The 1,153,433-nt window shown below is 43.3% G+C and overlaps 1 protein-coding gene and 1 pseudogene across 1 annotated transcript; both read right to left on the bottom strand.

Moving 5' to 3' along the window:
- Positions 1 to 177,545: 177,545 nt before the first annotated feature.
- On the bottom strand, positions 177,546 to 197,252 carry LOC147727062 (proton-coupled zinc antiporter SLC30A2 pseudogene; annotated as a pseudogene).
- Positions 197,253 to 452,982: 255,730 nt separating this feature from the next.
- On the bottom strand, positions 452,983 to 1,042,474 carry CHSY3 (chondroitin sulfate synthase 3). The gene is made up of 3 exons (XM_086961121.1): positions 1,041,101 to 1,042,474; positions 1,023,136 to 1,023,419; positions 452,983 to 455,487 (listed from the first exon to the last, which is right to left on the bottom strand). The coding sequence occupies exons 1-3, from the start codon at positions 1,041,771 to 1,041,773 to the stop codon at positions 453,925 to 453,927; spliced, it is 2,520 nt and encodes an 839-aa protein (XP_086817247.1). The 5' UTR covers positions 1,041,774 to 1,042,474; the 3' UTR covers positions 452,983 to 453,924.
- Between the last annotated feature and the right edge of the window lie 110,959 nt (positions 1,042,475 to 1,153,433).

Genomic DNA, 1,153,433 nt, shown 5'->3' with positions numbered 1-1,153,433 from the left:
AGGTATGCACAAACGCTTTCATGAATTAAACCTAGAACCCAACCACTGTTGCAGCTTTCCAGTTGTAAATCTGGAATACTATGCAAATTACCTAATAGTCACAACTGTGCCCGCAATAAAAGGTAGTGCACCAGTGGGTGCAGGTGTATGACTTTTTCTGAGATTAAGGCCTTTAGTGTTGACCAAGCAAAATCTGTGTGTGGTATGTTTATAACTGAAGAGACCACTTTATAATGATCTGGACAAGGGGAGAACAGGTAGAAATGTAACAGTAGTGTACAAATATCCAAAGATTGATAGATACATTCCTGCTTCTTCAGACTGCACATTTCCAAAAAGTAAACTGTTTCCTCTATTTTAGAATCTCTGAGGTATAACAAGATGATCATGTGTTTCTTTCCAACAAACAATACATTATTTAGCCTACTTTTAAAATGACAGATACATGTTTGTATATGGAATGCAACAATGTGTGCCATCTGTTTAGCCGTAAACCTTCGGTAGCTAACCATTGTTATGTAAGCTGCCCTGGTCTGTGAGAATGAGATACTTTTCAGACACCCATTTCCATGGTTCATACATAGCGATGCTCTTTGCTGTGAGAAAATAAATTATATGAATGTATGTCCACAACAAGTATGTGTGACTACCAAACACTTCAATGTACAAGTGGTACTGACTCCCAGAGGTGAGTGAGAGCATATTTCTCCTACTAATTTGATTGACAATCTGGGGTTGCCTTACAGAAAAATCCCTGAGATGCAATGGGCATTTAGTGCTGTAGAAGGGGTTGTGAATGCAATATGCATCCTCTTGCCTGGAGCTTGCCCCCCACCCCCTCAATTGTGATAATACCATATTACAGATACAGGTACAGAAGCAAGCAGACCATCGGGAGGCATGAACCTAATTTGAGTCTAGTCAGGGGTTGCAGCTGTGACCTCTAGCTTGCTCCCTGCTACTCCTGGCACTTCCTTTGCGACCCATGGCCTCAGAGCAGACAAGGTTTTGCCCACTCTGAGGCCAGGTGTCACAAAGGAAGGAGACTTGGAGTATCTTAAAAAAAATAATCACACAGAAATCACTTCAATCAGACACCCAAATTATATTACTTTGAAACTCGGACCTGAAGTGGCAAATACAAACTTTGAGCACTGACAAAAAAAATTCCCTTAAAATAGTAGATTTTAATATTGAGTTAATCCTTTTTAAAAAGTGGCGCTAGGGTGGGAAAAACACTGCTACTCGCCCATGAGGAAATAATACGAAATTCGAATCATAAATAATTTTTCAAAAAGCTAAAGAGCGACTGTTTGCAGCATTATTTCCCTCGATAAATGAATCAAAAGGGTCAATGCCATGACGCTTTTTCACCATGCTCGATGCTGCTAGTGATTATTTGAATGAGTTCCTTACTCGTGAGTCATGGTGACCCCTCCTCGCCTTCCTCTTTTTGTTACTGTATTTTTACGGTATGTAGTTCACCCTATCTATGTACCAAACTGTAATCCTCTACATAAACTGTATACATCATAGTTATATCGCTGCTGTTATTGTTTTTGTGACTGTTGTTTTGGCAATGTAATTATTGATTTTCCCCAGCCTCTACCATATATTCAGATTTTGGTGTTTTTCTTATCCTTTGGATCTCTGCTTTTGTAACCATTTTAAAGTTCCCTGAATGTTCTAAACTCCTTATGTAAAAAGTTCTATTACCCTTGGCCCTTGTCCGCTCTAAATGAAATGTGTCCAAATGAACTGTTGACAGTATTCATTAGCAACTCTGGAAGAAGATGTACAATATACTGTCCATTTTAGATTTAGCCCACTTTCCTTGTGTACATTTGAACTATTCACCTTTCTCAAGAATAAGTGAAATGTATAAAGAGTCCATTGTCTATGCATATGTCTTTATTTATCGTGGGCGTTGTACTGGACAAACTGTACATTTTGGCCCCTCGTCTTCTTTAGTTCGGAAGTCGCCACATCAACTATATCTACGACTGCCCTTAAAATGTTTTTCAATTTTGCAAGTTTCTTTATTTTATGGATCATTTGAGACTTCTGACCGCTTTATGTTGTGGGGCCTAAGCCCACATGCTAAGTAAAGGATGACACAGAACACGATAAATGGAGAATGCATGGTGTAACTGGCCCTGGGCTCATGCTCCTGGGTACTTTAACCCCTTGCATGCTGATGACAGCCGGGAGCCGTCATGGCACACAGTGCTCGTGTGCTGATGACGGTTCCCGGCCGTCATGACCGCACCGCCGATCGGAATGTGCCACACAGGCGCAGAATCGCGGCAGCATGCAAGGGGTTAATTAACAGGGTCATCGTGACAGCTGTAATGGATGGGTGTGGAGTGGGCGTAGGAACACATTCAGGGGCTGCCTCCCAATGTATCCAGCAGAACACCACACACCTCTCAAATACTAACTAAAAGGCAAGCAAGTCCATACTGTGAAAAATAATACACAACAAATGAGACACCACTGAGACTATCAGTCTCTAGAGTGAAACAGCATGACAGCAGTGCACACATGGACATTGATACACAAGTTCATAATTTAACCTGAGATGAGTCAGAGACAAGCTCAGGTGTAAAAGAAGTCCAGGTTCTTCTGACAGCATACCAGCTGTCACCAAGTTAAAAAAGAACAATGATGATCCTCTCTGCTGATACTCGGTATGGTTGTGATTGATGTCAACAGTTTAAATTGTGCATCAGCGGTGCTGGTGGAGTCCACTGCAAAGATGGCTTTGGTGGCATTGCTTGACTTTCTGAAGATAGTTATGTATGGACTGGAGAACTTGCTAAAAATGTTCTTAGGCCTTCGTCTGAGGCCCCTCTGTTTCCTAGTATCTATTGGTGAACCAGCATTGAGTCCATCCCTCACTTTTGGACGTCCCTTAGGCAGATCGTCAACAGGACTGTGTGTGGTCTGAACTGGTGCTGCATGTGTGTCACATCTGGCCACTGCAAGATCGCTGAGGAGTCACTGCCTAGTCACTCGCGCAACACAATGGGTAGATGGGTCATGGTCCAGGTGTGCTACAGGTGGCAGGATCAGGATACAGAATGGGGTTGAGCAAACAGTTACTGGTTGATCGGTTATTCAGAGAATCAGGAGTGCTCCTTGATTTATGGTGAAACTAAGGCATGGGACTCCACTCTGGTTGTAAGATGCTGAACAGTTAGTGGCAGTGATGTACCTTTCAGTGTCTGACAGGATGGAGTTGCCAGTAGGGTAAACCTGTACAACAGGTGTCTACAATTTGACTTTAAGGTTACATAGATTCTTCCTTGTTCATCGACGGCTGAGCTGATAGTGATCAGATGGCCTTCATGGCGTTGTAGCGATAACTAACTGGTGTTCTTTTTCTTCTACTTGTGCAAGAGATCTGTATCTCTTGGCATGCATGCCATGGTGCACTAGGCAGCTGGTGACCGTCTTGATGTTTGTGTGTGAAAGTTTGGAGTACAGACTTGGTCCATGCATGCATTCAGCATACTATTGGTTCTCATGGTGTCACCAGGTCATTTTCACTCCACATCAGAGACTCGCTTGTAGCAATAGATGCACCCGCAGCCATAGGTAAGAGTCAATTACTGGGAAACTTCCAGGTCTGGTCCAACCTGATCTTTTCTTCATCCAGGCTTAGTCAGTTGTCAGATGTCCCAGTATGAAACAGATGGACACACTCCTTTACATCTTCTCAGTATTCCAGCACCTTATTCTTGAATACGCAGTCGCTGATCCAGACCCCTTCTCTTCTCCAGTTCCTCATGCCATTGAACCATGTGTCACAAGTTCCCTCATCAGGACCTTCCTGGACCCCCTGATCTGTGGACAGTGGGGGGCGGGGGGCTTGCCTTGGCTTCACCTTCTCTTAATGGCGTCTTGAGGCCAATCAGTTGTTAATCATGGTTATTGTAGGTGTGGCTCAGGTTGCCTTGAAGGTGCAGTATGATTCAATGCTGGTGTTTGGAGCAGTGTCTCAATGACAGTGTGCTCAGATCCTCTTTCCAGTTCGTCCTTGCTTTTGTTCGTCCTCCTCCTGTCTGAGGTCATGTCCGCCTGCCAGGTTTGGTTGATCAGTGTGATGTCTCAGGGGTTCCTGGCTGAAGGGAGGTGCGAGACTCAGTCTCTTTGTGGATGGTAGTCAGCAAGCTACACATCATAATCTGAATGTCTTCCCTCCTTCATTTGGTGGAATTAGAGTCAAAGCACTCTTTTCTCTTCAGTTGGCTCCTTCAGTACTCTCTTCACCTCATTGAGGGCTGGCCCACCTCAAAGGCATGTCATCCAGGCAGTGCCACCAAGCAGTGGCTGTGCATGCTGTAGTGGGGCTTTGGCTTCACTTCTGGCATGAGTGTTACATTTCCAGCCATCGCTTAGCTGGCCCGCGCTTTTCTCCTCCTTTATTCTCCTGAGGTCTCAACTAGCCACTAGTGTGGTCTGGACGGTGGTGGTCTAGTTCCTGCTCTGCTGAAGCTCCACATAAAGGTAGTGCCCTGGTGCCACATATTCATCTATGTGGATGGGCTGAAGAGAAGGGCAGCTTACTCCTTCCTTCTCTTTCCACACACTGCCTGCCCTTGTACCTTCTCATCCTTGTGCCGGTAGCCTCTTGCCTACTGGTTGGTAGAAGAGGGGTGACTACCTTTAGTGCCTTGCTTTGCCCAATGAAGTAAATTGGTGCAGTGGAGCCAGCAACTTAACCTGCTTTATGCTAGATGAGGGGCAGCTTTAGAGGCAATACAACAGGGTAAACAGTCATGATGCTCTTTTTTTGTGGAAAGCTTGGCGCAGCTCAGGTGGAGTAGCAAGATGTCAGTGAGTATATTTGGGGTTAGTTGGAGGTGTGAGTATCCCTCCGCTTCACCCTCTTTTTTATGTATACAGCAGGCCCAAGCTGGTCTCTTCTTTCAGGAGCCAATATTTGTCAACACTTTGCAGTTTTTACTTTAGTTCAATGTATTTCTTATATGTTGTGGAGGGGCTGCACACCTCTTGTTCTTGTTGCTGTGAGCTTATCAAATAGACCCCTCTAGTGGCCAGCTGTGGACAGAGTGCAGCCACTTCTCCCAAGTGCGAAAGACACACACCACTGACCTCTACTATCCTATCGTTCATGGAGCCCACAAGCCTCGTGGCATGCAGGTGTAAGATGCTGGCTGCAGTGCATTCCTTATTCCTGCAGGCGGCTTACTGCTGGGGTGAAGCAGGGTTGCTGTGAGAGTTGAATTGCCTCTATCCATTAGCAGAGGTGACAGGTGGCTACCCTGGGGCATGTGTTGCTCTCCACACTGTTCAAGGCTTCTCCCTGTCTGCCCCAGACACTCCAGTCTGGAGAAAATGAGCGAGGTGGGGAGCAGTCCTTGCTGCTGCATGTACTTTGATCAGTTGGGGAGAAAAGTGCAGCTCATGGCCAACACTTTCCACAAAAAAGTTCATGCACCTCATGGATAGATCCCACTCTCTTCTTCCATTCTCCGTGATACATGATGTTTCAAAACAAGAATTATTTGGATTTCTCAGGGGGGTGTTGGTAGACACACAGCCCCTTGTTCAGAGAGTACTCATTATACTTAAGCATGCATGATCTTCATGTACAAGTAGATACATGTATATGTTGTCCTTAGTGTACTCTAGAGCAATTAATGCAGAATATCTAGTTAAAACCCTCACGGACCACAGCCTAATGGTGCATTCTTTCGGGGTCGGCTAAGTCTTCGGCGTCCATCCCAACCTGAAAACTTAGTGTAGAAACATTGGAAGCCTTTTTACTTAAGGTGTAAATAGCAGAGGTGATACATAATTATCTTTCCGAAAATGAGTGGACAGTGTCATCACCACTACCAGAGAGGGAAACTATTGAGGCCCATAGTATATTGACCACCATGGGGAAAGGTTAAATTTGCACAAGGAAATCAGTCAAGAGAGTCAATTCACGATCCTGCATCTAAAATTCAGTTAAGATACGAAAGAGACGACTTACTATCATTTAAAGAGCGATTGAAGGAGTACGATTCCAAATATAATTTTTCTAAACACATGATTAAAGAGATAAGAAATGGAGATTAGTGGCATGGCTTATTGACTCGGACAAGAAGCAATAATTGACTTGGTCATCAGAATTGAGGCGGACACATTAATATTTTCTCAGACCAAAATGAGTGATGTGTTAAAACCTATTATGATGCTCTCTATTCTTCAAGGTGTGATCATGAATCATCAAAATTGCAGCACTCTTTGTCCAATATCACCATACCTCAGTTGCCTCAGGAGGAGGCAATATCTTTGGGTTCAGAAATTCTGTACAGTAAGTCAGTGCTGCCATTAAAGAACTTGCTTGGGGCAAGACATCTCGTTCAGACGGATTACCAATTGAATTTTATGGAACTTCTGTGGCTACATTAACACCCAAGTTGGCTGAACTGTTTAACATTGCCAGTGAAGAGGGCTGTTGGCACCCTACCATTAGAGAAGCAATTATAGTGTCTCTGTCTAAGAAGGATATGAATTATAGAAATGCCTCCCCTTGTGGAAAGCTGTTGATGCTCATCATCGATTATAAAATTCTGAGCCAAATGTTGGCAAACGGATTACTCCCCAAGGCTGGTAGCTTCATCCACTGAGACCAGACTGGGTTTATCCACAGAGATAGCAGAATGCCAATCATTGAAATATTGGTGCAAATTCTGATTGACACACTCCAGAATTATCCCAAGGCCCTAGAACTTTCTATAGATATAGAAAATGTGTTTGATTCTCCTAACTGGGACTATCTATAAGTTGTAATGTTGAAGATGGGGCTGGGTTGGAAATTCCTGTCTTTTTTGTGGTCCTTGTATGTGATAGGAGGCAAGAGGTACAGAAAATATGCCAACCCAGCCCATCCCACGGGGAGTTTATAGCCTCTTGGTCCCAGCCTTGTTCAACATTTAATGGAAGATTTACAAAAGCCATAACTCCACTCTTCCTTTGTTGAAATGTGTCTGTAATCCTTCTTGTACTATACTACATTTTTGTTCACTGCTTCCCTTGCCAGGATTATAACAGGAGTCTTGATTTCTGAAGCCGTGCCTCTTATCTTGCAAAAAATTGTTTAACCATTTATTCTTGATTACCACGTACCATTTACCTTGGTATGATGTTTTGAGTCAGAGTCTCACTCGATATCCGCTTGAGAGTCTCCGCACAGAGATGGGATGTCTTTTTTGTGGGCCTGGGCCCTGTCGGGTCGGAATTAACACTGATAGAGCGACCTTTCAATTTGTACCCGTCTGGTACAGCCCTGAAGAGTCGTAGGCACACTGTGCCATACACGACAAAACACGTCTCGGCTGATTTTCTCGTATCTGAACAATAAAAGACACTACATCAACGCTGGATCGATCGTGGTACATACTGTTTATTTGTGCTTTGGACTAACCTTTGTCTCTACAAAGACTGTTAACAACGACTGCATTGTTTATGTTTATCATCTGAGTGTGCTTGGGCATCATGTTTGTTTAAGTAGAGCTTGCAAGTGGGAGGAAAAGCCACAAGTGGGAGGTGGGTGGGAAGAAGAGAGAAGGGGGTATTACATGTACCCATGAAAAGAACGGCTAGGACTGAAGACAATAATACTTTGTCTTTAAGAATGTTTCCTGCGAATCGACCTGTAATGGATTCAGCCACCTGATAGCGCTCACAGACAAAAGCATTAAGTGCAGTCCAAAAAACGTATTGTGTTCGCTGTGGTCCGCACTAAGGAAGTCTTTTATTGGGCTTTTACAGATTTAATTAAGTGGTTGTCTGTAAAATGGAACCAGATCTGCACACCATGGGTGCCATCACACAGTTTGACTGAGCTCTTCTTTCCTGGTCCTGAGGATAACCCGAAAAACACTTTTGGGTTTGAAACACGTAGACATTGTGTCCAAATAAGTATTAATAAATAAGTGGTGTCAGGCTTATAAATATTGTACTATTGATCAAATTGTGGTCTCTTACCCTGAATACCGTACTGTTAAGCCAACATTCCCTGGGATAGTGCCCATCCTTCCAGAATCGTGTGATCCTTTTTAACTTTCTTTTGGTTTGTTAACAATCCTTCCTTTTTTCCTTTTTCTTTGTTTAGGGAACTTGAAACGTTGAAAATAGATGTACATAGCAAATGTTTACTCTAATATAATGTTTCTGTCAAATTGTATGTATTGCATTTGTTTGGTCCACTAAATGTTTGGTCAGGATATTATTGTATCAATTCTTTATACTTTTTTGAAAAAGAAAAAATGAACTTCAAAAGAAATAAACCAGTTCTAATCAATTTGGTTTCAATCACTATGAGTGTCACCTGTGATTGTTGAAATAACTCGTTGAATTATATCAGTATTGGCAATTTTCTGGTTGTTCTGCTTCCTGACTCCTACCCTCGCTCCCCTGGAATGCCTCCCTGCCCTTGACCGGATGTGGTGTCCGATGTCCTATCCCCAATGTCCCCTGACCCAATGGGTCCTAGTGCCCACTAGTCTGGTCACGACAGGTGCAACACTCAGTGACTGCTTGCACATGGGGACCGTGGAGCTAGTGACACATTTGTGCTTCAGTGACTTATATACATTGGATGGAAGACACAAAGCAATAACCCTGCTATTCACGCAATCCAAAATTTAACTGACATCACCATAAGGTAAATGGGTAGAGGATTTAGGATCTCCACTAAATGAAGGCATGGTACAGAGTACTACAGTACATTTCTAAGGTCTTGTGAAACTCATGACTCAAACTAATTTACTAATATTACATGCATATTCTAAATAAATAGCATATTCCCTGAGGCAAATGCTGGTTGTCCTTAATGTAATGAGGTGGTCGCTGATATTTTCCACCTGGTGTCCAGCTGCCTGGCCTTGAATATGTTCAGGAACACACTGGTACAGCTTATGAAAAGGGCCACAGACACAACTGCCCCAGATACTTCAGTCACATGTTTTCTGTGTCTTTTTCCAAGAACCAATACTAATACAGTGACCTATAGATTTATATACTTAGGGGCATATTTACAATAACTGGCGCATCCCTGCAAATCAGGAGGGATGCGCCAGTTATTGTGCGCCACAACTCCGCCATCATGGATGCGCCGCATTTACAATGCGGCGCACCATGGTGCAAAAACGGCACAGATGCTTGACGCATCTGTGCCATAAAAATGATGCATTGCTGGAGTTGCATCGCAAGCTCGACGCAGCTCAAGCAGTGCTCTGGGGGCCCTATCTAGTTAATGCTGTGTCAATCCTTACGCCTGCTTCAGGCAGGCGCAGGGTTTTGACGCAGCATGGGCCTAAAAGTGACTGAGTGAAATCTTGTAGATTTCACTCAGCCACTTTTAGGAGGCGTTCCTGCGCCAGAACACCCCCCTCCACCTGCACAGGAATGCCTACATGTAGCGCAGGGCATTACAACGTGACGCATCTCCCAGATGTGTCACGTTGTAAGTACCTCCGCACCATGGAGCAGGATTTGCGCCGCCGCTGCGTCACCAAAGTGACGCAACGGCAGCGTAAATGAGGCGCTTAATGCTTGTACTGGCTAAGCTACCCATATCCATGAGCTGAAAGAGCTCCATTCATCCTAATGTAGGGAAATGGTACAATGAAGTCTCCAAATGGGATGAATGTCTGGATGCACGGTAAAAAAGAGGTCAAGAGGGGAATTAGACAGCAAGATGTGGCTCAGGCATGGGAGATATTGTACTGGCGATGCCAATTGTTGACGGTTATTGAAACATGCTTACTACTACTGACGATTTTAAAGGAGAAGAATGTTAACTCTTTAGCCCGACCAGTAAATTAATACAGTGTTAAATTGTAACATCCCCCCATCATTCAAGATCAGATATACGAATTTGAATACCAAATTTACCACTGCAGTACTTCCCAGCGTGGCCCGTCACCAGGCAACCAAGGACGAGCTAAGCCTACGAGGCTCAAGTCGACGACCCCGTCTCCGGATCCAAATCATATGACCCGCCGGCAGCCCAGGCGCTGCGTCTGAGGTCCGCCGATCTCCTTTCATGCCTCCGACCTTTCCTCTGAAAGATGTACCTGGGGACGCTAGTTAGGTGCTTCGGGGTGCATGGGGCAGATGTGCAAAGGAGGCCCCGTTTCCTGGGGAGTTGCTTTACTGAATTAGCATACAGCATCTAGGAGGTGCACAGGTGTTCCTGTGCCCCATTGGTTACAACCCTTATTTTATTTCTCCTAAACCTGCACCAATCATGCAATGTTTAAGGGAGAGAGCATATGCACGTTATCACTGATCAGCAGCAGTTAAGTGCCCAGAGTCCTAAAGCTACCAAAAGAAGCTCAGGGAAATAGAAGGGAGAAGGCAACACGTTTGGGCAAAACCCTGCAAAAACAGTCAGGCTAAACAGTTTGCAATATTTATTCTGTTACACTCCCTTTGAAGGAATTATCGGGGATTAGGTGCTATGCAATGCAGTGGAATAAAATCCTGCCCATCCATCACTTTTTAATTGCAAAATACTTTTCTGTGCACAAAGGTTGACTTTCACAACCATTTGGCACACTTGGCTAAGCGTGAGCATCCACGCTAATAATATGTAATTTAGGCCTCATTTACTATATTCTGTCACACAGCAGCACTGCAATCCTTTCTGCTTGATTCTACTGACACTGTAATATTTAATACTGAGCACACATTAACAATGTGAGTCTTCCCTGGACATTTTCTGAGCTTCTGTGAGACAGGAACTAGCAGCAACTAAAGGTGCACATGTTTATGCATCACTAAGCATGTCAATTTGAATGTATGTCTTTCTGAGGCTGTATTACTTTTTTGGGAACACATTTCATGGTTGTATTAGAGTGTAATCGCGTAAATTATGCTTTTAAGAGAGGTTTGTTTAGCAACTGGTTGTTTTATGCAAGAGACTTAATTGAGCCCATAGGTAATATCTAAGCAATTTGGTCAAGTTCGACTTTGAGAAGAGTGTGACATTATTTAAGGGAAGAATCGCCTGCATCTGTCTGCACAATATCCAGCACTGAGAGACCTTTCAGGAGCATTTGAACAAGGATTGTCACTATGCTGTGTTGGCACTGCTTAGCGTAATTTCTTTTACCACTGGTGTACGCCAATTTCTAATGCCATGTTAGTGCCTTATTTACAATAACAAAAAGAACAATTGATGGATAGAATGCAGAACAATGTCATACATTCACCCCAGTACAGTGATCTGGGCCTAAATCCATTGCTGTTTTGCTCACCATGCCATTGCAGTTTTGACCAGGCCATATGCAAATCAGTCTTGACCCCTCGCCCAATGGAAACAGTCCAGCCCGAACTGCCAGGCCAGGTCCTCCGTGGACTGGAAACAAGCCTCCTAGGACAGGTTTCAGACTGTCAGCCCTCATCAGCCAGGATAGCTTGACTCCAGTGGCATGAGGAGCACGGAACCCACGTCTGGGCATCCCCGTCCCACTCAGGGTAACAAATGCAAAAAAGAACAAGTGATGGACAGAATACAGGACAAAGTCATACATTCACTCCAGTAGAGAGATCTGGGCCTAAATCTATTGTTTTTTTGCTCACCATGCCATTCCAGTTTGGACCTAGCCATATGCAAATCAGTCTTGACCCTGCGCCTAATGGGAATAGTCCAGCCCAAACTGCCAGGCCAGGTCCTTCCTGGACTGGAAACAAGCATCCTAGTACCGGTTTCGGGCTATCCGTCCTCATCAGCCAGGATAGCTTGACTCTAGTGGCATGGAGAGCACGGGACACATGTCTGGGAAGGTATGCCCAGACGTGGGTCCCGTGCTCACTACACCACTGGATTCAAGCAGCTAGCCTGGCTGATGAAGGGTGATGCCTTGAAACCAGTCCCAGGATGCTTGTTTCCGGTCCAGGGAGGGCCTGGCTTGGCAGTTCGGGCTGGACTGCTCCCACAAGGAACAGGGTCAAGACTGATTTGCATATGGCTGTGTCCAAACTGGGGTGGTGCGGGGACCATAAAAATGATGGATTTCACCCAGATCCTTGTGACTGGGAGTGAGTGTTTGCATTGTCCAGCATTCTGTCCATTAATTGTTTCCTTTGCATATGTTGCCCTAAGTGGGAAGGGTATGCCCAGATGTTGGTCCCGTGCTCTCTACACCACTAGATTCAAGCTAGCCTGGCTGATGAAGGGTGAATGTTTGCATTGTTCAGCATTCTGTCCATCAATTGTTTCTTTTGCATATGTCGCCCTTAGTGGGAAGGGTATGCCCAGGCATGGGTCCTGTGCTCACTACACCACTGAATTCAAGCCAACCTGGCTGATGAAGGGTGATGCCTTGAAACCGAACACTGGATGCTTGTTTCCAGTCCAGGGAGGACATGGCTTGGCTGTTCGGGCAGGACTGTTCCCACAAGGAAAAGGGTAAATACTGATTTGCATACGGCTGGGTCCAAACTGAGGTGGTGTGGTGAGCAAAAGAATGATGGATTTAACCCAGATCCTTGTGAGTGGGGGTGAATGTTTGCATTGCCCGGCATTCCGTCCATCAATTGTTTCTGTTGCGTATTTACAATAAAGCGGTACGTGGCGTTAGGAACAGCTAGTGGGCAGAAACATTTTTAGCCTGAAAAAAGAGATAGCTGTCAAATTTGCAGCAAGAAATATCACATTAGTTGTATGAATTTTAGCATGTAGTGGGAAAAATCATACTAATACTAAAGGGAAAAAACCCATTCAGAGTCATCTTTTAAGGAGAAGAGGAAGAGAAAATGCTGATTCAGTCAGGAGCAGAATGAGATCCCGACTGCGGAGGTGACGGAGCATCAACACCAGCTCTTTGTCAGCTTCAAGGTGTCACTGGGGGCCGAAAATGCTAAATGGCTGTCCACAGTGAACATGGTGAACTCCATCGCAGAAATCAAGAGGACGGTGACGGACTGCATGAAGCGCAGGCATGAAACCAATCACAGAACTAAGCAAAAACTGCGAGCTATTGACAAACACCATTGCAGGACAGGAGGTGGAAGTACAGCTCCCCAGGAGGAGCTCGATCCCTTGGAGGAACAGGTGTCCAAAGACATCTGTGAGGATTCTGTGGTTGGAGTAGATGGACATCAGCAACAGGGTAAGTACCAACCAGTGACATTGGGGGGAGGTACGTAATGTTGTTCAGTCTAGGCACCTATGTCTCAGTGCTTTCCCACTCTGTGTGCAGGTCAAAAAGTTACCCACATAGGTACTCTGGAGCTTATTTGCAAGCCCTGTATTCCGTTAGTACGTCATTTTTTTCCATATTAAAAGTGAGGTACTGGCGGTGCATGGGGCTTGTAAATAAGCCCCTTATGCGTAGAAATAATGACAAGTGAACAGTCATGTGTCTTTGGCAAAAATGTTTTGCATAAGGCAGCATGGCAAGTCTCACAGTTAGGCTATTAACACACATTGTAAAAGCAGCCATGTGCATTGTTGTCAACATGCAGCACTTTCCTGTACTAACTATGGGGCATATATACTATAATCTAGCGGAGCACGGTGTTACTCCAAAATGTGTAACAGAGTGCTCACACAGAATAGAAATTCAGGGAAGCGCTGTATGCACAAAAACACGATACACCCCTGCATGTACACTTGCTCTCTACACCACTAGATTCAAGCTAGCCTGGCTGATGAAGGGTGAATGTTTGCATTGTTCAGCATTCTGTCCATCAATTGTTTCTTTTGCATATGTCGCCCTTAGTGGGAAGGGTATGCCCAGGCATGGGTCCTGTGCTCACTACACCACTGAATTCAAGCCAACCTGGCTGATGAAGGGTGATGCCTTGAAACCGAACACAGGATGCTTGTTTCCAGTCCAGGGAGGACATGGCTTGGCTGTTCGGGCAGGACTGTTCCCACAAGGAAAAGGGTCAATACTGATTTGCATACGGCTGGGTCCAAACTGAGGTGGTGTGGTGAGCAAAAGAATGATGGATTTAACCCAGATCCTTGTGAGTGGGGGTGAATGTTTGCATTGCCCGGCATTCCGTCCATCAATTGTTTCTGTTGCGTATTTACAATAAAGCGGTACGTGGCGTTAGGAACAGCTAGTGGGCAGAAACATTTTTAGCCTGAAAAAAGAGATAGCTGTCAAATTTGCAGCAAGAAATATCACATTAGTTGTATGAATTTTAGCATGTAGTGGGAAAAATCATACTAATACTAAAGGTAAAAAACCCATTCAGAGTCATCTTTCAAGGAGAAGAGGAAGAGGAAATGCTGATTCAGTCAGGAGCAGAATGAGATCCCGACTGCGGAGGTGACGGAGCATCAACACCAGCTCTTTGTCAGCTTCAAGGTGTCACTGGGGGCCGAAAATGCTAAATGGCATTCCACAGTGAACATGGTGAACTCCATCGCAGAAATCAAGAGGACGGTGACGGACTGCATGAAGCGCAGGCATGAAACCAATCACAGAACTAAGCAAAAACTGCGAGCTATTGACAAACACCATTGCAGGACAGGAGGTGGAAGTACAGCTCCCCAGGAGGAGCTCGATCCCTTGGAGGAACAGGTGTCCAAAGACATCTGTGAGGATTCTGTGGTTGGAGTAGATGGACATCAGCAACAGGGTAAGTACCAACCAGTGACATTGGGGGGAGGTACGTAATGTTGTTCAGTCTAGGCACCTATGTCTCAGTGCTCTCCCACTCTGTGTGCAGGTCAAAAAGTTACCCACATAGGTACTCTGGAGCTTATTTGCAAGCCCTGTATTCTGTTAGTATGTCATTTTTTTCCATATTAAAAGTGAGGTACTGGCGGTGCATGGCGCTTGTAAATAAGCCCCTTATGCGTAGAAATAATGACAAGTGAACAGTCATGTGTCTTTGGCAAAAATGTTTTGCATAAGGCAGCGTGGCAAGTCTCACAGTTAGGCTATTAACACACATTGTAAAAGCAGCCATGTGCATTGTTGTCAACATACAGCACTTTCCTGTACTAACTATGGGGCATATATACTATAATCTAGCGGAGCACGGTGTTACTCCAAAATGTGTAACAGAGTGCTCACACAGAATAGAAATTCAGGGAAGCGCTGTATGCACAAAAACACGATACACCCCTGCATGTACACTTGCTCTCTACACCACTAGATTCAAGCTAGCCTGGCTGATGAAGGGTGAATGTTTGCATTGTTCAGCATTCTGTCCATCAATTGTTTCTTTTGCATATGTCGCCCTTAGTGGGAAGGGTATGCCCAGGCATGGGTCCTGTGCTCACTACACCACTGAATTCAAGCCAACCTGGCTGATGAAGGGTGATGCCTTGAAACCGAACACAGGATGCTTGTTTCCAGTCCAGGGAGGACATGGCTTGGCTGTTCGGGCAGGACTGTTCCTACAAGGAAAAGGGTCAATACTGATTTGCATACGGCTGGGTCCAAACTGAGGTGGTGTGGTGAGCAAAAGAATGATGGATTTAACCCAGATCCTTGTGAGTGGGGGTGAATGTTTGCATTGCCCGGCATTCCGTCCATCAATTGTTTCTGTTGCGTATTTACAATAAAGCGGTACGTGGCGTTAGGAACAGCTAGTGGGCAGAAACATTTTTAGCCTGAAAAAAGAGATAGCTGTCAAATTTGCAGCAAGAAATATCACATTAGTTGTATGAATTTTAGCATGTAGTGGGAAAAATCATACTAATACTAAAGGGAAAAAACCCATTCAGAGTCATCTTTCAAGGAGAAGAGGAAGAGGAAATGCTGATTCAGTCAGGAGCAAAATGAGATCCCGACTGCGGAGGTGACGGAGCATCAACACCAGCTCTTTGTCAGCTTCAAGGTGTCACTGGGGGCCGAAAATGCTAAATGGCATTCCACAGTGAACATGGTGAACTCCATCGCAGAAATCAAGAGGACGGTGACGGACTGCATGAAGCGCAGGCATGAAACCAATCACAGAACTAAGCAAAAACTGCGAGCTATTGACAAACACCATTGCAGGACAGGAGGTGGAAGTACAGCTCCCCAGGAGGAGCTCGATCCCTTGGAGGAACAGATGTCCAAAGACATCTGTGACGATTCTGTGGTTGGAGTAGATGGACATCAGCAACAGGGTAAGTACCAACCAGTGACATTGGGGGGAGGTACGTAATGTTGTTCAGTCTAGGCACCTATGTCTCAGTGCTCTCCCACTCTGTGTGCAGGTCAAAAAGTTACCCACATAGGTACTCTGGAGCTTATTTGCAAGCCCTGTATTCTGTTAGTACGTCATTTTTTTCCATATTAAAAGTGAGGTACTGGCGGTGCATGGGGCTTGTAAATAAGCCCCTTATGCGTAGAAATAATGACAAGTGAACAGTCATGTGTCTTTGGCAAAAATGTTTTGCATAAGGCAGCATGGCAAGTCTCACAGTTAGGCTATTAACACACATTGTAAAAGCAGCCATGTGCATTGTTGCCAACATACAGCACTTTCCTGTACTAACTATGGGGCATATATACTATAATCTAGCGGAGCACGGTGTTACTCCAAAATGTGTAACAGAGTGCTCACACAGAATAGAAATTCAGGGAAGCGCTGTATGCACAAAAACACGATACACCCCTGCATGTACACTTGCTCTCTACACCACTAGATTCAAGCTAGCCTGGCTGATGAAGGGTGAATGTTTGCATTGTTCAGCATTCTGTCCATCAATTGTTTCTTTTGCATATGTCGCCCTTAGTGGGAAGGGTATGCCCAGGCATGGGTCCTGTGCTCACTACACCACTGAATTCAAGCCAACCTGGCTGATGAAGGGTGATGCCTTGAAACCGAACACAGGATGCTTGTTTCCAGTCCAGGGAGGACATGGCTTGGCTGTTCGGGCAGGACTGTTCCCACAAGGAAAAGGGTCAATACTGATTTGCATACGGCTGGGTCCAAACTGAGGTGGTGTGGTGAGCAAAAGAATGATGGATTTAACCCAGATCCTTGTGAGTGGGGGTGAATGTTTGCATTGCCCGGCATTCCGTCCATCAATTGTTTCTGTTGCGTATTTACAATAAAGCGGTACGTGGCGTTAGGAACAGCTAGTGGGCAGAAAATTTTTTAGCCTGAAAAAAGAGATAGCTGTCAAATTTGCAGCAAGAAATATCACATTAGTTGTATGAATTTTAGCATGTAGTGGGAAAAATCATACTAATACTAAAGGGAAAAAACCCATTCAGAGTCATCTTTCAAGGAGAAGAGGAAGAGGAAATGCTGATTCAGTCAGGAGCAGAATGAGATCCTGACTGCGGAGGTGACGGAGCATCAACACCAGCTCTTTGTCAGCTTCAAGGTGTCACTGGGGGCCGAAAATGCTAAATGGCATTCCACAGTGAACATGGTGAACTCCATCGCAGAAATCAAGAGGACGGTGACGGACTGCATGAAGCGCAGGCATGAAACCAATCACAGAACTAAGCAAAAACTGCGAGCTATTGACAAACACCATTGCAGGACAGGAGGTGGAAGTACAGCTCCCCAGGAGGAGCTCGATCCCTTGGAGGAACAGATGTCCAAAGACATCTGTGACGATTCTGTGGTTGGAGTAGATGGACATCAGCAACAGGGTAAGTACCAACCAGTGACATTGGGGGGAGGTACGTAATGTTGTTCAGTCTAGGCACCTATGCCTCAGTGCTCTCCCACTCTGTGTGCAGGTCAAAAAGTTACCCACATAGGTACTCTGGAGCTTATTTGCAAGCCCTGTATTCTGTTAGTACGTCATTTTTTTCCATATTAAAAGTGAGGTACTGGCGGTGCATGGGGCTTGTAAATAAGCCCCTTATGCGTAGAAATAATGACAAGTGAACAGTCATGTGTCTTTGGCAAAAATGTTTTGCATAAGGCAGCATGGCAAGTCTCACAGTTAGGCTATTAACACACATTGTAAAAGCAGCCATGTGCATTGTTGCCAACATACAGCACTTTCCTGTACTAACTATGGGGCATATATACTATAATCTAGCGGAGCACGGTGTTACTCCAAAATGTGTAACAGAGTGCTCACACAGAATAGAAATTCAGGGAAGCGCTGTATGCACAAAAACACGATACACCCCTGCATGTACACTTGCTCTCTACACCACTAGATTCAAGCTAGCCTGGCTGATGAAGGGTGAATGTTTGCATTGTTCAGCATTCTGTCCATCAATTGTTTCTTTTGCATATGTCGCCCTTAGTGGGAAGGGTATGCCCAGGCATGGGTCCTGTGCTCACTACACCACTGAATTCAAGCCAACCTGGCTGATGAAGGGTGATGCCTTGAAACCGAACACAGGATGCTTGTTTCCAGTCCAGGGAGGACATGGCTTGGCTGTTCGGGCAGGACTGTTCCCACAAGGAAAAGGGTCAATACTGATTTGCATACGGCTGGGTCCAAACTGAGGTGGTGTGGTGAGCAAAAGAATGATGGATTTAACCCAGATCCTTGTGAGTGGGGGTGAATGTTTGCATTGCCCGGCATTCCGTCCATCAATTGTTTCTGTTGCGTATTTACAATAAAGCGGTACGTGGCGTTAGGAACAGCTAGTGGGCAGAAAAATTTTTAGCCTGAAAAAAGAGATAGCTGTCAAATTTGCAGCAAGAAATATCACATTAGTTGTATGAATTTTAGCATGTAGTGGGAAAAATCATACTAATACTAAAGGGAAAAAACCCATTCAGAGTCATCTTTCAAGGAGAAGAGGAAGAGGAAATGCTGATTCAGTCAGGAGCAGAATGAGATCCCGACTGCGGAGGTGACGGAGCATCAACACCAGCTCTTTGTCAGCTTCAAGGTGTCACTGGGGGCCGAAAATGCTAAATGGCATTCCACAGTGAACATGGTGAACTCCATCGCAGAAATCAAGAGGACGGTGACGGACTGCATGAAGCGCAGGCATGAAACCAATCACAGAACTAAGCAAAAACTGCGAGCTATTGACAAACACCATTGCAGGACAGGAGGTGGAAGTACAGCTCCCCAGGAGGAGCTCGATCCCTTGGAGGAACAGATGTCCAAAGACATCTGTGAGGATTCTGTGGTTGGAGTAGATGGACATCAGCAACAGGGTAAGTACCAACCAGTGACATTGGGGGGAGGTACGTAATGTTGTTCAGTCTAGGCACCTATGTCTCAGTGCTCTCCCACTCTGTGTGCAGGTCAAAAAGTTACCCGCATAGGTACTCTGGAGCTTATTTGCAAGCCCTGTATTCTGTTAGTATGTCATTTTTTTCCATATTAAAAGTGAGGTACTGGCGGTGCATGGGGCTTGTAAATAAGCCCCTTATGCGTAGAAATAATGACAAGTGAACAGTCATGTGTCTTTGGCAAAAATGTTTTGCATAAGGCAGCATGGCAAGTCTCACAGTTAGGCTATTAACACACATTGTAAAAGCAGCCATGTGCATTGTTGCCAACATACAGCACTTTCCTGTACTAACTATGGGGCATATATACTATAATCTAGCGGAGCACGGTGTTACTCCAAAATGTGTAACAGAGTGCTCACACAGAATAGATATTCAGGGAAGCGCTGTATGCACAAAAACACGATACACCCCTGCATGTACACTTGTGCTGGTGCTTAAAAAAATGTGTTGCACCAGTGCAGCCACTCATGTGCCATGTTGCTAGGGTGTCTCCGCTGTAGGAGCATATGTTGATTAGCAGAAAGGAGCACCTTCCTGCCCATAAATTTGCTGTTTTGATGTTTGCAGCAGAATGCAACACACATGTAAAGAGCAAAATGCGAGGAGAAATAAACAATTGTTTCACATTTTGCAATCCTAAGAACAGGGCCCTTATTTACAAGCCCCTTGCGCTGCCAGTAATTCACTTTTAATATGTGAAAAAATGATATACAAGCTGAGCAAGAGGCTTGTAAATAAGATTCCAGCTTTTACCTGGCCTTAGGTGTTGGAGCTGCCCCAGCAGTGTAAATATGGGACAGTTAAAAAAAATACAATGGCAGTTGTGGTGGAACGATCACTATATCACCCATTGCATGGCCTTTTCATACTGAGTGAAGCCTGGAAAGGAGCTTCATTAACAAGGTTGTGTTAACCAACGTTAAGTGGCTTCATGCTGCCTTGCAAATTAGTAAGGGATTCAGCCACCAGAACATTGCTAAACGTGATGTTCTGGTGGCACTTTTACCTTGAATTTATGCCCCTGGGTTTGGGAATGAATGCCCCCTATGTACATATGTGCAAATGGGCCACATGTAAAGCCAAAAGTGGCAGGATGCAAATGCATACAGATTGGTTTGTGTCAACATGCATTCTTTCACAAATGCATGGAATGGCCATACAGTGGAGTATGTGTCCTGCCTGTGCTGCTGTAAAAACATCAACTGAGCAGCAATGCAGCCATCCTTGAAGCCTGTGTTGCTGCTTGCCTGTCTTCATCATTGCCAGTGCAGGGGAAAACCCAGGGGGAGGGGACACTCATTCTTAGTATGGAGCTCTCCTGTTTATTTGAAAATATGTTGGATTACATAGATAAAGTGCCTGCAGCACCATGTCTTTCCAAAATCTTGACAAAAGGACCCTCCAAAGGTAAATCTCACAATTCCAAAACAAAACATCATCTGGGGTGCTGCATGACAAATTTCACCACGGAACAGCTTGCAGTATCAGTCTGTTGGGGATAGCCACACATGATGCAAGTGTAGTAGGTACAGGATAATCCACTCATGATCATAGTCACATCACTTTGTGGCAGCAAATTGGTTGTCTTGATCTTTGTCTTGAACGCACAGAGGGTTCAATGCACACATATAAGTGTGTAAAATAATCCATATGATGTCTCACATCCTGCAGATGACGAACTATGCACATGATAAAATAGAATGGATTTCAGTGATTACTAAATGACTACGAGAATAGGCCTTATCCACTCAGTGTTGGCACACAGTCATAATGTCATAATCCTGGACTCCTGACAAGTACCATTTATGGACAGTGTAGACTTCCAACCACAGCTTTGCGTAACAGGTATACCATGTATCACAGGAGAATGGAAAGTGTCATGCACTTTGAATGTCAAATGCTTAACAACATGTCAACATGTAGCAGACAGCAAACAATAGTATTTGCCCTTTCCATTGCAGAGGATGAAAGCTTCCCTCCTGGTCAGCATCCTGTCCCAGACATTATCGATGATGATGATGAAAACCTACCAACCACTGACCACAACACCCTCCAGGGGCTCCTGGACTCCATAGGAACACTATCTCTGGACTAAGGAAGGGTCAGCAGCATTGTGGTTTCTCCTTATATCTGATAGACAACCAACAGGCACCACCTACCACCACAGTCACATCCCTGAACTCCGAGGACCCACAGATCACCTTCCAACAAACTATGGTAGGAGTCCAGTGGGAGTTGGCAGATCAGGTGCATAAGGGGTTGGATATTGATGGAACTGATGATCCTGGGTAAGTCCCCATCACCCAGAGCAGCCTTAGATTGGCCATCACGTATGAGCACTCTACCGGAGCATAAAGATCAGATCAAGAGTCTGGCTGGATAGCAAACTTTGCTTCAATCATCACGCTATCAAGCTCTCTGCCACCTGTTTCGGCATGATGAGGCTGTTGAGGAAAATTCTGCTCCTTCTCCCTTTTCAGGCTCGTAGGATCATGGTGCAGGCTCTCATCCTGTCCCGTCTAGACTACGGGAACGCCCTGTATCTGGGTGCCACAGCGTCTAACATAAAAAACTTCAGGTGACTCAGAACTCTGCAGCACACTTACTTCTGAGGCTGCCTCAGAGACACTCAGGGTCAGCTGCTTTGAAAAAACTCCACTGGCTGCCAATACAGGACAGGATTCAATTCAAGGCGATGTGCATAGCCCACAAAGCTATGTGGCACGCAGGCCTTACTATGATTTGTTCCTTAGTGACTCCTTACGACGCCCTCAGAAATCTGCGTTCTAGCACAACTTTTCTTGCAGTCCCACGGAAAATTAAACGAGCTAGATGGGGGTGGGGGTCGTTCCTTCTCCTGGAATGCTGCCTACTGTTTGAACTCCATGCCCCTCACCATGTGCAGCGAACCAGACCTACTAAAGTTTCGCATACTTCTGAAAACCTTCTTTTTCACTAATTTGCAGTGCCTGATTGTTGTCGCCACCCACCCATCCTAAGCGCTATGAGGCCTCAGGGTAGAAGTGCGCTTCACAAAACCCAATTTCCTTCATTTCATTTCATACCCTTGCAGCCTCAGTAAAGGGGATCCGACTCTCCACACCATGACCGCCAGCAGTCCCTGGCTGACATCAATGGTGTCATGAGGCAGAGGCATCAACATCTGCCCTGTCAAAGTGGCACCAGCTATGTGGCCAAGGAGCTGGGGGAAATCCAACATACCTTGGAGACTGAGGAGCGGAAGCAGGACTCCCACATGGCTGCCTACCACCGCAACATTGCTACTGTGTTGTAAAATCAGCAGATCCTCCTCTCCGCAGTGATGACACATGTTTTGGCACACACGAATGCTGCTGCAGCCATGGCATTCACATCTTCTGCCCCTGATGTGTCTGTGTCTCCCTCGCCCGACGCATGTACAAGACCACCTTCATGGCAGACACCACACACATCAGAGGAGGAAGATTTAGACAGTACATATTTTCAAAAGATTCTGCTGTAGCATTCATCTGTGGCAAATGTCCAGTTTCTGCTTAGACCTGTGCTCACCAACATGCCTGGCAGCATCATCTATCACTGTCCTCACCTTGACTTTGCCATGTTCACCTTGGACATTTGTGGACTGCCAATGTGGCCTTTCCTCTCCAATGACATTGAGGTATTCCACCTGACTGACTGACTGATAATTTCCATTCTCTCTACCCATCTCTTAACATATTCCCCACAAGGGCTCTAACTGGACATCCACTGGCTTTATACATCCTTTAGAGTTGTTGTCCAATGAACTGTCCCTGTGTGACCAATTGTGATTTGCACATGTAAATAAATGCACGTGTAAATGTCAGCTCTCTGTTATCTGTCACCATGAGACAGGACAAGTGTCAACAATGGCAAATCTGTGCAGGTACTAAATCAAATACTCATAAAGTTGAAACGTATTTGTCTGCTGACTCTGGGACCTACATACGCAGTGAGATGTCAAAATATGTGTGAAGCATATACTGATATACATTGAGAGCAAAATCAATGTGGCAAAATAATGTGTAACTGGTAAAGTGCCTTCCTTATGAAGTGTGACAACAATTGATCTACAAGTGTGATGTCCATCCATGGTAACTAGTAAAACATACCTCTTTGGGACGACAAGTATTTGTAGCAAGTCCAAGAGGTCCAGAGGCAGTGAACAGTGTATCCGTCCACATACCAACTATATGTACAGAAGTCATAGGGCGCACCATTCCTCCAAAACCTATTGCTTTGGTAACACACATTAAAATTGTATAGGACAATCTATTTAGCAACCTATCCTCATGCAATGAGAAAAGCCACATATTGAGGTCTACATTGTATGCATGTTAGATCATGTCAATCAACGGAGAGAAGTGTGGCTCAATGGTTAGAGCGGTAGACCCTGATGCAGAGTTCTGGCCTGGGACCAGGGTTCAATTCCTGCCTTGGCGGGTTTTGGGCTCAATTTCCTCGGACCTGATAATTCTCACCTCGGTGCCTATTCTAATCATAGGTCCCACTCTGCAACTCTGTGCAATAGCTTGCTTAATCTCCACAACAGCCCCAACAGCCCTAGGATGCCTGGCTTCACCTTGGGGTGCCCAGGAGTGAGCATTTCAAAGCTGAAATGCCACCGCTAGAGGTGGGGGTTCCTCAAGGGTCTATTCTGAGCCCCACCCTTTTTAATATCTACATGGCCCCTCTGGCGGTGGTAGCGGAGGCTTTTGGTGCCCAGATCATATCCTATGCTGATGACACCCAGCTCCTGTTTACTTGCAGGAAGGGAGAGGCTTTTGATGGCGCCAGGATCAAAGACTGCCTGAGTGCAGTCTTTGCTTGGTTTCAACGGCACAGTCTGAAATGCAACTCAGATAAGTCTGAGCTGCTTTTCTTTGGGTGTGCACCCGATCCTGGCTGGAAATCTTGGTGGCCTCAGGACATGTTTCCTCCTGAGAAGGCGTCGACACAAGCTAAGAACCTTGGTTTGCTGTGCGATGACGGCCTTTCTTTCAGACCCCAGATCATTGGGTTGTCGGGGAAATGCTTCGGTATTTTGAAGATGCTCAGGAAGTTTCTCCCGCTGCTATCTTTGCAGTACAAAAAAATTATTGTTCAGGCGTTAATTGGATCGCAACTCGATTACGCCAATGCCCTATATTTAGGACTGCCTAAATACTTGCTTTCCATGCTGCAAATAGTGCAGAACTCGGCGGCAAGAGCCATTTATGGCCTTCCACGCAGAGCAAAAGCATCTGATTTGCTCAATAGGCTGCATTGGTTGCTCATCTCTAAAAGAATCACTTTTAAGAATCTTACCCTGGCGTTTAAGGCCCTTCATTCAGTTGGCCCGATTTACATCAGGAAGCCTATGACTTTCTATGCGCCGAGGAGGACTCTACGGTCGGCCGGGTTGGCCAAGGCCGCTGTGCCGCCTATTAGACGTGCCCGGATGGGAGGACGGTCCTTCCGGTATCTGGCAGCACGTCGCTGGAACGAGCTCCCTGTCACCCTTCGGAAAGCCAACAGTCTCCTTTCTTTCAGAAGGGAGCTGAAGACTTTGCTTTTTTCTGCATGATTCTTTGGACCACTGTGAGTTGCCGTGTTGTGTTTTTCAGTTCCAGGTCTCTTTGCCAAAGCGCCGGGACACCCTTTGGGGTAGCCGTGCGCTATAGAAGAGACAGTACATAACATAACATAAAAGCCAGAAAGGGTTCCACAGCAGTATGCGTACAGCGCCAACACACCTCAGGGTATAAGTGCGCTATACAAGTACGAATTCATTCATTCATTCACAGACAGTACCCTGTTCCTAGATCAGGAAACTGCTCGCGCTTGTTGAGCAACAATACAAACTAGGATAACTAATTAATTCCAGATGCAGCTTAACTCAATATATCTCTGATACATATTAAACATTACTTACACCACAATGTAGAAAAGTTGTAAGTTTATTTTAAATATAAAATACCTAAATATAAGTCTATCTCACATATGCTAAAGTCATAACCTAAACTACACTACCTTATCCTACACACTTACCAACAAATATTAAACCCCAGCCCCCCAGCCCCCTTAAGGCACATGTGAAGACAGGACAAATACAACTATACCTAAACATATACCACCTAAACATTTAACCTACACACATTTATATATTTTTTGTTTTTTAATTACATTTAAGATTTTTTAATTGTTTTTCACATATATCACACATCTATCCCCCCAACAACCAAAATAAAACCTACATCAAAGTAATAACCATTCATCCTTAATGAAATCCCTATCTACACTACCTTGGCACTATATTAAATCTATGTTACTCTAACCTATCCTAACAACTAAATATCCAACAAGGGTGTCTCCCCAACAGGCATAATAGGCTGCATGGGACCTGGTGTCCCCTAATGTCTACCCTGTTCCACTGCTTTTTTAATGTCCTGAAGCGGGACATGGACTGGTCGACTTTATGTTCTACTACTGCCAACCTCATTTTGATGTCAGACACCTCCTTCAGAATTTCCCTTGTAAGTTGTCCTTGCCTTCTTGTGGGCTGGTGGGTGGCACAGTAATTGCTGCTACACTTTGTGATGTTCCAGTATTTGGTGCTTGTGACAGTCCAGCTGTTGCATGGCTTTGCACACTTTTATGGATTGTTGTTGGGGCACTGCTCTGGAAGACAGACCACTTACCCTTAACCTTTTCCCCTTAGAACCGATGTCCCATGGCCCAGTAAGCCCTAGCGACCCTCCTCATGTGATGGTGGCACACCATTCGCTTACGGAAATTCTGTTTTTCCTCTGGTGTCATGCTGTCTGTGGAAAAAGGGAACATCAAGTGTCAGTCATAGGCTGAAAAGGTTAACATCAAGGCATAAGGTGTAAACTACAGCTATGTCAGATGGCCCGACAGCAAGCATACATCTTGCATCTTTGATTTCCAAAACATTTACTTACATTACCAAATCAGATGTATAAGGGACCATAAGTAAAGGTAAGACAGTATAAACTGTGAAAAACCTACACCATAGGCAGAAGTTATGATGGCCAACTCCATACAGGGTATGTATGGACACATATTGCAGTCTGTACCCAGTGATTGTTAAACAGTTTTACCATGTCTGTGAATATTCCTTGGTCATTCTGTAATGTTCATAATGCCACAGGCTAGTTACTCTATCAGATGTGTCATGTAATGTCAGATTATTTCTTGGATCACAGTGTTTTAGAAAAGATGTGACCCACAGCCATTTCATGGAGTAATTACTTACTATACAAATGACCTTGTAAGCATGTGAGTTTACAATGGATGCAGGAAATGTACACCAAATCAGACAGTGGCATGTGCTCAAAGCCATACTTTTACATGAAGACATTCTGCGGTGTACCATACCAACCCTATATACTAGTTGACTAGTTACCTACATGTGCTGATGACATGCATACTGTAGCAATCACAGCCTATTCAGGAGAGCTTGTCATACAAAAACAACATACATTGGGGCAAAATTACCAGAAAGTGCAGTGTTTCTCTGAAATTGTTAGTGTCATGCTTCAACAGTTTCAAAATGCAGGGGTGTGCCATAATGACAAACATGCGGTGAACTCCTGCGTTTCCCCTAGAACTGGTGCTCAATTGTAGCCGAACTGGTGCTCAATTGTAGCTGCATAGTGACAACGCAGGTAACCTTGTTCCATAGTGCAAGGATGCCTGCATTGCAAAGAATGATTGTTCATGTGCAGTAAGGTGTCCCTTCCTGCACATGTAAAATCAATAATGGCACTTTGCTCTTCCTATGTGTGCTGCAGAATGTAGCACACATAGATACAGCAAAAATGAGGAGAAATTAGTAATTTCTCCTAGTTGTGCCAGGTTAAGGCCTGATTTCCTGGTCTCATTTTTGGTACTGCCCCAGATTTACGATAGCCTTGTAACTCTGTGGTAAAGCATTGGGTATGGCGGTGGAACGCCCACTGCAGCACCCATTGTACGCCCCTTTAGCGCAATGAGTTGTGTGAAAGGGGCCCTTATACACAAGGTGGCAGTAAGCCACATTAAGTGACTTAATGCTGCCTTCTATATAAGACAAAGGGGTTATTGCCAACAGAACATTTCAAAAAGTGCCTTTGTAAATATACCCCATTGCCAATGCCAGAGAATTTTAAAATATGCACATCTCATACACACACATCTCATCTTGTTATGTCAAGATAGGTAAGTAATCCTCACTAATACTAGTCAATAGGTAGAGCACATGCAACATGTGATAAAATCCATCCATTACCCATTCTACCTCTTCAAGTACTCAACTGATGGGAATGTTTGACATCAGGCAATTCCATACACATCAGACATGACACTCACTGCTTGCAAAACACTTATGACACAGATGAGGATACTCACTAGTAAAGGTAGGGTCCTGGAAGTTGGCCATCTCTGCATCCGTATAAAGGGGTGGTACAGCTACAAGACATAACATGTGCAGGTTGTCATCAGACTGTTTTACATATATATGGAATGCAAGTTTACCATGGTACATATGCTACACTATTGGCTATGCCACCCATCAGGTTGTACATGGTCAGATAACAACTTTGCCTGCCTGGATGTGATACATGTGTTAAGATAGCTCAGTTATACATGCATGTGAAAATCTGACACATGTACCTGTTGCACAAGTAGCACACCATTGTGCAGATAGGCACCTTTAAAAATGAGGCCTACATATATTTGTACTCATACCTACTGATCCATATAGTAACTTGTGCTGTGAAGGGCATTGCATGGTACAACATATTTGTCAAACACCTAGTACAACAGATAATTAATAGGGAACAATAAGCTACGTATTCACGCATGCCATTTGAAATCCAACACTGAGTTCCCTAAAGCACTGCGTTGTTCTGACAGAGTTGTAAACGCTGTTTCCCAATAGGGAATAGCTAAACAGAATAAGCCATCACAGACTTCAAAATTGTTAGCCAAAGGAGACTTTTGCACATTGTAAGATGGATTATGATATTCGTGCAAGGGGCTAGAAAGACACTCCCTTCAAGTAAGGCACTGGAACAGTAATGCACAAATCAAAGTGGAATTTATATATGCCTGTAGCAAGACTACTTTCTTTGTAGCACATGGGCAGGCTGTCACAAAAACGGAGCTTAGAGAGAAAAACAGACAGGGTTGCCCTCCACTCACAAAACTAGACAACAACAAAAAACCCTGTCTTACCGACGTAAGTTATGTCAGTAGATTTAATAACGGATCAGTCAAAAAGTCCTGATCACCGTTATACTCCCCTATATATTTTGTTTTGTTCAGGGATATTTTACTGCACTGCGTCCAAAATTTTTTGAAGAATAAAAGGAAAACCCTAATGGCAAACAGTTCTTTGACAGTCACATAGAACAAAACCAGACAACTGTCTGGAACCTAAATTAATGCCAAGTGTACACCGCATAGGAATCAAAAAATGTGTGATGAACCGAATGACACCTCACGGGAACACCACCAACGGGGCAACTGGTATGTAATCTCCAGACTGGGCCCCTTTCTCGTCATTGGTCGTCATTCGGTTCAAAAGAAAATGTGTCCAAAACAATAAACCAAGAAGTGCTAGGAAACGTGGTAGCAGAGAAAATCTGCTTGTGACAAACAAAAGTGCTTAAAATCAGCAGGTAAATCTCTCCGCAAATTTATTGAAAAATCGGTGTGCACTGTTGAATTAAAAAGGCTGGTAGCTATTCTCGCAAACCATTACCTAACGCCGACATGTTTCTCTGCCGTAATGTTTTTGGCAGATTCTTCAGGGCCGCACAGTTTGCTGCCAAACCACTATTGGACACTTGCTCTATGTCAACTGTCAAAAGAAAGAGGCACATTAGAAGAATTAAAAAACCTGTGAGCCGCCCTTAGAAACTGCATGTCTGGTGTTGGATCTACAGTATTTACCCTCACGCAGCCTGCTTTGCTCATATCAGCTGCCGGGGGTCCCAGAAATTAAAATTGGTATTCCAAAGGTGAGTTTCTGTAATCGTAGGAAACTTGAGAACGTCCCACAGGGTTACCGCAAAATGGGTAGGAAATGGAGTAGTAAACTGCAATGCGTTCTGCAATACCTTGCAATACCTGAAATATACTTCTATTGTTCTTCAGGACATAGAATACAAAATATACGTTCGAACTTATACCTTTTTGTGAATAATTTGACAAATATATATATATATTTTTCTAAAACATTATCCCTTGATCTGTTTTTTTACATTTGACCTTTTGTGTGCATGTATGCAATTATATTTACAGTTTCTGGTGGTTTAATAGGTATAAGTTCGAACGTATATTTTGTATTCTATGTCCTGAAGAACAATAGAAGTATATTTCAGGTATTGCAAGGTATTGCAGAACGCATTGCAGTTTACTACTCCATTTCCTACCCATTTTGCGGTAACCCTGTGGGACGTTCTCAAGTTTCCTACGCTATCTCCCCTGTCCCAAAGTTGACAGCTAAGGGGGCCTCCTTTACTTTATTTATTGAGTTTCTGTAATCACCACGACTGTGAACATCAATCTAGGAGCCCAATGACAAACACACACTAATTTCAGCATTATTCAAGCATTTATGATAAGTTGTAAATCAATTGGAAAACCACTATCTATTCTCTAAATTAAAATTAAAAGAACAAGGTGTGCCTATCTAAGTCCCACTCACGTGTAGCAACCTAGCTTTTTGCTCTAACTTGCAATGCACTCGCAAGTTCATGATGTACAGAGTGCGGGGCAACGTTCTCAAAATTATGGTATGAAAACTAGCTATAAAATGTACTTTAAAGCAATATTCAACTTTAAGTCGGTAATATGCATGTAAGTTCCTTGCAAAATGCTGTCATAATGCCTGTACATTCTTTAAAAATCATGACAAGGCACACAAAACCAAAGCGTGTTAAATTCCAGCTTCCGTCCTTGTCACACCTTAAAGCAATCTTCAACTTTAGCATGTAAGTTCCTTACAAATTGCTGTCACAATGCCTATACAATCTTAAAAAAACATGGCAGGGCACATAAACCCGAAGCGTGATAAAATCCCGCTTCCATCTTTGCCCCACCGTCACATACACAATACAAAATACAAATGCTTCAACAAATCGGGCATGTGGACACCAAAGCCCGATATTCTACATCTCACCGTGTTGTTTCAAGACGGACGCCTTGTCTCGTTCTCGAGTGTCAGACCCAAACTGCCTTACTTAAGAAAGTTTGTTGAACGCTGAGACGCTGCTGCGTGAAAGACACGTGGTACAGTGTCAAACGAGCATGGCGGCCATCTTAAGCTAGTCATCAGAGACAATCGTGAAGCCATAACGGAGCCAGAATGTAGATGGTCTCCTAAGGTCAGTTCCAAAGGATGTAGCCACATCAGGTTTTTTATTTTTAAAGAATTTCTTTAGTTTAATTTTTCTCATCGTCTCATGGAACTCAATCCTACATTTAAAGGAATCGTTTGTGGGGGAGGGGACAAAACCAAGCCCCTTGTTGAGAACTCTCTCCTCACTCCTCAACTCACCTTATGTTATCTTTAGACTACTTTGTCAATGTGGCCTGCAATATATTGGACTAACTTCACATAAAATCAAGGTCAGAGTGCAAGAACATCTAAGCACTATAAAGGCTGGTAAACTTACGACAAAATTGGTGCAGCATTGCTTCCTTGAAAAACATTCTTTTACTTGGACGGTCCGTGAAAAGGTGAAGGGTACCCCACAAAACATTGAGAGTGTCCTGGTATCGAAAGAAGCACGTTGGATTTTTAGAGAAAAGACTGACCACCTGGGGCTCAATTAAATTATAGAGTGGAACAGGATAAGACTCTAATGTGGTGTATCTCCGTTTCGTTGCTCTTTGGTATCACCAGGGCTCTGGTGAACTATACATTTGGCCCCCTCATTTCCTTGAGTTATTGGAAGGCACTATCTAGCATCTGGTTCTTAGATACCCAATTATATATACCCAGTTCTGCAATAAACACACTGGGTATGTGACTCCATATGATACAGACATACAACAATTTTTTAATCAACATGTATGGCATGGTATGGCATGGTAATGATCAACTTGATTGGGGGGGGGCGTTCTGCAGGTTAGTGTAATTTCATACACTGATTACTTTGCATAGATTATATACTCTTGATAACCTTCCTTTAAAGACTGTGAAGGTGCTGAGTCTACCCATGTGGGGGCAAAGTTGCAACAGTGTGCCCCACATGTGTTTTAATCTTCCAAAGGGTGATTCTGATGATGTAATAATTTTTGGACTTAGTATCACCGTCAAGTTTCCCAAGTGATTATTTCCTTGTAGTGTGGCTCTTTATGGTAATTGTTATCATATGACTCCGTTATGGCTTCATGATTGTCTCTGATGACTAGCTTAAGATGGCCGCCACGCTCGTTTGACACTGTACCACGTGTCTTTCACGCAGCAGCGTCTCAGCGTTCAACAAACTTTCTTAAGTAAGGCAGTTTCCCAAGTGTTTATTTCCTTGTAGTGTGGCTCTCTATGGTAATTGTTATCATATGGCTCCGTTATGGCTTCACGATTGTCTCTGATGACTAGCTTAAGATGGCCGCCACGCTCGTTTGACGCTGTACCACGTGTCTTTCACGCAGCAGCGTCTCAGCATTCAACTAACTTTCTTAAGTAAGGCAGGTTGGGGCTGACACTCGAGAACGATACAAGGCGTCCGTCTTAAAACAACACAGTGAGATGTAGAATATCCGGCCTTTGGCGTCCACATGCCCGATTTGTTGAAGCATTTCAATTTTGTCTTGTGCATGTGGCGGTGGGGCAAAGACGGAAGCAGGATTTTAACACGCTTCGGGATCATGTGCCCTGCCTTGTTTTTTTAAGAATGTATAGGCATTGTGACAGCAATTTGCAAGGAACGTGCACGCTAAAGTTGAAGATTGCTTTAAGGTGTGACAAGGACGGAAGCTGGATTTTAACAAGTTTTGGTTTTGTGTGCCTTGTCATGATTTTTAAAGAATGTACAGGCATTATGACATCATTTTGCAAGGAACTTACACGCATATTACCGGCTTAAAGTTGAATATTGCTTTAAAGTAAATTTCATAGCTGGTTTTCATACCGTAATTTTGAGAACGCTGCCCGCACTCTGTACATCATGAATATGCGAGTGCATTGCAAGTTAGAGCAAAAAGCTAAGTTGCTACATGTGAGTGGGACTTAGATAGGCAGACCTTGTTCTTTTCATTTTAATTTAGAGAGTAGACAGTGGTTTTCCAATTGATTTACAACTTATCATAAATACTTGAATAATGCTGACATTAGTGTGTGTTTGTCATTGGGCTCCTAGATTGATGTTCACAGTTGTGGTGATTACAGAAACTCACCTTTGGAGTACCAATTTTAATTTCTGGGACCCCCAGCAGCTGGTATGAGCAAAGCAGGCTGCGTGAGGGTAAATACTGTAGATACAACACCAGACATGCAGTTTCTAAGGGTGGCTCACGGGTTTTTCAATTCTTCTAATGTGCCTCTTTCTTTTGACAGTTGACATAGAGCAAGTGTCCAATAGTGGTGTGGCAGCAAACTGTGTGGTCCTGAAAAATCTGCCAAAAACATTGCGGCAGAGAAACATGCCTGCGTTAGGTAATGGTTTGCGAGAATAGCTACTAGCCTTTTTAATTCAACAGTGCACACCCATTTTTCAATAAATTTGCGGAGACATTTACCTGCTGATTTTAAGCACTTTCGTTTGTCACAAGCAGATTTTCTCTGCTACCACGTTTTCTTGCACTTCTTGGTTTGTTGTTTTGGACACATTTTCTTTTGAACCGAATGACGACCAATGATGAGAAAGGGGTCCAGTCTGGAGATTACATACCAGTTGCCCCGTTGGTGGTGTTCCTGTGAGGTGTCATTCGGTTCATCACACATTTTTTGATTCCTATGCGGTGTACACTTGGCATTGATTTAGGTTCCAGACAGTTGTCTGGTTTTGTTCTATGTGACTGTCAAAGAACTGTTGGCCATTAGGTTTTCCCTTTTATTCTTCAAATAATTTTGGACGCAGTTCAGTAAAATATCCCCGAACAAAACAAAATATATAGGGGAGTATAACGGTGATCAGGACTTTTTGACTGATCCGTTATTAAATCTACTGACATACCTTACGTCAGTAAGACAGGGTTTATGTGTTGTTGACTAGCACATGGGCAGGACCTGATATTTTACCACATGAAGGGAAATTAGTAAAATGAAGTTGTGTAGCACTGGGGAATACCTAAATGGGCAAAGCTGTGAGGCAAAACGTTGATACTTCAGGGATGCACTTTATGATCAAGAATGCAGAAAATCCATAATACAGATGCAAGTAAAGAAGTGTAGGAACACAACAGGCACCCTAGCGCTATATTAATAGGGGGCCTGCACTGCAGGGGCAATTGTTCATGTCCAGGAAGGGACACCTTCCTGCAGATAATTTATTTGTGCATCTTGTAGCAACATATATGTGTGCAGCACAAAGCAGGACACGTGGAAAGCTCTATATACAAGGATGAATAATACATCTCTCATGGTATCGCCTGCTTCAGACTGGGCATTTCCAGGAGGGATATCTTGCAGAGCCCCATACCATGCTAAGAGGCAGCAGCATCATTCTGCTATGTGTGTTGCGCTGGTACACCCACAGCAACACCCTTTTTATGCCTCTTTCACGCAAAATGCTGTGTGAGTAGGGGCATTGTTTACAAGCAGGCATGACCCCTCGTTAATTTGTGTAACACCCACTTGTACATTAGGTTAAAGATTGAACACCACCAGAACATGAGAAAAATGTGATGTACTGATGATGTTGACTTCGTACAAAGTTGCAACTACGTTTCAGTACATGCATGATGAATAATGTCTACTCCATGCTCATCAGTAACACCTTTCACTCACTTATTGTCATAGCGACAATAGTGATGGTCACACTGTAACAGATAAACTACTGGTGCGTGCACAATATGTCAATGCACTATAGCCACAGTATGTAACATATTTTCATATTGCACATGACGTTTTACTGATATACATCATTGTTGTCCTTACTTCATGGTCACAAACAGTTAAAACCTGACATGATAGACATCGCATTGCAGTCATTTATTTGTACTTACATGTTGGTCCACCAATTGTGATGCCGACGTAGTCCAGCATGTCTGACTCCCTGCCCACAAAATCTTACCAGTGATATTTCAATTTGCGGGTTTCCCTGTCCACACCATGGACATGCAAGATTTGCTACTGGATGCTCTCCCGTCTGCACTTCCGGACCTTCACTGTGTACCCCTGGATGACTCTTCCACCTGCTTCTATCATCCTGGGTATGTAGTGCACAGCCAGTCAGATGAATGAGCCCAAATCCTTGGAGTCCATGCGCCTACAGCGTTTTGGACCCAGCATGACCCAACCCACTTATGAAATAACACTAACTTAACTGTAAGCCCCTAAAAACCCCTAACACCAAAGATACAAACTACCCCAGAAGACTGACACTGAAGACTTTACAATACAGTTGACAATATACTACACAAAATACAGACTTCAATCCAGATTCTCCTGCTCTACAAACACCACCACTCTCAAGCATGGGCAGGAAAACTGTGAGTAATTTTGAAAGTGAAATTTCTTTACAGTTACTGATTTCCTGCATGCAATTTTCATTACATCACTTCCTTTGAAGCATTACTTCATTTCCTGTGTGAAGCAGGACTTTTTAAGGCTGTGCCTGAAATTTGTACTCACTAGCGCACTTGACCTCTATGGTACTAAAGGCTTTGCAATGATTTTCACAGTAGAAATGTCTTGTATTCGACAGAGCGGCATATTTTGAGGATGCAGCAGTTAAGAAAATTCCCTCAAATGTGTCTAGCAAGATATTTTTATGGCGCTAGATATTATTATTTAGGGCCCGATTCACAGAACTAACTTAAGACAACATCCTAAACTTACTACCATTTACTCATTTTAGTATTCACAGAAGGCAGTTATTCATTTTGGTATTCACAGAAGGCACTTACTCATCAATGAGTAAGTACCTTCTGTGAATATCAAAAGAGTAAGTTTAGGATTTTGTCTTGTTAGTTCTGTGAATCGAGCCCACAGTTATTTTTCAAAATGATGTGCTGTAATGTGTGTCACTGATCATACACATGAGTGTGAACATCCGTTTCATGGTACATAGATTGCACATTTATCCAACAGAATGGTAAGACATTTGCTCAGTTATCCATGGCTGGTATCTGCAGATGTTAGTTAATCCCTACATATTACTATGTATGTGGTATACTCAATGATGCGCAAGTCAACCTAAGCAGTGGCCACACTGGCATACATGTATCACTACTCTGTATAAAAGCTAATTGTCACATTTAGGGCCTTAGGTAATAGTCCGGAGATGCAGCTGTCCAAATAGTGCCTTCACACACATGATAGTGTGGGGATTGAATGGACTGTGCGACTGATTGCAGGAGTACCATTTACATCCTCATGCCATTTCACACACAACAGTGACAGTGTGCACATTTTTGGGCATCAAACCCATAAGAAACAGCAAATGTTGTATGCGTTATCACCATGCATGTTTTAGAATGTCCTTGTATTTTTTTATGACAGTATGTCTACATACATGACTCTGTTTCAACATAATGCGGCAATTCAATGTCCTTTGAGCATTGCATTGGGAGTAAATGTACAACACAGTGGCATAGACAAGGTTTTATTGATAGTTTTTGTCTGTAGTTAATTGACTAAAATATCTGATAGTGGCATGTCACCAAATATTATTTAATTTGCATATGTCGACTGTAGTTGTGTGAGTGGGTTTCCATGCACACCCTATTTGTAATACTGCGATGTATTACAAATATTACTTTTCTCTACTGATACACACAAGTATGAGACCAAACATGTGGCTAGCATCAGGAGTGGCACACACACAGTTATTGTGTACCATCTGGGTGACAACACCAAGATAATAGTTGCTGCCCGATCTGCATTTTGTAGTTGGTATGCACTTCTAATTTATTGATACTGGAATATGTTTTTTTAATTTCATTTTTTTATTGAATTTTCATCCACAAACCATCACAGTATGTAGAAAGTACAATTGCAATCCAACCATAAGCAGCCTGTCCTCATATCTGACAGTGAGAAAATGGTAACAGATTATGTTATAGTTAGTATCATATACTCTGCTAGATGATTAGTGTGTGCGACAGACAAGAGTGGATCACAAATTGTATGCCAGAAGAGTAATGTGCTTATAGGATAAACATGCTCACAAGTGTTGTGAATGTTTATTTATATACATACTAACATTTGTCCATGACCAATTATTTTTTTATTTATAAACTATGTTACATGTTGGTCTGTGAAGAAATTGGTGATGATGGTATCTCTCCGCCTTGTTGCTGCTGATTTACTTGCAGGTTACCTCAGCTCCTTCTTACTCTTCGTCATCTGGAATTTCCAGTTCTATTGTGTTCTTTGGAAAAGGCACATTTGTCCAGATACATATGTTGTGCAGGACGCAACATACAAGGATGATCTTGCAGACGAGGGATGGGGTGTATTCAGTATTAATGTATGGCCATGTTTTGCAATGTCACAGAAATGTGCTATATCTTCTCTCCTCTTGCCCATGGGAATGGCTTGTGGGACTCAGACTTCACATAGGGAATGCCTTGCTTACTCAATGTCTCTTTGTGCCTCATCGTTATGTTGTATGATTACATGAGTGTCGTAGAAAAGTATTGAACGTGCACATCGGTCCTCATGTTATTTTTCTGCCACTGTAAATCTACAAGTGTGGAAAAGGCGGAGCTACCCTGAATCCAAAGTGAAGTTTTGGTATATGCATTTCTTTGACATACACCACATCCATGTTGTTCTATGTTCAATTCATGACATAATGGTGTTTTTTGGCAAATCGGGCAGCCACCATTGCACCATTATGCACATATGTCGTTGTGTTGTCTGGACATAACGTTAGGTTTTGATTGTACAGGCTCCTACCCTACCATCTGGAAAAATACCATCATCAGGCCACTTCTCAAGAAACCTTCCCTGGACCCCTCACTATCCTCCAGCTACCGTCCCATTGCCTCTCTGCCGTTTCCAGCTAAGATCTTTGAATCGGTCATGAATAAACAACTGTCCGGCTTCATTCAAACTAATGACTTGTTAGACGACACCCAGTTTGGCTTCCGACAAGGACACGGAACAGAGACCGCCCTAATTAAGGCGGCAGACGAAATAAGGGCCACAATGGATAAAGGTGGAAAGGCTGTCCTGATTTTGTTGGACCTGTCGGCAGCTTTCGACACGGTCGATCATGCAACATTGATCGGCCGTGTCGAGGCCATCGGTATTAAACATAAAGCCAGGGACCTTATTTCATCCTTCTTGGCTGATCGTAAGCAAGCAGTTAAGATGGGTACCTTTACTTCACCTACCTTCAGCCTTCCTCGCTAAGTCCGACCCTTTTTTTAATATCTATGTTTCGGACTTAGTGAGGGTAATAAAAGAGTACAACATCAATTTGACAACATACGCCGACGATACCCAGTTGGTACTATCCATACACAAAAACGGACCTACTGTTGCAGCAAACTTTAAGAATGGTATGAGGGCCATTAGCAGTTGGATGGCTTCCAACTGCTTAAAACTCAATTCATCTAAGAGGGAGGTCATGCTCTTTGGAAATATTCAACCTTTGTGGTCCCCCTTATGGTGGCCTGAGGAACTGGGAACTCCACCTCAACCTGTCAGTAAAGTCAGAAATTTGGGAGTGATATTTGATGACAAGCTCCTTTTCCATCACCACGTGAATGCGGTAGTTTCATCATCCTTTAACATCTTAAGGAAAATAAAGCAACTCTTACCGTATCTCCCCATAGCTACGGGAAAAACACTTATATCCACACTGGTGTTTTCACGCACTGACTACTGCAACGCCCTCTTCCTCAATGCTCAAAAAAAGGACTATTTCCAAACTGCAACTGATACAAAATGCCTCCGCCAGAGTTTTATTGGGTATTCCCAAATATAGCTCTGTTTCTGGATATCTGGACCAATTGCACTGGCTCCCAGTCAGAAGTCGCACGAAGTTCAAGACCCTCTGCATTGTCTATAAGGCAATAAACAATATGGGACCCAAATTCCTGAGAAGTTCTTTTAAGCCTTTGGCTACCCCCAGAACGCTGCGTTCCAATACAGCTCATATGCTTCAGATTCCCAGAACAAGGAAAGTTGACTGGGGAGACAGATGTTTTGCCATAGCAGCAGCAAAACTATGGAACTCTCTTCCCCTCAATATAAAAATCAGCCCATCCTTGATTGTCTTCAGAAAACAGCTAAAGACTTGGCTGTTTTCTCAACGACATGATTCAAAGATCATTTTAACCAATGTCTTAAAGTTCTAATTACTGGTTTTCAGCCTTTAGCCCCTAGCGCCGAGACACCCAAGGGTAATTGTAGCGCTTTAAAAATTGCAAAAATAAATAAATAAATTTGATTTACAGATTCCAAAAGCATTGTCATGGTATCTGTTCTTCTCCCAGACTGCTAGTCAAAATCATATTGTAAATGAGCCCAATGCTTATGTATTCTCTTTTGTGATTTTTAAGGGTGGCCTACCACTTGCACACTGCAACATGGTCCCTGTACTTTGGATGTGTGTAATCATGTTGTAGTCTACTTTGTTCTTAGGCCTTGCAATGGTATGCAGAAATATTTCACATTACAAGGTAGAAATGACATGGGCATATGCTCCACCATACAATCATAATAGATGACAGTCCCTCATCCCATTTGACTGGTTAATGTGAGCCACACTGGCTTCATCAGTGTCAATATGTAAGAGAAGTTAACTATATGTTGCACTTTTGCCATTATATGTTTGAAGAGAAACAATGAATTCTCAACAATGTATAAATCAGTGGATTCAAAACATGACCTATTTGACAATGTTTACCAATATGTTTGAGTGCCTTGTGGTCAATCGTGTGTTTGAGGCCATTCCCATAGGTCCTAATCAGGAAAGCTGGTTGATGGAAGATTTGCGGAAGATTTAGGCATCTTGCCCACTGCCAGGGTACTTTGCAAGTACAATTATGAATGTATGAATAAGCCCAGATGGTCCACAATTGCCTGCACATTCATGGAATAGGTGTGCTTCCGGTTGTGGTAAATGTGTGCAGTTTCTGCAGGAGGAACAAGTTGCAAATGTGCAAATGTGCGTGGTCCATTGCCCCAACACATGAAGGAATGCAACAATGGCATAAAAGCCTTGCTTGTCCTGTTGTTCCTGCACACTGTTGGGGAATACAGTTACTCTGGTGTGAGGCCTATGACGGCATCCAAGATGGTGCGGAAGGAACCTGGAAAATGATGCATGGGATACTCCTATCACCTATCACTCTGGTGGTGGTGTGTTGAAAAATTCACAATGCCAGCAAGTGCAGGACAGCAATTTGCATGGTCTGTGGAAGGATGTTGGTGCAGCGCTGGGATATGGGCTGCAGCCTTGCCACAATCTGGTTCAGGAGGTGGACAATGGACCCCCTCTTGAGCCTGTAATGGGCTCTGACCTCCTTTTGCTTGAGGTCAATGAGGGTTATCCTCTGACGGTATTTCGGGTCCCTTCTCTGGCGTTGCCTCTGTGGTCTCCTTGGTGCTCATAGCTACAATAGCAGAATACCCATTGAGTAGGTAAGCTTGCCAGGGATAATATGGGCCTGTTCTATTTTTATACAAGTGTATTAGCGTAATTTTTAGGACCAATTAATTCCTTATGGTAAAAATCTGCCTCTAATGAGACTTATTGGCAGTTTTTCATTTTAAGTGAAGTTCAAGAAAATCCTTTTACCTGTGTGTTTTGCAGGTGTTGTACAGTGGGAACGCCTACTTTGCATTTAACTTTTGGTAAGTCAGCTAGCCGAACTGGCATTGTTGAAAATAGGAGCTAATTGAGTGAAACATTTTGCTAAAAGGGATTTTGCGACACTTTGTAAATATGGTGATAAAAAAAAGCTGCTGTAACATTATCAATATGATGCTACGGCGGCGTTAAATCGTTGTAAATATGCCCCTCAGAGTTTATTAATTTACAAAGTGTATTGTGGTATTAAGAAAGATGTTTGTAGGCTGTGATACAAGATGATATGAGTTTTTAGAACAGGCCTCGCATTGAACCATATTTGCCCTTTTCCCCATGATATGAAAGACAGAGCTACATGAGCAAAAAATGAGATGCCATGGCCAACAGAGTTTCTTGGGTGGTAGCATTTAGCACAGACCTATAGCGCGCGCTGCCCAGTGCCACCAATGATGTGACCTCCATTGCTTTTTCCTTTCGTTTACAGAGTTCCCATATCAGCCTTATCTCCAACTAGATTTTCACAGCACTGTGAAAATATACCAATTCCTTTTTTTTTGCCATTTATGTTACATACGCAACAATATGAGACAATGGATTGACCCTGAGTTGTAGCTCATCTGGTGTAAATAGCCTTTGCAGTCTTGTTTTTCTTTCTCATTCTAGTAATTGTAGGCCATTATTCATAATAAAAACAACTACAAGAAATAAAACTGAAAATATAGGTAGATGGGTTATCAATCTACCATGGATCAACTTTAGAGTTCCTATTTGTTTCCCCAAGGATCTAAATGTAGGTCTAACACTGTCAATGCAATTGCTAGACTAGCAATTTAGTCCAAAGAAATTCTATGATTCAGTGAGATGTGACAGGAATGAGGACACTGGCCTGGGATTTTCTTGATCCAATCAACCAATAAGATGCAGGTCAGTGGCTCTCCCTGGGTGTGGTCAGCCCTGGGAAATACCTCCTGGGTCACTGGAGCCATTGTTGATTTGACATTGCAGCAGTGATATCCTTGAAGTAAAACGTTGTGTTCCACTCACAGATAGCTATGTTGCTGCAGCAACAGTTAATTCTGTGGCCAGTGACAGTCAGCTTGATCCGCAATGCAAACAGCTCAATTAGGTGACCATGGTTCAAAATGAGTTCCAGTGCCATGACCTGACAAAAACCTCCTCAAATTAAGTACTGGTTGGGAGGGAGGCAGTTAGGGTCTGGAGGCTGTATCAAGCAGCCTTTACCTTCTAATTTACCGACACAGAGCCTATTCTTGCTAGGCCCTTCCATATCAAGGTGAGATCCGAGGTGCTCATAGATGTGACTCAATTTCCCACAAAATATTAGGGCTTGCCGGCTGATCCTCAGAAAATGCTGTTGGGCACAACACATGCCCTTCATTTGGATGTGTTAATAGCTGGGTTAGTGACTCACCCAAATGGCATCTTTAGCATGAGATGTGGCTTCCACTCAAAATAACATATTTGAGGTGAGGCATCTCCTACCTGAAAGATTAACTTTGTGGTTTGACGCTGACTGACACAATTTAGGCAGAATCCAAAAATTGAATACTACCTGAAAGGAGTTTGTTGGTGTGAGGCATTGCTGAAAAGGGATGTCGTCATTGGATGGGGCTTTGTCTAGGTAGGTTGAATCAACCTTCTAATTTAGACCAGGAATTGTCTTTGCCACTTGCAATTTTCGAGTTCCTTTCACTCTACCTAATTCAATTAGACTATATGAAATTTATTTTTTAGAGTGAGGAACAAATTTAATAATACAAGCAAGCATTCATTTATCTGAGAGTCTGTTTATTTTTCAAAAACGCCTCCAAGATATATATTAGAAAAAAGCAGAAAAGGACTCATTGGAGTGATATTAATATTAACGGATGGTGGACCCAGGAAATAAGTAGGATATAGAATTCCAATAGTTACATAGAAGGGCTAACCCATTAGTACTGGGACCTGGGTAGTTAGCGTTACAGGGAGAAGGGGTCCCAGTAAGAACATACAACAATAACAGATAATTCAAAACAATAAGTTCACAGGAATGGATAAAACAATCATAGATTATTTAGGTGAGAGATGTTGTTTAATCACATCCTCAACTATACATCAATGGTGTAGAAATACTTCATCACAATTGTATATCAGAACGTGTTGTGCCCAGAAAGGGGAGGATGGGTTTGAAGGTGTTTGGTGAAGATTGAGGGTAAAGTGAAAAGTTTCATAGAGTTATAAAGTGTTCACAGCATAAATAGTTGAAATCACACAGGTAAGTCAATAAAGTACATAGGAAAATAGTTCGGGTCCTATCCCATATATCAGAACAAAGTACCAATAAGTCCATTTGTTCATGGGTAGGAAGCAATGTAGACAGTCGACGTTTCGACCCCTGGAGTCAGGTAGGTTAAGTTGTACCTTACATTGGGGTCTTCATCAGGACGGGAAAGTGTGGTGGGGAGCGCGTGGGGGTACCTAGAATAAGGGAAAGAGATTTAAAACTTGAGGATAGTGACCTAATAAAAACAAAGCGATGCGCAAAAGCTGCCAATAGTTACCAAAGACCAGCCACGAGGTGGCATGGAAGGTAGAATGATGATTGGGCCCGTAGGCTCCTAAAAGTACAAAGAGAGAGTGTGGTTACCTGCCAATTTCAGATAGGTATATCAGTAAACATGTAACTAGTTGCCAATGGTTGTAACGTCATATAGATCATACGGGTGTAGTGTTATCCAGGGCAAAACAAAGAGAAAGCGCCTTATTACGAAATGCCAACACCACATTAGAACAAAGATAGGGGCAATGAATCAACCATACCAGAACTTTACACTCTTGTCTCCGGATATATACGGAAAACTGCTTCTTAATCACAGATATAATCAGCACATTATAGCGGAGATACGGGAATAGGTCAACCATAGGGGCATTTGTATAAGCCCGTCACAGGGAAGTCAAAACTAAACAACCCAAACAACCCAATCACAAACGCACCGAGTATTCAGAACAAAGTATTTACCTCACGATGTTACAACGATAAACAATCTGTGGATAAAAGAAGAGAAAATCACCACCGATCTTAAGGGGGAACGGGTGAACTAGCATCATAAGCATTCACGAAAACACGGACTCACCAAGCCTTGTAGTATTATATAAGATTGATGCAGGAGGTGGCCTGTAACACGTGCATCAATCTAAAGGGGAAAAGAATGAAGCTACATTCAAGCGGATGAATCTTTAAAACAAACGTGCCAAAAGTTTACAAGCTGATTATCCACAAATTAATTCTGAGAGAGCGCAAATTTGAATAAAAATTATGTATAGGCCATATTTACAAGCACATTGTATAACGTAGGAATGAAACGTATATCGTAGTGTGCAGTTGACACTTATAGTATATAGATAACTGATATAATCCAAAGTAATATAGGAAATGTAACTATATTCACTTTAGAACATGTATTAGATTTAGAAGGCCCGTATAGGTAGTGGGCTGATGTAGAAATGTGTAGAAATGCTTACGAAATGTAGAACGTGCAAAATAGAATTCATGTACGTGTGTAACCTTTAAACGGAGAAGCAGCGAGAAATGAAACGTGAAGAAATGTGTAGAACATGTATAAACGATATAGAGAATGAGAATATAAAGTTATGCTTTACGTAGTCTATATTCTATGTACAATGTATTCACATGTGTGTAACTAACTTTTGCTAAATACGATAATATGTGTTAAGGGTTATACTGTGTAGAAGGCTTTTTGTGAGAATGTTAGAAAGGTTTAGGTCATTTGTGATTCTAACCGGACTGACCAAAGGTTAGCAGGAGCACAGTCCAATGTATATAATTTAGCGGACTTACAGGAGTCGTAAATAGCTTGATGTGGACGTGAGAGCCAAGAAGTCTAGCACTTGTTAGATTTAAGGTGACAACGCTGGACAAGGTTTATGGCCTGAACGTGATGAGAAGCGCTTAGAATTTGAAACTTGTTTTGAATGACCATTCACAGGACCTAGAAGGTCAAGGAATAGCAGTTGTAAGTTAAAGTCTTGTTTAAGTTCATATGACTTTTTGATCTGAAAGTGTCAGTTGAAGTCGCCAATAAGAAGATGAAGATGACATCTAAAGAAGAAAGGCCAACTTAACGGACGACGAAAGAGATGAAGCAATGGAAGAAGCTAGAAGCTGACATCATCGGGGAAAGTCCGTGGTGGGCGTCAAGGGGCGTTCCATCCACACTGTGATTGTGTATTTTAGGGACAGCACCCCGAGGAGAAGATAGCGATTAGCCAAGGCGATTGGCTCAGAACAGCTCAGAGAGAGAAGGGCGAAGGGTAGATGACTTGAGCAGATGCGCTGAGAGAGATCAGAGCGCAAGAGAGCAGTAGGCCGAGGACCCTTAGAAGAGCGGATGGGTAGGCAGAGAGGGTACTGCTTCTTAAACTTAAGTTACCTTTAGAGGCTAAGAGAGTTTGATCTTCTTTCGAAGTCAAACTGCTGACACCTTTTTAGGTTAGGAACTTGCGAAGTAGGGATGTCACATAGCATAGAGTAGGGACAGATTTAACGTGATACTTCTCTCTTTCTGTAGATGACGCCAAGGAACCACTTCACATCGAAGCTTTAAATTGCTGATATTAGAATTGATTTTGTATTCTTTTGTATACTTTGATCCTGAGAGGATTGTAATTGCATCCAACTTTGACTTTTATATAAAACTTTCAAACTTTATCAGTTGTAAGTGGTTCTTCAGAGTGGCGTCAGTTAATGGGGTTTGTCTAACCTATGCGGGGGTTGTCTTTTACTCAATGACAGATACTAGCGGTCCAAATTAGATGAATGAGATAAGTTATTAAATTGATCATAAATTGATATCAAAATCTCATTCCCCGCAGTTGGTAGCAGAGTAATGATGGTTATCTTCTTGAGGAAGACGACCTAGGCCAGGTTTAGTTTACCCCAAGGTCCCTAGTCATCGACGACCAGAAGAAGAATTGCAGCCGAAGACGGTGCTGACGGTGCGACGAGAGAAAAGCAGCAGAGTCGGTCGAGAGTGAGTATAAGGGTCATGCGTTGTAAGATTGCGGTGTTTTATGTTGTTCCTGTGTTATAATGTCAAGCGGAGTTGAATGCCTGTAGTGTGATTGAGGGAAAGTTGTGAGCGCGCGCAACCGGATGAAATCTTAAGCTCCAGGGAAGGACTTAAGTGGTTCGGGTGTATCGAACACCCAGAGTAATTTGTCTACCATTGAAAGGGGGTCATGAGGTACCATTGATTTCCCGACAGACCGATGATAGGGGGAGCGTATGAGTGAGTGAATGAGTAACGGACGCTGGTCGTACGTTTACTGTGTGTAAGTAACCTATCAGTTGAGGCGATCGTCTGACCGTAAGAGGGAAGACGTTTTCGTCAGTTGAGGTGACAATTACAGTTAGACTGTGGCCGTACAGTCAGAGAAAAGTGATCGCTTGGACGGAAGTAGTCATTTTTCAGTGTATGAATGAAAACGCATGCGAAATCGTGAGACGAGTTGAGAAAGAAGGAGAACTGCTGCAGAGGGAACAAGTGACGTCAGCATAGAACCGCGCTGAGATTGGTTAGTTTGTCAGACGTCAGCGAAGAGTCGCGCTGAGATTGGTCGGTCAGCGAAGAGTCGCACTGAGATAGGCCGGTTAGCGAGAGCCGCGTAGGGATTGGTTGGTTGTCATCGGGACGTAAACAAGGAAGAGTAAGAGGAAAATTGTAAATTATCGAAAATGAAGTGTTTTAAGAGTTTAAGGAGGATCTTTAGGAGAAATAGAAGAAACTTATATGCCGGAGAGGAAGCTCCACCAGAAGGCACACCAGCTTATTATATGGCAGTGAATGTAGGCTTGCACTCGATATTATGGATTTCCGAGTGGAATAAGCTAACTGAAGGGAATAAGGAACTGGCGTTTCCGAGATTCGGAACGTTTAAGCTAGATGTGTTGAACGAACTAAAAGCGGTAATGCTTGCAACAAGACCTCTACCGAGGCCAACACAGTTCGAAGCACTTAGTGTATGGTTTAGAACAGCACACGAAAAGAGCGTAAAGAGCCGCCAAGAAAGAGTGAGAAGATCGGTAAAAGCAGTGCAGGATGCTAAATGGGATGATGAAGCGAAAAAGTGGAGAGTACAAAAGATAGAAGCAGATAAACTGTACCCGATGCTAGAAGTTACGGGAGAAAAGAAACCTCTAGAGGAAGATGAGGAAAGCGAGACAGAAGAGGATCTGATAGAGAGGCTATTAACAGATAGACCACCTCCGTACAGCGGAGGGGCCGCAAGTCCTATATTACCACAAGAGGACGGAGCTAGATGGGGGGAATATAAATCGATCCCAGTAACGGATTGGGATGCCAAGAAAGAGGAGGAAGTACCTCAATCTAGTTCCGAACAGAGAGTATTGGGAAGATTCGTGGTCCAGAAAATGCCAGAAACGCAACATGCAAGGTCTTATCAAATGCCGGATGCTCTACAAGTACCGGTTACCATAGGCCCTATTGTGTCAATCTACAACCCAGAAGGGGTCCAGCAGGAGGAACAGGCACGATGGGACAGGGAAAGGGCAGAGATGGAGAATAGGGATACCATGATGAATCCTCAGAGACAGATATTAGCACCGATGAGTCGGAGTACTCCATTAGATGCCGCAACAGGTCCCTGGGTAGAACAAGGGCGTCAAAGAGGGCCAATGGACTTAAGGGGACCAAAACCGAAAACCCATAAGGAATTAAGGGAATACCTGAAAGAATGGGATACTGCCGAAGAGGCTCGGAATAAAAGTTTAGAAACAGGAGCAGAGTGGAGAGATCAGGATAACCGGATCCTCTCTCATTGTGGAGCTGGCGAAAGCAGCCCGGAGTGGGAGAGAGGGAGCCAGGAAAGCAGAGGAAATAATTGTCCTACTATCAGTGGCAATAGGCAAATGTGCGGAGATAGGAGTACAGGGTGTGGCGAAGTGCCTTGCGTCACCTTTAGTGAAGGAGAACGAAGGACGCAGGAGTACCGTAATACTTTCAGATGCACTCACCATACCCCGGGTGAAACGGTGCAACATTGGAATCACGGGAACATGGAGAGTCGTGAAGGGTCTCGCCATGCATCCGGTGATCATGGGCGAAGTCATGAGAATATAGGGAGTCGCGAAACGTCTCGCCATACTTCTGGTGATCAAGAACGAGATCGCGGGAGCATGGAGGGCCATGAAGGACCTTATCGGTTATTGAGCGACACCAGACAGCAAGCGAGTTACAGTGGTATAGAACAGAACGGTGGATCCTATCTCGTATCTGGAGAAACCGAGCCGAAACGACGAAGTGTAGGGATGGGGGATGGAGTAATGTTCCACCACACCCCACGGGAAGATGGAAAGGCTTGGGATCTAGAGAGGTGGGAACAAAGGGATGGAAAGAAAACTCCTCATAACTCACCTGTGTTCAGGCGTAGGGCGCATAGTGGAGGTGAGAGGGGTATGAGCGAACCACCTAGGACTGACATACTGAGAGCTGAAATAAAAGCAAGACGGATTGAGGTAATGAGCTTAAAATCAGACTTGGATGAAATAATAGATGGCACCGTGAAAATAGAGAGGTTAGAATTGTACGCACCTGATGAAATATTGTTCTTAGCCAAGGATGTTACTCGGAGAGCGAGGTCAGCTCATGAAAATTTATCTAATTTGGCAAATAGATATATGATAGACCTGTCACGAACCAAAGCTTTGCAGCCCAATCATAGGCTAAATTGCACAGACCTAGATTTGGATGAACGTAGAACGATTGGACTAAGAGTACACATACGGGAACTAGTCATGTGTATCAGAATATGGAGAGATCTGGATAGATGGGAGGAAAAATGGTCTAAGAGGGGATCTGTTAGAAGAAGTACAATTGCGAAGTCCCAAGACACAGACCTAATGCGAATGGAAGCTTTCCCTTTGCGAGAAATCGCGAACGGAAACTACGTCCATGTACCTTGGAGTAGGGGGGATTTAGCGGCATTCACTAATTCTTTCCCCAAGTTAAGAGAGAATCCCGTTGAGTGGTACAAGCAGGTAGAGAGGTTCGTGAAGATCTCTAAGGTGCTGTGGATCGATTTGAACACATTGTTCGATATCGTAGTACCCGGAGATTTGTGGACGGCATGCAAACTTAGTGTTGAATGGCCTACTAGCGAGCCTCCGAGAGATATTCGGACAAATGGTCCATCAGACAGAGTCATGGAGAAATATGAAAGAGTAATAACATGGCTAAAAGAGAAAGTGCCAGTACAAGACATAGACTGGGTTAAGATAGATCGAACAACTCAGGAGCCCAAAGAGACAGTTCACGAGTTCTATGAGAGGCTACTGAAAGCATTTAAACAATACAGTGGGTTAGACGTAATGGATCCTAAGGACATAGGACAGTTTGTGTCGAAGTTTGTTTTAGGATTGAGACCAGACATAAGCCTGATGATACAACAGCATTTGATCTGTTGGCAGAACAAACCTTTAGATGAAATTCTGAGGTATGCAAGGTACTGTAGCGATGAGATAGATTCGAAAGCGAAGAAACTCAAGGAGAAATTAATGCTGGTACAAATGCAAGCAGCTGGAAAGGGTGGACAGCGGCAACAGGGAACAGGAACGCAAGCAAAGAAACAGAATAATCAGAGCAGAGATGAGGAAGAAAGACCGAGACCGAGAATGGATATCGCGACACTGAAAAAGACAACGAGGTGTCATCAGTGTAACAAAGTGGGACATTGGAGACGCGAGTGTCCTTACAATGTTGAGACAGGGGAATTAGAACAAGAGGAGGAAGAGGTACAGAATAACGTGGTTAAGGGAGCCGCAGCCCCGAAGGGAAAGTTTATCAAAGGGGGGACTCAGACTCCTCGAGCCCCGTTTCCTCAACCGCCTCGCATTACAAATGGAGGGAAAACCTATAGACAAATGCCATTGTTTGTAGGAGGAGAGGAATGCTATTACGTTGATCCTCTTACAGGGCAACGAGTAAACAGGGAGGAAGACTGTACTCTAGGAGCAGCCCTGGAGGTAGATCAGAGAGGACCAGACGTAGAAGCTGAAGTAGCTGGATGTCCTACAACCTTTTTGGTAGATACGGGTGCTACTCGATCCACGTTGAGATCAGCGGTAGTCCCAGGTTTGCCAATATCGGGAGAGACGATTCAGGTGGTAGGAGTCGCAAACAAAAGGATGACTAATCCTCTGACCGAACCAGTGTCAGTAAAGATAGGGAATTACAGTGACGAACATCAGTTTGTGATCTGTGATTCTAGTCCTGTGTGTTTGCTAGGAAGAGATCTATTGTGTAAACTGAATTGCACAATACATTGTACACCTGAAGGAGTAGAAGTGCAGACCAATGATGAGGATGCCGATTTTAAAGTTGTAAACTCGCAAGAGTGCGTGGAACTATATCCTACTTTAACAATGGAGGAACTTCCACAGGATTTGAGGGAGAAAGTGTCAGCTGAGGTGTGGGATTTTACTGGAGAAGAAATAGGACTGATCAAAGGAGTAGAACCAGTAAAAATCTTGGTAAGACCCAATGCTGAGTATCCAAGAACTCCACAATACAAGTTGACTCCAGAGACGATTGCAGGAATAAAGCCTGTGATCGAATCCATGATTAAACAGGGAATACTGAAGGAGATCGTGGGAAGTCCATGTAACTCCCCGATTATGGGTTTGCAGAAGCCTAGTGGAAAATACAGAATAGTGCAGGATCTTCGGAAGATTAATAACATTGTTGTCTCATGTTGTCCAGTGGTACCGAATCCATCAGTGATATTATTTCAGATACCGTTCCAAGCTGAATGGTTTACCGTGATAGATTTATGCCAGGCTTTCTTTTCGATACCTTTAGATGAAGAGAGCCAGTACCTTTTCGCTTTTAAGCTGGAAGATCGCGTCTTAACATGGTGTCGTATCCCTCAGGGGTATACAGAAAGCCCATCGATCTTTAACCAGTTATTAAAACGAAATCTTGAAAGTCTAGTACTGCCCAAGAATTCGGTTCTAGTCCAGTACATAGACGACCTCCTAGTTGCGTCAGAAACTGAGGAAGCTTGCAGAGAAGACACCATAACCTTGTTAAATCACTTGGCCGAGAACGGACACAAGGTGTCTCCAAGTAAATTGCAATATTGTATGACTGAGGTGCAATACTTGGGCCATAGGATTGAAAAGGGAAAGCGGAAGGTGTCTCCAGACAGAATAGAGGCGATCATGAAAATGAACGCGCCTACAACACAAAGAGAAGTCAGGATGTTTCTAGGTATGGTCGGTTACTGTCGACAGTGGATAGCCAACTTTTCACTGAAGGCAAAACCGTTATTACAACTGACGCACAAAGGAGTAAGTGATCCGGTACCATGGGACAAAGATTGTTTGATGGCGTTTTTGCAGCTGAGGGAGGACTTGTGTCGTGCCCCGGCTTTAGGAATGCCAGATTACACAAAACCATTTTTGCTTTACTGCTGCGAAAGAGAGGGATGCGCTTTAGCGGTTTTAGCTCAGATCCACGGAGATGCGCGCAGGCCAGTAGCGTATTTTTCGGCTACATTAGATCCAGTAGCCGCAGCGTTGCCCGGATGTCTCAAATCCGTAGCTGCAACGGGTGTCAGCATTGAACGTTCTGAAAGCGTAGTCATGGGTCACCAGTTAGTGGTGTATGTACCGCATTCTGTAGAATTGTTAATGACCAGGACTAAGACTCAGCATCTGACAAATAGCAGGCTCACACGCTACGAGCAAGTCATACTGGCTGCCGAGAATGTGACCCTAAAAAGATGCTCCGTCTTGAATCCTGCAACTTTGATGCCACTTCCAAACGAGATTGATGACGAAAATTGTACAGATCATGACTGCCTTGATGTGACTGAACTATGCACCAAACCGAGACCCGATATTGTGGATGAACCATTGACGGACCCAGATGAAATTTTCTTTGTTGATGGTTCATGTGTAAGAGACAATGTCGGTCAGCTGAGAGCAGCTTATGCAGTTTGCACAATTACGAGAGTAATAGAAGCCGCTTGCCTGGAAGGAGTACACTCCGCTCAGGTAGCTGAAATTGTTGCTTTGACTCGTGCTTGCTTAGCGGGCGACAAACTTCGAGTCACCATATACACCGATAGCCAGTATGGTTTCGGGGTAGTTCATGATTATGGGCAGTTGTGGTCTCAAAGAGGTGACATGACCTCCTCGGGTTCTCCCATTAGGAATGGAGAATTCGTGAGACTCTTGTTAGAGGCATTGCAAGGACCAACAGCTATCACAGTGGTCAAATGTGCCGCGCATACAAAGAATGTAGACTTTGTGTCACTAGGTAACCGCTATGCTGATGAAGTAGCGCGTTATTGCGCAGAGCAGGGATATTCTCACACTGATGTAAAAGTGGGGGGAATCCAAGAAAGAACTGAATTGACAATGTTGTTGGACACTGTAGATACGTGGGATGAATTAAGAAGTGTTCAGGAAAATGCACCAGATGATGAGAAAAAGAGTTGGGAAACAGCGGGTTGTTCCAGAAGCGAGATGAATTTCTGGATCTCCGCCGATGGGAGAGCAGTTTTACCAAATGAACTTGTTAGTCCAATGGCAAGGAAATTGCATGGATCAGCACACATAGGTAGAGATGCTATGGTGAGAGTATTCAGACAAACGTGGTTTAATCCCAAATTTAGAGTAGCGGCAGAAGCAGTGTGTCAGCGATGTGCGATCTGTCAGCAACTAAACGTGGGAAAGAGAACGCCAGTCACATTGAGTCACATTGGGAGGTCTGGGGGGCCTTTCAATAGAATGCAGCTTGATTTTATAGAAATGCCTCCGTGCAACAGACTCAGATACGTTTTAGTGATTGTTTGCATATTTTCTAGATGGGTTGAGGCTTACCCTACACGTAGGTGCGATACACTTACAGTAGCAAAATTGTTACTTAGAGAGTTAATACCGAGGTTTGGGGTGCCATCCTCTTTGGAATCGGACAGAGGAACTCATTTTAACAGCGAAATAGTGAAGATGCTATGTTCAGCTTTGAGTATCGATCAGAAGTTACACTGCAGCTATCGACCAGAAGCTTCAGGGATTGTAGAGCAAATCAACAGCACGATAAAGTCCAGACTTGCCAAAGTTTGTTCAGCAACATCCCTGAGTTGGCCAGACGCACTTCCAGTGGTTCTTATGAGCATACGTAGCACACCGGATAGAAAAACAGGTCTCTCTCCTCATGAAGTGCTAATGGGGAGAGCTATGAGATTGCCATCGGTTCCGACTGCAGCTCTAGTGAACATCACAGACGATTTGATCTTGGACTACTGTAAGGGACTATCTGACGCCGTTAATTCTGTGTCCCTCCAGGTCCAGGCTGCAGAGGTTCCATCAGCACAAGATTTGTGCCATGACCTGAGTCCGGGGGACTGGGTCCTGGTGAAGAAGCATGTCAGGAAGAACTGCTTAGACGTGCGCTGGAGAGGACCGTTTCAAGTCATACTTGTGACGAATACTGCAGTAAAGTGTGGAGGTCTGCCAAACTGGATACATGCCTCACACACCCGAAGAGTGCCAACACCTCTAGAAGAAACAGCTCCTCTCTCGGATGAGAATCCAGCGGAAAGCGGAGAAGCCATAGAGGGGGAAAGCCAAGCTGTGGAGGTGATCGAGGGAACTGAGACTGTGTTGGAACAGGACAACGAAGGTCAGGACATCAGTGAGACCGAAGTCGCCTCAGGAGAAGAAAGTAATTGGGAGTCCGACACAGATATCGAACAAACTGAGAGTGACCAAGAGACTGGTCCAAGAACAAGGAGCAGGAGGACAAAGAGAGACGAAGCCAGTTGGCCGGAGAGAAGGAAAAGGCCAAGCTCGGAAGAAAAGCAAGAAAGAACTCTTGTTCCGATTGCAGAAGAATCAGACCAGGAGGAGGAAACTACAGACTCAGGAACTGAAAGTCCAAGAAGATCGAGGAGGGTACGTGTGCCCTGCAGAAGGTACGCCACCCCAGAGTGGACTTATCTAGCAGATGTCTTGGGGACAGAAATCTGGGAGAGTGAAGAAAGTGAAAGTAATCGATCACGATCCATTTGTGGCAGTGGAGATATGGATGTTGACGCCCGGACTCGAGACTGAGGGATTATTGACTTTCACACTTCCCATACCCCCATATTTGAGTCAAATTCAAGATCTAGTGCTAAATAGATTACAATTTCCAACTTTTGGCCAGCAAATGCCAGAAGAAGAAGAAAAAGTTATTCGTTTTGAATTATTAGAAATTGTTGTGAAAGCTGCAGGTGCGAAAATAATTGTTGATGCATAAGAGACTTTTGTATGTAAGCTATAAAGAAGAAGATAACTTAGCACCGAGTGGAAAGAAGAATAAAATTAGGGATTACATTTAGAGGACGGAGAAGGGTTAGGGTTGTCTGTTGCTAAAAGAGAAAAGACATTGTTGCGAAAAAGAGACCTTGTTGATAAAAAGCACTTTAAAGACTGAGAAAGCAAATAAAGCAAACAAAGACTGCCGAAGGACAAACTTTTTCGCAAAAGAAGGAGCTGCGCTGTTTTGATAACATGGAGAACGGCAACCCAAACCGAAAAGCTAGATGCATAATAGGTACACTAATAGCAGTAGTAATTTTTCTCATAATTACAGTAGTGACAATATCATACATAATAGGACATGAAAGTGATAAAGAAACAGCAAATGTACAGCCTATAACGACTTTGAGACCTGCTCTTGTGGGGAAAAAGGAGGAGAGCAATGTTATACGTGAAAAAGCGTTATTGGCAGATGAAGCTCGTAGATTACATGTAGACGAGTCACAGGGAAACTTTAGGTCAAACGCATATGCTAAATTGTTATATGAGTATATCGATGCCATGGAGGCCAAGGATTGCTATGTTTGTATGCAATTGCCGGCTTCTGTAGACGAAGGCATTAGATATCATCATCTCCCATTGACTTATGGGATAACATGTAGTTTACTGCTCAGTATATTTTATGGTAGGGAAGGATTTGAGTACTACTTTTCAAATTATGATTCGGTACTGCCTGAAGTTCCGAATTATAAGCAAATGAATAAGTGGGACTATTACAAAAAGGAGGATAGACTAGCCAAATTCTTTCTTCCTTGGGATACACTAGATACATCATATGCACGCAGAAATAATCTAACTTGCAAGGTGTCAGAGGTTGAGAAAAGGTTCATAGGACAAGTAGATGATAGATACAGAAGACAGAAGATTCTGAAAATGCCAGGACAATGGAAAACGGATTGGACCGAGGAAGAGAAGGCACATAAAAAGAAGGGTAGCAATGGTCCAATAGCATTGGATAGGACGCAGAAAGGGAAGTTATGTTTAACTCGAAGCAAAACGTATTACGAGAATGTATTTGTAGGTGAAGTAAATTGCGAACATGCTTTTAGATTAGAGTATTATACGAAAGATTTTATGAAAGAGATGCAAGTTATTCCAAATGTGTATTTTGTATGTGGAAGAAATGCCTATGTAAAACTACCTGACAATTGGTATGGTTCGTGTTACTTGGCAATTGTCTTCCCCAAAATATATCATGCAAAGGATGTAGCGATAATAGAAGGAAAGGCTTCGAGGAGAGCGAAAAGGGAAGTAGGAGATGCAGAAGTAGTAGGAGATGTATTTGGAGCAATGTTTCCGATGTTAGGTTTAATACTTAACGACGTTAAGATCAGGAGACTGGCTACAGTTGTAGATAGATTGTCTGCAAATACTGCAAGGTCATTAATGTTAGTAGAAGGCGAGATGCAGTCGATTAGAGCAATGGTTCTTCAGAACCGACTTGCTTTAGATGTACTGCTAGCAAAAGAAGGCGGAGTTTGTAAGGCTTTGAAGGTCCAGGAATGTTGTACTTATATTCCTGATAATTCAAAACCACTTGAGAAAGTCATACGGAACATTACACAGATTCATCAAGAGATCGAAGATTTATCAAAAATAAACGTTTGGGAAAAAGTTGGTCATGGAGTAGGAAAGGTTGGGAGTTGGTTTGCCAACCTTGAGAAAAACATAGTATGGTACATAATAAAGCCTGTATTGATAGTATTAATTTGTATAATCACATTGTTAGGTTTAGTAAAATTATATAAATGGTATAGGTCAAATCGGTTACAACGAACAATGAGAGAGCAAGAAAGGAGATTAGCTGCTTTACAAGATCAACAGTACAAAAGCTTAAGAACTCTCGAAACGATGAAAAGAGGGAATATTGTAACTAGTTCTGTTTAGAGATGTTATTCAAATTGTATTTAGTGATGACTCCTAGAAGTCATCAAAGGGGGGACTGAGAGAGCGCAAATTTGAATAAAAATTATGTATAGGCCATATTTACAAGCACATTGTATAACGTAGGAATGAAACGTATATCGTAGTGTGCAGTTGACACTTATAGTATATAGATAACTGATATAATCCAAAGTAATATAGGAAATGTAACTATATTCACTTTAGAACATGTATTAGATTTAGAAGGCCCGTATAGGTAGTGGGCTGATGTAGAAATGTGTAGAAATACTTACGAAATGTAGAACGTGCAAAATAGAATTCATGTACGTGTGTAACCTTTAAACGGAGAAGCAGCGAGAAATGAAACGTGAAGAAATGTGTAGAACATGTATAAACGATATAGAGAATGAGAATATAAAGTTATGCTTTACGTAGTCTATATTCTATGTACAATGTATTCACATGTGTGTAACTAACTTTTGCTAAATACGAAAATATGTGTTAAGGGTTATACTGTGTAGAAGGCTTTTTGTGAGAATGTTAGAAAGGTTTAGGTCATTTGTGATTCTAACCGGACTGACCAAAGGTTAGCAGGAGCACAGTCCAATGTATATAATTTAGCAGACTTACAGGAGTCGTAAATAGCTTGATGTGGACGTGAGAGCCAAGAAGTCTAGCACTTGTTAGATTTAAGGTGACAACGCTGGACAAGGTTTATGGCCTGAACGTGATGAGAAGCGCTTAGAATTTGAAACTTGTTTTGAATGACCATTCACAGGACCTAGAAGGTCAAGGAATAGCAGTTGTAAGTTAAAGTCTTGTTTAAGTTCATATGACTTTTTGATCTGAAAGTGTCAGTTGAAGTCGCCAATAAGAAGATGAAGATGACATCTAAAGAAGAAAGGTCAACTTAACGGACGACGAAAGAGATGAAGCAATGGAAGAAGCTAGAAGCTGACATCATCGGGGAAAGTCCGAGGTGGGCGTCAAGGGGCGTTCCATCCACACTGTGATTGTGTATTTTAGGGACAGCACCCCGAGGAGAAGATAGCGATTAGCCAAGGCGATTGGCTCAGAACAGCTCAGAGAGAGAAGGGCGAAGGGTAGATGACTTGAGCAGATGCGCTGAGAGAGATCAGAGCGCAAGAGAGCAGTAGGCCGAGGACCCTTAGAAGAGCGGATGGGTAGGCAGAGAGGGTACTGCTTCTTAAACTTAAGTTACCTTTAGAGGCTAAGAGAGTTTGATCTTCTTTCGAAGTCAAACTGCTGACACCTTTTTAGGTTAGGAACTTGCGAAGTAGGGATGTCACATAGCATAGAGTAGGGACAGATTTAACGTGATACTTCTCTCTTTCTGTAGATGACGCCAAGGAACCACTTCACATCGAAGCTTTAAATTGCTGATATTGGAATTGATTTTGTATTCTTTTGTATACTTTGATCCTGAGAGGATTGTAATTGCATCCAACTTTGACTTTTATATAAAACTTTCAAACTTTATCAGTTGTAAGTGGTTCTTCAGAGTGGCGTCAGTTAATGGGGTTTGTCTAACCTATGCGGGGGTTGTCTTTTACTCAATGACAGATACTAGCGGTCCAAATTAGATGAATGAGATAAGTTATTAAATTGATCATAAATTGATATCAAAATCTCATTCCCCGCAATTCCAAACGGGGGGGCTCTCTTACCACGTGTACAGCTGTCAAAGTGTCGGAATGAATCATAGAGGCCGCCTGCGCTCCTACCGAGATCTTTGAAAGTACACGTGTGGCGCGTGAGCATGCAGCCGCTGGATGCTGCCAGGGCAACGCGTCATCCCCGTATTTCGTAAAAGGAAAACAGACTAAGTGGGGACCTAGGGCTGGGTCAGGAAAAATGTCTACACATTGTGGATAGATGTCATTCGCATTAAATGTAACAAAATGAGAACAAAGCCGCCATATTTCACATATCGTAATGTGGTGTACCCTTCATAACAATTAGTATGATAAAGAACAACATACTGTGAGTTTTAACAAATCAGTAACCTAATGTTAAAGATCAAATAGGTACAATAGCCATATTTTATGGGAAAACAGTATTAGAGATAAACAACGGTGTCTCTGGACAAACAACCAAGGCATGCTAATTGGGCATGGCTAACATCCAGTTCATTGAGCCCACTGTTAATAGAGTCAAAACGGTTCATCCATTAGCACACCCTAGTGTTGAGAATAGAGCCCAAATTGCCTCCCCTGGGTCCCAGCGTCACATTTTCTAGGACTAGCCACCTTAGGTCCTCAGGTTTATGGTTGGCTGATTTGAAATGGTCAACAAGTGGTGCACCCTGAACATTTCACCTTATCCGACTGCAATGTTGTGAGATTCGTGATTTGATTTTTTGTTGGTCTGCCCAACGTAGATCAAGCCACAACGGCATGTGATGCAGTAAATAAGGTTATTTGTGTTGCAGTTTGTGAAAGACCTAAGATCTATCTTGTGTGTTTTGTAAATGAATTGTTTGGTCTGTGTGGTCATGTCACAGGCCTTACAGCCTCCGCACTTGAAATCTCCCACTGTGGCTGGCAAATTCCACAATGTTTGTATGGTCTGTGGTTCAGGGCTGTGCAGATGTGAAGTAACCACGTGGTCCCTGATGCTTTTGGCCTTTTTAAAGGAATGCATGGGCAACGATTTCTGTTCTATGTCTTCTGCTACTAAACCCCAATGTTTGTTCACAATCTTGTGAATCGTATTGCTCTGGGTACAGAACGTAGTCACGCAGATCAACCTTTCCATGTTCTCTTCCGTCCATTCTTGTATTGTTAGTAGGGATTCACGGGGGCTATACCATGCCCATTTTTGGGCTCGTCTCACCAGCCATCTAGGATATCCCCTCTAAAGTAGTCTTGCGCTGAGATCCTCAGATTCTTTAAAATAGTCATCTTTCTTGGTACAATTTCTTCGGACACGAAGAAATTGTCCTACCGGTAGGTTGTCACGCAGTCCGCGTGGGTGGTGGCTATTGTAGCGTAGTAAGGAATTACGCTCTGCTGGTTTCCGGTACAGGGTAGTGGAGAGGTGATTATCATCCTCATAGATAGTGATATTCAAGAAATCCACTTGTTGGTTACTGGATTGTAAAGTGAATTGAATATCTTGGCTCTGTTGGTTGAGCCAAAGGTGGAATAAATCTAGGTCACCTTTAGTGCCTGTCCAGAGCATCAGCACATCGTCAATATAACGCCTCCACCATTGGATCTAGTGGAAGTAGGGATTTTTCGCGTTGAGAATATGTTGCTGCTCAAACTTGTCCATAAAGATAATGGCCAGATCAGGTGCAAAAGCGGCCCCCATTGCGACACCTTTCTTCTGGAGATAGAAACAATTCTGAAACATGAAAAAGTTTCTCTTCATAGCAATGGTTAGAAGATCTGCAATGAATTCAGTGGGTACTGCCATAGGTGCTGGCCGTCTGTCCAAAGTCTGTCGAATGACTCCAAGGGCTTCCATCTGAGGGATACTTGTGTATAATGACACAATGTCACACATGACTAGGAGTTCATTGTCTTTGTTGAATGGATGACCATCTACCAAGTTGATAGTCTGGAGGGTATCCCAAAGATATGTATTTGTCGCCTCAGTAATTGGTTTTAAAAATACATCAATGTATCTACACAATAGTTCAAGGACTAAACCACATCCCGACACGATCGGTCTCCCTGGTGGTTCCTGCATGTTCTTATGGATTTTGGGCAGGGTATAGATCGTGGGTATCCGGGGGCTTTGCTGATTAAGGTAGCGGAATTCGTGATCACTGAGAAAGCCTTTCTCATTCGCTTCCTTAGTCAGGGTCAGAATCTCCAGGGCGAGTTCTTTTGAAGGGTCGGTACGTAGTTTCCGATAGCTGATGCCATCTCCAAGTTGGCCAAGGATCTCGAGTTTATATTTGTCTACATCCTGTACCACGATGGCACCGCCCTTATCTCCTGGCTTAATTACAATGTCTTTGTTGTTTTTCAATGTCAGTAAAGCCATTCTTTCTTCTTTAGTCACATTGGGCCTGGTATGTTTATACATCTGCAGTGTATTAGAAACATCCTTCAGGACCGTGTGCTCATAGGCCAAGATCTAGTTAGTCATAGAGCTTGAGGGCGGGGGAAAGTGGATGGTGGTCTCAGTCCCGTGTTTGATGAAGACAGTAATGGTGGGCTCTTTCTGAAAAAATACCTGAGTCTAACTTTACGGAAGAATTTTATCAGTTCAGTCTTGATCGTGAAAGCATTGGGCTGTGCGGTCGGTACAAAGGAAATACCCTTACTGAGGACATTGATCTCATCGTCCTTCAAGGTGTAATATGAAATGTTAACCACCGGGTTGGGTCCTTGTTCTACCATCTGTAAACCTTCCTGCGGGTGGATATCTCACCATGGGTCTCCGGTGGAAAATGTACTTGCTTCTGTGCCGCGCCCCGTCCCCTGTCCCAGTTGGGATTGGGTTCTCGTGGTCCTCGAGGATTGCCTCTCTGCCAGTTCCCACCTCCTCTGCCCCTCGGCGGGCGCCATTTACCTTCTTCGAGAAAGGGAACAGTACTTTGAGGCTGGTACCAGTCACCCTGGTATCCGTGGCTCGTGCCCGGCCCTCCTTGGTCGTTGTCACTCTCGCCGCTGTATGAAGAATCAGAGAAAGTGGTATAATTCGTACGACCTCGGTAACCAATAGGCAACAAACTGCAAAGCTCAGCCTGCTATTTATATGATACCCCCACATTTACACCTTTCACCAAACTTCAGCTCAAAGTGTTGCATCCACATCACATATGTTGACTATGTGGAGCATTAAACTACAGTAACCTGCTCCCAAGTTGTGTTGCTTTTTTTAGATATAACGTCTTACGTTATTCTGTCAATTATTCCAATGTAGACTTGTAATCGATTCTTCACATGCATTCTAACGTGTATCTAAGCCTGCTCCTAATGTGCACTCAGTATCCCTGATTATTATACTGCAAACAAGTGCATATAACAAAAAGATATAAAGAGTGTGATTGGCTGTGTCACCCAACACCTTTTTTTCTGAAGGGAAATGCAATATGCTTGTGGCTCGGAGATTCATTTAAGCAATTCAGGTGGGCATGTTGATGAAAGCTAGCAGCTCTGGAAGTATTTCATAGAACCAGATGCCACTAGACATCAGCATCTGTGTCATTATCGCCGCACAGACCTTCTCAAGTTCCACTGTGATCAGCTTCAATTAGTGATTCCCGTTTCTAGAGGGAGTTCGCATGAACGTTCCAAGCTAAGCATATCATTTTTTGTCAAAAATAGTTTAAAGATGAAACACCTCTGTAGCATGTGGGATGTGTGATGCTTTGCCCTTGACAAGTAATTTCTGTTGCCTTCTTCACTAAAATAACTTGACAAAAGCATGCATGGATCTTCTCATTGCACACAAGCGATAATCCTTCTCTGTAAATCCTCTGCAGGTTAGTAAAATATGCATGCATTTTACCATTTTACCAGACTGACAGGCATAATTACCTGTTTTAAAAATGTTGAATATACTGCAGCTTTTGACTCACTGCTCCTTTTTTTACTTTTCTCTTATAACAATGAGCAGTTCCATATACTCACCTAAATTTAGCTACATTATTTTATATGCCAGTATTTTACATTATGATCTCTTTTCAGTAACCGCTCATGTATTCCAACTTTCTATGGTCCAGATGCCACGATGCCCAGCATATTTTATGAATGCCTCATTAATGACTTAGGGCCACATATATGACCATTTAATTTTGAGACTCGCAAATTGTGATTTGTATGCCCACATGCATCAAGCATTTTTGGAGTCGCAAACGGTGCGATTCCTTAAAATCGGTTGTTTGCGATTCCAAAAATGCTTTTTGAGATGCATCATTGCTTTTAGTTGAAAATCGCTAATTTTGCGATTTTCTAAAACACGATTGCATTTAAGGAATCGCAATTTTGCGATTCCCTAAATGAAATGCATCATTCTTTAAAACATTGCGATCTTGAAGATTGCAAGTGCAAATTACCACGAGGTAGAACCTTGTGGTAATTTGCGAAAAATGTTTAAAATGCTCTAATTTGCATTTTAAACACTGTCATGCTACAGACACACATGTCCTTAGGACATGTGTGTGTGAAACATCCATTTTAAAATACATTTCAGGGGTGCAGGGGGGGTCCTTTGGACCCCCCCTGCACCCATGGAATGCATCAACATTTACGAATTCCAATTTGCGAATTCGCAATTACCATTGATTCCTATGCGCCTTTTGGCCCATAGGAATCAATGGGAATTGCGAAATCGCAAATTTGAATTCGCATAATATTTGCGATTCGGTAAAAATTGTAATTTTTACCGAATCGCAAATATTATGCACTTTCAATAATGCATCCCGTTTTGCAATTCCTTATTTGCGATTCGGTAAAAATCGCAAATTTGGAAACGCAAAACGGGAGTTAGATGCATGTGGGTGCTAGTGATTAGCCATTTGAAAATTGCAAAATGAAATGTACTAATGTGCCTCAACACATTTAGTGATTCCCAATGGGGTCGCAAATGACCTACCTCATTAATATTCATGAGGTAGGTCACAATTTGCGACCCATTGCAAATGGCCTGTGATCGCAGGGATGTTGGCCTGCTGGGGTCAGCAGACCACCATGTCTGTGATTGCTTTTTAAATTAAGCATTTTTTTTAAATGCAGCCCATTTTCCTTAGAGGAAAACTGGATGCATTTAAAAAAGGAATATGAAAATGTAGTTTTCATATTTTAAGAGCAGGCAGTAGTTCATAGGACCACTGGCTGCTCTTAAAAAAAAAGTTTTTGATACCATTCACAAAGTTGAAGGGGTCCCATTTCTGACTGGCTTATCACATACTTGAAGAAAGTGGTAAACTGCGATTGTTTTGAGACAGCATCCTGGTAAAAAACAATCGTACATCAAGCTGCGACTCGCTATTAGGAAGGGATGCCCTAGGCATGCCCCTTCCCAATAGCGACTCGCAAACCCTGTTTTGTAAGTTGGTAATAGGTTACTGACTCGCAAAATAGGTTTGGTATATGGCAAAAGCCATTTTAGCAATCGTAAACGGGCCAAATCTCCATTTGTGACTGCTAAAAATGGTTGTATATGTGCCTCATAGGGTCTTATTCACCAAGGTAAACGTACACGTTTGTGTATATTTGTCATTTTTTCGCTATTCATAAACTACAAGCTTTTGAGATTAGAGGCGACGCAGGCGGGCGGAGAAATTTGCACATAAAAATATAGACCTGTCCTATCTTTTTATGTGCGGAGATGATAGTATGTGATAACCGATTTTGATATATGTGACTCTATTACTAGACAGACACAAAAACTCGGATGTGCACCTTGCACACGTTACATGAAATGACACAGAAATTATGACTAGTAAAGAAATAGCACCATAAAAGCATCTTGAAAGTATATGAACAAGAGAAATGTATTCAAAATTATTATAATGCTTATTAATAAGTTTGACTGCAAGATTATTCACGAAGGTAATGCTTTATGATTGATTTATTGATGAACATAGTGTGATTCTAATAACGTAGGCTAACATTTCCTATTGATAGTCATTGCAGTGCATGAGCATAAGAATTGATGGCAATTCTCTGATAATATTAGCTAGGGAAATGAAACTTATAACCATGATGGTAGAAACTCTTATAATTATAAAAATTTCTGAACAATTTTAGTAAAACTATTTTTACGAATAATTTACAAGCAATGATTCTCAAAAATTCGTAGAAGTAGGCCATAGCTAACCTTTTTGACGTAATTAACCTTGGTGAACCATCATTATTATTTACTTTATTATGACATTTTCAATTTAGTGCATTGTATTTGTTTTTAATTGAGTTTAATTCATCAATAAAGCTGATATATGCATTTAAGCTTTCCAACACACTTGCAAAAATCCCTGGTTACCTCTTTGGCAATTTCTAGACTGGATTGCTGTAATGCATTGCATCTTAATGCCCATTACTCTGTCATTAGGAAGCTGCAAATTCTACAGAATATAGCAGCTCAACTTTTTCCTAGCATCCCAAAATATCAGTTGGTCTCAAGGCATCTGAGAAAAGTACACTGGTTGCCAATCAGGTCCAGAATTATCTTTAAGGCACTATGTATTACCTTTAAAGCCTTACTTAATGAAGGGCCTATCTTTTTGAGGAACAGCTTGAACTGGTACACCCCAAAAGACCTTTACCGTCTTCATCTACTAAATCAGTAATCATGCCCAAATATAAACGGGCATCTTGGGGAGTAGGTAGCTTTTTTCTGGGTGCTTACACTAACTGGAACAAGCTCCCATTACATATCAAATCATCCTTGAATCTTCTGTCTTTTGGAAAGGCTGTCCAAACCTGGGGGCATATTACCAAGCAGTAGCGATAATTATCGCTATTGCTTGGTTAGAGACAAAAATTTACCGCTGAGTTGCGGCGATTTTTATCGCAGATAAACCTTGGTATTACCAAGGTTTATCGCAAATGCGATAAAAATCGTCCGCAATGCATGAATATCGCTGAAAAGTCCGCGATATTCATGCATTACCGAGCTAATGCTCTTAGCCATGTTATCCACCTCCCATTGGATAACATGGCTAAGAACTGCTCAGGGCAGGTGTTAGCTTTTGGAGATATTCGCGCTTAGCGCGAATATCTCCAAAAGTTGGTAATAGGAGATAGCGATGTTAGCGACTGTTTCCAGTCTCTAACATCTTGGCACGCCCACTTTGCATGTCATTAGTGATAAATATCACTGACATGCAAAGTGGGGCCCAAGATGGTTGCTATCTCCTACTAGCTGTCGCTAACTGGTGTTAGCAACAGCTAGGTAATAGGGAGATAATTTTATCTCCGCTTTCTTGGCTTTTACAGTCAAAACAGCGGAGATAAACCCCCTTGATAATATGCCCCTGGTTATTTGACTCTATATAGACACCTGAAGCACTAAAAATTGCATGTACTATCACAGTAGCTAGGCAAAGACACCCATGGCTATTCATGTGCTTAACAAGTTCATTTAACATACCATAACGTGTTCCTTTCCTGAACTGCATTTTTCAATAGATCTTTCTCTATTCATTCAAATGTTGCATTATTTGTTCTGTATGAGCTATACTTTGCTTTTGAGAACATTCCATTAGAAGTGTATTGTGAGATACTTTGTGTGGAAATGACCCCTGACCTTATGTTGCAACCTGAAACACTGTATACTTCTAACAATGGACAAATCTGTGTGACCCCGGAAGGCTTGTTCTTGCTCATGCACAGCCTGGGAAAATATGTTGAATTGACTAAAAGAAGTTTGAAATCTACTTACGTGAATCAAACATGTGAATGTCGTACCATGGTGGAGTGATAGTACATCATTAAAGCTTCGTTAAGAGTATAAAAGAAACCTCAAACGAGGGGCAAATCAGACCCTTTTCATCTCTCTATGTTAAGACTATAAAAAAGAAACCCCAAACGAGGGACAACACAGACCTTTTTATCTCTCTAACACACACACCTTTTCATGTACTTTTACATTTCCATTCATGAGGACGAGCTCCAGATGACTGAGATACCTTTTTCATATAGACGAAGATTATTTTGCTGATGCTGCCACTTTTGACAGACTGACTCAATTCTTTTTTATTCCTTACTGCAAATGCCTATAGACTTGCCCTTAGTAGACTTTAATGTCCCATTACTTTAGAACTTATGGATGCTGTTATAGAACACAATATCATTCTGCCTTTGATGGTGGTTGGAACCTTGTATCTTTGATTGAAATCAAATTGAATTATCCTTTCAAGAACCATCAGATGACTAAATGTGGGGTTCAATATTTTACGCTGTAATTTTCCTGACTGAAATACTTAAAAGATTTTCTATTTGGATTGATTTTAGATAATTTATATGATAACTAAAATATCTAAATTACCTGGGTCTATTATTGGGTCCTTATGTTCCTTCATTGAACTGTGCTATTTCTGTAGTTAGTTGTAAATAGGTTACAGAGAGAATCAGAAAATCTTTCCTGAATATCAAGTTGTATTTATGTTCTGTGTTGCCATAGCTTAAATTCTAGTGGGATCATTCTGGTTAGGTTTAACTTCTTTAGAAGGTTGGGTCTTCCTACCGCAATGCTCTACTTCAATATTATGTTCTTGAGACTAGTGTAATTGAATCTTATTTCAAACTTGTGAGTAGGTGACCAATTAATGGTCCTCATTGGGTGACAACCACTGTGTTTTGGAAAACCCTAATTCCCACCCCTCCTATCGGTGGCAAAAGGTCCATTAGAGGACCATTGCCTCTGTAGTAAAGGTAATGCTGTGATTTGTCTAATTGTAAAAGGGCTCAGTATTGTTAGAGTGATGGAAACATAGAGAAGCGGATAAACTAAAAAGAGAAAGAAAGAAAATGTATGTAAAAGCTTCTGCTGGATTGGAGTTCTCTGTCCCAAGTGCAGAATCTCTGCAGTGGTAAACTTACTATTAACTCGTAGTTTATGAATATCAAAGAAATAGTAAACTTACACAAATATTTCTTGAATAAAGCCCCCGGTGTTCAATGATCATTCAGGAGCTTGAGTGACCAAAGCCATCCCTTGGAGGATGATTCAGGCCTGAACAACTCTCGGTGGACCACATAGTGATGATAGTATTACAGCATCTCCAGAGTGGCATCAAGTTATTAACAAACCCAGACTTTATTCAGCCAACACAAAGAGGTTCTTATATTTATTCCTATGTGTTCAATGTTACTAGTTATAGAAACCTATTTATCCCCCTCTCACTGTCTGGAAGGTAACACCAGCTGTAGCCCCTTCCCATGCAACGGACAGGTCCCCCTCATGCTCGGACCTCATTGTATACCATGTTCTTACAGCTCTGCACATTACCATTGCGTCCCTGTGCAGACCTGGTTCCATGAGCGGGACTTCGTTCCCCTACCCCCACTGCCAGTGAGGTCCCCAGCTTGGACCCAAAGTAAGTCCTACTTCTACTTAGCCGCATGCACCTTTGGAATCAGGCATTCATGGCATGCACAACAGTTATAGTCCTATTTATGACATACTATATTCCACCTCCCATGGCCAGCATGATTTCAACCACACATGCCCACTGCCTTTTGGTGTCAGCAGGGTAGCACTAGTCTGCATCAGCTCTCTCAGTCTTCACCCTTGACCTAATTATTAAACTTTGAACTATTGGCCTACCCTTGCGTCCTTCCCTAACTGTTTCTGTTTTTTCACCCCCTCTTTACCGCTGCCTCTCCCCTTTCCTTTCCCTCCTCCCACCCTTCGCTCTCTTCCTCCTCCTACCCCCAACTCCCTGCCTTATTTAGACATCTTCTCAGCCATTCAGATTTACTTGCCCTGATGATGATCCCATGACGTCTGTTGGGAATCTAAATGTCGTCGACCAATACCGCTTAACTCCATTTTATACTTATGACCGTTGTGGAGTACAAGATGTTCTTTCTATTGTGACTAATCTTGATATCACTTAAAAGTCACTTTACAGCTACATGCCTGAGGTCAGGAAATCTTTTGATTTCCAGAACCCCATCACTTACTGCTCACTTACGTTTTTTTGTATGTTGTCTAATGTTTATTAAATATGAAAATAAATACAATGTGTTCCATTTGGACAATAACACACCCAACCCTGATTGCACTTTCGTGGTTATGGTTATATAATCTCCATGAAAGGGACCGTTGTCTCTAATAATATGACATATGTTCAGTAGCTGCAAATCTTAGGCCCCCTCTGCCAGAAAGTCAGAACTGGATTATGAGTGGGCCAAAGACAGACTAGTATTTGCCACAATGGTTTCAGGATCCATCAAATCCAAATCCCCAACTAGACCATAAAATGTCTTTTGTTCTACACTTGGTGAGCAAATCGATGTTCAAGTCTGGGGAACTAAAGTACCTAATTTCAGCTAGTAATGAAGTGTAATTTCTCACAAGATCAGCGCTCGGAATATGTAAAAAGCTAAATTAAATGAACAGCCTTCTCTATGAGATCAATCCTCTCCACATACTCTTCTTGGAATGAAGTGTAAAACAGTTAGAGACTTGAAGGCACCAGAGAAGTAGAAAATTAATCTACTCAATGCAGCTATATTTCAAGGATATCGAATATTCAAATCCCTGTTTTCCAGTTTTAACAAATATATCTCCATTTTCAAGTGCAATCCAATCTTTGTATATCTGTTATTTTCTATGTTTTGGTCTTTAACGCAAGTAGTTCTTTACCAAGGTCTTTCGTCCAGCTTCTGTGTCAAACATACCCCTCAAAATATTATATAGTACAGTAGCAGCTGCTGCGGAAAAAAGTGTGGGAGGGGGGGCAATGCCGGGGAGAAAAATAACAAAAATAATAAAAAATCACTTACCTGCTGGCTGTTGCCTTGATCCTCCTTCTCCCCTTGACTCCCGGCAGGCTCCCAGACTCCCTACACAAATCCAGACACTTCTCTCATGCTGGTAATACCCTCAGTCAGGCCCTGGGAGCCTGTGCCTTTCTCCACCTGGCTGTGCAACATAGCTCCGGTGGAGAGATCGGTTTGGCCACTGTAGTCCGACTTGCGGATTTGCAGCAGTGTCTCCACTGCAGCTGTCAACGAAGATGGCCCCACCACACCCTGTACTTTGCTTGCAAGGAAGAGCAGTGGGGCGATGCTCTTCTGCCTTAACGGAGGAGCGGCCGCTTATACAATCACATTAGGCTTAAATGCGAACCAGTGCTACATGCGACAGACAGGACCCGGAAAGCTTCCTGGTTTCAGTTTAAAAGCAAAGCGGATCAGTGTGCATTCCACTCATCGTAGCGTGATCATAAAACACCACCAATTATGTAAATATGTCAGTTTCACATGTTTGGACGCATAATGTGCTCCTGTACCAATAGATTAACTTTGTTATACGAGTACTAACCACTGTCAAGCTCACATAATTATTGTTGGAACAGCAAAGAAATGTAGGAGAATAATCCCACTGCAAAAGCCATGCATTATTTTAAACTAAACTGAAATTGTGACTATGCATGAATATGTAAATACGTATGTAATGTTAAATATCACGTTTGAAGTAATGTTAAAATGACCAAAGACCGAAGTAAAAGGAGTCACTCTTATTTATTAGAAGAACCCTCACTCACCAACCTAGTTGGTGACATGCTTCATCATTGGGTTCCCACCAGAGAGGCTGAGTGCCTCTCGGGCATCTGGCTTTGGCATACGATTGACTACAAGTCACCACCCCCGCTAGGATCCATGATGTGAGGGAATCCTACATTACATAGTCACATTGCTTTCAAGAATGCTGAAGGCCTCAGGGTAACCATACGTTGTGTGGTTTTTGTATGTCAAAGGTTAGGGTACACCTTACCTTAGCGTGTAGATAACGCCATGACATTTGGTCCTGAAGAAAGCCCTGCTGCGGGCATTTAGGAGGCTGAAACATGTAGACCACTTTTTACTACCACTTCGGGGTGCTTCTGGTCAATTTAACCAGTTCCACACATCCTCCTCAGTAACCTTTTAACCTTGCCTTACCTCTCCACCAATAAATTCTTTAGGGCAGGTAAAGGCAATTTTATCTCATCGTACTATTACTTTTTGCACCTCCACAAAATCAAAAACCCGCTCCGCTGTGAGCAGGCATTGCAGCACACCAGAGAGGTTCTCAGCCTCTCTGGTGGGAACCCAATGATAAAGCATGTCCCAACTATGTTGGTGAGTGAGGGTTCTTCAAATAAATAAGAGTGGCTCCTTTTACAACACTCTTAATTCAGTCAGGATTCACTCTTCTGTTGTTTATTTGTGGAATCAGTATTTTTGTCACCAGCTTCAAGTATATGCATGTGTTCTTTTTAGTTTTCTTAATTCTCTAGGACAAAGGGTTATATGTGAGGACCATTTTTATTCTTTCTTCAGTCTCCATCACCTGTGGTCTCAGTCAATTTTGTCTGTGATTGTTCCTCACTCTTTTTCTCACAGTGTTAACACTTGTTTAGAATACCCTATGTTAACGAATTTGTTACTCAGAACATCTGATTGTGACATATAGTTCTCAATCTGACAGCAATTTTTCTAGGTGCAGAGAAATTGACCAAAAGGTAGGTGTTCCCATAGGGCGCACAGGCAGTAGCTGTCAAAGTGGAGCACTGTTTTTTCATCATTCATCCATTAATAAAACCTTACTTTGAAATCCTCCAATCTCAAAGCAGAAGCAGGAATGCATCATATAATGCTGAACATGGTGCATTCCTGCCGTCTCCCTTTCACGCAGTGAGGCGCAGCGCAGCAAAGTGTCTTCCTTGACTGGGTGAAATATTGATAAATAAAGGCAATTATAAATATGTGATTTTATTTTTACTTTTCTATTTTACATTGTATATATATATATATATATATATATATATATATATATATATATATATATATATATATATATATATATATATATATATATATATATATATATGTTTAAGCAAATGCCCTGGGGCTCGGGAGAGCACACAACCATTTCCTGCCATCCAGCTCTGTTTGTGCAGCCTGCCGATTTCCATCAGTTTAAGATTAGTATTGCCAACGCGTTTCTGGGCTCGCTGGCCCCTTCTTCCTGGGCAGGGAAAAACACGAAAATGAAACCTTCATTGTTCATTCACCACCTTTTATTTCCAGCATTCCCCTCCATTGGGCGTGTCCTCATACCATAAGCCCATGGTGCATGATGGGGAGTGAAGTTCCTAATGCTGGTAAGAATTGTTATCTTTTTGAAGGTTCATTTGTGCTGTCCCACTTGATTCAATACATTTATTCATCCTCTGAGTGAGTTTTCCGATGTCAGCAGGCAGGCTCCATCAGCACTTTGGAAAAGGTGCTGTTCCTGTCATGAAAAGTTCAGACTGCAGCCCACTTGCTGTTGATTAACATATTCAGCAGCTCGCAGTGGTGCCTCTCCATTGTATAGGATATGCAGATCATAACATTCCTACAAATGAAGGTTGTGGTCTCGAACAGGTGACGTTGTGTCTTAGGTGGGTTTTATAATTTTTTTCTTTTGTGCCACAATGCATCTGTCCTGATGAATGTGCAAGACCATGATGGCTAAATTAGCCCAATAACTAGTCAACTTTATTAATCTGAATGATGAATGCTGTATAATTGTGTATTAGCAAATGCTATTGCACGCAAACTCAATAAACTGGGTATGTCTTGCTGTTAATTACTTTTTTAATTTGTTTTCTCTACCCTAGGCCTACACAAATATGTTATTCACACAAACCTGTTTTTGTAATTATGGATGGTCTCATTGGTATAGGAGACCACCAGATTGCTAACCTAATATTGCAGCATTTGGCCTACACAACCTACTGTTACCAAAAAGGGTGCAGGCTTTAGATAGCATCACAAATGTGTTGGTCACCCCATTCTCTTGAGTGACTCTCTGATAAGATAAGGTATCCCCAAGATACTCACGCATTCCATTTTTGTGGTGTTATTTCCTTTCACGGATTGTGATTAAGGGAGATTGTTCATGATTGTTTGCCTAACAGACCTTGAGGACATAGCACATACTTGGTTACATCATTAGCCATTTTTGGAACTTCGTAAAACTTGTCTCCACTTGGTGTCCATTTATATCAACAGTCGTTTTCAGGAGGACAGACTACATTTGTACCTCTTTGTTTGTTGGGTGGTAAGTCACAGCAGACATAACAAATAAATACCACAACCCATTTTTTAAAACTAAAAATGCATTGTTAAAATTCGTATTATAATAAGAATTTTAAGAAGTGTTTTTTTTCTGGATCTGGGATTAAATCTGAGGCCTGATATACCTTTTCCATGAAATCATTCAATTTTGTTGGAAAATATATATTGTCATTTTGGTCTTTCTTCAAAATAAAATGTTGTAAGCCTCATTTTGTCAGGCTAGTTTTTTTTTCGATTTGGATTTTCTCTGTAATGACCAAATGTAATTTTGCTGAATTCCTTGTGTAAGGCAAGCTAGTAAAAAATGTAGGCATATTCTGAAACTAAATATTGAAATGTGCAAACCAGACAATAAAAACCATGCAATTAAAAATAAAGGAACACAGATGGCAACCATCCGATCAGCACTATATTCAAATTCTCCTATCAACAGGTTCAATCCATTATAATAAAATATGTATAAAGGCATATCCACCACTGTCACCAAACATTGTCATGCTTCTCTTGGACATTTTGTTGTGCTACTCCAGATATCACTACTGAAATGTTTGATATTGGAGGAATGGGATGTAAGGAAATCATAGGTATCTGCACTGCAGTGCATGATATGAAGAAACCAGGTAAATCAACACAGTTGAACTGACACTCAGGTCCCCTCCAAGTTAAGCAAATCCGTCCTCTTTCTATTCTGGAGTTACCCCGAAAAGAGATTAGCTAAATTTAGATATTCTCTCCAATAGGAGGGAATATTGAGTAGTCAGATGTACAACTGATAATCTTGGCAACCCCAACCAATCCTGATTTAGTACAGGCCACACCTTGAATGACCAAACCTGCTTCAATATGAATAGTATCTAAAACACCAAAAGCACCACAAGACTCTCACTCCCTTTGCAAGAAGTTGTAATGTCAAAGATGATCTGGAATATTAATAATGGAAAGTTGTTCATCTTCTATCTTGCCTGGAAATGCTGACAAATGAAGTAAGTGGGAAGCAGGTTCCCAAACTTTTGGCTCCTGAGGACCCCCATTGAGTCAACACTAGAAGCAGGGGACCCCCAAGCAATCTTTATGATTTAAATTTTAAACATTAAAACAGTAATTCGAAAAAAATAAACACAGGTGTTCACACAAAACAAATAGTCCAATAACTAAGGATTTTAGTATTTTATATTGAAAGAATTTGCAACAACCAAAAAACTGTATAGGGAAGTTTGGTGCTGCATCTCCGTGACCAACTATTAAATGGTTGGTTTTATTTCACAGTACGAGGCTCCTGCTCCTGCCAGGGCCAGACTGGAAACCCAAAGCAGCCCTGGCAAATGTTTTCAGACCAGTCCCCATACAGTGCACACCAAGTGCTGTGAGTGAGTCTAACCACTACAAAGGGGGCTTTAGGAGGCTCTCCCCCCAAGGCAATTTAGGAAACAATAGTGCAATCTACAATACGTTTATCATTATATATTTAATTATATTAGCTTTTAAAGAATAGTAAATGATGACCTTACTATGCACTAGGATAAGACAATCTTTGTTGGGGTTCTTCAATGATTCACTTATTATCACTCTCCAACAGTGCCTCTCATCTCTCCATAGTCCCTCCGTCACATGTATTTAATTTGTTTTATAGCATGTCTCATAGCATTGTAGGATGTCAGAGCACTTTACAACACACACAAACATAGGGCAGATTTACAATCCTCTTGCACAACTGGTGCGTCACAAAAAGTGATGCTCTGGTGGCGCATTTTAGTGTCCCATATTTACATGGACAGGAAAAGCCACCCTCCGCGACTTTTCCTTTTTTTGTAAATATGGCCCCTTTGCATGCAGCACTTTGCATAAAAGGTGCGTTCCATGGGTTTTGCTGTGAGTGTTCCCACGCAACATCCATGAAACCAGACACAGTTCCAGATTTACGAGAAATCGCAAATCTGGAAATGCGTCTGAATGCTACACCTCCCAGAGGAAGGCAAACCGAGGCGCAATACGAAAAATGTTATTTGTTTCTCCTCGTTGTTTAGGATGATGAAATCCCCTCTAGTGATTGTTTATGTGCAGAAAGGGAATCCTACCTGCACATAAACAATCTCCCCACAACGCAGGCAAGGGTGCCTGTGCCGGTGCATGGCAGCAGTTTGTGCACCAGCCCAGGGACAGCACTGAGATGTAACATACTGTGGTAAATATGTTGCATCCCTGTGTTTTGAAAGTGACTAAGTGCAGCACAGCCAAATGGCTTGCAGCACTCACTGAGTCACTTTCCTTGTAAATATACAGCATAGAGACAATGAATCATACATGTAAACCAGTGTATAGAAAATTTTACGTAAGGCAAAGGTGACTACAAGTTGTAGGATTCACATGTCACTCATACTGGTAGGTATAACACAGTGTTTAGCATTGACTTTAACAATGAAACTTTATTTCCATTCAAATAAACCTTTTTAGCAGCATCAGGATAATGAAAGACTGGGAAAAAACAGTTACTATCTTGTACCATGCAGTTTGCAAACATCTTTTTGAAGCCAGTTTATACGTCACTGTGGATTTTCACTTATAAACTGCACAGTAACTAAAGAATATATGTGACAAAAGCAGTAACCCACTGACCTAGGCAGATAAAACACAGTTTTTAAAAAAATGCAAGAGGCATATTAACCCTCTGTGATACATTAAATAAGTCAAGCTGCCACTGGACAAAACTCATCTCTCTCCAGCAGGAACATTATTCACTGGTGTTATCTTGACACTTTTATTGTTGCTCGAAAACTTCTTATTATACTTAGAACATTGCAGTGCTTTTAAAACTGCTACCTGAGGACCCCCTGGGAATGTGTCATGGATCCCTAGGGGTCCGCGGACCACATTTTGGGAAACACTGGTCTAGAAGGATAATCACATGTTTCTGGGATGGTAAGGGGGTATTTAGTCAATCTTCCCCTTTGTTGATTACATTTCTGATTATCATCTTGATGGTAGATTCTTCCAGAATGCACTCTTCCACCTCCTGTTATCGAACACTTGTCAACACTTTCATCTTGAAATCATATGGCAAAAAGCTACAAAAATGTTAACATCACTGCTTATCTACATCTGTGTAAAGTTTGAGTGTGTCCTCCTATTTAGTTTGAGGTAATTTCTTGTTCCAATGAACAAGTGTAGACACTATAATAAAATCAAGTACTGCTTCTTTTAAGTTATTTCTTATTTTATTGTCCATCAGATGTTTCCATCAAATTGATAACATATTTTACAAGTTGGAGGTTGTTGGGGCAGCCAACACCTGTTTCGACCCCAGTAAGTCCATTGTCCTGGGGATTTCTCAAGCCTTTTGTTTTAACTTGTGCATCAAAGTTGTCAATCCTTGCAATTGGTATCAATCATAAGGTATCAACAGCAATGAAGATGAGCAGGAAGCATGGTTCTTGGAGTTTTGAGTGTCTGTCAGTTTTGCGTCCCGGTCAAAGCCCAGGTAACCCAGAGTTATTTATCTTCTATCTCGCCTGGAAATACTGACAAATGAAGGCAGCAGGAAGTAGTCTAGAAGGATAATCCCCTGTTTCTATGATAGTAGGGGGTATCAAGTCAACCTTTCCTTATGTTGATTACAATTCTGATTATCAACTTCATGGTAGTATTGTCAAGAATGTACTCTTCCACCTCCTAATATATAACACTTGTAGGCACTTTCATCTTGAAATCATATGGCAAAAAGCTACAAAAATGTTAACATCATTGCTTACCACAGCCTGTTGCCATTTTATGAGAAAGGGTTCAATATCAGATTATGGGACCAATGGATGTAAGACACATGTTCTACACAATTCATTGGGTGATATTGTTGTGCCAGGTTCTTTTGCAAGCCCATGGGATATAAAAGCAGGCAAGCAGTCCCAAGATGTTTTACATTTCTACGCTTCCTTAGATAGAAATGGTCCTTTTCTTGATGTGAACAATGACAAGGAGATACAAATAAAACAGGTGATGGCGATGTCACAATATTCACACATCCAGAAAGCTGTAAATCAGTGATGGAAAATGTATAATGTTTTTGGGAGGTGGTGCTTTCCTTGTAAACATACCCTGCCACCTATGGTGAGATGATCAGCCTAAAATAAGCTCCAGGCCGACAAATATGCAAGCAAATGGTAGCGAAGCACATAAGAAAGTCTACAGGTTACTGTATCTTTGAAACAATAACGTTTTTCAAAGTCCAACTGTATGTCGTTAGTATTTATTCCTCTCAGTATGTATCATTGTCCTTGTGGGCAAGGCGTGGCAGCATAAACAAAGCGATAGCCGACATGTGTTTTGTCACAGAGACTTTTTCAAGGCTGCAAAAAATACATACATAATGTCTTGATTATTTGAAGTCATGATGAGATATGTTATGTTATGTTATGTTATGTTATCCGGATTTATTAAGCGCGCAGATGCCCCAGCAAAGGGGCGTCCTGGCGCTAGAACAGAACAGAAAACCGGACAGAAAGAAAAAACACAACACAACAACAGCAGAACTAAGGTGCTAAGGGGAAGAGGAAGGTTTTGACAGCCTTCCTGAAAGCAAGGAGCCCCTCGATGGCACGAATATGGACAGGCAAGGAATTCCATAGCTTGGCGGCAAGGACTCGAAAGGAGCGTCCGCTAATCCTAGATCTCTTAAAACGAGGAACTGTGGCAAGGTGGAGAACAGAGGACCTCAGAGAGCGAGCTGGAACGTAGGGAGAGATAAGTTGCTGCAGAATCTGAGGGGAAGAAAGTTTAAGGATTTTGAAAGTCAAGATCAGAGATTTAAACTTTATTCTCTGTGCCACCGGAAGCCAATGGAGATTGTAAATGGTTTTCCTAGCTGAGCAAAATTTGGGCAAGCCAACCAGAGCCCTGGCGGCAGCGTTCTGGACGCGTTGAAGACGAGAGAGCTCAGCCCGATTGACTCCAAGAAAAAGAGAGCTAGCATAATCTAATTTAGACAGGATCATGGCTTGCACGATAAGTTGACGGGTGGGAGCGTCAAAGTATTTAAAGGTGGACCGAAGCTGACGCAAGATCCCAAAGCAAGATGCAGCAGGCTTTTTAATATGGATGGAGAAGCTCAATTGGGAGTCAAACCACACCCCAAGATTTTTAACTTCAGTAACGGGGGTAGGGGTAGGGCCGAGCTCATGAGGCCACCAGCTATCGCCCCACAGGTGAGTTTGTTTCCCCACAATGAGCACCTCGGTTTTCTTAGCGTTCAATTGCAGGAAATTGTCATTCATCCAGTGGGCCACGGATATAAGTCCCTCACGGAACTTAGCTGCCTCAAGATCGGAAGCCCCACTAATCGCAACCGCCAGCTGAATGTCGTCTGCGTAGGACACGATGGAGAGGTTCCCACGCATGGCGACATCAGCTAGCGGCTGAACATAAAGATTAAATAAGGTGGGGCTTAGAGCCGATCCCTGTGGAACTCCCTGGGCAATCGCATGTGGTTTAGATTCGAAGGGGGGAGTGATGACCCTGAAGGAGCGATCAGATAAAAAAGATCTGAACCATTCAAGAGCCAACTTATCCACCCCAGCCTCAACCAGACGTTGGAGTAAAATGTCATGGGAGACAGTGTCAAAGGCGGCACTTAGATCGAGAAGCACAAGTACCGCCGTGTGACCCGAATCCTCCAACATGCGAAGATGTTCAGCCATGTACAGGAGCGCAGTCTCGGTGCTGTGACCGGGCCTAAAGCCATTCTGCGTAGGATCTAAAATATTCGCAGAATGGAGATGGTTTGCTAGAATGGTATTAACATAAACCTCAGTCAGTTTGGCAGCCCACGGGAGGAGAGAAATGGGACGATAGTTTTCAGCTTTTTTGGGGTCTAGAGCAGGTTTCTTCAGAATAGGGATTACCTGCGCCTGTTTCCAGGCACAGGGTACAGAGCCCGAGGACAGAGACAGATTAATAAGCTTACAAAGCGGGGGAAGGCAAAAAGAGGGAGATTCTCTGAATTGTGAGGGCCGCAGGGGATCTATCGGGGAGCCTGATTTCACTCTAATAACAAGTTTGTCGAACTCCTCCATAGAAAGCTCCGGAAGATGGGATAGCAAAATGGAGGTTTTAGGAGTGGCTGTGATACACTGCCGAAAGCCTGTAGGGCTGGGAAAAGCTCGATAAATACCTTCCACTTTATTAATAAAAAAGACAGCCAAATCCTCACAATGGGAGGAAGAACAAATTGCGGCAGTAGAAGTTCTACAGGTGGCAAGATCTTTCAATGCTTTGAAAATAAGTTTAATAGGGTTGGTGCTAGCGCTGAACTCACGAGAAAAGTAAGAGGCCCGGGCCCTGCAAATGGCTCTGTGATATTTCTTGATGGTGGCGCGGTACAAAGCTTTCCTGACCGGGTCATATGACTTGCGCCAGAATCTTTCGGCTTGTTTACAAAAAAATTTTAATAGCCGAAGAGCGTCATCATACCAGGGACTGGAATGGATGTGCTGTTGTTTAGTCAGCGTGAGAGGAATAAGCTTGTCCAACGCATTGGTGAGCCAGCTGCAGTAAAGATTGTAGCCGGATTCCGCATCTGTAAAAGGGGCCAAAGGGACCTCGCCTAACAGCTGATGAAAATCATTGAGTTTCAGCTTTTTCCAAGGGCGCCTGAGAATGGCAGGAGTGGAAGCGACTACAGGAGGGTCTTCAAGTAGAAGGTGGCATTCAATTAGGTGGTGGTCAGTCCAGGCCATAGGTCTAGGGGGCAAGACTTTGGCCGATGTAAGGGAAGTAAAAAAAGGGTCTAGGATATGACCACCAATGTGTGTATCATGTTGAACTAATTGAAAGAGTTGGAGAGCCTCCAAATCAGCACAAGTGCTACTGGCCGCCGAAGGACAAGGAGAGTCAAAGTGCAGGTTGAGATCCCCGATTATATTGAAATTAGCAGTTTTCAGGACCAAAGAGCTAACTACATCGGGAAGGGCGGCCCTGAAGGCAGCATCGGGGCCCGGAGGCCGGTAAATGAGTAAGCCAGAGAAAGTAAAGTGCGGGTTAACAGAAACTGAAAAATAGGCACTATGGACTATTGTAATTGTAGGAAAGAAGGCTCACCCTAAGAGCGAAGAGGCCTTGAGTTCATGGATGTATTTGAGAAGGAAGATACACAGTTGCAACACTGCAGTGGTGAATATCAGTAACTACTGTCCTTAAAATCATAGACCAAACACGTAGCATACATTGTTGAAAAATTAGAAAAGACGTGGTCTTGCTTGAAAAGTGCCCCAAAGTAAGGAAAAGAGTGCAAAAAATTAGAAAAGAAGAACCTGTAAAAGTAAGATCCAAAGAAATGGCGAGGGGATGGCAAACTACCTGAGACAAGATAATCAAAACTTAATGCGCAACGTGGAGTACGATTTGGATGATATTTTGTGACAATCTAAAAGTCAAAGTGAAAAAAGTTCTTTATTTCGGCCTAACAAGGCCATAAAAGCACAGTTAAGAAACATATATAACGCAGTCCAAACAATTCAAATTCTCCATTAGTGAAGTACATACACATTAAAATGTTATTCAAAAATTCCTAAAAAGTTAAAAAGTATAATAAATATTTAAAAATCCACATTTGTGGCACAAAAGATATAATAAAATCAAATATGTAAGGCAACCAATCACAATGGGGGAGTAGGGTGATTTAGTTGGGCTAGCCCTATCTTTAAAGCAGCTTGGCGTACACACCACATTGAAAGCAAATAGCGGCAAACTGAATACGCAATAGGCATACTATTGTCATATTTTAAAATCCTGAAAGACTGTGCGCAGTGAGATGTTCCGAGGTTTCTGCACAACTGCAGTAACCAACGGTGTCTCGCTTTCTTATATGCCGTGCAGAAGAATAATACATGTAGGCCCGTCTCCAGTATGTTGTTACATGTCGGGCAGCCCTTAGTAAAACTTCCCCCCCACTTATTTGTAAAGGCACGCAAGGTAAGTGTACTGTGCCTAAACTGCAAATATAACTTTCTAGCAAGGGTTGGCTGTATGTCATCAATGACAGGTTCTAACCTATATTGCAGTTTTACTTCTAAGAAGGATGTTGTTAGTGTGCCAGTCACGGAACTCTCCTGTAATAAAGTGGGATTCTGTTCCTTATAGTTCTTTGACAGGGCCTTCCTAGGTGTTGACGGGTAACTATCTTCGGCACTAGCCCATAAATCACCCACTCCCATGGAAATTAGAGAGTTCTTAATGTGGGCCAACCATGGAATTTTTCTTACTCCCTGTAGGTTTACCACTTCCCTCAATTCCTCTCTGTACACAGCTAATTCTGGGGTGCTCCATAGGCGGCGCCAATATAACAAGGGTCTAAGGACAACCTCTACTGCAAACGGGCTCACTCCGAAGTCCAGTCAAAGCTGTGTCAGTGGTGTGCTTTTAGGGAGACCCAGGAGTTGTCTGACGAAAGAATTCTCAATCTTAGAGAGATGGTCAGATGGCCGATGGAAATTTCTAAAGCGCCTGGGTATGCGCACCGGCGTGTCCCCGCCCTATTTCTGCCCCATACATAGCAGCCCCTCTGGCTTGGGCCTTATGTACTTCCAACACTGGCCCAATCGTTTTGTGTGTACACTTCTTCTGCAACTTTGCTACCCCCCACCCCATTGTCTGGGCCAATCTAAAAGAAAAAATCAAAGGAGTTGTTAGTGTGGGATAAAGACTCACAAGACACTAGAAACTGGGAAAAAGTAAGGAGATTACTGTAAACCATTCAAATATCTAGTCAGATCATATCCGCTGCCCATGAGCTGAATGAATCTTGTTGTCAATCAAGAGCTGGAAGGAGTTTATGGTGTCTCACCTGGAATGTGGAAACATGTGGTCTAGGCCAGAATAGTGCCAATAGATCTAAATATGTGAAGTTAAACCAAAATCCAACTGTGGTATTTCGAAGTACCCCCTCTGTAGTGGAATCTACTTGTATCTACGAAACAATAGACAAACTCATATTTTAGATAATGACCCCATGATGAAGGGGCATGTGGCATAGTATCCAAACACACATCTACTTCTAATCTCACCTGTAGTGTGATACTGCGGTTTTCAGGCTACATGCTACAACAGTATTCAAAGGTAGAGCTCTCCATGAAAGAACAGTAAAACCTTCCAAAGTTGATGTTGTGCGCTCTTCAGTCCAAAAATATTTAACGTGTACAAAGCAACAATAACATGTTTCTGTATATGTATGGATGAGCCTGTATGTAAAGGGGTGCATTAATTATATATTTAGTCACCAAAGGGGACAGATAAACATCCATTAAAGCTTGCATATCTTAAGCGCAGTCAGGCACCTAAATGTAAATTCAAGGGACATTAATTATACATTTATCCATCAGAGGTAGCAGACAAATAACAGGTAGCGGATTCATATCTTAAGTGCGATCAAGCATCTGAACAAAAAGTCAGAGTTCTTGGGGAGTAGGAGATGAGGCCTTGATAAGCCTAATGGAAATAAAGCAGTAATAGAGTAAACCTAAATGAACATAAGGCAGTACCTTATCTCGCTCACCGTACATGCTGTCCACAGCGCTCACTGCGCTTACCTGCAGCTATCTAAAATTGTCACAAACAAGTAATCAAGAGTGCACCGTTCTTATGGCATCTATATTCAAAAGTTTCTGGTCCCAGAGGCATGCTTGTTAAGGTAAAAAGAGGACGCTCCCAAAAATCCTACTTAGTCACCATCTTTGGAAGTGAAGAGTATCCCGGAAAAGTCTAAAAGCAATGGGCCACAAGAGTCAACCAAACTAACGAGGGCAATTCAATACAGTATTCATCAACAAATCCATGCTCTGATGTAGGAGGGGAGTTCCCGCATGTTTCTAGATGCATATGCACTAATAAGTCAGAATTGTTAGGGATCCACTATATACAAAAATTGCAAAAAAATGGGGGTGGGGTCCGGGCAGCTGAGGTAACAGTAGTGAAGTTGCCATGATGTGCAATAAAGCAGCATTCAGAAAATGATAAAGAAGAAAAAATAATGCACAATAGGATTCAATCTCAGGTTGTTAATAATTCGCCCAAGTCAGTCTCAGAGTCATTGGCATGTTTAGAATAGACTTAAAGGAAAGATTGAGAGAGTGAGTAAGAGAGGCATGCATCTGTGATCATAGATACAATGTGACTGTACCCACAGGTGTGTGGAAATACTGGGGACGTATCGGTATCAAGGGAGATCTTGTAAAATTATTACAAATATTTGTCCCAAATCATATATTAATGCCAGCAGAATTGTCAAAAGAAAGGTCAGTTTTAACTTGAGATAAACCTAAAGCCTCATGATTTCCATATTACATTCTACATGCTAGGAATTCTTATTCATCATGATTTTCATCAAGGCAACATCAATCAATCAAAAAGACATGGATATCTAGTTTTAGGTTCATTTAGGCCCATATCTACTTGGGTTCTAATGTGTCTATACCATGAAATCTAATCTTAAAATTCTCACATAAGCTGTGGTTGGTGTCATAGTGTACTGTAAAAGGGTAGCTATTGTTGTTGTTTCTGATCGCACAAAAGTGTTCATGAATGCGTACCTTTAGAGGTCTAATAGCACTGCCAGTGTAAATCAGTCTGCACTCACAAATAATGCTGTAGACCACGTATCTGGTGTTACAGTTGATGAAGGTAGTAAGTTTGTCTTTTGCATATCGGGCGACGTTGCACTGTTCACATTGCTGGAAATCCTTGGGTGGCATGGGCAACTAGAACTTTGAGTAGTAAGTATCATGTAGCTGTAGCAGAGTGAGTCTCTTATAGTTTTTCCTTTGCTATGTGTTTAAGTGAGTCTATTAGACAGCCACGGCCCGGGCAGGGCATGCCCCCGGGCAGTGACGTGGGGCTGGGGAGGGGCAGGGTGGGGATTTGTAAAATGCGGGAAACAGATGATTTCAGGTAAGTACCCCAAAAAAAAATGTGTTGCGCGCGCTGCATCACATTTGGCGATGCAGCGAGAGCAAAGACATTATTATTATTTTTTTTCGGTACTTACCTGAAATCGTCCATTTCCAGCATTTTACAACCCCCAACCTGCCCCTCCTCCGCCCCACATTACCACTCGATGGTACGCCCTACACGGGCAGTGGCTGATATTAGGAACCCCCTTTTTAGAGTCTCACCCATCAGGAGGGTATGCCAGTGTTAGTTCATGATTCTGTAAAGCCAGAACTGAGTACACTTAATGAGGAGACTAGTGAAAGTTTTCTGTCCATTTTGTCCATCCTTCTCCTAGTGTTCACTAGCACATCTTCACATTTGGTATTTGAAAAAGTGTCTGTGCTGAAACATGTGTCGGCCGCTGCTTTGTTTCTGATGTCACGCCTTGCTCCACAAGGGCAATAAAAAATGCTGAGAGGAATAAATACTAACATACAATTGGACTTTGAAGTACTTTATTTTTTCAACTGTACTGTAACCTGTGGACTTTCTTGTGTGCTTCAGTACCTTTTGCTTGTAAACGGCAAGGAGATGTTTCCATCACTACGAATGTTATTGCATTCATCAGTCAACTGGCCAATGTGAATGTTGTCACTCAGTGGGAGCGAGGTGAGACTCCTTAGACTAACAGCTCAAGGGTCTTTCAGCATCAATTAGCGTATTTTGACATTGACAGGAGATCTGATTCATCTGCCTATTTGTATTTACAAGATCCAGAATTATTTTCACAAATTCTGATTATAGTCAAAAATATGCAGGGGATGGAGAATTTGAGACTTGTAGTCAGAAAATCATGGAATCATTCTACTTTAAGACTATGGTGGGCCAGCTTTTGGAGGGGGGTGCCATCACATACTGAAACCCTTTTTTAAGGTATGGTCCTTCCAGGTCGAGACACACAGTGGCTCTGTAGAGGTTTATTCACTGTCTTTCCTCTCCTCTGTTATTTTCCACCTATTCAGTTCCCTTGGTATTCCTGACATTTTTCAACATCTGGACACAACAAATTCTGATTTGGCTGGGCAATTTTGTGGAAGAAAGATTTGAATGCCAGAAGCCGGTTCCCTATGCCACCAGCGCCCTGCAACTAAGTGAAATGTAAATATAACTGCAGGCGAAAACAGCACCCAGGAAAAAGGGGAAGTGAGGAAAACAAAATATGTTGTCCTTGGTGTCTCTACAATAGACCTTTGTCAGTTCTCTGAACTGCAGGCTTCTTGTGTGTTCTAGAAACATCATGCATCTAAAGGAATACAATTTGTTTTTAGAATCAGCACTTCTCAGGTATAAACATAACTAAGCATGGATCTAGGTTTTATAAATGTAAATGATATTTGTTCTTACTATCACCTCCCACATTTCTACTACACCCTAGAAGCTTGAATCCTGACTATTCAACATAATTCCTTAGTAATAATCACCATCCAAATGAGTTAATGGAATCAGAGCACCTGACGTCGAGTATATATCCAAAAAGGGATTGTAAGCATGCATCTTACCAACTTAGAAGAACAGCCTGTAAAATCAAGTTTAAAATGAATACAAGTTGATCCAGTGTTTAATAAGAAGAAAGTTTATTGCAATCACAAATGGTTCCATCCATCCAGTAGGCTGTGTCAGGTACAACTGACTCTCTCAACCTCCAGTCTCCTCGCACCAGGTTCTATCACCATGGTGCTACTCAAACCTATACACAATAAGTCATGCTTATAATGATGTGGAGAGTACAATCAATTACAGTACCAACTTAAACCTATATATAATAAGTCATGCTTGTAATGATATGGAGGAGTACAATCAATTACAGTACATTACTAAACACCTTCCCTCTATATACACAAAAAAGAAAAACAAGATATGAGAGATAAGAGGTACCAGCAACTGAATGGAAAACAAAAGATAAGGCATAACCAAAACATAAGGATTATACCATAACATAATCTTTAAACCTTGAGGGTTGTCTTGCAAACCTTCTCTCTCTTTGAGATACCACAGTCTTGCTTTCATTGCACGTAGCTGACAACATTGAACGTGATTCCAAATACATGAATTCTCAGTTTTTATGGCATTAGTTAATATTTTGACTACTTTATGTGGTCTTTGAAACAAACTGGTTGCTTTCCTACCAAAAGAAGCTCTGATCATGACAAAATCGCCAACTTTCACAGGAGTAGGCTTGACAGCTTTTCTAGAGTCAAAAGACAACTTCCGTGCATCAATCTTTTCATACTCCTTGAGCTTCCACTTACCATTGTCAACCCCTTTCTAGATTCAGCTTCATTAACCCAATAAGGTGCAATTAACATGTTAGGGCACCTTTCTTTGAACAACTCAAAAGGGGTGCGTCCAGTAGTGGCATGAGGTGAAACCCTGTAAATTTTCACTTTCCACTTTTTTAATAATTTCCTCTTTCCGAGCTATACAATTTTGTTTAGCCATGGCAATAGTTTCTTTTAAAACACGGTTAAAGCATGTTATGTTATGTTATTCGGAATTTGTCAAGCGCACGGTCACCCAGAGGTTTCATGGCGCTAGGATGAGACAGATGGTAAAACTGTAGAATAGGTAAACAGTAGCCTAACCGTGCGCTTGCTTGAATAACCAGGTCTTCAGAGCACCCCTGAATTTCACCAGGTTAGTACAGGTCCGGATCGACAGGGGAAAAGAGTTCCATATCTTAGGGGCAAGGTAAGCGAATCGACATCCGCCCAGACGTTTTCTTTTGTACAGTGGCAGCTTAAGGAGGGACTGGTGGGCAGAACGAAGGTTACGGGGCAGTTCATATTTATTTATTAGATGATTAATGAACCTTGGGCTTTTGCCATAGAGGGCCTTGTGAACTAAGCATCCCGCTTTGAAGGTAATCCGGTGAGTGATAGGAAGCCAATGAAGAGCGGTTAGCAGAGGTTTCGCCGAATTCCTGCAATTGCTTTTGAATATTAATCTCGCAGCTTGGTTTTGGACAATCTGCAGATGTTTTGAAAGAGTTAGGGGGAGGCCCAGATATATAGAGTTGAAGAAATCTAGGCGGGAAAGAACCAAGGCGATTACCACTTGGATGAGGGCGGAGTGTGTCAATAGATGGGCAATTTTCTTGATCTTTCGAAGTTGGAAGAAACTAGAAGAGATCACTGTTCCGATCTGACTTTTCAGTGAGAGGTCGGAGTTAAGAGTGACCCCAAGGCTCTTCACTGACTGGGAAGGGTTTGGAGGGGACCCCATCGAGGATGGCCAAAAGTGAGGGCCCCAACTTGTTGCACTGTTCCCAGGGAGTACCAGCTCGGTCTTTCCCGGGTTGAGCTTTAGATTGTTCTCATCCATTCAGCCCTGAATATGCAACATAGTGGACTGGAATTCTTCCGCAGCGTCCGCTGAGTTTAGAGGAAAAACCAGCTGTAAGTCGTCTGCGTAATTGTAGATGGTGACTTTCCTGTTTTTTGGGGACTGCAGCAATGGTTTAAGGTATAGGTTAAATAGGAGGGGGGATAATGATGAACCCTGCGGAACACCGCATGTAGTGGAGAGTTTGGGTGCCATAAAATTCCCCAGCTTAACTGCCTGGGATCGGTCCTTCAAAAAGGACTTAATCCAGGCGAGAGTCGAGCCATTAAGGCCAGATTGTTCGACACGGTGTAATAAGATGGTGTGATCCACCGTGTCGAACGCGGCCGATAGGTCTAAAAGTACAAGGGCCTGATGATTGTCGTTATCGGCGTTGGACCTTAAAGTATTCAGGACAGCAAGAATAACCGCCTCAGTAGAATGTGCCTGGCGGAACCCGGCTTGGTTTGGCTCCAGGTAATCGGATGTCTCAATGAAGTTAGAAATACAGCTAGCCACATGGGCTTCAAGCAACTTGGCACCAAACGGAAGGAGAGAAATGGGGCGATAGTTAGAGAGAATGGATACATCCGCGCCCGGTTTTTTAATTAATGGGACCAAAATAGCATTTTTGAATGAGTTGGGAACTATTCGCTGTGAAAGAGAGCCATTCAGGAGTGGGAGTATTCCTTGAGGTACTGTAGAATAAACTTCCTTCAGTATTTGCGGGGGACAGGGATCATTGGGAGACCCAGACTTTACCCGGTTCATAAGCTCCACCAATTTGGGACGATCAATATGGGGAATAAACTGAAGTGTGTGTGGGTTTCCACAGATTTCCTTGCTGGTTGCCATGACCTGAGTCGTTTGGATACTAGCTTTTATAATGTCAATCTTCTTGAAGAAATCGTTAAGCTGATTACACATCAGTTGAGTCGGGGTTGAGAGGGGGAGGTACGGGTGTCATTGCATAGCTCGTTAACAACATTAAAGATTTCTCTCGATTTATCATGAGCCATGGAGATTTTGTCAGAGAAGAAGGCTGCCTTAGCTGCTAAGATGGAGTTGTTGTAATTCCTCCGAGCAATCCACCATATCATTAGTCTCTGGATGCAATCCACCATATCATTAGTCTCTGGATGATATTTGGAACACCACTTGTGTTTGATGGAACAACTCAGTAAGAACTCTTCCATGTCCTTGGAGACCAATTGGGCTCCATTGTCTGTCAGTATGACTCCAGGTAAACCTTCCCATCCAAACACCTCCCTGAGAAACCACGTAACTTGCTTTGTGTCTATGCTCCTGATAGCTTTCACATCCATTCCCTTGTATGGTGCCCAAAATGTAAAATTCTAACTCTTCCAAAGGCCCTTTGAGACGTTCCCTGATGACCATTGGTTGTACTCTAGGTTGAAGCACTTTTCACTCAAGCTACAAGGTCCACATTCTCTCACAATGCGTTCAACCTTCAGATCCATACCAGGCCACTAATAGTTAAGTCTGAGCCTTTCTTTCGTTCTTGACATCCCTTGATGTCATTGATTAGCCAATTCTAGAAGTTCTTGACACAGGATAACAGGATTAACCAATCTGGTTCATCGAAATTTAAGACCTTCACATTCAGACAGTTCATCCTACACATTCCAATACTTTGCACAGTTTCCCTTGACCTTGTAGTCCCACCCATCCTTGAGCAATGAAGCCAGCTCAGGAATTCTTTATCCGAAGCACACTCCTCACGCCATCTGCTTTCTTTCATCCAATCATTCTCAATGCTGCAAACCCATTCATTTAGTTTGCCTTCTCCAGGACTTGGATTACCTTCATTCTGTGGTACAATCCTTGAAAGGGTATAAGCTATTCTATTCTTGGTTCCAGGTAGGTATTTAACTTCAAAATCATATCCCTGAAGCGCAGCCACTCACTTAGATATTCTTCCAGAAATTGTATCAATGCCTTTTTTATTAAAAACCTGACATAGAGGTTTGTGGTCGGTCCGCACAACAAATTTCAAACCCCACAGGAGGTTTTTAAGTTTCTTTGCCGCCCAGTGTACAGCAAGGGCCTCCCTCTCTATGACTGAATAGAGTAATTCAGCCCCTGTCCAGTATGTCCAGTATTTGTAAAGCACGAACAATTTCCCGAAGGTGTCAAGGTGCTGGGGGCCGTCAGGAAGATTAAGCGAGCTATTGCCCAAAGTCACATGGTGCTAAGCATGAGCGAATTTTGCGGATCTCGCGTTCGCGAATTTTGCGGATTTGCGGATTCGCAATCCGCAAAATCCGCGAATTCCCGCGAATTTGCGGATTTTTTTTTTTTGTGTTCGCCCGTGTTTCTGCCAGTTCGCGAGGGTTTTGTACACTTTCGCAAATTGCGAACTTACCTGTCGGGTCGCAAGTTTCGCGAACTTGTTGTTTCTACGTGTCCAGCCTGTTTGGGACACTCTTCTTCATCACTGCCACTCTCTGTCACCACTGCCACTCTCTGACTACTCATGCCACCCTCTGGCCCACCCATGCCACCCTCTGTTTCATCACCACACCCTCTGGTTGTCCAGTGTACATTATTTTCGGCAAAGCAAAGCACACCTTCCCTGCCTCAAGTGACCTGAATTAATTTGGGGCTGATTAATGTGTCACAGAATATTTTTTTAGCTGGCACCTGCTTCCTTAGTGCGCCCTGATTAGTGATCTTTTGCACTTGCTAAGTGCTTTCATTGTTGCAAAATTAGTTACAACACCTGCCCTGCCCCAACTGACAATAATGAATTAGGGGCTGATTAATGGATTTTAACTTCCAGCCTGGCTCCTGCTTGTCTCCCTTAGCTGTAATTCAGGACCTTTGTGGCATATGTGTAACTATTCTGAGGTTCAGAGCAGGGTCACATAATAGTTTCAACTGGCAACTGAACTCTGGAGGGGCCCCTCAGGAAGCACTACAGGAAATGGCTACAAATGATGAGCCTGAACTTTTGAACCTGGTAAGTAGTTACTTTCAGTTTTGCTAAGATCGTATTTCTGCAATTTTGCACTTATTCGCGGGGCGCGAACTCACGCGAACTCACGCGAACAGTGCGAGCAGTGCGAGCAAAATCCGCTGCTCGCGGATTTGCGGATTTTGCGGGAAATTCGCAAATCTCGCGGATTGCGGATTTCCCTAAAATCCGCAAAATCCGCGAGCGGAACGGATTTTCCGCCCATGCCTACATGGTGCTGGGCAGACCCCTGCCGCCAGAGCCAGGGATCGAACCGTGATCCCCAGCATCAAGCGTCAGTCGCCCTGGCCGCTGCGCTACACCTCTTCCTTTGTGAAAGAAAAAGAATCACACTTTCAGTTTCACCATCTCTTTGCTGCAGGATGACCCCAGACCTTTCATGCTAGCATCTGTGATGAGAACTGATTTCTTTGAAGGATCAAAACTCCTCAACTTGGGGGTACTTTTAAGCATTTCTTTAACTTCTTTAAACTCAGCTTCAAAAACATCAGACCAGATAAAATCTACACCTTCGCACAAAAGCTTTTGCATATTGACACACTTCTCAGCAAATTCCTTCACGAATGTGCTGTAATATTCAGCCATACCGAGAAACTTCATGAGTTCCTCTTTGTCAGTGGGAGAAGCTAATTTTTGTATAGCACCTACCAATTCCCTCTTGGGTTCAAAACCTTGCCCTAAAATGGTATGACCAAGATAATCAATTGAGGGTCTCCTAAACTTGCATTTGTCTAACCTGACAGTAAGATTGTTATTATGAAATCTCTCTAGAACTTCTCTAAGTCTGGTATTGTGTTCTTGTTCATTCCTCCCATAAATCAGTATATCAACTTGGTATATCTTTTCTCCTAATTGTCCTCTCAGAACCCATTCCAATGCCCTTTGAAACACCGAAGCTGCGGACACTAAGCAAAAGGGTAATCGTATAAACTGGTATGTCCCAAAAGGTGTAATGAAGGCGGTTAAGTCTTTAGACTCTTCATCCAACTTTATTTGGTGATACACAGACTTTAGGTCCACGGTGGAAAGATCCTAGCCCCATACACAAGCATCAGCAGGTCTGAGATTTTGACCTGCCTATTAAGCTCCCTCAAATCAATGCATAAACAAAGACTTCCGTTGGTCTTTCTGGCGGCTACCACTGGCGCCAATCACTGGGTTACTTCTACATCCTCAATTATACCCTGAGCTTTAAGTTTTTCTAATACGCATTTCATTTCATCTCTCACAGCAATAGACACCCCGCGCACTGTGCCTGCTACAGGCATAGCTCCAGAAAAAAATCTTATTTTATGGACGTAACCACGCAAACAACCCAACTCATTCTAAAAACACTGGGAAAATCTTTCTTCAGGAATGTAGTGATATCACTTTCACTGTTTTGTGTGGAAACTTCATTCACCTGAAAATGTTCTTTTAAAACAATAGGAGGGTCATTATTCGGGTCCAATATCACACCCCCGTCTCTCTGGTGAAACCAGCTTAGAATACTATCACCTTTTTGTGAGACATGAATGTTACCTGACACATATCTTCCTTTGGATTGTATTAACCCACAAAATAATCCCAAAAGTTTTATTTGCTCTCCCCCGTAGGCACTTGGTTTAATTTCAGCCTTCAGTAAATTCAATGTATTCAACAAAATACACATATAAAACTATTTGGATACAATGGTAATTTTAGCTCTGAATCAAAAAGTATTTTTTGTAGTTGTAGCTTCAACACAGATATAATTTAAAGGACCTTTCTTACGGTTGTCTGAAACTTGAGACACTATTTCACCACAGTCAAACTCTGAGCAACCATCACTGTCACTATTACTGTCACTTGTGATGGCAAAAACTTTCCCTTTGTTTTTCTTGGCCTTACACACAGCAGTAAAGGTCCCAATTTTTTACAATTCGAACAAGTAGCCTTAAGTGCTGGGCACTTTTTATCATTGGCCAGATGTCCTTCATTCCCACACCTGTAACACTTATGCTGAAACATGCGGAGGGCTTTCATGTGTGGTTTAACATAGAGACCTTACTTTATACTTTTCTCTTTCAAATTCCCTTTTATGAAATGAACACTGTTTTCCTTCGTTTCATGTTTTGTAATAATTTCTACACATTTTAGTGAATGTTCAGTCTGTTTAGCAATGGTAATACCTTCATCTAAAGAGGGATCATCTTTTTGCCATAAATCACTCATGACTTTCTCAACATTACAACCCAACATTAATTGGTCTCTTATCCTTTCATGCAGCAAAGCCTCAAACTTGCATGAGGATGCCAACTTTCTCGGAGCAGTAACATATTTTTCCACTGACTCACCATCATTTTGTGTCCCGCGACCAAAATGATGCTGTTCAAGAATTGTGCTGAATTTAGGCAAGTAATGTTTGTCTAGTTTTAGTATGCATATTTCATACTCGTTCAAACTTTTAATTTCAGGCAAGTGATCAAACACTTCTTGCCCTTCTGAACCGCGACAATGCCATTCTCCTTTCTGTGCTGATATTAGTACCACACACCTTGGCATATCTTTTGAAGACCAAGGAAAGTCTCAATCACATATAAATCCAACATATTAGCAACCGCTGATTTGATGCATTCCTGGACTTGGTCTGATATGAATAAACCTAGCTCACTGGCATGTTATTCACTGTATCCATGTCATGCACACAGATAAGTATCAAATCTGGGGTCAGTGGAAAGAGATGGGCAAATCATCCCAGCAACTCTCTACACTCTATTTACTGCTCGGGAATCAGTTTAGAGGCAAATGGTACCCTTCCATGGTAGCATTCTTCTCATCACCATGCAATAGGTCACTAGCCTCCTCAACCTTTTCTGTCATTACTAGAATGACCACTATAAAATCGTTCTGGAGGTATGGCTTTTGCCAGTTAACATAGAACACTTTTTTGTCTACTGTGGGGCACCTGTAACCATTAATTAGTTCACCCAAGCAATCTTCTGCACTAACTTTTATGGCCCAAACTACTTCGCCATCAACACTCTATGACAAACAAGATTCAACATCAACACATCATGGCTCTTCTGGTACCCAGAGTTGCATCTAGGCAAGAACAATTCTTCGCCATGCATTTACTTACCTTAAGGTTTTTTCTTTCCCTGATAATTCGCACCATAAACCTCTTGAAGGCAATCACATAGACCATTACATCCTACAGGGGTCAAACTGAAGTTTCATCCCGAGTTTCCGACGCTGCTCTCACTAGGATGAGTGGGCCACACTGGGGCCCAAACTGAAGGGTAAAGGGGCTAAAAACACAACTCTTTTGTGGAATATCTTTGTAGGTGACTAAGAGACATGGCAGAAGGAGACACCTCATACTCCTGAGGTACTCTTCCTGAGCCATCTTGTTCTTAAAGATCGTGTTAAATCTTTCCATCAACCCAATGGATGGCAAGTGGAATGCCATGGAGTAGTCATAGGTCACATAACCTTGCTCCAACAGCTCTCCAATTTAAGAGGTGAAATAGTTTCCACCCTAGTTGAAAATTTCACTATTTAGAGATCTAAACCTGGAAATTATACCTAGAAATGCTATTTCTATTACCCTAGCAGTTGCGCTTCTGAGAGGTATTGTCAACCACAACCAATGTGTACTTGTTGCCTGATGGTAAAGGGCAGTCAATTGGATCAATAATGTCAATGTCCAAACACTCAAATTGAACAACTACTAGTGGCAGTAGCACTAATAGTGCTTTACAGACTAATTATCTTGTTTATATGGATATTCCATTATAACACCACCCACCAAGACTGTAATCCACTCTCCGAATTTAAAGGTGAGTGGACCTTTAGTTTAATCATGGTGAAGACTACCCCATCTTCATAATGAATAAATCCCTCCTATGGCTGATGGTGTAAGGACCGTTGAAAGTTTAACCTCTAATCCCGCCACCTAATTGGTAGAATTGGAGGTCAGGTTTAACCTCTAATCCCGCCACCTAATTGGTAGAATTAGAGGTCAGGTTTTACTGCCTGTCACTGCCAGGAAACCCCTTGAGTTAATGGGCAGTGAAAACTACAAAATGCACCCCTCACCATGGGAGAGGACTCCCATGGTGATGGAAGCATTCTTTTTTAATTTCAGATAGAAAATACTTCTTTAGGATTTTTTTTCAAAAGAAAAAGTTGGCATATGGCTCCACTCTGCTCGATGGGGCAGTACATCAAACTGCAAAAAGTGTTGAGGAAACCCGTAGCGATGTTGGTTCCTGGCAATGTTTTAAGAAATGATCACCGACTTGGAGGTCATTTCATTATTCGGTGGCTGGAGGTGCAGTCATGAAGATGGAGCAAATGACTCCTTCACCCTGGATGCCAACCCTCCATCTGCTAAATTATAAGTTGCCTTCTTAGTCTTTCTTCCTGACTTACCACTTCTTTGTAAAGATCTGCACATCCCAGTCAAATGGAACATAGAGTGTCCTATCCTGGGAATTTTTTATATGCCCAAGTGACCTTCGTGGTATTTCATGAGCTAGATGGAGCGCTGAAACCTTTCAGACACTCACCCCCAGTCACAGATCTGGGTTGAATTCATCATCGTTCTTTAGCTCACTTTGCTTACCCAGTGTAGACCCAGCCATATTCAAATCAGTCTTGACCCTGTTCCTTATGGGAACAGTCCAGCCCAAAATGCCAAGCCAGGTCTTCCCTGGGCCAAAAACAAGGATTCTGGGACTCAATATTTTCCTGTGACAACTTTTCCAGTGTAGGTCCTACAGCAGCTAGCAAGTTCTGCAGCCCTGATAGGGACCCAGACTGCAGAATCCAGACAGTTTTGTGTGTCTCAGCCTGCAGCCTTTCTAGAGCAGAATGCAATAGACTCTTCAGCATTTGCCATTTCAGTGTCTAGACCGTTGAGCTCACTACCCTTTCTGTATCCCTGCAAATTTGCGATGATCCCATTTTCTGCGCAGGACTGCTATGCAGTCTATGCTCTGGTCAACATAGATAACCTGATCCAAGCCATGTAAGCTTCTGGTCCTAATAGTAAAGGAGAGGCGATCAAATAATTGCCCATGAGTTAGCCAAACCCTTGTTTCTCTCTTACCATACAGCAACCATGGCCAACTAGCCTGTGATTCAAGCCTCACCTCGGGCAGTCAGATACACTATGTCATCCCACCTTGTTACCAGGTCTGTGCCATTGGTACCAGGGATACTTCCTCTGAACCATAGTCCTATAAGCACCACAGTTTTTCATGGCAGAAACGTTTCTCCCATTTCTACCTGTTTCCAACACAAATCCCTGGAATTGTAAAGGTGTGCCTTACAGCATCTGGATCTCTTCTCCAAATGTCCATTGTGAATACCCCTAGGCCCTCTTAGGCCCCCTCACCCATACCCAACGCACTCACTATGATGGGTGCAGCTGGTACAAGGTCTTACACCTGAAAGTCTTTTTGTAGTGACCCTTATTGTGATACCTAAAGCATGTGCTCAATTAGGGCTTGGAATAAAATTCCTCAGCCTTGCCTTCTTGTTTTAGAACACAATGCTATTTTTGTCATTGAATTCCCTTTGACAATCGGGGATTACTCTGACCCTCATCCTCCAGTTTGGAATCAGTCTGAGAGAGTTCCCTCATGCTTTGGCTTAGAGCCATGCTGATCCAGCTCTTTTATTATCAATTTAGCTAACCATTTATCACAATGCAAGTTTCTCTGAATCCTTCTCTGTCAAGTCAGTCACCTACTTCTTAAGTGAGGTCGAACATTCCTCCACAAGTCACTGTGTTATCCTCAAGTGGTTAGCCACATGAAAATCCTTTGCATCAATCCCTCTTACCCGCTCATTCCAATCATGCAACATTCTATGAATTCAAGTTTCAAATGTTAGAGCATTTAATCTCATGCTATCCTTAGATCTCTGAAGGGCTTGAGATGGTTTCATCCCAAACCATCTCATCAGTTTATTCACTCATAGTTCATCTGAACAGCTAAAGACATTCTCCCAATGAATTCAGTTCCTTCCATGGGTGACAGACTTGTTGAACCTGGCCCTTTTAGTAGCCTACCAGTTCTGGTTTTTGGCAGTACCAGTCAACAGGGGACAAAGGGCCAGATGGAGGGGCAGGAGGTGGAAACAGTCTACAGTGGGAGGACCAGTGGGTCTGGGGTTTCCGACTCTGAGATTAGAGCACCCCATGACCACATGACTGCCCCTGGTGAGGTCACTTCTGGCCTGGGGGGCTCCATGAACTGTCAAAGGGTCAAAGGGCTGGGGACCTGTGCCAGACAGACTCTTGCACAGCACATGCAAAATGTTTTGCTTAGGGTGGGTAGTTATTTTCCCGGGGAAGTTCTGACTTGACAGGAACATGTTCAGCCTAAGCATCCAAACCCTGGATTGAAGGACCAATTTCAGGATACCACCACTGAACAGGTGGGAGACAGAGTGGAAAAATGGGGCAAGGCACCTGGGGCTATCCCCCCCGACACACACACACACTTTGAGAAACAACAGAGGTCAGAGCACACTGTATGGCCTGTAGCCTGGCTTTGGACACTGACTAATGTCAATGGCCTCTGTCGGTTGTTGTTCTTGTGGACAGACTTTGTTGAGGAGAGATGTCTGACCCAAGGGGTGGAATGGCCTACATCACTCAGTGGCCATGTGGTATTGTCTGTCTACTGGGATGCATCTGTGAGGAAATAAAGGTTAGGTGCTGTACAGAAGGGATCCACATTTGAGGAGAAGGGTTCCCTGTGTGTCAGCTCAGTGGCTCAGAAAATATAGACAGAGGGATTGAACTGAGTATAGTGAGATGTTGAACTGAGAAGTGCCCCTGCAGTAGTGAACCATCATCCATATTCTATTGTTTTGAGCATGAAAGTCCATCACAGTATTGATTACTCTACCCTAAATTGAGGCTGGATGGAGATTGTGTTGGAAATGTCCCTTCTGCAGGGTCACCCTCAACCATTTGCCTTCCTCCTCACCTTTCTTGTTGAATTAGTTTTTGTTGGCTCTAGGATTTTGGGCACTTTATGACTGTTGACCAGAGCTAAAGTGCATGTGCTCTCTGCTTTAAGTATAGTAGAATTGGCTTAACCACAATAGACATATTTAATTTACTTATAAATCTCTAGTACACTACATGTGCCCTGGACTGGTAAATCAAATTTAAACTGCCATGTTAACCCGAACAATTAACCCTCTTGCCAGGCCCAAACCTTCTGTTTAAATACATATTAGTCACCCTTAAGGTCGGCCCTAGGCAGCCCCAAGGGAACAGGGCAGTGTATTTAGAAAGTTAGACATGTACTGTTTTAGTGTTACATGTCCAGGTAGTGAAACAATCGTATCAAAGTGCCCATCTAGAGCACCCAAGCCCGCTCTCATTTCCTGCACTAGGGATGTGGACAGGGCTACAGAGTCCCCACTTTGCTCTGTGACCTGATCTCCTTCAGCCATTTCTGGGTCACCGCTGTGTGTCTTCTCAGCTATCATTTTTTCGAACTGCAGTGTCTTTTGCTTAGGGTCTCTGTGGCCCATGCCGCTGTATGGGGCATCGGAGGGGATACTGCGTGGCAGGACCCCAAACTGTTGTGTTGTTCCTATATTCCCAATAGGCTCTGCACATTGGAATAACATAAACTATAGTTTAGACGTAGGACTGAGGTCGACTAGGTCTCTATCGTATATATTAAACTTAATTGTGAGTGCCAGCTAGCTCAGAGGTCACTAGAAATCCCACTGCCAGAAACTGCCTACTCATCTATGACAGCTTTCATCCTAGGCACCTAAAAGAGAACCTCCTCTTCGGCCAATTCTTGCGCCTGAGGAGGAACTGTACCGAAAAACAGGATTACAACTCACAGGCCAAAGATCTGAGTGTAAAACTGCTGAGGTGGAATTACCCTAAACATTTGGTGTCTAAAGCAAAAAAGAGGGCCTCTAATAAAAATAGAGAAGCATTACTAGAGCACAAAGGTAACAATATCACAGAAACAAAAAGACCTATCTGCATTACCACATTTAATGTTGCGTCTGACAAAGTGACTAGGATAGTCAAAAAAACACTGGCGCACAATTAACAGTGGGGGATTGAACATACCTACACCAATGTTCAGCCACAGGAGAGGCAGGAACCTAAATAACCACTAAGTACATACACAACCCAATGAGGAAGAGGGGAGAGTACGGCGACTGCACCCACTGCCACCAGGACACTACCCATGCAGTGACTGCAGCGTCTGCCACCTGAATTCAGCCACCAAAACAGTGAATCCAAATAACAACACCACATGGGAATTGAGACATTTCACAAACTGCAACACGACAGGGGTGGTGTACATAATCACATGCATATGTAATCTCCACTACGTGGGGATGACTACAAGGAAAGTCAGCACCCGAATAGTGGAACATCGGAAAATATATGATGTAAATGTACCACCACGAGAATGACCACGCCTTTCTCGAGAAACAGCACACCCCTAATGATATGACGTGGGTGGTACTAGAACACATCAAAAGTAAAGTGAACCTTGAGAAAAAGTTACATGAGAAGGAACAACGCTGGGTTTTCAAACTACGTACGGACACCCAGGGCCTTAATGATGACATCCCCTGGGGTCAGTTTAGGTAAAGCTGAGTGCCATCGCCATACCTGAACATAATACCAAACAAAGGAGGGAGCTGACCCACTTTACCATTCTAGCCCCACAGTGACTGAGGAATACACTATTTGATAAACTACGTCATCATAACTGGGACAAACACAATTTTTTATCGATGTAATGACTAACTGGTGACACCTACAACCAGAAAACACCACTTATTCGTCAACGTGGCATTAACATCTGTGACTTCACCTTTGCAAATCAACATCTTTGTATGGCACTAACATATGTGACATCATCTTTGTAAGTCTATACCACTACGTGGCAAAAATATTCAGGTTGCACAAGGATGGATCTGCCATCATGACCCCATCCTGTGACATCACTCGCACTGACACAGCAAGTGTGATCTATGGTATAACACGGTTCCCCGAGAGAGCACTTACCTATATAATAAACCCCTTCCTATATACATATTTACCTGGGTATATTTTATTTTTCTGGGCCCTTAAAATACTTCCGCCCTGTAAACACTCAATTTACTTATTTATCCGGGACCATAACGACCCACTATTCATGAATAGTTCATGGTAATTGGGATTTACAGAAGGATAACACAGAACCCACTCGCGTATCCTTCCAGCATGGCTGCCACCTTAGCCATCGGCGGCGGCCATTTTGTGATACTTTGCCCCTGGTCTAGTCTCTCTAGACCTCGTTGCAGGCGAAGCACGAAATATTTAGTCTGTCCCCCGCCGAAGACACGCAAAGATGCAGTCCGACGGGGAGACAAGTAGGTGTCCAGCTGCGGTTTTACCCATTTTTAAGGAAGTGCCAATTCCATTAAACAGGAACAAGACGACAGGACGCAAATCTGTTTCATTCATAGGGGTTTCTTTTCCAGCCAGCGCTAACAATCACCTACACATTTTTTCCTCAACTTTGCAGATGATATTTTCAGGGATGCACCGCCCCCGCGAGTCCATGAGGCACAGTTCTGCTCGCAAATAAGTATGTGTTTACAGTCTGATATAACAACTTTTTCCCTGTTTTTATGTGTGTTGTGTGAAAGTCACCTCATGTATGTTGTGCATTTTTAAAAGATGACCAACTACCATGTAGCACGTTTGGCCAGCATGTTTATACCTTTCTAGGTTGCAACAACGCTCTGAGCCTGGACGACTGCACGCCCCATTAAGGAGCATCCCACTAGCATGGAAGTACATTGAAATGTGTACCCACCTACTCTACAAAAGAGAGGGGGCTGTTCCCTAACCATGTCTTTCTTTATTTTTGCAGACATACTACGTGACATAGTGATCGTATGTTTAACCACGCATGCTTTATTAGTTGCAGCGTTTTGTTGATTTAATACTTTATTTCCACATTTAGGTTTAATAGGAGTGGCATACACAGGGCTGGTCACTGTGTGGTCCTGACGAAGAGCTAGGGGTAGGCTCGAAACATGTTGATCTTACTCTGAACTTCTAACCCATCACAATTAGTTTTCTCCGTGTATCACCCCTTTTTAGACATACCAACCTAGGAGCAATAATAAAATATTTTAGCCCACTAGCATGGTATTTTTATTCACCTCAACCCACTCCACCACACTGTGCACTACACATAGTAATCCATTTAAAGTGCTTCTACGTATTTTCCGCAAGTCGCAGCACGCCCCAGTTTGTAGAGAACTGGGATGGCCCCAATGATGAAGCATGTCACCGTAGGGAAACCCTGGTGAGTGAGGGGACTCAAGAAAGAAATGTTTCTTTCCCGAAGGCAATCTCCAATCAAATTGATTGAAGCCTCACCCTTATCCTTTGACTAGGTCCTCGAACCTGAGATCTCAGATTTCATTTGAACAATAGGACTATATCTGCTGGAACAGGACAATCAGTAAAAGACTGGTGTGCCTATATTTTGTAAAATAAAATGTCCCTTGGTGTCTATTAAGCATTCTGATAAAATTAATATATATATGTTTTTCTAAATAAAAAGTCACACATATTTTCGCTAAATTTACATATCTGTTTATCTTCATTTGAAAGCATGACTAAGTAAGTAGGAATTACTGATCTCTTAAGTTGAGTTGCACAGGGCCATTAGGTTCTATAAAATCTTTGTTTCTGTTTCTAAGTACTTAATTTAAACAAGCTAGAACCAGCACAAGTAGTGTGAGGTGCATTCAAAAGTTTTAAATCCACTGTGTCTTAATTCGAGCGCCTGTTATTAAAAATATGGGAGAAAAATTAAAGCGTCTTTTTACAATACAAAATTCTCCTGTGGAAGTCTGTGTACATGCTGACGGGAAAGTGTTGTCATGTAGTGCTAAAGACAATTTCTACAAAAACTGCAGATTTATGAAGTGGATATTTTTGTTTTCAAAAGTACACTGAAAATGATAAAACATACATTTTTGTAAAAAGTATAATGTGTGGCAGGCTCACTAACAGATGCTTCAAATAGCAATATGATTGAATACCATTCCTAAAATTGCAAACACCATTGTACTCATTTTGGAAATATGTATATGGCATTTTTACATACTACAGAGGTTTCTCCACTGGGCCTGGTAGTGCATACCTTAAAACTGGCTAATGTATAGAAGTGAAGCTGCTGATTTAAAATTCTATGTCAGATTAGGCATTCAATTGAAAGATCTTATTAAGATAAATAATGACCAAACTGTTTTTTACAATATTCAATGTTAACAAATTACTGAATGCATTAGCATCTGCAAATTCATAAAAAAATGTAACCACCTCAATACTAGTAAACAAGAGCATAATGTCTACCTAATGTGGGTTATTTCATTGATATGTTTCATATTCTACTTGTTCTCCTTGTTGCAAAAAAAGTTCCTTTAGCTATAATTACTATAGATGTGGAAAATTGGTCCTATGTGTACTTTACTGAAAACCATCCAGTATGAAAAGCTTATAGCATGTTGTCATACCCTTTGGATGATGTCATCTGTGATGTGTTCAGTGATATCATCAATGATGTCATTTGGGAAGTCATTACAGATGCCATCAATTATGTCATTTAACATGTGTGATGTAATATGTGATATCATAAGTAGGGCATGACGGAAGAACAAGTTATAGTGAGCTCAGTAACCTAAAACCAGGGCCACTGGATTTAGGCTTTAGGAGAATACCAAATTATGTGGCAGAGTTGACTAAATAATGCAGCACGAAAAGGGAAATTATGCTGCATAACGCAGCATATTTCTTGATTTTATTACTTAAGGATTTTGTAATTTCTGAGCATGATAATACTGTCTGGGCAAATATTTCACACTTTAGTACCAGCTTAACAACCAAATTCTGAAGGAAGCAATGAAAGATGATCAGCTAATATGTAAAAAGAGCCTTTCACTGCGCGTGAACACAACACCACGATATTAATAATATTGATCCATATAAACTAAAATATACATTTTAATAACTGCAGAATATGCAGCAGATAATGGAACACCTTACCTAACTATGACATCACTATAACCTCTGTTTTTTTCAGTACATTTCTAGGGCTTTTTTTTAACATAACGTGATGTATTGTTATCATACCAATTACAAATGTCACCAACTCTCCTAATGAGCACAGGTTTTGGTCAAATGTGTCAAGGGTTGGTCACAGGGTCAGTCCTACAACCAGCCCTGCACCCAACCTTCTACAGGTGGGCAACCTTCTGCTAGGCATGGCCCACAGTTTTCCTTGATGTGTGAGAGCCTGGTCGGTTACCAGAGCCAGCACCCTCCTTCCTGTGGGTGCCCAACTCCACCTGTAGAACTGTGAGGTTTCTTTTTGTGTGTGTTAGTTTCACTTTTTTTGTTGCTCTTTTTTTTAAAAAGTTTTCAACTACTACTTTGTACACCATTCCCATTTTTTAGCTCAATTTCTATATCCACTTTTTAATGACTGGTTTTTAAAAATGTCTTGATTGTCTTTTTAACTTTTTTAATAACTTTTAAAAAAAGATATTTGTTAGATATTTCTTCAAAACAACACAACACACAACATCATGTTTATCAACAATCCTACTTTTGGATTTAACGTACAGTCGTGTAACATTACAATTTTGCATTACAGAAGCAGCATATGCCCCATAGTTGCACCCTTATCCATCAGAGGCTCCTCGTATTGTATCAGCACTGTGTCAGAGATATTACATTGAGGAGGGTCCACTCCCCCACTATTTCTATACCATAATGCCTGGGGCCACATATTTTGCTCAACTTCTTGGTGCATTCTATAGCCTTATATATCACCCTGACAGTCACCATATAAAGGTATATTCCTATTTTGAAATTCCCTGAGGGTGGGTGGCTTGGGGCTCCCCAATGCTTGGCCACGTCACATTTTGCCGCCACAAATCCCAGATTGCTAAAGAGAAGTTTACTTCTGGGTACATCCACTTCCCTGGGTATTCTCAGCAAAACAAACTAAGGGTCAATGGGTAGGCTAGCGCCCAATATTTGATTGAGTTCCTCAACCACCGTAGACAAATATGAGCTTATCACAGAGCAGGACCACAATGTGTGTAAGAATGACCCATTTTCAGCACCACATCCTAGGTAGTTAGGCGTCGTTGCCATACCACATCTATGTAGGTGGGCCCTATCATAAAATACCCTGTGGAAGACCTTAAATTGGATTAGTCATAGACAAGACTTGATCGCCACCTCCCTTGGGTACATCAGTGCCACCTCCCAGTATATGTTGTCCAGTTCACCTAACTTGCCCTTCCATTTCACTTTGAGTTTGCCAGGGTATCTGGCACATTGTTAATGATCATCTTATATGTCATGGAGACTGCTCTACCCACTACCTACCCTTAGAGAAGCTGTCCTTCCAGGAGTGCATATTCCAGGAGGTCATCGACCACTACCCTCTCTGCCTGCCAGACATGTTGTACTTGTAAATATTTATCTCAAGTGTTTTTGATCTGGTGGATCATACCTTGTATTGGTCCACTCTATTGGAAATGGGAGCCCCGCCAGCAATAATATACTTCCTGGCCAGACTTTATAATAAACTTTCAGCCCAGATCCACTTTGGCCAGGCAGGGGAATGTACCAAGAAAATCAGGGTTAAATCAGGCATAAGGCAAGGCTGTGTGTTGGCCCCGTTACTTTTTTCCCTTTTTATAAATTCTATGGAGTCCGAATTGAAGAGGGTACAAGCAGATTCTCCACAGATTGATGGTCACCCCGTCCCGGTTCTGCTATATGCAGATGACACTGTCCTTCTCTCGAGAACTCCGAATGGACTCCAAAACCTCATGAATTATTTTTATGATTTTATTCAGGGGAGAAAACTAAAAATTAATAACTCTAAAACTTTCATTATGGCTTGCGGGAAACAGATGAAACTTTTTAAACCATTCCATTTTAATGACCATAGAATTGAGGTAGTGGACACATTTTGTTATCTTGGCATAATTTTTAATAGTAGAGGGACATGGGCAACTGAGATTTTAAACATGAAGGCCAAGATGGGCAAAAGCTCCTCTAAAGTATTCCGCTTTGCATCTAAATTAGGTAGTCGTCGCATCCCTGATATGTTAAACATCTACAGGCATAGATGTGCATCTATTGCCCTATACGGCTCGGGTGTATGGGGCTACTGCAACCATGGGGATCTGCAAGTTACTGAGAACAAGTTCCTTAAAAGACTCCTGTGCCTCCCCTCCTCGGCATCCACCGAACTGAGTCATAGAGAGGTGGGGCTGGACTATCTCACAGATTTAATGGGCTTGAGACCCCTTATGGTTTGGAGGTCAATTTGGGCAAAGGATGAGACAGGATTTACCAGGCGAATCATCTTAGACTGTCTCCAGTTGGACAATGCCCGTAAGATCCCCTGGTTAAAATATGTTCTAACATCTTACAATGACATTTTTAATCTGGACATTTTTGATGACCCTTTGAGCGCTGTCAATGTACCTAAACAGGAGGTTAAAAATGTTTTTCTGGGGACAAAATCTAATTTGCGTAGTGTCCAATGTAGCCACCTTTCAACCCATGTTTCTACCCTTCTAACATGATGGTTGTTCCGGGCATGCCTATGTATTTAAAAGCCATCACTAAACAATCACATCAGTTTGTTCTCACCAGGTTGAGACTAGGCATTGTCCATAATCTGGTGGCTTTCCCACAGATGAAAATTTATAGCCCAACTCCATGCCCCTGTGATGGCACAAAAAAGCAAAGCACCCTGCACTTTATGCTTATCTGTCCTCTATACCTGCACATTTGTTTAATGTATCTCCAACCTGTTTTTAAGAAATATTCTGTCTCCACTACTGCTCAAGCCATGAAACTACTATTTGCACTTGATACTTTGGATATCTGTTTTTTTACCGCTACCTTTATTTTAAAAGCTGTGTCCCATAGGAAAAGTCTGGTGTTTTAAGTCTGATTTATTTGTTAATTTTTGACTGTGTGGCCGACATATTTGTCTCCAATTGAGCTGCTTCATTTATTGTAATTTATGCCGCTTGTTGTGTATTTTATCCTGTATTTTTAACACTGTATGCTTTTATGATTGTTATAAATAATCGAATAAAGCTTTGAAATTGAAAATTGGGTGTTACGCAATTGGTACTCCTGTTGCAAGAAACTAAAGCAAATCAATGCACCCCTCTCTGTGAGGCCCCCCAGTTTATAGATCCTGATCATGCCCCATTGCCCAAACCTTTCAACTTCTTGAATTGCTTCAAATGTGCCCCCAACCATAGGGGTGTCACCTGTATCAACCTCTTGTCCCATTTCATCATCTTTTCCACCCCTTTCCAGGCTTCAGTTTTCAACTGGGATGCTGTCAGCAGGTTCTTTGACCCTGTGCCCTCGTATAGGTAATGTAGGTAAGAATGGGTCTGAAATTGGGTTCTCTCCAGCACATATGTTAGATGATCTCCAGGCATATAGCCCCAGCCATATTGTGATGCCCATTGGTATGCCCGGATACTGGAGTGAGAAATACCCCCATTATGTCCTTTGCAATGTTCTCAGTGCCACTCTTGGGTGACCCCCCCCCCCTTTCATAACAGCTTTCAGACTTTGTAATCTATTCTGGCAAACACATCTTCTGGGATCCTATGGCAGGTATTTTGGAGTATATTTAGGATTTTCATGAAGGTAACCATTATATACATGGCCACCCATCCTAATAGCTTCTGTGGGAGCGTCCATGTGGAAGTCTGTTATTACCCTCTGTATGTTATGGTCCAGGCTAACTTCTTTATTGGAGATCACGCAAACAGCAACTGATGACAATGAAAAAGGCAACATAAACAATGCTACATTTAGAGAAGTTAGAACAATCTCCATTCACTCCAGCTGAAATACCTTTGCCTTTGTGGTTGATACATGACGGTTTCTCTTTACCTATCTCGACATTTCAGTTCACAGCTTGCATGAAACATTTTCCTGTTGGTAGATATGAACCCTTCAGAGGCAGCTTTATGAATGAGTTATGGTCACTTCCCTTTTCGTATTGTTGTGTATGTGGCAATAAGAAAGATTTCCTTACTGGAGTGGAATGCTACTCTTTTGTCGGACATTCCCTTGTTTGCAAACATGCTAAAATCCAGGGTGCAAAGAATGCTTCGGTGCCGCATTTGACCTGTTATTTAAAATGAATACCGGCTCCCACAATTCTTCCACCTATTATGGTCCTTTTAAATGGGATTTATTTAATGCTTAGTGATCAAGACTAATGCGAACTGGAGTCCCCTACATCTTGTCCGTTTCCCAGCTCGCTACTTTTTGCAACAACGACCTGCTGCCCCCTACACATTGGATTGCAGATAGCTCCTTGTGGACTTCACTTCTAACTTTGAAAGCAGATTTCAAAAGGCTGGACAGCCTCAAACCTTTATTGTTTTAAAAAAAAGGTAGCTCCCACATCTGCTAGCAAAATTGCAGGTGGATAGAACTTCTAGTGAAATACAGTCATTGTTAAATACAAACCTCCCTCTGCATTTTGTTGAATTAGAGCATTGAATTTAAAGTTGTCTGTTCTGGTATCGTAAGTTCACTCCACACTGTCTTTGGAATAATACCGTCTTTTATTCATTCGATTTTTTTCCAGTCTGTTCAGAGGATTTCTGCTGCTGTTATTCCTCATTTGTGGCATTCCCATCCTTTTTCTGCTTCTCCGCAAAGAATGAATCCTTTGCAAGTCCCCAGGAACAACAACTGCTCCAACACTATTGTGAGTGCATACTTCAGTATTTTGAAATATTTCTACCGCAAGAACTGGAAATTGATTGGTCATTAATATTCCGGCTTGTCAGGTTACCAGCATGCATCCTGTTCCATTGCCTCTCGCGCCCCTTTGAATGGGCACTGATATTTCCCTAACTTTGCAGACGCTGCCTGTCGTAGGCATTGAATTGCTGATGACTCTCTTAGTGTCCCATTTTTGGGACTGTCCTTTAGGTTTGTGGCTTCTCTACAATGTGTGGTTTGAGACATTCACTTTTGCGGAAATGTGTGCATTGGCACATGGATCACAGAATACAGGCTTAACTAAAACGGAAGCAGGTTACCCGGTAACTTTATCAGCGTCAACTGAGATGGAGGATTATATTTGCTCTTTGGAACTTGCAACTTGTCAATCAGTTGTCTTATGCAGCAGAGTCAGGCTCCTTTTTGAAGTCACAAGCCTTTGAATTTGCCAGTGACATCAATGATTTCTCCGAAGTACCATAATTTAACTATTTTTAAAATTGACAAATCATTTTCTAGCTTTCCCAATATAATTTTATGAATTGTGCTTTGAGTTTGTTTATCTTCCAAATACATTCGTATTTTTTTTACTTAGTGGTCTGTCATGATAGGGTTCTTTCTAAAGGGAGGGAGTTGTGTTTCACACATGGCCCCTGGTAGTTTTCCCTATGTAAGCCTAATTATGCATGGTGTAGGCCTCTTTAGTTTTGCCCATGTTACTAAATTTCATACTTCCCTTTGTATCACATTGTATTTTCACACATATTCAGCATATGTTTTCGCATTTTATTAATTTCCTGGGGTTTAGTCTGAGCATAACAAAACTAAACAAATACTACTGGTCTGTCAGCAAAGTAACATACGGCAAAAAACAAAGGAGTCTGTAACAGTTTTAGTCTGAGCACCCTAGGCAAGGTCAAACACATTGCCCCTTTTTATTTTCTTTGGTCACACACTAGCACATATACATAATAGAAGAATGCAGCTGCTGCTTTGATGTCTTGTCATATAACAAGGGACAGGTTTCTGAAAATAACGGACACAAAGAGCGAAGGTCCTGAGACAAGAGTGCTGCATCAGCAAAGATGTAAAGCATCCACCTATGTATGCTAAGGTATGGGGTCTGCCACTAAACTCAGAGATCTACATTTTATAACCTCTTAGCTTCAGTAGCACAGATAACATGACAAGGGTCTTTATCGTATATGGTCTATTAACCATGCTGATGACATTATTGACATGTATTAGTTTAATAATTGTGTTGCGATTATTGCACCTTTGAGCACGATAAAAACATTGTAAACTTCCTTTTTGTACTTTTTTTATCATATTGTGGGCAAGTAAAAATTAAAGAGTGTAAGGGCGTGTCTTGTTACTGCGATCCCTGAGAGGGTCGAGATTGTTATGTTCTGGGGTGCCAAATCACTAGTCTCTCTGGAAAGGTTAGGAGGGCAAGTGAGGCACTAGAGCTAGTCAGACTCAGGCTCATAGACACTGATGCGGGATGGTGACTCCGTCCCCTACATACTGATGTTCTGTGATCACAAGCATAGTTCTGTTCCTGAGCAGAAACCCTGCAGCACTAGCATGTTCAACACAGAATAATTCAAAAGAATAGAACAAGCATCTGCTCTAGAACAATAGGTCCGTGGCAGGTCCACTGCTCCATTGTTTCACCTGCATGCTGCGCAGCAGTAATGGTTTTTTTGAAGCACAGTTTGTATCAATTAGAAAGCAAACCAGACACAACATCATTTCAGATTGGAAGTAAACCAAAAAACCTGCAACAAATACATTGTTTGGTTAATATGATCATTTCAGATGAAAGCTCAAGTCACCTCAAAATTGAAGCAAAAAAAAAGATAGAGTCTTCAATGAATCTCATATCTCTCCAAAATTAAGGTGCTTTGAGATTTTTAAGGTTTGGTTCAATTATGATGAATGTAAACTCCAATTTTCAAAGGCAGTGGGAGTTATGGTCTAGAATGCCAGAATTACGTTCCATGGGGGCAAATGTACAGATGAAATTTCCAGCACTTCTCAAAATCATGTGGAACAATAAAATGTACACGTGCCAATTTCCAGAGGAAGTAGATGCTGTTCTTGATAGAATGAAGGCTCAGGAGGAATAGTATAATTAGAGATGGTCTAGATGTTCCATTCCCCAAAATCTACCATTTAGCGGGAGGTAGAGTATGTTTGCGAATGGAGTGCAGGGAAAAAAAAAAAAAAGAGAAAGAGGGAAAAAAAATAAAAAATAAAATTTCCACTACACATATTTAGTTAAGAGTTTTTTAAGAGTTTGCACGAAATAAACAGGTAAGATAGGGGAATGAGACCCGTACATATGTTTTTCTTTATTTTAGAGTAGGGCAATCAGGGAACAGGGCCTCCTAGGGCGTATTTTCGCCAATCAGGAGGGAAGGGTTCCCCACAGGGTGGGTGGGTGGGTGTTCCAGGGGAAGGGGTACAAAAAAACGAAAAATGTCCTCATGCACCATAAAAAAGTTTTTTACTTTTGTTCATTATTATTCTTATAAGGTACTACGTTTTGCTATTAGCCACATTCAAAATTTAAAATTAGAGTATGTCCCAAGCTAGCCAAACTATAATCCTCTCCTGGAATGTGAATGGATTAGGGAGTTATAAGAAACAATTCAACGTTTCTCACTTCTTAGAAAATTCCGGAGCATCATTAATCTTTCTACAGGAGACTCACTTGGAAGCAAATAAATCTAGAGATATCTTTACAAAACACAAGTGGGTTCAGGAAATTTTTTGCTCCAAACAATCGGGTACTACGAGAGGGGTGGCAATCATTATTTGTGCCAATAAAGAAATAGTTGTCCATGATTGGGCTACAGATCAGTCAGGGCGGTGGTTGGCGGTAGTGGTATCAGTGGGCACTGTTAAACTTTTATGTGGGGCTTATTATGGCCCAAATGAAGATAATCCATGTTTCCTTCATAAACTAGCAAGCTATTTACTACAATTTTCTATCCCTATAGTGCTAGGGGGAGACTTTAACCTGTTACTGGATGCAGATCTAGACCGCACTTCAAAGGCTAGATACAACTGCCCAAAAAAATCGATTTGTATGCTGCATAATATTATTAAGGAGTATGCACTGTGCGATGTCTGGAGAGTCAAACATGGCTCCCAGAGAGAGTATTCGTTCTACAGCAAAAAAAACACCAGTTTTCCAGGATAGATTATTTTTTGCTTGATAGAGCGATGTTATCAAATATACATTCTATTGCATATATTCCGAATGGATTATCAGACCACTCCGTGGTTAAGTTGTGCATTAGCATGCAAAAAAGGAACCCATCAGAATACTGGTGGACTCTGGATAGGACTATTTTACTAAAAGCAGATTTCAACACTAGCACTAAGAAAAGTATAGGAGAGTTTTCCCTATTTAATAATGATTCAGCCCCGAACCGGATCATATGGGACGCTCTTAAATATTTTCTAAGAGGTATATATGGTTCCCAAATGGACTTGAATAGAAAGCTAATTAAAGAAAAAGAAGTAGATAATCTCAGCTTAATTAAAATAAAAGAGCAGCAACTTCTCCATGCCATCTCTAATGATCGAACTGAAATATCGAGGTTGGAAAAAGAATTAGATGACTTACAAATTCAACACAGACTATGCTCTGAAAAAATACTAAGAGATAAGTGGGAGGTAAGCAAGTTGCGTAATTCTGAATATGGGGAGAAATGTGGATCATTACTTGCCTAGAAAGCCAGATCTGACAGGTCCAGAAACAGCATTAAAACTCTAATACAACGAGGAACTGGCGCTGTCCTATCGGAAGATGAAGATATTAAAGAGGAGGCCAGGTCTTTCTATGAAGATCTTTATCGTGAAAAAGTGAATATTTCATCGGAGGAAATAGAAAATCTAGACATTCTGAGAAATTTAACTTGTTTGAGCAATGAAGAAATATCTTTTTTAGGAAAAGAAATTACCGAGGGGGAAATCAGATCTCAAGTCGAGAAAATGGCAAGAAAGAAAGCTGCAGGTCCGGATGGGCTCCCAACAGAAATCTATAAGGATAATTTGGATGAATTTATTGCTCCAATGCTTAAACTTTTCAATGAAATCTTTATTCAAGGTCAGCAAATCCCGTCTTCTTGGCTGGACGCAACCATTTCATTAATTGCGAAGCCGAACAAAGACCCACAAAGGATAGAATCATATCGACCCATATCCTTACTGAACTCGGACTCAAAAGTCTATTCAGGTATCCTGGCAAACAGGCTCGCTAAGGTGATCAAATCCATTATACATCCGGACCAACGCGGATTTATCCCGGGCAGACAATTAAATGAACTCACATTTCAGGCAATTGGAGCTATTGACTATGCAGTTCAAAATAAAAAACCATTGGCCATAGCCGCAATAGATGCCGCGAAAGCCTTTGACCAAGTAAACTGGAAATATTTATGGTCAACGATGAAGAAATTTGGCTTTCCTGAAATTTATATCAAAAGTGTGGTGTCTTTATATAGAGGTCCCAGGGCCAGGATTCTGGTTAACGGAGGATTGTCAGAATGGTTCAGTGTTGGCAGAGGAACAAGGCAAGGATGCCCCTTGTCTCCACTGCTGTTTGATGTCTACATTGAACCTTTTGTCTGTTCTTTAAGGCATGATTCTATTATTTCTTCGTTTAAAATTGGGGAATGATCAATTAGGACAGCACTATATGCAGACCATCTTCTGTTGTATACCTCAAACCCCCTTGTAGCAATTCCTAGGCTATTTTTGCTCACGGAGAGTTTTGGCTCGGTCTCAGGTTACACTATTAACAAGGAGAAAACCGAGGTAATGTGTTGGAATAACTTACCCCCTATTCCAGAAGCTAAATGTAAGATGAGATATTTAGGTATTTATTTAACCCAGAATATAGATGACACTCCGAAGGTTAGCTGGGAAACAGTGATAAAGGAGATCAAAAAACTTCTGTCTAGGTGGAACACTCTGCCTTTAAACATCTATGGCAGAGTGAATCTTGTCAAAATGATCATTCTTCCCAAGGTTACGTTTTTGTTTAATTCTATTCCCTTAGTTTTCAGTAGAAAAGATATTCTTAATTTGCAAGGTAGAATAGGGTCGTTTCTTTGGGCAACAAAATCTCCAAGGATAGCTTGGAAGAAGTTAAGGAGAGGATTAAAATTAGGTGGTTTAGCTCTCCCCGACTTATTATTTTACTGTTATGCTTTCCAGCTTAAAAACTTTAGGATACTAGCTAATAAATTGGATTTTACTTCAAATAGTTTACTATTCCAGGCTATGCTGCAGGATCTCCCTTTTGGTACTGATTATTTTCTGTTTAAATTTGGTGACAAAAATGTTTTCAAAAAAGTCAGGTTGAAAGTTTTAAAGGCTGCTTTATACTATTGGTCGCAGATGTGTAGGTTGCTGTGTATTCAATATTACCACCAATACTCCCCAATTTGGGACTCACCAGGCACCCCGGAATGTTTAATGGACCAATTGGCTCTCCCCTTAAAAAGAGCAGGTCTCCTGAAATGGGGGGACTTATGTGATGAATCGAAAGCTTTAAAGTGGGAATTTCTAGAGGGCGTAACTGGAGGGACGTTAACGAGGTTTAAGTTTTATCAACTATCGGCCTGGTGGGGAAGTCAAAATTGGGACATAAATGATGAGGAACCGTTCTTAGAACTATTTAGTAATCCTAGAGAAATGAAAAGAGAAACGGCACAATGGTATAATATATTATTGAATAATAAAGACAATTTGGAAATAGAGATTGCGAAAATATGGGACCCCTCTACAGTTCAGATAGCCGAGGATGTAGAGAAATTATGGATTGATTCTTTTTCATTATCCCAAAAGATAATCAAACCTTCTAATCTAAGAAGAAATCACTTATACACATTGCACAGAGTATATTGGACCCCAGCGAAACTCTCTAGGATCTCTGGGGCGCAATATTTTTGCCCTAGGTATAATCTAATGAGCGCAAATGATATTCACATGTTTCTTGAATGTCCTAACATAGCTAATTTTTGGGAACAATTGTGTAAGTTCTTAGAAGAGGTACTGTCGGTCCCAATTCAATGTACATCCAGATTGGTTTTCTTTGGCCTATTGCCTGATTATGTGTTTAACAGCAACTTGTCACAGTTTATTTTCTATGTAATGGCCATTGCTAGAAGAGAGATCTACAAAGCATGGAAGTCTGTATCCCCCCCGAAATTTGCAGAGTGTCTTAAATACATCGTTGCGGTGAGTAAATTTGATATTTTATGTGGGGGTGATAAAGCTGTCAGGTTGTGGTCAGCATTGAATGCCTGGATCGAAAAGTAACAATAGTCCAATGATTATGCCAGAGGTAAGCGGTCCTGTCCTTCCTTAGCAGCAAGTACCAATCCGAAAGGAATTTGGACGGGTAACGACCATTCCTCTGGGCAATCTTCTACAGCTATCCACAAACACGAGGGCTGGAAAGGACAGTTTGTGACAGTGGCTTGAAGAGCGCCTATTTTAGAGCAGTCATTAACTGGTGGCATATATGAGGACACAGACAAAAATCAAAATAAAAAATAAGAAAAAAAAAAAAAAAAAAGAAAGCAAACCAGACACAACATCATTTCAGATTGGAAGTAAACCAAAAAACCTGCAACAAATACATTGTTTGGTTAATATGATCATTTCAGATGAAAGCTCAAGTCACCTCAAAATTGAAGCAAAAAAAAAAGATAGAGTCTTCAATGAATCTCATATCTCTCCAAAATTAAGGTGCTTTGAGATTTTTAAGGTTTGGTTCAATTATGATGAATGTAAACTCCAATTTTCAAAGTTCGGCATATGTCGATAAAAAAAAGTAGTGGTATAAACCATATATTAAGATGCTCAGAGAAATATATGCTATTTATTTTCAGTCAATCTGTTAGATTACATCTACATCCTACCTTCTAGACTTCTTCCAGCTGAAGGACTGGGTTTTTCTAAGACCCAGCGGTGCCAGGGGACAACACTTGAAACCTTCGTGGGTTACCTGTTCCGGCGTACAAATGACAGAGACACGGGACACTTCCTTCGGCGTCAAAGATTCGAAGTTTATTTACTGCAGGGAACACAGAAGTCATAAGAAGTACACAACGTGTAGGTTCTGAGAGACTGCTTCAAATTGTATCTGTGGATCGCTTCTTTTATACAGTTTCTCGTCATACGACAACATGGCAAACAAAAGGTTACAACCCAGTTCCCACAGTAAAATTTCATAGGGGGTCGCTTTCATGTATTCAGGGTCCCGGAATATAATTACAGTAGCATTGCTGGTTCCCAACTGTAAAAGTACATCTTCTCACCATTAGTGCATTCCATTCCGGCAGTAAACGAATTAAGGAAGAGTCGGAAACAGGTGCAGAGGAAAACGAGGATAGCGAACAGATTGAAAAGAATGTAAGGGGGTGCTATCAGAAACACGATTGCAGGGATCAAAGGAGACGTGCCTAATGAATGCACAACTGAGACAATAGACCGGCACGCCAAGATGAGCCTCGAGCTGGGCCATCTGCCTTGCAGTGTCGTCCCCCTCGTCATAAAGACACCCTCAAAGGAACACGTGTCTTCCGCAAAAGTTTGGGAATCCCAGGGTCACGAAGCGGACAGTGTCCGTTCGCTGGCTACTTGAGGGCAAGAGACAAAATGGATGCCGTATCTAAAATGGAACCCGTGGGTTCAGATGAAGAAATCCACGAAACAGACGAACGGTTTAGGTTAGCACAGCGAAAACGCGTACACCCACTAAACTCGTCATTTGCGGTTCATAGATACCAGACTCAACCATATTCGAGCGAGTCGAAAACACCACTTACAATTGTCAAAGAACCTCACAGCTAACAGGAGATCACTGGATGTAATGCAAAAACCTACAACTGATCTCATCAAAAACAAATCATCTAATCTATAGTATCTAGTTCATGCATCGCCCTAGTGCGATCAGAGTAAACGTGAGGTGACAGGGACACTTAAAGTTTGCTTCAACCACAAATATACAACAGGATACTGAAAGCCTTTAGTTCAACATGAAGACCTTGCACTGCATCGTCTCATATGCCATGACATCCCAGCCTTTTCCAATGCCGACAATAGTGTATTGAAAATGTCATTAGCATAACCAATACAGAAGCTGGCTGCACAATTTTGCCAAAGCGAGATGTGAATTCCAGGAGCTGATTCCCTATGCCACCTAGAGCCCTTTAACCACTGGAGAATTGGATCTCTAACCACTGGAGAAATGTCCCTATAACCCACTAGAGAACTGGGGAAATCCTTCAAGTGACAACAGGAACCAGGGTAAAGGGGAAGTGGAGAAAACATAAAGATGGCGTTCAAAGGTACCTTTAAGGTGACTGTGTCAATCCATGATACTAGGGACTTCTTCAGTGCTCTAAGTTTGTCTAGTGTCTAAGAAAACAAGTATAACAGAAGTGTGGGTTCTTCAGCTTTAAAGCATGATTATTCAGGATAGCTTAATGACTGGAAGTATATGTAGCTTACCTAAACCCTCTCACTTTCCCACTTGTATCTAGTGGTAGGAACCCAATGAATGCAGTGCAATCTTAAAAGATGGAAGTAATACAGGTTACTAAGTTAATATGAATACCAAATATTCCAATTCAACAAAACCCCCAATGTTGTCCAGTAATACCTAAATACTTAAAGGGAGGGATCGTTAAGAGAGCAACATAGGACAGGAATTACTGCATTCCTTCAATGTCTTTCAAAAATACCCTAAATAACTTCAGTGACTGAGAAAGTTCCCAGAAATATCTCAAATAAAAAAAGATATAGAAATCAACTAATTAGCTTTCACACGTAATCACGGTGTTCAGCAAAAAGATATCCATTATCAGTCTTTTCCTTATTTTGCTGACTGCAAATGTCAATATCCATTAACAGTCTATTCTTTCTTTTGTAGAATCTCAAAGTCTACATCCATCAGAGTAGTGGAATCCTAATGCTGAACTCACTATCCCAAAACATGTTGAATGTAGATCAATCTCAAGAATGTGTTCTAAGGAACTAACCTTAAAGCATCAACAACATTACATCATTTCTCAAATGTATATACTCAGTTCTACAATAAAGTTAAAAATGGATATCACAATGGGACTGCAAGGCTCCTACTAAATAAGTAATCATGTACTACTAATAAAGTGCTTTTTCAAATAGACGATTGCATGTAGCCCAACTCGGTATTTCTCCCCATTACTCTGGAATCTTTCGGGTTTTTTTTCATTGGACCCAACAATAATAGCTTTGTTAAAGACTGATGCCCTTTGTTAGGGAGCATTATTTAACAGCTTCTCAAATTTAGATTTGCGATGCACCCAATGTTCTCAATTGTATTCTGTAAACTTTCTATTCTTACAAGATATGAAAGGAAATTCAGTTTCCATGCCTAAAGTTTCTTTCATAGTTTTTCATTTGATATGAAGTCTTCTTTTTCTTCAGGTTCCCATCTTCTGTGCTTTCATCACCATATTACTGTGTACCAGGCAAGATAAAACAAGATTTTAATGAGTATTAAGTTCCATCATAGAATACTATTAGGACCCACTTGTGGAAAACCAAGGAATTTCCAAATATGATAATATTGGTCCCCAAATAACCCAACACTTCCAATCTCACTTCAAATTTTAAAAGAGGACAAATGATTTGTAGGAATAATATGACTGTTCCTTTCCATACCTGTATTCCCTAAAGCTGAATGTTCATGGATGGACATCAACTCTTCCCACATTGGTCAAACTACATACATGCACTCTCCATTTATAGGATTAAGGCAGGATAGCAACCAATTCTAGCGATGCCGAGCAGCTCTCCAAACCACACCATTGGTTTACAAATATGTAATGCAAAATAATATCTATGGATTATACAGTGGCTGGGACACATTCTGATCCTTAGTGAGCCACTTACACCTTCTTATAGTAGGTCACTGTGAAGGGAGACCTCATTTCTCTCACCTGCATTACACATTACTGTGTAAAATCCAGTGGTGGGTTAGCCACTTCAAGCTCAAAACAGGCTTGAGCCAGGCATATCTTGGAATCTCACACCCAAACCAAGAAGACCTTTCAAAGAGATGATGTGTCCTATTGGCCGCAGCTGCTGCCAGTGCAACATGGAGAACTAAGTTTGAATCCCAACCTCAGCACAGCAGCCTATGAATGTTAGCAGATCTACCTGTGCCAAAAAACAAAACAAATAAAAACCTTTTGACTAGCCTTTGTCTGTCATAAAGCACTCTTTTGACCCTGGCAACGTTGGTGCAATGTAAAACTTCCAGAAATCAAATGTGAATTCTGCATGTCACCAACGCTCTAAAAACATTCTCCAGGAATTAAGAACAAATCGTTAACTTTTAATGTAATGAAGAACATGTCCCATGTAAACAATTGGAGTGGAGAAGAGGGGTGGCAATCCACCTCAACTAATAATCGCAATCCTTGTCAAGGTGAACCACTAAGTCACTACAAAAACGTACGATTCCCCCACTGGTAGCTTGTCACAAAACTGTCAGGCTTAGCTCAGGGGCAATGTGTAAAGTATTTATGCTGTACTCAAACAGTGTTCAAGTGAAAATATTACACAAGATCAATTGCAAACTAACTTAGAAACATAGGGCCAAATGTATGACCATTTTTTGCAGTAGCAAACAGGAAATTGGCCCATTTGCGACCGCAAAAAATGGTGGTGTTATGTACAAATGCTATTTTGCGAGTCAGTGGCGCACAAAATAGTGTTTGCAAGTCACTATTTTAGGAAGGGGCATGCTACGGGTGTTCCTTCCTATTAGCGAATGGTATGTACCATTGTTTCGCGACGGAATTTGCGGTCACAAAACACTTGCAGTTTACCACCTACTTCAAGTAGGTGGTAACTTACCCGCTAACAGGAGGGGGTCCCCAGGAGAACCCTTCTCCTTTGTGAATGGATGCAAAAATATTTAGTTAAGAGCAGTCAGTGTTCTCACGGACCAGTGTCTACTCTTAAAAAACTTAAACACAAACGTTTCTTTTTCAAATGCATTCCATGTTCCTTTTAGGAAAACAGGCTGAGTTACAAAAAAACTACTTTATTGAAAAAGCAGTCACAGACGTGGTGGTCTGCTGACCCCAGCAGGCCACCATCACTGCGAGTGCTGGTCATCTCCAATGGGTCACAAATTGTGACCTGCCTCAAGAATATTGATGAGGCAGGCCATTTGCAACCCCATTAGGAATTGCAAACAGTGTCTGAGACACTGTTGTACATTCCATTTTAGTAGTCTCAACGTAACAAATTTGTGACTCTCAAAATGAAATGGTCATACATTTGGTGCACATTGAATATTTTAAAAGACAAAGTGGCATTAAATAGACACAAATCAAATAAATAGAATCAAAGATATTAATTTTTAAGGCTTGAATTGAATATAGTGCCATAAAAGACATAGCATCGACCGCAGGTAGTGCTAGACAGGATGAAAGTCAGACGTATAGGCTGATGGTGATATAGGATGGTTAGGGTACATGGACCTAGCTCATAAAGATGAAAAGTTTACATTTGCACTTAAACATTTCTACAGAAGAAAAGTGATTATCAACATGTCATTGACTAAATTATGTAGCAATAAAACAAAATATGCAGCTTAATGCAGAAGAGTTTGTGATAGTGTCACTTCATTATTTTTTACTTTTTAATTTTACACATTAGCACTACCTGGGCAACAATTTCACTCCATTAGCATCAGTTCTATATCCAAAAACAGCTGTGTGTAACTGAAAGGTGAAGAGTCAACCTTTGTGAAGGAACCAACACTGCATGGCAGCATGTGTTGCAGTAATTTTAGTAACGTTTGATCTGTTTGAGCTAGAAACAACATTAGTTATTTGTTCAAATCTGCAGATTATGCAGAAGATGAGGAATTATGGGGCAAATGCTGCACATTCATAATTATGTGGGAACGCAGCCGCAGAATTGCATAATTTACTTGGCCTTGGGTACAGGAAGTGTGAAAAGAAATGCTGTAGGATGTCCATTTGTTTCTAATTCACAAAAAATTTAAATACCTGTAAATTAACAAATATTCCCACATATGCCAGTAGTTATGAAAGCCCAAATGTGGTACATTTTCTTTTACAATTCTGAAGTGTGATGAAAACAAAGATTTTAATAGGATCAAAAATGTTTTGGTAATGCACAAATGATGAATTTTGAAGTTTATTGTATTGTATTGCTTACTTGTATATCGCTTTCTACTACCCCTATGTGTGCCTCTGAAGCTCTTACCTACATAGTTAGCAAATTACGTCATATAGCTTGATGTGTGGTTGGAAGGGCTTTGTTTTGTGATCCTAAGTGGGGAAGTTTTTCAATGTTGTGCATGATGAATACCGGTGTGCGGCTATTGTGTTATGAGATGCAGAGCGTATCAGTGAGGTGAATAATGAAGTCTGAGAGCCACAGACATGCAGGTTATTGTTTTTTCAGTACACTGACAGCTTTGAACAACTCTGCAGGTTCCTTTATAGTATTTCTTATGATTATAGTCTTCTTAATTTGCTTTTGCAATGAGTTGTCCAATCTGATGTTTTGGGGCAGATTTACTAACATTTCACACAACACAGCAAGCCAACTTGCTGTGTTGTGTTGTGGGTAAGGCAGACAGCATAAATGTTCCATACTGACAAAGATATGGCACATTTCTGATGTTTCCTAGCATAGGTGCACTGTGTGCTGACTAGCACAAATGCATGCACCCTTGAGTCATTACAAGGTTGCCTGTATTACGGGCAGGATTGTTTATTTGCATGAAGGGGTTACTACCTAAACCTACCAGTTATTCAGAAGCAATATTTAATCAGGAAACTTCAGATTCCAATAAGGTGTGGTATTTTGATTAGCCTATTGTGTTGCGGCAGAGTTATCACGTCAGGTACAACTTATATTTGACTGACAATGCTTCAGCTTACAATGGACTGCTTTGAAATAAAGCCAGGTGAGATAATGTATCTGCTACACAGGTAATTATTTTGCTTTCAGGCGTGAGATAGTTGTTAGGTTGATGTACCTACTGCAAAGAGCTAATACCCTAACTAATAATTGTGTGAATCTGAAAAAAACCCAGTAAATGCTACCATTCACAAAGGGCTACTATAAAAACTATCTTGCAAAATGATTTTAGTCTCTAGATAATCCTCCCATGGTCAATACATAGAGGATTCATTACCTTGTATTATGGAAACTATAATCAGGGCATAGGATGCTGAAAGCATTTGTATTATAAGTGTCCTTTCGAGGAATATCTGCAGAACATGTACTAACATTTTTTAGATTTTGATATATTGCAATTTAAGATCTTTGGAGAATGAATCTGCTTTTTGAAATGTATTGAATCCTTTGAAACTGCTTTTTTTCTCATTTATTGTCATCAATCAATCAATCAATCAAAGACATTTATAACGCGCACTACTCACCCGGAGGGTCTCAAGGCACTTCGGGGGAGGGGTCCGCTACTGCTCGAACAGCCAGGTCTTGAGCTTCTTCCTGAAGGAGAGGTGGTCTTGGGTCAGGCGTAGGTCGGGAGGGAGGGAGTTCCAGGTCTTGGCGGCCAGGTGGGAGAAGGACCTTCCTCCTGTTGTCGCTCTTCGGATGCGAGGACGGCGGCGAGGGCGTGACTGGTCGATCGGAGATGGCGTTTGGGAGCGTAGAAGTTGAGGCGGCTGTTGAGGTAACTCGGGTCTTGGTTTTGTAGGGCTTTGTGTGCGTGGGTGAGGAGCCGGAAGGTAATTCTCTTGTTGACCGGGAGCCAGTGCAGGTCTCTCAGGTGTCTGGAGATATGGCTGTGTCTGGGGATGTCGAGGATGAGTCTCGCTGAGGTGTTCTGGATCCGCTGGAGTCTCTTCTGGAGCTTGGCAGTGGTTCCGGCGTAGAGGGCGTTGCCGTAGTCCAGACGGCTGGTGACGAGGGCCTGGGTGACCGTCTTCCTGGTCTCGGTGGGGATCCACCGGAAGATCTTACGTAGCATGCGCAGGATGTTGAAACAAGACGAGGAGACGGCGTTGACTTGTCTGGTCATGGAGAGGAAGGAGTCCAGGATGAAGCCCGGGTTGCGTGCGTGGTCTGTCGGTTTGGGTGCGGTGCCCAGGGCGGGGGGCCACCAGGAGTCGTCCCAGGTGGAGGGCGAGGAGCCCAGGATGAGGACTTCCGTCTTGTCTGAGTTCAGTTTCAAGTGGCTGGTCGTCATCCACTCGGCTACGTCTTTCATCCCTTGGTGTAGGTTGGCTCTGGCGGTGGCAGGGTCGTTGGTGAGGGAGAGGATCAGCTGTGTGTCGTCGGCGTAGGAGATGATGTTGAGGTTGTGTTGGCGTGAGATGGCCGCAAGGGGGCTCATGTAGACATTGAAGAGGGTGGGCTGAGCGAGGAGCCTTGGGGAACGCCGCAGATGACTTCTGTTGCTGCATATCTGAACGGGGGTAGGCGCACTCTCTGTGTCCTTCCAACGAGGAAGGAGATGATCCAATCCAGTGCCTTCTTCTGGATTCCAACGTTGTTGAGGCGCTGCACTAGGGTGCGGTGGCAGACAGTGTCAAATGCCGCGGAGAGGTCTAGGAGGATGAGGGCCGCTGTTTCTCCGTTGTCCAGCAGGGCTCGGATGTCATCGGTGGCAGCGATGAGGGCGGTTTCGGTGCTGTGGTTGGCCCGGAAGCCAGACTGTGAGGGGTCGAGGGATCCGTTCGTCTCGAGGAAGGCGGCCATCTGCTTGTTGACTGTCTTCTCGATGACTTTGGCTGGAAACGGGAGGAGCGAGATGGGGCGGTAGTTCTTGAGTTCGGTGGGGTCCGCTGAAGGTTTCTTCAGTAGAGCGCTGAGTTCGGCGTGCTTCCAGCTCTCAGGGAAGGTGGCGGTGTCAAAGGAGGTGTTGATGATGTCCCTCAGGTGGGGTGCGATGACAGCGTCGGCCTTGTTGAAAACGTGGTGAGGGCAGGGGTCGGTTGGGGATCCAGAGGCGGATGCAGTTCTTCGTGCGGATGGTGTCTTCGGTGTTGATCGGTGTCCAGGCGCTGAGGGTGGGGGTGGGGGGCGTTGGTGCGGTCGTGGGGAGCGTTGTTTGTGTGCTGAAGCTGTTGTGTATGTCAGCAATCTTGCTGTGGAAGTACGAGGCGAGGGAGTTGCAGAGGTCTTGCGATGGGGTGATGTCGTTGTTTCCGGCGTTGGGGTTGGAGAGCTCTTTCACGATGTTGAAGAGTTCCTTGCTGTTGTGTGCGTTGTTGTCCAGGCGGTCCTTGAATGCTGTTTTCTTGGTGGCGTGGATCAGTTGATGGTGCTTTCGGGTGGCGAGCTTGAGGGTAGTCATGTTGTCCGGTGTTGGGTCTCTTCTCCAGGCTTTCTCGAGGGCTCGGCAGTTCTTCTTGGAGCATTTGAGTTAGTCGGTGAACCAGGGGGCCTTCTTGCTGCCGGGTCTGCTGGGCGGGGTCCTCAGAGGGGCGAGTTCGTCCGCGCAGTTGCTGATCCACTTCGTGAGGTTGTCGGCGGCCTGGCTGGGGTTCGCTGAGATGGCGAGAGGGTGCTGGCTCAGGGATGTGGCGAGTTGGTCGGCTGTGATCTTGTTCCAGCTTCTTCGTGCAACCTGTGGCTGGTGGTGGTGGATCGTGGTCCTTCTGAAGCTGAAGTGGATGCAGCTGTGGTCTGTCCAGTGGAGTCCGGTGGTGTGGCTGAAGACGATGTCCTTGCTAGATGAGAAGACGGCGTCGAGTGTGTGTCCGGCGTAGTGGGTGGGGGTGGTCACCAGCTGCTTGAGTCCGAGGTTGGCGAGGTTGTCGTTATCATTCTCCAGGTGGAAGTTGAGGTCCCCGAGGAGGAAGTAGTCAGCGGAGGGGAGGGCGTGCGGGCTGATGAAGTCGGCGATGTCTTCGCTGAATGGTGAGCGGGGTCCCGGGGGCCGGTAGATCAGGGTGCCTCTGAGGGTGGTCTTGGGGTCGGTGTGGATCTGGAAGTGCAGGTGTTCGGCGGTTGTCAGGGTGTCGTCGGTGTTGGTCGTGATGCGGATGGTGTTCCTGTGGATGATGGCGATGCCTCCTCCGGTCTGTTTGCCGCGGTCCCTCCGGGTGATCTTGTATCCCTCTGGGATGGCGATGGCGATGTCGGGCGCTGAGGAGGCGTTCATCCATGTTTCCGTGAGGAAGGCGAAGTTAGGAGCTGTGGTGTCGAGGAGGTTCCAGAGTTGGACGGCGTGTCTGTGGGCGGAGCGGGTGTTGAGCAGGATGCACTTCAGGTGGTTGGTGCTGGTGTTCGGCTTGGTGAGTGCTGGTGAAGTGCAGGTCCGGATGCAGGTGAACTTGCAGGAGTGGCAGCTGAAGGGTCCGTGGGTGCGTCTCGGGGTGGCTCGGTAGCATCCTGGGATTCGGCCGGTGTTGAGTGCATTGAGGGTGGCGGCGTTGTACGTCCGGCGGGTGGGCTGGGGTCTGCGGGGGCTGGGGGTCCTGGCACTGGGCGCGGTCCAGGCGCGGACGGGCGTAGACGGGCTTACCTTTGGCGCACCTTCGGCGCTCATTCAGTGCTCCCGCTGCGCGCGTCCGCTGCGCAGTCGCTCTGGGGGCGTCATAAGAAGGGAGCCGGGAGGGAGGGTCCGCTGGGAGGCGGGGAGCGCGGGGGCCAATCGGTAGGCGGGGTCGCGGCAGGTAACGGCGGGAAAACCTATGCGGGCTTGGCGGGCGGCCCTGCGGCGGCTGGGGCGCCGGGGATCCGAGGTCGGGCGGCCCTGCGGCGGCTGGGGCTCCGGATCGGCGTCAGGCAGGCAGCAGGTAAGGAGGCAGGCAGAGCAGGCGGGGAGCGTGGGGGCGACCAGGCCGTGGAGGGCGCAGTCATAACAAGTAAATTGCTAATATGAGGCCCTATGTAACTAATGTTCTAATGTGCTTTCAGAAATGACTTGGCCTGGCAAGTTTCCCTGGATGCCCACTGAACCCTGGCCTAAATACTGCAGCTACATACATTGCCAGAACTGGTCAATTTGCAAGGCAAAACCTTGATCTTTCCTTGTGTTAGGGACCTTAAGGAGTTGTTCTTTTCACAGGTGATAGCTCACTTACACACGTGGGATACTATTGTTATTAGGAGAAGTGTAGGAATGCTGTGTAATATATTTGTTCTGGATTCCCGTAGATTCTAATGTCGCTGTCCTCTTTCACTTTTGTTCTGCTATCTAACATCAGTGCACACCGCTTATAGTGCAATACAGCAAAATAAAAATCAAACTGGGGACTAATGAGAAGTATTTCCCTTGCATGTCGATTTTGATTTTGGAAAAGAAAATGTTTCTGGTGTTTTTGCCATACAAATTTTCTTTCCAGTACTGTGAATGACCCACTGAAGTCAAACGCGCTGGGAAGGTAGTGTGGTGGGCATTAACAGGTCATCTGCATTAAAGCAGTTAAAACCCACCAAATCCATACAGCTGATTTCCTCTCCAACAAGACTTGATAACAAGCTGCAGGGATATGATAGCCACATTGCACTAACTTCTTTGTTTCATGGTCGTGGGGGATTTCTCCAGTTCATATAGACCTCAGGATGGTAGGCTTCTGGGAATAAGGAACAGTGAAAAGCACAGTGGTAAAAAATGTGGCATGTGCTGCAATTGGCCATGCACACCCAGGAGAATGTTTCAGTTGCCATACATGGTCTATGGAGAAGAGGGCTAGAGAGTGAATAACAAAATATTGATAAGTACAAAAAAGACAGATGAGAAAATATAGAGTAGGGATTCTAGAAAAGGTGAGAAGACTGGGAGAAAGAAAGGAGAGTAAATAGAAAAAGCAAGAGAGAGCAGGAGAGACAGGAATATGAAGATAGATGCAGTAACAAACAGAAAGGGATAGTGGCAGTGAGGGCAGAGATTGGGCAAAAGAAGGTAAGAGAGCCTAACAAGGCAAAGCTAGCTAGCTAGCTACATGTAGCGAACTGGTGATTGGCAATTTTAAGTGGAATTTATAGCTAATGTTTTGGCCAATACACCTGCTCAATGTGATTTCAAGCACAAATTTGCACTTTATTTTCTAAACGTGATCTTGGTGTAACATCCAAAAATTACCTTGATAGTGGACTTTAACTTATTAATAAGGTCTAGCTATTGTTACCTGATCTACATTGCTTTTTTTGGAATTGCTTAACAATGGCACCCCCTTGTTATTTGTTAGTATGTGCTCTTGATGGGAGGAGCTTACAACTTCTTGTTTAATGCATATCAGATGTGATTACATTTGCTAACATAGTCACTGGAATACACAACCTACTTGATGAGATCTCAAAGTTCTATTGAGGGGATTTGACTTTCTAGTGTACATTTAAATATGGCAATCTCTTAACTGGTTCATAACATGAAGCTTGACTTATACCTTCTTTTTTAGTAATGCCAAACAGTCATTTTGCAAGTAAATATTTCCCATGTCTAATACACATGGCAGGCATCCATGCTTTCTACATTCACCACTCAGAAAAGCGTATGGTTGTCCGAGCAATGTTAGCCAAATAGAGGGCGTCACCTTGAGGGTCTTATGCAAGAAGTCTACTGCATATGAAAGAGTTGAGAATGTCCATAATTCTGAAATGGATGACTGTAGTATCCAAGTGTGGGGAATCATGCAAGCACCATCAAACTTCAATGTCATCACAGAGCAGGATCCTAAATGCAAACTGTGAAACCACAACTCAGAGCATTAGAGGCAGTGTTGCTGTCTGCCCTATATGGCTCCTCTAACTGGAGATGGAGAAGAGTGGGTGCATGACTGTCTGAATGGATGATTTACTAGGTGTGTGACTGACTGTATAAGTGAGTGATCAAGCGTGTCTTACTGAACGCATGGGTTAGTGACTAAACTGTGTGAATATCTGTATCAGTCTGTCTGTTGGGGTGTAAGTGGTTGCATGGGTTGGTGAGTAGCTACATGAGTGTCTATATAGGTTATTGATAGCTTGTTTGAGTATCTTTATAGGTGCCTAAGTGTCTGTGTGGGTGGGTGGGGTATGAGTGACTCACTGCATGGATATGTGAGTGGGTGATTAACTGGGTGTATGGGTTCAAGAGTACATCTGTGAGGGGCTGTATGGGTGGGTAAGTATGTCTATGGCTGTTTTGGTGAATGAATTGATGTCTCAGTGGTACATGTGTTAATAAAACATATGTAAAAGGCAGTATATGTGAGTGTTGGAGTATATAAATTACTATATGTGAGAATGAGTGATTGTGAGAGTGGCTGTGTGGATGAGAGTGTGCTTGTGTCAGTGATTGTATAAGAGAGTAAGTATGTGTTAGTATCTGTGTGAATAAGTGAGGTGGTGTGTGTATAACTGTAAAGGTGAGTGTCATTGATTCTTTGCATGACTAAATAGCTGTGTAAGTAACTATGGGTGAGTGGCCGTGTGTGACTGTCTGTATAGGTGTCTGAGTACATATGATAGTGGCTGTATTGATGAGTGACTGCATGTATGAGTGACCGTATGGGTGAGTGAGTAGATGTGTGTGTAGACCTAGGAATCAGTGAGTGCATGTGTAGTAACTGGTATTGGTGTGTCTATGGTTTCGAGAATGGCAGTCTGCATTTTAGAGTGCGTGTATCAAAGGTTATATTAGGCTGTGAGGAGGTGCATCAGAGGATCACATGGATGATGTCATCAGTGATATCATCAGTGGTAATTTGAGATGTCATCAGTGATGTCACTGACCATGTCATGAGTGATGTAATATGCGATATCACCAGCAGTGCATTGTGGGGGCATGAGTTATACTTAGCTCAACTACCTATAACAGCTGAATTTCTCTGGTTTTGTACGAGTGAAATGTCCAGCTAACTATAACGTCCTTGAAAGCTGTGATTTTTTCAGTGAATTTTTTTTAAAATTATAAATTCTAACTATAACGTTACAGGAAAGTACGTTTTTTCAGTGAATTTAAAAGGTTTTTTAAATGCTAATTTCTAACTATGCCTACAGAGGTAGGACATGGGCATAAAGAGGAAGAAAGGTGCAACAAGAAGCAAAATAAATGCAGGAACAGGCAACAGAAGTCCAGAAAGACAAAGAAAAGTGCAGAAAGAAGCAAGAGATATACAGAAAGAACCAACAGAGGTGCAGAAAGAGGCCTTGTTGCAAAGTCATCCTGTGCCCCCAACTTTTTGCTGACTGGTACTGGTGGCAACTGATTCTGACTAACCAGGCCCAGAGCCAGTGCTATGCTGAAAGACACTTAGAATACAATGAAAACAACTACATACACTAGGGTACACAATGGGTTGCGGACCCCCTGTAATTGGCATGACCTCCCCTGTAAGGCCCTAGTATATAATAGGGCAGGGGGATTTAAACTACCTCTAACTCAGAGGTGCAGAAAGAGGCAAGAGAAATGCAGAAAGAAGCACCAGAGGTGCTGAAAGAGGAAAGACAGGTGCAGAAAGAGGCAGAAGAGGTACAAAAGGAAGGAAGACAAATGCAGAAAGAGGCAAGAGAATTGCTGAAATAAGCAACATAGCTGTAGAAAGAAGCAAAGAGAAGTGCAGAAGGAAGCAAGTGAGGTGCAGAAAATAGCCAGAGCAACGTAGAAAGAACCAACAGAGGTGCAAAAAGAAGCAAGAGAGGTGCAGAAAAAGGTAGGGGAAATGCACAAAGAGGCAAGAGAGGTACAGAAAGAGGCAGGAGGGGTGCACAAAGAAGGAAGAGAAGTGCAAAAAGAAGCAATAGAGGTGCTGAAAGAGGTGCAAATGGTGCAGAAAGAGCAAGAAAAGTACAGAAAAACCCAACAGAGGTACAGAAAGAGGCAAGAGAGGTGCAGAAACAGGCAGGAAAGGTACAGAAAGAGGGAACAAGAGTGCAGAAAGAGGCAATACGGGGAAAGAAAGAAAAGAGGGGTGCAGAAAAAAGCAGTGCAAAAAGAAGCAACTGAGGTGCAAAAAGAGGCATGAGAACTGCAGAATAAGCCCACAGAAGTGCAAAAAGAGACGAGAGAGGTACATAAAGAGGCAGGAGGGGTGCAGAAAGAAGCAAGAGAGGTGCAGAAAGAGGCAAGTGAGGTACAGAAAAAAGCAAGAGCAGTGCAGAAATGACCAAAAGGGGTGCTGAAAGAGGCGCGAAGGGTGCAGAAAGAGCCAACAGAGGTACATAAAGAGCAAAGAGAGATACAGAAATAGGCAGGAAAGGTGCAGAGACAGGGAACAGAGGTGCAGAAAGAGACAAGAGAGGGGCAGAAAGAAAAAAGAGGGGTGCTGAAAGAGGCAAGAGATCTGTAGAAAAAAAGAAACAGAGGTGTTGAAAGAGGCAAGTGAGGTGTGGAAAGAGGCAAGAGATCTGTAGAAAAAAGCAACAGACGTGCTGAAAGAGGCAAGTGAGGTGAAGAAAGAAGCAAGAGAGGTGCAGCAAGAGGCAATAGAAATGCAGAAAGAAGCAAAAGAGGTGCTCAAAGAGGCAATGGGATTGCAGAAAGAAGGAAGAGAACTGAAGAAGGAGGAAAGAGAATTGCTGAAAGAACAACAGATGTGTTAGAAGAAGCAAGAAAAGCACAGAAAGAGGCACGTGGGAAGAAGAAAAAACAAGAAAGGTACAGAAAGAGGGCAGACGAGTACAGAAAGAGACAACAGGGGTGCAGAAAGAATCAAGGCAGGTGTAGAAAGAAGCATGGAAAGTGCAGAATGAAGCAACAGAGGTACAGAAAGAGGCAAGAGTGGTGCAAAAGAAGGAAGAGAGGTGTCGAAAGAGGCAAGAGATCTTCACAGAGGGAAGAGATGTTACAGAAAGAAGCAAGAGGAGTGCAGAAAGAAGCAACAGGGGTGGTGAAAGAGGCAACATAGGTATAGGAAGAAGCAAGGGAAGTACGGAAAGTGGCAACAGAGGTGCAGAAAGACACAAGAGGGGTGCAGAAACAAGCAAGAGAAGTTCATAAAGAGGCAAGAGAATTGCTGAAAGAAGCAAAAGAGGTTTAGAAAGAACCAAGAGAAGTGCAAAAAGAGGCAAGTGAGATGCAGAAAGAAGCAAGAGCAGTGCATAAAGAGCCATCAGGGGTGCAATAAGAGGCAAGAGAGGTACAGAAAGAGGTAGGAAAGGTGCACTAAGAGGCAAGACAGGTACAGCAAGAGGCAGGAGGGTACAGAAAGAAGGAAGAGAACTGTAGAAAGAGGCAAGAGAAATGCTGAAAGAAGCAACAGCGGTGTAGAAAGAAGCTGGGTAAGTGCAGAAAGAGGCAACTAAGGTGCAGAAATAAGCAAGAGCAGTGCAGAAAGAACCAACAGAGGTGTAGAAAGAGGCAGGAGTGTTGCACAAAGAGGGAAGAGGGGTGCACAAAGAGGCAAGAGAGGTATAGAAAGAGGACGGAGGGGTGCAAAAAGAAGGAAGAGAAGTGCTGAAAGAGGCACAAAGGGTGCAGAAAGAGCAAGAGAAGTACAGAAAGAGACAGCACAAGTACAGAAAGAGGCAAGAGAGGTGCATAAAAAGGCAGGAAAGGTGCAGAAAGAGAAAAGAGGGGTGCAGAAAGAGGCAACAGATCTGCAGAATAAAGCAACAGAGGTGCTGAAAGGGGCAAGTGAGGTGCAAAAAGGGGCAAGAGATCTGCAGAAAAAAGCACAGAGGTGTTGAAAGAGGCAAGTGAGGTGCAGAATTAGGCAAGAGAGGTACAGAAAGAGGCAATAGGAGTGCAGAAAAAGCTACAGTGGTTCAGAAAGAGGCACACCTTTTGCCTTTTTCTGCACTTCACTTGCCTGTTTCACACCTCTGTTGCTTTTTTCTGCCGATCTCTTGCCTCTCTCTGCACCCCTCTTTCCTCTTTATGTATCTTTCTTGCTTCTTTGTGTACCACGGTTCCATCTTTCTGCACCTTCTTGCCTCTTTCTGTACATCTGTTGCCTCTTTCTGCACTTTTCTTGCTCTTTCTGTACCCTTCGTGCTTCTTTCAGCACCTCTGTTACTTCTTTCTGCACTTCTCTTCCTTCTTTCTGTACCTCTCTTGCTTCATTATGCACCTCACTTGCCTCTTTCAGCAACTCTGTTGCTTTTTTCTGCCTATCTCTTGCATCTTTCTGCACCAATTTTTTTCTTTCTGCACCTCTCTTGCCTCTTTCAGTACCCCTATTCCCGCTTTCTATGCCTTTCCTGACTGTTTCTGTACCTCTCCTGACTCTTTCTGTACCTCTGTTGCCTCTTTCTGCACTTTTCTTGACCCTTTCTGCTCCCCTTTTGCCTCTTTCTGTACTTATGTTGCTTCTTTCTGTACTTCTATTGCCTCTTTCTACATCTCTCTTGCTTCTTTCTGCACCTCACTTGCATATTTCAGCACCTCTGTTGATTTTTTTCTGCAGATCTCTTGGCCCTTTCTGCAACTCATTTGCCTATTTCCTCACCTCTGTTGCTTTTTTCTGCACCCCTCTTTTCTCTTCCTGCACCTCTTGCCTCTATCTACACCCCTGTACCCTTTGCGCCTCTTTCAGCACCTCTGTTACTCCTTTCTGCAATTCTCTTGCCGCTTTCTGCACTTCTCTTCCTTCTTTCTGCACCCCTCCTTCCTCAATCTGTACCTCTCTTGCCTCTTTCTGCACCCCTCCTACCTTTTTCAGAACCCTTCTCGCCTCTTATTGAACCTCTGGTTGTTATTTCTACACTGTTCTTGCTTCTTTCTGTAGCTCACTTGCCTCTTTCCACACTTCTCCTGCTTCTTTCTACACCTCTCTTGCCTCTTTCTGCACTTCTGTTCCTTCTTTCTGCACCCCTCCTGCCTGTTTCTGAACCACACTTGCCTCTTTCTGTACCTCTGTTGCCTCTTTCTGCACTTCTCTTGCTCTTTCTGCACCCTTTGCGCCTCCTTCATCACCTCTTTTACTTCTTTCTGCACTTCTCCTCCTTCTTTCTCTACTCTTCCTGCCTCTTAAAGTACCTCTCTTGGCTCTTTCTGTACAATACTAATTTTTTCTGCCCCCTCTTGCCTCTTTTTGCACCTTTATTGTTTCTTTCTACACTGTTCTTGCTTCTTTCTGCAGCCTACTTGCTTCTATCTACACGTCTGTTGCTTCTATCAGCAATTCTCTTGCCTCTTTCTGCACTTTTCCTCCTTTTTTCTGCACCCCTCCTGTCTGCTTATATACCTCTCTTGCCTCTTTCTGTACCTCTCTTGCCTCTTTCTGTACCTCTCTTGCCTCTTTCTGTACTTCTCTTGCACTTTCTGTAGCTTTTGTGCCTCTTTCAGCACCTCTGTTACTTCTTTCTGCACTTCTCCTTCTTTCTGCACCCCTCCTGCCTCTTTCTGTACCTCTCTCGCCTCTTTGTGCACCCGTCCCACCTTTTTCCACACCCTCTTGCCTCTTTTTGTACCTCTGTTGGTTCTTTCTGCACTGCTCTGTCTTCTTTCTGCACCTCTCTTGCTTCTTTCTGCACCTCACTTGCATATTTCAGCACCTCTGTTGATTTTTCTGCAGATCTCTTGCCCCTTTCTCAAACTCACTTGCCTCTTTCAGCACCTCTGTTGCTTTTTTCTGCAACCCTCTTTTCTCTTTCTGCACCTCTCTTGCCTCCATCTGCACCCCTGTACCCTTTACGCCTCTTTCAGCACCTCTGTTACTTCTTTCTGCAATTCTCTTGCCTCTTTCTGTACCTCTCTTGCCTCTTTCTGAACCCCTCCTACCTTTCTTTGCTCCTCACTTGCCTCTTTTTGAACCTCTGTAGGTTCTTCCTACACTGTTCTTGCTTCTTTCAGCACCTCACTTGCCTCTTTCTACACTTCTCTTGCTTCTTTCTACACCTCTATTGCTTCTTTCAGCAATTCTCTTACCTATTTCTGTAATTCTCCTCCTTCTTTCTGCAACACTCCTGTCTGTTTCTGAACCTCTCTTGCCTCTTTCTGTATCTCTGTTGCCTCTTTCTGCACTTCTCTTGCTCTTTCTGCACCCTTTGCGCCTCTTTCGGCATCCCTGTTACTTCTTTCTGCACTTCTCCTCCTTCTTTCCGCACCCTCCTGCCTCTTACTGTACTTCTCTTGCCTCTTTCTGCACCCTATTACCTTTTTCTTTCACCTCTTGCCTCTTTTTGCACCTCTGTTGGTTCTTTCTACACTGTTCTTGCTTCTTTGTGCGCCTCTCTTGCCTCTTTCTACAATTCTCTTGCCTCCTTCTGCACTTCCCTTGCTTCTTGCTATACCTCTGTTGCATCTTTCAGCAATTCTCTTGTCTTTTTCTGCACTTCTCTTCGTTCTTTCTGCACCCCTCCTTCCGCTTTCTGTACCTCTCTTTCCTATTTCTGCACCACTGCTACCTTTTATTGCACCCCTCTTGCCTCTTTTTACACCTCTGTTGGTTCTTTCCATACTGCTCTTGCTTCTTTCTGCACCTCGCTTGCCTCTTTTTGCACTTCTCTGGGTTCTTTCTAAACCTCTGTTGTTTCTTTCAGCAATTCTCTTGCCTCTTTCTGCACTTTTTTTGCTTGTTTCTGCACCTCTCTTGCATCTTCCTGCACGTCTGTTGCCTCTTTCTGCACTTCACTTGCTTCTTTCTGCAACTCTCTTGCCTCTTTGTGCAACTCTCTTGCCTCTTTCTATAGGCGAAAAGGGTGCAGAAAGACATAAGAGGGGTACATAAAAAAGCAAATGAGGTGCAGAAAGAGGGAACAGATGTGCAGAAAAATGAATGAGAGGTGCAGAAAGTAGAGAAGATTTGCAGAAAGAGGCAAGTGAAGTCCATAAAAAGAAAGAACTGTGCAGAAAGAAGCAACAGAAATGTAGAAAGAGGTAAGAGAGGCTCAGAAGGAAGCAAGAGTGGCTTGCACACCAGTAGTACTAATTTAACACACCAACATTTAGCAATAAGTAACAGGTGACCATTCTAGGTTTGCAAAGCGCCTTCCAGCCCACTGTTACAGTTGTCGCTGAATTTTTGGTAACGTTTGAGCTAGAAACAAGGCTTTTTTTGTTCAAATCTGCAGATTAGGGAGCAGATGATGAATTATGTGGCTACTGCAGAAAATGTATAATTGTGCAAAAGTCGGTGCAGCCAAACAGTCGCATAGTTCCAGTGGGCCTGCTCCCACCTCTGACTAGGTCCAGAAGTGCTCCTCAGTGATTTCTTCTTTTTTTGTCTCACTGAGATCATATTTGAGCTTCTATGGAAATGAGGAAGACTAAACCTGACGTTACAACTCCACAACACGGACTACCATACCACATAATTACTCTCCATAACACATAATCCCTCAATACATGCTTCCTATACACTAAATACCACATAGTTTCTATCCACATAATTTCACTGAATAACATACCACATAATTCCACTACACACAATGTCATCCACTCCACTCCAAAAAACATTAGTAAAAACTTTTACATTTACAATGCCAATAGTTCTAATTCTCGTGAATGCGAAACCTATTACATTGCAAACACTTCTTTAACTAGTAGTTGTGTTTGCAGAGTGGTGGAGAAAGGGTGCTGGGCCTCCGATAGGTGCTCAGGAATTCCACTGCGTTAGACTTACAGAAGGTACCAGGAGGCCCATCAGGATTAAATTGGACTTCATTGCCCATTCCGTAGTTTGCCAGGAGGTGCGTTTGCAGAGTGGTTGAGAAAGGGAGTATGGCCTCCGTGGACGTCTTAGCAATCCTCTGTGTGGGACTTACTGGAGCTAAGAAAAGGTGTAATTGGCCCCCAAGGACATTCTTGGGGGCCAACTACCCCTCCTATTACCTCCTGTTAGTCCCACACAGCAGGATTGCTAAGTTCTCATAGCAGGCCACTTCCCCTTTGCCCACCACTCTGCAAACAAGCTCCCTGGGGGCGCTTTTGGGTGGGGATTGAAGTCCTATTTGCTGCTGGGGGTCCATTAGGGGCCAAATAGCCTACCTCTTACCTCCAGTAAGCCCCACCCAGTGGGATGGCTGAGAGGTGGACAAAGGCCACGCCCCCTTTCCCCATCACTTTGCAACCAGGCCTCCTATCGCATTTTAAGTTGGGGAATTATGTCCCCTTCTTTCCTGAGGGTCCCTGGGGGGCAACTAGCCCACCAGGTACCTCCAGTAATCGCCACACACCTGGATTGCTGAGAGTGGTCTGAGGCCATGCCACCTTTTCACACCACTCTGCAAACGTGGCTCGTTGCGCACTGCTGCTTAGGGTATGAAGTCCACTTGTGTCATGAGGTCCTCAGGACACAAGAGGACCTCATGCCCCATCAGCAGTACACCAAGAGGCGTGTTTGCAGAGTAGTGTAAAAAGTGGCATGGCCTCAGACCACCCCTCTGCAACTTAGCTGTGTGGTGCTTACTGGAGGTACCTGGTGGGCTAGTTGGCCCCTGGCCCCTAGGGAGCCTCAGTATTCAAGGGGACTCAATACCCCAACTTAGAACGTGCCAGGTGGTGTGTTTGCAGAGTGTTGCAGGGAGGGGGTGGGGCCTCCAGCGAGATGCCGGCTTTTAAAAAAATATAATTTTAGAATGGGAGCTGTGTGGCCCCCCTTCTTTTAGTATTTTTGGGGCCCTGGGGACCCCATCACTCAGGACCTGACCCTTTAAAAATAAATGGGAAGGAGCCCCCCTGCTAAGGCCGATTTCTGACCCGGTGACCCCATCCCCCAGGGAATGGCCTCCTTTTTTAAAATATATTTATAGGGAAGGGGTCCACATGGCCCCCCTTCTCTTCACCACTAATGGCCCATGGGACCCCATCCCCAAGGGGCTTGGCCATTTTAAAAATTAATTTTATAGTGAGGAGGTGGGCCACGCAGCCCCCCTCCCCAGGCCAATTTTGGCTCCGGGACCCCATCCCCCGGGGACCGGCCATTTGGTTTTCTTAAATAAAGGGAGGGGGCTGCATGGCCCCCCTCCTGGGCAACTTGTGGCCTGGGAACCCCATCCTCTGGGGCCGGCCCTTAGTGTTGGGGGCTGTGGGGGGAGCCCCAATGCCCCCACAGTCCCAGCCAGCTCCCCGCCAGCTGCTAACGTGCAGTTCCGCTTGCCCACAAGCAATCTGCTTTGCTTTGTTGAAGTGAGAGCAAGTTTGTCTGGGTCATGTCTAGTTTACTGCTATTATCATACCCCAATACCATCATAGATGGGCTAAGACAAATCTTTCTCCCAAATAGTTTCTCCCAAAATGTCTCTAAGCCATTTTTCAAGGGTGATAGCTTTTTGCAGCGGTAAAACATATGAACCAGCTCACCTGGACCAGCACCGCATCTGGGGCATTGATCATCTTCCCATTTCCCTCACCCAAACAGCTTAGCTGAGGTGTCTTATAATGCTTAGCCTTCAGACTAAATGTGAGGAAGATCTTTTAGGCTAATCCTAGTAGCATATCTTAAATTGGTATCTGGATTCTCTAGTTTCCTGACCCAATTTGTTTCAGTATTCTCCAGATCATCAGGAATACTATCCAATAAAATACTGCAAATATTCCTTATCTTAGAATCAGTATGGTCGATTGGCTCTAATAAGGCGATTTTATTCACATCCACCCTGCTTTGGTTGAAGAATTCATTTACTTGTAGGAACTTGAAATAAGAGCTATCATATATAACAAATCCTGCTGTAAATCTGAAAAACAGCGCAATTGCCCTGGTGAAAACATGTTCTCAATACTAGTGAGACCATGTTGCTCCCATTGTCCTACCATTACATCGTAAAAGATGGGCGGCAAGAGTGAAGATCGCCACAAATGTCTATTTGAAGTGTCGCTCACTGGTTAGAGGAGGCAGACCTGGAAGCAGAGGTCAGCCCGGGACCAGGGTTCAATTCCCGGCTCGGCGGGGCCTTGAGTCCTAAAATGTCCATGGACTCGACAATTCTCGCTCCGGTGCCTACTCGATTCACGGGTTCACACTCTGCAACTCTGGGCAATAGCTTGCTTAATCTCCACAACGGCCCCTCGCGGCGGGATGCCTGGCTTTCACCTTGCGGATACCCTGCCGGGGTTATCTCACAGGGGAATACCAGGACGGGTTCCCTAAGCAAGCGCTTAGAAACCGCTCGGTGATTTGCGCTATATAAATTCCTGTACATTTACATTCACATTTACATATCTATTATAATATGAGATCTACAGAAATTTTTTAACCTTACTCCAAACATTCCAGGCATTAACTATAATCTTAAACCACACTTTCTTAAAATAGCTCATTTCCAATTGTTGAAGCAACATGCCACCTGCCGCCTTCCCAACTGCAAGCTCAAAAATAGTTGGAGAAACTGTTGGGCATTCTATATCTTCGTTATCCTTATTTGTTTCAGCTGAAAATATTATACCCATTTGCTGCAAAAGTGCTGACCAGTCGTGAAATAACAGGCTAGGAACAGCCCAAACCCAGTAGGGAGAGTAAAATATTTCAAAGAGCGACCAACCTTCCCATATTGCCATATAAAATTTATAAAGATGGAATCCAATGTCTTCAGTATGGATGCCTCGATCTCTAAAGGGAGGGATCTAAATAGATATATCTTTTGTAACATTATCATCTTGATAATATTAGTCCTACCAATTATTGACAGATGTAATCCGTTCATACATCTTAATCAGTGGATATTTTGCTAACTAAAGGGTTAAAGTTAATCTGACTGATTGCATCTACCTTAGGATTAATCCTGACCCCCAGATATGTAGCCGTTCCCACTCACCGAATATCAAGATAATCAATGTTCTCAGTACAAATTATCTGAGTCTTCTCCTTATTCAATAACTATTCTGAACCTCAAACATATTCCACTGCCATATCTTCTTCCTCCTTCATTGCACTCTCACTACAAAACGTTCAGGCATGACTCCGCGCAGCGGACGCGTTCAGCGGGCGCGCCGGAATCGCGCCGGAGTCAAGCCTGAGTCCTGCCCGTCTGCTCCCGTCCGCGACCGGACGCGGCCCAGGGCCACCCCTCCTGATCTCAGTCCTCTGGAGATATCAGGTAATATTACCTATTCGCGCTCCCAACTTCGCCATCTTCGCCCCATCACTCCAATAGGGTGCAATCACTCTCTCAATCCCGAACAGCTACCTCTCACATGCGCGACATGTCTGTTTTCACCCCCTCTTGATAATACCTCACAGAATGATACCGCCGTTAAAATGCTTCTACTGAACTGTCGCTCACTGCGTAAACATACTATTCAAATTTATGATTTGATCATAGATCATCAGCCTGAAGTATTTTTTTTAACGGAAACATGGTTAGATGAAACCTCCTCGCCTGAAATACTTGATGCTATCCCGACGGGATATTGTTTACTTAGACTAGATCGTGAGGATCAAAGAGGAGGCGGACTTGCGATCATTTATAGAGAGGAACTTACTTGTACCCTTGAACCTGTAAATATTACAAAATGTGAGGCTGGTGTTTTTTCTATTATGATTTCCCCGAAACTCACCATAAATGGCTACTTGCTCTATAGACCACCAGGTCCTGCTGCAACTTTTTGCGACAGTTTATTAGATGCAATTATCCAACCAGCAGTTAGATACAACCATTTTCTCCTGCTGGGGGACTTAAATATCCAGTTTGATAATACAGAGTGCATAGAAGCACAATCTCTCCTAGGGGCACTCAAATCCTTGATGCTAGAACTGCAATTTACCACGCCCACACATCAATCAGGTCATTTACTTGACCCGCTATTTGCTAACTGGAATTCTATTCTGACTGCCCCTCCCCTCACAATTCCTTGTTCAGACCATAAGCTTATTGCTTTCGAAATCTCTCACGTCTCTAACACTACGAAATTCCATAAATCCATGTCCCATAGGCGCAGGAATTGGAAGAGATTTACGCAAGAAGCTTATAGGCAGGCCTTATTGGAAAGTCCCCCTCCCTTGAGCAATAATCTATCCAAAAGCTGGACGGCTTATGAAGAATGGATGGAAAAGGCATTGGATAAAATCGCACCGTGGACCACTAAAACCCCAGTAAGATGTAACAAAACGGCTCCTTGGTTTACTGACGAATTAAAAAGGGCTAAAGCCACATGCAAAAAATTGGAACGTCTCTGGAGGAGAGATTATAATATAGAGAGCAAACAACTTTACAAAGCTGAACTAAGCAAATACTCTAAAATGATCAGAGCAGCAAAGAGTAAATGTTTTAACGACAGAATTTTGAATGCAAACAATCCTGCCAAAGAACTCTTTGCCATATATAAAGAAATTACGGTCCCCAACAGACTATTGGCTCAGGATATGCTGTCCAATGATCTATGCAATTCCATAGCAGATCACTTTATAAATAAAGTGGACACAATTCACGCCTCATTTACTATAATACCTGCGATTTCTATGCAGGTGAAGATGACAGACAGTTGCCCAGATAGAACTAGGTGCTTAAACAGTTTTGTGATGCCAGACCGCCAGTCTATGCTTCGCATTGTTAAAAGTGTGAAATCAGGTTCACCTAACGATGCTGTTCCACCTAAATGCTTCACTGACATCACAGATGTTTTAATAGATCACATAAGTCATCTCATCTCCCTTTCTTTCTTTGAAAAGCAGGTACCTGAACCTTGGAAAAGAGCTCAGGTTATTCCATTAAAAAAGAAAGCTAATTTGCACGTGTCTCATCTTCAGAATCTCCGCCCAATCTCTCTGTTGCCCTTCTGTATGAAAGTGGCAGAAAAAATTGTAAATATACAGCTTATGGAACATTTGGAGCAGGGGCGATTTCTTCACCCTACTCAATCTGGCTTCAGAGCTCAATACTCTACTGAATCGGCAGTCCTTTACTCAACAGAACTGCTGAGGCAAATAGCTGATAAAGGCCAGACAGCAGCGCTTGTGTTACTTGACTTAAGCGCAGCTTTTGATACTGTGTCACACTCTACGCTGCTGTCACGTCTTACAGAGATTGGAGTTGAAGGAGATGCATATGAGTGGCTAAAGTCATTTTTGGAAAATAGAAGTTTCCAAATTCATTGTCCGCCATTCAAGTCCACTCCCAGACAGCTGAAGCACGGGGTTCCACAGGGCTCAAGTTTGAGCCCTACCTTGTTCAACCTGTATATGGAACCCCTTGCACGTATAGTTGAGTCCTTCGGTGTTAATATTATAACTTACGCCGATGACACGCAACTAATAATTACACTCAGTCAAGATGGAGAAGAGACAGCTATCAACTTTTCAGCTTGTCTCTCAGCTGTAGCGAGCTGGATGAATAATAACTGTTTGCGTCTGAATGGAGACAAAACTGAGGTGTTGCTCATTGGTAAGGCTCCTTCAGCGTGGTCATCAGACTGGTGGCCAGCAGAACTTGGTCAGACCCCTGTTCCTACGGATTCAGCCAAGAATTTGGGAATGATACTAGACACCAAACTCTCGTATGCGAAGCATATCGAAAAGGTTACTGGTAAATGTTACGCAGTTCTCAAAATCCTGCGTAAGGTCCTGGACCTAGTTCCGATGAATACAAGGAAATCCCTTGTCCATGCCCTAGTCACCCCACATCTTGACTATGGCAATGCCCTACTTATAGGGCTGAGCCAAAAAGGTCTGAAACAACTTCAAAGAGTCCAGAATATGGCTGCCCGCCTAGTTCTCAACCTCCCACGCGGAGCTTCAGGAAAGGATGCTTTATCCAAATTGCACTGGCTTCCTATAAAGGAGCGTATACTTTTCAAGGCCCTGTGCATTTCCCATCGTATTGCACAAGGGAAAGGACCCCCTTATCTAAACAAGCTCCTCAGTATCCACCGCCCAAAACGTCACTTAAGATCATCGGGCAGTATGTTGTTTTCAGTTCCTCGCATTTTTAAAGCCAAAATGGGCGGCCGCTCTTTTTGTTATTTAGCAGCCTCCCATTGGAATAAATTACCCCTTGAATTGCGGATGGAACCCTCCGAGAGGAGATTCCGCTTGAAACTTAAGACGCATCTCTTCCCTAAAGACTAGCAGTCTGTGTTTGGTTAGAGATTCTACTGATCTGGTTGGTCTGATGGTTTAATGATGGGGTTCGATAGCGCGGGGACACATTGTTCAGTGTAACCAGGCGCTCAATAAATGGCTTTATTATTATTATTATTATTATTAAGATCAGTAGTTACTATGGCGATATTGTCTGTGCATGCCAATACCTTCATTTCATTGCTATTCGTGATAAGCAGTTTTATTTTCTGATTGTGTAAAATTTGCTCAATGAATGGGTTAATATAGAGGGCAAATAAAATTGGAGAACAAGGACATTCCTGTCTTGTTCCTCCAGCCATCTTTATTATTTCAGATTCTTCACCCATTAATTGTAGTCCAGCATACGGATCCACATGCATTGCCTTGATAGCAGTGATCATTCGGGGGCCAAATCCCTTTTTCTAATATGTCCAAAAAATATCGCCATGCCACTCGTTAAAAAAAAATTTCAGCATCAAGGAGGATCTTAGCCCTCTGGCTCCTGGTCTCTTCGGCAATATCAAATAGCCCATTGGCTACTGACCGAGACCCCTAAAACGCCCCCTAAATAGAGTAGTTAGTGCAGCCCTGAACAAAGAAGACAGATTCCCAAAACCTACGAAGAAGAAGGACGAAAGAAGACAACCAGCAGAAGAGACTGCAGAGAAGAAATGCCTTTGGGGGGAGGGGGGTACGTGGAACTAATATGGACGAGGGGGAATTTTTAGAATCAATAAATATTGAACTTGCGAACTGGAGATCTCCTTTAATTTTGTGTGGGGATTTTAATATCAATTTAAACATGAGAGAGTTAGCGGCTAGTCTGGAGAATTAGAACAGTCGTAAACCATGTGTTTTTAAAGCCTTGTATTACTTGGTCACAGATCATGGTTTGATTGATATTTGGAGTAAAAATCACCCTACACTTCCAGGATACACTTATTATTCATCTCCACACAAGAAATTTGTTCGTTTGGATTATTTTTTCCTTTCTACATCTATCCATTTTGGGACAAAGATACAGTTATTTCCTAGGGTATCATCGGATCACTCCCCAATTTTAATTGAATGTCCAATATCAAAGGAGACAAATCGATCTCTCAGTTTTCACGTATGACAGAAAGCTCTGTTTTGATGAACAGTATAGAGCTTATATGTTTAAGTGGATATTAGAATTTATCAATGATAACGCAAACTCGGCCAGCATTGAGATAATATGGGATACATTTAAAGCCTGTTTTAGAGGGGAGATGCTGAGCAATGGGCTTTATCGTCACAATAAATTACGTTCTCAAATGCGAGATCTTTATAATTGTTTAAGTAGTGCGGAAGAAAATCTGATCAAGGAAATCGGTAAGAGGGATAACTTATTGAGTGTCTCTGAGGCTGAGGGAAAAGTTGCACGATGTCGGGCTAATATAACGGGGGTATGGAGTGAAGAGATAGCGCAGAAATATTTAGTAAACAGGAGACATATTCATGAACATGGTGAGTCTATCGGTCGATCTCTAGCACTAAGATTAAAAATGAAGTAGACCTCCCTTTTAATTCCTAAGCTACAAGATCAGAATGGTATGGTACATGAGGCACCAGGGAAAATACTTGATATTTTTCAGCAATTCTATGCAGAACTATATACTCACCAGCCGAATTTAGTAGACGGTTCTGTATGGAAAGACGGTATTGTTAATAAATTAACAGATGCCACATCCCCAGACGTCGCCTTCCTCACAGAAACCTGGATGAACGCCTCCTCAGCAACCGACATCGCCATCGCCATCCCGGACGGATACAAGATCACCCGGAGGGACCGCGTCAACCAGACAGGAGGAGGCATCGCCATCGTCCACAAAAACACCATCCGCATCACGACCAACTCCGACGACACCCTCACAGCCACCGAACATCTTCACTTCCAGATACACACTGACCCCAAGACCACACTCAGAGGCCCCCTCATCTACAGACCCCCAGGACCCCGCACTCAATTCAGCGAAGACATCGCAGTCTTCATCAGCCCGCACGCCCTCCCCTCCGCTGACTACATCCTCCTAGGGGACCTCAACTTCCACCTGGAGAACAACAACGACAACAACACCACCACCCTGCTGGACAACCTCGCCAACCTCGGACTCAAGCAACTGGTGAACACCCCCACCCACTACGCTGGACACACGCTGGACCCAGTCTTCTCCTCCAGCAAGTACATCTCCTTCAGCCACACCACCGGACTCCACTGGACAGACCACAGCTGCGTCCACTTCAGCTTTAGAAACACCACGGCTCACCACCACCCACAACAGGCTCCCCGCAGGAGCTGGAACAAGATCACCACCGACCAGCTCACCACATCACTGAGCCAGAACCCTCCCGCCAGCTCAACGGACCCCAACCAAGCAGCCAACAACCTCACACAATGGATCACCAACTGCGCTGACGACCTCGCACCTCTGAAAAACCATCCCAGCAGGCCCGGCAGCAAGACAGCCTCCTGGTTCAACGACAACCTCAAGATCTCCAAGAAAAACTGCCATACCTTCGAGAGAGCCTGGCGAAAAAACCCGACCACTGACAACTTGACCGCCCTCAAACACGCCTCCCACAAACACCACCAGCTGATCCACACCACCAAGAGGACAGCATTCAAGGAACGACTAGACAACAACGCACACAACAGCAAGGAACTCTTCAGCATCGTCAAAGAGCTCTCCAACCCCAGCGCCGGAAACAATGACATCACTCCCTCACAAGACCTTTGCGACTCACTCGCCTCGTTCTTTCACCGCAAGATTGCCGAGATACACAACAGCTTTGGTGCACAAACCACGCACCCAACCACCGAACCTACGCCCCCCACCACCACCCTCTGTGCCTGGACCCCAGTCAGCACCGAAGACACCATCCACACGATGAACACCATCCACTCCGGATCACCAACCGACCCCTGCCCCCACCACGTCTTCAACAAGGCCAACTCTGTCATCGCACCCCAACTCCAGGACATCATCAACTGCTCCTTCGACACCGCCACCTTCCCGGAAAGCTGGAAGCATGCCGAACTCAGCACCCTCCTGAAGAAACCATCAGCAGACCCCTCCAACCTCAAGAACTACCGCCCCATCTTGCTCCACCCTTTTCCTGCCAAAGTCATCGAGAAGACCGTCAACAGACAGCTGGCCGCCTTCCTCGAGACAAACGGATCCCTCGACCACTCGCAGTCCGGCTTCCGAGCCAACCACAGCACCGAGACCGCCCTCATCGCAGCCACTGATGACATCCGAGCCCTGCTCGACAACGGGGAAACAGCGGCCCTCATCCTCCTGGACCTCTCCGCAGCGTTCGATACTGTCTGCCACCGCACCCTAGTGCAGCTCCTCAGCAACATCGGAATCCAAGAGAGGGCACTAGACTGGATCATCTCATTCCTCGCCGGAAGAACCCAGAGAGTCCGCCTCCCCCCGTTCAGATCCGAGGCCACCGAAGTCATCTGCGGCGTACCACAAGGATCATCACTCAGCCCCACCCTCTTCAACGTCTACATGAGCCCCCTTGCAGCCATTGCACGCCAACACAACCTCAACATCATCTCCTACGCCGACGACACCCAGCTGATCCTCTCCCTCACCAACGACCCAGCCACCGCCAGAACCAACCTACACGAAGGGATGAAAGACGTAGCCGAGTGGATGATGAACAGCAGACTGAAACTGAACTCAGACACGACAGAAGTCCTCATCCTTGGATCATCACCCTCTGCCTGGGACGACTCCTGGTGGTCCCCCGCCCTGGGCAGCGCACCCAAATCCACGGCCACGCACGCAACCTGGGCTTCATCCTGGACTCCTCCCTCTCGATGACCAGACAGGTCAACGCCGTCTCATCATCATGTTTCAACATCCTACGCATGCTACGAAAGATCTTCCGATGGATCCCCACCAAAACCAGAAAGAAGGTCACCCAGGCTCTCGTCACCAGCCGACTGGACTACGGAAACACCCTCTACGTCGGTACCACAACCAAACTACAGAAAAGACTCCAACGCATCCAGAACACCTCCGCACGACTCGTCCTTGACATTCACCCGACACAGCCACATCTCCGGACACCTGAGAGACCTGAACTGGCTACCCGTCAGCAAGAGAATCACGTTCCGACTCCTCACCCACGCACACAAGGCCCTCCACGACCTGGGCCCCAGGTACCTCAACAACCGCCTGACCTTCTACACTCCCACCCGCCAACTACGATCGACCAGCCACGCCCTTGCCGCCGTTCCACGCATCCGAAGAGCCATCAAGGGAGGAAGATCCTTCTCCTACCTGGCAGCCAAGACTTGGAACTCTCTCCTCATCCACCTCCGCCTGACCCAAGACACCTCTCCTTCAGGAAGCAACTCAAGACCTGGCTGTTCGAGCAGTAGCGGACCCCCCCAGTGCTGAAGAGTTCCTTCCTGTTGTGTGCGTTGTTGTCTAGTCGTTCCTTGAATGCTGTCCTCTTGGTGGTGTGGATCAGCTGGTGGTGTTTGTGGGAGGCGTGCTTGAGGGCGGTCAAGTTGTCAGTGGTCGGGTTTTTTCGCCAGGCTCTCTCGAAGGTATGGCAGTTTTTCTTGGAGTTCTTGAGGTTGTCGTTGAACCAGGAGGCTGTCTTGCTGCCGGGCCTGCTGGAATGGATTTTCAGAGGTGCGAGGTCGTCAGCGCAGTTGGTGATCCATTGTGCATCCTGCTCCACTCCAGAACTCCCGAGGCGTCTTCGGGAGCAACGCTGTTTTTAAAAACTCTGACATTTCTCTTGGAAAGTTTTAGCCGCCTACCTGCTCAGCTCTTCAGCGCTTCGGACCTAGCGCCCCAGTCCTTCCTGGCTGCCCCTGTCCTGCACGTGACCCAGACCACCTCCGCTGATCGCCCCCTCCTTGCCTGACTCTTGGAGTGGGACGGGCGGCTCCACCATCTTGGGCGGGTCTGGGCTCGGCGCTGCAGTTCTTTGGCCCCTCCCCCCTCGAAAAGTACTTCAGGCGGTCAGCTGTACGCGCGCCTATCCTGCTCCACTCCAGAACTCCCGAGGCGTCTCCGGGAGCAACGCTGTTTTTAAACACTCTGACATTTCTCTTGGAAAGTTTTAGCCGCCTACCTGCTCTACACCTCTGTTGGTTCTTTCTGCACTGCTCTTGCTTATTTCTGCACCTTAGTTGCCTCTTTCTGCACTTACCCAGCTTCTTTCTACACCGCTGTTGCTTCTTTCAGCATTTCTCTTGCCTCTTTCTACAGTTCTCTTCCTTCTTTCTGTACCCTCCTGCCTCTTGCTGTACCTGTCTTGCCTCTTAGTGCACCTTTCCTACCTCTTTCTGTACCTCTCTTGCCTCTTATTGCACCCGTCCCACCTTTTTCCACACCCTCTTGCCTCTTTTTGTACCTCTGTTGGTTCTTTCTGCACTGCTCTGTCTTCTTTCTGCACCTCTCTTGCTTCTTTCTGCACCTCACTTGCATATTTCAGCACCTCTGTTGATTTTTCTGCAGATCTCTTGCCCCTTTCTCAAACTCACTTGCCTCTTTCAGCACCTCTGTTGCTTTTTTCTGCAACCCTCTTTTCTCTTTCTGCACCTCTCTTGCCTCCATCTGCACCCCTGTACCCTTTACGCCTCTTTCAGCACCTCTGTTACTTCTTTCTGCAATTCTCTTGCCTCTTTCTGTACCTCTCTTGCCTCTTTCTGAACCCCTCCTACCTTTCTTTGCTCCTCTCTTGCCTCTTTTTGAACCTCTGTAGGTTCTTCCTACACTGTTCTTGCTTCTTTCAGCACCTCACTTGCCTCTTTCTACACTTCTCTTGCTTCTTTCTACACCTCTATTGCTTCTTTCAGCAATTCTCTTACCTATTTCTGTAATTCTCCTCCTTCTTTCTGCAACACTCCTGTCTGTTTCTGAACCTCTCTTGCCTCTTTCTGTATCTCTGTTGCCTCTTTCTGCACTTCTCTTGCTCTTTCTGCACCCTTTGCGCCTCTTTCGGCATCTCTGTTACTTCTTTCTGCACTTCTCCTCCTTCTTTCCGCACCCTCCTGCCTCTTACTGTACTTCTCTTGCCTCTTTCTGCACCCTATTACCTTTTTCTTTCACCTCTTGCCTCTTTTTGCACCTCTGTTGGTTCTTTCTACACTGTTCTTGCTTCTTTGTGCGCCTCTCTTGCCTCTTTCTACAATTCTCTTGCCTCCTTCTGCACTTCCCTTGCTTCTTGCTATACCTCTGTTGCGTCTTTCAGCAATTCTCTTATCTTTTTCTGCACTTCTCTTCCTTCTTTCTGCACCCCTCCTTCCGCTTTCTGTACCTCTCTTTCCTATTTCTGCACCACTGCTACCTTTTATTGCACCCCTCTTGCCTCTTTTTACACTTCTGTTGGTTCTTTCCATACTGCTCTTGCTTCTTTCTGCACCTCACTTGCCTCTTTTTGCACTTCTCTGGGTTCTTTCTAAACCTCTGTTGTTTCTTTCAGCAATTCTCTTGCCTCTTTCTGCACTTTTTTTGCTTGTTTCTGCACCTCTCTTGCATCTTCCTGCACGTCTGTTGCCTCTTTCTGCACTTCACTTGCTTCTTTCTGCAACTCTCTTGCCTCTTTGTGCAACTCTCTTGCCTCTTTCTATAGGCGAAAAGGGTGCAGAAAGACATAAGAGGGGTACATAAAAAAGCAAATGAGGTGCAGAAAGAGGGAACAGATGTGCAGAAAAATGAATGAGAGGTGCAGAAAGTAGAGAAGATTTGCAGAAAGAGGCAAGTGAAGTCCATAAAAAGAAAGAACTGTGCAGAAAGAAGCAACAGAAATGTAGAAAGAGGTAAGAGAGGCTCAGAAGGAAGCAAGAGTGGCTTGCACACCAGTAGTACCAATTTAACACACCAACATTTAGCAATAAGTAACAGGTGACCATTCTAGGTTTGCAAAGCGCCTTCCAGCCCACTGTTACAGTTGTCGCTGAATTTTTGGTAACGTTTGAGCTAGAAACAAGGCTTTTTTTGTTCAAATCTGCAGATTAGGGAGCAGATGATGAATTATGTGGCTACTGCAGAAAATGTATAATTGTGCAAAAGTCGGTGCAGCCAAACAGTCGCATAGTTCCAGTGGGCCTGCTCCCACCTCTGACTAGGTCCAGAAGTGCTCCTTAGTGATTTCTTCTTTTTTTGTCTCACTGAGATCATATTTGAGCTTCTATGGAAACGAGGAAGACTAAACCTGACGTTACAACTCCACAACACGGACTACCATACCACATAATTACTCTCCATAACACATAATCCCTCAATACATGCTTCCTATACACTAAATACCACATAGTTTCTATCCACATAATTTCACTGAATAACATACCACATAATTCCACTACACACAATGTCATCCACTCCACTCCAAAAAACATTAGTAAAAACTTTTACATTTACAATGCCAATAGCTCTAATTCTCGTGAATGCGAAACCTATTACATTGCAAACACTTCTTTAACTAGTAGTTGGGTTTGCAGAGTGGTGGAGAAAGGGTGCTGGGCCTCCGATAGGTGCTCAGGAATTCCACTGCGTTAGACTTACAGAAGGTACCAGGAGGCCCATCAGGATTAAATTGGACTTCATTGCCCATTCCGTAGTTTGCCAGGAGGTGCGTTTGCAGAGTGGTTGAGAAAAGGAGTATGGCCTCCGTGGACGTCTTAGCAATCCTCTGTGTGGGACTTACTGGAGCTAACAAAAGGTGTAATTGGCTCCCAAGAACATTCTTGGGGGCCAACTACCCCTCCTATTACCTCCTGTTAGTCCCACACAGCAGGATTGCTAAGTTCTCATAGCAGGCCACTTCCCCTTTGCCCACCACTCTGCAAACGCGCTCCCTGGGGGCGCTTTTGGGTGGGGATTGAAGTCCTATTTGCTGCTGGGGGTCCATTAGGGGCCAAATAGCCTACCTCTTGCCTCCAGTAAGCCCCACCCAGTGGGATGGCTGAGAGGTGGACAAAGGCCACGCCCCCTTTCCCCATCACTTTGCAACCAGGCCTCCTATCGCATTTTAAGTTGGGGAATTATGTCCCCTTCTTTCCTGAGGGTCCCTGGGGGCCAACTAGCCCACCAGGTACCTCCAGTAATCGCCACACACCTGGATTGCTGAGAGTGGTCTGAGGCCATGCCACCTTTTCACACCACTCTGCAAACGTGGCTCATTGCGCACTGCTGCTTAGGGTATGAAGTCCACTTGTGTCATGAGGTCCTCAGGACACAAGAGGACCTCATGCCCCATCAGCAGTACACCAAGAGGCGTGTTTGCAGAGTAGTGTAAAAAGTGGCATGGCCTCAGACCACCCCTCTGCAACTTAGCTGTGTGGTGCTTACTGGAGGTACCTGGTGGGCTAGTTGGCCCCTGGCCCCTAGGGAGCCTCAGTATTCAAGGGGACTCAATACCCCAACTTAGAACGTGCCAGGTGGTGTGTTTGCAGAGTGTTGCAGGGAGGGGGTGGGGCCTCCAGCGAGATGCCGGCTTTTAAAAAAATATAATTTTAGAATGGGAGCTGTGTGGCCCCCCTTCTTTTAGTATTTTTGGGGCCCTGGGGACCCCATCACTCAGGACCTGACCCTTTAAAAAAAAATGGGAAGGAGCCCCCCTGCTAAGGCCGATTTCTGACCCGGTGACCCCATCCCCCAGGGAATGGCCTCCTTTTTTAAAATATATTTATAGGGAAGGGGTCCACATGGCCCCCCTTCTCTTCACCACTAATGGCCCATGGGACCCCATCCCCAAGGGGCTTGGCCATTTTAAAAATTAATTTTATAGTGAGGAGGTGGGCCACGCAGCCCCCCTCCCCAGGCCAATTTTGGCTCCGGGACCCCATCCCCCGGGGACCGGCCATTTGGTTTTCTTAAATAATGGGAGGGGGCTGCATGGCCCCCCTCCTGGGCAACTTGTGGCCTGGGAACCCCATCCTCTGGGGCCGGCCCTTAGTGTTGGGGGCTGTGGGGGGAGCCCCAATGCCCCCACAGTCCCAGCCAGCTCCCCGCCAGCTGCTAACGTGCAGTTCCGCTTGCCCACAAGCAATCTGCTGTGCTTTGTTGAACTGAGAGCAAGTTTGTCTGGGTCATGTCTAGTTTACTGCTATTATCATACCCCAATACCATCATAGATGGGCTGAGACAAATCTTTCTCCCAAATAGTTTCTCCCAAAATGTCTCTAAGCCATTTTTCAAGGGTGATAGCTTTTTGCAGCGGTAAAACATATGAACCAGCTCACCTGGACCAGCACCGCATCTGGGGCATTGATCATCTTCCCATTTCCCTCACCCAAACAGCTTAGCTGAGGTGTCTTATAATGCTTAGCCTTCAGACTAAATGTGAGGAAGATCTTTTAGGCTAATCCTAGTAGCATATCTTAAATTGGTATCTGGATTCTCTAGTTTCCTGACCCAATTTGTTTCAGTCTTCTCCAGATCATCAGGAATACTATCCAATAAAATACTGCAAATATTCCTTATCTTAGAATCAGTATGGTCGATTGGCTCTAATAAGGCGATTTTATTCACATCCACCCTGCTTTGGTTGAAGAATTCATTTACTTGTAGGAACTTGAAATAAGAGCTATCATATATAACAAATCCTGCTGTAAATCTGAAAAACAGCGCAATTGCCCTGGTGAAAACATGTTCTCAATACTAGTGAGACCATGTTGCTCCCATTGTCTTACCATTACATCGTAAAAGATGGGCGGCAAGAGTGAAGATCGCCACAAATGTCTATTTGAAGTGTCGCTCACTGGTTAGAGGAGGCAGACCTGGAAGCAGAGGTAAGCCCGGGACCAGGGTTCAATTCCCGGCTCGGCGGGGCCTTGAGTCCTAAAATGTCCATGGACTCGACAATTCTCGCTCCGGTGCCTACTCGATTCACGGGTTCACACTCTGCAACTCTGGGCAATAGCTTGCTTAATCTCCACAACGGCCCCTCGCGGCGGGATGCCTGGCTTTCATCTTGCGGATACCCTGCCGGGGTTATCTCACAGGGGAATACCAGGACGGGTTCCCTAAGCAAGCGCTTAGAAACTGCTCGGTGATTTGCGCTATATAAATTCCTGTACATTTACATTCACATTTACATATCTATTATAATATGAGATCTACAGAAATTTTTTAACCTTACTCCAAACATTCCAGGCATTAACTATAATCTTAAACCACACTTTCTTAAAATAGCTCATTTCCAATTGTTGAAGCAACATGCCACCTGCCGCCTTCCCAACTGCAAGCTCATAAATAGTTGGAGAAACTGTTGGGCATTCTATATCTTCGTTATCCTTATTTGTTTCAGCTGAAAATATTATACCCATTTGCTGAAAAAGTGCTGACCAGTCGTGAAATAACAGGCTAGGAACAGCCCAAACCCAGTAGGGAGAGTAAAATATTTCAAAGAGCGACCAACCTTCCCATATTGCCATATAAAATTTATAAAGATGGAATCCAATGTCTTCAGTATGGATGCCTCGATCTCTAAAGGGAGGGATCTAAATAGACATATCTTTTGTAACATTATCATCTTGAGAATATTAGTCCTACCAATTATTGACAGATGTAATCCGTTCATACATCTTAATCAGTGGATATTTTGCTAACTAAAGGGTTAAAGTTAATCTGACTGATTGCATCTACCTTAGGATTAATCCTGACCCCCAGATATGTAGCCGTTCCCACTCACCGAATATCAAGATAATCAATGTTCTCAGTACAAATTATCTGAGTCTTCTCCTTATTCAATAACTATTCTGAACCTCAAACATATTCCACTGCCATATCTTCTTCCTCCTTCATTGCACTCTCAAGATCAGTAGTTACTATGGCGATATTGTCTGTGCATGCCAATACCTTCATTTCATTGCTATTCGTGATAAGCAGTTTTATTTTCTGATTGTGTAAAATTTGCTCAATGAATGGGTTAATATAGAGGGCAAATACAATTGGAGAACAAGGACATTCCTGTCTTGTTCCTCCAGCCATCTTTATTATTTCAGATTCTTCACCCATTAATTGTAGTCCAGCATACGGATCCACATGCATTGCCTTGATAGCAGTGATCATTCGGGGGCCAAATCCCTTTTTCTAATATGTCCCAAAAATATCGCCATGCCACTCGTTAAAAAAAAATTTCAGCATCAAGGAGGATCTTAGCCCTCTGGCTCCTGGTCTCTTCGGCAATATCAAATAGCCCATTGGCTACTGACCGAGACCCCTAAAACGCCCCCTAAATAGAGTAGTTAGTGCAGCCCTGAACAAAGATGACCGATTCCCACAACCTACGAAGAAGAAGGACGAAAGAAGACACCCAGCAGAAGAGACTGCAGAGAAGAAATGCCTTTGGGGGGAGGGGGGTACGTGGAACTAATATGGACGAGGGGGAATTTTTAGAATCAATAAATATTGAACTTGCAAACTGGAGATCTCCTTTAATTTTGTGTGGGGATTTTAATATCAATTTAAACACGAGAGAGTTAGCGGCTAGTCTGGAGAATTAAAACGGGCGTAAACCATGTGTTTTTAAAGCCTTATATTACTTGGTTACAGATCATGGTTTGATTGATATTTGGAGTAAAAATCACCCTACACTTCCAGGATACACTTATTATTCATCTCCACACAAGAAATTTGTTCGTTTGGATTATTTTTTCCTTTCTACATCTATCCATTTTGGGACAAAGATACAGTTATTTCCTAGGGTATCATCAGATCACTCCCCAATTTTAATTGAATGTCCAATATCAAAGGAGACAAATCGATCTCTCAGTTTTCACGTATGACAGAAAGCTCTGTTTTGATGAACAGTATAGAGCTTATATGTTTAAGTGGATATTAGAATTTATCAATGATAACGCAAACTCGGCCAGCATTGAGATAATATGGGATACATTTAAAGCCTGTTTTAGAGGGGAGATGCTGAGCAATGGGCTTTATCGTCACAATAAATTACGTTCTCAAATGCGAGATCTTTATAATTGTTTAAGTAGTGCGGAAGAAGATCTGATCAAGGAAATCGGTAAGAGGGATAACTTATTGAGTGTCTCTGAGGCTGAGGGAAAAGTTGCACAATGTTGGGCTAATATAACGGGGGTATGGAGTGAAGAGATAGCGCAGACATATTTAGTAAACAGGAGACATATTCATGAATATGGTGAGTCTATCGGTCGATCTCTAGCACTAAGATTAAAAATGAAGTAGACCTCCCTTTTAATTCCTAAGCTACAAGATCAGAATGGTATGGTACATGAGGCACCGGGGAAAATACTTGATATTTTTCAGCAATTCTATGCAGAACTATATACTCACCAGCCGAATTTAGTAGACGGTTCTGTATGGAAAGATGGTATTGTTAATAAATTAACAGATGCCACATCCCCAGACGTCGCCTTCCTCACAGAAACCTGGATGAACGCCTCCTCAGCAACCGACATCGCCATCGCCATCCCGGACGGATACAAGATCACCCGGAGGGACCGCGTCAACCAGACAGCAGGAGGCATCGCCATCGTCCACAAAAACACCATCCGCATCACGACCAACTCCGACGACACCCTCACAGCCGCCGAACATCTTCACTTCCAGATACACACCGACCCCAAGACCACACTCAGAGGCCCCCTCATCTACAGACCCCCAGGACCCGCACTCAATTCAGCGAAGACATCGCAGTCTTCATCAGCCCGCACGCCCTCCCCTCCGCTGACTACATCCTCCTAGGGGACCTCAACTTCCACCTGGAGAACAACAACAACAACAACACCACCACCCTGCTGGACAACCTCGCCAACCTCGGACTCAAGCAACTGGTGAACACCCCCACCCACTACGCTGGACACACGCTGGACCCAGTCTTCTCCTCCAGCAAGTACATCTCCTTCAGCCACACCACCGGACTCCACTGGACAGACCACAGCTGCGTCCACTTCAGCTTTAGAAAAACCACGGCTCACCACCACCAACAACAGGCTCCCCGCAGGAGCTGGAACAAGATCACCACCGACCAGCTCACCACATCACTGAGCCAGAACCCTCCCGCCAGCTCAACGGACCCCAACCAAGCAGCCAACAACCTCACACAATGGATCACCAACTGCGCTGACGACCTCGCACCTCTGAAAAACCATCCCAGCAGGCCCGGCAGCAAGACAGACTCCTGGTTCAACGACAACCTCAAGAACTCCAAGAAAAACTGCCATACCTTCGAGAGAGCCTGGCGAAAAAACCCGACCACTGACAACTTGACCGCCCTCAAACACGCCTCCCACAAACACCACCAGCTGATCCACACCACCAAGAGGACAGCATTCAAGGAACGACTAGACAACAACGCACACAACAGCAAGGAACTCTTCAGCATCGTCAAAGAGCTCTCCAACCCCAGCGCCGGAAACAATGACATCACTCCCTCACAAGACCTTTGCGACTCACTCGCCTCGTTCTTTCACCGCAAGATTGCCGAGATACACAACAGCTTTGGCGCACAAACCACGCTCCCAACCACCGAACCTACGCCCCCCACCACCCTCCGTGCCTGGACCCCAGTCAGCACCGAAGACACCATCCACACGATGAACACCATCCACTCCGGATCACCAACCGACCCCTGCCCCCACCACGTCTTCAACAAGGCCAACTCTGTCATCGCACCCCAACTCCAGGACATCATCAACTGCTCCTTCGACACCGCCACCTTCCCGGAAAGCTGGAAGCATGCCGAACTCAGCACCCTCCTGAAGAAACCATCAGCAGACCCCTCCAACCTCAAGAACTACCGCCCCATCTTGCTCCACCCTTTTCCTGCCAAAGTCATTGAGAAGACCGTCAACAGACAGCTGGCCGCCTACCTCGAGACAAACGGATCCCTCGACCACTCGCAGTCCGGCTTCCGAGCCAACCACAGCACCGAGACCGCCCTCATCGCAGCCACTGATGACATCCGAGCCCTGCTCGACAACGGGGGAACAGCGGCCCTCATCCTCCTGGACCTCTCCGCAGCGTTCGATACTGTCTGCCACCGCACCCTAGTGCAGCGCCTCAGCAACATCGGAATCCAAGAGAGGGCACTAGACTGGATCATCTCATTCCTCGCCGGAAGAACCCAGAGAGTCCGCCTCCCCCCGTTCAGATCCGAGGCCACCGAAGTCATCTGCGGCGTACCCCAAGGATCATCACTCAGCCCCACCCTCTTCAACGTCTACATGAGCCCCCTTGCAGCCATTGCACGCCAACACAACCTCAACATCATCTCCTACGCCGACGACACCCAGCTGATCCTCTCCCTCACCAACGACCCAGCCACCGCCAGAACCAACCTACACGAAGGGATGAAAGACGTAGCCGAGTGGATGATGAACAGCAGACTGAAACTGAACTCAGACACGACAGAAGTCCTCATCCTTGGATCATCACCCTCTGCCTGGGACGACTCCTGGTGGTCCCCCGCCCTGGGCAGCGCACCCAAATCCACGGCCACGCACGCAACCTGGGCTTCATCCTGGACTCCTCCCTCTCGATGACCAGACAGGTCAACGCCGTCTCATCATCATGTTTCAACATCCTACGCATGCTACGAAAGATCTTCCGATGGATCCCCACCGAAACCAGAAAGAAGGTCACCCAGGCTCTCGTCACCAGCCGACTGGACTACGGAAACACCCTTTACGCCGGTACCACAACCAAACTACAGAAAAGACTCCAACGCATCCAGAACACCTCCGCACGACTCGTCCTTGACATTCACCCGACACAGCCACATCTCCGGACACCTGAGAGACCTGAACTGGCTACCCGTCAGCAAGAGAATCACGTTCCGACTCCTCACCCACGCACACAAGGCCCTCCACGACCTGGGCCCCAGGTACCTCAACAACCGCCTGACCTTCTACACTCCCACCCGCCAACTACGATCGACCAGCCACGCCCTTGCCGCCGTTCCACGCATCCGAAGAGCCATCAAGGGAGGAAGATCCTTCTCCTACCTGGCAGCCAAGACTTGGAACTCTCTCCTCATCCACCTCCGCCTGACCCAAGACACCTCTCCTTCAGGAAGCAACTCAAGACCTGGCTGTTTGAGCAGTAGCGGACCCCCCAGTGCTGAAGAGTTCCTTCCTGTTGTGTGCGTTGTTGTCTAGTCGTTCCTTGAATGCTGTCCTCTTGGTGGTGTGGATCAGCTGGTGGTGTTTGTGGGAGGCGTGCTTGAGGGCGGTCAAGTTGTCAGTGGTCGGGTTTTTTCGCCAGGCTCTCTCGAAGGTATGGCAGTTTTTCTTGGAGTTCTTGAGGTTGTCGTTGAACCAGGAGGCTGTCTTGCTGCCGGGCCTGCTGGGATGGTTTTTCAGAGGTGCGAGGTCGTCAGCGCAGTTGGTGATCCATTGTGCATCCTGCTCCACTCCAGAACTCCCGAGGCGTCTTCGGGAGCAACGCTGTTTTTAAAAACTCTGACATTTCTCTTGGAAAGTTTTAGCCACCTACCTGCTCAGCTCTTCAGCGCTTCGGACCTAGCGCCCCAGTCCTTCCTGGCTGCCCCTGTCCTGCACGCGACCCAGACCGCCTCCGCTGATCGCCCCCTCCTTGCCTGACTCTTGGAGTGGGACGGGCGGCTCCACCATCTTGGGCGGGTCTGGGCTCGGCGCTGCAGTTCTTTGGCCCCTCCCCCCTCGACAAGTACTTCAGGCGGTCAGCTGTACGCGCGCCTATCCTGCTCCACTCCAGAACTCCCGAGGCGTCTCCGGGAGCAACGCTGTTTTTAAAAACTCTGACATTTCTCTTGGAAAGTTTTAGCCGCCTACCTGCTCAGCTCTCCAGAACTTGGGCGGGTCTGGGCTCGGCGCTGCAGTTCTTTGGCCCCTCCCCCCTTGCCACGCCCCCTGATCCTCCTCCCCATGTGTCCCTATTTTATGGTTACCCAATCCCGGCCGCGCAGCGGACAAGCGCAGCGGGCACGACGAAGCCGCGCCGAAGTTGCACCTAAGTTAAGCCCGTCTGCGCCCGTCCGCGACGGGCCGGGACCAGGGGCCATGCACTCTGCCCCTTCTTTGGTGTACACCTCAGCTCAACTTATAGCTCTCACTGCAGTCTCCCCACCCTCACCTTCACTCTTGCGACACCTTGACACATTTGGTATTCTTGTCTCTTCCCCTCTTCACCCGACTCCGGTTCCTTCTAGTCCCACTCCACCCGCTGCTGACCCCCTTCTTGTCTCTTGTTCCCCCTTCGTCCCTGTCCCTACTGTAGCTTCTGCTTTACTGCTTAACTCCCGCTCTGCTGTCAAACATCAGACAGCTCTCTTTAACCTTCTGACCACTGATTCCCCGGACTTCCTCTTTCTGACTGAAACTTGGTTCACTGCCGACTCCCTTCCCGACCTCCTAGCCATTCTTCCTGACACCCATTATGCCCTCCGGGCTGATCGTCCGGACGGTAAGGTGGGGGGAGGGGTGGCGATGATCATTCGGTCGACCCTCAAATTCCAACTTCTCAATCACCCCCCCATATCCCATGTGGACTACCTTGTGGCCCGCTCTCTCAATCTTTCTGCCCCCTTTACTGTCGTCCTTGTGTACCGTCCCCCCAATCTATGCCTTCCTTTGTAGCCTCCCTTCAGGACCTTATGGCCACTCTTGTGGTCAACAATTCCTCCGTCCTTCTGCTCGGTGATTTTAATTATTGGCCGTGCGACCCTGGTGAAGACCTCCCCTCTAAAGATTTTTCAGGTACTCTCCAATGTCTAAACTTCACATCTCATGTCTCAGTCCCTACTCACGTCCAGGGTCACATCTTGGATCAAATTTGGTCCTCACGTCCCATTGTCTCATCTCTTCTCATATCCCCATGCGTTTGGTCGGATCATTTTTTCATTTCCTTCTCCATCCATCTGGGAGCGGTCGATAAGCCCCCCCTTCCGAAAAACATCTTAGCCCGCAATTGGAATCGGACCGACCTTGACTCCCTCTCGCTCACTTTGGCTTCCTCTGCTCTTAACCTCACTAATCTTCCTCTTAAATCCCAGGTTAATGCCATTCCTCTTCGTGCGATCTAGTCACCCCGCTTAGAAAGATCAAGGCGGTTCGTTCATATGACGTGCACAAATGGTTCTCTCCAGAACTTAAAACACTTAAACTCGACCTCAGGCGGTCGGAACGCCACCGGAGACGGAACTATTGTCCTTTCTTGCGCGCCAAATACAAATCACTCCTCACTGAATATAAAAAAGCGATCCTAGTGGCTAAAACCGCTTACTTCACTGAAAGAGTCGTTCTCGCAGCCAATAAACCCCCGTGACATTTTCTCTCTGGTCCACAATCTTGCCACCTCTGATCGCTCCACCCCTAGTTTGGTTCCCTCACAGTCCCTCTGCTCTTCACTTAACGACTTTTTTATCGACAAGATCGTGAAGATTAAAGCCAACATTCCTACAGTGCCTCAACCCCGTCCTACTTGTCCCTCTATCTGTCCCTCTTTCTCTTTTGCTTTTTTCCCTCCCATCTCCACCGATTTATTCTTAAAACTTTTGGTCAAAATCAAGTCTGGCTCTCCTGTGGATTGCGCGCCAGCACGCATTCTTAAAACTCTTTTCACCAACTGTCCTGCTCCCCCTCTTGCTCTCCTTAACTCCTCTTTGGCTCTTGGATCTGTCCCCTCTTCTTTTAAATCCGCTATAGTCCTCCCTATTCTAAAAAAAAACGGTCTAGATCCCTCTCTTCCTTCCAATTTCCGACCCATTTCTCTTCTTCCCTACCTCTGCAAGATCCTTGAAGCTCATGTTACTTCCTGCCTCTCCACTTATATAGAGGAGAATGGCCTCCTTGCATCCCATCAGGCAGGATTCCGCCCGGGCCACTCCACGGAGATTGCGGTCCTCGCAGTATTGGACGAGTTCAAGGGGAAGGCCGATTCTAACCTCTCCCAAGCCCTGGTCCTTCTCGATCTGTCCGCTGCGTTTGACACGGTTGACCACTCCATCCTTCTCGACCGTGTCAGCGCAGCGGGCATTCGGGGCGCGGCCTTTTCCTGGCTGGCGTCCTTCCTTCTGGATAGGTCCCAGGCAGTTCATCTCCCCGGTTTCTCTGCTCCTCCCCGTCCAGTCACTTGTGGCGTTCCCCAAGGTTCCTCTCTTTCCCTTTCCTTTTCAATCTTTATATTCACCCCCTCATCACCTCTCTCCTTGAGCTGGTGGTCTCTTTGTACAACTACGCAGATGACCTCCAGCTCGTCTTTGATCTTTCTTCTACCCCTGATTCTCTTCCCAAGTTCTGCTCCACTTTAGTTTTTATTTCTGACTGGATGAGCGCTAACCATTTGAAGCTCAATCCAGACAAGACGGAACTTGTTCTCACTGGTGGCCCCTCCAACCCTTGGTCCCCTGCACATTGGCCCCTTTCTTTTGGTCCCCCCCCGGTGCCCGCTTCCTCTGTCCGCACTCTAGGTATTAAAGTCAGTCATGACCTATCCATGCACAGTCAGATCAGCTCCGTCGTGTCTTCTTGCTTTCTCTCTCTTCGTTTAATTCTGAAAATTTCACGTTTTTTTTCTACGGATGCACTTAAATCCATAGTCATGGCCCTTGTCACCTCCCGCCTTGACTATGGGAATGGCCTGTACGTGGGCTTACCTGCTTACGAATCCCGCCGTCTACAGGCCATTCAAAATCAAGCTGCTCGTCTTATCCTCTCCCTCCCTAAATCTTCTCATATCACCCCGGCTCTCAAATCACTTCATTGGCTCCCTGTTCGCTTCAGATCCTTCTTTAAACTGGCCTGTCTAGCTTTTCGGGCTCACTCCCGTTCTGCGCCCCCGTTCATCACCTCTCTTGTTTCTTCTCATGCCCCTGTCCGCACTCTTCGCTCCTCCTCTCTTTCTCTTCTTCATATCCCTCGCTTCCGTAAATCCAGAACGGGGGCACTCGATTCTCTGTCCTGGCCCCCCAGTTTTGGAACAGTCTTCCTCTTTCCATCCGCTCCATTCCCATCTACACTCACTTCCGCAAAGCTCTTAAAACCTTCCTCTTTTCTCAGGCCTTGGGTCCCCTCTGTTGAGTTCTGATCAGGCCCCCAGCGCCAGGAAGCCGCTCGGCCACCGTGCGCTCTATTAAATACTTTATTCATTCATTCATTCTTGAGACCCTCCGGGTGAGTAGCACGCTATACAAATGCCTTGATTGATTGATTGATTGATTGATTGATTGATTGATTGATTGATAGTGAGAAAGAATTCTTAGATTGTCCCTTTTCCATGGAAGAATTGGAGGTGGCAGTAAAAAATATACCAAATGGAAAGGCGGCACGCCCAGATTCTATTCCTGGTGAAGTATATAAGTGCTTCTTTGAACAACTGAAAAATATCATGCTGGAGACCTTTAGAATGGCACAAACTGGGAAAGCCCCTTATACTTGGAATGAGGCCTCAATTGTGGTGTTTGTTAAAAAAGGGAAGCCTCCTGAATTACCCGGATCTTATCGTCCAATATCTTTGCTTAATTCTGATAGCAAAATATATTCCAAAATGATTGCGAACTGTCTATCTAAAGTAATTACACCGCTTGTTTCAATTAATCAACATGGGTTTGTCCCAAATAAAGGTACGGTTACACACATCAATAAGGTCATTACCTTTTTTGATACAGCAGAAGCGGAAAAAAGAGATTTAGCGCTTATATTGCTCGATGACGGGAAGGCGTTTGATCGTGTGGAGTGGCAATATCTATGGGATGTGAGGATAAAGATGGGATTTGGTAAGGATTTTCTGACTACAATTCAGGTTTTATATAAGTCACCAAATGCAAGAATAGTGGCGATGGGTATGAGTTCTGAAAAGATTTTAATAACTAGAGGGACACAACAAGGGTGCCTCTGCTCCCCATTGCTTTTTGCTTTGTTTATAAACTCCTTTATTACTAATTTGTTAAACTCACCTCATATCACACCATTCATCCTTAAAAATATTCCACACTCAGTATTTGCTTATGCTGACGATATTGCCATTACTACAACTGATCATGGCAGGGCAATAGCGGAGATTGAGCAAATAGCCAGCGATTTCGGAGCAATCTCTGGCTATAAGCTAAATTCAGCAAAGACCCAAGTGCTATGCACAGATAACATACAATTTAATGATTCAAGGGTAACCACTGAAGTAACATATTTAGGTATAAAAATCAAAACGCAACTGCAAGAGATAATTGATATTAATTGGCAAGAGATAAATCAACAAATAAAGCAATCACTTGAGAGGTGGGGGCGGCTGCAGTTATCTATAGTTGGTAGGGGGAACATCATTAAAATGAACATTTTAGCTAAGATATTGTACTTATTTCGTAGTGTCCCATTGGAATTTCCATTGAAATATATACAACAACTTCAGTCTTTATGTTCGAAATTAATTTGGGCTCCTGGGAAAAATTAGAGGTGCAATGAAATGGTTGACGTTACCAGAGGAACGGGGAGGGCGAGGGATACCGGATTCTTTATTTTATTATTATGTATGCTTTCTGCAAAGAATGAGATTTATGGTTACAGGGGAGCCAATTGAGGAAGAAGCGGAAGCTCCATCGATATTTTATAATAGGGGAGCACGCAAAGGGGTGTTTATTAAAGGAGTTGGAGGGGAACTATTACAAACATACACGCTTTAAGGTACTAGACTCGGCTTTTAACACCTTGGCAGCTAGAGGTTTTCCTCTCCTGTGCTGGAAAGTAAGATGTACCATTGTTCATGACAAGGTCAGCTCGTCATAAGCACACGACCAGTGTACTGCATGACGAGCTGAGCTTGTCATGAGCATGGAAGGGGTTAAAGTATGGAAAAGGGAACGGAAACTTATAAAGCTTGGTAGAATCACATTTTATACCCCCTTCAGCGCTGATAAATTGCTTCCCTCTGTGTTTTGGGATAGGATGGTAAAAGACTGGTCAAAGAAAGGTTTAGGCAAAATTGGGGACTTATATGAAACTGATGCGATATTCGCTACTTATGGAAATTTAGCTGCTAAATATAAGTTGCCCCAATCCTCTTTTTTTAAATATCTTCAAATACGCGATTTTTGTTTAAAGAAGGTAATCAAACCCACCCCTAATAAATTCGTGGACGGCATTTGACTTAGGAAAAGGATTGGTATGCTATATCAGATTTTGATGGAGTATAGAATTGATGATATGCATAAATATAACGTGTATTGGCAGAACAAATTAGGAGAATCAGAAATTGATATTCAAAATACTATAACTATGGCTAAAGAGGTATGCTTGTCTGCTAATTTAAAGGCTCAAGTATATAAGACGGTATTTAGGTTATACTATACCCCAAAACGGATGGCAACTTGGGGCACACAATATGACGGTAAATGCTTCCGCTGTGGTGGGGCGGACGCAGATATTCTGCATATATTTTTTAATTGCCCTAAGTATGTTAATTTGGGGTATTATCAAAGATCATATGGAGGAGGGATGAGTGAATTATTATCTGCCACTATTTGTCGTTCCAATGTTAAGAAATTTTTGAATTGACAATATAATTTTCTTTCTTTTATTTTTGTCTGCGATTGTATTTGATTAATATCATGTATATTGTCACTTGGTACAACTGTGGAAATAAAAAAATAAAAAAATAGAGAAGAAATGCCTTGGCCCCAGCCCTACCGGCCCGCCTGCAGTTTACAGAGATCCTGCGCCAAAAGCCATCTTGCCCTGCAGCTGGTGACCACCAGAAACCTGGGAGGACTGACTGCCTTCAACAAAGACTGGATCTCCTGTGAACAACAGCTCTGTTCGAATGAAATTCCCAAGACAGACTCTGAGCCTGTTAAAGACAAAGAAACTCGATGCCTGGAACCACCACTGCACCCGACACCTACGGCATGAATCTGGTGGTCCCCTGCGGTCCAGTGAGGTCCCCCAGCGCTCGAGAGTCTGAGTTCACCATGGGTTGACCCCCTCAACTGTGAGTGGACCGGTAAGAGGAAATCCGACCTCAAAAGGCATCCTGCATCCAGCCGCCCTGCGCCCTGGAGAAAAGAGCATGAGGAGCACCTATGCCCCCCAACTTACCTGCCCAGCTGTTTGTTTCTCCCAGAAGACTTCCTGGGCCAAGCCTGCAGACAAAATCCAAAACCGACAACTCCCATCCACAGCACCCGACGCCACAAAAGCACACCGCACCGCACATTTGTGTGCTAAATCGGATCCCCCTTTGCTCAGAGCCTAACTCCAGAAGCTTTGCACCCAAATCCATGTGGCCGGCCCATGAGCAGCACCCAACCCAGGGACCCCGATTACCCATTGGATAACGTTGCTCAGCACTCTACACCCGGCCGCCCTGGAGCCGCTGAGGGTATTCTGAGAGTGCATCCTTGACCCTGGGGGAACCCTGAATCTAACCCTTGAGACCCAACTCCGACAAACAAGTACTTACCTGTAAACCAATAACTTCATTTCTTCCCATAGAATTGCATTGTTTGCTTTTCTTTGAAAATTCTTCTAAGTGCGGGTTGGTGTGTATGAAACCTTGAAAAACTGCAAATGTACCAAAACTGAATTACTTGGCTTTTGTCTAGGAAATGTCCCAGTGTGATATCTAGGCATATCACATTGATTAGCAAAAGTAACTTAAAAAGTAATCCAAGAAGTAATGTGTAGTGTAATCTACAAAGTAACTGAAAATGATTTTGAACTGTTGCCTTCATTCAACTGTAATTCACTGCATAAAAACTTGCAAAGTATTATTTCACTTACCTGCACCAGGTTACCTGGCTTGGTTCTAGAATAAAATAACTAAATAATATTGTTATGCAAACTAAACAGGTCTGAGTTCAGTCTTTGAGTGTGTGACATAATTTCTTGCCTGAGTGTGTACAATAATAAATACTTAACACTACCCTCTGATAAAGCCTTACTGCTCACCCACGCTACCACAAATAGAGAGTAAGATATTATCTACTTTTACCTCTGCCTACCTTTGTGTTCCACTGGACTCTGTGCACACCATATATTACTTTCGTATAGTATATACAAACACAGCTTCCTATACATTGTATTTTATCAGAGCCCGCCACTTTTCCTGAGGAGAGTTGGTATAATGCATTTAATACCTCTTCAGTTGAGATGTTGGATTGTAATTCCTTTTATGTAGCTACTGGGGGTAGCAGAATGCACACCATGTTTCCAACATACTCAATGTTTGTCATTATTTTCTCACACTTGCGTGCTGACTGGACTCGAGTCTCACCTCAGAACACGTTTACGAAATTCACAAATGCTTGCAACGACCAAGCGCTCCATTTCCAATCGCACAGCCAAATAATGTTTCAAAACTCCTTTTATTTGTAAATCCATTTTTATTTTGTTATCCTTCATTTCACAATCTTGACTTGGCTTATTCACGATAAAGCTGATAAAGGTCCCAATTTTTTCAAATGAAGCATTTATGCTCATCCGGGCCTTTTACTGCATCATGTGGGCACACACAATTCATATTAGGCAGCTGTGATGTAAAACCATGTCCCAATGCATTTCGGGCTCCTTTTATACTGGTGCTTAAAGTTCCCTGGCACCACTACATCAAGAATCAAGGGATTATGATCTGTGATTAGCTTTGGGAGTTTCCGAATCACTGCTTTCTCCAAAATTCTGCCAGAAACCAGGAAATAATCAACCTAACATATTTTTTGTATGGACAAAAGAAGTACGTGTAGCCAGGGTCCAAAGACTGTTTAATGTCTGAAACATTGGCTAAACCATGGTTGAACCAACCTACCTCGAGTGAAATCACACCCGACCACTGTGCACTGTTGCAAAACTATTTTAGTTTATTTTCCAATTCTTATTCGATTTTTGAATTTCAAAATCGGTTTGAATTTATAAGCAAATCTTTTCAATTCATTACATTGAAAACATCATTCACAATTGTTGCGATTATTTACACATTGATACTTTTGGCAGCAAAATTTATACAATGAACAAAACATGACAAATTATCCATTTCATTATTCATTAGGATGCCCGATGCATTTCGAGCCTGATGAGGCTCTTCCTCCGGGGCCTGAAATCTAAACAGATTGAAACATATGTTTTAGAAAACAGATCGTTACATTTGGGACCAAGCATTTGCGTGTAATTTGTATGAGTGCTCAGGCTCAGAAAAACCTCCACCTCATGACCACGTGATTCAAGTGAAATCTGCTTACCCTATCTTTTCGTGGCGCAAACAAAGTTCTGAAATTTACAAAGAAAATGCCATATAAACATCATGCCAATGCCGAATACCGAACTGGAATGAAATAACAACAGGGAACGCTTCGAAAAGAATGAACTCACCTTCGTAGAAAAATGCTGCGTTAGTCAATTCTACAAAGAAAAAACACACCGACATCAGTGAACTGAATTCTCCTAAGTAACCTATTGCAAAACCGCTGGACTTAGTGCATACCTGGGTGGTTCAACGAATGGACTTTTCTGCTGTATCAACTCGCGTAGCGTTTGCCAAAGGTTTGTGTACACCGGCAAGACTTTCTGCTTTACGTAACGTAACCTCCGAGTGATGGCCAATCAAAGCGGGAAATGCCCATGACATCAGCAATAAACAACTAGAGCGAACCGTGCTCGGTACACAAGGCTCGACTTCCTGACTCCTGCCCTCACGTGTGACCTAGTTCCACTATGTGCACCAATCAGGTGCTCACTCCGATGATACCGCGTATTCGGGGAAATAATCAAATAACTCTGGTGCACGCAACGAGACTGGGAGTGGTGAAATGAAAGAATGAATGAAATAAATCAAATGAAAGTGGTTCCGTGTTTCATGCAGTGAAGTGTCTCAAGAGTAAAACGAGCAGTGGATGACTTTGGCGATCAACCAGAAATACATTCATATACACATGGTGCTCATATTAATAAATCTTTACAAAAAACATGAAAAATCAATTTTTTTCATTTAACCCCTTGGGATCTTGTGTCCCTAATCTTTTGATCCAGTAAATTTCTCTCTGTAAGAGAGATCTGGTTAAGTCTGTACCTTCAAAATGTTCAACCTTTTCTAGGACTGAGAACTGCAGTCGGGCTATGCTGTGATTGGCCTCTAACCAGTGTACTGCTAATGGACTCTTAGTGGATTGGTTTCTGATTGTACTTTTATGTTCAGAAATTCTGATTTTTAGTTTGCGTTCTGTTTTGCCAACATAAAGTTTCCCGCATGGGCACTTGATGTAGTAAATCAGAATATTAGAGTTGCAATCTGCGTTGTAAAATAGAAGTATGGTTTTGCCTGTTTGCGGATGATGTATGGATGTTCCTGTGATAACATTATTGCAGTGTACGCAGTTGCTGCATCTTTTCATCCCTTTATAAGAGGAAATCTGTTTCTGTTTGAGTTTGGGTCCTAGTAGTTCTTTCAAATTTTTTGACCTGGTATAAGCAATAATTGGCTTTTGATCGAAGATTCCATTGAATTCTCCTTCATTTTGCAAAAGTGCCCAATGTCGGTTTACAATATTCTTAATCTTTTGAGAACTTGTGGAGAATTTTGAGACGAATACATGTCGTTCTGTTTTTTGTTTCACTTTTTGTTGCAACAGATTTGCCCTGTCATATGCTTTGATGCGTTCTCTTGTCTTGTCATTCATTTTCTAAACCATGGTTGACCATAAGTGAAGTCAATTCCTTATGTACACACGTTTTCTTCCCCTGATATTTACTCATGTGGGCCCTATCCACTGCCTGATGTATGTTCAAATCCCCACAAATTATCAGTGAGTCTGGCCAGGATGCTAATTCTACCGTCAAGTCTTCCAATACTTTTGGATCATCCTGATTGCCATACTTAGTACATACTGTTGACCCCATATCCAACTCCACCAATGCCCATCGACCACAGTTGTCCACCAATTTACGCCTCACTGGCCACATTTTATTCCTGGCTAGGATAGCTAACCCTCCGATATTATAGCTCTGAGTAGAGCAAGCCAATAGAATATACCTTTTAATCATTAACAATTACCTCCTACCTCGTGGGATATGTGTCTCCTGTAAACATATTATATTGGGGGCTACTCAGCAACCCTTAGCTGTGTAGCCTTATCATTTAGCCCAACCACATTAACAGCTCATTAAGTTATTCTACCCATTTGGTAACAAAAAAGTTGGTATTGTGCTCAGACTCTTGATCATACGGCTGAAATGCCAGAAACCGGTCCCCGGAAGCTTGTCTCCTTTCCGGTGAAGAATTGGCATGGTAGTTTGGTCTGCCCTATTCCCATGAGGCACTGGGTCAGACTAATTTGCATATAGACAGGTTCTGAACTGGGGTGATGCAGTGAGATAAATAACGGTGATGGATCAAGCCCTGATCTCTTGACTGGGTAAGAGTGGTCTGCCTAATTCAGACACTCTCTTTATCACCACCCCCTTTTTTGAATCGTTTTTGGCCACCACAAGTGTGGCAGGGTATACTCAGACATGAGTCTCTTGCTCACTGCACCACCAGGATTCAAGCAAGCCGGGCCGACGACAGCTGAAATGCCAGAAACCGGTCCCCGGAAGCTTGTCTCCTTTCCGGTGAAGAATTGGCTTGGTAGTTTGGTCTGCCCTGTTCCCATGACGCACTGGGTCAGACTAATTTGCATATAGCCAGGTTCTGAACTGGGGTGATGCAGGGAGCTAAATAACGGTGATGGATCAAGCCCTGATCTCTTGACTGGGTAAGAGTGGTCTGCTTAATTCAGACACTCTGTTCATCACCACCCCCTTTTTTGAATCATTTTTGGCCACCACAAGTGTGGCAGGGTATACTCAGACATGAGTCCCTTGCTCACTGCACCACCAGGATTCAAGCAAGCCGGGCCGACGACGGCTGAAATGCCAGAAAACGGTCCCCGGAAGCTTGTCTCCTTTCCAGTGAAGAATTGGCTTGGTAGTTTGGTCTGCCCTGTTCCCATGAGGCACTGGGTCAGACTAATTTGCATATAGCCAGGTTCTGAACTGGGGTGATGCAGTGAGCTAAATAACGGTGATGGATCAAGCCCTGATCTCTTGACTGGGTAAGAGTGGTCTGCTTAATTCAGACACTCTGTTCATCACCACCCCCTTTTTTGAATCTTGATCATATATAACCATAACACTCTTGTCGACCGTGTCGAAAAGATGGGCATCCATCATTCGGCGAGTAACCTGATTGCTTAATTCCTAGCCGACAGATCACAGGCAGTCACCCTTGGCCCGTACCAATCTATTGATCTGTCATTACCATGTGGGGTTCCTCAAGGCTCATCCCTAAGTCCGACACTATTTAACATCTATGTGTCGGACCTTGCTAATGTCCTCAAAGCGTATGGGATGAGTGTAACCTCTTACGCTGACGATACCCAACTGGTTTTGGGTATTAAAGATAATGGACCAGAGGTGGCTGACCGATTTCGGCACGGAATGCTCGCAATCAGCGAGTGGATGGCATCTAATTGCCTTAAGCTAAATTCCGATAAGACGGAAGTGTTAATTTTTGGACCCCTTAGACCTGATTGGTCGTCAACCTGGTGGCCATCAGCAATGGGTGAGCCACCCAGGCCAGCACTTAAGGTTAGGAACCCAGGAGTAACATTCGATGTGGACCTAAATTTCATGGCACATGCGAATAAGGTAGCGGCAACAGCCCACCATAAATTAAAACTGATTAGGAAAATTCTTCCATTTCTTCCTGTTACTGCAGCAAAAACACTAATCAGTTCACTGGTTCTAACTTCCCTGGATTACTGCAACGGGCTATTCCTAAATGCCCAAACCAGGATAATAAACAAGCTTCAGTCACTGCAGAATGCAGCAGCACGACTTCTCTCAGGAACACCTAAATTCTCCCCAGTAGCCGACATTTTTAAGAAATACCACTGGCTAACGATCCGCAACCGAATAAAATGTAAATCTTTATGCATAGTCTACAAAGCATTACATGACCAGGCTCCCCAATTTTTTAAGGCAAAGTTGACACCTTACAAACCAACCAGACTGCTTCGATCAACCACACTGAACCATCTAGTGGTCCCCCGATCCAAGACAGTATCTTGGGGAGACCGTCGCTTTCTGGTTGCGGCATCAAAGCTCTGGAATACCTTGCCACTCTGCATCAAGACATCTCCTTCAGTTATGCAGTTTCGTAAATCACTAAAAACCTGGCTATTTGATCAGTAGTCCAAAACAGTTCTATGAGCGATGAGGGAATTAATGGAATCACTTAGCGCCGAGACGCCCACGGGTATTCGCCGCGCTCAATAAATTGCAAAAATAAATAAATAAATAAATAAATAAATAAACCAGGATTGAGTGAAATCATTTTAGCTCCTTCTCTAGATTTAAAAATATTTTTCCTCCACCCCATCAACTAATGCCACCGTGATCTCTACCCCTCCCATTATCTTTCCTTCCACATTGGCCTTCCAAGACCCCAGGCTCCCACCCTTTTCCCCTTTCCTTCGCACCCCCCAGCCCTGAGAAGGAGACAACCGCACATCAATCTGCAGGGGAGATGGAGGCAGACTTTTTGAACCATGGCTATTCCTTACAGACAACTAACTAACAAATCTATATTAACCACCACCTATTTGATCGGCGGCAAGGTTTTATTGAAGCAACAATTGAAAACCTCAAATCCCTTTGTCAATTCTTCGTTGTAACCCATAGAAAATAGTGAAGAATAAGAAAAAAGAGAAAAAAATCCAAAAAGAGAGAATTTGTATGCGCAAAGGAGAAAAAGAAATAAAACTAATAAATTCAGCGGGATGGTAAACACACCACCTCCAATTGCACCAACGATCCCATCCTTATACTCTTATCTCTGCTAAAAATTGCTTTGCTTTCATTTCTGAAGTGACCTCCTCAGATCTCTTTTAAGCATGCAGGATTAACGAGGTATGCCTGAGCACCCTTGCCTTAAAAGTGCCTGATTACTTGCCGCAAGTGCCACAGTCTTGCGACAGTTATATGAAAAAAGTCATGTTTGACAAAGAACGAGACGTCGACGATGATCCACTTTGCTTCAGGCCTGGCTTTCTCAAAGATGAACTGTCTCAGGAGAAAGTTCCTGAAGTGTATCTGGATGGCATGAGACTTTGAATCCTCTTTGTCCAGAAGTCTCAAGACGAAGGGCACCCTGTGGACTTGTTGTACCTCTTGAAACCAGTTTCATCCCTCTAGCTCTGGGAAAAATGTGCGTAGTAGTTCTACCATATATACAAGGATGTCCGTTCCTTTTGGGCACCTCCAGCAAGTTGTTATGTTGTTGGTGATTCTCCTGATTCTCGAGCTTCCAATGGTAATCGATGAGTTGTGATTCATGCGTCTCTGTCTGCACATGGGTGCCTGCCAGATCTGTTTCGATGGCAGTAGCTCTTGTTTCAAGGTCTGTGAAGCATTCCCTTACGGTACTACATGCCTTTGTCAGTTTTCTGACAGCACCCTGCACTTTTTTTATTGCAGCTTGAGACTTTTGACCATCTTGTTGTGTTTCCTCTGGATGTAATAATATGGATTGGAGGATGGTGTTGAGTGTGGGAGGATCTGAGCTAGAGGTGTCTTCTTGTGCCGATATATGCTGAGTCCCAACGAGTTGTTCTGTTGGTGAGTAATTCCATTTCAGATCCTTACCACCTAAAGTTTGGCGGCCCATCTTTTTAACCATATTATGCGCTGGCATTGCAGGAGCACCTCCACCAACATCTGTATCACTATCATTATCGCTAGACTCTGTAAGAGAGACAAATTTGTCCACTGAGCATTCTGTGCAGTCAGAGAGTGAAAAGCAACAGTTGTTATGCTCCATTTCCAAATCTCCCCTCCCCCACAGGACGGGCCACCAGTTGCTGGAGTACTTTTGATCTTTGGCCACTGTCTATATGGGGTAGGTCTGATGAATCTAGGTGGGTCGAGCTGTTAGCGGGAATACACTTTTCTGCTGTGTCACTAACCAGAAGAGTCTTATTCAAACTGACTGATCCTAGTTGGGACAAATTCTCCTTCTTTTCATCCGGGCCCCTACACACCGCACTCTTAATGCCCTCCGCTCTCGCATTTCCTTTTGGGTTTGTTTTTCCTTAGACACCTAAGCCAGCACAATCTTTTACTTTATTTACTGGAAGACGAGGAATCAAAACAGTCATACCTCCGTACTGGGGAACCAGTTTCTAGTGAAACCTTATCCACGTTGGGCAGGATTGTCTTAGCATCTCGTGCTCTGAGATCTGCTATTTCTGCCATCAGTCTCTCAGAAGGAGGGAGTTCTCTCAGATCATCAGGTCGAAGAATCCCAGGTGCTTCCTGTGGCATTGAGCCGCCCTTCACCCTGATTCAGCCTTGTAGCATCTCCAGTACTGTGGAGCTAGTCTGGCTCGACACATCCTCACCTTTCCCCGTCCATTCCAAGACAGTCTCCAACCAGGATGCAAGCGCGGCCCATCTCCCACTCTGCCGCGGTATTGGGCCACCTGTGGTCCTGGCTCCAGCTCCAGAATCCACGGGGCCCAGCGTGGTCAACAGAGGAGAGAGGACATCCTACCCCTTCTGAGTACCTCCTGACACTTTGGGACCCATATTTGCTGCCGTTGAGTGACCGCAGCAAACACCGCAGTTGCCATGGTCCAATACAGCCATGATCAGGCGTCCTAGAGCAAGCAGGCTCTCTTGAACTTAGCTCAGCCCTAGAACAACCTGCAAGACGAACCGCAACCAAACTGCCCAAAGTCAATGCCGCATTGCTAGCCGAGCAGAGTCTTTATCCATTCATGCCGCCATGATTCGAAGAACTACCTAATGACCACCAAAGGCGGCTGCCATCTTGCTTCTCTTCTCCACCCACATAACTTAATCTAAGCACAGAAAAATAGTACATCTTTGCAACTCTGCATGTCTGCCTGTTTTGCAGCAGCCAGAAACAAGATTGCATGGTTATTCATACCTTTACAGTTGGCTGCATGTAGTAGAGCAGACAAATGTCTATTCTGTACATCTAACTCGGTAAGGTATAGGTGCTTGACGGGCCCGAGTCCTGCTGCACTTAAAACTGGACTGTAGAAAGTATTCCAATATGTACAGTTCTGTAGGTTGCCTGTTAATTTGCTTGATTGATCTACTGTAACTGTGCATGAAATCTTAAATACCTACTGTCAAAAAGCCCTTTTCCCGTATCTGCCAGTAATAGAGCCATTCCTGAGCTTAAAATACTGTTTTCCAAGTGCCGTTCTTTTTCACTAGATAGCTCACATGTGACAGGATAACGAAGATGTGGCTTGCCTCTAGCAGTGCTTAGCAATCCTGTATATTTCCATTTAAAATAATGTCTCGCGAACTGTTAATCTTCTAAGTAATGTCACACAAATGACATTCATCCTTTTCATCACTCCTCTTCTGTGCAAAATTAGGTTTTAATCTTAAAGCCCCAGCAGACATATTGCAAATCCAACATCAAAGTCCTCACATCTGCTAACAGGTCACGAAGTAATAAAAGCAAGTCTTTCTCCCTATTCAGAGAGAAAAATCCATTGGAGGTGCACTGCCAGTGACGTACTTATATCGGTGAGCACGAGTTATACTGATTTAAGAAAACCTGCATTGGCACCTTACTTATTTAGAGTATGGTTACATTACTGTCTGAAACCACGTACATAGTGTATGTGCTGTGTACTATTAAAAAGTGGTTTATTTATGAAGGCTTTGTTCGTAAAAACAAAATGTAGCTTTTAGATGAAATTCCAGATCTCGAGGAGTTCATTTCTTCACATTTTCTTTTTAAGGCGCTCTGTTTTTCCTCGATGAGAGAGATTTCCTAGAATTCCACCCAAAACTCACAGGACCGAAAGGTATGTACTAGTCAGGACCAGTGGCGGCTGGTGAGATTTGAAAGTGTTGGGGGCATAAAAAAAATATTCTACAGCACTGCAGCGAGTGCGCGTAGCGCGCAAGCCCACAACACCTACAGTGGGTTCAGGGGGGGTTCTCCCCGCAAAGAAAATTTTGAAAAAAAGAGTGGAGAAATGGTGCATTTCAAGCAAAGTTTTGAGAAAGCAGGAAGGTTAATAAAGCAATTGTTAATTGCCTTGCTGTTTCCCTGTCAAACAGCATCACACCCCTGTACATCTCCCTTCTATGTTCATTGCCTTGCTATGTCCCTGTCAAACACCAGCACCACCTTGTATGTCTCTCTTCTATATTCATCGCCTTCGAGGTGTATGCATTAATTTTATAATTTGTATATGTTTTGCGGGTGTATAGGACTACTTAACTATTCCTGTTGTATATCTACAAGGTTAATCTCTGTGCAAGCTTTACTAGTAACTAGTTATAAATCTACAACAGCTATTGGTTTCTTGCACATAACTAAAAGATTACATAAAGTATAAATCTCCTGGTGTATAGCTGTGGGATTACACTTTGTGTAACACTTCCTGATGCCTAAAAGTGAGACTTGACTTTGTGTAAGTCTTTCTGGTGTATAATTATAATACTACAGGTAGTGTAGGAGTCTCTAATTTATCACTTTAGTATTAGACTTTATATGCAACTTCTCGATTACAAACCGTATAGCTAAACAGTTAATAAAACAAATCTTGATTTTGGATTTACCAATATTATGAAAACTAGGGTGCATGCTGTTGCATCAACTCTGTGTCTAAAAACTAAAGAAATGACACGTATAAAGGTAGTGATTAAAAATACTTTGTGTTACCAAAGTTAAGAAGCAAAGGGTTACTTTCGTTTTGACCCAGCACTGTGTAATAAGAGAGGGTAATTCAAAATCTATTCAAGGATTTTGAAGTTTCGACATATGAAAAGTCATCCTAGCAAGCATAGCACAGCAGAACAGCAGAACACAGTAAAGCACATCATAACACAATTCAACGAAGCCCAACAAAATAACATACCACAACCCAGTATAGCACACTGTGACAGAAAATAACATAGGTTAATGTGACACATCACAACACATTAACATAACAAATGACTAAGCATAGCATAACAAAGCATGGTATAATTTAAGTAACTTAACTTAGCACAGCGTAGCATAGCTAAAAGCAGCACAACAAAATGTCACATAATATAACACCTCAACATACCGCACAACTCAACAAAACACAACCTAACATAAGAGAAGCCGGCACCAGATTCAGCTAACATTTCCTGCTGTTTTAACCCCAAGTAACTGTGAGGCCGAAATGCAGGACACATCTTGCGTTTGGCCGGCTCTAAATAAATGTTGTGAAGTCAGACAGTGTCCACTATGGGATATCAGTGTTGAAACAGTACACATCACTGTGGATGTTGGTTATAGATGATAACATGTTTACAGCGATCGGGGCAGCAGTAGTGGCTTTTAAAGGGAGTTTAGGAAGAGTTGGAGTATCACCATATGGGATGTGTGTGTTAACAAATAAAAAAATAACAACGTCAACATTAAGCGGACACTCATACCAAGACCAACAACAAGATCTGAACGTAAATAACCATAGAAATTTATGAATACAATATATTTAATGCCACCATTTTGTCCCCAAACATTAGCTTTCCAGTTTATACAAATACACATACTTTGCTATCAGAACCAGCTGAGAATTAACTGAGACAGTAGGGACCACCTTGAGGCTTCAGTGGAAGAGAGCTGAGACAGCAAGAAGCACTGTGAAGCTCTAAGGAAAGGACCTGAGTTTGCAGAAACCACCCTGAAAATCTATGGAAAGAGACCTGAGGCAGCAGGAACCACCCTGAGACTACCCGGGAAGAGATCTGAGACAGAACAGATACACCTGGCTCTGGACATGAAGAGATCTGCGACAGCATGCACGATCCTGGGAGTAGGCAATAAGGAAAGAGACCGAAGACAGCAGGAACCACCCTGAGAGTAGGCAATAAGGGAAAATACCTGAGACAGCAGAGATAAACCTGGAGCTGGACATCAAGAAGTCCAAGACAACCCTTGAGCTGTAAATTAGAGATCTGACACAGCAGAACCAACGTTTCGGCTGTCGAAGAGGAGGTGTGAGGAGCCGAAACCACCCTGGGGTGTGCAAGATGAGATGTAAGACAGCAGAACCATCCCTCGGGGTTTAGGGTCAGGGGCACGATATGGACTCAGAGACAGTCTTGAGAGAGCAAAATAAGAGGCCTGAGTCAGCAGAGCCAACCCTTGAGTTTTATAGGTGGAGGCCTTGGACCTAGAGACATCCCCAAGACAGCACAGGAGGGGGCCAGAAACATCAGACCCAACCCGTGGGCGTTACAGTGAAGACCTGAGACATCAGAGCCAACCCTCTGGTTTTGCAGGGGGAGATTTGGACTCAAGGACATTTGTGATATGGTACAAGAAGAGGCCTGAGACATCACAGCCAACCTTTGGGCTTTATAGGTGGAGCCCTTGGACCCAGAGACATCCCTGAGACAGCACAGGAGGAGGCTTGAGACATCACAGCAACCCTTGAGGTTTACAGGGGATGATTACCCCCAGAGACATCCCCGAGACAGCACAGGGGGAGGGTTGAAACATCAGAGCCATTTCTTGGGTTCTACAGGGGGAGGCCTTGGACTCAGAAACATTCTGAGACTGCACAGGAGGAGGCCTGAGACATCAGAACCATCTCTTCGGTTTTACGGGGGGATGCCTTAGACCAAGATGCACCCATGAGACAGCACAGAAAGAGGCTTAAGACATCAGAGCCATTTCTCTGGTTTTACAGGGGGAGGCCTTGGAAATGGACACATCCCTGAGACTGCACAGGAGGAGGTTTTACAGGGGGACGATTGGAATCTTTCTATACTTTCAAGACAACGGTTATCATGTATAAAGCACTACAAATCTCCTTTTAAAAATATGCAGCAAAACATATCAATGTATCTGAGAGCACCAGAAGTCTCTGAATCAGTGACCTTCTGTCTCGCAATCCCAGATTTCATGCAGAGGCCTACTCACACAACCCTTCTCTGGAATGCACATTCTAGCAAGCCAAAAATAACTTATTTGATTCCCTCAGAATGCTGTTGAGCAATTTCACAAAAGTTGCATGCTAAAGAAACTCCGTTTGATGACTGTGTCCCTATGTTCTTGCTCCTGTACAGAACTCCTTGGGTTCTTTACCTGCATCCGTGCAAAATGTACATTATCATGATTCATTCTTTCATCTTTTTTTATGAAGTGTGCTCATTCTTCAGAGGACGTGTACATTACAGGGATACTTTACATGCTTTCTTTTTCTTTGCCCCTCACAGCACATAAAAAGCATTTTCAAATTTGCAAAGAGGGAAGCGTCTGCCCCTCATTTACACATTTATAGTCGAAAAGGACGCAACTTCAGGAATAGTGCACTTTCCCACCCAAGGAAATCAATGGGGTAAAAAGAGAGATGAGACGAGAAAACAAAAGTAGCGTTTCACTGTCAAACACTTTAAAGCAGCGCTAATGTGTTTAGGTGCGAATAAATCAATCTGGCCACCTTGCAACTGCTCTGACTTTCTTAAGTTAGTTGTTTTCCATATTTTTAATGTTTTATTTCTTTCCACCCCTAGGTTGCACTTAGAAATTGAAAAATGTCAGAAAAAGAGGACGTTTCCAGCAGAAGTGTTTTTCTTTTTGGATCCACTTCACAGGGAAGCAAATAAACGAAAGGAGGAAAGAGAAAGGAATACCTGTTTCATGCCTGTTCCATAAGAGAGGAATTCACAGGACACAGCAAGAAATCCAGCGCACTACGCCCGAGGCCTGAGTGAAAGATAGTAGCTCTCAGCGTCGGATTGGTAACGAGGGCATTCGGGCAATGCCCGAGGGGCCGGTGTCCGAGTTCTGCTGTGGGCTGCTTTTTTGAGCAGTCTGGGGTGCCATTTGGGCACTGTCTCTATTGTTCGAACACAGCCAGGTGCCCAGTGGGTGTCTCATTTCTAGAGGCAGATGGGCACTCATTACCTCCGTTTTGCAACAGCCTTTGTCTCGCTGGTCGGCCCATTAATGTGCGTACACACTGAGCGGAGGCAGAGGGCCTGAGTAGAAGTGGCCTCACTTGTTTCACCATTGTAAACTAACGTATGCATTTTTTAACCCCCCCCCCCCCCCATCCTGAAGTTTTTTTATATTATGACGTCAAAGCAGTGATTTGACTGAGGAGTGATTATGCAAAAGTGGGCCGATTTTATTATGCGTGCCCGGGCCGATTTTCAATCCCAGTCCAACCTTGGTAGCTCTGCTGTGCAAAAATAAACTAAGCACACTGTATAGATCTCTGCTCGAATTTTACACGACAGGGACGACAGAAAATGAAATATTCGAGTGCCTGGCCTTAGATTGCATGCAGTACAGAGCTCACCTGTCTGGCTTAATTTTGTAGTGCTGTGCCCATTCAATCTATAGAATCGATTGGTCATCCCTGGACATGCAGCTAACTTGCAGCACAGAGGGGGAAACACAGCACTGGAGTGGTGCTCAGCGTGCCATCAAAACCTGTGCAAGCACACACAGATCTGTACTGAACTTCCTGCCTTCGTATTCAAACCCCACCCCTTCACATTTCATCACAGGTCGGGGTAGGGCCAGGACAATGATGCTTGCTAACCCCACCCCACCCTGTAATATGCTGTAAAAGGGTGGCGTGGCTTAAATGTCATTGCCTGATTGACACAAAGCGTCTGGCTCTGCAGGGCTTCTGGATGAAGCGCCCAGGGCTAACTTAATTGGAAATGCCTCAGGGGGTGGAGTTCAGCCCACGAGAAAATTGCCTTGCCAGGCCAACCGGCGGTGTGAATCCTCAGCCCGGCAAAGGCATTGCAGCTAATACACATGGATTTCTGCACATGACAGAGCCGATTCCGAATGAATGTTCACACACACGTAAGTTTGGCTAGGGGCAAGAGCAGCCCTTTGTCAGCGCACATGAACTTGTGTGCTTATTTTTTATTTTTCTCAAATCTGATTTTCAATTGTGCCAAAAAATAAGAGGGGTGGAGCCCCGACGCCCATATAGGGGAGCCGCCCCTCAGGACAATGTACTACTCATTTGTTTTCTATTTTACTTTTAAAAGTGAAAGATAGACTACAGCTAGCAAGCAGCCAAGTGTTTGCTGGCAGATTCTCACCCTACCCTATGAGAGGGGGGGTGGGGGTACGGAGTGCCAAACCGCCATCTGTACTACCTTGTGGCACAATGCAGCTACGCCTTCACGTGGTACCATCCCGAAGCCAGGATACCATTCCTCTGCCCGGAAGCAGATTTTGTTCTCCCTGAATGGTTGTCCACTGTCCTACCGAAGGGTATACCAAGGGACCCTCATGATATCTAGACGGTCTCCACTACCAGCTGGGCATGAAACAAACTTACTCATCTCACAGGTGCCCAGACACGGCACTTCCTCTCCCTAATTCCCGCTGGCTTCCAATAACAGGTGAGAAACTGGTACAGCGCTCTTTAAATAAATTTGACGTCACAAAACTACGTGACCAGTATCCCGTGGAACATATTTTTCCTCCTCATGGACAGCTTTGTGCTGGGTTTAATCCGATCTGCTCTCCGAGCCGCGATTCCAAGGTTTCCCATTGAACTGGACTCGTTCCCCCCTCTTACACTCATCATTGAGAACAAAGGTGGGGTACATCTTATATCTAAACTTTACAAGGCGTGCTCCGGGATGCTACCGGTTTGCGATGATAATGTCCGAAAGGACTGGGAGAAAGATTTGAGCCCTCCCATCACTGACGAACAAGAAGCGAAATGCTGCGCAGTCACAAAAGATGTTTCACTAAACAGCAGGCAAAAATTGCTGCATTTTAAATTCCTTCACAGGCAATACATCACTCCTGCCAAAATACACTGAGTAGAACCGACTAGGCAGCAAATGCGATGCCCCACACGCAGACTTTGCACACCTCACGTGGACTTGCCATGTTCTACAACCATACTGGGAAAAGGTACACAAAGTATTGGGTGACATGACTGCACTGACACTTATTCGGCACTTCTGGGATATGTAGTGAACTTCCCCAAAATAGTTAGGAAACTCGCTGCCCTTAGTCTATTGCTCTCCAAACGAGAAATAGCGATCCACTGGAGCCTCAAGACAGCTCCCACTGTACAGAATTGGTTGAATAGTCTAGCACAGGGGTCTCCAACCTTTTGTGTAGTGAGAGCTACTTCTGGTCAGTGAAAATCTTCGTGAGCTACTAAACCCCAAGCAACTCGCGCATTTTTCCGAGCGACCTCCACCGCCCAGTTTAATTGCCGTTAAGCCTAATTCTTCAGAGCACATGGGCTCCATACTGTGGTTTCAATACAATAACACTGAAAGAAACAACTTTTTTTCCTTTTTACATGTGCACTTCCTTCTGCAGCACAGTGAGACAAAAAGCTAAAGCACAAGCCACAACAGTGACACAACAAAAGCACAAGCTGTGCAAGCGGAGGCTGATGCTTGTCAGAATGGGACAGAAAAGAGGCTCTGGCACCAAATTAAAAGCAGCCCCATAAGCAGGGTCTGGTGGCTCACTGCACTAAAGCAGACACTGCAGGGGCCTGTGCTTGACCTCATGGTCACAGGTTTAAATCCCAGCAGGTCCACTCATCCTTTCATCCATTTGAGGTCGATATAATAAATAGCATTGACTTGGGTAACAATAAACATCTGTTATTCTGCCCCAGGACACCTTCGGGTAATTGTGCGGTTTGCAACTAGACCTGTTATGTTATTAAATATAGGGCAAGCAAATCAAATAGCTAAAAAAAGTGGGCCACATTTGCAAAATAAGTAAAACTTAGACATGCTGTAGGATGGTGTTTTTCAAGGTATGGAAGACTACCTGGCTATTTGTGCTGGCAGCAGGCAAGGTTTGGTACTATCAGAAAAATTAACAATAAAAAGCAGCCCACCAGCCAATAATATCGGCACACAAATAGCCAAAAGCCCACAGACAAGCATTGGCACAGACTACCAACCAATAAAATCGTCACACAAACAGACCACAAAACAACCATGCATAACATCCTGAGTGGCCACACAACACCATGGGACAGTCAAGGCCTCACTGTGGAGAGGTCAGAGCTGGGAAGCCAGAGCTGCCTGTGTCCCTGAAGAGCGCACAGAGGCCAGTGAAAAGGCGCATTGTGGTCCAGCCCACCTCTGGTTCAGTCAGCACAGGCTCAGAATGGACCAGCTTGAGAGGCCGAAGCTTAAATGGGGCATGGCAGGGGAGGTTGGTGAAAACTATTGGATGTTATATTGAAGTGAAGGCAGGAGTCCGAAAGCAAGCATCAGTGTAACAACAACCTTTTTTGTCAAAAGGCCTCCTGCACCTCTATCTGACTTTTTCCCACAGACAGATGTGCTGCACAGGTCCATCAAGCGAGCCTCTTTGCTAAGGGCGAACAGGGAGTCTTCAGTCAGAGGGGTCTCGACATTCAGAGCAGTCTTTCATATCCTCCAAGTAGTTCTCAATGTGGAATCTGGATTGTCGTGGTGTGGAAGTTAAATTTGCTCTGTAACTGGGTGCTGGCTTCTTTGAGCAATACCTGGGCATCAGCATCTTCATTGATCGCAATGTGCACCAATGGCACTGGCTGCGATACAGTTAGTGCCCAGATGGGCTGGATGTGCAGCGCCTTCAGTCTCGGGATGCGCAGCAGAGATTCCTTCACAGCACTGAAGTCTACTCTACGCCCCTTGAGTCCCTTCCATCAGTACGAGCAGCACATCCCTCAGTATGGCTAGAATAGTGTGACCCCCAGACCAGGATGGAGAAGATGAGGAACGAACAGATGGGATCCACAATTTTATACTCTGGCTTTAAGTAGATGACGTAAGAAGCCACCAGTACCCCAACGCTTTGCACCAGGTCCCCCACAACATGAATGAAGGCAACTCACATACTGGTGCTCTGCTCCTTCTCGGGGTGGTCTTGTGCGAATGTTCATGTGATCCGTCCGTAGGGCCATTACTATGACCATGCCCAGTCTGATGCAGGATAAAACCCACCATTACGATGTTAACTGTTCATAATGGGGAGGTGATCAGCATAATATTTCCTGCCCAATCTCACCACGTGCTTCCGGTGCCCTCTCCCTGCCTGGCTCCATGCCCATGCAATCGCCCCCTGCACCCTGTCCCCTATTTATGTTCTCTGTCCTCCCCTGCTCTCACTCCGTGCTTCCGGTACCCCCTGCCTGTCCGGCTCTGTGCCACAGCACCCTGCCTCTGTCCCACTCCCTACTCGCTGCATATCCATAGCTAAGGTCCCTGCACCCTGCCCTGCTCACCACTGTCCTCTATCGCTGCACTCCCCCCCTGTCCCTTGTTCTGCCCAACATGTCTGCCTTTCTGCCACTGCTCCCTGTCCCAACCCCTGCACTCTGTCCTGGCTCCTGGACATGCTCTCTGTTACTGCACCTTGCCCATGCTCCCTGCTCCTTCTCTAACCCTACACTGCCCTTATCCTGCCCTTGCTCCTGTCCTGAGCCCTGTTCACTGTCTCACCCTCACTCTTTCCTCCCCCCCCCTCCCCTCTCCCGGTCTATGCCCTCAGTCTGTCGGTGAAATCTCGACAATCTTCTCGTCGAACCCTCTGTGTCTCTCCATCCCCACTGTCTCTCCCCAGCCCCCCTCTCTCTTCCTGTCCCATCTTTCTCCCCCAGGCCTCTCTCCGTCCTGCCTCTCACGGTATCTCTGCACCTCCACTGTCTCTCTTGAGCCCCTCTCTTGTCTGCCCCTCACTGTCTCTCTCCGCCCCAACTCTCTCTCCCCAGCTCCCCTCGCAGTCTCTTTCAGTCCAGCGTCCCCTCTCTCTCTCTCACTCGCTTTCCAGCACCCCGGTCTCTCCCTGGCACCACTGTCTCCTCCTGCCCCTCTCTGTCCTGCCCCTCACTGTGTCTCTCCAGCGGCCCCTCTCTGTCTCTCTCCGGCTCCTCTATCTCTCCCCAGCTCATGGTCATGATCTTGGTTGCTGGCCGTGATGACATCCATAGTAGCGCAAATACACTGATCATCATGCTGGCAAAGTCAGTCAACAGGTGTGCAGCATCATTCATAATCGCAAAGGCCAAGCTCTGTGCCAGATATACACTTGTTATTGGATTGGCGCTGGTGAAGTCTCCTCTTCTCATCGCCTTGTATGCCGCTGTGTTGCCGGTTCGGCCGTGTAAACGAGTGCTTGTCCCGCCTTAACATTAACTCAGTGCGGGTTTGGGCTCGGAATATGTCCCGAGTGGACTACGGATCTCTATACCTGATCCTGACCTGCTTTGCTCCAGTCTCACTCTGGTTCCCCCGTCCCCCTCTAGCTCTGTCCCGCCGTTGCTGTGGTCTCAGAGCTGATAGTGCCCGAGCCCAGCCTGCGCAAAGGGGGAGGAGGGTGTGTGTGTGTGTGGGGGGGGGGGAAGGGGTGCAAACACCAGCTGCAAAGTCCCCTCCTGGATGACCTAACTAAGAGTGTTGTGGCTTACCTGCTGCTAATCTGGTGTGGAAGGTTTTACCCGCGGGTCCCGGCAGTTCTTTTGGCCTGCAAACAGCTCCACAATGCTCCCCCCTGCCACGCCTGCTTGATCTCCGCACTCGCACAATGGACAGTGCGGTGCCAGTAATGAAAAGGCAGGGGGCGCGTGCCGGCGTAAAGCCGTAACAGTCCTCACGAGATTCTGTCGCCCTGTCACGAGACTGCAGGAGAGGAATGTCCTCCTCTTCGGCCCGCCCCACCCCAGCTAATTAAGTACAATCTAATTGGAGCAGCTGTGTTGGGTGAGGGCGGTCAAAAGACACGGAAATAAGCCTAAAAAGCCCAAATAAAACTAATGGGCTACTAAATTGAGCAGCACTCTGCGAGCTACTCACAGGGTCTCGGCGAGCTACCGGTGGCTCGCGATCGACCGGTTGGAGACCCCTGGTCTAGCATATTGTAACGTCAATAGTGAGGTTTATTCCAATACCCTACCTAGCTCCTCTCACCCCAAAGACATTTGGGGTCCCTACAGGGCATATGTGGAGTCCATTCGCCACAAGTCTGACACATTATTGGAACAGGGCATCACCCCTACTGGGATGGGGTATGCTGATTACTACTCATTCATCATCTGTCGCCCTGAATTATTCCTGGCCTAGCAGCTCTCGACTCCCTATTTGTACATGGTCCAGTCAGTGATTAATGGGTTTTAATGGGATTGTGATCACACTGAGGAAGCAACAGGAGAGGCTGATTGGAGGAAGGGAGGTGGCCATAGAGCTTGTGATTTCTGTTCATTGCGTGTATCCTTGCCCTTATTCTTTTAATCGTTGATATTACCAAGCCAAACTTTATATTGTTATTATATACTCTGCAGCACTTTTTATGACTGCTCTGCCAATGACTGTGAACAGCTAAGGTTCTATTGCTATGCTATGATCAAAACCGATTAATAAAGTTTTTTTAAAAAGAAAGAGCTACACTGTAAGTTGGATGACTTACAGGGCATCTTTTTAGTTGGCTAAGAAAAAAAAGGCAGACTACAGCTAGAGGAACTTTTTTCTGTCTGCCTTCAGCCCCTGACTTCCTCACTCCTTTACACTCATGCGGCAAGACTAGCATATTTTTTACACTTTTTGCACTTTCTCTCTTTTTTACCCCAAACTCTGTACCAATAAATCAGGACAAGGCACCTCCAGCAAAGCTTTGACAGGCTACAGAAGAGAGCAGTCTTAGGAGTCACTTCTAGTCGCTGCCTGAAAGAAGGGCTGGCAGTGCATGGAGGACGCAAAGCCACAGAGTTTAGGGAACTTGCAGAATGAAGTATGGAAAACTGAGGATTGAGAGAGAGACGGATTAAAGGAGAAGGAATCATTTTGAAGTATAATGGGTACAAATGGTCTTGATGGTTTTCTGAGAAAGGTATCCTGTATTCTCTTCTCGGTTAGCAGATGACCTTTTTTGACCCTCAGGCCTTCATTAAGATGAGAGTAGGAAAGCCTCTGACCACCGGCTGGAGGCTTTCCCAGCCTCAGCGTGATTTCAGTTTCGATGAGAAAGGTATCCTGTATTCTCTTCTCGGGTCAGCAGATGACCTTTTTTGACCCTTAGGCATTCATTAAGATGAGGGTAGGAAAGCCTCTGACCACAGGCTGGAGGCTTTCCCAGCCTCAGCGTGATTTCAGTTTCGACCGCTGCATTAGAATGCAGGTGGTCAAAACTGAAACCGGTCTCTCATTCCAGCTGGATTCGAATGGGCTCTAAAAGCCCGTCGGCCAATAGGAGACCAGCCTGTAATCCCTATAGATGGTGTTTCCGCCTTAGGGATTACGATGTAGGTTTTCAAACGGTTTTCCATGTTGGGCTTTCCAATAAAGAAATGGTTGGTAAGCGACATTCGGGGCCCCTAGTGGGCCCCCTTCATCCTGCGACCTCCGGTTGGGGGTTGAGGGTACACGTAAATCCCTGCACTGCATGGCAGGCACCTTGAGGTGCTTGCCACGCGGTGCAGGGATGAACAGATTCTCCCATTTTTCTATGTAGTCGCATTGTTATTGCGATGTTGGGACCTTCACCGTAATTAGGCCCAGTGTACCCTTCTGAGTCAAAAATTCGAAGAAATTCAGGAACAGTCCTCAGTTTGTTCTAAGGTGAACTCAAAAGCAGTCATCTTGTCTTCTCAGATTCTGCTAGCACTTTGAGCTGTGAGTGAGAGAGCAGTTTCAAAAGTCTGACCGACTACTGATTGACAAATAATTTCAGAATGTCTTTACAGTCCCAACCACCATTTCTGTGTGATTCAGTTCTTGTGGCTTATAGCTAGAAAAAACTTTACAAGGTCACGGGCCCCATGTACAGGCATTTCTATGGTCACATACACTCATATTCAGCCTCTGAAAACACAAAAATGTGTTTGAAATTATGCTAATCTCATTTTAGGAAAATATATGTTTTTATTTACTCATTAATTGTAATGAGACCCCACTCTGATTCGGTATTTGGATGGGGCATGTTAGAGGTGTCCCTTCCAAACACCAAATCGCTATGCAATGTATTGATGTCTGCCCAATGAAATCCAGTTTCAAAACATTGAAAAATTACCAATTCCCATGTTGGCTTGTTTATGAATTCACAAAAATGAATGTAAAATAGTTTGTTGGGGAGCAGGCAGTCGTCACTGTAAAACAAACATTTCAATAAAACAACACTGTTCTTTTTAAATTCAGCCTCGTTTTCATGAAGGAACTTTAGCTTGAAATGACATATATTTTAAAATATTTTAGTTCTTTAAATTAATTTACTATTGTGTTTTGTTTCTTAAATTATTGACTAAGTGTGTTATTATTTAGCTTTTTAAATATTAATTTTAACATATTTTAATTATTATTTATCATGGCTGAATAAATGTAAATGATTTAAATACATTTTATTAAAATATTTAATATTTATACGTTTGTTTTTTTTCTATTTAAAAAATAAAAGTTATGGTAAATTTGTATTAATTAATGTTTGTGTGTTTAATGATTGTGCTGTGATTTAAAATACATTAAAACTTATTTTATATTAATTATGTTTACTTTATACAGGTATATGTGTTTAAGAAATCAAATTTAACAAGTGAATGTGTTTCTTTTATTTTATGTTATTTTTTTAATTTAATTAAAAAACTAATTTAACTTTTAGTTCAAATTATTGTAACGTTAATAATGAACTATTTAGACACGCTTATTTGACATTTTTTACTAAAATATTTTTTTCATTACGTTACAAGTAAAACATCGATACCACAACATTTTTGTACACACAATACTATTGTGGTTGATATTGCTTGATACAACCAAACATACATGCCCAAGATATTTTCTTTAAAGAGGAACCTTGATACTGCATTTAATAGTACACCTTGTGAACATAAAATGTCAGCAATGGCGGGGTGTGGCCAAGCTACTACCAAGAAGGCTGCGTAGCTCTGGAGCTCCGTCGACTTCCCCGAAGGTCCGGCCGTCTGGACGGCAATGGCGAATCATCCTTGGCAGCTGGGACACAGAAATAAACCGGAAGTGGTTGGCACGGCAGCGATGCGCAAAAAGAAATGTAAGCGGAGTGCAGCATCGGTGGGAACGAGGAGCTGCGTAATGGGCCCTGAACACAGCAGAAGTTGGGCACTTGATTGCGGTGCAGCATAAAAATCGAGCGGCCAAGCGCTGACCTCGTCCCGCTTGGGGATGGACGGCAAGATAACAGTGCGCATGAACAACAGCACCCCATCCAGCGGTCTCACCGGATGGAGCAACAGTGGAGCTCATAGCGAAAGGCACGGATCGGCGAGCAGCAGCACCAGTGTGAGGACGAACCTGCTCGGCGTTCATCTGGAGGCCTCACAGTGAAGAGAGTCACGGGTGAGTCTGGGGCTGTTTATTCGGCCGGATAGGGGCAAATTGCATCACTACCTGCGGCCCCCTCCCCAAATCCGCTCGACTCAATGAGCTGCCACGACTGAGGCACGCCCAGACCCCCTACGGGCAAAGACCATCTGGAACCCGGCTTGGGGATCACATTGTCCTGAATGGACACTCTATGCTGCTCAACGGGTGAGTATGTAGTAAAAACACCTGGACTTGGAGTATACAGCTGCAGAATGAATTGGGCCTGGTGTCAATGATCCTGTACCTTGTATGAAGGGTGGCAACAGAGGACGGAGGTCCAACATAGAGGGAGAGTGACAGTATTACAGACCAAAGAAAGCCCCAGTTCCCCTCATTGAGAGTCGGTGAAGCGCTGAGACGTGGTCAGCGCTAGACAATGGCGCTGATATATCTCACCTAATCAACGTAAGTGCCCACCCTGGCTTAATATGGGCAAAGGTGACCCCAAACAACGGAAATTGACATTTGATAAAGTTGGTGGGGGGACTGAGTTCACCGGTGCCAACATGGCAGAGAGTGGGGACACCAATGCACCACCGCAGAATTAGCCACAAGACAGCGATGCATTCATGGCAGAACTCCAGGCTGGTTTCAAAGCGATGAACACACGCTTTGACGTGCTGGATAAAAGACTGGACAAAATGGGGTAAAGATTGAATCAATATGACGGGAGGCTGGAAACTGCAGAGGGTAGGATCTCGGACCTCGAGTACGGCTCCGTGCAAGCCACTAAATGTCTGGAGAGGATGGAGAAGATACTTAAAACCGTCGCAATGAAGAATAAAGGTTTGGGGGCCAGGGGACAATGGAACAACATACGCCTTGAAGGGGTCCTGGAATTCACGAACACTAGCCAGTTGGATGGATTTGTTGTGGCCCACCTGATCGACCTGTTTGGTCCGGAATCCTTTATGGCAACATTCGTTGAAGAGAGGGCGCACAGAACCCTGGGACCCCGGCCTAACCCTGGTTGACCCCCACCCCATTTTGGCACAGATTCTTAATTTTAAAGATCGAGACACAGCCTGGCATATGGCCCGAGACAGGAAAGCCTTGGAATTGCAGTGCTCATCACTTGCACTATATCCAGACTTCATTGTCATTGTACAGGAGGCTCGCAGGAAATTAGCCTCGGTCAAAAGTGCCCTGCCAAGGAAGGCATTAGATATGGGATGCTATACCCAGCCAGATTGAAGTGGATGTAGATGGTAGATCCCGGATCTTTGATTCACCCGTGGCTGTACAGGACTTCCTAAAATCTCGCAGCACTGCAAAGCAAGCCGGAACATCCTCCCATTCGGAAAGATCCGTCCATGTACCATACTCTGGCATGAGTGTTGAACTGTTCTCCACTAGCTGACAAACTAATCACATCACTGGGCCCCAATAAGCACTGTTTGTGCTGCATATTACAGTGTAAAAGTTAGCTTGTTTTCCACCACGGCAGACACAATTATTCATTCCTAAAATAATTATCTCAACTGGGGAGTAGGTGTAGCGTTGCCTCCCCCTCGTGCTTAGACACACTTACATTATTGGAAGTATGTTTGGGAGAAGTGATTTCCCCTACGAAGGCAATAATGGAATGGGAGGGGGGTGGGTTAGGGTTAGGGAGATAAATTATTAATTTTCATGTTATGATTGCAGATATATCTTAGAATTGCACAATTTCACTGTTGGTCCACAGTGCAAATTATACTTAAATGATAATTATGGTGGGTAGAGTCAATCACACAGAAAGTATCAAACTAATATCCTGGAATGTATGCAGGCTTAATGAAACACGTACATGTAAACAGGTATTGCATGATTCACAGCGCCACCAGATAGATGTAGCATTTCTTCAGGAGACGCATTTACCACCTCAAGTGTCTCCCAGCTTTGCAGCCAGCTGCAGATTGAATCGATATTTCACAGGCTAAAGTATGCTTTGTAGGCAACTTATACATCTAATTAGACACACACCTAGACAGTACAGCCACAACTCAAGATGCAAAACCTGAGGCCAGGCATACTTAGACTACTTTGAGGGAGGTATATCAGTTAACAGATGCATGGCGACACTTACATTTAGAGAACGCAGCATATGCGCCTTATTCAGCCCCTCACAAAACATGGACTCGCCTGGACTATTGGCTTTTTGCCCCCAGCATAGTCATGTGTCAGCATGAGATAACTCACCTACCACACACTTTGTCAGATCAAGCACTGGTGGTCGCTGGACACCAAAGGCCACGCTATGGGAAGCATTTAAATCATACTAATGGGGTGTTTGCATTTCCAAAGGCCCAGGGATACTTAAGGATCTAAGAAGAACACCAGCAAATAGGCGGAGTCTTGGACCACTGTGGATATGAGACGCCGGGCGGCATTACTAACCGAGTTTCAGGAAGTGGCAGAACCAGAATCCCATTTTGTCTGCAAATATGTGGTAGCAAGGAGATACGGAGAGAGGGCAAGCGCCCGGGGTGTTGTAAATAAAACAGCCATAATGTTAAGCATTCGCTGAAGACATGCTATTGTGTCTTCATTGTATTTTTCCCGCTCATACTTGAAAGTACGGCCGGACTCCATCTTGTTTTCTGGCGTCCATCTTAAATGCTACACTCCGCCATGTGCTCGCCACGAGGCAAGTCCTACCTCACTGACGATCAGCCCTGGAGTTTGCCCAGCAACAGGCTATTAATAGCTCCAGCTTGTCTAGCGCATGCCCAGTGCGTGTAACATCTGTTTCTGTTTAGAGGGGAACCGTTAACTCCACCCATGTATCGATCATGTTTAAGAAATGTCCATATAAGGTCATAAATCATGCTCTTGAGCTGTAACCGCCCACTTATGAGCCCCTTCTTTGTGTATAAAAGGGGACCGCATGTCCGAGTTCTTTGTGCTACCTTGTACAATACTGTAGAGTGTTGTGTGGGCTGTAGTACCACCTTTAAAGGTTTATTAAACTATATTTTTGTATTTCCAGTTTCCGTGCCAATTTCTTATATAGTCTGAGGACTTTGCATACAGAAGGGCGCACCCTTTAGTACTCACGGGCCTTGCTGAGGCCTGTATTCATCAATAGGCGCCCATCACGTGGGGCTCATCGGTGACTCGGATGCTCGAAGGACTGGTCGTGACGAAGGATTGGAACCTTGCCGGGGACGTGATCACTGCCAACGGCGCCTTTAGTCCTGGCATCCCGAGGTATTCTTCCTTCCCTTCCGATCTGACAATCTGGGAGGCGCCGGTCATCGACTGAGACCTCTTCTGTCAGTTTGCCGCGTAGTGGCCGTTTGGGCAAATTCGGAACTTGGCAGTTGGAACCTGGAGCTCTCTTGATTGGTAAGAATCGTTGTACGATCCTTGCTCCGAGCCTTTGATAGTCTTGTTTGGCAAGGCAGTTTTATACGCTTGCCCCGACAGAATTGTTTGATTGTTTGGTAGTGACTAGTCATATTATTGATCCTGTGAAATTTATATATGAGTTGAAACCCATATAGGCGGGCAATGTGGGGATATTTTTCCTGACCTGTGATTTTGAGCGGCGCAACGTTTTAAGTGCCATTTGATCATAATATTGCATATTCTGCATTGTTTTTTTTCAGACATGCCTGTTTTTAGCAATCTCCGTAAGTGATGCTGTTGTTTTGGAAATGACCGGTTGGTACTTGAAGAATCACAGCCGGCCCCCCAGAGGGGACGCTGAATAGAGATATGTATGTCAAATTTGGTCTTTCCCCCATAATGTACAGCACGTTGTGGAGGAAATATACAAAGAAGGATCCTGAGTTGCGATGGCCTATGTATGGATCGTTTGATTTGTGGAAAATTGAGTATGTGGAGCAATGTATGTGTAAGCGGCGAGTGAGGCAAGATATGTTTGAATGTATACGAATGTGGGTGAAAGAGGTACGAGAGCGTGAGAAGCGTGAGCAAGCATTGATTGAGAAAGAGCAGCGAAAGAGTGAGCGTGAGAAGGCACATGAGGCGAAAAAGCGCGAAGCAAAGGAATTAGAAGAGAAACAGGAGAAAGAACGTTGGTTGCAAATATCTGGCCAGTACCCTGTTCGTCAGCCTCTCTATCCTGTCCTTAATAAATCGGATGATGATTTTTTGTTATTAGATCGTTCACCACCGCCGTACGCTGGTCCGTCTGCCTCGAGTGGAGGAGATCAAGATCCTAAACCGCCCGGACAGAAAGTGGATACGCGGTCTATGCTATCGACTGAGCGTAAGGCTGAGCTTCGTAAGATTGCTCATCGGGTTAACAAAGATTCTATTACTCTCACTGACTTGTTGGCAGAACTAGAGTCATGGGAAGATAGGGAGAAATTATATTTTACTGATTATGTCGCTAGTGAAATAGTGCCAGCCTTTCGAAAATACTCTGAAGTTCTTGAATCAGACGAGGTGATAGCTGATGTTAAAGAATTACGTAAAGGTCTCTTTTCTCCTTCTCAGGTACCCGCTGCGATTCGACGGCTATTTGCGTTGTGGGATGACATGTTTCGGCTACGGGACGCAGCACGGAAACAGAAAGCTGGCGAGGAGCAATTGAATCCGGCTGGCGGCGGGAAGCAGTCGTCCATCTTTTACTCAGATAAGATCGACGCAGTGCATGCTAAACCAATGCGGGAGGCGGCACCCTTATATGTTCCTCCTAAAGGAGCGGGTACTAGTTTGGATAGAGGGTCTCCTGATGCTCAAGGGTATTTTATTTATAATTGGGTTTATACTCCTTGGAATAGGGCTGATGTTATGGCATTGAAGGCAGCATTACCTGACCCACGAAAGAATCCCGCAGCCTTTTATGAGGAAGTTGAGGGGGCTTTGAATTCTTGTACAATGACTTTGGCCAACATTGACTTATTTTTCAGGCTTATATTACCCCCAGATATGTGGAGATCAATACGAAAGGTTGATGATCTTCCGGTCTTCAAAGCTCGATGGAGGGATCTTGAGGATGAGGACAGGGAGAGAAAACCAGCACAGAAGCCGCCTCAATCCATCTTAGACCTCCCCGCTGCTATTGTAACTAAATTAAAAATGCTTATTCCCCCTAAAAAGATTGATTGGACTATGTTAGCGTCATGTAAGCAGAAGGTAGATGAATCAGTTTCAGATTTTTTCACACGATTTGAAGAAACATTTCATGATTTTAGTGGTCAATCACTTACGGACGACACGGGTCAACACCTTTTTGTTGATAAATATGTTTCAAATTTATTACCAAGCATAGCAGCTCGATTAAAAGCGAGTGAAAGTTCTTGGACAACTTCGACACCAGCATCCCTCCTGACGATGGCTCAGTATTACGAGGGACTAGAAGCGAAGGAAGGGTAGTGAGGAAAAGAAATCTAAAGATCTGAAAACAAAGGTTATGTTAGCACAAGTATATAGGCCGCCCCGTAGAGGTAATGATCGGGGCGGCAGGAATTTTTTTAGCGTTCCTTCAGGCCGTACTGATTTGGCCCGGGATCAATGTGCGTATTGTAGGCAGAAAGGCCATTGGGCGAATGAGTGTCAGTTGTTACGCGCTCAGCGACAGGAGCGTGGGCAAGGGTCTATGAGGGGTAGAGGAAACTTTGGAGGCCCTAGAGGCAACTCGAATGATCGAGCTAGTTGTGAATCTAATGTGCGATCCCGAGATGGGTCCAATATTTTTGATCAACAAAATCAGTACCAAATTTCTGATTATGCACCTCCCGAGCAGCACGATTCACAGTATGCATAGGATTGCGTAGGATGGGGTAAGGAACCAGTTGAAGTGCCAGTAGATCAGAGGGGTCCTTATGTTACAGCACATGTTCTGGGCTCTACTGATCGGTTCCTGGTTGATACAGGAGCTACTCGTAGCGCTTTGTCTAAAAAATTGGTTCCGAGGGCTCCCCTGTCTGGCTCAACAATTACGTCCATAGGGTTCAATGGAACATTTTCTGTTAGCCCACTATCACAACCTCTTGAACTTTATGTAGATCAGTTTGCTGCAGCATGTCCATTCCTACTCTCCCCAAAAACTCCTGATAATATTGTGGGCCTAGACATGCTCAAATATTTTCGGGCCACGATACGATGCTCCCCTGAGGGAGTACGTGTTATTTTGAATGATAATTATCCATCGACAGAAAGGGTGTACATGATTACTGTAGAGGCTGCACTGGCCTCTTTGCCTGAATCTTTATGGGCCACATCCGATACCAACGTGGGACAAATGATTATCCCTCCGGTGCACATCAGTGTAAAGGAGGTAGCTGTGCTGCCATGCCTGCCTCAGTATCGGATATCACAGGAGGGGGAGGAGGCGCTCATACAGATAGTGCAGGACTTGAATAAAGTAGGGGTGGTTGAAGAAGTTCCATACAACGTGTGTAACAGTCCTATCTTACCGATTTTGAAGAAAGATACTGATACCAGGATTTATCGATTCATTATCGATTTAAGGGAGGTTAACAAGATAGTGATACCTCAATACCCAGTGGTTTCCGACATTACGACACTCCTTACTTTGGTCCCGCCAACTGCAACTACGTTCTCTGTTATAGACTTGAAGAACGCTTTCTTTTCGATCCCTATTCATCCTGACAGCCGATATCTTTTCGGCTTCATGTTGAATAATAGATCGTACAGATTTTGTAGAGTTCCTCAAGGCTATACTGAGAGCCCCAGTATTTACAGTCAGGCATGAAAACGACAATTAGATTCTTTTGTTTTACCCGACGGTGTGGCGCTTATACAATATGTCGACGACATTTTGTTGGCCGCCGACACCCCTGAGCAATGTGAACAGTGCACTTTGTCCTTGCTTACCTTTTTGGCATCTCACAATCACAAAGTATCGAAAAATAAACTGCAATGTTGTAGACCAAAGGTAACCTACTTAGGTCACCTTTTGTCTAAGGAGGGGCGTGCACTCACACCAGATCGTATTCAAGCCATTTTAGACACACCAGTACCCTCCACACAGAAAGAAGTTCGAGCCTTTCTGGGTCTTACCTCTTTTTGTAGACAGTGGATTTTCGGGTTTTCACACATAGTTAAACCACTGTTAGGCCTACTAACAAAGGATACTCCAGTTCCCCTTCCATGGACAGATGAATGTGAGAATGCTTTTCACCAATTATGTCAGGCCCTTTGTTCAGCACCAGTGTTAGGTACCCCTGATTACACAAAGCCCTTTACATTGTATGTGCATGAGAGAGATGGATGCGCGTTATCAGTGTTAGTGCAGATGCACGGCGATAAGCAACGCCCTTGGGCATACTTCTTGGCAGTACTTGATCCTGTTGCTCGAGCGTTGCCTGGGTATTTTCGCTCAGTTGCGGCAACAGCTGTGTCAATACGTCAGAGTGAAGGGATAGTCTTATCTCATAAGCTGTTGGTATTGGTCCCCCATGCTGTTGATGCCCTTTTGAATCAGACAAAGACGCAGCATTTAACTAGTGGCCGTCTGACAGGATACGAGCTGACATTGTTGGCTCCTCACATAACTTTGAAGAGATGAGCAACACTGAATCCAGCTACGTTGTTGCCCTTCCCAGAGACTCAGCCTGAGGCACAAGAGACACATGACTGTGTCTTTGTGACTGAGGAACAGACAAAGGGTCGTATTGATTTACAAGATACGCCCTTTACAGATGTGGATAGAGAGCGTGGGTGGACGGGTCCTGTTTAAAGTTACCAGACGGAACCACTTCCGCAGCATATGCAATTACTACATTAGACACGATAGTGGAGACAGCACGCATACCACAGAAATCAGCTCAGGCAGCAGAACTGATAGCGTTGACACGAGCTTGTGAGCTTAGTGCAGGATTATGTGTGAATGTTTACACAGACAGTCGCTATGCTTTCGGAGTAGCGCACGATTTTGGCCTGCTCTGGAAGGAAAGGGGCTTTTTGACATCAAATGGAACACAGATAATGTATGGAGAATTAGTACAAAACGTTTTGACTGCACTGACGCTCCCTAAGAGGATAGCTATAGTGAAATGCAGTGCACACAAGAAAGTGACAGACAAAGTGGGACAAGGAAATGCTTTTGTAGATCGGGTGGCACGTGAAACTGCGATGCAGCCTGGCTCTACTTCAATGTATGTCGTGAAGTCACAAGCTGAACGGTGGCACGATGCTAGGGAAAAAGTATTAGAAATGCAAAAGACTGCTACTGAGAAAGAACGAGAACAATGGTCCAAAGATGGAGAATTGGACGATGGAGGAATAAGCAGATGGATAAGTGGAAGTTACCCACAGCCTTCGTACAACCTATGGTTCAGATGGCACATGAGCTGGCACATGTTGGAGCTTCGGCAATTGTGAAATTGCTTACGCAAGTTTGGGAGCATCCATAGATTACTAGCACAGCTAAGAGAGTGGTACAGACCTGCATGATTTGTCTTAAATACAATCCAGGAAAAGGGACACGAACTCCAGCAGGAAAATTGCAATACCTACTGCACCTTTCGAAGTATTGCAAATGGATTATATTCAGCTGGAACGCTGTAATAATCTGAAGTATGTCCTGGTTGTTGTTTGTAACTGTAATCAAGAGGGTCCACCTCAAGGGTTTTTTTTTGTATGTATCCTGATGACTCTGGAATACACACATTTGTTTAAAATACCCCTCACACACCAAAAGGGCCCTTGGTGTCATGCTTCATCATCGGGGTCTTCCCGCCCGGCTGCCGGACGGGGCAGTGCTGCGACAAGCGACTACGCTGGAGCCCCTTTTTAATGTGGGTGCTATGTGAGTGAATTGGAGTGAGTGTCAGTGGGGTCAGGAGTGATATGAAGGTGATGTTAAAAAATACCTGGCCTAGTGATACAAAAACTATTTAATAAACACTGGCTGGTATTGTTAAAAATGTGAAGTCGGAAAGAGTAAGCGGGGTTATGAGCTTACTTTCCTGTGTGGTACTCTACAGAAGTATGAAAATGATCTATTTCTATATGGTATAATAACCAAGAAAACAACAATACTCTTTATGGATGAACACCATATAGTCGCAACATTTCATTCATTCAATCCAGGTAAGTCAAGAATCTTCAATGGTTGAGTAGTAAGGTCTTTATTCTGTTCAAAAAAGCATGGATTCTATCTTCATAAAAACAATGTTGTAGCCGGTGCCTACGCGTTTCGTCCAAAAGGACTTCTTCAGGGCTACAAATAACACATATATACACATTAATTACAATTTATACATTTATACAAATTTCAAAGTCTATTTTTACTATCAAATATTTTTAAAAAAGGTCAAAAGAAAACGTTTTTTTATATATATACACTATTTACATACTTTACATTTGTGCGACTTTTTGAGATCAAAAAAAGACTCCATTGAAGACCACTTTTCTTACAAAGTTTCCAGTTTGTTCTAATTCGGGACTAAATTTTTTTTATATATGTCCTTTCCATAGGGTCACAACCATTTATCATAGATTTTACGGTACGGTGGGCAGAACATAACTTATTGTCAAAGCTGGAATGAGCAGTAGGAACAACATTTGGGCAAAGATTATAACAAATACTAGGATAGGCACTTAAGAACACCATTAGGGTAACCATTATTTTCTTTGAGCAGGAGCGCACTTTTAAAGTAAGCTTGACATTTCCCTTAAAAAAGATTAGTCCATGGCATTTTTTTCGTAGCATCAGAAAAGTCAAAGAAGCTCTGCCACTATGTCTGTACACATTATGTTCTAAACATTTCAGCATACCTTGATTTTCTATTCATTACAAATTAGATAAATATCTGCAATATGTCTTACCAGGTAAGTCACTGTCTTTATCTAATCGGTCGCTTCATCTAAGGAGTTGTCTGCGAGTTACTTTCTCAGCATGGTTTCACAAGCATTATGTTAAATATCTAAGAAAAATATGTATACAATTTGTTTAGATTGGAAATGTCCCTCCTTAGTTTCAATTAAAAGCTGGTGCACAAATGAGCAAACTCTCGTACAGTATTTATTATTAGGCAAATAGTTGTCAGCTATTGCATTGAATATTAGCCTACCTTGTAATCGGTAAGTATAGTCTTTTCGTTAGGGGTCCCGTATCTTTGAAAAGTATTTTCGTGCTGTCTTTAGTAAAGGTCTCTACTGAGCCGGATTATCGTAGGTCCAACTCACTATTAAGGGAAATGATATGCACTTCGTTTAGTTTATATTATAAACCGAGATTTGTAAGCATTTGCATAATTTAAAATGCGCTTGGAGCTAGACAATACATAGTTGCGTAGCCACCATTAGATTACCTAGGCCTGGCAGGTTTCTATTTGCTAAATAAGCCATATTTGTTGTTAATTCCGTAAAAATTCAGGCATTCATTAATTGAAAGTTAGCATCAGTTGTTTTAAGAAATCAATTCATTTCCTAGAGATATCGCTGTCTAAGGCATTATTTATCAAAAGGGATAAGGTTGCAATCCCTGAACATTCATTAATTGAAAGTTAGCATCAACTGTTTTAAGAAACCAATTAATTTCCCAGAGATATCGCTATCAAAGGCATTTTTTATCAAAGGGGACAAGGTTGTAATCCCTGACTCGCATCTTTTAGGTTTCATAAATTAAATTAAAGGGCGTCACAAATTTGATTCTAATGCTAGGCGCATCTGGCAAAGTATTTCCCTCGCACTTACTTGTTGTGAAACGTGGATCCCGAACTTCATGGCATCGTAACCCCATCCGCTTACAAATGGGTCTGGTTTCTCCTCGGTTTAAATAGCCCACTCTAATCTCTTAATTGAGCACAGCTGATCGTTTTCTCGGAGGGACGACACCCTTCGCATTAATGCATGGGCGCCATCTTACAGTGTAGCCAACTGCTTTGTTATTCAAGGGGGGTATGGCGATTTTTTGTAAGAAATAGCTCTACCAGAAAAGACAAAACAATATTATTTTATGCAGTTTTGTCTTAAAATTTATTGTTTGTTTATTCATGCATCTAAACCTGTCAGTGTTATACTCGGTTTGATGCATGAAATGACGGTCGCCATTTTGAGATGGTCTCGTTTCATGCATGGAAATGAGGCGAAGCCTCCCTTGCAGTTACCCATATTTTAACGGCAAGTGATAGAAAGATAACATTTGTTGGGGGAGATAATAATTATTAATGTTTCCTTGTTTATTAGCGATCGATAATGCCGATAGTTGTTTAAAAAAACTGGTGAGTCACGAGCGTTCCGGGCATATACTAGTATTGCATGCCGGATTAGATTGACACCATCTTGGAAGGGTTTACGTTATGGTATCATCGATGTCCAACAGTGGCTATTTATGTTTCTTTCAAGATAAATAAAAAGATGTTGTCATGTATTATATTCGAAGATCTTTTTTTTGCGAATATTGTCTTGTTCATTAGATATATTAGCCATGCCTGTTTATGGGCAAATTATTTATAAACCTTACTTTTTTATTTTATGCTATATTTTTATGGAGCATGGATGGATTTATGTTTTCTAGTTAAGTATCTATATAACGCTCCTTCCAACCTGCTAGCTGTTGATTCAGTGTGAATACAGGTATATATTGGAGGAGTATCTATAGTACCTAGATATATTGCTCAAAATAGCATATTTCAGTTGTCTACTTCTTAGGTGGGGGGAATATTTTTAGATTATATACCTTGTTTATAAAAAGTGATGTAACTCATTATTAATATTAAGTCCCAAAGTTGTAGCCCGTAGGCGACAAATCCATCCTGCCTCTGCCTTTCTCAGGTTCACTTCTCTGTTGCCTCCTCGAGGTGGGTTCTTTATGTGTTCCAAGGCATGGAACCATATGTCCCTTTTCTCAGGATGTTGTTCCTGGATGTGGACAGCTATTGGATATTTGATGTCTCTGTTTTTAATTGCTCGTACATGCTCTTGTATCCTGATTTTTAGGCTTCTGACACTGCTGCCCACATAGATTTTACCGCAAGCACATCCCAAAACATATACTGTATGGGTTGTGTTGCAATTTATGAAGGTTCGTATTGTATAGCTTCTCTGAGTATTGTATTTGAACTCAATCTTTTTATTGAGTCCAATCTTGCAAATAATACATGAACCACAAATATGGAATCCTACTGGCCTACTTGGTAGCCAGTTTTTAGATGAGGGTGTGCTATTGGTGTTGGTTACATAGCTTGGACATCATTTTTTCTTTAGCGTTTCACCTCTCCTGTAAACAACTCTTGGCTTGTCTGGAATAGTTCCAGCTGGCATTGGTCCAGATTTGAGTAGGTGCCAGTTCTTACGTAGAATATTATAGATGTGATCACTATATGCGTTATATTCTGTTATGAATAGCACTTCATCATTTTTATCAGGGCTCTTTGGTTTGGGTTTGAGGGTGGACTTTCGATCTATCTGAAGAGCCTTTGATTCTGCTTTTTTTTAAAACATTGTTTAGAGTATCCCCTCTCGGCGAAATTGTTTTGAATTGTACTAAGTTGTTTTAAAAAATGTGGGTTTTCACTACAGTTTCTACGAGCCCTGATCATTTCTCCGTAAGGTATTGCATTAATAGTGCTCTTGGGATGTGCACTCTCAGCATGCAATACACTATTGCATGCTGTGGATTTCCTATGGATGTCGCTGTGTATTCTATTGTCTTTTATATACAGTCTTAAGTCAAGGAAATCAATTTGCTTCTCAGAGTAATTCATGGTCAATCTTACATTGAACTGATTGTTATTGAGATATTCAAGATATCTAGTTAAATCCAGGACACTTCCATTCCAAATTAATAGAATGTCGTCTATGTACCTTCCGTAAAATATTATGTTATCACTCCATTTTCTGGAGCCTGGTCCCCAGGCATGCTCCGCCTCAAACAAGCCCATAAACAGGTTCGCATAAGACGGAGCAAACCGGGATACCATGGCTGTCCCCTGCTTCTGTAAGAACCATGTGCCATCATGCAGGAAGGCGTTCAGATCCAAGATCATACGAGCCATCTCCAGTAGCATGATGGTGTGTCCTAAGGTGCTGGCATTCCGTTTATAGAGGAAATATTTTAGGGCTCTTAAGCCACAATCAGTTTCAATGCAAGTGTACAGGCTTTCCACATCAAGTGTGGCAAATAGTAGATCTGGGCTGTCCCAAGGGAAATCTTCCAGTTTACACAGAACATCACCGCTATCCTTCAGATAAGCTGGTAAATTTTTTACAAAGGGCTGTAGATATTTATCGACATATTCAGCAAGGCGTTCTGTTGGCCCTCCATTCCCTGATATTATTGGCCTCCCGGGGGGAAAACCTTCCCCCCCTTATGGATTTTTGGAAGTACATAGATGCACGGAAATCGAGAGTCTCGTGCTTGTAAGTATCTATGTTCAGTGTCAGACAGTAATCCAGATTCATGCCAATCCGCTAGACGCAAATTAATATTTTGCTCAATTTTTTTGATTGGATTTTCAGTCAATTTCATGTAACAGCTTGTGTTTCCTAGTTGTCTATCTATTTCTTTTAAATAGTCGGAGCGGTTCATGATGATAATATTCCCACCTTTGTCAGCCTCTCGAATGACCAGGTTTTTATCGTCCTGTAGAGCATTGATGATATCTCTATCTTTTTTGGACATGTTATAGGTGTGCTTGCAATGCGAGTTAAGGCCATGATTATCCTCTAATTGATATAGCTGTTGTGTAACTTTGGTGTAAAAATCATCGATGAAAGTGTCCTGCGGTCTAATGGGTACAAATTTTGATTTTAGTCTTAAACCACTGTCATTGCTGACATCCTCAATTATGTCCAACATATTGGCTGTGTCTACAATGTCAATGTTGTCATTTTCCCATCCATAGTTGCCAAAAGATGCGTTGCATTTAAATCATTAATAGACATAGTCGACAGATTTGTTTCAGTACGCAGGACATCACATACAACAGATTGTTGCTCAAAAAATTTCTTTAATCTCAATTTTCTTACAAAATGATACAGATCAACATGTAGATCGACAAAATTGCAAGTATTGGTTACACAAAAGTTAAGGCCTTTTTGTAATGCAGCAGTTTCTTCATTAGAGAGGTCTCTATCCGACAAATTAACAACATGTAATTGGTTTGAAACAAAGAGCTTTTAATTGAAACTAAGGAGGGACATTTCCAATCTAAACAAATTGTATACATATTTTTTCTTAGATATTTAACATAATGCTTGTGAAACCATGCTGAGAAAGTAACTCGCAGACAACTCCTTAGATGAAGCGACCGATTAGATAAAGACAGTGACTTACCTGGTAAGACATATTGCAGATATTTATCTAATTTGTAATGAATAGAAAATCAAGGTATGCTGAAATGTTTAGAACATAATGTGTACAGACATAGTGGCAGAGCTTCTTTGACTTTTCTGATGTTACGAAAAAAATGCCATGGACTAATCTTTTTTAAGGGAAATGTCAAGCTTACTTTAAAAGTGCGCTCCTGCTCAAAGAAAATAATGGTTACCCTAATGGTGTTCTTAAGTGCCTATCCTAGTATTTGTTATTATCTTTGCCCAAATGTTGTTCTTACTGCTCATTCCAGCTTTGACAATAAGTTCTGTTCTGCCCACCGTACCGTAAAATCTATGATAAATGGTTGTGCCCCTATGGAAAGGACATATATAAAAATCTTTTAGTCCCGAATTAGAACAAACTGGAAACTTTGTAAGAAAAGTGGTCTTCAATGGAGTCTTTTTTTGATCTCAAAAAGTCGCACAAATGTAAAGTATGTAAATAGTGTATATATATAATAAAACGTTTTCTTTTGATCTTTTTTAAAAATATTTGATAGTAAAAATAGACTTTGAAATTTGTATAAATGTATAAATTGTAATTAATGTGTATATATGTGTTATTTGTAGCCCTGAAGAAGTCCTTTTGGACAAAACGCGTCGGCACCGGCTACAACATTGTTTTTATGAAGATAGAATCCATGCTTTTTTGAACAGAATAAAGACCTTACTACTCAACCATTGAAGATTCTTGACTTACCTGGATTGAATGAATGAAATGTTGCCACTATATGGTGTTCATCCATAAAGAATATTGTTGTTTTCTTGGTTATTATACCATATAGAAATAGATCATTTTCATACTTCTGTAGAGTGCTGGACATTGTGTCAAATTGTGTATGTTTGAGATTTTTTAGTCTCAGGGAGACCTAGGGGTCTGGATCTCCTGTCCTTAGCACCTAAAAGTTGCAGATATTAACGTGACACTAGTGGATAGGTGCAATATTGCATAGCCTCAAACCCCTGTGCTCTGTGTCTATAATACTAAATTATTGGGCTAAATTAGCACTATCCACTCACATTATGGATTTTGATGACAAGCAGGAAGAGATGCTGGGTGACCTATTTAAATCCAAAGGTCCCAGCGCAAGTGCTCCTAAAGTTTCAGCTCCTAAGAATGAGGGACTAAAAGAAAAATTCTATAAACTAGAGAAGTTAAAAAAACAGGAACTCGCCAAGTGGTGGGATGGGGCGACCCTGCGTAAATACATCGAGTATAAGAAAATACCCCGAGGACTCAGAATCCTCATCTTTCCAAACGTTGAGGATTTGGAACAAGATCTGCTGGACGACTGGGAGGAGGGTCTTTATGACGCCTCCTATCGTATGATGAGGATTCTTATAACTAATGCCGAAAGGAAGGTGAATAAGATAAAAGAGGAGATTTCTAAACTTTAAAAGGAAATAATGGATATGAATTTGAAGGATGCAACACTTAAAAACTATGACATCCTAAAAACGGAACTGGCAGCATATCAAGTGTATTTGAAAGAGAAAAAGTTGAAAAAAATCTTGAGGGATGAAAAAGATTATGCCAATGGGCGCATATTCACCTTCTCCAAAAAATATGATGATGTCACACCAAAACCAGCTACTGCACAGAATAGTACTAATAGAACAGCTAGTGTATCCTCAAGCAGTACCTCCCTGTCCTCTATTGATAGCGATCCGGGTGAAGGAACAAGTAACCAGAACACCTCTAGATCTTCTGTTTTTTTAAAAGAGGTCCAGCGATACAGGCTGGGAAACAAAATGAAAAACGCAAATTCAGAATCAGAAGGGGAGGGAGGAAACAGAAAACAAGGAGTGCAAACAAGATTACAGAGCAAGACCCAGTTGAGAAAATAAGAAGTGATATTAACAATCTCTGTGTTTCAAACCAATTACATGTTGTTCATTTGTCGGATAGAGTCCTCTCTAATGAAGAAACTGCTGCATTACAAAAAGGCCTTAACTTTTGTGTAACCAATACTTGCAATTTTGTCGATCTACATGTTGATCTGTATCATTTTGTAAGAAAATTGAGATTAAAGAATTTTTTTGAGCAACAATCTGTTGTATGTGATGTCCTGCGTACTGAAACAAATCTGTCGACTATGTCTATTAATGATTTAAATGCAACGCATCTTTTGGCAACTATGGATGGGGAAAATGACAACATTGACATTATAGACACAGCCAATATGTTGGACATAATTGAGGATGTCAGCAATGACAGTGGTTTAAGACTAAAATCAAAATTTGTACCTATTAGACCGCAGGACACTTTCATCGATGATTTTTACACCAAAGTTACACAACAGCTATATCAATTTGAGGATAATCATGGCCCTAACTCGCATTGCAAGCACACCTATAACATGTCCAAAAAAGATAGAGATATCATCAATGCTCTACAGGACGATAAAAACCTGGTCATTCGAGAGGCTGACAAAGGTGGGAATATTATCATCATGAACCGCTCCGACTATTTAAAAGAAATAGATAGACAACTAGGAAACACAAGCTGTTACATGAAATTGACTGAAAATCCAATCAAAAAAATTGAGCAAAATATTAATTCGCGTCTAGCGGATTGGCATGAATCTGGATTACTGTCTGACACTGAACATAGATACTTACAAGCACGAGACTCTCGATTTCCGTGCATCTATGTACTTCCAAAAATCCATAAGGGGGGGGAAGGTTTTCCCCCCGGGAGGCCAATAATATCAGGGAATGGAGGGCCAACAGAACGCCTTGATGAATATGTCGATAAATATCTACAGCCCTTTGTAAAAAATTCACCAGCTTATCTGAAGGATAGCGGTGATGTTCTGTGTAAACGGGAAGATTTCCCTTGGGACAGCCCAGATCTACTATTTGCCACACTTGATGTGGAAAGCCTGTACACTTGCATTGAAACTGATTGTGGCTTAAGAGCCCTAAAATATTTCCTCTATAAACGGAATGCCAGGAACTTAGGACACACCATCATGCTACTGGAGATGGCTCGCATGATCTTGGATCTGAACGCCTTCCTGCATGATGGCACGTGGTTCTTACAGAAGCAGGGGACAGCCATGGGATCCCGGTTTGCTCCGTCTTATGCAAACCTGTTTATGGGCTTGTTTGAGGCGGAGCATGCCTGGGGACCAGGCTCCAGAAAATGGAGTGATAACATAATATTTTACGGAAGGTACATAGACGACATTCTATTAATTTGGAATGGAAGTGTCCTGGATTTAACTAGCTATCTTGAATATCTCAATAACAATCAGTTCAATGTAAGATTGACCATGAATTACTCTGAGAAGCAAATTGATTTCCTTGACTTAAGACTGTATATAAAATACAATAGAATACACAGCGACATCCATAGGAAATCCACAGCATGCAATAGTGTATTGCATGCTGAGAGTGCACATCCCAAGAGCACTATTAATGCAATACCTTACGGAGAAATGATCAGGGCTCGTAGAAACTGTAGTGAAAACCCAAATTTTTTAAAACAACTTAGTACAATTCAAAACAATTTCGCCGAGAGGGGATACTCTAAACAATGTTTAAAAAAAGCAGAATCAAAGGCTCTTCAGATAGATCGAAAGTCCACCCTCAAACCCAAACCAAAGAGCCCTGATAAAAATGATGAAGTGCTATTCATAACAGAATATAACGCATATAGTGATCACATCTATAATATTCTACGTAAGAACTGGCACCTACTCAAATCTGGACCAATGCCAGCTGGAACTATTCCAGACAAGCCAAGAGTTGTTTACAGGAGAGGTGAAACACTAAAGAAAAAATTATGTCCAAGCTGTGTAACCAACACCAATAGCACACCCTCATCTAAAAATTGGCTACCAAGTAGGCCAGTAGGATTTCACATTTGTGGTTCATGTATTGTTTGCAAGATTGGACTCAATAAAAAGATTGAGTTCAAATACAATACTCAGAGAAGCTATACAATACGAACCTTCATAAATTGCAACACAACCCATACAGTATATGTTTTGAGATGTGCTTGCGGTAAAATCTATGTGGGCAGCAGTGTCAGAAGCCTAAAAATCAGGATACAAGAGCATGTACGAGCAATTAAAAACAGAGACATCAAATATCCAATAGCTGTCCACATCCAGGAACAACATCCTGAGAAAAGGGACATATGGTTCCATGCCTTGGAACACATAAAGAACCCACCTCGAGGAGGCAACAGAGAAGTGAACCTGAGAAAGGCAGAGGCAGGATGGATTTGCCGCCTACGGGCTACAACTTTGGGACTTAATATTAATAATGAGTTACATCACTTTTTATAAACAAGGTATATAATCTTAAAAATATTCCCCCCTCCTAAGAAGTAGACAACTGAAATATGCTATTTTGAGCAATATATCTAGGTACTATAGATACTCCTCCAATATATACCTGTATTCACACTGAATCAACAGCTAGCAGGTTGGAAGGAGCGTTATATAGATACTTAACTAGAAAACATAAATCCATCCATGTTCCATAAAAATATAGCATAAAATCAAAAAGTAAGGTTTATAAATAATTTGCCCATAAACAGACATGGCTAATATATCTAATGACCAAGACAATACTGGCGAAAAAAAGATCTTCGAATATAATACATGACAACATCTTTTTATTTATCTCGAAAGAAACATAAATAGCCACTGTTGGACATCGATGATACCATAACGTAAACCCTTCCAAGATGGTGTCAATCTAATCCGGCATGCAATACTAGTATATGCCGGAACGCTCGTGACTCACCAGTTTTTTTAAACAACTATAGGCATTATCGATCGCTAATAAACACGGAAACATTAATAATTATTATCTCCCCCAACAAATGTAATCTTTCGATCACTTGCCGTTAAAATATGGGTAACTGCAAGGGAGGCTTCGCCTCATTTCCATGCATGAAACGAGACCATCTCAAAATGGCGACCGTCATTTCATGCATCAAACCGAGTATAACACTGACGGGTTTAGATGCATGAATAAACAAACAATACATTTTAAGACAAAACTGCACAAAATAATATTGTTTTGTCTTTTCTGGTAGAGCTATTTCTTACAAAAAATCGCCATACCCCCCTTGAATAACAAAGCAGTTGGCTACACTGTAAAATGGCGCCCATGCATTAATGCGAAGGGTGTCGTCCCTCCGAGAATACGATCAGCTGTGCTCAATTAAGAGATTAGAGTGGGCTATTTAAACCGAGGAGAAACCAGACCCATTTGTAAGCGGATGCGTTTACGATGCCATGAAGTTCGGGATCCACGTTTCACAACAAGTAAGTGCGAGGGAAATACTTTGCTAGATGCGCTTAGCATTAGAATCAAATTAGTGACGCCCTTTAATTTAATTTATGAAACCTAAAAGATGCGAGTCAGGGATTACAACCTCGTCCCCTTTGATAAAAAACGCCTTAGATAGCGATATCCCTGGGAAATTAATTGGTTTCCGAAAACAATTGATGCTAACTTTCAATTAATGAATGTTCAGGGATTGCAACCTTATCCCCTTTGATAAATAATGCCTTAGACAGCGATATCTCTAGGAAATGAATTGATTTCTTAAAATAACTGATGCTAACTTACAATTAATGAATGCCTGAATTTTATACGGAATCAACAACAAATATGGCTTATTTAGCAAATAGAAACCTGCCAGGCCTAGGTAATCTAATGGTGGCTACGCAACTATGTATTGTCTAGCTCCAAGCGCATTTTAAATTATGCAAATGCTTTCAAATCTCGATTTATAATATAAACTAAACGAAGTGCATATAATTTCCCTTAATAGTGAGTTGGACCTACGATAATCCGGCTCAGTAGAGACCTTTACTAAAGACAGCACGAAAATACTTTTCAAAGATACTGGACCCCCAACGAAAAGACTATACTTACCGATTACAAGGTAGGCTAATATTCAATGCAATAGCAGACAACTATTTGCCTAATAATAAATACTGTACGAGAGTTTGCTCATTTGTGCACCAGCTTTTAATTGAAACTAAGGAGGGACATTTCCAATCTAAACAAATTGTATACATATTTTTCTTAGATATTTAACATAATGCTTGTGAAACCATGCTGAGAAAGTAACTCGCAGACAACTCCTTAGATGAAGCGACCGATTAGATAAAGACAGTGACTTACCTGGTAAGACATATTGCAGATATTTATCTAATTTGTAATGAATAGAAAATCAAGGTATGCTGAAATGTTTAGAACATAATGTGTACAGACATAGTGGCAGAGCTTCTTTGACTTTTCTGATGCTACGAAAAAAATGCCATGGACTAATCTTTTTTAAGGGAAATGTCAAGCTTACTTTAAAAGTGCGCTCCTGCTCAAAGAAAATAATGGTTACCCTAATGGTGTTCTTAAGTGCCTATCCTAGTATTTGTTATAATCTTTGCCCAAATGTTGTTCTTACTGCTCATTCCAGCTTTGACAATAAGTTCTGTCCTGCCCACCGTACCGTAAAATCTATGATAAATGGTTGTGCCCCTATGGAAAGGACATATATAAAAATCTTTTAGTCCTGAATTAGAACAAACTGGAAACTTTGTAAGAAAAGTGGTCTTCAATGGAGTCTTTTTTTGATCTCAAAAAGTCGCACAAATGTAAAGTATGTAAATAGTGTATATATATAAAAAACCGTTTTCTTTTGACCTTTTTTAAAAATATTTGATAGTAAAAATAGACTTTGAAATTTGTATAAATGTATAAATTGTAATTAATGTGTATATATGTGTTATTTGTAGCCCTGAAGAAGTCCTTTTGGACAAAACGCGTCGGCACCGGCTACAACATTGTTTTTATGAAGATAGAATCCATGCTTTTTTGAACAGAATAAAGACCTTACTACTCAACCATTGAAGATTCTTGACTTACCTGGATTGAATGAATGAAATGTTGCGACTATATGGTGTTCATCCATAAAGAATATTGTTGTTTTCTTGGTTATTATACCATATAGAAATAGATCATTTTCATACTTCTGTAGAGTGCTGGACATTGTGTCAAATTGTGTATGTTTGATATTTTTTAGTCTCAGGGAGACCTAGGGGTCTGGATCTCCTGTCCTTAGCACCTAAAAGTTGCAGATATTAACGTGACACTAGTGGATAGGTGCAATATTGCATAGCCTCAAACCCCTGTGCTCTGTGTATATAATACTAAATTATTGGGCTAAATTAGCACTATCCACTCACATTATGGATTTTGATGACAAGCAGGAAGAGATGCTGGGTGACCTATTTAAATCCAAAGGTCCCAGCGCAAGTGCTCCTAAAGTTTCAGCTCCTAAGAATGAGGGACTAAAAGAAAAATTCTATAAACTAGAGAAGTTAAAGAAACAGGAACTCGCCAAGTGGTGGGATGGGGCGACCCTGCGTAAATACATCGAGTATAAGAAAATACCCCGAGGACTCAGAATCCTCATCTTTCCAAACGTTGAGGATTTGGAACAAGATCTGCTGGACGACTGGGAGGAGGGTCTTTATGACGCCTCCTATCGTATGATGAGGATTCTTATAACTAATGCCGAAAGGAAGGTGAATAAGATAAAAGAGGAGATTTCTAAACTTTAAAAGGAAATAATGGATATGAATTTGAAGGATGCAACACTTAAAAACTATGACATCCTAAAAACGGACTGGCAGCATATCAAGTGTATTTGAAAGAGAAAAAGTTGAAAAAAATCTTGAGGGATGAAAAAGATTATGCCAATGGGCGCATATTCACCTTCTCCAAAAAATATGATGATGTCACACCAAAACCAGCTACTGCACAGAATAGTACTAATAGAACAGCTAGTGTATCCTCAAGCAGTACCTCCCTGTCCTCTATTGATAGCGATCCGGGTGAAGGAACAAGTAACCAGAACACCTCTAGATCTTCTGTTTTTTAAAAGAGGTCCAGCGATACAGGCTGGGAAACAAAAAGAAAAACGCAAATTCAGAATCAGAAGGGGAGGGAGGAAACAGAAAACAAGGAGTGCAAACAAGATTACAGAGCAAGACCCAGTTGAGAAAATAAGAAGTGATATTAACAATCTCTGTGTTTCAAACCAATTACATGTTGTTCATTTGTCGGATAGAGTCCTCTCTAATGAAGAAACTGCTGCATTACAAAAAGGCCTTAACTTTTGTGTAACCAATACTTGCAATTTTGTCGATCTACATGTTGATCTGTATCATTTTGTAAGAAAATTGAGATTAAAGAATTTTTTTGAGCAACAATCTGTTGTATGTGATGTCCTGCGTACTGAAACAAATCTGTCGACTATGTCTATTAATGATTTAAATGCAACGCATCTTTTGGCAACTATAGATGGGGAAAATGACAACATTGACATTATAGACACAGCCAATATGTTGGACATAATTGAGGATGTCAGCAATGACAGTGGTTTAAGACTAAAATCAAAATTTGTACCTATTAGACCGCAGGACACTTTCATCGATGATTTTTACACCAAAGTTACACAACAGCTATATCAATTAGAGGATAATCATGGCCCTAACTCGCATTGCAAGCACATCTATAACATGTCCAAAAAAGATAGAGATATCATCAATGCTCTACAGGACGATAAAAACCTGGTCATTCGAGAGGCTGACAAAGGTGGGAATATTATCATCATGAACCGCTCCGACTATTTAAAAGAAATAGATAGACAACTAGGAAACACAAGCTGTTACATGAAATTGACTGAAAATCCAATCAAAAAAATTGAGCAAAATATTAATTCGCGTCTAGCGGATTGGCATGAATCTGGATTACTGTCTGACACTGAACATAGATACTTACAAGCACGAGACTCTCGATTTCCGTGCATCTATGTACTTCCAAAAATCCATAAGGGGGGGGAAGGTTTTCCCCCCGGGAGGCCAATAATATCAGGGAATGGAGGGCCAACAGAACGCCTTGATGAATATGTCGATAAATATCTACAGCCCTTTGTAAAAAATTCACCAGCTTATCTGAAGGATAGCGGTGATGTTCTGTGTAAACGGGAAGATTTCCCTTGGGACAGCCCAGATCTACTATTTGCCACACTTGATGTGGAAAGCCTGTACACTTGCATTGAAACTGATTGTGGCTTAAGAGCCCTAAAATATTTCCTCTATAAACGGAATGCCAGGAACTTAGGACACACCATCATGCTACTGGAGATGGCTCGCATGATCTTGGATCTGAACGCCTTCCTGCATGATGGCACGTGGTTCTTACAGAAGCAGGGGACAGCCATGGGATCCCGGTTTGCTCCGTCTTATGCAAACCTGTTTATGGGCTTGTTTGAGGCGGAGCATGCCTGGGGACCAGGCTCCAGAAAATAGAGTGATAACATAATATTTTACGGAAGGTACATAGACGACATTCTATTAATTTGGAATGGAAGTGTCCTGGATTTAACTAGCTATCTTGAATATCTCAATAACAATCAGTTCAATGTAAGATTGACCATGAATTACTCTGAGAAGCAAATTGATTTCCTTGACTTAAGACTGTATATAAAATACAATAGAATACACAGCGACATCCATAGGAAATCCACAGCATGCAATAGTGTATTGCATGCTGAGAGTGCACATCCCAAGAGCACTATTAATGCAATACCTTACGGAGAAATGATCAGGGCTCGTAGAAACTGTAGTGAAAACCCAAATTTTTTAAAACAACTTAGTACAATTCAAAACAATTTCGCCGAGAGGGGATACTCTAAACAATGTTTAAAAAAAGCAGAATCAAAGGCTCTTCAGATAGATCGAAAGTCCACCCTCAAACCCAAACCAAAGAGCCCTGATAAAAATGATGAAGTGCTATTCATAACAGAATATAACGCATATAGTGATCACATCTATAATATTCTACGTAAGAACTGGCACCTACTCAAATCTGGACCAATGCCAGCTGGAACTATTCCAGACAAGCCAAGAGTTGTTTACAGGAGAGGTGAAACACTAAAGAAAAAATTATGTCCAAGCTATGTAACCAACACCAATAGCACACCCTCATCTAAAAATTGGCTACCAAGTAGGCCAGTAGGATTTCACATTTGTGGTTCATGTATTGTTTGCAAGATTGGACTCAATAAAAAGATTGAGTTCAAATACAATACTCAGAGAAGCTATACAATACGAACCTTCATAAATTGCAACACAACCCATACAGTATATGTTTTGAGATGTGCTTGCGGTAAAATCTATGTGGGCAGCAGTGTCAGAAGCCTAAAAATCAGGATACAAGAGCATGTACGAGCAATTAAAAACAGAGACATCAAATATCCAATAGCTGTCCACATCCAGGAACAACATCCTGAGAAAAGGGACATATGGTTCCATGCCTTGGAACACATAAAGAACCCACCTCGAGGAGGCAACAGAGAAGTGAACCTGAGAAAGGCAGAGGCAGGATGGATTTGCCGCCTACGGGCTACAACTTTGGGACTTAATATTAATAATGAGTTACATCACTTTTTATAAACAAGGTATATAATCTTAAAAATATTCCCCCCTCCTAAGAAGTAGACAACTGAAATATGCTATTTTGAGCAATATATCTAGGTACTATAGATACTCCTCCAATATATACCTGTATTCACACTGAATCAACAGCTAGCAGGTTGGAAGGAGCGTTATATAGATACTTAACTAGAAAACATAAATCCATCCATGTTCCATAAAAATATAGCATAAAATCAAAAAGTAAGGTTTATAAATAATTTGCCCATAAACAGACATGGCTAATATATCTAATGACCAAGACAATACTGGCGAAAAAAAGATCTTCGAATATAATACATGACAACATCTTTTTATTTATCTCGAAAGAAACATAAATAGCCACTGTTGGACATCGATGATACCATAACGTAAACCCTTCCAAGATGGTGTCAATCTAATCCGGCATGCAATACTAGTATATGCCGGAACGCTCGTGACTCACCAGTTTTTTTAAACAACTATAGGCATTATCGATCGCTAATAAACACGGAAACATTAATAATTATTATCTCCCCCAACAAATGTAATCTTTCGATCACTTGCCGTTAAAATATGGGTAACTGCAAGGGAGGCTTCGCCTCATTTCCATGCATGAAACGAGACCATCTCAAAATGGCGACCGTCATTTCATGCATCAAACCGAGTATAACACTGACGGGTTTAGATGCATGAATAAACAAACAATACATTTTAAGACAAAACTGCACAAAATAATATTGTTTTGTCTTTTCTGGTAGAGCTATTTCTTACAAAAAATCGCCATACCCCCCTTGAATAACAAAGCAGTTGGCTACACTGTAAAATGGCGCCCATGCATTAATGCGAAGGGTGTCGTCCCTCCGAGAATACGATCAGCTGTGCTCAATTAAGAGATTAGAGTGGGCTATTTAAACCGAGGAGAAACCAGACCCATTTGTAAGCGGATGCGTTTACGATGCCATGAAGTTCGGGATCCACGTTTCACAACAAGTAAGTGCGAGGGAAATACTTTGCTAGATGCGCTTAGCATTAGAATCAAATTAGTGACGCCCTTTAATTTAATTTATGAAACCTAAAAGATGCGAGTCAGGGATTACAACCTCGTCCCCTTTGATAAAAAACGCCTTAGATAGCGATATCCCTGGGAAATTAATTGGTTTCCGAAAACAATTGATGCTAACTTTCAATTAATGAATGTTCAGGGATTGCAACCTTATCCCCTTTGATAAATAATGCCTTAGACAGCGATATCTCTAGGAAATGAATTGATTTCTTAAAATAACTGATGCTAACTTACAATTAATGAATGCCTGAATTTTATACGGAATCAACAACAAATATGGCTTATTTAGCAAATAGAAACCTGCCAGGCCTAGGTAATCTAATGGTGGCTACGCAACTATGTATTGTCTAGCTCCAAGCGCATTTTAAATTATGCAAATGCTTTCAAATCTCGATTTATAATATAAACTAAACGAAGTGCATATAATTTCCCTTAATAGTGAGTTGGACCTACGATAATCCGGCTCAGTAGAGACCTTTACTAAAGACAGCACGAAAATACTTTTCAAAGATACTGGACCCCCAACGAAAAGACTATACTTACCGATTACAAGGTAGGCTAATATTCAATGCAATAGCAGACAACTATTTGCCTAATAATAAATACTGTACGAGAGTTTGCTCATTTGTGCACCAGCTTTTAATTGAAACTAAGGAGGGACATTTCCAATCTAAACAAATTGTATACATATTTTTCTTAGATATTTAACATAATGCTTGTGAAACCATGCTGAGAAAGTAACTCGCAGACAACTCCTTAGATGAAGCGACCGATTAGATAAAGACAGTGACTTACCTGGTAAGACATATTGCAGATATTTATCTAATTTGTAATGAATAGAAAATCAAGGTATGCTGAAATGTTTAGAACATAATGTGTACAGACATAGTGGCAGAGCTTCTTTGACTTTTCTGATGCTACGAAAAAAATGCCATGGACTAATCTTTTTTAAGGGAAATGTCAAGCTTACTTTAAAAGTGCGCTCCTGCTCAAAGAAAATAATGGTTACCCTAATGGTGTTCTTAAGTGCCTATCCTAGTATTTGTTATAATCTTTGCCCAAATGTTGTTCTTACTGCTCATTCCAGCTTTGACAATAAGTTCTGTCCTGCCCACCGTACCGTAAAATCTATGATAAATGGTTGTGCCCCTATGGAAAGGACATATATAAAAATCTTTTAGTCCTGAATTAGAACAAACTGGAAACTTTGTAAGAAAAGTGGTCTTCAATGGAGTCTTTTTTTGATCTCAAAAAGTCGCACAAATGTAAAGTATGTAAATAGTGTATATATATAAAAAACCGTTTTCTTTTGACCTTTTTTAAAAATATTTGATAGTAAAAATAGACTTTGAAATTTGTATAAATGTATAAATTGTAATTAATGTGTATATATGTGTTATTTGTAGCCCTGAAGAAGTCCTTTTGGACAAAACGCGTCGGCACCGGCTACAACATTGTTTTTATGAAGATACTCAACCATTGAAGATTCTTGACTTACCTGGATTGAATGAATGAAATGTTGCGACTATATGGTGTTCATCCATAAAGAATATTGTTGTTTTCTTGGTTATTATACCATATAGAAATAGATCATTTTCATACTTCTGTAGAGTGCTGGACATTGTGTCAAATTGTGTATGTTTGATATTTTTTAGTCTCAGGGAGACCTAGGGGTCTGGATCTCCTGTCCTTAGCACCTAAAAGTTGCAGATATTAACGTGACACTAGTGGATAGGTGCAATATTGCATAGCCTCAAACCCCTGTGCTCTGTGTATATAATACTAGATTATTGGGCTAAATTAGCACTATCCACTCACATTATGGATTTTGATGACAAGCAGGAAGAGATGCTGGGTGACCTATTTAAATCCAAAGGTCCCAGCGCAAGTGCTCCTAAAGTTTCAGCTCCTAAGAATGAGGGACTAAAAGAAAAATTCTATAAACTAGAGAAGTTAAAGAAACAGGAACTCGCCAAGTGGTGGGATGGGGCGACCCTGCGTAAATACATCGAGTATAAGAAAATACCCCGAGGACTCAGAATCCTCATCTTTCCAAACGTTGAGGATTTGGAACAAGATCTGCTGGACGACTGGGAGGAGGGTCTTTATGACGCCTCCTATCGTATGATGAGGATTCTTATAACTAATGCCGAAAGGAAGGTGAATAAGATAAAAGAGGAGATTTCTAAACTTTAAAAGGAAATAATGGATATGAATTTGAAGGATGCAACACTTAAAAACTATGACATCCTAAAAACGGACTGGCAGCATATCAAGTGTATTTGAAAGAGAAAAAGTTGAAAAAAATCTTGAGGGATGAAAAAGATTATGCCAATGGGCGCATATTCACCTTCTCCAAAAAATATGATGATGTCACACCAAAACCAGCTACTGCACAGAATAGTACTAATAGAACAGCTAGTGTATCCTCAAGCAGTACCTCCCTGTCCTCTATTGATAGCGATCCGGGTGAAGGAACAAGTAACCAGAACACCTCTAGATCTTCTGTTTTTTAAAAGAGGTCCAGCGATACAGGCTGGGAAACAAAAAGAAAAACGCAAATTCAGAATCAGAAGGGGAGGGAGGAAACAGAAAACAAGGAGTGCAAACAAGATTACAGAGCAAGACCCAGTTGAGAAAATAAGAAGTGATATTAACAATCTCTGTGTTTCAAACCAATTACATGTTGTTCATTTGTCGGATAGAGTCCTCTCTAATGAAGAAACTGCTGCATTACAAAATGGCCTTAACTTTTGTGTAACCAATACTTGCAATTTTGTCGATATACATGTTGATCTGTATCATTTTGTAAGAAAATTGAGATTAAAGAATTTTTTTGAGCAACAATCTGTTGTATGTGATGTCCTGCGTACTGAAACAAATCTGTCGACTATGTCTATTAATGATTTAAATGCAACGCATCTTTTGGCAACTATAGATGGGGAAAATGACAACATTGACATTATAGACACAGCCAATATGTTGGACATAATTGAGGATGTCAGCAATGACAGTGGTTTAAGACTAAAATCAAAATTTGTACCTATTAGACCGCAGGACACTTTCATCGATGATTTTTACACCAAAGTTACACAACAGCTATATCAATTAGAGGATAATCATGGCCCTAACTCGCATTGCAAGCACATCTATAACATGTCCAAAAAAGATAGAGATATCATCAATGCTCTACAGGACGATAAAAACCTGGTCATTCGAGAGGCTGACAAAGGTGGGAATATTATCATCATGAACCGCTCCGACTATTTAAAAGAAATAGATAGACAACTAGGAAACACAAGCTGTTACATGAAATTGACTGAAAATCCAATCAAAAAAATTGAGCAAAATATTAATTCGCGTCTAGCGGATTGGCATGAATCTGGATTACTGTCTGACACTGAACATAGATACTTACAAGCACGAGACTCTCGATTTCCGTGCATCTATGTACTTCCAAAAATCCATAAGGGGGGGGAAGGTTTTCCCCCCGGGAGGCCAATAATATCAGGGAATGGAGGGCCAACAGAACGCCTTGATGAATATGTCGATAAATATCTACAGCCCTTTGTAAAAAATTCACCAGCTTATCTGAAGGATAGCGGTGATGTTCTGTGTAAACGGGAAGATTTCCCTTGGGACAGCCCAGATCTACTATTTGCCACACTTGATGTGGAAAGCCTGTACACTTGCATTGAAACTGATTGTGGCTTAAGAGCCCTAAAATATTTCCTCTATAAACGGAATGCCAGGAACTTAGGACACACCATCATGCTACTGGAGATGGCTCGCATGATCTTGGATCTGAACGCCTTCCTGCATGATGGCACGTGGTTCTTACAGAAGCAGGGGACAGCCATGGGATCCCGGTTTGCTCCGTCTTATGCAAACCTGTTTATGGGCTTGTTTGAGGCGGAGCATGCCTGGGGACCAGGCTCCAGAAAATAGAGTGATAACATAATATTTTACGGAAGGTACATAGACGACATTCTATTAATTTGGAATGGAAGTGTCCTGGATTTAACTAGCTATCTTGAATATCTCAATAACAATCAGTTCAATGTAAGATTGACCATGAATTACTCTGAGAAGCAAATTGATTTCCTTGACTTAAGACTGTATATAAAATACAATAGAATACACAGCGACATCCATAGGAAATCCACAGCATGCAATAGTGTATTGCATGCTGAGAGTGCACATCCCAAGAGCACTATTAATGCAATACCTTACGGAGAAATGATCAGGGCTCGTAGAAACTGTAGTGAAAACCCAAAGTTTTTTAAAACAACTTAGTACAATTCAAAACAATTTCGCCGAGAGGGGATACTCTAAACAATGTTTAAAAAAAGCAGAATCAAAGGCTCTTCAGATAGATCGAAAGTCCACCCTCAAACCCAAACCAAAGAGCCCTGATAAAAATGATGAAGTGCTATTCATAACAGAATATAACGCATATAGTGATCACATCTATAATATTCTACGTAAGAACTGGCACCTACTCAAATCTGGACCAATGCCAGCTGGAACTATTCCAGACAAGCCAAGAGTTGTTTACAGGAGAGGTGAAACACTAAAGAAAAAATTATGTCCAAGCTATGTAACCAACACCAATAGCACACCCTCATCTAAAAATTGGCTACCAAGTAGGCCAGTAGGATTTCACATTTGTGGTTCATGTATTGTTTGCAAGATTGGACTCAATAAAAAGATTGAGTTCAAATACAATACTCAGAGAAGCTATACAATACGAACCTTCATAAATTGCAACACAACCCATACAGTATATGTTTTGAGATGTGCTTGCGGTAAAATCTATGTGGGCAGCAGTGTCAGAAGCCTAAAAATCAGGATACAAGAGCATGTACGAGCAATTAAAAACAGAGACATCAAATATCCAATAGCTGTCCACATCCAGGAACAACATCCTGAGAAAAGGGACATATGGTTCCATGCCTTGGAACACATAAAGAACCCACCTCGAGGAGGCAACAGAGAAGTGAACCTGAGAAAGGCAGAGGCAGGATGGATTTGCCGCCTACGGGCTACAACTTTGGGACTTAATATTAATAATGAGTTACATCACTTTTTATAAACAAGGTATATAATCTTAAAAATATTCCCCCCTCCTAAGAAGTAGACAACTGAAATATGCTATTTTGAGCAATATATCTAGGTACTATAGATACTCCTCCAATATATACCTGTATTCACACTGAATCAACAGCTAGCAGGTTGGAAGGAGCGTTATATAGATACTTAACTAGAAAACATAAATCCATCCATGTTCCATAAAAATATAGCATAAAATCAAAAAGTAAGGTTTATAAATAATTTGCCCATAAACAGACATGGCTAATATATCTAATGACCAAGACAATACTGGCGAAAAAAAGATCTTCGAATATAATACATGACAACATCTTTTTATTTATCTCGAAAGAAACATAAATAGCCACTGTTGGACATCGATGATACCATAACGTAAACCCTTCCAAGATGGTGTCAATCTAATCCGGCATGCAATACTAGTATATGCCGGAACGCTCGTGACTCACCAGTTTTTTTAAACAACTATAGGCATTATCGATCGCTAATAAACACGGAAACATTAATAATTATTATCTCCCCCAACAAATGTAATCTTTCGATCACTTGCCGTTAAAATATGGGTAACTGCAAGGGAGGCTTCGCCTCATTTCCATGCATGAAACGAGACCACCTCAAAATGGCGACCGTCATTTCATGCATCAAACCGAGTATAACACTGACGGGTTTAGATGCATGAATAAACAAACAATACATTTTAAGACAAAACTGCATAAAATAATATTGTTTTGTCTTTTCTGGTAGAGCTATTTCTTACAAAAAATCGCCATACCCCCCTTGAATAACAAAGCAGTTGGCTACACTGTAAGATGGCGCCCATGCATTAATGCGAAGGGTGTCGTCCCTCCGAGAATACGATCAGCTGTGCTCAATTAAGAGATTAGAGTGGGCTATTTAAACCGAGGAGAAACCAGACCCATTTGTAAGCGGATGCGTTTACGTTGCCATGAAGTTCGGGATCCACGTTTCACAACAAGTAAGTGCGAGGGAAATACTTTGCTAGATGAGCTTAGCATTAGAATCAAATTAGTGACGCCCTTTAATTTAATTTATGAAACCTAAAAGATGCGAGTCAGGGATTACAACCTCGTCCCCTTTGATAAAAAACGCCTTAGATAGCGATATCCCTGGGAAATTAATTGGTTTCTTAAAACAATTGATGCTAACTTTCAATTAATGAATGTTCAGGGATTGCAACCTTATCCCCTTTGATAAATAATGCCTTAGACAGCGATATCTCTAGGAAATGAATTGATTTCTTAAAATAACTGATGCTAACTTACAATTAATGAATGCCTGAATTTTATACGGAATCAACAACAAATATGGCTTATTTAGCAAATAGAAACCTGCCAGGCCTAGGTAATCTAATGGTGGCTACGCAACTATGTATTGTCTAGCTCCAAGCGCATTTTAAATTATGCAAATGCTTTCAAATCTCGATTTATAATATAAACTAAACGAAGTGCATATCATTTCCCTTAATAGTGAGTTGGACCTACGATAATCCGGCTCAGTAGAGACCTTTACTAAAGACAGCACGAAAATACTTTTCAAAGATACGGGACCCCCAACGAAAAGACTATACTTACCGATTACAAGGTAGGCTAATATTCAATGCAATAGCTGACAACTATTTGCCTAATAATAAATACTGTACGAGAGTTTGCTCATTTGTGCACCAGCTTTTAATTGAAACTAAGGAGGGACATTTCCAATCTAAACAAATTGTATACATATTTTTCTTAGATATTTAACATAATGCTTGTGAAACCATGCTGAGAAAGTAACTCGCAGACAACTCCTTAGATGAAGCGACCGATTAGATAAAGACAGTGACTTACCTGGTAAGACATATTGCAGATATTTATCTAATTTGTAATGAATAGAAAATCAAGGTATGCTGAAATGTTTAGAACATAATGTGTACAGACATAGTGGCAGAGCTTCTTTGACTTTTCTAATGCTACGAAAAAAATGCCATGGACTAATCTTTTTTAAGGGAAATGTCAAGCTTACTTTAAAAGTGCGCTCCTGCTCAAAGAAAATAATGGTTACCCTAATGGTGTTCTTAAGTGCCTATCCTAGTATTTGTTATAATCTTTGCCCAAATGTTGTTCTTACTGCTCATTCCAGCTTTGACAATAAGGGATGTATGTCGTTACAATGCATACTTTTACTCCGCATACCATTACAACGCGGTTTTTACAACGCATACCATTACAACGCATAGCGCTTTGAGGTGCTGGATAGTGGTAAGTATAATTTACTATTCTAACTCCAGTCCCCGTGGACCCTAGGGAAGGTGTTGGATAGTAAATTAAACTTACCTCTTATCCTAGAGCGCCCCCCAGCGCAATGCGTTGTAATGTCATGCGTTGTAATGCCTGCGTTGTAATGGTAGTGCGGAGTAAAAGTTGCGTTGTAACGGGTGTATACCGACAATAAGTTCTGTTCTGCCCACCGTACCGTAAAATCTATGATAAATGGTTGTGCCCCTATGGAAAGGACATATATAAAAATCTTTTAGTCCCGAATTAGAACAAACTGGAAACTTTGTAAGAAAAGTGGTCTTCAATGGAGTCTTTTTTGATCTCAAAAAGTCGCACAAATGTAAAGTATGTAAATAGTGTATATATATAAAAAAACGTTTTCTTTTGACCTTTTTTTAAAATATTTGATAGTAAAAATAGACTTTGAAATTTGTATAAATGTATAAATTGTAATTAATGTGTATATATGTGTTATTTGTAGCCCTGAAGAAGTCATTTTGGACGAAACGCGTAGGCACCGGCTACAACATTGTTTTTGTATGAAGATAGAATCCATGCTTTTTTTAACAGAATAAAGACCTTACTACTCAACCATTGAAGATTCTTGACTTACCTGCATTGAATGAATGAAATGTTGCGACTATATGGTGTTCATCCATAAAGAATATTGTTGTTTTCTTGGTTATTATACCATATAGAAATAGATCATTTTCTTACTTCTGTAGAGTGCTGGACATTGTGTCAAATTGTGTATGTTTGAGATTTTTTAGTCTCAGAGAGACCTAGGGGTCTGGATCTCCTGTCCTTAGCACCTAAAAATTGCAGATATTAACATGACACTAGTGGATAGGTGCAATATCGCATAGCCTCAAACCCCTGTGCTCTGTGTATATATTACTTTCCTGTGTGGGTCGACATGTTTCGGGGTGCCATGCCCCTTCGTCAGGACCGGGGTAAGAGATCCCCCTGTCACTCACTAGAGAGTCGCCACAGTGGGTGTATTTACAAAAAAAGTGAAAAAATAGGGGACTATGTGTATGGATATAAAATTAATATTCTAATACACATCCCTTACTAAACAAGATACTCATGTAGTATGCCTGAAAAGACAAGAGCACGGTATTATTAATGCGCGGATCCCAAAGCGCTATTAACTAAGTACCTGTAAGAAAAAGTGGACAAACATACATATAGCTGTTGTCCATCCCTAGGAGACCCAGGGAGGGATCTGTAGTTTTGCAATGATAGTCACACACACCAACAGAAATCACACATTACATACATGTATAGTGCAGAGAGGTTGGCTGTACTTAGTTTCAATACATACTTATTATGATGAGGAACAGTGCCTCATGGGACAACACTAGATGGAAGGGTATTTGGGGGGGGTCCAACTGCAGGTGAGATAAAAAATGAAACAGAGATGCATATGTAGAAGGTTTCTAAGAGTTATATCAATGGCACCCCATATGCCACTATTTTCTAGTCCTTCTATTCGGCTGTGCCGTACTTACTCAACCCCCAACCTCGTTGTGCTTCCTCCTCCGTCCGTGGCCTCCGTGGTAGTGAGGATGGAGGTGGGGGCGGGAGTTTAAGTAGCTATGATAATTGGTTAAATGGGGTGGGTCTGATTGTCGATGTCCGACACCTGTACTAGAACAGATGGAGTGCCGAGATCCGGTTACTGTGGTGGCCATTGTAAGCTAGTCACCTCCAGTGGTTTCACATGGAGAAAAGGGGGGGGGGGTTGAGAGATCCCCCGTAGTGTTTGCTTCGTAAGGCATTGTTTATAAGATAAAGAGTGTCGGAAGAAGGCTTGGGAGCTTCGTTTACCGAATCGGTGCGGCCGCCGTGGTGGGCGGCGCAGTGGTTCTGCAACGCGCATGCGCCGCGATGCCCGGCGGAAAACGAGTATGCCCAGTGTGTCCCGCAAGGCTGGAGTAAATGGATAGGGCACCCGGTCGCCCGATGCCAGTGTTGCTCGGGGTCTGCAGTGTCACCAAAGTATAATGAAAGGGTCCTTTGTTAAAAACGATCATTGATGGTGGATTGGGAATACAAAGAAAATGAAAGCTGTAGTATTGTTATGAATAATGTATAGGGACAGCAAAATGATACGATTCTTTATGCTGCAAAAACTATTTACCAGACACATGGGGGGGCAGCAGATTGGGCACAGGTCATATGGTTAGTAGAAACATTTTTCAGCAGCAATTCTGTAGGACACACAGATAACGACAACTGGTTAGGCAGCTATCATTTCTTAATACTGATCAGGGATTTAGACTAGACCAGAGTATATCATCATCATTTAGTCCGGTACGATGTATACCTAGATGATGCACCCAGCGTTGTTCCTTTTCTAGTAAGTTTTTGTCATTTTTGAAGACTTCGATGACTGTCCATTTCAGGTCATGAATGCTGTGGCCCTCTGTAACATAATGTGTCGCCATTTTTGTTGTGGTTTTTTTGCAGCGCACATTGCTGCGGTGTTCGTTCATACGAACTTTCACAGGTCTGCTCGTCATCCCTACGTATTCTTTTCTACAGGGACAGGTGATTAGATAAACCACGTTGCGACTGTTACAATTTGTGAAGGCGCGTTGTTCCCATGAGGTTTGATTAGAGAACATAATGGTGCGGCTTTTTTGCGTTTACTGACAAGACGTACATGAACCACACTGGTGGTGGCCTCCTATTTCAGAAAGTCTTGCAGGGGCATTACACTCCGTGGTTCTAGGCCTTGTGTGGACCACTATATCTTTCAGATTTTTGCCTCTCCTGTGCGAGAACATTGGTTTTGGAAAATCGAGTTTTCCGCAATTTAGCATTCTCCAATGTTTGTTAATAATTTTCGTGATGTGGTTTGAGTTGGTGTTATAAGTTGTAACACAGATGGGTCTAGGATCAGGCTCTTTGATCTCTGTTTCTTCTAGCAGGGCCTCTCTGTTATTGTTGCGGGCTCGCTTCTGGCCCTTTTTGATGATAGCCTTTGGATAGTTTCTGTTGAGTAATTTGCACTCCAGATCTGCTGCTTGGGTCTTAAAATCACTGATGTTGCTGCAATTGCGTCGCAATCAGAGAAATTACCCATATGGTAAGTTCTCGTGTAGGTGTCGAGGGTGGAAGCTGTCAAAAAGTAACAAGGTATTCTTAGCTGTGGGTTTGAAATGTGTACTAGTTTGCAGTCTCCCATCACTCGGGTAGATGTTCAGATCAAGGAACACCAGGTTCTCTTTAGAAACCGTGTGAGTAAATTTTAGGAACTGATCTTGTTGATTGAGCCAGACCATGAATAGGTTGACTGAGTCTTGATCACCCTTCCAGATTACCAGCACATCGTCGATGTACCTCTTCCACATTACTACATAGTCTCTGTAAGGATTCTGGTTACTCAAGATCTTGGACGTTTCAAGGTGGTGTACGTACAAGCCTGCCAGACTATGCGCACATGTGCTGCCCATGCTCGTGCCATGTTTCTGTAGGTAGTAAGTGTTTTCGTACTGAAAGTAGTTCTTCATCAGTGTGAGAGATATGCACTCGAGTACCACCTGCCTTGGAGTGTGATATTGCCAGGCGGTGGAGAAGAGAACTTCCTCTATTATTTCCAAGGTTTCTTTGTGGGGGAGGCTCGTGTAGAGACTCTCTACATCCAAACCTACTAAGAGGTGTTGTTCTGGGTCAAACTGTATCTCCTTCACCAGTTGCAAGACGGCTTTCGTGTCTTTTAAGTAGGTACTGGTAGTTTGTACGATGGGTCTAAGGAAAGCATCGGCGAACTTAGATAATGGTTCTAAGATTGAGTTGATACCCGATACTATAGGGCGCCCAGGTGGATATGGGGCCACTTCATGAATTTTTGGTATCGTATAGAAATACGGTGTAATCGGATTGTCCTGAATCAGAAATTCACTCTCTTTTTTAGAGATCCAGTCAAAAGCTGTCGCTTCCTCGATCATTACCTGGATGCAGATTCTGACCTCTTCAGTTGGGCCATCTCTCAGTACTTCATAGTTGCGTCTGTCCTCCAACAGTTTTCTACACTCCCTATCGTAGTTCTCATAGGTTTGTATAACTGTGGCCCCGCCTTTATAGGCTGGTTTGATCACTATTTCCTGGTTATTGGCCAGTTCATGTAGTGCCATTCTCTCTAGTCTGGAGATGTTCTGAAATTTGGTGCCTGTGTCAGTGGGCAATTTCTCTATATCCTCTATGACCGCTTTCTTAAATGCTAGGAGTTCGACCGGTATGGTGGAATCCTGTGGGGTAAACGTGGACTTTTTCTTTAGTCCCGTGTCAGATTGATCATTAGACGTAATATCAGAGTTCTGGAAGAACGCCCGTAGCTTTAGTTTTCGCATGAACTCTTTCATCTCTTGACAGATTTTGAATTTGTCCATTTTGATCGTTGGGACAAAGCCCAATCCCTTGGACAGGACTTTTTCTTGTGCTTCTGTTAATTGTAACCCAGAAAGGTTTACCACTAGGTTCCTCGACTGGTTGATGCTGTCTGGCTTGGGGTTGACACTCCTGGGGGTACTGTTGGTGTTGATTCCAGTGTACCTGAGTGCCCTTTCTGTTTATTCCTTTTCGGGGGCCTTGGCGCTGGCCTAAAAAAGGCGGTGGGCCATTGTAGTTAAATGGGGGTGCCTGTTGGTTCCAAGGTTGGAACTGGTTGTCCATATAGGGTGGCATTGGTGGGTATTGCATGTATCCAGGATGCCCTTGGTAGGGAGTCCATCCTCTCCCGCCTTGTGGATATGGTCTTCTATAGGATCGCCCACTACCTCTGGCGCCCTGATTACTGTTCCTACTTGAACCTGAACTGTTGGAGCTTGTGTCAGAATTGTCTGTCTCTTGATCACTGCTGTGATCCTTGGACACATAGTTTTTTTTGATATACGGATATATGCGTTCTTGTGTGAATCCCTCTGTGTCTTTTTTGTGTTTTTTATATTTGCTTTTCTTTAGGGTAAGTTCAAACTCCGTCATTTCTTGATTAAATTCCTCAAGTCTTTTCTTGAGGGCGGCAGGAGAGAGGTAACTCTTAATCTTCACCTCAAGTTTGGTTATCTCAATTTTTAATTCTTGTGTAAGTTTGGTGGTGGTTTTTATAATCAGGACTAGCCAGTCTCTGGTGCACCTCCAACTTATCAATGACCAATCCTTCTTGAATTCCAGGTCATGTGTGAACATGAATGGTTCATTTTTTACTATTAGGCCTGAAGGGGCAGTTTTAGTTTTCAGGTATTCTGACATCAGTAGGCCATGTAAGGCTGTCTTTATCTGTGTTCTCCTCAGAACAGCCATTTCATCCCAATCGCTGTCGTTTGTGCCTGGTTCAGAATTGCTAAGCCCTTCAAAAGGGCGAAGGTTAGCCAGTAATCTATCCACTTCTTCATCATCGAAGGTGAGGCCTGCTGCGTCCTCCATGGTGAGAAACTAACTTAATGTGTGATGTAACTATGTGTGTAGACTAACTGTGATATGCACAGCCGAATAGAAGGACTAGAAAATAGTAGCATATGGGGTGCCATTGATATAACTCTTAGAAACCTTCTACATATGCATCTTGTTAGACCTGGCATCTTTGGCGTGATTACCCCCATCTTTTTGCCTCTGCCTCCTGTATTTTTGATGCTGTGCTGGATTTCGTTTTTGCTGGTTTAGATGCTTTGGACACTCTGCCACTGCTGACCAGTGCCAGAGTGTAAGTGCTCCCTATGAAAATTGTTATTCTGATTGGATATACATGTTTGGCATATTTGTATTACCATGAAGTCCCTAGTAAAGTGCACTGGGTGTGCCAGGGCTGGTGATGACAAATGCTACTAGTGGGCCTGCAGCACGGATTGTGCCACCCACAGGAGTAGCTCTAAAATGGTGTCTCAGGCCTGCCACTGCAGCGCCTATGGGCAGTTTAGAACTGCCATGTCCTCCTGGTCAGTGTCCCCACTGACCAGGCCTAACCCTTCCCTTTTCGTGCACATCAGTCACCCCTATGGAAGGCCCAAGGTACCCCCCTGGGCAGGGTGCAGTGTATGTGAAAGGTAGAGCATGTACTAGTGCAGGTACCATGCTCTGGTAGTGAATTACAGCCATTTTCGTTTTTCACTATTGTAAGGCTATCTTGCTCCATAGGTTAACATGGGGGATGCTGGCTACAGTGGTTAACAGCATTTCTTCCCATAGGAACAAGATAGGACATAAGTATCTAGTATCCCTGAACTCAGAATTTAATAATACATCTTTTAGGAAAGGTGGTTTTTAAATCCTGTGTTTGAGAACAGCACTTTTAGAAAGTTGCTGTTCTCTTGTCTGACCCTTCTGTGTGCCTGGGCCTGTTTGTGTATTGACTGTCTGGTTTGTGAGTGACAGGGGCTGGGGAATTCCCCCAGAGGCTGGATGAGTCAGCACTAGGCTGAATGAAGCAATTGCAACCTGAGTGGTGGGAGGAGTTAGCACCTGGGCTGAATAGGGCTGTGCCTGCCTGCCACAATGCTGGCTCCACCTCCTGCTGGGCGGCTGAGGACCCTGCCCCTCACTCTGAAAGGAAAGATGCAGCCAGCAAAACAAAGTGCTCAGGATCCACCCAGAACTGGTTCAGACCGGGCTCAGGGCCCACATGCACAGAGAGAACAAAGACTTTAGGGGTATAAGTACAGGACCCCTGACAACAGAAAATTAGATCATCCTGGAATCAAGAAGGAACCTCTGCCAAGGAGAAAGCTGAAACTGAAGAAGGAAGACTGTCCTGCTGTTGCTCTGCTGGACTGACCTGCTGTTGCTTTGCTGCCAAGGAGAGGGGAAGGACTTTGCTGTGAGCTGTGTCCCCTGTCTTGTAAGGAATCTCCAAGGGCCTGAGAAGAGCTGGCTCCCTGTTTTGAAGTCCCAGGAACAAAAGGACTTCACCCCCAGTTTCCCTGAACTCTGCTGAGAGAGTTCTGTCCTTCCTAGAGTGCTTGATCCAGTTGTGGGGCCTCTGGAAGTTGGACCTGAGCTGGGAAGCTTGAAACTAAGCTTGAGAGACTTTTGAAGCTGAAAAGTGTCGCATCGCTCGCTTGCGGAGCGCATCCCCGACAGTGCGAGAAGTTTCCCGCCGCTACGAAGGTCGAGATCGGCGCAGCGCCTGACGCCGCTGCCGGAGCCGTCGCATCCTTCGTTTGCGGAACGCACCAGACCGGTGCGGGAGAATCGAACATCGCTGCGAGTGTCGTCGCAGAGCCTGTCGTCGCTGGGTGAGATCGCCGCACCGCTTGCTTGCGGACCGCATCACGTCGCTGCGAGCATCGTCGCAGAACCATCGCATCGAGGAGCTGCGAGAGAGAGGATCACCGCTGGACCGCGCATCGTCGCCCCGGAGATCGTCGCAGCCCCTACGAGATCATCGCATCGTGCCTTTGCGAGAACAGACTTCCCACGGAACCTACGCACCGGAATCTACGCAAGCTGCCTTCCTCCCCATACAGATCGGATTCGTCGCCACACGCCCGCTGCTGCAGCGGGGCTGTCGCATCGCCTCCCCAGGGTCTCAGGAGTAACGCATCGCTTGTTTCCACCGCACCAGCTTCCTGCTTGTGGAACTTTGTTGCATCTAAAAGGTACTGTGAGTAAACGTGACGCATCTGTGAACTTTTCACGCATCTGTGGATTATTTTAACGCAACTTAAAGAACTTTGATTACAACCTGAAGAACTCTTTTGAAACCATATCCTTGAACTGTGTATGTTGGATTTTTGCCGTTTTGGTCTTGTGTAGTTTAGAATAAATATCTTTATTTTCCTAAACTGTTGTGGAATCAGTTTGTGGTGTTTTCACTGTGTTACTGTGAGTGTTGGTACAAATACTTAACGCATTGCCTCCGGTTAGCCTAGACTGCTCAGGCCAAGCTACCTTGAGGGCGAGCAGGGGTTATCTGAGAGGGTTATCTCCTTGTCCTGACTAGAAGCAAGGGTCCCTATTTGGACATTGGTACCTACCTCTGCCAACTAGAGACCCCCAGTTCTAACATTGGTGGTCAGGCGGTGGGATTTGAACTTGTATTTGTACTTGACCCACAGTAATTGGTGTACATCACTAGTGAGTGCAGACCATTACGCCACCGCATACTACTGGTTTTTGAGTTTTTGAATTCTGTTGTTGAGTAACTCTTCGAAAAGCATCATGTCTCAGAATGGGAAGGCACCCAGTGAGAGGGCAGAAGCAGAATTAGAGTTTTGCATTGAAGATTTGTGTTCATACAGAGTTGAGCAACTGAAGAAATTCTGCCTTGAGTTTGAGTGCCCCATAAAAAGCACCTACAGAAAGGAGGAGCTACAGAGAATCTTGAGAGCCCATTGGGAGGCACGAGAGGAAGATGATGTGGATGTAGAAAATGCTTTTCAAAGCACAGATCTGCCAGTGGGCAGAGTAGGCTCAGGAGCTGGCAGCAACCACTCCAGTAGGGGCCTCACCCCAGAAGAGTTACAAGAAAATCAAAGAATAAGAGAATATGACTTGGAGGTCATGAAAATGAAAATGAGGCAATTGGAAGTAGAGAAGGCGGCGGAGGAGAGCAAGGATGCCCGCGCCTTAGAGGAAAAGAAATTGCTTTTGGCTCATGAATTGAGAATAAAAGAACTGGATCTGAAAAACAAGGAGGTGGATGCCAGTTCTAATGGTGGCAGCGCGCAGCCAGTGCATGGGGGTAAAGTATATATTCCCAAAGACCTGGTACAGAATTACCATAGGAGTGAGGATATTTATGCCTGGTTCACTTCGTATGAAATTGCATTGAAGATGAATGATGTGCCTGACAAGTATTGGGGGGCGGGCCTGTGGAAACATTTTGAGGCGTCTGGGAGGAGTGCTCTAGAGCCTTTAGAGTTGACAGGTGCCATGACCTACCCCAATATGAAGGAGGCCTTATGTCTCAGGTATGGCCTTACTCCAGAGCAGTACAGACTGCAGTTTAGAAACTCCAAGAAGAAAGAGTCTGAGACTTGGATGGAGTGTGTGAATGGGTACTCGCGTGCACTGGAAGGTTGGATGAAGGGCAGTAAAGTAACTGATTTGAAGGGGTTGTTGCATTTAATCAGTTGGGAGCACTTGAGTAGTCTTTGTGTTCCAGAGCTGCGCCAGCATCTTTTAGACAGCAAGCTGACAGACCCCATTGAGCTTGCTAAGGAGGCGGACCGCTGGACCAGTACCAGGGTCCACAAAGGAATTGTGGGTACCACAGCCAAAGGTGGGCAGGGTCCCCAGCAGAAGAGTGGGGGGGACAAGGGTAACCAAAAGGAGTTCTCGCAAGGGCCCCAAAGTAGTTCCCAGGAAAAGGATTCCCAACCCCCCAAGCCTAAACAGCCATGGCCCTCTAAGGGTAGGCGGGACAAGAGAAATAACCAGGGCCCCCCTACCTGCTATCACTGCAACGAGGTGGGCCATATTGCTCCGAAATGTCCCAAGAAGAAGCCCGCACCCACTGGTGCTCCCGCCCCAGCGTTAGCTAGTGTAGCTTTGGGTGGGGATTTGGTTTCTAGTGATTGGGGAGAGCTAGCAGTTATGACCCTTGTCTCGCTAGGAGACCAAGAGGTGGTCCAGGAAACCTTACTGCCCTCTAACACTAAGAAATATGGGCAGAAGGTGACCATCAATGGGAGGGAGGTTGAGGCTCTGAGAGACACCGGAGCCAGTGTGACATCCGTGAGGTGTCAGTGGGTGTCTGACGAGCAAATCATCCCTGGTGTACTCCGCCCTGTAGTGGCCGCTGACAGCTCAGTGCGCCTCTGCAAGATAGCGAAGGTTTCCTTTGAATGGGGAGGAGTCTCTGGTCTTTTGGAGGTAGTTGTCAGTGATGCCTTGCCTGTAGACTGTCTGTTAGGCAACGACCTGGAGAGTTCTCCATGGAAAGACATAGAACACCGAACTCACTTGGAGATGTTGGGTCTGCCTGCGTGGATCTGCGTGACCACGCGTGCTATGGCAGCCAGTAAGGGTGAATCAGCAGAACTGGAGCCTGAAACAGTGGCCCAGAGACCTGCCAGGAGAGGAAGAGGCAGAGGGCGCGGGAAACCAGCCCCAGCCGTTCCCACGGTCCAGGAGGAAGCAGAACCTGAGGGGGATGCCCTGGAACCTACAGGGGAACAGGTGGCCGAACTGGGAGACCTACCTGAGCTGACCCATTGGCAGCAAGAAGGTGGTCCCTCCAGGGAGGAGTTCTGCCGGGAGCAGAAGGAATGCCCTTCCCTCATTGGTCTGCGGCAACAGGCTGTAGATCAGGCAGCAGGTGGAGCAGTCAAAGATCACTATGTCTACTGGGAAGGTGACCTACTTTATAGCGAGCCTAAGTTTGCTGAGCCCGGTGCAGCCCGTGTGCTGGTGGTACCCGAGCGCTTCAGAAACTTCCTAATGGGTCTGGCTCATGACGTGCCACTCGCAGGACATCTGGGGCAAGACAAGACCCTAAACCGGCTTGTCACCCACTTCCACTGGCCCCAGATGAGGAAGCACGTCGGTTCCTTTTGCAGATCTTGCCAAACCTGTCAAGCTAGTGGCAAGACTGGAATGAAGTTGAAGGCCCCCCTTCAACCCTTCCCAGTGGTGAGCACCCCTTTCGAGCGGGTGGGCATAGATATCGTAGGGCCCCTGGACCCCAAGACAGCCTTAGGCAACAGGTTCATCCTGGTCTTGGTGGACCATGCCACCCGGTACCCGGAAGCAGTCCCTCTCAGGACAATCACAGCACCCGTGGTGGGCCGTGCATTGATGGGGATCTTTTCCCGTGTGGGGTTCCCCAGAGAGGTGGTCTCCGACCGGGGTACCAACTTCATCTCTAGGTACATGAAGTCTCTGTGGGAGGAGTGTGGGGTAACTTATAAGTTCACCACTCCTTACCATCCTCAAGGAAATGGGTTGGTTGAAAGGTTCAACCGGACCCTGAAAGGTATGATTATGGGCCTAGCGGAGCCCATGAGACGTAAGTGGGACGTCTTGTTGCCATGCCTTTTGTTTGCCTACAGGGAGGTGCCTCAGAAGTCCTTAGGGTTCAGTCCCTTCGAACTCCTGTATGGCCACCCTGTCAGAGGACCTCTCTCGCTGGTAAAGGAGGGTTGGGAGAAGTCCCGTGGGAAAACCCCCCAGGATGTGTTCAGCTATGTGCTGGCCATCCGCAACCAGACACAACGCTTCAGGAAACTCGCTCAGGCGAACCTGGAAGCAAGCCAGGAAGAAATGAAAAGATGGTACGACCAGAATACCACTCTGGTCGAATTTCAACCTGGGCAGAAAGTGTGGGTGATGGCGCCAGTGGAGCCTTGCGCGCTCCAGGACAAGTGGTCTGGGCCATACGAGGTGGTAGAAAGGAAGAGTGAGGTAACCTACCTGGTTAACCTGAAGACTCCCAGGCAGCCCCTGAGAGTTTTGCACGTGAACCGCCTCAAACCACACTTTGAGAGGTCTGAAGTAACCATGCTCATGGCTACAGATGCAGGGATGGAAGAGGATAGCGATCCTCTCCCTGACCTCCTGTCAGTTAAGGAGCACGATGGGTCAGTGGATGGTGTGGTCCTCTCGCCCACCCTGACCCCAGAACAGCAGAATGACTGTCGCCAAGTGTTGGGTCAGTTCTCCTCTCTGTTCTCCCTGACCCCAGGAGTCACCACCTGGTGCGTCCATGATGTGGACACTGGGGACAGTCTGCCAGTAAAACAAAAGTTTTACAGGGTAGCCGACAAGGTCAGGGCCAGCATCAAGGAAGAGGTTTCCAAGATGTTGGCGCTAGGGGTGATTGAGCCCTCCAGCAGCCCCTGGGCTAGCCCAGTGGTCTTGGTCCCCAAGAAAGCTGCTACCCCCGGTGGCCCGCCAGAACTCCGGTTTTGCATGGACTACCGTGGGCTCAATGCGGTCACGAAGACTGACGCACACCCTATCCCCAGAGCTGATGAGCTCGTGGATCGGTTGGGAGCTGCCAAGTACCTCAGTACGTTCGATTTGACTTCGGGGTACTGGCAGATTGCCTTAACTGATGGGGCCAAAGAGAGGTCAGCATTCTCAACGCCAGAGGGGCACTTCCAGTTCCGTGTCATGCCCTTTGGGTTGAAGAATGCCCCTGCCACGTTCCAGAGACTGGTTAACCAGGTACTGTCCGGGCTGGAGGAATTCAGCGCCGCATACCTGGATGACATTGCTGTGTTCAGCTCCACGTGGGAGGAACACTTGCAACACCTCTGCGAAGTGTTGAAGGCTCTGCAGAAGGCAGGCCTCACTATCAAGGCCAGTAAGTGCCAGATAGGGCAGGGATCTGTGGTGTATTTGGGACACCAGGTGGGGAGCGGCCAGGTGGCGCCCCTACAGGCAAAGATTGATACCATTCTGGCTTGGGAGCCCCCCAAGACCCAGACAGAGGTGAGAGCCTTTTTAGGACTCACCGGGTACTACAGACGGTTTGTCAAGGGATATGGCACCATTGTCGCCCCCTTGACAGAACTCACTTCCAAGAAGTTGCCCAAAAGAGTTGACTGGACTGACGCCTGCCAAACTGCTTTTGAGGCCCTGAAGACTGCCATGTGCACGGCACCGGTGCTCAAGGCACCTGACTTTTCCAGTGAGTTCATAGTTCAGACGGACGCTTCAGAGCATGGTGTGGGAGCAGTACTCTCACAAGCCACTGAGGAGAATGGAGACCAGCCAGTAGCTTTCATTAGTCGGAGGCTACTCCCCAGGGAACAGAGGTGGAGTGCGATTGAAAGGGAGGCTTTTGCTGTGGTCTGGGCTCTGAAAAAGTTGAGGCCCTACCTGTTTGGGACTCACTTTCGTGTTCAGACCGACCACAGGCCCCTCAGGTGGTTAATGCACATGAGGGGTGAAAATCCAAAACTGTTGAGGTGGTCCATCTCCCTACAGGGAATGGACTTTACGGTGGAACACCGCCCTGGTACAGAACACGCCAACGCTGATGGTCTGTCCAGGTTTTTCCGCCTTAGTGAAGAGAACTCCCAAGAGGGTGGGTAGTTCTCCCCACTTTCAGCTGGAGGGGACACGTGTTAGACCTGGCATCTTTGGCGTGATTACCCCCATCTTTTTGCCTCTGCCTCCTGTATTTTTGATGCTGTGCTGGATTTCGTTTTTGCTGGTTTAGATGCTTTGGACACTCTGCCACTGCTGACCAGTGCCAGAGTGTAAGTGCTCCCTATGAAAATTGTTATTCTGATTGGATATACATGTTTGGCATATTTGTATTACCATGAAGTCCCTAGTAAAGTGCACTGGGTGTGCCAGGGCTGGTGATGACAAATGCTACTAGTGGGCCTGCAGCACGGATTGTGCCACCCACAGGAGTAGCTCTAAAATGGTGTCTCAGGCCTGCCACTGCAGCGCCTATGGGCAGTTTAGAACTGCCATGTCCTCCTGGTCAGTGTCCCCACTGACCAGGCCTAACCCTTCCCTTTTCGTGCACATCAGTCACCCCTATGGAAGGCCCAAGGTACCCCCCTGGGCAGGGTGCAGTGTATGTGAAAGGTAGAGCATGTACTAGTGCAGGTACCATGCTCTGGTAGTGAATTACAGCCATTTTCGTTTTTCACTATTGTAAGGCTATCTTGCTCCATAGGTTAACATGGGGGATGCTGGCTACAGTGGTTAACAGCATTTCTTCCCATAGGAACAAGATAGGACATAAGTATCTAGTATCCCTGAACTCAGAATTTAATAATACATCTTTTAGGAAAGGTGGTTTTTAAATCCTGTGTTTGAGAACAGCACTTTTAGAAAGTTGCTGTTCTCTTGTCTGACCCTTCTGTGTGCCTGGGCCTGTTTGTGTATTGACTGTCTGGTTTGTGAGTGACAGGGGCTGGGGAATTCCCCCAGAGGCTGGATGAGTCAGCACTAGGCTGAATGAAGCAATTGCAACCTGAGTGGTGGGAGGAGTTAGCACCTGGGCTGAATAGGGCTGTGCCTGCCTGCCACAATGCTGGCTCCACCTCCTGCTGGGCGGCTGAGGACCCTGCCCCTCACTCTGAAAGGAAAGATGCAGCCAGCAAAACAAAGTGCTCAGGATCCACCCAGAACTGGTTCAGACCGGGCTCAGGGCCCACATGCACAGAGAGAACAAAGACTTTAGGGGTATAAGTACAGGACCCCTGACAACAGAAAATTAGATCATCCTGGAATCAAGAAGGAACCTCTGCCAAGGAGAAAGCTGAAACTGAAGAAGGAAGACTGTCCTGCTGTTGCTCTGCTGGACTGACCTGCTGTTGCTTTGCTGCCAAGGAGAGGGGAAGGACTTTGCTGTGAGCTGTGTCCCCTGTCTTGTAAGGAATCTCCAAGGGCCTGAGAAGAGCTGGCTCCCTGTTTTGAAGTCCCAGGAACAAAAGGACTTCACCCCCAGTTTCCCTGAACTCTGCTGAGAGAGTTCTGTCCTTCCTAGAGTGCTTGATCCAGTTGTGGGGCCTCTGGAAGTTGGACCTGAGCTGGGAAGCTTGAAACTAAGCTTGAGAGACTTTTGAAGCTGAAAAGTGTCGCATCGCTCGCTTGCGGAGCGCATCCCGACAGTGCGAGAAGTTTCCCGCCGCTACGAAGGTCGAGATCGGCGCAGCGCCTGACGCCGCTGCCGGAGCCGTCGCATCCTTCGTTTGCGGAACGCACCAGACCGGTGCGGGAGAATCGAACATCGCTGCGAGTGTCGTCGCAGAGCCTGTCGTCGCTGGGTGAGATCGCCGCACCGCTTGCTTGCGGACCGCATCACGTCGCTGCGAGCATCGTCGCAGAACCATCGCATCGAGGAGCTGCGAGAGAGAGGATCACCGCTGGACCGCGCATCGTCGCCCCGGAGATCGTCGCAGCCCCTACGAGATCATCGCATCGTGCCTTTGCGAGAACAGACTTCCCACGGAACCTACGCACCGGAATCTACGCAAGCTGCCTTCCTCCCCATACAGATCGGATTCGTCGCCACACGCCCGCTGCTGCAGCGGGGCTGTCGCATCGCCTCCCCAGGGTCTCAGGAGTAACGCATCGCTTGTTTCCACCGCACCAGCTTCCTGCTTGTGGAACTTTGTTGCATCTAAAAGGTACTGTGAGTAAACGTGACGCATCTGTGAACTTTTCACGCATCTGTGGATTATTTTAACGCAACTTAAAGAACTTTGATTACAACCTGAAGAACTCTTTTGAAACCATATCCTTGAACTGTGTATGTTGGATTTTTGCCGTTTTGGTCTTGTGTAGTTTAGAATAAATATCTTTATTTTCCTAAACTGTTGTGGAATCAGTTTGTGGTGTTTTCACTGTGTTACTGTGAGTGTTGGTACAAATACTTAACGCATTGCCTCCGGTTAGCCTAGACTGCTCAGGCCAAGCTACCTTGAGGGCGAGCAGGGGTTATCTGAGAGGGTTATCTCCTTGTCCTGACTAGAAGCAAGGGTCCCTATTTGGACATTGGTACCTACCTCTGCCAACTAGAGACCCCCAGTTCTAACACATCTCTGTTTCATTTTTTATCCCACCTGCAGTTGGACCCCCCCAAATACCCTTCCATCTAGTGTTGGCCCATGAGGCACTGTTCCTCATCATAATAAGTATGTATTGAAACTAAGTACAGCCAACCTCTCTGCACTATACATGTATGTAATGTGTGATTTCTGTTGGTGTGTGTGACTATCATTACAAAACTACAGATCCCTCCCTGGGTCTCCTAGGGATGGACAACAGCTATATGTATGTTTGTCCACATTTTCTTACAGATACTTAGTTAATAGCGCTTTGGGATCCGTGCATTAATAATACTTTGCTCTTGTCTTTTCAGGCATACTACATGAGTATCTTGTTTAGTAAGGGATGTGTATTAGAATATTAATTTTATATCCATACACATAGTCCCCTTTTTTTCACTTTTTTTGTAAATACACCCACTGTGGCGACTCTCTAGTAAGTGACAGGGGGATCTCTTACCCCGGTCCTGACGAAGGGGCATGGCGCTCCGAAACATGTCGACCCATACAGGAAAGTAAGCTCATAACCCCGCTTACTCTTTCCGACTTCACGTTTTTAACAATACCAGCCAGTGTTTATTAAATAGTTTTTGTATCACTAGGCCAGGTATTTTTTAACATCACCTTCATATCACTCCTGACCCCACTGACACTCACTCCAATTCACTCACATAGCACCCACATTAAAAAGGTGCTCCAGCGTAGTCGCTTGTCGCAGCACTGCCCCGTCCGGCAGCCGGGCGGGAAGACCCCGATGATGAAGCATGACACCAAGGGCCCTTTTGGTGTGTGAGGGGTATTTTAAACAAATGTGTGTATTCCAGAGTCATCAGGATACATACAAAAAAAAACCCTTGAGGTGGACCCTTTTCATTACAGTTACTTTTGCATGAGGAGGACGGGCCCACCTAGGTGCCACGCAGCACTACCTCTTCCTCCCCCCTTTTGATCTCCCTACTGGTTGTGGTTTGTGCATTCAGCAAATGGATTGAGGCATACCCCACTAAGGACAATACTGACATGACTACTGCTAAGGTGCTTCTGAAGGAATTCTTCCCTCGTTTTGGTGTTTGTAGATTGTTGTGGAGTGATAACGGGCCCCATTTTGTGGCGGATGTTATTAAGTATGTCCTGAAGGGATTAGGCATCGTGCAAAAGTTCCACGCAGTATTCCACCCTCAATCAGCAGGGTTGGTAGAAAAGTATAATGGCACGCTCAAATTGAAGATCGCGAAAATACAGGCTTCTACTTCTCTGACTTGGCCAGATGCTTTGCCTTTGGCATTGTTGTCTATCAGATCGGTACCACACTCTCGGACGGGCTTGGTGGTCTGAATAACAGTACTTTCCTTGCTTCACATAGCACCTATTTTGTATGTGGGAATAAGGGCTATTATCGATTACCAGCCGGATGGTCTGGAGTATGTTATGTATCATTTTTATTGCCACCTGTATTTTTGGCACCTGCATCATATCACAAAGACCTGAAATTATTGAATAATGTAACTGTGAACAGATTTAAACGGACCTTATCCATAGATGATGTTGATCAGACGGACACCAGTCTGCAGCAATACATAGATTTTAATCTGGGACTGTTTTTCTTTGTGGGAGCTGCTCTGAATAGCAGGAAGATACGGCGATTAACAAGAGTAGTGGAAGCTGTCACTAATCAAACTGCTGCAGCTCTTGGGAACCTTACTGAAGAGCTACAAATTACTAAGATTGTTGCGTTGCAGAACCGAATGGTGCTCGACGTTATGTTAGCAGATAGAGGTGGAGCTTGTAGAATTATTGGAAGTAGATGTTGTGTGTTCATACCTGACCACACTTCTTCTGTGTATAAAGCAATTAACAAATTACACACAATTGCTGCTGATATACATCAAGAAAATGGGTCTTGCACTTTCTCTGGGTGGTTCTGAACCCTAATTACCACATGGGGTTGGAAGGTTCTTACTGGGCTATGCATAATTGTTGTCATATTATTCACCTGTTGTGTATGCATTTAATGTAGCCCTATGATATGCTCGTTATGTTTCTCACTCTGTGTACCTAATAAACAAGCTGTTGTGGATGCTGCCCAAAAGAAAACTATAACTAGAGAGATAGTGGATATGATGAGCATCGATATAAACGATGAGTATTTAGATTACCCAAGAAAGTCAAAAGTCTTCAGCAAATGCTGAAAGGGTCGTCTGTTGTAAATAAAACAGCGATAATGTTAAGCATTCGCTGAAGACATGCTATTGTGTCTTCATTGTAGTTTTCCGGCTCATACTTGAAAGTATGGCCGGACTCCATCTTGCTTTCTGGCATCCATCTTAAATGCTACACTCCGCCATGTGCTCGCCACGAGGCAAGTACTACCTCACTGACTATCACCTCTGGAGTTTGCCCAGCAACAGGCTATTAATAGCTCCAGCTTGTCTAGCGCATGCTCAGTGTGTTTAACATCTGTTTCTGTTTAGAGGGGATTGGAATGTGCATTCGAGGGGTTCCATGAACCGTTAACTCCACCCATGTATCTATCATGTTTAAGAAATGTCCATATAAGGTCGTAAATCATGCTCTTCAGCTGTAACCGCCCACTTATGAGTCCCTTCTTTGTGTATAAAAGGGTACCGCATGTCCGAGTTCTTTGTGCTACCTTGTACAATACTATAGAGTGTTGTGTGGGCTGTAGTACCACCTTTAAAGGTTTATTAAACTATGTTTTTTTATTTCCAGTTTCCGTGCCAATTTCTTATACAGTCTGAGGACTTTGCGTACAGAAGGGCGAACCATTTCGTACTCACGGGCCTTGCTGAGGCCTGTATTCATCAGGAAAGGGGGTGGTGATGAACAGAGTGTCTGAATTAAGCAGACCACTCTTACCCAGTCCAAGGATCAGAGCTTGATCCATCACTGTTTTTTAGCTCACTGCACCATCCCAGCTCAGAACTTGGCTATATGCAAATTAGTCTGACCCTGGCCCAGTGCATCATGGGAACAGGGCAGACCAAACTACCAAGCCAATTCTTATACTGGGAAGGAAACTAGCTACCGGGGACCGGTTTCTGGCATTTCAGCCGTCTTCGGCCGGCTTGCTTGAATCCTGATGGTGCAATGAGCTAGGAACTCACATCTGAGTATACCCTTCCACGCTTATGGTGGACAAAAATGATTCAGAAAAGGGGGTGGTGATGAATAGAGTGTCTGAATTAAGCAGACCACTCTTACCCAGTGCAAGGATCAGGGTTTGATCCATCACCGTTTTTTAGCTCACTGCACCATCCCAGCTCAGAACTTGGCTATATGCAAATTAGTCTGACCCTGCCCAGTGCATCATGGGAACAGGGCAGACCAAACTACCAAGCCAATTCTTATACTGGGAAGGAAACAAGCTACCGGGGACCGGTTTCTGGCATTTCAGCCGTCTTCGGCCCGGCTTGCTTGAATCCTGATGGTGCAATGAGCTAGGGACTCAAATCTGAGTATACCCTTCCACGCTTATGGTAGACAAAAATGATTCAGAAAAGGGGGTGGTGATGAACAGAGTGTCTGAATTAAGCAGACCACTCTTACCCAGTCCAAGGATCAGGGCTTGACCCATCACCGTTTTTTAGCTCACTGCACCATCCCAGCTCAGAACTTGGCTATATGCACATTAGTCTGACCCTGGCCCAGTGCATCATGGGAACAGGGCAGACCAAACTACCAAGCCAATTCTTATACTGGGAAGGAAACAAGCTACCGGGGACCGGTTTCTGGCATTTCAGCCGTCTTCGGCCCGGCTTGCTTGAATCCTGATGGTGCAATGAGCTAGAGACTCACATCTGAGTATACCCTTCCACGCTTATGGTGGACAAAAATGATTCAGAAAAAGGGGGTGGTGATGAACAGAGTGTCTGAATTAAGCAGACCACTCTTACCCAGTCCAAGGATCAGGGCTTGATCCATCACCGTTTTTTAGCTCACTGCACCATCCCAGCTCAGAACTTGGCTATATGCAAATTAGTCTGACCCTGGCCCAGTGCATCATGGGAACAGGGCAGACCAAACTACCAAGCCAATTCTTATACTGGGAAGGAAACAAGCTACCGGGGACCGGTTTCTGGCATTTCAGCCGTCTTCGGCCCGGCTTGCTTGAATCCTGTTGGTGCAATGAGCTAGGAACTCACATCTGAGTATACCCTTCCACGCTTATGGTGGACAAAAATGATTCAGAAAAGGGGGGTGGTGATGAACAGAGTGTCTGAATTAAGCAGACCACTCTTACCCAGTCCAATGATCAGGGCTTGATCCATCACCGTTTTTTAGCTCACTGCACCATCCCAGCTCAGAACTTGGCTATATGCAAATTAGTCTGACCCTGGCCCAGTGCATCATGGGAACAGGGCTGACCAAACTACCAAGCCAATTCTTATACTGGGAAGGAAACAAGCTACCGGGGACCGGTTTCTGGCATTTCAGCCGTCTTCGGCCCGGCTTGCTTGAATCCTGATGGTGCAATGAGCTAGGGACTCACATCTGAGCATACCCTTCCACGCTTATGGTGGACAAAAATGATTCACCACCCCCTTTTCTGAATTGTATTCATCAGGGGCACATGCTAGCAAGACTCATACAGGCTAGCAGAGGGCAAACATACATCACAGGCTTGCTTGGCGAGGTCAGTGAGCTCATCTCGGACTGCGCAGGCATAGAAGACAGGGTATAAGCTTATTATAACCTCTTGCTCAGCTCAGTGGTGTAACGAAACTTGAGGGGGCCCCCCTGCAAACTACATGGAGGGGGCCCCCTCCCATCCTCCGAGCCAGTCTAGAGCTCTCAGGCCAGCGACCTGCCATACTGCGGGGGATGCAGGGATATTGTTACACCACTGTAACTAATCCAGCCGTTATAAGTAACACTGGATGGTGGAGTCAAAGGTTGGGCTTAGTCTGCCAGCAGGCTATCATAGGTGGTGGTTCATTCATTACAGGGTCCCTGCCATCAGTACGCCAGGGAAGTTTGCCCAATTCTAGGTGGGTTTCCTGATGCAGACTCCTGTCATAATATACAACATCGGGCCCACTCATCGGTCAGTTTTGACTAAAGTGCATCCACTACTCCTTTTCATTTCTGTTTTAAAACATTAGACAATGCGACAATGCAGTATTTCAAAAGCAGATGTAACTACAAAAAGCAAATTTTGATAATACATTTTTATTAGTAGACAATAGCAATCTTAAGAGGCATTGCATAGCTTCATACACACCGTGACCCCAATTCCATCACAGTCTCTCTCTCAGTGAGTCAGTCTCTCTCTCTCAGTCAGTCTCTCTCTCTCTCTCTCTCTCTCTGTCATTCAGTCTCTCAGTCAGTCAGTCTCTCTCAGTCAGTCAGTCTGTCAGTCAGTCAGTCTGCCAGTCTCTCTCTCTTTCTGTCAGTCTGTCAGTCAGTCAGTCTCTCTCTCTCTCTCTCTCTCTCTCTCTCTCTCTCTCTCCCTGTCAGTTTCCCAGCCAACCAGTCTTTCAGTCAGTCAGTCTTCAGTCTCTGAGTCAGTCAGTCTCTACTCTCTCTCCACTCTCTCTCTCTCCATTCTCTCTCTCAACTCTGTCAACTCTATCTCTACTCTCTCTCTCTCCACTCTCTCTCCACTCTCTCTCCACTGTCTCCCTCCACTCTCTCTCCACTCTCTATTCTCTCTCTCCACTGTCTCCCTCCACTCTATCTCTCCACTCTCTCTCCACTCTCTATTCACTCTCTCTCTCCCTCCACTCTCTCTCTCCACTGTCTCTCTCTACTCTCTCCACACTCTCTCCACTCTCTCCCTCCACTCTCTCTCTACTCTCTCGCCACTCTCTCTCCACTGTCTCTTTCTTCATTCTCTCTCTACTCTCTCTCTTTCCACTCTCTCCCTCTCCACTCTCTCTCCACTGTCTCCCTACACTCTCTCTCTCCACTCTCTCTCCACTGTCTCTCTCTCTCCACTGTCTCTCTCTACCCTCTTCCTCTACTCTCTCTCTCTCTCTCTCTCTCTCTCCACTGTCTCTCTCCACTCTCTCTACACTCTATCTCTCTCCACTCTCTCCCTCCACTCTCTCTCACTCCACTCTCTCTCCCACTCTCTCTCACAAAGTAGTGTGTGTTGCCATGGGCATACGCAGAAATATTTCCGAGGGGGGGGGCACATTTTTAACTTCATCACCATCCCCCTTGCACCTTTCTCCCCTCTGCCTTGCACCCTTATCGCCCTCCCCCTTGCACCCTTCTCCCCCTTCCCCTTGCAACCTTCTCCCCCTCCGCCTTGAACCCTTTTCTACCTTGCACCATTCTCCCCACTGCCCTGCACCATTCTCCCCTCTGCCATGCACCCTTCTCCCCTCTGCCTTGTACCCTTCTCCCCTTGCACCCTTCTCCTCTCTGCCTTGCACCCTTCTCCCATCTGCCTTGCACCCTTCTCCCCTCCCCCTTTCACTCTTCTCTCCTCTGCCTTGCACCCTTCTCCTCTCTACCTTGCACCCTTCTCTCCTCTACCGTGCACCCTTCTCCCCTCCACCTTGTGCCCTTCTCCCCTCTGCCTTGCACCCTGCTCCCCTCTGCCTTGCACCCTGCTCCCCTCTGCCTTGCACCCTGCTACCCTTCTCCCCTCCGCCTTGCACCCTTCTCCCCTCCGCTTTGCACCCTTCTCCTCACTGCCTTACACCCTTCTCCCCTCTGCCTTGCACCAATCTTCTCTCTACCTTGCACCCATCTCCCCTCTGCCTTGCACCGTTCTCCCCTCTACCTTGCACCCTTCTCCCCTCTACCTTGCACCCTTCTCCTCTCTTCCTTGCACCCTTCTCCCCTCTGCCTTTCACCCTTCTTCCCTCCCCCTTGCACCCTCCTCCCCTTCTCCCCTCTGCTTTGCACCCTTCTCCTCTCTGCCTTGCACCCTTCTCCCCACTGCTTGCACCCATCTCCTTTCTACCTTGCACCCATCTCCCCTCTGCCTTGCACCCTTCTCCCCTCTGCCTTGTACCTTTCTCCCCTCCACCTTGCACCCTTGTCCTCTCTGCCTTGCACCCTTCTCCCCTCTGCCTTGCACCCTTCTCCCCTCTGCCTTGCACCCTTCTACCCTCTGCCTTGCACCCTTCTCCCCTCCCCCTTGCACCCTTGCACCCTTCTCCCCTCCCCCCTGCACCCTTTTCCCCTCCCCCTTGCACTCTTCTCCCCTCTGCCTTGCACCCTTCTCCTCTCTACCCTGCACCCTTTTCCCCTCTGCCTTGCACCCATCTCCTGTCCGCCGTGCACCCTTCTCCCCTCCGCCTTCCACCCTTCTCCCCTCCGCCTTCCACCCTTCTCCCCTCCGCCTTGCACCCTTCTCCCCTCCGCCTTGCACCCTTCTCCCCTCCGCCTTGCACCCATCTCCCCTCTGCCTTGCACCCTTCTCCTCTCTGCCTTGCACCCTTCTCCTCTCTACCTTGCACCCTTCTCCCCTCCCCCTTGCACCCTTCTCCCCTCCGCCTTGCACCCATCTCCTCTCCGGCTTGCACCCTTCTCCTCTCTACCTTGCACCCTTCTCCCCTCCCCCTTGCACCCTTTTCACAAGACCTGGAACCCATCTCCTCTCTGCCTTGCACCCTTCTCCCCTCTGCCTTGCACTCATCTCGTCTCTACCTTGCACCCTTCTCCCCTCTGCCTTGCACCCTTCTTGCCCCCCCCCTTACGAACCCCCCTACTGACGCCCACATGGTGCGTTCTAACAAGAGTGCTTACCTGAGGGCACCAATTTGCTGCCTCATCCCTTCTCATAAGAGCTTTGCCCTTGAGAATGCTGACAGTCTGTCTCTGAGGGCCCCCACTCCCAAAGGGTATACCGACTCAAGACATACTCCACCTTTCTCACAGTTTAAATTCAGAGAAACAATATACTGATGTTATAGAGGCAAATTCACTAATGAATACAAACTTTACACACCACCCTCACCAGACAGCTCGAAAATATCCAACCTAAAGATTTCCTATAGGAATCAAGCTATTGTTTTAAAAACTTCACAGTGGAGAGCTACAGCTAAAGGTGCGGTGTTACATGACAACCAAAGTTGTGAAATAGTACTACAGTATTTGGCAACATTGAGAAGATAGGATCTTGAAACCATTCATTCAAAACATAGTCTTGCAAGTGTGTGGGACAGCCCCATTCTTCCTTAGGAAATGGCAACCAGTTCATGAATAACATGCATATTTGCATCCTTACTCTTGTCATGAGTGTGGTATGTGCCTTCAAAACCTGTTGGAAGATCACCATCTCCATTTCCCCTCTCACAACTAGGTAGACCTGACCTCATGACTTGTTCTGCGTCCTAATTGCTCTGTGCTGCCTCCTGCTCGGGGCCCCCACCCACCCCATCCTCTTTCCGGGCCTTGCTAGCTCTGACTGAAGAGAAACATTGCAACTTGTTACTTTGTTTCTCTTCAGTCAGAGGGAGGGGGCGAGGGGCTCAGAGCAGGCTGCAGACAGCCTGCCTCTGCTTAGTGGGAGAGAGGCTTGCTTCATTCAGCGTATGCCTCCCTCACAGCTCTCTGAAGTGCTGAGGGGCCCGGGGCCCCCTTCATTTACTGAAGAGAGTGGGGCCCCCCGCACCGCGGGGGCTGCGGGGGTGTTCGTTACGCCACTGGCTCAGCTCGTCATGCAGCACGGTGGCGCTGTTGCTGATGACGAGCTGAGCTCGTCATGACTGTTACGGAACACCCACGCTGGGATGATTCCCTCGCTGGGCGTTCCATTGGAACGGGCGTGGTCATGACGAGCTCAGCTCGTCATCAGAACAGCGCCACCGTGCTGCATGACGAGCCGAGCTCGTCATGAGCACCGCGGCATCGCGCGCGACCCCACTTCCCCCGCTCCACGGGGAAATTAGCCCTGCGGCGAAGGGGATAAAGACCTTTACACTACTAAAGTCTCTCAAGGTACACCGGCCAGCAACGGTAAGTTGTATGAATTTGCACTGGTCTGGCTGGAAAATACGTACAGGGATTTTTTTGCGAAATCCTTCACAGTGGACAATGTTGTCCAAGCAATAGAGGCCATGTATGGCTCGAAGGCACTCAGCCTTGATAATTTAACAGGTAGTTTTTATAAGGCATTTAAGAAAACACTAGCTTCATGCTTAAATGATGTTTATCAGAAAGCTATAGGCTGCTATCATTATTAACTTTTGAATTAAAATCTTGGCCAAAATGTTAGCTACCAAATTACCTATGATAGTCGACCAAATGATATCTCCAGCACAGGCAGGTGCTATCCCGCATAGATTAACTGCATTGCATTTGTGTACACTTTTTGCTACCCTACACAGGATCTCCCCCACACTCTGGCGGCGTGAATCTTACTGGACGCCGAAAAGGCTTTCAATTTGCTGGAATGGCCCTTCCTTCATGCAACATTGATCAGGCTGCTGCTTCCGCCGCGGTTTATATCTGTGGTGTCCATTTTATACACACGACTGGTTACACGTGTTAGACTAAATGGTTCACTAACAAAATCATTCACACTATCAAGGGGGACCCGTTAAGGTTGCCCAGTCTCCCCGTTGTTATTTGTAATAGCAATGGACTCACATGTGCGCCATCTCCAAGACAACCACTTCCTTAGAGGCATACATTTAAGATGGGCACTCCTTTAATAACACTATATGACAATTACATTATTCTCTATGTGAGGCAGCAGGACGAAAACCTAGGGCCCAAACTTCAGGAGATTACACAGTACAGTTCCCTCTCTGGCCTCTATATTAATTGGTCCAAGTTGGAAGTCTTCCTTCTGACCCCAGCCCACTGTGCCATCCGGATTGGCCCGAGACCCACAGGACCTGCGAACATTATCGACAACCCGCTAGCCGGGAAGTATCTCACCCGGGCAACAGGGGTGGAACATCTTTACTCCTCTGCACTCCCATTGGCTGGGAATCTCTGGATTCCCATCTCGCAGGAGAAAACAGTGCAGCATTCGGGGAGGTATTTCCTGGCGGGCACATACTTTCTCATTTAGAGGAGACCATGTTTATTGAAGCCATAATAATGGATCAGTTCATATTGTGTAGGCAGCAGAGGGCGCTCTGATCACGAGTTATTGGCTACCTACTAGAACCCCCATACTTCCCCCCCCACTGATGCTGCTCATCAAAGACAGTGGTGGGGAACATCTGATGTCCATACTGTACAGAGCTGCCATCACCATGCTCCCAACTAAGGATGAGAAGACACGATGGGCAAGGGGGCAGGACCTTGGAAAACCCCTCACTGAAACCCAGTGGCGATATTGTTGCGAACAAACACATAAAGTCTCCTTTAATCATAAGGATAAAATACTGCATTATAAGTTCTTACGTAGGGCTTACTTCACCCCTGCTAAAGTGCAACAAATGGACCCCACACTCCCACACACTTGCCCCAGATGCAATAGCTCAATGGCAGACTTTGCACACATGACATGAACATGTAACAAGGTAGCCCAATTTTGGACAAGGCTGTTCAACGTACTATCTCGCATGACAGACACGAACATTTCTCCTTCACCCCTGCAAGCATAACTAGGATACGTGGAAGACACCCCCAAGTCCTCAAGGCGCTTCAGTGCACTAGCATTATTGCAGGCGAAAAGCAAAGTTGCATTGAACTGGGGAAGTAAACGCACGCTGACGTTACAGGGCTGGACGTTCAGTTTGTCCTACTGCAATACCAATAGCGACCTTTATGAAGAATTGCAACCCCCAGCATCTACGCCACTAGATATATGGCAACACTTTTGTACATACTTACTGGCACAAACATCACTGTGCTCACTGACAGAGCAAACCTCTCAGGCAGATACACCTCGGGATGATGTGTAGCGTTCCGATCGTTTGTGAATAATAATTATTTGCCAAAGTGCCTTGTATACCAATAATTGAACCAGGACAGACGATGTTATAATATGTGTTACCTACCTATCGCCATATGAACCTTCTCTGTATTACTGTATATTCATGAAAATGATAAAGAAAGCGTTAAAAAAAAAACAAATGTCTCCAATCGCGTTTCAGTGAGTCAGGACTGGTTAATGTATGTGTGCTAAGGGAGCACATTAAAGTTCAACTTGATTCTTGCCCCCTACTGCTGAATACTATCTCCAAATGATATTCTCCACATATTGGTTGCTCTGCCAGAATTCCTTAATTCCTTGCTGTGTTATTTTCGATTTTCGCCTCTAGATCTCAACGTCCAGTGCGTTCACATTTCTATCCATGTATTTAGAAGACAAAGGAAACAAACTACTTTACTCTAGATTTCCCCACGGACTAGTTACTCTGTTTTGTAGGCAGAAGAAAAGGCCCACATGTTCTGCTATTTCTTGCTAAAACATTTGTTCCAATTTGCAGGCGAGCTAATCAGAAATTTGAACCTGGGACACAGTTCAAAAGATAGATTTGAAACATATTGTTTAATGATTTTTTTCGAAGCTCTTGGGGTTGATACATTTTACTTAAGCAAAAGTATGGGAAGCCGTTCATGTCAAAATTACAGATACCCATTTAGGACACCTTCTGAAATCCATAGGCTGCTGCAAAATGAATATGACACACACCAGAATGAATGTAATATATGTCAACATTAATATGATCCCTGGCAAAGTGAATCTGACTTGAATCGAAAATAAATATGAAACCTGGTAGGTTGAATATGCTACTTAATGATTGATATGAATAAAACGAAGTCCAAACTGAATAAGAGCAGTACTGAAATATATATCAATCCTACTGAAATAAATACGGCCCTCACCATACATAATATAGCTATCACTGAAACGTATACAATATGCATCAGACAGAGTGTGACATTTCTTGAAATGACTGACATATGCCAAGAGGTATACGACATGCATTGAAATGAATATGACAGATTGAAATTAATGTAAGTTACTGAAATGAATATATTGTATCCTGAAAAGAATATAATGCACATTGAAAATAATATAACATAAACTGAAATAAGCATTACACATGCTGCAATGAATATGAATTGTGGTGAAATGAATGTTACCCAGATTGCAATGAATATGAGATATACAGAAATAAATAGAAGATGATTTAAAATTAATATGGCTTGTGTTGAAATGATTATAAACCCCATTGAATTGAAGTTGACATGCCTTAAAAAGAGTATGACCAAAGCTGAAATTCTCATGGTCAAAATGAATATGGCATGCATTGAAATGAATATGACACATATTCAAGTGAATATGATATGTGCTAAAATGGAAAAGTTGCATCTTAAAATTAATATGACAAGCGCTAATATGCATATGGTATCCAATGAAATAAATATAACATTGATTGAAAGGGATATAACACATGTTAAAATGAATACGAAATGTGTTGAAATGAATATGAGCTTCATTGAAATGAATTTGACATGTTTTAAAAGTAATACAAGTAACGTTAAAATGAACATGGTATTTATCAAAATGATGACGGGTTACATTGAAAGTAATATGATACACATTAACATGATTATGATACCTGTTGAAATGGATATGTTTCATGTTAGAATGAATATAAGATGTGTTAATAGGAATGAGACATCAATTGAAAGGAGTATGACATGCAATGAAATAAATATGAGCCCCATTGAAATATATTCAACATGTCCTAAAATGAGTATGACCAATGCTGAAATTAAAATGAAACTTGTTAAAATGAATATATTATGCGTTGAAATTAATCTGATGCACATCAAAACAAATATTGCATGTACTGAAATGAATATGACCTATGTTGAAATGGATGTGACCCATGTTGAAATTATTATGGAGGGTGTTAAGGTGACTATGACATCCATTGAAATAAATATGACATTCATTGAAATGAATAGGACACGTGCTAAGATGAATATGAACCAGTTTGAAATGAATATGACACCAGGGGAAATTAATATGGCCCACATCAAAATTAACATGACATTTATTAAAATTAATATGACACCTTTTGAAATAAATATGAAACTATGTGAAATAAATGTGGCATGGTTTGAAAGGAATAAACCACATATCGAAATGAACACAAGCCATGTTTAAATGAGTATGACCCGTGGTTAAATGAATATGACTTGCATTGAACTTATGTTGAGCAGCTATAAAATTAATATTACATATTAAAATAATATGACATATTCTGAAAGGATATAATAAGTACTAAAAATAAAGTAACTAAAAATATTATAACACACAGGAACCAGCCTTTACCACGCATCAATTACATGCATCCATTTGCCACACAGTTAAGTATTTCTACATTTGTCACACATTAATTTATCAGGCAGGTATGTATTTTTGTAAATAAGATAATTTTTTATGGGCGCATAGAGATAAAGGGAGGTAAGGATGATTTTAGGGTTTAAAGGTGGTTAGAAGTAAAGGGAGGTGAGGATCATTTTTGGTTGTAGGAAGTGGGTAGAGGTAAAGGGAGGTAAAAAATGAAAAAAGGGGGATGTCCATTAAAAAATAAACACACACACATGTATATATATTTATATATATATGCATAGATATATACATATATGTCCCGCGCGCATACGTGCAGACAAAAAGGATTTCTCAGAAATGTTTGCATGGCAGTGTGAAATGGAGTACAAGAGGAGTTATGTCTCCTCTTGCCAACTTGGACTCTCCTCCATTGTGCTCAAAGATATGGTGATACCATGGGCAGTACATCATGAGGACTTTAAACATGGAAGGTAAACGCTACATAATTTATATGTGACATTTAATTTTTTGAACATTACAGTGCACTCAGACTTTTAAACTGTGATTTGGGATGCTATCCAGCAAGATCTACATTACATCAAAGTCCAAGTACAGGGCAATGATTTTAATCAGACTGTGGCATCTAGGCGCTATTCAGCATTATTGTACATGTACCACAGTTTGCAACAACACACAAGGTGCATTTTGGGAACTGTAGGATTTCACCGGGTCATTTGATCATTGTGATTTAAATGGTGCAAGTTTATTCAATGAGACTTTCTTCACCTGTGAGCAAGACCATGACCAACAACCGAAACGTGTAAGGATTGATGCTCTGCCACCCTTGAGACACAATAAAGCCAGCAGTTTACCGAGTTGGGCTTCACTTCTATTTTATTTTGGTGTGCCAAATCATGGGATGCTCCATGCCCCTTTCTGTGAAGCCACCCTGCAGGGATGGGTGCTCCCTTTGGTTGGAGAATTAAGCGGGTCCGCTGCTGTTTCTTGGTGACAGTGGCACATGGAGCAGCGAGTGACTGTACTTACTGGGGGAAGAGCCCGGGAGGTGAAACCATGCAAATTACAGAACGTTGTCGGCACGAGAGATGGCAGCTCACTTGGGCGTTATGTTAAAAGACTTCCATTCCCAGAATGCTTTCCTGTCTTACTTACCTGATGGATATGCAAATAAAAAGAGGTGGAATCACTGGGAGCCTTGCAAGCTGGTCTTTTGCGATGCAGTCTCCCTATGAGTAAGGGTGCCAGGCCCGAAACGCGTCAGGACATCGCTAAGGTGTGTTTTACCAACGGACTTTCCCTGATTTGACCATCTCGCAGCGAGTGCGTCCCGCATTGTGGTAAACCCTTTCTTCTTTTATCCATATATATATATATATATATATAAATATATGCAGGAAACTCAGTCCGAATCGCCGAGCCCCCTATCCCGGAGGCGTCACGGAGAACAGAAATGAGGAGTTGACCCAAGATATGCAAGTGAGCAGTTAGATCTTTATTTCAAAAGAGCGCCCAGTCAGCATGACGTTTCGGCCTGCCCAGAGGCCTTGATCACATGACGCCATGAAGGGAGCAATATGCTTTTTAAAGTGCAAGTGCAAATTAATAAAATTACTAAAGTGCATACAATTGGTTGACACGTCCCTGGGTACAATCGACAGTAAAAACAGACTGTGCAATTGGGACAACCCTTCGAATTAAAAAACATAACAATCATCCAAGACAGTGAACTTAAATTTACAATTCAAAATTCGCTGCATATGCAATGTAGCACCCTGAATTACATGATTTAATTCATGATAACAACAGCAAAGACCTGTGCAATAGTATTAAAATTAATAAAAATTGCTGTGCCATTACGCATGATCGATGCCAGGCAGGATGATGTCTGTCCCCTCATAAAGGAGATCTAAATAGGTGTAAAATACAGCAAAATGTGCATATTGTCATTTAGAAAAAGTAATTAATATTTTCCTTGGCGCCTTGTTGATACGATTGTTGTCCAAGAATAAATAAATACAAAGATGTAACTAGTATAATCAATTTCTGCCCAAGTGGGCCAATGAAATAAAAGACCAGATGTGTATGATCTGTCGTGTCATAACCCCTGTATGCCAATTGATGCAGCTGGTGAGTATAAGTGAATAGTGAAATTAAAAACATGTGTAGTTAAAATATATACAAGTGGTCTCAACAGCGAAACCAGAGTGATGGTGCTAACAGTCCCAGCCATAAAGGTGTGTTACATATGTATGGTACTGGGACAACTGGCTCAATGACCCTCCAGAAACTCCACAGATGTATGAGTGTGGCGAAGCTGACAGGAAAATGAAGGCTGACTGTAATTGATTTACAGGCAAGTGTGGAAATCCTCGGTTGCATTGAGGCCAAAGGGGGTCTTACTATCGAATTCCAAGATATACTTGGTTTCTAAGGCTCGTAGGATCGCCTCCCTGTTACTCCCTCTTCTCAGAGGGCTAACGGCATCTATCACGAAATATTGCAGTAACTCGCTTTTATTATCGTGATATTCTCTGAAGTGCCGTGCGACCGGGTACGCGGCATCGTTGGTATTGACAGCCCTTATGTGCTGGAGTATCCGCTTGTGGCCCTGCAATTTGGTACTCCCAACATATTGCAGGCCACATGGACACTCCAGCACATACACTGCATACTCAGTCTTTCAGGTAAGTTGTTTAGAGATAGTACGAGGGATGGCAGAAAAGGGTGTGGAAAACATGGTCTTGTTGACCCCATGTTTGCAAGCTTTGCAGTTGGCGCATCTCCTAAAGCCGTTGCTGCCATGCAGCCAATTTTTAGCAGTTACAACTTCCGGACTGGATTTTACAAGAGCATCCCTCATCGAGCGTGCTTTCCTGAAAGTTTTTGCTGGCTTAGGTGTGAAAAGCGCGCCAATTACTGGATCATTCCGCACGAGGCTCCAGTGTTTATTCACTATTTTGCGGAGTGCCCGTGCTGCTTGTTATACGTCCAGATCAATCTAATGGGCTGTTTGGATCAATGATGTCATGAGTAATGTCACTGACCATGTCATGAGTGATGTAATACGTGACATCATCAGCAGTGCATTGCGGGCGCGCGAGTTATAGTTAGCTGAACTAACTATAACAGGGAATTTCACTGGTTTTGTATGAGTGAAATGTCCAACTAACTATAACGCCCCTGAAACCTATGGTTTTTTCAGTGAATTTCTAAAGTTTTTTAAATGCTAATTTCTAACTGTAACGCTGCTGGAACCTATGGTTTTTTCAGTGAATTTCAAAAGTTTTTTAAATGCTAATTTCTAACTATAACATGCATGAAACCTATGTTTTTTTCAGTGAATTTCAAAGGTTTTTTAAATGCTAATTTCAAACTATAACATGCCTGACACCTATGGTTTTCGAAGTGAATTTCTAAGGTTTTTTAAATACTAGTTTCTAACTATGCCCACAGAGGTAGGACATGTGAAGATAGAAGAAAAAACGCATAGTAAGCAGTAAAGGAAATGCAGAAATAAGCAACAGAAGTTCTCAAAGATGAAGAAAAGTGCAGGAAGAAGCAAGACGTGCAGAAAGAACCAACAGAGGAGCAGATGGGGTCAAGCGTGTGGCTGGCAGAGTGGGTGGGTGTAGTGACAAGCTGTCTGAGTCTCAGGTTGGCAAGGTTGTCTAGCAGGGTGGTGGAGGTGGTGTCGTTGTTGTTCTCGAGGTGGAAGTTCAGATCCCCGAGGAGGATGTAGTCCTTGGAGGCGAGGGCGTGTGTGCTGACGAAGTCGGCGATGGCATCGCTGAACTGTGGCGGTGGTCCAGGGGTCTGTAGATGAGGGTTCCTCTGAGGCTGGTGTTGGGATCGATGTGGATCTGGAAGTGCAGGTGTTCGGCGGTGCTGAGGGTGTCGTCGGTGCTGGTCGAGACTCTGAGAGTGTTCCTGTGGACCATGGCGACTCCTCCTCCTATTCCATTGGAGCGGTCCTTGCGGGTGATCTTGTAGCCGTCAGGGATGGCTATGGTGATGTCAGGTGCCGAGGAGGGATTCAGCCAGGTCTCTGTCAGGAAGACGACGTCTGGGGAGGTGGCGTCGAGTAGGTCCCAGATTTCGATGGAGTGTTTCTTGGCTGAGCGGGTGTTGAGAAGACTGCATCTGAGGTGGTTGCGTCTTTTCTCTGTGTGTGGTTTGGTGGTTCAGAGGCTGGTGTAGCTTCAGTTCCGGCAGGAGAAGGGCCCTTGGGTTCGCTTCGGGCGGCCAGGAAGCAGGTGTGTGATCGTCCGGTGTTGAGTGTGTGGAGGGTGCTGGCATTGTAGCAGAAACGGGTGTCATGGTGTTTGCGGGGGCCAGGGGTTCTGGCGCTGGGTGCGGTCCAGGCACAGATGGGCTCATATGGGCTTGCCGCGCAGCACCTGCCATAAGAAGGGGAGGCGAAAGGGAGGGGCAGGTGGGAGCGGACGAATGGGCGAGCTCAGGGGCGGGGCCGTAGCGGACGCAGCGGTGGGAAAACCGGAGGGGTGAGTGGCGAAGGATACAGGAGGCAAAAAGGGCACAGATATAATACAGAAGGCAAAAAGGGCACAGAAGTGATACAGAAGGCAAAATGGGCACAGAAGTGATACAGAAGGCGAAAAGGGCATGGACACACAGGTGGTGCTGTGGGTCAAGGGTCGCTCTCCTCACAGCGCAGCAGCCGCCATAAGAAGGGGAGGCGGGAGGGAGGAGCAGCTGGGAGGTGGGAGCGGACGAATCAGCGAGCGGGGGGGGGGGCAGCAGCAGGAAAACGGGAGGGGGGAACGGCGAGCGGCAAAGGATACAGGAGGCAAAAAGGGCACAGAAATAATACAAAAGGCAACAAGAGCACAGAAGTGAAACAGAAGGCAAAAAGGGCACAGAAATAATACAGAAGGCAAAAAGAGCGCAGAATTAATACAGATAGCAAAAAGGGTTCAGAAATAGTACAAGACGAAAAGGGAGGAAGAAAGCGAAAACAAATAAACAAATAATTCAAAATGCAAAACAATCACAAGGCAAACCTACCGCCAGTCATTGACTAATAGGCTTTGAATTAGCACGTGAAAGTTGTTTTAAATAACATCGATAAAAAGCATTTTATCTTCAAAAAGTGCGCACTATACTATACTATATATATATATGTAAGTCAAAACAGTGGTATTAGCGTACAATACATCACACAAAGGGTTATGTAACTAAAGAGACCAAAAATGAATATTCTTTACAAAATCCTGCAGTCTGCAAAAAAAGTAAAAAAATAGTCCACAAACAGAGGTAAAAATGTGGGACAAATAAAGGTCATAAACAAAAGCAAGCTTCTACGTACACAAACATTTGAATGACTAGCCAGTAGAATGGTTTAAATAAGACACATTTTGAAATTGATATAAATAACAGTGAGGCAAATAACACTGTTCTCGATATGAATAGGGACACTACTGAAATTGGATATGAATCGCATTGTGTTGTATAGAAAAGTGAATGAACTGGATAAGGATATGAATGAATTGGATACGGTGAATTGTGTGTATAACACACACTGAAAAGCACATGACAGTGACAGCCAATCACAGTGGAGTTCAATGCAAGTTGCAGCGCTCCCTTAGACACTGAACGGGGCAGGTCAGGAAGAGGAGGGATTGTAGGTTGGAACACATTGAAAAACACATGCAGAAACAGGCAGCATGGAGTCTAGCCACACCCTTTCCTGCTGTGCTGTTTGGATCACAAGGCCGTCAATCTCATAGAGCTCAAAGCCTACCAATGACAGCCATGTATGTTGGCCTGCCCCCGCCCGTACCTTCTCGGGCAGCACTGGTCTCCTGGTGAAGCACTTCCAGCCGTATGCCCTCGCTAAGGGTGCTTTAGAGGGTTTTGGTGGACAGTGACACTGATTCGGTGCCTGCCAGTGCCGAAAAGCTACTCAAGTCAGCAATTCGAGCCCCCCAGCCTGACTTCAAAACCCCGCACCTCCTTCTGAAACCATTGTGTAAGCTGTCCCAAGGCACACGTCTATCTAAAGTATCGTGGAAGGTGAGTTGTTAGGTTAGTGGGCAACCTTCAAGCAGGGAGCGGGCAGAAAGCAGAGAATTAACTCGCAAACCTTCAGGACAGGGTGAGGAGGCCCCTAAGCGGCAGTCTCTAGCCCCCGGCCTCCGAAGCATAATCCCATGGCCAGCGCTCAGCTTACCATGGCACTGGTGATGCTGCAGCGCTCGCCCACCCCGAGCGCGGCATCCTCCGCAAGCACCAGCGAGGTAAGCCAGACAGGATGCGGGTAGGGGTGGCTGGGAAAGGACAGGGCTCAGAGGTGCAGGGTAGGCCGCATTATTCCTATGTACCTACAACAGGGGAGGGGTACTGAACGGCCGCTCCACACTGCCCGGGAATTTAGTTTCTTCTAAAAATGAAGACATTTTTGCATATAATTTCCTTCTGTCAGTTATGCTTCTACTATCAATGTAGAAAGAAATGAAATACTTTCAGCACAGGCGGAAGGTGAGGGTTGGACATCCTTTAATTAATCTACCTGGTGCTGCTACCTGGTTGATGTGAACTTTTCTTTGATGCTTAGTTACATCCGTGGCGAATTATGTTTGTCCACCTCTCTCTAGTCAGTTTTATTTTGCAACGGAACGGGAACGGATGTACCTGCATTTAATATATTTATACCAGTCTGATTTGTGTTTTATTTTCTGCTCTGAGCACCCTTCACATGCATGTCGGCAAGGAGTATGTGTTAGCCACGTGCGCCGAAGGATCCTGGAACATGCTCGCATCTGACTGCATGCCCTCGAGACATATAAAGGTCCCCCCTTTTATCGTGCCCCAACCTCATTGTTTACCTGGTGTGCTGCTTTAGCAAAATGTCAGTCTCAACAGCTCCATTCCAGACGGAGTCTAATCTGCTTTGCTGCTCCCAAAGACGTGGTCTGCAGAACGCAGCAAAGTGCTCCAGATGTGAGCTCAAGGCATGACCACACAAGTCCAAATATTGTTCCATAAATGCACGAAATACTGTCTGCTCGATACAAATGGCCACCATATGCCAGATGAACACTTAAAGTTAGGACACCATACTCCAGAATGTTAGAAAATGACAAAATACTGCCCTGCGTAACAATGTACAGATTTCCAGATATGGAACCCATGACTAACCCAATATTATAATCAAGATGTTTACTTACATTTGGGAGCCATATGTAATGTAATAATACTCCATAGAATGTTAGAGCAGGACACCATACTCCAAATAGGGTCTGCAGAACTGCCCACAGCGCTTTAATGTGTCGCCTATAACTGACCACCATAATCTAGATGTATGCCATACTCCGGGATATTACTGCAGGACTCCCTACTCCAGGGCTTTAAGTTGGCTGGGTCCTACCAATGCTCATCACCAGCACTTGTTAAAAGCAGGTACCTAGACGGGTCCCTATCGGGCTCTCCATTTTTACGCTTGGGGTGAAAAAAAACTTTGCAATAGTACCATCCGTCACTGCTTTTGATGCAACTTCAAAGAAACTCGTGTTTCAGTTTTTCACTGGACAAACATGGAACGCTTAACATGAGCACCAGTTACATTACTCCGGAACATATTAATTTGTTGAATCACAGGATGTTGAGCCAACCGCAAGCTCAAACCTACTTTCTCCGCTTGAAAGTCGACAGCTCTAGCCTTTCGCCACAACCTTGCGCACAAGAACTGAAACATTTTCAAAATGATATACAACAAAGTCATAGTTGTTGCTCATTTATCTTATGCAATTTACAACCATTGACAAAGCCACTAGTCCTGGCTTGTTGTAGGTGTAATTTGTCTTCTTGTGTTGTATATCTGGATGGATGAATGGGCAGAAGCATTAAAATAACAATCTGGCAGCACACTGCTAAGTGCAGATTTTTAGCTTAAGTGTTTTAAGCCACATCCTTAATTACATCGGCCACGCCCCTATGAGAGACCCCCCCCCCCAAATTTGTTCAGCCCACTTAAAGCCCTGCCCTACTCCCTATGCTGCTGGCAGTACTGGACACAATGATGGCCGCCATATTGTATATGTTCATTTACAGTTGGGCAACATTCTGTAGAATGTTAAAACAGGATACAATACTCACAAGGTGGCCTGCAGAACTGCCCACAATAATGTGGGTGTGGCCTACAGATCTGGCTCCGTACGCAGGTGTGGCCAACAGAAATGGACATTATACTCGGGTGCGAGTTGCAGAACTAAACATAATACTTGGGAGGAGACACATGCTCAAGCAACTGGGCACAGTTTTGGCCCTCAGGACTGGATGCAATACTCCAGACTGGACCTAAGTATTCTCATGGAGTGACCTGCAGCGCTAACTACAAAGCGCACTTTGCTGAACTGGACACAGTACTCAAATCTTAGGCAAAGTGTTCGTCTGGGACAGAAAATAGACCCGGGCACGGAAATAAAAGTGGCCCCTTTAGCAGGTAGTTAAAAATGTAACCCAGATTTTCAAATTAGGTTGTTTTGAACATATAAAAAACATTGTATAGCTGTTGTGCAAAGTATGTGGGTCTGCATCCATTTGTCCTTGCTGGAGACAATATTTGGGATATTAGGAGAGTTAACATTAAACCCAGCCCACAAGACTACAAAACAGGCCCACAGACCAGCCTCTCAGACCAGCTCTTTAAACATTGCAAGATTTCTCTGTAGGCCAGTCAGACTTTGCTCCATTGTGTGGTCTTTAGTCCGCAATACTACTGCGAAAGCCTGCAGAACTGGACCAGTACCCTGAACTTAGGTATGGCCTACATAACAGCACACAGTACTCAGGTGTGGCCGCAGAACTGAAGACATGATTTCAAGTGTTACTTGTTGTACTGGACAGGATGCTCTACTTTGTCTCCCTTCCGGCTTCAGTAACAAGTTGCCTCACATCTGTGTGGTCCTTAATCTTTGGTGTGATTTGCACATTATGGGTTTGACTCTGACAAGGTAATACGGTTTCCATTGCTGGTGAATTCAGTTGTGCTGCCCTCGTGTTTACCTAGTCCAAACCTGAGATTCCCAGTGACTCTACACTGCCTGCCATCTCCCTCCCTCCCTCCCTAGGTCAGCGGCATGACACACTCTTGCAGCCACCCTCTCTTCATGCACCCCCTCTTTCTTCCACCTCTTGCTGTGCTAAGCTTAATGTATGTATGTGTGTGGCAGGTAGCACAACGTGAGCAGGCAGGCCATATTCACAAATTGCAGTTCTTTGTTTTGTCCGCTGAGGAGTTGTGAAGGGGGTGGTGAGCAGCAAATATGAGAACCAGTTGTTCCATCACTGCTACAACGTGCTTCACCCTCTACCCCATACCCCGCCGTCCGTAGGTGTTTCTATGTTAACTGCTGATTACAAAGCTGCACTTCGTAAACTTTAGTGAAATCAATGCTTTTTCTCTCCCTTATCACATCTCTGTGAAAGTCACGTCTGGCCCCAGTCTAAGTATCTGTCCAAGATTAAAACGGGAACCGTGCCCCAAGCAACTCTTTCCACCTGTGCTGATTTTGCGCAGGTGTCTGCGACCAATTTCGCTTTATTTCACGTAGATTCGACTGTTCCTCGCACATTTGTATGTGGATCACGGAAGCAAATTATCAGTGGGATCAGCATGAGCATTGGGCAGTAGGAATGTAAGATGCTGGTACCGGTGGGCAGTACAAGCACCCAGCGCTTACAGCCACTATGAGCAGATGTCCCTAGCAACCAGTGTAAGAAGCTGGCACTGGTAGGAAGTAGGAGGTGCCCAGCACTGATGGGCAGTGTGCAAAGTTGACACTGTTTAACATTGTAAGATGTAAGCACCAGTGGGCAGTATGAGGATTCAGCACTTAAAGGGCAGTATGCGAAAATGACATTAGTTGGCAGTATAAGAAACTGTTTTATGAGATGAAGAGTGATAGGGCCCGATCACTTACTGGACGTATATTGAGCAAAAATTTGTTTCATTATGATACTTGCCCTTTGACAGGGGGAAACCCCTAACCCCCTAATGTAAACAAGGTTCAACAAGGTTGTCAGGGCAAGATTCGTATCTCGTACTCTTTTAGGAAAAAATTCCAGTCAAACAAAGGTTCATATTGTTAGGTGTTTATAAGGGTGTTGTCACTCTATCCTTGAGAGTGAGTGAAAGAACAGCCAACACGTGTTTCACCCCTTTACACGGCCATCCAACCTGGGGCTTTCTCAGGGAGTTTTTAAGGGGATTTAATTGGTGAGTTCGTCTGGGTCAATTAAGTTTCCTTGTTACTTCTCTAATATCAGGCGTAATGCCGTTACCGAAGTGCTCTTACTGATAATGTCGGTAACCGAAGCCCCAGGCTGGATGGCCATGTAAAGGGGTGAAACACGCATTGGCTGTTCTTTCACTCACTCTCAATGATAGAGTGACAACACCCTTCTAAACACCTAACAATATGAACCATTGTTTAATTTGAATTTTTTCCTTAAAGAGTATGAGATACGAATCTTGCCCTGACAACGTTGTTGAACCCAGTATAAGAAACTGGCATTGATGGTTAATGAGGAAGCTGGCACTGTTTAACCTTTTGAGAAGCTGGATTGGGTAAACAGTGTGTGACAAACTGGTATTTGTTGGCAGTACATGGGCAGAGCAGGAAGCTGGCACTGGCAGTAATTGCAAAAAAAATGCACAGTTAAGCTGCAATAAGGGGGTACTGGTGGTTTTGTGGGGACCAAGCAATGCTAGGAAATATAGAAAATGGTACTTGGGGTACTTTATTCTTCTATAAAACCAGATTACTATGCAACAGGCCAACAAAGAAATCGAAAGAGAAATACATCCAGGTCAACACATTGCGGCCATGATCACGCAGCTGAATGGCTGTCAAACCAGCAGAGTTTAAACCTGTGACCATGAAGTCAAACACAAATTCCTGGAGCGAATACATTGAGCTATCAGACCTGCCTTCAGCTCATCATGGTATCTGAATGAAGCAACATGCAGACAGATAATGATGTAGGTATTATCAAAAATAGGCAAGTCACGGTTGATTGGACTATCTAAAATTTTGCAAATTCAAATTATAGTTAAGAGGTATCCTTTCCACACATTTGTGTAAAGAATGTGACTTTTTGCATCAGTTTGTCACAAAAGGTAAACTTACAAACGAAATTCAGTGCATTTTTGCCATCGTAAATAGAAAAAGTCTACAAAATTTAAGCTTGGTGACAGTCTGCTTATATTTTCAAACTTGGTTGCCTTTGATAAGAGTGGCAATTACCTTACTGTATACTCCTTCTATTTAGTTATGTGTCTTTGTCAATTACCTAATTCCTACATCAAAAAAATATGTATATCCTTTCTATGTAGTTATGTATCTCTATAAATGTATTACTTTACTCCTACTTTATACGAAGAAAAAAGATACTAAAATAATATAGAAAATAATAAATTCAACCTTTGATTCTTTCGTATGCACTACTGTCTCGCCCTATACCTCTCTCAATATATCCTCTACCTCCACACTCTGACTCATCCCAAACCTCATTCTACTACTGTGATCGCCAAAATAAACCTTTCTAGACCCTCTCCCCTCTATCCTTGCTTGGTTCACCCAAAACCTTATGTTACCACTAGGATTTCCCTAATCCCTTTTAACCACATCCGTGCTGCCCCGATTTACCGCCGGCGCTGGGCCCCAATGTTAATGGGTGTGGTCATGACAGGACGGTTCCGTCATGAGCCCAGGTCGACCGATGCTCATGACGGAACCGTTCTGTCATGAGCATCGAAGGGGTTAAGACTCTTCCCTCCTCCAGCTCTCCTTTTACTCCTCCCGAGGCTCCTCCTACAACTATGAGATCCTAAATAACACTTTCTAGACTCTCCCCTCTTCTATCTCTCCATTATCCTTTTCAATCAAACTAACAGATTGACATGTCCACCACTCAAATTAACACATATTTTTCTGCACTAACCCACCACTAATCATCTTTGGGTTCCGGAGCAGGGTACTACTCGCTGAAAAGCACTTTGTCTTGGCAGGGGTAGTAAGCGCTATCTAGGTACAATTACAACATATCTTTTTCCATCTGCGTATCACACACCACATCTTTCCTCTTCAGCATCCTCTTTTCATTGTTTCCTGAAGTACACTTACATCTCCTTCACTCCATTTCCAACACAACAAACCTACTCACCTGTAACACTGCATTTTCCTTTACTTTCATCTCATCAATATTTTGACAACTGTATACCCCCTTCACACAGTTGCACAGAAACACAATTGGAACTGAAATACGTGCCCATTGCTCTGTGCGCTCTACATGGGTTTAAATGATCATGTACTTTAACACGTTTTGACTCCCTGGCAGGCACTGTGAGAAACGTGGAATTCTGAGGGCTGAATCATGACCATTAATACAAATCAGGAGGGTACTCAATTCAAATTATGCACTGTATAAGTGTAGTACTACGGGGAAAAACATCTATATGGCCCCGCTCACATCCGTCGTTAGAGCACACTGACTCAACATCACATCGTACGCAGACGACACCCAGCTCATCCTCTCCCTATCCAATGAACCCATCCTCCTCAAACGCAACTTTCAAGACGGAATGGAAGCCGTCGCCAGATGGATGAAGAACAGCTGCCTCCAGCTCACCAGGTCCAAACAGAGATACTCATCACGGGCCCACACACCGATGCCTGGAACAACACCTGGTGGCCTTCCGCCCTCGGAGACCCCCATGGACCACACACGCAACCTCAATCATTCTGGAATCCAAACTCAAAATGGACCGACCGCCAGGTCAAAGCCCTCACCTCCTCCTTCTACCACACCCTACGCCTCCTCCGCAAGACTTTCAAGTGGATCCCCCCCGAACACAGGAAAACCGTCACACAAGTCCTCATCAGTAGCAGACTTGACTATGGCAACGCACTGTACTCGGGGGTCAGCAAAAACCTCACCTGCAAACTCCACAATGGCGCCGCCAGACTACTCCTCAATCTACAGTCCCTTTGCCATATCAGCCAGTACCTACCGACCCTACACTGGCTCCCCTTTGAGAAGAGAATCACCTTCAAGCTTCTCACTCACGCACACAAGGCCCTTCACAATTCCGGACCCGCTAACCTGAACCACCGCCTCGTGTTCCATGCTCCCCGACACACTCTCCCCTCGGCCCATATGTGCAACAACTGGATACCTCTGACACCATCAATTGGACAAACAACTCATTGCCCATACGATTTTTGTAATTACCGTTGGGATATATGGATTTGTAGCTTTCTTTTTTCTTATTCAATTTGCAAAACCACCATACCCATCATTGGACATATTCGAACCAATTATTATCAATACGTACAGTTAGACAAAGCAATGTGTTCAGTGATTATGTACAGTGAAAAAAGCTTAAACATATGGTGCTTTATACATTCAAAAAAGGTATGTCAAACAAAGGAAATCAAACCAAGACCAATTCTTCACAGGTACATATATAGATATGAACTTTACGTCCAGAAACAGTCCTATTAAATTCTAGGCAAGGGCAAGGGAAGATTGCTACTTTCTACTGTCCTCATGGTATTAGTGCTCTTTCTCACCAAGGGGGATGTCAGGGAAGTTTCTCACAACACAAAAGAAAGAAGGACCCTGAGTTTGGGGCTGGCTTAGTCCAGTTTGGGATCTACTTTCTGCCCGGTTCACCCAAGAACCTCTCTCAAAATGGGCCCACGCGTTTCAACCTTCTAAATGGCACTTCTTGTTGTGAAGGTCTTCATCAGGGAAGGTGGATGTTCAAAACAGGACTTGTCTACCGTGATACTTTGTATGTGGCCACGTGGAATCCAAATTATGGAGTCCTGGTACTTCTTAACTGTGGTGTGAGCTTGTTTCTTCGTTGTTATCTGCAGTCCGTTTCTTTCAGCCTGGCAGGGGTGTCATGCTCCCTCCAGTTGCCTCGGGTGGTCGTGGAAATAGCGCTGATTCTTCAAAGCGTACTGGTGGTTCTCTCCTTCTTTTTCCAGTACCTTGTGAAGCACTCCCTCGCAGCAGCACCTAGGATCAAGAAAAGCAGAACAGGAGGGCGTTCTTCTCCCTCCTCGCGCCCAAGGCTTGGAACTCCCTCCCTCTACACCTCCGACAGATGGGATCACTTCCCAAGTTCCTAAAGGATCTCAAGACCTAGCTCTTTGATGGAACTCAATGAACCTCCATGAACTGCGGACCCCCCCTTTCCTTCAGCACCCTGAGACTCGCTCAGGGTGAGTAGCTAGCGCTTTACAAACCCCTGATTGATTGATTGATTGATCTTGGATATAGCTAACTCCCCATTAGGGAATGCAAGATTAAGTAAAACATGTGAAATATAAATAGAAACTAAATTGGTGACTTAGTTTGCCTTAACATTATTAGTTAAATGTGGGTAATTCTTTGGTATGTTGAGCCAGACTGAAGCCAAATATGTAGTTGACTTAGTATGCAACCGAGTGTAAGTGGTACACGATCCACATAGACTTGAAATCTGACCAGCGCCAAGTAGATTTTTTTAATCAAAAAAGAAAAGGACAAAAATCCCTTTTCTCACCACGCCTAAGATGCAAGCAACTTGAATTTTTCCAAAAGCAAAGCTCCATTCCTTGAAATTGTGTGACAGTGGTGAAGCGGTAACAATACTATAGTCTCTAATGTTTAACAAAGCAAACAGTAACATCTCCTGCACAATACAAAGTCACAATATATTACCTAATATCAGTTTTACTGCATCATTTGCATGGCATTTTTAATCTACCAACTTCTTATCCACAGCACTGAGTCCTGTCGTTTGTGCTCCTTGGCAGCCACTAAACCAGAGCCAATCGGAGTGAATAATCCGCATGCGGAACATGGGAACGTCCCACCTATATATGCTTTTAACTTTGCATGTATGGCAGCTTTCTTAAGATCTTTAAAATCACTGCATGCTTTAAAACGATTGGATTGCACAAAGCATAGTAATGTATTTTATTAATTAGGCATAACTGATGCAATCTCCGCCCTATAAAGTGTCACTTATGGGCGATAAGTGACACACAAATGGAGATAATATGTCTAACATGTTGAAATACAGGCAGATGGAAAACTTGGCTGTGTCACTGATGCCATTGACAGCAGCCAACCTGAGCTTTTGAAAATCCATTTCAGTTGGCTCAGGTGAGGACACTCAGAATCTTGTTATATGTGCCCATCACAGCACCTCCTCAGCTCTAGTGAGGCCCTTGGGAAGAAAAAGGAGGAGCGTAAGAGAGTGAGTTGCAGCATCCTCAGCCAATCAAGATTTCCCAGCCAAACAGGAAACTTCCCAGCTGCCACACTTCTTGGGAACAGCACTAATCGCTTTTCCCAGACCAAAGTAGCAAACACAATAATGTGAAAAGCAAACAGCCCCCGCATGTGGATTGTGCGAATGCAGTCCAGAGTGGCTGTCTTGGGACTCTCCCATTCTCACTGCCTTTCTAGTTAAATAATTTGCTTTTGTCTATGTTGTCACTCTGCTCACGTGCTCCCTGCAATTGCACCTCTACTTTATGGTCCGTTTCTCTACCATAACACATATTTCAATACTCCAGGTAGACCTTTCAAGTGCATGAGGGAGGGTGTGCTAGCTGGTGGAGTTTATATCCACTTTATCCTAAACACTCACCCAAAAGTACGTTCTCCTTGTTGGGCTGGTTCCGGAGTATACCTATGATGCCCGTACGTCTGACATGCTTTCCTCAACACCTGCCATGCTTACACCATGTTGAACAGGAGAAGCCTTCTATTAAAGGGAGGGGAAGGCGAGCAGGATTGTGGTGATGGTACATACTTTCACACCAGGACTAGAAGTGTTCTCTGTTGTTAAGCAGATAATTTAAGTTTGATGTGTGTTTTTGTGAAATGATACATAGCAAATCATCCGGGGTCTTTATTTATGGATCAATCATTACTGTATTCATTTAGCAGATGGAATAAAAACAATCACAATTGTTGCAGTAATTGTTTGACTAAAACATTTTTTCTTCTTCTTTAAGAGCTTGCATGTGAAGCCAGATTAAGACATTCAGTGTTTTGTGACTGGTACGAGCACAGTTCCACCATTTGGCTTTAATCCTCAACCATCAAAAGAGTTCCTGCATGCATACAAAAGCCACGTCCGAATGCCTGTTTCCAGAGGCAAACACTTGTGGAAATGTGTTCCGCCCCCCCCTTTTCAGTATCCTATGAAGCATTTAAAACAAACAACTTTAGGATACTGGATTCACCTGGATTTGGACAGGCCTAATCATCATATTTAGATGATGGGTAGAATGCATGTATATATTACGAAGTAGTTATAGATACATAATTTTGACCATACTGTTGTCTAGGAAGGTGTGGTAGTCTTATGGAAGCTCGTGAAATTCAAAGGCCTTAGGCTTCCGGAAAATCATCTAGTAGCATGGTGCAGGTCTCTGTGCCTTTAGAATAGCACATTTCTTTCCCTTCCTCGCTCGTTTATCATGGCATATTAGAAAAGACTACTGAAAAAACGTATTTTTCCTGAAACTTTGTCAATGTTTATTGCTGCATTGATCAGTCAAGTTTTTTCCTAAACTACCTATACTAATATATTCTACATCAGTTGTCAATAAATAGATGTTCTTCAGATTGACAGTTCTCGTTTTCATCTTTTTTGTGTTTCTTATGTCAGTGTCAGACCCTGTTTTAGGGGCCACAAGGCAAGCAAGGGCTGCTGGGCCTGCAGCCATTTACCTCTGGTGTACAGGGGTACAGTCGCCTATGGCTCTGCAAACTGGGCTAAGTACAATCTCTTTAACACTTGACTTCAGTTGTAATAACGGCAAACAGTCACATTCTTCTCAGGGAGTAAGTGTGAAGGTGTGAAATCTCCTAACTCAACTGGCCTGCAGCACAGTAACTGATCGTCCAACACATGCTTAGGAAAAAATAATTTTATACACATGTAAAACTTAATGCTTCACAGAACACGCTATAGGTACACTTATTTTACTGCGCTACTGTGCCCTTCATCCTAGTCCTTCTCTCCCAGGTGTTTCCAATCTCCTGGATTTGAGCTCTTTAGGGCCAGGTGCTGATCACCTTTTTGAATAGTTTATGCACTAAGTTATCTCAATCAGACCTGTGTGACCGTTCCCATCACAGTGGAATTGGCTCAGCCCACCACGAGTGGTCAGCAGGGACCTACAGCACTGTGTCGTGAACCCCCAAATTGCAGGGCACACCCACAAAGATTCATTTGGCTCCATGGGTCTTAGTTATTACACTACCTTCAGAGAACAGGAAAAAAGGCAGGTGTCTCTCAAACTTCTTTGCAATGAGTTATTCTTGTCTAGATACAGAGTTTTAAGAGTCAAACAGTCCTACCAGATAAGCTTATATCTGCAAGTATTATTTGTAGGTGTTTGAACTCTCAACCTGCCCCTGAAAGCAGTCGACATACACAATTATTGGTGTTTTCTGATAAGTTATGTCTTATGTACAATCGGCACACAAACCTTGTGTATCAGAATAGAGGAATATGTATTATAATATTTCAGCAGTCATACTATAAAATAAAATGAAAATTAGAAAAAATCATTTTATATCTCACATCCCTACTATTGGTAATGAATTGGCTTAGAGGGTCCGCCTTTTGTTGGTTCCGGTCCTTCCTCTCAGACAGATCATTCCAGGTTGCTATTCCACCCGGCAAATCTACCTCTTACCCGCTGACACTGGGGGTCCCACAGGGATCATCTCTGAGTCCCACTTTATTTAACCTGTACGTTAGACCGCTGGCTGCGGTAGTCAAGCGTTGGGGCCTGACAATGGTCTCGTATGCGGATGACACGCAGCTGGCGGTCATGTTGAGTGGGGACTCAGATGTGGAGGCCCTCAGGTTTTGCGAGGGTTTACGTGCCGTGGCCAATTGGATGAATCTGAACTGTCTCCAATTGAACACTAAGAAGACATAGGTCATGGTTGTGGGAAAGCAGGCAGGATGGTGGAATGATAACTGGTGGCCGTCTGAATTGGGAATGACCCCCTCTCCTGTAATGGAGATAAAAAATCTTGGGGTCTGGTTGGACCCTACACTCAGTTTCACCTGCCATACCAAGAGAGTGACAGCCTCTTGCTATGGCATTATTAAGGGCCTTAGACCAATACTTAAATTTTTCGATGCCCCCACCAGACAGTTAGTGGTTCAGGCTTCAGTACTATCCAGGATAGACTATGCCAGTGCGCTGCTGGCAGGAATCAACCAGGCTGAACTTACGCGGCTGCAGCGAGTGCAAAACACCGCAGCCAGAGTGGTGGCAGGTTTGCCCAGGCGATGTTCGGTTTCGAGAACATTGCAATCGCTCCACTGGCTGCCTGTTGGCCAGAGGATCAAGTTCAAGGTGCTTTGCCTGGCTTTTAAAATTTTAAAAGGCATGGCCCCCCTAATCCTGGTGAACCTCTTGACCCCTTATGTCCCCTTGCGATCCTTGAGATCGATGGGTCAGAACTTGTCGGTGGTCCCACGTTTCAGGTTGAGTAGGACAGGCGGCCGCTCCTTTCGTGTAGTGGCCGCAAAGTTGTGGAACTCCCTTCCCGCTGAGACTCGGGCACTGGATGATCTACTCCAGTTCAGACGGGCCATCAAAACTTTTCTTTTTAATAAAAATTCCTGATTGAGTCTCTTTTAATGCTGTGTTGTGTATACCTTCTTGTGGCGCCAGGACGCCCCTTTGCTGGGGCAGCTGTGCGCGGTACAAAAACAATTAACATAACATAACATACCTACCGCCAATATGGATAATATTAGCATCTTTGTGTTTATATTGGTGTATGATTAGTATTGTCCATAACTATTTTACTCCAATTCATAACGTACCACTGAATACCTTTAAAACCTTGCAGTTGGTCACCAGCATTTCCCCCAACGAACCAGTCCTCTACTCCTCCAAAATTCATAAGTTTGTTTACATCTTTCTCCTCAATAAATCTCTATAGAAGACGGTGGGAAAGTTGTAGTTCAGTCTCCGGTATCTTTACCACAGAACAAACAATGCCTCAGTTAGAGGCATGTCTGAATGGTAAGCAAGTGTATCGAAATATGCTATCACATTTGCTCTGTCCTGGGTTGGATGACCTTGTAATGCTGTTCCCTACAAATAGCTCTCTGAACAGCTAAATGGACGTTTCCTCTGCTGCATTGCTGTTATTTTTGTTGGTGTGAATAATGCCAAACTGCTTAAAAAAATGATATAACCATCTTGCGTGCTCCGTTAAGTACTATCACAATTCAATGCATTTGTTTTCAAGACCCCTAAGCCTAGCACGTACACACTTGACCGAGTAACATGCATGCGTCATCAAAGAAAGCCCTGCCACACGTTACTTGCCATGACATGCTGCTTCCTCTTCCAAGAGGTGACATCCTGTCAGAAGGTTTTTTCCCACATTTGGGCAGAGGACACAGCAGGTAGCAGCTGTGGCCTCCGCCGCAGTGCTTAGAGGTGTACGGATTCCAGTGAAGATGCTGGCCTCTGGCTTTCTATGAACCTGTTTCTGGACTTCAATGAGACATGGGGATTGGGCCACAGACAGCAGCACAGTCTACCTTGTGTGCAGTCTCTGATGTGGCACATTCTGCCCTTGGCACAGTTTTGCATATTGTAACTTACCACGTTGTACTTCTAGATGCATGGTGGTGCTGAATACACACTTGAGGGTGTATTACTGTATTATGTCCTTTTCGGCCAAACTGTGAGTGATACTAAGATGCTGTGCTATCTTTATCTAGTCATGGCTATCTCTGGAACTGGTGTGGTCCGTTCTTAAGGGCGCCACCCCCCCCCCCCCTCCCCACCAACTTTTTCTATCTATGAAGTGTGTCAGGCTGAGCAAAATTCAGTCTGACACTCTTCATGTTCAGGTCAGGCAGCTAGGCGCGGTACATGTGCTAAATGGAGCCTGGCTGCCTGAGATTAAATTTGCCATGATAAAGATTTTAGAGCCTTGTGGGTGTAAGCTCTTCAGCCTGGCAAAGCACTGTAGACCCTTCCCCTCATGACGAGCGGTTGCCTCACATATAGACACAGGCGCTTCAGTTTTATGCCCTGAAGTGCCCAGGGCTGACTGTTCATCAGTGAAGCCTCGTCCCTGACTGGGTGGTTTGGAGTTAGCTGTCCTACTGACCACATCCCACATTGTGATGAGTAAGGGACTGCCGTTTCCTCTCCTTGGCTGACCCATAATGAGGTTAGCGAATGAAAGGAGGTGGCAGTCTCAATCTGCCAGTAACCATGAGGCCTCCCTCCAGTCAACTAGTGTTAAATATATTATCTGGCTGCACAAGTGTGTTTCTCTCTCATGTCTGCAGTTTGGTCGTTTATTGCATAACTGTGAGCAACCGTCAGTGAGCCTTCATCCAACTACCTGACACAGCACACTTTACCGAACCCAGCCATTATGCCTGTATTCTGAGGGGCAACTGATGTTAGCTGCAGTGTAGCTAGGACTGGGACTAGCTTAGAGCTCCTGAAACATTTTCTCTCAGGACTGGTTAGAATAGTGTATGGTATGTGGGTATCATCCTAGACAGTATGCAGTGCAATCAACAATAGGATAATGGAAAGTTTTAAACTAACAGAGACATGTACAGGAAAACATATTTTTTTATTCTGATTATTGAAATAGATATTTCATAAAAGAATACATATAAAAATCGATTATAAATCACAGTGGTGTGCAAATCATACAATACATTAAAATAATCATCAGATAAAAAAACACGTAAATACAATCAATTAAATAAAAAGGTTGTGGCTGAGCTAGTGTCTCATTCTTCGACGCGCGTTTCGGCGTGTGAGGATGCCTTCGTCTGGAAATTGTTTATGTAGGCCACAATATTCCTAGGTCTGCAAGGATCTATATGATTAGTCAGCACGACATGGAATGCTGAAGGGTTTGATCATGGTGGTCAAAGTTTGAATAGGTAAATGTGCTGCTAGCGGTACAAAAGGGGGTGGTGATGGACGGAGCATCAGAATCAATCAAACACTCACACCCAGTCAAAAGATCTGGGTTTAATCCATTCCCTGAGGCACAGGGTCAGGCTGATTTGCATATAGCCATGTCTGAACTGGGGTGGCAGAGTGGGCTAAAGAACGGCGATGGATTAGACCCAGATCTTTTGACTGGGTGTGAGTGTTTGTTTGATTCAGATGCTCAGTCCATCACCACCCCCGTTTTGTACCAAATGTGCTGCTAGGCCAGTGTAGATGGAAAGGCTTCAGAGTGGGAGCAGTACTTGATAAATTCAAACGGGTAAATGAACAGCCAAGATAGGAAAGGTGGTGATCTTCAATATAGTATTGTGAAGCTGCCAGTGGTAAGACATATCACGTAACCTTGTTAGAAGTGTTCAAGCGGCGCAGCAATACTTCTAACAGACAAGGATAATTGTCTGAAGCTGGCAGAATGCCATGAAAACGATGCTGGTGGCGGCTCCCTGGGCTCTGATGTGCCCTAGAATAGTGTATGGCACATGCAAAGCAATCTCAATTCATTTAATCAGAAATGAGTTTGGCAGGCTACTACTCCATGTCATTGACCCATGTGGGCTATTTTGTTAGGGAATCCCTATTTGTACAGCGCACATCCTGAACACACGTATTTCAAGACACTTGTGTCAGTGATCTCACTAGCACATACAAAGCACCTTGAAATACTTAAGCTCAACATATGTGATGTACAACAAATTATCATGTAGTGCAAAGTCAAGAGTGGAGTCTGGCTCAAAGATTCCATGCACGAGCCGAGGCTTCAGAATAACTGCCATGTAAATTATGCCACACATATTTTATAGTATAATGTGTTCAAAATAATAAAAGGTGGATTTTGTTAACTCTCTGAAGCTTCATATCTTAGTACATCACAGAAGTATTAAATATAAGGGTTTTTAAACATGCACTGAAAAACATTCCTGATCTTGCCCTCATGACAACACTATCCGTGAACTTAAAGGTAAGTCAGTTATGGATACTCTATATACAGGGTCACTGGAATAATGTGTTTCAACGGCTGCAGCTTTTTAAAATGTTTTAATGGATTTGCCACATAATCCAACACCTGCTGTATAATCTGCAAATTTGAACGAAAAAAAATGGTTTTTAGCTCAAAAGGCTGACAAGTTACGACAAACATGGCAACGTGGGTTTATGCGCAGTGCAAGGCCCTTTGCAAAGTTTAACTTGTCATCTTTTGGATATTTTTTTAATGTATTTGGTTGTGGAACTGCTACTACTGAAGTGAAATCTTTGCCCAGACAATATTACCATGTGTAAAACTTACAAAACAGTGAAGTAAAAATATCAGGATAATTTTCCTTTTCTTGCTGCATAATTTAGTCATCCCTACTGCTTAATTTGGTGCTATTCTAACACAATTACAGTGGCCCTGACTATATAGTATGCAGTTAGGTGAGCCACTGAAAACTCAAACCAGGCTCAAGCAGATGATGGCTCTGGCTCAGCTCAACGTCCTCTTGGTCCCTGGAGCCCAAAACGAACCGAGCTTTCATGTGGGTACTTGCTGCCAGCCACTCAGGCTGCCACCTCATGCACCAAGAAATGAAGACAAACCTTTGATGTGAAACAGACAAGAGAACAGAAGATACACAGCTAGTGGCTGAAATGTATAATGCAAAACAAGAAATCATGGCTTCCCTGCTTGACAAAATTGTGTAATCCCATGTAAATATTATATTTCAGTAAGACTCCTTTTTCTTCATTATGGCATTTGAGAGAGCCTTCAAATCGGAGCAATCAGGAAGAATGCTATCCAGTAAGCACTTGTTTTTTGTTTAATAGACTGTAATGTTGCTCCGTCTTCAATACAAATCTACATCACAAAAATTTGGATACACCTGTTATCTTATGTGTATTTGTAAAGCAAACTATCAGGAGGGCATCCTGGCAGTGAGCCGATGAGTGTGCCTAGCCATGCCTAGGACAGGGCAGGATGGTGAGTAGAAAAGCAAGGTTTTCAGATTCTTGCTGGATCCAGGAAGAGAAAAGAAGCCTCTGGCATGTCTTGGTTGAGTGACCAAAGAAAAACCAAAGGGGAAGATGGACGGAGCGTTGACAAAACAAACACTCACCCCCAGTCAACTGATCTGTATTTAATCCATCACCATTCTTTAGCTCACTCCGCCACCCCAGTTCAGACATGGCCATATGCAAATCCGTCTGACCCTGTGCCTCATGGGAACAGCCCAGCCCGAACTGTCAAGCCATGTCTTCCCTGGACCGGAATCAAGCTTCCCAGGACCGGTTTCTGGCATTACAGCCGTCTTCAGCCGGGCTTGCTTGACTCCAGTAGCAAAGTGAGCAAGGGACTCGCGTCTGAGCATACCCTCCCAACTTAGGGCGAACAAAGAAAAACCAAAGGTGAAGATGGACGGAGCGTTGACAAAACAAACACTCACCCCCAGTCAACTGATCTGGGTTTAATCCATCACCGTTCTTTAGCTCACTCCGCCACTCCAGTTCAGACATGGCCATATGCAAATCAGTCTGACCCTGTGCCTCATGGGAACAGTCCAGCCCGAACTGCCAAGCCATGTCTTCCCTGGACTGGAATCAAGCTTCCCAGGACCGGTTTCTGCATTACAGCTGTCTTCAGCCGGGCTTGCTTGACTCCAGTGGCAAAGTGAGCAAGGGACTCACGTCTGAGCATACCCTGCCAACTTAGGGAATAGGATAGCTCAGCCTATATCCAGTGTGGTGGAGCACATGCATAATGGCTGTGCTCAATTTGTGATCAGTGTGAGTACAGCCCATGAGTTCAGGGAGAGCCCATGAGTTCAGGGAGAGCCCTGTTTACAGCCAGTGTGACTGCAGCCAGTAAGTACTTGGAGTTCATGTACCAGGAGACCAGATGAACTAAAACCAATAGTGGGTGTCAGTGGGTTTACAGCCTTATTGGAAAGGAAGAGCCCAGTTGTTCAAAGAACATGCAGTTCTGTGGAAACTTAACTGTGGTGTCAATGAAGAAGCCCCTCAAGTGGTCTGCAAAACTGCATCGTTTGCCCTTACCTTGTGGGTCATGTTGGGAAAGTAATTAAATAGCCATGAGGTAACTTTGAAGTTGCTATATGCGAGTCTCTTCAGAAGATCTTCAAAGCTGCCATGAATGAAGGGTTGCAAAAGGAAAAAATGATGAACGTAATGCTGAGTAATGCAAACATTCACCCCGGTCACAAGGATCTGGGTTTAATCCATTGTTCTTATGCTCACCACGCCACCCCCAGTTTGGACCCGGCCATATGTAAATCAGTCCTGACACTGTGTCTCATGGGAACAGTCCAACCCGAACTGCCAAGCCAGCTCCTCCCTGGAGCGGACACAAGCATCCTGGGACCAGTTTCGGGCTTCACCCCTCTTCATCCAGGCTAGCTTGAATCCAGTGGTGTAGTGAGCAAGAGACCCACGTCTGGGCATACCCTTCCCACTTAGGGCGACAAAAGCAAAAGGAACAAATGATGGACAGAATGCTTAACAATGCAAGCATTCACCCCCAGTGTTTGTTTCTGGTCCAGGGAGGACCTGGCCTAGCAGTTCGGGCTGGACTGTTCCCATGGGGCACAGGGTCAAGACTGATTTGCATATGGCTGGGTTCAAACTGGAAAGGCATGGCGAGCAAAAAAACGATGGATTTAGGCCCAGATCTCTGTACTGGGGTGAATGTATGACATTGTTCTGCATTCTGTCCATCACCTGTTATTTTTGCATTTGTCACCCTGAATGGGACGGGTATGCTCAGACTTGAGTCCCGTGCTCTCCATGCCACTGGAATCAATCTATCCAGGCTGATGAGGGCTGAAAGCCCGAAACTGGTCCTTGGATGCTTGTTTCCAGTCCAGGGAGGACCTGGTTTGGCAGTTCGGGCTGGACTGTTCCCATGGGGCACATGGTCAAGACTGATTTGCATATGGCTGGGTTCAAACTGGAAAGGCATGGTGAGCAAAAAAACGATGGATTTAGGCCCAGATCTCTGTACTGGGGTGAATGTATGACATTGTTCTGCATTCTGTCCATCACCTGTTATTTTTGCTTTTGGTTGAGTGACCATGCACGAGAGGGTGGGTTACTGTGTGGTTTGTTAGTGTGAATGTGGGTTTCTGGGTACGGGAGTGGTGAAAGTGGATGGGGGAATGAGGGCTTGAGGGAGGTTCAAGTGAAGACTACCTTGTGGAGCGTGGAGCAGTGCGGTCGGTGGGGATAGGGGTTGAGCACGCAGAGGAACATGGTCGGTAAGGGGAGGACCAAGGTTCCTTGCACTGGGCGCAGTCTAGGGACAGACAGGCTTGCCATGGCATACTGAGAGCAGCTCCTTGGATGCCTGTGTTGTGCAGCCTTGTCATGAATGTGTGTGGGAGAGTATATCAAAGGCTGCTGAGAGGCCTAGGAGGATCAGAGATGCAGTCCGTCAGTCGAGTAGGGCTACAATAAGGGTTATGTTGGTGCTGTGGTATCTGCAGATTCCGTTTGAGAGGAGTCGAGTAGTAAGTTCCATTCCAGATGTGAGGAGAGTTGTTGGTTGATGTTTTTTTAATACTTTGGCCAGGAGCAGGGACATCATTCAGTAGTTATTGAGTTCGCTGATTGACCGGTACTTTCGGCCGTTCGTTCCCTCAAGCGTCGTTGTGATATGCACCTGTAATATAAACGAAAACCATTAAACAACGTTCCATTCCCTTCTGCTGTGCCCCGTGTCTCCAGGCCTTGCTCCTTTAGTATGGATGTCGTGGGCCCCCTGTCTGCCCTTTACCTTGCCCGTCTTCCGTACCATGAGGGGACACCTCCTGCAAGTACCAACATGTTAGCACATTGTATTACGCAAACTCCTCCATTACACTAGCAGACAATATTACCATGGCCAAACTCTCTAAAATTTCAATCCCATCGTGCCTCCAAGCCCTGCTCGAAAGAGGGCTCTCCCGCCCCCTCAAGGGAAGAAAAAGGACACAAGGGAGAAAAACATGCCCTAAGTGTGGATTGCCAAAGCAAGACTCATACTGAAAAAGTGGTGCCAGCTCATGCGCATTGCCCCTGAGGATACAAAATAATACAGTCGGAAGCATAATAAGGGAAAAAATCGATCGCCAGGAAGTTGACCTCACCTGGACTCAAGGCTGGGACAGCAGATTCGCAATCGGCTGCCGACAAGCAGAGCTATAAACGGGCTAACCCCCAGGGAGGGCCACGCCCGCGCCTACCGCATGGCACAAGTCAGCGTGAAGCCTGCCTACCTGAAAGATGGCCGATAGCCCCTTCCACCTAGAGGTGCTGCGCCCGTGGGAAGTCAGGGAATACCCGCCCCGACCGCGGCGATACCTGGGCCGGGGAGGAGGGGAAAACAACGGCTACACTTGTGCCTGGGTAAGGAGGGGAAAATAATGCAGGGGCAAAACGCACCCCTTGCATAGCCATCGGCAGAGCGGATGCGCTGCTGGCCTGACCGCACAACACGGGGATGCCAGGAAGGGGGCCCAAGGGTCACCCGGCCCTTCCCGCAGCATGGGAAGTACTGGTTGTTGTTGGCTTCGCCCGAAGTAGGCCCCCGAAACGGCGGCCTCTTGCGTGTAGCGTTGCCGGCGCGGAACACACAAAGTGGCTACGGGGCCCCCGGGACCTTGAACGCCCCCACTGGCCGAGCGGAAAGGCTCTATCCTTACCGCATGCAAAGGCCACCACAAAGCCCCACACAGGACACCCTGCTCCCGCTACCTAAAGATACCAGGAAGTGGTCACGCGCCCCTCACCCCCAGGGCTAGCTGACAACAGGGCCTCAGGGGAAGGGAGGTAATTCGCCCACCGCGGCCCCCAGAGGGAGAAAGCGGGCCTCAGGGGAGCACAACACACGGGTCCAACAACACAGCAAAAGCCGAGCCCGAAAACGTGCCTAAACAGAGACACCCAGGATCCTGCTGCTAGGCCCGACCGGCCCAAAACCTATCCCGCCCCCAGCGACTGTGCCCGCATGCATACCCCACCTCAGCGGCCCGCAAGCAGGCCGCCCGGCCCAGCTACGCAGCCCAGAAGGAGGGGAGCGGGCACGAGGGGGGTAAACTAAAATTACTCGGAAATCCCGAGCATGCTTGCCACAATCTAACCCTCAGCCTCAGCGGCCCGCAAGCAGGCCGCCCGGCCCAGCTTCGACCCCCAGAAGAGGGGGAGCGGGCACGAGGTGGGTACTACAACAAGCTCACCAAGAATCGCAGCTCGTGGGCATGTCCAAACATCGAGGGAGAGCGGCCAAAGAGACCGCCAGTAGGGGGGGAACCTTAGATACTTATTCCCCGTCCCCCACCCGGCCGGACGTGAAGCCCCTTCCGGAGGGGTGACCATGGATCTTGGGCTGTCCTGCGTGCCATCTTGGGGGCACTAAGGGGGCCGCCCTCTTATGAGGGTCCCCTGCGGGGACAAGTCGGTCAGCCCGCATAACTTCTGCAGTTTTTCAGTCCCCAGGGAAGGTGGCCATGGTAATTGAGGAGTTGATCAAGGTGGTGAGTATGTGGTTGAAGATGTGGTGAGGGCATGGGTCGGTTGGGGCCCCTGAGTGGACCGAGCTCATGATGGAGGTGATGTCCTGTGGGGCAAGCTGGTCCATTCAATCATAGCAATCATTTATCGTGATAAATACACAATCAAAACTGAAATCTTTGACTTTCCAGTTTGTGAAGCATGAATTCTTTCTATTACACTTTCAAACACCCATTCTTTTAAAGGAACCTTATTCTATGGACCCCCAAGCTTGCGAACTGATTTTCTAGCAAAATTTCATACTTTATTAGAATCAATAGCAGAAATATCAGATTATACTATCCTGGGAGATTTCAACTTTCATTTAGAATCTACCAGTGATAAGGAATCTTCCTCCCTCATTAATGACCTTTTATCATTAGGCCTAAATCAGTTAGTTACTTCACCTCTCACAGGGCAGGACAGACACTGGATGGTCTCTTTACCAATAATCCCAACATCTCCTTACTGTTGGTTACTCCTTTGATCTGGACTGACCATTCTGCAATTACCTGCACTATTCGGACCAAGAAATCTAACACTACGAATACAGGTCCTCGCACACCTAAATACATTTGTGCATGGAATAACATTGATACTCAGCTTTTGCAAACTACCCTCTCCTCTCGCCATTATACCCCTTCAGAAGACCCTGAAATAGCATCCAATAACTACTCTACCTGGTTAGACGATAACTTCTCCATGCTAGTGCCATCCAAAAGGGTCTCCACGAACCGAAGGGTTCATTCTGCACCTTGGTTCTCAGAGGAGATAAGACTAGAGAGACAACGCTGTAGGAATTTGGAGAGACACTGGAGCAAAGACTACAATAACAATGCTAAAACATTATATAAATAGGCAATGACAAAATATAAACATCTGATTATTTTGGAAAAAAGTAAATATTACCTAACCCAAATCTGAATCTGCCCAAAACTCCACCAAAGAACTATTCCAAGTGGTAACTAAACTATCTATACCTCCAACCGGCTCAGTAATGGAAGCATCGCAAGATTTATGTAACTCTCTTGCTAACTTCTTTGAAGAGAGGGTCACTCAAATCTATTCAAATTTTATTACCCAGGCTAATTCAGATTTGTTTATCCCCTATGATTCAACTAATACCTCTCTCTCCACTGTATTTTCTGAGTTCGCTCATGTCCCTCTCGAGCAGGTACATGAGCTTGTTCTAGCCATTAAATCTGGTTCCCCTATGGATCCCTCTCCCCCCTCTATTCTCAAATTGATCCCGGATCCTATCGCCAATATTCTTGCAGACATATGCAATTCAATGTTTAGCACTGGTGTTTACCCTTCAGTATGGAAAAAGGCCACCATTAAACCCCTACTCAAGAAACCCAACCTTGACCCGCTAGAACCAAAAAACTGTAGACCTATAGCCTGTCTTCCATTTTCCATCAAAGCTCATTGAAAAATGAATGAATAGGCAATTAGCTCAATTCATTGACAATAGTAATCTGCTTGATGATACTCAATTCGGGTTCAGGAAGGGTCACGGGACTGAGACATCCCTCATCAAGGCCTCTGACGAGATCAGGATGATCCTGGACAGAGGTGGAGTGACTGTCCTTATCCTGTTGGAGTTGTCTGCGGCTTTTGACACGGTCGATCATACCATCTTGATCGACCGTGTCGCCGCCATTGGCATTGAACAAAAAGCCAGGGCCCTACTAACATCATTTCTGGACGACCGCACTCCGTCAGCCAAGCTGGGTGAATTTTACTCTCCGGTCTTTTCCCTCCCATGTGGAGTGCCTCAGGGATCTTCCTTAAGTCCGACCCTATTCAATATCTATGTGTCGGACTTGGCAAGGACCATCAAAACCCATGGGATGAGGCTAACATTGCATGCCGATGACACCCAATTTATGCTGGCAGTCCACAACAATGGATTAGAAGTGGCAGTTAATTTTCAAGACGGCATGCGAGACATCAGCCTCGGGATGTCACGCAACTGCTTGAAGTTATATTCTGACAAAACGGAAGTAATGACCTTCGGTAGTTTATCCCCCAGCTAGTCCCCAACTTGGTGGCCAACTGAGATGGGAGCCCCTCCGCAGCCTGTTACTAAGGTCAGGAATTTGGGAGTGATGTTTGCCGATAAGCTCTCTTTCATCCACCATGCAAATGCGGTTGTCTCATCATCTTTCTTCGCCCTCAAAATGATTAAGAAACTCCTCCCTTTCCTTCCTCTGAGCGCAGGAAAAACTCTCATGTGCACACTGGTCTTATCCAAGATCGATTACTGCAATGGCCTCTTCCTAAATGCCCAGGAAAAAGTCTTGAACAATTTGCAGTCAGCCCAAAACGCAGCAGCCAGAATATTGTCAGGCACCCCCAAGTACAAATCTATTTCTTCAGTAAGCTCCACTGGTTGTCAATTAGGAACCAAATTAAATTTAAGGCACTATGGGCCAGATGTAGGTATCCAAATACCGGTCATTAAACGGCCGAAAATACCGATTTTCGTCCGTTACCAACTGGTATTTGGATACTGAGATGTAGGGCATTAAAAAACACAGATTCGGATTTACTGAATCGGTAATTTTACCGAATCGGTTCTGTGTTTTGAGATATAGGTAGCACTGTAAACAGTGCTACAGGGCTTTAAGGATTCGTTATTTACCACCAACTATTAGTTTGTGGTAAATAAAGAATTCCTATGTAAATGCAAATATGTGCATTTACACCTGTGCCATGTGGCACACAAGCACTAATCAGGGGTGCAACAGGGTGTCAAAGTGACACCCTGCCACCCTTGAATTTTTCGGTATTTACCGAATCGGTAATTGACATTCAATCCTATGGGCCTCCAGGCCCATAGGAATCAATGGCAAAAACCGAATCGGTAAATACCGATTCGGTAATTACCGAATCTTACCGATTCAGTAAAAAATTCAGTAAAAAATACCGAATTATTACCTACATCTAATTTACTGATTCTAAAATACCGAATCGGTAAAATTCGGTATTTTAGAACTGTAAAAAAGATTTACCTACATCTAGCCCTATGTATTGCATACAGGGCAATAAACAACTCTGGCCCTGCATTCCTAAGGAACTCATTATGCCTGTACACCCCTAAAAGAACACTGGGTTCCTCCTCAAACCGACTCTTAACTGTCTTATGGACTAAGAAATCATCATGGAGAGACAGATATTTCTCAGTGGCCACGGCAAAATTGTGGAATACCTTGCCCCCTTACATCAAGGCCAGTCCCTCCCTTCTTACTTTTAGGAAGCTAGTAAAAACATGGCTCTTTAACCAGTAATCAACTATTCCATCAGCTCTGCTCTCTGTCTTTCAGCGCCCAGACGCCTCCGGGTATTTGCGCGCTATAGAAATTGCACAAATAAAAAAGTACATTCAGTTAGTCAGATGTCTGTGGTGGTAGCTGGGTCGTCGTGCTGCTTGAAGAAGTCGGTGTCCTTGGGATTGGGTTTGAAGTTTCTGTAGCTGTTGGGGATCTTGTTGTAGAAGAAGTCTGCACTGTTGTCTCAGAGTTCCCGTGAGGGGGTAATGTTGTTTGTTGTGGCTGAGAGGTTGGATAATTCTTTGATAATGTTGAAGAGTTCTTTGCTGTTTTCGGAGCTTGAATCAATGCTTGAGGCTAAGGACTTTTTCTTTGATTCTCTCCACTTTCTGTGGTAGAGGTTGAGGGCTGTCTTGAAGTAGGTTCTGTCCTTACTATTGTGCCATCTCCTTTCCAGTTGTTTACATTGTCGTATAGTGGTTCTTACGTTTTCAGTGTACCAGGTAGCCTTCTTGGTGGACCTTCTGTGGGTGTTGTTGCCGATGGGAGTGACACTGTCACCGCAGTCGGTGATCTAATCGTTGAAGTTTCTGGCATTCTGGTCCAGGTTGTTGGAGGAGATGGTGTGGGTGGAGTTGATGGCGTTGATTAATTTGTCCTATGAGAGTTAGATCCAGCTGCGGTAGGGGGCATTGGGCAGACTATTGGTGGAGGTTTGTGAGTTGGTGAAGTTGAAGTGAACGAAGGAGTTGTCGTCCAGGTGAGTTCTGTGGTGTGGCTGTGCCTGATGCAGTCGCTTGAGAGCTATATGGGTTCTAGCGTGTGGTCTGTGGTGTTCGTGGGGCCATGGACAAGTTGGGTGAGTCCGATGTTGTTCTTGCTGTCGAGGAGGTTAGTAGTGATTGTCATTGTGGTCGTCGAGATGGAAGTTGAGGTCACCGAGGAAAATGTAGTTGTTGGAGTCTATGGCGAGGGGGGCGATGAAGTTGCAGAAGGCTGGGCGTGGTCCTGGAGGATGATAACATGGGAATACATAACAAAATAATGCAATAATAATATGTGCTGCATTATGCTGCATACTTTTCCTTTGTTGACTCATAATTTAGTCAACCCTGCCATACAATTTGGCCTTCCTCTGCTTCATAATTCCAGTGGCCCTATGTATTATATATAAACAGTCCAGAAGTGTCCCCCTTGTCACAGAAATCCTTTCTGCACGTCAAGATGGCACCTCAATAGTACAGTGGCATTAATCACAGCTAAAATGGGGCTGGAAGAGTGCTTCAGGTACCATGCCATTTGGAGCTGTTGTCAAGGGACTAGTCTGTATACACATTCCCATCATTCTCCCATCCCTCCCCCATTCTGCATGTTTAGCACAAGCTTTAACCGGTTGATGCAGTTTCTATCATGAATTAACCAATATTCTTTCAAGGGGCCCCAAATGTTCTTAGGCCACAGAACCTGGGAAATGGTGGAATAGTAGAGTTCCAGTTGGTCGTTGCAGTATATCATACAGCCAGGTCATCACTATAGGTTTACAATCCCATGTTCCACACACAACACAAGCCTCTCCACATCCTTTACTCATCCTTTACTCCTCATGTATCCCTTCTCACTCCTCAGCCCTCGCTCATCAGTCCCGATCCATTATTTATCCTTCTCTTCTGTCACGCTTAGGGCCCGGTATACATTTTTGATGGAGATGGAACTATCGTACCTGCCAATCCTTGAAATATCCATCAGGTCAATGGATATTTCAAAATGTGGCGGTCTGCACCTTCATCAGGGTGATGTGGTAATTTACTATGTCACTCTGGTGGAGGACAGGCCGACCGACAAAATATAAACGAGGACCTAAATGTCCTACTTCCTCCTCTACCCTCACTGCTCATTTCTCACCATCCATCAGCCATCCTCTATTCCCCATAAACAAGTCATCTCTAACTTCTGAATTCCAATAATCACTTCACATCACTCACTGGACTTTTTATGTTTCATACCTCACCCCTGAGTTGTCCCTTCACATCCCTCATCCCTTATTCCATCTCTTTATCTCCCACTCTTTTTTACTCACTTTTCATTCTCTTATTTGTCATTTTCCTTTCAATGAAGGTCATATTCATTTCAATAATGTCTTATTCACCTTAACAATCGTCATAATTTTAACATGGGTCATATTCGTTTCAACATAGGTTATATTCATTTCAATACATGCAGTATTTATTTTGATGTATATCATATTAATTTCAAAACATAACATTCATTCTGACAAGTTTCATTTTAATTTCAGCATTGGTCATATTCATTTTAAGGCATGCTGCATTGTTACAATGTGGCTCATATTCATTGTAAAGCATGTCGTATTCATCTTAGCACATGCCATATTCCTTTCAAGAGATGTCTCATTCACATTAACACATCTTATATTCATTTTAACATGAATAATAACCATTTCAACACATATCATAATCATGTCAATGTGTATCACATTACCTTAAATGCAACCTGTATTCATTTTGATAAATGTCATATTAATTTCAACCCATGTCATATTCCTTTTTACATATTATATATTCCTTTCAATCAATGTTATATTTATTTCAATGAATGTCACATTCATATTAATACTTGTCTTATTAATTTTAAGATGCAACATATCTATTTTAACATATATCCTATTCATTTGAATATGTATCACATTCGTTTCAAAGCATGTTGTATTCATCTTAGCACATGCCATATTCCTTTCAAGAGATGTCTCATTCACATTAACACATCTTATATTCATTTTAACATGAATCATAACCATTTCAACACGTATCGTAATCATGTCAATGTGTATCATATTACATTAAATGCAACACGTATTCATTTTGATAAATGTCATATTCATTTCAATGCATGTCATATTCCTTTTTACATATTATATATTCCTTTCAATCAATGTTATATTTATTTCAATGGATGTCATAGTCATATTAATACTTGTCTTATTAATTTTAAGATGCAACATATCTATTTTAACATATATCGTATTAATTTTAATGCATGCCATATTAATTTTGACAAATGTGAGAATTTCAGCATTGGTCATACTTATTTTAAGACATGTCAAATACAGTTCAATTGGTATTATATTAATTTCAACACTAGCCATATTCATTTTAAATCAACTTCTATTCATTTCTGCATTTCTCATATTCATTGCAATCTGGGTAACATTCATTTCAACGCAATTCATGTTCTTGTAACAAGTGTAATGTTCATTTTAGTGTAGGTTATAATATTTTCAATGTGCATTGCATTCTTTTCAGAATATAATATATTTATTTCAATCTATTACATTAATTTCAATGTATGTCATACACCTTTTGGCATATGTCAGTCATTTCAAGAAATGTCCCATTCTGTTTGAAGCATATTGTATTTGTGTCAGTGATTGCTATATTGTTTATAGTGAGGGCCATATTAATTTCAGTATGATTGATATATATTTAGGTATATCTCTTATTTAATTCGGAGTGTGTGTTGTTCATATTAATCACCAAGTACCATATTCACTCTGCCAGGTTTCATATTTGTTTTGATTCAAGTCAGATTCACTCTGCCAGGTATCATCATTATTTTAAGACATATTACATTCATTCTGGTGTCTGTCATATTCATTTTGCCGCATACTATGCATTTCAGGAGGTGGCTTATATGGGGATCAGTAATTTTGACATGAACGGCTTCCCATACAAAAGCTTCCTAAACTGACTGCAGTGCCAGAATCCATTCCAAATGCAATGGATTGAGCTACTTGGGGTTATACTGAAATCTTAAAAATGTATATATGGCTGCCTTGAGAAAAATGAAGGGGGTTACATCTCACACGACCAAGCACCTACTTATATATAAGATAGAAATAAATTGCCATTTGTTATTGGTTGTGTTTCTTATAGGAACATAGCCTTTATAGATAATTGCTATGCAAAAGTCAACATTATAGTTTTTTTAGATAAATACCACAGCGGAGATATATTCTATAAAAGCAGCTGTGCGAGTGTTTGAAATAGCATCACTGTGCTCTCCTGGTTTTAGCTCCAAGAGAGAAGGTATATCTAGTGAAATTAAACAAATGTTTGTAGACCCAACTCTTCACACTTTAATATAGCGGTTTACAAAAAAATTCAGCTAATCCCTATTTTTCCGAGTAATGTGCGCCTGCGTGAAAGAGGAAGACAAATCCTATCTGTAAAGAAACAGTTTAAACACCATTCTTCGAGGTGCACCAGCTATACATTCAAGAGGTCTGCGTGACTGATTCTATGGAGTGTGTAAAATGTAAAAAATATATGGTTTTTATCATGTTTTGCAATGTGTTCTGTATGATCCAGAATTCTTATTTGTCACAGACGGAGATATGCTCAACGCTGTTTGTGTGATAGGTTGGTCTAAAGAGGCGCACTTTTGCTGTTTCTGATGTAGCACTTATTTGGACACATCTATTTTCAAAACAGCGGATATCTCATATTCCTACCCTAAAAGGATAATAATACATCTGATTGTGACTCCACACTTTCCTCTGGTATAGACCTTTGTAGGAACACGAAGACAGATATCAATACTTTATTCTCATGAGGTTGTTTATGCAGTTATGGGTTGTGTTGCTGTTGCACATATGTGCCAGGAATTTGAGGATGTGTCCAGCTGTCATCACACAATACTTAGGTGTAGCGGGAGCCATTCAAGCATTTTGAACACCTTGAGCTCGCATCTCTGAGCCTGGCGTGAGACTTCAACACCCGGGGGGAGGCGTGGCAGGAGCCGCAACAGCACCACGCCAGCCGGCGCATAAAAGCAGCCTTGGGCTCCCGCAGGATGGAAGCCTTTTAAGCATTTTGAGCACCTTGAGCCTGCATCTCTAAGCCTGCTGTGAGGACTTCAACCCCCAGGGAGAGCCGCGGCAGAAGCCACGTCAGCATTGTGCCAGCTGGCGCAAAAAGCAGCCTTGGGCTCCTGCAGCGTGGGATGTGAGTGGGTGGACCCGTCGAGCTCTTCAGAGACCGGGGAGGACTGGGCTGGGCCCTCCTCTTAAGAACTGCAGCAGCAAGAGTATAGAGGTCAGTTCCACTATCCACTTCCTAATGCTATAACATAAGAGGTTCTGGCACTTACATCACACGCTAATTCTTGTATCAACATGAATAAGCAAGAGGGTAGGGGCGCACAAGCTGGTGGAAGTACTGTGGGGACACTTGACCAATTTCTAATAAGAGCGACCTTCGTACTCGAACACAAGATTGAGATAACGGATCAACACCTATCCTTTGAACCTCTATCCCATAAAAGATCTTCGTTGGGGGGCTTCGCATCTAACATAAACCCAGTCCAGCTACCCAGTACAGACAAAGCAATTGAAACCACAACAGATCTTGACCAGGCCCCAGAAATACCGATTGGACTGATATCCTGTTTGCTAGACCCCGAGTCTGTTGCAACCAATAATACATTTCGATCTTTCACTAGGGCGAATAGGGCCACTGGATTAACGAATCGCTCAGGACAAGAATGATTCCTGATCCTGCAGTGAAGAGAAAGAGGGGCGGGGACCCACAGAGACCGAAAACCGCAAAATCTGCTTGGACGAATAATAGTAGAGGGGGGCAAAAAAGACACTACTGACACAGATGTAAGAGCCCCAATTCATTTGGGAACACTGAACCCTGACACCTCATATGCCCTTTGCCCTGCCACAAACGGGGCTATGTGGAAGAGATTGGAGGTTCTGGTCCTTTCAATGCTGTCCCCATCACACAAAGACTGAGTGGGATTGAAGAAAGACTAAAGAGTTTTGATTGTCAGGCCAAGTCCAATTTTTGTGCATTAGAGGTACTATTAGTCAGAACTATGTTGACGCCAGTGCCATTGCCTAATGGAAAATCCCAGCCCAGGCACGAGAAAAATCTGCACCTTCTGCCAAAATAAGGAAATCACCAGCGACAAAGTCTATACCCAAAGAAAGGCACCTCTGCGATTACTAGTTCTATCACAGTTGTGGATGTGGATAATTCCATGACAGCTGATACATCCAGCAAATTTGCCCAAATTCCTGAGAGCCCATCGGGCGATAAAGCATCTAGTACTCCGAGCAATGGACACAATTTATTGAAGGACAATCTTAATCCTATCCCCAATTGTCCTTCTACTGGGCTGGTCAGTAAACCATCAGTGAAGAGCGGTGCCGAAATACATGGGAAGTATGGCAGATTGGACAATGGTACCTCAAAAGCTAGTTTTCAGCCTTTACATCTGCCCCCTGCAGCTGCACCTTTGAGGGTAGTATTGGGGAATGTGCCATTATTGCAGGAGGGTCAGGTGGAATCCACAGAACAATTAATGCTAAAAGTTATGCACTGGGTGGATCAACAATTGAAGGGGGTGGGGACCCTGGATGGGGGTATCCTAAGCCAAATGATAATGGCCAGAAGAATAACTTGGATAGGACCAACAAGGAAAGAAATGAGGGATGATTGTGTGGTCATAAACTTTAATACCAGGTCTATTGTCCGATTCCTTTTGGAATACCTGGGAAACAACCTAGATAGACACTACGACAATATTACTGTGCTGCCACTTGGCTTCTTTTATAGCTGTCCTTAACGTGTGGAGAGACAGACATGGGTGACCAAAAGAGGTCAAACCAGGTTTTCTGACCTAAGTCTTGAGAACACATTTGCCTCCCTAACTGACCTAGAAGCATGCGATTGACTGCAGTCAGCTCACAGTAATTTTACAGAAAGTAGTGTCATTCAGGTCACATCCATCCCTGACGCTGGTGATAGACCACAGCTAGCAAATCTAAATCAATCAGAGAATAGTGAGACTCAGCCCACCTCGGAAATTAATGGCGAACCGGTTAGTTCTGTACAATCTATTATTTCTTGGAATATTGCCAGCTTACCATCTAAGATTGTGTCAGCAGTTTGGTCATCATTCATAGAGCGGTATGATATCTGCACTTTTCAAGATACATGGACACAGAATTAGATTTTCCACCCAGGCTACCTGATGTTTAATAAACCAGCTATTGTAGGACAAAAAGGGAGACCTTCTGGGGGCTTACTAACTGGGTAAGGCAACAATATGGATATCAGGTAGAAGAGATTCCAACAGAGAGCCATGATATTTTGGCTATTATAATACATCCAAAATTTGACCGAGATATACTAGTGATCAATGTATATGTGAGAGGGATGGTGGGTGTGAAACTTTCAACTACCGTCTCCCAGTTTGATACATTTATTGAGACCCAAAGGGGGAAGAATCACATGGTAATTGCAGGTGATTTTAACTGTACTTTTGAACCCCCGGTGATGAAGACTCCGGTCTCAGTAGCGATAAGGATTCCAATTGGGGGATCCCCTTGTTAACTCTGCCACCTATGAAGAAGTGGACTTATGTGGCACTTCAGTTAAAAAGTTTATGACTAGAGAAGGGTATAAGGGCTGTAAATGGGAGGTCACTGTCAGATAATATAGGCCATCAAGCCTACAACAATGGGGTAAGAAGTAGCTGAATTGACTACCTGCTCATTAATTTGGAACTATGGCCTCGACTTAAGGACATGATGATCCATCAAAGAATTAAGAGCGATCACAATCCCCTATTGTTAACCTTAGTGATAAGAGGGCTAGACCTCCAGATGGAGCGGATAGACTCAGCGACCGCAGACGTAATACTGATAAATGACATGCGCAGGGTAAAATGGGCAACATTACTAGTAAATGACAACACCCTAGAGCAGATAGCAGTGCTGAACACACTAGCAGCCATTTCAAACCCAGATATATATGTTAATATTGACACTGTCGCATATAAGTATCTCACCCAAGCTATCAGAAAAAAAAATAGAGGAGGTTAGAATTGCACCACCACTTATAAAAAAGCCCAATGTGTATCCAAAAAGACCTTTGATGAACAAAGGTGGAATTCTGCAAGCATGCAACGGAAAAGACATGCAGAAATTTTGGCAGCCCCAGTTAACAACGTAGCTACAGAACACTAGGTTTCCTACTTCCAGGCTCAATTTGCTGCCACCCCAGAAATCTCTATGAATCATCTTGAAATCGTCCCCGACACTATATTGATTTTTAGGATAGGGGATATTGAAAATGTCCTGGTGCAATCCCAATCGGAAGGGCCCCTGGCCCGGATTGCATCCCGACTGATTTATTTAGAAATGACAAAACTAACTGGCTTAAATACCTTCATATAATAGTCAATGCCATAACCAGAGGGGATCCTATCCCGGAATCATGATGCAGAGTAGAAATAAAATCAATATATAAAAAAGGGGACCACACCAGCCCAAGTAGTTATAGGCCAATAGGTTTAATTGGTACAACTCTAAAGATTATGACCAGGCTTGTGCTGAGCAGAATTAGCATATGGATAGGTGAAGATGATATTCTATCTACCTTACAAGCGGGTTTTCGCCCCTCTGTTAGTACCATTGACCAACTCTTCAGGGTTATGATGATTTACTGGAGTAATGTAATTATTTCTGGGGGAACCCTTTATGCAGTATTTGTAGATTTAAAATCTGCATTTGACTTGGTCCCCCTAAATAAATCGTGGGAGTCAATAAAGGAAATAGGGATGCCCCCAGAACTCTTACACTTAATTGTTAGACTGCACGAGTCAAACTATGCCCAGGTATGATGGGGCTCACAGGGACAATTATTGAATCGATTCACAGTACGCAAGGGGGTCCGACAAGGGTGAGTATTGACCCCCACTCTTTTTTCATTGTTTATTAACAGGGTCTTTACCTACTTTTCTACATTCCCCACAGATGCACCTATACTAAGTATGGGCGAAATTTGCGAATTCGCGATCCGCAAATTCGTGCGAAAACGAACTCGCACTTTGCAAAATTCGTGAATTTGTGTGAATTTGCGAATTTGCTGTTTTTGCCAGTTCGCGAGGGTTTAGTACAAGTTCGGCCACGCGAACTTACTTGTGTGGTCGCAACGGTCGCGACCATGTTGTTTCTACGTGTCCAGCCTGTTTGCGACCCTGTGGTTCATCGCGGCCACCCTCTGGTTCATCACTGCCACCCTCTGGTTCACCAATGCCACCCTCTGGTTTGCCACTGCTACCCTCTGGTAAACCACTGCCACCCTCTGGTTCACCACTGCCACCCTCTGGTTCATCACTGCTATTCTCTGGTTCATCACCTTGTGGTTTACTACTGCCACCCTCTTTTTATCACTGCCACCCTCTGGTTCATTACTGCCACCCTCTGGTTCGCCACTGCCACTCTCTGGATCATCACTGCCACCCTCTGGTTCATCACTGCCACCCTCTGGTTCATCACTGCCACCCTCTGGTTTGCCGTTGCCACCCTCTGTATTATCACTGCCACCCTCTGGTTCATCCCTGCCACCCTCTGGTTCATCACTGCCACCCTCTGTTCATCACTGCCACCCTCTGGTTGAACCCTGCCATCCTCTGGTTCATCCCTGCCACTCTCTGGTTCATCACGGCCACCCTCTGGTTTGCTACTGCCACCCTCCGGATCATCAATGCCCCCCTATGGTTTATCACAGCACCCTCTGGTTGATCACTGCCACCTTCTGGTTGATCACTGCCATCCTCTGGTTCATCCCTGCCACCCTCTGGTTCATCACTGCCACCCTCTGCTTCACCAGTGCCACCCTCTGGTTGATCACTGCCACCCTCTGGTTCAAGGCTGCCACCCTCTGGTTGATCACTGCAATCCTCTGGTTCATCCCTGCCACCCTCTGGTTCATCACTGCCACCCTCCGGTTGATCACTGCCATCCTCTGGTTCATCCCTGCCACCCTCTGATTTATCACTGCCAACCTCTGGTTGATCACTGCCACCCTATGGTTCAAGGCTGCCGCCCTCTGGTTGATCACTGCCATCCTCTGGTTCATCCCTGCCACCCTCTGGTTCATCACTGCCACCCTCTGGTTCACCACTGCCACCCTCTGGTTCGTCACTGCCACCCTCTGGTTTGCCACTGCCACCCTCTGGATCATCACTGTCCCCCTCTGGTTTATCACAGCTCCCTCTAGTTCACAACTACCACTCTCTTGTTCACCACTGTAGATTATGGGGTAAAAGAAAAGCACACCTTCCCAGCCTCAACTGAGATTAATTCATTTGGTGCTGGCTAATGTGTCTCTGAATTTGAGCTTTAAGTCTGGCACCTGCTTCCTTAGCTGTAAGTGCTTCCTGTTGCAGTTTAATTTTTTTACAGGAGCATTGTGCCATACTTGTAACTATTCTATGACCCTGCTTTGAGGGTCAGAGCAGGGTCAGAGAATAGTTCCAAGTAGGCAACTGAACTCTGGAGGGGCCCCTTAGGAAGCACTACAGGGAATGGTTACAAATTAGCTTGAACTTTTGCACCTGCTAAGTACTTTCAGTTTTGGAAACATTGTTTTTCTGCAATTTCGCAAGATTCCTCGGATGCGAATTCGCTCGAAATCGAACTTGCAATTCGCGATTTCGTGTGCATTTGCGGATTTCTTTTTTTTCCTTGTTCGCCCGGTTTTTGCTTATTGCGGACCGCTTGCAGCGCAACGACCGCGAGGTTGCCTTTTACATCTTATGCGCATTGCGTATTTCTTTTTCCGGGTGCTATTGACAATGTCGCATTGTGTGCGGCGCGCTATTACCAGTTGGCAAGTGTTTTTGCGTATTTGCACAGGAAAAATCGTGCAAACTTACCCACGCAGTCGTCAATGGGCGTGGCCATCTTGTTTTTCATTCATTGCTATGGTTCTGTGCATGCTTTCTAATCCTCCTTTCATCTGTGCAATCCTTTGTTTCTTTGGACTTTTTTTGATCTTTTCTACTCTATATCTATCCCTCTTTTTTTCTAGATCTATATTTTGTGTTTTTTTCAACTTTTCGTTACTTTTAAAGCTACTTTTTAAAACTTCTTTTTTACACTACATTTTTCCCTATTCTTTCCTTTTTTTTCTGCTGTACAGGACCATGGCAAAGGGAACCGGGAAGGAGAAGGGGAAGGTTCCCGCACCCCGTACCTGGCTCCCAGGCGGGCGATTGCGGGGGCAGCTAGTCAAAGCCAGGGAGGTCTTCAGTGCGGAGGAGGTGGCCGCACTGGTTTACTATGTGCAGCGCCGCCTCCCCAAGACCATCGCGGCAGGCAGCATGATTGCGAGCGGATACGGGCTCCGGGAGCGTCGGAAGCAGTGGGAACAGGTGTGCCAGGCCATGTATCAACACTCTCGGGTCCAGTGCACCTACAACCAGGCCACGCACCCGTGGTCTGACCTCCTGGACCGAGAACGCAACCTGCTCGACCTGGTAGGCATTGAGATCCCCGGGCTTGGTGAGTAGTAGTAGCTATTTAATCACTGCTCTGTTTTCTCCTGCTCTATGTGTTATCATATTGCAATTTTTTTTTTCCGAAGAGCAATAATGCTGCCGATTAGATTGTAGGTAAATTATGTTTCAAAATGTTCTGTGATTGCATTTCTGGTGCACTGCCCTCCTGCTCAGTGGCGGTGCTACTATGCCTATTTGTTTTCAATTTTTTTTGCTCATTTCATTGGCCTGAGTAATTATGTATGAGTGTACTTTACAGAACTGCGTAATACTAGACACTAAGGGTCAGATTTACAATTACTGGCGCATCCCTGCAAATTAGCAGGGATGCGCCAGTAATTGTGCGCCACGCCTCCACCACCCGTGGTACGCCGCATTTACAATGCGGCGCACCATGGGGCAGAAACGACACAGAAGCGTCACGCATCTGTGCCCTAAAGGCAGCGCATTGCTCGAGTTGCGTCGCAACCACGACGCAGCTCCAGCAATGCTCCGGGGTGCCCTATCTCCCCAATGCTGCGTCAAGCCGTACGTCTGCTTCAAGCAGGTGCAGGGTTTTGATTGAGTGACGCTGCATTGGCCTAAAAGTGACTGAGTGAAATCTTGTAGATTTCACTCAGCCACTCTTAGGATGCGTTCCTGCGCAGGAACGTACTCCCTTGCGCCGGAACGCCCCCTGATGGCGCAGGGCTTTACAACGTGATGCATCTCCCAGATGCGCCACGTTGTTAATATACCCCGCAACATGGCGCCTCTTTAGCGCTGCCGCTGTGTCACAAAAGTCAAGCAACGATGGAGCAAAAGAGCCGCAAGGGACTTGCAAATCAGCCCCTAGAGACTCAAGTCCAGACCTTCCTACGTAGACCTGCCACTAAGAAGAGATAATGGTGGTGGATTGATAGTTTGAGTATTTTAATGACTGGTTATGTAGTAGGAAACATACTTTTTAGTGTTCTCACTGGTCTGCAATCACAATGGACTTTGTTCGTCACTTCGCGTGCTGCGTAGTGCTGCCTGCCAGTCCTAGTCGAACCTTTTTGTAGTTTGTTTAGTGAGTTACATAACTTTCCAAGTCGACGGTCCGCGAATCCAGCAATTCTAATATCCTAGTAGACCACATCAGATAGGTAAATAAATGTAGTGCAATTGTTGTCTATTTGCTATTTCCCCGAAATAATTTGTTATTGTTCTTTTGAAATGTTTGATTTGGTTGACAACAATCATACATGTTTGGGTCTTTCTTTCATGTTGTACATCAGCTCCCCCCAGGGCAAGAGGACAGGGGGGAGCTGATGTACACACAGGAACTCCCTACAATTTAACTCCTCTAAAACAAAGGTTCTGCTTTGCGCTGGAAACAACATATCTCGCCAGTTCCCGAGCGATTTCTGGCCTCCAGAAACAAGGGACAAACGACAGCCAGTTACCTCGGTCCGCAACCTGGGAGCCATGCTCAATAACAAGCTGAGTATGCAAACCCAGATCGCTAAAACAGTTGGGACTTGCTCAGCTCTTTTACGTTCCCTGCGTAAAATTATGCCACTCCTCCCTGCACAAGCTCGGGCGTTGATAGTCAGGTGCACAATTCTCAGTCGCCTCGACTATTGTAATGCATTGCTACTTGAGTCTCCAGTTACGCTGCTAGACCGGCTTCAAAGAATTCAGTCAGCCGCTGCCAAGCTAGCTCTCGGCTGGACGAGGAGATCTTCGGCCACAGCGGCCTTAGCCGAGCTACATTGGCTACCTTTGATGCAGCGTGTGGCCTTCAAGTCCCTCTGCATTGTCTTTAAGGCTCTGCATGGACTCGGGCCCAGACCTCTGCAAACTCTGTTCTTGTGGTACACTCCTACCAGAGCCCTGCGATCGTCCTCAGCCTGTCTGGTAAAAGTGCCCAGATACAATAAAGCTAGAACTGGGGGCAGATCATTTAGGGTCGCAGCGGCTAAATTATGGAACAGTCTGCCCATCGACATACGCCAAATCTCACAACTCCTTCCCTTTCGGAAACGGATCAAGACCTGGTTATTCCCCTAAATTCCTCCCGCTTGTTACCCGCTACTGTTCCTCCTCAGTTAGAGTATTCTCCAGCGCCAGGAAACCTGCAAGGTATCAGTTGCGCTATACAAATACTTAAAATAAAATAAAATAAATAAGGAGGTAGCGGCGCCGGCGGACGAGGACCAGGAAGGCCAGGATCGGTCAGGCGAGGGCTCTTCTGCTGGCCCCAATAAGTTTTCATGTTAATAATAATAATTATACTTCCCTATCTTTTAGAGTACCTATTTTTTACTAACGTTCCACATTCGATTTTTCCTACATCGTCTTTGATCTTCTTGTAGACTGTTTCTAAATTCTTATCCTGCCTCTACTATGACTCCCTGTGGTACTACTCGATTATTATTATTAGTCTGTCTGTGTAGCTAACTAAGCTTGCACAGTTGGCAAAAGGTGTTAAACAAAACTCCCATTCTATTCAGCAATAGCTCTCTGCACTGAGTGCAGTCCTCTGGGTTGTCCATGATGTCTTTTGAAGTCTTCTAAATGTTTATGCTTTGACAATTCCCAACTATAAACTGTCAATGACCACCAAGAAAGAATAGATACTAGTTTACTTTTTGATTGGATAGGAGGACAATCCATACTACTATTGTTGCAGGGACAATTCTGCACAAACAGATCTATGGACACTAAATAGTGCATTGTTTATCAATTATAATAGGCGCAGTTAGACTTTCCACATACCTCAGTCATAACAGAATTTGAACCCCCAATCTCCTTACTGAGTAGCTAGTGTGACAGAGTCATTTAAATCCCTAATTCATCGTTGATTGATACCCAATGATGATTATCCAATCCAGGACATAAGACTACGGAGTCAGAGTCCTGAACTGTCAGAGCCACGGACTCAAGCTTGCAAATTGCAAACACTTTCGCTCACTCACTCATGACTAAAAACCACAGAGTCTATGTAAGTTTTGAAGCTTTATTAAAAGTAAAAACATTTATTAAAATCAAGTTCACCATACAACATAAACAGTGGATTGAAAATGGAAAAGTGCTTAGTGATCTCACACATTAATTGTGGGCGAGCCCTCACCTGGTTGGAACTTCAAATCTTCTTTGTGGTGCTGAATCGTTGCTGACTCAGACCTACTGATGATGATCTGATGTTGCTCTTGTTCTTAGAAGGGAAGTGTCTGTCTGTTATGAGAAAAACGGTGCATGTTAAAAAGCAAGCATTCATCAGTTGTGCCAAAAAGTGTAGCAAGACAACACCCTTCCCTGATAAAAGTGCAATTTTTACTTTTGACTAGACAGTCACAAATTATTACATTTGTTTGTGTAGTTGTAGTGACATTTTTTCATTCCTAGAAAAAAATACTAGGCAGTGGTGTATATGGCATCTAAGAATCTGAAATGTATTTTCTAGGCAGAACATCGGCACAACTATCTGCCTGTGCCGGGGCCAGCGCGGAGGTTGGCACTCCTGGGGCGGAGGCGGTGCAACAGCCAGTGGAAGCTGCTGTGGGGGATGCAACGGTAGTGGCGGACAGTGGTAAGCTATTCTATTCCTTACTTATTGAGATAGCAGACTGCAGAGTATGCTCTCTGCACGGGTGTAGTATACGTTGTACAATACAAGTATACTTTACTGTTAAGAAGACTTGCAAATTTAGAACTAAGTTTTTATTAACCAGGTAGTAGCCTCCTCTAAATTGACTTCAACTCAGCTGTGAAAGTTTTTTCGAGAATCCAAGTCAGATCAGAGATTAACTTAATGGATGGTATGAACGAAAAGGGAAAGAAGGGTGTAAGTAAGTGTGGAAGGACGAGCGAGTTAAAAGTAATGATGACTGGCAAAGACTGATATGTGTTTTTGAATGCTGGCCAAGGTGGCTGGGAATATGATGCATGTCCGGTTGAAGAATGAAGCAAGGATGGGTGGAAGGAGAAAGGAAAGAGGACTGCCTGGGTTGGTGAAACAGAAACTGTATGTGTGCGCAATATATCCTTTGGTTGAAATTCAAATGCAAGTCAAGCACAGATGCATGGCTTGCGGTTTCCAAAATAAAATGAAAATGCTGTTTTCCCGTGAGAAAAAGTAACGTTTGTCCACTTGAGACATTAAGAAGAATGATTGACATTTACTTTGAATGGATGGATGCCTGGATCATGGTACTATCTGACTCATAGATAGCATATGTGTATGTAGAGAGAGTAGACGGTCACTGGATGAACTAAGTGTTACTTTGAAGAGCATGTAACACCGCACCCGCACGTCCGTTCCAGTGTAGGAAAGGCAAGTAAAATAAGTTGTAATTTTTCCGAATACTACCATGAATAGTAGTAGTACTTTGTATTGCAAGCACAGCATATATCCGGCGATTACGGGGGGCACTCACTACCTCTGTTAATAATTTTAGTACAACTCTGTCATTCATGTGTGGCCTATCAGTGTTCACTCAATAAAAAACAAAGCAACTAAAGTCATCCCATATGTAATCAAATAAATATCCTGTGAAGGGATAGATAATCATATTATTTATCTTCTTCATTTTCCTTTTCTAGTAGTCATTGGCACTGTAGGGTGAAAGTTAAAATAATTAATCACTAGCCCTTGTAACAGAGTATTCTCAGTGCCACCCGTAATAGAGAAGTAAGAGCTTCACCACCTGCATGTACTGGACTGGTACAGTAACGCAAGCCTGTGTCATCATGGGGTGAAAGTTGACTGCGCTGGCATTATGCTGGCTTCCAGAAGTTTACATACCAATTTCGCTAAACAAGAGAGAAGAATAAGAATAAGACTGGTGTACTGTCATAGTCGAATCTAATGTACTGAGTCCAGCGTGCTCATAGAATTGATTCCTGAAACTCCCACTAATGTTAGAGCAAGGCTGAAGAAGTGGGAGGTTAGATAGATACAGGCCACAAATGTTATGTACTGTGCTTGCAAGTTGCTAGTTCTACTGTGACACAACTTTCTGCTGACTTATTTTGTGTTAATCTTAAAGAGCATTGGTTACAGACTATGTTTTTCTTTCTTCATATAGATGCTCCTTCCAAACTGTCAAGGAAGGAGATGGCTAGAAGGGCCCGGCAACGGAAACTTGAGGCGACTGTCGCCAAATATTGGCAGCTGGTGGCCCAGGAGGAGGAGGACACACAGTCAACCACAACATCCACAGGGACAGCTGCATCCTCCTCCGCGCTCCCTGGGTCAGCCAGTCAGCGCAGGCCTCCAGCGGTACAGAGCTGTGGTACCACAGCCACCCGCCACCGCCAAGCAGCAAAAAAATCAGCTGCCCCCACAACAGGTGCAAGGCACGCGTGCACCGCCTAACCCTCAGGGTGTCCTACCTTGAGCAGGGGCAGAAAAAACTGAGAATCCTGCTCAAGAACCTCCGCAAGGAGCATGACCACCTGGCCCAAAAAGTACGCCGCCGCCGGCATTAGAGAAGGAGAGACTGTCCCTTGCCCCTTTTTTAAAGACTTTTGGGGGGTGGGAATTGGGAGTTGGGTTTTTTGGACTTTGGGGACTTTATTTATTTCATGGACATTAGTTGGGGTTAGGTAGGGGGGTGGGTGGGGTCTTGCGGGATAGTTTATTTTTGTTAGGGATATAAATATTTATTACTTTCAACTTAAACATAGCATACATGTTTTTACTGCAGTTGAGGCTGGAGGTTGTGGGTTAACTGTAAGTTTGTTTTCCTGAAACTTAAGTGGTTTCTTGATTCAAATTGTGTAAGTAATTGCCCAAATGTTTACAAAAGTAAGTGCCTCTCACAGAGTCAGTGAATTCAATTGTCCTAGGACTTTACTAGTACTACCGCCAGTCTCTCGTCTCTCATACTACTCCATTATTCTTCCTCTCCCCAAACGCTTATCCTACCTGTAATTCGTGTTTGAAAATAGGGCTAGGCACAGGGCTGGCTGCATAGCAAATGGCCAATAAGGATGGCAATCGGTTGAAATGGCATCATTGCGGTGGTACTAGTGGTGGTACACAGTGGCAGTTGCAGCATATGAAAAAAAGAAATTGAAACCTTGATTGGCCTGAGCGGAGCATTAGAACGGTATGATAGATACTATAGCATGTGACAGTACACTAGAACAGTGCCAAAATGTAGCCTTACAAATGCTAAAGTATTGACAGTATAACCACTACTTGTGTGGAATTTGACATTGGCTACTACTACAAGAAAAAGTACTGAAGGTGAAGGACACAGCAGCATAATCATTTGCCACGTGTTGTAGTGTAGTTCCTATTTACCCAATAGGCTCTGCGCATTGGAATAACATAAACAGCAGTGTAGACGTAGGACTGAGGTCATCTAGGTCTCTACTGACTATGTTAAACTTAATTTAGGTTTGCGCCAGCTAGCTCAGATGTCACCAGAAACTATCTTGAATGAATAGGGAGGGATGAACTTCCCTGGCCCAGACAAGAAGGGATTCAGTTTCCGACAACCGCATAAACATGACAACTTTGTTCCCTAAGAATAAGAGTGTATCTCTAGAGTCGTGTGAAAACAATAGGCAGCTATTTCACTAAGTCAATCATGCATACTTAGTTTCACCAGAGTGCAGAGAAATAGAGAGACGGGCGTTTTCAATAAAAAGGTGTTATTTATTGAGCAGTCTTCTTTCTCATGCAAGAGAAATGAATTGCCACAATTGCAATACTTATCATGAAGTAAAGGGTGTATAGTAAAAGAAGTATTATGAAATAATACTGTAAAAGCATTGATATGGTTTCTTAGCCATATGATACTTTAAAATGGATAAAATATATACATACATAAATACATTGACTAACATACTCAACTGGTGCTTCTAACTAAGCCTACCCCGGTGTACCTGACCTAAGCCTAATACTTGGGAAGGGATGAGTAAGTAGCAGTTTAAGTTAAGTTGGTTAAGATTGTTTTGCCAAGAATCTGCATCAAGAATTCTATTAAGGGTTTAATCAGCTCCGTACTTTGGTAATAGAATGTGGGAGGTCTGGTATCTCTTTCCTCAGGACTCGATCTCCCAGCAACCCGCAAGGGTAGGCTGGAAACACCGGAGCTGGATTTTCTCGGCTGGAGAAAAAGACAGCGTCTCTCTCAGTGCGTCAAACGGGAGGGGCAGCTTCCGTGGGCTCCTCGCATCAGCTGGGCTCTCGGGCAAGTAGATGGCCGCTCTGCTCCAAACCACCGTGTGTTTGCTTAAGGCAACTGTTGGTATTTTATACCTGGAAGGTGCAGGGTTTGACGTAAGGTTGGACATAAGACATCACTAAGAACTAACAGTTCTTTCTGGACTTCAGGAGTTCTTGTTCAAATCAAAACAAAAGCAGGGGGGATTTCCCGGGCTGCTGGAGGCTTGGTTTGTTTAAAGAACGCGTTGTGCTTTCTAGGAGTCGATGGGAGTAGCCGTGCTGTGCTCTGGACTGCATGGGCCATTACTGAAAATGGATCTGATTCTTATGCCTTTATCAGGATATTGTTGATTATAACCTCACAAGGGCATAAATTGTGAATATCGAATTAGGGTCCTAGATATAAACACAACACCCACTCCACGGATTGATGTCCATCATTACTAAAAAACTAAGCAATAGTAAAAATTCAACGATGCATGTGTGTTTTCCAACCCACCCCAAAATACATATTTCGCATTTGAAATAGTATATGGTAAATACACGAAAATGAGTGTTGGTACTTTACGCTTTTCAAGCAGTATCATCATTTAGATAAATGCGTATATAGATCAGCTGAATGAATTGCGAAAATTACACATGAAATGGCTCTGAATACAGAAAAGAAGGTCAAGACCATTTCCTCACATATTTATACAAAATGCTGTATATGTGCTAGAGGCTGAGGTAAAATATTGTCTCTAGCATCCTACAAATAGAAGCTCTGTTCTCTAAGAATAGTTCTACTTTAAGCAGAGTACCATGTGCCAAATAAAAAGGTAAATATTTTGGAAAATGGGCAAAAATAATTTTGCTTTCAGGGGAAAAATAGTTCCAAATATTTTCTGTAGCTTTGTTTATCAAAAACTGAAGGCCGAATTCAGAGTTCAGGGAACGCTGCGTGCTCATTGTTTTTTTTTTAAGAGTTATTCTCATTGACTGGAGAGAACATTATTTCAGACAGACCCGCAAAAAATTGGTCTACAACATCAGGTGAAAGTTCGACCAAGTTTGAAAATGCTGAAACTGTGCAGGTCTCTGTGTTATTGCTATCATCGATGGTCGGGTCAGCAATGCTCACAGAAGGCTGTACCTGTTTGGTGCTGCTTTCCTCTCGTACCTCACCGCCACCTATTCGTAGTGGTGAAGTCTCAACGAATGCCGTCATCAGAATCGGTAGCCGCTGGGGACAACACGATGCATGAGTCGTTGCAGGACCTAGCAAAGTATCGATATCCATTGGTACTGCTGATTGTAGTGTAGGACAGAAGTCCAACACGCATTCTTCTCTGCATAGCAGACATCGAAGCACAGGTAAGATGCAATCTTGCCAGATTGGTCTGACCGAAAGAAACCAGGTTGTACTCAGATCTCTTAGCCGGGCCAATCCGAGAACCTTAGTGATACGGTCTCGGTATCGTATTGCTAGGATCGTTTCTTCCATCGTTGCTAGAGTCTTGTCTGTGGATTGGCTTGCCATATCGGTGCAGAAGGAGCAAAAATAAAATTCCTGCCACGATTCCCAAGATTAAGGGTAGGCCGCCAAAGACAGAATGGACAAAATTCGGGAAGATGCCCAGAACTGTTTAAAAGGGTGCTAACAGTCCCGAAAAAATTGTCCTAAATACATGTGCGATGCCACTGTTATCAAACATGTTTAAGAATTGGCTTAGTATTTCTACGAAATGCACTGGGCAATTTGTCGATAAAAGGGAATGTATCTCTGCCGATGTCCTTGCCACTTGCATATACATTTCTTTGGATGACGTTAAAGGCACAGTTGTCTGTAAAAGAATAGACTTCATTCTGCTTAAAGTATCAATTCGAATAGAAGAGATATTCAGCCGAGGCCATAACGCAGCCCCCATATCTGGATTGCTGTGTGGATACAATACTTGCATACAGCAAATGGCCCTGGAAGTTACAGTTGTCAGATAGGCTTTTCCTGGCAGCATGCCACAACAGCTGTGATCACTTATTGAAACGTAACTGCCGTTAGAAAGCGGTCTAAAAAATGGCTCTATCCGTTTTGCAGGCGTGCCATGCAGGTGACATGAAAGGTTATTTGAAGACCCTTCGCATGCTCCATGCAAATTAATACCTTGACACAGAAGTGTACCGCTTAGTGATTTTTTACAATTTTTACCACTAAGAAATACCTCCATGTTCCCTTCACTATAACATCTGTGCGTATAAGGTAAATCCCAGGTTGATTTGATGTATTCTTTACCCAACCTTTAATACTGGTCCGTAGGTATATACTCTTGGCAGTATTTAAACTGGAAAGTTGTTATCGGAATTGTAATCGTTCCGTGTATTATCCATTCAATGACAGGTCTCTCTGACATTGTCAATGGTAATCTCTCAAGTTATTCAATGCTCAGAATGGTATAGTCTGCTCCTTTTTGTGCCAAACTGATTTGTTTATCAGTAAGGTTAAAGATACCGAATAATGACGTTGTGTTGACTAAACGTCATGGTACGTAGCCTGAACGCAGATTTTGCAACGTCCAACCAAGCTGTACAATAGAACGTAATTGAGACTGACCATGTTGTAACATTAGTAAGTCCTGCTCTATTATATCAAAAGCAGATGATACAATGCTGTCCAATGAATATATTCTGGAGGACAGAGTTGTTAACCCATTGTCCACTACCGAAAGGGATTGTCCCAAATTTATACGATCAATTTCTCGTATTTTTTCAGCTCTCTCAATTTGCATTACTTTCCAAGCTTCGTTATATGCAGCATATATACCGGCCGCTATGAAACGTTTTTGACACTGTTTGCGTGGTCCCAATATGAAATCACGCAAGTCAGCACCGTTTTTAAGTAAAGTCAAGTGTTGCTTAATTTCAGCCACTGTGGATTTCTCTAGCCACTCAAGGCATAGTTTCCCTAAACTGTATGTTGTAACTGTCCCTGGATGTTGTCTCTGGGAGTATCTTGGGTCTGGTCTGGTCATTCTGAACCCCTGTGTTTTGTTCAGGAATCTATCTTGACAGTTATTTGTGTCTGTTGGCCAGATCAACCCCTTTTTCCAATCAGGATGTGTTCTGTTTTGGTGTAAAATATGTGATACGTCTATCTCCACATCTGTAGTGCTGTCACTATGGGTTTCGGAATAGACGGTGTATTTAAGTCTTTTATCTTAGCTAGGCCAAGACAAGTAGTTTGTTGAATTGTGTCATTCAAGAATATCATTTGTTCTGGGATCATGCTGGCCCTAAATAACGCTTCTAGGCCTTGTACTTGACAATCTTTGGAACCCCAGATCGTTTTTGTTTCAATGGTGTTTTTCCAAAATCCGAAACCAAATGTAGACATTTTGTCATAACATTTTTCAGAATAAATCAGTTTAGTATTTGTCAACATTGTTTCCATTCCTGTCCTAGTTAAACATTTTAAAATAAAACGTTTCTGGGTCCCTGTTATTAAACCCTGAGAAATACTGGAATTTCTCATAAAATGTTTTCGAACTGCCTTTTTGTGGAGTTGGACAGTGTTCCCACTGGTTATAAGATAAAGCATTTCTAGGCTGAGCAGTTTTATGCAAATAGTGATCACCATAATGATTATAACAGTATAACTCTTCATAATTCGATGAACCCTGTAAGTAATCATGTTCTGTGAATTTTGCTGACATTACTAAATCTGACATCATATTATTAATGTTTTCAAAGTCCCAATCATCAGAGAAGGTACTTGGTGTCACAAAGTCACTTAATGAAACCTTAAACTGGTGTGCATACTTCAAGAGCTCAACCGGGCCAAAAATGTCATAATCAGTTCTGTCCCATGCTACCCCACCGGGTATTGGATTGGCTGAGATTTTTACTGATGTCAGTTCTCTTTTGTCGATGTGGGAGGATGTGTGAGGCTTTAGGACCAAGTTGATGTTCTGACTTGCTGTGTCCATTGTACTATATTTTCCATCAATGAATTTTCCCAAACATAGAACCTTGATGAGCCAAAGCAGCAGAGTAAGTACACCTAACACAATCCAAAATTCAAACCATGGTGAAATCAGATATGTTTCTTTTAGTTGGTTAAAAAGTTCAATTGCTTTGTCTTTGAAGGTTTTTGTTGGAGGCGTTTCTTCATGCTCGCTTGGATCTTCAGAGAAGTCGTCGAAATTGATGAAGTAGCCAGATGCAGTTCTGTCAATTGTTGGAATTTTTTCCGGATTTTCATTTGCTATTGCATTTTTCTTTGTTTTATTAGCATAGTCAGGGGCTACATCATTGTAGACTGGTGTTTCTTGACGAACTGTTGCAATTTGGGTTTCAAGAGGCACTAGTTCCATAGCATTATTGCATAGTCCTTTGTTACTCACTGCATATTTATCAAATGTGATTAGTCTCTCAGTATGAACCTCTTGGATTGTAGCAAATTTTGGTATTCTGATATTTCTTGGGAGTCCACTTGGCCTACTACTTATTATTGGCCACATGATTGTGGTTTTACCAGGTGGATGGATACAACTGTGTTCTCCTTTTTACCAGCAAGGGGCGGTAGTACAACTGATCTTGTTCCGCTGACAGCTAAGGCAGGTACTGCTTTTCTGTAAGAAGGCCCAAATTCCTTCTTTACCGCGATGTTCTCTCTGACCAGATCCCCAATCTTTGGAATCCAGACAGGTCTTGCTGGGACAGGTGGTTTTTCTTCAGTGGTTTTCGGCTGTTGTTTCAACTTTATGTTACTCAGGTTTTTTCTTGTTTCATTTAAGTCCTGTAAATCAGCCAAATGATCTTTGATATCAAAGGATTTTTCTTCCACCACTGAAGAGTGACAATCAAGGTCCTGAATGAGCATTCTAGTTCCGAACAATAGTTCGTATGGAGTGAGACCTTTCAGAGAGTTTCTTGGCAGATTATTAAGACTACGTTGGACACTTGTTAAATGTTTGACCCCCCCATCACCCGAACCTAATACCCTCGCCGTTATAGATTGCTTTATATCCCGCTTTTTTCTTTCCACAACCGCATTTCCCTCAGGATGGAAGGGAGAAGAGTACCGCAATGCGATGTCCATGCTGTTCATGGCCTCTTTGTAAGCTCGAGAGCTAAACGCAGGACCATGATCAGAATGTAGCATGCCAATTGCGTATATGTGCCGATAAAGACTCGCAAATCTTTTATAACAGTTCTGGCATCAGCCGAGTGCTGGGGCCACATTTTTAAGTGAATTAAGTCTTTATTAATTATGGAACACATTTCTCCGACTGGATTTCTGCGCTATAGATAGCCTGATGCTATCTAATAGTGGTATCTGGGCTACAGGCTGGTCCGGTTCACAACTGCGATCTCTGTTGCAGTCCTCACAATTTTTTGCAAATTTGTAGATATCTACGCTCATTCCCGGCCACCAGTACTCTGATTGTAGTTCCATCAGAGATTTCAGGATCTCTTGGTGCCTCAGACCCAATCCCATATGTGCTTCTTGTAGCAAGAAGATTCTCCGGTTCGTGTTTGGAATTACTCTATCCCCCACTCCAGGGATTCGAGAAAACGGAACGGAATTTGCATCAATTATGTATGTATTACTGAGTGGATAGTTGAGAGGTAATGCTGCATAATCCCCTTTTAATGAGGCTTTTACTGCCAGCATGGTTTCTCCATCTATTTGTTTTTCTGAATGCTTTTCAGTGGCTATGGAAGCCGGTTGGACCGATTCCGCTGTGGCTGTGTTAGCCAATGAATTCCCTGCAACGTGAACGCCATCACATCGATGACTCAGTGCGTGTATCACGTGAGTCTTTCGTAGTTCTTTCTTTAAAAGAACTACTTGTTCCCAAAGCGTTTTATGCTTGATTGTGTCACCTGTGTCATCTTTGTAACCGTTTTTACTCCATGTCTGCATGTCACTGTTGTATGACTTGACTCAGAAATACGAATCACACACTATTACTGTGGGGAATTCGCGATCAGCATTTTCAAGCGCCATCTTTAAAGATCTTATTTCAGCTCGCTGAGCTGAACAGTTCCTGAGTGATTCAGTTTTGGTAATCATTGGTTTGAATTTACCAGAGCGCCAGCTACCTTTAACAATCGTGCACGCTGCATTGTAGGATTTCTTCTCTACATCATAGTGTTGTGCGAATCTGTCCATATAGATTACGCAGGTGTATTGTTCAAGAGGCAGAATTTCAGCTGGCAGAGGATATTCTCGTTCATATTCTAGATCATCTAGTTTTTTCAATTTTGGGTCAAAATAGTATTTCACGTCTACTGAAGCAAAATAATGTTCCCATTCTATCCATTTTGGATCTAAGGCCACTGTAATCAGATTACGTGGACTTGTTAATGCCTCAATGGCTGATTCTGCTGTATAAACAGATATTCTCTTGCCTTGAGCACGGGCTCTTTCTTTTGCTACAGCAGTTTGAACCGCTGTCAGAATTTTTTCTGTAGAGCTGAATTTCATTTCAGCTTGAGTGTACAAATGTGATTTGTAAGCTATTGGTACCGTTTCTCCCTCATTAGAGGTCAGGTATGTGAATCCGCATCTTCCTGGGATGACTCTGATTACAAGATTGCGTATGTTTTCGGGAGTTTGTAATTTTGTTTTAGCTAATATGTCTGTTTGCAATGATCTCAAAATCTGTGTGTGTTTCTGAGTCCAATTGATTTGTTTGAAATCTGGTCTTATCAATTCATAGAGAGGTTTAACCCTCTCGGCATAATTTAGAATGTATGTTCTTCCGAAATTCAGGAAACCTAGTATTGATTGTAAATTCTTCAGCGTTTTTGGTGTTTGGAGTACAGCACATTTCTCCAAGAAATTGTCTGCCAGGCTTTTGCCTTCACTTGATAATTCATATCCTAAAAATAGGACAGTTAGATGGGCAATTCGTGACTTTTTTAAGTTGAATTTGTAACACTCTGATGCGAACCCAAGTATTATGGTGTTCACCCTTATTAAGTGAGTCTCCAGGTCATCATCTGTGAGATAGATGTCATCGACATATGATAATGCTTCATCCTCATATATTTGTAGTAACTCTGTTACCCTTGCTGAGAATAATCCTGGGCTATTCTTGAATCCCTGTGGGAGTCGGCAAAATTGTTTTTGCGATCCTATTATTGAGAAAGCAGTCAAATACCTGCTTTCAGGTGCAATGTTTTGACAGAAGAATCCATTAGAGATATCTAATGTCGTTTTATATTTTTTGCACACAATGTTATTCACTAGTGTTGCACTATGTGAGTTTTGTACTGCAAATGTTTTACAACAGGAGTTAAGGTGTCTGTAGTCCAAAACTAGACAATATGAATCGTCTGGCTTGGAGACAGAAAACAAAGGATTGTTCATTTGAAAGGTGCATGTTTCGATCACCCCTTGATATTCAAGTTGATCTAAGATCTCATTGACTTGCTTTTTAGCTTCTTGTTTAACTGGGTACAGCCTTTGTGCAGTGGGCTGATTTTTTCACTGGATTTTGTGGTGAGGAGAATCCTCATCCCTTCCTACATGGTTTTTGTATAAAGCAGGAGCTTGGGCCACTGCCCATTTTCTTGCCAATGTGTATTCTTTATGAATTGGAATATGATTTGAGAAGGCAGGCATAATCATTTCTTCGCCATGAGGGCACTCCCTGGCAAACTCTGGTGGCCAGTCTTTCTCAGCTAACAGGATGTCATAGCCTTTAGAAAGTTTTTCCCAAAACAGACCTTTTATTTTCCTAGTTCTATCTCCCTCTATACGTAATGTTATTTCATATAGTTTATGGGGCACACTAACTCATGTTTCTGCAGTTTCCACCTGAATGTACTCATTCGTGTCCACTGTCTCCAGAAGATTCATCAGGATTTTGCGAGCTATGGTCACTTCTGCTGCGCTGTCTAGCATTGTCTGTGCCCACTCTCCGTTTTTCAGTTGTGTCCTCAGAATTCTCGGCATGTTTAATTTTAATACTTGCTACCTTCTTTCTGGGAAATTGTAATTTTTTACTTTGATGAGCAGGTTCCTTGTCTTTGGACTTGACGTGCTCTTCTCTGCGTTCCGACCGTCCTCTTCTTTCCGATTTCTGTGATGAAGATCGAGAAAGATTGAGTGAGAAGGATCGAGAGGGACGTGCATCAACATATTGATATCTTTCAGGTTTTCTTATTTTAGCCCTATCTCTAAGGTTGTATCTTTTTTCAGAGGGCTCCCTTTGGGGAGACTTGTCTTCTCGGCCTGGAGATCTCTCTCTACGCTGAGGAGACCTTCCTCTGGACTGGAAATGTTTTTCCCTGGGAGTGGATTGTTTATTACCATCCCAACTCTTTTTTGGAGTTCTTAAATTATTTTTAATAAATGTTTTTTCAGGATTTTCAGTTAGTTGGGGTTTTACCGGTTTCCCACCCAAACTATCTCTTCCTAGCTCTTCATAGGATTTTTCTATGATTCTGGCGAGTTCAAATGATTGGTCTGCTATATCTGTTTCCTTCAATTTCTGGCGGATCGCCACAGATGCTGCTTCTCCTTTTATGTTGGCTAAAAATATAGCGGAGACCTGCTTGAAGTATTTCAGCAATTTCATACCCAGAGTAAAGCAGGTTTTGGACCGTATTCATTTTGAATCTGTCTTAGTACAGCTGGTATCACTGCCATAGACGGGACACCATGTGTTTTTGTGTAGATCGAAGCAAAGACTGTGCCCCAAGTGTCACAGTCTTCCACATATGGTGTGATCCCATTGGAAGACAGATAGTCAGAATTCTCTGTTTCTCAGTAGGAGTAGCATCTGGAAATACTGCCTCTATTTGAGTAATTTTTTGTGCTAACCAGAATGGAATTTGTTCCCGTTTTATGGGTACTTTATCAAGACATGATTGTATGTTCTGTGGTGTGATTTTGTTTGTGTTCCCCTGGTGAGGGGTCAGCTGTGGAATATTAATAGTCGGTTGGACTGTTGAAGTCTGCATGACATATTGGACCAATTGTCTATGTATTTTTATTAAGAGTTTTAGCTGAGCTAAAAGTTCAGGAACTGACATTTTATCAATGTCTGGATGTGGTGTGTAGCTGGCTAGAACCGGCCACGTTGCTCCTGGTCTACCTAGTGGACCGAGCCTGGTGATGTGATTATTATGTTTTAGGGCGCCATTAAACCAGAGCAGGTGCTCTTGGTGATTTAGTGGTATTTCGATCTCCTCGAAAGGAGTGTATTCTCCCGGAGGTTCCTCTATTTTGTAATAGTGGAAGTCTTTTGTCACAGCGTGTGCTTCTGGAAAATATATCCATGAATAGAATACCTCTGTCTGCCGATATTCATGTGCCCCTACCACGAATATGACTGTACCACCTCTTGGTGTCAGTCCATTTTCTATAAGTTTAAGAGTTATAGTTCTTCTTATATTGACCAGAATGATTATAACACTCAGGTCATTTTCTTGGAGGGCTATGTCTTCCTCTAAGAGTCGAGCTGCTAAGGCTTCTCTTTCTTTTTCTTCGTCACTTTCTGCCATTTTACTGACTGAAAGTTTTTTGTTGCAGATCGAGTTTCAAGGAAACCAAGATTAGGTGCACAATATTTTGGAACACTGTATCCTTCAACGTTGATCAAACCAAAAACTAATGCATAGGAATCTCTTCGTACTATGTTCCGGCGGATAATAACCTTTCACCCACTCCAGACATCTATTGGAGTTTTTACGGGAAAAAGGTTCTGTGTGAAAAAGCACGACTGAGTTACTCCAGTGTCTTGCGTTAGATTATCGCCTTACCAAACGTTGGGCACAATGTAGTGTAGTTCCTATTTTCCCAATAGGCTATGCGCATTGGAATAACATAAACAGCAGTATAGACGTAGGACTGAGGTCATCTAGGTCTCTACTGACTATGTTAAACTTAATTTAGGTTTGCGCCAGCTAGCTCAGAGGTCACTGGAAACTATCTTGAATGAATAGGTAGGGACGAATTTCCCTGGCTCAGACAAGAAGGGATTCAGTTTTGGACAACCACATAAACATAACAACTTTGCTCCCTCAGAATAAGAGTGTTTCTCTAGAGTCGTGTTAAAACAATAGGCAGCTATTTCACTCAGTCAATCGTGCATACTTAGTTTCACCAGAGTGCAGAGAAATAGAGAGACGGGCGTTTTCAATCAAAAGGTGTTATTTATTGAGCAGTCTTCTTTTTCATGCAAGAGAAATGAATTGCCACAATTGCAATACTTATCATGAAGTAAAGGGCGTACAGTAAAAGTAGTATTATGAAATAATACTGTAAAAGCATTGATATGGTTTCTTAGCCATATGATACTTTAAAATGGATAAAATATATACATACATAAATACATTGACTAACATACTCAACTGGTGCTTCTAACTAAGCCTACCCCGGTGTACCTGACCTAAGCCTAAAACTTTGGAAGGGATGAGTAAATAGCAGTTTAAGTTAAGTTGGTTAAGATTGTTTTGCCAAGAATCTGCATCAAGAATTCTCTTAAGGGTTTATTCAGCTCTGTACCTTGGTAATAGAATGTGGGAGATCTGGTATCTCTTTCCTCAGGACTCGATCTCCCAGCAACCCGCAAGGGTAGGCTGGAAACACCGGAGCTGGATTTTCTCGGCCGGAGAAAAAGACAGCGTCTCTCTCAGTGCGTCAAACGGGAGGGGCGGCTTCCGTGGGCTCCTCGCATCAGCTGGGCTCTCGGGCAAGTAGATGGCCGCTCTGCTCCAAACCACCGTGTGTTTGCTTAAGGCAACTGTTGGTATTTTATACCTGGAAGGTGCCGGGTTTGACGTAAGGTTGGACATAAGACGTCACTAAGAACTAACAGTTATTTCTGGACTTCAGGAGTTCTTGTTCCAATCAAAACAAAAGCAGGGGGGATTTCCCGGGCTGCTGGAGGCTTGGTTTGTTTAAAGGGTTGTGCTTTCTAGGAGTCGATGGGAGTAGCCGTGCTGTGCTTTGGACTGCATGGGCTATTACTGAAAATGGATCTGATTCTTATGCCTTTATCAGGATATTATTGATTATAACCTCACAAGGGCATAAATCGGGAATATCGAATTAGGGTCCAAGATATAAACACGACAGTATAAGTGGAGGATGTTCTTCATGATCAATCCAGTTGATGCCGCCCATGAAAATTTGCTTTAATTGCCAATAGTCATGGGTCTGTGTCCAGCTGAGTAAGAATATATCCTTCGATTCCTTCACCAGCCTTGAAATGTATTTCATTTTCATTTGCTATGACCTTATCCTCCCCAGCAAGTGTGTTGAATTATTGCTGTCATTTACTCACACATCAATGAAAACCACACAGCCCGGGGGAGAGGGTTAGGGTTTTGAAATTGGATGGGAATGGGGTTTTTTGGGAAAGTTTTGTTGAGAGAAAAAAAAACACAGCATGGAGAAACAACAAATGAAGATAAACAAATCTTTGGATACGAAGATATCCATAAACATTTTAAGGGACATAAAGGAAGTGCATGCACTTCTGCAGGCATGAAGTTGATTACTCAAAGAGTTGTTAGGTAACTTAAACTAAGTAGTACTTTCTAATGAATGAAGGAATGCGACAGTAGAGGCCTGCACTAATTATGCTTTTTTGCCTATCTCAGCACTCAGAGAAACACTTTGTTCAATAAAATAGTTTGAAAAATAGCAAAGTAAAACAATACAATGGCTGGAGGGATGGATTTAGAAGCAGAGAGCAAAGAAATGCAAAGTCGCACTCATGGAAGTTCACAGCAATAACATTACTTAAAAGATAAGTAGAAATGAATGGATACTGTTACTGTATGTTGTTGTACTTGTCCTGTTGAATTTGGGAAGTTGCATGCATCAAGCCATTCCTCTTATTTGCGGTACTCCTCCGTTCCATCTGACGCTCCGTCGATCAATGTTGGTGACCACTAGAAGACACCCTGTCCACTGCCTGCCTGGCGGATGCTGAATTGCGTGTCGCTAATGTGAAGCCTGACTTCATCCTTTTTTCCATTGCACAGGGTGAAAGCCGCCCTGTAAATGTTGATGCAAAAACAGGAAGTGATATTAAAACATCACTGAGAAAAAAATATAAGGTACGTACGCTGTGTAGTGCAAAAAGTCACACTTTCAGTTTCAGAATCGACAGTACAATAGTTTCGAAAGGGCGTACTCTGAGTCTCCTTTTGAAGGATAAATAAGTATGGGCGAATTTTGCGGATCTTTCCCCTCAAGCTAGGAGTAGTGTATACTACGATTTTAGAACAAAATTAGACCTTCCCAGCAGTGCTCCCAGACCCTTAAACACCAACGCTAAAATGTAATTACCCCCAATCAGACCACAAAAAACGTGCGATACTGCTACCTGTCTGAGGCCTAGTGGAAAATGGTGACAAAACGTACTTCGAAAGTAAAGTAGGCCCAAATCCCCCCTTTCCCACCTTGGATTTTCTTCAAACCACTTGCAACCAAAATTTGACATTTCTCGACAAGTGCTCAAAGAGTAGACCCCAGAACCCAGCCAACATTTATAACTCCCCCAAAAACATGCAATACTGCTAACCCTAACAAGCCCTACGTTAAAAATGGTGTCAAAGGCTTTCTTCTACTAGGCCCTAACTCCACTTTGCCACCATGGATTTTCTTCAAACCTCTTGCAATCAAAAGTATCCATACCCAGAATTGGTCCAAGACCCCAAAACCCACCCACAAACATTAGGAACCACCCCAAAGAGCCCCCCAAAAACGTTAAAGTGAGCAAAATGCCTGTAAATGGAAAAACTTTTTCACCTCCGATTTTCTCAAACCACTTTTATCCGGTATTAGACCTTGACAGCAATGCCCCCAGACCCCTCAACCCAGGCGAAAACAAGTTTAACCCCCCCAAACAGCCAAAAAGCAAAAATGGAAATATGGGCACTTTGACATATTTCTGCATATTTTCCAGATCACTCCGTGCGTGCTCTGCAGCTAGGCCCTAACTCCCCTTTGCCAGCATGGATTTTCGTCAAACCTCTTGCAATCAAAAGTATTCATATCCAGCGTTGCTCCAAGACCCCAAAATCCATCCACAAACACCAGGAACCCCCCAAGCAGGCCCCCAAATACACGAAAGTGAGCGAAAACTCTGAAAGTGTAAAACTTTTTCACCTCCGATTTTATCCAAAACACTTTTCTCCGGTATTAGACCTTCACACCAATGCCCCCTGACCCGTCAACCCAGGCGGAAACAAGTTTCACACCCCCAAACAGGCAAAAAGCAAAAGTACAAAAACGGGGACTTAGAAATATTTTGCCCTACTTCCAAAATTACTCGGTGCACGCTCTGCAGCTAGGCCCTAACTCCCCTTTGCCACCATGGATTTCTGTAAAACCTCTTGCAATCAAAATAACCATACCAGCGTTGCTTCAAGACCCCAAAACCCATCCACAAACACCAGGAACCCCCCCAATCAGCCCCCCGAAACGCTAAAGTGAGCAAAATTCCAGAAAATGGAAAAACTTGTTCACCTCCTATTTTCTCCAAACCACTTTTATCCGGTAATAGACCTTGACAGCAATGCCCCCAGACCCGTCAACCAAGGCGAAAACAAGTTCAACCCCCCCAAACCGCCAAAAAGCAAAAATTGAAAAACGGGCACTTTGACATATTTCTGCATATTTTCCAGATCACTCCGTGCGCGCTCTGCAGCTAGGCCCTGACTCCCCTTTGTCACCATGGATTTTCGTCAAACCTCTTGCAATCAAAAGTATCCATACCCAGCGTTGCTCCAAGACCCCAAAACCCACCCACAAAAACCAGGAACACCCCCAAGCAGGCCCCCAAAAACACGAAAGTGAGCGAAAACTCTGAAAGTGTAAAACTTTTTCACCTCCGAGTTTATCCAAAAAACTTTTATTCGGTATTAGACCTTCACACCAATGTTCTCAGACCCGTCAACCCAGGCGGAACCAAGTTTAACACCCCCAAACAGGCATAAAGCAAAAATGGGCCTACTACCTTCAATTCAGTCCGAATACGCTGTGCAGCTAGGCCCTAACTCCCCTTTTCCACCATGGATTTCCTAAAAAACAAATGCAATCAACATTAGATTGTGCCAGCAATGCTCCCAGACCCCAAAACGCACCCATAAAAACCTGGAAGCTCCCCAAACAGCACCCCAAAGACAGGCAAGTGAGCAAAAACGCCAATTTTTTTTAACCTAGATTTGGTCCAAAACACTTGATTCCGATACAAGACCTTCCAAGCTATGCCCCCAGACCCCTGCCGCCACCTGCAAAAAAGCAGAACACCCCCAAACAGGCAAAAAGCAAAAATGGGCCTACTACCTTCAAGTCAGTCCAAATACGCTGTGCAGCTAGGCCCTAACTACCCTTTTCCACCATGGATTTCCTGAAAAACAAATGCAATCAACATTAGACTGTGCCAGCAGTGCTCCCAGACCCCAAAACCCACCCACAAAAACCTGGAAGCCCCCCAAACAGCACCCCAAAGACAGGCAAGTGAGCAAAAAAGAAAAAAAAATTCACCATGGATTTGGTCCAAAACACTTGATTCCAATATTAGACCTTCCGAGCTATGCCTCCAGACCCTTGCCGCCACCAGCAAAAAAGCAGAATACCCTTAAACAGGCAAAAAGCAAAAATGGGCCTACTACCTTCAATTCAATCCATATACGCTGTGCAGCTAGGCCCTAACTCCCCTTTTCCACCATGGATTTCCTGAAAAACAAATGCAATCAACATTAGACTGTGCCAGCAGTGCTCCCAGACCCCAGAACCCACCCACAAAAACCTGGAAGCCCCCCAAACAGCACCGCAAAGACAGGCAAGTTGGCAAAAATGCAAAAAAAAAATCACCGTGGATTTGGTACAAAACACTTGATTCCGATATTAGACCTTCCAAGCTTTGCCCCCAGACCCCTGCCGCCACCCGCAAAAACGCAGATCAGCCCCAAACAGGCAAAAAGCATAAATGGGCCTACTACCTTCAATTCAGTCCAAATACGCTGTACAGCTAGGCCCTAACTCCCCCCTTCCACAATGGATTTCCTGAAAAACAAATGCAATCAACATTAGACTGTGCCAGCAGTGCTCCCAGACCCCAAAACCCACCCACAAAAACCTGGAACCCCCCAAACAGCACCCCAAAGACAGGCAAGTGAGCAAAAACGCAAAAACATGTCACCATGGATTTGGTCCAAAACACTTGATTCCGATATTAGACCTTCCGAGTAATGCCCCCAGACCCCTGCTGCTACCCGCAAAAAAGCAGAACACCCCAAAACAGGCAAAAAGCAAAAATGGGCCTTCTACCTTCAATTCAGTCCAAATACGCTGTGCAGCTAGGCCCGAACTCCCCTTTTCCACCATGGATTTCCTGAAAAACAAATGAAATCAATATTAGACTGTGCCAGCAGTGCTCCCAGACCCCAAAACCCACCCACAAAAACCTGGAAACCCCCAAACAGCACCCCAAAGACAGGCAAGTGATCAAAAACGCAAAAAAAGTCACCCTGGATTTGGTCCAAAACGCTAGATTTCAATACTAGACCTTCCGAGGTATGGCCCCCAGACCCCTGCCACCACCCGCAAAAAAGCAGAGCACCCCCAAACAGGCAAAAAGCAAAACCGGGCCTACTACCTTCAATTCAGTCCAAATACGCTGTGCAGCTCGGCCCTAACTCCCCTTTTCCACCATGGATTTCCTAAAATACAAATGCAATCAACATTAGACTGTGCCAGCAGTACTCCCAGACCCCAAAACCCACACACAAAAACTTGGAAGCCCCCCAAACAGCACCCCAAAGACAGGCAAGTGAGCAAAAATGCAAAAAAAGTTCACCATGGATTTGGTCCAAAACACTTGATTCCGATATTAGACTTTCAGAGCTATGCCCCCAGACCCCTGCCGCCACCTGCAAAAAAGTAGAACACCCCCAAACAGGCAAAAAGCAAAAATGGGCCTACTACCTTCAATTCAGTCCAAATACGCTGTGCAGCTAGGCCCTAACTCCCCTTTTCCACCATGGATTTCCTGAAAAAAAATGCAATCAACATTAGACTGTGCAAGCAGTGCTCCCAGACCCCAAAACCCACACTCAAAAACCTGGAAGCCCCCCCAAACAGCACCCCAAAGACAGGCAAGTGAGCAAAAATGCAATGAAAATTTCACCATGGATTTGGTCCAAAACACTTGATTCTGATATTAGACCTTCCGAGCTATGTCCCCAGACCCCTGCCACCACCCGCAAAAACGTAGAACACCCCCAAACAGGCAAAAAGCAAAAATGGGCCTACTACCTTCAATTCAGTCCAAATACGCTGTGCAGCTAGGCCCTAACTCCCCTTTTCCACCATAGATTTCCTGAAAAACAAATGCAATCAACATAAGACTGTGCCAGCAGTGCTCCCAGACCCCAAAACCCACCCACAAAAACCTGGAAGCCCCCCAAACAGCACCCCAAAGACAGGCAAGTGAGCGAAAATGCAAAAACATTTCACCATGGATTTGGTCCAAAACACTTGATTTCGATATTAGACCTTCTGAGCTATGTCCCCAGACCCCTGCTGCCACCCGCAAAAAAGCAGAACACCCCCAAACAGGCAAAAAGCAAAAATTGGCCTTCTACCTTCAATTCAGTCCAAATACGCTGTGCAGCTAGGCCCTAACTCCCCTTTTCCACCATGGATTTCCTGAAAAACAAATGCAATCAATATTAGACTGTGCCGGCAGTGCTCCCAGACCCCAAAGCCCACCCACAAAAACCTGGAACCCCCCAAACAGCACCCCAAAGACAGGCAAGTGAGCAAAAACGCAAATAAAATGTCACCATGGATTTGGTCCAAAACACTAGATTTCAATACTAGACCTTCCGAGGTATGGCCCCCCAGACCCCTGCCGCCGCCCGCAAAAAAGCAGAACACCCCCAAACAGGCATTAAGCAAACCCGGCCTACTACCTTCAATTCAGTCCAAATATGCTGTGCAGCTAGGCCCTAACTCCCCTTTTCCACCATGGATTTCCTGAAAAAAAAATGCAATCAACATTAGACTGTGCTAGTAGTGCTCCCAGACCCCAAAACCAATACTCAAAAACCTGGAAGCCCCCCAAACAGCACCCCAAAGACAGGCAAGTGAGCAAAAACGCAATGAAAATTTCACCATGGATTTGGTCCAAAACACTTGATTCTGATATTAGACCTTCCAAACTATGCCCCCAGACTCCTGCCACCACCCACAAAAAAGTAGAACACCCCCAAACAGGCAAGAAGAAAAAATGGGCCTACTACCTTCAATGCAGTCCAAATACGCTGTGCAGCTAGGCCCTATTTCTCCTTTTCCACCATGGACTTCCTGAAAAACAAATGCAATCAACATTAGACTGTGCCAGCAGTGCTTCCAGACACCAAAACCCACCCACAAAAACATGGAAGCCCCCCAAACAGCACCCCAAAGACTGGCATTGCTTTCCAGTGCATGCCATCTTCTCAATTATTCATTACCTGTTCTACTTTTTGTCCGCATCTTCTTCGGAAAGTGAGGGCCCACAGGGCAGCCTCTCCTGTCAATATCAAAAGTAACTCTGTCAACAATCAGCAAGCATGTAGTCAGTAATTTCAGTCCCACTTGAGGGGACTCGTCATAATCCATCCATCTGCCTTGAGGGAAATGGATAGGGGGAGTCTGGAGGAGGAGGAGTATAAAGGAGCATTATTGAGTTGTGTACTTGTGAACCTCAGGAATGCAGACTGCGGCACCTTCAAATCAATAAGGAATATAAGATGAAAACAGTGCTGCTGATGAACTTGTGATTATGTGATTAGAGTTTTGTTGTGGTAAAAGTTGCAAAACAAAGAAAGACACACAGGAATGAAAGTGAATAAGGAGGAAAAAAAGGAAGTCATTTTCAGGGCTCGGTGTCAGGGAAGTAGAGCTCGTCCTCCAACTCCATGATTTGAGACGAAGTAGGTCAGGTAACAGAGAAGAACTTCCATCACCTAAGTCGGTGTCCTCTTCTTCCTGCGTGCATTCACGTACTTCGTAATCTGGTGGTATCAAGTGCTGATTCATCTTGATCAGTGTTAACCTCTCCACATTTTTGGCCGAGAGGAGGGACCTTTTAGAAGTTACAATGGCACCAGCAGCACTGAAAACACGTTCAGAAGACACGCTTGCGAGTGGGCAAGACAAATAATTTAGAGCCAGGTTGGCGGTCAGTGGCCATATAGCCATTTTCCTGTACCAATACACCAATGGGTTCGTATTAACAAAGACCTGTGTTGGCTCATCCAGATTGGCCTGCAATATCAACTCAAGGTTCTCCACAGTTGCTCCACTTTGCGTACCATCTGTGGCCTTCTCAGCACTGGAACGAACAAACCCTTGATGAGTTAGCCACTCCGCTTCCGACAATATTATGGCTGGGCCTGGTGCAGGTGAGGATGATGATAGGGTTGCTGCTGGTGTTGTTAACAGCTGTGAGGGAAAGTGACTCCCTTCGGCCACAGATTCAGAAGTGGAACTTGACGCTGGATCGCCTGCTGATTCAGTTGGACTTCTGACGGCTCCTTGAATTCTCTGCAGATCTTTTTCGAACCATCTGGCTGACACAGCTATCCAATGTTTGTACTATGAAACATCTGCCTCATCAAAAGGAATGAATGCTTTGCTGGCCACTGCCTTTTTGTACCGTGGATCCAGAATAGTGGCACAAATGTAATGTTGTTCTGTATGTATCTTTTGAAGCCTTTCATTGGCAACTAGGTGGCTTAATAAGTTCTCCGCCAACAGATATGCAGCTTGCTTTCCACCATCATCTCTCAACGTTGAATACACCGCCTTCAGTTGGTGCTCTAGCATGCGCAACAATGGGATAGCTTTGTTCAAACAATAGTCCTCCCTGCTGACTTCATGCGTGAAGACCTCAAAAGGATGAAGCATGTCTGTCAGGCTTTTAACTAGCTGCCATTCCTCCAACTCTAGCCTCAGGTCAATAGAACCTACTGTAAAGATATAGTCATTGATTACCATGCACTGCTCATACAGACGCTCAAGTGTGTAAAAGGTTGAGTTCCAACGTGTTTCCACCTCCTGGATCAGTCCTTTGACTGGCACTTTACGTACATGTTAAATGCTCCTTAGCTGCCTCCGGGCCTTAAAAGAATGGCTGAAATGTGTGCAGATTTTTCGGCACATAGACAGTAACTTCTTGACTTGGGGTTCAGTTTTCAAGAAATCTTGAACAACCAGGTTTATACAATGCGCCAAACACGGCACTCTGAAATAGTCACCGTCCTGCATGGCCCTAACTATATTACTGCCATTATTCGTGGAAACATAACCAACTATGCAATTTCTTGGTTGCAGCCATTCAGAGACCTTACTTTTAAACTCATCCAAAATGTTTTTTGCACTATGACTTTTCTCCATGGCAAACATGGCTAATGTTGCATGTTTCCGAGAAGCTTGAAAAACTGTGTCCAGGTCAGCAAATGCACTTGACTTGTCTCTAACCCCTGAAAAAGAGACCCAGTGTGCAGTGATGCACATGTAATCAAGGGCTTGGCAACTGGTCCACATGTCTGTTGTCAAGTGGATAGTGTGAACAGCACTCTTCTGCAAAGCTGCCCCAATCACCTCCAGCACATCTTGATGTAGTGCTGGAACCACAACTCTGGCAAAATAGGACCGGCTAGGAACCTTTCATTTAGGGCAGACTGTTGCCACTGTTTCTAGAAACCCCACCCCTTCCACGAAAGAAAAAGGGAGTAGGTCCAGCGCTAGCATTTTAGCCAGCTTCGCGTTATACAGCCGTACCGTTGGGTGGTTGCATTCAAATGGCGCCTCCGACCAGAACATTCCGCTAATGGTGGGCTGGATCATTTTACGTGATGATGATGACCTCTTCAAACCAGTTAGGCCCATTGATGTAGTTTTTCGCATTGGTGTCTCTCCAACACTCTTAGTGTGCCTCATAGATGTTGCAGGGGTAGAGGGTGTGGGCGATACCACTGCAGTGCTGCTGCCAGGGGTAATGGGTGTACCAGAAAAAATGTTTGTCGCTTCTTTATTTCCCCCCTGCTCAATCTGATTCTCGTCATCATCAGTTTCAATATCAATGGATACATTTGGATTTGTTTTTCTTTTGCCTTCCTCGATCTTTCTCATGTGTGTTTCCCAAATGATAGTGTGGTGTTGCTTGAGAGACCTCTCTGGCCTCTGGTACCATAGTTGGTACCAAGCTTACCCCGACTAACGGATGCTTTACAAATCGAACAACCGACCATGTTTTCCGTCTTTGCGCTAACAGTAAAGAAGTCCCAAACCGGGGACTGGTGATGTCTGCTGAAGGTGGAGGTGATACTTTGACTTTCAATGCCAGATGAAGTGGAGGATGGGCGTGGCTGAATTCGTTTCTGTTGTTCACTTACAGTACCACTACTTGAGGTCGAGCTGGATGGAGGTCCATGCTGGCCCTTCTGACTAAAAAAGATGGAAGCTGTAGGTCGTGTTGGTGTTGTAGTTAACGCTGGTGGTACCAGTGCCACGCCGCCCATATCCCGCTCAGCAGCCATTCGGGCTAGGGTTAAAATGTCTGTCTGTTGCATGCCTGCTGGGGCTGGAGTGATGACTGTGATGACTGGGTCATCGCCAGACTGTTCATCAGCAGCAACAGATACCACTTCTTGTCCGTCGTCATCACCATAAGTGGAAGCTTTGCGGGAGCCTTCCTTTTAGGTTTAGCTTCCTTTGTCGGCTCATCATGGGGTGACTCACTTTCAGACTGCATTGGTGGGTTCCAATCAACATCAGCATCACCAGAAGGAAGGGGGCTTGAAGAAGAACGTCTAGTATCCCTCCTTGACCTTTTTCTTGCTGGGGATCTGGAAGACAATGGATAATCATCATCAGGAGGAGTGGCTTCCTCGGATGCCTCCTCTTGAATAGCAATTTCCTGATGTGCCCCTACTTCTGGAGGAACAAGCGTTGTAGGCAGTTGTGCCGCTCCATGAACCTCTAGTCGCACCTCTCCATACACCTGTCCATGCGCCTCTCCTTGTGGCTCTCCTTGTGGCTGTACTTGTGCCTCTCCTTGCCCATGTACTTGCGCTTGTACTACTTGCATCTGTGTTTGTGGCTGTGGTTGTTGAACACTCGTCAGCTGAGTTACACCCGGCGTTGATTGGATGGTACTTTCTTGTGATGAGCCAAGATCACTGGTCGATGGTGATTCAACAACCAAAGTGGCTGCCGCAGCAGCACTCATGGTGGTCTTAGACCTAACTTGGCGTGGTGACACTGAGCCCAATGAAGCGGAGGTACTGCTTCCAGCTTGGTCCCCGGCGGACACCGCTGCTGCTGCAAGCGTAGTTTTTTTCCCAAAAAAGGTGTTGGTGGGCACACCAGTCTCCTTGGTAGGTGGTGCCACTTGCTTCTTCAGCTCCTTCTTACTGGCAGTGGCACTGGCAACTTTTTTCGCTGAAGCCCTATGGCCAACTTTCTTTTTGGCCATCTTCTTGAGATGTCAGAACAGCAGGCCGCAGTTGCACGAGTTGCAGAGTTGTCTTGTCTGTGGCCACACGTGACGTCACGTGATGTTGTGCTGCACACACTGCTGCAGGACTTCCTCCTGGCACTGGTGGTTCTCTTGTGCATCTAAAAGCAATGGAAGCCAGACGAACATCAGTTATAAACCCCAAAAAGTCGAAAAACACTCAAAAATCCCCACAAGTCCATGCCATCCATGCCCTCAATGATGTTTAAATTCAAGCCACTCCAGAGAAAGACAAGGCCCATGCACCACGGAGTACTCCTGGGCATAATGGTTGAAAGCAAGGCAAACTGGGTGCAGGCCTCACCACACTGTCTGGCTTAAAAAGCGCCCCTTGACCCCCACCACATGGCCAGGCCCTGCCTGTACCAGGCCTCAAAATGGCCCCCACCCACATGGCTAGGCCCCAACACCACCCCAAAAAGTCGAAAAACACTAAAAAATCACCACAATCCAATGCCATCCATGCCCTCAATGATGTTTAAATTCACGACACCCCAGAGAAAGACTAGGCCCATGCACCACTGAGCACCCATGGGCAAAATGGTTGAAAGCAAGGCAAAGTGGGTGCCGGCCTGAGCACCCTGCCTGGCTTCAAAATGGCCCCTTGACCCCCACCACATGGCCAGGTCCTGGCTGTCCCAGGCCTCAAAATGGCCCCCACCCACATGGCCAGTCCCCAACACCACCCCAAAAAGTCGAAAAACACTCAAAAATCACCAGAATCCCATGCCATCCATACCCTCAATGATGTTTAAATTCAAGACACCCCAGAGAAAGAATAGGCCCATGCACCACTGAGTACCCCTGGGCATAATGATTAAAAGCAAGGCAAACTGGGCGCAGGCCTCACCACACTGTCTGGCTTAAAAATGGCCCCTTGACCCCCACCACATGGCCAGGCCCTGTCTGTACCAGGCCTCAAAGTGGCCCCCACCCTCATGGCCAGGCCCCAACACCACCCCAAAAAGTCAAAAAACACTCAAAAATCACCACAATACCATGCCATCCATGCCCTCAATGATGTTTAAATTCAAGACACCCCAGAGAAAGACTAGGCCCATGCACCACTGAGTACCCCTGGGCATAATGGTTGAAAGCAAGGCAAAGTGGGTGCAGTCCTGAGCACACTGCCTGGCTTCAAAATGGCCCCTTGACCCCCACCACATGGCCAGGCCCTGCCTGTATCAGGCCTCAAAATGGCCCCCACCCACATGGCCAGGCCCCAACACCACCCCAAAAAGTAAAAAAACACTCAAAAATCACCACAATCCTATGCCATCCATGCCCTCAATGATGTTTATTTCAAGACACCCCACAGAAAGACTAGGCCTGTGCACCACTGAGTACCCCTGGGCATAATGGTTGAAAGCAAGGCAAACTGGGTGCAGGCCTGAGCACACTGCCTGGCTTAAAAATGGTCCCTTGACCCCCACCACATGGCCAGGCCCTGCCTGTACCAGGCCTCAAAATGGCCCCCACCCACATAGCCAGGCCCCAACACCACCCCAAAAAGTCGTAAAACACTCAAAAATCACCACAATCCTATGCCATCCATGCCTTCAATGATGTTTAAATTCAAGACACCCCACAGAAAGACTAGGCCCATGCACCACTGAGTAGCCCTGGGCATAGTGGTTGAAAGCAAGGCAAAGTGGGTGCAGGCCTGAGCACACTGCCTGGCTTAAAAATGGTCCCTTGACCCCCAACACATGGCCAGGCCCTGCCTGTACCAGGCCTCAAAATGGCCCCCACCCACATGGCCAGGCCCCAACAGCACCCCAAAAAGTCGAAAAACACTAAAAAATCACCACAATCCTATGCCATCCATGCCTTCAATGATGTTTAAATTCAAGACACCCCACAGAAAGACTAGGCCCATGCACCACTGAGTACCCATGGGCATAATGGTTGAAAGCAAGGCGAAGTGGGTGCAGGCCTGAGCACACTACCTGGCTTCAACATGGCCCCTTGACCCCCACCACATGGCCAGGCCCTGCGTGTCCCAGGCCTCAAAATGGCCCACACCCACATGGCCAGGCCCCAACACTACCCCAAAAAGTCGAAAAACACTCAAAAATCACCACAATCCCATGCCATCTATGCCCGCAATGATGTTTAAATTCACAACACCCCAGAGAAAGACTAGGCCCATGCACCACTGAGCACCCATGGGCCAAATGGTTGAAAGCAAGGCAAAGTGGGTGCCGGCCTGAGCACCCTGCCTGGCTTCAAAATGGCCCCTTGACCCCCACCACATGGCCAGGTCCTGGCTGTCCCAGGCCTCAAAATGGCCCCCACCCACATGGCCAGTCCCCAACACCACCCCAAAAAGTCGAAAAACACTCAAAAATCACCAGAATCCAATGCCATCCATACCCTCAATGATGTTTAAATTCAAGACACCCCAGAGAAAGACTAGGCCCATGCACCACTGAGTACCCCTGGGCATAATGATTAAAAGCAAGGCAAACTGGGCGCAGGCCTCACCATACTGTCTGGCTTAAAAATGGCCCCTTGACCCCCACCACATGGCCAGGCCCTGCCTGTACCAGGCCTCAAAGTCGCCCCCACCCACATGGCCAGGCCCCAGCACCACCCCAAAAAGTCAAAAAACACTCAAAAATCACCACAATACCATGCCATCCATGCCCTCAATGATGTTTAAATTCAAGACACCCCAGAGAAAGACTAGGCCCATGCACCACTGAGTATCCCTGGGCATAATGGTTGAAAGCAAGGCAAAGTGGGTGCAGTCCTGAGCACACTGCCTGGCTTCAAAATGGCCCCTTGACCCCCACCACATGGCCAGGCCCTGCCTGTACCAGACCTCAAAATGGCCCCCACCCACATGGCCAGGCCCAAACACCACCCCTAAAAGTAAAAAAACACTCACAAATCACCACAATCCCATGCCATCCATGCCCTCAATGATGTTTAAATTCAAGACACCCCAGAGAAAGATTAGGCCCGTGCACCACTGAGTACCCCTGAGCATAATGGTTGAAAGCAAGGCAACGTGGGTGCAGGCCTGAGCACACCGACTGGCTTAAAAATGGTCCCTTGACCCCCACCACATGGCCAGGCCCTGCCTGTACCAGGCCTCAAAATGGCCCCCACCCACATGGCCAGGCCCCAACACCACCCCAAAAAGTAAAAAAACACTCAAAAATCACCACAATCCTATGCCATCCATGCCTTCAATGATGTTTAAATTCAAGACACCCCACAGAAAGACTAGGCCCATGCACCACTGAGTAGCCCTGGGCATAGTGGTTGAAAGCAAGGCAAAGTGGGTGTAGGCCTGAGCACACTGCCTGGCTTAAAAATGGTCCCTTGACCCCCACCACATGGCCAGGCCCTGCCTGTACCAGGCCTCAAAATGGCCCCCACCCACATGGCCAGGCCCCAACAGCACCCCAAAAAGTCGAAAAACACTCAAAAATCACCACAATCCTATGCCATCCATGCCTTCAATGATGTTTAAATTCAAGACACCCCACAGAAAGACTAGGCCCATGCACCACTGAGTAGCCCTGGGCTTAATGGTTGAAAGCAAGGCAAACTGGGCGCAGGCCTCAGCACACTGTCTGGCTTAAAAATGGCCCCTTGACCCCCACCACATGACCAGGCCCTGTGTGTCCGAGGCCTCAAAATGCCCCCCACCCACATGGCCAGGCCCCGACACCACCCCAAAAAGTCAAAAAACACTCACAAATCACCACAATCCTATGCCATCCATGCCCTCAATGATGTTTGAATTCAAGACACCCCAGAGAAAGACTAGGCCCATGCACCACTGAGTACCCATGGGCATAATGGTTGAAAGCAAGGCGAAGTGGGTGCAGGCCTGAGCACACTACCTGGCTTCAAAAATGGCCCCTTGACCCCCATCACATGGCAGGCCCTGCCTGTCCCAGGCCTCAAAATGGCCCACACCCACATGGCCAGGCCCCAACACTACTCCAAAAAGTCGAAAAAACTCACAAATCACCACAATCCCATGCCATCTATGCCCGCAATGATGTTTAAATTCACAACACCCCAGAGAAAGACTAGGCCCATGCACCACTGAGCACCCATGGGCAACATTGTTGAAAGCAAGGCAAAGTGGGTGCCGGCCAGAGCACCCTGCCTGGCTTCAAAATGGCCCCTTGACCCCCACCACATGGCCAGGTCCTGGCTGTCCCAGGCCTCAAAATGGCCCCCACCCACATGGCCAGTCCCCAACACCACCCCAAAAAGTCGAAAAACACTCAAAAATCGCCATAATCCCATGCCATCCATACCCTCAATGATGTTTAAATTCAAGACACCCCAGAGAAAGACTAGGCCCATGCACCACTGAGTACCCCTGGGCATAATGATTAAAAGCAAGGCAAACTGGGCGCAGGCCTCACCACACTGTCTGGCTTAAAAATGGCCCCTTGACCCCCACCACATGGCCAGGCCCTGCCTGTACCAGGCCTCAAAGTGGCCCCCACCCACATGGCCAGGCCCCAACACCACCCCAAAAAGTCAAAAAACACTCGAAAATCACCACAATACCATGCCATCCATGCCCTCAATGATGTTTAAATTCAAGACACCCCAGAAAAAGACTAGGCCCATGCACCACTGAGTACCCCTGGGCATAATGGTTGAAAGCAAGGCAAAGTGGGTGCAGTCCTGAGCACACTGCCTGGCTTCAAAATGGCCCCTTGACCCCCACCACATGGCCAGGCCCTGCCTGTACCAGGCCTCAAAATGGCCCCCACCCACATGGCCAGGCCCCAACACCACCCCAAAAAGTAAAAAAACACTCACAAATCACCACAATCCCATGCCATCCATGCCCTCAATGATGTTTAAATTCAAGACACCCCAGAGAAAGATTAGGCCCGTGCACCACTGAGTACCCCTGAGCATAATGGTTGAAAGCAAGGCAACGTGGGTGCAGGCCTGAGCACACCGACTGGCTTAAAAATGGTCCCTTTACCCCCACCACATGACCAGGCCCTGCCTGTACCAGGCCTCAAAATGGCCCCCACCCACATGGCCAGGCCCCAACACCACCCCAAAAAGTAAAAAAACACTCAAAACTCACCACAATCCTATGCCATCCATGCCTTCAATGATGTTTAAATTCAAGACACCCCACAGAAAGACTAGGCCCATGCACCACTGAGTAGCCCTGGGCATAGTGGTTGAAAGCAAGGCAAAGTGGGTGCAGGCTTGAGCACACTGCCTGGCTTAAAAATGGTCCCTTGACCCCCACCACATGGCCAGGCCCTGCCTGTACCAGGCCTCAAAATGGCCCCCACCCACATGGCCAGGCCCCAACAGCACCCCAAAAAGTAAAAAAACACTCAAAAATCACCACAATCCTATGCCATCCATGCCTTCAATGATGTTTAAATTCAAGACACCCCACAGAAAGACTAGGCCCATGCACCACTGAGTACCCCTTGGCATAATGGTTGAAAGCAAGGCAAACTGGGCGCAGGCCTCAGCACACTGTCTGGCTTAAAAATGGCCCCTTGACCCTCACCACATGGCCAGGCCCTGCGTGTCCCAGGCCTCAAAATGCCCCCCACCCACATGGCCAGGCCCCGACACCACCCCAAAAAGTCAAAAAACACTCACAAATCACCACAATCCTATGCCATCCATGCCCTCAATGATGTTTAAATTCAAGACACCCCAGAGAAAGACTAGGCCCATGCACCACTGAGTACCCATGGTTATAATGGTTGAAAACAAGGCGAAGTGGGTGCAGGCCTGAGCACACTACCTGGCTTCAAAATGGCTCCTTGACCCCCACCACATGGCAGGCCCTGCCTGTCCCAGGCCTCAAAATGGCCCACACCCACATGGCCAGGCCCCAACACTACCCCAAAAAGTCGAAAAAGACTCAAAAATCACCACAATCCCATGCCATCTATGCCCGCAATGATGTTTAAATTCAAGACACCCCAGAGAAAGACTAGGCCCATGCACCACTGAGTACCCCTGGGCATAATGGCTGAAAGCAAGGCAAAGTGGGTGCAGGCCTGAGCACACTGCCTGGCTTCAATATGGCTCCTTGACCCCCACCACATGGCCAGGCCCTGCCTGTTCCAACCCTCACAATGGCCCCCACCCATATGGCCAGGCCCCAAGAACACCCAAAAAGTCAAAACACACTCAAAAATCACCACAATCCCATGCCATCCATGCCCTCAATGATGTTTAAATTCAAGACACCCCAGAGAAAGACTAGGCCCATGCACCACTGAGTACCCCTGGGCATAATGGTTGAAAGCAAGGCAAAGTGGGTGCAGTCCTGAGCACACTGCCTGGCTTCAAAATGGCCCCTTGACCCCCACCACATGGCCAGGCCCTGCCTGTACCAGGTTTCAAAATGGCGCCCAACCACATGGCCAGGCCCCAACACCACCCCAAAAAGTGAAAAAACACTCACAAATCACCACAATCCCATGCCATCCATGCCCTCAATGATGTTTAAATTCAAGACACCCCAGAGAAAGATTAGGCCCGTGCACCACTGAGTACCCCTGAGCATAATGGTTGAAAGCAAGGCAACGTGGGTGCAGGCCTGAGCACACCGACTGGCTTAAAAATGGTCCCTTGACCCCCACCACATGGCCAGGCCCTGCCTGTACCAGGCCTCAAAATGGCCCCCACCCACATGGCCAGGCCCCAACACCACCCCAAAAAGTCAAAAAACACTCAAAAATCACCACAATCCTATGCCATCCATGCCCTCAATGATGTTTAATTTCAAGACACCCCACAGAAAGACTAGGCCTGTGCACCACTGAGTACCCCTGGGCATAATGGTTGAAAGCAAGGCAAACTGGGTGCAGGCCTGAGCACACTGCCTGGCTTCAAAATGGCCCCTTGACCCCCACCACATGGCCAGGCCCTGCCTGTACCAGGTTTCAAAATGGCGCCCACCCACATGGCCAGGCCCCAACACCACCCCAAAAAGTGAAAAAACACTCACAAATCACTACAATCCCATGCCATCCATGCCCTCAATGATGTTTAAATTTAAGACACCCCAGAGAAAGATTAGGCCCGTGCACCACTGAGTACCCCTGAGCATAATGGTTGAAAGCAAGGCAACGTGGGTGCAGGCCTGAGCACACCGACTGGCTTAAAAATGGTCCCTTGACCCCCACCACATGGCCAGGCCCTGCCTGTACCAGGCCTCAAAATGGCCCCCACCCACATGGCCAGGCCCCAACACCACCCCAAAAAGTCAAAAAACACTCACAAATCACCACAATCCTATGCCATCCATGCCCTCAATGATGTTTAAATTCAAGACACCCCAGAGAAAGACTAGGCCCATGCACCACTGAGTACCCATGGGCATAATGGTTGAAAGCAAGGCGAAGTGGGTGCAGGCCTGAGCACACTACCTGGCTTCAAAAATGGCCCCTTGACCCCCATCACATGGCAGGCCCTGCCTGTCCCAGGCCTCAAAATGGCCCACACCCACATGGCCAGGCCCCAACACTACTCCAAAAAGTCGAAAAAACTCACAAATCACCACAATCCCATGCCATCTATGCCCGCAATGATGTTTAAATTCACAACACCCCAGAGAAAGACTAGGCCCATGCACCACTGAGCACCCATGGGCAAAATTGTTGAAAGCAAGGCAAAGTGGGTGCCGGCCAGAGCACCCTGCCTGGCTTCAAAATGGCCCCTTGACCCCCACCACATGGCCAGGTCCTGGCTGTCCCAGGCCTCAAAATGGCCCCCACCCACATGGCCAGTCCCCAACACCACCCCAAAAAGTCAAAAAACACTCAAAAATCGCTAGAATCCCATGCCATCCATACCCTCAATGATGTTTAAATTCAAGACACCCCAGAGATAGACTAGGCCCATGCACCACTGAGTACCCCTGGGCATAATGATTAAAAGCAAGGCAAACTGGGCGCAGGCCTCACCACACTGTCTGGCTTAAAAATGGCCCCTTGACCCCCACCACATGGCCAGGCCCTGCCTGTACCAGGCCTCAAAGTGGCCCCCTCCCACATGGCCAGGCCCCAACACCACCCCAAAAAGTCAAAAAACACTCAAAATCACCACAATACCATGCCATCCATGCCCTCAATGATGTTTAAATTCAAGACACCCCAGAGAAAGACTAGGCCCATGCACCACTGAGTACCTCTGGGCATAATGGTTGAAAGCAAGGCAAAGTGGGTGCAGTCCTGAGCACACTGCCTGGCTTCAAAATGGCCCCTTGACCCCCACCACATGGCCAGGCCCTGCCTGTACCAGGCCTCAAAATGGCCCCCACCCACTTGGCCAGGCCCCAACACCACCCCAAAAAGTAAAAAAACACTCACAAATCACCACAATCCCATGCCATCCATGCCCTCAATGATGTTTAAATTCAAGACACTCCAGAGAAAGATTAGGCCCGTGCACCACTGAGTACCCCTGAGCATAATGTTTGAAAGCAAGGCAACGTGGGTGCAGGCCTGAGCACACCGACTGGCTTAAAAATGGTCCCTTTACCCCCACCACATGACCAGGCCCTGCCTGTACCAGGCCTCAAAATGGCCCCCACCCACATGGCCAGGCCCCAACACCACCCCAAAAGTAAAAAAACACTCAAAAATCACCACAATCCTATGCCATCCATGCCTTCAATGATGTTTAAATTCAAGACACCCCACAGAAAGACTAGGCCCATGCACCACTGAGTAGCCCTGGGCATAGTGGTTGAAAGCAAGGCAAAGTGGGTGCAGGCCTGAGCACACTGCCTGGCTTACAAATGGTCCCTTGACCCCCACCACATGGCCAGGCCCTGCCTGTACCAGGCCTCAAAATGGCCCCCACCCACATGGCCAGGCCCCAACAGCACCCCAAAAAGTCAAAAAACACTCAAAAATCACCACAATCCTATGCCATCCATGCCTTCAATGATGTTTAAATTCAAGACACCCCACAGAAAGACTAGGCCCATGCACCACTGAGTACCCCTTGGCATAATGGTTGAAAGCAAGGCAAACTGGGCGCAGGCCTCAGCACACTGTCTGGCTTAAAAATGGCCCCTTGACCCTCACCACATGGCCAGGCCCTGCGTGTCCCAGGCCTCAAAATGCCCCCCACCCACATGGCCAGGCCCCGACACCACCCCAAAAAGTCAGAAAAAAACACTCACAAATCACCACAATCCTATGCCATCCATGCCCTCAATGATGTTTAAATTCAAGACACCCCAGAGAAAGACTAGGCCCATGCACCACTGAGTACCCATGGTTATAATGGTTGAAAACAAGGCGAAGTGGGTGCAGGCCTGAGCACACTACATGGCTTCAAAATGGCCCCTTGACCCCCACCACATGGCAGGCCCTGCCTGTCCCAGGCCTCAAAATGGCCCACACCCACATGGCCAGGCCCCAACACTACCCCAAAAAGTCGAAAAAGACTCAAAAATCACCACAATCCCATGCCATCTATGCCCGCAATGATGTTTAAATTCAAGACACCCCAGAGAAAGACTAGGCCCCTGCACCACTGAGTACCCCTGGGCATAATGGTTGAAAGCAAGGCAAAGTGGGTGCAGGCCTGAGCACACTGCCTGGCTTCAAAATGGCTCCTTGACCCCCACCACATGGCCAGGCCCTGCCTGTTCCAACCCTCACAATGGCCCCCACCCATATGGCCAGGCCCCAAGAACACCCAAAAAGTCAAAACACACTCAAAAATCACCACAATCCCATGCCATCCATGCCCTCAATAATGTTTAAATTCAAGACACCCCAGAGAAAGACTAGGCCCATGCACCACTGAGTACCCCTGGGCATAATGGTTGAAAGCAAGGCAAAGTGGGTGCAGTCCTGAGCACACTGCCTGGCTTCAAAATGGCCCCTTGACCCCCACCACATGGCCAGGCCCTGCCTGTACCAGGTTTCAAAATGGCGCCCACCCACATGGCCAGGCCCCAACACCACCCCAAAAAGGGAAAAAACACTCACAAATCACCACAATCCCATGCCATCCATGCCCTCAATGATGTTTAAATTCAAGACACCCCAGAGAAAGATTAGGCCCGTGCACCACTGAGTACCCCTGAGCATAATGGTTGAAAGCAAGGCAACGTGGGTGCAGGCCTGAGCACACCGACTGGCTTAAAAATGGTCCCTTGACCCCCACCACATGGCCAGGCCCTGCCTGTACCAGGCCTCAAAATGGCCCCCACCCACATGGCCAGGCCCCAACACCAACCCAAAAAGTCAAAAAACACTCAAAAATCACCACAATCCTATGCCATCCATGCCCTCAATGATGTTTAATTTCAAGACACCCCACAGAAAGACTAGGCCTGTGCACCACTGAGTACCCCTGGGCATAATGGTTGAAAGCAAGGCAAACTGGGTGCAGGCCTGAGCACACTGCCTGGCTTAAAAATGGTCCCTTGACCCCCACCACATGGGCAGGCCCTGCCTGTACCAGGCCTCAAAATGGCCCCCACCCACATGGCCAGGCCCCAACACCACCCCAAAAAGTCAAAAAACACTCAAAAATCACCACAATCCTATGCCATCCATGCCCTCAATGATGTTTAATTTCAAGACACCCCACAGAAAGACTAGGCCTGTGCACCACTGAGTACCCCTGGGCATAATGGTTGAAAGCAAGGCAAACTGGGTGCAGGCCTGAGCACACTGCCTGGCTTAAAAATGGTCCCTTGACCCCCACCACATGGCCAGGCCCTGCCTGTACCAGGCCTCAAAATGGCCCCCACCCACATGGCCAGGCCCCAACACCACCCCAAAAAGTCAAAAAACACTCAAAAATCACCACAATCCTATGCCATCCATGCCTTCAATGATGTTTAAATTCAAGACACCCCACAGAAAGACTAGGCCCATGCACCACTGAGTAGCCCTGGGCATAGTGGTTGAAAGCAAGGCAAAGTGGGTGCAGGCCTGAGCACACTGCCTGGCTTAAAAATGGTCCCTTGACCCCCACCACATGGCCAGGCCCTGCCTGTACCAGGCCTCAAAATGGCCCCCACCCACATGGCCAGGCCCCAACAGCACCCCAAAAAGTAAAAAAACACTCAAAAATCACCACAATCCTATGCCATCCATGCCTTCAATGATGTTTAAATTCAAGACACCCCACAGAAAGACTAGGCCCATGCACCACTGAGTACCCCTTGGCATAATGGTTGAAAGCAAGGCAAACTGGGCGCAGGCCTCAGCACACTGTCCGGCTTAAAAATGGCCCCTTGACCCTCACCACATGGCCAGGCCCTGCGTGTCCCAGGCCTCAAAATGCCCCCCACCCACATGGCCAGGCCCCGACACCACCCCAAAAAGTCAAAAAACACTCACAAATCACCACAATCCTATGCCATCCATGCTCTCAATGATGTTTAAATTCAAGACACCCCAGAGAAAGACTAGGCCCATGCACCACTGAGTACCCATGGTTATAATGGTTGAAAACAAGGCGAAGTGGGTGCAGGCCTGAGCACACTACCTGGCTTCAAAATGGCCCCTTGACCCCCACCACATGGCAGGCCCTGCCTGTCCCAGGCCTCAAAATGGCCCACACCCACATGGCCAGGCCCCAACACTACCCCAAAAAGTCGAAAAAGACTCAAAAATCACCACAGTCCCATGCCATCTATGCCCGCAATGATGTTTAAATTCAAGACACCCCAGAGAAAGACTAGGCCCATGCACCACTGAGTACCCCTGGGCATAATGGTTGAAAGCAAGGCAAAGTGGGTGCAGGCCTGAGCACACTGCCTGGCTTCAAAATGGCTCCTTGACCCCCACCACATGGCCAGGCCCTGCCTGTTCCAACCCTCACAATGGCCCCCACCCATATGGCCAGGCCCCAAGAACACCCAAAAAGTCAAAACACACTCAAAAATCACCACAATCCCATGCCATCCATGCCCTCAATGATGTTTAAATTCAAGACACCCCAGAGAAAGACTAGGCCCATGCACCACTGAGTACCCCTGGGCATAATGGTTGAAAGCAAGGCAAAGTGGGTGCAGTCCTGAGCACACTGCCTGGCTTCAAAATGGCCCCTTGACCCCCACCACATGGCCAGGCCCTGCCTGTACCAGGTTTCAAAATGGCGCCCACCCACATGGCCAGGCCCCAACACCACCCCAAAAAGTGAAAAAACACTCACAAATCACCACAATCCCATGCCATCCATGCCCTCAATGATGTTTAAATTCAAGACACCCCAGAGAAAGATTAGGCCCGTGCACCACTGAGTACCCCTGAGCATAATGGTTGAAAGCAAGGCAACGTGGGTGCAGGCCTGAGCACACCGACTGGCTTAAAAATGGTCCCTTGACCCCCACCACATGGCCAGGCCCTGCCTGTACCAGGCCTCAAAATGGCCCCCACCCACATGGCCAGGCCCCAACACCACCCCAAAAAGTCAAAAAACACTCAAAAATCACCACAATCCTATGCCATCCATGCCCTCAATGATGTTTAATTTCAAGACACCCCACAGAAAGACTAGGCCTGTGCACCACTGAGTACCCCAAGGCATAATGGTTGAAAGCAAGGCAAACTGGGTGCAGGCCTGAGCACACTGCCTGGCTTAAAAATGGTCCCTTGACCCCCACCACATGGCCAGGCCATGCCTGTACCAGGCCTCAAAATGGCCCCCACCCACATAGCCAGGCCCCAACACCACCCCAAAAAGTCGAAAAACACTCAAAAATCACCACAATCCTATGCCATCCATGCCCTCAATGATGTTTAAATTCAAGACACCCCACAGAAAGACTAGGCCCATGCACCACGGAGTACCCATGGGCATAATGGTTGAAAGCAAGGTGAAGTGGGTGCAGGCCTGAGCACACTACCTGGCTTCAAAATGGCCCCTTGACCCCCACCACATGGCAGGCCCTGCCTGTCCCAGGCCTCAAAATGGCCCACACCCACATGGCCAGGCCCCAACACTACCCCAAAAAGTCGAAAAACACTCAAAAATCACCACAATCCCATGCCATCTATGCCCGCAATGATGTTTAAATTCAAGACACCCCACAGAAAGACTAGGCCCATGCACCACTGAGTACCCCTGGGCATAATGGTTGAAAGCAAGGCAAAGTGGGCACAGGCCTCAGCACACTGCCTGGCTTCAAAATGGCCCCTTGACCCCCACCACATGGCCAGGCCCTGCCTGTTCCAGGCCTCACAATGGCCCCCACCCATATGGCCAGGCCCCAAGAACACCCAAAAAGTCAAAACACACTCAAAAATCACCACAATCCCATGCCATCCATGCCCTCAATGATGTTTAAATTCAAGACACCCCATAGAAAGACTAGGCCCATGCACCACTCACTACACCTGGGTCTACTGACTAGTGAGGCTTTACAGGCACCCCAAACTTTTTTTTCAAAAATCAACATATACAGTGAGCTAAAATTCCATGACATAAATGAGAATTAAGTTAAAAAACAAATCACAGAAACAGTTGTATCATGCACCCATGACTAACCCTGAGCCTACTGGAGACTGTGGCTACCCACCACAATATATATTCTGTTAAAGTTGTGAAAAAAGTTTTAGAACTGTAGTTGCTTCAACTGCAATGCCGCAAACAAACAACACCAACTTACTTGTAAAATCTCAAGTCCAAAAGTGATCCAAACTCCAAAGTCCAAAAAGTCCTCAAATACAAATCCAGCAGCAGTCACAAAAAGTAATCCTTCCAGCTCAACAGCCAAATGAAAAGTTAGCAGTACATGCACAAAGCACTGGGAGGAGCCTGCTGGACAGGAACAGGAAGTTGGAGACTCTGAGGCACTTCCTTCCTCCCTCCCCACCCCAAAAAATGGACTCCTGCACCAAAAAGTGCAGTCAAATGTCAATCTGAGGAGTTATTCTGATCAAAATCATCATTTTCACAAGGTTCATGCTTCCTGCGGTGGATTTCTTGTGCAGAATTGCAATTTTTGCAATTTCGGGAACGCGAGCTGTTTGAATCTCCCGCCGGAAGTCAGCTGTGCGCCGTCGCAGGCTTTTATGACGTACTCGCATTGTCAAACTCTCGTCGTGCAAGATGGCAAGCCACGATAACGTAATTGCGTTCCAAAAACTCTCGCGCGATCACACAGCAAGAATTGAAAATGGCGCCGCACACGCAAAACCTGAAGAAAAACAACTCGGCGGACTCAGAATCACAGTAAGACATCGCTGCGCGCGTGATATTGTATTTTTCAAGCGCGACCAAGCAAAATAATTCGTAGCTTGAGAATTTGCGAATTATTGTGTAAATTCGCGCGATTCATGAAATTGTCAAAAATCCGCAAACTCGCCCCGAAACGGATTTTAAGCCCATGCTTTCCTAGCCTGCAGAAAGTTACCACTATTGATGTTTGCAGACGACACCCTAATACTGTCCAAAACCCAAAAAGGTCTGCAACCAGCCCAGGACAGATTTACAGTCTTCTGCAATGACAACAAGCTAGAAGTAAATGTAGACAAAGCCAAGTTCATGGTTCAACACACACACAAAATATTGAAAGGAAGAGTAGCTATGAATAATGCACTCTTGGAACAAACTGACACCTTCACATATCTGGGGGTTACTTTGGAAAAGAGGTTAAATTGGAAACCTCAGATGGATTTACTGGCTCTTAGGCATGTCCAATTGCAAGAGTCCTATTGAAGAGGCATCGACTTCCTCAAACTAAACCGGTAAGCGCCGCAATAACGATTTATAATGCTAAAACCAGGGCATCAATACTATATGGTGCAGAGCTAGCTGAACACCATTAGTTTTGGCTCAAAATAAGTTACTGAGATCACTAACTAGTCTGCCACAATATACCACCCTCAAACCACTGCTTTTAGATTTGGGCTGCACTGCACTTGAGGAGATAGCTCGCTTCATACCCATAGCATATTGGAGAAGGCTCTGAACTATTCCGGAGCTTTTACCATATGCAAATGCACTAAAATATATAAGGGAAAGAGACTTGTTGTGTAGAATTAAATGATTACAGAAGATCAAGTGTACACTGGGTGACATGGGACTTAGCCATTTGTGGGTGGATTCAGAGGGTCGTTCCTTCCCTTCAAAAAATTATTTTAGGGTAGCATATTTGGAATATGGCTAACCTTAAGTCTATGTCATTGGTCCAAGAAAACTCCCGTACCGGCTTATATATGGAGCATAAGTATGAAACAAGGTTTGTAGCATATCATGATTTTATTACTAGATCATGTGACAGAAAACTGCTACATCAATTTAGAGTAGGCTCCCTCCCTATAAAAACGTTTACAACAAAATCGTGTAATGTAATAGATACCAAATGCTCCTCATGTCAATTGATGGATGAGTCTATTTTGCTTATAAGAGCCCTAGAGACAAATGGCTCAAGCCGATTTGTTTAAATCTCGGCACAAGATCATGCAAAACCGTGCTTCGTATACTGAAAACAGATACAAGTGAGGCCATAGTAATAGCAATGGCAAAGTTCCTTAGTTGGATGTGGGACATCCGAAGGAATAATCTTTAGATTTTATGTGTTATTCTGAGCTCTCCAGCCAGGCATGGGTTAGTGCTTATCAATGTATACTCACGGCCATTCAGATACGGGCTAGAGTCTTCCACCCTTGACAAACTATCATCATTCATATCCAAAGTCATTGATTATGACATAGTGATCTTGGCTGGTGATTTTAACTGTCAGTGCGAACCACTGAAGGACCGGGACGCTGATGAACCAAATGACAAGGACCTGCAGCTGGGCCATTCCAGTGGCAAATGCACAGCCAGTACGGGCATGGACACATTTAGTCGTTCAGTTGAACACCCTAACCCTTAATCACTCGCTTAGGGCGTGTAAAGGGCGTTCTAACTCTGACAGTCAGGCACATTTCACCTATAACAGGTTGGGTTCCCCTTCAATACTAGATTATATTAGGGTGAACACTAAACCTTGACATCGGTTGGTGGATTTTAATATTGTTTCTAGACTCGATAGTGATCATAATGCGCTGATCCTAGAATTGGACTCTCCATATACTGGAGAAGTCCTTAAGGACCAATCGCTGAAAACATCAGGGCCAATCATTACTAGTTGCAGGAGGAGAGTAAGATGAGGCACCCTATGTGAATCCCAAAATCGATTATCCTCACTTTACTAAACAATCTTGCTTTATTTGGAGGTTGCAATTCAACTAGGTGAGTCCGGAGATTCTGTCCGCGCCCTCAGTAAAATAGCAGAAAATCATCACGGTTTAGTGGCGGCTCTGGAGGACAGTTTTGTAAAAATAATACTAATGACATCCCTGGTACAATGGCAAATGCTGTAAGGTGAAGAGAAACCTGCTGACAGCCATTAAAAGCAATGATAAGCTGGCGATAAAGGGTAACAGGATACTATATAAACATGAAATTAAACAAGCTAAGAAGGAGTGGGAAACAGAAAAGTGGGACAGCCTGAGAGATGCTCTAAACAGGAGGGACATGAGGACCTTTTGGAAAATCATAAGCTCGGACACAAAAGAGGATAATCATGCTTTCAAACCAAACTTGGGCGCTGAGGTCTGGAGGGCACACTTTCAGTCACATTACTCCAGGGAAGAGGGTAGTCTTGAGCAAACCAAAACCTTCACCTCCCTCACACATCTAGTCAGCTAGGAAACTACGGCAATTTCTCTAAAAGAGGTAACAGACGCAATTGCCTGAGTAATAACTGCTAAGGCCCCGGGGCTAGATAAGATCCCAGGTGACCTCTACCACAATGAACCTAGTGTTTGGGCCCCATATCACTGGAGCATATTCAATGCTATATTACAGGGAATGGAGATCCCCATAACATGGCTAGGGGCTGAAATGATCCCTATTTTGAAGAAGGGCTCACCCCCCCTTCCTGCAAATTATCTGCCCATTATTCTCATTGATGTTGCACAAAAAATCTTTGCCCGAGTGCTCCTGGAACGATCGCAGAACTGGATGGAGGAGTTTTCCATTCTTACCTCCTATCAGGCTAGTTTTGCTACAAAAACGTCCGCAATTGATCGAGTTTTCAGGTTGCAATTACTGCACTGGAAAACAGTAATCTTGTTGGGTGGCAGTCTCTACATGATCTTTGTGGACCTGAAATCGGCTTTTGATCTAGTCCCTAAAGAAAAAGTATGGGCTATCCTAAATGATTTAGGGGTGCCTCCGTACTTATTTGAGATCCTGAAAAGATTGCATGTGAACAAATTTGCCCAAATTAGATTTGAAAAGAATGGAGAACTCACTGATCGCATACCCATAGAGAGAGGTGTGAGACAGGGGTGTGTCCTAGCCCCAACCCTTTTCTGTCTCTTTATAAATGGCCTAGTGGGAGCTTTGGCAGCTGGAGGGGACTTAGACGCTCCAAAACTAGCGGGCCGCAAGGTACCTGCCTTGATGTTCACAGATGACATGCTCCTGCTGTCAAAATCACCAATGGCTATTCAAAGGGCACTGGTTATTTTTTTTCTATTCTACACGAACAGGGGCCTTGAAATAAATACCCAGAAAACAAAATACATGGTGTTCAATGCAGGCCACTCAAAGGGTCACAATCCACAACTAGCCGGCGAATTTTTAGAGAAAGTCTCTGTTTGTGGCTATTTGGGCCTAACCCTCAACGAGAATATGGAGTGGGGTGATCAAATCAGAAGGTTTGTCTCAAGCTGACGCAAATGTCAGGGGGCCTTGCGAAACAGCAGAGGAAGTGCGTACGTCAGTTGCTGGGGCCGGTGTTGGAAATTTATAAGTCGCAAGTTAGAGTGGCTGGCATGTATGATGCCAAATTTTGGGGCCAAAGGCCAACCGAACAACTTGTAAGAATCGAAAATGAATTCCTTAGACAGCTGGTGAGTCTTCCTAATAGCACCCCTTCAACTCAACTCCGATTGGACCTGGGCATGAGCCCAATGGCACAGAGGGTAGCGCTCAGACTCCTACTTTACTGGCGCCGCCTATGGAGTACCCCAGAGTTATCTACGTACAAGGAGGAATTGAGGCAGGTGGCCAATCTCAGGGGGGCAAGCAAAATTTCCTGGCTCACCTACATTAAGAACTCCTTTGTAGCCATTGGAATGAGAGACCTATGGATTAACCTGGAAGAAAGCTCTTCGGTAACACCAAGAAAAGTCCTGCTAAAATTTTTTAAGGATCACCATATCAATTTACTCCTGAGGTGCCCCAGTACCTCCTAGTACCTAGCATCAATGACATACAGCCCTCCCTAGCTAAAAAACTCTACATGCAGTTCAGGCATGGCGTACTCTAACGTGCTGTTACCTATAAGTGGGGTGTAGTCAGGCGAAAGATTGTCCGTCTTGCATAAACTGTAAGGAGACCAACTTGCATGTGTTGTTTTTCTGCCCTACCTACACGGCTATAAGGACTCGTTGGTTAAGACAGCTTTGTAGGAAACTTGGAACTTCCCATTGCCTACAGGCCTATAGAATCCTAAAATATGACACTGGCATGCCAATTGTTTATTCTGTCTCCCGTTACTTGTTCTTAATGTGTAGTGCTCGTTGTGCAGTTCTAAAGAAAGTACAAATTTAAACTGCCAACCCTCTGCACTTTCCAAAAACCCCGGACACCGCATTTTAATTAGTGTGATCTTTTTTGACTTTGTATTTTCTGATCGAGATACTTAATGCCTTCCAAGCTATTTAATTTTTCATCTTTTTAACTTTTTAGATGTTTCCCGAGTATAAAAAACATGTTATATTGATAAATCGTAATGAATTTGTAATTGTTTCATTCGTGCTTTTAAGGTCTCGTGAGGCCGAAATAAAGTATCTTTTGACTTGACTTGAATAATTTGACGATTTTAGCTATTCCCACTTCCTAATAATCACTAAGTGCTATATATCTTATTGGGGAGCCTCAGATGCCCACCAATCCTGCATTATTAATTATCTATCATGGGGGTGTTTACAACCACGTGTAATATGGAATACTGCAGGGATCACTTGTATATTACTATCAAAGGATAAATGTTTTTTTTTAAATTCTAAATATTTTTAGCATTTTTAATTTTATGCTCCAAATCTTTTTAATCGTAACGTTGTCTTTTGAATTCGAATTTTAACCTTTTTTATGTACTGCAATGTGTCTTTAATTATTGTGAAATAGCGCAATAAAGACCAACTGAACTGAACTTAGGTGTAGGGCAGAGATAATGTGGGTAAGTAGATAAGGCAGATCCAATGTCCCACACATGCTCCCACATTACCAGACAAATTCCCATAGGGTGATGTGGAAGATTTCATACTCCTCATAAAATGCCCACAAAATAAAACTGCTGAAAATCCTTCTGGGGCACACCTTTTGACTTCATGAGCTTCCTGTTAAAAATCATCACTGTCAGAAGCTCTCAGTTTATAGCTCATTGTTGGGCTCATTGTTGGGAAGAATTGATTAAACAAACTGGTGCTGTAATTGCAGTTCAATGGAGACTTCTCCTGGAGATTTCATTCACATGGACTAACTGACAATATTACCCTTTCCCTGATGATTTCAAGATCTCAACTATTACACCACAATTGAACTATCAGGAAATCCCAACAACATTTGTGAGCCAAATAGCGTATAAAAAATCAGCAGATATCCACAAACAGCCTGTTCCTCATTATAAGAAGCAACATAGTATTTGGTTACCCACCACATGCTTGTTTATGTCAGGCACAGACCAAAAGTATGTCCCTACCTTTCTATGTCCCTTCAGATCCTAGAATTCATAGTGGTATTAGTAGCTAGGTTACAGTTATCTGACAAGTGGCAAATCCAACCGGTAGTAGTGTTCGTGGTGTATGTCTCTTTTAGGGAAATATATCTTGTTGTTTGGAACGGTAATGACAAACAAAGCATTCCTGAAAACCTGCTTCCTTTACACATGCCCCTCCTTTGATTGTAGAATTTTACATCTGCTGCTCTGATAACTCAAGACATCGAACAATCTATCATGAGGGAACCTTCTGGAAGTGGCACTGTCAAAAACAATAGGAAGCATCTGGCTGACATAATGGGAAGGGATAACCCTGCCCTTAGAGAAAGAAAGCAGAAAACATGGAGGAGTAGAAAGGATAGAGTACTGTCTCTTATACACTTGCACAAAACAGGAGAAATAGGTTGCACCAAATCTATGAAGATAGGAAATGGAAACTAAGTCAATAAACTAAACTGTCAACCCATCTGTAATCACTTCTAGCTCAGGAAATCCATTAGTGTTTGAGTCTCTTGCACTCACGCAGAAGCTGCCTGACAACTTTTCCTTGAGTTGTGTGGCTTTCCTTTCCATGCACTCGATATCCCATTCGCTCACCTTTCTTATTTTGTGCCTTATCAATTACTTATGCTTAGCAGGGACTTAGGCAGGGTTTTCTTTGTTTGTAACAATCACTAGCTCTCATTGGGAAGTTGCGTCATTTTTGGGCAGCCTGGGAATTCTTCATATGTATCCCAGATGGGATGGGATCTAGTAACAGCTCAAGGTGCTTAGGAGTTTGGTAAGCACTGGAAAATGCTGATAATAGTTTATTGATCGCCTGCTCTGTTTTTGTCAAACTGATAACTCTAGAAGAAGCTGACTAATGGGACCTGTGTCTGTTCCTTTTATCTCTCTCTCGCTCAATCTTCCTTTTTTCTCCTCATACTCTGTGAATTGTGTGCAATATTCTAATCCATCAATAGAAGGTTTGTGGGAAAATAGGTTTCTCAATTACACCATAGCCCTTTGTTCAAGCATGGCACCATATTCCAGACTCACTGGCAATGGTACTGCTTGGTTACTGCTCCCACTATTCTGTATGCTTGTGCATAGAGAGTTTAACAAGAACAATTAGTCTCTAGACCATTTTCATGTATCTGGACTCTGCTTTGACCTTAGTGTGGAGGTAGCAATCCTCTCTGGTACAACAAATATAGTGGTGCAGGACGTTGTATGGCACCCCGCCCGATCTGAAGTTAGATAACAGACAAATAAGAGCAGTGTGACACAAAATGTATTAATTACATCAAGACAGGGATACACATGGTAATTGCAAAAGCTAAATCTACTCCCTGAGCAAATGCCATTCCCAATGAACTATTCAAATCAAATATAGATTTTTGGTCTCATATCCTTGAGTCTAATTAACAATTGTTTGCCAACTAATTGAATTACTGACTCCTGGGGAGACTGTTCTGCATTCGATCTCCAAAGGGGGTATTTCAAGAATCCGGCCAATTATTGACTAATAGACCTCATTGATGGCGAGGCCAAGTTCTTCGTCAGTTTACTTGAGAAGGATCTAGAGATATGGGTGGAGCTGCAGGCCTCATTCCTATAAGCCAAACAAGCTTCCGTGCTGGAAGCAAGACTATTACAAATCTCCCAGCTTTGTCTATTCTTGATGGGAATGCATGCAGCAAAAACACCATTGTGTGCAGGTTTTGTTGTCCCAAAGAGTGCATTTAGCAAAATGTCAGGGCAAAAATTATATCTGACATTGCAAAATATAAGAATCACATCCCCACTCCATTGGGAAGTAGAATTGGTTTACTCTAACTCATGTGACATATTAAAATTGGGTGACAGTTCTGCAATATTATAAGCTAAATAAGAAAACTTGACCAGGACCTAAAAAAAAAGTACAATCTTTTGGCCATAAAGCCTAGTCAAAAGAAAAGAGCCTAAAGTGGTATCATAATCATGAATTGAGCAAGGTGACTGCCGACAGATATGTGGTGGTCACCTTGAAACAGTTGCTGCAATTTCAACTTACACTTTGGTTCAATAAAAGCAAAGGTAAGATTTCTTTTATTTGCTTTTATCTCACTTTTTAATAAACTACAAGGCCAATCTCTCGAACTCATCAAAAATGTCATATGGAGTAAACTAACACCTAAACCATGTTATCGACCATAAATTCTGAGAGGGAAGACTCTACACCACTAGGTACTCTTGAAACAAAAACCTATAGAGGGGTATTTAAACTCCCACTAAATACAGTCACAGATTTGTCTTGAGTTTGTTCTCCTCATACAAGAACTAGCTCCCCAAAGAGCCTTACTAATATCTTGCAAAAAGATGAAAGATCTTTCATCGCACAAACTTGGGCATTTTGAATGGACAGAAATTAATAGGGAAAAAGTATTTAAATCATGGTCTGGATCCCTGGTTGAATCCTTGTCCAACCTAATAACTTATGGGAAACGTCTTTTAAAGGAGTAGTTAAAAAAGCAGTTAAGAGGTGCTCCTTTCTGCAAGGTAAAGACCAAACTGCAGGATGGGGTCTTTCTCGGACACCAAATGTACTCAATACCAATATCTAAAAACGCCCTTCTATGTACATGTTAAACTAAAATCACATTTATATAAATTGGGAAGTTACCCAACAAAGGATTTCGGGGCATATTATCAAGGGGGTTTATCTCCGCTTTTTTGGCTTTAAAAACCAAGAAAGCGGAGATAAAATTATCTCCCTATTACCTAGCTGTCACTTACACCAGTTAGCGACAGTTAGTAGGAGATAGCGACCATCTTGGGCCCCACTTTGCATGTCAGTGATATTTATCACTAATGACATGCAAAGTCGGCGTGCCAAGATGTTAGCGACTGGAAACAGTCGCTAACATCGCTATCTCCTATTACCAACTTTTGGAGATATTCGCTCTAAGCGCGAATATCTCCAAAAGCTAACACCTGCCCTGAGCAGTTCTTAGCCATGTTATCCGATGGGAGGTGGATAACATGGCTAAGAGCATTAGCTCGGTAATGCATGAATATCGCGGACTTTTCAGCAATATTCATGCATTGCGGCAGATTTTTATCGCATTTGCGATAAACCTTGGTAATACCAAGGTTTATCTGCGATAAAAATCGCCGCAGCTCAGCGGTAAATTTTTGTCTCTAACCAAGCAATAGCGATAATTATCGCTATTGCTTGGTAATATGCCCCTTCATCCCTCCATGGAAGCAAATTTATCCTGCACAGTCTTTCAGACTATGTGTAAATAAAGAAGAAACACAGAAGCACATTTTATGCATATGTCCCATTCTGACAGGAGTGCGAAGAAAACTGCTAAGAAACCATTTTAATTCACTACATCTACGCACATGTAGACAGGCCGTAATTCAGTGCTTGATGGCCGCACACACTCAGTTGAATTGCAAAATGATGAACCTTTAATTGCTTATTGACTCAAAAACAAAGACATTTTGACTAGGTACTTTTATTTAAATTGGTTAATTATTGTGTTGATATAGAAATGTCATTGATTTCATGTCTTCAATTGGAAAACTTTGTTTGCTTGTAATGATTATTATTAACTGAACAACTCACCTATTATTATTAATAATAAATATGCAGTCCCACTTAACCCTAGTAATCATATATCCGATTTTCAGTGAGCATCAAGTTATGGCGTTGTTGGTGTTCTCAAAGGTATGTTGTCTAGTGCTTTGATCTAACTTACAATGGACATTTGGAATCTGTAGTAGTGGGTCAATCTGTGTAGCCTCCCACTCTAGGAAGTTGACTAACACAAATGTGTTAGTTAGCAGAGCTTCAACCACAGTATCATACACAGTCAAATGATCACACTTCATCACAAATGCTATTTGTCCATCGGTGAGTGAATGGGTGTAACCTAGTAACATATCAAGCAACCCTAGATATGTAATTATAGTGGATCTTTAGCAGAATTTGACCCTTTCTGCAGGGCTTCAGGAGTTGTAGCTGGAAGGCTTAGAGAGCATTAAGAAGGGCTGTCCAGCCCTTATGTAGACCCATTCGGATGTGCGAAGCCTTTCCAGACATATTACTTTTATAAAGAATATATACATTTTCAAAAAACAAAGATATAGAAGATTATAAAAGAAGAATTAGCATCACCAGGTATTCTAAACAGAAAGCAATGTTGGGAATTTCCCCAGTGGGTCTCACTGGTTAAATCTAATTCAAATTTCCTCCTATGACTCCTGAACAAACAGACTGATACACCAGGAAAAAGGGGGCCACTGACTCCACTAGCCTAGCAGGTATAAACTGAAACACAATACTTTAAAAATGCCAGCACTACTACATGCCAGAAAATGGACAAAAGGATGGAGAACAAACCCATTCAAGAGTAATTAATGAAAAAAGTGGGCGTACAGTAAATACCAATGCCTTTGAAGAAACTGATAGCTGTGTGGTACACTAACATAATGGCTCCTAGTACTTCAACCGGACTTTCAGCGTCTTGCTTAGTTGAAGAATACTAAGAAAATTGAAGCAATTAAAGGCTTTTTCACACCTCTCAAGAAGACTTCCCTTAGTAGGTGGAAGCCTTACAATCTCAATTAAAAACGATGGGTTTCCACATTTACCTTGTCTGCACACCTGTAATGATTTTCTTCTTTCCTTATCTTTTTTAGGCGTCTTTCTTAAAAGTCTTCCTTACAACTTGTCCTGATGATGGATTGGTTAATTTTTATTACATGGGCTGAAACGTCACCAAATGATCTGTAATATGGACTGCTTGATATGTTTAAAGAATTTGTGTTTATTGCTAAATATTTTTATCCTTTTCATGTATTATTGGCATTCAGTGTTTATTATTTGCAGCTTATTGTCTTGTATTGGTTTTTATCATTTGTTTTGTTTGCACCATAATCTTTTTGACTTGTTATTTTTCATCGGATTCTTAACTATGATTTTGTGATTGTTCCAAGGTTAGGATTTATATATAACAAAATATCCATATCTACAGTGTGTTTTAGTTATCTGGCAAGGGCATTTAATTTAATCTATCTAATTATTTTAGTACATTTATATATCTATTGTTTAGTTGCTGTGTTATTCAGCTTTGAAAAAATGTCCCTGAGTGAACCAAATGTTTTGACATACTTTTAGGAAGTTGCCATTTTTCTTCCCTTGTCCTTTTGTGCCTGCAGCCTGGCCTGGGTCACATGACTGAGTGTAAATGACAGTTTGACTTTGTGAATTCCTCCCAGACAGTCACACAATAGAGGGATTAGGTGTGCCTGAGTGGGCCATATGCTCGCAAGATGGGGGCGCAACTGAGCACATCCCTACTTGCAACTGAACAGACTGTGCTCTGCCTTAACACAAAGGGCTTAATGACCTACCAATGTTACTGAAGCCAGCTTGGACCCACTGCAGGAGAGTCAGGAAATTCCATGCACTTCAAAGCCTCTGTCTAGAAGCTTCTCTCATCTTTCAGAACCAGGGCACCAGGTATAAATATAGGGCCTCAGACACCAACTCTTCCGTACACTTCTCTTCAGTACACTTCTGGACCTGCGGATACTCTGCCAGGAAGAGGTACTGCTGTGCTGCTGGAAGGAAACCGATCTGCTGTTGCCGTGCTGGTTTCTGCCCTGATTGCTTTGCTGCTCCGCTACCTTCAGCCTGGAGACAAGGAATAGATTTTCAACTGTTCCAGGACCTCCAGAGACTTGTTCAGAGTCACAGAGACACTAAAGGCTTCTGCCAGAGGTGCATCACATATCATTTTTTTACTTCACTGCTTCTCCTGCTCCGTTCTTCTCTGCAGCAGCAAATCCTTTTCACCAGTCCTTCGAAAAAGAGTTATTCATCCTCGTGGAATTTTCTATGGGTAAAGCCCTCTGCCTCGTTCTACTGCAAATTTTTTACTTTCATTTCAAGGACTAAGCCCGAACATAGAAATCTTCACTGCACCTTCGACCCAAGACTATCCAACAATGATGTTCCCTCTTTGGACACATCCTGCAGAATTGTGCCACTAAACTTTATCTTCTCAGACACTTTTCTTCCGAAATGTTTTTAATTCCGAAGGTATGTGCTGACTGACCCACTCCCTTTCTTTCATCTGAACAGCGCTCCTTCGTGGTCAGCCATATTTTCCAACCTCACCCGGTCTTGCTGTGACTCGATGTCTGCGATTAGCGCTTTGATCTTTTAGCTGCTAGTTTTAACTAAAAACGTTGAAAATTCATAACTCTGGTTCTACTAATTGGATTGTCATTGTCTTGACAAATATTTATTAAAACATACTCTATTTTTCTAAATTGGTTTGCGATTTGTATTGTGGTGGGTTTTCACTTTATTAAGGTTTTGAGCAACACTTCAAACAGTAACACAGTAAAAACATGACAATAAGACCCCAGACAAGGTTAGAAAAAAATAGCTTACCTTTAGAAATAAAACAAGACTTAAAAACAAAAATCAAACAAGTAGAAGTTGGGATGTGAATTTTTAAAGAATAAATGTGAAATAGAACTTAGAAGCAATATGCACCTAAATGGGTTATCTGGGTGTGCTGGACCGGGGTAAAGTGTAAAGTTCAGGCCAACCGTGATGGAGTGTGGGCCGGGTACAGGACCCACTTGGCCTTCTGAACTGGGTACCTTGATCCGTGATTGCATCAACTCAGAAAAAGATGCGAGGTGCCTCTAAAATGATGGGTCAGTTTCTAGCCATGCAGTTGGCAAGATGCAGCGAGATTCTCCATGCAATGGTGGTTTTGTGCTGGGACGAAGCGTGAGGTGCCTGGTCTGAAGGCGATGAGCAGGTTACAAGTGCAATGCTCCAGGTCAGTTCAATGCTTCGATGATGATGCGCCAGTTCGATCCAGATAAATGCGAAGCTGCGGCAGTTCCAATCCATGTAAAGGTGAAGATATGTTAGTTCAAATGAGGATGTGTGGGTTCTGGTTGTAGAAGCACCTGAGGCCTCACTTCTAATGGTCGAGGACTGGGGTGGCACCATTTGGCAAGGCAGACTCATAGCTTGTGGAGTCCAAATGTATATGCAGGAAGTTGAAGTCTTTGATATCCCTGAAACTTAGAACAGGAGGCAAGCCCTTGCAATCATTATGGGTTACAAGTGATGTAGGTCCAGTTCTTCAAACCCAGGCAGGGGAACAGCAGGCAGCAGGGCAGTTCAGTAAGGCAAGAGCATAGCAAGGCAGAAATCCAGCAAAGTGGCAAACCTTTCAGCAGCACAGCAGAGTGGTCAGAGGACCAGAAGTGTACTGAAGTTATGGTGTCAGAGATCCTGTACTTATACCCAGTTGTACTTTTGAAGTAGATGGTCTTTAAATAAAGCTTTGAAGTGCACAGATGTTCTATCTTCCTTCTCTTTTCCAGAATCACTACAGGGGGTGATGTAGCCCTTAGTGTGTGCATAGGGCCCAGCCTATTCAGGTGTGAGTGTGAGGCTGTGCCATGCTCCTCCCTCCCATCTCACAGGAAGGCCCTTCAAGACACACCTTAGCTACCTTTGAGTGTTGCTGTCTAGAGGAATACACAAAGCCCAACTGTCACCCAAACCAGACTGAACAGAGACGCAGGCACCCAATGGCTAAACTAAGTAAATGACAACTTTCTAAAAGTGGTCTTTGCTAAACTGTAATTTAAAATTAAACATTACCTTTAGTTATGATTTTAAATTGTTAGTTAAGTGACACAAAACTTGAAAAATATATTTCATCACAATTGGGAATTACACTTAAAAGATCTAATAAGGTAATCCCAGTGTTATCCTTTCTGAGAGATAGGCCTTGCAGTAGTGAAAAACAAAATTGGGAGTTTTCACTACCAAGATATGTAAAACTTAAAAGTACATGTCCAGCCTTTTAAATACATCATACCTTGCTTTGATTATGCTGGACCTAACTTAGGGGTAATTTATATGAATAAAGGGGAAAGATTAGGCCTGATGAGAGGATTATCTTTCTAGGTCGAAGGGTCAGTGTAAACTGCACAAACAGGCTTTGCAATGGCAAGCATGCACCATTGATAGAGGGCTACTCAGGTGGGTAGTACAATGAGTCCTGCAGGGCCACTAGTACCATATAATTTACAGGCCTTAGGCACATGTAGTGCACTTTGCTAGGGACCAGTAACTTCTGCCAATTTGGGTAAGCCAATATTACCATGTTTAGGAGAGAGAGCACAAGCACTTTAGCACTTGCAAGTAATGGTAAAGTGTACAGAGTCCTAAAGACAGCACCACGAGGTCAGAAAAATTGAGGGAGTCATGACAAAAAGTTGAGGGAAGAAAACCCTAAGGCTGTCAGGTAACAGTAACCAATCCCATCTGTATTTTATTCTCAGGCGGAAGCATATGCTTAATGAACAAGGGTTTTCTGATCAATCCTGTAAGAGTAACACACTGAAAAGCCAAAATGATAAAAGCTGCAACATCCTCCCAAAAAAAAAAAATTAGATCTGTATAGGTGCATGTATTTTTTCAGCAGGGTTCCTATGGATGATTCATAGGGAACACATGAATCAAGAATTTTGTGACAAAAGCATTCTGCATTTAATTTAATAATAACACCTATCAGCTATCAATCTGAGGACAATGAGTACACCTGCTGTGGCCAGGATACAGAGGTGGTAGTATCAACTTCCTGTCCCTGTACATGAAGGGCATGTGGAAGGAGTGTGTAGTAACCTACAAGTTCTCCACTCCTTACCACCTCCAAAACAATTGGATAGTTGAGATATTCAACCGTACCCTTTACGGGTCTATCCAAACCCATGAGTCATAAGTGGAATTTCCTACTGCAATGTCTCTTATTTGCCGCAGAAGGGGGTTGGCTTCTGCCCTTCTGAACTTCTGTATGGGCACCTTGTCAGAGGACAGCTCAGTTTGGTGAAGCAAGCCTAGGAGGCAGATCCCAGGAAGCCACCCCAGGATGTACTTGGCTACGTGCTGGCCTTCTGCAACTAGATAGCCCACTTCCCAAAACCTGCCCAGGAGAATCTGGAAGCTATCCATGAGGATATGAAACGCTGGTAGAACCACAATGCCACTCTGGTTGAGTTTCATCCTGATCAAAAGGTGTGGGTGATGCTGCCCATGGAGCCCCATGCTCTGCAAGACAGCTAGTTTGGGCCATTTGAGGTAGAGGAGAGCAAGAGGGATGTCACCTACCTGGTGGACTTGCAGACTCCTAAGAATGCTTTGAGGGTCCTTGATGTGAATCACATCAGTCTTCACTTCAAGAGGTCTAAGTTAACCATGCCCTTGGTCACTGATGAGGGGTGGAAGAGGAAAGTGAACCTCTCCCTGACCTTCTGTCTTCCAAAGACCAGTATGAGTCAGTAGAGGGTGTGAGCCTCTCCTCTACTGTGACCCTAGATCAACCGAATCCCCAGTTACTGGGACAGTTTGCATGTTTGATCTCACTCACCCCAGGAGTCACCCAATGGTGCACTGATGATGTGGATATTGGGCATAGCCTGCCTGTTAAGCACAAAACCTACAGGTTGTTTGGCAGAGTGAAGAATAGCATCAAGAATGAAGTTTGCAAGATACTAGTACTCAGGGTTAATGAGCACTTCAACATTACCTTGTCCAGCTCAGTGGTTTGGTCCCCAAGGCTGCCCCACCACAAATAATGGTTCTGTGTGGTCTACCATGGGCCCAGACTAATAGACACCCCATGCCCAGACCTGTAGACCTTACTGATAGCCTTGGAGCTGCTAAGATTCTTAGCAAGTCTGATTTAACGTCTGTGTACCGGCAGATTGCCTTCACCGAGAGAGCACAAGAGAGGTCAGAGTTCTCAATGCCAGAAGGAACCTATCAGTTCTGTGCCATGCCTTTTGGGTTGAAGAACAACCCTGCCACCTTCCAAAGGTTGGTCAACCAGGTCCTGGCTGGATTGACGAACTTCAGTGCCGCATACCTTGATGACATTGCAGTGTTCTGCTCCTGTTTGGAGAACCATTTTCACCACATCAAGTGCTGCAGGCCTAAATATCAAGGCCAGTAAGTGCCAGATAGAGCAGGGCTCTGTGGTTTACTTGGAACACCAAGCAGGAGGCAGCAGGGTCCAGCCCCTGTAACCAAAGATCAACACCATTCTGGCTTGGTCACCCCCAAGACCCAGACAGAAGTGCAAGCCTTTTAAGCCTCACTGGCTATTACAAGAGATCGATCAAGGCATATGGCACCATTGTTGCCGCCTTGACAGAGCTGGCTTCAAGAAGCAGCCACATCAGGGGATCTGGACAGAGGCATGACAGACTGCTTATAGGCTTCCCCTACATAATGCTAGGAGCACCTGGGCCCCTCTGCTGTGAGTCCTACTCTGCAACGTGCTGCCAAAACCAGTCCTGGACCTTTGGAAGTTAGCGTTTGGTGCTGCAGTCAAAGAATCCAGCGTATCGAGGACTTTGTGCCGATCAGAACCGGCGCATTTCCCTATGACACATTGTAGCTTTCTGCACCAAAGTCATGGACACGGCTCGCTGAATGCACAACGCATCATCCACGATCTTCAAATGCGGAGCTGACATTGCTCTGCTTCAGAAACGATGCGTCAACTTCAACAGCGACGCATCCCCTCATTTACACAAAACATTGTCTACTGTCTCTGACAAATCTAAGGTACTGTCAGTGGTTCTGTGTGACTCCTGAATACGGCCCACGTTCCATCATGGTCGGACTGAACTTTTGGATTTGCCAGTCAAGCATGACCAGATTGCCTCAGTTGGAGCTGCCGATTTCTACTTTTGTATATTGGATTTTTATGGGCAGATGAACAACTGTTTTTGCATGCGCCCATGTACTAACCCTATTTAGCGACTTGCAAATGATTTGGGACTCTCTAAATAGGAATAGCGACTCGCTACTAGGAAGGGGCATTCCAAGGGTGTCCCTTCCTAATAGTGAGTCTGAACCCTATGGAAGACTGTTTTGCGACCGCAATTGCAGTCGCAAAACAGTCACAGTTTACCACCCTAGCACTTCCCTTTTGTGGATGCAGGGTAAAATATTTTTTAGGGGTAGGCAGTGGTTCCCAGAGACCATTTCCTGCCATTAAAAATTAAACGAAAATATTAAATGTTTCTTTTTTAAATGCATCCCGCTTTCCTTTAAGGCAAACGGGCTGCATTTTTAAAATAAACCTGCTTTATTTAATAGCAGTCCCAGACATGAAGGTCTGCTGAGCCCAGCAGGCCACCATACCTGGGAGGACCAGCCTTTCCCAATGGGGTGCAAATTGCGAGTGCCTCATTAATATTCATGAGGCATGCAATTTGCGACCCCATTGGGATTCGCAAACAGTGTCTGAGACACGGTTGTACATTTTGATTTGCGATTCGCAATTTGCGACTAGTAATTTGTTGTAATTTGCAAGTCGCAAATCACAATGGTCATACATCTGGCCCTTATTGTTTTGGTCTTGCTTTTCTCAGGTAAATATTGGCTAGTTTTCTAAACTGGAGTGAAGTACTTTTGTGGTGTTTTCCCTGTGTTACTGTGAGTGTGTCTGTTAGACCTGGCATCATTGGCGTGAGTCTCCCTTCCATTTTGACGGATTGCCTCCTCTGCTTTGATATGTTGTTGCTGGATTTATGCTTTGGGCACTGTGCCACTGGTAATCAGGGCCACAGTGCAAGTGCTCCCTATGTTAAATTAATGTACTAATTCTTTATTCCATAATTGGGTTATTTGATTTATTTGTCAGCCCATAGTACAGTGCACCATGTGTGCTCAGGGGTTGTAAATCAAATGCTGCTGGAGGGCTTGCAGCACTGGTTGTACCATCCACAGAAGCAGCTTGTAAAGTGTGTCTCAGGCCTGCCATTGCATGGTATGTGTGCAGTCTAGCACTGCCATGTCGACTTGGCCAAGTGCACCCACTCGCCAGTCCCTAAACCTTCCCTTTGATTCATATTAGAAACCCCTATGGTAGGCCCAAGGGCAGGGTGCATTGTAAGTATAAGGTAGGACATGGTCTGATGTGTGTAGCATGTTCTAATAGTGAATTACAGCAATTTTTGCTTTTCACTATTGAAGGCTACCTGGCCTTATAGGCCAGAATGGATAGTTGGATTATTACATTCTCATAATTCTAACTGACTCAGGGAACAAGGTAGAAATTCGAGTTTAGTATACCTGAACTCAGAATGATAAAATACATATTTTAGTAAAGTTGGTTTTAATATTCTGTGTTTGATAATACCACTTTTAGAAAGTAGGTATTTTCGTCCCTAACTATCCAGGCCTGCCACTGCAGGGTCGTATATTCCTTGTTTGGGTATGTGAGTGACAGGGCTGGGGAATTCCAGGAGCAAGGCTGGGGCAGCCCAGTGGTGAATAGAGAGATCTGCATCTAGATGGGAGGGAGGAGTTGCACTTGGGACCTGAATAGGACTGGGCCTTCCCTCTACAATGCTGGCTCCACCCTGTGTGGCTTGTCTGATGTCTCTGTCCTGCACTGTGAAAGAAGAGGAGGAATCATGTCAACAAAGTGCTCCAGATCTGTATCTTTCCTCCCCTGTGCTGGCTCCACCTCCTGTGAGGCGGCTGATGTCTCTGCTCTGCACAGTGAAAAGAAGAAGAGAGTCATGTAAACAGAGTGCTCAGTAACTGGTTTGGAAAAGGCAGAGGCCTCTCTGCCTTCGGAGAACAAAGGATTTTGGGGGATAAATATTGGGACCCTGATCTCAAGAAATTAGGTCACTTCTGGACAAGAAACCTTTCTGCCAAGTAGAAGAATCAAGGAAGCTGCAGGAGTTGTACTGCCCCTCTACCAGTGTGCTGTTTTCTGGGTTGGCCTGCAGTGGTTGCTTCATTGCCAATGGAAAGGAGAAAGAACTTTGTAAGGATTTTCATCTACAGAATATTCTCCAAGGGCTTGAACTGTGCTTGCCTCCTGCTGAAGTCTCAGGGACAAAAATACCTCACCTCCAGCTCCTTCCTGAATTTCCTGGCTGGGAATTCTGGCTCAAGTCACTTGCGTGCCGCTGGGACCTGGAAGCGCGACGCATCGAGAAGAAGTGTGTCGCCGCAGCAGCTGAAATCATCACAACACCGGAGAAGTGAGCCTTCATCGCATCTCCCTGGAAGCGTGTGTTCATCGAAGCTGCCTGCTGTCGCATCACCGGAGAAGCGTGACGCCATCGCGAGAGTAGCCATCGCATCACCGGAGAAGTGTGTCGCAGGGCCTGTCGCAGTTCCAGAGTACAGACTCGTTGTAAGGCTGCCAGGGCGTCATCGCCATCACATCACTGCATCAAGGGCGCCATCTTCTCGCAATCGCATCAAGGCGCCATCTTGCACACAGCAACGGGCCTGCAAGCTGAGAATCGACGCATCACCTCCGCATCGGTAAGGCTCACGATGAGTCCCCTACTCTGCGCAAGCATTGAGGAAGAACACAACCATTCCCCCGGGTCACAGAACCGACGCATCTCCCCTTTTTCGAGCCTTATGTTCACTTTGTGTTACGCATCCAGGTACTTTGTTGATAACTTAGTCGCATTTACCAACAACTTGAACTAAGATACTTTAATCATCTTTTAAGTGATCTTAAGTGTAGTATTGTCGATTTTTGTTGTTTGTGGTCTTGTATTTAAGTCTATATAAAGGATACTTATTTTTATAAAACCTGTGTAGTGTCCATCGGTAGTATTTTCACTGTATTACTGTGCATACTCACAAATGCTTAACACACTGCCTGTGAGATAAGCCTGTCTTCTCATGCCAAGCTACCAAAGGGGTGAGCAGGGGTTGTTAAGGAGTGTAACCCCCTTATCCTGACTTAGAAGTAAGGGTCCCTATTTGGACAAAGGTGAATACCATTGCCAACTAGAGACCCCCAGATCTAAAAGTGTCTGTGTGCACAAATACTTTAAACATTGCCTCTTTGGTTTAGCCTAACTGCTCGGTGCCTAGCTACCAGAAAGCGAGCACAGGTAAACATTGAGGGGCAGATTTACAAGAACTGACACATCTCCGCATATTAGCAGAGATGTGCCAGTTCCATTGCATCACACAAAAAAAAACTTGCACCACCATGAATGTGTCGCATTTACAATGCGGCACATCATGCCGCAATGATTGACAGATGTGTCACCCATCTGTTGGGGTAAAGGTAAAGGATTGCTGGAGTTGTGTCCCAAGAATGACATAACTCCAACACTGCTCAGGAATGCCAATTCCTATTGTGCTGCGTCACTCCTTATGCCTGCTTCAAGCAGGCGTTAGGTTTTGACGCAGTGGCATCGTAGAAGTGAAGCAGTGAAATCTTGTAGATTTCACTGCGCCACTTTTACAAGGCTTTTCTGTGTGGGAATGCCCACACTGCATATATTATACAACTTGACGCATCTCCCTAGATGCCTCACGTTGTAAATGTGTTGCATTGTGGTGCATTGTTTACGACGCTGCTGCGTCACAAAAGTGATGCAACAGTGGCGTAAAAGTGTTGCAAGGGGCTTGTAAATCTGCCCCTTAGTGTGTGCTACACTTACCCTGACTAGGATTGTGGTTCCTGCTTGGACAGGATGCATACCTCTTCCAACCAAAAACCTGGGGGCTTATTTACGAAACCCTTGCACTGCCGGTGCATCACTTTTTGTGACCCACCAGCGGCGAATTTTGCGGCCCCATATTCACAAGGACATGTAAAGCCCCCCTGCATGGCTTTACGTGCCCTTAAAAATATGGCCCCTTTTCATGCAGCACTTTGCGTGAAAGAGGCGTGCCATGGGTGTTGCTGGCGGTATTCCTACGCAACACCCTCGGCTTCTGCCGTATTCTCAGATTTACAACCTTTCGTAAACCTGCAAATGCATCAGAATGCTACCCAACCCCAAGGGAGGAGCATGAGGAGAAAAGTTTTCATTTCTCCTTGTTTTTTTCTCTTTCTATATGTGCTGCATTCTGCAGCACACATTGAAAGAGGAAATCATCTCTCGTGATTCTTTTTGTACAGGAAGGTGTGTGTGGAGGTGGGAAGATTTGGGCCGCCATATGGTCCTGCAGCTATCGGCAACATGAAACAATCTTTTTGAAGGGAACATAAGGAAGAAAAGGGTTGGTAAGCTGAACAGCCACAGTCCATGCAGGTAACAGCGGTGGGACGGTGGGGCCAGGTAAGGGGGGATTTCGAGGCTTGATACAGAGGGAAAATTAATAATTTATTTAATTTTCCCTCTGCAATGTTCCTCGAAATCCCCCCTCACCCTGCCCCATAATAGTTGGTACCTGCACGGACAGCAGCTGGGGCTCAAGCTCATCCCTATTGGCCAATGGCTTCTCTCTGCTGACCAGCAAATCTGCTGCAGCACCCCCATCAGACACTTGGTGGAAGAAAAAATGAAGGAAGAGTGGGGCAGACTTGTGGGTATATGTACATGGTGGTGGGATTAGCCTGTGCAGAGGCTCCAAACCATGACTCGCTTGATACTATGGGCTTGCTGGGGCCCACAAAATAATTCCTACCGCTGCCCTCAACACAGGAGGACAACAAATGCATCAAGGACTGAGGTGAGTAGAGGGTCCCGTACTAGATTTAAGTGCAGCCTGAGCTGCACATAACTATTTTGGTTTTGTCACTGTTCAATTTGAGGGAGTTCCTTATTATCCAGTCTGCTACTGAGGACTTGCACCTGCTTGGATTGCAGAAGCATGTTCTGAGAGAATGAGCGGTGTGTTCTCTGCATTGAGGTGATCCTGAATTTCTGGGAGTGAATGATGATGCCGAGGGGCGGCATGTAACATGTTTGTGCAGCCATCACAATTACAAGTGAAATGGGGAGTGATGTTTATTGCACCCAGTAATTACCAGGTGGTTAAAGATCTCACTCTTTATTAAAATTTGCCAGATTAAACGTGTTGGATTAAAAATGGGAAAACGTCCTGTATTTACTAGAACATCGCATGTTAGTATGTAAAAGACGGAATTGTCAATCACTATTGTAACAGATACATTTAAAACATCCTGGTGTCAAATTATCGCATTCAACACCGGCCACTTGCATTAAAGCCCTCTTTTCCTATAAGAGAAGCCTGCATGTTTTAGTAGGGAAAAAATGTGGTCAGTTGTGACCTTCCTTACATCCATTAGTTTTTGTTGCAGGCCTAAAAACTGTAACTAGTTATTTTGAATGTGAATTTACTGTGCAAGTGTTATTAATGTGACCTGAACATCATGTACAACAGAGGGCTTCAAACCTTTTTGCTCTAAGTCCCGAACCCTCCCCCCCCCCCCCCACACTAAGGATTTTTTTTTCGAAGTCAGGTATGGGAGGGTTAGGGCTGAGCACAGGGGTTGAAGTTAATGAGATCATTTCAGTGGTACGTTTTCTGTAGCTCATAATTCATATTAAATGTGAGACCTTCAAAGGAGTAAACCCATCAAACAAACACAGATTCTTAACAAAAACACTGCTTTCCATAATGCTGGGTCCCAATGCAACTACATCTTGTGAATGAATTATAGCTGTGGCTCTGAGTAGCAGGTTGTCATCGTTTTGCACTATGCCTGATCGTCGCCCTAATCTTGAAACAAGCTCTCTCTCCCTTTCAGAAAAAAAACTCTCACACGTGGTTTCCTTCTGTGCAGCAAGGGCGCCTTTGGCCATAATGCTGACAAGGAAAATGACCTCCCTCCCATAACCCTTTTGTAAACTGGGACCTGGCATAACTGTGATATAGTGAGCCCCTCATGCCCCTGAGTGCCAGTGCCACTGCACCTACTTTACTAATGATAGACACTGCTATGCGAATAGGCTTCATCTGCCCATTGTTAAAAACATTAGCCACCAAAATTGCCTCACCTGCTTCCCACCATTTTTCTGAGGCAAAGCTAAGGTGTCTCTTCTGCTTCTATTTTCCCCTCCCTTGGCTATTGCTCTGAGGCCCAAAGCAACACTGGAACAAAAAGGGTGCATTTTGCTCCAATGGAAAGCGATAAAGTATAGTAATACAGCCATTATTGATATTTAGTTGACCCATCACACCTCTAGCCTACAGTGCAGTGAACTGCAGCTCCAACTATACCTACAGCCTTGTCTCCTCTGTCCACTCCAGTGGTATATCACTCATAGACCTGAGGTCCAAAGCAGCCTGTCTGCACTCTTGTGCAAGCCAAAAGGGATGACCGACCCACATCCTGTCCCCTGTTGTCTGGGCCCTGTTCTCTGCACAGCAGGGGTGCCCTCTGCCCTAATGCTCTCAGCAAAAAATGGCCCCCTTTTTCACTTTTCATTAGTAAACAGCCACAAATGGAGAGCAGTGGCCCCTAACACACTTGGTCACAGGGCACTAAATGATGGCCCTTTAAATAACAAGCAAGGCCCCGTATCTCACCCGCTCTCTGAGGAACTTGTCTCTTTCTATTTGGAAATCAAACAAGCATTGGCAAAGCTAATAGGTCTCATCCTTCACAGCTAATGGAATTGTCAATGATGTGTAGCCATGCTGAGCAACAGCATGGCGAAAAATCTTTTTTTTTTTAAAAGAGCTATGAGTCAATGACTCAGCTATTGCTAAAACACTTTCTTTTTTGTTTTAAAACAACAACATCCAACTGTGGGTAGTTAATTCATACCTTGAGGTCTTACTGGCTGAAAATGAAGGCGATGTTTGATCCCCTGTGTTGTCAATAAATAGGCATTCCCAGACTACCTGCTTCATCAAATTAATGCAAATATGTGCAATTGGTTAATCAATACATGGAAAGGCAGCTTAGGATCCTTTATAGACTTTAATTGATGCAGTCACTTGAAGCTTCATGTTGACAAAGATTTATTCTTTTTGAAAGGTAATGCAAGGGGTTATCAACTGAGTTCTGCAATGCTTTCTGTTATTGGATACTTCTAAAAATGTTTACACCAGGTAGAGTCTAATCATGTATTTCTAAAATATATACTTTAAAAGCACTTTTTTTTCTTTTAACACTTAGGGGTTGATTATGAGTTTGGCGGTCCAGGGACCGCTGTGGTGTTGGCGGCTGGAACACCGCCCCCTAGTAGGCTGTCCAACCACTAGATTACAAACATGCCAGTGGGACCGCCTCTAGACCGCTGCCACTATCAGGATCCTGGATCCTGCGGTGGTGGCGGGGGGGGGGGGGTGGGGGGGGGGGCTGGGTTGGCGGCAGTGCGGCTACTGGTACCACCATGCCAATTACAAGTCTCATTTCCAATGACCCTGTCATGGTGGAGACCCCGCCATGACAAGATTGGGGCAAATGAGTGGAAGGGTACCCAAACAGGGCCTATGGGTGTATTTGCCCATTGGGCATTGTGGCTGGGGCATATGGTGTGACCCCCATGCGCACGAGAGTGCAGACACTGCAGTGTGGGAGTGTTTACTTCAGGCTCCCTCTGTGAGCTGAAGCATGCAGCTGCCTCTTGACCAGCACACCGCCGGCCTGATGGTTTGCTCGAAATGCATTGGTCGAGATGTCTCTGGATTTCCAGTGCTCTCCCGGCCGCTGCAACAGCAGTCCGGCAGTTGGACCACCACAATCGTAATCAGGTACAATTTAAAAAAATTACTTACATATTGGCACTGCTTTCTATTTCAAGCTGAGACTTCCTAGCACTATAAATAAACAAGTTACAACTCCCCGCTGCCCCAACTGGGATTCAACTGTGTGACACTCTGGTCCATCACACATAAATATGGAGTGATCCCTTTAACCAATAGAGGTTTCATAATGAAGAATGGATTTCCAGCTTATTAGTTCAACTTGACATATCTATCTTTCATTAAGGTGCCTGAGTTCTTTTATATACAATAACATGAAGGTGAAAAAATATTAAAATATTTGCAATGTATTTTATTATTTTTAGCCATGTCTTTGACGCTAGTACTACATTCAATAAACCCTGCCCTCACAGCACTCAGGATGAGAGTCCCCATACTTTTCTAATGCACTTCAAGCGCTGTAATTGAAAGGAGCCTGGAAGCGCAACAAATAAGGTTGCGCTTCCAGACCATCTTCTTTGACAAGTACTTACATAGGCTTTTGCCGCACCTGAAAATCCACCCACAGACCACCCAGGGTGCAGTCCCACAGTTTGAAGACCTTTGATGTACGATTACATGAAAGGTGGGAGATGGTGGTCAACCACTTCTTGTCCCATCCTAATGCAAAATTTGGATATGTAAACAGTTTGAAATTACATTTGTGGACCAGAGTAGTTATTTTCCCTTCATGAAGGCAGATTTGTTAGGATAAATGGATATCTACAAAAGAAAAACGAATTTCGGATGATAAACAATAAAATACGAGTCACTGTGAGACAATTACTCATTAAATTCATTAGCACAGTATTTACACATATTAAGCTGTATTTTAATGCCCTTTTATCCAATTAGAATCTCTCTGACTCAGCTGTTTGCTGCAGTAACCGTTAAATTATTGAGAAGCCCATAAAATCTACATTATCTTTTTACAAGTGCTATAAACCATAAGGCAATTCAAGTGTTATTAATGATATCACCAATGTAATGCTCAGTTTAAGTTTGTTGATTAGATATTTTCAGAATATAAGCAAAATGAAACATCGTTTTAATTTATGTGTGTATGGTCCCCATGCTATTTGAGGTGGTGTGCACACTTCCTACAAGCTCCTGAGAATAGACCCTGAAGTCAAAAAGGATCAACTAAAATCAGCATGTTGAGCAATGTGCTCGTCTCAAGAGGGTTTCCTGTACTTCTAAAATATAAACTGGAAAGAAGTAGCTATGGATTAAGAGCAAAAGTAAAATTTCTCATGCTACATAATTAAACAAAAACTCTCAGAAACTGGGTTTAAATTATTTAAAGACTCCCTTTGACACACATCTTAAAGGTCCTCTCTTTAATTCGAATAAAACACTGGTGGTGTAAAAATGTTTGCAGCACCTGTATTTTGCATTTGTGCCGACATGACCTTATTACTCTGAGCATCTCCATGGTGTCTTAGTCACTTAGCTCTGAGTAAACTTCATGGAAATGGGAAGCCGTTAGCATCAACATTACTGCTTTCCAAACATCACATCTCTTTAATTTTTTACTAAATTTTGTGGTGCTGAATACAAGAAATTCGAATCAAATATTTTGTATTTCAATTTAGCAAGAAGCAAATAAAGAAAACAGGTTGAAAAAGTTGACAAAGGTGGAAACAAGAAATATGCCATGAGAGAGATTGGTAGGAAAAAAGATTGGACACGAAGTCATAGGGCACGGTTTAGGAAGGAGAAAGTTTGTCCCTCCAGTAAGTAATATCAAATAAAGCATTTATTGGACAGTAGGATCTGCTTCCATGGTTACCTCCACTTTTTGCCTGATGCTAAGCTGTTTAGACTACTAGTCTGACTGGGATCCTGCTAGTCAGGACCCCAGCCTATCTGCTTTCTCCCTAAACTCTTGAGTTCAGTACCTAGGTACATCCCAGATTGGATACTGGGGTACGCTTATAGGTCCCTAGTATACAGTACTAAGTTACCAAGGGCATAGGTGCCCCAGAGGTCTCCCATGGGCTGAAGCCTGTATTATGCCACCCATGACAGACCATTCAAAATGGAACTACCTGCCTGCCATTACAGCCTGTGTAGGCTGGTGCTAGCACCACTTACTAAAGACATAGATTTCCTATATCTAGGGTCACTGTTCTTAATACCTATAAGTCACCCCTAAAGAAGGCCTTTGCAATCCTGAAGGCAGGGTGTTCATGGTTCTAAGTGAGAGGGTGACCCTGCATGAGCAGAACACCCCTACAGCCTACAGAGTCCAGTGAAGCAGACATATGCTATATACAAGGGAGACGCGTAGTTACACAATGGAAAATTGTAACTCTTCCAATATAATTTATGTGATACAATGCCCATGTAAACTAATCTACATCGGTCAGACGACTCAGAAAGCAAGGATCAGAACATGCCAACATCGCAGCCGTATCTGATGTAAGAGGCCAAACACTCCTTTGGTTGAACACTTCTCAAGTCACAGTCACGATGAAAATGACATAAAAATCAAACAGCCCCCCAGGTAAGCAGACATCACCAGCCTTCTTAACAAAGAAGAACTAAAATGGATTTTACACACCAAGAGTATGCAAAATGGCCTTAACAGAACTGAGGATTGGACCAACCTTCTCTGAATTTCTTTTAGTTCCAACAGTCCTAACTGATTGTTTACTGTACGTGTATATATTTTTTCACTGCCTTATCATGCTCACCACGTCAGCTCTTATGGCCTCTTTATCATGTAAATTGTGTTGAACCTTAGTCTAATGTCTCCTTAACCTTCAACTGTAATTACCATAATTACATTATTGATAACTTACACTGCTACCTCTATCACCCCTTATAGGCCTCTTAACTCATTCTACTCACAATCAAACCCCTTCTAAAATCACATTCCGTCACCTTGCCTCGCCCAAGATAGCCGCCGCCTTACTCCTTAACTCTCTGTGATCAGCACCTCACTCCTTGGCTATAAATTACGTCAGGACGTCTCTGACTTCCTGGTTACATTGAGCCATCGTGCTCGTTTCCCCAATTGGATCTCAGGCTTGGAGGAGCACCATCCGCTCCCCAACACCTCCTAGAATTCCGGCAGCCTGCAAACAGCGAAGTGCCTCGTACTCCCGCCAGGTTGGCTCCCCGTATTAACTGCACACATACGGTAAGGTCACTTCATCCAGCCCCCTTCATTAGCTTCCTCCCTAACACGACCACTGCCTTCTAACCCTCCCCTCCTCCCTTTCTCCTGTTAGGAATCTGGAACATTGCCGCCATCAAGGTAACTATAGAATTGCTTTTTAAACTCTAGCCGGGTTTCTCGTTACGGCACCACAATCTAACCCACCTCCCCTTCCGCAGCATCCTACTGGAATTGCTATGCAATCTGCGCTGTGGACAAGAGCAAATAGTACGACATATTAGGTAATTGCCCTCTTCTTCTCCCCTCGAATTGCACGCATATCCTGACCTGTTATTGTTCTAATCACAGCGGAAACCCACTCTCTCGCGTGCCCAGTTTCACTACCCATGTCTGAACTGGGGTGGCAGAGTGGTCTAAAGAACGGTGATGGATTAAACCCAGATCTTTTGACTGGGTGTGAGTGTTTGATTGGTTCAGATGCTCCGTCCATTACCACCCCCTTTTGTACCGCTTTTGGCCACCATAAGTGTGGCAGGGTATGCTCAGACGTGAGTCTCTTGCTCACTTTGCCACTGGATTCAAGCAAGCCGGCTGAAGACGGCCGGAATGCCAGAAACCCATCCTCGGATGCTTGTTTCAGGTCCAGGGAAGGCATGGCTTGGCAGTTCGGGCTGGACTGTTCCCATGAGGCACAGGGTCAGACTGATTTGCATATAGCCATGTCTGAACTGGGGTGGCAGAGTGGGCTAAAGAACGGTGATGGATTAAACCCAGATCTTTTGACTGGGTGTGAGTGTTTGATTGGTTCAGATGCTCCATCAATTACCACTCCCTTTTGTACCGCAATTTCACTACCCAGCATGTTTTCTCGTCACCAGTCTCACAATCATGGAGGTTCTCTGGTTCACATTCCTAGTAACTTCCGTACCTCCTCTCGAGTTTTAACCCTTTGAAATAGCCACTGGCTGGATAGCCTCTTTCAATGCATGAATTGCACTCTCCAATTGTCTACCTATGGCCTGAGAGGCTCCTTCCTTAATTATTTCTGAGTGTAATTTTGAGTGCATTTTTTAACTATCTGGCATATGTAATTCACTAATTTCCTAATTTTGTATGTCCACACCTTTTTTCCCCCTTCCTTCCAAAATTAAATTAATTATTGTCATGTACTAGTGTTGTATATGGCTTACAGACATTTCTGTCCTGATTATCCCAGTAACAGCATAAAAGGGATCGAAACGCCATCGACTAAACATAACAGCGTACACACAAATAATTGCATTTTAGGTGTAACGCCTGTTCCTACATAATTAGCTTGCCACATTACGTTTTACTCAGATGCAAGTACCTTCTCTGTTTCGCCTAAATGTTTCGTAATTTGTTTTTGTTTTGATCTATGTGTTTAAATTGTCACCTTCTCACAAATGTCACACATTCTACGTATTGTTGTGGATAAATGACTGTATCCTACTGGATATCAATACTGTGTCTAGACAGTTAATATTATCAATTATAAATAAATTTCCAACCCTTCAAAAAAGACCGACCGCGGCAGTAGCGGGCTATCAAAAAGCGCCCAACGCAGGCGGTGACGTCCAAAAACCGACCGCGGCGGTCGGAAACGTAGCGGAAAAGCTACAACCCGCCGCTAGCAAAGCGGAGACACCGCAAGGGAAATTAGTATTTCCCCGATGGTCCCGCGGTATGATCCGCAGTTTCCGACCACCGCAGTCGCACACATGAGTGAATGGGGGAGACAACGGAAGAGCTGCAGCATAGCCACCGCAGCGGACAGTACATGAGAAAAATGGCGGACGATGCCAAAACACAGCAACAATACCTAAATGAGCACAAATCAAAGTAGCCATGCCCTACAAATACACAAAACAAATACCAATGACAAAACAAATGCCCACAAATTAAATACAATTCTCAGGACAACGCCCACAACACACCTCACAGTAAAAGCCCATTTAGACAACCCACACAGCTGAGTATAAAACCTGCCCCTTTACTGACCACAATCCTTTGCAACACTCTAGAAGAGAAGGGCATACACCACATCTGACAGGAGAGGCAAAACAACACAACACACACCCCACAAACACCACCACTACCACCATTACTACCACCATCACACCAGCACAACAATCCCCCAGCACACAACACACCTCACACATCAACACAACACCCACAACACACGCCCCTGCACCCACAAACACTGCAAACACCATTCACCATGGCAGCACAGAAAATGCCAAAATTCACAGAGGGTGAGTTGACAGTCATGGTCAATGAGATAGTGAGAGTGGAACCACAACTGTTTGGTAGCCTGGTCCAACAGACACCATTAGCCACAAGGACAACAATGTGGGAAAGGATAGTCCAAAGGGTCAATGCAGTAAGGACCACCCCGTGAACCAAGAAGGAGATCATGAAGTGCTGGTATGATCTGAAGAGGGTTGACCCATCTCGCTCTTTCCTTTTCCTGCCAAAGTCATTGAGAAGACCGTCAACAGACAGCTGGCCGCCTTCCTCGAGACAAATGGATCCCTCGACCACTCACAGTCAGGCTTCCGGGCCAACCACAGCACCGAGGCCGCCCTCATCACAGCCACCGACGACATCAGATCGCTGCTCGACAATGGAGAAACAGCAGCCCTCCTCCTCCTGGACCTCTCCGCGGCGTTCAACACAGTCTGCCACCGCACCCTAATACAACGCCTCAGCAACATCGGGATCCAAGAGAAGGCACTGGAGTGGATCATTTCCTTCCTCACCGGAAGAACCCAGAAAGTCCGCCTCCCCCCGTTCAGATCCGAGGCCACCGAAGTAATCGGAGCGTACCCCAAGGATCATCACTCAGCCCCACGCTATTCAACATCTACATGAGCCCCCTTGCAGACATCGCACGCCAACACAACCTCAACATCATCTCCTACGCCGACAACACCCAGCTGATCCTCTCCCTCACCAACGACCCCGCCACCGCCAGAACCAACTTACACAAAGGGATGAAAGACGTAGCTGAGTGGATGATGAACAGCCGCCTGATACTGAACTCATATAAGACGGAAGTCCTCATCCTGGGATCTTCGCCCTCTGCCTGAGACGACTCCTGGTGCCCCCCTGCCCTGGGCAGCGCACCCAAACCGACAGACCACGCACACAACCTGGGCTTCATCCTGGACTCCTCCCTCTCCATGACCAGACAAGTCAATGCCGTCTCCTCGTCATGCTTCAACATCCTCCGCATGCTACGTAAGATCTTCCGGTGGATCCCCACCAAAACCAGGAAGACGGTCACCCAGGCCCTCGTCACCAGCCGTCTGGACTACGGCAACTCCCTCTATGCCGGAACCACAGCCAAACTTCAGAAGAGACTCCATCGCATCCAGAACGCCTCGGCACGCCTCATCCTGGACATCCCCCGACACAGCCACATCGCCGAACACCTGAGAAACCTGCACTGGCTCCCCGTCAGCAAGAGAATCAAGTTCCGACTCCTCACCCACGCACACAAAGCTCTCCACAACTAAGGCCCAAGATACCTCAATGACCGCCTGACCTTCTACACTCCCACCCGCCAGCTACGATCAACCAGCCATGCCCTCGCCACACCCCCCGCATCCGAAGAGTCACAACGGGAGGAAGATCCTTCTCCTACCTGGCTGCCAAGACGTGGAACTCCCTCCCCATCCCCATCCACCTCCGCCTGACCCAAGACCACCTCTCCTTCAGGAAGCAACTCAAGACCTGGCTGTTCGAGCGGTAGCGGACCCCCTTCCCCCAGCGCCTTGAGACCCTACGGATGAGTAGCGCGCTATACAAATGCTTTGATTTATTGATTGATTGATTGTCAAGAAGAGGAGGAGCAAGAACTGGGAGCTGGCTAACCGGACTGTTAGTGGCCTTTCCATCCCACAGAAAGCATTCACACCATTGGTGGAGAAGGTGCTTGCCATACTGCATCCAGAGAGTCTCACAGGAGTATCCGGGGGAATGAAGTCTGATAAGTACAAACAAATGCCAACCAACACACTGTTAGGTACTTCCTTGCACAACCCAAACACCATTGCATTGTTCACCCTCACCTAACAGGTAGCTAGCCATCTTGTTTGGGAGACTTGTTTGGGGGTGGGAGGCCTGTACCATGACTCCCACCATGTACCCTGTCCCACACCTGAGCAGGATATAGGCCTCCCCCACCCAGGAGCATGTATCAGCCATTGCGCTGTTCACCCTCACCTAACAGGTAGCTAGCTATCATGCTTGTGAGGCCTGTTTGGGGGTGGAAGGCCTGCACTACCATTCCCACCATGCACACTGTCCCACACCTCGGCAGGATGCAGGCCTCCCCCACCCAGGAGCATGTGTCAGCCATTGCACTGTTCACCCTCACCTAACAGGTAGTTAGCCATCTTGCATGTGAGGCATGTTTTGGGGGTGGGAGGCCTGCACTACCACTCCTACCATGCCCCCTGCCCCACACCTGAGCAGGATAGAAGCCTCTCCCACCCAGAAGCATGTGTCAGCCATTGCACTGTTCTGCCTCACCTAACAGGTGGGTAGCCATCTTGTTTGGGAGGCCTGTTTGGGGTTGGGTAGCCTGTATCACGATTCCCACCATGCCCCCTGTTCCATACTCCAGCAGCATGGAGGCCTCCTCCACCCAGGAGCATGTGTCAGCCATTGCACTGTTCTCCCTCACCTAAGAGGTAGCTAGCCATCTTGCTTGTGAGGCCCGTTTGGGGGTGGGAGGCCCTGCACTCCTACTCCCACAATGCACCCTGTCCCACTCCCCAGTAAGATGGAGGCCTCCTCCAACACCACCCAGGAGCACATGGAAGCCATTGCATTGTTCATCAAACAAACTTACAGGTAGGTAGCCATCTTCACTGTTCTGACTGTTTGTGGTTGTGAGACCTGCATCACTACACACTGCACCAATTGAATGCAATGCATCGATACCTGACATGTATGATTAATTGATGTTCCTCTGTACCATGTAATAACACTCAGTATTGCATTTAACAATAATAGTGAAGCTGTTTTAATTGTGTAGTGTACAGACAGTGGATGACATGCAGCTAACAGAATACTTGCACATTGCCCAACTCTGACCATTCCCCATCTAATCCACAGGTGATGAAGATCTCACTGCTGAGGACAAGAATGACCAGCAGAGCCAGTCTCCACCCCCGGTACATGGACTCTCGGATATTGACTCCCAGGATAGTTTGAACGATGAGCTCCGGGCCGGCCCCTCTGGTGTGCCAAGGACCAACAGGTCCCAGGACCCCATCCTCCCCACCCCCACGTCTGCTGCACCAATAACAGCATACCCCTGCAGTCACGGCCTATGCCTCCACCGCTGCCACCTCCGCCACCACCACCACCAGCACCCTCCCTGTCCCAAGGGACGCCCAAGACACACCACCAACTGTGGAGGGCAGGGAGAGTGTGCGTGGACACACCGTGGCGAGGCAACAGGTCTGTGGCAGCAGGGCAGGTAAGAGGGCCAGGGTCACCCCCAGACCTCATGAGGTTGGCACACCATCCCTGGACCACTTCACCAGTCATCGGTGCATATGATCAGGTCCAGGGACAAAGTGGCCGGTCTAACGAACTATTACGTGAGCTCATTCTGCTGATGAGGTCCATCGACACAAGCATTGGTCAAATGGTGGACCTCATGGCCCAGCAAGTGGTGTTGCTGAGGCACAGGCCTGCATCCCAAACAACACCTCCACCTCCCTCTGTTGTGCTGCAGGATGACAGTGCAACATCCTCCCCTGCGCCAACAGAGAGGGGTAAGTCCTCAGACATTGCTGGCCATGCAGCAGGCCCCCCTGCCCAAGCGATCAAGGGGGCATCCAAAGAAGACCCTGGGAGTCTCTGGAGGCAAAGCACCAGCCACACCCCAGTCACAGAGCCAGCCATGATGGCAACCCTCTTACCCACTGCATTGACTGTTTTGACTCTCCTTCCTCACACTGCCTTGTGAATGGCACTTGTCTGTTGGACTGGGTCACCACATCCATGTGGTGTCTACTCTTGCATCTCATCTACCATGACTGTCAAATCAATGCTCCATCACCACCTTCATGTAAATATGCCCGCACCCCTCACATGTCCACTTTGCAAATAAAATACCTTACGCACTAGAATTTGTGCTGTTTTGTTTTTAGTGCAATATTTACCGTTTTGAAAATGTCGATGATGTATCTAAAAGATATACAGTATATAGGGCAGGATAATTTTGAAGCACCTAGGGAGACACAACAGAACAGTCACTGCCGTCAGTGTGGCATCACAGACATAACACTACACAAAACATACACATAAGTCTACAGGCATACAACACAATGTGCAGCAAGTGTCAACAAACAGAGTTCTGCATACGTTCACATGTGCAATGTCACTGCCACCTTTCCACACACAGGTGACTCAACATGTGCCTGTCTGTACCATCCGTCCATAACCCTTCACAACAAAAACAATCACACCAGACAATGTACAAGTCGTACCTCTTCACCCACATTGAAGTGAAGTAGCGGGTGATAAGCTGTTGACGTATGTCAACTCCTTTCTCCTCTCCACTCTCCTCATCACTGGACTCAGGTCCTTGGGCAGGCGGGGGCCTTGGTTCCTCACCATCATCCAGGAGCAGGGGAATTCCCATGTGAATGACCATGTTGGGCAGCATACTACATGCCACATCGATCCTGCAGACCTTCCCAGGCGAGTATGCCAGTGCACCTCCAGTCTTGTCAAGGCACCGGAATCTTTATTGGTGCAGCCCGAAAGTCCGCTCAATGACACATCGGGACCTGCCATGGGCCTCATTGTACCTGACGTCAGCTGGGGTCCTGGGATTTCGTAGTGGGCTCAGCAGCCATGGACGGCTGGGATATGCAGAGTCACCTGTGAATGACAAACACACATTGCACTGTTGCACAGGCAGAGGGCAGCAGATCACACACACTCAGCACAACATATCACTAGGCATACTCACCCACAATCCAAGCACGCTCGGGAAGCAGATTTGCCATCATCCAGGGCACCATGCTGTTCCTCAGGATATACGAATCATGGGCTGAGCCAGGGAATCTTGCACACACATATGAAATGGTCATTTCCGCAAGGCACATCACCTGCACATTTATCGAATGATAATGTTTGCGATTTCTAAAAATGTGCTCAGCCGCCTGTGGTGGCACCAGACCTACATGGGTGCAATCGATGGCACCAACAACATGGAGGATGTGCCCAAGGGGATAGAATTCACCCTTCACACCGGCCAATTCTGCTCCCCTGGGGAAAATGTATGTATCGATCCTTATATATCATGATGGCTGCAAGAACATCCCTTAACACCATGCTGAAAATGGGTCGCGACATCCCTGCAGCGACGGCCATGGTCTCATGGAAGGAACCAGTTGCAAAAAGTGGAGGGCTGCTATCACTTTGTATGTGGGTGTGAATGCAGTTGGGTAGTGGCGACGAGGCTGCAGGTGGGGTTCCAACAGATCACAACGGGTCTTCAGGGTCGGTCTGTCGAGGCAGAATTTGCGAATGATCGCTATATCCTCCATGTCCTCCAGCACTGTCAGGTGACGTATGAGATTAGGCCTCCTCCTAGTTCAGATGTAAATGGACAAATTTCAATAACAAGCATCAGGAGGTGGCCACAGCACATCCTGTTAAGGATGTCACGCAAAAACAAAGACTGCTATGAGAGATGCGTGGCACACCAGGTTACATGGGTGGACATTTGGGACACACAGAGGGCACACCTCTCCATTTACAAAACACAAGTGCCGCAAACAGCACATAGGTCAATGGGAATGCACACATACAGAACACCACATCCCACATGTGCACGCCTCGTACAGTACCATCTACAAAAGTGCGTCAAATGAACATGACTGGCTCCTACCCATCTGCTGTACCTGTCACACCTCAATGCATCATGTGAACTTGGCACATATCAAGAGCCCAATGATCACAGTATCATGAAAACTGTCACATGTGTGAATGAGCTGATATGGTAGCACAAGTAAGTAACAACACCATACAGTGAGACAAGCCTTGCCTAGGCAGCACTGACTCACAACACATTGATTTGTCACACTTCATTGACATCTGCTTAACACTATGAAGCTTCATCAAACATCAAATGCATAAGTGACATTGCAGGCACCACAGACCAATGTGTGTCAGACATAACGTGCGACCATCTGTGCATTATATTGAATAATGGCATTGTGTGCACAATGATGTGCCCTTAACCATGTTGCTGCTGTGTACTGATGCAATGTTCACGATGGACATTGCCATTGCATGTGCCCACCCGTGGGCATGCGCCACCACCCAAATCGTAGTAGCTACCGCCTGGCTACGGCGGTGTGAGCCCAGCACCACCCCTTCACAAGTGCGGTAGCCATTGTCATGGAGACATGGGTAGATGGCGGTGGGCATGCGCCGCAACCCAAATCGCGGTAGCTACCGCCTGACTGCAGCGGTGTTTCACCGCCATGGAGCATTGCCTACAGCCAATGGGAGTGATGATTGCGGTGGCATGATGCACATTTTAAAATCGCGGAAGTCGTGCTCTGCCACCGCGGAGGCGGTCATTGGATAGGTTTGAAAGATGCACCATCGCGGTAGCGCACCCCAGACCACTGCGGTGCATCACCGCCATGGAGCATTGCCTACAGCCAATGGGAGTGATGATTACGGTGGCATGATGCACATTTGAAAATCGCGGAAGGCGTGCTCCGCCACCGTGGTCATTGGATGGATTTGAATGAGGCAGACCAGGACAACCAATTGTTGCAGCTTTGCACCTTACAAACAACCCCAGGGGGCTATAAACCTGTCGTAGTGAGCCTCACATTTCCACTGTTCACAGAGCCTGCTGCCTTGGACCCTCTCCTGCTGCTGCCTGAAGAGCCTGCTGCCTGGGACCCTCTCCTGCTGCTGCCTGAAGAGCCTGCTGCCTGGGACCCTCTCCTGCTTCTGCCTCAAGAGCCTGCTGCCTGGGAACCTCTCCTGCTGCTGCCTCAAGAGCCTGCTGACTGGGACCCTTTTCTTCTGCTGCCAAAGAGCCTGCTGCCTTGGACCCTCTCCTGCTGCTGCCTCAAGAGCCTGCTGTCTGGGACCCTCTCCTGCTGCTGCCTCAAGAGCCTGCTGCCTGGGACCCCTCACCACTCACATCAACCACAGGTGTTCCATGTCCACAGGGATGGCAAGGACAGAGAAGATCCATGCCAGTCCATTCACAAGTGAGGAGCTGGAGGTCCTAGTGGACGAGGTGCAGGCACAGTGCCCAAGGCTATATGGTGGCCCCAATATAGTGGTAAGTTATTATGAAGGGAGCTGTAGGGCAGGGGGGGTGTCAGACATGCATGGGACTGGTAATGTCTGCGAGCCACTGAGGGGGTTCAGTGCAGTCATCCTGCATGTGTGTGTGAATATCAAGTACCCTCTATGTCGTACAGGAACTTAGGTAAAATTTGTATTTTGAGACAGTGGCCCCTAGATATATATGAAAGTGTATGGGTTGAAAGGTTAAAATGGGAAGCAGTAACTCTTGGGGAGGGCCCCATTAATAATATTTCTGCCATGTCTACCTACCTCTTTGTGTAATGCTCTAGTCCATGCATAAACTCCTGAGCACCAAAGTAAAAAAAAACTCTTCTTCAGTCTTAGTAATTCCTAAGTATACAACGTTCTTTTATTCAATTCATAATTCATCTATATGGATCGAAACAGGTCCCGAAAATTGCAGTAGCCATGTGTTTCATCCCTGTGGTCCTTAGTCACCACCGACTTCCTCAGGATTTCAAGTAAACAAAATATACCATCTATAACCAAAACATAAAGTAAATACAAACATCCATCACCATATTATTGTTGGCATGGAGCTGTAGAACCCTAGTGATTTCATTCATTGTGAGCATACCTAATGGCAGAATAAAGTTGATGCAACCTCACATTTCGGTGCATATAGCATGCACTAATAATTTTAAGGAGAAGAAAAAGAAAAACAATAATGAAAACAAAAGTGTGGTGTATAATTGCCAAAAAGTTCAATTCATCCTTCGAAAAGAGCATCTTTGTTGCAGTCAAACAACATAAAAGATTCAAGAAAAACATGATATACCTCTTTGTGTCCTGTCCACCCATGCCGGTGTACAAGTCACTTATTATACTCACCTAAAACTTCTTGTAATGGTAAATTTCATCGTAAACGTTGTCATCAAGAATTATGCATACAGGTAAACAATTCTGTAACACCAAATAAAAAAATTTGGAGTTAGTGTATCTTATCCCCTTTCAATTAAAATATCACTAAAAACAAGTGTCCAAACTACCACATCTTATCTATTCTGTATTGTGAAACTAATACATCTTTATCATCGAGTATCCATGCCTGAAAGTGTGATCTATATGAAATAATGATATAATCTGTAATTATATGTCCATCAACTGCCAGTCACGTTATAAAGACTGTCCCAGTCAGTCACAACAATAGTAAGGGTCTCGATCACGAGACTGCTCCTTAAATTACCCGCACTGGACATACTGTCATTTTTAATACACAAACTCAGTCTGTCATGTGAATGCAAAAAGAATTAGAGCCCAATACACCGTAAACTTTCCACCCACATGTCAACATTTAACCCCACACACATCACCATTGTTCAAACACACATTAAGCCTCCATAACACTCTAACATGGCATTAGTAATTTAAAATCTTGTTACTGTTATTTAGTAATGGAGAGTGCTCAAATATACATGTGTATCCATCAGCTTTTGATTTGTGCACCCTCTTGAATTGCCTATAAATACCTCCTGATTCTAACATGTAGCGTAAGCCAAGTTATATCACAATAAAAAGTCCAGTATTAAGCTTTCCTTCACCATGCGGCTCATAGGGCCAAGGGCATATCACAAAAACACTCTGGTTCAATATGTGCCAAATCATCTTTGGGTGGGAAGATGGTCCAACCATCAAGTAGTTAGTGGTCCTACCAGCCAGATAGGGATGCAACCACTATGTAGGGGTCAGAAACACCCCTTTTTCAATTGCGGCTTGTGCTGCAGCCTGGAAAAGGGCAGCGCACAAGCTGCAATAGAAAATGGGATGATTTTAAACATCCATGTACCATGTGGCAGGCATTATGCGGTGATTGGCACATGGTGCATGTATGTTTGGGTGGCCCCTGCCATGCAGCAGAATTCGAGGGGGGGCGAGGGGCTGCTAATGGTCCCCAAAGTTCCTTTACGGCAGGCAGTCAGAAAGGGATATCCTTGTACCTACGATCGTGCCTGTGCAGGCACCGCACCCATTGTAAGGATTAGGACTTCGACCGCTGTCCTAACAGGATCTTTAATCCTGTCAGAGACAGTGGGCCTACCCCCTACCCCTGCAGTCGGACCAGCTGCATTTTAATTCAGCGGTCAGACCAACTCCCTAAATGGCAAGCAGACCACCACTGAAGGGATGTCAGTGTTGGTCCACCCACCATTGTAATGAGGGCTTTAGTGTACTCAACTAAAACGCAACCAGTAATATATATGGTGACCAAAACCATTATTCAAACTAAGTTAAACCTCACACTTCAATCTAACATGTCATCTGTAATTCAAAATCTTGTAACCATTATAGAGTGAAGGAGAGTACTCCTATCTGTGAATCTAACCCTCAGTGTTTGATTTATATTGAAACACCTATATATTCTCCTGACTCTTACCTTCTAACCAATCTCCTGTTTTTTACACGCACAGTGCACCAAACGGTATATCAGTGCCTCAGTCATGGTCATCTTGAAACGTATTGTGTGATCCACGCAGAATCACACAAAAAGTCAATTTGTCACCTATCCTTCACACTACTTGCTCTTGGGTCCTCAGGTATGTCAGAAAAATACCTTGGCACTCTATGCATTAACATAATCTTTGAACACAAAGGACAGGGGCATACTGTGTGTACCTAACTTAAAACCGAATAGTAATATATTCGGTGAACACAACCAATCAGTGAAGTGCAAACTATATCGGCAATCTTGAAAAGTCTGAAGTAGGTTACCATACAACACTGGCCAATTGTGTATCAACTACATGTTAAGCTCAACTCTACAGTGGCTTTATAAAAAAAGAGTCCAAAACAAATTGTGATGTACCCTGGTTTATTATATAATCAAAGTGGCCACCCCTTCCCAAACATGTCCTAAATCATAGATTACATCTTACCATTCATCCAAAGTGTGACCCTCACTGTCCAGCTTGCATGTGATTCAACAGCAGATAGGTGCAGCATGGACACCAGTGAATCATGCAAACACACTATTAGACAGAAGTACCTTGTGATCTTAAAAGATTAAATAACATTACTGGAAAGTTAGCCATCATTGAATCAAGTACTTAGAAAGTATTGCATCTTTTGGTCATCATTGAGACCTAGGTCCATAGAGTGTAATCGCATTATCCAATTTAATTCACTTCAATTCATGGTTACCCCATTTCACATCTTTTGGTACCACATCAATATTATGAAACCTAAAACTCAGGTGTAGGTCCTTAGCCTTACAATCTTCTGCATGCAGTGCTATGGGGTACCTCACATATTGTTGCTTTATTGCTCTAAAATGTTAACTGATTTTTACTTTTGAGGTCCTGATCATACTCCCTACATATATTTTCTCACATTTGCAAATCAGTACATAGACAGCATAACAAGTACCACAGTCAAAATGCATTTGAGTAGTGATCTCACATGCGTTGTAGAAAGTACATTTAGTCTACAGCTAGACTACACGTGCTACAATGTCCACATTTGAAGAAGCCCATACTGTGTTTGGTTAACAGTGTATCCTCGGTGTTTTTTGCGGGAAATCTCAGAGAGATTATGTTTCTAGGGATCTGCCTCTATGGTATGTTACACTTGGGCATTCTGTGAGAAATGCTTGTGGATATTAATCAGAAACCAGCAGGTGCCAGTGTCTGACAAGAACATTAATCACCTTATTGGACAAGGAATGATAATGAGTAACCACCCTCATGAAAGATATCGGTTTTCAAGGGTTGCATTTAGTTACAAGAAGTGTGCCACTACGATTCAGTCCACATGTTTTTTTACTTGTAACAGAAATCACTTGCTCATCATATTCCCATAGCCAAAATTTCTTTTAAATTTCACAGAGGGTTTGTTCAAATTCCAGGCTATAACTACAGTTATGACAGTAATGTCTTGCTCTTAGCATTTTACCAAACGGAATGGAATCTATCTGGCATTTTGGATATGACCTAGAAGCAAGTGGTAAAGCATTACACAAAGATTTATTTCTGAACATTCTACTATGTATCATATTATCCCATACATACAGTTCTATTTCCAAAATCAAACTCTATTTCTTACTAGATTCAAATGTAAACATCATGTTATACAAGTTCATGTTTAAGTGCTCAAAGAGCTGCTCCAATTCTGTCTAACGGCCAGTCCCGATCAGACGGCAGTCAGCAATGTAACACACCTAATAATATATACTGTCTGTCCATTTTAAACCTTTAGGGCCCCAGTTGTGTGCCTCTCAAACCAATACATAAAAACATTGACTAAGGACGGTGCAAATCTGTAGCCCATAGCTGTTCCACACAGCTGCTTGTATCATTCATCATTAAAAAGAAACACATTGTTCTCAAGTAACAATTGTACCATTGCAATGAGCAGCTCTGAATGTTCAAAAAGTCCAACCATTTTCTTATTAAGAAAGTGTTATAAGGCATTAACCCCATGTTCATGCAAGCTGTTAGTATACAGTGATAGTATGTCCATAGTGACCTCTATCATATCAGGTTCCCATGTCACATTGTTTGGAAGAATAAAAAAACACGTTCGGTATCTCGTAAATACAAGGGGAGGTTTAAAACTAATGGTCGTAAAAAAATATCTCAAAACTCTGAGAACCTTTCTGTGAGCCCCCCATACTAGCTAATGTTAGTCTACCTGGGGGAAAAGGGAGATCCTTGTGCACTTTAGTCAAAGTATACACACATGGGTGTCTGGGGCAGTCTATTAGCATATAATACTATTCATCATCATTTAATAATCCCATGGTATGTCATCACTTCAAGCTTGTATTAATCTGTTTGGATATCTCAAGGATGAGATTATGTCCTAGTTTGAGATAACACGAGAGATTATCAAATTGAGTATATATCTCATTATCATAATCTATCTTGTTCATCACCACCATATTCCCTCTCTTGCCTGCCTCTAGAATAATCGGGTCTTGATCCTGAAGTAACTGGCTCATAGCTTTATGTCCCAAATTGATGAGTTATTCACAAATTGTCCTCAAAATCTGAATCACAACATAAGTTCCAAATCGCTTATCACAGCTTTGTAGACAAAATCTATATTATTTCCACTAGACAACTGGGGCATCCATCTGGATTTCTACTTCAATCCACTATCCTCACTTATGTTTTTACATAGATCAAGATATAGATACAGGGTCCTCCTTATAGTCTATTTTGGACAAACACATTGTCATATCATGTACATCTTGTATAGCTAAATCCTCAAACACATTCTCCTGTGCATAGTGTTTATTTTTCTGAGGATTCAATTTTGAAAAACATTCTCAATTTTAGCTGTCCTGCAAACTTGTAAATATCTATCTTAATGCCAGTGATATCACAAATAGAAGTCAGTCAGAAACGCAACAATGTAACAAAGAAATCCTACTATAAAATGGTACCAACATTTTGAACTACTACTGACATGTTACAGTGTTATGCAAGGCTTAACGTGTGTTTTAACGATGGTGGTATGTTTGGGGTGCAAATTGTGACATGTGGGTGGTGAGTTTAATGCACATTGTGCTCTGTTTTGTTTTTGCATTTATAGGACAGACTAAATTTGTCTTTTAAAGATGTTAGTATGTCCAGTGGGGGTGATTTCGCTCTAATATATGGAGAGGTCTTGTGAACGAGACCCATACTAATATTGTGACTGATTGGAACAGTCTGTATTCTGTGACTGTCTGTTGATGAACAAATAATTATAGGTGATTGTTGTAAATAGAAGCCTGGAGCCGGGTATAATTTAGGTTGCTTTATTCATGATAGTCAAGTCTTCAAGATGTTAATATTAAGATATAGCGAAGACCCACCCGGAGTGACCAGCTTGCCACTCAGCCTGCCTGGTTCCAACTGCCAGTTGTCACCATGCTAAGCCCCAAACACTCCATGATGTCACCAAAAGTTCTAGTGGTGACATCATGTGAATGACAATGAAATCCCACAGGTAGAAAAGAGACAGACTAAATACAACAGTGATATCATTATTTCATAAAGATTGCACTTTCAATGTGAATACTCCATAGTTAAGACATAATGGTCTAACAACACAGAGTGGGTAAGATGTGGTAGTTTGGACACTCATTATTAGTGATGCTTTAATTCTTCGAGGATGAGGACCTCATCTTGTCTGAGTTGAGGTTGAGATGGCTGTGCTTCATCCAGTCTGCTACCTCTTTCATTCCAACCTGGAAGTTGGCTTTGGCGGTGGCTGGGTCCTTGGTGAGGGAGAGTATCAGAAGGGTGTCGTTGGCGTAGGAGATGATGTTGATGTGTGTTTTCGTGCGATGGTGGCGAGGGGGCTCATGTAGGTGTTGAAGAGTGTTGGACTGAGTGAATATCCCTGAGGTACGCCTCAGATGGTCTCTGTGGCCGCGGACCGGAAGGGGGGGAGGCGGACTCTCAGGGTTCTTCCGGAGAGGAACGAGGTGTTCCATTCCAGGGCCTTTCCTTGGATTCCAATGTTGCTGAGGCACTGTATTACTGTGAGTTGGCATACGGTGTCGAAGGCTGCTGAGAGGTCCTGGAGGATGAGGGCGGCGGTTTCTCCGTTGTCTATCAGGGTTCTGATGTCATCTGTGGCTGCGATGAGGGCAGTCTCAGTGCTGTGGTTGGTTCGGAATCCGGCCTGGGAAGGGTCGAGCGAGTTGTTGTCCTCGAGGAAAGTGGTCAGCTGTTTGTTTACAGTCTTCTCGATGACTTTAGCCGGGAAGGGGAGAAGAGAGATGGGTCGGAAGATCTTGAGGTCCTTAGGGTCTGCTGTGGGTTTCTCCAGGAGGGCGTTGATCTCTCCATGTTTCCACTCTCAGGGAAGGTTGCTGACGTGATGGAGCAGTTGATGGCGTTCCGCAGGTGGGATGCGATGGTGGTGCCGGCTTTGTTGAAGATGTGATGGGGGCACGGGTCGGAGGGTGAGCCGGAGTTCATGAGCCCATTATTCCTGTAAAAGAACAAACCATCGCCTATAACCTCAGACCCTATTCAAATTGTTTATGAATCATCACTGGGCCATGCTGCTATGTTTTTAGCTACACACTTTGATCACTACTATCACAGGTGTGTATCACTCATAAGGCCGCGCATTTGTTACCAACACACACTAGGCTGATGTTGAGGCTTTAAAGACTTTCCGATTGATATAAATAAATAACCATGGTTAAAAAATATTGTTCTTAATACTTGTCTAAAGACCACTGTCTCAAATGAGTACATAGTATAGATAGCAGCACATATGTAATGAAAGTTGGGTTGTTCCACAATAGGTGGTGATTTATGTTTTGCATGTAACAAAATACACAAATTGTTGGGAAGTCTGATTGGAAAAGACAACCATTATGAAGAAATGTACCCTAAAACTGGTTAAAAAAACGTATAAGGCATACACAATGCATTGTATTTCCACAATTACAGCACAGTTGATAGTCATCCATTTTATGTTTCTAGTTTCAGCAAAGTTCGTTTTGCAATTTTAACCTCATGTGGAGCATCATGCACAAAAATGAGAGAAGAATGAAAGGGTGGTTCATTAAAGTGAGCCTGATGAGCAGAAGGCAAGGACATTTAAGGTGGTGCTATCAGAATTGTGTGATGGGCAGACACAGGGATGAAGTTGGTCCGTAGGTTATTATTATTTATTTATTATTTATTTGATTTGTAAAGCGCTACAGCTACCCAAAAAGGGTTTCCCGGCGCTGGTAGAGAGATTGAGTGCGGAAAAAGGAGGGGACGGAGATAATAGCCAGGACAGGATTACTGGTTGAACAGCCAGGTTTTCAGAGATCTACGGAAAGTACCAAGATTAGTTTCAGTGCGCATTTTTAAGGGGAGGGAATTCCATAACTTAGGACCTAGGTAGAAAAAGGACCTGCCTCCCATTCTGGAAAGCCGGACCTTAGGCACATTAAAAAGGCCCTGAGAAAAAGATCTCAGATGCCGAGTGGGAAGATAGACATGAACTAGGGATTTAGATAGTTGATAAGATGTCAGATGAATATGAAGGAACCAGGTTGTGTATTATTTTGAATGCAATTGTTAGTCATTTCTATAGGGCTCAGTTGTTGCAGGGAGACAACAAACTTGGATTCATTAGGTGGAGGTGGGGGTGGGCTTAGTACAGTTGAATAGAGGAAGTATGAAAGAAATTTGCCTTTTCTGAATGATCACTCCAGATTTGACTACTTTGACCATTTTATTTTTCTCTTTACTTTAGATCTCTGTGTATACCTTACCCCTGCTAACCAGTATTAAAGTGTCTGTGCTCCCACTTTAAACATGGTTGAATGGGCATATTCCTAATTGGTGTATTTAACTTACCTATAAGTTCCTATCATATGGTACAAAGTATACCCATGTCTTGTAATTTAAATGTCAATGGTGGACTACAGCACCTTTTATGCCCTCCACTACAGTGAAATATTAAAATATGGCTTCAGGCCTACCATTGTAGCCTGGCTGTGGCAGTTTAAGCACTGCAGTGTGGCCTGTCAAAATAAACCTTTTTTCTGATCAAACCTTCCCTTTTAAATATTAATAAGTCATCTCTGTATTGGCATTGTAGTCCTCAATGGAGAGTGCATGGTATCTAAAAAGGAGGACATGTATAACTTTTATGTTAACATGCCCTTACAGTGACTAGCATCCAAAATCTATGTTAACAGTGCCAGGCCTAGCAGTCCTATGTAGAAAACGGAGTACAGATTAAAAATTATAATACTGTATCTCTGAAATCGAAACAGTTAGAAAATAAATACCAACAATATTTAATAGTTATTAGAAATCCAATGTAATAGTGAAGTCATATATTTAATAAATATTAAGGAAAAGTTACTTTTAGAAGGTTCCCTTTTCCCTCCCTAACGTTCTTGGAGGCTAATTTGCATTTGCTATCCTACATTTGCTAGCCAGTAATTCGTATTTGAATAGGTGTGAAAAAGGTGTGAAATGCTTCTGAGGACTAAACAATAGGATGACCTAAATGGGCAGGGATGGTACCTCAGGACGTCCCAAAATATGTTTAGTGGGGGCTGTGAGCATACTTTTTGATAATAAGGTGCCAAATCCTGCTTAAATGTCAAAGCCTGCTTGACAGATCTGCATGATTTACAGATAATGCTTTAAGGCACACTTGAAAGGCAGAGAACAGGATGCCAAGATAATTCTTGTATATCCACTATTAGGTTTCTGAAGGGCCTGTTTTTCCCACCAGGCTTTAGTCTCTGGGTTTCATATGCAACTCTGGGATCTCACTAGAAATTAAGAGAAACAGAACTGCAAAACAATTCTTGTGTATTCGCTGTCTGGTTGCTGCGAAACCCTATTTTTACTAACATACTTTAGGTTTATTGGGGGTACACTGGCTGCCTAAATCTACATTATTTTGTTTTAGATGTGGGAGGACACTGGGCTTACCATGGTACACTCCCCACGCACCACAGCCCTCTGAGCCCATGTTTAGTATGGCCGAAGACTTTTGCCAACTTGAAAATACCAAAATTGGGTATGCTTAGCCCCAGGAGTCATTGTCACCCACTGGCTCATGCCAACCATTATTCTGGCATCTCCAGACACCCACATCAGAACACTAATGGACAGGAGGAAGATAAGAAGACTAACCTTCTATCTATAACCTGTCATGTTAAGAACTCTTAAGGATGGCACCTGCTCTCTCTCTGTACCCCGGACAAAGAAGTGGATTCCAAGGGTCATACGGCTGACCTGTTAAAGCAACATGGATAGAAAAATCTATAAGTGTTCTTTCCTGCACCTGCCTAGCTGATCAGTGGCAACTGAACCTCAACTGGACTGTGCTGTTGGCCTCTGTCTGACACGTGGTGAGTCTATAAGCGCATTTCTTGAGGTCCTCGGATGCTTTAGAAGTGTACTCATGTGGTAGATTAGGACATAATCTTTGACCAGGATACACCTGGTTGGTGTAGTCGAACTGCACTCCATGTTGGTCACGGTCATATTGCGCCTAGGTCTGGTCTACAATGACCATTGGCTATCATTGACAATATCTGCTTCTTGGCACTATTCTTAATAAACCTTTTTAAATTCATATCTCCAGGTCCCCTTATTGAATTTTTGTAATGTTGATGTCCTTTTGTTTTTGAAGCTGTACTCTATTTTTCTGAGTTGGTTTGGGCTTTTTATTATTTTGCCTTTTATATTTGCATGTATATTTTCCCTCAGTGAGATTTCAGAAGGAGTGTTTAGTATTCTATTACTTTTTTATTGAAATGCATGGCAGTAAGGTTGAAATTCTGGGAGTGTTGTATGTGCCACAACTAACAGACATGTATGAAAGTGAGATCAATTCAAACAAGCATGAGAAAATATTTAGGAGAAACACTTTTAAACTGGTAAATTGATGAGCACTAGACCATCAATTAGTTGTATAAAGGCTGCTTCCTTACAAGATATGTTGGTAATAGTCAATTGAATAGAAAACAAAAATGATCATGGCTACACTCAAATGTGGGAACTGTAAGATATGCAAAGGAAAGAGAAATCTATATCAGTACAAGGAATCGCAAATGCCGAGATTGATGCATGTACCTGTTTGTCCCCATTTTACGAATCTTCCCACTTGTCCCGAAAAAGTTCATCTACCTCAGCTCCTTCCAGGTAAGTTTCGGGGTGACCCCCCCCCCCTAAAAACGTGGGTGCCCAAAAGGCAAAATCCCCATGCATTTTCCATAGACTTCTATAGGCAAGGCTACCGCAAAAACTGCTAAACAAAAGTTCCCCAGATTCAGCAGGATGTTAGATCTTGGTTCACAGAATGTGCTTTTGTGATTTTGTGTAAATCAATTCAGTAATTTTTGAAAAAGTGAGGGTCAAAAATATTTGTATATTTTGGCAGTCGGGCTTCTGAAGGAACCATGGGTGCCCAGGGACAGCACAATTTCAAAAATGGAGCCCTGTGATTGGTCAAGAGGCCCGTTTTATGGCATTCTCACAGGAGCAAGAGGCTTCTGTGAGTCCTGAGAAAGCATGAGCTCTCATTGGCATGGCAGGTTGTTAGAATGTTAGAAATTAAAAGCCTGCAATTACAGTTTACTGTGAACAATTTGAGGTGAAGTTGAAAGTAGGCAATAAAGCTATATAAGGAGGCAGCAGAAAGACTTGCTGACCCACCATATTCAGAGAGGAGGTGCCTATGGGTTAAGTACTCTGAAAAAAAATAAAGGTTTCTTGTTTTTACCTAATGTTCATGATCTTGAAGGACTCTCACAGGATTGTGAATAGTAAAGAGATGTAGATGAGTTCTCAATGCACTCTATTAGTAGGAATGTATATTGTGGGCCTTGTTTTTGAGAGAAAGTATGTAAGAGACTGTGATGATTAGAATTTTCATTCTTTTTTTTAAAAGGTTTAACAATCACACCAGATCATGAAAAGCAGAAAGGAGTAGGTGATCTTTGAATACACTATAGAATGCACACGTATTACTGTAGGGAGGAGTATTACTGGAGGTGATATTTATCTGAGTCCATCAGCTTGGTAAAGATGTGTGTAGAGTACAGTCTCCTCCCACACACTGTTATGCACATCTATTATCAGAGAGAGGGGCGTTAGCAAGGAGGATAGTCTATCTTCATTCACTACTATACACACCTATCATCTGAGAGAAAGAAAAGTCTGAAAGGAGAGGCCAGTAATTGTACACACAATATTCTGCACACCTGTCCTCTGAGACAGAAATCTGAAAGGAAAGGCCAGTCCATCTCCACACCCTACTAGGTACTCCATTAATCTTAGAGAGAGGTGTTAAAGGAGAGGCCAGTCCCTCCCATCATACTAAACTTACACCCAACATCTGAGAGAGAAAAGATAGTCCCACCCTGCATGCTACTATGCACACCCATCATCTGAAAGAGATGAATCAGTGGATCCCAAAAGAGTCTGGTGAGAGTAGAGTGAAAGCTGCAGGGAGTAAGGCTTGTCATATGATATTCATATTATCCTGGAAGACACTTGTAAGACCTGCTTCAAAAATTGCTGAACCTGCCATGAGGTGTTTTATGGTCCCACGACATACTTGCGAGATCCGCATGTAAAATGACCAGGCTGCCACAAGGTGTTTTACAGCCTTGTGAGAGTATTGTGAGATAGTATGGGGAAAGTAAAAGAAAAGGCCAAGGCTCAACTAAGAGTTGCCATTTTTATCACATGGTTGAAGAAAAGCTGTGATGTGATTGGCTGTAGAAACAGAGATAGCTCAGTTTGTCCTTGAGGCTTTGGAGGAGAAGGAAATCTCTTTGACTTGTGCTCAGCAGATGTGACTTTATTTGGAGCTGAAAGAGACATGTGTCTTCATCTGCATTTAAGAATAAACTCCAAGTTCAGGTTATTGTTGTATATATTTTTTAAACTTTGTTGTGAAGTATCAGTAGGTGTACTAATTTGGCAAACTTATTCTACACTATGTTTACAGAGTGAAAAGCTGATTAGGGAACTGTAGATTTGTTAATATAGCGTTTGAGAGGAGCATATTACAATGTAGAGAGATGTGATCAAGGTCGCAGATTGTGTTAAAAAAGGAAGTTGTTCAACTGTATATACTTGTAATTAAAGGAAGCAGTGTTTCTTAAATTATAAAGCAAAGAACGTAATAATTCAAGATACTGGCCTTATGAACCTCACTGTACATATATTTTAGCCTGAAAGGGACATTGATATTTCTAGAGTAAAACAACATGCTCAGTATTACCAAAGGTGTCTTGAGAGGAATGTGTTGCTTTATAAACATTATGAAATTAGGTTTGATGACATGTTATAATTTATTTGTGAAAAAAATATACTGGATGAAGGTGTGGAATTTTTCTAGAGAAAAAAATAACAAGTTATTGATACACTACATATAAATATGATATTGTGGGTGAACAATGTAGAAAGCTTTACAAACTATAGTAAAAATTACTATTATGATGAAGTAATTAAAAAATGTCGGAGTTATTTTCTCTTTTTTGTAGCCGGAAAATGGAAATCAGAAGTTGTGAACAAGAAAACTACCATGTGAGTCTTTTTCACTTTTGAAAAAAGAGGAAATAATTACTCTTTGGAACTTGAGGAAAAAGCTATCAATTGGTGAAGTGATAATGTTTGTATTGCACGGGGAAATTTTTGATCATGCACAATGTTTTGCTGTATAGGTCTACTTGTCTCTGAGGAAATAATTATCTGCTTAAATGAGCCGCAAAAATGATTTTTTTGTTAAGAAAAGCAGGTTTATTGTCTTGTTCAGCAGTTGCTACCTGAGCAGGCACAGTGCATCCAGGTTGAAAAGAAGTGGAAACACATGAAAGAGCGCTGTAGTACAATAGCACAAACTAACGTCCCATGCTAGCCTTTGTCAACTCCTTTAAAAAAACTGTCTGCATGAGTAAATTTGCTGAGACTTTTTTGCTAGCTGAGGTGCCATACCGAAAACCTTTTTGTAAGGCAGAGGGAGCTGAGGTTGTTCATCGGCAGGAGGCTGCTAACGATAATGTGATGAAGACATTATAAATTATTAAAATTGGTTTTGTTTGTTTTATAATTGTTGATAGAGTTTGTTAACATAGTTGTTGTTGTAGTTTTGTAATGTGAAATTGTTTTTTGTAATAAAAAGTTTAATGTTACTACTGATTTGTTTGCTTAATTGTTATTGTTTTTATTATTAGTACGGTATTGTAATGTTGACTAAAACTGGCAGTTCCATCTTCAGGGAGTGCAGAAATGCTACTGCATCTATATATATATATATATATATATATATATATATATATATATATATATATATATATATATATATATATATATATATATATATATATATATATATATATATATATATATATATATATATATAGCTATACGGTACTATGCACATCTTTTATGCTACAGAGAATTGTTAATGGCGAAGGCAATTATTTGAATACCCAAGTATGGTGACTTCTCATGCAACAATGAGGTCTCACTAGGGAAATCAAACCTTCTTCTCACTGTAGTATACACAATTCTCATTAAAGACAGAGGTTTTGGCTAAGGGTGGGCAGTACACTCGACTCTGCTGGCGGAGTTGATGGAGTTTTTGTCACTCTGCACTCCACTTGGAGGGAGGAGTTTGGCAAAAATTCTTCCTATGCTGCATACTGGAGTTTACTGGCACCTACCACCACTAGATGAATGCTTGGTATTGCTGTGGCAGTGCTGTTCATGGGTGAAAAACACGACTCCCATGGGAGTTCTGCTGTGGGTATACTGGTGTGGGAGTGCAGGTGACCGAGATGAATTGTTAATGGGCAAGCAGCAGTTGATGACAGCTAATACAGGGGAATGCTGGTATTGGGGAAAAGTTAATGCAGAGCAGTAGGCCAAAGGTGTAGTGCTGTCAATGAAACTCTGGTTAAATGAAGGACTGTGCGATGCTAATGATTATGTTTTGCTTCATGGAGGTTTTCTGCTGATAGGGCAGGGAGTCCTTCCGCTCATACAGGCTTGATGCACAGATATTTTAGTGGCTTTCTTTAGCTTTAGACTCCACCTGATTAGGTCTGCACCTGTTCTGTAATCCCGCAAGTTTCCTTGGAACCATGTCTCAGCCCAAAAAAGTGTAGGACACCTGTGGGTGGAGATGACAGCAGATTATTGGAGTCGAAGAGTCAAACTGACCCCTGCCTTCCTCCCTTTGTCCCTCACCCATGCCTTTAATAACAGACTCCCCATAATTGGAAAACTGCGTAGTTGAAGACATGGAGTACGAGAAGCCACTGAATAGTTAATAGCGGCAGTGGAGATACAGACTGAGGCCACAAGCTGCCTTCAGAAGGAGAGGGGTAGATGTCAGAGCCCACTGTGCCCTCAGACGGTGAGAGAGATACAACCTAATTACCCTTCTGACCTCTTGTGAAATGCCACCTGCGTTGTGCCATCTGTTACCTGAATGGTGCAACCATGTACTCTTTGAGAAAGGGCAGGGTGCAGCTTTAGATTTAATATATTCCTCTTTGAAAGTCAGGGGAACTGGCGCATGCCTCCAGTAACATTCGTGGCTCCGAGATTTAAGGGTGAAGTACAGATCCCTCTTTTCGCAGACTAACTGGAGTTTCACATCTCTGAGACCGACTTATAGTTCTATTGAGGGGGATAAAGCCTGAGAGTCCCCTCTGTAGCCTAGTAGTTCTCCCATGCCCATGTAGGTGTGGTAACTATGAGCACCCTGGTCCCCTCAAACCACATTACACTCTGCTTTAATGATGTGTGCAGCCTCCGGACACTGCACTGTACTCTGACATGCTCTGTGTCGGAGCCCTTCTGAGGCTATGCACAGATTGAACACCCTACTGTCAAGGATGTCACTAGTTTCTGAGGGACCTGTATCAAAAAACCCATGTGGATTCCTTGCCCTATATCAAAGTCTGACTGCTTCTGATCCTTCTTGGCATGATGAAACTAGTAGTGCATTCACTCTGTGTGTCACTCACCTTCTCACAGAATGTTGTCATGAAGTCACACAGAAGGGCGGTGCCCAACTCACAAAACAAAGAGATTATTTTCACTTGAGTTGTAATCCTTCAACAGATGGCATGGATATTCTTCTGAGGAAGGCCTGTCAGGTTATGCGTAAAGCTCCTGTACATTACTGGCTTATCAGTGTCTTCTACTGCGCTGAGTGAGTATGCATATGCCAGGGATATTGATGTGTTATATTTGAGCGTGTGCATCATTTCATTTCAATGCTTGTGCACACCCTACTATGCTTCATTGTCCCCATGGGGAGAGGTCTTAGGGAAAGGTAAGTGTGTCTCTGCATTCAACTATCCACACCAATCAACCAAGACACAGTTCTGAGCGGAGTGGATATCCATTTCTATAGCCTGATACCCACAGCCTACTTCACACATGGATTACTATGAGGAGATATCTCAAATGACAGGGCAGTGTATTTCCATATCATATTCTCTCCAGTTGTATGCAAGACAGACTTCCCAGCATAGAAGTGATTTAATCCCCACACCTTACTTGTATATCTGTCATTCTGGGGAGAGCTGTGACCAGAGAGGTAAGCCTCTTTTCACATCCTAATTGGCACACCTATCATTCAAGACAAAGATCACAGGAGAGAGGCATGTCTCTCCTTACAAGACTACACAGACTTACCATGCAAGAGAAATATGTCAGCAAACATGGCAGTTCTCCCAACAGCCTAATATGCATACCTTTGAGAGTGGGAAGTGGTATCGGCAGGGTGATACATTTTTCTCAAACCATACTACAGACACATCTCACTTTGTTAAGATGTGTTAGCAGACAGGTTAGTCCCTTCCCAGACACCACAGTTTATCCCAAATATATATGGTTATTTTCCTGGGGAGAGGTCTACATACATACTAGTGAAGTAGTAAGGTCTTACATGTAAGGTGTGTACCTTCCCCACCCTACTAGGCAAACAGCTGTGCCTGGGGATAGGTATAGGTGGGGAGGCAATGTGTCTTTATACCCTACTCTACACATTGGTTAGCTTCATGGAGAGACCAGACTCTCCCAGTACTCTACTGTATACTTTCACTGTACACAGTCGTTAGACTCTGGAGAGGTGTCAGTGGAATTGCAGTGTCTCTTTACCCCCTATTATGCACTGTTGGCATACTGTTAAAAGGTCTCATTGGAGAGTCTACTTTTTCCCTACTCCCTACTAATGGGGAGTATGAGGCATAAGTACTATAATAAAGGAAAAGGAAAATTCTTCCTCTACAAATTGTATTATCTTGCAAGACTCTTGCAGGATCGTAAAAAAACAGTAGTGGCGAATACAAAATGTTGATGCAGAGTGTTATTGGAGAGACTGTTTCTCCCCACACCCTATTATACACACTTAATGCCCTCAGTACAAGTGTTACTGAAGAACTCATTCTAGCTTCGCTCCCTACTATGCGCACCTGTCATACTGTGAAAAGGTTTCTTTGGAGAGGACACTTTCTACCCATATACTGCTAGTGGGGAGAATAAGGCATAATTACTGTAATGATGAAAAATGATATTCTTCCCTCCAACAATATTTACTATCTTGCGAGACTCTTGCATAATACAAGAAAAGTAGTCGGGTATAAAAAATCTTTCTCGAAGGGAAAGGTTACAGTACAGAGGCTTGTGTGTTTGCCCAGTCTAATATTGACACCCTATGATACAGTGGTATAATTAATTAAGTATAGTTTGAATGTTTGAGCTTGTGGGAGATATATTCAAGCGAAAGCAGGCATTTGTGTGCTCCTGGGAGATTCTCGAAGGTAACAATATTTAAATTACCAAAACAAAATAACAGGGGTCCTACTCTGCCAAAGAAACAGGACGCCACTTGACACAATGTCTTAAAAAATAGATCCCTTTGGGAATTTCTGCATACAACACACCATTCTTAGTTTTTTACTCTATTCACATAACCCAAATATCAACTGATCAAAACTCACTCATCCAATAGGAGCTTCAAGTGTTAGCCAATTAATCAAAATGTAAAAAATATTTTATTTATTTGTACCTTCTAAGTTCATTATAACACAGTTAAAACCACAGTAAGATACACATTCTCAATTTAAAAACAAAGGTGCGTGACAACAAGAAAAAATCAATAAACATATGCAATTAAAAACTTAATGAGACAAGATCTCACAAACATAAATGTCTCCAAAAGGACACATTATCTTTAAAAGTGACCAAGAAGTGACGCGTTTCGGTGGTCTCACAGGTCCATCCACCTTCTTCAGGCTTTAAAAATGACATTAATCACATCACAGCACTTTGAATATCTATAAAACATAAAATATATATATATGTATATATTTACAGTACAGTATGATCTTATTCATAGACCATTCGTGTACACAAACAGTTCCTATACATTTGTATTTAATTATTTTCATTCTTTAAACTGTTTAAAACTTTGCATAAAAAAGTGACCTAAACAAATAAAAAAAACATATACATTAAGATTATTGGCTAATTGGACTACCAGTGCTCCTTCAAACCACATTCACACTTTGGAGCCTTTTATATGTCCCCTTACAGACTTCCAACTCACATCCCATCATGTATAGCAAGACGGTATAAAACCAATCCACAGTTTTTGATACGTCTGATTATGACAACAAGATGTATAAACTTTGAATATCAAGGAACATTATGAGAGAGTGAGTCTGAACTTGTGAAACTCACTAGAAAATGTGCTGATCTCTTCGCAGAGGCCTTAGAACAAAACTGGATATGTGAAGAAGAGTTCAGATTTTTGAACAACCAGAATCCCAAGATACCTGCCCTTTATGGGCTGCCCAAAATTCATAAGAACAGTATAGACCCCCCTATGAGACCTATTGTAAGCTTTTTTTGGTTCCTTGCTCGAACCACTCAGTAAGTACATTGACTTCTTTTTGAAGCCATTAGTGAGTAAACTTAAATCTTTTGTGAAGTATTCCTTGCATATCATTGGTATGGTAGAGAACAAAACATTTGTTGGGGAGACTCAGTGTTTAGTGACCCTGGACATTGAGTCTCTCTACACAAATATACCTCAAAAAATGACAGTGGATACGATATATTATATATATATACTGTATATATGTATATATGTGTGTATATATACTGTATATATGTATTCATATATAACCGCTCCAACCTGCACCTTAAACCCGGCACTCCCAGGCGGGTGCCGGAACGCTACGCTGCTTGCCACGAAATAAATCCACGCTGCCAATTCTGTCAGTTCAAAACAGAAATTCGGGCACACAGGAAGCTTCCATTGACGTTGTTTATTCAGCAGATGGTATGAGAAACAGACGCGTTTCGGATATACTCCTTCGTCAACACTGACGAAGGAGTATATCCGAAACGTGTCTGTTTCTCATACCATCTGCTGAATAAACAACGTCAATGGAAGCTTCCTGTGTGCCCGAATTTCTGTTTTGAACTGACAGAATTGGTAGCGTGGATGTATTCATATATATATATATATATATACCGTCCAATCCTTCGTCTCTTGGTATGAAAAAAGGCGCTGACACCGTGGGTTTCTTGACAAAGAGAAGTTGCTCTATTCTCACAAAGACATGGCTTACGCGTTTCTGCGGGGAACCCGCCTTGTTCACAACAACTCCACACTAAGTGCTACGTGAATATATGCAAGGTTCTGGAGCTTGTTAGTGACGTGCATTGGTTGCTATGGTGAGCCTCCTCCCTCAGACCGTCATGCAAAAGGTATGTTAAATGCATTATAACATCCATTTTCTAACATACAGTCTGTCTTTCAAAGTTATGTACATTTGAAAAAACACAATTTATGTGACCCATGTGTGCGTGGTTCATTTCACAATTTAAAAAACATTATGTGAAAGATTTTATATAAACACCTATTTTTCAGATAACGCTATTGTTAAATGGGTTCTCTACAGTCTACCTGTTCTCTTCTGGGGAGGCATTAAGTGGCAAACCACAATCGCAACTCATGAAATGTGTGCAACAAACGGAATTGTGAGTGACGTTAAAAACCAAACAGTGCAGGATTACATTTAACGCTATACATGGCAAAGATGGATCATTTACCGTAGACCATATTAATTTCTTTACACAACAGGTGTGCTGCCCCAGTGGGCTATAAACCAACTATGGACTACTGTCATCCTATCATTTCTATCAAGTGATACATTGTCCCATCTATTAGCTCTCTATGCCTGATGTTGTATCTCCCAGTACTGTAGCTAATATATTTTATATATATAAATTCGTAATAGTGTAAATTAACCTATAAGCTCCAAATGGTGATATTCTGAAATGTGAAAAATTAAGATAAAATCAAATTATTAGTGCTATAATTCTTGTTAGTTTTTGAACAAAACAAGGGAACCCGGGGCGCAATAAGCTAAGGACCTTGGGTAGGTACTTATTTTCACAAACAGTGGTCCTTAGACAAGAGAAAGAATGTTAAGGAAACAAATATAGACTGAATAGAACTATATTTTTATGAAATGTCCAGCCGGACAGTTTTAATATCTTGATAAAAATATTCACAGAGGAATAAGACACAGAGTGTGATGAACGTGGGACACCAGCCGATGTCCAACTAATACACTGGAGGGACACAAACAAGGGGGAAAAATAGTAGGCAAAATCGGGTCATCTGAATATCAAGAGTCATAAACAGATAATCCACAGTATATACATATGCATGAACAATTTATGTCAACTATGCATTTAGTGCATTTAGGTCGACGACGTTTCGAACCATACATAATATTGGTTCATCCTCAGGACAGAAAATGATTGCCTAAAGAAATAACAATTTCAGTTAAACCCACTGTGTGGGAGTCAATATGCCATACAATAACAAGGGAAATAATTGGGGGAGTAGAAGAAAAGGAGACATAAAAAAGATAAAACATGTCAGTTAATCAGACCCTTATCACAACTACATATGCTGTGCACGACTCATACCATGCCAGGGTGTCGACGCCAATCCGAGCCACACTCGGGATGTTGTGCCCCCCCGAATGTACTCACCTCGCTCCTACAACTCTAAGCTCACTGCATTTACCCAGTATGCACCGCACTCCGCCGCCTTACAAAATTCTCCGTACTTGTGTATGATAGGCATTGTACCCTGTAATCATTCGTGGTGTCTCGTTTTGTTTGATAGAAATTGTTGGTGTAGTGTCTTTGAATAGAAGACTATTTCTACTCTTGTTCCTGCTCTTAGTCTCTGCAACTTCAAGAGTCTTCTCAGGGTAACCTCTAGCGCGCAACCTTTTGAATAGCTGTTGTTTAGATGTCTAAAAATTATCTTGTGTACTACAGTTGCGCTTCATTCTGAGGCACTCGGCATAGGAGATACTGGAAATCAGGCTTGGAGGGTGAAAACTCCCAGCATGCAAAATAGTATTGCCGGAAGTGGGTTTTCGATGTGTCCTCGTTTGGATTTTATCATTGAAAACAAATAGTTCCAAGTCTAAGAACACTATCGAGGTTTTGCTGGTAGTACATGTGAACTTCAAGTTCAAAGTATTTTCATTTAGTTTTTCGGCAAATTCCACTGCACTCGCCTCACTGCCCTTCCATAGTAAAAAAAAATTTGTCTATGTAACGACTGTACTGCACCACATTTGTTGACATTTGTGTGCTAAAATCTGCCATGAGTACTTGCTTCTCCCACCAGCCCATATGCAAACTAGCATAACTGGGGGCGAAGCAAGTACCCATGGCAGTCCCCTGTATTTGCCTATAGAGAAGTTTATTGAACATAAATGTATTATTTTCGAGGCACCACTCCATCATTTGTAGTAACATGGTAGTGTGCTGTTGTAGTTCAATGTTCCTGGTACCTAAATAGTGTTTGGTAGCATGTAAACCATCACTGCGTTGAATGCTGGTGTACAAACTTTGCACATCCAATGTTACAAAGACAAAATCCAATTTCCAGTTGACATCATAAATTTTTGCTAAAAAGTCCCCACTGTCTTTGATATAAGAAGGCAGTTTCTGTATGTAGGGTTGCAAAAAATAATCAATGAACTTGCTAGTATTCTCAAAAAGCCCTCCAATTGCCGATATTATGGGCTTTCCTGGAGGACAATGTTAATTTTTGTGGACTTGGGGATGAGATAGAGATGTGGTGTCACTGGGTAATTGTTTTAAAAAAAATCTAATTCATGTTTGGCTATCAGCCCCGCAGTCCTCCAAGTATATATATATGTATATATGTGTTCAGTGAAAAAACAAACATTAGAGGGACGCTATAGTTAGGCTAATATTTCACTCATAAAAAACCATAGAAATTCAGCAGTTATAGTTAGTTCAGCTAACTATAACTCACTCCTTCGCAATTCACTGCTTATGATCTCACATATTAAATCACTAATGACATGGTCGGTGGCTTTCCATAATTTTGTTTATTCCATTTCCTAATTATAATGTCCCTGTAACCTTTGTTTTTTCCAGTGAATTTCTATATTTTTTAATTAGTAGTCACGTTTGCAGAGTGGTTGAGGAACGGGGTTGGGTCTCTGACCAGCTGTCAGGAGTCCCGCTGTGTAGGACTTACAGGAAGTACCAGGAGGGCTTCTTGGCCATCAAGGTTCCACAGGATGAAAGTGGACTTCATACCCCAACCAGTAGAGCACCATGAGCTGAGTGGTGGAGAAAGCAAGTAAGGCTTCCAAAGACCTCTTAGCAACCCAGCTGTGTGGGACATTTTGGAGATAAAAGGAGGGGTAGCTGAACCCTAAAAACATCTTAGAGCGCCAACTACCCATCCTGTTACCTCCAGTAAGTCCCACACATCAGGATTTCTGGGACCTGGTAGGAGGCCACACTCCCTTTCTCCACCACTCTGCAAACAAACCTCCTGGTGCATTACTAGTTGGGGATGGATTCTGCTTGGCTGTAGAGGGTCCTTGGGGGCCAACTAGCTCTCCTATTCCCTCCAGTAAGGCCAACACAGCTAGATTGTTGAGAGATCATCAGAGGCCATGCCCCCTTTCTCTACCACTCTGCAAACGTGCCTCCTGGCGCAATGCTGCTTGGGGGAATGAAGTCCCGTTTATTCCTGAGGCCCCCAGGAGTAAGGAGATTTCATCTCCCACCAGCATTGCACTGCAAGGCACGTTTGCTGAGTGATGGAGAAAGGGGGTGTGGCTTCTGACTGCCTCTCAGCAATCCCACTGTGTGGGGCTTACTGGTGGTAACAGGAGGTCTTGCTTGCCCCTAAGGACTCTCAGCAGCTAAGGCGATTTCATCCCCCAAACAGCAGCGTGCTAGAAGGAGCATTTGCAGAGTGGTGGGGAAAGGGGGCAGGGCCTGTGGCAAGTTCCTAGCTTTTTTCTCTTTCTTGTTTTTAGGAAGAGGGGCCAAGGGGCCATCATTAAGCATGGGCTGAAAATTCGTTCCGCTCGCGGAATTTGCGGATTTTCAGCGATTTCGCGATCCGCAAATCTCGCAAAATCGCTGTAAAATCCGCAAATCAGCGGGGACGAATTTTCAGCCAAGCACTTACAGGGTTACAGCAGCAGGTGCAAAAGTTGAAGCTAATTTTTTGTCACCTTTTACAAAAGGGTTACAAAGAAATGAACTTCAACTTGGGCACCTGCTGCTGTAAGCTTGTAAGTGCTTCCTGGCGCCTCGTTGCCTACTTGCAACTATTCTCTGACCCTGCTCTGACCCTTGAAGCAGGGTCAGAGAATAGTTACAAGTAGGCAATGAGGCGTCTGTCACGAAAACTAAACCTCAACAGGGAGCACTGACAGATATAAAAACAAGCATTTGCAATGCAATGGGTCTTGCATTAGGAATGTTTGAGCTATTGGTCTTGTAAATGAATTTTTTTTTAATTTATGTGTTGGTTTTGAAAATAGCTAAATTAATAGCTTTGTCATTTACAATGCCAATAGTTATAACTTTCGCAAATGTGACACGTATAGCATTTGTAATGCAACATGTTTTGTATTTACGTGACTTAGATGTATTGATATTACAAATTACAATGGCTTTTAATTTTTTTAAATAATTAGTACTTAAATAAAAGTGATTTTAATTTATAATGGCAATAGCTTAAACTTTTGTAAATAACTTTTGTGAAGATTATGTTCAGTGTATTTTATTGTGACGAAAATCCAAGAACAGAAGTGAAATATTAACATCTTTTTGTGACATTTGTAATAAATCTTGATACATTGAGAGAACATATTTGAACCAGTTGTTGTTGAATGGTTGCGCATATTGATGCTGGGGTGGTGCTGAGTGGTGCTGTGGTGATGCTGAGCGGTGCTGTGGTGATGCTGAGTGATACTGGGATGGTGCTGAGTGGTGCTGTGGTGGTGCTGAGTGGTGCTGTGGATGTGCTGAGTGGTGCTGTGGTGGTGCTGAGTGATGCTGTGGTGGTGCTGAGTGGTGCTGCTGAGTGATAATGTGGTGGTGCCGAGTGATGTTGTGGTGGTGCTGAGTGATACTGTGGTGGCGCTGAGTGGTGCTGTGGTGGTTCTGATTGGTGCTGTGGTGATGCTGAGTGATTCTGTGGTGGTGCTGAGTGATGCTGTGGTGGTGCTGAGTGGTGCTTTGGTGGCGCTGAGTGATGCTGTGGTGGCACTGAGTGATGCTGTGGTGTGCTGAGTGGTGCTGTAGTGGTGCTGAGTGGTGCTGTGGTGGTTCTGAGTGATGCTGTGGTGGTTCTGAGTGGTGCTGTGGTGGTGCTGAGTGATGCTGTGGTGGTGCTGAGTGGTGCTGTGGTGGTGCTTAGTGATAATGTGGCGGTGCTGAGTGATGCTTTGGTGGTGCTGAGTGATGCTGTGGGAGCACTGAGTGGTGCTGTGGTGGTGCTGAGTGGTGCTGTGGTGGTGCTGAGTGATGCTGTGGTGGTGCTGAGTGGTGCTGTGGTGGTACTGAGTGATAATGTGGTGGTGCCGAGTGATGCTGTGGTGGTGCTGAGTGATACTGTGGTGGCGCTGAGTGGTGCTGTGGTGGTGCTGATTGGTGCTGTGGTGGTGCTGAGTGATTCTGTGGTGGTGCTGAGTGATGCTATGGTGGTGCTGAGTGGTGCTGTGGTGGTGCTGAGTGATAATGTGGTGGCGCTAAGTGATGCTGTGGTGGCACTGAGTGATGCTGTGGTAGTGCTAAGTGGTGCTGTGGTGGTGCTGAGTGGTGCTGTGGTGGTGCTGAGAGATGCTGTGGTGGTGCTGAGTGATGCTGTGGTGGTGCTGAGTGATGCTGTGGTGGTGCTGAGTGGTGCTGTGGTGGTGCTTAGTGATAATGTGGCGGTGCTGAGTGATAATGTGGTGCTGCTGAGTGATGCTGGGGTAGCGCTGAGTGATGATGTGGTGATGCAGAAGGCAGAAAGGCACAAAAAGCAGTCTAACAAAAGGCAGAAGGGCAGAAAAACAAGGGACAAATGAGTCTAACAGAGGGCAGAAGGGCACAAAAAAACAGTCTAACAGGACTGAAGGGCAGAAAAACAAGTGAAAAACGAGCCTAACAGAGGGCAGAAGGGCACAAAAAACAAGTCTAACAGGGAGCAGAAAGGCACAAAAACGAGTCTAACAGAAGGCAGAAGGGCACAAAAAACGAGTCTAACAGAGGGCAGAAGGGCAGAAAAACAAGGGAATAACAGAGGGCAGAAGGGCACATAAAACGAGTCTAACAGAGGGCAGAAGGGCAGAAAAACAGGGGGAAAAAGAGTCTAACAGAGGGCAGAAGGGCACAAAAAACGAGTCTAACAGGGGGCAGAAGGGCAGAAAAACAAGGGAAAAACGAGTCTAACAGAGGGCAGAATGGCACAAAAACAAGGGAATAACGAGTCTAACAGAGGGCAGAAGGACACAAAAAACGAGTCTAACAGGGGGCTGAATGAATCCCGCCCTGCGTGCTTGTCCACGAAGATGCCACCTTTTTGTGCAATACCTCTACTCAACTGGAGTACTTTCTACTGTCTAATCAGTAAGTGCTCCCTCGTTGGCTAAATGTATAGGAGCAGATTTACAATAACTGGCAAAAACGGCACAGATGCGTCACGCATCTGTGCTGTAAAAGCAGCGCATTGCTGGAGCTGCGTCACAAGTGCGACGCAGCTCCAGCAATGCTCGGGGGGGCCCTATCTCCCCAATGTTGCGACAAGCCTTGCGCCTGCTTCATGCAGGCGCAGGGTTTTGACGCAGCATTGGCCTAAAAGTGACTGAGTGAAATCTTGTAGATTTCACTCAGCCACTTTTAGGAGGCGTTCCTGTGCAGGAATGCCAATCCCTGCGCCGGAACGCCTCCTGATGGCGCAGGGCTTTACAACGTGACGCATCTCGCATCTCTCAGATGCGTCACGTTGTTAATACCCAGCACCATGGTGCATCTTTTGTGCTGCCGTTGCATCACAAAAGTGACGCAACTGCGGTGCAAAAGAGGTGCAAGCGGCTTGTAAATCTGCCCCCTAGTGCTTTTTCTATACTGTAGCTGCGTAAAGGGCCAGAAGATGTGTCTCCAGTGACCATGTGTGCCTGTGCCTGTGTTACAGGCACACATGGTCACTGGAGACACATCTTCTGGCCCTTTACGCAGCTGCAGTGTAGTAAAAGCATTATACATTTACCCAATGAGGGAGCACTTACTGGATTAGCCAGTAGAAAGTACTCCAGGGCAAATTTGAAAAAATCCGCTGGAAAATTCACGAATTCGCAGATTTTTTTTACGATTTTGCGGGGAAATCCGCGAATTTGCGGAACGCAAATTCGCAAATTTCGCCCATGCTTAGTCATCATCCTTTAAGGCTATACCAACTGTTCCTGGAGAAGTATCTGACGAAGTGGCGAGGCGGCTGCCACAGATTTCTCCTGAATTAAAAAGGATTAGTAACTTTTGTCTCAACAGCAACACCACCCGCACAGCCTGTGAGCAGTCAGTTGATGTTATTCTGGAAACAGCAAGAAAATATAGGTGTTCATTTTTCGTATATTAACACCAGTTTTTCTACTATGTTTGTGTTTGTGAATAGAATGCGTTTTTCCTTGTTGCCATTTTATTTAAGAAAAAAATAAAAACAAATCCGAGTTGTTAAAAACATAAAAATCCTAAAACAAAAACAGTTCCAGAATGAAGGAAGAACCATCTTTAACGATTAAAATAAATGATAACTGGTATATCCATTTATATATAAAGAGGAGTGGTGGTATAAGTGAGGGCATGTATTAATGGTTGCATAGGTGACTGACTGGATGTGTTAGTGGTTGCATGAGTGAGTGACTGCCTCTGTAAGTTCCTGCATGGTGAGTGAAAGGCTGCTAAAGTGCCTGGCTACTTGAGTGTGTTAGTGGTTATATAGGTAAGTGACTGTGTGTGTTAGTGCCTTTATAAATGACTGAATGGGTGTGTGTGTCTGTCAGTATAACTGAGTGACTGGGTGTGTGGATGACTTTGTAAGTGAGTGACTAGGTGGGTTAAATGCCTGTATTAGTGTGAGAGTGACTGTGGGAGTGAGTGAGTGAGTGAGTATTGGAGTGGCTTTATAATTAAAGGAGTAGCTGTGTGAGCTGCTGCATGAGTGAAACATTGGGTATGTAAGTGGCAGTATGAGTGAGAAAGTGAGTGCGCAAGTGTTTCTATGAGCAAGTGAGAGGTTGTGTGAGAGGCTGTATTAGTGATTGAATAAATGAATGAGTGCTGTTATGGGTGAGTGTAGTAAAGTAGGATCTGCTTTCATGGTTACCACCACTTTCTGCTGGTGTCATGCTGTTTTTCTGACCAGTCTGACCTGGATCCTACTAATCAGGAACCCTATCACCTTTCTTCCTCCCTAAATTGGCTATGGTGAGTAGCTTGGTACATTCCTAATTGGCTGCTGCTGTATCCGGGTAAGTCTCTAATATATGGTACTAAGGTACCTAGGGCCTAGGTGCACCATGGATCCTCCATGGGCTGCAACATGTATTATGTCACCCATGAGGTACCATCAAACCTCTGGCTACAAGCCTGCCATTGCAGCCTGTGTGAGTTGGTGCTTGCACCTCTCACGAAAGGTAAACGTGTCCTTATATCTAACAACACTATACTTAAAGCCTTTAAATCACCCCTCTAGTAGGCCTTTCAGTCTTAAAGGCAGGGTGCTCGGTTCTAAGTGTGAGGATGCACCTGCATGAGCAGGACACCCCTGCAACCTTCGGAGTCCATTCTCCTGGGTTGTCAGTGCATCAGCCATTACAAGATATAGAGTGGCCATGCGTCATTACTCGATGACAATCTCTAAACTGTGCAACACATCAGTGACCTGAAAAGACAAGAAATAAAATATCTGGGAATTCAAGTAGTACACGATCTAGACAAATTAACTCAGCTTAATTTCAACAAGCTAGCCTTTGGGGCCAGAAAGCTACTTAAGGTATGGGGTGGTTTTTCCCTTTCTTTCATAGGCAGATCAAATCTACTAAAAATGTCAATTCTCCCAAAATGTACTTTTATGTTCAATGCAATTCCTTTAGAATTCAACAGAGAGTGGTTTAAGAAGGTACAAGGGAAATTTAGTAGTTTCATTTGGAGGGATAAAGGGGCTAGAATTAAATGGAGGAAGCTCTGTAGAAAAAAGAACACAGTGGTATTGCAAGTCCAGATCGCGATAAATAATATCGAGCCTTTCACTTAAAGAATGTACAGTTGTTGATGGACAGCTCAGTTTTCTCACTGATATTAAGAGCTCCTATTGCTGGCATTCCCGGACATGGGGATTTTTTCCTCTTTAAATTTGCCCATCCGAAGTTCCTCAAAAAAGTGAGACTTAAGAATCTTGCGGGTGCATGCATGGTGTGGTACAGAGTAAAACTCTCTTTAGAAATACCTTATTACAGTAGTTTTGCTCTGAAATGGGACAGCGCCGCAACCCAGCCTCCCTCCTTGACACTCTCGCAATTCCCTTGCGTAACTGCTGCATCCATAGATGGTGGCAAATAATAGATTAGTTAGTATCCTGGCAGCGTTTGGTAGATATTTCCGAGGGCTCCGTATCGAAATACAAATATTATCAACTAGCAAGTTGGGCAAAGCGCCTGGGAAAGGATAGCAAAGGGAACCAGTACTGGGAGAACAGGATACGGCAAAGACCACTCTTGCGGAAAGAAGTTTCATAGTGGCACTGGATGTTAATCGAGGCCGGGGAAGAGGTGAAGTCCATGCTCATGGAGATGTGGAAGAGGGAACTGCCAAAACATGACCTCGAATACCTTTGGCAAGTATCTATGTCTTATTTGTGGTTATCTGTAAACATTTAAATCTTGAAGTTCTTGTGGGATTGGAACTCATTATAACTTGTGGACTGCTTCAGCTGGCATTGTATTATCCTCCAACTTAAAATAACAGTATATACATATAATTTGTTGTTCGGAAAAAACAACAAATAAATAAATAAGCTGCAAATTCTTGCTACTTATCTCTGCTGCCTTCTTCAGTTTCTGAAGACACGACATAACAAGTTTCACTTTTGTAGTGAGCGTGCCGACAAAATATACAAACACAATTCTTTTTTATCCAAACAAACTCTGTTGACAATTTTAATCTCTTCTTCAAAGTTATCAACTATCATATCTGTGTCCTGTTCCTCTACACCTGCAGATACCATGTCATCCTTTTCCCTACACCCCTGTTTAGGAACAAAGAAACAAAACTGAACATCATCATAAACTTTTTCAACCTCTACTACTGTAAATTACAGAAGAGTTCCATTCATTTCTTCTAAATATAGCGCATGAGTTTTGACATAGTAAAGCATCCTGGCTAAAGTTTGCATTTTCCGAGTGGTTTAAAGCTAACATTCAGAAATGATGAAAGCTGCTTCTGCACACTTCCTTTGATAGACATGCTAGTGAATATCCCTGCAAATTAGCTTATTTCCTTACTTTACATGGATATAATACTTGTAAAATCCAAATTTTCAGTTTCAGACTTTTGCAGGGAAACTGACGTAAGAATCTCTCAATATATCAATTGATTCCTGTCAAACACTATAAATACTGATACAGTTCCATTAATATATAGCACCCTGTCTACGCCTTTCCTGTACCTCTTCAGCTATCACTTCCTCTACATTTCTAGGTACCATCACCTCTTTTGGAATACAAGTACCATCATTCAACTCATAACCTAGTCCAGATTCCTTAACTGCATGCACTAATGTGTTCTCTTGGAAGTAGCTTTCGTCATTAAAGAAATGCTCTTTACTAAAGGAATGTCTCTATTCACCACTGAAAACTTTGCAAAAGTTATTTCTATTTTGGCTTCTTTTCTGCAAAGACAATGCTATTTTATCCAGTGTCCTCATTCTACTTAGAATCAAAATATATAGCTTCCCCTTGAAAGCAAAGGTGTATCAACTACAGCCTCAACACGTTCCTTTGCCTAACTGCATCTCTTCTTCTTTTATACTTCTTCATTGTTTTCTATCAGATTCTGAATTTCTCTACTGCAGAACATTCTAACTCTGATTTCAATAAACTGTCTTTGTCTTCTGGTTAAACTCTCTGCTTTTTTCTATGATTTTTTTACTCTTCATATCATGTACTTTTTCTCCTTTCGTACTTGCTCTCAAACTGTGTGACTTTATTTCGCTGACTTTCCAGTTGTCCACATGATATTTTAAGAAATGTATAAGTCTTCTGTTGTCCAGCACAACATCACACAATGCACTTTATAAAATTCCTTACATTTCAATTCATTACTTGATACAATGCACAGACTCCATGAATTGCTTGCGTCTAGCATTCTTTGTTCATTATCTTCTTAAAAACGACTTTCGCAAATGTAGCCAACCTGCTTCATCACAAAGACTTCTTCAGGGCTTCTCATGAAAGTACTTCTAATCTAAAAATTTAATTTGATATGCAGTTGTTGATCTTATTCACACATAGTAGGCAACTTTTAACCTCTGTTATGACTGTATCTTCAGAAGGTTTATAAAAATAGTCCACTTCCTGGTTATCGGTCTGACAACGAGTTTTAGTGGAATGTAGTGATTCCCATGTGATTGTTGTTTTTTTACTTAGATTCCATTAATCCAATGAGTTTTGTGGCTCACGCAACTTCTGTGGTCATGCAGCGTGTCCCCCAAGACAATTTTAAGAAATGTCTTTGTTCTCTTGCCAGTTGCTCTTTTTTCTTTCACCACTTTTTCTGCATTTTGACCCTGTTGTTTCTAAGTTGTGGGTGAGATAGTATCCTTGCTTCTGTTTCTTTCTTATCTGACTTTTTAATGCCATTTTAACTGTCTGAATGTAACAAAAAATTGATGCTTGGAAAGAAAAAAAAACAGCATTTACCTTTTAATTACACACTATCACATTATATATGTTAAGTATTTACTTACTGGGGGCGTGGCCACGCAAGCAACTAAGATGGCCGCCTGTGCTTGAAGCTCTGCCGGCCGAGGAATTTGCAAGCTCAACTCTAACGTGATGGGCACGTTCTAAGTGGACAGAATCCTAAGTGTCATGCCCGGGATGACCAGAGGAGTGTATCAGTGTCTGCAGTGGGCCTCTCCGATATGTAGAACAGTGTTTACCAGAGACTGCGTGGTGGAGGCCGGAGTGCAGAGCCCTGGGCCTTCTCGGAGCCTGCGCTGGCGTAGGAGGTGAAACAACCAAACGGCGTGGTGAGTGGAACCCCTGGTCTGTACTGGTTGCTGGTATCGGCCCCCTCCTCCCTGCTGGGCAGCCGCCCTCCGCCCATCCTCCCCCTGTTGGTGCTGAGAGCTGGGCTTCGTGGCGGACGCAGTGGCTGTGGGGCTCTCCTGACCGTGCGGTCGCGGTCTCGCCTTAGATAGATCTCTTTTGTGCCGCAGAGCTGCAGGGGCGTCGGCAGGCTAGTGAGGGCGTCCCATTAGGTATCGCTCCGGGGGCTGTGATGGTGCAGTGCCGGGCCGGGTGTGCTGCCCCCCCCCGCCACCCCCCTGGTGGGCCCCGGAGGTGGCATGGAACATGGTCCCATCAGAGCTAGAGTCTCGGCCTTTGTGCTAGGCCCGGTGCTGGTGTTTGAGCGGGCCCCTGCTGTTTCTGCCCTACTTTGAGTCCGAGAGGCCATAGAGGAGCGCTACTTTCTAGAGTTCACGTGCAGCTGCCATCGACCCGCAGTTATGGATTGCTGGGCCCCACTGTTGTGCTGAGTTGATGCAGGGCATGATGTGATTAAAGGAGATGTGCCCGGCTACCCACAAGCTGGCACTCCTGTCTGTTTTAGCTGAAGCGGGGTACCCCGATGTTCCCGCTATCTCGACTGCTGACTGCGACCCTGCTCTGGTAAGTGTGACATCACTGAAGGCCTTCATCTGCGGTTGGCTGACCGGCGTTGGGACACTGTGGGGCTCTTCTCTGATAGAGCCTGATTTGACCAGCTAATTAAGATGCAAGTATCTGTCCGCTTTGGGGCCTTGTCTGTGGTGCGTGTTGCGGGGGCTCTGGTGTGCAGCCCGCTGCTCCGTGGGCCGGCTGTATGGTGCTCCATTTTTCTAGTGAAATAAAAAAATGAAATCGAGGATCTTCTACTTCTGTGATTTATTGGAATTGAAACCTATACTGATTTGTATTGTGTTAAATGCTGTGGTGCACCTGTGCTGCTATGTTCAATTGATTTAGTTCTCTAGGGAACAGGCATTGTTACAGTGGGTGCTATTCAGTGTGCACACGAACCCCTGGGAACTCATTAGGGGTAACAGTCATCATTTGGGGCTACCTTATGTTAGGTGCTGACCTTGAGAAGGTTCCACTATAAGGTTTCCCTTACATGGGTTGGATACTGCATGTTTAACTGAACACGTAGGTCTATAACCACACGTATTACTTAAAAAACTACATGCAAGTAGAAACCACTCTGTCTTTAGCCTACCTACAGCCTTCAATGGGAATCAGTTATATGCAATTACTACTGCATACATAAGTTCTGCATAGTTATGTCACTCAATATCTACATACCTCCAACTTTCACAAACTAGATGAGCAATCATTGTTTCCTACATGTGTACAAAATGTGCACCCCAGAGTTGAGGCACTCCTTTGAGGTGCATGGACATAAAAAAGGAATACCCGAAGGCGTACGAACCATATCTTTCCAGGTCCAGACATAAAAGTTCTCCCCCAAAAGTGGAGCTGAACCTGCCCAGTAGATTCTTCATTATACAGGATGGGGACTAGATAATGAAGCATGCCACATAGAAATATGAGGGTGAAAGTCCTTTAAAACAGTAGGATATGTAGGTGAATGTAGGAGGCATCTACCTTTTCATGGTATTGTTGCTCTTTGCAGGGAACTGAGGTAGTCCTCCCAAAATCCCTTCTCACTCCCTTATTTTAATTTTAATTATACAGTCTACCTGTCTGTCTATCGTCCTGTGTTTCTGCTCTACCTATCTATCTGTCTGTCTATCTGTCTGTCTGTCTGTCTGTCTGTCTGTCTGTCTGTCTGTCTGTCTGTCTGTCTGTCTGTCTATCTATCTATCTATCTATCTGTCTGTCTGTCTGTCTGTCTGTCTGTCTGTCTGTCTGTCTGTCTGTCTGTCTGTCTGTCTGTCTATCTATCTATCTATCTATCTATCTATCTATCTATCTATCTATCTATCTATCTATCTATCTATCTATCTATCTATCTATCTATCTATCTATCTATCTATCTATCTATCTATCTATCTATCTATCTATCTATCTATCTATCTATCTACCTACCTACCTACCCACCTATCTATCTACCTACCTACCTACCTATCTATCTATCTATCTATCTATCTATCTATCTATCTATCTATCTATCTATCTATCTATCTATCTATCTATCTATCTATCTATCTATCTCTGTCTGTCTGTCTATCTCTGCAGTCCTATCTTTTCGTTTATTTGTCTACCTATCTACCTGTCTTATCTGTCTAGCTATCGACCTCTCTATCTAGCTATCTACCTGTCTTTATATCTAACATGTTGTATGTCTATCTATATACCTATTTACCAGTCCATAAACCTGTCTCTGTACATGTCAATCTGCCCACCTACCTGTCTATCTACATGTATGTCTGTGTATCTATCGCTCTATCTATGAAACTCTATATGTATGTCTGTATACCTGTCTCTATCTATATTAGCCACCCTAGCTTTATAAATCGTAGCCACCCTAGCTATATCTATCTTAGCAACCCTATTTATCTACATCCGTCCTAGCAAACCTATCTATCTGTATTTATCCTTACAACTCTATTCATCTCTTTGAAAATCTATCTATATCTTTCTTTGTAAATCAATCTCTCTACGTCTGTTTTTGCAAGTCACTCTATCTATCTGTGTTTGCAAGTCTGTGTATCTGTTTGGAATGAAGATTTACAAAAACATTAAAAACGCAAAGACAAGAGGATGGCAGCCAATGCTAGAAGAATTTGCTTTTTTAGGTCTGGTGTGAGCCAAGACCTTTTGATTTTACTAAAATGGCTTGTATAAGATAGTTTTAGGGGTTTTCAGCCAGTCATTCACATTTTTCTTCCACCCACTTCAGTGTGCACCATGGGGCAATGGGTCAGCCCACTTAATCAATTGGCTAACTTCACTCTCAGGAAGTCAGGAAATTCTTCTACCAGTTGAAAGGTGTCATTCGGAGTCCCTCAGGAATCTGCACTTAGTCCTACTATGTTTAACATCTTTTGTCCCCCTTAGCTAAGGTGGTGGAATCATTTGGGACTAAGACTATTTCCTAAGCTGATGACACTCAGGTCCTCTTTACCAGATGTCATTCAGCCATGTCTGTAAGTGGGATTTCAATGGTTGAAATACACCCATTTGACATGCAACCCAGAGAAGACACAGGTGCTTAGTTTTGGACATAAACTTGTCTTAAACCTAGATGTCCATTGGCCTTCAACACACACTCAAGCTGCTGTTGTTAAAAACTTAGGGATCAAATTTGACAATAACTTTTTATTTTATAATCAAATTATCTCAGTGGTTGGCGTTTGTTTTGTCATCCTATGTATGGCAAAAAATGTTTTGCATTTTTTATCATTGTTAACGAAGATTATAGTGATATTAGCCCCAGTAATATCCATATTGTTCTGTGCCAACGCATTACATGCCGGGTTGCCAAAATATCTCCTAATTAGACTCCAAGTCGTTCAGAATGCACCGGCACGACTGGTTCTAGGTTTGCTGGGAAGGGAATACAATTCCTGTCATTTGTTCAATTTGCACTGGCTTCCAATTGGAAAACTGATTATTTTTAAAGTAGTGCTCTAAAGGCATAGGGATCATTCTGGACCGGACTATCCCTCAGTCAGGATTGCTTTTTATAGCGCTGCAAGACTTTTACGCTTATCTGGTAATCATCTGCCCAAAGTCCCTACAGTTCCACTGCGGTAGGTCTCTCTTTTTCCTTTTTGGGCTCTGTATGGTTAAACAAGCTCCCTTTTGACTTGTGTGAAACAAAGGCTGCCGCCGGTTTGAAGAAAACGCTTGAGAGCTGGCTGGCTTTTCTCTCAGTAATAACCGTCTGTACCTACTTCTTTTCACAGACCGTACTGCTCTGGGGCCCGCATGAGCAGCTGTTCGCAAAATAAATCCCTTCACATTCAATGTTAGTTAGAGGGTGTTGTCCTTTCACAAGGAGCACATCCACACATTAAAGACCTGATTATGTATTTGGCGGTATACTCTGACCACTGTGTAAACCCCTGTTTACACAGGTTTGGAATTACAAGTGTGTAGTTTTTTTTAAATTATTGAACGTGTTAAATACCTCAGTCTTTGTTAAATTTCGACTGGTCAAACCTGCCAAAATTTAATTGGGAAAAGCATACAATATTTACAATATCATGTAGATTTTGATGTATTAAATATCAAAATCAGCACATTATTCCCCACCAACTCGTAATAGGTTTTATTTAATTTTTTTGTTTAAGAAATTTTTATTAAGATTTTTTCAAATACAAAACAAAAGCCATAATAAACATAGGTTACCAGAGTAAAATAATCATTTAAGCATATAACATAAGATATATTTGTAATGTAAAGAGAAAAGAAAAGAGAAAAGATAGTAAGAAAAAGAAGGAGAAAGAAAGAAGTAAAGAAAAGAGGAAGAAAGGAAGAAAGGCGAGGAAGAGTCAATGCTATAGGATAATATTATAGAAAAGAAAGAAAAAGAGTTAATGTAAAGGAGGGTGCGAAGAGAGGTAAGTATTGAAGGGAAGCCAAAGGAGATCAGAAATGATTTTTGGGGAAACAGAAGAAGAGGAAACAGTAGCAATCCTGTATTCATCACAGATAAAATTCCACCACGTAAATAACAATAATTTAGAATTATCTTTCCAGGATGATAAAATTACCTTAAAAGCTAAAGCAATAAAAAGATCGAACAGTTTTGAAACAGAAGATAAAATATATATATCTGGAGATAAAGATCCTAAACAAAATGCATAAATGATGAAGTAGCATTGAAGTTAAATATTAACATGCAAACTTTCCAAATTGAATGCCAAAAAGATAAAAGAGGAGCACATTCATATAATTGAAGTTTTAACGTGCCCGCTGCACTAGAACATGACCAACAAAGTGGAGAGGAAGTTGGTGAAAACTTACAAATACTAACAGGAGTAATAATAGCTCTATGGTAGATAAAATACAGAGACTGAGTTATACGCGCAGCAGCAGAAACTTTGAACAACTTGGACCACAGTTTCTCCCAGGTTGTAACAGGAAGAGGAACAGACAAGTCATTTTCCCATGCAATCTCAATAGTAGACTTAGAACGATCTATAAAATTGGAGAACAATAATTTATATACAAGGGCTGTTTTAGGTCTGTGGGTTGAAAATAAAGAATATAGAGGAGTAGAAGGAGATAAAGATGGTGAGTCGGGTGGGAGTGAAAAAGTAGTTAAATGAGATTGTATGGCATGAAAAATGATGTTATATTCATTGAAGAAGGAATCAGGTAACTGATATTGTATTTGCAGATCATGAAAGGAGATAATAGAGAAATTATGAAAAAAATTGATGAACAAATGTGATGTCATTTTCCTTCCAATATTTGTAGTAGAAAGATTTACCTTTATATTTGAGAAACTTATTATACCATACAATAGAGGATAAACAACATTGAAGAGGAGTTAAATCCTTAGAAAATGTGTTATAAAGTAAAGTTTGGGAGTATTTCAGAATAGGGTTTTTGGACAGAAAGGTACAATTTGACATAAAAGTAATATGTTGAAAAAAAAAAATCCTTTAAGAGTGAGCATTCAAAAAGGATCCATCTGGTGACAGGAAGATCTAAAAAGTCATAAGCTAAGGCAAAAGATTGTTTAATCAAAAAAGCTGAGTGATATGCTTTAAAGTCAGGATATCGGACTCCCCCTTCATATTTAGGTCGAATTAGTTTGTTTAGAGCAATACGTGGGTGTTTATTATTCCATAGGAATTTGATACAAATGGAGTTTATCCGAGAGAAATATACCTTAGGGATTTTAAAAGGTAGCATAGATACTGTATACAACATGTGAGGGGCATTCATCATTTTGATAGTATCTAATCTACCCCACCTTGATAGATATAAGGGAGACCATATGAGAAGGAGGGATTGGAGTTTCTTCATTAAAGCATTAAAAGTAAATTTTAGAGTATCCGTTAGGGTTGACGAAAACTAAATGCCAAGATATTTAATTTTAGAAGGGCACCAAGCAAAATTAGTATACTTAAACATGAATTGGTAGCAGATAGAATTCAAAGGTAGAACTTCCGTTTTGGATAAATTAAGTTTATAACTGGAAATAGAGGAGTAGAGTCAAACCTCACTCATAAAAAGTGGAAGGGAGTCAACTGGATTAGACATATAAATTAAAATATCATCTGCATTGGCAGATAATTTAGTTTCAGCGGAATTAAGGTTAAAACCAGTAATCTGAGAATTAATCGGAATACGTTCTAAAAATGGTTTTAGGCACAGGATAAATAATAAAGGAGAAAGAGGGCATCCCTGTCTTGTGCCTCTAGATAAGGAAAAAAAATTGAGAAATGGTTATTAACAAAAATACTGGCTCGAGGGCAAGAATACAAAAGTTCAATATAAGAAATAAAAGAAGGTCCGGATGCAAACCATTGGAGAGTTTGAAACATGAATTGCAATTAATACGGTCAAATGCTTTTTCAGCATCTAAAGAAAGAGCTGCAAGGGGGACCTTATATTTTTTGGCATGAGAGATAATATTAGTAAACATTCGGGCATTGTCAGAAGCTAATCTACCTTTTACAAATCCAACTTGGTCAGTGTTAATCAAAAGAGGAATGCTATTATCAAGGCGGAACACAAGGATTTTGGCAAAAATGTTACAATCATAATTATTTAATGAGATAGGACGATCATTTTTACAATATGAATGGTCCTTGTCAGGTTTAGGAATTATGACAATTAGGGCATCCATAAAAGACCCAGATGGTTTAGCATCAGAAATGAAGGAATTAAAAAGTTGAGTTAAAGGTAGAATAAAATTCTACAGGTAACCCGTCAGGGCCTGGTGCTTTCCCTTTTTTCAATGATTGGATGGCATTAATGACTTCTTGAAGAGTAATATCCTTCTCTAAGGAGGCAAATTCATCAGGAAGAGAGGGTGGTGAGGGGAGGCCTGAGAAAAAGGAGTCTAAATTTGGACTGGAGGGAAATGTGTCATCAGAGTAAAGAGATTGATAATATTCAAGAAAGACCTCAGCAATATCTTTGTCTGATGAGACCAATTTTTTAGTAGATTCGTTGAGTATAGGGCCAATAGTTTTACGTTCGGACTTAACTTTTAAATAGTTTGCTAACATTTTACCCGCTTTATTTTGACCCCTGTGATATTTAGATTTAATCTTAAGCAAAATGTTACAAGCTTCAATAGTTGATCATTTATTAGGTTCAGTTTTTTCTGCAATTAAATCATGTAGGGCATTAGGAGATTTAGAGGGGAAATATATATGCTCCAATCGTTTGATATTTTGTAGTTGGTCCTCATATTTACTTTTTGTGGCCTTCTTCTTTTTTGATACATTAGAAATAGTAAAGGCACGAAGGGCAGCTTTAAAAGCATTACAGGTATTAGGGACAGAAGTATCTAAAGGGTTATTGAAATTAAAGAATTTATTAATAAAAGTTGTGACTTCTTTAACAAAAACTGTATCAGTTAATAACAAAGTATTACATTTCCATCTGCTAAATTTGGAGGAAGTAAGTGAAAGGTCTAAAACAGCATAAACAGGAGCATGATCTGAGATAAAAATGGATCCAATTTCAGATTTTTGACCAGAGGGAAGTAGGGATTTACTAACCAAAATGTAATCAATTCTAGAACGGGTATGGTGCATATTGGAGAAAAACGTGTATTCGAGCAGATCAGGGTTACAAGTTTTCTAAACATCAAATAACGGACGAGAGGCAATGGCAGATTGAAAAGATTTGTGAGATTTATCTGGTTGAAATTTAAACTTGGACAGTCTATCAGAAAAAGGGTCTGAAGTTACCAGCAGCAATAATATTAGGGCAATCAATTGAAGAGAGAAGAATGTTAATATCATTCCAAAATTTGGGATCTGGCTTGACAGGACCGTAAATGTTGAGCCAAACTAATGTTTTGTTTTGTACCACAATCTTAGCCATTACCCATCGACCATCATCATCATTTTTAGTGGATAAAATTTGAACAGACAAAGCTTTATGAAATAATATAGCAACACCCCCTCTTTTGCTGGATGCAGGAGAAAAAACAACTTGGCCCCCCATTGTCTTTTCAACTTTAGCGACTCAATATCTGAACAATGAGTTTCTTGAAGAAAAGTTATTTGAGAATGGAGTTTAGATAAATGTGACAGTACCTTTTGCCGTTTTACTGGATTCCCCAGACCCTGGACGTTCCATGTGACAAAATTACACATAATGGAGGGTTAGGAGGATGGAGAACATGTGGAGTAGAAACACTTCAAGCCCATGACATACATTCCAACAAAAAGATCCACAGTACTAAAATACATTAACCCTATGTCTATAACAAAGAACACCATAGAATAATTATAAATACAAAGAAGCAAAAAATATACAATCAGAGAGAAAGCAATAGGAGAAAAAGGAGAAAAAGAAAAGGATAGAACAAGGGGAGAAAGGTAAACAAACAGATCAAAGGAAAACAGCCAGATCTGTGAGAAGGGAGGAAAACAATGAAGAGGGGACATATTGGCGCGAGGCAGGCGGGTCCGGAAAGGAGAAACAAGATATAGAAGAAGGAGAACCATAATGAAGACATCATTCACAAAGATAGAGGAGAGTATAATGCAAAAAACTGAAGCGAATTAGTGGAAAGAGAAGATTGAGGAGAGACCTAGAAAGAGAGATGGGAAAGGAAAGACAATTAATAGTAGAGAAATGAGAGTAAAACAAAACAAATAAGGTGAAAGAAGCATTTATAAAGAGCTACAGTAGAAAAACATAAGAGAAAGGTCAAGTTGTTGTATCTATTCCAGTAGAAGAGAAGTCAGGAAGGAAAAGTTTGAGTTTTCCAGGATCATCAAAGGAACGTGAGCATCCATCATGTGTAATTTTGCAAAGACAAGGACAGAGAATTCCGTATTGAATATTAAGATGTCTCATCTGAGGACGCAGGGCTAGTAATTCCTTGCGACAAGTGTTAGTTGCATTGGAGATGTCTTGGGAGATGTAGATACTATGACCAGACCAACTGAGACGGCGTTTGAGTTTGGCAGCTTTCAAAATAGAGGTTTCGTAGGATTGTTGGTGATGCATCCTAGGCGATGAGCTCTTTGTATGTTGAGAGGAGTAGAAGGAGATGGAAGACCTAGAAGCTCAGGAAGGAATTTCTGAAGAAATAGTACCATATTTGATCCCTCAACATTTTCCAGAAAGGCCATAAAGGCGTAGGTTGTTCCTACGATTTCTATTTTCAAGGTCCTATGTGTGTAGTTTCAGTTTATGAATTTCTTGTTCAAGGAACAGAATCTTTGTAGAGACGTCTTGGATGTCGCTAACACTTTTTTCCAATTCAAGTACCTTGCCTTCCATGACGATCCATTTTTCCTCTATTTGTGCTAGTTTTTCATTTGAAGCAGTTAGCGGCTGGAGACCTCGAACTTCATCCAAAATCGAATCCAGAACAGGGTTCTGAGAGGAATGAATTGGAGAAGAGGGTCATTTTTGTGTGTCTTTGGTTTCGTGCCTGTTACAGAGGATCTGGTAGAATGAGAGTCATTGGCCATTTTGACGAGGAAAGAGGAGGACACCAAAGAAAGGAAAAGCTTGGTATGAAAAACTTCCAAAAGGAATGGAGTAAGCAGGAAGCAATCCAGCAGATAAAAAAAAATCAAAAATACATCAATACAATTCTTCAGAGAAAACTCCAATGGTATCAGCAATTGATAAAAATGATGTGCAGACAATAAAATCTATAGGTGAAGTATAGGTACTGCAGCATTAGAAGATTGATAGTGGCATAGCAAATAAATGAATAAGGAAATATGAGGTCAAGGGCCAAAAGAGGCGGCCGCTCATACTCCCAATAGGATAAATAATGCCATAAAGAACCATGGGTAGGCTAGAGGCATTGAAGGTAAGGTCAGTGCATACCTAAATCGTTGCACAAGACCAGCATGGTAATTGCAGTACTTTGTGTGGTAACATAAGCCTTCCCACAATTGAAAGCACATGAAAAAAAAATTCAAATGTCCCAAAAAAATAATGTCACTAAGAAACTGCTTGTTTACTAATCTCCATACGTAAGGTGCCAGAAATTAAGAGTCTCTGAAAGGTAGCAGAAAGTATGAGGCAGCAGATGGATGAGGAGCAAAAGGCACAGCAACCTAAAATGACGGTCACTCGCCATTCAACAATTTGCTGCCACTCATGAGTAACTTGCCCAGGAACATTCACAGGTTTACAGCCGATATTTCAAAGACTAAGAAGGGGCATTGTTGAGGTAAGAGCAAAGAAAAAGAAAAATACCAGTATTTTGTGAGGAGACGTGGGCGAGGCGACCTAAAATGGCGGCTGCCCACGTCTCGGGTGAGGGAGAAACCGGGAAAGTCCGCAGCGAAGTACCCGGGACATAGGCGGGTACCAAACGCTTCCCGGGGACTCAGTGCATGTGTGGGAAATGATGCCCGGCACTCCGGCAGGAAAGAACGGCACAGAAGCATCTCCAAAGTAGGAAATAGTTCTGCCGAATCGCGGAGCTCAAGCCGGACCCGCCATTGCGCCTCGGCGTCCAAGCCACGCCCCTTCATAGGTTTTATTTATCACGCGTGATAAATAACATATCCTGTTGCATCATTATTTATCAGGTGCAATACATATCACCTAAACTAGTAATCAGTGTCTCAGTAGCTCCTTTCAGTGCCATAGACAAATTTGGTAATGTGTGATTTTTTTTGCGACCCCAAATTTTTTTTTGCCTTTAGCCATTTTTTTTAGATTGATGAGGACTTGGTAGCTACATCAACAATAACCATGAGAAAACAAGATAATAAGGGACAAAGTCGGACCTATTTGCTCTGCCAATGCTTGTTTAAAACTGCAGGTATATTTTGCTTGCAAAGTCAGAATGAGGTCATTGCTCAAAACAAGCAATCATTTCTTTTGTCACCATTACAAAAGAAAAAAAACAATCATTTGATTTGAATATCAGCACAATGTGCTTCTGTTCCCTTTAGAGGACAAGCCTATCCCAAATAACACACTGTTTTTAAACAGCACTGCTACCCAATCCTTTGCTAAAACTGAAAATACATTCCTTCACAAACACAGTTATCATAGCCGTACTTCCCATAAAATGTTGGGTAATAACCATGCTCTATGATATTTGGCTGAAAAAATTAAGAGGACTAGAAATACCTATTCAGTTTTCTATTTTTAACTACGGGGAAGAGTTCCTACATTTGCAATGCAAATTACAGGATTCTCGCGCATTAGTTATCTTCATATATTTTTACTCGATGCAGAGAGCTGCTCTCTCCACCTTTCCACAAGCATTTCACAATAATTGGTAATTTTAATTACATTGCCGCATGATTAGGCCTCCCAAATTTCACTCTTTCGCACTGGCAGCGGGCGCTGGCGGCTGTCTCCTAGTGGTGCACTGCCAAATGAGGCTCAGCATTTACCCAGTTAAAAGGCGTCACCTCAAGTCAAATATAGTAATTGCACCTGGAGTCATTTTTGACATATGAGGCTCCTCGCGCTGCCTCTTAATATTATGGAAGTCAGGCTGTGGAAGTTGATAATAACACGCATGCCCAGTCCTGCCACTGCCGGTGCTCATACTTCCTGTCTCTCAGGTTGTACAGCTTCTTCAATGACGTAGGTAGCCCTGTTGCATTCCCAGCCAGCCCGTTCAATCAAAGGAGTAGCTCCAGAAGTATAAAATTGCATTATGCTCTGGAATAACGGTACTATTTTTAGAAATAGAGAAGGTAGACGCACCTTGGGGTTTATTTACAAGCCCCTTGCACCGCTGGCATGTCACTTTTAATATGGGAAAAAGTGACATATGGGTGAGCAAGAGGCCTGTAGATAACAAAAGAAGCCGAACCTGGTTCTCCGTAAAAAACCCTCTAGTTCTTCCTACAGTGCATTTAAATAATTTTAAAACAGCACAGTTTAAATGGAAGAACTAGCAAAACTCAATAATATACTCAGAAAGGAATTTGATTAATTTAGTTATTACATTAAAGATTCAAAATGTGATGCCACAAGCAATTTCTTAAGCAGTTCAGTCAGGAATATCACAGCTCTCATTAAAATGCAAATCATTTAGACAAGGTTTGAAAAATGTTTCTTTTTCTTAAAATGTAAACAGCCACAGAGTTACTGAGTTCTACCACCAATAAGGCAAAAGGATAGTTTGGTCATCTAACAGCTCAGAATTCTAAAGAAAAGGGTTCAAGTTTATAGTCCATTAGGGGTGAGCCCATTAACCTAAAGCAAATAAGAAAATAAAATAGAAATGGTTAGGCAAAGAAGGGTCAGTCATCAGCTTTTAACTGTAGCACCAGACAGGCAGTCCAGATTAAAGGATGGTTTAAAATAATCCTCCAAAATCAATCAGCTTATCATCTGGTCCAAAGCAACACAAATCAGAATGACGTTCATCAAGGAACAAAAATCAATGGCATTGCCCCTCCTTTGGGATTTCTTCTTTTATAGTTTTTAAAACCATCCCTGTGAGGTGACATACACCACCATCAAAAGACTATCACATGTCTGTTGTCTCTTGGTGCCAACTAAGGTAGTTGCATCATCAAGTCACTTTCCCACGCTAGTCATGAGAAACCAAAAGAATTAAAAACCACATAGACCTGGTATTGAAGGAAAAGAAACCAATGTATCAAACTATAGCAGCAGCTGAACTCCTGTTCCCACCAGAATAATTCTCTATGGAAATTGAAGAAACTTTCAGGAATGTCAATGTATAGGCATGTGGGTATCAAGAGAGAGAGAGAGAGAGGACTAGGAAGCTAGTCCGAGTCCCCGTAGTTTATATGTGTTATCAAAAGAGACTAGCTTAACCGCATGCGCGCTAGCGGTTTTCCCGCTGAGTGCTGAGATTTCAAAAATCACGCGTTACGTGACAAGGTCAACTCGTCACACACACAGCGCAGGTAACGCCCATGACGAGTTGACCTTGTCACACGCATCGAAGGGGTTAAATATGACCAATATTGTTAGGACTCTGATTAGATTTGTCATGGGCACCTCGTTGGTGAGTTCATGAAGCCCTCACCCACCAACCTGGTTGGTGGCATGCTTCATCATCGGGCCCACCCAGTCACAACTAATGTGTCCCGGGTGTGCTGCGACGCCTGATTACAGCGGAGCTGGTATTTTACTGAGAGTGCAGTGTGAGGTGTAAAGTGAAGTGTGAGTTAAAACGGCTTGGCGAGGGTCCCAGTACCCAAGGGTAAATTACATTTTAATAACTGGGCCCCCGTCAGCGGTTAAAATAGGGCTTGGGGATGATAAGGGAGGCGAGTTACTACCTCCTACATCCATCAGTTGGTCGACATATTTCAGCCAGTGCCTTAAACTAAATCTGGCTTTCCTCAGGACCTTTTTAAAATAGAGTGTAGTGCAGGATAAAAATGAGTGTAATCCAGGCTATGTGTTACGCTCACTAAGGTGTTTCTCTAAGTGTGAGAGGAGATTTCCTTCTCATATATGCACTTAGATTTTGCAGCCAATGCTTCCAGGAGTGAAGCGGTAAGGGGTTGACCAGCTTTTCTGGTCAGAGCCTGCCTTGTACCTGTTTGCACCGTCCTCGTCCTACCGGAGCTGCATTAGCTGCAAAATTCAGACTAAGTCACAATCTATTTGAAAAATGAGACAACCAAACGATGTACTGAACGTGCACCAAAGAATAAGTAGACACTAGCGCATAAGTCACTAATTATTAATACTCACAATCGGACAAGCCAGACTGGTCATCTACAAAATACCAATACAAAAATAAAATAATAATTGCGGGTGGATCATCCCTGTTAGGTCCTCTATCCCAAAGTACCGGCCACAATTCTCCTCAGAGCACCTTACGTAATAATCTAGAGAGGCTCCATAAAAAATTGATTAGAACTGAATTGCATGCAAAACTTTAAGGCATTGTTTAAGTAACAACATTATCCCTATTGGCCTTCAAGTGCGAAACCTACCTTCTATTTTTGTAGAAGACGAGGAGTATAAAACTGGCTTTAGCTTTGTGTCCAATAAATGTTCAAGAAGCTGGATGGTGCTCAGTATAGAAACGGCCTTGCGTTTGATTTATAAATTAAAGGCTGAATTTGCTGATCTAGAGAAACAAATCCGTGAAGATCCAGCCGTTACTAATGCTAACGATTTTTTTTACCTAAACTGGATCTCACAATTGCTGAGTTTCAACGGATTAACATCCTAAAAAAGACTGAAAAGTTACAAAAAGATTTAAAAAACTATAGTCGTGAACGCACTTTTCCCTTTCTGAAGAAAGATTTCTTCCAACAAATGGGGAATCAGAGCAACTGGGCACCGAAGCATACTACTTTCTCAGATTCAGGCACGTCAAGTTCTGAGGAGAATCTAAATAGAGGAGCATCTATCTATAGACCTAACAGAGGAACCAATCAGACACCTTTTTTAGGGAGGGGTCAATCGCCACAAAGAGGACGATCACGGAACCCCAGAAGGGGTTGGTACCGGAATCAGTACACTCCCGGATTCCGACAGACACGCAACAATTATTACGAGTAGTAACATCCAATTCACATAACATTCCTTTGACAAATAACATCCAGAATTCAAATATGGAGATTGTTTCTACTTTCAATTTGTCCTCTCATGAACTTAATTCTAGGGAGATTGATATTCTGAGTCATGGATTGTCATTTGTGTCTACAAATAGAAATTATGTTTTTTCTACACTAGTTGAGACCCATAGGTTTTTTAGAACCTTAAGGCTTAAACATTTCTTCCACAAAACACCATGTAGTGGACCAATCAACATCAGTGGTCTTAAATGTCCGACAACATTTTTCCCGGCGAACAATCTTATGCCTAAGGAACTCATCACATTTGAAAATGTGGTATTGACCGAGATTGAACAGCTTTTCCAAGACTGAAAATTTGCCAAGTTTAATTTGTCAAAGGACGATATGTCCACTCTAATAGCGTTATCTGAACGGGACGACTTAATAGTGAAACCGGCAGATAAAGGGGGCGGTATTATTGTACAGAATATGATCAGGAGGTTCTACGACAATTGACTAACCCGGTCTATTACAGGAAGTTATCTTGTGATCCCACTCCTAGAATCCGTAAACAGATCTTACAATTGACAACCATGGGACATGAAGGACTATGGTTGAGTAAAAAAGAGTTTGAATATCTAAACAAAAAAGATTTTAACATTCCAGCGTTTTATACGCTACCTAAGATACACAAAAATAGTTAACGTCCGCCAGGAAGACCTATTGTTGCTAGGTGCCAGTCGGTGCTACAACCACTGGCACAATACGTTGACTATTTTCTAAAACCTTTTGTGTGTCGAACCAAGTCATTTACCCAAGATAGCAGAGATGTGATCACAAAATTGGAAGGTGTACAATTTGATCCTGCAACTAATATCCTAGCTACAATGGATATCGAGAGTCTCTATACGAGCATACCGCAGAGGAAAGCTTTAGAAGTTATTGTTAACGTATTGGAGACCCGTATACGTCCGCATCAAGTCCCCACTTGGTTCATTGCTGATTGTGCCAAAATTGCCCTGGAAGAGAATTATTTTCTTTTCAACAATAACTTTCAAAGGCGTGGCAATGGGTGCAATTTTTGCACCCAACATAGCAAATCTCTTTGTGGCTGCGTTTGAGGAAAGGGTGATCTATAATGATAACCCCATCCATGCAAATTTATGTAAATATCTACGATACATTGATGATGTGTGCATTGTATGGGAAGGTGATAAAAAAAAACTAGAAGATTTCCATTCATGGTTAAATCACAATGACCCCAACTTACAGTTTACATTAGAAAGCAGTCCCAATGCCATCAGTTTTTTAGATTTGCAAATCACACATGATGAAGGGATATTGGCTATGAGTTTGTACACTAAGCCAACAGTGAGGAATATGCTATTAAAATACAATAGCCATCACCCCCGTAATTTGCGTGACAATCTCCCTTTTGGTCAGTTTTTCGTATTCGGCAGGACTGTACCAAAAGGGATGATTATTTTAGAGAGGCTAAGATACTTCAGGCCAAATTGGTCATGAGATCCTACCCATATAGACTGGTGAAACAAGCCATGAAACAGGCGTGGTTTTACGATCGACAAGCCCTATTACAAAAATCAGGACGTGAAATTGTTATGGACAATGTGACACAACCTATCACATGTGTCATGACTTTTGGCACTGAGTCAACGCAAATAAGTAAGATCATTAGTCGCAATTGGCACCTTATCAGAAAGGTAGAGCCACAGTTAGCAATGCCACTTTTTGCATTTAAGAGGGGAAGAAATTTGCGTGACCATCTTGTAAAAACTTACATTTAACCAACGTCCAGTACCATCACTAACCTATGGGGCTTGACACCGATTGTAGGGCATTTTCCTTGCGGTGGATGTACAGCCTGCGCCACTACTGAGACAACAAAGACTTGCAGTATAAATGGGATATCTATAACACTAAAGCACCATTCTAATTGTCTTACTAAGAATGTGGTTTATTGCATACAGTGCCCCTGCGCTTTGAGTTATATTGGGAAAACAACACAGGAAATTAAAAAGCGCATTCTGCAACATCAATCACGTATCCGTTGCAATGTCAGCACAGCCCCGCTTGTTGAACATTACAACAAAATGTCTCATTTGCCTACTGAAATGAAATGGTTCGTCCTTGAAGTTGTTAAAGGTACAAACAGAAGACAAAATGTAGACAAGCTGCTCACGCAAAAGGAAAACAAATTGATCTGGTCTTGCAACAAGGTTGAGAATGGATTGAATGCTTTAATTGAATGGCATACTTTGGCCATTTTAAGATAATCATATCATGGCTATCCCTCTGAAGCTAGTCTCATTGAGCTGAGTCTTTTATACATTGGGATGTTTCCTACATTCTGCTCATTGTATCATAGTGTGCTTTTTAAACATGTTGATCCCTTGGATCCACATTTTGGGCATTTTTTGGTATTTTTTGTGATAGTGGTGGTGTTGCAATATACTCGGCTGGGAATCGTTAGGACTACCGGGTTAGTTAACTCATGTCTTCCTTTGCCACCAGCTTAATAGGTTTTGGTCCAGCACTATCTGGACGTTTTTTGAACACTCAGTTGTGTGTGCCATTTTGGCATTTGATATTGTCGTCAAGTTTATTCCTTATTGCCTGTTTTGTTAGTAGTGAATGTATCCATATGTGCCTAGCTGCTTTACTTACCGGTATGCGGACCCGTTCCAATATGGCTGCCACTTATTTCAACTTCATATTCTTATACATCCACCATTTTTCGTTACGCTCATTCATTGTAGTTTTAAATATAAGTGGGAGATATAGAAGAGAACCGCTCTAGTATATGTATTCATGTGGTTAGGTGCAGGTGCACATTTAATCTTGTGCTTCACTCTTATTTCTCCTCCACTCCAATATGGCCGCTTTGTTTCCGGGTTTCTGACGTCACTTGTCCCTTGGCGTCTTAATGAAGCATTTCACTGCTTCCGTGTTGAATCCCTGAGTTTTGGCCGGGGCTTCGAGACTGAGCATCGCCGGCTTTCTTGCCGCTAAAGTAAGTGGAGCTACGATTTAATCAGTTAGTTCGTTTGGTGCCTTCGATGTTTTACACGTTCGAGACTAATGGTGATATACAATACCTTATACATCTTTAGGTTACATGGTGGCTTTTCATGACGTAAGTGATTATTTCTTCACTTATGGGTGTTATTTTTAGTACGGTGACGATCTGATATTTATTACGGTGACGATTGTGTTGGCTGTAAGGGCTGGTACTTATAGCTCATTTTGTAATTTTGTAGATGACCAGTCTGGCTTTTCCGATTGTCAGTATTAATCATTAGTGACTTATGCGCTAGTGTCTACTTATTCATTGGTGCACGTTCAGTACATCGTTTGGTTGTATCATTTTGCAAATAGATTGTGACTTAGTCTGAATTTTGAGACATGCGAGTAAAATGTTCATTTGTTTTGTGACTCTTTCTTATATTCCCACTGGGTAATTATGGAGTCTTTTCTATGAATCTTATTCACTCACTTCAGTGGTGGTGTGGTGGTTTTCTGTTTAATTCCTACTTATTCTTATTCTGAGATGTCCTTACACTGACTGTATCATGTGGTGGCATGACATAGATTTGTTTGTTTTCCTTGTGGTGTGAGCTGACTACATAATTCTCTTTGTATCATAGGGTATGATTTATGTTGTTGTAATTGTGTTTGTATTAGACATTCTTGTACAACCGTTTTGTCTTGAGGATGGTCCCAAGGATCGGCTAGACCAACGGGGGACCGAAACGTCGACGCACTATGCCGTTTTTGCATAAATACCAAATTAATTGGAGTTCAATTCACCAAATGTACTGTGTTAATTCACGTAAATGTGGTTGAATCTAATGTCCATATTTTATGCGAAAGGTGTTTTCCATAATACCATTGTATTTGTGTTTATCTTAACTGACCGGTAGTACTTTGTTGCCAGACTTTTACTTTGGAGAAATGCTACATGTATATTCAGAATTAAAATTTATTTTTGATACAGTAACAGTGTCTTGAATGTAATCCCTATGATCGCAATTAATTAAGAGTTCATATTTATGACACCATTAGAATAAGGGAATTAATATTTGAATGTTTCCTTCCTTGACATTTTTCTTTTGTTATTAACAATACTCAGTCCCAGGGGGGTTATTGGGTGGCTCTGTTCTATTGTCGTTAACTATATTACTGCCATTATCCGTGGAAAAATAACCAACTATGCGATTTCTTAGTTGCAGCCATTCAGAGACCTTACTGTTAAACTCCTCCAAAATGTTTTTTGCAGTATGAGTTTTCTCCAAGGCAAATGTTGCATGTTGCATGTTTCCAAGTAGCTTGAAAAACTGTGTCCAGGTCAAAAACTGCACTTGACTTGTCTCTAACCTGTGCAAAAGACCCTGCAAAAGAGACCCAGTGTGCAGTGATGCACATGTAATCAAGGGTTTGGCAACTGGTCCACATGTCTGTTGTCAAGTGGATAGTGTGAACAGCACTCTTCTGCAAAGCTGCCCCAATCACCTCCAGCACATCTTGATGTAGTGCTGGAACCGCAACTCTGGCAAAATAGGACCGGTTAGGAGCCTTCCACTTAGGGCCAACAGTTGCCACTAATTCTAGAAACCCCACCCCTTCCACGAAAGAAAAAGGGAGAAGGTCCAGCGCTAGCATTTTAGCCAGCTTTGCGTTATACAGACGTACCGTTGGGTGGTTGTGTTCAAATGGCGCCGCCGACCACAACATTCCGCGAATGGTGAGCTGGATCATTTTATGTGATGATGATGGCGTCTTCAAACCAGTTAGGCCCAGTGATGTAGTTTTTCACATTGGTGTCTCTCGCACACTCTTAGTGTGCCTCATAGATGTTGCAGGGGTAGAGGGTGTGGGAGATACCACTGCAGTGCTGCTGCCAGCAGAAATGGGTGTACCAGAAAAATGTCTGTCGCTTCTTCACTTCCCCCCTGCACGATCAGCCTCTCGTCATCATCAGATGCAATATCAAGGGATACATTTGGATTTGTTTTTCTTTTGCCTTCCTCGATCTTCCTCATGTGTGCTTCCCAAATGATAGTGTGGTGTTGCTTGAGATGACCTCTCTGGCCTCCGGTACCATAGTTGGTACCAAGCTTACCCCGAGTAACGGATACTTTACAAATCAAACAAACGACCATGTTTTCCGCCTTTGCGCTAACAGTAAAGAAGTCCCAAACTGGGAACTGGTGATGTCTGCTGAAGGTGGAGGTGCTACTTTGACTTTCAATGCCAGATAAAGTGGAGGATGGGCGTGGCTGAATTTGTTTCTGTTGTTCACTTACAGCACCACCACTTGAGGTCGAGCTGGATGGAGGTCCATGCCGGCCCTTCTGACTAAAAAAGATGAAAGCTGTAGGTCGTGTTGGTGTTGTAGTTAACGGTGGTGGTACCAGTGCCACGCCGCCCATATCCCGCTCAGCAGCCATTCGGGATAGGGTCAAAATGTGTGTCTGCTGCATGCGCGCTGGGGCTGGATTGACCACTGTGATGACTGGGTCGTCGTCAGACTGTACATCAGCAGCAGAAGACACCACTTCTTGTTCGTCGTCATCACCCATAAGTCGAAGCTTTGCGGGAGCCTTCCTTTTAGGCTGAGCTACCGTTGTCGGCTCATGGCATGACTCACTCTCAGACTGCATGGCTGGGTTCCAATCACGATCAAGGTCACCAGAAGGGGGCTTGAAGAAGAACTTGTAGTAGTAGAAGTAGTATCCCTCCTTGACCTTTTTCTTGCTGGGGATCTGGAAGACAATGGATAATCATCATCAGGAAGAGTGGCTTTCTCGGATGATACCTCCTCTTGAATATCAATTTCCTGATGTGCCCCTACTTCTGGAGGAACAAGCATTGCAGGAAGTTGTGCCGCTCCATGAACCTCTAGTTGCACCTCTCCATGCACCTGTCCATGCGCCTCTCCTTGCGGCTCTACTTGCGCCTCTCCTTGCGGCTCTACTTGCGCCTCTCCTTGCATTTCTACTTGTGCCTCTCCTTGCGGCTCTACTTGTGCCTCTCCTTACGGCTCTACTTGCGCCTCTCCTTGCCCATGTACTTGCGCTTGTACTAGTTGCACCTGTGTTTGTGGCTGTGGTTGTTGAACACTCGTCAGCTGAGTTACACCCGGCGTTGATTAGATGCTACTTTCTTGTGATGAGCCAAGATCACTGGTCGATGGTGAATGAACTACTAAAGTGGCTGCCACAGCAGCACTCATGGTGGTCTTGGACCTAACTTGGCGTGGTGGCACTGAGCCCAATGAAGCGGAAGTGCTGCTTCCAGCTTGGTCCCCGGCGGACAGCGCTGCTGCTGCAGGCGTAGGTTTTTTTCCCGAAAAAGGTGTCGGTGGGCACACCAGTCTATTTGGTAGGTGGTGCCACTTGCTTCTTCTGCTCCTTCTTACTGGCAGTGGCACTGGCAACTTTTTTTGCTGAGGCGCTACGGCCAACTTTCTTTGGGGCCATCTTCTTGAGATGTCACAACAGCAGGCCGCAGTTGCACGAGTTGCAGAGTTGTCTTGTCTGTGGCCACACGTGACGTCATGTAACGTTGTGCTGCACACACCACTGCAGGACTTCTTTGTGGCACTGGTGGTTCTCTTGTGCACCTAAAAGCAATGGAAGCCAGAGGAACATTATTATACACCCCAAAAAGTCAAAAAACACTCAAAAATCACCACAATCCCACACCATCCATGCCCTCAATGATGTTTGAATTCAAGAAACCCACAGAAAGACTAGGCCCATGCACCACTGAGTACCCCTGGCATAATGGTTGAAAGCAAGGCAAACTGGGTGCAGGCCTGAGCACACTGCCTGGCTTCAAAATGGCCCCTTGACCCCCACCACATGGCCAGGCCCTGCCTGTACCAGGCCTCAAAATGGCCCCTACCCACAAGGCCAGGCCCCAACACCAACCCAAAAAGTTGAAAAACACTCAGAAATCAACACAATCCCATGCCATCCATGCCCTCAATGATGTTTAAATTCAAGACACCCCACAGAAAGACTAGGCCCATGCACCACTGAGAACCCCTGTACATAATGGTTGCAAGCAAGGCAAACTGGGTGCAGGCCTGAGCACACTGCCTGGCTTCAAAATTGCCCCTTGACCCCCACCACATGGCCAGGCCCTGCCTGTACCAGGCCTCAAAATGGCCCCCACCCACATGGCCAGGCCCCATCAACACCCCAAAACGTCGAAAAACACTCAAAAATCACCACAATCCCATGCCATCTATGCCCTCAATGATGTTTAAATTCAAGACACCCCACAGAAAGACTAGGCCCATGCACCACTGAGTACCCCTGGGCATTATGGTTGAAAGCAAGGCTACTGGGTGCAGGCCTGAGCACACTGCCTGGCTTCAAAATGGCCCCTTGATCCCACCACATGGCCAGGCCCTGCCTGTACCAGGCCTCAAAATGGCCCCCACCCACATGGCCAGGCCCCAACACCAACCCAAAAAGTCGAAAATCACTCAAAAATCACCACAATCCCATGCCATCCATGCCCTCAATGATTTTTAAATTCAAGACACTCAACAGAAAGACTAGGTCCATGCACCACTGAGTACCCCTGGGCATAATGGTTGAAAGCAAGGCTACTGGGTGCAGGTCTGAGCACTCCGCCTGGCTTCAAAATGGCCCCTTGACCCCCACCACATGGCCAGGCCCTGCCTGTACCAGGCCTCAAAATGACCCCCACCCACATGGCCAGGCCCCAACACCAACCCAAAAAGTCGAAAACCACTCAAAAATCATCACAATCCCATGCCATCTGTGCCCTCAATGATGTTTAAATTCAAGACACCCCACAGAAAGACTAGGCCCATGCCCCACTGAGTACCCCTGAGCATAATGGTTGAAAGCAAGGCAAACTGGGTGCAGGCCTGAGCACACTGCCTAGCTTCAAAATAGCCCCTTGACCCCTACCACATGGCCAGGCCTAAAAAGAGCCCCCACCCACATGTCCAGGCCCCAACAACATCCCAAAAAGTCAAAAAACACACAAAAATCATCACAATCCAATGCCATCCATGCCCTCAATGATGTTTAAATTCAAGACACCCCATAGAAAGACTATGTCCATGTACCACTCACTACACCTGGGCCTACTGGCTAGTGAGGCTTTACAGGCACCCCAAAATCAACATATAACAGTGAGCTAAAATTCTATGACATAAATGAGAATTAAGTAAAAAAAATCACAGAACCAGTTGTATCATGCACCCATGACTAAACCTGGGCCTACTGGATACTGTGGCTACCCACCACAATATATATTTTGTTAAAGTTGTGAAAAAAGTTTTAGAGTTGTGGAGTGGTGTGGCTCACTGGTTAGAGGCGGCAGACCCGTAAGCAGAGAACGGCCCGGGACCAGAGTTCAATTCCCAACGCGGCAGGGTCGTGGACCAGGGTCAAAACGGACTCAATAATTCTCGCCTTGGTGCCTACTCTAACCAGGGAACACACTCGGCAACTCTAGGCATTAAGCTTGCCTCATCTCTACAACGGCCCCCCACAGACGCCGGGGATGCCTGGTTTCACCTTGGAGATACCCAGAAAGGGACCATCTCACAGGGAAAACCAGGACGGGTTCCCCAGCGGTCTTCAGCGCCAGGATACTCCATGGAGTCGCAGTGCGCTTTAGAAGTACACCCACATTTACATTTACATTTAACTGTAGTTGCCTCAACTGCAACGCCCCAAACAAACAACACCAGCTTACTTGTAAAATCTCAAGTCCAAAAGTGATCCAAACTCCAAAATCCCAAAAGTCCTCAAATACAAATATCCAGCAGCAGTCACAAAAAGTAATCCTTTCAGGTCCACAGCCAAATGAAAAGTGACCAGGACATGGACAAAGCACTGGGAGGAGCCTGCTGGACAGGAACAGGAAGTTGGAGACTTTCTTCCTCCCACCCCACCCCAAAAAATGGACTCCTGCACCAAACAGTGCAGCCAAATGTCAATCTGAGGAGTTATTCTGATCAAAATCATCATTTTCACAAGGTTTATGCTTCCTGTGGTGGATTTCTTGTACAGAATTGCAATTTTTGCAATTTCGGGAACGCAAGCTGTTCAAATCTTTCGCCGGAAGTCAGCTGTGCGCCGCATCTACGTGTTTGGCATTGTTTACTCCCGCAATGCATGATCGCGGGCCTTTATGAAGTACTCACGTCGTCAAACTCTCACTGTGCAAGATGGCAAGCCACGATAACGTAATTTCGGTCGAAAAACTCTCGCGCGATCACGCAGCAAGATAAAAAATGGCGCAGCACATTCAAAACCGGGAGAAAAACAACTCAGCGGACTCAGAATCACGATAAGTAAACGCCGCACGCGTGATATTGTAATTTTCAAGCGCGACCAAGCAGAATAATTCGCAGCTTGCGAATTTGCGGATTATTGGGCAAATTTGCGCGATTCGCAGATCGCGAAATCGTCAAAAATCCGCAAATTCGCCTGCGAAACGGATTTTACGCCCATACTTAGATATAATATGTGACATCATCAGCAGTGGATTGTGGGCGCGTGAGTAATAGTTAGTACAACTAACTATAACGGGGGAATTTCAATGGTTTTGTAAGAGTGAAATGTCCAACTAACTATAACACCCCGGAAACCTAAGGTTTTTTCAGTGAATTTCAAAGTTTTTTTAATGCTAATTCCGAACTATAAGATGTCTGAAACCTATGTTTTTTTCAGTGAATTTTAAAGGTTTTGTAAATGAACATTTTTAAATACTTTTATTCTTAGATTTTTTTTTTGGTACTGATTTACTATTTTTTTTAAACTATTTCTTTTTAGATATTTTATTTTTTAAATTACATTACATTGTGTGGCCCCTCTTCTTTTTATTTTTTTTGGGCCCTGGACTCCATCCCCTAGAATCTGACCCGTAAATCTAAATGTATTCACTTTTTTTTTTATAGGAATGGGATTCCTATGAAAGGAAATGCAAGTTAGTTCCAAGTATGCTTGGAACTACTTTTCAGGGTCAGTGCTGGGCTAAAAGATGCAGCACTGGCTTCTCTTCTGATAACAAATGAATACATCAGAATTCGTTGTTCAGATGACTTAAGGTGAGTATTTTAAAGTTCAAAAACTGCACACTTAGAAGAATTTGCAACTGAAATGAGTTAATGTCAACCTATGAAAAGAAATTCACTTAGCAGGTAAATAGTGTTATTATGACTTTTTCTTACTCAGGGGTGGATCCTGGATCCAGCACTGCTGCATCACCTCTAAACAGTTGAAAGAATGCAAATTACCAAAGACGCGCGGAAGCCCACATCTCTTTTTTTCTATATCGCTAGAATGCACGGATCATGCGCGCACCCCGCGATTTTACCCCAAAAAAAGAAATTGGAGCTTTTGTAAGTAGTGCGCCACGTGCTGTTTCCTCCCCATGCAGTGCACATGTAATCGATTAGCCAATGTTGTATTTTAGCACGCTCTTCATGTTTTTTAATAAAGTTAAACTTGATTTGGTATCCTTTGTTCTGTGCAAATCAGTTAATCCTGCCACGTTTCTTTAATTTGCCAAGCGCCACGTGGCCGTTCCAGCAGCAGTGTGCTACGTGCTGTTCAACTTAATGAGATGTAGTTTTTCTCATGTAAGTAGTGCGTCACATGCCCCATGCATTGCAAAAGTAATGTTTTCGGCAATGCTGTATTTTAGCATGATTTCCAGCTCTTATACCTCCAATATCTTACCTTGGTAGGCGATGTTTCAAGGCAAATCACGTAATACTGCCGCCTTCAAATTTGTAAGTAGTGCCCAACGTGCTGCTTCCTCCCCATGCACAGCACATGTAATCGATTGACCAATGTCGTATTTTAGCATGCTCTTCATGTTTTTTAATGTTAAACTTGATTTGCTATCCTTAGTTCTGTGCAAATCACTTAATCCTGCCACTTTTCGTTAATTTGGCAAGTGCCACATGGCCGTTCCCGCAAGTGTGCTACGTGCTGTTCAACTTAATGCGATATCATTTTTCTCGTGTAAGTAGTGCGTCACGTGCCCCATGCATTGCAAAAGTAATGTTTTTGGCAATAGGGTATTTTAGCACGGTTTCCAGCTCTCTACCTCCAATATTTTACCTTGGTAGGTGATATTTCTGGACAAATCACTTAATCCTGCCGCCTTTAATTTTTTTAAGTAGCGCGCCACGTGCTACTTCCTCCCCATGCACTGCACATGTAATCAATTAGCCAATGTTGTATTTTAGCATGCTCGCCAAGTTTTTTAATAACCTTAAACATTTTTTTGTCCTCTGTTCTATCTCATTATACAGATATCTCAACCATGGGACGTAGTGGTCGCCACAAGCTGTTTATTTCTGCCCATGCCCTATACCAGATGGTAGTCAAACACTCGACATACCAGATCCACTGACTGCTCTCCATATGCTATCAGCCGAAAATTGCAATAGACCTAATGAAGTAATCAGGTTTGACCTTAACATTTCATGATTGAAAAGCATTCTGAGATAAGCATTTGTGTATTTCATGTGTTTGCAGACAGATAACTGTGCTGTTCTCATGTTTTGGTAGAATTAGTGGGCATTCTGATAGCAAGAAAACCAATAAAAACATGTCCTCGCGATTTTATTTGCCAAATATGTGATTTGAAATTGAACAATGTGTGTTATCATTTTTCTTGCTTCTATAAATAATTTTTTTTTAAATTAAATCTCCATTGTAATAGTCTTATAGACGTTTGTTTCTGAAACCCATATGTTTCTCATTTAAATGCTTGTTACACGATACAAAGTGAAAATGTAGTTTTGAATTTTTTTATTTGAAGACGTGTCTTTCAATTTTTCTTGATGTTTATTTCTCAATTTCTAGATCATGGAAGACCAAAAAAGGTTCTATCTGATCAAGGCCAGGTCTTTGTAAATGAAGTGAGTGACCAATCTCGGCCTTACATTTGTATAATGCAATGTGATTTCCTATTTTGCTTGCCAAATATAACCTCTGATGATTGCTTTTCATCCCCATTCTTATTGAGAACAAATGTTTTTATGTACATTTAAATTAATCTTGGACATATGTACAACATATACATTTTTAACTCTATTTTCACTTTTCAGAATGTTACATAACTTAGCAGCAAATTGCCAAGGTTGAAGAAAAGTATATGCTCCTGTTCCAGCTGATTACACCGATGTCTCAAATATGGCATTTACTCGTTGTCTGAAGCCATGGAAATTCACAAACTTTTAACGGACAATGTTAAGGTAAATACTCTCAATATGAGTAGTCGATGAAGTCAAAAAATTAACAGATATAAGTACTTGAGGGGTTTTGGTGTCAGATAATGTCCAATTCACACTTCTACGAATGAGTCAGATACAGGGTGGATCTCTGTATAACCAATAGATGATTAGGTTTTAGGATGGCATACAAAGCTCCCAACTTTCTTACTTTTTCTCTTAAAGGGTCCCACATTGGGGACGAATGTTAGGCTGTGCAGTAGAGGTTGGCGGTGTTGCTCCACTGGTACTTGAGCCTTCTCATGAAACAGAAGGAGCCTCTCACAATATTCTTAACTCTTCCCTTCCAAAGTTGACCGGATTCTTAGTTTGCAAGTCCTTCCGCATACTTGCAGTTCCATACCAGTACTCTTTATTGGGGTCTCCTCTTGAAAGCGGTCTTGCATATCCGGCAAGAGACCAAACAAAGCAGAGTTCAAGTTGTGAACTCTGTTGGCCACAGTGTTTAAACAAGGTAAGCAGAGTTGCCTAGATATACAATACCTCTAATCAAATGCATTAGAAATAAAAAAGGTTATTTACAAACCCCATGCTCCACTTTTGCGTCACTTTCAACATGTGAAAAGTAACACAAAAGTGGCACAAGAGTTTTGTAAATAAGCCCTAGAAATATTGTCCTGCATAATGATTCATCTCTCACCTTATTCTGTCTCATCTGTGAATCATTTTAAAGACCTGTTCATCTGTAATATAACTATGACACAGTAGGCACTTCTATACAGACACCGTTTTAATGCAAGCCTATTAGATAAGTGAAATCTATCAGGTACATTGCACACATTAAAAAAATAGAAAATATCGTCAAGTGTTACTTTGACTTGTAATGTGTGACCTCATTTAGACTCATCGATCTAACTTTAAAAACTAATTTTCTTTTTTGTTTTGCAGATTAACTACAGCACTTCTATTAGACTCCATATTATATGTTGTTTCTTATATTGTTTTGTTAAAGTTATGGGCCTAGTTATTTATTGTATTGTTATCATTTAGTTATATTTCCAGTTATTTATTGTTTTAATAAAAGTTAATGGAAAAAAATATATATGTCCTTTTTTTGTGGGGGTAACAGTCCACAATAGAAATGATATTTATAATTTGAAGCATAATTCGAAGGCTAGCTCTTAACCAGATCTTTACCAGAGTATATAGCTTTACCTTACGGTTCCAATTCAAAAGAATAAAAAGTACAACGCCATTATTCGCAGCAGAGGGTTACAAATTCAACTTTAAAAAGTTTCGAATTGCCCATCTGACAGTATTATTTTTAGGATACGAATTATCAAGTGAAGGAAAAAGCCTAGCGGACAACTTCTTAGAGAAGTGCGCTGTACTCCAAGCTCCAAAAACGCTGAAAAACTTACAATCGATTCTAGGTTTTCTGAATTTCGCAAGAACTTACATTCTAAATTATGCGGAGAGGGTTAAACCTCTCTACGAACTAATCAAACCTGATTTTAAACCAATCACCTGGACTCAAAAACACACAGAAATGTTGAGATCACTGCAAACAGACATGTTAGCAAAAACAAAATTAGATACACGTGACAACACGCGCGATCTTGTAATCCGAATCATCCCAGGAGGATGCGGATTCACGTACCTGACCTCTAATGAGGGAGAAAAGGTACCAATTTCAATTAAATCTCACTTGTACACACAAGCGGAAAAAACATTCAGTCCCACAGAAAAAACTGTTAAAGCAGTAGAAACTGCATTATCGAATGAACGAGAACTAGCACATGGTAGAAGGATCAATATCCTCACAGAATCCGCCTTCGAGGCGCTATTCAGCCCAGTAAACCTGCCTACAGTGTCACTGGATCCGAAATGGATACAGTGTGTAGATTCTCTTGGAGCGGAAGATGTGAAATACTATTTCGCCCCGCAATTCGAAAAACTGAATGATTTGACTTATGAAGAAGAATATCCTCTGCCAATCGAACTTCTGCCTCCCCCACAGTATGCCTGCATAATCTATACGGATAGATTTGTACAGCATTTCAACGTAGAGAGCAAATCCTACGATGCAGCCTGCGCGGTTGTTAAAGGTCGCTGGCTGTGCGGTAAATTCAGACCGAAAATAAAAAAACTGAATCAGTAAGAAACTGTTCGGCTCAGCGAGCTGAAATTAGATGCTTAAATTTGGCGCTTGAAAATGCAGAACGTGAATTCCCGACATTAATCGTGTGCGATTCGCATTTTTGCGTCAACTCTTACAATAATAAGTTGCAGAGCTGTATTGAAAATGATTACAAAGATGACACAGGTGCCACAATAAAGCATAAAATGCTTTGGAAACAGGTAGCTCTTTTACAGAAAGAACTACAAAAGACTCACGTGATACACACTCTGAGTCATCAACGTGATGGCGTTCACGTTGCAGGGAATTCATTGGCTAACACAGCCACAGCAGAAGCAACTAAATTGGCTTCCATAGCCACAAAAAAGTGTTCAGAAAAATACATAGACGGGGAAACTATGCTGGCAGTAAAAACGTCCGTAAAAGGCGACTGTGCAGCACTACCCGTGAACTATCCACTCAATTATGCATACGTAATTGATGCAAACTCCGTTCCTTTTGCTCGAATCCCTGGAGTGGGGGCTAGGGTAATTCCAAACATGAACAGGAGAAAGTTATTAATAGCAGACGCACACATGGGTGAAGGTCCAAGGCACAAACAGATGAAGGAATCTCTGAGTGAATTACAATCAGTATACTGGTGGCCGGGGATGAGCGTGCAACATCATATATATGTGAAGAACTGTCCCAATTCTGACAGGGATCGCAGTAGTGAACTGGTCCAGTCTGTTGCCCGGCTACCAATTAGAAACAGCGTAATGCTGTCTACTTGCCATCCAGCGTCCTATTAAACAGCATAAATCCACTTAAAAAATGTAACCCCAGCGCTCGGCTGACGCCAGAACGGTTATAAAAGATCTGCGAGTCTTTATCGGCACATACGCAATTGCCATGTTCCATTCTGACCAGGCTCCTGCTTTTAGCTCTCGAGCTTATAAGGAGGCCATGGCCAGCATGGGTGTTGGCTTGCGGTACTCTTGTCCGTCACACCCCGAAGGGAACAGTGTGGTAGAAAGAAAAAACCGGGACATAAAACAATCTATAACAGCGAAGGTATTAGGTTCGGGTGATGGGTGGGTCAAACATTTAATAAGTGTCCAGTTAAGTCTTAACAATTTGCCAAGAAATTCTCTAAAAGGTTTCAGCCCGTACGAACTATTGTTCGGAACTAGAATGCACATTCAGGACTTAGATAGTCAGGTATCAGTGGTAGAAGATAAGAATACAGACTTTGACATCAAAGACCGTTTGGCTGTTTTACAGGACTTGAATGAAACAAGAAAATCCATAAGCAACATAAAGTTAAAGCAACAGGCAACTACCACTGACGAGGCACCACCAGCTCCAGCAAGGCCTGTCTGGATTCCAAAGATTGGGGATCTAGTCAGAGAAAAAAAAGCGGTGAAGAAGGAATTTGGGCCTTCTTACAGAAAAGCAGTACCTGTCTTAGCAATCAAAGGAACAAGATCAGTAGTACTACCGCCCCTTGCTGGTAAAAAGGAGAACAGAGTTGTATCAATCGACCTGGTAAAACCACAGCATATGGCCTATAATCAACAATAGGCCCAGTGGACTCCTGAGAAACAACAGAATACCCAAACTTGCAACAATCCAAGAGGTTCAAACTGAAAGACTAATCACATTCGATAAACCTGCAGTGCACAGAGAGGGACTACGCAATAATGCCATGGAACTCGTGCCTCTTGGAACACAGATTGAAACAGTTCGTCAAGAAACACCAGTCTACAATGACGTGGCATCAGAATGTGCTACCGAAAGACAAATTGAGAAAACAATCCCAACAATTGACAGAACTGCCTCTGGCTACTTCATCAACTTCGACAACTTTTCTGTGGATCAAAGCAACCCAGAAGGGATGCCAGAAATAAAGACTTTTAAAGAAAAAGCAACAGAACTCTTTCATCAACTCAAGGAAATTTACCTTGTATCTCCATGGTTAGAGTTCTGGTTTGGTCTAGGTGTATTTTTCCTCCTGCTTTGGCTCATCATGGTACTTTGTATGGGAAAATTCATTGAGGGAAAATATAGTTCAATGGACACAGCAAGTCAGAACATCAACTTAGTCCTCAAACCACACAGATCATCCCACTTTAAGAAAAGAGAACTGTCAACAGTAAATGTCACAGCCATTCCAATACCCGGCGGGGTAGTATGGGACAAAACTGACTATGTAATATATGGTCCGGTCGAAATCCTGAAATATCCTCATCAATTCAAGGTTTCCTTAAGTGACTTTGTAAAACCTAGTACATTCTCTGATGATTGGGACTTTGAAAGTATTAATAATATGATGTCTGATTTAGTAATGTCAGCAAGATTCACAGAACATGATTATTTACAAGGTTCATCTAGTTATGAACAGATGTTCTGCTACACACACTATGGTGATCATTACTTGCATAAATCTGCACAACCTAGAAATGTTTTTAAGTATAACCAATGGGAACATTGTGCTACTCCACCTAGAAGCAGTTCTAAAACATTCTATGAGAAATTTCAGTACTTCTCAGGGGGTAACACCAGTGATGCAGAAACGTTTTATTATAAACTGTTAGATAAAACAGGATTGAAAACAATGCTGACAAACACTAAATTGATATATTCAGAAGCATTTTATGAAAAAATGATGACATTTGGTTTTGAATATTGGAAAAATAACATTGAAACAAAAACAATCTGGGGTACAAAAGATTGGCAGGTACAAGGCCTAGAAGCACTATTTCGAGCCTGCATGATCCCAGAGCAAATAATGTTTTTAAATGAAACAATTCAACAAACATCCTGTCTTGGCCTAGCTAAGATCAAAGACCTTAACAAACCGTCTATTACAAAGCCAATACCTGATAATGCAACAACAGATATTGAGATAGACGTATCCAAAATTTTACATCTAAACAGAACACATCCTGGTTGGAAAAAATGTTAATCTGGGCTACTGACACAAACAACTGTCAAGATAGATTCCTGAATAAAACACAGGGGTTAACAATGTCCAGACCAGACCCTAGATACTCCCAGAGACAACATCCAGGGATAGTAACAACATACAGTATAGGGAAACTGTGCCTCAAATGGCTAAAATCATCCACACTGGCTGAAATTACACAACACTTATCTTTACTTAAAGATGGTGCTGATTTGCGCGTTTCATTATGGGACCAAGCAAACAGCGTCAAAAATGCTTCATAGCGGCCAGCATCTATGCGGCATACAACGAGGCTTGGAAAGTCACACAAATCGAAACAGCAGAAAAAATACGAGAAATTGATCGGATTAATATTGAAAAATCACTTTCTGTAGTGGACAATGGGTTAATGACTCTGTCCTCCAGAATATATTCACTGGACAGTATTGTATCATCTGCCATAGATATAATAGACAAAGACTTGCTAATGTTACAACATGGCCAGTCACAATTGCGTTCTATTGTACAGTTAGGCTGGATGCTGCAAAATCTTCGTTCAGGCTATGTGCCTTGGCGTTTAATAAACACAACGTCATTGTTTTCCATCTTTAACCTTACTGATAAACAAATCAGCTTGGCACAGAAAGGAGCAGACTATACAATCCTGAGCATCGAAAAACTTGAGAGATTACCATTGACAATGTCAGAGAGTCCTTTCATTGAATGGATCATACACGGGATTATCACAATTCCGATAACAACTTTCCGATTTAAAAATTGCCTTGAATACATACCTACTGGCCAGTATGAACGATTGGATAAAGGATACATTAAGTCAACATGGAAATTACAATACACACACACATGCTATAGTGACAGCAACAAAAATGTATTTCTTAGTGGTGAAAACTGTAAACATTCACTAAGCGGTATACTTTTGTGCCAATGTATTAATTTACACGGAGCCTGTGAAGGAAATTCTAACAACCTTTCATGCCACCAATATGTCACACCTGCAACGTAGATAGAGCCTTTCTTTAAGCAGCTCTCGAATGGGAGTTACATTCTAATAACGGATCGCAGCTGTTGTGGCCTTTTGCCAGAAAAAGCATTTCTTGTAAGCGTAACTTCCATGGTCAAATGCTGTATTCAAGCATTGTTTCTAAAAGGCCCTGGAGACACTGAGACTCCCATATGGCCTAGTTTGAATTTCTCTTCTATACGAATTGATACTTTAAGCAGAATGAAGTCTGTGCTTTTGCAGACAACAGTGCCCATCACGTCATCAAAAGAGACGTATGAACTCCAAGTTGCAAGGACAACATCAGAGATTCATGACCTTTTATCAACAAATTGCCCCGTGCATTTCACAGAAATGCTTAGCCAACTCCTTAACATGTCTAGTGCCACAGGCATCCCAGGCATATTTAAGACCATTTTTACGGGACTACTAACACCATTCAAAGCAATTCCAGGAATCATTCCTAATTTTGTCCATTCAGCCTTTGGAGGCATACCCCTATTTTTGGACTTGTAGCAGGCATTTTATTTTTGACCCTCCTGCTCCGATATGGCAAGCCAAAACTCAGACATGACTCCGACAAGGATGGAAGAAACGATCCTAGCAATACGCTACCGGGACCGAATAACTAGAGTCCTTGGATTGGCCAGGCTGAGAGATCTGAACATGACCTGGTTTCTTTCATTCAGACCGATATGGCAGACCTGCATCTTACCTGTGCTTCGATGTATGCTATGCGGAGATGAGTGCGTGTGGGACATCTGTCTTGCACTTCCATCAACAGCACCAATGGATATCAATACTTTGCTAAGTCCTATAACGGCTCACGCATTGTGTTGTCCCCAACGGCTACCAATCCTGATGACGGCATTCGTTGAGACTCCTGTGCTACGACTAGGTGGTAACAGTGGAGTGAGAAATAAAAGCGACATCACCCAGGTACGACCCTCTGTGAGCATTGCTGATCCAGACTTTGATGATAGCAATCATTCTCACACCTGCCAAGTTACAGCACTATCGAACTTGGGCGAACTGTCACTTGATTTTGTAGACCAATTCTTTGAGAGCCTGTCTGATATGATGTTCTCCCCTGAACAGAAACAATAACTTTAGAAAAGCATTCCGTCACACAGCGTTCCCATGAACTCTGAATTCGGCCTTCAGTTTTGATCAACCAAAACTGCTGAAAAGCGTTGGAACTCTATTCCCCTGTTCAACAAAACTTTTTTTGAATTGAACATTTTTCAAAATATTTACCTTTTTCTGGCACAAAAATTATTTGCTTAAAGTAGACCTATTCATAAAGAACAGAAGCTTCTAATTTTAGGTAAATCTAGAGACATAGGGCCATATGTATGAAGCGTTTTTCTTGTCGCAAACGCTGCGAATCGGAAATTTGCAGCGTTTGCGACAAGAAAAACGTGAAATGCGATGTATGAAATTATCGCATCGCAAATGTTAAGGAATCGCAAATGTTGCGATTCCTTAACATTGCACAAGCATTTAGGAAATCGCAAAATGCGATTTCCTAAATGATATGTATGAAATATTTAAAAATTGCGATTTTGAAATAAGATGTCGCAAATTACCACCAACTTGTAGTTGGTGGTAAATTGCGAATTTTTTTAAAAAAGCATTTTTTTTAAAAACAAAAGGTGCCATGGGACGCTCATACATGCCCCTTGGGCATGTATGTGCGCCATATGCGTACACATGTCCTTTTCAGGGGTGCAGCAGGGTGTTCTTGAGACACCCCTGCACCCTGGAAAATTCGCAAAATTTGCGATCAGCAAATTGCTAATCGCAATTTTGCCTTTCATTTCTATGGACCAAGAGGCCCTTAGAAATGAATGGGATGTATTCCTTATTTGCGAATTCGCAACTTGCGAATTCGCAAATAAGGAATTATTGGAAATCGCTAAAAAATAGCGATTATTTACATACATACCGTTTTGCGATTTTCAAATAGCGATTCCTTAAAATTCGCTATTTGGAATTCGCAAAACGATAGTATGATACATATGGCCCATAATAACTTTACATCAGCCTCTAGCACATCTTACAGAAATTGCATTTATATGTGATGAAATTATCTCGCCTTTTTTTTCTGTATTAAGAGATATTTCATGTGTCATTTTTTCGCAAAATCGTTCACTGATTGCATATGCTATAATTTTGAATGATTTCTATGCTTAAAGACGTACAGTACATACATGTATTCCAGATACGCCATTTCAAATGCAAATATGTATTTTGGGGTGGGTAATGTTACACATGAATCTTTTGCTATAGTTTTTAGTAAATTGATGGACATAAATTCGTGGAGTGGTTGTCGCGTTCTAATCTAGGACCCCGATCAATACTGTGACCTTATGCCCCTATACGGCTATAATCCATTTATTCCCCTATAATGGCATAAACGATCAAGAGTAATATTTCAGAAACTCGTCTCTGGCCTAACACGAACAGAGCCACATTTCAGAATCACTTCCTCTGCAGCTCATTAGAGCAAATGACACAGCAGAAGCCACTATCTAAGATTCCTAGATTACACTCCGAGTTCTTCATGAAGATAAAACTCAGCAACCTGGGAAAACCCTGCTTGCTATGTTTTGATTAGTAATAGAACTCTAATGAGCACTGAGAGACGATCACTTCCTAGTGACATCTTTATTGATGTCTTATGTCCAAATACTTACGTCAAACAAGGCACCTTTCAGGTATAAATATTACCAACGTTGCCTTAAGCAAACGCTGCCTCAACAACATCGATGATAGCGATGGTGTGGTGAAAATAGGAGCAGAACAGCTGTCCCCTTCAGAGCCCAGCAGATACAAGCTGCCCACGGACGCTGCCCCTCCTCTTCCTCGATGCGCTGAAAGAGACGCTGTCTTTTTCTCCTGCCGAGAAAATCCAGCTCCGGCGTTTCCAGCCTACTCTTGCGAGTGACTGGGATATCGAATCCTGGAAGGAGATACAAGACCTCCAACATTTTATTTCAGAGGTATGGTGTTGACTAAACCCTTAGAGAGAATTCTTGAAGCAAACCTTGGCAAAACCAACTTAACTAAAACTGCTACTTACTTACTCCCTTCCAAGTATTAGGCTTAGGTCAGGTACACTGGGGTAGGCGTAGTTAGAAGCACCAGTTGAGTACGTTAGTCAAATGTATATATGAATGTATATATTTTATTCATTTTAACCATTGTACGGCTAAGAAACCATATTAATGCTTTTACAGTATTATTTCGCAATCCTCATTTTACTGTACGCTCTTTTTATAATAACAAGTCTTGCAATTGTGGCAATTCATTTCTCTTGCATGAGAAGAAAGACTGTTCAATAAATAATACTTTTTTATTGAAAACGCCCGTCTCTCTATTTCTCAGCATCTGGGTGAAAGTAATCTGCACAACTGACTGAGTAAAATAACTGTCTATTGTTTCACACGACCCTAGAGATTGACTCTTATTCTAAGTAGCAAAGTTGTCATGTTTATGCGGTTGTTGGAAAACTGAATCCCTTCTTGTCTGTACCAGGGAAGCTATTCACTTCCTATTCAGTCAAGAAAGTTTGCAGTGACCTCTAAGCTAGTTGGTAACAAACCCAATTAAGTTTAGCATAGTCAGTGGAGACCTGGAAGATCCGCACTTCTACGTCCATAATACTGTTTATGTTATTCCAATGCGCAGGGCCTATTGAGAAAATAGGAACTACACTACATGTTCACAAGGTATGTTTGGACAAAAGATAGCAAGGCCCTTTCCAGATTATTCTTATGACCAAAAGTACCATCAAGTGCGCTGGCGTACCTCAATGGATCCACTTTGATAGCACTTAAAACATGAGTTGGTGTTAAATGCCTTTTGAATTTATAAAAAAAATTCATTTGCCAATGTGACCTAACCATGATCATGCTGTGGCAAGTTTCAGTTTTATTAATTAATATGCATAAATTGTGTATAACAAAGCCTTCGTTTTGAAAACTCAGGGGTGACTTTCCATTTTTCTACTGAAATTATGTCCATTGATTTTCCAATTTTCCTCACTTTGGCAGTACTCCTTATGAGTTTGACATTCAGAACGTAGAGAGATTTTTATTGACTAACTAGGGCTTCTGTTATGATCTGTTATTCTGTATCTGGACCGTCATGGCAAAAAAAGCACATTTCTCAGTAATGCTCATTTTGATAATTCTGTATTAAACCTTTTAACCTTAATTTTGATCTAGAAGCCAGTTATTGAGTGGTTCCAGTTTCTAATTATGATTTTACTTTGCTAGCTTTGTTCTATTGGAAAGGAGGGTAGTCTCTTGCTGCTAGATCAATGAGAAGATTTGTGAAGCTGAACTAAGACACATTTTTGGATCCGATTGATATTGGGGTTCGTCTCCCACAGGGAGAGGGTTTACACTTATTTTGAGATTATTTTCATATGGCTTATCGCAGAATCGGATAACACAGCATAAGACAACATACCTATCTGCCTTTAGATATTTACTACTATCCAAACTATTTTAAACAGTTGCAATTATCACTAAATAGTTGCCATCTTTCTTTTCTGCTGAGAAAAATTGAGGGGCTTACTTTTATCTCAGTCCCATATTCTAACAAATTATTGCCAATTTTAAGATTGTGAGCATACTGATAAATTTTAAGATTGTGAGCATACTGATAAAAATACCAAACTGGTTTCCCATGTAATTCCAAATTTATGTTCTTACTGTAATTTATTAATTTATAAGGTTTTATATAGCGCAAGGTATCAGAGCGCCTCAAGGCCTCAGGTCTGTCATCCAGTCCCCAGTGGCAGAGGGGTATGTGACGTCGTCGGCTCCTTATATTTGCAGGGTCACATGGCCTGTCACGCCTGAGCCGGGTGGGTGTGGTGTGCATGCAAACCTGCCCTCAGGGAGTGGCTGTGACATGCTGACAACTAGATCAGTGACCTGCACATCACCAGTGAATATGCCTGAGACGGGTAGCAATGAGGCCCTCCCTGGGAGCGTGAGCAGAGTGGTCTGGCCTGCCATACTCCGGAACAGGGCAGGGCTTGCAAAAATGTCTTGTGGGCAATGGGGTGGATCAGTCCATGTCCGGACAAAAAAGTAGCTGGTGCTGGGTCCCTGTTGTGGTGTTCATGGGACCCATGACCCAATTTGACATGTAGCACCCTCTTACTGGCATCCCTCAGGATAAGCATCATTGACGCAAGGGAAATCACTGTCCCTACATTCATCCACACATACATACATGAATGATGAAAGACATGACACAGCAGTGAGTCACTGGATGTTTATTGCACATCCAGTGCTGTTCCTCAGCTGGAGCGGTACAGGGCACTGCCGAATACACCACACTATATGGGTCCGTGGAGGGCCAGCTAGACTCCATCCGTGGAAGACAAGTACTGCGCAAGAGGAGGGGTGCAGTCCACAGTCTGGTAGCCATGTCATTGGTAATCAAACAGGATGTGGCGGGCCATGTCACTGTCCAAGGTGAGTGCATCTGAGCGAATCGGGGGTCAGTGGAAGGTCATAAGGTCATGTGCGGGACAGGCAGAAGCAGGCCAGGTGGCGGGAATGAATGCTACTGAGCCCTTCTGATCACAGGCCCATCCACGTCCTCGTCCCTGAATATGTGCCCTGCCCCACCTGTAGGTGTTCCTCTACTGGCTGAGGCACTGTGTGGCACTGACACCTCAGATGCCAGAGGTGGATCGTCTGCCACACTGTGTGGCACGGTCACCTCCGGTGCCAGAGGTGGATCATCTGCCACACTGTGTGGCACTGTCACCCCAGGTGCCGGAGTTGGATCGTCTGCCACACTGTGTGGCACTGTCACTTCAGAGACCAGAGGTGGATTGTCGGCCGCACTGTGTGCCACTCACACATCTGGTGCCAGAGTGGTTAGGACTGCCACACAGGGAGGCATAGCCACACCAGGGGGCGGAGAGGTGGATGGTGTGGGGGCAGCAGCATTAAACATCACAACACATTGTGGCAGCAATGCCATGATGAGGAACTGCAGGGCATGGTACACCCCTGCTACATTCTGCTGATGTTCAGTGGTGGCTGCCATCCTTTCCGTCTCCATCCGCGCCCTGTCCTTCATGAGCCTTCGCATGTGTGCCAGTTCACGGCTGGTATCGCCGGAGCCACTCTGAGCAGACATGTGTTCTTCTCTCCGCGTCATGACTCCAGCGATGTCAGTCAGGGCTCGTTGGAGACCATGGAGTGGGGCTACACACCCAAGGATGGTGTCAAGTTTGGTAGCCATGAGGTCAAACCGAACCCGTACCTGCTCTGCGGTCTCCCTCTGGCCCTCCAGCACACGGAGTTGAAAGACCATGTGTTGTTCCTGGGTGGTGCCAGGGCTGTAGGTGCCTCCTGCTGGGTGCTTTGGGTAGTGGGTAGGGTCTCCTCAATGAAGCCGGCCTGCCATGTTATGTTATGTTATGTCAAAATTTCTTATAAAGCGCTCGTACACCGAGTGGTTTCTTAGCGCTGGACTTAAGAGTTTTTGCTGAGACCTCATGTGTTAGTTGTGAACAAATCTAGTTATAAGCTTGGGTAAACAAATTCAGTGCAGGTTCTTATATTTAAAGGGATAGTGTTCCAGAAAACTGGGGGCCAATACTGCAAACCTGCAGCCCCCTATTCGTTTCAGTTTGTCGGAAGGAATGATTAGAAGGTTCTTATGGGCTGAGCGTAAGCTCCGTGCAGGTAGGTGTTTCTGGACAAGTCTGGATAAGAATTTTGGGCTAGCACCATGCAAGGTTTTAAAAATAAGACAGCCAACTTTAAATGCACATCTTTACGGGATGGGAAGCCAATGTAGCTCTTTCATGGTGGGGAATATATGTTCCCATCTGCCTTGTTGGGATACCAACCTTGTTGCCTGGTTCTGAACCATCTGAAGTCTTTTGGTGAGATAGAGTGGAATGCCAAACTACAGGGAGTTCGCATAGTCCAGGTGTGATACCACCATGGCTAGGACCACCTGGATTGGTGCTTTCCGAGTGAGTAATCTCCTAATCTTTCTTATCTTCCTCAGCTGGAAGAAACAAGTGGAGGGCAATGCTCCTATCCAAGATTTCATAGTGAGATCACTATTGATGATCACTCCCAGACTTTTAGCTGAGGAAGAAGGGTTAGTCTGGAAGCCTAGTTCACTCGGCCAAAACTGTATGTTAAGGCATTCAAGGGAGCACCTATCAGAATCACTTCTGTTTTATCTTGGTTTAATTTCAACTGATTGTTATTCATCTATTCACGGATGTGTAACATCGTTGCCTGGAATTCAGATATCTAATCAGGGGAATTATTGATTCAAAACACCAGTTGCAGATCATCTGCATAATTATATGTGCATACCTTCCTAATTTTCAGGGAGTGGAGTAAAGGAAGAAGTTAGAGATTAAATAGATGAGGGGACAGTGAGGAACCCTGCGGTCCTCCACATATTTTTGCCATTTTAGGTGCAGAAAACTGGGAGAGGCGCACTGACTCAGTATGTTCCTCAAGAAATGACTTAACCCCGTTGGACACCATCCCCTTAAGACCGGCTATACTGACAAGGTCGATCAGGATGCCATGATCGACCGTGTCATATGCTGTTGACAGATCCAGCAACACCAAGGCCTAGGGGGAGCCCTTATCGACTTCCTTTCGAAGTGTATCCAGTACAGTGAGTATTACTGCCTCGGAAGAGTGGGCTGGGCAGAACCTTGCTTGATTAGGATCAAGGTAATCCGACTGCTCAATGAAGGCACAGAGACATTTGGCCACGTGAGATTCTACAATTTTGGCCAGATAAGGAAGTAGGGAAATAGGCCGATAGTTAGTCAAGATATCTGGGTCCACACCTGATTTTTTTAGCAGAGGGACAACTGTTACTTCTTTAAAAGCTCTTGGAACACAACCCTGTGCTAAGAAATCATTAAGAAGTGCCAGAGCGGGTCCAGGAAAAATGGTAAAGACTAAAATATGAGGCGGGCAGCTGTTACAAGCTGATCCCGACTTTACCTCAGACAGAAGGTCCAAAATAGTCTGGCTGTCTATTGCTGAGAACTTTTCCAGATGGCAGGGATTTTCCAGCATTAAGGGTGAGCCCACAGGAGCAGAGCAGCAAGGAATACTGGATTTTATTGTAACAATTTTATCAATAAAGAACATGTCGAGGGAGTTACAAAAAGCTTGGCTGGGAGTAGATTTTATTGTAACTCTATCAGGATTGGATAATTCGTTCATAATGGCAAACATTTCTTTGGACCTCTTATTGGAGCTCATAATTTTTGAAGAGAAGTAAACAGCCTTAGCTGAGGAAATTGATTTTTTATGCTTCTCCATTTCCTTTCGTATTGACGAAGTGCTAGTTTTTTACTTCGTAACTCAGAAGAAAACCATTTTTGTGCCTCATGGCATCTTGCTGATCGAATTGTTCTTAGTGGGGCATATTCATTGCTGGCCGTAGTGAGACATGCTGTGAGATTTTTCTCACTCAAATTAATTGACGTCTGGTGAATAGGAACTGTTTTTGCTAGGGGACATGGAATTGGGTCCCATTAATATTATTCCAGTTCCTAGCTACTAGTCTTTTTAGGCTTGGTGGTTTTACTATAGCAATATCATTGATAGTAAACTGAATTAAGGAGCGAACAGACTAAATACAGGGCGAGACAGTCAATGCGGATACTGTTATATTAGCTATCCACACCTGGTCCAACGTGTGTCCCTTCTTATATTTGGCCATAGTTATTTGCTGAGTAAGGTTTAACCCAATAAGAAGATCATTCAATTCCTTAACATGGGGTCCGCCCTGATCCTGGAGGTGAGTTTTGGATGAGGTCAATGATGTCTTGGTTGGCTTGGGTGTCGATGGTGGTGTTGTCCTCCTCGTCATCAGTGAAGAGTGGCTGGGACTGCTCTGCAGGAGGTGTTGACAGTGCTCCTGCGATGTGAAAGGGAGATGGTGTCTTACAATGTGTCCACATGTATGTAGCTGCATGATACATGTTGACATTCAGACGCCATGGCATTGTACATTGTGACAGCGTGTAGATCAGGGCAAGGACCCAGAGTCATTGTGGGTGTGCACTGTGCTGTGCTTGGTTGCGCATGTGTGCCATTGTACCCACCTCCACCCATCCACTCAGTAGCTGTTGGTCACTCACCCTGTTGTGGTTATGTTATGTCCTGTCGAGCAGTGTCCGATCCCCCGACTCTGGCCACAGTCTCCACACTGATGACTGTCGACACCAGCTCCTCCATGTCATCCAGCTTGAGCTGTGGCACTGGGCCCCCACCTCCAGTCTGCGTTGCTGCCTTCCGGTTGGCTGTGAGTTTCTGCTTGGTCCGCCGCTAGATGTTATTCCATCGACTCTTGACCTCCTCCATTGTCCTCTTGTGCTCCCCGACAGCATTCACCTTGTCCACGATGTTCCGCCATATTCCATTTTTGGTGCCCAATGACACATTGGAGCTGACGAACAGTTGTTGATGGTGTTCCATCACCTCCCTGACTATGATCCTGTTCGCCTGCGGACTGAACTTCGTCTTCCTCTTCTTCTTGTCCTTGTCCTTCCGTGTACCCGAGGTCCCAGGCTGATCGTGTGGGGTTGTGCTCGTCCTCTGCGCCTGCTCCAACAACCTCCATGGTGCTAGGGTGTTTGTCAGTTTGTGTTTGTGTTTTTATTTTCTATTTTTATGTTGATTTTTCCCACCTTCCAGGTGTGTGTTGCAGGCCTGGCACTGCTTACCGCTGGTTTCCTCATCACGCTTTGGCCCATCACAGGTTTTTTGGTGTAGTGGTTTGTGTTTTTGTCGTCATCGAGGTGGTTGTATCACGGACATTGTCCGCAGTTTCGGCAGTCTATTGCATGCTACCGCCGTGCTGTGAATTCCACGTTGATACAGGGTTATTTTCCCACAATAGGCTGCGATGGTGAAAGTTGCGTAACGCTACTCTTGCGGCAGTTATCACACCTTCTTGTGAATGTCCTCTTAAGTCCCCCTAGTCATTTTAGTTTTTAATTGTTGTTATTGTCTATGTTGAATTTAAGTACTGTAAAGAAGAAACTTTAGACCGGAATTCCGGCTAAACATATACCCAACTTACCCATCCCTCATTGCCCTGCTCCCTCTACCAGTCATTAATCACACAGTCATTTCAAATCACAGTCATTTTAAATCACACAGTAATTTTAAATCTCGCAATCATTTTAAATCACGCAGTCATTTTGAAGTGAACAGATGATACACCAGGCTTTATGAGTTACCATTTCACAACATAATCTTTATTGCCCCCTGTATCTGGCGTCGCAGACTCCATGAAAACCATGCGGAAAGAATGAGCACCAGTTCTCTGGAACATTTGAGAGATGGTGACCTAGATGGAGATGAATAGAGTGTTTATATGCAAAATAAGTAACAGCCACGCAGTTATTGCAAAATAAAGCTACCAGTTTCCAGATACCTATGTATTCTGATAAAAGGCTGATGCGCGATGCTCGTGTGATGTTTCCTTTTAAGGACTTTTACTAGACTCAAACTGACTGCATTTCTTATTCCCTGTGCCATTTTCTGCCTACATTTTACTATCCAGTGGTCTGCAGTACCAAGTGTATTTGTGATGGTGAGGAGCGGAAAACTAACATAATATTCCATGTCCCCATAAAACAATTACTATGTTGCTTTTTTATTCCAGGTTGTTTGGCATACGTGGTTAATTGTCAGGTTTGTTGCATATTCGGTTACACCCGTGTAATTTTTTTTAAAGTAATGCATATGTAACTTGTGGCTTATCTACTCGGTTGTAGCCCCATTTCTCAGGCAATAGAATATTAGCAGCCCTGACTGCAGTGACTATATGATCGGCTTACCCATCTGTGTACATACTAGGCTTTCTGTAAAAACTCGCAGATGCATGGAAAATGGGATGAAGATTAAACAGATGGCAACATTTTTTTTTTATCTGCTGACGCTTGTGGTAACATTTTCATCTATGTGATTCTGTAGACTTGAACAGTTGCAGCATCGGAGAGGCATCACCAACACTGGTCACGTTTTGGGACAAGAATTTGGAACGTGGTTCAGATTGATATTGAAAGCACTGTAAATCCATTCCCCTTCTTGCTTTGGCAAAGCTATCGTCGGGCTACAGGAATTATGCGGCTGCAGCGATTTTTGCATAATTGCCGCATTTGCCACATAATTCATCTGCCACATAATTTGCAGATTTTAGCAAATACAATTTTGTTTTTTTATCTCAAACGGTTCAAAAGTTGAAAAAAAATACAGACATGTGTTGCTGTGAAGTGGAAGGCGCTTTGCAAAGGTTGACTGTCACGTTTCTGTAGCTTATTGCTAATATTGGTGTTAAATTGGTAATAATGAGGTACAACTACTGCGTATTAAAGCTTAAAAATGAAAGAAATGAGGTAATACTATGACAAAATGTGCTGCATAATTTGCCTTTTCTTGCCGCATAATTTGTGCAACTGTGCCACATTGACATATAATTTGACCCTCCCTGCCACATAATTCCAATGGTCCTGGCTATAGTTGAGAAATAGGCCTCCTTATTTGTTTTTAAATAGTTAACTGGGTAAAATAAATCTCGGTATTTTGTTTGGCATCTGAAAACTGCATGGCTGACTTAAGAGAGGGCATTTTGTGAAACTGGAAAATGTGTCTTCTTCATCCGTCCTAACTCATCGCCCCCATTGTATCTCAAACTTACTGGAAATTCGTTTTACTTGCACCTTTCTATATCTTACTTTGACTTGAGAATTTATAGGGATCTGTTCTTTGGTTAAATGATTAACAATTTCTGTGTCATAATTGAGCTGCTTCAGTGTGATACTTTCTGTTCCCTTTTGTTTTGCTGGTGTATGAGGCAGCAGTTTGTGTGCGGGGCATAAGAGTCACAAGCAAACTTTCAGTCTCTTTGTGATGTCCATATTACCTGTATGCTGCAACCTTCAACAAGGCAGAGATGGTCTCTTGTAATTGCGAGATTGACCTGCAACAGAACAATCAATCCATTCAATCAAAAAACACGGGGAGGTAGAGATTAAGGTTAGGTTCACCCTCTTTAATGAATGCAGGTCCATAACACCTGGAATACCGGAATTAGAAACCTAACCATAGTAAGAACAGGGATTCCACTGAAGATGTGTGAAAAACCCTCATTCAAGAAAGAAAAATTATTTTCTAGAGTCCCCTCACTCACCAGCGTTACCCCTAGGTGGCATGCTTCATCATTGGGGTCCTCTCCATCCGCTGCGGATTGAGGTGGGCTGCGACTTGCAAACTACATAGGGGCACTTTGTTTTTCAAAAATATGTGTGGTGCAGTGATATGGACTGGGAAAAATAGGTTAATTAGGTTAAAAATACCTAGCTAGTGAGCTAATATTTTATTCCTGCACCTAGTCGGTATGTTTTAAAATCAGGGATTAATACTAGGGAAACACTTAACTGTAATGAGTATGGTGTCCCTAGTACTGGGTCAACATCTTTTGAGCTTTCCCCTAAAGCTCTTCTTCAGGTCCACATGAGGGCCAGCCCCGTGTGTATCACTCCTAAAGAATCCTGTGACTAGGTAACAATGGGGTGCACACCTAATGTGTGTTCACCTGATATTTGATACTTACAGTTGTACACTAACACACGGTATTTCATTTAGGCAGAAATATGCCTCATGATCTGCAGGGGTAGAGGGGCTTGTAGTCACACCTTTCGTCAAAGCACTTCTTTCGGAAAATGACCTGATGGCACCCCTTGAGACCGCATCTACGTTATATAAAATACAGCGTATCAGTGTACAACCGTTTATTTATTTACATATTTTCATTTAATTTGGAGTGCGGTGCCCCCTTCAGGGACACCGCGCTCTTTCTTTTTTACAATGCCAGAGGTGTAAAACTCGCAATTGCGACACCTATAGCATTGTAAATGCTTGTATTCTCTCTCTAATTGTGGTGCCCTTGAGCACAGTGCTTCGGCACCAAACCAAAGCGCTGTATAGAAGACAATGACGAACAAGAAGAGTTGTGGGTGCAAGTGAAGATGTTCCTTGCAGAAGGGTGAAGGGTGTGTGCAGACTTGTTGAAGGGCCCCAGCGAGGCAGCACAACAGGGAGGTCAGACAAAGCCTTTTGTATGAGCCTTCAAGTCTGCATGCATACTGAGCGGCATCTGCCGCCATTGTATGCCCAGGCCCCACAGCCAGAGGGGCGTGCTCAGGACCAACACTCGCTCGGGCCGCTCCATGCCTGACATCTCCTGCTCACTGGGTTTTCCCCCCTCCCTGTCGCTCTGTTCCATGCTGGATCCTTGGCAGTGATTGTGGCCTTGGATTGCTCTGCCTTCCGGGGGGCTTGGGACCTTTGCAGCTCGCACATTAGTATCTGTTACAAAGAAGAGGAGCACAAGTAGAACATCAGGAGTCTTCTTTATTCAGTCTCAACACCATCACAGGTTCCAGTCAGCTGTAGAATGTTCACACAATCTTACTAGGGCTGAACCAAGGGGAGGGAGGTAGGAGGGGAGGCGGGATACCAAGTGGGATTACAACACATCTCCTTACCGAGGGAAAGGAAAAGGAAAGAACAGGGAGAAGAGTGCGAGGTAAAACGCTGCCTGGAAACCAAGCCCTATAATGTAGAGCAAGGTCAGAAGGCTGTTTCTAAGAAAATTAAACATGCAGTAACAGTAATGACATTTAAAACTTTGCAGTAACAAAGCGACATAGGTCTCATGTGACACAGGAGCCTTCTGTCCACCTGGGTGAAACTGTGGCCCTTGATGATCTCCTAGGGGCCACATCAGTCATACTTTGCATTTGTGTCCCGGCCTGGGGAACATGTTTTCCTCTGTGAGGGACAATCCTGTCCATACTCCACGTTTGTCCGTTGGCCAGCTGGATCATATTCCTTCTCACGTTGGTTACCTGCAAAGGTTCAGAGAATCTAGTGGCATCACTCCTTCTCTGCTTAGGAAGATCCATCCAGACCCACTTCCCTTCCCTGACAATGCAAGCTTTTACATGTTTATTAGCATCATACCGTGCTTTGAACTTAGCTTGGTGATCCATAATACGCTTACTGATTTTGTCACGGTTAACGTGACAACTGGTCTGCCTTTTTACTGGGGGTGAAAGTCTGGTTTTAGGAACTCTCCTTTTTAGTGAGCTAAAAGGAGCTACCCCGGTGATTAAGTTAGTGGTAGTGTGATAGGCCCAGAGAGTTTCCTGCAGTGTCTCTTCCGCCGAGATGCCTAAAATCTCTGTACGCTGTGTGCACTCTTTTACAAGGCGGTTCATGCGCTCCACCAACCCGTTAGCTCGGGAGCAATAAAGGGCGGTTTTCTGATGGACGATGCCCATGTCAGAAAGGAATTCCCTCATATTTTCTGAGGTAAACTGTACCACGTTATCAGTGACCAAGAAATTTGGGATGCCTTCCTCAAAGAATATCGCTTTTAGGAAGCTTATAAGTACCTTTGTATCAATTTGGTGTACACATCTTTGTGTGGTAGTCCACCAGGACCAGTATAAACCTTTCCTTCAAGCTCTTGAGTTTGAGGGGGCCAATTATGTCAAGAGCTAGTTTGGACCCTCACTGTGTGTTCTGCCAACCTATCCATACCTGGCTAAGCACCAAGTGACCGACGTGCGCCAGGTCCACTATTTTTTGTCTGAGTGATATGGGTGGAACAATTTTTTCTCCTCTATATACTATACCACCTTGAATGTTAAGTTCCAGTTTCACCTACCAGAACCCAACCAATGCAGTTGCTACCTTACTCTTCTCGTTGGGCCACCCCCTGACTATACAGTTTTTAAGGTCTTGCATATCCTTATCAGTACTTAAGCACTCCTCCCATTCCTCTTTGCTTAGACATGTCAGTTTCAAGATTCTCTCCTCATCTTCAATTACCACAGCACAGTCATTAGTTTCAGTAGGTGAGCGGGACAGGAAGTCTGCTACCACGTTTTTTGAGCCTGGCATATATTTTACAGAGAAATTGTACCCCTCCAATCCCAAAATCCATCTTGATATGCGTTGTGTGGTTTTTTTCAGACCCTTTGGTTGTGAACGCATACATGAGGTGTTTGTGGTCAGTACTCACAGTGAAGGCAATGCCCCAGGGGTAGAATCGGAAGTGTTTGATGGCTCATGCGCATGCCAGCACTTCCTTTTCCACCGCGGAGTAGTTTACTTCTGCTCCTTTAGGCGCGAGAAGCAAATGCCACCGCTTGTTCCTTGTCATTATCCATCTGGGCGAGGTTAGCCCCCAACCCCTTATTACTGGCATCAGTATACAGAATAGTAGGTTCGGTGGGGTCAAATCTGCCCAACGATGGGGCTGAGGCAATGCTTTCCTTCACTGTGTATCCTTATTAGAACAGGGGGTGTTTGGATATTTTCACCTGAGTATCACAGCGAGAAACTTACATCACTCGCAGCGGCCTCCTGCACGTTTGGAAAGATGCGGAAGTCGCCTTTTTAGCACTTGGGGCGGTACTGGTGAGAAATGCCTTTGGTCGAGTTCTCTGGATAATTCTCTCAGGACACTTGGTTGCCTTTCGTTGCTGCCTATGTGGCAGCTCTGCATTGTTTCCTTGTGAGACAGACTGACTTCTTTGTGGCTGAATAGTTTCTCCAATTACATGTCATTTTCAGGGGCATGCATTTCGTACATTTCAACTCTGCTTCGTGCCATTTGTCACAGGGCTTGGTGAGTGGTTTGAGCACTCACTGTCGAGGTCTGAGTGTAACAGTTGCGAATCCTAGCAGGGATGCTTTAGCCCTAAATCCTTATGAGGTTGAAAAAAAACAAGCACTGTCGAGGTTTCCAACAGTAGGGATCATTCTCGTCCATTGTTTTTTGTTACTGATTCAGCTTCTGTGTGGACAGACCCTCTCTGAATTAGAACTCAAGCAACCCCAGTCTGGTTTCTGCTTTGTTCAGTACAGTCATCAGGGAAATACTGAATGAATGAAAGGCTTATTATTTACTGGCAAAATGAGTGCACACTAGTCCTTAGTAATCACGACTTGTCTGTCTCAGTAGCGCATGCAACAATTAATTCTTTGAAGGGCAGCTCTTGGCAGTTCTCCCTAGGTTCAGAAGAGAGTCCTGAAACCAATAGTGGTGCAAGATGAAACTTTTGATTCTCTTTGTAGCTCCTTGCAGCTCCAGCTCTCGCAAGAGAAGCTAGGAGGCAAAGGTGCAGTGTACTTCTCAGGACACAGCAATGCAGCTTTCAGGCACCTTCTTGGTAATCTACCAGAACTGCACATTGACCTCGAGATGCTCAATTGAGAAGGACACTCTAAGAGCTGACAACTGCTCCAGCGCAAAACATATCCGGTAGACAGGGGGTTCTTTGCACTCAAAAAACAGGCAGATTCCAGATTCCACAGGAGTCTCACAAGCAGGCCAAGACAAGTCGGGGAGGTGGGCACAACACAAAAGTTTAAGTTTATGGAAGAAACTAGTACCAGCTACTTCAGTCAGGGTCCCACTGAGGAATCTTCAAATAGCCCCTCCTGAAGCTGTGGGTTCAAGAAGGCCCCCTTGGGAACTCAAATTTTATGGTCAGGTGGGGCGTATTACATGCAAATTTTAAAACTTCTTTCTGCTTAAAGCAAAGCAATTAGTGCTTAGTATGAGTCGGTGGTTGTAGGCGGGGCCTACCAACACTCTTTTCGGGGAAAAGGACCTATTTTTAATCATTAGGCTTTGATCCAGAACAAGCAAGAGAAAAACACTACAGCAAGAGACAAGGATCAAGAGAAATGAAGGAAAACAGTTGCAAGGAGAGAAAACAGGGGTGGAAAAGAACCTGGGAGAGTGAGATAAAGGGGCAAGAGTGTGTGGTGGTGGATGAGTGAGGACTCAGGTGGGATCAATATTAGACAGCCTTGGTATTCTGTAACTCCGATATTAGGTTGAGTCAGTGTCAGGCTTCTGAGGGTTGGCCAATCCAGTGCCTAATTTGTGCTGGTGAAAGGGTTCTGTGGGCTGGGCGATCCATTTTCACCCACCTTATAATGGCATCGTGGTCATGAGGCAGAGCTGAAATGAAGTTTAGATGCAAGAGTACAGGGAGACTTTTTACTACAGGAGCCGAGCCTGGCACAAAAAATATTTGTATTGCTTCACAGGAGTGATTCTTTTTTTAAAGTGTGCAGCACCCTTCCTGGCTTAAAGCCATAAAAGCAGTATGTCTTTTCATTCCAAAGCCTAAGTCTTCCTCCCTGTAAGAGAAGGCATCAGTTAAGTTACAATATAGGTCTGGATTTGAGTGTAAACAGGGCTGCAAGGAAATGCAGATGGACTGATTGTCTGTTCTGACCACTATATATTTGTCTTTCAGGTGTAGATGGAACTGCAGTGTTTCCACTTCACCAACAGTTATCTCCAAATGTACTACCAAGTTTTATCCACTTCGGATCAAGAAGCCTTCACTTCCTCATCCTCCAGAGTTGCACCCCACCCCAGATGCTGATATTTATTGTTGTCAGAACTGAGCATGGATACTGAAAAGGAACTCCCCGTGTTACATTGTCCTTCACCAACCATCAATTCAGATCTTGTGATATCTGTGGTGTAACTGGAATCAACTGTGCGTAATTGAGGGTGTTTGGGGCCCAGTGATCCAAGAGATGATTTGCTGTGTGTTTGGGGTGGTATTGTGACAAGGGAACTACAGCTGTTGATGCCAACTTCATCCCTTGCACTTTTAACTACATACTTGTATACACTTGGGTCTAGGGTAACAGAGTCATACATTTGGATTGAAGAGACAAGATCGTTCAAAGACCGCCTCGACAACAACGCACACAAAAGCAAGGAGCTCTTCAGCATCGTGAAGGAACTCTCCAACCCCAGCTCCAACACCAACGACATCCCGCTGTCGAGAGCAATGTGCGACTCTCTCGCCACCTTCTTTCACCGCAAGATAGCAGACATCCCCGACAGCTTCAACACCCAGACAGTTCTAACAGACAGCAACACAACAGACCCTCCGCATATCATCGACCCCCTGCTAGCCTGGGTCAGCGTGAGCATCAATGACACCATCAAGACCATGCGCACAATCCACTCCGGATCTCCGTCAGATCCATTCCCGCACCACGTCTTCAACAGGGCAAGCAGCTCCATCGCACCCCACCTGCGCAACGTCATCAATCTCTCCCTTGAGACTGCGACCTTGCTAGAGATCTGTAAACACGCAGAGATCAACACCCTACTTAAAAAACCTAAGGCAGACCCAAGAGACCTCAAGAACTTCCGGCCCATCTCTCTGCTCCCCTTCCCGGCCATGGTCATCTAGAAAACCGTCAACAGACAGCTAACCCGATACCTCTAAGAAAACCTAATCCTGTACCCTTCCCAGGCAGGGTTCTGCAGCAACCACAGCACGAGACTGCCATCATCGTCACCACCAAGGACATCAGGACCCTGCTGGACAACGGCGAGACCGCAGCACTCATCCTCCTAGACCTTTCTGCCGCCTTCGACACCATCTGCCGCCGCACACTACGGGCATGCCGCCACGTCACTGGGATCCGAGACAAGGCTCTGGATTGGACCACCTCCTTCCTCTCCGGCAGAACCCAGAACGTACGCCTCCCTGATTCCATTCCAAAGCCTCCGAGATCATCTGCAGCGTACCCCAGGGATCCTCCCTCAGCCCGACGCTGTTCAACATTTACATGGCCCCGCTCGCACACGTAGCCCGACAGCACAACCTCAACATAATCTCCGACACCGACGACACTCAGCTGATCCTCTCCCTCACCAAGGACCCCATCTCCCCAAAGCCAACCTCCATGAAGGAATGAAGGCCGGCGCAGACTGGATGAAGACCTGCGGTCTGAAGCTGAACTCGGACAAGACGGAGGTCCTCATCCTCGGCTCCAACCCTTCAGCCTGGGACAACTCCTGGTGGCCGACAGCACTGGGGGCAGCCCCGACACCCACCGACCATGCACGCAACCTGGGAATCATCCTCGACTCAACGCTCTCAATGACCAAGCAAGTCAACGCCGTCTCCTCCTCCTGCTTCTACACCCTCTGCATGCTCCTCAAGATCTACAGATGAATCCAGACAGATACAAGAAAGACAGTCACCCAGGCCCTCGTCAGCAGCAGACTTGACTACGGAAATGCCCTCTAATGGGGAGCCCCGACCAAGCTCATCAAACGACAACAACGCATCTAAAACGCCTCCGCACGACTGATCCTCGACGTACCATGCCACTGTCACATCACCCCCACCTGAGAAACCTGCACTGGCTTCCCGTCAACAAGAGGATATCTTTCAAGCTCCTCACCCATGCACACAAGGCACTCTACAAGACTGGCCCAGCCTACCTCTACAGATGGCTTTCCTTCTTCATCCCCAACCGCCAGCTACGCTCTGCCGACCTCTCACTCGCCACCGTCTCGCGCATCCGAAGAATAACCACATGTGGGAGATCCTTCTCCCACCTCGCCGCCAAGAAATGGAACACCCTCCCACTGAGCCTACGACAGACCCAAGACCTGCTGACCTTCAGGAGGATACCTGAGACCTGGCTGTTCGATCAGTAGAACCCCCCCCCCCCCGAGCCTTGAGACCCTCGCAGGTATGTAGAGTGCTTTACAAATGATTGATTGATCGTGGTCCAAGAAAGGTATACCTCAGGTACACTGGAATTAGGTGATTGTGCAGCTGCAGGATGTTTTGCATAATTATAGATTTGCTGCAAAGGCCACATAATCCATAATCTGATGCATGATATAAAGATTTTTACCCAAAAAATCTTTCTAGCTCAAAGGGTTCAAAAGTTCCTAAAACTGCAGTAAATAAGGTTGCCACACAGAGGAAGGCACTTTCAAAAGGTTCAAAAGGTTCACTGGTCGCCTGTCTGTTGCTTATTGCTATATGCGGGTGTTAAAATGAGGTACAATCAATCCTCAGACAGTGTAAAAAATTTTAAAATGACAAAAGAATGAAGTAATACTATTACATAATGTGCTGCATTACACTGCATCATCTGCCTTTTCTTGTCGCATAATTTAGTCAAACCCTGCTGCATAATTTGGGCCTCTACAGCCGCATAATTACATTGGCCCTGGCACATGTATCCAATCTGAATATCGAAAAGATCTGGTATCAGTTAACATTTTTGAAGATCCAGGAGGAACTCCAAACTCCTATAGTATGCTGGTTGTCATCTCCACACAATCCAGCCCCTTAGTAAACGAAGAAGCACACAACAAAATTCCTCTTAGAACAGCTACTACTACTGCTACCTTTGTGAAGACCCTTGGCGATGTTCAAAGACTGAGTAGCAGAGCTTGAAACGAGAAGTACATTCCTCTACTGCAAATGTCATGAAAGATTGACTTTTGAAAGTACATATTGTGCAAAATCCAAGGTTGCCAGATACTTTCCTTTGGATGTGAAAGGTATGATCGTTTGCAGAGATGTCATCCCAAATGATTCCGCCAGAACAAACTTTGTCAAACCCTTTAAATCTATCATATGCCTTTTTTATGTTTTAAAAAATCAAAAATAATAGGCATGTCATTTACATTGCCAACAGCTTAAACTCGCGTAAATGCGAGACTTATTGCACTGCAAATGCTTGTCTTAATTGTTTCAACAAGAAATGCCGCGGAGCTCAACAGATACACATGACACGGGCGTGGCTAGACAAAGAATGCTGGAGGCCTGAGGATGTCTGCGCTAAGTCAGTCAAGGGACTGCCTTTGTCTTTGTGGGCCTTATTCGGGTTCGTTTTTGTCGCAGGGTCTACATGGTTAGGAAGAAGTGCATTAGTAAAGAGATGCAGGTAGGCCCCAGCGGGCAAACCTGAGCTTCAGAGCCAGTCCTAACAGAACATCCCAGAATACAACTTGTATGCATGTTCTATACAGTGATGACTGACTGTTACGTTTGTGCATGTATGTGCACATCTTATAGTAACACGGTAATGCAAATGGATAATTAACTTGCGGAAACGGAGCCATCTGCTGTTCTCACTTGTAGCAAGGCAAGCCATTCCTCTAACTGTACTTTCAAAGTGCGATATTTCTAAATCGCTAATTTGACATTTTCTTCCTCTCAAATGTAGACGCTTTCTTAAATAATGTATTCAAGCCGCGTCGGGTTGGTTTGCTCGTGATAAAAGCTCAAGTTGACGAATTCATTGATACCAACGAAGGAATGATGTGTTGAGAACCTATTAATAGGAAAGCAAAATAGAATTAACGATGCAACCTTGGAGAGGCGACACGCAGTTAATCATCTGATCAGACTAGGACACATTTAGGATTATAGCTGCTTTACAGAGAACTCGCTCTTTATAAAATATAATTGTACACAAAAACTTGCATATTTTATATTTTAACAGTGTAAGAACTTATAAAGAATTTAAACTTAAAAATAAAGCCCAGTTGTATGTGGTACTGTATTTGCATTCCAGGAAATCAATAGGAGAGGTAGACTTGTCAAAGTATATTAAAGATCTTGCTCCCAGTTTATGCTCCTTCTGTCCCCACCCAAATAACCCCCTCTCTCGAGAATGGGCCCTCCATATTTTTAAACCATATTATATAAGACACACATTTTATATTTGTCTTGAAATATTCAGCACGGTTAAGAAGTAGTATCAGTAAACTGAGCCCTACTGCACATTGAAAAAAGATTGTTATCAAGGCAATTTCAAATAAAGAATTGTAATGAAGCAGAGGAAAATGGCAATCAGCAAAAGAGGGGTGGGTCAGCTAATAAAGACTACATCTCTTTGTTAACAAACGTTGAAGTAGTTTGTAATCTGCCTGTGCCATGTTCCATTCTAAGGCGAGTAAAGAGAAAAAAATACTTTTTTGTTACTCAATCTAGCAAATAAACCAGGCAAGGTAACAGGTGTGTGTTTTTTTAAAAAGAATACTGTTAGGTCTGTACTTTATTATAAATAACCATGTTCACTCATATTTCATCTTCTTGCCAGCAAATGAAGGACATTGGTTCACAAACTTCTAGAAGGTACAGTACATGAACAATTTGATTAAATCATGATTCCTTGAGAAAATAAAGTTCATTCGCATTGAGAGTAAACACTGCAACAAACATATAATAAGACATTAGACCTTGGTAGCCAGTACCGATTGATCATGTAAAGACTCCCCTCAAATTTGTTTTTAAAAAATAAAGATACAATCATAGCATTTTCATTTTCTTTAAAAATTCTAAAGATGAAGAAAAGTAGTGTTTATATAATTAAGTCTTCATATAAATTATAAAAGTCAAGTTTATGTTACAGAGTCTCTTCCCCGGATGGAGAATAAAGCACTTTTGTGGTACCTTCACCAGTAAGTATTTGTATCACATTAAGTTTGTCAAAACACGACGGAGACTGATATTGCATCGAAAATCCCAAGAGTACATTGTTCTGATGCAGTCTTTTATGATCGATGAGCTCCTGGGAATCCTCGGATCCATGGCATCATTGTCACTCCATTTCGAGTGAAAAGATAAGTACAAAACAAAAAAAACAACACTCCTAAAAACTTGATTGTGAAAAAATCATTGGTGAACAGCAGAGCAATCAAAAAGTCAACTCTGGTCAACATACGTTCCTTGAAATACAACATAGATAAGTCTGAAAATGTGAGGAAGAAATAATATATAATGAGGTAAGCTCCCCTAAAGGTGGAAGGTGCAGAAATGTCAGGAAAGAGTTCGATTGTATCCAATACCTAAATGTTTTTCTAACCATATTTCTGCCAGTTGCATGGTGGACGCAAATGTACTTGCCTTTGAACCTAAGCACATTTTGTATTGCTTAGGATTTAAGTTATGGTCACACTGAACAGGGTGAAACACGTGCACAAGCCCTGGATCTTGACTCCTGAAAGGTTTCAGCCCTGACATTATCACTTTAGTGTAGAGGTCTACATCCTCCAGTCCCCAGCCTTGAATCGATGTATCAAATCCACCAACCTTGTCTAAATCACTCTTATAAATACATGTGATTCCAAATCCGTAGTCTCTCCAAAACCCTGATTTCTTTGTGAAAACAAAGTTACTATCATCTGGAGGGTTTCCTCCATATGCTACTTTTGGATCATATTGGCTAAAGACGATTGGATAATACACCTGCTGACCCTGAACGGTATTGTCTCTGCACCGCTGTAGAAAGTCTGAAGTATAAATCAGGTCAACATCACAAAACAGCAACAGTGTATCATTGTCAAACTGAGCCGACGCTTTCTCTAGGGCCAACCCTCTGGAGAATTCTCCAGACATTGGGACGACTGTCATGTCTGCCTTAGGGTACTTATTGTGGTAGTCTTGAAGCAAATCTATGTGCTTGTTGGAATCCATGTAGTTGTCGGAATCAAATAGAATGATGACGAGTTTGACATTCTGCTTTGGAACAAGACACACCTTCTCAAAGTTCTCCATAAACCTCAGGAATATATCATACCTTCCAACCAGGGGAACCAGAAGATGAATTCTTTTGTCACCATTTTCTCTCATTTCCTTGGTGACATGAAACGATGTTAAGATCTTCAAAGAATTTGAAAGGAAGGAGAGTGACTGTGAATCACCCGTAATGCTTTCAACCAGGCTTTGAACATCAAGCTCCTCTGCCTCTTTAAAAAATGGTTTACTGAAAGATTGTTGGAGGTAAATATGGCGCCTTACCGGTACTGTGACTTTCCTTCCCTTGTGCCTTTTGTACAAAAGTAGCATATCCAATATGTATTCTACTCCATGCATGGGATCTACTCTGCGGTACCCATATTGAATTTCCTTGAAGTCGATAAGCCGTCCCCTAGATTTGGAATTTTCATTGATCATTTCCATCACTTGCATCACAGTATCATCCAACGATGCTCTCATAATGCTGTTTAAACTCTGACACGGTGGTTGGTTCTCGGACATGGAGTAAATGAGCTTACTTGTTAATAGCTCCCACTCTATCACTTCGTTTCGAGCATGTGGCTGAAAGCGGTTAAAGGAGGGCAATGCTCCTAGCTGCTGGTCTTCCTTACTTATCTCTGTGTTACTGAGCTTGCTCATGGCCAAACTTTCTCGATGGAGCTGGATTGAGCGGTAGCGTAGTTCTGAGATTTTGCGGCTCAGTATGTAATTGTGCAGCCTGTACTGGTAGGCTGGCCTTTTGTTCGGATGCAGTGTTATTGCTGTATGAATTTTGCTGTTGTGCAGATCCTGTATATAACCTTTCCTGTGGTGCTCATAGTTTTCATGAAACAGTTGCTGCATCTATAAAAGAAAATAAATTATGGTTAGCTTGAATAGTTTAAAACATCTTTTATAAAGTCTGCTTGAGTCCTTTCACATTTTATCATTGACACATGTATGCATATCAAGTTGCTAAACCCTAATGTCTTTCGTCTGCAAATACAATAAATACATCATTCTCCAAACCTTGAGCACATTTACTTCCCTAAACTGCTAATATGTACTCAAAAGCAGCAATGCCTTCCCAGCTCCATGTATAAGATGTCAGCAATTACATGTTTCTTCTCACGAGCATTTTTTTTTTGCTTAACAAAAATCCATTTCCTGCCAAGATGTACAAATGAATGTGCGCTATCATTAACAAAGACATGATAGGAATGAATTTAATGAAGAAACACCAAATCGCTTTTAGCGTTTACAATTATAGAAACACATAAAGAATCCATAGAGAGCAAGTCAATAAAATGTACATATTAAAAACTAAAATAATAAAAGGTGTCCAACAGTGTGCACCATTTAAAATCAATAATATGTCTGTCTTCTGCTCTTTTCTTAGGTATCAAGCATAAACAGGTTTTAGGCTAATGTCAAAGATGAGCAACTGCGCTAAGGTTAGAGATTGTTTTATCTTTTACAATCTGGAGATGAAAATCTTATTGTAGAAATTGTGATTACTACTTTGTAGGTATTGTTAGATCTATTAGTCAATAGGAAGATGATTTATACCTGGTGAATGACGATTCCATTGTATGATGACATTTCACAAAACATTTATTAAAAAATTGAAATTGAAATGTACTTTTGGTCAGCCCTAAAAGGTAAAAGGAAATCATTCCAAACTTTGATTTGCATAGCACATTTCAACTTTTAAATGAATCTATTTGGCCTAGCATCTGCACCAGTAGCTAATAGTCAGGCAGGTTTTATTTGACTGAAATAGAATAGGCCAATTTATAAGGCCTAGTCAAACACAATTTCCAGCTGTATCTCCTCAAAGAAACATGCATTGACAAAGCCAATAGTTCTCAACATTGCCTAAGCTACTGGCCTTGTCAATGTGACAGTATATTAGCCATGTTGTCTTGCAGCACATCTCCTGTTCAGCATGGCTTAAAGTCACTGAAGGTCCAGACTCACAGGATGTTGAGTCGATGCAGAGCACCTGTGCTGGCCACATCATAGCACGTTTTTCAATGTTGTTGAGCTATGCCGAACAGCAGTTGTGCTGCTAGACAAAAAGGCTAAAAGACATTCTCATTGACAAAGCCAATAACTGGCTTTGCCAATGATTGTTTGATTGTTTGATGTAAATGGGGTCTTGCTGAGCAAATTTGGAACTGATAGTGAGGAACAGTTGAGGAGCTTTAAAGTTAAGTTAGGATGTGGTGCAATGGCCAGAGCTGCCTACAGAGGAACTGGGAAACCAGGTTTAAAGCTCGGGGTCGGCAGAGCATTTTGTGAATCTGGGCCATTCACATGTTTTAACAAGTTTTTAAGAAATGCATTGGTTTATGTACACACATGCATTTTAGTGGTATGCATACAAGAGAGTAAGCCCGAAGACACCCATAGTCCTATGGAGGGCATGAAACCAAAGCAAAAATGGTTGTGCAAACGTTGAGCAGTGTAAGGAAACATGTGCTTGGTGCATGCGCTATGGGATGGCCAAACACAAGAAGAGGGTATGATGCTCGCATGCCTTGACGAATGGCATCAAAGAAATGAGACCAATGCTAAAGTTTACCAGTGATAGGAGATGGGTGGTCTGTAAACCCGCAGATAGAACACAACATGTCTTTTCGATTTTTCCCGAGCAGTGGATGCGTTGTCTAGCTGAGACCTAAAAACAATACATTTCACACTGGCGAAACCTACTGGCTTACTAATGCTTGTGTTTAGAAACAGGGAGATTTAGTGATTTATCTGTAAAAACAAAATATGGAACTGAGGCCAAGGCTAGTAAGATGATATGGCATCCTCTTGAGAGAGGATGCAGTGTAAGGACCAGAGGTATTGACTATGTAGCTGGTAAGCCAGGTCGAGTTTCGGCATCAGCTTTACATCCAAGAATTTGGACAAATCACTTTATCTCGCATGCCTACTTTTGCCATGGACACTGAGGGACAGGCAGACCTTGAAGACATCAAGGCTCAGTCTGGCTCCTTTGAAAAAAATTCAAGTTAAGCAAAAATGGCGCACAGAAGCGGAAAAAGACAGAAAGTGTCCAGACGGGAGAAATGTGAAGAATTAAAGAGTCCCACCCTATGAAATGAGATGCAACAAGGTGAGAATCGAACAGATAAGTCATTTTGCACAGGAGAAACATGCCTGTGCAATGACAGCAGAAGACACAGGTACTTTAGAAACTCTAACATAGATATGCATACCTGGTTCATTTGAGGTCTAATTTCCCAGCAATAAACGCCATTGCTGTATGACCACACATGGTGTTTACACACAAACACACCTAGTACCCACACATGCAGAAAATAAAGAGAGACTACTCATGTGCCAAGTAATAGCAGCTGTGCACACATGCTCCAATCAGCACATCACGTATACACTAACAGGACATTAAGCGGCAGAATATCACCACTCACTAGAACGAAACAGACTACAATGGGAGTTTAAATCAGTCATGGGGTCGGGTGAGAGGGTAGTTTGTAGATTGGGCAAGAACAGGGAGGTGCAACGGAGCAAGCAAGACAGGAGGGAGGAGGTGGGGAAAACTGGTAGCAACTATGAATTGAAAAAGCACTGGGAGGGTGATCTGTGGAAGGAGCATGAAGGTGGGTGGGGGGAGACACAGCTGGTATAAGCACAAGCAATGTGTTGAGTGCTGAAAAAAGATAGAACAAGCATTTGCAATGCAATAGGTCTCGCATTAGGAAAGTTTGAGCTATTGGTATTGTAAATGACACATTTTTTATTCATGTGTTGGTTTTGAAAATAGCGAAATTAATAGCTTTGTCAATAGTTTTAACTTTCGCAAATGTGACACCTATAGCATTTGTAATGCAATGTATTGTATTTACGTGACGTAAATGTACTGATATTACAAATAACAATGGCTTTACATTTTTCTAAATAATTAATACTTAAATAAAAGCTATTGTAATTTATAATGGCAACAGCTTAAACTTTTGTAAATAACTTTTGTGAAGATTATGTTCAGTGTATTTTATTGTGACGAAAATCCAAGAACTGAAGTGAAATATTAACATCTTTTTGTGACATTTGTAACACAGCTTGAAACATTGAGAGAACATATTTGAACCAATTGTTGTTGAATGGTTGCACAGATTGATGCTGTGGTGGTGCTGAGTGATGTTGCGGTGGCGACGAGTGATGCTGTGGCGTTCAGTGATGCTGAGGTAGAGTTGGTGGTGTTGGTGGTGGACATGGTGGTGGTGGGTGGTGGATGTGGTGCTGGTGGTGATGGTGGACGTGGTGGTGGTGGACGTGGTGGTGGTGGACATGGTGGTGGTGGACGTAGTGGTGGTGGATGTAGTATTGGTGGATGTGGTGGATGTGCTAGTGGTGGGGGTGGTGGTGGACCTGTCTCACCAGAAAGTACACAAATGAGTGGCTTTGTACAATGGTGCTATACATTTGGGCTGAGATTCCACTATATATAATTGCATAAAAGGTATGAAAACGTGATCTGCTGTAAAGTCAATTTTTTTTTTCCCTCCTACTGTAACGTTAAAAACCAAAAGCCCGATTCGCACCTGTTGCAGCATTTGCTTCGACCCGGCTCACTTAAAGCTGGTTAAGTAAAGTGTAGTGCTTATAATGTTTAGGGCGAGTGGAAAGCCGGGCATAGGGTAGCAAGGGCTGAATCCTTTGCAGCCTAACCATGTTACGCGCCAGGTTAGCAGCAAGTGTTTGTATATTATTTGCAAAACCAAACACGCATATGTAACAGAAGTGAAATAACAGATAGCGGTGCCTCATGAAAAAGAACACCCACGAGTGGCTATATACACCAGTACTATGCATTAGGGTTGAGATTCCACTATATATAATTGCATAAAAGGCAAAACACATTTAAATCTTAATGTGCTGTAAAGTAAAAATGTTGTTTTCCTCCTACAGTAACATTTAAAACAGAAAACATTATTAGCACCCGTTGCAGCTCCCGCTTGGACCCGGCTCACTTAAAGCCGGTTAAGTAAAGTGAAGTGATAATAATGTTTATTATGTTTAGCAACACCATTAATGGTTAATGTGGAAAAAACTTCAAACGGAGTCATATATTTACTGAAGATTGAATAGTTTGATGAATATGTGAATGTCATAGGTAGTTTGTGATAGGTGGTAGGCTAGTCTAACAGTGTATGCTTGCAACATCCTGCTAGTGACACACATGAGGGAAAAATCACTACTTATCACAGTGCTGTGATGACATGTCTGTCTTCAGCCAACGATACTCCAAATCCATGCTTATAAGTGGCTCATGCCTACCGAAGAATCGTAGTCTTGTTCTTTGTTAGAGACATATTTTATCAACAAAACCACTGACATACTCACTAATGAGGACAAACAAGGAGACCAACAATATGTGGATCTCAGCTTCCACACCCTGATAGGAGCAGTAGTAGAATCTTCTTTCAGCGGTTGACCCTCTTCAAACTATTACCAGTCACACATGTGAGGAATAACCCCTTACTTATTGTTCCCTTGCAAAGCCAGCATGGCAATGCTAATGCCCTCAATACCAGCCTGCCAGTGTACCACCTACAAAGAAGGGGCCACAGCAATGTTCACCTCATGTTCAGTCTTAAAAATTAAATTTCTGTTTTTTCCAAATCAGTAACCTTTGCTGGGTCCCTGTGGAGGTCAGAATTTTCTTTGTATTATTGTTTTTGAACTCCAGAAAAGCCCACCCGTTCTTAGGTACAACTCAAAATCTGCATTCCGCATTAATTTTCCTACCTTCAGCTACACTCTGCCCAACTCTCCAGTTTCTATAACTATGTGCAGAGCAGAGGCAACATATGCATCTTGCCACTGTCCTGCTGATGCCACAACCTTTACCTTTACATTCAATAATTTCCCAGCCTCCTCCAATTCAGAAATAATCTAAAAATTCACTCATTTTGTCCACCCAACTGAATTTCCCTTTCCTGCTTCCAACTGGACTAGAGCAAGCTCTTTGGCTCCTTCAAAGGAATCTTTACCTATCTAAAAACTATAAACTCATTAAAAAATAACCCTTAGTTTGGTTTAACTATGCAACCTTCCAAGGCATCACATATTAAAATCGCTAGGTGTTCTCTCATCAGGTTTAACGTGATGGCCCTACGACGTCAAGCTGGGTAAGGTTGGTGTTCCCTGAATGCCTGTTTCTGCATACGTTGTGACCTGCTTTTAGATATGGAATCATTGAAAACTAGCTGCACCTCTTACAGATATGAAAACTTAAAGTGATTTCATGAGCACCCCTGCGAAAGTTGTTTTTTTGTTGATTGGGAAACCCACTAGGAAATAAACTCCGCAGTGGTATCCTCGCAGACCGAACAAAGGTATTCCCATGAACATAAAACAAAGAACAAAAATGCAAAACCCATGAATGTTCATTGCCAAAAAAACTTTAAATAACTGTTAAAATACCCCAATATCAATTCAAATTAGTAAATCAGGCTATACAACAGCAATAATCAGCTAAACATCACATTAATTTCACATTAGAATGTATTTGCAGTATTCAGTGTGGAAAAGGCTAAAGAGCAGTGGGTCAAGTAGAACAGAAACAATAAAGAGACCAATACAGACTGTCTAGTGCAGTATCAACAATCAGCAGTACATTTAGAAAGAAAAAGTCAAGTCAACTAAAGGTGGTGAAAATAGCCAAGCCTTCAAAAAGAGCAACATGTAAAATCAACAACAAATCACCAAGAAGCAATGTGTTTTGCAGTGTACACTATGTAAGGAGCATAACACACAAGAAAGATACTCAGCAGAATCAAACACTTTTTAATTTTACAACAAAAACAAGCCATCACTAAAGTTGACGCTTAAAAAAAATCAGTTCTAACTATACACAAACAACCAAGTGTTGTACATCCCAAAACCCTACGAAAGAGCATCAGGATTGTGAAAGAGCTTTATTGCCATACTAATGGTAGAAGGCGCTATATGCATGTTGATATCATGACATACTCAAATATCAATGAAGAGGGAATTAGAAGCTGTGGTCCATTTGACTTCCAATGGTTAGTACAAAAATCAAAAAGGGGGTAGAATGGACCACTTGTCCTGCATAACCAGCTTCTTAGTTTGTGTGGGAAACATCTTTGTAAAACAGAAGTCTTGGTCGTCCCCAATGTGAGTGGGTGGGTTCTTTTCTCTCATTGCCTGAGAACGGCTGTCTCCCCCAGAAGAATGTTGGCCTCTTGCACTCTGTTGCGTTGATGGCATCTTCACTATCCAAACCACAGGGAGGTCAGGGCTCCCAATTTGCAAGCATGAGAGTCCTCCTAGATGTGATGCAAGATCTCTTTCCTAGCACAAACACAAGTTTCTCCCTTTAGAAGGAACACAGGGCTCTCCTCTGGAATGAGGTGGTGAGGCCTGCCTCAAGCTGCAAGACCAGATTGTGTCTTCTCCAGTATATGGGTTCCTAAACATTTCCAGTTTAGTCTGCTAGATAATTTGTAACTCAGGATGGAGGGAGGCCGAGCTCGAGTATGGGAACGATACACTGCGTACACAAAGCACTGTTAGCAATGCCTTTAACTGCAAACAATATTTTTGCACTTGTTTCAGAGAACTTTGTCTTTTTTTAACTATTGTCTCCCAATGTGGTCTCACCCTCTTTCTCCTTCCAGGGAGCTGATGTTCATAAGGTGGCTTTACTCCAGGTAGGAAATGCATGATCATGCTATGAACTCAACGTTGATTACCCGAGAACCACTTTGTCTACTCAGATTCCCTCGGCTCTGAATGTCTATCTTATTCCCCTTGTTTTAATGTACTGTAAAGAACTGAACCACTAGCCAGCTCCACTCGACTGGAAATGTCCTCACCTTTGAGGTATTCCACCTACTTCACAGTAAACAACCTCTCCTACTATTTCAAATACAAGTTCTCATTTTGCGTGCTGTAAACTATTTTCTAATCGCACTGAATAAAATGAACTACCCTCTTTTACAATGAAAAAAAAATAATCATATGCGTACACAGGCAAAAAGCGGTATATCTTGGTTCTCCGCCTCAGTGTACCGTAACAGAATAATCATAAGGTCTTTTCCTAATGAATGCGTTTTTAATTTCCCACATCACAACTTCATTAATAAAATACATCCAAGAAATGATGTATGGAATTTTACTTCACTTATCAGAGCACGAGCACACCCTCTTTTTCCATTCTTGGCCACTACTCAGAAACTAGTTGGTCTTCCTCTATGCGGAGGTCAGCATATTGACATAGGAAAAGACCTTATGATTATGCTGTTACGGTACACTGAGGCAGAGAACCAAGATATACCGCCTTTTGCCTGTGTGCGTATATGAGGTTTTTTTTTACAAAGACGGTTCCCACACGAACTAAGGGGCAAATTATCAAGGGGGTTTATCTCCGCTTTTTTGGCTTTAAAAGCCAAGAAAGGGGAGATAAAATTATCTCCCTATTACCTAGCTGTCGCTAACACCAGTTAGCGACAGCTAGTAGGAGATAGAGACCATCTTGGGCCCCACTTTGCATGTCAGTGATATTTATCACTAATAACATGCAAAGTGGGCGTGCCAAGATGTTAGCGACTGAAAACAGTCGCTAACATCGCTATCTCCTATTACCAACTTTTGGAGATATTCGCGCTAAGCGCGAATATCTCCAAAAGCTAACACCTGCCCTGAGCAGTTCTTAGCCATGTTATCCAATGGGAGGTGGATAACATGGCTAAGAGCATTAGCTCGCTAATGCATGAATATCGCTGACTTTTCAGCGATATTCATGCTTTGCGGCGATTTTTATCGCATTTGCGTTAAACCTTGGTAATACCAAGGTTTATTTGCGGTAAAAAGCGCCGCAGCTCAGCATTTTGTCTCTAACCAAGCAATAGCGATAATTATCGCTATTGCTTGGTAATATGCCCCTAAGACCCTGCTAATACAGGACAAGTGATCCATTCTCCCCCCTTTTTGATTTTTGAGATATCATGACATAAACATGCATGTTAACATCGGGCTTGTCCTTTCTACTCACTCTTGGAGTGCAGTGCAGTGCTATCCACATGTCGCATACCACCCACCACTTAATAGGAAATCGTTTTAGCCGAACAGAGCACTTTAATCTTGTTTAACAAACATGGTTCTGTTTATACAACAGCAACGCCTCCAGATCTAAAAATAGTACCGTTTATTTGTTACTTGAGCGCATAAATCAGCTTTAGATTGAAAGGGCTGGCTGGGTAGGCACCAGGGGTACCGACGTCACTGAAGAAGGTGTGCATTGTGACCTGAGAGACAGGAAGTATGAGCACCTGCAGTGACAGGACTGGGCACGTGCACCATTATCCATTTCCACAGCTTGAAGTCCATAATATTAAGAGGCAGCGCGAGGAGCCTCCTCGTATGTCAAAAATGACTCCAGGTGCAATTATATCGTTTGACTTGCGGTGACGCCTTCCAACTGGATAAGTGCTGTGGCCCATCTGGCAGTGCAGTGGTAGGCAGCACTCCGAGACAGCCGCCAGCGCCCGCTGCCAGTGTGAAATAGCTGATTATGAAATTTGGGAGGCCTAATCATGCGGCAATGTAATTAAAATTACCAATTATTGTGAAATACGTGTGGAATGGTGGAGAGAGCAGATCTCTGCATCCAGTAAAACAATATCTGAAGATAGCTAATGCGCGGGAATCCTGTAATTTGCATTGCAAATGTAGGAACACTTCCACGCAGTTAAAAATAGTGAACCGAATAAGTATTTCTGACCCCCTCTATTTTTTCAGTTTAATATCGTACAGCATTTTCAGCGACGAGGGGCTCTGATAGCTGATTACTTTGTGCAAAGGAGTTCATTTTACAGTTTTACGAAACGAATGGGTGGCAGTGTTCTCTTATAGCAATGTCACGCAGTTTAGGATAAAGTTTGCACTCTAATGGCGACAAAAGCACGCCGATATAGAAGTCAAATTATACCGTTATATTTGTTTTTAATGGTGTCAAAGGCAGTGACGTTTGCACTCTGCAAAGTATTTTACTGGCTTGGAAATCTAAATATAGCTGTAGTTTTTAAAATAAATGATGATCCTATTACCCAACCATTTCCAGTTATACAATGCCAGATTAAGCTAAATCGTCCAGCAAGATGTACTACTTGTCTGCCAAGACGGTTTAGATGAATTCACTGTTCTGTGAGGCTTGCTCATCATTTTCACCAGTGCACATTTTCAAACCTATAGACGAGAAGTTTAGTCCTGTGACAGGTCTAAGGCACAAGACAAGATATTGTAATGTCAATAGGTGACTGAAAGTGCTTGGATGCACTCATCTAAGCAGTGCAAGCACTCAGCTACTCATCGTCCACTCACACACTCACCCTTGCACTCATGCCTTAATTCACCCTTCCATTGACTCATTCTTGCATTCAGACACTTGCCAAGGGCTTTAAGTAGCCCGGTCTTTTCTTAAAAGCAGGTGCCGAAACGGGTCCCTATCGGACTCTCAATTTTTACTCTCAGGGTGGGATAAAACCCAACTCTGCTATAGTAGCATCTATCACTGCTTTTGATGCAACTTCTAAGAGACACGTTTTTCAGTTTTATATAGCGCAAACTTGGAGCGCTTTACATGAGCACTAGTTACATTACATGAGCACATTTTCATGTTTTGAATCAATGGATGTTGAGCCGACGTGCTTTCTCAGCTCGAAAATTGGCAGCTCTAGCCTTAGGCCACATCCTCGCTCACAAAAACGGCAGCATGTTCAGTATAATATACAATGAAAACATAGTTGGTTCTAATTTATCTTATGCAACTTACGACCATTGACAAAGCCAATAGTCCTGGCTTGTTGTAGGTGTGATGTCCCTTGTATTATATATCTGGAGGCAATGACAAAAGAAGCAAAATACCAGTGGAGCAGCAAACTATGCTAAGCACAGATTTTTTGCTTAAGTGGTTAAGCCACGCCCATGATTACAGCGTCCACGCTCCTTTGAGAGACCCCCAGTTTTTTCATCCCACTTAAAGCCCTGCACTTGCCCATCCTCAATTCCACACATGCAAAGGCACCAATCGAAATAGAGGCACTTTCAATTATAAACTCACCAGCTGGCTTTGTTGCTAGGTTGCAATGAGTGCAAGATGGTTTCTAGTAAATGTGTGACTGTCATTGAGAAGTCTGAGAGCGTTTCCATTACTGCGTGACTGATATACTGTGAGGGTTGGAAAGTGCTGCTGTTACTATCTGACAAGTTGGCTGATTGGCATGAAAGTGTTCTGCTAGTGTGTGAATGCTACTCTGATGGGTATTGGTTTGCGGTTGGTGGTGCAAGACTGTCCTTGGGTGCTATAAGAAGGCTTTCAGTACTCTGTGAGGAGTCAGTGGCATAATGAAAATTGAGGGGGGCCCCTGGAAGGTATATGGAGGGGCCCATCTGGACTCAGTTAGGAGCTCTCTGGCCAGGGTACTGTACTGAGGCCCCCCCTGCACTACGGGGGTTGCTGGGGCCTATGTTATGCCACTGTGAGGTGTGTAACAGGGCTTCCTGCTAGTCTACGAGGACGTAAGGGCTTTAACAGTTTCCCTCTTTTTAAAATAACACTGCAGCAACCATTTCTAAACAGAGTCTTCCTCCTCATCTTGTAAACATTAATAATCCACCGCACCAATGAGGCAGCCCAGAGATTGAGGTGGAAATTAGTGACCAGGCTGGTCATTTATTTACTTTCAAGAAAACCCTGCCCAGATACCACAGGCCGGTCACCTTACCCGCTGACCTACTGCACACACCCACACATTATAAGCACAACCTGGTGTGTTTGCTAGTGTCACCAAGCACCATAATCACCATTGTACAGAATCTCACCCCCATTGAACTGGACATAATTGTATTCCTAGTCACTAGTCCTCTTCTGTGGGACTCTGCCTTTGGCATCATATGAACACCTCTGCAATAGGTTCTAGGATCTGCTCTCCATGGCTGATGCTGGTCCCAGTGCACCAACACCAAGGCCACCCTAGTGCCCTTGCTTGTGAGTGCCATTCACACACAGGTTGCAGGTGTGCTACAGTGAGTGTAATGGGAGCAGCTAATTTGCCACCAATAACGTACATGTGCTAAGAGCATGTATTCATGCACTAGACAAACAAGCATAGCACCGCATAGAACCAACCCACTACTGTCAGCGGCACTGGATTGGAGGGGTGCCCGATCAAGTGATCTAACAAATATGTAATGCAAACTCTGCTTGGGGAAGGCATTAAGCACACCACAGTTACTCAGAAGTTTGTTTGTTTAGTACAAAAGACACCCAAACTAGGAGAAGGCAATCCATACAGCACTTCTGCCCTAGCACACTTTGGCAAATGCAGTATGATATCCTCTGCTAGGCTTGTCACTGTAGCTGTTGCAGCTTACTACACTACAGGAGGTGGTGCTTTGGGAGATGGACAGTAGCAGAGTTGATTTCTTTTGGGGTAGTGGACAAAAATATTGTACCTTTATTGCAGTTCATGTGGGGACAGGGGAGCTGGTTTGGGGTGTCGTGGGGCAATTAGGTGTAACTATGTTCCAACAGTGATCGAGTCTTTTATCTCTGGTGTCCTTGGGCCATCTTACTATTCAATCCAAACTCTGCTCAGCGTATGCCTCTTTAGTTCATGACCACAAAGGTAGCAAGGAAGAACAGTCCGAAACTTACAGAGGGACGTAGTGTGAGTAAGAAACACACAACTGCACAGCGCTTAATAAATCAGTCAATGTTTTTACTATGGCATTTGTCATGTTGTTCATAATAAAAATAAACCTTCTCATTAAATTTGTCACAGAGTTCCCAAGTAAAACCCCCTTTCTATTCTATTTGTCAGCGTTCACAATGTAAAAGCCCTTTTTATTGTATTTGGCTCTGGGTTACACCTCGGAAACAAAGACCCTTAGTATTGATTTTGACACATGGCCTTCATTAACAATATCTCTATCAATTATGAACAGTGGAACTACTTTATAGGGGGTCTAACACAAGAGCTGCCCAATCAGAAGCCAATGAAACAGTCCCTTAATGGAGCTGGATGAAAATCCCTTTCTCTAACCTGCTTTAAAAAAACTATTTTTGGTGATTACATGTTCTCTAACAGACAGCTAAATCTGTCTCCAGTCATACCTAAAATGTATGCTGTAATTACCAACCAAACGCTATTAAGGTCATAGTCATCTTTGTATTGCAACACAGCTTGACTCAACTGGGAAAACAAAGCACTTTTCATGTTCTCTGTGACAATATTATATTTTTAAAAGTTTAAATTCAACAAAAGTAACAGAAATGATTACTAGGTTTGGACAATACTTTAATTAGGTTTGTAGAAGATGCAAAAAATTAAAGGCCTAATTACGATGGCAGTCAGACAAGTGTTCGACCACCATCGCAGTGGGTTGGAATTCAGCCGACATGTAGTCGGTGGTTTCACTTATCCATTTAAGGTGCAACTGCTGTGTAGGTGGTCGTAAACATCCCCTTTTTCATTGTGCTGCATACGGGAAAAGGGTACTAGTACAAGCTGCAGTGGAAAAAGGAATGTTTTGAAACATCCATGCCCCGTTTGTCAGGCACCACATGGCGCCAGGCACACAGAGGAGGAATGTTTGGCGGGGCTCCACAGATGACCCTCTTTCCTCAGAATTGAGGCTCAGAGGGACGGGGGCCCTGGTAGGGCCCCCCAAAGTCCATTTCTGACAGTCTTTCTTTGACAGTCGTACCACCACAGAAAGGCTGTCGGGAAGGGACACCGTTATCCCTATGGTAGTGCCAGAGCAGGCACCGCCCTTATTGTAGGGAATACGATCCAACCGATGGTCCGACATGCTCAAGCGTTGATAGGTCCCTCTGATCAATGTGGTCTGACCGACCACATTATAATGGGGCGTGTGGGCCGCTCTGCCCGATGATGGTGGGACTGCCACCGACAGCCTGCCAGTGGCATTTCCACCAACATCCTAATCAGCCCCAAAACTGCCCTAAAATGTGTAAAACTTTGTATCAAGCAATTTGGCTTACTACTTATAGGAGTGCACACCTTATATAAAAAAAAAACCTACCTAGATACTAGGGGAAGGTTTTTTCCCCACTGTAAATATCATGTGGTGAGTCATTTTCTGCTTGAACTAGTCTCCCTAGTTGTGTCTTGTGATATTATTGTACATGAGGCGTGTGCCCAGTTAAAAAAGCATCATGAAACACTGGCAAAGCACTTTTCGCTCAGGTTAATCTTGCATAATTTCCCACATTCTACATGGAATTTCATGACATTTTGAGACAAAAAAATGCACATTTTCACACACATGAAGTACACATAAAACTTAGCATGGCATGGCATGACATGCAATACTAAACATTGGTAGAGAGCTCTGTCACCTTTTGGGGCACCCACATGCAATACATTATACATTTGTGTACATATACGCTGTCTATGACGTACATAACCTGTGTGTAGTCTTCCTTTTCAAAAGCATATAGTTGCAGGCTATCTAGCTGGCTGGAATCTAGCTGAATGCTAATGAAGCCGCTCCATTCAGTCTTCAAGGTCATTGGACGAGGGAGCACAATATTGATGCCATACCTCTTAGTGATAAGAACATGAGTCAAGCACAATAATTTACTGACACTCAATTTATTTTCCTTTATCAGTTCAGGGGAAAATCCAGTCATTAGTGTTTTCTTGATCACCAACCTGTTAAAACACTTCCTTACATTAACCAATCACATCTGCCATATCTATTTGAAAGACGGTCTGCCATTTCGCGGAATGTCAAGCAGACTGACGTGCTGAAAATAAGAGGGCTGATATTGCAATCTGGAGAAAACGAAGACAACACAAAACAAACTGCTGGACAGAATGATCTATAAATGTGCCGGGTGGGGCACCTTTAAAAAAAGACTGCTATTATAGAAGCAATGAATAAATACCCGACTGGTACTTCGCTTATTTGGACAGGTGATTTTAATATTGTTAAATATATATAAAGTAGGAAGCAGGTGGGTGATATTAAAGATGGCCAATGATAAAACGTTGGCCAATTTCAGCAGAAGAAGAAGCCTTAATTAATCTTTGTCTTTTACGACAGATGTAAATGGCGGTAGCTACCCGTGTGAACAATCCGACCTTTGTAGGGAGAGGAAAAGGTAGTATTATTGACCAAATTGTTTTTTCAAATAACCTTGTGCTTTCCTCAAAAAATATGAGGTAGACCCGTCACCATTTAGTGACCAATATCCAATTATCATTAACTTCTCTTTCCCACAGTATGCCTTCCCAACTTCTAAAACAAATTCCCTTTTAAATTACGTGCCCGATTGGGGATACGAAGAACTATGTGGACCCTAACAAAGTGTTTTTAGATTTCCAACTATTAATCAGACTGAGATCTCATGCTTTCTTGTGGATGCCATTGATCCAGTTTACACATGCAATAGTTTTCCCATGATATGCAAAACGGTCTCTGAAAAATGATTAATGAACAAACATTGGAACGATCGCCCCATTTAACCCTGAACGCACAAATGCTTACAAAACCCTAAAAATGGTTACTAATGTAATACTATGAGACCCAGTAGTGGTTAGAGACGCAAGAAGAAATGATAAGAAAGAGATTGAGACTAGAAAGGCCGACATTAGACACATGAATTGGCATGGTCCTAAAGGCGAGACCTATTGGCTATGCCAATGCTTGTTGTTATATCTTGGCATGTTGACATGCTAGGGGACTGGGTATCGATGTTGAGTTGGGAGCACAGCAATGACCTACTCAATTTGAATGCGTAGGTAATACAACCGGAGGCGTGAAATTAAAGGTTCGCTACCAGGAATAACAGGAAGGTAGAAAGTTAGACTGGTTAGAAAGGTAGGGAGGGGTAGAGGTAGGCATGGTGGTGAGGGGAAAAACAGATGCATGCTAGGAGAGCACTGTGAGGGTGGGATGAAAATGGGAAGAAGCACTGAAAGGTGAGTCGGGTAAAGACTGTAGTGAGCCAAACAGAAGGGTGGAGAGGGGTGAAGGGTAGACAAAGAAGTGAGGTGTAGAAGAAAAAGATTCAGGTGCAGAGACAGGTAAATCAAAGATGTAGAGGGAGAATAACTCAGTCGTAGACGAGAGAGGGTCAGGTAGAGAGAGGGAGAGGTGTGTCAGAGACAGGTAGAGACAGCTGGGGAAGAGGCAATAATAAAGACTAGGGTAGACAGGTGAGGTAGAGCGGTGCGTTGATATAAAGGAAGTATAGAGATGTGACAGATAGATGTTACTGAAGAGGAAAAGAAGTAGAGCTATTGAGAAAGGACTAAGGTACTAAAACAGGTAAGGGGGTGAAAAGAGCTAGAACAAGTGGAAGGGGAGAGAACACGTAGAAGATGAATGGCAGGGTAAAGTGAGCGATCAAGCAGTGAGTGTGAGGAGTTGGATACAGAAGGTTATGTTGTGGCAGTGAGCGTGAGGTGTGGGGTACAGAGGGAGATAAGGCAGTGAACGTGTTGACTGGGGTACAGAGGGATATAAGGCAGTGAGCGCAGGGAGTGGGGTACAGAGGGATATGAGGCAGTGAAAGATGATAGAGGAGCGGAACAGTGGTGAATTAGAAGGCAGAGAAAGAGGTAGACAGATGTTAAGTACAGAGAGAGGGTGAGGTAAAGAGCTGATGTTGAGAGCGAGTGGAAGTAGAGACAGTTGCAGGTGTTTTTAACCTCTTGTAAACCAGACTTCCCCAACCTTGATTATTCCTAGTCACCGTACTCTTGTATGGGGACAATACGGTTTTAATGGCCCATGCAGCAAATGGATTACAAGCACTTTTAGATGATTTTATTAAATGTATGCAGGTACTGAAGGTTGACCATACTAAATCCTATGTTATGACCTGTGGCACAATAAATACCAGGTCGAAATCATTTTTTATTGGGAAGGCACCAAATTTAAAGACAAAAAATGTTGTTACCTGGGCCTTTTATTCAATGACAACATGAAGTGGGAAAGATTATTAACCCATAGGACTCAGGCAATGCAGGCATCATGCAAATCCATTTTTAGGTTTTCCAAGAAACTAGGACGTTAGCTCCCAAAAGAAATGATCATGCTTTATAAAAGTAAAAGCCTTGCTACCAGTACATACTGGACCGGCATTTGGGCGTACATGGCATCTAAATCCTTACAGGTGGTTGAGAATACATTTTTAAATAGTCTTCTGAGAACTTCAAATCTACACCAAGTTTCATAACATACAATGAATTGGATGTAAGCTTCCAAAGGCGATAGGGTAGGCCTGGCCCTTATTTTACTTTGGATCAAAAATTAGTCCACTCCTGGATTGGCTTTTTCACGCATAATAGGAGAGGACTGCCTAGTGCAAAAGAATTGGACAGCCATACCATGGCTTAAATATGTTAAAGATGTTTTTCAAAAGTTGGGATTAAGTAGCCTTCGTGATAATCTGCGTATTATAAATGTGCACTATAAGGTACAGATGAAGAAACATTTCCTTATGAAAAAAGAGGATTCGAGGGTCATGAACTCACTTGATAATGGTAACCAATCAATCATACGTCCCGCTCTCAACCACGCTAGACATGGAACCACACTTAACATGGGTAAAGGCATCAGAACTCAGATTTTATCTGACTCATTTAAGAGTGAACACAATACTTTACTTAGTTGCCTTCCCTATTGCTGGCGCCTGGCTTGTGTCATTACCATGTTGCCCATGCTATGGTAGGTCACTTCAGTCAATAAAGCTCTTTATGCCATTTTGCCATTTTGCACCTTGTATACCTCTTTCAGAAAATAGTTCCTTCGCTTAATACTTAGCAGGGGATCTTTTAATACTCCCTATGAGGGTTTGCATTATTTACAACGTCCTGAGTCTCCTCTGATATGCTTTGCTGTTCTGAATTTAATCACTCAAGCACTGAGATTAAGGAAGAAATATGAATTCTGATCCATTTTTTTGACTTTGATGCAGCTCCTGCTCCATTGCTCAGTATAGATTTGCTTAGCATCAAGGAATTCCTATAGGCAATGTGAACTCCGTATAGCTATTTGTATTTATTCAATTTACCATTTTAAGGAGGGAAAATATTTTTGCTTATATGTGATTTTTATTAAGATTTTATTGGATTGTGAAATCTCTATATATCTTTTCATTGTGGTTTTATGATCAAGATTGATCAAATAAAGATAGATATGATGATGAGACATCTGTTAAATAGTTGGGTTGTACCCAATATCTCTGTGGTTCTTCATAAAATGTCACAACAAGCACCAATTGTTCAAACATGTTTTCACACACATCTTAAATCAATGCACAATGCTTAGGTGTGAATAAGAGTATACATGTGAAGTCTGTAAAACAAGTTTTTAGTACACAATATGTACTTCTTCCAAGAACACAAAGAGCCAAAGCAAATGCAGTCAAAACGCTCCAATGTCCATCACTATCAGATGGAGGCAAGGATCATGTTTGTTCATCTCTCTTGGCCTTGAAGAACGCACTGCCTGCTGGTACTGCAACCAAGCATTAGAATACTTTTACGATGTTCAGTGAAAGGTTACCTAGGAAACGCTAAACATACTTGAGAAACCACTGTTTGAACACTAAAAGCGAATAAAAAAACGACAACATAACATACAGTTGTTGAAACTGTTGCCCTAAAATTTAGCTACAAGATTAATAAGCCACGACGTGTATCACACTTGAATTTGTGCTATTCCATTCCCCAATGGCAAAAACGTTATTCAAAATGCATACCACCCTGGAATATGGATGGAAAAATCCTCCATTTCACTAATAAATGTAGGTGGACAGCCATTGGGTAAAGAGATTGTTTCCACTTTGCAATACAATTCCTCCCTGAGCATACTCCAAAGCAGTATATTGCAAAACACTTGTATAGAAATGTTGACCCTTAAGCATAAAAGTACAAAAAATTTTAGACACAGCCTAATACAACAGTATTCTAAAATTCGTTCATTTTTACAGTTTTCTCAAAAATGTTATAATTACATTACAAAAATCTCTTTCTGTTAATCCAGTATAGGTGTTGACAACTGGGTAAAGAGATTGTTTCCACTTTCCTGGTTGTAAAGAATCCTATTGTGGAGGATGTATATCAGATTATCATTTTCATTTCATTTCATTATGTCTTTATTCCGATTAAAATAATCATAAAAGACAGTACAGACAGTGTTGAGTTAAAATACTTGTAATAAAAACACAGAGCAGTACATAACAATCATTAGGGTATAACTAAGCACAGTAACTAGTACAAAGGTTTATACCATATAGAAAAAGCTCAGAAGTGTTAAAAGACATAATAAAAACCATAAATATACAATGGTAAGAAATATAGAAAATAAATGATTTAATACCACTGAAATTTCATTAACGAAGCCGCACTAAAATGGCATAATGTCTGGATAATTAGAACTAGACTTGGCTTTCTCTTAATTTTTTAGATCGAATAAGCCAGACACAGCTCAGGAACTTCGCCATGGCAATAACTATTGGTTTGTTGGTAGATGTCTGCAGAATCCTTAGGGTCTCCAAGGCAGATCTATACCCAGGGTCATACATGTGGGTTTCAACCATTTGATTCTGGGTAGCTTGTATGCCGGACATACAAAAAGGACGTGGGATATAAATTCCGTCTGGGCTAAACATACAGGACATTGATCTGACCCATACAGAAGCCATTTATTTGTAAAGGTGTTGATCGGAAGAGAGCCAACCCTAAACTGGTGGTATAGTTTCCTGTCCATTGGTCTTAGGATGACATCCCAATAAGCCTCAAACACAATGTCCTGTTTAAGCATAAAAAAATCCTAGGACAGGGTGGGCCTAATAGTGGAAGAAAAATAATTGATCTTAACCATATCCCAATAGGCAGCCTTAAACTCCCTTTTAGGCGGAAAGGGATTTTCTTCTGGATGCTCCCATAAACCGCTCATCCCCATCCCACACAGGGTGTTTTTTATATTCTGTTGCCATTTGATCTTGCCTAAACATCCAACCCCCCAAAATCCAAAAGGGATTTAGCATATTGGTAGAGCTCAGGGGTGACCCAGAGCCGTCTCCAAAACACTATTGGTCTATATCGGGCAAGATCCTCAATGTGTAAACAACCCAAATCCAAGAAGAGGGGCAACAATGGGGAGGATTGCTGGAGTCCCGTGATAACTCCGACAAATTTTCTTCTGGGCTAATACCAAAGGGAAGATGTTCTTAAAACCCCATAATTCAGCACCATCTAGGATTGAAGTGATGACCTTGGTGCTGTATATCATAAGAACAGGGGCTATTGGCTTGGTGAACAAGAGCCTATGCTCTTTTACAAGAGCTCCTGCCAGCTGTGCATGTTTTAAAGCTAACACGTCAATGTGAGGCTTCAGTGAAGTTTCCTGTCTAAGGTGATCCCCAGATACGTGAACGCCTCTGTCTGATATAAAAGAACGTTGTTCATGTACACACTTCCTTTAATGGTCTTGTGTTTGTAAAAAACCATGAACTTTGTATTGTGCACATTTACCACCAGCCCATGATTATGACAGAACACCTCAAACCTGGACAGTGCAGCCTGGAGTCCCTTCTGAGTCTTAGATAGGATCAAGGTGTCGTCTGCGAACATGAGAAGTGGGATCCTCAGCCCCACCAAGGTGGGGGCATCTGTAGGGCATGTGGATAATAATGGACCACCCTATCGATGAACAGGGAAAACAACGTGGGCGCCAGGACACATCCTTTGCCCACATGCTTTAGGACAAGAAATCTATCTGTAACCTCACCATTTGAGCCACACCTAACCTGTGCATAGTTCGAAGTGTGCAGTTTACTTAAAATTGCTAATAGCTCCTGAGGCATCCCTGCATCTGAAAGGACACTCCACATTTTATTATGTGGGACCAAGTCAAATGCAGACTTAAGATTGATAAAAGCTGCATAGAGGGATCCCCCCTATGATAACTACTCTCCAATAAATCATTACAAACCTGAAAACCTGGTCAATAGTGCTGGTAAGGGGCGAAAGCCGGCCTGCAGTGGTGATAAGATCTCATGCTTCTCAATCCACACTTGGATACGACTGACTACCAACCTGGCAATTATTTTTTGCATTGAGTCAATAAGACTAATAGGCCTGTAATTGCCAGGTGACGAGCGGTCGCCCTTTTTATGTATCGGTATTATAACTGCTCCAAGCCAAGTAGCAGGGATGGGTGCCCCACTAGCTATAGCATTGCCTAATAAAGTAATGTAAGTGACTCAATTCTCTTTATTGTGCAGATACAAGTCCGCCGGTATACAATCCGGGCCTGTTGCCCTTCCTTTCGGGATCAATGAGAGAACATCTCATCCAACAGGTGAGTCCACCAGATGGTCTTCCCTTACGTCCCCCTTGTGCTGGTTTTGAGAAATTCTGAAACCCGGGGTGATAAACTTGATCCATGGACCATGTCTTTTGGAATACCCGTATGTCATGCTATTCGATAAAAATAGACCAATCACTTGATTCAATTGTAGATAGAAGCCCCGCGATGTTCCAAGAACCCACTGTAATGCTAGTCTTATTATGCCATGGGTATGTAATCGAGAGGGGCATTTGAACTGCAGGTACATTTGTGGATCTTGATGCAACCATACCGAGGGAACCTTTCTGTGGGAAGCATCCAACCTGGGCACACTGGCTAGGCCTTCCTTCTTTCCCTCTAGACACAATTCCTCCCTAGATATTTCCGCTTACCCTGAATAGCCAGAGTTATCCCCAGTTTCAGTTCTCGCTAGATTGGCAGTCCTGATTTTGAATAGGTCAACAGGGTCACAAATGAAAGAACCTTGGTCTAATCCCGTGTAACCCCCATTGAGGCTTGTTGTTGTTGCAGTGCCACTAGGGTCAAGTCAGTCAATGCCTTCCAATGAAGAAAGGGCATAAAATTGGTTGCGCACAGGGACAGAGTAATTAAATTGCCCCAAGGGGTTGGATATCCCTCTCCAATTGGCACAGCTGAGATCTGTTATGGGTCGGTAGAAGAATCCCAATGGAAGCACTGAAATAGTGTCCCTTGCATCACGATTCCCTGCCTTCGACAGTATGTACTGGACCAGGCTGGGTGTCCTAAAGCTCAAAACCACACAGTCGCCCCGCAGAGTTTTTTGGGACTTCCCAACCCAAGGTACCCTTCTCACCATTTTAAATTCTGTAAACAGTTGGGTTGTTATCCCTGTCCTAGAGCCTAACAGATCTAATGCCTTTTTTCGCAGGGTAGACCAATGCTCCTGCGTCTGTGGTGTAAGCTCAGGGACATTACCCAAAATGACAGTGTAAGGTGTAGCTTCCGGCGGTAAGTGAAGAAATGTTGGGGCATACGACTCATTAGCTAAGGGTTGTTGGAATGAATGCGCTCTACCAACTCTCAGGGCCTGCTGTGCACCCAAGGCACTAGGACCACCGCAGATGCCTTGAACAGAAAGAGCATTATCAAAAAGCAAATTTTGTTGAACTTCAGTGATGGTCCGATCCTCTTAGGACCATCCCAAGCACATGTATTGGCACAAAAACAATCCCAACCAAAGGCCCTACAAAGCATTATGGGACGAGATTAGCAGTGGGCAGTGAATATTATAGTATACAATATCAAAATAATTCTACAAAGAGCTACAGTTCACCTAGTCGTTACTAGATGTCCCTTATGAGTCAAATGCAAAGTATTGAAATTATTCTTACATCCAGCTGCAGTTCTACTAGTTGTTACTGGATGTCCCTCACAAGTCAAATGCAAAACCATTGAAACCCTTTCATCAAGCATTTGCATTTGACTCGTGAGGGACATCTAGTAACCACCAGTTGAACTGCAGTTCTTTGTAGAATTATTTTGATATTGGATACTATATAATATTCACTGCCAACTGCTAATCTCATCCCATAATGCTTTGCAGGGCCTTTGGTTGGTAATGATTTTTTGCCAATAACTGTGCTTGGGGTGGTCCTAAGAGGATGGGACCACCATCAAATTATTCAATAAGATGTGCTTTTTTGTTTTCAAGGCATCTGTTTGGTACTCCCCCTAGGCTAGGGAGGATCCCAAAATCATCACCTCTCTCACTGCTTGCTAATTTTTCAGTTTCACTTTTGTGAAAGTACTATATGCACTTTAGCATATAAAGATAGAGATACTTATTTTATGCAGAATGCCATTTGCAAGTTTTTCACAGTGCAGATAAGTACACAGTTTCATCAGCTACGCTACGCTGACTACGTGCACTACGTGAAGTTCAAAGTATACTACGTGAAGCTACGTGTAGTGCTGCTACTCAAACTACGCCCAGGCTTACTCTAGGGGAGCCTTCCGGGCTTGTTGGAATAGGAGGAGTCGAAGCAGTTAAGACAGATATGGGCTGACTAGATGACCCAGGAGGAGCAACCTATTGATGTAAAAGGTTCTAACGATAGCCTGCGCTCTGTTAATTGAATCTTGTGGATAAGTGCAGATTCAGCCCTAGTTAGAAATGCATCAAGGGTTCCCACAACTCCCCCACCCACTCCCGATTTGCGTTTGCCCAGTAAGCTAGCCCCAACAGGTGGCATGGCAATACAAAACAGCTGCTAAACTGTGCCCCTTACTCATAGTCAAAAGTTAGAGGGGTGGCCCAGCCCTGCCCCCTCCAGACTCAGACGGGCTCAGACGGGCCCGCCCTTGGCCTGGGTTTTGTCCAGGCTGCGTCCCACGCCTCGGGTAGAGAGGCAGCGCTATAAGCGCGGTGACCACGTCTCCCCCTCACTCGCGGGAGCTAGTCCAAGGGGGTTGCACTGGGATATAGAGTCCTCTCCCGGAGTGTTGACGCAGGCAGTGGATGTATTGTAAAAGCAGCGTTGACCCTGGGACAGCGTCCCACCAAAGTGTTTCCACCACCACAAAGAGAAATTCAAACCAGGGCAGGAATCACCGGTGCAGGCAGCAAAAGCAGGTAACAGAGATCAGATTATCATTAAAATAATATAATTTGGCATAAATATTGTGTCCTATTTTTCTTTTACAAAACTATTGCAGTACCCATAGTGAATGTTCGAAACCTAATTGGCGATATTTTTGTAAATGATAGTTAGGACACACTATTTTTGCCAGGTGAAGTCCATGGTACTCTGGTACGACACCCCTGTGGATCCCTTTTTAAAATCCCAATTCTAGGCTCAACAGATTGTTCATAGAAGCCACCAATTTCTTCTCAATCATGATAAGCACTGTCTGCTCCCCTACACAGTGCCCATAACTAGCCAACAACAGACGGGCTATTTCCGGGTGGAGTGTGCCCTGCCCTTCCAGCTATGCAAATCCTCAGCACTAGTGACGGAAGGGCATATTTTCATGGGAGATTCCCATGCAAGTTAGCTTTAACTGTATCAGTGGTGCAGTGGAGTACCAGTGGTGAGAGGTGCCACACACAACCTTTCACAAAGCTGATGTTCATGAAGGGTCAATACAGTGGGTCGGTTAGTAATTTTAGATTTCTAGCTTTAGTATTGTGTTAAGAAGAAAGGACGCTGACACAATGGATGAAGTGAAGAAGTGGCTTTAATAGAAGACACAGGTAGGAGCCAGCTTCCCGGGACCAGCCAGTCACCAACTGCCAATCCCCGGACCTCCTGTTCAACCACCCGAGAACCCCGCAATCACAGGGTTCTTTCTAGACCCTGACAATAAACATAACAAGTTGTGCCCAAGGCACAAAGAGCACAAGCTCTACATAACATTTTGGACCACCAAATATGTAATCATTTCAAATATAAATTGCTATACTGCCATTTGGAGCGAGATTTATATACATTGTGCTCTCAGTGATGGCAGCCACTATGTTATGAGGCATAGTAATGTTGAAAATATTGAATGTATTGACATATCATACAGAAACACATACGGAAACAGTGGGACCTATTTGTCAGCCATGCCATTTGCACTTTCAAGTTAGTGGAGGTGTGCACCGTACACCCCACTCATTTATTGTTCAATAAAACCACATCTCTTTATTACCTTCCTGGACCACCCTTTCATAGAGATCTAACAGCCCCGTGAAAACCACGTAGTAAGGAGACTGTGTAAGTACACACCTCCTATAAGTGTTTTATTTCCACTTTTTATGTCTGTTGAAAAAGCGAGGCATGGCTGAGATGTCTTGTTTCACTTTCACGTGTAATAGCCCAGAGGATGTCGTGGCAGTCTTCCATGAACGACTGAAGCCATAAATCAATATAATGCTGTGGTAATTGATGTAGCTATTCTGGTACTGGAAGAAATGAAGGACACATATCATTACTGGGGGAATGCTGCAACGATGAGTGATTCCCGGCTTTAGACCTAACTCTAAACTGAACCCATTATCCAAATCTAATTAGCCTCTATGAGACTCCCCAGAGCAAAAACACAAAGTATCCTCGTTCATATGGAAACATTGTGGGGCATATTTACAATAACTGGCGCATCCCTGCATATCAGCAGGGATGCGCCAGTTATTGTGCGCCGCAGCTCCGCCACCCTGGATGCGCCGCATTTACAATGCGGCGCACCATGGAGCAAAAACAGCACAGATGCGTTACGCATCTGTGCGGTAAAAATGGCGCAATGCTGGAGTTGAGTCGCAAGAGTGACGCAGCTCCAGCAATGCTCTGGGTGGCCCTATGTCCACAATGCTTCAAGCAGGCGCAGGGTTTTGACGCAACATGGGCCCAAAAGTGACTGAGTGAAATCTTGTAGATTTCACTCAGCCCCTTTTGGGAGGCGTTCCTGCGCCGGAATGCCCCACCGCCCTGCGATGGAACGCCTCCTTCTGGCACAGGGCTTTACAACGTGACGTATCTGGGAGATGCGTCACGTTGTAAATACCCCGCACCATGGCTCATCTTTTGCGTCACCGCTGCGTCACAAAAGGGACCCAACGGCGGCGTAAAAGAGGTGCAGGGGGCTTGTAAATCGGCCCCGTAGTGGCAAGACGGCAATCTGACTAAAGGAACTCTGCCAGCAGTTGGGAGAGCTGCGTCTCCCATCTCACCAAAAGACTTGTGGCTGTTCTTGGTAAAGTATGGGGAATCGGGTGGTGTGTGTGTGTGTGTGGGGGGGGGGGGGGGGGGGGGGTTAGCCTGAGAACATGACATGAGATCCAAACAGAATTTGGAGTATTTCTACGGTAATTTTCCATAAAGACTGCAGGGCGAGCAATTAATGTGGTGCTAAACAGTATAACATCGGTCCTATTTTGATTTTTTTCCGATACTCCTCTCAAAGTGCAAACCCTTGTACAGTATCAAAGGCAGAGGCTGTTATCCAAGAATCAGTCTTCAAAAAGAAAACAGCGCCATCAGCATATAGTTTCATAATTGCTGCATCTCCCAAACAAGCTTGAATATCTAATTGCTGGGAGCCCCCAGGCACCCTTGAAGAGGGCCTTTCGCCTTTAATATGCCACCAGCTCCTAGATAATTATCTATGACTCTAGGCACTGACTGAGTTTGTCACACCTAAGTCTGCAGTAAGCTGCAAGTACTCACAAACAAGTCTCTGTAATTCAGGCCACATATTGTTTCCCAAGTGTTTCAGGGATGCTTCATAGTAAATCTTTACAATCCAAAGTTGAAAGAATACTTTATTAGAGGGAAACATTGTCTTTAAACACTGCAAGTCGAGGGGGTTGGAAGACACGTCTGTAAACAAAGGGAAAGGCTTCAGCAATGCGAGCTGTAGTAGTTCTGATAGAAGTATCAGATGAGGTCTGCCACTGTGTTACGGAGTCTCTTACAGGACAATTCGTGCTATGCATTCATTCGCAAAAATGTGAAATCAAATAAAGGCGACCTCTCAAAGACAAGAACTTGTCATGGAGAATTTTAATCATAGAACTTGTCACAATCTACAGGATCTGACTAACTCGTTTCAAGAAATGCAAGGCTCTTTACTAATTAAATACCACATAAGTACTGGCTTCATATAAGAGGTCACAGTAAATTGACCGGAAGACACCGCCTGGTATCACTGCATTCGATCGGAGTAGATCTTGGTCAAAAGTCTGACAAAGCCTTTGTCCTGCTGAGTTTACAACAGCGACTTAAGACATACACCTTATGCCAACTTCTTGATGGAGGCGGCCATTTGCAGGAACCAAAGACTTCACTTCACAGTGCTCATAAAACACTCCCAGCTCAGTAGACAGACACCAGAGTTTCAGGCCACTCAGACCAGCTGCGCAGTCGCCGTGCTCCAATACATCAATTGATTGCTTTACTACCACTCACTAACTTGTTAAATACCTGTTGCCGCATTTAATTCGGAAGGTGCTTATAGAGTTTAAATACTAACCGTGATTTCCAGCCCTAGAAACAGAAAAGCCATGAACTGTGATCAAAGGGTCATAAAAGGGGATCATGAGGACTTGTTGTAATACAGGAAATCCTCAAAATCAAGTGTAAGTTCTGTAAAATGATTTATTGTAATAGGTTCAGATAATAAGCTTCAATGATGAGCTATAGTAATGAGCCCCATCAGGAGCAGCCTCCCTGCTGCTCAGCCTATACTCCAATTGACACTCACAGGCACCCTAACATTCCAATACATCACCATGCACCAACATACCACACAGCACACTCATACTGGCTGAGCAGCAGGTAAAACAGGACTATAACTTTGAAAAGTTCTTTCTAAGCCAGTAGAATGGCTCAGTGACTTTGCAGTTGAGATAAGCAGTGATCTGTAGGACACAATGCTGTCTCCTGGCAAGGTCAACACAACCTTCCATTTTTTTGAGGTCGGTATTTTGGTTATCATTATATTGGGCAATAGGATCACTGCCATTTAGAGCGCTTAGAAATGGCAATATTTTGATATGGCACGCTTTATGTAAAAATATTATTATCATTTATGCATTCACTCTGATTTACTTAATGCAGTGTTCGTTAATATGTCACAACCTCACTAGGGTTCGACCAGCTGTCTAAGATGTCTCTGGTTACAAAATATGCAGCAACTGAGGTAAACTAGGGCTAGTTCGTCAAACCTTTGATAAACTAGTTTAAGCTAACAGCGGACAATGATCAGGAAGGTTAGGTGGACGAGGAGCATGGGTGTGAGGGGTGGAGCACCCCCACTCCAATAATGGAGAAGTGGGCTGTTCTATCCAATCAGGGAACTGGAGTCTTAGATGACACACGTCAGGAGGAGGTCCGGTTAAAGGATTGCGGCTGGAATTGTCAGACATGGAGATACACACATACGTCACACTGGTGGCTGCAGGTATGCCATTAAGTGGCAACCACCAGGTTTGAGGTGCTGGATAATAACAGTAGTGTGTGGCACTGATCCCTAGCCCTGAAGAAGTTGCCGACCAAGAATGATAGACAACAAAACATGTTGGCTTCATATAGGTTAAAACAAGGCTCAACAGTAGAATGTTGGTTTTAAGTTGAGCAGATACCCAGCAGCAAATAAAGTGTATCATTTAGCTAGTGGTATCTAGCTCAGTTTTAGCGGGGTGGAGCAATGATCAGCGGTGCTCTCACCCAGGGGGTTGGGCAATTATAGGTGTAAGTAGTTAGGTTCACATTTGAGTTCTTACGAATCACCTACAAATTTTTTCACAACATTTTCTTTTGTGGTTGGAAGGAGCCAATGATGATAAGTGGAACACACTGACGAGTACCAGTCAGCAGTTCCTTGGTGGTTGCTCCCGTGAGGTTCCTTCCTACCTTACACACATTTTTTCATTACACCTTCAGAATTGATAGGGAGGTAGGAACACATGTAGACACAGACACGAAGAAGATTTCAGCAAAGAAATAGGCACACCCTGTTTAGTAACGCAAATGTGTGGCGGACTAGATATACCTTCACATATTAGGAGGCAGGTGATGTTCTAGAGAGCCTATGACAGTTGGGACAGGTTTTGTTGGTGAGACTATCTCAAACAAGAAAATGAGAGAAGGACTTGCACAGCTGGGTAACTCTGCAATTAAATCACTGTGATAGTCTGTGGCGTGCTACCTGGGAAGTACGCTGTCTGTACCTAACAGCGTGGAGAACTAAACTAATACAAAGCTCCCCAATGGAAGGAGACACCCTGGAGCACAGCACATAAATAGACACAAAGGTCTATAAATAGTTCATCAAGGTTGAATCCACACTGTGATGAGGTTCCTTAGGTGTTTAATACATTGTCAAAAGTTCATCAAAGCTTGAAAAAAGCATATACAAGCTGAGCTGAGCTTCTGAATGTTTATGTTCAGCAAAGTGTGCTGCAACTCATGAAGATGTTGGCGTATGACGGCGCCGCGCAATTTCCCATGGCGGTACTGCTACAACTGTAGTAATTGCAATAACTGTATCCAAGGCAACGTCACAAACCATCCCATGAAGGGCCATCCCATCAAATTGCGAGTAAATGCCACCTGTTACTCAGCCAACCTAATCTATATGTTGAAATGTCCCTGTGGGAAATGTTACGTTGGTCATACGGAAAGAAAAATCAGAACCCGACTACTCGAACACAAAAGCAACATAAGGACTGGAAATATCAAATCTACAGTTGCAGCACACTTTGCTGAACATGAACATTCAGTAGCTCAGCTTAAATATCTCGTACTGGAACAAGTTACTCCCACGCATAACCACAAGCATACTCTGCTGAAGAGAGGGAACTTTTGGATCCGCTACATGGCGACGATGCAGCCACACGGTCTAAATGACCGGATGGAATTCCTGTGTTACCTATGACTTTCACACCTCATGTTCATTGATTCACTGTCTCATTCATTAACTGCAGCAGCCTATTCTACTTTTACATTACATGTTTATGTTTTTATTTTTTATTTTTTGTTTTGTTTTGATCATATTGTATCCGCTTTCATTTTCTTTGTCCTTTGTTATGCATTATACGGTATCATCAATGATCGTGGGGTACACGATGGCTCATATTGTTTTACGTGCAGTGTTTGCCTCACTTCACTCTCCTTATCCAACATGGCGTCACCCGTTTTCTAAGTTAGTCCGCTTTCTACTTGCATGCACGCATCACACGCCGGTACTAATCTTCACCGGGATCGCACACTCGTGGGGTTCCCGAGACTTTGCTGACTTTGTGTCTTCACGAACTGATCGCAATGTAAGTACTCCTCACCGGAGACTTTTTCATTATCTCGGCGGATACGTCGGTTTCTTTATATGCAGTTTCTGATTATTGTTGTGCGTTTCCCGCAGATATCTTAACGCAACGAGTCACGGATGTAATCTCTTCGTGAGTATCAGATTTCACGATTCAATAACACCTCTGGTTTTGTCATTCTTTTTTACGCCTGGGTGGCTTGTTACTATCGTCACGCTGTCTTCCTTGTTCACTTTATAGAGGGGCACTATGTTCATACACTGCGTGCCACATCACTTCCGTGTACAGTGTTTGGGTAGTGTTGCTTCATACCCCTGTTTATCTGGCATGATGTTGCTTTTGATTATTTTTCGAACACTCCCTGGCACTTTTCATTTAGATCGAGTTTGGATTTTGGCATGCTCATGTTCATAACCTTTCTTTTCATTGCTTCGTGCATGCGGTTAATGGCACCTCAGTTTGATCTAGGTGGTGTAAACATTGTAATATGTAGGTGAATCTCAGTGATATCTTGGTATTTTCCTTTTTGTTTGTAGAGCTGTCCCGTGAGGAAGGGCTAGTCATCTGCCCGAAATGCATTGGGAGGATTTATAACTGGATGACTTTTTACGTTGGATGGTGTATATGCTTTTTTCAAGCTTTGATGAACTTTTGACAATGTATTAAACACCTAAGGAACCTCATCACAGTGTGGATTCAACCTTGATGAACTATTTATAGACCTTTGTGTCTATTTATGTGCTGGGCTCTAGGGTGTATCCTTCCATTGGGGGGAGCTTTGTATTAGTTACTATCTCAATCAAGCTAAGGATGTGTTTCTGAGGGAAAGGGGGAGCGCATCGAATGTGCGGGTAAGGTGTTCATTCGCCATTGATTCACAGATGAGCAGAGTGGCGTGAGAGTGGTGGGTGTGGACAGATTTAGTGGAGCTGCTGCTATCTGCCCTGGGGCGTTCATTACTGTGGCCCATGGCAGAGTTCTCAGATTGCCATTACTGACAACAACAGGGGGCTGGGCATGGCTATGGAGTCGAGGTGGGAGTGGTGGGTGAAACTAGACTGGATGCGTACACTGAGCTCCACCCTGAATTTCGCCACAGGTCACAGGTTAATGTTCCGAGGGGCTGACGAGAAGTCTGAGAGGATGGAAATGAAAAAAACCTTTACCAAGTCAATTGAGTATAATGCAGATGTATTCTTTCATTCCTTCATATAGTGAGTTCCCCCTAATGTACATGTTCCTGCTCTGCTTTGCTTGCTACTCAGGGGGAGGGTTATGTACAGGCTTCAGAAGACAGTCTCAGCCACTGCAGCAAGAGGCTGTCTAAGACGCTCAGCGTGGAGCAAGCATTAGCCCTTGTATATTGCAGTATTCATTCCGGCTTCTCTCCCTCACAAGCTCTCCTTATTCTCCACAAAAAATCTATACAACAGTAGGTAAAGCATTAGACTTGGGAGAGATTACATTTACTATTTTCACTCCAGTCTATGGAACAGTAGGGAAAGTGTTGTACTTTGAAGGGTCTGAGAAAAGGGTTTTTAGTCAGGTTCTAGAAAAAGGGCGCACAGCTAAGTATAAGCGCAATAATATTTTGTGATTTTTAGTAGAATGGCAACAATGCCAACAATTTCGATGGCTGGATCTCTAGCACACTCGATCTGGTTCTCCCCATACAATCTAGTAACTCTATAAAAAGACCCAAAGCAGCCCCATGGTACACACCTGCCATTAAGACCATGAAATTAGCTTGCCGGAAAATCGAGAGAGCCTGGAGACAGGACTACTCTCAACTCAGGAAAACTGAATATAGAACTGCCATTAAGCTCTACAAACAGGAGATAAAGGTGGCACAAGCTTCTTTCTACGGTGGCAAAATTAATGCAGCCACTAATGCCCCAAGGGAAATTTTTAAAATTGTCAAATCCCTTATTTCACCCCCTGCTGAGTGTCCCTCTGCCGAGGGCGCCCAAAATCGTTGTAACGATCTGGCCATTTTCTTTTCCCAAAAAAATCCAGGCCATATACTCCTCTTTCAGGGACGCTAACAATGATACGGAACCCCTCGTATCTACAACCTCCGACTCCTCTGTCCTCTGTACGCTTGATACAATCCCACTTTTGGACATTCCTGCCTTGGATAAACTCATCCCCAAAATCACCTCTGGTTCTCCCAACGATCCAGCACCCCCCCAGACCCTCACTAAGGTCACGGACATTATTCGCCCAGTCATATTGGACGTTCTCAACACATCCATCACCTCTAAATCCGTACCACCTTCATGGAAGTGTGCGATGGTGAGGGCTCTGTTGAAGAAGCCCAATCTTGACCTGAACAACTTGGCGAACTACCGTCCTATTTCCTTACTCCCCTGGCTGAGCAAACTGCTAGAGAGGCACGTAAATAACACCTTGATGAACTATCTGGAGTCTAATAGTCTTCTGCGGGCCTCTCAGACAGGGTTCCGTCCTCTGCATGGGACTGAAACCGCTCTCTTAGCGGTGACGGAAGAGGCAAGAGCTGTGTTGGACCGGGGTGGAAAAGTCGCCATCATCCTCTTAGATCTCAGCGCCGCGTTCGACACGGTGAACCATGTCACGCTATTACATCGATTGGCGGACATGGGCGTGTCGGGCGCGGCCCTGGAATGGCTGACATCCTTCCTGGCTGAGCGTTTCTTCCAGGTCTTTAAGGGCGAGGCGGTGTCTCCTAAACACCCACTCAGGTGTGGGGTCCCCCAGGGCTCCTCCCTGAGCCCTACCCTGTTTAATGCCTACATGGAACCCCTAGACAGGATAGTCCATCCCTTCGGTGTGCGTATCGTCACCTACGCGGACGATACCCAACTGGTGGTCTCCTTAGACCACTCTGAGGGATCGTCCCACACCCTAGGCCCCTGTCTGGAGGCTGTTGCCAGATGGATGCAATCTTCCTGCCTAAAACTTAACGGGGAGAAGACAGACGTCATCCTATTGGGCAATCCTTCTCCCTCTGTTCTTGCATCCATCTGGCCACCATGTTTGGGCCTGCCCCCCATCCCCAAGTCCCAAATAAAAAGCCTCGGGATCTGGTTCGATAAAGCTTTGGACTTTTCAGTCCAAGCCACAAAGACCGCCGCCACCTGCTTCGGGCTTATGAGGATGCTGCGGAAGGTGCTCCCTCTGCTCCCATTCCAGGCAAGGAGGGTCCTGGTCCAGGCCCTTATACTCTCCCGCCTGGATTACGGGAATGCCCTCTACATGGGAGCTCCGACCTTTGCCACCCAGAAGCTCCAAGTCACACAAAATAGTGCGGCCCGCCTACTCTACAATCTCCCTCGCTGGCAGTCAGCGAGGAATGCCCTAAGGGAGCTTCACTGGCTCCCTATAGTGGCAAGAGTACAATTTAAGGCTATGTGTATCCTACACAAAGCCTTTCATCGCGCAGGTCCCGCCATTCTGCATCCCTTGGCTACTCCCTACGTCCCGTCCCGTTCCCTCCGCTCCTGCACCCTCTGGCTGGCTACTTCCGCTAGAGTCAGGAAAGCTCGATGGGGAGGCCGCTCTTTCTCCCATACTGCGGACAAACTCTGGAACACCCTCCCTCTATCCCTTCGAGGCAACAGTAATCACCTGTCCTTCAGGAAAGCCTTGAAAACACACTTGTATGCCAAATTCTGCTGATCTGCCCTGAGCCCGCGTTAAGCAATTTCAGTCACAGGCGCTACGAGGCCTCCGGGTAGTTTAGCGCTATACAAGTGCAATTTTCATTCATTCATTCATTCATTCATTCATTCATTCATTCATTCATTCATTCATTCATTTCAGGTGCAAAAAGGGAGAGGGGATAAGCCCTATAACCCCTCAATGTAGTGTCAGCCCAGGCTAACACTGCGTACAGTAAAAGACAGAAACCTATGCACACTCTAATTATTAAACAGTGATGTCAGCATAGACACTTGAGACAATGGAGACAAAGCCTTTCATATGCAAACAAATAATTAATTGGTTTTCTTGGAGTTAGTCGTTGGAAAAGGTGTCTTTAATGTTCAAGAGAACCAGCCGACACGTGTTTCGTCTAGTATGGGACAGTCTTCCCGCGACTCCTCAGGGCTAAGGAAAATTGAAGTGTCATAGGGAGAGTCGCTTCGTCAGTGATATTTCCGACCCGACAAGGCCCTGGACTGTTGGATAATACGGTGGTGGTTTGAGAATTCTATTAAGTGTTGTCTCCACGGAGTTTGGGCGATGAAGTTGAATCGGTAAGGAGTCGCGGGAAGACTGTCTCATACGCGACAAAACACGTGTCGGCTGGTTCTCTTTAATGTCTACACCTTCCGAAATGCTTTATAAATCTTATAGATGTTTTACCAAATTCTTATAAAAATAGCTACAAAATGTTTCATTTGATCTTCTTTTTTCCAACCTTTTCTCAGAGAAAACCCCCCGAACCCCTCTAATACTATCGGGGCGCACATGCTTCCTAAGTCAAGCTCGTCCACAACCTTAGGCCCCCACCACCACCAGCTGCTTCTTAATTAGAGCATGGGGGCTCTGCCCCCATATTTTTTGCCTCCATTATGTATACATTAAATAAACTGAACCTATCTCTACAATTGTTTTTTTGCAGCGTAGAACTCTGTCTCTCGCTCTGTGCGATGGTCCGGCAGAGTCACATCACTGATAGGCACATACACTGATGCACATGTGCCATGTTGCACATTTTACAGGGCTTGTCTACTTTCAGCCCTAGTTCAGTTGCATGCCAGAGTGTAGGGCCACTCCTCTCCAAGATGTGTTCCACCCTTGCTGATTGCACGCGCTTCCCGAGGCTGTGTGTCAATGACCAAAGATGCCCCTGTCCCAGCTCGTCACAGGGTGGGGGAAGATCAACAAGCCTCACTGAACCCACCCTACCCTGTGACAAGCTGGGGAAGGGAAGGCAGGATTGGAGGCATCCATGTTTTTCAGTGTTCATTTGACAGACGTCAGAAGTGATGCCAGATCACACATTGTAAACACGAAGAACAGGCTTGATTTTAGCACAGCTTGTACAGTGCATCCGAACTTCGGAAATCAATGGTGGTTTACCCTGACGGACGGGCATGTCAGCCAGAGGCTCAAAGGAGACAGGGGATTATTCTTGACCAAAGTCAGCCACACACTTGACAGTGCAGTCTGCAGTCCGTGACCTGCTTCTGGCCTGTGCTTGACGCTGGCTGAGTGCAGGTAGAGGAGGTATGGATAGTAAAAATATGAGAACTCAGTTACTGTTTTTAGTTCGGTATATTGAATTAGCGAAACCATTTTTTGCATGTATCACGATTCTGTGGTCAATTATTATATCAGAGAGAGGCAATCTGTATCAGAATTCTTTTTACTTTAACATTAAAAGGAATCTGTTGCTGTCTGTTATGTGCAGCTTGTGCCCATCTATACTACTATTATAAAGAGAGAACTTGCACCTTTGAGCCAGGTAAACTCGAAAACTACACCACCAATCTGAACACCCAAGACATCTTAGAAAACCTCAGGGCAAGCAGAAGGACATAGGCTACATAAAAATAAAAATAAAACGTTGTTTAAAATATTTAGAAATAAAAATAAAGTAGTCCCTTGCAAGTAGCGCCGGCCGCGACGTATGCGTGAGGGGAGTAGCGTTGTTCACGAGCAACAGGAAGAGCAAGGACATGAGCGCCGGGAGGAGCTTCTGCGTGAGGGGAGGAGCGGAGTTCACCAGCAACAGGAAGAGGGGGGAACATGAGCGCCGGGAGGAGCTGCGGAGCGGCGAGAAGCGGAGGAGCAGTGGCAGCGCGGGGAGGAGCAGCGGATGAGGTAGCTGACAAGCGGTCAAGTAGTGGAGAGGTAAACACTCCAGCGTAGGGAGGAGCGGCGGATGAGGTAAGTCGGGACCTGGGGGGTTACAAAGCCGAGGCGGGAGGCGGGCGGGAGGTTCAAGGCACAAGGCGCGAGGCGGGAGGCGGGAGGCGGTAGGCGCTATGCCCAATGTCGGGGCGGGCGGCGGCGGGCGGGAGGCTCAAGGCACAAGACTCAAGGCGGGAGGTGGCATGGCCAATGTCGGGGCGGGAGGCGGGAGGGATGTGGACTGGGCAATGTCGGGGGGAGTGCACAGAGGCTTAAAATGCTGCCCCCAGCCCCCTTCTGCCCCAGGCAAAGCCGGGGCGGGCAGTTAGTAATATATATTTTAACACATTTTACATGCAAGAGCTAACTATATTGAACATTTGGCCGTGTACGCATTTCTCAGCCAAATCAAGCCTCTTTGTATTATACCAGTTTGCTCTCTGTGTTTTTCTTACATTGTGTAGCATCTGCAAAAACTGTTTTCAGCTACACTTCGACCCTGGAGTCCATTTCTGAAGCTCATCATGGAGAATGAACATCCTTGTAAGAGAGAGGTAGGAGGATGGAGGTAAAGAGCGAGAGAAGTGGAAATGGAGATGAATGCTGTTGCCTTGACAGAGAAACAATTAGAAAGTAAACGATGAGGAAGGTGAGAGAGACATGCGAATAAGAGCTATCTGGAAAAACAACTGAAACTAAGTTTGAGACGTCTAAGGGAAAGATAGGTAAAGTTGTACCAATTCACTGATATAAATTATCTAGTTGGTTTTCCTGTGTATTCTGGTACTTGGAGTCTTGCATTTGAATTACAAATGCAAGAATGAAAAGACAACAGGTTTGTATAAGCTATTCACTCCCATTGGAAGGTATTTTGAAATCTCAAATGAAAGACAGCCACATAGAACAACAAACTGGGAAGAGGTAGAAGAAAGGAACTGAATGATAGACGAGATAGAGCTGACATGAGATAACTTTAAGTCTTTGAGGAAAGAGGACGGAAGGAACAGGAGAGGACGTGGAAACCAAGAGGTACTGGATGGCAAAGGGAACAGGCTGGGTAAGAAAAGCTAAGGAAAGAAAATGAAGGATAGGGAGAGGCCAAAGGATGTGAGGAGCAATGGAATGGAATAAGCTATTCGAAGAGACTAATAGAGGGAGGGAAAGAATAAAATAGATGGGCACAGAAGGTACAAAAGAGGAGGTAGTATGTCAGAATGTCAACCACATAAATATTGTGCTTCAGGATGTTGACTGCCAAAATGTAGTTAAGGTAAGTTTAAATAGGTAAGTATCGTTTTACTATTATTAGTTCCACATCTATGTACCTTGAAAGACCACTGCCCCCACCCTTGAAGTCCCCTTGTGACATTTGTGCTTGGGTTGCTCCGTTCGCAGAGTCTAACTCATGATTTGGTTTTACGCCTACCACTTTCAAAATTCACCAGCCGCCACTGCCTACCACTTTGAAAAGTCACCAGCCGCCACTGTCAGGAGGCAAAAAGTAAAATAGTGACAGTCTGCCAGACAGCATCGTATTCAAGGCCGGGCGTGTGTGAGATATTTCATGTCAGAAGGCACCACTGTTCTGAGCCTTTCTCTCTTTCACCTAATAATGCCCTTGACTCTAAGTTGCACCTGAAAACATTCCATTTGTAGGAGTCTTGATCCAAATACGCAATACGGCATTCCAATTGATGCATTGTCCCTTTAAATCATATTTGGTTGAGTTAAAGCCAGTTACCTTCGGCAAGGTCAAGTTTGGGCTCCTAGAATGAAATAAAAAAATGCTTTTAAGACAGAAATCTGGCAGACAGAGAATGCATAGCACGCAGCAGGCTCAAGGGACACAGCATGGACAATAAATCTTTTCTGACTCCACTGAAGGGCGCTTTCTGTCTAAGAAGATGTACCTTGAACGGTGGCAGGGCAATTAATATAATCGAAGGTTTATCTGTATTCGTCCAGTGGCTCCTGAGGAGTGAGAGATGCTATCAGAGATTAATGGGCAGTGGATCTCGCGCTCTCCGGGATGCAGGGCTCATCTGCCTGTCGGAAGCTGTCGGCTCCTTTCATTTCTCTATTATCCAGATTTATTCTGAAGCTCAATCACAAATACATCTTTCTTAAATACAGTTATATGTATGGTATAAGTAGTGCATGTATCATATAACAAAAGCTAACATATTCACGTTAAAATCAAGGGAGCTAGGGGGCATATTATCAAGCCTGTGCGCTAAAATTATCGCCGCTTTATCGGCCGAAAACGGCCGATAAAGCGGCGATAATGGGCTTGATAATATGCTCTATGGAATTCCAATCGAAGCACATGTTAGATGTCTTCACATCTAACATGTGCTTCGATTGGAATTCCATAGAGCATATTATCAAGCCCGTTATCGCCGCTTTATCGGCCGTTTTCGGCCGATAAAGCGGCGATAATTTTAGCGCACAGGCTTGATAATATGCCCGTAGGTTCCAGGCGCGGCCGGCACAGGCAAGAGAGGTGAGACGGGCCAGTCCGGAGCAGGGAGGTGGGGGAGTAAGTCGACAGACAACGGGATAGGTAAAATGATATAAAAAAAAATGATTACAACCACTTACCTTGTGCTCACCACATCGGCGATGAGGCGAGCGCAAGATAAGTGGGTTTACTTCTTTTTATTTTTTATTTTACCTATTCCATTGTCTGTCGACTTACTTCCCGCCCCACTGCTCTTGCCTGTGTCGGCCGCGCCTGCTAGGTTATTTATTACTAAATTGAAAACCCACAATGTATGTGGGAAGCAAACCAGCAGTGATTGCCTTGAAGCCAGAGTTAAAGGGGCGTGCTTCATGATCACAATTAGTTTACAAAAAGAAGAAACTCTGCTCCTAGGAGAGCTGTCACTGAACATCGTTTCTCAGCTAGACTGCCCTGTTAGGCGGAAAGTACCCCTGAGGCGTTTGCTCTCTATTTCATGTGAGAATCCTTGAACCATCAGACGGTGACAGGCTTCCTCACTTCGGATTGAAGTGATGGACTCCACAATTACAGTGATACACTGACTGGGCTCCACATGCAGTTGGCGAACCTGAACCTGGTAGCTGAGGCAGCCTCTGACACAGGCACATCAATTTGTAGGCACTTTGATTAAAACAAAAATTAATTTCCAGTGCCAGTCACTGTCAGAGCTAGGCATTTCTCTGGTTCACGAAATAGATCAGATTTAGGCAAAGCAGACACATTATGATCGCTCCCGTACAAACCCTACTTTATACAGCCCCTAGTATCCAGGTTGCTAAGCTCACCCAGTCTAATGCGTGGGAGTGATTCCTTGATCCAAGAATCAGGGCGCGAGTCGAGGTACCACGCGGGTGGACGACGTCCCCCCACTTATTTTACCAGGGGGACACCGTCCCCCCTGCCAAACAGCTTGACTTCACTCGGACTTCACTTTCAGGCCACTGGGACGAGATCGGAGCGCACCTTTTGTGACGTCACTTCCTGTCGTGACGTCACTTCCGGTGACAGCGTCCCCCCACTTCTCTTTTTAGGACTCGTGCCCTGCCAAGAATACAAAACTAGCTCATAGTCTACCTCTTGTGTGCATTTCTTTTTATATGAGCACATTAAACTACTTCATCCAGTCTAACGCTTGTGAGGGAATCTTGTATTTGAGGCGCATTCCTAGAACTCATTCGATCTAACACGCGTTAATAATTCTTAAGCTCAGATAGCACTAAACTAGTTAACCCAATCTAATATTAGTGAGTCATTCTTTAATCCAAGCACAGTAATCAATCTCACAGAGTATGTTTACTAGTAATTGTTAAGATCAGAGCACATTAAGCTAACTCACCCAATCTTAACTCTTATAAGTCATTCTTAAAATCTGAGTGGAATAAACAATCTAGCTCAGTCTAACACAATGATTGACTGTTTTGATATGAGTAAGTTCACCCAGTCTAATACCTGTGAGTGAATCTTGTGATCTAAAAATATCAATCTAAGTCACCCTATCTAAAGCTTGTGAATGGTTCCTGTACGGTAAGCACTCTAAACTAGCTCACACAATCTAATCCTGGTGAGTGAAACTTGTGATTCAAGCACAAGAAACTAGCTCACCCGGTCCAATACTTGAGAATGATTCTTGTGATGCAAGCAAACTAAACTCCTTTACTCAGTCTAATGCAGGTAAGTGGTTCATGTGATCTGAACACACTATACTAACTCATCGAAAATAACACTTGTGATTGATTCCAGTGACCTAGGCACATTAAAGTAGTTCACCCAATATAATGCTTGAGAATGATTTTTGTGAACAAAGCACAATAAACTACGTATGTCAATGCCTTAAGAGCTCTTCTATAAGCTAATGTAAGGAGCCAAGACAGCCTAAAAGGGGGGAGCCAAGACAGCCTAAAAAGCGTTCCCCGACGCGGTAGACGCGCCGGGAGGGGCACCATAAAGCGGAAAGCCCTCGGTGGAGCGGGGGGGAGCCAAGACAGCCTAAAAAGCAAGCAGCATTTCTTTACCTGTCACCGCCTGATTGCGAGAGCGGTCAGGAATCACGGAAGGAGCCGACAAGGACGCCAGTTTCCCGCCACCAGCTGCGCCGCCGCCTAGCGACTGCAAATCCCGATAGGCTCAGCAGCGGCGCGTTCCCCACACGCGGTAGACGCGCCGGGAGGGGCACAATAAAGCGGAAAGCCCTCAGCGTCGCGGGACGCGAGCGGGACGCCCGGGGCGAAGCCCGGGCAAAGGGCAGGCCCTCTGTGGCCCTCAGGGCCACCTCCCTAAGTACGCCCCTCTTAACCCCGAAGCCAACTCCATCTCCTCTGCAGAGTAAAGGGGCAGCAATCACTGTTCAAAGATGACTAAAACATGTAAAACACCGATGGCGACAAGATCTACCAGCAGACTAAAAACAGTGAGTACACCTTTGCCCACCATAACCGCTATAGATAAAATGCTGCAAAAAACCATAAATGTTGTGGCGGATGCTATTCAGGACACTGAGAGGAGACTCTCTTTGACACCTAATCTATGCTTCCCAGATCTGTCCTCGCATACAACTAATGACGATCAAAATCTGGATGACACTACCTCATCACAGGAGTCCTTACTAATGCAATCGTTCTCGGAATTACCTAGATCACATATCAAGGAAAAACCCTCTAACTCTTCCTCCTTGGAGTTATTAGCAAACACTCTGGATAACAGTCTCATGATCTTAACCAACAGCGCAAAAAATGATCAGCAGACAAAGGATATTCCCTTGGCATCCGAAGTTCACACCGAGGAAAATGCCTTACTGGTCACTGCTTTAACAGAACCACAATCACTAAATCAACACAAATCTCCAAAGACCAAACTGAAAAAGCCTAGAATCAAATTCCCTATGAGGAAAACCCATCTTCTTCCAGGCAAACCCAAACGATCACTCAAAGACATGTGGCAAAAGAAAAGCCTATTGAAACCCACTGATCCCAAATGTGGGGGACTCTTTTCAACCTCCCCACAAGTATATGATGCACACGGAAATACTAAGCTCAACCCAGGTATTTCTGTAGTTAATGAGGAAACAGGACACATTGACAAGAAGAGTATCACGAGTTTACCATTCATGAGAGAGATTGAAACTCTAATTAAAACACTTCTTCAACCTATTAGTCACCAGATTGATACCATAGAAAAGGCGTTGAGTAAATTTGAGAGGGCTCAAAATGATATATCTTCTAGTATTCTTAGATTGCTTAAAACATCTAACACGCCTACTATCTTTGTTCCATCATCAACAACACTTAATGTAAAAAATTCAAAAAAAGTAGGTAACTTAGTAAAGAATACAGGAAAACAAAATAAACCACAACCACAGAGCCTACCTACAACAGACCAAACACTAAAGCCTCAAACAGTCCCCACCCTCGCTGTGAACACAACGACTTCTACACTCAATACACCAAATAACCAAATAGATGAGGATGATGATGACAGTGAGTGGGCTACAGAGGGACATCTACCTAGTACAAACATAGGTGCACCTAAGAACAAAAGTCGCACGGCTTCTCCTAAAGTTAGCACCCAACCAAAAGAAACAGGAGCAGAGCCCACCAGACCTATTACAACAAGCTCACTATCACATATCAACCTACCCCCACAGTCCAACCCCTATACGATAGTCATGATTGGGGTGCCCAAAGTTGATGACAACAGGGAGGAAACGCGGGAGGAACTGAGGAACAAAGTAATGCAATGGCTTTCTACACACAGGCCCCTCCCTCCAAATATAATAGGTACCATCCAACATGTCAAAAGAGTAGAGTGGGTGGGCACTCGTTTCAAATCCACAGAGGGTGACTGCATCGTGGTCACCTTCAAACATCTAGGACCGGCAAAATTCATTGCAGATTGGAGGAGCCCGGGGACAAACAGCTTGATTCGGACTATGGGACTAAGCTATTTCTATCCAGCTCGCTCAGACACTCATAGGAACAAAACCAAATATAACTATACCCGAGAAGGCCGTTATATGACACAGCCAAATTTCCAACCCTGGCTGGCCCCTGTCCTACCCCGCTTAGATATACCACTGGGTTTAGATCCACACCCATACTCTCACCCATGGGGAATCAAAGTATACAAACACCAACCAATAGAAATAGCTGAACGACAAGGGCACAGTCTTCACCGTGCCTATAACCATGCTACTTTACAATTTAATGACTACGGGTTTCCTACGGCCAACAGATATGATGCTCTCTACAACCACGGCCAATTGGAAGAGGTTGATTGACTGTCACCTGACTTATCTCTCGATTCAGCTTCTGATAAGACAAATAATCCTGTAGAAAGCAAGACCATCTCAGTAAAAACATCTAACCTCCCTGTGGTCTGTTTACCAAATACTATTTCCATGATGAGATCAAGCTGCATAGTCAGCCCCCGAGCAAATCAAGCTCCTGCCCCTTCAGTGGACGAAGTAGGTAGTCCTTCTATAACCATAGTTTCACAACTTCAATCATCACCTGAAAATTCAAGGACTAATCATGTGACAGGGGCCAACCCAGAACTGTGCCTTCTCTCTAACATAACTCCTGCATCCAAACCAGAGCACATTATTTCTAACCCAATTAAAATACTGTCCTGGAACATTGCAGGATTGGCCTCTAAAATCAATGACCCCTCATGGGTAGACTTTGTCAAGAAGTACACCATCCTGTGTTTTCAGGAAACCTGGCTGATAAATGGCAACACCTTCATCGAGGGATTTCAAAGTTTCTTTGTCCACGCATCCCCTTCACCTAGTGGCAGGGCAAAGGGGGGCTTGGCAATATTCATCAGTCTGTCTCTTAAAATGCAGATTAAACGTGTGCAGCTGGATAGCAGGAATATCCAGATCCTGGCCATCAGAAGGGGAAAGAAAGGCATAACTCTGATTAATTTCTATAACTCTGTCACCAACTCAAGCGACTGTAACATCGACAATCTTGAAAATCACCTAACTGAAAATTGGACAAAATTGCCACTGGATAAAATTCTTCTTGGTGATTTTAATACGCATATCTGTGGCAACCCTCTTTTGACAACTCTGGGATCGTTGGGCTGTGGACTTAAAACAGGCCCCCACTTCACACACTGCCATCGCGGATCAAAACTGAACACCTTAATGGATTCCACGAATATGATCATGGCACTATCAATGAAAGACGACTCTTTTACCTTCGAAAATCCAACCTATAAAGGATCTGAGTCAGGGTCTATCATAGACCACATCCTCCTTTCTGCTGGTGTGGCCCAACAGGTTTTAAAGTTTGATATCCTCGTTAGCATTCACAGTGATCACAACCCCCTACATCTTGAGCTACAATGCGATTCTTTTGTACTCCAAAATAATATCAAGGATCCAGGGGTACTTAAGCCGGTTAACAATAACCGCCGCTTGAAATGGAATCTGGTAAATAGTGACAAACTGTATGAGACCGTTGCTAAACACTGTGAACCTGAACTTAAGCTCTGTGCCACAGACTCCGCTCCACCGGAATCCATTCTATCCGCCTTTGCAGTGGTGTCCAAAAGGATAGATCAACTATTGACCGTAACCGCCAAGGGAACAACTGCTCAACACCCTCGATGGTTTGATCATGCCTGTTCTTCTGCAAACCGTAAATTAAAAGCTGCCCTTAAAAATAAGCCGAGAGACTCTGCACTTGTTAAGGCCCTTCGAGCAGATTACAAAAATGCACTTGCTTCACGCAAAAAATCTATAAAAACTAAAACATGGGAATCCTTGCTCGACCCCTCAACTTTGGGCAACAGCTCAAAGTTCTGGAAAATAATCAATAAACCTCTTTTTGACGACCCGAATGCTGAAAGTCTCGGCACAGTCATACCAGAGAATGACTGGATCACCCACTTTGGATCTATCTTTAAGAGCGAAGTTCCACAGTCACTAAAACCCCTTCATCTCCCTGAAAGCAGCCCCCTACATTTTTCAACTAAAGAAATCGAATTAGGGATACTTGGTCTCTCTAGCAACAAAGCCCCGGGCCCTGACGGTCTTCCACCAGACTTATTTAAATCCAACATCATTTTATGGGCTCCAATTCTTACATCTGTCATCAATGCCGGGGTCGAAGTGGGGGCTCCTAATTCCTGGGGAGCATCTACTATCATCCCGGTATACAAAAAGGGCGACAGAACAAAAGCAGCTTGCTATAGACCAATCTCCCTGATAAACTCTGTTGCTAAGGTAGTGGGAGGGGTACTTCTAAACCGGCTGAATACTTGGGCCAAACAAAACAACATAATGACCCCTGCACAGTATGGATTCAGACCAGGACATGCAACAACTACACAGTGTCTGAATCTATATTTAATAAGTGGTAAATACACCCAAGCAAGAGATGGAACTTTGTATATGGCCTTTATGGACCTTTCTTCGGCCTTTGACTGTGTTGATAGGAGCAAACTATGGGAAATCTTGCAAAACATGGGCGTCGAAAATAATTTGATCAATTTTCTGGCCGACCTACACAATGACACACGTGCAAATGTACGATACACAAAAGACTTGAAAGTAACGAGAGACTTTAATATCAACCGGGGAGTCAGGCAGGGCTGTATTTTAGCACCTTTTCTCTTTAATTTATATATTAATGGACTCGAAGATCACCTGGTAAAAACTGACACGGATTATCCTCGTATTGGGAAAACAGGGGTGCCGGTCCTGCTGTACGCGGACGACGCCGTTCTGTTATCCAGAACCGCACTCGGACTTCAAAAGTTATTGGATTCTTTCTTCCAATTCATGTCCTCACGTGGCCTGAATATCAATAACTCCAAATCTTTTGTTATGACGGTTGGAATAACTCCCAAAAAACGATACCCCTTTTCAGTCAACGGGGAAAACATACCGCTAACAAAAACATTTTCCTATTTAGGAGTATTGTTTGACCACAAACTTTCATGGGGCCCTGCTATAACCAAAAGGAAAGGCGAAGTACTAAGGACCAACACTGGAATATTGGATTTTGCACGCAAATTAGGTAATACTCCAGTGTCCGCCATAATGAAATTATACCCGGCAAAAAGCGTTGCGGTGGCATGCTACGGAAGTGAGCTGTGGGGCTTCTTACCAGCAGATGCCCTGGTGACTCTTGAAAATAACTTTCTGAAACAGGTCCTGAGTTTACCAAAAAGTACCGCTAACTTCTCTGTACATGAGGAACTGGGCACACCGTACCTAGGAGACAAAATCGCCGCAAACCCTCTGCTCTGCTGGTTAAACTGTTGGCGCAATGTATCTATACCACGGACTCATAACATCCTCGCTGAAGCCCTCTCTTGGGAAGGACATCTCAAGATACCCTGGATGAAATATATTAGAAACTGTTGTAAAGATCTGGGTAGATTAGACCTATACCTAACACCCCAGCACACCACTAAGAAAGATGTTAATTTTGTAAAAAACACTTTCATGCTGAAACGACAACTTGACAGGGAAGAAACCGAGTTAAAGAAGTCCAGCGTAAGGAGTCACACACTAACAAAAACTTGTGTGTTCTCCGAACCATATTTATCATGGAATATATCTAGATATGAGCGCTTTTTGTTGAGCAGATTCCGATTTGGTCTCTACCATTTGCTCTTAGCTGTGCCGAGTGGAGCCCACAGAGGTCAAGTGTTGCCAGCTTGCGGCTGCGACAACAAGTCTCCGCAAGATCTGGCTCACTTTTTATTCCTGTGTTCTTACTATTCGAGTCCAAGAAAAATGTTTTTAAAACCTTTGCTTAAAAAGATGAATTTTGTACAGATTAAGCCTGCACTTTTATACCTTCAGATGTTGCACGACGACAGCACTTTTTTTACCTGTAAGTTTTTAAAAACAGCCCTGAAGTTTAGACTAAGTATGGAAGGATGATTCCAAGTTGATCTGTGCTATATATGTAACCATGTCTTGACCAAGTACATTCATACTGGACTATTGCATCCTTTTAATTCTCTCGCGAATTGTCTATTTTAAATATGTCTGTAAAAATCTCTTTGAATGAATTGTATAACAATGTACTTATGTGCTTTTATGACTGCTTTTCTGTCAGTCGAATAAAGAAATTTTGAAAAATTGAAAAAAGCTAATGTAAGCCATCAACCTTAGGGCTCCACCTATTAGTGGGGACAAAACAGATGAAAAGGGACTAAAACTGACCGCTTCTACCTGCTTACAGAGAGTGCCCCAGCGGGGCAGAACAATATTTTGTCTAGAGCAATGGAAAACCTTGTGCTGTTCCTGAAGGCATATCCAACTTGAGCTTTCTCAGACGTGTCAGCAAAGATATACAATGAAACAGAAATACATTTTTTACTTCACCAGCATATGAATACACAGTATTTGTAGAACCTCAATTTTCTACACCTTTTTCCTGTTGATGTTCGCCTCTATCCTTTTTTGGTACTTGTAAATACATATTTTTTCTGCAAAATATTTTACCTGTCTAAGTGCTTTTGCATCATTGTATAAAAAATAGAAACATCTAAACAGAGCTATTGATACTATTCAGATATATCCATATGTTTCCACAGTGATCTTCAGACAGTATTAAGGACATCCTTTCTTTAATGCCCATTACTTGCATACGATTAATTAGGGACAGGCAAGTGGGGCAATGTTTGGGCAAATAGCATACCAGTAGACATAAAGGTGTAAGTAATAGCACTTCAGATAAGGTGTATAATTAGATACATTAACACTTACAGGTATAGTCTCATTGAGTAATTATTAACTTTTCTGATTCTATTAACCTGTAGAAAAAAATGAGCTAATGCATGGTTCTGTGCATGGATAATTTCTTATTAGTATACGGTGTTAAGGAATATTAGCGAGATAGGGTGATACAAGTATGGTAAATTCAATATTAACTGGACCATTGTTGGGAAGAGGGCTCGACAAGCTAATACTAGCCTCAGACTTCCAAGCTTCTGAGCTTAGTACACTGAGTTCCATTCAATTGTAACAACCAAACAGGGTATGCAGTTCCTGTAAAGGTCAGTGAAAGAAGAAGGGAAAACGTGAATCATAGAATGATAGAGTGTCCTGTTGTGAAAAGGGGGAAAAGTGGGATCCCTCCTTTCAGAATTAGGGCCCTTAAATAGTAACATCCGTTTGAAACATTAAGGACTGTATTACGAGTCTGGGGGTCCATGGATAGACAGACTCGTACGGGGCACAGTGGTGGTGGTCTTCTGTTCCCTTCCCCATTATGACCAGGGCGGTGGGGCTGCCCCGGGACCACCACAACCTCCAGGGTTCAGAAATTCCTGGAGCTGTCAACCCCGCAATAGGCTTGGCAGGGCCGCTGCAGGCCCACTAAGCTTATACAAGTTTTCTCACTGCCAGACTTTTCATGGAGGTGCAACCGCCATGAAAAGTGTGTTGGTAATAAAATGAGGCCCTACGGGAACACCTTGTGCCTCACTCCAGGTGGATGCACTCAGGGGTGCACAACATGTGCCCACCTGTGGGCATGCACACCAGTACCTGTACGGCATGGACTGCAGCAGTCCATGCCATGCAGGTACAGCCTGTGACGTGCCCATTGTGGTGCCTATTTCACAGACATCGCCCTGGGACCGCCAAAGAACCGCTCACCACACAGTGAAAAACTTCTGATCTGGCGGGTGGTTCCTACATGGGTTTAGCGGACCGCCCCCATACTGCCAAACTCTTAACCCCTTCCGTGCGGGGTGTTTTCCCCCCACTGTGCGGGGGGGAGGGGGCGAGCGCAGCACCCCCATGCTGGTGACGAGCTGAGCTCGTCACGGCCGCACCCGTTTTTAGAACGTTCAGCACAGCCGGGAAATTAGCCCCGCCTGCGAACATTCCAACGGCCGTGACGAGCTCAGCTCGTCATCAGCATGGATGGTGTTAAAAAGGGCCTGAGAAAGGCAGGTAAGGAGTACGGAGAGTTATATGAAGAAAACAGGCAATTTTTAATATTGAGTGTACAACACTGTGGCACCTATATGCATGGAGGGACGCACCTGATACCAGAGGCACCCTATGAAATAACTTGAAGTGCATTTTAAAGGAAGAAGATCCCCACAATAAAAGCCACTCTGTACATGGCCAGATGGTAAGTAAGCGAGCAGAAGAAAAGGGTCTAGTGGTAGTGGTCAACATGCAGATCATAATAGCATGGGGCTTGTAATTCAGCAGCATTTTGTACTGCTGAAAAGGGCTTGCCCACCTTAACGTCATTCTTCCCATTTTCAGGCTACAGAACAATTTGTAAATATTACTCTTCACTGTTTTCCTTTTTTGTCCTAAAATGTATCATGACCTCATAATAAATACACTTATATATGGTTATCCACAGGTAGTTTCAAGCTAAGGTGAAATGTATGTTTTTTAAACATAATTTTATATTAAGTCGGATGGAGTGGACGTTATTGTAAATCATATTCTAACGCAGAATCGTCTGTTTCATGAGAGAATTACACATTTTGCACCGCTTGTGAAAATGACATTTGAACCTCTCGCTGTACGTCAGATGCAGTATGCTGTCCTGTAGCTCTCAGTTTTCACACATCCTCACATCAATCTGGCAGCCCCCGGGACCACTGACTGGTGCGGAATAATGAGCGAGTGATGTACCATGCGGAGCGCTCAGTCCGCAGCGGAGCCCGAGACGCTTGGCAGCCACCCTGCACTACTGTTCTTCATCCCTTGCAGATGGTGCCCGCGAAAGGATAAGGATGCTATAAAATCTTTAGCAAATCGATAAACAATCAGATCACATCTAATTTACAAGAAATCTTATCAAAGCTCTAATGAAACTTTCCTAAGAAAATGATCATCATTGTTCACTTCTTGGAATAAGTAGCGATAACAGGGAGTCTTGGAAAGCATCTTATTTGCCGAATTGTAGTAGGACAAACACGTGTACGTTTTCAATTCAAGATGGCGTCCACGTTTAAAGGTACCTTTCGAGATTCATTTTAAATCTCTAAATTGCCAGGGCAGGATTATGTTCCAAGTGCAACAAATGTGCCTTTCCAGTCGTTTTAACGGGGTCTTTGGCCACATTTCCTGGGCACCAAAAATGCATTTTTTTCATGAGAGAGGAGGCTAAGAATTGTGTTAAATGATATATATTAGTAGCTCGAGGTAAGCGTGAATAGTTGATGATAGTGAGACATATGAATGACGCAACTGTCGCTATTTCAGTTTTTAATTGGAGTTTTCCAGTCTTCTGATAGCATCTCTCCTTCTTAAATGGGCATATATTCACAGACATCCCTCAAGTTAACAGATGTTAGCAGTATATAAATAAACAAGTTATTACCATTATTATTATTTTTTTTTTTTAGGGAAGAAGTATACAGGACTAACCCTTTCTGCCCAATAACGGAACCAGGGTATATGTATGTAATGAGAACAAAAATTCCATGGGGCTAATATGAAACGAAATTTCAGTGTGATTTAACTAACTCCACATTCACTTTAAGTAGATAGAATCTACCAGAACACAGAATCAACAAAACCTTTCAGTTGGTTCCAATTCCAAACATGTATATCCTATTCAATGGTATTGTCCAAAACAATAGTGCAGACGGAGCAGAGTTTAAAAGTGAGAAGTGAAAACAGTGACATTAAGATACACCTATATATAATGTAAAACAAAGGGATGTCAAAAGGATGTCGCGTTATTGAGTACTACGCAGACTAGTGTCGATGTTTTGACGCCCCTCCACACAGTAATTTCTTTGGGTCTCTTCAGAGCAGCCCAAATTGTCTACAACACCTCCTCATAGAGTAACTCATATGTCATACCGGGTTGTACAGGTAGTGCCACCACATCAATGCCTCTTTCCTGAGTTAGGCCAATCATTCGGCAGGGCCACACTGACTACCGGGCAGTTTGGAAGGCTGCCGAGCTGCTGGCTGATTTTACTGCAGTGGGGGCTGATTTTGTTCATGGAGACCTGTGTGGGCTTCGAAATAATGAAATCAAAACGAATTTCGTTTAGTAATGCAGGTTCCCATCAACGAAATCAGCCCCCAGCTCAGCAGCATTCCAAACTGCCCGGTAGCCAGTCCGGCCCTGTCAGTCGGTATGTATTACGTAGTCCTGGACTACACAGTCTCGCCAAATGCTAATCTGGAGTGGTGAAGCCAGTCTAACCCCTTCCATATCCCATCTGCATGGTGTAGAGTGCAGAAGGGATGCAAGAGGAGCTGGATGGGCTGCAGCCATGTGCTACAACTTTATAAAATGTCACATAATGCTTAGCTTCACTCACACAGAAACAAATGTTTCAGATAAGACTCACAGAATCTTTGTTCTGATTACATTTTTTTTGGAGCACATAGGTACTCTATTCCATGGCATCCGTATCAGTGGCGGCTGGTATTTGAAGGCGGAGGGGGAGTGAATGGCAGGGGGTTGGGCGGGGAGAAATTAAAATAAAAAAAGCACACCTACCTTTCTGCCGCTGCCACCTGCTGTCACCTCCTCTCGGGCCTCTTCCCCACTTCCAGGGCAGAAAGCAGGATGCACCTGGCTCCCAGCCTCCCAATAGCCAATCACAATGAGCATTGAGATTGGTCTGAGCGCCGTGCATCGGCGCACAGCCAGAGAATGGGAGGCTAGGCAGGTTATACATAGAGGCTGTAACATAGCCTGCATGCAGAACATGCAAAGTGAGCATAAATGTTTGGTCGGCCCAGAGGGCTGGCTAAACACTCATGCGCACCTTAGGGAGTGTAAATCACTCCTCCACTCGCCCACTCCTCCCCTCCCCTGCTCTGTCATCAGAGCAGCTCCGTCCTGTCCCACCCTGAGAAGCTGCTGCAACACGGAAAATATAAAATGGTAAGAACTTATTATAATTTTATTTTTCCTTTAGTGACACTGCTTAAAAGCAGTGAGGCAACGGTCCTCCAGTCACCACTGGTCCGGACACTAAATATTGGATGCTGTCTTGTCAAGCAAGGAAATTAGAAGGAAGAAAAACAAGGACTTTCAGCTGCAAACAGAAGACTAGCACAGTGGTACTTCCTATGAGAACTGTAGAAAGTTACTAGCCTTAATGCTGATGACATTAAGGGGCACATTAGGATGGCGGGCGGGCTTTGCCCGCCCGCCACCCTAGCAGAACTCGGGACCGCCCGCCTGAAGGGCGGGGGTCCCGACATTGCCATTAGGATGCGCCTGCCACAGTGGCGGGTGCATTCCTCAATTTAACATTGTGGCGGGCGGTGCTCACTGCTACGCCCGCCACAATGTTAAAAACAGAAGCACGCATTTGCATATTAGAAGCGGCAGGCACCGCGCGGTGCCTGCCTCTTCGAGTATGCAAACTGGCAGGGGGGTACCACAGGTACCCCCCCCCCGTGTGCCACCCCCCTTTGGCCTTCACTCTGGGGGCCCACAGGGGGCCCCCAGAGTGAACACCGCATGCCTTTCCGTGGCGGCATTGCCGCCACGGAAAGGCATTGACAAATGCCTATTCTAATATGGCTGGAGGTGTCTGATAGACACCGCCACCATGTTCTCCCTTTTCCGCCCCGGCCGCTATGCGACCGGGCGGAAAACAGGCGGGCGGTCTTTCTCACTGCTGCGGTCCCCTCCGCCATCGTAATATGGCGGGGGGGAATGCAGGGAAGGATGGCGGGCGGATTGCCTCCGCAAGGGTGGCGGTGGCCACCGCCACCCTGGCGGAGGCAATCCGCCCGCCATCCTAATGGGCCCCTAAAAGTCCAGCCTCTGAAGTGAGTGCAACAATCTCTGGGAACAAAGTGTATGTTCATTGAAAATGAATACATCAGTGACATGTAGAGTAATATGTGAGCGATTTTCTATTACAGGAAGGGCACATTTTTTAGCTGTCTTGGAGAAAGAAAAAAATATAGGAAACCAGCAGAAAGACCACGAGTGAGGGAACAACACAGTTCTGGAATAACCAAGGACACAAAAGCAGGTAAAATTGGAGGCTAGTTGAGAGAGAGGTACAATAGTCCACACAGGATAGCATAACGTTGTGGATTACAGGTCTGCAGTTTGGAGCAGGAAGCTGCAGAAGAACATTATTGAGAGATTTTAGTGTGAACAAACAAGTGGACGTGAGATTTTGAACATACTCTTTGAAGGAAAATTGTCAGTTGAAAATCACACTTAAGATGCAAGCTGAACTCACTGACAGATCTCCCAGCTGAGGGAGGAAGCTCTATAATCTTGGCTCTATACAATTTCTGGTGCAAGACATTTGTATCAAGCAAACTCATGCTTGCAGAACCTGAACGGATTCTGAAGAAGCACTTGGCCAACATGGGACATGGCTGTGGTGAGAGTCCAGTTTTGTAGCACCCCACATGGTTCCACTTATGCATCACAATGACATTCAAAGTATAACTCTGGAAAGACCCTCTATAGACAAGATAATGGTAAGTTGTTATCAATTAATATTAGCATAATTAGTGCCCTTACAAGACATCTGTGAATCCTTTCATTTTTTCACTGCTACAGTGTGGCCCATATTTTGGACCACCTGCATTAAGAGTGATACTAATATCATACCACGCGGATGAAATTTATAACCCAGAAGAACAGTTTACCTTTTTTCTCAAATGTATTGCAAAGTTAAAGTCAATGCTGTAATTTGTCTTATTTTGCTGTGCACCACCCTGCCATTGTACATTATCATAACAGTCACGTTGCTTCTCCAGACATATGATAGCTCATTCAGTGCCTGGCATATGCTATCTCGTGCAGTGCCTGGATTTATTTGACCTCTATCTCTTTTATTCCACACTCTTTTGCCCTCTTCCTGCCTTGCATCATTACCTTGCCAACTCCTTTGTGTGCTCCCCTCTGCTCCTACCACAACCTCGGGTGGCCATTTATCAACATATCTTTCCATTAACTGAATGTTCTCTACATTTACAGTCTGTGAAATGAGCAATTTGAAAATCTTTTTAATCCACTGCGTCTTAACTGTTCATTGTAATGTGGAAAAGTATTTTCCTGCTGACCTCGCTCTTTACACTTGCAATTATAGAAGAAAATGTTATTAAAATATTCGCATTTTGAGGACACTCCCTCCTTATATTGGCCCTTGCAAATATTTTCTCACTGATTAGCAACACTAATTGTGAAAGTTATGCACCTCAGGTCATCAGTGCCAGAGGCACTGATGACCAGTGGTGACTACTCCTGTCAATGAATGCATCAGCTGCTACACACAGAATAAAAGCACCGCAAATGTTCTTGACTGTTTTGCTGCATTTATCTTATGAAGCACGTTTGCTGGATAGTGCTGGAACTACAGGCAACCTTTCTAAATCATTTGTCCACGATATTCTTGTGGTAGAGGACTATGCAGGCGATGGCTTTCTCCACGTTCCCATATCTGAAGACACCTGGCCTGGTTTAAAAACCGAGTACTGACTTCCAAAGTCAAATATATACATATCTGTTCTACGTATTTACCTGAAGAAGACATTGAGCCTATACCAACCTGATTACACTCTGCAACCATCATCATTAGCCCTCAAACCCTTGCACGTTCACCCTTATTACACTGGAGCCTGCACCATCTCTGCAGTGGCAGCAGATCTCCTGGTATGGGGAATGTTTGGACAAAGGGCACATCCTCCACCCATAGGATGGCATCAGGAATAAGATTGGCACCTTCAGAACCTCTCATCAGAACAATTGTGAACAGTAGATCATTAAGAATAGGCACTGTCAGTTGTTTGATTCTGAGTGTACTCCTCTTGGACTCAAGGTTAAAATCTAGATGCTTTACGCTTCTCGCGAAGGCAACCAGACTCTTAGCACTGAGAAACAACCATTTCCTGAATATATTGATGACCTGCTCTTTGCACTAAACAAAGACCACTCACTTGGACCTTCAGAAGGGAAAACCTCCACTAGGGCCAACCGGTACCAGAAGGAACAAAATTGCACAAGATGAGTTTAGGCTCCGGAGAGAGAGAGGGAACGCTTGCAGCCCTACATGATAGGACAGCACATTAAATGAGCTACCATAAACAAATAGCAGGAAAGAAAAGAGAAACAATGAAACTAAAAGATTAAATGCAAAGACAATGGCATGCACTTAAAGAAATTGAAAGGTAGTACTCATCTGGTGGAACAGCAAACAAGACTAGTAATGAGTATTAGGGGTGGGTGGGTTGCTCTGCTATTCAGGCAGAGTTTGCAGAATTTTATGACTCCGTGCTCTGCTGGCGAGCATGGAGTTCAGCAAAAAGCTCTGATTCTGCCACTTGGTAGAGTTGGCCCTTGCCACAAACCCCTATCTGCTTCTAAATCCACTTTCTATGCCTAATGTAAACATCACAGGATTATCCATCTCTATACTTCCCTTTCTCGCAAGAGGTCCCCAGAGCTATGTCAATTCTCTGGGTGTAAGTTTGGGCAGTGGATCTCAGATGAGTTACGAGGATGAAGGTAAGCAGCCTACCCTGGCAGCCATGACGTACATGGAACAGGGAAATGTTGTGGTCAGCAGGTTTAGTGTTCTTTGGGGTTATAATCAAGGGCCTTCGGAGACCTACAGCGATACGTTGAGCAGGACGGAGGCGGGTGGAGACGGAGTAAGAAAAACCCGGCTACCCTCCAAGATTGGGGGGCCTCCTGCTATCTGAGGCATGGGCTGCATACAAATTCCATGGCAGGAGCAAAAGGCTCAACATGCAGCCGCTGTAATGCAGCAGGGAGAAGAGGAGCTAAGGGGGGCTGCAGATTGTGCACTTAATGCAGCAAGCTGCAAGGCATCCTTCATTATACGCATTTACCTGTAGGCAACATTTGTCGTAGACTTGATCTGTCGCTGTGACAACAATGTATCATCCTGCAATTTTAAGTAGATTTCTACTCTTAGAACAGGTACTTGTCTGGCTTGGAACCTCAGCGTGTGACCCTGTTGTGCCTATTATACGTGCCACATTATTTTGTGTTGCCTGTCTCTTAAACTCAGCTATTTTTGTATTTTACAAGTCTACGTTGTAACTATTTGAGATTGGCTCTGACTAGGCAGGGGCAGGGGTGGAGGGAGCACCAGTGCTTATAAATCACATGGGTGCAGTATGCTTAATGGTTCAATAACAGGGTGGAGCAGATCTCTATGGAATTCTACTGAGTTTTTATGCAACTCAGCGGAATTTAACGTAGTGCAACATAGTGAACTCCGCCGACCTAGTAATGATATCAGACCAGGACTTGTGTTGAGTGGCCTGCTACATGATCTGATGACTGTGAGTGAAATTAAAAAAAAAAACTAGAGGGTATAAGCAGTGAAACCTTTTTCTTCCATGTTTCATTGTTTAATGTGAGTTACTAATCTAATGCAGAAAGGATACGTAGTCACAATCGTCACTCAAAATGGTGTATGAGAACAGCAGTAGAGTAGAGAAACAAAATTGAGAGATCATCACTGAAGGAAGCGTTTAGTACTAAAGTTCAAAATAGACCAGATCTAATAATATCTCTTGATTATCATGCCTTCCTGCCTCATGCTTCCAATGATAAGTAGCTAAAAGATACACTGATCAAGAGGTAATTTTATTTGCACAACTTTTCCTTTTTTCCTGCATTCATTTTTTAATTAAAGCACTAGTCCTTAAGGTGTAATAAAAGATTGAGTAGAGCCTGCATTCAACTGATTTTATTAACAGAAAAGTTTTATGATAAATTATAAACATCCCTAGAGCTAAGCATCCCATTAAAATAACATAAGCATGGCAGGATCCCTATTAAAATGTTTTCTTTAGAAGAAATCCTAATTATGCCTCATTATGGTTTTTTACAGGCAGTGACGACTTTGGCTTTAGAATGGGATAAAAGTATACACTTAATGAACATAAATGCAACGCCTATATTACTGCCTATATTACGGGGAGTTTAGTTTCTGCTAAAATGCAATTAACACTGAAATTATGTTTTTTGGCCTTGGCCTTGCAAGTGGTACAGCAAACACCCTTAATTATTATGATAGGCATTCACAAATCCTGATTGCGTAACACAAATTCAGTCTTTAGACCAATGTGTCCAAATGGCATGCACTTCTGGTGCAAAACAGCAACAAACCATTACAGCGACTGTGTGCTGGGGTGAAAAGGTAGGCAAAGCCATTGTTATATTGTGTGTGTAAAATCTCAAATCCAAAGGTTCTTTTCAGTAAGTCAAGTCTTAGTGGCCAAGTTGCATAATACTAGTCAAATGTATTTAAATGTTTCCACCAAATTAAACATACGACTTATTACATGGAAGGAACTAGACAGATCCTTCATGCCACACTTGGGGGGTCATTAGGAGCGCGGACGGACTTGAGTCCGTCCGCGACCCCTGAGTAGGAGGGAACGTCCGCATGGGCTGCGGCGGTCCCTCTGTGCAGATTAGGATGTGACCGCCAGGGTGGCGGTCACATCCTCTATTTTTAAAATTGCGGCGGGTGGAGCTTCAAGCTGTTAAAAATGCACGCATTGCATTTGTATGTAGAAAGTGGCAGGCACCGCGCGGTGCCTGCCGCTTACTGCATACAAATGCAGAGGGGGGTACCATAGGTACCCCCCATGTGCAACCCCCACCCCCCCTTCACCTAGGGGGCCCGCAACGGGCCCCCGCAGTGAAGTTACACATGCTTTTCCACGGCGGAAAAGCCGCCGCGGAAAAGCATGTTTCCAAGCACATCCTAATCTGGCTGACGGTGTCTGAGAGACACTGTCACCATATTAGTGCTTTTCTGCCGCGGTTGTAAGCCAGCCGCGGAGGAAAAGCTGCGGACGGAAACCAGGACCCACCAGCCATCCTAATGTGGCGGTGGGTCTTGGTGGGTCCGCAGAGGATTTTCCGCATCCTCCAGGCCGGCGGTGGCTTCCTCCGACCCGGAGGATGCGGAAAATCCTCCATCCTAATTAGCCCCTTGCTCTTTATCATGTACAGAGGCCTCTACATTAGACATTCGAGCTCCATATCTTCTGGAGCAGATGTAGAAATCAGAAACACAGTTACGCCTCTGGTCCATGGAATGTCTGGGGTTATATACATAGCGGCAAATGAAGTCACAAACTCTGTGATTCACAAATATAACAAAAACACATGGTCCCCACACCTTGGGAATTTTGTCCTAGTGTGTGGTGATCATTTTAGTTTTTTCCTATTCCTTATCACCGCGTTTCCCTGTCAGTAACAGATAAGGAAAAAAAGCCTTTAAACCAGGGGTCTCCAAACCGGTCCTGGAGGGCCGGATCCATGCCAGATTTTTAAAATTACTGCATGTATCTCAATGGGGATATCCAAAAAATCTGGAATGGATCCGGCCCTCCAGGACCGGCTTGGGGACCCCTGCTTTACACCATCCACCCTAAAAAGGTCGGACAGTGTAAAGTCCTTCGTCGGACAGCCCCAACTCTGTCAGAGGAATCATTTAGTCAATAGAGCCAACGGGGGCTTCCTCATCAGAGTATTTGTGATCTGTCTGGCTCAACTTTCATGTTTGACACATTAATAGCCAAGCCAACGAGAGATGTCATAACCTATACTGTTTCTTTTTTTAAACATCTTTTTTGATTTTGAGGTTTACAGCGTTGTAGAGGTATTGCAATAAACTCTCACTGAAGATGCCAAACGGGCACCAATCATTACCAAGAAAACAATAGGGAGGCCCTCGTACACCCCCACACCCATCCAAGTAATCACAGTAGCGCAGTCTCATATCATCTGCATAGAACCAAAAGAAAAATCCCAGTTATGATTACAATGATGCCCACAAATTATTCGCAATGTCACAGTCAAATCAAGGAAGTCACAGCCACTTGCGAAAAAGGAATATTGTAGTATTTCAACCATGCCCCTCCTGGGAATACGGACTGACCTGCGGGCGTTGCTCTCTGCTGCTGTTTGTTGTCTTCTGCGCCGGACCCACGCCTCGCGGCCCCCGCTCTGCGGGGGCCGCTTGAGAATACTGGACTGCCTGCACCGGGAACCCTGCTAACCAGGGAGTGAAGCCGCATTACAACAAAGGCTTGCAGCGGGACTGCGAGGACCAGCGGGCAGTGCGCTAATCTGCCACAGCTGGTCCTCTTCCCGCCGCTTCCTCCCTGCACTAGAAATTAGGGGCAGGACTTGGGCTCTGCGTGCCCCTCCTGGGAATACGGACTGACCTGCGGGCGTTGCTCTCTGCTGCTGTTTGTTGTCTCCTGCGCCGGACCCACGCCTCGCGGCCCCCGCCTGCCTGCACCGGGAACCCTGCTGACCAGGGAGTGAAGCCGCATTACAACAAGGGCTTGCAGCGGGACTGCGAGGACCAGCGGGCAGTGCGCTAATCTGCCACAGCTGGTCCTCTTCCCGCCGCTTCCTCCCTGCACTAGAAATTAGGGGCAGGACTTGGGCTCTGCGTGCCCCTCCTGGGGCGTGGTTTTATCAGGAAGCATACATTACTGGACGTCATCTCCCGGCCCGCGGGACGCGCGCGGACGCGCACGGGCGAAGACCGGGCCAAGAGCGGGCCCGTTTGTGCCCGTTCGTGAACGGCAGTGACCGGACCGGGCTACCCCCTAAGACTCTTGTCTTTTGACACTGCCTGGACCATGGTCGGACGGGAAACCAGGAGTAAATCTTTGATGGCGGGAGGACCTCCTTCTGCTGCGGGAGGTATGGAGAAATTTCTTATTAGTGCTAACAACATTATTGATAAAGAAATTGTCACCCTGGAGAAACGGCTATCTAAAGAACTAATGACTCTTAAACGATCAAGCATTGGCCCTCTATCTATCGCTAAAACACCAGAAAGACTAATTGATTGTTTGTCTGTGGCGGACGCCCAACTTTTATCTTCAGAGTCAGCCCCTCTGCTAAGTGTAGATCCTGTTGCCATACCAAATACATCTACCATTGTAGCTGAAATTAACCATGTCTCTGATTGTCATAATATTTCCACTTCCTCTGTAATTGATGAAAGTATCACCTGCCTTAATACTAAAGGGGAGAAAGAAGGTGCTATTAGGAAACGGAAAAGACAATATAATAAAAAGGGTAAAAACACTGGGAGGGCCTCCAAAACAGCTAAACTACATGGTGAACCCATACTGTCTAATACTAACCATGAAGTGAGTACCTCTTGTTATGAAATCCATATTGACAAGATTGCTACCCTATTTAAATCTATTATATTCCCACTGGAGGCTAAGTTAGACAGGCTGGATTTCAGAATGTCAAATATTGAGAAATCGACTGCTATTATTCTTGCTAATTCCAATAAGCCTAATAGTACCTGTGCTCCTTCCAGTATGCCCATTCCACAAGTTATTCACCCAACTATTGTGACCCAAACTCCTGCCCCGACGGCTGTAAGTTCCCAAACTGCCCCCCAAGTTTCAAATATAGCCAACCCAGTCACCATCCAGCATACTATAAGCCCCCAACCAGGTTTGCACAACCCACCTGGACTTATGACCATTGAGACCAAAGGGCCCCTTTCTAACGATCCCAAAACTCCAAGAACTAGACGGCCTGATCTCCCACCGGAAGCCAACCGGTTTATGGTAATCTTGGCAGGAGTACCTCCATTAGAAAGGGGAGAAACTGAAACCTTTAGTTCCCTTAAAAATCAAATTATTAAATGGCTTAATTGGAACAGACCATTACCGGCACACCTCCACAACGAAATCATTATGGTGAGGAGGGTACCCTGGATTGGTAAGACTCCTAAAACCATTAATGGAGACTGCATCACTGTCAGTTTTAGAGATCCCCGTACTGTGTCCCATATATGTGCGGGTTTTAACAGGTCACCTGATTCCACTATTCAGACTCCTCCAGTTTCTTTCTTTTTCCCACCTAATAATGACACGTATTATTCTGGAAGTAATGACTGGACTAGGGTTGAACGTAGGGGAAGGTCAAGACCACATCATCTAAGACCCCCCAGATTGTTACAATTTCAGACCCCGCAAAACCCCTTTTGGGACCCTAATCGATATAGCTGTTTATATGGACTTGAGGGAGTCGACTGACTACCCAGAGTGTATACCCCTGCTTCCCCCCCATTTAAACAGGCTAACCTGTATGACAACGGGGTTACCATGGACTCGACTCCCTTAATTCCAGCCAAACTTAAGGAAGTCCATCCTATACCGCCAGTCGGGGATCCTTCAGATAGGGGATGTATAAGTATATTGCCGACCCCCAAGATAATTCTTCTAGAACAGAAGTCTACTTCTAATGACCAAGGTTATTCCATGGCGAGCTGGAATATAGCTGGGTGGCGTCAGAGAGTTTCAGCTCTGGGGTGGAGGGAACTTATTCTTGGGTTTGATATCTTATGTTTACAGGAAACATGGTCTACTATAGATATTTATTGTGATGGTTTTGTTTCTTATAACTGTCACGCTCAAGAATCTGTTATGGGGAGGGCAAAAGGGGGCCTGCTGGTATTAATATCTGTAGATCATCCGGTAACAGTAAAATCTTGCTCCATTGTTGGCTCACATTCACAAATTCTGGAATTGCAAGTTAAAAAGGGCAGGAACACCTTACTGATTAATCACTATAATAATACCTTTGATCCTACCAGTACCTTAGTTGTGGATGAACTGGAAGCTACCCTGCAGAAAATTTGTAATAAATCTCACAAATCTTATGACATTATATGGGGGGGTGATTTCAATATCAGAACGTGCCCGCACTCTTACACCCCAGTTTGTGGGTTTGATGGAGACTTGGGGGAGAATTTAGCACACTTTCAACACTCCGCATACGGGGCTTCCCTCAACAGTCTTCTGTTACAATTTGATCTAGTCATCCATCAACCAGCTCTTGATATGATGGGCAATATTGTTCCTACTTTTAAAGGGAGGGATACAGAGTCTGTTATTGATCATTTGGTGATTTCAACTGCAATGGTGCCGCTCTGTACAGTGCCGATTATTAAGGACTACTGTTTGAGTGACCACAATGCCTTAACAATGTCCATCCTTACATGGGGCCCTAGAAACACGCCTACCGGAAGGGTTATAGATGATATTATTCCAAGTAGGCCAAATGGAACACGGATAAAGTGGTGTTTGGAAAAATCTGAGAAATTACATAGTACAGCCGTGGCAGCTGGTTCCAGACCGATACTCCGTTGTCTCGAAACTAATGGATCACCTCGTTCCTCACCGGAAGAACTCAGAGAGTCCGGCTCCCTCCATTCAAATCAGAAGCCTCTGAAGTTATCTGCGGCGTGCCGCAAGGATCGTCACTCAGCCCCACCCTCTTCAACGTGTACATGAGCCCCCTCGCGGCCATCGTTCGCCAACACAATCTCAACATCATCTCCTACGCTGACGACACCCAACTGATCCTCTCACTCACCAAGAACCCCAACACCGCCAAAAACAACTTACACGAAGGAATGAAAGAAGTAGCCGAGTGGATGAAGCACAGCCGTCTGAAACTGAATTCAGACAAAACAGAAGTCCTAATCTTAGGTACCTCCCCCTCCGCCTGGGACGACTCTTGGTGGCCAGAGGCCCTTGGAAAAGCACCCATCCCGACGGACCACGCACGGAACCTGGGCGTCATCCTGGACTCCTCACTCTCAATGACCAGACAAGTCAACGCTGTCTCATCATCCTGCTTCAACATTCTTCGCATGCTCAAAAAAACATTTTGCTGGATCCCCACCGAAACTAGAAAAACGGTCACTCACGCACTGGTTACGAGTCGCCTGGACTTCGGAAACACCCTATACGCCGGCTCCACCGCAAAACTCCAGAAAAAACTCCAACGCATCCAGAACGCCTCAGCCAGGCTCATACTTGATATCCCGCGTAAAGAACACATCTCTGGTCACCTGAAAAACCTCCACTGGCTCCCCGTAAATAAGAGGATTACCTTCCGCCTCTTAACCCACGCACACAAAGCACTCTACGAACTTGGACCAGAATGCCTCAACACACGACTGTCCTTCTACACCCCCTCCCGTCAGCTACGATCCTCCAACCAAGCCCTTGTCACTGTTCCTCGCATCAACAAAACCACCATGGGAGGTAGATCCTTCTCCTACCTGGCAGCCAAAACCTGGAACTCTCTTCCCACTCACCTTCGCCTTACTCAGAACCACCTAGCATTCAGAAAGCAACTTAAAACTTGGATATTCGACAAGTAATTTCCTCCCCTTCCTCAAGCGCCTTGAGACCCTATGGGTATGTAGCGCGCTATATAAAAATTTCTGACTTGACTTGACTTGACCCCCGCGGGTATTATAGCGGATTTTGAGGAACTTGGTATTATTATTAATAAAATTTTCACTAACAACAAGATTAATACCAGACGGGAAAATGTGGGCTGGTTTAACCAAGCATGCACGAAGGCGCTAAAAACCCTTAAGAATGCGTTATCCAATCTCCCAAGAGATAGGGAAGTGGTTAAAACTCTGAGGTCCAATTACAACATAGAATTAAAGCGTAGGAAAAATTAAGTCAGAGAACAAGCCTGGGACAATCTGGATAGTGCTGCAGCCCTTCGGGATTGCAAATTGTTTTGGAGTACAATTAACGCCCCATTCCTCCAGAAGGAAGAATTCCCAGTCCTTACTGCTCAAGTAAGCGAAGATAGCTGGGTTCGACACTTCACTGGAATTTTTGATCCACACGGGGAGTCTTATGATAACATCTGTACTAATCCCTTTTGACACCATAGCCATTGGGAATTACCATCCGAGACGTAGTTACGGCAATTAATTCTAGCAAAGGAGGTAAAGCTCCAGGACCCGATGGGGTCCCGATAGATCTCTATAAATACGATCTGGCCCTGTGGAGCCCATTATTGACCCAAGTCTTTAATGCTGCCGCAGATTACTCCACCCCGGCAACATGGAGTGAATCAATTATTATTCCTATCTATAAGAAGGGAGATAGAGGAGAGGCTAAAAACTACCGCCCCATCTCCCTTTTGGATTCCTCCCTTAAAATCACGAGCCGGGTTCTACTGCTACGCTTGGAAGAGTGGGCGGCTGATAATAACATTCTGGCACAATCCCAATATGGCTTTAGAAAGGGCTTCGGCACAATTGATCAGTGCATTAACCTTAACCTTTTAATAGGGAAATACACCAAGGTTAAATCTGGTTCTTTGTTCCTTTGTTTTGCAGACCTCTCTAGTGCCTTTGACCTGGTGAACCACTCCCTGTTATGGACAACCCTTCTTGACATGGGTGCACCTCCAGCTATTATCCACTTCTTAGCAAGGTTATACTCTAATCTTTCAGCCCAGATTCGATATGGCCCAGCAGGAGAATGTACAAAAAAGATTATGGTCAAATCAGGTATTAGGCAGGGGTGCGTACTGGCCCCTTTGCTTTTTTCTCTTTTTATTAACTCTATGGAACAGGAACTAAAATATATCCAAACAGATGCACCGCAAGCAAGAGGCCAACCTATCCCAGTGTTGCTATATGCGGACGATACTGTCCTATCATCTAGTACTCCAATCGGCCTTCAGAGGCTGATGAACTGTTTCTATGATTTCATACAGGGTAAGAAACTTAAAATCAACAACTCCAAAACATTTATAATGGTCTGCGGCAAAAAGGTAAACAATCTTAAGCCTTTTTATTTTAAAGAAAACCAAATTGAGGTTGTGGATAATTTCTGCTACCTGGGCATCACTTTTAATAACAAGGGCTCATGGACCCCTGAACAAATTAATATAAAAGCTAGGATGGGGAAGGCTTCCTTAGGTGTCTTTCGTTTTGCCACTAAATTGGGTAGTCGGCGGATCCCAGCAATGCTTAATATTTATAGACACAGAAGCACCTCAATAGCGCTCTATGGCTCAGGGGTATGGGGGCACTGTTCCACTAGGAAATTGCAAACTTCGGAAAATCTGTTTTTGAAACGGTTACTTTGCTTACCATCATCGGCATCTAGCTATCTGGTTCACGAGGAACTAGGGTTGGATTATATAGCCGACTTAATTGAACTGAGACCTCTCTTGGCATGGAGATCCATATGGTTGAAGGACGAAACAAGCTATACTAAGGGTATTATCAAAGATTGCCTGCATTTGGAAAAAGCCCATAATATCCACAGGACATACTGAGGGTCATGAGGGATCGTCTCACCCACGACCTGCGTCAATTTCCTTGTCACCTACCGAGTAGCATCCACTTGTACTATGAAATGGTGGGCAAGGGGAGGGGTGAACACAAAGGGGCGTGCAGGGCCGGACTGGGAACCAAAACCGGCCCTGGCAAAGTGCTCGGCCACCCCCATCCCCCCAAGAGGGGGTTGGGGGTGCCGCCAAGTTCTTTGCCAGGGCCGGTTTTCGGCCGATTTTGTACAGGGCCGACTTTGCAGCAAAAACGATTGCCTGGGGCCCAAAACCGGCCCCCACCTGTGCGGCGCACCGGGGGATTGCCGGGTGCCCGCTACGGCCAGTCCGGTCCTAGGGGCGTGGTTAATGTAGTTAAGGGCTTGACTTATAAACATGTAAGCTTAGCATAGTGTGCTGCCCAACTTGAATTTTGCTGTTTCTGTCATTGTATCCAGATATATGATGCAACAAGTACCATCATACCTACAACAAGTCAGGACCATGGGCTTATATCAATAGTTGTTAGTTGCATAAGTTAAAAAAGCAGCAACTATGTCTAATATATAATATTGAAAAAGCTTCCACTTAAAGTCCAGTTGATAACCCGACAATATTGCTGCTCCTGAGTTTCAAAAGAGTAGGGAAATCCAGAGAGTAAATGACTCTCTTTATTTATTTATTTATTTGCATGTTTTTATGGCGCTGCGAATCGACTCCCGAAGGAGTATCTCCGCGCCTTTGGCAGCAACTAAAGAGCAGCAACTCGTCATGATCTAATTCAAAGCCCTAAACCAGCTAATGATTAAACAGGAAAGTTTTGAGTTTCTTCCTAAAAGGGAGATGTTCCCTGCATACTCTGATTTCCTTAGGAAGTTGGTTCCACAACTTAGGGCCGGCTACAGAAAGGGCCCTACCCCCCTTTCTAGCTTTCATGGCCCTAGGAACACATAACAATTCCTGATCTCCTGATCTCAAGGATCTAGATGGGACATAAGGGATGACTTTTTCAGTGAGGTAGCCAGGGCCCTTACCTATAAGGCATTTATGGATGACACAGCAGATCTTAAACATCACCCTCTGCCTTACCGGAAGCCAGTGCAGTTTGGCCAACAATGGTTTTGAGGGAGTACGAGGCGGGGCGTTTAAAACTAGTCGTGCAGCAGTGTTTTGCACAACTTGTAATCTAGCCAAGATACCCTCATTGGCACCCAGCAACAGACCATTGCAGTAGTCCAGCCTACTTAACACTAGTGACTGGACCAGCGTTCTCCTGGTGAAATCCGGTAGCAGAGGGAATACTTTCCTGAGAAGACCAATTACATGAAAACATGAACCCACCACTTGATTGGTTTGTTGTGTTAGGGTGAGCTCATGATCCACTTTAAAGGATTTCCCTTCGGACTATAATGCACACCTGGCATGAAGTCGTGCCGTAACTTCTCCACTAGTGCAGTGCAAGCTGCACATTGATGTGCATGCTGTCACTGCAGTCCGGAAAAAACAGACCGCCATTGAAAGAGCACAAAATAGAGCCCGATAGAGACCTGTTTCGAGGTCCCCTTTAAAAAACTGTGAGTGCTCAGCAGTGGTGTGACCCAGCCCACTTAAAGCCCGGAATAAAACTTACCTGCTCCGACGGCCCCAACCTTGCACCTGATCCTCGCATCTTTGTTAGGAGCCTGCTACACACTGCACAGGCTCCCAGCTCCAAATCACAGTCCTGCTCACATGCTGGGAATGTTATTCTCAGCATGTGAACAGCTCTGGGATTCGTCTGAGCACCTTTATTCGGCACTCAGAAACAAACTGAGAGACTGTATTGGCTTTACCACCCAGCTGTAAAACACAGCTCGATGGAGAACGGCCAAGTGCACATGAATGTTTTGCCGGCCTAGACGGCCGGCCAAATTGACATGAGCACTTGGCTGTGCGCACCACTCCTCCCAGGTGTTGCAGCTGCAGCGTCAGGATGGGAGGCCACACCCTCCCTCAGCTTGCGCAGGGCTAAAAATAAAATGATAATAAAAATGTTTTATTATCATTTAATTCTTTTCCTTTGACTCTGCTGTATTTCAGCAGGGGGGTGACACTCCTCCACCATAACGGAGGAGCCGCCCTTGCACTGCCACCAGTAAACCTGTACGGTCATGCAGCTCCAGAGTGTATGGAAGTAGAAACCTCCCTTCCTCAGCAGATCAGAGACAGTGAGGGGAGGAGGCCTGTCCCATGCAATGTAGCCTTACCCTATCGTAGTACACTCAGTGGAGGATTTTTTAGCTGTATTAGGCGTAGGCAAGATTGTATTGCCACCTCACTCGGTTGTATCAGGCCTGCTTTCCAGTCAACATCTTCTAGGTTCCCCCACCTCCAGCAGGTCTGATTTGTGTTTGAAAAACTCAGTCAGGAGGCCATTGGGTCCCGGTGTTTTACCTGACTTCAATTCGATGACAGCTGCCACATCTTCCTCCAGGGTAATTTTGGCGTCCAACTCTGCCTGGTCCTCTGGGGTCAACAAAGGCAGATCCACTGAGGCAACCTAGTCTGCTACCTGGAGGATATCCACAAACGATCACGTCCATTAGAAAGAGGCATAATATGTGGCAAACTTACCTGCTTTTGCCGTATCAGACAAATGGAGGGCCCTGGTCTAGTCTACAATACGGTGGATCCAGCAAGATGCCACCTCCCGCCTAGCAAGCAACCTGCTCCCCTTATCATCAGCATCATAAGGGCGATATTGTGTTGCCAACAAGTGACTACAGGCCTCTCATGTGGCGAGGTCCTTGTATGTGTGCCAGAGTACTTCAAGGCAGCGCAGGATGTTGTGGTCAGTGTGGGCCCTAGGGGAGTTCCCAAGGGCCACAATCTGCAGTTCCAGACTTTCAACCTCTGCAAAGGGTTTTCTGTGCCCTGTCCCACAGCACTGCCTTGTAGTCGTCCCATAAGACAACTGCTGAGTCAACTGATCCCTAATACTCCTGGAAGTCATGCTCTGTGTCTATTCTAATATCAATAGCAAATTCTGCATCCCTCAGGTCCAACGCAATTAGTCTCCAACCCGTTACCCGCCAGTGGCCCACGTTTTCCACAGTAACCCATAGTGGGGAGTGATCCGGCATTCCTCTGCCAGGTACGCTGACCCCAACGACATGGGTAGTTGAGGTGGTTTCCAATAGGATCGCCATCACCTGATCATATACCAATTGTTGAAGACAGGGTGGTGTATAGACTCTGACCAACATAATCGACGATTTACCCCAGACACCCCGGACTCCCACGTGTCTACCTTGCTCGTCCACCCAGGTCACGGAATTCACCAATGTGGGCTGCTTCCTAACGAGTATTGCCAATCCTCTTGAACCTGAGGAGTATCATGCATGCACTAGCACTGTGTATGCACCTCTTCTCAGGGGGGGTCCCTGGGTCCCCATCAGATGCATCTCCTGAAGTAAAACATCATCAGGTCGCTGGGACACTGTTGAAGTATTGACTTCAAAAACAGCTCAAGGCTGCTTTTCTACTTCTTGAAGTTATGTTGATACAGGTGTTGCACGAGTTAAAATATCAATTCAGAATCAAGGTACAATATGAGGGAATGAAATACAATTATATTGCTGCTGAATATCATTCCCTGGTGTTGTTGACTGTGGTTGAAGCCGAACAATTAGTGCAAGAGCAAATCAATCAGGCTGTTCAGTACCAGAGGGGAATGCCACCCTAGCCTTGTGCAAAAGGAAGGCAAATCACAAAGAACTAAACACTCTTGTCTCTTTTAGTACTACAACCTTTTAGAGAAAACAATGAAGAACCAACCAAGAAGGCCCTGCATAAAATTATCATTCGCTTTACTGTGAGCAGAGGTCGGATTATTTAAAAGGACAGACCAAACGTTAAAATGGTGCACTGCTTGAATTTGAAAGAATTTGAATTTGAAATTTGAATGCAGATTTGTAAAGCGCATTGCTCCCCTGGGGCGTCCCAGCGCTGACAATCAACCTGTAGCTTTCAGAGGGGGGAAGTAGTAGTGATGGGTTATGGGAAGAGCCACGTTTTTAGTTGCCTACGAAAGGCTAGTAGGTTGTGTTCTCTTCGGATGGAAAGTGGGAGGGAGTTCCACAGCTTTTGAGCATTGTATGAAAACAGTTGCCCCCGGAGCGGGCCTTTCTTATTCTGGGGACACTGGCCAAGGAAAGGGAGTTTGATCTGAGTTGTCTGTTCGAATGATGAGGTTTGACGAGAGATCTCAGAATAGGCGGGCCTCTGCCTTGAAGTATTTTGTGTGAGATGCAGAGGGTCTTAAAGGTGATCCTTTCCCTAATCGGGAGCCAGTGCTTGCAAGTGCAGTACAAGATAAATATGTGTTTTCCACATTGTTAACTCGACCTCTTTGTCCAGACTGTGGGAATCATACATAACACATCATAAAAGCTCAAAAAGGATTGCTGACGTCATGTCATATCAGAAATATTACAACTGGAAACTAGCTTAGTTAAGAAACAGAATAGGGGATCTTATGCAAATAAAGGTGCCATATATCACTTTGAAATGGGAACAGTCAGGGCTTTGAGTGGGATGAAAAAACTGGAGGGTCTCTCCAAGGGGCGTGGCTAATGTAATTAAGGGCGTGGCTTAAAAACACATAAGCTAAAAATCTGTGCTTAGTATAGTGTGCCGCCCGACTTGTCTTTTGCTGTTTCTGTTATTGCATCTAGATTTATAATACAAGTAACATCAAACCGACATGAAGTCAGGACTATTGGCTTTTTCAATGGTTGTTATTTTCACAAGACAAATAAGCAGCAACTATGGCTTTCAGTATATAATACTGAAAAAGCTTCCACTTAAAGCCCTGGTGACGCCACAACAATGTTGCTGTTCCTGAGTTTCAAAAAGAGAAGGGAAATCCAGAGAGAAAATGACTCTCCTTAAAGGATTCCCCTTCCTGCTACAACGCTCACCTGGCATGACGTCATGCTGTACCTTATCCACTAGTTAGAGGGGAGCATTGTGAGCATGTGCACATCGATGTGCCTGATGTCACTGCAGTCCAGCAAAGAACAGACCAACCTGTGCCAGGGTATACAACAGAGCCCGAAAGAGACCCGTTTCGAGGCCCCCTTTGAAAAACTGCTGGTGCTCAGCACCGGTGAGACCTCGCCCACTTAAAGCCCTGGGAATAGTGTTTTTGAAGTATTTGAAATAACTTAAAATCGGATATTAGCCAATGCTAGCCATTTAAAGAAATAAACAGTATTCATTGATTTTTAAACCGGTGCCATGCACAAAGAGTGGTGCTCATGCACTGTACATATACTTACATAGTTATCTGGATTTTGCTATCGTACTTCTTAAAGGATGATATTTTAAGGTCATCTTCAACACAAAAGCTTCACCGCCTTGTGGTTTGACAACCTGTTGCGTCATTTTCCAATGCTCATCCCAGCTCCCTCTGGCCACTGTCCCACGTATCAACAAGACCAGAACGGAAGGAAAGTCCTCCTAACCCGCAGCCAAGGCCTGGAACACCCTCCCCCTCCACCTTTGGCAATCCCCACATTGCCTCAGTTCAGGAAGGACCTCAAGACCCGGCTCTTCGGATGACCCCAGCACTCAACGGAACTGCTCCTTCTCCCCCCAGCACCTTAAGACCCTCACAGGTGAGTAGTTGAGCTTTATCAACCCTGATTGATTCATTGATTGATGCTGTGTCGGCCAAAGCAGCACCTGTGGTAACATAATCATGCAATGTGAAATCAGAGCGCTGCTAACAGCTTGGCTGCTGGAACTGTGATTCACGCGCCTGCCAATTTAGTTCATTACAAATCTATTTGTATATTCTATGCCAATACCCAATTTGTTCTTGAAACAAAAAACACAGTTAAAAGGAAGTTACTGTTTGCTTGCTTAATGCATGTCTTGAGTTCCATGATGAGTTAGGCATCTGCCTCTTTTATGGAGCCTGCTGTTCAGGCAGTGCTCGCTTTCGTGCTGGAGCTGATCACTGCTAAACGTGAAAATGTGTTTTCGAAATTATGCAGATCGTGTATATGGAGTGTTTGAAACTGGCCGTTCGAGATGGATTTCAGTACATTGATTTAAGAAATGTTGATGCCACATTTACTTGAAGGAAGTATACATACAATTTTATGCAAGCTGTGATGGTGGTTTTACTACTGTAGTAACCCATGCAAGTCACTGTAGTAGTGTAAGATACTTGCTAGGGAGGGAGAGTTAGTAAAGGTTGTACCTGAACTCCCATTGCTCACAGACACAGCTTAACTGCAGACAGAAATGAAGAATGTCTCTCTAAGGCACACATTGCACAACAGGTTTGTCTCTTGGTCCAGCCCAAGGCTTGCACCCTAAACAATGGGATGACTTGTAACATAAAATACAACACACTAAAAAATAGTTACAGAGTTAAAAAATATACAGAGTGATGCACAATCTTAGAATGTACATGTGTATGTATGGATATGTGTGCATTAGCTATTTTTATAGCACAAACCTAGGCAAAAGGCAGAGGAGCGCTTTAGGATACATTATTGGAATTACTATTGAAAGGAATTTACAGAAGGTAACTTTACAGATGTAAATCCTTTTTCACTAAATTAGCCCACCGATTCTTTATAATATGCAGGAGTAAACACCATGCAAGCAGTGAGGAGCAGGCCGCGTGCCAAGGCATGGCAAGCCTTGGAAATATGTTACACCCCACAAACGCATGAATTCGTTTGTATTCCCAAACTACTTTTTGCGCATTTTTCGCAAAGGAAAGGATCAGAGATTTTCTCCTGACAAGGGCTAGAGTAAATCACTTTCCAAGATGGAAAGGGAAACGGAACATTTTAGAAATGATGCACGAATGTGCTTTAGCATCCGTACCATTTTTCTTCTCCACAGAGAAAAACTATGGGGCATATTATCAAGGGGGTTTATCTCCGCTTTTTTGGCTTTAAAAGCCAAGAAAGCGGAGATAAAATTATCTCCCTATTACCAAGCTGTCGCTAACACCAGTTAGCGACAGCTAGTAGGAGATAGCGACCATCTTGGGCCCCACTTTGCATGTCAGTGATATTTATCACTAATGAGATGCAAAGTGGGCGTGCCAAGATGTTAGAGACTGAAAACAGTCGCTAACATCGCTATCTCCTATTACCAACTTTTGGAGATATTCGCGCTAAGCGGGAATATCTCCAAAAGCTAACACCTGCCCTGAGCAGTTCTTAGCCATGTTATCCAATGGGAGGTGGATAACATGGCTAAGAGCATTTGCTCGATAATGCATGAATATCGCGGACTTTTCAGCGATATTCATGCATTTCGGCCGTTTTTTATCGCATTTGCGATAAACCTTGTTAATAGCAAGGTTTATCTGCGATAAAAATCGCCGATGTGCGGCGATATTTTTTGTCTCTAAACAAGTTAGAGACAAAAATTATCGCTAGTTGTTGGTAATATGCCCCTTATTTTTTTGTCAAGATTCCCCACCTGCTAATCCTCTTCCCTACCAGGTAGAGGCACTTTCTCTTGCCATTGGCAAGAGCAAAACAATGCCCTTCTCCAGACTTACCTACAAAACAGACACGAACACCCATTAACTTACTTGTTTCTGTGCGTTCGTTCACCTGCTTTTACCATGAGACTAACTCAGAAAATTCCACAATCCAATCTGTATCAGTAAATTTAAGTTGCGGGCAATTCTGCTATTTTGCCAGAGTTGTCTCAATACCTGAGGAAAATAAAATTCCACCAATCGAGATTCAAGATACGCTTTCATAATGCATGAATCAGATCTGAAAGACGATACAATGCAGATCAGAAGAACATTGACAGTAAAAGAGCTAACATTTAGCAGTGAGTGAGGGCTTCAAGGCAGCAGAGACAAGAACAGCACTGTGCAGTGATTAATAGAATGTAAGATTAGAGCAGCCCTGTTGCTGCTACTTTACAAAAAGCATTTTATTGGCATCGCTTAAGACAGCAAGTATATTGCTTCTTTTTTTTCAGGAGATTCGAGGATATCGCAGTGTAAAAGCTGCCACAGAGCAGATGTTCAAAGGAGATGACAAATATAAAATTCCAGCTGATTTCACACTTTTTACTGCAATTTCTTCCAAGCAGCTGCGGTTATTTTTACGACTCCTCAAGACAAAACAGATAGAAAATAATGCAGTTGCATTTTTCCATATGTGTATTGTCATTGCTAGTTTATTTCCATTCATGGATGAGATTTCTAAATGTATGTAATTGCTACCTCCGGCTGAGAAATACAATTAAAAAAAAACCATCATTTTCCTCATAATTAAAACTGATGCTTTAGCTGTTGTGAAGTCCGTGTAAATTCTCGTCATATTTATGAGAGCTGTAAAACTATTGCACTATGGAAGCAAATATTATCTCTGCTCTTTGTTGCAAGACATACAGTTGTGGACCTGTGTAGACAACATTATTTTAGTTGATTTGGTTGCCTTCAAAACGAAGGCTTCCACAACTTCCTTTTTTATATCAGAAATATTATCAAAAGGGCAAGGCCACCTTCATGGATACATTAAAAAACACTACCAGGGATGTGACACCATGCTACTGATGTGTAAATATGGACCTACACAATATCCAGTACAAGATATTGACTTGAACGCAATCGCTGAGGTAAGAAGATGTGGAGTTAGACCAGTAAATCTACTCTATCTTACGCCTGTTTACCTACACAGTAGTGTGCAAGTCAATATCTTGCAGTCTATATTAAAGCTGCTAAGGGCTATACCAGTTCTTAAAGGCCCTGAGCCCAAGTTATATGCCTGAGTCGCAGGTGAGGGCCTAGAATGACAGCGAGGGCTTTTAACAACAGGTATAGCCAGAGGGAGAATGGCTATAAAGCTATTAGAACATTCCACTCACTAAGGGAAGAATGTTACAAATAAAAAAAGGAGAAGCAGAAAGATAAACTTTGGAATATTGGAGTTCACCAAGCTTTCATAGTCAGCTGCAGGGTTGCTCAATGAATCTTGGGTACCAGGAACTAAAAAAAGGAATAGGAGTTCTTGGGCAATCTAGTTACGGTGGTGCGTGGCAAGGGCTTTGCATCCTGTAGAGGCTGATATGGTAGAGATTGTTAATTTTTTAGCAGATCTCTTTGATAAAGGTTTTTCATACAGACCTGTGAATGGTTATTGTTCAGCAGTGACAGCAGGTCATTCTGTTATTCAGGGAGTTTCAATTGGAAGGAGTCCTCAAAATTGTAGGGTGATGAAAGGGATAAGGTTGAAGAGATGTCTGAACCAAAGTATCTGTCTCTTCCGGATGTAGATTTGGATTTGAAGGTATTTCAAGGATTACCTAGTAATAAGTATTTAGGAGTAAGAGAGTTGTACTGGAAATTACCGACACCATTGTGTTTAATTTCGTTGAGAAGAGTGTCAGATGTTACTGCTTTAGAGATATTTAACAGATTCTATCAGCCAACAGGAGTGTTATTCAATATTTGGAAAATAACGAAAACTATGTCTACTTCTATATTTCATCCATTTTTAGTTGATTCACCGAAATTGTGTGTGGTGAGATGTGTTAAGGAATATGAGTTCAGAATGTTGGAGAAGGGGAGTGCTGGAATGAATCAGTTATTGATTTCCTATTTAAAACCATTTCACGCGGTTATGAATGCAACCATGGTAAGGTGGGTTTAGTCTGTAATGAGGGAAGCAGGTATTGATTTCACTAAATGCTCAGCACATTTGGTAAGGGGTGCCATGGAAAGTAAGACTTTCAAGTCAGGTGGAAGGTTGGATGAAATTATGAAAGCACCAGATTGGTCTAATGCTGATACATTTAGGAAGTTTTCTTTTAGGCCAACAAAGCATGCCTCATGATGTGCTTAGAGGGACCTTGAACAAGCATAATGCTAGCCACCTGTAAAATATTGATAGGTAGAAATGGGACATCTGGTTGGATAGGGCATGTGTCTAAGCCAGGCAGAAACCACCACTCTAGCCAAGGCAAGGAAGTTACACGCTGAAGATAACCCCTGCTCACCCCCTTTGTGGCTTGGACTGAGCAGTCAGGCTTATCCCAGAGGCAATATGTAAAGCGTTTGGGCAACACACTCACACAGCAGCAACACACTAGGCACACCAAAAAAAGAAACTCCACACAATGTTATATGAAAAATAGCCTTTGTATTATCCAAAACACATTGGAATCATAATCACACATATACACTGTGCCAACTGGCTCCAGGTAATATTTAAAGGGGATTATACACACATGACAGGGCCAATCGGGCCACTGTCAGCAGCTTTAGAAAACACAAGTAGCAATTGTAAAAACACCACCATTAACTGCTAGCGGAATACTGTACTCAGCATTATATCACAATAGGCATAAAACACATTATGCAATAATTCACCAGAATAAACACATTATGCAATAAATCATCCTCCAAAATGACCCTCAGGCCAACTGTACTTTCTCTGGGGCTCAAATGCCCTCTGTCCCAAATGTCAGGGCATAATGGGGACCTTCCAGATGGCCCCCTGGCTGCCTCGGCAGCGAAAACACAGTGCGTAGATGCGCTGGGGCGGGGGGTGCAACTCACCCCTTCCTCAACTAAAGAAATGGCCCCTTAACGTTGCATCTGCGCGTGCTCTCGCAGGGCAGCTGGGATCAGCACAAAGAAGAACTAGCACCTCTGTGCTGTAAGAGCATAATCAAGCTTTATTTATTTATTTATTTATTTTATTCGATTTATATAGCGCGTTATACCCTGGGGTCTCTAAGCGCTTGTCCAAGTAGCACCGCTAAGTTCCTAAGTGCGCACAAACAAACAGATTTCTAGATTGGTACAGCCAGCCTTATAACCCTACCCAAGCTTCCTGCCATAGGACAGTTTTCAACTTCTTGCCGAAGGCCATCAAATTGGACTCCCTACGCTTTATGGGTGAATGAGTGATTGGTTTGCCAGAGCTTGACTCACATTGAGCTCACAGCACAATGATGTGTTAAAGGTTTACTTTCTCAACATTCTCAGCTCCTGTTCAGCTACAGTACAATGAGCTGCCACTGGATGCTATCATATCTAATCCCACATCCTGAAATTCTAGGCTACACACTTGTCTCTGCTTTGAGCCTAGGTGAGCCTGTCAATAATCACTGTCAGTATTATAAATAACCACTTCATTTGGTTGTTCTACATTTTCGGTGAGAATTTCAGAATTGCAGTGTAAACATTGGTCGCCTTGCACATGAGCTGAAGGAACTCTTTGGTGATAATTGTTTTCCTATGTCACTGCTTTGTTGCATACTGCCTCTAGCGATGGAACTGAGAAGTCTGACCACACAATTCCTGTATTTTCTACAAACAATGAGCTCAAATACATGTTGTCTCAGAGGGAGAGCAATCAACTAGTCAAAACGAGACATTAAGGAGAGTCACGGTTTTCATAAGAAGAAGCCTCTGCCAGAATCCTTCCTTGCCTACACATGTTCACTGCCAGCTTACAATATTTCTGTTGTTTGGAAAACAAATAAAAGCACCGTTATTTCCTCTGTACAGAGGGCTTGGGGTATTGTTTCATTATTTTACGGCTTTTAAAATGTAATATTTTTATAACACATTTAAATGAGTCTTGCATGAAATAGCACCAAAGTAACAGTGCCACGCAGGCCCCGTGCTCCAGCACCCCTCATACAATTTAATATGTTAGAACAATCTGTGCTGTGTCGTTTCTATCTTTAATGGAGTGCCATAACTTCGCTTCTGCTAAATAACTTTGCAAATAAAGTAGCCAGCGATGTTCCTAATGAGTCATTGGTATTACAGTAAATGTAAATGTGTTTGTATTTATATAGCGCCTTCTACCCAGAGGTCTCGTAGCGCTGTATTCATACCCCTGTGGAACCCTTCCTGGCTTTCCTGTGAGATGTCCACGCCTGGGCACCCCCAAGGTGAAGCCAGGCATCCAAGCGCTGCTGGGGTCGTTGTGGAGATTAAGCAAGCTATTGCCCAGAGTTACAGAGTGGGACCCATGATTAGACTAGGCACCAAGGCGAGAATTATCGGGTCCGGGGAGATTGAGTCCAAGAGCCGCCGAGGCGGGAATTGAACCCTGGTCCCGGGCCAGACCTCTGCATGCTCTAACCATTGAGCCACACTTCTCCATATAATGTATTGTAAATAACTGCATAGTTAAATACTACCACTGTATGACCACAAGTATGTGAATCTGATATGGATGAAAACCAGTAAACGAGATACTACCTATTATCTCATGAAGTTAAACAAAAGTTACATCTACAACAGAATTTTAATTTAATTTAAAATCATCACATAAGAAAGGAAAATATACACGTCTTGTTTTGAATAAAAGTGATATCTGCCCCAGGGATAGGTTTGTTTTCTAAAAAAATTCAAAATACTTACATAGGCAGTTAATGTTGGAAAAATTAGGGAAAATAAAATTGAGCCTTTCCTTACTCTAAAGTATTATAACTGCTGATCAGTATCACTTTGCACTTGCAGATGACATGACTGGCATACATTGGTAGTGATCTTCAGTATACAGGCTAGGCACCCTGTGACGGAGGTAACTTTTACATCTGAATTATGTTTAATATACATCAAGTGGAAGGAAAGGTTGGTGTGTTCTCAGTAGAAAAAGTGTTTAAGACAGACTGAGGAGGAGATGTCGTGCTTCAAGCAATTAGGCATGTATGACTGCAGGTGGGTCCCTTTGGAAATGGTTATGGTTCTACTTATGTATGGTAACATCAAAATAATTGTTAACATTGGGCCATTTTAAGGTTGCTCGTGAGCAATTTAGTTGCAACCTCAGTCATTTGCAAAGAATGTTAAAGAACTGCAATAATGTTCTTGTGTTTTGTTCTACTTGAAATTGAAATAAAAGATGGCAGGGGTCTGTGTGGATCTGTACTTTCAAAATCAAGGTATTGGGGTTGTGTAGACTTGGCTTTTCCACAAGATGCCATTACTGCTTGTCACAAGAGAACAATGATTATTTTCTATGTTTTTCTTTTACAAATATCTTTATTTTAACAGGTACTTTTGGTTACAAAGAAACATCCTGGATTGCCAATATGCCGTGGTCCATAAAAAGAAAAACATCAAAGGCATAAAGGTTCCCTAAGATTGCTGGGCCTTACCCCACAGAATGTGGGTTTTCGTACCTCAAGATGGGGCGTTCCATCCTGAAAAACATGAATATAAGGTGGAAACGTTAATAGAGGATTGTTTTTCTGCACAGAAATGTACTTCACGGAACGTGAAATATAGCGTATTATCCTAGGACCCTGATTCGCTCATGGAGATTTTGTTTGGTCACTGGTGATTCCTGTGTGTCACATTTTTCTGGCAGGTCAAGTAAGTTTAACTAGCTTCAACTATGTATTAGGGAATCAGACATTCAAATGCTGGGACATGTCATTAACTTTCTCATGAATACATTATATTGGCATGCATATTGATGGCTAATCATAGCCTAATGAAGCAGGTAAATAATCACAAAGGAAAACCATGAATAGCTCATTTAACATTAGTAGGGCTATTTGTTGTTAACAAAACAACAAATTAAATATTTGTATGCATAATGGGTCACTATGTGGTGCTCATTTATTTCTACCAGAAGGTGTATTGAATTTGTTTAGTTCGGGTATTACAATAATTGTGATTATTTTGAATCCGATATTATATGGATTCATTCACAAAAGCCAGGTAAAAAATGGAAAACTAGCTTACATCACATAGGGATGTTATAAGCAAACTTTGGACGTTTTTGTAAATTCTAGGAGTAATATAGAAAGAAAGACAGTCACGGTTTTAGTGGACCATACACTTGTTACATTTATGTAGGAAATATTTTGAGCAGGTGATATTTCTGTACAGGGAAATTTAACTGGTTATCAATCATTACAAATGAACTCACCAAGTAACAGAAACAAACCCACATCTACAACAAACATACAAATGCAGAAATACTGCTGTACTGACAGAATTTCTGCATTCACAAATGTCTTGTTGATCGTGCAAAATCAACAAATAACAATGCACAGATTCGCGCTCAGGGATCATGTGTGTGCACCAAGTGTAGCATTTGCCCCATTGACTGAAATTAGGAGTTCAAAATACATTGAAAATATGGGGCCATTTTTATTTTAGTTAAGGTATGGCAAACCTTTTTCAGTAGTAGTATAATACAATGACAAATGCACTCTCATTCACGCTACATACTCCATTGCACCATAGGCACATGCTAACCTCTACTACACCGTCAGGGAGTGCTAGGGTGCAGTCTCAATGTGTGTGGCACTTCTACTATATAATGTTTATGGCAGTGGATAGAATAATCCTGGCACATTATCTTTACCTCCTATCCAGAAATCATTAAAGTGTAGCAGAAAATGAGATTACTGCAAGTCTTCTTTTACAGCTTTTTACCCCTATTTATGGAATAATGATGGCCATTTTACAGCAATGTGTTCAAATTCATGAATGATTCATAAGTAAAGAGTAATGCTCAATGATGCTGCAATTCAGCATGGGACTTGGGAGTTAGAACAGGCATGACAGAAACAGTTTTACATTAACAACTTTAAAATGATGGTACTGCGACTTGGATCATACGATCAGTGAAATGTGTAAATATGTGTGCATTTTTTCTGAGACTCTAAATGTTGGTTAAAGGGCTGTTTCCCTTACTTTTCATATACACAGTATTAAAATGGTAGGGAACACTCTAAGCAGGAAAAAAAATGCTTTGTAGCATTGGACTCCTTTCCCTTCAAATCGTTCTAATTTGCAAGTATATATTAAGCTGAAGTAAAATGGTGTAATTGATGTTCCTATTTCATTTACACTAATTGTGACATTAAAAAATTACTGCAGTGGAGTGATGGATCCACGAAAATATTATTTATTTATTATTAGAGGTCTCATTAATAGTTTGGTGGTCCAACTGCCTGAACTCCGTGGCCGCCAGGAGCCCGCAAAGCCAGCAGGTCTTCAGACTGCCATATTATGAGTTTACAGCTGTGCCCGAGGTGTGGCTGTTGTGATTAGTTTTCCATATATATGGATGCCTGTGGGAGCATTTTGACTGCGTATGTGTCGGATGCACCCCTATGCATGATAAATATGGAAAAATACCAACTACCCATGCTGGAGTCTGGCCCATATGGGGGCAGTCCAGGCTATGGTCATATGGTACAGAAAGGACTCACCTGTACATCACCATAAACAGGTCATAATCCTCGGTGTAAAGTTGCTGCTGTGAAGGTAGGACCTGAAAAATGGGATCTACGTCCAATTCTGACAGAAAGGACAAGAAAGGGGTGAGTGCACACTCCAAATCCTTTGCTTCTGCTGACCTGAAGCTGATGGGCCCACTGCCAAGGTCAGCTCATGGAAAGGCCAACTTGTAATACGGAAAGTAGTGAAGCTCCCCTGTCCCTCACTATGGCAGCTGCTTTTCCCCAACCGCGACCACGGGGGTCTGCGGTGTGCTGGTGGTGTCGACAGTTCAGTCGCGATCTTTGCAATAGCAATCCCCCATCTCGCAATATGACAGTCAGACTGCTGAGCTCGTGGCATTTGGAACACGGGTACTGCAGTTCATGGCCCACCAAGCTTGTAATAAGGCCCTTAGTGTTATTCTCTGTGTTTATTTACTATGAATCGAGTGAGCACTAAATTGTTGCAGCGTAATTGTGAGCTGACATTATAGGTTGTTTAAATAAATTAATAATATATGCTACTGTTTGCATTGTAATGTGTGAGGCAATCACCTGGGCAATGCATTAGTAAAGACACCTTTTACCTGCTCTCAACAACAGTGTTCAGAATTTCACAGTATTGACAAACTTCTACTTAAGGTAGCTTAAGGTGACAAATCGATCTGACAATGACATTTGGTGTGCAGGAAGCTTTCAGCAAATTCAAAATGTAACCTTCTTTAAGAAAAATAAAGTATTGCACATAAACACTTTATATTAACAAAGCTTGAAAAATGATTCTAGCGCTGTTGGAAGGTGCATAACAATCAAGCTACTAAGAGGGTTGTGTAATGAAGCATATTTCAGTTGCTCCCCACTGCGTGCTTTTAAGCAGCTTTCAGATAGATTTTATTCCATTATAGATTGAACCATACCTCAACGTAGTAATAAAGCTGGGAGAAGCAATACCTAGTCCATTAAAGAAAATAAACATTGTATAATGAGTTTTTTCCCTCCTAAGCCCTTCAAAGCTTCAACGCTGCAGTTGCTGATCACATACAACATTAAAGAAAAAAAAACAGATTCCAAATCGGAGCTGGAAATCCAACCCCGGTTAATGATGAGGAAAGACATCAGCAATCGGCAGAGTAAGCAATTATTTTTTATAACAACATAAAAGGTTTACTACAGCACATAAATATAACTGGTATTTCATATGTGAAGAGTATATGCAGAAGACTACTACCACCTGATGATGGTAGACCGTTTGGCTAGTATATTTTGCAATATTTGGAAAACATGTTGATAGCATATGAGATGAATGCTTGCTAGAGTCCTGAAATGTAAGCAAGCATTTTAAAAAAAAGTGTTTTTTAAATATATCTGACTTGCACGAACTCCTTAGACATTACCTTTCACAATAAAGGCACACCAACTTCAAATTATCTTATAGATTGGTGTCCACTTGGAATTTTAATGAGGCACCAGCATTGAAAAAAATTCCACTCTAAATGTTATTGCATGTAGACTTTGGAAACGAACAATGTCTAAATCTTACTTCCAGTACATTATATACCTTAGTCTCAATGCCCAACATCACAGTAGCTTCGACCATGCAGCCTTGTAATATTTCTCTAAATTACTTTAGTTCACTCATCAGCCACTCAGCCGTTCATTTGGAAAAAGCCTAATAGAGTATATTGAACATCTCCTGAATTTAAAAAAATCAACCTATCATCACACAGTTTATTGACACTCCAGGAAGGCGACATGGTCTCCAAGAAGAGCATGGATAACATCCAAGACACAAAACAGCACACTGCCTGTTCAGGGTCTTCCACTGTGGGAGTGTAGGGGCGTCCGATGGCTGCTACTAAAAATACACCACAATTGACATTGAGTTTGGGTTCCCCATTACTTCAATGGACATTGTATGGGAATTTTATTTACAAATCCATGACTCTCAATCTGAAGATTAATTTATTTATTTTGGTGTCAGTTCTATCATTAAATTGTCTTTTTCACTCACTTGGAAATTCTACTTTTTAATCTTTGACTTTGATATTGTTTTGGTGGTACTGGAAACACTTTGCAGGCATTCTCTGAGGGAGGTCTAATTAGCAATTCAGATCCTTCCATTAACGTAATTACTTATGAGCAATGACAAATCCAGTAGTTTTCGCCAGCAAGATTACTGTGCAGAGTGGTTGAAAGTAAGAAAACAAAAAAGGTGTTGACTGTATCATAGTGATTTTCTTTTTTTTTACTTGTAGCTGTGCTGCTGTACAAAATGGCAAAATAATACATTAAAACAGCCAATAGATCTTTGGTGAGACCTTTTCGCTTTGCCAATGCTTAGGAAAGAAAGTGCAATGGTGCTAACGATGATACAACAACAATAAAGGAGGGTGATGGGGAAGCAATGACACAGGAACAATACAGGGGTGCGAGGGGAAGCAGCCTGCATGCATTCTTATAGAGCGCTAAACTTAAATTTAAAAAAAGTACCTCCAGAAGCATGCAACCTGTGAAAGGACACTGGCCACTGACAGGATGCTGTGATTGGTCCATGCTCTATGGTTGGGAGAACACACTAAGAGAAAACTGCATCTGCCACACACTGACCAATGATGAGAAAGGAAATGATAATGACAATGGAGCCAACCATTAGTAAGCAATGGACAGGTTCTAAGCCACTTATATGTAAACAAAATGTTTTGAAAGTAACAGTGCAGGCACTGTCTCATGTAAGACCTAAAGATTCCTAAAACTACTTCATTCACTTTGCCTGGTCATAAGGAATAAGTTATTACCATGCACATTTATTGGGATCACTAAAAAATGGGAAATTTGCCTTCCTCAAGTAACATCCCTTAAGAGGAATGAAACACTAACCTGACTTGGTAATGAGGAAATTGCAAAGGCATTTCAAAGATTTACCTTAAAGCTAATTAAAAGGCTATAATCGAGAGTTCTTCTGGCTCACTTTCTTCCTATTGATCCTTTATGTAAAAGATTATTTAAAGAAACCTTCAGTATGCTATTTTGATGACCGGCTAGGGAATCAGGAGACCTTTCCCTATTTATCAACCTGATTGGAACTGGAGGCAAGGGATTGTGGGATAGTTTACTTGGAATCCATGCAACCCAGTAAAGCAAGGCAAGTTGCTGTGGTGTGTGAAGGGGAGAGAGCTGAAAAGTGCATTATATACTAAGATATGGTGCTCTTCAGCTTTTTTGCCTTGTGCTGGCACCCTTGAGGGTGCTTTGAGGCTGCTTAGGGCCAACGCAGGCACCCTTGAACTACAGTGCAAGGGCGCCTGTGTTACCGACATGATAGTTTTTGTGCAGCAAGGGGTACTTTCCTGCAGAAAAACAATCCTTAGAGGTGTGTTCTTTCTATGTGTGCGGCAAAATGTAGCACACATGGAAATAATAAATAAGAAGGAGAAATAAAGATATTTTTCCTTGTTAATCCTCACTTGGGAAAGAGTAGCATTATGACGCATTCCCAGGTTTACTTACTTTATTTGATCAGGGAATCCACCATAATCCATGGATGGATGGATGGTAAAGCTCATGCGCCACACATGGAACGCATCCCAATGCAAGGTAATGCAAGGCTGAGCTAAACGCAGCAGCATTGTATAGCTTTGTTTTTACTAAACCTTGCAAAGCCAAGCAAAGTGGCTTTGCATGGCTTAGTAAATACCATAAAGGATTTTGCGTCAGGGATGCGCCATAAAAGTGATGCAACCCAGATGCAAAACCTTAGTAATTCTTGGCCTATGGGTTTAAGGATCGGCTCAAATCCACTGTGTCACTTACCGCAGTTGATATTTGCAATTAAAGAAAATCATGTCCTTTGTAGCTGTGCACTGAATTTTAAAGTGGACACTCAACATGTTTTGGTAGGTTCTTTGTTTTTTAACTCTCTTGCCAGACTTTAGTTGCGGTTGATATCTCTATATTATAGTATTTTTAACCTAAACGAGGCAATGACCTATTTAGCGCTAATGTCCTCTTTGGAAACAGCTATTGTTCTTGGCAAATTATAATACAGGCGAAATTGTATTGGTGGTTGTGACCTTGATTATTTGTGTAGTTCTATAAAATGAAGTCTTAATAAACTCGCATTTTAAACCGGAAAGGACATACATAATGGAAAGAAGCAGTACTTTAGAGATTCTTATCACTCAGAAGTTGCAAACCTTTTAGACTGTTCTATTCACAATAAACTGTCACCGTGTCTGGGATGAATCATTGACTTGATTTCTGAAACTGACATTAACTATTCATGCTCATGAAGGAAGAGGTGGGATTTAGAAGCAATAGAGCAGAGAAATATTATTTTGACTTTGAGTCGTTTCCATTGCAGACACAGTTGTCTAGGACAGTATGAATAAAATCCTGCGGCAGAGGGCTGTTAATATTCAACAGGCAACGTAGAAAGGCACCCGTTACGGGTAATAGTTACTGATAGAGATGTAGCACTTTTAATGTTTGCTGCAAAGATGTGGGGTTGCATGATTGCTGGTCAGACATTCTACGACTCATTGAGGAATACTGAAAAAAGAAAAAAACAAGCTAAGCAATTAGAACATATAGAAACTAAACTTCCGTGGTTTATTTGAAACAATCTACAGTACAAATTCACCTTGAACTTTAAACAGAATAATGTATGTCTAAAAAATTCAGCCCCTCTAAAAAGCAAACAACCAGGCCAATCGAAAACTGAAAAGTACAGAAAATATAAATACTTAAGAAATATTAATACTTCTGTACAATATTGTTCGTTAAGTGTAGGTTATCATTATCCTGTACCACAGAAAGAAAAGGCTGCTGACTCCTTTGTACAGTGTTTTACTAGACGTGCACATTGCTTCCAAGCAACAGTACCTGGTCACATCTCTGTTTATCTAAATCTTAAATGGGCCCCAAGGCAAGTGTATAATTAAATGGGAAGAATACCAACGGCTTGATTAAATATTATCAATGAGTAAAGTTTATTCTATTGCGCTGTTATATTTAAAACTTTGATAGATTTTATATATTTATTTGTAAAGCATGGATTGGACAATTATATAGGTTTTTGGTATTGAATGACAACCTAACACAATATTATCACTAAATACTGTCACTGGCTCTGCTTCTAATGGACGGTGCCGATGGCTCTTCTGGTTACCATGTAACTTGTCATTTGCCATAGTCTCACTAGAAGTTTATTGCCCAAAGTGGGGCTCACAAATCAAAGGAATGACCCTTCATTCCACTGTATTCCTTGGCTTACATGGGAGCATGAGATTCCCAGATTTCGTCTGCGTCTGATTTTTTGGGCAAAATAAGTCCCTTCATTAAAAGTCTTGCACAATATTGCAAACTTCATTTTGTTGCTTTCCACAGTTCTACAGCTTACTGTGACAGGCAGAGTTCACAATGAACACGAAATTAATTCTGTTTGCCCAAGTGTGTATTAAGCCATCTCAAGTATGGCATCCTTCGGCAGACTTGTGGGAGTCAATACCATTTTTTTCAATTAGCCTCCCACATAGATAAAGATGGCAGCAATAGGCTGAATGATTAAGTTTGCTGGACTCCGATTAAACTATTGAAACCATTAAATGTCCCTTTGATCTTTGCACAATCCTGCCCATACTTGGCCAATGCATTTTTTCTGAGCTAGCCACTTGCATCAGTAGACTTCTACAGCATAGGCCATGGCTCTTCAAAGCACAATTATGCAACAGACAATGGGGCATATTACCAAGCAATAGCGATAATTATCGCTATTGCTTGGTTAGAGGCAAAAATTTACCGCTGAGCTGCGGCGATTTTTATCGCAGATAAACCTTGGTATTACCAAGGTTTATCGCAAATGCGATAAAAATCGGCCGCAATGCATGAATATCGCTGAAATGTCAGCGATATTTATGCATTACCGAGCTAATGCTCTTAGCCATGTTATCCACCTCCCATTGGATAACATGGCTAAGAACTGCTCAGGGCAGGTGTTAGCTTTTGGAGATATTTGCGCTTAGCGCGAATATCTCCAAAAGTTGGTAATAGGAGATAGCGATGTTAGCGTCTGTTTCCAGTCGCTAACATCTTGGCACGCCCACTTTGCATGTCATTAGTGATAAATATCACTGACATGCAAAGTGGGGCCCAAGATGGTCGCTATCTCCTACTAGCTGTCGCTAACTGGTGTTAGCGACAGCTAGGTAATAGGGAGATAATTTTATCTCCGCTTTCTTGGCTTTTAAAGCCAAAAAGTGGAGATAAACCCCCTTGATAATATGCCCCAATATTCATTCCTTCATCATTATAAATCAATAGGACATTTGATTTCCAGATATACCACATTTTCCTTCAGTTGGTAGAAACGTTAGGCTTCCTGCCATGGACCCAGCAAACTCTGTAGGGTTTTGGAGCCTTATGAAATGGCTGAAGACCCACCACCTCCAGATTCTTTAACCCCTTGCCTGAGTGGCTAATTCCCCCGCTGTGCTGGGGGGCGTACAGCGCCCCTGTGCTCACAACCAGCTCCGTTTGTCATGAGCCACAGTGGCTGTGTGCTCATGACGAGCTGAGCTCGTCACGGCCACACCCGTTTCTTTAGAACGCTCAGCACAGCTGGGGAATTAGCCCCGCGTGCGAGCGTTGTGGCCGTTATGAGGAGCTGAGCTCGTCATGAGCATGGGAGCGGTTAAACACAGGATGAGCAGCCACTTGTTTGAAGAATCTGGAACAGTTGTTAGTCACACTGGTAATTTAACCAAATGTTTTTTTTGTTCCATCATAAAATGTCAACCACATGCACTGCTTGTGCAGTTCATCTTCTGTGCAGGACCCTCCAGAGGCTCTAGATAAACAAAAACACACCTCTTCCATGTCCTTCCCTTAAATATGGGCTTAGTCACAGATGATACTGTTCATCTTCTGAGGAGAAGTGTGGCTCACCAGTTAGAGGCGGCAGACCCAGTAGCAGAGGTCGGCCCGGGACCAGGGTTCGATTCCTGACGCGGCAGGGTACGGAACCAATGTCAGCGGGCTCGATAAATCTCGCCTCTGTGCCTCTCTAACCATGGGTCCCACGCTTCAACTCTGGGCAATAGCTTGCTTAATCTCCACAATGGCCCCCTCGCTGCCGGGGATGCCTGGCTTCACCTTGGGGACCATCTCACAGGCAAAGCCAGGACGGGTTCCCCAGCGGTACACAGCGCCAAGAAACCCTGGGGTGAACGTGTGCTCTACAAATTCATACTAACATAACATATCTTGCTGAGAGAGCTGAAGATCTAACAAGCCCTGGAAATGCCAATAGGTTTGGCTTTAAAAGACTGTTGTGTGGTAATGTAGAGCATTACAAGTTGATAGCATGGGAATGAATATGTATTTGTATGGGAGCAAATAACTGTTAAATAATAATGGTGTAGGTTAAACGGTCAGATGACAGTTTTACTGTCATGCTAGACCATAAAAACATTAGGGGTTACTGACTGCCCTCCTACCTGTGTTGCTGCCAGAGAAACACAACATAAATTATCATTGTCCTCGAGTACACTTTAACTCGTTCAATGCGGCGCAAATTCCTGCGCTGTGCTGAACGTTCCATTGGGGCTATGGAACCATGACAGAACGGTTCCGTCATGAGCACAGGCCAACCGACGCTCATGACGGAACCGTTCCATCATGAGCATGGAGGGGGTTAATAGCAGTAAACTGTTTTGTGTGTATGCCCCTAAAAGTGGACAGGCAGCTAGATAAATAAACAAAATGATCATAGCTGTCAAAAGGGCAGTTAATGATTTGTGTAAGCACACAACATCATGTATTTTTGTTCTCAACATGTGGGCGGAGCCAAAGTACCTCTTCTGGTGATTCTCACACAATTGTCTGGCAACAGCTTCGACAGACCCCCTCTTTGATGGACGGGAACCTGCACCACCCCCACCCCCATCGCCTTGAGACCCTTACGGGTAAGTAGTCAAGCTCAACAAATGCCCGATTGATTGATTGATTGATTGATTGACAGCTGCACTGTCAAGCTTTGTCAGAAAAATTATCTCTCAGTAGGTGGACACTGTGACTGATTGAAAATACCAAGTATGAACCGAGAAGTGAATAAATAGGTATACATTTGCCCTAGATAACAAAATCCCAAAAGGGATACACCTGTGAATCTACATCTATAACTAATTTTTGCATGACTGCACTGCCTTCTCTGAATCTGCAACTGGGGGAATCTTTTAACTTTGTGAATGAAACCCTTTACACCATGATGAAATACAATTACCTGACTTTTTGCCTCGCCTAACCTTACTTACTCATATTGTAAAGTCCACTAAATAGGAGGGATTTTAATGTTTAGTAAGCATCTTTCCACACAAAAAACCTCATCCTGTGAATTAAGATTTCCTATTTAGCTACAGAAATTCTGTTTTATGCCAACAGATGGCAATCATGGCTATACCACAACTTTATGAATATCCCCTTTATCTTTACAGACTACCAGGACTTTTTTAATCGCAGGTAGCCACTAGGTGTCACAATTGCAACAAGTGCCTCATCAGTCACTCATAACTTCTACTAAGACTTGTGGTCGAATAACCAGAAGTGCTAATTTGAGCCATGGTCTCTGACACAGTTACTTTTGAACAGAATGGTGTCTAAATTAGCTGAACAGCTGTAACAGCACTATTTTAAAACCTTAGACAGTGGTAAATGGTTGATTTTCATGTGCAATTGAAAGGCATATGCTGCTTTTGGTTGGAAATGTAGCATCATGTAAGTCAAAAACAAAGCATAAAATAATAACAAATGTAATGCTACAGACAAAAACTATTAAAACATAACAGCACAACTCAACAAAGCAGGCCACAAATGCTCAACCTGCTATGAATCTTTGGCACAGCAACAAGAAAGAATTGAGGTCTTGAAAAGGACATTTAAGAAACTTTAGAGACAGAAAATGGCGACACTCTATTGGTGTTCTTTCATTAGATATTGCCACAATTGAAACATGCACTGGCAAAGCCATTATGTCTCACCTATTCAATATCTATTGGATTTATCAATGATTCTTTAGCAATGGTGTACAGCAGTGTGGCTGTATAAACCTGCTCAACAGAAGACACAGTGGCATGCATGATGGAGCACAGAATAACGTGCATTGTTAACTGTATGTGGTAAGCGAGCAGCAAAGTGTGCCTGTATACTCATGTGTGTAGCCGGAATCACTAGGCTGCATATGCTTTATACGAACCTGGTCGGCAGCACAAAAGGCACATGCTGACAGTGCAAACTTGGCCTACAAGACAGAGCATGCACACAAATTGAATGGGATTAACTTGCAGAATAGAGTGCACATGATATACATCCTATGGGTCTCCAAGGCCACCATCAACACCCATCACATTAGCATCACTGGGTGGTTCTGCACATCAAATCCTTTACATATGTGTTTACAGATCCTTTTACTTTAATTGGAGGAGCAGGATTCCAAACAGACGCCTATAAATACATGGCATGATAGAGCAATGGAATGGGGGCTGCGGAAACAAAAGTAACAAGACAGCACAAAGTAAGGGAGGTAGGCACAGGGGTATGGTTGAAGGGAAGGAGTGATGGGCAGGGGTGCAGTGAAGGGTGGCCGGATAAATTAGATTAAAGAGGTGAATGACCGGCTGGCTGTGACAAGTCAGCTGGAAGGATGAAGGCGAAGGAAGGAGGGATGGAAGATGTAGAAAAGAAAAGGGTTGATGATAGCTGAATGAATGGACAAAAGGAAGGAGAGGACAAGAAAAAAAAGGATGGGAGAAGACAAAACATGGATACAAAGGAGAAGAGATGCAAAAAAATGGATAGATGAAAAAGGCAGAATGAAAATTCAAGAGACAGAAGGAAGCAAAGAAAGATGAAAAGCCACTACCATAAGTGCCTCACTAAGAAGTATTCAGCATATTGCTCGGGGGCATTGTATTTTTCTGCATACTCCCTTGCGGGGGTCTGACGTGCAACAGTGAACTTGTGGTCATATGCCCATATGGACTGAATCCTTTCCATCCTCCCTGACTTTAAAGCACCACCGATACCATGAAGAGACATGTTGAACCACATGAGCTGGGCCTTCAGGAATGAAGACAAAAGGTGGGTCAGCAGGGTAAGGCCGGGCTCACCCGCAGCATGGAACTTATTGAGGCGCACAGCTGAAGTCTGGACAGAAAGTCGACAAATGGCGCTAAGAACTGCTATGACATATCTTCATGCATTTGCTCTAGAATTAAATCGCAAGCTGTGGTAGTCCTGGATCTAAATTTGTCGTACATCTTCCTCGGTGTGGAACCCAAGAAATCTCTTCACAGATAGTTATTGTGTTTATTTCATTTTTTGTGTAGCGCCAGATCATTTTGAATGATGTCACAGAAACATAACGAAATATAAAACCAGAAGGAATTGTCAGAAAATACAGGTAGATGGCACTACCCAAAAGGTGGAATGAGGGCTTGATACCAACATCAGGTCTAGTAACTCATATATATGGGTACGAAAAGAATGCGTTGATTGCGCCTTACAACAAGCGGACTCTTTGGAAATAGCCATTTGAATTTGCATCTACTTTCAATGATAATAAATATGGATTTACTATATATGGTCATGAGTCATATGTCCCAATTTCTACCCAACCCACCCACTGAAGGAAATCCTTTTGAACTTGACAAGACATGCTTCTTCTGAAAATATGCTGCAAATACATTATTTAAAAATTGGTTGGTTTCCACACAAGGTTAATTCGCCCACTGCAGAGATCTGACTGCAGGCCACAGGGCCCACAACTTGCGACCTAGCTCATCCTTTTCTAGTGACAATGTTGATAAAATGAGTGAAATTGGATTAGTGGTAAGGTCAGGGACAGCTCGATGCAGCTACAAAACTGTAGCAGTAAGCGATGTATCAGAAAATGACTGTTCTTATTGTATAATTTCAAATCTAACCTGCACAGCCTAGGGGCATTGGAGAGAGAATAGTGCTCTCACATTGGAAGGAGACACTAAACTTCAAGAGCTTTATGGTGCTAGATAGTTACTTAGGGAGCCAGCAGTGAAGCTGGCTAAGGGCAAGCACAAATAATGAGCAAACAATGCGGGGGAGGGGGCGGGGATACAAGCAACAATGAAGCAAGCAATAAAGAAGGCACAGGAAGCATCGACAAAAGGGGTTCGAAGAATAAAACAAGCAACGATGGGAGTAAGTTGCGGTACAACTGGAGGAAAAGCGATGGCAAAAAAAGCACTGAAGCGATTTGCAAATTAACAAAAAAACAGTACCTGAATCACACAGGGAGAGGTGGATGGACAGGGAAGGGACAGTAATCAAATTGAATCAATCTGTGATTGGTCCATGCGCCACAGAAAAGAAAGGAAGTGAAGCCCTGGTTTTGCTGACCAATAAGCAGGCAGGAAAGAAGAGTGACATAGAAGTCAAGGAATGGTAAGCGATGGGCAGGCTCCAAGCCCTTAATTGTAAACAATAGTGCCTCGCAAGCAAGAGCACATGCATGCGCTGTCGCAGGCTCGACCCTAAAAACTGAAAGTTCCACATGTTCACAAAAAAAATTTTAAAGCCCTAAAACAACTCTTCTTCCCCGCTGAAACCCACAAAGTTGCAGTTTTGTCCATCAGTCAAAACCATTAAGAGAAAACAGTGCTCGGCTGGATGAATACCAAAGGCAGGCTGCTTCCAGGTTCACTCTGACGTGCCTGATTGAGAACATTTCACCACAAACACCAGGTCAGGCCGCTGAAAGAGACAGGAACAACCCTGATCGGGACTAAGAGAAACAAGGTGCTTTATATCCTACCGACCACAGAAGTTGAGATTCCAAATCTCATCAAAAGGCCTTCTGTTTCCAGAAACCATGCTGAGCTTTCCTGCCATGAAAGAAAATAGTAAAAGTGCATTCTTGACTTTAAATCACGTAATTGCTAAACTATAGAGAATGACATCATAGCCCAGAAGGAACACCACCTGACCGCTCTTTGTAAAAAACCCCATTGTGGACGTAGCATAGTCGAGTTTACCCAGCAGCCACCGTGTCTGAAGAAACGGTTGAGTTTGTGACTGACTTCGCAATCATCCAGTCACACAAGCACTCGAACTCTTTTTTAAAGTAGAAGCACTGAACAATCCATTTAAAAGCGTTGATAATTTCAGGGCTGATTCAGCCTACGTTAAAATGTGCGGTTAATGGAAAAAATCAGTGCATGCAGACCGTCGAAAAGTCTTTTGTACGTGTAACAAATTTGTAATATTAAATATATAAATCACCTATGATGCAACATATGTCCTAAATACCTTATTATATTAAATAAAAATAAATTATGAGGATGAAGAATACTACAAAGTTGTCTATGCAAATAGGTATCATGGACCTTTCTTAGAAATGTTTGTACTCAGAAGAGAAATTATTGAGTTACACACACAGCGTCTCATTTATCTGAGAGTTCTGAGCTGGTGTCACAGTTGCATATGCAGGCATACACAAACACAGAACAGATTCAACAGAGGGGATTGAATCGACCATTTTGTAAAGTAATTGCATTGTATACAGTGCATGCAGTCACATTCACTGCGAAAGTTAGTGCATGTAATGCAAATCGCAAGGCCATCTAGAGAGATTCCTCATCTTAAAACCGAACTACATGGCAGAAAAAGACTAACAAATATCAATAAAAGAGATATTTCACAACTAAGAGCTTACCCACATTCTTTTCATGTCCAGGAGGACTATTTGGGGCTAGATATGTATTAGAATATTATAAGTTACCTTATGTTATCTACTTTTGTAAAGTGCCTTCTAGCATTGGTATGGCACCAAAGCACTCATGAATTGATAAAGACTACAAACTTAAAAACGCACGCTAAAATAGACATAAAACAAACTTAGAAACCACTATATTTGGTTATCTAAATTGAAATGAGGGACAATATAAGACAGAAAGAAATGTGATGCAGAGAAAGCACAACAGACTGCAGTTAACACTCCAGACACAGTAGACAATATGCAAACAACAGTCCCTCAGTATCATAAGTATAGAGCTTTACTACCAATGGTGTCTTTGTCAGCATATGCAGTCAGTAAAGCTCACAATGACATGGGGCACAGAGAACTTTGTATTCTAGCACCCTACGAATGTGAAGTCCTGCTCAGCACAATACCTACCCAAGTGGAGCGATCGAAGAGGAAAGGCAAGTATTGTGAGGCCACATCACAGACATTAGGCTATAGGTCCTTGGTGGCAAGCTGAGGCAGTGCTTGGTGCAAACAGCTTTTACCATCGTATTGTGAAAGCAGGTTTCTTGAGATCGTTATGTGTGACAAAAATGTTTGTGTGTTTGTCTGGGTTTGATTTGGTGGTGCTGCAGCTACTGGACGCACTTCCGGTCTGCAGAGGGCGACCCGTTGGCAGTTTTGATAGTGGAGTCTTTGCCCTTCCTAAAGCACTGATTCAGATGTCATCCTGTGACATTACCCCAGCAGAGAAAACACGTACGCTGCTCCGAGGTGACATGTCAGACGGCATGTTTGTCCTTAAAAGACCCCTGTAAAAGAATATGAGGGTCGAAACATTGACTGGGTTATTGGGATTGTCTGATTGTTCAGATTACATTGAACACAGTAACCAATGATTGTATACTGGACTCTTTTATTCCACTGCAAACCCTCAGACATCACTTTGTATGTATGGTTCATTGAAAATAATGCACTTCACTGCACTTTTTGAGCACTGCGCCATCTGAACTTCACTTCATTTTTGATGACATTCATATGGTTGTTTAAGAATAACCTGAGCAATATTGTTGAACAACATAGAGATTGGATTCGGATTGGTTACATACAGTTAAAAGAAGAGACACACAGAACCATTAGCGCTTTATTGCATATTTGGTGTGAGGCATTTTGCTGTGGTGATGTGTTCTATTGTTTATTGTACTGCTTTGATTTTGTGCTGCATTACTACAAAGTCATGTGTTTTATAGTAGTTGTGTTGTGTTCTGTTGCAGCAGTTGTGTTGTGTTCTTATGTCGCTTTGGATATGTTCTTCTGTTATCTTCTGTTTACTTTAGAAATGTCAACAAATACAGCTACATTCCATCCAAAAGAAGCACATCTCATTAAAGTTCCAGTACAAGCAGTCCTTTCACCACTGCACAAGATGGTAAACTAGTGCTGCTGTTCAACTGTGGCTGACATCAGTGAGTCCCAAACTCTGGTAGAGGCCATGTCTTAAATCAGTGCCTGCGGATATCACTTTTTGCGATACGGCCCAATGCATTCTATATACAGTGAAATAAATTCCTCATTAGGAGGAAGAGTGGCTAAGCCCAGCATTACGCCGACAAAACTAGAGGCTTTCACCCCCAGAAGCTGAGAAACATGGGTCAACGAAGGAAAATCTCTGTATTCTCATGTACAGAACTTTATTCCATGTAAATTTATCAAGTTATGCATGTGAAAAATATATTTAAAAAAACAGATACATTCCATTATGAAGCCTAATTAACTGCTGCCATCAATAGTACAATAAGGAGTCTGTTATTTAAAGTAAGAAACAAAAAGAATTTAAGTACAGCGCCTTGCATCTGATATACAATGCCAATTTCTTTTTTGCACTACAACGGTCATGTGGCCCACTGATCTCCATCTTCATTAGCTCCATTGAACCATTCCACCAACTACTTTATCTCTTCTTCTATTTTAATGCTTTACTCCATATTGCCATAAACAGACCCATCAGCAATATCAAACCATTAGGGCAGCCGAGGCCATGTCTCTGCTGGCTCAGTAACTGACTGCCCCTACTATACGACAGTTACCTACTTCTGGTCCAAATTTTTCACTGAAAGCTTTCTTGCCAATATGCCCTATGCACTTTTGGTGAAAATATAAATTCCTGCTGGACATCATGTCATAGCACCCATTTGGCCCTTTTTTGTTCTGTAAAACAATAAACAAGGATGTGTTACGGGAAAACAAAAATGCAAAGTATCTGATTATCAGGAAGTTTTCACACAGTGCATCAGAGATATTTTAAATGTTCCTGCCATGGCAGTCCTGAGTTGTCAAATTCTGCGACAAAAGGGCCTAGACTTTCTAGGGTGGGCTTCAGGAATTGTAAAGCAGTCGACATGGTGGCAGATGACCAAATGTGGGTCATTTATGACAGCGGAGTCACCTGATGCTCCGCTGCTCTGAAACATAGCGGTTTTCTAAATGAGGCGGGGGACCAGCGAGGTGAGCAGAACAGAATGTCTGCTGATTTACAGCGACAGTCCCAATACACCCATCTCTAATCTATAACTAACGCTCTTTTGATTTTGTGTCACACTAGGACCCTGAAAACTGTCACAGCCAGTGGCAATGATACTTTTCTTTGCAAAGCACTTTAGAAAACCATAAATTCCTTTCAGAAATGACATTTTCAGCCAGGCGGGCCCCTGTCCAGTGTATTGTTCACATGTGTATATCAATGTCAGGATATAGGACCTGCAACGCCTTCTACAAAGGAACTGCAAAGGCAAATGATAAAGGTCTCTCTCAAGTGCAAGCTCAGGTGCCTCGCGACTATCCGTCACCACATTTCATCCATGCGCCATCTGCTCAAACAGACCGGGCAGGAACAATAACAATCGGCCCTCCTTCTAATAGGTACCACTGCTAACAAGAGTGTGGTCAGTAGGCTTGGTCACTCCCATGGTGGTATATAACATATTCATTGCAATGCAGAAAATGGCATTTCCATGCCTAATGAATTATGTATGGGCATGGTTCTACTAACACATAGTATATATCTTAAGGATCAACAAACAATCTTATGAAAGACCACTGGAACAATGCTAGTGTTTGTTTACAACAATATTATTTCTAGTTCACAATGCCATATCACTTTGTACAGAGCTCAGCTCCCCCTACAGTAGCAGCTAAATATCAAAATAAAATAGAGCTCCAATTAAAATCTGAGTTGAGTAAGCAGCAATGGAACCAAGCATTTGCAATGCAATAGGTCCCGCGTTTGCATGAGTTTAAGCTTTTGGCATTGTAAATGACAATGCCTTTTATTTATCTGTTTTGCTAATTAACACATATATGAAAGGTATTGTCATTTACAATGCCTTTAGCTGAAACTCTTGTAAAAGTGAGACATTTTCAAAGAAGCGGCCGCTATTGTCCCGGGCTGCTTGGAAACTGAAAGCGCACTGAATGTTGCAAGAAATCATGTTGTGCCTGCAGTAGGAGAAACTCATTAAATTAAATTGTGCGTACAGACTAAATAAGACATACTGTGTAACAACCAAAGTAGAAGAGCCAGTCCTCATGGGAGGTTACAAATGAAGACAAGGTGGTACCAAGGAGGGACTAACACGCCTAATAATAAATCAGAACACAGCATTTATTAAGGACAATGACACAAGCCAAAAATAAATATGGGTGGAGAGTGGGTGGAGTTTCTATTCCATAATCCAATACAGCATGCCGCAGAGCAGTGCATGCGCTGCCCAGGCTCAACCTAAACATTTTTTTCTAGCATGTTTAAAAGATGTTTATTGAAATGTTTCTGAAAGCATTGAGAAGACCTCAAATGCCCAACAAAGGGCGTTGAAGCAAAAATCATATTATTTCAGAAATAAATTATTAAAACATGGACAACAAAGTGAAGTATGAAGGAGGGTAAAAAATGAGCAAACATAGCCTCCAACATCCGAACTACGTACTATGCCTATGTAATGTAGGAGTGCACAACTGGCTATCGAACAGAAGTGAACCTTTAATACACTACTTATAATGATTGCCGATATTAAAAGGGTGCCTGTGTAGATAATGGTGTCTTGCATGATACTTGGTGTTGTTTCCCATTCATCTAGGCCATAAATAACCTCTTCAGTGGATGGATTGGTATGACGCCTCCCAGCCCTCTCCACAAGATAAACTGCTCTGTTCTTGAAAAGATTTCATGTTCATCAAAATATAGGAACCTGAAGATATCCATTAACTATGTGAAGTGCATAATATTTATTTTATATTTTTACACAGTAGAGAAGATCATTGCATTGGGACTCCTTTGGCATTCAACACACTGCTTAGACCCAGCAACTGAAATTAGCCTTAGAGGGTTAATTACCCTCATCTGCTTACCAAAATGTGATAAAAAAGAAACCCTCTTGCAAAATTAATCTGCACTGCACAAACAGATTGGAAAGCCGAGTCTAACACAAAGTATAAATGGGGCAACACATCCTGATACACCAGAAAGGAACAAAGTCTACCCATAGCCATAAAAACTCCTTATTACTAAGAAAAACCTTTTCCTACATTTTCCTACATCTTCAGCTGCATTTACTCTACCAGACGATGCACTGGAAGAGGTTGAGGCCTTCACCCAACTGGGCAGTGTCATTGACAAGCAGGGTGGCACAGACACTAATGTCAAGGCAAGAATCAACAAAGCAAGGACTTCCTTCATTTAGTTAAAGAAGATCTAGAGTTCTGCAATCCAAGATCAGGCTTTTAAACACTAACCTAAAATCGGTTCTTTTGTATGGAGCAGATACTAGCAGGACAACAGTGACCACCACCAATAAAGTCAAGACCATCATCAACAGCTGTCTGAGGAAGATCCTCCAAATCCGCTGGCCAAACACTATCAGCAACAACGACCAATGTCAGCAGACTTTGCAACTACCTTCCCATGAAGAAATCATGTAAATGAGCTGAGGCTAAATAGGTCACATACTCCGCAAACCTGCATTAAACACCATCAGGAAAGCCCTGACTTGGAACCCTCAAGGGAAACTGAACAGAGGAAGTCCAAGAAACAGCTGTCATCAAGGCCTTAAGGATGACTACAGACCTTCATCAACAGCTGTCTTAGGAAAACCTCCAAATCTGTTGGTCAAACACTATCAGCGACAACGACCTACAGCAGCAGACTTTCCAACTACCCGCCCATGAAGAAATCATGTAAAGACAGTGGGGCTGAATAAGTCTCATCCTCCGCAAGCCTGCATCAAAAACCACCAGGAAAGCCTTGACCTGGAAACATCAAGGGACAAGAAACAGAGTAAGGCCAAGAAACACCTGTCGCCGAGGCCTTGAAGATTACTGCAAGGAGATGGGCTCCAACTAAAGTCAGAATGAAAGAAAAGCCCAAGACAGAGATGGCTGGAGAGTCGTGGTTCACAGCCTATACCCCAAGAGGGCAAATAGGCATAAGAAACTTCTTCATTCTCATCCAGAATATCATTAGTTCCATTTGGAGTACTCAAGTGATTGTAGTTTCCAGGTTTTCTGGATAATATCTGCAAGATATTATACTATAGAAGGAAAACTGTGCTTAAAATCCTCAAATCCTAGGGACAACAACTGTTTAGTTATCATTTGTGTTGCCCTGCATCCACATGAGCGACACAGGAAAATGTAAGTGTATAGTAAATTTGGATCTCGGTCATGTTGATGAACCAATATGAGCGTAGGTGACATCACATACATTTTGGCCTTAATTACATCACAGCAAGTGATTCTTGAACCTTATTTTTTCCCAGGAAGTCAAGTGACATCCTTTACCATGATGGCATCACAATAAGTGACATTGATGAAGTTCCATTTTAACCGCATGATAACTATAACAACACAACACAGACAAAGATGTATTTTAGGTACCACCTATGCTATGGTGCTGACTTAATCTTTGAACATTCTGTAACGTAAAGCCTGCCCTCAAATGTTGGCCTCCCCCATGAGAACAAGTATAAAGAATGTGGTCAAATAGTGAATTTTAAAGCACATTTTTCACATAAACTTTCTAAAAAGCCATAGGCTTTCACAGGGCACTGATTACATTTCATCCTTTCATGGTGTGCCAAGCCAATGAAACCAGAAGCTCCCAAGGAGTTGACTGCATTTTGTTTAAACTGTGCTAAGGATGCCATCAAATGTCAAAAATTAGCTCCATTGTGCCAGAGCTAGCATTTGGTTTAGGGTGCTTCCATATGCCTTTTGTGCCACCAATTTGCTAGTGCCAGAATGTTTCTATTTATACCATCCATATACCGCATGGGACCCTATTGTCAGATTTTGCCTAGTAAGTCAGAGACAGCATTTTGCCATGGTTGCACCCCCCATATGTCAGATTACCATTACCCTATGTTATGCCAAGAGTTGCCTCTAATGTGTTAGCACTAGAATTTTCCCCAAGGTGTCCCATATGCTAAGAATTACCTAAAGTCTGCCAGCACCAGTATTTTACCACAAGTTTCTCTATAAGACAATAACTACTTTTGTATGCTAGGGCCAACGACACACATGAGCGCATAATACCACATTCTCATTCTCACTCACTCACTCTCATTCTTATTCAATCTCACTCACTTGCAGTCACTCAGTTTCACTTAAAATGACTAACTCATAATTACTGACACTCAATTTTACTCTTACTCAATACCTGTCACTGACTCTCTCTCTCACACACACACACACACACCCACACACCCCCACACACATACTTACACAGACATACACACTTTCTCACACATACGCACACTCTCACATAAACACATTCTTACCCACAAGCACTCACACAACATACATTTATAATCATTTTTTACTTAACTTAGCTGCCGCCAAACTACCCTTTCCAGATAATTGTGCTTCATTTTATATTAGACTAATAGCAAATACTAAAATATGCTTAAGCGGCCGCAGGAAGAGAGAGAAATATGGTAGGTATGAGTAACAAGTGAGAGAAACACAATATTTTGTAAAAATAATCTGCATTTTTTATGACGTCCAAGTGTGTTTTTGCCAGTTTGTGCAAGCAAAAAAACCAGGGAAAATCTGACAGACATCTCACTATACCTCACTGAAAGCACTTGTAACCAAGTATTGATCAAAAATCACATTTATTAGCGGGTGTAACACCCAACCCCTGCCCACCCGGAGGCTACGCTCTGGCAGTGATTTTATCACTTTAGTAGCCAAGCACTGAATTAAGGTGTGAGGTGCTGCAAGGGGCAAGCCATGGGTCACAGATTAAACCCTTGTCAACCCCTAACTTATATCCATAGGCACCACTCCAAGCTTTCCCAAAGTGCCTGGGGTCCAGCAGCACATGCAAACAGGCACAGACTCCTGACAGTATCCCTGGTAGCTCCTTATCTATGCCGCCCAGGCCTCCCAAAGCATGCAGGTGAAGTATCTTCCTGCCTGGTGGAGTTTTTAGCATGAGCGGTCTAGAATGTTGTGTTGCTAGGCCACACTTCAAGCAAACCCTTAGCTGATGGGACAAATTGAAACAGTTGCAAGCTGCAACCGCTACAGCAGACCGGAAATCCCACAGCTGATATATTTTTAGATGAAAATGTCCTGCTCCCTCTGTTCCTCGTGCTGCCTTTCCTAACTGTGACCCATGACAACGCCTAAATGGCCCTGCTTTCATTTTGTGTTTTTAGGAAACAGTAATACAGAAACTTATATCATGAGTCTGCACTAGTGTGAACATTGCTAAACTCCCCTTTGAGGATGAATAAGTTGATTTGCCATTGGTCAGTTGTACTTTTATCAATCGGAGTCTAAATGGTTGAATCCTGTTTGTAAAAAAGGCAGAAAACCTCATGATGATCTCTTCTCAGAAAAAACAGTCTAAATGAGACAACAGAGGGAAGTGTTTTGATGTGTAGTGATTGAGAACAGGTTTGCTAACGTATACTATTCTTTCTGCATGAAGGAGTATTAAGCAAAACTATTTCCAATGGTCAGGAACTTTAAACCATTGACAGCAAGAAGCCATAATCAAAACTACCTCAACTCAGAGATAGGGCTTGAATCTTGGGGCTTCGTGCTCACTGGTTATCCTTTGTGAGTCTAAACGAATTTTCAAATATATGTGGACAACATTGTTTGTACTTGTATAATTTGTTTCTTGAGACTGAGAAAAGCACACAAACATAGTCCCTGATGTTGTTAACTGCACTTTGCTCGGTTAGGAAAGTGTTCATGTAATTTGTGAGCATATCAAACGTGAGAAAAGGTGAGGGGAGAACTATGACTCTGTTTGGGCTAAACCAATCTGAAGAATTGTATATACATCTCTGAGAATTAACCATGACTTTGACATAAAACTGATTTCCTTATATCATCCTGCTTGCCATATTCAATTTTAAAATATAACATCATTGTTCCCGTTAAGTTTTCACTCCCCTCACCTTTTCTCACGTTTGATATGCTCACAAATTACATGAACACTTTCCTAACCTAGCTACGAGCAAGTTCAAAATTGCCCACTGGAGGGCAGTATTTGTTGTTTCGCCCACTGGAGGGCAGTACTTCTTGTTTAAAAGCGGACAATAATTTGAGACATTTCAGATCACCTTACAAATGGTTTCTATTGTACAGTTATCCGAATGTAAACCAATTTGTTTAAAAAGCATTTCTTTGATTAACTATATGTGAAACTACAACTCCCAGAATTCCAACTACTTGTAAGACATACCATGTGATCTGTAAAACCTCATGAACACACCCACATGGGTGTAACCATTATTGTTTGTTTTTTTCCTTTAAAACCTGTGAGCACTGAGCACAAACTGACCGTGATCAAGACAGCGGACGCTGTCAAAACGCGTTGGTTGTTTTTGTTTTGATTCCTCCTGGATTGATGGAATAAATATAACACTTTCACCATAAACAAGCAAACGATTCCAATCTTTAGCGACTCCATACCTCCCCAGGACTGGGGAAACCTGTTGAAAATATATATATATATATAGATATATATAGAGAGAGAAAGAGAGAGAGAATATTACTTTTTTTTAGTTGCTTATCAAAAGAGATTTATTTATTTATTTATTTATTTATTTATTTATTTATTTATTTATTTGATTTGTATAGCGCGTTATAGCCACCGGGGCCTCTAAGCGCTGATACTACTGTATCATCAAGGGAGGTAGATGTCTATGCAATATATAAATATATATCGATTGCAGAAAAATGACTACTACTGTATCATCAAGGGAGGTAGATGTATATGCAATATATATATATATATATATAGAATATGCAGAAAAGTGACTACTACTGTATCATTAAGGGAGGCAGATGTATATGCAATATATATACATATATATGTATATATATGTGTATATATATATATATATATATATATATATATATATATATATATATATATATATATATATATATATATATATATATATATATATATATATATATATATATATATATATATATATATATATATACATATATCAATATATCATATATCATATATATATATATATATATATATATATATATATATATATATATATATATATATATATATATATATATATATATATATATATATATATATATATATATATACATTGCATATACATCTACCTCCCTTGATGATACAGTAGTAGTCACTTTTCTGCAATCGATATTCTTGTATGTCGATATTAGAAACTTGATATTGTGGTAGAAAAACATGCTGAGTATTAATAAAGCCACAAAGATAATCTCTTTTGATAAGCAACTAAAAAAAAGTAATATTCTCTGGTCACAACAAGCAGCCCTGTGTTTCAGGGGAGCATGATGCTGGGCATACAGTAACCGTTATCTCCAGTTCTGTCTCTTGAATTCTGTCAGATCAAACCTAATACGACAAGGGCACAGCACGCAGCGACTAAAATGACAGATGGATTTCAGGTAGAAGTAATTTGAAAAGATTAGCTGCTCTGGACATGCTTAGCTTATAAGAAATACGATTGAGGGGAAGATAGGAAAGTCGTGCTGAGAATTTTGAAGAGAAAAGAAGGATTATTGGCAGATCAGGACAGAAGAGCCATGTCAAGTCTGCAATGTACTGGCGAGATAGGTAATTCGTTCTGAAAGGAAGGAAACGCATTTTAATGGGTTAAAAACATATTTCGGCAACAAATAAGCAACTGTTCAGTGCTCATGTAATATCAGCATGGTGTGCACACTGACACTGGGAAATTACACTAATTGAATTAATGAACACCTGTGGTTATGAGACTAAAGTGAGATGCTTAATCATTTGAGATTGTAATGTGAGCACACCATGCAGCAAGACTGAAACAAACGTCGCTGCTTTTTCTGCCTGCCAAAGAGCGTTTACATGTAATATATTGTGACAGAGGGGTGGCCAATCAAACAGCAGGCGGTGGCTTGAATGTCGTATATTAGCCTTTAGCTTCCTACACAATCACAATCCTGCCCCACGATACATATGGTAGATGGAGCTAAATCCGGAGTTATCAAGTATGACTGGGGCTAAAGCCGAAAAGCCCATCTGAGAATGAGAAACCATACAAGTGAATCTGGGGGAGAAGGAGGCTGGAACCCTTGGAAGAACTGCAGAATTGAGGCTGAATAGGACTAATGTGAGTGGAGCTTACATTAGGCCATGTGTTAAAGATGATAAGTGCACAAAAAAAAGAAATTAGCATGTTTGAATAAAGGAGCACAATATAAACATAACCGTGCGACAGAGATATGCTCTATGCAGTAGTTTGTTAATGATAAGTAGGGCTCCCGGTTTTATGGTATTTTTTTTTTTCCATTGCCGTCTGTATTTATCCATATTTATTTTTGGGGCATTTTTTCTGTATTTATCCACATTTATTTTTGCCACAAACAAAAGACGACGCTACAGCTAGCATTGTTCCTCATTAATTTAAATTGACAATGCACATATGTGCTTGGTTATGTGAGGACACTGCCACCGTCGATGTACGAGAGGAAAGACCTCGGAGGGCAATAGCTGCTTGCAAGAATCAGGGAATCCATTTTGAGGAATTTCAATCAATTGCTTGGCTAGGGCTCTGCAGGAGGGGATTAGTGTTCTATTTGTGAGGATGAATGTACAGATCTGTAGGTAGCTGTCTCCCCTGCATTGTTTCACAAATCAGTCAAAACATCCATGCCAAGCACTCACATTGCGCTGACTAGTTTCCAAGTGATCAGACCTCATAGCATGGATTGTACATTTTCCCTGGTTGCACAGTGGGGCCACATCTTTCACCAGGTGCGCAACACCCAGTGGGCTCAACCCCCCCCCTCCTGTGTGTCAACCCGGGCTGCGACAGCTTCCTGGGCACACACACAGTTTTTGAGCTGCCAGCCACACCTGAGTACTTCACAGGTGTTTAAAAAGGCCATTCACTTGTTAACGAGTCTTTGTTGTTTTTCTCACCTCTTCTTACCAGACTGCGGGCAGTGTCTACAGGACCCCTGTGCTCAGTGGCTTAATCACTGAAACGTAAAGAGCTGCCTTCTGTGGTACACACTTTAATTGGTGGGACATCCTGCCGCCCGCGGCACTAGCCAAGCTGCAGTTCAATAAAGTTAGTTTTGGCTGCAGGCAGTGGCAGCGCAGCTCAGCCCTGCTCGCACCGTGGGCTGGTAATCATTTTAAATGATCCTATGACAGGACCCAACCCATCACCCCACTGTGGGCCAGCAGCTGAGTGCACGGAACGCCAAAGTGGTTCCTCGCTCAGCAGCCCAGCATCCCAGAACACACCATGGTCCACTCTGCAGCTGAGCCGCCCTCAGAATCACTCCAGGTGTTGCCGCAGGTGATTCAGTCATTGAGGCCACGAGGCAGTCTGTACCGAATTGCCACTCGCCTCGCAAAGAGTAAGTGTATGGTGGAGTGAGGTATTCTCTGCTTCTAAAAAAAGTTGCTTTTTTAGTGCCCTGCGGTCATAATGATCATTCAACTTCAGCTGCCTGTGCGTGCCTGCCCTGTTTACCAGCTGAATTCTGCAGTCTCACGTTGCAGTCACAGTCAGTCTGTGTGGATCTCACTGGAGATTTCAGTGACAAGTGCATTAGTCTGCCGCATGAACTCATTTTGGGTCCAGTCAGGTGAGCAGCTGTGGTGCTGGTCCAACATCTACTTTTATGAATACTTTCAGCGCCGAGCACTCAGCCGCGGCGTCACTAAGTCCGCAGAGCCTGTAGCTCTCTGACAGGCTGGTGTGAGATCTGGTGTGCTGCTGGGCTGGACACTAGCGGGGTGCCAACCAGGATAGACAGCTCAGGCCCTTGGCCACAGCACGTGAAAGACCGGCATCGCAGCACTGCGCGTATTCTCTATGTATGGCATCACACGTGATGTACACGGTCTTGTGCACTGGAGGAGGGCAGCGCGGCAACATTTGCTGGTATTTTGCCATTTCTAAGTATAAATACAGACAAAGGAAATATAGTTTTACATCTGTATTTATATATAAAAATCCGTAAAAATGGAAAACCGGGAGCCCTAATGATAATCCACAGCCTACTGTGCACAGTCCCTCAATTGTGCAATAGTCGTTTGGGACCCACTTGTTTTTTATTTTACTCCTGGTACACTTTGATATTACAGAAGGAGATGTTAGCTTAGCAAGCCACAAAGGGTATTCCCTTATGCAAATTAGGGCACATATTTGCATTTCAGTTGTGCCATATCACTAAAGTGGGTGCAAGGGCACAAGCAGTTGGGAGGTGCGTTGGTTGTGAGCCGCATATGAGGACTCAGTCAATGCGGTGCCAGAGAGCGCCCCTGGTGAGAGCAGCATCGGGGGCCCGGGGAAACTCCAGTATGCGCTTTTCCAAATTCCAACCAGTTCTGGAGACAGCCTTTTGTTTTTAACGGATTAAAAAATAAAAGCGCACCACACAGCTGAGCAGTACCATGAACATTATATTTAATAGGTGCTCTATTGAAGCAAACACCGCTGCTTCACTTCAGCAAGTATGGTGCTTATTAAGTACCACAATACCACACACCTGAGGCCGACCTATGAACATGTCCAAATGTGTCACGCAGAGATATGTACTTCTTTTTAACATATTGCCATCTCTAAAGTGCATACACTTAAGCTGGTGATTCTTCAAGATAATGCATGTGCTGCTGCCTGGCAGTTATGCACCAATCTTTATATGTTCTGAGTTGTGCATGTGCTTTTCAATTAGGATTTATAAAGCACAGCCTGAACCTGATAGGGTATCCAGGCACTTGCAAGAGCCGGAGGCTTATTCGAACAGTCAGGCTTTGAGAGCCATTCAGAATTCCAGAAGTGAGGTAATGATCCGGAGGTGCGTGGGGAGGCTATTCCAGGTCTGTGCTTCGATATGGTAGAGGAGTGTCCTCCACTTCTGCTTCGGTAGATGCGTGGAGTATGGGCAAGGGAAAAGGAGGTGGAGCATAGTCTCTTTTGATAGTACAATGTCTTATATACTAGCACCCATCACTGCCTGACACCAGTGCACCCATTTACTATACCAACACATGCAATAGACTTTCATATTACATACAACACACATGTATTCATATTTTACTTGAAAAGAATCCATTGGGCGCCTACATGCTACGTCATGTGACATAAAAATTGCTAACAGTACCCAGATACAGACATTCAAAACACAAATATTTTAACAGCTATTCATGGCACCGCTAAGAGTCAGAACATACAATTTGCATTATAAATGGTATGCATATCAAAGTATTGAACGGTGGAAACTTTTGACAAAGGGAGATTATTTCTGTTGCATCATTAATAAATGGTGTTTGTGTACCCATCTTTACCCTGAGAACAAACAAAGCTGTAAATTTAATAACATGTTATCATAGCCAGACAATTACTCAAATAAACATTTTTAGACCTACAGCCTTAGGGTATTCTTTCCACCTAACTTTTTGCCTTTCTCCTCCACTTTTTTCTGACCTCATTGTTGCTGGTATTTAGATGGCGCACTTTACCGCTGCTAACCTGTACGTGTGCTCTCTCCCCTAAAACTGTTAATATTTGTTAATCTCCGAATGGCATATTTAATTTACCTATAAGTCCAGAGTAAAGTGCACTACATGTGCCCTGGGCCTGTACATTAAACACGTATTGAGCCACCCTCTTAATTAGCTCTCTTACCATGTCTCAGGCCTGCCGTTGCAGAGCCTGTTTGCACAATTTACACTGCCATTTCGACCTAGCAAAATAAAACTTTTCCAAAGCCCAAATATTCCCATTTTATACACATACAACACTCCTAATGTAGACCCTAGACAACCCAGAGGGCAGGGTGCAAGGTGTTTATCAGGTAGGGCATGTATTTTTAAGTTTTAAGTTTGGCAGTGAAAAACTCTCAAATTCGTTTTTCACTACTGCAAAGACTATCACTCCTATAGGAGAACATTGGGATTAACTTGTTACATTTTATAAGTGTAATTCACAATTGGGAGGAGATAAGTACTTCAAGTATGGTGTCTCTAGAATCACAATTTAAAATCAAAATGTATGATGAAGTTAGATTTTAAATTGCAGTTATGAAAAAGCCACTTTTAAAAAATTGGCATTTTCTTACTATAGGCATTTGGCGCCTGCTGCCTCTCTCTGATCAAATTTCTGAGGTGGGTGATAGCTGGGCTTTGTGTACTCCCCCTAGACAGCCACACACAATGGGATCTTAGGTGTGACATGAAGGGCTATCCTAGCAGGGTGGGAGGGAGTAACTGGACCCAGCCTCATTTACACCTGAATAGGCTATGTGCTGTCCCCACTCAAAGAGTTGAATGCCCACCTTTAGTAAATATGGAGCCAGGGCAGGCAGGAAGAACCTCGGTGCACTTCAAAAGCCTGTCTTTGAAGTCTCTCTCACTTCAAAGGCACCACTGCGTATAAGTACTGGATCTCAGACACCACCACTTCAGTACACTTCTGGATCTGTGGATATTCTTCTTGGAAGAAGGAGGACTGCTGTGCTGCTAAAGGACTGCCACTCTGCTGGACTGCTGCTTTGCTAGATTCCTATGCTGGTCTGCCGCCCTTCTGCCTAGCAGAGAAGGACTTACCCTGCATCACTTAACTCCATAACCCAGAGTGACTTCAGGGGCTACTTGGCTGGCCTACTGATCTGAAGTCTCAGGGACATAAAAGACTCCCAACACCTGCACCTGGCCATCTATGAGTCTACACTGCCAAGTGGTGCCACTGCAGTCCTGGACCCTTGGAAGTGGCCTAGGGTGCTTGCAAGGGGTTCTTCTTCTCTTCTCTTCTTCTCTGCTGAGCACCACAATCCAAGCAGAACCAATGTATCTCCTTAGCTGAGCGGTGCATCCCCAAGCAGATCAGACGCATTCCTGCAAAGTGGATTGGACACATTGAAAAAGACTTGCATCGCTGCAGCCTCCTGCATCTAGGACCAATGCATCGCCTTCGAAACCTCCACTGTGCAAAGTTTTAGCTGATGCAAGATCCTCACATCCCGCTTTGACAGCAGCCTCAACAAAGATGCCAGACCACGACATTCCAACTTCACTGCTCATCAGAGTCAATTGCATCGCCTCTGCTGTACCTTGCATTCTCGACACTGGCCTCCAAACCACAAGCCGTTTTGAGCAGATCCTCAACATCAATGCATCAGGACCTTGCACCCAGCCTTGTTGCATCTTGCAACCAACGCATCGCCCCGGCTTGACACCGATCCAAGCAACGCTCCACAACCAGAATTTAGGTACTTTGTTCAGCGGGTCTAACTGGGTCCCTGAAAGCAGTCCACACTGAAATGCGGTCGGCCTGAACTTGTGACTTCGTCTCGACCTGCTGCATTCAGATATCCCCATAACACTTTTTGGTTTTTAATGCTATTTTACTTTACCTCCAGTTCTACTCATTGGATTTTTGCCATTCTGATCTTGTTTTATTCATTAATTCAAGCTGCATTAATCTAACCTGGTGTGGAATATTTTTGTGTGGTGTTGTCACTGTTTCACTGTTTGAAATGCTGCACAAATACTTTACTCATTGAATCTAAAGTTAAACCTGACTGCTCTGTGCCAAGCTACTGGAGGGTGACCACATGTTAATTTAGGGTTTGCCTGCTTCTTACCCTGACTAGGATTGTGGTTGCTGCTTGATTAGGACTCATACATCAGTCAACCAACAGCCACATTTCTAACAAATGTGCAAGTGCTTAGTTAATATCCCTGAGTCACTATAACAAACTAAGGTATAAAAACGCTCCTACACAAATAAGTAATGAAATAGCAATTCAGAAATTGAGTTAGCAAAGCAAATAAGTCAAAGAACACACGCTGACCTAATCGCAAGGTACATATCCTGCCAATTATGCAGTTCAGTATTACATGAGTCCCCTATATTAAAACTAATGTGAGCACAAATGGGACAATGTAACTACTACTGTCAAAATGCCAGTGCCTTGATGATGAGATCATCTATGCAATGGCAAATCATTCAAAACATAAAACCAAAGGTGTTAGATTTGGCCTTTTTTGCAGGGTCATCCCTGAACTTTTTGCCTACCTCCTGGTATTTTTTCTGACCTGGTGCTGGTGGTTTTAGGACTCTGGGCACTTGATCACTACTATCCAATGTTAAAGTGCATGTGCTCTCTATGGTAACTGTGGTAAGATTGGTCTACACCTGTTTGGAGTATTTAATTTATCTATCAGTCCCTTGTAAAGTGGTATCTCATATACCCGGGGCCAGTAAATTAAATGCTACTGATGGGCTTGCAGTGCTGCTTGCGCCACCCACCAAAGTAGCTTTTCAAACCTGTCTCAGGCCTCTGCCATTGTACGGCCTGCACATGCAGTTTACTGCCACTGTGATGTGTCACATAAAGTGGTTGCCACGTCTGTGACTCCCCTTTTACTACGTATCAATCACCCCTAAGTTAGGCCCTAGCTAGCCCAATGGGCAGGGTGCGCTGTAGGTAAAAGGTAGGACGAGTGCCTTAACTGTGTCGCATGTCCTGGTAGTGACAAACAGCCTATTTGGTTTCTCACTACTGTGAGGCTGCCCTCTCATAGGAATGCATTGGGAATTTACTGATATATGTTTCAGTGGTAATTCCTGATATAAGTGGAGTATCGTGATCAAGTTTGGTATGTCTGGAATAGTGGCGATAAATGCTTTGTAACGGTGTTCGCAGATTAATTATCACTATTTTAGAAATGCCACTTTTAGAAGTGGGAATTTCTGTGTGTTATGTGTCTTTGTGCCTGCCTTTTGTGTATTGCATGTTTGCTCTGGATGACAGGGGCTGGAGAGGTGCAGTGGCTCTAGAGAGCCTGGGTGAGTCAGCGCTAGGCTGAATAGGCCGATCTGCTTTTGGAGTAGTGGGAGGAGTAGCACCTGGACCTGAAAAGGACTGTGCCTGCCTTACACAATGCTGACTCTGCCCCCTGTGGTGTTTCTGGGGCCAGAGCCTACTCTGACAAAGAAAGATGTTGTGCACTGTACAGGAATGTGTAAGTGCCCCCCAGAATTGGTTTGGACCGGGTACAGAGCCCTGTGCCAAGGCAGAACAAATACTAGCAGTGGTATAATTATTGGGGCTGTGACCCCAGGTAAAGTGTGGAACTTTTTGCTTACTGGCAGAAAGCACTGCTGGACAGCCTGGAGGAACTGCCGTGGGACCCAATTGCTGTCTCCTCAGAGTCCCTGCGTGCTGGCCTGCCTATGCCCAGCTCTGCCCTCTGGGACTTTGGACTTAGCGCCTTGTGATTGCTTCATCTTCATTGCCCCTTTTAACCCAAGGAGGGGGCCCGACCTTGAGTTCGGTGGGTGCCATCACGCCATGGGAGAGGAGCCATAGGACAGGAAACTAGGCAGCTGGTTGTGGGCGGGGCTTCCGTGGTGATGAGGAGAGCCCTGCGTGCTTCCAGAGCCCGAGAAGGGGTTCTCCAACTTTGCTCAGGAAGGGTGCATGACGGGCACTCGGTAAACTAAACTTTCTGAATCCGAGAAGAGGGCTCCAACTTCGCTCGGACCGAGCGCTGTGGAAGGAAGTCGGGCAGCGTGTGAGCCTGATTGTGGGCAGGGGTCAACACTACAAGAAGAGACAAGCCAGAAGCCAGATGGAGGCTAAGCCTGGCTGTGGGCGGGGCTCCCGTGAGGAAAGGGAGAGCCCTGCGTCTGGCCAAAATTGAAGCCCGGAAGACCGCAGCGTGCACAGCCAATGCCCACACAGAGGGAAGCTGCTGAAGGTGAGAGGAGACCTCACGAACCCCCAGGAGACCAGAAGGGCTACCACTGACCGTGGGCAGGCCGAAGCAAGACCGCTGGTCATCATTTGCAGCAGAAGGCTGCAGCCTACCTCACTCAGCCCCCAAGGAGTGGTAAGTGGGGCTCAGCTCACTTGTAGTTAAACCCAGGTCGCGGTGGTGAAGGGCCCCGCAAAGCTAGCATTGTGCAGCTGCCCCCTTACCGGGTGGTGGGAGCATTACTGCGGCTGCATTGGTAGCCGCGGGGCCATTGGATGACCTCACCCAGTTGCTTTCGTAGCACCGACGCACTTCCCACATCTTTTGTTTTAAGATTGTGCAGCTGCCCTGCAGTGTCGCAGGCAGCTGCAGCCTTACCGGATATTGGGGGTATGACTTCCTTATAACATGTGGCCCCAGCAGAAAGGGTACTAAGGTGCCCTGATGAGAATACCCCTGGTGGGCTCAGCTCAGCACCTTGGTTGGGATTTATGCCTAAGAGGGGCATGGGACATTTATAAAGTGTGCCCTCTATAGGTGTTCACGATAGGGCATGGTGGGTGAGATTTATTTCTTAATGCTGGAGTGCACTGCTAATTTTGTGTAGGCATACCATGCTGTGCCTAGCACCCCTGTGTGCAGTAATAGTGATACAGTACTGCTACTTGAGGAATTATGCATAATGTGTTTATGCTAAGTACAGTGTTAACCAATATTACTGGTTGCTTTACTAAATGTGATGGTATGACAGTGACCTGATTGGCCCTGTAAGTGTATATACTCCCTGTAAAGTAATACCTAGTGCCAGGTGGCGCAGTGTATATATGTGATTATGCTCTAATGTGTTTAATGAGAAATACAAAGGCTTTTTTTGATATAACCTGGTGTGGAGTTTCTTTTGAGATGTACCTAGTGTGTCGCTGCTGTGTCTGTGTGTGTTGAGCAAACGCTTTATACATTGCCTCTGGGATAGGCCTGACTGCTCTGCCAAGCTACCAAGGGGATAAGCTGGGGTTATCTTCAGCGTATAACTCCCTTGCCCTGACTAGAGTGGTGTTTTCTGCCTGGCTTAGGTGCATGCTCTAGCCAACCAGAAATCCCTTTTCTTACAAAAAGAAAAAAAGGGGGGGCCAACCAAAGGTCTAACTTGCTCTCTGCACTTCGTATTGAACCTTGTTGAAAATGTGGACATTTCTCTGGATAAGTTGAAGCTATCTGTAGCCAGATGTAAGAAAAATGTGTACTACATCTAACTAACTTCACCATTTTTCGAATATATTGCAACTATGGAGAAGAATATGAATTTCTAATATCTAGAATCTCTTCTAAGCTTAGCCATTCAATTAGTATAAATGATCTTATTACATCACTGTATTTTACACAGCCTTAACCATTCTAAGTAACAATGAAACCAGCAACATCTAAAATAGGAACTTTAAAATGGTATTGTTATTAATCTGAAAAAAGCTGAAAAACAAATTGAATTAATTACATAAATGTGTAAACTGATATGGTCTTCTAGATAACATGTAATAATGAACAAATAGACCAGAACTAATATAAAAATAGAAAGACAGCTGCACTTGCTGTTCTATCAAAAGTGCCCTATTGTGTTCACACTAAAAAGAAGAGCTGCAGGAACATAGTTCTTATAAAATTAATATAACAAAAAGATGTGCATGGATAACATGTAGTATACAAAGAAGTGAGTGATGGATGGGATGCCTGAATTCATTTCAGCCACTGATTATTATCCAGTACTGCTTCCCAGTCCATCATTATTTTGCACACTATTCCGCCTCATTTTAGACCCAGCCATGTTCAAATCAGTCTTGATCTTTTCAATAGGAACAGTCCAGCCCTAACTGCCAGACCAGGTCCTTTGTCACCCGGAACACAAGCAACCCAAGACTGCTTTCCCTGTGATTGGGGCTCGTCAGTCGGGTATACCTCAGTTCCAGTGGCACAGAGAGCATAGGACACACATCTGGGCAACCGGCACACTTAGGGCACAGCATTGAAGTATATAAAAAAGGGAAGAATGGAAAGATTGAATTATTCTCAGCCACTGTTAATTACCTCGATGCATTTTACATTAGTCCTGTCCTGTTCATCAGATTACTAATGTTCTTTCAATACAAGACAGTGCAACATATTTTCGGCAAGTTGTCAATCTGCTTACAGGCTTTATTATGTTCTCATTCAATACTTTCCACTCAAACTTCTGAATACATAAAAATTGCAGCATGATTAAATATATTCAAGCTGCTCTGTAGTGAATTAAGTCCAGGGAAAAGGCTGATATAGGGATAAAAATCAACGGCTTGGCTGCATACATCCATTTCTGAACTTGAAATGCTGCATTGAAGGCTGCTCTCTATTTCTCATCATAAATAATCCAATTTCCTGTCTGTCTATTATTGACTGTGAAACTACAGAAACTCACAATCCTGTTAGTGCACCTACAGCACAGTCCCCATTTCACAATTCAAGATACGTACACAAGAGCTACAAATGCAGCTCTTTACCTGGGGCAATTGATAAAAAAAATCTGATCACTTGCAGCCTGCTGCCATGGAATCATTTCACAGCCATTTGCTGACTGAACTCTGGGAACAGGGAATTGTAAATTTACTTTTGCAGAGCTTTAGTAAATCCTTTGACCTTCAGCTGCTGGCTCTGTCTTCATGAACATGTTACAGCAAGTACATATGAGAGTGGGTCAGTATGACCTAAGTGCACAGATGATCAGTAGCTCTTCCCCTCTGCACGAATCAGAAGGCCTATAATGAGGCCCGTGATGATAGCTACTTGTTTTCACAAGTCAACTTAAGACAGGCAAGGCATTGTCAACTGCAGAATGCCGACAGCACCTATCTATCTATCTATCTATCTATCTATCTATCTATCTATCTATCTATCTATCTATCTATCTATCTATCTATCTATCTATCTATCTATCTATCTATCTATCTATCTATCTATCTATCTATCTGTCTGTCTGTCTGTCTACACAAACCTACAAGCAACAATGTTATGTGTGTGTACATATATTTATTAAATTGTAACTGGCATATTTCTTTTTTTTTACATTAGCCAGTGTTCATTCCAACATCTAACTATAATGTCACTGTAACTGCTGTCTTTTTTTTTTAGCAAATAAACAATATATATAAACATATATTATATATATATTAATATATATGTGTTTATATATATATATATGCATATGTGTGTGTGTGTGTGTGTGTGTGTGTGTGTGTGTGTGTGTGTGTGTGTATATATATATATATATATATATAATTTAGCTTTTTCACCTCCTCAGAAATGCCGGGACACAAAAGCGACGGTGCACCCCAGGATCCGAGGTCGCCCTGTTTTCTATGCCACTCACCATGCAGCCAAGCATGCGTGCACTCATTCCATAAGTGGACACCAACTCCAGGATTCTCGAATGAGTTTATTTCAAGTGCATCAAGCCAAAAGAAAAGCAAACCCTACGCGTTTCGGCAAGAAACGCCTTCATCACGGGTAACTTTGTGTTTTTATAAGTGGACATTTTCACAAACATTTACTGTTGGGTGGAGCGTGAAATTCATTGACATGAAAAGCGGACTAATGTCCAAAAGAAACTGTCGGCCATCTTGTAGTAGTTTAGGAGAATCATCATAAACAATCAAAATAACAATTGTTGTTTACATATTAACACAAGAAAGTATACATAATTGCTTAATCGCTTGCCCACATTTGACAGACTTAACTGTTTTCAATAACGATTAATTAATTTTTCCTTTAAGCAAACAGTTACATAACTAACATTATTATCATCATAACGCCTGTCACGAAGACATATCGGGCTCAAAAGCTCCACACTAAAATAATTCATCAACTACTTTATATCGCCTTGCAACTCAATAATAAGGTGGTGGATATAATAGACAGATCTGGCACAATCAACGCAAGTGACTTAATACATGCATTGAGTTTAGGTGTAACCGGACTCTCATGATCATAAAATTAAGATATATAGACAATTCCAAGGCCAAAGAATAAATCTCTATCCAGCCAAATTAATCAAATAATTATCGTCTGTTTTTTAATTAAATCATATATTTACATTAGCCTGTTCCAGTGGAGTAACAACTGCCATACTCAGATTCGACATATTAAAATGTCTTAATAGGCATACATCATACACAAATAAGTGCTAAAAAATCAAAAATCCCAAGTGGGTTAATATTCATGCCTGAATCATAATTAGCCTAGGAAAACCTTAACTCATAGAAAGGCACTGTTCATACTTCGCCCAAGTGGGCATAAGGTCATCCTTCTTTATCAGAATTTTTAGCTGCTAAACATGATATTTGTTCTGATATTGCCACTTCCAAACTGTAACACCACCTAAACAAAGAGGGGAACGACAAGTATATACAGCATTCAGGCCCAAACCAGTATCTTCTAACAGATAACCATCACGAGTGTATGTGAATAAAAAACTTTAAAATATGCACAGTAATACTGTCATGGGCTGTCTGAAGTCAGGATACTGGCAATCCTCTGTATTAATACCATAAGTCCCTTTGTGCAAAGGAAACACTCGAACACCCAGGCTTCTGGCAGTTACATTTATTTGGCAAATGCATAAACGACCCGTTTCACCATTACGGCTTGATGTTATTGGAAGTCAATAATAACCGACTGACTACCAAGTTGTTCCGCAAGAGCACAGCAGGAAATAGCATCTCTAGTGCAAGCAGTAGTCATCCTCAGAATCTGGTGTATAGCATCCTTTACGGAGAGTTGCTATGAGCCAAAATAAATTGCAGAACTATGACTGCTTACAAAAGTGAGGAAACTGCCATGTGTCAAAGATTTATGAGTAGAGGGTATAGCAAAAAGACCATCAATGAAGCTGTTACCAGAGTTGAAATGAAATCTAGAACTGAACTACTACATCCAAGGAAGGAAGAAGAGGGCACAGAATATATCAGGTGCATCACTACATTTTCAGGACAGGCAAACGAAGTCCTAAGGATCTTAAAAAAACAATGGCATGTTCTTATGACCAATGACCATCTTAAGCAAAATCTGAATAATAATCCTCAGATTACTTTCAGGAAAGGGAGATCTTTGAGAGACGAACTCAGCCACAATCATGTGATGAAAGAAGAAACAGGTACACTTTGCGGCAGTACCTGAAACCTGGTTTCAGGTGTTGCCGCAACTGTAAAGCATGTAGATATAGTACTGATTGTAAAAAACTAGCAGTACCGAATTCTAAGAGGGAGTTTGTTATCAAGAAAAAGCTCACTTGTCACACGCCATATAGTATATACGTCCTGATCTGTCCTTGCAACAAATGGTATATCGGAAGTACTAAACATGAGGCAAAAAAACGGGTGTTGGAGCACTTACGAGCAATATGTAATAACAACAAACAGTACCCGATTTCTTGCCATTTCAATGAGAACCATATGCAGGATGACACTCTTGTTTGTATGGTGGTGATTAATTCTTTGAACTTGGGTGTGAGAGGGGGCAATCGTGAATTGTCATAAAGAAAGTTGGAGTCCCGGTATATTATCGATTTAGAAAGTCTGGCACCCAATGGATTGAATCTTAGCAAGGAATTAGCAATTCCTTTGTATGATTAATGGTTTGGAACATTAGATCTGCATTCTAGTCTGTTTTTAAGTATTTTATAATATTCGTTTTTTTACAGATGAGGGCACTTCTTTTTGTAACTGGTGGAGAATTGGACAAGTCACTCGCATCACAGAAGTATTCATGGACATATTGTATTTAGTATACTATTGTGTATATAGAGTTAGCCCACTTGGGCAGAATTGTGATTAAAAGTATGGGCAGCAGCTGTATACATTTTGTACAGTGTAAGATGCACTTCAGCCCACTTGGGCTCTATTGGTTTAAATGTGACTTGTCCATTTATAACTTTATTTGTTTTGCCATTGTGAACAATCACAAAAGGGTGATGACGTTGAGCCTATCAGATTGCTCATAGTAATATCGGCAGTTGCTTCACCCAATGTATGCGCTGGAGACAGCGCGAAGATCAAAATGATTTACGGGCTGTTTTCTTTAACGTGTATTAGCGCTTAAGGTCTAGAACTTACACAATAATAATTATGATGAATTATGGGCGATAATACGTGCCTAAAATTGATTATCTGGGTGCACTGCCATGGTGAGCTGTATATGTATTTTGTGGGCTCATTTATGCGATCGTTGACATTTCCGCAGAATATGTGATTTACATTTTTTCAATATGTTGTATAAATTGTCAAGATATGACGATAACATAATGTCATTCAAAATGACCACCAGGTTTGCACATTTTTTCACTAGAAGGGTGATTTGTTATTACTGACGAATTAAGAGGTGTATTTAAAGATGGTGGTTTGCATTGTGCTACGGGCGTGATCAAGCCGTAATGATGAAATGTGTCGTTTATGCATTTGCCAAATAAATGTAACTGCAAGCAGCCTGGGTGTTCGAGTGTTTCCTTTGCACAAAGGGACTTGTGGTATTTATGATATATATATATATATAGTATGGTTACTATTGACGTGGTCTCTCTGTACACGTGCATTAAACACAGTGATGGTCTGAATGCTTGTAGACACTATATGAGGGACCGGTCAATATTCTATCTTAACCAAACGGAAATGCTTTTGGAAATGCTTGAATTTTGCCTTACCAACAACTTCTTCCTGTTTGATAATATCTGGTACAAACAGGAAGTTGGGACTGCTATGGGGAGTTGTTTTGCTCCTAGTTTTGCAAGTATGCTGATGGGATGGTGGGAGGAACAAATTCTATGGTCTGAGGACAATGTCGATACAACCCGTCATATTGTATTTTACACCAGGTACATAGACGACATCTTTCTGATCTGGGATGGAACAAGATCTGACCTAAACAAATTCCTTCTTAACAACAATAAAAAATTATGTGAATCTTAAATTCACAAGTAAGATAGATCCCTTAGAGATGGACTTCTTGGATGTCACAGTCAGGGCAGTTGAAGGGGTGATTGAAACAGACCTTTTTAGGAAACCCACTTCCGGAAACAGCATTTTACATGCTAGAAGCCACCATCCAAACAGCTTAAAAGATAGCATCCCATATGGTGAAATTTTAAGGGCAAAAAGAAACTGCAGCTCCAAGGATAACTTTGAAAAGGCACAGGACAGTATGATTCAAAGGTTCAGAGTCAGGGGTTACTCAGACCAGACACTAATGACAGCTAGAGAAAAAGTAAAATCGAGGAACAGGGCATCACTTCTAACCAAGAGGGTTAGTAAACATCCCGATAATTCTGGTTCTAGTAACGTAAGGATGATAACAACATATAATGTTGAGGCAGGCAGTGTACGAGGTATTCTTAAAAAACATTGGCACATTGTAAAGAGTGATCCAACTATTGGCAAACTGGTTAATAGTTCACCACAGGTTACCTACAGAAAGGCACGGTCTCTTCAAGACATGCTTGTCAGGAGTTACTTTGAGGGTCCTGTGAAGAAGGGGTACTGGCTCAAAGAACAAAAGGGGTTCTATAAATGTGGTAAATGTAAAGCCTGTGTCACCAGCAAGAATGTGAAGTCCTATTTACTCCCTACGGGAAAAACTGAAAGTATAGGCAAATTCATGAACTGTAACACTGATCACTGTGTATATGCAATTGTGTGCCCATGTTCAAAGCTCTATGTAGGTAGTACCATCTTCCCGATAAAAAAGAGAATCCTTGAGCACATGCGAGCTATCAGAAATAATGATGTGTCCTATGCTACTGCACGACATTGGTTGCGTGTTCACAATAGTGATGTTAACCAATTTTCCTTTTTTGGCATTGACAGGGTCCCAGCAAACCCCAGAGGGGGTAATCGTCTTAAACAACTACGTGTCCTGGAATCCCGCTATATCATCCGCCTGGATTCGAGGAACCCCTTTGGCCTGAACGAGGATGAAGAACTGTATGTGCATATTGGCTAAGACCTTATGTTGAGCCGAAAGATCTGACTTTATACTGCACCAGTTCAACCTGTGTCCTGTATACCTCTGTTACCCAGATCCCTCACTAACTGCGCAGAGAGGGCTCTCTCTGACACAGATGGGTTAATTTCATCATTACCCCTGTATCCTAATATGGGTTCTTAGTTACTAACCTTGCTAAATCCGTCTGAATGTCTGATTTTGTACTATGTTACTATTTATTATTTAGAATGAAATGTTCCCTGTCCAAATGAGGGTATCTTTGTAAATACCATTGATTTTATTTTTTCACAATCACACCATTGTGTTTGTCTTTAACATGTCTGGCTAGGCAAGTTTTTCAGGCAACTCAGGGTTCACTTTTTATAGTTCACAGGGCTGAAAGAAGCATTTCAGTACCCTCTCACCCTTTAACTTTCTTTACTTTTAAGTTTGTATGGAATGGCTCCTGTATAACGTTGGAAATTCCGGTTATGTATATTGGGGTGTTTCCCCACCCTACCTTAGAGGTAGAGGAGGGCTTACTGCTTAAGTCTTTATAAACTACAAGACTACCACTCTGGAATATATCTGGTACCATGAATTGGCCACTTGGCCGTGATGTGATAACTCTCAACGTTGTTGTGAATTCGGCCACTTGGCCATGATGAGATAACCCTTAACAATGTTGGGCATTGGACAGACAACTGTGATACATTCCAAGCGGTCTCAGAAACTGCGGTGCAAATAATTTGAGATGATATATACTTTTTCTCCAAATAGGTAACAACTAAATGCCAGCATCTAATTTGTGTTTTACATGAATCATGCACTGTTAGAACACAAGGAGCTCAATGATTGAGTGTGTTCTATTTTGTCATGCTACCTTTAACTAAAATTTCTAACATTTCTTTCTTCATCTCACAAATGAGTAATTGAATTACTATTTATTTTGCACCCTTTATGTATGAATAACATTTGTAAATTATGATTTTTTACTTGAGACCGTTTTTTGCACAGTCTGTCTTCTACCTCACTTGTAGTTCATTCAAATTGTAGTCTGGAGAGACACAGTAGTCCTACCTCAGTTTCCTTTACTTTGTGGAGCACTTTTTGTTGCATAAAATAGTGATTGTGTTTACATGTGGTTGGCTTTGGAAGAAGACCGTTTGGTCGAAATGCGTCGCCATTAAACGCAATTGAAACACAGACCCTGGAGTGCGAGTCTTTTGTGTGGTTCCTGCAAAAACGCTGGTCGGGAGCCCTTTCTAACATATATATATATATATATATATATATATATATATATATATATATATATATATATATATATATATATATATATATATATATATATATATATATATATATATATATAAATATGTATATATATGTATATATATATATATATATATACCATACCATACCATATACCATCTGTCACAGTTTTGGCCCTTTTTCAGAAGAGGAGGTAGAAAAAGTCATGCTTGAGGTCAAGCCTAGTTCACCACTTGACCCATGTCCACATCACATTTTCTCCCAGCTTACCCCTGTAATATGTCCAGCAGTTACTAGAGCACTTAATCTCTCCTTAGTTCTGCCGAATTCCCAAAATCATGGAAACAGGCCCTAGTTACCCCTTTAGTAAAGAAGGCTGGGGCAGACGTTAACAATCCGGCCAATTACAGACCAATATCCCAGTTACCTTACTTATCAAAGGTCCTGGAGAAGTTGGTCAACAGACGACTTTCCACATTTTTGGAAGTTAACGGTTTGCTGGACGCTTCACAGACAGGGTTCCGGACAAACAATAGCACCGAAACTACACTCTTAGCGGTGACAGACAGTATTAGGACCAAGGTGGATCAAGGTAGTACAGTCGCTCTGATACTCCTTGATTTATCAGCGGCTTTTGATACCGTACACCACCATCAATTATTGAACACCCTGGCAGAGAAAGGAATTCAAGACAAAGCATTAGGATGGTTACAATCGTTCCTAGCAGATCGAACCCAATCAGTTCGCCTGGGTGACTATACATCCCCTCCGCGACCTATAAAATACGGAGTTCCCCAGGGGGCGTCGTTGAGCCCAACTCTGTTCAACGTGTTCGTCTCCTCGTTGGCAACCATCGGTAAAAAGTGGGGTGTCGAAATGTGCTCCTATGCGGATGACACCCAGCTGATGGTCACCATTGATGAAAATGATGACTCTAAAACCAGATTGACGAACTGCCTGACTGAACTGGCAACTTGGATGCAGGACCACTGTCTCAGACTAAATGCTGACAAATCTGAAATTCTATTGTTCGGCAGAGGCACACAGGTCTGGGACAACAGCTGGTGGCCGAGCGACTTGGGCTTGCCTCCCAATCCTACTACAAAAGCCAAAAATTTAGGAATAACACTGGATAAGGACTTATCCATGAAATCCCATGTTTCCATAGTTTGCGGCAGAGGCTTCGGCCTTCTGAAGATGCTTAGACGAGTCTTCCCCTGGGTTCCGACAGATTGCAGGAAAACACTAGTCCAATCACTATTGATGAGTAGGTTGGACTACGGTAATTCACTGTTTGTGGGAATGGCAGACTACCTCTTCTCCAAATTACAGATGGTTCAGAATGCCGCTGCCAAAGCCATCTGTAATAAAAGAAAATACGACTCAGCTAAAAACTGCATGCGTGAGCTTCATTGGCTTCCAATGCGACAACGAGACATTTTCAAACTGTTGTGTATTTCACACAAAGTACTCCACGATACAGGCCCCATCATCCTACATGACATGATCAGATTTCATAAACCCTCTAGAAACCTACGATCTATGACGTCAGGAAGAGCATCTATCACCCGAGCTCGGACTGTCAGGATGGGAGAGCGGGCCTTCTCTCACATTGCCGCAACAAAGTGGAACGAGTTACCCCCTAAACTCAGAACAACTGACTGCTTCCTTTCATTTAGGAAACAACTAAAAACATTCCTCTTCCCCAGGCCAGATCAATAATTCTCAACTAGTGCTGCCGTCAAATCACCTGCAACTTTTCCTCAGCGCCGTGATGTCCTTTCAGGATGAATGTTAGCGCTTTACAAATAAATAAATACAAATACAAATAAATACAAATATATATATATATATATATATATATATATATATATATATATATATATATATATATATATATATATATATATATATATATATATATGAAGAAGAAATCCCAACCCGTCAATGGATGACAGGCTACGACAGGGTGCAGACCTCAGAACGCCACATCAAACAGTCAGAGAGGCTCACAAACGATCCAACTCGAGTGAGTATGCAGGAAAAATGTTTATTTCAGAAATGACGCGTTTCGCTCCGCAAGGGAGCTTGTTCACATACCATATAGATATATATACACTTAATAAGAAGATATAAGGTGCAGGTATGGTAATGAATATATATATACATATATACATATATTTATATATATATATATACATATATATATATATATATATATATATATATATATATATATGTATATATATGTATATATATATATATATATATGTATATATATATATATATATTACCTACTGACGATAGCCAGTAGGTATACATAGTTAGGACCTAGCTACCTTAGGAAATCTGCAACATTCTATTGGGAATAACTTTGGCGCCGGTTGAGGAATTTGCATGTAATTTTCCCAAATTTTGGCCAGCTCCACTCCGCTCCTTCCCTGAAAGTCTCAGGTGGATTTGTGAAGTGGGGGCTGAGAAAAAAGGGGGGTCCCAAAACGTGTTTTCCCCATGCTAATTTCTATAGGACGGTCTGACAGTCTACAGCCTGAACCGCTGAACGGAATTACACCAAACTTTGCAAAATTGTAGGGACTGGTACGCAGATGTGCCTTTGCTATGTTTGGTGAAAATTGCTCCAGTGGTTTTTACGAAAATTAGGTTAAAAAACACATATATATCTATTTGAGCTTACGGGTCCGCACACCGTACGCGTACGTGCGCGTACGTGCGCGTACCCTTACGTGCGTGAGCGCGATCCTGATTGGCTGATAGTCGACTGTCAACATTCCAAACTGTCCAAACCAGGAAGAGTTGGCCACCATCTTGTTTCTCAGGAGAACTGAGGCACAAGAGAGCCTAAAACAAGAGTGGAAAACACGAAAAGGGGGCAGGGTAGAGACCCCCCAACCCTCTAGCCCTTCTCAGGGGGTCCCAGAAGGACATGTATGAGTGAATCTACAGGTAAGTGATTAGATGTGTGCATGCATCTATGAATCACTGAGTGGGTTTTTAGATACTTGTATTGCTGTGACAATGGATTCAAATATGATACACTGTATTTTACAAAGAGTGATGAAAGATTTTACTTGTGTATGAAAAGGTGTATGTGATTGTCACGTGGATGATGTCATCAGTGATGTCATCAGTGATGTCATTTGAGATGTCATCAGTGATGTCACTGACCATGTCATGAATGATCTAATATGTGACATCATCAGCAGTGCATTGCGGGTGCGCGAAATACAGTTAGTACAACTAACTATATAGGAGCAATTTCAATGGTTTTGTATTAGTGAAATGTCCAGCAAACTATAACACCCCTAAAACTTTTTTTGAGTGAATTTCAAAGGTTTTTTTAAAGCTAATTCCTAACTGTATGAGGCCTGAAACCTATGTTTTTTCAGTGAATATATATATATATATATATATATATATATATATACAAACACGAAGTAAAGTTCTATAGTTGAAAGCTGTGTTGTCGCAGACAGAAAATGACACACACTATTACTAGATGCCTTTCATCTCACTTGTGATCTCGCAATCTGTCCCTTTTCAGTTTAAGTCTGCATGTTGCTTTGTAAGCATGAGCATTACCAAGAGCTAAAAGCCATGCACCTTTTGATCTTACTAAAGACTTGGGTGTTAAAAATATCATTTCTCTGTGTGCCTGAATACCACGCTGCAGTATTAAGATCAAACCAGAAACAACACTCGGAAAAATAAGATGCATATTTCTCCTCCGCAAAATGTGAGATTTGAAGAAGAAAATATAGTTACTTTCTTTATTGAAATTATCAGATTAGAAAGATCTTAGGGGCTCATTATGATTCTTCCGCTATCATAGCAGTCTGGCGGTCGGTCCCACCAGCCCAATTAGGAAGCTCTCGCCAGTATGGCGGGTGTATCCTGGCCTTTTAACATTGCAGACAGTGCTGCTGGCTGCAGCACCGTTTACAATGTTAAAATGCCACAATGTGCATTTCCATGAACAACGTGGCAGGCACCATGCGGTGCCAGCAACCTTGTGCATGGAAATGTAGGGGGGTACCATGGGTACCCCCCATTGCACTTACACCCTTCCTCCACCCACAGGGGGTCCGTAACAGGACCAAACCTAATCCTCACGAGCCTTCCCATGGCAAAAGACACGCAATTGATGGACGGAATGCAGAACAAATCAAAACATTCACCCCCAGTCAAGAGAGCTGGGTTAAATCCATCATTCTTTTGCTCACCATGCTACTCCAGTTTAGACCTGGCCATATGCAAATCAGTCTTGACCCTGTGCCTCATGGGAACAGTCCAGCCTGGACTGCCAAGCCAGGTCCTCCCTGGACAGAAACAAGCATCCTAGGATCGGTTTCAGGGTTTCACCCCTCTTCAGCCAGGATAGCTTGATTCCAGTGGCACAGTGAGCCCAGGACCCACATCTGGGCATACCTGGCGCACTTAGAGTGAGAAAGTAAAAGATACACAATTGATGAATGGAATGCAGAACAAAGCAAAACATTCACCCCCAGTCAAGAGTTCTGGGTTAAATCCATCATTCTTTTGCTTACCATGCCACCTCAGTTTAGACCTCGCCATATGCAAATCAGTTGTGATCCTGTGCCTCATGGGAACAGTCCAGCCCGAACTGCCAAGCCAGATCCTCCCTGGATCGGAAACAAGCATCCTAGGACCAGTTTTGGGGTTTCACCCCTCTTCAGACAGGATCACTTGATTCCAGTGACACAGTGAGCCCAGGACCCACGTTTGGGCATACTTGGCGCACTTAGGGAGAGAAAGGTAAAGACACATAATTGATGGACGGAATGCAGGACAAATCAAAACATTCACCCCTAGTCAAGAGATCTGGGTTAAATCCATCATTCTATTGCTCACCATGCCACCCCAATTTAAAGACTTGGCCATATGCAAATCAGTCTTGACCCTGTGCCTTTTGGAACAGTCCAGCCCGAACTGTCCAGCCAGGTCCTCCCTGGACTGGAAACAAGCGTTCTAGGACCAGTTTTGGGGGCCAGGATAGCTTGATTCCAGTGGCAAGGTGAGCCTAGGATCCACATCTGGGCACACCTGGCGCACTTAGGGCAAGAAAATAAAAGACATCGCGGCCATGGAAAGGCCTCTACCAGGACACATCCTAATATGGTGGACCATGCCTGCTAGGCATGGCCACCATATTAGTTGACCTTTTCCGCATGCCAGACAATCAGTGCGATTGCCACCAGCGGAAAAGCAGCAGATGGACTTTGCGTCCGCCGCGATACCCACTGCCATCCTAATTTGGCGGTGGGTAAATCACATTGTGATGGCGGGAGGATCGCCACCGCTGGCCTGGTGGTGGATGTTCTCACACCATCATAATGATCTCCTTAGTTATGTGACATCACCTTGGAAAATAAGTTGTTTTCATGCTAATAAGAAGGAAGGAAGAAATTGACTTGTGACGCCCTAGGTCAATAAAATAAACAATAAAATAATGTACTATAGAAAACACAAATAATATTATCATACACTGGTGTAGGATTATTATTACTGTTGTTTCAAGGTAAGTGGCAAGACTACGAAATAAACACGAGTGAGGTACTATCATTAACTATAAATATAGCAGATGAGTGAAAACAAAATTCCTCACCCTCTACTCCTTCAATCTACTTTCTGTACACAAGCTCGCAAACATACATATATATTATTCCCAATTTGCCTTTCCTATTGATTACGCCCTGGCCACATTCCCATACTTTCACTAGACTCTGCATTTGTCCTGTTCAAATAAAAAATGTAAACCTTTCCTGTAATGTTATGTCTATTTGTAGTGCTTGCATATCACCGAGGAGTGTATCTTTGCACCTTGAAAAATGAGTGCTGCCCTGGCAGAGGCCTACTGAAAGAGTAAGGTTTTCTTTTTTTTTTTTTTTATTCTAGGACTAAGCTGGCAGCTCTAATGTCCAAGGGGTGGTCGTTCCAGGCTTTAGGAGGTACTTATTAGAAAATACAGCAGGCAGTTCTGTCCCTTTCATTGAGGAGGTCATGGGAGAGTAGTAAATGTCTGTTAGGGATGTGGAAGTAGATGGGAGGATTAGTGTGAGCCTGGCAGCTACACTCTGGATGACATGGAGTCTCTTGGTGAGTTGTGTGGAAATTTCAAAGTAAAGTGCATGATGGTATCCAACTTGCTGGTAAAAAATGCTTGGGTGATTGTTTAACGGGTGTAGGGCCAAAGCCATCTGAAAATGTTCCTGAGGAGTTTGCTCAAACAACAAAAAATGCTTTCCTTTTTTGCCACCTCACATGCTGCTTTTTCTCCCTTTGATTCCTTTCTGAATATTCACTTGTTGCTTTTCTCTTACATGATCCTGTATCTGCTTTCTATGTGCTCAACCACAGACATGAACTTAATAATGAATATGCAAGACTGTGCAGACAACTTTAAATAAAACATAAGACCACAAACAACCTGCCCTGAACTGTTATGAAAGAATTAGTCATGTGATGACATTCAATACTGTGCGCATCATTCACAAATTATAATGAGAGGGACATGAATTATGTAAAAATACCTGGCAACTCATTTTACACCATCCACCATCCCAAAGCCTGGTCATTAAAAACAAAATATATATTGCAGAGATGGAACAATAGCCATATGAATGAACTGCTCAAGGTTCTGAAACATAATATAATCCCTGTTAAAGTCACAACAAACTAAAGAAGGCAGGGCATTGCTCAAAACCAAGCTGTACCCGAACAGTATGTCTTTATAACATTTCCCTCTGCATATGAGGATCACCACAAAGAGCTCTTGAGATCAGCCTGCCATCATATTCCTGTAGTAGTTAACTTGCCAACCACACCTGGTAAGTGGTTTTCACTGTGCTATTTCCAGAGTTATAATCAAATCAAATCATTAATCTTTTGCCTCAACATTTTAAAAACTAAAACCCATCTTTACATACTTCCTCCATGCTAATTCACTAATTTCCTTATGTCAGTTCAAAACATGGGCCTTATATATATTTTGGTGGACGGCTCTCCATTCTGCCATGAGGGCAGAGTGAATTACTCCATGCCCATGACAGAAGGACTCCCCACCAAATTTTTAAATAACTGCCAATCAGGTCGATCATTTATAAAGATTTGGCAGGAACCGCAAACGTCGTAATCTCGCTGTTTGGTGATGCAACCCTGCAAAACAGTATTCTTTTTTTATTTTCAAAATGAAAATCCCGAAGTGCGATTTTCTTTTTAAGAATTAAAAAAGTAATGCTTCCCTCGCAATGGGTGTTATGTCCCATAGCAGGGGGAAGATTATTTGGTTTTTACTGTCTCACACTGACAGGGTTTGCGAGGCAGTATTGGACAGTAAAAAAATGGCTACATGTCCGCCGATCCTGATTGGGCAGGCGGACGGACCAATAGACATTTCTCCAATAGCCCTTACTCCATCAGGGAAAACGAGAAGTTTGGCGGTGGCTTTGACAGACTAGTCACCGCCGTAGCGAAACCAAAGTTCCTCACGCATTTAAATCAGGAGGGCGGAACTTCATGTTGGCGTCGTTGGCACTGCGACGGAGCATACATACCACTAACATATAATTTGAGCCCTAAATTGCTGAAGTACTATTCCTTCACAACTAACACCATTGGTTCAGTTACTGTAATAAACCCAAACTTGTCTCCTTTGTCATTTATTTAATCATGGATAAGCACCCTGCTCCAGCTCTGCATAGGCCATTGGAGTTATATTTAACAATAAACGAAAGCCTATTAATCCTTTCACCACCATTGCAACTGCATCCCTCTGCGGCCATCTAAACATTGGCCTCAAATATCTGTCAAACCACAACGAATCCTCATTATATTCTAGTCCTCAACTAGATCAATTACTGTAGCACACGTCTCATTTGCAAAATAAAAAAAATGAATACAGCTTTATCGCTTGTATACTTTACATTGACAACATCTTATGGCTAAATTATTGATTCTGTTGTTTATCTCTAGAGATATATGGGTGTCTTCTTAATGCACTCTTCTGGTGTAGCTGCACACAGATCTCTGCATCTTCCACCCATCCTATTCACACACATAGCCAGCAGATCCTCTCTGTTCCCGGTCACCTTTGCCCTTCAACGGTATCTCCTGCCACTAACTATAAGACAGAACATTAGATGTTTAGGGCAATAGAATTCTTTAACGGAATTACTGCAGAGATACCAAAGATACCAGGCCTGAGAGGCATTAATCCAGTATGAGAACCACTTGCAGTATGCAAATGCAACATAGAAGCATCTATGGCTGGATCCAGTGGATCCTGGCAGCTCAGCACACATTGCTCTACCAGAAAAGAAGCAATTGAAAGGTCCAGTTGAAAACAGGAGAACAAGTTTGGGCCACGCTGTACCAGAGACAGTGCCAAAATTGAACACACCATTCAAGAATACCTGGCCCCTGCTGCATCCACACTTAAGGAGATATGAAGTTACAGCACAGCAGACGCAGACGACCAGGGACCCTCTTTGCAAATGGTTACCACATCTCTGTGGCAGGGAGTGACTCTTTCTCCTTTGGTGACTACAGGTGCAGTCACAAAGTTTGCAGCAGGCCACTCTGGCTCAGGTGCCCTAGAAGTAGTCCCAATACATACTGTGAAGAAATGGTTCACAAAGACAATGGGGCCAGTTCACAAATAAATGTAACAACAAGTGAAATAGTAACCTACGAATATTACATTAATTACTCATAAATGCCTTTATGAATTAACCCCAAAATGTCCGACTGTTTGTTTGTAAAAATGCAAAAGGGAACTGTATTTTCTGTCTGTGTCAATGGTATCTGAATAGTTCCTGAATATGTCCATTTTATTTCCATTTTAGATGTTTTGGGGCCAATTCACAAAGTAGGGGATTTCGAGATTAGTACAGGAGTACCAGTTTAAATTCCCTTATCTGCCTATGTGAATCACTCTCCGTGGTTGAACAGTTCAGCTGTATAGTATACATAACATATACAGTTTTTAAAATGTGTACGAACTTTCTGTCGGAACAAAGCTTTCAAATGTACGTTTCCTCAACAAAAACATTTGACATCTTCTCATTAATATATCGAATCCCGCAACACATTTAAAATTAATTATAGGATAACTTTATACCCATAGAAATCACAAGTGAGTTCAACCTTTAAAAATGGGAATGGTTTTCAACCCATGGTTCATCTTCAGCATATACAGAATATACATCTCCAGCATATACAACTACACCATATATATGGCTTGCTTCCTTCTACTAATTCTTTTTAAATAGATATATATTCTAAAGTTATGGAATCCTGGCAGTCCATCGACAGGGCTTCAGCCTAACTCCTAAGGCATGCATTGGTCCTGGCACAATACTGCAGTGTAATCAAGGGGCAGAAGGCTGAAGCACTTGAGTTAAAACATTGAATAAAAGAAGGGGACAGGTGGGCAGATGCTGATGAGAAGAACGTGAAACAATTTCACATTGAACAAGGTTCATACTGACTGGAGGTTGCTGTTACATGTTCTTCTGCACCCCTGATCATATGCTGCCATGAGAATAGTTGACCTAACAGTGGGTCTCCACTAAGTTTCTCGAGATTCTAATTACAACTTTTTCTTTGTCCGAATATGCATGCTATATTCTACCTATTCTTCCTTATTGGGGAGAGGAGTTGGCATAACAGCTAGGGCGGTCGACCTCGAATATGAGGAACTGGGTTTGAGTCTCGGCAATGTGCTAAACATCCTGTGATTCTGGGGAAATCAATCTCCCTGTGTATAACAAAAATTAATGTGTCCTCATGTAATGCAACTGGTGCTATGTAAAGCTCTCTGATGCCCGATTCGGGTCAAGTTTGCACTATATAAAACTCTGTAAAAAAAAAAATACCTATATACAATGGTGTTGTCTAAATTTTTTATTTCAGAGTTTTGTATAGCGCAAATTTGACTCGAAGGTATCAGAGCGCTTTACATGAGCACCAGTTACATTACACAAGGGCACATTAATTTTTGTTAGGCACAGGGAGATTAACCCCCAGATTCATCATTGTCATGTTTTGCGAGTCCTTAATAGCGATTATTAAGAAATCGCTATTAAAGACTCGCAAAATGGGATTCATGTAGAAATCGCAATATTTATTGCGATTCCTACAGCTTCCTTATTTGCGATTCGCTAATTGCTAATCGCAAATAAGGAATGACTCTCCATTCATTCCTATGGGCCTAAAGGCCCATAGGAATGAATGGGGTCATTTCTTATTTGGGATTAGCAAATAGCGAATCGCAAATAAAGAAGCGATTTCAAGGGTGCAGCACCCTTGAAATGGTAATGTACACTGGTGTTGTGCACACACATTTCCAAAGGACATGTGTGTGTGTAACATCCAACTTAGAAAAATGCACTAAAGTGCATTTTTCTAAGTTTTCGCTATTTACCACGTAGTTAGACTTCGCGGTAAATAGCGGCCCCAGATTGCGAAATCGCAATTTTTAAATGGTTCATGAATTGCATTTAAGGAATCTCAAATGGAGATTCCTTAAATGCAATTCATTGCAATTTAGCGATTTCTATAATTGCGATTTTTGCATTTGGGGTGATGAATCCCAAATGCAAAAATAGCGATCGCAAAGGGCCAGATTCTCAGAATCAGGCCCTTTGCGAGCCAAATTTCCTTTGATGAATCTGGCTGTAAGTGATTTGCCCAGAATCACAGGATGTTGAGCGTCATTGCCGAGACTTTAACCCGGTTCTCCAGATTTGAGAGCACCGCTCTATCCATTTTAGGCCACATCCTCTCCAATTGCTATGTGAATCCGCACTGCTACTATTTTCTATTTTATTCAAGTTTTTATATAACGCGAACATGGCCAAAAGGCATTAGAGTGGTTTATATGAACTCCAGATTATATTGCACAAGGTCAAATTAACTTTTTTTTGTATTTTTCGGTATGGGAAGTTTAAGTAATTTGCCTAGAGCTACAGGATGCTGAGCCAGCGCCTGAATTTGAACCTGGTTCCTCAGTTTTAATGTCAGCAGCTCTGACCGTTAGGCTACATCCCCTCCACAGTCTTATACTATAGTACTATAGCATAGCGTCTTGTATATTCAAGATGCATTGGCTTGTGTATAACTAAGTCTGCTCCGTAAAATCTAATTTTAAATATTTCTGATAGCATTTGAGAAATATTAAATGTTTTAAAAATAATGAAAACACAAACGTCTATTTGGGCCATAAGGTCTTCCATTTAACGATGGGAAACATCAGAAAGGACTAGTAAACGTATCTGCCATAATGCTGATAAGGCTGTGCAGCTATGCCGCCCTTACACACTGTTGTTAGGCGCCTAGCAGTGCAATCTGCTGCAATTAAAACAGGGCTTGGGGAACAGGGTTCAGCATTGTCGCCTGAAGTTAAATCGGTGGTTTAAATATTTCCTGGCATTCAAGTTGAGTCAACTGTTCATTTGTCTAGTACGCCTCAGAACAAATATTGTGTTACTGTTACAGCGCAGTCAAATATTCCAACAATGTCGCCGGTCCGTGGACGGCGGTGCCGGAACCCTGCGAGACCACTTTACAACTGCGTGCCACCAGAGAGTGTAACGTTCTTCTGTTCTTTCAACTACGTGTTATGATTTACTAGCATTCTATGCATTTTTGGGAGACAGAGGGACAGCGCCGGCCGCCTGCTGGTGTCTCACTCTCGAGAGTGGCCATGATGAAATGCTGTCCTTTAGCTCGGAGCAGGGCAGAAGCCATCCCTGCGGCCAGGCACCCACCCCGCATTCCATGACGTAATATGAAAACACCGGACCAGAGCAGACAGCGGTTACCCTCCACGCGCCCCATGATGTAATATGAAAGCGGCAGCAAACACAGACCTCGATCGCCCCCACACGCCCCATGATGTAATATGAAAGTACAATATGTATTTATTTATTTATTTATTTTATTTATGCATTTTTATATAGCGCGGACTTTACCCGAAGGCGTCAGAGCGCTTCACATTAGGAACAGAAATGAAACATAATGAGAAACATTACAAAAGAGCAGATTACTAAAACATACGTTACTTACATAAGGTAATAGTGACAATTGTGAGCAAACAAAAACATGAGGTAGTAAAAATTGTGAGCAACCAAAAATACATGAGGTAGTAAAGGTAATAGTGACAATTGTGAGCAACCAAAATACTTGAGGTAGTAAAAATTGTGAGCAACCAAAAATACATGAGGTAGTAAAGGTAATAGTGACAATTGTGTGCAAACAAAATACTTGAGGTAGTAAAAATTGTGAACAACCAAAAATACATGAGGTAGTCAAAAGTGCACAAGAGGAAAAGTGACAAGTGTGCAGTTATAAGAGAAAACAGAGTATAATTTGAGGTATGATACTGCAATAAGTGCTAGGCACAAGAACAGGCGTTACGTAGGCAAGGTGGCACTCGTGCAAGTATCGAAGGTAAAAACATGTGAGAGGTAGCAACCGTGTGTTACAAGGGCAAAGTGTTGTGTGCATGTTACAAAAGGGCACCGAACACAAGTACATGGAGAATACTGCAAAAAGGCAGACACTCCCACCACAGGAAAACACTGGGAAGGCACTCCCATGGTCATGGAAAGTAGAAAATATCAGTAGTGGGAAGTCTTCCTCCAAATAGCAAGAGGACGTGAATTACTTTTGGAGATGTCTCTGGAGGAGGAGAACTTTGAGGTCCCTTTTGAAGGCCTGAGAGGAGGCGGTGGTCCGGAGCTCAGGCGGAAATGAGTTCCAGATTCTCACTGCGTTGCCTGAAAAGGATTGAGCCATTGTTCTTTCCTTCTTGAAAGTGGGAGGTTCAAGCAGTAGATTCTCGGCATTGCGTGAAGGTCTAGCGCCTCCAGAGAGTTTCAGTTTATTTGCCAGGTAGCGGGGAGAGGAGGAGTGCAAGGCTTTGTGGGTGATACAAGCGGTCTTGTAGATAGCTCTAGCCTCGAAGGGAAGCCAGCGGAGGGTGGATAACATCGGTGTGATGTGATCGCTTCTTTTGGCCCCATAGATGAAACGAGCTGCTGAATGGAAGACAGACTTAAGTGGGGACAGTTGAGATTTGGGGAGGCCAGTAAGAAGAGAATTGCAGTAGTCTAGTCTGGAGAGGACCAGCGATTGCACCAGGGTTATAAGGTCCTGCTCCGGGAAGAAGCGACGGATTCCCCAAAGAAGGCGCAGTTGGTAGCGAGCAGATTTTGCAATAGAATTGATGTGGGGAGTTAGATTGAGTTTTTTGTCTAGAATGACACCAAGGGATTTTGCGCTGTCGACAATGATGGGTTTATTGGTTAGTAGATTCATCTGATCCATCCATGATTGAACCGGGGGAGGAGAGAGTGAGGAGGAGAAAAGGAGGAATTCAGTTTTGGAGGGATTCAAAATCAATTGATGAGATGACATCCAGTTTTGAATGGAGTCAAGAGTAGATCTTAGGATGGAGAGATCATGAGTGGAGGCAACCTTGAGGTAGAGTTGAGTGTCATCTGCATAGAGATGATAGTGAATCCCGGATTTGCTTAGGAGGTTTCCCAGTGGTTCTAAGTAGAGATTGAACAGTGTGGGTGCAAGTATAGAGCCTTGGGGAACACCTTGACCCACCGCCACAGGAGAAGAAAGACTGTTCGCTATTTTGATCATTTGAGATCTGTCAGAGAGGAAGGATGCAAACCATTTAAGCACAGTGCCCTCCATGCCCATTCTCTGTTGAAGAATATTGAGGAGGGTGTTGTGATTAACAGTGTCGAAGGCTGCGGAGAGGTCAAGGAGAATTAGCAGACAGGACCCCCCTGAGTCGAGTATCCTCAGCGCATCATCAACCACTTGCAGTAGGGCTGTTTCAGTGCTGCAGTTTTGGATGAAGCCGGACTGACAATTGTCAAGAAGATCATTGTCCTTGATATAACGAGAGAGTTGTTTGGCTACACATCTTTCCGTGATCTTTGCAAGAAAGGGAAGGTTAGTGATGGGGCGAAAGTTGTTGAGGTCATTCGCATCAGCAGTGGGCTTTTTCAGCAGAGGAGTGACTTGCCCAGTTTTGAAGGAGACAGGAAGGGAGCCTTGCCAGAGGGAGAGGTTGATCAGAGTGGTCCAATAGGAGAGGGAATGGGTATAGAAGTCAAAGGCAATGGCACTGGGGATAGGGTCAAGAGAATGGTTGGAGGGCTTTTTTTTGCGTATGCACTTGAGAAGGGCATCTTCAGATATGGGGTCAAAGCTCTGCCAAATGGCTAAGGATTTGCGCTCCTCTGGAGGTGTAGGATGAGCAACCTGATCCACAAGTGATTTCACCTTTCCATCGAAGAAAGTAGCGAAATCCGCTGCTCTCTTTGTAGAATCCTCCACCTTGGAGGTTGGGGGAGAGCAGCTCGGAGTCTTGATGAGATCGAATAGTTTTTTGGGTCTATTTTTGGCGGAATCAAGGAGGGTTTTGAAGTGCGTCGCTTTCTAAGGAAGATGTGCTTGTGGTATTTGGATCTTGCTGTGCGAAGCAAGGCTAAATTGTCAGTGGAAGGCAATTGCCTCCATTGCTTCTCCAGGAATCTTAGCTGCTCAGTAATTTTGCGGTTAAAAACTCTGCACTAGGTTTTCGACTGCAAAATGGCTTTTTGCCATTAAATCAGTTTTGTGATTCGGTAAAGCCATTCTGAATCACAAAATGGGTTCACTGACTGGGTCTGATTTGTAGCTATCAGCCAGATTCATGAAGCATTTTTGCGGGCGCAAACGGTGCGAATCGCAGAATTCGGCCGTTTGCGCCCGCAAAAATTGCATTAGAAATTCATCATTGGGTCATGTACTCGCACATTGAGAAATCGCAAAAAATTGCGATTTTTCAAATTGCGATCACATTTAAGGAATCTCAATTTGAGATTCCTTAAATGATATTCATGACCCAATATAAAATTGCGAATTCGCTATTTTTGGACGCAATTTACCGCGAGGTCAAACCTCGCGGTAAATTGCGAAAACTCAGAAAAATGCATTTAAATGCATTTTTCTGAGTTGCATGTTACACACACACATGTCCTTTGGACATGTGTGTGTGCAACACCTGTGTCACATTTCATTTGAGGGGTGCTACAGGGTGTCCTGTGGACACCCCTGGCACCCTTCAAATCGCAATCTTATTTGCGATTAGCTAATTGCTAATCGCAAATAAGGAATACTCCCCATTCATTCCTATGGGCCTTTTTGGCCCATAGGAATGAATGGCGAGTTATTCCTTATTTGCGATTAGCAATTTGCTAATCGCAAATTAGGAATCAGTAGGAATCGCATTTTATTATGCGATTCCTACATGAATGCCGTTTTGCGAGTCCTTAATAGCGAATCTCTATGATTCGCTATTAGGGGCTCGCAAAACGGCCCGTTGATGAATCAGGCGGTAAGAATGGGGCATACAATTGTTCCCTCCTAATTGCGAATCACAATAGATGTGTCACTGATGTGTAACCACAGTTTCATTTAGAAATCATTGAAGAGGTGCCGACATCTCATAGGAGGTGGTACCCCGCTTCCAAAGGGATACATGTCCCCCATTGGGCAGTTTCCTCTCTGGGAATTGTGTTGAGTGATTGATGGGGGACTGTCTGCTCCCTCAATGTGATCCTAAACGATAAACATGTTTTTATTTCAAAGCAGCGCTAGTTTTCTAAGTTACTAGCATGCATTGTTTATCTCATCATCTTTCTTTATCATTGCTCTCAAATATTTGAATGCACCGTAGTGTCTCTTCTGCATCCGCTTTCCAAGACGCTTGTGCGCTTCATCAGAAACATCTTCAACCTTCCATATGTAGATGTACATTTCATCAGCACTTCAGCCAAATTAAATACAATTATCAGTTCTGTTTAGGTTACAAAGTTGCACTTCTGCTTAGACTGTGCCCTTCATGTAAGGTCACTCTATTGTATGCGTAACAATGCTACTATGTAGCTTGCGTTTATTTCTGTTACTCGTGGTGGAGAGCTGCTGGTCAGGTTTTTTTTACTGATGATCTTTACGTTGCTCTGCTGCTAATTAGGCTGAAATTCTTCTTGTACGATTTGAATCGATTGTGTTTCTACTCATATGCAACTAATCAGGTTGTTGCACAGTTCTTCAGAGTGTATTGCTGCTATTTAGGCTGCCTTGATAGTGTATTGGCTCCTCTGCTGTTGTACAAGTTGCAGTGATGATGCTTGTATTCCACCACTGCTGTGTAGGTTGCATTGCTGTAGTGTAGGTTGAACTGGTGTGATTTCAGGCTGTTTGACTGTTGTTTATCTTGGATTGCTGATGTGTGTGCTGCCTTACGCCCTTTGAAGCACAAAGAGCAGGCAGGCTGCCTAAGTTCCTTCTTAGCCTAATCTTGATTGGCTTGTAAATTCCTTCCCTCCCCTGTAGTTTCATGATGATAACACATTCTCATCACTCTTTTACTTGCTACCATTTTTAAATGATATTCTCAATCTGAATAACCCGGCTGGTTCAACGTCTACACTTTGGGGACAGTTGCCTAATTAAAGAAGCCACTCTATGAAGGTGAACTCATTTCAGATCCGCCGGTCAGTATCATTATAGGGAACTGTCTGAAGAGAGTCTCGCTCAGTTCTATAATTATACAGTTTTTCATTATGGTTTTTTGACTGAGTGGTCCCTACAGGGCTGCAGTATTCACACTGTCCCACCAAGGAATGCAGTATACTGAAGCTAATCCTCATTCCCTTCTCTGCCACGGGCTTTCTTTGCTTTATAACAATGATCTGTGTGCTCCTCATGCGCTACCAGACTGCAATTCTTGTTTTCAATGAACAGCACCACCAGCTTTACTTACCACTGGTGTTTTTCGCAGTTGCGGCAGGTGATCTTTCAAAGAATTGGGGCGTAAGTACAGGCCTTGAAGGTGGTCAGCCATGTGTCCATTACATTATCAGCCCTTTCACATTTACCTTACAATAGGCAAGCGTCAGGGTATTTGTTGGATACAGTAACTAGTAATATTTGTTATGCAGTACTATATGGGGGCTTCAGTATTCTAGAACGTGTGTTAAGTCAAGCTTTGAATATATTTCATGCATGTTTGTGGCCAATTTTATGGTCTACACGGCCAAGTTTTACTGTTGATATCCATGAGATTAAAAAACAAAACATTTTGACAGTAAGTTCAAATGCATATAATCTTCCAATCTTGCAAAACGCTATTTTATTAATGAGACCGCATTTATTTTGTTGCCGAGTCTATTTTCTGACTGTCTGACCCTGAAGTTGTTCCTTTTTTTCTGTGATGCTGCCAGCACTGAATTCTACGTCATGGTAGACATTACAGTGTAGCTAGTGGCTGAACCAGTCCTGTTCACGCTCGAGATCACAAAGTCGGCAGTGGGTGTAGCAGTTATAAGCACAATAGTGCAGGTGGAACCACAGGCACAATAGATCTGCTTCTTTTGGTTTCTAGTTGCAGATCAGATTAGGAAGCTGCCACATGCACTGTGCATCATCATCTGTCTGCTGTACGTTCCATTAGAAGTGTGGTGGATGTGACCTGACGCCTTTGGGCACATTTAAAGGAAAGCCATTGTGTAACGCAGCAAAACTGGACACTACTTAAATATTTAATTGGCAAACCTTACTGTGTAAAGAATGATGCACCACTGAATCAAAATTAAACATGGGTCATACGTTTCCCTTTCTCACCTGCCATTTAAATGTATTAATGGTAAGCCATAGCTCATATACTTCATGCTGCTGTGCATACAAGACTCTCCCATGCGATGAAGAATGACGTTGCTGCACGCAGAGGACAAGCACTCTAATGTCCTTCATCAGTTTCAACAACCCTTCTAAGCAGACAACCATATTTTATTTTTTTATTTGAGTTTTATATAGCGCTGGCTAGACCCGGAGGTATCAGAGCGCTTTACATAAGGATCCACAAAATTACAAAATTACACCAATTACAAGTTGCATCAGTTACAAGAGAACATTTGAAGAGCGTCGGAAGATGTAATAAATGGAGCTTAAAAGGGTAAGGAGGTGGGGTAAAATGTAGGAGGGGAAAAAGGATGGAGATAGGATGGATGGAGAGACGAAGGAGAATCTGCCCAAAGTCCGGCTGGGTAGGTGACGGTCGAGGGGGAAGTCCACAGCCCATCTCCTCCATAGCTATCAGGTAGCTCCTCCGGGCGTCAGTCAAGCGGCTAGGTCTCAACGAGAAAACAATTAGAGAGCAAAGAGGAGGGATAGATGGAGTATAAAGGAGAAAGTGGGTGAAGTAAAGGGGTATGATTGAGAGTACGACGGAGAGACAAAGTAAGATCTGCCCAATGTACGGCTGGGTAGGTGACGGCCGAAGGGGAAGCCCAAAACCCATCTCCTCCATAGCTATCAAGTAGCTCCACCGGGCATCAGCCAAAAAGCTAGGTCTATTGACATGGTCTTGTGTTTGTTTCCCTTCAATGGAGACTTCGTGGTTTAAGCAGTTAAGAAGCATAAATGTAGAAAGTTGAGCAAAACGAAAATGTTCTACTAATTGAAGAAATAGTAAATTATAGAAATTAACCCATAAAGAACAAACCAGTATTATGCCATATTTTAAATAAGATTCCAGCATTTATTCAGTTGAATGTCATTATTATTTTTTGTTAGTGAACACTTTCTTCAAAACAGTTTTTTATGCTGGGCCATCCACCTTCCATTCTCGAGGCAGTTTACACCAGCCATAAGCACTCTTTCCCAACTTGCCAGAGGGTGGGTGTGGTCAATCAGGCATTGTTGACAATACAACATCTAGCCCTAGAAGGTTGAGTAGTTCCTCAGGACATGCACTCAATTACATATAGCATTCTGAAAGTGTCAGGAAGTACATTGCCAAATTATTGTACTTGTGCAAAAGCCAGGAATAAGGACAAATCTAACAATACATTTTTGTTTACAAGCAAATTGTGCCTACATATTCCTAGGACTCGAAAATGAAATGTTAGCAACATTGCTATGAATTTGCTACAGAGCAATGAAACATACGGAAGTTAAAGTAACTGGGATTCTTTGTTGCATGTGAGGTGTTATTAGGACAATATTCAGACCACAGTGCCCAACAAATACTGTGTCCTTCCACGACATAGTACTAGGGCTACGGTTTTGCATCAACCAATTCTGCATCTCGCCATCATAGAAAACACAGACAATAAAGCGTTAAAAGGAACTGAATGTAACTTTTACACAAACTATCACCTATGTTAACTGCATTGACAGGGGCTGCTAACTAATTCAGCAGTGGAGATTGTCCTCTGCCTATGCTCAGTCAATCATCTCTAACAACCAACGCATGCTTTAAATATACTGACATTTGCTGGAACAGATGGTGAAATATTGTAACCATCCCATCGAAGTCAGAATAACTGGTCACTCTACATGTGCAAGTTGTAAAGCCGGATATTGAAACGAGGCGCCATGGCTAATAAAAGAGGCTGCACAGACTGGTAGCGGAATGAGGCATGCATATCTATCTAGAAGAAAGAGAAATGGACAATTTTGCTTGAACGCATTAAAGCTTGAATTTTATTTGAACAGATAAAAGCACTTTGATCATCCATCACTGCAAGTAATGAAGGGTAAATGTATTATACCCGGAGTGATTGAAAATGCACTTCAGTGTGCCTGCCATTGAGAGAGAACAGAAGGAAGGCTTAGGCACATTAAAGAGTGTTCTCTATCTAACTCATGATATCTGTCTATAAAACAGTTTCTTGTGTTTGATAGGAGTGACGTTACAATACATGCTTAGAACGTACCCGTAGCTGCACATTATAAGGACATTGAACGTTTGAGGATTTCTGAAGCTAAACTTAAGAAGCCTGAGGTGACTCGGAAAAGCCTGTCTAATGTATAGTTGGGGATATGTTATTGCATATTATAAAGATGGCTCTGTACTCGAAGGGACATATCCCCTATGGTTCCACCCACAAAGGACCAGAGAGTAACATGGACTAAGTTTGTTTTCTGTAGCTCAGCCTCGCCCTGGTGGCTAGTGTGCAGCAAAAAACATCCATCAAAAAGCCCCTTCTTTCCTTATTAAGAATAACTTTCCTTTGTCCTCCTTGGAAGATGTTATGGTGTAATTCAGGGGCAGTATGCAGATGCCCCAGTCCCTTTGTTAGTGCAGCTCACTTGTGACAGCGGGGCAAGTGCATATGCTGTACATGTGAATATTGGATTGATGGCAAAGTGCCTTCTTCCTGAAAGAAATGTGGATGCAGATGCAGCCTTCGAATTGATGTCTTCAGCCCAAAGGGCCGTCTCCTCTGTCAGACGAAATGCACCAGAAAGTAGAGCACAATGGGCAGATGAATGGATCCACTCCATAGAACAAGAAAAGTAAGTTAAACTACTGCCTAAGACTTGAGTGGTTTCCACTTCTTCTGGCTGAGGGCACAGACAGGAGAGAAGGGGCAACCCTCAGAACCAACATACCCTCATACATTCAAGTAGTAAGCCTGAAAAACAAAGGCTTTGGAACAAGCAGCGATGAAAGTATTCTAGGACAAAAGGTTTTCAATACACATAATATACAGAGAGTAAAAAGTTGGATGTGTAATCGTTTCTGGGGTAAACTGGGACAGGTCCAAGTTTTTCTTCAAACTGGGAAGGATAATCAGTCATCTCCTGGATGTGAGTTCATCCTCAGTGTTTAACGAATGTAGAAGAGTGACAAAGTCATAATGTGGCTTAGTACACTTGGGTTGGGGAACAAAAAACATGCCCAAAAATGCTGAAAGGGATGTTAGCATCGCTGAAGTCCCTGTATTGTAAGAAAAATGGGTGATAACGCTTAGGTAACATGACATTTTTCACCTGGCAGAAGCACTGTGTCCTAAATATAATTTGAAAAACAACACAAGCCCATTGTAGTTAAAAATACAACTTCTGTACCCAATGGGACAAACGTCTTATATATAATATCCTGGACACAATATTTCTGTCACACGATTTCTTGCTAACGGTATTCTGACACATCACTGTGATGACACCAAAGTGCGAGCATCCCTCATCTGTGTCTTACAAGCCAGTGTGAAGCAGCTGATGTTTGATTTGTGTTAAAAATTACCAAGGTGTATCATCTGTGCAAATGTATCAATCTCTACTCCCACTAACTTCCGGATTAAAATTACAGTCGCTAAACATACTTTAATGCCTTTTGGGGCTATTTTAACATTGTGCATTGGCCCCTTTGCTGAATATCCTTACCTTAGCAGCAAATCACTTAATCAAAAATACCTGCATGCAGTAGTGTAACACAGGATCCGCCGCCCATGGTGCGGGCAGGCCCCAAGCTCCAGGGGGCCTGGCAGCCCAGCACTATGTCCAGAGAGCTCCTTATTAAGTCCTGGAGCGTACCCGTCCAACTAACCGTGCACGGGGGCCCCCTCGAGTTTTGTTGTGCCTGCATGTCATGGAGAATGAGTTAAGGAGATAACCAAAAGATGGTACGGTGGCTCAGTCAGTTAAAGACTCATTTCTGAGATAAGTAGTTCCCAGACATTTATGAGTTCAAACCCAGGAAGGAGAACTCAGACTTCCATCTTCATAGGTTTATAAATTTAGGAGCATTATATTGGGTATCAGTAAAACCTGTTATTCGCAGCACTTACAAATGGCAGAAGCACAGTATGAAGCACTATGCAAACCAAGTAATACTTAGGGGTCGATTTCGATGTTGGGCGGAATTCTTTGCACCCAACTCTGTCCTGGGACCGACCGAAACCAGGTCTGCGGTCCTGCCCGTCTAATTAGGATGCGACTGAACATTGTTCGGTCGGATTCCAACATTTCATTATGAAAGCATGCATTACAGCCATAAACCGGACATAATGCATGCTCCAATAGGGAATTAGGAGGTGTGGTTCATCCCTGCACCCTGTGGCAGGCACATCAAAATGTCTTCCCGGGGGTGCAGGGATCAACAGGGGGGAAACATAGTGCCCCCTCTGCTCCAAACCAGAGGCCTCAAACACAAGGGGTACCTGTTGTGGGCCCCCAAACATGCTTTCAGACATGGTTTCCATGTCGGACAGGCCGGCTTGGAAATCTTACTGGAAACCGTGCATCGTAATCTCAAGGGCAGAAAGGCCCGCACTTGAGATTACTGGCTGGCTTCTGACTGGCGGACGGACTCCAGGAAGTCAGCCAGAATGACTGGCCGGTTTATTTTCCGACCATCCAGATCATAATTAGACATAATGTGATGTGGCCCTGAAGGTTCTGACCATCGGTCGGAGCTTTTACAGGTCACATCGTAATCGGCCTCTTAATATCATTTAAAATAAGAAGGTCTATCCATGTGTCTTTTGCCCTCCTGTGCTCCGGCAAATGTTTCTGCCTTAATGACTCTGGGCTGTAGAACATTTGCCATTCTAGTCCTTGTAGAGCTACCCAGAACGATGTCACCTCAAAAACATCTCGGGGCATATTACCAAGCAATAGCGATAATTATCGCTATTGCTTGGTTAGCGTGAAAAAATTATCGCTGAGCTGCGGCGATTTGTATCGCAGATAAACCTTGGTATTACCAAGGTTTATCGCAAATGCGATAAAAATCGTCCGCAATGCATGAATATCGCTGAAAAGTCAGCGATATTCATGCATTAGCGACCTAATGCTCTTTGCCATAGTATCCACCTCCCATTGGATAACATGGCTAAGAACTGCTGAGGGCAGGTGTTAGCTTTTGGAGATATTCGCGCTTAGCGCGAATATCTCCAAAAGTTGGTAATAGTAGATAGCGATGTTAGCGACTGTTTCCAGTCGCTAACATCTTGGCACGCCCACTTTGGATGTCATTAGTGATAAATATCACTGACATGCAAAGTGGGGCCCAAGATGGTCGCTATCTCCTACTAGCTGTCGCCAACTGGTGTTAGCGACAGCTAGGTAATAGGGAGATAATTTTATCTCCTCTTTCTTGGCTTTTAAAGCCAAAAAAGCAGAGATAAACCCCCTTGATAATATGCCCCCTCATTTTTAAAGAAGTAATTTCGCAATTCATTCTAGCTACCATTCTTCACGCATCAGAATCACCTCTAATTGTTGTCCAGTGAGGTTATCAACTGTTTTACTCTTCCAAAATGTGTCTGCGAGGCATGGAATGATAATTAAAGCTATTTTTTGTTCTTATTCTTTTTTTTTATCATAGAAGCATCAGCCATGTACAAAAGGCATCAGGCTCCATCGGAGGGAGAGGGAAGTGTAAGGAGATTTCGTCCAGACATTGTTCAGTAATTTTTTTAGCAGGCATGTTACACTGTTTATGAGTCAATACGTAAGAGTAAAATATTTTCTGTGTTAGAATATTTTCACCAAATGCGAATCCATAATTAGACGGTGTGAATATCTACGAGGGAGGGCACCATATGCGGTGCCCTTCCAGGAGTCCAGAAATTGCCGCTGACCTTTAGTTTTTAATTATAAGCCACATGGGTATTAATTGAAATATTATTTTGTATCTGAAGCCAAAATGACATCTTGAACGTGTGCGTGTGTACGTTTTTGTGTCATATTATGGGGGTGGAAAATAGGAACAGATGGACGGGCTCTTGCTGTCATTATTGACAAAGGAAAAAATTTACTTTGTTTTTTATCTGGAAAACAGTGTATGAACATTTTATTTGCAATAGAGTAAGACCGTCCACTTTGAAAGACCGTAGGAGCAATAAAGAAAAAACATGAAATGGCATTTCTGTGTTACAAACTTTGAAGGGATTAGCTCAGTGGGCTAGTGGCCTTGCTGTTTGTGGGTAGTCAGAGATGGCCAGCTCAAAACCCAGCCGGTTGACTCCCCTTCACAGCCTTTTAAGGTCAACAATAACATTATGATTGAGTAGGACAATTGCTACTTTGGTAAATAAAATGCTACCAAATGGTGGTTGAGTGCTATGCATAAAAGACTGGGAAAATAAATGCACTGTTATTGTATTCAATTATGTATTTTACCTTCTATGGTCCTGCGGTTGAATTGGCCAGAAAAACATGTACTCAGAAGTTGTATTTGAAAATGACATCACATATCTAAAATTTAGTATTGCACCGCGTCAAACTATTATTGCTGATTTTGCTTCATTGTAAAATGTCCTCATACTTATTAGGCCCGTGTGTGCTCTATAAATGAAAAAAATTATAAAAAATATATTACCTTGAGATGGTGCAATACTAAGTGCTAAATATAAACAAACATGCTAAATTACCGGTATCAAATTTGAAAGAGAATTTGAACTAACAAACGTCTTGCAGAGCTACCGGCTGCTATGGTGATGAACATTTCTAAAATGACTTCCTTTACCTGTCTTGTTGTCCTGGGGCTTACCAAGCAGCCTATTTATATCCCAAAGATCCCACTCTATCCAAAGAAAGATTTCAGAAACTAGAAAAGATGGGATCTGAGTGAACTACTCCAGCGGTCTTGATATCTGGCAACCTACCACAGGAAGAAACATGACTGAGCTCTGAACTCTGATACCAAAAAAAGAAGAAATACAGCAGTGATTATATTTTATCAGATAGAAGCACATATACTTTATACCTGTTTGAGAATCATTGTAACAGTTTATAAGAAATCATGGTAAACTGAGGGGGATAATATTGTAAGAGGTCCCACTATCAGTGAATTGTCTATACTTTACTGGCTAGAGTGTTAAAAGGTATATCACTGTCACCATACACCAATTGGACTCTTCCAATAAATCAATAATCAAGACTCTTGGGATTCTGCACATGGATTTCCAGGGATGTCCCTGGACCTTACTCACATTTCACCCTTGGAAAACCAGACTGTCAACTAAGTGCCTAAAGACAGTCACACAAAACAAACTCTCCTTCAACAGGCCGAGACCAGGAATTTTTAGGAGCCGAACCTGCCGGCTCGAAGCAGACTTTCCAACATTCAGAAAAACCCTGAAAATGCAACTCCTGAGGGTGTGGTATGTTTAAGCTGACTTCATCTGCTGGTTCTAAGATGCATGTCATTGTGGTCAGGTATAGTGCTATTGAGCTGGTAGGCTTTTGCTGACTACGTGTCTTTGCGGCAGTCATGGGAGCATAATGTTCTGCACAAGCTACATGAATTGCCCATCATTGGATCATCATCGTTGAAGTGACATAAAACACAAGTGAAACAATTCAAATCCCTGTATTTGACTCACTGAATATACTACTCTAACAACAGCTCATGTCTATGAAACATCAATGTCTGCTATTATGTGGCTAGCTGCTGAGGCAACTACTACACTGCCTAAGCAGGGAGTCAACAACTGTCACTACACCCAGTGCTGGATTGTATGGTGAGCGCACGTTTGCACAAAACATGAAATTACATTTACAACTTCTTTTAACTGAGAATTGCATAAAGCACACTCACTTTATTTCTACTAAAATGTACAATCAGGCTTTGCACCACAAATGCCTCTTTGCAGTTTCTATTTACAGCTGAACTCAGACGGTTTTAGAATTCAACGTTTAAAACAGTCACACTTCGGCAAATCAAATCCTAAACTGACAAACAAATGTTACATGGTTCAGTATCACATTTCAGCATCAGAATTAAGACCAATATGACAAAGGGTGATGGTTTTACAACTTGAACAAAAAAAATGTAAAAGCTCAGTTTTAAGTAGCAACAAAAAATCTGATTTTCGTGTGCAAAATATGCCTGTGTTGCTTAACATGTGTGCTTCAATTGTGCACAATTGTTATGTCATGCACAAAAGAAAAGCAAATGTATTTACCTGCTGTGTGCAGTACTGAGGCACATCAAGTGATTGAGTCCAGAGCCTAGGTAGAAACTTCGGGCATATTATCAAGAACGGGGTTAAAAATTATGGCTGGTTTAGAGCAAGAAAACTGCTGCTAAAGTGGCGATAAAGGGCTTGATAATATGCCCTTGAGAATGCCAATAGAAGTCCATGTTCTGGTGTGAACATGGGCTTCTATTGGAATTCTCCAGGGCATATTATCAAGCCCATTATCTCTGCTTTAGCTGCAGTTTTCTGCCGCTAAACCGGCAATAATTCTAACACCGTTCTTGATAATATGCCCCTTCATTTATTACATAAGCAATTTATTCTAGGGGTTTCTTTAAAATGTTTTAACCCAGAAATCGAACTTAAAACTGAAACATTCTTACAATTCCTTGGACTCCAGTAAATGTGTTATGTACTAGTGGTGTGACCTTACTAATCTTCGTAAGTTGGACAATAGATGGGTAACATCAGCTTGTGACAGGTGACATCATGCAAACGTGGTAGAGCACAATTTTGCACTGACATTTGCACTTAAAGACAATACTACCCAGCATTGGCAATGCTAATAGGTCTGGTTTTAAGAAAATGTTTTATGGTTATGTGAAGCATTACAAGCAAATGTGTATTTGTGTGGAAACAAAGAACTGTACAATAATATTGGTGTAGGTTAAACGTCGGGGTGACAGTTACACTGGCAAGCCAGGCCTAAAAATCAATCTGTGCTGCTGTCAGTGAGAAACACCATAAATGATCCAGTTATCTTAGAAACTTCAAATGCATTAATATGTATGTGTGCCCGAAAATTCATGCTCAGGCAGCTGGATAAATAAAGTGATCACAACTGTGTGGAAGACAAAAATATTTTTTTGTGGAAGCACACAACTTCTATCCAATCAAAACAAGTAATCCTGGCTCCTATAATGTGAGCATAGCCAAAGCCGGGCTCTAGTAATGCTCACACAATTGTCAGGTGAGAGCTGTGCTGACAAACCAAACCATAAAACCGACAGCAATGTTTTAAATACTACATATGTACAATCAGTTAGCTCGCCTGTCCATTATCCTCTGCCCAGTTGGTGCAAAATTGGTATCAAATTATACTGCATCAATTTTGCACTAAACATGCGTGCCCTTCCTGTGCCAGACGATAGTGTTCTGGTTAAGGGGTCCACGTAAATTCCAAGGCAGCAGTTGTTACTCAAATGATGCATGTCATATTACAAAAGCATCTACTGCCTCGTGGCTTTCTGAATCAGGTTTATTTGCACGCTCGCTTGCCTAGAGCAACAGGCCAGAAAAAGAAAATGATTCTTGAATAGATCAAATTGAGCGTGAGGAAGCTGAGTCAGTGAAGGCAAAAACGTTAGTTGCTGTTTGAGGTGCAAATTAGGCAGACTGGTGCCTCAAATATACAGCTGCTCAGTGTTGCCAGACTATACTCAGAGGTCACCTTTCTTCATTATTACCTGCACTGTGAAAACAAATCTTCCATTATCCACATGCATATAGTTATATACATCGGGTTTGATGAGAAAAACGTTGACAAATTCAACACTTCTGTAAAGTATGGAACTGGCATATGCATACATTTGCAAAAATATTTCTTCCAGTGCATTAGTTAAAACATATTTTAACCTTAAAAACAATGGCAGCAACTGTTCTAACGGTGTTAAACTGTTGCACAAGCTTCTGCGTCTCAAATGGTTCATCATCGCACACTCTACGCAACTTGCAGTAAAAGGCTTTTGCAAAGCTGTGTCACTTCCGGTTTCTTCCTGGATCACTCTCTAGCATGGCATCACACCAGAATGTGACCAAGCAAAGACAATTGGCAGGATGCAAGCCAGGCGCCAAGACCTGCATTTGCAGGCCTTAATGGAAGCCTTTCTGGTCTTTCAATCACTCCAGATGCAGGTAGCGCAATGATGTTCCAATAGGTTGTTCATTCAGACCTGTCCTGCTAACAGTATGTTTACGTTTAATTAAAAACAGAAAATTCTATTGAGATCATTATATTTTTTTAACCTTAGATATGATTAGCTTACTAAGACCACTCTACTACCACCTACTGCACACTGGCACGTCACTTTTGGGTCTACCCTTATGCCGACGTATAAGTGAAAAACCACATGACTGCTCATATCCATTCATAAATTTGCTTGGCGGTGTATATTCCAACACACCGGAAATTCCAGTACCCTCAACCCAAACCTTTGCAGCTGCTTTTAGGCCACACTCCATCTTCATAGACAAAGTAACAAAGAACTGCCATGAGATTACCAGGTCCATTCTCACCATTCTGGTATCTTGGATTCATACCCTATATCCCACTAACATAGAGATAAATCCCAGGTTCTCTCTCTCAAATCTATCTTGGAATCCGTCCCACACAATCTATTTACCACTGTGTTTGAATTGACCACAAATTCTTTTCAACTTCTTCCTCATCTTTGGAGGCATTCCACTGTCCCACTGTTTATGGAATTCCTCACACAATCCCACTGTTACTAATACTGCCCAATCTTTAACACCTCTTCTTTATCAGTCTCTTGAGACGTATTATGCACATTTACCTTCAGTCCCTATTTGAGGACAGGAACCTGCTCAAAGACAACCAGACTGGGTTCCACATTCTGCGAGCACTGCATTAGCATGTGTGCTAGTGTTTCACACGATGTTGATGCTTGCAAACAATAATGGTGTCAGTGCCAGAATTCTGAGGGGCTTGACAGCAGTATTTAACACCACTCCAGTGGTTAGTCGCAGGATTTGGGGGCCTTCCTCTATGACTACGGTAAAAATCGCTGCTTTCCACTTTTACTGTCTAAACTCCAGTGCGGTTTATTGTTACCTAAAAAGCGTCTCACAGCCCGACCCCTTGAGTTTCAACAGATACCAAAACACTCCGGCTTCCTTGATACTCATCTTTAGTTTACTATCGCTAAGTGTGTCAATGATACCCATATCCTGAGAACGAAGAGAACCATTTTGACTTTCCCCCCAAGAGACTACTTCAATTCTTGGTGGCAGGTCAGCATTCGGTGCAAGACCACATATGGACAGAAAACTGAGGTCCTAATCAATGACTGAAACCCTAAATATTGGCGTTCTTCAATCATAATGTCAATTCTTGGCTCATGCGAAAGACCCTCCCATTAATTCAGAAATATTGGTATCCTTCAAGATGGGGTCATGATTAGGTTCACTAAATCCATTTAATATTTTGATAATGCATTTTTCCCCTCTGCTCTCCCAAAGACTGCTAGTCCTGAAAATATTTCCACAAAATGAGAGTTTATAAGGTCCTCAGCTTTTCAAGACCTTCCTACAGAAGTCAGCATGTCTCCAGATATTCCAGAAACGTGCTTTCCGAACCAGGACCGATCTGCAAAGAAGTGATCTAGTCACTCTAGCTTCAAATTGTATCCAGCATAGCACCCAGCAGTCAAAAGTAAACACTAAATATTTAATGCGAAAGAATCTGCAGACATACCCACACATTTGGGGCTCCATGTACAATATTAGATAAGCAAAAGCATTTTTAGGACATAGTATAAAAAAGGCTATTCATTTGGTTTACACATTTTATTCTTTTCTTAATCCCGGGGTAACAATTTCAAGACCTGGACAGAGTCCAGGCAACGTGTTTCCCTGTGCATGGCTGTTTAGGCAAGAGCTTTCTCAATGGTTGCTTTTGCATTCTAGTCAGAGCCATTCTTAATGCCTGCAGGAGAGTCATTTTAGGGTCTAGGCAGGTGGAGCCTTAATATGCATTAATGTGAATTACTAAGCAGTAGGAGGCCTAACTTGTTCCAAGAGTAGTAGGACACACCACAACTCTTACCACAGACATTTATCTAGCAGAATTGACTGAGAACAATGAATACATGAAACAGCAAAGCAGAATACATCAGGAAGAAACATGAATTTCTTAATAATGTTTTAAATCTGCAGCCGTGTCCACATGAGCTTGCCAGATCTGTATATTTGTGTCAAGGTGTCTGTTGTTTTCTAAATATACCCAATTTTCCTACTGGAGTAGAAGTTCTTATTGCTTTCTAATAAAGATCTCTCAGAAGAACCATCAACAGTGAATTAAGATTTGAGTTTTATGCCTGTGTCCAACACCACAATAGTATTTCACCTCTGGATTTCTTACTACTGAAACTCAGGCTGGATGTTTGATGCTACAGTTCATTTTTCACTAAGAAGGCAGACTCAGATTCATAGGTCAGACAGTGACTGTGTCGGCTGGCAGAGGGTTGCCTCGGGGACCCATGCAACCCCGAGTCCATCTCCCAAGGTGAGTTCTGCAGGGCACACTGGCTGTGCAGTACCTTTTTGTGGTTCACAGTCCGTGCGCACCTCTTAATGGTCTCTATGCCTCTGAGACCACGTCTATAATATGGCACAGGTACAAAGCAAAAGCCATGCTACCATACAAATTAGGGCAAATCCACTTGGGATGCATATAACAGATACCACAGCACAAGCACCTCTGGGGCACAAGTATGTGCACGTGCCCATTTCACACCAGGGCACTTTATATGATACAGTCCAGGTTACCGTTATGGATAATTGGTCAATTCACAAGCTCGAAAGCTTGCAAAACGACCAGTTCTGTGATGCTTCTAATACCAATTTCATGGATGCCCTGAATGTCAGACAGCAGCAGGTGGCAGTGCTGTTAACCCCTCCCATGCTCATGACGAGCTAAGCTCGTCATGAGCCACAGTGGCCGTGTGCTCATGACGAGCTCGTCATGACCGTTGCACCGCGCCCACGCGGGGATAATTCCTCTGCTGTGCTGGGCGTTCCAGTGGAACAGGCGTGGTTGTGACGAGCTCGTCATGGGCACATGGCCACCGTGGCTCATGATGAGCTGAGCTCATCATGAGCACCGGGGTGCTGCGCGCACCCCCCCCCCCCCCCCCCCCCCCCAGCACAGCGGGGGAATTAGCCCCGCAGGCAAGGGGTTAACAAGCCACCACTTTTCATGTTCTGCCCTACTGTCAACCCTACATCGGCTGAATGTTTAGTGGAAGAGGCAAGAGTGTGGTGCACTCTCCACCTCACATGGCATATTCCCTAATGGCGCAGGGTGGACATTTTGGTGGACAAAGCTGAATGGTGCTGCAGGAATATTATTCTCTAATACACAGATCATCTGCACTATATTATCTTCCACTTAGGCTTGCGCTAAAGGACTTTTTAGTGTCTCAATATTGTTTGGTGCTCCCAATCTCAAGGCATTCCATGTTCATATTGGTCTTCTTAGTTTCCATAGGTTGCTATCAGACAAGCGTGTGTTAATCCCTACCGTGTGTTTTTCTATGGGGCACTGTATCCTCTTTTCACAGATGCTGGACTTTCATCTTTCCCACCATAATTGAAATACATGGAATGCTTTGTGAACTAGCTAGCACTACAAATTTGCACACCCTTCATTCAAGATCCACGCATTCAGTCATTCACCTTCAGTGGTTAATTTGTAAAAAAATAAGTGCTGGGGCTCTTGTCGGGTGGCAGCGTGCACCTGCCCATTTGTCCTGCTAGCACTGCCTAAAACAGAACCAAGTACTAACCATGAAAGTAGGGAGAGGACATGACGTAATGGCCAGAGCTGATGAATTTGCCGCAGGGGAATCAGGTTCGAGTCTCGGCATGGCTCGACATCCTGGGATTCTGGGCAAATCACTTAATGTCTCCGTAAATGAATGTTTCCTTAACGGATGCTCATGAAAAGCGTTGGTTTTGATTAAGAGACAGTGCTGACCACCGGAAACCATCATATAACACGATATATCTGCCATTCCGGCAAAAGTCAGCAATTGAATACTTAGTAAATACTTTAAAACGCACCCAAACACGCACATACAAAGACTGCATAATTTGTAAGAGAACAGGTGCAAGGGCCTAAGTTTCGGCTTAGAAGCACACACACACCACCTGTTATTTTGAAGGTCGGGGTGCTGCATATCAAGGAGGGGGGGGGGTCATCTTGATTCCACCTCATGCCTCTTTTACCAACAGACACTTGTGCACCTTCATCTCACTCTTGCAGATGCCTTTTCTTCCCTGCTTTCTCCCTCCCTACTGTTTTTTCCGTCTTTCTCTTTTTCCTCCTTTCCCCTTTTGTTATTTTTTCATTGTCTTCCTCCGGATCAAAGTCTGTTGAGGAAAACTGTGAGTCAGGCCCCCAAAAAGCAGTGCAGGTGGGTCCCACCTACAAACACCGGCTCAACTTAACACGGCACACAACACACTTCCTGTAGTTTCAGTTCAGTAGGAATGCACCCTTTGCTGCATCTGAAGCAGCACGCAGTGAGCGTTTGTCATTTGGTGAACGTTTGCGTTCCATTTAATTATACAGGCATCGCTGCTTTTATCTTATCACGCGCAGGCTGTGATTCCAAGTTCCTTCATATGTAATTATTCTGAACATTCCTCGTTGTGCTAAAACGGGCCGGCTCCGTGGTGGAGGGGGATGCTGCAATCTGTGCGAAATACAAAGGACCAAGAGCTGCCGAGGAGAACCGGCTCCGAGCGGAGGAGTCCGAGCGGTGTTCGGCATTCTCGGGGGTGGTAAATGCGCTTTGTGATTTACTCACTCCGCGTTACAAGAAATAGAACCTTGCGCTATCACCAGCGGGGGACTGAGCTCGGTTAGCGGATCATGCCCTGTGTGTAATTGCCGGTCTCCAGCCGTGGCAGTGCCCAGCTGCAGTTCAGAACTATAACGGTTTATCAGCCTGCACGCGGCCTGGCTTGTTCCTCAGACACAGGTATGATCGCACGCGCACGCGCACGCAACTGTACGATTTCCAGAACTAAGCAAGTGACGCGTTATTTACGAAGCCTGCCAAAATGAGATAAAAGGTCGCAGCTCCAACGCAGAACACATCATTAGTTTGTGAGACTGTGACAGCCTTGGCAATATTGAATACTCAGATTTATTGTCTCCCTTGGTTATTGATGTCAAACGCGCCTTTGGTGCATGTGGTCTCCCAGCAGGGGTCTGCCCGTTTCTCACTTTCCCGCGCTTCCTGTCATCATCTCCACGTTTGCCCACAGCTAATCCCCATTTTACTTCATCTTTTCTACATTCCAATGTAGCCTAATAGACGTGTGTCGTTCTCTATACCGCGCCTAGGCGCCGTCAGCGTTCCCCCGCGTAAAAAGACCAATCTTCCATCATGGCAGGCCTTAAATTAGCCGTACAGTTTCACGTGCAATCAGCCCCCCACAACCTTACACTTCAGCACATCGGCTCTTACGGAATCCTTTGAACTTCATCTTGTAGTTTCCCCCTACCTTTCTCCAGCGTTTCTTTCTTTAAAATACTTTCTAAAATCAGTAATTTCCTTTCAGTGTTGAATTTGACCCCCTTAAAGCCGTGACCGCACGCCACCTCAAAAAGCAATCTGGAACTGTAGCTCACGCGCCTGTACCGCAAATGAATAGAAATCATTTTATTAAACTAACACGATCGGTAGTGTTAATTGGTAGTAAGGAGTTTTTAGGGGTCAGTGATGGGTAGTAAGAGGTCTTTAGGATTCAGGGATGGTTCGTGTTAAGGACTGTAACAGTTTTTTTGGCTTCAGGAATGGGTCCTGTAGTGGTAGTAAGGAATTTTTAGGGTTGCAGGGTACCACGGGGTTTTCAGGATTAGGGACCAGCTGTGTTTAGAGAGAGTAAGAAGTTATTAAGGTTCCTGCAGTGCTTAATTTGAGCCAGTGGTTTCCGGTGCTAAAGACTGGCACCTAGTTGCCAACATCGGCTCTTAAGACGGTTTGCAACATGGTGGCAGTGCTTGTTTTATTTAGAGATGAGAACATCAACCCTTATTTATTAATCCAATATACATAACAATGTCTAATACCTACCACCCAAGCCATTTCTAAAGCTCTGGGGGCATAGAATAGTATGAATTGTCGCACTTATAGGAGTCTGATGGTTAGTACATATGTTTCTACTGTCACTAGCAGCGCTGACCGGGCAATGGGTAGGGTAAGCTGCATCGACCTCCTGACGAGGGCCCAACACCTTTTTTTTTACAAATTAAGCACTGGCTTCATGGATGGTTTAGTGCAAAAGGGAGTAGAGAATTTTTAAGGTTCAGCAATGGGTAGTGCTAGGGGGTAAATGTTTTTTTTTGTTTAAGGAGAGGATGGGGAAAGCTGAAGTAAGAGGTTTTTAGGTTTCAAGGATGGGAAGGGGTAGTAAGTATTCTTTAGGGTAGAGACAGGGTAGCAAGGATTTTTAAGGGTTTAGGGTTGGATAGTGTTTAGGAGTAGTAAAGGGCCTTTAGGGTTGAGAGATGGGTAGTGTAAAGGGGTAGTAAGGGTTTCTTGGAGTTAGTGCGAACAGTAGCAAAGAGGCTTTAGGTAGTGTTGAGGGATTGTAAGGGTTTGTTAGGGTTTAGGTATGGTTAGTGCTAAGTGGGTGAAAGCTATTTGGGTCTGGGAAGGGTAGTGCTAAGGGATAGTAAGTGGTTCTTAAGGGGGTTTAAGGGTCTAGAAATGGGCCAAGATAAGGGGTAGCAGTGGTGGTTGGTGACCCCAGAAATGTTGAGTCAACATAAATAAAATGAAATAAAATATGAATAAACATTTACATTTCTTATTTTAAAAAAATTTCACTAACCTTTTTCGGCTGCAGCACGTATTCAAATTTATCTGTCCGGCCACCGACTCCTCCAGCGCAGTTCTCACAGCTCCTAATCCAATGCAGACATTGCTCTCATGCTGCACGAGAGAAGTGTCTGGATTGACTGGAGCAGGCTGCTTCAGCACTCTGAAGAGCAGTGAAGGGCCTGTGCCTGCTATCCAACTCGGCTGGCTAGGACAGCTGGGTTGGAGAGGTTGAATGATGCATGCCTGTTTGGCTGTAATAATGTATCCGGCCAAACCGACATGCACAATTTACATTGAAAGAGCCACTCATTATTGCTGCCAATCAGCAGCAATGACAAACTTGCCCCGCCCTGCCCTCTCCATTTGGCAGTAAGACAGAAAACTAAAATGATAATAAAATCTATTTATTATCATTTTATTTTTCCAGCTTTCTGCAGCTGTGTGGGGGAGGGGGCAGCGTCCCTCTGCTCCTAAGGAGGAAAATATGTATTAATATAAATGACTGAACTCTAGATACCCATGGTCACTGCAAGAGGTCTTTCTTTCTACAAACAACCTCCATGTGCTTGAAGTATGTACTGGAAATATGAATAGCCAAATGTTTGACATTCAATATATCCATCTGTATCACTGAATTTTGAACAGCCCGCAAACCTCACATTTTTGACTCTCTTCAGTCAGCAGCACTCCTCTCCCAGAACAGTAGCGCACCCTAAATTGACACAAAACACTAAAAAAATATGATCTTTAAGGCTGTAACACATATGGGACTGAAGTCATTGCTTTCAAGGTATACCCCCTGATGCTATCCCTGTAAAGAAAAAACCTCTCAAGTTATAACCTCCTTAGCCCTCTGAAACTTTCCACCATGGTTCAATCCATTACATTCTTTCATCTTTGACAAACTTTCCAAAGCTGGTTCCAATTCATACAAAATATTGTTTCTTCACAAGCTCTCTAAGAAGACTTCAAAGCACTTCAAACACAAAGTCATGAGCGAACGACCGAAGACACTGTTTGCTAACTAATACCCCTATGTTAATCAAGAATAACTAAAACTGACCTCCTGTTCTACGCCCATCACTTGTCCCTTTGGGAAGACATTCTCTCGCAAAAATATCAGTGTTAAAAGTAAAAAATGCTAATTGGAAAGAAAATTCTGTTATCCCCCTACTCCTTACACTTGTTTCATCCCTTCCCATTCTCCTCATCCAATATTCACTCCAGAGTAAACTCACACTCGCATAGACTTCACCTTCTTATCTGTCATAACCTCAATAGAGCATACTCTCCATCCTAATGATGCTTCTGTCATGTCTCTTTACCCAGGCACACTAAAGCGGGTCAAGCCCTCACAGTTCCCTCTTAGAAATATATCCCCCATCCCCAGCAGTGGCCAGTATGGTTCGCGGTTGGCGGGGCTGGTGCGTGCGGAGTGGGGGTAAAAAAAAATATATGAAAATAAACATTTACCTTGTCGCGCCGGTCCCGCGTCTCTGTTCCTGCTCTCTGAGGCTCAGGAATCACAGAAAAGGCTCCCTTGACCAATCCCAACGCTGCAATGCAGCATTGCGATTGGTTAGAACCCATGCACTCCTGACCAAACACAACGATGCAATGCAGTGTTGTGGTTGGTTTTGAGCAACCTGGTTCGACACTCTGCCAGGGAATGGCGGCCTGGGCTTGTTCTACACGCAGGCTGTAATGCAGCCTGCAGGGAGTACGTGGAAAGTGTGCATGACTGGTTTGGGCGGAGAGAGGGCTGACCAAACACTCATTTGCACTTAGGAGTGCTTTGAGAGAAGAGTAGCCCCGCCCACCCTCCTTCTCGCAAAGCATCAGAAATCATAAAATTATAATAACAAGGTTATTATAATTTTATGTTGCCTTTGCATTGCACTGCTTAAAAGCAATAGGGTAAGTCTCCTCCGCCATAGCAAAGGAGCCGCCCCTGCCTACCCGTGAGGTAGAACAATTTTTAGCTCCAGAACCTACACTCCGTCGAATAGAGCCCTCCACCATGTCCACTCCTGTTAGACAAACTAGGACAGATCTAGCTCCCTGGACTCCACGTGAAGTAACCTGCTCTCCTAATTATAATATGTAATCCCTAGCTTTCACCCTCTCCCTTCCTAAATGATCTCACAAAATGAGTAATGCAAGACCCTTTCATCATGAATCCCCCATCAGGGAAACTCTTTCCTACCTTTCATGAACAGAACACACTCCTTGACGAAAGTGACTCTCTTCTCTATGAGTTGTAACTATTGTCTGTACCCAATCTTCTTTTAACCAATGTCTTGAAGTGCCTTGAATTTAAACTCAGCAATTATCTACTCTCTCAGATTTCCCCAACACCTCTGAAGGATATCAAGAAGTGCTTTACCACTCCAATAAAATGCTCCGCTCTGGCTATTGCTAAGGATGACATCAAATTCCTTATTTGCACCACACACTCTGCTACTTCCACGCTGCTTTTGACCCAGAACCTCACCCATTCACCAACCTACCCAGGGTCCACTATTGATTTGCCCTCTCCCAGTCGCACTAAGAACAAAGAAAACTGTGATAACGTCTCTGATCCCTTGATGGACAAGACAATCAACATTGAGCTACCTATCTCAAAAGATAGTCCAATTCTTCTACTGGATACACTAACCTGCAATTCCAAAATGGAATGGTCCTCTTTTAAAACAGCTAACTGAATCTGCACTGGTGAATACAATCTCAGGCCAGCCTCTCACTTCGCTGAAGCATTAATTTATTGCAGAGGCTAAGAACCTTCTGCCCCTGGACCTCTAGCCCTCTCCTTTAGATACCACTCAACACACAACCCCTTATGCTCTTACAGATGCTGACAACAACTCACAGTCCTCCATCACTCCCACTCCCTATAATCTAACTGTTTCCCCTCTTCTATTCCAATAAACAAGTGACAGATGCTTCACTGCTCACTACAGAAACACCCAAGTCAACTCCAAAAGCCCCTTGCAAGTCTCCATCACCTATACTCTCATCTATAAATCAGTCAATACACTCTGAATTTTCTGCTCCACAACCCCAGATCAGCAGCTAGTCACAGCATTGAAATCGCATACTTGATCCAGTTGGCATTTAAGTGAAGAAGTAATATGTGTATATAACAAAAGAAACAAATGACTCTTGACTCAGCAAAGAATATAACATTGGTGGCCTCTATGTGTATTCTAGTCGAAGGAGCTCCAACCTTTATAAGAGTGGGAGGTCATCGTCAGGACTGGGGCACGGTGCAGAGCACTGAGATAGCAAAACTGATAAATCAATTGTATTAATCAAAGCAGCTTCTGGGCACCTTGTCATCTCATTTGGGCTATAGTGTAAGAGTCTTCAATTGGTTTACATTAATTTTCTTTGATCTGTTTCAATACAAAGCAGGTGACATTCATCAAAACCTGGTATCCTTAGTTTGCAGGGCTGCTGATAGACTACTGAAACCTAGAGGATAAAATCTGTCTCAAATGGAATCCTAGTAAATCAAAAACTGTTAATTGTTTAGTGGTCAATTCAACCTTCAATTTCTAACATGACATTTCCTACTTGTCAGGAAGACATTTCCTACCCACATAACCTTTCAGGTGTTTGCTCAATAGCTCTACTTAGCTAACCACATAGTGGGAGTTAATACATATGTGCACATCAACACCATTCTTTAATGTTTGCTTTGGTTGCCAGTTGGGACTGTATACTAGGGGTTCACAAACTTTTAAGATCCACAACTCACTTTTTAGAACAACAAATGTTCGCAACCCGACTACCTTTAATGGACTTGAGGAGGAGTGATCTTTTTATTGTAACTGAAGCATTGTGTAGTAGCACATTGTAATTTATAGAGAACCCATTTTCCATTGAAATGGCCACTAACTTTGCACATAAATACACCTTTCCTGTACACAATACTCAAATGATAATTTGTGGAAAAGGGATTATGTGAATATTTATCATTTGTGCATCATCAATGAAAGTGGCTTTATCTGTTTCGAGACTATTAAAATCTCTGTTTCCAGCACACTTCAGCATTACAAAAAAGTGTGTACTTAATTTTTGCTTTCCTAACAGCTGGATACATAGAGTTCATTTACAGGTAGTTGCATTTTGTTTGTTGCAAAAAAAGACATCATCAGATTGTCACATAATTCACTTTAAAAACTCGACTTGCAGTCTAGGAAAGAAAGGTAAACAACAGTCACGTGTTAAAAGAATAAGCAGCAGCAGCTCTTCAAAAGCCAAAGCCTGATATTTGACCTCTGTAGTTGAGTTACCACAAACTTGACAAGAAAAACACATAACTAAAGGCATCTTTATTTTTTGATCAGACACCAGATCAGGCAAAAATCGGCTTGCAACTCACTAATATTGTCACAACTCACAGTTTGCAAAACATTGCTATATTCACTTTGGGATTAATGTCTAACAAATAGGGTATTCACAACAGCAAACATTCATACCAGGTAACAAAACTTCAGACCTCGGATGCAGTTTAACTCAAAGCAAGTTACTTTTTCATCTCAAGATTAGTTTGCTTAAGGAATCACACATGACTGATCAGTCTTTTTTCCCTTAAAACACCTACATTTTCTCGATTTGAATTTCTTCATCTTTCCTGTTCTTTAGAAAAGACTGAAACCTCTTTCTTCTTGACTGAGCAGTTAATGTCCTTGTCGCCCCTCCTTTTTTTGATTGATGGTTGTATTATTTTCTCTGAATCCTCTTCATTGGCCAAAGGTTGGCAAATAGAGGCTAGTCCCAGGCCAGTGAGCTTCACTTGACGTGCAACATGAGGAAAGGGGTGGAAAAATCGACTTTCTGCATTTAACTACAAAAATGTTTATGTTTAGTTTGGTAGAGGTGTTGCGTATAATGCTTTGTTAAAGAACCCCCTTTCCGTGCCACTGGTTAATAGGGATTGAGTGGGAAAAGTCGAGTCAGACGAGGTGACCCTCGCCAAGTTCTTGGTAGTGAGCCTGTGCAAGAGGGGTTTAGGAAAACTTGGGGAAGTGTCTGTGAACTTCCATAAGTCATTTATTATTGCAATGGTGGCCTTGGATTTACTGACTGCAACCTCTTCATACATTAAGTGCATCTGTATATCGGGCCGTACTACAGTTCAAAGCAAGAGTGGGAGTAAAGATTCACATACCTGTGAGTGACCACAAAAGAAAAATCAAGAATGAAAGTAAAATCTAATTTGGTTATTGAATGATAACTAGCATTGGAGATGACTGGTGCTCGCAGCAATGTTTTAAATGAAATATTCAGTGGAGTAAGGTAATCTAAACCATACATCAATACACCAGAAATGACACAAAGAGCAGACTTGGAGCTATTAAGGAGTTAAAGAAATGTGTTTTCACTGAAATCAAGATGTTATTTTTGTAAAAAAAAAAATAAAATAAAAAAAAAAAAAAATAAATAAAAAGAAAAAGACTGAGCAGTTCTTCAATTTTTCTTAATAGTTTTTCTTTGTAAATATTGTACAGTAGTTTTGTATTTGTGTTTATCTTTTGTTCAACAAATATTTATTGTTTTCTACTATTATGCACAGTGCATTGTTCACTTTTGTCCCTAAAGTAATATTCAAAACAAAATAATAGCACCTATTACTGAGTGTGAGAACCCAGAAAACAAATAACATCACAAATAATCTAGCTCATTAATAAATATAGATACAACATTATAGGTCATCATGAAGAGGAAGGTATGCGCTCATTTCTGAAAAAGGAAATAGAATATCATCTAGGATTGAACCTTCTACTTTAGAAATCAGCTGCAGCTGCATCATTGGAATTGTGTGAATTGCTTGAATAATTCATGAATTGCAAATTGCAAGTAATTAGTAAGTAATTCTTTATTGCTCTGGCACTTAAGACCATAGCAAAAACAATGATAAAGCACATGAATAAAGTAAAACACGCTGAAAATAATATAACGTTTGAGCAACCTGATGATGGACAATCTTTCGAAATACAGGTGTCCTAAATTACTGATAAACACTGCATAATCCACGCCTACTATACATATAGTTTTAATTGCATGAAATGTAAATCAAATTGACTAATAAAAGAAAAAAGTACTTGTTTAATTGATTAATGCAATTCTTTAAAACAGAATGCAAAAATCAAACAAATTGAATGGTATGCTGTACTCTAATTGATACATTTTAATTCTATATTTTATATGATACTTACATATTCCATTGATGCAATTTGAGAGAAAAGACTATAATTAATTATAGTACTTAAAGAATCACGTGATTTGGAGGCAAGGCACGTGATAAAGAAAAAATGGTCTGTGCTTTTTTAACTTAATATGCTGAAAATTGAATAAAGAAAATAGAAACAACAAACTGTGAACTCTTTCCGGCAGAAAGGCCCTGACTACAAGTGCAGGGCTTATTTCCGATCCCTGAATTATGAGTAGTGTGATAATTATTACACCCTCTGACTTTTTACCTGATAAATTTCGGCAGGTCAAACCTGACAAAATTCATCAAGGAAAAAGGCCCATAAATAAGGCAAAACATGCAGAATTGGGTGTGTTAAAAACAATTCTGCATGTTATGCCTGATTTTATAGGGCACAACATGTACTAGGTATTGTACCTTTTAAATTCTGATACCCATAGTATTTTAAGGGGTGCGCTAATGACCGCCTTCTCAGGAAGGGCATGTGTAATGAGGACCACAGATTTTGTCCTAAAAGAATAATGAGACGGAGATCTATAATTGCAGAGAGAATGCGCCATGTTTACCACATGCTATTTCTCAGACATGCTTGGCATGTTCTCAACTCAGTGCATTCTCCAATAAAAAGGTGCAGTTTAGTCCAAACTAGTAGTTCTCAAAGACATCATCAGCCCCTTTGTTCCTCCTGCAAACAGTGGCGGCTCCTATAACAAAAAACACACTGGCCCTAGTAACAATACTTTAAGAACCAAATGGCGAATAAAATGCATTCAAAGGAGTTTAGAAAAACAATATCAAGGCACATGGTGGTGCGGTAAATATTAGTGCAAAATAAATTTGCTTGGTGCTCTCTTTAGCATTGACACTCAAATGATAAATCTCATTACCTTTCATAATGTAAGTATGTTCTCATGAATTTTGCCTATGCCTTCTACTGGCCCACTTTCCTTTTTCTTAGCCGCACTCAGATCACCCTTTCTCCATTATTGTTTCAGCACTTTCTCAGGCGCATTGTATCCATGCTGTTCGTTCTTCGGTTTGTTGATACACTTATTGATCTCGATTTATTACAGTGTGGTTTTTGTTATTTTCCTTAAAAACAATGTCTAACCACTAGCCAGTCTGCTTCCATCATAGGACCCACTACTTACTTTGTAAGTATAAGGCCTGGTGCAGTCATTTGGACATATTTGGATGAAGCAACTTATTTTTTTTATATGAAACCTGTTTGCCCAAATTCTTTTTATATAAGCAGATTTGTTTGAAAACATTTTTGTTTAAGTATTTAGTCAGCAAAATAAACTTTTCAAAATTATGGGCAGCTTCAGCTGTATCACCACCCACAAGTTATAATCAAAAAAATCATAAATAACAAATATATGCATAGAGGGGATTTTGGTTGCTTTTATTAATTCTTTGGGATGTTCACTTCTCTTAACAGTTTATTTCCTTCCACCACAGCATTCAGCTTAATCAATGATTTAGTCTATTTCATCCATTGGCTCTCTTGCACGGTGAGTGATGGCATTGTGCCTGATCACATGTGAACATCAGCCCAGAAAGTACTGCCCTTTGCTGCCAGGACTGGCGTGGCAACACTTTGCTCGATAGAACCGCATGTAGTCTTCCATATCAGATAATATAAAATGGCTAATATTTTTAATTTCAGGTTTTTGCAAGCATTTGAGTCCCTAGTTTAGGTGGTCACATGTTTACTTGTTCTCCTTTTCATTTTTGTGGCATATGCTTGCAAAAAATATATATAACCGTTCCACCAGATTGCCAAAGTTAGACATATCCTTTGCCAATGATTGTTCCGCAAAGTACTCCATGCATTGATTATTCTTAAAAGGATGAATGGAGTAAATGAATTTTACTCATGACTACTGAGTAAGTTACAGACGAATATGCTAATGAAAACAATCTATGATTTTAAGTTTTTTACTACATGGTCAAATTAATCTGCCAGTAGTGGTTTAAGGACTTTCTGCTCTATTTATTACTGAGTCAGGTTTCCTTCACCTACCACAGTCTGGAAAGTTTGATTTTCAAAACAGCTACCTAAACAAACCATATGCTATTCAAGGAAACTGTTAGATAAACGAAATCAATGGTGAAGCAGTCTTCAACTGCATATTTCTGGGCTGGTCAGACTGCGGTACAGTTCAGAAAACAGTACTTCCCTAGTTTGAAATCTCACTAACACTGTCGATTTTACTGTAAATGTAGATACAAGCTAAGAATGCATGTGAGGACAAAGAGATTTTCTCAGTGTTGCGTTACTATATAACAATCGCTAAACATCAAAAAGGGTTTGCCTATTTGGACGCATACAACGTATTTGTCTGAAAATGACAAAAACATTACCTTAGAGGGAGGAAAGAGTAGAGGAACTTGATAAGAGGAGACACATAAACAGCTCATAGAGGCTTCAATTGCACCAGGCACGTCTTTCATTTCTCCTTCTGTGCTAGTAGGAACAAATCCATCTAAGCAACGTCCCTTTATCTAGAGGGTGCTCATCACAGCACCTTTCACGCACAGCAAAGGCTGAGTGTCACACATACAACAATTATTCATATTGCAGACATTGAGCCATACATACAGAAACAGAATAGTACTTATGTATGCACATTTGGTGGTATTTACTGTAAAGATACACGTCTCAGGTGCTACCATGCAACAGTCATTATCCTGCTGAGGTGCGATGCTTATGCAGCTAATGGAGAGCTTTCCTTGTACAGACTGCCAATAGAGTGGTCTCCAGGTAAAAAATGGCATGCATGGCTTGCCCAACTGAGAAATGGTGGCACATTCCGTGAGAGATGTAGGTCTTCTCCAGGAGAATTGCTGGTTCTTTATAATGAGAAAAGTCCTGTAGAGAAGGCTTCATGGCCATGGTTTAATAACTTCTCTTTATGAGTGCTTTCAACGTCAATTTGATAGTACAGCACCTCTGTAAATAAATGCCCATACTAGAACCGAAAATATGGGCGCCTTGTTGAGAAAGTCTGGTTCTGTCTGATTGCATGCATAGCAGTTTACACACATAGCAACTCTGCACAATGTGCTGGTCTTTAAGTGCATAACTTTCCTGGTGTGACATACTAGTACTGTTCATTTAAAAGAATGTACAGTACTCTTTCCAAATATTACACTTGTAACAGTGATGTTACAGCCCTACTGAGAAGTATTTTTCTGTTCAATGTACAGCAGAAGTGTGCTGGTCTTTCCGAGGATCCACCCTTGGCCAACAGGGTCGATCCCATTTGTTAGTAAGGGATAATGTTTGAGCGGCACTCCATGATGTTCTAGCTCCTGACCACTCTACTGAGAATTCCCACACCCAGTGTACGTTATGCATATAGAGTTTCACGTCAGGATGTTTGGGTGTGCTCCAGATCTGTACAGATATGCAAATTTAGGTAGAAGGAGAACAGGTGATCAGCACAAGGTCACACGGTTTGTTGAAGTGGAAAAACAAGAAGGGTGTGAAATTATTCTTCTCAGGTACACAATGTCACAGTCCTGAAAACACAAATCATTTCCACGCACACCAGCAATTTTACCTATTACCTCAATAACCGCTCTTCAGTTTCATACATGAGCAACTGAGTTGCAGGTAGGTCATACACTTTAGTTTTCATACTGGTTTCATTCAAAAGTGAATACCTGGCCACTTTAAGCATAGCAAGCGGCAACAGTGGCTGATCATGAAAACCGTGACTGGTTTCTGAGTATATATAAGGCAATCACTTGATGTTTAGACCATTATTTTGTGGCTACCTTAAAACAACTTAACTATGCTGCCATCTGCAACAAGGAATGACCGCAACTTATCTGACCAGATGCAGTGCACGCAACGATATTCGTTTTATTTAATTATATGTTTACTTACCTCTAATCGGCAGTAATCCGTAGTTTACTACCCTCCACCCTGCCCCTCCCCCGCCCCACATCAGCGCCCAGCAGCACTCCCACTACGGGCCGCTACTGGCAGCGCCCATTACCAACCGAAAATGATTACTGTCCATGTCATGATAAGCGCCCAGCTTACAACACTTGCCATTTACAAGCCATATAGGTACTGGAACGTGTTTAACCCGTTTACCGAGGCGGACATTCCGCCGCGATGCGGGCGATCTACAGAGTGGGCGGGGGTGCATCGGCCAACGGTCGTACGCAGCACCCGCGAGAACGGACCGGGTTAAAAAACAAAAATATAAACGTTTACGAAGCAACTGCACAAAAACTGATAGTTTGCGAGTGTGTTGTCACACAGGGTGTCTCTTGCTACACTTAATTTCTCTGTGGGAGTGTAAATAGTCACAATATTGTACGTGCTACAATTGTTCCATTGCTCTTAAAATGTAGGAAACACATTTTCACATATGTATTGCCGGTTAGGATTTGCTTTCACTATTCTGGGCTTGATTAGTTTTCCTTTTGTTACCGCAGTACGGGCATAGTCGAATGTTTCTATTCAAACCTAAAACATCATCCGTTTTAATAATGTTCGATTATGCTAGTGTTCTTTAAAACCGCTCTTCGCCTCTCAGATGAGAAATTAAATGAATCTTTCATGGATTCTGCATTTCGCCATATTTCTTTCACTACTGTGCTGTTCCGTGCTTCTGCTTCCTTTACAGAATTCTTTGCTATGTTTATTCAAGCCTCGATGTAAATTTGCGTTTCTTTTTCTCTCGTATTTTCTCCCTTGTGTCCTCCCCATTGAAGTCTGGGATAGCATCCCACTTCCCTTATGGTCTCGATGGGATGGGAGCTACGGGAACTGTCATGTACATCTATTTGTTGCACAATGAAAACCTAATAATGCTACATTTTTTAAAGATATGCGTTTTTCTGAATGTTGCATCATTTGTGTCAATATTGTCTTCAGATATGTACGGTTTTTAACATTTACATTCTTCTAGCAACTACTGGAACACATGCGTTAAAAACAGTCAAATTACGTAATTGGCCTATATGTACAGCGAAGGAGAATATCGCTTCTTGGTCTACATCTGTGCAGTGAAGTTACCAATACTGCTATTTAGAGATGTTTACTGTTCCTCAATCCGATCAGACCTATGCTCATTGACCTCGAAGTTTGAAAGGCTGAGTGTATCCATAGAGAACTGAACCTGGGACAAAGTGGATAAACAAATATCATTTGACAAGGAATATTACTTTCTGAGACACAAAACTGGCGATATTGGTTCAGATTCACATACTTTCCACGGCGCTGAGTGGTGCATCTTTTTACGAGTGTAAATTTGCTACAAGTAACTTTGCGCATGTAACTGGAGATTTCCACCAACGTGGTATAGATCTCCATAAGGAACAGTATAGGAAAATTCTTCTAAAAAATCTCAAAATATTTTAATGTACAATAACAATGTGAACTATTTTAAAATATTTATTGCGAACAAAGAACCAATAAAATAAAATGTTACAGCACATTAACTCATCACATTAAAAATGCATTAACAAATAAATGTATATATGTATACCTTTTATTTACCCATATTTTTGTATGTTTTTGTTAAAAGTTATGAATTCAATATTTTTTTTAAATAATAGTTACAAAGTTAAAATTCATTTTTCTAAAATAAAGTTTATTAATGTGATTTCAAATCATAACATAATTAATAATTAAATGTCATTTATGACCCATTTCAATGCCAAAATATGTAATTATTTTGACATTAATTCCAATGGGGTGTTAAATTATTTATGTGCCTCCACGGTTTTCTAAGGGAGTGCGTTGCAGTACCTGTGATTCGCTATGGTATTTCATATGCTCCAACAACAGGCTAGGGTACATTTGAACCTGACACTTTTACAATTTTCGTATTGTTAGAAGAGTAGTTTCTGAATAAGAATGATATTACTCTTTTGAGGGTGTGTCCCTCCCTAGGCTCCTCCTTAATTTTCCCTAAATTCCTTATACTTAGTAATAAATGTTCACCATTTTCCAGGTACTTCCCCTGGTCCCTCCCTCATTTTCTACAAAAACATATATCTAAGTGAGTGGAGATAAGAGGCGGAGGTCTCCGTCTATACCTCTATGAGCAGTATTTTGTAGAATGAGAGTAAGACTGCCGTACTACTGCACTACATACTACAAAACACAATTTGTGAATTGGACCCATAATGTGTGGTCTCACCAAGAAACATGTAAAAAAAAGCTGACGCATTATATTGCTAGGTACACGTCCTACACTTTTTTCATGGAGTAACATTACTTTACAGCACAAATTTCTACAAAGTCACAAAAAAATGTTGAAGGATGCTTTCATTCTAGATTCAAAGGTCTTGGCTTTGAGTACAGTCTCAGGGAGACATTAGAATGTTGCTCAGTCAGTAGAAAAATTACGAAATTATCCAAGTTTAATGTTGTCCTCCATTCCCTCTTAGGAAAGTGAGGTGACAGTAGCTGAACAACTTGGTGTCGTTTGTAAGGTGCATCTATATCTACTTTCTATAACTGAAAGACATCTTAATATTACACAAATAGGACATTCAAATGTATACTAATAACATGGCATGTTCAGCAGTGCAGCTGGGTGTAGTTCTGCCTTTGGTGCTCAACATCTTGGCTGGAAAAAAAAGGCACTAGTGTGATACAAGGACACAAAACCATGTCCTGAGACTCAGTCTGTCATGGATGTCTGAAGTCACAGCTGCACTGTGCTCTCTCGCTCTAAATTAAAATGTGGCTAAAATAATTAAATACACCACCAAGGAAACTGAGTGGAATACACATGCTCATACATACGATTAAAAAGGGACTATTTCATGGGCATAGAATGCAATACAACAGCCCATAAATTTGTCCGTTCACAAACAGCAGAATGGGCAAATTTTCATAATGGCTGCCAGTCAAAGAGTGAGATGCAAAGGCAACTCAAATGCTACAATAAACTCACACTGTCAGTTATGTGCCTCTGGAGATGTGCATGATGGGTCTTATACTTAGTGACTAAAGGGAACTGCTGTTTGCAAAAATGACATTTGAAATAAAAAAAGAATTCAGATCCTAAGAGCAAGAGTCATTTGATATGCTCCAGTGTTTGTTACTCCAGTGTTTGTTACTGCATTTGTTTTCTAATTCTTATAGGAGGGAGAATGTTTGCCACGGACAAGAGCTGAAAATAGTATATCTGTATGATATTATAATATTGGTTGTGGACTAGTTTGTCTCTAAATATGTATGTGATGTATTGTAATATATTTTATCAATTTGACATATACACATTGATGGATTTGTGATTTAGATTGATCTCAAAGCGAATATTTTCTTTTTATTTGGCTTTCCATCTCTGTATTCAACCACTCTTTTCACTTTCTTTGTTTTTTTGAGGATTTGTTGCTGCACATTTAGATTATTGAACTGCTATGTTTGTAGTGAACTTTAACCTCTGTCAAGATGGCGCAGATTGGTGGAACAAGCAGAGTCCTTATTTTATGTCTAAGACTGCTGTGCTAGAAAAAGGTCTATTTTGGAGGCCTAAAAGCATCAGAAGGGAGAAAGAAATTGCACCAGTGTTCCCTGAGTGAGTGTCTGCTTGTGAAAAAAATATATATATATTCCTCTCTCTCTCTCTCTCTCTCTCTCGATATATATATATACTAGCACCCTGCCCCAGCGTTGCCTGGGGCAGAAAGGGGCTGGGGGCAGTACACCCGCTCCCGCCCCGACCCCCTCCCGTCCCGACCCGACCCCCTCCTGTCCCGACTCCCTCCCGCCCCCACTCCTCCCACCTGCCCCTCTGTGCACACCCGCTCCCCTCCCGTCCCGACTTCCTCCGGTCCCGACTTCCTCCCGCTCCGACACCCTCCCGCCCGGACTCCCTCTTCCGCCCTGACTCCCTCCTGCCCTGATTTCAATGTTTGTTTACATTACCTGAGCTGCCGCTCCACTCCTCTTCGCCATGACGCGCCAAGGTGCAAGTTCTCTCTCAATGTTTACATTACCATCAGCTGCCGCTCCGCTCCTCTTCGCCATGACGCGCCCACGCTCCTCAGCTCCATGCCTGCCGCGATTTCAATGTTTACATTACGCTCCTCAGCTCCATGTCCGCTGCTCCAACACGTCGTCATCACGCACATCGTCGCGTTGCGTCACGGCCAGCGCTAGGTCCCGGCCGTCGCTACTTTCAGGGGACTACTTTCTTTACAAATTTAATTTTTTTAATTTACTTTTTTATTTTTATTTATATAGCCTATGTCCATCTACACACCCTGACATTTTCATAGATAGTATCGGGTGTGTAGATTGGCGCTGTGGTTCCAGAGTTTACCTTGCCAAAAGGTGCAAGTTCTCTCTTTATAATAGTAGTATATATATATATATATATATATATATATATATATATATATATATATATATATATATATATATATATATATATATATATATATATATATATATATATATATATTTATATATAAATATATATATATATATATATTTTTTTTTTTTTGCTTCCTCTTTTCGCCTGGTCGCGCACTCTAGCACGAGTGCTTTGTTGCGAGGGGCGAACCTCGCTCGTATCTTTGCTCCTTTTCCCTCCGTATTTTCAAAAGAAAACAAGCACTCGCAGGAGGAGGATCAAACGGTTTTATTACTGACCCTCAGAGCACCAGACGCGTTTCGGCTACTGCCTTTGTCAGTGTATATATATATAAGCTCCGAGGTAACCACAATTCAGGAATCACTTGAACCACAGGGAAGGTTCAACCTCTAAACCTTTAATCTTCAGTACAGAAGCAACCGACATGGAGGAAAGATAAAGTAGTCCCAACGCTCTGCCTTACGCGTTTCGAATTATTTCTTCATCAGAGGCTCGGGTTGATGATTAGCAATTGCGGACACTCCCCCCTAATTATAGTTGCTCTATGTCACGCCCTTATGAGCCACCCAGATGGGTTCCCTGTTTGATGCCTTATGGGAGTATGAGTCCTCGTATTACCACAATTCAGGAATCACTCGAACCACAGGTAAGTTTCAACCTCTAAACCTTTAATCTTCAGTACAGAAGCAACCGGCATGCAAGAAAGATAATGCAGTCCCAACGCTCTGCCTTATACGTTTCGAATTATTTCTTCGTCACAGGCTCGCGTTGATGATTAGCAATTGTGGACACTCCCCCATAATTATAGTTGCTCTATGTCACACCCTTATGAGCCGCCCAGATGGGTTCCATGTTTGATGCCTTATGGGAGTATGAGTCCTTGTATTACCCCGTGTATCGGTGCGTTTTATGTCCTGCTTTATCTTTCTTGCATGCCGGTTGCTTCTGTACTGAAGATTAAAGGTTTAGAGGTTGAACCTTACCTGTGGTTCGAGTGATTCCTGAATTGTGGTAACCGCGGGTCTTGTATATATATATATACATATATATATATCCATATATATATATATATATATATATATAGATCGACAAAGACCTCTGTGCAGGCCGAAACGCGTCTCTGGTACCTGGGATTGAGGGCGACATGATTGATTAAACTGATGCCAAATCTTGAAACCACTTTGTGCCTGGGCCTTCTTCCATGGAGTTCGTCTTTGTGGGAGCTGGATGTTCTGTCCATATATATATATATATATATATATATATATATATATATATATATATATATATATATATATATATATATATATATATATATATATATATATATATATATATATACACACACATATATATTTGGTGTAAGGAACATCATAGTTAGGTGACTATGACAGTGACAACATTAAAGTTTTGAACTAAAAAATCCACAGAAATTCATCAGTTATAGTTAGTAGAGCTAACTATAACTTGTGCCACGCCATGCACTTCATATGACACTTATTACATCACTTGTTAAATATTCTATGACATCATTTATGACATCACAGATGGCATCTTAAATGACATCATTGACAAATTCACTGAAGATATTATCCAAGCTTCTTTTGCAGAAATGATAAACTAGTATGACAATAGAGAACAGAAAGTGAGTTTAAAATATCTCAGAATAAAATTTAAAAAAATGAATGCCGTCAGACTCACAACTCCTTTAGGTTTATCAAGCATGAGTTATGTTCAACATTTACCCTATACCTTACACTTCACGATTAGCCAAGTTCACATTAACTATCAACCACACATATATGGGAAACACCATTCATACGATGTTCAATCTGTATACAACTGCACAGAAAAGGTCAACTTCCTCAATATACTCAAAATATAAAAATAATACCCAACTACGGACAGCTTTTGTCTGCATCAGACTCCTCGAAGTCACAGAACCTACATTGGGAAGTTAAGGTGATATGAGTAGAAAAGTGGATGCTGTAAACAGTGTTTACTCTATGGAGATTGTTTACGCTGTACCACGCTGTTTGCAGACAGTGAAACTCTTATGAGAAATACACCAAAGAGTATTAAAAAGTATCTACTAAGAACAGTGTACACTCTATGCAACACTTGAAAAAAACACTACTGTTCGCTTAAAATAACCAAGGTCTGAAGGTGCTAAAAGAGGATACTACCTGAAGCCTTCATACTGTGGTCGACATTTTAAGATAGTCCATCTTCTGAAGCAAAAGAAGCACATCTACATAGTTTAGTACCTGGTGCACACAGCCTTTTAAGTTATGTAGAAATTGTCATTCTGAGAGGATTTGTGTACTAACTCAAGGCTACTTAAATTCCTTAGTATCTACTTCATAGAATGTTTGGCCTGTTGGAAATGTTTCCTGCCTAACCAAAAAACATTTTTGGAACATTCTGGACACAAGTCGTCAACTATCATCTGCAACCAGAGTTACTCTTCAATACAAAAATGCATAACATGTTCCATACCTCTACACACCTATTATGAATTAGAAGATAGCTGCCACTATAAAACAAACTAACACACTTATTGGATGAGATCATCATTGATCTCATCAATGATGTGATAAGTGATGTCACAGACCAAGTTATATGTGATGTTATATGTGAGGTATTTACAGTTTATTTTATTTTATTTATAGAGTTTTTTATAAAGCACAACAGATACCAAAACACGGACTTCCCAGCGCTGACAGACCCAATAAGTAGCAGGTGTTCCTAAAAAACTCTGAACATCCAAAATGAGTCTCTCAGTTGAGTTCAGGCAATGCATGGAGGGGCCAAGTGGGCTCCTTCCCCAAGTCTTATTAAGTTCATTGTTCAGGGCCGTGTTTTTCTTAAGGAGAGGGGGTTGCTTGGCCCCGAGCACCTTATTCAATGCAGCCACAGGGATGGGCTCCCTAGGGCCTATAATTGAACAATGGACACCCTGACACCATTGTTTTTGTTGTTTCTTTGGTCCCCCAGGAGCCCTGCAGGATCACAGCTATTTTTGCTGATTCTTTTTTGTTTTTTGCTCCAGGTGGTCCTTCTGGGCCGCCCATAGGCCATAGTTAGTCATTGCATTCCTTCCCCTTCTCCTTTTTGTTATTTTTTCTAACATGTTCAGGACAGGGGACTAGTACCCGAGTTGTGTAATGGCTGCCAGCAAAATGTTTCTCTTGTTGTTGGTAGCCAATCAGAGCACTCGCTCCTGCAGGAGTCTGACTCCCCTAGGAGTGAGATACCCCAAAGGAAAAAAAGCCCCATGGGTCAATCAGAGCACTCTTATTTTAAATTGGCAATCCTGTGAGACTCTCTTGAGCCTCTCACAGACCCAACTGTCCAGATAAACAATTATTTTTAAACCTTAACTTCTCAAAAAATACTGAACAGATTTACACCAAATTACAAACATCATAATCTGTGGACCAAAGTCTAGCTTCCTGCAAAAATTTGGTGTAATTCCATTCAGCAGTTTTTGCTGTAGCCCTTTCTAAAGAAGTTTACGGAAAAAGCACTGGGATTTTGCGTTTTGGCACCCCTCTTTTTTCGCTGCCCTTCCTTGACGGATCAGCCCTAAACTTTCTATGCACAAACTAGTCAAAAAGTAGCACCTTTTTGAAAGGTTTCATGGAAATTTGTCAAATGGTGCAAAAGTTATCAGCAACACAAAAAAATGTTCCTATGGAGCAGCTGATCTAACTATAACTACCCAAATATATACATGCATTTGTATGTATGCATGTATTTGCTGCTCTTTGCAAAGTGCAACAAGCAATGGACACAGATTAGCATAAGAATGTTTAGTAGTTTGTTTACATTTAAGGAATAGAATTCCGGTTAAACAATGGACAACAGGTAATCTGTGCAAGCAGTTTGTGGCTGCCAGTATGATTATAAACACATATTTCACAGGATCCCATTAAATATTTTCCACATTTTACATGCCCTTGTGAAATATGAGTGCTTATAGGACTACATTTAGAGCAATAAATCACCTGAAAATGTTGGCCAACACAGTAAGGATATTATGCTTCTACAATGCTTTTTCTGAATGCTCATTATTTTATATATTTCAACAAACATTATGCAAATCATAAAATATACCATATCGTCAGCAAACCAAATTGGTTACCAATAACACTATTATATTGTTCCACTTACACAAAATCTCAAAGATGAATCTTTGAATAGCCATATTTCTGTAAGAAATACATTCATATTTCAAATGTCTCATTGTTAGCACCCTCTGAGCACCAACATAGCACCTTTTATTTCTCACTTTATTTCCTTGTACTTATTTTAGGAGTTGCCTGGCTCCTGGTTTTAATAAGAACCATTACTAAATAGAGTGCTTTTCCTGAAATGTCATTCATTTTGTGTTGCTCATTTCACATTATTATTTTAAATCTGCCTAATTTACCAGTATTCAGCAACTTGCAGGTGGAGCCTGCGAGTGCGGAAGGGTTTCTGGACCCCAGTTTAAAGCCCTTTTTCCTGGTCTAGTTTTTATCGCGCCTCGGCGCCGGAGATGAGAGACGCCCCATACTTGGGAGGGTACTTATTGATGGCAATGACGCGTCCGTGCAGCTCCCCATGAGCACCAACCCGGTACCAGGCATTTCCTACTTTATTTCCTTGTACTTGTTTTAGGAGTTGTCTGGTTCCTGGTTTTATTAAGTAAGATTAATAGGAAGAGCGCTTTTCCTGAAATGTTATTCATTTTATGTGCTGCTCTTTTCATATTATTATTTCAAATCTGCCTAATATACCAGTATTCAGCAAATCGCAGGGGAGCCTGCGAGTGCTGACGGGGTTGCTGGACCCAAGTTTAAAGCCCCTTTTCCTTTTGCCCGGTCTAGTTTTTATCACGCATAGGTACAGGCGCTAGGACATGCCCCTTAGTTGGAGGGTATATTTTAGGATGCATACACTATGCAAAGGATATACTAAATATCTATCATTGTTTCCAAGTAAATAATTTACATAAGATGGTCTATTTGTTCATTCCTATAAGACCATGAATGTGTTCAATTTTTTTAACAGAAGCAGCAAATCTGCAATTTTGAGTAAAACATTAAGGGTAAAAAAGACACATGCCCCTAACGTCTGCACATGTAAATGACAAATGTGCACTTAGGCGGCAAAGGAATATTATTGTCGTCTAATCCACTTAAGGAAAAATGCAATCTTTCAAATAGGGGTAGCTTGGGCTAAAGAAATATGCCAGTTTCCCAGTGCAGCACTTCAGCATTTCACTGCGGACGGGGCTTCATGCATTAATAGTGAGAAAGAGATTCCAGAGCATATCAATCATCCCAGGAGAAGCTTCCCCAAACACACTAGGACATAGATTTCTAAGTACCATCCATAAAGCAAGCTACAGTAGAGTCAATATTTTAGCCTGTGGCCTTGCTGTGCCTCTGCTTTGCGATCTATAAGGCGCTGGCATGCTGCGGCGCGAGGTGCTAACACATCTATCAAAATGTCCCACAAATGTGCGTTAGTCACATCTGTCAGACAGGATATTTTATGTGTACTCTCAAAACTGTCCAAGAGCCGTTTACAAAGCAAGTCAATAATTTGTCATACAAGAACCAGCTCCAGACATTTGCTACACATGAAAGTATATCAACGCCATACGCAGGCTGTCGACGTCAAGGCCCAAACTTGCAAATGAACTTCATGTAATCAGTTCATTAATGCAAGATGGCAAATGTTTTCCATTCATCTGACTCTTGAACAATATATTTGTGCGACTGGGATGCAGGAGCATAAGGGCGAGTTGATGTTTTGCGAGTAAGCTTTACGACATTGATTGATGTGTGATAATGTGTGCACAATATTACATTTCTGGCGAGTGACCTCCATCCACTGTCAACTCCATCAGGATACACCGGGCGGCTTACAAAAATGACAGTGTATTATTGTCTAGCAGGAGCAATCCTACCCCTGCATGTAGAAATTCTACGGTCATCTCTATTTTTTTATTAGTTTTGTACACTGAGGGACAAGTAACTTGAAGTCAATTTCACAATGCCTATACAAGAACTGTTGCCCTTAGCAATAAAGTTCGTTTTTGGTTCATCCTTTTCTTTTTTGCAGTTTTGCAACCCAAGGTATTGGAGCACTTTACATTAGCACCAGTTACATTACAGAAGGACACATTCATCCTTGGCAAATACAATAGAGATATATTTCAGACCAGATTGCAGAAGTGACACCCAAAATTGTTCTGTAGTTGGAAAAACTACAAAATAGGTGATCATGTACAAAATAGGGAAAGGTGCAGTGTAACCTAAGTGGCACACAGTAACAGTAAGCAGCACGTACAAACAATTGTGTGAACCAGTCATTCCGTGTGTTAATGTATTGTATTGTATTGTATTGTATTGTGATTTGTAAAGCGCGATTGCTGCCCAATGGGCGTCCAAGCGCTAAGGCATAAAAAACAGAACTGATGAGTGATGGAAACGAGCTTAGGTGGATCTAGCAAACAAGTAAGTTTTCAGCTGCTTTCGGAATGAGAGTAAGTTGGGATTGGACCTGATTTGTAGCGGGAGTGTGTTCCACATCTTCGCAGCGTTTAAGGAGAACATCCTTCCTCCGGTCCTGGCTCTCCGCACTCTTGGGACTACGGCTAGAAAGGCTTCCGTAGATCGGAGGTTTCTGTTAGGATGGTATTGAGTAACCAGTTTGTTGAGGATCCTTGGGCCAGACCCCCAGAAAGCTCGATGGGCGATGCATAGTGCCTTAAATGCCACTCTCTGCTTTACTGGGAGCCAGTGTAGGGCGACCAGGGCGGGTTTTGCAGACTGCGTCCTCGGAATCTGCAGCAACGTGCGGGCTGCGCAGTTTTGGACGACCTGCAGTTTTTGCATGGACAGCTCTGGGGCCCCCACATACAGAGCGTTATTTGAGTCCAGCCGGGACTGGATCAGGCCCTGAACTACCACTTGTTTTGCTTCCATTGGGAGGAGGGGGAGGACCTTCCTTAGTGTTCTAAGTAAGCCAAAACAGATGGCGGAAAGTTTAGTGGCCTGGGTGGAGAAGGAGAGGTTTTTATCCAGCCATACTCCCAGGCTTTTTACACTCTCTTTGGGGATGGGAGGTGTGCCCAAACATCCAGGCCACATGGAGGGGAGTAAAGTGGGTGAGACAGTGCCTAGGAGCATGAGCTCCGTTTTGTCTCCATTCAGCTTTAATGAAGAGCCTGTCATCCACTTTTTTATATCCTCTAGGCAGTTCATCAGGTTTCCTGAGGTGTGGCCGGTGCTTTCCTGCGTCAGTGAAACCACTAGCTGGGTATCGTCGGCATATGATACAATTTTTATGCCTGATGGTTCGACGAGCCCAGACAATGGTTTCATATAGACATTGAAGAGCACAGGGCTCAGAGAGGAGCCCTGTGGTACTCCACAGTCTAGGGGTTTTCTGACTGATGTTATGTCCCCATCAAAGATCTGGAAGGATCTGTTATGCAGGAATGATTCCAGCCATTTTAAAGCGTCGCCTCCGACACCGATGTTATGCAGACGGTTCAGCAGAGTGGCATGGCTGACCGTGTCGAAGGCTGCACTTAGATCAAGGAGGATCACTGCCACTGATCCCCCTTGATCCAGTATCCTTCGAGACTCTTCGACGACTGCCAGCAAAGCAGTTTCAGTACCATGTTTTGGCCTGAAACCTGTCTGGGATGGGTCCAGGAGTGCATGGCTTTCCAGAAATTGTGTCAACTGGGTATTTATGTGTTTCTCTAGCACTTTACTTACCCAGGGGAGTAATGAAATTGGACGGTAGCTAGAGTGATCTTCTGGATTGAGGGTGGGTTTCTTTAGCAGAGCCCGTACCATGGCTCTCTTCCACCCGGTTAGTACTGTGCAGGAGGAAATGGATGAGTTAAGGAGCTCTAGCACCACTGGAAGGATGGCTTGGCCTGCCTGGAGCAGTATTTCTGGTGGGGCAGGGTCGAGGGGAGACCCAGATTTGACTTGGGCTGCCAGTTGTTGCAGTGTCTCCAGGTTTAGTGGGGAAAAATGATCCAGCATAGGTTGTCCTTGCAGGGGGGAATTATTCAGGGGGTTTTGGTTAGTTGAATTGTTAGCTGTTGCCGGGAAAGCAGAATAAATCTGCGTGACTTTATTGTGGAAAAAGTCTGCAAGTTCATTGCATTGCTCTAGTGATTTCGGGACTGGGGGGGCAGTATTGACAGTAATGCATTTTTTGACCAGATGGAAGATCTCCTTGGGTTTTGATTTTTGGGTTATGTACTCTTGTGACGCAACTCTGAGGTGCTTTACTTCGCCGAGTAAATTCAGGGCTACCTCTCCACCATTTGCTGACGAGGGGGGCGTCATGACTTAAACAAAAGAATTTGCATGCAATTAAAAAACACCTTTATTTGCTGAAATACAATAACAGTCATCAGGAGTCATAAATAGCACTACAGGCACACTTTGTGCTGGAGTGAGCACGAGTCAATCAGCAAGGGATAACATGAGAATGATGAACAATTTGACTTCAGCACAGTACGTTCTCTTACCTGGGTACCTTATGTGACAAGTGAGTAGGAATGGTATCCAGAAAGTTTAATTATTCTTTTTTTATTTCTAAAATTCACTAATACAAGGGACCTGCAGAAACACATCAAGGAGAACAGAACATGAATGGAATACAAAGGTTTTTGAAGCTCACCACCTGAAAGCTAGTTGTTTGTCTAAGAGTCTAATTCTTACTGGAGGGGTATGCCAACATTTGGGCATCAGGTGGAAAAAAGAGCGATGGCTATGGCATGCTTTAAACTTGTGAAGCACAGTGAACAGTGGAAGATGAGGTGCTCTCAGGGAGCAGCTGAGGTTTTGAGGCTCTAAGGAGATCTTGGAATCAGATTTCTCTGGCTCACATAATATCCCTTAAGCTCCATTAACACAAAGGAGTGAGCCCCTTTCTTTGGCCCTATGGTTCTTATAGAACAGATATTGAGAACCAGGTGTACGTCCACATATTATCCTTTCAGTGAGATTCTCAAAACATTTGAAAAATGAACCATAAAGTATAAGAAACTGATTTCCCACAAAGCACATTTGTGGATGACAGCTGACTAGTCTTATTCAAACCCAAGTAGTGTAAAGGAAAACAATAGGTGCACAGTGGTAAATCCATATCTCAGTATTTTATTATGACCTTCAACACAACTACTCAGGTACTATTGTATTTTCTGCTACTTTGGCAATACAAATCAATTTTGTACCATGCATTTAAATCCTGATGACAACTTCTTAAGGACCTACGATTAGGTTTTGTTTCACCATAGCTAAACTTTCAACACAATAACAATATTACTTTGCAGTTATATATTCCTTTAAATCATGGGGAAAATTTAAAGTTTGGCAGGCAGGGTACTCCGTGACAAAAATGATGGAATACCCTGTCTGCCAAAACCTCTGCCCATCGGCCTCATTTAGAGACAGGTAAGCCTTAGGTATCCTTTTTGAGGATATACTCAATTGAATTGGGAAACTACTGAGGTACACTTATGATGTAACGAGTTCTATGTGCATCATGTTCATAGATTTTGACTTAATGAATACCTTCCTAAGGCAATTAGTCTCAGACCATTGTTTTCTGTTTATGACCACCAGCAAAAACCTACCAGTGTAAGATAGAAAAAAAAATAAAGACCCCCACACCCTGGGTGAGGAGGTAATTAGTTTTTTTTTGGGGGGGGGGGGTTCGGAAACAACCTCCCATTTTGGAAGTTTGTTTCTGAAAAACAATAAAATGCAAAATGTTAGTTGGACAGCCATCAAAAACGACAGTGGCTACCCATCAAAAATGTAGTACATTGAAAGGAACCACCAAAACAGTGGTTCCTTTCAATGTATAAAGACATGACCGCAGGGCTAGCACTCATCCCTAAATGTTGTGGGCTGCATACCATTAGGATGGCTTAGGTAATGTCCCCCACCATCCTGACGGATATAACGCTATCCATAAAAACCCCAAATCAGGCCCTATTTTTGCCATTTTGGAGTGCTGTAAATACCAGGTGTTAAAATATGTAAGCAAAGCCAATGAATTTCTAGGGGAAAGTGTCAACGTTTCGACCCTGGCGCATAGAGGGTGGTTTGTATCCTCTGTAGGCGGGTCTTCCTCAGGACGGGGTTGGTGCTTGTGTGAGGATATACTTTTGTGAATACCAGGCGTTACAATATGTAACCTAAGCCAATGAATTTCATGAGTCCAGTAAGCTTGGGTTCCTGTACTGTGATAGATGAACTTGCACAGCATTACCAAGGAATGCTGGTCCCTCTAGAACTCTTGTATTTGCAGAACCTATCTTTGGGCACAAACTGCACACATGCTAAAACACAAATGTACACTAGGTCATAAATGCCTGTTTTATTTCAAAACCCGAGTATACAATAGGATTAACTAGAGATATTATACTGCATAAATGAGAAATTAAATTAGGTAACTTCCACTGTATCCTTCATCCCCTGTTCTTTCTAAAGCGCTCATTTGTGCAGACTGAACATGCAGGTTTGGTATATTGGATCACAAAATCACAAAATATAAACAAACCCACAGTGAGAAAATAGTGAGCAACGGTTTCTTCCAGATTGATACCCAATGGCATTTACTACACCTACATTTATTTTAGGGAATCAAAGTAGAAACTAGAGCTCAATTCAGCGGGCATAAATGGTCAATGGACTCTCACACATATGTCAAAAAGATTGCATTGCTGTATAGTCGGCTGTCTGAAACAAGCACCCAGCACATTCACAAAGCAACCCGACATTTTGTTTTTTCCCCATAAATATTTACCACTAGTTAACATTGACAGAATGCTGTCAGGTTGCCTTCTCCTCGCCTCTGGTGGGACACAGATCTAACACTGCACTCTCCACGCGTCTGCTACCGGACACATTCGGGGCTAATGAGCTGTATTCACTTGAGGCACGATGGGATGAGCAGAGGAGACGAAGAACAATCGGGAGATTTCAATGTGACAAGCACAAGGCACATCACACTCAGGCTGCTCTTTTATTCTTTGCTATGGTACATGAGTAATTTATTGAGGAATGGAGAGTAAACAAACAGTTTGTGAGCTTAGAAAAACATATTTTACAATTTAATGAGCCCTACATTCAGCAGTGTTCCGATTTTATAATGAAAATAATGCTCCTCGTGGATCAAACACCAGTGTGCAAGTGTAAAACAGCACAATTGAAATATATTTTACGATTCCACGCTCTGTGGGGGGTACATTCACATTTGGACTGTTTTTCCCAGCTGACTGTACCACATCTCGCAGTCAGAGTTAGTATCGCGCATTGCCATGCACTTGATTTAAATTATGGGTTTTAAAAAATACTCTTCAAAAACTTCAAAAGAAGCAGCAATCTGCCGCACCTCATTGGCAGTTTTAATCAAAAAACACATACAGCCGAGGCAAACAATGGCATAGCAAACAAATATTCTTTGCTGCTAATCACAATAGAGCAATATCCATATGTAAATTAATAGACAAACAATGGTCACAATCGTCAAGACACAAAAAGGGCTGAAATACTTGGATAGGTAATCAAGCCTGATGAAAAACAGGCCACTCAAAAATAATTAAAAAGGTTTAACCTGAAGTGGTCTATCCAATTATGTTTAAAAGGTACAAGCACTGTCAAAGTCAATAGGTATCGCCTATGCAAGAGCTTTTGGCTTTGGCTATGTTTTTTAGATGTGTTGTACACCAGGTTGACAGCTGTTCCGCATGGCTAAACGTTAATGGGATGGAGCGGAGTGGGGTTGATTGGTGTAGATTAGAGTGGAGTGGTTTGAGGTAGATCGGAGTGAAGAAGATTGGGGTAGAGTGGGGTGGATAGATTGAGGTAGAGTGGATTGGAGTGGAGTATATAGGAGTGGAGTGCAGGAGATTGGAGTGGATGGGGTAGATTGTGGTGAAGTGGGGTAGATCAGAGTGGAGTGGGGTAGATCGGTGTAGTTTGGACTAGATTGGATGTGGAGTAGACTGGAGTGGAATGAGGTAGATTCGGGTACATTGGAGTGGTATACATTTGGGCAGGATAGAGCGGGACGGTGTAGAGTGGGGTGAGGTAGAGTAGGATGGGTTAGATTGGGGTGGGTATATTGGTGCAGAGTGGAGTGGGGTACATTGGAGTGCAGTTGAATAGGGTAGATTGGAGTAGGTTGGAAAAGATTGGAGTGTAGTGGTTTTGGGTAGATTGGGGTGGAGTGGGGTAGACTGGAGTAGAGTGTGGTAGACTGGTATAAACTTGGGTAGATTGCAGTGGACAGGGTAGATGGAGCAGACTGGAGGTAAAGTGTAGTGGGGTGGATTTGGGTGGAGTGGGGTCGATTGGAGTCGAGTTGGGTAGTCTGGAGTGGAGTGGGGTATATTGTAGTGTAGAGGGCTAGGTTTGGAAGCAGAGGGGTGGATTGGGGTACATTAGAGTGTGGTGTATCTGATAAGATTGGTTGGAGTGAAATGGATAAAATTGGGGTGGAGTAGAGTGGGGTTGAAGTGGCGTGAGGCAGATTGGGGTGGAAAGGAGTGGAGTTAGGTAGATTGTAGTGGAGTGGTGTAGACTGGGGTAGACTGAGTGAAGTAGGGTAGATTGGAGTGGGAGTGGAGTGGAGTGGGGTAGATTGGAGTCGATTGAAGGGGAGTGGGTTAAACTGGAGTAGAGTGGGATAGATGAGGGTAGAGTGGAGTGGAGCAAGTGTTGTGGAGTGGAGATGTGTAGAGTGGAATGGTATACAGTGGGGTGGCGTATTGTATAGTGACATGTAGCAGAGTGTCACAGTGGGGGAGGCATAGACTGGAGGGGTGTGCAGAGTGCATATCCTAGAGTGGAATGAAGCAGAGGGGCATGGAGTGTCGTACAGTGGAGTGGCTCGCTTTAAAGTGGAGTGATGTAGAATTGAGTGGCATAGAGTGGAGGGGCAGAGAGTGAAGTAGAATGTTGTAGAGTGGAGTGGTGTAAAGTAGAGTGGCGTAATATGGAGTATGCATGGTGTGGTAGCACACTGCCATTACAGAAAACACATTTTCAATTGACATGACCAATACATTTGCACAGACATACAGTTTTACTGTGTGCAAATGATGATGGGTGGAAATGTCATCACCTAGTGTGTTTCCAGCACACTTCAGAAAAACAACAACATTTGCTTCATTTGTACTTTCCTAAATCTGATATGTTCTGAAATATCAGCGCAGTTTATATACATACATTTAAATTTTATTGTGTACTAGAAAAAGTATTTTCTTTCACAGCAAGATTATCACATACATTCTCTGACTCGGAAGTCAAAGAAAGAAAAGAAAACACCAAGCTCCCTCTGAAGACAGAGCCTGACATTTGACCTCTGTCTTTGAATGCACATCAAGCGTGACAAGATAAGAAATTGTGTATGGGCAGCGGGAGAGACAAACTCAAACTGGTCAGCCTAAAGCAAATTAAGGTAGGAAATAAAAAGCAAGCACCTGTGAGTTACAAACCGCAAAGCAAATGGTAAGCAATGGGTAGAATGAGTTCCCTGGGAAGCTTTCTAAATGCCCACAAGAAGTTGTTAGCAAATCAAATAGCTCTGTTGTATGGTAGGCTTCAACCAAAAAATGATCCCCTCTCATACTGTGAGATCTACACTGGTCGTCATTTACAGAAAGGATGACATTTTAAATTGGCTGCCCTGTGTGCAAGTCTACATATCGGAAAGATCCTTTAGTCCTTGTTCAATCCATCTATTACCTCAGGTGGATGGCAGGGTTTGAGGAGCAAAGACACAACTCAGAAATTGAAATCATTTCACAGCACAAAGCACTCCTTCACTGGAGCAATAACTAAGTTGTGGACTCACCACCATCACAGCTAAAAACCCTAAATTGTTCCTATCTGTGGCCTTGATATTATGTTTTTCGGTTTGCTATTGGTGATTTTTTTTCTTCAAAGCACACTAATACCAGCTTTCCTTCAGAAATGTTTATAGAAATAAACCTAAAGAAAAGACTGAAGATGTCAGGACTGAGTGATTATTGGGGCACCCCCTTACAGATCAGTCTTCCACATTTGTCAGTGCGTAAAGACACTACCATGTCAAACGTATCTCAAAGCAGCCTTACATTTCAATTAGCTCATTCTAAAACAGTAATACCAAATCAAGAAAAGGACCCTAATGGTGCAATTATTTCTGAGGATAAATGTGTTCTGCATTCCAATTTTTCCCATGTATTATACACTGTGCAAATGTGCCTGTGCTAAATAGCACGTGGTATTTTCCTCATGAATAGAAAATCTAGCTTTTTTTATGAAGGCTAACACTTTTTGAGTCAGGCAACAGCTAAGGATTTTTTCATTTTACTAACAATATATGTATATTGCACTTATTGGGGTCCTGGGGAGGGCGGCCGACCGAAGGGAGGCCTACCCCGCCCGGGGGAATTTGAGGGCCGGGGAAAGGGGGGGGGTGGAGCTGGCGCCGACTGGGGGCGGGTTGGGCATTCTCTGGTAGCTTTGGGCTGGGGGTGGGGCTTTGTTGGGCTGGTTTTGGTAGGGCTTTGGTCCCGCCCGGCCACGCGGCAGAGACGCCATTACAAGTGTGGTGTCTCGGCCGCCGGGCGGGGGGTGGCGGGTAGACAAAATTTTCGGTTTTCTTCGTTGGCAAGGACTGAGATAGCTCACCGCTTGGAGTATGGTGGTTCGAGTTGTCTGTGTTGGAGCACACGGCGCGGGTAGATGGCCTGCAGGACAGTGGGCGGACAATGGCACTTCATTGGTACGGACAATGGACATTGCAGGCTGGGGTGCAGCGGGATTCCTGGCAGGCTGGACACTTCATCAGGCAGGGACGGGCCGCGGCTGGAAGTCTGCTGGACACATCGCTGGACGTGGGAAGAGCTCGGGAGAGCAGCATGTGGCTCCACGCGGCCGAGCGGATGGGCCGGCTCTGCCTGGTGCGGGCGGTCGGCTCCCTCGTGGGACTAGGTGAGGCCCAGCTGCCCCTACCCGAAGGGTCCTTGCGGCCGCCGGGGTTATGGGGGCAGGGGAGTAAAGACTGATGTGCTTTGGGCCAAATGAACCCATTTGCCATTCAAGGTGGGACACGGGGATTACCGGCATACCTTGTCAGGATGTATGAGAGGGTCGTTAAGGGCATGGTCACATAACGGGTGTGTCGCTTGTATATGCGTCAGGGAAGGGCTGTTTTTCCCGTTTCAATTCATAAAAAGGTGAGCGTGGTTTTGTGGTGGTGGGTTTCAGTTGGCACGGGTATGGAGTGGGTTTTGTTGTTGTGCTTCAACATTACCTATTGACTTGGACACAGGGTGACATTAGGGCACGCGCTTTCACGTAGCTACTCGCGTTGGATGTGTGCATGTGGCGTGCATGGGTCTGGCAGGGATAATGAGCACCGCAAAAACAGGTACATTTGGTGAGGGTATGGACTCTTGGTGGTGGAGAAGGATGGGGGGGGGAGGGGTAAGACCTGTGACAGTAGCTATGCGGGTGTATGCGAGATTCGGACGGGCTTAGCTGCTGCTTCCAATTGGGGAGGGGCATGTCATGTACACAGAGGCTAATCACGGGTGCGGGGAAGGTTGCCACCCTTGATAGTGGTAGGAACCCTCTGGCCAGGTCAGGGTGTAATTTTGCGGGGACACAGCAACTGTTTTGGACTAATGATTTGGAATCTCGGCTGACATGACCGGTAATATGTTTTGGTCAGGGTTCTACTGTACAGGAATGCTAGTACTTTGTCAGAAATCCAATGGCGGGTCTAATATTCCTGCTAGTATTCACCTAGAGCTCAAGGCGCAGGACTTACATTCCAAACTTATCGAGCACACTTTCACAGAGTATTAAAATATCCCTCTTCGGGTCCTTTATTGGTTGCTCCCAAAATTTTGCAGTCACCACTCATTCTTATTGGTTCAGTAAACAATTCTGGCGAACCACAACTGGATTTCAGTATAGAAAATGTCAGCTGTATGCTTGTGACAATGCGAACGTTGGCGCATCTGTCCTTAGAGTTTAATGTAGGAATAATGCCCCTTTTAAGCATTCCAGGATGAAGTTGCAGGGCAGGTAATATAGAAATAATGCCCCTTTTAAGCATACCATGATGAATTTGCAATGCATATAAGGGCCAGAATGTATGTATGGGGTTCTGCTTTTAGTTCGTCAGTGGTTAAAGTACTGAAAAATAGCAGGCATGAAGTTAAATAGTTTTCGGGGGTTTAAAACATTGGTAAAGCAACCTCTAATTACGTACTTACAAAGAGGTTGGTCACTAAGATAGAATAGGGACGAATGGGAGCGTATCATCGGGCAATTAGGACGAGCTACAGCAGTACATCACAGATTCATTCCAGATGTAGGAAGTAGAAAGGCAAACGAGGAATCCGCGTGCAGGGCTATAAATGTCTAAAGGCACGATTTGAAGTTGCAAGGCTTTAGGAAAACGAGTTAAGGACTGAGGCCGATCGGACGGGCATAGGCAGGGGGTAGGGGAATCCTCAGGACAGCAAGGGTATGGTTCGTACCAGGACTGTTATGCACTGGTAGAGGAAAGAAGGATGTGGGAAGCCACTGCAGGAGAAACAGTAAACATCTTCACTCCATCCCATTTGCCCTCGCATTCGAATTGGCAAACATCGTCCGGGTTGTAGGTGCCAGTGGGAGGGACTATAGAGATTGGGATTGCTGATGTGAAGCTACTTGGGCGTCCCATTAATCACAGGAGCGGGGTTTATTATTGGTGGCATGAAGGTCTGGCTACATCAGACCTGGAGTCTTTCCAGGCAATGAGGGGGGGCTTCCCTGGACTGTGAGGCCAGGCAATCTTAAGGGACAGGTTGATTTGTGCAGCGCAGCTCAGTATGTGAGGGGCATTGATTTGTTATAGGGATTAACTGCAGATGGTTCGGTATAATCAAATTCCATAGGTAAACAAAGACACTAGCCAGAAAGTTACATTTTCTAACTCTATTTTGCACCAGTTCTTGCGGATTCCCAGCCGCCCCTAGTGGACGGCATATGAACCCTGATGGGTCAGTCCGTCATTGAATTTTATTCGTTTTTTGTTTGGAGGACCATAAAAGTTGCACGGATACGATACATACAAACAGTTCGGTATTAACACAATTTGAAAGAAAAGGCCGGTACCGCACGGTGAAACAGCTAAGACATGGCTGGATAAGCTGACTTTATATGTCCGTACAATACCTTAATTTTATTGGTTTGCAGTTGTAGTGTGAAACTAGCCGTGCTTTCCCTGAGCATCGAAGACGTGGTCAATTAATTTTGAGAGGCAGGGGCGAATATTTGAATGGCGCGGAAACACTGTGCCTTGAGCTGATGCGGACACGCAATCCCTGCTTCCTGAGCTACAAAGTTGATAGCTCTAGCCAGTCGCCACATCCACGCGCGCAAGAATCACAGCGTTTTCAGTGGTAGGCAACGAGGCATGGGGTTTTGGAGGCCTGTAGTAGAGTAGCTTACCCAACTGACAACCTTTGACAAAGCCAATAGTCCTGGCTTGTTGTAGGGTGTTAGTTGTATCAGGTAAGTGGCGTGGTGGAGCGGTACGTTCTTTGCAGTGGGCTTTTTCCTGGCGGACAGGCTCTGGGGGGTGACACACGGTGTGGAGGACTTCTCCCTGGGCCAGAGAGGAGGCACGGTCCCGTGCCGGTGTGGTCATTTCCCGTAGTGAGCTCGACTCCATTGGTCAGGGAGCACGCCCGCCGGAGGACAGGGGGGTCGCAACGCTCGGTGGGGTCGGACACGGAACGTTGGCGTAGCCGTCTCGGGGGGGGCAGCGAGGTAGGGTAGGTGACGGGGTGTAGGGGGCACTGCGGCAGGGGTTTCTTCCTGGCGGACGGGCTCCGGTGTGGGACGCGCCATCCGGAGGGCTCCTCTCTGGTGGGACAGCCGGTTTTGGCGGACTGCCTGCAGGCGCTGGGCGGCTTCCCGGGCCTTGTGTTGACATCGGGGGGGGGGGGGCCCTGGGCGCCAGGGAGAGGGTACGGCCCCGGTTTCAGTGCGGTCCTACTTCGAGGGAGCTCGATTCCGCGGCCTGGAAGCACGCCCCGGGGGTGACGTGGACTGAGGGCATGGCCCTATACCTTTAGTGATGACGAGGGCATGGCCCTATACGTTGGGGACGGAGGGCATGGCACTATGCATTGGTGTCGGGGGGCATGGCCCTCTGCAGTGGTGACGGAGGGCGTGGCACTATGCATTGGCGACGGAGGGCATGGCCCTATGCATTGGTGTCAGAGGGCGGGGCCCTATGCATTGGTGACGGAGGGCATGGACCGATACATTGGTGACAGAGGGCATGGCCCATACGTTGGTGACGGAGGGCATGGCCCTACTCGGGGGTGACGGAGGGCATGGCCCTGTACATGTGTGACGGAGGGCATGGCCCTATACCTTGGTGGACGGGGGGCATGGCCCTATACGTTGGTGGACGGAGGGCATGGCCCTAGACGTGGTGACGGGGGCATGGCCCTACACGTGGTGACGGAGGGCATGGCCCTATACATTGGGACGGAGGGCTTGGCCCTATACATTGGGACGGAGGGCATGGCCCTATGAATGGGGGGGAGGACCGGTCAGGGTACGAGGGCAGTGACCTGACAGCGCTGTGTTTAAGGGGGGCCCGCAGCTCGCATGGTTGGGGGATGTGGGCCTGCCGGCTGGGTCATGCGGCAAATCCCGGGTTTTAAGGGATGGGGAGTCCTAGGGGGAGGGTCGAGGACCGTTAGCACGTCCCTCGAGTGGCGGTTCTTCCTAATATGTGGGAGAAGAGTAGGAGAATTGTTTGGATTGTCGGGGGGTAGGTCAAGCACAATAAAGTATTTAGCCAGGTGGAGAGGCAAATTGAAGTTATGCAAATTGTTACTGTTTGTGGATTGTGGGAATCAGCTAGGGGAGGAGGTGGGGGTGAGTCAGGAAATTACATATTTGTGAGGTTTAGATTGTGCGGCGCAGGCCAAGGATGTTATTGTGTAGGATGCACCTGCTTCCAATAAAGCGGCCTTTGTCACACCAACATTGAATCTCGGGTCGGTGCTTTCCTTCCCCCCCCCTCCCTTTCCTCAATGGGCCCCAAAGGAGCGTTGAGCCAGCCCTCTTCATCGATTGGTCTGTTGCTGTGTCATTCACAGTTTTCTTCCACCCTCTACATTTTACAGCAGTGGGCAATGGGTCAGCCCACTATAGCCATTGAATAACTTAATTGTGAGCTTTTTGAGGCCAAGAAACATGTTTACTTTTAGACAACTTTTTTCTTTGAATGATGAAGGCCTGGCATCGTCTCCGGCAATATTTGTTTCGCAAAAGCCATGACAACACAAAACAAGCACTGGAAAAGCCAAAAGGTTTGCTGCAAAGGCGAGAACTATTGGCTTGGCCAATGCTTAATACAGCCTTTAAAAAAAATCTGAGTTTGGTGCACATTTAGTTATTTTTCAGTGTAAGAGTGACTCAAAGCATAGTTTGACTAGGAATTTCAAAAAAAGTTTATTTAAAAAAAAAAAAAAAAAATGTTGTAAAATTGTAGGTCTACGACTTACTAAGGAATTGCATTTGACTGACGCAGTTTTGCTAAATAAGCCACTTTTCCTCTGTACCTGGCAAGCAAATATGCCTGGGATTTTACTAGGACTATGTTTTGCTCACCTCAGTGGCATAGCGGGGGGGGGGCATGACCTCCCTTGAGCTCTCACCTGCTGTCTCGGGCGGCAATCGGCAGCACCCCCACTCCCTCCCTGCTCTTCAATGTGGCTGCAGGGCAGTACATGCATGAACCGCCCCGGGTCATCTTAGGTCTAGCTATGCCACTGACTCATCTCATAATATTGTGCAATTAAGACAACGCAGGATACTCTTCATGATTGGGTACACCATATCATCATGTAAAACTGGGGGGGAAAAAACAACAGCAAAAACAGAACGAGGATTCTTAAATCTCCAAGCCCAACAAAATCCATGAGGGTCCCGTTGGAGAGTTCCCAATCCATTGATCTTACTCCAGTGCCTATATGCAGTCGTCGAAGTAGGGGGGGGGGGGGATTAGGGGAAGTGAGGGCGGAGAATCAGAAGGCGGGAATAACCCATGGATTGGGTCAGTGGGCGGAGTCACAGGTGTGGCAGAAAGAGCAAAATATCCCAATTTTTAGTATTTGTTTGCCATTTCACTATCCTCTCCCGGATGTATATGGTGGTGTCAAGATATTCGGGAGCAGTAAAAATGGCACCTCTTTCCAAAGTTGTTGAAATTATTGACGCGGGGCAGCTCACATACTTCATTAAAGATAACCGACAGCTCATAAATACAAGTTTGGGCACATCCTAGGCACTGCATGATATCGGCATGTGAATTTTGTGCTACCTATGTTTGCTTTCGCTTTAGGTGTGTTTTAAATGTCATAAAGAGCTATCTTGACATGAATCTAGTTGTGACTGAAATACGCAGGAAAAAATGTATGTTTTCTGAAGAAGTAGCGAAAATGTTTGGAGAAAAAAAAACATGGCGTACTGTCCCTATTGTACTGAAGCAAACATATCGATCGACCACAGTGCTTGAGACTTAGCTAACAAACCAACACATCATGACGTAGGAGTAGAGCAGACATTAAACCGCACCTCACCTTTCACGATAGCATCTTCTTTTAGCAATGGCTGGCTTGGAGCCTGGGAAGATAAGTGCATATTCAGCCTAGTTCTTTAAGCGGGAATTGAAACTGACTGTTGCTGTGCCACGCGCTGACCCAAATAAAACAAATCCATAATTTATTATGTCAACAGAAAACAAGATAGTCTGCTACTGCAACTTAGACGCAACTTCTTTAACAAAGTCCTAGGGGACAGTAAATGAATTTTATATTATTGACTCTCACAACCCATGAATTCCAAAGAGATTCTTAAACAATGCTCAGTGTTTCGTGCTCTTAAGACCCTGCTGGGCTCATGTTGCTGTAACCAGCTGTCTTTCATCAGATTTATTTGGCTTTATGGCTTTAGAATTGCAAATGTGGTATTCCAATACAAAGCTATTTCCTTACAATGCAGCAACCAAGATGTTATTTAGTTGACTGGATAGTCAAACGTATGTTAATTGATAGATTAGTCGCTATATGTGGGCCGCCATATATCTAGCTCTAGTTGCGAATAATGCCATTTAAATAACAGTTCGTTTCCAGTACACTAGAAGGTGGCAACATTTTCAGTACAGCAACAGAATAGTTTAAGTAGGTGTGAGGTGTTACACACAAAAATCGAACTATGTCAAACCAAGTCTTTCTCTAAGTAATATTGTCCCAGGGCTGGTAGTAACTACAAAACAGAGAGATGAATATCGAATTGAAACAGATAAGTCCTATCAATTTTGTAGTAGGTGAGTGTTTTTTAGAGTAATTGGATCAGCACTACACCAAGAAAGAATAAGATCTGTGATAGTGGATCCTGGGTTGTACAAACACCTTGTTTTGGAAATACTGAAAAGGTGTAAGTGACCATACTATAGGATTCTTTTACCAATGTATTTGATTTTGATCTGATTAACAAAGCCCAGCTAGTAATCAACTGGACTGTGATGAATGAAGAACATTTCCTTGCGTGTCTTTTTGCTGGGGCTACTCTGAATGGGGACTCATCATTAGGGCATTCTGGAGTAAGTAAATTCGTCTTTTATGTACTCCTGCATGCCTTTCTGAACTGGTCCCAAAACATCTAAAAGAGAATTAAAATTGGATTTTTTTCATGAAATATTCATATACTACAAGCGCAAATGAAAAGAACTGTGCCCTCTCTTTGAAGTTTTGTTAATAGGGAGTTGGACATTTTGAACATGATGCACACAGGCATGTGTTTGGAAAAGTATTCATGTAATGCAACTTCGTACACTTACATACGCTTTAATGAATCGGCCTCAGTGTGCAATTCAATTGTCAATTTCTGTTGGATTTTCTAAATAGCCAACTAACATGCAATTATTTCTACTGAAATTAATCATATGAAAATGTCCTCCTGTATATTGGTTGTGGCTATCCTGAACACATCTCTGGATTTTAGTATTTGGTGGTTAGATGAGCATTTATAGAGTGAAGGGATAATTACGTGCAGAAGATACCATCTATTTGATGTGGAAAATGAGTTTGAAATCTGCACTTTGAAAATGCTTTTGTGTTTTTTGGCTAACGGAAGATAGCATACTAGAAATACCTGGAAATGCAACATTAATAACGTGGAGAACAGCAGTCACCAGTGTACTGACCACTACATCTTAATTATGCAGTATAAGATCCTCGTAATAGATCCACATTGGCATCAGAAAACACTTTTCTGGACTAAATTCACCATCAAGAAACGAGAAAGGAGAATGAAGGAGGAGCAATATGATTGGGGTTTATATGATTGGGGTTTATGATGAATTGGCGTCTGACCTGCTTTAACCACCCATGATCTTCTGCCTCTGGAGCACCCGGCTATTGCATCTTCGCTGTGAGTGAGTCTTAATGACTGAATTTCTCTCACTGAGCTGGGCGTTAACCACCAGTTCCTGTCTATTGCAACATACCCTGCTGCTATGGTAATAGGATCTGTGCTGGTTAAATATGATCATGTGCACACACACATGTATACCCCGTGTGCGTGCTGATTAAGTAAGATTACTGTCTGTATCTCAGCCCGCTGTCTGCTCTCAGATAGCCTGTCACAGATGGGATCTTGAAAAAATTGGTTATAGCATGTGCAGGCATTTTAATGTAATTAAACAGACAAAAAAGTGTGTAGTGCTTCACTGTAAGTCTGTAGTGCTTTACAACATTCACACTGTATTTGAAAGCCTTCCCCTGGGAGAGAAAGAAGGTGAGGGAGAAATCTGGATTGCCTAATGAACCCACATTTCATGACAAGCTCAGTATACCGTTCCCCAGAGAAATAAACAGAGGTAGCAAGAGATTTTGCACCACTCACAGGAGGGGCTGTCCTTTAAAATCTGGAAGAGAAAGGACCAGCTTACTATATCAGTTAGGAAGAAAGCTAAATATTCTAAGGGGCCTGTAGCTTACCAATAGTTGATTCTGTTTTCTTAAATAATGCTCAATTATTGATCAGTGGGAAGGGATAATGTGGGATCTTTGTACTGGGCAGAGACGCTCAACTTCTTGTACTTTCCACCTTCAGTTTTTAAACCCCTGCAGGGTGGAATAACTCTGGAAAACTAATCAACCTGCTGAAGACAAGTATGGATGGACACTTCATGGATTAATCTCTGCCTGAAGTGGAGAGGAACCAAAGACTTGAACAGATGTGGGCTCTATTTGACTTGCATTCCATACTGCCCCGGGGAGAAAATAGAAGGTGGACTTGCAGGGATCCCGAATGGAGAAGGTTCAACTGGAATATTTGAGGTCTGGTCCTGTGGAGGGTTACTCTTGAGTGGGACCCCCTAAATCCTGCAATGAGGTGTTGCTGTAGGAAAACCCTGGGCCAAAGAGATTACTAGGAGGCCAGACAGAAGCTAAGGTGCTGAGCTCTGTGCAGATAACTATAGCTGAAAGGAGGTAGCTGTGTGGTGGAGGTGCAAGACAGGCTTGCAGAGTAGGCTATGAAGAGCAAAAAGTGAGGATGGCAGATCATCGCATGTGGATATAGGCAAAAGCGTTAAGGGAAAAACTTTGGTATGGCCTGGTGCATCAGCTTTCTATGAATGTTCTGAATGTTGGAGCTGGTGACATTCATCATAACAGATTCAGTAAGTGAAATCAAACAGTATAAACAGTGTTTTGCCATAGAGAAAGTGTCCCTTAAGTTGGCCAGATGAAACACCAATCAGAAGGATAGGAGCAATGAGTTCAGTTCAGTTCAGCTCCTGAGTTCAACATGGTGCCTGTTGTGATTTTCGGTAATTAGGAATGCTTCAGCCTCACAAATGTGTACAGTAATCTCTTGATACATCAGGTTTTCTGTGACATGGGCACCAAGAATGTCAAAAAGTGGGGCATTTGAAATCCATCTAATTACAACTAAACCTGTATCATTCCTAGGTACAATAATGTTTGTATTGTTTTAAAGGAGGCTCCGAGTCCTGTGCCGTTTTCTGTGTTGTCAATATATACATCTATATATCCATATATATATATAAACCACACTGGTAGTGGTAGTTGACACATCTTGAAATTCAATATTCTTGGATAGGAAGTACATCATTAATTAGTTGGATTTGAGACAGGTGTTTTGATAAATTTATTTTTCAGGAACGTTCTTTATCCTAATGCTGTTGGTTCACTGGTTAGAGGTGGCAGACCCGAGAGCAGAGGACGGCCCGGGACCAGGGTTCGATTCCCGGCGCGGCAGGTTTCTGGACCAGGGTCAGCGGACTCGATAATTCTCTCGCCTCGGTGCCCACTCTGATCAGCGATCACACTCGGCAACTCTGGGCATTAGCTTGCCTCATCTTCACTAACGGCCCCACCAGACCGCCGGGGATGCCTGGTCTCACCCTGGAGATACCCATTAAGGGACCATCTCTCAGGGAAGCCAGGAAGGGTTTCGCAGCGGTCGAAGCGCCTTGGGACCCTACGGGTAAGTAGTGCGCTATATAAATGCCTATACATTTACATTTACATTCAAAAATCTCTTCCTAATGGCAGCGATACTTTGATTGGGATCACTGCTAGAGCCACATGGTGAGAGTTGATGCAAGGTTATTAAACTTCTCAGTCATACATATGAATATTGAGCTTTTCTGAATCAAAAAGGGCACCAATTCTGAAACTGAAGGCCTGGTTTGCTGTATGTCTCAGTAGAAAATGGGGTTATTACTGTACTCAGGACAAGACTCATCCGTTCTAAATAATTTTAGGCAGTCCAGTGAAGAGGATTCACACCAGTAGCCCCAACCCCTAAGGAGAAGGGAAATACCATATATCTTAAGTAAAGCTGATTTTCAGGTCAAGGTTGAGTGCTCGATTAAATTACAGTTAGGCTGTATTACTATATTTTGCATCCCAGCTCCTACCCATAAGCTACAAACTGGGAAAACATGAAAGATTAGTACTGGAGAATCAGTCACAGCAGCCTTTGTCCAACATTCTAACTACAGAGGTATCATAATAAAGTAGTGTCCCTTCAGGAAAATAGTGTAAATAATATTAATTATTGTGTTATTCTATGTTCTGCTCTTGTTACAAACAAAATATCCCTGCACAATGTACCTTGTTTAGTATTAAGGTCATGTCAGTCACAGCAGCCTGTTCCCTATATTCTAACTACCAAGAATCATAAAATGGTGACCCTATGTACCTTGTTTTGTTTTAAAGCCATGTTTAGCCATACTGGTGACTGAACTCAAAGCTAAGTTAGTAACTTATGACAACCATGCATTCTCAACACAGACACCCAAGCTAAGGAACGTGCTACTTAGAATTTTTTCTTCTACTTAAATCTGTACACCTTCAGGGAGCACTTGAAAACTTCGATTTTAATCAGTGACCCATCTTCTTACCCAAGAGGTTTTGCAACAGAGCACTTTATAAAACTATGTAACAGAACATAGTTTACCATCCTCCCTCATGTTGTTAGGACGGAGTACTATAGACTTCAGAAGAGCTGGGTTTGCAGTAAGACCAAGGAGAAGATTGTCAATGGGGAAAGGGGCTTCTGAGAGGGGATGGCAGAGGGGTAGAAGGTTGGACTGAAATGGGAAAGGAAATGGTAGAGCCTCTCCCAATTGGGGATCCAGACCTATGACACCCTGGCCTGAACCAGGGTAGTGGAACCGGTCACCGAGACCACTGGACAGAGCCTGGGCCGGATTGGTTGGCTGTGGTGTGGCATCCAGAGGAACTGGAGTGCTTCCTGGGTTGTTCGAACAATGTGGCTGGCCCTGCCCCTTTAAAAGTTGCCACAAGGCAGTGGATGCGTCTCTTTCCTGTATCCCACCTCGGACACAACAGTAGTACGCATCCTTGCAACTCCCCCACCAATCTCCAGCAACAGCGCGCTCCGCTGCCGAGACTCTGCAGTCACAGGCCTTGTCAGCGATTGGTGCCCCTGGGACCGACATGGATTAGAAACCGAGTTGTGTGCTCGGACTCCTACACTGGGTGCCGGCTCTGGTGGGTGCGTGAGGGCTGTAGATGTGAGAAAGGGGGAGGTTTATGTGGCTGGTCTCCCGCTCTGTTCACGAATGTGCCCAGGATTTTGTTTTGCTGGGTAGATCTTCATGTCAATCTGCGGAGAAAGGACCTCATATGGACACAGCAGGATCAGAGCTGAGGTGGCAGGGGAGAGGGAAGAGAAGTGCGATTGGAATACCCTAGGTAGATGGACTGAGTGAAGGTGTGGCTGCATATTGCATGAAGTAAATCTGTTTCATACATGCATGTGTTCGTATTGTTAGGGATTATTTTACATGATTTTGTAGTGATAATTCAGAGTTCAACAGTAGGCCTAGTTCCATGCTGGGGGTGCAAGCACATATTGGTGAATTAAGCAGATGCATGTACTCCAAATAACGTGAGGTGATAAATTCGAGAAAAGTACATACAAATATATGGGCGAGTGACAAGTACTTGTTTTGTGTATGGTGTCAGGTGTTGGCAGCAAGTGTATCGTGTTCTTGCACTGTATTTGTTTTCTGAGCAGCTTCTGACTATATTAACTAGTCTTGGTCTGTGAAATTGTTGGCCTCTTCATCCAGTCTCGAAGGAGTCGCGGAGGAGCTGTGCCGTCCAAGGGATGCCTAAGGTCCCCCTCCCCCACACTTCTATGTGGCTTGTACATACTGAAGAGAGACCATATGCAGGAATGGCATAAGGAGTGGCTAAGACATTAGGCACTCTGCATGTAACAAGTGGTGTGAGTGTAGCGGATGTGCACGCACTCTTCAAGACCCTACAGGGAGATTACCGAACCATTATCCAGACCCGACAAAGGCAGCACCAAATTTTCTTAGTGTTTTGTCATTGCTAAGTACCTTAGGTAGCACCCGATAAGATAAATAGCCTATGACACCAACCCAAGTATTAGGAACGCAACCCTAAATATCACTAATGTCCTTATGGCTGGCTCTTGAATTCAGACAATGCTTGTATGTATGGTCTTAGCTTCCCACTTAAGTTGTAGTGTCAGAGTAGAGGACTCTAACTCTCCAAATCCCCCAAGTCGAGTTCAGCTATTTCGGTCATCATCTATTACATTCAAAAGAGGTCCGACTATTTGACCTTAAGGAAAGTACTTGCTTTAGTTTGTGTTTGGAACCTATTGAGGCTGGTTTCTCTGAGTTAAAATGGAAGGTTGGAGGTGAGATTGAAGATTGAGTGCTGGGTGACGGATCAGTCATCCGCCCTCTTAACGATAGGTGGAACAAGTGCTTGTGGAGAGGATGGCATGGCATGGCCGATGCATGAGGAAGAGGGTCATTTATTCTGGTTGTTATGGGCCGTTCAAAGGTGTACAAGCTGGTCTATGCTACTGGCACCAAACAAGAGTCATCCCTTGCTGACTTGATATGTAATATGTAAATGTAAACTTGAGGCCTGCAAACGTTCAGAACTTTTTTCCATGGGTGTCACAGACAAAAAGGTGGAGGTGCCTATTCAATTTAGGAGCAAAGCACAGTGCTAAAGATACTAGTATAGGTTACGGAGGCATTGGATTCAGATTACCAGCCTAGTTTAAATTTTCTCTGTAAGCAGGTGTGAAGTGCAGAAGGCTGATGCTAGACCTGGCATCATTGGTGTGGGTTTCCCCTGTATTTTTGCCTTTACCTCCTGTGCTTTTGCTGTGTTGGACTTCGTTTTGCTGGTCTAGATGATTTGCCACTTTGTCACTGTTGTTCAGTACCGAAGTCAAGTGCTCCCTTTGCAAATTCTTATTATAGATTGATGATTCCATGCTCGGTTTATTTGTTTTACTGTTAAGTCCCTAGTACAGTGTACTGTGTATGTGCAGGGCCTGTAAACCAAATGCTGCTAGTAGGCTTGCAGCACTGATTGTGGCACTTACAAAAGCAACCTTAAAACAAGGTCTCAGGCCTGCCGCTGTGCCTGTGTTTAGTCTAGTACTGCCATGTCAACCAGGCAAGTGTACCCACTTGACAAGCCCTAACCTTCCCTTTTCTTCTAAGGTAGGGCCAAGGTGCCCCTGTGGGCAGGGTGCAGTGTATGTGAAAGGTAGGACATATCCTGATGTGTGTGGCATGTCTTGTTAGTGAATTACTACCAATTTTGTTTTTCACTATTGTAAGGCTATCTGCCCCATAGGATAGAATGGGGAGTTGCTCATAACATTTTATGAGTATTTCCTGCCCATGGGAACAAGATAGGGAAATAAAGTTTAGTATGTCTGAACTCAGAATGTTAAAATGCATCTTTTAGTGAAGGGAGGGGGGTTTACAGTCTGCGTTTGAAAATACCACTTTTAGAAAGTAGGTATTTTCTTGCTTAGCCATCCAGTGTGACTCTGCTAGGATATGAATTGGCTTTTGAGTGACAGAGGCTTATGATGTGCAGTGGCTCCAGAGGTTCTGGATGAGTCAGGGCTGGGGTGAATAGACCTGGGATGCATTTAGAGTAGGGGGAGGTGATTTCCTTTCACCTGAATGGGCCTGGTCTGCCTTCCATAATGCTCTCTCCATCTCCTTCCAGGAAGCTCCACCAGAGAGGACAGAACTGGCTTTGACTGAGAACAGGGCTTCTTTGCCACCAGAGAACAAAGGATTTTGCCGTATATATATTGGGGACCAGACCCAAGAACTTTAGATCACTCCAGGGAATCAGGAGAAACCTTTGCTAAGGAGAAGAGCAGGAGAAACTGAGGAGGAATACTGCCCCTGTGCTGTTTGCTGTTTGGGGTTGGCCTGCAGTGGCTACTTTCTGCTAAGGAAAGGGAAAAGGACTTTGCTGTTTGCTATGTCCCCTACTTGAGGAAGATCTCGAAGGGCTTGAAACTGAGCTTGCCTCCTGTTCTGAAGTCTCAGGAACACAAAGACTTCCCCACCAGCTCCCCTGAACTTCCTTGCTGGGAATTCTGACCTGATAAGAGGTGCCTGCTGTTTTGGACTACTGTAGGCTGTGTGCCGCTGGGAGCTGGAAAAGTAATGCAACTTCGAGAAGTGTGATGCATTCGCACCTGTTTCCGATGCTTCACTGAAGAAATCATTGCAGTGCCTGCCCGTGGCTCGATAAATCGCTGCACGCCAAATCTAATGCACCGATCTCCGAAATTCGAGATTACTGCACCGATTCTGGTGCAAACCCTGCTGTGCAGCCCGGATTGTCGCATCACATCGAGGTGCCAAATCTGTTGCATCATTGGGGGATGCAGGAAGAAACTGATGCATGACCTCCCCAAGCAGTAAGAAACCGATGCATGACCTCCTCTCCAGTAAAGAACCAACACATCATCTCCCCTGGGCAGCAGTAAAGAACCAACGCATCACCTTCCCCGGAGCAAGGAACCTATGCATCACGTTTCCTGAGTGTAAGGAACTGACACATCACCTTCCCTGTGACCCTTTTTGTTTGTGTGCCTGACGCCTCCAAGGTACTTTGTGTGAAAAGTGTTGCATCTACAATGTGCTTTAAACTGAACTATTTCTACCATTTGAAAGTTAAATTGTTATTATTGTATGGCGGATTTTTGTTGTTTTGGTCATGTTTAGTTTAGATAAAGACTACTTATTTTTCAAAATTGATGTGGTGCCTATTTGTAGTGTTTTCACTTTATTACTGTATGTGTTCACAAATGATTTACACACTGCCTCTGAGATAAACCTGTCTGCTTGTGCCAAGCTACCAAGAGGGTGGGCAGGGGTTGTTTTAGGAGTGTATCCCGCCTTACCATGACTAGAAGCAAGGGTCCCTATTTGGACAAAGGTACCTACCTCTGCCAAGTAGAAAACTTCATTTCAAACAACTGAGGTCTGGAAAAGTCCAGTTTGGCATCACATTTCTGTCATACGTTTAGATTCTTTGCATTTTGCCAGGATTTCATGAATGGTCTTTGTAAAAGCTCAAGGGATAGTTTGCAGGCCCCGGTAGAAGTGCAACCAACTGTACCTAGTTTTGACATCTTTAGAAGTTCCCACATGACACTGGTGGTAAGTGGGTTGACTTGATCTGAGCTTTTGCAGGCTCTTTGTGATTTAATCTGCTCTCAGCAACAAAGAATTATGTCAAAGGAAAGTGAAATAAATTAAGCAATTAAACCAGAAGGATAAAGGGCCAAAGGGACATCAGTAACAGGAGCCAGCTGTCAACGTTCATTTTCTGCAGCCAACTCAAACCCTCTGCCACCGTTCAGTGAATGTGGAGGGTTCTCTGATGGTTGCACATCGGTGAATGGGGTTGGGAAGGAAGGAAATAAATAGCAATTGCATAGCTGCTAAGATTTTAGTCTGCTTATGTGTGACATTTTCATAACTTTTAGTGTACTTATAAGGGACATTCATCAACCAAATGGTTAGGATTCATATTCTCTGTCTCTTCCGGCAGTGGCCAGATGACATGGAAGTCAGTTAGATAGGCAACGATCGAGTGGCTTACACGCTGACCACTGAAATCATTGTTGCCTTGTGCATGGTGGAGGTAACAAACCTGACTGTGAGTGAAGTAACTGGGAATTGATTTAGCCGTAATGCACCATACCCAAAGTTTCTCTCCATGTGTGGGCCAATTTCATCAAGGCATATCTCGGGGCCAGCTGCAGGTCATTTAAAGCGTTGGCTGGGGTCAAAGTCTCTGTGTTTAGATTGTGCCTTTTAATAGATTCATTAAGCCTATACTGCATCTTAGCCTTTGGAGTCCCAACTCAAACTCCTGCGGAATGGGCGGCGTTTCGTGTTGTCAGAAAAGCTGAGTCTGTCTTTGCCTGAGCCTTATAAGTGTAGGTGGATTATGGCAGTGGCCCTGCCATTAGGGACCTTGACAAGGAATGCCAGCAAGCTTTGAGTGCTGCGTGTTGCTGCAGTATGAGCATTATTGCCAAGAATCGTGCATTTTGCATAGTTCAGCAGAGCCTACATTGACTCTAAGTGGCAGCCTGAGTGCAATGCTTCACATATAGATACTTAGGAAAGTTGTTACAGTCCTGTTCGGAGTACACCTGGTTCTAAATGGACCCGTGGTCCAGCTACATCTAATATGAATTGGACTCCTTAGTGGGCATCTCTAGGCCCCCTCGAAGAGGAGGGTGAGGTTTATTTGCAGCCCGTGGAGACCTGCCTATTGTCCCGGAAGGTGACTCTTCATCAGTAGCAAATGGTGGTGCGGCAGTTTAATTTTTGCTCTCTGTATCATTCTCATGGACAGCCAGTTTTTCCCGGTCAGTAGCACTGGCCACGTCAGGGCGAAAGCTGAGGCACAGCCATACTAGGTTACTGAGTGCAGCCTTCTAGGACAGGGAATCTGCAAGATATTTGAAGGGTACGGAAATGGTTCAGTGGTGTGGTAAAGCCTGGACAAGGCTAAATAAAGGGATAGGCCTGCTTACAGGCTTTGCAAGTGGCGTGGTTGTCTGGGTACATCCTGGTGGATGCACCATTGGCCACAGCAGGTGGTGGCAGCTGTTGTGACAAAACATTCTTTTCCTTGAACTCTGCAACATTCTTGTGCCCGTTGAACTGAAGACTGACCAGATGGGTAGGGACAACTGCATTTTGGTTGCACAGGGTTCCAGGAAAGTAATTTTGTCCCCTGGGGAATTTGGGGGTGTTTTTCTGGCTCACCAAGCTCAGGGGGCTGTAGGTCCTCCTTTGGTACATGGGGATGGGACACCATGCTGGAGTCAGTTCTGGAGGGTGTTTGGCTGTGCCCTGAGGGCATCAGGTTTGGACCCTACAGCATGGCTCAAGCTCATTTAGAATTGGAGCTGCAACTGCAGCGGCAAGGATAGGTTGGCTGGGGCTGATTATGGCAAGTGGAGGGCTGACAGCTACAAACACTATATGAGAGTAAGCTTAATGTAGGTGTCTCCCTCTAACTCTTCTTTCCTCTTTTATATTCCCAGTTTGACTCAATTGGAAGACTAGAGGAGCTGAAACAGTTGCTTGGTACCTCAACAACTCCTGTCAACGTGGGAGGGGTTACAGAGGGGTTGGGCTACTGGTACGTGATGCTTATTGAGGTTGCCCACAGGTGGTACGCAGCCAGAGAAGAGGAAGCAGACTGTCAGCAGATTTTCTAGGATCAAGAAGGGCTGTTCTTGGCCCAGTTGAGGACTTCATTGGGCAGACTCATTGCCCCAGAGGTTTACACTCTTTGGGATTATTATGGTACATCCTGTTCCCAGGTTGAATTTGAGAAGTGATAAGTCGGACCGAGCTCTCAATGACTCTGTGGAGCTGGTAAACAAAAAAAGGACAAATAGCTAAGGTCGGCTGGGCTATCAGCTATTTTTCATGGTGCATTAGAGGAGAGCAGTTTTCTTCAGGATGTGGTCCACTTGCCTTGGAGAGCAACAAAATGTTTCTGGAGAAATTGTGCATATGGTCAGTTCATTTCCCATGCTACGGCGAGGGGCTAGATAGTAGATGGACTATGCTGGCCTGTAGTGGGTTGCGTCATGAATGGGGACAGTTCGGGCCATGTAAGGCATCTTTTTAAATCAAAAGAATAGCACCATCACTGGAACCCCAAGGAGTGCTGGCAGCAAGTTGAAAGAAGGTGGCAGTAGCGAGGTTGTAGGAGACAGTTGTTGACACGCGCCCCTTACCCCACACCCACCTGTAGGTGCAAGCAAGCACAGGCCCTTGGGGGGAGGAAGACTGGTATAGGGGTTGTCCAAGGTAGGTATCCGAGTGGGCAGACTGGCCCCCTGCACAGGCACTCCCGGTATGGGAGGTCGGGGTGGGACCTCCCAAAAGGAGGGACTCATCCATGTCCATAATGGATTGGACAAGGGGTTTTAAGAGGAAGGAGCCCGGAACCAGTCATGATCTCACTCGGTAAATATATTTTTGGATGGATGCACAGGAATAATCTTAGTACATAGCATTCTGAACCCTGTATTTCAACTTGAAGAGTTTTTAAACCACGGTGATGGGTGAGAGATGGTCTGTCGGCAAGGTTGGGTTTCTGTCTCTCACTTTCAGGTTCTTATTGCTGAGTGGCCCACTGGGAAATCAGGCGAGATGGTTAGTGATTGGGATTGGCCACTTGGGCCCATTCCCTTTCTTTTAGCTTCATAGTAAAGTGATGTGTTTGTCAGCAAGCTCATAGTATTGAAAGTATACAATAAATAATTTGCAGGTCAGGTGCAGCACTTTCTTGTTTGAGCCCAAGTGATTTATTGTGTCTCTCTTCTTTTGGTATGTACATAATAATTGGGGCCTTTACTGCCACGCGATATTTTATTGAGCATTGTTTGGCTCTTCCGTGCTACCAAGACAAAACAAACTTCCAAGGCTTTGAGGGTTTCGCGACGTCTTCAGTAATGTCCAACAATTCATTAAGAGTGCCGCACTTCTCAAAGTACCACAGATAGAGAAACATATTCTACAGCAAGGAGTGAATACTGAATAACATAATCTGCTTGGTAGCACCCAAATCAACACACACAAATCAAAACCAAAAACCAAAAAACACTTTTTATAACGAAAGTATTTCATTTGCAGGCAATGGGAATTAGAGAATGCAAAGTGAAGACTACAGTACCGATTTATGTAGCGAAGAGATTAAAAAAGTCTATATTCGAATGATACGGGCTAAATATTACCGATGAATTTGTAATTTAGAATTTGTTACATGTGTTGGGGTATACATTATGAACAGCCGTCCAGTGTGTATTAAACTGAGCATATGACTCTCAACGATGATAAATGCATAAGACAAAGAAAATGAGAAACCCTTCTATGGCCATAAAAACTGTATTATAAATGTTTGCATGTAACAATTTACATAAAGTTAACACCTTAATGCGTGTCTGTCTAGTATCATAAAGTCAAACATTGCGTGTCTGCAAAGCAAGCAGACAGTTCTAATAAGGGGTGAAAGATGTACTACATTATAATATAAACGGAGCTTGTTGGCATCTGTTTAATGCCATTTAAATGGAATCTATATTAGGATTTCAGAGCGCTTTATGTGCAAATTCACATTCCAATCACCGCTGGCACACATGCAGCTCTATCTGCTCAAACAAAACTCTGCTAGAATTGTTGTCCTCTGATTGTTCATGCGCTTAGGATCCGTGGCGATGACAAAAATGGCATGCTGTGGGGGTGATTTTAAAACAAATTTTTTGCGATTTATGAATAAGTTTTGCATATACTCAATAGCATTTAAAAGCAAATGCTTTACATATCATAAATGGTAATGCAAAGGAGAAGTAAGCAGTTTGGGAGGGTACATTAACATAAGGGTGTTGAGATGTGGCGGATGATAAACACGTTAACATACAACATATAGAATAATGGATACATTTACAGTGGATACTGAGGGATAAAAGTCATTACTGTATGAGGAGGCAAGAAAGAATGGTTATCGTTCTGCCTGTGCTGGGACCCTCGGCGGAGTCTATAAGCTCAGTCGGGAGACGTGTTCTCGGAAAGTAGAATTGGTGGATTTTAAACTTGGTAAGATGAGCTTTGAGAGTGGCCAAGATTGCTCTTAAACAGTGAATGGCAAATCAAGCAGCCAAGGGGAGTACCAGTGAGTAGGGTAGGAGCAAATGAAGTAAAATAGGCAGGTCGACCAGGAGCAACAGATGCAGGTAAGCGTGGAGGGACGGGGTGGGGTGGGGGCGGAGTCGACAGACAAGGGAAAATTATATCTAAAAAAGAAAAGCACTTACCTTCCGCTCGCCACATCCCAGACTCGGGATGCGGCTAAGTGGTTTTCTTTTTTTTAATGTAATTTTCCCTCGTGGTCGTCTGTCAACTCCCCTCCACCCCACCCCCACTCCCCACTGCGTTTACCTGCATCGATGGCTCCTGAGGTCAACATGGTCTTTCAGTTTGCAGGCTGCAGAGTAGAAGGAGCCAGGACTATAAGAGGTGGGGAGAAAGTATAAGAATTATCTTGCTGAGTAAGGTTTGGAGTTTGTTCTGGTCTCTGGAACAGGCAGGTAACCAACCATGCTGCTTCTTGCCAATGGTAAACCATGGACTGGCAATAGGGAACATTGAAGAGTACATGTGTGTCAAAGTTAATTCCTTTGCCAAGGGGGAGAAGGAGGGTTTCCATAGGCCCATGTGCCAACCATAACAATAAGTCAGTCTACTCTGGGGAACTGAAATCATGAATAACCTGGTGCTGAGACAGTGAATATTCCTGATGCTGTGCAGCTGTGATTTGGCAGCTCTCGTCTTTCTAGATATAAAAGAGTTCAAACACATCTTGTAACCGGAAAGCATTCATGATCCACAACAGACGGCGGGAGCACTGCCTTTCATTAATTCGCAGGCATGCCTTAATAAATTATGAATCTGGTGTGTAGTAACTAGCATGTGTATATATCAGAAGACAGCACAACAGATGTGAGCCACATACATGAATGCATTCACACTAAAGTTGATGTCTATTCAGTTCAATTGTTACATTGTAAATTGTTTTTTGTTTTGCTAAAATGGGAATGGCATCATTGGTTCTAATTTTCACATTTAATATCAGGGCCAGACTCACTACTTGAAGAGCGAGAAATGTTGAATTATTGAGTGATGAGAAAACGTAACTGACTGATTTACTAGTCTAGCCGATTGTGCGCAACTGTATGCAGATGTGCCTCGTATAATATGCCATTATTTTCCATTGTTAAGTATGGCGATGAGGCATGACTCACAAGAGGCAACAGCTTTTTTCATGTGTATTTGTTTAAACTAAGCAAAACCAGGATACCATAGGTTAAATGTGTCCGGTAAGGTAAAACAGCATTGAAGAGGCTTTGGATTTTAAGGAGAATTGTTTACTTGTTTAAAGTAATTGTTTTATGCATTCTATTTGGTAGTAAAATAGTGTTTTCCTCTTGTCAGTTTTGTTGTACTGTGTCTATTGTGTGTATTAGTACAGTTGCTCCAAACAACAAGATAGTGATCATTTCCATCAATTCACACTTATCCTTGTCCATTACTATGATATGTATTTGATTTGCAGGCAGAAAAGAATGATTTGGGGGGAGAATAAGTTGCACTAAGCTTAAGCCAGCTGTACATCTGGTTCTGAATCCTCATTGTGTGGGAGTCCAAGGCCATCTGCTGATCTTCCTTTCAATAAATCTGTAAATAGAACTGGGTGTCAGCTCCTCGGGACAGCTCAGAGCTCTCCAAGAGTCATGAGCAGTTCAATATATACACAAATAATGTCTCATTGTTTTTTTCCTTTTAGTCTTCCAGTCCCAGGCTGATGCTGAAAAAACAGAATGGTTTAATTGTGTTCTGGCATTGACATTTATGAAGATGTATATTGGGTGTCTTCAATATCATCCCTGTCGTGTGTGGGTAACTTAACTTCTATGCCATTGTAATGAACACATATTCTACATACCTTCCTTTCATTGTTCTTGAAATCTTAATATGCGAGCGAAATTAATTATAGAGGCTAGCACTAGTTTAAAATGTGTATATGCATCTTACAAATTGGAAATCTGTCTGATTATGTCAATGAGACTAGCGAGACAACTGTCTATTCCCCCCATACATTGTCTGCTATGCAGAACAGCATTTCATTGTAAAGAGAGTTCCACGCCCTTACAGAGTTTCACAGGCTTTGGCACACGGCATCTCACTGCTGTAGAAAAACAAGAATGACATGCTATTAATCCAGAAAAAGAGATCTATGCCAAGGATAAATTCGGTTGCTATGTGGAAACAGTTTAAGTGAAGGAGGAAAGTTTATTGATTGCTTAGTCCTTCCTCTAGCCTGTCATTCTGTTAAGAGAACATTGACTTGGAACTGAACACCATAGGACAGCGATTTCCTTGTCCATCTTCAGCAACACTCTGTCCTAAGAGTCAGTATTTTAGAATTGTAAACCATGGCTTTGACAAATGAGGCCCCGGCTTCATTGATTTTACTTCGACAAAAAACAGTGATTCATCACACTCTGGATTATTGAAAGAACCAGTAAAGGGAAAAGAACATGCTCACAAATAAGTCAAATAAGAAAACAGCACGACAAATACAACCGTTGTAGTAAGTGAAGACAAGGCAATACTGCATCAGGAAGTTTGGGAGATCAGAAAGGAGCAATAACAACAACCTATGGATCAAACATAGTATGGTGTAAGCCATGTAGCTTTTTCTCTCTTCCTTTCCTTTCTTCTTCTCTTCATCCATGTATACTGTATGCTCCATGTAAATATATATTTTTCTACAATAAAAAACTCCGGAAATTTAAAAAACACTGAACGCAACAGTTCATTTAAGGTAAAGGACTCTTTACACAGATGTCTTCAGCACATCTATGATATTTCCAAACGAACTCTCTCTTCCAATAGGTGACCCAGACCCGCCACCTATTCTGAGGTCCACGCAATTACCGTCTACATCAGAGGCCAAAGCTGCTGACACAAAGTTTGATGTGTAGCAACACCAGCACTAAAATAAGGCGAACTGCACCGCTCGATCTGGTACAAAACAGACTGCAAAGGGACATGCTCATGCTTTCCAAATTCGAATGCATGACAATCATCCTTCAGTATAATTAAATAAAAAATGATTGGTACAGCAACTGTCTCCAACTATCCCAGGGTCAGGAAGGTTGATGATGCAACATGTCCCTCAAAGCTGAAAACTGTGGAAAATAACTGGCCAGTTTAGCATCTGAAATGTTATGTTATGTTAATTTCGATTTATATAGCGCCAAATCACCGACAGGTCTCTTAGCGCTTGCTTTGGGAATCCTTCCTGGCTTTCCCTGCGAGATAACCCCTACTGGGCATCCCCAAGGTGAAGACCAGGCATCCCATTGCGGTGGGGCCGTAGTGGAGTTTAAGCAAGCTATTGCCCACAGTTGCAGAGTGGGACTCCATGATTGGAGTAGGCACCGAGGCGAGAATTATCGAGTCCATGGACATTTTTTAGCTCAGACCCTGCTGCGTCGGGAATTGAACCCTGGTCCTGGGTCTGACCTCTGCATCAGGGTCTGCCTCCTCTAACCAGTGAGCCACACTTCTCCAAATACTTGATACTGTCATGAATCGCTTCATGATGCTGTAACATGTATAACATTACCTTTATGTAAATGGCACTTCGAGTCTCACGATACTTCAGAAATTAAAGGAATAATAGGAGCTTATGGAAAGAACCGAACCCCATGAAACACATGGCAATGAGGAGACTGCTGAGAATATTGGTATTTGTGATGAAAGAACCAGAAAACTCAGCAGAGTTTCAAAATGTTTATGTTCTAATGAATGCCACGGGACATCTCACAGTTAAAAACCTAAGTTAGCAAACTGACTAAATTGACATTTCCAATTAAATAATGAATGACTCCTCAGTATAAAAAAAATTGCCAACAAAAACATCTAGCATTTTTCGAACTAGTGTTTTAGGAATAATACTGAACCGGTTCCTGCTAGATCTTTTTCGCTCTTATTCTATTGGCCTGAAGACGTCTTCAGCCTTGCCAGCCACACACTGGTTGACCATCCCACAGGCCCCTTCATAACAGGGGGCAGAGGTTGTCTCATTATCTCTCTCAGATACCTACACTATTGCTTTCTAAAATGACTCACACATGCATAGGGTGTTACCCTCATCTGACTTGAGCAGAGTATCCAGCTTTCTAAGCCAGTCTACCTCCTTTGTTCACAGACTCAATATGTTGCACAAGTACATTACACCCTAAACCCAAGAAAACAGCCAACCGCAAACCACCTCACATTTCTAAATCCATGTCCTCCATACATCTCTCACTTGGAATGCCCTCCCTTCATTCTAAAACAGCATCTGCCCTGAGAAAAAAAACCTGGAGTGCTAGAAAAAAAAAATCTGCACCCATCAAATAAGTAGCAGAGAAAAAGACGCACATTCACAGTCCTTTTTTGAAGCCACAGTAACTGCAAAAGTGTTAAAACAGGTACACAAACTCCTGTTGCAACCCTGTGTCACATGGATAATTCCACGTCTCTTCAGCTATTCCTGTCCAACCTTGAAAAAACGTATCAAACCGATTTTACTTTATCTAAGGTACATTACACGCTGGCCACTAATGTATGAAATATTTGCTAGAGGAGAAGCAGGGCGTCTATTCCCCTAGGCAATACATAGTGTTACACAGACGTAACGTTAGGAAATACAAAGGCCTTTTTCTTCTATGGAAATTGCACCGAAGTGCTCAAAGGGAGTTTATTCAGAACACCATCAAACAGCGGCCGATATTTCACTTTTTTGACAAGTTATACAGACCATTAGGCCATTTACACAAACACAATTTTCTTTAAGCCTGTTCGGAAGAGGCATTACCCTCCATCCGATCCCGAGCAGTGACCCTGTCCATATTTCACTCCCAGTAATAGGACTTGGTGCTGCCATGCAGACCTAAACAAATACTAACGGGATGGAAATAGCAAGCACTGAAAGCATGACAGATGACCCCTGTGACCCTGGACAGCAGCACGCCAAGTCACCGTGGTTTTTATATGGGATAAAAGGGCCGGCTTGATGGGATCTGCCGAGCATCCATCAGCCCAGCTCACGTCTGCTTTGCATGAGTGATGCCTTACCGAGAGGTGTCACGAAGAAAGTCAAACAAAGAGCGCTGCTTCAAGCTCCTGTCTTTTGACGAGGCGCGCACACCTAGGGCTCTTGACCCTCAACGCAGCCTCTTTCTCCAGCACCGCATATACGCTGAAATAAGATGTCTGGATGTCTTATTAATATGACGTAGGCGAGTCAGAAATTGGAACACACCCAATAAATGTGAACTTCTTTGGTTTCGCATTTTCAATAGTCGGGCTCCTATTTCAAAACCACAAAGCCTAAAAGTAAATATATTACCTTTTGCTTAATCATTTTTAATTTCCGATCAATCATATTATCCGAATGCAAGTGATGCATTTATTTATCTAGTTGTACATGTCCTACAGTGCTAGGAGGTTTCCTTGCAGTCACATCATAGTACTAAGAAGGCAGGTAAATTGTATAACCTTTATTTATGGCCAGAGCAACCCACAATTCAATATTTCACATTCAGGGGCCCCGATTCACGGAACTAACTTCAGACAAAATCTTTCTACTTTTAGTATTCACAGAAGGCCTTTAGTAATAGTAAAGTTTGGATTGTGTCTTAAGTCTATCTTAAGTCTGTCCTAAGTTTGTCTTAAGTCTGTTTCAAGTTTGTCTTAAGTTTGTCTTAAGACTGTCTTAATTAAATCTGTCTTAAGTCTGTCTTACGTCAAACTTAAGGCAAAATCCTAACTTTACTACTACTAAATGTCTTCTGTGAATACCAAAAGTAGTAGGACAGACTTAAGACAGACTTAAGACAGGCTTAAGACAAACTTAGGACAGACTTAAGACATACTTAAGACAGACTTAAGATAAACTTAAGACAAACTTAGGACAGACTTAAGACAGACTTCAGACAGACTTCAGACAGACTTAAGACAAAATCCTAACTTTACTACTACTAAATGCCTTCTGTGAATACCAAAAGTAGTAAGCTTAGGATTTTGTCTTAAGTTAGTTCTGTGAAACGGGCCCCTCCTCTCTAATTTTGATCTTTTTCACTTGCTAAATTTCATAGCCTGCATATTGATCAATGGCATTAAGTGAACATTTTACACTGCAAACTTTAGAAATCACTGATTTTAGTAAGTACAGTAAAATCAGCTTTTGGCATAAATGTTGTGCAGGCTATTTCAGGTTCATAATTATGGTAATTCTAAGCTAAATGACATGAATGTCTCAGTAAAATATTTTGTCCCACTTTTCTTCCTTAGGTGCTGTGTGAAAATCTATATCTTGCAAGACAACATTGTAAAGAGGTGCAGCAAGGAATTGTTAGTTTAGGTGCTGTACAAGCTGCAGCAACCCCCAATACTCAAGTGCAGTCAGGATGGCAGATGTCTGCATCCTGACTGACATAGGTTGTTACCCTACAATCACCTATACGCATAGTCACAATAGCTCGGCTGCTTGCAAAGCTCATTGGCCAGGTAGTTCTTCCATGCAAGTAAGTAATTTCCCAAAGGCTAGCAAGAAAGCATATCTTACTACTTACTGAATGTTAATGAAAAAAACATACTTAACGTCCAGAATAAAAAAACTACACAGAGAAAATGTTTTAGGAGGCAGGCCTGGAGCTTTAGGACTAACTCACACAGGACAAATGAGTAAGATACAGCTACTGGCAGAAACACGTTTTGGGAATCGGACACTATATCTGTTAATTAACTTTTGAAACTAAAACATCTATTGTTGGCATAAAATGTTATTTTTTGGAAATTCAAGATTCATTCTAATGGTCAGCAAATTTGAAAAGCATGCCATCTTAATGGAATTGGCAATGAAATTCATTAAAAAAGTAAAAACTTGTTTGATCCTCATATACTTAGGGCCATATGTATGAAGCTATTTTCGATTCGCAAAGGCCGAAATTCGCCGAATTTCGGCCTTTGCGAATCGGAAACGGCCATTTTTGCACATTTGCAATGTATGAAAAAGTAGCAAAATAAGGAAGTGCAAAATTTTGCGATTCCTTTTTTTGCCATAGCATTTAAGGAATCGCAATTTTGCGATTCCTTAATTGCTATGTAAGAAGCTTTTTTCTCTTGCGAATTTGGTTTAAGGAATCGCAATTTACCACCAACTTTAAGTTGGTGGTAAATTGCGATTCCTTTTCAATAAGCACAAATTGGCTTTTTTCATTGTGGCATGTGACGCACATGCATGCCCTTAGGGCATGTATGTGCGCCATATGCGCACACATGTCATTTTCAGGGGTGCAGCAGGGTGTTCTTGAGACACCCCCTGCACCCTTGAAAATTCGCACAATTTGCGATTAGCAAATTGCGATTAGCAAATTTCCCCTTCATTCCTATGGGCCTCCTGGCCCATAGAAATGAATGGGAAGTATTCCTTATTTGCGAATTCGCAATTTGCGAATTAGCAAATAAGGAATAGTAAGGGATCGCTAAAATTCCTAGATTACCTACATACATACCGTTTTGCGAATTCTAAATAGCGATTCCTTAAGATTCGCTATTTAAAATTCGCAAAACGGAAGTATGATACATATGGCCCAGAATGTTTTGCTGATAATCACTCAAAGAGTGTAGCTTTATCATTATTGCACATTTCCAAGACTTGTGTCTTTATGCATGAGGAGCAATAATATGGGTATTACAGAATTTTTCCCTTCCTAAATATTATCATAATGTAAATGGGGAACACAGCATGTGGCTATCTACAATTGTTATGTACAAACGTACTGAACTTGACCATTGCAATAAAAATAAACTACACAAATATTTCATAGAGCAGCCATAATGATTCATGGCATGAGATTATGTGAGGAGTTTTGTGGGATATCCTAAGAAAAAAACACTAATATATGAAATGCTTTAAGTCAGGGATAATGTAGGAAACAAAGGTCATCCTCAGCAGTTAACACATAATTAATACATTAAAATTCAAATGTGATATGACATTCATCAGAGGTGTTCTCCAAACTTCTGTTTATTTTTGTTATAAAGCCTCTGGCCAAATCAAACTTCGAGAATAAAGAGGTTCTTAATCCTAATCTTAACTAATGGGAATTGAGAATCACACTATATGTAGGTGACCACTAGTACATTGCTGCAATCCAGACTAGACAATGTCTTAGACACAACAGTATAGTTTCTTGTTAAATCGTAGAAATATTAGATTAACAGAACCAAAACTATGATTGGTCAAATTAATTGTCAAGTACCCCAAGAGGCAAATTTAATCAAGGTTAAGACAAAATATTTAGAAATATGGATCGTCGCCAAAGAATAAGACAATTATATTCTGAATATGGGAGAATCAATAGCAATATTTTAGCCTAACTAAGAGTTGGATTTATTTGGCTATGTTTAGTAGGTGCAATACATTTCGTTAAGATGACTGTAATTTCTAAAATGTTCTTATTCATGCAATCACTAAGACTGAATATTCCAAAACATATTTGCTAAATGGTAAATGCATTTTTAATAGTTTGTATGGGCTAATAAACAATAAACCACTCAAGACAAATGTACTTGCCCTTCACATGGAGGAGGACAGGAGCACTCAAACTTTACCAGATGCCTTCACGGAACCGGAATAAAGACTTCCTAAACATTCATTGTAGGGAAATAATATTCATATCCCATATGAAGGTTTAATTGAAGGGCTTAATGGATAGGCCATCTCTAATAATCTTCCCATCAGAGGGTTTTTAATATTGTTGTTTACATCAGTCTTTCAGGATTAAGAAAATAGACCCTCATTTTGGGAATCCAAATATATTAGAGTTGTCCAGGATTCGAAATACTATTATAAAACAGCCTGACAGGCTTCACAGAAAGAATGCATTTACAGAAAAATCAAGAATGTTTTACTACGGAACATGCAAATCTTTACAAGAATAATCCATTCATTATATAAAGTTGTATTCGCTTTACAGCACAATATTGTGGACTTGATGGAAGACATTATATCATTCAGTATTCACTGTAATCATGTGTCACAGCTCATAGAATATTGAATAAGAAGTCTTAAGACACAAGTACAATTAATCCAATAAGGGAATTTGTTTTGACGCAATAGACAAGAATAAAACACTGCTATATTGATTTCAAGCACAGTAATCATGTCTCTAAGCTCATAAAATACTGAATAAGCATGCTTGAGATACAAGTTCACCTAATCCAAAAAGAACATTTGTTTAGAGACAACGGACTAAGATAAATTATTGATACATTTATATCAAGCTGTAAGCATACCATTCATTAATCACAAATGTTTCACTATGTTTCAGATATATTTTAAGCTTCAAACACATGGATAAATGTCTGAAATTAGATAATTTTGAAGAAAGCTAATACCAGATATCGGTTGATTGCCTAACATTTAGTATTGGAAAACAGTCAATGATCACATCAATACTTTGTTTTCTCCCAAACAAATGAGGTTTTCACCCGACTTTATATGCCTGTGGTTGACTAAAACAAATGAACATTTAAAAAGATCTGAAGCGAGTGTGATCCAGCAGGGCTTGCAAGTAAACTTGTGCTCACTGCATTCCATCAAGGTTCACCATTGAGGGCTCCACTTCTGCCCAGAGGCCTGAGAGCTCCTATGTATGAGCAGCGAAATAAGGGGAAACGTGCCAGAGGGATCAGGTTCAAAAGTGTGCAGATTTCAAGGAGAGAGTCTCAAATTTTGATGCAATATTGAGATGGTTGAGGCTAGTCTTGAACTAGGAAGTACCAAATTGGCATGGGGCAAATCAGGACCAGTGATTTTCTGCAGGTCCCTCAATAGTAGTTAACAAGAAGTGGAGGAGGATTTGGAACAGACCGGGGATATGGAGGGCAACTGAAGGGCCAAAGGTGGTGATCACCCCCTTTCATGACTGTAGTTCCTGGTGAGTCACCGGGAAACAAACCGCCACTGGGCTGAGGATTATGCGGGAAGCTATCTTCTTTAATATTATTGAGCAGTGAGATTCATTATTTGCAACTTAAATATAAGGGCAAGAAAAAAACAAAAGTTGTCCAACTAAAGCCTCTCAATTACAACTATACCTGAGAAGCTAAAAGGAGTGGGATATATTAGGGCTGAAATACTATCACAAGCCAAAGCTCTGACTAAGTAATCAGTGAAAAGCCTGAGTGCTCATTTGTAATCATAGTCTAGATGATGGTTAGGATGGAGTGCTGCTTCAAGGAGCTGCCCTGAGGAATATCAGGTGCTGGTATTCACTGGATAAGGTGGAAATTACAGAGACCTCACAATCCCCTTCTTAATGTTCCCAGCTAGAGAAGCGAATACATTTTTTTTTCTACTAAGCCAGGGAATTTTTAACCTTTTTGTAATTTTCCACATTCACTTTGTTAGGTCCCTACACTTTCACTGACACCCCTACACCCACACATAGCCTCTGTCACAACTTAAGTGCTCCCGCGTAGTTCGTTTGGTCGTAGCACACCCCGTCCCGTTATAGGGGCGGGAAGGCCCCTATGATGAAGCATGACACTAAAGGACTTTTTAGTGTGTGAGGGGTATTTTAACAAGCACATTGTGCTCTCCTCTTTCTAAACCTAAGTGAGAGCCTAGTATCACTCAGAAAAATTAAACATAAAAATTATCACTTTTTCCCCTTTGATAGAATCTCTTTGTTTATACAGTTCTGCTAGGAGGGTGATTCTATCAGTACCTCTACGCTTCCTCTTTTTGTTTTGGAAATTACAGAGAGCCACACTGGAGTCTCTTGCACAATTCCAGATGAAGGGAAATTTCTTCACCAAGAGGTTAGAAACACTCAAATTATGGAGGAGTACTTTCAGAATAACATTGAGGGACTGGAACACAGAGTAAGAGCTAAATGGGTTTGATTACTGTGATTCCCTGCATTGTCTGAGGGGTTGCCCTACTACCAGAGTTTTTCAAAGATGGGGTGCATTGTGGAGGCTTTGCAACCAAGCTGGAACTCTGATAACAGAGCCCCGGTAACACAGTGTAAGATCTTTTTACCATTATTATTGAAATGCAATATTGAACCTAGAGTGAAGCAGATTCCCATGCACAGAAGAGTCAAAGTGAACAACAACACATAGGAGGTAACATCATGGTGTTCCAGGAAGTCAGTAGACTGATGCAGGGGAAGAGACAGGCTCTAGATAACAAAGAAACAAATGTTGTTCATGAATTTCACAGCGTCCTTCTGGCAGTACACCAAACTAAGGGACATGGAAGGGGAAACTGTCCATGTATTCACTCACTTTTTGCAACACAAGCATTTCTTTCCGGTAAAAAAACTAGTGTATGTTAACTCAGTCACATGAGATGCCGGATTCTGCGCCCACTGCGCCTGTCCGGTGAGATTGTAAATTTGTCTATTGTTGGATATTATGAAATAAAATTAACTGAGTTCTGGTTGATTGAGTCTTTTTTAGATTGTTTTAGGCTGAAGCCTACCAGACAGCATAGCGACATCTTGCGGATATTCAGAAAGCTTCCCTGGGAATGCATTCCACCTATTTCTTACCATTGGGTTTGTGGTTTGTAACTCAGATTTGCTTGCTTTCTAATTGCTGACTGTATTTGTTTTAGGCTGTCCAGCTCGAATTCATCCCTTCCCTTGCCCAAATCCAATTTACTGTATTTGTCCACCAGTGCTCGATTTCTGTAAACAAGCCTTTAAATCTTGTTCTTATCTTGTCACATTTGCTGCACATTTAAAGACAGAGGTCGAATGGCAGACTGTCTTCCAGGGAGTTTAATGTTTACTTTTCTTTCTCTGACTACAACAGGAGAGGATTTATGTGAACAGTATGCAGGCTCAGGGGGAGTGCTTAACAGAGACTGTATGATGTTATTTGTATTTTTAGAAAACACAACAAAATTTGAATGTCTGTAAATGAACTGTGCAGATATTTTAGAATTAGAAGAGTCCAAATGAAGCACATTTTTTGGTAAGTCTGTAGTGTGGTGGAAACAAATATTTTAAAAAAGATCAGAACAAATCAATACACTGGGTGATGACATTTCCACACATTATCGTTTGTGTGCTGTATACATTTATCAGTAAAACTGTATGTCTGTGCAAATATAATGGTGATTTCAATTGAAGATGTGGTGCTATCACATCATGCATATTCCACTCCACACCACTCCACTGTTGTCTGCACCACCCGACACTGCATCACTGCACTCTACTCTGCACCACTCCACTCTAAGCTACTACACTTTATGCCTCTCTACTCTACACCACTCTATGCCAATGCACTCTATCCCACACTACTCTACTATGCACCACTGCACTCTTTGACACTGCATTCTACGCAACTCCACTCTATGCCACTCTACTCTATGCCACTCTACTCTGCAACATTGCATCATATACCACTGCAGTCTACTCTGTACCACTCCACTCTACACCAGTGCACTCTATGCCATTCGAATCAACTATACACTTTATACCACTGTACTCTACTGTGGATCACTCTACTCTACTCTGAAAAAATCTACTTTACGCCCCTGTACTCACTACCACTCCATATACGCCACTCCCTGCCACTCCGCTCTGGTCTGAGCAACTCCATTCTGCACACTCCACTCTACACCTCTTTACTTAAACTAATGCGCTCTATACCACTAAACTCTATGCCAACTATTCTGCACCAATGCACTCTATGCCCCTATACTCTACTTTGCAACACTCTGTGCCACTATGCTCTACTCTGCAGCACTTTACGGCACTGCACTATGTGCCACTGCACTCTATATCATTGTACTCAAAGCCACTCTATTCTACTCTGCCCCACTGTACTCTATGCCACTGTTCTCTATGCCCATCTACTCTGCACCACTCTATGCCAATGCACTCTACGCCACTTTACTATATTCCACTGCACTCTAAGACAGTCTACTCTGCAACACTGCACTCTTTGCCACTCTATGGTGCTGCACTCTAGGCCGCTGCACTCTACTCTGCCTCACTCTACTCTACACCCCTCTATACTATGCCACAACACTCTATGCTACTGAACTCTACCATGCACCACTGCACGTTATGTCACTTCAATCTACGCAACACTACTCTGCAATAGTACACTCTAAACCATTAAACTATACACCACTCTTATCTACACCACTTCCCTCTGTGCTACTATACTCTATGTTACTGCACTCTACACCACTCTTTTCTGCTCTGCACCACTTTACTCTATGCCTAATGCTCTCTTCACCACTCTACTCTGTGCAACGCTACTCTACACCACTCCACTCATCCACATTCGTCAAGACTGTACTCTCTGCCACTGCACAATACACCACTGTAGGCTACTCTGCTCACTCAAACCTATGCCACTCTACTTCATTGTAGGCCAATGCACTCTATGCCTCTACACTCTACACCACTCCCTGCCATTCTAATCTATTCTACACCTCCACATTCCACGCCACTGCACTCTACACCACTCTACTCTATGCCACTCACTGCACTCTACCCTGCACCACTACACTCTAAGCCAAACCACTCTACTCTGAAACAATCTACTCTACACTCCTGCACTCACCACCACACCAGTCTCCTTTACCCAATTAACTTTTAGTCATGCTGAACAGCTGTCACACGGGAGCACACCATGGCTAAACATACTACCATAGGCTATAGCTCTTGCATAGCAGAGACCTATTGTCCTTGCTAATACTTGATTTTTTAAAACATGTTGTCCCTTCTTCCTCCACATCCTCTCCTTTCGTCCTGGATGTTTACTTGAGATGGATAATTTGCCCTTCTTTTGTACCATTGTGTGTTTTCAATCTCTGACAAATCGTTCTAAAATGTTGGTGCGTTGCTGAAAAAAGCATTTATAATGAAGTGTGTGCTATCCACAAAACATATTTAAACAACTAACATCTTTTAAGACATGTTGCTGTACAATTTGATTGTACAGAACATATACAAGGATACATAAGAAACACAGGCCCATGTAACAAACATAGTGGACTAAAGTAATACTTACTTTAGGTATTGAGAAAAATAAAATTGAGAATATGGAAGCTTAGACAAAAGTAGAGCAATTTGAATAGGAACATGGAAATCACTAAGGGGAAAGATTAACAGCAGCGTCAGTTGTTGGATAAAAGGGGATACGATAAAGGCAATGTATGCAGCATTCCTAATTCTCAGTTAATGTAAACAAAGTACCCTAAATAGATTGCACTTTTTGGTTGAATCGTGTTTTTCATATAGCGCATGGCTGGGGCGATGGTGAACTAGTTATAAAATAAAACTGTTAGCTTGTTTGTCACGTATAACTTTATTCGTTTTTACTTTGTGCAAAGACAATATGCAAATAAATAAGTCAAATCTCAGATAACCCCTTTCTGGTTTACGAAATGGCAGCACTGGGTAAGGGAGAGTCATATGTGCTGTATGAATACTTTTATATAAGATTTTAAAATGCATAACATTTTTTCAACCTTGGATTCATGCTCAAAATTTGAAGGTTTGTGAACATTTAACATTATATATTGATTACTAGATTCATTTAGTTTTTACTATTTCAGATTGAAATGTAAATCCAACTTGGAATTCTTTTAGAATGGGAGATTATTTAACAACGCATTCCGCCATAAAGGCTCTTTTTCTAAAAAAAAAAATGAAATATCTATCATCAGATCATGCAATAGTGGACATATCAATAATTTGTCCAATAGGCACATCATAAATGGACTAGTAGGTTCCATCAAAAGATAGAAACATGTTTCACGGGTATGAACATTTAATGTTATGTTAATGGAATTTATACAGAGCACGAATACCCAAGGGAATCTTGGTGTTAGCTGAACTGAAGCTTAAAACACTCTAATAATTTAACAAAATTCTAGTTGTTAAAAAGCCATGTTTTAAATTCTTTTCTGAACTGAAGCAGGGAGGGGATGGACCTGATATGAGGCAGAGACTGTTCCAGAGTTTTGTAGGATCAGTAACAAAGCTTTTTCCACCCCAGTTTGACTTCCTAGCTCGTGGGATTGTGGGAGTATTTGTACCCAAGGAGCAAATCGGTCTATTGAGAACGTACCAGATTCAAGTAGAGGCCATTGCAATAAGCTAGCTTTGATAAATCTAGCACTGGGACCACCTTTATTACGGAATTTTTTTTATCATCTTGAGAGTGAATGAGGCTGATGATACTATTACAGAAACCTGCGCACCACAGTTTAACTTGTTGTCAATATAGGAACTGAAATTCTTGGCTTTTAATAGAGTGGTGAGATAGGAGCCATTCTCATTTGGCCGATAAACAGGGGGCCAGAAGGGGGATAGGTTGCCAAATAACACCACCTCTGTTTTCCCTAAGTTGAGCTTTAAACAGTACCTGTTCATTCAGGAGCTGGGTGCTCTCATACAGAATCTTAATAAAATAAAATGACAGAAACATCTTCCATTCTGCAGCAGGGAAATTCTAAGAATCCAAACGTAAAATAAACATCCTCTCGTAATGAACACATGACATTTTCGAACTGCACTCTATTTCCAGGCAGCCAGTCAAAAAAGTCTTACGGATGACTAGGTCCTTTAGCCTCAACGATAGATCATCTATTCATTTGAAAAGAAGACAAGGGCATTGGTGGGTTAATTCTAGTATCTGTCAGGAGGGTAAGAGTGAAAGTGGCATGACAGACAGCTCATCAGATGGAAGACTGCTGTGGTTACTGTCCTTGTTGTAAGTTCCTTATTAAAATGCAGGAGGAAGGACTGGTCTATTAATAAAACAAATTAAATGCAACTCCACTCTGCACAGTACGTGCATAACATGAAATACAGTGAAACCTGCTCATAAAGACCAACAACTCTAGTGAAGTTTTCAACAATTAAGAATTAATAATAATCAACATTTTCATTCAGACCACATATTGACTTTTTCGGTATTCTTCCATATGTCCCATCCTTTCTGGTTAGCATTATTCCCTCTCAATTCAATTTTCAATTCCATGACTAAATGGAGAGAGTACACATTACAGTCTAGTAGTGTACCAACAGTGGAACCTGATAAAATATCCTATGAATTCAGGACAGGTTCAATGACTAAACTTTAAATATGACTTGGACACCCATACAGTATTACCACCCTGTAATTTGATGAGTTGCGACAAACATATGTCTTGTTGGGATGTAACCTAGGTCACAAAGGGTTTCACACCAGTCTATTGTGCTGGAGCCAGGGCAGGGAAGTACGAAATTCTAAATACCTCTGTGGGGGGCTCCAGAACCTTCTCCTACTTCAGAGCTAGCACCAGGTATAAATATTGGACTCTCAGAACCAACACTTCAGTGTACCTCTGGACCTGTGGAAGACTCTGCTGTGTTGCCCTGTCACAATAAGGATTGCTATTCTGCTGCCCTGCTACTCTGCTGTCCTGCTGCCTGAGTGAAAAAGACTGGAGCTGCATCTTGAACCCAGGATCACCCGAGTGACTCCAAGGGCTAGCTGGCTGGCCTCACAATCAGAGACTCAGGGACAGAAAAGGCTCCAACCACCTTGAACACAGCACCTCTACTCTGCCTTATCGGAGTCTTGACCTTCAAGTGATGCGATCTCAGTCCTGGACCTTTGTAAATGGGCCTGAAGGGAATTCACAAGCCCAACTGTACTCTCTTGTACAGTATGGATGCAGCACAACACATCTCCTTACATCTTTGAATCTCTTTTGCAGGATTTCTCATCACAAGCCTCTATTGATGGCACCCTCAACGACGACACAGGACCTCATATTGCAAGCCTAATTGACGGCTTCATTGAAATCGCCACTGCATGATGCATTCTGGGCGCCGGACCTGGGCCGAACATAAAATTAGACAGTCAAAAATGTCTTAAACCTGAGTCCAGCAAAGCTTCCTTCTCAGTCCTGACTGGCTTCAAGACAGAGGAACTATCACGCAGTATGTCGGATGAAGTTATGATATATGTAGTTATGAATGTGGCTTGAATGTAGTTGAAGAGGTATGCATGAATGAGAGTTTGTTGGAATGCTGTTTGTTGTCTCTTTACCTGGGGGTGTATGATGTTGACATATGATATTGTCATTATACTATATGCTTAAAATATTAAAATCTTATGTGTAAAATTGGTAAAAAATGATAAAAATGATTTTGATAAAAGAAAGAAAATTAACAAACAATGTTAAGATTCACAAATATGTGTATGTTTCTGCACTCTATTGTTATCTAATTTTATGTTCAGGCCATGTTGAATTCATGTTGAATCAGAAAAAAAGAAATATAGGTCCTGAGGGAGTTTTCTTAAACTGTATTGAGTGCATCTGGCCCCATTAATTCTTGGAATACCGGTATGCACATTGAAAATGCACACCAATAGCTAATTGCCCATCTTAAGTATTCGTGTTTGTACATCAAATCACCATTCTCCATAGAATAGTGCAATTTGCCCTGACCGTAACATGCTATTGAGTAGGTTAAACACCCATTTGACTTCACGTGGCAAAGCATCTTTGGCACCAAAGTGCTGACATTAGGTAAAAAATATTTTCCTTACAATCGGTATATGGCTTGCCAATCCTTTCTAATGATAAACAATGACTTTCTGGAGACGGTGGGGCGGTTTATGTGCACAGGAATTATGTACCGACAACATTATAAACCTCTGATGTTGGTAGACAGAGAGAGTTGGCATTGATATAGAAAAAAAATCCAAAAGTGCCTAGGTACGACAGTCGTTGGACAACAGTCAGTCAAGATGAAGATGTGATTTCTTATCACGTAATTTTTTTGTTATGGAAACATTTATAGCTCCAATTGTGACTCTTTTGACCACAGGAAATCCCTGTTTTATCATTTGAACGTCTACATTCTTCCGTGTACGGGAGCACTCTATAAAATACCTACTGCCTGTGGTACCTGGCTCCCTTTCATTCTTTTACTGTCCCTTGTTATTCACTGCTGAAATCTGCTTAACATGTCTAACCTTTGGTGTTTTCCAAGCTACACGCCCCACAAACCTATTTCTTTACTTTAACATTTTCAACTATTAGAATATGTCATCCCTGTTCATTGTATGCAGGGCAAGTAGTTAATTCACTCATGCTACACCACTTATCCATGCTTTTTAAATTCCAGCGCTGTAGTGAGTCCCATTACAAGATGAGCTGAAACTGAATTGTGCTTTACCACCGATTTCCCGCGAACTCCCTTTGTTCGAGACCACGTACATGCCTATAAACGATGGAGCTGCTGCTTTCAACCATAACGTCAGCCTCAGTGATGCAGCCTGTGTGGGGGGTGGTGCTCACAGGGTGCCGCATATTAGGTGCCCCATGTTTTCTCCGTTGGTTTATTCTATTGGTTACTGTTGCATACATACTAATTGTGCCGATTCATGCAGGAGACACCCGATTTTCAAAGGGGAAAAAGGGCTTTTATTTGTAGCCAGAGCAGCGTGGGCAGCTGCCCAGGGCCTCGCACTCGACCCACCAGCATAGGGGCATGTTCTGTTGCTTCCCTGTCGAAACATTAAAAGAAAGGTGTTTCCTTGCAATTAGGGTCCATGGGAGGGGCCCCATCCTTGGGCCTCTCAGGGATGCAATTGCAAGGAGACCTATTCACAGACACTGCGGGAGGCCCATTGTCCAGCATTTTAGCGCCCCAAAGTTTTTTGTCTCAGCCCACAAGCAATTCACACACCTATGGGGCTGAAGGTGTGAGAATTGCTTGTGGCCTGAAAGTTAAAACTGTTGAGTCGCTAAAATGCTGGACAATGGGCATCCCGCAGTGTCTCTGAATTGTCTCCTTGCAAGGGGCCACTTATCTAAATTAGAGGGACCCTGAACATTCCCTTTTGTCCCCGGGACTGCAAATCCTAGAACCGGCCCTGTTTGTAGCTGTCTCTCACCTGAAATTGCCTCTGCTTCATTAGAAACGCATGGTGGAAATTCATTCTGCCAATTTTGTGAGCACACTCTCCCACTTTCTTATTGTGAAATGCTGACATGTATGCTGTTGCCTTTGGCTACAAGCCTGGTGTTGGAAGTAGCTGCAAGTTTTTTTACATTATTATGAGGCCCTTTTTAGGGAAATTATCTCTTTGAATTATGAATAGTTACATAGAATTTTATTCAAAATTCATCAATGTCAGCACTGCTTTAACAATGTCCGCTAAGTTTGCTTTCACCAACTCTTTTTAGTTACTGTTGGATCATTTGTTTTTATGTACCATTACCCATGTTTCCCAGCAGACGCACTGTTGAAATAACATCTTTAAAAACACTAACCATGTCAATAGGTCCCACATAGGGCAAAATCTGTTGCCTTTGCCAATGCTTGTTTTGTTTCCCAGCCTCTTCAGTGTAACTTTGACTGTGCACTTTTAGCCATTGTCACATCCCACTTTTTTCAGATGGAAATATTAGGCATGTCCACGTTTTGACATTGTGGAAAGGTAAGGAGCAGGTTACTTAAATCGAGTTTATTTAAAACCATCTGTATTATTTGAATACGTGTCTCGTCTGTCTGTTTTTGCTAATAATCATAAAGGAAGAGTTTAGACAGTTTAAAAAAAAAACTTTGACAGTAATGTTTCCCTCCTGGCCTTCACATAAAAATACTGGCTATGTTGGGAAAATACTGCTTTGGTTACAAGCCTGTCTCATCCGAAAATGTGAACTTCTTTGCTGGTTTAAGCTTTTTCAAGAGTGCAGCTGGTTTACTCGAACAATTTTTAAACTTTTCCTTCAGTCACATTCTCTTTTACCCTGACAAGTAGTGCCTGATCACCTTCAAATGAGAAACACCCCATAACATAGTCGTGCAAACATCATGGTTTACAGGAGGGATTGTTTTATTAGCGTGAAGTCCTGTCTTAGTCTTGAATCAAATGTAATAATTAGCAAGATGATAAAACATCACGTTCGAGTTTAGTTTTGAGGGGCCTAAAAAGAAATTTGGCCAGATGGCAACATAATAGCAGAAGAACTTCGCACAATACACACGTTTCCATGTGGGATTTCCTGGGTCAAAGCTTCCTCCATGTAACCCCATAACACGAGATCTGTACAGTACCTCGGGAGATTTTTCTAACATATGCACCCACCAGTCTTGGAAATACAAGCCTTTAGGTCCTTCAAAGTCGCCACTGATCTGAAGGCAGCATCTTTGAACAGACTCCTTGTCCACTCATTTAGTTAGAAGACACAGGTTTGGGCAGGATCATGGTGGTGCCATAAACCTTTTAAATAATCATCTTGATCGCACCCCAAGCGATAGTTACATGTTTTAATACACTAATCTATATGTTTCCACACCTTTGTCTCACAACTTCGTTTTAAAGCTTATTGGTGCTTATAGTTGACCCTCCGCTTTTGAAATGCACTGCACTCCATAGGAAACGTTCCCACACTACTGAATAAATCCTGAAAGGGTGTGTAATTTAGGAGCCACTTGGTTATACCTGCGCTAATTTAGGCTAACATAAGGAGGTGGTGTGTGGACATTTATCCTGCCAGGCTATTTTCGTTTGCATATCTTATTATGTGATTTTAAATCATCTTCTTTCATGTTTTTGCACCCACAGGTTGTAGGTTAAAATGTATACATAAATGAAAAAGACTAATGCCATAATATGAATCAAAAGAATGGTGAAACTTTTGAAAGAGAAGTCGACTTTCTATAGCTCCTGATAATACTAGAAATGATCAACTTGTCATATGCAGTGTAGTAAAGAATGGTGTGCCACCAAGGCTACAAAAGTAAAGAACAGTGGCTTGCACAGAAATAAGTTATGTGACAAGCTTTACAGAATATTACTATGTGACATTGTTGGACTTGGCCCTTTTGACAGGTTCAACCTGAAACTTTTTGCGTGCTCCTAGCCTGTTTCTGTAACCTGATCTTGGTGATTTTGGTCCTCTGCGCACTTTAGCACTGTGGTCCAGTGTAAATTGCGTGTGCTCTCTGTGTAAGTGTGGTGAGACTGGCCTGCCCTACCATAGGAATGCATGGGGGATATGTGTGTCCCTGGTAGTTCCTGATATGAGAGGAAAGCAAGGGTGTGCGCAGATTTATGGTGACTGGAGGAGAAGTGCCACTTTTAGAAGTTGGCATTTCTTTGTACTGTGTGTCTCCCTGCCTGATGTGAATTGCATGTCTGGCTTGTGATTGACAGGTGCTGGATGATGGGGGTAGCTCCAGGATGGGTCTGTCAGGTGGTGATTAGGGAGATCTGCATGTAGATGGGAGGGAGGAATTGCACCTGGGACCTGAATAGGACTGTGCCTTCCCTCCACAATGCTGGCTCCACCTCCTTTGGTGCGTCTAAGTACCTAGCCCCCAACTGACAATGGAGAGAGGAGCTGAGCACAACAAAGTGCTCCAAGGCTCCCACAAACCAGTTGCACCTGTTTTTTCCCTCAGCCCCGTGCTGTGACACAAAGGGTTTGTCTAATATAAATATAGGGGTTGTGTCCCCATAAAATTGTTCAGTTCTTGGGTGCTGTGCCTGACAGGGCGTGCTGCTGCTGGGGCCCAGGGGGGGCTACCATGAGGGCTTGCCTCGCTGGGCCCTGCATTGCCCTTTTCATCTATGAGGATCTTTTCCTGGGACCTTTGGCTCCATTTGCTCTTCTTTGGGACTTTGTGCTTTTTTCCCTCTAGCACTTTGTGAGCGCTTTAGTTTTGGTTTCCAGGAGGAAGGAGCGCTATGATCCCTTTGTTTTTTTTCCATGAGGGAAGAGCATGGGCTGTGCAGCGCCCAGCAGAAGCCCCTGTCTGACGGAATCCCCGTGGTAGGGATTCCCCCGGGATGCCGGCCGAAGCAGGTGCCCACCCCGCGTTAGGATCGCTAATTGCCATACATGGAGAGCGGGAGCCCACCTCACTCTCCTGTTATTTATTTCAATTATGGGTGCCCTCCCCGCGTTCCATCTTTTAAAAATCACCGCCGCAGCCCCAGATTGTAAAAAGGAAGTCCAGCACGTCTGCCCGACCTGGGGGCAGAGCCTGAACCGGAAAGAGAAAGCCCATCAAAGCGGCCGAGGCAGTGGAGAAAAGTGCGGGCCTCCCATGCTGAAGGGAAGCCCAGCGTGTGCTGAAGGGTGGAGGAGGAGTGCGGTCGTCATTAGCGGAGCCCCCTCTGGCATGGAGGAGAGCTCTGTGTCCACCGCATATGTGAAGATGAAGTGGAGGGGACCGAGGCACACTGTCAGTGCCTGCCCCCACTGCGTTAGAGTCCCACCGGCATCTGGAGCCTCGCAGGCTCCCCATCCGAGTCTCGGGTCCCAGGAGGGGGCCTGGGTGAAGCGGAGACCAGCGAGAGAGGAGCTCCAGGCCGGTGAGTGGAGTTCAAGGTAGTCCCTGTTGGGGGAGGCAGAGTCAGAGCATCCCCGTCTGGCAGCGGGCCGCTCCAATGTGTGTCATGTTTAGTTCTCGAGCCCGGGTGGCTCCAACATGGGGCATCCTTTGTTTTAGGAGCCAGCGCGCTCCATTGGGGGCATGATTGTTCTGAGCGCCAGTGCGCTCTAAAAGGGGAATATTTTGTCTTGGGAGGGCCCAGAGGGGCCCGTGCTGTTCCCCGTGCTGTCCATATGTTCTACAGCTGCCCCGCTTGCTAGAGGGCAGCTGCCACTTTTGGGGCCATGATTGTAGAGAGCCCCAACAAGGCCCAGAGGGCACAGTGGTACCAGGGCCCTTTCCCTACTCCCAGCTGCACCAGACCAGCGTGGCCAGGTGCAAATTTGGCAGATTTCTCCAGAAGGCACAGTGGTGCCAGGTCTTATCTTGAGATACCCAGCAGCCCAGCAAGTAGTGGGCAGCTCCACCATTTAGGCCGCAATTCTCTGTTGGACAGGTCTCAGCTAGGAGTGAGACACACTCTTTTGCCCCATCCCTTCACAGCTGTGTAGCACTTAGTGCCAGCTGCAATGTTTAGGTTTGTGCAATGGCGCACTTGGACTTCCGCTGCATAGGCAGCGCGCCCTGACTCTGGGACATAGGGCATTTGAGCCCCTTTTTTAGATGGCCAGTTAGCCAGGGGGATTATAAGGTTTGTAGGGTGCCAGGCCCTACTGTGATTATGTGGTGGTAGGAAATGTAATGTATGTAGTATGATTACGCACCCTATGTTATACCTCTAAATGTGTTTTTATGATTATGAGGTTGTTTTGCACATCATGGTTTATGCCAATGAGATTATGTTTCACTGTGTGATTTATGCCCCTAAAGTGAGTTATGCTTAGGAGGGTAGGGTCTACTGCGTTTAGACTTGTGAGATGATTGCATAATGTGTTTATGCTGGTGAGGTTGGCGCAGAATGTGATTCACGCCTGATGTGATACTGTGCATAATGTAGTTTATGTTACAGGCTGATGCTAAGTACAGTGATTACCAGTGGTTACTGGTTGTACGTTTATGATCGGTTTTACTTTTACTAAGTTCGCTTTGTGATGGTTCTGACACTGGTCCAGTGGGCCCTGTCATGTGCAAATAATTCCCTTGGAGATATGAGCCAGTGCCAGGTGGCACCATGTATATTATGTGTTTACTATTCTAACGTGTTTTGAGAATACAAAGGTTATTTTTGATATAACCTTGTGTGGAGTTCCTTTTGTAGTGTGCCTGGGATGTTGTTGCTGTTGTGTGCGTGCGCAAATGCTTTACACATGACCTCTGGGATAAGCCTGACTGTTCGCGCCAAGCTACCAAGGGGGGAACAGGGATTATCTTTTGCGTGTAACTCCCTTGCCCTGACTTGAGTGGTGGTCTCTGCCAGGCCTTGGCGCAAGCCTTAGCTAACCAGAGATCCCCATTTCTAACAGATATGATAGTGATGTTTTTATTTCTGCAACCTAGTCAGAAATCAGGACTTTACCTACCTGATTTCTTTGAAAGAATGTCTGCATTATAATTGGTCACCTACAGGAATGTAGGTCTTCGTAGAGTACCACTCAACATTAGTAGCAGCAAATGTGTTACTCCAATCCTCCTAAACCCCCATTAGACAACCACTTAAGAATTAATCTATGAGCGCAAAGTGACTTGTGAGCACCACGCAGTCTGCAATGTGGATGGACAACCACCAGATGTGGAGAAAACGTGACTGTAGATTTGACACAAACTGAACTGGATTATCACTTACTCCAATTGGTAGGAGTGATGTAAAGGTCTTTAAAATATAGATCATTTCAATTCAGAGAGCACATCCGTTCCACTCCCACCCCCATCGTACTGCAGGAAGTATTACATTAGCCAACGGGACTAAAGAAAATTGTTTCGCTCTTACAAATATGTCAGCTCTACTCATGTACAAACTTGAATGATGAAACAATCTTCCAGTTTATGATAAAATACTCCGAAATATTTACGTTTCAGAGAGGATCATGCTTTCCTGCCCCTGAAATGTTTGATCTTATCGTCAGGGAGCATATTTCCTCTAGACCAAGCAGAGATCCTGTTGGGAGAAGCAGATTTTCAAATGTACGTTGTAAAATAACATGCATTTATCCTAGGACACAGTCAGCAACCTTTGATATCTTAAATCACTATGCTACAAATTCCTTCAAAGTCCTTGGCTCCAGTGAAGTACGGTATTAGATTACCTTTGGTGATATCCTTAAACCCAGCAGGTAATGTTGAGGTCACAGTGGGGTTTTGAGTTCCCAACAGAGAAATGGTCTATCCCTATCACGATCATATCGTGCACTACCACTATATGTTCATCACCTGTTGATGCTACTGAGGTTTCAAATTTCAAGTCACCACACTAACATGACTGTTGCCTCATCTACTACAACCCAGGCCCTTATGAGAAGCCTTCTCTCTGCTACATCCTTAGTCTTCTATACTAAACATTTCAGTCTCTGAAACACGAGGTCAGAACATTGGTTTATTTGTAAAAAGGGAAGTGCTGGGGCTGTCGTCAGGAGTCAGCTTGCACTAGTCCATTTCTCCTGTTATCACAGCCTAAAACAGAATCATGAAAGTGGGGAGAGGCTGTGGCGTAATGACCAGAACTGCTGACTTTGGAGCTGGGGAACAGGGTTCGAGTCTCGGAGTCAGCTCAACATTCTGTGATTTTGGATGAATGTTTTAATCTCTCTGTGCCTGTCATAAATGAATGTGTCTTTAACTGGTGCTCGTGAAAATTGCCGTTGTTGAACATTAAGTGTCGGTAACCGCCGGCTCAAATTAAGCACTAGGTCAGAGCTTATTCCAAAATGCACGATTTCAGGTAGCTCTACATATTTTCACAACAGCTGTTTTCACATACTCGATATTTTTAATACTACTATGATATTGCTACAGTAGGGATTGGTGTCAGTAAAACGCGGATTTTTACAACGCATTCCGTTACAACGGAATTTTTACAACGCAGGATCCATTACATCGGATGCCATTACAACGCATGGCATTACATAGCAGATGCTATTACAACGCATGGCATTACATCGTAAGTATAGGTAAGTATACCTTTTTAAAAAAAATGTTATTAAGTTAATTTAATTAATTTAATTTAACTAATTTAATTAAAATACATTTTAAAATAGCCATTAATTTAATTTAATAAAATAATATCTATTTAATAAATGTAATTTTAATAAAAAAAGGAAATAATTTAATTTAATTAAAATAATGAAATTAATTTAATGTACATATTTTTATAATTGAAATTAAATAAAATTAATTGAAATAATTTATTTAATTTAATTAATTTAAATTAAAATTGTAATTAATGTAATAAAATTAATTTAATGTATTAAATATATTTTAATTAATTTAAAAATGGTAAATATAATTTAATTATCCCAAAACACAAACCTACCTCTGAACCCTACAATACCCCTGTACCCCAAAACCCAAACCCTGCCCTAAAACCTAAAAACACCCCTGTACCCCAAAACCCAAACCCTGCCCTAAAACCTAAAAACACCCCTGTACCCCAAAACCCAAACCCTGCCCTAAAACCTAAAAACACCCCTGTACCCCAAAACCCAAACCCTACCCTAAAACCTAAAAACACCCCTGTACCCCAAAACCCAAACCCTGCCCTAAAACCTAAAAACACCCCTGTACCCCAAAACCCAAACCCGGCCCTAAAACCTAAAAACACCCCTGTACCCCAAAACCCAAACCCTACCCTAAAACCTAAAAACACCCCTGTACCCCAAAACCCAAACCCTGCCCTAAAACCTAAAAACACCCCTGTACCCCAAAACCCAAATCCTGCCCTAAAACCTCAAAACACCCCTGTACCCCAAAACCCAAACCCTACCCTAAAACCTAAAAACACCCCTGTACCCCAAAACCCAAACCCTACCCTAAAACCTAAAAACACCCCTGTACCCCAAAACCCAAACCCTGCCCTAAAACCTAAAAACACCCCTGTACCCCAAAACCCAAACCCTGCCCTAAAACCTAAAAACACCCCTGTACCCCAAAACCCAAACCCTACCCTAAAACCTAAAAACACCCCTGTACCCCAAAACCCAAACCCTGCCCTAAAACCTAAAAACACCCCTGTACCCCAAAACCCAAACCCTGCCCTAAAACCTAAAAATACCCAAACAACCCAAAACATATACCTCAGTACCCCAAAACATATACTCCTATACTCATACTTATTAAAAAAATTACTTAAATTAATATATTTAATTTATAATATTTAAAAACATAAATAAATATTTTTATTTATAATTAATTATAATTAAATCAATTATATAATATAAAATAAAATTTAAAAAAATTAAATACTTACCAATACTTACGATGTAATGGTATGCGTTGTAATAGCATCTGCTATGTAATGCCATGCGTTGTAATGGCATCCGATGTAATGGATCCTGCGTTGTAATAGCTGCGTTGTAACAGCATTACGATGTAAAAGTTGCGTTGTAAGTGTTACACACCCTACAGTAGCCATGAACAGAACACAACTTATTACCACTATCAACATATGTGCTGTTATTGCAAGCATTAAAATGTGTTTTCACACCCTCTGCAAGACATACCATTATTTGCAAAATTGAAATAGCTATTGCAGTGTTAATCTGTCATCCAGTTAAAAAGCCAACTCTACCACACTCACCTAATCGTTTGCTGTTAGCTTTGCATCGCTCACCCTGCCTTCATCCACTGCAAGCCCATCTGCCTCACTGCAGAGCTGCTTCTATAAGTCTCTTCTCTGCAGCCACCAAGCTTGGTTTAACCAAATTGGAAGCAGAAGAAGTGAGGTGGGCAACACCCTGCTCGCCACTAGACCCACACCACTTCTGCTTCACAAAGACACTCCGTCTAGCTACTAGAGGGCAGAAAATTGAAGATCACAGTCCAACAAAATATATGTAGTACAATGATAAAGTGTTCCTAAACGCAATTATGGGTGTTTGAAATCATGTGTGCTGCGCAACAGGAGATACATGTACATGAGTGAAAGAGTCAATTATTTCTTCAATATTTATTTATGATTTTGGAACTCACATGAGATCCACATAAAAGAATAACATAAAAGAAAAATACAGTTACATTCAAATACGAAAGAGAAACAAAGACGCAATTTCATGTCCACTAATATATATCTAGAAAGCTTTTTAAAAAGTTAAAAATTTTGTAGCAAAACATTTTGTTAGGCGGATTATAAATGGCATCCATTAAAGAGCTGGCAGTCAAAATAGTTAATTTTAAGCAAATTGGTCTCAACCACTTTTGTCGGTATAACAGAAGGGCCGGGCATTCAAAAAGAACATGAGCAATGTGCTGGATCGAATTATTGCACTGGTTGGGTTGGGTGGGAAAGAGTCAATTATGGAAAGCTTTGGTGCGCTTTCTTATTATATGAAATATTGGTGTTGCAACTATGTGTTCCCACTCCAGAGCCTTTTGAAGGAGAGTAGGCAGGAATGGGCTACAGGGTTTAAGAATAAATACAATCAATAAAGAGTTCTCTTTGTGGAAGGAATTGCATTTGTATACTGCCAGTGGATATGTGCATTAAAATCCATAGCTTGGTGATTGGATGCCACATTTGTGAGCCAAGTCCTGAGATGTGCCCTGTCGAGAGCTTCACTCATAGGAATGTATTCAAGAACTCTTCAAGTGAATCTATAAATGATAGCTTAAGACGGACATACCATCCAATAATTAGACCTTTACCTTTATTTATGTTGTGCGTTATAACTCATGATTTCCTAAATTACAATTGTCATGTTTCTTGATTTCAGACATGCACTATACATATGACATAGTGTAGGAGTACATGTTTAATACATGAAGTTTGTGATTTCTGCTTGACAGGCTATACTGCATGTTCTGTCACAACACAACCATCCAGGATTCTGCTTGTAAAATGTTTTTAATTGGGTCTCCAGTAATGGAAGCATTAATAAATAGAGTGACGCTCAGGCAGTGTTTGTGAAAGGGTTGATTTGTGTGTGTGTGTGTTCTGACTTCGAAAATCTTTTGATAAAATCAAATCTACTTGAAAAGTAGGTGTCAGGAAACCTTATCAAATGTATTCAATGGATATGTTATTTCAAGTTGTCAAAAACAAACCCAGTGTATCTCAATATTATTATGAAAACATGACATAAAGCCCTTATTGTCATTTGATTCTGGGCCTAACACTTCACCTCTCTAATTTGGACACTGTAAAACTGTGTAATATAAATATGACCAGTATAACTATACACTGCAGTACGATGTATAGAACTGTTAAATTGCATGCTCCCACCTTGGTATGGTTTTTCATTTGGTATTGCCCTGAAGCTGCATTGAATAGAACAGTGATTACGGATTGCTTGACCCTTGATAAGGCCTGTAATATCCAGTGGCTGCAGTATGTTGAAGATCAACTAACTATAATCAGCCATCAAGACCTTTTGGACAGCCCGCAGAATATTACAAGGGGGATAAAACTGCCCATTAAAAAAACTCTTCCTGCATCACATGCGAAGCACGAGAGAGGAGAGAGAATGTCGAAAAAGGTCAGTAGCAATGCATGTCATGTTGGTGACAGCTAGTGATATAGAACTTTATCTACTTTCCATCCCTACTGATCAGTGTATTTGATTGATAAGGTTTAGTCTCAACATGGTGAGTGGCGGCTCCTTCACTAAGCCAGAGGAGCGCCGCCCCACTGCTTTTAGCAGTGTAAAACAAGAAAAAGAAAATGATAATATCTTGACTTTATTATCATTTTATTTGTTCCTGCTATGGCATCTTGTAGGGGTAGGGCAGATCTGCTCTGCTCTCAGAGCAGGGGGGGGGGGGGGGGGGGGGGGAGGAGTGGTGGCACTCTCTGAGTGCACAATGACTGATGGGCCGGACAGAAAACAGTCATGCGCACTTTGCACGTTCTCCACCCAGGCTTCATTACAGCCTGGGTCGAGAACATTCCCAGGCTCCCATTCCCTGGCTGAACACCGAACTACGCCGCTCAGAGAGCGTTGTGATAGGCTATGGGTAGCATGGGAGAACAGGTGCTTCCTGATTCCTCTTTGCACAGAAAAATCCAGTAAGAGTAGAAGAAGCCAGTCAGACATTCTGCGGCAGGTAAGTGATATTTATTTTCGAACCCGCCCCCCGACGTATTGCCCCCTACCCAGTCCCACTGCTGCTTTATGGGAGCAGCCACCACTGAACATGGTGCGTTTTTTGGTATCATGTTCCGCCTCCGCTCATTGCAAAAGTAATTTGGAACCTTGTCCATGTGATTCACACCCGACTCAGTAACAATTACATCTTTTTCTTGTTTTTAACCTTTACAGTGCACCTAGAAAATGTATTCCTAGGCTGCTGCTCAGGATATTAAACCTTAGGCAATGTAGGCCAGCACTGTTGCATTTGCAATTAATGAAAGCTGAGCTAGTATGTTGGACAGTTTATAGATATATTGCTACCTGTGTTAAACTTCGCAGAATTGTAGGGAAATATTTTATCTGACAGTGTGTTTCTTTTTTTTTTTTTTAGAAACTATGGGGCATATCACCGAGCAATAGCGATAATTATCGCTATTGCTTGGTTAGAGACAAAATTTTACCACTAAGCTGCGGCGATTTTTATCGCAAATAAACCTTGGTATTACCAAGGTTTATCGCAAATGCGATAAAAATCGCCCGCAATGCATGAATATCTCTGAAAAGCCAGCGATATTCATGCATTACCGAGCTAATGCTCTTAGCCATGTTATCCACCTCCCATTGGATAACATGGCTAAGAACTGTTCAGGGCAGGTGTTAGCTTTATCAACCAACCAAAAGTTGGTAATAGGAGATAGAGATGTTAGCGACTGTTTCCAGTCGCTAACATCTTGGCACGCCCACTTTGCATGTCATTAGTGATAAATATCACTGACATGCAAAGTGGGGCCCAAGATGGTCGCTATCTCCTACTAGCTGTCGCTAACTGGTGTTAGCGACAGCTAGGTAATAGGGAGATAATTTTATCTCCGCTTTCTTGGCTTTTAAAGCCAAAAAAGCGGAGATAAACCCCCTTGATAATATGCTCCTATATAATTTTATCTCCAATTAGAGGTGTGCAGGAAATAATTTCTTTATTACGTGCATCGAGTGACCATTGACTGGGTTTAAGTGTATTTATTTTTCTTTTCTTATTTCCGTAGCATAGCGCTGGTTTTAATTCAATGCTTATCAGGTTTTAGTTTATAATACATTGTTTTTAGAATGTGCTGAACCTTGGGACATTTTTTCCGCTATATAGGCCTAAAGCACTTTTTTATGTTAATTTTTTAGATGTATTTAAAGTATTGCATGTGTACTGACTTTTATGGTCATTAACCGAATAAAGGGGTATATTACCAACAACTAGCGATAATTATCGCTATGTTGGTTTAGCAGCGATATTTTTATCGCTGAGCTGCGGTGATTTTTATCGCTTAGGAAGCTTGCTATTATCAATGTTTATCTCCTAAGTGAAAAAAATCGGCCGAAATGCATGAATATCGCTGAAAAGTCAGCAATATTCATGCGTTACCGAGCTAATGCTCTTAGCCATGTTATCCACCTCCTATTGGATAACATGGCTAAGAACTGCTCAGGGCAGGTGTTAGCTTTTGGAGATATTCGCACTTAGCACAAATATCTCCAAAAGTTGGTAATAGGAGATAGCGATGTAAGCGACTATTTCCAGTCGCTAACATCTTGGCACGCCCACTTTGCATGTCATTAGTGATAAATATCACTGACATGCAAAGCGGGGCCCAAGATGGTCGCTATCTCCTACTAGCTGTCGCTAACTGGTGTTAGCGACAGCTAGGTAATAGGGAGATCATTTTATCTCCGCTTTCTTGGCTTTTAAAGCCAAAAAACCGGAGATAAAACCCCTTGATAATATGCCCCAAAGTTTATACCACTACTCCATGCTACCGTCTTCTTCCTCATCAGATCCAGTTTTGTCTAGCGATGCCCCAACTAGACCCCTCCACCCACAACAATGTTTTGTGTACAGCATCACAAATGTGAGCAGCTTCTACTGTAACAAAATAATGTTCACGGTAATCCGACCTGCTGCTTCAGGGATGTAGGTCCGCGAGACACAAAACACCAAAAACATGCAACTTTAGAAAAATGCGGCTTTCTGCGCCCACATTTTGCGAAGCAGAGTCTGTCACTTTTAAGATACATTCATCCATAATTAAGACGTGTGGTTCGAAATGACTCAGATCTCAGGAAGTAGGCAGGCTTTTAGCAAGCAGACAAATCCAGGCCTTTACAGCTCCGGTCACTGGAATTTTGATCATTCTGGGAAAATTCCTTGAACATGTAGAAAAACATATGCGCCTTAGTGCCTCTGCAGTTAGAGAAGCGGAAAATGAGGCTTCCTATGTGATTTACTGTCTGCATACCAAATAACTCCGCAACGACCTCGCCACATTTTGGTGGGTTTTATTGAAACATAAGCTCGGTTGCCTGAACGCGGTGATTAATATGACCGTAACCTGCAGCTGAAAGATGTCTATACGTTCCCATGTATGCTGTGGGCCAGTAAAACGTGAAGCCTGACTTTACCCTGCCGGGAGAGTTCCGGGGAAGGGCAGGCCGCACACAGACCATTCCGCGCGCTCCCCAGAGGCGTATTCAGTCAACAGCTGTGTTGCTAGAAAGAACTGCAATATTCATCTGATTACACACTGTACTTATTCTTTCTAAACCTTCCCATTGTGGGCGAGATGCTACATCTGAAAGTGGTACATTTTTGTGTTTGGTTAAATATTATTTTTGTCGCACTTTCTGGTAAGTGTTGTTAGGTGAAGAAACAGCAACGACGTACACAAAAGGGTAAGAGTTTATAATGTACTGGCCATTCTCTACATGCACCATTTATAAGTAATGTATGCATACTTCTAACCCCACAAGAAAACTTCAGACCCATAAAAACATCAGCCATTCAACGTGTAAAGTATTGTCTTCCGATTCTTACAGAGCAAGAAAGAATCTTGCATTAATAACATTTAAAAGAAGAGAACCATTACAAGCCTGAAGTATTCCTCTTTCACGTCAAATAATTGCTTTAACTTGCACAGAAACGTTTTATTAGAAAACCACCGGCCACATAAACTAGAAGAATAATTCAAGCAAAAAGGAAAGACACAAACAGCTGGCACAACTTTAATTCCAAACAACTTCATGTTGATTTCATAAGAAACAAAAGATGAATAATCTAAAGCGAGCACGAGAAGTGCTAATTTAAGGGATGGTCAATGGTTTTTGCCTGAATGATGTCGCCAATAGGTGAAGAACCAAAGTAATTTCATGTTACAACCTTTGAAAGTGGCAAATGGATTACACGCTTTTACTAACAGGCCTGCTTTTGTCTCTTAACATTTGCTAAAGTCTGCAAAGGAACTACATAATCGATACTACAACACCTCAATCAATCAATCAATCAATCATAACACTTGTATAGCGCGCTACTCACCCAGAAGGGTCTCAAGGCGCTTGGGGCAAGTGGGGCGCTACTGCTCGAACAGCCAGGTCTTGAGTTGTCTCCTGAAGGCGAGGTGGTCCTGGGTCAGCCGAAGGTGGATGGGAAGGGAGTTCCATGTCTTGGCCGCCAGGTAGGAGAAGGATCTGCCTCCGGTGGTGGCTCTTCGGATGCGTGGTACGGCGGCGAGGGCGAGGCTAGCGGACCGTAGCTGGCGGGTGGGCGTGTGGAAGGTCAGGCGGCCGTTAGGGTACTTGGGGCCCAGGTTGTGGAGAGACTTGTGTGCGTGGGTGAGGAGCCTGAACGTGATCCTCTAGTTGACGGGGAGCCAGTGCAGTTTCCTCAGGTGGCCGGAGATGTGGCTGCGTCAAGGGATGTCCAGGAGGAGTCAGGCGGAGGCTACACCACAATCGAATAAAGCACCCCTGCACAATGACAATGGAATCACAGTGCACCGCAGTAACAGAACAGCGCACCATGAGACAATAACTCCACACAAAACACCACTCAGTTTCATTAGTGTGTTGTTATGCGGCATTATTCTGTTTTGGTAAATTATTGTGGATTATTATTTTGGTGTTGTTGTTTGATGGATTTATCTAAGCTGCAGGCAGTCTGCCCAAGCATGAAACAACGTTCACGTCACACATTTCCCAGGTCAGCAAATCTGCTTTCATGATATAGTGGTAAAAGGTGTTTGCGTCGAGATTTGCACCACTTGCCTCCAATGATATGTGTTAACACCACACAATATTGTTTTTGAATACGATTCCCACACACACACTAAGATTAATGTTTTTTTAACAAAAAAAGGAAGTACGGAGAGCTAATAAAGAGGCATCAAGTCCAAAATTTAATCTAATCTTTCCCTGTTTCATAAATAGACGTAAAGCATAAGAGCATTAATTTCCAACAGTTACAGAAAGAGAAATTAAAAATGCTCAATCACATGAACATACAGTTCTACCTCCCTGCCCAAATTTCCATCTGTCACATTTTAACAGATATCCATCTGTCCTTATGAGAAAGAGATACTGCGTTCTAAAGTGAATTTAATGGAAGCATATTACTACATTATTCCACTGAGTAAGAGCAGTGGATGCCAGCACGGTTCGGGGGTGGCAGGGCATGGTGTGCGGGGGAAGCAGGGAGAAAGCGAGTTTAAAAAAAACACAAAAAACATACCTTCTCACCGCTAACTCGTGCACCTCTCCTCCATAGTCACTATCTCTTGCCTGGAACAGGAACCACACCGAGGCTCCCCATAGCCAATCACAACACTGCAATGCTGCATTGTGATTGGTCTGAGTACGTGGTTCGGCGCTGCAAAGTGCGCATGAATGTTTGACTGGCCTGAGACGGCCGGCCAAACATTCATGTGCATTTACAAAGTGTGCTCAACACTCCTCCTGCTCCTGTCCTTAGAGCAGCCCTCCCCCACCCTGCAAAGCTGCTGCAGCAGGAATAAATAAAATGATAACAATGTCCAGTTATTATAATTTTATTTTTCCTTTATTTAACTGCTAAAAAGCAGTGGGGCGATGCTACTCCACCTTAGCAGAGGAGCGGCCACTGAGTAAGAGGTGGTGCAATACAGATTATCAGTCAGTAATGAATATGTTTTCAGATATTTGTCAACTTTAAACTATTTCTATGAATGGTGGAGGTAAAACATCTTATTTCTGAGCTAGTAGCAAAGGTCTCTAAGTTATGAATAAAGCTGACATTATGGGCTTTCTTTCAGATGGGTTAGAAATGAGTCATGTTAGAAATTTGTCTTCTTCACCCATTCCACATCTATCATTAAGTAGGGCATGCTGAGCACCTGTGTCAATCTGCAGTTGGATACTAAGTGGATACTATCCTCAAAACATGTCTTGGCAAAGAGGGATGAAGTTTGACATTGCCTGAAGTGAATCTAAACTGATTTGGCAGGTTTGGCTTTTGGACACCAGATGTCCTACGGGTGGGTAATCTTGTGTCAGGAAATCCCTCCTCTCCCATGCAGGTATGAGGTGCATGGAACAAGCAGTGGGTTTACAGAGGTGCTGTGGCTCCAGGTTGGAGCTCAGATGAAGGGTGGTGCTTTAGAGGGTCTCTTAGCGACACTGAATGGGACAGCACTTATCCAGGGGTTTGAAACGGTTAGTGGGGGTGATTTCAGTCCATCTGCAAAGTTGTCCTGCAGAGTCCTTTAATTCATTGGGAATAGTTTCTTGCTGACGTGCAGGGCAGCTGAAGATGCCCTTCTTTTCAAACCTCCAAAGCTTGCACACCTTATGCACTACAAGAACGGAATGAATAAAGCTTATGATTTATACTGAACTAAAATTCAGATCCACTACTGAACAAAAATTCAGAAAGTTTTTTAAAACATGGATCTATTCCTTGCCAAACTCCAAATGCATGGGATTTATATGATGTGCTTTATAGACAGGTAGTCTCTTTTCACCTACTACCTGCTGTTTTTCTGGAATCCAAGCGCCAAGATCCTCCCTGGAGTGATAGCGCGCTATATAAGTTTCATTTCACATCACATCCCAGTGAATCTAGGGATTTCATTGCTACCATACATCCCAGAGATCTGTACTATAATCCTGGCTTCAGCCCCTGCTCAAAAGTTACATAATTCTTAGCAAATCAGTTTATTGCACTTAGGAAATATTGTAAATGTGTGATGTAAGAAAATTACTGTGCTACCTGTTCTTTAAAGAAAAAAAGCACGTACGGACCGCTGCTCACCTTCATGTTCTTGTTTCAGCATGGCCACCATAACCAGAATTTCATGTGTTGGACCTTGAGTCGCATCAATGAGACCGTTTTGTGTCATTGGTGCTTGAAATTATCAAAGTTAACAAGTTTATTGCTTGAACAGATGTGTTAACAGTATTTTAGATAGTAGGTGCTTTGTTGTCGGTGGTATTTTAAAGCAAACATTAAAATACCACCCGCAACCTTTATCAGCAACAAATACACAACACACACTTCTGCATGTGCAAAAGGAGCAACATCACTCAGAAATTAAAGACCGCTTGTTACCACCTCTAGTGCTTGCTGCCAAGACATTTTTTCTATAAATGACTTTGCTCATTCGTGAAATTGCATCTCAGTATATAAAATACTAAATCATTTATGCAAAAAAGTTCTTGTACATTATGGACTTCGTACTAAAATCTAGCTTGAAAAATGTTGCAACCTCTGCCGTATATATTTACGAAATTGAAGAACTGGACAAAAAACCATGAAACTAAGTAAACGTATTAATGAATTATACACATTTTAATGAAATGAAAACTACAGAAAACAAAAGACACACTAATTTAATTGTTAGAACTGAATTGGTGTCTTTCCTTAGGAGACGCACTGCCCTGCCTCCTCTCATGACACAAGATCTGCTTCGGGCTATATGTAACAGTCAGAGAAGCCCATATAGGACCCTCCAGCCTCGTCTGTGTGCGAAGAATTCACAAAAACACTGCTTTGAATATACATCAGGTTTTCTGCTCATGTTGCATGTTGAGGGAAAATCCTTCGAAAAAGCATGGAAAATACGGTTCTTTTTCTTACTTACAGCAACTACTGTAGAGAAGCGGGTCTGTCAGATCTCATGTGTCTAGCAGGTTAGTGGGAAGAAAACTTCTAAATTGTCATGAACTTTTCTAACACCAAAGTAGTTGCTTTCCCAAAGACCGATTAACTTGTCCATTCAATTGAATTAAAAAACTTTGGGGCATATTATCAAGGGGGTTTATCTCCACTTTTTTGGCTTTAAAAGCCAAGAAAGCGGAGATAAAATTATCTCCCTATTACCTAGCTGTCGCTAACACCAGTTAGCGACAGCTAGTAGGAGATAGCGACCATCTTGGGCCCCACTTTACATGTCAGTGATATTTATCACTAATGACATGCAAAGTGGGCGTGCCAAGATGTTAGCGACTGGAAACAGTCGCTAACATCGCTATCTCCTATTACCAACTTTTGGAGATATTTGCACTAAGCGCGAATATCTCCAAAAGCTAACACCTGCCCTGAGCAGTTCTTAGCCATGTTATCCAATGGGAGGTGGATAACATGGCTAAGAGCATTAGCTCGGTAATGCATGAATATCGCTGACTTTTCAGCGATATTCATGCATTGTGGCCGATTTGTATCGCATTTGCGATAAACCTTGGTAATACCAAGGTTTATCTGCGATAAAAATCGCCGCAGCTCAGCTGTAAATTTTTGTCTCCAACCAAGCAATAGCAATAAATATCGCTATTGCTTGGTAATATGCCCCTATATTCGATATGTGTAAAGCAACCATAAAAGTGTAAAGCTGATTGCATTATACCTGAATGGTATCAAATTGTAAAAAAACAATACAAGGCGATGCTTGATATACAACATGGAGCGAAAGTTAATCATGTCTAAAAACACTTAAAATATTCTAAAAGGGGTGCAGTCTCCATTTAAAATCCTTATAGGGTCAACAATATGTCGGTACAAAAATACTTTTGCATATATTAATTGCACTTGTAATAAAAGTGCTACATTAAATTAAGACAAATCCAGGCATCATTTAGTTTGGACAGTATTTTAAAGCAGCATTAACTTGTCAAATATGTAATGTGAGGGTGAAGTGGTATATATATTATATGTATATATTTTACATTTTAAATAACTTAAAATTCACACTGAGGCGAATGTGCAAGCAGCATGAGCCAACATCACAATTAATCAAGCATTACAAAAAATAGCACAACATCCATTAATTCCTGCGACAGTAAACTGTGGGTTATTTATTGGGTGAAATTACCAGCTGCTATTTGCAGTGCTGAGAAGTGGCCGAAATGTGATCTGAAGCACTATATGAAAACACGTTATTATCATTATTTTTAAGTATAGTATTATTATTACAAAACTGACAACAATTAAAAAAAACACATTTCGGACCTTGGCGTCAGTTGAAATTCCACATGCAGTAAAAAGGCTCAGTCAAACCTTGTTTTTTCTTGAATTCCTTTTTATGTGTTTTTTAGGTTTATTATCCAAGACGTTTTGATTATAATAAAGTTATATAGATAATGTACCTTTTTAAAAGTGCTTAGCCGGTACTCTTCATTAATTGGTCTGCTATTCATCCAAGGCCCGTGGAGGGAGTTTCGGTGAGGCGTAGAGGCGACCCACCGAAACTCCCTCCAAGGGCCGTGGCTGCTGCTATTGTATCATTTAAAGTTTTGTTCCACCTATTACAGCAAGGGGCAATGGCCCAGCCCACTTTAGGTAGTCTAATTTCACTGTGAGTGAGGGCAGTCCACCCTTTGACAAGGTGCACGTCTGCATATAGAGTCGTTTCCTTCTGAGTCAGGATTTAATGTGGCAATGTATGCTTTTCCAAACCCAAAAATATTTGTGTCCTAAGGCAATTTTTAACACTGATGATGGGCTTCCAGGTTGCATAACAATAAAGATTTGCAAAAGCCATGACAAAACAAGCACTGACAAAGCCAAAATGCTGGCTGCTAACACCAGACTTGATGACTTTGCCAATGCTTTTTTTAATTGTTACCTGAACTACTTTTTGATTGTTGCTTAACATTACAGACTTGATTGTTTAATGCTCATCAATGTTGCCAAAACGCCACTGAATGTTTTCAATGTGTTTTTGTCAATACGTCTTTATCATATTTTTGAGAGCTGTTCTAAGCACAAGAACAGTCCTGTCATCTCCTGATTCCCATACCAAATACATAATTATACACTGTCGACAATCAACCAACTTTAAAAATACAATCTTTGAAGGAAAGCCAGGCGGAACCGGAAATGTGTTTATCACGCCGTGAAAAGAATGGACTAGTCCTGAACCCAAGAGAATTTGTGTTAATGCGAGAAGTGGTATAAAAACACTGAGCGGCAGCTCTGTAACATCCGGCCTCGAATCGAGAGCACTTTATTAAAAGCCAGACTTCAAGGAAAGAAGAGCCTTCTATCCCTGTCTTAGGAGCATGAACATTAACTTTTCATTACACCTCCCAGCTAACGCCCACGGTTGCCTCATCCACTTCGCTGAAGGCATGGCTGAAGTTACTTCAACAGAATTTAAAATGGCTGGAAAGCTGCCACTGGAAGCGGAGCCGGGTGACAGGCCGTCCTCTCCGCAGAAGACAGCCACTTCATAGCTTCGACATGAGCGATGGAAGTTCAGGAAGCTATACGAAAAAGTGCTGAGCAGCAGCCATAGAATGTCAACTTCATAGGAAATCTGTCATAAAGTAAAGCCCTTTGCACACACGTTCTTTGGTGAGAAGACTCAGCAAATTAAGGGGCATCCTATGTTGTGGTTGCCAAAGGTAAAGTGGGTTGGGCTTTTATGCCAACACAACTCATGAAGTATTCCCTTGAATAACTGATTTTGACCTTTTGGCTAGGCAGGTCTGAAATTACATTTCCACTGACCGATAAATGCAAAAATACAATCTCACAAACTGATCACTGGACTGACAGGCAGTTCCCCAATCTCCAGTGTAAATTTGATCACTCACATGTGGAATGCATGCAATTCAGTCCCAAGTGTTTTCAGGTAAAAGTTACATCACATTCTTTGCAGCAAAGGAGAGGTACAGTAGGGGTTGGAGCTAGGCATTACAAATACACTGATGACCACTATGCTAACGCAGCCCCATTAATGTGTATGTTTTGCTAAAACCACCATAAATTCGACCAATACAACTTTGAAAAGCATTATTTTAACCAATGTTTACATTGTGATGATCTTGCTCCCTGATTAGCTACACCTGTTGTTGGGGCTTTACATTAACCAGGAAGAGATGAAGGTCATCCCAACTAATAGTGGTCGAAGTAAAAGTGGCAACATTGATGGTGGGTGAAGTGATGGAGTATATCTGAGATAATGTCACAAGTGAGCACCATGAAGGTTCTTGTATTATGCACGTGCTGTTATCATAAGTGTGTCACAATGAACAGCGTTTTAATTTCCAGTCACAATGGGAATATTAATATTCTTCTGACAGTAGAGCTGCCGCTAGCCTGCATCTCTAAAATGAAAACCACCAACCAAACGACATTTACAGCTTGAAAACTACTGGCAAACAGTTTAATTAATGTCAGTGCTCTCTTTATATCTGTGTTCATTAGAGAGAAGCAATGCCCTTTTCAATGTTGAACAAAACAAAGTTAGACTTATGTCAGAAATTGAAGTTTCTGGTTGGCAGGGTCTGCACCCTGTCCCAGCAGGAGCCACATTCCAAGTCAGGGTAAGTAAACCACACTTTTAAATTAACCTGTGCTCTCCCTCTAGTAACCTGGTACAGAGAAGTCAGGCTTAACCTAAGGGGCAATGTGTAAAGTATTTGTGCACACTTAAGGAACTGTAACACAGTAGAAACACCCTAAAAAGACGTCACACTGAATTACAAAAATAATATATGCATTACTGAATATAACAAGAACAAAACAACAAAACTTTAATCAATACTTCTCACATTACAAACATTTAAAGAATGTATGCAGTTATAGTGTTAAAAGCGCCCTTGCATTTTAGTAGTTTCTTTACAGTCGCACTGGGAGAGTGAGAGCAATCCCAGCTGGGGATCAAAATATAGGCTTTCTTACTGTATCAACGTAAAAGCAATGCTTCACAAGTTAATAAAGACAGAATGCCAGATCATGGTGGGGTAGACCAATTGAACCATTCCTTGTTGGCCACAAGTGAGAGCGCAGGTAGGTAACAGGGACCTCGCAAGTCCTGGAGTTGATAGTTCCTTCTCTTGGGGGTGCAGCCATGCCGTCGGTCTCAAGATCAAGACCTGTGGTGCAGTAGCCTCTCTTTACAGGCTACGAAGCAGCGACAAAGCGAGCTGAAGTCAGGCGTGGCAATCAGAGTCACAGATGGCAGACGGAATGGTCTCCTTTGGTCGGCCCTTCTTTCCTTGTTGAGTGCGGTGGGCACTGAGACGCACTGGGCTGCCTTCGGGCAATGTGACTTTGATGAAGCAAGCAAATGCAATGGCCTGTGATCAGGAAGGAAGGCACTGCGGGTCTTGGTAGGCACCCAGCGCTGGGGCGGGCAGATGCCAGAAAACGTCTGCAGACACTCTGTGGAGAACCCAGGACTGGAGGGCAACTCAGGCAGAGTTGAATTCTGGATTGTCAGCGTCAAGCAGCAGTTAATGTGTAAATAAAGTCTTTGATGGCCCTGATATTTCTTGAACAGGGGGCGGTCCTGAGATTTCTTGAACAGGGGGCAAGCCGACTAGCCCTTGGAATTACTTAACCTGCAGGAGGTTGTAGAGAACAAATCCAGTCCCTCTCGCTGCCCAAGCAAGAGGTAGCAGGCCAATACACCAAAGCAACTAGTAAAGTGGCAGTCCCTCCTGCAGTGCCCCAATCAGCAGGTAGAAGACCAACACAGCAAACAGTTAGCAAAATAGTAGTCCCTATTGGCAGCACAGCTCCTCTTCTTTCCAGAGCCTCCTCAGGACCCAAAAGTGAACGGTGTACATGGTGCCAGAGGCCCAGTACTTATACTCATTTTAGTCTTTGAAGTTGAAAAACTTGAATGAGACCTTTGAACCTCACAAGTTTCCTGTCCTTCCTTCCCTGGCTCCAAACATACTACAGGGGAGTAGGTTGCTCTTTGTGTGGGGACAGGCACAGCCTATTCAGGTGCAAGTCTCAGCTCCTCCCTCTCACTTCACCTTGGTGAGACCCATCAGTCTGGTTGTGAGCCATGAGGATATGTGTGGCACACTCAGCTACTTTTGTGTTTGACTGTCTAGAGGAAATGCACAAAGTTCAGCTGTCATCCAACCCAGACATGTATTCAGAGACTATCAGAGGCAAAGGGATAAAGTAAAAAAAGGCCAACTTTCTAAAAGTGGCATTTTCAGACTTAAAATTAAAAATCTAACTTCACCATTAATCGTGATTTTAAATTGCGATTTCAGAGACACCAAACTTCAAAATTTTATCTGCACTCAATTGGAAATTACTCTTAAAAGACAATCCCAATTTCAACCTTTGGGAGAGATAGGCCTTACAGTAGTGAAAAATTAATTTAGGATTATTGTACTATAGGGACATGTAAAACTAAAAAACAAATGTCGACCTTTTTAAATACACTGCATCCTACCCATAGGGCTCCCTAGGTCCGACCTCAAGGGTGGCTTATATGTAATAAAAAGGAAGGTTTGGGCCTGGCAAGTAGATTAACTTGCAGGTCGAAATGGCAATTTAAGCTGCACACACATGCTCTGCAGTGACAGGCCTGAGCCATATTTAAATGGACTAATAAAGTGGGAGGCACAATCAGTGATGCAGGCCCACTAGTAGCATTTATTTTACAGGCCATGGGCACATGTAGTGTACTTTGCTGGGGAAATAAAAGTAAATTAAATAGGCCAATTGTGGATAAGCCAATGTTACCCTGCTTTGAGTACAGAGCACATGCACATTAGCACTGGTTCAAAGTGCCTCTAATACTAAAGCCCACAAGACAAATTCAGCAAAAAGGAGAGGAGGGAGACAACAAGTTTGTCCAGCGGAAAGGGCCATTTCCCAAAACTTTGCTCTGAGATGACATCCACTAAGGAATTCTACAAATGGGGGTGGGGTCGCACACTACTCACACACCGGCGGTGTCGCCCCAAACAGGGATGGCGAAGACAGCGAAGATAGCAGAAGATCGAAAGATGATGCATCGCGAACACTTTCCTACATTGACCAGAGTCCTTAGGGGCGACACCGCCGGTGTGTGAGTAGTGTGCGACCCCACCCCCATTTGTAACACTAAGGAATTCTAGACTTAAGAAATGTTATATCTTCAGACGCATCAAGTTAAAAATAGAGACCTTGCCCACTTGAAAAATGCCTGCATCCGCAAACAGTAAGAGAGCATGAAAGTGTGGATTTTTGTATGGGTGTACAGGTACTAGCATATTGCATGGCAAGGACTATTCTGTCCTATCCTGAAGATGCTGCTAATCTATTGCAGATACCGGTTTATTTCCTTTTTTTAGCACAAATCGACGTCTATGGTAAGTTTGTGTTCATTGGCAACTTCTAGTGTATGCTTTGCTTGCCTCAAATCATACAGCAAGCTTTGGTTTTAAGGGAACACGGGTAACATCAATATTGTGACAGTTTTGGTTTTATTTATGCACACTATACCTTAATATAAAGGAAACACCCTATAATTCCATATTTAAGGAACATAAACTATGGTTAACTGTATGGAAATGGTTGTATGTATTGGTTAAGGAGTTTTGGAGCATAATGAACCAAATGAATCCACCATATCTGGATACACCCTGCATGGCGGAATAGACCCTACTGCATGAGGTAGTCAGGTTATCCTCCTCCATGCGTGTAGGACCAAATTCATTTTTAGGTCGAGCCTAGAGCAGCGCATGTGTTTCTTGATCGACTTTTAGTAAGGGGCTTCATAAATCGCCCCAAGTTCACCACACTTGTGCGTGTGTATGTTTTCTTCCTCACAGGCTAATGGGCTTTGCGTGCGTCTTTCAAATAAAGACAGCACACAATTGGGAAAAGGCAGGTGCTTGTCCCACCTTTGCTCCACCCACGGCCTATTGGTGTCACTTACCCACACAGGCCACATCTGTTTTCAATTATCGTGCCCAGACACAGGCGCGATAATTGAAAACAGATCGCTCGCTGTGGCGCGCACACACGCATCACTCGCGGGCGTGTTTCCCTCAGGTTACTTCAATCTTCCATGCAGCCAGTGAGGGATCCGAGGCGCTGCATGCTCTGTTCTCAGGGTTCCCTGGAAGGTGCTTCTGATTTCGGATTTTTTTACTTCTTGGACCGGTAGCGCCCCTGTTGCTTCCCCACGAAAGCTCTTTCCTCCCTGCCAAACTTAAATTATGTATTCTTGCCCGGGAGGCGCAACTAATTCACAAATGGCTCTCGGCAATAAATAAACAAGCCAGCCTTCTGTAAACGAGTCCTAAGGAACGACAATCCACCTAACTGAAACACACACACAAAATATCAGCGTATGCAGAAGTCTACTCACACCTGGTTTACTATAGCGCCTACTGAACAATTGCTAATAAAAACTTCCCTGTTACCAATGACAGTATGGTACTCAGAAGGAAGTAGGCCTGAGCTGCCAATCACATGATCTGAAGCTGCGACCTGCATGTCGCACAGAAATCTCCACCAATTAGCGCTTAAATTGAGGAGTTATCTTACAAGACCAACCCATACTGCATGCGTCAGAAATCCCAGCAGCTCCTCCCCAGTCGCGTTCATAGACTGACTTTTACAGGGCACCGGGACTCCAGCCCGGCCTGCCGACAGAACCCTATAAGTTAAATAGCAAAGTCCAGTTAGTCATCTAACAGAGAGATGTAGAAAGTACAGCAGCTGCTGAAAGTTGTAGGTCACCCCTGAGTCTGTCTAGTCCGATGAAACGTGAAAGTCTCTTTTTACACTCCTGGGTCTGAAGGTTCTCACATTCCAGGCATAAAGTGATCAGCTAACACATGCCAATAACACCGGCAGAGGCAGCGGCTGCTCATTAGCTCAAGTCAGGCCCAGCCATCCTCTTGGGAGGGACCATTGTCCGCACTGAGAGGGGGGAGGGGAGCCAGTAATGGCAGGCCCAACCTTTACGAGAGCTTTTAGCTACCTGCTGGCTTCTCACTTACGTGACACGCAAATGTGATCACTCCCATGTGTGGCCTTCGGTATCCCGGAAGCTAGCCGGTTTTAACTTCGGGACTATGAGTCCCAGGGTGCAAAGGGAAAACAGGATTGCATAAGATACTAGCACATGCATTCAGAAACGTAGAGGGGACATCAAGTATAGCCAAAATAAACAGTACAGTTTCTCCTGCCACCAATAACATACATTCTAGAATGCCCCTTCACTTGATGACGTTTGTTTGGCTTTTGAGATCTATTGTGACATCGTTCACTGGCTGGCCCCTTTAAGATTCCTCTAGGAGTGAATGAATTATTCGATAATGTGGCCTCTTCAAGGCGGTGTTTGCTTCTCAGTCAACACATGTCAGGATTTTTTCAATTGATACTGTTTCTTTGTTTCTTGTTCCCAATTGTTACTGAAGCACAGCCAAGTATGAACAAGGCTGATAGTTTGGCGGGCGAAATGCATGTGATGCCCACAGTTGAGGGTGAAATATGTGAACTGTCCACAGTGAGGGTGAAATATGTGAACTGGCAGAACTGCCAACTGTAGACACCTATCTATGAAACAAATCCAGTTTATGTCTCTAAGGCGGTACACGCTTTGGTGCCCTGCCCTGCATAAGGCAATGCCGTAGATGTGTACGCACAGCACACCTCATACACTCCTAGGTACTGTGCCCGGGCACTGAACCCCACAAGGCAGCAGACGTGTCCATACAGCGTGCCTCTAGACGCTGTGCCCTCGGCCTGGCATCCATCAAGGCAGCTGATGTGTGTTTGCAGCGTACCTCACACACTCCACTAGGTGCTGGGCACTGCATCCCTTAAGTCAGTAGATGTCTGCTTGGAGCTGCCTCATGCACTTTTAGGTGCTGTGCCCGTTGCCTGTACACGACAAGGCCCTATACTTGTGCAGTGTGCATTCAGCATGCCTGATATGCTGTTCTAGGCGCTGTGCCTGGGTCAGGCACCCTTAGTTAAGTCAGTAGACCAGAGCGTGCTGGTTGCCACAATATCAATTCAAGAATGTCAAATTGCACCTTCTATTATACATACTTTAATTTAAATTGTATTCATGTATGAAACAGAACTCTATCATTTATACAGATCATTTTATTCCAGACAAACCAACTTGTTTGTCTTAAAACCAAACACATACCAGTCACTATATTCTGCACTTCCTGAAAACTCTTTTTGACGCCTGTAACCCTGCGTCCTCGTGACCGTAGCTCAGTCTATTGATTTCAGACACAATGTCTGATGGGAGGTTTGTCGCTGTATAAGTCTAGTATTAAAATCTAGTAGATAACCTTTCAAAGAGACAATAGCTTCACCCATGTCTCTGGAACGCTCTATCTACACATGGAGCAAGATGTCACTCTCTGGGTGGTGTCTGTGGAGTTATCAGGAATGTGATAATAGCCCAGTCTTTCTGCATGATCGGCCTCTTAGTGACCTGGTCTTGTAGTCACAGGTCTGCAGGCGTACGAAGACCACTGGGCGGAAAGGACTTTAGCCCCCACCTTTGCCCCTCCCCTGTCAGCTGTGTGTGTGGGCAGGCGGGGCTGCAGCTGGATCGCACATTTCAGTGTCTGACAGCTCAGTCACTCATACCAAGGCCGTGTGCAGCTACACGCACCCTCCTTTGGTTAGACTCCGAGCATTTAATTTATTTCAATTACTGCAACCTTATTCCTTTCCTAAATGCTCCCCTATATGCAGATGTGAAATGGTGTGTTCCAAGTGTCCTGGATTAAGTGAGAACGTTGCTCTTTTCACATCCCTGCCCATTAAAGAAAAATACTAGGGTGCCAGGGTACACTCCATCTACAAAATAAGCATTTGCAATAGGTCTCGTATTTACGCGAGTTTAAGCTATTGGCATTGTAAATGACAATGCCTTTTATTTATGTTTTAAAAACAAAAATAAAAGTCATTGGTATTTGCAATGTCAATAGCTCAAACTCGCGTAAATGCGAGATCTATTGCATTGCAAATGCTTGTTCTCTTTGCAAGTGACATCAACATAACCAGAAAGTGTGACACAGGTCTTGCAGTTTGAGAAGTGCTGGCACCAGAAACTCTTTACATCTTAGTTGTGCTGTTCTACAAAGCATGTAACCCAATTGTGTACAATGAAAGATTTCATGCAGGAAGAGATCTAGGAAGTAGTGAAACTTAGCATCCTCTACAAAATTAGAAAAAAAACCTAGAAAATGAAAATATAAGAATTAACAGCGCTCGTAATTAAATCTTGTTACAATTGAACACGCTTGCTTATATCTTTACAATATAGAAGAAATACTTGGATATTGTTACTGACAGATTGCATGTATATCAGCAAAAGGGAACCAAACATATTAAGAGCACACACTAACAGGTAAAAGACAAAAAGTGACAAAATCAAAAAGCTGTGAAGAACCAAACATTTTACTGACAGTTTTAATATCAAAATAGATGCCTTCATAAAAAAATTGTGAAAAAGATATTTTATGTTTATGAAACGGATGTTTTACTTTTGTGTAGGCTTCTAAACTCCAAAACATGGGTGTGGAATCCCTATAGCCTGACACTCAGGACATATTGTTTGGTGTCAAGGACAAAAAGTATTCATGCTTAATTTGTCCACAGGACAGGTAGGCACAGCCCTCTGTGGACAATTCCTTTGGCTGCCAAGTTACTCGGCTGCCATAAGCCAACACAGTATGCTGTTGGAAAAATGTAATGTCTGCTGTGAAGGCATGATGTGCATCCATGTGTTTAAGATGTTCAAAAGAGTGCACAGTGGTATTAATGCAAAGCCTTTTATTTTAGGGTGAGTGCTTTAAGGAAATATAGTGAGCTGAAAGCTTGACTTACATTATTTCAAATATAAAAATGTGTACACAGATTTGCATATTTTAACAATCCTTGGCTATTTATAATGCCCCTAGAATGCTCCTTTAGTATCTGCAAATACAGACAGAAGTATAGAAGCAAGATTGGAGATTGTTTGCGTTCAAAATAAAATGTACCCCAAAACAATTTGCAGTTTAAAAAACAGTTGGAAGTTACAGACAGTTTTGTTTAACCCTAGTGCAATTTTGTTTAAAAAATATATCCCCTAAAATAACTGCAAGTTGAAAAAAAAGTTTACAGACAGTATTACAAAAGCAAAGCAAAAAGTTGTGAAAGTGCACTCTCAAAATCATATGCTTGGAGCCTTGTAACACTGGAAGGTTTACAGGTGAACTCTTAGCAAACATTTGTGAATTCCAGATTTCCATGAGTAAATATACAACTGCATACTTGCTTGTGTGAAAACCTACTTAGCAGCTTCAAATTCACTTGTTAAACTATTTTTCGATTCGCTCAAAGGGATTTTTTCCCCCATTGAAAACTCAATTTCCTACAAACGCTTTATTCCTCCTTTTTAGGGCTACATTTTCCAGCCTTTACCAAAGTGGCAAGGGTTTTTAAAAGAGTTTGGTTAATATCTTTAAGCATTTAAAGTTTTGGGTGTGCTCATACAAAAAAGCTTTAGGTTGAGTAAGGGACAGACCACATAAGGCTTAGCATTCACAAATAGTCTCATTTGGTCAATTAGAGGGTTTTCAATTACTAAAACCCTTTTTTAAAATGTACTATGACCAATTAACAAATTGGGCAAAAAGCTTTTGTGACTATTTAAATATTTGGGAAACCATACTGAATGGTATTTGTAAGGTGTGTGCTTAGAGTGATCTTTCTAAATAATGATTCCCTATGGTAAGTATTAATGTTTTGCAACTGAAATCAGGGCGTAAAACATTCAAATTTTACTGACACCTTAAAGGAGGTGGTAACCTGTTAGCTAATAGGAAGGGGTCCACTGGAGACCCCCCCTGCCCTTTTCGAAGGTTGGAAAAAATATGTTAGGAGTGGGCAGTGGTCCATGGAACCATAGCATACACATTAAAAATATGTGTGAAATGTTCATATTTTTACATGCCTCTAGGTTTCATTAAGGAAAAGGAGCTGCATTCAAAAAAACAGCAAACCACCATCCCTGTGATTGTGATTGGAACACATCATAGTAGGTTGCAATTTGAGATCTAACTCATTAACATTAATATGGTAGATCGAATTGTGACACACTGCGATTCTGTAGTTTGGGAACTGATCTATTTGTAAGTCAGTAATTTCGCAAAATATCAATGTATTCCATAAAAGTCTGGGCAAAAATTACAACCACTTTTACCAAACGGTCCTATATACTTTCATAAGTGCAAAAAAATCTTTTGCGCTTGTAAATCAAACTTTCCATGTTATTGCCATGTTACCTTTGGGTAAATTAGCACGTCACACATTTCCATTTTCTGTCAACTATGTCACACTTTCCTTTTTCCTCAATATTAACAATTCTACAAGGCATTCCTGCAACAAGTGCCCATTTTTCATTTTTCTCTTAATGTACTGTATGAAGCATAAAAGCAACCGAGCGGACTGAATATACGTCTGTAGAAATCACTTCCACGTTAGGTTAAAAATGAAAAAATCCGAACGAGTGACTTCCATTTCATGTCACCAGAGCACACTGCCAGCCATGGAGCGTGAACAAGGTCACCCTTCATCCATCACTGCAGCCAGAGACACCTTCAGAGAATATCGAAGTGAAGGTGATTGATGGCTACTGGCCCGGGGCTCGCAAAGCAACCCAGGCAATACACCAACAACAACAAAGGGAGATCTTTGTAATGCTTCGTATGTGTGATCATTGAAGACAAACTCTGTCAAAGTCAGTTATTGTGGCTTTGGTACAGCTAATAGACCTTCACTGATGGGCACAGCTCAAGTGTAGCATGATCAGCAGCAGTACACACTTGTCAGAACCCAATGCTTATTTTGTAAACAAAAATAAGTGCCAGGGCTCTTGTCAAGAGACTGCTGCAGCTTGCAGCACACATTCCCCCTGCCATTGGGCCAGTGATAGTAACAACACAACTACTAACCATCACACTCCTACAAGTGTGACAATTCGGACTATTACAGGCACTAAAAACTATAAGAATGGCTTATGAGGCAGGTAATGGTTATTTCTTGTGTATATTGAATAAATAATTAATTGTTGTTGTGGTCATTTATAAATTAGCTAGACAGTGCCACCTTGTGACAGACTGGTACATGCAACAGTGTTGACAATTAAGTGCCGGTGCTGAGCACTGGAAACCTCTGGATCAAATTAAGCACTGTTTGAACCACAGAATCAAGCAGAGCATAGAGCAGCAGTGCAAACCTCTCACACACAGAAAAGGTACAGCATGCAAAGCAGCAACACTGCAAGCTTCCCTCTAATGCACAGAACAGTTACAGCACAGCAAGGACCAGATGTATGAAAGGGTTTTCCCCATTCTGTGTCTATGGGGAAATGTGTTGATACATATGGCCCCAAGTTTCCCTGGCCCCGATAATATTTGAGGTCTCATACTGATGACTCCCAAGCAAGTACACAAAGTGTCAAATCCAAGGAAAGGTTAAAAGCAATGCCGTGAGGCAAAAAGCAGGCTGTCTTAGAACTGTACAGTGGGCACTTTACTAGTAAGGTCTCATCTGAGCATCAGGTATGTTTAGAATGACATAATCACAAATGTCATTGTCAATGTAACTAATAAGTAGCATGTAATATCATCTGGAATACCAATGAAATGCACGCTCAAACATTCATACAAACACAGAAACATAACTGTATGCACACTTATGCACAGACAAAAAATCATTGACAAGCTTCAAAGCAGGATAGTATTTAAAAGAGTAATATTTTTTAAATTGCAGGTTGTACTTCATCCTGCAAATATCAGTACAAGTGTAAGGGTGGCAAGAACGTTCTGGAACAATGTTGCAAATATCGAAAGCCATGAACATTCCAAACTAGACATGAGCTGTGACCTATTGACGTCTCTGACTTTCCTGCCTAAAATCTCCAAAGGGATTTCTAACTATCTTTTAGCTGGGACCCCTCGAGGACTGTGAGTGGCCGGAAGTGTATTTCACAGCAATGTGTACAGCACAGGCAGCAAATTCATATACGGTTGGCGAAGTGGGCCACAAAGGTGGACACAATTCCACAAATGTGACTTCAGTAATGCGCTCACAGTGACATCACAACCCCCTTCTACAATTCGGTAGTCAATTTCTCCAAGCAAGGTGATAAGATCTTCACTAACAGACCTAGCGTTCGAAATTATTAGCCCATAGCAATTTTACCCGGTGTTATCTATTTCAGCTACATGACCTAAATCTAGAATACCAGCTTCTCTGCTCATAAATGACTGCTCCGCGTGTTTTGTCTGCCCTCAAACCATCTCTTTCTTCTCCTTTTCAATAAGTTACAGGTGCTACAATCACTCCATGCCTCACTGCTTCTCAGAGCACGTTTCATTTGTTAGAATCCCTGATGCCTGAAAGCCTCCGGCTCGTTTTCTCTTTGAAACAGTGAATTTAGTGGTCTAAAAATAAATACTGAGGTCCTGTTATGCTCCACCTCTCGTCTTCGTGAACTGCTGTAGTTGCAGTCACCCTTGTTTCCTGTTATTTGGCCCTAGGAAGACTAACTATTTACCATAATTCAGCGCTCTAACTGCAAGTTTTAATTACTGTTACTGAGAGGGCCCCAAGGCAATGGAACGCAGTGTGGTTGTTAGGCAGGGTAACATACCGACAGTTGTAAACACACCTTCAATACGGTTGTAATTTAAAACACGTTGACCGCGGCGCGAATTCCGCCGCTGTGTGGGTGATTTAATGAGTGGGCGTGTTCCGGATAGACCCTACCCCCCCGGGCGTCCTCCGCACACGCCCACTGTGACGTCGAACGGCCCCAACGGGTTTTTAAATGTCTTTACTCAAGATGTTCAATAATTGATTTGCTTAAATGCTAACGTCTCAATTTGATTGCAGGAATGAGTGAACTGGAAGTTTTGTTTGGGTATAATTTCAACAGAACCACCGCAACTCGCTTTAAAACACATAGGGGCAGATGTATCAAGATACCATTTTGCACTTCTCAAATAGCGATTGTTAAGGAATCGCTATTTGAGAAGTGCAAAATGGTATGTATGTAGAATTTCGCTATTTATTAGCGATTCCTTAGAATTCCTTAATTGCGATTAGCAAATTGCTAATCGCAATTAAGGAATAATTTCCCATTCATTTCTATGGGCCAGGAGGCCCATAGGAATGAATGTAAAATTATACTCAATTTGCGATTAGCAATTAGCTAATCGCAAATTGAGAAAAATTTCAAGGGTGCAAGGGTGTCTTAAGGACACCCTGCTGCACCCCTGAATTTGATATGTGTACGCATATGGCGCACATACATGCCCTAAGGGCATGTATGAGCGTCATATGGCACCTTTAGAATTTAAAAAAAGTGCTTTTTGAAAAGAATTCGCAAGTTACCACCAACTACAAGTTGATGGTAATTTGCGAATTCTTAGTCAAAAATCGCAACACTGAAATGCTTGATACATTTCAAATCTTAAATCGCAATTTGCTATTTCTTAAAAGCCTCACAATATTAAGGAATCGCTAGATTAGCGATTCCTTAATATTGCGAGGCTTTTTGCATGATACATTCCAAATCCCGTTTTTTTTGTCGCAAACGCTGCTATTTTCCGAATCGCAGCGTTTGCGACAAAAAAAACGGATGATGCATCTGCCCCATAATGCCAGGTGAAAAAAGTGAGAAACCCTCACAGTGGGCTGTATGTAACTTGTTGTGGTCCTATTAAGTAGCTGAAGGGGCTTGTTATGTTTTACCTATACAGCCACAAAAATGATGAATCACACATGCCTTCCAGGGGAAGGAGGTGGAGGATTCACTGTAAGTAAACAGCAGAGTATGAGCACATTCACACTTACATTCTGTAATCACAAATCTGCTGTGTCTGTACATCAACATATTTGGTCATTTACATTTAAAACGGGCATATTGAGCCTCGCCGAGAACAAAATATACAGGAAACATAATTTAAGTTACATTGTTTTTAATATTTTCTTTTTAACATTCGAATGAAGTGCATGTGTTTATTCAATTTTATGTCTGAATATGTTCATTTATTTCTCTATTTTTATATGGGCAAAACAGCCCCAATTTAGCCACTTCAAAGTGTCTTTCTCTGTGGTTTGTACATTTGACACGTGATAACTCATTTTGCAAAGCTTGATTAGAGTTAGCAGTTTTCAGAATGTCAAATATTGGGTTGCTTATAAAACACAGTTCTGGCCCCTGAGTTGTGCCCGCGAGGGAGCGAAAGAATGAGAGTTATTGAGGGGAGGGATAGACACACTAAAGCCATGGCTGTGAACTGAAGGCAGTTGAGGTCGGCCAAGATGCAAGCAAAGTTCCCGATCAGGTGGTCCTAACGACATTGTGTGTTGCCAACCATCAGTTGCAGGCTAGCTTGAGCTATTCATTTTAGGTCTTTTGAAGTGCATCTGTCATGGTCTCCGCTTAAGGTTCCATGTATTCTGGTGCTTTGTGCATGTAACCCCAAAGAGGGTCTTTTGGGACTTTAGCTGAGGATTGAATGCATGTTGAATGAGCAGAGGTTGCTTGTTGGCAAAAAGTGGGGTTGATTTAAGGGATCATGAACTTTTTTTTGCAAAAGCCACTGTGCATTTAATAATCATGGTGGATCACATCAGTAGTCAATATGTTTCTTGGTAGGATTGGCTCAAATAGCAATTCTTCAGGTAACGACCAAGTCAGCTGATCTTAGTTTTGTGCTCACTGTGGCCTGTTGTCTTTGGCTGGTCAGCATAAATTATTTATAGGAGTTTCAGTGCACCTTAGTCAGGAATTTTATTATCTAGCTTGATGTTTATTTAGCAGAAAGTCTTTAAGTTTATGGGAAACTGGAAGTCTGTGTAGTTTATTGTTCAGCTACTTTTTTGGAGACAGGATAAAGGATATTCGTCATGAAGGAATATTTACATATTCTTAACTTAAAATGCTGCAATTGAGATATTTGCACATAACATAATCTCCCATTAAACACCATCAAATATAAGAGTCTCAATTTTTCACTATGTTGTTAGGGAAAATGTATTTTATTAGGTGGCACACATGTTTGAGACACTTCTATTTTTCACCCTGATTCCCAGAGTATTTTCCATCACGGATGTGGGATTAGTGCCAGTGGTATACATCTGGAATAGCAGTGACTGCTGTTGAACTGCATCATTCAGAGGGCAAAACAATGTTAATTAAAAACGTCAGTATTAACAACCATTTAAAAAAGGCATGGAATTTTCTAAATGTGTGATATTAATGCCACAGCAAAACTCTAAACATATCCCGGGACAATACTAGAACAGAAGAACCCTCAAAGCATCAGGAATGATTGAAATATATTTTTGAATATATTTTGCCACTGGAGCATATAGTTCTTAGGTTGTGAGATCACAGATTTTAAAGAGAATATAAATTGACTGTGCTGCACATCTATTTGGAAACCAATCACAGAATATTTTTTAACATAATAATTCATAAAACAGTGCACCAATTCTTCTGAGTCACAGGCTCAATAATAGCACTAGACAATATATCTTCCCAAAGGAGTCATGGTGGTCTTAACCTTATACACTTTGTGTATCAATGAATGTACAGCAGTGATAGACTTCTTGAAATGTTGATGACCGGTCCATAAAGGAAGTCAGCAGACTTATCAAATGTTGCGATTTTGATAAATAGTTATAATTTTTGCCCCTTTCAACAATGAGGTCTAAATGGGAAACCTCAGAAAATTGATTCCTTGCTTTGAGTCAGGTAAATATCAATGATTTGTATTTCATACTAAAACACATACTTAGTACGAATGGATATTACTGCTACTATGCCATTCTATAATGAAGCATTGCTTGTTAAAAGATACTTAATGCTGCTACACTAGTACTATCTTCATCTAAATGCACCCAGAGCTATTCCATCAACTCTTTATTTTCCGACTGTCTCCATTACATATTTATCTATGCCCTACAAAACCTCAAGTGCTTATTGTATGCAAAATTAGATTTTTTACTTTCAATATCTCGAACATCACTTCTGCCAATTAGCTCTTGTTCAACATCTTATGTGCACATTTAACCTCTGTTCTACGAAAGACCTTGATTATTGCTTCACTTATTGGCAACTGTCACCAAGGCTGTTGGACTTGGCCATTTTTGCAGGTTTAGCCCCTGACTTTTTGCCTTCTGCCTCCATTTTTCGGACCCACTTTTAGTTCGATTTAGCACGATGGACACTTTACCGCTGCTGATCAATGCTAAAGTGCATATACTTTCTGTCTAAATTGTGATTCTTATTGGCCATCCGTGATTGGCATATTTGATTTACTAGTAATTCGCTAGAAAAGGGTACTGTGTATGCCCAGGTCCTCTAAATCAAATGCTACTAGTGGACCTGCAACAATGGTCGTGCCATACCCATGAGTAGCCCTGTAAACTAGGCCAAAAGGGATATGAGTATTCGACCAAAAACCTCGGACTTTTAGAACACTTCTGGAAGAAGAGGGACCTCTGCCAAGGAGAAGAGCTGAAGGGTTATGGGGAGGAGTACTTCCCCTTTGCTGTGTATTGCTTTGCTGGTTTGGTCTCCAGTTGCTGCTTCTATTTTGGAGAGGAAAAGGACTGGACAATCTTTGTATCTTGCTTGTCAAGTTTCTCCAAGAGCTCGTGTGTGCTTGCCTCCTGTTAATAAGTCTCAGGGATAGCAAAGACTTCAGCTGCAGTATCCCTGATCTCCACTGCTGGGAGTTGTGACCTGCCAAGTGGTGCCAATTTCAGTTCTGGGCTCTTGGAGGTTGATCCTGCTGCAAAGATCTGCTGAAACCATCAAAATTGATGCATCGCTCTTGCAGCGCCTGTGTTTCCCACACACGGCTGCCATGCAGCCAAAGAAACTGCTGCAGCCTGAGTTCAATGCACAGTGTCTCTGAAGTCCTAGAACATCACACTGACTCTGACTAAGGCCCTGCTGTGCAGATGACAAGATTGAAGCAACTTGGGACTGCGGCTCAAGAAACCAGTGCAGCACCTATTTTCTGCTGCTGCATCGAACTCCAGCATGTCTGGATTTTCACGCATCGCACCTGTGCTAGACATTTTCCGACGCATCACCTGCAGACCAGAACTGTCTTGGATTTCAACGCATCACTATAGTCCGGATTAGAAGCAACACTCCTACGTGCAGCAGAACTGATGCATCACCTTCCCGGACTCAGGAACCGATCCATCACTGTATTTTTCAAGGCCTCTCTCCTCTGCTGCTGTTTTGCTTGGTGGATTTTGATGCATTTTAGGTACTTTGTGTAAAATCATCGCTTTCATAGAGTTCTTTGGACAGAATTGCTGGAAAAAAGTCATATGTTTAGTTATGTTGTTTAAATTTGGTAATTTGGTTTAGATAAAGGTGCTTTATTTTACTAAACTGGTGTGGTGTCCATTTGTAATGTTTTCACTGTGTTACAGTGTGTGTTATGTACAAATACCTTACAAATTGCCTCTGAGATAAGCCTGACTGCTCATGCCAAGCTACCAAGGGGGTAAGCAGGGGTTATCTGGGTGTGCAACTTCCTTATCCTGACTAGAAGGAAGGACCCCTACTTGAACAGGGTGAAAGTCACTGCCAACTAGAGACCCCCATTTCTAACAAATGCAACCATGTCTGCCTATGGCATTACCGAATACAATACCTTGACAGAGTTTGGACACATGCACCCCTTTCAACCTCACCCAGGCCCCCCGTACGCCCTCAATGTTAAACTCCATTAAAGGGGGCGCTGCAATTATACAAAGCTTTGTTGGGTGACCCTGTGTGTCGGGCGGCTGAGGAGCAGAAAACAGAGACTGTTCACTCTGCTCCCCAGCCTTTTAAACCTTTTATGCCAGGCTAGCCGGTTCCGAGCCAGCTTGCCCAACGTTGCACCAGCGCATGAACCAGAACCACTTGAAAGTGCTTCCAGTTCACACCACGGGACCCAATCAGTTGGATGTTAACAGGGGAGGCAGGGGGTCACGTCACTACTGTGCCCGCTGCTCCCTGCCTCCCCCTGTGTCCCGGGGCCCAGCGCGACTGCCATATTGGCGGCGTGCCCGAGTTGGGCCCGCCTTCCAACATGCGCACTTTTAGCACCTCATTCACCACCTCCTCCAACTTGGTTTCTAACATATACAATGCTTGTGTGCTTGCATCATGTGAGAAAAGAACACTCCTGACTTCTAATCGAGGCATCGTTTAATGACATTTCTGAACGGCGTCTCTGCTTGACAAATTAGTAAACACAATTATTTCCTGACCCCATTACTCATAATTGTTTTCAATAGTGCCTCGGCTTGCCCAAAAAACAAGAGAAGAGCACAGGGTGCCTATAATGTATTGTGTGATCAAAGCTGCTTATTGGGTGTCCCGCTGCCATGGTGAACAGAGACGGTGTTTTAGTGAGCTGTGAAAGATTTCGAAATGGTATTAAAGATCCTTCACATGCACAAAGAAGACCGCCATTTTTTCTCCTGCTGCTACCAAAATATCCCTGTGCAATTTTAATATCATATGGGGCACTTAAAGTGCCAGACTTCTACAAATGTAGTCCACTAAACAGTTTAATCACTTTTACTGTCCTGCAAGTTATAGTAAAGATAATTTGCGGCTGGAATAAAAGTGATGAACCTAGGGGGCTAAGTGAAATGTAGTATTGTCAGGGGGGTTTAATCTAAATCTTCACCAGTGAATTACGGTGGGTACAATAATCATGCAGTGGGTTGTAGGTTACTTGCCCCAACAAACTACGTTGGTCCATCTACCTAAATAGAGAGGCAGGTCTGCTGCTGCTCTGCAACTGCCTATGCCCTGTCTGCCTCTAACCACCCCGCTGTGTTTCACTTCATTAAACAAAGCATTCTTAGCAATGTTGACAATAATTGCTTAAATTCATACTGCATGCAGAGCAGTTCATCGAAAACCTTTCCGCCTCTTACTAAGCAGCAGCAAAAAAAAATAAAAAAAATCAGCTTGCAGGTAACATCTCATGAATATGTATGCAGGTCTGCAGAAACTATTCTGATCTGCTCTTATCTTTGCTGAGGGAGGCCAAGTGCAAAAACACTAGACCGTGAACAGAATAAAACCATGCAGCAATGCAATGTTAATTATGGATTAATTGGTTCGGAAATAAACATTCCTCTAGACTTTCGCAGCACATTTAGATGCACAGAGGCATCTTCGCCCTAAATAGGGAGCTACCAAGATGTATATTTTCAGATGGTTTCTAGACTCGTCCTTTGCACTGAAGCATTGCCTTTAATTGCAGTTCTCCAGCTCCATGAAGTCTGGCCAGAATACCCCAGTGAATTGAGCTGAACATTACACAGTGTTTAAACAGCGTCCCTAGCATGCAGCCACCACTGGAGGTGTTTACACAGTGGAACAATGCGCTGCCTGTTTTACGTTCCACGCTACCAGATGTGCACCGTTTCAATGGGCATCCCAGCTCCCAGCTCCACCACAGGGCTGCCTCCGGGTCTCCGAAGCACTGATCATTAATGCTGGCTGAAGAAATAGAAGAAGGTGCGATCAAACTGATCTTTTTCTACACGCCGTCACGCACAAAGGACCCTTGTCGCCTCTTCCACTAGTATCATTAGCATTACCTGCGCCACCACACCAATATCACACGTATTCTTAATATAACCTGTAATTTCTAAAAATGGAAACTTTGCTTGGAAATAGCCCTCCTCCGAAAAAAAACATATATATACATATTTGGACATAGATTCATCAAGCAAAAATCTGCTCGCAAAGGGGCAGATTCTCAGAATCTGCCCCTTTGCAACCGGTATTTTTGCATTTGGAATGCATCATTCCAAATGCAAAAATCGCAATTTGAGAAATCGCAAAATTGCGATTACTTAAATTGCTATTGCATTTAAGGAATCTCAAATTGAGATTCCTTAAATGCAATGCATTAAAGTTTAAAAAATAGCGATTTCGCTAATAGGGCTCGCAAATTACCATGAAGTTGAACTTCATGGTAATTTGCAAAAACTTTGAAAAATGCACTAAAGTGCATTTTTCAAAGTTTCATTTTGTGCACACACACATGCCCTAAGGGCATGTGTGTGCGCAACATATGTGCACAGATCAATTTCAGGGGTGCAACAGGGTGTCCTTTGGACACTCCTGCACCCTTGAAAACGCATTCTCAATTTGCGATTCGCTAATTGCGATAAGCAAATTGAGAATGTCTTCCCATTCATTCCTATGGGCCTCTAGGCCCGTAGGAATGAATGGGGAGGTATTCTTTAATTGCGACTCGCAATTTGCAAGTCGCAATTAAGGAATTTTAAGAAATCGTTATTTTTTTAGTGATTTCTTCATGCATTGCATTTTGCTATTCCTTAATAGCGAATCGTTATTTTTCTCCAATAAGGAATAGCAAAATGGGTTCTTGATGCATCTGGGGGTTAGTCTTTATGTTACCTCACGGTATACTAATGTTATTTTAACCGTTTTCTGCGACAATAACATGCTCCCTAAGAGACAGTTCCCTCCAGCGACACATAATATTTCAAGAAAGAAGAGCTGGAGTTGGCCCTCTGGGAAGTAACTACCTCTCCGCGCCTACACCTGGAGCCAGTTCTCAAAGACATATGTGAACTAGTGCTCATGTTGTGCAACTTCATGTACTCCCTTTACGGCTTTGCGAAATAACTCGAAATCATTAAAAATGGGAATCAAATGGCAATATTCAGGCAATAGTCATATACAAGTAGTACAAATAGATAGGACAGTGCCCTGTTTGCACTATTACTAACAAGGATTTGGATATTTGTGGCTAATTCGCTACGGCATTTCTGAGTATGTTAGTTTGTGCTTCACATACTTACAAATGCCTTTGTAAAGTGTAATGTTGTAGGACTCCTGTAGCACTGCTCACACAAATGGCTTTCTAACTCATCCCCATAGCTGTCTGGGAGGATATTTAGGCCTTCCCAAATATGACTACTTCAGGGTGGGTGAAAATGGTTTGCACCCTGAATATCGAAACCACAATAAGGATGGCACAGAATATCATGGATAAAATATCAAAACAGAAAGATCGACAGGTAAGTATAGATTTTCTATATCTAACTCTATACATATGTACAGTGGTGATATATACATATATCTTCAAGGTACGTAGCTGTGGATTTAGGATAAAGAAATCCATATTTCCCTATATTTGCTTATCGTTCGATATTTTGTCCATGAGATTCTTCTAAGTCAATATTCGGCTGTACAACCAGGGCCAGACTGGCCGTAGTAGGCATTGGCCGATTCCCCGTGAGGCTGAAAGAGTGGGGGCCGATTTTGTTACTGGGGGGCCAGTTTTGCAGTGGAGCTGCTATATCGGCTCCCAGTAACAAAAGCAGTAGGGGACTGGTCAGTCAACATCGCTAGGGCTGCTTTGCGTTCCCAGTCCGGCCCTGTGTACAACTATGTGTAGTGTGTCCTGGCCTCTCGGCCCCTTATTCTGGAAAGAATTTTTTTTGTTGTTGCTTACTATGATATAGATATTAGACCAATGAGCAATGAGCTCTCTGGGGCACCCATGGGGCTCTTTATAAGAATAAGTAGGGATGTAGGGTTCTATCATTATTTTACACTTGAATATAAAGGTAATCATACATTAGCATCTGTGGGCAAATTTCACTCTTGTATGCCCAACAATTATATGTAATGGAAGATAGGAGTGAAAGGAAAACAGGGGAGGTGAAAGCAGATAGAGTCAAGCCGACCATCAGGGGGAAAGTATTTGAGGGGGAAAAAAGCAGAAAAGGAGTTAAGGTGAAAGGCAAGCAAAACCATGAAAAATCTGTGAAAAACAATGTCCGATGTCCGGCTGGGTAGGTGACGGCCGAGGGGGTGAACCAGAGCAAGACTCCTCTAAAGCTGCATGGGACAGATCCATCGGGCATCGGTCAAGGGTACTTGAGCTCCTTGGTAAGCACAAACAGTTTATTGGTTTAAAAAGTAGGTGGTAGTTACAGGATAATAGATGGGAGAGGTAGAGGAGAGAAGAAAGCATGACGGGGAGAAATAGGAAGAACTATGTCCAATGTAGGGCTGGGTGGGGGATGGCTGAGGGGGTGAACCAGAGCCAGACTCCTCTATAGCTGACTAAACAGCTCCATTAAGCATCAGCCATGATTGCTCAAGGTATGTACAACATTTATGATTTCAGCCAGGGAAGACTAGGAAGCACCGCCAGCCTCAACCTCCATCTCTCCGGCACTCGTCTCTTCTCAGCTGGTCTAAGCTCATTCGGCTTGAGTAGTATGCAGGCTCCGGTCCATGAATAACGGGGCATAGTTCTATCTTGAAGTCCTTCACGGATGCCAACTGGTCTTCTTAAGTCAGCGCCATGCTGGATTTGGCGTTCCTATGCTCTGATGATTGCTTATTCTCCATGGGTACACAGAAGTGTGATACCTTGACTGCATGTAGACTTATTAGGTAGCATAGAGGCATTATCCACCATCTGTGAGGGATACAGAGACCCCTCAGCTCGCCAGATGCATTCAGAGCCAGGTTTCTGCACTTTAAAAAATGCTCTCTCAGTATGATCTCGATAGGGCGTCCATTCGACTTCTCAAAGTACCAGTCAAGGTGTGGCTCCTCGTGTTAGATGTCACCGATGGTTGCCCTCTTGAGGTCAGGCATAGCCCATTGCTCAGGTCTGCCAATGTGAGAAGTCAAATTGCCTCCTCTCTCATGAGGTGTCTTCAGGGTCCCCGAGTCTTCCCACCGCCTTATGAGACACCTTCCTGGTATCATCGTGTTGCGATTGCCTGGGGGAACTCTCCGGCCACCATCTTAGGGTTAGGCGTCATGGGGCGAACACTTCGCCACACTCAACGTGCCCCCCTATTCTTTGTAGCTCCCCTCTAACTTTGGGAGTTACCAGGGGACAGCACCCCTTTTGGCGTGCAGCATCCGCACTCACCCCCTCCACTGCAAACTGACTCTCCTTTAAAGGCGGCTGCTGTCTTCGCGATGATGCTCCTATTATGGCCCTGATGTCAAATTATCCTACTGTAAGAGCATGCATTTCTATCATTCCTCAGGCTGTCTGCCCTCGCTCCCTGTCCTGTCACCGATAGCACTGAGCCTTTTCATCTCTGCCAATATTCAAGGTTGGCGGCCGCAGTAGAACAGCACCATTTTGTGTACCGCCTGCAACTCCTGCTGCGCGTCACTAATGCAGTACTTGTCGGGCTGTCATACAGATTCACCTCCATCACTCAGCGAAATGTCTTTTTCTCGTTGGGTGCCCCGGTCTCGCGCAGCTAAGGTCTAGGATAGGACATAGGCCCTTTCCTCCTTGGGCACCAGAAGGTAGCGGGGATAACAAACACAACCCACTTCTGGCACAGGAACCCTTTCGATAGCTCACTTGGCCAAGAGAGCAGAAACTTTCTGGCAGAAAAGTGCGAAATGATCTTCCAACATGCGGTCCAGAGACGGTGGCAAGGAGGGAGGGTTAGACTCGAAGGGCAGGGAGTATCCCGTTCATATAATCTGCAAAACCGATCTGTCTGACTTTATGGATTGCCAGTGGGGGAGTTGATGGTGAATTCTGGCACCCACTGGCTGCTTATGGGCCTGAAATGTCAGACTAAGAAGATTTGAAGCCAAGAAAGGGGTGAAAGGCAGACTGTGGTGGACGGGAGGACGCAGTGAATCCTAAAGATCTGGGTGTAGCTCGAGAATCCTCAAAGCGCTCTTGCGCAGAGTCTGCCTTGTCACCAAAAAGGTGAAGGCCATCAACGGGCATGTCCAGCAGAGTTGCTTGAACATCCCCCGAAAAGCCAGCCGTCCTCAACCAGGCATAGCACCGAAGGGCTACCGATGTGGCAATCATTCTGCTTAGTGAATCGGTGGTATCCAGTCCACAGCGAATCATGAGATGGAGTGAGTGATATGAAAATATGAGAAGACCTCATGGATTTTTGTGGAAAGGGTGAGGAATGGATTAAGAGTGGTTGAATGGCAAATTACACATGGCGAGGTGGGGACAGACAGAAGTAGCGAAAGAGGAGAGTGAGATTGTGATGTACAGGTTGGGACTGCTAAGCTTGGAGAGCAGAAAGTTACAGAGACGGCGAGATAGAATCTGTGTGTGATGGAGAGCCTCAAGGCCTGAAAGTGATGGGGAGAAGCAGCGAATTAAATTGTAAAGCAACGAAAGACAGAAAATGGTGACAGAACAAGGCAAGCTGGGATGGAGAGGCAGGGGTGAAAGTAGATATAGGGATGAAAAAGGTGGAGTATGGAGGGAAATTACGTGACATGGGTATGTACAGAATGAAACAACTGAATTGGTAGACATGAGGTAGCATAAATGGGAAGAGAGAGAGACAATAGCTGCAGAAATGCATATGACGGACCAGGAATGTATGTGTGTTAATATGTGAATGGCATACAGAGGGAGTAAAAGAAGAAAACGTTGAGTAAGTGTGAGTGGATGGTGCAAGGGAGTTTGGTGAATGTGTGTTTTTGATAGAAAGGAATTGTGAACCTGTTAATAAAAAAAACATTTAAATTAAAAAAGAAAGCAATTGTGAATAGCAAAAGCCCATGAGAGAAGGACTTGGAGCAACTGCGAGAAAAGGGAGAGTAAGATGAGAGGTTTGGAAACAGTGTGGTGTGAGAAGAGATAAATAGGGCTAGAGGGAGCACACGATAGAAATAGGTGGTGACAGGTGAGGGAGCGGTGTGGGAGAAGGATGAGGAAAAGTAGAGCGTCACTAGATAATTTAACAAGGTAGCATTCTGAAACAATGTGCAAGAAAGAGAGAAAAAGGTGATCAAAACAGCAATAATGGTAAGATGGTGTACGGAGGTCAGTAAGTAAGATGAGAGTATGGGATCTCAGAAAAGAGTTCAGAAAAATGAGACATGCCTGGGATCTCAGAAAAGAATTCAGAAAAAGGAGCCATACCTAGAAGATGTGTTATGGAAGCCAAATGAATAGGTAGATTGAGTAAGCGTGGGCTGTGAATGTTGATAGTTATTGAGAGTGTAGACAGTGGAGTGTGACAAAGAATGATAGAGGTAGAAGGAGTTTCAGAGAGAAATGAGGCGACAATAGGGTGTGAGAAAGGATGCTGCAATAAGTATATCAGATTTGAAGGCACCTGAGACATGGAATTGAAAGAAATATGTGGTGGTGTATGTGATAGAAAGAAAGAGGAGGACAGATTAGAAAGAGGAGGGTTTTAGAGTAAAATAAAAAATTATAGTGTGTGAGGATGGTGTGTGTATGTGTGAAGGCGAGACAGAATAGTGTATGGGATGAGAGACTAAGAGAGGTGTTTGAGAGACAGCTGGGGTAGTCGTAGAGGATGAAAAAACATAGGAAAATGGAGAGGAAGGTATGAATGAAGGGGTGCGTTTTTAAAAGATATAAATATGTGAGTGAGAGGAAGCTCACACTGCTATATGATTATTCCAAGGAGGTGTTATGATTATCTAACTAATCTGTATGTTTTGTGGTATGACCTGCAGGCAGCATCCCGCTTTCAGTCAAAGCACTGATCAAAGGCCAGAAGATTGTTCTTGAGTCAAGATATTTTATGTACAGGGAACAAACATGCTTGTGTACTTACTGAAAGCTACAAACATGAAAGCTACAAAAATATCCAGACAATACAAGCTTTGATGAAGTGAAATATCCTACTTCTTCATTTAGACACAATGACGTCTAAAAATGTGTCCTAAGGGCCCTCACAGCAGCATCACTTGTTCAACAAGTCAATAGATGGATCGGTACTAAAAAACACGAAACTCTATAATATGTATTTTCCACCACATCAATGGTGGTCTCTTTCAGGCCCTTCAAAGGAACTTCCAGGAAATGTAGTGAAACGCACTTTTAAACATCTATATAAATAAATGAAAAATAGGTACATTAGACACCAATGACCATCTCAGGCAGTTTCGATGATGACAGCTCACAGCGCAGTAAAACTTGATGGAGCAGATTTAAAAACTGGTTTTGGTGCCGCCATGGTTTTTTGTCTTAGCAAGTATTGTGTGCGCTATTTTTCTCTGCTTGATGTTCCAGCAAGACTGATATTTTATCTTTTTTCAGTTGACCAGGTTTTGTCCTTTGCTATTTATAGTGGTAGGTGTGACTCCCATCTGCGACTCGCACATAATAGAGACGGCAAATCATTCCGAAGAACACAAAATGAACCACTCCTCCCCCCACGTGTTAAAAAAAAAAGTTAGACCTGCTCTTAGCTGATCAATATATGTAGTTGCAAGAGGTAAATTCTGCAAGATAAAGTGAGTAATAGAGAGACATTTTGAAATTGCACTTTGCATTACTGTAGACATTCCCATATCAATGTAAAACGTTTATAAAAGAATATATTTTCATTGTGTATAAATAAACACTCACGTTTCTTGTTCTTTAACCACACTAATCATATCAAGAAGCACAGGCAAATGTGCTCTTACATGCTAGCACTACTAGTCCCCTTCCTGCACTACTCCATCTTAGTTCATTTATGCATGTGTTAGCTCTCTTTCAGCTATAGATGAAAGGATAAATCAGTTCATCAGATTAATCTTGCCCTCTTTTATCAGTCAGAAAGGAGACATTTTAATTCAATTGAGAAGTGTGAGCAGATCACAATTTTTATTAGCTGTATGCTTCATGTTGGATGAAGCTACAACCTCATCAAGTTTTGTAATATAACACATTATTTTGGAGAGGTATTTTTATTTTGTTCTAAAATGTGTTATATTTTTTCAGAATCTTTCATTTCAATTGGGTGTAGTATTTATTTAGAGCACATCTTCGTTTCTTTTATTTTCTGTTTATAAGTTTTGCAAGAGGGTCTATGGCACCTTGCAGTAATGTAAGGTAATTTGCAATGGGAATCAATCTAGATGGATAATGCTTAACAATCCTGGAACGATTAAATCCTCTTCTATATGTTCCAAAGAATGTTGGCAAAGCCTTTAAATGGAAGCAACTAGATCCTGGACAAGCCTGGATTGGCAAAGGCAATAACTGATGTTTAATTTCCACTCTGCAGACAACAGGACACCTGTAACTGGTGTAATATCTGAGGACGGAATCTATAAAGAACATGTGCTACTATACATCTCTGGGTTGCCATTCTGATCTGGGAGATTTGAGAAGTCTGTGGACTCATGTCCAATGGATGACTGTTTTGTGTTAGTTTTACAATGTGACATAAGATATTTTTTATTTTTTTAACCATAGCCTGTCTGTAACTAGCATTTTTGAGGGAGCATTGCAAGAAACACGTACATTTTTCGATGAGATGGCAAGGCAATAGAAAAGTAGGACAAAACTCCTTAGGCAGTTTTGCATACTTTATGGAAAATCAGGTATGCTTCTACATTTAGTGAAGAAAATGTCTGAAGATGTGGGAGTTTACTTGTCTCTCAAAAGTACTGAGAGGGGTAATTTTTTTATATTAAGAGGAAGAGTTTTGCAGGCTACTGTGGTCACCTCAAAGATGGATTGTTTTTTCCACCGAGGAAGTTCTGAATTAAGAATGAGTGCATTATGTCTTCTGACAGTCATTGCTCTTCCAGGGATGGTCAGTATATCCTCTAATCATGGAGAGAAATAGTCATCAATGGCTTTAAAGCAAGGCCACACATTTTAAATTAAATTCTGTGCACAATAGGGTGACAATAGAAAGTATGGCATATTGGGAGTGATGCAGCCAAATTAAGCTCCTGCGTGCAAACCTGAATGGAGGAATGAATGTTTGGTGCGCTGCCCCTGGTATGGCATTTTCAAAGTCTAATATAATATAATATAAGTGAATTGACTGCCATTTTGAGATGGTGTGGGGACCATCAGTACATGAGGGTCAAAGTTAGTTGTCTTAGTCACGTTGTTGATGAGTGGACTAAGTGTGAAGGCCAAGCCTGGAGTAATCCCAAATGAATTTACAGAGGGGATGGATGTGGGTGATAATATAATCAATTTGAAGAAGCGCAAGAGCAGGATCAAGTTTACTTTAGTGAGAGGTTTAGGGATGAAGCAATTCATTTTAGGGGGTTTTAGAAGAAGAAAAATATCCCACATCCATTTTTTTAGTTAGGAGAAGCAGTGTCTGAGATATAGACGCCATTGATTACTGAGGTTCACAGGTACTATTGGGTCAGTCAGATAGTCAATACAACTTTATTTGGTTTGTTACAACCATAAAAGTATACACTTTATATATTGTAAACCTTTATCAAAACACATATCATAATGTATTGTTAAAAAACTGAAGCAGCTCCTAATCTTTGCACAAAAAGTAACCCAGCTACTTTAAGTGCCGATCGATTTCTTCTTAAAAATATTAAAATCACAGTGGTTTCAATCATATATATACAATCCTTCCAAAGTACACTACATTACTATTAACCTTTAAAATACACTCTCATTTTAGGCTGAGTAACTGCTCCACCTGTTACTCTATACCCTGGAGAAGCACTCTAATTTTACTCATAAATTTTCCCAAAGCACAGGCTACATCTAACTATTTCAATTCCACTAGGAGATTAGCAGCTTGCATCCTATTCATAATTCTATATTTTTTAATTATCGGGCATAAAATCTCTTTCTGTATATCTATAATCGACCTACAGTCTCATAAAATATGTACAATATCACAGTGGGTACCTAACATACAAGTACATTCACCATCGCTATTTATCATGGGGTTTTTAACCCTATTATTTACATAGCAGGGGTTTATTCACATTCTCACTTTTAGTACCTCACGTCTTAGAGGGTAGTTAGGTAACCTGTCGAAATAGGGATACTGTTGTACTTCTAATTCCCACACCTGTATCATATGGGCCGCCGATGTTTTCCGCAAGAGATATTCTCGATCACCTGCTCGGGAGATGTCGGCTCCTTGAGACCTTAGTTATTTTTTACCTATTATTGCATGACCTAGCTGCGGGTAACATGTACTATTGGGTCTTAACAGCATTTTGGAACTGGGAGATATCTGAGTTGATTAGTATCAGACTTCACAGCTCCATATAAAGACTGAACAAGGCATGAGGAATGATTGAACAGTCGGGAACATTGCATGTCATTTTATCTCTATAGGACGTACGATCTCCAATCTTCACCACAAGGACTTCATTGATCAGGAAAAATTTGAGTTGAAATCACCTCAAACCTTGTCTCGAAAACACACAGTGTTCATAGCAGCTTTCCATGTTCAATTATATTAAAAGCAACAACAGGATAAGCAGCACAATTAAGAATGAGTCTCCTTTGTCTAGTATTTGGTGCACATCATCCAACATTTTTAAAGTTACTTTTCAATGTGGAAGCCATTTCTGAATACAGATTAGCAGTTAGCCAGTAAGTTCTCGTTTGTGATGACATTATGTGGTTGATTGGCAACTGTCTCACCTATGTCTTTTTCTACCCAGTGTAAATTAGGAGCTAGGCGTAGTCTGATAACTGGATAGGATCAAGATTGGACATTTGATTATGGGGTGATTGTGTTGGTCTTCAGAGAAGTTGGGAATATGCACTGTTTAATGGATGCTTTTATCAGGCCACAGCAAGAGTCCTGAAAGATGGTAACATTGCCTTTGATTATTTTGGCTCAAAGGCGATTGTAAATGTATATTATCATTTGTGTATTGAGCATGCAACTTGTGTTCATGCTTGTGTCAACTTGGAGGGTGTGCGTGTGAGGTGCATTATGTGTGTTTTGCACAGTTTGATGAGACTACATTTCTTGTGTAGACCACAGTCAGTGTTTGCGTTGGCGATGTGCATGTTTGCTTGTTGAGGCTGCATGGCCAATATATTGTTTCCTGAGTGTTAGAACTATGTTGTCTAGAGTATCATGGTGCATGCAGGGGTTTGAACATAAGGATTGCCTACACAGGTACAAGCAATCAGATGAAATGTCTAATTTACACATAGAAATTAAACAAAAAACAAAGGAATGTATTATACTATCAATAATCCCGCAATTTGATTCTTCTCAAATATCATACTATCATAGAGGAAATGAAAGTACCGACACCGACCACCCCATTGGCATTGAGTAGTATTAAGCTATTAGTGTAGAATGTTGATAACTCTATAGTGATGCTGCCCTAAGAAGATCAATCAGTACTGAGGGTACAAGTCTTGGAAACAGTGGGATTGAACCAACTCTGAATAACCCTCGTTCAGTTCATTGGGCGGGGGGGGGAGATTTCTTTCTAAGGCATTAAATAAACTCTTTAATACAAGTCACCATTAAATAATCATTGATTAGGAAACCAATTAACCAAATGACTTTCTCACCCACTCTCACAGGAAAGCAAAATATAGCCTCCTTCGCAAGCTAAGAAGTACCACCACATTAATTGCTCAGCATGTCGTGATTCCACAAGCTACTATGAAAAATATCATGAAACATACAGAGGCAATTAAGTCATTAGTCATGCAAAATGCATTAGTTCTGTAAAGGAATCAGTCTTGGTGAAATCCAGTTTATATATCTCTCTCGTACTGTCACGAGACATTGTGAAATAGTTTATGTTTCATAAAATTAAAGAGACATGATTAGGGTAGTTTCCATAAGCTACCTATGGTGATGATTTTTCATTGGTCAATGTCAAATAGCACTGAAATGCTGATTAGCACAACATATTGTCAAGAGGCGTGCTATTTTTATCAATTTATTTTAGCACCTGATCACAGCTGTTACCTGGGTGCACACATCGGTGTTCAATGAAATATGACCATGAAATGTTGCTTCTACAGTGACTGGCACTGTACAGTTGGAAAGGGTTGCTTTTAGCAGTACAGCAGTGTTCATTAAAAAAGAGTGGGTTGAGTGAAGAAGGGACATGAGTACCATTGGCATCTGTTGTCTGCCACTGAGCAATCCTCTTTCATTACTATCTCATTTGCAAGGGGGTGTCATATTTAAAATAGGTGAGCACTTAGAAAGGGACAGAATGCCTTCTGTGTATTACAAATGTAGCTGAAGCTAGGATGGTGATATCAATGGGGGGCACAAGCAAGAGTCCATGAGAAACAGTCCAGAGTCAGGGAGATGTTGTTCCTGGAGTGTCACATCAACGTACCCTGGAAGTCATCAGAGGGCATTGGTGGCTCCTTAACAAAGGCTTCAGGTTGCAGCCTGCCAACTGTGAGTCGGCACAACTTGACCCTCGATTGTGGCCATATTGCTTTTTATTTCATTTAGCAGTGTTCATGAAAACACAACTTAGAATTTTTCATGGAGGCAGCTAGCGCATAGGTCAGCTCTCTTGGCCTCTCCAGACTCCTGATGAGAGGAGGTGGAGGGGGATTTGCGGGCTGTGGGACGAACCATCTACAGAGAGATGTTGAAAAACACAGCACTCCGTAGGTGGATGTCTGAACTGTGCATTTTAATCTTTTATATATGGAATAGTGTATTAAAACTTTCAGTCTGACACAGTTGAATAATGCAGTAATACCTGTGAAATCGTACTGGTTGTACATTTATTATTGAATCTGGTTTAGACAAAATCTCCTTAGTACCAGCTAAGGCGCTGCTCAGCAAGCCCAGCAAAACAAAGCAAAAGAAACGTGGAAAGAATAACACATTCCAGACATGCTTTGAACCTCGAACAAGATTTAGGGACTGAGAATTGTTTTTGTCACAGCTAAAAAAAACTACATCAACAAACACCTGATGAAACTTAAATAATTATCTTTGAGATAAAGAAGATTATCTATGTTTTGAACTAATCCCATGCACAGCTATTACAGTCCCTAGCATTGCAATAAATGTGGCTCACAAAAGGGGACAGAAAAGAAGTGGAGTCAGAGCTACAGTCTACTGAGCAGCAGTTTAAAGCAAGCAAGCTCATCTCTTGTTGAGCTCACCACCTTTAACCTATACCACTACACGAAAACCTGTGATGGCAAAGCTACAGTCGACTTAGCAGCAGTTTAAAACAAGCGAGTGCATTTCTTGTTGAGCTGCCACCTTTAACCTATACCCCTACATGAAAAGCTGTGGCGGCAGAGCTAATGTCTACTGAGCAGCAGTTTAAAACAAGCGAGCACGTCTCTTGTTGAGCACAGCACCGTTAACCTATATCCCCAAACCTGCTATGATATATTCCTAACCTTGCAATAAATGTGTCCCAGAAAAGGGGACAGAAAATCTGTGGAGTCAGAGCTACAGTCTACTTAGCAGCAGTTTAAAACAAGCAAGCGCATCTCTTCTTGAGCTCACCATCTTTAACCTAAACTCCTACATGAAAAGCAATGGAGGCAGAGCTACAGTCTACTTAGCAGCAGTTTAAAACAAGCGAGCGCAACTCTTCTTGAGCTCACCATGTTTAACCTAAACCCCTACATGAAAAGCAATGGAGGCAGACCTACAGTCTACTTAGCAGCAGTTTAAAACAAGCGAGCGCATCTCTTCTTGAGCTCACCATCTTTAACCTAAACTCCTACATGAAAAGCAATGGAGGCAGAGCTACAGTCTACTTAGCAGCAGTTTAAAACAAGCGAGCGCAACTCTTCTTGAGCTCACCATGTTTAACCTAAACCCCTACATGAAAAGCAATGGAGGCAGACCTACAGTCTACTTAGCAGCAGTTTAAAACAAGCGAGCGCATCTCTTCTTGAGCTCACCATCTTTAACCTAAACCCGTACACGAAAAGCAATGGAGGCAGAGCTACAGTCTACTTAGCAGCAATTTAAAATACGCGAATGCATCTCTTGGTGAGCTCACCACCTTTAACCTATATCCCCACAAATGCTATAATATATCAGTTTCAGGGTGAGAGGTTCCCGTGGCACATTGGACCTCTTTAGAGAAGGGGAGGTGAAGCATACCTGGCTGATTTGCCTACCACTGGATGGGTTCTACCATTCCTTTACCCTTACTCCGCGCTAAGAGGTCTCTTCAGTAGGTTCATGGCAGTAAAAGAATACCAGAGAGGGTATGTGACAGTAGGCCCCTGCAGTTGGGTGGCAACATATTTCTATTGGTGACACCCATGCACAAGAGTTTCTCTTCACATGGCACTAGCGAGTGTGTTCTGGATGAGTGTATTGGCAAGCACACAGTTCTTCATGAGATTGGCAAATGTACGGGACGTTCCAGGGAGACCCTTCCTGCCAGCAGGGAGTTGCCAGAAATGTACTTGGCAAAGGTACCTACCTCTGCCAACTAGAGACCCCCATTTCTAATAGTCTGACATTTCCATCAAGGACTATAGTCTGCTTCTTTTCATGAAGATGTGCGCTCAGTAAACTGATGAGAATCTGTGTATATTAGGCCCTCTTAAAGATTTGTGAGTTGGATTGGTGAGGCTAGAAGGCTGTGTCAAGTGGCTTCCTGTTCGGAGAGCCCATTATTACCAAACATATGAATATGTCTAGTATGCAGGTGGTGAAGATGTAATGTTGGGTACCCCAGTATCCTGTTCTTTGGGTGTTTTTGGATGTACATTCTGTCCGCGATTTATGTCCTCGTACAATCTGCCCCCCCATCTGTTCATGAAATTAGCCGCAGATCCCTTCTTATCTAGAGACCTATTAGAATCTACAAGCTGCATAACTCGATCAGGCAAATTGTTTTTTAATTTTTTTTATAACTTTTCTGTTTTTTTCCCACGTGTAAACCCATTCGGCCAGATCTTTAGCATTCATTATCTGATCTCTGCTAAATAATTTCCTTTTATTTGTGACGCTGTTTCCACTTACTGCAAACATTAATATTGTATTAATATACTTTAAGTTGACAACCCCTATTTTATTCCTAAATGTTCTAAGAGACTATTCTCAGTCCGTCACTATCAGCCGGAATGAGAGCACATTTCTTTCCCTTCCCACTGTGTCTTTGTTGCCTATCACTAGTGCGTGCCTTGGCTGTGAATACTTCTCTGTGGAATGGAAGGGGACTCCATGTGTAACTCTGTTCCCAGCAAGGTCTCTTTTTAACTGTTCTTATTCAACAATAAACCTACACTTTATAGTGCCACTATTCCATTTGAACCACGCCACACAATTTTAATATTTAAGGGATTTGCTCCCTTCTCACCCACTCCACCTCTTCCTTTTACCATTCTTTCATTTGGAGTATAATAAACCCATGATTGCTTCATTTTGATCTACAATTCTCAATCAAATTACACTACAGTAGATACTGCAGCCAGCAGTTTTACGTTGGAGCTGGGCCACTCACTGCTACCTCAGCATAAGGACTGAGCGGCAGCATTAATATGTTGGCTCCCTCTTCTGGAAGGCCCTTGCACTTTGGAGTTACTTAGTGTGTTTGCAGCTGTATTAAATGTCTACAGAAGTTGAATGCCCCATTGCTTATACTTAACTGTGTTGGCAAATGTATACCTGGCTTGAGAGTTAGTGACACCGGTGGATCAAGATCTGGGGCACCGCACAATCTTACGGCGAAGTGCGAGTGGGCTGTGTGTTGACCGGCTCTGTTGTGACACTATGTGGGGATAGATTTTTAAGGCTGAATCATTCTTTTGTTGTTGTTAAGAATATAATTGGCATTCCATTGCAAAGTTAACGTGGTAGGAAGCAGGGTATGAACATAAAACATCCCTTGTGTAAAGCGATAAAGTACAGTATCTTAGTTGTTAGTGACTTCTGTGTCTGTGAAGCAATGACTCACTCCTTGGTAAACTCCCTTCCAATCAAAGCACTGTATTGTGGAAAAGATGTGAAATGCAAACGATTTCTTACTGATTGATTTGGCAGGCACAATCTGAGCTCATGTCCTCATTTTTGCCAATTTTTACAGAGGCGCTGAAACACATCTTATTTACTGCATAATACAGAGAGAGCATTATGATGTGTTATTATGTTATCTCCTATTTTTTTAAGCACGCCTACACTCTGAGGGTTCACTGAACTTGTCAGGGGGAAATTGGAGTAAACAGGGCCAGAAAACAACATTAGGGATGGAGCAGATTATGTAAACTGGGCCATATGAAATTTGCCGCTATAATAGTATTGTATCGCATTTCTATTATTTGCAGGTAGCACACACAAATGACAAGAACCCAGGGTTTAAACACAGCAAACAGTTATTATGACTACAACAATAGCATAAGGCAGCTGAGCGTAAAACTCAATGTTCGACAAGAAATGCATACAATATGAATGTAATGACGTTTGCAATACATTGCAACATGTAATTTACCTACAGTAGAGCTGGGGGAAAGTCTTGGCAGGGGCATTCATCATTGTGCCTTAGAGATAGAGCCCAAATGATTTCCACAATATCGTTCTGCTTTGCAAGAGAAATTGGGGACATGATAAATTGTAGGTTATCCATTTTGAAGAACTACTATCTTTGGGCCCAAAGTACCAATCATGGGGGGGCATCGCAGATGCAATTTTTGCACAGCAGCTGCAATCCAAACTGAGATTTATTTTTGCTTTGCCACAGATGTACTAATCCATCACACTGCCAAATATTCACGCGGTAGGATCCGCAGAAATCCTGCCCCACTTTTATTAATGAAGCAGGGTTTTTTTGTGTGAATCTTTCTGAATGCTGCAGGGAGGGACAGTAGACCCCAATCTCTGCCTTTGCATGCACAGACAGCCATCATGGCAGCCCCTGTCTCTTAAATGGACATGAGCTGCAGTTTTTACAAGAAATCCTCCGTAATTCATATAGCATTTATGGGGGAGTGAGCAGTTGTCTGCTCGGTTAGTGGCTGCCCCGCCCAGACAAGTGACAGTCACAAATCGGAAGCTGTCTGACAATGGCAGCTTCCACTTTTTGAATGGATACCACCCTGTCAGGGCCCTTTCAGTGGTTTGCAACCACTCTTGCAGTTGAAGACCATTTATGCATTTCATTAGGATTTGCAAGGAGGAAGCAGCTACCTTCTAAATCTAAAGAAATTGCAGCATATACATCCGGAGCCAAAATGAAAATGGTGGTTTCTATTGGTTTTCTGTGTGTATTTCATTACTTCTTTCACAGTGGCTGTTATTTACTCATTTGAGAGAGATTTCCGGATTTCCAAAGGGGTTTTAGAGAGTTTCTCAAACATGGCTACAAGAATGAAGAAATTGCATCTGCAAGTATAGGTTGATGCTCTCTTAAGATTTGGTTTCTCATCATGAGTAAATAAAAGCTGTGCAAACATTTGTTATTAGGGAATGGGCACGGTCAAGTAATAATTTACCACCATATCAGGCCAGAGAAAGGGGTAAAGCAAAATGTTTTGGTCTGGCCCACCAGTTTCTGCCTAGGTCTGCACTTAAGAAGCAGATAGAAATGTCTATCTTTTTGGAGAAGAACATGCAGTTCTCTCCTCTCCACAGGGAAATACATTAAGATAAATAGAGACTCAAAAGGACAAAATGGGAACCAAAAGCAGCCCTCTTTGCTGCACTGTATTTCTGTTTTCCCATCCATACCTTCATTCTATTTCTTTTTCTCTTCTCTCACATTTCTCCCTTTCTGGTTTCTTTATCTCCTAATATCAATCTCTCTCAGTTTATCTCTCAAAGTGCCCTTTGTATCTGCTGCAGTTACCCTTAGGTAGCTGGGAAACGTGACAAAAAAGCACCAGCAGGTGCTCTGGGCTTTCAATCCTGGCATCCAATGGCTCCAGCCCATTGGGGAAGTGCTTGATGGAATACAACTTCATGTGTAACTCTGGTTCCAGCAAGGTCTCTTTTTAACTGTTCTCGTTCAACAATATACCTACACTTTATAGTGTCACTTTTCCATTTGAACCACCCGACACCTCTAAAATAACCCCTGCTCACTCCCTTGGAAGCTTGGCATGAGCAGACAGGCTTATCTCAGAGGCAGTGTGTAAAGCATTTATGAGCACATACAGTAATACAGTGAAAAAACTGTCTTCGGATCCAGAGGTCCAACAATGTCAATACCCATCCTCTCAAAGGGGGTGCTGACTACATGGAAAGGTTGGAGAGGTGCCTTGCAATTCCTCCCACTATAACCACTTGCCTGGCAAGTCTGGAAAAACCTAGAATGTGTATCAGAGTTCTTACGCATTTGGGGCCAGTAAAAGTGGGTCACAAGCCTTTCAAAGGTCGTGTCTTGCCCCAAATGTCCTGCCAAAGGCACATCATGAGCCAGACCCAGTAGGAAGGCTCTGAAGGGCTGCTGTACCACCAGCAAACGGGCTGGCCCAGGCTCAGCAACCTTAGGCTCGCTATACAGGAGACCAATCTCCCAGTAAATCTATTGTGATCCAAACTGATCACCTGCTGCCTGGTTTGTAGCCTGCTGCTGCAGACCAGCAAGGGAAGGACATTTCTGCTGCTCATGGCAGAATTTTTCCCTGGAGGGGCCTCCTTCCTGCTGCCAATGGGTTAGCTCATGCAGGCCCCCCTGTTCGGTCACTTGCTCCCCTGTAGGCTCCAGGGCATCCCCTTCAAGGTTTGCCTCCTCCTGGACCATGGAAACCTTGGTTTCCTGCACGCCGCCTCTTCTCTTTCTGGCAGGCACCTGGGCCACTGTTTCAGGCTCCAGGTCCTCTTGATTTCCCTTACCGGCTGCCATAGACCATGTGGTCACACACACCTATTCAGGCAAGCCCAACATCTCTAAATGAGACTTCTGCTCTACCCTTTCCCAAGGAGAACTCTTCAAATTGTGGCCTAGCAGACAGTCCACAGGCATAGCTGGCCTCACAGCTACTCTCAAGGTAACTGAGACCCCCCACACTCAAAGGGAACCTGTGCCACTTTGAAGAGGCACTCTGAGTTGTCACCTGCAACTACTGGGTATAATGTGTTGGGGACCACCTGCTCCTCACACCCTAGTCGACAACTGACAGCTGTCACACTGGCTCCAGTGTCTCTCAGAGCTTCCACACTATGGCCATTGATGGTCACCCACTGCCTGTACTTCTTAGTGTAATCAGGCAGATGAGCTCTTGGGACCATCTCACTGTCCCCCAAAGAGACATGGGTCATTTCTGTGGACCCCCACCCCTCTTGGGCACAGGACTCCTCCCCCAAGGCTACACTAGGCATTTACCAGGGTGGTGTACCAGTGGGTACAGTGTTAATCTTTTTGGACACCAAGGATCCCACTGGAAGTGACACACCTTACCACAAGTATAACATGCCCTGGGACCCTTCTGACCAGGCTTACCTGCAAAGACCCATGGCTTATTTTCAGTGAGAGGCTGGGAATCTTTCCCTTGGTTCCCTTGGGCATTACCTTGGGGCCCTCTCTGGAACTCCTTCGGTTTACCCTTGCCCCCAATTTACTGCTGGGGGCCTTGCCCACTTTTGACGGAGTCTCCCACACAACCTTTCTGGACCCTGGTACTGACCCAGTCAGCCTTCCGTCAATCAAGTGCTAGCGTCGTGATGGAACACAATTATCTGGCAAGTGCTCCCATACAAACAGAGCCCCTGAAAATCATTCACCTGGCTACCCTTCACCCATCCATCCAGCGCTCTGTAAAAGTAGAACACATCCTCCAGCCAAGTGCTAGACTTCAGATTCTTACAGGCTCTCATCTACTGCCTACATAGCTCTGAGGTCATCCCATATCTCCTTACTAAGGCTTCCTTCATGGGGGCATAAGACATCTTATCCACAGTGGGCAATGCTAGCAATGTTTTCCTTACCTCCGTTATGAAGCAGCTCCACAACACTGCTTCCTCAGTCTCTCTCAGGGACTCTGTAGGACCGTATTGCTACCTCATATGCTTCAAACCACTGACCAATGTCCTTGTGCTTTATGAAATCCTTATTAACCTCCTTGGGAATATATACCCTCCCTTCTCCAGCCACTGATGGTACACTGCCACCATGGGCATTGGACTTTATACTTTTTGCTTTCAGATCCAACTCCCTCAAACCTCTTTCATGCTCTAAGACAATCTTTCTCTCTTCCATGGCCAGTTTCTGCTTCTGTAACTCCAATGTCTTACTCTCCATGTAACACACCTTCCCCAGCCTGAGCTTTGCAACCTCCAACTCATGCACTCTGCTTCTCTCCCTGTCCTCCAACTCCTCTGGAGACAGACCATTTGAAGACACACTGCTGCACCCCTGGATGGTAACTTCCCCCCAGGAAGGCCCAATAACCCATCCTGCTGCCCATCTAAATTCTCTCCTTTCATCACTGGCTCCTCGGTATGCTCACTGGCATTCCTTGATTCCAACCAGGCCCTCAGCGCCTTTTGGTATTCTTCCTTTCTGGTGAGGCCAGAATTTTTTGCAGACCGCTTTTATTTGAGGCACAGTGTAGATTTCAACCCTATCCTATTAAAATTCAATGTCCACAGATGCAAATAATGCAAATAATGCTAGTTTACTCATGGTGAAAATTGGCAGTTCTCAAGTTGCAAAAATTCCAAAGAAAATGTTCCACCAATTGTATGTGGTCACATAATGGTCTGCACTATACTAGTAGTGTACACTAATCACTGTATGTAAGACACAAATGCAAGTCCAGCTCTTCACCACTGATCACCAATGTTAGAAATGTGGGTCGCTAGTTGGCAGAAATAGGTACCTTTGTCCAAGTAGGGAGCCTTGTTCCTAGTCAGGGTAAGGGGGATATACTTCTAAAATAACTACTGTTCACCCCCTTGGTAGCTTGGCCCGAGCAGACAGGCTTATCTCTGAGGCAGTGTGTAAAGCCTTTGTGAACACATACAGTGATACAGTGAAAATACTACAAATGAACACCACACCCGTTTAGAAAAATAAGTTATCTTTATCTAAACCAAAAAACCCCAAAATGAAAAAAATCCACAATATAGTAATACAAATATAATTCCAAAATGTAATGTTATGCAATGTAATGTAAATTACTTTTTATATAGCTCATAAATCACACGAAGGTCTTCAGAGCACTTACCATAACACAGGCAACAGACAGAGGGTGCTGGGCAGAGATTTAAAATAAGAATGTCTAGAACAGCCAGGTTTTGAGAGTTTTACGGAATCTTAGATAGTCGGATTGGGCCCCGAATAATAAGGGCAGAGAATTCCAGGTATCAGGAGCTGCTTTGCTAAAGGACCTGTCGCCGTTTCTCACCGTACGCACTCTAGGGACAATTAGGAGCTGCTTGCTGGAGGATCTAAGGGCTTGCATCGGTATATGAGGTTTGAGCTTTCTTTCAAGGTAGGCTGGCCCTCGTCCATGAATGGTCTGGTGCATTAAGCAGCACACTTTAAATTGAATCCGTTTTCTGATAGGAAGCCAGTGCAAGGTCTTGAGAGAAGGAACAGATGGGGTACGGGGGGGAGCTCTAACACCAGTCTGGCTGCGGTATTCTGCAGCACCTGTAGCTTTGTAAGGAGGTTTTCGTTTATAAAGGTGAGAAGGGCGTTCCCATAATCAATGTGACTTATAATGAGGCCTTGGACTAAAGGCATGCGGGATGAGTGGGGAAGCCACTTGAAAAATTTCCTCGGAGTACGCATCAAGCCAAAGCTAGTCTGCACTATTTTGGTGACATGTTCAGTCATAGATAGCCTGTTGTCGACTATCACCTCCGGGTTCCTGACCGATGGCCTTGGGGGAGGGCATGGACCAAGAGTGGTTGGCCACCAGTCGTCCGTCCAGAATTTATTAGCTGCTCCAAAGAGCACAACCTCCGTTTTACTGGCATTAAGTTAAAAAAATTATTGGTCATCCAGCTGTCTACATCGACCATACACTTTTGAAATCTTAATTTAGTTTCCGCGGGATCTGGACCAATGGTAAGCAACAGCTGGGTGTCATCAGCGTAAGATACCGCATCAAAGCCATAAGCCGCGATAACTTTTGCCAGGGGAAAGACGTATAAGTTAAACAGCGTTGGGCCTAATATCGAGCCCTGAGGAACACCTTTATCGTTTTCCTGGTAGCTGGAAGAGTACTTTCCGACTTGCACTTTAGAACGCCTATTGGACAAATAACTTTTTATCCAAAGCAGCGTTGGGCCTTCAACACCAATCTCTACCAGCCTCTTCAGGAGAATGCGATGCGAGATGGTGTCGAAGGCAGAGGACAGGTCGAGCAGAACCAGTATGGCAGATTGTCCTATATCCAGAGTCATTCTAACATTATCTATGATTTCAAGAAGTGCAGTCTCGGTACTATGGTGTGCCCTGAAACCGGATTGGGAAGGGTCTAAGAGTGCATTATCCTCTAAGAAAGCGCCTAGTTGCTTATTAATCAGGGATTCCATAACTTTGCCAAACAGAGGGAGGAGAGAGATGGGCCGGTAGTTAGGGAGAAGTTTAGGATCGGCCGATGGTTTTTTAAGAATAGGTCTAATGGTGGACTCCTTCCATGGAAGAAATAGTTACCGTTGTGGCAAACTATAGATGCAACACTTTCAACACACAGTACCTTGGATGCGTCGCGCACACATACAAAATGGGTCGCAGGGAAGATGATGCATCGGTTCCTTACACGCAGGGAAGGTGATGCATCGGTTTCATGCTTCGGGGGAGGTGATGTGTCGGTTCCTTACTCCTGCTCAGGGGAGGTGATGTGTCAGTTCCTTACAGAGAAGGAGGTGATGCGCTGGTTTCTTACTTCATCCCCCCAACAGACCTGGCACCTTGATGCAATGCGATGATCCGGGACGATGCGAAGGTTCTTGCAGCTGCACAGTAGAGCTTGCATCGTAATTAGTGCAGTGATCTTGGACTTCAAAGACCACTGCACTCGATGTGGCGTGCGGCCAATTCTTGAGTCACAGGCAGGCGCTGCGTTGGTTTCTTCACCGATGCATCGGAATCAGGCCCAGATGTGTCACGCTTCTCATTGCTGCGTTGCTTTCCAGCTTCTAACTGCCAGAATAACCTCCAGAAGTCCAGCTACAGGCACCTCTTGCAGGTCAGAATTCCCAGCAACACAGTTCAGGGGAGCTAGGGGTGAACTATTTCTGTCCCTGAGATTTCAGAACAGGAGGCAAGCTCAGTTTTAAGCCCTTAGTGATCTTCCTCAAACAGAGGACACAGCAAATAGCAAAGTCCTTTTCCCTTTCCTTGGCAGAAAGTAGCCACTGCAGCCCAACGCAGACAGCAAACAGAACAGGGGCAGTATTCCTCCACAGTTTCACCAGCTCTTCTCCTTGGCAAAGGTTCCTCTTGATTCCAGGAAGTGATCTAAAGTTCTGGGTGCCAATATTAATACAGCCAAATGCTTTCTTCTCTGGTGGCAGAGAAGCCCTGTGCTCGCTCAAAACCAGTCCTGTACTCTCTGGTGCAACTTCCTGCAGGAGGTGGAGTAAGTTTGGGCGTTGAAATCCGCTCCGCTCCCAGAGTTCTCTGCACTCCGCGTTGCGCGGAGCTCACAGAGTTCTGGAAAACTCTGCGTCATGGTGCAGAGAGGAGGTTTTTTCCTCGCTCGTGTTCGTCAATGTAAAGTTGGCGAGTGCGGAAAAGCCACCTCCCGGCGTGATTTTTCCTCGTTCCTGATCATCAACATCAAGTTGGCGAGCGCGAGCGTGGAAAATCAACCTCCCGGCAAGATTTCTCAACATGGGCAGTCAGATTTCTCATTGCGAGTGGTCACGATGCTACCGACCGCTCGAATTGAGAAACCCCGCTCACATTGAGAAAGCTGCAGCTCTAGTAAAAATCTACTCGAGCAGCAGAAAAGAAGCAGCACCTGCTTGCACTGTGCATGATGCCGTTCGCAATGATTCCATAGTGCGGACAAGCACCTGGCAGTGACGAATCACCGCAAACTGCTTTTATCTGGGGAAATCAGACAGTCAATACACATCCTAGCAGAGGCACACTGGATGGCTAAGCCAGAAAATTCCTCCTTTCTAATATTGGTATTTTCAAACACAGAATGTAAAAATCACCCTCACTAAAAGATGCATTTTAACATTCTGAGTTCAGGCATTCTAAACTGTATTTCCTATCTTGGTCCCAGGGGTAGTTATGTTTGTAATATGTTATATGCAAACTCCCCATTTTATCCCATGGGAACCAGTAGCCTTGCAATAGTGAAAAATGAACTTGGCAGTATTTCACTATCAGGACATGCTCACACACAAAGGCATGTCCTATCTTTCACATACACTGCACCCTGCCCACAGGGGGACCTTGGGCCTACCTTAATGATGACTAACATGTAAGAAAAGGAAAGGTTAGGGCCTGGCAAGCGGGTGACTTGCCAAGTCGATAAGACAGTACCTGACTGCCCACAGGCTCTGCAATGGCAGGCCTGAGTTACCTTTACAGACTTTCCTATGAGGGTGGCACAATCAGTGCTGCAGGCCCACTAGCAGCATTTATTTTACAGGCCCTGGGCACACAAAATGCACTGTAGTAGGGATTGACTAGTAAATCAAATATGCCAATCATGGAATCATCAATCCATAACAATAATTTACAGTGCACACTTGCAATTTAGCACTGAACGTCAGTGGCAAAGTGCCCAAAGAATCTAGACCAGCAAAAATAAAGTCCATCACACAGCAAAATAACAGGATGCAAAGGCAAAACATTACAGGGGAAACCCATGCCATTTATGCCAGGTCTAACACAGACCAATTGGGAAAGCCATTCCTTGGCGCTGTGGTACCTACTGTACAGGGCTCTTTGACAGCGCTATAGTAAAGCAGCAGTTTAAACACGTTTCAATTTTCGTCTTCTGAGACAGAAGAGCCATCTCAAACATCACTTCATCAAAAGGCTAAACACAACAAACCTTCAAAATTAAAATAAATAAGTTTGGGACATGGGATTTTCATCTCTCAGGAAAAGTGCTCCTCTGAAAGTTTTTTAAGCCACACACTGTGAAAGTTAATGCATTTTGGTACTCACTATGTGAGTGTTTTACAGAAGCAGGCAAGCAGGGTTACATTTATTTTTAATCATTCCAAAAAGCATCCCCTCTGGAGGGATTTTCAGTAATGATCAAGATAAGCACAACCACGACCTGCAGGTCTAGTGAAAGAAAATGTAACCATTCTCCTCTGTGATATTTTTTTAAATAAAGTTCTGTAAGCAGAGGCCGAATTGGACCTGAACCCCTAACAAGCTGCATCGCACATGCAACGACTGAGAATGCCAAATGCATCTCATGGTACTATCTTGTGGGGAAAGGGCGGTACAGCAGAGGACAGACCTAGCAGACATTATGCTACTTATTACTCGGTCAGGGGTGTAATGCAGGGCACTGCAGCCCCAGTGATGCAAGGCACCAACTTCCTTCAGGGAACCCCTATTCAGCCCCAGCCTATAAATACCTGTAGGATATGGAAGGCTCCTGACCACATTAGGCAAGCTGTGATATTTACGCACGAATCTAGCACATAGTATGGTTAACATACATAAAACCTTTTTTAAGCAACATTGTTCTACAGCATATGTTAAGGTTCCAAGTTTTTAAAATGAATTAGATGTGAGATGTGTGATATGGATTTTTACAGCCTTTGCTGGCATGATAGCCATGGTAGTGGCTCAGATTCTTAGCCTGGTGGGTCCACTCCACCTTTTATACTTCCAAGGCCAATAAAATGACTACAATACAAGTGGAGAAGTGTGGCTCAGTGGTTAGAGCAGCAGACCCTGATGCAGAGGTCTGTCCCGGGACCAGGGTTCAATTCCCGCCTCGGCGGCTCTTGGGCTCAATTTCCCCGGACCTGATAATTCTCACCTTGGTACCTTTTCTAATCATGGGTCCCACTCTGCAACTTTGGGCAATAGCTTGCTTAATCTCCACAATGGCCCCAACAACGCTAGGATGCCTGGCTTCACCTTGGGGGTGCCCAGGAGTGGGCACTTCACAGGGAAAGGCAAGGAAGGGTTCCTAAGCGGTATTCGTACAAGCGCCGAGATGCCTCATGGTGATTCGTGCGCTATACAAGTACCATTACATTACACAATACATTACATACCATTTATTAAATGTAGCCCTCTTTGATGGGAAACCATCACACTTAGAATTGGTGATGGGATAGGGAGATTTTAGCTACAGTTCCTAAAATAAAAAGTGATGCAGCATTGTGCACCATTGAAGCCAATGAAGTAAATAGTATGCTAAGCCCTGGTAAAGCCAACCTGCGGAAATTGTGACCTTCACAACACTTTTGTTTTTTGTTTCATGAAGTATGAGCAGTACTCCTGCTTTAGCTGTGATATTTATAGGTACATTTTTAGATGGAATCCAACATTGCAAACAGAGGCCACTGGCAGATGTGGAGAGCCAATAGTATGCAACCAACTACAATCACCAAAACCATTGTTTTATCTGAGCTCATATTGAGAGCACTGTTAACCATCCATCTCGCTTCATCCTTGCTATCCATCCACATCCGCTTTAGAAACTTTTTTCAGTTACTGAAAAAAACGTTATTTCATTATTAGGCTGCTTTACTCTTTGGCCCTGATCATAAGGCCGGTTGGACGCGTGTCCAACCAACATTGTATCAGAATGAAATCCAACCGACTAGTAGTCAGTGGTTCCATCTGACAAACTAGGATGTGACCAACCATAAGGCAATCGTAAACAAATATTTTCCTATTGTGGCTTGTGCTGCGGCTGGAAAAGCACAAGCTACACACAAAAAAAGGATGTTTGCAAACATCCATGCCCCGTGTGCCAGGCACCATGTGGTATGGATGTTTGGGGGCACCCAGGTGCCCCCAGGCCTCAAAGCATCTGCGTGGAGATACGGGGGCCCAACTAGGGGCTCCTGAAGTCTTTTTTAGTCATTCCTTTAAGGGTGTATGAAAGGGACATCATAATCCCTACGGTGGTGCCTGAGCAGGCACCTCGCTATTGTAGGATATAACATTCCGACGGACGGTCGGACGGGTTCCTTGACCCCTTGAGTGTCGGTCAGTCCCTGCACCCGCTGCTTTCAACCGAGGCGCATCATAATGCGGTGGTCAGACAACGGTATGAGATGTCGGTCGGAGTGCAAACGATGAGGTAGGATGCGACCGGCCATGATGCAATCGGAAACATCAATTCTTCCATTGTAGCTTGTGCTGCGGCTGGAAAAGCACAAACCACATTAAAAAAAATTGATGTTTGCAAACATCCATGCCCCGTGTGTCAGCCACCATGTGGTATGGATATTTGGGGGCACCCATTTGCCCCCAGGCCTCATTGCAGCAGCGTGGAGAGACAAGGGCCCAGCTTGGGGCCCCAAAAGTCTTTTTTAGACAGCCTTTAAGGGTGTATGAAAGAGACATCGTAATCCCTATGGTGGTGTCTGAGCAGGCACCTCACTTTTGTAGGGTATAACATTCTGACCGACTGTTGGACGGGCTCCTTGACCCCCTGAGTGTCGGCCAGTCCCTGCACCCGCTGCCTCTGACGGACGCGCATCATAATGTGGTGGTCGGGCAGTGGTATGGGATTTCAGTCGGAGTGCAACCGGTGGCCTGTAGGTTGTGATCTGACCAACATCACAATGAGGTATTTTGTCAGCATTGCTGTGGCCAGCAAATGGAGATGTTTGCACTGACTACTTTAAATCTCTTCAGAGTTGTCTCTTACACGTTGTAAAACAATGGATATGGGTATTACTGTAGCTGGGTGTAAGTTAAATGAGTCTGCCTTTTGCTCAAAAATGAAGCATCAGTAACTACAAATTTTTTGGCTCAATCAAAATTTTAAGAAATTGGTAGAGCCTGCATAATTCATGGTTTCTTTCCTTTTGCAATAATGGCAAAATAGACGTGTAGCTGTGGTATAAGTTATATTCTGGCTCTGCCGCATAAATCAATTATAACAACATTTGAAAAATGTCACTTTTGTGTGACGCAAACAAAACAACATAAAATATCTTTTTTAAATAGATGTTCTCATTTAAGAAACCCTATACTTTAAAATGAGCTAAGAAGAGCAAATATAAAAAAAATATACAAAGCTCTCATTGACCAACCAAATGCAACAATTCCTTCAACAAATCTGTTGAAACAATTTAACTCGTTTTTATCCGTTTCCGGGAAAGGCAACACATTCAACCAAGGGAATAAATACAATGTGAACCGTGATGCAGCGTGAAGCATGCCGTCTACCGAAGAACTAAACACCGAAGGCTCCTAAAGTCCTTCTGGTTCAATCGTTGCTAACTAATTTAATTGGAAAAATATGCCTGTGAAGAGAAGCAAGGAGAACTCATCATTCGTTTTCCTGATTTACAGGACACACTGCAGACCTTCAAGGGCAGCACTGGTCCCATAAATACAGCAGCAAAATACATACTGCTGTACATGGACATAATAGTTTCTTCCTTCCAATTCGCTGGAGCAGTGAGCTCAAGTAAATGCAAGTTCACATACAACTACCTTGCCACTCTAAGCAAACTTGCAGCCTTAGATAGTAAATATAGGTGTAAGGAGTACAATTGTAGAACAGAAAGATGGAAGGTGCAGCATTTTTATTTACAGTTATTTCCTTCATTACTAATAAAGAGCGCATTTCGAAATCAACACATTTTAAATGTAACTTTGTATGCCTGGTAAACAAATGTCATAATATAATAATTCAGAACTGCTTCAGGGAGCCAATGGGACTCTAGTGCCTATAAGTGAACCTCACAGCAGGCCCGTCATTGGTAGCTCTGAAGCATTCTGATTGTTACAGTAGACGTTATTGGAAAGAAATTCTATTTTTATACAGAATGGTGGGTATGGGGGTTAAACCATCTGTCTCTTTTTCTTAGTGGGAAGCTTAGTTACCACTTCTCTGTCGTCAGCTTTCACAATCCAGGACATAGATATATTGCAAAACGCGATAGTGTAAACAGCGGGAATTGCTAGCATGCCTGAAGTACCTGTATTTCATTAATTTCCCATAGTTTCAGTGCATCTCTCATATGCGCTCATGTGCTTTCGGTTATAAAAGAGTCCGCTGATAAAGACATCTGTGTACAATAAAAGGAACAATTAGAAGGCACTGTTAGACCTGTCAGTCCTTTGGGTGGTCCCTCCTTATTTTTTTTCCTTCCCTTTTTCCTTCCATTTGTTTTTGTCTACTACATTTTTGTGTGGTGGCCTTAGATCTCCGGGCGCCTCATCACTGCTAACCAGTGCTGAGGCGCATGTGCGTCTTTCCTAAATGGGTGGCCTGGAGAAGTGTGGCTCACTGGTTAGAGCAGGCAGACCCTGAAGCAGAGGTCAGACCCAGGACCAGGGTTCGATTACCGACGCGGCAGGGTCTTGCTCTCAAATGTCCATTGACTCGATAATTCTCGCTTCGGTGCCTGACCTAATCATGGGTTCACACTCTGCAACTCTGGGCATTAAGCTTGCTTAATCTCCACAACGGCCCCCGCGGCGGGATGCCTGGCTTTCACCTTGGGGATGCCCTGTAGGGGCTATCTCACAGGGAAAAGCCAGGACGGGTTCCCAAGGCAAGCGCGGAGATACCCCTTCGGGGGTCGATTCTGGCGCTATATAAGAAATGCAATAATAATAATAATAATAAGCTTTCTAAGATGGTTGCCCTGTCAGGAGTTACCTCAGAGCTTTGGCCCATAGGATAGCATTAAGGGAATCTAGAACCTTCTGGCCCACTCTAGTGACCTGGGGCTAAGCTATATAAGGGAGGACACTGGGCGGTACTTTTGTGCACTGCTGGGCTGGCTGGAGTACAGGCTGTTGCGTTAGGGGGATAGGGCACTGAGAGGGTTGACTACTCCTAGGGGCTGCTTCCTTGCTGCTGTCATCGCCCCCTTCCGATAGACCTGGCCCTGCCCTAGATATTAATCAATTGAATTTTGCCCTGGTGTCTCCACATTAAGGAAGGGGGCTGTCACCCCCCACTAGATTGTCCCCGAGCAACTGTTGGAGCTTGTGCTGTTTGAAGAGTACTGCTCCTTTGAACTGTGGTGGTGAGTGCTGCCCTGAGGGCACTGGCTAGCTGCGTCCCTAAAACAAAGACAGTGAAGAACTTGCCCCCTTAGCGTCACCGCTGCTGTCGGGGTTACTGCGAGGTGGTAGATAGCAAATGCCTGCCCAGACTTACCTGTTCTGAAGCGCTGGGAGGACTCACCGCCGCTGATCCCTTTGAATGTTTTTGCTGGGATGCTGCTGTAGAGGGTGGTCGCCTGCCCTGTGTCATCAGGCTGGGAGCTCCATGAGCTTTGGTGTGTGGAATTGGGGCACTGCGACTCCCTCCCAGAGTAGGAAACAGGCAATTGGGATGACACCTGCGCGGCCGCCCCTTGCTGAGGAGATCTTCTCTGAGGAGGCGGCGCTGCATCGAAATGTCCTCTCTCCCGCGCGGGCCCAGTGGAAGGCTTGACTTCTTCGCTGGGGAGGCGGCGCTGCATCAAAGTGTCCTCTCTCCCGCACAGGCCCAGTGGTGGGCTTGTCTTCTAAGGGAGGAGGCGGCGCTGCATCGGAGGGGAAGAGTTACAGCCTGAAGGGGTTGCTGAGCAATGGCAGCCTTGTCTGGGCACTACAACGGAAGCGTCCTCTCTCCAGCGCAGGCCCAGTGTGAAGCCTTGCCTTACCTGCGAGGGGGCGGATACTGTCACCGGGAGTCTGTCGGTGAGAGTGTAAGCTCCCCAATCCACCTGTGACGGCTAGAACTGCCAATAATAACTTCAAGCCCACAAGTAAGCAGGGATTTGGGGCTGGTGCAGGATACGAACTCTGAGAAATCTCTACTGGGCCTAGTGGTTGGCCTACTTCCCTGATTCTTGGTAGAAGATGTAATGTGAGCCAGGGGAGCTTAAACCAGTATAACCACTCTACTGGATTGAGGGTCCTGCCATTCATAGAACTACTGCTGGTCCTTTACTACAGCTAATCAGAAGCCAGGGAATTGTAGGTTACCAGATAAAGTACATGTTTACTGGCTGAAATTAATGCATGCTCTTGTTTCACTGGGAGTACATGATTCTGGCTCCTGTTCTATTAACGCATATGCCAGCATTACCAAACAGAGATATGAAATACTGTTTCCTTACTGAAGTAATGCGCAATCTTGTTTAACTGAATAGATACATTTTTCTTGCTGCTTGTCTTATTTAAACTGCAAAGTAACTACCTGTAAATTGGAGTATCAAGTGGATTTGCTGAGCTCATTTTCTCTTGGAGAAAAGGTTCTTTAGCTAAATGTAATGTTGTGCACTTATTGATGCAGATAAACATATAGGGAAGTGCTTAATGTGTTAGAGCTATACATTGCTAACGGAGTGAACTAATTTAAGGAATTTGATAAAGCATTCCATTCTTTTCTAACAAGGTGTGGTGTCATTTTTGGTGGAGGGGCGCTGGGTTGCTGTGGTGAGTGTGACGCAAGTACAACACAGTTGCCTAGTCGGACCAGTAACCCCGGGTCCAACAGGCACTACAGAAAAAATAGAAGATGCAATTGACCTGATTGGCAAAGATTGGAATATGAGAAGATATGACTTACACTTGTAGTGCAACGGGTTTACTAAATAATTTTAGAAGTAAGCAATGACACTCCTGGCTTACTCCTTGTATTCAGGAGTAAAGTGGTAGTATTACAAGAAGGAGTGAGTAACAGAACAACTGTGTGCTTCTGGCCATTAATTCATTCTCCAAGTTAAAGTTATAGATGATCAATGTCAACAGCTGCTTTTGAATTAGGTTAGCACATTGTATCGTTTAGAACAAATACATGTATGTCAAATTAGAAGCAAAGGAATGGGCATGGATTTCTACCTCATTAAACCACATACCATGAGAGGTTTTGGGCTTTAGGAGTTGGATTTTCCGCTGTGAAACAGAGGAGGCCTGACGTATGGATGCCTTTTCGGCCTGTGTCAACACCTACAATGTCTGCATTTGTTGCTACCTCTGTAAGTGACAAAGACATCTTGCGCTTTTTCCAATGGTCACCATATTCTAACCATGTTTGGCCTCGCCGGAAAAACAAGCAACTACATGGCTTGTACATGGGTATATTGATTGTAATATGTTTGTACCTTTTAACTGTGTTATTGGTATGTGAGCTCACAGCGTCTCACAGTCGTTTTATTATTGTAAATGCTCACACTATGAAAGAATGTCAGACGCTTGTGCTTTCTTCACGTCTGTGCTGAGCCTTGCTAGGAGGACATATTATCACAGAGGCTTACAGCCCTAGTTTACTATGCTTCTGATTATATTCACATTAGAAGCTGTGTGGATATCCTAGTTATAGTCAATAAATGTTTTGCCCTGAAACCCATAAGCAACTTTTGATAACAATAGAAATTCTGCTTGAACTTGGTTAATGTTGTAAACATTAGGATAAAGCAATCTCAGATCAAATGAAAGTGTAGCCCTTTAGAAACTTAGGAGACTTTCCAAAATACCGAAACAAAATGAAATGGCTTGCTCTCATTTGTGGTGAGCCTCTGTTGGACTGAATGCAAACTACCAGGCTAGAAGAAAGCAACTGCCCAACACTCCCTATGGCCAGTGGAGGAGGCTCTTCCTACTGTCTTGTACTGGAGACCCACATCCTTGGAAGGTAAACGTCATTATAGATATGCATGTTTAAGAAAATCAGATTAATTACAGACTGCATTACAAATTCCTATAAAATGCAGAGACAGTCTCAAGCCAGATTAGTTACAGGAGGATTGAGAAACATTAGTGTTAAAATCCATATCAAATGTAAGGCACTCAAATTCCAAAAATCGTATTCCCAAAAATTCTCTCTCTCTCTCTCTCTCTCTCTCTCTCTCTCTCTCTCTCTCTCTCTCTCTCTCTCTCTCTCTCTCTCTCTCTCTCTCTCTCTCTCTCTCTCTCTCTCTCTCTCTCTCTCTCTCTATATATATATATATATATATATATATATATATATATATATATATATATATATATATATATATATATATATATATATATATATATATAGATATATATATATATATACATATATATATTCCAAGAACTCCGTTACATCATCCGTTTACAGCCAGGATAAAAATCGAACCAGACTACCATCAGGTAGATTTTCAAATTTTATTTGTGCGCTTCTCTCTCCACCATGACGCGTTTCGGGCCCTTGAGCCCTTGATCACATGACATGGTTAGCCTATCACCACAATTTATTAGTGTAAAAACAGGTCAGCTGACCATCGGGCCTGTAGACATAAAAAACATACTGCTGCCTTGCCCCAATACCGATGTCTTTTGTAGGTGACACATTAATAATGTACACATGATATGTTAATACATTTTTTAATTCTCATCCCCCACCCATTTCTCCCCCCAAACCCCCCCCCCCCCGGCATTAAAAAACAAGTTTATACGTTCTCCTGCCGAATTTCTCTTTTCAGATAAACAGTCAATGTGCAAATATTCGCAAATAAATAAATAAATATATGCATATAACTATTACTAAAACCAATTCATTTTCAAATTTTATTTGTGCGCTTCACTCTCCACCATGACGCGTTTCGGGCCCTTGAGCCCTTGATCACATGACATGGTTAGCCTATCACCACAATTTATTAGTGTAAAAACAGGTCAGCTGACCATCGGGCCTGTAGACATAAAAAACATACTGCTGCCTTGCCCCAATACCGATGTCTTTTGTAGGTGACACATTAATAATGTACACATGATATGTTAATACATTTTTTAATTCTCATCCCCCACCCATTTCTCCCCCCAAACCCCCCCCCCGGCATTAAAAAACAAGTTTATACGTTCTCCTGCCGAATTTCTCTTTTCAGATAAACAGTCAATGTGCAAATATTCGCAAATAAATAAATAAATATATGCATATAACTATTACTAAAACCAATTCATTGTACTTAAAATGTAAAACTCATGGTTTGATATAATAAATTCATTATTAGTGCAAATCTGCTCATTATGTGCAAAATTCGCAATTAAATAAGTGCTGACGTTTTTCAAGAGAACGGGGGTTTGTGGGTGGTGTTTATAATAGTGCCCAAGTGGGCTTATTTTGAACTATGGTGCTGAGACAACTGCATCTACACTGTCCTTTGTGTTATGGTCAGCCCTTAATACACTGTTATAGGAATAAAACACCAAAGATGGGTGAAAAATTAGTCTGGGCTGGCTCGTTTCGCTGCTTCCCTTTTCTTGGCTAGTTTATCGTCTGAGTCTTGATAGTTACTCTGCTTCTTTGCCCTCATCATGGCTCTTTCTACCTCCGATGCTGAGTAGCCTCTCTCCAAGAACCTCTCTTTGCGCACACAATTCATCTGTGCTGCAAATTCTACTTATCCTCAGCATCTCCCCATAGGGGATGCTTCGGATCAGGCGCGCTGGGTGGTAACTGGATGCATGAAGGACTGTGTTGCCCGCAGTCTCCTTGCGGTGTAACCTAGTTTGCAACTTGCCTCCCTCGATGTACACTTCGACATCTAGAGAGTTAAATGTCTTGCTGCTGATCTGCCCAGTGAAACTTAAATTAAAATCATTTATATTCACCTCGGAGATAAATTTCTCTGCCTCACTGACCGACCCCCTCCACACTATAAAAAGGTCGTCAATGAACCTATGCCATGATACTATGTTGTTTACCACTACTTCTGCATACGCGATTCCTACAACCTGCTCCTCCCACAGCCCCATGTGCAAGCACGCGTAGCTGGGGGAGAATATATATGACAGAAAGGAATTAGATCAACAGTTAGTGAAGACCCTGAAAAATCAGTGTTGAGATTTATCACACCATACAGTTGTCAAAATAGGAAAATAAGATCAATCCTAATGAAGAGTTGGCCAATTCTTCAAACAGACAGTGTTATCTCACCTGAACTCCCTGATAACCCTAAAATCACTTTCAGGAGAGGACCTTCTTTACGCAACCATGTCACCAATCCATTCCCTGAAATTCTAAAACAGAAACCCTGGTTCCCGCAACGTCGAGGTTTTTTTAAATGCTCGATTTGCCGAGCTTGAAAGTTCGGTGTCAACACCAGCACCTACATGACTCCATTCAGTCCAACACCAATACAGATCAAGGGTAATTACAATTGCAGGACGGAGTTTGCTGTGTATGTCCTGTGTATGTCCTGGCTTGCACTTGAGGCCTGAGGTACGTCGGTAGTACTCGGCTTACTCGGCTTACGGTGCATGCCAGGATATTACAGCATCTCCGTGCAATTGTCAATAATGACAATTCTTATCCAGTGGCAAGACACTTCAGAGTGTACACAACAACAATCTGGAGTGTCTCAGCTACTACGTTTTGACATCTGTACCCCAACCCCGCCGGGGAGGGGACAGAGACAAAATGCTTCGCCAACTCGAATCTAAAATGATATTAGAGCTTGATACGAAGGTTCCAAATGGTCTTAACACCACAAAAGACCTATATCTTTATCTTTATCTTTAAGAATGTCCTGTCTATATATCTTTACCCTGTTTCTGTAACCCACTGAGATTTTAAAATTTGTGTTCATTTTTAGAGTATAAGTCCGCCTATTTGAAATCATATTGACTTTCCTCATAACCCAAATAGAAGATTTTTTTGTTCCCTTCCTTTTTTAGTTTCATTCTTCATTTACCCTGACTATATATTTTCTCATTCATTGAACTTAGGAGTGAACCCAAATTACTAGTCTTTATTCGACTATATCAAAAAAACAGAACTATATAGAAAAATTCTTTTTTCCTTTTTCATTTGTTTATTTCACTTATTAGATGTTGGGCACACATTTCTCTCAATTTGGAGATTAACTACCAGACGTAGGAAATGAGTTTGACAAAGGAGGGGTTGCCATCATGTTTAGATGTCCCCTCAATATCAGCACCGAGTAGGGGTTGCCATCAATATTAGATGTCCCCACAAGATTGTAAATAGGGCTTAGGGGTTTTTTGTGTATATATGTATAGTATTTATTGGCAATTTTTGTACATAATATATCATTTTTATTGTATAGGTATATGCTGCATTTTAGAACATTTGTTCATAATGATACCTTTTAGTGATATACTATGTGTGTTCAGCGACATTATCTTGTTTGCATATGCTCTTTTCCGTATTAAGTTTTATGGTAGTCAGTATGTATCCATCATGCAAGCTGCTGATATATGTAATTGCCTATAGTATATACATGTTTGTATTTTACCACCTTTCCCATTTTTCAAGCATTTATGCAGAAGCAATCTTGGTTTTATACATAATGAATTTATTCAGATATTAATTGGTGTTTGGGAGACTTCAAGCATGTATATTAATTGTCTTCCTTCCTGCCTCAAACCCATGCCAGTGATACGTAGTAATAGTATTTTTTCCATCTCTATTGTTATCACATGGTGTGCACTAGCACTTTAAAAGTTCAGGCATGAGGGGTTAAGATTTGACTGTGATCAAGGGCATTCGCCCGAAACGCGTCAGTTTTTGCTTCTGTCCAGCTTTGCTCAATAAAGTCACCTGCCTCAGATCGGATTCGTTGAGTCATCTGTTCGGCCCTGGGGATCCGGGGCTGCAGTCTGGCTTTCTTTGTTCTGAAGATATCTATCTATATATATATATATATATATATATATATATATATATATATATATATATATATATATATATATATATATATATTCACTGACAAAACCATAGGTTTCACACCAGTTATAGTTAGCTGGAAATTTTACTGACATAAAACCATTGAAATTCCCACGTTATAGTTAGTTGGACTCACTATAACTTGCGCGCCTGCAATGCACTGCTGATGACGTCACATATTGCATCACTCATGACATGGTCAGTGACATCACTCATGACATCACTGATGACACCATCCAGTGAATGTGTGTCTTTCTGAAAAATAAATTTGTTTTATATATGTATTTGTAAAGGTCGATGGAAGAATAAATGTTTAAATAAGTGTGTAAATGGATGTTTTTTTAAAAAAAATTGGTTGGTTAACTGGCTTATTAAGTGTATCTTAGTGAATACATATATTAGCGAGTATTGTTTAAATATTTAAATGTTTGTATCAGTGTTTCTCTTTGTGTATAAGTGGCTGCAGGGGTTGGTGACTGACTCACTGTTTGTATGTGTTTTGAAGACAGCATATGTGCAGGACTGTATGGGTGGATGAGTGTGTATATGTGTGTGTTAGTGAGTGAATGACTGTCTCACTAGTGTCTTCATTAGTAACGACATATGTTTTAATCTAGTATATGTGAGTATTGATGTATGTAAGTGAGTATAGTATATATAGTGAGAGATTGTAGGAGTTCCTGTTTAAATAAGTATGTGTTTCTATAAGTGATTGTTTAAGAGAGTAAGTATGTGTAAGTTTCCTTAGAAGTAAGGTGGTAGTGTGTGTATAAATGTATATGCAAATAAATGGATGTTCAATAGTTTATTTGCATGTGTGAGTATGTGTGTGAGTAACTTTTGGATGACTGCTGATGTGTAACAGGATGTATAGGTGTATCACTACATATGATGAGTGAGTATATATATGAGTGACTATATAGAACTGTTGGTGAATGAGTGGATGTGTATATAGATGGTGAAATTACTGAATTGGTTGTTGTTACTGGTTTGGGTATCTCCATTTTTTTGAAAATGTTTGTTTCTATTTTTGAATATGTGTTTCAAGCGTTACATTACACTGAAATTAGGTCTGTCACTCTGTCACAAGGATGGTGTCATCAGTGATGTCATGAGTGATGTCACTGACCATGTCATGAGTGATGTAATATGTGACGTCATCAGCAGTGCATTGCAGGCGCGCAAGTTATAGTGAGTCCAACTAACTATAACGTGGGAATTTCAATGGTTTTATGTCAGTAAAATTTCCAGCTAACTATAACTGGTGTGAAACCTATGGTTTTGTCAGTGAATTTAATAGGTTTTTTAAATGCTAATTCCTAACTATAACTGGTGTGAAACCTATGGTTTTTTCAGTGAATTTCAAAGGTTTTTTAAATGCTAATTCCTAACTATAACTGGTGTGAAACCTATGGTTTTTTCAGTGAATTTCAAAGGTTTTTTTAATGCTAATTCCTAACTATATAAGACCTGAAAGCCCACCAGGAATCTCCAGTATGCGCCAGGGGACTGCATTGCAGAGAGGTGTAATGAAGCCACAACCCTTTTTACACCTCTCTGCAACGCAGCCCCGTGCATGTTTGAAGAGGGGGAACTAATTCCCCTTTCATACTGGGGGCCCATGGGGGCCAATTAGCCCACCTGGAACCTCCAGTATGCGACAGGGGCTGCATTGCAGAGGTGTAATGAGACTATGCCACTTGTTACACCTCTCTGCAACGCAGCCCACTGCCGCGTTTGCAGAGGGGGAACTAATTCCCCTTGCATACTGGGGGTCCCTGGGGTCAACTAGTCCACCAGGAGCCTCCAGTATGCGCGAGGGAGCTGCATTGCAGAGAAGTGTAATGAGGCCACACCCTTGTTACACCTCTCTGCAATGCAGGCCACTGGCGCGTTTGCAGAGGGGGGACTAATTCCCCTTGCATACTGGGGGTCCCTGGATCATATCTGCCCAAACACCGATATTCCGAACGATTGTAAATGACTTTTCTTGTGAAACATTTGGATTTGGATTATCATGCCCTATACTTTTGAATTTTTGAAAGACAGACTTTGAGGATGCTATAAATTACTTGTCTGCCCGAATTGTGTGGAAAAATTGATACCTAGTCACTTTGAATAAGAATATACTTATGTCTCGTCTAACATTTGGAAGAAATATCTAGTTATATGACAACTGGATACCGACATAACTTGAAGGAAATAAGAACGCCCTGAAGAAGTTCTGTTGTACAGAACGAAACGTTTCGGCTGGCTGTGGTACATAAACTTAAGGAAAATAAAAGCATTTGAATATACCCCAAGATTCAGCGCTTCAATAAGGACTCTAAGTGATATGATTTGATTGGACTCATTGTGAAAGTGGTGCTGTGCCAAACTTTGGAATATTCTCCACTACTCTCTACTACTTACTCTCTCCTACTCCACTACTCTCAAATACTCACTGTCTACTACTCATTCTCTACTACTCTACTACTCTCTACTACTCTCTCTCTACTACTCACTCCCTACTACTCGCTACTCACTACTCCCTACTACTCACTATCTACTACTCTCTACTACTCACTCTACTACTCTCTCTCTACTACTCACTCTTTACTACTCACTAATACTCTCTACTACTCACTCTCTACCTCTCACTCTCTACTACTCTCTACTACTCACTCTCTACTACTCTCTCTCTACTACTCACTCTACTACTCACTCTCTACTACTCACTACTATTCTCTCTGCTACTCATTCTCTACTACTCTCTACTACTCACTCTCTACTACTCACTCTCTACTACTCACTCTTTACTACTCTCTACTACTCACTTTCTACGGCTCTCTACTACTCACTCTACTACTTACTCTCTACTACTCTCTACTACTCACTCTCTACTACTCACTCTCTACTACTCTCTACTACTCACTCTACTACTCTCTCTCTACTACTCACTACTACTCTCTACTACTCACTCTCTACTTCTCACTCTCTACTACTCTCTACTACTCACTCTCTACTACTCTCTCTCTACTAGTCTCTACTACTCACTCTACTACTCACTCTCTACTACTCACTACTATTCTCTCTGCTACTCATTCTCTACTACTCTCTACTACTCACTCTCTACTACTCACTCTCTACTACTCACTCTTTACTACTCTCTACTACTCACTTTCTACTGCTCTCTACTACTCACTCTACTACTTACTCTCTACTACTCTCTACTACTCACTCTCTACTACTCACTCTCTACTACTCTCTACTACTCACTCTACTATTCACTGTACTACTCTCTACTACTCACTCTCTGCTACTCTCTCTACTGCTCTCTACTACTCTCTACTACTCACTCTCTACTCTCTATTACTCACTCTCTACCTCTCTACCTCTCTCTTCTTCTCTCTCTACTAATCTCTACCTCTCTACCGCTACCTCTCTACCTCTACACCTCTACCTCTCTACCTCTCTCTACACGCACACATATACACATATATGCATATATATATGCATATGCATTTATATATATGTATGTGTATGCATAAAAAAACAACAAAACATTTTTTTTTTTAAACAGCTACTTTTAAAACTGTCATTCTTTTTCCCCATGGTACACTCCCCGGTACGCGCACCGGTGTGCGTACCGGTGCGCGTACCGGGCGCTCACCCCGCGAAAATCAAAAAAAAAAAATTTTTTTTTGCCCCGCAGGGCCCTTTTATGGCCCCCACATCAAACCTAGGGGGTCAAGGGGGGTCTACTCTGCCCCCTTATGGTCATTTCCCTCTTTGTTTTGGCCACCTCTCGTGTCTCGATCCTACCGAGACACAAGATGGCGGCCGCTCCGGACTGTTTAGAATGTTTACAGACACCCCAGAACCAATCAGCTTTCTGCGCGCAAGTCGCGGTAAGCGCCCGGTGCGCGTACCGGTGCGCGTACCGGAGCGCGGCTATAGATATATATATTTTTTTGAACCTTAATTACTCAAAATCCACTGGAGGACATATCTTGAGACATAGCAAAGGCACATCGGGCTACCAGTCCCTACAATTTTGCCAAGTTTGGTGGAAATCCATTCAGCCGTTCGGGCTAAAAGTGAAATCGACCGCCCTATGGAAATTAACATGGGGAAAACGCGTTTTGGGACCCCCCTTTTATCTCAGCCCCCGATTGACGAATCCCCCCCAAACTTTCAGGGAAGGACCGGAACGCCGCGAGGCCATTTTCAGGAAATTTTGAGGCAGATTCGTCAACCGGTGCCAAAGTTATTCCAAATAGAATTTTGAGATTTAACATTGAAAAAAATCCTAACTATAACTACCTACTGGCGACCGCCAGTAGGTAATATATTATATATATATATATATATATATATATATATATATATAGAGAGAGAGAGAGAGAGAGAGAGAGAGAGCTTTCTCTCTCTCTCTCTCTCTATATGTGTATATATATATATATATATGGTACGATTTACAGATGCTGGGCAAAGATGAACACTTATTCCTACGCAACAACTGCCCAATGATTCCCACCTTTTACCATCTCCCTAAGCTTCACAAAAGCAAAGACAGTCCACCTGGACGCCCCATTATCTCTTCAATCGGGAGCCTGACGGGGAACATGTCGCGCTTTGTTGACAATACTCTTTTCCCTTTTGTGTTAAACCTGAAATCATATGTCAGGGATACAAAGGATTTCCTTATGAAAATAAAAGATCTGCAGTGGAATTCAGGATACTTGCTTGTGGTGCTTGACATCACGAGCTTGTATACAATCATTAAACACCAACAGGGCTTAAAAGCAATAAGACATGCTCTAGAACAGCGCCAGGCGCGATTTGCTAGACATAACCTGATGATACTGGAATTTGTTGAATTCTGCTTAACCCATAATGTATTCCTGTTTGAAGAACAATTGTATTTACAAAAGTCAGGGACGGCGATGGGTACCTGCTTCGCTCCCAGCTACGCGAACCTTTTCGTGGGCTGGTGGGAGGAGCAGGTACCCAGGAGCTGTAGAGTTGGGCAGGAGGTGGGCACTACCGTGTGCTGGCATCGTTACATCGATGATCTTTTCATCGTTTGGAACGGTAATGTTGCAACAGCTACCGAGTACATCAAGATGCTTAATGATAACAGTCTCAACTTACACTTTTCGGGTTCTATTAGTCCGGTGGCAGCGGAGTATTTAGACCTGAAGGTGTTTGTTGAAGACGGGCAGCTACACACGAGCCTATTCAGAAAAGAGACTGCTGGCAATTCAACACTCTTTGCCAGCAGGAGCCACCCACCACAACTCATCAATAGCATCCCCTACGGAGAGCTCTTGAGACTCCGTAGGAATTGTTCCAGGGATTCGGATTTCGAGGCGGCTGCTTCCGAATGCATATCCCGCTTTAAGGTAAGGGGATATGGCGAAGACCTATTGCATGACACGCTGAGAAGGGTCAAAAAGATATCGAGAGGGAGTCTACTCACTGCCAGACCAGATGGAGCAGGCCGTGACAAGAACAAAACCACCAACATCAATAAATTCAGAATGATCACCCCCTACTCCACCGGGGCGAATGACCTGAAAAGAATGCTCAAAAAGAACTGGCATATTTTGCAAACGGACACTATACTAAAGGATGACCTTCCCCCCAATCCACTAGTGACATTCAGTAAAGCCAGGTCTGTGGGTGACATGCTCATCAGAAGTCATCTGGAGAAACCCCTCCCAAGGGTAAATACCTTAAAAGATCAAAAAGGGTTTTTCCCCTGTGGGAGGTGCAAAGCCTGTGCGAGCAGTAAGAGGGTTCTCTCGTACATTATACCAGACACAGGAAGTAGCATGCCCATTCGAAAATTCATCACCTGCAGCACGCAATATGCGGTTTACTGTTTGCACTGCCTGTGTGGCCTTCGCTACATAGGCAGCACCATTAAAGAACTGAAATTAAGGGTTATGGAGCATTTGAGAGCCATCGACAAAGCAAACCCCAGCTACCCAGTGGCCCGCCACTTCGCGGAGGTTCATGGACGAGACCGTAAACTGCTACAATATTTTGGTCTAGATACCAGACCCCCTAACGTGAGGGGCGGAGATCGCCTAAGACGACTCCGTAGACTTGAATCTAGGTTCATCATAGATCTCTCTACGAAGTACCCCAGGGGCTTAAACGCGGGGTAAGAGATGGCGTTCCATCTGGGAAAATAGGATTATAGAGTACCGTTAAGGCCATGAAGTGTGTAAGATACTTCCCCATCTGTAAGAAACAACAGAGGAGTATTGCAGTAAGAACTCTGGGTGATCAGATAGCTTATACAGGGTCTTCAATATAGCTGTAATGAGATGTTGAACGTGACGCATGCTGAAGTATTTGTCTGTTTGTTCTGTAACGATATACATAACTGCTTATCAAGCTCATATAATCTGGTTTACCATCTTCGCATAATCTGTACGCTCACTAGATCAGGGCCCAATACTGTGTTGAATGGACCTTGATCAATTACACTGGAACTTGTCCTTTGCCTAGAACCAACATATGCAAAGGAAGTGAATAATGTTGTGTCCTAAGGATTTAAATTCTTGTTTGCATAACATGTTGATGAATTGATATTCAGCTATGGAGCTGTACAGTTTTGCGATTTATTCGGTAGCAAGAGATGCTAAATGCCTGCAGAAATAGGTGGACTATTACCCGACAAAATTAGATAGAGGACCTTAGCCGATCCACGGCTTTATTTTATTTTGTTTATATCACAAACATGATATCTTTTGTGTATACCCACTCACTGTATGGATTTGCCCATCTATGGGCTTTATTGCACAACCTGTAATCATCTCTAGGCTGTACATATTGACATTCCAAGATGGCGCCCACAGCGACTATAGTGGGGTTGTCCTCTGTCTATATCAATGTCTATAGCAAGAAAGTGAAAATGTCTTATTTAATCCATCTAAAAATGTAAATTGGTGTTACCACACTGACGAAGGCAGCACGCCGAAACGCGTCTGTGGAGAGTGCCTGTGAGAAATAAACCTGCATGCTAGAAAGTACCCCTCGAGTGCTGTTGTCTTCTTCATATATGAGGAGGAGTTGGAGCGTTATATATATATATATATATATATATATAGAGAGAGAGAGAGAGAGAGAGAGAGAGAGAGTGAGAGAGAGAGAGAGAGAGCTCTCTTTCTCTCTCTCTCTATATGTGTATATATATATATATATATATATATATATATATATATATATATATATATATATATATATATATATATATATAGCGAGAGAGAGAGAGGCTTCTGTGTAGTTATACTTAGGTCAGACTTTACATTGGACGGCCATTTTTAATGTTTCCCTTAACTGTGGTGCCATTTGATGAATTTTCACAAAACTTTCCAAAAATGTTCATCCTAGTCAGTTCCTCCCTAGAATGTTTGTGGGTGACCTGTCAAGCAGGGCCCATGAAAGAGGGATTCCAAAAAGCTTTTCCCTAGGGAAAACCAGACAATGATATAAAAAACATAGATGAACATAATTACACAACATTTGGCCGGCATACAGATCTTTATCCATGAAGCAGCCTTTTTATGATTTGGTGTTTTAAGGAGAAAAAAAATAGGACTATCTAATACAAAATGGCAAAATAACCATTTAAATTTGCTGCACCCGCAGGATTGACAGTGGCCCTTTGGGACTGATTGCTGTTATTGGCTGGGTGCAACAAAAAGACAAATGATGTGGCCGCCATTAAAGGACTCAGGGACTCAGTGCCTGGGTTCCAAAAAATATGAGTTATGGAGAAACAGAGCTTTGCCACTGAAAACCTCTCAGCAATCCCACTGTGTGGGACATACTGTAGGGAACAGAAGGGGTAGTTGTCCCCCAAGGACCTTCAAGAATCAAAGGGACTTCACCCCCCAACTAGTAGTGTGCTAGGAGGTGCATTTGCAGAGTGGTGGAGAAAGGGGTGTGGCCTCTGACAGCTTCTCAGCCAACCTGCTGTGTGGGACTTACTGGAGGTAACTGGAGGGATAGTTGGCCCCCAAGGATGTCCTTGGGGGCCATTACTCCTCCTGTTACCTCCAGTATGTTCCACAAAGTGGGAATGCTAAGAGGTCTTCGGAGTCCATGTCCCCTTACTCCACCACTCTGCAAACGCAGCTCTTGGTGCACTACTGGTAGGGGGATGAAGTCCACTTTACTTCTGAGGCACCTTGGGCAATCACAACACAGAGCACAGTAGATCCAGCCTAAAGAAGGGACAAAGAATACAACTACACTCACAAAAAAGAGCTGTAAATCTATCCCTACGGAGGCTAAGAGCAGCGCCCCAAAATGAACAACTCCGAGCCACATTGAAAAAACAAAGGGCTGAGTTCAAACACACAAAATGGGAAAAAAAGCCGCAGAAAACGAAGGTTGGGCAAAACTCTTATACGACTCCAAAAGCAACAATAGTGCCCGTTTTTGGCAAACAGTAAATAAGATCCTACGCCCAGACCACAAGGACCTCGGTTCACACATTGGGGAAGATCAATGGACTAACTACCTCGGCAGACACTTCAACGATCCCTTGGGACAGACAGGGGCACAAAGAAGCACCAACGCAGAGCAAGCACTCGCAATGACCATGTCAACGCCGACAATCTTGGGAGACCAACCCCAACCCAGTGTTACTCCGGCACCATCAGTGGCTGAGCAAATAGCCCTAATAAAAAAACAGATTAGCAAGGGCAGGAAAAAAGGCGCTCCAGGTCCTAATGGCATTCCGCCAGCCCTGTTCAAGGTGAAAGACACAGAATGGGCCACCATACTACAACCTTTATTCACAGAAGTCAGACTCCTAAATAGAATCCCAGACTCATGGAGAGGGTCGATGATTGTCCCCATACATAAAAAGGGAGACAAAACGGTCCCCGATAACTACCGTTTAATAGCCCTTCTTGACAACGAGGCCAAATACTTCGCTGGAATAATCTTAGAGGAGATCGTGACATGGGCAGACACAAAGCAGATTATACCATGGAACCAGACGGGTTTCCGGAAAAAAAAACGTAACAACAACCAACATCCTGGCAATCTTGCTGATTATTGACAGAGCTAAAACAAAAAAACTGCCTCTGCACTTGTGCTACATCGACTTCAGCGCAGCCTTTGATAACATCGAGAGAGGCATGTTGTGGCAGAAACTTGCACAATGGGGCATACCTCAATCGCTTCTTAATATGCTGAAGTTACTTCACCATGACACCTGGCTGCAGGTGAAGCTGGGAAGCGGGACCCATCTGTCTTCCAAAGTTTGCACGACCAAAGGGCTAAAAAAAGGGTGCATGTTGGCCCCGACTTTGTTTAACCTGTTTATGGTAGATTTATCAGGCTGACTCGACACATGCAACTTCCACTCTCCGAGGTTGGGAGGAAAAACCCTAAGTAATCTATTATACGCGGATGACGTGGTACTTCTTAGCCACACACATATTGGCCTCCAGAATTTGCTGATCGAAATGCACAGTTACGCAACAGAAAATAACTTAAAAATTAATCTAAGCAAAATGCGTACGATGTCGATCAATACCAGGAACAAACACCAGAAATCCTGGACTCTGGGCGGCCAAAAAATAGAGTCTTCACGCGAATATAAATTCTTGGGACTTATATTTGACACCGACGGCTCATTCGTTCGGCAGATGGAGGAAACCAAAAGAAGAGGGGCCTCGATCGCCATCACATTGAAAAATCTAGCAAACCAACTATCGGGGCCGACCCTGACACCATATTTAAAAGTCATCCAGGCTAAATTGCTCCCCTCAATTTCCTACGGCAGCGAGGCACTACGAGGAAGAGACTCCAGGAACCTAGATAACATCCAGGTAAAAGCATATAGAACTCTGTTTTCACTTCCGTCTTACACCTCGCCTGCCCAAATAAGGTTGGAGTTTGGCCTAAAAAAACAAGACCTTGCAAGACAAGGAGCCTTCATTATCTGCTGCCACAAACTCCGCTCTGCCTCCAATGACACCTTAAATGCGATGCTGTGGCAAGACATACAAAGCAGGCATGTATCTCAGGCACGCTCCTACTTGAAGGCAGCATTGGGGGCTGTCAAGGCAACCGCACTTTGGGACATGCAACTGGGGCACAACCCCTTTAAAAAAGCGGTTTGGAAAAACGTAAACACTCTTTCCCTAATAGAGGACAAGGTCGCTTTTACAAAAAGAAACCATGCGTGGATGACACTAAATACGTATAAATCCCTGACACCACAACTTTATTTCAGCCAGGGCTTCCCAAAAATCACAAAACTGAAGTTTCTGAAATACAGATTAGGGATCCTGCCTAGTAGAGAGTATCAACCACCATGGCTTAGGAGCAATGGCCATGAAGTCTGTCCGCTCTGCAATCTAGCAACGGGAGACATACTCCACATGACTTGTCTCTGCGAAGAGCTTCGACAAGTCCGCCAACAGCTACTAAGGGACCAGTTCAAGGAGATAGGGACCAGCACGCGAAGGCAGGCTGTGCTTGCATGCTTGAACCCCGCGAATACAAAACTGAACTGTAGATACGTCAAGTTTCTGACTACGATAGAGCAATGACTGCAAAATCTACAACTGGCCGCAACTTCTGGCTCTGGCACCTAACAGACGAACTTTGGGCTACAAAAGCCTAGCCCGCCCCGGCTCAGGGAATACTGCTCGACAACTACCCTCGGTCTCTCACCGTCTGGTCTCCGATAAGGACGATTATACAGACTACATTCTTTTATCATATTTTAAGAAATTGTTTTAATTGCAGCGATTGTACTGGTTTTAATTAACTATACATAATAAAATGTACTTACTTACCACTCTGCAAACGCAGCTCTTGGTGCACTACTGGTAGGGGGATGAAGTCCACTTTACTTCTGAGGCACCTTGGGGGCCAAGTAGCCCTCCTGGTACCTCCTGCAAGTTCTACACAGCGGGACTCCTGAGATCTGGTCGGAGGCCCACCCCCTTTCTCCACCACTCTTATTTTTTGGAACTCAGGCACTAAGTCTCTGAGTCTTCTAATGGCGGCCACCTCGTTTGTTTTTATGTTTTACCCAGTTAATGTAAATGTGTTGTATTTGTATAGCGCGAACAGTAACCCGTAAGCATCCCGGCGCTTGTACTCCTACCACAAGGGAACTCCTCCTGGCTTTTCCTTGTGAGGTGTCCACTCCTGGGCATCCCATGGTGAAACCAGGCATCCCTTGTGTATCGGGGGCCGTTGTGGAGACTAAGCAAGCTATTGCCCAGAGTTGCAGTGTGGGGCCCATGGTTAGATTCGGCACTGAGGCGAGAATATCTGGTCAGAGGAATTTAAGCCCAATCCCGCCGAGGCGGGAATCGAACCCTGGTCCCTGGCCAGCACTCTGCATCAAGGTCTGCCGCTCTAACCATTGAGCCACACTTCTCCTTAATCACAGATAGTTCCCTGTAGACGTTCTCTGTATGCAAAAAGTAAGAGTAATACAAGGTAACCCATACTCAGTCTGCACATAATCACTCACAGACTTCTCTTTTTTGTTTTCAATTGTTTCTTTCAATTGTTACATCCACCCTTCCCATTATTCCCATAAGCTGTCAAATAAAAATTGTCCTCACTTTTGGGTATTTTGTCACATGATGGAGTGTCTCTAGTTCAGAACATGTATTTTTAAATGTTAGATGTGATCAGACTACACCTGGTGTACAAGGAAGTATGTTGTGGGTGAAAAATAACCCAATTCTGACTAGATGGGACTGACAATTTCTTAAACGAAAAGGTATTTCATAACATTAGAGGAAACACCAATAAAATGGAAAGCAAAAATGTAATTGATAAGTGTAGCACTTATTTTTCATTGAAAACTTTTGTTTTCCACCTCCGATATAGACTTTATGTATCTCAAGAAAGATTTTCTTCAAACGTAACACCAGAAAACTATTATATTGTATAACATTCCTATCTGGATCATGGATCATTCTGCGCTAATTTAGATCACAGAAAATACTTCAGGTAAGCATATAGATGTCTGCCTTTATCAAATAGATTCTGTCAGGTGTTGCTACTCTGGAAAATAATGTACCTCATGCACTTCAATGGAAGCACATCCTAAGAAGCAGAATAATTCATGCCATGCCCTAAGCATAATGGTGAGAGAAAATACTCTGGACTGATCTACCATAAGAATGGCACTTTCTGAATGGGAGTGACAAAAAGCAATGGGTGACTAATGGCGTTGAACTAAAACCAGCTAAAGTGGTCTGTTAGTCTTAAAGGTCTAGTATCACAGATAATTATGTATAACGTAAAAGTTACCTTAAGATAACCTTGGAAGTCTACTAGCAGTCAAAGGAATCTTTGAGAAACGACAGTAAAAGTACAGCCACAATGCACATTAGGGAGAAAAAGTATAAATCATAATACCTTCCCATCACCACAATTGTCGAAAGTCGTTTTTGATATTAAACATGTAGAACTCTCAAATACAAAGGCTGCAACCAAATGCTTTGAACAAGGTCCAAAGAAAGTGAAATTCGAAGGAACACATAAAATGTGATCTAACTATTGGGAACAAACACAAACTCTCAGGAAATATCAAACGAATTAAAACAATGTAATAAGCTTTCAGCGTAGCAAATAAGATGTTTGTTAAAACATTATAGTTCAGCACTAGCAACAGAAGCATTTTCCAATTCATTCCATAATTGCTTTGTTTATCAGTGGATAACACTGCTATAAATTGGTCTGAACTTAGCCCATCCCAAATAAATGCTCATCCAATATCCCGGAAAGTTCTAGCTATGGTGCAATTTGGCTGAACGCAAAGTCCTCATTTCAACAAAAATCTCTGCCTCTTCTCATTGACTGATTTTAATGCCCAGAATACAATTCAGAGTGTTTTACTTAGTAAGTGCAAAATGGCCCTTTGGCACTTTGGAGATGTAAACTGTTCCTTTGCTAGTATTCACACTTTACTTATACAATGCTTAGATACAAGTCACGTTTTAGATGTAAAATATGCAATGATGGTGATATTCCTAGGCATTTAATACAAGATCGGAAATGAGCCAGTCATATATTTAGATTTCTGATTTTTAGAATTCCAGATTCCATGCATACTCCTACTACACTCTTATTATTTAGGGCTATCTGACCTTCAGATGTTCCTAAAGAGTAAATCCGGTGGCTTTGTGTTGCATTACATTTTTTCTTTCCTATTCATTGGGAAACTCTTTACCCATTAAAAACGTCTTATCCTTGACCCTTACAAAATCTAGGAGTGCTTCATTCCCTTTCCCACTATAGTAACACCCTTATTACAAACCTTTGCAAAAGGAATTTTGCATGTGCTCTCAGTATGGGTGGGAATTGCTACTCAAAATGTCTGAATACTCACCATCCTACTGATCTTTGGATGTGATATGCATGCTGTAGTGATCTCCAATAACACCTCCTTTCTGTTCCTAACTATAAAGATAGTACTGATACAATCCCAATGAAGGAGCACATTTTCTATAGTATGACATTCCATTTACAGTCATGATTCTCAAAATATCCCAATTCTATGTATAAGGGTCTAAGACTATACCTTCTCACTATACTATTTTCTGCTTTAAATTTCAACTTAGGTGTGCAAATCTATGTGTGAATGAGACCTCTAGAGGTTCTGTTATAAGACAATTTAAATATTTTTAAGATAAATATGTAGGCACTAGAATACCTTTAAGGAGTTATTAGAATTCATTGATTGAGCGGAGCATCACAATGCAGCCCAATTTTAGTAGTATACCACACCCCAAAATACCTATTCTTACCAGCTCACACTGAGAAATATAAGTGAAGCAAATTAAATTTATAGTCAAAATTTATTATTGCCTCTATTACAACTAACTATTTTTTTTTATCATGGGGACTCTGGCCCTTACAGTACCACCTCCAACTAAAAGTCAACTGAGTTTACATTTTTTCTTCTGTAGTACTATAAAAAAAGGGAAAAGTAGTTGATGGCGGGGACTTCCCCAGTTTGTTTATACAGTAATTATTCTACTTAAATAAAGTGTCTCACATTGTAATGAATGCTGGAAACCGATGGGGCAAGGATCACACCATAGAAAATTAAGTAAACGGTTTGCCGCAGCACTCAATAAAGTAAAGACGTTGTGTACAATGACAATATACAAGCATATTCCAGAAAACCAATTTGACAGAAGTTGACAAGTTCCACAAGATGAGTAAATCTTGGAGTCTTTTAATGAAGATTACAGCCAGCCGACACGTGTTTCATTGCCTTAGCGACTCATCAGGGCTAGACGGCCGTGTCAACATCCGAAGGTCGCTTAGCTGGTGATAATTCCAACCCAGCCGGGCCTTCTCTAGTAGCACTAATGTCAGTGCGTCCAGAAGCGGTGAAAGTCCTGATATAATTGTTTACACAGCATGTGCGCTTTAAGTACGGGCTCGGGAATCACGCAGTGTCTTTCACCAGAATGGCCCGGGAGAAGCTGCACGAGCTTGTCGTCTCATGAAAACGCCGCACACGGCCTCGATACTCACTATAATTGGAACCGCACCAAGGTTTTCCTGCTACTAATGTGATATGGTATACTTCTGACCATAGAAGTGTCGAAATTCTGGTGAAAGACACTGCGTGATTCCCGAGCCCGTACTTAAAGCGCACATGCTGTGTAAACAATTATATCAGGACTTTCACCGCTTCTGGACGCACTGACATTAGTGCTACTAGAGAAGGCCCGGCTGGGTTGGAATTATCACCAGCTAAGCGACCTTCGGATGTTGACACGGCCGTCTAGCCCTGATGAGTCGCTAAGGCGATGAAACACGTGTCGGCTGGCTGTAATCTTCATTAAAAGACTCCAAGATTTACTCATCTTGTGGAACTTGTCAACTTCTGTCAAATTGGTTTTCTGGAATATGCTTGTATATTGTCATTGTACACAACGTCTTTACTTTATTGAGTGCTGCGGCAAACCGTTTACTTATTAGGAGTAGTGTTCTTACTCATAGGAGTGGTTTGGGTTTGTCCACTCGCCGTACAGCACCAGATAACTCTTGTTTTTCTGAAACCATATGCGTATAAACAGGCAGTGCACCCTTTTACTGATAAAAAACCTCCGTTCTTCCAACCATAGAAAATTAATACCACGCCTGTTCCCATGGAGAAATCACCCACCTTCCCACATCAAACAACACAGATGCAATTCTAAACTGCTTTGCTTTGAAAGTAACATATACTTAACGATAATTTAAGCACACCTTTTTATTGTTTGTGAGACGCTGATGGAGCATGAGTTTATGCCCTGAAGTGTGAAATTCCAATGCATGCAAGCATACAATTACATGATAAAGCTCTGGATTAATATAATTTTCACATTCCATACACATGGAAGAAATGTTCTGTTGATGAATCACAAAACTGTGTTTATGGTAGTCATGTAAAAACTCTTCAGTGACAAGTCAGCTCAGCATATGTCACTTTTAATGCATACCAATCTACACTGAAGTTTGCAAACAACTACATTATAGCTTAGCTTCTTTTACCATTGCACCCTCTCACTAATGTCATTGTCATTGTCTAATTTAAATATGAAAAAAGACCACGTTTTATATATTTGTATTGATGTTGCACCTTTTCATGGGGTATTGATTCAAAGATCTATATTTAACAGTTAGGAAATAAGTCAACCCATTTTATTACTCATGCAAAATAGCATGTGTATGTGTTATTTCTGATTCTACAGAATACTATAGGTGTATACTATTTTGCTGAAGTCTAGGGCAAACAGGGCAATTAGGTGCATGTTATGGAACTTAAGGTGGGAACATAACATCTTTTCAATGCAGAACATGGTTTACTGTAAGGGAATGAGCCCCAAAACCAAAGGCGTTTTGTTGTTTACTGTCTAGGATGGGTTAGATGTTTTCTCCTGAAATGTCATATTATTTGTGCAAAAGTGAGATGCTAGCTAGACCCTTTTGAAGAGGTTGACAGCCTTAGATTGGAATCACCATTATTTGTGTGCATGCATTCATATTCAGCAAATACTTGTATTACAAATACCTTTCAAACCCACTCCAGCAACTCACTGATGTCTATATATCTGAATGCAGACAAGAACAATAAAGGGAGGAAGCACATGGAAGAATTGAATCAAACTCTAAATCACTACACATAGACCTCTGTGACAGTGACTGAGTGCCGTCAAATATTCTTAGATCCTGATATAAAAAAGGTATACTCTATTTCTATTTCCTGTATCTAGTGCCTCTGTGGAGGAGAGAGGGGTATGTGAGAACTGGTATGGGTCTGTGAATAGGTATATGAGTGGTTGTACGGGTCTGTGAGTGGGCATACAAAAGATTTTATGGGAGTGTGAGTGGGTGTGTGAGTGGTTCTGTGGATGATGTCCCCAGTGATGTTGAAAGTGATGTCACCGACCATGTCATGAGTAAGGTAATATGTGAGGTCAGAAGCAGTGCATTGAGGGGGTACAAGTTATAGTTAGCTCATGTAAGTATACCTGCTGAATTTCACTGGTTTTGTATGAGGGATATCTGAGCCTATCTATTTCCTAACTATAACGTCCCTGTAACCTTACTAAGGTTTTTCAAAATCTATTTCCTATCTCTATCACCCATGTAATTTTTTAACCCCATGGCTGCTAAGGCAATTCCCCTCCTGTGCTGGGATTTGCTATATTTCATTGTTTTATGACGAGCTGGGCTCGTCATCAGTGTACGAGGAGGCTACACCATGACGAGCCCAGCTCGTCATCAGCTTGGAAGGGGTTAAGTGAATTTCTATGGATTTTTAACTGGTAGTTGAGTTTGCAGAGTGTTTGAGAAACAAGGCGTGTCCTCTGACCAACTCTCAGGAATACCGCTATAAGGGACTTATTGGTGGTAACAAGAGGATTTCTTGGCCCCCAAGGTCCCATCAGCATACAAAAGTACTTCATACTCCAACCAGTATTGCGCCAGAAGGTGCATTTTCAGTGTGGTGGAGAAAGAGGGCGTAGTCTCGGAAGTCCTCTCAGCAATACCACTCTTTGGGACTTACTGGAAGTAACAGGAGGCCTTGGCTCCTAAGGACCCTCAGCATCCAACGGGACTTTATTCACCAAGTAGCAGTGCACCAGGAGGCCTGTTTGCATGGTTGTGGAGAAAGGGGGCATGACCTCTGATAACCACTCAGCAATACTGCTGTGTGGGACTTACTGGGGTTAACAGGAGGAGTAGTTGGCCGCCATGGACCCTCTGGAGCCAAGTGGACTTCATTCCCCACCACAAGTGCACCAGGAGGAGGGTTTTCAGAATGGTGGAGAAAGGGAGTGTGGCCTCCGAAATCCTCTCAGCAATCACGATGTGTTGGACTTACTGGAGGCAACAGGAGGGCTTGTTGGCCCCCAAGGACACTTTAGAGCTGAGGGGACTTTATACCCCAACAAGCAGTATGTCAGGAGGCACATTTGCAGAGTGGTGAAGAAAGGGTGCGTGACCTCTGAAGACCTCCCAGCAATCACGTTTTGTGGGACTTGTTAGAGGCAACAGGGGGGATTATTGGCCCCCAAGGACCCTCTGGAGCCAAAGAGAATTTATCCCCAAACCAGCAGCGCACCAGGAGGCACGTTTGCAAAGTGGTGGTCTCCAAAGACCTCTCAGCAATCTTGCTGTGTGGAACTTTCTGGAATAGACAAGAAACAGAATCATGAATGAGATTTATTTTTAAAGTTTAAAATTGATATGAGCTCAAATAACTGCTGTTCAAATCATTCTTACCAGGAGGGAAAACAAATGGAAATATTGTTTCATTGTGAGGATTAGTAATTACAAGAGGTTGTACACGGTCCAGCCTCAGACCATGTTTAGAAAAACAACATTTGTCCATGTCAGAGAACAATGTAACACAAGAAACAGGGAGCCAATAAGGACAACGAAGGGCAAATCTAGCTCCCTGACAAGAATCTAACCACTTCCAACCTAAACATAAAATGTCCACCTTCCCCCCAGACACTTGTCAACTATTTCTTCACCACCACTCTCTACAGATCGACAGACTGGACCATTGAAAGTGATCAACATTGGCAGGCCTATATTACCGAACCATTTTAATCAAAACTGGGTAATATAATTAAACAACATTACAATTATGCTTAAGTGTATTCAAGCCGCCCGAGGTAGCTTTAAGGTCAATAATAAATACAGTTCAATATAAAAAATATGTAAAAAAATAAACTTTAGATTTGGTAAATTAGCTTGCAGCTTTAATAGAACACATTCAACTTTCAATAATTCGGCTACGAAAAAAATCTGGAGATGACATTTCAGGACATGGGTGAAAGCTCTAAATCGCACTTGTCTGAGGAACATTTTTCATCTTCTGACAAAGGGACATTGCTTTTCTTCGCTTTTCTTCTCCCTGACACAAGGAGAGAGTTTAAAGAAAGCGCACTGTTGGAACAATATCAAAACTATCTAAAGATAACTGAAGGGTGCCTAAAGGATGTCAGAGAGTATTTCTGTCACTGTCTGGTGCAATCCATATTGTGCACAGCTTCTCCGAACAGGATGTTTTAAATCAAAGGAAAAAGTCACATAAAAATATGCTTTCAGACATTGTTTCCTTGTTTGAGAGCGAAATAAGGCAAAAAATAAATGCACGAGATAACAGTAAATCAGCTAGTTAGTTTTGTAACCCAGCAGAGTATCAAGAGATTTCTAAAAAGAATGGTGGGGGGAAAAGGGGAGTTCAAATAAAATCAAGTCAGGAGTACAGCTTAAAAGAAGCAGGCGGTCGTGGCCGGACTGGAAACCAAAATCAACCCTGACAAAGATGTTTAAACCAGCCCCACATTCTTATAAGCCATGAATAGATTACGTCAGTGGGTCATAAGTAGGTTTTGGCAGCCCACTGTGAACTTCCTGAGGTGCTAGAATTGATGGTGCAGTCCTGCAGGGGGCAGAGCAGAAAGGCAGAATGTGATACAGGAAATTGAACAGAACCTGTAAAACGACGGTCAGCGAGCTCCAGCCAGATCTCCATGATGCAACATTGTCCATGTGTGGTGCCTGAAAGCCTAAAAGCTTCTCTTTTGGCCGCAGCAAGTCCCACAGCTACAGCGTTAAGCAGCGACGGTCTGATTATTACTGCAACATGGAAGCACTTCTTTGGCAGTGTAAGGATTTGTGACCAAACGAGGAACTTTAAGATGAATCCATCAGTCACTTCTGCCTAGTATTCCAAGTCTTGAAAGATACACCTTCGATGTTTTGGATTACTGGTGCATTAGTGACAATAGACAGTGGTTTCTGCCCAGCGTCTCTATTGCACCCATGACCAAAATATAAAATTAAAGTGCCTGTGAATTTATGAAAATCACAGGTTTCTAGGCGTACGTATTACCCTGCACAGGCGTATTTTTAAAAGGGTTGTTATTTCATTGGGCACAAGGAATAACATGTCAGCAAAGGTAGACAATCTCTCAAGACTTTCAGGGGGAAAATAGAAATCTGTATTTTACCAGAACAGATGCACAAACACCCAGAATGTAAGTGTTTTTTAAGATTGTTTCTTATTAAAATTAATACTGCTACTCTCACACTTTTGTCGGGCTTAGCAGGGTGAATTTAAGGGATTGTCTAAAATAATCAAATATACAGTTCGATACTTTTTAAAAGCGCCATAGAAACCTCAGCATCAGTTTATTGTTTTCCTGTTGGTGCAACGTCCTTGGTTTTATCCTGCTGTTCCCGCCTTGCTGAAATGCCATGTTTCTGGCAGTCTGACTTATATTTTTACAACCAAGCAAATCCCTGTGATGAATGTAAACATGTCTCAAAATCCTCTTGCAGCATCAACATTTTAATCAGGTTTCAGCAAAAGCCTTGCTAAGTAAAGGCCCAATCTGTCTTTGGTTAGAAGTCAATCTCCGTCATGTTTTTGTATTAGCGCTGTTCTAAATCCCTTCTGGAATAGAAGATTCAGCGGCCCACAGGGATCAGAGGCAGGCGGTACGTTTGCAGCATTTACGCACAACCTACCCTGCACAGATTTACATGCGCCGTATACACATGACGCTACGAGTGGGTCTCCGTATGCGCGCATTCATAAGCAAGCATGCACACAATTTACAGGTTTTTTTTCTCTCCAGCAAATCAAGTTGTTTATGTAAATCTAAAACATATGTTTTAAATTCCTTCATTTGAAAGTGGGCATGTAGTTCTTCATGGCATACCTTACTGCACTGCACAGTATTTATACCACCTCACAACAGTGCACTGCATCCAACAAACACTAATCTATGCTCTGCCCTGCACCCTAAAGATATAAGATCATCACACAGCCGTTTACCATGCCGAAACTAACCCAGTGCCCTGACAATTTGGGGGCACTAACTCAGTGCTCTGTGCTGCACTTAGTGGGCACTGACCCACTGCACTACATTTCAAGCACATTGTAGCATCTCTGAGCATTGCATCTTAGGTACACTAAACCACCGCACAGCACCATAAAGACACTGACCTACCACTTTGCACTGCACATGGCACCACAGTGCACTGCACACCACTGCCTTTCAGGACACTAATGCATTACACCACAGCTTTGAAAACGATCACACCGCATATCAGAGCACAACATCCTGTAGCCACTTCCAAAAACACTGCAATGGATAATGGGGAATTTAACCCAAAACATTAAAAACTATGAATTCTAGGTAGGTAACATCAATTCAGTAGTAGTCTAAAATACTGACACTCTACACTGCTTTATATCATGGACACTCTAAGCCATCACAGTGTACCTTAGGGACATTAACTCATCGTCTTGTACAACAACCAAGAATCTGTTAGCCACGACACTGCGCTGCACATTACGAATGCCAATACACCATACCGTATTGCTTCCTTAGGGTAATATCCTACTACACTGAACTTCAGGGCACTAACCCAACACACTGCTTAAAACTGATAAACACAACAATCACAAAACTTCACTAAATCGTAGTGACACTAAATCACCAGGATTCATTGTGACACAGGTATCAGCCCACCAGACTCCATTATATGTTTACGAACGCTATCACTTGATGCTGCATTGCATCATGGAGGAGTTTACACCCTACGTACACTATTCTACCACACTTCACTGAATTATAAAGACACTAACCCACCACATTGCACTTACAAGGGTATTGACTCAACCTATTGTACTGCATTATAAAGACACTAACCAGTCACGTTACACAGCACTACAGGGACCGTAACCTACCACATTACTCGCCAGAGGTACTACTGAATCACACTATACTACATCTTAAATAAACACCCCTCCCCCCAACTACACTGCTTCATGCAGACTCTAAGAAAACCGGATTATTGGTGATGTAGTCAAGAGTTTACAGGATAAAGCCATAAAAAGCATTGAAATAAGATAAAATGCTCAGTGTAAATCTGAACCTTTTCAGGCAGAGATCCTGGAAACATTACTTGCCACCAGATAATAAATAACCCAGAGAAGCATTCAGTCTGTCCATTTCCTGTTTGATCATGACACATAGTCTGTGCTTGTGGTTTTCAGCTTTACTCTTGTTTACTTGTGCTTGGTGTCTGTCTGAGTGGGGAAAGGTTGACCCTTTGTATGTCAGCAGGGCTATGGAGGTGAACCCGAAACTGGGGAGGGATACAAAAAAAGTATGTAGAAAAATGTAATGGAATTGTTAAATAGCCGTAGAAATAGGAAACCTGCCCAGATCAGTGTATAATAATTCTTTAGAAGATCCACTACGTGCTGGTTTAAATGTTGATATTTGAAGATCCTTCTATCGGTTGATAAATGAACAAATAAATCTATGTTTAAGTGACTAAACTAAGGGTCACTGTTACAACAAATAATTACTGTATAAGCAGCTTGCTATAATTCTAGAGTCACTAAAGCAATGGGAGATGGGTAGTAGGAATCTAAAACAGGAAAATAAAGAAATACGTCCAAATTTCCCATGAAATCAAGAGAGTCTTCCAAATTATTTAGCAATGTCCTTGTTTTAGTTTGCACTACAATATTTCATATCCCTATGAAATTAGAACTAATGGCTGGTATAAGCCCCAAGAGCAATATTCCAATGCTGTTACTGTGAACAAACGCGCCTCTTGGAGTCTGGGGAGATTTAAGACACTCAGGATCCAAGAGGCATTTGTTTTTACAAATTAGAGCATTCTGCCCTCTTGGGTGAGAATGTTCTAACAGCCTTAGAGCCCTCAGTAGCATGCTCTACTGGCCATTAAAGGCCCGCTCCCGAACATTGGAGCAGGCCTTTAATGGCCATTATGGCTATAATAACACCTATTTTGAGACTGAATCAGTCATTTTCAGCTCTCACTGTCTCCATAACAGACTTGTTTCATATTAATGAACATGTGTATGACAGGTAGACACAGTTGATTTGCTATCCTAATGAATGGCATATTTATATTGATTTTTGTATCATTAAAACAGGCAATCTCACTATTTGATAGGTGGAGCAGGGTGTAGGGACAGTCTTGTAAAAGTGTCATGGGGCTAAAGTTGCGCTGTTCATCTTAAAGGATGTATATACAGTACATTGAGGTGATTTGTAATTGAGTGTGTACCCACTGTTATATACAAACAAACCATGCAGCCATAGCCTCTCAAGGCCTTCTGATGGTGTGTGTGATGTGGAGGACTACAGAGGTATTGAAGTATTCTTGTGTTTGGGCTTGCTCGGGCACCAGGCATCATCTATAGGGAAATTAATGTTATTAATATTTTGTGATCTTAGAGTGATTTAATACACCCTGTGCTTCCAACCTGCTACAAGGTAAAGAAAAGATGTGTAGCCATTTTTCTCTTGCTGAGGTTGGAAAACTGAAAGCATTGTTTCTTGGTTATTTTTTATGGTGACCGTCCCTGTCCCCTGACTATTGTCCCTGACAACGTGTAATTGGTGTCAAGGAGGTGGTACTTAGGGGCCTGGTGAGGGACACTTTAACATTCAGTGTAGCTTTCACCTGCTTTCCTGACATACTTAGCATCCTGAGTATTCAACCTCTACCGCAAACTGTGGCTCTGCACTGACAACACATACCTAAAATCCAATGTATATTGCATGTATTCATAATATTTCACTATTTCTACATTTGTGTTAATTAAAATAAACATTGCCTTTTTTTACTGTGTGATAGTTTCCAGCAGAAGCTGAAAGTTGCTAAAGGAAACTGAGAACAATGTGATTTCACCTTGCTCAGTGTAGCAAGCAGTACTCTCTTGAAGACAGTAGGTAAGGCTCACTGCATTTGTGTCAAAAGATACGCTGACCATCCCCAAATGTCATGCAGTCATCTGCAGCTGCAGCTGGTGACATTTGAGAGTGGTGGGGCGTAAACGTTCGGGATGAGTGGCCTGTGTCGAGCGAATGCCATTGGGGTGGGTCGGGGGGATTTCTATCCTTGAGAACATTTTGAAAAAAGAGTGGGCAAATGGTGCTTTTTCAATCAAATTTGAGAAAACAAGAAGGTTAATAAGTCAGTTATGAAAGTGTAGTTATGACATCAATAAAGTAATTCCATATATCATCACAGCATTCGGTGCAGTGGTACATTGGATTGCACCTATATGTGAGATCTTTGTCAGAAGTCTTTAATTTGTCAATGGGGAACTCAATTCGCATTCCCTATTGACAAAGACTGGTCTGCAGTCCCAGGAAATGACAACCACACCACAAACCTTGATTTGTTCCACATTCCGTAAATCATTTGTGTGTCTTTTTCTTTCTTGCTCTAAGTGCACTGGGTATGGCCAGACGTGGTACTGGCCTCCCAGTGCCACTGGATTTAAGCTAGCCTGGCTGATGAGGCGTGATACCGTGAAACCGGTCCCAGGATGCTTGCTTCTGGTCCAGGGAGGACCTGGCCTGGCAGTTTGGGATGGACTGTTCCCATGAGGAGCAGGATCAAGACTGATTTGCATGTGGCTGGGTCTAAACTGGGGTGGCATTGTGCGCAAAGGAATAATGTATTTAACCCAGACCTCTGGGCTGGAGGTGATTGTTTGAGATATGGGAGACTGCACGGGAGGTGGGGCAGTATTCTCCATTACACCACTGTCCTTCCTGCATGTGTGTAACTGCCTACACATACAAAAAGCACACTGTATGTTTTATATATAGTGCTTGACCGATATATATAAAATTTACAACGTTTAAAGCCTCTCTACTTGGGTGCAATGCAAATCATGCTCTAGAAAACCGTATACAGACAAAGCCAGGTCTATTAAGAATGTCATCCAGTCTTGTTCTACTTTTACTATGCTCCGAGCTGTGGTATATATTTACCCTTAAAAATTATTCAAATATTATTATGAGCCAAATCCTGCTGTGTGCAGAGAAAGTACACAAATTCAAAACGAGTGTATGATTATAGCCTTATAGCCCGCCGTAGAGGGCTATACCAGCTATTAAAGGCCCTCTCCAGCGTTAAAGGCCCCGAGCCGAAGGCGAAGGCCTTTAACAAGGGAGAGGGACTTTAATAGCGGTATAGCCCATCTACGAAGGGCTATAAGGCTATTAGAACATTCTGTCACTAGAGGACAGAATGTTCTAACAAAAAAAACAAAGCCTTTTGGGAGCGTGAGGGGATTGGAATCCCCTCAGGCTCCCTGAAGCCTTTGTTCACAGCCAGAGCTGTGAACAAAGAGACATTGGAATGTTGGAGCTCCAGGCTTATACCAGCCATTATAAGCCCAGAGCACTCCATTGTTTTCAATGGAGCTCCCAACATTCCAATGTTCTAATATGTATTAATGTACTTTTTTGCTAAGCTACTTCTGCAGAGGCCACAGAATGGGGAGAGCATGGGTCTGGCTTTGAATAGAAAGTGCCCAAAACGGACACACATGTAGACAAATAATACTCCATCGCACTAGCGGTCCAGCCTTAGAATAGAAGGACCTTGCCTTGCAGGCTGCTGCATAATATAAATGGATGCACTTCATAATCATCCCAGATAATATATTAATAATAAAGTGTACTGAGTACACGCATGCATTGTTCCACACATTTGATTAAATAACATTAAATTACTTTGCCTTAGTGATCTTAAATGCATGCCTCAGTATAGCAACCAATGCTTGTGGCCTTTCTCTCCTCGTGCTGCACGAAAAGCCAGGGACAGAGAGAGAAACACCTCCTTCCACCCCTGCAATGCCTCGCATCACATGTACACATATTGCAAAGTCCAGAGGCCCCTGGTAACACCGCCACATCTTCAGTGTCTAAGCCGATCCAGCTCCTGCTTTTGCAGCTGCACCAGGATTGGCTGGGGCAGGAAACCTCATCGCTCATTACTGAGATGGGGCTGCAGTTTTGAGTCAATCCCCGGCTCACTAATGTGCCCCTTTGCTGAGACAGAGAGAGACCTACTGCGCATGTCGAGCTGGCCAGAGAAAGGCAGCAGTCCAAACCAACATGCATAATTAGGTGTGCTCAACTACAGGTGTGTGACTTTGTCAGTTGCATTATTGTTGCAGTTTTTCAAGCCCCACCCTGTCAGGCCCAAACTGGTTGGCTTGGTTTCTCCGGGACTGAGGATTCGCCTCAGCCAGGAGTGCTCTGCGCTATACGCCTGCATATTATTAGAAGCAAAGCAAATAAAATATATATGTAGCCACAATCTATTGGGAGGGGCAAAACAATGAGGGGGGCAACACCCCTACGCCTTCACGGAGGCCCTGCCCCTCCACGTGGTGCACTGCAAGCATTCACCCATAAAAAATTGAGAATATTAAGAGAAACGTAGAGCACACATCATAAATTGAAGGCAAGATGCCTAGGGGAAAATGTGTATAACTTGATGGGGAGTTTAAACTTTTCACATGATCTTGAGATCCAATAATTTGTAGGTAACTCTTGCCCAACTGCAGAATATTTTCTTAATTTTGGCTATTTGTAACATGGACACATTTTAACCTTGAACAAACCGCAACACTGCATGAATGATTCATAGAGATGTACAGTTTTCCACAGCCGTCGGTGCCTTAAATGGAATATATGATTGAGACTTCAGCACATAATGATGCAATTAGAGGACCCATCATCCAGCACACAGCAACACTGCATGAGAAAAGGTAAAGGGTCAATTAGGTGCTTGGCTTCTGCTGACTTAGCATCTGCAAGTAAAGCTGTGTTATCCACTCTGTTCCGTGTGTCTCCCAGACGAGAATCAAATGCTCGCTGGACTTCGGTGCCAAGCCGTTCAAGGCCTGTTCCAGAAAACTAAGCAATGCACAACATACTCTTCTACTTGACAGGTTCTTTGGGAATAAGCAGATTTGTTCAACGTCATTGTTTGACAGCCAGACAAAACTTCAATGGTTATGGTTGGTGGCATTCCCATTTTTAAAAAGTCATTATATGTGTAAACATTTTCCTTCAGCACAGTGAGGCCCTGAAAAGGAAAACATAACTTGCCTCCTAAACAAAGAACTATGGGAACAGATGTAACAAAAAATGAATGTAAAAAGTTGTGGCAAATTGCGCACATTGTTTTGTGACCAGTCCTTAATTTTGCGGTGCAATCTATGTACAAATATGTCGCATCGCAAAATGTCCTGACGCCGGGTTTCACAGAATGAATGAATGAATGAGTTTGGCAGATCACTATCACCTGATTTGGGCAGTGTCTGTGTTGTTCGGATGCCGCCACCAGTGGGTGCCTGAGTGGCCTTTCTGGAGGCAGATGGGCGTCCATTACCTCCCTTGCATTATCAGGCAGAGGTGTCATTTGCCTTTCTCCTGCTGGGCCGGCCGATTAATGTAGGCATATTGAGCGGTGGCAGGGGGCTTGAGCAAAAGTGGCCTCACTTGTTTTATGCCGTGTTTCACCAGTGTGATCTAGTCCGTGCATTTTTTTTATCTACGTAATTTAAGAAAACATGCTTCGGTCAGAGAGCCCCCCCCCCTTTTTTATATATAAAACATTGCTGAAACAGTGTTTTGCAGAAAGGCAATTCGGAAATGTGGGCCACTTTTTTATCGTGCCCATGACTATTTTTTTTATCCTAATCCAACCTTGGGGAAGGGGGTCAGACAGCTGTCACCTGGACCATCACCTTTTGCACCATTCAGGCTACCTATGCAACTCACAAAATGGAAGGTTTTCCAGGGGTACATCTTTCTCTTTGTGAATCATTAACCACCTGCTATGAGGTGTCCGTAACTCATTGGTCAGAAACCATTCATACATGCCACTGCAGCGCACAATCTGGGGAGGATGCCCCTTCCCTGCCCGCTCTTACACTTGATTCAGGATGGAAGGCAAAACTCATTTTGTGAGTCTGTCAGGCTTTTCCAACTAGAGAAATGGGTTTAATACATTCTGCAGCTGCAAACACTGTGATTTTGTGAGTCACAGGCATGGCAGCTGCAAGTGGGCTTTGTACATCTGCTACTATGTTCTTTCACTCACTAAAAGTTAGTAAATTAGTGAGACAAACAGCATTTGTCTACTGTATGCACGAGGGGGAAATAAATACCCGTTGAGAGTATTTCCACAGTATATTTTCACTTAACAGTGTAGATTGGAGTCAAACGCAGCATCCCACAATACAAGTGAAAACAGGAAGAATGTTGTAAAATGAGACATACTGCTTTGCTATTAATATGCCAGTTGCCTGCAGGCTAGCAGTTCGGCACCTAGACCATTCTTCTAAATTAGCACAGGTGTCTTGGCTCACTCCAAAAGTGCTAATTAGAATAAAGGGGGTTTCATCATTGACTGTACTGTAGTTGATGATTTTGTGGGCAGACAAACGTATTTTCAGAACATTCAAAAACGTACACGTATATCATTTATAGATGGTGCACCATACTTCACAAGCTCTTAATTGGGATCCTTACTGTTGTGTGCAAGTAATTAAATAAGTGAGTTCATAAATGTATTCAATTAACAGGATATTGTTACAGGACATCAATTAGAGACTATTTTGAAAGAAAGGCAACCACTGAAGTGACAGCCGAATTGTAACACACAGCACTGAGCTATGACAACGTTCTCATTATCAAGAGTCCCACGGGATTTCCATGCATCATTGCGATGTCATCCCTAAGAGAGACAAGTAATGAGCTAAAAAGAATGAGAAGTGGATCTTTATACAGTGAAACTGAACTGACGTCATGGGTTCAAGTCTGCTATTCCCATGGCGTGAATTTACACCTTGTAGAAATAAGGTACTCTTGGAATTAAGGGGAGCCAGTAGAACTTCAGTAAATTACTACACAACCTGTCCTGTCCCCACACAAAGACAGCATTGGGATCCCTGCTGCTCAGTGAGGTAGCAAGGCGAGGGCACCGATCCTGTAGCCATACCTTGAAATGGGAAGCTAGGTACCGTCCTGTGGGCTGGTTCAGCCTAGGACCACACCCATGAATACTACTAGATACAGTCTCAAGAGGTGCACCCCATGCACAGCAAGACACAACTTTAAATAGTGTTGCCACTCTATGAGGGTATGCCGCTCTGCTGCAGAGACTGTACAATCCTGTTCCCAGCTACAAGGAACTACAGGGGTATGGGTGATCCTCAAGCTTCATCCACACTTTACAGCTGGGCATGGTTGTTTCTAAATGATCAATATTGTTCCCTATACTTTGTAGAAATTCATAAAGGATGCAAGTGAAGTTGCAATCAGAAAATTGGCGGGAATGAGATGATTACACCAGCAAGAAAAGCCATTTATTGCCACCTATATTGGCAAGATTATAAGTGTTTTGTATACTGAAAAGAAGGATATTCAATAGGTTGATGCAACGAAAGATTTGAGCCTTAAGCTACCCTTCCACCATACACTGTTTGAATTGTGTCACCCTGTGGTCCAGGTCCAAGCCGAATTTTACAAATACCTGCTGTTATTGCCCCACCTATAAGAGCTGAACCTTCAGAACTGGATGAGCTGAACCTGTGCCTGACTGAAGACGAATAAATACAGCAGAGTCACCCTAGAATAAAAAGTCCACTTCACAAATCTATAATCTATGTTATTGTGGTTATGCTATGTTAATTTCTCTTGTTTACCAAAACAAATGTTAAGTAAGGTTTTCAAACGACTACACTGCTCAATAAAGCATGATATTCCTATTTTGAGAACAGTCAGTACTTCAGGTTCTTCAAAACCTTTAGCTGACCCTCCATCGAAGCAATGTTTTAAAAGATATTTTTCAGAGTAAGATTGTACTGACATGAACAATATGCTTATTCTGGATAGGTGACAAAAGCTGAAAGAATAAATGACGGACGGAATGCTGAATAATGCGAACACTTACCCCCAGTCAAAAAGATCTGAGTTTAATTCATTGTTCATTTGCTTACCACACCTCCCCAGTTTGGACCCAGCCATATGCAAATCAGTCTTGACCCATGCCACTGGACTCAAGCTAGCCTGGCTGGGTAGGCTTGAAACTCCAAAACCGGTACAAGGATCCTTATTTTCTGTCCAGGAAGGACCTGGCCTAGCAGTTCGGGACAAACTATTCTCATGGGGAACAAGGTCAAGGCTGATTTGCATATGGCTGGGTTTAAATTGGAATGGCATGGGGAGCACAAAAAGATGGATTTAGCCCCAGATCTTTGCACTGGGGTGGATGTTTGACATTGTTCTACATTGGGTCCATCAATTGTTAATTTGGCATTAGTTCTGGATAGGTGAGCATTTTATACCATGGATAGTGATGCTGTTTCTGACTGTGCAGGGTAATTAGGTTACACAACGTTCTACAGAATACTGACCCAATCAAATGCATGGTCAATAACATGGTACACTATGGATATCTGTGGTTGACAATATTTAAAGATGATCATTGTTTATCCATTAACAAAAATTAGTATGTGCCTCCTTTCTGTAGCACCCTGTGGACACTGCATATGAACAGCTAGCCTTATTACATAATAAAGACCACCACCTGTGAAGTTGAAAATGTGTCCAGTCATAGAGTCAACATAAATATGGTTTCGAAAAAGCAACCTCTCCCCATCAAAGTTGGTAGCAAAAAAGACTGAATGGGCCACTTTGCATCCCTCATTTATTTATTCTTATAGCTGAATTAGTTTAAATGAATAGGGACCTCATTTTGGCTTGAGCTAGCCACCAAACCACTGAAGCTGAGTAGGCCCTTCGTCTGCCAACCTAGTAGGGTGTGACCACTTAATTTAAACTAGGGAGTATATTCCAAAAGGGCCTCCATCAACATTGCAGGAACACTTTCAGCAACACTGTGCAATACTGAATGGCCTGCTATGTTTTTGGACCACTGCTGTACTTTTTCTATTTTCAGAAACAGACAATAAAAACAAGAAATTATTGTCATTGATGTACTCAGAATATCCTCCCAATGTGTGGGAAACATTGCTGCTTTTTCTGCCCAATGGCGGCACCATGGTTTGCATCAGAACCCTGCCCAAACAGATGGTGGCTACTGATACAATGGACCTTGCAAATCTGTGGTTGTTGAATTGCCAGGGTTGAGTTTTCAATGAGAGGCATGGTTTAAGCTCTTTTATTGGAAAAAGCTGTTTGCTCTCACCCAAATGAAGTGGAGAACTAAAATCTGGGGGTTAAAGAAATGTGCCAGTTTTGGCACATTATCTATTCTTACCCCCTCTAAGTAAGACCTGTAATCTGTTGGATCAAGACAAGCTAAACAATTCTGTAACAGCCTGAAACTCTCAAAATCAAAGGAGGCCATGTGACAGAGCACACATGAAAAGTAAAATTTTGCAACATTTTTTAATTATATTAACATTTTAACTAGAACATAATAGCCTATTAATTTTGTTTAATGATTGTGAACTTTCTTTCTGTTTGTTCTCAACTAAGTTCATCATTCCAAGTAAAAGGCATGCTAATGTTTAAACAATAGTTTCTATGCTTAGCATTCTTGTATCTTGAATATGGCTACTTCAGTGCGGGTTCCACTATAGTTTTAGGTCAATTCACTTACACCTATGTTGTGTTTCGAGGGGATGCCCACATCCAAACGTCCATGAATCTAGAGCAAAAGACATGGATATGCTTGCTATCTTAAAATCACTATACTTTCCCTAAGTGAAACCTACCGGAGGATCCAAGTTAAGTTTAGTCCATTTTCTGACTTCAATTTCCTTAGGCTTAGCAAATAGTTTACTTGGAAGTGGCATATTATTAAAATTAAGAAGTGTTCCACCAAGTACTTTGTTAGATTTCAGAGTTGGAATTATGGTTATGAACAGCAAAGTATCAAATCTTGTGTGTGCCTCACTCGATTGCCTAAATAAAAAAAATGTGATTCTTTAAGCCAAGAGACCAACAGTATGCTAGTGAGAGCAGAGTGTGATGTCCATAGTGGTGCTAAATAAGAAGAATTCTGTGCAAAAACAGTGGGAAACAGACAGTCATTGGTTTTGTGCTTCAAACACACTACCTTATAAGACTTGGCCAAATGGAAAGACCCGAGAATTAGTTTAGCATGGGTTAACTTGGGAGATTTGGTGCGCCTATTGTTGAACTACACTGTGTTACTAGTAATTTTTTTAAGCAATGGAAGGATTCACTATGAAAACCGTATTACTCTAGTTGAATCTAGTTCTAATCACTATTTGGGAGAATGTTAAAGGCTTGACGAAAGGGGAAGGCATCATCCCAAAGCTTTTGAAAGAAGAAGGTGCAGGTCAATATTATTGCAGAGACCTGATTATCCATATGAAAATGATCATTAACTTTTATTCCCAAGTTTATTAGGTTTGACTGGAGTGTATCATTAGGGCATTTCTTTGGGCCATCAGTCCTGACCCTAGAGGTCTGAACTGCCACCATATGTCAAAATCTAACCTATAATTGCACAAGCGGGTAGTAAGTTCCCAAATCAGCCCCACTTGGAGACATCAGTGGGAACCAACCACATCCAAGAGGTATCAGTCGGAGAGAGAGTTAGCACTTGGCAAGTGCAAAAAACACAATCACCATTTAAAGCTCAACAGTCGATGTAAAGAAAAGGATACAATTCTCTTAACTTCAGCAATACTATCAAATTAGGGGCATGAAATACAGGCATCAGTGTAGGCATGGGTTGTGAGATGTTATTGTCCATAAAATCATGCCCAGTTTTGGTGAAACCATATTAAGCCTTCCAAACTCTTAACAGCATCAATAGACTATAGAAAATGGGAACAAACCACGTTTGTTTACCAATGTAACATATTGTAACTCATGTCCAATATTCAGATATACACACATTCATGCATTCTTAAATAAATAAATGTTTCTTCTTACAGATGCTGGCTGCACAATGAATTTTCTAAAAATGTCTCTCCGTGTTTTCCAGGGGTGGCTCCTCCATTAGGGGGAAGGAGCCTCGACCCACTGCTTTCTCGCAGTGCAAGAAGCAGAAACATAAAATAGTAAAACTACCATTTTATGTTTCTGCTTCTCGCACTGCGAGAAAGCAGAAGGGTTAGGTTGGGGCAGGCGGGTCTGCTGGAGGGCAGGGGAGCATTGGCTAGCCCAAAGCTGCGGGCCAGGACTGTTTGGTCAGCCCTCTGGGACCGACCAAATCAGTCATAGGCACTCTCCCAATTCTCTGTGTAGGCTGCAGGCAACCTACATGGAGAAAATGGCCACCCCATTGGCACCCGACTGGGCGTCGTTCCTACCAATCATAACGCTGCCATTGCAGGGAAGGGGAGGGAGTCTGCCTGCTTCCTGTCCCATGGGACTGGGCCAGGAGCTGAGATGGTGTGAGACCTAGGAAGGTAAGTTTAATAATATTTTTTTAATTATATTTCCCCCCTCCCTGCGTGAACCCCTGTGCGACACCCCCATTCGCCCCCTCACCCATAAGCCATGCCGGCAGCGACTGGTGTTCTCGCTCCCAGTTGGAGCTAGAATAAATAGAAAAAAGTTGTAATCCAATGCTGCCTTTTGTCAAATGTAGTTTCTATCTCATTCAAATCTGCAGAAGGCTGTACAAACTCTTCCTATCCTAATTGATTCCCTCTGGCTGAGTATATGGACTTATCGTCCGCCTTCAACAGCATTAATAGGGATAAATTATGGAACATTGTGCTTGACAGGAGGGTTGACAAAGATATAGTTTATTTTTTACATGATTGCATAGGGGTATGTCAGTAGCTATGACTACTACTGTGGCCATAAACCAATGAAATATCGTAAAATGCCATGGCTATACGATAACTCTTAGCAAAACTGTCATGATTCATTGTGTATTTGACAGCTGATGGAAACAGGTGGAGCAGAAAGTGGTCCAGACCAGTGCATGTTCTTCGTTTGGTAATTATACAACATATTTGTAAAAGGTATAATAGGTATAGGTGACCATTGTCCCTTACAGGACTCTGTTTCTGTATTGTCTGTTCTGTACAATATACTGTACACCCAGCCACTGATTCATAAATAATAATGAGGATCACTATGTGTACCTTAATGTGCACATTCCCTCCTACAGGCACACAAATTCCACATAGGTCACAAGAGAGGCATTGTCATAACACCTTTCGACGAAGCACTTGCACAGGCCTGAAACAAGGACAGGGTGAAAAGCTTTCCCACGCTTACATTTTATAGCACTCCTTGATCCTGATGCAAAAAAAAGAAATGCATTAAAAAAGTGATATGTTATTCGTAATTACCCCTCAGTATGAAACAACATCATTAACATGCAACACAGTCAACAGTGGCAGAAGGCACAGCTCCCTTTCTGTTCACAATTATCTATCAAATGTGAGTAGCATCTTTCAACTTCCAATGAACGGCGAGTCTGGGGGTCAAGTCACCCATCATAGTGGACAACCATACTTGCCAGTTCAGGAAATTGCACATATGGGCATTGCTATCGAAATGAAAGGAGACAGACTAATGTGTGTGTTTTTTTTAATTAAATAGAGGATAAGGCAGGTACCAGAGCAAAGAAGATGTATTTTTTATCTGAGATATACCCTTTTTCTTGTGGGATACATTGTAGCAGGTCATAGTTGCGTGCTGTTTAGCTGTGCATTAATCTGCAATATGTAATGCTTCCCAAAGGCCTGTCAGCGTAAACTGTACATATTATTTTGGGAGCCCTATGTACATAAGAGTTTGCTCTACTCGGAGTCAAGGAAAAACATTAATGTAAAAGGGAATTTCCCCCGGATCTATAAATAGTTGTGCCTAAATAAATATAAATATGCCATTCACAGAATTAAATGCGTTGCCTGTCAGGATTTAACTTATAAAAGTTAAACGCTCATGAAAATAGGTTGATGGAAACTGAGTTGCAGATGCAAAATGCGGGTTTGAGTTCCTTTCTGTGATGTTTGATCTCAGACAATTTACTAACGTGGAGTTGAATTATTCAGAATCATAACACAGAATCTTTCATTCTGAGGAGTATTGTATGTAGGCATGGTAATACCTCTCAAAGAAAATCCGATAATGTGGGGTTGGACTTTCCCTGTTGTGGTATTACCTCCCTTTTCCAAGTTCTGTAGGTTAGACTCTGGCAACAAAACAAATAAATGCTGCCTGCCTCCCCCCACAGTGAGCTGCAGAAATCAGAATCATGCAGTTTTTAACTGCACACATTTTGCTTGGATTTTCCTGGTCAAATCTGTGTGAGAATAAACCGCAAGATCAGTATGATTTTGTGCTCAAGTTGGAATTCCATTTCAGGGAGCAAGCATACCTTTTACGTGATTCAGAAACCTAAGGCTGGGATGAGTAAGAACAATTTCTGAGATTCTTAAATGGAAAAAAAGCTGATAGTGCAAAGTGCAGCAGAGCCAGCATGGAAGGGCAGCTTACAGAAAAGGGCAGGTTTCCGAGCTTTAAAATGCATTGGCAATTCGCAACTCGATTTGTTGTAAGGCTGTATTTAGGATGTTTACACTGATACAACAACGTGGTGTTATTTTTTAAGTTTAACACAATTTCTTTTTATTGTGAGTATAATGACACATTCAGAAAGTTTGCCATAAACATAATATGCTTTTTAAAGGTCAATATGCTATATTTTAATGCATTTTATGTAAAATAAACGGTTATAAATCGTATGGAATTGTGTGTGTTTGACTTTGTATTACCATAAATGGATGTATAAGATTCATTACTTTTCATAAGCCATACACTGAGACTTCATGATGTGGTTTTTGTACCGCTTGAAAGAATAAACTGAGCAGGATGGTGCACTCCGGGCATCTTAACAGCATCCTAATAATAGGTTTGCAGTGTCAGCCGGGCACGGTTTATGCACCTTAAGAGGATTGGAGCAAGAGTGATCTTCTAAAGGTTGCACTCTCTAATTTAATAAACGTTACACGGTATCCTCTGTGGGAGCTGACACTGTGATCAGCAGTGCACCTTTCCCCACTCAAAAAGTTAGTCGAATTTCTGAGGATTAGAAAACTGATTCTCATTTTTTTTAACAGGACTGCTCTTTTGGAACTATTTTGAAAGGAGAGGACTGAACCAACCCCCCCCCCCCCCTCCCCCCCTCCGTCAGTGTTGCGTTAGGAAAATAAAATGCGCTGAGATGCTCCACTAAATTAAACCCCTTTTGGGGTCTGTGGTACTTATTGGTCAAATGACAGTGATAAGGGGTATATATCATGAAGATGCAGTTATTCTGTTGCTTGGGGACATTGGACAATTGGTATTGATGACATAACTTATATAGTAGTTTGCAGCAGCGGCTGGACATGTATGCGCGTTAGGACGGGTGGGCGGGGTGGGAGCAGGTGGAATTCGTCAGATGACGGAATAGGTATAATTAAAAAACACCTATTCTGCCATCTGTCCGCTTCCCCCCTGCCGCGCTTACCTGTGCCGGCCGCCGCTGATAGTTTGGAAGAAATGGGTTTCATTGCATGATGATAGTGTATTTTAGTTTTGGGTTCAATGCTTAGACATTCTGAGTTGTCAACAATGTGTTTCCTTTGTAGCTAGTGGTCAAGTAACACTGACTTGATATTTATATAAAACACACTGGATCAGCTGTTATGTTCTGCCGGCATCACCCCTGCACATATTGTTGAATGAGTAGTCCATTGCCAGATAACCCTAATAAAGAGTAGTTATTGGTGCCTGTCATGCTCACATGGGTCTCAAATAACATTTTAAATTGCCAATTATTGACAGAGGAGTCAGTTTATTCACAGTTATGCCTTCACAAATCAGGATCTACTAACTTACTGTAATTGAATTTCAATTAAACACAAACGGGCAAATGTAAATCAGTGAATGGAAAACGAGAGCAATAAATACAGAATTCCCCAAGTGTTAGTAATATAATTACAGAAACATTGCTAATGATCAAAATATTAATATGAACATTATCATCATGAAATAGCTCATTTGAAATTTAAAGTTGCCTAAATATATTTATGGGAGACTAATTTTCTACAGATTAGCTTAAGTGTAAGAGATGTGAAGAGTATAATATGCTGTTTATTGTCACTGCAGATTCTTAGGAGGGGCTATAACTCATGTGAGGCAACAGTAATAAAAAATAGCTACTCAATGTGGATTTGCATATATCGTTGATGCCAAGCCGTGTTGCCAGATGCAGAAGTCCTAAACAAAGGCATGTAACCAGAACCAGGGTAGAGTCACTTCTAATAATCTCTCATTCTGTCAGAATAGTTGTTTTCCTGTGTAAGGTAATTATAGCATGCTATATGGAATAAAATAAACGTTTTTTATGTCTATTAAGTTGTACCTAACTGACATACCTAACTTTTGCATTGTACCAATATATATGTGATTGTGTGTTTTATTAATACATTTTTTCTAAATAATGTGTTTTATTGCGCCAAATGTATTTGTATGGCTCATGGCTAACTTGAAAGACCTTCACAATGCATATCCATTCTTTAATGTTTATTCAAATTTTTATTTCACATCACATGGGAAAACACAGTAGTCATATTTTGAATTAGATACTTTATTCAGTATGAGGCGCAGAATTTTTTTTATTTATGTGTGAGCATTTTAAGCTTTCCAAACAGCTCTTAAACAAATCCACAAGCCGTGAACATTTAACTGGGGGAAAAGGTAATGCATCTGATTTGTCCTCAAATATAAGTGCATCAACTGGAAATAACCACACATACCTGTCCCGCTTTATGTGAAACAGACTGTGTGTTGACAACACATGGAGTAGCAGTACATAGTGGTACAAGTGAAATATTATGTGGCTTTTGGGGTCATTGTCACAGAAGGTGAGGTAAAGAAAGAGCTCATAGGAAAATACTTCTGTGTAATGTTTACTTTCTACTATTACGTTACTTAACCTGAAATCGCTGCATTTATAAGTCAAGAGCTTTCCTAATCTATTCGAGGACCTTGCCATTTAGAGACCCCTCTTCTTTTTACCTGCTGGTCCAGGCAAATACAATGTGAAGAACAAAAACTCACATGAAGTGACTTGAACAATTAAAATCATGCTGGAAACCTTATTAAGATGTACTTTAAATGGCAGATTGAGAAACGACTTTGAGAAGAACAAATGACTCTAATTTTACAGTGTCTCTTACATTTTCACCTGTTCAATAAACCTCATGACAGGTCACCTGTAAAACTGAAAGCGAAAGCCACACTTCTTCCGCCTCAATGAACCAAGAAGTAGAGCGATATTTATAGGCCTGGCTGTTAGGCTCGCCTCAATAAAACCATTCGGTGGAACACAAACCTCAGACAAGACCACAAGTTGGTCATAAAACACTTTTCAGACATCTTACATTAATGGACAGTAACACTCACACCACTATTAATCTGGACTTAACATTTACTCTGTGGTATACCCTGGCCGTACATGACTGGTTGGTGTTAATATCATGCCACAGCTGCAGTTGGCAATAACATAGAATACATAAATCAATAAATAAGAACTACTTTTATATATGTGGTAGTCATTCAATTGCTTGAATGACTGAGAATAAAAAATTATAATATATGCCAGCACCACTGGTTAACTCAACTATCTAAAGTAATCTATTGCATTACATGTATTTCATGTTTGTTTACATTGAATATTCAGGAAGGCAGCTAATGTGAAATGTAATTTCTTGTACCTCCCAAAAGGTTTTCAATGGTTCTCGATAAGCAAGGATTAGTGGGCATTTAAGTTCGTAGTGCACAACTCCCTAGACGGTTACTCATTCCAAGTAGCCTAGTACTGAACTATGCACAAAAATATGGTTTTAGGCAGTTATACTTTAGTAGCAAATAGTTGAGCTAAACACAAGATATCTTAAAATCTAGGTTAACAGCTTTTATGCATAGTTATGGACATTCAGTCTTACTCCAAACAGCATGATCATATCTTAAAATTATGAATATCTAAGCAATAATGGTACACTAAAATGTATGGATTGCATGCTGAAAAATCACAGTCACTTATTTGACAAGTCTTGCACAGAATGTAGAAATAATACCACTTTACTAGGTCCAGAACTGCTTTCTATTCCCCCAAATATTTTCAATCTCCTTAGACCAGGAATGGTTTAATCCACTTTCATAGCCACCTGAGACTACTCTCATTCATCAACTTCATAACTACAGCTTCACAATACCACTTATTAACTACAGCAAATTTGAATCTAACTTTTCATGCTCAAAAACATTAAAGCAACAACATGGTCCCGATTACACTCGACGATTGCAGCATTTTATTGCTCGTCCTCGCACACAGCTCCCATGTCTCTTTATGGAAGATGCTCAACTTCTCCACCTAGATGGTTTTCAGTTGCCATCATTAAGGAGTGCTTTCTCCTCAGCATGACCGTGGCAGAAGCTCCAGCAAGGCAAAGTTTGCATCAATCTACAAACACTACTCTCCATCTATTCACCACTTGTTGCTAGAAAGTCTCCCATGGGGTCTCTGGAGTCTGGTACTTTGCCATAACAATCCCTTAGCATGAGAAGGGTGCACATTATGGATAAGGGTAGCAACACTGCTATCTTCTGTCAAGTTCATATTCAACAATCGCTAGCTTCATTTAGAACACTCAGGCCATGAATCCATCTCCTCAAATGGAAATGAGAAGTAGACTGTCTTCTAAAAACTATTATTAATTTCATTGGTGTATTCCCCACGTAAACTTCCACAAAGTCCATCCTCATTCGCTTAGTCGGTGTATCCTAGATCTATGAAATGTATTGAAGGCCAATGTACTACTGTCCTGCAGACGTTTTCCGGCAAAGTAAATAAATTACAAAATGATTAACAGACATATATATATATACATGAGGAAACACAAATTTAAGCAAAGATATGAGAGTCATACGTCATGTGTTATTGACAATCTAAAAGGGAGGTACTACACAAATGTTATCATCATATGTTCCCGATTTATTGAGGCACAGCATGCAGGTAGATACATCAGCCTTATGAGAACTTTTAACTGCTGTTGATAATTCTTAACCTTACATGCACTCTGGCCAGTCACTACACAGTCTTTCTTCAGTTCAGTAGTAGCTAATTCCTGTCCACTTCTCCAATGCAATGAGAGAGAAAAGAACATTTAGCAATACAGTGCCCTGTGTCAGGTGTTCAGGTCTATGAAATCAAATATCTTTAAAATATCCATTCTCAAACTGGACCTGAAGTGTGGCTCAGGGGTTAGAGGCAGCAGACACGGAAGCTGAGATCGGCCCTGGACCAGGGTTCAATTCCCCACCTTGGCGGGTCTTGGGCTAAAAATTCCATGGACTCGATAATTCTCGCTCCGGTGCCTTCTCGACTCACGGGTTCACACTCTGCGACTCTGGGCAATAGCTTCCTTAATCGCCACAACGGTCCCTCGCGGCGGGATGCCTGGCTTTCACCTTGTGGATACCCTGCCTGGGTTATCTCACAGGGGAATACCAGGACGGGTTCCCTAAGCAAGCGCCGGGAAACCCACTGCGGGTAGCTGTGCGCTATATAAGCTCAAATACATTTACCTTCAAGGCACTATCAGGCACTTGCATCAGGTAGGATTTTGCAAGTCCTTAATTGCGATAATTAAGGAATCGCAATTAAGGACTCTCAAAAGTCTATGCATGTAGAAATCGCTGTAAAAATAGAGATTCCTACACATTCCTTATTTGTTTATTTATGTATGTAAAGTTTTGTATAGCGCGAGCATGCCCCTGGAGGGTATCAGAGCGCTTTAAATGGGTATAGGTAGACAAAGGAGAATAGGTAGGACAGAGAAATCATGGAAACAGTTAGACGATACACAACCTGGGCATGCAGAGATTGGTCGGAAAAGGAAGCAGGAGGCCTGCTAGCGAAAAAGGAGGGCAATGTACATAAAGAGCCAATCAGACATAAAATTAAAATAAACAATCAATTGGAGGCAATATGAGCCCAGCAGCAAGTTCAGTTCAGCACATAGATAATTAGAGCAGTTTGTTCAAAAGTAGCAAATTGCGAGTCACAAATTAGGGACGACTTCCCATTCATTCCTATAAGCCTACAGGCCCATAGGAATGAATGGGAAATTGCATGGGCAATTTGCAAGAGCCAATAGGTCCACGCAAATTATGCATGCAATTTCTGGGTGCAAGGGTGTCAAAAGGACACCATGTTGCACCACTCAATTTGACCTGTGCACATATGTTGCACACACACATGCCCTAAGGGCATATGTGTGCGCAACATGAATGAAGTTCAACTTCATGGTAATTTTCGCCCCCTATTAGCGAAATCGCTGATTTTTTTACTTTAATGCATTGCATTTAAGGAATCTCAATTTGCGATTCCTTAAATGAAATCGCAATTTAAGTAATCGCAATTTAGGGATAACTTAAATTGCAGTTATTGCATTCGGGATGATGCATCCCAAATGCAAAAATACAGGTTGCAAAGTGGCAGATTCTGAGAATCTGCCCGTTTGTGACCGGTTTTTCTTTTGATGCATGTGCCTGCATATGCTTTAGAACTGATGTCCATGTACTACGTGAAGGTAAGATTTCCTTTCTAAACTCATTTATTTCCAGTGAATTGTATTGCAATTAGTTTACATGTGGCTACTTCAGAGTGGTTGGTTGCATGGAGATAAAAACTAAGATTTACCAGAAAACACTTACTTTGTCTCACTGCCCTTCAGCATTTTCTATTATTATCTTAATTGTCACCTTTCTCAGAATTGCAGTTGATCTAAATCTGGGTGCCTTACAAAAATAATGCTTCTGTCAAGGAACATACAGTATCAAAAGACCAGAGGGAATACAGAAAATGGAGTACAACATCTCTACCAATTTTAATCCCTTGGGCGCTCACACAGTGGCGCTGTGCTCATGACGAGCTAAGCTCGTCATGACTGCCGCGGAACGCCTACGCGGGGATATTTCCCATGCTGTGCTGGGCGTTCCATTAAACAGGCGTGGTCATGATGAGCTCAGCTCGTCATGAGCACAGCGCCACCATGCTGGATGACGAGCCGAGCTTGTCACAAGCACCGCGGTGCCACGCGTGGCCCCCTCCCGCCGCATCGTGGGGGAATTAGCCCCGCAGCGAAGGGGTTAACCAAGTCAAATCTAGTATCAATAGACATTTCCGTATGATGCTGTAAAAATTGAAGTAAGTTATTCTGAATGCATAAACTGTCAGCTCAGAGTTGTGGGTTTGTATCCTATTTGAGGTTTGTAGTCTTCCTTGAAAAATTAAATAGAAAGTTCTCTATTTAATCATTTCAATAATTCAGAGTAAGGCATAACACCAGTAACTGCAGAGACTGGGAGGAGTTGCAAGCAATACAGGGTCTTTGGGTCTACAGGAAGGAAAACCATAGCAAATATGGAGTTCAACTGAACGAAAGGTAAGGATGGAGTGCCAAAAATGAGTCAAAGAAAAGTGAAGCAAACATTTAAAAGTAAAGTGTAGATGTTCATGTAATTGAGACAGTGTGAATGGAGAATATATTTTCTGTACATGTGCTGCTTGTTGAAGTGCATATTGAAAGCGAGGCAAAATAAGGACCCGAAGAAGGCACTTCCTGCCACCCACATCCTCACCAGCAATGCCCTGCCATTGTGCACAGGTAAAGCGTCCTCAATGCTCATAAATACATCAAAGGTGGCACTAAGAATGGTCTAGCAGTTTATCGGAATCAGTTTATAGTAATGCATACTATAAAGGCAAATACAAGATACTCCAGTGAAGGAGAGTATCGGCCTCAAAACAGGCCCACCTCAGATAAATAAATGTAGCCTCACTTACTAGGGTGGAGTCGTGGTTAGGACTGCCCTGCCTGCAAGGACCTCAGTGCCAGTCTATTTTCCTCTATTTGTTTCAACTTCAGATTCGTGAGAATAATTTATCATTAACCCAGTCCAAGAGAGATTGTGTGTGAAGGGCTGCTAAATTCCACCTTCAGAATCTGCCACAATTGTGTTCACAGTTGGCCTTGGTCGTCTATGTACACCATGCAGTATGACACTGCTATGAAGAGACATAGAAGTATTGCTGGCAATCTTAGGCTTGGGCCTTGGCCTCTCGCTCTAGAAAGCTCAGAATTTCCCATGCTTCACAAATAGGAGTTCCAAGAGGCACAGGACAGCTCCTCCACTATAGACATACACAAGTGAGTAATCTCTGCACATGAATAGTGTGGTGTTGCTGAATCTAACTCTCCACTGTAGCACCCTTACCACTTTCAAAGCTGCTGATTAGGTCTTCATATTTGGGGGAATTTGGTTGTAGCTACTTTGTACAGTAGCATGCCTCTGCCTTGTAACCCCAAAACAGCCTCTAAACTCATTTGCCTGACTAAGGGTCAGGCAAGGGTATTTTTTCCAGTTTTGCAGTGAGGAAAATGAAAGACTTTTATTTATTTGTATTTTGTGCACATACACCAAATTTTCTTGCCAATGGAAAGACATGTGAGGACAAGAACTGTTACTATCTGGTGTTCTTTATATGCAATTTCATTCTTTCAGTGGTTGTATGCCCTAAAAATCAAGCACCTCTTCATCCATCGTAGTCCTTAAAGCTTGTCCCAAATGCCTACAATAATATTTGTGTTTTTTCAGTTCACTGTTTTCTTTAGTCACTTTTCCCCTCATTTGTTTACTTGTCATGTTATGAGGATTGTCATTTTGTCTTGTGTGGAGAAGTGTAGCTCACTGGTTAGAAGCGGCAGACCCTGAAGCAGAGATCAGGCCCGGGACCAGGGTTCAATTCCCGATGCCACAGGGTCTTGGGCTCAATGTCAGCGGACTTGATAATTCTCGCCTCGGCGCCTACTCTAATCATGGGTCCCATGCTGCCACTCTGGGCAATAGCTTGCTTAATCTCCACAACGGCCCCAACAACACTGGGATGCCTGGCTTCACCTTGGGGGTGCCCAGGAGGGGCATCTCACAGGGGGAGCCAGGAAGGGTTCCACAGTGTTATACAGCGCCGGGACGCCCCGTTGCTGGGGCAGCTGTGCGCTTTACAAGTATAACACATTTACATTTACATTTGTATAGTGGGCTTATTGCCCGAAGGGTATCAAGGTGCAGGAGTAAGTGAGTAGTCAATCGGGTTTCTAGACAAAAAGCCAGATCTTCAGTTTCTTGCAGAATTCGAGAAGGGATGGGGAGGTCCTGATGTGGTGTGGAGGTCCTTTCAGGATTTGGAGGCACTGTAGGTAGAAGAGGGTTTTCCTGTGGATATTGGGTATTTGCATAAGGAGGAGTGAGACTGAGTGCAGTTGCCTGGTTGGGTGGTGGAAGTTGAGCTGATGGTGAGGTAGGCAGATCCAACATTTTGGAGTTCTTTGTATGCGTGGGTGAGCAGTTTGAATCAGCACTGCTTCTGGATTGGTAGTCAGTGTCGCTATCTGAAGTGGGGTGTGATGTGTGTGTTGCAGTTGCTACACTTCATTAATGTTTGCCTAATCGTGCATCCATGGACTCTGCTTTTACTTGTATTTGTGTGAATAAAGTTGAAAATAATGTTATTTAGTTGAAATGTATTCTATTTGTATTGTAGCTGAGAAAGATAACTTCCCTCATAATGGTGTTGTTTCCAATTTGCCTCAATACTGTCCTGTGTAGCATCCACCACATTTTGAGTGTGAATTGCAAAAAACAACAGTTCCAGACTTTGCCATCAGTGCTACAGCTGCCAGTAGATACCTGTTATTCTACTGCCACTATAAGTGAGATGATGGGGATGGTCTCCATGTGTTAGTGCTAATGTCTTAAATCAATACACTGTATTTATTTAAATATTTGAAAATGAAAGCACATCTTTACAAACGCCCCCAGTGCTGAAGAAAGTGTAAAACCTTTGAGGACACCACAACATTTCTACACTCTTCACACTGGTAAAAGTTTCAAATAAGTTCTGTCCCTACCTGAAAAAGGCTAAGATGCTGTTATAGTAAAGGAAAACCTCAGTGTAAGGAAATATTCCCAGAGCATCCATTCTCTTCCACCATTCCTTTTCCCAGCCTCGTTTTCTCCAACAAATGAAATGTGTAAAGGACATCTTCCCAGATCATGATATTTCCCACAACATTGATACACTATCATTTGCTTTTTCATTGCCCCATAGAATAAGCCTTTAATAATTTTAAAATCCTAATCCTAAGAGCTATATTACCTTTTATCAATCTTGTGATAGTATGATTGACTATGTTTGCTCCTTTAATGTTTAAATGATTTCTAGTTTAGATTTTTATTATTGTGCAGTATTATTTTTTACTAGACTACAAGTTCATGAACTGTTAGCTGGTTAGCATAAGGCTTGTTCCTTGCTTCCTTTAGTGTCTCTTGCAAGATTGAACCTTGCGCTAAATCACTCAAACAACAAACATATAATAAAGACAAACACATAAATAAAGTTGATAACATTAAGAAGAGCTAAAAAGTAGTTACTAAAACGGTCGAAAGATAAACTACAGGGCTCCACAGAGCTTTTGTTTCACTGCTCTTCCCGTGAACAGGGCCAGCTTTAGCGCTAGTAGCGGCCAGTGCCACAATCACTTTTGGTGTCCCCACGTCCCATGACCCCCCCCCCCTCAGATTCTCTCCCTACCACCTGCAAACGTGTCCCTCATCTCTCCTATCATAGTATATTGCTAAGCACAGCGCCCCCCTGAGGTCCCAGCGCCCTCTCCACAGATCAGCGCCCAGTGCGGCTGCACCAGTCGTACTGCCCAAAAGCCGGCCCTGCCTGTGAATATTAGACATTGTTGTTCTGGAAGCTAGTTTTCCAGAACATTAGGTGTCTGGACTCCTTTTCCACCTGTACATGGCCCGCTAATCCTTCAGAACAGCCATCCCAAAGATTGGTCTCTTTCGCAATCCAAGCAATTCAAAACCGAGCAAATAATTGTACATATTAACACTTCTGAAGTAATGAAAGTATACAGGCTTATACCAGCAGTACACCTTGCTAGAAACGTATTAAAATCCTCTCCTCCTTTCATGTGAACATCAAGAAAGAATAAGGCGTTTTAGTTTGTGGGTGGTTACTGATTTGGGCAGGATGACTCAACCTGAACGTCCCTTGTCTGGTCACCACACCTTAAGCAAATGATGTTGGAAAATATGCCATACGTGCACTATCATAATTTAAATTACCAATGAAAAAACTTTATCCATTTTGAGAAATTTATGATGGGCAAAAGATGTATGCACCACACTGCCAGACTCGAACAGTCTAAATGATCACATGCACGTGAGAACATCATTAATATGTCCTTACTGCATTCCGTAAACATTTTTCACAAGGACATGACTTCCATAACATGGTCCATTAGCTGAGTCCTCCCTGCTCACAACGTACGCCTGGGGTTTATCTGCACTCTTCATTTTCACTCCAAAATGGTATAACTATAGCAGTTAAATTAATCAATTGTAATTTGTTTCCATAATGAATATCTCAAAGGATCAAATAAAATGTTAAGCACTTCGATATGCAACATAATTTTATGTTATGATTATGATTTCGCCCTTGAAAGTGCAAGTTTTAGAACACCTAACTACCTCCTTGCTGAAAGACACACATAGGCAAAAAATAAAGATGAAAGAGAAGCTAGATTGATCATTTCATAAGAAATAACGGCTCAGAAGTGTTTATTCACTAGAATGCCGCAGGCTACACTTTCAAAGATGCCAAAATCCAAATATTTAAAAACAAGGCTTACTTCCCTCCCCGATGTGAGCCCTCAAGCTAATCTGGTTGCGCATATAAAAGGCTTCCATGTTTGTGACTCACTCAGGCAGAATTAACACACCGCGGGTGGGCGGATTATGAGAACGCGGCACTGATCCTGGGCAAAACAAATGATGCTGCTGAACACTAATGTGAATGTAAATGTGCAGAACACATATGACTTCCTATGCCTCAGATCTCCAGTTAGTGATGGGAACCAAAGTGCAGCAGCTGACAGAGTCACTTTGGAAGATGTCTTGATGAGCAAGACCAAGGTTAATAACTGTAGGAGGACATCTCTACACCGCTCCCGCTCACTGATTGGCACCACAGTTATGTGGCGTTGACACCCACGCATTATGATCGCATTATGATTGCATATTAGGTCATTGAAATGTGCTCTGATGTTCCAAGTCAGACGTTTAGCAAAATATGCTTCTTATTTTAAACTCTTATGTAACAATATTCAATTGAAGGTGACAATGCAGGGGAAAGCACAAGGACCACAAGTGCATCCTTCATTGTTTCTGAGCGATATGCCTGGTAGTGTGTAAGATTCTCTTCAATCCATTAGTCGATAATTGCAGCCATGGGATGGACAATGTAAACAATGTAAAACTAGGACCTTGTACATGGTGGCTTCTCTGTATCATAGACACAAGGTTTAAAAGAAACAAATGACCAGAATCGACATATTTCTTGCACCAAACAGATACATTTTAAAGAAGTAAAACACAACAAGCTTTAAATCTGTGCACACAGGATACCCGAGCGGTAAGACAGTATATATGAAAAAATAGCTCACAACATGCATCGCTGATAATATACACTCGTCAAAAGTAACATTAGATTTTTAATTATTTTACTAAATCCAACTTACCTATAAAATCACAATGTGTGGAATGACAATACTCAAGTGCAGACGTTCATGGTAGTACTTCTGCTTTAATAAGGGGTAAAATAACTAATAATCTACACTTTAGCCAGAGATCATCTGTCAACGTTTATAATCTTTATTAACTAAAAAATGACTGTTAAACATGGCCATGGATTTGGACCAATAATTGTTTCACACAAAGATCTTACTAACGCATTTTTATTTAAGCATTGTGCATAGTAGTAATGTTACGCTGGAAACCCTGAAATGCAAACATTTAAAGCAAAGAAGAAATATTTCACCAGTGCAGCAATCACCTTTTGGAACTCACTGCCCCAGGACTAAGAACTTTATCGACACTCATATCCTTCAGGAAATTAATAAAAACTGATGTTTTAAGCCTATAGCTGTGCGGGTCTAGTTCACTGAAGTTCTCTGACCTAAATTAAACTTTTCTTTTGATGTTCTGATATATATTGCTTAAATATTTTATAGGAATTTTCATGTTCCAAGCTATGTAAAGTTATGTAATACCGCATGCTGCAGTTGACCATAAAAACAGTGAAATAACCAACTAGGCATGTGTACCAAGTGCAGGCTGCAAGCCCTACGTAAGGCTATGACTTCTCCAACACTGTTGGGCTGACTGGTGTCTTAAGTAGTTGAAGAGCAGGAGCAGCTCCTTAACCCCTTGGCCACGGCGGTAATTCCGCTATCGTGCTGGGGGGGGGGGGTGGGGGGGAGGGTCGGGTGGCACCGCCATGCTTGTGACGGAACCACTCCGTCACGAGTCACGGGTGTGCTGTGCTTATGATGGAGTGGTTCCATCACAGCTCTGCCCACTCACTAATTCACCTGCACAGGCACGGAATCAGTGCTGCATGGGCAGAGCGGCCGTGGCGTGACGGGACCACTCTGTCATAAGCACAGCGCGCCGGTGGCTCGTGACGGAGTGGTTCCGTCACAAGCATGGAAGGAGTTAATACCACCTAAGACAGTAATAAATGGTTGCTTGTAACAGGAAAGTGCAACCCATGTGCTGCTTTTGGTTTTACATAGAGCAAGATTTATTGACATATAAAGTAAATAACTGAACATAGCGTACAAACATAACATAGCAATCGAACAAAACAATTAAAACATAACAGATCACATCACAATGAAAATGAGCACCACACAACAAGTGCAGTATATAACAATAAAATCACATTGCAATAATGCCGCAAAAGAACCCAGCAAGACAAAGAACAACAGATTGTATTTCAAGCAGACTCCAAATCCCTAGATCAAGTGTAGACTTGTATTCTACAATGCATACACCAAATATTTTTTAAAGCAATATTCAGTTTATTTCTACGTTTCTGCACAGTCGGACCATCTCATGGTGTGGTCCAGTATTTTTCAATATCGGGTAGCATGGATATGATTTTCTGCTTCTGTGCTTTTTTCTGCCAAGTCATGCTCAAGAACATAGTGTGCCAAATTTTAATGTCAGATAAGTGGATGTGAAATAGAGCAATGTCAGATAAAGGAGCAGCAAAGCTCTTGTAGCAAATATATTCGACTATAAAGCAAAGAATCCTGAAAGGTATCCATTGTTGGAGTTAAAATTAATCTTTCAAAGAAGAATCCAAACCTCACCCTTCAGCATAGGAAGTCACATTACTGGATCTTCCATCATCCATCTGGACAGGAAGTGACATTACTTGTTTTCCTGTCAAAACCGTCTTTAAAAGAAGAAGCCAAGCAAGAGGACTTCATTCCCCCATCACCCATCAGCACAGGAAATTATATCATGCCACCCCTCTCCCAGGATATACTTAAGGGCTGCTGCAACATGGACACGCAGTGGGTGGCTGAAGGCAAGCCTGAACGGTGCCCAGCACTAGGAACCCTGACCCGATCAAAACCCAGCGATATTACTCATTACTACTTAGGTTGCTAGATTCCGAATGGCGGTCCCCCAACTGCTGCTGTGCCATGTCTCACACCATGGTAGGAGCTTTGAGCTGCACCTACTGCTGTTTCTCCAGCAGATCAGATCCCCAAGGAAATACTAACAACACAATCAACACCCACCCCAACACAACTGCTACACAAGCACTAACAACGCCTACACCTACACCCTACACCACACACCACAGTAAACCTGCACATCAACACCCACTTGCGTGCATGCTTCTCAACACTTGCTCAGTCCGCAAACACACAATAAAAATATGGGACCTACCGCAACGATGCATCTGAAATCCTCTTCATCACAGAGACCTGGCTCAACCCCTCATTGACTCCCGAAAATCACCACGCAAATCCCAGTCAGCTACAGGACTAGTTTCAAAAGCAAGGAGGAGGAGACTTGATCTCATCTGCAAGGAAACCATAAAATGCACAATATCCACAGAGAATGCCACCCCATTCATGCAACACCTGCTCTTCAAGATGCATATCTCTGAAAACTCCAACCCTCACTTACTGACCACACAGACCATGATCCACCTTTGCCAACCTCATCACTGACTTCATTATTCTGCTCACTATTGACTCTAGAGCCTACATTCTCCTCGGAGATCTCAACTTTCACCTGGAAGATCAAAACAACCCCTAATCCACACCACTCCCTGAAAGCTTTAGCAATATTATACTCACCCAGCTTGTCTCAGAACCAAGACATACTGCAGGACACACAGGACTCTATCTTTACAGCAAATAACCACAACACTCACATGGACTAGCCACTCCATCATCCACTTCAAAATTCACGCACCCAAAATCAAATACACTCCTATCAAGATCAGCATTCCAAGCCACAGCTAGGGCAAAATCACAAAAGCAGACTGGCTCAGTGCACTCAGCATGGATCAAACTAGCACCACAGACAACCTTAACTAGGAAAGCAGCAACTTTAACAACTGGATCAAGAACTGCGCAGATTCCTTCACACCCAGCAATACAAACAAGCATTGTAGATCCACCAAGCAGGGCAGCGGGTACACAGAAGACATTTGAGACACAAACGACACTGTTAACAGCTAGAAAGGAAATGGAGAACCAGCCATGACACCACTGACAGAACTACTTACAAGGCTGCACTCCGGCACTGTCACCAGCAAATAAGAGACATTAGTGGACTGAATCAAAAAAAATGTTCCTCCATTTGCAGGGAGATCTTCTCAATCATCAAGAATTTCACCTTGACGTCAGCCACTGTCAACAACTTCGCTGACTCCCAACAACTCTGTGACATCCTATCTAACTTCTTCCACAGCAAAACTGAAAATATCTACAGCAGCTTCATACACCAACCTAGCATCAGAAAACTCTTCATTACCTACTCACCACCAACCAAGTTGGCCACCTGACTGATTGGACAACCTTCACCAGGAATGACACCGCAGCAATCATGAGAACAGTCCACTCAGGTGCACCAATGAACCCATGCCCCCACCATATATGCAACCAGGGAACATCACCAATCAGCACCATCCTGACCAACAAAATCAACACCTCCCTCACATACATCACTTTCCCAAATGAATGGAAACTTGCAGAAGTCAATGCCCTCCTCATGAAGCCCACAGCTGACCCGAAACTACTGAGCAACTTAATATCTAGCTTCCTGCTTTTTTATCCAGCCAAAGTAATGGAGAAGGCCATCATCAAGCAACTCACAACCCACCTCACACTTCACCATCTTCTAGACTTGCAAATCCCCACACAACACAGGATCAGAATACCTGAACAGCCACAAACACTTTCATCAACACACCAGGCACCTATGCTCTTCCTCACTCTCTCTCGCACACACTCACCACATCTGCAAAAGCAACAGGAAGGTCGCTATTTCTTCTACATTGCATTCAAGATATGGAACAACCTCCCTCAACACATCAGTGCCTCATCCTCCTCACTTCTTGAGTTCCGCAAGACACTGAAGACCTGGCTCTTTGTATAAGCACCTTGGGGACCACACACTTAAACACCTGCCAAAGTGCCTGGATGCCCTCTCGGGTATATTAACCCCATGTTATATTGCTTTGTGTATAGTGTACTATACACAAAGCAATATAACATGACAAAATCCGAGTAGAGCCTTAAAATCAGAGGAAAAGTTCATACTGTATTAAGGCGCAGCCACAACCAGAGCTGGATATAGATGTGCCTATTATATACTTTGAAAATATAGTGACTCTTACAGTTTCTTAGAAAACCATGACTAAAACTAAACTCAAAAAGCAGACAGCAGAACAACTATAATATTTGCTTTGGCGTAGGGCATCTAAAACCTCTTTTATAATGACTGCATCCCTGAGACATTATTGATGTCTTCCATGGTAGCCACTGGCAGGCGCCAGTAATGAAGGCATCTAATTAAAGTAATTCATGTTTCTCCAGACCAACAGTTTTGCAATTAATGCAGCCACTAACCCTTTGCACCAGCATTACATCGAAGCAATTATTCCTCAGCAATTAGTTCAGTGCCCAGGAAAAAACACATCTGCAAACTGTTATAACCCTCTCGAGAAAAGGCACTAAACATTCTCATCCCATTCAAGTGTGTTTCCTAGAGGAATATATAAATATATCAAAGGAAACTTAAATCATACATTCATAATCTGTTAGGGTCTCAACTTTACTTTGACGATTAAAAACTTTAACTTGGGAACTTGGACAGTTTTTCACATAATTGCCTCAAGGAACGTCCAGCCAATCAGAAGCCCGATCTTCGTTAAACCTTTTATAAACAAAGGGGAACTAAACACGAGTTTGTGGGTCATCTCCTCTTTTACTGGACTGACACAATCTCAATTACTACGCTGCACGCTGCAATAAATGTAAACAGATGGAAGCTCCGGTTTCGGAACATTCCCAGCATCTAATACCTCAATGGCTCCATTCACAGTCGCGAGATGGGTATCTTAAAACATTACGTAAAGTACCAGCTTCGAAAGAGGTCAACAGCAATTCGAGTCAGGTCAGAGTCGCGAGAGACACTCTGATGCCACGTAACGAGGGTGCCAAGCAAAGGGAAAAAAAACAGGGAGCAGATGGCACCGGAAAAAAACAAATTCGCATCTCTCTTAATATAAATGCATGCAAAGTGCACAGAAATAACTATAAAGGACAGCAGGGTGGGATTTTTACCGTGCAAAAGAACTTCAAAAAGTCCATGTTCTTCTTTACACCTGGATGTACGAGAACATGCATTACTTCAAACTACAGCTGGGGGAAATTTGATCTCAAACACACTGGCAAAGCTATTGAGGGCATAGTAGGCAGCAAACAGCTGCTGTCATGTCCATGTGACGCCTTCCAGAAGTAAACTTGGCACTAGAAATGAAAAACTAAAATGTTACTGTTAGAGGAAAAATTGCAGAGCGGGCAATCAATATGAGCTTTGAATGCTGCACATACACAAAAGGATGTTCGATAAATATGGATCTTCCGAGAGCAGAAGAACATAACCAGCATCATTTCTGGGCTTTGCAAAATGGTAAATTGACCATTGCCAGCTTCATTGATTCATACGGAAAGATCGCTCTTTAGTTGCTCGTGTGATCTGCACATGTTTTCCAATGCAGAGACTCCTCACAGTACAACTTGCTTGAGAGTGTCTAGAATTAGGCCTGTGTAATTGAAATCCAGCATTACAGTTGTACGAAGTTCAGAAATTAATAAGTTTGTGAAGCGACAAAGATTGTTGACTTCAGTATTCTAGTGAGAAACTCCATTAATGCCAGCAGCACATATAACCGCGAAAGGGAAACAAGGTTCACATCCAGTTCAAGATTGCACCTTGATACCCAAAAATATGATTATTTTATGGTTCGTCAATTACAATTCAACATTGTTCTATTTCCATGACATACTCCGATATCAAATAAGCATTTTGTACCACTGGACTTCGTCAGGAGCACCTAGTCAGACTACCTACTACTAATAAGAACCCAGGTATGCAATCTGCATTCATAGGTAAAAAAAATATTTCAACAAACATGCATTTAAGTGACAAATTCTACACGCTTTGAAAGACTAATTGTACAACAATTAAAACATTTGTGGAAGTCAGCCACCAACAATTGAATTTGCATGCCTATTTCAATTAAATCTGTGTGATTTCAAATAGAACCTTCTATTTCATTTTCAGATCACAAAGTCTGTCTCTAGTTATTATTGTAGTTTGAAAAGCTAGTCACAGGGTTGCAAATCATGTTTTTCGTTCATAACCTTAGGCCATGTTATTGAGCTTGTGAATAAAATATACTGTTCTTTGAAGCAGAGTTTTTATTTTTTGGTATTGGGTCAGTTTTAAGAAATTGCTTCAGGGACTTGATATAGCAATTAATGTAAATAACAATTTGACCCTTGGATTTGTCTTATAATGGAAGATTTCTTGTTATTTGTTCTAGTATTGCTTTTGCGTCTGTAAATCCTAATTTGAATTTATTTTCCGGGTCATTTTTATATGTGCAAAAGTTAGCACAGGGACAGTAGCGGCTCCTGAAGGGAGTCCTGCCGGGCGGAGACGCAAGGCAGGGGAGGGGCAGGGTGGGTGGGTGTGGGGGGGGGGTAGTAAATGATGTAAACAATGCTGCACATTTTATTTATTTATTTGGGTACTTACCTCCGCTAAACCATAATCCAGACTTTACTACCCCCACCCTGCCCCTCCCCCGCCCGGCATTGCGCCCCTCAGCACTCCCTCCAGGAGCACCCACTGCACAGGGATATAAGTGGATGAGCAAAATGTACATTAATACAAGTCTTAACTTGCCTAACCTTTATGACTTACTCTCCATGTGAGTGATACATGTGTTTTCCTCCTCAAGTACATTGTTGCAGCTATTGGTGTTTAGCATGGAATCATTGTTTTTTTTTAGTATGATGGTGATCTAATTTAATCAATCCAATTTCACATTTCGTTAGTAGAGCACTTAAGGTGACTGAACAATAGTTTGGCTGTATGTATTGATTAGGTTAGTATTTTTTAAATATTTTCCAAAGCTTTATTTTCATTCTAAATGTGTACTGAATCAAGAGAATAACTCTGCATTACTGCAGGCTAGTCAATTCTTGATTTTCATTTTAGAACAATTTAGGCCAGTGCAAAGTTTTATTATTCTCTGGAAATTGCAAATTCAGTGAACTATGCAATATGTGAAATTTCCCAAATATCCTTAATTCTTTTCAAAGGTGTGTCATTTTGCATAGTTTTTGGATGAGGAAGTCTGGTCAAGCAAATAATGTCTCATGAAAGTGTCTCTCTGGAGATATTTTCTTCCTGATCCAGTCCCCTATCAAGCTTCATCCATGGCTTTTGAACACAAGGCATGCACTTATGTTTAATTTTCATGATGGGACCACAAAGACCAATTCTGAATAGTAAACATAATTTCCACAGAAAATTCTCGAATATTGCATTCCCATACAAATAGTTCTTACATGTTAACATTTTGAACTTTTGTTATAGCTATTCCAAGTAAATACTGAAGGTACCATCTAAAATGATATTATGTTATGCGTTTTAAATTTAAAAACTCTATTGTGAATTATATTTTAATGCCAAAGGATGAAAACTAGAGAAGTGCTGTAAGTTACTTTTTAGTCTGTGTCTTTTTTGTAGGGTGACGTCCTATGATCTTTGTTCAAATCTAGTGCATGGAAATCCTCGTAATTATTCATTAGAATGTCATTTGTGGCCATAAACATAGGTCTATCTCAATACTCAGTAAGGTTTTCTATTCTATTTGCCTTTTGATTTCTTATATCTGCATATTAATCTAAAGAAGGTACATGTTCAAATCTCTGGTTTGGTCTTGTAAAAGGTAGTTTCTCCAACTGGTAAGCACAAAAGTTAATATAAGATGGGGTTGCGTTTGACCCCATTGAAACTACAAAGATGTCTTCCATTTAAAATAGTTAATAAGTTAATAGTTAATAAGTTAAATCAGTAGTATCAATGTCTCAGTTGCTTCTTAAATACCATTGATCAATATATTTGACTCTAGTGCACTCCGGGGAGGAGTTGAGAGCGGTACTATTTAGGTGATCCGACGGGGAGTCGCCCCACATGCACGGGTGTGACTACGGGGTACCCCCAGAACCCTCGCCTCCCATGGGGCTATTTGCTCCCACCCTCTGGGTCACTGGACCTCTATAATGGAGAATGATTATAGGTCATATCCACAGAGTGGCATTACCTATACAGTAGGGTAAGACTGGAGCCTCTTATTTGGTCCTGACGAAAGCCATGTACCTTTGGACACTATGGCTGAAACATGTTGACCTTTTGAAAATTCACATAGCGATGATTGAATGATTGCTTTTTTGTTCACTGCACCTTTGGTTTTAACCCCACATGGTTCCCTTACTAAATAAAGCTACACCGGGGAATTCTTGATGGCTTTTTAAACTCACTATTCCTTTAGGGCCCCCACTCACTTTAGAAAGTGCATCCCTGTCGTCAGGTGTATGCCCGTCCTCCACCAAACGGGGTTTCTGGAGGGCGAGGACTGGCAGATGATGAAGCATGACACCTGGTGGTGTGTGATGCCAGTCCATCACTTTTTGTGAGATGCCCTAGTATTGCTGGGCAATCTACATTTACTTGGTTATTTTTCTAGAAGTGGTCTATTTTTGTGATATATGATTTAATTGGAGGCTGACCTACTTCTAGAGCTCTATTTGCCTCTTGTTCCCTTCTATGGTCTATACCTGAGTTCTTGTGATTTCCTCTAGTGCACTCATACCATCATCATGTTGTTTAAAGGTGCATATGTATTTTATATTTAGAATACAAAAGAGTGGCATGGTATCCTTGATGGTAATTCTTCAGTAAAAAATCATTAGTGTACTTATTTGATTACCAAAGGCTCAAGGAAAGTATATCCATAAAATACTAATTGGTTATAAAAATGATCCTATGGATGATATGGTAGGTTTGAATGCAGGATATTTGAGTGTTTTTTTTAGGAACCATAGAGATCGAAGGTGTTATCAGATTGTGTATTTAAACAACTAGAGAGCGCGAGGATCAAGAAGAGCTCGTCTATCTCCCCTAAATAATCAACTTCAACAATAAGGATGGGCTCAAAAATGTCCAACTGCGTCCACATTCAATCGTATGAGAAAAAAACGTGTTTTTTTATTTTTTAGAAGAACTCTCACCCATCAACCTAGTTAGTGGCATGCTTCATCATGGCGCTCCCACCTACGGGATTTCATTGTGACAAATTTGTGAGAAAAGATGAGTTAAAACTGTCTCCAGGATCCCCCTCCTAGCCAGGAGAATTCTAATAATGGGTTCCTGTGGCAGGATTAAAAATGAACTGTGGGATCTCGTGTCAGGGCCGCAACAGGTAACCGACATGGGCAGTGGGCCTTGAAGAAAGTGTGGCTACAGACACCACCCCGCCGGGATCTATGTCATAAAAAATTATATCGACTTACGTACAGCTTTCCGTGTAAAAACCTTAGTCACTGTTTCACGCTAGAAACAGAGATAATATCACCACTTTTATGCACACCTCAGCGAGTGTGCACTCACACCTCCAAGGGCCCACTCCTTCTTTCTGGCTGCATCACTGTTGGTCTTGAACAAAGCCTTTCTAATCCAATCCAATTGGCTGAAACATGTAAACTTATTTCAGGATGTATGAGATCAATCATATCTCCCTCACATCCACATGTTATCAGATTGTGGACATTGAACAACACTGCCTGATTGTAAATTTTCCAACAAAAGGGGTGAAATTCGTACTTCTGTGTGCTTCTTCACCACTTTTTTTAATAAAAACTTTCCAGTTACATAGATTTTATTTGATTGGCTTACTTAGACAACTTTGTGCATCAGTAGTTCCTTGACGGAGCCATCATTTAAGGAGCACTAGGATACTAGGACATGCTACCCCACTCAGAGTCTTGCTTGACATCGTCATTATGTTGGCAATACATACCTGAACATATTTTGTTCTCTACCAATGCAAGCTATTGGTCTGCCACAGTCATGAACAACCAGTTGTACTTCAAAACATGGGGGATACTCCATAGGGTGCTCTATTGCGACTATGTTTGTGAGGAACTTATTCCATACATCTCTTAAGGCTTTAATATAGCCTTATATCCCGCCGTAGCGGGCTATACCGGCTATTAAAGGCCCACTGAATCGTTAAAGGCCTGAGCCGAAGGCGAGGGACTTTAACGAGACAGCGGGCCTGTCTCGTTATAGCCCTGCTACCAAGGGCTATAAGGCTATTAGAACTTTCTGACACTAGAGGGCAGAATGTTCTAACAAATTAAACAAAGGGTTCTCGAAGTTCGAGGGGATATAAATCCCCTCGAGCTTCGAGAAGCCTTTGTAGAACATTGGAATGTTGCTCTGCGTCCTTTACCGGCCCGTAGAAGCAGGGAGCACTCCATTGTCTGCAATGGAGCTCCCAACATTCCAATGTTCTAATATTCATTGTACTCTAATAGTGTACAACGAGGGCATCTCCTGACTCCATCCCCGGCAGCTAAATGCAATAAAGTGACATTTGGGATGAAGAGGAAGTCTGAAGATCACATGGAAGCTTACGCATGTCACATTTTGTGGGTATGACTGCTTAATCAGCTCCATCTCTGACTTAACTTATGGCCAAATGAGCACTCCAGGAATAGGTTTGCAGTGTTTACTTTATATTAAAATACATGTCATTAATTTCCGTAGAAAAGAACAAAAAATGTGCACTTTCTTATACCTGACTGTCGTGAGGAGTGTGACCTTTGCATGCATGAAAGTGGTTTAGTATCTGTTGATGTCTCTTTGTTGAACGCTCAATAAAAGAGGGAGATGCAACACCTACTCAGCATATGTTTTAGAAAAGAGTCAATATGACATGTCGCCCTCATATCCAAAAAGGCCTAAATACAGTCTGTACAACTAAAGCACTGTGTGTCACTTATGATGTGTGCGCTTAAAATCTGAATCACCTAAAGATATATTTCAGCGGTACATTTTGTCAATTATGTTTTAACCACTACACCATGCAATGCTTATTTTGATTTTAGGTGGAAAATGTATTGCTAGTACCTGGAAATTAAAAAGAGGTGACAATGACACATATGGCATAAGATCTCGTAAGGTGATTTGTAATTTACGGGATACAGCAATTAAAGATAATATACAATAACTGCAGATATTGCTGATGCTTAGGTTTATAATCGACTAAAAACACTGTAAATGTGATTGCTGACTGCATTTTAAGGATTAAGTGGAGGCAGTGAATATCCTTAAATGTCTGCACAGTTCAATTATAAAACAAACGACACCTCGTTAAACCATTTTTTTTCCTACATGTAACTTTTATTTATTGGGAAATTGTTTGGATCTGGGTTAGCTGCTGGAGCTACTTTTCTTTAATCATACAAGTGGTCCAGTGTTTTAGGAAAACGCAATATTTCAGGGATTTCTTTGAAAACGGATATAGACTGTCACTGAGACGACATTGCAGTACAGACCTTTGTGCCTTTATCCCATCTCATTAGGTCGCCTATGATTTCGCAGAGTTAGTATTAATTATACAGCAGTCAGTGAAGCAATAGAAAGGAGAATTCAAAGACAAACTGTGTTAAAACTCGACAGTGTCCTTGGGCACTGTACATTTTCCCTGGCAGCCTTTAATTATTTCGAATGATGGTTGTACATTAGGGATGATAAAGGTCTACACTGGTGCATATAAAATCACATTTACAGTTTAGATATAACAACGTACACTAAAAAGAAGCTGACATTTCTCATTTCGTCATAACAGTCTCAGACAAAAGATAAACAGTACCATTCTGATGTTACAAATGTGTGCTTTTAAAAAATACCCTCACTGGGAGTTCTAAACATAAGTTACTGAGTTTAGGAATACCACTGGCAGAATAAATGCAGATATGCGTGCCTTGAATGTCAATGCGCTCTGCCAAATTGGTTGGAGTCCACGTTCTATAAAGCTAGAACTTGGCCAATCAAAAATAGTTTCTGTCAATTTACAGCTATCAGAGCACAGCCACAGATTGAAAACCAAGATTATTTATTATTGACTAATTGGCGATTTATTTTTAAAATACAATGTAAATTGGATCGCTGACATTAAGCCTGTGCCAGTAAAAACAACAATTGTGGCACAGCAACCCGACCTATTCTTTGGCATGATATGTTATATTCCTGGTTTTTCAGGTAAATATAAGAAAACAATTCAGCACTTATATAAGAGAAATAGATTGTCAGAGGGACTTTGAAATAGGAGTGGTGCTGACAATTCTGATTTAAAATGGCAAATTAACACTTGTTTTCGATTGAATAATTGCTCAACAATAATAGTTGTTAAACAGGAATTATTGTCCCAATCAGGATGTGAGTGTGAAAATAAAGAGAGTGCAAGTAATTAATAGCTATTAATGAAGTAGTGCTATGCTTATCCGTGTACACCTCTTCTGTCTACTGTGACCTTGAGGGAACATTACATGTTTGCTTAGAGCACAGTGCTGGTAAAACCCTTCTCCTGGCTACTGCGTCATGGCTGAAAAGCCACCAGTAGGGTCTTAATCAGTATGAAATATCAAGATGTCTTCCTCTGCCAACTTTTACCAGCTTCTTGACTCCAGGAAGAGATGTCGCCTGCACCGTCAATCTGAAACTCGGCACAGGAGAACAACTCTCACCTTTGTATCTTTCTGCTTTGAACCCACAACACCACACCTCCCCCTTAATCCAAGACCACACTGGAAGTATGCAGCTGTTATAGCATGCTTCTGTGGTGCTTTGGCACTGTGTAGAGACTGCATCTCAGGAAGTATGGCGTGGCAGGCAGAGACGCAACTCAGTCAATGCTAAAATAGGCAGGCAAGACAATAAGAAAGAAATATAGCATATGATACTCCAGGACATGAGAGTAAGTGATAGAGTCTAAAAGGAACTTGCAGCAGTGCTGAGAATGGGTGATCAAAAATGTCTCCACACGTGGGGAAAGTGGTAAAGGTGCCAAGTGGGCAACTTGTCAAAAAATTGCATTTATTGTCTAGATAGTGACTCTTCTGTGCCATCAAAATATTTCCTACAGGTGTTAAACCATTATTTCGACTGCTACATATCTACCCCATCAAGAATCCGCCCCTTCATCTAAATGTGACATAAACATGAATCCAAACCTTTTCAAAATGTCAGAACAGAAGGAAACTTTGTCCTGCTTTTTTGATTAACATGTTTAGTTTAAGCTACCCTTTTCTGAATGTTTCCCCTTTAGTTCTTATTTCAAGCTTCTGTTCTCCAAAGAAAGATCAGAGCCACGTCAGGTTTTCAGGACAACCACTGACTATGTAATTGATTTTGATTTTGATTCAGTGTATACCAATTGATCTTAGAAGGAGCTCCTGAAAAGCTATCTTCGTTAATCTCTTCCCATCCTATGAACAGGATATTGGGCTAAACAGCAGCCAAGAAGTGTCAAAGCCACTATGCAAATAAAATCAAAAAATACAAATGTGTTTATTTTATTATGCAATGTAGTGGCACACAGCTTCTAAGGGCCGGGGGAAGGGTGCCACATTTGAAAACGCAATGACAATAAGATACTGTCAGATAACCATGGAGGCCAAGGAGCAAGGCAGGGCTTCTAGGCTACATATGTAGGGGCTGGGTTTGTGTGCCTCGAAGATCCCAGGGCCTATTCTACATTGACTCTGCAAAACTGGGCTAACTATAACACCTCTAGCACTTGACTCACAGCGGCAGCAATGGTGAACAGTCGCAGTTATCTCACTGAGGTACAGCAGGGATGCAACAAACTCAGTACTCAACAATCACCCAGCAGAGTAATAACTCTATCTGAGCTGCAAGGTCCCCCTTCAGCCCCTGTTGTGCAGAGCTTGCATGCTCAGTATTTCCAGTCTCAGTGTAACTCTCTCACCAAATGCCAGTTCTCTTGGCTGGTCACAGTCAGACGGCACTGTGAGTCCCCTCCCTCCTCCTTCCTTCAGGAGGAAGACGCACCACCTCTGAGTGTGTTAGCCAACCTGTCCTGGCCCAGGAGTAGCAGTGATGAAGACCACTCCTCATATGCTTGTAGCTGCTGATGGTGTCACTGGCTGCTTTTGAGGGGGTTCCAGGCACTATTTAGCCACTGATTGAGTCAGCTGGAGTCAGCCACGTAAAGGCCAAAGCAAGTTCTCAGCAGGCAGAAGTACAGCTCCATCACCAGACGCTCGGGATTGTGCATGTCCATTAAATCAATGCGTCAATGCAGCCTGTTCCAGTCATACTTTTACCTTGCAGAAGTTGTGCATAATCAATTTCAGTTAACGGTGACACAGTCTGTTCAGACAGAATTCTCTTGAATGTCATCGGCTAGTTGTGGTAAAGTTGTAACGCCAGAGCCCTTTTGGGCATACTTCAAGACAGTGCCACAAGCTAGCCCTTTAAAAGAGGCAATGCTCCAATCCAGGATAATACAGCTTGATCTTTGTGAGTCTCTGGTGGACAGGTCCGTAGCTCCAGGATCAGCTGCTTCTGTTCTCCCTTATAGGCTGTTTCTCCTGTAGAGTAGGCTTGCTCCTTCCCTCTCCTTCTCAAGCAGATCAGCTTCCGGGTGCTTGAGGGCAGGGAGACAAGTCTTCCTTCCAGGTCAGACTCTGTGTGATGTTCCCTTAAATTTGGGAATTTGGCTCTCAGCAGATACAACCACTGGCTTTACAGCAGTCCTCTGGGTATTCTGGTCTTGGAGCACATGAAACTGGAACAATAAGTGGGTCAGATGCTCCCATGTTTAAACAGGTACAGCAGACATGGCATTTGTTTTCACTCTCTACACTTTCTGAACTGGTTTGGGTTGATTCTACTTTCATGCATCCTTTCCAAGCAGTTTTCCTGACACAGCCTTTGTGTAGAGTTATGCTCTTCGCAGCAGGTTGTCTTCTGTCTGGATCACTCTCAACAGGGCACAAAGAAGTGTGAACATTCTGCACCTGGCTTTCAACGCCCGCATTTAACAATAATCATGTAGACAGATAAAAGACTGCCTTCAACTGAATGACTCTTCTCACTGAACAACAGAGACTGCGGTTCCACCTTTTACTCCAACCACTAGTCAAATAGCAGTTCTTAGGAAGCATAATAGGGCAGCTCCTTGCAGGAAAAAGGCCCTAATCAAATGTCTGGAGCAAGCTTTAATTCCTCGTTCCTCACGTCTGTATCTAGACCTTCTCCCTCCACCTTGGTGAATGGCAGCACACTTCCACTGTTTTGAAAAACAACCTCACCTCCAACCTGTGCACCCAAACCAGACAGGCGCTTCCAAAACAAAACCCACAGCCCTCCATTAGTGTTGCTTACTTCACTTATACACAGTATGTTCCACAGCACAGGCCATATACATGCATACACGCAAGCATGCACTGCAGTATTATTGCAAGGACCTAGCTTAACGTGTAGCATTGAATCTTTACATGAGTCGGCCAGTAGGCCTCTACTCTATTGATCCAGATGAAAAGGTTTGATCACAACTACTAATTCACAAACAATGGAACACTGCTACCACTGCTCTACTTATTAAACACATGAGAGGGACAGTAGACCATTGTCAAATAAATGAGACCTTACTCATGTCAAGGGACAGGCCTTTGTGCTTACACTAGATGAGCATAAGTCTGGTGGAAAAAAACATAAATGAGGATATCTGATACTCCGAGCAGGGCAACACAACGGTACACCATGCAGGAAACATTCCCATCCCAAAAAGAGTCTTTCTGAAACTTCTTGAGGAAACCACTTGCTCTTATTTATGAACAAAGGCCCAGATTTACTAGCAACACATGTCCTTAAGTGATATTTACTAAGTCAAACAAGGGGTGGTTTGTGTCACCTTGTGTGACTATGTAAAGAGATGTATCACAATTCAACTGGCAAGGGGGGAAGCATCAATATGTCAGATAACATTCAGGATTTCTTTCTATACTTTGACATTCAACTCTTATTTCCATGGTTGACATCATCCACAGAAAGTGGGTGCATGAAACTGAAGTTAGTAATAAGTTGCATTATGGAGGAGGTGGGTGCCAGGAACAAGAGCACAAAGAAATAGAAACAGGCATATGGATCATAAACGACAATCTACCTAGGACTGCATGAAAACAACCAAAAAAGAGAAAGGCAAGTAAATGAAATGTGCAGCAAAGAGAAAGAGCATGAATGATAGATTTTGGAATTTAAACTAAGTGAGGATGAAGTAGATTAAAAGAGTATAGGGGAGGTAAAAGAAAAAAGACAGCAGGGCAAGGGAAATGCTATATAAATGAAAATGGTGATAAGAGAAGGAGAAACAAATGGCAATGGGGGCCAAATCACAAAGAAAATACAGAGTGTCCCGCTCTATCAGGTCTAAGAACCTGTTCTACAGTGGAAGTATACTATGTACTTCTGTGTATAGTAGGATCTAAAAGGACCCGGGATCAATCTATCTTTTGGGGTTTGCAACAGAAGGCAGAAGACAACACATATGTAACCAATGCACAAACCATTAATATGTGTAGCAGGTACGTTCGTAAATACAAAATTGTCTATTATAAACAAAGAATGACGGTAATATAAACTAATACAAATAAGTTTTGATAAAAAAGTATACAAATGTATTGTTATTCCTTACAGTCTGAATCATTTGATGATATTAAAAACAACGAAAAAAAGCAAACATCGAGGTAATCATTCAACATAATTTGTTTTTATCATTTTTATCGTTGTGTTTAATATCATCAAATGATTCAGACTGTAAGGAATAACAATAAATTTGTATACTTTTTTATCAAAACTTATTTGTATTAGTTTATATTACCGTCATTCTTTGTTTATAATAGACAATTTTGTATTTACGAACATACCTGCTACACATATTCATGGTATGTGCATTGGTTACATATCTGTTGTCTTCTGCCTTCTGTTGCAAACCCCAAAAGATAGATTGATCCCGGGTCCTTTTAGATCCTACTATACACAGAAGTACATAGTATACTTCCACTGTAGAACAGGTTCTTAGACCTGATAGAGCGGGACACCCAGTATTTGCTTACTAAATTCCCCCCGGTCAAATATAACTACCAAGAGGGGTCCTCCTTATACAATTTTCCATTGGCCAAATCACAAAGCCATTTTTGAAGACAAATATATGTCGTTACAACTCATGCAATTACAACGCAGCCAATTACAACGCATAATACTTTTAGGATAACAGTAGGACGAATGTTAGATGTAAATGTAAATGTAGTTGAGCTTATATAGCGCACAGCTACCCGCAGTGGGTTTCCCGGCGCTTGCTTAGGGAACCCGTCCTGGTATTCCCCTGTGAGATAACCCCAGGCAGGGTATCCACAAGGTGAAAGCCAGGCATCCCACCACGAGGGGCCGTTGTGGAGATTAAGCAAGCTATTGCCCAGAGTCTGAACCCGTGAGTCGAGAAGGCACCGGAGCGAGAATTATCGAGTCCGTGGAATTTTTGAGCCCAAGACCCGCCGAGGCGGGGAATTGAACCCTGGTCCAGGGCCGATCTCAGATTCCGGGTCTGCCGCCTCTAACCCCTGAGCCACACTTCTCCACACATAGATAGTGTAGGGGTCAAAATTACTATTTCCACTCCAGTGAGTGCAACAGTAGGGTAAGAGTTATATAGTGTAGGGGTAAAAATGACTAAGTGTTGGATAGTGTAGGGGCAAAAATTACTATTCCCACTCCAGTGAGAGCAACAGTAGAGAAAGTGTTGGATAGTGTTGGGGTAAAAATTACTATTCTCATGTACCACAAAACTCTCTCTATTACTTACCTTATAGTGTGTTGTAATGGCATGCGTTGTAGTGACATGTGTTGTAATGGCATGCATTGTAATAACATGCGATGTAAAGGTAGCTGCGTTGTAACAGTTGCGTGTAAAGATAGGTCTTTATAATGACTGCGATGTAATGTATGTTTCCCTTGAAGACATGCATTAGTACTCTTGTAGTACTACTTCACATAGTATGATTCAGCTCTAAAGTTTTGAACACAAACAAGTATGAATATAATTTTCATGTGTACCAAAAGAGTCATCTTGAAAAATGAAGCCATCAGCACTGAAACATTAATTAAATTATAGTTAACGTAATGATGATGGGACACATTCACAAAGGTATTTATGGGTATGTGAAATAGTACTACAGTAGACTACTTTACATACTTATAAATGCTATGGTGAATGGGTACTCATGCAATCAAACAAGTACCAAATAGCAGTTCCTGTCATGTGTCACTAATGGAAATGTATGAGACAGGTGTGCATTTGCATGCCCAGTACACCGACAGCTCACACAATGGCATAACGCCAGCCCTGTGTCTGAGAATATGTTATGAGCACTGCAGTAAGGAGAAGCTGTGACCTATTCCATTTCCTGTTTGCCTTGTAAACAATATATGTGAGTCAATACTGTGCGTAGATATCATTGAAACAGTTCTGGCAGCGAGAACAGAGAAAGGGCACGCATTACTGACAAAAGAATAACACTGTGAGTGACTTTGTACACAATGGGGAGCACTGATGAGCTACAGGAAATACTAAGTTGGTTATTGACTTGTTACTTTTATTAGCGAAAAACAATGTGGGGTTCTGAACAACAGAAGTTCTTCAGTTGTTTGCATTAATACCTGTACAGAAAATTATGTTTCTGAGGAATAAACTCTTAATTATATATCTAAAGAATAGGGAGTTTATATAAGTGTAAATGGAATATGTTTGTCTATCTGTCTAACTGAAAGGGTTCAGGAAAAACAACCCCTTATTATCATCATTTTTATTGCTTTGTTATGTGCTTTTTACAATGTTTTAGAACCAATCTGCAAACTTGCTGCCACTCTTCTTAGGAACAAAATGTATACATTTAAATAAGATATATAAATACTACGGTCTTTCATATTCATGAGGCTGGTATTTTTCAGGTAACATTTTATATCAGGGGTAAGAACAATGTTCAATGGCGTTTGCCTCACGTTTAGTATATTATGGGGCTCGTGAACTCTATGATAAAAAGATGAAAAAAAGTCTGTCACTAAATTGTAGTACAAATACCCAGACTTTTTGGCAAGGGGCGCAAAGGGAAGTAATGCAGCACTTTCATTAATGCCCTCTCACGTCAGCAATACCATATGGTTTTATAGCTCGCTGTAGCGGGTTATACCGACCAATAAAGGCCCACTTCAGTGTTAAAGGCCCAAGCAAAAAGTGGGGGTCTTTAACAAGTGAGCGAGCCTTTAATGGCTGATGTTGCCCAGCTATGGGGAGCTATAAAACTATGAGAACATTCTGCCCATGAGGTTAGAATACACTAATTGATAAAACGAAGGCATCAGAGACCAAAGGGGTCAAACATCACCTGCGGCTCTGAAGCCTTTGTTTCATTACTCTTGCTGTGAACGTTCAATTGTTAAAATTCACACACAGGGCCCTGGTGTGGAATTTTAGTTTGCGATCTGAACATCATCTGCGCCAGCTTGTCACCTATGCACTACGCGCATGGCAGCCATTCTGGGTCACCTATGTATTACGTGCACGGCAGCCATCTTAGATATCATGGTCTCCCTGTCCACGACCGATCGCCAGCGCGCCCCTCTGACCCAGCAAGCATCCTCCGCGCGCCCTGGCTCCCCCCTCCCTCCTCCTTATGAGCATGACCCATCTGCATGACCCTGTCCTTAGGAGTCACGCCAGCGCCTGACCAACACCTCCTCTCTTCCCATGAATGCCCCTCTGTTGATAAACCTCCCCTCTGCGCTGGATTGTCCACACAGCATGAATACCACTCCATTGATGGCCCCTCACCCGGTGTCCGACTGTCCACACAGGTCCGAGGCCATTGCCTAAGCCGAGAGATACCATTTACTGCCCTTATTGTATGAGGTCGCTCTCCTTCAAAGGACCCTCTATTGATCCAGGCCTCCCCACCCCCTGTGACATGATCAGGCGCACACATCCTAAGACTCGACGAAACACTCAGCTGCGTGATGACCCTCCCTCTTATCAGCAGGTTGAGGACCTCCATTGTGAATGTATATGGGGGTGGGATTAACACGAGGATTACGGGGATGTCTTTTCCCATGCCTTACAAAGTTGTGATTGTATTAAAAGAAGGTCACATGCCATAAACCAGTGTATAAGAGGCCAGGCCTCTGAGTGGCTGTTAGAGCACCTCGAGACGATACCTTGTTGTCTGATCTGATGTGTTCTGCTCCGTCGGAATAAACTTCTGTTTCCTGCCTTCTGGTCTCCGGCGCCTGCCTCATTGCTTGGTAACTTGAATGGTACAAGGGCGGTTAGCGCCGGGCAAATCTTGAGAAAGGTCCTAGCCCTACCTTTTTCTACAAATCAGCTGTTAACTGTTGATCATTCACAGCAAGAGCTGTGAAAGCAGACTGACAGAAATCAACCTCTGGTTCTCCCCGACTCAGCTAAACTGCTTTTCATAGTTCAGCCAGTGCTTTAAATGGGCCGGTACTCACCGGTACTGAGTACCGGCACTTCTTAATTTTCTTCCCTTGAATACCGGCACTTTTTTCTAGAAGAAAGAGAGTACCGGTACTCATGGGGCTCTGACTTTAACCGAGGCAGCGCGCTCCCTTTATCCCTAAAGTTATAGTACGGCAGCACCTTTCAAGCACTGCACGGAATCAATCAATGGACCCAGCGTGAGCTGCTTTGTAAATCAGAGCAGGGGTGTGTCTGCTTAGTCATTTGCTTATCCAAAGATCTCTCACAGTGGGGCTAAGAGGGTGCTGTAAAATCTAATGGGTGGCGGTCGGAGGCACTATTCAGGACATAACAAAAGAACGTATGGGAAGGCTTTTACAGTCGCCACGCATCTGAATTGCATTCTTGCACACTTCCACTTCCACACTCGCTTATTCCTATTTCATCGACCTTGGACAGACCTTAAGACCAATCAAAAATGTGGAGATTGGCACCCGGTTCCCCAGTACAGACGTTGTCAGCTCTGGCCCTAACTCCGGTTTACAAATGTTCCAGGAGAGACTTGTTTATTTATTTTATGCGTTTTTATATAGCGCAGACTTTACCCGAAGGTGTCAGAGTGCTTCACAATAGGAACAGTAATGATACATGAGGAGAAAATTACAAGTGAACAAATTACAAAAGCAAACGTTAAGTTACATGAGGCAAAAGGGACAATTGTGAGCAAACAAAATACAAGAGGTAGCAAACGATACAGTACTGGAGGAAAAAGTGATATGTGTGCAGGTTACAAAAGCATACTAAGTACAAGTAGAGGTATAGTACTGCAATAAATGGCAGACACAAACACAAGAACAAACGTTACATGAGGCAATGGAGGCACTTGCGCAAGTATCTAAAGCAAACAAAATGTAAGAGGTAGCAAACAGTATGTTACAAGAGAAAAGTGGCGTGTGCATGTTTCAAAAGAGTACCAGTACTAGACAGATGGCTCAGTGGGCTGTAGGCCACCAGTTCGATTTAAGGCAGGCTGAAGCAGCATGTAATCCTTAGGCGGTTGATAAAATGCATGCAGATTTCGTACATACAACCTTGGCACGGTGAAAAAGCTAGCACCGCCCCTTGTTCCCCCTTAGCCCCGCCCTAAACTCCGCTCACTGCTCCTTTTGGTGAGTACCTGCACTTTTTTTTCCATTTAAAGCACTGAGTTCAGCAAAGCAAGGAGACCCAAGCACCTGAGTAGCATTCACTCCTCACTCCTCATAAAGCCCCAATGACACTGAGCTAGTGGAGGAGAGAAGGGTGAAGGCTACATATTTCCTGATGCATGGCCTCTGCCTATCGATTTCCCGTGCCCTAGCCTTTTATTTTACAGAGGCAGGGGAAAGAGAAAGGCAGAGCACATTAGGACACTGAAATGTTTAGAGTAATGGGCCTATACCAGAAAATAGATGCCTTCTGCTCCATTGTTTTGAATGGAGCTCTCAGCATTCCAATGTTCTTATGTAGCCTTAGATCCCTTGGATAATACTAGTATTACGCTTTGTTGAAACCTCTGGAGATTCGCTGTCTGCAAACGGGGAAAAACAAACAGGCTCTCTCTTTGCAAACAGTGAAGGATAGGTAACGCAGACTTTTGTCCCCATTGTAATCCGTCGTGCCTATCTTCCTCCCCCACTGTTTCCCGAACTGTCGTTCGTGGATTATTGTCTGGAGATTCTTTGTCTGCAAACAGGGAAGAACAGGGTCTCTCTTTGCAGGTAGAGAAAGAGTGGGTAGCGATAACTTTTCGTGCCCACTTATTCTCCCCACTGAATTGTTTGATTGGCCGATTATTCGGTATTGATTCGTTTGAGGTATTCACCGCCGCCAAACAACGGAGAATAGAAATATTCTGCCTAGTCTTTGCCCGCTGTGATAAGATAGGTAGTGCAGACTTTTGTCCCCGGTGTAAACCGTCATGCCTATCTTTTCCCCACTGGTTGGTAGCCTGTTTAGCCCGGACCGCTTATTAGAGATGAACCATCCAGCTCCACTGGAGGGCACCCCTAATAAGGACATGTTCACTAAGTATGGACTAGTCGCTATAGCTTACACTAGGCTATGGCATAAATATACGAAAAAGAACCCTGAAAGTCAGTGGCCACTGATAGGTTCCTTTAGTGAAAATAAAATAAAAACATTAGAAATAGCGCTCCAGAAGAATAAGACCACGCCCACTATGCTCGACAGTATCGGCATGTGGCGCAAAGAAACGGAACAACGAAAGAAAAGAGAAGAAGCAAAAGTAGGGAAAGAACTACGAAAGGCAGCCCACCTAGCCGCTAAACAACTAGAAGAAGAAATAAAAGAAAGAAAAGAAGCTACACAAAACCAAGAATCAGGGTCAACAGGCCAATGTCCTGTTAGGACCCCCTCTGCGCTCTACCCTGAACTACCCTCCAAACAACGGACAAACGATGAGCTATTGCTAGGTCCACCGATCATCTACATGCCCCCTCCATATGCTCCCAGCCAACAAAACCTGCAAGCCCCGAGTGTGAGTGAAAGTGACCCTAGTGCTAGTGCACCAGCCCTCACGGCCTCCGCACCAGCCACATTAACAACTTCGTTAAGCGACCCCGAGGCTAGCAAACAATCATCAGCCAGGTTAAATAGGTTAAGCAAAGATGAGCGGGATGGGATCGACAAAATAGCAAAAACATTGGTAGAACGAAGGGAGAGCGAAGAATACACGATGAGCGTGTATAATTCACATGCCGACAGTCACAGACGGCATTTCATTTTGCGATTCAGCTTCCACACCCTGAACGCGTATGAAGATAGGTATCAGAGTAAGGGTCCCGCTAAACTAACAACACTGTATAGGAAGATTGATGTCGGAGATGGGACTGAACGTGAGGCGACGGAGCTCTTCATGCAAATGCTCGAGGTCTTCCGCCACCTCGCCGAACAGAAACCAGAAACCAAGGTTACGGCCCCTGAAACAACCTCGGCAGAGGTAGCCAATACTATGATGCCTATCAGAGAAGCGGCTCCTTACTGGATCCCGCCACGGGGCCAGGGAACGAGCGATGATATTAATAATGAACATGCAAAGGGAAGGGTTGTGTACAATTGGGTTTACCAACCATGGGACCGACAAGACATCCTAACCTTCAAGCAAACCTTGCCCGACTTAAGAAAGAACCCGACGGCATTTTATACTGAATTAGGCACAGCCTTGGGTTCGACAATAATGACTTTAGCAGATATTGACTTGTTCTTTGGGTTATGCCTGCCAGCTGATGTGTGGAAGCAAATCCGGAAAGTCGACCACACGGATCTGTTTGGACATACCTGGGACCAACTCGGTAAACTAGATAGACAGCGAGAGCCGGGGAGTAAACCAGTGAAGGACATACTGGAACTCCCAGACAAACTGGTCCAGAAATTAAAAACCCTGGTCCCGGAAAGAAAAGTAGACTGGTCGATAGTCACGGCCTGTCGACAGAAACCCCAGGAGGATGTGTCAGAATACTTCTCCCGATTCGAGACAGTGTTCTCCGACTACAGTGGCCAAGACATGACCACCGCGACCGGACAACACCTGTTTGTGCAAAATTATGTAAAGGGACTAACGCAAGAAGTCTCCCAAAAACTGCAGACGAGTGAGAGTAGTTGGGGAGCCTCCAAACCCGCAGCCATCCTTCAGATGGCTCAGTATTACGAGCACCAAAAGAATGAGAATGATAGGGCGTCCGAGAAAAAGAAGAAAGATTTGAAGGAAAGGGTAATGATAGCCCAGATACAGGGTATAGCACTAGGACGGGAACACCAAAGGGGGAACTACCAATCAACCACCCCCAGAGATCTACCTCCTAAAGATCACACCCCAGCACCCCACACTGGACGTAGAGACGTTAGCAATGACCAATGCGCCTTCTGCAAAGGGCTCGGTCATTGGAAATTTCAGTGTCCAGTTCTGATAGAAATGAACAGAAATAGGGAGACCAGGGATGTGGCGAGTGGTCCGAGGAATAGAATACAGGGACGAGGGAGCCCCAACGACACCAATAATGACAGATCAGGAAGACTGAACACATTTGACCGTCCCCGACAGAACCAATATCAGCTATCCGAAGGTGAACATGCCCCCGACTTTGCATAGGACTGCCAGGGGCAAGGGAGGGATCCAGTCGAGCTCTGTGTTGACCAGCAAGGTCCTTATGTCACCGCTAAGGTCTTGGGTACAGAGTCTCCATTCTTGGTAGACACTGGGGCGACACGTAGTGTGTTATCAAAACGACTGATTCCAAGGGCACCCTTGTCTGGCTCACACATAATGTCGATAGGTTTCGATGGGACGCCCTCCACTAACCCCCTGTCCGTACCTATTACCTTTGACCTAGAAAACAACACTACTGACGCGACATTTCTCCTTTCCTCCAACTCCCCTGACGCCATTATGGGCATTGACTTACTGAAGCATTTTCGAGCTACCATTAGGTGTTCCCCAGATGGAATACGAGTCATCCTGTACGACAACCCAGACATGCCCAGATCCCGTCCCCCACGACACATGTGCTCTATAACTGACGCTGACCTATCCCTGCTTGACACCCTGCCTTCGTACCTGTGGGCCAAAAATGACTCTGATGTGGGGCGAATGATGATTGACCCTATTCACATAACTGTACGACAGGACGCTATGCTCCCGAAACTCCCGCAGTATCGGATATCGCCAGAGGGTGAGAAGGCACTGGTAGCGATCATTCAGTCTCTGGTAGACGCAGGAGTGGTTGAAGAGGTGGTTAGCAACGTCTGCAACAGCCCAATCCTACCTATTGTTAAGAAGCAGGGTGAAGGAGATGAGAAAGCGTACCGCTTCATCATCGACTTGCGAGAGATTAACAAAGTAGTTGTACCCCAATATCCTGTGGTATCTGATATCACCACCATTCTAACCCTCATCCCGTCCACTGCCACCACCTTCACTGTTATCGACCTTAAGAACGCGTTTTTCTCTATCCCCATCCATCCAGACAGCCGTTATCTCTTCGGCTTCACTTTAAAATCCCGTTCGTACCGATTTTGTAGAGCTCCCCAGGGGTACACTGAAAGTCCCAGCATTTATAGCCAGGCCCTCAAAAGACAGCTGGATGCCTTCCAGCTACCAGAGGGAGTGGTGTTGATCCAATATGTCGATGATATCCTTTTGGCGGCTGACACCACCCCGCTTGCAACGACAGCCACCGTTCAACTCCTACACTTTCTTGCAGAAAACGGCCATAAAGTCTCCAAAAAGAAGTTACAGTTCTGTCAGCCACAGGTGACTTACCTAGGCCATCTTCTGTCCAAAGAAGGGAGAAAACTTACACCCGACCAAATCCAAACCATCCTAGATACCCCCATCCCGAAAACACAAAAGCAGGTCCGCTCTTTGGTTGGCCTGACATCTTTTTGCAGACAGTGGTTGCCTAATTACAGCCTCATTGTGAAACCATTACTTGCCCTACTGACCAAGGATGCCCCCTCCCCGTTTCCTTGGACCGCTGAGTGTCAAGCCTCCTTTAAGGAATTACGGGATGCACTCTGCTCAGCGCCCGTCCTCGGAACGCCGGATTACTCCAAACCCTTCTCCCTCTTCACCCACGAAAGGGAGGGATGCGCATTGTCTGTCCTAACTCAATCAATTGGTCCTAAGCAGCGCCCTTGTGCCTACTTCTCCGCCACTCTTGATCCTGTAGCCAGAGCTTTACCTGCCTGCCTTCGAGCAGTAGCCGCCGCTGCTGTCTCTATCCGTCAGAGCGAGGGAATTGTACTTTCCAACACTCTCACAGTGCTAGTACCCCATGCAGTTGACACTCTCTTGAACCAGACCAAAACCCAGCACCTGACTAGCGCCCGGCTGACAGGGTATGAACTGACGCTACTTGCACCCCACATCACGCTAAAGAGATGCACGACTTTGAATCCTGCCACATTGTTACCCCTGCCTGAAAATGACCCTGACCTTCCCCCCATCCATGACTGTGTGACCCTCACGGACGAACAAACTAGGAGTAGGGTTGACCTCCGAGACACTGCTTTTACTGACCCCGATGGAGAGCTATGGGTAGACGGCTCATGCATCAAACTCCCAGATGGCACCACCTCAGCTGCCTATGCAGTAACAACAGCCCGAACAGTAGTTGAGACAGCCTGCATCACACAACGATCTGCCCAAGCAGCAGAGCTGATAGCCCTCACTCGAGCATGCATCATAGCCGCAGGGACCACCACGAACGTGTATACGGACAGCCAGTATGCCTTCGGAGTGGTCCACCATTTTGGGCTCCTGTGGAGGGAGAGGGGATTCCTGACGTCCCACGGCACCCCGATCCTCCACGGAGATTTAGTCTCCGCCCTGATTGAAGCAGTTCTCCTCCCCAAACGATTAGCGGTGATAAAATGTCAGGCACACAAAAGGGTGACAGACTTAGTTGGACAAGGGAATGCATTGGCTGACATTACTGCACGAACCACAGCTGAGAATAGGACGGTGACACGCATGTACGTGACCAGGTCACAAGCAGAAACATGGAGTGACACAAGGACAATGATCAGAGACATACAATCGGCCAGCACCCCTCACGAGCTGACTAAATGGGCAGGGGTGGGTTTGAAGGATGAGGAAGGCTGTTGGCGAACGAAGGATGCAAGCAAATGGATGCTGCCCGACTCATATCTGATTCCCATACTGACCATGGCTCACTCCCCCGCACACATAGGATCTGCACCCATGATTGAACTCATTTCCAAAGTCTGGCATAACGACAAAATCCCTGACTCAGCCAGACGCCTAGTTCAGCAGTGCCTTATCTGCCTGCAACACAACCCCGGGAAAGGGACTGTAGTGCCCCGGGGAGGGTTCGGGACCCCCAATCACCCCTTTGAGGTCCTTCAGATGGATTACATCCAACTAGAGAGATGCCAAAACCTGAAGTATGTACTAGTCATCGTATGGGCCTTCAGCAAATGGGTAGAAGCCTATCCAACCCGTGACAACACTGCCATGACTACTGCCAAAGTACTACTGAAGGAATTCTTCCCTCGCTATGGCCTTTGCCGAATTTTATGGAGCGACAATGGCCCCCACTTCATAGCTGAGGTTATCCAGCTAATCCTGAAAGGGTTGGGGGTGAAGCAACGATTCCATGCGGTCTTCCACCCCCAATCCGCTGGTCTAGTGGAACGCCACAATGCCACACTCAAGCTGAAACTGGCAAAAATAGTGGCCACCACTGGACTTAACTGGCCGGATGCCCTCCCACTGGCTTTGTTATCAATGCGCTCCACTCCCACCAAGCACCATTTGACCCCCTACGAGGTCGTGTTTGGGCGGCCTATGAATCTCTGGACTGCTCCCAAACCGACCTCCATTCATGACGTCCCAGACGTCCTACTATCTGATTATTTGTGCAAGTTGACTAAAACGTTGTCTGTCATTCATCAACAGGTGCAGCAGGCCATCCCCGATGCTTCCAGGGGCCCCGGTCACGACATCCAACCGGGAAATTTCGTATTGATACGAAATTTCCAGCGAACCAAGAGTCTGGAACCTCGGTGGACGGGCCCCTGGCAAGTGCTGATCACCACCCGAACGGCACTCCGAGTGGAGGGGAAGAAGCACTGGCTGCACGCGCACCATTGTCGGAAGGTCCCTGCAAACCTGGCCACGACAGAAAACGTCAGCACCCAAGAAGAGCTCCTGAACAAAGACCGACCGATATTGGACTGTTATCCAGATACTGGGGCACTCGAACTTGCAAAATTCTCTGATCCTACTGTGCCATCCAGAGAAGGGTATTTCCTGCGTCGAAAGGAGGGAGTCTCGGCTAAGTAGGCCACGGACTAAGTTAAAATCTCAGAACGGTGACCTACACACAATCAAGGGTTGCCGGGAGAGAAGCTAAACGAGGTCTGTGGTTCTGCCCACTACCGAGCCCCTTGAAGGTGATGGAAGCGCCAAATAAGAAGATGATGGAAGCGCCAGATAAGAAGATGATGGAAGCAACGGGAAATACCCAGTATAGAAATCCAAAGACTGACAACCTGCACAAATCGAAGACAATTGCACTCTTCATTGTCTTCCTCTTCTGCCTCCTTCTCATGACCTCCTTCTGGATTCTGGAAGAGAGCACACCGGCTCATGAGACATTGCTACCTACTGCACAGCCAACACCTCTGAAAGAGCATCACCTAATCTCTCTGTCGCCTCAGCTCCGGGAAAGGCGCAGGGAATTCTGGAACAATTCCTTCATGCAACTGTTGCACCAACATAACCTTGCTGCAAATGCTACGAACTGTTGGATCTGTGGGTTGCTCCCACATGCCACTGGACACTCCATCCCCTTCATCCCTTCACCCTTCTCAGTTCACGGCTCTTGCCTCGCCTGGTTGATCCTCATGCAAGAGAGCCACAGGGACAACGCCACCTCCAGCCGGACAGTGTCACTCTTCTACTCTGGGTTCTGGCTGAACAAAACAGGAAAGACTCCAGCTGCCCTGTGTCCAGCGCTCGCAGGCACCACCTTCATCAAAGACATTCCAGCCAAAGAACGAGTCGAAGTACAGGTGCTCCACAATCCAGCCAGAACCACCTTCTCTCATCTGCAGAAACAAACTACCGCCACCCTGACTGTGGCTCTGTCCGTGATCAATGTCACTGGCCTTGTGTGCCTAGAAGGCCACGGAACGCAGCTGGTGGGTTACAGCGCCTGCCGAGTCACCAGAACATTGGACTCAGCTGAACCCCCTTCTTTTGTTGCTTCTCCGAATATGTACTTTGTGTGTGGCACCAAGGCTTACACCTGGCTCCCGAAAGGATGGAAGGGCACCTGTTATATTGCCTTCGTTCTTCCACCCACATATGTAGCCCCTGCCAACCACCACCGGCAGAGGCGTGCAGACGACCTTGGACAAGCCGACTCCACCGGAGCACAGTTCCTGGATGCAGCAAAGGGACTTGTTCCTCTGTGGGGCCCAATGGCAAACAGCCGTGCTATCCGACACCTGACCCAGGCAGTAGAAACAACGATCAACATCACGGCTGGCATCCTCGCCAACAATACTGCGGAACTTCAGGCGGTCCGCCTTGTGACCCTTCAAAATCGACTCGTCCTAGACGTAGTCCTAGCCGACCGAGGAGGAGCATGCCGCATCATCGGATCCAGCTGCTGCACCTACGTACCTGACAACTCGCCCTCAGTCTATAAAGCCATTCAACACCTCCACAGACTGTCCTCAGAGGTTCACCAAGAGCAGGAAGGATGGTCGCTTGGGAGCTGGTTTTGGGACACCTTGAAAAATTGGGGTTGGAAGTTGTTTTCCTTCGTGCTGATACCTATTGTAATATTATGTGGGTGTTGCTTAGGTATCCAATGTCTGCCACCATTGTTCGGCCTTCTTTCTAGCTACATGTGCCCAAAGACTTTGGACTTCCGAAAAGAGCACATGAGCCCCCTCTATGAAGTAGAACTACGTGGCCTTATGGGGATAAATCCGAACTGACAAGATGGCGAGACATGTTAAAAGGGAGGACTGTGGAATTTTAGTTTGCGATCTGAACATCATCTGCGCCAGCTTGTCACCTATGCACTACGCGCATGGCAGCCATTCTGGGTCACCTATGTATTACGTGCACGGCAGCCATCTTAGATATCATGGTCTCCCTGTCCACGACCGATCGCCAGCGCGCCCCTCTGACCCAGCAAGCATCCTCCGCGCGCCCTGGCTCCCCCCTCCCTCCTCCTTATGAGCATGACCCATCTGCATGACCCTGTCCTTAGGAGTCACGCCAGCGCCTGACCAACACCTCCTCTCTTCCCATGAATGCCCCTCTGTTGATAAACCTCCCCTCTGCGCTGGATTGTCCACGCAGCATGAATACCACTCCATTGATGGCCCCTCACCCGGTGTCCGACTGTCCACACAGGTCCGAGGCCATTGCCTAAGCCGAGAGATACCATTTACTGCCCTTATTGTATGAGGTCGCTCTCCTTCAAAGGACCCTCTATTGATCCAGGCCTCCCCACCCCCTGTGACATGATCAGGCGCACACATCCTAAGACTCGACGAAACACTCAGCTGCGTGATGACCCTCCCTCTTATCAGCAGGTTGAGGACCTCCATTGTGAATGTATATGGGGGTGGGATTAACACGAGGATTACGGGGATGTCTTTTCCCATGCCTTACAAAGTTGTGATTGTATTAAAAGAAGGTCACATGCCATAAACCAGTGTATAAGAGGCCAGGCCTCTGAGTGGCTGTTAGAGCACCTCGAGACGATACCTTGTTGTCTGATCTGATGTGTTCTGCTCCGTCGGAATAAACTTCTGTTTCCTGCCTTCTGGTCTCCGGCGCCTGCCTCATTGCTTGGTAACTTGAATGGTACAAGGGCGGTTAGCGCCGGGCAAATCTTGAGAAAGGTCCTAGCCCTACCTTTTTCTACAAATCAGCTGTTAACTGTTGATCATTCACAGCAAGAGCTGTGAAAGCAGACTGACAGAAATCAACCTCTGGTTCTCCCCGACTCAGCTAAACTGCTTTTCATAGTTCAGCCAGTGCTTTAAATGGGCCGGTACTCACCGGTACTGAGTACCGGCACTTCTTAATTTTCTTCCCTTGAATACCGGCACTTTTTTCTAGAAGAAAGAGAGTACCGGTACTCATGGGGCTCTGACTTTAACCGAGGCAGCGCGCTCCCTTTATCCCTAAAGTTATAGTACGGCAGCACCTTTCAAGCACTGCACGGAATCAATCAATGGACCCAGCGTGAGCTGCTTTGTAAATCAGAGCAGGGGTGTGTCTGCTTAGTCATTTGCTTATCCAAAGATCTCTCACAGTGGGGCTAAGAGGGTGCTGTAAAATCTAATGGGTGGCGGTCGGAGGCACTATTCAGGACATAACAAAAGAACGTATGGGAAGGCTTTTACAGTCGCCACGCATCTGAATTGCATTCTTGCACACTTCCACTTCCACACTCGCTTATTCCTATTTCATCGACCTTGGACAGACCTTAAGACCAATCAAAAATGTGGAGATTGGCACCCGGTTCCCCAGTACAGACGTTGTCAGCTCTGGCCCTAACTCCGGTTTACAAATGTTCCAGGAGAGACTTGTTTATTTATTTTATGCGTTTTTATATAGCGCAGACTTTACCCGAAGGTGTCAGAGTGCTTCACAATAGGAACAGTAATGATACATGAGGAGAAAATTACAAGTGAACAAATTACAAAAGCAAACGTTAAGTTACATGAGGCAAAAGGGACAATTGTGAGCAAACAAAATACAAGAGGTAGCAAACGATACAGTACTGGAGGAAAAAGTGATATGTGTGCAGGTTACAAAAGCATACTAAGTACAAGTAGAGGTATAGTACTGCAATAAATGGCAGACACAAACACAAGAACAAACGTTACATGAGGCAATGGAGGCACTTGCGCAAGTATCTAAAGCAAACAAAATGTAAGAGGTAGCAAACAGTATGTTACAAGAGAAAAGTGGCGTGTGCATGTTTCAAAAGAGTACCAGTACTAGACAGATGGCTCAGTGGGCTGTAGGCCACCAGTTCGATTTAAGGCAGGCTGAAGCAGCATGTAATCCTTAGGCGGTTGATAAAATGCATGCAGATTTCGTACATACAACCTTGGCACGGTGAAAAAGCTAGCACCGCCCCTTGTTCCCCCTTAGCCCCGCCCTAAACTCCGCTCACTGCTCCTTTTGGTGAGTACCTGCACTTTTTTTTCCATTTAAAGCACTGAGTTCAGCAAAGCAAGGAGACCCAAGCACCTGAGTAGCATTCACTCCTCACTCCTCATAAAGCCCCAATGACACTGAGCTAGTGGAGGAGAGAAGGGTGAAGGCTACATATTTCCTGATGCATGGCCTCTGCCTATCGATTTCCCGTGCCCTAGCCTTTTATTTTACAGAGGCAGGGGAAAGAGAAAGGCAGAGCACATTAGGACACTGAAATGTTTAGAGTAATGGGCCTATACCAGAAAATAGATGCCTTCTGCTCCATTGTTTTGAATGGAGCTCTCAGCATTCCAATGTTCTTATGTAGCCTTAGATCCCCCCTTAGTGGGCTCTACCGGCCATTATAGGCCCACTCTAGTGTTAAAGGACCGAGCCAAAGCTGAGGGCCTTTAACAAGGGAGAGGGTCTTTAATGGCCGGTAGAGCCCTCTACTGAGGGCTCTAAGACTATTTGAACATTCCACCTCTACAGGGCAGAATGTTTTAATTAGTCAAAACAAATGCATCTCGGAGCCCAAGGGGTTTAAATCCCCTCGAGCTCTAAGAGGCCTATGTTCACAGCAACAGCTATGAAGAAAGTCAAACAGTGGAATGTTGGAGCTCCCGGCTTCTACCACCCATTAGAAGCCCAGAGCACGCCATTGTTTATAATGGAGCTCCCAACATTCCAATGTTCTAATAAAGGGACAATGTCTGCAACTGTGGGAACACATAACATTTGGAACCTATTCATTCTCCTATTGCTGCCTAAGTACTTAAAATTGAAATGGAAATAATCAAAATCAGACTTCATGCACCTCATAATCCAAAGGAATCTTTTTGACAGTGCTACTACTAAACATACAAAAGGAACTTTCCCTCAAAATGGTAACATTTGTTTTCTAGGGAACAATTTAGCTATTTAAAAATATATAATTACTAGAAAACTCTATTGTCAAGCCATAATGACAACATTGAAATAAATGCAAGAGGAGTGCACAGATGAGAATGATCTTGGAATTAGCAATGCCTTTAAAGTTGGCGTTCTCTGTAAGTTGTTTATAGCAGAGTAAAATCCATTGCTTTTAAGATGGCAATCTGGTTCTTGTTTACAGAGATGAACAACACCGAAATAAGACAAAAGCCCAAAATTAAATTGAAACTGAAAGATAAGGAATGGAGGGGCATATTACCAAGCAATAGCGATAATTATCGCTATTGCTTGGTTAGAGACAAAAATTTACCGCTGAGCTGCGGCGATTTTTACCGCAAATAAACCTTGGTATTACCAAGGTTTATCGCAAATGCAGTAAAAATCGCCGCAATGCATGAATATCGCTGAAAAGTCAGCGATATTCATGCATTACCGAGCTAATGCTCTTAGCCATGTTATCCACCTCCCATTGGATAACATGGCTAAGAACTGATCAGGGCAGGTGTTAGCTTTTGGAGATATTCGCGCTTAGCGCGAATATCTCCAAAAGTTGGTAATAGGAGATAGCGATGTTAGCGACTGTTTTCAGTTGCTAACATCTTGGCACGCCCACTTTGCATGTCATTAGTGATAAATATCACTGACATGCAAAGTGGGGCCCAAGATGGTCGCTATCTCCTACTAGCTGTCGCTAACTGGTGTTAGCGACAGCTAGGTAATAGGGAGATAATTTTATCTCCGCTTTCTTGGCTTTTAAAGCCAAAAAAGCGGAGATAAACCCCCTTGATAATATGCCCCAGAGTTTCTACATGAAGCAGTATAATGAAGGAAGGAGCCAAAAAAGGAGAGCTAGAGGCAGTAATGTCCACAAGATACTCTAGGAAAAAGGTAAAACTCGTGACCTGTTGGGCCTGACATCCTTGGAGAGGTTTTACCCCAATGTTTTGCCTTCATAGATCCTGTTTTTACTGACATCCTTTTTGCTGGCCTTAGGACACTGCACACTCTACCACTGCTAACTAGTGCTAAAGTACTTGGGCTTGCCCCTTAAAAAATGGTAACATTGGCTTACACCCCATTGATACATTTGATTTACTTTTAAGTCCCTGATAAAGTGGTACTACATTTACCCAGGGGAGGTAAATTAAATACTACCAGGGGGTCTGCAGCACTAACTGTGCTACCAACTTGAGTATCCTTTTAAACATGTATAAGGCCCGCCATAGCAGCCTGTGTGTACAGTTTTAAACTGTCATTTCAAACTTGCAACATAAAACTTTTGCAAGGCCTAAATCTTTTTTAATACATATGCCATCCATACAGTAGGGTAGGGTACACTTTGTACATAGGCCTACCCTACCCTACTGTTAGGGTAGGCATTATATAGTGCATAAGTAAAGATGCAGTGTATTTAAAAAGTTTGACTTTTACATGTCCTGGTAGTAAAAACTTTAAATTGGAAGCAAGTACGAACATCGAGTTGGGTGCCTAAAGAATAGTAATTTAAAAACCTTTTAAATGGTAAATTCGGATTTTAAGGCGCAGTTCTGAAAATGCCACTTTTAGAAAGTCGCCATTTTCTTGTCCTCATCATTTGGTGCATGCAGCCTATGTCCTTGGTCACATGAATAGGGCTATCGGGCAGGTGGTCTTTGTGTATTATTCTCAGACACTGAGACAAGGGAGAATAGGTGTTAGCAGAATGGGGCATCTCTGACATGATAAGGGGGAGGAGCTGTCACCTAACACACTTGCAGATCAAAAATACTAAGCCTTAGCAGACTCACAAAGGGTTTCACATTAGTCTATTGTGCTCCCAGATAAGCTGTGGCCAGGGCAAGGACACAGAAAATTCCAAGCACCTTTGGGGGTGGAACCCTCTAGACACTTCTCCTAATTCAAAGTTGACACCAGGTATAAATATTGAACCATCGGACATAACTCTTCAGTACACCGCTGGACCCGTGGCAGAGTCAGGACTGCTGCTCTTGATGCAAGCCACACTGCTGCTCCGCTGCCCTGTCGACCTACTGCCTGAGTGAGAAGGACTGGGCCTGCATCTGTTACCCAGGACCTCAGAGCGACTCCAAGGTCTAGATGACTGACCTGATCAGAGCCTCAGGGACAGAAAAGGCTCCAACCACCTTGAACCTTGCACCTGGACTCTACCTGCTGTGAGTTCTGTCCTCCAAGTGGCGCCACCCCAGTCCTGGACCCTTGGATGTGGGCCTGAAGGTGCTTTGCCAGCTCAGCTGTGGTTTTCACCGAATCCGGTGTGAAGCAACATGAAGCCCTGTAAAGCCCTGCTGCACAGCTACAAGCTTCACCGGAACCGATGCTGAGCAATGCGGTGGCCCACAAAGCCTCACCGCACAGCTGCCAGACTCAACAGAATCCACAAGTGACACAAAGTCTTGCCGATCCTCACCACTCATGTGCCAGCTCCATTGGAACTGACACAGCTCAAAGCAAATACCCGCAAAGCCTCAACGCACAGCTTCATTGGAACTGTCGCAACCCGATGCAACCCGACGCACGGCCTTGCATCGCAGTCCCTCTTAACTGACCCCAGGACAGTTATATAAATTGGCAAGTAATAGTCAACCATGGGAAAAAATGACTTCAGGGTGATGTAAAATGGAAGTCAATGTGTAGCAGCAGAAAGGGAGAGGCATCTCAAGGGATAAAGTGATAAAAAAGCAGTCTGATAGTAAAGATTTGTCTTTTTTTTTTAAACTGTGCCACAAAGAAACTAGAACAAGAACAGTGTCACAGCAAATCTGTTCTGGCCCAATTAATGATCACAAATAGGATGCATTTTAAAATATCTTACCAGCTTAAGATACCTGTGGCAGAGATCTTTATGTGCCAAGCAGTTATCAGGAGACTATAGTAATGGTAACATAATTCTGTTGTTAACGCTCTTGTTAGAATCATCTGTGTTTCATCTAGTCATGGTTTGGACTTATCACAAATTATCATAGAGGGTTAATGTGCCTGCTACAAAGCACAACGGTTACAAGTTTAAATGCAGTTCATTGGGTTACAGCTTTTATTACATGGACCATTTTATTGCTTGCAGTTCATACTTTATAATGCTTCTAGCATAGCACAGTGAGCTATGAACCGGCATCAAGGAGCTGCATGCAAATTGAAATATCATAGGTTTAGAAATGTATTTTTTCTCAATCTTTTGTTACACTAAGTTTGATAAAAAATTATTCCTTTGGATAGTGATGATATCTTACTAATACTAACGCTACCTACCACGTCTGTAGAGGCTCCTGGTGGGAGTGCTGCCGGGCGGTGATGTGAGTCGGGGGAGGGACAGGGTGGGGGGTAGTAAACACCGGAATATGGATGAATGCAGGTAAGAATACAATTAAATCAATAAAACAAATTTTGTTGCACGTGCTGCATCACCAAATGTGATGTAGCACGTACAACGAAGATCGTTTTATTGATTTAATTGTCTACTTACCTGCATTCATCCATATTCCGGGTTTACTACCCCCCACCCTTCCCTTCCCCCGCCCCACATCAGCGCCGGGCAGCACTCCCACCAGGAGCCGCTACTGTACCATTGTATTCCATTTTGTGTTTTTCCACACCAACCACTCTTAACATGTAATGCCTACTAGTATAGATGATATGTGACTCCTACACCGTGTCACTGTCATTGTCTTATGTATGCGCTCTGACACTCTACACCGGGATGACTAGTGCTACAAAAAAAATTAAAAAATAAATTAGTAGGTACTATTTAAATCATTATTAGTGCAGTTACTCGTACAGGCATCTGATGTTCTTGCATTGCATGTATTTCTCTCCACAGGATGAACAAAGTCGAAAACATGTCTCCAAATTGTAATTATTCTAAAGCACTTGTAATGAGATAACAAGCTAAGTGTATTTATTTTGCTCCATTGTATTGACATCTAGGCATTACGTTCAAGAAAGCCTTAAAGCCAGCATGACACTCCAACAAAAGAAGGGCTAATGGCCCTTTAAGTAGGGTCTTTGTGTGGGGGCCCTGCTTCAAGTGGAAATAAGAAAAACCTCTCACAATCTTCAAGTTGCTGCTCCAAATGGAAACAGGCTGCTGTATGTGTTGCGGTGATAACAAATTACACTATTTTTCATATTTCACTGGGACTGGCCCCGATCTCAGATCTGGCTCAGTAATAGCTGTCCAATCCAGCTGGATTCGCCCTAATTTCCTGCACTGGTGTGAACACGTAGTAGGAGCAAGTGTCTTTCTAGGTTGGGAAATGGGGTGGGGAAATGGACTGAATACCTGCATATTGAATGGAGAATAAGGGAAGTGTTTGTTCAGGCTGCAGCATGACCACCTCTGCGGACAGGGGCCTAGCACCGCATCACCGAGCCCCACGGACCACTCCCCTCACTCCCAAAAGACCATCCGATTTTGTGGGGTTCCCACAAGTTGGAGGGCTACTACCATCCTGCCCCCACCAAGGTGGGGTCTTCCAGGGCAAGGCACACCTTTAGGGGGAGTGGACTCAGGGGGTGACATATACCAGGTGACGCAGCCCCTCGTCCTCTTTGGCGGGTTTACGGCATACGCTGGCCATCCTGGATTGCACCTAAGTTAACCCAATCCTGTCTTGCTTACATATGGATTAATAAACCTGCAGCAACGTTTCTCCAACAAAAATCTGGCACCTTGTCTTTTTATGGGTCGCTCAAGACAGGGGTTGCTTACATGGTTGGTAGGGCGGAGGGGGTATCAGGTATTCGTGCTAGGAATCAATACTTACTCTCGCCCAGCAGAAATGTAAAATGGAGAAAAAAATGCTGAAAGGGGAGAGAGGCATAGTTTGCAGTCACCGTTAGTGTATACATTTTGTTTTATCACAATTTCAAGAACTCAAGAAATCTGCAGACTCGAACGTTTCAAGGACACATTATATTTAATTTAGCTGCATAACACACGACTCCTGCCTCCCAGAAGGAAATTGTGGTTTATTTCAATGGAACAGAGAATGACTGGGAGAGGAACACATTTTGATCATATGTTTGATCACAGCAAATGAAGGTATGGTTGTGTAACAAAAGATGTAATGCAAGTATGCAAAACCAGAATACAGAGGTGTTTGCTGTAACAATATGACCCCTGCAGAAAGTGAGAAGGGGGTGTATTCTGCATAATACATTAAACAGCAACGCATTAATGTTGAATTTCAGAAAGAGTTTTGCTCAATAGTTAAACACAAGCCTTAGGGTTGAACAAGCATATGAGTTTTCTCTACATAAAAGCAGCCATATTTGTAAAATGGACCCGACTCCACCAGTCAATTGCCATGTACTGCAAAGTACATCCTAAGGGCTTTCTCGGTCTGATTGTTGTTGAAATACTAATAATGCTTTCTTGGTTGTCCGATTCAGAAAAGGGGGGTGGTGATGGACAGAGTATCTGAACAGAACACTCGTACCCAGTCAACAGATCAGGGCTTGATCCATCACCGTTTTTTAGCTCACTGCACCATCCCAGCTCAGAACCGGGCTACATGCAAATTAGTCTGTCCCTGGCCCAGTGCATCATGGGAACAGGGCAGACCAAACTACCAAGCCAATTATTTTACTGGAAAGGAGACAAGCTTCCGGGGACCGGTTTCTGGCATTCTTGGTTGTCCAGCAAAATACACAAATGAGAATGTGGGAATGCCGACACGCTTTATTTCGAAGGCGGGAGTTGTATGGTGAATAAAAAGAAGGCAGGAGCAGGATTTCTGGTCCTAAGGGAGACTTCTAAGCAATCAGAACGAGCCCTGCAAGTGCAGGGAGGATTAATCTGCCAGCAATGATATGATTATAAAATACAATAGAAAACTGCATGCACGATCCCATCAGATGAAAATTACTGTTATTATTCAGACTTCACATGTTCTCATCTGGCCACCCACACTATTTATGCAAATCTCGAACAAGGTAAAAAGACGCGTACACCTTATGAAGAGTCTCACAACATCTGATCATGCAAGTATTTCACGATTCCACACCAATTGGAATGGGTAGAGTTGTCACTGCTTCAAAAGAAACACATTCTCTTACAGTAATTTCAGGGTAAGTCCCTGAATGCCTATGCTATGAACACGTTCTTGTTAAAGCACGGCTCACATTGATTTAAAAAAAAATGACAGTTATAATGAAGCTTTAGGGAACGCAAACGCACCGTAGAATTGGAAAAGAAAATACAAAAAAATCAGTCAACACCAATCCACAAACTTTTATTCACGTACCTTAAAGATTGCATTGTACTCAACTTGACATCTTTGAAGCACCGCCTTGTTTATCTCTTTGCTTGTATGCAATTGCATGTTTCTGTGTTTGAAGTTGTGTGCATTTGCGAAATGTCTTTAAAGTTTATAGATAATATGATGGTGTATGAAAAGACATCTATAAGAATAATTACCTTAACAGAAAAATGTCCTGCCTGCCCTCTTGTAGTTGAACATCAAGGAAAATGTGTTTGCAGAGTGATAGATCCTCTGTTGGAAAATGTCTCACACCTCAACCTGACAAGAGAATCCAATTACCTGAACTTCAATGCAAGTCGAAAAGTGCTTTTTTCAGAGAGGCATTTACCACCAAATAAACACTGTTAGTGATAACTTTCCGAATACAAACAACCTAGTTAGTTACCACCCAATCAATCTGACTCACTTCTGATCTCATAACCGGGTCTCAGCAAGCGGGACTGCTCTACTGTGGGGACAGAGACAGTCTGTCCATGTCTGAAACTGTGGATGCATCACTGAATGGGTCTACACTTTAGCTTCCAGTTTATAATGATGTTACACTCAGTTCAAAGCTTATCAGCATCTACCACAATATTTCGTCTGTTGCTATGATTCACTCCGGAAGTGACATGGTCTACTTGTTACATTCTACACCTGAGAGACTTGAATATAAACTACATGAACAGCGAAAGGGAGTGAATTCAGCCTATACTACAAAGTAGTATCTGTTTTGTTTTGTACTGAAAGGGAGACAATGTGTGAATTTCAAATATTAAGACCTAAAGAAAGGGTATTCCTCGAAATGGACTTACAAAAATAAATTCTGAGCACAGAAACGCTATGTTCTCCATTGTTCAGCGGAATGCAATTTGTGCTAGTCTGGTTCGGGGCAGAAGTCATCAAAGCAATATGATTAGAGTCTCAAAAGCAATATATTAACAAATAATGTATTTTCCACACTGTAGGAACTCATGGTCATTGTTTTTCTTATAATAAATGAGTGTCATAACTAGCAGTCATTTAATAATTACAATTAAAAAAATGTTTCAGTTCCCATAAAGAGTAATACAATCGGAAGAAAGGTACGTGACAAACGCACCTTTTTTACATGAACTTGATTATATTCAGAACGTGACTCTGGTGCTTGTGAGATGGACCCTGAGGACCATAGGCGTGTAAGCCTGGTGCATCACATGCAAACCACGTGAGAAAACACGGGGTCCAACATATTCACACCCCACTGCAGCATGTTTCCCACGGTTCCCATGAACTAACATTTCTGAGATCTCTTTTATTCCAGCTTCAACCAGTGCTTAATTTGTAAAAAAAAAAAAAAAAATAGGTGTCAGTGTCCTGACCAGGAGGCCACTGCAGCTTACACCACCCATTGCCCCTGTAATCTCAGCCAAAACAACTGCTAACTATCTCTCTCATCTGCAAGAGCGGCAGTTCAGAGTATTCCAGTTCCCGAAAGCTTAATGAATGGCTGGGGAGGCAGTTGTTATTTATTTTTAATGTATATTGTATTCATAAACAACTGTTGATCTGCTCATCTCTAAATTAGATGAACAGCGCCATCATGTGGCAGACTATCATAAGTGTGGTGTTAACAATTAAGCGCAGGTGCCAAGCAACGGAAACCACCAGCTCAAATTAAACACTGGCATCAGCGTCTACAAAAAATAATTTACATACAAGGTGTAGAGCAGCGATCTGTCAAAAGCCTTGTGAGCTATCATATTGCGAACTATACTACACAAAATACCTATTTTCTGAATCCCAGGGTGAAAAGGATCAGTCAATGTGTTTATTCTAAGACATATTTTGTATACATGTATAGTGCACGCCACAGATGCACACTGTTTTTTTTATCGCAGTGGGGTTAGGCTTTGTTATGTCATGTCATGTTCTGTTCTGTTATGTTACGTTATGTGATACTGACTTATAAAGTGTATAGCTGCTCTAAAACAGGGTTTCCCAGCTATCGCCTTCCACACCAAGATGATTCATCACAAAGCCAAAACAGAAAGGACCTAAACTACAAGCGGAATGTCTTTGGCTGCATTCTAAAACAAAGATTTAAAGGCAGGTCCCTCAATAAAACTGGAGCCATCGCTCGAAAAGCGTGAACTCTCAACCTGATTCTATTGGTATGATGTACCACCGTCAAATTCAGGCCAGCTGATCGGAGGGCCCTAATAGGTTTAAATTGCTTCACCAAGGATGCCAAACTGGGTGCCCCCTGCCTGTACATATTCTGATGGGCTAAGGACAAGGTTTAAAACTGAGTATGTTTCTCTATCAGGAGCCAGAGTAGTTTAACTAGCAGCTTCGGGACAGCGCTGAATTTAGGCAGATGTAAAAGTAATCTCACTGTTGCATTCTGAACAATCTGCAGCCTAGTTTTTTATATGCCAAGTGGCGCCCAAAAACAGAATATTGCAATATTCGAGTCATGAAATTATTAAAGACTGTATAATCATCAATCAAATCTGTGGATGAAAAAAGCCAGTAATTGAATTAAGACTTCTAAGAATGTCACAACAAGTTCACAACAGTGCCTTGACCTGTGGCTCCAATAATAATGCATTATCGAACAAGACACCCAGATATTGTTCAACTGATTTGGACTTGACCCTAACACCATCAGCCACCAATGGTCTTCTCAAACATGAGAATGCTTCCCTAACAAGAGAATATCAGTTTTATTGGCATTCAACTTCAGGCAATTAGAATGCATCCAATCAGCAACAGCGGTCATATCATTCTGAAAATTGACAGCAGCCTCTGTAGAGCCCATCAGTAGAGAGCTGATAAGCTATGTATCATCTGTATAGGATAACAAAGAAATTCCAAAAGATTTTACCACTTCCGCTAGTGGACTAGCATTAAAGAGGTTTGGACTTAAGGCCAAGCCTTAAGGGACGCGTGTTCTAGAGTTCTCCTAGAATATGGGAAAGGGGAGATATCACTTAAAAAGATCGATCTCTTAAAATAGAGGTGAACCATGCCCATGCCTTAGCCCCGAACTCCAATCTCGTAAAAACGCAATAACAGCACCTCATGTGACACAGTTTCAAAAGTGGCGTTAAATCTAAGAGAATAGTGCAGTCAAGTCCCCTTCATCAGCGGCTAGACGCAAAGCCTCAGTCACAGTGAGGAAAGCAAATTCCATACGATGGAAAACCTGTTCTACGAGGAGTCTATCTCTTGGTGTTTCTCTAAAAAGGCTGTCAGGATATTACTCACATGTTTCTCAACTATCTTTGCCAAAAATGGTTGAAGAGAAATGAGTCATTAGTTTTTCAGGGTGGACTGGGTCAAGCAAGGTTTTCTTAAAAGAAGAATAACTTTGGAAAGTTACCTTGTGGTGGGCACCACAGCGGTGGACAAAGAGAAATATGCTAGGCTTAAAAATGTAGGAGTAATGAACTCCTGTATTTTAAATATAAGTTCTAGTTTAAGAGGGAGAGCCCGAATTAAGGGGTCGATTATGATGGCGGTGAATCCGCATTCTCCGGGTGGTGGAAGCCACCACCGGCCCGGAGGATGCAGATTTACCGCTGTGGTCCATAAAAACACCCACCACCAGATTATGATGGCGGTGGGATCAGCGGTGGATGGCAGGTCTGTCTGCCGCTGATCCGCGGGGTATGGACCAAAAATATGGTGGCGGTGTCTGCAATATATTACGATGGTTGTGGAGACATGCTTTTCCGTGGCGGATATTCCGCCGTGGAAAAGCATGTGGACCTTTGCTTCTGGGGGCACCTTGCGGGCCCCCAGGATGTTGGGGAGTGGGGGGTGGGGGGTGGACATGGGGGGTACCTATGGTACCCCCCTGCATGTGCATGCACAAAGCGGCAGGCACATAGCGGTGCCTGCCGCTTTGTGCATGCACGTGTAAAGCATGCATTTTTAACTTTGCGGCCGGTGCTGCTTTAAGCAGCACCCGCCGCAATGTTAAATATACAGGATGTGACCGCTGCCCCTGTGGATGGTCCGTCCACCTCGGGGTTGGCGTCCGTCCGCCATCCTAATCGACACCTAACTTAGCTTCTCAATAAAAGAGATATTTCCAGCAAGTCCATCTCCCTCAGCTCAATCTTCTGCGGCATGAAACAAGGGGCCCTCAACCTCAGTTCTACTAGTGTGGGCATAAAAATGGATGTAAATATCACTGCCCTTATTTAAGAAATGGCCCGCTACTTGCCACAACTCTTGTTGGATGCATCATTCAAATACGGATTAGCTGCTGTTTTAGTCAAACTGTGGACTATGGTATACATTTCTTTCTTTGGGTTGCCACTTTTTTATATTTTATCAGCATAAAAGTAAGCACTGGCTTTTTTAACCATTTTGTGCTGGACTTTGATGGATCTCATGTATGTTTTTTAGCTACAGTGTCGTATGATATCTTCCACGTGTGCTCATGCACTGTACAATGCTTTTTTGTGCAACCAATTTTTCATTGAACAAAGATGCAAAAGGCCTATTTTTTCAGCTTACTGGAGCGCCCAGGAATAAAGAGATGCAAAGCAGAGGTTAATCAAACATTTTTCTTCAATACAGTAACTCAATGTTTGTGCCATTTTCTACCGCTAACAGGTTAGACTATAGCAAAACCTGAGCACTTGGGATGTTCAAATTCATTAGGACCATTAAGTAATCTGACCATACCACTGGGTGTGGGGAGGATACTCGGAGTATGGGTACGTTAGAAAAGACGGGGTCCAACAGATGCCCCGCAGCATTCATATGGCCTCTCAATAATTAAATCAGTTACATGGCTTCCAAATCATTGATAAGATTGAGCTATGTTATGTTGTGTTACTTTATGTTACGTTACGTAATGTTATATTATGTTATATTACATTACGTTATGTAGATTTTTATAGCTCCTAATCACCCATGAGGGCATCCTGTTGCTTATCAGGCGTGCATGCCAATCTACTTCTGTTTCATGTGAGGGAGTTCCAAAGTAGCTTATCGACATCTGAGTATAAGCTCTAGACTTTCTACAATTGCTAGAGTTAACCGCTTCGCTGCTGATGACGAGCTCAGCTCGTAATCAGCCACGGTAGTCGTGTGCGGATCACAAGCTGAGCTCGTCACGTAACGCGGCTTTTCGCAAATTGCCGCACACAGCGGGAAAAGCCGCCGCAGCGATGCGGTTAAAAGGCTGCAGCTGTAAGATTGTTCCAGTTCATGGAGGTGCTCTCGGTGATGGCCATAGTCAAGCACTATCATGAGTTAGTTTTATACATTTCAACTCTTGTATGTAAGTGTTAGTTTCACTTCTCTTTTCTTTCATTGTAATAGTGTCAGATCATGAAATGCTGATCGTCTACTAGAATCAGAGAGCTCTGCCTTCAGTCTTTTTCTGTGCTCTTGAGTGGACACACAGAAGTCTTGAGGGTTGCCAGAAGGTTATAAAGTCTTGGGAAGCCGAAGAATGGAAAGTTCTGCTTTACATTCTGTGATGTGAGATGTCTTACCTAATTTTTTAAAGGAACAGCAAAGAATGTCCCATTTTGCTGCCCAACTCAGCTCTCCTATCTCAAAACAAATAAAAAGTACTACTTTTTGAATGGCACATGAACTACTTGTATTCAATACTACACATCAGTAGTTAACAGTAAAACCATTATAATGTTGTCTATAATGCAGATATAAAATCACTAAAATCACATTTGGACCACACTCATTTTGGAGAGATTATATTTTGTCTGAGCAGCGATTTAAATGCCTTACTTTGCATTTTCAATTGATCGAGTGGCATGAAAAAAGAAATGGAAATCTGCTCAATAAGCTTGTTGTCATGCTCCAGGCTTTAATCACAGAGTACGTGCAAATCACCATCCTTTCATAGTAGATTACACAAATGCAAAATCAAGCCTCCTCTTCATCACAATCACTTGTCTCCCTATGACAAATATATCACACAGTCATTAGGATTTACCCATGCTTTCCCTAAGCATCTGCATGTGAAATAAACAAATATAAACATAGTTCATGCAACTTTGGAACTACTTTGACAGCGGTTTGCTTTACTGGAGGCCTTGTGCTTATAAATATAAATAAATGTAAGTGCTCGTCCGCAAAAAGAAAATGTTGGTGGGCCCAACCTACACCCACCGGCTCAAATGAAGCACGGGCGACACTTTTGAAACTCTCTGTTCCAGCAGAATGGATATGGCTATGTTTTGGCAAAAAAAATCGAAGAAAAACTGAAATTTACTACCTTATTTTCAGACAATTTGGCACTCAACATTTCTCATATTTCTACATTTTTATTTGTAGCTAGGATAGCGGTGTATGCACATCCTAACTTGAGCCATGTCATGCCACTGTGCAGAGTCCTCTAGTCCATTGGTAACCAAACACATACCTGCATCACTCTTGACAGATTGTCACAACCATTAATACACACTGGTTTAGTATCATGGACCATCCTAAAAAAGATCCAACAAATAGGTGGACTTCAGGGAAGAACTAAAGTAAAAACCGTTCTGTAGTCTATGTGTTAGATGTGAATAAGACGACGAGTTTGAATGATGATGGCAACTACATCTCCCTGTTAGCTAGAAACAGGGACACATTGTTCCTGAATCTCCAAGCAATTTCCTGTCAATTGCTACAAAGGGAGAGATGGAAACGATGGGTGCCCAGCGTTTTGTGCGTTCCCGTATTTATAGCAGCACAAATGGTGCATGCACATGGTATTTTATCAAAAAGTCCAATCTGTTCCCAGATTCACATTTTTATCTCTAAATATAAGGGATCAAAGAAGAAAAGGCAAGTAAGCATGAAAATCAATCACAGTTAATAGACAATGTAAGTGTAATGTGTATTCTAAAAAAAGGTTTTGTACAAGAAGATAATAGCCTAATGTCTTGCATGACACAGATCGTTCTGTTAAAAGATGAATTACTCAGGCATCACTGCTGAATTTCAATAACTAAAACAAATATATTCATCGACAAACCCTTTGCTAGTCAGGCCCTTAGTTATTAGTTTCGGTTTTGAAGTAGATCAGAATTTACAATAGGAGAAAACATCATGTTAATCAACTCAAAATCCTTTACAAAAGATTTCTACCAAACGAAAGCCAACATACTGAAACATGCATTTTTAAATACTGCAATTCAATTTTTTACGTTTTGAGATCTAGGAAAAGAAATATAATATGGGATTCTGTGCAAGCCAGATTCCTGATTTTCCCCATGCAGCTGTTCATTTCTCAGTTTGAAGGCCACGCGCCTTCTTTCCCAAGAGTTGTGCATGCAAGTTGCTGAATTATAAGGGAATGAAGGGACAGAGTCCTGAAAGACATATGGTTATGTATGCCTTCCTTCAAAAGGTTTCCTATAAAGTGCCAGCACAGGATTCTGCATAGATTTACAGTGAAAATGATATCACTGTAGAACATTTGTTATCGGCTAGTGCACTGTCAAGACACAAATTACTACACTTTGAGAAATACACTGAAAGGCAGATGCTTTATTAAATGGATTTAATATGAACACGCCGATATCTAAAGTGAAATAGGCCTGGTGGTCCTTTCTTCTTGACTTCGTGTTAGGCTTTTTTTTTACATATATGGAGAACTCCATCATGATGTCTTTTGAGCTGGATCCTAGAAAAACTCTGTTGTTGGCCTTAATTCCAGCTTCTGCGTGGCAGCCCATGAGTCTCACTGCTTCTATAGTAGGACAACTCGCTGCCAGATCTGGACTGCAGTGGCAATGAACTCGCAAATGTTGTTGGAGCTTTGTATCCAGGTGGCACATTTGCGTGGGCTGGTAGTGGTGAGCAACAGTTTACCCAGCTCGCTAACTTCAAAGGAATAACCTCCAGGTTATGCACGTTTGGAATGAAGGAGGGATCTTATAAAGAGCCTGAGTTCCAGGGAGGGGGCCGTAGATGTAGTACCATCTACTCAAATCCAGTAGCAGCTACCACGTTCTCATTGTTGCATGCCTAGGCTACCATCCACCTCTTAATTGGTCAGTGGCCCTGATGTCGAATGTGGAGACAGGTGATGGCAGGAGGAATATGTGTAGAGGAGGACCTGTCACCACAGGGGTGAGCAGTACACCGACCTATTGCATGCACCTCAGCCGACTGAGTGTCACTGACTGCAGATGGGAACAAATCTGTGCATTCAAATTTAAATATTATAATTAATGTGCCCAGATGCAGCATGGGCTTGCAACCATATCCAGCTAGCTGGAACTGATGTGATCATGGGAATGAAACGCTTGTAGTGTGCATAGACTTAAAGTGCTATTCTGTAATATGATGCGAAACTAGATTATTTTCTGGTAGTAGTATTCAGCAGTTTAACTTGTTCTACTCATTTTCACATAGCTATGGATGTCATCGATTTGCTCAATATTTGCTCGCTTGAAATCTGCGGCGAGGAGTAGCTATCTTGTTATTTGTTAATCATGCACATGTAAAAACTGAATTTTTCCGAACTACATTGTAGTACATGAAGCAATGCTGGCATTGATGTGCAAGCACGGCCCTTTAAATATCAAATAGATTTATAAATAAAGGGCACAGGTCTGTCTCACTGCAGGATTAGGCACTAGCTACAGCTAAATCTTCAGGTATGATTCACAAAACAATTCCTATCAGTAGAAGGTATGTTACTCCAGGTTGAAGTACCGACTTCCTCATGAATTTCCACGGGCATTGCATGCTTCCTCAGCGTTGCCGTGAGACAGCAGGTCTGACTCCTAGAAACGACTCCTCGAATATGCTTTGTCAATCAGGCCTAGATATTCAGGTGTAACTCACTTCTAAGACAAGAGTAAGACACAACTACCCCATGAAAAAGGTATGTGAGCATGGCCTTTTAAGACTACCTCTTGCATAAAGTGGCATAGCAATAGCGCCCACACCCCCAAGGTGTGAGGGGCCCCCAAGATTCAGGGCGCCCTCTTTGGCACTGTGCATTGAGCATGGTAGGCAGGCTTGAATGAGTCCAGAGCCTAGGCCCCCCTCCATGTTCTTTGGTGGGGGCCCCCTCAAGTTTCATTATGCCACTGCTTGCATACGAGTGAGTGGCACCTCTGCATAAGTGCTGAATGCCCCCTGCCACATGGTAAAAGTTTAACGGAGGCAATCTGGAGCACTGCTGCAGGTGAGTCTCCCTGGTACAGTTAAAGGCTTGAATTCAGAGAGTTTCAAGCTCAGATCCTCTGTCGGGCAATTGAAATACCCAACTCCCTCGTGTATTTCCCTCGCCGCTTGCCGCGACTTTTCAACTAGAGTAGGTCCATTCATCTTCCCTAAACGTGAGGTATAAGGCGGATATTCCTCTTCCACTTGAAGTGATGCACAGAGTCCTTTGCTCCCGATGCAATCTACTTGATCAATGAGCCATGCTGATGTTCCAATTCCGCAATACTGTGACAGTGCAATATGTATGACTCCCAAGTTAAGATATTCACGGCGTCCCAGAATCCCACAGCCACATTTATTATTTTCATCTCTGTCTCAATGGGTAGTACGGAGGGGGGAGGGGCTGCCTTTCCCATTCATTTAACTCAATGTTACTGTTGGTGGATACCACATTTCTCAAGACACTTTACTTACCTTACAGTAATGAATCCCAAAACAGAGCAAGTATTTCGGTGAAGCTCAAGGTTTTATTTAAAGTTGTGCTGGATTATATTAAGGGGCAGCTGTAAAACTCCTGTTTGGGCATGAATACGAATGATGCTTAGAGAAAATTTTAATACACAGCATTGATGTCTTTTTTTGCAGATTCAGTCTGACTTTCTAAGCAATGAGTTAAACCTCTAAGTTTGAGTATGACATTATGATGGGGTTATGGGAATGGTGGTAAGGTAATGCTGGAGGAACTAGATGACACAGGCGAGTGCAAAATAATGCATCTGATGGAGCAGCAAATCTACTTTGTTTCTTGGCATCCAAAGTCAGGGAAGCCTGTCCTGCTTTCTTTGATTGTCAGAACCTTTATTCCCCAAAAATCAAATATACTTTCCCACAAGTGAGGAAAGGTGTGACATTACTCCGTTCTTGCTAGGATATGCCTTCCACAGATCACAGAACTATTACTCACAGTAGATTGCTCCCATGGAGGGACTAGCCTCTTGGGCAATCGGGCAGTGCCCAATAGACTAATTTGACAGGTCAGTATGTGAGACTTTTTTGGGCTGCTTGTGGATCTGTTTTATATTCTGCTGGGCAACTTATAACTATGGACTTCTCTTTGATTAAAGTTAAACATTGCCTGCAGCATGCTTAAATCTTTGCAGTCTATCAGACGTGAAAAATACTTACACAGCGTGTCTTTGCAAGTTCAAAACTGCCCCAGTTTGGAAACATGGGCCACTTGTTTTAGGGGTTTGAGTAACTGATGGGGGTCATTTTTATCTTGGTGTCCCTGGCAATTTTATGCCCCAGTATGACCTTGATTGCTAAGCACCTAATTAATTTCCACCTTAGTCCCACAAACTGAGTATCCCAGTTTTGGTGCAGTAACTAGTGCCTAATTTAAGCCGGTGGTTTCCGGTGCTCGGCATGGGCACTTAATTTTCAACACCAGCACTTATGACAGTCACATGGTGGCAGTGTTTATCTCATTTAGAGATGAGCATAACAACAGTTGTTTGTAAATTCAGTATAAATCAAAAATTACTAGTACATGATACCAAAGCCATTCTTATAACTATGGAGGCCAGGAATAGTCAACATTGCCATAGTTCTAGGAGTGTGATGGTTAGTAGTTGTGTTGGCACTGGATATGGCAGCACTGGCAAGCGGAAGGGGCGATGCAAGTGGAAGTGGCCTCCTGAATAGAGGCTGGGCATTTATATTTTTACAACTTAAGCACTGCTGATAACACTCCAGTAACTAAATACTAGTACAACAGTGTGATAGCTAACAGGAGCAGCATCCAATCAGATGACTAGTTTTTTTCCTTGAATTGAGGGGAAATATATGTTAACGAAGCTTGCAAACCCCGTCCTGCAGATTCCCCTTCTATCTGCTCAGTGTCTCCCATTCGCACTTCATCAAATATTTCCTGCATTTGCGATAAATTATGTAAGTCCCAATTGAGACATAAACACCCGTTTCTTGCAGGTTTTGGATATACAGAGGGTCTTAGAATTAGTCCCCTATTCTTTAAGAAAATTTACGCTTCTAATGTTGTATATGAGGACCTGTCTATTCGAAACTATTTTTTGGAAAGTGACTCGTGAAATCTGCATCCGTTTGGCTGGGTTCTGAAAATGACAGCAAGGCAGTTACAAAATTCTGACTCAAGACTAATATTTCTGTCTCTGTGGTTAAACAAACAGTGGTACGACCTACTTTATATGATTCTGCATAAACAGGTGAAGAGAGACAAAAGCAGGCTTTTCATTAGTATATGACACAAGGACCAAATGTCACAAGACAAAAAAATCTTCATTAAGTCTTGCCTGGAGACAGCTTTAGAGTCTCGCCATCATCATGTAATCAAAAACCTCCTAAATAATAATACATACACAAACACATATACATTCGCCCAAGGGCTTTGTGTTAGCTATCTTCAACCATTGGCCTGTCCACCTTTCATTCTTGTTTTGCTTTTGCCCATGACAACATACAGCATTGCCAATGTGTCCAATCAATTCAGCTATTGACTTCTTGCACTGTGAGGGATGGCATTGTTGCCCTAATCACATGTGTACATCCACTTTTTAAAAAAAAATGTATTACAGTGCCAGAGCTGGTATGACAAAGGATTTTCAGTTGTCCTTGCATACTTATTTTATGCTAAATCCTCAGATTATCATAATGCAAATTGCCCAATAAGCATTGTAAGAGTTGATTTTCTGTCAATAAAGAGCATCAGGAACTCAAGCTTATGCTAACATTAGGTTGTGCTTACACTGTCCTCCAGTTTGTCTCAACTGAGTCTAGTGTTTATACTTGAGCAAGCAGGATGTGTTCTTAAAGAAGTTTCTCAATGCACCGAATTGAGGACTGTGTCCACTGTCTCAAGCTCACACTTATCAATGTTTCAGTTTAACTGTACTAAGCCTGTGAGACTGGTTAAATCTCAATGTACTACTACCATGAGAGAATCCTTAGATGTACTCTAAAGTAAACATATTCTACTAGCTTGTTTCCTATTGGTGCAAACCGTGAGAACCATGTATTCACAAAGAATGTAGAATGTATGAAAGTGTTTGTCTAAAACCCTATTAAAGAGCGTGAATTTCTGTAACTAGACAGAACCCATTTCCCTCACCTTATGAGGCGAATCTTTGCTGGATTTCACTAAGAACTGTAGTTGTTTGTACTATGATCTATATGTTTTACTGATAAACCTGCCTTTGGCATCTTTATTGTATTGTGCATATTAATTTTTCCATATAAAACTTTGAAACTACAATCCTTCTCTGTCATTATTATGAGCATGTTTCAGCCTTGTTATATTGATTCCCATAAGAAAAAGGATTGAAGTTTCCGATCAGGGAGCACCGAAGTTCATATTGGGACTACACCACTCCTGGTCCCAGCCATTGGTGTGCTTTATGAGATAAAAATGTAGACTGATTTGTGCTTTGACACTATAAAACAAGTTATTTACCTTTAGTCACACTCTTTCTCGTGGATACTTTATTAAACCACAGATTCCTCACCGTTTGAATATCCCCATGCACCAGACTGGATTTTTTTTATAGCAATTGTTCATGCACACCAGCAAATGATGCCATTGGACTCCACAGTGACCTCATTCCACCTCTGGAATTGATAGCGAAAAGCTGCATGAAAGCACCACTCCTGCATGTTGATGTAACTTTATCTTGAACTCTTCTGCAACTTTAGAAGGGATCTACCATGACAGGAGTCCATTCCACAGAAATGGAATCTGTGGCTAGATAGAGAATCTAACTGATGGATACTTGTAACACCAGATTCCTCCCTTTCTGATTAAATACAAATGCACTACCTACCACAAAGTTGAAGGTCTGAGGAATAGACCGACACCAAGAAGTTGTTCAGAACTGACAGTCTGAAATGGCCATCTCTGGGGACTTGTCTATTGAGGTAGTAATGCTTGGTGAATGTATGCACAGATGCCATGACCCAGCCTGGGAGATATCCAGTATTAGAACACCCCTATCCAACACCAGTGTGGCAGCATTGGTTCTGGTGGAAAGAGCCCATGGGCCCTCAGGGTTGGGCTATATTTTGGCCATGATGAGTCACGTGCACAGGGTTTGTTTCTGCACTGCCCTTCCCATTCTTAGCATTGGCAGAGTCCACAAAACATTGGTTGTCGAATGGGTCCTCATTTATGCACTTGAAACTGAGATCTCCTTTTGCGTTCAGTTTGTGAAGCCTCTCCTCCCCTTAGTGGAATTCTGTGACAAAAAGGAGGACGGTAATGGACTTTGCCACATGAAAGGGCCATAAGACTTTCGGTAGAAATTAAGCGCAAGTCTTTAGCACCTATTTGTTAGGAAAAAGGTTGGTGCACAGGGGTTGCACTGTCAGCAACTGTAGCTCACTGGTATTCCACCAAGAAATGAATTGGCCAACTGAATGGAGCAGAGCTGTGGGAGATTAACATTGAGCTTCTGCTTTGCTGGAGACAAAAGCCTCCTATCTCCACTTCTCCCAGATAGCCGCCCCAACCCAAAGACGATCATGAATCACCACTATAAACTCTGGGTGTGAGGGTGAATGCCCTGATGTACAGCACATAGGTGTTCACTTGCTAACACTGGAGGTCCTATACTGTCTCCTTTGAAAAGCAGAAGCTGTCTGAAAGAGCCCCAGTTTGAGGCACACGTTCCAATGCAAGGATCCCATGTCCCAGAGGACACAAGGGACAAGTATGGTGCATGAATGTCTAGAATTTGAGAGGCCTCAGAAATACCTTTAATGGAACCCAAGATTGAGCATCAAACATCTTTATCATACCCTGAAAGTCTCTCTCTGACTTCATTGGGGACACTGTGTCCTGGATGGCCCTTATGAAGAGATTACTCAGCACTGGCAGCAGGTGGTACTTAAGTTAACTGATAAAAACAACTCTAGGGATGACAGAAGAGTTACCATAATCTAGAAGTGGTCTACCAGTGACTACGGCAGGTCCACCTTCAGCAGTCAGCCATCATGCTATGAAATTACATGTGTACCGGTCCTGTAAAGGTGGGCTACAACCACATGCACCACCTTTGTAAACACCAAAGGTGCAGCAGTGAGACTGAAGGGTAGATCAGAAAATTGGAAATGCTTCAACCCCACCAAAACTGAAGGTAGTGCACGTGGAACTGCAGGATGGGAACATAAAAGTGAACATACTGTACAGCCAAGGAAACCAACCAGTTCCCCTGGGTGCAGGGTGAAATTGACATGGGCCGAAGTTAGCATCTTGAATTTGTTCTTCTGCAGGTATAATCAAAGAAAGGAATTTTGTGATACAAAAATAGAGTGCCAAAAATATTGATTACAAAAATATAATTTCCCTATACTTATTATGGTAAGTAAAAAAATATTGGCAAAAAAAATTCGTTTCACAGTAACAGCTTTAGAAAACATACAAAAATATCAGTTTTTAATATATATATAGCTTAAAATAGTAGATCTTTAATATTTTAATATATGACAGCAGTAGGGAAATCGTTGGACTTCAAAGGGGTTAAATTACTATTCCCACTCCAGTCTGTTCAACATTAGGGAGAGCTTTGGACTTCAGAGGGGTAAGATTTACTATTCTGACTCCAGTCTGTGCAAGAGTAGGGAAAGCATTGTAGTTTGGAGGAATTATGTTTACTATTCCCACTCCAGACTGTGCAGCAGTAGGGAAAGAAATGGACTTCAGAGGGGGAAGATTTACTATTGCCGCTTAAGTCTGTGAAGAAGTAGGGAAAGTGCTGGAATTCGTAGGGATAAGATTTACTATTCTCACTACAGTCTGTGCAGGAGTAGGGAAAGCATGGAACTTCGGAGGGGTTACATTTACCATTCCTCACTAAGTAACATGAAAAGGATGTCCCCAATATACATAAAAATAGGACAACAGTTCCAAAATAGAGAAAATACACCCACAGAACAGCTCAATAAAGTTTCATTATTTATTTTTCATTAGGATATTTTATCATTCTCCTTTTTTAAGAGAAAATACGAAAGACAAAAAGCAGATCACAAAAGTGAATTCATTTACAAAAGACCATCATAGTGACCTAATATCATCTAAAAAAATGCATACAATTTCGTGGAACATACAAAAAGGGAAAACAGCCCATAAATAACAATATATACAAATATATGAAAATATAGATTCACACTATATAAGCTCAGCAGCCAAGAAACAGTCACAATAAAGACAACCACTAAGTCCAAAAATACAATCAAAAACATCAGACATTACAGGCAACAAAGAATAAGACAGAAAGCAACTATAAAATACACAAAATAAAGCGCTGACGCGCGTTTCGGAAAATGCCAGGGACATTTCTACAAGTTCCTTCATCAGGGCCCACATATTATGTCTCATATATCATTATTGATCCAAAATTCTGTCATCATAGGATTGCGATATGAACCAGTGTGAACATCAGGGCTGAAGAGACATGTTCTGTGGGCGAAAAAGATAGATACAAGTATTTCGATATTCAAAACAACAATTAAAGAGGTGAAGCATTGAGCAAGACGGTCACAGAAAAAATCGTACAACATTCTTTGATTTAAAAGTGACTCATACATCAATCACCATATTCTCACACCTTATAACCCCTAAAAAGCAAAACGTGCCAAAGTAAATGAAGAGTTTAATAAGTCCGCCACCAGTAACATCCAAGACAAACCTCAAGAGTCTGGGGAAAAATAGCAGGGCCCCATTCAACGTACAGAGTCCACAGAATAAATGTCCTGCAGAAGAAAGCAATTCCTAAATAGAAAAAGCAGACAGGTGGAAAATATATAAGACTATGAAGACACTAGGTGGACGGATATCAACTGAAAACACGAGGAGTTTTCTAAGCAAAAAAATCCAACTGTCAGCCACAAGTTCTAAATCCCTGCACAGGCTCTATGTAGAAGAAAAGGGAATTATAGCTATATTCTAGCGCAAAATACTAAACACAAGAATAATAAAGGGTAAGGAATACGCGATTGCTCACCTGAATAAAACCGCGATACAAGGGGAGAAAACCCCAAGCTCTGTTCCCTAGATAGGAATATTGCCAGACAAACACTGAAGCTCATCAATTCATATCCTTCATAGTTTCAGGCTGAAGTCTACATAGAAATAAGACGTGGAGCTCGATAAATAAAAACCAGCCCACACCGTACAGAATGCAAAGATTTTTGCGAGAATATACATAAGCCCAAAAGTAAAAACGCAAAATACCCAGAAACCGGCTTACCAAAATATGCATTTCTGAGTAGTTAGTCCTTTAGAGGTAAGAACGAGAATTGTCGGGGGGTTCCTTCCGGTCATAGAAAAACGGGTCCTAAGCAGACGAGAGGGGACAAACACTGAATTAAGCTTGGGGCACCAACAACATAACATAAACAAGGCCCAACTATGAAAGACCCTACTAAAGTCCCGCTTACTTGCATAAAAAAAGATTCCTTGCAGACAGGTTTAAATCACGATACCATCGTCAAGCGCGGTCGGTCGAAAAGGACCCAGAAACTATCCTCCTTTAAATACTACCAAAACATCAGACTCGAAAATAGCTGCCCTTGAGCCAGCATGAACATAAGCTACACCGCTGAAAAGGATAAACCAGTGGAACATTCCGGAAGCCATCTTACAGCACTGGAAACTAGCCAATAACAGATGGTCTCGTAAGGACATGAAAAACAGCCGATAAGCAGAACGGAATCGGAATCAAGAAATGCTACCTAAGCACGCGAGAAGATGAACTAGACCACTGCAAAAGGCAAAGTGGTGTGGGCTTAAAAAACGGACTATTAGCGGGACGAAGTCGGAATCAAAAATGGCTACCCAAGCACACACGGGGATAATTTAAACCGCTGGAGAGGGAAAAGCGGTGAATAATCCCACTGGTCATTTTCCAAAGTTGGAAACATAAAACAAAGTACAGACTGCTGCCAGTACGGCAAATGATGTCGGCAGTGTTGCCGAATATCATTAGTACAGACCTGGAATGTAGAATAACAATGAAAATACCAAGCAAAAAAAGGGAAAACAATGTCATCTAATGAAGGAAATGACCACTTCACATATACATAACAGAAGAGACCCTAGTCACTCCCACATGAGTGACAATATACTATTTCCAATACCTAGGGTCAGTAAGAATCACAACACATTGCACTAAATCAGCATGCCACATCATAACCGGAAAACCACACATGATGTGGGTGGAAAGCAAATAAAAGACCTGTTTGAAATAGCAACCAAGACAGTGTCTTAATACTGATCAGAAGAGGTAGAAGATGTTACAGAGATCAAAATCAAGAATCAAAGAGGCAGAACCGTCTATCAAGTGATCACTCTATCATTAAATAATTGCATTCTCCCATCGGAGACATTCATTCAAGCCAGAAACGGCCATCTGAAGGGTAAATATCCAAAACACCTCCCTTTTACCTCTAAGGGCATCAACATTTCCATCCTTGGGACAGTTAACATGCTCCAGGATAAGCCATTCAAGATGTTCAATAGAATGCTTGAAATACTTCCAATGAGCAACTAATGGTGCCCCAATTTTGTGGTTGCGAATGGATGACTTATGTTTGCAAAAACTGGAGACTGGAGTGCCATTCCTACAAAGTCTGTGCAACAGTATGGAAAGTACTTCACTTCAAACACATTACATATTTGAATAACCCTATTAATTTAGAACAAACATAAAACTCTAAATATGAAAATTATTAAAGAACAAAAAAATGATATGCATAAAATATTATAATAATGTAATTTAATTTAACAATTTACAGGATTATTAAACAATGTAATAATTAATTACCAATCTAAAGAAATTATGTATTATTACATAACTAACTTCCAACGCTATACCCCTACAAAATTTAACAAAAATAAATAATATTGCACAATGTACTTAATTGTTAATCATTTAACTAGTCAATTATTACGTAATAATTATTTGTTAAATAATTATTACTTAATGTCCCACCCTATACACCTACACACCTCATCCCTGCAACTAAAATATAACAAAAAGGAATCACTATTACATAATATTCAAGATAAATTATTGAATAAATTATTAATAATAAATCAATAACTGATAATTATTACTTAATTACCTTCCCACCATGTATAGCCACACAAACCCAACAGCCCACACCCTAAATATAACTAATATTCAAGTTATTACATAATTTACTAAATTAATAATCAATAAAATAATGAATAATACATTAATAAATAATTGTTAATTTACTATTAGTTAATTAACACCCCACCCTACACCCCTAAAATCCCAACAGCCCACACCTAATATATAAGTAAAAAATATAATATTACACAATTTACATAAGTATTATTCAATCAAATAATCAATAATAAATTTATGATTAGTTGATAATTTATTATTCCTTACATAACTTCCCACCCTATACCCCTACAAACCTAGCAACCCACTACAACACTATAACTTACTATTAGCAATTGAATTAAAAATTATATGTAGCCTATATTTCAAATTATATTTATGACAATTATTAACAATTATATAAACTACGCATAAAATCAATATATGAACTCAAAGACATTAAGATAATTTAAAAAACAATATTTTTTACAACTATATTAATTAAAACGATATTAACAGGAACAACATTCTTGGCAATGATAGTAGCTACCCAATAGAAATTGATATTCTTGACAACGATATTTCTGCATCACTGTATTTTTTTATCACCCTATTTTTTTCACAATAATTCTGCATCCCGATATTAACAAATCGATATTTTGTCCAAATACCACATGAAGATATTTAGAGGGTGAACATCTGAAATCCTCCTGACAAATCTATCTTTTTTCGTTACAGAAAAATAGCGGAAGTAACATCTCTCACCTCTCATGGGCTCTCTGGCAAAAGTGAATGACTTCCTGTCTAAAGCTGGTGGTCTAATCCAATGAAGTCTGGACGAAACCAGGCATGATGTGAATGGGAAGGATGTGAAAGGTAGGGCATAAGCTCTCTGAAAAATCTGCAACACCCACAGATCCGAGGTAATTGTGCACTAACTAGACAGGAAGAAACAAATTCTTCCCCTAACTGGGTGAGTAGGATCATGGGAAGAGAAATCAACATGGCATGCCCAGAGTTGCAGCGTACGAGGAGGAAGAAGAAGATTGCTGTTCTTATGGTGTGTATGAACAGCAGGGTGGTCTGATGGGACTTCTTCCTAGCCTTGTGTGTCTAACAACTTCCAACAAACATTTATACACATGTGCATCTTACTGTTTCAGAGTTAGTGGCATAGTGACACACTATTTCTAGACCTGGTCTGCTCTTGTTGTTGTTTTGAATGTGACCAAGGGAATGAGCAGACAGGTCTATAAATATTCCCTTTGACCCTCCCCCCAATTGTGTTTTTGATTATTATGAGCAACTTCCGAGTTGCGGGTCTATTAATTGATGGCAAACAACGTTTGTATCGTCCCTTAGCTCACCCAACCTAATTGAGTGTGGTGCTTTTCTGCCCTTCCAGCCGCATCCACATCCTCTCTCCATTGCAACCTGAACTATTTCACATCCCTTAGATATGTGCTATAACTTTATGACAACAGCTTACTAAACACAAATAGCTGATATAAGGCTCAGTCTTCTCTCATCACTGAGTGACTCTTAATAACCTCATTCTCTTTCAGACTACTCCGATCTTGACTCCTGTAATTGAGCCACTGATACACTCAGGGCTCTCTCCCTATGAGCACCTGGATGCGTTGGGTCCTTGGATAAGATGCCCATTGTATACTAAATTAGAGTACAGACATTGATGATCTCGTCGATCTAGTGTGCACATCTTCGCGATGATAAGAAATCAAATTAGATGTAATATACCATTCTGATTACTCGACTGAGGATGTGCCTTATGGCTGGTGATACACGCCAGATACATCTTTTAATATTCAATATCAATCATAGAGCCCATTCTTATATTGTGGTATTGGGCGCATGACACAGGGAATAGTGTTCCCCGCACTGGCTATGCGCGGTAGCTTTGGGCCAGACATTAGACTGTGCGCATCATTTTGTGAGGTGTTTGATGCCTACGCGATTCAACATATCCAATACATCCACATGTTTCCACTATATCGTATAGAGGAATATGTTCGATGTAATTAAACATTAACTAACATTTTCCGGCAGTTCGGGACTTGTCTGCGCATGCGCCTCGGTACAGTGTTTCTTTCCGCGCATGCCCTGTTGTTCTCTTCCGTGTTAATCACCACTCGTCGGTGGTTACTTAAAGGCTCAATATGCGCCTATTAGCACCTCCACATCCGCTTGGTGTCATGACAGGGGTACCGACGGACAGGTGAGCGTCCTTCCAGACCACCCGCACCATAGTTAGCTTTTTTGGAACAAACAAGTAGTTTGAGTCTAGACGTTCCTCACATGTATTTCTCTGGTATACTTCTTGATACCTATGAGCAGTAAGTTAGGATACCAATTTCTGCCATCATGGGAACCGGTATATTTGGGCTACCGAGTTGGTCCCTTGTGGGCCAATATTTGTTCCCCATGTTAAATCTAGAAAAGAGGTTTTAAATAAGCATTTAGTGAGGTAACAAACAAGCATTTATATTAAGCCTTGTTTTACTATGGAACCCATAAACCAACTCTTCAAATGCCTAGGGTGCTTTTAAGGGTCCACATTGGGTTATGTGATATTATGTATTTCGAAGCATGTGCACTGTGCAAGAGTACATCGGGGTGGATGTGTGTGGGCTTGTGTTTGGCATGTGGGCACCTATCACACGTTCGTTGGGTTAATAGTGTAGTAGCAATTGGCTAAGATACAGTAGAGTTACGTACTCACTTTATCCCTTTTCTACACTGCAGAGCGGGGCCTCATGCTCCCGAGCGGTTGCCGGGTGAGGTGAGGCCTTCACCCACACAAAGTTGGGTGAGTATCACCGTGAGGAAATGCCTCTGAGTGATTGAGCTAGTATGCTCTAGTCTATATATGCAGAATGTAAAATTAATTCATGCTTGTGTTGTTCTATGCGCATACTCTGTATTCAGGCGGTTGTGTGTCTGTTATTTAATGTTGTTGTGCAACAACGAAAATTCTTTTCTGTTTTGATAGGAAGAAGATACACTTTTCCTCCGCCAGTGGACGTCTAATGGTTCTAGTTCCTGGTAGATATGTATTTGTCCTGTCTACTAGGAAACTTATTTAAAGTGTTCATCACTAAACATCACTTGTGGTTACAGTGGCAGTAGCGATTATAAACCTGAGGTCCTGAAGAAAGCTGGGGAATTGCCCCTTAAGCTGAAACATGTCGACCGATTTTCACAAACGCCATAGGGTAGTACAATTTTCCTACCTGACGTGTTTTTAACTATTGACACACTGACTCCAGTATGCACCTTCTCTCTGGGCCAGCGTAGCCATTTTTAAATTCATCACAATATCTTAGAGCACTGCACTTTACTCAGTCCACTTCATGACAAACTATCATGGCTGGATCGCTGACTTTCTTTTCCACTACAGCACTATATGGCTGAGTGTGGGAATGACTGATCAGCAAGTCCCACATGACGTAAAATCCACCAGCAGGGTGGTCTGATGGGACTTCTTCCTAGCCTTGTGTGTCTAACAACTTCCAACAAACATTTATACACATGTGCATCTTACTGTTTCAGAGTTAGTGGCATAGTGACACACTATTTCTAGACCTGGTCTGCTCTTGTTGTTGTTTTGAATGTGACCAAGGGAATGAGCAGACAGGTCTATAAATATTCCCTTTGACCCTCCCCCCAATTGTGTTTTTGATTATTATGAGCAACTTCCGAGTTGCGGGTCTATTAATTGATGGCAAACAACGTTTGTATCGTCCCTTAGCTCACCCAACCTAATTGAGTGTGGTGCTTTTCTGCCCTTCCAGCCGCATCCACATCCTCTCTCCATTGCAACCTGAACTATTTCACATCCCTTAGATATGTGCTATAACTTTATGACAACAGCTTACTAAACACAAATAGCTGATATAAGGCTCAGTCTTCTCTCATCACTGAGTGACTCTTAATAACCTCATTCTCTTTCAGACTACTCCGATCTTGACTCCTGTAATTGAGCCACTGATACACTCAGGGCTCTCTCCCTATGAGCACCTGGATGCGTTGGGTCCTTGGATAAGATGCCCATTGTATACTAAATTAGAGTACAGACATTGATGATCTCGTCGATCTAGTGTGCACATCTTCGCGATGATAAGAAATCAAATTAGATGTAATATACCATTCTGATTACTCGACTGAGGATGTGCCTTATGGCTGGTGATACACGCCAGATACATCTTTTAATATTCAATATCAATCATAGAGCCCATTCTTATATTGTGGTATTGGGCGCATGACACAGGGAATAGTGTTCCCCGCACTGGCTATGCGCGGTAGCTTTGGGCCAGACATTAGACTGTGCGCATCATTTTGTGAGGTGTTTGATGCCTACGCGATTCAACATATCCAATACATCCACATGTTTCCACTATATCGTATAGAGGAATATGTTCGATGTAATTAAACATTAACTAACATTTTCCGGCAGTTCGGGACTTGTCTGCGCATGCGCCTCGGTACAGTGTTTCTTTCCGCGCATGCCCTGTTGTTCTCTTCCGTGTTAATCACCACTCGTCGGTGGTTACTTAAAGGCTCAATATGCGCCTATTAGCACCTCCACATCCGCTTGGTGTCATGACAGGGGTACCGACGGACAGGTGAGCGTCCTTCCAGACCACCCGCACCATAGTTAGCTTTTTTGGAACAAACAAGTAGTTTGAGTCTAGACGTTCCTCACATGTATTTCTCTGGTATACTTCTTGATACCTATGAGCAGTAAGTTAGGATACCAATTTCTGCCATCATGGGAACCGGTATATTTGGGCTACCGAGTTGGTCCCTTGTGGGCCAATATTTGTTCCCCATGTTAAATCTAGAAAAGAGGTTTTAAATAAGCATTTAGTGAGGTAACAAACAAGCATTTATATTAAGCCTTGTTTTACTATGGAACCCATAAACCAACTCTTCAAATGCCTAGGGTGCTTTTAAGGGTCCACATTGGGTTATGTGATATTATGTATTTCGAAGCATGTGCACTGTGCAAGAGTACATCGGGGTGGATGTGTGTGGGCTTGTGTTTGGCATGTGGGCACCTATCACACGTTCATTGGGTTAATAGTGTAGTAGCAATTGGCTAAGATACAGTAGAGTTACGTACTCACTTTATCCCTTTTCTACACTGCAGAGCGGGGCCTCATGCTCCCGAGCAGTTGCCGGGTGAGGTGAGGCCTTCACCCACACAAAGTTGGGTGAGTATCACCGTGAGGAAATGCCTCTGAGTGATTGAGCTAGTATGCTCTAGTCTATATATGCAGAATGTAAAATTAATTCATGCTTGTGTTGTTCTATGCGCATACTCTGTATTCAGGCGGTTGTGTGTCTGTTATTTAATGTTGTTGTGCAACAACGAAAATTCTTTTCTGTTTTGATAGGAAGAAGATACACTTTTCCTCCGCCAGTGGACGTCTAATGGTTCTAGTTCCTGGTAGATATGTATTTGTCCTGTCTACTAGGAAACTTATTTAAAGTGTTAATCACTAAACATCACTTGTGGTTACAGTGGCAGTAGCGATTATAAACCTGAGGTCCTGAAGAAAGCTGGGGAATTGCCCCTTAAGCTGAAACATGTCGACCGATTTTCACAAACGCCATAGGGTAGTACAATTTTCCTACCTGGCGTGTTTTTAACTATTGACACACTGACTCCAGTATGCACCTTCTCTCTGGGCCAGCGTAGCCATTTTTAAATTCATCACAATATCTTAGAGCACTGCACTTTACTCAGTCCACTTCATGACAAACTATCATGGCTGGATCGCTGACTTTCTTTTCCACTACAGCACTATATGGCTGAGTGTGGGAGTGACTGATCAGCAAGTCCCACATGACGTAAAATCCACCAGCAGGGTGGTCTGATGGGACTTCTTCCTAGCCTTGTGTGTCTAACAACTTCCAACAAACATTTATACACATGTGCATCTTACTGTTTCAGAGTTAGTGGCATAGTGACACACTATTTCTAGACCTGGTCTGCTCTTGTTGTTGTTTTGAATGTGACCAAGGGAATGAGCAGACAGGTCTATAAATATTCCCTTTGACCCTCCCCCCAATTGTGTTTTTGATTATTATGAGCAACTTCCGAGTTGCGGGTCTATTAATTGATGGCAAACAACGTTTGTATCGTCCCTTAGCTCACCCAACCTAATTGAGTGTGGTGCTTTTCTGCCCTTCCAGCCGCATCCACATCCTCTCTCCATTGCAACCTGAACTATTTCACATCCCTTAGATATGTGCTATAACTTTATGACAACAGCTTACTAAACACAAATAGCTGATATAAGGCTCAGTCTTCTCTCATCACTGAGTGACTCTTAATAACCTCATTCTCTTTCAGACTACTCCGATCTTGACTCCTGTAATTGAGCCACTGAGACACTCAGGGCTCTCTCCCTATGAGCACCTGGATGCGTTGGGTCCTTGGATAAGATGCCCATTGTATACTAAATTAGAGTACAGACATTGATGATCTCGTCGATCTAGTGTGCACATCTTCGCGATGATAAGAAATCAAATTAGATGTAATATACCATTCTGATTACTCGACTGAGGATGTGCCTTATGGCTGGTGATACACGCCAGATACATCTTTTAATATTCAATATCAATCATAGAGCCCATTCTTATATTGTGGTATTGGGCGCATGACACAGGGAATAGTGTTCCCCGCACTGGCTATGCGCGGTAGCTTTGGGCCAGACATTAGACTGTGCGCATCATTTTGTGAGGTGTTTGATGCCTACGCGATTCAACATATCCAATACATCCACATGTTTCCACTATATCGTATAGAGGAATATGTTCGATGTAATTAAACATTAACTAACATTTTCCGGCAGTTCGGGACTTGTCTGCGCATGCGCCTCGGTACAGTGTTTCTTTCCGCGCATGCCCTGTTGTTCTCTTCCGTGTTAATCACCACTCGTCGGTGGTTACTTAAAGGCTCAATATGCGCCTATTAGCACCTCCACATCCGCTTGGTGTCATGACAGGGGTACCGACGGACAGGTGAGCGTCCTTCCAGACCACCCGCACCATAGTTAGCTTTTTTGGAACAAACAAGTAGTTTGAGTCTAGACGTTCCTCACATGTATTTCTCTGGTATACTTCTTGATACCTATGAGCAGTAAGTTAGGATACCAATTTCTGCCATCATGGGAACCGGTATATTTGGGCTACCGAGTTGGTCCCTTGTGGGCCAATATTTGTTCCCCATGTTAAATCTAGAAAAGAGGTTTTAAATAAGCATTTAGTGAGGTAACAAACAAGCATTTATATTAAGCCTTGTTTTACTATGGAACCCATAAACCAACTCTTCAAATGCCTAGGGTGCTTTTAAGGGTCCACATTGGGTTATGTGATATTATGTATTTCGAAGCATGTGCACTGTGCAAGAGTACATTGGGGTGGATGTGTGTGGGCTTGTGTTTGGCATGTGGGCACCTATCACACGTTCGTTGGGTTAATAGTGTAGTAGCAATTGGCTAAGATACAGTAGAGTTACGTACTCACTTTATCCCTTTTCTACACTGCAGAGCGGGGCCTCATGCTCCCGAGCGGTTGCCGGGTGAGGTGAGGCCTTCACCCACACAAAGTTGGGTGAGTATCACCGTGAGGAAATGCCTCTGAGTGATTGAGCTAGTATGCTCTAGTCTATATATGCAGAATGTAAAATTAATTCATGCTTGTGTTGTTCTATGCGCATACTCTGTATTCAGGCGGTTGTGTGTCTGTTATTTAATGTTGTTGTGCAACAACAAAAATTCTTTTCTGTTTTGATAGGAAGAAGATACACTTTTCCTCCGCCAGTGGACGTCTAATGGTTCTAGTTCATGGTAGATATGTATTTGTCCTGTCTACTAGGAAACTTATTTAAAGTGTTAATCACTAAACATCACTTGTGGTTACAGTGGCAGTAGCGATTATAAACCTGAGGTCCTGAAGAAAGCTGGGGAATTGCCCCTTAAGCTGAAACATGTCGACCGATTTTCACAAACGCCATAGGGTAGTACAATTTTCCTACCTGGCGTGTTTTTAACTATTGACACACTGACTCCAGTATGCACCTTCTCTCTGGGCCAGCGTAGCCATTTTTAAATTCATCACAATATCTTAGAGCACTGCACTTTACTCAGTCCACTTCATGACAAACTATCATGGCTGGATCGCTGACTTTCTTTTCCACTACAGCACTATATGGCTGAGTGTGGGAATGACTGATCAGCAAGTCCCACATGACGTAAAATCCACCAGCAGGGTGGTCTGATGGGACTTCTTCCTAGCCTTGTGTGTCTAACAACTTCCAACAAACATTTATACACATGTGCATCTTACTGTTTCAGAGTTAGTGGCATAGTGACACACTATTTCTAGACCTGGTCTGCTCTTGTTGTTGTTTTGAACTATACAACCACCATGTCCTCTTAAACCATGAAAGGGCGGCACAAGTTGTGAGCACTGTCTCTGGCAGTAGGTGAAATCCAGAGAGTATCCTCTCAATATCTGGTACTAATGGTGGAACTGTAAAGCGAGAGAGGCTAGGCCCACGGACCATTCCAATGCAGAATAAGCATATTCACCAAAAATGTCTACAGCTATTGAGTGGCATGTCCATCAGGGATGCCTACATATTCACAGCGAATACTGTGGCATGCAACTATGATGAACCAGATCACCACATGGCTCACCCAACACAATATGTTTTGCGTAGACCGGCTCTTTAGATGTATATAGCTGCATCTCGTTTGTCTATGATCAGACTCACACACTTACAATAACCAGTTGCATGGGGTCTTGGCCCTATATTGTGAGGTTGGGAGGACAGAGACGGATCAGTATGAACCATGCCTATGTTTGCTTTTATTTTTCCATTTGTGTTTGACTCTCCTTTAATGGAATTCCACAAAGTAAATTCGAATTGTGCATAGCAACAACGTTCACCTTATTTCTCTGTATTTCAGAACACATGCCTTCTTTTTCAGAGCTATCAGTTCACTAATGTCATTGACTTTCGAATTTGAGTCACGATTCTGGGTAATCTGTGCTTCCTTGCTGTAGTCCTGTTCCCAGTAGGATACATATTACCGATGTGGTTCATCCAAGGAGCCCTATATTTTATTCACGATGCATTTGCTGGCTGGAAACAGTGCCCAGCAAAAACGCAAAGCTGTTGCCAATTATTTTCCCGGGAATTAAATCATTGGCCATCACAGCTTCCTTGCCGCGTACATTGCTTACAGCAGCAGATATTAAGAGCTTCTAGCTTGCTAAATTGGCCAAATTAAAATCCCCGACGGCCGATGGATCAGCATTTGCCTCATTTATGGTTTCCAAGTGTTCTCTTCGGGTAACTGCTGAAGGAAAGACAGGCTTGCTCTCTAAGCCCTGTCCAGTGCAATCTTCAATTGATTTCCTACCCAAGCCTGGGCCTTCAGTAGCAATCAATTATCCACATCACTAAAGTATAAATGCCAGTACCAATTACATTTCATTAAAGGAACGGCATTGGGTAAGCCATGTTTTCCAGCTGTTGGCATGGCATTGCAACAAAGCAGCGTTATCACAGTAATCCATTTAGCTCACAAAAAATGCAAAACGGTAAATAGAATATACTCCGAAAAATTGGAAAAAGATCAAGGATGCTATTTCTAACATGTTTTCTGCATATAAAAGAGTCTATTACAATGTGCCAAGTTTACAATAATCATTTCACATGACATATTGACAACCCATGCATCAAGTAGAGGAGGAAGCTGATGCCACTTTGAAGTAATGTATTATATTTTGTAATATGTACAGAAAGTGGCTTGTCCTGAAGAAGAGGAAGATGCTACACTACGTAAATATGCTAAATAATGTAATTACATATGTAAATTTGTATTGCCGCTAGCTTCACCATGCAGTCATTCTCAGCCACCTACGGATATAGCAAATCTCAAAGCTATGATTTCCTACACCAATCAGGAATTGTGTAGTCCCCGTATAGGATAATAAATCAAACCAGAGCTTTGAATTAAAATGCAGTAAACTAGCCAGTAAATAGTTGACTGGCTTAGCCATACAAACACACTACTATAACAGCATGTCATATTATATAATTGTATTATTATTTTATTATCAATTAAATCATATAGGGAACAAGATAAAGTAAACACCAATAATTTCAAATTAAACTCTTAATGCCTCAACTTTAAATGAGCCTTTACTTTGTATATCATTAAAGATAATTGAAGGCATTCAATTAGATTTTAAAAATTGTACGAGGAGTCTCGTAATACAGTTTTGGGGATGTATGACATTACAACGCATGCTTTTACCACACATGCCTTTATGACGCGGTTGTTACATCGCAATCCATTACAACGCATAGCGATTTGGGGTGCTGGATAGTGAAAATATTAATGTACTATTCCAACACCAGTCCCCGTGGACACTAGGGAAGGTGTTGGATAGTAAATTAAACTTATTCCCTATCCTAGAGCGCCCCCCAGCGCAATGCGTTGTAATGGTTTGCGTTGTAAATACCGCGTTGTAAAGGCACTGCGTGGTAAAAGTTGCGTTGTGAAGTTGTTTACCCAGTTTTGGATCAAAAAATATGTTTCTGCCCAAAACAGTACTCTGACTTGTGTGGTATAACTTCATGCTGTAATAACTCATTGTTTCCAGGGACAAATCTCCCAAGGACCCAAAAAACGTTGTCCTTAAAAAAGGGCCAGAGCTCGGGTTCACACGCAGAGGCTCGTGCAGTGGAACTCATTTCCACATGTTATGCCCTATTCCATATGGACCTACTAACTTGTAGTCCCTAGTAATACTGCAACTCGATATTACTGATTCTTCAGAGACTGGTTACAAAGGGTGCAATACTACTGAGAGTAGTAACAAAGCGAATCAGAGGCCACCCAAAATGAGGGCCAATGATGTGATTGCTCCTTAAATTTCCAGAAGAAAGGCATGCTTACCAATTGGAAAAAAGATTTGTAATTTAGGTCCATGAGTAACCATGTCTTACTACTGGAAATTCATGAGAAAAAGACAAATGAGTCTGGAGTAAGAAAGAACTACTCACACAAAAGGTTTCTAAGCTATGGTTCTACGTTAAACTCAAATGAAGACACTATAGCGGACTTCAAACTGCACTGATAACTTTTTATTTCCTGATCATGTGTCAAAGGTGCGCCCGTTTCTTGTTGAAATAGATACAGTGATTTTTGTATGGCTGTGGTACAGTGAGAAGTCTTTAAAAGACCTATAAAGAAACATTCTAAAAACGTTGGTGATTTGGTGAATTGAGTAGAATACTGCTGTAATTGGTCTTGCACTGACTAGAATGCAATAGGCTGCAGTAGTAATGCACCTTATGTTAAGGATGAGAAATAGCAACATCACTTAATGTCAACTGAATGGAAACCTCAGCTTCTGAGTGAGGCCCTCAAGTCAGCACCTTTTAAAACAATACAAAGACCAGAGAACCTGCATCTCCACTGAGCCTGATCCCTCCCAATCAAAACCTGTGGGATGGGCATTATTAATGTGAACAGAATGATCTAATAAAAGTCCTGTCCTTGTATTCATTGAAAACGTATTAGGGTGCCTTAAACAACATCCGGTATTATATGAAGACATAAGAAATGTGGGATACAAAAATGCATCAATAGAGCCTGTTTGTCATAAACATCGGTAGAGCCTGTTTGTAATGAAAATTAGTCAAGAAAGTCAGAAAGTACTGCAAAGAGTAATATTAACACAACTCTTCATGTGAATGGCAGAGAGATACAATATGAGAATTAGTAACAACTTGGGTCAAGCTTTGCAACAAACAAACAAAAAGGTGGAGATCTTGTTAGCAAATTGAATAGCAACATGTTATGAAGTTCAGGCAGGTAAATAAAACAAAAATATGCAAGCCTTTGCTTAAGCATGTTGTTAGAACTGGGGGTCTCTAGTTGGCAGAGGTAGGTACCACTGTCCAAATAGGGACCCTTGCTTCTAGTCAGGACAAGGAGATAATCCTCTCAGATAACCCCTGCTCGCCCTCAAGGTAGCTTGGCATGAGCAGTCTAGGCTAACCAGAGGCAATGCGTTAAGTATTTGTACCAACACTCACAGTAACACAGTGAAAACACCACAAACTGATTCCACAACAGTTTAGGAAAATAAAGATATTTATTCTAAACTACACAAGACCAAAACGGCAAAAATCCAACATACAGTTCAAGGATATGATTTCAAAAAGAGTTCTTCAGGTTGTAATCAAAGTTCTTTAAGTTGCGTTATAATAATCGACAGATGCGTGAAAAGTTCACAGTTGCGTCACGTTTACTCACAGTACCTTTTAGATGCAACAAAGTTCCACAAGCAGGAAGCTGGTGCGGTGGAAACAAGCGATGCGTTACTCCTGAGACCCTGGGGAGGCGATGCGACAGCCCCGCTGCAGCAGCGGGCGTGCGGCGACGAATCCGGTCTGTAAGGGGAGGAAAGCAGCTTGCGTAGATTCCGGTGCGTAGGTTCCGTGGGAAGTCTGTTCTCGCAAAGGCACGATGCGATGATCTCGTAGGGGCTGCGACGATCTCCGGGGCGACGATGCGCGGTCCAGCGGTGATCCTCTCTCTCGCAGCTCCTCGATGCGATGGTTCTGCGATGATGCTCGCAGCGACGTGATGCGGTCCGCAAGCAAGCGGTGCGGCGATCTCACCCAGCGACGACAGGCTCTGCGACGACACTCGCAGCGATGTTCGATTCTCCCGCACCGGTCTGGTGCGTCCCGCAAACGAAGGGTGCGACGGCTCCGGCAGCGATGTCAGGCGCTGCGCCGATCTCGACCTTTGTAGCGGCGGGAAACTTCTCGCACTGTCGGGGATGCGCTCCGCAAGCGAGCGATGCGACACCTTTCAGCTTCACAAGTTTCTCAGCTTAGTCTCAAGCTTCCCAGCTCAGGTTCAACTTCCAGAGGCCCCACAACTGGATCAAGCACTCTAGGAAGGACAGAACTCTCTCAGCAGAGTTCAGGGAGACTGGGGGTGAAGTCCTTTTGTTCCTGGGACTTCAAAACAGGGAGCCAGCTCCTCTCAGGCCCTTGGAGATTCCTTCAAGACAGGGGACACAGCTCACAGCAAAGTCCTTCCCCTCTCCTTGGCAGCAAAGCAACAGCAGGTCAGTCCAGCAGAGCAACAGCAGGACAGTCTTCCTTCTTCAGAGTCAGCTTTCTCCTTGGCAGAGGTTCCTTCTTGATTTCCAGGATGATCTAATTTTCTGTTGTCAGGGGTCCTGTACTTATACCCCTAAAGTCTTTGTTCTCTCAGTGCATGTGGGCCCTGAGCCCCGTCTGAACCAGTTCTGGGTGGATCCTGAGCACTTTGTTTTGCTGGCTGCATCTTTCCTTTCAGAGTGAGGGGCAGGGTCCTCAGCCGCCCAGCAGGAGGTGGAGCCAGCATTGTGGCAGGCAGGCACAGCCCTATTCAGCCCAGGTGCTAACTCCGCCCACCACTCAGGTAGCAATTGCTCCACTCAACCTAGTGCTGACTCATCCAGCCTCTGGGGCATTCCCCAGCCCCTGTCACTCACAAACCAGACAGTCAATACACAAACAGTCTCAGGCACACAGAAGGGTCAGACAAGAGAACAGCAACTTTCTAAAAGTGCGGTTCTGAAACACAGGATCCAAAAACCACCTTTCCTAAAAGATGCGTTATTAAATCCTGAGTTCAGGGATACTAGATACTTATGTCCTATCTTGTTCCTATGGGAAGAAATGCCGTTAACCACTGTAGCCAGCATCCCCCATGTTAACCTATGGAGCAAGATAGCCTTACAATAGTGAAAAACGAAAATGGCTGTAATTCACTACCAGAGCATGTCACCTGCACTAGTACATGCTCTACCTTTCACATACACTGCACCCTGCCCAGGGGGGTACCTTGGGCCTTCCATAGGGGTGACTGATGTGCACGAAAAGGGAAGGGTTAGGCCTGGTCAGTGGGGACACTGACCAGGAGGACATGGCAGTTCTAAACTGCCCATAGGCGCTGCAGTGGCAGGCCTGAGACACCATTTTAGAGCTACTCCTGTGGGTGGCACAATCAGTGCTGCAGGCCCACTAGTAGCATTTGTCATCACCAGCCCTGGCACACCCAGTGCACTTTACTAGGGACTTCATGGTGATACAAATATGCCAAACATGTATATCCAATCAGAATAACAATTTACATAGGGAGCACTTACACTCTGGCACTGATCAGCAGTGGCAGAGTGTCCAAAGCATCTAAACCAGCAAAAACGAATCCAGCACAGAATCAAAAATACAGGAGGCAGAGGCAAAAAGATAGGGGTAATCACGCCAAAAGATGTCAGGTCTAACACGTGTCCCCTCCAGCTGAAAGTGGGGAGAACTACCCACCCTCTTGGGAGTTCTCTTCACTAAGGCGGAAAAATCTGGACAGACCATCAGCGTTGGCGTGTTCTGTACCAGGGCGGTGTTCCACCGTAAAGTCCATTCCCTGTAGGGAGATGGACCACCTCAACAGTTTTGGATTTTCACCCCTCATGTGCATTAACCACCTGAGGGGCCTGTGGTCGGTCTGAACACGAAAGTGAGTCCCAAACAGGTAGGGCCTCAACTTTTTCAGAGCCCAGACCACAGCAAAAGCCTCCCTTTCAATCGCACTCCACTTCTGTTCCCTGGGGAGTAGCCTCCGACTAATGAAAGCTACTGGCTGGTCTCCATTCTCCTCAGTGGCTTGTGAGAGTACTGCTCCCACACCATGTTCTGAAGCGTCCGTCTGAACTATGAACTCACTGGAAAAGTCAGGTGCCTTGAGCACGGGTGCTGTGCACATCGCAGTCTTCAGGGCCTCAAAAGCAGTTTGGCAGGCGTCAGTCCAGTCAACTCTTTTGGGCAACTTCTTGGAAGTGAGTTCTGTCAAGGGGGCGACAATGGTGCCATATCCCTTGACAAACCGTCTGTAATACCCGGTGAGTCCTAAAAAGGCTCTCACCTCTGTCTGGGTCTTGGGGGGCTCCCAAGCCAGAATGGTATCAATCTTAGCCTGTAGGGGCGCCACCTGGCCGCTCCCCACCTGGTGTCCCAAATACACCACAGATCCCTGCCCTATCTGGCACTTACTGGCCTTGATAGTGAGGCCTGCCTTCTGCAGAGCCTTCAACACTTCGCAGAGGTGTTGCAAGTGTTCTTCCCACGTGGAGCTGAACACAGCAATGTCATCCAGGTATGCGGCGCTGAATTCCTCCAGCCCGGACAGTACCTGGTTAACCAGTCTCTGGAACGTGGCAGGGGCATTCTTCAACCCAAAGGGCATGACACGGAACTGGAAGTGCCCCTCTGGCGTTGAAAATGCTGACCTCTCTTTGGCCCCGTCAGTTAAGGCAATCTGCCAGTACCCCGAAGTCAAATCGAACGTACTGAGGTACTTGGCAGCTCCCAACCGATCCACGAGCTCATCAGCTCTGGGGATAGGGTGTGCGTCAGTCTTCGTGACCGCATTGAGCCCACGGTAGTCCACGCAAAACCGGAGTTCTGGCGGGCCACCGGGGGTAGCAGCTTTCTTGGGGACCAAGACCACTGGGCTAGCCCAGGGGCTGCTGGAGGGCTCAATCACCCCTAGCGCCAACATCTTGGAAACTTCTTCCTTGATGCTGGCCCTGACCTTGTCAGCTACCCTGTAAAATTTTTGCTTCACAGGCAGACTGTCTCCAGTGTCCACGTCATGGACGCACCAGTTGGTGACTCCTGGGGTCAGGAAGAACAGAGAGGAGAACTGACCCAACACTTGGCGACAGTCGCTCTGCTGTTCTGGGGTCAGGGTGGGCGAGAGGACCACACCATCCACTGACCCATCGTGCTCCTTAACTGCTAGGAGGTCAGGGAGAGGATCACTATCCTCTTCTATTCCTGCATCTGTAGCCATGAGCATGGTTACTTCAGACCTCTCAAAGTGTGGTTTGAGGCGGTTCACGTGCAAAACTCTCAGGGGCTGCCTGGGAGTCTTCAGGTTAACCAGGTAGGTTACCTCACTCTTCCTTTCCACCACCTCGTATGGCCCAGACCACTTGTCCTGGAGCGCGCAAGGCTCCACTGGCGCCATTACCCACACTTTCTGCCCAGGTTGAAATTCGACCAGAGTGGTATTCTGGTCGTACCATCTTTTCATTTCTTCCTGGCTTGCTTCCAGGTTCGCCTGAGCGAGTTTCCTGAAGCGTTGTGTCTGGTTGCGGATGGCCAGCACATAGCTGAACACATCCTGGGGGGTTTTCCCACGGGACTTTTCCCAACCCTCCTTCACCAGCGAGAGAGGTCCTCTAACAGGGTGGCCATACAGGAGTTCAAAGGGACTGAACCCTAAGGACTTCTGAGGCACCTCCCTGTAGGCAAACAACAGGCATGGTAACAAGACGTCCCACTTCCGTCTCATGGGCTCCGCTAGGCCCATAATCATACCTTTCAGGGTCCGGTTGAACCTTTCAACCAACCCGTTTCCTTGAGGATGGTAAGGAGTGGTGAACTTATAAGTTACCCCACACTCCTCCCACAGAGACTTCATGTACCTAGAGATGAAGTTGGTACCCCGGTCGGAGACCACCTCTCTGGGGAACCCCACACGGGAAAAGATCCCCATCAATGCACGGCCCACCACGGGTGCTGTGATTGTCCTGAGAGGGACTGCTTCCGGGTACCGGGTGGCATGGTCCACCAAGACCAGGATGAACCTGTTGCCTAAGGCTGTCTTGGGGTCCAGGGGCCCTACGATATCTATGCCCACCCGCTCGAAAGGGGTGCTCACCACTGGGAAGGGTTGAAGGGGGGCCTTCAACTTCATTCCAGTCTTGCCACTAGCTTGACAGGTTTGGCAAGATCTGCAAAAGGAACCAACGTGCTTTCTCATCTGGGGCCAGTGGAAGTGGGTGACAAGCCGGTTTAGGGTCTTGTCTTGCCCCAGATGTCCTGCAAGAGGCACGTCATGAGCCAGACCCATTAGGAAGATTCTGAAGCGCTCGGGTACCACCAGCACATGGGCTGCACCGGGCTCAGCAAACTTAGGCTCGCTATAAAGTAGGTCACCTTCCCAGTAAACATAGTGATCTTTGACTGCTCCACCTGCTGCCTGATCTACAGCCTGTTGCCGCAGACCAATGAGGGAAGGGCATTCCTTCTGCGCCTGGCAGAACTCCTCCCTGGAGGGACCACCTTCTTGCTGCCAATGGGTCAGCTCAGGTAGGTCTCCCAGTTCGGCCACCTGTTCCCCTGTAGGTTCCAGGGCATCCCCCTCAGGTTCTGCTTCCTCCTGGACCGTGGGAACGGCTGGGGCTGGTTTCCCGCGCCCTCTGCCTCTTCCTCTCCTGGCAGGTCTCTGGGCCACTGTTTCAGGCTCCAGTTCTGCTGATTCACCCTTACTGGCGGCCATAGCACGCGTGGTCACGCAGATCCACGCAGGCAGACCCAACATCTCCAAGTGAGTTCGGTGTTCTATGTCCTTCCATGGAGAACTCTCCAGGTCGTTGCCTAACAGACAGTCCACAGGAAAGGCATCACTGACAACTACCTCCAAAAGACCAGAGACTCCTCCCCATTCAAAGGAAACCTTCGCTAGCTTGCAGAGGCGCACTGAGCTGTCAGCGGCCACTACAGGGCGGAGTACACCAGGGATGATTTGCTCGTCAGACACCCACTGACACCTCACGGATGTCACACTGGCTCCGGTGTCTCTCAGAGCTTCAACCTCCCTCCCATTGATGGTCACCTTCTGCCCATATTTCTTAGTGTTAGAGGGCAGTAAGGTTTCCTGGACCACCTCTTGGTCTCCTAGCGAGACAAGGGTCATAACTGCTAGCTCTCCCCAGTCACTAGAAACCAAATCCCCACCCAAAGCTACACTAGCTAACGCTGGGGCGGGAGCACCAGTGGGTGCGGGCTTCTTCTTGGGACATTTCGGAGCAATATGGCCCACCTCGTTGCAGTGATAGCAGGTAGGGGGACCCTGGTTATTTCTCTTGTCCCGCCTACCCTTAGAGGGCCATGGCTGTTTAGGTTTGGGGGTTTGGGAATCCTTTTCCTGGGAACTATTTTGGGGCCCTTGTGAGAACTCCTTTTGGTTACCCTTGTCCCCCCCACTCTTCTGCTGGGGACCCTGCCCACCTTTGGCTGTGGTACCCACAATTCCTTTGTGGACCCTGGTACTGGTCCAGCGGTCCGCCTCCTTAGCAAGCTCAATGGGGTCTGTCAGCTTGCTGTCTAAAAGATGCTGGCGCAGCTCTGGAACACAAAGACTACTCAAGTGCTCCCAACTGATTAAATGCAACAACCCCTTCAAATCAGTTACTTTACTGCCCTTCATCCAACCGTCCAGTGCACGCGAGTACCCATTCACACACTCCATCCAAGTCTCAGACTCTTTCTTCTTGGAGTTTCTAAACTGCAGTCTGTACTGCTCTGGAGTAAGGCCATACCTGAGACATAAGGCCTCCTTCATATTGGGGTAGGTCATGGCACCTGTCAACTCTAAAGGCTCTAGAGCACTCCTCCCAGACGCCTCAAAATGTTTCCACAGGCCCGCCCCCCAATACTTGTCAGGCACATCATTCATCTTCAATGCAATTTCATACGAAGTGAACCAGGCATAAATATCCTCACTCCTATGGTAATTCTGTACCAGGTCTTTGGGAATATATACTTTACCCCCATGCACTGGCTGCGCGCTGCCACCATTTGAACTGGCATCCACCTCCTTGTTTTTCAGATCCAGCTCTTTTATTCTCAATTCATGAGCCAAAAGCAATTTCTTTTCCTCTAAGGCACGGGCATCCTTGCTCTCCTCCGCCGCCTTCTCTACTTCCAATTGCCTCATTTTCATTTTCATGACCTCCAAGTCATATTCTCTTATTCTTTGATTTTCTTGTAACTCTTCTGGGGTGAGGCCCCTACTGGAGTGGTTGCTGCCAACTCCTGAGCCTACTCTGCCCACTGGCAGATCTTTGCTTTGAAAACCATTTTCTACATCCACATCATCATCCTCTTGTGCCTCCCAATGGGCTCTCAAGATTCTCTGTAGCTCCTCCTTTCTGTAGGCGCTTTTTATGGGGCACTCAAACTCCAGGCAGAATTTCCTCAGTTGCTCAACTTTGTATGAACACAAATCTTCAATGCAAAACTCTAATTCTGATTCTGCCCTCTCACTGGGTGCCTTCCCATTCTGAGACATGATGCTTTTCGAAGAGTTACTCAAAAATAGAATTCAAAAACTCAAAAACCAATAGTATGCGGTGGCGTAGTGGTCTGCACTCACTAGTGATGTACACCAGTTACTGTGGGTCAAGTACAAATACAAGTTCGAATCCCACCGCCTGACCACCAATGTTAGAACTGGGGGTCTCTAGTTGGCAGAGGTAGGTACCACTGTCCAAATAGGGACCCTTGCTTCTAGTCAGGACAAGGAGATAATCCTCTCAGATAACCCCTGCTCGCCCTCAAGGTAGCTTGGCCTGAGCAGTCTAGGCTAACCAGAGGCAATGCGTTAAGTATTTGTACCAACACTCACAGTAACACAGTGAAAACACCACAAACTGATTCCACAACAGTTTAGGAAAATAAAGATATTTATTCTAAACTACACAAGACCAAAACGGCAAAAATCCAACATACAGTTCAAGGATATGATTTCAAAAAGAGTTCTTCAGGTTGTAATCAAAGTTCTTTAAGTTGCGTTATAATAATCCACAGATGCGTGAAAAGTTTACAGTTGCGTCACGTTTACTCACAGTACCTTTTAGATGCAACAAAGTTCCACAAGCAGGAAGCTGGTGCGGTGGAAACAAGCGATGCGTTACTCCTGAGACCCTGGGGAGGCGATGCGACAGCCCCGCTGCAGCAGCGGGCGTGCGGCGACGAATCCGGTCTGTAAGGGGAGGAAAGCAGCTTGCGTAGATTCCGGTGCGTAGGTTGCGTGGGAAGTCTGTTCTCGCAAAGGCACGATGCGATGATCTCGTAGGGGCTGCGACGATCTCCGGGGCGACGATGCGCGGTCCAGCGGTGATCCTCTCTCTCGCAGCTCCTCGATGCGATGGTTCTGCGACGATACTCGCAGCGACGTGATGCGGTCCGCAAGCAAGCGGTGCGGCGATCTCACCCAGCGACGACAGGCTCTGCGACGACACTCGCAGCGATGTTCGATTCTCCCGCACCGGTCTGGTGCGTCCCGCAAACGAAGGGTGCGACGGCTCCGGCAGCGATGTCAGGCGCTGCGCCGATCTCGACCTTTGTAGCGGCGGGAAACTTCTCGCACTGTCGGGGATGCGCTCCGCAAGCGAGCGATGCGACACTTTTCAGCTTCACAAGTTTCTCAGCTTAGTCTCAAGCTTCCCAGCTCAGGTTCAACTTCCAGAGGCCCCACAACTGGATCAAGCACTCTAGGAAGGACAGAACTCTCTCAGCAGAGTTCAGGGAGACTGGGGGTGAAGTCCTTTTGTTCCTGGGACTTCAAAACAGGGAGCCAGCTCCTCTCAGGCCCTTGGAGATTCCTTCAAGACAGGGGACACAGCTCACAGCAAAGTCCTTCCCCTCTCCTTGGCAGCAAAGCAACAGCAGGTCAGTCCAGCAGAGCAACAGCGTGACAGTCTTCCTTCTTCAGAGTCAGCTTTCTCCTTGGCAGAGGTTCCTTCTTGATTTCCAGGATGATCTAATTTTCTGTTGTCAGGGGTCCTGTACTTATACCCCTAAAGTCTTTGTTCTCTCAGTGCATGTGGGCCCTGAGCCCGGTCTGAACCAGTTCTGTGTGGATCCTGAGCACTTTGTTTTGCTGGCTGCATCTTTCCTTTCAGAGTGAGGGGCAGGGTCCTCAGCCGCCCAGCAGGAGGTGGAGCCAGCATTGTGGCAGGCAGGCACAGCCCTATTCAGCCCAGGTGCTAACTCCGCCCACCACTCAGGTAGCAATTGCTCCACTCAACCTAGTGCTGACTCACCCAGCCTCTGGGGCATTCCCCAGCCCCTGTCACTCACAAACCAGACAGTCAATACACAAACAGTCTCAGGCACACAGAAGGGTCAGACAAGAGAACAGCAACTTTCTAAAAGTGCGGTTCTGAAACACAGGATCCAAAAACCACCTTTCCTAAAAGATGCGTTATTAAATCCTGAGTTCAGGGATACTTGATACTTATGTCCTATCTTGTTCCTATGGGAAGAAATGCCGTTAACCACTGTAGCCAGCATCCCCCATGTTAACCTATGGAGCAAGATAGCCTTACAATAGTGAAAAACGAAAATGGCTGTAATTCACTACCAGAGCATGTCACCTGCACTAGTACATGCTCTACCTTTCACATACACTGCACCCTGCCCAGGGGGGTACCTTGGACCTTCCATAGGGGTGACTGATGTGCACGAAAAGGGAAGGGTTAGGCCTGGTCAGTGGGGACACTGACCAGGAGGACATGGCAGTTCTAAACTGCCCATAGGCGCTGCAGTGGCAGGCCTGAGACACCATTTTAGAGCTACTCCTGTGGGTGGCACAATCAGTGCTGCAGGCCCACTAGTAGCATTTGTCATCACCAGCCCTGGCACACCCAGTGCACTTTACTAGGGACTTCATGGTGATACAAATATGCCAAACATGTATATCCAATCAGAATAACAATTTACATAGGGAGCACTTACACTCTGGCACTGATCAGCAGTGGCAGAGTGTCCAAAGCATCTAAACCAGCAAAAACGAATCCAGCACAGCATAAAAAATACAGGAGGCAGAGGCAAAAAGATAGGGGTAATCACGCCAAAAGATGTCAGGTCTAACACATGTATATCAAAGATAGCAAGCATTGGCCTTACCTTGGTACAAAGTATATTTTATCTACATATTGCAGTAGTAGGAGATACTCAATAATCAACTAATAACACTAGAAGACAGGTAGCTCTTTCTACTATAAGCAACAACAGCATAAGAGAAAGACCCCTTTCCTTTCACTATAAGATTTAAGAATTACTTTGCTTTAACACAGGAGTGTCAATTTGTATCTGGAAAACTCTGCCTTGACTTCGATTACTCCATAGGGACTGCAGTAACAAAATGTGTCTGATGACGGCTTGTTCTAAGGCAGAGTGATAGGAGACCATTGCTTAGTGTTATACACAAAGGTTTGCATCAGGCACCCCAACAAGAATTTTATTTTGACATATTGTTTAGGGAGGTGGACAGTACAATATCACACTACCTCAAGCATCACAAGTCCTTGCATCATCACTGACTAGCATACGGGAATGAGAATGACCCTCATTATAACAGAAATAAATGTCTGGGTCTGGAGGGGTTTGGAGGACAATCTTTAACCTGTAACAATAAGGTATCCCAAAACTATGCACAATAAGAATAGTATGAGATGTTCAAAACTACACCTATTGGTGACCCACATATTGTTTAACAGGACCCTCATCCACTCTGCTGGGGGCATACTCCATCATCAAGTCTCATCCCGTATATTAAATACCAGTATGGGCTCAACCTCAGTTGAAAGAATAGTTGAAAGAATAATCTCATAATGCTTAATGCAGAGGGATATAAGGATGATTTTAAAAATACCAATAGGTTACCTTGGTATCCCTTCATTTTTGATGTACAGGGTTTGGTTAAAAATAGAAGGTGGAAGCCACATGATTATATTTACCGAACCATACTAGGATACTAGGGGCCCCCAAAGTAAAGTGATATCAGAATAGCCTTGAGGTATTTATTAAACATCTTTAGACCACCTCACTGCAACCAAGGTTTATTAAAGTACTCTCTCCACGGAGGTCACACATATCCTGGCATTTAGTATACTGGGAAAACACCCTATGCTGAAGCATGCCATCAACAGAGTGGGTGAGAGACGTGTTGCAGAATAGGTGAATACCTAATAGTTGTAGACTTGAATATCTTACACCATTCGTGCAGTGCATAGATTTTTGGCACTCCAGTGTGATATGATTGAGTTGGGAGGCTTTATCCTCAGACCAATATCTTGTCTACTCTCCCATTCGGTGAAGTGTATATTTGGACAATCCCTAACATTAAGTTCTACCAGGAACGGCCTGTGCAGGTAAGAGTGGTGGAGTTAGGGGGCCGGTTTGAAGGGAGATTCAACAGATGACGATGAGTGAAAATTAATTCATTATTTGATTTTCCCTCCTCATCATCTGTCGAATCCCCTCTCCCCTCACCCGGCCCACCGCTCTTACCTACATGGCCGCTCCTGAGTTCTACACACTATTGCTGACTGGTTTAGGACATGAATAAATACCCTTGCTAATCAAGAGTCCCCCATACCGAACTGCTGCTTAAAATTAGGGATAACTTACACTCTTATGGGATGTTTACCAAAAAATGAAATGGTAACAAAGTACCATGTAGGCATGGACAGAACTGACAGAGAAAGAGCCACAATCCTTAGAGAAGTTTAAAGCAGGTTTACAGGTGAACTACTGACCAATACTACTTGCAATCCAGAGGTCGTAAACTCAACCACAAAAATTATGAACAAAGGAAAGAAATTGAATAGAGGAATCAAAATTGAGAACCCCATCCCTTGAAGTAATTCAAAAGCCAACAAAGTTTCCTGTCACCACTGTTGCAAAACAGGTAATAGAGAGGGGGAGGGGAGTAACATAGACAAAACATAGGAGTGGAACTCAGGAAATGTAAGAGCATGGGACTTATATCTAGTTCTATTGATAATGTAAGGTTGTACACAGTAATTGCCAAGACTCTAGAGTAGTAGAATATTTTATAACAATTGGGATTGCAAGTTACAATCAAGCTTATTTCAAACAAAAAACACTGCCTTTTATAAACTGTGCCAGTTATCTAACCCCTTAGTGTGCACAATAAAGTACAGCAAATTTGCTGTGAGAAATAGTGGGCAAAAAACTGTATGACTCGTTAAAATCCTGAATATAAGTCTAAATATACAGATGACAGATGAAAAACAAGCATTTGCAATGTAATAGTTCTCGCATTTACGCGAGTTTAAGCTATTGGCATTGTAAACGACAATATGTTTTATTTATGTTTCAAAAACATAAACATAAATAAGAGGCATTGTCATTTACAATGCCAATAGCTCAAACTCGCGTAAATGCGAGACCTGTTACATTGCAAAGGCTTGTTTGCCTGTGCTACACTGAACTGATGTGGACCCCACTGCAAATTAATTAAATAAAGCTGTGTGGCCACATTAGTGAAAGTCCATTAAAGAAAATAGTGCTCACCCACTAAATAAAAGGGACTGCGTAAGAAGCCAAGTAAAAGGGCCAGTTTTATGTGAGGTAACTAATGGAGACAAGGCGGTACCCAGGTGAGACTAACAAGCCTCATAATGAATCGGAATTCAGCTTTTAAAGGGCAATGACACCATCCAGTTAAGAATATGGGTGGAGAGTGGGCAGGGCCTCCACTGCATACTCTATTACAGCATGCATCGCAGAGTGAGCAGCCCATGAGCACTGCCGGATAGGCTCTACCTAAAAAAAAAAAAAATTCTCTTTTTGCAGAGTGAGAGATTCTTCCTTTGCAGCTATTCTTTCATGTATTTTTGGAATCCAGATTTAGAGTACAGTCGTGCAATTCTCTGCGGGTCGGTCAATTTTGTGATGTTTCAGTAGCAGACCTTTTACTGCACATTCTGGACGAAGAAAAGAAAAATAGGCTGAGAAAAAGAATTCAAGTAGTACGATAAGAATACAAAAAAAATAGTTAAAGAAACACCAAAGTGCAATTGAAAAAAATCAAGAAAACAAACAGTGATTCCAATGTCACAAAAACATGAAGGCAGCAGTGAAAGATGAAATATGACGACATTCACCTTAACCATCACACATAAACATTTTACTGATAAAAATGAAAGCTTTAACGTAGAGCGATATTTCTGTTTTTTTTTCTCAGATTGAGTATATGCATTGCTTGGTTTGACATAATCGTAGAAATGCCAAATTTGAATTATACCAAATTAAAAAATTACATACTTTGCTACAAAACACAATGACATCTGTCAACAAAAGGGAAATGAGGGCAGCACTGAGCAAAGTGAATGTGGGTGGCAACAAACAGAGTGCAAGCCAAATGCAAATATACAGAACAGATGGAAGCAGCTGCATTAGAAAAGCATCAGTCCGTCATGCAATGCTCAAGCACAAATGTTTCTATCTAGGGCATGCACATTACTCGTGATGGCTAGTAGTGCTTGAACAAAGCGAAATGGCTCTGCTGGAAAAGTGTTTACTTACATCAAACATCAAGGGCACTGTCACACACCTCACCAACATATACCCAATACCCTAGAAACTTACTAATTATAGAGGTATAAACAAACACCAAGACAACGGCCTAAATTACAATGCATATATAGAAACTCAACAGACAAAGATCACGGTGAGAAAAGCAGAAAAGTTGTTCAGCACGACCACTCACACACATAAACCACAACAAAGATCTTTCTAGCTCGAATTCACTCTCGTGTCACATAACTCTCAAATACCAATGCGGGAAAAAACACTTAAGAACATTTTCTATTAACTATAAAAAAATTAAAACACAAAAGATTAAGCAATGGTTGTTCAAATTCTAACTGAATATCTCAGACAACTGACAGCCAAGGGAGTATCCCGATTTTTTTTTTTTTTTTAAAACGATCCACTTCGAACCAAAGTTCTTATGACAACAAGCACATGAAGCAAGTCATCATGCCCCTCCTCAGAAGTGCTCTCTTCTATCTTCCATCCAAGCAATTATCCATTCATCCTTTCATCCTTCTATTCACCTGCAGATATACAACGTTTTAGCATTAAAATCTGCATTCCATTTATTCTTTTATCTATCAGTCTTTCACCATCCTGTCCCTCCGCCCGTCTACATCCAAACCTATCCTCCATCACCAAATCTATCTATCTATCTATCTATCTATCTATCTATCTATCTATCTATCTATCTATCTATCTATCTATCTATCTATCGATCTATCTATCTATCTACCTATCTATCACTCAACCATGGCTCCATCCATCCTTCCATTCCTTCAGTCATTCATCCATTCAACCTTTCACTCATCCATACATTCACCCTTTCACTCCATCAACTCAGCCATCCATCCATCCATCCTTTTACTTCAACCATCCATCCATCCATCCTTTTACTTCAACCTTCCACCCTTTCACTAAGCCATCCATCCTTTCACTCATACAGCACCCCTTCCACCCATCCATCCGCTCATCCATCCATTCACACTTTCACTCATCCATCCATCCTTTCACTCATTCATCCACTGAAACTTTCAGTCATCTGCCCATCCATTCACCCTCCCTTTCACTCATCCATCCATTATTGTACTATCCATCTATCTACCCATTCATCCATCCATCCAGACTACCTTTCACTCATCATTCCATTCTTTCACCCAGCCATTCTTTCTCTCATCCATCCATCCTTTCACTCAGCCATCCACCCTTTGGCTTATCCATGCACACACCCTTTCACTCCATCATCCTCTCTTTCAATCAATCAGTTAATCAACCAATCAGACTTTGTAGAGGGCAGCTAATCACTCGTGAGGTTATCCATGTGCTCCATCTATATTCACTCTATCTATCCATCCTCCCTTTCACTCATCCCCTACATCTATCCTTTAACTCATCCATCTATTCGCTCACTCACTCATCTATCATTTTTCTCATCATCCATTCATCCACCCTTTCACTATCCATCCATTCGCTTTTTCATGCACCCATCCATCCACACTCTCTTTTACTCATCCATTCATTGTTAACCTCATTCACCTTTCATCCATCCCCTGCCTTCCCTTACCCTGATTCCATTCTTTCACTCATCTATCCTTTCACTCATTTATCTATCTATCTACCCATCCATCTCTCTTCATCCTTCCACCCTTTCACTATCTCTATCCATCCTCTCTTCATCCTTCCACCCTTTCACTATCACAATCCATCCATGCACTCTTTCATCTATTCACCCATCCTCCTTTTCACTCAACCATCCATTCTTTCAGTCATCCTTCCTTACTTCCATCCATCAATCCACCCTTTCACTCACAGAACCATCCACCCTGTCATTCACATACCCATTTATCAATCTTTTCACTCACTCACACACCTACCCTTTCTTACGCTATTTATGAGCTTTTGTCTGCCGATTTGCAGAAGAGGTCCATCAAGAACTCCATCCCTGCTGTTCACAGCCCTCATTTGATCGTCAGACTCACATATTACATCTATGCACTGCACCACGGCAGTTATACAATTGAAGCTCTGCAAGGTATCTGTCAGTACAGGTGGACTAACAGCTGTCCCTGATACCAAAGATCGACTCTGTAGATACAACATAATTTTTCCATCTCAAAACTCTTTGGCAAACACCCTTGCATGTGTTCCTTCTAAGGATCTGAGATAAATCACCTTGGTTCTGAATACTTAGACTATAGCAGTGACTTGTACTATGTAGCCTATGACCTGAAGTGAGTCAAAAATAAAGCAGCCAGACTATTATTTCAAATCAGAGCAAGAGATCACATAACAGTAAGGCTACACACCCTCCATTGGCACTTAAAATCACTCACAGAGCAATACTTAGTCGTGGTCATGCATTTCTGCAAGCTAAACTAGCTATCTACCACCCTAATTCATTCCTCACCTTAAGTTCGCACCCGCAAGTTTTCTCACTATGCCCTGCTATCGGAAGAAGACTTTGGAGATCCATGTCCTCTATTGATCCTACCAAACTACAGTACTAATTCCCCACCCACAGAAACATGTCACTTGTAGAATCTGTTAGTATCTGAAATATGTATTCTGTTAGTTTATTTCCATATTTTATCGAACTTCATGTCATTTGCAAATGGATCACAAAACAGATTGGTGGAGCGATGAGCTATGCTAATTAGGGGTGCACTTTACATACAATCTCAGTCACTAGCAATGTGTGGAAGAGCATAAAACCTCAGGTGTCAAAGCTGAGCAAATCCGACTTCGCCAGTGAACATCTATGTATTCAAAAAATAGACAATGGTAACATCAATACTGATCCTGTGCCATTTTTCCTATCCTTTTCCCAAACTTTTACATCCACTCTGTCCCTTCCTCTTTTCCCGCATGAAATGGACTTCTCATGCTAACAGCCAATGTTGTTCACGTAAGTCAAAGGGAAGACCATCAATTAGCAGTTATTAACACTGGAATTCAATGGAATATGCCTGTAGGGGTCAGTTGGGATGCCACAGGGTTATTCATTCCACCATGCAGATTCGTCTCATTGGTACTCCTTCCTTTCACTCTAAGAATTATGTGTTATCCACTTTGATACTCTCATTGGAAAACGCCTACCTACTTACACCAAAATTTCAAGTAACACAATTCCTGATAAAAATGGAGGCTTTCGGTCTTCAAATACAAAACTATAAAACAGGTCAGAGTATAATTTGAAAACTAAAACTGCCGAATATAGATAAAGTGAGAAGATCATCATTTCCAAGCTACAGAGTATACCCTGATTAAAGACGCACAGTGCAAAAACAGTGTCTTCCTTTCAGAATAAACCTCAAACATTCCCTGCTCCAATCTAGGTTATACATGGTCATGCAAGCTTACATTCTTTCTAAACTACTTTATCATTTTTAAATTAACTCAGAGTTTAATTTGTTCGAATATCTGCTAGTGGTGAGCACTAGCACTCAATGAAAACCAGGGCGTATTTTTCATCATCAGATTCTGATTCAATGCAAGAGAGAAAAGTCAGAAAAGGAAAAATGAAGAAGGAAGGGAAAGATAGGACAACACTGAGAAAGGAAGAACACAGGGTCAAAAAAAGAACCCTCACGAGTGATATGAAGCAAAAGGAAGTGTAGGGTGTTGAAACAGAGAGGTATATGGTGGAAACAAGACTAGGCAGTCTTGATTCCACAGTGGGGGTGGATTAGTGCTATTAATTGACTAGGGTCGGACACATATTATGCACCAGTTGCCCTTAATGTTGTCTTGTGCTAAAAAAACTTGCCTTTTTCAGTCTATTATGCAAAGTTTTTTAGCAGGAAATACCGGTGGAGCCAGGTAAGGGGGGATTTCAAAGGAAAGTTGCAGAGTGAAAATTAAATAAATAATTCATTTTCCCTCTGCATCGTCTCTCGAAATCCCTCCTTACTCGGCCTCACCACCCAGGGTATAGCGGTGGGGCGGTGGGGCGGTGGGACCGGGTAAGGGGGGATTTCGAGGGACGATGCAGAGGGAAAATTAAATAAATAATTCATTTTCCCTCTGCACCGTCTTCCTAAAATCCCCCCTTATCTGGCCTAACCGCCCCACTGCTCTAACCTGCATGTACAGCAGTTGTTTATTAGTGCTAAAAATATCACTGGTATTTGTTGTACTTGTTTCTAAAAAGGAGTTCTTTTCATACGTGTTACAACTCTTGTAATGTGAAGTTGCATAACAAAACAATATTTTGGCAAAAAAATTATTTATAAATATGGGAGTTAGTACTACAGGAGAATTACTTTATGTCACCTTACCTGCCTTTGCGAATTGGCCCAACCCCCCTATTAGTAACAAGCCAGTGGAGGCACATTCCATCCTGTTTGTACTAATTGTATACTATTGTTCACTGATTAGTCCCATTTTTATTCATCATCATCATTCTCATTTAGAGGTTTGGGGCCAATTAACAAAGGAATTTAAGAGGTATATCAATGAGTCCCACAGGAGTATCACGTTACACACTCCCAAATGCCTTTGTGACCTGACCCTATTACCTTTATGCAGACATTGACCTGTGTGTACACATGAAACCGCACAAATCCTTCTTGGTCCGTGCTCTCCACTATCAACCTGTACCAGGCGGTGATTGGAAGTCTCAGTCTTACGCCTAATTGCTGTGTACTGCAAGCTTTGGAGAAAAGAAAGAACCTAAATTAGTAATATACTTTCAAGCCTACCTATTATATCTACAACATGGGCGGCTCCTCTACTAGGGCAGAGGAGTGTCATCCAAATACTTCCACACAGAGCCAGACGCAGAAACCAAAAACGGTAAAACTGCCATTTTATGTGTCTGCTTCTCGCACTGCGAGAAAGCAAAAGTGTTTAGTTGTGGGCAGGTGGGCGGGCTGCTCTACAAGCAGGACTGGGCAGGGGAGGAGTGGTGTGCCCACTCCTGCGTGAGCATGACTGGTTTGGTCAGCCCTCTGGGACCACCCAAACCAGTCATACGCACTCTGCCCTCTCTCCATGCAGGCCATTGCAGCCTTGTGATTGGCTTTGTAGAGGGGAGGGGAGGGAGACTGGCTGCTTCCTGTTCCTGCCGGAGGCAGGAGAACAGAAGCAGGAGCCGAGAAAAAGCGGGATCCAGCCGTCCATCGGACAGGCACGTTTTTAAACTGTATTATTAAATTTACTACCCCCTATTCCCCGCGCAACCACCCCACGCCTGCGATTAATGCTGGCCGCGACTGATCTATAAGCATTGTAATGGATTCGCATTTATATAGCGCTTACTTATCATGAGGAGGCGTTGAAGCGCTTAGTTGCTGATCAGCAAGCTGCTCGGGAACCTAAGTATCTCGCAGATATTCATGTTGTAGCTCCTATACAAGGTCAAAGGGCAGAAAAAACAGATTTCCAATTTCCTATTTTAAGGAAGGATGGAATATAGGAACGAATGGTTGAAACAGGCTCTTCCTGCTACGATCCTATGCAGTTCTTCTAAATGTGAGCAGTGGAGCGATACAAGCTTCCCTTGCAGAAAATCCATGAATTCAAAAGAGCAAGTGCCGCCGCCGCATTGATTTCTGCATCTTTGATCCATTTCCTGACACCGAGATTGAAACGTGTTCGAGTTGCAGACGGGTCTTTCGGAAACACAAAGTATCGCTGTAGTTCTGCATTCTCCCTGCGTTTGAGCCCTCGTGTGTCTGATGTTAACAAATACAGTCTTCTGGGCGCGTGAAGGAGATTAAATATGCGCTCATAATTTATTTACCATCCACTTTTAATCTCTAGAGCAATTAGCAACCATGAATTCAGCCCTCTTTAGCTTGGCGCGCGGCAGGAATAACAAGCTATTATGATGGGGAAATGGTGTGCGGGATACAAATGAAATGTCAGTTCAGGGGAGCAGTCGGGGGCTTCTCTGACCACAAAGTGTGCGCGGATTCATACGGACAATCCAACCGAATTGCCATTAATTCTTCATTCACAATATGGAAGACTGTACATTATTCATGTCGATGGATAAGGATTCTGGGTCCACTAGGGGCATGGCCTAAATGGTCTTGGCTGATAGAGGCCCAGTGCAATTAATGTGCTAAAGACATAAGTGAAAGGGCAAAACACACTGTGCCCTATTCACAAAGGGTTCTTCAGGGCGAAACATAAATTGGTGGAAGAAAAGAGCTCAGCCACCAACTCACAAAGGGACTCCTGGCAGAAGTAAATACATTTGCTACTGAGAATTTCTCTGGCCCAAGTACAGAAAAATCTGCACTTATCACACTAAAGTGGTGGGAAGTGGGGAACCCAAGATGAGGTTTGCCTTGGTAGTTTGGGAATACCCACAGGGAAGTATGTTGCACATATTCCCACACACCAATCTGACCTCTTCCCACTTTGAGCATGTACTCCAACTAAGGCTGGATTAACCACACATCTTAGATTTGAAAAGGAAACTGCTCACCCCAGACTTGCAGTAAGTGCAGTAGAAGAGCTTTCTCCGTGCGGCAAAATGTTTTCCCCACAAAGACAAAAACATGTGCCCCTCCACATGACGCTTCATTCCTTCGATGAGAGCTTCTTCCCCATGTAGATGATCTTACAAGATGTCTACGACCCCATGGAATTGATAGCGCTGAAAATGTTAGACGAAATTAACCTTACTTGAATGTTAAAATGCACCTTGACAATAACATAGAGAACTCTTCACAAAAACAAACCTTAAGGAAATGTGCATTTCTTAAATGTGTAAAACCAACTGTGTAGCTTATTAATAGTCAGAACGTTCCCATTTTAATCAGACTTGCATGATTAGGGCTCATTTTTTTCTTTCTTCTTCTAATTCCCTTTAATAAAAAAATGCATTTTAGAACTGCAGATTAATTCTAGGATTTAATTGTAGTACATGTCATTACCAGAAAATGTGCTGTTTCTAGAAAAAGCATATCTTTCTTTCCTCACACAATATAATTCCATAATATTAGATCAAGTCAATCAATCAATCAATAGATACTTTATTCGGTTAAGATTATTAACCATAAAAGCGTAAAATATACAAAAATCATTTACATAAAAATGACAATAAAATTCAAGATAAATACATCAGATTTCCTTACAGTCAAGCAATACAAAGTTGATAGGAGTAAAGTCCGTGATCCATCAGGGTAACATATCTGGGCCAAGGGGTAGGTTCTGGTAGTTATGGGGGAGTAACTGCTGATAACTAGTTGGTACATGACCCCTCCTGCCCTCCCGATGGTATCCCTCTACACTCCACCTAGTGCTTGGCGAATATGCAGATCTTGGGTAAAAATTACACAATTTAAGTGTTGATATGGGCCCATCACCTATTTGTGGCTCCCAGCTTTGTAGGTAGGGGACTACCAAGTTGTCCCGGAAGTTGACAATGACCAGGTCTCCCGTTATGTTCTTAGGACGGGAGCCTATCCACCCCACCCTTCTGACATTTAGGATTGTCCCGTTAATGTTGGGTGGAAGCGGTCTCTTTTTTGTCAGCCAGAACTGGACTTTATTTTTGAGGTCCTGGTGACCTTCAAACTTCCCGGTGGCGAGCACAGGCACCCCCGAGAGGACACATACGTAGGGTGCTGCCTCTGGTGGTAAATTTATCAATCTATTACTCCCGGCTAGCCCATCAGAACATTTACCTACTTCCGACCGCCCAGCTCTGGGAACAGAGCTATGGGCCTTTGTCAGTTCATTGGCTACCTCCTTGTTTTTAATAACTGACAGTACAGGATCAAGAGGGTTATTCTGGGAAATTTTACTGTGTGCTGTCGTTTCAGAGATTTTTGTGGCAGCAGTTCTCTGAGATTGCTTGTTTGACTTAGTTGGCTTAGTATTATTGTCTAGTGTAGAGAGCTTTTCCCCAATGCTCTCTAACCTTTCAATGAGTGGGGATAATAGAGTTTTTACCAGTTTTTCAATGTGGGCCAACAAAATAGATGCTAAAAGGGATATAGGGGTTTCCAGTATTTGGCCCGCTTTGGGTATCTCGGGGGTGATGGTGACAGTAACCAAAGAGGGATTTAGAGTTGTTTTTCGATATTTTGTTGGTTTCCCCTTATATTTCATACCTTTACGTTTTATACTCTGGGAAGGAACATAAGGATGTGCTAACCCCTGGGTGGTAATTTTATCTGTAATTACATCTGGGACATCCAGTGGACTTTTATTAGGTTGATGCAAATTCCTAAACTGAGGGCTTCCAGTACCCGTAGGGGATGTTGTGGGGCTGGATTGTTCAGGTCCCTGTTCAATGGGGATATACCTAGTTTTGCAAATTGAGTTTAATTCCCTCTGTAATAAAGAGTTTGGCGAGTCAATTACGATTGGAGGGGATCGTTTGCTACCTAAGGTGTCTTTAGGGAGGCTATGTTCTATTGACTCAAAAGCCGATGTTACCCTAGTTAAATATAGGTCCAGTGTCCCCTTCAATGACCCTCCTTGCGAGGCAGATTGTTTGGCTGACCCTTTAGAGTTCATGGTGCGACTAGCTAATAACCCAGCTGCACGCACCTTGTGTGAGACCAATGGATATCTAGGAGGTCTTAAAAAGACTAAAAAGAAAATTAAAAATAAACAGGAACAATTGTTGGTAGACTCTGAATAGTAGGTCTCTATTTAAGCAAACCTTAAGTCATATCTTTAGTCCTAAGAGACCATCCAAGGGGGGTGTCCCTACCCGGCCTCCTCGGTCCACTGAGGGCCACAGAGGACCCGCCATTTGCCCGGGTTTAGCTCCGGGCGCTGACCCGGGCGCGATCCCTCGACGCGGGGGCTAGACTGCTTTTCAAGCGCCTCCTGGCACGAAATGTCAATGGGCGAAGTGTCGCGCCGCTATGGCGCCTGGGTAATGTAGTCTGCAAGGAGTTTGTAAGGGCCGGTATACCCCCCCTCGTTCGGCGGCCGCAGATGAGACTTGCGGCGGCTGAAGGGAGGTATGGAAGGGAGAAGCCCCCCGCCGAAAACTGCAGAAACAAAGGTATGAGCCCCAGTTGAGAGTTATGCCCCACTTATTGTGTTATAATGAATAAAATGTTTAGTAGAATTAAGGATTGTTGATAAATAAGTTTCTCATGATCCATTGAACAAAAAAGACGTTGAACAATTAACAGAATTGGCTTACTGAGGGTTCTCCTAAGAACTTTCTCAAATATATCTACTGTGTAAAACTTTAGCAGTCTCCATATAACTCCAAGTCAACTTTAATGCTTTCCATGGGAACTGAGAGGAGAGGAGATGGACCATTGGAAGATCCTCCTTTATTGGCTTGAAATGACGAAGCATCTGTTTTCGCAACACAAGTTTATGCCTTGCAATACAGACAGTGTTCCTAGCAAGAGAGTGTAGTGGTTACACATGCATTCTATGCACATATATCCCCTCAGCCCTTCGTTGCCTGGATTACTGTAAGCCACTGCTAACGGTTATTTTTCTTGTTTCCTTACCCTTTGTATAAAGACATTCTTCTATGTGCTAAATTACTGCTCCAGCCAAAATTTATTTCTTCTGAACTGGGATTCATGGATGCTACTGCAACTGTTGGGGAACTTAACTGAGTTCCAGAACTGCTCTTAATGAGGAGTTTACTCTCTTGCAACTATTAACGTGATGCTTCAAACTCTTGCTCTTTTCCAAAAGGAATTCTTTATGGGTTCCAGGTACTTTTAGATTAAGATTGACTATTTCCTTTATAAAATGCGCTGCTATATTCTTTTCAAAAAACACAGTTGATGGACAGAATGCAGAACAATGTCTTACATTCACCCCAGTACAAAGATCTGGGCCTAAATCCATCGTTTTTTTGCACTACACATTTAAATGAAGTAGTGATAACGCTTGCCTACAGGATAGTGTCAATCCCAGCTACCTTTTCTTAGGTTTTGTCTCTTTTCTTTTAAAGAAAAGAGAGCTTTGCTGGTAAGGTAGGCATTTCACCTTCTATTGGGTCAAGATTAGGAATGTCACCCAGGTATTTCCCTTTAAGGGGACGTACTTGTAGTAAGTTGGTATTGTAGTAGACTGATTATGCTGTAGGCCATAATGGCCCAGTCCAACTTTTCTTTTTCTAATCAAAACCAGTCCCACAAAGGAAAATATCATGAAAAATGATAACAGTGATCTAACTCCCCATGGTAAGTTTTATGCTATAGTGCTGAGGAGGTTGGGTTCTATACTAGTCCCCTGATGATCCTCAGCATCTCATGTAAAATAAATGAATGTGCATTCCACCCCACAGATACTAGAAGCTTTTGTTCCTCTAAAGGGTTGGGCAAATTGAGGAAAAAGCATTGATATTCTTCAAAAGCTGAGCCAGGAAGGTTGGTAAATATGGGTTCACGTGCATTAGGGACCTTCCCACTCAATTTAATAGTTGATATAGAGAGGAACATAACATTAGATGAAATCACCTTTAGACTATTTGGAACATTTTGTTGCACCGAATTATGAATGTAAAAACAATATTGTACCTGATTTCATTAGCTTGGATGTTTATTAATATCACAAAAACATTGGAGGAAATTCCTATTTCATATTCAAGATGTTTAATTTCTACTGTTTTTTTTGCCTTTCATTTATAATATTATATTGCATTGTAATATAGTCTGTGATGAAATATGCACAGATGTTCTTAATATCCTGTCATCTTGTAGTTCACTAAACGGTTTTCTCAATGATTTTACATAATGGGTACTTTAACATCATGAATGCTGATAAATTTGAATATGAACCTATGACTTGAATTGTTACTGTAAATAAGTCTTAGTATAAGTGCAATTTTATTGGTGCCGGTCTGTAACGTTTAAGTGTATGTAAGATTTTTAAGATATAATGGATTACTTTGTACATGTTTTATCACCTTTTATAAGAATATTTTAAACTTGTTGTATTGCTTCTTTCTCTTGTTTAAAGATTACGATCATAATAAACATAACCTTGACTGTGTGAATTGTTACTGTATTATGCTTCGGAGTGCCGGGACAAAGACAAAATGGAAGCTAACTTGTGAGCACTTTTGAAATGCTGTTTTGCATTCTAGCATAAGTTGTTAGTTGTTGGATGGGGCGAGGGGTCCTTAACTCCTAAATACACTCTGTACATCATAAACTCTTTGGCCAGTTGAAGGCTCCGGCTTAAACGTGTCACCAGACTTGCACTGTTGGTCCTAGAGAGGAGAAAATGATTTAATAAATGTGGTTTTCTGTACCTGACTTTGCTGGGCTGCCAATTTCTTTGAACATTTCTGGGAGTTTGGTTTAGAGGAAGTTTTTCTTACAGTATACATATACGCAACATACACTAAATATATACATATATATATACACACACAAACACACAAATACATATGTATCTATATGTATATATATATGCACACACATCCATATATATATATATACACAATAGAAAGTGACATCACCGGAGCTCCGCTCTGTACCATCAGAGGGAAGGACGTTGAGTTTCTGACAATTGTCTGGGAAACACTTAAAAAACTTCTCTCCCCCCTTGAAGTGAGATTCACACATATAGAAACACAGCTCCTGGAAATTGAAAAAAGCATTTTAAATTTGGCAACTATTACCATGCAGAACAATAAATCCACCTGCTCGCACGGAACTTCGCCCCTCACAGCACCACTCATTCCCGCAATCCCAGCTGTTGTTAACTCGCTGGCCCCCGCGAAGGCTAAGACCCTGGGACCTATCAATGCTATCCCACTTCCCTCCCCTACTGTACCTTCATCTGCCACCTCCACTGCTATTTTAAAGGCCAAACCAATTCCAAAACCTCGGAGTAAGGTAAATACTAATGATCCAACTAATAGGGTAACGATGACCACCAACCAACCGGCGGTTGAAAATCCACCGCCACCCCCATCAGCCACGCCAGGCCAAAAGGTATCATCCTCGACAGGTCAGCTAAATTCGAGGCAAAATGGCCATAATCCTAACCATCTTCCATCTCAGAGAGCCAGTACTAACTACATACGCTCAAGGGGCTATGTAGATCTTCCCCCAGAGGTTAGCTCCTATGTTGTAGTGCTGACAGGGGTTACAGAATTGACGTATAACCAGCAGGAAAACTTTGCTTCCTTAAAGAACAAGGTGATCCACTGGTTCGACGTCAATAAGCCAATACCCAACCACCTAAGGAGTAAAATCCTCATGGTGCGCAGGGTACCATGGGTAGGCACCACGCAAAAGTCCAGCAGTGGCGATTGAGTGATTGTCTCCTTTGAGGATCCAAATACTGCGCATGCCATCTACTCCTGGATTAACCATAGCACAAATTCAACAATAGTAGCCAGACCCCTCACTTATTTTTACCCACCCCGTCCCCATTCAAACCACGGGGGGAACTGAAGAAGGATACCGGAGAGGAACGGTACATGGGGAGGGCAAAGTAACTACTGGGCGGATACACTTGGCGGCTGGAATGGGGTACCGATTTCCAATAGATATGGGTGTCTTGAGGAAGTGGATTGACGTCCACATCTGCCAATCACCGCACCCTCAACACCCGTCCCAATAAGCTGTCAATTCCATTCAATGGGTCAATCATTAACTCTCACTACACTAAATGTACACATGGGTGGTCTAACTCCTCCTCCATCACCAAACCAGTCGGAGGCTCACAAATTTAGAGTAGGGCCAGGTAGGCGTGACACCACGCCACCAAAGCTAGCAAAAACTGAATCCAATACGATTGACAAAGATAGCCCTCCCATATTGTATAGCCCAAAACTGAATAGCGTCCTATCGGACATTCCTCCACCTGAACAACAAGGCAAACTCTTCGCACATGAACGTTCTCAGCCACCAGCTATCAATAACACATTAGAGGCTCCGGGAGTAATTTCCATTCTCTCCTGGAATGTCGCTGGGTTAGCCAACAAAGTAGACACGACTGATTGGGGGGAACTCATTGAAGGGTACAATGTATGCCTTTTTCAAGAGACATGGGCAAGAGAAAAATATTCCCGGCCGGGTTTTGCTACTTTTGACACCCAAGCAAAATGGGGAGGAAAGGGCCGACCATCAGGAGGACTCTCGACCTGGGTTGGGTCCCACTTGGGTTGCAGGGCCACACACTTGGAAACCAACTCCTTGGACTTCCAGTGTGTCTCTCTTGAATGGCCAGGCGGAGGAAAAGTAACACTGATCAATATATACTCAAGACCAGTGGGTGTTGCAGCTACCTCAGGACCAGTCGAGGACTTAGCACAGTTTCTCGACTCACTTAATCTCTGCTCCCCACTAATTGTAGGTGGTGACTTTAATCAGCAGTATGAACCGCTTCCCGAGCACCTGGTGGGTATATCTAGTGAAGAGGACGAATTGTGGAACATCCCCACCCTGACAGACCCATTGGTCAGGGTTGGACTCCACTTGCCACCCAAATAATGTCCCTCACGCTTAGTCACTCGCTGAGGGCTTGCAACGGCCGGATTAAAGGTGATATCCCGCCTAAACATACTTTTAATAGATTGGGTTATGAGTCACGAATTGACTACATAATGGTCTCAACTAGGGACTGGGGGAAAGTGAAAGATTTTGGCGTAATTCCCAGACTCGATAGTGACCACAATTTGCTTTCACTAAAATTTGAGCTACAGGGGCCACAAATAGACAAGGTTGACGATAATTCCGCGTTACAGGTGGACCTTGCACTATCTAGCAATAGGCGCAGAATTAAATGGGCTAAACTGCTGGAAAACCAAAGTAACATCGGGAGACTTTATGCACTAGTCGTCCCCGCCTTGGAAAAGGTTGAGCGCTGCATGCACCACCCAGTCAGTGAATCTGAATTCGATCCTACAGGTAATCCTGGGTTATCCAATCCCCCCTTATATAAGCCGGCACAAATGATAGAACTTGGTACCATTCACTCCGAGTTATGCACTAACCTCGCAGAGGTGCTGAACCCAGTGGCCAGGCCAAATAAGTCCAAGCAGAAAAGAGCCACCTGGTTCAACGCTTCCTGCGGGGCAGCAAAAGCTGCACTATTGAAATCACTTAAAGCGCGAGACACTACAAGTGTAATCAGGGAGAAACGATTAGCCTATAAATCAGCCCTCCGTGCTGCCAAAGTAGATTGGGATGAGGGGAATTGGTCCAAAATGACAGCTGCCCTTGCATGTCGAGACGCACGGACTTTCTGGCAGATCGTCAAGCACGGCTCAGCTGAACCACTTGTAGCAGTAGAGGCCAAAATAGCACCCTCTGTCTGGGAGGAACATTATAAAAATCTATACAAATCACATAGTAGCGACCAGGTGACGACCCAACCTGTAGAAGTGTCATACTCCTCCAACGACAGTGTAATCGACACGGATGGATTTAGCGTGGAGGAAATCACCATGGCAATTACGTCCCTGGCTGCTGGAAAGGCGCCGGGCCTGGATAGGCTCCCAGGCGACCTTTACAAACACGAACCAAAGATATGGGCTCCTTATCTTAGGGTGCTATTTAACTCTATCCTGAAAGGCATGCCAATCCCCCCGACCTGGCCGGGGGCAGAGATAGTCCCAATCTTTAAGAAGGGATCTCCTCTGCTCCCGGCCAACTACAGGCCAATAAGCTTGATTGACGTGTCCCAAAAACTCTTTGCAAAGCTACTGTTAAATCACCTACACGAGTGGATCAGGGATTTTAATATCCTGAGCCCTTTCCAGGCAGGTTTCAGGGAGAAGGTCTCTACCATTGACCAGGTCTTTCGGCTTGTCCTCATCTATTGGAAAACGGTGCAGTTGGAGGGTGGCAGCCTCTATACTGTATTCGTGGACCTGAGGGCGGCGTTCAACCTGGTCCCCCGGACCAAGTTGTGGGAGGTCCTTGCCAAACTGGGGGTTCCTGAAGGCTTGTTGAAAATGCTAATCCGCCTCCACAGCACTAATTTCGCGCAGGTGAGATGTGGCAGGATGGGTGCACTGTCCGAGAGGTTCCCCGTTGGCAGGGGGGTAAGACAGGGTTGTGTGCTTGCACCGACCCTGTTTTGCCTTTATGTCAACGGGGTTATCTCTCACTTAGAGGGGGTACCCAATTCTGATGCCCCAAAACTAGCCGCCGAAAGGGTGCCGGCCATCATGTTTGCCGACGACACTCTGTGTTATCAAAGTCGGCAACGGGTATCCAGCGCATCCTTGATGGCTTTGTGGATTTCTGTGAGGCCCATGGATTGGAAATTAACTCCATCAAAACTAAATTCATGGTCCTCAATCCCCCACAGAAATTCCATTTTAGCCCCAGCATTGCACACAACAGGCTTGAGAGAGTGAAAACCTTCGAATATCTGGGCATTATGCTCAATGATAAATTAACCTGGAACACGCACCTGGAGAAGGTCCTACTCAAACTGACCCAACATTCGGGGGGCATCATGAAGCTTTTGGCAAACAATAAATCCACAATTAGGCCCATTGGTCCTCCGATCCAGATCTACAAATCCCAGGCCAAGGGGGCTGCCATCTACGGGTCTGAACTTTGGGGCCACGTTGGAACATCAGACCTCTTGAAAGTGGAAAATAAATTCATCCGAAATCTTGTTGGATTACCACCCAGCACTCCCCTTGTCCCCCTCAGGATGGATCTAGGCTTATGCCCGCTAGATGATGACCTGGCCCTCCGCCCGCTGGCCTTCTGGCGCAGACTATGGACAACTCCAGAATTGGCCAGCTACAGACAGGGACTCCAGGAGGTCCTTGCTATCCCGGGTGCTGGAAAAATCAAATGGCTCAATTTCATTAAATTGGAATTGGAGGGCTTGGGACTTTCTAAAATGTGGTCTGATCCCTTGCCTACGTGCCAACTCATTTCCAAAAAAGAGCTAGCCAAGACATACTGTGACAGTAAATTATCCCTGCTTTTCAATCAATGCAAACTTGGGACTCTGACAGACTCTTTCATGTCCTTCAATGCCATTTACAATTTTGAACCGATCCTGGATAAAGTTTACCCTTCTCTACTTAGGAAATTATACCTACAGTGGAGACATGGGTCCCTCCCTATCAGATCATTTACAACTAAATGGAGTGATGACGCAAGCAGTACCTGCCCAGCATGTAGAACCTCGGATGAAACTGAACTTCACATTCTCTTTCTTTGCCCCGCCTACCGAGAGATCCGCAAGTACTGGATTGTTCCTCTATGTAAGAATCTGGGCTTTGTGAAGTGCATGGCCGCTTTTAGAGTCCTAAAAACTGATTTGACCGACTACATTGTGTTTGCGGTGGCTAAGTACCTGGGCGCTCTTTTGTCCATCAGAAGGAAATGCCTTAGGGCTGGTAACTGACCTTTCTGCACACAGGTTATCCCTGTGCAACTTGGGATTGTGTAAAAGCTTGATTTTATAAATTTTATATTTTACTGCATAACTTTTTATCAAAATCAGTTTTAAAATGTATGTTATAAACGTCTTTTATGGTAAAATTTTACCGAAATAAAGATATATATTTTTTTAATATATATACACACATGTATGTGTGTATATCTATAAATATATATACATATATATATATATATATATACACACACAATGTATGTTACGTATTGAAACTATTTATTTATAATTACTTTTCTAGTGATATTCTGTTCCACTATATTTTTGACACAATACTTTGGTGGTTTACATATAAGTTATGTGAATTCAGTGCTTTTGTAGACTATATTTTTGATATTGTGGAATATCGATAATGTTGTTCTAGATATTCTTTCATACAACCACCTGGCTCACCAAACACCTGGCTCACATGGGCCTAATACTAGAAAACTGAGTAATTTCTCACTTTTTGTACTTCCCATGTGTCCCTCAAGCCCACCATGTTCCCTCAAGCAGAGAAGAGGACTGGCAGTGCCACTGGCACTGGCTGGATATTGTCAATACAAATCTTGTCATCTGACACCATCAGTCTTCAGAGCCGGGATCCTGGAGAATCAACAAAGCCATTCCACTACTTCCCCGTGGGTCCTAGTGGGAGGAAGGACACCTGGTAGCTTTAGTACTAATTATTGTAGATGATTAAAATTAATAATGTTAGAAACCTTTTTTGAACAGCCTTTCAGTATCTAGAGCCCATCACCTTGAAATGAGATTTAGTGTACAGCAGCTTAAAAACACTGACACCAAAATAGTTCCCCTTCTTTGTGGTCTCAGGTCGCACAAATTATCTATAGTATTGACACTGAATGGCCGTCATCAAACACAAAGTGTTCCATCGTAGGACTGTTCTCCCGTGATTTAAGAGTGGGCTTCCAGTACCACCACATGTCATCACTAGAGTGACACCCAAATGCCCAACAAGAGCTGCAAGGTCAGCGAAGGCAAGTTATTTAATGCCTTGATGAATGCTGCAAGGACCCCCAGGAGTTTATGCGCATGGACTGGATATTTACAAAAATCACAAACACAATCTTACATTAATAATCAGAGTGCTTTCAATTATTTTTTCATCATGCACTATATACATTTAAAATTGGTAATTATTTGTATATTTAAGAATTTGTAGTTTGAGTTTATATTCACAACCTTAACAACGTTCAGTTTATTCATTAATATGCTATAGCCGTTTACTGCCTGCACATTTTACTTATTTGTGCCACAGCTACGGATCATTATTCATTCATGCAAGACTGACAGTTTAATATTCACTCTGGAGCACCTAGCAGAGGTTGTTGACTCAGACCCTCTACTTCCTGTCACAGTTTACCAATTAGCACAGCGATTTCCACCGGGAGTACCTGCCCTAAGCCCTTCCCTCTGTGCATTTAATGCAGCATGCAAAGCTGTCTCTTGGCCGCCAATGGGAGTCCAATCAGGAGCGTTCCATGTTGGGATGCCGTGACAGGAAATCTTGATGGGTACAGCTGTGCTGCTGAGAAGCATCATAATTCACCCTGCCAATCAGTTTCTATGCCTAGTGCTTGCCAGATTATGGCGCTTCACGCTCTGGGTATGTGGCAGTCAGTGCCGGCTGCAAACCCGACAATATACCAATTTTTGCAAACGAAGGGTTCATGTTCTGAACCGTCATCCCGTGCCTCTAAGATCAATGCACAGCTTCTCTCCCATTGCTTATGAATGCCGGTCTGCGCCCAGCACGCGGGAATGTGCAGTGCTTTCAAGCAGGGCCATCTCTTCTTCCAGATCAAACATGTCACATTGGCAAACCTCCGAAGCACAATTACACGAAATGTGAACTATTTTGTTCCGCGCTGTGCTTTCAACATGAAAGAAGTGCCGGAGCCTTGTTTATCTCTCTCTTGCGGCTCCATGAAGCCCAACTGAGCAGTATCCGAGCGTCATTGGTGCAAACAAAGGCTGCTCGGGTACCTGGCGCGAGCAAGCGGACATCCTTCAGCCCCCCGCCTCCTCTGCTCAAAGATGAGCAAAAGCGCAGGCACACGGAACAGCCCTTTGACAAACCAACAATCTTAAACAAAAATAGAAGGTCCGCTGACAATCTCCTGACCCTTTTTGTTGGTGTCTGAAAACATTCACAAAAAGGAAAATCACCGATTCATGCACTGCTGCGGCTAAACGGTGTGAGCTGAGTACAACAAGCCAGCGGATTCACATCCGCATAAGGCATGCTGCGACAGTGTGAAGGACTATAAAACACAGACGATAGATACCCCTACACAGAGTTTTAGATTGTTTTGTTAAAATTCCAGGCCATCTCCCACAAAAAATAGCAAAACAAAGCTGTAGCATAGAACATGACAACGTAATTGCTGCTTTACAGATCCAAGTAACAAAGCGAACCGTCGCTGACAGAATATTAATTACTGTTGAATCCCTTCGTCGTCCAGAGATGAAACACGCATTCTGTACTAGGATGATGGAAGTGGTTCGGAAGAAAGAAGCCCACTGTATGTAGGCCACTGGGCCAATCACGTTAATGGACAACATATCTACTCATTTGAAGGTACTAGAAAGAAGGTGTTATAAATATTGTTTGCATAGCGCGTAGTGTGACCAAGCACTGTATATCACCATACAGGGTCATACTTAAAGGAAAGAAGATCTCTTTCCTTGTGTCAAGGTCAAAGAAGCATTTTCTGTGACTTGCATCTTATGGCAGAATAAAGCTGTGTAGCTGGTGAAGCCTGGCGTGGCACCTTGCGATTGAGTACAATATTTCGCCCGCTGTTTACTAATTTCACATTTTCACAGGAGCTACTATTTAACACAATCTGTGAGTACAATTCAGTTAGAAAGTTGCTGTACAATCATTGACATAGAAAACCATGCACAATGCTACCAGAGAAGGATTCTGGTGACATAACACACCACATGGATGATGGTCAAGTGGTTTCTCTATGTAACCAGAACGCTGAGTTTGCAATGTATGATCATATTTATATGTTATATGTTGCATGTTTTTTGGGGGGCAGTTAGCTTGGACAACGCATTTTTTTGCAAACTGGGAAATATTTACTGAAAACAGCCAGTGAAATACTAGACTAAGTTGTTTACTAATCAGTAGACGAAGGATAAGACAGATGCTTATGTAGTTAGGCATATACATTTTGAGAAAAACACTATTTGCTTTGTTAAAGCCTGTTTTCGGTGTAGAATGGAGAGATTGTTGAAGCTATTCTCTGCAATGGTGCAACTAACAGTAGTCACTAATTAAAATGAGGCTGTCCCACTTATGTATAACTTTCACAGAAAACATGGCGGACAATGGTAAAGCTGTGCAGAGTTGTTTGGTGCCATCATTATCATAAGGAAACTAGGCCTGGGTGGAGTTTGTGGTGTTCGGCTACGCAGAACTCTGCAAACTGATCAAAAAACTCTGCCGCACTAAGCAGAGTTCAGTAAGCAGGGGATAATGCACTGATTTTTAGTGCCGGGTGTTTGTCCTGTGCTGTAAAATCAGCACAAACAGCACCAAGTGCAGCGCAAAGGGGCGCTGCTTTCCACCACTCAAGTAGATGTCCTACTCGAGAGGCAGCTTCCTCAGCGCAAATTAAGGTTTCTCAACGTGAGCGGTAGCGACCATCTGTGACCACCCGCGTTAGGAAATCTCGCTGGCAGGTGGCCTGGAGTAAGATTTTCCTCGCTCATCAACTTAACTCTGGCGAGCGAGGAAAAATCTCTGCTCTGCAGAGTGGGAAAAACTCTGCAAACTCCTCGCGGGGAGAGGAATTTTATGCCCAGGCCTAATGAAAACTCACTTTTTCCAAGGACAGATGAAATAATTTCCGCATTTCATAGACACCCATGAAATATTTTCCATATTTTATGGTTCCCTAACCAAAATAGTCCAGATTCTTATATTGTCTAATGTTAAAACGCAGCTATGGAATCCTGATTTTTTAATGGGATCAACTGTTTCTCCTCAATCTGATCAGTTAATTGTGTATATGAGAAACCGGCAGAGTGATCACAATCAAGTACAGCGATTAAGAGATAACACTCTTCGAATTGGCCGACTGTTTAGGTAAGATTATGTTCCTCTATCATGATACTGGACCTTTTACTGTTTTATCAACTGAAGTTTAATAGTAGTAAAGTTAGTAGAAGTAACTTACCTTTGTGAATACCAAAAAGTTGTAAACTAAGACTTAGTCATTGTGAATAGGGCGTACTGTCTGTAGAAGTTGACTAATACATAAGAAATTGGTATTGGAGAAACTGCGTGCTTTTATTAGCGCATGGTCAAGAAACAAATTCACTTTAGACTTTGCTACCAGTCTGGTAAACAAAACAATCTAAGAAGAGCTACCCCTTTCTACACTGGCAAACACAGTAATGAAATACTTTTACAAATAAGATTTGCAACTCTGAAGGTTTAAGCGTTTATTTTTCCAATCTGCAAAGAAATATTTCCCACATGACTGACAAACTGTAATCTCTATTCTACTTTCAACATTTAGCCCTGAACTCCTCTGAGCTCCTACATAAGTCCACACTCTCCTTATCTAATGCCAGCAGAGGTAAGGTGCTGGCAGCTTCTCAATAATAGGATCTAAACAGCTCAGCATAATCAGTCTGCCTCTGTGAAAGGTGCATCTCCTCAAAAATAGTCAGTGATGCACAAAACTTCACTGCAGCAGAGCCTATTTAATAATTATCTTCCTCACACAGTACAAAATATCTGTGAAAGTCATGTAGGTGAACAGTGATCTCCACAGAGAAGTGACGCTATTCATTGCATGATTTGCGCCGGTGTTTGCAGGTGGGGCTGGGGGATTCTGATACTCATGTTTGGAGACTTACATTTTTGCATCAGAAGGAACTAAACAAGAGAGAAAAAGGCAGGAACTGGAGTAGGAAGGAGAAAGAGAATGACAGAAAAACGCTCAGAAAGGAAGAACACAAGGATCTAAAAGAAGCTACATATGTGAGCTAAAGAGACTGGAAGAGTAAAGTGGTGGAAGAAAGATTCATGATGTTGAATCAAGATGAGGTAACCGTGCTATTCAGCAAATTTGACATTCAGCAGTGCTGGCCTCAGATTTCTGAAAACATATTTGGGCCTCTGCACTTAAATTTTTAATAAATCATGCACTATATAACACAGGACTCAAAATATACACTCCTCTTGTATTCTCAGATGAAACAACTCATCCTGTCAATGATTTGTGTACCTGCACCCCCGGTGATGGCTCCTGCCTGCACATCACCAAAAACTTTAAGATTAAAGATGGTGAAATTGTGAAGGAAAATTAATTTTGAGCATGTTATTGCCTGATTTACAGCTTTAAACCTCTGCATAAATTAACCCTCTTGAATTGCTGAGAAGACAGTGTACAGATATCTGTCAATCTTAAAGGTTGAGAATACTAGGTGAAGGATAAAACGAGAGAACAAAATCCTATTGAGTGTGATGGAGAGGAGTATGGATGCCATAATGGCCTTAACTAAAAGGGTAGGTTCAAAACCCCCTCCAAAAATAAAGACGGTATATCAGGCAAATACATTAACAGCAGTCACTTATGGGGCAGGTGTATGGGGTATGGCTTTGGTAACTCAACTCCACATTTTGGAAGACAGATTTTATAAGAAATTACTAAAATTATTCTATCACCTTGAATTGGGATTACCTTATGTGATTGATAAAATTAAGGTGGCTCTGGTACTCCTGTGGCATTCTATATGGCGCAGAGAAACAGTTAATTTAACCCATACTATAATTAATAACTTTCTAGGTTTGGATAATACACATAAAATTCCTTGGCTCCAGTACGTGAGGTCATCCCTGACTGCACTGGGGATGGAGGAATTATTCCCTACCCCTAGTGCGTGTAAAAAGATCTCAAAGCAAAAACTGAAGTCTAACTTCCTATGTAAGGCGGCCCAGGAGCGTCAAGAAGTAAATAGTTTAACCTTTTCCTTGCTCATGACGGAGCCGCTCCGTCATGAGCCTCGGTTGAACTGTGCTCATGACGGAGCGTTCCGTCATGGCTCGCTCGGCGCGCCTGCGCGGCGCGAATTCCGCGCCTGCGCTGGACGTTCCATTGAGCGGGCGGGGCAATGACGGAACCGCTCCGTCATGAGCACAGCTCAACCGCGGCTCGTGACGGAGCGGCTCTGTCACGAGCATGCGAGCGCCGCTCTGCCCCCCCACCCCCTAGCGCTGCGGCGGAATTGCCGCCGCAGCGAAGGGGTTAAGGAAATCAGTGATGATGTATCATTTATCCCCGTAGATATAAAGGGAGATTTACATTTACACATTTACATTTACATTTACATTTTACATTTACATTTACACTTATTTAGAGAACATTGGAAACTCAGAGCAAAGATACATTTTGATGAGATTTCGTCTGAATGTAATCCCCCTGATGGCTGGGATTCCCTACAAGGAAGTTCAGACACAACAATCTTTTGCCTTGCCCATGTGATCATAAATCGGAGCACCCTAATCTCCACATACATTTTTTCTGTGGCTTCTATAAGAAGGCACGATCTAAATGAATACTTACAAGTTTGAAAAGACGTAACATCAGGCAAATTTTCCCTGCATTATACATTTTAAAGAAACTCCTCGACTCGTTTATATGCTTTTCGATAGCTAGCTTTATATTAGTGTGGATAAGGAGGAGGAATTCTGATGACTTTCGTGTCCATGAAGGGTGATTAGGGTGCATTCATGTCCCCTAAAAGGTTTGTGTAATAAAGGTAGATGAGGCAGTAGATTCAGGTAAGTGAATTTATTCTTCTCAAAGATGACTCCACCCGTCATGGACGTCTGGTCTCCGTGAAGCCGATGGTTACAATGGCAAACGGAAAGACTCAGCCGTCCATGCGCGAGGGAAGTAATTCAAAGCACAACAGGGTATACACGGGCCGTGGCACGTGTATACATATTCTTAAAAGTAAACACACTAGGCTCGGGCTTTGGCTCGTGAGGTGGACAGAGATCGAACCCACGAGCCAAACCCACGAGAAGACGGCAACGCGAGCGGAGCCCGCCATTACACCACCTTCCCCCTTACAACAGTCAATAAAAATGGAAAGAAAAAACATATGCAATAAAATGGATCTAAACACAGGTAACACAAATGCCTAAAATCTAATGAACTCGTTATATCTCTCAGGAGCCCTGATGTGTCTGCCGAAAGAAGAAACTTTTGTGTGAGTAGGGACATCCTGGGTAACAACAACGTTTGGAGGATCCAAAGGAACCTCCCCTGAAGGCTGCTCTGAAGACTGAGGGGCTTGTGGGAAGGAATGGATAGGAACACCAGAAACAGAAGGAGCACTCATCCAAAAACTCCAATCCAAATTACCGGGGTTACCATTATGCTTCTTTCCTTTGATAATCTCTGCTTGGTGGTCAGAGACTTTCACAAGCTGGCGTTTGTTCCACCAACCCTTTTTCCCCAAAAAGGCTGCCCCCTTACTCACTTTAATTACCTGGATGGGTGCAAAAAATTTTGAGCGTCCTTTAACTACCCTACCTGGATTCTTGATTAAAACCCAATCGCCAACTAGCAGGTCCACCAATTTACCATCTGTGGTACCATCAAACTGTAATTTCATTTGGCTCTGTTTTTCTAGAACAGACTTCCTAACAGAATCCAAATCGATAGTTTTACCAGCGGAGTCCTGATGCAGCCAGGAAGGGAACAGGACAGAACGATTCTCTCTACCTCTCAGTAAGGAAAACGGGGAGACCCCAGTCACGCAATGAGGGGAAGTATTATAATGCCATACTTTTTGCTTTACAAATTCAACCACATTGTAACCACAAGAAATCGCTGTCTGAACACCCTCTTTGATCACTTTATTCCCCCTCTCGACAAGACCATTCGAAGCTGGTGAATAAAGGGAGACTTTGAGTTGTTTGATGTCTAATTGTTTCAAAAACTTGGACATTTTATCCGAAACAAAGTGAGTTCCGTTATCTGTGACAACGAACTTAGGGGAACCTTCCAAATCAAACACCCTCTTGAGAAAGGTTATTGTGGAATCTGTATCAGGAGTCTTAACAAAATCAAAGTACATCCACTTTGAAAAATAGTCCACCAAAAGAATAATGTACTTATTCTCCTGCTGAAGAATGGAATATGGTCCCGAAAAGTCCACCCCAACTTTCTCCCAGGGAGAGTTAGGAAAATCCGTGGGATGCAGGGGAACTTTCAGTGTGCGCCAATGTTTATCGGATAATAAACACTCCGGGCACGAGTCAATCAAATTTTTAACTTGGACATCAATTGAGGGCCACCAATAGTGTTGCTTAATGCGCATAGAGGTTTTAGTTGTCCCCAGATGTCCTTGATGAGCCTTATTAATAATAGGCTCCCGCAGTTTAAAAGGAGGGACAAATTTCTCACCTCTTCGTACTACACCGTTCTCAACAGACAGTTCCTCAGAAATTTGAGCAAAACTGCGTAGATCGCCATTCAGACTTCTCGGTTCAGGCCAACACCGTGTGGTAAATTCTATCACTTTTAACAACACATTGTCTAAAGCGGTGGCTTCCTTCCAATCGCCCTCAGAAATCACATCACTAACTTCATCCACTGCATCCACAAAGGTAACACATTCGACGTCCTCTACAAGAAAATCCTCCTCATCGTCCTTCTCCATAGCCATTCTAGATAGGCAATCAGCCCGAAAATTCTTGCCACCAACTATATGCTTAACACAAAAATTGAACTCTTGTAATTTCGAGACTAATCTCATCAGTCTAGCTGACATGGACGTTGAACTGGATTTATCAAAGATGTAAATTAGTGGCTTGTGATCAGTGACTAACTCAAATCTTCTACCCCAAATGTACATTTTAAACTTGTGGACCGCCCAAGCACAAGCTAGAGCTTCCCTTTCGATAGTGCTGTATCTCTGTTCGAACTCTTTGAGTGCTCTAGATGCAAATGCCACAGTTTGTTCCTGACCATTCACCTTTTGTGTAAGAACTGCCCCTAGACCAGAAATACTCGCATCTACAGTGATAACTGAGGTGGCATCTTCTCTGAAGGCATGTATGGCTTTAGCAGAAACGATCATCTTCTTGATCTCACAAAAAACCTTGTCTAACTCTTGCGTCCAAACGAAACTAGACCCTTTCCTCAAAAGCTTTCTCAAAGGTTCCACTATTTGGGAATACGACTGGACAAACCTTGCATAATATTCTGCAAGTCCTAGGAAGGACCGTAAGGCATCCTTATCAGGAGGAGGTTTTGCGTCTTCAATGGCTCTAATGACTGAAAACTTGGGAGTGATACCTTGGTCCGATACTGTATGCCCTAGATAATCAATTTTGTTAACTGCAAACTTGCATTTGTCTGCGCGAACAGTCATGTTCCTAGACATTAAAATTGAAAGCACATTTCTAAGAATAACGTCGTGTTCATTTAATGATTTGGCAAAAATCAGGATGTCATCAAGGTATGCCTGCACACCCGCTATGCCTTGAAACATCACATCCATCAGCTTCTGGAAAACGCTTCCAGCAGACGCTAACCCAAAAGGGAGGCGAAGGAATTTGAAAGCTCCAAAAGGAGTAATAAAAGAGGTAAGTTCTTGGGATTCCTTCGCTAACGACACCTGATGGTACGCTGACCTCAGATCGATCAAAGAAAACCATTTAGCGTCGCCTATGTTAGCCAGAAGCTCGTGGATTCTCGGTAGCGGGTGACAGTCAACAATAATGTTCTTATTTAATGAGCGTAAGTCCGCACATAATCTAATTTCCCCAGTCTTTTTGCGTGCGACTACAATTGGTGCGACCCATTGTGAAGAATTGATGGGGGAAATGATACCTTGTTTACACAAATCATCCAACATCATTTTTAATTCAGATCTGACACTCAGTGGGACAGCTCTAACTTTATGACTAACTGGTTGTGCCCCGGGTATCAGTCTAATCTTATGCTCAAATCCTTTGACACTCCCTACCGTTTCCATGAATACAGGTTTAAATTCTGCCAAAATTTCTTGAACCTTTGCGTTATGATCATCAATTACAGCAATAGGTAAATCAGTTTTAAAGGTAGGTAACTTCCCAACTTTAATGGGGTTCTCATCACCTGGAACTAAATAAAGACCCATCAAGGCTAAGTCTTTCCAGCCCACGATGTCTTTGCCTTTTTCTGCTACATAAATTTTAGTGACGGTCTCCCTCCCCAAGCATTGGACTAATCCTACAAAATACCCTAGCATGTTAATATTCTTCTCCCCAAATGCTAGTGGATTAACATCAGATTCAATCAGTTCGACTCTTTTGTCCCATTTTTCGTAAAAGGTTGAGTCTCTAAGGATAGTGTATGGGGAGCCTGAATCCGCCATGACTTGAAGGTGTACGTTATCAATAATAGCTGCACATAGTGGACCCTTAATAGAATCAATGTCACCATTAGCATCAAGAGTTACAATAATGTTCTTAAAAGATTCAGTACATGTATCGAAGTCTACCATATTAACATTCGGAGGTTTCTTCGCGAATCTGCAAACCCCCTGAAAATGTCCAATTTTTTTACAAATAGAACATCGCTTCTTGAGAGCAGGGCAATTTGGGGCGTTCCCAATGTGATCCTTTGGACCGCACCTATAACAAAAGTAAGTTTTTTTCCTTTGGTTAAATTTATTGGGTTGAACTCTGCCTTTATTAGCAATGGCACAGAGAGTTTCTCCTTCATCAGAGTCATAGCAGTCTATAGCATTAACGCCTTGTTTAGGTTGGTCCATAACAACTTTGCTGGTTAATGTAGAACGTTCAATGCTAAGAGCAAGGTCTATGACTTCACTTAAAGATGGGTTCTTGCACCCCAGGATTCTCTGTTTGATCTTCCTTGATGCGCAATTAAATACGAACTGGTCTCTAATAAATTTATCAGGAGAAGGTTCGAAATTGCAAGTGATTGCTAAAACTCTGAGTGCAGCGATGTACTCTTCCACTTTCTCGTCCTCTTTTTGTTTCCTGGCATAGAAGTTGTGCCTCTCTAACATAATGTTAGGTTCGTCACAAAATTGTTTTTTTAACCTTGCAATGGCTTCAATGTAAACGTTCCAAAGATTATCCCCACTTTCATCTTGTGCAATAGGAGGTGCTATGGGAACAATACTCTTAAAAATTCGTTGACCAGCTTGTCCTAAGCAACCAAAAAGGATAGCGAATTTCCTTTTGTCAGAATAATCAGTGGCATCAATAGCAATCAAATGATTCTCGAACAACCCGAACCACTCAGACCAAATTATGTCTGGAGTGCCTGGTTTACTCAAGAAAGGTGGAGGTTGAGTGATCTGATGCCACTGGTTATTAGCCATGTTAAAAAAAACAGTGCAGAAATATGAATGAGGTTTATAAATCTAAAATCACAATAACCTTAACACCAACAAGATGTCAGTTTTAGCATAAGCATATGTGATTTTAAAGATGTGGAAATGCTGTTTAAATAACGAGATAAATGTTTTCAAAAACGTCTATAACGTTGTAAATATGCCAGTTTAAAAATGAAAATCGTGCGTATCGCTGTAAAGATACGCTGTGCACAACCTTGATTACCCTGTGATTATCTGTTGAAAGCGTGCGTGTCGCTGGAGTAACACGCAATAGTTAAATGACTATTTAACAACGTGCGCATCGTTGGAAATGACGCGCAATACAAGGATTTCAATCAAACTATAACGTGCACGTCGTTGAAGAAAATACGCGAAGGATAATTGTTTAAATAAATATCAAAATCGTTGTATGTCGAAAGCGTGCGTGTCGCTGAAGAGACACGCAATGTTTCCGATCACAACGTGCGTATCGTTGAAGCTGTGCTCGTTAAATAAATACTTTCAATCAACACAGTACCTTGTCGTGTCTTCAGTCTTCATCGATACCTCAATAAAGTTGTTGTTAACAGGAACATCCAATGAGGCTGATCGAGAAGAAAGGTGATTGTAACTGCCCAATAGGAGTCGCTTAAAGACGAAATTTGGAAGGGCGACTCCGATGATTGGTAGTTTCATCCGACCAATGACATCACACGAAATTGACGAAGTGCTGAATCCGGAAAAAAGGTCAGCGTGGGTGGGGTGGAATCCCACCCTCGTCGCCAAAATATGTAATAAAGGTAGATGAGGCAGTAGATTCAGGTAAGTGAATTTATTCTTCTCAAAGATGACTCCACCCGTCATGGACGTCTGGTCTCCGTGAAGCCGATGGTTACAATGGCAAACGGAAAGACTCAGCCGTCCATGCGCGAGGGAAGTAATTCAAAGCACAACAGGGTATACACGGGCCGTGGCACGTGTATACATATTCTTAAAAGTAAACACACTAGGCTCGGGCTTTGGCTCGTGAGGTGGACAGAGATCGAACCCACGAGCCAAACCCACGAGAAGACGGCAACGCGAGCGGAGCCCGCCATTACAGTTTGCTACCCAAAGATTGTATATAACGGGGGTCTGATGTTGTGTTCATGGGATATTTATTAGCTTTTACAGGGTCTTTCAGGACTTGAGATGAAATCTGCTTTTATTCAATCTATTACGTTTTTAGGATTATCATTCACTTTACTTTTAAAATTTATGTACGAAATTAATTTCAGTATTCTGTAATTGGCACTAGTCATAATTAGAGCTCATGTTTTGTGGTATTTTTTGCTTTTAGCATTTCTGTCTGTATTTATCCATATTTATTTTTGCCCACTTTATCTGTAAATATCAATATTTATTTTGTGTTTTGCGGATAAATGAAGTTGTAAAACTGTACATTTCCATATTTTATTTAACTGATTGGCGCTCACTCATACTATGATGTCGGTATGTTTTATCTACTTCAGCTGCCAAATATTATATAACAAAACATCCACTGGTAAATATTAGCATTGTAACACAAATGTATGTTGACAAATAGTATTATTTAACGAAAATGCATCCTGTTTTTTTAAATTTCCCATGCTGTCCATCTGCTCAGCTGTTGGCCTATAATTCATGAAAGACCACACAGACACTTAAAAGAAGCCCCATTTTCTGTATTTTTCCACTTTTAAAAATAAAAACAGACAGAAAACACATTAATTTCTGTCTGTATTTATTTGTACAAATCTGTAAAAACAAAAAAGCGGGAGCCTTAGCCATAACTGAATATAATTTGTACTAATCTGACTTGACTTTTAAGATGTTTTTGTACTTTTATGATCTGTATTTTTAAATGGATCGAATAAAGTGATTGATTGATTGAGTGTGAAAGTAGGTTTTTATATTAAAAATGTTTACATTAAATTGACATTAACACACAGAGGCACAAATGCTAATTGTAGAAGAAAATTCACGTGACTCACCTTTAGATCAACCATAGCTAATGTAGGTCAGGATTTTAAAATGGCTTACACTGGTTGCCATCTTACTTTGCGACTTATTCATATTTTATTTCTGGAAAAAACTGGAGTCCTAATTATCAAATGCACTGGTAATTTGCTCTCTTTCCATTGGGAAATGTTTTCTTTTCACTGTGATAATCATGGAATGCTATAATGAGTAGCATGCTCACGAGGAGACACCTGGAGGACAGAGGTGGGTTACTGTTTCTCATCTTTTCACAGATAATTCAAGTTTGAATGACGCTGCGAGAAACTATTGTGAAAGGCCAGTGAAACTAATGAGTATGCAATAGTATCACTTCGCTTTAGGCTGTTTGGATCGCTTCATGATAAAAGTGCGGGGGTCTGGCAAATATTAGCATTGTGTTGATTTAGTTAGACTAGAGAATGAGCAGAGAATGCATACCCACCCAGACTTAGCATAGAGCAGACAAGAGTGGGCGATTTAGGGCTTTCTCTTTATGACAGGACTGACTTTCTTTGTCTTTCCTTTTGAGGAAACCCTATACTGGCTCGTCATCTTCCTTTGTGACTTTGATCTGAACTTCATATTGTTTGCTGCATTCATATTTCATTAATCTATACTAACCTGATGTTTCCTTCTGTAAACCTTTGACCTTTAATTAACCTCAGTGGCGGTGCATCCATTAGGGGCGTTGGGGCGTTGCCCCACTAATTAATGCCACGGCCCCATCATTCTACTTCTGATGCTAATTGCAGCAATCAGGACTCGAGTCCTGATTGGAATTAGCATCAGAAGTACATCAGCGTCCCGGATAGTGAAGGGGGTGGGGCAGCTGCAGCACTCTCCGGGTTGACTTGAGTGACAGTGGACCATGCAATACTGCGCATGTTCATTTTCGGGCTGATCATTTTTATGATCAGCCCGAACATGCGTGTTAGCCTTCCCCTTAAGAGACCGAGGGTTGCTTCATGTGCAGCCCCGGTCTCCTAACGGGCAGGGAGTATCCCTGCCCTCCACCAATCCTGGCACTGCTGGAGCAGTGGAGTAGCTTCTGGATTGGCTGAGAGCCAGGGGTTGCCAGCCACTAAGGAAGTCGTTGAGAGAAGGCGCCATTCCAGCGCACCAGAGAGACCCCAGCCCAGGAGCAGATAGCAGAGTCGACGCGGACCCGCCCATTCAGGTAAGTTTAACTTTATTTTTAAACCCCCCTGTGGCCCCCACTCCCGTGCGACCCCATGTGACCACCCGCAACCCCCTCCTCCCCTGCGACCCACCCAACCATTGCCAGCCGCAGCTGCACACAAGCCATATCAAATACGCTGGACTCAGCGAGTTTAGCTGCTGAGGCAAAAAACAAACTCGGGGCTAGCAGTAAAAACAAGCTGATTTGATTTATAACTCGGTGAATAAACCGTCTCCGATGAAGGAAGTAAAAACTTTTTCCGAAATTAGACGCAGAACCCCAAAACCAGAAAAGTGCACCAAATAAATCTTCTCTTACATGCGGTATGTTTGAAGAGGATATGACGACACAAGCATCAGCCATACAAACCGGCACATGCACACACAGCAATGATGGACCTAAGCAAGATCAGTGTCTAAGAGCATTCACACATATTAACGTGACTCATTTGCGAGATCAGACAGAAGGAAACATTTATGGACGTCTTGCAACAGGTTGGTCAACTTTACCCTCTACCCCTGGCTTAAAAGACTGAATAAATAGCACACTGGAGCGGTGGGTGCTTGGGAAGTTGGGCATTCCGGAGTATGCTGAGTCAAATTAGCGGGCGGGCTTGTTAGTGGCCGTTAACACATTAAGGGCTTGGCTTTGTCTTGTAAATCTGTGATGTTGGTCTTGGTGGCTCAGCAGACCGTATAACACCCTAGTGCCTGCCCGAGTGCCCGGACATTGCGGAATGCAGGTATCTGCTTCGGCCGAGTACGTAAAACAGCAGTAGGAGCTGGCTGCGTCATGCTGAGGCCACACTCCATAACATCACAATTTCCCTGGGGTTTCTTGCCTTCTCCCGCTGCGTGAACTAAACAAGGCCAATCTAGTGCTTTGGGAATGTAGTGTGAGAGAAGTAGGCACCAGACGCACTCCCTCAAAGGAACGTGAGAAACTTTGCTATTCCACTGCCTAAAGTTGCATTAATACTTAGCAGCGGGTAGGCCGTGAAATAGCAAAGCTGCTCACATTCATTTAGTGAATGATTACAATTGACTCACCCAAACTATAGGGCTTATTTAGTGCCCGTCTTCTCATTTACGATTTGGCTTTGGTTTGTACATCTGGGATGTGCGTCCAGGTGGCTCAGTGAAACCCTAGTGCCTGCCTGCCTGTGAATTCCAGAGTGTGGGCATCTGTTTCAGACGATACCAATTTGACAATAAACAGTTATGGGAAAATGTTGTTCTGGGGGCATCTGAAAGATGACGGTTGATCCTGATGCTTAACATTAAACTATGCAATCTCTCAGTTGTCGAAAACGAGCAGAGCAGAGAAAAAAATGAAATGAAGGAAAACTGCACGGCCGACTTCAGAGCAGGCGTTTGCAGAGGGAGGGGGCAGTAGCTGTCAACAACCAGCATAAACCCTGGCCTCACCAGTCATTTAGCAAACGGCCTTGCTTCCTCCAAAGATGCATTTTATCTGCAGTTTCTCCCCTTCCTGGCTGCCCCCTCCAAAACCGCTTATATTTGTGAACTACTTGCTCTGTGTGTATTAAATGGTTGCTTTTCTACCAACGTGATTAAATGCTTGCTTGCATTTTAACACAACAGCTACATGTAAAAAGTTATAAAGCATAGATAAATAAGTCACACAAATATAATACAGCCTTATTTTTATTTCCGAGTGTTTCTTACGCCTAGTAGGTCAGGAGTTAACATATACTTTCACTATATACATTTATCATGCACCAGACCACATATTTTCATGGGTCACTCATGCCTTGAGCTTATCTATTTCAATTGTACACCAGGACATGATACTGGCTCTGACCTTTTTCAGGAGGACACCTTCACTGGCTGTCACAAAAGGTCTTGGCAGGGCACTTTGTTTTTTGATTTTGCTGACTTGTGTTTATTTATTATATTGTTGAAGTATTATTCCCTGTTGCCTACTAGTGTCCTGATTTGTATGCAATAATGTCTTGCTATTAGTATTTCCTTTCCATTACAGCCTCTCCCGGTCAGTCGCGCCTGCCATTCAGGAACAGTGCCTGTCCCTATTACTCCCTGACCGTTCTCTATTGTTCTTTTCTTACTTATCCTAAGTCTGAAATTCTCCTATCTGTATGTTTCTTGGTGCCATCTTTGTCACCGCGAGATCAGGGTAACCCAAGGCATCAGCCAAGACAGGTTTCTGTTGCCAATGGCCCCAGCTAATCCTACCATTTCTTAATCCCCAGAATGAGACTTACAGTGCCTTTTAGGGTGCCCTACTGCCTTTTTATATTTATTCCTTCCTGTCTCTTTGTGTCGAGTCTGACAAAGCACAATTACTTGTATTTCCTCAGTAGATTTCATTTGTAAAGGTTTATCAATAAACATATAAATCTGTGAGATACTCAGCACGGTTATCTCAAAGTCTGTTTTGAAGTTCTGTGGTTATACTGAATAAGCAGCTACACTTTTACAACCATCTTGCTTTCTCAGATTTGCTTGAAAATGCTCCATTTGCCCACTCTTTTTTTCAACATTTTCTTGGGTGGAGAACACCTCTTATAATGGTCAGGCTTGCTTGCCATAGGACCCTTATCCCGAAATGTTTCACCTCACCACTTTCAAATCTCACCAGCCGCCACTGATTAACCTTTATTGTTTGAAAGCTAAACGTTCTTCAGTGTGGAGCCTAATGTACTTTAGTTATTTAAATGTTTTAAATATTGAATCATCAGATGGCTTTTAATGGGCCCTGAAAATTGCACGAGATAAAAGCATTACCAATTGTGTTTAACATCTACTGAAGCAATGTTGAACCCTCTCTCATAGATGCAATGCTGAACATTCTCTGTCATTACCTCAAACTGAAGGGCTGGCAGGCATGATGATTTCTCTTCTGAGCATTAATATGTTATATTGGCATTTTAATGTAATGATAAGAACCAAAATCATTTATTAGTGCTTGTGAGAAGTGAATGTGTGTAGTACATTTCTGTAGCATTAAAACCTTGTATATGATTGGATTTGTAGCTCTATTATTGGTTGAATGTATTAACATTTCAGTTTGTATTTACTCTAAAACTAACAATTATTGGCAAATAAATAATAAAAAAGAATACAAATATAAGAATTGGCTTGCATGTACTCCGCTCTGGACTGTACACACCAGGAATGAAACCTATATAAATGAAACTGATCCTGCCACAGCATGCGATTGACCTGCGTGTGGCATGGAATGTTAGAAAATGGCGCAACCCAACCTCAATGCATCACTGCCCCCTGCACGAGGCCTGTGAACTCTCATAAGCCAAGGTGATCAATGCAACAGATGTCTTCCTATAGCTTAGATGTCATTCAGAGCATCTGATCCAGAGAGGACCTTCTAGCCTTTCAGTCATGTATGCATTGCACTTATTGGCAAGCACATAATTGTGCTTTAATTGGTAAACATGTCGTTTTACATTGTCATAGATAATAATCTGCCAATTGCTCTTTCAGGCGCTACTGAGAGGTCACTCGTGAAGAAAGATGGCCAACCCTTATTCCAACACTTTTACAGTCTACATGCATCAAAGCACTAAGAATATGACGTGTGAACTGGCTCAAATCAAGTGTGATAATTGCTCACGTGTAAATGGGCTTTGATCGACGGTAACAGTTCATTCAATCAAATCGACGACTGAAGTTCAAATTATTGCACTAATCATTTGTCAAATAACTTCTTGACGCCCGTTTCCAAGACCTCCTTGACAACAACATGGCTTTTACTGTGGGCAGCGAGTTAAATGGTACCAAGATGCCTGCGCCTCTGTGGCGGGTAGACAACAGACAGAGGATGTACATGAGACGACCGCCTGGAGGCCTTGTTCGGAGTGTCTGCTTCTCTCGTCTCTTGGTAATCTGAGCGCTCACGTTGTGTCATGGGCTGTCACATGTGTTGTTTAAACACAGCAGCCCAGGGGAATAGGCTTGCTGCTAGTAGACAGCGCACAACTGATAGACAATGTTCGAAAGTCAAAAACTTCTTTATACAAACGCTCATTAGATTGTACGGGGACACATCATAGCAGAAACCCTGTCAAGGAGTAAGCCCAAGAGAGTGTTCGAATCCCCCCGCCATTTAACCACCCTGCCCCCTTCCTGCCGCGTCATGTGCTTGACTAGCTCGCGCCTTCATTTGCAGATGCCTGTCGCTTCGCGTGTTTCTCCTGCCTGTGAGCAGGCGACGCGCACAACCAAGCAGCAGTGCTGGAGCGGCGCGCGCTGCACCTTGTTTGATCCACTCATATGCATAGTCACAAGACCTCCTAGCGTGAGGCTTTCATGCGATCTTGTGGCATGTTAAAACCAGCGTCTTGGCACACCGCATGCATATTAAATCTAGTCACGTGCTTGCGTGAAGAGATAGTTCATCAAAACCTCCTTTTAGTATGGCACAAACAGAGAAGAAGCGATGCTGCCTCTGACATTTCCGGAAGCTTGCTGTTATTAGATTATGATTTGCAAATCTTTAACAACGATAGAGATACTACCTTCAAATGAAACTTGCGAAAATGTATTCATTTGAAATTGCATGGAATGTAGATCGCTTATAATTTAGAACAACCACGTTAACCTTACTGTTTAGAACGTCTCTCGTTCCATTTAGTAAGGGATCGAGAATGCATGCAGTGCTTAATTTGAGCTGGTGGGTTCCGGTGCTCAGCACTGGCACTCAATCACACCTGTCCTTTTAAAGAACACCAGTCAACGACATATTCATTTACGGTAGGTACTGGGAGATTAGGTGATTTGCCCAGAATCACAGGATGTTGAGCTGAGGCTGAGACTGAGACTCAAGCATGGTTTCTCAACTCTCAAGTCAGCAGCTCTGGCCATAACTCCACATCCCCTCTGCTTTCAGGGTTAGTAGTTGGTTTTGTTTTAGGGGCCCTAACAGGTGAAAAGGACTGATGCACTCTGCCCCCTGAGGAGATCCCTGGCACTTACATTTTACAAATAAACCACAGCTTGCATGCAAGGGGTATAATGTGTGCAATACAAATGCCCGTAGCACAGCATTAAAAACAACAGAACATATCACAATAATAGATCTATGCAAAGTTTTTATGAAACCTCAAAAATTCACAGATTTTGAATTGCATGAAAGTCTGTGAATTTCACAGCAGCAAATATTTGCATGGGTCCTGGTCCATGGGGAACTGGTCAAAAGACAAAACGTCTAGTGAGAAACATTTTCTACTTGAACAAGTCACCTTCCCCATACCCCCATGACTTTTGAACGTGAGGTATGCCCTTTTATTCAATTTTCACGCTCAGTAGCATAACATGCAATAAAATTTCATGAAATTATGTTTCACAGCTCTGCCTAGTCCATTGCATCAAATCATAACATGTCACTTTACAACATTACTTCAGTCACCTACAATCCATTAGGAGAACCTATCATGAACAAATACAAATCTGAGCATTTTGTGTATTAAATCCACAAGAGAGCTATGTAGTCACTAATGTAATTGCACTAATAACCCACTTCCATGTCAACACCACAACATCCTTGATTATCGATCAACTGACAATTATCCACTGGGATGGAGGCTAGGGAGCTTCTTTCAGAGTGGTATGAGTTGCTTTGACTAAAAATACCCTAATTCCCATTCAACTCACAGCCTTCTTCAGTATGGATCTAGTGTGAACAGTTTTAACAGAACTGACTTTGAGTCACCCTAGAAGACAGGATCCAGGCCACACTTTTCGTATTACCACACGGGATGTATTTACATGCAATCAAACCAATTGTAATAAATTACTTTGTCAGTAATTACCTGTAAATTTGGCATGGTTTCGCTTTTAGTAGAACAACACTGGACAACACAGAACAACCATTGTCTGATTGAGTAAGAGGAAAAGAGAAGCAAAGGTGAAGCTTGAAGAAGATTTAACGGCAGAACCGTAACATTGGCAAGACCGATCCAGGCCAGAGCTTCCATGGATTGGTTCTACACTGCAACCTTTGCTATGCCTCCTCATCTGTGCACAGCTACCATGTATTGAGAGTCACCTCCTTGTAATTTCCAGTTTCTTCTAAGTTATGTAGCCGGGACTTTAGACTGTGTGCTTCTCGTGTATAATGTATCCCCTATTTTACCTAATTGATCCCGCCCTTCCTAACGCTTTGTATACCACCCTTAATCCTGTAAAGCGCTCTGATACGCTCACGGGTCTGGTTCACGCTCTATAAAACTATAAAATAAATAAAATTAAATACATAAATGCTGCATTCAAACACATGAATCTGGATCACATGTTTTCAAGTGAATGAATCACCAAAAAACAAAACATTAGAATTTGTCATTCTTCCTTTGGCATGTACCTGCATCTTGATTAAGCAGATACAAATATGCACAATTTCAAAAACTGCATGTGTAACAATAAAAAGTAGAATAAAGAAGGGAGCTGATCAAGAGACAGTGGCAGGGCCTTCACCAGAACTAAACTTGCAACCTTTTTGTGCATAGGAGAATAAACTGAGTGTGCCCCTAATAACAATGTAGAGAACCCAGGGGCCCTTACTCTGGAGACCCTTTATAAAAATGCATTTTGTTATGTGCTTGTGAATAATTTATACATTTACATAAATGCAATAATGCTACTAATCTTTCCATATCTATTCTTATAATTTTATGATACCTCTTTCTCATTTCTAGCAGTGTTACTTGATTTATTAGATGTACGTGATTTAATGTGACCTTAATGGATCTCAATTTCCCCAGCTCCTCATTCTACCCTAAATATTATGCATATATTTTTAATGAATTTATACCACAGATGATATATTTTAATGTGCTTAGTAATCTTCCAACACTTCCCTTTTCAGCCTCTTAAGTTGTCCTTTAAACAGCTAAATAATAATGTATTAATAATTATTTCATGTTACACAAATTGCTTCCGTTAAACAACATCTGTGTGTGCTCAGAGACTAGAATACTGAGTGTAAACTTCACAGGGAATGCAGAACAGCACATACTAAGCAACTGTTCTCAGATTGTAAATTGCTGTGGGATGCACATTTGCGCATGCTCAGAGACACAAATGTGTCTACAAAGGCTGCTCTAGCCAAGCGTAGTGACAATGTCAAGTTTTATTGGAATTCTGTAGCATTTATTAACTAAGCAAGACATCATTCATGGTTTTTCTGTTACAATGACGAGAAGCCAAAATGCTGGTTACATGCTAACACGGTAAGCAGCCGCCCTTATTCATTTGTTAGAATTTCAAGCGGCATATCAACCGTAATGAGTAGACTTCAAATACATATAGGCTATATTTTTCCTTAGACAGAGTCATGCCAGCTTACCGTGGCCCTTTGATACCTTAAAACTCTCAAGATTTAAATTTGTTCACAGTATACAGAAAATAAGTAGGAAAAGAATGAGGGTAAATCATTGTTTTTGTTTCTTTATTTGGAGGATCTGATCATTAGTTCAACTTATTTTTCAATTCTTATCCATACAGTCCTAACCCCTCCCATTCTCGTGACGGAACCGTTCCGCCCCGAGCCTCGGGTGGGCTGTGCTGGTGACGGAACGGTTCCGTCACGGCCCACTCGCCGTGCCTGCACGGCACGAATTCCGCGCCTGCGCTAACGTTCTCTAACCGTTCCGTCACAAGCACAGCTCACACGCGTGCCATGACGGAGCGGTTCCGTCACAAGCACGGGACTGCCGCGCGCCCCCCCCCTTAGCACTGCGGCGGAATAGCCGCCGCAGTGAAGGGGTTAAAAGAGATAACCTTTCTTTATTTGTAGCAATATTATCTGTACTGTGTTGCTGGTTGGTTGTGGATAAGTCGCCAAACTCAAACTACTCCCAATATGGAGGACATAGTCAAATAAAACACATGAAGGTGCTGATTTTGAAGAGCTTCATTTGATAATAATATTCTGGCTTTTAACTTTTAAATTTCATGTAAGAGGATTTGCAGCATTTTATGTGTCTCAAATAGATTACCTGAAGCGTATAGGATTAACTCATGTTGAGTAAAGTCATTAATGGTTCTTATATTAGTCTCATCACTGCTTAACAGTGTTTGTTGACATATATTTATACATACTAACTAGACAATAATGGGCCTAATATGATCAACAATGCAATTTAAAAATCTCCTTTATTATTACTGGTGAAGCGGTGTGTTTTTTGAAACAGGTATCAGCGACTTTTCTTTATAAAAGAGTATTTTCCTGAAAAGAAAGTACTGGATTAACCATTACAAAAAATTAACAGATTTTTAAAACACAAAATAGTGATGGAAATGTGTGGTCTATCCACTACCTATTGTTCACAAGTATATTTTCACTTGACACTATTTGAAACACATGGAGTTTTGTTGACTCTACAACAGCATAGGGCAATACTTTCCTCAAACAAATTAATTAAAATCCCTAACAAGTTGCACACCCACCAGTACAATGATGTAGCTAAACATTGCAAGCTGTCTAAATATACTGAATTAGAGAAGTGTTTATATAATGGGCTGAAACCGTCTCTGAATAAAGCCACACTACCTTTTCTATACAAAAAGGCTGGCTGCGTTATTTGATATTTCGTTAAAGCAGATGATCAATGAGTCATAAAAGAAAATGGGCTTAACTGCAAATGAAACCTTGCACTTCGTTGAGCACAAATAGTGATATGTGTTAGCTAAGGTCAGCTCATGTGCCATCTGTGAAGGCCACAGAAAGTTTCATTAGAGAGGGGGTCCTTGCAGGTCAGTGAGGCCAGGTGGAGTGGTGTGGCTCACTGGTTAGAGGCGGCAGACCCGGAAGCAGAGAACGGCCCGGGACCAGGGTTCAATTCCCGACGCAGCAGGGTCGTGGACCAGGATCAGCGGACTCGATAATTCTCGCCTCGGTGCCTACTCTAACCAGGGAACACACTCGGCAACTCTGGGCATTAAGCTTGCCTCATCTCTACAACGGCCCCCCACAGACACCGGGGATGCCTGGCTTCACCTTGGAGATACCCAGAAGGGACCATCTCACAGGGAAAGCCAGGACGGGTTCCCCAGCGGTCTTCAGCGCCTGGACACCCCGAGATGGGGTAACAGTGCGCTTTACAAGTATCATCATTACATTAAAGAAGCACCATTGTACCAGAGGATGGAAGAGAACTGGATGGAGGACTTTCACCCTCCCCAGGTTGGGAAAATGATTACCTTTGACAAACAACTGCTATTTAGTTCCACAATTCCCATGGGTGAGGATGCGCTTTACACACACACGATACATTATATTAGGTTAAAGGTGGTGACTGAATTATTCTGCAGGGTCTTTGTAGAGGATGAAGTCCCTTTTCCTGGGCTTGCTCCAGAACAGTATAGAGATAGTGCCGGCGGTTCAACACACTCGCAGCTCTGATGCCATTAGGTGAAGGGAGAGCTAGCATGCAATCTCGAATACATTATAACACAACACAAAATAGCATGTGTGGCCACAAGAGAGAAATTATGTATATTTCACACTGTGCCAGTCCACAAAGTTAACATGGACATTTGGACGTGTCCATCTTTCTGAAGTACTTCAAACACTGCTCTCTAGGGTTGGAGGGATACTTTCCTTTAGAAGCCTAGGCACACTAACCCACCTCCTACAAATTTATAAGGGAGTTGCTAGGGACAGTAAAATACACTGCAGCCATACCGCTAGATTCACAATCCTTTCTCAATCAGATACTTGTGTTTTTTCAGATATGCTAAAATAGACTACAGAATTACACCAGAATTGACTGTATAAGTGACTACCCATGTAATCAGCATGTTAACCATGGTACTCCTCTTTCACAGACTGGCTCAGTGCAGATGAAACACTTTCAGGTAAATGGAGGGAGGTTTACTATTTTATTTATTTATACGTTTTATATTGCGCTAGCTAGACCCGAAGATATTTGAGCGCTTTGCATAAAAGGAAATAGCATAACGTAGCTTTAGATAGAATGCATAAAATGAGAACCAGAATAAGCTAGCTCTGCGTATGATGCTAGAAACAAGGGGTCTGATTAGGATGGTGGGCGGAGGTCGGAAACGGGACCGACCGACAGGCTGTCGGCAGTCCCAACATAGGCATCATGATGCGATCGCCACCACGGTGGTCGCAATGTCTATACTTTGCATTGGGGCGGGTGTGGCTGGCTGCAGCACCTGCCACAATTCAAGATAGGGACAACAGACATATCCCTGCACTATGTAGAAGGCACCATCGAGTGCCTGCTACATGGTGCAGGGCTACGTAGGGGGGCACCATAGGTGACCCCAGTGCCCATATCGGAGGGTGAGGGAGAAGGGGGGCCAGCTACAGGCCCCAAAGTCCCTTTCCGGCTGCCTTTTCATGGCGAGTTAACCGCCATGAAAAGGCAGGTGGAAAGGGACATTGTAATCTCTACAGTGGTGCCTGGCAGACACCGCCACCATGGTAGGAAATACAACCCCCCTCTGACAAACCGGCGGCTCAAGGAGCCCGTTGGATGCATGGTGGTCGGCCTTTCTGAATGCCACCTATCAGCCTGCCATTGAAATATGGCAGGCGGATAAGATGGTTCCGGTTGTGGTGGGACTGCCACCGGCGGGCTGTCGGTGGCGGTCCCACTGTCATCATAATCAGCCCTATAGATTCAAGGGCAGGCAATAAATAGAGTTAAAAAGAAGGTTTGGCTTGCCATATGTGCTCATACTGAAGAGTTGGTCACTGACATAAGTTTTTTTCAGGAAGATGCTAGCTCCAGCCACAATGAGACATGAACAACTGTCAGGAGTGCTTTCTTCTTTCTGGCAAAATTCATTGTACCTCTATTTTATCCATCTTAATTCACGGCGGAAATGAGGGCAATGAAGCTTGATTGATAAACACGGGCTGATACTGTACAATTATTGCCATTTAATGAGCACATTAGGCTGCCCATGGGTAACAGCAGGAGCGGATTACTAAAGGGAGGTTTCCAGTGGAGGCAAATATGCATTTGTCAATTAAATAGTAATTCTTTAAGCCTTCAATCTAACTTCTTGAATAGAAGTCTGTTGAAGAAAAGCGGCATACTGTGCGCTCGGGATTAACTGCGCAAACAAGATAATTTGTTTTCCACTGTGATTTAGGATCCTTTGATCAGTCTATAAATTGTACTTGATTGAATAATACATTTTTATTTCAGTATTTCTGGAATTCCTGGTGGCATGGATGCAACGAACTATCAATCATGTTGTTTACCTATCTTGCACTACACCTGTGCATTCCCGAGGCATGCCGGTCTGATTCCGTTCAAAAAGTTAAAGCCTTTCTTGTTCATTGAAGCATATACCTGTATTTTTTTGTTTTAATGAGGTGGTGTACTCGACTCGCTGCCGTGATGCCTGCTTCTCCTGGTGGGATAATCGGCCGCCTCTGAATCCTGCGCGGGGTCACATGGGTTCATGAAGTGATGGCGCGCGGGAGTCAGACATCCACAACAAATGATTCCCCAAAACACGGGCGGTAAGTCCAACCAGAGCACTTTTTATCACTATGCTGAAGTGCAAAGTAGTCTGTGATGGAAGCTGAATAAGGACAATGGACGACTGCATCTCAAAAATATATATTCAACATTAGGCTTAATGTTTCGTGCAGTTGCGCAGCCTAAAGTTTAAATGTGTCCTCAAAAATTCTGTTATATATATATATATATATATATATATATATATATATATATATATATATATATATATATATATATATATATAAAACAGAGATATTACAAAAATTAATCATGCACATTTCTTCACTGAAAGTTACGGACTCGATAATCCCTATTAAGTGCAGATGTTAATGTTATGTTAAAAAGTTTATACCGCGCACGTACACCGAGACAGTTTCTTGGCGCTCATAACAAACATGGCTAACCAGGACAGAAGGTTTTACTCAAAGGCCGCCTTGAAAAGGTAGGTTTTCAGGGTTTTTCGGAACAGCTCGTAAGAGGGACAATGGCGAAAGGAGGAGGGGAGGGAGTTCCAGAAAGTAGGGCCTAAATAAGAGAAACGTAGACCGCCGTGTTTTTTACGGCGGATCGATGGAATGCATAAAAGATTATCAGCAGAAGATCGTAGATTGCGAGTTGGAAGGTATCGTTTAAGCTTGGAGGAGATGAACTCAGGGGCGTGATTGTGAAGGGATTTGAATAAGGTGCATCCGAGTTTGAAGGAGCACCGTTTAGCAACAGGGAGCCAGTGAAGGCTCCTCAAAAGGGGGGAGACATGCTGATGTTTGGGTTGGTGGAACACCAGGCGGGCGGCCTGGTTTTGGATTAACTGAAGTTTTTGAAGCTGGTAGACAGGAATCCCCGCATACAAGATATTAGCAAAGTCAACCCTGGAGATGACCAAAGCCAATATGACTAGGATGAGTGCCTCTCTGGTTAGGAATCTACAGATCTTGTGGATCCTGCGCAGCTGGAAAAAGCAGGATGATGTTACTGCTGAAATCTGAGGTTTCATAGATAGATCCTCAGAGATAATCACTCCTAGGCTTTTCACAGAGCTGACCGGGCGAGGGGGGGGGGGGCCAAGAGAAGGGGGCCAGTAGTTGTCATCCCATGGATTGGTAGGGCCGCCCACCAGAACAAGTTCCGTTTTAAACGGATTCAACTTGAGCTGGCTGTGAGCCATCCAATCAGAGATGAGTAACATTGTGGTTTGGATGTTAAGGCAAGAAGAAGGTGAGGTGTCCAGAGGGAAGATCAATTGCAAATCGTCTGCATAATTATATATTGTAGCTGGGGAGTGACGAAGGGAAGCCATAAGTGGTTGCATATATAGATTAAAGAGAAGAGGGGAAAGAGCTGAGCCCTGGGGGACACCACAAGTGAGGGGGAAAAAAGGAGCAGAGAAGGTGGAAAGGTGGACTGCCTGGGATCGACCTTGCAAGAAGGATCGAACCCAGTCAAGGGCGGTGCCCCGAATACCGGCGTTGCTGACACGGTCGATCAAAATAGTATGATCGACCGTGTCAAAAGCCGCCGACAGATCTAACAGTACAAGGGCTTGGGGGATATTGTTGTCTGCGCCAGTTCTAAGTGTGTCCATTACTGCCGCAGAGATGATAAAGTATTATTTTTTCGTCTCTGCTGGCTGACACAGTCACACAGCTATAGCTACTTAAATATTAACATCCTGCTTACATGGTCCCCTATTTTTGTAAACTACGATTTTATTCAAAACTATAATCAGGTGAACATTAAAGAATGTGTGATATGCTTTAGACTACAGTCTCTAGTGCCATGTGCTATATGTGTACTGTGAAGTGTTTCAAGGTGAAACAAGCACAGAATCCCCTTCCTTTGGTCATGCCCACGCCCCAAGCATGGCCCTCTCACCCCCTAGTTGCTGCCGGAAGGCACCTGAAGCTTCAGGCACAGACTGCTGGGTGACGCCTCTTTCCTTGGTGACTTGAGCTCTCCCTCACCTGCCCGATCAAAGAGCCAACCTATAAACTGCCCCATATGACATTCGCAAGCTGCATACGTAAACGTGGTAATACTCCCACACCGTCAAGATTATCCCTATAAATGCATCCACAACGTGAAATACACCGCAGATGAGATCTACAGTGTACTGTATATACACCTCCCGAAATGTGTCGTTAGCTATTTCATTTACCTACCATCTTTTAGCAATTAAGTAGCTTATTGTGAATGATGCGACACAATAATGTACGTACCGCTGAGTATGCGTATAATCAGGTCTTGCTATGGTTAACCTACATGAGGGTTGGAACACTCTTTAATCAACATTTCTCATCCATCACACAGCTAAGTTCTGTGTCCCATGGCACGATAACTGCCCCTTGGTGGTTATCACACAGGGCATGGAAACACTTCCCACGAGGATGAAAATAAGGCAATATCCTTCCAACTGGACACCCTACATGCTGTAGCGTGATACCTATGGAGGCAAGTGCTTTGCCGCCCCACATCTGGTAGTAAGTGCTATGCTATACCAGAATAGAGTTACTCAAATGTCAATCTCATGCACAAGTGTTTGATGCACCCTGCTGAGCCTCTACTCGGGATAATACACTGTTGTATGCTGTTGTGCCACTCTTGGCCCAGTGGCATAATGAAATTTGCAGGGGCCCCCCTGCAAAGTGCATGGAGGGGATCCTTCATGCTCTGGACCCAGTCAGGAGCTCTCAGGCCCACCGTGCACAATACCAGAGTGGGTCTCCTGGAGCTCGGGGCCACCCGCAGGCGTGGGGCTGCGTGGGCTATTGTTACGCCACTGTCTTGGCCTCACTCCTTTCGTAGATCTTTTCATGGCAACCCACTCTACCTACAAGTTCTGCCTATGAAGGATAGTTCCTTCATGAAAGACAGTGTGCAAAATAACTTGCTTAAAAAGTAAGAGCGCCGGAGGTTTTTCATTTAACAATCCTATCTTTTTGCTGGCGTGAGCTCTGCTTTCCTAGGCCTATAGAAACGTTGTCCATTTTCCAGCACAGCCATATTCCCCAGCATTAGCAATGGTAGATTCATGGGTAAGCAACAATACCAAATCCTTATACTCATTCCATATTACCGCCCCAAAACTATGTGAGAGTCACGTGCTGCAGGAATAATGCACCAGAATGATTGCTTGTCAGATACACACGGGTATCTCTAAGAGCCACCCCAACTGACAAAGCATATCTTTTCTGGACCACAATATTCTATACAAAACTGCGATATTTCCCTGTGTGCCATTTTTGTCAAGCTGAATGCAGATGGCAAGGCAAACACCAAGATACATTGCCATGGGTTTGGTAGCATTTTTTATGATTTTCTCCTACCCACCTTAGATAAACCCTGCCTTTCCTCATTTTCATAGCCGGTCGCATAATGTCCCGGTACCCGTTAGACTTGTAGCTTCTCAGAGCCTTGTTTCAGCAACTCCTCTATTGGGATTCCTCAGAGGAACAGGAATTGTGCTTTTTAGGAAGGATACTATACCACAGTGTTGGCCTGCTTCTCCACACACAGACAGAACCTTGTTTATTTCTTTGGTAGCTCTTCAGAATAATGTGTGAAGTGCTGCATATCACCCTACGGCTACTTCATAACACTCAAACTCATGTGATGAATGAGCTACAGAAAGACTTAATTTATTTCATTCCTAGAAACAAATTGTAGTACAGAGAAAGTCTCAGAAGATGTATACAGTCAGTCTGAATAATCACCGCTTTCTCCTCACCTTGGTTTTATAGCCCCCACAGCAGTAACATGATGTCTGCAAATGGGCACCAACGGAAAAGGGAAGTCGACATACAACAGGATAAGTAGAATTAAATGAAAAAAGAAATAAAACCACTTACCTTGCGCTCATAGGATAGCCAACTGAGTGATGCGGCGAGCGTAAGGTAAATGGTTATATATCTTTTACATGTTTTAAATTTAATTTAACATATCCCGTCATTTGTCGACTTCCCCGACCTCGCACCGTCCCCGCCCCACCCCACCACTCATACCTGTGCTGGCCGCGACTGCCTGGAATACTGCCACACTAGCTCATCCTCCTCTATACCTTCCCTTCTACGTTCCATCTGAAGCTATGCTTTTGACTCAAAGCCAGTAGGTTTTGCTTTTGTGACCTATTGGCTTTGCCAAGGCACTGAATCCCTGCGGAACTCCCTGACATATTTGGTTTACAAATTATGAAATTTAGTTCAGGTTTACTCTTTGTCTAACGCTTTCAGAAAGGCAAATAGGAGGACCGTAGAAAACTGGTAAGATATTGGAAGGAGTAAATATGAATTAGTAAGGTAAGAGAGAGAAGCTGTGCTAACAATGCCACGCACAACGAATGAGTGAGCTGCTGAGAATAATGTGAAAACCGGTAGGGTGCAAGTATAAAGGCAGCAGGTAGATTAACGCTTGCAAGCGCATACCCAGAAGTTTCCAAATGAGTATGTGCTTTGATTGAATATGTTTTTTCAAAGAAGGAGGAGTGTAAGTTGGATAGGGTAATAGCGCTGTGAGGAACGCATGAGTCAAGGATTAAACATTCAAAGCATTAGTAGTGAACAGTCAATGAATGTCACCTTTAGTATTAAGACTGTTGGCAGCATAGGTGATGGGAGTTAGAGCAGAGCACCAAGGGCCGTGATGCTCAATAAAGCATACAATGTTAATCAACAGCATTCATGTCTAGAAAGTAGGCCCAACAGTACCATGGATGTGCACCCTGTGAGCCGTCTATGAGCCAGACGGGCTACTAACAGTAGTGAATTCTTCCTAACATTGTTTCAAAAAGTTTTAAATAATGCTATTAGTAGCCAACAGAACAGAGTATGTATATAGCACCTACCCCGACTCAGTCCTCTTACCTCGTCATAGTACAGCAGTCAAAGCATGTGGTGGATTACTGTTCACAGAAATACAAGCCACTCTCCTATATTGAATAAACTAAGTACAAGCTTCATACCATTGCATACTGGTGGCGGCGAAGCCTACACATGTGCAAGCATCCGAAATTGATGCAGGCTAGCAGGTCCGTGTAGATATTAAATTATCCTTCTTTGGGCCAGCCATTGAGTCTGTACCGACAGTCACGCGAGGGTCGAGATTTGTTCCGATGTCTTCCTCCCCCTCTCTTCCAGGACTTTTGGACTCCTGGCTCATTTGAAACCTCCTTGATGAGATTTATTATTCTACTGGCCGTAAATTCATGAGTCTATATTCTTGAATGAGATTTTAAACAAAATGATATGTTTGATGCTGTGTCAATTGTATTGTTTGTCCTGATAATGACCATACCAAATTAATTTGGTTGAAAAGCCATCGATGCTTAGCTCTACTACCTACACAATAGGATGCGTTTATTGAGCTCACAAAATTACACTACACTCTTCACTTAAGTACAATGATGATCATTGACTTTTACAATTAAGATATGCACATGAAATTCTATTGAAAGCTTCCTCAAGTTTCTGCTTGAATAATATTTGTGAAGATGCTTTTTTAGAAAACTATGAATTTTGATAAGTATGTGAAAGGGTGCATGGGCAACAGACGTGTTTGTGTGATAAGAGTTTCCATGCTATTACTGTAAATTACTCCCACTCTGTGCCACAGTCAGGCTCCCCTATATTGCCCTCCAAGTCTCTCTCCTCCCCATTCTCCCTCCTAACTCCCCTCCCTCACACTGCTCTCTCCCCCTCCCCCTTATACCCCTCCATGCCTCTATCTTTACATATGACATCTAGCCTTACACACAGCCTCCCACTGTTCTCCTGTTCTCCTAACTCCTACTCTCTTTGTCCCCCTCCTTTATCTTTTCTTTTTGTCTTTCACCCACCCACCCTAACCTAATTACTCACTGCCCTCTTTAGCTTAATATAGCACGTTTGTAAATAGCACTTGTATCTATATGCTTTCTTTGGTATAATGGCTCTTATTGCAATGTTTTTGTTATGTTATGTTAAGTGGCACTTTTTGAGCGCACTGACACCCGAAGGTTTCCTGGCGCTTGCTGACAGAGCATGTGTAGAGTGACAAGGAGAGATTACCCAGAGAGAGTGAACAGAAAAGTTTTGAGAAGTTTCCTGAACTGAAAAAGGGAACCACTGGACTTGATGGCCTGGGGAAGGGGGTTCCAGAATTTAGGGGCAAGGAGAGAAAAACGACGGCCCCCAAATTTATTGGTTTTGAATTAGGGAGTGACAAGTAGGTGATGATGAACTGAACGGAGGGAACGTGCAGGTCGATACAGAGTGATCAGGGAGTTAAGAAAAGCGGGGCAGGGGCAGTGAAGAGATTTGAAAACCATGCAGCCCGTCTTAAAGGCTGCCCTCTCCTCAACTGGAAGTCAGTGGAGCTTGCGGAGCAAGGGCTTCGCAGATTGCCACCTAGGGATCTTAAAGATAAGACGGGCCGCCTGATTCTGCATGACCTGGAGACGACACAAAAGACATCAGGGGAGTGCGTGATAGAGAGAGTTAGAAAAGTCGAGGCGAGAGAGAACAAGGGACATGATGACCTGGCACAGAGCCGCATGTGGAAGTAGGTGCCTGATCTTCTGGATCTTTCGGAGCTGGAACATGCACGAAGAGACCGTGGCACCCACTTGAGCTTTAAGTGACAGCTCCGCGTCGATTTGATCAAATGTTTTTAGGACCGTAACTCCTCACACTCCTGTAAAGCGCTCTGATACCCCTGGGTCTAGCCAGCGCTATATAAAACCTTTAAAATAAATAAATAACTTTCACCTAAATATGCTGCACTTCAAAGATGGCCACCACTTTTGATTATGTTATTTGGTGTATCCGTAGTCCCTTCACAGAGCACACCAGCAGTACATTCAAGTAACACAGGCTAGAGAGAGTAATACGGCTGCAGAAGGAAACACAGAAGTACATGAGAGAGAGAGAGTAAAGTCTATCCCTAAGGTGCACAGAAGCACATGGTGCTTGAGAACGACATGGAGTGCAAGAGGGGATTGGACCATACAAAGTAGACTGCTGGAAAACACACACACACACTCTCCTGAGTACTTCACAGAAAAGGAAAAAAAGAGTTCCCAAAAAAGTATAGAAAGACCCAGTCAGAGAGGTGGTAACCAAACTATGTTCCACAAAGGGGATAAAGACATGCTGGACAGGCTAGAACAAATAAAGCCAGTGAATAGAAAGCAAGCAAATTTGAGTGAAAAAACACAAATCCAATGATAAGCAGTGGGTTGAATGCATTTTAAGTAAGCTTTCAGCATGTCCATATTATGTCTTCGCAAACACACAGCTGAGCTGCACTGTCCGGTAGGCTTTGTCCACCTAAAAAGGAGCACTGTGCTGACAGGCTATGTTAGCAGACTGTCCTCATGGCCAGGAATCCTCTGCCAGCTGTTGGTAAGCACAGAGTTGAAGCTGCTAAGGGAGGCAATGATTACGATTTCTCCTCCATCCTCAAGAGTGGAGGATCCAAGAGAGACAGGAGAGACTGCACACCATCAATCATCACTCCACTGCTTCCCTCATGACTCTTGTACCACAAGGGAGGTACCAGGACAGCATCCAGCAGAGCACCAGTTTCGAAGCTCTGATGTTTACTGCTCTGACATCGGTGGAGGGGACATCTTTGTTTTGAAGTATATGTTGATGATTACAGCTTCCTACGGGAGTCATGAACAACATTTAAATATTTCAAAATTGTATGTTGTCAAACAAGTCCATCTCTTCACCTACCTCAATAATACAGTAAAAAAGAATGAGATTTATTTCTCTAAACACTAGCTGTGAATTTCCAGTCAGTCACTGGATGGAAAAATTACAATGGATTGCTTGAAGATTCTCCTAATAGATCTGTTCTAAGTCGACCAGCTACCCAGTTAGACATAGATGAGGAAGAAGGCGGTCTTAAGACCTTAATGGTGACCGCCAGAAGGATTTGGCCTCTCAAATGGATCAGCATTTGCTCAAATTGCCAGTAAAAGTAAATGTGTAAGTGTGAAGACCAAAGCATTTTAATTCAGAGGATTTCTACCCAAACAGTGAAGAGTTATCATATTATGAAATGTGTTGTGGATACTTGTGACATATTAACAAGGCTCAGCAGTAGATGCGTTTTTGTATCCGTGTTGGTCTGGAAGGAATTGCGCCTCGGTGTCTTGAGAAAAGATCACACAATAGGAGTGTTGAGAGATAAGCCTCTGTGTGAGATGTCTGTAAAGGAGGCAGGACTTTAGTATACCGGAATGGGGTATTTCCAATCAGTCAGCCTTCATGTGGTAACATTGTTTTTCATTCGTTGCAGATCTGGCATAGAAAAGAAATACCACAATATTTCTGGTTTCCTCCTATTGAAATGCACTTGAAAATACTGTGCATTTAGTCTTCTGACAAATGCTCAACATATAAGTGGAATCCTGCACTTTTAATTGATTTGTGGATATCAGGATCAGAGAAAAATATGTTATGAAGTCACGTGCACCACGTTAATATCAAAGAGACGAGCCCAGGTCTATCATTTCAAATGCCACATAACATCTTTACGAAGAAACGGGCAATCTTCAGCAGTGAATTATGCAGTTTAACATTTTGTTTCCATGTTCACTGTTTTACTTTGCTTTCATTCAAGGCAAAAACTGACATTTTGTAGCCTGGAGAACTGAATGTTTCCATCCATATGGCACCACTTGTGAGCTTGAATTAAAATAGATTGACGGAATATCGAATTTCAAAATTCCTATACAATAGTCTAGTAAAGAAACTAAATCCTCTGTGTTTGCTAAGAAGAAAGAACTTAGGAAGGTAACTCGAGGGCATGTCGTGTTGGTGTTGTTGGCTACAAGAAAATGCATTTCAAAATGTCAAAGTTTTCAAAGTGTGATAATAACATGATGTTCATAACTTTCTTTTGATTTAGCGTTGTTTCTTGAGCAGGAAAATCTTGAAAGGTTGCACAACCATGGAGCAACACAATGCCCAAACAAGTGAAAAGCAGAGTATGTAACTCAGTCCTCTACAGTGGCAGCCGGAAACATTAAAATATAGTGGGGCGTGATGACCAAAAAACGTACCATGTATGTTACATATGTTGGCACGCAGGTTCTGATTGCGGTCTCACTTTGTCTGGTGTATCTAACATGCAGCTCTAGTTCACTTTCCACATTTTTAGTCGGTGGGGGGAGAAGATAGCAGCCCAGGGATTAACTCAGGATTGTGGTGACTTTCTTGTGGCAAAAAAAACTGTTTGCTCCAGTGCAAGGCGGGGACACATTTCGATTCCAGTACAGCTCATGGCCCTCTACTCGGTGGTAACTCCAGCAGAAAAGGACCTCCTCCCTTGTGAAACACAAATCCAACAAATCCTGGAGCTGCAGAGCATCTTCAGGATTGGTTGGCGCAGGCTAACCCAGAGCTCGCTTTGAAGCTGGGGGTCTGTGGCTGCAATCCCCCGGGGGTTTCTCATGCCCTGGGATGGCAGGCTCTCAAGTGCACATGTCAGATTAGCCAGCTGTAAACAGCCGGCCAATCTAACATATGCACTGGCAGGGGCTGCAGTAATAGTGCAATTGCACAAAGCCCCTATCCCTACCCTCACAACGCAACAGCGAGAGCCTGAAATAAATTATAATAAAATTGTATTTAATATAATTTTATTAATGTGTGTACCTGATGCGCTCAGGGCAGGTGGGTCAATGCTCTTCCGCCATAACAGAGGAGCTGCTTCCCGTCCTGTAACACCTGGACTAGCTCTGGGATTGATAGAGATTCAAGTTAAACGTTCAGAGCACCATATGTATGGACTACTGAGGGACAGGTTTGCCTTGTTGTGGAAAGTGGGATGTGCCCACAATAGATCACAGGCCACCACCACGTATCAACCAATGACAGACTCCTGACACAAGCTAAATTTGTGTGAAAGAAGCATGAACATAAAACATTCAAGGGAAAGAAGCCTGGTCTGTAGAACAACCTGAACACCAACCCAGGGGTGTCTCCCAGCTACCAGCCTTTCAAAATGTGAGGCCATAAAACGTGGGAATGGGCCCTACACTATTAAAGAGGATCTCAATAAACTGTCTAAATAGAGGCCTTCGCGGGCATTTTATTGTTCGTCTTCCATGCAATTGAGTCATTTCCTCTGAGTCTGTGTTCTAGATATTTTTCTAGTACTTAGGGACCAGAAAGCCACATGTTGACATGGGACAAAACACCTCAAATACGTAACCGAAGTTGAGAATCCAATAAACAAGTACACTAAACTACCCAATCAAGTATCTTTCACAACGTTTCCAAGGGAAGATTGACAAAAGTCAGTAAAAAGAGTGATCAATATTTACTTATTTATGTATTAATTTTATATAGCGCACAAATACTATTAGGTGCCTCGGTGCTGTGATTGATAGAAAAGCAACAATAGTGAATCCCGCATATTATCTGTGTTAATTTTAACAAATGTGTAGGCACCAGCTAGAATTTATGAAAAACAGCCCAAAACTGAAGCCCAAAAGCTGACTCATATAACAAAGATGGCAAGAGTCGCCCATGGTTGCCCATATCAAGGGCAAATTATAGATCTAGAAGGCAGACAGGCACTACCAACAACCAGTACACAGAGGACATTGTCCACCAACTGTAGGGTAAGGCATGTCATTGCTATAGAGCTAGTCAAAGCCCAACTGATATGGCTGTTATAAGCATGTTTAAAGTCAATATTTAATTGTATATTAACAAGAAGCAGGAGAAGGGATTCAGAATACAGAACTGGAAAATGTACCCATCAGCCCACTCAATAGTGGAACTTCGTCATCTGGGTTTTCACGTTGGAAAATGGTGTCCAATATGCTCTTCCTCAAGACAAACCTGAGGCTAGCTGTTCTTGGACCCAATGGTTGAACCCTCAACCAAAGAAGATGACAGTATATAGGCTGAAGGGGCAAAGTTGCAGTGCTCAGAAATTGTGAAAAAATGAAAAGGTGGTCCAGATAACATTCATGGTGAATAGCAATTCCTTGCATGCTATTATCACTCTGCTTTTAATCATACCACCTTGATTGACAGACCTAATAAAGTATCCTTATGACATCAAGATAGGTATTTTTAATCACTTGGATTATTTTCCTTTCCTTTTCATTTTTTCACAATTTCTGAGCACTAAAACTTTGCCCCTTCAGCCTATATACTATCATATTCTTTGGTTGAGGGTTCAACCATTGGGTCCAAGAACAGCTAGCCTCAGGTTTGTCTTGAGGAAGAGCATATTGGACACCATTTTCCAACGTGAAAACCCAGATGACGAAGTTCCACTATTGAGTGGGCTGATGGGTACATTTTCCAGTTCCGTATTCTGAATCCCTTCTCCTGTGTCTTTTTCTGTATTAATGTCTTTTTCTGTATTAACCTCTTGGTCTTATCACCTACGTGGGACACTATATAGGTTCCAATCGGGAATTTAAGTTAACTAAGACCTTTGGTATCTTCCGTGTGTTTAATTGTCTAGTAGGGGGACAAGGTACCAGGTGGTCTATAAAAATACTTTCCCCTAAGGCCCTCCACCATTCTTTGTTTCCTTATTAACAAGAAGCAACAATCATCTTGATGATGTTAACAAAATGGGTGGTTGGTAAATGGTTTAAAAATAAATGGTCAGTATTCTCCAGATGAAGGCCCCCAAGCACAATTGGGCCGTAAATCCCATTTCAGGCACAAGCTCCTTTTGTGCCCAAAATGTGATAATGTTCTGTCTGCAAACATGAGGGTGCGCACTCCCATGTGCAGAAGCAAGAAACACAAATGGACTGTTTTGTATGCAGGGGCACATTTGCCGCCACAAATCTGGCAATCATCATGATTGGAGCCTAAGTGTTTTCAAGAATAAGACATTTGTCTGATCTTGAGTACAGCTGGAAATATCTCGAGACAGCGCCAGGCAGACTGTATTCAGAAGAAGAAGAACCTAACGAGAAAGTATTTTGAAAGAAAAATCATTCAGAGTGTTGTTTGATTACAATACTGGCTTCACAGATGGAAAACATGTGTACATACTACTTACAAAAGCCAGAATGAAGACCAGGTTTCTATGTAGCAATTGTTTTAACTCGCATAAATAAAGTACTGAGGAGCAACAGTAAGGACAGTGACATGTAAGTCCCGCATGGACCTTTTTTGAGCTACAAATGTTGATTGTGATACTTGCACTAATACCAAACAATACATGCATATAAGAAAGGAGGAAAGAGAGTGAGAGGGGAGAAAATAAGCATCTAAGGAGGAAAGAAAAGAGACGCAGGTGAGAAGGGCAGAGAGAAAAGAATGGAGGGAAGACAAAACTGTTAAGCAGGGAAGAGAGGGTGGGGAGGTGGGCCGGGAATGCGAATCCTGAATATAGTAAAGCGGGGAGGGGAAGGGTGTGTCGGGGTGCAAAGACAGACTGGGGGTTAGTGGTGAGGAAGAATCAAGACAAGGCTTCCATTATTCAAGAGTTAAAAAGATCAACAAGTATAGTGTATATATTGTTGTTATAGGCATTCAGATTATTTAAGAGTGACATGACCCAAGTTTGTTTTAATACCAGAGAGTGAGGGGCGAGTTTGATTTTGCTTTAAGTAGGGCAGACAGGAAAACAACATCTGTAATAGACTTTTGTTCTCTACTACAACCTGTATCGCATGCCACTCAACCAGCTGAAGTGATCTATTGGCAACAATAATTTGTCACTGTAATTTTTATTGATAGCTGACCTTGAGGAAATGAGGACCAAATGGTTCCTGGGGATTTCTAGTGAAGGACTTTGAGGGCACAATCTCTCTGTTTGGCAGATCAGTTATTTTTTCATTACTGTTTAAACCACCTACTATTAAGAACTTTTTAAAATTCAACTACTATTTTCTCTCCAGCATGGTTGCAGGCACCTGGTACTAGGCAGTCATCATTCTTTTTGGGAAAACATCCCTACTCATCTTTCTCATGAATCCCCCTCATTTAGAGTAGCCTTCTATACCCATGGCAATGCAGCTGATAAGGGGTTTTTACTTCTCCCAGAATGTAGTCAAACCGCTGATTTAGTCCCTCACCCATCTAATAGGGAGTAACTGGCAGAAATACTATTTGCACGTATAATAGTGTGTAGTTACCACCAAGAAAACGCTGCTAGCAGGAAAGTGTTTTAGCGATGTATGCAGGTATGATCTGATTAGTAAAGCCATAATTCACCATCACTGTAAATCAGTCAAATGCTAACATTTTGTGATCATCTCTGCGTTTGCATCATTCCAATACTAAACATCCAGCACATTTTGGCCACTCTAAATAACGGTCCTAATCTTGTAACATCACTGGTAGTTCAAGGAGTGCACTACTGCTGAAAAATTAATTGCGTCGTGCATATTCCCTTCTGAAAATGCACGTCACATATTTCTGGTTTCCTCCAGTGCATACAGTTATTATACTTGACATTCTCCTTGGTGTCACAAATGCTACGCATATTATTTTTAGCTCTAAAATGTAATTTCCTTTATGTCAATGCAGTATATGAATTTCATGTCTTTTTAGCTGTAGACAGATTTTTAATGAAAATGTGTTAGAAATCTACATGAACATGCATTCATTGGCAAAGGAAGCCAGGTGTTCAAAAGTAAGCCTGACTTTAAAGCCTACACTCCTGAACTACATTTTAGGTCTCGGCTATAAAATGCTTTAGCTGCCTATAGGCAGCCTTTTTGTTTTCAATACATAACATATACTTAGAGCAGGCCTTGGGTCAGCCCCTTGCTCATGATTAATGGATTTATCGTCTACTTAGTTGTCTGCTCCTGAGTCAATAGCTTTTCTCCTTATGCTTGTCTTTGTCCTGCCCAGGAGCATTTCGTTCTCACAGTGTTCTGATTGGATGAGTTGCATCCTTTCACTGTAGTTCTCTTTCTATTCACTTTGATTTTCTATTTGTAGTACAATATATGTTATTTTCCTGCTCATTCCTTCCCTCACTGACACTCTTCAACTAGTGGTTAATTTGTAAAAAACATAAGTGCTGGGGCTCTTGTCAGGCAGCAGCTTGCACCAGTCCATTTCTCCTATTACAGCCGCCTAAAATAGAACCAACTATTAAGCATGAAAGCGGAGAGAGTAAGTGGCGTAATGGCCAGAGCTGCTGACTTCAGAGCTGGGGGTCCAGGTTCGAGTCGCGGCATCGGATTCTGGGCAAATCACTCAATCTCCTCGTGCCTACAATTAATCAATGTGAATGTGTCCTTAGCTGGTGCTCATGAAAAGCACCAGTGTTGATGATTAAGAGCTGATGCTGAGGACCGGAAACAACCGGCTCAAGTTAAGCACTGTCTTCAACCATCTACGAAAGGCTATCAGAACTGTTACGTTCCTCCCTCTGTTCGTCCCTTCCTTCACTGAGTCTACTGGCATTGCCAATGTTTCTTTACATTTCTACTTGATCAATGCTAAACATACACCTAATGCCTACCTTCTACTGCAGTCAGTATAATGAATGGTATGTGCAGTACAGAACAGAGACTTAACAGCAAAAGAAAACGTTTATTTTCATCTGTGTCTTTTTACTGCCTATTTTTTAGTGTCACATTTTTTAAACAGAATACTACTTTTTTCTTGCATGACCCTTTGATTGTTTTTGTTTTGGTATACTTTGGCATTTGCTCGTTTTCTGGGGAGCGCATATTTTGTGAATCAGGCACAGTAGTTGGTTCACTACCATCTCTTTAAGAAGACACTAATAACCAAGGCATGTTTTGGAAGATTTATTTTTTCCCTCAGAAACTGCGCAGTTATATTCTTCGAGCCTCAAGTGAAGAAATATAGGTCGAATGCATACATACCATGCCAGTTCGAAACAATTCTGGGCACTTTCCAGCATCATGGTTGGAAAACAACACACTTCTTTCCAACTGTATCAATTTCTTCACAGAGATACAAGAACAGCCAGATGGTTGCACGCTAATATCTTCCAAGTCATTTAGATTTTGCATCATGAAAAAAAGGTTTTTCATGGTTGCATAGATTAAAGAGTCTTTCTGAATGTGTTTTCATGTTCTAGGAAAGTGACGGTATAACAAGGAGTCAAGGACAGACAGAAAATTCACGCAAGATTACAGTAAAGAAAAAGCAATTATGTGGAAGATGAGGGAATTTCCCAGAGATGAGTTTGAGTCCACATGTTAGCACCTCTAAGCATACAAGACGCAATCGATGGATACAATTATAGACTCTGCGCTAATAACCAGTAACTGTCCACCCACCTATGAGGTGAGTCATATGCTTGGTTCAACTGACAACGGCTGTTATTGTGTTTTGTGAATCTCTTGCTTTAGCCACAAGGCGATTAACCTGCAAATCCACTTTCTTATTCCTAAAATACTCAACAAAGGTCAACCTTAAGTGCTGCAAACTCAAGAAAAATCTGATAATTGGTACCTCCATAAAATATACGCATCGGCACACGACATCGCAACAACCTTGAAACCAGTCTGATAAAGGACATTCTTTCTGATCCTATTTCTTGAAGGCCTACGTTCAAGTTCACTCTATGGTCAGGTATTGCAGTGTCCCAGCCCCTTAACCTGGAAGTAGACCACCTACAAATCCCCCTCATCACCCAACTTTGACAGAGAATACACCACAATTTTCTATAGGAAAACGTTTGGGTTAGGGTTCGTAAAACCCCAGCGCTATTTATTTCACACAAAACACAATTAAAACTTTAAACTCCAATACAGTATTATTTACAAATCTTTATGGCTAACCTTAACAGAGACTCTAACATTGCCCCCGTGTATCCTGCATTGAGCCAATGAGTGAGATCATGACTGGTCCACCTGTGATGTCCCCCGTAGCTATCTTGTGCAGGGGGGCCCTCTGCTCAGAAAGGTTACCTTCCTCAGGCACCCACAACACCCTCAAATATATAGCCCCCCAAGGGCCTGTACTGCTAGCTTTGCTGCAAAGGCCTGCTGGCAGAGTACACTTCCACACCCCGCACCCTCTACCCCACTTGCCAAGCACCCCATGGAGGGCTCTGAGAGACCACTGTCCCCACCTATCACAGGTAAAAGTATGCCTTCTATGGACTGTAAATGCCCCACCAAACAGGACCTCACAGCCACAGACCAAGGCTATTTACATAAAAATACGACAAACATTTATTCACTGCAAGACCCCAAATACAATGTCCTTACATCCTGGAACCGAAAATGAAAACAAAACACATAGCAACCTGCAGCAGTAGAACTTCAGCACTAACAACAAAATCAGTGCCTCAGCGGATGGTGGACTGGACAAAAAAAGATTAGTATTGACCTCTGGGGGCAGCCAGCAGAATCAGTCCTCAGGAACGGCGAGCAGTGGAAAGAGACCATGCGCTGCTCCGCCACCCCTGTTTAAAGGGGCCTGGTCTGGCAGAAACCAGTCCCTGGTGACCTGGAAGTGTTTTAACACTTCTGGGTCATCGCGCACCTGGTGATCAATGCCTGCACGTTTTGTAGGCTGGTGCTGGCAGCATCATCCACTTCAACCACCAACACCTGTGCTAGGACCGGCCTCCTGCCATAGGCTTGTCGCCTACCTAGTCGAGCTGGCTTGGCAACAGCTCCTTCGGCTACTGGCACTTATCATGAATACCAGATCCAAGCTAGAACATGGCAGTTAATAATAATAAAACACACTAGTTATCTAAAAATAAAGGATACCAAAAAAATATATATTAAGTTGTCCATATTATCTTAAATTGTAGTTCAGACTCAGAAAGTCATATCAGTAGAGAGGGGTGGAGCACCATATTACATTTTACAAATGGAAATATTGTTGGCTTGTTCTACACCCCTCCACAGTGTCTCTTGTAACTTTCCATTACTACAATCAATGAGAAGGAAGTCACTATTCCCTGCCCATCTCAAGATGTGAATCCTTTTGAACATTATCAACACGAATTGTTGAACGGTGCCTGGCCTGGATGTGTCTGTCGAACAGGCCTTCATTTTATTCTGTTAACTTTCACAGGTTTCATGCCCTGAAATCTTGAGAATGGAATTGACCCAAAAATGTATTTGATCAAAGACTGTTAGCCCTCACTGCCAGTCTTCTGTTGCAGGTATGCTACTTGTGGGTTTTAGAACATACTCAACTGCCTAGTGGTTCAGCAAAAAGAAGATAATGTCCACCGCATTTACATGGATCCTGATTACTAGGTCCTAAATGGGTACTGGTGAAACTAGTTGATGGGTTCTAGATGCTCTCCTCTTTTTGCAAATATGTGGTCTTGTGTCAGGGGGATGGAATTCAGTGCATGTATCATAAGAACTTTATTTGAATGCATATATGGCCACCCTATGTGGGGATAAGCTGCATAAGTACTTTAGAAAAATTGAATAATTTGAATGATGTGGAATCTGACAACAGATTGCTTGTTAGGTACATCTTATTAATAATCCATTTTGGCCTTATACCAGTAATAAGGCTAGTCCTTGGATTTCTAACTCTATCTAACTTTAGCTACTCCTGGAGTCTATTTTTTGTTTTCTTCAGGGGATCAAGGTTTTGCAAGTCACTGGTTGAGGGTTCCCGAATCATGGTGGGCTCCTTTTCTAAGAGTATCTCTTCTGCGGGGTGGCAAATCAGGTAGAATCCATATTCAGGCATAAAAAAAAACATACACATAGCTTTACTTTAATATGTGCTATATTTATGGCACAGTATTAGAGAACACAGGCTAAAAGCCAGCATTTAATTGTGATTGTATATGATTAGAATTGATAAGACCCAGAAATGGTAAAAGGGCGCTTTACAAAAAGACAACTAGGTACTGTACAATACACAGTGCTAAAAAGCAATAACTCATCTAGGAATCAGGATGAATGGTGCTGAGTTCTGTCAGTCAGGGTCAGTTTCTCCATGGCAAGATCTCTTATCCTACATTCTAGCAATCCTGAAGTGGCTATCCTCCCACACCCATTATCCGCCCCTGAAAAGGATTTACTCATGGCCTTCACAGGAATACATTTCCAACAGTTTCCAGCGTGGGAATGTTCTTGACAAATATTTATGAATAATCATAAAGTCAAAGGTGTGTGGGTCTTTACCTGATTAGGTAGGCACCCCATCACTGCTGTGAAAGGAGGGAGTCAATGTCAAATGCAAATTATTGCATGATAAAAATATCAAATCCAATGTATCGACTACCACTTCATCAGCAAAGTAAGAAGATATGGAGTTTGGCAAGTGATATTCTTGATGCAATATTTTTGTACATCATATTGGTGACCTTGATATAGTGACATACATCCACCCCGTAAGTAAATTAAGTGACATCCAAAATTACACCTCTCTGGTGTAATATTAAATGTAAGCAGATCCTTTAATGTTTAGAAATTTTCAGTTTATATCAAATGTGCGTTTACACTTGTAAATGTGAAGGTGTTTGTGTATCTAAGCTTAATTTATATGCGAAATATCGCATTTGTGAATGAAGCCAACAAATCCTACATTAAGTGTAAGTGATCTTTTAATGTAGAAGTCAAAAATAGAAGGCATCGACAGGGACGCTAAAAGAGAATGTGTATTTGGGAGAATGAGTGACAACGAACTACAAGTCACACTGTTTAGGATTTATTGCAGATTACAGTAACATGGCTATCTCTGTGATATTGTGGTGACTTCATCGCATAACCAATTCTGCTTACGTTTAAAGTATACCGTAATGTAACACCATCCAGAATGATTATTCAGTAATAAGCTTTAGGCATGCTGGATACAAACCTGTTGAGTTCCACTACAAGGTACACTTTTATTTGTGTGTGTGTGTATGTACATAATTTCATGGCTTAAAGTATTAAATATGGTAGTTATAACAAGAAGATCAAATTTGATGCAAATACAGTTTTTCTTTATGGCTCCAATTGTACATTTATTAAATCTCACTTATTAAAAGGCTATTTACCTGTATGAGTTAACAGAGAAAAAGAGTAGATTAATTTAATAAGCATAATTCAATGACTCTGAAAACTGTTTTCCCTTCTAACAGGCATGGGCAAAGCCAATAGGTCTCGCCTATACAAGAGTTATTGACTTTGCCATTATGTTTTAGACATGTTATAAACCAGCGTGGCTGCTGCTCAGCATGGCTAAACGTTTGTGGCATAGAAAAGAGTGGCATGAAGTGGAGCGGTGGAGAGTGAAATGGAGTACAGTTGAGTGGCATGGAGTGCCATGGAGTGGTGTAGAGTGTCGTGGAGTGTTGTAGAACGGAGTGGAGTAGAGTATATTGGAGTAGACTGGAGTGGAGGGGTGTAGGCTGGAGTGTCATACAGTGGCGCAGAGTGGAGTAGGGTAGAATGTTGTGGCGTGATGTGGAGGGAGTAGTGTGAACAAGAGTAGATTTGAGTGGGGTAGAGTGGAAGGTCATAGAGTAGAGGGTACTGTGTGGAGTAGTGTGTCGAATAGTGGAGTTGAGTAGATGGGAGTAGAGTGTCATAGACTAGAGTGAAGTGGTGTAGAGTGGAGTAAAGTGGCATTGAGTGGCAAAAAGGGGGTTGCGTACAGTGAAGTAGAGTGTTGTGGTGTAGAGTGTAGTAGGCTGTCATAGAGTGGTGTAGAGAGTCACAGAATAGAGTAGCACAGAGTGTCATGGAGTGGCGTAGAATATTGTAGAGTGGCTTAGAATAAAATGGCTTAGACTTGCATGGAGTGGCAGGGAGTGTCGTTGAGTGTCATAGAGAGGAGAAGAGTGGAATGGAGTAGAGTTGAGTGGAAGAGCGCATAGTGGAGGGGAGATGAGTGGAGTAGAGTGTCGTACACTGGAGTGGCATAGAGTGAAGTAGCGCATCATAGAGTTGACTGGAATGGCATAGAGTGTCGTAGAGTATAATGGAGGGTGTTGAGTGTTGTAGAGTGGGGTAAAGTGGAGGGGCATAGAGTGGAGGGACATAGAGTGAAGGAGAGTGATGTGTGGCATACAGAATGGAGATTTGAGTAGAGTAGAGTGGATGGTCGTAGGGAGGAAAGGCATATAGGGGAGTAGTGTGTCATAGAGTGGAGTGTCATAAAGAAGAGTGGAGTGATGTAAAGTGGCATAGAGTGGAAAGAGGGAATTGTGCATAGTGGAGTAGAGTCATGGCATAGAATGGAGTAGATTGTCGCAGAGTGGAGTGGCATAGAGTGTCATAGAGTGGCATGGAGTGGAGTTGAGTGGAGTGCAGTGTAGTGGCATAGAATGCTGTGAAGTGATATAGAGTGGAGTGTCATAGAGTGGCATGAAGTGTTGTAGAGGGAGTAGAGTGGAGTAGAATAGAAGGAGGTAGAGTGGAGGGGTGTAGAGTGGAGTAGAGTGTTGCACAGTGAAGTTGCATAGAGTAGAGTGGAGTAGAGTGGAGTTAGTGTGTCACAGAGTGGAGTGGCATAACGGGGAGTTCCTTAGAGTGGTGTAGAGTGTCATAGAGTGGAGTTGAATAGAGTGTCATGGAGAGAGTAGTGCAAACCCAGCAGTGTAAGCTGCCTTGTTTCCAAAGACCTATTTTTTCACAGCCTGTCCTTTGCTTACCCTTGGTTGGCTACATTGCCACCCTCATTTGCCTATTTTCTTTCCACAGACTAGCCTTGCCCATCCTGTGTTTGTCCCTCTTGTGAAGAATAGCCTCTTTGCCATCCCATCGACTGGCTGACTTGTATCCTCCACTGCTCACTTTTAGAGAGCAACATTTTTCTTTTTTGTTAAGCACTCCATCTGAGTGTATGTGCACTCCATCTGAGTGCATGTGTTTTACAGCTCTCTCTCCCTTGTATGGTGCTTTCAACCCTCTCCCCAAGTACTCCTCGGTGTATTAGTTTTGCTCCATCCTCACTCCTACCACCAGTTCATCCATTGTTCCCTCTCCCTGACTTTCTTTTGTTTAGCAAGAGAGTGGAAAGGATGTAGTATGTAGATGGTGGTGATTTAACTTTTAAGAGTGTCCTGTCTTAAATATATTAGTGACGCTCTGTGTGGTAGCACACTCTCATTGACAGCATTTTCTCGGTTAAATTGGCTACTGATTTTGCATAGGTATACAGTTTTACTTTTAAAACTATATAGTACACAAATGACTGTGTCGACATCGTGTTTTAGCGAATATTTGTCATTTGCACATCACAACGTAAATTGTCTTGATTTTCATCTGTTAACATCTTTGTTTCACTTCAGAATTACAAAAGTGTGTCATTTGCGCTTTCCTAACTGTGCATATATTTTGAAATATTTGTACAGCTCATTTACAGTTATTTAAATGTTGTGTTAGAAATAAATGACATCCAATCGCCTTTCCTTTCACGTCAGCAAAATTTCCCCATAGTTCTCTTTACAAAATTTGTATAAGGAGATGGAAGAGTACATACAATCTCCATATTACAATAATTTGTCTGAGGACATAACATAGCCTGATATTTGACCTCTGTCGTTGTACGCACAGCAAATGCAACAAGATTAAAACAAAAGTTCAAAATATCTTTATTGCTCATTCACCCTTTGAACTCCAGCATGGTTCCTTTGGGGTTCCTGCAGCATCCCCTGCACCTCTACTTCCAGTACCTACGGTTGTTACACAATATCTATTCTCCTAAGCATGAAGTATGTGTTGACCTATTTAAATGACAGCAGAATTAAGTGAGGCTTTCATGATTTTTGCCAACAAAAAGCAGTAATCCAAATCAGAACTTAACAGACGATATTGGAACATGATAGACTGCTGAACCAAATAACTTACAGCTCAGTAATGGAAACTTACTTCTTGGTTTACACATCAATGAAAACAACATATGAGTACCCATTGTATTAATAATTTTATTGTGTGATTAATTAAAACTATTACAATAAATAGAACAATGATACACAGTTGATGCACATGGTAGAGAGACAAAATATCGAAATTAAAATATCGATATACAATAATATCGATTTTTTAATTTCGATGGTATAGAATATCGATGTGCAAAATATCAACAGACAGAATATCGTTTTTATGGTATGTATGTTACTAATATCGAAATTTACTAATATCGTAATTTTGTTTAGTGTTATGTATTTTATTATGTTGTTTATATGTTTGTTAAATATGTTTTTTAATGTATGTTTGAAAATTAGTAATTTTGTTTACATTTTGCGTTTTTGTATCAGAGCGGGTTGTGGGTTTATAGGGGAATAGGGTGGGAAGTAATTTAATAATAATTAATTAATTAATATATATTTTTTAATATTTTAATTATTAATTAATTGGTAATTAATTAATATTAATTAGGTAATTAAATTAATTAGAGTTAATGTGCTAATATATTTATTTTTTATTAATTAATAATTAATTGGTAATTTATTAATATTAATTAGTTATTTACATTAATTTGAGTTAATGTGCTAATATATTTATTTTTTGTTATTGTTAATTAATAATTAATTGGTAATTATATAATATTAATTATTTAATTAAATTAATTAAATTAATTAGAGTTAATGTGCTAATATATTTAATTTTTTGTTATTGTTAATTAATAATTAATTGGTAATTAATAATTATTAAGTGATTAAATTATGTGATTTCTTTATGTGTAGTGGGTTGTGTGTTTATAGGGGAATAGGGTGTGATATAATTAAATGTAATTAATTAAAGAAATTGTATTTATTTATTGGTATTTATTGTTAATTAATTGGTAATTAATATGTGTTAATTAGTTCATTTATAATTACATCAATTTAATAATATTAATTGTTAATAATTGATTAATTGATATTTATATTAATTGTGTTTTTTTGTATGTGTAGTGTGTTGTGTGTTAAAGGGGGAGTAGTGTGTGAAGTAATGTTTACCCCCATGCTATCCAATGCTTTCCCTACTGTTGCACCCTCTGGAGTGGGAATAGTAATTTTTACCCCTATGCTATCCAACGATTTCCCTACCGTTGCACCCTCTGGAGTGGGAATCGTAATTTTTACCCCTACGCTATCCAACGCTTTCCCTACTGTTGCACCCTTTGGAGTGGGAATAGTAATTTTTTACCCCTACGCTATCCAACGCTTTCCCTACTGTTGCACTCTCTGGAGTGGGATTAGTAATGTTTACCCCTAGCCTATTCAACGCTTTCCCTACTGTTGCACCCTCTGGAGTGGGAATAGTAATTTTTACCCCTACGCAATCCAACACTTTCCCTACTGTTGCACCCTCTGGAGTTGGAATAGTAATTTAAACCCCTACGCTATCCAACGCTTTCCCTACTGTTGCACTCTCTGGAGTAGGAATAGAAATTTTTACCCCTAGGCTATCCAACACTTTCCCTTCTGTTGCACTCGCTGGAGTGGGAATAGTCATTTTTACCCCTACGCTATCCAACGCTTTCCCTACTGTTGCACCCTCTGGAGTGGGAATAGTAATTTTTACCCCTACACTATCCAACATTTTCCCTACTGTTGCACCCTCTGGAGTGGGAATAGTAATTTTTACCACTACGCTATCCAACGCTTTCCCTACTGTTGCACCCTGTGGAGTGGGAATAGTAATTGTTACCCCTACGCTACCCAACGCTTTCCCTACTGTTGCACTCTCTGGAGTGGGAATAGTAATTTAAACCCCCTACGCTATCCAACGCTTTCCCTACTGTTGCAACCTCTGGAGTGGGAATAGTAATTTTTACCCCTACGCTATCCAACGCTTTCCCTACTGTTGCACCCTCTGGAGTGGGAATAGTAATTTAAACCCCTACGCTATCCAACGCTTTCCCTACTGTTGCACCCTCTGGAGTGGGAATAGTAATTTAAACCCCTACGCTATCCAATGCTTTTCCTACTGTTGCAATATGTGGAGTAAGTATATATATTAATTTATATGTAGACTTTTTAATTTATTTTAAATGTATATGTATTAGTTATTATTTTTTAAATATGTTTTAATGTTTTAATTTAATATTTGTAAAATTATATGTATTTTTAAATTATTTTTACATTATTATTAATACATTTAAAAAAGCGATATTTTCAATTTTGATATTTTTGTACTACGATATTTTTTTTCCGATATTTTTGTACTTACCTTTATGAAGATATAACTCTGGTATTTCTGATGTCGATATTTTTGTGTCGATATTTTTGTATGTAGATATTCTGTCTGTCGATATTATGTCATAGATCCGATGCACATAAAAGGAGTACGCAGATTAGCCTTTGAGCAAATCAGTATAGCAATTTATTTAATCATGCAGCATTTGTCAGATCAAAAAGAACATATGTGTTAGATGATGGTTAATTTACACTAAGGCACATAACTGACCCTCAAAATACAGAAAGACCTAATTGTTACTCATGGCCGCAAAGGGGCATATGTAACTTTTTTTTTACAGCTGTAATTGCATATGCAAGGCCCAAAATATTCAATAGGTATACCAGCTACAGTCCAGGGACCCTTTATTCCATCATATTAAATGTGGGTGATCCTAATCCGAAGAGGGCATCTTAATAAATATAGACAAATAATGGCAATAAGAAACTGCATACACATTTAAGCTTTATCCACCGTTTTTTGTTTCATGCTGAGCCATATGGAGAAACTTAGCCACGTTACCACAAATAGTATCGATAGATTCACAAAAGCACAGTTCCAACCACCCTCAATCCTACAAAACCATATTTTTAAAAACAACAGCAGTTTGCTCTCTGTCACTGAATTATGGCAAATACAGAATAAATCTTGCGTATAATTATGTAGTTTACAGTTTATTTACTTTCTAATTAAGCCTCCATCCTCCATTAAATACTCTGCTAGAAACAATCTAAAAAGGAAAGCGTAGAAACAGAGACCTCGTCTTCTTACAGATAACACCTTTGAAGAAGGTAATTCATAAGAGATTCAGAGTTAATTAAACTTTTCCATGGATTCTAAGATTTGAGAATTATGAAAGGTCAACTACTGGTTTCTCATTTAAATAAAATCTAAATTAGATGATGCTGTGCAAGAGCAGCCTCATCCAGGGAGAAGTTTGCAATACGTCCTATCTAGTAATCAGCCTAGGGATTCACCTGTACATAAATATATAGCTCCTTCCAAATTAGACTTTTGATATATTTATCCAAGGTGTTTTTTAAATGGTAAATGATGCTTCATCTCCTTAGACATATTTTACTTAACAGCTTGCAGCCTGCTAGTGAGTAGTTAGCAATAATATACATTTGGTGCCTGGGGGAGTAATGAGGCAAAATTGTGATAGTGTAATTGGCTGCCATGGTTGGCATTACAGCACAGGTACTGAAACATAATTGTGATTTTTTTTAAACATTTCTGTAATCTGGAACAAACAGCTTGTGGCAGGATAGAAACTCAGGCCTGCAGCATAGAAGTCATACGTTCACAGTAACCAACCTAGAGACAGGTTTAAGCAGCAGGTTCTGCACGGTAGAAAGGGTCTAGAAACTGTCATAGCTTTTCCAGCCCCTGCTTCTTTGACCTCTTTGTCATTTTGGCACTTATGTTAAAGGATGTGCCTCACTTCCATTCATTGATAACATGCTGATCTAAAATCAAAATATTAATGATTAGTTAAATAAGTAAGCTATGAATATTGACTGGAAGCAGTCCCTTGTTAGTACCCTAAATATTACTTCGTAGAAGAAATTGCACATGTTGCAATAGTGGAAAACATAAAAGGTTTTCTAATGTGCAACACTAAGAAGTGCACTACAGTCCCTTCAGGAATCCTACATTGGACACAAATATAGGCAATTACTCCACCTATAAGATTATCGCACACACAGTGAATCCTGACAGAATTCCTAAATGAGAAAAACCATATAATTCTGAGTTTTTGGACTTCAGGATGGGGAAACCCCCATTCTGCATTGCCAGACTAAAAGCGGTGCAGCAATATCACACCTCGGAAGTACTGCAGCCTATGGTATTGCTATTTACTAAGCGCAGCATTAATGCAGTTAAAATGAGGACCTAAGCAATGCATACAAATCATATCTAGAAGTAGCAAAGCCATGGCAGTAAGTGGTGTGTAAGAACCTGTCCCTGGAAGCAGTTAAGCCCTGAACTGGAAACATTGTAAAAATATTGGCTAAAGTTAGACACTTTGTAGGTAAATGTTGTACTATAAGAATCACCTAAATTGGCTAATTCCATAGTGCTTAGATGTCAAAGCACTATCACCAAATGACATGCAATGAGGACATCCCATCAAAACTGTAAGGAAACCAGTGGTAACAGCTGTAACAAAGAATTAGCACCCTACAGGAGTTAGGTATACTGTTTACTGCATTAAACATAACAACACTGACACAGCCAATAGGTTTGTTGTTAGCTGCTGAGAGAGCGCAAATTTGAATAAAAATTATGTATAGGCCATATTTACAAGCACATCGTATAACGTAGGAATGAAGTGTATATCGTAATGTGAAGTTGACACTTATAGTATAAGGTTAACCGATATAATCCAAAGTAATATAGGAAATGTAACTGTATTCACTTTAGGACATGTATTAGACTTAGAAGGCCCGTATATGTAGTGGGCTGATGTAGAAATGTGTAGAAATGCTTACGAAATGTAGAACGTGCAAAGTAGAATTCATGTACGTGTGTAACTTTAATGGAGAAACGGCGAGAAATGTAACGTGGAGAAGTGCGCAGAAAGTATACATACGACGATGTAACGAATAAGCATATAACCTCGTACTCTATGTATTATATATATATTCTATGTAAAATGTATTCAAGTATAATCAAGACTTTGCTAAATGCGATTATATATAAATGTGTGTTAAAGGTTATACTGTGTAGAAGGCTTTTTGTAAGAATGTTAGAAGGGTTTAGGTCATTTGTGATTTTAACCTGACTGACCAAGGGTTAGCAGGAACACAGTCCAATGTGTGTAATTTAGTGGACTCACAGGAGTCGTGAATAGCTTGATGTGGACGTGAGAGCCAAGAAGTCTAGCACTTGTTAGATTTAAGGTGACAACGCTGGACGAGGTTTATGGCCTGAACGTGATAAGAAGCGCTAAGAATTTGAGACTTGTTTTTGAATGACCATTCACAGGACCTAGAAGGGTCAAAGAATGCAGTTGTAAGTTAAAGTCTTGTTTAAGTTCATATGACTTTTGATCTGAAAATGTCAGTAGAAGTCGCCAATAAGAAGACGAAGATGACATCTAAAGAAGAAAGGTCAACTTAACGGACGGCGAAAGAGATGAAGCAATGGAAGAAGCTAGAAGCTGACATCATCGGGGAAAGTCCGTGGTGGGCGTCAAGGGGCGTTCCACCCACACTGTGATTGTGTATTTTAGGGACAGCACCCCGGGGATAAGATAGCGAATTGCTCAGAGGGAGCTCAGAGAGAAGGGCGAAGGGTAGATGACTTGAGCAGATGCGCTGAGAGAGAGCAGAGCGCAAGAGAGCAGTAGGCCGAGGACCCTTAGAGAGCGGATGGGTAGGCAGAGAGGGTACTGCTTCTTAAACTTAAGTTACCTTTAGAGGCTAAGAGAGTTTGAACTTCTTTGGGAGTCAAACTGCTGACACCTTTTTAGGTTAGGAACTTGCGAAGTAGGGATGTCACTTAGTATAGAGTAGGGACAGATTTAACTTGATTGATTTTTTCTTTATGTAGATGACGCCAAGGAACCACTTCACATCGATGCTTTAAATTGTTGATTCTGGAATTGATATTGTATTCTTTTGTATACTTTGAGGTTTATCCTGAGCAGATTGTATTTGCATTCAAATTTGACTTTTATATAAAACTTTCAAACTTTATCAGTTGTAAGTGGTTCTTCAGAGTGGCGTCAGTTTATGGGGTTTGTCTAACCTATGCGGGGGTTGTCTTTTACTCAATGACAGATACCAACGGTCCAAAATAGATGAATGAGATAAGTTATTAAATTGATCATAAATTGATATCAAAATCTCATTCCCCGCAGTTGGTAGCAGAGTAATGATGGTTATCTTCTTGAGGAAGACGACCTAGGCCAGGTTTAGTTTACCCCAAGGTCCCTAGTCATCGACGACCAGAAGAAGAATTGCAGCCGAAGACGGTGCTGACGGTGCGACGAGAGAAAAGAAGCAGAGTCGGTCGAGAGTGAGTATAAGGGTCATGCGTTGTAAGATTGCGGTGTTTTATGTTGTTCCTGTGTTGTAATGTCAAGCGGAGTTGAATGCCTGTAGTGTGATTGGGGGAAGGTTGTGAGCGCGCGCAACCGGATGAAATCTTAAGCTCCAGGGAAGGACTTAAGTGGTTCGGGTGTATCGAACACCCAGAGTAATTTGTCTACCATTGAAAGGGAGTCATGAGGTACCATTGATTTCCCGACAGACCGATGATAGGGGGAGCGTAAGAGTGAGTGAATGAGTAACGGACGCTGGTCGTACGTTTACTGTGTGTAAGTAACCTATCAGTTGAGGCGATCGTCTGACCGTAAGAGGGAAGACGTTTCGTCAGTTAAGGTAGCAATTACAGTTAGACTGTGGCCGTACAGTCAGAGAAAAGTGATCGCTTGGACGGAAGTAGTCATTTTTCGGTGTATGAATGAAAACGCATGCGAAATCGTGAGACGAATTGAGAAAGAAGGAGAATTGCTGCAAGAGGGAACGAGTGACGTCAGCATAGAACCGCGCTGAGATTGGTTAGTTTGTCAGACGTCAGCGAAGAGTCGCACTGAGATAGGCCGATTAGCGAGAGCCGCGTAGGGATTGGTTGGTGGTTGTCATCGGGACGTAAACAAGGAAGAGAAAGAGGAAAATAGTAGAGTAGCGAAAATGAAGTGTTTTAAGAGTTTAAGAGCACTCTTTAGGAGGAATAGAAGAAACTTATATGCCGGAGAGGAAGCTCCACCAGAAGGCACACCAGCTTATTATATGGCAGTGAATGTAGGCTTGCACTCGATATTATGGATCTCCGAGTGGAATAAGCTGACTGAAGGGAGTAAGGAACTGACGTTTCCGAGATTCGGAACGTTTAAGCTAGATGTGTTGAACGAACTAAAAGCGGTAATGCTTGCAACAAGACTTCTACCGAGGCCAACACAGTTTGAAGCACTTAGTGTATGGTTTAGAACAGCACACGAAAAAAGTGTAAAGAGGCGCCAAGAAAGAGTGAGAAGATCAGTAAAGGCAGTGCAGGATGCCAAATGGGATGAGGAAGAAAGACCGAGACCGAGAATGGATATCGCGACACTGAAAAAGACAACGAGGTGTCATCAATGTAACGAAGTGGGACATTGGAGACGCGAGTGTCCTTACAATGTTGAGACAGGGGAATTAGAACAAGAGGAGGAAGAGGTACAGAATAACGTGGTTAAGGGAGCCGCAGCCCCGAAGGGAAAGTTTGTCAAAGGGGGGACTCAGACTCCTCGAGCCCCGTTTCCTCAACCACCTCGCATTGCAAATGGAGGGAAAACCTATAGACAAATGCCATTGTTTGTAGGAGGAGAGGAATGCTATTACGTTGATCCTCTTACAGGGCAACGAGTCAACAGGGAGGAAGACTGTACTCTAGGAGCAGCCCTGGAGGTAGATCAGAGAGGACCATACGTAGAGGCTGAAGTAGCTGGATGTCCTACAACCTTTTTGGTGGATACGGGGGCCACTCGATCCACGTTGAGATCAGCGGTAGTCCCAGGTCTACCAATATCGGGAGAGACGATTCAGGTGGTAGGAGTCGCAAACAAGAGGATGACGAATCCTCTGACCGAACCAGTGTCAGTAAAAATAGGGAATTACAGTGACGAACATCAGTTTGTGATCTGTGATTCTAGCCCTGTGTGTTTGCTAGGAAGAGATCTATTGTGTAAACTGAATTGCACAATACATTGCACACCTGAAGGAGTAGAAGTACAGACCAATGATGAGGATGCCGATTTTAAAGTTGTAAACTCGCAAGAGTGCGTGGAACTATATCCTACCTTAACAGTGGAGGAACTTCCACAGGATTTGAGGGAGAAAGTGTCAGCTGAGGTGTGGGATTTTACTGGAGAAGAAATAGGACTGATCAAAGGAGTAGAACCAGTAAAAATCTTGGTAAGACCCAATGCGGAGTATCCAAGAACTCCACAATACAAGTTGACACCAGAGACGATTGCAGGAATAAAGCCTGTGATCGAATCCATGATTAAACAGGGAATACTGAAGGAGATCGTGGGAAGTCCATGTAACTCCCTGATTATGGGTTTGCAGAAGCCTAGTGGAAAATACAGAATAGTGCAGGATCTTCGGAAGATTAATAACATTGTTGTCTCATGTTGTCCGGTGGTACCGAATCCATCAGTGATATTATTTCAGATACCGTTCCAAGCTGAATGGTTTACCGTGATAGATTTGTGCCAGGCTTTCTTTTCGATTCCTTTAGATGAAGAGAGCCAGTATCTTTTCGCTTTTAAGCTGGAAGATCGCGTCTTAACATGGTGTCGTATCCCTCAGGGGTATACAGAAAGCCCATCGATCTTTAACCAGTTATTAAAAAGAAATCTTGAAAGTCTAGTACTGCCCAAGAATTCGGTTCTAGTCCAGTACATAGACGACCTCCTAGTTGCGTCAGAAACTGAGGAAGCTTGCAGAGAAGACACCATAACCTTGCTGAATCACTTGGCCGAGAACGGACACAAGGTGTCTCCAAGTAAATTGCAATATTGTATGACTGAGGTGCAATACTTGGGCCATAGGATTGAAAAGGGAAAGCGGAAGGTGTCTCCAGACAGAATAGAGGCGATCATGAAAATGAACGCGCCTACAACACAAAGAGAAGTCAGGATGTTTCTAGGTATGGTCGGTTATTGTCGGCAGTGGATAGCCAACTTCTCACTGAAGGCAAAACCTTTATTGCAACTGACGCACAAAGGAGTAAGTGATCCGGTACCATGGGACAAAGATTGTTTGATGGCGTTTTTGCAGCTGAGGGAGGACTTATGTCGTGCCCCGGCTTTAGGAATGCCGGATTACACAAAACCATTTTTGCTTTACTGCTGCGAAAGAGAGGGATGCGCTTTAGCGGTTTTAGCTCAGTTACATGGAGATGCGCGCAGGCCAGTGGCGTATTTCTCGGCTACATTAGATCCAGTAGCCGCAGCGTTGCCCGGATGTCTCAAATCCGTAGCTGCAACGGGTGTCAGCATTGAGCGTTCTGAAAGCGTAGTTATGGGTCATCAGTTAGTTGTGTATGTACCTCATTCTGTAGAATTGTCAATGACCAGGACTAAGACTCAGCATCTGACAAATAGCAGGCTCACACGCTACGAGCAAGTCATACTGGCTGCCGAGAATGTGACCCTAAAAAGATGCTCCGTCTTGAATCCTGCAACTTTGATGCCACTTCCAAACGAGATTGATGACGAAGTTTGTACAGATCATGACTGCCTTGATGTGACTGAACTATGCACCAAACCGAGACCCGATATTGTGGACGAGCCATTGACTGACCCCGATGAAATTTTCTTTGTTGATGGTTCATGTGTAAGAGACAATATCGGTCAGCTGAGAGCAGCTTATGCAGTTTGCACAATTACGAGAGTAATAGAAGCCGCTTGCCTGGAAGGAGTACACTCCGCTCAGGTAGCTGAAATTGTTGCTTTGACTCGTGCTTGCTTAGCGGGCGACAAACTTCGAGTCACGATATACACCGATAGCCAGTATGGTTTCGGGGTAGTTCACGATTACGGGCAGCTATGGTCTCAAAGAGGTTACATGACCTCCTCGGGTTCTCCTATTAGGAATGGAGAATTCGTGAGACTTTTGTTAGAGGCATTGCAAGGCCCAACCGCTATTGCAGTGGTTAAATGTGCAGCGCATACGAGGAACGTAGATTTTGTATCACTAGGTAACCGCTATGCGGATGAAGTAGCGCGTTACTGCGCAGAACAGGGATATTCTCACACTGATGTAAAAGTGGGGGGAATCCAAGAAAGAACTGAATTGACAATGTTGTTAGATACTGTAGATACGTGGGATGAATTAAGAAGTGTTCAGGAAAATGCACCAGATGATGAGAAAAAGAGTTGGGAAACAGCTGGTTGTTCCAGAAGTGAGATGAATTTCTGGATATCTGCCGATGGGAGGGCAGTTTTACCAAATGAACTTGTTAGTCCAATGGCAAGGAAATTGCATGGATCAGCACACATAGGAAGAGATGCTATGGTGAGAGTATTCAGACAAACGTGGTTTAATCCCAAGTTTAGAGTAGCGGCAGAAGCAGTGTGTCAGCGATGTGCGATCTGTCAGCAACTAAACGTGGGAAAGAGAACACCAGTTACATTGAGTCATATTGGGAGGTCTGGGGGGCCTTTCAATAGAATGCAGCTTGATTTTATAGAAATGCCTAAATGCAATAGACTCAGATACGTTTTAGTGATTGTTTGCATATTTTCTAGATGGGTTGAGGCTTACCCTACACGTAGGTGCGACACACTTACAGTAGCAAAATTGTTACTTAGAGAGTTGATACCGAGGTTTGGGGTGCCATCCTCTTTGGAATCGGACAGAGGAACTCATTTTAACAGCGAAATAGTGAAGATGCTATGTTCAGCTTTGGGTATCGATCAGAAACTTCATTGCAGCTATCGACCAGAAGCTTCAGGGATTGTAGAGCAAATCAACAGCACGATAAAGTCCAGACTTGCCAAAGTTTGTTCAGCAACATCCCTGAGTTGGCCAGACGCACTTCCAGTGGTTCTTATGAGCATACGTAGTACACCGGATAGAAAAACAGGTCTCTCTCCACATGAAGTGCTAATGGGGAGAGCTATGAGATTGCCATCGGTTCCGACTGCAGCTCTAGTGAACATCACAGACGATTTGATCTTGGACTACTGTAAGGGACTATCTGATGCCGTTAATTCTGTGTCCCTCCAGGTCCAGGCTGCAGAGGTTCCATCAGCACAAGATTTGTGCCATGACCTGAGTCCGGGGGACTGGGTCCTGGTGAAGAAGCATGTCAGGAAGAACTGCTTAGACGTGCGCTGGAGAGGACCGTTTCAAGTCATACTTGTGACGAATACGGCAGTAAAGTGTGGAGGCCTGCCAAACTGGATACACGCCTCACACACCCGAAGAGTGCCAACACCTCTAGAAGAAACAGCTCCTCTCTCGGATGAGAATCCAGCGGAAAGCGGAGAAGCCATAGAGGGGGAAAGCCAAGCTGTGGAGGTGATCGAAGAGGCTGAGATTGAGACGGAACAGGTCGACGAAGGTCAGGATACCAGTGAGACCGAAGTTGCCTCAGGAGAAGAAAGTAATTGGGAGATTGAATCAGATAATGAACAAGTAGAGAGTGAACAAGAGACATGTCCAAGAACAAGGAGCGGGAGGACAAGGAGTGACGAAGCTAGTTGGCCGGAGAGAAGGAGAAGGCCAAGCTTAAAAGCAGATCAAGAAAGAACTCTTGTCCCGATCGCTGAAGGATCAGACCAGGAGGAGGAAATTACAGACTCAGGAGTCCAAGGAGATCGAGAAGGGTACGTGTGCCCTGCAGAAGGTACGCCACCCCAGAGTGGACTTATTTAGCAGATGTCTTGGGGACAGAAATCTGGGAGAGTGAAGAAAGTGAAAGTAATCGATCACGATCCATTTGTGGCAGTGGAGATATGGATGTTGACGCCTGGACTCGAGACTGAGGGATTACTGACTTTCACACTTCCCATACCCCCATATTTGAGTCAAATTCAAGATCTAGTGCTAAATAGATTACAATTTCCAACTTTCGGTCATCAAATTCCAGAAGAAGAAGAAAAAATCATTCGTTTTGAATTATTAGAAATTGTTGTGAAAGCTGCAGGTGCGAGAATAATTGTTGATGCATAAAAGACTTTTGTATATAAGCTATAAAGAAGAAGATAACCTAGCGCCGAGTGGAAAGAAGAATAAAATTAGGGATTACATTTAGAGGACGGAGAAGGGTTAGGGTTGTCTGTTGTTAAAGGAGAAAAGACATTGTTGCGAAAAAAAGACTTTGTTGATAACAAGCACTTTACAGACTGAGAAAGCAAATAAAGCAAACAAAGACTGCTAAAGGAAAACTTTTTCGCAAAAGAAGGAGCTACGCTGTTTGATGACATGGAGAACGGCAATCCAAACAGAAAAGCTAGATGTATAGTAGGTACACTTATAGCAATAGTAATATTTCTCATAATTGCAGTAGTGACAATATCATACATAATAGGACTTGAAAGCGATAAAGAAACAGCAAATGTACAGCCTGTAACGACTTTGAGACCTGCTCTCGTGGGGAAAAAAGAGGAGAGCAATGTTATACGTGAAAAGGCGTTATTGGCAGATGAAGCTCGTAGATTACATGTAGACGAGTCACAGGGAAACTTTAGGTCAAACGCATATGCTAAACTGTTATATGAATATATCGATGCCATGGAGGCCAAAGATTGCTATGTCTGTATGCAATTGCCGGCTTCTGTAGACGAAGGCATTAGATATCATCATCTCCCACTGACTTATGGGATAACATGTAGTTTACTGCTTAGTATATTTTATGGTAGGGAAGGATTTGAGTACTACTTTTCAAATTATGATTCGGTACTGCCTGAAGTTCCGAATTATAAGCAAATGAATAAGTGGGACTATTACAAAAAGGAGGATAGACTAGCGAAGTTTTTTCTTCCGTGGGATACACTAGATACATCATATGCACGCAGAAATAATCTAACTTGCAAAGTGTCAGAGGTAGAGAAGAAGTTCATAGGACAAGTAGATGATAGATACAGAAGGCAGAAGATTCTGAAAATGTCAGGACAGTGGAAAACGGATTGGACCGAAGAAGAGAAGGCACATAAAAGGAAAGGTAGCAATGGTCCAATAGCTTTGGATAGAACGCAGAAAGGAAAGTTATGTTTAACTCGAAGCAAGACGTATTATGAGAGTGTATTTGTAGGTGAAGTAAATTGCGAACATGCTTTTAGATTGGAGTACTATACGAAAGACTTTATGAAAGGGATGCAAGCTATTCCGAATGTGTATTTTGTATGTGGAAGAAATGCCTATGTAAAACTACCTGACAATTGGTATGGTTCGTGTTACTTGGCAATTGTCTTCCCCAAAATATATCATGCAAAGGATGTAGCGATAATAGAAGGAAAGGCTTCGAGGAGAGCGAAAAGGGAAGTAGGAGATGCAGAAGTAGTAGGAGATGTATTTGGAGCGATGTTTCCTATGTTAGGTTTAATACTTAACGATGTTAAGATCAGGAGACTGGCTACAGTTGTAGATAGATTATCTGCAAGTACTGCAAGGTCATTAATGTTGGTAGAAGGCGAGATGCAGTCGATTAGAGCAATGGTTGTTCAGAACCGACTTTCTTTAGATGTACTGCTAGCAAAAGAAGGCGGAGTTTGTAAGGCTTTGAAGGTCCAGGAATGTTGTACTTATATTCCTGATAATTCAAAACCACTTGAGAAAGTCATACGGAACATTACACAGATTCATCAAGAGATCGAAGATTTATCAAAAATAAATGTTTGGGAAAAAGTTGGTCATGGAGTAGGAAAGGTTGGGAGTTGGTTTGCCAACCTTGGTAAAAGCATAGTGTGGTACATAATAAAGCCTGTATTGATAGTATTAATTTGTATAATCACATTGTTAGGTTTAGTAAAATTGTATAAATGGTATAGGTCGAACCGGTTACAACGAACAATGAGAGAGCAAGAAAGGAGATTAGCTGCTTTACAAGATCAACAGTACAAAAGCTTAAGAGCCCTCGAAACGATGAAAAGAGGGAATATTGTAACTAGTCCTGTTTAGAGATATTATTCAAATTGCATTTAGTGATGACTCCTAGAAGTCATCAAAGGGGGGACTGAGAGAGCGCAAATTTGAATAAAAATTATGTATAGGCCATATTTACAAGCACATCGTATAACGTAGGAATGAAGTGTATATCGTAATGTGAAGTTGACACTTATAGTATAAGGTTAACCGATATAATCCAAAGTAATATAGGAAATGTAACTGTATTCACTTTAGGACATGTATTAGACTTAGAAGGCCCGTATATGTAGTGGGCTGATGTAGAAATGTGTAGAAATGCTTACGAAATGTAGAACGTGCAAAGTAGAATTCATGTACGTGTGTAACTTTAATGGAGAAACGGCGAGAAATGTAACGTGGAGAAGTGCGCAGAAAGTATACATACGACGATGTAACGAATAAGCATATAACCTCGTACTCTATGTATTATATATATATTCTATGTAAAATGTATTCAAGTATAATCAAGACTTTGCTAAATGCGATTATATATAAATGTGTGTTAAAGGTTATACTGTGTAGAAGGCTTTTTGTAAGAATGTTAGAAGGGTTTAGGTCATTTGTGATTTTAACCTGACTGACCAAGGGTTAGCAGGAACACAGTCCAATGTGTGTAATTTAGTGGACTCACAGGAGTCGTGAATAGCTTGATGTGGACGTGAGAGCCAAGAAGTCTAGCACTTGTTAGATTTAAGGTGACAACGCTGGACGAGGTTTATGGCCTGAACGTGATAAGAAGCGCTAAGAATTTGAGACTTGTTTTTGAATGACCATTCACAGGACCTAGAAGGGTCAAAGAATGCAGTTGTAAGTTAAAGTCTTGTTTAAGTTCATATGACTTTTGATCTGAAAATGTCAGTACAAGTCGCCAATAAGAAGACGAAGATGACATCTAAAGAAGAAAGGTCAACTTAACGGACGGCGAAAGAGATGAAGCAATGGAAGAAGCTAGAAGCTGACATCATCGGGGAAAGTCCGTGGTGGGCGTCAAGGGGCGTTCCACCCACACTGTGATTGTGTATTTTAGGGACAGCACCCCGGGGATAAGATAGCGAATTGCTCAGAGGGAGCTCAGAGAGAAGGGCGAAGGGTAGATGACTTGAGCAGATGCGCTGAGAGAGAGCAGAGCGCAAGAGAGCAGTAGGCCGAGGACCCTTAGAGAGCGGATGGGTAGGCAGAGAGGGTACTGCTTCTTAAACTTAAGTTACCTTTAGAGGCTAAGAGAGTTTGAACTTCTTTGGGGGTCAAACTGCTGACACCTTTTTAGGTTAGGAACTTGCGAAGTAGGGATGTCACTTAGTATAGAGTAGGGACAGATTTAACTTGATTGATTTTTTCTTTATGTAGATGACGCCAAGGAACCACTTCACATCGATGCTTTAAATTGTTGATTCTGAAATTGATATTGTATTCTTTTGTATACTTTGAGGTTTATCCTGAGCAGATTGTATTTGCATTCAAATTTGACTTTTATATAAAACTTTCAAACTTTATCAGTTGTAAGTGGTTCTTCAGAGTGGCGTCAGTTTATGGGGTTTGTCTAACCTATGCGGGGGTTGTCTTTTACTCAATGACAGATACCAACGGTCCAAAATAGATGAATGAGATAAGTTATTAAATTGATCATAAATTGATATCAAAATCTCATTCCCCGCACTGCCAACCTTTTGAAATTGTCAAACAATTCTTTTTTTATTGTTTTGTAAAACGTTTCTCCAAAGGGCTGCCGGACTGTTGCAAAAATAAACAAAATCGCTAAAAGCAAAAATATTTTTTGTCTCTAAAAGCTTACATTGTCATGGTAGTTCCTGGCCCCACTTTATGTGTTCATTGTGGAAGGCTGTCACTTACAGTGAAGTTACCCAATGGCTGGAGTGGGCTGGCCCACTGCTCCATGTTGTAGTGGGCAGAAGCATACTGGGAAAGACACAACAACAGGCCAGAGGATGAAGAATGCTGACTGAAAGTAAAATCAAAAGGTAATGATGTCACTCCCAAAGTAGTTAACTAATGGCTGAAGTAGGCTGACCTTTTGCTCCATGGTCTATGCTGTAGAGGACGGAGGACAAATGTGTATGACACAACAAAAGACCAATGGATGAAGGAGTTGGCAGGAAGTCTCTATAAGTAAATATGTCATACATATAAGTTTAGTACAATCAAAAGGTCCTGACTGATGCCAGACCTAAAATGTGTTTTTAAGCAGTCATCACATTAATCATTAATACAAGTCCTGTGAATGAAAGGGATACTTCCGGTTTTGTAACACAACCTGAAATCAAGATTATGTAACGTTAGCAGATTTTGCAAAACGACTTGTGAAATTGCACGGGAATAGGAAAACAAGGATCTGAGTTTTCGAATTTAAATACATATGATGCCGACTCTAGCAACAAACAAGGGCTAATAATCCAGTCAATAAAAACACATTCTGAGAGCCTTCTGCCTTATGTACCATAAGGATACTTGACATAGCAGCAGACCGATGATTAAAGAGCCGTATTGACTGCCCGCACCGGAAGTGGTGGTATTTGTGTGCTTTAAGCAGGCCATGTTGCTCTGTTCCCATTAGCCTGCGGCTCTGCAGCATCCTCTCAGGCAAACGCCATGTCCAAGTTTGCGCTAATTACCATCATTAAACAGAAGCCAGGACTGATGAATCTTACAAGACACCGGCTTGTACTTGGGCTTTCTTTGCAAAGTGATGCACTCCCCCTTGTGTATTAAGCCAGCTAAATGGCAACAGAGGCTTCCAACTTGAATCCCAGGTTTAACAAATCAAAAGTGAGTGATCCCGGAAAACACATATTAGCGCTGTCAGTGGCAGCTAATTGATCATGGGAAAAGGGCAGGCTGAGAAGGAGACACGACAATTAGTCGATTCTGTTCCTGCTTCTGAAATGAAGCATACTTTTACATGGCTTTTCTTAGAAAGATTTAAGTTTACTTTAAAAAGAGCAAGCAATCTATTGCAGAGAAAAAGCCACTAATATCACTTGCATCTACGTTGATCCTGTGCATTTATGGGCATTTCTTGTCTGATACGGGAAAGGGAGATGTTAAGAAGAGGATTTCCAAAAGCATACAAAAACACTGCCACAAGATAATATTTTGCCACCACAAAACAAGATGCAAATATTATAACCTGGCTAATCAGTGAGTGGTTTGAGCCATTACTCAACCAGTTAGAATTTGTGACTTGAAGGTAGGATTCTGCTGTGGTGTAACTCCTGCAGCAACATAAACAGGATTTGAAATCCATTTAAACAATCCTACCACTGTTGGGATGTACGTCATTACAACGCATACTTTTACAACTCATGCCTTTACGACGCAACTTTTATAACGCAAGTCGTTACAACGACTTGCGTGGGGGGGTGCTTAATAGTGAATAGTTTAATTTACTATTCCAACTCCAGTCCCCGTGGATAGTAGGGAGGGTGTTGGATAGTAAATTAAAACTATTCCCTATCCTAGAGCGCCCCCAGCGCAAGTCGTTGTAATGACTTGCGTTGTAATGGTTGCGTCGTAAAGGTACTGCATTGTAAAAGTTGCGTTGTAAACACTGTTCCCCCCACTGTTGTGAATTCTTTTTCGATGTTTATACCTTCGTGTTTATGAAAATATGGCAAGTCATTATCCTCAGGGTCTGTAGTTTATTTTCTGGAAACACTGGGTTTAATTATAGAGTCTATATGGCTGTTGTGATTCTCTGGTAAAATACTCTTCAAATCATCGTCACCACCTGTCATATCTGCCAGTATTATAACAAGCTTCTCCTCTGCTGTTTCAAAGGGACATTTCCTCTGACAGGTATACTTAGAAATAAATGAATTTTCTGGCCTCCTTAGAAGGGAATCGGAAGGCTTTAATGATATGTATTTTTTGTCTTCATTCACGTTGTGGCCTTTTACCCCTAAACTGACAAAACCAAAGCAGGATATGGCTGTCAGGAGACAACAGGCACAAGCATCTGTTTCAAAGGCAATTCAGACATCCTTCGATTGTATACACCTTCTCTACTTGTATTCCTAGCTAGGCTTTACATCACTGCGGGGTCATATCTCTGTCCTGCACTTAATTTCAGATTCTAGCGAAGGCAGGGCCAATTCACACACCAATCTACTCTTTATTTCTTTTATTAGACTACAACCTTCACATTTGCTGCTCTCCATTCTCTTTCTGCTTCCTCCTACTCTCCTTCTATTGTTACCACAAGTGTAGTTATCTTGTTCACCTTCTACCCTAAATATGGCATTTTCTTATCCTATGGACTCGCATTTCTCCCTTCTGCATAACTTTTCCCCTATTCTGGTGTTTCCACTATAGCATTATACATTAAACGTTCCTCTCTGTTCCATACAGTATTGAAACTGTTTTGCTCTGTGCCCTCTGTATTTTACTCTTCCCTCCTCTGTTCTCTCCACCGATTGTTTTTCCCTTTCTCTGTGCGTGCTGCTTTTAGGTCCCATGTGTCTGATTGCAGCCTGCACTTACTGTGTTCCCTCTATGCTTGCATTCCTCCACTTAATGGCTCTCCCATGATACCCTGTACAGCCTGTGCTCTGCTCTCCCTCTCTACTCTCTGCTCTTCTTGCTACTCATGCACTGGTCCCCTAATGCTCTCTTTCACCTACTCTCTCGTCATCCTCTTGCTTTACCTTCATTCGTCTATGTTCACCTTCTTTCCCCTCTTATTTCCCTTCTCCCCTTAGTCTCGACATTGGAGTAGTGTGGCTCACTGGTTAGGTGGAGTAGTGTGGCTCACTGGTTAGAGGCGGCAGACCTGAGAGCAGAAGTTGGCCTGGGACCAGGGTTCAATTCCTGACGCGGCAGGGTCGTGGATCTTGGTCAGCGGACTCGATAATTCTCGCTTCGGTGCTTACTCTAATCAGGGGTTCCACTCGGCAACTCTGGGCATTAGCTTGCCTCATCTCCACAACGGCCCCATCAATTCCGGGGATGCCTGGCTCAACCTTGGGGACTCCCAGCAGGGACCATCCCACAGGGAAAGCCAGGACGGGTTCCCCAGAGTTATACAGCGCCAAGAGACCTATGGACGGGTAGCAGTGCGCTTTACAAGCTCAAATACATTCTCCTCTTCTCCTTCTCTTTGTGCTCTCCTCCCTGTTATCACCCTTTCCCTGTGTTCTGTACTCCTTCTTCTTTTCCTTACAAGCTTTGTATTTAACAACCCCCCTTTATGCGATTCTTCCACCCTGTTTCACTACAGCCACCTTTCTAAGCACCCATGCTCACCAATCACCATCACACTACTCGATTTCCATTGTTTCATTTGTGGCCACCTACATAACGTCTTGCTCAGTTAAAACAAATGCATTTGTGACAACACTATCCCAACCCTGAGTCCCTGAAAGGGACTGATAGAATTTTAGCCTTGTAAATGTGAATTGTTACTGTGGTGTAATTTCCATATCAGAAATGTATGTTACGGAGTCACGGTGGGAATTCTAGTCAGAGTCCATCTGAAAAAGTAGGCGGACACCCTCAAATGCAGAGGGTAGTCACATTCAATTCCTCGTATTTTTTTGGGAGTAGTTTCTTGCTCTAAAAATACTCACACATCTTCACAAAGGCTGGTGTTATTTAATTTGCAGGTCCTGAATCGGAAGGGAAAGCCACCATTTTATATTTGGGGTGTAAAGTAAGAGATTCCTCCATGAGGAAAATATTTTCTCCATGAAGAAATAAACACAAAAACTAAACCTGCCAACGCAAATATTGTTTCAGATTTTTATGTACAGAGAATTCCACTTCTATAAATTCTACAGTTTTTAGTTTTATTGGTGGAGTACTAGAAATCTATGACGGTCTTTATTTTCCAGGTGTACTACTGAAATTCCCTTAAGCCTCATAAATCATACATTTGTGATCCTGCAGGGGCATATTTGCAGTTTACATTTCTTAACTTCCGTGAATTGACCTCTCTCTGTCTCTGCTCAGGTTCCTAATTCTGCTGTATGTTCTTAAGACTCTGCACAGCATCAGTGGTCAAATGTTTAATTTGGGAGCAATGAGAATAGTTTAATTAACTATTCCCGGAAGCAAAGATAGTATGGTCCTGTAGCATGTCACAGGAATTTGATGTGGCAGGAAGGAGGTTTGCAAGAGATGCCTGGGTGTGTATTTAGATTGGGCAATCAGGACTTACATTTCAAAAGTAAAAAATAGTATTTGATTTGTTTTCTACCACGAACAATACACCCAATTTCAGTTTTTTTCTAGATTATTCTACATGATAGTGGCTCTCAGCAGTTCACTTTCAGAGAATGTCTTCTGTGTATACTAACCAGATGGCTGTGCCATGCATTCAGCTGGGCTTTCCTTATACCTCAGACATCGCGAAGCACTCATAATTAATTACAGTGTTTTGTGCAGACTTTGGAAAAATGCTGAAACAAGTCAGATTTGCATACACCATCTTCTGTTCATTTCATTGCGCATATTAATTAAACCTTTCAGTCAACTCAATGCTGTTGTGCTTGAATAATATTGCGAAACTGAAAAAAATGCTGTGCCTGAATAATAATATATTTGCAAATTTTGGGAATTTTCATGCGTTTTGAATGTTGTGCAATCTTTTTTAGAACACATAATTCCATCAACCAGTGCAACATAAACAAAGGATCCTTAAATTCAAGTGAAAGGGGTAATTATTATTTATGGTTATCATAATATACTCTAGAACAAAATGGTTTCTAACTGCATGGGATCATGTTCAGGAAAAATATTGCCTATTTGTCAGACATATTTATAGAGAGTAAATCCAGCCTTGTCAGCAATGGAGTGCTTCACTAGGGACAAGAAATACAATGTAATAATCAGGAAACGTAACTAAAACCTCTGGGAAACAGCTGGCAGTAAAAAGGACAACAGTGAAGGTAGTAGAAGACATAGGGGCCCACCGACAGCGCTATTTTGTAATTTGTTCAGTTGTGCTCTTTTACGTACTCTTACATGACTTTGTGATTTGACAACATCTAAAATGATAATAAAATTGAAATATTCAGAAAATATCCATATAGAATTTGTACAAATGCTACTAACATGGAGGTGGCAGTTTCGAGGCGTATGACAATGCCTGCAGGAGAATATAAATAAGCCACCTGCCAGTTGCAACACTTCCAAAACTGATAAATGCTTTTGTGAATAAGCCCCAACAAGTCAAGAGACCACAGTGACAAGATAACATAAGACAATCATTAGAGTCTTAAAAGTAGGTTTTGAAAAAGAGGGCCTTCAAGTTTCTTCTGAACCAGAGCAAGGAGTCATTTGATCTTGGATCTTCAGAAAGATCCATGTAGAAAGTTAGTTGAGTACTATACAGGTTTGCCGATTGTCATGACTGTGTTGTTGGAGTACTTCTGATGTTACCAGAATTCCAGCTTAATGCTTTAATTTTATATTGATTGTCACTATAAATTACAAAAAGTTGCTTATGATGATTTGGGCATTTGCAATGATATACAAATATGTTCGAAACGCTTTAGATTCTCGGTTACATTCTTGAAGTTTTGTCCTTTCTCACAATGATGTAACAATTCCAATCACCATTCTTAGTTGCATCATGCATCATATTTATCTGTTTTAAATTGTAATATAACGCTCACAGGCTTTATGGCATTCTTCCAACAGCAGGTCACCCAGCCAAGGTACATGATGAGGCATTCAGCAACCAAGGGCTTGCCAAAAACAGAATGCACAAGAAACGAGGGCGCACATGACCATGTACAGAGCATGTTCACTTGCTATCTCACTACATACCCCACAACCTTCTGTCTACAGTGAATCAAATATTAGGTCCTGCACAGTGACAATTTAGATCTTACATACTTAACCAACATATCAATAGAAAAGGCATTGTCACTCGGGCTTTTACTACACCAACAGCGTGGAGAGGGCAAAAGCCACACCTAACACTGTACCAAAATGTAGGCTCAATCAGTAGAGGTCGGTGGTGGGAGTGCTTCCGGGGGGTGATGTAGGGCGGGGGAGGGGCAGGGTGGGGGGTAGTAAACTACGGAATATGGCCAAATACAGGTAAGTAAACAAAAATAAATAAAACAAATTTCGTTGCGCGCACTGCATCGCATTTGGAGATGCAGTGCATGCAACAAAATTCATTGTATTTATTTATATGTTTACTTACCTATATTTCGCCGTATTCTGTATTTTACTACCCCGCCCCACGTCACCGACTGGTAGCACTCCCACCACTGACCGCTACTGGGCTCAATGTAGGATCTCTTTGTAGAAATATTATTACTAAGCATGAGCGGAAAATCCGTTTCGCTCGCGGATTTTGCGGATTTTCGGTAAATTCGCAATCCGCGAGATTCGCGAATCTCCCGCAAAATCCGCAAATCCGCGAGCAGCGGATTTTATGGCTTGCTCGCACTGTTTGCGTGAGTTCGCAGCTTCCCAGCGCTAAATTGCAGAAATACGATCTTAGCAAAACTGAAACTACTTACCAGGTCCAAAAGTTCAGGCTCATCATTAGTAGCCATTTCCTGTAGTGCTTCCTGAGGGGCCCCTCCAGAGTTCAGTTGCCAGTTGCAACTATTATGTGACCCTGCTCTGAACCTCAGAATAGTTACACATATGCCACAAAGGTCCTGAATTACAGCTAAGGGAGACAAGCAGGAGCCAGGCTGGAAGTTCAAATCCATTAATCAGCCCCTAATTCATTATTGTCAGTTGGGGCAGGGCAGGTGTTGTAACTAATTTTGCAACAATGAAAGCACTTAGCAAGTGCAAAAGATCACTAATCAGGAAGCACTAAGGAAGCAGGTGCCAGCTAAAAAAATATTCTGTGACACATTAATCAGCCCCAAATTAATTCAGGTCACTTGAGGCAGGGAAGGTGTGCTTTGCTTTGCCACAATAATGTACACTGACTGGACAACCAGAGGGTGCTGTGATGAAACAGAGGGTGGCATGGGTGGGCCAGAGGGTGGCATGAGTAGTCAGAGAGTGGCAGTGGTGACAGAGAGTGGCAGTGATGAAGAAGAGTGTCCCAAACAGGCTGGACACGTAGAAACAACAAGTTCGCAAAACTTGCGACCCGACAGGTAAGTTCGCGTTTGCGAAATTGTACAAAACCCTCGCGAACTGGCAGAAACCCGCGCGAACACAAAAGAAATCCGCAAATTCGCGAGAATTCGCGGATTTTGCGGATTGCGAGTTCGCAAATCCGCAAAATTCGCGAACGCGAGATTCGCAAAATTCGCCCATGCTTAATTATTACACTTCAGCAATAACAATATATTGGAAAGTGGGTGTTTTGTATGTGACCTCATACTGGAAACATTTTCACTAAAAGTAGGACAAAGATTTCATAGGAGATACAATAAATGTGGCACAACATGTGGGGCAAAGTGAAATATGTGGCATCTTTAAATATTCACCCCCATGTTGCAGCACAGTGCAATACAATATAGCAATATTACACAATACTATATAGCACCAGCCTATATACCAAAACAAAGCAACCATAGGGAGCTCTCAAAATGCTGACTAGATGAGCGGGACATAAATTCAGAGTTAAAGCATTGGCAAAACGTCAGAGGGATGAAGTGAATCTTCTCCGTGGCACTCTTTATATATTGGAATAACATACAGATACACTCTCAAAGCCTCATCGAGGGATGGTATACTCATAAAATATAAGGATCCATGAGGGCAATTAGGAAGCAAATAACAGGAGTCAACATGCATGTAAATAGTACCAGCGGAGGGATGCCGGTAAGGCGAAGAGTCAATAAGGAATATAGGGTCTGATTTATGCAGTGATGTAATGCAACATGATTTGGTCACCCTGCAGAATGTGATGAAGGCCGCTGACCTTCCTATTTCTCACAGATATTCACAGACCTTGATTCACTTGGGGCCCCTTGAATGGTTGGGGGCCTCCTGAAGGGTTGGGGCCCCTTGCATTGCAGGGGCTGTAGGGGCCTTCATTGCACCTTTGGTTATGAAAGGATGCTGCCTATTCTGTGCCTATGGGTAAATGCACTGATAAGTAGGGGTCAGTATTCCTTGAGCCATGAGGAGTAAAAGCCAAAATATGTTTCCTAGATCCGTCGAGGGGGTCTTAAAATACAAAATTGCTGTTAAAAAAAGAACATTTCCCACATCAGAGATCTTTTGCATTTTGGGGTTAGCTCTCAATAGATCTCCATAATCTGGAATGGCCATGAATGCTTGAGTGACGGGGATCAAGTCTTAAAGGGAGAGACACATGATGCCTGAAATATCTCTTGCTGGAGAGTTTTTTTAGTTTTTCTTCTGGTTGTTAGTAGGCACATGGTCTCTGTTTTCCCAATACCATAGGTAAGGAGTCTCCAACGTTTTAGTGAAAAAGAGCTATTTATGTTCAATGAAAATCATCCTGAGCTACAAATATTATTGGTGTTCTAATAGTGACCATGTCAGACAAGATTACATTACTGGCCACCCTATCTCATCATCTGTGTGCATCAGAGAGGGTTGCCAGCAGTAATGCAAAATATGTGTTGTCAATTTTGAATGCATCTACTTGAGTAATATATAATAGCCACACTATGACACAAAGGTAATAAAGTTAGTTATAAGCCCCTCGATAGGCACAGTATTTATGACTCAAATATCAGCTTTTAATATATTTTGGAAATTTACCATTTTGTTTCCAAACATTGCTTATGATTTCTGAAAATACACACATGTATGTCTTGAATACACTCAACTTTGGTATACTTAAATCTATTCTACCATACAGAACCTTCCTATCTATTAGGGTGGGCTTCACACAGGAGAGTTACTTGCAGGTGACCAGAGAGCTACCAGTAGCTCACAAACTACTAGTTCAAGAAACCTGCCATAGGGTGAGTATTTGAACTCAGGGCCAGGGCTCCTGAGTGGAGCCTGGATTGCAATATCCAGCTAGGCAAGTCGTTGACAAGGTAGGCAAAACCATGTGCGTTGAATATATTTTAAGTCGCCCCAGTATTCTGCAATGAGCTGGGCATTACTTTACTCATTAAGGTATATTCATATATGTATATTTCTGGGGTTGGAATATGGCCCACTTCATGTTAATGGGTCTGGGTTTGAAATGAGTGCTGTCAGTCATAATTCAGGTTCTTAACATACACATTGGGTGATCTTGGAAAATCAAATTTCCCTCTATGGGCATATATAACACTCAGAATACAAAACGAAACAATCCCTCACAGTTCACCAGTACTGATAATGCTACCCTTTCACAATAACTAATGATTCAACAGCACAAAATGTCTTCAAGCAGCAGAACGTACAATGAAACGTGTCTTGTTAAAAAACGGTGCTAAAATGACATTATAATCAGTAACACAACGGATAACATCATTAAAGACGCAAAGATGTTGCTCAGATTAACAGAGTCTTCTAATTATACATTTCTACATTAGAAAGATCAAGTTGAGTATAAATGCATACAAGTAATACATTGGCAAGGGAAATGAAAATATGCATAGTTTCACGGAAGAGAGAATAGGGCAAAATATGCCTTTCGTGTAAGATATGAAATATACCTTACAAAAAACGATTCTAATGATTGAAGAGATTGAAGACAAATACAAGTTTTTCTTGGAAGCTAGCACCTCTTTTTAGCCAAAAATTCCTACTGCTAAACCAACCTGAATATCTCCCACACACTGAAAGACTAACCATACTTTAAAACAGTGCAACTCTTCTGCAGAGGAACCTCACAAGAATGGAGCATACTTTTCTCACTGTGCAAGAAACCATAGAGGCTACTCTTCATGAAAGTCCAACTTTTGACTGCAGGACTGCCTCCCTACACGCTCGCGCGCACACCCACGTGCATGTCCCTACTTGCACCTTTGCCATCCCAATTGATTGCCCTACGCTGCTCCTTCCTTCTACTGCTGTTTCACTTCGGAGACATGCTTTGCTGCAATGTATTGCTTTGGACTAGGCCACAATAGTGAGTCAAAGAGCTCGCTCGGCAAGTACTCGGAGGTTTGGGCACAGCCCTCAGCAGTTTCATGATCTATCGACTCAATGGTTCCCCTTCCTTTAAGTGCAGTGCAAGGAAATGGGTTGGTGCATTGCACTAGAGATATATGAAGCACGTGGTGCCAGGGTGCAGTTTGCTCAAGTCTGTAGGAGAGTCTATGTCGCCATCAAAGGGAATATTCTACTTTTATACAAAGGGAATATCCTACTTTTATACAAGTTCTCTCCAGTTTAAAGTTTCCATTTAACATTTAACAATTAAGGACACATCTTTCGATAATGAAAGGCACATCTTGCACAGGCCAATTGGGCAGAAAAAAGGGCGTTGTTTATAAGAAGTACTATCTGTAACTCCATTCAGCATAAGTTTTTTGTTTTATAAAGCGCAAAATCACCCCAAGGTATCAGAGTATTTTACATGAGCAACAGTTGCATTACAGACATACAGATATTTTTATTTTTATTTAAGGCACAGGGAGATGCAATGATCAGTGCTGGATCCTTGAGCCTCTGCCAGACTCGAACCTAGTTCCCTAGCTTCAAAGTCGGCCGCTCTAGCCTTAAGCCACACTATTGTTGGACTACTGACCCTTTTGGAACCATACACATCACATAATAAATGAAAACCAAATCGTGACATATTTGAATGGCGTTTTTGCCTTCATGTTCTTGGAAAGTAACACTATCATTAAATGCTACAACCAACATCAGAATTGTTCCTTTCAGCGCACCAATCTAGAGGTGAGCGAGCCCATAGATACTGCCCATTTTGATGTACTTGCCCATCACCATTTTACGTACATTTGGACCTCCCGCGTGCCTGCCACAAAGGTCACCCTCAGACTATCTCCTCCACGTGCATGGGTGGAGCCTTCAAAGATGAAAGTCCTCATCCTGTCCTTATTGGACCACCCCGTTCACCACACTCCAGCTCAGATGACCATTTTTATTTCCAGTGAAATCGTACTTCACACATATAAAGGTCTTTGTCAGTTTAATTCCTACACTTACCACGTTAACATGTCAGGTTAGAAAGCAATTCAGGGTTTCTTCAAGTGTAAACTCAATACATTGTCTGATTCATTGCAGGGTTGGCTTGCTAATTACATCCATTCAATACAAGGGGGCGTCTTCGGGATACTATTTGTAGTCTGAATCCAGTGACATAAAAGTAGAGCATTGACTAACCCATATCACCAAAGCATCACGTTGAGTCGCCCGGTATTTTGCACACTTGTTCTTTAGCATGTCACCCTACAATTGATGTGCCAGAGCTCTACTAAACAATGCATGAGACCTGTGGTCTGTAGCCTTTCTCGCACAGCTATTACTGGCACAACTAGAGCCTCTTCCATTTTGCTTGAGCACATGGACATATGCATACTTGCTGCAGTGCCATTTCACAAGTTGTCAAACAGCATTCCCTCTATAATGCGAATTAGGTGATGACTCATGACTACCTGAAAAGCTGACTGCCCACCATACCCTGGGCAATAACTTATCCATCTTGCACTAATCCTCACAGTCACCAACATCATGCCTTAAGGGAATAGGAGAGTTGTGGTGAATTACTCAATTTTCAGGGCCTTGGGCTCCAGTATGGTAGGTGCTGGCCCTTTCTGTAGGTAATTCCCAAGCTTTTTTCATTCCTTTCCATATTTTTGCTGAATTCGTTTTTGATGGCCATAGGACTCTACTCACTTTACCACTGTTAGCCAGAGTGCATGTACTTTTGCTCTCCCCTTAGAATTGGCTTACACCCAATTGGCATATTTAATTTACTTGAAAGTCCCTAGTAAAGTGGCACTACCTGTGCTCAGGGCCTGTAAATTAAACGCTACTAGTGGGTCTGAGCACTGATTGTGCCACCCACTTAAGTAGCAATTTAAACATGTCTCAGGCTTTCCATTGCAGAGCCTATATGTGTTTAAACTGCCATGTTAAACTGGCAAAATAAACATTTTACCAGGCCCAAACGTTGCTTTTAAAAACATTTAAGTCACCCCTAGGGTAAGCTCTGGACAGCCCAGAGGACAGGATGCAATTTATTTAAAAAGTTGACTTGTACTTTTAAGTTTTATGTGTCCTGGTAGTGAAAAACACTTAAATTTGTTTTTCACTACGACATGGCCTACCTCTCACATAGGATATCATTGTAGTTACCTTATCACATTTTATAAGGGCCATTTTCAAATGGTACCAGGTACTCGTTCATATTTGTTGTCTCTGGAATTGTATTTCAAATCCTAACCTATGGTGAAGTCAGATATTAAATCACAATTTTTAAAATGCCACTTTTAGAAAGTTACAACAACAAAACTCTGTAGGGTTAGGCCCATAAACAGTAAACCTATGAGATCCATAACCTCAAAGCACAACACAAATGCCAGTACTGATATCAGTTATTCCCTTCACTCACATACCAAGCTAACACACCTCAATTGCCATGACCATATAATTAGTTATTCAGATATAAAACAAAAATATTTTCCAATAAAGAGCCTTATTTTTGGGAATTAAACATCAATTTGAAACAACTATTTTTTCAAAATGTTTAATACACATGGACCATTACTGATACCATGTTAACCCTTTCCGCGCTGATGACGGAACCGCTCCGTCATCATCCACGGTGGCGCTGTGCTGATGACGGAGCGGTTCCGTCATGGCCCACCCGACGCGCCTGCGCGGCGCTGATTTCGCGCCTGCACGGTGCGTTCTATTAAGCGGGCGGGCCATGACCGAACTGCTCCGTCATGTGCACAGCTCAACCGCGGCTGGTGACGGAGCGGTTCCGTCACCAGCATGGGCGCGCCGCGCGCCCCGCCCCCTTAGCACTGTGGCAGAATATCCGCCGCAGCGATGAGGTTAACAACAATGAACAAAACACAGACAATGCACAACACAAATATTACATTACAAACAAATGTTGAAACAACACTTTTTGCTCAGGTTCTGTTAAAGTAAACCCCTATTTTGAAAGAATGCCCTTGATGCTAGCATTACAATATAGTAATTGAATTGTTTCTGCAAGGGCAACAACCAACAGTTACCCTACTGAGCTCATGGAAAACAGTCACCACTCTTAAACAAATCAGTTGATAATAAACACCAGTGGTACAGCATATATAGAACAATTGCTTGGTGAATATAAAACAGTTGATGCGTTTGAACCCCTTCCGTTTTTCTTTTTAGGGTACTCCTCAGGACTCAGAACACTGGAAACTCTGCCAGATCGTTTCACATGGTGTTCTCATATGCACATCAAATGATGTCCCAAGGCCATTATAAATTGTGGTGTTCTGTCAATAGGTTATATATTGGAAAAACAAACCAGGAAGCATGCCAACGAATTACTCAGCACAAGTCTAGAATTTGAAAGATGGTACTCACTGCTCCATTAGTGAATCATTGGATACATCAAAAACATTCCGAAAGTGATTTGCAGTGGACTGTAATATCATCCGTTAATGATGAGAATCGTGGTGGAGACCTAGAAAGGCATCTAACGCTAAGAGAGGCCTTTTTAATAATAACATTCAACACAGCTTTTGAAGGTATCCATGAAGTGACAGAACTACACAATTTATAATGGTCTTTTTGTCATCATTTGATGTGCATATGAAAAGACCATGTGAACTGATATAGCAGATGTTACAGTGTCTGGCACATAACAGTGGAGACCACTTTAGCACTGCATTCATTCCATTGGGAAAGATCCCTGCATAAATAACCAGAATCAACCATACATTCATCAGGATTGATATGGTTTCTATGAATACTTCAGAACATAATCAATTTGTCAACTTGATAATATAATGGTCTTTAAGGTCCTCATCTTATGTGCCGTATGAAATGATTCAGTAGAGGTTCCAGTGCTTAGTATATAATAGTGGAGATCACCACATAACCAACCACACATCCATCGACTTCAGCGAGTTTTAATAAGCACTTTGGAGCACATTGTGTTTTAAATAATTTGTCACCTTGAGAATGATTTGGCTCCATTTGGTATTGGGAGAAGATCAGATATCTGACTACAACTCCCATAATTCTGAGGGACATACATTGCAGCTTGACCTAGCCTTAATGTGATTGTGTTGAAAGGTCTCCACATGGAATAAAAGATTGAAAGGTCTCCATAATGAATAAAGATGGATTTTACTATCCCAAAGGACCTCTTTCGGTAGATCTACCAAAAGTCGCAAACCGGAACACATGACCCAGAAGTAATTGGGGTAACCCCAGAGGGTTAAAAGGGGAGACTAGCGTACCTCAGTTACCACCTTGCCATAACTGCTCTGCAGATGAATGTATGCTTCGGCCGAGAGTAACTAATGCAATAAAAATAAGGTATGTACTCACTATAGATAGATCGCGACATCAGCTCAGGCTGCGCCTGCGATCATTACAGTGGGCGGCCCGAGTTTCCACCCATTATTAGAAAGCGAGCGTGTTTGTAAAAGGTCAGCAATACGGAAGTTCTGAGCTAAGAGAAGAAGTAGCGTTAGGGCAATATAACAAATAGGATGCCACTTTCTGACCCTGGTTGTTCTTGTGGATCTACAGGTACTTGGGAAAGGGAAGGCTCTTTCAAGGATTGATTATGTGAGAATAATTCCCCCTTTGGATGTGAGTCTATCTTTTTCCGAAAATGTTTTCTCAATTACATTGGTAATTAGAAGTGGGGTGTAAAAAATCAATTGGTTGTTTACCTTCTCCTGTTTTGTTTCATAGAGTGCGGTGTAATAAGGGTGGAAATTAATTTTGAATTTGAATTACAAAACTAAAAGACAAGAGGTAATATGATATGCGTGTAGGGTGATGAGTGGCTTTTGGATGGTTTTGAATTAAGTTGTTTGTTAACATGAGTGTGACTTGATATTTATTATTATTCTCTTCTGTGTTCTGAGTCCTGAGCAGAACCTTAAAAAAAACCAGAAGGGTTTGAAACGCATCAACTGTTTTGCAATCACCAAGCAATTCTTCTATATATGTAGTACCACTGATGTTCATTGTCAACTGATTTGATTAAGATTGATGACTGTTTTTCTTGAGCTCAGTGGGGTCACTGTTTGGCTGTTTGGCTGTTACCCTTGTAGAAACAATTAAATTACTGTATTGTAATGCTAGCATCAAGGGCATTCTTTCAAATTAGTGTTTTATTTTAACAGAACCTGAGCAAAAAGTGATGTTTCAGCATTTTTTTTTGTAATGTAATGTAATATATGTGTTTTGTAATTGTTGTTAGCATGGTATCAATAATGGTCCCTATGTATTGATTTTTTTTTTTTAATGGTTGTTTAAAATTGATGAATAATTCCCAAAACTAAGGCTTCTTTATTGAAAAATATATTTTTTATATTTGAATAAATAATTATATGGCCATGGCAATTGAGGTGTGTGATCATGGTTTGTGAGTGAAAGAAATAATTGACATTAGTACCTGCATTTGTGTTGTGGTTTGAACTTTTAGAAAGCTGACAAGCCATTTGGTGCCTGCAGCCTGTCTCTGGATCACATGCCTGAGTGGGGGTGACAGTTGGACTTTGTGGATTCCTCCTAGACAGCCACACACAATGGGGAGCTTAGTTGTGACTAGATGGACCATCACTGGCAGGGTGAGAGGGAGGAGCTTTGCCCAGCAACACTTACACCTGAATTGGTTTTGTCCTGTCCCCACACAAAGGGCTGAGCACCACCTCTAGTTAGTTTGGAGCCAGAGCCAGGAAGGCAGGGCATATGTGCATTTCAAAGGCATGCCTCTAGAAGCTTCTCACACATTCAAAGGTACAGATGTGTATAAATACTGGACCCCAGACACCAACTCTTTATTACACTTGTGGACCTGTGTATACTCTGCCAGGAAGAAGGACTGCTAGGCTGCTGAAAGGACTACCACTCTTCAGAACTATTACTCTGGAGGACTGCTGTTTTACTTTGTTAATCTGTGTCCCTCTTGCCTGGGGAAGAAGTGGACATGCAACCTTATCTGGAACCCAGGACTACAATGGCTAGTCTTTTGTCCTCTTGATCTGAGCCACAGAGACATAAAAGGCTCCCCAACATCCTGCAGAAGCCCCTGAACCCAGCTGAAGTTAGTTCCTGACCCGCAAGAGGTGACCCAGAGGTACTGGATGCTTGGTGTGGTTCAGAGAGCTGCCTATTTTCAGTTTTTAGACTCTTCGCAACCAAGACCTTACCGCTCACACGCGATTCAATGTGGAACTCTGGCAGCTGCAGCTTCATGCTATAGTATTGACTGCCATTGGGGACCACTACCGAAAGTTCCAGCGATGTCCCTCTGTGACTACTTAAGGATCTTCGCACTACGTCTGCAGCCTCCCATCATTCTCTCCCTTCTCTTCACAGCCCCTGCCACCATGAAAGGGTCTCTTGGCACGGATTTGAGAAGGTAAACTTCAGAGGACCTAACCTGGTAACTGTATCCAACCTGCACTCCATTGCGGTCGGCTTGAAAGTGTGACTTTGACCCAGTCCTGTGCAACCAGATATCAACAGTTGCTGCTTTGGTACTATTCTTGATAAAATCTTTTAAAATGAATAACTGGTTCTACAGATAGGATTTTTTTTCATTTCCATCGTATTTTATTTATTAAATGTTGCGCTATTTTTATAATTTTGTCCGGGATCCTTTTTGTGTAGGGTTTTTCACTTTATTACTGTTTGAATTGTTACACAAATACTTTGCATATTGCCTCTAAGTTCAAACTTACTGCTCTGTACCAAACTAACAGAGGGTTGAACACAGATTAATTTAGTGTTGGCTTGTTCCTCAACCTGACAAGGATCGTGGTTGCTGCTTGACCAGGGCTCACATCCTAGTCAACCGACAACCCAATTTATCAAAAATATGAATTGCATCATAGGATGAGAGAAAAAGTCAACCATTACCATTTGAGAAATCTCTTGGATACTTATCTCTTCATTCTGGTTTTCTGTTAAAGACCGGGCATTTGAGACAAAGTAAGTAATTTTGGTTTGTGATAAACACCTCACTTACAGGTGCATAATAACTATCTTTTAACCTCTCTGTACCTGTAGTACATCTAGTCGACCTTCATAGGTGCAACAATTTTCTTATAAAACGTTTCAAATGCAACAGTGTACTAGTCAAATGTTATCGAATACACTGTGGAATAGGAAAATAGCATTCTCAAATCATGCTCCAGTCCAACAAAAAAATAAATTGCATATTTCACATGAATTTACTAATGCTCTACAAAATTAATATACAATTCGCTCTCAAACATTTAAAAACCTGTATGCACCAATTCAGATCAGTTAAGCACCATTTTGAAATGTTTATGAATCATAGCATTCAGTAGTCTATCAAGAAAAAAGAACTATTTATTTTTATAACACTTCACAACAGTATGTACCTCTTCTCCCAAGGGCCAGCACTATAGGCAACTGACCCTCAGAGCACAGAGGAAGAGCATGCTTCTAAGCACATTGCAGAGTATCAAACTATAAGGCAAGATAATTGGGATAGAAAAATCTGCATTCATTATGATAACCTATTCAGTACAACCCTAACAGCATTATCAACGTCTATGGAAGGAAGCTCTAAAACAAAAGGATAGATCAATCTTTGGTACAACTTCTCAGCACAGATGTTTCTAAACTTTACAGGAAAGAATCTTATAGGATACTTATTCTGATAATGGTATCTTTCATTGATGAATATTTTGCTACAGTCCTTGGATATTCACTTTTACAAACCATCTATGGATAAAATGACTTTGCTGCATTAAAAGAGCAGAAGCATAATTTCTTCACCTGGACTGCATACTAACAGTTTCAACAGCCACTACTTACTAAATGTCACCTAAATTTGACATGATATGTTTTCTATTAAAGATTCAGCTTTGAAATCATCAGAATATGAATAGTGTAGCTTTTGTATCTGTTGAATCCGCCCTCTGTGAAAGATTATAGTAGGACATTCATAGATGTACAAACTGTCCTAATGCTTCATGCCCTTTCAGTTGTTCACATAATCTCTTCTTTACCTCTCATTTTGTCTTTCCTGTATTCCTCTTCACATTCTGCTATAGCTATTCACACGCTTGCCTTTTTGACCCATCACTGAGTGTAAAGTTAGACGTATCAATGGCGATTCAGTGACCAAATAGTGTTTGTTAAAAGTGAGATATAATTCAAGTTTACAGAGAAAGTAGATTTCTTACACCTGGCACTGAGGGATACATTAGTGGTATCAGTATCTCATATTGAATGTTTCTATAATGGTGGTCAAATCTATTAAATGCATTCTATATATAGCCTCATGTTTATGCATCAAAGGTAGTCCAGTGCAACTGACACAGCACTAAAGAATCTGTCTTTAGAGAGATTTCTGGTGTCTTGCATTTAGAGATAAAGTTGTGATAATGATCTACTTTTTCAATTGCTTTGTAGGTGAGTGCATCCGTATGCGCATAATAGCTTGGATCTCCCTCCCTGCTATTGCTATACTTCTGTAATGGGGCGAGTAATGCCTAGCTATCTGGGCTTGATTTACAACACATTTTTGTGTATTTGCTATATTACTCAGGATTTTGGTGTGACATACTCACGTATTTCCAGGACTAAGTCATGCATACTCATCATGTCTGTGAATTATTATGTCCTTCTTCTGGAAATTAATCATAGAAAATGTTCTGTGAATCAAGCTTGGATATTCAGCTATAAGTCATATCTAAGACAAGAATTTGATCCAATAACAAATATAAAAAAAAATTACAATTGGGCAAATGTGCTTTCTTTTATTAGATACCTAGAAAAAGACATGCACCCAATAAACTGATCAAGCAAATATTACATTTGAAGGAGAGCGAGGAGAAGCCAATGCAGAACACTACAGCCTCCTTACTGAGCACTGCTGGAAATGTTGCATATTCCTATCAAATATGGCTTTATGGGATGGTTGCAAGGTGGAATATTATGTGGTGAGCTGAAGGGGCCTTACCATGTAATATTCAGTCAATACATAGTGTATGATCCATGGATTCAACATCAATAATCCTTAGTACAATCCTGGTAGGGTGGCAAAGAGCAGTCAGGCATTACTGGAAGAACATATGTTAAGCATTTTATAGTACCAGGTGGTTCATAAATAATTGACTCAACTTGAAAGAAATCCAGTACCAATTTCTAAAAATATAGTGTCTTTTTATATAAATATAGATACCAATAGAACATTGCATCATACTTACAACCAGAATTCTGAATTTTTAAAGAGTTCAAAAATAGAGGCACTTTTAGATCAAACTAGTCGCATTGAAATGAATGGGGAACACTCAGGTGACACTCAGTCCCCTGTAGAGCGAGTTCAAAAGAACCCTCTAGGGGTTACAGTTCTGAAGTCTCCTAGCCCAAGGCCTGACAGTTATTGCTTCATTACTTTACCCAGGGAGTTCGGGTGCAGAGGACTTGGCAGTCATTGGTACTAGACGGGATCCGCAGGAGCTGTCACACTTGGAGCACTGGGAAAAACCATACTTGCGGATGGAGTTCCACTCTACCCATGCAGAGTAGAGGCCTTTGCGGACCTAGGACCTGGGTTCAATAGTTGGCTTTCTGCTACCTTGCTCTGCAGCACTTGGTGCAGAGGTAGCTGGCAGCACTCAATCACCAGGGGCAGATCACAACAAAGATACTTTGCTGCACAGTCAACACGTCCAACTTCAGGATGCAGGAACAGAGTCGCGGTGTCATTGATGACATTGGTCGCTGTCACTGTGAGGTGCACTGGGACTGGAGATATTGTTCAAGGGGTCGATCATCTGAATGGCGATCACCAAGCCTTGGCTGCTGCAAATGTAATCCACAGTTACTTCAGCAACTGGAGGGCAACAGGAGTGGTGTAAGAGGCTTGAAGCTTGGTGAAAGCTTGGCTACCACTAGGCCTGGGTGGGAAATTTCATTCCGCTCACGAAATTTGCAGAATTTGGGTAATTTAGTGTTCTGCGGAGAATGGGGGATTGCCAAAAATTCTGCATTCCGCGACTTCGCGGAATTTTTGGCTTTCAAAATGCGTGTTCGCAAGATATTTCTCCCCGAGCACGCACACAGCGTTCGCAAACAGGAAAAAAGCATTGCAAACACACAGAACAAGCAATTCCAGATGTTCGCAGAACTTTTGTATGCTCGCGGTGATTTTTACCATTTCGCAGAGCTTTGCGTAGCTCGACTATGCAAATTCCGCCCACCCCTAGCTATCACTCTGGACTTGCAGAACACCACTTCTCTTTGGACTCACTCTCAACAGGCCCAGCAGGTTAATTTCTTGCATCTTGCAGGGGACTAGACCCACCAATCTTTGGGAGTCTTTTTCTGTTTCAGGCATCCACTGGAGTCCCTCATGCTGGGAGCAATGAGCTTTTGCCATGGTCAAACTCCAAACATGCAATTCTAGTATATGGTCCCTTCAGGACACTGAAGTGTCCTCTCTTCACACTGCAGCAGAGTCTAATGTCCTCTTTTTGGTGACGGCATCTTCTATTTGCCTCTTCTCAGATTCAAAGTACGAACTGAGGTTTTGGTATCAGGGGAGCCCCTTAATTCCTAGTTTAGGATGCGCTACAGGCGCGAGGGTCAGTGGCCAATAGGCTACAGGTTCCTGCGTATAACCCGCCCCTGGGGTTATATCATCCTGTTGTTGGACATCACCTTTCTACCCAGAGTCCTCTATTCTATGGTCTTCCAACATGGCAGGACCCTTCCATGGCTATACAGACCCCCTAGCCCATTCTAAATTTGTGGCTAGCCTTTATGAGGTGTATGCTTCTTGAATAACTGATTTGCCAGCCTGTTAGGCTGGATAGGGTGGGAAGGGCTTTGTCCTCAGTTGGGGACAAGAACTCTTGCATATCAACTCCTTGATAGCTGTAAACACTAGCCTTCCTGGGAGGGAGGAGGCATGACCTCCTTTCTATCAATGCCTTTGTCTCTATCCTGCAGAAGTGCTAGCCCATACCTCCAGGAGGGCAGACTCATGTCTTGGTGGAAAACAACTCAGGGAAGCCCACCAAGGCACTGGGGCTTGTATCCTAGGGGGCACCCACGCAGGGTGGCATCCCTATGCATGACAGCTCACCCTCAACACAAGAATCGTTTTGGGGTGAAAAGGCACGATGTTTAACACCAAGCATGACACAATTTGGTTGTTCCATAATAGAGCTGGCTATCTCAAGTTTCCTTTGTAGCCAGCCCGTGTTACAGTAAAACCTTGCTTTATATGGTTACTGTAGGGATATATATGTATAAACATATATATCCACACCTCATTAGAATGCACTCTACCTCCTGGGCTTAGGAGGACAACCTTAAGAGTGACTTATTTATATTAAGGTACTGGTGTGGCTCTACAGCACCTGGTGTGTGCAGAGTCACTCTCGAGCAGACAGGCTGCTCAGGCGGGGCTGCAATGGCTTACCTGCAGACATTCTTTTACTTGGGTCACACAGGATGGCACAATAAGTGCTGCATCCCTGGTGGCCCCTTTACCATTTTTGCCCTGGGTATCCCTGGTGCTATCTACTAGGGACTTATAATGGTGGGGCAAAGTACTTTGCCAACTGGGTGTACCCATTCACATCATTTTTAGGAGAAATGGAATGAGCACTGGGGCCTGGTTAGCAGGTCCCAGTGCACTATTAGAGTAAAAAACAAGCATTTAGCAGTCTAAAATTCCGCAAACAGTGTGTGGGGTGGCATCTGCAGAGGAGTCAAGTTTCTAATAGGAATATATTTTAAGCTTTGATGATTTTCATCACAAGTGGTGGCCTCAGGGCACTAGGTGCTTCTCGTAAATTTGAAAAGAACACTCTTGCTAAGTTGGACTTGGTCTAAGAAGTTTTTTGTTTTTCAATCACTTACATTTTGTGTCATAAAAAATCAAAACACATTTTTTTCTTTTTGAATTACCTTTGAACTTTGTATCCAAAAATATATATTATTTCTACAGAGCTATGTTGGAGGGTGGGGGTTGTGGGATTTGTCTTGTTGTTTATTGTAGATATTCTTTTCATTTGATGGAGATATGCACATTTCTATTGTTAATGTGAAAATCAGAAAAGACTATATAAATAAATATATATATATATATTTATATATATATATATATATATATATATATATATATATATATATATATATATATATATATATATATATATATATATATATATATATATATATATATATATATATATATATATATATATTCCCTGTAGATTTGGAATATTAATTGAGTTGCTGGGGGAGTGAAAGCCGGGCCAACCCACCATGAAGTAAATGTAGTATTTGAACTCCATGCATCACTCTCTTCTCAGATGCAAACGCAGTGCCATCTTCCCTATTGTACCTCCATTCATTGAGAACCATCAAATGGGTGGCTCTGTAGTAGGATATGATTTCAGCTTCCGCTACCCCTCCATTTTATGTGGACTTGAAGCAGCTTAGTCAATGCTATTTTAATATACAGCTGAGAAAGTGAATCCAAGAGAGTGATTTGGAGTAAAAATATAGAGAGAAATAAATAAAAAGGTGCAAAAAGCAAACATTTAAACGTCAACCATTAGAAAACATACATACCACATAAAACAAATAAATAAATACTCAAACAAAATACAATAGTATTAACAGAATATTTAATACAAGTGATTGGTAATTAGAAGTGCCTGAAAATAAATCTCAAACAGAGGTAGACTGCTGCTAATTTAGCATCAGTAATTTTATGTTATGGTAGGGTCACACAATTGTGATTGGGGAGGTAGATGCGAATTATTGGCAAAGTCAATAGGTCTCGCCTATGCAAGAGCTAATGGCTTTGCCAATGTGTTTTAGTCATGTACACCAGTTTGGCAACTGTTTAGCATGGAGTAGAGGAGAGTAGCATGGAGTGTAGTGTCATAGAGCGTCGTAGAGTGAAGTGGTGTAGAGTGTTGTGGACTGAAATAGTGTAGAGTAGAAGGTTGAGGAGTGGCATAGAGTGGAGATGGGTGTCGTGGAATGCCATACAGAAGAGTGGCATAGAGTGGAGTAGAGTAGTGTAGAGTGAACTCAAGTGGTGTAGGTCAAGTGGTGCAGAGTGGCATAGAGTGGATTGGTATATAGTGGAGGGGTGTACAGTGGAGAGACATACAGTGGAGTAGAGTGTCATAAAGTTGAGTAACACAAAGGGTCACAGAGTCAGGTGACTTAGAGTGGTGTAGAGTGGCGTGGAGTGGCATAGAATTGAGTGTCATAGAGTGGAGTGCCGCTGAGTGGCCTAGAGGGGCAAAGGGAGGAATGGCATACAGTGGAGTAGAGTGTTGTGAAGTAAAATGGCGTAAAGTGGAGAAGAATAATGTTTTGAAGAATGGAGTGGCATAGAGTGGAGTGGCTTTGAGTGTAGTAGAGTGGCATAGAGCAGACTGGCAAGGAGTGGCAACAAATGTCATAAAGTGGTATAGAGTAAAGTAGAGCATCGTAGAGTGGAGTATGCATGCTGTGGTAGTGCATTGCCAGTACAGACAACACATTTTCAAATAAAATGACCATCGCATTTGCATCGACATACAGTTTTACCGATAAAACTAAACAGCGAAAAAACAATAATATGTGGAAATGGCATCACCTAGAGTACTGATCTGTTTTTATTGTATTACAAAATGTGTTTCCAGCTTACTTCAAAATTACAAAAAAGTGCCTCATTTGTGCATTTCTAATTCTTAAAAATGTGCACAGTTCACTTACAGACATTTAGATTTTGTTGTGTGCAATAAAAAATAACATTGTAAAGCTTTCCTCCAGCACACCTCCAGCACCCACCATGATTGTCACATAAAACCTGTCACTCTGAAGTCAGAGAAGGAGCAGTAAACACCAAGCTCCCTAGAAGACAGAGCCTGCCATCTGACCATTGTCTTTGAATGCACAGCAAATATGACAAGATAAGAACAAAAAGTATAGGCCTCTTTACAGACAAGGAGCATGTGTGGAAGAATACAGTAACCAGAATATGCTTCACTGGGTGGATTAACTCAATCTCAATCTCAACACCCTAAAATAAATAAAGTCAGCAAATAGAAAGCAAGCAGCTATGAATTACAATACACAAAGCCAATGGTAAGCAATGTGTGGAATGCATTCTGAGGGAAGCATTCAGAATGTCCCCAAGACGTCTTAAGCAAACCTGACAGCTGCACTGTCTGGTAGAATTCAACCTAAAAAAGAGTGCCTAGTCAAGTGATAGTGCACGGGTTTGATGAAACTAAGCTGACATCCACCCTCACAACTCTGAAGAATTTGACAGTGAGTACAAAAGTGTCATACCTGAAGGAAATGCCATTGTATAATTTCCTGTTCACACAAAAGCTCTCATTTTATGAATGAACTTGTGAACTGAGCACTGTGGAATTAAATTAGAATCCTTCAAATTGCCACGCATCAAATAACTATTCAGTGTTTCAAGCACCTAGTGTTTCTAAAGAGCAAAGCACTTCATATCTTGCCCTTGAACATGTCATTGTAATTTAACAAAGTTAAAAGTGGAAAATCCAGCCATAGAAACGAGCATAAGTTACAAAAAAAGGAAACACTTCAGTTGTTCCCTACTGAGTACCATTATAAAAAAAGTATTCACTTTGAAAGGGCCACAATGCCCGTACACTGTGTTCCTGCTGCGTATGGTTAACTGTGAAGGGCTCGAACACCCTTGCATCACGTTTGTACTATAACAAACTGCAAAAATAAATACAGATACATATAAAATAAATACATTATGCTCACATAAACAGTGCATACAGGGCTTTAAGTTTGATGAAAATTGTGGGGAGTCTCTCGTAGGGGTATGGCCAATGTAATTATGGGGTGACTTTAACACTTAAGCTAAAAATCTGCACTTAGCATAGAATGCTGCCCCACCGGTATTTCGCTGCTTCTGTCCATTCATCCAGCTACATAACAAACCAAGAAACCTTACACTTACAACATGCCAGGGTTATTGGCTTTTTCAATGGTTGTAAATTGCATAAGATAAATAAGCAACAACTATGACTTCGTTGTATATCATTAAAAAAAAATCTGTTCTTGTGCATGAGGTTTTGGCGTATGGCTAGAGCTGCTGACTTTTGAGCTGAGAAAGCAGGTCCCTGACGTTGGCTCAACATCCTGTGATTCAACAAATGAATATGCCTTTGTGTAATTAACCTCACCACTCTATCGAGACACCAGTCGCTACTGCATATATTTAGGTTTCTGGTGTAGTGTTGCAAATGGGCAGGAAGCTCATATAAAATATAGATACATTATTTGATCATAGAATTTCAAGAAAATGTGTTCATGCATGTACGGAGTGTGTCTTAGACAGGGATCAAGGTATCGTCCAGGAGAATGTCACCAAGTCAGAGGTACTGATATCATGGTTGGTACTTCAGGTGACATGATCCCTGCGTAAGACACTGTCCTTACATGCATGAGCACACTTACTTGCCGTATCGCCACATAGTGCTCCTCTACACTGCAGTCACAGGCTCCCAGAGACAACTGCGGCCAATGCTGTTGCTGCTTTCATGCTGCTGAAAGCAGTGTCCGGGTTGGCCTGAGCGTCGATGATTTGCACTCCCAGTTAGACTGGGACCATGTGTATTCTCTCTCTGACCTAGCAATGAACTCGGGTTGGAGAGAGCTTCAGTCCGCATGACGGTTTGGCCGTTCTGAGACAGCCTGCCAGATCGTCATGCGTACTGAATAGCAGTATACCCACTCCTCCATCAGTCTGTAACACCCTGGCCCTGCCCCCGGGCCTCAGCTTCATAAGCAAAAATAAAACGATAGTAAACACGGGTCTACTATTTTTTTATTTTGTATTTGTTTGGCTGCTGGCAGGTGGAGCGACGCCATATTGGAGGAACTGCCGCTACATATATGTCTGACCAGGTGGGCTGACAATGGGTGGTGGTAAGCAGTTTTCTACAGACAGAGGAAGCCTAAGGAGTGGCCATGTCTCACAAGAAGGCCAAGGTGAGATATCACCCTGCAAACTTTGAGATTAGGGAGGACACACCTTTGCTTTTTCACACTTTAAACTGTGCCTTTCGCGGACCAGGTGAAGGCTGCTAAAAGGGCACGGGTAATCTATAGCACAAAAGAAAATTACCAGAAAAAGGGTAGGGGGGACCGAATAACTACAGATCGTTGGAATTACCTCTAGATTTCAGCATCACCTTATTAATCATTATATAGAATAGATACATACATTTAGGGACACCTTATGTCCCATGAAATGTAGAGAATCTTTTTCTGACAATCTGGCGTCTTCAGTTTGTGTGGTCCCAGTTAAGTGTGACTCATACATTAAGCCCTTCCATTTAAAAAAGCTCTTTGTGGTGACAGAAACAACACTGCTTATTTAGAAATACGCCTTACTTCCAATCGTTTAGTAAATTACAAGTGAGTGTTTATTGGTAATATATAGGAAGGCAAGACGTGCCGACGTGGAATACGCGCGATTCATGTCATTAGGAGGCCAAAGTGACCGGGATGAAATGTAAACCCCACAGTAAGCCAGTAATCACATCAAACGCGTCCGTATGTGAGGCCTCGTCTTTTGCTGATGGAAATAAAAGATACTCTTTCAGCCACAAAAGAAAAGGACCGATAACAGAGAGACAATAATTGAAGCCCTAAATAGGTTTGCAAACGGTAAAGTAAATGTATACATCTCGAAAAAACAACATTATTGCTGCGTGATTTACACAGATGCATATTAAATAGACCGGAGCGAAATGATCTAAATTAGGAAATTTCCAAATAACTACAGGACATATTACATTGAATGCTGAATAATTATAGGCACATACAACCATTGGCAACATTTAACCTGCATTTTCTGTAATTCAAATTACAGAACTACACAAAGCTATTTCTGTAATACCACGTGTCAGACATGAATTCAGACAGTGGGGTGCTAGGTGCAGAGCGAGCTTCAGCTGTATGAGTTACATAGCCTGGCTGCTTCTACTTAACGTTTCATAAAATATAACATTGGTCCGACTAAAGATTTTGGGTGCACATGCATCAAAATAGGCAATTGCGATTACTTAATTGAGATTTTTAAGGAATCGCAATAATGGAATCGCGACTGCCTATGCATGTAGGAATCACCCAAAAAATTGCGATTCCTATGCATTCCTTAATTGCGACTCGCAAACCCCATTCATTCATTTGGGTCTAGATGCCCATAGGAATGAATGGAAATTGCATGCTCAATTTGTGAGTACCCAATAGGTACTCGCAAATTGCGCATGCAATTTCAAGGGTGCCAAAAGGACACCCTGTTGCACCCCTGAAATTTCCATTTTACAACATGTTGTGCACACACATGCCCCAACGGCATGTGTGTGTGTAACATAAGACGTTAAAAAATGCACTTTAGTGCATTTTTCAAAGGATTCGCAAATTACCATCAACTTGAGATTGACGGGAATTTGCGATTCCTAATTGAGAAATCGCAAACATTTTTGGTTTAATGCATTGCATTTAAGGAATCGTAATTTGCAATTCCTTAAATGCAATCGCAATTTAAGTAAACACAAATTTAGCGATTACTTAAATTGCGATTTTTGCATTTGGGATGATGCATCCAAAAAGCAAAAATACCAGTTGCAAACGAAACAAAGGAACAAAAGAAACAGAATTACTGTCTTGAGACTATTGTGATCTATAGTGGAGCTTTTGAACAATTTTATCTATATATATATATTTTTTTTTTTCACTTGTATCACTGTCACAAATCACTATCTATGCGTTATGTGTATTCACAGTATCTAATTGCATATATTGGACAGCATATCGAATGCTTTGCATAACTAATGTGCATAAGAAAGTTGAATACTAAAGATTTACTTTCTCTACTATTGGGCCAGTGTTGATTCATTCGTTTATGTAGAACATATCCTTTATGGGATATATGAGTACATCATGTACGATGTTCAATTGAATTCCATTTTCCGACATAACCATTATTTTTGTTTAGTGATAATGCAAACCAGGTTATGCCACATGGAAAGAGCGCCATCAAGGTAAAAACAACACTTTTTCTAGAGCAGTGGCTGTGAAAAGTTTGTTTTGCAAAAGGTCTGGACCACTGCTGTTACACCGCCACCCTGTGTGCCCTAAGACATTGCAAGGATCCTGTTCATGGAAAGCAGTCGGTCACCGGTCACCCTACATGGAAACCCTTCTGTAATGATGCATAAACCATAAAGGGAGTCTGAGTTCATTGCTGCACAGGGAATCCGGTCAGTGCAACCTGAGCAAAAGTCCTTTTCTAGGTCTTACCCTGTGCTGTTCTTGTTGCTAAAGTGATCCCTAGATTACACCCAGCAGCATTCCCTGACATTACGGTAAGGTGTAGTAACTTCAGTTGTGTTGACAAGGGCACCTGCAGGAATTATAATAATATAGTAACCCATAGACTATGAGACCCGCTGTGTTTTGAACCGTTTGCTTTGACAAGCCTTGTGTTTTGTAGTTCTAGGCACAAGAGGAAACAACAGACAAACAAAAGACTTAAGTTGCTCTCTGGCAAACCCTGTCCCCAGGCGCAGCCTTGACTGAAATTCTCTAACGGTGGAACTCAGATAATTGCACAGCTTTAGCATGTAGTGGCGACCAAGGCGTTGGAGGAGCCCATTCTAGTAATATATGCCTTTCTTTAAAGAGAGACTTTTACTAGAAAGAGTTGAACATAGAAACACGACAACTGACACTCAACATACTGCCAGTACAGGGGATCATTTCCGACTGCACAGCCTGTAGGTGTTACAGAAAATAAGATGCTCTGATAGTGGTACCCTGATTGTGGTACATGAGGTACCCTTGAGAAACGAAATGCTATATTTTACTTCTAAAATAGATAGGAAAAGTGCATTCACGCTCCAACAAGCCAATGTAAATGAAAAAAAGTCAAGCAGAAAAAATATATTGCTGAATCCCAAAGCCATTTAAAGGTAAAGCCAATAAATAGCCTTCTAGACGGGCTAATATGCCAAGGCTGAAAAGCGAGACAATAATAGAGGTAAGTCACTGACTGTTTCGGGTATAGCTTAAAAATGCAATTTTCCGCTGCCTGCCAGTCGTTATGACCTCGGAGCAGTAGCATGTGCTTTTCCACGTATAACTTTTACAGTTCGTAATGTTTTCAGAAAGTTGAGACGGAAAATGTTCTTCTCACATATGCACAGTAAGCACTTTGTACATCAGTGGCCTTCTGTCAACAGACTGCAAGGGAAACTGCTCGCGCGGCGGGCTCCAAAATTTAGCCCTGTTCAGGAAATACACTAGAATGATTTGTGGGAATCTCTTTCACAAATCAAAGGTCCATTCATGTACACCCTAATGGGTGGGGTGAGGTGGGATGCTAATAATTATGATATACTGGCCATTTGTAATGTGTTCAAGCAGTTAGAAACACCTCCTTCAAAGCACAGAGCAATATGCTGATGAACCAACTTTGAGACATTATTTTGCTGCCCATTCCGAAGATGTAGCCCAGTCTGCAGAAGGAAACCCTTTCTCTCCTATGCAGGCACTAGGCTTCTTTTGGTAATTAGATTCTGTCATTTTCAACAGAAAGTTTGGGATCATGCATGACTTTCCTCCCTAAATGTTTCCGGTGATGAGATCGATATTGTCTCTTGCTACTGCTAAATAGGATGATTTCTGCCCAAAGATACAGACGGGATCCGTGGTCATACATAGATCCAGTTTCTATATATTCAGCTATATCCTACTTATCAATTAATGAGAATGCCTCTTCTCTGCTCCATTTTTTGGATTGCTCTTAAGCCCTAAGTTTCCTACTCAAGAACATTTCTCCATACTGGAGCTTTCTCATCTCATTCTTACAGAAATAAACTAAATGTTCCTATCACAAAACATGTCAACTTAGGCTACAGCCAAATGACTCAGTGTAATACTGTCACACTGAAAGCAGTGTGATTTTAACTAAACTCATAAGAGGCGGAATTAGCCTACGATTCTTACAAATATTCTACTGAAATGAAGTTTCCAGTGAGCAAAGCCTTTGAGGATGCTCAAGGACAGCATCTTTTAGGTACTACGAAAGACTGGCAAGGGTCTCTTTCCACACTAAGGGCCTTATTTTCAATTTTGTCAGTCAAATGGCAAATTTAAAAATGTACATCAGCCAGGCGGACATTTCGAGCATTGACAGGAACTACCGTTCAGTGTTTGTGCGTATTATGAGATGAAAATTCCATAAAAGGCGCTGTTCTAGGCGAATTTGGTAACCCGCTCTCGATTTCAACATGAAATTGTTGAAGTGACTCAACTTCTCTGAGCATTCTTGCGTGTGAGAATTAATTCATAATTCTAAATAAGTATTTTGTTCTGATTAGCATGGACACACTAAAAATATTTACTTATACATTCTTATACAGCACAATCAACCCTGGTGTACCAGCACACCGTGAGTGGAATAAGAGAAAGCAGGTTTCAACCTATCTTGAACAGGAGAGAGGAAAATCAATTATACAAGCAGAGAAGAAAACAAGGTTAAAAGCTTAAAGTCTGTTTTAATTCTCCTGGCAGCTAGTAGTTTTTTCCATGCTGGGTGAGCTCCCTCTCTTGGCTTAGATGCACGATGGTAGCACTACTGTCCACCACATCATTGTCTTCTGGAGTAAAGTTTGTATGTATTAAATGATGGGTAAGGAAAGGAGCACTCTTATCAGCTGGTCTATGTGATTTACATTAAGCAAAGGGACCAGTTTCCTATAGTTGGTCGTATTTCACTTCTACCACTGTGTTGGCCTTCATTTCAATACGTGAATTTTCTCCAAACCTATATATCCTTGAGAAGGCTTTATGACCTCTGATTCTATGCAAAAGGAAGTTCAAGAGAAGTGGCACTGTAATTGGTAGATTTGTAACCTCAAGGTGTATTTATCCATACATGGGTGTCACATAGAAATATAGTAATGTCTCTTGTAAAGGTGGTTGTCCTCTGCTTTTCCCTCTCAAATCAGATTCACCAATATGTGCCCTTTTGTGTGACTTATTAAAGATACCCAGAGGAGTAGGTGGTGTTCACCCACGGAGGCAGATATCTTTTATATACAACTAGGTAAAGCGCTAAGAACAGAGGTACTATACACATACACAATGCTGTGTTAGCTTCAACGACATTCAAAATGCTGCTTTTATGTGTGGCCCAATGCCTAGTATTGCGAAAGTCCCACTTATGGCAAAATACATCACATTGTATGAATTGTCTTGACAGATACATTAAATGTGCCTCTCTGGAAGTGCTCCACTCCTGTTATAGATATTTAAACAATGTGGTCAGAATGAGATTCACCTGAATCCATCTCTGGATACAGGCCCAACCTGGGGTTCAGTTTTACAGCTTGGTTCTCACCCTGCCTCCAACAGCCTCAAAGCATGTGATTGTGGAAAGTCACCTAAGTCTTTAGGCAGTTGTAGACTCAAACATTTGTATAACAAATTTGCGTAATAAAAATACTATAGAATGCTCACTTACTGCACAACTCAAGGATAAGGACAATACATTGGTGAGATCCTGGAAAGATAAATATGCATACAGTGTAAAGTAGCCTCTATGGATATCCATCAGTCAGAATCATACCGGTGGAGGTGCAGCAGGAAAGGGCTGGTACAGTGGGGGAATGGTATATGGAATTCTGCCTTAAATTGTAGTATACTTTACTGAAGGTGCAGATAATACCATTTAATATTTTAATATTTGTGGCATTTCTTAACTCGATTTATGAATGCATATTGAGGAGAATATGTTCTACTCAATAATTTAGTGTTTGTACATATTATTACTGCTATTAATTAGTCAACAAATAGGTCAAATAAATCATTGGTAATATCATCTTCACAGAAGAGGTCCATAACGCCTGCAGCGACTGAACTCTTGGTCCCTAGTAATACATTTCAATGTTTAGCTGGTCTTATAGCCATTTCAGACTTATCCTACGTATTAGAAAAAATACGCAAAATATGTTTCTGAATCCCTCTGCAGTTATATCAGTACAGTGTGTAATATGTATATTTCATTCATGCATTTACCCACCAGTCATTCTATAACAACACTGTCCAACTGTCATTGTGTTTCTACTGTCACACGGATTTAAAACACATCAGAACTTGGACAAAATCTTTTTTCCTTCAAAGTATGTTCAAAGGTTATTTCTATTTGTAGGAAGGAAAACTGTTACATATTAAACAACTTGGAAAATGATTACTTCCACCTTCATTTCAGATTTTCAGATGCTTTTCTGTGCAAGCATACTTTGCTAGACGTAGAGGAATAATTCCTTTTTAAATATCTGTAGTTGGAAATGGTATCAATATGGCAAAGAAATAGACGCAGAAACATGTGCATAAATTATTTTTCATAAAAAAGTAAAACGTGTATTCTACCCCCACCCCTCCCCTCCCCCCAATAATACTGCATTGCATCGAATTCTACTTGGCAATGGGCATCTCAATTAGGATTGTCGATTAGGGATCAATATCTAATAAATAGTGATAGTAAGCCTTCTACTGCTGGCTATCCTATCATGCTCTAACTTTCTGAGCTTTGTCACGAAACTAATATTTTTTCAACAAATCACGTTGGCAATTTACCAACACCAGAATAAATATCTTAGTTTTTAAGCAGCCTTGCTATTGCTTGATTTCTGAATGCTTCTTCTCTCTGCCATAGTTTTATAGCAGGAACTTGGTTTGAGAACATTAGAGATCTTTACAAGAAAACCAAGCTAGTTACATGATTTAGGCACACGGAGATTAAGTGATTTGTCCAGAATCACAAGATGTTGAGCTGAGGCCCGGTTCAAAAGTCAGCAGCTGTAGCCACTAGGCCACTTCTACTCACCTGGTGTTGCATTTTAATTAAGTAAGATATCCTAGATGAAAGTATGTCAGTGGAAGCATGCCTTCAAGCCGAGAGAGTTAACAAAAAATGTAAATACATACCTCTTAAGCCATACCTCTATTCACACCAAGCACGTGAAGCAAGCAAACCAAACCCTAATTTGGACAGCTCTTCACCATTTCATTCTGTTTTCATCCATCTACCCAACAATCTTTTCACCTGCCTTTCTATCCATTCATCTGTAACACCCTTGATATTTCCATCCATCCTTTTACATACATATCCATCCTTTCCCACATCCTCCCATCATTTCTATATATCCATGTATCTATCCATTCATTCACACCATAACCTATCAGTCCTTTTATTCTTCCATTCTTCCATTCTTCCATCTATCCTTTCATTCTTACATCCTTCCACCTATCTATTATTTCACCCATCGATTCTTTCACCCTTCCTTCTTCCTTTTCACTTTTTCTTCCGCATTTCCTTTCATGGTACCTTCCTTCCTTTCAGTTCACTTTTCTCTTTCTATCTATCCATCTTTTGTCTCTCATTTTTACCTTTTCCTTCTTGGCTTTCTCTCTCTTTCTCACTTTTTCTACTCGTCCACCTCTCTGTGTTTCCCTATATTTTCATAATTTCTTTTTCTTTATGTCTTTTGTTGTGCCTGTCAGCCCCCTCCCACATCCCTATGTTATGGTGCTGACTAACAGTATTATTTATTAGCACTTTGTCTGCAGACCTGCAGCCAGAAGACACCAATAAACAACTAATTAACTTTAGAGGGACCCGGTTCTAGACCATGGGGCCAAGGGGCAGCCCTTGCTTAAACTGCTTAAGTGAGGGGATCCCCAATGTCACTGTTTCACACAATGTAGACAATGGAGCCTATTCACAAACTCCATTTTGTAACAATTTCTGTAGTACAACAATAGTACTACTCAAGTACTACAAAGTGCTATTCACAAACCTATATGTTCTGTTCTACATTTCAAATAAATATATACATTAATTTACATCACTATTTATCTTAAAAATAGATATTTTTTTTTTACGTTTAGTAAACATTTCAGCGTTTCCCTATACTTTCCCGAATGAGACGTCTGCCCCATTGGTGGAGATCTCCACCTATGTGTGAATATTTACAAATAGTAACTTTACACTCATAATTTATGGTCCACCTCCTGGTTTCAGAGTATGAAGATATGTAAGCTTGCAGTTTTTAGTAAATTTACACTGAAATATGGTGACTAGCCAGTAGCACTAAATGTATTACAAACTGAAAGAGTAAACATACATGTTTAGATTTTTCTCATGTGTGAGTTTATCTTTGTGAATAGCTCTACAATATTTTTAAACACCTCAAAGCTTGCTTTCTACTTTTAAAAATGGAAACTGTAGATATCTCAAAGAAATTAACAGTAAAACCGTCTCACCAGTCAATAAAAAAGTCCTCAAACTGCCAAAAAACAGCCTATAGACCGGCACTTCAGGCGCTGTCATATTGCACTGTAGGCCAATCCGAGCCTGTTTGGGAACCAATTTTCAGGTATGGACGTGTAAAGGTGGAGAGCAGAAATTGATTCGGGGCAGGGCAAGAGTGCATATTTCAACATAAGACATGAGCAGCGGTGAAGAATGGGAACATAGAAGCCAAAACTGGGTCTGGTAGAATGGAGAAGAAAAGAAAGGAATGGCGAGAAGGTAAATAGGAAGAAACACAGAAGGCAAGAAGAAAAAATTGGGTAAATGAAGATTACGTTAAACTGGAAATTGGGGGTAGACTGCTGAGAAAAAAATAGTGGAGAAGAAGAAAAACGTGATTGGACTAAAAGACACCTCAAGAAGAAAAGGAAGAACGTTGCAGAAATTCAACTGTCGAAATCATGATAGAAGTGAATGGGATAAAAGAGGATATAGAATAAGATGGATAGCATGAGAAAACAAACTAACAGGAGGAGAAAGGTGAAGAATCTAAAGAGAACAGCACAGAATCAGACAAGGGAGGGAAAGTTGCAGAAAAGCCACCAATAGAAGATGATGGTAAAGAACAGAAAAGGTGAGATAATATTCGAAAAAATGAAAACAAAATGCTATGTATTGCTCCCAAAAAGCTATCAAAAACAGAACGAAAAAAGAAATCCAGTTTTACTGTTCGAACATTATAGGGACTGTGTTTTAACAGGTTTAAATGTATATGCTGCTATTTTCCCTTTTTTAATTCTTTTTATGATGAAATTGATTATATCCACCAACTGTGATGTCTTAATTGTTTTTACCTTGTTATGGTCATACAATTGATCGAATAAAATTTTACTTACTTACTGTTCGAACTGTTAACCCTTTGTCTCAACTCTAGAGCAAATTTTCCTATCCAAATTTGCTCCAAGTAGTTTATTTTGGTTCCTTAATGGTGTTATTTTCACATGTCCCTGATTTTGAGTCAATCATATCATGCACCAAATTATCAATGACCTTCATGTGACACAATATAAAAGAAAGAACATTTTATGAAGAGGAAATATTTCGACCCTGACAATATATTATGTTTGCAGGATATATATCACCCAGTCAATAGGGGAATATTTACAATGAGCAAACTAGCAGATGCGCAGAACAAACAGGTATTGTGGCATTAAAATAATCCAGGTAAAGAAAAGATTGGAGGAGCTTCTCTTCACAAGCCGATCGTGGGAAGTCTACACATTTCTTCCACTATTTTAAAATGCAGCCCTGCATTTTTAGTTGCACTGACACGTACCTTTAGAATGCTTTCTGCAAAAAATAGATACCTATTGGACACAAAGGGCCTTATTACCATGTTGGGCACCATTGCGAAAAGGAACTGCCTGACCTCAGGTCGGTGGTTCCGACCGCAGTATTTTGATGTGACCACCCATGATGCAGTCACAAACCTCAATTTCTTATTGGAAGCTTGTGCAGCTGTCGGAACAGGCCCGCAGCACTAGCTTCCATTGAGAAATTGAGTTTTTGATTAATACCTGCACCATGTGGCAGGCACCATGCACAGCCTGCCACACGATGCAGGGATGTTTGTGCCCCCCAGTCACCATGGATGAGGGCCGGGGGGAATGGGGCCCTACTAGGGGCCCCCCAATGTCACTTTCCAACAGCCTTTCCATGTCGGAAAGCTAACATGGAAATGCTGTAGGAAACCAACATCATAATCCCAATAGCTGAGCCACGGTCATTAAGGGATTATGTGGTCTGTCCAATGGACCGACGGGCTCCTTGAGCCCATTGGAACCATATCGGAATCCCAAGCAGGTTTACCTCTCACCGCCATCATCCTAATACGGCAGTCGGACTCTAAACCTACCATGTCGGCAGGAAAGCCTCCAATCACTGGTAGGAGGCTTTCCGCCCGACATTGTTATGAGGCCCAGAGTTCTGTGTTACATGCAAATAAAAGACGGCCAAAAGTGAAATTAATTATTTTATTTTTTTGTAACTTCTATTTTCTATTATTTTCACAGGTCTTCAACAATGAAAGTCATACAATAAAAAACATTTCTGCTCTTTAGTAACATACCTTTTTCTGCTAAATATTAATGCAAAACAATGCTAAACTAGTTCACTTCAACAGAACATCCCTTCACTAAGCTGATTATATATTTCTGTGATAAAGAGAAAGATTCCTTCTAATAAAAACGCCAAAATGCAATTGAAAAACTACTCTTTCACTTAGCATATTCACTTTCCTACGATTTTTCTTTCATCACATATTGATACTGAATGAAAATACTACCACATTTACCATTTATTTTCTCTCATTTTCCGACTTTGGTTCATTGCTTTATCGTTTCATCGATTTATATAGAAAATATGTAATTTGAGTCCTTTTACATTCATATTCCTCTCTTTTCCATTCACCTACCTACCTTGGTCAAGGTTGGCTACAGTAAGCCTTCATTTTTGCACAATGATAAAATGTTCCCCTTCGATTTAGCTTTCACACAGATGAATACTAATGTCCATTCCTTTTCAGGGTTTAAAAATGTTAAATTAACTTGTGATCCTGTTTTAATTGTTCCCTGTTTGAATCATATTTTTTACATGTAGCTCCGACTTTACTTGCCCCTATGATCATAATTTGGAAATGCACAGTTCCACATGGACAATTCAGAATTCTTTACCTGGTTTCTTTAAGGAGTATGTATACATGATATAATTAAAAGACTTGCACGGGCATTGTTGAAAAGCCCTAGTCTGGGCATTCTAACATCATTTAAAATCATATTTGAGGTGATTGCATTTTGTAGTTTTAGGAATGTTCTCTGCGCTGCTTATGTTTCCACAAAAGATATCTACTGTATATCGAAAATTACATTACCGGCCCGTTTACAGAAAATAATGAACAATTACAAATATTTAGCCATGGAGTGTATGCCTATTTGTCTTTTCTGATTCTCTCCTTTCTGTAAACGAGAAGCTTTTTAAATAAATAAATAAGACACTACGGGGCATATTACCAAGGCGGGCGATATGTGATTATCGCCGCTTTAGCGGCCGTTTTCGGACGCTAAGTGCGATAATTCTATTGCCCTTTTAGCAAGCTGTCACCAACAGCTGTTAGCAACAGCTTGTAGGCAATAGCAAGCGGTTTGGGGCCCGCTTTGCATGTCAGCGATATTTATCGCTAATGACATGCAAAGTGGGCGTACCCAACCTGTTAGCGACTGAAAGCAGTCGCTAACGTCGCTATCGCCTATTAGCAAGGCAGGCGTAGCAATGGATATATTCGCGCTAAGCGTGAATATCTCCAAAAACTAACGCCTGCTCAGACAAGTTCTTAGCCATTATATCCAATGGGAGGTGGATATAATGGCTGAGACCCTGTTAGTGATAATATGCCCCTAAGGTCCTTGCATTCTCTCGAAGACATGGGTCTCTACAAAAAGAGACATTTGTAAGTGAATTTAAGGCACCTTTTTTCAATCCTAAAATACCTTCACGGGCGCTTTACACAGGCTTATTGAATGGCAGAGCAGCCATCTACTTCCTGTTTGTGGCATCTCAAGCTGTGAGAGTATTTTAAACATACCAACTGACAGGGTGAAGTTGAATGAGTTTAAGATATGATCTTCTGCATCAAGATAAGGGCCCTTTAGGTAGAAACTAGATAGATTGCGCTCACCACAGCCACACAGCCATAAGGAGAGGTAGCCTGCCCCCTCTCACCAACCACCAGCACCATAAACCTCCACTTTTTAATCTAGGTCAAAGAAGATCATTGTTTAAGGGCATCTAGAGTAGATATCTAATTTTCCTCCACTTATCCGGGTGGAGAATAATTCACGTTGCAGAGATTGGGTAACGTAACGCATCGCAACACATTTTAACGCATGTTTATTACAATAAACTCTCACACTTTTAACCTGTGATCATATGAGTCCTTTATTTCAGGGCCAATTTCACTTTAGGCATCATTAATGAAAGTGCAGCTAGGTCATTATATAAAGGGTCGTACATACATTAATTTACGCATCACTGCAATCTCAGTAGCATAACACAAATTGTTAGAGGTACAATGCAAACTTTGAAGAAGTGGCTTTAAGAATTTGAACAGGACTGGGTGCTTCAGAGCCATATCAAGACTTTAAGTCCTCAGGAAAGTAGGATCCCACTGAAGTGCATCACTTCAGCGAGCTATGTCTATTGCCGAATTGCAAAAGTAAAATTTCAAAATAGTAAATCGATTCCTTTCAGGTTTCCTTCTCAATTTCAACGGATTCATGACTTTAGTGAGATACACAAACATGTCAAAATCCACATACTTAAGAGAATAATAACCACATATGTCTGTGCGCCTGCCTAACCTTAAACCAGCACAATTTCCAGTAGTGCAAGGTTTGTCGCTTTTAAAATATTTATAAGATGAAATGCACCTTATTTTTTTCTTTCTTTTACCACAGGAATAGAGACTCTTGTGCCAGTGAAGAACCCCCTTCCTGTACACTCCAAGAAACTAAGGGGATGTGGGAATTTTTCACACCAAATTTACGTAATCACACTAACATTTTCTGGAGAAATTTTAGGTGCATAAATGGGATGGAAAATTCCATTGACAATGTTAGTGACTGCCCAGAAAGTTATGCACTGCTTTCACAAACTGCCCGCCCCTTGGAATACCCACCTTCCAACATCTTACCCTGACCTTATGACAGCCAGAAATCCAATGATATAAACAGAAATTACATTCATATGCAGTTCCACTGAAGTTGATTAATTAGAAACAGGATAGGTGGAATGATGTGATGCAGGAAGATGCACATAGTTCTGGGTACCAAAATGGACCTTAGATGTAATAAATCAGTAATCAGTCAGACTATGTATAGGTATTCATAAAAAGAATGAACACATATTGCATAGCTCATTTTCAAGTTTGGAGTCTAATAGTGTACAGCTCTATTGAAACATGTGCCAGAGACAACATGCAGTAGAACCACCTTTAAGTACCCATAGCCTTGAGTTGCCAGCGACACTCTCAGTTGAAACCCTCACTCTAGATAACCCTTCAATTTGAACCACAGAATGCCCTTCACAGGCTCGAGCACATTGGGTCACATGCAACACAGGACAGCATGAGACACAGCACAGAAATGAAAAGTTCTCCTGCCACAAGTAATAATAATAATAATAACAATGTAATCTGTATAGAGCACAGTTGCTTCAGATGAAGTGCCCCAAGGACGAAGGTCTAGCTCCTAGTGGTCAGGATAACACAGCAGAACTAATGAACAAACAGAATCAGACTGACCTGAAAAGCCAAGTTTTAGTATTTTTAGGAAGCAATGATTCAGTTTTTGCCTGTCTTAGCTGAAGGGGAAGGGGAAGGGAAAGGGAGTTCAACAAGCTGAAAGAGCAGCCACCAATGCGAGCCCCTTTTACTGTGTGGATACAAACCAGCAAGGCCCCCGTAGATCTGAGGCTTCTTGCAGGAGAGTAAGGCTTGATGAAAGGGTGCGAAAAGGGAGGGCCCTTATTCGTAAAAGACCTGTAGCAGGAGCACAGGGCTTTAAAAGAGAATCAAATCCTCGGACGTAGCAAATGCAACTTTGAAAGTGCAGACTATATCGAAGCCCGTCTAGGAAGGTTCAACAACAGGCAGCCTGCAGCATTCTGCACACACTGAAGCCTTTTTTTATTTTCTTCTTTTTTGTATTTTCAGTCACAGGTACAATCGACCTGACTCTTCGAAAATAGAGTGGTAAATTAACCACCCAAGGTAGTAGCCACAACGTGCCACTACGAATCCACAGGTCCTGAAGAAAGCCTCTAGATGAAACACGAGGCTGAAACATGTTGACCACCATCATTGTGGTAACTTTATCTACGCATGCACGCACTTTTTGTTTTTACATTCTCACCCCGCCTAATTTATTAAAGTACCTGTTGATAAAATGGTGTCGAGAATTTTTATACTCACCTCACGAGGACACTTCCCTCCCTTTCACCCTCAATCTCTGGACCCTACTGTAATACCGGTTGGTCTTCCTCCGGGTGGAGGTCAGCAAATTCTCATAATAAACCCTATGATTATGCTGTCACGTTAAACAAAGGCGGAGAACCAAGATATACCACCCCCACCTTGTGTATGTGAATGAGGGTTTTTACAGAAAGATGAACATGACCCTGGTAAGCAGGACAAGTGGTCCATTCTCCCCCCTTTGATTATTTGTATCTTTGTATGGAAGCCAAATGGACCATTGCTTCTCCTTTCCCCTTCCTTGATTATACTACAGTGAAGTCTCAGCAGCTATGATTGCGATACTCCTAGGTACAAGACATTACAGTTGGCCAGCCTGGACGTGACCAGTCCCTGGACTACTGTTTTCCTGGCAGATTCAGGCAGGAGATAAAGGATTTTTTTACCGTTTTTCTAATCCCAAAACATTTGTGTGCCAAAGCTGTAATTTGGCTATCGAATGTGAGCTTTGCATCAAACCATATGCTTAGGTTCTTGACCCTAGGCTTGGGGGAAGGTAAAGGTCCAAGAGAGTCTGGCACCAAGTAGTAAACTAGATCGAAGGTCGTTGCCTAAGATGAGTACCTCTGTTTTCCCTGCAATTGGTTTGAGCTGTGACAGCATTGGACTGTCGGCTGACAGTTTGAACCATAGACTAAGACATGGACCTTCCCTAGAAGCCTCGGGAACAGAAGAGTGGATAGATGCCACTTTATCAAGGAAGAACTGAGCGAGAGCATTACAGCCCTACTCTGAAGGAGGAGTAGACGCTGAGACTCGGTCTAATGAAGAGAGGGGCTCAATAATCGAGAACAATTTTCAAGATGAGTTCTGAGTGGCAACACTTTTATTAACATAAAAATCGCCAACAGATATGCCTGATACGACTATAATATACCTTGAGAGCTGAGAGATAATTGGCTTTGCTGGAAGGGCAAAAACCTCTGCGCCATACGCGCTCATGGTTTTTGTAGTTCTTTTTTAGAGTGAGCAGTTAATCACTGAACCAGTTAGCCGAAGGATTGGTTTTTTGAATAGTTTGAACTGCCAATGGTGCACTTTGATCAAGTGCCCCGGATATCCAAACTTCCAATTCCAGATTAGCTGTGTCAACACAGCTATCTATGAAAGGACAATTTGCATCCAGAGCCTTGGTGAAATTGGCAGAGGTTACGCTTGCCCACTTCCGTGTCCTTACTGACTGACCAGAAAAGGAGACAGGTGAGGGTTTGACAACGGGAATCTGAGAGGGTATAGCCGAACGATTGGACCACAATAGTGGAAAATGGAGATCAACAGATAAGAACTGGAAGACAAATAAGCCACAGTATGAAACACTCCCCCTTTACACAAAAGAAGGCATAGAGATGGGGAAACAAGGGGCAAACATCACTGATGATAACACTTACAAGTACTGGGGACAGAAAAGGCACATCCAACAATCATGAACGATGACATATGACTCATAAATCAAGAAATGTAAACATAGCATTTTAGGTGTCTGCAATTGGAAGTTAATTGGATTTGTTGGAAGCAGCACATAAAGCAGGGTCTAAAAAGGATATGGCTCCACCCTTGAGAGAAAACATGTTTTGATTTTTGAGAAAAGGATGGCATGGCAATCAACAAGTATCTGCTTGTCAAGGGACCTGAGATAAATATATAGCTCAGCTTCCCTATCTTCTTATGCACAATCAGACTGACCTACTCTGAAGATTCCACAGTTTTATTATGCTCTCTTTTCACATCTTTCACCTTGGTTGATAATTCTTGTCTTGCACTCAGCTGTACATGTTTTAGCCTATGCTTTAAAGAAACTGCATTTTCTTTCAATTTGATCTAATGTAAAACAATCCTTCATATTACCTAATTCCTTCTTGAACTCACCTTTAAATTGTTTTAGAATATAGAAAATACTATTTTGTTCTGAAACACATGAAATGGAGTTTGCAGTTCCTGGTTTAGGAGTCATGTCTGCATTCATGTTGCTGACATCCCAAAAAGTAATGATCTTTCTGTACAACATATTTCCTAGAATGTTTCCATCTTTGAATTTAGTTTCTGAAATAAACCTAGCAATGGTATTCTGATTTCTGGCTCTACTAGCATTTTATACTGCTAATTTAACAAATGTATCAGAAATAACTATATATGGTGATTTATGAATTGTCCATGTCTTGAAACAGGACGTTGTCAATCCAGAAGTCACATATGGGTGAAACATAGAGTTTCTCTTCCACACCATTTGTATTATTGTCTTTTGAGTTTGATTAAATTATTTCATAAAATACATAAAGCACCCTATTTATACGTGGCTCAAGTGTTTCATTATCTGCTTCTTGAATTATATTGACTCTTTTGGCACTTCTATTATATACATTCACAAAAAGTTTGAAGCATTCCTTGGTAGGAACTGGTCATTTTTTTAAATTTCCAGTTAGAAAGTGACAACAGTAAAATTTCTAGTAACCACTTGAACTGGACAGCACAGTATTACTATATTTGCTGCTATCATCACAGCTTTCATTTGCATGCTTCTCTTTGACAGCAGATACCAGGAAAGAGGGGTGTCTATCTGCTTTGACCTCTTTGAAAGACCATAGAGAAACTTCTACAATTACAGGAATGTAAATTTTGACTTTTAATGTGGAATTCCTATGTCTTAGCAATTGCTCCTGAATGTTGTTGTTGTTACAATGATCAACAACGGGATATCTTATAAAGTGATCCAAGGTTTCCATCAAATTCACAATGTGAATCAAATTTTTAACAAGGCAACATATTACTCAATGGATTTATGTGGGTATTAGGACACAAGTCTAGAATGTGTGCCTTTCTATCATATTGCGAATATGGTTAATACAATTAACCCTGTAAATTATCAACTGCTTCAATAAACTCATGATAATCTCAAACAAACATGCCTTTAGGGGTTGGGGAACAAATCTGGTAAATGTTCAAAAATCGTGTGAGCCTCTTTGCCTAGTTAATTCAGTAATAACACTTACTTTCTATCATTATCAAACATTGTTCTATCAATGGGAAATAAATCATTACTAAACAGATAGAGCCATGTGTCCCATTTATTTGAAAGTTCACCTGAGGTATCCATAAATATCCGCAATTTATTCCAGCTCGGTTGGAATTTTTTCACAAACAGTAGACGTAGAAATCATGCTGCTGTGGCCCAAAACAGTCTTAAAAGAAATTGGGGTGAAAGCAATGTATCCTAAGGAATACAGCTTAGTACTTACAGCCTTAAACAAACTGAAGAAAACGCTCCTGCTAGCCTCACATAACAGAGAGTAGCTACTGGGCACAGCAACAGTGATATGGAAAAAGTGTTATGGAGCAAGCTGTTGTGTAGGTGTCAAGCTTGCAAATATGGTAAGAAAACAGAGCAGAAGCAGCAACTGAGAATGCCGTCCAAACTAAGCAGAGTGTGATTGTGACCTAGGAATGTACAAAATCACCAGGATGTTCAGAGTGAAGATCAGGGTAGAAAGCCTTGGAGACCACAGAGCCATTGACTTGTCCACTAGAAAACTGGCTCGGCACTGCTCCACATCAAGTCCATCAGCACTTAAAGAGCTACAAAGCACACAGGCAGGTATCTTCTGTGACACAGAAACAGGCACAGGCTAAATTGCTGAGAGCTCACTAAATCCAAATTGTCACCAAATATTGAACAATTCATCAGAGATAGCATGAAGTAGAAATATTTTAACTACACGCCCCACAGTCTTGGGATGCTTTTGATGCTGACCACAGAAATCCTCAACTCTAATGGCCCTGCAACTTGAACCACAACAGCCTGAGGACCCTGGGACTGTCACCACAGAGAGGAGCATGATACACGACAGAGGAAGGAACAGCCACGTGTGCTGGCAGACAGGTACGACACAACAACTGGCACACAACAGAATTCTCAGGGTGATAGATGTTTTGTCTGGTAATGGAAAAATACATTATCATTTCTACTTTATTCATCAAAACAGGTCATCATAAAAAGCTCAATGCAAAACGTCCTTGCGTACGGAATGTGACTATTTTTGACAAAGAAAAAATATCTACTTCTTCGATAAGCAGTTTTGTTAACACAATCGTGCATTATTATCATTGAATACCTGTGACTTATACCAGTGACTAAATGAGAATATGTGTCTTGCATTGTGTTAGTGATGAATAAAAGTAATAATATATCGCTTTAAAAGTTGTTTTTCTTTCCCCGTCCAGTCTGTAAGTGCAGGAAAGTGAGCTATATTGTTAAATAGTGTACTGCTCAATACAGCTTTTTTTCCTATGTGTATGTGTGCAGTTTGTAGACACTATTTGTTTTTTAAATATTTTTATTGAGCAGAGCTTACTGGGAAGACAGTTCATAGTTACATATTAAAATAAAATTAGATAATGAAACTCTTTAAATTCAGTTAAGAGCAAATCATCCTTTGATATATCTCATTATTCAGCGTGTTTAACATAATACCAGAAGTTTGGCGGTACCAGTTACCCACCCCTCTAACATTTGCGGAGAATAAGGCGGTAGCTGCCTTGGAAGGGGCACGACTAAGTAGTAAATTATATATATTTTTTAAAGATGTACAATTAGTAAGTATTAAAAAAAAAAGGCTTATACCGATTGTAACACCTGGTCTGAACTTCGCAAGTGAACACCATTTCCCGAATAAAAAACTGCCTCAATAACCCCAAACCACAATCCTGTCAGTTTCTAAAATGAGTGGAATTAATATGGAGGCCCAGGTCTTTACACTTACTTAGTTTTTGAGTGTGAAGCCCAGAAAAATCACTTTGTTTGAAAATAAACTGAAGTCTACTTGACAAATCCAGAAGCGTTTTATACCTGATTTTTTTGGAAGTTTGGAACATTTAAGAAATGTGGGGATTTTTGTTCCCGCTTCTTGGATCATCTTATTAATAAAAAAAGGATCTAGTCGTCTTGTACTAGACAATAAGCAAGCTACCACATCAAAAAATGCAGACTCATAGTATCTTCACATATGAGGTAATGCTAAACCAACTGAGTTTGTATCCAATTGTAATACCGAGAGTTTAACTCTAGAAGCCTTCTTATTCCAAATGAATGATCTTATCATAGAATCAAGCCCTTTACAATTACTAGCATTGATCTTAATAGTAATGTTTGAAAAAAGACAGATTAAGAGGGGTAATATAGAAATCTTAATAAGCGCAACGCGACCTATCAGGATTAACGGAAGACTTGCCCATTTTTCCAATAATTTCTGACTTTTAATACTATTTGCCTCGTAATTCAACTTAGCTAGCTGGCCATATTATCCTGTGCCAAAAATCCCAAGATAACGTATAGGATCAGTTTTAAGAGCCTGCTATTTCAAATTATCTGGAAAAAACTTGTCTCCAGTACTCAATATTAGCTCTGTTTTGATTAGATTGATTCTGTATCCCCAATTAGTTCAAATTGTCTAAATTCGGCCATTGTCGGGTCTATGTTCTGCTTTTCGGGACTCAGATAAAAAAGTCATCTGCAAAGAGCTTTAATTTTGCCATAACTAATATCGGGGCTTGAATGTTCATGTTAGGTCTTATTTTAATTGCTAGGGGTTCTATAAAAAGGTAAATAATAAGGGTGATAAGGGACAACCTTGCCTGTACCCCCGATTAACATCCACTGACCCTACTTGATTCCCATTGATCACTAGCTGAGCCTGAGCACCCCCAATAGATATTTTGCAGCTTAGAGATGACTTGGGCCAGAACACCAAACCTTTCGAGCCCAAAAAATGGAGCATCCCAGTTGACTAGATTGAAGTCTTTTCCGCATCAATCATCATGATGCAGGCTGGAGTCTTATTAGTATTATCTAATGCTTAAATCAGATACCCAGTATTAGATTACATAGTCCGTCTCTCGAAAAAACATGTTTGTTCGACATGGATTACTTCCTGAGCCAAAGGGGTAAATCGCTGTGCCTATACTTTCATCAAGATCTTATAATCAGCGTTTAAGGGACTGTATGAGTTCACGTTATTAGGTTCCTTACACTTTTTCGTAAAGCTGACCATGATCACCCTCTTAAACTCCAAAGGAACAGCGCCTCCAGTTTATATACAATTGAATAATTTCTTTAGAAAAGGTAACAGCTCTTTAGCAAAGATTTTATAAAATTTGATAGGGAGTCCGTCTTCCCCACAGGCTTTTGCTCCAGCCATAGACTTTATGACTGCCAACATTTCTGATTATATTATTTCATTTTGTAACTGATCAGCTGAGTTCTCTGATACCCTAGGAAGTTCTACCCCTGCAAATATTCATGAATCGCTTCCTGGCTGACCATATATTTAGTGGTCTATAGTTGTTGATAATGTTCGACAAAGACCCAAGCAATATCTGCTCTATCAGTTACTGCTGTACTAGTCTTAGGGTCTATTACCTCCAAGATAAAGGCTGATTCCTGTTGTGCTTTAGTAGTCCAAGCTAGCATTTTCCCCACCATTTGGCTTTCTTCTTAGACCCATTGTAAATAGGTCTGAGAACTATTAATAACCTCAAGAATGAAATAATCTCGCAACGTCTTATTTGTTTCTTCCCACTGACCCCGTAATGGGGAATTTCGTAGTCTAGAGGAGCTTTCAAGGGATAACTGCAGTACTGCAATTTTTTCTCGTCGTTTTCTCACCTTCCCTACTGTTGCTGTAATCATTTGTCTGCGAGCCGCCGCTTTAAATCCACCCCAAACTGAGAAGATTTCAGCCGATCCTTTGTTTCTATAAAAAAAAGTCTAATATCCATTCCTTAAATCTCTTCACCCACAAAAGATCTTGGAGAAGGAGGCGATCCATCTGCCACCTGGACCTCATCCTCCTCGCATCCCCAATTTCTAATTGAATTTGAACATAGGATTGGTACGAAAAACCATTCGGCCCAATTTCTGCCGCAGTACGCACCAAAGAGCGTGATGGTAATAAGAATTTCAATGCGTGAAGCAGTGTGAAATTAGCTAGAATAACAAGTATAACCCTGAGCAGTCTGATTAACTCTTCGCCAGGCATCTATTAATTGCAGATCCTGGGTAAAAGCATCAAAAACTTTTTATGTCTTGGGCTTCAACTGTTTCTTATTCTTGTTTGAGGTATCTGTTTTCAAATCTTGTATAAAATTAAAGTCACCACATAAAACAATCTGACTGGAGATACCAATAAGAAGCCTATGTATTGTTGATAATGTAGATGTAGCATCTGTAATAGTCCCATAGTAATTAATAAAATTCCGATTAATTTTCACCATGACCCAAATCCACCTACCCTGGGGATTTCGCTTTTCTTGAACAAATTCCCAATCCATTTTTCTAGAGAAATAAATTGCCACCCCTCTCATCGCCACCCCAGCCAAAGCAAAAAAGGCTCTAGAAAACATTCAGGGGATAAAAAGTGTTGGTAAGTTAGTTTTCAAATGAGTTTCCTGGATAAACAGAACTTGAGGTTTTAGTGTAACAAGCCATCTTTTCAACCCCCCATATTTTTGTCTATTCAGTATGCCGTTGACATTCAATGATATAATACGACATCTGCTAGTTGTATTCATATTTCCAGTAAAAAACTAATTTCTTGACATTCCATTTTCTATTCTGTACTTCTCTCCCCTGTTTGTTACTGCTCTTTTTTTCTGATGAATTCGCCCATCCCCCAACCCCAAGCCCCGTGACCCAAAAGTGTGGTTGTCCCTTCAGTTCCCGCAAACCACATCTCTCCCTCTCTTCTTGACAATGGGGTGACCTGTTCCTGCACCCTGGGTGATCTACCCCACCACACATCAGCAAAAACCCAGCAAACAATAATCAACCAAAAATCAAAGATTAGTAGTTCCAACAGGTTAATTCCCACAACATCATTTTGCAGTAGTAATCTCTCTCAGTAACTCCTGGGCTTCCTCCAAGCACGAAAGTATATGGAATTTTCCCCTCACCAGCACCCTTAGCTTAGACTGCTGTGCGATGGATGCCAGAGCCCCTTGTGCTTTGTGCCAGAGCCGCGCTATATTCCTTACTCTCTTACCACCAATGACCGATGCAGCATTATCCCCATTGAGCCTGCTAATACTGCTTTCCACTGTCTGCCTCCTTTAATCATTCCTCGATGTTTGGCGATCAGCAATCTGCACTCAGACCTCAGACCTTCACTGCAGTTTCTATGGGGCTCACGGCGGAGTATAATTCAGCATGGAACTATCCCTTGATATCTTCCGTTTATCCTTGCTTCAGTTTTGGCTTCTGCAGCGAGTCTCGGTGGCAGCTCTTTTGTGGTGGCTCTCCGCGGCTCATCGATCTCCGCATTTCAAGTGGTCACCATTACAGCGTTCACTGTGCTCTTCACTGTGGTGGGTGGAGCATCGATCGCCTGTGCTAATGTTTGTGACACTCTTGCCATGTAATTTGAATTAAGTTATAGGCACTAAACTAAATTGGCAACTTTTCAAGATTCTTTCAAAGAATGAAAAGTCATTCATTATGGTGATTTCTATTTACATAATGGTGATTTGCAATCTTCGAAAACAATAGAGTGGGTGAGAACAGTTTTAAAATATAAATACATTTAATGTGTGGTGAAAGAAAATAATACAGTGGACAATAAACGGCACCACAAAACATAAGTATCTATCAGTACATTGTGACACACTTATTTTTGTGATTGAAATCAAAAAACAACTATTAAAGGGTGCTTTAAATAAATACAAAGGCTTCACAAACTCCTTATGTCTGCGCGCCGCCCCTGCAGACATATCTGGAAAAATCCGTCATTTAGTGCCCTCGTTAATTGGGAACTGTCTCTGCTGAATCGCTTTAGCCAGAATGTTCTCTTTTATTCTATAGTCAGCAAAGTTGGCCACAATAGTACAAGGGTACTTAGAATTAGGGATAGGATGAGCAGGAATCTAATGTGCCCTAGTTAATGTCAAATCTCCAGTGAAATCCAGGAGCACTTTTTGTTTAATGAATGTTTCAACCCATAGGAGGGTGCTGGTTCCCTCACTCCCCTCCAGCACTCCAACAACTCGACGATTAGAGCGACATGAATGGTTTTCCAATTCTTCAAGCTTGTTTTCAAGGGCAATCTTATCTGCCGTCACTGTGTTGATTTTATGGATCGTAGAACTCATCTGATCCTCAAGGTGGACTATCCTTGACTCAGCTTCTTGCAGTCTTGCAAGAATGCCTGCAATGGATTCTTTGATTTTTTCCAGCCGATGATGGAGAGAGGCTGTCTCATTCTCCCGAGATTTTTTTCATATCCCTAATCTCATCCAATTTGAGATTCAGTAAGGTTTTTATTTCAATCTGTTGCGAGTTAGCTCCGGTAAATGGAAGTTCCGTGATCTCTTGTGTGCTTTTATTCTCTAAGTTGCTTGTTTTGCCTAGTAATTCCGAGCCCTTCTCCGTTATTACACAGGATATTTCCAGAGGTTGCGTCCAGCTCTCTAGCTGTAGTTCTAAGCTGTTTTCGACATCAGAAGATCGACCAGGGAGCAAATGCTGATACAATGAGACCAATGGACTTGACTGACAGTGTGGCGAACTTCCCTCCTCCAAGTGAGCAGGTGCCGAAACTACCAGAGCTACGATTGGGGCTACGGTTGGGGCTCAGGAAGGTGGAGATTTGTGAAGCAGATCAAGAGAATTAATTGCTACATCTTCTTCTGGTGTCACTGGCAGAGCTGTACTTAGATGTGGCGAGCCTTGAGCAGCAGTAGTCTGGGTATTCTTCTTCACAAATACTGGGAATTCTTTACAATTCTTCAGTTCCATCTTTTTTATCCCTGGCGTGGATTCACTGGGCTGTTCCTTCTCACCATTATTGGATCCATCCGTTAGAAGAACTGGGTCCTATCCGGCATGCTGTAGCTTGGACTGTGGTTCAGACAAATCTTCTGCAGAGCTCTCAGACCTCGAGTTTAGACCTGACGGTTTTACTGCACTTGGGGCTTTGACCGAAGTTAGTGTCCCTTTAGCCTGCAATTAACGTTTCTTTACTTTCAGCCCTGTCACTGCATCAACTTTGGCTACAGCATTTACGTCTTTCAAATGTCTTCCCATCTTATTTTAATTTTCTTAAGCCCTAGGACTGCTTGCCAGAACACCTAGATCTTTGCTCTCTGCAGGCTAAAAAAGAAAATTCCATCAGGCTGTCCACAAGTTAACCCATGCTGAGAGCTTGTGAAGATTCTTATCACCATGGCTGCTGGAGTCATTTCTCTGCTGTGCTGGGACCTATTGTAAATGGGTGTGGTCATGACGAGCTCAGCTCGTCATGAGCACACGAGAAGTGTACCTCATGACAAGCTCAGCTCGTCATGAGCATCGAAGGGGTTACAATCTTACTGCGTCAGGTGCCACACTGCCACCACAGCTCTTCTTACTGTTCTCATTCACTGGAGTTAACACCTATCAGCTTCTCAAAGAAGCATGTGTGCCTTTTGTGCCTTCTATTTTGCTGTATGAACAGCCTCAGATAAAGGCTGATTCCTGTCGTGCTTTAGTAGTCCAAGCTAGCATTTTCCCCACCATTTGGCTTTCTTCATAGACCCATTGTAAATAGGTCTGAGAACTATTAATAACCTCAAGAATGAAATAATCTCGCAACGTCTTCTTTGTTTCTTCCCACTGACCCCGTAATGGGGAATTTCGTAGTCTAGAGGAGCTTTCAAGGGATAACTGCAGTACTGCAATTTTTTCTCGGCGTTTTCTCACCTTCCCTACTGTTGCTGTAATCATTTGTCTGCGAGCCGCCGCTTTAAATCCACCCCAAACTGAGAAGATTTCAGCCGATCCTTTGTTTCTATAAAAAAAGTCTAATATCCATTCCTTAAATCTCTTCACCCACAAAAGATCTTGGAGAAGGAGGCGATCCATCTGCCACCTGGACCTCATCCTCCTCGCATCCCCAATTTCTAATTGAATTTGAACATAGGATTGGTACGAAAAACCATTCGGCCCAATTTCTGCCGCAGTACGCACCAAAGAGCGTGATGGTAATAAGAATTTCAATGCGTGAAGCAGTGTGAAATTAGCTAGAATAACAAGTATAACCCTGAGCAGTCTGATTAACTCTTCGCCAGGCATCTATTAATTGCAGATCCTGGGTAAAAGCATCAAAAACTTTTTATGTCTTGGGCTTCAACTGTTTCTTATTCTTGTTTGAGGTATCTGTTTTCAAATCTTGTATAAAATTAAAGTCACCACATAAAACAATCTGACTGGAGATACCAATAAGAAGCCTATGTATTGTTGATAATGTAGATGTAGCATCTGTAATAGTCCCATAGTAATTAATAAAATTCCGATTAATTTTCACCATGACCCAAATCCACCTACCCTGGGGATTTCGCTTTTCTTGAACAAATTCCCAATCCATTTTTCTAGAGAAATAAATTGCCACCCCTCTCATCGCCACCCCAGCCAAAGCAAAAAAGGCTCTAGAAAACATTCAGGGGATAAAAAGTGTTGGTAAGTTAGTTTTCAAATGAGTTTCCTGGATAAACAGAACTTGAGGTTTTAGTGTAACAAGCCATCTTTTCAACCCCCCATATTTTTGTCTATTCAGTATGCCGTTGACATTCAATGATATAATACGACATCTGCTAGTTGTATTCATATTTCCAGTAAAAAAACTAATTTCTTGACATTCCATTTTCTATTCTGTACTTCTCTCCCCTGTTTGTTACTGCTCTTTTTTTCTGATGAATTCGCCCATCCCCCAACCCCAAGCCCCGTGACCCAAAAGTGTGGTTGTCCCTTCAGTTCCCGCAAACCACATCTCTCCCTCTCTTCTTGACAATGGGGTGACCTGTTCCTGCACCCTGGGTGATCTACCCCACCACACATCAGCAAAAACCCAGCAAACAATAATCAACCAAAAATCAAAGATTAGTAGTTCCAACAGGTTAATTCCCACAACATCATTTTGCAGTAGTAATCTCTCTCAGTAACTCCTGGGCTTCCTCCAAGCACGAAAGTATATGGAATTTTCCCCTCACCAGCACTCTTAGCTTAGACTGCTGTGCGATGGATGCCAGAGCCCCTTGTGCTTTGTGCCAGAGCCGCGCAATATTCCTTACTCTCTTACCGCCAATGACCGATGCAGCATTATCCCCATTGAGCCTGCTAATACTGCTTTCCACTGTCTGCCTCCTTTAATCATTCCTCGATGTTTGGCGATCTGCAATCTGCACTCAGACCTCAGACCTTCACTGCAGTTTCTATGGGGCTCACGGCGGAGTCTAATTCAGCATGGAACTATCCCTTGATATCTTCCGTTTATCCTTGCTTCAGTTTTGGCTTCTGCAGCGAGTCTCGGTGGCAGCTCTTTTGTGGTGGCTCTCCGCGGCTCATCGATCTCCGCATTTCAAGTGGTCACCATTACAGCGTTCACTGTGCTCTTCACTGTGGTGGGTGGAGCATCGATCACCTGTGCTAATGTTTGTGACACTCTTGCCATGTAATTTGAATTAAGCTATAGGCACTAAACTAAATTGGCAACTTTTCAAGATTCTTTCAAAGAATGAAAAGTCATTCATTATGGTGATTTCTATTTACATAATGGTGATTTGCAATCTTCGAAAACAATAGAGTGGGTGAGAACAGTTTTAAAATATAAATACATTTAGGGGTCGATTAGGATCGCGGACGGACTTGAGTCCGTCCGCGACCCCAGAGTATGAGGGAACGTCCGCATGGGCTGCGGCGTTCCCTCATGTGCGATTAGGATGTGACCGCCACCCTGGCGGTCACATCCTGGATATTTAACATTGCGGCGGGTGCTGCTTCAAGCAGCACCGGCCGCAATGTTAAAAGTGCATGTGTAACATTTACATGCACAAAGCGGCAGGCACCGCGCGGTGCCTGCCGCATTGTGCATGTAAATGCTGGGGGGTACCATAGGTACCCCCCATGTGCACCCCCCACCCGCCAACACCCTGGTGGCCCGCAACGGGCCCCCAAAATCAAAAGTACACATGCTTTTCCACGGCGGAAAAACCGCCGCGGAAAAGCATGTTTTCAAATGCTTCCTAATTTGGCCGGCGGTGTCTGATAGACACTGCCAGCCAAATGAGAGCTTTTCCACCGCGGTTGTAATCCGACCGCGGCGGAAAAGCAGCGGACAGAAACCAAGACCCACCAGCCATCGTAATGCGGCGGTGGGTCTTTGGTGAGTCCGCAGAGGATTTTCCGCCTCCTCCGGGCCGGAGGTGGCTTCCGCCGGCCCGGAGGAGGCGGAAAATCCTCCATCCTAATCGGCCCCTTAATGTGTGGTGAAAGAAAATAATACAGTGGACAATAAACGGCACCACAAAACATAAGTATCTATCAGTACATTGTGACACACTTATTCTTGTGATTGAAATCAAAAAACAACTATTAAAGGGTGCTTTAAATAAATACAAAGGCTTCACAAACTCCTCATGTCTGCGCGCCGCCCCTGCAGACATATCTGGAAAAATCCGTCATTTAGTGCCCTCGTTAATTGGGAACTGTCTCTGCTGAATCGCTTTAGCCAGAATGTTCTCTTTTATTCTATAGTCAGCAAAGTTGGCCAAAATAGTACAAGGGTACTTAGAATTAGGGATAGGATGAGCAGGAATCTAATGTGCCCTAGTTAATGTCAAATCTCCAGTGAAATCCAGGAGCACTTTTTGTTTAATGAATGTTTCAACCCATAGGAGGGTGCTGGTTCCCTCACTCCCCTCCAGCACTCCAACAATTCGACGATTAGAGCGACATGAATGGTTTTCCAATTCTTCAAGCTTGTTTTCAAGGGCAATCTTATCTGCCGTCACTGTGTTGATTTTATGGATCGTAGAACTCATCTGATCCTCAAGGTGGACTATCCTTGACTCAGCTTCTTGCAGTCTTGCAAGAATGCCTACAATGGATTCTTTGATTTTTTCCAGCCGAAGATGGAGAGAGGCTGTCTCATGCTCCCGAGATTTTTTTCATATCCCTAATCTCATCCAATTTGAGATTCAGTAAGGTTTTTATTTCAATCTGTTGCGAGTTAGCTCCGGTAAATGGAAGTTCCGTGATCTCTTGTGTGCTTTTATTCTCTAAGTTGCTTGTTTTGCCTAGTAATTCCGAGCCCTTCTCCGTTATTACACAGGATATTTCCAGAGGTTGCGTCCAGCTCTCTAGCTGTAGTTCTAAGCTGTTTTCGACATCAGAAGATCGACCAGGGAGCAAATGCTGATACAATGAGACTAGGTATGGGCGAATTTTGCGAATCTCGCGTTCGCGAATTTTGCGGATTTGCGAACTCGCAATCCGCAAAATCCGCGAATTCCCGCGAATTTGCGGATTTTTTTTTTTTATGTTCGCACGGGTTTCTGCAAGTTCGCGAAGGTTTTGTACAATTTCGCAAATTGCGAAATTGTACAAAACGCGTGCGAACTTGCAGAAACCCGTGCGAACACAATGTGCCCAGTAGGGTATGTGCCTCGTCTTGTGTGAATAAAAGGTCAGAGAAAGATCAGTTCAGCAGATGAAGAGAAAGAAGCTCCTGGTCACAGGAACAGCACCGGTATTGCGCTCGTGAAAGTCAAGGATGCAAAGCCTATCCAGCATCACAGCTGATTTTCCACAGTAGATTTGGGAAGAAGGCACACCTGTCCAGCCTCGACGACGCTCACGATTGTTTTTGGGCTAATGAATGAGTCACTGAATTTGAGCATCAACTAGTTCGAGCGTCCATGTGTGTGTTACTATGCAATCGTCCCGAAGGGCGCAGGGGTCCCTTGAGTGAGCTGTGAGCTGTAACTATTTTACAATGGCGCCAGCAAGCTGCCAGCGCCGTTGTAAAATAGTTACAAAGTTAGCTTGCACAGGAAGCACTTAGATAAAATAAAGCAGCACCTGCTTCGTTTTATCTAGTGGTTCCTGTGCAAGCTAACTTTGTAACTATTTTACAACGGCGCTGGCAGCTTGCTGGCGCCATTGTAAAATAGTTGCATGAGTGGGGGTTCAACTTTTGAACCTGTTACGCTCGCGGATTTTTTTTTGCGGATTTTGCGGGAAATCCGCAAAATTCGCGGATTGCGGATTTCCCAAAAATCCGCAAAATCCGCGAGCGTAACGGATTTCCCGCTCACACTTAAATGAGACCAATGGACTTGCCTGACAGTGTGGCGAACTTCCCTCCTCCAAGTGAGCAGGTGCCGAAACTACCAGAGCTACGATTGGGGCTACGGTTGGGGCTCAGGAAGGTGGAGATTTGTGAAGCAGATCAAGAGAATTAATTGCTACATCTTCTTCTGGTGTCACTGGCAGAGCTGTACTTAGATGTGGCGAGCCTTGAGCAGCTGTAGTCTGGGTATTCTTCTTCACAAATACTGGGAATTCTTTACAATTCTTCAGTTCCATCTTTTTTATCCCTGGCGTGGATTCACTGGGCTGTCCCTTCTCACCATTATTGGATCCATCGGTTAGAAGAACTGGGTCCTATCCGGCATGCTGTAGCTTGGACTGTGGTTCAGACAAATCTTCTGCAGAGCTCTCAGACCTCGAGTTTAGACCTGACGGTTTTACTGCACTTGGGGCTTTGACCGAAGTTAGTGTCCCTTTAGCCTGCAATTAACGTTTCTTTACTTTCAGCCCTGTCACTGCATCAACTTTGGCTACAGCATTTACGTCTTTCAAATGTCTTCCCATCTTATTTTAATTTTCTTAAGCCCTAGGACTGCTTGCCAGAACACCTAGATCTTTGCTCTCTGCAGGCTAAAAAAGAAAATTCCATCATGCTGTCCACAAGTTAACCCATGCTGAGAGCTTGTGAAGATTCTTATCACCATGGCTGCTGGAGTCATTCCTCTGCTGTGCTGGGACCTCTTGTAAATGGGTGTGGTCATGACGAGCTCAGCTCGTCATGAGCACACGAGAAGTGTACCTCATGACAAGCTCAGCTCGTCATGAGCATCGAAGGGGTTACAATCTTACTGCGTCAGGTGCCACACTGCCACCACAGCTCTTCTTACTGTTCTCATTCACTGGAGTTAACACCTATCAGCTTCTCAAAGAAGCATGTGTGCCTTTTGCGCCTTCTATTTTGCTGTTTGAACAGCCTCGATGCTTCGCTTTAAGTTTTTAAGCTTTGAGCCTTATGCCAGAGTATTCCAGAGCCGCGCAATATTCATTACTCTCTAACCGCCAATGATCGATGCAGCATTATCCCCATTGAGCCTGCTACTTCTGCTTTCCACTGTCTGCCTCCTTTAATCATTCCTCGATGTTTGGTGATCAGCAATCTGCACTCAGACCTCAGACCTTCAGTGCAGTTTCTATGGGTCTCACGGCGGAATCTAATTCAGCATGGAACTATCCCTTGATATCTTCCATTTATCCTTGCTTCAGTGTTGGCTTCTGCAGCGAGTCTCGGCGGCAACTCTTTGGTGGCGGCTCTCCGCGGCTCATCGATCTCAGCGTTTCAAGTGGTCACCATTACAGCGTTCACTGCGGTCTTCACTGTGGTGGGTGGAGCATCGATCACCTGTGCTACAGTTTGTAGACACTCTTGCCATGTAATTTGAATTCAGCTATAGGCACTAAACTAAATTGGCAACTTTTCAAGATTCTTTCAAAGAATGAAAAGTCATTCATTATGATGTTTTCTATTTACATACTGGTGATTTGCAATCTTCTAAAACAATAGTGGGGGTGAGAACAGTTTTAAAATATAAATAAATATAATGTGTGGTGAAAGAAAATAATACAGTGGACAATAAACGGCACCACAAAACATAAGTATCTATCAGTACATTGTGGCACACTTATTGTTGTGATTGAAATGAAAAAACAACTATTGATGGGTATCTTTTAAGGCTAAGACCTGTAAAAAAAAATAGATATATTGCACTAAAACCACAGGACCGGACTTTTGCAAATTTACATCACCTACACTTATTATGATGCATTTAAAATCCATAATTTGCTAACATTATAGCTAGATATAATTACCATGGGCATATCAACATGTCTGCCCGAAGAGGAGGGTGGACAGTACAAAGAAACCTACTTAAAGACCGGTTTAAATTGTATAAAATGAAATGTACTAAAATGGAACCTAAATGGAAAGAGTTTGGTATTTCACAAAGTGCGTTAAAAGTGGGCATAGGTTGAGGTTGCAATATAAAACTAATGAAAGGAATGGCAGAGAAACATCTGCAATAATGACTGTGGCTGTATGGTATTGGGTTGTAACGAGCAGGAAAGAATTCTCAATGGAAGGGTAGAAATATATAGTGTACGTTTTCCACAAACTAACAGTTTGAAAACTGGCTGAAAATCCCAACAATCTGCTGACACACGACACTACGGCTGAAGATGACCAAGTGGTTATGCACATTTAAAGATGTGACCCATGAATAAATACATTTTTCAAAAATTATTTTTTCAAGGTATGATACATTCTTGTAAAAAAACAGATACATTTTTTAGTTTTTCTCAATTTTGTTTAGGATGAGGCGTGGCTCACAATTTAAAGCAAAGTACTTTTGGTGTAAAAATTGGCTACGTATGCTTTTCAGTGACAAAATTGGCCGCCTACGCTCTTCAGTTCCTCAGACCAATTCTCTTGGTTGGATTAGGGCAAAATACATACAGTATAGGCCTTAAAGCAATATGGCCAATCTGTGCAGAAGAATATGCTGTGGCTGATTCAACGATGCTGGCCATTATAGGGAAAGTCAAAAGCGTATTAAACTAAAATTGTGGTTGTATTTATGTATTTATTGTAATGTTTCTAGCTACAGATTTCACACAGATGCTCCCCACATAGAAATAATAGAAACAGAACATAAATAAAACACATCGGCTGAAATTTAATTTCATGAATAAAATACCACAAAAAATATGTAATGTTCAAGGTAGGAAGGATATGGTAGTAGTAGGAGCAACATATACAGTAAAAGGAGGAGAGTTCCTTTATTTAGAGAGACTCGAGAGAAAATGATCCAATTTGTGATTTAACGAAGGGCAATGGGCATAAATTCATAACTGCATATTGCGGAAATCCAACCGGCAAAGTGAGATCATATGTAGGGGGAATCAGGAGTACAATAGGGATCTGAATAGAAGAGTGGGGTAGGAGTTGAAGGTAGACTGCAGAGGACAAGATATATATATATATACAAACATCAAGTAAAATAGATGAGCATCCTTCAAAATGAAAAAAAACATTGGGTTATAAACAGACTAAACAGTAGCATTGATATCAGCAAAGAGAACATTTTCTGAGCAGAATCCAACTGAAATAGACATGAACAAAGCAGAAGACACAAGAGTTGCAAAGGAAAAGTATGACTCAAAGATGATGCCAAGATTTTAGACAGATAAAAAATGTACTCTGAGAGAGAGAGACATTAAGAAGAAGAGAGAAATACGGTTGTCTTGCAGGTAAGAACAGAATTTCCGTTTTAGGTAGAATAAATTAAGTTAATTTTTGGACAATCAGTATGTTACAATGGAAATAAAGTATGCCATATGTTTGTGATACACAGAAGTATGTTTCTTGCATCACACATCCGGTGCAGGGACAATGCCATCTGACGTGAGGTACTTTCTCTCTGGCGCTACTACGGCTAACTGGAGCAGGGCTTTCACAGGGAAGTAAAAAACTAAACTGAAGCCAGAGAGATGCTCAACAGTTCTGCCTCGGGGCTATTTTAAGGCTTGTGACAATGGCCTTGACTTATCTACTTTAAGGCAAGGATACCAGAGATGTTTGCATGTTTCACAGAGATAAATATATATATATATCAAAAGAAAAGGATTCTTAGAGGCATAAACACAGCCAAACAGATGGTTGCCAGGAAACTAATGCCCAACCGTTTCTCTGCATTTCACGTATATTGCAAAACTTGTAAGAAACGTAAACAAACATATGCAATGCAGTAGGTCTAGCAATTGCGAGATTTTGAGCTATTGGCATTGTAAATGAAATGCCTTTTATTTATGTATTTAAAAAACCTGCAATAAGAGGCAGTGTCATTTATAATAACAATAGGTCAAACTTTCTAAAATGCGAGACCTATTTCATTGCAAATGGTTGTTGTTTACAAGCGCCCCATGCTGAGCTTTCATGTAAATAGAGGTCACGTCCCTTTCTTTGGACAAGCCTTGTCTAAAGAACGGTCTGTGGCCGCTAATAAAGTGAAAGCGCAATATGCTGCACATTCACCCAAAAAATCATTTGTTTGTCAAATTGACAAATAAGTGCCTATTTTAGTCAATGTGCCCCATGAAAGCGCGCATGGCACGCTGAATGCGCTGAATGTTGCGGGAAATCATGTAGTGCCTGCAGGAGGAGAAACGCATTAAAGAAAATAGAAAAGACGTACAGTGTAACAACTGAAGTAAAAGGGACAGTCCTCATGGGAGGTTACAAATAAAGACAAGGTGGTACCAAGGAGGGGCTAACAAGCCTATAAACGAATCAGAAGCCAGCATTTACGAAGAACAATGACACAAGCTAATGACATATATGGATGAAGAGTGTGCAGGGCTTCAAATCCATACTCCAATACAGCATGCCTCGCAGAGCAGCGCATGCACTGCCCAGGCTCAACCTAAAAAGACAACATAAGCTGAAAACAAATGAGGTCTTTGAGTTTCTAGAACTGGAGATGTATCATAAAAATGGAACAAACTGCACATAATCATCTATCTGCAGTTGTCAGGGCTGCATGACCACCTTATGAATTTAAGAGTTAATTTTAAATGTCCATATTTTCCTGTTTGATAACTTTGACGGAAACACCTACAAATGGCTCCTTTGTTCTTACCTCATAAGACCAGACACACTGGGTTCCTCCAAACCGCCTGACACATCTGCCCACTTCAACGTCTTCATGAGTAGTATACATCTCTCGGAGGCATTCCCCAATATGTGGCACCATTCTGCGTAGAACCTCTCGACTAAAAATCATTCCTGGACCTCCCATGCAAAAATTCTCTCCAGGCTCGAGACCTAATTTTCCAAGTTCTTCAATATTTCCAAGTCCAGTCTGTCCCAAATAGAGAGGTTTACTGCTGTTCAATGAGCGGAGAAAGTCCTCTAGTTTTTCACCTACAAAGAATAAAACAGAAACAGCATAACCGTTTACTCAATGTACTGCTTTGATAAGCACATTGTTTTAAAAAAAGAGCTGGTCATTATAAAATAAGCCAGAATTTTAATGATTCGGTTTAGGGCACATCATTAGATTTTCAAAAAGTCGTTGATGTAAACAAAAGGCAAACATATAAGCAAACTGTTTCCATTATTTGAGCGAGTTTCTGATCAGCTGTTATTTGCTCATACCTAATAATAGAAACTAGGATACGAAGATATCAAACATAAATAGACACAATCTTATAGCGGATATTTCTTGATGGCTTTCTTAAGAACCAAAATATTTTCGATTCTACAGGTTTACCAGCATTTTGTTCTATGTGCTCTCTGCAATATCAACACAAAGACATCCCTCATTTAATTATCTGCTGCGGGTGATACAGGGTCATCAAGGATGCATCTTGGGTCATTTGTTATGTTATGTTATGTTATTTATTTTCTTCTATAGCGCACGGCTACTCCCAAGAGCATCCCGGCGCTTTGGCGAAGAGAACTAACTGCAGAGTAACAACACAACAGCTAAAAACTTAGGGAAATCTAGCGCTACTGTTGGACAAAAAGCCAGGTCTTCAGTGCTTTCCTAAAAGCTAGAAGGCTGTTTGCCTTTCTCAAAGACAGAGGTAACTCATTCCAGCCCCGAGGAGCCAGATAGCGAAAAGAGCGACCACCTATTCTAGAACGCTTGATGGCAGGCACTACCGCTTTGGCCAAAGAGGCTGACCGCAAAGCCCTGTTAGGCAGATAGAAAGATAGATGTTTCCCAATATACTTGGGGCCTACACCATGCAGGGCTTTAAAAGCTAAGGTCAGGCTTTTAAATAGGATTCTCTTGGGAATTTTTGCATTGCTGAACAAAAGCAGACCATTGTCAGATCTATAGAGTTGGTATAAAATGCAATGCACTGAAACCATACCGTTCTATATATACATTTAGACAGGACATAACTCACAAGTGTCCCAGAAATTGCTTTCCATTACATTTATTTAATTGACAGGTGTCTCGGCTCTCTAAAAATGCTGCAAATGGGATCGGTTTTCAACAAATAATATTTTTGCAATCCTGAGGCACATACTACCAGTTAAAAGTGAATAGATTACATTCTACAAAGCAATCTGAAAAGATGGCTGCCCTTTGCTTGAAGGGATAAACCATCAGAGCAACAGTCCTACATTGCATAGCATCTGGTAGGTAACCGAAGGTCACAGTTGAGTTGGACAAGTTCACATCAGACAATTGAAATTTAAGGCAAATCGTCACGCCTTTCACACAAAGAATGGCTGACAGAAAGGATGAACATAGCATTGCATGAAAGCTTTAATGACTTATAGTGCAGGATCCGTTTCTTATTTTTTACTGTTTTTGGGGGGATCCTTGAATCCGTTGAATGCGATGCTTTACACAATCTGATGCACCACAAGACACTTGGGTGGAACCCGAAGGCTAAATGTAAGTCCAGTGTTGCAGTGTTTTTTTTTTTAATTTCACTTGTTAGCTATTGAGGACTACTTATGCTTTCTTCTAATGCCCCTTCCAGCGGCGCCTTCTCTGCTAAGGCAAAGGAGTGTTGCCCCACTACACTAAAAGCAGTGCAAACAAAAAACAAAAATTTTTTAACAACGTAATGTTTTTAGCATTTTTTTTTCTGTGCAGGCTTAGGCGTAGGGCAGGGCTGGGCTGTCCAAAGAAGGGGGGGGGAGGGGGTTGGTGGGCACTCTATACCTGCGCACCATGCTTTGGCCGGCCGCCTTTCCAGGGCCAAACAGTCATGCGCAGTTGGTATGTTCTCCACCTGGCTGTATTGCACAGCCTTGGTGGAGAACATCACAGCCTTCCACTCCCTTTCTGGGAGCCGAACCACGGCGCTCAGACCCATCATGATGCAGCTCTCATGCTGGTGACAGGAGCTTTGTGATTGGCTAGGGGAGTCTGGGAGCCAGTGTGCTTCCTGCGTCGTCGCAAGAAGGTCAGAGGAGCGACAGCGGCAGTACCCAGGTAAGTGCAATTTTTTTCCAATTCTAACCCCCTACCTACCTCCCTCATTCGGTAGCAGCTTCCACTGGCACCTCCAACGATAATTATATTCTTGTTGGTCCCAATCCCCCATCTTCCCTCCTGCATGCTGTTACACTGAAGGTGTATTACCAAGGTATCTCTCCTTCTTAATCTGTTCATTTGTTGAAATATCTTTAACACAGAATAGTTTAAAAGTAAGGCTAATACGGCCTTTGCAGCAGTCTTGTAAAAAATATTTTGTGCAATTTTCTTGCATACAACATATTTCTAGGTGCATCTTTACAAACATCAATGTATTAGCATAACATCAAAAATCAGAAGCAATATTGGAGTATAAACTGTGTTCTTGAACACCCTCGCCCTTCTCCTTTTTCACACAAGAAGTACCATTAAACTATAAAAATCTGAACTAACGCAGCATTTTTTAAGCAAAAGGCTGACACAAAAAGAGAGCATTGACTGGGTGCACATAGTTTTAGAGGGCACTGACCCAGACATACTGAATCTACTGACAGATTTCACCAAGAACTTTAGCCTCACCTGCCGAAATATACACTTGGCGGGACTCCATTGCAAGCAATGAGAATATTCAGAAAAGACCACACTGAGATTGATAAGTCTTATTATTCTTTCAGACTTAGGGAGCTGCCTCAATTTCAAGCTTACATAAGACCAACCATGATTGGTGTATTATTATTCCCTGGACATGCCACCCTCCTGCTAATGTAGCCCACTTAGGACAGCTTGTTTAGCATGAACACCCTCACACGCATGCCGACAGCGTGAACTGCATGAGCTCATATATTTGCACCAACAAAACGATGCCTTCTTTGTGAGACTGCTTATGGTATGGGATTTATTACTGGATCATGTATTTGTGTTGAACAATGAGACTTAGGTGGGCTGCTTGTTGTATGTTGCCCTGAGACAAGCAGTCAAGGGCCCAGCGTACATTTCCAGTTGTGACTTTAACATTGTGACATAATGTACAGTTGTCACCCGTTTGGTTATCTTCAAATCAAATATGATTAATGTATTTGATGCGCAAGTAAAAGCCCAATGTATCTCTGATATGGTACTAAGGGCAAAATGGAAAGGAATCTGTAAGTGGAAAAGCTCATGAAACCTACTTAAGTTCATGAATTTCTTGCAAGCATACATCACAACATCTATTGTACTCAGTGTGGAAATACAAATATGACCGTGGTACTGTCTGGATACGTGCATATGGACGTCAATTCGAGGTAGCCAGAAGAAGTGGCAGCAGCTTTGCTGGGTTTGCTCTTTGGTGCGCCTGGCACTGCACTTTCCAACCCTGGTTATGAGGTCAGTGGTAGAATCAGAAGGCAAAGAGGTCTCTCATTTACTTTCTGTAATTCCCACTTCTCGCTGTTCCCCAGAAGCGAAGGAGCAATTGGGAGGCTATTGAGGGTCTAAAGAACGGACAATGGGTCAAGTCGGTCAATGTCCTCAGGCAGGCAAAGGGAGTGTGATCTCGCTTTTGCTGTCTTGATTTTTGGGGGAACTGATCCTCCTTGATGCTTACAGTACTGTGTACTCCGAGGGCCGCACCCGCAGCACATGGAACTGTGAGAACAGGCTGCTGCTGAAAAAAGATGCAAGCATCATACACATAGAAAGCCTTGACCACACAGCACAGATTGCTAGTTAAACGTAGATATGCTTCTTGACACCAGAAAGATGACAGACACATTGCATGAGCAAAGCAAAGCATATGTGCTATATGGACAGCAATGCACATAACACATGCTTTCATTGATGGACATCAGTCTGGTGGACAAGTTTCAGGTTGGCTCAACTGATTGTGCTGTTGTAGTGGCCTCACTTCGAACTTTCACACTTGCCTGCACATCACTAACACCTGATCAACAGGTTTGCGACTGAGAAAAAAAGCATGAGCAGTGTTGTGTGCAAACTATTGAGTAGTTATTCCTCGTATTCTTGCAAAGCATATATGGTTGTGGAGCGTTCTCCTTCAAGATAGGAAGACCAGTCACCGGTCACAAGAGCTTCCGCCTCGCAGTCATTAGAGCAGGCCTGATGTGACACTCGCCAACAGAACATCTCTGAAGGCTATTCCTTAATGTTCCCCAAAGCTCTGGTTCTACTGGTTCTAATGTCCGATGATAGCGCTTAGCTACCCCTGGGTGATAACGCGCTCTACAAGCTTATAATAACATAACATAACATAACATACTGGGCATGTGTGTAATCAGTAGCTCATCCGAGCCTACCTAGATGACAGTATGAAAAAAACAGCCTGTGTATTTCATTATACATCCTCTTTCAAGCGATCGGTGAAACCCTTTAGCGAGATGGTGGAGAGAGCACCTGCTTAGATTTCTGCACGATGTTCAAAGCAATGGGATTTAGAAATGATTATGAGAAAACAGCACTGCCAGAAGATCCTTGGGTCTGTATCCCCTGGTCAGAAATAATGATTAGCCAACAGTAAAAGACACACAAATCAATTTTAAATAAAATATGCTTATCACTCCTGAAATTATGTATTCCAGAGAGAACTTCAAGACAAAGCAAGGCTGGGAAAAGAACATAACTCAACCAGCTGGTGAATAATGAGATGGTTCCGCTCAGGGCGTAGAAATCAATGTAAATAAATGTATCATCCTCTTGGCCTGCATTACATACTTTACATATTTATTGTTTACGGACAAGAACAAATGGCAAAGTCTATTTGATTACTTGCAATATTGTACATAAAGTATACAGTACTAAATCAGAGTGTGACGGCAGAAAACTGTTTTTAAAAGTCAAAATAAGGAAAAGTGATTTTCTGAAGGAAAAGTGATTTTCTGAACCCTGTACTTGCGTCTCTACCTGCACTTCTTATTATGACAATTGCAGACGTTTTTCAGATCGAATTTAAGTGAAATTTCCTGTTAGACCAGGCACCTTTGGTGTGGTTTACCCTGACTTTTTTTGCCTCTACCTCCTGTATTTTTGACGCTGTGCTGGATTTCGTTTTTGTTGATTTAGATGCTTTGTGCACTTTGCCACTGCTAATCAGTGTCAAAGTGCAAGTGCTCCCTAAGTAAAGTGTTATTGTGATTGGTTATCCATGATTGGCATATTTGTATTACTAGGAAGTCCCTAGTAAAGTGCACTGAGTGTGCCAGGGCAGATGATTCAAATGCTATTAGTGGGCCTGCAGCACTGATTGTGCCACTCACATGAGTAGCCCTAAAATGGTGTCTCAGGCCTGCCACTGCGGTGCCTGGGTGCAGTTGCTAACTGCCCTTCCCTTTCTGTACACATTGGACACCCCTATAGAAGGCCCTAGGCACCCCCTGGACAGGGTGCAGTGTATATGAAGGGTAGAGCATGTACTGGTGTGTGTGACATGCTCTGGTAGTGAATTACAGCCATTTTCGTTTTTCACTATTGAGAGGGCTATCTTGCCCATAGGCTATAATTGGGGAATGCTAAGTATAATGTGTACCTGCATATCTTCCCATAGGAGCAAGAAAGAAAATTTAAGTCTGGTATCCTTGAGCTCAGAATTTAATAACACATCTTTTAGGAAGGATGGTTTTTAAATCCTGTGTTTGAGAACAGCATTTTTAGGAAGTGGCTGTTCTCTTGTCTAACCTTTCTGTGTGCCTTGGCCTGTTTGTGAATTGACTGTCTGGTTTGTGAGTGACAGGGGTTGGGGAGCCCCCCAGGAGGGTGGATGATTCAGCCCTAGGCTGAATGACTGCATCTGCATCTTGAGTGGTGGGAGGGATAGCACCTGGACCTGAATAGGGCTGTGCCTGCCTTCCACAATGCTGGCTCCACCTCCTGCTGGTCGACTCACGACCCTGCCCCTCTCTCTGAAAGGAGAGGAGAAGACAGAAAAACAAAGTGCTCAGGAACTGCCCAGAACTGGTTCTGACCAAGCCAATGCCTCTCTGCCTCTAGAGAACAAATGAAAGACTGGTATAAAAAGGGCTACCCAGACTACAGAAAATTAGATATCCTGGAATCAAGAAGGAACCTCTGCCAAGGAGAAAGCTGGAAGACTGAAGAGAAAGGACTGTCCTGCTGTGTGCCGGTGAACTGACCTGAAATAGCTTTACTGCCAAGGAGAGGGGAAGGACTTTGCTTTGTGCTGTGTCCCCTTGCTTGAAGAGATCTCTAAGGGCCTGAGGAGAGCTGGTCTCCTGTTAAGAAGTCCCAGGAACAAAAGGACTCCACCCCCAGTTTCCTCTGAACTCTGCTGAGTGAGTTCTGCCCTTCCTAGAGTCCTTGATCAAATTGAGGGGCCTCTGGAGGTTGTTGCCTGCTGTTTGGGAAGCTGGACAAGGAGAAAAGAAGAAGATCTGCAATTTTCACGCATCGCTCGCTAGCGGAGCGCATCCCCGACAGTGCGAGGAAATTCCTGCCGCCGCGAAGATCGAGATCGTCGCAGCGCCTGTTGTCGCTGCAAGAACTGACGCATCGTTCGCTTGCAGAACGCATCGCCCCAGTGCAGGAAGTTTCCTAACACTGTGAGTATCGTCGCAGAGCCTCTCATCCTGGGTGAGATCGCCGCACCGCTTGCGTGCGGACTGCATCACGTCACTGCGAATATCGTCGCAGAGCCATCGCATCGAGGGGCCGCAAAAGGAGAAGATCGCCGCTGCGCATCGCCGCCATACCTGAGATCGTCACCGTCCCAAAGATCGTCGCAGCGTGCCGGTGCGAGACGCTTCCTACCAAACCAGAGTCCGTACAAGGTATCGCATCCTCCCCATAGAGACTGGATTTATCACAACACGCCCGCTGCGTCCAGCGGGGCTGTCGCATCGCCTCCCCAGGGTCTCAGGAGTGACGCATCGCTTGTTTTTCCAATGCTGCAGCTTCTATTTGGAATTTTGTCGCATCTACAGGTACTTTGGGCTAAAAGTGACGCAACTGTGGATTATTTTGACGCAAACCCTAGAACTCTTTGAAAATCATATTCATGAACTGTGTATGTAGATTTTTGTCGTTTTGGTCTTGTGTAGTTTAGATAAAGATACTTTATTTTTCTAACCTGGTGTGGAGTCCATTTGTGGTGTGTGTTTTCACTGTGTTACTGTGAGTGTTGGTACAAATACTTTACACATTGCCTTTGATAAGCCTGTCTGCTCGTGCCAAGCTACCAAGGGGGTGAGCAGGGGTTATCTAAAGAGTGTATCTCGCTTACCCTGACTAGAAGCAAGGGTCCCAATTTGGACATTGGTACTTACCTCTGCCAACTAGAGACCCCCAGATCTAACATGTCCCCTTTTCGGTTAACATTTAGTGGCCATTTAACTACATTTGCATAAAGGTATAGGCATTCCACTATTCCATGTTGCCTGGCCTCCTTACTTTTTAAGTCTGGCTAAGCATCCCTGCAATTAGCATTACATTAACTCAGTCCTTCGCAGGGACACTTTTACCATACCTAAAATGTCATTTGTTATTTGGGGTTTTAAGTAAATCAAGGGTTTAGCACTCGGTTGATAGAAATATTCGACACTCTGGTGTTGTTTATGCAGGCAGTGTCCAGCACACTATGGTCAATTCCAACAAGGCAGAAAAATGAAGGGCAGTTCCCTGATGAGCAGGTTATCAGATTGCTTTAGTCTATTGACCGAACAATCAGTCCTTGCAAGTGCTGTCTGTATCTCGTTAAAAGCACAATCAAATTAAATGTTAATGCGTCAAGAACAAAACCACAATTGTTGTCTCAATCGCTCAGAAAAAGCTGCAAATCAACAGAAAAGGCGAAATAGGATTACGCTTTTGAGACAACGGTAAGAGTGGCATAATTTAATTTAAATTTTACAAAAATAAAAGCAAAAAACAGCTACCATAACATTGTGGAGTAAGATACCATTAGAAAGTAAAAGAATACATTCAAAAATGATACACGTGGTCCAATACCTAAATACTGGCAAGACAAAATAAACCATAATTGACCCATGTAAGTAAATCAGACCATCAGAAACTATAATAATAACAATACTTTGACCTACATTGGAGGCAGGTCTGTGTCAACCAAGCAACCGCAAGGGTTAACATAGTTCATGCAAAGTACACTATATGACCTTCAAAAAACAATAAACTCCCAGTAATTGAAGCCCAACAGTATAGCCACAAACATGCTTTAGACTACTCTAGAGAACAGTATGCTCACACACCTTGTACCATATATGGACACTGGTGCCCAGCTATCACTACTTCCGATAGTACATGGTCAACAATTAACACCAAAATATAAACCCAAACAGCTACACTGAAAAACAGTACTCGCCTAAAGAAGTGGTAAAATCAATGCCCACACACTTTCATTACACTGCCAGTACAGAAAAAGCATTCACCTTGGTCACAACCAACACTGCCAGCCACGTGCTGGTGGCGAAGCTGTGAACAACTCTAAAAGCAGCTGCGAGTCACTGCCGAAATCATGGGAGAGAACTGCATGTTATAATAACAATGGCTGAGCACAACACACATATTATCAGGTTTATATTATGCTCAAGAATGCCTCTCTGACACTTCTTGCCTCTTGAAATGTAACATGATGAATCTGACCAGACAAAAAGCTTTTTGTTCTGTTTTTTCATGGATTGGTCAAATTTGCCAGAGCTGGCATGATAAATGTATTTTCTGACGTAAATATTCTGCAAATGTGTTTTTTTCAGAGCTGTCATACCGGGGTGTGGAAAACTACCCACGATCTCCAGCCATCTATCTTTCAACCTATACCTGTCTCTTCTTCCCAGACTTACTCTCATATTAGTGGGATGCCTATCCTCTCTCCACGGTTTTGGCCTTCTATATTTCCCCCTTATCCGTCTTTCCGGCCGGCGATTCTAGAACACCTCTTTCTTATTCCTTTCACCATTGCTTTCTTTTCCACTATTCCATGTTGCCTGGTCTCCTTACTTTTGAAGTCTAGCTCAGTATCCGTGCAATTAATGTCCACCAATATCAACCAACAACAGCCACTAATTTCTGTATGAATCAGCCACAGAAGATGAAAATTGCCCCACAATAGTTATTTCAACACCACACACACCTCGCTGTAAACACTGTTGCTCCTTGGCAGCAGAAAGGAAGACAAAGCAGCTGACAAAGTGGAGGAAGGTCCATCTGACTACCAAGATACCCGTCTTAAACTCATGCAATACGCTCTCTTCAGGAGTACACCCATGCAAGTCCCAAGGGATTCCATTGGATAAATGCAATAATGGCATATTAAACATCCTGGTTGTTCTAACATGCAAGGTGCATCTATGAGACAGAAAAGGAATGCCCCAAAAATACAGATCACCATAACTAACCCATGCTGGACACCTGCTCCGCTGCCCAGTGTGAAACAAGACAGCCTGGTCAATGATTTCATATACAACAGTATCATTAATAAGTCTTGAAACTATGCTGAGAAATGCAGGCACTTCCGAGAGCAGCAAAGCACTAGCACTGAACCTGAGTAGGATTGACAAAAAAGCTTGACATCTCCCGACATCTCAACAGCCGAAGGGCATAAGGGGGAACCTCCACATACAACGGCATATGATGACCTCCTACAATGTATCTCACTAAGATGTCATAGTAATTCTACAAGCAGTGACGGCCTAATGACTGCACCCACAAAGGCCAATGGGACCAGACTAAACAAGTGCAGCACCTGTACCATTCTGGCAGCCTTCTAGAAACCACACCGGAAAATGTACAATTCATTCTGTGAAATAGTGCAATGCAGCTAAACTGTGCCACGATTAAAGAGAAGACATTGCCAGAGTTGACTATCAGTAAATATAAGGACTTAGAAGACACATTGGAGGTGTACCATACACGCCAAATAATATGACAGAATGGGACGATGTCTTGGCATCTAGGCTCACGCAGGGATTGAAGATATTGTTAGACCTGAAAGCTGAAGAAAATAAGTCTATACACTGATCACAACACAAATAATTCTCATACAAAAGGGGATTTGAACAATGGGAGCTAAATAGGGAGCTCGTCATCAGCATCGAAGGGGTTAAGGTACATAGTAGGTAGATGTGTAGAAGTATATACTGATTAGGTAGGTGGGTATATGAGTCACTGAGAAATCTTGGAATGGTGACTTCCCATTCCCCAGGACAAATGGTTGGTACAGTATTATACACACACACAAAAACTATCTGTACAGTTGTTCAGTGGTTGTGATGTAATTCATTCTGCTGTTTTATAGGGGTCATTGTCCTGTGGTTGTGATGTAATTCATTCGGCTGTTTTATAGGGGTCATTGTCCTACTGTTCCAAGCCTTCCTAGAAATAAACCCCATAATAAACTACAAATTGCCCTACAACAACTGAGAAGTTAAGAGTTGGGTCCCTCTGCTGAAAAGACAACACGATTAGTGTAAGCTACCTCCTTAAACAAGAGTGTTGTTAAAATTAGTTAGAAGTTGAGGTTCAGCTTTGGAAGAAGTACTTACATGGCACACAAAGTGAATCGAGGATCCGATAACCCCCTGAGACACTTCCATCAGTCAAAGCTTGGAATGAACTTTTAATAACAACAAACTCTTAATGACAACATCTCTGATGCAACTGTTATAAGCATGAGCAGCAGGCTGTTGAGACTGAACCCAAACTAGCCCACTTTCTCAGTGCATCAGGCACTAACACCAGTCAAGGGTTACCCTTTCTACCTTAGGAGGCTTGAGCAGAACAGAGATGTGAGGGACACGTATCAGACACAACAGCGCAAATGGCAGCACTGGTGTGCCCTCAGTCCTCCCTTCCCCTCCATATAAACAAGTAGGAAGAAGATGTGTTGAAACCCTACGCTTACTATAGAAAAATGGTCCGAAAGATGATTTCACCAAAATCGCATTCGAAATGAGGGATCTTACCATAAATTTGCTGAGCAACACTGTGAATTACATAGACTTGACAGGGCTATGTCTTTCTGTCATCAAGCACAACAGTGCTGCAGCCATGAAAGCGGCACCACGCGCTCCACAAAAGAACCAATCACATTGCATGGATTGCAGATCATGGCCTGAGGCGCCGAGCATCCTCATGTTTCGGGAAGCACGTGTTCTGACGCCATAAAAGGTGTAACAGACAAGTCCCTGCTATCACACCGGCAAGTGTCTGTGATGATGAGCCCTGAGGAAGAGAAATGCTCGGCTGTGCGGGGTGACATGCCAGTAAAGTGTATCGTAAAGGAAGGTTGCTTCAGAGGGCGCAGCCCCGGCCTGCTTGTGAAATATTATTTCCAGCACACATTCCTCACTGCACTTAGCACAATCAAAACTATTGATTTTTGCAGGAAAAGACCGGGCGACCTTGGTTCATGAATACTAAAGAGCTTTGGCTGCTACGGCCAACTCCCTTCCCTGCGAGCATCTTACAGGCAAGATTTAGTAGGGGGCCGCAGTGTGGAGGGACACGTCCACGTGACACCCAACACCCAGCTAAGGAAGGGACTGCTGGGCATTCCGCCAATCGCGGAAATGACGCCCAGAGCGCAAATTGAGTTAAAAGACCTTGGACGTCTATCCGGCAAACCATGTGTGACATGCGCTGGGCTCCAATGTCCAGTAAACCATGTGTGACGTGCACTGGGCTCATGTATGACAATGACACGAACTGGGCTCTCATGTCCTGCAAACCATGTGTGGCATGCACTGGCATGCACTGGGCTACCCTGTCCAGCAAACCATGTGTGGCATGCACAGGTCTCCAATGTCCAGCAAACCATGTGTGACATGCACTGGGCTCCAATGTCCTGCAAACCATGTAAGGCATGCACAGGTCTTCAATGTCCAGCAAACCATGTGTGACATGCACTGGGCTCCAATGTCCTGCAAACCATGTAGGGCATGCACAGCAGGGGCGGCTGGTGACATTTGAAAGTGGTGAGGCGTAAACTAATTTGCATATTGCACCGCAGCGAGCGAGCCCGAACCACCTTGCATCCATCCATACATCATTCATGCATCCACCCATCCATCCACCCACCCACCCATCCTGCATCCATACATCATTCATTCATGCATCCACCCATCCATCAATCATGCATCCACCCATCATGCATGCATCCATGCATCCATCCATGCATCATTCATGCATCCACCCATCCATCCACCCACCCACCCATCCTGCATCCATACATCATTCATTCATGCATCCACCCATCCATCCATCATGCATCCACCCATCATGCATGCATCCATGCATCCATCCATACATCATTCATACATCCACCCATCCATCCACCCACCCACCCATCCTGCATCCATACATCATTCATTCATGCATCCACCCATCATGCATCCACTCATCATGCATGCATCCATGCATCCATCCATAAATCATTCATGCATCCACCCATCCATCCACCCACCCATTCTGCATCCATACATCATTCATTCATGCATCCACCCATCCATCCATCATGCATCCACCCATCATGCATGCATCCATGCATCCATCCATACATCATTCATGCATCCACCCATCCATCCACCCACCCACCCATCCTGCATCCATACATCATTCATTCATCAGTTATGTGACCTGCAGGTTACAGAAAGATCACTGCTGTAGGTACATTACTCCCTGATCTATCTAGCTGATATTCAAACCTGAGTCCGCCAATCCCGAATACACATTAGTACAGCTCAGACCTTATATTCTAGAGTGTCACAGTCATTTGTGTATTGTTCTAGATACTTTTAAATTTGTGACTATGTACAGGAACAACTATTGCCAGGGTGACTTTAAATATGCGGCAAGGGAGGACTAAATTATGTAGCAAGAAATGGCAAATTATGTGCCATAATGGATGTCATTTTGTGATAGTATTAATGCATCATGTGTCATTTTAACACTTGTTAACACAGTCGGGCGTAGGTTTCAACATTATTAGTACCAGTGTAACACAGAATGATAACAACAAGTCCGGGTCCGCACCTCCTCTTCTCCTCAACCCCTTGGCACCTTCACGTCGTCGAATGGCACTGGCAGCCCCTTGCAGCCAATCCTGGCATTGCAGGGGCACAGGTTACTCTACGCCCACAGCACGCCCATTAGGAGACCGAAGGGCTCCTAATGGGCATGCGCAAAACAGCACGAACACAAGTGCGCATGCGTGGGCACGGGTAAAAAATTCACCCTCCGTCCCCACGCATGCGCACTCGTGTTGCTGCCTGCCTGGTGACAATCATGTCAATCAACATGACGCCTCCCGACGTCCTGCTGACTGGCATGCATTGTCAGTTCTCCCTCGGTGTCTCCTGCGGGCGGCTGCGGGCGGGGGTGCTACGCCCCCACGCCCCTATGGACGCACTGCGCCTGATGCACAGGTCTTCAATGTTCAGCAAACCATGTGGGACATGCACTGGGCCCAATGACATGCAAACCATGTGTGACATGCACTAGTCTCCAATGTCCGGCAAACTTTATGTGACATGCACTGGTCTCCAATGTCCGGAAAAACATGTATGACAATGACATGAACTGGGCTCTAATGTCCTGCAAACTATGTGCGACATGCACTGGGCTCCACTGTCCGGCAAACCGTGTGTGACATGTACAGGTCTCCAATGTCCGACAAACCATGTGTGACATGCACTGGTCTCCAATGTCCAGCAAACCATGTGTGAATGCACTGGGCTCCAATGTCCACCAAACCATGTGTGACATGCACTGGTCTCCAATGTCAGACACACAATGTATGGCAATGACATGCACTGGTCTCCAATGTCCGGCAAACCATATGTGACATGCACTGGTCTCCAATGTCAGACACACAATGTATGGCAATGACATGCACTGGTCTCCAATGTCCGGAAAACCATGTGTGACATGCACTGGTCTCCAATGTCCGGCAAACCATGTGTGACATGCACTGGGCGCCAATGTCCGGCAAACCATGTGTGACATGCACTGGGCTCCAATGTCCAGCAAACCATGTATGACATGCACTGGGCTCCAATGTCCAACATACCATGTGTGACATGCACTGGGCTCTAATGTCCTGCAAACCATGTGTGACATGCACTGGTCTCCAATGTCAGACACACAATGTAAGGCAATGACATGCACTGGTCTCCAATGTCCGGCAAACCATGTGTGACATGCACTGGTCTCCAATGTCCGGCAAACCATGTGTGACATGCACTGGGCTCCAATGTCCGGCAAACCATGTGTGACATGCACTGGGCTCCAATGTCCAGCAAACCATGTATGGCATGCACTGGGCTCCAATGTCCAACATACCATGTGTGACATGCACTGGGCTCTAATGTCCTGCAAACCATGTGTGACATGCACTGGGCTCCAATGTCCAGCAAACCATGTATGACATGCACTGGGCTCCAATGTCCAACATACCATGTGTGACATGCACAGGGCTCTAATGTCCTGCAAACCATGTGTGACATGCACTGGGATCCAATGTCCAGCAAACCATGTATGACATGCACTGGGCTCCAATGTCCAACATACCATGTGTGACATGCACTGGGCTCTAATGTCCTGCAAACCATGTGTGACATGCCCTGGTCTCCAATGTCAGACACACAATGTAAGGCAATGACATGCACTGGTCTCCAATGTCCGGCAAACCATGTGTGACATGCACTGGGATCCAATGTCCAGCAAACCATGTATGACATGCACTGGGCTCCAATGTCCAACATACCATGTGTGACATGCAGTGGGCTCTAATGTCCTGCAAACCATGTGTGACATGTACTGGTCTCCAATGTCAGACACACAATGTAAGGCAATGACATGTACTGGGCTCTAATGTCCTGCAAACCATGTGTGACATGCACTGGGATCCAATGTCCAGCAAACCATGTATGACATGCACTGGGCTCCAATTTCCAACATACCATGTGTGACATGCTTTGGGCTCCAATATCCGGCAAACAATGTATGACATGCACTGGGCTCTAATGTCTGGCACCAGGTATAATATGTACTGGCCTCTAATATCCTGCAAATCATGTATGACATGGACAGGCCTCTAATGTCCGGCAAACCATGTGTGACATGCACTGGGATCCAATGTCCAGCAAACCATGTATGACATGCACTGGGCTCCAATGTCCAACATACCATGTGTGACATGCACTGGGCTCTAATGTCCTGCAAACCATGTGTGACATGCACTGGTCTCCAATGTCAGACACACAATGTAAGGCAATGACATGCACTGGTCTCCAATGTCCGGCAAACCATGTGTGACATGCACTGGGATCCAATGTCCAGCAAACCATGTATGACATACACTGGGCTCCAATGTCCAACATACCATGTGTGACATGCACTGGGCTCTAATGTCCTGCAAACCATGTGTGACATGCACTGGTCTCCAATGTCAGACACACAATGTAAGGCAATGACATGTACTGGGCTCTAATGTCCTGCAAACCATGTGTGACATGCACTGGGATCCAATGTCCAGCAAACCATGTATGACATGCACTGGGCTCCAATTTCCAACATACCATGTGTGACATGCTTTGGGCTCCAATATCCGGCAAACAATGTATGACATGCACTGGGCTCTAATGTCTGGCACCAGGTATAATATGTACTGGCCTCTAATATCCTGCAAATCATGTATGACATGGACAGGCCTCTAATGTCCGGCAAACCATGTATGACATGCACTGGGCTCCAATGTCCGGTTAACCATGCGTGACATGGACTCAGCTCTGATGTCAGGGAAACAAAGTGTGACACGCAATGGGTTGTAAAGTTCGGGAAAACATTCATAGCATGCACTGTAGTATAATGTCAATCAGACTCACTGTAGCATGCACCGGGCTCCAGCTCCCAGTAAATCATCTCTAGCATGCACTGGACTCTAAAATCTTGTGCCCAAAGTGTCTGCAGTCATACCAGTTTGAGGATTCATTTCTCTAGCTTTGGGGTAACTCCCCTAATTCCCTATAATTCAAACTATTTGATTTAGGTCAGCTGGCCTGAGACCAGGTCCGAAAAGCAGCTCTTAAAAACACTGAGCAGTCATCTTGTTGGAAAAGCTTTTCACGCGGCAACCAAGCGAGTGCGCCATCCACTTTTCTCAGGTCCTCCTGACCACGGTCATCCATGTTTACTTTTTAGGTTCATAAATAGATAATTATGGGCGTACATAGCCTAACGTAGAACATGTGGGGTTGTATGTTATATACAATGATACAGGTGAGCGGGCTGAGGGACAGCACAGGCATCAGACTCATTCAGACCTGTGCCATTCTTCAGGATATAAGTTATGTCTCACATATACGTAAACGATTAATACTGTGTCTAACCAAGCGTGTGCAGTCCATGCCTTGTTACGCTTGCAGTATAGCTTTCTTGTGCAACGTATAAAGGGATGGTGGTGGGTACGAGGCATGCCGGGTCAGGGGGCCTTGAGAGCAGAGCTAGCATGGCCACGTATTCCATTAGTGACGAAATAAAAGTGAGGGCAGCCAAGCCAGCCCTTCGGGCACAGTGTGTGTGATTGCTGTGCGTGATGCGATGTCTGGCGGTCAAGTGTTTCACCCTTAAACACCTTCCAGACGGCGTGGCCGAGACGGCTGCCACTGCGGTGACCCAAGGCTACGCGCCGTCAGAGGCCTGTCAATCACCTCAGCGCCTCCTCTGTCCCACACGTGGACAACACGATCTGCTCTTCCAATGGGGGCTCCTCTGACACGGGCCACCAAGCAGGAGAAAGCCCGGGAGCCTGCCCCGAGGCAAAGTAGTCGGCGCGAGACAGAAAACGTAACGGCGACGAACACTGTGCAGCTCTTTGTAAGCTCCCGCCTCCCCTCCTCTCCCACTGGACATACTGTAAACTGTTGGCAGGCTCCGTAGGGGCGTGTGGATACAGTCCATAGTGTCTGTGTGTACATCATTCCGTAAACACATCACAGCCAAATTCAGGGACTGGATGCGTTCCATACAGGGAATGTTAGGAAAAGGAAACCTTTGTACATTAACATTATTACGGTATGGCCACGAAGGCGATGGGGGAGGGGTGCAGGTGAGACAGGGTCAGAGTACTGAATGAGCGGGTACTAAGGATAGAAGTGTGGCATGAAATGAAAAAAACACTGAACCGGGAACGTGCAAAAGAAAGAAACGAAAGTAGATAGGAAAAGAAGGGAAGGTTAAAAAAAGGAAATAATAAAAGAGCAAACATGTAAATAAAGCAATACAATATACAGAAGCAGAGAGAGTATACCGAAAATTGAGCAAGCGGGTAACAAATTGTAGTGGAAAACTAAGAGCTGGGATTGGAAATGTGATGGAAGTGAAGTGAGATGGTGAAGAAAGACAGGGAGTGTCTAAAAAGAAGGAAAGAGAGGGGGGGAAGGAAAAATTGAGAGTGCGAAAAAAGTGAACTTGGGGGGGGCAAAAAAGTGAAGAAGAATAGGATGGGGGAACTGAAAAAAATGAAGTGGCAAGACGGAGCACAGAGTGAGAGGCAGATAAAGAGTCATACTTTGCCTGTTCTGATGTGGCAGGGCAGGTATCCTGCACAACCCTTAAACGACCCCCCCCCCCCCCCACCTCTGCTTGCCCCCCCCCCCCCCCCCCCCCACAGCAAGACAGGCACCAAGCACACATGCATCACCTTTGATGTAGACGTCGTCGTCCGCCCGCATGAACCACTCATACTTGTCCAGGTAGTGGTCGTGCATATACTTGATCATCATGAAGGACTTTTTCTGAGGCGGGTACGAGTCGTCCACTCCGGGCAGGGAGATGACGGGCAGTGGCTCGGACAGTGTGAGGTCACCAGAGCCCTGGCTAGAAAAAAACTCCACCCGGCCCGGGATGTAGGGTGCCCAGGTGCGGTAGGCGGCCCGGGCCCGCGTGTCCAGGTACTTCTGGGCTGTCATGACGCCCACGTAGAGGAAGTTCAGGTGCTTGTCCCGTGGCGCCCCGAAGTCGCCGCTGCCTGTGTGGGCGCTTTGCGCCCGGGTGCTGCTGCTGTTGTTGCCCTGTTTGCTCTCGTCCTCCTCCTCGTCCTCGGGCTCCTGTCCGTAGACAGGGCTCACACTGGGCACCGGGCCCTTGCCCTTTCTGGGAGGCACTCTGCTGCTGGGGCCACCGGGAGCCACCGGCTCTAGGGCCCTCCCAACCCCCATCTCTCCGGGGCGTCCGTAGTAGGAGCAGGGGCTGGAGCGCCGCTTCCTCTCGCTCATCTCGGCCACTTTGGGGGCGATGAGCCAGGAGGCGGCCGTGAAGCCCAGGATAAGTCCCACCACCACACTCATCCAGGGTCTCCTGGACCTCACAGCCATGACTTGCGGATGGACTCCAAATACGCAGCGGTCCTCAAAAAAAGGCAAAAGGAAAAAAAATGAAGAAATCACTGGAATCCCGGGATAGACTCGTCCTGCGGGGCCCGCTGAGCCCTCCGGTGCGGCTCCAGCGATGCCCGGGCGCTCCGCTACAAGTTAAAGTTGCGCGTGGCAGAGGGAGATAGGGGATGCGGGGGGTGCCGCCTGCCCTTGCAGTCTCTCATCCCTTGGCACGCAGCCTTCTGCCTGCCGCTCTCCTCCCTCACCGGCACGGTGCTCCGGTCCCTCCGGCCTACCGGCAGCAGCCCCAGCCCCGCTAGCATCCCTACTCCCCTGTCCGCGGTGTGCCACCTCTAGCCAGCTCTGTACCGCAGACTGACTCCTGCATCAGCCGGCTGGCAGGCAGGCACAGCGCTCCTCCTCCTGCTGCCGCGATCCGCGCTCAGTCTCCGGAAGGAAAGACTTTTCTTCAAGGACCGCCCCGCCTCTCCCTGCTCAGGCAGCTCTCGCCGCTCCTGTCTATCTCCGTCAGTGGAGGGTCGCAGCGTCCCGGGGTCTGCGCGCTGCTGGGGGCACTCGGCACACCGTTGCCTGAATGGCAGGAGTGTGCCGGGGTAGGTCCAGGGACAAGGCGGTGGGCGGTCCTACACAGAGCCCCTACCGGCAGAATAACTGCACGCAGAGACAAGTCGTAGGAGGGGGGGAGGCGATTAACTCCAACATCTACTGTACATCTGCAGAGCGTGGCGTCTGGGAGCAATTGGAAGGCAGCGGTGGAAACTGTTACTGGCTCAGCGGGGCAGCCAGGGAAGCACTCTGCACCGAGGACCTGGGGAGGCGCCTGTCCGCTGGCTAAGTTTCATCATCCTTCCCAAAGGAGCGCGGGGCAGATGTGCGCTGCAGAGCCACACACACGACGTGGTACTGAGTACAGCGCCAGCACGGTGCCACCAGGACAGCTAGGGACCATAAACTACTGCATACGGCAGCACACACACCTCATCACCTTTTCTAGGAATCATACAACATTTCTAGTCACCAAATCTTGCAAAAAAATATTTGAGCTCATTCAAGCTTCTGAAAGAGCGCACAAAGACTGCTTTGTAAAGATGTAGTCATATGCTTTGACGCGGGTTTCAAAGTTCGACCGAATACTACTTCGTTTGATTATTGCTAGCTGCGCCCCTCAGACCTGACACTTTCATAATGCCACTTTTTTGGAGAGAAAGCAAAACAATCGTGACTAATATTGAATTCGAAATGAGCAGAAACCTAGAATTGAACTGCGCATGGGGCCAATTCAATCGGACGTTTCCTGTTGCTGGTCTTTATTTAGTCACAAACAGGCCTGGTCTAGAAGGGTATCCAGCTGTACCCCTGCACTGTCAATCCTATTCCTCCCTATCGGTTTGTCATACTTTTTCGATTAACTGTTTTTGGCTTAATCATTTCTTCTGTGATGAGTTTGTGTGCATTCCTTTTCAGGAGAACGTTTTTTTAATGTGAATTCCCCATGATTTTCATGCCACTCCAATCTTACATCTTGACTTATAGTCTCACGAATGGTCTAGTCTAGTGTTTGGTACGATATTTATCACACCTGATACAATTTGATTCCATGGCAGCCCTTACTACAAGTGGCCTGCATTTTGGTGCAATCATTATTCCAGCTGATACAAAATGACACTGATGGGTTTGGAATTTATCAGGAGAAATTTCTGGCTGCGATAAATATTGGAACTCTTCTAATTTCGATCTCTGCTCAGATAGGTGTTTGCACATGGATTGCAATTTACAGACTCACTATTAATGAGATCCTGCTGGTATTTATTGAGTGCTATAAACAGCGCCTAGTATGAAATTTCCCCCCAAAATGTACAAATAAGATGCAGATTTTGCTGCTTATTGCACCAGGGGTGGGCCGACTTGGCGGAATTTGATTCTGTGGAATTGTGCAGAATTACATTGAAATTCAGTCACAGTTACACCTGGCATCCTTAGAATGGGCTTCCCAAGTCTTTTTGCTTTTTATCTCCACATCTGCTGTATCTTTTTGTTGGCCATAGGACCCTGAGCACTTTACCACTGATAATCAGTGCTAAAGTGCATGTGCCTCTCCCCTAAATGTGTGAAATTGGTGTACACCTGATTGAGATATTTAATTTACTTGCAAGTCCCTTGCAAAGTGTTATACCATATACCTGGGGCCTGTAAGTTAAATGCTACTAATGAGCTGTAGCACTGATTGTGCCAACCACACAAGTAGCCTTTCAAACCTGTCTCAGTCCTGACACTGCATTGTCTATGTGTGCAGTTTACTGCCACTTCGACTTGCATTTAAAACAACTTGCCAAGCCTTAAACACCCCTTTTATTACATATAGGTCACCCCTAAGGTAGGCAATAGGTATCCCTAGGGTAAGCGTGCTATGTAAGTAAAAGGTAGGACATATAGTGATGGTGGTTTGCATGTCCTGATAGTGACAACCTGCCTATTTTGTTTTTCACAACTATGAGGCCTACCCCTCTTATTGGATAGCACTGGGAAATCCCTTGTACCTTTTTACATGGTAATTCCTGATCAAAGAGGAACAGCTTTGTGATGTTTCATATGTTTGGAATGGTATTGATAAATCCGACTTATTGGTGAGTTTGGATTTAATTTTACTATTTTAGAAATGCCACTTTTAGAAAGTGGACATTTCTCTGCACTTACTGCTCTATGGGCCTGCCAGCCTATTTCCAATACACACCTGGGTTGGTCTGCATGACTGCTACATGTGTGCTTTCCCTCTAGACAGCCACAACATGTCACTCAACTGCATCTGCATCCATCTGCATTCTGATGGGCTTCCTGGGCTGGGAGGGGTAGGTGGTGCTCGCACTCTACTTGAATAGGTAGTGTTCTGTCCACAGACAAGGTACTGACAGCCACCCATCGATAGCCTGTCAGACATGACTATGAAGAAAGGGATCCTTGTTCATTTGAGAGAACTCCTTTGATGTCACCCCCTACATCAAAGGCACTTTTGGGTATAACTACTGGGGCTTTGGGAGGCTGTGGTCTCAGCACCAATCCAAGATGACGTGACAGCGCGGAGCTCTGTCAGACCGGGGAGCCTTTTTGGAACCGGAGGCTGCTTCAGCGCTCACCAAGGGACGAGACTACTCAGCTTCTCTCCCTCATGTCGCGGTGAGTCGCTGGAACCATCTATATACTTTCATATTTGCTTTTTGAGGCCCATAAGGCCCTGGAGGATTTCTCCTCAGGTTAAGGTTGCACCAACCATTTTGAAAGGCAAAGGGGCATCCTTTTTTATTTCAAAGCATTTCTATGCCGTTTTCAATATTATTTACCCCCCTCATTCGTCTCTTGTGGTGACTTTGGCTTGCCTCTCCTAAAGAAGACACTTTTATGGCTTTTTGGAAGTTTTCCTCTCTTCAATAATTCCTCCCTGTGAAGCATTTTCTTCAACCTCATGACAGATGTCATTGGCTGTTATAATATGGATACTTTTCCAAGTTTATTGAACCCTCATTGCTATTGCTGACAAGGGCGTGCGGTCCTGCAGTTTCTTCTGTATTTCTGGATGTTTTTTCTTTTTTTTTGGCTGCAGCTCCTTCCTCCTCACTCTATGAATGAAATTGTTTTACATTTTTGGTGGTCTTTACCTATGGTTTGCAGCTTGCGCAGTTCCTCTACTGTATATGGGAAGATTAAGAAATCTTATACTCTCAGCTGCAACTAAGCATATTGTAAACTCAGACTCAGATTCCACTTATAATGACATGGAAGATACCTCTACTCATAAAACTGACCATACACCAGGTGCCATTCCAAAATCTCAACTGTCAAGCAAGATGGTTGTGAGAACTTCTAAGAGACCAAAGAAAGACCCCCATCTCCAGGGCATACCTCCTCAACCTCCATAGATATGATTCTTGAAGAAATTTGTGCACTAAAACCTTTCATGGGAGGAACTACAAAAACGTTACAACGTTTGAATGACAAAAGTGTTCTTTGGAATCACATGTGTTGGTTGTTGAGCAAATGACTGGTTCTCTTCACTCTACTTGCTCTTGTATCTCTGAAATGGAGTCTGACATATCTCTTCTTAAGAAACACACTGAGGATTTGGAAAATCGAAACTTCAGAAATAACCTCCACCTTTACAGACTTCCTGAAAATGTGAAGGGCTCCAATCCAACAGTTTTCTTGCAGACTTTCTTGCCTAAGCTTCTGGATATGTCTAGTACTGCCCTTCTCAACATACAACAGGCTCATAGACTCGGTCCCAAGGTTTTAACAAAATCGTATGGCGTTATTATGTTCTTTCTACGATATACAGATCTTCTACAAGTCCCAAAATCAATTTTTTGGGGAGGGGCATAGACTGTTTTTCTTTCAAGGTGTTGCAAAAGCCACCTCAGACCGTCATAAGAAACTTCCGGATCTTCATCCTCAGCTAAGAACTATAAATGCCAGATATGGTCTAATACACCCTTGCCTTTTCAAAGTCGCCACTTTTGACGAGCCGGCTGCTCTACAGGAATTTCTTCAGCAACATGGAGCAGATGTCATGGACACTTCAAAGTCTACCTCATTACCATTTTGTTTGTCTATATGGGTGTTTCCCTTTTCGTATAATTCTTTGAATGTTGTCTCTATCATGATTCACTTTATCAATGCTTTTCCTCAGTCCTACTTTTTCTCCTCTTTTTTCTCTTTTTCTTCTCCTTTTTATAAAAGTTTTAATTCATAATATTTCCCTTTTTTCTCTAACACAGGTATATTTCCCCCCCTATCTCCTCTATGGTCTCCTTCACTGTTGACATCCTTAACCACCCAAGGTTACCCTGACGGCCGATGGAACAAGAATGCTGTTGTTGTCATCTCCTGGTGCCACCATTCCCATATCGTCTTTGGTATTTTTTAGATATGTTTTTCAGTCATCATTCGGATGACTTGTAATGTCTTTTTATTTCTTGTTTCTTTTCCCCTTTGTTTGTATTTTTCTATGTGGCTCTTTTTTATCAATTTCTTCTCTCTAAGGATCATTACAACATTCTTTTTCTTCTTTTTCTTATTAAACAAATGTTTAATTTATATCTTTTTTCTTGTTCATATTGTTCACTTGTAGTTTGTTCATTGTGGACAGTAGGCAGGGTGCAGTGTCTGTGGAAAGTAATAATAATAATAATAACAAATAATAAAAATAAAGACATTTATTAAGCGCGCAGCTACCCCAAACGGGGTGTCCCGGGGCTATAGCAGACACAGAAGATGGCGAGGAAATGCGCAGAGGCTTGTCATTCTGACTAAAGAGCCAGGTTTACAAAGACCTGCGGAATACCAGTTCAGACTGAATCATACGTAAATGGGGGGTGGGGTAAATTATTCCAACATTTGGTGGCGCCCACCTCAAAGGATCTACCTCCCATTCTGTAAGAAAAAACAATGGTCCAAGACCTAGTTCTTTTCAGCCTGATTCAATCAGTGTATATTCATACAATGGGAATGTTCCTGGGCGTTCCAACAGGATCCGCTCCAAATCAATTATTTCACATAGTCAAACAATTATATATATGCCACTACAACAGCAATTCAGAGTACAATATTAATTTATTGTCTCTACACAAGTGGATGGTAATATACAAAAATATTTTTTGCTTTTTTGAAGTAAGAAGGTTGCCCGAAAAGGCGTGCACAAAGAAGTGATCAAAAGAGTGTACGGTGAATAAGGAAAAGAAAAGAATTCAAAGTAATAGGATAAAAGTGTTCACATTTTTATTCTATATTCACGGTCTCACAATTTTCTGTGTCAAAGCCTGGTCCACAAAATAATGTTAAATACCAAATGTTGTCAGTATAAATTAAACTCAGACAACCAAGTCAATTATTTGTGCACTTTTTGGCAAGTGTGGATCCTAGGTTAAAAAAGTATCGTCGACGTTTCGACTCGACTTATGGTCAGCCGGTAAGTTAGACCTGGACCGTGCAAGTCTTCCTCAGGACAACTGGTTGGGCAACCAAGGGTTAAAGATGACCGTATAAAGAATAAAAAGGGGGGGGAATTACCCTGTTGTAGTGATATAAACTAAAACTAAATAGAAACTCCACTGCGGGCAGTATGCTTACCCAAGGGAGCAGAAGCCAAACCCAGTGTATCTTCGGATCAGCCAAGTAGGAATAATTCCTGCAATACATAATGATGTAAACTAAGGACTGCTCATCATAGAGACCCTTATGCTCCAATTAATCACATGGGTCTGTCCATAAGATTACCTTACTTGAGTAGGGAGATTCAAACATCCATCAACATGTCGTCCAATCTTATGTTGCAGAAATGAATTCCAATTGGATGTAGTGAGAAAACTCAATCCCTGTCCCCAATGGTCGTAGAGCTGTTTAAAAGACAGAGGGGGATTTATGTAATAAAAATTAGCCAAAAGCAATGTTTTGGCATGTATTAATTGCACTGTTTCGACATTTGATAATTGCAAAACATAGGTTAAGTTACCTTAAACTCAACACTTCAATCGAGAGAGGCTCCTGTCGTGCACCGATCAGGAAGCTGTATGACAAAAACAGACAATAAATTAATATTGTACTCTGAATTGCTGTTGTAGTGGCATATATATAATTGTTTGACTATGTGAAATAATTGATTAGGAGCGGATCCTGTTGGAACGCCCAGGAACATTCCCATTATATGAATATACACTGATTGAATCAGGCTGTTTTTTCTTACTGTATTACACCCAGGTCCGTACCGTTTTGGGTTGCCCCATTTTTATTAATGGCTACCTCCCATTCTAGCTTTCGAAAACCGAGTGGTACAAGGAAGTGTTTTTTGTTAGATCTTAAAGATCTGGATTGTTGATAGGGTTGGAGTCTCCTCCTTCAATAGGCCAGCCCTCTTCCTTTCTCTGCTCGGAATGCGAATGTCAGGGCCTTAAATTCAGTACGTTCGGCAATTAGCAGCCAATGAAGTTGACAAAGATAAGGAGAGATGCGGTGTCAGAGCAGGACACCACAGACTAAGCGGGCTGCAGCGTTTTGAATGATCTGGAGTCTGCGGAGCAAGCCCAGAGGGAGACCCAAGTTTAGACCATTGGCATAATCAAGGTGAGAGGTTATCAAAGCATACACCACCGTTTTGCAAGTTGCACTAGGCAGGTAGTTGATGAATTTCCTAATAATTTTGATTTTACCAAAGCAAACGCCCAAAACTGTTTGAACCTGCGCCGAGACGTACAAATGTTTGTCCCATCTTACGCCCAAATTCTTGACTGAGTCATTAGGTGAAGGGGAAATGCCTAATTCATAAGGCCACCAAAAAGTTGAAGGGGGGGAGAGGGCTGGTTAAAAAACAAGACCCCGGTCTTATCCGCATTAAGTTTTAAAAAATTGCGCTCCATCCAGGACATGTATTGAGGTGTGTACCATGTCGTAACAGTGAAATACTCTCCATTTCATTTTTCACTGTTGCAAGGCCATCTTGCCCATAGGACAGAATGGGGAAGGCTGTGTAATATGTTTCCAGCCTATCTTCCCATAGGCTTAAGATGGAGAGGTGAAGTTTAGTGTGCCTGAACTCACATCTTTTTGTGAAGGTGGTTTTTGCATTGTGTGTTTAGAAACCGAGCTTTTAAAGTGGCTGTTTTTTTTGTTCTAACAATTCTGTGTGTCTCTGCCCGGCTGCCCAGTTGTGGATTGACTGTCTAAATTTGAATGTGATATACTCTGGGAAATGCCTAGACCCAAGGGAGGAGTAGGTGAGACAGCAACAGACTGACCTGCATCTGGAGTGTAGGGGGAGAAGTAGCCCCCTGGATGTGAAGAGGCCTGGACTGCTGCCATAAAAGAATGGCTCCACCTCCTGCTGAGTGATTGAGGGACCAGACCCCCACTAGCAAAGGAAGAAGGTGCCACTAGCAGGAAGAAACCCAGAACTGGTTTGGACAGGGGTCAGTGCCCCTGAACACAATGAATGAATGAAAGAATGTTTGTATAGCGCCTATACTACCCGGAGGCCTCGTAGCGCTCAGAATCAGAAGTGGCCATTTCAATTTTGCAAAGACTACCGATCGAATAGGTAAGTCTTCAGATGTTTGCGGAAAGCAGTCAGGCTGCGGATCTCTCTTACTGGCTGGGGAAGAGCATTCCACAACTTGGCCGCTGAGTATGAAAAGGAGCGTCCTCCCCACCTTGCTTTCTTGATCTTCCTGGTGGTTGCTAAAACTTGATTACTGGAGCGGAGGGTACTAGATGGTAGGTAAAGTGGTAGTATAGAATGAAGAATGTTAGGGCCTGTTTTCCATATAGCTTTATGGGCTATGCACAGTGCCTTGAACTGAATTCTGGCACCCATAGGTAGCCAGTGGAGTCGACGAAGAGCTGGCTTTGCCGATTGTCTCCTAGGGACCTGGAGGAGCAATCTTGCTGCGCTGTTCTGTACCACTTGTAGTTTGTTCATTGTGGACAATGGAGCTCCCAGGTACAGGGAGTTCCCGTAATCCAGCCGAGAAAGAATCAGAGCCTGGATCATGATCCTGCGTGCTTTAAATGGGAGGAGGGGAAGAATTTTACGTATCATCCTCAGCAAGCCGTAACAAGTTGATGATAAAACAGTGGCTTGATGATTGAAGTTAAGTTTATCATCAAGCCACACACCCAGACTCTTTATATGTGGCTTAGGCGGTGGAGCTGGGCCTAGGCATGCGGGCCATGATGGAATAAGTGGGTTGGGGGAGGAGCTGCCTAGTAACATAATCTCAGTTTTTTCTCAGTTAAGACGGTGTTAGGAGTCCTTCATCCATTCAGCCACTGCTTCAAGGCAGGGTGCCAGCCTATCAGACGATCTTCCATCTTGGCCCAGAGATACCACTAGCTGGGTATCGTATGCATAGCTGACGATCTTAATGCCGAATGGATGGATGACGGCTGCCAACGGCTTCATATATATGTTGAAGAGCATTGGGCTTAGACCCGAGCCTTGTGGGACCCCACATTCCAGAGATTGGGTGGACGAGGTCACGTCTCCCTCAGAGACTTGGAACTGGCGATTGCTGAGGAAGGAAGTGAGCCAATTCAGTGCAGCGCCCGACACACCGTTCATTCTGAGACGGTTGATCAAGATGGAATGGTTGACCATGTCGAACGCTGAATTGAGGTCCAACAGAATGATCCCAGCCTTTCCTCCTTCGTCCACCAGTCTCCTTGCCTCCTCGGTCACAAATACTTCAAAGACATTTAGGGGTATAACTACGAGAGCTGAAACCCAACGTTGGACTGTTCAAGACTAAAAAGGATTGAAACTACTTTATGGTCAAGAGGAACCTCTGCCAAGGAAGAACAGCTGAAGAGACTGAAGAGAAGGACTGCCCTTGCTATGTGTTCTGGGGCTGGCCTGCAGTTTGCGATTTAACTAAGGAGAGGCTACAGGACTTTGCTGTGTGCTGTGTCCCCCTGCTTGAACAGACTTTGCTGTGTCCTGAAGTAACTTGTCTTCATGGGCCCGAGGAGAGCTGGCTTTCTGTTGTGGAAACTCAGGAACATCAAAGTTTCCAAGTGTGTCTCAATTACGCTGTGTGTGTGGGCTTTTTGCTGCCTGAGACCTTCGTAAGCATTGCCCTGGTACTGTGTGGCCCGAAGCCCAACCGAGTCTCAGTGATGCTTTGTGCGTGTGCAGCCTGAGACTGCAGTGGGGTCCGTGGTGCTGGTTGGAAAGTGCACGTGACTGCAGTGCCCATGTAGCGTAAATCATCCTCCACGCTGCTGTGTAGCTGTTTGTGGCCTGAGCCGTCATCGGTACTGAGGCTGCAGGTCAAGATTTCCGCGGCTGGCCCGATCCGCAACGTGCTAAAAGATTTCGTAAAGCTAAGGAAGTGGTGATGTAATCATGATCGTTGCTCACAAGAGGAATCTGCCCAAGATCATCAGCAATGGATTATATCGTGTGGTCTTACCGTATTTTTCTTCTTGATAAGTATACCACTACTTTCATACATCAGCGTGGTGTCCATTTGTGGTGTTATCACTGTGTCACTGGGACTGTGGTTGCAAATACTTTACACATTGCCTTGAAGATAAGCCTGGCTGCTCGTGCCAAGCTACCAGGGGGTGAGCGGGGGTTATCAAAGAGGGTGTCCCTCCTTTCCTTGACTAGAAGCAAGGGTCCCTATCTGGACTAAGGTAACTGCCTCAGCCAACTAGAGACCACCATTTCTAATACAGACCTTCTGGAATACAGTTTTATTCAGCACCATACCATTCACAATCTCACATTGATTATCTTTTTCTGAGTTAATCTTTAGCTCTATATGCTCTTCCAGCTGAAATTTTAATATGAGATCATGCTCCAGTGCATGTGGATTTAGACCTTATCACTTTTTCCCCACACTCAGGATGATGGCGCTTCAATAATTCTTTACTCTTAGATCCTAATTTTAGCCAACAATTTAGTTCCTTTATCTCTGAATTCTTTGCTATCAATTCAACCCCAGAGTCATCTTTTGTAATGATATGTGATTCTTTCAAGGCAGCTGCCATTGGTTTTAGAATGAATTTCGTCCTACAAAAGAAAAAATGCCTAGATGCTCAGTCCACTCATTTTCTTAATAAAATCAAACAGCTTGAGTATACTTACTATCAATCCAATAATGAATCCTCTTTGAAAAATCTTATTGATGCTAAACTCACTTTTGACAGGCTATCTACAGACACCACCCCTTCTTATTTAATGAAAAGCAGCACTCAATACTATGGAGGGCAGAATAAAATGGGGAAATTATTAGCTCACTATTTAAAATACAAAAGGATAGATCTAAAATAGAAGTTTTACAGGACCATGCAGCAAATCTTCTTTTTAAGGATAATGATATTTTGAATGAACGTGTTTTTTTTTATAAATGATTATATATTCGCCCGAAACGCAACCAACACAATCTGACCTCTCTACATATTTTCAGCTAATTCTTCCCCCTCCTTCTCGTCACATTGATCTTGACTCATTAGAAACTGATATTTCATTTACGGAAATTTCTCATGCAGTCTCAGTGTTGCGTTAAGGAAAAGCCCTTGGGCCTGATGGCTTTACAATTAAATTTTTTGAACATTTTGCAAAACATCTCCTGCCCAATCCTTTACTCTTTATTTAAGTCACTTATACACAAAGGTGCATCTCAAGGAGGATGTATGTCATTACATTGAATACTAATACCACTCATGCCATTACAACGCGGGTCTTACTACGCGATGTCAATAACAATGACATGCGATTACATCGCACATTTTTACCACAGGTATGCCTTTACCACGCATGCCATTACAACGCAAAGGCATGTGTGGTAAAGCTATACTCGTGGTTAAAGTTTGCAAGGTAAGTGACAACCCTACCCATACACAACCCTCCCCCGACCCCCAGTCCTTTCCCTACAATAACACTACACTACCCAGCACGACGCCCAGACACCACCCTAAAACACTACACTACAACACTAGCCTAAACCTTAAAAAACTAGACTACACAAACACTACAACACTACCCTAAAACACTACTCAAACACTACAACACTACCCTAAACCCTAAAACACTCCACTCCACAAACACTACAAATACGGACCTAAACCCTAATGCACTACACTACACGAACAGTCCAACACTACCCTAAACCCTTATGCACTACACTACTCAAACACTACAACACTACCCTAAACCCTAAAACACTACACTACTACACTACCATAAACCCTAAAACACTACACTATACAAACACTACAACACTACACTAAACCCTAAACCACTATACTACACAAACACTACTACACTACCCTAAACCACTACCCACACTACTCCCACCCCTACACTACCCTAAACCCTAAAACACTAAACTAGACAAACACTGCAACACTACCCTACACCCTAAAACACTACACTAAAACACTACCCTACACCCTAAAACACTACACTAAAACACTACCCTAAACCCTAAAACACTACATTACTACACTACCCTAAATAATAAAACACTACACTATACAAACACTACAACACTACTTCCACCCCTATACTAACCTAAACCCTAAAACACTACGACACTACAACACTACCCTAAACCACTTCCCACACTGCTCCCACCCCTACACAACCCTAAACCCTAAAACACTACCCCTAGCACGACCCCCTACACAACCCAAAGACCACTACACCACCCTAAACCCTAAAACTACTCCCACCCAAACACTACCCCTAACCCTAAAACACTATGACACTACCCTAAACCCACACTACTCCGACCCCAAGCACAATCAGCCTCACCTCTTTCCCCGTGGTTCCAGCGTCGCCATCTCTTCTCCCGGTTCCTGCTTTCTGCTTCGCGGCCGGTGCACATCATTGTGAGGAAACAGCCTCAGTTTCCTCACAACGACGTGGATAGCCATTACATTGCATGCATTGTAAAAGCGCATGCGATGCAATGGTATGCGTAGTTTTTACTACGCATTGTAACATCACATACGTTGTAATGTAAAGCGTAGTAAAAGTTGCGTTGTGATGTCTGTTCCACCTCAAGCAACTTTTCAAGAAGCCATGATTTGTTTAATTCCAAAAGAAAATATAGATCCCTCTCTTTGTAAGAGTTATCGTCCCATTTCTTTAGTCAATACTGACTATAAGATTTTTGCCAAGATTCTAGTTTTGCGCATTGACCTCATCCTGCCCGATCTGATAGGCCCTGAACAATCTGGTTTCATTAAAGGGCGACTTGCCTCTGATAATTCTCGAGTCTTTTTCAATGTCCTTAGCAAGGCTTCATCTTTGAATCACCGTAGAGCTGCCATTGCTTTCAGACGCCGGAAAAGCTTTTGACAGAATTGGATGGGACTCTATGTTCCATGCATTAAGATCGGTTGGTTTTCCACCTAAAGTGATTTCACTAATCTCTCTACTATACTCTAGCCACACTGCTACAATTTTTGTTAATGGTAAAACCTCAAAATATTTCCCTTTGCTAAGAGGGGTTCATCAAGAATGCCCACTATCACCTCTATTATTTGTCATCGCGTTAGAACCCTTTCTAACTAAAATCAGGCAGGATACTTGTATCTCCGGCTTTCAATTTGGTCCGCATCAGGTTAAAATGTCTTTTTCTGCTAATGGCATTCTCTTATATTATTCTAACCCCGAAACCTCCCTCACACTTTTTTCAACAAGTCAATGCTTTCCCCCTATTATCAGGTTATAGACTTAACACTGATAAATAGGAGGTCCTCCCGTTAAATATTCTATGTCAAAACATCTTTTTGACCACTTGGGCTTCTCTTGGCAACCATCTAAAATAAAAATATCTCGGCTTGTGGTTTTCTCAACAATTCCTGAAACATTAAATTAAATTTTGATCACATTATCAAATCACTAAATAATACTAATATTAAAATGATACTCTCTCCTTTGATTTTATACATTATTTCTGTGATTCCTGTTTGCATTCTTAGATAGTATTAAAAAAAAATTGATTCTCTCTTAACAAAATTTCCATGGAAAAACAAAAACCCCCGTATTGCTTTAATTTTCTTAAAAATGGATAAATCCAACAGAGGTCCTAGCTTTCCTGAGTTCAAACTATATCAATCTGCTTTTTCTCTATAACAAACTGCCTGATGGCTCTCTTTGGACCTCCCAAATGTGTTCTCCTTTGTGGGTTCAAATAGAAACATCTTTTATTTTGCACTTTGATTTTCAGGAGATTCTTGCATTTACTACTAATTCATCATTATTTCGTTCTACAACTATAGCTCACTCTCGTAAACTTTTGGCACCTACCTTCATCTTATCCGTTTCTTAATTCTTATCAACGACAACCCATTTAGCATAATACATCATTACGAATCAACAACAGAAACATTTACTGGAAAAAATGTCCTTCTAGGGGTCTGCGATGGAGCTATCACATTTTACTTGACAGTCAACCCCTTTTGTTTGCTGACCTTCAAAAAACATTTTCTATACCATTTAATTTTAAACCAAAATATGATCTTTTATATTCCTCCCTTAACCAATACCTGCTTACACAACCAAATACTTCTAATCCCCCTGCAAAATGTAGTTCTTTTTTACTACTATTAGATATCTCAACTTCTGCCTACACTATTTTCAAAACTTTACAATCACCTTCAGACAGACTTAAATCATGGGAAAGGGATTTTTCACAATGTTGGCCAACTGAAAAATAGGATAAGTTATGGTCTAGACTTCCTAAAACTTCTCAAGCTGCTAACACCACACAAACCCTTTATATTGTTTATTAACGAGTGTTATTTTCTCCAATGACATTAACGTCTTTTTATCAAACACTCCTTCAACTTGTTGGTCTGTCCATGCTCTATTGCTGACTTAAAACACGTTATTTGAATGTCCAACAATTTAACATGTTGGATAATTAGTTTGGAACCAAATTAAGAAGATTTTCAAAGTTAATATTCTCTTATCTTTAACAAATATATTCCTAGGCACTTTGTCATCCCATTGGCCGCAGCAACCATCAAATTTTAAGTTGCTCCATCTAATGTTAGCTGTTGCTAATCATTTAATAAGGTCACATTGGAAACAAGCTGATAAAGTTACTTTTAGATCCTGGTGGAACACTGTATGTTTTCATCATAGATTAGACACTAATTACCTCTCTCCCACATCTCTAGTGAATTAAAGGAGAACTCTTGTGGCTTCCAATACCCACATACTTATCTTTATCTGCCTCTTCTGCAACTGAAATTATTACGGTACATTTGAGAAGGGGTCCCAGTACACATTTAGTAAAAACAAGAAAACAGTTTAAGCAAAATCAAAAAGATTCAGATATTACATGGATACACTGTTAGTTAATCACAAGGGGCCTGATTCACAGAACTAACTTAAGACAAAATCCTAAACTTACTACTTTTGGTATTCACAGAAGGCATTTAGTAGTAGTAAAGTTAGGATTTTGTCTTAAGTCTGTCTTAAGTCTGTCTTAAGTCTATTTTAAATCTGTCCTACGTTTGTCTTAAGTTTGTCTTAAGTTTGTCTTAAGACTGTCTTAAGACTGTCTTAAGTCTGTCCTAAGTCTGCCTTAAGTATGTTCTAAGTCTGTCTTAAGTCAAACTTAAGACAAAATCCTAACTTTACTACTACTAAATGCCTTCTGTGAATTCCAAAAGTAGTAGGACAGACTTAAGACAGACTTAACAAAAACTTAGGACAGACTTAAGACAGACTTAAGACAAACTTAAGACAAACTTAGGACAGACTTAAGACAGACTTAAGACAAAATCCTAACTTTACTACTACTAAATGCCTTCTGTGAATACCAAAAGTAGTAAGTTTAGGATTTTGTCTTAAGTTAGTTCTGTGAATCGAGCCCAATGAATGAATGAACAAAATCTTATAAAGCACAACTTAGCCCAAGGGCATCAAGGCGCTAACGTACGTCATCCAACACACAGGCAGAAGGATCAGCTTTACAAGTACACCTCAGGAAAAAAGCCAGGTTTTCAAGGCCCTACGAACAGAGAGAGAGAGGATTGCCCTATGAGTTCAGGGGGGAGAGAGTTCCACAATCTGGGCGTCACAGTGGAAAACGCTCTACCTCCCCATTTGCCCGTACAAACCTGGGGACTAAAAAAATTTTTTAACAGAGGAGCGAAGAGGTCTACTGGGGGTATAGAGATGTACAAGTAACTTGATACCCTCTGGACCAGTGCCATAGAAGGCTCCATGAGACAGACATAGAATTTTAAAGGTGATCCTACAATGTATGGGAAGCCAGTGTAAATTCTCCCGAGCTGCCGAGGCGGAGGCAAGTCTAGGGAGGTTCAGAACCATCTTCGCCACAGCATTCTGGACCATTTGAAGATGATGGATAAGACTCTTGTCAATGCCCAAATAAAGGGCATTACAATAGTCCAGTGTGGAGGAGACTAATGCCACCACAGCCTGTTTCCGAGCATTAGGGGAAAGATAATGGGAAATCTTTCTCAGAATTCTGACGATGCCACAGCAAGTGGAAACAGTCCTATTGACCTGATGGTCAAAGGAAAGGGTGGTGTCCATTAGCACCCCTAGGTTCTTGCCATACTGGCGTGGGAGAGGGCATTCCCCAAGAGAGGGCGGCCACCAGTCCCTTGACCAGATATCCTGATTGCCCCCAAAGATTAAAACCTCAGTTTTCTCCCCGTTCAGTTTCAAGAAGTTCTGAACCATCCACTGAGAGACAACCTCCATGCAGCTCCTGAAATTCTGAGCAGATTCCTTCACTGAATGAGTGAGAGAGACCATTATTTGGGTGTCGTCTGCATAAGACAGCACCTCCAGCCGAAATGATCTAACTATCCTGGCAAGGGGGGCCACATAGAGGTTAAACAATGTAGGGCTCAATGAAGAGCCCTAAGGGACCCTACAGTGCACAGGTTTGGAGGCAGAAAGAAACTGACCCAGTTTCACTCTCTGTTCCCTTCCGTTAAGAAAGGAGTCAAGAAGACTCAGGGCAGGGCCCCGACCCCTATCTCCCTGAGACGTGACACCAATATAGATGGAGACAGAGTATCGAAGGCCGCTGTAAGGTCCAACAGGACCAAAAGAGTTGTATGGCCCTTGTTGACCTGAGAGCGAATATTATTAACAACTGCGGTGAGGGCGGTTTCAGTACTATGATGTCTCCTGAAGCCATGTTGGGAAATATCCAAGAAGGCAAAATCCCTGAGGTAGGTACTAAGATGAAGATTAAGATAGGACTCCAACATCTTTGCAGGGGCGGGAAGTAGAGAAATGGGACGAAAATCTTTTAAGACCCCTGGGTCCAGAGCAGGTTTCTTTAAAAGTGGTTTTACAACCGTCGTCTTCCATAAGGAGGGAAAGACTCCCTCCTAGATGGCACGGTTCATAACCTTCATAAGAGGTGGAATAACCACTTCCCGGCAGGCTTTCAGTACTTTAAGCGGACAGGAGTCTGAGGGAGAGACAGACTTAATATTATCTAGAAGCTGAGCCATAGTCTTAGACGATAAAGAGGGAAAAGACAAAAGACTCGGGGGCTGATCACCAGGCAGACTCCCGACCTCAAAAGAGGCCGGAGGATTAGGAGATCCCATACAGGAGTTTAGAGATTCAAACGTGCCATAAATATCCAGGATCTTTGTATGAAAAAAGGCAGAGATGTTATCGCACAGATCCTGAGATTCCACTATTGACTCTACTACCTGAGGAGAAGTTAAAGAATCTATGACCTTAAAGAGATCTCTAGGAGAGTTAAAGGAGGCAGTGACTTTAGAAAAGTAAGCTCTCTTTTCCTCCATAATAGCTAACTTATACTCCTTTATGAATAGTTTGTGTTGTTCCTTCTCCAAGGGATCAAGATGGACCCGCCTGAGCCTCTCCTGTTTTCGACAGCCTTGTCTCAGTTGTCTCAGTCTATCTGAATACCAAGGAGCCGAGGTACTCTTCCTTGCCGAGTAGTGCTGTTTAAGAGGGGCCAGGATATCCATTGCTCCTGAGAGAGCATGCGAAAGTTCGAGAGCGGCTGAATTAGCATCCTGCGAGTCGGCAGACGCCAACTTATTCAGATAGGGAGAGAGTATGTCATTATTAATAGATTTAAAGTTCCTTCTGAATTCCTCCTTCTTAGAGTCTGTCAAGGGAAGTACTGCTTCCTGAAAAGACAGGTCTAGCGGTACAGCAAAGTGGTTAGACCATGCAAAAGGGACGGAAGGTCCCACCCTCAGCCTAGAGTCATAAGAAAAGACTCCATCGAGGGTATGTCCTGCCAAATGGGTAGGGCCCACCACCAACTGAGCCACACCACAAGAGTCCAGAGTTTCCAAGAGAGCCTGAGTATCTCTACATCCCGTATTCTCCAAATGGAAATTAAAATCACCAAGAAGGGTAATATTAGGCCTATCAATAAAAGGCTCTATCAATTTAATAATATCCTGACTAAAAGAGGATCTAGGCCCAGGTTGTCTATAAAATAAAAGGCCGGAAAATGAAACGGAAGGGCAGGAATTAATAGAAAAATAAAAAGCCTGAAAAGGGTCAGAGGGAGTAGAAAGAGACTCGGTGTGACAAATAAGAGAGTCCTTATATAAGATTCCCACCCCTCCTCCTCGGCGACCTACTCTGTCCATCCTAGACAGCGCAGAGCCGGTAGAGATGGCATCTATCAGACCAGGTCCCGAGGCATCCGTTGCCCAGGTCTCTGTAATAAACACCCAAGTCGGATTCCTGGCTGAAACAAAGTCTCTAAACGCGATATTGTTTTTTACTAACAACCTGGCATTGATAAGAAACCCCTTTTGAACCATCAAACTAGAGGAGCGCTTGAACACAGTAAGAGTCGGCAATGGCTTCAATACAGGCCGCTTTATAAAATCACAGCTTTGGCACCCACCAAACATTCTATCTCAAAAAGCCTCAGGGTCAAGGGTATGATGGCAGGACTTAGTTATGGGCCTAAGTTCTAACAGAAGCTTTCTTTCATAACAAAGCCTTACTTGTATACACGCTGCCAGTAGGGCAGCCTCCCCGGCCTCTGACGCGATCGTGGAACGGACGGGCGCAGACGGGCTTGCCTTTGGCGTGCGTCCGGCGCACCCGCTGTGCGCGTCCACTACGCGCGGAACATAGGGAAGCGCCGAGACGCTAACCCAACGCGTGACCTACGTTCCCCAATCAGGGAGTGAGCTGCAATCTATGCCGGCGCCCTCCACAACAAAAGGGAAAACCCTTGGTGGAACAGGGCGCTGGCAAAGGCGCCTGACGAAAGCACAGAATAAGGTTGGCAGTCAAAACAAAATAAGAACGATAAAAGTAATTTTAAGTTAAAAACACTGCGCAATGTAAATGGCACAACCCACAGCAAATAAAATGCATCAGAGACCGCTACGCGCAGAGCAAGTAATGTGTTTTAAGTAGGGAAGCGCCGAGATGCTACCCCAACGCGTGACCTATGTTCCCCAATCAGGGAGTGAGCTGCAATGTATGCCGGCGCCTTCCAAAACAAACGGGAAAACCCGTGGTGGAACGGGGCGCTGGCGAAGGCACCAGACGAAAGCACAGAATAAGGTAGGCAGTCAAAACAAAATAAGAACGATAAAAGTAATTTGGAGTTAAAAACACAGCGCAATGTAAATGGCACAACCCACAGCTACTAAAATGCATCAGAGACCGCTCTGGGCCTGTAAATTCTATTAAGCAAAAACATTTCATGCTGGGAGTAGAAACTGCTCCTGAACAAGTACAGATTCTAACACAGGAGATTGCGACCCTAAAAGCAGAGATCGCTGGTGACACCACCCTAACAAACGCCAAGGACGTACTGACACGTTTGGAAGCTACTCTAAAGGATTTTGAAACTACCACACAGATAAGGAAACTGGAGAACCTGTCACCTGACGTTCGTTTCTATAACAAAAATAACACCTACCCCTATTTGCAGCAGGACTATTTCAAACAAGATAACCAGGGATGGTTTACTAGCCGGGGCAGAGGTAGTTTCTGGGACAGATGGAATTACAACACTTTTACGGAACCCTCCTACAGCTCAGAGAGTGATAACAAACAAGCGGGCCCGAGCCCGGGCTACCGCTATCAGGAATACAGATATCCACTACAGGTTCCTTTTTTAGGACAAGGCCAATGGAGACCACCAAGGGGACGCAGCAACAACTGGTCCAGAGTTTCCCAACGTTACCAGCAACCCAACAACATGAACTGGGACAAAGGGAGGGGCAGAGCCCAGAAACAGGTACGTTTCCAACCGGAAGAACATGGGGAGATAGCGACGACGCAAAGTGTACATGTGGTAAGACCCTCATTGAACCCAGTAGTTAACATCTCATCGTACATTTTGAAGGAGTAGAAGATACAGGGCTTGAGTAAGGGCCTCTCTTTCGTTCCCACTGCCTCACCCAACAGATTTGCTATTAAAGCGGAATTGCACCGATTCTTTAGGAAGATCCGCCTCCCCTACCATTTCAGACATTCGACGTTCCAACAAAGAGCCTCTTGCACAGGATTAAGGATCCCTTCGACATTTGTCCCACCAGCCTATGCCATGGAAAACAAGATTTTGTTCTACGAGAGTGTGGTCTTGAGAGATGTCAACAAGATATTGGAGGAACACAAACACATTAAATTCAATATCAGTAGGATTGAGAACGCCGCCCTATCGGCCATCAAAGGGAACAAAGAAGTAACAATCAAACCCGCGGACAAGGGGGCGCTATTGTAGTGCAAGATGTAATCAAATGAAAGAATGAGATACTCAAACAACTACATGACAGTGTCAGCTATAGGAAACTGAAGTCGGACCCTTCCAAAGAGCTGGCGCTTTAAATACTCTCCCTCACACAAGATGGCATAGAACAAGGTTATCTCACAGGGCTGGAATTCCAATACTTAAACCAGAAACACCCCAGACTGCCAACAATACATATACTACCCAAGATACATAAGGATATGACCAATCCACCGGGACGCCCCATCGTGTCCGGGTGTGGTTCTATGTTGGAGCCTCTATGTAAATATATTGATTTCTTTCTGAAACCGATTGCCGAGAATACCCAGGCCTATTTACGTGATACCATGCAGACAATCAATATTGTGGACGGACGACCTTTTGACAACACCAAACAACTACTGGTCACACGCGATATTGTGTCATTGTACACAAGCTTTCCTCAGCAATCCACCTTGGAGGTCGCAGAAGCAGCACTGAATCGTAGGATTGCACCCGTAGCAGTGCCCACAGAGTTTATCATTGCACTTTTAAGGATTGCAAGGATGAAGAATTTTTCATCTTTCAGAACAACTTCTATTTGCAAACGAAAGGAGTAGCTATGGGTGCTACTTTTGCCCCTGATTTAGCGATCATCTTCATGGATAATTTTGAAAGAAACTACATCTTCAATTACTCAAATCCATATGGCAGAAATGTGGATATGTGGATGCGAAATATTGATGATTTTCAGTTGATCAGGACTGGCAATAAATCCGAACTATCATCATTCCACACTTGGCTCAACCAGAGGACACCTGACATTCAATTCACTCTACAATCAGACGCTCAACGGATAGACTTTCTTGACATTACTATCTGTGCGGAGGCAGATGCACTCTGTACCACACTTTACCGTAAACCGGCGTAGCATAATTCACTCCTTAAGTATGACAGCCACCACCCGAGAGGCTTGAGGGACAATCTGCCTTTCGGACAGTTCCTGCACATTTGCAGGACCTGTTCCATGAAATCGAACTACATGCTGGAATCTGAGGATCGTGCCAACCGACTGATGAAACGGGGGTATCCCAATAGACTAATCAAGAAGGCCAGCAAGCACGCTTGGTTCAGCCCAGGTGAAACCCTACTGCAACCAAGAGACAGAACAGAGTCGGCCGACCAGAGGATGATTTGTGTCACAACTTTCTCTACCAAAAGCAACGCAATCAAGAAAGTAATTAACAAGCATTGGGGGCCTTATTTCTGATGACATACAACAGGAAGCCCCACCTATGCATGCATATAGGAAGGCCAAAAGCATCAAAGACCATATTGTCAGTTAATTTCTAGAGTCTCCTAACCCTGCCACTGTCCAATCTTTGTGGAAACCACTGCCGATCCTTGGCCACCATAGATGTGGACAATGTAAGGCATGTGCCACTACCATTCAGACTAAGGAATTCGAATACAAACAACACAAGTTCATTCTTAAAACCTACACGAATTGTAACAAGAGTAATGTAATCTACGGTATTGTCTGCCCGTGTGGCCTGATCTACATTGGCCAGACCCAACAGAAGATCAAAGTAAAGGTACTACAGAATTGCAGTCAGATACGCTGTGAAGTACCCGGGGCTCCTCTAGTAGACCATTTTAGTAGAGCGGGACATGCCCCTGATGATCTCAAATGGCTAGTCCTGGAAAAGGCCTTTTTGGGACCAAGAATGAACTGATACTGAACACCCGGGAATCCAAGTGGATGTCCCTTTTTGACTCAATAAAAAATGGTCTCAACGAAGTGGATAGCAGCCACGCTCAACTAGTAACACTCTGTCCCTAGAATGATTCAGACCTTTACCATTTGCTTCTCTCCCTTACCCTCTTGAGCCCTGCTCTCTGCAATGTAGATTGAAGGTACTACTCAACACAAACATCGATGAATGCTATTTTGTACCGTTAAAAGAATCTGAGGACATAGTACAATTGTCTCTGCTATAAATAAATCGAGAGTAATATGTCATACTCTGTTTTAAGAATTTGTTGCATTCTTAAATGCACAAGGGCAAGCATTAAGTTTGATACAATGCTTAGGTCATGAATAATGAGAAGTTTCATTTTCTTCAAGAGTCTTCACAACAAGCTTCTCCAGATAGCTTGTGGCATTCCAATTTGTTAGTCAAGTCAATAAATTTATATAGCGCGCTACATACCCAGAGGGTCTCAAGGCGCTTGAAGAGGGGTGGGGAATTACTTCTCGAATATCCAGGTTTTATGTTGCTTTCTGAATGCTAGGTGGTTTTGAGTGAGGCGAAGGTGCATGGGAAGTGAGTTCCAGGTTATGGCTGCTAGGTAGGAGAATGATCTTCCCCCCATGGTGGTTTTGTTGACGCGGGGAATAGCAGCGAGGGCTTGGTTGGAAGAGCGCAGCTGGCGGGAGGGGGTGTAGAAGGAAAGACGTGTATTGAGGCATTCGGGTCCAAGTTCGTAGAGAGCTTTGTGTGCGTGGGTGAGGAGGCGGAAAGTTATCCTCTTATTGACGGGGAGTAAGTGGAGGTCTTTCAGGTGACCAGAAATGTGTTCTTTACGCGGGATGTCTAATATGAGTCTGGCTGATGCGTTCTGGATGCGTTGGAGTTTTTTCTGAAGTTTTGCGGTGGTACCGGCGTAAAGGGTGTTTCCGTAGTCCAGGCGCTTGTAACCAGTGCGTGGGTGACCGTTTTTCTAGTTTCGGTGGGGATCCAGCGAAATGTTTTTTTGAGCATGCGAAGAATGTTGAAGCAAGATGAAGAGACGGCATTGACTTGTCTGGTCATCGAGAGTGAGGAATCCAGGATGACGCCTAGGTTCCGTGCGTGATCCGTCGGGATGGGTGCTTTTCCAAGGGCTTCTGGCCACCAAGAGTCGTCCCAGGCGGAGGGGTAGGTACCTAAGATGAGGACTTCTGTTTTGTCTGAATTCAGTTTCAGACGGCTATGCTTCATCCATTCGGCTACCTCTTTCATTCCTTCATGTAGGTTGGTTTTGGCGATGTTTGGGTCTTTAGTGAGTGAGAGGATCAGTTGAGTGTCATCAGCGTAGGAGATGATGTTGAGGTTGTGTTGGCGTGCGATGGTCGCGAGGGGGCTCATGTATACGTTGAAGAGGGTGGGGCTGAGTGAAGATCCTTGTGGCACGCCGCAGATGACTTCAGTGGACTCTGACTTGAATGGTGGGAGGCGTACTCTCTGAGTTCTTCCGGCAAGGAATGAGGTGATCCATTCCAGTGCTTTTCCTTGGATTCCGATGTTTCTGAGTCGTTGTAACAGGGTGTTATGACAGACTGTGTCGAAGGCTGCGGAGAGGTCGAGGAGGATGAGGGTGACTGTGTTTCCATTGTCCAGTAGAGTTCGGATGTCGTCTGTTGCTGCGATGAGTGCGGTCTCAGTACTGTGTTTGGCTCGGAAGCCGGACTGTGAGGAGTCGAGGGATTTGTTGGCTTCGAGGAAGGCGGCGAGCTGGTTGTTGACAGCCTTCTCGATGACCTTGGCCGGGAATGGAAGGAGCGAGATGGGGCGGTAGTTTTTGAGTTCGGTGGGGTCAGCTGTGGGTTTTTTCAGAAGGGCGCTGAGTTCGGCGTGTTTCCAGCTTTCTGGGAAGGTGCCGGAGTTGAGGGAGCAGTTGATGACGTCTCGGAGGTGTGGTGCTATGATGGAGTCTGCTTTGTTGAAGATGTGGTGAGGGCATGGGTCTGTGGGGGATCCTGAGTGGATGGAGTTCATCAGGCGGATGGTGTCCTCAGTGGAGATTGGGTTCCAGTCATTAAGGATGTTCAAGGGGGGTGAAGGTACGGCAGAGGGTTGGGTGGGTTGGTCTTCGGGTTGGTTGTCGAAGCTGTTGTGGATGTCTGCGATTTTGTCGTGGAAGAACGAAGCTAGGGAGTCGCAAAGGGTTTGAGAGGGGGTGATGTCGTTGGAGTTGGCAGTGGGGTTGGTAAACTCTTTGACGATGTTGAATAATTCCTTGCTGTTGTGGACGTTTTTGTCTAGTCGGTCTTTGAATGCGGTTTTCTTGGCAGTCCGGATCAATTGGTGGTGTATGCGGGTGGCGTTTTGAAGGCGTCCCTGGTGTTGGTGTTTGGGTCTTTTTTCCAGGCCTTCTCAAGGGAGCGACAGAGTTTCTTGGATTTCTTAAGATCCTCGTTGAACCAGGGGGCGTTTTTGCTGCCTGGTTTGATTTGACGTTTTTTCAAAGGTGCTAGGTTGTCGGCGGTGTTGGTTAGCCATTGAGTGAGGTTAATGGCTGCTTGGTTGGGGTTCGATGAGTGGGCAGGGGGGTTTTGAAGAAGCGATGAGGAGATCTGGTCAATGGTGATTTTGTTCCAGTTTCTTCGCAGGGTAGGTTGAGGATGGTTGTGGGTTGTGGTCTTATTGTAAATAAAGTGAACGCAGCTGTGGTCCGTCCATTGGAGAACTGTGGTGTGACTGAAGGAAATATGTTTGCTGGAGGTGAAGATAGGGTCGAGAGTGTGACCTGCGTGGTGTGTGAGGGTATTAACAAGTTGTTTGAGTCCGAGGTTGGCGAGATTGTCCAGAAGGGTGGTGGTGTTGTTGTTGTTGCTCTTTTCCAGGTGAAAATTGAGGTCTCCCAAGAGGATGTAGTCCTCGGAGAAGAGGGCGTGTTGGGTGATAAAATCAGTGATGTCTTCAGTGAATTGTGCACGGGGTCCTGGTGGCCTGTAGAGGAGGGTGCCTCTGAGTGTGGTCTTGGGGTCAGTGTGGATCTGGAAGTGAAGGTGTTCGGCGCTAGAGAGGTTGACGTCCGAGCTGGTTGAGATGCGGATGGAGTTCTTATGGACGATGGCGATGCCTCCTCCTGTTTGTTTGGTGCTGTCTTTTCGGATGATCTTGTAGCCTTCCGGGATGGCTATGGTGATGTCTGGGGCTGAAGAGGTGTTCATCCAAGTTTCTGTTAGGAAGGCGACGTCTGGAGAGATGGTGTCTAGTAGATTCCAAAGGTTGATGGCGTGGCTGTGGACCGATCGGTTGTTGAGTAGGATGCATTTAAGGTGGTTGGCGTCAGATCTATGTTTGGTGTTAGTGGATGTGGAATTGGTATTTGTGCCGTCAAACTTGCAGGAGTTGCATGTGAAGGGTCCATGGGTGTGTCCAGGTGCGGCTTGGGCGCAGTTGGGGAGTCGGCCGGGGTTTAGAGCAAGGAGGGAGGAGGAATCGTATGTAATGCGGGTGGGCTGGGGCTTAAGGGAACCAAGGGGTCTGGCGCTGGGCGCGGTCCAGGCGCGGACGGGCGTAGATGGGCTTACCTTTGGCGCACCTTCGGCGCGGCCGTAGCGCGTGGACGCTGCGCTCATGTTCCACAGGTAGTATAAGTAAACGATGTGATGTATCATTGAAAATGTTAACATTTGGTCATATTTTGAATATAAAGAACTTATTAGAAATGTGCAACAAGCAAATAATGTTGAATATGGAACTATTATACAAGAAATAAAAATTGGAAAAAATGACTGAACATGGCAAAGAAGTTTTACAGAGATGATTACTTTGAAATTAATTTCCAAAAGAAAATATTGTTCCTAAACTGGTAGCTACTTTTAAAATAATTGACAACAACAGTGAAGAAAAGCAGCAAGTGTGAAAATATCCTACTGCCTTCGGCAAGCTATTAGCTACAACAAAAAGGCTCCATAAAGGGCCTTGACTTTGAACCAGAAAATGAAATTGAACAATAATTGGTAACCCCAGCCAAGAAGGGCAGTTAGTGTGCAAATTTTCCACTGCCTTCGCCCGGGGTCGTAGGTACAAGAAAAAGGCTCAAAAAAGGGACACGAGTTTGTATCAGAATATGAAATTCACGAATAATTGATAACCCCAGCCAAGAAAGGCAGTAAGTGTCCTAATTTACCACTGCCTTCAGCCGTGGTAGTAGCTACTTCAAAAAGGCTCAATAAAGGGCCATGAGTTTGAATGAGAATATGAAATTCAAAAATTCTTGATAACCCCAGCCAAAAACGGTAGCAAGTTGATGTGTGTTATGTGTAGATGATGTGTTGGTTGAGTGGAAGATAAAAAAGGTGAAAAATTAGAAAGGCTGCAGATGTGCAAACTATCCATTGACTTGTCAGGGAAGTGGTTCTTTGGATTTCCACCTCATTATACGGATAGGGCGTCAAATTTTGCAGTGGGATTCTAAGAAATGGTTACCACATCGAAGGAACAATGTAAGTGCATTAAGTTACCACTGTGGGCTGTAGGGCTGAAAAAGTACTACACTGGGCCCATTTCAGGGTCTCTACTTTGAATTAGAATAATACTTGGCAAAGGCTACATGAAAGTTAGCAGGCAGGTGTGTTTGAGGTAGTGGATGCAGTATAAGGTGAAAAGAAGAAAGGTAGCAGATACGGAAACAACCCACTGCCTTGTAAAGGAAATGGGTGTTTGGTTTTCCAGTGCACTACAGACTGTGAGTCAGATTTCGCAGTGGGAGCCTGAGAAAGGGGTATCTCATCTAAGGAGTTAAGCAAGTGTACAAAGTACACACACTATGCAGTGGAAAGGACGCAAGTGTGCACATTAACCACTGCCATTCACGGGTAGTAGTTACCAAGAAGGTTCAATAAAGGGTCTGAACTTTGAATTACTTGAAATATAATTGATAACCCCAGCCAAGAAAAGCAGCAAGTGTGAAAATGTCCTACTGTCTTCGCCCGGGGTATTAGGTACAACAAAAAGGCTCGATAAAGGGCTTTGACTTTTAATCAAAATATGAAATTTAAGAATTGATAACCCCAGCCAAGAAAGGCAGGAAGTGTGTAAATTTCCCACTGGCTTTGGCCGGAGTAGTAGCTACAGCTGTAAGGCTCGATAAAGGGCCTTCACTTTTAATCAGAATAAGACCTTCAAGAATAATTGATAACCCCAGCCAAGAAAGGCAGCAAGTGTGCAAAGTTATTACTGCCTTCAGCCGGGGTAGTTGTTACAACAAAAAGGCTTGATAAAGGGCCTGCACTTTGAATACGAATATGAAATAGAAGAATAGTTGATAACCATAGTCAAGAAAGGCAGCAAGTAGGTAAGTGTAGATGATGTGTTGATTGAGTGGAAGATGAATAATGTAAAAAATAAGTAAGGCTGCAAGTGTGCAAATTAACCACTGCCTTTAGCGGGGAAGTAGTTGCAACAAAAAGGCTCGATAAAGGGCATGACTTTGAATTAGAACATGAAATTCAAGAATAATTGATAGCCCCAGCCAAGGAAGGCAGCAAGTAGGTGTGTGTCAGTGTAGATTATGTGTTGATTGAGAGGAAGATAAAAAAGGTGAAAAGTAAGAAAGGGTACAGATGCGCAAAGTACCCACTGCCTTGTGAGGGAAGTGGATGTTTGGATTTCCAGTCCATTACACAGACTGTGCGTCGGATTCTGCAGTGGGAACTTGAGAAATGGGTAGCAAATCTAAGCAACTAATGCAAGTGGACAAAGTACACACACTGTGTGATAGAAAGGACGCAAGAAAGGTAGCAAGTGTGCAAATTTCTTACTGCCTTTGGACGGGGTAGTTCTTACCAAAAAAAGCTTGACACATGTCTAATGACCAATGTTGAGGACAGCGATGGTCCCATTTCTTGCTTTTGATGAGGTTGATAAACTGTTTCACGTAACACAAAAGTTGTTCGCAATAAATGCATAGAAATTTAAGATTACCAAATTCAAGATCAATATGTGAGTATGGACTGTTTGCTGAAGATGCTGTTGCAGCAGTTGATGTGCTTGGTGCAGCCGCAAGTGGGTTGTCCAGCAATCTCTGTGTTGCAGTTCAAGGAAAGTTGTTGGGGTTTACGTGGGGCACTATATTTGCTGTGCTAAAGGATTCTTTTTTGGATTGATCACACCTTGAAAGAGTTGTTTGGCAAATTGTACAGGTTACTAGTGGTTGGTGTGTTTCATTTAGTATGTGTCTGGACTTCGCTGGAATCTTTAAGGGGCACATTAGGGCTTACATAATACAGAAATACTTTGTTCTTAGTGAAATCCAATTCTATTTTATGATGAACGGTTGAATGCTACATCCGCCTTTAGGAGTAGTGGGAGGGTAGCATTTTAAAGTGTTTGACAGGTTACACTACATGTATCCATGCAGGTAAAGAAAACTTAGCATTGTTATGCATGGGCACCCTCTCAAACAAAACGTAGTACTCAGTATTCAGGATTGTAAAAGCTTGCAATAGGAGTGACTGATGAGTTTATATATGTCAGTGAGAAAAGAAAAACAAGTATGCTTGTTTTACATTAGAGATATACAGACCTGAAAGAATATGCATGTCAATGCATGACCTCTTTTTTGAAGGTATGGAGGAAAGCAGTGAAAGGGTGTTTAGAAACAATACTGTCCAGCCTAAAAAGTGCTCGATTGTTCTTTTTGTTAAACACACCTTTTTGATTAGGACCATGGAATAGTGGTGTAACTATATCATATATTCTATTGTCAGATATCTACCATAGTGATAGTGGAATTACCACTACTTTTTAGACTACAATTGAACAATCATGTGTAGAGGCACGGTATTGCTTCTTGACTTTCAAAGAGGCAGAATATTTAAATTTATATTTCAACACCTAAACAAAATAATTATCTAATTTCAAAAAGAAAATTGAGTAAAAGGATTGTGCAAATCATGACAGCTGAAAGAAGTTTGTCTCAAAATAATTCAGACACAACATTAGATTGCAGGAGTGTGCAAATGTCTACTTAGACATGTTGCATGTGATCATGTTACATAAAAAGATACATTTTTTACATATTTAACCAGTAAAAGGTAAGTAAGATTTACATTTGGTTTTATAAAGACAAGGTGGAGTCATCTGCTGCATTCCAAACATTGGGCCTGTTGGGAAGATAGTGAAAAGTAACTTGTTATTAAGAGTGCATTGTTTAAAGGTCAATAGCTTTTTGAAATGAAAACTCTATATGTATTTACATGGTAAACATAGATTTTTTGTTCTGGGCGTTCTTTGGTCTTGAATATTATCGTTACCCTGGTGGGTGGGTACGTCAACAACATCTTTTGAGCACCTCCAACCAATAGTATTATGCACTGGACATATAGACTTAAAATGTTCCAAGATGTGGAGACCATACAGCAAACCATTAACTTGTGTCATATTATTGTTTAAAGTCAAACGTGATGACTCCATTAGGTTCATTGTTATTGTCCGTCCATAATTCTTAAGAAATATTACATTCGTAAAAATCTGGGCTACTGGATGCTGAGTTGGGTAGTATTCTGCAAACTGAAAACATAATAACAAATATATATGTTGAGCAAAAGTGGAACCTGAATGTCATACCATTCATAGGTTTCAGAGTAGAGAATTTCAGTACACAAATTGACATTTTGTCTCTCCTTGTTGTCTCTTCCCATATCCTCCCTTTCTCACCTTCCCTGTTCCCTCCCCTCTAGGCTCCATTTATTTTGCCCTCCATGTTATTTAATGTTTCTCAAAGAGACCTAGCTATTTGGCCAAAGCCCGGTAGAGCTACATGATAGCTATAGAGGAGATGGGTTTTGGGATTTCCTCCTCGACCGTCACCTACCCAGCCGGTCTCTGGACAGACTTTCCTTTGTCTTTCTGCCGTATCTCCCTCCCATCCTGTTTTTATGTGATACTCTTCCCTCGACACTTGAGACCAAACTACTTTGTCTGATGCCCGATGGATCTACGTGGTTTTGCTATAGGGGAGATGGACCATGGTTTTTCTCCTTGGTCGTCACCTACCCAGTCGGTCTTTAGACAGACTTCCTCTTGTCTCTACGGTTGTCTCTTCCCTTATCCTCACGTTCTCACCTCACCTACCCCCCACTTCCTTTCTCTCTCCTTTCTCTCCTCTCCTAATGTATTGCTGATTGTCTGATGTAATGTTGTAATTGTTGATATTTTTCTGTTACACTGTTAAACCACATTGTTGCACTTCCTTTCGTCCCTCCTGTCGTCTCCTCCTGCATCATCCCTCTATTTATATCTCTCCTTCTCCCCTCTCTCAAAGTATTGATACAGAACTTCTTTGTCTGATGCCCGATGGAGCTACCTGGTTTAGCTATAGGGGAGATGGGCCATGAACTCCCTCCTTGGTCGTCACCTACCCAGTCGGCCTTTAGACAGATTTCATTTCATCTCTCCTTGTTGTTTCTTCCCATATCCTCCCTTTCTCACCTTCCCTGTTCCCTCCCCTTTACGCTCCATTTATTTTGCCCTCCGTGTTATTTAATGTTTCTCAAAGAGACCTAGCTATTTGGCCAAAGCCCGGTAGAGCTACATGATAGCTATAGAGGAGATGGGTTTTGGGATTTCCTCCTCGACCGTCACCTACCCATCCTGTCTCTGGACAGACTTTCCTTTGTCTTTCTGCCGTATCTCCCTCCCATCCTGTTTTTATGCGATACTCTTCCCTCGACACTTGAGACCAAACTACTTTGTCTGATGCCCGATGGAGCTACGTGGTTTTGCTATAGGGGAGATGGACCATGGTTTTTCTCCTTGGTCGTCACCTACCCAGTGGGTCTTTGGACAGACTTCCTCTCGTTTCTACGGTTGTCTCTTCCCTTACCTCACGTTCTCACCTCACCTACCCCCCACTTCCTTTCTCTCTCCTTTCTCTCCTCTCCTAATGTATTGCTGATTGTCTGATGTAATGTTGTAATTGTTGATCTTTTTCTGTTACACTGTTAAACCACATTGTTGCACTTCCTTTTGTCCCTCCTGTCGTCTCCTCCCGCATCCTCCCTCTATTTATATCTCTCCTTTTCCCCTCTCTCAAAGTATTGAGACAGAACTTTTTTGTCTGATGCCCGATGGAGCTTCCTGGTTTAGCTATAGGTGAGATGGGCCTTGGATTCCCTCCTTGGTCCTCACCTACCCAGTCGGTCTTTAGTCGGTCTTTAGACAGACTTTCTTTTCGTCTCTCCTTATTGTCTCTTCCCTTATCCTCCCTTTCTCACCTCCCCTGCCCCCTCCACTACTCCTCTCTCTCCTTTCTCTCCTCTCCTATTTGTATTGTCTATTTTTCTGGGATTTATTGTGTAATTGTTAAACTTTTTCTGTTACATTGTTGATTCTCATGTAAAGCGCTCTGATACCTCTGGGTTTAGCTAGCGCTTTATAAAACTCTTTAAATAAATAAAATAAATAAATAAAGAAGGGACATTATTACTTAAAGATAAGCAACTGTAATAGGAATGAAAATATACATATATTTGGTGTTGAGAGACATGTTTGAAAGGAAGGTATCGATTAGTTGTAAAAATATATGAAAGCACACGAGATTCTAAAGAGGAACCAATATGTACATCATACGCTATTAGGTATAGCATACACAATTTACATGTAGCAGAATGTGGTGTACCTGGTACAGGTTGTGAAGATTGATCACGTTGTGAAGATCGATCACGTTGTGGAGATTGATCATGTGCTGGTGAATTATCACTGGTTATGCTTCCTGCAAATTAATTTTGAAAAAGTAACATTTCTTAAAGAAGAAATTAGTTTAACAACCAAACAGAAAAGTTTCTTAAACACAGTTAATCCAAATAACTTTCTTATATTAATGTAGTTTGAAAAATATGTTGTGTGTAGAAAGTTTAAGCGAGGGATATAGAGTACAGTCTATACAAATACAGAGGTAAGGCCTGTCAAATGGATGCACTTTGAAAACATGACAGTTTAACAAAGGGCGCTCAGGCCCTGCAGTGATAGGCTTGATTTTTATATTTAGAGTTTCTTGTGTGGGTGGCACAGTTACTGTTGTAGGCCAGTAGTAGCATGTACATGAGCAGTCTTGGTATACGTAACTATCAAGAATAACATTTTAATCATGGACAAACAATGACCATTACACTTTCAAACAGCCAGCAATTGCACTTAAAGACTGAGCATGAAGTGGTGAAGTGTCCAAAATATTATTTTGGCGAAAGCATGTTATAAAAAGTTGTACGAGGGAGGGACAAATGGTTAGGTAACCTAAGCCAAATAAAGGGCCAGTACAAAACTGTAGTGTCAAAGTTATAAATCCAACAATTATTATGAATTAAATCTATGGTAATCTGAGGAGGCAAAACTTTCGTAGGCCAACTAGAGCACAGAAAAAAAACAACTATAGGTCAAGGAAGAAGCAAGAAATGTTAAGTCAGTGGAGGATTAAAAGGGAGCAAATATGATGATTATGAGAGAGTACGTACGTTGAAACACAAAGCACGTGGCATAGCACAAAAATGCAACATATGTATTTATGAAAGCACAATATGTAAGAAAACAGGCCTGGGAAGGCCATGTGAGGCAGTAATAAATATTAAAATTCATGGGAGAAAAAAAAGGAAAATAGAGCTGGGAGGGACACGTGACGCAGTAAAAAAATAATACTAATATGAATGCACAAATTGGACCAATACAGGCTAAAGCACGGGGCACAGTTCAAAAACACGACAAAGAAGTTAATGCACGCACAATTTATTTAGAAAAGGCCTAGTAGGGCCCCGTGATGCAGAAGGTAATATTACGATCAAGTATATACGATCAGTAAGAATAGAGGCCTTGGAAGGCCACGTGAGGTAGAAAAAACTATTAAAAGTTACAGGATGATTAGGAGGGAACAAATACGATGAAGTACAAAGCACACGGAGCACAAAAATAAAGCAAAACAGAGCTGGGAGTGCCACATGACGCAGTCAAAAAATAATACTATTATGAACGCAAAATTTATAAGAATACAGGCTAAAGCATGTGATACTTCAAAAATACGACACAGAAATTCATGCATGCGCAATTTATTTAGAAAAGGTGTAGTAGTGCCCCGTGACGCAGAAGGTAATATTACGATCAACTATATACTATCAGTAAGAATAGAGGGCTGTAGGGTGATGGGGGAAAAGATGGCGGCCGGCTAGGACGCTAGGTCGAGAGCTCCGGTGAGACTGCCCAGCGAAATGTGAGAAATTACGTGCTCGTGCTCCCAAATGACTCTCTCCTTTGAGCCCAATGTGAAAGACCCTGTGAAAAGACCCTGACCCTGTCTCGGTCCCCCGAGCTGCGCAAAACTAAGAGACTCCCGGGTGCAGCGGTGAAAACTCCTGGGCGCAATCACTAACCTCCATTGCAGTCTTCATTGCAGATTTCGTTCACTGTGCTGTTTAGCCGACGGCCTACGGAGGAGAGAAGGAGGGTAAGGAGGTGTGTGTATGACGCCACCCGTTCAAGCAAGCTGGTTGGTAGAGCCCCGCCGGCCGTGTTCAGAAGCGTGTTTGGTGCAGTCTGCTCTATGTTCGGCTCGGCGAGGGAGGTGGGGGCCACCGATTTTACCATATGCTGGGCTGTGGAGTGCTGCACGGGAGGCTCGTAGCGCTTGCCGGAGAGCTGCAAGCAGAGTCTCCTTCCTCTTCCGGGGCAGTGAGGTCGGCAAGGGAGGCGTCAGAGCTCGCCTCGCTAGTACTAGCGCTAGTGCTGACAGCAGGTTCATAGACCAGGAGAAGCTCTCACCAAACGGGGGGCTCAGATCGTGGGTGAGTGAGGGTGTCGAAGTGGCATGCTTCCTGGAGGGTACTGACACAGAAAAGGCCTCAAATAACGTTAGAACCAGGGAGGCTATAGGGAATAAAGGAATAAAAGTATTAAACCAGGTGCCTATAGGAAAGGGAGGAAAGGGAAGAAGAGGTTTAACTGCGCAGAGTGCTAAGCAGATTGAGGTACACCCAGGTGTGAATCAGCAGCAGCAGCAGCAGCAGCAGCAACGGATGAAAAAATTCGAAAGCACTGTCGACGCCGGGAGTAATGATGGGGCTAAGGCCTTAAAAGGGGGGGCGAAAAGCACAGAAAACACAGAATTAGTTCAAGTACAAGTGCACGGACTAAGTGGGGAAGTGGAAGCGGAGGGGGTCTGCTCTGAGTCGAGCAGTGCTATATTAGGCGCCAAATTAAGTGAGTGTAGAGGAGCATCAGCACTAGCGCCTGTGGAGGAAGCACACATTGGTGAAACAAGAGTAACCACGGTACAGGAAAAAGAAAAGGAAAAGGGCATATCAATTTATTGTCTAAGAAGCAGGCAATTTCTCAAGTATACCAGTCAGGCAGTAACAAAACAAGTAATTGCCCCTCGCAGCACCAAAAGGAAGTCCAAGAAGAAACTTAAGTTAGACCCCAACAACTTTTACACTAAGAGGAAAACCTCCAAGGAAACAGGGAAGATCGGAAGCGCACTAGACGCGCCTCTTCGTGTTACTCCCTCTCTCAGATCCTTCTTTAGAATCAAACAATTTTATTCAGCAGACACGTAGCAGTGAACACAGCTGGGCTGCCTACATCCTCAGGCCGGCAGAGCGGAGTCAAATTACACACAACACAGCCATAGGGTCTACAACCCGGAGGGCGACCCGGCGAAGGTGGGCTAACAGCCATGCGGTGGAACCATGTAGGGAGGCGATACTGCTTTTTATTAAAACCAGAAAAAGAAAACAGCCCGAAAGAAACCGAACCCTCCCACCCCACCCAACACCCAGCCAACTCTAGCCCCCCCCCCCACCCTCTCCGCATCAGCATAGTTCAGTCAACCCACAAAGTCCAGGGGTCCAGGGATCCCATCACACTCCTAAAGCAAGCTAGAGACAATCATGCAACAGCCCCGGGCGGTTCCAAGGGAATGAGTTGCAAAATCTGGAGGAATTTGGGGCATGTGACCTCACGTAGGTCCCGAGATAGCAGGTGTATGAAGGGTGCCCAAAGCTTAGCATACGTGTCCCCTTTACCATCCACACACAGGGAAAGCCGCTCCATCCCCAGAAGCAACCACAGGCGCCTAATCCAATCCCTGGGGTCAGGGGCGTCCATTGAGCGCCACCGCGACAGGATCACCAGGCGCGCCGCCAGAAGCGCCAGCGCAATCTGTCTACCCCGAGGGGAGCGCAAGGGAAACGCCTTAGGGTGAGGCAGGCCTAGCAACACATATTCCGGAGCCCTGGGAAAGGTGATACCAAAAGCATTGTCTATATCATCTAAAACTGCTTGCCAGTAGCGTACTAGCTTGGGACAGTGCCAGAGCAGATGGGAAAGAGTGCCTGTAGCGCCGCAGCCCCGCCAGCAAAGACTCGAGCACTTGGGGTCCCACCCATGGAGCCTCGCCGGCGTGTGGTACCAGTAAGTGACAATTTTAAAGGCCGCTTCAGCGCCCGCCACGTTAGCCGCTGTGTGGTGCGCGCGATAGAAGATCTTGCCCCATTCCTTACCCGTCAGGGCACGGCCCAACTCCGTCTCCCAACGAACTTGCGCCCTGGATCGCTGCGGGTGGTGGCGTTTCATAATGAAGGCATACAGCTCGGAGATAAGTTTGCGATCGTCCTTCTTGAAGGCCACCCAGCGCTCCAGGGGCGTCATTGGTCGAGACATGTCTGCTACATTATCAGGAAGCGTTACCCAATGTGCTACCTGCGCGTAGTGGAAGGCGTCAGCCGCGGTCAACTCGAAATACTCCCGGCGCAGAGTGGCGAACGGTATCAGCCCCTCCGGTTGGAAGAGGTGACCCACTCTCTTACAACCCAACTCCCTCCAGCGCTGGAAAACCGGCGAGGCGCACCCGGGGGGGAAGTCCGGGTTGTCAACGATAGGCGTCAGCGGAGATGGGAAGGTGGTCCAGCCGCGTCTGTGCGCTAGACGGTCCCACACCGCAAGGGTCGGCGAGGTCACCGGGGAGGAATAAGGGCCCCAGGATCTGTGCTTGCGCGGGAGCCATAGCTCGCGCCAGATGTTGCGCCCGGCCACTGTCTGATCCATGAAGAGCCAGTGCTTGCTGGACATAGGTCTATTCCATTCCAGAATAAAACGCAGGCACGCAGCCTGGTAGTACGCCTCCACGCACGGGAAGTTAAGTCCGCCGTCATCTCGCGGCGCCATGAGGCGATCAATAGCGATACGGGGGCGCTTATGGTGCCACAAGAACGTGGTCAGCAACCGCTGGAGCTTTCGCTGGGACCCCGGGGGGGGCGCAAAGGCAGCATCTGAAACAAATAGAGGATGCGGGGGAGGATCGTCATTTTGATCGCAGCGAGGCGGCCAAACCAGGCCAGCTGTAGCCAGGACCAGTCCGAGACGGACCTAGCCGTTTGGTCAAGGAGGAGCCTGTAGTTGAGAGCAACCGTTTGGGTGAGCGTGGGCGCCAACTGGATCCCCAGGTACGGGATGGCCGTCTGGACCCATTGGAATGCGAAGTCGGCACTGAGGTCACTGACCTCCTCCTCCGGCACCGAGAGGTTCAGGATTTGGGACTTTGAGAAATTGACCTTGAAGCCGGCCACCATGCCGAACTCCTCCAGCTCCCGGGAGAGATGTCTCAGAGAGGAGCGCGGATGCGTGAGGGATAGGATGACATCGTCCGCATAGAGGCTCACCTTGTGCTCCTCTGCCCCAAAGCGCACCCCCTGCACGTCTGCATTGTCCCGGAGGCGTTGCGCGAAAGGCTCCATATAGAGCGCAAACAACAGGGGCGAGAGAGGGCATCCCTGCCTCGTCCCCCGGGTGATCGGAAAACAAGCAGACCTACAACCATTCACTCGGACAGCGGCCCGAGGGGAGGCATAAAGGCAGCGGACCCAGCTGACAAACGGGTCTCCCAGCCCGAACTTACGCAAGACCGCAAACATGTACGACCAGTCAACCCGGTCGAAAGCCTTCTCGGCATCGATGGAGAGAAAGCACGCTTGCGTACGCGACCGGTGAACCAAGTCCATCAGGTGCAGTAGGCGTTTGGTGTTCTCGCCACCCTGGCGCGTTGGCACGAAGCCCACCTGGTCGGGTTCAATGATACCGTCCATAAACGGGCTGAGGCGAGCGGCCAGGATGCCCGAAAACAACTTCATATCAATGTTTAGGAGTGAAATGGGGCGGTAGGAGCCGCACTCCTGGGCATCCTTGCCTGCCTTATGAATAACCGTAACCACGGCTTCGGCCATGGACGGCGTCACGTTCCCAGACTCCCGGAAGGAGTTAAAGAGACGCGTCAGGGGGGCGCTAGAGGGCGCACTAGCTAATGGCCGCACTTCTGTGAGGCTCTGGCTGCCTGGCCAGCATCATCCTTCTTTGATCCGCTTTCCCTGCAGATGGACGCCTGAAAATTGCACCGCTGCTGGCTACACCCGGGCTGCGGCGCCGGTCCAAATCTGGTGAAGATCCGAAGTCCGGAGCCCGAGTTGTGGCGCCGTGAACGAGCCCCGAGGTGCGCTGCTGCGGAGGGCTGCTGTCCAGAACCGGGAGCTGTGCCACTTGAGGCCGCGGCTTCCCACGAGGCGGCTAGGCCTCGAAATCACGTAACTCGGCCGGAACAGCGGGAGGCCTGCTGAGCGATTGACGGGGGCTGGCGGAGGTGAGTCTCGCCCCCCCCTGAGGACGCTGCATTGAAGAGAGGGCTGCTCGTCGCGCCAGCGCTCCTAATACGGCGGCGGACGGAAGGGTGAGTGTTCCCCTGATCCCTGCGGGGGCTACAGCAGACCTCCCCGAGGGCACTTTCCAACACCTGGCGGACCCCCCCCGGACCACGTCGGGACCACCGCTGCCTCTACACGCTGCGGCCTGGGGCGCCACCGGCGATTGCGGGCCAACACGGGCGGTGTCCCTTTTGCAGCTACGGCGAGGACATACCCACACTAGCCTCGCCCCCCGCTGTTCTTCACTATCCGGGGCGCTCCCACTGTGGCGGATTACTGTGCTGTGCCCAGGGTGGTGGCGACACGCCTGCAGGCGCGAGTGCTCCTGGCTGAGCCGGCTTCCGGGGCTGGTGAAGGCGACTCCTCGTGGAGGCTTCCTGGACCCTACTGATCGGCCACTGCTACGGCTGGCTCTGGGCGGCCATATTGGGGACGGCTGACGCGAAGGTCCTGATCTCGGGGACTGGCGGGCCCACCACTCATTGAATCCACTGGGCGCCAGCAGCTAGGTCGCCATAGGCAAGAACGATGCCAAGCAACCCAAACTATCCTTCGAACCTGCACCTTCAAAGAAACCAACACGTGGCACAACGGGCGCCGGGAGCTCCTCAGGGCAGCCGAGCGCCGAGACCCCTCCTGCGGTCATGACACCTGAATTGCGCCTGATCATAGAGGAGATGCGTCAGGGCTTCGCAACTGTCGTGGATAAGGTGGATCGGCTGTCCTCCAGGATGGATGGCGTGGTGCAAAAAGTGGAGGTGCACGAAGAACGGCTATCAGAGGCAGAGCGACGCATTTCCACTACTGAGGACACTGCCGCGACGCACGAAACACGCCTCACCCGCATGGATAACATCCTCAGAGTGATAGCGGCGAAGAATGAGGAGTTGGAGGCGAGAAGTAGACGCAATAACATCCGCGTCACGGGGGTTCCGGAGTCCACCAACACTGGGCGCATGGAGGACTATGTCGAAAGTATACTGCAAACTGCTGTGGGCAAGGAGGCCTTCTCGAACCAATTCATCGTTGAAAGGGCGCACCGCTCCCTGGGTCCGGCCCCCAAGCCGGGGGCGCCACCGCGGCCTATCATTGCCCGTTTACTTAACTACCGAGATCGGGACGTTGCCCTTCGAGCTGCACGCACGCACCGGAATTTGTCCTGTGATGGTGTACAGTTTTCCCTCTACCCAGATTTCACGCCCATGGTACAGGACCAAAGGAGGAAATTCCTGGAAGTGAAAAAGAAACTGAGGGACATGCAGATCGACTACGCACTTCTGTACCCGGCCCGGCTCCGGGTGACCCATCAGGGCAAACAACACTTCTTCACGAACCCACAGCACGCTGAGGATTATGTCAGGAGGCTTCGCACTGAAAGGAGAGACAGACGGAACGAGGGAGAAGATGAAGCGGGAGGGAATCCTGCTGAACAAGATGAATGAATCATGACGGCACCCTCATGATGTCTTGGCCACTCGCACCCTATCGCACTGCTGGAGTAGGAGCTGGGCACTGCTGGCAGTGCCATCGGAATCTACGCCCTGGCTGCTCCGGGGTGGCATTCTCCTTCATAGTTTGATTTGGGTGGCTGCCCTCCTGCGCCATGGACCTTCAGCAGACTACTGATCGAGCTGGTGCGCACTACTCCATTGATTGATTGGCGCTTGGGACGCACGCACTGATGACATTGCAGGTGACTTTACGAGTGGCAGTTGGGAAAGGGGCGATGCCGTTGAAATTATTGCTGTTTTCTATAATTAGAGGGTTGTGGGTCCGGCACTGATGGTCTTTTGTCAAGGTTTATATCTGCAGGACTACTATACGCCAGGCACCACCCCTTCTTCTCTGTCTTCCCCATATGGTATATGCGGGAGGGGAGGGGAGTGTTGGGGTGAGTGGACGTGTACCTCTGATGCCCCCAGGAGGGGATTCCCCACATGGTTTTTCTATGGTTATTGAGTACGGGGTTTGGGGGGGGGGGAGGGATCATAGTACTGGCAAGTTTGGGTTGCTTCAGTGGGATGGGGGAGGACAGGGGGAGTGGGGTTTCTGTTACTGTGAATGGAGTGAGGAGGGATGTTCACTTGTTGGGGTGGGGTCTGTTGGGAGAATGAATGAATGTGCGGATGGGAGTCATGGCATGTGTGTTAGGACTGGATGTACGGGTTGTGTCAGCATGAATGATCAGGAAACCCGACAGTACTGTACGGTGAGGTTCTTGGTACAGGATGCGGTACCACGGAGTGCCGAGGCACTCTGCATTTATTGGTTACAGGGATGTGATGTTAAGCACGGGTGACCATACCTTGAATACTGTGTCTATAATGTCCTGGAATGTTAGAGGCCTTAATAACCCGCGGAAATGTAGGAATGTGCTGGGGTACTTAGATAGACACCAGGTGCAAATAGCTATGCTCCAGGAGACTCACCTTAATCCGCGATGTACCCCTCAATTTGCAAATAGATGGGCGACTGTGAGAGAGTTTTCCTCCTATTCCACCTATTCCAGGGGCACGGCCATTTTGATTAATAAACGACTGACGTTCCAGAAGCTGGGTGCTCGGACGGATAACGAGGGGAGGTACGTGATCCTTTGGGGGAGACTGGGCACTGATGTAGTAATGCTCATAAACTGCTACGCACCCAACATTGACACACCTGGGTTCCTCTTGTCACTATGGGGGCATGCACTTGAGGTCGAGGCCACACACGTAGTCTGGGGGGGGGACTTCAATCTCTCCTTACACCCGGGGGCAGACAGGTCGGACGGTAGCGGACAGTACAACACGAAAGCCAGAGAAACGTTGCGGGGCATACTGACGGAAGCGGGATTGCTGGACAGCTGGAGACACTTACACCCGGCGGCTAGGGAAGGCACCCACTTCACCACACACGCACGCTCGTGGGCCAGGATCGATTACTGTTTCATTTCACGGGGTCTAGCCGGTGGCGTCGTCAAGGTGAGACACCTGCCTCGCACATACTCGGATCACTGCCCCGTGCTGACTGTCCTGAAATTGCCTGGCTATGCAAGAGTACGCCCACCATGGCGGCTGTTCCCCTCGGCCCTCCTTGACCCGGTCTTCAAACAGGAACTCGGGGAGGAAATTGAGGCCTTCTTCCCTAGGAACAATGGATCTGTTGCTAAGGTCGAGACGATCTGGGAGGCCTTCAAGGTCACAGTGCGAGGTGTTACAATCTCTAAGAGCTGCGGCGTGTTAAGGGAAATTGTGTGCACGCTAACGAGCATTGAAACGGAACTCAAAGCGTTAGAAGCGGAGATGGTTGGAAACCCTTGCCCTGAACTAGCGATAGAATTCAGAGCCAAGTTATCCAACTTTGAGGAGAAAGCAGCCAGGGAGGCCAAATTCCGCGGCAAATACTGGACGGCTAGACGCTATTGTGAGGGGGATAGGCCGGGAAAAGTGCTGGCGGCACTCACAAGGCACCAGCGATTTGCCACGCACGTACTGGAAATCTCTGATGGTGCAGGCAGAACCTACCAGGACACTAGGGGAATACAGGACACCTTCCTGCAGCATTATAAACGGCTGTATACCACACAACAGACTGGAGAGGTTGACCTCGGTGGGTTCCTCGATGACATTGCACTGTGTTGGCTGAGTGATAGCGATAGGGCTTTCCTGGGGTGTCCCTTCGAGATAGATGAAATCCGAGAAGCGATCATGTCACTCAGTAACGGCAAAGCCTCGGGGTTGGACGGCCTACCAGCCGAATTTTATAAATGTTACATCGACATAATGGCACCAGTGCTGAAGGAGGTATTTGAGGAGTCGTTGGAGGAGGGGATACTACCGGGCTCTATGAGGGAGGTGGCGATCACTTCGCTGCTCAAGCCAGGGAAAGACCCGAAGGATACCGATGCCTACAGGCCCTTATCGCTGCTAAACTGCGATGCAAAGATTCTAGCGAAGGTGCTCGTGACTAGATTATCCCTACTTATGACTACCCTGGTGCTGCCGGATCAATCTGGTTTTGTCCCAGGAAGAGCTACGTCCCATAACCTCCGCACCCTGTTCTCCCTCATACCTACCATCTCGCCGGACCTACCGGTCGCTGCTGTGTTTCTGGACGCCACCAAGGCGTTTGACTCGGTAGAATGGGGCTACCTCCTGGCCGTATTAGGCAGGATGGACTTCCCCCGGATCTTCATTGCCTGGGTGACATTGCTTTACACCTCCCCAGTTGCTAGGGTCATCGTCAACGGAGTACTGTCATCGCAGATGCCAATCACGAGAGGGACTCGACAGGGCTGCCCCTTGTCGCCCCTGCTTTTTGCCCTAGCAATCGAACCCCTGGCTTGCAGGATCCGGCAGTTGCATAAGGAAAGCGCCTTTAATTGCAACCAGAGACAGATTGGCATATCCCTCTATGCGGACGACGTTACATTGTATGTGCGGCGCCCACAAGAACACCTCAACCCCCTATTGAGAGAATTTGTATTATTTGGTGGCGTCTCCGGCGTGCACATCAATTGGAATAAGTCGCAGTTCTTCCCCCTCACGCCCTCGGTAGTCCAGTTCCCGCTTGATTACCCGCTGGAGTGGTGTAGTACGGACTTGAAATACCTGGGAATTGTAGTGTCACTCACTAAGGAGGACACGGTCCGACTGAACTATGGGGTGGCCATCTCCAAATTAGCCGATACTGTGTCTCGCTGGTTGGCCCTCCCGCTGTCGATGGCGGGTAGAGCCTCCCTGATCAAAATGGTCATCCTCCCGCGCTTCCTGTACCTCTTTCAAAATATACCTTATTACCCGGGAGCCTATTTCTTTAAAAGACTCCGGTCTGAACTGCTTCGCCTGTTTTGGGGCGGGAAGCAACCGCGCCTCAGCTGGAAGGTGTTGACACAACCGTATGACAGGGGCGGATTCGACGTGCCCGACTTGGAGGTGTATTACCTCAGTGCTCAGGCTCAACATGCTTACTATTGGATTAACCCCACTCCCTTTATGCCTCAGGTTGCAGCTGAGGATTGGATAGTTCACCCGCTGCCGCTTAAGGGCATGCTGATGGGCTTGGTTGGTGACGTTGAGATGCCTGCCACCACTGTCACCTGCACCATGGACGCGTGGCGTAGAGTGACTAGACTACTGGAAGCCCCCATGCTCTACTCACCGGCGATGCCCCTTTCGTACCATCCGAAATTATCGCTCCTAACGGAAAAAGGATTTCATTCCATGTGCAACCGCATCCAACTTCATACCTGGGGAGATCTGTTTCAGGAGAAACGGTTCCGCACTAAGGAACAGTTCTTTCGTGCTACTCCCCCGACGCCAATGGAGGTGTTTTATTACATTAGACTCCGTCAGGGTATGAAGGAGATAATTCCTGGCTATCCGGAGGAACCGGGCACGGTCCTGCCGCTACACGTCATGCTCGTATCGGACGGCAGACACTTGGTGTCGAAACTGTATTCAGCCATTCGAGAGCAACGCCCCCCTGTTCCGTCCAAGGCACGAACTGCCTGGGACTCTAACCTACCCGCTGCACTCACTGACGAACAGTGGAGATACTGCTGCTCGGTCACCGCCAGAGTTTCCTCTAGTTGTAGACTGAAAATTATTCACTATAAATTCGTACAGAGGTATTATTATACCCCAGTCCGGAAACTGCGATTTCGGCTATCGGATGACGACAGATGTGCGAGATGCCACGCGGAGGGCGCTGGTTTCCTCCATCTGGCCTGGGAATGTGGAGTGATACAGGAATATTGGGAGCAGGTTCATTCTGCGCTCCAGGTGATGATCGATGGCCCTCTTACCTTTGAGCCAGTGGTGATGCTGCTGGGATATACCAAAATCGTTCCCAAATCAGATCGCAAGTTTGTCGATATCGCACTCCTTCTTGCTAAACGGAGAATTGCTTGCAGATGGGGGAGAGGGAGGGCCCCAAAGTTTAAGGAATGGCTGGACGATCTCAAATATTGCCAGGACCAACACGGCGTTTATGCGGACCTGATGCCTGCCCGCTGTAAACCCAGCGACTTCTGGTCCCCCTTGCAGGTGTACTGGTTGTCCCAAGCGACCAACAGCGACTCCTCTGGAGATGACGAGCCGGTATCTGGCCCATGAGCGTTTGTGTGCACAATACACCGTACTCACCGTATTGCATTCCATGCGATAGACTGGGCCTTGACCCGCTGAGCTCCACCTTTCATTGTCCTCCCATGGATAGCTTCCTGGGATGCGACGCGGGGCCACACACACTTGGCACACGAATAACATATTGATACTCCAGGTGACGTGGTTGGGACACTGGTTGGGGACTGGGTGATCGCGGACTGGTGACATTACAGACTCCTCTCTCCCTTGCCGGGGTGATGCCTAACTACGAGGGTGGGGAGCCCCCCCCCCCCCCTCTGCCACTAGCTCAGCTAGGCTGGTGGGAGGTTGGATACAGGCACAGTGGCTTATGACTCCGGAACATTGAAGGAATTCATCTATGTTGTCCCTCACCGTGTGTAGATGATGTTTGTCCGCTAAATGTACCATAATCGATACTGTATAGGATTATCGATGCTGTTACTGTCATGACTCTGTGATGCACAATGTTAATAAAAAAAGGTTTAAAAAAAAAAAGAGACGCGTCAGGAAGGGAGCCAGGGCGGCACAGAACTTCTTGTAGAAGGCGGCTGTGAAGCCGTCAGGGCCAGGCGATTTAGCCACCTTCAGGCGCGCAATCGCCGAGATGACCTCCTCAATGCGTATCTCGGCATCGAGAGACGCAGCCGAGCTCTGGGACAGGGGAGTGATGACACAGGACTCCAGGTACGCGTGTACCCTGTCTGGGTCCGGGGGGTCAGCAGAGTAGAGAGCGCGATAGAAACGCTGGAAGCTGTCCGCAATGTGCGGGTCAGCCACCTGTACCTCCCCATATTCGTCCTTGACGGATGACACCATCGTTTGTTGCGTTTGTGCCCTCAGACGGTGCGCCAGCATCTTACCCCCTTTGTCGCCACTAAGATAAAATTTGTGGCGCAGTCGGAGAAGCGCGTATTCGGCCCTGTCAAGGTCAAGGTGTTTCAGCATGCGCCGCTTTGTCTCCAGTTCCCTCCAGACCCTCTGCGCCCCGGTCCGTTTATGTATCGCTTCCAGCCCGTGGACATCCCGCTCGAGCTCCTCGGGTTTCTCCCTGCGCGCCTTCACCAAAGAAGCCGAGATCGCAATGCATTCACCCCGCACAACCAACTTAAACGCCTCCCAGATCGAGCTAAGCGTCATCCCGTCGGTCTCGTTGGTGTCAAAGTAGTGCTTGATCGTGTCCTGCAAACGGTCCACAACAGAGGCAGAGTTAAGCAAAGAGTCGCGCAACCGCCAGCCCCCGCGTGCCTGCTTCCCGGACCCCCCCGACAGCACAACCGAGATAAGCGCATGGTCAGAGAGGGAGCGCGGCGCTATCTCCGCAGAAGAAAGCTGGGAAAGCAGGGAAGTGGAAGCAAGGAAGTGATCAAGGCGCGCGTAGGACTTGTGCGCAGCAGAGTAATAGGTGAAATCGCGCTCAGCCGGGTGCAAATGTCGCCACACATCATGGAGTCCTCCCTCTTGCAACCAAAGCAGACCCCCCTTGAAAAGCGCGCCAGACGCGTGAGAGCGCGCCTCAGACCTGTCAAGCGCCGGATCCATCACCATATTCAAATCACCACCCACCAGGACCCAGGGATCAGGAGAGGCCAACACATCCGCAAGCGCTGAGGTCAAAAAAGTCTCCTGTTGCACATTGGGGGCATAGATGGAGCCTATCGTGAATTGGGAGTCCCCCCCATTGGATCCTAACCGCTAAGAAGCGCCCTTTTATATCAACCACCTGAGACAGTACCTTACAATGTGCCTTCGCACTAATCAGTATCGCCACCCCCTGCCTCTTCGTGCCACAGGAAGACCATAGCTGGGTGGGGAAGCGCCTGTCCTTCATCCGCCTCGTGTCTTTGGCGAGGAGATGTGTCTCTTGCAGGAGACAGATGTCGCCCTCCGATCCCGCCAACAGGGACAGGATCGCCGCTCTCTTGACAGGGCTATTGAGACCTCGGACATTTAAGCTAACAACCTTCAGATCCTTCCCCATCTAGGAGGCAAGAGAAGCACCCTGCTAGGGGAAACTAGCGGCTGATGCGGAGAGCCCCCCCTACCCTTCTCCCCCAGTCCCCCAACTACCCCAAACCCCCCCCGAACCAACCCCCCCAAAACCCTCCCTTCCCAACAACAACAAAATCCCGACAAGGCCCCAGGAGCGAACTACCAAGGGGGCACAAGAGTCTGTCATTGGAGTCCCAAGGGCTGGGGGCATGGACTTACTCCCACCAGCCACCCAGATCCTGATACAGGACAATATACACGGGGGACGTGTCAGTACATTACCCATCAGTGTCCAGTGGATCGGTCCCTCCACTGCCAGCCAAAATGTGCAGAGGGAGAATGTTCAGCCATACCATTCAGGGCCCTTCGGGCGACACGGTCACCTTCGACACCGAGGCCACCGCTGCATCTCGTTCCTGTAAGCTGACGGACAGGTCTGGGCCCGATGGCTTGGACGACCTGCCCACGGTGTGCCATTCCTCGGAGCTGCGGCGAGACCTCGAAGAGGGCGACGGGTGCTCAGCGGCAGGGTCAGCGTTCTCCATTCCCAACAGGTCACGGGCAACCTCCACTGAGCGCACCTGTATCAGCTTCCCCTTCCATCGAAAGACCAGCCGGAAGGGGTGCCCCCAGGAGTAGGGGACACCCTGCTCCTTCAGAAAAGCCGTGACCTCCCGGAAGCCCCGTCGCTTGGCCAGGGTGGTGGCCGCCAAGTCCTGGTAGAGCACAGGGCGATGGTCACGAAACAGGAGGGGGTCATGCTCACGGGCTTTCCTCAAGATCCTTTCTTTGAGCTGGAAGTTGTGGACGCACACCAGGATGTCCGGGGGGGGTGCGTTGGAACCTCGGGGTAGGCCGACTCTATGGACCCTGTCCAGTTGAATCTCGCCGAGCTCCTCGTCCTGTAAGATGTGGCGGAACAGGCCGTCGACGTACTCGCGCAGGTCCGACCCCTCACCTTTCCAAGGGACTGCACAAATACGAATGTTATTGCACCTGGATCTGTTCTCTAGATCCTCCGTATGCGTTTGCAGGTCGAGGTGCTGGGTGTTAAGGCGAAGGATCTCTTGCTGGAGCCTATGGATGTCTCCCGCCGTATCCACGTCGTGCTCCTCGAGGGTCGCCACCCTCTCCCCGATGGCGTCGACGTCTCGGCGTACCTCCCGGAGGTCCGAGGCTAGCTGCGCCCGGAGTTCCTGTATGTCCTCCTTGATGGCCGCAAAGAGTTCACGCATGAAGGCTTTGGTGGCCGGCGCCTCACCCTCCTCCGGCGCCGCCGCCTTGTCAGTCGCCGCCGACGACCGCAGTGGAGAGCTTTTCTGCGAGGCCTCCTTCAGGGCCTTCTCCCTCTCCTTGTCCTTTTTGGTTCTGTTGGCCGTCATGGCGGCGGCAGGCCCTCATACGCCAAAAGCGCGCCTCTGTGCAGCCGCCGGGCGGGTTGCAGGCACCGCAAGCGTAGCGCGCCCGGGGTCCCGGGCAACAGTGCAATCCAGGGGCCAGTGAGCGCCAATTCCGCTGTCCCTGGCAAGGGCTCACCACCCGGAGGCTCTGGTCAGGCTGAGGGAGCCGGGGGTGAGGGGAGGGTCCACTGTCCCCACACGCTGTGTTTGCACCTCTACCACCGCCGGCCCAGGCGGGAGGGGGGAGGGGATGCAGGATGGCGCCACGCGGGCCTCTCTTCGCCGGCCAGGGCCCAGGCACGCGAATGCCCCCTCAGTGCCGATTCTGCCTCACCAGTTCAGCGCGGTGCACCCCGCCGGGTGTCTCCGTCGGGCGCCTACCACCGCCGGCCCAGGCGGGAGGGGGGAGGGGATGCAATATGGTGCCACGCGGGCCTCTCTATGCTGGCCAGGGCTCAGGCACGCGAACGCCCCCTCAGTGTCGGTTCCGCCTCACCAGCTTCAGCGCGGAGTACCTCGCCGGGTGTCTCCGTCGGGCACCGGCGGTCCTCCGCCGCGAGGTGGCACAACAACAATGGCGGCCGGCGCGAGGCGGCACCAGCGCAGGCCTCTGAGCCGGGACCCACAGCAGATGGCTCGCCGGCCGCGCGAACCACGACCTTCAGGCACCGCGCCGACCCAGCCGCCACACAGCGCCGCGCCTGTCTCTCTGGGGTTGAGGCGCCAGGAACCACACCAGCGGCTGCCGGACCGTCCCCCAGCCTGCCCGCGATGATTTAGGGGCGGCAGCAAGGTCCTCTGCAGGGCTAAAACAACGCGTTGGAGAAGCGGCAGCGGAGGGACCGAGAAAGACGTCCTACTCCGCCGCCATCTTGGCCACGCCCCTCAGATCCTTCTTTAGAGTCCAGGACCAGAGCCAAGTACTTACTGGCAAGGGGGCTCAAGAGGTTAAAGTAGTGGAAAGCAACACTTCTACTTCTCTATCTAAATCTTACACACCTAAATCTTGCACACCTATGGCTGGGTCTCCAAATACAACTCAAGTATCAGGTATGTTAGCCTCACAAGAAGGTACACCCATCCCTTCTATAACGGAAGGGAGAAATCCCACGCAAGAAAAGCCGACAATTACCACAAAACAAGGACAAATGCAGGCAGACCTAACAATTGTCGGATCAGAAGGGTCGGAAGGGCTAGAAACTGTACATCCTCAATAAGTAGTAGATCAATTGAGCAGCCACCATATAGGGAACCCGCCAGGGGGAGGGCAATCTCAAACTCAAGCCCAAGTCCCCGAGCTAACCTCAACAGAGTTGATGATGGAGAAATGATGGAGGAACTGAGGGCAAAATTTGCTGTATCTGAAACAAATCAGAGTAAAATCCGGGAGGTATGTGAAGCACTAGACACTAAGATGAGTGCTCTGAATGATCGGGTCACCGTGGTTGAGTCAGTTCTGGAGGGTCTCTCAAAAAAGTGGAAAGAAATGAGAAAGAGATAAGGGTTCTTAAAGAAAGTGGTAGGAGTACCAATGAAAAATTGGAATCTTTGGAAAACCAGGCCAGAAAAAAATAATTTGAGAATACTGAATGTCCCAGAAGAGAAAGAGGGGACTGACGTAAGAAAATTTATAATACAGCTACTCGAGGAACAAATTCCATGGACAAAGGAGATAGGACTAGATGAAGATATTCAAAGAGCGCATCGAGACCCCTTCGGCAGGAATAAAGAAAGAAAGAACTCCAGGAAAATCCTGATACATTTTAAAACCTACACTATCAAGGAGAGAATCCTAAGTGAGTCGTTGAAAAGTGGCTCACATAGCAAAGGTGATTGGACATTTAGGATCCGGTCCGATATTTCCAAAGCCACTCAAGATAGGCAATGGGAATTGGGGCAATACATGCAGGAGCTGAAAAGTTTAGGGGCCACGGTACAAATGAAGTTCCCCGCTACGCTCCGAATTATGTGGAGGAATAAAATGTACAATATAAGGGAGCCTGCTGAAGTAGCTCATTTTCTGGAGCAGATGAAGGATCAAGTGAGAATGCAGGATGAGCCGGAGTTTGGGTCCGGCGCTAGGTCTGGGTTCTGATCCCTAATCTCTAGTCTCTAGTCTTAGTCCCCGCAGATGGGATTCTGACTGATAATCTCCCCTAAACTCTAATTTAATCTTGGTAGAGGAGAGGGGACCTGATAGTACTGTATGAAAGCAAGGAGGTCAAGAAAATAGTCTTAAAAGAAACGAAGAGGGAGCACTACAAGTAAGAAGCAGGCAGTCATGGAGCTCAAAAGGGGCTAATAATGCAGCCCAAGAGAAAAAGAAGGGAGGTTTCCATAGGGAGGTTGCTTTTATGTCACAAAAACTTTAAAAAGATAAAAATATGCACATGGGTGGGGAGCAAGCTAGGGAAAAAATGGAAAAAAATCCTCAGAAGGCAGAAAATGAGTTATCAGGGCCTGCAAAGCATAGGCTAGGGGAGGACATGGAAAATTTGTATGTGAAAGAAAGAGGAAATGAGGGGGAAAAATGTTAACATACTATCTTGGAATGTAAACTGGCTAAGACTCCCAGGTAGAAGGCGCAGAATTTGTGAATATCTGAGGGTTGCAGACTGCAAGATCATTATTCTACAGGAAACACACTTGTTGAAGATAGAGTGGGAGGACATCATAAAAAAACTAAATTGGGTGGATTGCTATGTATGTACAGATCAGGAATGTGTGGTTAAGGGAATAGCGATACTCTTCAAGAAAACCTTAAAAGTAAAAATTGAAAAGACTGATCTTGACAAAAAGGGCAGATGGGCAATTACCAGGGTAAGAATCTATGACACCCCATATACAATAGTGGGTTATTATGGTCCCAATTCTGATGATCCCTCCCCCTTACAGAACTTGTATACCCATCTCTTATCATATGCATCCCCGGTGATCTTAGGGGGGGATTTTAATCTGATTCCAGACCCTGAGGTAGACCGTTTTCCTCCCATGAAACAGGTTAATCTCCCTAAAATGCCGGAGTGGTTGGGAATATATAAAAGAGATCTAGGTTTGGTGGATATTTGGAGGGAGAAGGGGGACAAAAACATCCTTTTACCTTCAAAAATAAAAGACTGGGAATAAAATCCAGAGTTGACTTCTTGTTGACAGACGAAATATTAGTGGATAAAATGTATAAAATTGAGCATTTGCCAGCCATATTATCGGACCACTCTGCCATGCTATTAAAAGCTCAGTTGGATATCCAACAGCCGGTAGTTAGATGGACAGTGGATCGTACCATTTTTAACGACACCCAGAACATTGAGAAGCTCAAAATTGAGTCATCAGAGTACTTCGAGAATAATAAGGAGGGTGTATCCTTGCAGGTCATGTGAGATGCACATAAGGCGGTTATAAGAGGGAAGATACTCAGTTTGTCTGCATACAAAAACAAAAGATCAAAACAAGAGATAGGAATGCTGGAAACTAACATCAAAACCTAGACTTACTAATAGTGGCTGAGGTTGATCCTGAAACAAAAAGGAAGTTGGAAGAGGACAGGGGAAGGCAAGAAGAACTGCTAAAAGTGGAATTAGAGAGCAGGGTAAGAGAGAGATGGGAGGCAAGCAAGTTGGCGCATTATGAGTACGGGGAGGGGTGCAGCAAGTTCATGGCATGGAAAATAAAAATGGATACCAGTAGAAACAAGATACTTAAAATCTTACCGCAAGATGGTTCAGATATCTGTTCAGAAGAAGAAGTAATAAGAAAAGAATTTGTAGATTTCTTTTCCCTATTATATACCGAGGACATTGCTCCATGAAGTGAGGACCTAGCTAAGTACCTAGAAACCCTGGATTTACCAGTGTTATCGAATCAGGAACAAGAATAATTGAATGCCTTAATTACAAAGGAGGAGGTAGAAGAGGTGCTGAGAGGCCTGAAGAGGGCTAAAGCAGCAGGCCCGGATGCACTACCAAATGAACTTTATATTAAACTCAGTGAGGTCCAATCCCCCCCACTCACAAACTTGCTAAACAAAATCTATCTAGAGAAAGTGAAACTTCCTGATTCGTGGAATGACGCAACGATAAGTATCTTGCTAAAGCCCAGTAAAAATCCAACAAAATGTGAATCCTATCGCCCTATAAGCTTACTCAATAGTGATTATAAGATCTTTACACAAATTTTTCAAAAAGGCTTGGTAAAATAGTAGGTAAGCTGATAAAAGAAGATCAGAAAGGGTTTGTAGGAGGCAGGCACTTGCAGGATCTTCCCCACGAGCTTATCTGGTCTATAGATATAGCGATAAGCGAGAAAATCCCCTTAACAATAATAACGCTGGACGCGGCTAAAGCGTTTGACAGAGTGAACTGGGTTTTTCCAAATGCAACGCTAGAAAAAATAAGTTGGGTGAAAACTTCCAGAAAGCTGTTAAAGAATTGTACCGAATTGTACCGAACACCAAAAGCCAGGGTTCTAATAAATGGGAGTTTAACAAAGAATACGATGAAACACAAAGCATGTGGAGCACAAAGATAAAGCAAAATGGAGCTGGGAGGGCCACGTGATGCAGTAAAAAAATAATACTAATTTGAATGCACAAATTGGTCCAATTCAGGCTAAAGCACGGGGCACAGTTCAAAAATAGTACACAGAAATTAATGGACACACAATTTATTTAGAAAAGGCCTAATAGGACCCCGTGACGCAGAAGGAAATATTACGATCAACCGTATACTATCAATAAAAATAGAGGCCCGGGAAGGCCACGTGAGGTAGCAATAATTAATAAAAGTTACAGGAGATTAGGAGGGAACAAATACGATGAAGTACAAAGCACATGGAGCAAAAAAATAAAGCAAAACAGAGCTGGGAGGGCCACATGACACAGTTAAAAAATAATACTATTATGAACTCACAATTTATAAGAATACAGGCTAAAGCACGTGACACTTCAAAAATATGACACAGAAATTCATGCACGTACAATTTATTTAGAAAAGGCTAAGGAGGGCTCCTTGACTCAGAAGGAAATATTATGATCAATTATGTATGATAAATAATAATAGAGGCCTGGGAAGGCCACATGAGGTAGCAATAAATATTAAAAGTAATGGGTGGATTAGGGGGGAGCAAATACAATGAAGTACAAAGTATGTGTCGCACAAAAATAAAGCAACCAGAGCTTCGAGGACCACGTGACAGTAAAAAATAAAAAAAATACTGTCCTGCAGGTATAATTTATAGCAGCTTCTGCTACCTTTGCTTTTGTCGTCTCTTGTCTTGTCTTCAAAGGCTGGGGCTTTGGCTGGGCCTGGGTGGGTGGGTGCGGGAGACGCCGGCACTGTGGCCATGATGGCCTGGCTGGAAGGCAGAAGCAATGACACCACGTCGAGTGTCACGAGTCCTCCTCCGCTCGAGCAAACAATTCGTAGTACAATCGACGACTATAAGAGTCTGTCTCCGCAGCAGAGGCAAAAGAGAGCGTGGTTAGGTCACTATCCATTTTATATGGGAACCGCGGGGCTGACCAAAGTTAGTCCAGGGTCGTTATTGGTAGTGTTTTTGCGGTCTAGAAGAATGATGGACCTGGGGGACCTCCCATTGGCTAATGTATTGGGTTCCAGGCTTAGTAATAGCAAGAAAGGTATGTGGTGATATGTGGGAAAGTGTGGGCGGGCATGCACTGCGCAAGTGTGAGTGTGTGCACCAATAATTAACAACAGAGAGACACAGGGCTGGGTATTTTCATGTGCGCAGAGGCAGACCCAGAATCCGATCTCCAATGAGTGAGCACTTGTAACTATTCTCGTAGCGCGCCCTGTCCTCTGATTTGACATGCGAGAGTGATTGCACCATAGTTTGTATTGCTAATCATTTTCAACCCGTACTCGCTCATGCGCTACGAATACGCTTCGATGTTACGCGTCACACGAAAGCTTCCGTGTGACGTCATGTACGGCGCCTGGTACGCGAAAGGAGCAAATGTTTTTAATTGTTTAAAAACATATATTTATGTATTTAATGAACATACTAACAGAATACATTATGTAGAAAAGTTATGAAAATTGTTTTTTTAAACTTAAACAATCGTATATTACTTTCAAAAGCAATTACACAAATCGCGGTGGAACGTTATGTGTACTCGCATCGTAACAGCACCGTAAGCTCAGCGTAAGCGTACGCAAAGCCATGTGACTTTAAAAGATGAGATTTGATTGGTTCATAATAGTTTCTATTCCAATAGTTGAAAGTTCCGTCCCAGTTTAATCATTCTACTTTGTCTTTCTAAGAAGAAGCATCTGTTCTGAGGATCCTGTCAAATAGAAAGAAGATTACCATAATAACAGCAATAGACTCATCTTCCAGCCATTCTTCAGAGGAATATTTCATTCCTGAACAACCTCCAAAGAAGAGGTAAGAAGTTCTAATTTGACAATTTTTTACTTTTCCAGAAGGGCAAAAAAAGGTTAATGCTCCAAAAGTAACCTGTAAAATTTGCCAAACAAGTCTTTCAAGGGGTGATCCATCTAAAAAATACTCCTTTGGCACAGCAATATGGTGCGACACGTGAAGAACTTGCACCCCAATAACTTTGCTCCCACTGCAACACTGAGGTTGCAGGAGAACCCACCTGCTTCTGCACCAAGCCCATCAACTACTGCAGCAGAATTTTCAGCAAGCAGTCCACACCCACAAATTGATCCTGATTTTGCTGATGTTAAAATTATATGCATTCATTGCGATAAACTTTTGTGTTATAGGGAACAGTCTATTGATATGATAAAATGGAGGATGCAGGAGCATCGCTGTCCTCGACATTAGTTTTTTTTTCTTATTCTTTTGGTCCATTTTTTTGTAAGTAGCCTAGGTGGTGATTTAAAATGAAGTAGAGGGTACCGGAAACTACTTTTTTTGGGGGGTCCCCTACTGCAATTAAAAACGTGGATCTAGTTATCTAGGTGCCAGCAAGTTAGGTAAAGTGGCCCTAGATTAGATTTGTAACGAAATTGACCAATTTCGTTACAAATCTAATCTAGGGCCACTTTACCTAACTTGCTGGCACCTAGATAACTAGATCCACGTTTTTAATTGCAGTAGGGGACCCCCAGAATAAAGTAGTTTCCGGTACCCTCTACTTCATTTTAAATCACCACCTAGGCTACATACTGCACCACCCGCACACCCGCACTTCACCAAAAGGCAGTTGGATTTAAAAGATCTCTGCCAAAGAGCCCCTCTTTGAGGTGAGCCCATCGGGGGTTGCACCGCCTCCCCGACAAGGAGCAACGCCGATGATGAAGCATGACACCTGTATGGGTGTGTGAGGCAAATACTTCCAACAAAATGGATGCCCAAAGGTGATACATCCTCACCTACCGGTCACGCCAGACACACATATTTTCCTATCTCAGGAACAGTTCAGCAACCCACTTTGTTGATCCATACTTGAGGGCACAAGCTGATTCTGGACCTTCCACTTCCCTTAGTGGTAAATGGTGCCCAACTGATCGACTGATCCCGCTCCCTCCTCTTGATAACTACTAGTGTAAAAGATGTGTCATGGTGTGTGGAAGGTGCATCACATTATAAAGCCCTGCGGCAGAAGGAGGTGATATCACTGTACACAATAACTGTCATATCTCTGGGTATGTACCACTTATTGTACATCTGCTGATTAGTGTTTTAATGTAGTGAATGGATTCTTTTAGAGTAGTGTACAGATAAGCACATAGTGCTGTATGGTCAGTGAAATACTGAAACAGAAGTGTGATAGTGTTTACTGGAAGTGTAAGGATACAGATTGGGGAATTGAAGGTATAAAAGGGAAGTTTGCCGGTGCATAGAAGACTACATGTATAGTCTAATGGGGTTTTCTCATGAACTACTGGATTTACTCCATTTAACAAAAAGCACAATCTGCAAACCAAACTCTACCTCTCTGCCAAATTTGGTGTAATTACATTAGTGTATGCGTATGGTACGATGATAAAAAAAACAATGTTAAAGGAATTATATAGAATTCAATTTTAATATATTGGGAAAAAAATAATTAATTAAAAATATATATTTTTCAATTAATTTTGTTATTATTTTAAATTAAGAATATGAAATATAATGTAAAAAATGAAATAAATATGAATATTTATATTACAAATGTAACAAATTGTTATAAAAAGAAATAACTATAATTATTGATACACATAATAATTATCATTTACAAAACCTTTGAAATTCACTGAAAAAAACCATAGGTTTCATACCCGTTATAGTTAGGAATTAGCATTTAAAAAACCTTTGAAATTCACTGAAAAAACCATAGGTTTCAGCCACGTTATAGTTAGGAATTAGCATTTAAAAAACCTTAGAAATTCACTTTAAAAAAACATATGTTTCACAGATTTTATAGTTAGGTGGGCATTTTACTCATACAAAACCATAGAAATTCCCCTGTTATAGTTAGTTCAGCTAACTATAACTCGCGCGCCCGCAATGCACTGCTGATGATATCACATATTACATCACTCATGACATGGTCAGGGACATCACTCATGACATCACTGATGTATATATATGTATATATATATATATATATATATATATATATATATATATATATATATATATATATATATATATATATATATTAATATATATATATATATATACACACACATATATATATATATATATATATATATATATATTTATATATATATATATATGTATATATATCACAAAAAGTCCTGAACCACCGGAGCCACCGTCAATATCAGGTACAGACCACAAAAGTGGGCCTTCCAACTTGGTTTTTCAGTGCATTATTCTTTATTTCTTTGCCAGCTTGACGCATTTCGGCGGCGTGGCAGCAGCCTTGATCGCATCAAATATATATATATTACCTACTGGCAGTTGGTGTAAATCCGTTCAGTAGTATTTGAGCAATATCAAAATTTTACAGATATCGATATGTGGAATTCTGAAATCTGATTGGCTGAGGCGTTACGAGCACGAGCTTGCTGCTTATTGGCTGAGAGCAGTTGCAAGTAGCATGTGTTGGCTGCCATTTTGTGATTCCGTTGAAGCGAGTAAGGGGAAAAAAGGGCAGAAAATTCGGAAAAAGAGGGTAGGAGCACTGTAACCTCTGTGGGGAGTGCAAAGCGAAGTAGTCACTCTTACCGGCCTGAAAGTGCGGTGTTGCTTAGATTGACACAGTGCTGATATGATATGGTGCTACACTCAGGTATGAAACCGAGAGCCTAAACCATGAGCTAATTGCTGTAAAGTGATGTGGCCTGGTCTTTTAGCATACATGTGCAAGTAGTGTTAGTAGGGTTTTATACCATACAGGGAGTGGGAAGCGAACTTCTGACCGGTATTGTGCTTTTATACTATACCGGAAGTGCGATGCGAAGTACTCACAACCTATAGTTTTGAAGACTTGGGGAAGAAACCGAGGTGATTGCTGTAAAGGGATGGGCTCTGGGCGCTGTAGTATATGTGTAAAAGTAGTATTAGTAGGCGTTTATACCATACAGGGAGTGGGAAGCAAACTACTGACCGCTACCGTGCATTTGTAATATACCAGAAGCGGGAACTGAAGTACTCACACCTACCGGTGTGAAGAGTCGGGATGAAACCAAGCTGATTGTTGTAAAGTGATGGGCTCTGTAGGATACTAGCTGCTATAGTATAACTGTCTAAATAGTGTTAGTATGCGTTTATAGTATATAGGGAGTGGGAGGCGAAGTAGTCATCCCTACTGGTCTGAAGACTTGGGGATTAAACTGTGAGCCTAAATCCTGAACTCATTACTGTAAAGCAGGGTCTCCAAACTGTGGGGCGCGACCCCCAGGGAGGCCGTGGAGCGATGCAAAGGGGGTCGCGCCTTCACAGTGTCACTTCTGCCCTGGCCTCCAGGGCTTCATCCCCCTTCTCCCCCCATCCTGTGGCTCAGCCCGGGCTGCTGCAGTGCAGCTCGCGCTCCTGGGGCCTCGGCTGGGCAGTGTCTGGAGTCTTATCTCTGGCCCGAGTTTTTCACAGGTCATTTAAGACCATTAGCATATTTACATGCCTTTGTTAACTGATTACCAATGCTTCGTTTTTTTATGGTTTCAGTACCCCCTGGGCCCCCACTCTGCCTATTTTTTACATTTGTATTTTTACACTTACTGCTGTAGTGTGAGAATGCATTTAATGAAAAGAAATATAAAGTTGTGTTGCCAAAAGAAACATGCCTGCTATGTGTTGTTTAAAGATCCTGCAGAGACCTGCTCTTGACACTAAATTGAGTTATAAATAAAAAAGTATGTATTAATTAGTTATGTGACTTTTCTGTTTTTATTCTCTTTAATTATTAGTCATTGATCATTGAGGCATCCCTAGAACACAATTAAAAGTGCTTTCTATTCATATTTGCTGTTCTACCTATTCACAGATAGGTGCAAAAAATACAGCTGTAGGTGACTGCTTATTTCTGGGCCATCAAAATAATGAGCTGGTAACCCTAATCATTAGACTGGAAGTTTGTTGCAGGATCAGCACATTATTTATTTCCTCCACCCTCGAACCCTGATTAATGCCATTATAGCAATAGTTTAACTTATATCTGAAACCCTAAGCTTCAAATTTCTGGGAATGCACCCTGCTTTCAGACTACTCACTTCTCATTCTCGCCTTCACATTCACCCTGCACTCACACTGATCACCATGCACTCACACTGATCACCATGCACTCACACTGATCACCATGCACTCACACCAATCACCATCCACTCACACCAATCACCATGCACTCACACCATTCACCCATTCACCCTGCACTCACAGTGATCACAGTGCACTCACACTGATCACAGTGCACTCACACTGATCACAGTGCACTCACACTGATCACAGTGCACTCACACTGATCACAGTGCACTGACACTGATCACCGTGCACTCACACTGATCACCATGCACTCACACTGATCACCATGCACTCACACCATGCACTCACAACATTCACCCACTCACCCTGCACCTACAGTAATCACCATGCACTCACACTGATCACCATGCACTCACACTGATCACCATGCACTCACACTGATCACCATGCACTCACAGTGATCACAATGCACTCACATCATTCACCCGTTCACCCTGCACTCACACCAATCACCATGCACTCACACCATTCACCCACTCACCCTGCACTCTCAGTGATCATAATGTACTCACAGTGATCACAATGCACTCACACTGATCACCATGCACACACACTGATCACCATGCACTCACACCAATCACCATGCACTCACACCATTCACCCGCTCACCCTGAACTCTCAGTGATCATAATGTACTCACAGTGATCACCATGCACTCACACCATTCACCCGCTCACCCTGCTCTCACAGTGATCACTTTGCACTAAAAATTTGCTTGCATTGTTCACTCTGTACCTCACCCTGCAGTCACACGAGCACACTTCTCACCCTGCACTCATGTGACACTCCACTCACCTGTCCCCCCCCTACTGCTCAATCTGTAGCTCACTCAAACAAGGCCATCACTAACCATGCACTACTGCGTCCCACTCTGCGCTTGCAGCCGAACCCAAATTCATATGGTCACCTCACTCACCCTGCAGTCACTCCTTTTACCCTACTCTCACACTGTTGCATTGCTCACCATGCAGTCACATGGGTACTCTTGTCACCCACACAGTGCAGAAGGTTAAAGTGCCTGGTACAAAGAAGATGTACCATGCACATCACAGAACTGAGTGTGAGTAAACTATGAGTAACGCTATAAAAAATTAAATGTTTGTCAGACAGGTGCTATAGAGAGATGAGGTGTATTGTTGGTGAGTGGTAGTGAGGGAATTCATGGAGAAGGTAGAAAGACTTTTGCACCGTGTGCGACCAGTGCTTCGACAAGCCCTGGCTGGGAGTGTTAACCCCCCCCCACCTGCCCCCGAAGTTCGGGTCTACTGGATCCCCTGCTTCTGCCTATTATTTACATTTGTAGTGTGCAACTGTTACCAAAAGGTGTCCTGGGGCTAATAACCATCTGCCTGCAATGTGAGAGAGGGATCCTGGGTTGAGAGAGGAGAGAAGAGAGGGATGGAAGGAAGGGGGTGAGAGGAAAGGGGCATGGGTAAACTGTTTAACTCTGCACAAGACCGCCACGGTCTGAATGCACCCTTGTTGCTCCCGGCTATGGCCAGGTGAGCTTCTAATGTGGCAGCGCGTATTCCTGCGGATTGGGAGGCCCTTCACAGAGGTTGACTAGACATCTTTCTGATGTTAATTGCTGTATTTTGGTTATAAACTGGTACTGATGGGGTGAAATCTTTCCTCAGTATTACTGTGTTTAAAAAAATTCTAAATAATAAAGCAATGCTACCCCAAAATACGCAGCATCACAGAACATTATTTACATTTTCTACTCACACAATTTAGTCAAGCCTGTCGCATAATTTGGTCCTCACCTTCCTCATAACCTAGAGGTTTAGAAATTTTTGTCAGGAGGGGGTCCTTACGTTTGAAAATGTTGACAGGGGGGTCTCGGCATCCAAAAGTTTGAAGACCTCTGCTGTAAAGTGATGTGCTCTGGGCGCTGCAGCATACCTGTGAAAGTAGTGTTAGTTCATATTTATACAATACAGGAAGTGGGAAGGGAACTACTCACCCCTACCGTTCTCAAGACTCGTGGATATAACCATGAGCTCATTGCTGTAAAGTAATGTGCTCTTCTGTGTACTATTCCAATGTAAGTCATAGTAGAAGGTTTAGTATGTAATTCTACTAGAATGTAAGTATGTAATGTTAGAATGTAGGGCTGTCATGAGGGCAACATTGGGGAGTTTGTACAGGGTGCTGGAGAAGACGGTTGCCTTGCTGTCTGCACCTGTTGGTAGCTGTTTAAGATGTCTTATTTTCCTGCAATAAATCTACTTATCGGACCCACTGCTGTCTTCCTCCTCACTACATGAATTTGGTGATGAGCGGGAGAAGGTAAAAAGAAGGCAGCACTCACCAATATCTCAAAATTGCTTGCCTTGTGCTGAAGAACCGTTTTCTTTGTGTAGCTATGTCTACTCATCCCAGGGTCGTCATCTCATTGAACTATGTCATACGACCTCTGGTAGGATTTATATTTTTAGATTTTGCGCTTCCTCTGCTTCTTCACTACACTCTGGTTGCTGTATTACACATGTGTAAGTAGTGTTTGTATGCGTTTATACTAATTCTGTAGTTATGCAGTAACCAATGCATCATGGTCCTAGGGAGCGCAACCTCCCAGGCGCAGCTCATACAATGTCCCGGGGTGTGCATCCACGTGACATGTGTGTTTGCTATTAGAGGGCGGGTGCATGGCTTCCACCCTGTGATAGTAAATCCTTGTTTGACTAGTTAAAGCAAGAGGAGGAAAACCTTGTATCGCTTTAATTGAGCGGATCCGGATGGCAAAAATGGGAGAGAAGAAAAAAAAAAGGCGAATCTCACCCGTTCATTTAAATGTAGCCCCTGGTGGGTAATGTTACGTGGCCAATCCTATTATTATATTGCTAGCCCTCTGTAGAACTGGGGATCTTAACGTCACATGTAAATTAGGTGCGGGAGGGCACAGAGATGTTTAGCAGCCTATGGGACCATCACTTTCCCGGGCATTGTTTACTAGTTGTTCGGGGGGGGGTTCGAGGCCAACTGAAGTCCGGGGATCGCCACGCTCCGGGGCTGTACTTAAATATGCAGGGCAGTACTCATGGTGTTATAAAGTGATACACTCATAGAACCCTTGCAGTTGTAGAATTACCCAGGCTTTATTTGTGCAATAGTCAGTTGGATTATGTTTGGTAGGTGCACCACTAAATTACAAATGTTTGCCCTCATAATCTCCTATAACAGACGATTTTCACAGAAAAAGACCTATACAGTCAATTATTTATCGGAAAAAAAACCTTTATTAAAACACAAATAAATGGAAACGTATGTTTATTAGAACAAACAACAATATAAAATAAAATACGTGGGTTGGACAAAAATGAAACATAAGTATGTGTGCCATGTGGAAGAGGTAAAGAAAGGTAGTCCAAATGAAAGGACGATACTGAGAATGGGAGGGAGAGAGAGTGGGTAGAAGGGACAAGGAGAGGGAGAGTCAAAAGAACAGAGGGAGGAGGACACAGAGCGACGGCCTACTGTACCCAGCCCTCAGTTTTTACCCTACGGTCACCGTTTGTCTAGGGCGATGGGGTCCGCGAGAAAGAGTGTGGTCCAGCAAGTACTTAAAATGAGACATATAAATGAGGGCAGAGATTACATTATTAGGAACGGGAAAATCGCATACCTGTACCTGTGCACCCAGGGTGCTGCACCCCAGTCCCTTCCCCTGCACTGTGCTCAATTGTAGGTCCTGCGGACCGAGGCTTGACTGCTCACCTGCCACCACTGGTGTGTCCAACGACGTCCCGGTGCAAGTTCCAAGTCTGGGGTGCCTCTGTAAGGTTGGTACAGCAGGTCTCCGGTTGGGGGCAGTGTCTTGATTCCACGATGGAAGGCGTCAGAATGCTCATGGCATCATTGCGGGGTAAGCTCCTGCTCCGCCCATTTTGGGGCCATCAATTTAGTGTCTGAAAAGGGAGAAATAATTTAATGGTGGATACAGCTGGAGGTAAAGGAAGGTTTATTTCAAGCTTAATAGAAAACAACAGTTGAGTGCATCTTTAGTTTTTGAAGTACGATCTACCAACTGTTAGTGGCAATCGTGGTTCAAAGAGGAGTTGGAATGCACGAGAATAGACAAGGTTAAATAATAATATGTTATACGAAGATTCACATATAAAGGAACAGAGCGCATGGTAGAAGCATAATGTGCGCGTGTAATGCAGTGGCGGAAGGTTGTGTGCATGTATGCTTAATAATGAGCTCACTTAAGTGCCCTAAAAGCCAACGCCACATGTCTGTAGGGCAGCACTGCCCGCTGGCTCAGGCCTACAGTACGGTCCAACAGGTCCTTAAAATGAGACAGAGATGTGACTGAATGAGGTCAGAGATCACATAATTAAGCACTGCAACATCGCTTATTCGCATGTGCGCACTCAGGCTGATGCACCCCACCCCTCCCGCAGCACCGCGCTCAATACGTGTCTGTAGGGTGGCGCAGCCCAATGGCTCAGGCCTACAGTACAGTCCAGCAGGTCTTTAAAATGAGACAGAGATGAGACTGAATCAGGTCAGAGATCACATCATTACGCACAGCAACATCGCTTGTTCGCACCTGTTCAGCCAGGGTGATGCACCCCACTCCTTCCACCGCACCGCGCTCAATTGGAACCCCAGTGCACCCAGGCTGTTCTGCTCACCTGCTGTCATTGTTGTGTGGGCAAACACGATGGACAGCAGTGCCCCCAATTCAGATGGAGTGTTGATTGCAGGATGGTGTACACCTCATGGATTCGTTTCGAAGACAACAGGCAGTAGGGCTCACAATTTAGAGCCAGTGTTGATTGCCAGGATGGTGTAGACCTCATGGATCCCTTTTTTTTATTGTGCATTGTGATATGCGAGGTGAATGCGGCCATATCACCTGAGGCAGTGTGGAAGAAGTGGGACATATGGCGTCCTCGTTATCCGATTTATACGTGCACAAAGTGGGCTAGGCTTTCATACGCCAGGCCAGCGTAGGGGTGTGAATAAATATTCCGGGGACCTGGGCATGGTTCAGTTCCTGCCTGGCCAGGAAGTGTACTTATGCGTGTTTCTTTCGTAGTTTTGACATCGCAGAAAGCGCAATTGTACAATTAATGTAGCATGTGTCGGAAGGGCGGCAAGTATCACTAATGAGATGCTGTTCGAAAAGATTGAATGGCGAACATTACATGTCGTTGTCAAGGTTGTGGAAATGCGCAGACACGCATGTCAATGGTGTGTGGTATTATTGAAAGTATTGGTATTGCAAAGCGTACACATGTGAATGTGTTCGGATGGAGGGAGGATTAGCTGTGAGACTTCGTCATACACAGTGATAACGCTCATTACAGTCAAGCAATGCATGTCAACCGTGAATTTGAAAGTCTCACATATCACACACTACTATACTGGTAAAGCCTGACAACAGAGCGTACAGCAAAATAAATCTACACATTGCTGTTTACTGTTTGTCACATGTGATCTAGTATATGCACTCTGTCCGTGGCTTCTGATACTTCTTAGAGCCACCAATACCCAGGCCAAAAGGGGGCACAATAATGTGCACACACACACACCAGAGGCATCATGTAACACACATTTGTTTTTTGATGTGACATTTGAGATACATGGCCATCACACGTGGAAGGCTAATGTACACACCATGAATATTGATCAAGATGATTGTTGCATGTTGTGTGTAGTATAAGATATGTGTATACAGGAAAAAGTTTTCAAAAAAGCTTGCTAATCAAACGCTGTAGAGAGAATGACTAACATGGGTGTGGTCCTCTAACTGTTACAATGGGGAATGTTATAAACAAATCAAATGCTTTGTTTTAAGGTCACAAGGCAATCACGCACCGAGCACTCAAGGAGACCACACCCGACGCGATTTTGACAAAATATATTTATCATAATACAAGTATTATAGTAGAAATATATAAATGTTTAAAATATTTTAGATTAGCGCTTGCTCTCATATACACTCTAAAGTTGTTTAGATATACTTTTGAGACAAAAAAAAGATGAGGGAATGGCGTACCAGGCGCGACACTATACATTTGGGAAGTAACACAGGGCCTGGCAGTGTGTACTCGTCGCATACGTAACGCTCAGCGGCCGTTACCCCATACGTACATGACGTAACGCGTGCCTTGGTACTGCGTACTCGTAGGATCCAAAGTAGCAGCTGGGGCGACTTCATGCGTATATGATGTTACTTGGGACAAGGTGCCACAAACTCATCGGATACAAAATGAGCATCGCTTAGCAAAATAGTGGATCGGATTCGCGTGCTGAAGGATATTGGTATGCTACCGGTATGGGAGTGCAGTTTTCTCAACAACAAAAAAAATATATATTTATACATATTTTTTCCCGAAGATATAAAACATTACTCATTTTTAAAGTTAAAAAAAAAGTATAATAGAGTACCAAAATATTTAAAAAAGTAATAGAAAAAGTACAGGTTTTATAAACATCAAAAATATGAAATTTAAAATTCACTGAAAAAACCATGTCATCAGTGATGTCATGACCACGTCATGAGTGATGTAATATGTGACGTCATCAGCAGTGCATTGCGGGCCCGCAAGTTATAGTTAGCTCAACTAACTATAAGGGGCGAAATTCTTTGGTTTTATATGAGTCAAATGTCCACCTAACTATAACGTCCCTGAAACCTATTTTTTTGGGTGAATTTCAAAGGTTTTTTAAATGCTAATTCCTAACTATAACGTCTGTAAAACCTATGTTTTTTTCAGTGAATATATATATATTCACTGAATATATATATTTGCTGAATATATATATTCACCGAATATATATACATATAAATATATTTATATTCACTGAATATATATTTATTTACTGAAAAAACATAGGTTTTACAGACGTTATAATGAGGATTTAGCTTTTGGGGCACCGTAGAGAGCTGATTACTAAGTGTACATGCACACAGGCTTGCGCCACTGCAGTACATGCGCACATTATGCTTCTAGCATGCATTCTGTTCCTTTGTATGTGAACATTGGCATAACATAATATTATTTAACCTTGTGTATTCTCCTGCACTCCTCTTTGAACCACGATTACCAATAATAGTTGGAAGATCGTACTTCAAGAAGGAAGGATGCACGCAACTGGTGTTCTCTATTAAGCTTGAAATAAACCTTCATTTTGCCTCAAGACGTTTTCAGCATTATATTATTTCTCCCTTTTCAGACACTGAGTTGGTTGAGCCAAAATGGGCGGAGCGGGTGCTCGCCCCATTACAATGCCCCGGGCATTCTGACAGCTTCCATTGTGGTATCAAGACACAGTCCCGACCGGAGACCTGCTGTATCACCCCGGAATCGGAGCTCGCACTGGCACGTCGTTCGACACCCTGGTGGTGGCAGGTGAGCAGTGAAGCCTCGGTGTGCAGGAGCTGCAATTGAGCACAGTGTGGGGGAAGGGGCTAGGGTGCAGCAGCCCGGGTGCACAGGTGCAGGCAAGCGATTTTGCCGTAGATAATAATGTAATCTCTGGCCTCATTCATATTTCTGTTTCATTTTAAGGACTTGCTGGACCGCACTCTTTCTCGCAGACCCCAGCGTCCCAGACACACGGTGACGGGAAGTGAACAGCGAGGGCTGGGTGCAGTAGGCTGACGCTCTGTCTCCTCCTCCCTCTGTCCTTTTGTCTCTCCCTCTCCTCTCCCTTCCACCCACTCGCTCTCTGTCCAATTCTCACATTCTTCCTTTCATTCTGACTACCTTTCTTTTTCTCTTGGACATGGCACACATACTTATGTTTCTTTTTTGTCTTGCAGGTTTTGTACGCTGCTTCTGGAGGAGTCCCACCCACTTATTTCATGTTATACTGTTGTTTTGCTTGAATAAAGTTGTGTTTCCATTTATTTGTGTTGTTTTAATGAAGGTTATTTTTTACCAATAAATAAGTTAGTGTATGGGTCTTCTTTTTCTGACAACACTTGTCTGTAGTTTATTGTGAAAATCAGCGGTTGATAGAAGGTTATGAGGGAAAACATTTGTAATTTTGCGGTGCACCTACCAAATATGAACCAACAGACTATTACATAAATGAATGTGATGCAAACAAAGTGGTCCCAGATACTAGAGCAAATAGATCATAAATGGATAATAACTTAAATAAATTAAAAAAGCGATATCACAACATTGTTTTTAATCACAACGTGTACAATAAAAGCTGTTCATAAAATACATCAATAATTAGTCACAATTAGTGCCCCTAATGGAAAGGAAAGGGAAGGGTAGTGGTTGGAAGGTGAAGGAACGATGCAAATAATGAAACAATGGTCACTGTGACCTCAATAAAACATTACTAATAGTTAATTAACACAAGCTAAAGATCACAATTCATAAATTAATTTAACAAACTCATGCCTCTGAAAAACAAAATCACAAATGATAAATCGGGAGAGAGGCTGAAGATGGGAAAGAGTGTCGACGTTTCGACCCAAATTGATGAAGGCATACAGTGGAACCTTGCTAGAGGGTCTTCATCAGGACAGGGACGAATGGGGGGCAATAGATCTGCGCAAAAAAATAATAAATCAATATTAATTGTGGTCAAGTTGATCCATATTTGTCATAAAAATGTTATAAATGGTCAGTGAGGGAACCATTGCCATGGAGACACACTTGTTGAAACCAAGGCAATGAGAGGAATGTATACATATTGGAAATCACCAGGTGTCAACCGAAGGCAGGTTGAACAACCCAAGGGGGCGATATCATGACCCCGTCCTAATAAAATAAACAGCAAAAAGGATCATGTTATGGTTGCTTGTATCAGTACTTATGGTATCAATATGAGACTTCAAAGATCTCAATATAGTGACTAGAGACATAATCGACCCTTACAGTTGTTACAAAAATAAACCAAGGTCTCTCAATAATTTAGAAAGAACTCACTGGAAATGGGATTTCGCAGATTGGGCAGCAATTCGAGGTATTCGATACCGTTAAATACATCTGTCGAGTAAGCGACCAGATTAGTTATCAAAAACTGGTGTTCAATGACACCAATTACTAGCAGGGGGCACATTAAGTTGTTTACCTCATCAATCGAACAAGGTCGTTTGATAGATGGAGAATTCACCACGTGGGACGGGATCCTGCAAAAAGTGGGTTGGCAAAAAGGTCACCGACTTGTAAAGCAAAGGAGTTTGTCAAGACAGGCAGCAGATCAACAGTAGCATACCTGAAATTGTTAGTAGAGCCGTTGGCCCTGAAGGGTTCTTTTGGAGTTAATCTCACCGGTGATGAGTCAAACCGTGTTCTACAAATCAATAAAATTACAAACTTAGTAATAGTTGCACGAATTCGGCCACAGTTGTGCTTATATTCTAGTCAGCTGAGGAAAGATCATAGCATACCTGACACACTGGAATTGAGGGACTTTCAAAGGAGTCTGGGTTGTGTAATGCAGATTTGCAGAGGTCGGTAAAAAGACAGCCTCCGCGAGAAGTCCAATTTCTAAAAAGGTATAAATGTGACTACTTGTAAATGTTTACACAGATAATGCCCAGTCTCTTTTATCTCCATTACAAAGTCACAAAATGCATACCTTTGGAAGGGAATTCTCAGACTGTCACAGGTGTCTTTTTAAACGTATTGTAGTTTTGTAGGGATATGAAACGGCCGCATAAGTCGGTCCAAATTCTGAAAATACAAAGGACCAACGGATAATTACTCACGTACTGTTCCAGCAAAGATACTACTGTTTTAAGCAGAGTTCGAGCATGCATACCTGAAGGAGTAATTCCAGGGATTACACAGGGGTCTGTTCGATCCAAGTTTGTCGGCGATAGGCGTTCGAGTGAGATTGTTATTGACTTCCTAGCTCGGAGTTCTGATCACGTGACCACACGTCTCAAGAAAAAGGGAAAACAGACTGCCCGTGGTGATTTACAATGGGCAATCGGACAAAATTCAGACTAACAGCCTGATTCATGAAAACCGAATTCTGCGATTATTAAATTGTGATTTACAGCGAATCGCAATTTAGAAATCGCAGACCGGCATTCATCAAAATTAGCGAGAAAATAAAGCGATTCGCACGCGGCCGCAAAAAGCGTTAGCGATTTTTAAAAATCGTAGATAAATCGCTATTTCCGTCAAAATCCGTGTAGGAATTGCGATATCGCAAATTGCGAGATCGCTAAATGCGATCTCGCTATTAGCGAGATCGCAAAAACGGGAAGTCGCATTTCGAGCACAGTGATGACATCACAACCAGGAAGCAGGCAGTTCCCACCCCCATTCAGAACAGTGAGGCTGATCTCGAGGCTGCATCTCACAGAGCTCCTTCCAGGACACCTCCAAACTTCCAAATCCTTTACTTTTGTTACTGCAGCAATGGCAGAGGATGCAGCACCAGGGCCCAGTGACACCGGGCGCAAGAGGAAGCTCAAATTCTCTGAGCAGGAGTTGGAGCGCCTGATTGACGGAGTGGTTGATAACCACCCAAAACTTTTTGGAAAGGACTCCAGGAGGGTGCCTGAGGCGGAGAAACACCGACTCTGACTTGAGATAGCCGCAAAAGTGAACGCTGTGGGCGTGACATACAGGTCGCTCGAGGAGCTGAAAAAAAGGTGGTACGACCTCCGAGGTCGTGCCAAGGAGAGGGTGGCAGAGAGGCTGGGCGAGACCCTGGCTACTGGAGGCAGAGATCCTACAGTCCCTCCCAGCACCCCCTTGGAGGACCGCGTGGAGGACACTCTTGAGCCAGAGGCGTGCATAGGGGTCATCAATCTGGACTCATCCCGACCCACCCAAGACAGCCAAGGTAAATGGCATGCGACTGCGACCCTGTCCCCTAACAATGGCCATGACCCTATAGCCTCCCATAATCATCCCAAGTCATGCAATCCATGCACATTAGGTCATGCCCAAAAGCATTGTGGGACATGTAGTCTGCCCACAATGTACAAGAACTCCAATGCAGCCAGACATGTCCCAAAGTACGCAATGCCACAGCCAGTCAGGGAATGTCATCCAGCATGCATGTAGCAACTGCACGTGTGACAGATACATGCAATTAATGTACGTCCACTTCCCCTCACAGGTGGTGCTGACAACAGCAGTGACAGCGACAGGCTGCTCATTGACAAGGCACCAGAGGATGCAGAGGAGGTGCCAACAGTGACACAGCCTGCACCATCAGGCGCTGCACCTATCCCCGCAGCCAGGGCAACACCATCTGCGCCAGCACCATCAGGCGCTGCACCTATCCCCACAGCCAGGGCAACACCATCTGTGCCAGCACCATCAGGCGCTGCACCTATCCCCGCAGCCAGGGCAACACCATCTGCGCCAGCACCATCAGGCGCAGCACCATTGATAACCACAACTCCACCACCAGCGGGACCCTCTACATCTGGTGCAGCTAGTGTGGTGACAGTGCGCACACCCACTGTGGCCAGCCAGCACAGCAGGCATGGCAGGGTTCTCCAGCAGAACACAGCACGCAGCGGCAGGAGGGGGGTGGCTGTGCACGTGCCAGGGCTGAGCATAGAGCGCCGGATGCTACGCATTCACCAACTGCAGGCACGACGGCAAGGGGCGATCCAACTACAGCTCCACAACATTGGCCGCAAATGTGGCCGACAGGATAGAGCGCATGACGACTGCCATGGAGGCCAACACTGCTGCGCTCATCTAGCAGCGCAACACCGCCCGCCGCCACCACCGCCAGCTAATTACGTGGCGATCAGCCTACACGCGCTCAAAATATGTAATTGGGAATGCCACCTCCCAGCTCTCACGTCGCTCCCTGGCTATGCAGCAGCAGCAGGTGCAATGCTGCGAGGATGTGGCACGAGTCTTGGAGCAGGTCACCAGTGCCGTACTGGCACTTTATCCTACAGGCCCAGCAAATGTTGGTGGGGACGACACCAGTGAGGGCACCTCCAGTGTCAGCAGCCTGTCTGCCTCACAGGTCGGTGTGCTACGCCGCAGCACCAGGCCCACTGCGGGGTCACGTGCCGTCCCAGAGGAAGAGCCAGAGAGGCGATTGGGTGCCGCGCGCCGGAGGCACACTTGACTGTAATGTACATTGGCAGGGGCATGCTGATGATACAAGCATGTCCTGTGAATTATTTGGAGCAGTATGGCGCAATACTGCTTGCCTGTTAAGAATAGAAAAATGACATTATTATTGTGCCTTCAACAATAATATTTATTCTAGCATCATACATCGGCCTTCTGTCATTATTTCCATTGGCATGCAATTGTAATTTGTTGGGTGAGGGGAGTGGGTGCACTAGAAACTGTTCATTGTGATGTGGTTGCGGCGTCTGTGTCCTTCAGCTGGGTTCTCCCCGCGTGCATGACGCACATGTGCAGGTGGCCGGTCATCCCCTTCTGACTCACTGCCAGAGATCTCTACAGGTATCCGGCGCTTGGTAGCAATGTTGTGTAGTATTGCACACACAGCCACAATGCGGCAGCACACATAAGGACTGTAGTACATGGCCCCACCAGTCTTGTGCAGTATGCGGAATCTGCTCTTCAGTAGCCCAAATGTCCTTTCAATGCAACTCCTTGTGCGTATGTGTGCTACATTGTAGCGCCGTTGCTGTGGTGTAGCAGGGTTGAGGTATGGGGTGAGGAGGTATTCACGGAGGGCGTAGCCACTGTCACCTGAATGAGAGGAGCAGAGGGTGAGTGCCTGTGCAGCGCAGCTACTTCATCGCAGTGTAACATTGTGGGCCAAGTGTACTTACCAAGTAGGTGTCCTTCACCAAAGTCTCCCCTGGCCAGTCGTGTGTGGAGGCCGCAGTGCCGGAATATGAAGGAGTCATGTGTACTCCCCGGGTACTGTGCCACTATGTCCGTGATGTATGTCTTAGCATTGCACACCATCTGGATGTTGAGGGAGTGGTAGGACTTGCGATTGCGGTACATGTACTCTGTTGCAGCTGGTGGGCAGATGTGGATGTGGGTACAGTCAATGCATCCTATCACATGTGGGAAATGCGCAACATTGTAAAATTGATGCTTGGAGTCATCCAAATCCTGTTGGCTGGTGGGAAATTTGATGTGGTGGTGTAGCTGGGTCAGCATTGCGTCTAGGAAACTGCCTAGGCAGCGGGACATGGTGGGCTGGGATATCCCCCCAGCAGCCGCAACTATCCCCTGGAAGCTCCCGGAGGCCAGTAGGTGCAGGCTGCACAATACCTGGACATGTGTGGGCACGGCATTGGTCCGCCTTGTTGGCTGCTTCATCAGGGGGTCAAGGTCCTGAATTAGCTTGATAATCATTGGCCCATTCAGGCGGTACTTTGCGTATATTTGCTCTCTGGTTTGGCCCAGCAGGGTGACCCGCTGGCCGAATATCCTCTCCTGGATTCTGCATCTTCTCCGTGCTGCTCGCTGTAGCCTTCGCCGCCTGACCACCATGTACAGTCCTGGCATTGTGAGACTCCTAATGCTGCTGCTGCATCTCCTTAAGTGTGTCTGGTCAGGCCTGCACCTGTTACTGATTGGGCAACGGTTTTTTCAAATATTTTTTTTTCTATGGCTTGGATGGTTACCACCTGCTTTGGGTTGTCCTTAAATTGCGCCTCGCAAGCTGCGATTTAGGGGTTTTTCGCAATTAGCGATTTTTCATGAATAGCGATTGCGATTGTTTTGCGAATTCGCTATTTAATTCGCAGAAACCGTGGTTTCTCGCTAATTCCGAATCGCTAATGGTCTACTGCCGGGATTCTGCAAATCTTTTAGCGATTTCGCTATTCTGTGTTTGCGATTTCGCACTTTTCTTCGAGAATACCGATTTTGTAAGTTGCACTCGCAATAGCATTTTCGCAGCTATTGCGCTCGCAATTTTGCTTCATGAATCAGGCTGTAAATCATTTATGGGATGACCTGGAAAAATGTATTTACATTTAAAGGAAATTATATGATTGTACTCGGAAAGGTGATTATTTATACCCAGATTGATATTAGAGTGCATCAAATGAGGACCATCCAGCACTAATATTGTACATAGGTGGTCCATTAAGGGCAATGTCGGTGTCGATAGCGTACATTGCGATGTCACGTCTGGGACACTTTTCATTTGTATACCGCTCAGTGAATTTGTGCATAGAGGTGTGGATACAGTTTACTACACGAATGTTCGAATGAGGGCGATATATGACAACATTTCATAAAGTCTGCTTGCATACATAAGTATACCAATAAAGTCCGACCAAAATTGAATAAACAAGAAATTCAAAATAAACTCGCCCCAGCGGGTACACATTAGTGGGGAAAGAGGGGTGTACACATTAATGGGGGCAAAGAGGGTATAGTTTAAAGTTGGAAAGTTGATATATCTGTAAGTGATGTCGCTAGTGATCATTCAGATGCCCGTAAAAGGGAGCACCAAACGGCGTACCTATCATGCAAGATGGTAAAGGCCGTACACTCATTGAATGTCTGACTTGCTATGTCAATCATTAATGCAGGCAGAGACCACATTCCCATTAATTAGTTGGATATACACAGTACAAATGAGAAATCAAGATAACCAACAATCGGCATACCTATCCGGCACGATGGTATAAGCCGTATGGTTAGCAAAGCCAGCATCAACAAATAGCTGTACACTCTGAAATCTAGATATACACAGTAGTAATTATTATAGATTTGCCATTTGTGCAAAAGTACTTTCTGTTTCATTAAGTCCTGATTTTACAGAATCAAACAAAAACATCCATTTAGCTTCCGGGATGTTAAGGATACTGGGGATACTACCGCCTCTAGGACCCAGTGTTACTTTCTCTAAGACAACCCATTTAAAATTGTCTGGTGGGTGTTTTTCAGTTTTGAAATGGTCTACTAGTGGGGCTCCTGCTACCTCACACCTGATCTTGCTGGTGGGTTGCAAGATCCTGGCTTTCGCCTTTTGCTGGGTTTGGCCTATATACATTAGGTCACATTCACAAATGATGGCATAGATAACATTAGAAGAGTTACAGTTCGTGTGTGATTTTAAAGGGATCTTATGTTCCTTGTATTCGAAGACCTTTGCCTGAATTGAATTATTACACGCTTTGCACTTAGTACATCTATGGTGGCCTGTCACAGGTGGAAGATTCCACAGCGATAACACAGTTCTAGGTTCCACCGGGGGGAGGAAGGATCGAACAACATGGTCCCTGATGTTTTTGCCGCTTTTAAATGCATGTAAGGGTAAGGCTGTGTAGCCGATATCATCTGATATCAGCAGCCAATGCTTGTTAATGATTTTCTTCACCCAATTGCTTTACGTGGAGAAGGTGGTCACACAAACCATCCGATTATTCTGGAGGTCGGTATTCTGTTTAGGTTGTAGCAGGCACTCCCTCGGATTGTACCAGGCCCGTTTCTTGGCCCTTTTGACAAGGCGTCGAGGGTACCCCCTTTGTATTAACCTGGTCATGAGGTCTTCCGCTTTCTCCATATAGTGTGTCTTATCCGAACAGTTCCTGCGAAGTCGCAGGAATTGTCCAATTGGCAAGTTATCCCTAAGGGACCTGGGATGGTGACTCCCATACTGAAGGAGCGAATTACTCTCGGTTGGCTTACGAAAGAGAGTTGTTTGCAGGATGCCATCTTTGTTGTAAATAGTTAGATCCAGAAAGTCCACCTTTGCTACATCTGATTTGAAGGTGAACTTGATGTCTCTGGATTGCAAATCTAGCCATGCCTGAAAGGCCAATAACTGTGTTTCATCCCCATTCCAAATGAAAAGGATATCATCTATATACCGGACCCATAAACCAAGATGGTCTTTGTATGGGTTCCGGTCATTAAGAATGGTATCCTCGTCAAAGGCAGCCATAAATAGAATGGCCAGATCAGGGGCAAATGTAGCCCCCATCGCCACGCCTTTGGTTTGCAAATAAAAATGATCTTGAAACATAAAGAAGTTATGCATCATGGCCAGCCTCAAGAGTGATACTATAAATTCGGTTGATACTGGTGTTGGGGCAGTCCTCTGTCAAAGCCTCCTCCTGCGGGATGCTCGTATACAGGGAGGTGATGTCACAAGTGACCAAGATCTGTTTGTCAGCATCAAAAGGCAGTCCATCCACAATGTTTATGGTGTGCATTGTGTCACTGAGATAGGTAGGAGTCGCTTCAGCTAAAGGTTTTAAAAAAAAGTCAATATTCCGACCCAAGGGTTCCAGCATGGACCCACACCCCGACACAATGGGTCTTCCCGGTTGTTCTTCCAGATTCTTGTGAATCTTCGGGAGTGTATATATTGTTGGTAATCTAGGGGTATGCTGATTGAGGTAGTTAAATTCGAGTTCGGTAAGGAACCCTTCATCGAGTCCCGTTCTAGTCAAAGACAAGATGTCAGAGGCTAGAGCCAAGGATGGATCGATGCTAAGCTTCTTGTAGCTGATGCCATCTTCAAGTTGTTTATAAATTTCTTTTTGTACTTTGTGGCATCCTGAACCACGATGGCACCACCTTTGTCCGCTGGTTTGAATATAATCTTGCGGTTCTTCCCAAGGTATTGGAGGGCCATCTTTTCACTTTTACTGATGGTAAATGTGTGATAGCGGTGCCTCTCCAAGGTTTGGTTGACATCACGCAGTACCACAGCTTCATATGTCAGAATTTTATGCGACTTGGCGTTCAATGGTGGGACAAAGGTGGAAGGGATTCGCAAGCCGGTGTGTGATTGGATATGGAATGGTGCCTTATTGCGAAAGAAGTACCTCAGGCGGACTTTCCTGAAGAACTTGAAAAGTTCAGACCTGATGGTGAATTGATCAGGGATATTGGTTGGCACATAGGACAGGCCTTTTCCAAGTATACTAAGCTCGTCATTAGAAAGCTGGTAGTTAGAGATATTCACTACCGGGTTGGGCGGTGGACTCACCAACGGTACACATTGCGGCGGGTTGATATCTCGCCGTGCTGTTCCGGCTGAAAGCGCACCTGCTTCTGGGGTCTGCCACGGCCTCCTTCCCAATTCTGGTTACCCGATTGTTGGTCCCGTTGGTATCTTCTGGAGCAGTCGTTGCCTCGGTTCCTGGGGGGTTGCCATTGTCCCTGACCCTGTTCTAAAAAAGATTGTTGGCGTGGTTGGTAACTGTAATCTTGTCCAGTATGCGGATGGCTGGGTCCTGACTGTTCAAATTCCCCTTCAAAGCTGTAGGAGGAATCGGAGAAGGTCTTATAGTTACGTCTGCCCCGTGATTGCCCCGAGCCTCTGTTGGTAAAACGGCCTTGGGTATCCTGACGGTAGTAGTCCTCCTGTAAATAGGGATAGGTCTTCTTTTTATCGTAGAACCGCAGGTCACGAGCCAGCTTCTCAAGTTTCTTATTCTGTGTTGTTAGCTCAAAGTCTTTGAGAGTAGCTTCCAATGTTGTGAGGGCCTCTTTGGCATTAGTCAGTGCTTTGTCCCCATTCATTTCAGCTTTTGGGGCTGCAATCTCTTTGGATATAGACTGGACTTGTTCACCTGCTGTCTCGACCCCCAGCACAACCGTGGCCAAATTCGTGCAACTATTACTAAGTTTGTAATTTTAATGAATTGTAGAACACGGTTTGATTCACCACCGGAGAGATTAACTCCAAAGGAACCCTTCAGGGCCAACGGCTCTACTAACATTTTCAGGTATGCTACTGTTGATCTGCTGCCTGTCTTGACAAACTCCTTCGCTTTACAAGTCGGTGACCTTTTTGCCAACCCACTTTTTGCAGGATCCCGACCCACGTGGCGGATTCTCCATCTATCAAACGACCCTGTTTGATTGATGAGGTAAACAACTTAATGTGCCCCCTGCTAGTAATTGCTGTCATTGAACACCAGTTTTTGATAACTAATCTGGTCGCTTACTCGACAGATGTATTGAACGGTATTGAATACCTCGAATTGCTGCCCAATCTGCGAAATCCCATTACCAGTGAGTTCTTTCTAAATTATTGAGAGACCTTGGTTTATTTTTGTAACAACTGTAAGGGTCGATTATATCTCTAGTCACTGTATTGAGATCTTTGAAGTCTCATATTGATACCATAAGTACTGATACAAGCAACCATAACATGGTCCTTGTTTCTGTTTATTTAATTAGGACGGGATCATGATATCTCCCCCTTGGGTTGTTCAACCTGCCTTCGGTTGAAACCTGGTGATTTCCAATATGTATACATTCCTCTCATTGCCTTAGTTTCAACGATTGTGTCTCCATGGCATGGGTTCCTTCACTGACCATTTATAATATTTTTATGACTAATATGGATCAACTTGACCACAATTAATATAGATTTATTAATTTTTTGCGCAGATCTGTTGCCCCTTATTTGTCCCTGTCCTGATGAAGACCCTCTAGCAAGGTTCCACTGTATGCCTGCATCAATTTGGGTCGAAACGTCGACACTCTTTCCCATCTTCAGCCTCTCTCCCGATTTATCATTTGTGATTTTGATTTTCAGAGGCATGAGTTTGTTAAATTAATTTATGAATTGTGATCTTTAGCTTGTGTTAATTAACTATTAGTAATGTTTTATTGAGGTCATAGTGACCATTGTTTCATTATTTGCATAGTTCCTTCACCTTCCAACCACTACCCTTCCCTTTCCTTTCCATTAGGGGCACTAATTGTGACTAATTATTGATCTATTTTATGAACAGCTTTTATTGTACATGTTGTGATTAAAAACAATGTTGTGATATCCCTTTTTGAATTTATTTAAGTTATTATCCATTTATGATCTATTTGCTCTAGTATCTGGGACCACTTTGTTTGCATCACTTACCTACCCAGGTCCCAGCGACTCATTGGGTCAACCCGTGTTTTTACAGCACTATTACATAAATGAAGCCTGGGTAATTCTACAACTGCAAGGGTTCTATGAGTGTATCACTTTATAACACCAGGAAGCCCACCCTGCATATTTAAGTAAAGCCCCGGAGGGTGGCGATCCCCGGATTTGAGTTGGCCTCAAAGCCCCCCGAACAATTAGTTAACAATACCCGGCGATGTGGCGATCCCCTAGGCTGCGAAACGTCTCTGTGCCCTCCTGCGTCTAATTTACATGTGAGATTAAGAACCCCAGTGCTGCAGAGACCCCGCAATATAATAATAGGATTGGCCCCGGAACATTACCCACCAGGTGGCTCATTCAAATGAATTGGTGAGACTCCGCTTCATTTTTCATTTCTCCATTTTTACCATTCGGATCTGCTTTATTGAAGTGATACACGGTTTTCCTCCTCTCACTTCAATGAGGCAAACAAGGATTTGCTATCACAAAGTGGAAGCCATGCATCCGCCCTGTAATAGCAAACATAAATGTCCCATGGATGCACACCCCAGGACATTGTATGAGCTGCGCCTGGGAGGTGGCGCTCCAGAGGGCCATGATGCATTGGTTACTGCATAACTACAGAATTAGTATAAACACATACTAACACTACTTGCACATGTGTAGTACAGTGACCAAAGTGTAGTGAAGGGGCAGAGGAAGCCCAAAATCCAAAAATATAAATCCTACCAGAGGTCAGATGACATAGTTCGATGAGCCAACGACCTTGGGATGAGTAGAAACAGCTTCATGAAGAAAACGGGTCTTCAGCAGAACTCAAGGAAGCTCAAAATATTGGTGAATGCTGCCTTCTTTTTACCTTCTCCCGCTCGTCACCAAATGTATGTAGTGAAGAGGCAGATAGTAGTGGATCCGATAAGTAGATTTATTGCAGGAAAACAACACAGCTTAAACAGCCACCATCAGGAGCAGACAGCAAGGCAACTGTCTGCTCCAGCACCATGTACACACTCCCCAAGATTCCCCTCATGACAGCCCTACATTCTAACATTACATACTTGCTTTCTAGTAGCATTACATACTAACATTCTACTATGACTTACATTGGAATACTACACGGAGTACATGACTTTACAGGAATGTGCGCATGGTTTCATCCACGAGTCTTGAGACCGGTAGGGGTGAGTAGTTTGCTTCCCACTCCCTGTATTGTATTTATTTATTTATTTAAGTATCTTTCTATAGCGCTGGCCAGACCCGAAGGTATCAGAGCGCTTTACAGTAGGAGGGAGAGAAATCAAATACAGGGTAAAGAATAAAATAAATGTATTCATAAGTGTTCAAAAGTTAAAATTGTACAGAGCGTCCAAGGTGCGCCATTGAGGTAGAGTGGTCTAGGGGTCCGAGGTGTGCCATTGAGGTAGAGAGAAATCAAATACAGGGTGAAGAATAAAATACACGTATTCATAGGTGTTCGAAATTTACAATTGTAAAGAGAGTCTGAGGTGCGCCATTGAAGTAGAGAGGTCTAGGGGTCCGATGTGAGCCATTGAAAACTAACACTACTTGCACAGGTATGCTACAGCGCTCAGAGCACATCAATTCACAGCAATGAGCTCACGGTTTAGGCTCACAGTTTAATCCCAGAGTCTTCAGACCAGTAGGGGGGAGTAGTTTGCTTCCCACTCCCTGTATAGTATAAACGCATACTAACACTACTTACACAGTTATACTACAGTGGCCAGTATGCTACAGCGCCCAGAGCCCATCACTTTACAGCAATCAGCTCGGTTTCATCCCAGAGTCTTCACACCGGTAGGCGTGAGTACTTCACTTCCCACTTCCGGTGAAATATAAATGCATGGTAGGGGTCAGTACTTCGCTTCCCCCTCCCTGTATGATATATATGCCTACTAACACTACTTGCACTTGCATGCTACAAAGACCAGACCACATCACTTTACAGCAATGAGCTCATGGTTTAGGCTCTCGGTTTCATGCCCAAGTGTAGCAGCATCCTATCTCAGCATCATGTCAATCTCAGCAACACCGCACTTTCAGACCAGTAGAAGTGACTACTTCGCTTTGCACTTCCCCACAGAGGTTACAGTGCTCCTATCCTACTCTTTTCGCCCTTTTTCCCCTTACTCATTTCAATGGAATCACAAAGTGGCTGCCAACATTTCCTAGTTGCAACCGCTCGCAGCTAATAAGCAGCAAGCTCGTACTCGTAACCCCTCAGTCAATCAGATGGCAGAATTCCCAAATATCGATATTTTTTCAAAACTACTGAATGGATTTGCACCAAATAAACAAAAACGTGCTTTCTAGACCAAGACCCTTCTCCCTGCCAAATTTGAGGTAATTCCGTTCACCTGTTCGACCTGAAGCCTTATCTAAAGTTTCGTATGGAAATTAACATGAAGAAAACACGTTTTGGGACCCCCCTTTTTTCTTGGCCCCCCCTTAACGAATCAACATAGGAGCTGATATGAACAAAGAATTTGTTTGGAAAATTTCATGAAGATTCATCAAACGACCCTAAAGTTATAAGCAAAACAAAAAATGCTCATCCTATGGAAACTTGGTCCTAACTATAACTCCCTACTGGTGAATGCCAGTAGGTTTTATATATGTTGAAACAGAAGAATATCTAGGCAATTTGTATATAAATTATATGTAATGTATTTTTTAATAATGGATACTGGCGCCAATATCGCAGAATAGCATTCATGCAGTAAGACATCCACAGTATAAGTCGTTTTTAAAGGGACCTGCATTCAAGCAGTGAAAATTAAATACCACTCATATTTACAGTGTCAGAGGGCTTAATATTCCTTGGTTTTATACAATGTAAAGTATTTTTGAAGGAAAAACATTGTAACATATAGATTGCTTTGCCGTTTCCGACCAATGTTAGTTAAAGTACTTTGTCTATGTTCATGGTAGTAATCATGTGACGCACAAAGGAGGTGGAACACTGAAGTAAAGAAAAGTATGTAAAAAAAGAGCTGACGCGGTGCTCGGTGTGTGAACAAGAGCACTTTGATGCTTGAAACGCGTCGCCCGTGAAAGGGCAAAATAAAATCTTGCCTTGCCTGAAGCCGTGGGGTCTGTCTCTTCATTTCGCCGCTGTGGTGGAGGTTTCAAAGATTCCTCATATATATATATATATATATATATATATATATATATATATATATATATATATATACAAAATAATATATATATATATGTATATATTTATTTATTTATACCACCAGTAGGATTTTGCAATTGTGGAATAAAGGGCCTGCATGAAGCCTGGGTGTCCGAGTCTTTTCCTTTTATGAGAGGGACTTGTGGCAAGAAATTACGGGAGTTCCGGTATCCTTACTCGGACTGCCATTCTACAGCACGTGTGATGAACAATCGGGAGGAGCTGAGCAGTGGTTCAGGAGCAGCACGACCGCTCTGCACGAACCGTGAAACTGAGAGCCGAAAAGCAGTCTTTTTTGGTGAAAAGCAAAAGCCGACAAACCTGCGGCAAACTGCGGGTGCGGGTGCGGGTGCAGGCATTCGGCTTTGGACCCGACCCGGTCTCGGAGTCGGCAGCACACTTCTCTGCCTCGGGGGGCCGTGCGGAGCGGTGTGAGCTGAGCCGAGAACGCCAAGAAAAGCAGCTTTGTCGGCAAAGGGCAAAAGGCGACTAATTCAGCAGCTGCGAGTTTAGGTGAAAGCTGCTCTTGCCCTTGCCCTTGCCCTGCCCTTGCCCTGCCCCCTGGCCCCGGCCCTGGCCCCCGGCCTCCGGTCGGGGGGCTGTGCAGAGCAGAGCACGGAGAGGAGCACTGGAGCACTGGAAGGAGGAGCACCGGAGGAGCACCAGAGCACCAGAGCGAAGGAGCAGTGTGGAGCAGAGGAGCGGAGGAGGAGAGGCACTCCACGGGCGCAGAGAGCTGAGCTGAGCAGAGAGCTGAGAACCCCTGGTGTGTGCTGGTGCAGGCAGCTGAGGTGAGCCACTTTACAACTCTGCCATCACTTCCCTCACTTGCCGCCCCCCCAGACGCTCTACTTATTTCATTACCTGCCACACGCTCATCACTGGAGCATTAAGAACTAAGAATTCTGCACCCATAAAGTCAGAAGCACTGATAAACAAAAGCCCGAGTGCAGCTTAAAGACTTAAGCCCCAAGTCAGCCGTCACGCCACTCGGTCCGCCGCGACCCGACCAGATGCCACTCGCCACCTTGCATGGGGGAAAAGTGTGGCGGACTTGGCGGGAGGTGCACGAATGTGCTCAATGAAGAGCAGCAATTTGAAAAATAGATCAGAATTTGATCAAAATCTCTAGTGAGCCACCAGCACCAGACAGCGCTTACACTTGTTAGAGTGTCGCCGATCTAACATAGCGACACCGGACACCACAGTCTGCAAGCCCTGTCAAGGCTGCCAGGATCACAAGGAAGGACCGAACAGCGATGAATAGTCGAGTCGCGGCAGTAGCTTGTAGTCATACTTGAGGCAGCCAGGCGAGACTGTTGGATGTTTCGAACTCCAGCTTTTATTCCTAAGCATGGGCGGATTTTGCGGATCCACGATCCGCGGATTTTGCGGATTTGCGGATCGTGGATCCGCAAAATCCGCGGATTTTGCGGATTTGCGGATCCGCGGATTTGGGGCGGGGCTTCCATGCGATTGCACATGCCTCTTGTGTGCATAAAAGGTCAGAGAAAGATCAGTTCAGCAGATGAAGAGAAAGACGCCCCTGGTCACAAGAACAGCACGGGTATTGTGCTCGTGAAAGTCAAGGATGCAAAGGCCTCTATACAGCATCACAGCTGATTTTCCACGGTAGAGTTGGGAAAAAAGGCACACCTGTCCAGCCTCGACGACGCTCACGATTGTTTTTGGGCTAATGAAAGAGTCACTGAATTTGAGCATCAACTAGTTCGAGCGACCATGTGTGTGTTACTATGCAATCGCCCCGAAGGGCGCAGGGGTCCCTTGAGTGAGCTGTCCATCATAGTGGGTGAATGGCGGGAAGACGGTGCAAACCGCGAGCGTGTGGGCGGGGCCAACGGTGCGGGGCTTCCATGCGAGTTCACATGCCTCTTGTGTGCATAAAAGGTCAGAGAAAGATCAGTTCAGCAGATGAAGAGAAAGACGCCCCTGGTCACAAGAACAGCACGGGTATTGTGCTCGTGAAAGTCAAGGATGCAAAGGCCTCTATACAGCATCACAGCTGATTTTCCACGGTAGAGTTGGGAAAAAAGGCACACCAGCCTGGCCTGTTGTAACTATTTTACGATGGCGCCGGCAAGCTGCCAGCGCCATCCTAAAATAGTTACTAAATTAGCTTCAACAGGAAGCACTAATAGATAAAATCGAGCACCTGCTTTATTTTATCTATTAGAGCTTCCTGTTGAAGCTAACTTAGTAACTATTTTAGGATGGCGCTGGCAGCTTGCCGGCGCCATCGTAAAATAGTTACAACAGGCCAGGCTTCAACTTTTGCCCCCGGATCCGCCGCTCGCAGATTTGCGAATTCTCGGTAAATTCGCGGATCGCGAATTTACCGAAAATTCGCAAAATCCGCGAGCGGAACGGATTTTAAACTCATACTTATTTATTACAAATCCTTTTTACTTTCATACCCAGCGTATCCTCAACCATGAGAACTAGAAATTCAAATCTGACCCAACTTCAGGAGAAGCCCCGGCCCCACAAATCAGCAAGGAGACAAAAGGCTAAGTTATTTTACCCACCTGGAAGAGGGAGCTTCAACCTAGGGCCAGGGCCCAAGGATGGCGATCAAACGGGAGCAACCGGAGCCACATCGATATCATCGGACTCATCGGAACAGACACTAGAAGCTCCATTAGGGAAGACCTTCAGCCCAGACAACGCCACGGCCAATAATCTTAATCCCAGTGCTATAAAAACAACTACTGGGCCAGGTGGGAATAGAGATATAAGAGAGTTTTTGTGCCCCAAAGCACCCACACCAATTGGGCCTCGAACTCTCCATCCACTCCATGCTTGGGAAAACTCTCCGGCTTTATTGACACGTCAATGGAGGACGGGAATCCCACTCCACTTTCACCTAAAATAATTACGCTTCAAGGGGGAAGACCTCCTGAACCTCTGACACCAAATATGGATCCAACCAGACTTACTCACAAAAGTTCATTTATTCTGACTCCCCAACAGCCGGAGGACCCTAATTTGAGCCTCACCACACATGGAATGACTACGACTCATGAATACAACAGGACCCAGGAAGCCAATGGAGCCAAAACACCCACACTGTCCTCCATCTTACAAATCCAGCCCACTAATTCGTCAAAACCTTGCGTCCCGGAACACGACAGAGGTGCAGTTTTCAAGCTCCGAGCGCAGATGACCAGACAAGGATGAAAAGCCTCCATTGATTGAAAACCATTTAACACTGATCAATGAGGCCCTTATCTCAATGGCAAATGCAGCGATAATGCATGCAGATAAGCTTGACGCCCAAATTAATATCTTACAAGTAGTCGCGGGGCTGATCTCTGAGATAGACTCTAAACTGGATCATCTGAACTCATTAATACATAGAGCCCAGGACAGCACAACCTTGATATCCAATTCAGAGACATGTGGCTGTAGTCCTATATTGCTCAATTTAGAAAAATTACCAAACATAATGAATACACTAATTGAGGATCCCAAGAATGAAGTTAGCAGGCATCAGAATAACTCACCTGCACACAAAACGCAAACGCTCATTCCGATATAAAAGATATAACAAACTCACAAATTGACGGCACAGACCCCCCTCAAGAAGAGAAGAACTTTGGCACTGAGCCTGTGGCGAAGGTCAATGTGACTGGAACAAAACCCAGTATTATTTGCGACAATAACCAAGAACTTCACCACACCCACAAACCGGTTACCCCAGAAACTCAAAATCTATCCAGAAAAAATTAGAAAAAACGAAGAAAACTCAACAACCAGAGAAAAAATAAATCTCACACCAACAGCTCAATCCGTCAATGGTTGCTGCCCGATAACCAGACTACCACCGGTGACACCGATACTCAAAAAATAACCTGCCCCTTAGTCACCACCAAAACCACAGGAAAAAGTTTGGCTGTCTCAAAAACCTTAAACGATACTAACTCTGCCAACAGCTCGAGCACAGTGGACCAACTAGTTGCCCTCCAGCCAGCCCCGTCATTGAACGAACAAAACAAGTGCTGGATTTACAAGGACAACATATTGGGAAATTAACTCAGGCACTATTAAGAGATCGCGAAGTCTGTCTCACAAGCTATCAGCCTTGCGAAAAACCGAAGACAATAATGAGCGGAATGACCCAAGCGTCTCGAGACACTAAAAAATCTATCACCCCTCTCATAACCCCGGAAAAAGTCCTGAGCGTACCCCAAGGCACACTCGAGCCTAACTCTGAGCCCACTAGGAATTGGGTCTTGAATCCCAGGCCACTCAGTTCACCCTTTCAGACGACATCACAGTAGACAACAGGCTCATCAAACCAGGGCCAATCCCACCTGATTAGCCCGGCACAGGCAACCTCTATCTGCACGCAGGCCAACGACATGAAGGATGCACATCCCGCTTACAATTCAACTCATATAACTCTCCAGGACCGGAAAATACTGCTGTATCCTGAATACGCCTCACTGGGCAAGTGGGACATTCTCAACCGCAGTAATCTTTTAACACTTTGTACAAATATCCCTGGTCTGGTAGTGATAAAAACTGCGGATATTGAGACTGTTTCTTTCCTCACTCCAGACCCCAATGAGACAAATGAGACCACAGAATTAACCTTTACCAGCTTACTCATGGCAGAGGCGCTGAAGAGAAACCGTACGCTATTGGAAAACTGGGGCATAAAAATAAAGGCTCAGCCTGCACTAAAATATCCCTCAATTTTAAAAACCGGCTACCCAATGACTGGCACAGACACCCAGGAAAAAATTACTGGGAGGAATGTATGCATGAATGCTCCACTTGTCCGTGCTCCATATGCGGGGTCCATTCTTCAGGGGACTAAAGGTGGCATGAGTACAGGCCTAATTAATGAAACCCCTATTAAAATAACAACAAACCTGGGCCAGGGTAAACGCTCCTGCTCAATCAGGGGGCATGCGAGCAAAGATTGGTCCTGGTTGCCGCAAGCTTTAAATTCCAGGTCCTAACACTCATTCCCCCCAAAATATGGACCGAAACTATCACTGGTCGATAAATGGCCAAGATAATCCCACAAACCGAAAACTAATTACCAGCAGACTGAACATCATGACCTGGAACGTTGCAGGAATCACAAAACAATGTTGCAGTGACATTTCTGGAAGAGGCGGATATAATCTGCATACAAGAAACTTAGGTGACAAAACCGATATCAATAAGAGGATATGCAGAATACGGTAAACCAGCCACAAAGACCAATATATTTGGAAGATCTTCAGGTGGGATATCAATTTACATCAAACAGTCACTGAACCTCGAATTTATAGAAATTAAAAACTTATCAAATATGTTCCTGGCAGGCATTCTGAAAGGCCTTTATTCGATCAACGGGCCACTTTCAATACTGGTAATCAACATCTACCACAATCCGCATGGGTCCACAACTAAGGACAACCTGCCCACGTTAACAAATCAGCTGGAAGCCCTGCTATTACAATATCCTCTATCGGATTGCATCATCCTTGGCGACCTCAACATACACAATATAGGGGTTTCGGCCACACAAACCTACCACCCTGGGGCCAGTAACGCACTGAACGTCTTAATAAAAACCTATAACCTGGCTACAGCTCACTCTGTCCTCTTAAAGAACAAACCCGGGGCTTTTGTTGCCACAACATATAACAATCAAACAGCAATTGACTACACCATTTTAAGCGACAAATTACAGCCTTTGCTGTCAAATTACATAGCGCATCAGCCAAATGAAAGCGATCATGCTGCCTTAACACTTACACTGAACATGACAGCAGAAATTCGCCATACGATACAATGCATTGGGATCCCAACTGGCGATGAATTGACAAAGCTACCTAGAAGAATTAAATGGGGGCCGGTATCAATTAACATGTTCGATAAATGGACAAACACTTGGGCAGGCTGGCCACCGAGCACCCACAAGATGGGCGCAATTGAAGAATGGGATAGAACCGTCGGGACCTTAGCATCCCTACTCCGAGGAGACACAGCAAGCACCAACCGCTGGCATCCACCATCTGTACTTGGATTTATTCCGGCAATCAAAGAAAGCGCCAAATATCTGAGTGCAAAACGAAAAGCATACCCGAAAAATGGCACAGCATCGGACAAAAAACTTCTACAAGAAGCAGCAAAAAGCCATTCTAAGAATGTGTGGGCCGGGAAACGCGAATATTACGAGGGGCAATGGCTGAAAATCTTTGAATTGCTGAGACCTTGCAGATCGCAAGAGTTTTGGAGTTATTTAAACAACCTAACCCAAGGCAAAAATCACAGAGAAAACTCCCTCGACGCACATATCTGGATCGCCCACGTTAAATCTGTATACAAAGAAGATCCAATCAGAACTCACTCAAATAAAGCAGTTATAGCAAGGGAAGAGCTAGATCTTACAGCACACACAAAGGCCGCTCCTGGAAAATCCGTAGTATCCAAAATCCTAAAATAAATCAGACAAAATGATGAACCGGGCCCCTATGGCCTCCCGGGCTCTTTGTTCAAGGCGAACATAGAATTCTGGTCTGAAAATCTGACCCAACTATACTCTGTGTGCTGGCTCCTGGGGGATGTCCCAGATTCCTGGAGAGGGTCGCTTCTGCACCCAATACACAAAAAAGGCCCTTAATCAGACCCGTCCAACTACCGCATGATTGCCCTCCTGGACATCGAGGGCAAGGCCTACGCGAGTACCATTCCTGGCAGATCTAGCAAATTGGACAAGCACAGAAGGTCTTTTGCCCCCCTTCCAAACAGGATTCAGACTTGGGGCATCAACCATGGACAATATAACAGCACTTTCTTACCTAGTCCATCAAGCACAGTCGCCCAAAAGTTTTCCCCTCTTCGCCTGCTTCATAGATTACTCTGCAGCATTCGATGGGGTAGACAGCGCAATTCTTTGGAAGAAGCTGGTACATTGGAAAATCAACCCAGCCCTGCTGAAAGCAATTCAGTCGCTGTATCAAAATACGTGGGTCAGAATCAAACTTTCGAGCGACTTCGCATCAGAGAAAATCGAAATGGGTCGAAGCTTAAAGCAAGGGTGTGTACTAGCACCGCTGCTGTTTAATTTATACACAGCAGATTGGACCAAGCCTTGACGGGAGCAGCCTTAGCCACACCAAGGATCTTGAGCACTAAAATCCAGTTTATGCAATACGCCGATGACTTGGTTCTTTTGGATCATACCAAAATAGGCCTACAAAAGACGCTGTCGGCCCTGGCAATTTATAACGATAAAAAAAGGTTGGTGGCCAACCAATCCAAATTGAAAATTGTTATCTTCGGGCAATATCCGAAAAAAAACTAGCTAAATGGAGGCTTGGTCACCTGATACTGGGATCTACGCAGCAATACAACTACCTGGGCGTCTGGTACCATGAATCGGGGCTACCTGGTGCTCATCTAAGGAAAATTCAATCCAAAGGGAAAACAATCACCTACGCCCTATGCAAACTACAAGCCACCTTACACAGCCCCACCACAATGGCAATCCAAATAGTGCTAAAAGCAAAACTAATGTCAGCCCTTAATTACACCCTACAAGCGTTCCCTTGTAAACTAAACAGCGACCTGGAAAAAATCAATTGCAGCGCATATAAGAGACTATTCCATCTACCAGCGTGCACTAGAAACACTCCTGTACGACTAGAACTCTCTCTGAACCAACAAAAGCTGGAAGAGATGGCTGCCTTGAGCAAATACTTCTACCTTACAACAGCGGCACATAAGGATACATTAAAGGCAGACTTAAAAAACATCTTCCTGGAACCTGGGAACCCTTGGTCAGCAACCCTTACCACGGCAAAGGATCTCCTTAATCTAGCCACATAGAACTGGGACTCCGAGCTAATCAATTATCCTGTCATCAAAAATGCAATCAAAAAACAAGTTCGCATTTGCTCTCGTGCATTGGACTTGGAGTCACTGGCAAAAAGAGGCCTCCACGAGTCTCTAAGTCTGATGCATACAGTGCACAATTCTAAACACCATCTCACACAGGCGGTGGGCCGCCCAGCTTTATATAGGATTTTAGCCTACAGATTACATCCCCTGTCCCTCAAAGAACTATACACCATTGAACGGACAGGTTCAATAATCAAGGAATGCAGGCTCTGCAAATACAACCGGGAGTCTCTGGCCCACCTCCTATTTTGCTGCCTGGCCCTGCGCACAGCTCGCAGCCTTTACTTTAGGCCCATCATCTTACAACCAGGGACGCGTACCGCAAAGGAGGCCGTTCATCAATTATACACATTGAACTCCGTAAAACAGATGGCCATATTTGGTAAATTTATCCAACAGACTCGCACTAAGCTGATGGCTCCCTCGAGTTAAAACGACCAGAGTCTCAGCGGACGCATGCTGGGCAGCAAGACTATGGAAATTACCCCTTTTACCCCACAAGTTCTCAGATTTTAATCATACAGATTTGCCTTAAAGAAGATCACTTCCCTGTCCTTTTTAACTTTCGCAATTTCTGTACCTTGGTTTTAATGTAATGGTTTTGAGTAACCAAACAATAAATTCATTCATTCATTCATTCATTCATTCATTCATTCATTCATACTCGAACCGCCCAAGACAGCTCGCAATTTTCTAAACCGGAATTTGTAGATTGGAGATATATATCTATACTAATATAATAAAGAGAGAGCCCAAACCTTTGAGGCGGGTAATCTCAGGAACCACAGCACCAATCACAACACCCAATACAGCGTTCGAAAGGGCTGTTGCAGCAGAAGGACATAGGCTATGCAGACGCCCACCATATACATTTAAAAGGTAAAAGAACCGTGCCAGCAAAGTAGTCCCTTGTGGGCGCTTCTGCGTTGTGCTGTGGGCGTGTGCTGGGGGCGTGACAAATGCTGGGAGCGTGTGGTACGTTCCGCCCTTCATGCCATGTCTCATATTGTGTGCTAATCCCACCCTGCTCCTTTTAAATACCCCTGCACCCCATAATCATAACCCACCCTTACTCCTTAAAATACCCCAACACCCTTAAACACTAACCCATCTTAACCCTATAAATATACCCTGTACCCCAAAACCCAAACATATCCCTAAACCCTAAAAATACCCCTGTACCCCAAAACCCAAACCTAGCCCTGGACCCTATAAATACCACTGTACCCCAAAACCCAAACCTACCCCATAACCCTAAAATACCCATGTACTCCAAAACCCAAACCTATCCCTGAACCCTTAAAATACCCCTGTACCCCAAAACCCAAACCTACCCCTGAACCCTAAAAATACCCCTGCACCCCAAAACCCGAACCTAGCCCTGAACCCTAAAAATAACCCTGTAACCCAAAACCCAAAACCCAAACCTACCCCTGAACCCTAAAATACCCCTGTACCCCAAAACCCAAACCTAACCCTGAACCCTAAAAATACCCCTGTACCCCAAAACCCAAACCTAGCCCTGAACCCTTAAAATACCCCTGTACCCCAAAACCCAAACCTACCCCTGAACCCTAAAAACACCCCTAGACCCCAAAACCCAAACCTAGCCCTGAATCCTAAAAATAACCCAAAACCCATACTATCCCTAAACCCTAAAACTACCCCTGTACCCCATAACCCAAAACTATATCTGAACCCTTAAAATACCCAAACACCCCAAAACATATACCTCAGTACCCCAAAACATATACCCTTATACCCATACTTACCTTATCCAAACATTTAAAAAAACATGCTTTTACCATTCATGGATTTACAACGAATTTCGTTGTAAATGTATGCGTGGTAAAAGCATGTAAAATCTAATGCCATGCGTTATAATGGCATTGCGGAGTCATGGTACTTTCGTAATGAAAGTATGTGCAGTGATGGTATGAGGAAAGAAAGTTGCGGAATAATGGGTGTTTACCCTACCCCGGTAAGTACATTGTTGGCACAGCAGCCCACATCTCCAACAACATACTCATATTTTTTCACCAACCATTTGAAAAATGCACAGGTCTCTCTCGTTGATGACCAGCACCGACATACACTTCTATACACACCTCCCACCACAAGATCTAGAATTGCAAACTTTAGAGCTGGGGAGCAACGTTCGAATCTCGGCATCAGCTCAACATCCTGTGATTCCAGGCAAATCGCTTTGTCTCCCCGTGCCTACCACAAATGAATGTGTTCTTTTGTAATGTAAATTGTGTTCATGCCATGTTGTCGAGTTTGTGCTATATAATATTGCAAGGAAAAAAAAAGTAGGGAAACTCGAGTTCACACACAACTGAACGCGCACTCTTAAGTGCATCAGCTGGGCACTGTGAATCGTAGCGTTTCACTGGCCTGTCACAGATAAGAAATGCTATTAAAACGAAATCCTACAAAACAATATACTACTGGCCGGCAGCAATTCATACCCGGACAACGTCGGGACGGGCTGCTAGTATATATATATATATATATATATATATATATATATATATATATATATATATATATATATATATATATATATATGTATATATATATATACATATATATATATCACAGCAACAAAGAGAAGCCCTTGTGAGAAAAGCCACAGGTGAAAAATTGGTGATTCTTTTTTCAAACAACTGCGGAGGAGCAGGAAATTAAAGGTTCCATCTCTGTACAAAGTCCAAGCCAGACGCGTTTCTGGAATGAGAGTTCCCTTCATCAGTGGCATGACTTGCTGCAAACAACGGTCTCATAGTCCTGCACTCATTATTAAGAGCTCCTGCCCCAGTGGGCGTGGCCAGCACTCTGGCCTTATGGTACTCATAGTGTCAGTAATCTGTATTGCTCAAGTGAGTTATTCCGATGTGCAGCTGATAATAGCACTCTTTCCGCAGTGGGTTGACAGACAGCTGATTTCTATGTTCACCGCTTTTCATAGTTGTTTGATCCCACCACCGCCTCCCGTAGCAAAGATGAAGCTGTGTAACCTCATCTCGGGCCAGCTGCGATGCGGTGGGCTTCCCTCGTGACCGAGCAGCAGCCGCAATATTCCTCAACAACAAAGAGAAGCCCTTGTGAGGAAAGCCACAGGTACGTGAAAAATTGGTGATTCTTTTATTCAAACAACTGCAGAGGAACAGGAAATGAAAGCTTCCATATCTGTACAAAGTCCAAGCCAGACGCGTTTCTGGAATGAGAGTTCCATTCATCAGTGGCATGACTTGCTGCAAACAACGGTCTCATAGTCCTGGACTCATTATTAAGAGCGCCTGCCCCAGTGGGCGTGGCCAGCACTCTGGCCTTATGGTACTCGTAGTGTCAGTAATCCGTATTGCTCAAGTGAGTTAGTCCGATGTGCAGCTGATAATAGCACTCTTTCCGCAGTGGGTTGACAGACAGCTGATTTCTATGTTTACTGCTTCTCATAGTTGTTTGATCACACCACCGCTTCCCATAGCAAAGATGAAGCAGTGTAACCGCATCTCGGGCCCACTGCGATGCGGTGAGCTTCCCTCGCGACCGAGCAGCAGCCGCAATATTCCACAACAACAAAGAGAAGCCCTTGTGAGGAAAGCCACAGGTACGTGAAAAATTGGTGATTCTTTTATTCAAACAACTGCGGAGGAACAGGAAATGAAAGCTTCCATCTCTGTACAAAGTCCAAGCCAGACGTGTTTCTGGAACGAGAGTTCCCTTCATCAGTGGAATCAGTTTTTCTCGTACCTGTGGCTTTCCTCACAAGGGCTTCTCTTTGTTGTTGTGGAATATTGCGGCGGATGCTCAGTCACGAGGGAAGCCCACCGCATCGAAGCTGTTAATAAATGGAATAGAGGCAGATAAAACTCGTGTGGCTTTGTTTCGAATGGGGTTCCTGTTTCGAATTTATTAATGATGGCCGGCCCAGTCGTGAGACGAAGCCCACTGCTGTGCAGGTCCAAGCTGACACCACTGAAGTCGTCAGCGATGGAACGAAGGATCTGGCGCTCTACAGGAGGGCTCCAATGATGCCGAGTTGACAGCTGTAAAGCAGGGCAGGCACCGGCCTTGGAACATTTCTAACCACTTGGAGAACAATTAGAATGTTAATTACGAGCAGTATAAGAACACCCACTGGGGTAAGAATGGCACGCACTACAGATCCCAAGAGGCCACATGGCCACGCCCAATGGGGGCAGGAACTAATTTAAAAGTAATGCGCGCCTAGAAGCACTTTCCTGCTCTTGAACAAACACGCCGCTGAGGAAAGGAATGCTCCTGAAACGCGTCCGGCGTTTATTGTCATTGAAATGCACCAAGGATTGTGAGCCTGCTGGCAAGCTGTTAATAAATGGAATATAGGCAGATAAAACTCGTGTGGCTTTGTTTCGAATGGGGTTCCTGTTTCGAATTTATTAATGACGGCCGGCCCGGTCGTGAGATGAAGCCCACTGCTGTGCAGGTCCAAGCTGACACCACTGAAGTCGTCAGCGATGGAACGAAGGATCTGGCGCTCTACAGGAGGGCTCCAGTGATGCCGAGTTGACAGCTGTAAAGCAGGGCAGGCACCGGCCTTGGAACATTTCTAACCACTTGGAGAACAATTAGAATGTTAATTACGAGCAGTATAAGGACACCCACTGGGGTAAGAATGGCACGCACTACAGATCCCAAGAGGCCACATGGCCACGCCCAATGGGGGCAGGAACTAATTTAAAAGTAATGCGCGCCTAGAAGCACTTTCCTGCTCTTGAACAAACACGCCGCTGAGGAAAGGAATGCTCCTGAAACGCGTCCGGTGTTTATTGTCATTGAAATGCACCAAGGATTGTGAGCCTGCTGGCAAGCTGTTAATAAGTGGAATAGAGGCAGATAAAACTCGTGTGGCTTTGTTTCGACTGGGGTTCCTGTTTCGAATTTATATATATATATATATATATGTATATATATGTGGTTTTTCTCACAAGGGCTTCTCTTTGTTGCTGTGAGAGATATATATATATATATATATATATATATATATATATATATATATATATATATATATATTCAATGAAAAAACCATTGGTTTTAGGCCATATATAGTTAGGAATTAGCATTTACAAAACCTTATTTTACTCGCATAAAACCATTGAAATTCCATATATAGTTAGAAGCGCTAACTATATATCGCGCACCCGCAATCCACTGCTGATGATATCACATATTACATCATTCATGACATGGTCAGTGACATCACTGATGACATCACTGATGACATCTCAAATGACATCACTGATGACATCACTGATCACAACATCCAGTGATTGTATGTGTCTGTAAAGTTTAAATATGTTTCACATATTGAAGAATGAGTGGATGTATAAGTGTCTGGATGAAGAATTTAGTAGGTGCATGACTGACTGTATGAGTGAGTGATTAAATGTGTCTCACTGAGTGCATGGGTTAGTGACTAAACTGTCTTAATTTGTGCATCAGTATGTTTGTTGTTGTGTAAGCTGCTGCATGTGTTGATCAGTAGCTATAAGAGTGGCCATATGGGTTATTGATTGGTTGCCCAAGTATTTGAATGGGAGGCTGAGTGTGTGTGTGGGTGGCTGGGAGGTGCGTGACTCTGTGCATAGATGTGTAAGCAGTTGATTCACTAGGAGTATGAGTTCAAGAGTGCATGTGGAAACAGCTATATGGGCGGTTGACTATGCATGGGTGTGTTGGTGAGTGAATGGATTTCTCATTGCTACATGTGCAAGTAAGTACGTATGTAAAACACAATACATGTGAGAGTTGAGATATATAAATAACTGAACATAAGAGCCAGTGAATGTGTGAGTGGCTGTATCGATCACTGTGAGCTTGTATCAGGGATTATATAAGAGAATAAATATGTGTTATTATATGTTTGAATAAGTAAGATGTGTATAACTTTATAGTTGAGGAAATGGAGGTGTGATTGATTCTTTGCATGACTGACTAGGTGTGTGAGTAACTCCATGGATGAGTGACAGTCTGTGAGTGTCTGTTTATACTGAGTGTATGTAAGGTTATATTAGAGTCTGAAGAGGTTCATTGTATTATCACATGAGTGATGTGATCAGTGATGACAAATGAGATGTCATCAGTGATGTCATTTGAGTTGTCATCAGTGATGTCATCAGTGATGTCATTTGAGATGTCATCAGTGATGTCATTTGAGTTGTCATCAGTGATGTCATTTGAGATGTCATCAGTGATGTCATCAGTGATGTCACTGACCATGTCATGAATGATGTAATACGTGACATCATCAGCAGTGGATTGCGGGTGCGCGATATATAGTTAGCGCTTCTAACTATATATGGAATTTCAATGGTTTTATGCGAGTAAAATAAGGTTTTGTAAATGCTAATTCCTAACTATATATGGCCTAAATCCAATGGTTTTTTCATTGAATTTTCAAGGTTTTGTAAATGCAAATTCCTAACTATATATCCACTATAACCTATGGTTTTTTCTGTGAATTTCATTGGTTTTTTAATAGCAAATATGAAAAGCTTTAAAATGTCAAGTACGTGATAGATAAAAACATTTTCGTATTTATGCAGGCTGATGTGCTTTGAACGCTACACCCCCCCCCCTCCCCTCTTTTGTCTTAGTAGTACTCTCTCTTTGCAGATACTGAAGGGTAGTTAACGCAGGCCTTTACCCCCGTTGTAATCCGTCGTGCCTCCTTGTCTCTCCATTTCATTGATTGTTGTCCATGCATTTACTGTTTTAGAATTGGTTCTCTTTGGATCATTCTCTATTTACAAACAAGCACAAAGTCGCAATACTCTGTTTAGTCTTTGCAGATAGTGAAAAATCGTGTAAAAAAATAAAAGTAATCGAGCAAAATCAGTAGGCCACTAATTGGATCTCTTTTTGACCTCGCTAAAATAGAAATATTAGGAACAACCCTTCATGAGAAATACGAAAATAGTGAGATGAACTGAGCTCCACACCATGAGGGCTGCAAGACAGCTCGGCTCCATCACCCATCCCGCACAAAATAACGACAAACCCTATGCAAATATTAAAAATATAGACAACACACCAGCAAAGAAACAGGGTAAAACATTTTATTAAAAAACTATTTACATAACGTTGGTTTATAAAATGATGTCAGTAGTGGACCGATGTGTGAATAGATCGAAAACAGCACAAGGCTCCAAGATCCGGATGGCAAGCTCCTGGATGTTGGGTGCCATAGTTTAGAGTTCTGAATTTCAGCCTTTTTCAATGCCTGTGCTTTGTTGAATCAAAATGGCGGCTTGACACAAAGCTGACTCAAGCGTTGCTACTGATGCTATGCAGACCAAAACTGGTTTTCAGTTTGTACATTTTTCTAGATTTTTCAATCCAAGTTTGGTTGACTTTGTAGAACGATGGCTTCAGATTTTCAACATACGGTGTGGTGGCGCTGACTGGGAGGGGGCGCTTCGCTCCTGCCCCCTCCCCAAGTAAGATTTTCATACGTGAAAGTACGTTAATGGTTTTGGTCCCTGAGATGCTTCGATGTCACTACCATTCTCAAATAGCATAAGTTCTGGATGTTGGGTGCCATAGTTAAGAGTTCTGAGCAGTGCTTGTAACACTGTCTGAAGCTTATTTCCACCTACTGCAGCTTCACTATTCTCAAAGTAAGTGAGTGTCGTTTGTGGACCTGACTGCATTTGAAAACAATGTTATATGGTACCTCCCTAAACAGCTTGACGGAGGCCCCTGAGGGGCGGTGTGATGGCCATGGACTCGGAGAAGACGCTTGGCTCCGACACCCTCCCCAAGTCTTATAGCACTGGTGTAGCCTGAGATCGCCCCCGACATAGGCGGCCGGCTCCCGGGGTCCGGCGGAACTTTTTGCCTTTTGATGACTCTTCAATTCTGGACCTCGTCCCACAATCCGTTTGACCTGAAGACAAGCTGTAGTGGGGCGCCCCTTTATCGTTTTAGTTGCCATTCCGCCCGCTTTTGCTACACTGTGCCTCTTCCGCCATTCAGCTGTTTACCGCCCGCTCTTGCGACTACAGCGTCTCGCTCACCATGTAGTTGAGATGCGCCCGCTCTTGCGGTGCAGCGATAGGCGGCTGCCACAGGACTCTCAAAATGGCGGCCGGCTCTTCGGTTTTGGGCCTGGTCCACTAAAATGGCCCTGGGACACCTTGGAACTCGGACGCTTGTCTGCTAGGGCTTGGGTCCCATTCTCGAAAAGCGTCCCCTCAGCCGTGAAGATTCTACAAAAGTCTTGGGGGCCTCCGACTCCCGCAGGCTTCTGGTGGGGAGCGGCTGCCATGATTGCTCGTGGAATGGCCACGACGGAGCTACGAGATGGTAGTGGTCTCATGCTGACGCCAGCTTTAGTCTGAAACATCCAGAAACACTATAGACTACCAATTCGATCAGTTCCGGTAGCGCCCCAACATGACCCGGAAGAGAAGAACTTGCCCTCCCCTCTTTGACTGATGGTTCTTGTTGCCTGTCCCCTCTGTTGTCATTTAACAGAACTTTTTGGACTGCTGAAAGGGGTTGTGTTCTGAACGCTGGTTGGTGGAGACATTTAGACTATATTCTTGACCTACGTTGTCGCGTAATGCGTTTTATGACACGCCGCGTTAGCGCACCCGGAAGTGATCCGAGGCGCGGCGCGTAACGTAAGCATAACAGGTCATGTGACTTGTTAATAAAACTTTTCATTGGTTCATTTTACTTTTGTTAATTTAATGATGAAAAGCTTGGTCATATGACCTAAAAATTACGCTTTTTATTATTTTCGAACAATATTTTTTTTTCAAACATATGTTATAATATTCCAGGCTAATGTACTTTCCCGGAAAATTTACAACTGTCTTGCAAGTAAATTATATTCCTTTTTCGAGAAAAAGGGCGTTTCTTCCTTCCATGACGGAGCCGTTGAGTAAAAGAGATTCGGCCTGCTGTCTTAGTCGCCGATACGCCTGATTATCAGATTCTTATCGATCACTTTATGTTGCAGACATGAAAAACACAACTGCCCTTGACCATTTATCTTTACTGCGTTCCTACATATTATACCTTTTATCCGTCATGTAATTGGACTGCTTTATTTCACTTGCCTTTTACTGATTCGAAAACAGTCACTAAAAGTAAAAACTTTACAAATGTAAATACTACTACCGTGTTTTGTTTTAAAAACCTTTATTATGAAAATGTCAGTATACAAATACGGGCCTATAACCACGTGGGCCGGCCACGGAGCAAACTGAAATCGTATATGATGAGGAGACATTTACACTGTAGAAGAACGTAACGAGCGGGCCATTAGGTGACAAGAACAAAGGTGTCTAACAGTTGCGGAATCGGTGGACGTACATTTTGTAATTAAAATACGACAGGGCCACTTACAATAACATTTTCTAGATATACATTTGCGGGCAAGGAGTTACGAGTCCCATTTATACCGGCGCCATTTTGGGCGAGGCCGGGCAGGTCCAAGATATAGTCAAAATGTCTCCACCAACCATCGGCCAGACCAGAACCCCTTTCGGCCCTTTATGCTACAAGATGGTGTCTTCCATTCAGAAAATATTGGTGGCAGCATTTTGAAAGGAAACAGAAACAGCCGTTCTCCTAGTGAGTTTCACATTGTTACATTTAGGAAAAATGTTGAAGAGTAGTATGTGGAAAATCTGAAGCCATTTTTCTACAAACTCTCAATCAGACTTGGATGGAAAAAAAAAACCTGAAGAATGTACAAACTGAAAACCAATTTTTGTCTGTATAGCACCAACAGTAACGCTTGAGTCAGCTTTGTGTCAAGCCGCCATTTTCATTCAATCAATAGCGTCCCCCTGCACACATTCAGGGACCTGGTCGTGTCTTCAGATGAAACGCATTGTAGGAAAAGAAGCAGAAAGGAAAAGGAAAAAAGTTCCGCCGGACCTAGTGAAGCTGCAGCAGGTGCAAATAAGCTTCAGACAGTCTTACAAGCACTGCTCAGAACTCTCAACTGAGGCACTCAACATCCAGGACTTGCCATTCGGATCTTGGCGCCTTGTGCTGGTTCCGACCTATTCACACATCAGTCCACTACTGACATCACCTCATAAGCCAACGGGGCACCCCACGCCGACTTTCGGCGCAGCATTGTAGGATGGCCACACCAGTGCGGCCACTTGCTGGACACCACCTCGGTGCCATCCGGATCTCGGCGCGTTCGAGTCACTGTGCCGGAAGAGTGACCGGAACTCAGCTGAACACGCCGTCTTTCAGCGCAGCATTGTAGGATGGCCACACCAGTGCAGCAACTTGCTCGACACCAACAAGTGCCATCCGGATCTCGGCACGTTGTGCTGCCTTCGGCCTATTCGCACATCGGTCCGCTACTGACGCCGCCTCACGTGCCAACGGATTTTCTACGCTTTTTGTAGCCCTATGCCGCATAACAGGTCATGTGACTTCTTTATAAAACTTTTCATTGGTTCATTTTACTTTTGGTTTCCTAAAGATGGAAGGCTTGGTCATATGACCTAAAAATAACACTTTTCATTGGTTTACAACATTTTTTTTTCCCAAACGATGAAAGCCCCACCTTGTTTCTGGATCATTCAGACTGAAGCTGGCGTCAGCATGAGAGCACCACCATCTCGTGGCTCCGTCGTGGTCATTCCGCGAGCAATCATGGCAGCCGCTCCCCACCGGAAGCCTGCGGGAGTCGGGGGCCCCCAAGACTTTTATACAATCTTCACGGCTGAGGGGACGCTTTTCGAGAATGGAGCCCAAGCCCTAGCAGGCAAGCGTCCGAGTTCCAAAGTGTCCCAGGGCCATTTCAGTGGACCAGGCCTAAAACCGAGGAGCTGTCCGCCATTTTAAGAGCCATGTGGCAGCCGCCTATCGCTGCACTGCAAGAGTGGGAGCAACTCAACAACATGGTGAGCGAGACGCTGTGGCCGCAAGAGCGAGCGCAACTCAGCTACATGGCCGCCACCTGGGGAGGCCCGTTCACGCCGGCTCCCCCACGCCCCCCCCCGGGCCGCCGCACGCCAATTTTCGGAGCAGCATTGTAGGATACCAAAACCAGTGCGGCAGTTTACTGGACATCACCTGGGTGCCTGTCGTACATGTTGTGTCAGCCATGTGACACTGGACACAGACCGCTACTGACGAGGCCTCCCCCCGCACCACCCGGGACGCCCCACGCTGTTTTTCTGTGCTGCATTGTAGGATCCCTAAACCAGTGCGGCACCCAGGCGACATCACCTGGGTGCCGTCCAGAACTCTGCACGTTGTGCTGCCTTGGGACTATTCGCACAACAGACCGCTACTGACGAGGCCTCCCCCCGCCCCACCCGGGACGCCCCACGCCAATTTTCGGAGCAGCATTGTAGGATCCCTAAACCAGTGCGGCACCCAGGCGACATCACCTGGGTGCCGTCCAGAACTCTGCACGTTGTGCTGCCTTGGGACTATTCGCACAAAAGACAACTTCTAACCATTGTTGCTTTTTGTGTTGAGAAATGTTTAAATGTTTTTAGTTTTTGTTCCGTTCGTTAAAGTTAGTAGTTAATAAAGTTTTATAACCTTACTTTGTTGGAGTGTTATCTATTTTTTTTAAAACGGGTGAATGGGGCCTTGAATCGGGTTATTGTCATGTGTGGGCTTTGGAAGTGTGCTGCTGCAGGATCGGACATTTCAAACTCAAATGCACGTTCTTTTTCTTACCTTTCCGAAGCATGGAGCGCAATAGCAGGCAGAGAAAGGGTGATGCACGTGTTGAACACTACCTGACCTGGCAAGTTGCTGGCAGTGCCCCCCCGCCCGCTCCTGAAAGAGGGCACACACACACCGCCGCCCCGAATACTTCACAAATCTTTAAAAGACCATGCGCTTGTTCATGAGGCTTAAATGGTTTATCACCTCTTCTAGAACCCCTGCATCGACCCTCTGACGTTTCATGGAAAAATTACCACGTAACACAATACCAAGCCCTGTCAGCTGAAACCCCCAAGGAATCGTGGGGCATATTATCAAGGGGGTTTATCTCCGCTTTTTTGGCTTTAAAAGCCAAAAAAAAAGAGATAAAATTATCTCCCTATTACCAAGCTGTCGCTACCACCAGTTAGTGACAGCTAAAAGGAGATAGCGACCATCTTGGGCCCCGCTTTGAATGTCAGTGATATTTATCACTAATGACATGCAAAGTGGGCGTGCCAAGATTTTAGCGACTGGAAACAGTCCCTAACCATCGCTATCTCCTATTACCAACTTTTGGAGATATTCGCGCTAAGCGCGAATATCTCCAAAAGCTAACACCTGACCTGAGCAGTTCTTAGCCATGTTATCCAATGGGAGGTGGATAACATGGCTAAGAGCATTTGCTCGATAATACATGAATATCGCTGACTTTTCAGCGATATTCATGCATTGCGGCCGTTTTTTATCGCATTTGCGATAAACCTTGCTAATAGCAAGGTTTATGTGCGATAAAATTCGCCGATGTGCGGCGATAATTTTTGTCTCTAAACAAGTTAGAGACAAAAATTATCGCTAGTTGTTGGTAATATGCCCCCGGATTTTTCCTTGCAGGAATCGGGAGGCGAAAGACTAGCACTGAAATCAGTAGTCTCACGCCTGAATCGGGAGGGTTGGCATGTCTGCATTCTCTACAGCTGGGGCCATAAACTACATCCGCAGGGCTAGGTGATAGCCTGGGTCCGGCCTGGACAATCGGACACAGAGGAAGAGGAGTGTCAGAGGGTGCGGTAGTGAATAGGGTGAAAGGGAGGTGTCGGGCGGGCACAGGGTGTGATTCTCAGAGAAGAGCAGCGCAGATGGGGGGAAGTATATGGCCCATGCATGAGAGAGAGAGAGCGGGGGTGACCAGTGCGTGGGGGAGATGCTTGCGAGGGTGCGGAGCCGTGCTGAGAATGAAGCGTGCAGAGAGTGGGCCTGGTCAAGGCATCTAAAATGGCTGCCGTGCACGACAAAATTGTGGCATTGGACAAAAAAGGCAAGATAGCGCAGACAATGTTTATCAATAAGGATTCATTTATAACAAAATATTTTATCGCAGTGACAAATTGGCGGTCAACACTTCCTGATTTCCATCGAATCGAACGTTAACAGACGTCACGCAACAAAAAAAAAAAAAAAGCTCACGCACAGCCGCTGGAAGACATGTATCAACATATTCGGAAAACATAAGGGATCAGGATACGTCTCCCGCACCCCCTTATACCTAGTAATTTAATTAAAACGAAACACAAAATGGCGAATTCCCGTTTCGCTACCAGTTTGCGGCCCAGTTCGCGGCTCGGGAAGCGCTTCTACCGTGAAAAATATATATTTTTTTTTTTCCCCACGAGACCCTTTAATAACCCCAACATCATTCCTAGGGGGTCAAGAGAGGTATACCTTGCCCCCTTTCATTAAATTCCCCCTTCGTTTTTCACCTCTTCTTCTCTCTCGATCCTACCGAGAGATAAGATGGCGGCCGCTCCGGACTGTTTAGAATGTTGACAGACTCCGGAGGGCCAATCAGCTTCGCATCGCAAAGTTCCGATACGCGAAAAGTTCGCTAACCGGATAGCTGCCCGGAGCGCTGTTACAGATATATATCTTGATTTAAACGTTAATTTCTCAAAATCCACTGAAGCACATATATTGAGACCTAGCAAAGGCACATCGGGCTAACAGTCCCTACAATTTTGCCAAGTTTCGTGGAAATCCATTCAGCCGTTCGAGCTAAAAGTGAGGCCAACCGCCCTATGGAAATTAACATGGGAAAAACGCGTTTTGGGACCCCCCTTTTTTCTCGGCCCCCCCTTGACGAAACCCCCCCAAATTTTCAGGGGCTGCTCAGAAACAAAATGTGCCATTTTCCTGAAAATTTCAGCCGATTCCGTCCACAAACGCCAAAGTTATTAGACATAGAATTTTCAAAAGTTCCATAGAGAAATAATCCTAACTATATATACCTACTGGCTATCGCCAGTAGGTAATATATATCTCACAGCAACAAAGAGAAGCCCTTGTGAGAAAAACCACAGGTACATGAAAAATTGGTGATTCTTTTTTTCAAACAACTGCGGAGGAACAGGAAATTAAAGCTTCCACCTCTGTACAAAGTCCAAGCCAGACGCGTTTCTGGAACGAGAGTTCCCTTCATCAGTGGAATCAGTTTTTCTCGAAGAAAAGGCGGAGACCACATCGGGGACAAACATGAGTCTCTTTATTCACAAACAGCCACAGAGAGCGAATGCATTTCGGCGTCATAGCCTTCATCAGCGCCATGTGTGCTTGAAGAGCAGGGGAATGTCTGCACCTATGAGGGTCCCACTCCCGTTGGATAGGCTGTAGCAGTTCCTCCCCCTTAGGGCTCCACCTGATGTATTTTGCCAAATCGGTGCATCAACTACGAGACCCAGAATGCAACAGTTTGTATCAGGATCCCTAGGCTTGTGATTTTTGCAGGATTTGCCAGCATGCGGGACAATTTTACGTGCAGCACTGTCCCCTGTCCCATCGAATGTGAGTTGAAGAGTCTCCTTACGTCCCCTGCCGCACAAACCGCTCAGCCCAAGATATATGTCAGCGGGGCATGCGGCGATGCATCTAGCCCAGCTTCGCTTCTCTCCTTCTTGGGCGTCGTGGTGGACCAAACACTGCCAATAACTTGACGAAACAAAGTTGCCGAAGCGATTGCCAGAAAAGGTAAGGCCACTTGATTGTGCGGGAGTCTCCGAAGACGCCTCTGGCAGGCGTGAAATAATGTAGCACAATCCTTCCCGAAGAAAAGGCGGAGACCACATTGGGGACAAACAGGAGTCTCTTTATTCACAAACAGCCACAGAGAGCTAATGCATTTTGGCATCACAGCCTTCATCAGCTCCATGTGTGCTTGAAGAGCAGGGAAATGTCCGCACCTATGAGGGTCCCGCTCCCGTTGGATAGGCTGCAGCAGTTCCTCCCCCTTAGGGCTCCACCTGATGTAGTTTGCCAAATCAGTGCATCAACTACGAGACCCAGAATGCAACAGTTTGTATCAGGATCCCCAGGCTTGTGATTTTTGCAGGATTTGCCAGCATGCGGGACAATTTTACGTGCAGCACTGTCCCCTGTCCCATCGAATGTGAGTTGAAGAGTCTCCTTACGTCCCCTGCCGCACAAACCGCTCGGCCCAAGATATATGTCAGCGGGGGCATGCGGCGATGCAGCTAGCCAATAACTGCCAATAACTTGACGAAACAAAGTTTAATATATATATATATATATATATATATATATATATATATATATATATATATATATATATATATTTTAATATATATATATATATATATTAATATATATATATATATATATATATATATATATATATATATATATATATATATATATATATATATATATTCAAATATGATGTGCAGAAATATTACAAACTAATCTAATGCATTATTACAAAAATGTGCCTTACTTTAATTTTGAATTTAAAAAAAGTTATTAAAATATGTGGATATAAAATGAACAATTTTTTTTCGATTTCAATTTTTTTACATTAAATAAAAATCATTAGGTATTTAGAAATTTTAAAGAATGTAATTTAATCTAACATTACTTCATATGGTAATCTCTTCTACGTCCCTTTTTTCAAATTTTCCGTGGGAGGGTGCTGCAGTGACTGTCTGTAGCCATGGCTTGTGCTGGACGTACTCCAGCTCTGAGCTAAAGTACTTTTATGACTGTTTTGCATCCCTTTTGGAAGTAGTAACTACTGACTTGCGTTTGCGAATAGGAGTGGCCTTTGTCTTTTTTGGGTGGGTGAATATCCCACCCTAAACCTCTCCCGAACACACCTTTAACCTGTCCTTACTCATTCCCACTCGCCTTTATTTACAAATATTCACCATTTTCCAGCGACCCACACCATCCGTCCCACATTTACAACAAAAACGTATGCCTGTGTGTGCAGAGACTCTACAGTAGGGACAGAGAAGTCTGCACAGAAAAAGATAGGAAAGGCAGAGGCATAGGCCTATGCACGCAGATTGTGAATAGCATTTTGTAGTATGTTTGTAGTAGTATTGTAATACTACAAAATGTACTAGTGGGTGCAGTTTATGTCTAGGCCCCTAAGTTGCTGCTAGAGAACTTCAGACAAATACGGGCCCAATAATAGCCTTTGCCATGAGTAGACAACTTTGTGCAGCTTGGACGATAAGGAGAGGTCGAGGGCTTCCTTTATACATTTTTCTACAAATTGTATCCCAGATTTTAGTAACATTACACTGATTTTAATTGATTGTTCTACGGGACACAATTTATGTAGTGAATTCACTGTTTGGCTCTGAGGTGTAGTGAGATATTTAGCGAATTCAGATCTAACCGCTAGCACTTCTAATTTGATGCTGCTACATATGTTACATGTTATAGTTGTGTGCCCAAATAATTTTTGCATATTTGCACATTGCCGATAGCGCCACTTCATTTGATGTGCTCCTATCTAGCATACTCACTGTATTGTCCATTACTGTGACCATGATTTTAACTACTAATGTTTTAGGTTTTAATGTAAATATTTGTATTATTTTGCTATATATGCATGTTTCATGGGGTTACACCCTTAAATAAACGTATGACTCACTTGGCCCCTAAGTCGCCCTTCCGTTCTCTTTAGAATTCTGCCTGCCTCTCTCCCCGGCCGCCTTTCTTTCTTCTTTCCTCTCTCATCTTTTGCAGGTGATGTTGCGTGATCTCCACATTATGTGTGAGGAGATCATACATTAATGGCGATTCCTTTGGATTCAGGTACCTGAATTTATAGAGGGAAATCCAAACTACAAATACCACAATACAAACAAAAAACATGTCAGATAAAACTACTAATAGTTACGAATGACAGCTACTAGCATGAGGGTGCCCCTCCTCTTCCATGCTCTCATTTGTCTCTTTCCCATTTAACAATAAAACAAATCCTCACTTTGATTACAGAGGACAAAGCTGACAGCACAATTAATATCTGACAATATATTAAATAAGGACAGCTGGAAACCCTTGTTTGAAAGGCATGCTGGGTAGCTGTTATTTTCTCACATAAGGCTGCTGTTACATCAGTACCTTGTACACAGGGCGTCAAAAATGCAACAAATGGACATGTCCATAGAACGACCCTGCTGTTGCACAACCAAATACTTGTTTGAACCCATGCGGTTCAGTTGCAGATCAATAGCATGACCTTCACAGAATATATTATTGCTCCACTAAAAGTTTAAAGCTGGAGGGAGTGCGGTCAACCTAAAAGGAATATACATTCCGGGATTTTCTAGAATTTAGAAACAGTCGGTTGGAGCACAGGACTTATATTTTTGTTGGTAAATCTCGTTTCGGAATCATTTGTCTAACCAATTCACATTTCAAAATAGCTGTCAAACACTTCAGGCTCTTTGGTAACAGAAGAAAGTCACTCAAATATTTCAGAAAAGCCCTGGGGTCGACAGAGACAGTAACAGTGTTTACGTTCATACAAGGAAGTGCCAAAAGAAAAGCCAATGCAGGTAAAAGGGCAAGGTAAACCGGCCTGGCAGAGTCATACACGCTGTAGTCTATGTACCCACCTTCTATTCGTGATTGTCTGCACACCTGACACCAGTTGCATGTGTCTAGTGCTAGTTCCTGATATCTTGATACACCATACAAGTAATAGATTTTGTGGCTGAGTACCAAGAGCAAATGGACACATATTGTGTAACGTATTTACAACACGTCACGGACAATGATGTCATTAGCCACACAGCTACACATATGACACCATAATCGTGTGATGTTAAACACGATGTGGTATTGCAGCAAGGTATTAAGACTGTCAATAGGTTTCTTGTGTGCTTTCTTTCCTGGAATCATACCTTCCGAGCCTTCCGAGCGATTATTGTCTGAGGGTAAATAGAAAAATATTTCGTTTAAAAAATCAAGTAATGTCACCCACTCAATTTTGCCCATTGCACCTGTTTTAATTTGCACTTAACAGTCCACGTAGTGCTAAACTGCGCTAGTTTGCTTACTTTTAGTTGGTACGAGACTGCATTGACTCCTCTAGATGTTTTCTACTTTTCTTCCACTTTGCACGTCTTTTGCGAAAGTAGTTTTTTTCCATTATATGATGATACAGTGAGGAAAATAAAGTTAGGTATTTTAACTTTTGCTATTTGCATTCATTGGAAAAAGGAAGATGTGATATAGCAAATTATTATTAATTTAGATCTAACGATAAGTAAAACAAAAAGAAGTAGTTTATTTAGACTTTATCTTCCATAAAACAAATAATATTCATTAAATAGTAAACGACTAGTAAAAATAAAATATTGATGTTGAAAGAAACGAGTTGCTTGCAGAGAAAGCAAGAACTACATTAATCACATTTTGTTCCTAGTTTGTAGTTCCAAACGAATTCTAGCCATTTTCTTTTTAAAAGGAACCCAATTCTAGTTTCAAAAGGAGAGGTAAACCTGAAAGCAAAAGATCTGTCTATTCATGTGGAAATATTATACATTTTTACCAAACAGAGTCTTCAACACTTGCCTAGAGAAAAGTTTGAATTTGGAATCTCAGCATATTTGACAGTTGCAGGCACAACTTCTGCTCTTGGGAATGGCAATTTTACTATCTCTAGACAATGAGGGAGGGGCGAATTTTCTATCAAAGTGCTGGTCTCCAATTTTTTAATTCTTGAAGATAGCTGATATTATATCCTGCTCTAAAACAATTAGAGTTAAATATTTGAAACCTCTATTTTTAGAGAATAATCTCCCAACAATTACTGTAGCATATGCATTTTTATTGAATTGAATAAAGAAAGGAGTGCACCTTATATCTAAATGCTTTCATAGGGTTCTGTTTTAATATTTTTTCAAGGCTAATCATTGGTCAGTTTATGGACTTCTTTTAAACCGTTTTAAAGGTTTATTGTTTAGTTCTGTTTGAATGTGTCTCTTTCTGCACAAAACCTATCCTGCCCATAACACAGGGACCTTGCACCAAAGAGCAAGGGAGCCTTCTTTGGCGCTAGGCAGTAGATTGTGCACCAGTGCAGGCAGAGATCAGGAATGCCCCATATATTGGTAAATACAGTGAATTACTGCCCTCTCCCTTTCACGTAGGGCAGTGCAGCAATTTGTCTTGCTGCATTGCATGAAGGATTGATAAATCTGACCTTAGCTTGAAGTGTGTGGTATTGATAATGTGTAGCATCACAGGGATTATTCGTGACAAGGATGACATCAAGTTGAAGGGGATGATGGCTGCAGATAGCCCCGCCTCTGCGTAGTTATACAGGTGACCGCTGCTCCTCCCCCTGCAATGGAGAACGCAGACCATTGTACCTTGGCGCCTTACCCCGTAGCGGAGGTCTCGGTCGGCTGGCTGGCTTTTTGGTATTCCAGGCGTTTTCGGCACTTCGGTAAAGCGAGGGTTTGGAGATTGTCCTCCGCTGCTCACAGCTGCTTTAGGCTGCACAGCTCCTCGGCTGCTTCTCAGTGAAGCTTAACATCTAAGGGGGAAAGATGGGAAAAAATTTAAAACAAGCGAATGCCATTGCAAAAGTTGATTACGCGGCTGGGCTGAAGACCAAAAATCGCCTAGCCAAAGCAAAAGCAGTGTCATCAGCCGCAAGAGCTGAGAATACTCCAAACAGACCTGGTCTCAATTCGAGCCTTCAGAGCTCTGAAGAAGTGCTGCATGAGTCCCTTCAAGAGGGGTTGGATCCCGCTGCAAAGAGATGAATAGATGGCTCAACTAGCATGGAAAGGGAACTAACAGTTAAGTCTACAGTGGGTTTAAACAAGGATGTGATGAAAAATCCCAAAGACTTTACGCTATGTTCCAAAAAAGTGTCGCAGCTGGTTTCAGCCGATTTCACAGCAGACCTGATGCAACTTACAGAGGGACCAGTGGGCGCGCCAACAAGCCCTCTGCAGACTCTATTTTCATCTCCTCGGGCCCTGGCACCGGTGCAGGCTCCCCCTGCAGTCACCTCACTACCACAAAAGCCAGGTCGATCACAATCAGACTGTTTCATCAATACCATTGACTCAGGTCCCGGCACTGGTTCAGTGACCTCCTGAAGACACCATAGTGCAGCTGTCCGAAGTTCAGGCATACCCCTAGACACAGAACCAGACTATTTGTAAGGCTGTTTTGGATTTCCCAGGCCAGCTAGCTGAGAACCAGAAGCAAGATGGGAAGCTAGAACAGGGCGAGCTTCATTCAGCGAAATGAAGAAGTCCCAAGAAAATGAGATAGCCTACATCCATCTACGTCTTGGAAAAATTGAAGAGGCCATGGCTTGTCTTCCAGCTAGAATTCAAGAAGCCGAGTCAAGGATCGCCCTACTGTAGGATCAAATGATCTCAATGCTCCTGAAAGTAAATGAGGCAGCGAAAGATAAAATCGCCCTGGAGAAAAAACTAGTGGAACTTGAAAATCATTCTCGATGATCGAACTTACGCCTAGTCTGAGTACCTGAGGGAAGTGAGGGATCTCAAACTCTCCAATGGGTTGAGTCGTTTGTCAAGCAGAAGGTCTTGCCACAGTTTACTGGTGACCTCACGATTACAAGGGCACATCGAGTTCCGTCACTTCCACCACCTAATTCAACAATCGCACGCAATATCTTAATGAACTTTGCTGATTATCATCTCAAAGAGAAGATTCTGGCTAAGGCCATAAACAGAGACGATTCTCTGTAAATGAGGTCTCAAAATGTCAGATGTTTTCTGATATGTCTGTGGTAGCCGCATACAGGGGGAAAGAATTTGTGAAATTACTGCATCTTTTTAAAGCCCAAAGGGTGCAGGCATCAATAGCTCAGCAATCAAAGCTTCAAGTCTTTATAAGGGGGAAATTCCATATGTGTTCTACTATATAAGAAGCCCAGGAATTTCTGAAAGAGATCTCATCCTCAATATGATAACGTATTTCACTCAACGCTAAGGGTCCTCAGGGTCGGGGGAGGAGGGTCACTTAGGGCACAGTTTCAAGGCACCCCATAGTGAAATAGGGGAGGGTGAGATGTGGTCTGCAGGGGTTTTCCACATTTCCGGGGGAGGGGTATTTAGGGGGAGGGATGGGGGTTTATTGTTGCAATTTTTATCATAGATATGGTTAGTAAATGTCTTATTATGTCAGAAAGTGTGAATGGTATGCTAAACAAACAAAATACGGAGGGCTATAAGATGGCTGGCCTAATTTACACCTCAAGTTCTTTTTCTCCAAGAAACACACCTCAAAACAAATTCACCTAAGCTCTTTCTGCCTAGAGTATTCTCAAATGCCTTTTTTTGCATCTGATGGGCTGGCAATGAGAGGAGTAGCTATCTACTTTTCTAGAAGTTTGGCTAGGGAGTTTGTCCAAGTTCGGAGAGATCCCCAGGGAAGATGGCTATGGGTTATGTTGAAATTTAATGGGAATATCTTGAATTTTTCCAACTACTACGTTCCAATTATGGACGATGCCTCAGTGTAAGTGAAGATCAACAAGCTGCTTAGGGTAGCTCCCGTCAGATCCTAATTGGTGGGTATTTTATTTTTATCCAAGACTTAAAAAAAATACTTCTAATAAAAATAAGAAACAATTGAAGCCAAAGACTAAAAAAGTCTTTCATGCCATAATTCACAATTATTAGTTGATTGATCCAGGGCGCAACACAAATTTGGCCACAAGTAATTAGACATGCCATTCCCGGCAATTTCAGACAGCATCTCGTGTTGATTTTGTTTTAACATCTTGGTCCTTGACTCTCATAGAGGCAGAAATTGGGGCTAATTCATTCTCAGACCACTCCTTTATTAAGCTTGATCTAGAAACCAAAGAGAGGAAGAGGGGGAGATCCAGGTGGCAGATGGATTGTCTTCTTCTCCAAGATCAACAATGGGTAGAAAGCTTAAGAGAATAGATACTTGAGTATTTCAGGATCAATGAGGGGACGGCAGAACCATTCTCATTACGGGGGTGTTCAAGGCAGCTGTGTGTAGGCAAATGATCACCTTTTCGGCCGCTCAGTCTAAAACAAGATATATTAAAATAGATTAATTCCAGCAGGCAGTTGAAAGTGTTCAAAATCCGAGAATTGCTTCTCAACGGGGTCAGCTTGATAAAGCTAAAAAGGCGTTAAGGGAATTTATCTGATTAGAAGAAATTAGCAGCTCCCGAACCTTTCAACAATGTGTATATGAAGAAAGCCAAATGGTTGGCAAATTGTTAGCCGTCTCTTCTAAGACCAGACAGGAAGCAGCCCTAATTAAAGAGGTTGTATCTCCTAAGACTGGATCTGTAGTGACAAGTAGGGATGGGATTGCTCAAGCTTTCATGGAGCATTATCAACAGCTCCATACTACTGAATATGCAGTTGGACAAGTCTCTCCACAGAATTACTTTAAGGGTGTTAATCTCCCAAGACTGTCTAACTACATCGTAGGACAGGTACAACTAGACATAACAGGCGTTGAAATTCTGGCAGCCCTAATTTCAACTGCTGAGCGAAAGTCTGCGGAAATGGCGGGCTGCCTATAGAATTGTACAAAGTATTTGCAAAGGAGTTGACCCCCTTCCTGATAAATCTTTTCATTTATATTAAGAATGGTGGTGCTGTTCCCTTAGTTTTCAAAGAAGCTATTATTGTTAGCTTCGTGAAAAAGGGCACATTTCCCAAGGATGTTAATTCCTATAGACCCCTCAGCCTTCTCAATGCTGATTACAAAATCTTACTGAAAATGTGGGCGCAGTGTTTTACACCCTTAGCACATGAAGTGATACACAGAGACCAGTCTGGGTTTGTTGCCGGGAGGTCGATGTCCTCAAATACAGAATTTTTAATACAGGCTCTCAACTATTGTAATATAAACTGTACCTCAGCTTGTATTATGATGGTCGACGCCGAAAAGGCGTTCAACCTGCAAAACTGGAACACCCTTTTCTATGGCCTCGATAGGTTTGGGATCCCTCCCCAGGTTACCAAAATGCTCTGGAATAACTATCAGTGGGCTCAGGCGGTGATAAATGCAAACCGAGTACACCCTTGTCTTGTCCGGGGGACGAGACAAGGATGTTCACTTTCCCCTTTATTATATTGAACCCCTAGCTATCCGAATTCGCGACAATGTAGCAATTAACCCCTTCGAGGCTAATGACGAGCTGGGCTCGTCATGGCGCTTACCTGCCGTGCGCGGATGACAAGGCCAGCTCGTCATAAAACAATGTAAAATAATAAAACCCAGCGCAGGACGGGAAAACGCCTAGCAGCCATGGGGTTAAAGCTCTAATTTCAGGTATGTCCAAACTAAAGCTGTTTGCAGACAATATAATTTTATATCTCAGTCCAGAGAGTCAGAATTTGGAACTGGTCCTAACAGAATATAGTCAATTTGAACTGATTGGGGGTTACAAATAAACCGAAATAAAACTGAAATTCCAGTTTTAAATTCGGATAGGGATTTTCTTCCTGCACATTTTAAACAGCAAGCCACTAAGCCAGACCCAATATGCTACTTTCAAATGAATGTCTCTGACCAATATGAGAAGCTATATATATTGAACTACATAGCCACGCGGGGTAAAAATAAGAAACTGTTGCACAATTGGTTGCTTCTACCTTTAACTTTGATAGGCCATGTAGCCCTTATCAAAATGTCCATACTTCCTTTACTTGCTTTTCTTTTTATATATACACATGAAAATCAATATTAGTTACTTTAAAGAACTGGAAACAATGTTTAGACAGTTTGTCTGGAGTAAGAAGACTTGAGGGTTAAACTCTCGGCGTTACAACTAGATGTTAATCAAGGTGGATTAGCATTACCACATGTTCACACATATTATGAAACAGCTATTTTAGATCGA

The sequence above is a fragment of the Lissotriton vulgaris genome, chromosome 3_1 (assembly GCF_964263255.1).
Source record: "Lissotriton vulgaris chromosome 3_1, aLisVul1.2, whole genome shotgun sequence".
Taxonomy (NCBI): Eukaryota; Metazoa; Chordata; class Amphibia; order Caudata; family Salamandridae; genus Lissotriton; species Lissotriton vulgaris.
Note: the sequence above shows the minus strand (reverse complement) of the source record. Positions and strands in the feature narration are given on the sequence as shown.

Coding starts and splice junctions, on each gene's coding strand:
- CHSY3 (XM_086961121.1), bottom strand. CDS start 1,041,773: ATGGCTGTGAGGTCCAGGAGACCCTGGATGAGTGTGGTGGTGGGACTT. Junction 1,023,420..1,041,100: donor CGACGACGTCTACATCAAAG/GTGATGCATGTG, acceptor TATTCTTTGTAG/GTGAAAAACTAGAGGACTTT. Junction 455,488..1,023,135: donor AGTGTGTCTGGTCTTATGAG/GTAAGAACAAAG, acceptor TTTCTTTTATAG/ATGCAGCAACTGTTTCATGA.